Source organism: Dama dama, chromosome 20 (assembly GCF_033118175.1).
Source record: "Dama dama isolate Ldn47 chromosome 20, ASM3311817v1, whole genome shotgun sequence".
In the NCBI taxonomy this organism is placed as follows: Eukaryota; Metazoa; Chordata; class Mammalia; order Artiodactyla; family Cervidae; genus Dama; species Dama dama.
The window spans coordinates 56,623,931-57,764,748 of NC_083700.1; the positions used below are offsets into that span (position 1 = coordinate 56,623,931).

General features: G+C 38.5%; 7 protein-coding genes, 3 long non-coding RNA genes, 2 other non-coding genes and 1 pseudogene across 32 annotated transcripts; 8 read left to right on the plus strand and 5 right to left on the minus strand.

Annotated features, from left to right (window-relative positions):
* The first annotated feature begins 96,583 nt into the window (after positions 1 to 96,583).
* On the plus strand, positions 96,584 to 96,656 carry TRNAV-CAC (transfer RNA valine (anticodon CAC)). The gene has a single exon. It is a non-coding gene; the product is annotated as a tRNA-Val (tRNA).
* Positions 96,657 to 136,183: 39,527 nt separating this feature from the next.
* On the plus strand, positions 136,184 to 504,344 carry COL24A1 (collagen type XXIV alpha 1 chain). The gene is made up of 61 exons (XM_061121489.1): positions 136,184 to 136,341; positions 136,450 to 136,580; positions 147,579 to 147,643; positions 168,375 to 169,726; positions 177,727 to 177,780; positions 180,531 to 180,584; positions 202,909 to 202,962; positions 206,057 to 206,110; positions 221,460 to 221,504; positions 229,173 to 229,226; positions 230,444 to 230,488; positions 238,817 to 238,870; positions 242,106 to 242,150; positions 259,608 to 259,661; positions 261,685 to 261,729; positions 267,407 to 267,460; positions 267,537 to 267,581; positions 267,822 to 267,875; positions 268,131 to 268,184; positions 271,672 to 271,725; positions 295,454 to 295,507; positions 315,446 to 315,499; positions 316,705 to 316,749; positions 319,740 to 319,793; positions 324,786 to 324,830; positions 356,139 to 356,192; positions 359,861 to 359,914; positions 361,116 to 361,169; positions 362,247 to 362,300; positions 368,573 to 368,626; positions 368,902 to 368,946; positions 369,062 to 369,106; positions 383,291 to 383,344; positions 392,784 to 392,837; positions 397,636 to 397,689; positions 398,060 to 398,113; positions 399,405 to 399,458; positions 399,622 to 399,729; positions 412,041 to 412,094; positions 413,714 to 413,821; positions 418,009 to 418,062; positions 418,317 to 418,370; positions 419,004 to 419,060; positions 426,046 to 426,099; positions 432,387 to 432,440; positions 432,535 to 432,588; positions 438,410 to 438,463; positions 439,601 to 439,708; positions 464,038 to 464,145; positions 465,790 to 465,897; positions 465,993 to 466,046; positions 466,613 to 466,675; positions 469,665 to 469,718; positions 472,445 to 472,480; positions 484,899 to 484,934; positions 485,040 to 485,066; positions 491,619 to 491,684; positions 492,317 to 492,485; positions 497,452 to 497,561; positions 499,941 to 500,156; positions 502,914 to 504,344. The coding sequence occupies exons 2-61, from the start codon at positions 136,525 to 136,527 to the stop codon at positions 503,058 to 503,060; spliced, it is 5,127 nt and encodes a 1,708-aa protein (XP_060977472.1). The 5' UTR covers positions 136,184 to 136,341; positions 136,450 to 136,524; the 3' UTR covers positions 503,061 to 504,344.
* On the minus strand, positions 428,767 to 428,873 carry LOC133041759 (U6 spliceosomal RNA). Its single transcript, XR_009689334.1, has one exon. It is a non-coding gene; the product is annotated as a U6 spliceosomal RNA (small nuclear RNA).
* On the minus strand, positions 494,651 to 588,684 carry LOC133041108 (uncharacterized). The gene is made up of 4 exons (XR_009689141.1): positions 588,572 to 588,684; positions 561,914 to 561,999; positions 502,627 to 502,711; positions 494,651 to 496,904 (listed from the first exon to the last, which is right to left on the minus strand). It is a non-coding gene; the product is annotated as an uncharacterized LOC133041108 (long non-coding RNA).
* Positions 588,685 to 588,909: 225 nt separating this feature from the next.
* On the plus strand, positions 588,910 to 648,711 carry ZNHIT6 (zinc finger HIT-type containing 6). Its single transcript, XM_061121490.1, has 10 exons — positions 588,910 to 589,750; positions 590,877 to 590,942; positions 591,029 to 591,135; positions 591,224 to 591,309; positions 599,950 to 600,053; positions 625,981 to 626,049; positions 627,100 to 627,180; positions 628,780 to 628,857; positions 643,727 to 643,851; positions 647,796 to 648,711. Exons 1-10 carry the CDS (start codon positions 589,086 to 589,088, stop codon positions 647,834 to 647,836), a joined length of 1,422 nt encoding a protein of 473 aa, XP_060977473.1. The 5' UTR covers positions 588,910 to 589,085; the 3' UTR covers positions 647,837 to 648,711.
* A 9,948-nt stretch (positions 648,712 to 658,659) lies between these two features.
* LOC133041112 (uncharacterized) lies at positions 658,660 to 676,610 on the minus strand. Of its 3 annotated transcripts, none has more exons than XR_009689144.1 (6): positions 676,182 to 676,610; positions 675,297 to 675,392; positions 674,445 to 675,058; positions 674,138 to 674,295; positions 662,407 to 663,140; positions 658,660 to 662,314 (listed from the first exon to the last, which is right to left on the minus strand). It is a non-coding gene; the product is annotated as an uncharacterized LOC133041112 (long non-coding RNA). The 3 variants fall into 3 exon arrangements; XR_009689143.1 differs by having other exon boundaries at positions 662,407 to 662,631; positions 662,953 to 663,140; positions 674,138 to 675,058; XR_009689142.1 differs by having other exon boundaries at positions 674,138 to 675,058.
* Positions 676,611 to 702,563: 25,953 nt separating this feature from the next.
* Positions 702,564 to 705,472, minus strand: CCN1 (cellular communication network factor 1). Its single transcript, XM_061121491.1, has 5 exons — positions 705,195 to 705,472; positions 704,676 to 704,889; positions 703,968 to 704,324; positions 703,626 to 703,837; positions 702,564 to 703,511 (listed from the first exon to the last, which is right to left on the minus strand). The coding sequence occupies exons 1-5, from the start codon at positions 705,255 to 705,257 to the stop codon at positions 703,209 to 703,211; spliced, it is 1,149 nt and encodes a 382-aa protein (XP_060977474.1). The 5' UTR covers positions 705,258 to 705,472; the 3' UTR covers positions 702,564 to 703,208.
* Positions 705,473 to 705,899: 427 nt separating this feature from the next.
* LOC133041115 (uncharacterized) lies at positions 705,900 to 823,225 on the plus strand. 15 transcript variants are annotated; one of them, XR_009689146.1, is made up of 8 exons: positions 706,222 to 708,122; positions 712,304 to 712,395; positions 715,836 to 715,981; positions 730,718 to 730,795; positions 776,549 to 776,725; positions 780,102 to 780,218; positions 784,781 to 784,977; positions 822,558 to 823,221. It is a non-coding gene; the product is annotated as an uncharacterized LOC133041115 (long non-coding RNA). The 15 variants fall into 15 exon arrangements; XR_009689156.1 differs by lacking the exon at positions 776,549 to 776,725 and having other exon boundaries at positions 706,221 to 708,122; positions 730,718 to 730,903; XR_009689149.1 differs by lacking the exon at positions 730,718 to 730,795 and having other exon boundaries at positions 706,225 to 708,122.
* Positions 776,749 to 778,373, minus strand: LOC133041114 (DDB1- and CUL4-associated factor 16-like; annotated as a pseudogene).
* Positions 823,226 to 826,401: 3,176 nt separating the features above from the next.
* Positions 826,402 to 972,384, plus strand: DDAH1 (dimethylarginine dimethylaminohydrolase 1). Of its 2 annotated transcripts, none has more exons than XM_061121492.1 (6): positions 826,402 to 826,787; positions 931,776 to 931,875; positions 938,591 to 938,664; positions 939,464 to 939,583; positions 966,988 to 967,131; positions 969,338 to 972,384. In XM_061121492.1, the coding sequence occupies exons 1-6, from the start codon at positions 826,485 to 826,487 to the stop codon at positions 969,452 to 969,454; spliced, it is 858 nt and encodes a 285-aa protein (XP_060977475.1). In that variant the 5' UTR covers positions 826,402 to 826,484; the 3' UTR covers positions 969,455 to 972,384. The 2 variants fall into 2 exon arrangements, with proteins under 2 accessions (XP_060977475.1, XP_060977476.1); XM_061121493.1 differs by lacking the exon at positions 826,402 to 826,787 and adding an exon at positions 839,478 to 839,513.
* Positions 972,385 to 1,016,983: 44,599 nt separating this feature from the next.
* On the plus strand, positions 1,016,984 to 1,027,373 carry BCL10 (BCL10 immune signaling adaptor). Its single transcript, XM_061121494.1, has 3 exons — positions 1,016,984 to 1,017,319; positions 1,022,835 to 1,023,123; positions 1,025,309 to 1,027,373. Exons 1-3 carry the CDS (start codon positions 1,017,263 to 1,017,265, stop codon positions 1,025,653 to 1,025,655), a joined length of 693 nt encoding a protein of 230 aa, XP_060977477.1. The 5' UTR covers positions 1,016,984 to 1,017,262; the 3' UTR covers positions 1,025,656 to 1,027,373.
* A 5,356-nt stretch (positions 1,027,374 to 1,032,729) lies between these two features.
* C20H1orf52 (chromosome 20 C1orf52 homolog) lies at positions 1,032,730 to 1,041,207 on the plus strand. Its single transcript, XM_061121495.1, has 3 exons — positions 1,032,730 to 1,033,032; positions 1,033,671 to 1,033,869; positions 1,039,366 to 1,041,207. The coding sequence occupies exons 1-3, from the start codon at positions 1,032,757 to 1,032,759 to the stop codon at positions 1,039,437 to 1,039,439; spliced, it is 549 nt and encodes a 182-aa protein (XP_060977478.1). The 5' UTR covers positions 1,032,730 to 1,032,756; the 3' UTR covers positions 1,039,440 to 1,041,207.
* A 37,066-nt stretch (positions 1,041,208 to 1,078,273) lies between these two features.
* Positions 1,078,274 to 1,125,112, plus strand: SYDE2 (synapse defective Rho GTPase homolog 2). 4 transcript variants are annotated; one of them, XM_061121497.1, is made up of 8 exons: positions 1,078,506 to 1,079,279; positions 1,085,615 to 1,086,310; positions 1,091,380 to 1,092,482; positions 1,096,817 to 1,096,943; positions 1,104,244 to 1,104,425; positions 1,107,923 to 1,108,154; positions 1,122,615 to 1,122,723; positions 1,125,061 to 1,125,112. In XM_061121497.1, the coding sequence occupies exons 1-8, from the start codon at positions 1,078,568 to 1,078,570 to the stop codon at positions 1,125,095 to 1,125,097; spliced, it is 3,198 nt and encodes a 1,065-aa protein (XP_060977480.1). In that variant the 5' UTR covers positions 1,078,506 to 1,078,567; the 3' UTR covers positions 1,125,098 to 1,125,112. The 4 variants fall into 4 exon arrangements, 3 of the variants coding, with proteins under 3 accessions (XP_060977479.1, XP_060977480.1, XP_060977481.1); XR_009689162.1 differs by lacking the exons at positions 1,122,615 to 1,122,723; positions 1,125,061 to 1,125,112 and adding exons at positions 1,113,088 to 1,113,237; positions 1,114,035 to 1,114,163 and having other exon boundaries at positions 1,078,507 to 1,079,279; XM_061121498.1 differs by lacking the exons at positions 1,122,615 to 1,122,723; positions 1,125,061 to 1,125,112 and adding exons at positions 1,113,416 to 1,113,463; positions 1,114,035 to 1,114,172 and having other exon boundaries at positions 1,078,508 to 1,079,279.
* The last annotated feature ends 15,706 nt before the right edge of the window (positions 1,125,113 to 1,140,818 follow it).

Genomic DNA, 1,140,818 nt, shown 5'->3' on the forward strand with positions numbered 1-1,140,818 from the left:
TGTGACTCTATTCCTATAGGATCACAGAATTCCTTTTTAAATTGCTCTGGAATTTAGTGATTTTGACATCAATTGAAGATTTTCTATATAAACGTACTTTCCTGCCATGTATTGAGTCATTTATGGATGAGGTTATGAGAATAATTTGTAGGCATCCAGTTATATGTGCTTTAAGCAAAATTAAGTAAAAACATCAGGAAATTATAAAGTCAGTAAAAGAAGATTGAGCTCATGAATCCAATGTTTTCAAAAGAAAGATGAATTAAAACATTTTTTTGGCACTAGCTCTTTTCATTTGGTCTTTCGTGTTCTCTTTCCAGAATGCAAAAAAAAAAAAAAAAAAAGCAACCAAGAAATCAAAAAACAGCTATACAGTATCATCAAATCCATGTTAAATCCACATATGGTTTGGAAGTATTTGAGACCTATAAGCAAAGGCAGATGCTGAACATTTTTTTTCCTTAGTTGACGATATGAGCATTATTAACTTTGTTGGATGATATTAGAAATACTCCTAGTTCCACCCACTGGAATATATCCTTGTACTTTAATCCAGTGCCTCATAATTGACATTCAATTTTCCTTTCAGATCCCAAGAATTAGCCCAAAGTCCACTGGTCTTGAGGAGTGGGCTTCTGAAGCTCATTCCAATTCAAATCTTGTTCCTTGGTATCTCTGCAACTGGTCTGACAATCAGTGGTGTGAGCCAAAGGTCTCCAGATGTTTGCTGAGTCCCAGAGTGGCCCTAATTTTGTAGCTATTCTGACATTGGGGCACTTCAACAGGAAGTTCTGGGTGTATTTCTGTCTGTTAATCACTACATTTTTGTATAGGTCACTTTACCTTTCTCACCTCTTAAAATATGAAGAGTAATGCTTTCCTTGCTATTTTCACAAATTCCATTTTATGTGGATGTGAGGGTTAAATGAGCAATGCATGTGAAAGTACTTTGTAAACTGTAGAATACTTGACAAGCAGGAATAGCATTATCTAATTTTGTTTGGCAGTAGGTAGAAGTGGGAAGGTGGGGCTTCTCAGGTGACGTAGTGGTGAAGAATCGTCCTGCCAATGCAGAAGACGCAAGAGACGCGGGTTGCATTCTTGGGTCCAGGGGAAGAGCCCCTAGAGGAGGAAATGGCAACCCACTCCAGTATTCTTGCCTGGAAAATTCCATGGACAGAGGATCCTGGTGGGCTACAGTCCATGGAGTTGCAAAGAGTCAGACACAGCTGAAGCGATGGAGCATGCATGTGCACACAGAAGGGGAAGGTAGCACAAAACCATGTGTCCTATAATGTCAGTGATGGGAACCAGTGGAAGGGAGCACATGATAAGCTTCTAAAAATTGTGCTTAATTTTTTTTTTTACTCAGTTACGTGCTTCCAAGTGCTAAATGTCCTAGTCTCTCCTAATTATGCATCAGAACTGGCAGTGTTGCTTGACATTTGATCTGCACACCTAGCCTGAAGAGAATATCAATCCCAACTATATTCTTAGACTTGCTTTCCTGAATGACTTTTTGTCAACACATTGGCACCAGCTGTGGCTGCAAAACCGTGTAAAGCAGCCATATTTAAATGCTTTAAACTCTAGTGAATAGAGTTTTTATTGGGCCTAATAAAAACTTGCCAAATGGGACGTGTGATAACAAGACAAACTTCTGAACGAATTTTTTAAATGGAATGTATGGTAGAAGTTTTTTTATCTTAACGAATTTTAATAATTTGATCAGTATGTCCTTGAAATCTTGATTCTGATTTTCAGAACCAACTGTGTTATAATTCAAATAAGCCTAGCATGTGGATAAAAAGTTCTTTGGCACCAGACATGGGCTATACTGATTTGGCTTTGAACCTCCCCTAAGTTTCTGAGAAGATGCTTCTAATAGACAGCCTTCTATTTCCTGTGAAGGGTGTGTGTGCATGTGCACGCTCAGTCATGTTTGACTCTTTGCTATCCTGCGGACTGTAGGCACCAAGTTCCCAAGTCCACAGACTTTTCCAGGCAAGAATACTGGAGTGGGCTGCCATTTCCTTCTCCAGAGGATCTTCCCAACCCAGGAGTCGAACCCGTGACTCCTGTCTCTCCTGCATTGCAGGTGGATTCTTTACCACTGAGCTGTCAGGAAAGCCATTAAGGGTACTCAGCAACATGTTTTAGAACAGGGTTGACTTTCTCAAACTAGGACACAAGCGTTGAATTGGGCTTGCAAATAGAAACTGGGAGACCTACAGAATCCTAAACTTGTAAGTTTCTCCTGAGATCATGGGGGTGAGATGGGAGTGGACCAATAAATCTCGTTTTTAAGACATGCAAGGCTTTAAACTACCAGAAATCCCCTCGAACCACACACAAAGGTGACAAAAACAACTCAAACTGAGTATTCAGTCATTCATTTTCTAGAATTAAAATTATTGATAAGGATATTTTGATAACACTGCATTTACTATGATGAGTCAGGCAGTGTACTAAGTACTTGGCATATGTAATCTTATATAACAATCCTGTGAAGTAAATATAATTATCCCACTTCACAGATCAGGTGAGCAGACACAGAAAGCTTAGGCGACTGTTAAGGTCTATTCACAGAACTGATTTTCTTAATCATGATGTTCCCCCGTTCTTTCATCTAAGCATACCACCTATTATATTCATGTAGGCTTTGTAATATTGTGGCACGGCAGGGATTCATCACTTTCCTTTCAAAAATTTAAGAAGTATAAAATTTTAAGTAAATACATATGAACAATGTGGACATTTGGAGAACAAATGTTGACTTTTAGACTGTTGGTATTTAACTTGAAGAATTCATCTGAGATACTTATATATATATATAAATATACATTCTAATGTTCTCTTCTGAGATATATATATATATATGGCCAATGTTGATATCTCCTAACTCCCAGTGGATGACAACATTACACAAACATCCATTTGGCACACAAACATGCTGAACTCAGGATAATATCTAAGACAAAAATAATGTGTAAAAGAGCCACCCTAGGTTGGTGTCTTGCCCAAGGCTGTTGTTTATTGTCATCTCATCTAACAAAACTCACTGCTCCTGGAAATGCAATAAGTTCTTTAGGTGAAAAGAATTTCAGAATCCTGTATTTGCACACCGGTAGCCTCTCAAGGATAGAAATCTCAATTTGCTCACAACTCAGGCAGTGGTGGTTCCGTCCCTGAATGTGCTTAGCCACTTCCCATCTTGGTATACTGAGGGTAACTTGAGTTTGAAAACTAGTCAGCTTTACTGATTTTATATTTGAAAGGGACATAAGCTGGTTATAAATGCTTTATTAATTTTTTAATCTTAAAGAGTTGATATATTCCTGCATGTAATCCAATTGACTTGAAATAAGATTTCCCATAAGTATTGGGTTGGCCAAAGAGTTCATTAGGGTTTTTCCATAACATTTTATTAACCCAATATTTAATTTTATTTGATATACTGTTTATTTTCAGTTCAATGTGGACATCTGTTGCCTAGAGCTGAGCATATATGAAAGTCAGGCAGTGGTTTAATAAATGGTGGTACATGCCACCAGGTGATTTCTTTCCTGACGTGGATTTGTGAGGGCATTTCTGTGTTCTCTTACCACATACATGTTAAATGTAAGGCTCGTATGACATGGAGATCAAAAGATCTTACTAATGATTAAAATATGATTGCATTTCAATGGATATTTTCTATTCTCTTTGTCATAAATAATATTTTTGACTACTCATTTGCTAGGAATTATCCATTTCCCCCCATAACTGACTTGGGAAATGTAAGGAATTTGGCCATTTAAACATATAGGGGGAATAACTTAACTCCTACGTGTTTAAAAAGTTACAGTATTTTTAAGTCTTGGGCAAAACATACACTGTTTCTCACAATATGAAATGACTGTATATTCCAAAGGCAATACAGGCATACCTTGTTTTATCATGCTTCACTTTATTTCACTTTTTCAGATACTACATTTTTTACAAATTAAAGTTTGTAACAATCCTGTGTCAAGCAAGCTTATTGGTGTCATTTTTCCAGCAGTGTTTTCTTAATTTGTGTCTATGTCACATTTTGGTGACACAGTATTTTAAAAAATTTTTTATATAAAATCATTATTATATTTGTTAGGATTTTCTGTGATCAGTGATCTTCGATATTACTACTGTAATTGTTTTGGGATGCCATGAGCCACTGCACTTATATAAGGTGGTGAACTTAATCATGTGTTCTATCCACTCCACTGATGAGCTATTTCCTTATCTTTCTCCCTCTTCTCCGGCCTCCCTATTCCCTGAGATATGATAATATTGAAAATTAGACCAATTAATAGCCCTACAATCGCCTCTGAGTGTTCAAGTGAAAGGAAGAGTCACACATCTCTCACTCTTAAGTCAAAGATTAAGCTTAGTGAGGGAGGCATGTCAAAAGCTGAAACAGGCCAAAAGCTAGGCCTCTTGTGCCAAACAGGTAACCAAATTTTGAATGCAAAGGAAACATTTTTGAGCAAAATGAAAAGTGCTACTGCAGTAAACATGCAAATGATATAAGAGAATAAAAGAGCCTTACTACTGCTATGGAAAAAGTTTCAGTGGTCTGCAAAGACGACCAAACCAGCTAGAATATTCCCTTAGTCTAAAGTCTCATCCAAAACCAGACCCTAACTCTCTTCGGTCCTGTGATGGCTGAGACAAGTGTGGAAGCTGCAGAAGAAAGGTTGAAGCTCGCAGAGGTTGGTTCATGAGATTTAAGGAAAAGAGCCACCTCCATTACACAGCATGCAAGGTGAAGCAGAAAGTGCTGACATAGAAGCTACGTAAGTTATCCTAATTTCTAGCTCTGGTAATGATTTTGGCTTCATTAAACAACAGAATTTCAGTGTATATGAAGCAGACCTGTATTAGTAGAAGATGCCATCTGAGACTCATAGCTGGGTAGGATAAAGTCAATGCCTGGCTTCAAAGTTTCAAACTACAAGTTGACTCTCTCTTTAGGGGCTAAAGCAAACTTTCGGTTCAAACTTTCGGTTGAAGCCAGTGCTCATTTGCCATTCCAAAAGTCTTAGGATCCTTAAGAAGTAGGCTAAATCTGCTCTGCCCATAATCTATAAGTGGAACAGCAAGTGCTGTCCTGGATGATAGGACAATGCAACATGATTTACTGAATATTTTAAGCCCCCTGTTGTGGGAATTCCCTGTCAGTCCAGTGGTTAGGATTTGATGCTTTCAACTGCCATGGCTGAAGTGGTTCAATCCCTGCTCAGGGAACTAAGATCCTGAAAGCCAAGTGGTGTGGCAAAACACAAATTAACAAAAGACAAGCACCCCCAAAAGCCAAAAACTCACTGTTGAGACCTACTGCTCAGGAAAAAAAAAGATTCCTTTCAAAATATTGTTAAACATTTTGAATATTCAATATGCACCTCATCACCCAGGAGCTCTAATGGAGATGTAAATGAAATTAATGTTGTTTTCATACCTGCTAACATAGCATCCATTCTGTAGCCCATGGATTAAGGGATTTCAACTGTGAAGTTTTATATTGAAGAAATACATTTCATAAGGCTTTGGCTACCATAGATGATGACTCCTGTGATGGATCTAAGGAAAGTAAGTCGAGAACCTCCTGGAAAGGATTTACCATTCTAGATGCCATCAAGAATATTTGTGACTCATGGAAAGAGGTCAAAATATCAGTGTGAATAGGAGTTTGGAAGAAGTTAATTCCAATCCTCATGGATGACTTTGAGGGAGTCAAGACTTCAGGAGAGGAAGTAACTCCCGATGTGGTAGAAAGAGCAGGAGAACTAGAATTAGAAGTGGAGCCTGAAGATGTGACTGAATTACTGCAATCTTATGCTGTAACTAAGAGATGATGAGGTGCTTTTTATGGATGAGCAAAGAAATTGGTTTCTTTAGATGATATCTACTCCTAGTGAAGAGGCTGTGAAGATGAAATGACAACAAAGAATTTAGAATATTATATAAACTGAGTTGACTAAGCACCAGGAGAGAATTTACTCCAGTATTGAAAGAAGTTCTACTATGTGTAAAATGCTATCAGCTTTGCATACTACAGACAAACTGTTCATGAAAAGAAGAGTCAATTGATGTGGCAAGCTTCACTGTCGTCTTATTTTAAGAAATTGCTGCCAAGACCCCAACCTTCAGGAACCACCACCCTGATCAGTAAGCAGCCGTTAACATGGAGGCAGAGCCCTCCACTGGCAAAAAGATTATGAAGGCTCTGATGATAGTATTTTTTAGCGATAAGATATTTTTAAGTTAAGATATGTACATTGTTTTTTAAGATATAATGCTGTTGCACACTGAATATGCTACAGTATGGCATAAACAAAAATTTTATATGCACTCGGAAACCAAAATTTCATGTGATTTGTTTTATCTCAGTATGTTTTATTGGGTGGTATAGAAGCAAATCCACATATCTTCGAGTTTCATGAAATCAGGATTTTTGTTGCTGTTAAAAGACTTATCCCAATAAATTATTAATATCTGCAACTTTCCCTATACCTTACCCCCTTTTCAGAGGTTTAGGGAATTAGGAAATGGGGCCTGTTAAGTAGGAAGCTGGCTATTTCCTAGAACTCAGGGGCATTGTAAGGAGTCTTGGTGCCAAGTACTGCCACCTTCTGTTGAGATGATCCTGTCAACTAGTGTTCTTTCTGAGCAAGACAAGGATGAGTTAAAACTACAGAAGCCCCACAGAGCAGGCTTCTGCCCCTAGAATGTTTCAGAGAATTCCAGCTCAGATCAGTAGATCCTACTGGGAAGAACATTTCTAATCCTCAGTAATTGTAAGAAGTTGTTTAGTCACAAAGTCATGTCCAACTCTTTTGTGACCCCATGGATGGTAACCCTCTAGGGTCCCCTCTCCTGGGGATTCTCCAGGCAAGAATACTGGGAGTGGATTGCAATTTCTTTCTCCAGGGGATCTTCCTGACTCATGGATCGAACCTGTGTCTCCTGCAATGGCAGGCGGGTTCTTTACCACTGAGCCACCAGGGAAGCCCTCTGTAAGAAGTATTAGAGCAGAAGAGCTTGGTCTCATTGACTGACTTAGAGCAAATTAAGCTCTAAGCCTCTGTTTCCGCTTCTAAATAATGATGTAGATGATACGTAGGTATCATAGGACTGTTTGAGAATTGAATAAAAAAAGCATGAAGGTACTTACCACAATGCCTAACATATATTAAGCCTTCACTAAATGACAGCAGTTCCTTATATTTTATATAAAAACATACTTTGAATCAGCCATTGGTTGGTTTGTGAAATTCTTGTTCTTGCCAGAAGCAGTCAAACTGGAGTAATAATTTATTTCATTGAGTGTTAAATTTGCTGTAGGAAAAAAGTTTCAGAACACTGTGCCAGTGCATCAGCAAACCCCCAGGCCAGAATATTGGAGTGGGTAGCCTTTCCCCTCTCCAGGGGCTCTTCTCAACCCAGGGATCGAACCCAGGTCTCCTGCATTGATGGTGGATTCTTTACCAGCTAAGACACAAGGGAAGCCCAAGAATACTGGAGTGGGTAGCTGAACCAGGGTCTCCTGCATTGCAGGCAGATTCTTTACCAACTGAGCTACCAGGGAAGCTACCTAGAAACAACCACAACAAACCCAAAGAAGCAAAATGCACAAAATTTTCATTATCATGTTCATACTACCCTGGGAAAGCTTTTGCTCATATGGCCTATCTCCAGTATTAGTTGAATTAATAAATCATCTGTGCTGGAAAAAAATCATCTGTTTGCTATCCATAAATGTATTTCATGATTTATTTTACCTTTCATTGCATTTTCTCTAGAGAATAGCTTCAGCAAATTGTTTTTTCTTTACAGTTCAGTTTCAGTTTATACTCTAAAACTGTAAACAGAGAGACAAATGAAATAGTAAAAATCTACAGCCCTACTCAGTGTATTTGGGTAAAGAAACAATTGGGCAGTGGTAGCTGTGGTGATAATGAGGCAACGTGAAATGTATTTCTGTTTGCTTAAAGTCCACAGATTGCCAAGAATTTATGAGGAAACCAATAGTATTAATCTCTTTACTAATATTTCCTGAATTTTCAAGGGAGGTCTTCCATAATATATTATACCATGAAATCAATAGTTCTTTGATAAGTATGGTACCTAATTTCACAGCACTGATTTCTGCTCACCTAAAATCTCACACCACATGGAGGAACAAGTCTCTAGAGCACTGGTTTTCAAATTGGCTTCATACAAATTGCCTGGGGAACTTCAAAAAATCTTGATGTCTCTGACCTCCTTTTCAGGTGGGAAATTTCCATCCCACACAAGAATTTGGGAGCTTTTATTGTCATCCTCAGCCTTCCTGGCCTCAATCAGTAGGTGTCAGGAGAGACCCACATGCTGGAGTAAGACCACTCCTCTCCAGGGGTGGGGATTTCACGTGTTGCCTGAAAGATGATGAAAAGCAAAGATGAAAGACAAGAATACATGTGTCATCAGAATCATGCAGCAACTCAAGAAATGTTCCAAGTATCCCTCCAAGTCACAAAATAACCCAAGATTCTGTGGTGTTTCCTAAGTATTTTTGAACAGCTTAAAAGAATTGAGTCTGTCTGCATTTTCCATACTGGATCATTATGTCTGTCTGTAACAATCTCTTCCTGGCACAGTGATATGCCTTAATTGATGTTAAGAATTATATTCACAAAAGATAAATATTGGAATGGGGACGGAGGAAAATGAAAGCATGTCAATGAATTGTATCCCAGCTACTAAGATACTAAGATAGAAGAGACAAAGGCGGATAATTTTCTGTAATCACATTTCTTCTTTTATATTTCATTTTGAAAAAATACAACTCTTTGGAAAAGTTGAAAAATTGGTACAATAGAACCCATATGCCTTTCACATACAGTCACCACTTTTAAATATTTTGCTATATCCTCCCATTTGTTGTTGCTATTGAACCGCTTGCAAGAAGAAGCCATCATGACACTCTACCCCAAAATACTTCAGTCCATGTCATCTCAGAGCAGACATCTTCTAAAAATAACTATAATAGCATTATCAATGAATAAAAATTTTAATATATAAAGCATATTTGAATTTTCCCTACTAAAATCAGTCTTTTGTAGTGCTCCATATTTATAGATTTTAATATTTTCCATTTTTTGCATTATTTATTTTGAAATTGAAGTATAGTTTATTTACAGGATAATGTTAGCTCCATGTGTACAGCATGGTGATCCCATATTTTTATAGATTATATTCATTTAAAGTTATTTCAAAATAATGGCTGTATTCCCCTGAGCTGTGCTATATTATTATCTTGACAGATTTTTAAAGAGATTCCTGTTTAGTTGTGAGGATAGATTTTATCATTTAAATTAGTTAAATATCAGTAAGTCACATATGTTGACAAGTCTTAAGTATTTCTTCCATTTGCGGAGTGGAGCTAAAATCTTTTGTGTTTTTTTCCCCCAAATTTAGCAAAAAAAGGAAGTACTGCAGTTAAGATATAAGTACAACTTTGTTTTGCATCAAGTAGTATTTATTTAGGGATTTCTTATCTTGGGCTGATTTATCAGACCCGTGGAAGATAGGAAATTATGTCTGTGGAGTATTGAACAGTTAATATGTAGTAGTTGTCTTCTGCTGTATTAGTAGCTTCTAACTTTACCTGAAGATCCTGAAATTATGTGAGAATATTGCTGATGAGGTCAAATAAGATGGAGGTCTCTCTTTTTCTAAGTAGAGTTTTTTTTTTTTATGATAAATTTATATGAATTGATTCATATATCTCCATGGCTACATGTAAAATATTTTTAATGCTACTCCACCAAGACTTTTCAACAGCTTCTTTTTACTTGATTAATGATCTTTTAATGGTATTAAACTATATATAAAAATGTAATCTTAGATACTAAAGTGACATGGATGGACCTAGAGACTGTCATACTGAATAAAGTAAGTCAAACACAAATATCGTGTGATATCACTTATTGGAGGAGGAAATGGCAACCCAGTCCAGTATTCTTGCCTGGAGAAATCCCATGGACAGAGGAGCCTGGTGGGCTATAGTCCACAGGGTCGCAAAGAGCTGGATACAACTTAGTGACTAAATAACAACAACAAAAAAAACAGAAATAGGGTCCAGATGTGGAAAACAATTTATGGTTACCAAGTGGGAAGGAGTTGGGGGAAGGATAAATGGGGAGATTGGGATTAACATATATGTGTGTGTGTGTGTGTGTGTGCTCAGTCTCACAGTTGTATCCGACTCTTTATGACTCTATAGACTGTGGCCCTTCAGGATCCTCTGTCCATGGAATTTTCCAGGCAAGAATAGTAGAGTAGGTTTCCATTTCCTCTTCCAGGGGGTCTTTCTGATCCAAGGATCAAACCCGAGTCTCCTATGTCTCCTATATTGCAGGTAGATTGTTTGCTTGAACCATAGGGGAACCCCAAGGGATTGACATATATACACTGCTATATATAAAATAGATGATTAAATTAGAACCTACTGTATAGCACAGGAAACTCTACTCAGTGGTCTGTAATGACTTATATGTGAATATAATCTAAGAAAGAATGGACGTATATATTGTATATGGTTGTCCAGAAGTTCCCTTCAGACTTAGTGTGTTCCCGGTGATAACTGAATCTTTTGATTGCAGTTTGGTTTCTCCATTTCATCTTAGCAACACTCCAGTATTTACCCTAGTCAGGTCTCCTGGTTTGATTCCAGGATTTCCTACTCAGACTGTATGGAGTGCTTCCACCTAACTTGTCTCAGCACCATGGTTAGCAGTTAGATAGTGGGATCTTGACATTATTCTTATATATTTGTTGCAAATATAGTTCCCATTGATCCTTTTTATAGATTTGAGTTCATTTTTCAATAACTAATTCTATGGTTTGTACTGTTTTTATCAGGTTTTAAGATTATAGTTATGCTAACTCCCTAAAATGAATCAGGGAGTTTACAAGCTTTTTCTGTGACTTGGAATGACATGAATAATATAAGTATTACCTGTTTTGATGGATTAAATAGAATCCAATTGCAAAACCATCTGGTCTTAGTACATACTTCTGTGGCATATCTTTTTTGTCTTTTGGAAAGTCTTTGTCTTTCTAATCTAGTGGTATATGGTTATATCAGGGTTTTGTTTTTTTTTCACCTTTTCTTGGAACAACTTTCGCACTTTATATTTTTTTATAGAAAATCATATGATTCTTCCAGACTTTCAAATTGCTTGTTATATAGTCACACATAATATTCTTTTATAGTTTTTAAAATCTATTCAGTATCTATCTCACTGCTAATCTCGTGTTTTGTTTTGTCTTTTTAATGAGACTGGGTCTTTTCATTTTTTATTTTCTTTTTGTTATTTTCTGTTTTGTTATTTTAATATTTTATCCTTATTAATTTATGTTTCCTGCTTTCCATTGGTTTATTTTGGTATTTTTCTAATATTTAAAGTTAAGCCATTTAATTAGAGTCTTTATTTTGATAATAAAATTATTGAAGGAATAAGTTTCAAATGAAATTTTCAAGTTTCCATCTGAATTTAGCTTTAGACATATCTCGTAAGTTTTAATATGAAATGATTCTTTGTTACTCTCTAAATGACTTGTTTTTACTTTGGCTTAAGATTAATGGCAACCCACTCCAGTATTCTTGCCTAGAGAATCCCATGGACAAAGGAGCCTGGTGGGCTGCTGCCCATAGGGTTGCACAGAGTTGGACACAACTGAAGCGACTTAGCATGCATGCATGCATTGGAGAACGGAATGGCAGCCCTCTCCAGTGTTCTTGCCTGGAGAATCCCCGGGACGGGGGAGCCTGGTGGGCTGCCGTCTATGGAGTTGCACAGAGTCAGACACGACTGAAGTGACTTAGCAGCAGCAACAGCAAGATTACTTAAGTGTTTCTAGTAGTTAAGTTTTATTCCTTTTTTTATTGTTGGTTTCTACTTTATTGGACTATAATCAGGAAGTAAGGCCTAGAAAAAATATTTTCAGTGGCGTATTCACGTTATTGTAGCCAAGCACACAATTAAATATCACAATTGGAAGAATTTGTCTTCTTTGTTATGTAGCTATTTCTATGTGTTTATCTGTCTCATATATATCTATATTACCATGTTTCTCAAGTAGCCCTTATTTTCAATATTTGGGGGAAAATATTGTATTGTGGTTGTGAGTGTTACTTTTCATTTCATAGTGTCCTTTTTCTTCTTTAATTCTTTAGTCTAATATTAATATAGTAGCTATGTTTTTTCTTTGTGCATAGTTTGCCAGTGTATTTTTAGCAGTCACTTATATTTGCCTTTTCCTCTTTCTTTTCTTTCAGGGATGTTTCTTATTAATAACACTGAGCAGTGAGGAAGCAGTTGTGCTTCTCCTGGGGAACCTGCTAGTGACTACTGCCCTCGTATTTGCACCAAGCCATAGTTTCTGTCTTGGGGTTCACAAAGGGCAGGTCTTTCCTGTGGCTGAGTCCACAGAGAATGAACTGAACCTGATCGGTCCCTGAAGATATCTGGGAAATGTGAGTTCTCAGGCCCATTCTGAGTCACCAGGAAACCTTTTGTAAGGAGCCATACTATAGTCATATTGAGACTCTGCCACTAATTTCACTAGCTGTGTAACCTTGGTTAATGTCTGTGAGACTGAGGTTGCATTTGTAAAATGCAGATAACAACACTTTACAAGGTTGCCATGTGGATTAGATGAGAAGATATACCTAACAGTGCCCAGAGTATAATAGGCATTCCCTGTTTCCTTTTTCACTTCTCAGGAAGATGTGAACTTTCTGGTAGGAACTCTGGGAACAGAGAGGCTTCAAATTCTTCTAGGCCAGGGAGCAGATTACAGAACTGTGGTGTAGGTTTGTTAGAATACCACCACCCTAATGTTTGTAGGAAGTATCTAGTGGCTTGAAAAGGAAGAAAATACAGCAGACTGTGTCAGAAGGCTGTAGCATCCAACCAAAATCATGTTGCTGGTGGTCAGACTATCTAACTTATGAGGCTTCTTCTTTCCTGAAGTCTTGTTAGCCGTGTGGCTCTGCTCTTTCCTTCAAGTTGATTTGCTGTCAGTGTCTCCTGAGTCCTGTATATCTGACAGTTTTTTCAGGCCTCAGACTTGTAGAAACGTGAATTATTTTATGCAGGTCATCTGAAAAAGCAGAGTATCAACTGTTCTTTCTTAGTTTTCCTTGTAAATCTGTCTCATATTTATTTACTTTTATTCTGTCCAGTTGGTGCGTGGGTCCTACTATAGATTCTTTTGGAATAAAGAAGTAAAAGGCTATCTGTAATGGTTTTGTCAAAATGAGCATTTAAAAACTTTTCTATTAGAAAAGAAGATTCCTTTGTCCTCTCAAAGCCTCAATTTATAAAAATCATCCCTTAAGAGTTATTCCTATCCCTTGAATTTCAAGAAGATCAAACCAGTCAATCCTAAAGGAAATCAGTCCTGAATGTTCATTGGAAGGACCGATGCTGAAGCTGAAGCACCAATACTTTCCTGATGCGAAGAACGGACTCATTGGAAAAGACCCTGATGCTGGGAAAGATTGATGGCAGAAGGAGAAGGGGATGACAGAGGATGAGATGGTTGGATGGCATCCCTGACTTGATAGACTTGAGTCTGAGCAAACTCTGGGACTTGGTGATGGACAGGGAAGCTTGGCATGCTGCAGTTCATGGGACTGCAAAAAGTTGGACACGACTGAGCGACTGAACTGAACTTAAGAGTTTGTCTACCAAGTAGTGCTATTTAATGGTATTTATCTAATCTTAAATGAACAGAAGTTTTTTGCTTTGCAGTGACTGAATTTGTGCACACTAGATAAAATAGCACACTCCTCTGAACCTGGCCTGTACACTCCTTTACACTGAATATGACTTCATTTTTTTGGTCTGTTATCTTTTGGTTTAAATGTTTAATGGGCTGTCACTGAGGTTTTTTGTTTTTTTTTTTTTCCCTTTCATAAAGTCATTGAGACCTACGTCAAATATACATCTCAGATAAAAATTCTATTTTTAACTAACCCATGTTGAAAGAACATATCTGAATAAAAGTAGGTAGTGTTAGACTAAATTAAAAGTGCACTGGATTACTGACTGTTGGAAAATTTTTCTAAACTGCATGATGTAATCAAACAAAATCATTAGCTTTCTTTTTTCAAAGTAAACACTCTCTACATATAAATTACACTGAGCATTGTATGTGATTATGAAGTATAAATAGAATTTCATGGCATTTACAGTGGCACTCAAAAATACCCGTATACAAATGTAGGTGGTGCCCAATGCCCTTTCATTTAGCAGTTGGAAATTGAGGCTGTGAAGGGTGATACACATTGGAGTTAGGGTCTTGCTAGCAGATCATGTAGATGTTTCATCTGTTTAGGATTTGAAATGCAATCAGACTGAGTCATGCTTCAGTCTCCAGGTTGATGCTCACTCTCTGCTGTTGCATGTTGTTCCTCCAAAGTGGAGACAGCAGCAGCCTCATAGCCATCTTCAGGATGAAGGCAACATAGTGGGGCAATTTTCATGCTGGCAGGGGGCAAGACTGGTGACTTGGGCCTTGAAAGGGCAGGCCTGGTGTGATATTTCAAATATGTGCACAGCACTAAAAAGGAAACTGGGTTCTACATGAAAATAATTTATATCAAAGCATCTTCTGATGAGTATTTGGCTTCTGATTTTAGTCTCTTTTGTTTATTTCAAAGAACTTTTAAAAAATGTGTCTGAACTTTATACTTACTAGAGTATCCAGAGGTGGGCAAGTCACAAAGACCAAATCTACAGAAGGCCCATGCATGATGCCAGGCATATGGAAGTGCCCATTAACAGTAGTGTTTACATTATGGGAGAAAAGGGCAGGTGCAGAAGTGGTCTATAGGCTTGGTGCCAAGCTAAGATTTCTATTTCATACTAGAACTAGTTTTACTGATTGAATTCTCCTGGATAGAGGTGAAATCTACACACTTGCTTGGATTCTACCAAATAAGTCTATCAGAAATGCCCACCATTCACCTCTCTGGATCTCAGTCTTTCCAATATTCATTACAGTTCCCCACACTGTTATTCTCTCTCATTGTTTCCAGTTCATTACCATCCACTCTGCCTCTTCTCGACCTCTACTGCCCTTGCCTGTGTCTAACTGTTGTCAAATTCTCATCTTCCTTGATGTCTTTGTAGAAGTTGACAGAGCAGGTACTCCCTTCAACTTGAAACTCTGTCTTGGTCTCTATGACAGCACGTTCAGTTCAGTTCAGTTCAGTCACTCAAGTCGTGTCTGACTCTTTGCGACCCCATGAATCGCAGCACGCCAGGCCTCCCTGTCCATCACCAACTCCCGGAGTTTACTCAAACTCACGTCCATCAAGTCGGTGATGCCATCCAGCCATCTCATCCTCTGTCGTCCCCTTCTCCTCCTGCCCCCAATCCCTCCCAGCATCAGGGCTTTTTCCAATAAGTCAACTCTTCTCATGAGGTGGCCAAAGTACTGGAGTTTCAGCTTCAGCATCAGTCCTTCCAATGAACACCCAGGACTGATCTCCTTTACATTACTGTTTCTCTAACTCTTCCAGATATTTCTCCTCCTCCTTTTGATTCTTAAATGTCTGTCCTAGCTTTCTCCTCATTCTGCAGCCACTCTGTTAGCAATCTTTTTCATTTCCATGACTTCAGCTGCCACATATATGCATGCTGATAACTCACAGATCTTTGGCAACAAGACAACTCTAAATCTGCACATTGAAGCTTTTATTCAACATATATACTCTATTTTTTTTACAGTCGCCTCAAGCTTACATGTTCAAAATGGAACTCATCATCGATTCAAACCCACTCTTCTTCCAATCAGTTTCCCAAGCCAAAGTCTTATACCTCTTCCTCTGTGCCCTTTAGCACTTTGCATATAATTCTTATTCTGTACTTTGATTGTCTTTTTTCTTATCCATGACAGTATTTTTTTCATTGTTTCTTTAAGATGTAGCATAATGCCCATGGCAGAAGAAATCACTAAATGACTTCAGAATTAGAAATGCTGGAAAATGTTTCAAACCCTGGTTTCTATTCAATTTAAATTGAAACACTCAGGATACCTTCTTGAAATGGAAAGTTATGCTTAAGTTCATTTAGCAAACTCTATTTGTAAAAAAAATATGCAACCCAATAATTTATATGTATATTTGGCATTTACTTTGATTAAACATTGTTTCTTGGACTAGAGTGACTTCATTGCCTCCGAGTTCCTTGTCATTGTCTCAGAGAGACCTGCTCTGATCGCCAAGAAGAGTTAGTTCAACCTGCCACCAACTCCATTACCCTTACTGTCTTCAAGCATCAAACTATGTTTGATATTTCATATTTATTTATTTAGTATTAAATAATACTAAATGCATTAAAATATTGAGTTTGTTTATAAAAATATTTTATTGTCTGGATCCTCACTTTTGGAATGTAAACTTCAGGAGAGCTAGTAGCTGTTCTGTCTTGTTCATTGTCATATCTTCCGCACTCAATCAGTTGTTGGTGCTGAAGCCACAGGCATGTGTAGGTGGTCACTAAATACCTGATGAGTGAATAATCAGTTGATACATCAGTTAATAAATACAACAGGAATGAGGTCACTGAGATATGAAACATTGTAGCCTATTCCAGGAATTGCAAGCTGTTGCTGAGGGCTGTGTACAAAGATAATAGCATTCATTTAGCACTTCTGTGTCTGCCATTATCTTAGGCTTCACTTACCTTATCTCATTGAACCCCTCTGACAGCCTTGGAGATCAGTACTATTATTATACTCATTTATGGATGAGGAGGCTAAGGCTCGAAGAGATTAAGGACATATACCAGTTAATGACAGAACCCAGACAGATAAATGCCCAGACCATCAAAGGCTCTTGGAAGGAGTTTGAACTTTATCCTGTGATCAGTGACAGGACATCAGAGCTTGTGAGGCATGAGCTGATTTGTGTTTTTAGAGGGGTCATTATGGGGCAGTGTAGAGAGTAGAATAGAAGAAAACAAAAGAGAAGTTGGGGAACTCAGTGAGGAGGCTGTGAAACTCTCCTTTCAAGAGACCATGGTAGTGACTCCAAGTCAGGCAAGGGAGGGTGAGACTTAGAGGATTTCCTGGGAGGTAGATAGAGTTTAGCAACCAAGTCTTATGGATGGAAGGGAGGGAAGCACTGAGCATGACTCAGGGGACAGATTGTGATTTGGATGTCTGTTATCATGTACTCCCAGTGCTAATGTTTGGCAGAGCCAAAGCCATATTACTCATGCCTGCAGTTCCTATGTAAGCTGGGAAGCCCAAAAAATCAGCACATGAAGTGTTTGGGCCGTTGGTAGTTAATGAGATCATGCTATACTGTGGAAATAAATCAGAGAAAATAGCTTCCTTCCATAATAGTTCCACTTTGTAGATTTAATCATGTTTTCACTAGTGTCGCAAAAGTAGCATTTCAAGTCTTACTCCTCTCCCGTGAAACCAAGGCAGAGGTTGGTGTGTGTGTGTGGTTTTATTTTCAAAGAATTTTGTTGGTAGATTTTTTAAAAGCTGCACTAGAAGTTCAACTAGTTTATTTCCCTTTAATGATTTACTCATTCTACACAGCCTATATTTCAAACAGACAGACCTCTGAGAAGGAACCAAGCCCTTCCAAGGGTCTGTGTTGTGGTGTGCTCAGCAAACTTCTGGCAGCCCCGCAATGGGAGTCAGTGCTCAATTCCTCACAGCTGTGACCTCCCTTGCACTCCACACAGATCAGTACTGCCTTGTTGCCTGGAAGACTTTCTTTAAAGATACTTCAGAGGCTCTGCTCAAACACAGAGGTGTTCTTGATTCCTGAATGTGAATCAAGTCAAGCTCCCACTGTCAAACCAGACTAGCCTAGGACACCACTCACAGTACACGTTCTGGGCAAGTAAATTGAACTCTCCACTCTTTAAGTTGTTTTTACTGTCTCCAGCCAGTTAGATGGCTGAAGGGAAATGCTAACCAACAAATAATGGTTTCCAAAGGAAACCTCCCAGTTCAATGAAAGAGTGTGTCTTCCTTATTATGGGAGATGCCGTGTCACAAGTGGGTGTTTTGTACTCAGTTAAATTAAAAAAAAAAAAAAAAGATTGGTCTTAAAAACTGTTAATGATAGAACACATGGCATAAATTATACCGTAAACTCCAAACAACTCTGAAATTATAAACATTGCTTAGTCAAGGCTTTTCTTATAATGATGCCCTGATGTCTCTGGCATAGCCCAGTGATTTCAGTCAGTATTATTTTACTTGAAAGGAGGAATTTCTTTTCCAAAAACAGTCTCTCTAAGAAAGACTGTCTTCCCGGCTGACTTTATGAAACATCTTTCTCCAGTGGCCTGTATCATGTCTTGCCTGTCCAGGACCACAGGGTGTGAGATAGCAGAGGGAGCTAGCGGGAGAGAGTCATGTAATGAGGAGAAACTACAAGCTTGGTCCTAACATAGGCCAGAGGCTGACTCAAGTCAGTGGGAGCTATGACTAAATCAAGACTGTCAGGACTCTGAACCAACATACTTGAGACCTGGTGCAGAGTAAGCCCTTGACTCTGAAGGTCTTCCTTGGTTTGCCTATCAGAACAACTCTCCAGGACAGCAGAAACAGGGAGATGTCTTTTAAATAAGAATACTATTTACATCATTTACAAGGGTCTGTTATTAAGTACTTATTATAGACCAGGCATTTGTCCACATACTTTATGTACAATATCTTATTTAATCTTAGTCACCTTTGAGATAGGTACTATTATTGCCTCTTTATTAAGATGATAACTGGGGCTCAGGGAGGTTAAATTTCTCCCAAGATCATGTAGCAAGTACAAGGAAGCCTAGATTCTAACCTAGGTAAAAGTCTATATAATGAATTATTAACAACTATGTTATACCTCTTTCCTGAGGATTAATTAACAAAATGCATGTAGAAGTGTTTTGGAAGCAGCACATGCTATACAAATGCTAGTAAAAGTGCTAGTCAGAAGAGCAGACCCATTCCACCTCTTGATAGCTCTGAGTTTTGTTTGTACTTATGGAGCAGCCCTACAGTACTAGAGAACCAAGTTGGAGGCCAGAGACCAGAGAGGAGACTCATCTTTGGTCATCATGGTGAGAGCCTTTTCTTTTGACACTGGTCTGTAACAAGTGTTCCACTTTACTTCAGCCTAATTTAACTAGAGCCCTCTTCATCATAGTATTTTCTCAAATGCTCACCCCAAATGATATTTTTACTTAATACTTGTCAACCTGTAAATCACACAACTGGTTAGCAGAAGAAAGGTGAGAGGGCATGAATGGTTTGATTCAGCACCTCCCACTGCTAGAAAGAGATGTGTGCCTGCTCTCTGTTTTATGGAAAGGTAGCACCATATTTGGGCTTCCCTGGTGGCTCAGAGGTAAAGAATCCATCTGCCAATGCAGGAGACTTGGGTTCAATCCCTGGGTTGGGAAGATCCCCTGGAGAAGGAAATGGCAACCCACTCCAAATTCTTGCCTGGGAAATCCCATGGACGGAGGAACCTGGTGGGGTCACAAAAGAATCAGATATGACTTAGCAACTAAAACAAACAACAGCACCATATTTATAAACAAAGGTTTGCTGTGATATGAAAAAGAAAATTTAAATGAACAGGAGTGTTATTTTTCTAATTCCAGAACATTTTTTTCCTGGCCAGAAATGGATCAGGGAATCAATATAGCCAGCGCACCTCTTCATTCAGACAGGTCCCTGCCATGTGGGGGTGCTTTAGCACAAATGTTCCATGAATCTCTGAGTTCATTCATAAGGCAGATCTCCCTAATGTCATATTCATTCATTCAGTGAATGATCATTAAACCTGTACAGGTGCTGTACTATTTAGATGATAAACAATCCTGCCTCAGAAGGGGTCACAATATAGTGGGAATTACAGGAGACACAGATTCGATCCCTAGGTTGGGAAGATCCCCTGGAGAAGGAAATGGCAACCTGCTGAAGTATTCTTGCCTGGGCAGAGGAACATGGTGGGCTACAGTCTATAGGGTCACAGAGTTGGATCCAACTTAGTGAACTAAACCACCACCACATAGTAGAAATAAAAATCATAATAAAACATGATTATGTTATAAGAAAATTGTGAATTAACTGCTGAAGTGATGCAGGAGAGGGAGCCTGTAATTGCCTCTGACTCAGGTAAGATAGGGTAGCGTCAGCCTAGTTCCTTTCTGTGTTAGTCCTACAGCAGGCCTCAGAGAAGCAGGAGGTAATTTTGGTTTCTAATTTCTGGTTCATTTCTCAGTAACAAACTGGGGCATGTCAAGGGCAATAGAAATAGATGTTTAAATAAAATCCAGTCTTTTCACCCATTTGAATTTTAGTGAATGATGAATTGGCAGTCACAGGGCCAATCCCAGGTTTCATGGCCTTTAGAAGATACCTGCACCCCACCTTACATGTGGCACCAAGTCCAGCTCTGAGCAGATTCAGAAGCTTTTATCCCAGTGGTACTGCACAGTCACATAACACAGTGAGAGGCTTTTATTTTTCTAAAAAATTATTTGTGAGAAGTATGGATATGTCACAAATATAACTCATGCTCCTGAGTCAATTCCATTGCTTGAGAGCTATGTGAGAAGTCGAGCAAGGTACTTAGCTGAGCCTCAACTCCCCTGTTTGTAACAAGGATAATAAAAGACACTTAGGTCTAAATATGGCACACGGAGGGAAAGCATTTTTCAAACTTTAAAATGTTATACAAGCAATAATTAATATACAGTATTTCTTTCTGCTAGTGGTCACTATTTATGTTCCCAAGAGACTTCTGTACACAAAATCCCACTAAGGAGACCAACGGTGGATAAATTGGTCTTTAGAAGATGTTTTGGAAAGGTATGTCCAGTACGGAAGCTCTGAAATGGGAGCTTGTTTTCTGCCCATTTCACATTTTTAGCAGATTCCAGAGTAGCACTTCCTAATGTCATTCTGATAGTTGATCAGAACTATTTAGAACAATGACCGCTGAAAAAAAGGCGCTTATGATCATCACCAATAGTGATTTGTAATAATTTGGATTTCAGACTTTTTCCTCTTTCTACTTGAAAAGGTGAAGAAAAAAAAAGCCTTTGTGGAGAATTTTTTTTCCTTTTGAATATGAGACTTGTGGCTCAAAACTCAATCCAAACCAAATTTCAAATGTGGAATTATAACCCCTACTTCTGAATGGAAACCGTGGAGCCCCTTAGCCAGAGTGGCAATTGGCAGCTCTACCTTGTTCTCTAGGACACACAAGTGGGATGCCAACCAAGAAAAAGAGCAGGCAGGGAGCACGAGGGGAAATGCTAAAACCATCTGTACAGGGTTGGAGTTTATATGCTGCTGGTACAGCAGGGTCCTTGTTATCTTCACTAGAGTCCATCCCCCTCCCCTGACTACGATGAAAAGAAGAATCAATAAACCTCTCTTACCGTATCGATTTCAGAGAGTTAGTGTGGTTCAGGGGAGGGAACATCAGAGTCGGGGTCAAGAGACAGGGTTCTAGCCTGGCTCCGTCATTAATGCACCCTTCGCATTTATGAAAATCCTATCAAAACCCTTTGCAGTAGGCCACTGGTCCTCTCTGAGACTCAGAGGCATCATCTGTAAATGTGGATGTTTAGAGTTATAGTCACTTCAGATATCATGGTGAGGAAAACTCACTGCAGTGTATACAGTGTTACTTCAGACTTTCTGCAGTAGAAGGAGAGACCCAGGCCTGGCCTCTCTAGATACTTGAACTCTTGGGTGCTGGGGAAGAGAGAACACAGTTGTCCTGGAGCCCATGCTTATGACCTGTCTCCTTTTCCTTTTTCCCTGGGCCATGTCTAGAGTAGGGGAGAATTAACTTGCAATGAGGGCACTAACATAATTCTCCTGTGTTCTGTGCCCACCACCCCTGCCTTCAGATGGGCCAGGCAATGCCAGGAAGACACACCTGTCACTGCAGTTGGTTGCAGTTGTGTTATAGCATAATCATTTTGGTTTGTTGCTTTATTGTCCCTTTAAGTGGCCACTAATATGCTCTTCTGTGGGGCTTGGGTCACCATGTGGTGGTATGAGCTGAAGATATGCTTTAGCAACAGCTGCTCAGTGAAACGGCTTCCATTTCCTATTATACCATCCTCTGGTCATGGCTTCTTTCTTTTACTTTTCTTCCAAAATGCATTATGCCTCACTTGTGTGTAGTCTTTGAAAGAGCTTGACTTCTACCAGTATAGGCATAGGTACAAATAGAAACTGCCCTAGTATTTACTTGTGGATTATTTTCTACATTTTCTTCCATTTCTAAATCCTCCCAATAGACCAACTTTCTTTGGTACAGTTCTCTTTAAGTTTGTAAAAGGAGCTACATAAAATTCTCCAGACACATGTTTAAAATGTGTGGTCAAACTGGCATCTGCCCATGGAAATGGCCAGTGTTAGAGAATTTTTAAGTTTGTCTGATGATACCTCAAAGAGATTTTTTTAATGGAATATTAGGCCCTCAATTATGAATTGTTCCCACATTTCAGATCTGCCCAGTGGACCCTTCAACTTTATGCTGTTTTTGTTGTTAATGAAAAACTCCATTATTCATTTATGAAGGCTGGTTCTTCTTAGTGTTTTGACTTAAGAGAAGGATTTAATTTAGAAAGTTAACCTGTGGAATAAACTGTGTCTCATGTGAAACCATTTAGAGACAAATGGGTTTTTATAATATGCCCTGAGATCAAGTTATATTTCTCCAAAGAGTTGCCATTTTCAATAGACTCAAAAGGCCTACTGTTAATGCAAAATTTAAGCTATGGAAAACTTGCTTTTTCAAACACTGGGAAGGAATTTCCCCTCATAGCCAGGAGTCCTCTACTTTGTTGATCTAAGATGTCAAGTACTGCTGCAGTTACCTGGTGCAAGTTAAGGTTAAAATACAGCTGAAACACAGCTGAAGATTGAAAAACACTGAAGCACAATAAATGACAGTAAAGTTAATGACTGAGGCAAGAAGGAGGAAAATAAACTCACATTTCTGTGACTTTATCAAAGGAAAGAATAGTGGGGAGTTAGTCTATTTCACATAGCATACTAAGCCAGAGTTACTTTTCTTAGAAGTCCATCAGTTCAGTTCAGTTCAGTTGCTCAGTCATGTCTGACTTTTTGTGACCCCGTGGACTGCAGCACACCAGGCCTCCCTGTCCATCACCAATTCCTGGAGCCTACCCAATCTCATGTCCATTAAGTCGGTGATGCCATCCAACTATCTCATCCTCTGTCGTCCCCTCCTCATGCCCTCAATCTTTCCCAACATCAGGGTCTTTTCAAATGAATCAGCTCTTTGCATGAGGTGGCCAAAGTATTGGAGTTTCAGCTTCAGCATCAGTCCTTCCAACGAACACCCAGGACTGATCTCCTTTAGGATGGACTGATTGGATCTCCTTGCAGTCCAAGGGACTCTCAAGACTCTTCTCCAACACCACAGTTCATAAGCATCAATTCTTCGGCTCTCAGCTTTCTTTATAGTCCAACTCTCACATCCATACATGACTACTGGAAAAACCATAGCCTTGACTAGACAGACCTTTGTTGACAAAGTAATGTCTCTGCTTTTTAATTTGCTGTCTAGGTTGGCCATAACTTTCCTTCCAAGGAGTAAGCGTCTTTTAATTTCATGGCTCAATCACCATCTGCAGTGATTTTGGAGCCCAGAAAAATAAAGTCAGCCACTGTTTCCACTGTTTCCCCATCTATTTGCCATGAAGTGATGGGACCAGATGCCATAATCTTAGTATTCTGAATGTTGAGCTTTAAGCCAACTTTTCACTCTCCTCTTTTACTTTCATCAAGAGGCTCTTTAGTTCTTTTTCACTTTTTGCCATAAGAGTGGTGTCATCTGCATATCTGAGGTTATTGATATTCCTCCTGGCATTCTTGATTCCAGCTTGCACTTCATCTAGCCCAGCATTTCTCATGATGTGCTCTGTGTATAAGTTAAATAATCAGGGTGACAATATACAGCCTTGACGTACTCCTTTTCCTATTTGGAACCAGTCTGTTGTTCCATGTCCAGTTCTAACTGTTGCTTCCTGACCTGCATACAGGTTTCTCAAGACAGGTCAGGTGGTCTGGTATTCCCATCTCTTTCAGAATTTTCCACAGTTTATTGTGATCCACACAGTCAAAGGCTTTGGAATAGTCAATATAGCAGAAGGAAATGTTTTTCTGGAACTCTCTTGCTTTTTCGATGATCCAGCGGATGTTGGCAATTTGATCTCTGGTTCCTCTGCCTTTTCTATAACCAGCTTGAACATCTGGAAGTTCATGGTTCATGTATTGCTGAAGCCTGGCTTGGAGAGTTTTGAGCATTACTTTAGTAGCGTGTGAGATGAATACAATTGTGGTAGATGCAAAGGTGCAGTGGTTATGAGCCTGGGCCTTGACAGGCTACCAGTCAAATATAGTTCAGATTTCTGCTCTTGAGTGACCCTGGATTTTTACTTATTTTCTCTGTGGCTTTTGCTTAAATATAAAATGGGAAAATAATTCTTACATTAGAGTTATTGTAATAATTAAATGAAAATGATCTTCATAGACCTCTTAACACATCTGACTCTTGTTTCTTGCTTAGTAATAGGAAGAAGTCCAGAAATTTTACCATAGTTAAGAACTATAGAACAGTTAACCCTTTACTCTTTTTTTAAGTAATGTTATGTTGAGACATTATTTACATACCATAAAATTTATCCACTGTTAAGTATTTAATTCAGTGATTTTTTGGGGGGGTAATTTTATCGAGTCATACAGTCATCACTACAGTCCAAATCCAGTTTGATAATGTTTTCATCACCACAGAAATTCCCTCAGATTTGTTTGAAGTTGATCTCTGCCTAGGCAACCACTGATCTACTTCCTATCCCTGTATGTTTGCCTTTGCAGAACATTTTGTGTTATTATAAATACAATTATACAATAGGTAGTCATTTGCATCTGGGTTCTTCCACTTAGTCTAATTTTTCTTTTTCTTTTTTTGAGATTCACTCGTGTTGTGGCATATGTCAGTTCCTTATTTCCTTTTATTGCTGAATAGAATTCTGTTACAGGTATTCCCTGCTTTGTATGGTGTGCTTTACTTCAATTTGGTTTTATGGTAGACCCACATTTTTACCTGGTTTTGCTAACCAAAACAAATCCTAAGAGAATTTTCACTTTTGCAAAAAGAGGATTCAGAATTTGCTTTGCAGGGAGCCATTATACAGTCAGCACCACCCCAAGCAGCAAGAGTGGCACTGCCAAGCTCCTTTCCCAGGAACTACACTCAGCACCAAGCCCCCACAGCTTTGAACTGTGTCTGTAAGCATTCGCACTTTCAGTTAAGTCAGTTCAGTTGCTCAGTTGTGTTTGACTCTTTGCGACCCCATGGACTTTAGCACGCCAGGCTTCTCTATCCATCACCACCTCCTGCAGCTTGCTCAAACTCATGCCATTGAGTCAGTGATGCCATCCAGCCATCTCATCCACTGTCATCCCCTTCTCCTCCCTCCTTCAATCTTTCCCAGCATCAGGGTCTTTTCCAAGGAGTCAGTTCTTCTCATCAGGTGGCCAAAGTATTGGAGTTTCAGCTTCAGCATCAGTCTTTCCAATGAATATTCAAGACTGATTTCCTCTAGGATTGAATAATTTGTACTTTATCTCGATTTATTTTATGCATTCGGTTAACAAGATGTGTCCTAAGATTGTTGCTTCTTTGTTCTAAATCATTTCTGCTTACAAAATGTTTGTAGAAACTCATGACTTTAAGATAGCAGAGGAAACCCGTATAAAGACATAATAGATTTTGCGTATCCATTCACCAGTTCTGGGATTGTTTGCAGTCAATTTGGATTATTTCTGGTTTTTGGCTATTACAAATAATGCTTCTGTATACATTTACATACATGTCTTTGTGTGGACATGTTTTCTTTTCTCTTGGGTAGGTCCTTAGGGGTGTAATTTCTAGGTTGTATGATAAGTTTTTATTTAACAATTTAATAAACTGCCAAAATGTTTTCCAAGTTTCTGCACCATTTTCTATTCCCACTATGTTAGAAGGTTCTGTTTTCTCTACATCTTCACCAATGATTGGAATTGTCTGTCTTTTTCTTGCTATAGTAATTCTAATAGGTATGTAATAGTATCTCCTTTTAATTGGTTTTAATTTACATTTCCTTACTGAATAATGACATAGAGCATGTTTTTTTTTAATGTTCTTATTAGCAGTCTATGTATCTTTGCTAGTAAAATATATTTTTAAGCATTTTTCCATTTTTTAATTGGGTTTTTATTAGAGCTGTAAAAGTTCTTTGTATATACTGAATATATATCCTTTATCAGCTGAAGATATTTGCAAATATTTTCTCCCAGTCAGTGGCCTATTTTTTGAACTTAAAAATATACTAGTAAGAAAATGAGAAGTTTTAAATTTTGAAATTGAGAATTAAAAATTTGTCTACTTTTATCAATTTTGGAGGACTTAATGGATTGTGCTTTTGGTGTCATATCTAAGAACTCTTTGTTTAGTCCAAGGCCATAAAGATCTTCTTCTACTATTTTCCCCAGAAATTGTTTCAGTTCTAGCTCTTAAATTTAGTTCTATGATATGTTTTGAGTTAATTTTTATATAAGATGTGAGAATCTAAGATAATATTTTTTATATGGCATTCATTTGAGCTTACACTATTTATTGAGAAGACTAGCATTTCCTGTGTTGAATTATCATAGCACACTTGCTGAAAATCAAATGAGCGTACATGTAAGGGGGTATTTTAGACTTCGAGTTCTGTTCCATTGATCTAAATGCATATCCTTGCAAGTGTCCTGATTACTGTACAGAGAGTGCCCCCTTGTATCAGCACCACAGTGTCTTGATTACTTTGTTGGGATCAAGTAGTAAGTCACTTGAAGTCTTCTAAGTTTGTTTTTTTCCTTTTATTTTTATCAATACAAGTTTTTTGTACTTCCGTAAAAAATTTAGGATCAGCTAGTCAAATTCTATTAAAATGTCAAGTGGTATTTTGACAGGGGTTACTTTGAACCTATAGATCGATTTGGAGAGAATTATCATCTGAGAATGTGGTCTTATAATACATGAATAGGAGTTATCACTCCATTTATTTACATTTTCTTTAATTTCTCTCAGCACTATTTAGTAGTTTTGGTGTACAGGTCCTTCATTTATTTTGTTAAATTTAGTTCTAAGTACTTTTCTCTATTTTCTAAGAGTTTATGAATGACTAGCATTGTATTTTCTTTAAATATTTGATAGAATTCACCAATGAAGCCACAGGGACCAAACATTTTTTGTGGGAAGATTACTATTTGCTAATCCAATTTATTTATTTCTCATAGATCTACTCATATTTTCTATTTTTCTTGAGTCAGTTTTTAATTTGTGTCTTTCTATAAATTTTTCTACTTCAAGTTACCTAATTTGCTGGCGTGAAGTTACTACTTTTAATTTCTGTAGGGTCAGGAGTGGTGTCCCCTCTTTCATCTATGATTTGGTTAATTCTTTCACTTGAAGGAAGCCTTCTAAAGGTTTGCAAATTTTAATTTACAAATTAAAATAATTTTATTGTTAAATAATTATTTAATACATAAATAATATTTTATTTATATATATTTAATATATAAATGTATATTTATATATTAATAGTATATATTTATACATGTGAATAAATATATATAATGTATAATAAATATATATTTATATTTACATGTATAAATATACAATATTTTAAAAATAAATTAAAAAAATAAAAAGTTTAGAAAGGTTGATTTTTTTTAAAGAAACAGCTGCTGGTTTTATTGATTGTCTCTTTTGTTTTCTGTTTTTTATTTCATTCATTTATGCTCAAATCCCTTAGAAATCACCATAGTATTATAAGTTTCACTTTTGTTCCATTCAGATCATTTTTCACCTATAAATAGTTTCTGAAATTGAAGCAAAGAAGATCCTGGAATGTGGTGTTTGTCTTTGAGTGTATGAAGATGTCTTCAGGCCTTTTCCAAAGGGCTTCTTAAATCCCTAAATCTCCAAATTACTCTCCTGCCATGTGCAAAACTTTCAAGTCATTTAACCTCTATACTTAACACATTTGCTCAGACAACCTCCTCCAAACATATTTTCCATAAATATCCCAAATGTATCTCCTCTTACAGTCCTGTCTTGGGAAGTCCTTTCCTTAGAGAGTGAATGAAAAAAATAATTTAGCAAAGATAAAAATAATTAGAGTTGACAAAAAGGATTTTTGTCTTCAACTCCTTTTTCTACAATCTCATAAATCCACTCAAGACAGAAAATGAATAAATGAAAGTGATCTCATCCCTCAGTGTGCAAACTTTTGAAGGAAGCCTATGTTTTATGTTTTCTTTCCTGCTGTTTGGGGAATCTGTTGAAAGATGCTAATGAAGTTAATTTCTTCAAGGGCTTCTGCTTGAGGCTGAAGAAGGTAGAAAGGGATTGGCACTTTTCAAAGTGTAATAACTTGACAACTGGTACCAGTAATATGACAACATAAACAGGATGATTACATGTCTGCAGGTTGTGAGTATAGCTTTTTTCAGCAAGCCCTCAAAAAAGTTGAGGAAACATAAAGGAAACAGAGCAAATTACTTGGGAAACTACTTAGGAAAGTTTCAAAATCAGAGATTTAGACTGCCCTCTGAAAACATGGCTTCATGTCAAGTGAAAAATTTTAGTCAAGCCAGTTAAAATGCTTGATGACCAACTGGACAATTTCTCCTCCCTGCTTTAGCTTCAAAATTAATTTCTTAATGATCTTGATGTATTTATAATTTGATCAATGATGCAGCCAAACCCTGTCTGCGCAAATCTTATCTCATGATGGTGATGAAAGATCTGCATGCTGTGAACCAAGCCTGGCAGGTTATGAGGAACCATAACTTCTAGACCTGAAAAAGGGTTCTAGAATTAGGGTGGTATGAATCCATGGGTGCCTGGGAGCCTGCTGAGCTGTCCTGCATAGTCACTTGTTACTGAGTTTCTACTCAGTTTCCTGCTTAGTTTCCCCTGTCTTAGCTAGCTTACTCCTTCCAGTCTTCCTTTCCCAAGAGTTGGCTTAAGTTTCCTGCTTCAATGTGGACACTTAATGCTAAGACTCTGTCACTCACAGGAAGATGAGTGAGTCCTGCCCAAAGAGTCCTGGAATATCACCACCAGTCTGAATCAGACTGGTGACCTTCCTTGTGATCTGGATTGCAAGGGTCCCAACTCTCTCCCCTGATTATCACTGGTTACTCCCTTCTCCCTGGCAGCCCACAGTTTAGTGTGGAACTCATTGCTGAGGCCACACAGAACATGACTACTTCCAGAGAGAGTTTTAAGAAGCTGTAAAGCAGAGATTTGCTGACTCTGTGACAGAGAATGTGCTTGTTTTGAGGGAAATCAGTGGGTTTAGCAGTCTTTGCTTTCTTCCTTCAGGTTTTTGGAGCAAAGCAAAGAAGCCCTTCAAGCTGTAATAGGAGGAAAAAAAAAAGGTTTTAGTTGAGAGGTTATCTTCTTCTCTGCCTAGTCAGTCCACAGAAGAGAAAGCCAATTCAGCATCCAGGCATTCTACTGTGCACTATTAGGGTTCAATAGTAGCTACATATGTGTAACCAAGCTAGGCACTGGCCCAGCAAATGAATCCCAGAATATAATCAGGGAGGTAGGATTTGCTTGGAGCAGAAGATGGAAGGAATTAATGACAACTCATGGTAAAGGAAGTAATGCCAGGGAGACTGGAATATAGCATAGGAATAGGGCATTAGGTGCCAGAATGCCTACCCTCTTTGCTGCTCTTCAACCCTGCCCTAACCAGCGCTTTACTTGTGGAAGCCTGGCACGTGATGGAGTGCCTCAGTAGCTTTCAAAATGAAAGAGGCATGGCTGCAATCTGAACTGAAACATCCATGACAGCAATCATATGAAACAGCCACTTAAGAAAAATTTGTGGTGAATTTTCCAAAGAGGAATTTGTGAGTCTGCCTGTCTCTTAATGAATCTGTCTGCTTCTTTCTTGAGTGCGAACCAAGAGAACATCTGTCTGACAGAAAACCGAACATGATCCTTAGTGGAAATTCTCAAGGGATTTCTGTTAAATGAAAGTGTCTTTGCCTTCTTTAAAAGAAATAAGTCAGAGTTAACAAAGGGTTTGTTTTGGTGGTAGCAAGGGACTCAGCCATATGGGCAGCAGCTCTCCTCCATTGAAGATATCCTGAGAGCATTCTTTGTGTTGCAGTCCAAAAGCCATTTTCTTCCAGTTCCTGTTACAGTATTTCAAGTGATGCCATGTCCTGTCTGCCACCGGGGCTGTCCCTCTGCTCATTCCTCCGTGAACTACTGGCACTTTCTTATTGTTTGCGTTCACCTGCAGGTGTGTGAGACCTGCGTTCACCTGCAGGTGTGTGAGACCAGCGTCTTACCTCTCAGAGTTTATCTCTTTATACTACTTAATGATTTGAGCAAACGAAGGACAGGGAAGCCTGGCATGCTGCTGTTCATAGGGTCATGGAGTTGGTCACGACTTAGCGATTAAAAACTACTTAATGAAGGTCTCATTTGAAATTAAACAAATGAATAAAAAATTCTTCCCGTTTCACAAAACAGGCATTAGGCAAATGCTTGATACAAATTTCCACCACATAGTAGAAGAGATGATCAGTTTTGTGTCATTGTACCCTGTTAGAAATTGAAAGGGACCTAGTAGGTCATGTAATCCAGTCCTTGCCATGGCCACCCCATTATACCTGGGAGAATCCTTCCAGTTTAATTCCATAAGGAAAAGATGCTTTGCAGGATTTGGGATGTTTCAAATCAGCTACGAATACTTAAGGAAGGAAAATGTAAACTTCTCCCCTTCTCTCCAGTGATTACTAATCTGCAGGTTTCCATCACAGCTGGAAGTGTGCATGCTCTTTCTCTCTTTCTGTCTCTCTTGCTTTCTCCCCTATGTGCCTGAGATTCTCATTGTGTTTAACACTTATCTGGCATTCATTTTATGTGGTCTTGACTGTAGGATTTTACACGTACATATATGATCCTTCTAATTAATTTGAAAATATAGTTACATGAACTCTGGCTGCCTTGGTGCCCCCCACTTCATATGAAGTGAAAAGCTTTTAAATCTAAGTTTTGACTCCTTGAACAGATCATAACTTTTCCAGCTACCTCTGAAAAGACCCTGATGCTGGGAAAGATTGAAGGTGGGAGGAGAAGGGGATGACAGAGGATGAGATGGTTGGATGGCATCACCGACTCAATGGATGTGAGTTTGAGTAAACTCTGAGCATTGATGATGGACAGGGCAGCCTGGCGTGCTGCAGTCCATGGGGTCGCAAAGAGTCGGACACAACCGAGCGACTGAACTGAACTGACTTCTGAAAAAGTAGATCTTAGGATACCTCATGAAGAGTTATTCTCTATCTAATGCTGACCTCAGATACATCTCATAAAGAATCTGGGCCTGAGTTTCTTTATCTGCAATGTGAAGACTCATTTAGATTCATTTCACGCTTCTCAACTATCTTCACTTTGGAACCCTTGATAAGAGAATGAGTACCTAATCCCTGAGTCTGAGGCTATCTACTGCAAGTCTGAATTTTGTTTTAAATCCATCTCACTTTTTAGAATTAGAAATACAGGTAATCTTGCATTGTATTTTGCAACTATCTACTTGTACAACAAAATAACTTTTGCTCCAATCTTCAAGATAAATTAAGATTCAGGGAGATTTCACAATGTTTATTCAATGGCCTTTTGCACTACTGGTGCTGAGAAATGTCCTTCAGTTTGAGATGCATGAGTCATCACCTGTGATCTTATACTTTGTGTAGCCCCTCATAGGTAGAATGTCTACTATACACAAGGCACATGGCCAGGCTCTAGTCTTGGACGCGAGTCTTATACCCCACCACCACCCTGAGGCTGATTGTTGGCTATGCTCATGATATTACTGCCACACCGAATGGGGTCTTGATCACTGTTTATTGTTAACTTGGTTCCATGGTTCCCCATGGCCTGGAAGGATGATTTTCACGTCACAACCTCTGGACCCTCAGAGTTTCGTGGCAGTGCCCTCAGGTCCACATGATGAGAGGACTGAGGGTGGGAGGCTGAATTCTTCCCCAGTAAAAACAGCTTTGCTTTTGTCTGTTTGATGTAGTAGAGTTTTCACATACAGCATTTTTTTCATAGATGTCCTTTATCCAGTTAAGAAGTAATCTATATTCCTAAATTTCTGCGAGTTTGACCAATAATTGATGTTTGATATTATAAAATACTCTTTAACCAACTATTGAAATTATTATATAGTTTTTCTTTTTTAGTTGGTTAATAAGGCAATCTACATTTTTTTTAATGTTAAACCAAACTTGTATTCATACGAAATTTGTATTACCCTTTTTATATATTATTGGATTCAATTTGCTAAAATATTTTTGTTGTTCTTTTAGTTTTCTTATTACGTCTCTGTCTCCTTTTTGTATCAGTGTAGCACTGACTTCATAGAATGGATTGGTATGTATTCCCTTCCTTTCAATTTTCTGGAAGACATTGTGCAGAACTGGTATTATTTCTTCCTTAAATATTTGGCAAAATTTACTGGTGAAGTCATCTGGGCTTGGTGATTATTGTGTGGGAAGGTTTTTAACTACAAAGTCAGCTTATTTAGTAAGTATAGGACTAAACAAGTCTGCACCTGAAGCGACTTGGCACAGCACAGCCCAATCAAGTTACCTGTTTCTTCTGCAGTAAGGTTTGACACTTTCGTCTTTGAAGAAACTTATTCATTTCACCTAAGTTGGCAGATTTATTGGTATAAAGTTGTCATGACAGTCCCTTATTATACTCTTTGAACATCTGTCAAATCTATAGTGATATCACCTTTCTGTTCCTTGAAGTTGGTAATTGTGTCTTCTTTCTTATCCTGATCAGTTTAGCTATCTAGGTTTATATATTGTATAGATCTTCTCAAAGAAGCAGCCAGTGCTTTGTTTAATTCATTTTTCTCTATTCTGTATCCTATCTTTTATTGATTTCTGTATTGCTCTTCATTAGTTTCTTTCTTCTACAATTATCTTGCACTTTTTCTAGTTACTTAGGTAGAAGCTGAGATCATTAATTTGAGCCTTCTCTTCTTAATATAAGCTATAATATAATATAAACTTTACTTTTCTAATGTAAATTTTTTAATACTGTAAACTTCTCTCTTAATACTGCTTTAACAGCATCCTACAAATTTTGATATGTTGTGTTTCCATTTTCATTCAATTCAGAGTATTTTCTAGTTTCTTTTTTGAGTTATTTGACCCCTAGTTTATTTTGAAGTATGTTACTTTAGTTTCCAAGTATTTTTGGACTTTCCAGATATCTTTATGTTATTGATTTCTTTACACATGCACACTGGTAAGTGTTCCATTGAATACTCAAGGGGAAACCTCTGCAGATTTCTAGTTTCTCTCGTGCAGCTATCTCCTCTATAGTACTTTGTCCTATGATTTCTCGCTGCCTTGATCACCCCAGGCTCTCCGCTACATCTCCTTAGCTCAGGATGTCCTTTGGGTGCCTCCTGGGTTTCTCCTCCCTGTACCACACCCTGGTAACTCTCAGAGTTTAAAACTGGAATACTTGTCGGGCTCATCATGTTTTCTTCCCATCTTTCAGAGACCACTGTTCTTCATTTCTGATACCTAGTGTCTTGAAAATGTTGTTTTATGCATTCTGTTGGATTTCTGGTTGTTTCAGACAGGTGAGTAAATCTAATACCTGTGCCTTCACCTTGCCTTGATGGAAGTCTGGACTGTGGAAGTTTGGACAGTGATTTTTAACATTTGTATTCACCCTATGCTGTATCTAATATAGTACCATTTGCATGGAGAAAAACGCAATGTACACAGATAAAGTATACAGGGTTAGAAGGCAGAAAGCCTAGGGTCTAGTCCCTGGTGCTTGGAACAACTGATTATATGCCCTTGAACATTCATTTAATCCCTCTTGAATGTAGCTACCTACCCTTCCCAGTCTAATAATAGTAAGAATTACCATTTAATGAACATGTACCATATGACAGGCAATGTGCAAAGAGCTTTACGTAATTATTTAATACTCATAAGATAATTTAGCAAAGATTATCTCACTTAATCCTTACAGCATTCTTACAGCATGAGGTAACTTTTATTAACCCACACACTGTGGTCAAGAAACAGCCTTTGGCCCAGTTAAGTGTCTTGCCCCAAGTCCCTCATCTGGTCAGTTCTGTAACAGGGTTCAAACAAATCTGTGACCTATATCCCATTGCTACACAATTGACAGGTTTGTGAAAATTAAGAGAGGTAATGGATGCAAACATGCTGTGCAAAATGTAAAGCTTAGTGAAAAAAAAAATTTAGTAATAATAATTCACTATCAGTGAATTAATCTCATTTCTGACTATTTCTGTGTATACTTCCAAGAGAAAAGAAACAGTATTCTCAATTTTGAGATGAGCACATCAAAGAATTTGAGATACTTTATTATTCAACATATCTATAACTCATCGTATGTGTGTGTTTGTGCTAAGTCAAGTTTGACTCTTTGCTGCTTCATGAACCAGCTTCTCTGTCCATGGAATTTTCCAGGCAAGAATACTGGAGCAGATTGCCATTTCCTACACCAGGGGATCTTCCCAACCTTGGAATTTTGAACCTGCATCTCTTACATCTCCTACACTGGTTGATGGGTTCTTTACCACTAGCACCACTGGAGAGCCCATACTCATTGCAGTTGTAAACAAAATGAATTAGAAGTTTGAATCACACAGGTTTGTTAAAGTAAAGAGTATTTCTCCATATTGCCTTTTATCAAGATCAGACGGATACAGGGCCCAGTTCAGTGGGGTCTTTGATTTTCTGCCCTGGGCTGGTTAGTGAAGAACTCCAATGAAAAGAGCATTTTATCTTGTCATGTGCTTATCAGACACAGCTGGAGTCCACAGAAAGTCCACTGCTTGCCAAGCCAGACTTCAGGCCAGTTAGGGCCTCCGCTCCAAGAGGGAAGAAGATGATTTAACATGATCCAGACAAGGTGCATGTGGACTGGCTTATAGACAATTTCACATCTTGTTGCAAAGAGCTGAGGAATCTACAGTCTCATCTGAGTTTATGTATGAAAAAAAAGTGTGTTTTTCTTTTGTTGTTGTGGACTGAATCATGCAAATAAAAAGAGGGAGTTGGTTGGCCCACTCCTTTCTCTCTACGTAAGAATGCTGTCTTTCCAGTTTTTAACAAAGGGATCTCAGACTTTTCCTTCTTAAATGACCCAAGACACATGGTTGAGGTTACTAGAAGGAGAAAACAATGATGGACTTTATAGAGAGTAAACAAATAGAAAAGTCTTGTAGGGCTGATGGCTTTTTAACTTTTAAGGGCGTGTTCTCAAGTGAAAGAGCTGATGGCACCAATCGGTTCAGTGATTTCAATGTGTTCATGCAGAAAGCTGCTGAACCCCCAAATTCTGCTCATCTGAAGGGACCCCAGTGACAGACTAGAATGCTGCTTATTTTTCACTGTGGAAAGGAGAACCTGCTTGTTTGCTTGTACTTTACTGTATTTCTTCCAATTCTGTCTGCCAGAAGAACTTGTGCATGGAGCAGATTCCTATCCATCACATACCTCTGGCCCTATAAGCTATTTCATGATAAGAATTTGTCTCAGAATAAAAAAGTCAGGCAAGTGGAATTATATTTTTCAACCAGAAAATGCCAACACACAGATTAAGAGGTCAATACTGCCACACTTGACCAACCAATAAAAAATGTTTTTGTTGAAATAACCCAGAGTCATAATATCTTCATTCATTCATTCATTCCACTCTTTTGAAAATAGTTTTTCTCTTCAGCTAGCATAATACAATTCTTTAACTAAGCCATCACTAGAAACTCTGGGCCAATCACACAGTCTTTTCAGATTTTTTTATTCTGTTTGGAGAGTTTGGGCGGGCATACTAAGGCAGTTCAGCAAGTAGCTGGTTGCAGCAGTGTGTTTGTTAAATCATCCATGAACCAGTAAAAGTGACACGTACCACATACATCTTGAAATTCCACATGTTCAGTTCAGTGCCTGCACAGAGCACGTACTCAATAAAGGTTTGTTGTGAGAATAAGTAATGAAGACTTCCCTGTCTGGTGTCCAGTGAAAGACGATGAAAGAATCAGGAAATTATTTGCATGTTCCTCAAGGGAAAGAGATGTTTTGTGGATTCAGTGATGATTGAAGTTGGAATTCTAAGGTCTCTCCCATTAGAATATCTATGATTCTACTATTCTTTTTAACATTGAGATTTCAACATTTCTTTGGATGTAAGTTGAAGCATTTATCAACCCTTTCACTGAAAAAAATTTTTGATCTTGATACTAATCTGCTTAAGAGCAGGACCCTGAACGTTACAGCAAGGTTTTCTCTCATGTTAGGCTTTCATCATTTCAACATTAGAGCCCAGCTGTCTGAAACCATATAAGAAACTGATTGTGAAGTGATAGTAATAGTTGCCAAAAACATCTGAACTCTAGAATCTTTGTAAAGATATGTGAAGTCATTATTCATCACCAGCATGCCAGGCCTTATCCTTGAAACTTTGTCTATTGGGACTTCAGTCAGATTTTATAAGCTTAGTAGGGATGTTTAAAAAAGGCACTGATGTGAAATATGTGTGTGTGCTCAGCTGTATCTGACTGTTTGAGGCTCCATGGACTGTAGCCTGCCAGGCTCCTCTGTCCATGCAATTGTCCAGGCAAGAATACTGGAGAGGGTTGTCATGCCCTCCTCCAGGGGATCTTTGCAACCCAGAGTTCAAACCTGCCTCTCTCACATCTCCTGCATTGGCAGGCAGATTCTTAACGACTAGAGCCATCTGGGAAACCCCACTGTGAAATGCAGTACTGGTTAATTCAGCTACATATTTTTCTTTTGCCTCTTTTCACAGTTCTTCAAGTTGATGGTTGAGAAAGAATTTTGTAAAAAGTCACATGAGTGGCATACTTACAGATAACAAGAACAGAGAAATAAAACGTAGGATCTCAGCCCAGCCTTGCAAGTAATTGCCAAATACATCTTTTCTGTGGGCTGGTTGTTCCTCTGTTCTCACCATCATGCCCTCCTCTCTGTCTTACTAAGCTTCACTTCCCTCTTTTCCTTTTTATATTATTAGTCAGTGGACCATAAGCAACAGCATGTTATAAGTGTTTTAGATCCATGCTTCTCCGACAATAATATGTATATGCTGTGATAATGCAGATTCTGATTCAATACCCCAGGGGTGGCAGGGTGGGGAGAGAGTCTACATTTCTGCCGAGTTCCCAGATGACACCCAGTACTGAAATCTGCGCTTTGAGTACTGCATTTTAGGCTGGAGCTGTTGTACTTAGTTGTATGCTTGAATCCCCTTGTTGTCATTGTTGTTCAGTTGCTAAGTTGTGTCTAATCCTTTGCGACCTCACAGACTGCAGCACACCATGCTTCTCTGTCCTTCACTACCTCCTGGAGTTTGCTCAAATGTATGTCCATTGACTTCTCTGGGGGAGTTTTAAAACACCCGATTCCCAAACTGCAAATCAAAATCTTTGAGAGTAGACCCAGGCAATGGCTGCCAGTAGATGCTAGCCACCAGCTCGTCCAGATTTGTAGCACTGGCCAGTTTCCATGATGTTTTGTTGTTGTTCAGTCTCTGACAACAACAAGTCGTGTCTCACTCTTTGTGACCCCATGAACTGCAGCATGCCAGGCCTCCCTGTCCTTCACTATCTCCATGATGGAAATACTCCCATCATTTCAAGCGACAAACATGATGCTGTGGAACGTGGAGTTGGGAAGAAGTGCTAACGTTTGGCTTGTGAGCCAGCACACAACTGAATCCAGGCGTCTGCATTTTTATAGCTCCCCAAGTGGATGAGCTGTAACTGATTACCTTTTGAGGCCCAAATGGAGAACTGCTGTTTTTTTGTTTGTTTTTTTGCTTTGTTAGTATTTTTTAATTTATTTTTAATTGGAGGATAATTGCTTTGCAATGTTGTGTTGGTTTCTTCCATACAGCAATATGAATCAGCCATAAATATACATAGGTCCCCTTCCTCTCAAACCTCCCTGCCACCCCCCTGCCACCCTATCCCACCCCTCTAGATTGTCACAGAGCACCAGGCTGAGCTCCCTGTGTGATACAGCAACTTCCCACTAGCTCTCTGTTTTGCACATGGTAATGTGTACTTTCCAATGCTGCTCTCTCAATTGAACTCCTGTTTTAGAGTTAAACTGTCTCTGTTATTTAAAGATATAGATGTTTCTTTGCTCAGCATTGGTGCCCTGGACTTTTGTATCTGCCTTTTACTCTCCTATCTCTTTAGCCCACTTTCATTCTCAAAACCACACTCTGATCTGCCATGTCACACCTTTTGTGCAACACTCGGGTAACTGCTGAAAATTTCCAACGTAAGACCACTCCTACTCAGTCACACCCCACCAGCATTAGTGTTATTACACTCAAAGGTACCTACTTTTGTGTAAGACAATAGAGTGGCAGAAGGCGTATTGTTTTGAAATCCAAGTTGAGAATTCTTCAAAAGTCAGAGTCAAATCCTCAGGAACAATGGCAGCTTCTCCTTCCAAGTTTAACTTTCATCACCTGCACTCACTTTATTCAGATAACATGTGGACCAGGGAATGAATATCCTGAAGCTTCAAATTCCAGTTCTGCTACTGATTGTTCAGTGACCCTGGGCAACCTATCCTTTCTGAGATTCAGTTTTCTCACAGCAAAAATGCAGATAATAGTTGTATTTACTTCATGGGATGCCCAGGTGGTGCTAGTGGTAAAGAACCAGTGCAGGAGACATAGGAGACATGGGTTCAATCCCTGGGTGGGGAAGATCCCCTGCAGAAGGGAATGGCTACCCGCTCTACTATTCTGGCCTGGAAAATTCCACTGAGGAAGGAGCCTGGTGGGCTACAGTCCATGGGGTCGCAAACAGTCGGACACGTCTGAGCGACTAACACTTTTTACTTTCATAGGATTATTGTCAGAATTGTATTAGGTATATATATAAAGACACAGTCGCAGTGCCTGGAATCGAGCAGGCTCTCAATAAATGTTAATTATCATTACAACTCTTACTACTAGTATAATTTTACTGGTGATGGTAACTTCCTGTTCTCAGTACTCAGGGAACACAGATGTGTATCGTAGAGACATTCAGAAGCAAAAAGATAACCTAGTCCAGGCTCAAGCCTGACTAATGGCTCACCAGCTCGGCGACACCCCCAAGCCCAAGGAATACCCAAGCACACTGCACAGAACAGCACCATTTGTTTTTGTCTTTTATCTAACCCTGGCTTATGCCCTCAGCATTCCTTTCTTAACTTCCTCACTCTTCTTTTATGGATTCAATCAAAGACATGCTTCTTTTAGCCTGCTAGTACAGAAGCCTTTGTATGATAATTTTTAGTGGGAAGGTGAATGAGAATGAGGGAGAAAAAACTAATTTTCACTTCCTTTGTCACAATTACAGTGGTGTCTTGGTTTCAGTGTCCATCTGTGACTCCCAGGCTTACTCAGGATACTATTTTAAAGGATAGACAGAATACTTGTACTCAGGAATAATTTATGTTTAGCAAGAAAAGTGTGGGCAAATGACAACTGCCCACATGGAAACTTCCCCCCTAACTGTTCACTGCCTTAAACAGAAGCCACTTCCGCTGGATTGTAGGGTGTCACTTCTTTTGAAATACATCCTTGCTTCATGGTTTATGACTGCTGTACATAAGAAAAAGTTTGTTTCAGAGAAAAATACATCATACCTGTTCTTCCGTTCAGTTCAGTCACTCAGTCATGTCCGACTGTTTGTGACCCCATACCAGCATGCCAGGATTCTTGTCCATCACCAACTCCCAGAGTTTACTCAAACTCACGTCCATTGAGTTGGTGATGCCATCCAACCATCTTATCCTCTGTCATCCCCTTCTCCTCCCGCCTTCAATCTTTACCAGCATCAGGATCTTTTCAAATGAGTCAGTTCTTTGCATCAGGTGGCCAAAGTATTGGAGTTTCAGCTTCAGCATCAGTCCTTCCAATGAATATTCAGAATTGATTTCCTTTAGGATGGACTGGTTGGATTTCCTTGCTGTCTGAGGGACTCTCAAGAGTCTTCTCCAAGACCACAGTTTAAAAGCATCAATTCTTCGGTGCTCAGCTTTCTTTATAGTCCAACTCTCGCATCCATACATGACTATTGGAAAAACCATAGCTTTGACTGGACAGACCTTTGTCGGCAAAGTAATGTCTCTGCTTTTTAACATGCTCTCTAGGTTGATCATAACTTTTCTTCCAAAGAGCAAGTGTCTTTTAATTTCATGGCTACAGTCACCATCTGCAATGATTTTGGAACCCAAGAAAATATAGTCTGTAGCTGTTTCCACTGTTTCCCCATCTATTTGCCATGAAGTGATGGGACCAGATGCCATGATCTTAGTTTTCTGAATGTTGAGTTTTAAACCAACTTTTTCACTCTTCTCTTTCACTTTCATTAAGAGGCTCTTTAGTTAGTCTTCGCTTTCTGCCATAAGGGTGGTATCACCTGCATATCTGAAGTTATTGATATTTCTCCCTGAAACCTTGATTCCAGCTTGTGCTTCATCCAGCCCAGCATTTCACATGATGTACTCTGCATATAAGTTAAATAAGCAGGGTGACAATATACAGCCTCTATGTACTTCTCTCCCAATTTGGAACCAGTCTGTTGTTCTATGTCCAGTTCTAACTGTTGCTTTTTGACCTGCATACAGATGTCTCAGGAGGCAGGTCAGATAGTCTGATATTCCCATCTCTTTAAGAATTTTCCTCAATTTTGACCCATACAGTCAAAGGCTTTGGCTTAGCCAATAAAGCAGAAGTAGATGTTTTTCTGGAACTCTCTTGCTTTTTCAATGATCCAATGGATGTTGGCAATTTGGTCTCTGGTTCCTCTGCCTTTTCTAAAACCAGCTTGAACATCTGGAAATTCACTGTCCATGCACTGTTGAAGCCTGGCTTGGAGAATTTTGAGCATTACTTTGCTAGCATGTGAGATGAGCGCAATTGTGCAGTAGTTGAGCATTCTTTGGCATTGCCTTTCTTTGGGATTGGAATGAAAACTGACCTTTTCCAGTCCTCTGGCCACTGCTGAGTTTTTCCAAATTTTCTAGCATATTGCATGCAGCACTTTCACAGCATCATCTTTCAGGATTTGAAATAGCTCAACTGGAATTCCATCACCTCCACTAGTTTTGTTTGTAGTGATGCTTGTTTGTAGTGATGTCTGGTTCTAGGTGAGTGATCACACCAGCGAGATTTTCTGGGTCATGTAGATCTTTTTTGTACAGTTCTTCTGTATTCTTGCTACCTCTTCTTAATATCTTCTGCTTCTGTTAGGTCCATACCATTTCTGTTCTTTATTGTGCCCGTCTTTGCATGAAATATTCCCTTGGTATCTCTGAATTTCCTGAAGAAATCTCTAGTCTTTCCCATTTTATTGTTTTCCTCTATTTCTTTGCACTGATCACTGAGGAAGGCCTTCTTATTTCTCCTTGCTATTCTTTGGAACCCTGCATTCAACTAGGTATGTCTTTCCTTTTCTCCTTGCCTTTTGCTTCTCTTCTTTTCACAGCTATTTGTAAGGCCTCCTCAGACAACCATTTTGCCTTTCTGCATTTCTTTTCCTTGGGGATGGTCTTGATCACTTCCTCCTGTACAATGTCATGAATCTCTGTTAGTAGTTCTTCAGGCACTCTAGCAGATCTAACCCCTTGAATCTATTTGTCACTTCCACTATATAATCGTAAGGGATTTGATTTAGACCATACCTGAATGGTCTAGTGGTTTTCTCCACTTTCTTTAAGTCTGGATTTGGCAATAAGGAGTTCATGATCTGAGCCACAGTCAGCTCCTGGTCTTGTTTTTGCTGACTGTGTAGAGCTTCTGCATCTCTGGCTGCAAAGAATATAATCAGTCTGATTTTGGTGTTGACCATCTGGTGATGTCCATGTGTAGAGTCTTCTCTTGTGTTGTTGGAAGAGGGTGTTTGCTATGACCAGTGTGTTCTCTTGGTAAAACTCTATTACATGTTTCCCTGCTTCATTCTGTATTCCAAGGCCAAATTTGCCTGTTATTCCAGGTATTTCTTGACTTCCTACTTTTGCATTCCAGTCCCCTATAATGAAAAGGATATACTTGTTCTAAGTGACATTAATATTACCTTGATTTTGATTAATAATTCCCCTCTACTGCATTCTAATTATACCATCAACCATCTAGACTGACTAAGGATAGGAAATTAGGTAGTAATATTTGTCCAGAAAGAACACGAAATACTCTCAATGCCTTAGCCTGAAACTAAGGCATTTGTTCACTCACATTTCTTGAGCGCTGACTCAGTTGTAGTTGCTGAGTTTGCATAGATGTGTAGGACTCAATGCCTGTCCTGGTGAAGCTCTTCAGCCTGGAGAGACAGATGTGCAAATGATTAACTGTGATGAGATGTGATAAATCCTATGATAGAGATACATGATAGGTAGGGGCAAGGTACTCTTAATATCCACCCACAAGTCTAGACAAGATGGTGCCACACCCACCACTGGACCTATTTATAGTGTAAAAGACCTGATCCTTGATTGTAAACACCCCCATCATACCCCTTTATAGTCATGTGAGGAAGAGCAGTGGAGAGGCCTTATTAAACTTCGGAGTTAGGCAAATCTAAGTTCCATGCCCTGATTCATACTTGTTACCTGTGTGACCTCGAGCAAGGTCAGGAGGAAACCTCAGTTTCCTCATTTGTAAAATAGAGATGACTACTACTTCATCAGATTATTGTGAAAATAAAACCTGTTAAGATATGTTAAGTATATGGTAGGTATTCAAGAGATGTTAATTCTGAGACTGTATTTCCATTTTCACTAATGTTTTATATAGTATCATCCAGAAGGAATAAAATTCTATGGATGAATACTTAATCAAACTCTAAAAACTTTAGTGTAAACTCAGGTGGGCTAGAGTCAGCACTTTGGATCCAAGCAGTGTGTATATCTCTAGTAAGTAGTTAAACCTTCAGAAGAGCCTCTTACACTACCTGCCAATCTGTTTACTCATCTCTAAGCCTGCACTTTTCTCTCTCCAGGCCCCAGAAGTCAGTTCAGTCACTCAGTCATTTCTGACTCTTTGTGACCCCATGGACTACAACATGCCAGGCTTCCCTGTCCATCACCAACTCCTGGAGCTTGCTCAGACTCATGTCTATCAAGTCAGTGATGCCATCCAACCATCTCACCCTCTGTCGTACCTTTCTCCTCCTGCCTTCAATCTTTCCCAGCATCAGAGTCTTTTCAAATGAGCCAGTCCTTCACATCAGGTGGCCAAAGTATTGGAGCTTCAGCTTCAGCATCAGTCCTTCCAATGAATATTCAGGACTGATTTCTTTTACAAATGACTGGTTTGATCCTCTTGCAGTCCAAGGGACTCTCAAGAGTCTTCTCCAACACCACAGTTCAAAAGCATCAATTTTTTAGCACTCAGCTTTCTTTATGGTCCAACTCTTATCGCCATACATGACTACTGGAAAAACCATAGCTTTGACTAGATGGACTTTTATTGGCAAAGTAATTCTCTGCTTTTTAATATACTGTCTAGGTTGGTCATAACTTTTCTTTCAAGGAGCAAGCATCTTTTAATCTCATGGCTGCAATCACCATCTGCAGTGATTTTGGAGCCCAAGAAAATATAGTCTGTCACTGTTTCCACTGTTTCCCCATCTATTTGTCATGAAGTGATGGGACCAGATGCCATGATCTTCATTTTTTGAATGTTGGGTTTTAAGTCAGCTTTTTCACTCTTCTCGTTCACCTTCATCAAGAGGCTCTTTAGTTCTTTACTTTCTGCCATAAGGGTGGTGTCATCTGCACATATGAGATTATTGATATTTCTCCTGGCAATCTTGATTCTAGCGTGTGCTTCATTCAGCCCAGAATTTTGCATGATGTACTTTGAATAGAAGTTAAATAAGGAGGGTCAGAGTATACAGCCTTGACGTACTCCTTTCCCAGTATGGAACCAGTCTGTCACTTCATGCCATGGTTCTAGCTGTTGCTTCTTGACCTTCATATAGATTTCTCAGGAGTCAGGTAAGGTGGTCTGTATTCCCATCTCTTTAAGAATTTTCCACAGTTTGTTGTGATCTACACAGTCAAAGGCTTTAGTGTCATCAATAAGGCATGTGTTTTTCTGGAATTCTCTTGCTTTTTCTATGGTCCAGCTGGTGTTGGCAATTTGATCTCTGGTTCCTCTACCTTTTCTAAATCCAGCTTGAACATCTGGAAGTTCTTGGTTCATGTATTGTTGAAACCTGCCTTGGAGAATTTTGAGCATTACTTTGCTAGTGTGTGAGATAAGTGCAATTGTGCAGTAGTTTGAACATCCTTTAGCATTGCCTTTCTTTGGGATTGGAATGAAAACTGACCTTTTCCATTCCTGTGGCTACTGCTGAGTTTTCCAAATTTGCTGGCATATTGAGTGCAACACTTTAACAGCATCATCTCTTAGGATTTGAAATAGCTCAACTGGAATTCCATCACCTCCACTAAACTCTCTTGTTAAAAGAAGATGTCTCATACTGGTGATATTATAATATTTTTTTAATTTGCTTAATTGTATTATTGAATAACTTATTTTTATCTAAGTTGAACACGTAAGTTTAAAAATCTAATAATTCTATGAATCTTATAATGTTCATACCCTCTCCATCCTCCACTCCAAATTTCAGTCAGCCACTTTTACCATTCTTTATTTGGGAATTTATGTCTGCATATCTAAATAACATCTTTACACTACAGTTCTTGGTTATTTTTTTAAGTTTTAATCATTACTCATTGACTTCCCACTATGGGCAAAAAGGGTTTAACACTCCTCTCATAGACACACACACACACACACACCACTCCTCTTCAACACTTCCTATATAATAGATCATAAATTGTGGTTAGGTATTCAAATTTTTCATTGTTATTCACGGTTAAGTCAGATAATGAATGTGCTTACATACAATTGCATTTCTTTCTTTACACAAATTTTTTCTTTTCTTAAAAGGAATAATTTCATTGCTTTCCTATTTGCTTAGTTTTCCTCCTTGTATCACTGGTTCCTCCAAAATCCTTATAAAAATGTGTCCTTTCACTACATTTAAACACATATGATAATCTCTCAGTTTGTGGGAGACATTCCTCTTGAAGTCCTGCTCCTCTTGTTCTACATCAGGCTGGTTGCTTTCTAGACTTAACTGTGTAACCTGATTCCTAGGGCCTCGTCTTTCATGACAGGATACTCTTACCCTTGCTGTGGTAATGGGTTCCTTTTTCCTGGATTCCATGTCTCCTTCCTACCTGTTTTACCCTCTCACTTTGTAGAAGCACATTGTCCAGTAATTTTTCTGAAAGGGGAAGAATGGCTTTTTATTAATAATTACATTTTTTTAGAAATGGCTCCTATGACTCAGTAAGGAAAAGCAAAACAATCCAAAAAAAGAAATGAACAGACATTTCACAGAAAAGGGATAATGAATATCTTTTAAACATATGGAAAGATTCTCAATTTCTTGGTGGTCAGAGAAACACAAATTAAAACTACAGTGAGTTACTATCATATTCCACCACTAACTAAGCTTGACAAAACCAAGAGTTACTTTGGATTTGGAGCTATAGCACTCTTTTATTCTGCTAGTAGAAGGATAAATTTGTGTAATTTTATTGAAAACATAGTCAATAAAATTGAACACGCATATCCCTACTGACCAGATATTCTATTCTTAGGTGTGAACCCTAGGAAAAATCTTACACACCTATGTATAAGGAGGTATATAATAATGTTCTGACAGTGTAGTTTATGGAGAAAAACAACCTAAATATATATGTGCCGTAGAAAAGATAGATGAAGTGCGCTTATACACTGGAATACCATCCAGCAGTGAAAATTAGTGCATTATAACTATTTGCATCAATAAAGATGAATGTTATAAACCAGTGGTCCCCAACCTTTTTGGCATCAGGGCTCGTGTAAGACAAATTTTCTACAGACTAGGGGAGGGGGATGGCTTTGGAATGATTCAAGTGCATTACATTTATTGTGCACTTTATTTCTGTTATTGTTACATCAGCTCTACCTCAGATCATGGCTTTAGATTCCAGATGTCGGGGACTCCTGTTATAAACAAAGTCAAGGAAAAAAAGAAGTCTAAGAAGGGGACATACAACTACTATTCATTTTATCCAAAGTTAAAAAGTTGGCTTTCCTGAATATACTTTGTAGTATATTCTCTTTATTCACTTCAATCCAACTGGAAAGAAAGCAAAACAAAAAGATTAACAAATTATCCAGAGAGAATTTACATTGGAGGAGAGTGAGTAAGGGATGTAGTTATGGAAGAACACATAAAGAGATAAAAGGCATGGTAATGTTCTATTACTTCAGTATCATTTCATTCAGCCAATATTTCCTAAATGCCTACTACAACCTTGGCACTACTATAAGCACATAGGGTATAAAAGCCCTTTGTAGAGAATATATTCTACAAGACAAGAAAAAAAAAACAATAAGTTAAATAAATTATTATTGTTTTAAGTTGATGAATTCTATGGAAAAAAATAAGAAGGTAAGGGAGTTAAGACCTCCATGACCCAGATAACCATGATTGTGATCACTCACCTGGAGCCAGACATCCTGGAATGTGAAATCAAGCAGGCCATAGGAAGCATCACTACAAACAAAGCTAGTGGAGGTGATGGAATTCCAGCTGAGCTATTTCAAATCCTAAAAGATGATGCTGTGAAAGTGCTGCATGCAATATGCCATCTAATATAGAAAACTTAGCAGTGGCCAGAGGACTGGAAAAGGTCAGTTTTCATTGCAATCCCAAAGAAAGGCAATGCCAGACCGCTCGAACTACCAAAAAATTGCTCTCATCTCAAACACTAGCCAAGTAATGCTCAAAATTCTCCAAGCCAGGCTTCAACAGTGCATGGACAGTGAACTTCCAGATGTTCAAGCTGGATTTAGAAAAGGCAGAGGAACCAGAGATCAAACTGCTAACATCCACTGGATCATCGAAAAAGCAAGAGAGTTCCAGAGAAACATTTACTTCTGCTTTATTGACTATGCCAAAGCCTTTGCTGTGTGGATCACAACAAACTATGGAAAATTCTTAAAGAGATGGGAATATCAGACCATCTGATCGGCCTCCTAAGAAATCTGTATGCAGGTCAAGAAGCAACAGTTAGAACTGGACATGGAACAACAGACTGGTTCCAGATTCAGTTCAGTTCATTGCTCTGTCATGTCCAACTCTTTGTGATCCCATGAATCACAGCACGACAGGCCTCCCTGTCCATCACCAACTCCTGCAGTCCACCCAAACCCATGTCCATTGAGTCAGTGATGCCATCCAACCATCTCATCCTCTGTCGTCCCCTTCTCCTCCTGCCCTCAATCTTTCCCAGCATCAGGGTCTTTTCCAATGAGTCAGCTCTTCGCATCAGGTGGCCAAAGTACTGGAGTTTCAGCTTCAGCATCAGTCCTTCCAATGAACACCAGGACTGATCTCCTTTAGGATGGACTGGTTGGATCTCCTTGCTGTCCAAGGGACTCTCAAGAGTCTTCTCCAACACCACACTTCAAAAGCATCGATTCTTCGATGCTCAGCTTTCTTCATAGTCCAACTCTTACATCCATACATGACCACTGGAAAAACCATAGCCTTGACTAGACAGACCTTTGTTGACAAAGTAATGTCTCTGCTTTTTAATATGCTATCTAGGTTGGTCATAAGTTTCCTTCTGAGGAGTAAGCGTCTTTTAATTTCATGGCTTCAATCACCATCTGCAGTGATTTTGGAGCCCAGAAGAATAAAGTCAGCCACTATTTCCACTGTTTCCCCATCTATTTGCCATGAAGTGATGGGACCAGATGCCATAATCTTAGTATTCTTAATGTTGAGCTTTAAGCCAACTTTTCACTCTCCTCTTTCACTTTCATCAAGAGGCTTTTTAGTTCCTCTTCACTTTCTGCCATAAGGGTGGTATCATCTGCATATCTGAGGTTATTGATATTTCTCCCAGCAATCTTGATTCCAGCTTGTGCTTCCTCCAGCCTAGCGTGTCTAATGATGTACTCTTCATATAAGTTCCAGATTGAGAAAGGAGTATGTTGAGGCTGTGTATTGTCACTCTGCTTATTTAACTTACATGCAGAGTATGTCATGCAAAATGCTGGGTTGGATGAAACACAAGCTGGAAGCAAGATTTCAGGGAGTAATATCAATAACCTCAGATATGCAGATGACACCACACTTATGGCAGAAAGCGAAGAATAACTAAAGAGCCTCCTGAAGAAAGTGAAAGAGGAGAGTGAAAAAGTTGGCTTAAAACTCAACATTCAGAAAACTAAGATCATGGCACCTGGTGCCATCACTTCATGGCAAATAGATGGGGAAACAATGGAAACAGTGACAGACTTTATTTATTTGGGCTCCAAAATCACTGCAGATGGTGACTGTAGCCATGAAATCAAAAGACGCTTGCTCCTTGGAATAATGGTTATGACCAACCTAGACAGCATGTTAAAAAGCAGAGACATTACTTTGGCAACAAAGGTCTGTCTTGTCAAAGCTATGGTTTTTCCTGTAGTCATGTATGGATGTGAGATTTGGACCATACAGAATGCCAAGTGCCAAAGAATTGATGCTTTTGAACTGTGGTGTTGGAGAAGACTCTTGAGAGTTACTTGGACTGATGGAAATCAAACCAGTCCATCCTAAAGGAAATCAGTCCTGAGCATTCATTGGAAGGACTGATGCTGAAGCTGAAACTCCAATACTTTGGCCACCTGATGCAAAGAACTGACTCATTTGAAAAGACCCTGATGCTGGGAAAGATCGAAGGCAGGAGGAGAAGGGGACAACAGAGGATGAGATGTTTGGATGGTATCACTGACTCAATAGACATGAGTTTGAGTAAGCTCTTGGAGTTGGTGATGGACAGGGAAGCCTGGTGTGCTGCAGTCCATGGGGTCTTAAGAATCAGACACCTCTGTGACTGAGCTGAACTGAACTGCAGGGAGTTAAGACAGAGCAAAGTGAGTGTATGGTTTGTAGAATGAAAGGAGATGATAAGGGTAGCCTTCATTGTGGTGATATTTGAGCCAAGATTTGCAAGACATTGACTGTATAGTCCTTGGGATAGCAAAGAGTCAGACTCGACTGTGTGACTTTCACTTTCACTTTTTTGGGAAGAGATGAGAGTAAATCACATGGCCCTCTGGTGTGTAACATTTTAGGTAAAGGGATTATTAACTACAGTGGTCTTATTATGATGATATGTCTGATATCTTCAGGAAGATGTAAGGAGAGCACTGCAGCTGAGATAGAATAAGCAGTATGGTCATAAGTATCAGCAGGGCTTTATAGGGCGTTAGAAGCTAGGTCAGAGATTGGCAAACTTTTCTAAAGGGCCAGATAGGAAATATTTTAAGCTTTGTGGGTCATAGAGTCTCAGCAGAAAATACTCAGCTCTACTGTTATTACATGAAAGCAGCCATAGACAATATGTAATGAATGGACATGGTTGTTTTTGTATTCCAGTAAAGCTTTACAAAAATACATGGTGAGTGGATTTAACTTACAGGCTGTGGTTTGCTAACTCTGTGGTAGGTCTGATAGGGGGCCATTGCAGGTTTTTGAATTGAAGAGCAGCAGTTGCTAACTTAGTCAATTAAAAGGATTGTTCTGACTGTATTGTTAAAGAGTAGATTACCTGGTGACTCAAATGGTAAATAATCTGCCTGCAATGCAGGAGATCCAGGTTTGATCCCTGGATCAGGAAGATTCCCTGGAGAAGGTGATGGCCACTCACTCCAGTATTCTTGCCTGGAGAATCCCTTGGACAGAGGAACCTGGCTGGCTGTAGTCCCTGGGGTCACAAAGTGTTTCACATGACTAAATGACTAACACACATACACTCACAGATTGTAGAGTGCCAGGGGTAAAGAAAGGAAATATATATTTTTAAGACTATGTTTTTTATTTTTGTAAATACCAAAACCATTTTGGATTGGGATATAGCAGATTAACAATGTTGCGATAGTTTCAGATGAACAGTGGAGGGACTTAGCCACACACACACACATGTATCCAGTCTCCCCCAAAACCATCCTCCCGTCCAGTCTGGCACATAACATTGAGCAGAGTTTCATGTGCTCTATGATAGGTTTTTGTTCGTTGTCCATTTTAACTACAGCAGTGTGTACATGACCTTCCCAAAGTCCATAACTATCCCTTCTCCTGGGGAACCATGAGTTTGTTTTCTGTGAGTTTCTTTTGTTTTGTAGTAAGTTCATTTGTATCATTTCATAAGGGGTGTCATATGATATTTCAAAGAGATCTTCTCTTGAAATAATCAGGCAAGAGATGATGGTGGCTTGGATCACCTTGACAGGTGATCTCTACCTCAGCTTGACAACACAGCTGAAGTAGAGAAAAGGGGTCCATTTCTCTGCTTTTGAAAGCAGAGGTAACTGGATTTGCTAATTGATTGAATGTGGATGTGAGAAGAATCAAGAATGACTGTAAAGTTTATAGCCTGAGCATCGTTTAAGGAGAGAAATATCCTTTGTAGTTGCGTATTATTTTTTAAATTGTATATCATGTTTCATAAACTTTATGTCTGGTATATTTTTTAAAAGAGAGAGCATGTTCCATCCAAGATCTAGTGTTTTATTCAGCAGCTTGACTAACCAGATTTTACCTTCTTATCCTGTTTCATGAACAGAAAATTCTATTTCCCCTCTCTCCCATTGTATTTTTTTCTCTCAAGCATATTAGCTGCCAGAAATAATGCAAAATGACTAGCCTGACTTGGGAGAAGAAGAAGGAAAATATCTAGAATAATTGGAAACTTAAGATTCAAGATTCTCATGAGCATTGCAGTTTTCCCCCTGTTCTCCTGAAACCAGTCCCCTGCAAGAGAAAATCAACAGTACTATGGGACAGCAACAAAGGGAAAGAAAGTCGAATGAAGGGTAGGCATGGGACGAGGAAGGGAATGAAAGAAGAAATGAAGGAAAACCTGGACGACTGCCAGCTCTGTTTAGATAACACCAAAGCAATATCTATAATTGGTGAAAAGAATAATTTTCATTAGATAAATTCAGCTTCTCCCAGTGTTTACTAAAAGGAAAAGAGAGAAGCTTAGGAAATGGAAGAAAAACAAGACCCATCCCTGGGATCCGATGCTGAAGTTGCTGTAGTGTGTTCAATAGCACTTTTGACAATGGTGGTGAATCCATTTACAGTGAAACAGTGTCACAGAGAAAGGCAAAAAATGGGGTTTTCCAATATCATTCAAAAGAAGCAGAAGAGAACAATGTGCTTTACAGACATTTAAAATATTTGTACAGATCTTGGAATTGTAAGAAAAGGAAACCATGGTAGAAATGAAAAGGATTCTTGCTCCCATAGGACTTTGTAATTTAGAGGAAGAAGAAAAATACATACAAAAGCAAAGAAGTAATGAAGTGGGTGGGACCGTGGAACTGCCCTGGAAGTTGGCTCACATTGGAGCTTTGGTGCTCTGGTGTGGGCTGTTTCTAAATTCCAGCATTTCCTGAGGCTCCTGAGGCTGAGGGCAGAGAGAATGTTTCCGAACTATTTCTGGTCTAGAGCCTCCGTCCATGTTTCGTCTAAGTCAACACCATCCAATCTTAATATCTATAACATTCTGAGAGTGTAAGCTTGCCCTGGGTTGAGATTCCAGGCTGGATTTAGGTCTGAAAGGAAATAGAGGTGTTGTTCCCTGACACATTTGAGACAAGGAGAGATACCAAAGTGGAAGATTGGAACTAAAACTGAAAACGCCAGGGAGCCAGAGGAGAAAGCCTCCATGGAGATGCCAGTTAGAGTCCTAATCTGGGTGCAGGGTGAGTACAGAGAGAGCCAAGGGTCCAGAACGGGGCCGTGAGAATGAGCTCAATCAGGTGGCATCGAAAGGGAGGTGAGAGTGGGAGCCAAGAGACTGCTGGACAGCTGCTAGCATTTGCAGCTTGATTTTATGGATTTGTGTGGGTGTGTTAGCCTGGCTTACAAGTATCAGGGGTGGAGCAGCCACTTGGCACAGACTGGAACATCATGGACCTCCAGTGGTAGAGTGGAGAGATGAGGCTGAAAAGGATTCATGGGACTACTTTCTCCTTGGACCTGTTCAGCAGAAGCAGGTGAAGACATTTTAAAACAGGAAAAGTGGAAAAAAAAAATTGGGGGAGAGGGGTAAAGGTGATTTGTCAGAACTATTGGTATATGGGCCCTGAACATGAAAGTGGTTGTGTTCCAACTTCTCTACTCATTAGGTTCTGTGACTTCATGCAAATAATATAAAGTTTTTGAGCCTTAATTTTTTCATCTGTAAGATTGAAATTATAATGCCCAATTCACAGTTATTGACGTAGTTACATGTAATAATAGTATTACATATTATATATGAAATATGTATGAGTTTTATATACATGTATGGACTTGTATGGGCTTCCCAGGTGGTACAGTGTTAAAGAATCTGCCTGCCAGTGCAAATGGGTTCATTCCCTGGGTTGGGAAGATCCCCTGGAAAAGTAAATGGCTTCCCACTCCAGATTCTTGCCTGGGAAATAACATGGACAGAGTAGCCTGGCGGGCTACAGTCTGTGGGGTCTCATAGAGTCAGACTCAACTGAGCATGCTCACATTCATAGACTTGCATACTGCTTGGTATAGAACAGGTGCTCAATAATTATTAATAGTCATTCCTTTCTTCCTTTTTTTATTACACAAGAAATTATACGTGGAGGGTAGAGGAGGCATATGGGAACTCTCTGTATTTTCACTCAATTTTTCTATAGATATAAATCTCCTCTAATAAACAAAGCCTATTTAATTTTTTTAATAAACAAGATAGAGCAAGTGAAGATAAAAAAGTAGCAGATATGGTCTCTGCTCTCTAGAGTTTTACATTTTAGTTGAAAACACAGACACACAGGGAAGAGCTACTTTAGAGGACAAGGCATACCTTTTTAAGTTAAACCAGAGTTTCTCCACAGCAGCCCTACTGACATTTGGACCAGGTAACTGTTGTCAGGACTGTCTGATGCACTGTAGAGGTTTATCAACATTTTTCCAGGTTCCTCCCCATGTTCCTGTGAAGCAAAATTGTTCCTGGATGAGAATCACTTCGTTTTTTATAATGTCATCTTCTTTCATCCCTACCTTCCATTAATCCATCAGCAAGTTCTATATTATGTCACCCTTGTTTACCTTGGGTCTTATTTTGTACCATGAAATATGCCCTGAAATAGATAGGCTCTCTACCACTAGAAAACCATCATAGCAACTGAGGGTGAAATCACCCTAACTCATCTCCCTACTTCTTTGCTATTTTCTTTGATTCATTTTCCTCACAGAATCTGTGGTCATTTAATAACATATGTCCAAAGTACATCACCTTCTTGTTTAAACTCTTGTGCGGGGATTTTCAACAGTCTGCATAGTGGATTCACAATGAGGCCTAAAAGCAAATACTGACACCTATATCTCACTCCCAAAAGTGTTGATGTCATTGGGCATCAGGATGTTTCTCTGAGTTTTAGTCTTGATGTTTTACATTGATCCATCTTTCAGTTCATTAATACTCTGTTCACTTGTGTCTAACCTGCTATTAAATATATGCTCTTAATTTTTAATTTCAGTTATAGTATATTTCAGTTCTAGAATTTCCATTTGATTCTTCTCTTTTGTATTTCTTGAACACATTAATCATAGATATTAGAGATACTTTAAAAAAACTGAATCATCTATAGGTCTGTTTTAATTTTTCTCCTTTTTTAATTTTGAAATTTTTTGTTGAGACTTAGCAGTTGATAGATCACATCAAAATTGAAGGGAAGGTACAGTGATTTTTTATTTTTAATGTGCTCTGCCACACCAAACACACAGCCACTTCATTATCAATATCCCACACTAAAATTGTATATTTATTACAGTTGATGAACCTGCATTGATACATTATAATCACCCCTTGCCCATAGTTTACATTACAGTTCACTTGTGGTGTTGTGCATTTAATGGGTTTGGATAACCCATTAAATAATGGATAAATGTGGGCTACATATTATATGATTCTAACTATATCCCATTCTGGAAAAGGCAAAACTGTGGAGACAGTAAAGTGATCAGTGGTTGCCAGGAGTTTCAGGGAAGACAGGGAGGGATGGATAGGCAGAACAGAAGATTTTTAGGGCAGTGAAAATGCTCAGTATGTTTTTATTTTCTTTTGATTTTTAGTAATTTGGTTGCTTTTTAAAAATTAACCATCAGACATTCTGTACTAAAAAGCATAGTCTCTGGGTGGTGTCATCTTCCTCCAAAGAGGGTTAACGTATCTTCTGCCCAACATATTTAGATCTAGATCAGAGCAATCCTGTCGAGGGCAGGTGTTAGACTTTTTTAGGACTGGTCTATTTCAGTTTAGCCCTCGCTCCTGGATACATCCTTTACTCCTAGAATAACCCTTCTACGGTTTATGAAACCCCAAGATGTTTATTTAGGACTCAGCACCTTGGTGAGGAGCTCCAACCTCCATCTGCCCAGCACCGTGTGGGTGCTAAAGTCTCTGTCAGCAATTTAGCCTTAATCTGTTACTTCTTGCTGAGTTTCTTGGAATCTTGCCCATAGGTACACAGCTTAGTAGTTATCTGATACTTTGGTGGGAAATTGCGCAAGACTTTTAGGTTTGCTTCCCTGCAGTTCTCACCACTCTGGGATTTTGCCTTTCAAGGAAAAAAGCCAGTGTGACCATGAAACTGTGCTTCCCTTCTCTCAGGAATTACAGTCCCTGAAGTCCTACCAGAGTTGGTTGCTCTCCGATGACTTCACATAGTTATTCTGTGTACTTCGTTTAGCTTTTAAAGTTATTTTTAAGGGAAAGATTCCTCTAATTTAAGATACTGTATTCTGCCTGGTACCAGAAATACTGGTATTGGAATTTTTTATAGCTTTCCAGGGGATTCTAAAGTATAGCCAAGATGGAGAACCACTGCTAGTGATTTACCATTGTCTTCAGATTTGACAGTTTATAACAATTTGCTTTGGCCTCTAAATTCCACAAACCCAGGGACTTCTCTGCTTTATTCACCACTATATCCATATCATCTAGAACAGTATCTGGCACACAGTTGAACTGATTAATCGGTAGTGTAAACATGAATATAAAAGCTATCATAAAAATGCCCCACTTTAAGGACAAATGAGGGACCTAAGGAATGCAGCCAGTAAGTTTAGGGAAATGAAAAGATGGCTGTATCCTATTAATAAAAAGCTTTCCAAATAAAAGATAAATTAATGTCTCATCTCTCTATATGAGTCTAATTGGGTTATTTATCTAACTGAACTCACTTTAAATGGAAACTGAGGTCAATGGAGTATGTAGGATGGCTTTGATGATGCCATAACATGTGTGGGTCGGTGTTAAATACTTCATTTCTGGGGGGAATGATCTCAGAGAGACCTTGCCAAGAAATGGCTTTAGCTAATGTGAAGTAATAGAAAATATACTGGTCCCTGTCTCTGGTTCTGGGCACAGAGCTCCTGAACCCCTTGCCCTTTTCTAAGTGATAAGAACACTAGGAGCATTCTTTGTTCTAGTATTTGGTCTTTGACTCCAGTTCCTGACTCAGGGCTCCTGAAACCCTTGTAATTTTCTAGGTGATAGGAGTATCTTGTATTCTGAGGGGACTCTGAGCAGGCTCCTGGATGACAGCTGGTCCCCAGAAAGACCAGACTGTGATTGGAAGCTTGGAATTTTCAGCTGTACCCCCCATTCTCTTGAGAGGGGAGAAGGCCTGAAAATGGAGTTAATAATGGACCATGCCTATGTGACAAAGCCTCCATAAAAATCCCCAAAGTATGGGGTTTGAGAGCTTCCAGGGTGGCAAATACATTCCCAACTCCATGGAGACAGAAGCTCCTATGCTCACAACTCTGCCATGCCTTTCCCTCTGTCCCTCTTCATCTGGCTGTCCATCTGTATTCTTTATTGTATTCCTTAACAACCTGAAACACCTAAGTAAGTGTTTCCCTGAGTTCTGTGAGCTACTGTAGCAAATTAATCAATCCCAAGGAGGGGATTATGGGAACCTGTGATTTGTAGTCAAACTGGAAAGAAGTTGTGGGCAATCTGGAAATTTACTACTTGGGATTGGCATCTCAAGTGAAAAGCAGTCTTGTAGGACTGAGCCCTTAACCTGTAGGGCCTTACAGTATCTCCATGTAGGTAGTGTTTGAATTAAGTTGTAGGGCACTCAGCTGGTGGCATGGAGAATATTTGGTGTGGGAAAAACCTCCACACATTTGGTGACCAGAGATATCAGAAGTGAAGTGTTCTGTGCAAGTAAAAGAGAAAGACACAGGAAGTAGATTGGACCCTTTATAGCTAAGAAGAAGGAGAAAACTCAAAAGAACATGGTTGTCAGTTTAGAGTTAGAAAAATTGCAGACTAGAGGAACCAGCTGGCCCAGCATTTGAATTTGCTAAAATGTGAACTCCAATCAAAGCCAGCTGAAATGGTCAAAACAAAACAAAACAAAACTTGTTTGAAGAGATTTTGAGAAGACCGGGGCAGCACTGATGACCCTCTTGATGTGGGTCCCAGACTTACAACATTGACCAAAGAAAACAAAGCATATTTTTCTCTGGGTATCTGAGGGCTGTTTTAGCTCCATATGCTTTACATCTCTTCTGGGGTTCTTGCTACTTGTCAACTGAAGGGTTTTTCATATTGCTTCCAAATCTCAAGAGTGACTTGTAGCAGGTGAGGTCAGTGAAATGCCTTTTTGGGACTTACTATTCCAGTTACGATTCTTTACATTTCTACAGCATAAATCTCTCCTCATCCTTCTTTGAAATTTCTAGTAGAGCCTGGTGTGATCACTAACAAACACATGCAAAACAATCTTAAAAGCCAGAATGGGGCTGCCTAGTCCTTTGTAGAGCTCATTACTGACAAGGTTAAACATTATGAACAGGAATGAGTCAATTTATCTGGTAGATAGCCTAGAATTGATAGTTTTAGAATTTCAACTGTGATATATGGTGATTTAGTAAAATAAGTAGAGGGACTGACTCATGGGGAGCTGTGTTTTCCTGTGGTCCTTGGAAGGTGAGGAGGTTGAGGTAAGGACAGGGAGTATATCTGGTTGATTCTCAGGGATGACCCAACCCTGTATGACCCTTCTCCTTTCATGATGCTGACGAAGGCTGTCATCATGACTATTATCTATATTGGGCCTCTGTCATTAAAATGAGAGCTATAGCATCTAGAAGCCACAATTTTTGGGCTAAATTCATTGTCTCTGACTGAACCCCGAGGACCCTTGTATTAGTTTCCTAGGGCTACCATCACAAAATACTGTGAACTGGGTGGCTTAAGACAGAAATGTAATAGTCTCAGTTCTGGAGGTGAGGTTTTCAAAGTCAAGTTGTAGGAAACTTCATGTTCCCTCTGGAACCTCTAGGGAAATCCTTCCTTCCTTCTTCCTTGCTTCTGGCCCTTGGCTGCCATCTTCTGCATTTCCAGGCTTACCTAATTCTGCTGTGTGTCGCCCTGTGTGTCTCTGTCTTCCTACTTTTTAATAAGAACACCAGCCATATTGGATTAAGAGTCCACCCTAATCAAGCATAACCTCACTTGACTAATTACATCTGCAATGACTCTGTTTCCAAATAGAGCACATTCTGAGGTACTTCAAAGATGTGTTAGAACTTGAACACATCTTGTTTGGACAGATGTAATTTAACCTGTAACTGCCCTCATGTCGGCAACCATACTAATCATACCAGAGATGAGAAGACACTATCTCCTTCATGATGGAACCTAGTTCTGTGTTAATACTGTTTTACTAGGATGGACATGTAGCTACAAGAAACATTTGTCTTTTTTCTCTGCAGGGCTCCCTCCCTCTTTTTTCCTCACAATTAATTCCTTTTTGCTTATTGATGTACAGAAGAGCTATACTATCCAACGGTGATAGTGCAGAATTTTTCTTGAGTGAAGGAATGCCTCTACTGATATTCTTGAGGAATTATTGACCCAGACGTAATATTTGCTACTGCTTCCAAGGACTATGGCTTCAGGATGAAAATCTACTACCTGGAGTGAGCCCAACAGTGGAAATGAGAAAGTATCTGCCATCTTTTTATCTGCCTTTCCAGTTTGTTTGCCAAGGTCATGTCTCCTTGTGATAGAAACCGTTCACTCTTCACATACCAGCCAGCTTACGATGGCTCTGAAGTTATTAGAGAGAGAGATGGGAGGAGAGAAACTGCCAAATTTTTTTTTTTTAACCGTCTGGAAAAGAGACCACTAAGGTCTTTCTTCGCCGACTCAATGGACGTGAGGTTGAGCAAACCCCAGGAGATAGTGAAGGACAGGAAAGTCTGGCATGCTGCAGTCCATGAGATCACAAAGACATGATTTAACAAAGGTCTTTCTTAGGAAAGAGCATTAATCCCCAGAACCCCCGCACATACCCTTGTTATGGGTGAATATTTGAGATTTGAGGAATTGAGAAACAAGCATTCAGTTTATATTACTGCTCTTAACCAGAATTTCCTCAAGGATGACAACCAGCTGTGTGAAATTGTTACGAAAAGGGAGGGAGGGTATTTCCATAACAGTAGTGCTGAATTTGCATATGCCTATTCAAATTATATTGGCTGTCTTTAAGGCAGCTTTAGAAATCCTTTTATCTTGAAGCTTGGCAATACAGCCAAGTGGAAAGAGTAGGGGTTCAGGAGTGAGAAAGCTTAGGTTTGAATGCAAGTGCCTCAGGTTGTCAACTTGCGTAATTCCCGAGTCCCAGTTTCCACATTTGTGAAGTAAGTCCAGTTTCTCAGGGTTCAGCACCTGTGCTGTAGAGCTGTTAGGAGGAGCATGATCTTGAATCCCATGGTTCTTAATTCAACTCTGCTAGTCATATTCCTTAATCTCACTAAATCTCAGTTCCTTAAAATAAAGAAGGATAACAGAATCTGTCTCGTTTGGGTAAGAGAGGCAGGTAAGAGAAGGTGTTTTAGGCTCTCTGTGAGTAAGAAAGGATAAATCATCCTCTCATTGGTGTTTGTGCACTGACCAAATGAATTTATTGCAATGATTTCAAACTGAGTGATAGCTTTACTCTGAAGATGAACATAGATTATATTCATTTATGGAGTGTGTGGTGTACTCAATAGAGAGCTGTCTAAAAATGCTACAGAATCATTACCTTCCAGGGAGAGAATAGGTGTTCATTTTCTCTCTCTTCTCTGCCTTTTGTTTCACTTTTCCATGTCTAAAGATGTTGAACATGGGGCATGTCCTTGGCAGAGAGCTTAATGACATTTGAAATCTGTCAGGCTGTCCATTTTGGGGAGCATTTTCTGGAGTCTAACCAAATGCTGACCAGGAGATAAATGCTTTATCAGACATGAATAGCTCTTCCTATGCCTCTCCTTCCTCCCCAACTCCTATCTCACCTGACGCCTTGACTAACCCAAGATCAATTTGGAAAGAGAACATTAGCGGGATAAAGGCGGATCTTGTTCTGAGGGGTCCAGAGGACTGTTCCAGGATCACCTCATCAGAAACATTTCCTGGTCCTTTCAGAGGATACTTTAGGGGTGTGGTGAAGTTTTCAAACCCCAGTGTACCTTTGTGGGGTAGAGATGAACCGCTTCCGGTTACTGGATGGACACAGTCCCACCCTGAGTCATTCTAATAAGCTGCCCCCAGAATCCTTTTGCCTCTGTGCTCTGCCTCCAGGCTGGCCTTCCACGACATCCTAACCTGCTTCCCTTTGTACTGCCTGGTTTGTGCTTGCAGCCCTTGTGGTTAGCGACACAAATGCCTTTTGTATAGAAAGCTGTAAAAAGGCAGCCTGGGTGTCACTTGTCATTATTTTCGCAAGAAGGACTCTGGCGCCTGTAGAAGCTGTGGGTTTGACAGTTTCCCAGGATTTCTCACAATCGCTTTTTCTTTTTCTTCCACAGCTTAAAGCCACTCTGCTCCTCTTTCCGCCTCACTGTTACATCCATTAGGGACTGTTGTCATAGTTACTTTCTCTATTTTTTATATTTGCTTAGGCTTAAATATCAGACTTGTTTTGGCATGGAGCTGGCCCAAATTAGAGAAAAAGGTAACAGAGTGGTCAGGAATGAAATCCCAAATCTTTGACACTCTGCTAATCTGCCAAGTTAAATTTCTATGTGAGCTGAATTGAGCAGGCTACCCACTCGTGAGTTTGGGAAGAAAGTTAATTTTCATCTCTGGATCTTTGATCAGATTCCATTTGTCTAGTGTGTTCACTTTAACTTGTGCCTTCTGCGTACCTACTGTGTGCCAAGCACCATGCCAAGTGCTGGGGATATAAGCTGAAAGAGGCATCATTCCTCTCCCCACAACTCATTATGACAGTGCCCATCAGTGAGTTGAGAGCATGCCACCTCAACCACAGGAAGTCACAGTCCCCACGCCATGCTCACACTGTTTGATAGGCTGGATCCCCAGCATACCTAACTCAGAATATGGCCCATTTCCAGTCTGCCACAATGAACTGCTAACCCTTCCAAGGTAGGAGCAAGACCTCCTGGGATTTCCCAGCGTGAAGGACTGTACATGTGGTGATAAGTCTCCCTGACACCTGTGTGGCACTTCAGAGCCTGTAACATATTATATTTGCCCCTATGACAATAGTGGTCAGGATCCACGCTATCTCCATTTTACTGATAACAGAATTGAGGCTCAGATAGGTCACATGGCTCTTCCAAGGTCAGGTAATGAGGAGTGAAGTGACAAATGTTGAGCTAGAACTCAGGACTAGGGCCCAAGCCTGATAATCTCCCTCTGCCCCATTTTCCTTGCTATGATTTATTCATACTCAGTAATCTGATCCCCTGATGGCTCAGAGGGTAAACAATCCGCCTACAGTGCAGGATATCCAGGTTTGATCCCTGATTTGGGAAGATCCCAGAGAGAAGGGAATGGCAACTCACTCTAGTATTCTTGCCTGGAGAATCCCATGGGGAGAGAAGCCTGATGGGCTATAGTCCGTGGATCGCAGAGTTGGACACAACTGAGTGATCAACACTTTTACTTCAATAATCTGGTAATGATCATTTAAAACTAGTAATATTCTTGTATGTGTTTATGATGGATAGACAGGGAAAATGCTACTTCAATCAGTAATTTGCTACTGGTACACTGAAAATAACATCTCTACTTCAAACTCTCTTTTTAGAACAGGCAAGAAGTAAAATAAGAAGGACAAAAGTAAAAAAAGAAAATATGAGATGATATAACTTGATAGATAAGAATTCACTTCGGGTAGGTTGATAAATTTGCTAATCTTCTCTTTCTTCATCTTTCGAGTAGTAATAACATTAGTACCAATTTCATGCACAGTAAGCAACAAATTGTAGCTATAATGATTACTGTTATCTACGTAATTACAACTATACTAAACAAATAAAATCTTAAAACAACTTTGGCTACTTTGGTAGGTCTTCTGAGTCTCCTTGGAGAACACTGAACTTGAGGCTGGAATTGCTCAACCAGAGCCTTTCCTTGGTTCTTTTTGCTTTGTAAATGCATTTGCCCAGAAAGGTACTGCTTTTGAGGAATTCGGGAAAGAAGAACAGGGTGGAGGTGAGAAAAAAAAAAAAAAAGAAAGAAAATTAGCAGCAGCTTTGCCCTATCAGGCTAAATTCCTTTTTTAATTTTTTTAAATTAATTTTTATTGGAGTATAGTTGCTTACAATGTTGTGTTTCTATCATACAGCAAATGACTCAGATGGTAAAGAATCTGCCTGCAATGTGGGACACCTGGGTTCAATCCCTGGGTTGGGAAAATCCCCTGGAGAAGGGCATGGCCACCCACTCCAGAATTCTTGCCTGGAGAATCCCCAAGGACAGAGGAGCCTGGCGAGCTACAGACCATGGGGTCACAAAGAGTTGAACACAACTGAGTGACCAAGCACAGATATATATCTTCTCCCTTCTTTCCCATACAGGTCAGCACAGAGCATTAAGTAGAGTTTCCTGCGCTATCGTGTATGTTCTCACTAGTTATCTGTTTTATTCAGAGTATCAACACTGTGTATGTGTCAATCCCAGTCTTCCAATTCCTCCCGCCACTCCCCATTCTCCCTTGGTATCCATATATTTGTTCTCTACATCTGTTTCTCTATTTCTGCTTGCAGATAAGATCATCTGTACCACTCTTCTAGATTCCACATATATGTATTAATATAAGATCTTTGTTTTTCTCTTTCTGACTTCACTCTGTATGATACCGTCTAGGTCCACCACCCTCCCTACAAATGACACTATTTTTTCTAATGATGTGTCAGCATGGTGGCATGTTTGGATGTTTTCTTTACAATAGAAAATAGGTACGGTTGTACAGATGTGGTTTCTGAGGTAGAGGGTTTGAACTGTCTTGAGCTGGGAACTGTGATTTGCTGAAAGTGTCAGAAGCTGAGTCTAGTGTAAGGTCTCCCAGGACATGAGTTCAGGACAAACACTGAACAATAGCACCAGTAACTGGCACTAGCGCAACTCATGGACTTCCATGGAATCTATAGCTCAGTAAACTATGTGCTTATATCCTCAAGGAAGATAAAGTAAGACAAAGCTAAATGGAAAAGTGTCCAAATTAGCTGTCCTCTGAAATCATTTTGGATTGTATAACTGAAATGTCAAAATGCTGCAGGCCTTTTAAAAAAGCAATTACTTATTGTTTATAAACAGAGTCTGGATAAGTTATTTTGTATACTTTTCGTGATTCAGTTCAGTTCAGTTCAGTCACTCAGTTGTGTCCAACTCTCTGCAACCCCATGAATCGCAGCACGCCAGGCCTCCCTGTCCATCACCAACTTCTGGAGTTTACTCAAACTCATGTCCATCGAGTTGGTGATGCCATCCAGCCATCTCATCCTCTGTCATCCCCTTCTCATTCTGCCCCCAATCCCTCCCAGCATCAGGGTCTTTTCCAATGAGTCAGCTCTTTGCACTGATTAAGGGATCCAAACAAGGTAGAATGATTTTGATTCTTCTGATATGTATTTTTGACCAGCTCTGTGCATAAGGGCTAGGAATACTACGGTTTTGAAAGGGCTTGACCAAGAGCATTCATTTACATGCCACAGTTATGTTCAGGTTTGGTCCAGCAGTCTTTCCCCTAGAAGCCACCTACAGTATCAGAGGGTCAAAGTTTATTTTGGATTGAATTAAAATAAGACATGTGAAAAGCTTACACATATAACCTTTTTTTATACGGGAACCACAGTCTTTTCCATTTCCTCTTGAAAACTGAGGACTGGGAAACTCATCAAGGAGACAAATTCATTCATTTTAAACATGTTATATAACACAGAACTGTGAGATCAGGAAATGAAATGGAAAAGCCATTTCTCTCATCAGGCTTGTAGTAGTCTGTGATGGGGTTTTACAATTCACACTGTATTGTTGTGAATCTTTAGCCTCATGTGGCTTTACATTCAAAAACTTTAATCTGACCACTTGTATTTGCCATTTTGTATCTGAGTATTTGCAAGATTGTCTCATAACTATTTGTAGCATTCATATCCTTTATCAAATTACAAAGATGGTCTAATCACTGGCATACATTACTCAGTGCTTGCAAAGTTATACATTTTCAATTATGCTAAAGTGTTTTCCAAAGGAATCAGACATACCTTTTTTCCCTGTTTCTTTTTCACATCCATTACCTACAGAATCTAGAAACTTCCAGAAGTATTTTCATGTAGTGCAAGGAGATTATTTATGTGAGAACCATCTAGTCCAATTAGCCCTAATCCCTTTAAATTAGGCAGCTATTTCTTTTGTTCTGTATCACACATATAATGGCAACCCACTCCAGTATTCTTGCTTGGAAAATCCCATAGACCGAGGAGCCTGGCAGGCTGCAGTCCATGGGGTCACAGAGAATCAGACACAGCTGAGTGACTGAGCATATGAGCATATGGTGTAATAACAGATGCCTCATTTGTGTAACGATGTATTCATTATTTTGGTTTCAATTATACTTTTCTGACTAAACTGTAAAAAAGTCATGATCTTTCCACTTTTGTTTCTCATGTTTCCTATTGACCCTGCTCCTCCAACCCTCTTTGTGAGAGATGAAAGTCAAAATGCATACATGTAGAATACAACAGTGTTCCAGTTTGTTTGAATTCTTAAGTGAAAACATTCACTCTAGAGTTCACCATAAAGTGAAGTAAAATCCCAAAATAAGCTTTGGCAATAGAATCATCAGGAAATTCCTATGGAAAAAAGTCTAATATCTGTGCCTGTGGGTGAGACATAAACCTTCTCAGAGAGGTGGAAGCACGATTCCTGGAATAAAATAAGTGGTCACTATAGGCTTTTTTATATTAAAAAAAAATTTACAGTGGCAAGAACACTTGACATGAGATCTAACCTCCAAACAGATTTTTAAGTACATAACTCAACATTGCTAACTATAAGTACAATGTTATACAGCAGATCCCTAGAACTTAAACTTTTGTTGAACTGAACCCTTGGCATCACGTGGGAGACATAACTGGTTCCAATAGAGAAAGCAGGCTTGGGAAAAATGAAGTGCTTGAGAAACAAATGGGGACATTAGAGAACGCAGATGTTGACATCATCCCATGGGTTCACTTTGAAGAAAGAAATAATTGGCAGAGAATTTCAGAATGCTCTTCATCTGATAGTGAATGTAGACAACACATATACAGAAATTTGGGTTGTAAGTTATCTTTGTCATCTTTTTTTTTTTGTTTGTTGTTTAAGTGTATTCTTGCAGGAGTTAGCACTTTCTACTTTGCTGTAAAGAAGATAAATATCATTCTCATATCCAACAAGATCTGCTATTTCCCAAAGTCAAACAGGAATGGGGTGATCAATCTGATAATAAAATGCAAGTTTTACTGCTTCATTTCTTTTGACTTCCTCCAGGAAACTTGTGTTTGGATGGGATAGTCTTCAGATTTCTCAAGGTCTGTACCTATTATGCTAATTTTTTGCTAATTAGGAAAAAAATGTCATAACATCCAAAAATAGAAGACAGTGGTGGTAGAAGTGGCGCATGTGTGCTCAGTCACTTCAGTCCTATCCAACTCTTTGTGACCCCATGAACTGTAGCCTGCCAGGCTCCTCTGTCTATGGAATTCTTCAGGAAAGAATACTGGAGTGGGTTGCCATGCCCTCCTCCAGGGGAATCTTCCCAGCCCAGGGATCAAACACGTGTCTCCTGCATCTCCTGCATTCTAGAAGCAGTATTGGTATTCTTTAACCAGCTTCTTCCTCAATCTCAGTCTCTCCCTTGGCACAAATGAAGAAAATGTCTAGAAGCTGAACAACATATGTCCTTATGGCATAATTTTACAAGTTATTTAGAATTAAACTTTGGAAGGATCTACCTCTGTTGCTCGGCTTCCCTGGTGGCTCAGAGGTAATGCAATGCAGGAGAGACATGGGTTCAATCGCTGGATCAGGAAAATCCCCTGGAGAAGGAAATGGCAACCCACTCCAATATTCTTGCTTGAGAAATTCCATGGACAGAGGAGCCTGGCGGGCTACAGTCCATGGGGTCACAAACAGTTGGATATGATTTAGTGACTAAACAACAACAACCGCCTCTGTTGCTAATTTTTTTTTAATTAGTTGGAGGCTAATTACTTTACAATATTGTAGTGGTTTTTGCCATACATTGACATGAATCAGCCATGGATTTACATGTGTTCCCCATCCTGAATGTTTTTGTTTTTAATTGAAGTATAATTTACTATGGAAAAGTGAGCAAAATGTAAATGTAGAGCTCAAAGTATCATTTCAAAACAATAACCATGTAATTAACGTTCCATTCAAGAAACAGAATATCTCCAGCTTCCCAGAAACCCATCCTGTGCTGTATCCCAGTCACTAGCCATTCATTCCTCCCCTAAGATAACCACTATCCAGAATGTTAGCACCTTGGTTTATTTTTTCCTGGTTTTAAGCTTCATATAAGTGGAAACCCAAGAGTCTATACTATTTTTTGACATTTTTTACTCCATATTATGGATGTAAAATTCATCCATGCTGTTTCACATAGCTGTGACTTGTTCATTTTTATTTCTTCATTGTATTCCCCTGTGTAACTATAGCATATTTATTTATTTGTTCTTTCTACTTATGATGGATTTTCTAATTTTTGGCTGTTATAAAGAGTGCTGTAATGAATATTCATAAACATGTATCATGGTGCATATGTGCATGCGTTTCCATCTAGTATGTACCTAGGGGTGGAATTGCAAAGTCACCAGGTATGCCTACATTCAACATTGTGGTGTGCTAAGTCACTTCAGTAGTGTCTGACTCTTTGCGACCCTATAGACTGTAGTCCACCAGGCTCCTCTGTCCGTGGGATTCTCCAGGCAAGAATACTGGAGCGGTTGCCATTTCCTTCTCCAGGGGATCTTTCCAACCCAGGGATTGAACCCAAATCCCTTATGTCTTCCGCACTGGCAGGTGGGCTGTCTACCATTAGTGCCACCTGGGAAGCTGAAAGCCAGATAAATCCATCCCATAACTGAGGAAGCATCCCTCCTAATAGTCTAGAGTAAACTTTTCTTTTTTTTCTCTTACATTCAGCATTATTAATGTTAAAGTAGTTGTACCAATTTGGAGTTCTATAGTAGTAGTGAGTGTTCCCATTCTTCCATATCCCTGCCGAAACTTTGTATAATCAATCTTTTACATTTTACTTGTTCTTCTGGGTATTTAAAGATATTTCACACTGGTTTTAATTAGCATTTTGGTGATGAATAATGAAATTGAGTACTTTTTCATTTGTTTATTGGCTATTTGAATGTCTCATTTTGTGAGCTGCCTATTCAAGTCTCTTGGCTACTTTTTTATTGGATATTTTCTTTTTCTTATTGATTTATAGGAATTTCTTACATATCCTGAACATGAACACTTTGCCAGTTATATCTGATATATATATCTTTTTCTATTATGTGACTTGCCTTTTTCTTTCTTAATAATGACTTTTGTGTTTATTCGTGTCCAACTCTTTGTGACCCTTTGTACTGTAGCCTGCCAAGCTCCTCTGTCCATGTGGTTTTCTAGGCAAGAATACTGGAGCAGATTGCCATTTCCTTATCCAGGTATCTTCCCAACCTAGGGATCAAATCCTCGTCTCCTGTGTCTCCTGCATTGCAGGCCTATTCTTTACCTTTATTGACAGTCTTTTCATATCCTGATTAAGAAATCTCACCCTTACCCAAAGGTCATGAAGATATCCTCCTAGGTTTTCTTCTGGAAGCTTTATTGTATTGTCTCTTGTACTAAATTGGTAATCAACCTGGAATTTATTTTTGTGTCTATGGTATGAGGCCTTAGGTTTTATTATTTTTCCATATAAATGTCAGTGGACTCAGCATCTTTTTTTGAAAAGATTATCATGTAGCCACTGCTGCATCGTGTTGCTTCATCACAATCAGATGCCCATATCTGTGTAGGTTTACTTCTCCATTTTCTATCCTGTTCCATGGGTTGCTTTGTCTGTTCTCAAGCTACTGCTATTACTATATTGTCTCAGTTGCTGTAGCTTTACAATAACTGGAAGAGTAAGTCTTCTTCATATGTTGTCTTCCCAGAGTATAATAGCCATTTTTAGTTACTTACATCTCCATAAACATTTTAGAATTAGTTTATCACAAACCAAAAGCCATAAACTTTTATGAAAGGTTGAATTGATACTTTAGTTCCATTTGGGAAAAAACATTGTCTTTGAAATAGTTAATCTAATTCATGAACGTGGTAAATGCCTCCACTTGTTTCAGTTCAGTTTAGTTCAGTCGCTCAGTCGTGTCTGACCGACCCCATGAATCACAGCACGCCAGGCCTCCCTGCCCATCACCGACTCCCGGAGTTTACTCTTCTTAAATTTTTTCCAATAATACATGTGTGTATGTATAGAAGTTATGTGCAACTTTTATTAGATTTATTCCCATGTATTTTATTTTTCATGTTTGCTATTATGTATAGAAGTTTTTTAATTTCCATTTGTTGCCAGAATGTAAAAATCAGTTAATTTTTAAAATTTTACTTTGTATCCAACAAGTTTGCTAAGCTCATTTATTATTTCTAATAATTTATCTGTAGTTTTTTTTTATTTTCTATATAAACAATTATATTATCTATGAATATCAAGTTTTGTTTTGTGCTTTTCAGTTGTATGTTTTTTCTCTGTCTTCCCTGCTTCATTGAACTGGCTTGGAATATCATGTGTTTGGTCGTAATGGAGAATATACTTGTCTCCTCGATCTAAGAGAAAACACTTTCAATATTTCACTATTAAGTGTGATGTTTGTTATAGTTTTTTTTTTTTTTGGTAGATAGCCTTTATCAAATTAAGACCTTTTCCATTTCTTGCTTTCTATGAGTATTTTTCATGAATCGGTGTTAGATATTAATATTATCTAAATATTTTCCACACATTCTAGAGATAATCATATAGATGATTTTTACATTTTATTCTAACAAGATGATAAATTTCATAAATCCCTTTTTGAATGTTAAACCAATCTTACAATTCTATAAATTTAGTTTTGTCATGATATATTATCCTTTTTATAGACTATTGGAGTCTGTTTACTAGTATTTTGTTTATGATTTTTATCTCCAAATTATGGGTGAGATGGACCTGTAATTCTTCTTTCTTGAGATGTTACTGCCAAGTTGTTTTGATGGCAACCCTTGTGGCTCAGATGGTAAAGAATCTGCTGGCAATGCAAGAGACTCAGGGTTTGATCTCTGGGTCAGGAAGATACCCTGGAGAAGCGATGGCCACCCACTCCAGTATTCTTGCTTGGAGAATTCCTTGGGCAAAGGAGTCCATGAGGTCGCAGAGTCAGACAGGACTGAGCAACTAAATACTTTCACTTCCCTAGCAGTTTGCTCTCATGCACCTTCTAGCTTGAAGAAGTAAGCCAGCATGAAGGAACAAGGAATAACAGGGATCCTCTAGGAACTGATATTTATCACAAGCAAGAAACTGAAGTTTTAGTCTAGTAGCTACAAAAATTAATTCTTCCAACTTAGAAGTAAGTCTCCCTAGTCAAACTTCCAGATGAGAACACAGGCCAGATGACACCTTAATTGCTGCCTTGGAAGAGCCTGATCAGGGAACTCAGATAATTGGTCCCTGAACTCCTGTCCCATAAAAGCTATGAGGTAATAACATGTGTTGTTTTAAGCTTCTAAGTTTGTGGCAATTTTTTATGTAGCAACCTTTGACTGTGTGGATGGTAACAAACTGTGGAAAATTCTTAGAGAGATGGGAATAACAGACCACCTTACATGCCTCCTGAGAAATCTATATCAAGGTCAAGAACCATGACATGAAGCAACAGACTGGTTCCACCTTGAGAAAGGAGTATGTCAAGGCTGCATATTGTCACCCTGCTTATTTAACTTATATGTAGAGTCAGTTCACTTCAGTAGCTCAGTCATGTCTGACTCTTTGCAACCCCATGAACCACAGCACGCCAGGCCTTCCTGTCCATCACAAACTCCCGGAGTACACCTAAACCCATGTCCATTGAGTCAGTGATGCCATCCAACCATCTCATCCTCTGTCGTCCCCTTCTCCACCTGCCCCCAAACCCTCCCAGCATCAGGGTCTTTTTCAATGAGTCAGCTCTTCGCATGAGGTGGCCAAAGTATTGGAGTTTCAGCTTCAGCATCAGTCCTTCCAACGAACACCCAGGACTGATCTCCTTTAGGATGGACTGGTTGGATCTCCTTGCAGTCCAAGGGACTCTCAAGAGTCTTCTCCAACACCACAGTTCAAAAGCATCAATTCTTCAGTGCTCAGCTTTGTTTATAGTCTAACTCTCACATCCATACATGACCACTGGAAAAATCATAGCATTGACTAGACAGACCTTTGTTGACAAAGTAATGTCTCTGTTTTTTAATATGCTGTCTAGGTTGGTCATAACTTTCCTTCCAAGGAGTAAGCATTTTTTAATTTCATGGCTGCAGTCACCATCTGCAGTGATTTTGGAGCTCAGAAAAATAAAGTCAGCCACTGTTCCCACTGTTTCCCCATGTGAAATGCTGGTCTGGATGAAGCATAAGTTGGAATCAAGATTGCCAGGAGAAATATCAATGACCTCAGATGTGCAGATGACACAACCCTTATGGCAGAAAGTGAAGAGGAACTAAACAGCCTCTTGATGAAGGTGAAAGAGGAGAGTAAAAAAGCTGGCTTAAAACTCAGCATTCAAAGAACAAAGATCATGACATATAGCCCCATAATTAGTGGCAAATAGATGGGGAAGCAATGGAAACAGTGAGAAACTTTATTTTGGGGGGCTCTAAAATCACTGCAGATGGTGACTGCAGCAATGAAATTAAAAGATGCTTGCTCCTTGGAAGGAAAGTTATGACCAACCGAGACAGCATATTAAAAAGTAGAGACTAATTTGCCAACAAATGGCTGCATAGTCAAAGCTATGGTTTTTCCAGTAGTCATGTATAGAGGTAAGAGTTGGACCATAAAGAAAGCTGAGCATCAAACAATTGATGTTTTTGAATGGTAGTGTTGGAGAAGACTCTTGAGAGTCCCTTGGACAGCAAGGAGATCCAACCAGTCAATCCTAAAGGAAAGCAATCCTGAATATTCATTGGAAGGACTGATGTTGACTCTGAAACTCCATTACTTTGGCCATCTGATGCAAAGAACTGACTCATTTGAAAAGACCCTGAAGCTGGGAAAGATTGAAGGCAGGAGGAGAAGGGGACAACAGAGGATGAGATAGTTGGATGGCATCACCGACTGGATGGACATGAGTTTGAGCAAGCTCTGGGAGTTGGTGATGGACAGGGAAACCTGGTGTGCTGTAGTCCAAGGAGTCACAAAGTGATGAACACTACTGAGGGACTGAACTGACTGATTCTAATTGAACATTTTCTGTCTTTTGACATATCCCCTCATTATTTCAGCACTTCTATACTTTATGGCCCAACAAGATAGCCCAGAAAGTGCTCAGTTTGCACTTTCTCTGAGTAAACTTGGAATTAACCATTTTTCTAAGGATCGCTGGTTCCTTTCAGTGAAATATTGGAAAATAAGACCTGGGTACCAGGTGTTCTCAATAAGATTGGGTGTCTTGTTCCTAGGCCTTCTCATTGGACAGAACTAAAGATTATGTGTATGGGTGTGTGTGGGTGTTCACACTGTTATTCATATTTGTCTCTATATTGATCTATATATCTTGAAAACCATGAGTTCACACTGAGCTCTCCCCCTGACTTCTAACCCAGCACCAGAGGACTTAGTCTAGTTTTCTTTCTTTTCTTAAAATTTTATTTATTATTTATTTATCTTTGGCTATGCTGGGTCTTTGTTGCTGTGTGTGGGCTTTCTCTAGTTGCAGTGACTGGCAGCTCCTCTCTAGGTACAGAGCACAGGCTTCTTGTAACAGTGACTTCTGGGGCTCATGGGCATCAGTAATTTCAGCCTGTGGGTGCAGTAGTTGTGGTGCAGGGGCTTAGTTGCCCCTTAGCATGTGGGATCTTCTCGGACTAGGGTTCAAACCCATGTCCCCTGCATTGGCAGATGGATTTCCAAGTTCTGAACCACAAGAGAAGTCCTAGTTTTCTTTCCTTCCATATTTATAACTGTCTTCTCTGCCAGGAGAAACTTGTTTCCTGTCATCTATGTTATGTTAATATATTGGGTAATTTCCTTCTATATGTAACCAATTTCCCACTATCTTAATCATCCTCCCCACTTCCTAGGTTCCTTCTTCATCCTGCTCAGCCCTCATTACCCAATGCTGAACCAATGTCCTGTTACCTTCAAATAGACCTATTTGGCTAGGCCCTATGCTGTGAAAGTGCTGCACTCAATATGCCAGCAAATTTGGAAAACTCAGCAGTGGCCACAGTTTTCATTCCAATCCCAAAGAAAGGCAATCTGAAAGAATGCTCAAACTATCACACAATTGCACTCATCTCACACACTAGTAAAGTAGTGCTCAAAATTCTCCAAGCCAGGCTTCAGCAATACATGAACCGCGAACTTCCAGATATTCAAGCTGGATTTAGAAAAGGCAGAGGAACCAGAGATCAAATTGCCAACATCTGCTGGATCATCGAAAAAGCAAGAGAGTTCCAGAAAAAAACATCTATTTCTGCTTTATTGACTATGCCAGAGCCTTTGACTATATGGATCACAATAAACTGTGGAAAATTCTGAAAGAGCTGGGAAAACCAGACCACCTGACCTGCCTCTTGAGAACCCTGTATGCAGGTCAGGAAGCAACAGTTAGAACTGGACGTGGAACAACAGACTGGTTCCAAATAGGAAAAGGAGTACGTCAAGGCTGTATATTGTCACCCTGCTTATTTAACTTATATGCAGAGTACATCATGAGAAACGCTGGGCTGGAGGAAGCACAAACTGGAATCAAGATTGCTGGGAGAAATATCAATAACCTCAGATATGCAGATGACACCACCCTTATGGCAGAAAGTGAAAAGGAACTAAAAAGCCTCTTGATGAAAGTGAAAGAGGAGAGTGAAAAAGTTGGCTTAAAGCCCAACATTCAGAAAACTAAGATTATGGCATCTGGTCCCATCACTTCACGGCAAATAGATGGGGAAACAGTGGAAACAGTGTCAGACTTTATTTTGGGGGGCTCCAAAATCACTGCAGATGGTGACTGCAGCCATGAAATTAAAAGATGCTTACTCCTTGAAAGGAAAGTTATGACCAACCTAGATAGCATATTAAAAAGCAGAGACATTGCCAAGAAAGGTCCATCTAGTCAAGGCTATGGTTTTTCCAGTAGTCATGTATGGATGTGAGAGTTGGACTGTGAAGAAAGCTGAGTGCAGAAGAATTGATGCTTTTGAACTGTGGTGTTTGGAGAAGAGTCTTGAGAGTCCCTTGGACTGCAAGGAGATCCAACCAGTCCATCCTAAAGGAGATCAGTCCTGGGTGTTCATTGGAAGGACTGATGCTGAAGCTGAAACTCCAATACTTTGGCCACCTGATGCGAAGAGTTGACTCCTTGGAAAAGACCCTGATGCTGGGAGGGATTGGGGGCAGGAGGAGTAGGGGATGGCAGAGGATGAGATGGTTGGATGGCATCACTGACTCAATGGACATGAGTTTGAGTAAACTCCGGGAGTTGGTGATGGACAGGGAGGCCTGGCGTGCTGCGATTCATGGGGTCGCAAAGAGTCGGACACGACTGAGTGACAGAACTGAACCAAATGACCCTGCCAACCTAGACAGCATATTAAAAAGCACAGACATTACTTGGCCAACTAAAGTCCATCTAGTCAAAGCTATGGTTTTTCCAGTAGTCATCTATGGATATGAGAGTTGGACTATAAAGAAAGCTGAGCACTGAAGAATTGATGCTTTTGAACTGTGGTGTTGGAGAAGACTCTTGAGAGACCCTTGAGCTGCAAGGGGATCAACCTAATCAATCCTAAAGGAAATCAGTCCTGAATATTCATTGGAAGGACTGATGCTGCTCTGAAACTACAATACTTTGGCCACATGATGTGAAGAACTGACTCATTTGAAAAGACCCTGATGCTGGGAAAGATTGAAGGTGGGAGGAGAAGCGGATGATAGAGGAAGAGATCGTTGGATCACATCACCGATTCAATGGACATGAATTTTAGTAAGCTCCAGGAGTTGATGATTGATGGGAAATACTGGTGTCAGTGGGGTTGCAAAGAGTCAGACACGCCTGAGCGACTGAACTGAACTGACCAAATGGATTATGAATTGAAATATCCAAGAAGCAGTTGAGGACTGGTTATTTTTGAATGAGCCCCAGAAATGATATGTAAAAAATCATGGAAATGATGTGAAACCCAGAATGATTCTCTATTTCCCCAGGGAATATTTTACATTTCTGCAGACAGGTAGCTGCTCCTGCTGCTAAGTCGCTTCAATCATGTCTGACTCTGTGCGACCCCATAGATGGCAGCCCACCAGGCTCCCCCGTCCCTGGGATTCTCCAGGCAAGAACACTGGAGTCTATGAATGCCAGATCTCTGTAATAAAAACTGGTAATTGTGATGATCTGAAACTAGACCTCCACCACTACAAGGATCTCTTTCAAGTTGGCTCTTATTTCTAGTTTGTAACCAAAGCTTCTCCCTGTGGAAGCCCTTGAACTCCAGTTTTTGCATCCCTCCATGAGGCTGACAAAAGCTTGTTTGGCTTCTAATGTTCTCAGCTACCACTTCCAGAAATAGAAGAAATCCCTAGGGGAAAAAGGGCCAACAAGCCAGGTTCTCTGAATTTTCTTCTTCCAGGCATTACCCCCATCATTCTTCACTACCTTTCTAGCTCTCTCATGTGTTCAGGTGACATATTTAAAGTATATTTTGTCTAATCTCCCAGTTATTATCAAGTTATCTAGTCTGTCATTATTGGGAGAGAAGTTCCCCATTAATAGCTTATTTTTGAGCTAACATATAGTCAATAGTTTACTGTGCTGTTAGCATCATTTAAGCACTTCATATGATTTCTCTCATTTAACTTTTACAACTACCTTATGAATTAAAAGTGAAAGTGAAAGTTTCTCTGTCGTCTCCGACTCTTTGCGACCCCATGGACTATACAGTCCATGGAATTCTCCAGGCCAGAATACTGAAATGGGTAGCTGTTTCCTTTTCCAGGGGATCTTCCCAACCCAGGGATTGAACCCAGGTCTCCCGCACTGCAGGCAGATTCTTTAACAGCTGAGCCACTTATGATTTGGGTACTATTATTTATCCTATTTCACAAAGTTTAGCAAAGGTCATACAGCAGTAAGCAGAAAAGGTCAGCTCAAGTCTGACCAAGGCCTAGGATTAAAAGACTCAGTTGTGTTAACCCTTATAGCCTCAAAAAAATGCCCTGTAGGGAGAATATAAGTATTAGCCTACTGAAACAATTTTGAAAAGGAAGAATAGAACAGAGACATTTTCTTTATTTGCTTAAATGACTCTTGAGACAGGGCTCAAAATACTCAAACACTCAAGTTTGGGCTCAAGTTCCATGTTTATCTCTTCCTGTTATCCAAACAAGACTATGATGGATTTAAAATGAAATAAAAAGACTTAAATAGGGAGGGGGGCAGGAATACTATTCTAAACTACCTTTATATATTTTGTGGCATCAATTAACTCACTTTTCAAGAGCTTGACTCCCCTCTTTCCTGTGGTAGGAATCTGTCAGCTCACATTAAAATTGTACAGCGTGACCGGATGTTATAGAGGCAGACAAGCAAGATGTGTCTCACTGATGCATCTGGACAGGAAACCTTAAATATGGTTTTCTTTTCTTAAAAAAAGAAATCTCAGCCACATGTGTTTTTATTTTTCTTCTCAGCATTTGATGTGTGAACATAGGGCATGTTACTGCATGCACACCTATCAAGAAAGCAGTAGACTCATCTAAAGATTTGAGGGGCTCTAAAATTCTTTTAGTAATGAAGATTCAAATATTTTCATCCCAGATGCTTTTCTAAATATATTTATTTGTACTCTTTTATGTGCAAACTAGGACAAGTTGACTAAACTTTCTTTAAAAATTTGGGAAGTTCTTCCAGAAAGAGAATGCATTTTCCTGTCAGCAGAAATTTATTAGTGAGATCATGAAGCTTGTCTTCTGGACTCTCAGTTTCTCTGTGGGTCATTACTTTTATTGTACCACCCTGAATTTTTAAATATAACTGCCTGCAAAAAGTCAGAAGCCTTTCTAAGATGATAACTATCCATCCTTACAAGGTATTTGTGAAGTTTGTAAAGGATAAACAGTTGCTGAATACTGATCGATTCTTCCTGTAGACCAAGGCATTATATACTGACCCCAGTTACATAGCTAAGTGTGGAGTGATAAAAAATGTCTCCTGATACTCTCCAAACTCTCTTTGCACGTTTTGGTCTATTTGGTCTGCTTTTTGGTTTGTTTTGTGGAGGGTTTATTGGGGTTAAGGGGGATCCAATAAGCTGGTAATGATTTTCGAAAGTAGATTCCCATTTGGTTAATAATGCATGATTATGGCCAAGTTATATTCTGAGTTTTGCCAAGAGAACACATTGGTCATAGCAAACACCCTCTTCCAACAACACAAGAGACAACTCTACACATGGACATCACCAGGTGGTTAATACCAAAATAAGATTGATTTTATTTTTTGCAGCCAGCAAAAAAAGACTGGGACCTGACTGTGGCTCAGATCATGAATTCCTTATTGAATAATTCAGACTTAAACTGAAGAAAGTAGGGAAAACCACTAGGCCATTATGTTTGACCTAAATCAAATCCTTTATGATTATACAGTAGAAGTGAAAAAGAGATTCAAGGAATTAAATCTGATAGACAGTGCCCAAGAACTATGGGTGGAGGTTTGTGACATTGTACAAGAGGCAGTGATCAAAACTATCCCCAAGAAAAAGGACACAAAAGGACAAAATGGCTGTCTGAAGAGGTCTTACAAATAGCTTAGAAAAGAAGAGAAGTGAAAGGCAAAGGAGAAAAGGAAAGATATACCCATCTGAATGCAGAGTTCCAGAGAACAGCAAGGAGAGATGAGAAAGCTTCCCTCAGTGAAATAGAGGAAATAGAGAAATAGAGGAAAGAAATAGAGGGAAACAATAGAATGGGAAAGACTAGAGATCTCTTCAAGAAAATAAGAGATTCCAAGGGAACATTCATGCAAAAATGGGCACAATAAAGAACAGAAATGATAGGCACCTAACAGAAGCAGAAGATACTAAGAAGAGGTGGCAAGAACACACAGAAGAACAATACAGAAAAGATCTTCATGACCCAGATAACCATGATGGTATGAACACTCACCTAGAGCCAGAAATCTTGGAGTGCAAAGTCAAGTGGGCCTTAGGAAGCATCACTATGAACAAAGCTAGTGGAGGTGATGGAATTCCTGCTGAGTTATTTCAAATCCTAAAAGATGATGCTGTTAAAGTGCTGCACTCAATACACCAGCAAATTTGGAAAACTCAGCAGTGGCCAGAGGACTGGAAAAGGTCAGTTTTCATTCCAGTCCCAAGAAGGACAATGCCAGAGAATGTTCACACTACTGCTCAGTTGCACTCATTTCACACAAAACAAAGTGATGCTCAACATTCTCCAAGGCAGGCCTCAACAGTACATGAATGGAGAACTTCCAGATGTTCAAGCTGGATTTAGAAAAGGCAGGGGAACCAGAGATCAAATGGTCAACAAACATTCGATCATAGAAAAAGCAAGAGAATTCCAGAAAGACATGTACTTCTGCTTCATTGACTATGCTAAAGCCTTTGACCATGTAGATCATGACAAACTGTGGAAAATTCTTAAAGAGATGGGAATACCAGACCTCCTGAGAAACCTGTATACAGGTCAAGAAGCAACAGAACCAGACCTGGAATAAGGGACTGTTTCCAAATTGGGAAAAGAATACTTCAAGGCTGTATATTGTCACCCTGCTTATTTAACTTATATGCAGAGTGCAGTATGTGAAATGCTGGGCTAGATGAAGCAGAAACTGGAATCAAGATTGCCAGGATAAATATCAATAACCTCAGATATACAGATGACACCAGCCTTATGGAGAAAGCAAAGAGGAACTAAAGATCTAAATCAACCTCTTGATGAAGGTGAAAGAGGAGAGTGAAAAAGCTGATTTGAAACTCAACATTCATAAAAATGGAGATCATGTCATCTGGTCCCATCAGTTCAGTTCAGTCACTTAGTTGTGTCCAGCTCTTTGCGACCCCATGGACTGCAGCACTCCAGGCTTCCCTGTCCATCACCAACTCCCAGAGCTTGCTCAAACTCATATCCATTGAGTCAGTGATGCCATCCAGCTATCTCATCCTCTGTTGTCCCCTACTCCTCCTGTCTTCAATCTTTCCCAGCATCAGGGTCTTTTCAAATGAGTCAGTTCTTCACATCAGGTGGCCAAAGTATTGGAGTTTCAGAGTCGGCATCAGTCCTTCCAATGAATATCCAGGGTTGATTTTATTTAGGATTAACTGGTTTGATCTCCTTACAGTCCAAGGGACTCTCAAGAGTCTTCTCCAACACAACCGTTCAAAAGCATCAATTCTTTGGCACTCAGCTTTCTTTATAGTCCAACTCTCACATCCATACATGACTACTGGAAAAACCATAGTTTTGGCTAGACAGACCTTTGTTGGCAAAGTAATGTGTCTGGTCCCATCACTCCATGGCAAATAGATGGGGAAACAATGGAAACAGTAACAGACTTTATTTTCTTGGGCTCCAAAATCATTGCAGATGGTGACTACAGCCATAAAATTAGAAGATGCTTGGCCTTGGATGAAAAGCTATGACCAACCTAGACAGCATATTAAAAAGCAGAGACATTACTGTCCCAACAAAGGTTGATATAATCAAAGCTATGGTTTTTCCCAGTGGTCATGTATGGATGTGAGTGTCGGACCATAAAGGAGGCTGAGTGCCAGACAATTAATGCTTTTGAACAGTGGTATTGGAGAAGACTCTTGAGAGTCCCTTGGACAGCAAGGAGATCCAACCAGTCAATCCTAAACGAAATCAGTTCTGAATATTCACTGGAAGGACTGATGCTGAAGCTAAAGCTCCAATAATTTGGCCACCTGATGCAAAGAGCTGACCCACTAGAAAAGACCCTGATGCTGGGAAAGATTGAAGCAGGAGGATAGGGGATGACAGAGGACGAGATGGTTTTATGGCATCACCAACTCAATGGACATGAGTTTGAGCAAGCTCCAAGAGATGATGAAGGAAAGGGAAGCCTAGCGTACTGCACTCCTTGGGGTTGCAACGAGTTGGATACCATTGTGTGACTGAACAACAATGAAAAGTTATATTCTCTCTAGACCTAGTAAATGAATGGATACAAAGGCACTTACCCACATGATGGGAATCTCTTTTCTTTCTTTGGTTGAGATTCACTGGGAGAGGCAGCATATTAAGTCATCAGGACTTCCCAAATGGCTCAGTGGTAAAGAATCCGCCTGCTAATGTAGGAGGTTCAGGTTCAATCCCTGGGTGAAGAATATCTCCTGGAGAAGGACATAGCAACCCACTCCAGTATTCTTGCCTAGAAAATTCCATGAACAGAAGAGCTGGTGAGCTACAGTCCATGGAGTCACAGAAGAGTTGGACATGAACTAATGACTAAGGAACAACTCTTGCAGAGCTTCTTTTATTGAATTGAGCATTGGTATAACTAGGGCTAGACTGAGACATGTGGAAGCCATGGGTAAGACAGTCATGGGACACCCCACCAAACCAATGTTTTAAAAGTATATTTTTAATAGTTATTTAGTGAAAAATGATTTCTAATAATGGAAATAAAATGCAATGACTTTCTGTTTAAAATAAGGAATTTATAAGCTGTATTTATTACATTCAATTTTTGGAATTAGATAGCTTCTTTGGAGATATGTTAAATTATTTAACTTGTGAATAAAATAAATCACTCCTTCCCAGTAAATGCACCAAGTCCACAAATTTTTCAGATTTAGAATTTCAGCTTCAAGTTTCTGAGGGATCACTAGTCTCAGCTGTAATTGTTCTAAAAAACTTACAGCTACCACAAAAGACTAAATTGAACTACAGATAAGGTGTGGTTTTGACCCAAGGGCAAATTCCCATTTGGTAAGTTTAATTCATTTTTTAACCATATACATGAAGTCATATGTAAAAATCTGAGTCGATTGACACTAAGTTTCCAATTTATCAAGCACAGTGTTTTAATGATTCTTGTAAAGTAGTGACCTTGAAAAATGCCTAACAGGCTTGACCCCTTACTTCAGCCTTGGGTGTGATAAATTATAGTATTAGCTGTACTGAGACCTGAATAACCTTATCTTTGTGAGCACGTATTTAAATGATATTAAACTGTGTCATCTTTGTAGGGACATAAGAGCAATTCCATTTTTGTTTTAATTCTATGAATTACTTTTGAGCCATTGGTCTGTTTATACTGTTCAAATACTATGAATTGGACAATTGATTAGATTTCTCTTTTAGTGCGTATTACTTAAACATTGAGCCAAATTACTAACCTAGTCACAGAAAACTCATAGGCTTTTATGGATAGAAAGAAACCTTTTTAAAATTAAGCCTTATCCCTGGCTTCAATTTACATTTCTACCATTTTTTTTTTTTTCTACTTTCACTTAAGCTATCTTGCTTTATTTTAGGTATCCTCATAAGCTGCCCTTAATCCTTTCTGGAAGGAAAAGAGGTATATATAAATAAGTCACTGCAGTTACTAACTTAGTAAAGACCTTGTGTATTAAATTTGCAGAGGAGTATAGTTCTAAAGGAACAGAATATTATTTCATGAGAGTTGGAGGGAGGCTTCCAGGGAAGGGGGCAATGGTTTAGGCTTTTGCTCAGCAGGGAGAAAGGGGGCTGACTGAGTGGAGGAAGAAGGACTCTGAAAGTGGAGCTGGCACAGCACAGATGACTAACTTGACCTGTGTTACAAGTCTGCAGAGGGCAGGCCCTTGGAGACCCAAAGCCATCAGAAAAATTAAATTACTGGAAATGCTTGTGGAAAAATTGTTGTATGCCTTAATTCTAGTAGAATCTACTCTTCTGTTCATTTCTACTGCTCTCCAAGTCATACGCATGGGGTTAATTATATAGAATTACTTCTAACACAAGTGGCTTATGATCCTCCTTGTCTGATATTTCCCTTCCCACTGATGTATTTCCCTTCCCTTCTGTTCTGTCTGCCTGCTGAAGCAGACTAAACCCACTATGGACCCCTGATCAGATTCTCTCTCCTGTGAGGGTGAAGATGGGACGGAGAGGTGCCAGTTGCAGTCTGTGCATTGCCTGAACAGAAATATGTGAGCTGAGAATCTAGTTCTGTCACATCTTTGCTTGTCCACACAGAGAGAAAACCAATCTGTATTGAGAGGCCAGAATAAAAGAGGGCACAAAGAGGAATGGGAAGGATTCCAGTGGAGTTCCAGAGCAGGGGGCTTCCTGATTTTCATCCCATGGGAGGTCCAGCTATGACTTGTGACTCGTTTCTTGGTCAGTATTTTCAACCTTCTGTGGCTGTGGTAGCTTAGGTAACTGTCCGCCACTCAAAGGGGAATGAACCCCGATTGAGACATTAGGTGTGAAAAAAAATGTATCCAGCGGAAATCACCTAGGATGTGCTTAGAGATTTAAATACTACAGTCATCCATTCAACAGGTATTTGTTGAGGGCTGTTACGTTTATCCTCACTTGAAATAAACCACTGGACTAGGTATATTGAGTTAATTATAGTCTGGTAGAGGCTAAATTCCTAAAGTTGGTTAAATGGCAATATGGAAAAGTGTTTACTGGCAAAGAAACACATTCCTGATAAGTTGTTACGTGAATAAAGGAATTTATAAAACAGCATGTATAATACATTTGCAGACCCGTATATATGTGTATACATTTGAATACATGTGTATATGTGTGTGTGCTTAGTTGCCGACTCTCTGCAACCCCATGGACTGTAGCTGCCAGGCACTTCTGTCCATGGGGTTTCTCCAGGCAAGAATACTGGAGTGGGCTGCCATGCCCTCCTCTAGGGAATCTTCCCAATCCAGGGATCAAACTCAGGTCTCCCACATCGCAGTCAGATTCTTTACCATCTGAGCCACCAGAGAAGCCTACATGTGTATATACATATATATAAATACATTTTTTCTCTTTCAGCCTGTGCATATATATTTAATATATATCATGCCCATATCAGGTATGTGTACACGTTGAGACGAAAAAATGAAAGTAACGTGAGGACTTAAAGGATACCAATGTTAAAAGTGGTTATCACTCTGGTGAGATGATCAAGGGTATTTTTATTGCCCTACTTTTTCCTATCTCCATGTATTATTTTGAATAAAAATTATGAATAATTTAGAATGTACTCTTGGAAGTCCTTAAAATAGTATACATTTACCAAAATTTGTATACATGCACCTGTGTAAACCACAGTAAAAAATAAAATCAATAATTAATTCAAACCTATATCCAATAAGAAGATGAGTACTGGGAAACTCTAGATATAAAAATGTTTTTCATTGTAATTTTTTTCCAACCAAATTACATTGTTAACAAATATAGGTGAGTTTTATTTTGTTGTGTCATTTAATAAGCATTTATTGAGCTTTTCCAAGGTGGCAGGCCCTTTTCTAGGCTTTAGTAGTACATCAGAGAATAAAACTGACAAATGTTTCTGTTCTTGTGAAACATGCATTCTTTTGGTGGCAGTCTTTTTATTTATTTATTTATTCCATTTATTTTTATTAGTTGGAGGCTAATTACTTTACAATATTGTAGTGGTTTTTGGCATACATTGACATGAATCAGCCATGGATTTACATGTGTCCCACATCCCGATCCCCCCTCCTGCCTCCCTCTCCATCCCATCCCTCTGGGTCTTCCCAGTGCACCAGCCCTGAGCACTTGTCCTCATGCATCCAACCTGGGCTGGTGATCTGTTTCACCCTTGATAGTATACTTGTTTCAATGCTGTTCTCTCTGAACATCCCACCCTCACCTTCTCCCACAGAGTGTAAAAGTCTGTTCTGTACATCTGTGTCTCTTTTTCTGTTTTGTGTATAGGGTTATCATTATCATCTTTTTAAATTCCATATATGCGTTAGTATACTGTATTGGTGTTTATCTTTCTGGTTTACTTCACTCTGTATAATGGGCTCCAGTTTCATCCATCTCATTAGAACTGATTCAAATGAATTCTTTTTAATGGCTGAGTAATATTCCATTGTGTATTTGTACCACAGCTTCCTTATCCATTCATCTGCTGATGGACATTTAGGTTGCTTCCATGTCCTGGCTATTATAAACAGTGCTGTGATGAACATTGGGGTACACGTGTCTCTTTCAGATCTGGTTTCCTCGGTGTGTATGCCCAGAAGTGGGATTGCTGGGTCATATGGCAGTTCTATTTCCAGCTTTTTAAGGAATCTCCACACTGTTCTCCATAGTGGCTATACTAGTTTGCATTCCCACCAACAGTGTGAGAGGGTTCCCTTTTCTCCACACCCTCTCCAGCATTTATTGCTTGTAGACTTTTGGATAGCAGCCATCCTGACTGGCGTGTAATGGTACCTCATTGTGGTTTTGATTTGCATTTCTCTGATAATGAGTGATGTTGAGCATCTTTTCATGTGTTTGTTAGCCATCTGTATGTCTTCTTTGGAGAAATGTCTGTTTAGTTCTTTGGCCCATTTTTTGATTGGGTCATTTATTTTTCTGGAATTGAGCTGCAGGAGTTGCTTGTATATTTTTGAGATTAATCCTTTGCCTGTTTCTTCATTTGCTATTATTTTCTCCCATTCTGAAGGCTGTCTTTTCACCTTGCATATAGTTTCCTTTGTAGTGCAAAAGCTTTTAAGTTTAATTAGGTCCCATTTGTTTATTTTTGCTTTTATTTCCAATATTCTGGGAGGTGGGTCATAGAGGATCTTGCTGTGATTTATATCGGAGAGTGTTTTGCCTATGTTCTCCTCTAGGAGTTTTATAGTTTCTGGTCTTACATTTAGATCTTTAATCCATTTTGAGTTTGTTTTTGTGTATGGTGTTAGAAAGTGTTCTAGTTTCATTCTTTTACAAGTGGTTGACCAGTTTTCCCAGCACGACTTGTTAAAGAGGTTGTATTTTTTCCATTGTATATTCTTGCCTCCTTTGTCAAAGATAAGGTGTCTGTAAGTATGTGGATTTATTTGGCCATAGCAATCAGAGCAGAAAAAGAAATAAAAGCAATCCAGATAGGAAAAGAAGAAGTGAAACCCTCACTGTTTGCAGATGACATGATCCTCTACATAGAAAACGCTAAAGACTCTACCAGAAAATTACTAGAGCTAATCAATGAATATAGTAAAGGTGCAGGATATAAAATTAACACACAGAAATCCCTTGCATTCCTATACACTAACAATGAGAAAACAGAAAGAGAAATTAAGGAAACAATACCATTCACAATTGCAACAAAAAGAATAAAGTACTTAGGAGTATATCTACCTAAAGAAACAAAAGACCTATACATAGAAAACTATAAAACACTGATGAAAGAAATCAAAGAGAAGACTAATAGATGGAGAAATATACCGTGTTAGTGGATTGGAAGAATCAATATTGTGAAAATGAGTATACTACCCAAAGCAATCTATAGATTCAATGTAATCCCTATCAGGCTACCAACGGTATTCTTCACAGAACTAGAACAAATAATTTCACAATTTGTATGGAAATACAAAAAACCTTGAATAGCCAAAGCAATCTTGAGAAAGAAGAGTGGAACTGGAGGAATCAACCTGCCTGACTTCAGGCTCTACTACAAAGCCACAATCATCAAGACAGTATGGTACTGGCACAAAGACAGAAATGTAGATCAATGGCAGTCTTTTTAGAAATGCATAAACTTTCCTGGAGTATGGGAGACATCCCCTTTAAGCGTCAGGTCTCCTGATCCATCCTTGTCTACGTTTCTATGTAAAAGTCACAGTGCTGCCATCATGACAGATTCTTGCACTCAAGCATCATCCTCTCAGAGAATATACAAGTAGGTAAAGGACAGGGGTTCAGATATATGGAAGCAGATGGCAGTGGGAGTGCAGAAATGCCAAACCTATTCTGGACTTCATGTTGGAGGTAGTTGATGACAAGGAAGATGTTGCTGGTTGGAGAAGCTGTCTGAGTGAGATCTGAAAAACAAGTGAAGTTATGTAGGTGAAGAGGCTGGAAGAAGGGCATTTCAGGGGGAAATAGGACATGTGTTAGGGAAGGCAAGTGACTCAGTGTAGCTGGAGCTTAGTTTGCAGAGCTGGAAGTAGCAAGAAATGGAGTCAAACTAGTCAGAGAGACCATGTATTGTTAAGAGGCAATGTTTTATAGTGAAAGGTGTGGCCTATGAAGTCAGACTTTGCCACTGTTTAGTTGCATGATTCAGGAAAAGTCATGACCTAACAGCTAACAGCATTACCTAACAGCTCTGTGGGTCAATTTTCTCACCCCTATAATTGGTTAATGGTATATAAGCTATTGTAAGGATACCATGAAAAGTTCTACATGAAGTGCTTAGATAAGAATTCAATAGATGGTAAGTACTGATTATGTCACAGGGCCTTAGGGTGCCATGATAGAAAACTTGATGTTCCCTTGGCATCTGGACAGTTTCTCATTCATGTTGATAGCTAAATAGTGCTATGTAAACAGAAGCAACTCTGGGGCTAGCAAAGCCCTAAGAGAAGGTTGCTGCTGCTGCTGCTAAGTCACTTCAGTTGTGTCCGACTCTGTGCGACCCCACAGACAGCAGCCCACCAGGCTCCACCATCCCTGGGATTCTCCAGGCAAGAACACTGGAGTGGGTTGCCATTTCCTTCTCTAATGCATGAAAGTGAAAAGTGAAAGTGAAGTTGCTCAGTCGTGTCCGACTCTTCACGACCCCATGGACTGCAGCCCACCAGGCTCCTCCGTCCATGGGAGATCCCAGGAAAGAGTACTGAAGTGGGTTGCCATTGCCTTCTCTGAAGAGAAGGTTACATATATATATATTTGTTATACGTTATATTTGTCTGAAGTTGCTGAATTTATGTTTTTATATAGAGTCAAGTGTTCTTGTCTCTCCAGGAGATAATTTTGTAAAAGTCATATCTTTTTTCATTAACTAAAAATTGGCTAATTTATTGTATCTGAATATATATGTTGCTCATATAAAATGTTATAACATCTATTACCATGGTTTTGCTCTGAAAGATAAAGTAAATTAACAAGTCTGTTAGTGACTGAGATCTGACAGAAGGAAGTTACTCATGGTCCAGTAGGTCTAGGAGTTAGTCATGCTCTTTGAGATGAATATAGGTTGCTGTAATTCTCTTTACAATAAAGTGATGTTGTACGTTTTGGGTTTTATGTGGCTATAGCAGCTTTTTTTTTGTTTGTTTCAAAAAAGTATCTGGCAGTGGCCAGTTCAGTGTTACTAATGAAGCATCCTCAGAACATAAATAACTCTTCATAAAAGCTTAAAATGGTTTATGCAAAGAGCATACATGTGAACAATGCAGGAACAAGTCCCTATATAACAATGCAGTCATTCTCATTCATGTCTAGTGAAGCTCCTGTATATATGAGGTTCTAGCTAGTTGGCTGGTTTCCTTCATGGGAGAGCTACTGCTTTATTTGCAGCAGGTATAAAGAGTTGACCTCCAGCATCTTCTTGTCTTTAAATTTTAGCTGGGCCTGTGGTTACCTAGTTAGAGATTACATTTTCCAGCCTCCCTTGGAGCTAAGAGTTGCGATATGATTGAGTTCTGCTCCATGGGATGACAGTGGAAGTCATGGGTTCATTCCCAAGTCACACCCCTGAGTTCCTCTGAGAATGGATGTGGTTGTAAGAGTCAACTTTGGCCAGTAGATGAAGGCTTCACCCTAGGGGATATGGAATCAATAAGACAGAGAAAACCTTGATCTCTGGACAACCCAAGTAGCAGAGGTATGACCCCGTCCTATGGACTGTAGCCCATCAGGTTCCTCTGTCCATGGGATTTTCCAGGCAAAAATACTGGAGTGGGTTACCATTTCCTTCTGCAGGAGATCTCCTGATCCAGGGATCAAATCTGTGTCTCCTTCATCTCCTGCATTGCAGGCAGATTCTTTACTACAGAGCATCCAGAATACCTTTTTTTTTTTTTTTTTGGTGGTGAGATGAGGACATGATGTCGAAGTCACACATACCATGTTAAAAGCACAATGTTTTCAGAGCAAAGTGATCGGAGAGCCCCCATCAGTGAGCACTGTCACCTGCAAGAAACTTTTAGAGCAGAGCTGTGTCTGCCTTTTTATTGCATCCCCGTTATTGGGAGCAGTGCCAGGCATATAGTAGTAGCCCCTCATAGATTATTGTTGAATAAATGAATCACAGATCCAAAGCAAACCAAACAAGACACACCAAACAAGGGTGGAAACTATCTAGTATAAGAAAAATAAAATATGTAAACTTTGAGCAATGGAAGCAAAAGAAAGGGAATGCAAATAACAATGCTGGTGTTAATGAGAATTAATGCCTGGCACTGTACTAAAACTTTTCTGCTCATTTTAATCTCCACAAAAGTTCCATGAGGCAAATATTATTGCCCTCACTTTACAGAAGGGAAAATCAAGATTCGGAGAGGTTGTAGCTAAAACAGATCTTAGCCAGGACTTGAACTCAGATCGCTAAACTATGCTACATGTGAATGCGCTGAAGTTTATTCCCAAACCCATCACGAACTCAGTTGATACAACCAGTAAAATCTCTTCCTTAGGGCTTTTAAGGATGCAGTGTTTTGTTGAGGGCAAAGTGTACTTATGACCATGAGGATATGTTTAGGAGTTCAGAGGAGGAATAGTATGCTTGAAAATATGGTGCTTTATAAAAGAAGTCTTATGTTTATTTGTTTTTAAATTTATTTGACTGCTCCAGGTCTTAGTTATAGCACATGGGATATTTGATCTTCACTGTGGCTTGCGGGCTCTTAGCTGAAGTACATAGGATCTAATTCCCTGACCAGGGGTCAAACTCAGGCCCCCTGCATTTGCAGCATAGGCAAATGCTGGACCACCAGAGAAGCCCCTAAAATATGTTTTAATACAAACTTCTTAGTTTTTTTGTTTTTGTTTTTTTTTAATATTGAGACAGCATAGGGTATAGAAAGCCCAGAATGAGAATAAGGGTTTCAGTGTGACCTTGAATAAGTTCTTTACATTTTTTGAGACTTGGCTTTCTTTGCTGTCCCCTAAAGGACTAGACCAGCTGGCCCCTCAGATCACAGTCAGTGCTAACTCGCTTGGTGCTAGATCTGCAATGAGCTTCAGGAGGAAGAACATAAGGGACCCTTAGGTGAGGCTGGGCTTCTTCGGGCATGTTTAAGTCATTTGCCCACTTCTCTGACTTGTGATGAGATTAGGGGCTTACACTTGTGGTTAGCAAGACTGCTTCTAGAGAAAACTTGAGAAGTCAAGCAAAGTTGATTTAAGTGCTTTCTCAATTATCTTTTGTCTGGCCACCTTCCTAGGTGCCCCCATATTCCCAGTACCTTTCTCCTGTTTGTGTACACTGCAAAATTCTTAGAGTTATCAGAACATTTTTCCATGATGTCTTCTTTCCCCAGGCAATGCCTGAGCGTTCAGGCATTTTCAAATCTATTCCCCAAGCATTTGAGTTTCACTTTCATCAGTCCCCAGCTGCAGAAACTAATCAGGGCCCTGGGGATAATGGTTGGAAATTACCTCATTCCTTCTCATATAACATGGACCCTTCAGAGACAGATTTTGCCCCAAGAGTCTGAAGGGACACGGATAGAGGAGCTTTTCAGGTTTTGTTTAAGACCAGATTTGGATGAAAAATGTACATACTGTCAGAGAATTTTCTTCAATTCAAGCCAATGCAACAGATATTAATTAAATGCAACTGTGTGGCAGCCCTTGAAGTTTTTTACTCTTGTGTAAACTCTAGTTCAAATCTTAGGATAGTTTAGAACAATGTAGGATTCATTTCTAGAAAGGGTTTCTACACTCATCTACTGCTTCTTTTCCAAGTTGGATAACCTGGCTAATATAAGCTAGATAGAAACCCAAAGTCTTCGTTACTTAGCTCTGTCTTAGATCCAAAGCAAATCCCAAGAGATCAGCCTCCTGCTTCCAGTTCTTCAGGACCCCTCTTAGAGCTACATAATCACAAATATTTCCAAAGGGAAAGTGCCTCTGATATCAAATGATGGAAAGGATTAGAGATGAGAAAGTGGCACAGTTGCTTACAGTGTATATAATGAAGTTATGGATTTCTTTGGAAGTAGGGGGTTGTAATATGATAAATGTCACACAACATTTACACATTAATTGTCTTGTTGCCACTGACCACAAGGTTTGGAAGTGTTCGCAGAGTTGATTTTGAACTGGGTTTTGAAGGATGAATGGGAGTTTATCAGTTTAAGCAGTGAGGACATTCCAGACTCTGGAAAGTGTATGAGCATAGGTGTGAGCATGCAATGAGTGCTCATGAAACATGGAGTGGTGGGGGCTGTATCATAAGATATATGAGACAGGACTTAGGTATCTGGGCTGAAGAAATTGAATAAATGGGAGTAAATGGGAGTGAGTCTTAACATTTTCTGGGACGGGGGGGCGTCCCAGAATACTGGGCTCCCTAATACTGTATGGGAGCCTAATGGATAATCTTAGAATACTTGGAAAATATAGACTCTGATTCTGGTTTGTCCTAACCAAGGTCATTTGGTGGTGGATTGCTCATCAATGATGTAGGATCTGGACTAGGTGACCCCAAGTCCCTCTCTGCCTTTCTCTGTTTTAAGGAATGTAACACATAAGCTCATATCTTTTTGTGATAGTGCTACTTGTGGCGCCAGGATGTGACGAGGTGATTGTTATTGATTTACCATTATTTGTCTCTGCCTGAAGCACCTTTAGAGTGACTGTTTGATTTTACTTTCTTTTCTAACTCTCCAGGAAACATTGGCCAATTCAAAGTCTTATGCTTCTTTACTGGAAAGCACTGACTGTTTTATTGAAGTACATGACCTTGATCCAAAAGTTTTAAGAAAGGTATGTGTGTGTGTGTGTTTGTGTGTGTGTGTGTGTGTGTGTTGTTGTTGTTGTTGTTGTTCAGTTGCTAAGTCGTGTCTGACTCTTTGGAACCTCACAGACTGCAGCATGCCAGACTTCCCTGTCCTTCACTATCTCCCAGAATTTGCTTAAACTCATGTCCATTGAGTTGGTGATGCCCTCAAACCATCTCATCCTCTGTCGTCTTTTTCTCCTCCCTCCTTCAATCTTTCCCAGCATCAGGGTCTGTTGGCTTCCAGTGAGTTGGCTTTTCGTATTAGGTGGCCAAAATATTGGAGCTTCAGCATCAGTCCTTCCAATGAATATTCAGGGTTGATTTCCTTTAAGAGTGACTAATTTGATCTCCTTGCTGTCCAAGGGACTCTGAAGGTCTTTTCCAGCACCACAATTCAAAAAAATCAATTATTCAGCACCCCACTTTCTTTATGGTCCAGCTCTCACATCCATACATGACTAATGGAAAAACCATAGCTTTGACTGTATGACCTTTGTCAGTAAAATGATGTTTCTGCTTTTTAACACACTGTCTAGGTTTGTCATAGCTTTTCTTCCAAGGAGCAAACATCTTTAATTTGTGTGTGTGTGTGTGTGTATATAGAAACCAACATTATGTCTTGGAGTCACTCAGAGTTGAATTTAAACTCCTTCTATAGCCTGGCAATAAGTGTGGGATCTGTTTGGGGTAGGAAGGAATAAGAGAGGTGCAGTTGGTGGTCCCCTTAGCAGACACAATACAACTAGGGCTGTATTAGATGCTTATACAGACACCTTCCTATCCTCCTGGAATTGTAACCAAATCCATTTGTGAATACCATACTTTATAGAGCAGTCCCTGCCACATAGGGAACTGTGGCAGTCAAGCTGTCGTGAAAGAAAACTCCAGCTTTGCTCGTATTAGCTGTGTGATTTGAATAAATTGCTTCACTTTTGAGAACTTCAGTTTCTTCATCCATAAGATGACTCTTCTTAAGGTTAGTATTAAGATAAAATAGCAGTCAAGTATGTGAAAATGCCTGGCTCATTGCCTAAGTGTCCAGTCAACTTAGAATTATTTCTTCCTACTGAGTCATACATAGCCCTAATACAGCTTGCTCAGCTTCTCTTTAGAATAAATCATCCCAGTTCCTTAAACCCTTTGACCAAGCCTTGTTTCCTAGCCTCTTATGTCTACAGTTGTCACAGATTTTGCCCTTGGTTCTCCTTTGGTGATACTTGAGAAGAGCCCAGCCATTAAGGAGCTGACAGTCACAGCTACGTGCAGTTTCTTTCTTACTAATTACACTCCTCCCACTTTCCTTCCCTCCCTCTGGGACAGAGGCTATGCTGAGAAACTCTTAGCCACCCACCTTCTAACTGAGGGTGATGACAGGTCCTCACAGCAGTGGCTCCTTGAGACAGGCTCTTGGAAAGGCTTCAGCTGCTACTGAGTCTTGAATCCTGCCCCTGCAGTTCCCTCCTTTCTGGGGATGATGCTGTCATTTAAAAAAAGAGGGACAGTCTCTCAGTTGCAAATCCACGTATAGGATTTGTAATAAAGCAATGGATAGTGACTCTGTGCAAATTATTTGATGGTTCAGAATTGACAGCACTGCCAAACAATCCTTCATTAATGCATAACTAATACAAAATGAGTGCATGGCTGGACTGCCAATCCTGGATAGTTATTTCAGCTGGAATTGAACTGAAATACCAGTTGTTCTAACTGCTGAATAATATAAGAATCTGAGAAAGTTTTCCCCATTATGTAAAAGCAATCACATATTTTAATTAGACATTCAAGTGCCTATTGTGTGTCACTATGCCAAGATGCTATTCTTAGGGCAGTAATACACGTTAGGGCTTCCCAGGTGGTGCTAGTGTTAAAGAATCCACTTGCCAGTGCAGGAGATGACAGAGACACAGGTTCGATTCCTGGGTCAGGAATATGCCCTAGAGTAGGAAATGGCAACCCACTCCAGTATTCTTGCCTGGAAAATTCCACGGGCAGAAGAGCCTGGGGGCTACAGTCCATGGGGTTGCAAAGAGTTGGACACGACTATGCATGCATGTATGGAATATATGTCATTCCATTATATGTGAATAGTTGTGATTTGTGTTTAAATCTCTTAGAATATTGCTTACTTTTCACAAATGTCAAAACTGAGGCAACTACATTTTTGCCTTGTCTGGAGTAGAGTCAAATCCCATGATTGGAGTTTTGAGATAAGCCTTTTATTTAAATGTAGCACCATAGCCTTCATGGATTCCAGGTTAGGGTAATAATCTAGTTTCCCAATCAAAAATGTTTTAGAGTTACCACCGCCATCCGAGTTTCATTAATCCTTATTCTTTCAACTTAACAATATGTTTGAGTGCTAAGTGCTTGACACCTTATTTTACTAAGTTCTATGCCTTTTCAGAACGTTCATAGCATTAAAATGGTGGTGTGGCGGTCATAATGGTAAGATGAGACTCAGAAATGAAACTTTCTGCAATAGATCACTGAAATTTGTCATATGACAAGGAGAGGACCTGCAAACTTAGTTGCTTGGCATATTTCAATCTTTAAGAAAAAAGTTAAATTTTACTTGAAAACGTCAGATAAGAAAACTGAATTTGGAAGGTCCTTTTTGAGACAATCCATTGCAAAGTTTCAGTTCTCAGTTGTTACACTATTGTGGTTTCCTTGAGTTTACCTTGTGATTCTTAATGCAATTCAGTTGATAATTGGATTACATTTCAGGTAATGCATTCCATGAATATTTTAACATACATTCTAAGTGCAAGGAACTCTTAAGAAACTGAAATATCTAACTCATATAGTTTTAGACTCGTGACATTTTTTAGTCCACTTGTTTAATTTTAAATTGGCACGTCTCTACTCAAAACTATAAATCTTTTAAAAGAATTCCTGTGTTTTCTTTCCTTCCCTCTACCCTGAAAGTGAAGCAGTCCAAACAAGCAAACAAAAGTTTCTAAAATATTTGTGGGACTAATGAACAGAAGAACAAGTCCTCTAAGCTCTATTCAGGCTCTGTGGGGTTGGCAGGAGTCACAACACCAGTTCTGGGGGTCAGTGATTCTGTTAGGGGAAGCACACTGATTGAAACCGCCCACCCTGGCCAGGCACCATAGTAACCATTTGCATGAGTTGTTTTATGACAGGAGATCCTGATAAGGAATACGGAACTAGTAAGCCACCACCAGCTGAAAGAGTTCGGGAAAGGTCGAGACGAGACACTGCCTGTCCGTCCACTTCCCAGAATCCCTCTTGCTAGCATCCATCTTGGCTGAGCAATGCGTGCACCACCAGGAAAGACTCTGAATTAGAATGATTGGCCAAAGACCACCCGGAAACGAATCCCATCGCCATAAAACCCAAGACTGCGAGCCACGCGGCAGAGCAGTTCTCCTGGGTTCCCTTACCCTTCTGCTCTCCACCCGGGTGCCCTTTCCCAATAAAATCTCTTGCTTTGTCAGCATGTGTCTCCTTGGACAATTCATTTCCGAGTGTTAGACAAGAGCCCAGTTTCGGACCCTGGAAGGGGTCCCCCTTCCTGCAACAATTCTGCTAATTTTTCCTTGAGTAAAGAGCATGTGCTTAGGAGTGCTCCTTCAGTATGGATTATGATGTGACATTTCAACATGAGGACTTGTCTAAAGAAGATTTCTTTGCATTTGCAAAAATGTTGATGATCTCTGAACTAATCCAGGTCATCTCTGGATGGAAATTTAATTCAAGTATGTCCCCTTCAAATGACTAGATAGTTGGACAATATAAATGGGTTCTCCTTCCTGCTACAGATGCTAATTTGACAAGACTTTTTTTTCTACTATTTCCCACCCCCAGAAATAAAATGGTATGTGGCAGTAAGAAGATACATCTCACTGTTTCCTTGCTCCCACAGCTTCTCTCTTTAAAAAAAAAAAAAAAGTGTGGGGCTGGGGGGAGTATATTAAGTAGGATATTAAGGAGGATATTAAGTAGCCCAAAGTAGAATTTAGTTTTTAACTTCTTCCCCTCTGTGTGTTGAACTAGTTAATTTTTCTTTTTATCCCCAGAGGAGAGAAATTACCAATTTCTCTTTGCTGAAACTGCCAGGCCAATTAATTGACTGATAACCAAAATGGTTCTTTCCTGACATATTTTGTTTTTTCTCTTCTCTCATTAACCAATCATTTCAACAAAGTATATCTCCAACTGTTAAAAAGTACAGTGCTTATCAAAAATGCCACATGACTTCATACACAGAATATGAAAAACATAATCTTTGGTTTTCATATCTTGTGATTTAGCTGAATGTGGGCAAATTTAAATGGCAAAACCTGAAACTCTGAGATGGATCCATCTGTTGACTTGGCCATCAAGTGTTCGAGTATGCCAAGGGAAGGAATTTTGCAGATATATCAGAGAAACATAGATAGATAGTCTTTTATTTATTTATATATATACATATATAAATAACAGATATACGTGTATATATTTTTGCTTAAAACATTGACTTGTGCAAATTGTTGGGACTGGCAAACTTGATATTTGTAGAGCAGGCCAGCAGGCTGGAAACTCAAAAGGGAGTTAATGTCATAGCTGACAGAATATCTTTTTTTCTAGAAAAACTCAGTTTTTTTATTTTTCTGCCCTCCACTGATTAGGTGAACCTCACCTATATTATTGAAGATAATCTCCTTTTACTTAAAGTTCACTGACTGTACGTGTTAACCACATCTACAAAATATCTTCATAGCAACACCTAGATTAGTGTCTTACTAAATAACTGGGTACTATAGCCTACCTCAGTTGCTACATAGAACTAACCATATGGCAGGTAGGGTGAAAAACACCTTGAACTCAGACCACACTCTTCACGTCTCTGTGCTCTTGCATAAGCTGTAACCATCATCTGGTTGTTACAACAAGCTGTAAGCAGCCCTCTCGTGTTGTCTGCTTATTTTCTGAACAAGTTTCCTTGTACTCATTCAGATTTCACCCACTTAGTGAAATATGGGCCATAGAGATGGAAAGAAGTTAGAAGACTTAAGAGTTATTTAGGAGGGAGAATCAACAGGACTTTGTGACTGATGGATTTTGAAAGTGCGATACGGAAAGAGAATGTGAGATCACAGCCAGGTGCCGGCCTTGGGCAAGGTAACTGGTGGTTTTTCACTGCTGCAGAAAGTAGAGGAGGAAAATAGATGTGGCTGAGAAAGGATCATTTAAGTTTGGGAACATTGAGTTTGAATTGTCTGTGAGTCATGGTGAAAATGTGTAGGTGAAAGATTGTGCTTAGGTCAGAGATCTAAACAAAGCATACAGATCTGGACTGTGTCTTATGTAAATGAGAGTGGAAACCATGGGAATGGAAGAGGTCACACAAGAAATTACATGGAGTGAGAAGAAGACCAAGGGGCAGAATCCTGGGGAAATATCAACATTGTGGAAACAAGTAGAGAGACGGGCCAGTGTAGGAAACTGAGAAAGAATTGTCAAGAGTAGAAGGAAACCAGAGAATTTCACCAAGGCAACCAGTCAGGGTCCGATGGAGCAGACACATCACATCAGATGAGGTCAGCGTGCTGTGTGTTAGAGTTAATAACAAGGTCATCAGTGATCCTGGAGAGAATATTTTCAGTGAAATGGGGGTGAAGGCTAGAGAGCAGCAGGATGAAGACTAGATAGGAAGTCAGGAGAAGGCAGCCGCAAATGTAGACATACCTTCCATTGACCAGACCCATCCTCTCTGTACAAATAAAGAGATTGGTTCTTGGATTCTAGCAGTCTGGATTCAACTGGGAGATTTAAGCCACACAATAATTTAAACAGGGTTAGTTTAACATAAAGAATGATTAATCTGTCATAGTAGAGTAATTTTGTATATAAGAATACTCTTTATGATATCCTGGGGCCAAAGGAGATGGACAAACTTGGGGAGGGGGCCCTCTCCCTGAGGCTGCAGTTCATCTCTCATTAGAGAAATGTGTATTTGAACCCACTGGATGGCAGGGAAGTTGGCTGATTTGCTGTCCAGAGCTGGTCTTCAGTCAAAGATGAGCAGTAAGACTCTCTGGAGCGCCAATAGGGCTGGCAAGCTACAGCTGGTCACCACTGCATGGGTGTGCAGTGCAGTAGGAGTGGGATGCCCAGCCTCCTGCAGCCCAGGTGGAGACCTGCTGTCACTATGGAGGGGACGTGTAGTTGGGAGTAGCAGAGTGTCAAGAGAACTGTGGGAAAAACCCCTGGGGAGGTGAGTGAGTGCAAACAATCAGGGAGTCAATGCCAACAGGAAGCCCAAAGTCTATATGGAGAGGACAGCACAGAGATGACCATCAGGGCACGATGGGGCTACTGTGTCCCTGAAGGACAGTGCTTCTAGGTGAATGGCTAGGGCCAAGTACCACCAGATGTCCTCAGCACATTTAATCCACGGTGCCACAGTCAGAAACCACCAGAGAGCGCCTTCCTCCTGCAGTGCTGCTCCAGCACACTCTAATGAGAGAGCTTAACATCATGTTCACTCGAACAGACAAATGCTTAAAGCATTTTCATCCACTGTCAGAGAGCATCTATTTTAAGGGTGAGTTGGAGCTGAGAGGCAATCAGTTTATAGGGGCACAGACTCCAGGCTCCTTGCTACTTTGTTTAATAAAGACCTTTCTTTCCATCTCCAGTAAAGATGAATGAGATTGATTAGGAAAATAGATCTGGCAAGGAAAGGATCTTCCCTGGTGGTCCAGTGGTTAAGATACTGCACTCACAATGCAGGGGGCCCAGGTTTGATCCCTTGTCAGGGAACCAGATCCCACATGCTGCAGCTAAGGATTTGTGTGCCACAACTAAAGATCCTGCATGCTGCAATGAAGGTTGAAGATCCCTTGTCCCACAACTGAGACCCAGAGCAGCCAAATAAATATCTTAAAAAAAAAAAAAAAAAAAAAGAATGAGATTGAATTGAGGAAGCTGAGAGATCACAAATTTTTAGCAGTTCCACTTTGCAGAGTGGTTTGCTTTTTCAGCAGTTTTAAGATACTTAAAAGTATATGATACTCCAGTATAAGATAGAGAATATAGGTAAAGTACTGATCTGGATTTGGGTTTTTCAGGTTGGGGTAATAAGGGAGATAGTGAGCTGTGTACCAGAGTCTTCAATGAGAGAGAGGAAGCCTACGTGCATGCGTGCTAAGTCGCTTCAGTTGTGTCCGACTCTACAACGCTATGGCCTGTAGCCCACCAGGCTCCTCTGTCCATGGGAATTCTCCAGGCAAGAATACTGGAGTGGGCTGCCATGCCCATCTCCAAGGGATCTTCCCAACCCAGGAATCGAACCTGTGTCTCTTATGTCTCCTGTATTGGCAAGTGGGTTCTTTACCACTAGTGCCACCTGGTGCTTACAGGAAACAGTAAAGGACCGAGGAAGGATGGAAAGGGGGCAGTGAAGTAACAGACTCAAGAAGGAGAGACTTTTCCTGAGGGGTAGAACCTGCAGTTTGGAAACAACTGAGGGAAGCCAGGAGAAGGCCAGGTCCTTCTCTAGACCCAAAGGTTTGAAGAGATTGAAGGTGTGAGGGAGTGAGTTAACAATGGAAGAAAGGTCCAGAGACCATAGGCAGGGAAGGGGCTGGCCTCCAGCAGACTGCCTGAGTGGAGGCCGTCCGCAGGAGCGAGAGTGTGACAGGAGGGTGCCCGTCCTCTCAGTAGGGTGTGTGCCTGTGTGCCTGGTCACTCAGTCGTGTCTGACTCTTTGTGACCCCATGGACTGTAGCCCGCCAGGCTCCTCTGTCCATGGAAATTTCCCGGCAAGAATATTAGAGTGGGTTGCTGTTTCATACTCCTGGGGAGGAAATGGCAACCCACTCCAGTACAGTTGATATAAAAATGAAATGACAGTGACTCACCTCAAATGTCCTCACTTTGTCGCAAGTCTTTTATAAATCAGAAGTGGTCTCAGTGATGTGATGAGGGCTTGCAAGATCACAGAGAGGGTCCATTCAGGCAGGGCTTTCTCAATGTTCAGGGGAGTGGTCAGGGTCCTGATTAAGGATCTAGGATGTTTGTGAATTTTTTATTTAATTTTTTGTTTTTACCTTAGATTTTCTTCAGTATAAGAATAATATAACTACATTGTAGAAAATTTGGAAAGTGAGAAATAAAGGAAAAAAATAATAAATCCCACCCTAATATAACAATTCAAAATTTCTCCTTTTAGGGCTTTTTTCCCCAAGTACATTTAAAAATATTTTTATTCTCTTAATGATACACAGTTTTGTATCTTTTTACCAAACAAATCATAAGCATTCTTCATGTGATTGCATAGTCTTCACAAGTATAATTTTAAAGGTTTGCATAATAGCTCATTTGTTAATGCATTCTCATTAATTTATTTCTCTGTCGTTGGGCTGATTTTTTTTTAGAATTGTTAACAAGTTGCTCAATGAACTATGATTTGTGACCGTGACTGCATATGACTGCTCATTCATTTTTGTGCCAGAGTCAGCACATCTTAAATTCTGGTTTCAAAATGATAGCTATTCATTAAGTTTCCTAGGCTACATTTCGAATTCAATATATCTTTGATGACATCATGGTGGAATGTCTTTTGTTCAAGCGGGAGGTACATAACTCTATCTGATGTTTCTTTGACTCAGCATCAAAGGCTTTTGTGCATTTTTGGTCTTTTATAAATCAGAAGTGAAAGAAGATAAAGGAACTCAATGTCTTTAGAAACAACACATTTCTATAACCGCTGTAGATCTGGAAGCTTATCCATTATGAGCATTTCTCACACTACCCCCATGCCCACTGTCCCCAGTTCACCTGCAACCACCTCCGTCAGTGATTCAGTTCTCACCTGCATAACTGGATAAAATATTAGACTAAAATATTAGGCTAAGTGTGTTTTGGGATGGATTTTAGTTACCAACAAGCCAGTCATTGAGGAGCCTGGCTATTCAGTAGAACAAAAGAGGAAGGCCAGGAACAAGGATTCAAGGAAACCTGAAGAAATCTGTCAGTGAACCCTAAGGTGTTTGCTCCCTGGGTCTAGGGACAGGATTAATCTCAGAATCTGGAATGGTGTCATGCTCTAAGGTTGGGGTTAAGTGGTTTTACCTGTAAAGGTTAGAGAAATGCAGGGAAATAGAACCAAGTAACTGCCCTTCCATTATCACTATAAAACCAGAGTTTGGTTGCGGGTGTGCTGGAGCTGACTGGTACGAGTTCCCAAGAGCTGATTGTTCAATTTTTAGGAATTTTGCAGCTGGTTGACTCATATTGGTTGTTTGAAATCAGTTGTCATAGAAGTATTTATATCATAAAAATGACCATCACAGATTTAAACCGCAGAAGTGCCATAAATCAGACTCCAGAGATCTGGTGTTAAACATACATCAGCATGTCTCTGACGCTACCTCCATCTTTATCAATAGGCAGCTTCACATCTTTTCTTCTTGTTGAAGAGTCAATCTTTGTGAACCTCAGTTTTTTCATCTATAAAATGTGAAATCCTGAATTTATATCTGACAGAGATTTTAGAAATTATTTAGTCCAACCTTTTTATTTCACTAATGGTATTAACTCTGACTGGTAAATTTTTTCCCTCACAGACAGAAGCCACGGATCCAGGTAGGATAATAAGCACGACCCACTCAGTCTGAAGCAGGACTCTTGGCAGTCAAAGTGTTGCAGAGCTTGTCATGGTGATGGGATAAGCAGCACTCAGAGCCCAGGTGGGCCAGTGGGACTAGAGGATGGTTGGTCCGTCATTCCAGGAAGAAGCAGGTGAGTTCTTGTGGTTTTATGGATTAGGGTGATAGACTGAGGTGGGGAAAGAAAAGGTCCTAACCCAGGCCAAAATCAGGGTTTCATTTAAACAAGTGAGACAATCGCCTGACAAAGTACAGGTGGTAGGACAATAGATACCAGAAAAAAACAAAACAAACCTGTTTTTCAGAAATTGATGATTTGGTTCAAGGGGAAAAATCTAATCATTGATAGCACTGGAGAATCCAGGCTCTTCTTCAGATTGCCTAGCACACACACTACCCACACAATATCAAAGTGTGGCATTTGCCACTATAATCTTCTAGAATGGAAAGTCCACAGTAGACTTTGCCTTGATGAGATAGAACCTTCATAAATGGTCTTGGTTCCTTGTCCAAAAAGACCCTTGAAAGACATGATAGGAAAAAAATGGGGAGACCTCATTTTCCCCTTAGATTCTTCTCTTCTTTTTATGATGTTAACCTCTCCTTCCAAATTTTCTTTGTTCCAATTGCTATTGAGGTTAATTTGATTGCAGAAACTCATCTCAGAATTGGCTTGCTGCCTGAAGACCAGACTGTATAACTGAGTTCACTAGCCTTTCTTTACATGTGAGCTATCAAAAGAGCAATTAAATCATGTTTAGACTGAGCAATTAAAAACAGTAAATCTCTTGTCATTTAAGTAGAGTTTTCAGGTGAAGGAATAGAACACCATAATCAGATAAGGACTGGCAACAAGTTAGAAATCTGGTCTCTGAAGAACAAGTGCTGATGGGGAGACAGTTCACATGAACTTGATTAGGAGTTGGAGCCACTTAGGCATCAGCATGACAGCACATTAGTAGGAACTGGAGTTTTTATTTCAGAGCAAGATTCTCCAGTCACCTTAGTGAGAAGCAGCATTACTCTAAGAACATAGGATGACAATGACTCATCACATAGTGTGGATTTGGGGGAACACCATGAACTATGTTATTGCAGAGAAACTGGTTTAGAATAGTCTCATTTTTCTGGGTGGTGCTAGTGGTAAAGAAGCTGCCTGTCAATGAGATATGGGGTCCCTGGGTCAGGAAAATCCCCTGGAGGAGGGCATGGCAACCCACTCCAGTATTCTTGCCTGGAGAATCCCATGGACAGAGGAGCCTCGGGAGCTACAGTCCATAGGGTCACAGAGTCGGACACCATTGAAGCAGATTAGCACACATGCATAGTCTCATTTTTTAGTAATTTAGTAGTGGAAGGGAGGTGTCATGTTCACAGATGTCATTAATAATAGCCAATGAATACTATCCTTCCATGAAACAGGAGTCATTTGCCATAGTTTTGTCATTGAAAGTTCTCTAGTACCCATGTCAGAATTCTCCATCTTACAATTTTGACACAAGGAAGAACCCGTAAGTTTCTTTGATATAAAGTTTGTATGTGATTTCTTCAGTGTTGGAAGGTTTCATCATCTCAGTTGTTTCCCGATGTATCTTAATTTATCCTAATTTTTGCCATTGTCACTTTTATTTCCTCTCTGTTGCCAAATTTATAGATCATACATTTATTTGAAACTCCATTAATTTCTGTTTAATAGGCTTAAATTATCTACATCATGCTAAGTTAAGCAGTATTTGCTAAAATTTATACCTAATTTTTTTTTTTAGTTTTAGCTTGTATTAGAGGAAATTTGACTTGCTGAATTTAAATGGTATTTGATGAAAATTTATTAGACATTTTATAAGCTAAACCATACATCAATTGCATTTTTTTTTTTTTTTTTAGAAAAACCAATGAGTTTCTCACAATATTTAACCTTTCTGCATTATGAGGTGCAGGATGCGTTATACTACTACTGATGTTGTGAATTTACATCATCAGCTTTTCCCTGCAGGGTTATCTACTCATATATATGCATGAGAGAACATGTTTTTCAGCCTATTCAACAATAGAAACAAAATTTTGATTAGTGAGAGTCCCAGAGTGGATGGTGGAGAAGGGGGTGGACTAGGGCCACAAGTTCTATCTTACCATCCACAAAACAATTCTAAATCTGTATGACCAACGTGCTAATTATAAAAGATGCCATCTGTGATGTTCACTCAAGGAAACAGGATTTGGGTGAACTAATAAAGTTGAGATGAGGACAGCACACAGCCTGAAATTAGGCATGGGGTATTATATTAGTCATGGGTCCTAAAGGCAACCAGAAAAAAATATATATATTATTGGGGAAGAGGAAGGTACATGGCTAGTGTGAAATACTGCTGGCTACAGAGTGAAAACCATTTGGTCTTAAGAAAGCATATCTTATCGGGCCCTGTGGTTGTTGAGAAATTGGAGAATTGATTGATTGCCCTTCACAACCGATGGACTATGTGGAATGTACCAGATGAGCATTGATGTAAAACAGCTGTTTATGTATTCCAACGCCAGCATCTAGGAGGCCAAATACAATTAAGATGCTCTGCCATAAAACAAAGACATCATTGTAATCATCAGGATGCTTTTTACACATTGTCCAAAGGTCATTGTGTAATTGTCTGACCCTCCTGATAAATTCTTTTCTGCCACTCAGCCAGTTCTTCTGAAAAATTAAACATGATTTAATCTTGAGAGACTGAATGACTTATACATTAGTAGCCATGCAAGGCAGGCCTCAGTGGTGGAGGAAGGCGTGCTGCTCCAGCACTCCAGCTCAGAGTATCTCCGTGCCTGCTTCTCTTGTTCAGTGGTGTTACAACCCTCACCCCTGTCCCCCAGTACCATGCTTTAATCCCTGAGGATGTTAGAGAAATTCTAAACTGTTTGTTATTGTCATTATCTGTGTTTCATAAATGTTTCTAAGACATTTCTACAACGTCTACACAGTAAATCAGCTAGCTTATAGTCAGCCTCGTTAATTATAACCCACAGACAATTGCACAGAAACCCTTTTCAGGAAGAAAGATTCTGCAATAAATTAGGAAGAACTGGGTTTATAAAAAAGTCTTGTTCAGACTAATCTTGGTTAAACCAACCTAGTCAAATTTTCCTTACCTTTTGAAGTTTGAATTCTTCATTAATTAGAGGAGTGGAAATTTAAACTCCAGACCAGATGAACGTGTAAGTTCCACATTCTCTAGCAGGCAAAGCACATTTGAACCTTTTATCCTTGATTCAGCTCTCCAGCACCTTCTAAAGGTTCTGTTGTTTATCTGAAGGTAATAGGAAACTTTCAAATATATTATCTGTAAAACCATTAGAAAAAATCTGCTATAAATTTAATATTTAATTCAAAGTGTTTCTGTCCTCAGACTTTAAAACTTCTTATTTAGGAGAAAACTGGGTTACTTTACATTTAAATCATTTTAGTTTATTATTTTTTTTAAATCACCGTGTGTCTACGAAGTTTCAGCTTGTGCTAGTGAGGAGTTACTGAAACCAGACTGTCATGTAAAAAACTGACATATCTTTGTACAAGTTTAAGACTTTTTGCAGATCACCTCTCGATCATCTACCACGATAAATAGGAACACTGAAACTCATGGTAATTTCTGCCGCTCTCTAGCTGTGTCAGGGAAAGGGTTGCAGTGTTTGAGATGGACAGATGAAGCCCTTTTCTGTAACCAGAAATCAAGAAATAGAAGGTCACTGTTTGGGGAATGGAAAAAAAGTTGTATCTGGTTGAGACCAGAGAAGTGAGGGGAATGAAGGTTGAGCTGTAGAGCTTTATCTTTAAAGCTAAAGGTTCAGAGTTTGGTTTTCACTCAATGCTGCTGCTGCTGCTGCTAAGTCACTTCAGTCGTGTCCGACTCTGTGCGACCCCATAGACGGCAGCCCACCAGGCTCTGCCGTCCCTGGGATTCTCCGGGCAAGAATAATGGAGTGGGTTGCCAATTCCTTCTCCAATAGAAAGGTGCAAATTATGGTTTTCTTATGCAGCTTCAGATCCACTATAACAATGGACAGGCCTATGGAGATTCCACCAGCAATTCCTAGGCTGCCATCATGAAATGCAGAATTGGGGTAATATTGGTAAGACAGTTTGACTCAGAGTGGAGGAGTACTGTACAGATGGAGTAAGCTCTCAACCCACCCATGTTTTTTAACCTAGGTAAATTCTTTAATACTATATGTTACATTCTTTTATCTATGTAATACCATTGTTAGAGGGAATTTTTTTTAATATCTTGTATGAACACTTACTAATTTAGCAGTTTGGCTTCCTATAATATATGTGTTTTCACCTTATATGCACCTTTAATTGCCTCAGAGCATGTTCATTGCTTTCAACCCTACCTGTTTCAACTTGAACTTAGATACTATTTTTAACCCAAGTGTTAATTGCCTAATTAACACCAGGGGGCTTCTCCAATAGCAATTCATGGCTCCCATGCAGCAATTAATTTATCCTGGCCTAATAGTTTCCTCTGGCCCTCTTGCACTCTCCAGCTGTCCCTAAAGGAATGACCATACCTAGCCCCAGCTGCTTTTAATTCTTTCACTGACAGCTATTCCCCTTGAGTGAGGGTTACACTTACACTTAAAAGATGCAGATTCTTATTATTTAGGAAACAATTTTTAAAGGACTATGACACAATACAAAATCTCATTACATAGTTCAAAAGATGGTGAGTGTGGTGAGGGTGGAAGATAAAGCTGTAACATTTGTGGAGTCCTCACATGCATCAGAAATTCTGCAGAGCACTTGTCATATGCTCTCATATTTAATGTTTACAATACTTACTTATGTTATTACATAAGTTATTATGTAATTATGTATTAAGTTATTAAGTAATTATGTATTAAGTTATTACACTTACTAATGTTTACTTACATTATCCCATTTTAGAAAAGAGGAAATAGAGGCACAGGCTCACAACTTATAAGGGGAAAAAACTAGGAACTGAGTGTAGATTGCTCAACGCTAAGACTTGTGCTGTTAGGAGGTGCAAGAGGGGATTCAACATTGAGAGAGAGCAAGATGACGTCTGGACAAAATAGGAAAGGAGTGGAGCTGATGCTGTGTTCACATCACGGAGCGAGCCTCTGTATTTTATCATTTGTGTGTTCGGTACTGCAGGTTCAAATATTATCGGAAGGCAAAGGTCTATAAGCAAAACAGTGCTATCAAATAACCCAAAAAGAATTTCCCAAGGTTTTTCTGGAGAACCTCACATTCAGAACAAACAACTGAGGACAGAAATTTAGGCTTGACTGCAGGGATTCCTTAGAATGATATGCTTGATTTTTTATTTAAAGGACCTTTGATCTCCTTCCCACTTTAGTAAAGATTTTAAGGCTCCAAAAAGAATTGTTGAAAAAGCAAAGATTTGGGTAAGCTCCGTCCTACTTATTTTTTCATTAATTCTAATGAATCACCCCTGTAAAAACGCAATTCTGTCTCTGCTTTTGATAATTATTTGAGATAAGATTTGTGATCAAATATTTTAAACTAAAGTAAGTGGCTGCATTGCTCTCATAAACATACAGTGGATACACTTAATGATCTCATGTACTAATTACAAAGCTTGAAAACCCTGGACAGGAAAATATGGTTCAACAGAACACTCTGAAAGGTTATTTTAATAATAATAATAATAATGATAATGGCAGCTAACACTTATCAAGGGCTTCCTACATATAGGGGACTTTTTGAACTGGTTCAAGTGTATAATTCTCTTTAATCCTTATAATGTCATACATGATATACATGGTAAGTACTAGTATCCCCATTTAACATATAATAAGTGAAATAAATTCTCCAAAACAAAACTGGGTTCAGATCCAACAGCCTTTTAAAAACTATGCTATGCAAGAACCCCATTTGTTTTTGTGGGTTCAGTTGATTAAGTCTTCAGGTTTATAAAGGTCATAGCTTCTGTTATATGGGAAGATATCTAAGCATTCTGACAGAAAAGAAATTGTAAACAAATTGTCAGAGCCCTAAAACTCCTTGGAAAGAATACCAGGTGATAGTCTGGAATGGTCTGCCAACTCTTCTGTAAAGCAAATATTTTAGGTTTTAGGTTTTGTGGGTTACACAGTCTCTATTGCAACCATTTGGTCATTGTAGCACAAAAGCAGCTATAGACAATATGTAAACTCACGACCATGTGTATTCCAATAAAACTTTATTTACAAAGGCAAGTAGTGGGCCATGGGGGAGCTAAGTGCCATAGTTAGCCAACTCCTGATCCAGAGGATTGGTTTTCATGGCATGGTCAGGAGCATCACAGGGCATGTGTTAGAAATTTGGGACCTTTACTCTAGACCTACTGAATCAGTTACTATGGGGACACGACTTCTGTGTTTTCGCAAGCCCTGCAGGTGATTCTGATTCATGCTGCAGTTTGGGCACCAACCCCTGCTCTAGTGCAAGGGCGCTGATGTTTGTTGAGTGCATGCTTCATGCCAGTTGCTTCCAGTGTTTTATTCTCGTTGAGTCCTTACAGCGACCCTTTCAATTAGGTATTACTGCTTATTTTACACTTGGTGCCACGAGGGCTCCAGGAGGTTAAATGACTTAGCAAAGATTGAAAAGAAATCAAATAGTAGAGCTGAAATTCAAACCAATGGCTGCCCAACTCCAAAACATACCATTGCTAACATAGCTCCAAAATAATCTTGAAGATCAATCCATTCCCACCTGCTGAATTTACAGGTGAAGAAATTATGAAGCAAATATATTAGAAAGATTTATCCTAGCCTACTACTCATTGTCCCCAATTCAGTATTTTTTCCTTTAACCATGCTGAAACTTAAAGCAAGCAGAAATCTCCTTCAAATACTAGGCCAAATGTGATTACTCTTGAACAGGGAATTCCAGGCTCTGCCTGGAATGATAGCCTCTGCTTCTTCCAAGGAAAATCTAACAAGTTCTGTGCTGCTAAGGCAGATCCTAGAATTTCCTAGCCATTGCACCATAACTTGGACCTATGAGCATAGTTATAGAGTTTTATCTAGCCTCTCCTCAGCTCCCACATGTAGAGATAGAGAGGTGATTTCAAGTGTGTGTTTAAGATACAGTGGAGAAGGAGGAAAGGTATTTATTGAACTTCTATGAATGCTATTCTATCCACTGTGTATATTTTAGCTCAAATAATCCTTTAAAGAACCAGTGGAGGTAAGAATTATCCTATTATAGAGATAAATAAACTAAAAGATAAAATAAATGTAACTGAAGTGGCTAATGTCCCTTAACTATCTGCACTTTATGTAACTTCAGAGCTCTTTCTTCTTCCTCATGTTGTCTGCTGCCCATATTTTGGATACTCCTTAAGGCTTCCCTCGTGGCTCAGACAGTAAAGAATCAGCCTGCAATGCAGAAGACTTGGGTTCAATCATTGTGTCAGGAAGATCCCCTGGAGAAGGGACTGGCAACCCACTCCAGTATTCTCGCCTAAGAAATCCAATGGAGAGAGGAATCTGGCAGGCTATAGTCCATGGGGTCATAAAGAGTTGGACATGACTGAGTAACTTTCATTTACTCTGCTAAATGACCTCAGTTGTGTGTTCATAATGTAGGGAGGTGGTCATGTGTCATCTATCCTAACCAGCACTGTGATAGCTTAGAAAGTATTGTGAGTTTTTGAAAGGCTTTGTGTAAGGAATTTTAATTTTTATTTTTAAAGGAGATTTTTAAAAAAATTTTATGCAAGTAAAACCAACTCTGAAAATGCAAACAAAAGCAAATGAATAGAAATGAATTTGAAGGATGCTTATTAACATCAGAATTTGGCATTTTGTACCTTAATACAAATCACTTTGTTATGACATATTTCCCTTCTCCCAGTTTTAGTGTTTTTTCATACATAACACTTGAAAGTCCCAGCCAGAGACCCATAAAGCAATATTTTCCCCCAAGTAATGGTTTCCTGCACATAGAGTTCAAAAACTTTGTCTCCTGGAAAACATTATAAAGAACTTTCACAGTATTAGAATGTAACTTACACTCCTTAAAGATCAGTAATGTTACTTGAACATATCCCCATGTTTAAAAAACCTCTTCCTATAGTTGTCTTTCTATAGGTTATAATATCATTCCCCTCCAAAAAATTTTAAAAGGAAAATGAAGTGTGAAGTTTCTGCCTACAAACCATATATTTTGAACAAAATCCAACTAAGGATATTTTTAAAGCTTTGTTTCACAATGAACTTAAAAAATGAAGAAAATGCCCCCCCCCCCACTTTCTGTAAGTTAATGTGTTAGTTTCCCAAGGTAGCTATAATAAAGTATGGAAAATTCTGTGGCTTAAAGTGACAGAAGTGTCATAAACAAAATGAAAAGACAACCTACAGTCTGAGAGAATATATTTGCAAGTGATGCTACCAACAAGGGATTAATTTTCAAAATACACAAATACCTCAGAAAACTTAATATCTAAAAACAAACAACCAAATCAAAAAATGGGCAGAAGACATAAATAGACATTTCTTCAAAGGGCACATACAGATGGCCAACAGGCACATGAAAAAATGATCAACATTGCTAATTATAAGAGAATGCAAATCAAAGTTGCAATGAGGTTATCATCTCACACCAGTCAGAATGGCCATCGACAAGAAGTCTACAAACAATAAATGCTGGAGAGGATGTGGAGAAGGAGAAGCCTCCTACATTGTTGGTGGGAATGTAGACTGATACAGCCATTATGAAAACCAGTATGGAGGGTCCTCATAAAACTAAAAATAGAATTACCATTTGATCCAGCAATCCCACCCCTGGGCATATATCCAGAGAAAATTCTAATTCAAAAAGGTACATGAGGTCCAATGTTCATTTAAGCACTATTTACAATAGCCAAGACATGGAAGCAACCTAAACATCCATTGACAGGTGGATGGATAAAGAAGATGTGGTACCTGTAGGCAATAGAATATTACTCAGCCATAAAAAGAATAAAATAGTACCATTTGGAGCAATGTGGGTGGACCTTCACTTAGGTTATCATACTAAGTGAAGTCAGTCAGACAGAGAAAGACAAACCTTGTATGATATCACTTTTATGTGAACTCTAAAAAAAATGATTCAAAATGAACAAAAGAGAAATAGACTCACAAACTTAGAAAACAAACTTATGGTTACTAAAGGAGATAGCAGGGAGGAGGGGCGAGATAAATTAGGAGTTTGGGATTAACATATATACACTACTATATATAAAATTGGTAAATAGCAAGGACCTACTGAATAGCATAGGGAACTATACTCAGTATCTTGTAATGACTTATGGAAAAGAATCTTAAAAATAATTTTATAACTGAATCACTTTGCTGTATACTTGAAACTAACACAACATTGTAAATTAACTATAATTAAAAAATGACAGAAATGTATTATCTTAGAATTCTGAAGTCTTCCCATGTCCAAAATCAAGATGTAGGCAGGCCCATATTCTCCATGTGAAATACTAGGGAAGAATCTTTGCCTCTTCCTAGCTTCCAGGGGAAGAATCTGCCTCTTCCTAGCTTCTAGGGGTTTTGCTGTTCCTTGCTTTCAGCTTCAGCACTCTAGTCTCTGCTTCCATTATCACATGCCCTGCTTTGCTGTGTATTTGTGTCTCTGTATCTGACTATCCCTCTCCTTTTTCATGTACAGACTTCAGCCATTCTATTTAGGGCTCACCCTAATATGCTTCATTGGAATGTGATTATATCTGCATAGACCCCATTTCCAAACAAGGTCACATTCACAGGTACTGGGATCTAGGAATTCACCTAGCCTCTTGGGAAGACACATTCAGACAATCACAGTTATCAAGTAAATAAATATACATTGCTTCAGGCATGAGAATACCTCCAAGTACTTCAAAGTCATTGCTTATACAGGAACTAATTTATTATTTTCTAAAAGAAAAACTTGGTCAATAGTCAGATTTTCGGTTAATAACTGACTTAGGTGTACTCACTGCATCTGGTTGGCATGTATGAATCTACTGTTTGGCACTTTAAAACATTATCATTCTTATTAATTTGTCTCTTTAAAATTGTTCAATAACAACAATAATAGTTTAATAATATCTACAGATTAAAATCTTGGGTGCCCAGCACATATGTAACGCTATTATTCTTTTAATTCTTGTGATAATCCTATGAAGTCAGCACTGTTATGACTCATACTTTACAAATGAGAAAACTGAGGCCCAGTGACATTGAGCAGTTTGTCCGTGGTTACACAGTAAGCAGTAACTGATTAGGCCAGGATTCAAGTCTTAACGCTGGCCGACATCTGTTTCTCTGGTGAAGAGTACCTGTTTCCTTCCCCTGAGGCAGGTGAGTACCCAAGGGCAGTTTGGACTGCGATGATGGGGTGCCAGCTGGGTACCTTTCTTCAGAGTCTCCTGTGCCAAAGTAGCTGGAACAGGTGTGTTTTCCTGGTGTTCATTCAATAGCAGAGGTGTGTCGAGCACACTTTCCATGGGTTACGTACCAGAAATTGAAGTCAGTCAATCAGTCAATATACAAACAAGTAAGAAATCTCCACACTGTTTTCCATAGTGGTTGTACTAGTTTGCATTCCCACCAACAGTGTAAGAGGGTTCCCTTTTCTCCACACCCTCTCCAGCAATTATTGCTTGTAGACTTTTGGATAGCAGCCATCCTGACTGACGTGTAATGGTACCTCATTGTGGTTTTGATTTGCATTTCTCTGATAATGAGTGATGTTGAGCATCTTTTCATGTGTTTGTTAGCCATCTGTATGTCTTCTTTGGAGAAATGTCTGTTTAGTTCTTTGGCCCATTTTTTGATTGGGTCATTTATTTTTCTGGAATTGAGCTGCAGGAGTTGCTTGTATATTTTTGAGATTAATCCTTTGCCTGTTTCTTCATTTGCTATTATTTTCTCCCAATCTGAGGGCTGTCTTTTCACCTTACTTATAGTTTCCTTTGTAGTGCAAAAGCTTTTAAGTTTCATTAGTGACCCAGCAATCCCACTTCTGGGCATACACACTGAGGAAACCAGATCTGAAAGAGACACGTGCACCCCAATGTTCATCGTGGCACTGTTTATAATAGCCAGGACATGGAAGCAACCTAGATGCCCATCAGCAGATGAATGGATAAGGAAGCTGTGGTACATATACACCATGGAATATTACTCAGCCGTTAAAAAGAATTCATTTGAATCAGTCCTAATGAGATGGATGAAACTGGAGCCCCTTATACAGAGTGAAGTAAGCCAGAAAGATAAAGAACATTACAGCATACTAACACATATATATGGAATTTAGAAAGATGGCAACGATAACCCTATATGCAAAACAGAAAAAGAGATACAGAAATACAGAACAGACTTTTGAACACTGTGGGAGAAGGTGAGGGTGGGATATTTCAAAAGAACAGCATGTATACTATCTATGGTGAAACAGATCACCAGCCCAGGTGGGATGCATGAGACAAGTGCTCGGGCCTGGTGCACTGGGAAGACCCAGAGGAATCGGGTGGAGAGGGAGGTGGGAGGGGGGATCGGGATGGGGAATACGTGTAAATCTATGGCTGATTCATATCAATGTATGACAAAACCCACTGAAATGTTGAGAAGTAATTAGCCTCCAACTAATTAAAAAAAAAAAAAAAAAAGAAAGAAAAAAAAAGAAAAAGAAAAAGACACAACCCTGCATACTAACCATCTAACACACTAGTGATTTTACTTGTTTATATGTTAAATATGTTACTGTATGAGTTGCCCCCACCCTACCCCCAACTAAAATATAAGTTGTATAAGCTACAGGAGAGCTGGGGAAAAAAAAATATACAAACAAGTAAATAAAACACAGACTTTAAAGCAGCCTACTATCTAATGGTCACCAACCTAGCTAAAAGAATTCTGAATTATTTCACCTTCTACTATAACCTTCAAGGCACATGATAGCACTTTTTAAAAAATGTGTTCTGTAACAAAAAAGAAAAACTAATGTAGAACAATGTGGATGAATCACCAAACCAACTGAGCAGAAGACAGACAAGAGAATATATAGTATATGGTTCCATTTATATAAAGTTCTAGAAAAGGTAAAACTATAGAAATAAAACCAGTGGCTGCCTGGGGCAGGGAAGGGAAGGAAACTGCAGTGGAGCAGGAGAGAATTTTCTAGTGTGATAGAAATATTCCATATCTCTGGGGTAATGGTTTTACAGGAATATTCATTTGTCAGAAACATCAGATGGTATACTTAGAATGAAACATTTAAAAAACATATCTATGGAATCCACTCTCCTCTGCTTAGTAAGTGGCAAATCCAGGTAGCTTGATCACAGTCCAGTTTCCTTCTAGAATGTTGTACCGATGTGTGTAGTACTGATCCACTCTTCTCTGCTTAGTAAGTGGCAAATCCAGGTAGCTTGATCACAGTCCAGTTTCTTTCTAGAATGTTGTACTGATATGTGTTCATTGACCACTTATGCAAGTATTTGTTTGTTTAGCTCTTTAGTAGATATTGATTACTATTTGCTCATCGTTCATCAGGAAGAAAACTTCTAGGAATCACACAGAGGTGGTTAGTACCAAAGAGTTACTAAAGTTTCCCTGTATTTCTGAATTTTTCTCAAGTAAAATTCCATGCACTGGAACCATTTGGCTTATTTCTTAGCAAAGGGAATACTGCCGTGGTTTTTTCAAAGTGAAGTTTCCTTCCTGGGAAAGTAACTTTTTCCCTAAGTAATGTAGAGAATTGGAGAAATTTATAAATTTTTAGAAATATGATTTCAAATAGTTGCTTTGGCACTTTATGTTTTATTTCAATTGCTTTGGCCATTCTTAAGCAAACATTTGAGGATTCCTGTGAAATACAACATGCTGTGGCTATTTAAAAGTTGATTTTATTACATCATTCTTCTCCTAATCATCTTGGGTTGATGATTTCATATTTGATTTGGAAAATATCCCAGCTTACCCAAGTTTAGATAATAATGTCTAGGCATACTGATACTGACATTTTCTTTTTATTCACTTACTTAGTAGACTTACATACTTATTTTAAAATTCACATACATGGATTCACATATGTTTGGTTGGAAAATATTTAATCGTAACACTATGACAATTCTGTTTGGAAAATGTTTTTACTTAAAAGTCACACTTGAGTTATGTTTGGAAAATGTCGAAGTTTAATATGAAAAAATACAGTCTATTTTGAAATATTCCTTAAGAGACTGGATTAGGAAAAGGACTTGTTGAGGGACAGCTAGGGTGGGTACTGAGAAAGGAATAAGTGAATAATCTTTAAAATACATTTGAATATAAAAAGAATCCTTATCCTGGACGAAGATAAGCTGGGAAGCACAGAGAAAATAAGACATGCGGCAGAAGAAAGGACGCTTTCAGTACATCCTTTCTATACATGCTTTCAGTACATTGAAGCTCTCCCTTGTGATTTCTTAAGAAGACTGTCATGAGGATAGCTATCCCATTTGAGGAAGGAATCAAATTTGTTTTAGGAAATGTTAAATTTCTGCCAGCATCCATTTCTGCCAGCATGCCCAGTTCTCACTGTCACTTTTTGCAATGTCACCTTCATCTCCCCCAGTGGCCCCATCCCTTGGTGAGCTCTGTCTTCTAAAGTCCCTTAGGCTGTGCTGTCTGCAGCACTCAAGTAGCATGGAAGGTGATTCTCTGTGGTAGACTTTAGGATCTTTGGAGGGCAGCGATGGAGATTTTTCACATTTGTATCCCTGGGACCTAGGACAGTGTTGACATAGAGCAGGTCCTACTCAGAGATGATGAAATATTATCAGTAGACTATAACATCTACAGTGCCTATACATCTTCCCACCCAACATGACAGCACTTCGTATTTACCACTCTGTAGGGCAGTGGTTCATTTACAGGGTAGAATTCTCCTCTAGGCTGTAAGATTCTTGAGGGTGGAGATGTTTTTTTCACTTCCTTCCTCTCAATGTCTAGCACATCGTAAGGATCTAAGAAGTACGTATACAAATGTATGAGTGAGGGAACTGAATTAGGAGGGATGGATTTTGTTAGTCCTCTACAAATGTTGGTTCAAAAATATTGAGCAAATGGCCTAATGTCTCTGTGTCTTATTTTCTTTGTATATATATAAAATGAAGGTATAGGATTTGATAATAATTAACGACCCCTTCCAGCTCAAAAAATATATGATTTGATGATCATGGTAATAGCTTAAAATAGAAAAATACTTTAGTTCAAATACTGTTGGTAAGCTAGATGATATCAGCTCTTAGAAATTGGTTTTCTCCTGGCTGCAAACCTCTCATCACCTGGAACTCTAAGGATTCCAGACAGAATCAACTTGCTGAAGATTTGTGGGATGACACTATATCATATCTGAATGGTCTAGTGGTTTTCCCTACTTTCTTTAAGTCTGAATTTGGCAATAAGGAGTTCATGATCTGAGCCACAGTCAGCTCCCAGTCTTGTTTTTGCTGACTGTATAGAGCTTCTCCATCTTTGGCTGCAAAGAATATAATCAATCTGATTTCGGTACTGACCATTTGGTGATTTCCATGTGTAGAGTCATCTCTTGTGTTGTTAGAAGATGGTGTTTGCTATGACCAGTGAATTCTCTTGGAAAAACTCTGTTAGCCTTTGACTCATTTTGTACTCCAAGGCCAAATTTGCCTGTTATTCCACGTATCTCTTGACTTCCTACTTTTGCATTCCAGTCCCCTATAATGAAAAGGACATCTTTTTTGGGTGTTAGTTCTAGAAGGTCTTGTAGGTCTTCATTGAATCATTCAAATTCAGGTTCTTCAGCATTAGTGGTCGGGGCATAGACTTGGATTACTGTGATATTGAAAGGGTTGCCTTTCTATTATACAGTGGAAGTGACGAAGAGATTCAAGGGATTAGATCTGATAGACAGAGTGCCTAAAGAACTATGGACAGAGGTTCATGGCACTGTACGGGAGGCAGTGATCAAGACCGGCCCCAAGCAAAAGAAATTCAAAAAGGCAAAATGGTTGTCCGAGGAGGTCTTACAAATAGCTGAGAAAAGAAAAGACGTGGAAAAAAAAAAAAAAAAAAAGACGTGAAAGGCAAAGGAGAAAAGGCAAGATATACCCATTTGAATGCAGAGTTCCAAAGAATAGCAAGGAGAGATAAGAAAGCCTTCCTCAGTGATCAATGCAAAGAAATAGAGGAAAAAATAGAATGGCAGAGACTAGAGATCTCTTCAAGAAAATTAGAGATACCGAGGGAAAATTTCATGCAAAGATGGGCACAATAAAGGACAGAAATGGTGCAGACCTACAAAAGCAGAAGATATAAAGAAAAGGTGGCAAGAATACACAGAAGAACTATACAAAAAAGATCTTTATGACGCAGATAATCATGATGGTGTGATCACTCATCAAGAGCCATACATCCTGGAATGTGAAATCAAGTGGGCCTTAGGAAGCATCACTACGAACAAAGTTAGTGGTAGTGATGGAATTCCAGTTGAGCTATTTGAAATCCTAAAAGATGATGCTATGAAAGTGCTGCACCCAAAGTGCCAGCAAATTTGGAAAACTCAGCAGTGGCCACAGGACTGGAAAAGGTCAGTTTTCATTCCAATCCCAGAGAAAGGCAATGCCAAAGAATGCTCAAATACTACTACAAATCGCACTCATCTCACACGCTAGTAAAGTAATGCTCAAAATTCTCCAAGCCAGGCTTCAACAGTACATGAACCGTGAACTTCCAGATGTTCAAGCTGGATTTAGAAAAGGCAGAGGAACCAGAGATCAATTTGCCAACATCTGCTGGATCATCAAAGAAGCAAGTGAGTTCCAGAGAAACATCTACATCTGCTTTATTGACTATGCCAAAGCCTTTGACTGTGTGGATCACAATAAACTATGAAAAATTCTGAAAGAGATGGGAATACCAGACCACCTGACCTGCCTCCTGAGAAATCTGTGTGCAGGTCAAGAAGCAACAGTTAGAACTGGACATGGAACAGACTGGTTTCAAATCAGGAAAGGAGTACATCAAGGCTGTATATTGTCACCCTGCTTATTTAACTTATACACAGAGTACCTCATGCGAAATGCTGGGCTGGATGAAGCACAAACTGGAATCAAGATTGCTGGGAGAAATATCAATAACCTCAGATATGCAGATGACACCACCCTTATGGCAGAAAGTGAAGAGGAACTAAAAAGCCTCTTGATGAAAGTGAAAGAGGAGAGTGAAAAAGTTGGCTTAAAACTCAACATTCAGAAAACTAAGATCATGGCATCTGGTCCCATCACTTCATGGGAAATAGATGGGGAAACAATGGAAATAGTGAGAGACTTTATTTTCTTTGGCTCCAAAATCACTGCAGATTGTGACTGCAGCCATGAAATTAAAAGACGCTTACTCCTTGGAAGAAAAGTTATGACCAACTTAGACAGCATATTAAAAAGCAGAGACATTACTTTGCCAACAAAGGTCCATCTAGTCAAAGCTATGGTTTTTCCTGTAGTCATATATGGATGTCTGAGTTGGACTATAAAGAAAGCTGAGTGCCGAAGAATTGATGCTTTTTGAACTGTGGTGTTGGAGAATACTGTTGAGAGTCCCTTGGACTGCAAGAAGATCCAATCATTCAATCCTAAAGCAAATCAGTCCTGAATATTCATTGGAAAGACTGATGCTGAAGCTGAAACTCCAACACTTTGGCCACCTGATGCAAAGAACTGACTCATTTGAAAAGACCCTGATACTGGGAAAGATTGACGCTGGAAGAGAAGGCAACAGCAGAGGATAAGATCATTGGATGGCATCACTGACTGGATGGACTTGAATTTGAGTAATCTCCAGGAATTGGTGATGGATATGGAAGCCTGGAGTGCTGCAGTCCATGGGGTCACAAAGAGTCAGACACAACTGAACGACTGAGCTGAACTGAACTGAACTATATCATAAATAGCTCGTCATCAGGAAAAGACTAGAGACGCCAAACCCTGGAGAACAGATATGAGAAGATAGTTCACTCCAATAGTTCAGCAAATGAAGCAACTTATTTAGACTTTTAACCTAAGCACCCTCAGTCATCTTTCATTGCCTGCTCAGGAAGAACATTAGTTGGTTTGAGGAATTCTTTAAACTGGTAGGTAGAGAAACCTTGCATTTCCTGCATACATTTGCTAAGCACTATGTACTCACACTGTTATAAGCTCTCTATGTATTATAACTCGTTTAATTCTCATAACAGCCTCATTTGACTTAGACAAATATAGCCAAGGTTACACAGCTAATAAATGATAGAAAGTGTGAAAGTGTTGTTTTCTCCATCATGTCCAATTCTTTGTGACCCCATGGACTGTAGTTCTCCATAGGGAATTCCATGACTCCTTTCTCCATGGAATTCTCCAAGCAAGAATACTGGTGTGGATTGCCATTCCCTGCTCCAGGGGATCTTCCCAACCTGGGGATCGAACCCAGGTCTCTGCATTGGAGGCAGATTCTTTACCATCTGAGTCACCAGGGAAGGCAGGGTTCAAATCCACACTGACCCCAAAAGGATGTTAAAATGATGCAGTTTTTATAGAAGTCTCACTTTCTTAGGTGTGGGTATGGGGGTGTAAAAATGATTAATTTACACTTTAAGACAACAAGGATGTATTGCCTGCATTCCAAACAGCTCTGCCTATGAGTAGATTATAGAGATGATTTCCAGACTCTTTGCATTTGTTGTGAAGCCAGTTACCATTCCTCAGAAACTGACAATGAGATTGCCTTAAGGAATGATCTGAACTTCATCCAGGTATAGCGGGTCCCAGGAACAGCCCTTGTCTGACAGAATGTAGCTGTGCTGTCAGTCAGCCTGTTGAGGCAGGTGGACCCTATTATGAGTTACAGAATTGAATAAAGGACTTACAGGAGAAGGTCACTCTTTCCTCCAGACAGAAGAGGGAGTATTTATCAAGTGGCTCTTTGGAGAGGTTTTCCTCTATTGCTTTCATTTTCCAGAGATTCTGTAAACCTTATGATTTGGAACAAAAAACAAGAGTAATTATGGTTTATATTCTTATTCATATTTCCTTTATAATATGGTCCTATATTCACATTTAATAACTGTAAGTAAAACTATCACACACACAGACCCTTTCTTTGACATAAGTGGAGTTCTCTTCCAAAGTGCTGGCAAGCCTTCTTATTCCTCTTACTGGAACCAAAGTGTTTTGGCCAGTATGTCTGAGTCTTTCAGCAGCATTATTTATAAGAGAATCACAGTTATTATTTTGGCTTATATTCCCAAAATATTTGCAGCAATTTCTGAGTGGGATATGCCTGCCCCTTGACTTGGAATACTAAAAAAGCCTCATGTGTTTCTTCTTAATGAATTCAATCAGTCCTGGAAACCTCAAGTATTAAATAAGTAAAGATCTCCCAGGGTTTTGTTAATTCACATTGTTTTCTAATGAAACAGTCAATTTTTCTGGTAATTAAAAAGTATACTTTTGGTATGGAAACCAAATCCTCACCAGGGATTGAATCCCTTCTATGACAGTTAAACAAGCTGTTGTCCAGCTTCTGACAACAGCCACAGGGGCTGGGAACTAATTTTCAAAAGAAGAATCTTCCCCCCATTTTTTTTTTGACAACTCATTTTTAGAATGTTCTTAAGCTGAAATTGTTTCCCTAGAGATCTTACCTTCATGAATATTCTTTCTTGATCTTCTCTGTGGGCTCCTCTTCCTTCACTAAGCTCATAAATTTAGGTGTTTCTCAGAAATCAATATACTTTTCTTATATCATACACAATCTGTGGTTTCAAGGCTTACCTACATAGTGATAGGTATGTCTCAAGCCCAGCCTTTTATGCTGAGCTCCAGGTCATATCTACCTGGCTACCTCACACTTTCCTCATGTTCGTGTTAACCCAAACTTGTTTTGCTCTTCCTTAGACTTTTGAATTTGGTGAATGATGCTACTACCATACACTCAGTATTCCTGATAAGCCAAGAAGTTGTCTTGGATTTCTCCCAGTCACAGTCCAGCAATCATATATCCCTTTTGATTTTGCCATATTAAAATCTCATGTATTTCTCTGTTTCCCCAACTCCACCACCAAAGGTCTTCATTGTTTCTTGACTGATAATTATATTGTCTCTTTGCTTTAGGATTCACCCCTCCAATGTTTCTCCTTAACTTCTTCATAGTGAACCACCTAACCTTTAAATTTCTTGACAGCATCTGCTCAGAATTCCTAAATGATTTTATCTTATGAGAGGATAATCCTAAATGCATTTGATGGCACTTACAATCATATAGACACACCCATTGGGATGGCTATGTATGATATATAAAGAACTCCTACAACTCAAAAAACATCCAGTCCAATTAAAGAAATAGGCAGACTTGAAAAAATACTTTCCAGAGAAAATATACGAAGAACAAGCAAGGAAAAGATGAAGAAAATCACTAATCATTAGGAAAATAAAATATAGGTCTGGTTAGTGGCAAGCCATAAATATTAAGGCTTCCCAGGTGACACTAGTGGTAAAGAACCTGCCTGCCAACGGAGGAAATATAACAGACTAGGGGTTTGTTCCCTTGGTCGGGAAGATCCCCTGGAGGAGGAAACGGCAACCCACTCCAGTATTCTTGCCTGGAAAATTCCTATGGACAGAGCAACCTGGAGTGCTACAGTCCATAGGGTCGCAAGAGTCAGACACGACTGAAGTGACTTAGCATAACACATCAACATTAAAACAGGAATCATTACCATTTGGGGAGGTTCGATGGCAGATGCATCTCATTTTAAACTGATGGCTTAAGTAATTGCAGCATTTGTTTTGTTTTGTCCCCAAGTAAGAACAGGGCTTGCTAGAGAAGAGAGTTTTTCTCTCTGTGAGAGGACAGTTTATTCCCTGCCTTCAGTGTAAGCTTCATAGGGTTGTGGGTAAGAAGCAAATTTCAAATGTGAGGAAGAAAAGTGGTTAATATTTAATGTATAAAATTAATTGCTGGAATTGAAATCTGTAGTCACTCGGTATGTTCAATTCCAGAAACTTCTGCCCTGTTTCTTAATTGTGGTACAATGAATGAGTTCAGTTTCCTAATAATGGACACCATTTGTGAAGTATATTTAAGTCTTAGAGTAAAACATCAAGCAAGCATGACAGTCATTATCTAATAATAATCATATTACTACTACTATTATTATTATCATCATTAGAAAGATCTGCAGTCGTAATGTGACTCTGCCAGTCATTGGCTCTGTAACTATAGCTTTATTATCTTCAAGGTTGTTTCATAATGTATTAAATTGGAATAAACAGTACCTGGACTGCAGACCTCACAGGATGTTTGGGAGGCAGTAACATTTGTTGAGCATGTGCTATGTGCCAAAGACTATTTGGTACCTTCCATAGATTATTTCATTTAACCTTCATAGTGCCCACATGAGCATGAATAGTAGTATTACCCTTATTTTGCAAATAAGAAAACTGAAGCTGAGAGAGATTAAATAATGTATCTGAGATCCCATGGCTTCTAAGTGGCAAAGCTAGGATTTGATTCCATACGAGGCTAAGTTATTCTACCTGTGGCAAGCACGTATACCTTTTCAGCTATAAGCTGTAGACCTACTTATACAAATATATGTACACGAAAAGAGCATTGAATCTCTCTTTCAGAGAAGAAGGGAGATTTTACAAATTCCTGTGGATTTCCTAAAAAAAAAAACTGATTTCACAAGCCAAAAGTAACAGAGTTAGCAGAATCTTTCGTAAGTATCATATAACCAAGGTGATGTCTATATAATACTAAAACCATCACCCATTATTTCCATAAATGTGCTTAATATCACAACATATTTAAAAGAAGTTTTCCACACAAAGAAGATATTCATTCATGTTATTCATGTGCTATTCAACTTTCACATAATGGAAACAATGTTTTATACAATCTTGTCCATGAGCTTAAAAATCCTTGCTTTTATATGCCTTCATTTATAAAATGCTGATGGGGGAAATTCACCTACTGTCATCCAACACTGTTTTGCATTTTATTCAAACCAAAGATTTTTAGGAAGAACATCCATCTTTCCTAGAATTAGCTGGTTATCCTTGAAGACACACTCTAATTTTTTCCGTTTCTTGTATTTCCTAAATATTTTCTGTCCGCACATAGTATTTCTTTAACCAAAGTAATGCTCCATACTTTGGTGTTGGCACTAACGAAATTCTAAATACTTTCCTCGTGATTATATATTCTAAAATATACTATACTGGCCCTAGGCTACAGAAATTTTGTTTTACATATTGGAAAGAGTGGTAATGAGGGTGGAGAAATTTTAAAAGACTAATCTCTGAGAAGAAACTGATCAATGCTAAGAGTGGGCAGATGCTATTCCAAATCCCTAATTTTGAGACAGTTTAAACATCAAAGTGTTTTTACATTTCATTTAGTTTTATTCAGTATTAACACAAACTATTCCATTAATTTAAAGAGCTGTTAGAACTCTTAAAGAGTTTTAAAATATGACTGAAATTTCCTCTGAGAGGAGAAATGCTTTATATGTGATCCAACTAATGCCTTCCAGTCAATTTACTTCCTAATATTTAAAATGTGGAAATAGCTGAATAGACAGACTTAAATGAAGAGCAGCAATGAAAAGAGAAATTGGTTCTTGAGTCTTACCACCCCTCCACCCACTCACACACACACACACAACAGGTACACAGCAAAAGAATTTAGATTTAAAAATCTGTGTGCAAACACAACACAAAATAAAATAGAAGGGAAATAACTCTGTATGATTAGTTCATATGATTAGTATAAGCTTTCATGTTTTCTTGAACAAAATAGGAGACATATTATATCACAGTAACTATTAAAACATAAGAATTTTATGTCAGGAAAAATAATTCGAGAAAGTGCAATTCAAAGGGTAAATTTAGAAAATTTCATCTTGGAATTCTTGCAAACCTGAAACCTTTGCAATCTTTGGATAAATAAAAATGTGACTATGTTAGAAATCTTATTTCAGAGCATAAAAGGGTCAAATATAATCATTTGGTTTCAGTTTTCCTTTTGGATGAGAGCCAGTGGAATCAACTGTAGTGATATTGAGTCGTGCTGTTAATCACACACTTCTCTTATTTTCAGGTCTGCCTGGAAACAACTGTGACAGACAGATAGGGCTGGCACAGAGAGATCAGAAATGAGAGAGCCATTTCCAAGCAAAGACCTAGATGAGCCTCAGAGAAGGAGCCATGGACAGACTGCAGAAGTGTTTGAAGCTAAAAAACAGTGCATTTATTTTTAGCGGAGAAAGAAACAGTCTTTCACAAAACTCCCTACCATAAGCCTTTGAATAAATGGTAATTGTTTATGTACTTGCCAACAGATTCTTTAAGCCTAAATCCTAAAATTGTTTTTAAACATCCACAATGTACCTAGGTTAGAGGGAATGGTGATGGAGGGAAGTGGGACACACAAAAGCGTAAAGGTACTAATCATGTCATATTTCTCGTATGGTACTGTTGGATTTTTTAAAGAAACTTACATAAGCACACAGTGAAGCTTTCCTGGTAACTCAGTAGGTAAAGAACCACCTGCAACGTAGGAGACCTGGGTTTGATCCCTGGGTTGGGAAGATCCCCTGAAGGAGGGCGTGGCAACCCACTCTAGTATACTTGCCTGGAGAATCCCCAAGGACAGAGGAGCCTGGCAGGCTGCCATCCATGGAGTCGCAAAGGGTCAGACACGACTGAGCGACTAAGCACAGTCCATGCACATGGCATGCTCACTTTCAAGGATATATTTCTTGATAAAACTTTTTAGCATTAGGAGATGCCATTTAGTGTGCTAATATGATTCTAAGCACCTCAGTTATCTGTTAACATACCTTAAAACTATTATAAGAAGTATTTTATTTATGTACACATAGAGCTGTATCACACTCTTCTTAAACGATGTAACATTAAGTTATTTTTCCAGCGACTTTAAGACTAGAATTTTGTCCTATGAAAAATGAAGGAAATTGCCAGAGGAGAGTCAGGAAAAGTAAATCTGAGTAGAAATTTTCCTTTCCCTCCTGAAATATCTGTTATTCCCATAAAATGGCTCCATAACAATAGTTCTGTAAAGAAATTTATGTGGAGATAGACTAAGATGGTTAGAAAATATATCTTTATGGAATTCTCCCCCATTCAGTCTCGCCTCTATCTTCAGCATGCTACCAAGTTTGGTATCAGGAGCACATTGTTTACAGCAATTATTTTTTAATAGAAAGAAGGAAGGGTTGGGGGAGAAATCCCTAAAGTTTTGAAGGCAAATTCCAAAGTTTCCGTTTTAACTTCATATATTCATTTGAAAATTAATGGCTTTTTGCTAATGCTGCATCTTTTGGAATTCATTCAGAAAGGCTTTAAAAAATGGAAATACTGGCAGATTGTGAACCTCAGTGGTACCAATGGTCCACTGTAACACTTGATTACATAAAGCACGTTGCTATAGTAATAAATATCCCTGTGGCCATGTTTAAAAATATTTAAAAACTGTGTAAAAACACACACACACATATTTGTCTGAAGGGCAGACCAAAATAAAATATCAAAATACTTAGTGGGACAGTCTATTGTACGTGTGTCCCTTTTATCTTGTCTGATGTTTGGACTCAGATTATCCTAGTCTCTTAGCTATAACCTTAAAACTGTTTAAGGTTCCCTGCCAGAAAGAAGTGAGTTATCTTTCAAGTGGTAGCTTCCATTTAGTTCACTTTCTCAAAGGACGAATATAGAATCTATGCTCAATAACTATGAGGAGCCATTACATTGGAGGAGTGAGAAGCAGGTACCTGGGATAGCAAAGATAATTCATAATAGACAGTGGGCTCATCTTAGGTCTTGGTACTTCCAGGTTGATTTTTATTTTTTTTTTTTATAACAGGAAGCTAGACTACAGAAGATATGGCTGATTCATGTCAATGTATGACAAAACCCACTACAATATTGTAAAGTAATTAGCCTCCAACTAATAAAAATAAATGAAAAAAAAGAGGAATAAAAAAAAAAAAAGAAGATGTGAAATGATCCATTCAGATTAACCTTGAGATTCTGCTCAAAGTGAGTAGGATTGTATGGAATAGAATGGTGGACTCTTAGTATTATACAAAATGTGTCTACAGTGTATGTGTTTCTGTCTGATTTTAGGTCTAGTCCCAATAAATATATTATACTGTCCACAAAAAGTCATAATAAAACACTCTTCCAGCACCACATGGCTCAAAGCACCTTGAAGAACCTGGGCATCCACTTGAAAGAACCTATTATGTAGCGCTTACTAGCTTCTGGTCCAGCAAACCAAGAAAGGAAGATCATTCTACCAACTGTATCAAATGCACATTTGAGTAAATTCATGAGATTGAGAATAGGACAAGAACAGAGGAAGAAAAATCCTAGCATAAATAGGCTGGGGAAGGAAACAGTGGCAGCAAAAATCAACAAAGTCTGAGTGATAAGAGACAGGAAATCTGTACTGGATCAGAACTGAAAAATGTTCTTACCATCCAACCTGTTTTCATCAGTTTCCCTAGTGAGGAGGGATTGAGGATTTTATCATTTGTAATCTATTATATATAAACATGCCTTAGTTAGCTATGTGACAAGTATATATAGTTATAATCCCAAAGTACTTATTAAATTATTTTTATGCATCTTTTTGTTGCCTTCTCAAAGTCTGTAGTTAAAGAATCATTCTGGCTATTAGCCTAGGGCTCCCACCTGGTTATTGCAGCCAGAGTGAACATCCCTATTACCTCAACAAATTCTGTCCTTAACTAAGGCACATCATGTTCTAAACACAAAAGGAAATCAAATTCTAGGATCCATCTTTTCAAGTGATCAAAGTTTATCTGTCAAATATTTTCTCAGTTTCCAAAGAATGATGGCCATTTGCACTAATAAAAAAACACACTTCTGGACTAGTGGATAGGGAAGAAAATTAGGCTAAATCCAAATTCCTGAAAGATGCTCTGTGATCTTTTCCAGCCTCATCTCTATATTGTAGCCATTCCAACTGGTCATGCGCCAGAGACTTTTGTACCTCAGCACTATTGCCTACACTGCCACTTCCATCCAGACTGGCTTGAACTTCCTTGTCTATTTGGCAAATACTGATTTTTAAAGATTTGAGCTTTACATGTCCCCATTCACTCTCAGTAGAATTGTGCTTTATCTCCTTTGTGCCTCAGCTACCCTATATCACCAGTTAATTTTTCTTGCTTTTTTTTTTTCTATCAACTGTCAGTTGGTTTTTCTCACTAGATTCTATCCCGAGCAGGTTATAAGCTCCTTAAAAGTAGTAATTGTGTCATATATCTTCATGACCCTTGAAAGTGTTTGTTGCTCAGTCATGTCCAACTCTTTTGTGACCCCATGGACTATAGCCCACCAGACTCCTCTGTCCATGGAATTCTCCAGGCAAGAATACTGAAGTGGGTTGCCATTCCGTTCTCCAGGGGATCTTCTCGACCCAGTGATTGAACCCGGTCTCCTGCATTGCAGGCAGATACGTTAACATCTGAGCCACCAGGGAAACCCTCTTGACACTTGGTCTTAGAATATTGCCTAGAACATAGTGGGCACGCCAGCCACTCTTTATTATTCATTCATTCATTCATTCAATAAATATCTAAACATGGAATTTTAGTTAGGTCATAATTATTCTGTCCAGGTACATATGAATAAAAGCACTTACTCATGGAAAGATTTTACAGGCATTCAGTAAGTACTATGTTCAGTGACTAAGTCAGGAATGGTTGGACATGATAACATGTGATAATAAGCTTATCTACCTCACAATTATTTGTCAACTTGTTAAAAATCCATATTCCTGAGCCCCACCTCAAACATACTCAGAGTCTCTAGACATAAAGTTCAGAAATCTGTAATTATAAAAGGAACTCGTGTGATTTATATACATCCTAAAATTTGAATCATTGGATTCCAAAGAGGGCAGATTTCAGAATTTGATGGATCTGAGAAGGGTTCCAGTTCTACCATTTATTAACTATATAACCTTGAAAAAGTCAATTAGACTCTTGAGGCCTCAGTTTTCTTACACAGAAAATTAATATAGTAACGTCTCCTCATTGGGTGACTGAGATAGTTATAACATTAGATATGTTAAAGCACCTAGCACTGTGCCCATTACATAGAAGTTCCTGGTAATATCAGTTCCTTTCTTGCCTTCCTCCTCCAGTCTCGCTTTGCTCCTCAAGGTCTCCTCAACAATCAGAATATGTGAAAATAACCACTACACATGTCCTGTAGTCAGCCTCCATGCAGAATCCAAACAATTTTGACATCATCACAATAATTTTGAATATGACTGCTTGAATTCCATGCATGTGCTAAATATTCATTTTGCTTTTTCATCTCATGGATCTCTTTAGACTTCGATGCGGGTTATATTAAATTTTTACTTTGGCAGAAATAGATATCCCCTTTCTAAAGTATGCCAGGACTTGCAATCATGTGACAGAAGCTACAGGCATTTGTTGTTGTTGCTGCTGTTTTGTTGCTAAGTGGTGTCCGACTCTTTTGCGACCGCATGTATTGTAGCCTGCCAGGCTCCTTTATCCATGGGATTGTTCAGGCAAGAATACTGGGATGGATTGTCATTTCCTTCTCCAGGGGATCTTCTTCACCCAGGGATCAATCCTACATCTCCTGCATCAGCAGGGGCGGATTCTTTACCACTGAGCCACCAGGGAAGCCTCATAGCCATTTGTTATTTGGGGGACTGGTCTGGCAAATTAACTTTCCTCCTCTTCCTTGGAATAACAAGTATTTCTATGATCTTTCATAATATTGCCACTGTTGTTGCAAGAATCTTATTTCACAATATGGAAGAGTCTGTTCCGTTTCTATACCTCAAAAAATACTCTTACCATTATTTTGCCTTTTAAAAAAAAGTATAGGGGCTGTATTCACTTTTAAATTGTTGAAAAAGATAAAATAGATACAATTCAGAATTCCATACTGAATTTTTTCATGTTCTTAGTAAGGTAAGAGGAATTTAAAGGTGCTGAAAGAGAATCCTAAATATGAGTTGGAGTTCTAATGTGCTGCTGCAGACAGATAGCTATTCACAATCAGGTCTTATCTGACTTTTGATGATGGTATTGCATCACTGGTTTCTATAAATTAGGTTCTCTGTTAAAGTAGCATTTGTATGAATACTCATGTAAGATACACCAAATATATGATATGAACTGTTAGAAAATTGTAGTGCTGACTCTGATGGGGAAAATAAACCTTGTTATAAGGGAAGCAAATACACAATGAAACACAAGAGAAACAAGGCATTCTATTTGGCCCTTTAATACTTTCAAATGATAGCTATTATTCAACTAGTTCTAAAGGAAAAGTATATATCATGTCTTGCCTTACATTTAAAATTCAAAGATCTGGAGTTTTTCCTCTACTATGTTCTTTCCTCAGCTTCTTCACTCTTAAGTTAGCTTCTAAACCAGATTCCATCGATACTCATGCAAACATTTGCCAGTTGCTGTGCAACTGTTTCACCTAATTGTGGATTCTCTGTAGTCCACTTCCATTCAGCCTATCCTTTTCATCAGTAAAATAACATTTCCCTTTATAATAACATGCTTTTGAGAAAAGTAATATCCAGTTAATAGAAAATTGGTCTCAGAAGAACTGAATATGAAAAACACTGTTTATTTCTGGTTAGAGGCATGTACACTTATTTTATAATTTCAAATATAAATCTACGCTTGCTAGAAGACCATTCCAGTAGAGGACTCCAACTTGCTTTTATGTGTTATGGAGGGAAAATCCGCAAGAGGTTTTTGAAGACTGACTTGCAACATTACACTTAAAGTGTAGAGTTTTCTCCTGACATGACTATGCAAGTATGGATCTAACTACCTGTTTGGTTGTCCTAGAGTCCAGCTCAGTTTAAGGATCTGCCTTTCTCTAACTACACAAACTCATTTTAATCCATTTATTTCATCTTTTAGCTTCTTCCCTAGCATATTCTCCAATGTTAATTATTTTAAGCCATCCCCAGTCCAACTATATCCCTCAATCTTGAAACTTTTATTACTTTTTTCTGATTTATGTAAATAATACATGCTTATTGTAAACAAAGAAAAATAGAAAAACAAAAGAAGGACAAAGTTTAATTCATCATTACTGATTTTACCATCCAGATAATATTTATACTACTATTAATCCTTTGGTATACTTCCCTTCAGTCTTTATTCTAAAATATACAATACATACTATGCACACCCATATATTTTGTATTGTATATATTTTTGCATCCTGTCTTGAAATATTTTAAGAATTTTTTTGTTAGGAAATACCTTCCAAAACATTTTTTTTCATTGTATAATATTACAGTATATGAATATACCATAATTTATTGAGAAATAGGATAATACTGTGATGACCATTCTTATGCATCTGTTTTTGGGGGCAAATGTGATTATTATTTCTTTGGAATATTTTTCTAGAATCAAATCACTGATCAAAAAATATAGCTTTTAAAGGTTCTTAATCCTTATTGGCAAATTTTCTCTAGTTTTACCTAATTTACAGTCTTCTAGCTGGTATAAAAGTACCAGTTTCACTCTACTTCATCAACATTGGATGTTATCCTTTCTCTAAAAATCTTTGTCATTTTTTTTTTCCAGTGGGGTCTTAATTCCTTTAACATACTTGAATTGAGTTCATTAAATATTTTAATGTGTTTTGGGTCCAACTTTAGCATATTCCCTTTGCCCATTTTTATACATTTCTATATTCATCTCTTGTTAATTTATAAGAATTATTCATGTATCAAAGGTCTTAATATTCTATTTAAAGAGTGACCTAACCTCTTTGAAAGTATCAAGGTCATGAAGTGGCCAGCCATGCCAGATTCCCTGGGTCTGAGGGGCACTCTCAGGACATGACAATTTCAGGGCTAAAAGCAGGAAACAGAAATCAGGGTAAGTAAGGATGAATTGGTCACCCTAACTAAGGAACTATTCTGTAGTAAGGGAGACTAAATGCAATTAAATGAAACGTGATCTTGAAGCAGGAAAAATAAAGGTTTACTGTCATGTAGGGAGAAAACTGGTGAAACTTGACTGGTCTGTAGACTAAAGATTAATATGATCAAGACAGTATGGTACTGGCACAAAGACAGAAATATAGATCAATGGAATAAAATAGAAAGCCCAGAGATAAATCCATGCACCTATGGACACCTTATCTTTGACAAAGGAGGCAAGAATATACAATGGAGAAAAGACAATCTCTTTAACAAGTGGTGCTGGGAAAACTGGTCAACCACTTATAAAAGAATGAAACTAGAACATTTTCTAACACCAAACACAAAAATAAACTCAAACTGGATTAAAGATCTAAACTTAAGACCAGAAACTATAAAACTCCTAGAGGAGAACATAGGCAAAACACTCTCCGATATAAATCACAGCAAGATCCTCTATGACCCACCTCCCAGAATATTGGAAATAAAAGCAAAACTAAACAAATGGGACCTAATGAAACTTAAAGACTTTTGCACAACAAAGGAAACTATAAGCAAGGTGAAAAGACAGGCCTCAGAATGGGAGAAAATAATAGCAAACGAAGCAACTGACAAAGAATTAATCTCAAAAATATACTAGAAGCTCCTGCAGCTCAATTCCAGAAAAATAAATGACCCAATCAAAAAATGGGTCAAAGAACTAAACAGACATTTCTCCAAAGAAGATGTGCAGATGGCTAACAAACACATGAAAAGATGCTCATCATCACTCATTATCAGAGAACTGCAAATCAAAACCACAATGAGGTACCATTACACGCCAGTCAGGATGACTGCTATCCAAAAGTCTACAAGCAATAAATGCTGGAGAGGGTGTGGAGAAAAGGGAACCCTCTTACACTGTTGGTGGGAATGCAAACTAATACAGCCACTATGGAGAACAGTGTGGAGATTCCTTAAAAAACTGGAAATAGATCTGCCATCAGTTCAGTTCAGTCGCTCAGTTGTGTCCGACTCCTTGTGACCCCATGAATCGCAGCATGCCAGGCCTCCCTGTCCATCACCAACTCCCAGAGTTTACCCAAACTCATGTCCATCAAGTCGGTTATGCCATCCATCCATCTCATCCTCTGTCGTCCCCTTCTCCTCCTGCCCCCAATCCCTCCCAGCATCAGGGTCTTTTCCAATGAGTCAACTCTTTGCAAGAGATGGCCAAAGTATTGGAGTTTCAGCTCCAGCATCAGTTCTTCCAATGAACACCCAGGACTGATCTCATTTAGGATGGACTGGTTGGATCTCCTTGCAGTCCAAGGGACTCTCAAGAGTCTTCTCCAACACCACAGTTCAAAAGCATCAATTCTTCGGTGCTCAGCTTTCTTCACAGTCCAACTGTCACATCCATACATGACCACTGGAAAAACCATATCCTTGACTAGATGGACCTTTGTTGGCAAAATAATGTCTCTGCTTTTTAATATGCTATCTAGGTTGGTCATGACTTTCCTTCCAAGGAGTAAGCGTCTTTTAATTTCATGGCTGCAGTCACCATCTGCAGTGATTTTGGAGCTCCCAAAAATAAAGTCTGCCACTGTTTCCACTGTTAACCCATCTATTTGCCATGAAGTGATGGGACCAGATGCCATGATCTTAGTTCTCTGAATGCTGAACTTTAAGCCAACTTTTTCACTCTCCTCTTTCACTTTCATCAAGAGGCTTTTTAGTTCCTCTTCACTTTCTGCCATAAGGGTGGTGTCATCTGCATATCTGAGGTTATTGATATTTCTCCCAGCAATCTTGATTTCAGCTTTTGCTTCTTCCAGCCATACGACCCAGCAATCCCACTGCTGGGCATACACACCAAGGAAACCAGAATTGAAAGAGACACATGTACCCCAATGATCATCGCAACACTGTTTACAATAGCTAGGACATGGAAGCAACCTAGATGTCCATCAGCAGATGAATGAATAAGAAAGCTGTGGTACATATACACAATGGAATATTACTCAACCATTACAAAGAATGCATTTGAATCAGTTCTAATGAGGTGGGTGAAACTGGAGCCTATTATACAGAGTGAAGTAAGTCAGAAAGAAAAATACCAATACAGTATACTAACGTACATATATGGAATTTAGAAAGATGGTAATGATGACCCTATATGCGAGACAGCAAAAGAGACACAGATGTAAAGAACAGTCTTTTGGACTCTGTGGGAGAAGGCAAGAGTGGGATGATTTGAGAGGGTAGCATTGAAACGTGTATGTTACCATATGTGAAGTGGATCACCGGTCCAGGTTCAATGCTTGAGACAGCGTACTCAAGGCTGGTGCACTCGGATGACCCTGGGGGATGTGATGGGGAGGGAAATGGGGGGGGGCGGTTCTGAATGGGGACACATGTGCACCCGTGGCTGATTCATGTCGCTATTTGGCAAAAACCACTACAATATTGTAATTAGCCTCCAATTAAAATTAGTAAATTAGTTTTAAAAAAGAATAATACCATATGAATATTAATTTCCTGATTTTGATAATTGAACTGTGGCTATGGAAAAGAATATCTTTGTTTTTAGGAAATACACACTGAAGTGTTTATGGATAAAGAGACATAATGTCTGAAAATTATTCTCAAACAGTTGGGAGAGAGTAAGAGAATATAATAAAGTTAACATAGTAAAATGTAATGTTAGTGATTGGGGAACATAGAGGGAAGGGTATTTGGAAAATCTTCACACTATGTTTTGTAACTTTTTATAAGTCTGTAATTATTTCAACATAAAATGCTTTATAAAAAGAGATTAATTGCCTGCTATGCACTACAAATATTTTCCCCAGTTTTTCATTTATATCTTCACTTGTTTATATTGTGTGACATTTGTATTTCTTTTTTATTTTACTACTTGCAAATTTTACATCATTCTTCTTTCTGTTTTTCTGAAATACTTCAAGTCCTAGAGAGCAGGCATGAACAGTGTCTGAAACTTCTTGCTGCCCAATATATACTTGATAAATAAATTAATAAGTTAATTTCACTCACCTCTAAAGAATATACATTTTTACATATAATTACTTCTAAATAGTTAGGACCCGAAAGATGATATATTCACAGTTAAATATTTTTATAAACCCATTAATATTATGTATTGGAATTTACTTTGGTTGTACACCATGAGGTAGAGATAAATTTATTCTGTCCTCAAGACTAGTAGTTTTAGCACTATTTGTAAAGCAGATCTTATTTATGGAGTTTTGAAATACACTGAATCATATACTGAATTTCATCATATACCACTTTTATCATATACTGACTTTTATACTCTTATGAAAATCTGTAGTAGAAGCTTATATTGTTTCAGTAGCCACTTGCTTGAAATGGTTTTCTCCTGAGAAGGAGGGAGGGAGGAAGAAAAAATGAAAGGAAAAGGAATTATTGAGAACGTCAACTTTATCCAGAGTTGGCATGGTTACAGCTTGATTAGCAGTTTTCTGACCAGGCAATTTAACTAACCCTTTTTCTGCATTAATTTTCTCCTCTGTATAAAATGGATAATAAGTAGTACCTACTTAACAGGACTGATAGAGAATAAAATGAGTTAATATACCTAAAATAATTAGACTGATACGCATAGTAAGCATTGTGAAGGATCTGCTACATCATTACTCCTGTGAGTGAGTGAAAGTCGCTCAGTCCGTCTGACTCTTTGGGATCCCATGGACTATATAGTCCATGGAGAACTATATAGTTCTCCAGGCCAGAATACTGGAGTGGGTAGCCTTTCCCTTCTCCAGGGGATCCTCCCAATCCAGGGATTGAACCCAGGGCGCCCACATTTCAGGCAGACTCTTTACCAGCTGAGCAACCAAGAAAGCCCTGAGTTCCTGTACTTTTATTTAAGAATGGTATATGTATTTTCTTCTTGCTCCTTTAGTTCCACATTGTTTCCTCCCACTTTCTGTACTTTAAATTTATGTCCTTGACTCTCTGTTCTCCATTAAAATGTTCACATCCTTGAAAACAGGCTCCTCCGTCAAGGCCTCAAATACCATTTTAGGCAGATGATGAAGAAATCTAAAACTCTAGCTCTGACTTTTTTCTTCAACTCTAGCTTCAACAGACTTAATTCTAACTCCAACAGATCTCTGGATAGCTCCAAAATGGTCCTACCAAGATCTCAATATAGTGTGTCACAGATTGAGCTAGTTGTCTTCCTTTTGCCATTGGACAGTGACATAATTTCTTAATCATTCAGACTTGAAATTTCATCTGTATCTCCTCCCTTCCCAATCTAAGAAGTTTTTAGATCTTCTTGATTTCTTTTAATAATGATTCTCTTATTTAGCTTTTCTGTTTTTCCTACCACAGTTCACGATATGCTTATTTCAACACTTAAACCAGACTTATCCTTCAAACTTCCTCTCTTTCCAATCTTAGCATCTGATGTTGATCAGTCTTCTTAAAATGGGAATTTAAAACATAATCATTTATGTTTAAAATTATTTAATTAGTTTTCTATTACCCATAGATTAAATTTAAATAATAAAACATAATCTCCATGAGGGGAAGAATTTTCAAGCACTTTTTTGCTGATGTAATTTAGTGTCTAGAAGAGTTCCTGGTACATAGTAGGTGACACAGTAAGTGCTTACTGAATGACTGAGTGAATTTATCCTGGCATTCAGAGACTTCCGTCATTGCCCTCAACCTCACTACAAATGCACAAACCTCTGATGAATCTACTCCTTTCCCCTAAATATAGTTCACCTATCTTCCTTGTGTCCAGTTACTATTAGTTTCCTGCTCTCTATTTCTAAGCATACTATCTTTCTCTTCTCCACCTATGTAAATCCCCTTGACTTTTCAAGGCCCAGCTAAATGGGATGGTCTTGGTTAAGCTATATTGATTAATTAGAAATATGCTAAACTCCAGCACTGTAAAAAGTCTATATCATTGCAGCCTTACATTGTTTATTTTTTACTGGGCAAATGCTTCCTCTCCCATAATCAGATATATTCTATTTGAGGGTATGCATACTCCTTGGATGTTTCTGCAAGAAAAGAGCTCTACTAACTCTAACTAACAAATATTTTCTTTTTATACTCAAAAAACTTAGATACATTTTAGTGATAATTCATTTAATACAGCATTCAAATATTGACTCAGCATCGTGAACAAAAACTATTTTTAATCCTTAAATAATTTAAGGGGAAATGGAGACACAAATTTTGATCAGTAATCAAAAATAGAAATACTATAGGAATAGAATACTGTAGAAATTATTAAGGTTAAGAATGTATATCTTCCCTTGGCACTGGATTTCTAGGAGGTTTCCAGAAAGTTGTGGCTGTTTGTTACAAAAGTGAGGAAGGGGGCTAGTTACAATGGCTATTTGGCATGTGACACATGAACTAGGTGACCAAAGTTAATATAAATAGTAACAAAATATATCAGCATTATGTATGCTCAATATTATGCCCTGAGAAAGGCACAATATCACTTCAGTGGTATTTTAGCTGAATATACAAACTTTGAATCATGAGAATACATAACACAAAGCCAAATTTGGGGAAATTTACAAAATCATTGACCAGTGCTCTTCAAAAGTATCAAAATCATGAAAGATGAAAGAAGACAGGGAATGCCACAGATGTCAGGAGACTAAAGAGATATAGCAATTTATTTAATATCTCAGTTGATTAACTACTGTTGTTGTTGTTTAGCTGCTCAGTCATGTCCAACTCTTTGAGACCCCATGGATGCAGCATGCCAGACTTCCCCGTCTTCCCCAAGGCTTGCTTAAACTCATGTCCATTGAGTCAGTGATGCCATCTAACCATCTTGTCCTCTGTCATCCCCTTCTCATGCTGCCTTCAATCTTTCCCAGCATCAGGGTCTTTTCTAATGAGTCGACTCTTCCCATCAGGTGGCCAAAGTATCAGAGCTTCAGCTTCAGCCATCAATCCTTCCAATGAAGGATTTCTTTAAGATTGACTGGTTGCATCTCCTTGCAGTCCAAGGGACTCTCAAGAGTCTTCTCCAATACCACAGTTCAAAAGCATCAATTCTTTGGCACTTAGCTTTCTTTATGGTCCAACTCACATCCATAGATGACTACTGGAAAAACCATAGCTTTGACTAGATGGACCTTTGTGAACAAATTAATGTCTCTGCTTTTTAATATGCTGTCTAGGTTTGTCATGGCTCTTCTTCCAAGGAGCAAACGTCTTTTAATTTCATGGCTGCGGTCACCATCTGTGGTGATTTTGGAGCCCAAGAAATTAAAGTCTGTCACTGTTTCTATTGTTTCCCCATTTCTATTGTTTCCCCATCTATATGCCATGGAGTGATGGGACCAGATGCCATGATCTTAGTTTTTTGAATGTTGAGTAGTTTTTTTTTCCATTTATTTTTATTTATTATTAGTAATGGAAGATGCCTTTGTGGAAGGGTGATTAACTCTGGATGGTGTACAGATTAGACAATATCATTTCTCCAGGATACAATATTCACTGTATACAGCAGTCATTCATTAAACAGACATACCAACTAGTATTTGAGATGCTGAAAATACAATGATGAGCAAGATAATAGATCCCTGGCCTCCTGGAATTTCCAGTCTTATTAATGAGGAAGATAAATCAGAATTTTTTTTTTTTTTTGGCAAATCTTAGAAGTAGACTTCTCAGTATGAAAATGGTGTTGAGAGAATGGGACTTAGATCGAAAAAGAAACGTCACAAACCTTGGAGAAGGTATTCAAACTTTTGATGCATAATTGCAGAACATTAGTCCATGATTGTATAGGAGAGAAGAGCAGAAGGCAGAAAAGTGGATTACAGGAAAGAAAAATCAGTAGAAAATAATACGGGGGACCGATTGAAAGAATGAAGGCGAGAAAAGTAATTAATGAGAACATTTGCGGTTAGTTTGTAGTATGATTTAGGCCACAAGCATAGCTGCAAAAAAAAAAAAAAAAGCAAGAGAATTGGAGAGTGAAGGACTCTGCTGAGTTATAGATTTTAGAACGTGTGTATGAAGAGGACAGAAAAAGGGGGATGGGAGACAGCAAGAGAGAAAACATCAAATGGGAGAAAACATCAAGTTGGGGACTGCTGAAAAAGGAAACGGTACACGGATACTTGGGAGGAAGGATACTAGTCACCTACAAACCCCGGGAATGCGTGGGAAGCCGGAGTGTCTGGGCGGTGCCGGTGGCTGCGAGCTCGCCCCAGGGCGCGGGGGCTTGCGGACTGGGGCGCCCCAGCTAGGCGCGTGGTAGGGGGAAGGTTGCGGGGTAGAGGGGGAGGTGTGCACTGTGTTTGGTGATGTCATTGCAAGTCAGGGAGCGGTGAAATTTAACACCGGCCGGATTTGCTGGGCTCCTCTTCTTCCAGGGGAAGCAGCCGGCGGCAGTCCACGCCGAGCGCCTGCAGTTGCCACCGGCCAGCTCGCACGGACAAGATTTCCGAAGTGGGTGTGTGTGCTTGTCTGACAAATGTTCCAGCGCGGGTTGTTTCCAAGGACTTCCTCCCCCACTTCATCTCCTGCCCTCCCCCCACTCCTTTCTCCTCCCAGGCCCAAAGCGGAGGACTCCACTGGAGTCACGGAGTCGCCTTTGAACCGCAAGTGAACTAGAGGGCTGCGCTCGCAGCCGAGCTCCCGCTGCTGCCGGCGTCCCGCAGCCCGCCAGTGAGGTGTCCCTCCTTGCCCGCCCTCCCAGGGGAGCGCTCCCCCCGGGCCTGTCCGCTGCCGAGCTGGGGCCCTGGGCAGCCTAGCCGTCTACCCGCCCGGTGCTATTTCTCTGCTCTTCTTCCATCTGCCCCTCCCTTTTTGGTTATTGAGGTTTTAGAGCATCGTTTTCATGTGATTTTTTTTTTTTTTTCCTTTTTCATGGACAGTACCTGTACACTTAGCAGTTCGGAGTTGGCTTCTGTTTTCCGTTAGCGCCCCGCTGTACGGACAAATGCATACAAATGCATTTAGGAGCCCACAGGACAAGGCGTGGACAGGTCTCCCACACGGCAAAATCGTAAGTAGCCCACCCGCGGGGCAGGGGTTAGACCGGCCGCTCTCCCCACCCCCTGGATCTGCTGAGCTGGTTGGCGATTTGCGCCCCAGCTACTTGGCACTTTTTTTTTTTTTTTGAAGTTGGGAGCCGGCGAACAGCCGCAGCATCTCCCCTTGTCTCTTCAATTTGTAAAATACCGTGCTTGAAAGGAAGCCTCCTGCCAGCGGGTCTCTCAGACAGTTTATGCTAAAGAGATCCTGCGGCTCGCGAGGAACAGCTCGCTGGCTCACGTCCCGAGGCCGGTGGTAGCGGCTTTTGCAGCCCTGGAGCTGGACTCTGACGCCCGCCCGGGCTCCAGCTCCCATTGCCCTTGCGCCTTCCTTCCGTTCTTCTCCCTCAGGGTCCTGGCTGAGGTCTTGTTTGCCCTCGGTGCTCCTCGGGCATCCAGCCTGGGAACTGCTGGGATGCTCGCGGTCCCCCGGGCTCTGTGCGCGGAGCCTGAACCATGCGGCAGGGTTGCCGAATGGGGGAGAGGGTGCCCACAGAACCTCGGACACCAGGGAGCTCCTGGAATCATGAGACACAGAGGCAGTTGCCTCGTGTCGTTAGGAGGCCAACAAACGTGCTGCCCATCTGGGGCCCAGGCTGCCCCCTGCTCCCTGGAGTGTCATTGGGGAAGGGGCTGGACCCCGGGGGGAGGGTGGGGGGCCCCGGGGCTGTTGCTCCCAGGGAGTGATCTCACCGACCCTCCCAGGCACTCCATCTGCACTTTGGGCATTGTTATCGGCTCCCACTGCCTCAGTGGGAGAAGAGCGTGGATGAGGGGTAGGGGGCGCGTGGCCTTGGCTGGCTGTCCTGGCCCTTCTTGGTAGATGTCAGTAGGTTATCGAAGTTTGGTTTTGGCCTCAGGAGCAGGAGAGACGAAGGCGGCTGTGGTCTCTCTGCTACTAGGCTGCAACGCGGGAGAGTAGGAAGGAGGAGGGCAGGGGGGCAGAACTGAGACTGCCAGCTAAGGGCAGGCGGAGGCGGAGTGCAGAGAAAGACCGCCTTGTGGCAGTGTTTGTATGAACATGTGCTTCCCAGCCGCTGGCAGCCGAGTCTGGCTAGGGCTCGCGCACTCTCTCCTTCGACCTCTGGGAGCCTGGGCGGGCAGCCGGCTTCCCCACTGACAAGGATGCACATACCCACGCGCCTGCTGCAGAATAAATCAGTGAGCGGGAAAGCTCAAAACCTCAGCCACCACGTGCGTGCATGCTGGGGTGTGCCCGGGTCCCCCGGGGCGAGGGGGCGGGCGGGATCCCTGACACTTCTCCTCCAGGGTCCGAGGCCGCCGGACCCAGAGCGGCTCACACAGGTCTCATCAGTTTTCCAGACAGGTTTCTCGCCACTTCTCTCGGTGAAAGCACCTTGCATGGCCCTGCCTTGGAAAGCAGGGTGGGGAGAGCAGCGGGCCCTGAGGACCGCTGGACCAGGGTGAGTGGAATGGTAGAATCAGACTTGGGTCTCTGAGGCTCCAGAGCCACCTGAGAGATTGGATGAGGTCCTCCACTTCCTGTCCCGCGGCTACAGCGCCCCCATCCAGCCGTTGCCCTCCTTGCCCTCCCTGTTTCCCTCCGTCCATGTTCCCTCCTTGCCCTCCCTGCCAGCGCCCACCCGCAGGGCTCTCCCTTGGCTCCCACAGGAAGCCCACGGTGCCGACTAACATTCCCCTTGGCAGTTGTGACCAACCTTGCAGATTAAAGGAGATCTTCAGCTCTTAGCCCCTGTCTTGTCTGGTTTACACTTCCCTTCCAGACGCTCCCAGAAAAGGTCCTGCATACATTCTTGGGCAGTTTGGGGTTTGTAAATTGGGTCCAGATGATTGGGGGGAGGGAGGCAGAGAAACCAAACAGAATGGATTACCCCGAGGAACTTCTGAGGAAAAGTTAGACTATGAGTAATTGGGTAAAAGAATCTTCCTGGAGAGGTATCAGATTGGTAGAGGATCCTGTGTGAAGGTCCTCCTCTCTCCTGTTCTCCAAGCAGCCTCCAGCCAGGGGCCTTGCAGACTCCTATTATATCAAGTTTGTTCCATGGTGGTTCCCAGTGAGGGTGAGCTGCAGAAAATTGATGGTAATTCAAGATTACATCAGATTGCAATCCCTCACAGCTTCAACCACACACATGCAGAGTGGGGAAAGGTAGTTACCAATTGAGCTGAGAAATTGTTTCTTGAAAAAAATCCAGTTTCCATAAAGAATTCAGAGTTCTTCAGTTTGAAATAAATGCTACCAACCTCATAGGAATAGGAACTTAGGGAAAAGGAGCTGATTAGCTGATGATAATGTCAGGCCACTGAATTAAACCTTAGAGTGCCTAATGTAACCTCTGAGGTTTTAATTTTCCACCATCTTTTTGTAGTGATGTTTTGTAAGAACAGGGGTGGTTTTTTTTTTAAAAAATCACAATTCTGATTAGTCACCCAGAAATATTTACAGTTTTGAAACTAGATCCTTACAGACATTTTATTTCAGAGGGCTACTTTGATTCACATTCACATTCCTAATGTGAATTTGTGGAGTTAATGAAAAAAATTAAAACCAAGAATGATAGGTACATTGATTTCTGTAAACAAAAGTGTAAGCAAAGTTTAGGACATAAAGATCTATTTCCTAGCTTGCATGAAATTCTGTTTTTAAAGTTGCCTCGTTATCTTTGTGTTCAAATAAATGTTTAAAACAAATGGATGTCTTAGGAAGAGGAATTGTAATTATAGAAAGCAATTTTGAGTGTTATTTATACATTGTGCTTGGTAAACTATGAAGCTACAAGAGAATGATAAATCGTATTATAGGAACTAGAAGAGCTGAACTAGTTTTCTTGCCATGCTTTGCAACTCTGACTTATTTTATCATTTTTTCCCAATTATTTTTATTAGTTGGAGGCTAATTACTTTACAAAATTATAGTGGTTTTTGCCATACATTGACATGAATCAGCCATGGATTTACATGTGTTCCCCATCCTGAACCCCCCCTCCCAACTCTGACTTATTTTAGAATTTGTAATTCTGAGTGAGAAGTGAAGATGATTTTGTTTTCATTCTCATAAAAGGCTAACGTTTCATCATTCATTCACTCATCATTTATTTATTCATTTATTCAGCAAATGTTCACTGAGTTCCAACTATGTGTCTAGCATGGTTCTAGGCAGAAGGGATACAATGATTGAGCAAGACAGAAGCACAATTGCTGCCCTTCCAATGTGCCCAGTTAATATAGGAAACAAAAAATGAAACAAGCAAGTGTAAACAATGAAACCAGCAAAAGAAATGACATAAGGTTATATACAGAAGGACATCTAACTGTTTTGGTAGTTGGGGAAGATAGGGAGGGGTAGTACTGGAAGGAAAGACTAACCAAAGGAAATGAAATCTAGACTGAGACATAAGTGGAAAAGGCATGGAACTTTACAGACAGAACAGTAACAGGCTCAGAGGTGAGATAGCATGGTGCATTTGAGGGACCAGAAGAAATGAAGTTGGTTGGAATACACATTCTTTTACTTCCTTAGCTAAATAAATGGAGGTTAGATGACCTGACTTCTTGATCTTGGGTTCACTGTGCAGGTAGAAAATGTCAGAGGAGTTATATATCAGTTGAAACTCAAGACAGCTTGATAATCTCATTGACTGAAGATTTGATGCATTCATTCATTTAAAAATCTTTTACTTTACAGTAGTGTCAGTTCAGTTCAGTTGCTCAGTCATGTTCAGCTCTTTGCAACCCCATGGACTGCAGCATTCCAGGTTTCCCTGTCCATCAACAGCTCCCAGAGCTTGCTCAAACTCAGGTCCATCAAGTCAGTGATGCCATCCAACCACCTCATCCTCTGTCATCCCCTTCACCACCTGCCTTCAGTTTTGCCCAGCATCAGGGTCTTTTCCAATGAGTCAGTACTTCGCATCAGGTGGCCAAAGTATTGGAGCTTCAGCTTCAGCATCAGTCTTTCAAATGAATATTCAGGACTGATTTCCCTTAGGATGGACTGATTTGATCTCCTTGCAGTCCAAGGCACTCTCAGGAGTCTTCTCCAACATCACAGTTCAAAAGCATCAGTTCTTCTTAAAGAAGAACTTTAAGGTCCAACTGTCTTAGCTTTCTTTAAGGTCCAACTGTCACATCTATTCATAACTACTGGAAAAACCATAGCTCTGACTATATGGACATTTGTTGGCAAAGTAATGTCTCACCTTTTTAATATGCTGTATAGGTTTGTCATAGCTTTTCTCCCAAGGAGCAAGCGTCTTTTAATTTCATGGCTGCAGTCACCATCTGCAGTGATTTTGGAGCCCAAGAAAAAAATGTCTGTCACCGTTTCCATTATTTCCCCATCTGTTGCATGAAGTGATGGGATTGGATGCTATGATCTTAGTTTTTTGAATGTTGAGTTTTAAGTCAGCTTTTTCACTCTCCTCTTTCACTTTCACCAAGAGGCTCTTCAGTTCCTCTTTGCTTTCTGCCATAAGGATGGTATCATATGCATAGCTGAGGTTATTAGTATTTCTCCTGGCAATCTTGTTTCCAGCTTGTGCTTCTTGCAGCCCAGCATTTCGCATGATGTACTCTGTGGCTCAGCTGGTCAAGAATTCACCTGCAATGTGGGAGACCTGGGTTTGATCCCTGTGTTGGGAAGATCCCCTGGAGAAACAAAAGGCTACCTACTCCAGTATTCTGGCCTTAAGAATTCCATGGACTGTATAGTCTGCAAAGAGTCAGACATGACTGAGTGACTTTCACTTTTCACTCTGCATATAAGTTAAATACGCAGGGTGACAGTATACTGTCACGTTGACAGTATAAGCAGCCTTGACGTACTCCTTTCCCAATTTGGAACCAGTCCGTTCTTCCATGTCTGGTTCTAACTGTTGCTTCTTGACCTGCATGTAGATATCTCAGGAGGCAGGTCAGATTGTCTGGTATTCCCATCTCTTCAAGAATTTTCCACAGTTTGTTGTGATCCACACAGTCAAAGGCATAGTCAATAAAGGAGAAGTAGATGTTTTTCTGGAATTCTCTTGCTTTTTCTATGATCCAACGGATGCTGGCAGTTTGATCTCTGGTTCCTCTGCCTTTTCTAAATCCAGCTTAAACATCTGGAAGCTCTCGGTTCACATACTGTTGAAGCCTAACTTGGAGAATTTTGAGCATTACTTTGCTAGTGTGTGTGATGAGTGCAATTGTGCAACAGTAGTGTGTGCCAGAAACTTTTCTAGGGAGTAATCAATTTAACAATCTCTGTGGTATTTCAAGGAGAGACTATATATATAGATGTATATTTCTTCCCTGCTACTAACTGGACTCTAGGTATTTTGATCACTTGAAGTCCTTAAGCATTTATCTCCTTTCTATTTCATAAGTTGCCAGTATGTTTGGAATTTAACCAAAAGTTCTAGTATGTTTCACACTAGGTTAGGTATACAAGTACCTATTGAGCTGAATTCATTTTTTGCAAGTTACTGACAATATTTTATTCCCTGAATCATCCAACTTTATCCCCACTGCTGGGATAAGAACTATTTTTCAGTTACTTTGGGAACAAAGGATAGAAATTTTACTGTTTCTGGATCTTAGCAGCTAATAAAGAGCAAAATCTGTAAAGCTATCATGACTTAGAGAATTTTTTGGCTTGTAAATGTACTGTGATGGAAATTGTTGAAATTCTTGAAGTATATTACATGTGTGTGTTTTCCAGATTAGTTTACTTTTTCCAATTGGTTTAAATGAAAATCTCCAATTCACTTTTTACAAAGGTTCCTTATTCACAAATTGAACCTATGTAGGAATGAGCATCAGTAGCTTGAAGACATATCTCGTAAAACCTGGGGGTCTCGTGAGTATCCTAAACAAAAGGATGCCTGAAATTCCCCTAAAGTAACTTAGACCCTTCAGATAAAGAGAAAGTTGAATAGCTCTAAGAATTATTTGGGAAGATGCCTGGGGGTGGATATTAGTTCCTTAAATATTCTGAGTATGGTCTTTGGATATCTATTTCCTGTTTGATCTCCTCTAGGACTTCACCCTTCACATGTCTGGATATGTTTTGACTGTGGCTTATGTCAAAGTGAAAATGTGGCTAGCAGACCAGATACACAGAGTATTTCACATTTTGTTAGATATCCTCTGATATTAATATTATGGATTATGTTTTCTGAACATTTATTGAATATCTCCTACTATATTGTTAATTTTTTTCAGACTTAGTCTGATTTTATTAAGTGTGTAAGTATATGTACTTCTGTTACTTTACATTAATGACACTTGGTCCAGACATACAAAAAAGTGAACAAAAACAGGCATGATTTGAATATTTGAAAAATATTCATCATTCATATACTAACTAGACTTTTTGTTCTTGTTGTTGATTTGCTCAGTCATCTCCGACTCTTTTGCAACCCCATGGATTAGCCCATCAGGCTCCTCTGTCCATGGGATATTCCAGGCAAGATTACTGGAGTGGGGTACTATTTCCTCCTCCAGGAGATATTTACTTAATCTTAACAAAAAAGAAAAAAAAAAAAAATGGGAGACTTTATTGCTACTGCTGTTAAGTTGCTTCAGTTGTGTCTGACTCTGTGTGACCCCATAGACAGCAGTCTACCAGGCTCCTCCGTCCTTGGGATTTTCCAGGCAAGAATACTGGAGTGGGGTGCCATTGCCTTCTCCAGGGAGACGTTGCTAGGGTTAACTAAGTATATGAACAAATTAGCAAACTTAGTAGACTATTTTGGGTTACTTAATTAAAAAAAAAGAATTGGCCAGAACTGTAAGAGGACCTTTTCCCAGTTGTGGTTAAACAACATGCCCTTTGTATATGATGATTTATAGAACATTTTGCTAACAGCGTAACTTGATCTTTGTCTTCTAATGCCAGTCTATTAATAGGAGTCTACCATACACACAAATTTTAGGCTTTTATATTTGGAATTTAAAATGTAAAATGTATATTGTCATCATATAATAGATGAGTCAGCTAAGACTCAAACTCTTGAAATAACCTACCCAAGCTCACGCAATGAGTTTGAAAGAGATCTAAGACTAATCTTTTGACTCCTAGTCTATTGTTATTTTCTTATTAACCATGTTGTTTTCTCTGCAACAATTTAATACAGTTTTAGTTTTAACTTATTTAAGGGCTCCAGCATGTCTAGCACAATAAGCACAGAACAACAGAGTAGACGCGCAAAACACACTGCTACCTTTGAGAACTCTATCATTTGCTAATGTGGAAGCGAGATATTTTTTCTTTATTAAGTAAATGTATTATAAATGTAAAATCATTGGGGGAAAGTGCAAAAGCAAAGAAATAAACAAGTGCAACTTCACTAGACATTCCCCAGAAAGCTTGAATTCGTTGGATCATTTTACTCATTGATAGAGTTGGGCTGTTTATCAAGCTGATTATGTCAATTAGGTTTGATCTCTTCTCTGTATTCACACTTCAAGGATGAGGAAAACAGTTAAAATGAAAAAGAAGAAGCCTTTCATTTACCCTACCACAGAAGACTTTTTTTTAATTCTTCTTTCTCTCTTTGGACATCCAACTAAAAGTGCCCCTATTTTAATTAACGTTTCCTAAGTGTTAAAAGAATTAGGTTCATAGGGAAGAACTAAATTCCTCAGTCATTGAGAGATCTTACTATTATTCTGTCCCTGTTTTAAAATATCAATTGTGTTAATTTTATGTAAGAAAATGACCAAAGGTGAAGACCTGTTACTTGCTCAGATATTTATTACTAATTAATCATAAAAGATACAGCACATATGAGCTATAATAAAGTTATAATTAAAGCATCAAGAGTACAAAGGGGAGGAAAAAATGCAGTCCTCTCTAGGGATGATGGGAAAATTCATGGAGCGGGTGTTCACATTAGGCTTTGATGATACTTAAGATTCTGATAGGTGGAGACTGAGAGATCTTTTCAGGCACTTAACAAAGTTTGCCCATAGAATAGAGAAAAACATGGTGTGGCTGGAGCTTTGGCATGTCAGATGTAATTGGTCGATATTTATTGCTTTAAAAAAAAAAAAAGAAAAAGGAGGTTGGAGCTGAATGATAATTTTTCCTGTTCTTTCTTAGTTGTATGGTTAGGCCATTCAAGATGGCGATTCTCTTGCTCTCTGTATGTCTTCTGCTCCACCTACTCCACCTGAAGGTCCTGCTTCACTCACATGATTATCCAGTCTTCCAAACTGTAGGACTTAATTAGTAACTGCCTACCTGTTTGACCCGCCCCCGGTTTCCCTGGTAACTGATGAGCCAACCTGACCGCAGTTCTGCCCTATAAATGGTAGCCTTCTCTTCCTCTGGGAGGTTATGGTCCTGTCCTGTTTGCAGTCTGCTGGGCAAGGTGGAGGTATTGCTCAAGGACTTTTTTTTTTCCTTCAGGTTCTTAAGACTCCTTTTCAATAAGCCGTTGATATCTCTTTCTGTGTTTCTGGGCTCTCAGTTTAGTGGCTGGCTACCTATAAGGCTTGCAAGCCTCTTGGGTACTGCCCAGCAGTTGGCTCTAAGTTTGGGGCAGAATTAGAAAAAGATAAAGAAAATCTTTTTTATATCATTGATCTCTACCTCTCTGTTAGTCATCAAGTTAGTAAGTAGGTACACTTACATAAGGTGTGGCTCAACTGACTTGTCATAATCTCCTAAAATCACCTGGCTAAGGGATGATATTTGATGTGTTCAGGTTTTCCTGCCTCACACCAGGAATAGACTTGTTAACATGTCTAGAAAGAACTCTTCCATTTTTCTCCCCTGAGGTCATTGGGGAAGTCCATGAGTTGACTGAATTGCCTGGTGAATAGTGCTAGTTGTACTTTAGCTGTATTTGGAATGGAACAGTGCCTTTTCAGTTGTTTCTAAACTCTCAGTGAACTGGATTACTTTGGGCAGGTGAGAAGTGCTTCCCTTCATGTTCCATTTTCTACTAAAACAGCATAATTCTGATATCCTCTCCTTCAGTGATTGGAATCCTGAGCTATTTTCTAGTCTTATTGATGCACATGCTGCCAGTTGAAAATACAAATTTGAAAGGAAAAGTGCCTTCTTTTACTCAAATTCTGGATGACATTAGGATTCATCCTGGAGGACCCAAGGAAATTATTTTAATTTTCTATTGCTGTCCTCAACTTTCCTCATTAGAATCACCTGGGAAGTGTTTAAAACTCCCTGTACAACAAATTAAAGTCAGAATCTCTGAGGGTGTGGTGGGGAGGGCAAAACCCAAGTATTAGTAGTTTTTAGAAGTCACCAGGTGAGTCCACTAATCAGCTGTGGTAAGAAGCTGAAAAACAAGTAGGCCTCACACCATCTCTGAGCATCACCTGTTCCAGAACTGTGGTCCTCAGGGTATGATGCCCCAGATGTGCAGCATCAGCATTGCCTGGGAACTTGTTATAACTGCAAATTCTTGAGCTCCACCCCGATCTACTGAGTCAGAGACTCTCAGGGTGGAGCCCAGAATCTTTAACAAGCCCTCTAGGTGATTCTGTTACATGCTCCTATTTGAAAAACCATGATCTAGAGTAGCAGAAATTTTTTTTTTAAAGGTCAAATCTTATTTGTGTCATATTATAAAATTAGATATGTGATTTAAACCAAGTATTAATATTAGATTATTTTAAGTACAATGTAACTATTAACAGTAAATATTCTAAATTGTTTTTTCTCAGTTTGGTACATACACAGTTGGTATTAGATCACTTGGTTAAAAATGTGTACATGCTGAGTATCCACTTCAAATTTATGAAGTCTCTGGAAAGGCCCAGAATCTGGATTTTTCACAAAAAACCAAAAATGTTGGCAGACTAACATTTGAGAAACATCTCATGGATGACACAATATATGGGAAACTTTATAGGCTTCATTAAAATACATGGTTCAACTATTTGCACATATCAGTTGAAATTTCTATGATTTAAAATTGATTTGTATAGTTAATAACAGTTAAGTATTTTATCAAAGTCTTATTAAAAACTGTTCTGCTCAAATAGTATAATTTTATAGTATGAAAGGGCTTTGTCATCACCCCTTGCAGAACTGTATTTTCAGAAGTATCATTTGGGGAGTCTCTGGGTTAGACTGAACAGAATCAGAGTCAATATTAGCGAGAAAAACTAGATCATAAAATATTTTCAGCATGCCCATTACTTTTTGAAACTATCTCTGATCGCTTCTCGGCCTTTTGGCTAAGATCAAGTGTGAAACTATCTCTGATTTTCAGCTGGGAGGTAGACAAAGCCAATTATGAAGACCAATCAACAAAATCTATGAAAGTTTGATTAAGCTAAAAAATTGTAAAGTATTTTCTATGTCACTAATCAACATGAATGAACATTTTGATTTGTAGTTGGTTTGAGTATGGTGTTTACAATTATGCTAATCACAGTGGTCAGTGTTGATATCTTACAGGTTGTTATATTTTTAGACTCCGTCATGAATCTAGTACAAGTGATGTGAATATAATCTACAAATAGATCTTATGTAAAAATGTTAAATAACTGATCCCATAAATTTATAATAACTGCAGTTAAGCGACTGTAAGTTGTATTTTGTGCCAATCTGCCAATAATTTTACTTTGTGTAAAACTGCATGTGTGGTGATTTGACATAATATATACCATTTATAATAATTTCACCTGTATTAGTTCACATTTACTGAGTTTTTCCTCTGTGCCAGGTACTGTTTTGGGTACTTGAAATGAAGCTTTTTAGTTAATCTTCAAAAAACCTTACGAGATGGATTTAATGAATGGAAACACTAGGACACAGTGATTATTAAATAGGGTGCCCAAGACACATAGTGACAAAACCAAAACTTTGAATTTAGGGCTCTTGCTTTTAATCAGCATTAGTATTAAAATACTGTGTTAATTAAAAATAGCTTCATTCTTAATCCTTCACTAGAGTTTATTTTGGGTTTTATAACTTACAGGTCAGAAATGTCCAACTAAGTTTTTCCTGATTTTTTCTTTATTTTTAGGAAACTGCTTCTTCATTTTATTGTACTATGTGTGTCAGGGGGTGCTGTTCATGCACAAGATCAAGGTAAGAATGTTACCTTGTTACTTATTTGCTTATGTAAAAAATTGGATTCCTGAGAGCAAAAGTATATAACTTTAAAGTCATTATAACCTTAAATTCAGTGTTAAGGAATAAAAAATTCTACACAGTACAATGAGAATGTAAGGGTGAAAAAACCAATTTGGGGGGAAATATGACCTTTAAGAAATTACTCATATCTTCTGTCTGTGAAATTACTTACATTTTTAAGAAAACTCTGTAAAAGGGAAGTTTTGTATAGTAAAAAGACTGTTTGTGACTTCATTTTAAGTGGGAGTTATTGGGGGTGGCAAACTGTGACTGAATTACCTTTGCACTTCTTGAAACAACACAAGCATATGCTAAATGTTCCATCTAGATTTACATCATTAAGAAACAAAATTTTACATACTAGTGGACTTGGGATTTCATTTAATTCAAATGGAGAGGTTTGGAAAATAGGTCAAGGTTTTGTTTTTGTTTGGTAGCTAGTTGCTCTGGTAGTATGGTGATAGAGTTTCTGGTATCTATGTATACCCTAATTTATTCATTTATTAAATAGCATTTAAATAATATTTTCTGTTTACCACATAGTATCCTGATTGGCAGTGATTGAAATGTGAATAAAATAATGCCTCTGGCTCCAAAGTGAAAAAAAAAAAAGTGCCATTGTCAAAGGGTAAAAAAAGTGCTCACTTGATAGAACCAATTTTTCAATGAGCAAGGAGTCACTTGTCAATTTGGTCAATTTATTGAATAATATTAGAAAGTAAAATAGCTGTAGGTAGAAAGAGAGCACAAAGGGGTAGTACTCTGATTGATTGACCAAACTGATAAGTGGACATAGGTAAGTATTCTGTCAAGTAACACAAATATGAATTAAAATGTATCACAAAAGGCGTTTTCTAGTTGTCTTTTATGGGAAGATCATTAAATCAGGTCACATGTAACTTCATGAAGTGCTATTCTTGACCAAGTCATTTGTTACTTTAGTTTGCTGTAAGTAGGGAAAGTTTGAAGGCAGGAGGAGAAGGGGATCACAGAGGATGAGGTGGTTGGATGGCATTACCAACTTGATGGACATGAGTTTGAGCAAGCTCTGAGAGTTGGTGATGGACAGGGAAGCCTGATGTGCTGCAGTCCATGGGGTCACAAAGAGTTGGACACAACTAAGCAACTGAACTGAACTGCAGAGAGAAACTATCTTTCAATTTCTTGTTTTTATTATGTCAGTTTCTGAGACCTTGTCAAGTACCAGTCACTGTGCTAGCAGGATATGTGTTTTCTTCGTCACCACTTCATTGCAGGGTTTTTATAATTACACCCGTGAATTGCTGAGTCCAAGGTTAAGAAGAATGAATAACTGCCCCTAGGGTTGCAGGCTAATAATAAATGGGAGAACCAAGATTTGAACTCAGGTACTTCGACTGCAGAGTCTACAGATTCTTTAAAATTAAGCCTCTTGGACAACAGAGAAGATAAGAAAAGGAGAGTTGTCATTAATCATATCTATTTCATATGTTGTCCTTGCTGGAATTTTACATATGCTATTCTAATCCTCATAATGAACCTGTAGGGTGGTTATCATAGATGAAGAAACAGGCTCAAGGAAGGTGCTGGCCCAGGCTTATAAAGCTAAAACTTGAATTTGGGTCTGTCAAATCTACACCATTCCCGCCCCCTGCCCCAAATAAAAACCAAAACCAAACAACAAAAAAAAACCTCTTCTGTTATAAATCCCGTTGCTTTACAATTGCCATCTGTTAGTGTTATGAGTTTAATAATTTATAAAATGTGTCATTATAAAAATATTGAAAACCTAGACAAAGAAGGAAAACTGAATATTTATGAATAAATTTTTAAAAATTCAGAACCTGTGAAGGGAGTAAATGAAAGAAATTTCTTTCTTTTAACCTTCATGTTTCATTTATAGAATACAAAATGTGCTGTTTTATTTCAGGGTGAACAGCTTTTCAGATTTTACATATCCATACCATTTTATTTTGAGTTCTCAACAGAAAGAAAAATATTTTAAAAACTTCTTTGATTTTATAAAATTGAATGCTTTTGAGCACAAAAATAAAGTGAAAATTGTGGTATGTTATCAGAAACTTAGAAGTACTGTTTTCCTAAAATTGTTGTTGAAATAGCATGATACAATGTCTAATCAGGAGGCTAGAAAAATATTTTCAGAGAAATTGTGATTTGATAATGATTACAGATATCATTTGTAACCTTAATACTGCTGAATATGTCTCCTTGAGTTAGAGATGATCCCAAATTAGAGTTTTCAGAAACAAAATTTGTCAGTGCTTACAATAGTTTCCAAAACTTAAAGTATCAAAGTATTAGTACAAGTATACAGTTTAAAAATCAAGTTGAGCTGCAAAACATGTAACAGAAAATAATATTCCCTGACCTTATCTAGTCCTGCAATCCTTTGCCCAAACTCTCTTAGCACTTTCTTTTGGTTTTACTATCCATAGTTCTTAATAATATGCTTGTGTATTATATTGACTTCCTTTTTTTGATGATGAGTATTTAACATTTTTATGTTAAATATCCTATGCGTATCCTATGACCCCCTTCATTGAGTTAGACAAGGTTGTGGCCGATGTGATCAGATTGGTTAGTTTTCTGTGATTGTGGTTTTCATTCTGTCTCCCCTCTGATGGAGAAGGATAATAGGCTTATGGAAGCTTCCTGATGGGAGAGACTGACTGAAGGGGAAACTAGGTCTTGTTCTGATGGGTGGGGCCATGCTCAGTAACTCTTTAATCCAATTTTCTATTGATGGGCAGGGCTGTGTTCCCTCCCTGTTATTTGACCTGAGGCCAAACTATGGTGAGGTAATGGAGATAATGACAATCTCCTTCAAAAGATCCCATGTATGCACTGATGCACTCAGTGCCCTAACCCTGCAGCAGGCCACCACTGACCCACGCCTCTGCCGGAGACTCCTGGACACTCACAGGCAAGTCTGGGTCAGTCTGTTCTGGGGTCACTGCTCCTTTCTCCTGGGTCCTGGTGCACACAAGGTTTTGTTTGTGCCCTCCAAGAGTCTGTTTCCCCAGTCCTGTGTAAGTTCTGGTGGCTCGATGGTGGGGTTAATGGCGACCTTCTTCCAGGAGGGCTGATGCCATACCCAGGTCTGCTGCACCCAGAACCCCTGCCCCTGCAGCAGTCCACCGTACCTCGACAGGAGACCCTCAAACACAGTTCTGTCTCAGTCTCTGTGGGGTCTCTGGGTCTTGGTGTGCACAACGTTTGTTTGAGCCCTCAGAGTGTCTCTGGCAGGTATGGGGTTTGATTCTAAACATGATTTCACCCATCCTACCATCTTGATGGGGCTTCTCCTTTGCCCGTGGATGTGGGTTATCTCCTCAGAGCTGCTCCAGTGCCACACAGATGCCGCTCTAGCACCTACCATCTTGCTGGGGTTTCTCTGACCTTGGACGTGGGGTATCTCCTCAAAGTCATTCCAGGGCCACGCTCCACTATATAGCTACTAGCAGGCTGCTAATTAGAGAAAGGGGATGTCTCAAAACTCAGACTGGTACCAGGCCCCTCACCCACAACATGCATTTTGAGATACCATTGGCACAAGGTGAGTTGTCCTGGGAGTACGTCAAGGTTGTATATTGTCACCCTGCTTACTTAACTTACATGCACAGTACATCATGAGAAATGCTGGATTGGATAAAGCACAGGGTGGAATCAAAATTGCCGGGAGAAATATCAATAACCTCAGATATGCAGATGATACCACACTTATGGCAGAAAGCAAAGAACTAAAGAGCCTCTTGATGCAAGTGAAAGAGGAGAGTGGAAAAGTTGGCTTAAAACTCAACATTGAGAAAACAAAGATCATGCAATCCAGCCCCATCACTTCATGGCAAATAGATGGGGAAATAGTGGCTGACTTTATTTTGGGGGGCTCCAAAATCACTGCAGATAGTGACTGAAGCCATGAAATTAAAAGATGCTTGCTTCTTGGAAGAAAAGTTATGACCAAACTAGACAGCCTATTAAAAAGCAGAGACATTACTTTGCCAACAAAGGTCTGTCTAGTTAAAGCTATAGTTTTTCCAATAGTCATATATGGATGTGAGAGTTGGACTATAAAGAAAGCTGAGCACTGAAGAGTTAATGCTTTTGAATTGTGGTGTTGGAGAAGACTCTTGAGAGTCCCTTGGACTACAAGGAGATCAAACCAGTCCATCCTAAAGGAAATCAGTCCTGAATATTCATTGGAAGGACTGATGCTGACTCTGAAACTCCAATACCTTGGCCACCTGAAGGTGACTCATTGGAAAAGTCCCTGATGCTGGAAAAGATTGAAGGCAGGAGGAGAAGGGGATGACAGGATGAGATGTTTGGATGGCATCACTGGCTCAATGGACATGAGTTTGAGTAAGCTCCTGGAGTTGGTGATGGACAGGGAAGCCTGGCGTGCTGCAGTCCATGGGGTCGCAAAGAGTGGGACACAACTGAGCAACTGAACTGAACTGATGCCCCTCTTCTTCTTCTATCCTCTCGATTATCTCCTTTCCTCTTTTTTTTTTTTTGTTTGCTTTGTGTGATATGGCACTGTCACTAATTCTTAGATATCCCAAAAGAATTTTAAAACTTCTTTGAAAAATATTTTTTAAAAAATGCACCAAATACTCTAATCATTTGATTTTTTTTTCCACCCTTGGAGATATTTCTTCTGGAAACTAAGATTCTGTTGGAATGGATTGAGAGCTGTCTAATTGTTTGTAGAATTGATATCTCTCAACTGTGTTAGATCCAGTGTCTTGGAACTCATTTTCCTTTTTCATTGTCCATTACCTAATTTGAGTGGAGCATATCATCTGGTAGCATCCTGAGAATGTGTACTTAGAGGGTATACCCCTTGTAACATGGCATTTCTGAGATATATATATATATATATTTTTTTTTTTATTTCACTCATTTTCTTGAGGGGAGTTTGGGTGGGTATAGAATTTTAGGCTGTAAATTGTTGTCTCTCAGAATTTTAAATCTATTTTTGCATCTGTTGTCTTACGGCTTGCAGTTAAGAAATCTGATGTTTTACTAATTCTTGATTCTTTATATATTACCTTTTAATTTTCCACTTTAAACCTTAGGATCATGTTTCTCCTCAATATTTTGCAATTTTGCAATAATGTGTTTTGGTACAGGTCTTTTTTCACTATATTCTGATGGGTAGTCATTAGGCCTTTTCAATGTAATAGAAACATCTTTCATTTTCTAGAAATTTTTCTATCTTAGTTTTGTCTCTCTGACGTATTTATTTCTTCTTTCTGCAAGTTCTGTTGGTCAGATATTGATCTCCTGGATTGAGTACCTTATTTTTATTTATTTATTTGGCTCTGATTTTCCATTTTTGTTTTCTTTCCACTTTATATCAGATTTTCATTAGTCATTATTCTCAAATATTTAAATTTTTTTACTAATGCTGTATTTAAATTTTTAAGAGATTTCTCACTCTGATTGTGCCTTAAATTTTGTTCTTATTTCTTTGATGCAATATCTACTCAGCCTTCCAAAGATAAAAATACTTTTTTTGAAGTTTTGTTCTGCTCCCTGTATTATCTTTGTTTCCCACAAGTTTTGGTTTTCTTTAATCTGTCTTTTATGTTGGAAAAGTTCTTAAGTCTCTAGTACTTGCATTTTCATTTAAAAGCAAGGCAATAAAAATATGCTTGGAAACTCATTTTTCATGGGTGGGCTTTTTAACTGGTATATTCTACCTATAGCGTGAAAAATTAGGAGCTTTGCTGGCCATCTTGTTGTTGGACTGCAAATGTCTAAGGCTATCCAGTTTGTTCACAGAAGAATCCTCCAATTTCTTACTTGTAGAATGTAATTCTGGTTGCCACTGTTATTGGAGTTAAATGATATAAAGAGGTCCTTATGAGGGGAAAAGGGGGTGGTCTCACCATTTAGTATGTAAATTTTTACTGAATTCACTTGTTCTCATTATGGCACTTCTCTTTCATCTTCCGCTAGGATTTACTGTTTCTCCAGTACATAAGTAAGCTTTAATCTTCAATTTTACTCTCAAAGTTTCTTATACAAACTCTCAAGCCCTCCCCCTCCCACATATGATGCCTTATGCTTCTCTCTTGAATTCAGTGATTTGGTGCATTCAGTTCTTGAGCTTTGTCAGGACTTTGCCTTGTGAACGGGCCTGCCTATCATTAGTACTTGCTTCTGCAAGCCCTTAGTGTTCAGTTTTCTCAGCTCTGCTAATTCCTTCCTGTGTTTTTCATCTTTCAAAAATTTGTTGATGTCTCTTATCTGCTGTTGTCTCTTCTACCCTTTCATTTTGCCTATATGGTTTTAAACCACATTTTCTTATTCTCATTTTAGTGAAATTTTAAGACTGAGCAGAGATAAACACCTGTTATTTTCCAGGTTTTGTTATTCATTTAAATTTTAGCACTGCTAAGAAGACGATTATTATATTAATAAACATAAATCATTTGTTTTATAACCACAGTTTTGATATAACCAAATGAAAAAATGATTCTATTATACCTCAAAAAAATTATTTAAGGTTGAGTCTTCTGAGAATTTGGCAGATAATGACCCCTTTTCTTACATAATACAGTCTACTTTTCTTATGCTGTTGGTGGGTTGGTGGCCAGGGAGATAAGCATAGTTGTAACACCTCTACATAGTACCTTACACCATATGACATGTAAGCTAATTGTCAATATACACAGCATTCTCAAATTCATGACCTCTTGGTGTGCACACCACATCTGTAGAAATCTGTGTAAAATACTTGTCTCCAAAAGATATTTTCTGTGGAAGATTTAACCCAAAATGTGTGTGTAGGAAGCAGCTCATTCTAGTTGCAGTAACTCCAAGCATTTTCTGTGAAAACCCCAAGCATTTTCTGTGAAAACCCTGACACGTAACCAAAAATTTTTCATGTAAGTTAAAGCTTCATTGCTCATTTTATAAATTGCTGTTGCTGCTGTTTAGTAGCTAAGTCATGTCTGACTCTTTGCAACCCCAAGGACTGTAACCCACCAGGCTCCTCTGTCCATGGAATTCTCCAGGCAGGAGTACTGGAGTGGGCTGCCATTTCCTTCTCCAGGGGATCTTCCTGACGCAGGGATTGAACCCAGGTCTCCCGCATTGCAGGCAGATTCTGTACCACTGGTTCACCAGGGAAGCTTGATTTTATAAATAAGTTGCTTTTATTTCTTTACCCAAAATAGGTGTATTTATATTAAGAATACTTCATAAAGTCACATTTCCTTTTCGAACATACCCAGTGATTGTGGTACAGGTGTTCTGCAACCAGCAGCCTGGGTTTGTGCCCAGGTTCTAGTGCCTTTCAGCTATGTGACCTGGAGCAAGTTTCTTATATACTTTGAGCCTCGATTTTAGGACTTCAAAATGAAGATGGTAATAATTCTTACTGCATAAGAAGAAGGTCATTGTGTGGATAAAATGAGATAACGCATGTAAAGTGCTTAGTGCATAGCTGTTATATATATGATGAGTATACGATAAATTCAGTAGGAAAAAAAATACTCTGAACAACTTCCTTTTTCCATATACCAGTAGTATGAAAAAATTAAAATAGTTGGTTTTAAACAACTCCTTTAGTTCCTTAACTCAGTGAGCTGGAATCCAGGAAGCCTATTGTGAAAGTTAAGTTTTATTTGGGGCAAGATGAAGACTGTAGTCTGGGAGAGACAGCATTTTAGACAGCTCTGAAGAGCTGCTGCAAAAAAAGGTGGGAGGAAGTTCAGTTCAGTTCAGTTGCTCAGTCATGTCTGACTCTTTGAGACCCCATGGACTGCAGCACGCCAAGCCTCCCTGTCCAACACCAACTCCCGGAGCCCACCCAAACTCATGTCCACTGAGTCGGTGATGCCATCCAACCATCTCATCCTCTGTCGTCCCCTTCTCCTCCTGACCTCAATCTTTCCCAGCATCAGGGTCTTTTCAAATGAGTCAGCTCTTTGCATCAGGTGGCCAAAATATTGGAGGTCCAGAGTCACCCTCAGTCCTTCCAATGAACTCCCAGGACCAATCTCCTTGCAGTCCAAGGGACTCTCAAGAGTCTTCTCCAACACCACAGTTCAAAAGCATCAATTCTTCGGTGCTCAGCTTTCTTCACAGTCCAACTCTCACATCCATACATGATATATACATAATTTTGATGAAGGGGAAATACATGCAGTCAAGCATATATATTTTTGCAGAAGGCTTCTGCTAATTACGAACAGTTGTTACCATGAAGGACTTAGACATGAGGAGATACAAGAATTAGGCTCATAAAATCGGCTTCTGAAAATATCTAGCTATCTGATGACTTGTTCTGCCAGTTTTTCTCAGAGCACAAAATGGCTCATTTTTGCTCTCCACCCTGAATTCCTTTCAGAGGGTGTTGGAGACCAGCAACTATAGCAGAACATGGTTAAATCCTTGTAGAGGTAGATGGCAAATGCCCATGGAAAGTGTCAATTTGTAGTTGCACTGTCTTTGAGTCTTAATTCTGGCAAGATGGTTTGGCTGAGATTACAGAACAGTAGAAAGTGGGTAGTGGGTACTTATCTAGTTAATCTAGTCAATTTGGGTAATTTGGCAAGGAAAAGTATATTAAGGCCTGTATGATCTTTCTGATTTACAATGCTGATTTTATTTTAGACAATTATTTTATTTTTTCATTCCTACAGATTGAAAAAATATAGCTTTGGGGACTTAATTGACCAAGATATATGAAAATTTTAAACAGTGAGAACTTGTCAAAATTAAGTGCTTTCCTGGTGACCCAATCGGTAAACAATCTGCCTGCAATGTGGGAGGCAGGGGTTGAATCACTGGGTTAGAAAGATCCCTTGGAAAAGGAAATGGCAAATCTGCTGCAACATTCTTGCCTGGAAAATTCCATGGATAGAGGAGCCTGGCGGGCTACAGTCCATGGGGTCATGAAGAGTCGGACACAACTGAGCAACTAACACAAATGTTATTTTATATTAAGTTATTTAATAATGAGCTAATACTGTAATTTATTAAACTCCATTAAATGAAATTACTCATAACTTTTTATCTGAAAATTGATAACTTTCTTTTAAATCTTTTGAGTTACCAGCTTCTAAAAGGTGAATTTTTACATTTTGGAAGATAAACGTAATACTATTCTTGTTCCTCCAATTTGTGATAGAATATTGTTGAATGTTGACAGGTAAAATGGATCTTTGGCTCTTGTATACTTGAGATGTAAGAGCTGTGGATTCAGCCCCTGGGTTGGGAAGATCCCCTGGAGGAGGGCACGGCAACCCACTCCAGTATTCTTGCCTGGAGAATCCCATGGACAGCGGAGCCTGGTGGGCTATGGTCCATAGGGTCAGAAAGAGTTAGAGGCAACCGAAGTGACTTAGCACAGCACAGCATTTATAGAAGCAAGTGTAGCCATTGACTCTACTTGTCTGTTGGTTTCGGCATTATTTTCTACACCATAGAGTCTACATATAGCCACTGGAGTGAGTGAGATGCTTGGGTATGAGTCTTAGTTTTAGCATCTACAGAGATGCCAATTCTCCTTTTTCTCTCCCTCCCCCCAACTTCCTGTCTGTCTTTTTTCATCTCTCCCTCATCTTCCCTCTGCCAATAATTCTTTTCTCCTAACTAGTGAATGTATCAGTTCACTTCAGTTCAGTCGCTCAGTTGTTTCCGACTCTTTGTGATCCCATGAACTGCAGCACGCCAGGCCTCCCTGTCCATCACCAACTCCCGGGGTCCACCCAAACCCATGTCCATTGAGTTGGTGATGCCATCCAACCATCTCATCCTCTGTCATCCCCTTTTCATCCTGCCCTCAATCTTTCCCAGCATCAGGGTCTTTTCAACTGAGTCAGCTCTTCGCATCAAGTAGCTGAAGTATTGGAGTTTCAGCTTCAACATCAGTCCTTCCAATGAACACCCAGGACTGATCTCCTTTAGGATGGACTGGTTGGATCTCCTTGCAGTCCAAGGGACTCTCAAGAGTCTTTTCTAACACCACAGTTGAAAAGCATCAATTCTTTGGCGCTCAGCTTTCTTTATAGTCCAACTCTGCTTTATTGACAATGCCAAAGCCTTTGACTGTGTGGATCACAATAAACTGTGGAAAATTCTGAAAGAGATGGGAATACCAGACCACCTGACCTGCCTTTTGAGAAACCTGTATGCAGGTCAGGAAGCAACAGTTAGAAATGGACATGGAACAGCAGACTGGTTCCAAATAGGAAAAGGAGTATGTCAAGGCTGTATATTGTCACCTTGCTGATTTAACTTACATGCAGAGTACATCATAAGAAATGCTGGGCTGGAGGAAGCACAAGCTGGAATCAAGATTGCCGGGAGAAATATCAATAACATCAGATATGCAGATGACACCACCCTTATGGCAGAAAGTGAAGAAGAACTAAAGAGCCTCTTAATGAAAGTGAAAGAGGAGAGTTTATCTTTCAGTGTCCTATCTTTTTGCCTTTTCATACTGTTCATGGGGTTTTCAAGGCAAGAATACTAAAGTGGTTTGCCATTCCCTTCTCTAGTGGACCACATTTTGTCAGAATTCTCCACCGTGAGAAAGGATCTGTTTGTCATTATGCATATTTGTGCTCATACATACACATATGAGTTGTGTCTCACTCTTTGCGACCCAATGGACTGTAATCCTCCAGGCTCCTCTGTCCATGGAGTTTTCCAGGCAAGAATACTGCAGTTGGTTGCCATTTCCTACTACAGAGGATCTTCCTGACCTAGAGATCAAACCACATCTTTTGTGTCTACTGTGTTGGCAGGTGGGTTCTTTGCCACTAGCGCTACTTGGGGAGCCCCCTATTTGTCATTAGTTTGTAACAAAACAACAACAAACCAAAAATTGCACTGAAGCCTGAAGAGGAGGTATCACCTGACGTGTCTTGTCAAATGAGTAAATTTGGCATGAAGGGACACTCTTATCAGGACTCTGAAATAATGAGCTTTTGTAAGCTTTGATATAGCAAGAAATTAAAGGAAAGTTAAATGTCAGGAGTAGAAAATGAGAATGAGAAGATAAATCATTGAGAAAAAGTGCATAAATTAGTATAAATTAGGGGGCAATTGCGAAGACCACACTTCCTTTGACACCAACAGCAAATTTGAGGATATCCCAAAGACCACTTTCAGGCTCAGCAATGCTCTAGAAGGACTCACAGAACTCAGAAAATCTGTTACACTCTAAGGTATAGTAGATGTCAGCAAAAGGATACAGATTAAGTCAATCTAGAAAAGATACTCAGGGATAAGAATCTAGGAAAGTTCCATATGTGGTGTGTCCAGTTATCCATTCCTAGTGGAATCATAGTAGTGCCAACCTCCGCAGCAATAATATGTAATAATATGCACAGAATATTGCCAAATGGTAAAGCTTATTAGGAAGGTTTGAGATGTGAGATTAGAAATGTAGGCAAGAGGTTACATTATTAAGGGCCTGAGGGCTGAACTAAGATGAATGAGTTTTGTACTGAAAGCTACAAGGACTGCTGATGTATTATAGGAAGGAGTGTCATGAACTAATCTTCGTTCTGTACTTTACCAAGCTTTCTGTGGCAGCAGTGTGGATGAGGGATGGGACAAGTATGTCATACAAGACCAGCTGAGCCATAAGAGAAGTCTAGGAATACTGGAGTAGGTAGCCTATTCCTTTTCCAGGGGATCATCCCAACCCAGGAATCTGGGCTCTCCTGCATTACAGTCAGATTCTTTACCAACTGAGCTATGAGGGAAGCCCTAGAAATCTGTTAGGAGGCTAATATTAAAATCTGGCTAAGTAAAGAGAACTCAGCTAAGGGTTGTGTTGGACATGGTAATTGAATACAAAATGGGTGGGAAGGGAAGTATCAAAGATAATTACCAGGTTTCTGGGATAGATAATTGGGTTGATTAATTCATTCAAGCAGTACTGTAGATCTATTTTGTTTTTAGTCATTGTCCTAAATGTTGGAATATTATGATAAAACAATATGAAGTTCTTCTCTTACGTACTTACAGTTCAACCAAAGAGCCAAGTCATAGGCAAGTTTATATACACATATATTTCCTCCTAAATTTTCAGTATTACAAAGAAATAATAAAACTCAGTGAGACAGTAGAGTTAGAGAGTGACTGGGGCAAGGAGGATGACTATTTTATAGTTTATGTAATGTGGCTAAGAAAAGCCTTTCTGAACAGGTCGTATTTGAGCCTTGATCAGAATGAATTAAGGCTTTAGAGCATTCTAGGAAAAGAGAAAAATGAATGCAAATACTGAAAGTTAAAAATGAGTTTAGGGGCTTTAAGCAATAAGAAAAGACCAGCATGGCTGGAGCAGAGGTGGGATGAAATGAAAGGATAGATGAGATAGGCAGGAAGGGAGCTGTTTACATAGGTTTCATGCCTCATGTCAAAGTTTGGATTGCATTTTTAGTATGATGGGAGGCCATTGAAGAATTTTGCTCAGGAGAATACCATGATATAATTTGCACTTTAAAAACATTACTCAGACTGATGGTGTGGTGTGGTAGTGAGGATCTTCACTGAGAAAGACACTAATGTAAGAGGAACAGATGTGGGGTAAAATGTATTAAGTTAGAAGTGCTCGTGGGATAGCTAATCTCTACTGGATAAATTGAATGGGTAATTAGTTATTCAAACCTCAGAAGATAATTTTGTGAGTCAGCATATGTGGTTACTGAAACCATGGTTTAGATGAAGTCATTATGTTTGATGTTTACAGTAAAAAGAGCAAAGCGTTGTCTTGGCAACACATAATGTATTTTCTATTTAAGAAGCAAATCAGTGGAGATACAATCAGTTCTGCCATTGAGCCACCACATACGCATTCCTGAAAGTTGTCATGCTAAAAGATTGGCTCCAGGGGACTGCTTGCATTCAATTTCTGCCTCTGAACTTCCTAGTTGGATGACCTTGGGAAAATTATTTAAATTCTCTGTGACTTGTTTTTATAGCTCTCAGATGGATTAACAATAGCACATACTTCATTATGTTACAGGAATTACCTGGCTTAATATAGTAAAATTCTTAACATAGTTCTTGGTACATAGAAACAATTTAATTAATGCTGCTATTCTTAGTCTTTAAAAAATGTACACCATCTAATGAAGTGCCTGATTGATAATAAGTATTCTTTAAGTGGTAACTAGTTTCCTAAGTGACACAAACTCGATTGATTTCCTGGTTAGAGTTACTCATGAAACAAGTAACTTATAGACAACTGAGATTTTTCTTGCTCTATTCATCAGTACCAATTATCTAAATTTAAAATTGCAATTTGGTGGTATCTAGGGCTAGGCTTAAATTAATGTAAAAAGTCTGTCCTATGATAGAAATCTTTTTCTTTTTCCTCCTGTTCTCTCCACCCCTCTTGTCTGTGACTTTTTATCCTTAACAATTCTCTGCAAGCGTGCCTCATTTTATTACACTTGGCTTTATCACATTTCTCAGATATTGTGTATTTTACAAGGTGGACATTTGTGGCAACCTTATTTTAATCATGTCTGTCCAGTGCTGTTTTTCCAGCAGCATTTGTTCACTTTATGCCTCTGTGTCCCATTTGGGTAATTCTCGCATATTTCAAACTTTTTCATTTTTATATTTTTTATCAGTGTTTCTGGTACTATTGCAAAAAGATTCTAACTCGCTGAAGGCTCAGATGGTGGTTAGCACTTTTAGCAATAAAGTAGTTTTTAATTAAAGTATGTACATTATTTTTTAGACATAATGCTGTTGCATACTAAATAGACTACAGTATAGTATAAACATAAATTATTATGCACTGGGAAACCAAGCAATTTGTGTAACTCACTTTATTCCAATATTGACTTTATTGTGGTAGTTTGTAACAGAGCCTGCAATATCTGAGATATTTCTATATGCTCTCTTCAGACATCTACTCAAAACATTTGCTAAACTTTCACGGTGAGATGAGAACGGTTAAAACTAGAATAATAATTAGAGTTTACATCATATACCAACTCTGGTGGCTACCTGGAGACTGTTCTCCACTCTTGAGTTTTCTGTTGGGGGAAATAATCCTGCCATGATTAGTGTGGCTTTCCAAGGGCAATGAGGTGGTGTGGAGAACACAGTGGCTAGAAGGCACTGTGGAAGGTAGACGTTGAAGATGGTAGACTTTGAAGTCAGTCTGATTGTGCTCAAATTCATTTCTACCTTTTATCAACTGTGTGTCCTTGACCAAGTTACTTAATCTCTCTGGACCTTATATTCTTCATCTATGAGATGAGTATTGACTTTAGTATAAACTTAAAACTATAAGATACTTTCTTTTTTCTGTTTCTGGATATCATACAAATGAAAGTTAATTGAAATAGTCAATGAACCTGAAAACTGCATTTCCAATAAAATTAGGTACTGACATAATCTTCAAACTCCCCAGTTCTGCTGAGAAAAGCCAATGCTCTGTGGAGTAAAATCAATAGAAAGATTTCAGAAAGTAACAGCAAAAGCCAACTTCCAGAAAATGAGGATCACACCTTGAAGTACTTAACCTTTGAAAAGTGAAAGTGTTAGTTGCTCAGTCATGTCCAACTCTTTGCAACCCTGTGGACTGTAGCCCGCCAGACTCCTCTGTCCATGGAGTTCTCCAGGCAAGAATTCTGGAGTGGGTAGCCATTCTTTTCTCCAGGGGATCTTCCTAACCCAGGCATCAAACCTGGGTCTCCTGCATTGCAGGCAGATTCTGTACCTTCTGAGCCGCCAAGGAAGCCCCGTTGTATCTAAAGTGCCACAGGATCTGGGGAGAACCAAAGCTGCCCAGAGGGAAGTACATGAAAGCACAGGTAATAGCTAAATGGCTCAGTGGGGACAGATCTCAAAAAAAATGTAAAAACTCTACTTCCTGAGGTGAAGGATTCATTCTGAAGTGTATGCCAGTGTGAGTGACTACAGGGAAGGAGAGAGGAGTTGTGCGCAGGGCTGGGTGTAGTCCTCCTGGACTAGCTTTGGTTCAGAGAAGGTGGGGCGGTATCAAGGAGCCATTTGAGAAGGAAATTCCAGTAATGCTGAAACAAAACCTCTGCTTTTGAGATTTGGCAGGAATGGCTCTCCACTTTCTCCCAGCATCCTTCTAAAAATTGCTTGGATGTGAAACCATAAGAAACGAAAATAGAAAAACACAACAAGCTAAAATGTAGGGGAAAACAGCAAAAATGAGAATGTACATACAGAAAAACAATCCCTTCTATGGGAGGAAGATCATAAAGTAGAAATAGAAGCGCTCAGGAAAAGGAAGAGACTAAGATATTAAAAGGATATGAACTGTGAGCTTGTAGAACTCAAAAGAAGTAGTAAGGGAAAAAACCCTTTACAAATCAAAATGAAATTGGAACATGAAGAGATTAGACATTATAGGAAGCACAAAATATGAGAAAATCAAACAAATGGAACTGAAGATAACATTTACAGAGAAACGACATAGAGGACAGCAATGGTGATTCAGCATATTTATAATAGGAATTTTTGAAGGAGAAAATCGAAACTATAAAATTAAACAAACACTCAAGAGAGTTTAAGATTCACGAGAACTTAGCAGTAAAATAAAAAGCAAAAACAGGGAAAAGAACCTCTACAACAAATGGGCATACTGTGTGCCAGAAACAGTTATCCAGAATGATCAGTATGAAGCCATATCCTAATAAAAAGTCACTGTACTTTTTGAAGATAAAGAACATAACACATCTTTGGGGTATGCTGGTTAAAAAAAAAAAAAATTGAATCACTTCAGTCAGTTCAGTTAAGTCACTCAGTCATGTCCGACTCTTTGCGACCCCATGAATCGCAGCACGCCAGGCCTCCCTGTCCATCACCAACTCTCGGAGTTGACTCAAACTCATGCCCATCGAGTCGGTGATGCCATCCAGCCATCTCATCCTCTGTCGTCCCCTTCTCCTCCTGCCCCCAATCCCTCCCAGCATCAGGATCTTTTCCAATGAGTCAACTCTTCGCATGAAGTGGCCAAAGTATTGGAACTTCAGCTTCAGCATCAGTCCTTCCAATGAACACCCAGGACTGATCTCCTTTAGGATGGACTGGTTGGATCTCCTTGCAGTCCAAGGGACTCTCAAGAGCCTTCTCCAACACCGTAGCTCAAAAGCATCAATTCTTCTGCACTCAGCTTTCTTCACAGTCCAACGCTCACATCCATACATGACCACTGGAAAAACCATAGCCTTGACAAAGACAGACCTTTGTTGGCAAAGTAATGTCTTTGCTTTTTAATATGCTATCTAGGTTGGTCATAACTTTCCTTCCAAGGAGTAAGTGTCTTTTAATTTCATGGCTGCAGTCACCATCTGCAGTGATTTTGGAGCCCACAAAAATAAAGTCTGACACTGTTTCCACTGTCTCCCCATCTATTTCCCATGAAGTGATGGGACCAGATGCCATGATCTTAGTTTTCTGAATGTTGAGCCTTAAGCCAACTTTTTCACTCTCCTCTTTCACTTTCATCAAGAGGCTTTTTAGTTCCTCTTCACTTTCTGCCATAAGGGTGTTGTCACCTGCATATCTAAGATTATTGATATTTCTCCCAGCAATCTTGATTCCAGCTTGTGCTTCTTCCAGCCCAGCGTCTCTCATGATGTTCTCTGCATAGAAGTTAAATAAGCAGGGTGACAATATACAGCCTTGACGTACTCCTTTTACCATTTAAAAAAGTCAGGAAAGGTTCTCATGAACCCTTCTTAAGGAAACTAATAGAGCATAAACTTCAGCAAAGAGAAATGACTACAAAAGACTGGTTCCATTTAATGGAATAAAATATGGGAATGAAACAATATGAATAGCATATGAACTGGCAATATAGAACTGGTACAACCACCAAAAAATGGGAAGAAAAAGAGGAAAAAACTCCAGGAAGTAGATTAAGCTTGCTGATTGTTTCATCAGAAGCTATGTATTAAGTATTATCTGAAGCAGATAAATTAAATAAAAAACACTGTAAGGATAGTACTTAATGAAAAGGTAAATCCTAAGAAGATAATCCTATTGACTAATATTAGGTGGTAAAGGAAAGGGGGCAAAAAGGAGAAAAAAGAAAACATTCGTCAGTAAAATTAATAGCTATGTCTAAAGTGGACTAGGGACATTGTATACACTTATAACTTTAGAAGTAAACTTTAGAATAAAGAGAGAAACCTTTCTTATCTCAAAAGAACTGCATGAAATAGCAAAGGAAACACATAGTGACTTTAAAAATTAAAATGGGAAAGCAAAATATGACAGATTAAGCAAACTATCACATCAATGAAGGTAAATAGATTTAATTTTATATTCAAAGAAAAAATTTTCAGACACAAAACAAACTCCTTCCACTTAAGAGAGCACTTCAAAGTAAGTAAAAATAAAATTATACGCAAAGGTTATCAGATAATGCAAACAAAATGTGAGGGCAGAGGGACTTCATACCAGATAAGGTAGAGGTCATAAACAAAATAGACATAGGCATACTCCTTATCATTTGAAAAGGTGTGATACCCAATAAATATATGAATATTATGACTATCTCTGCATAACAACCATAACATTAATATTCATAAAGTTAAGGCCACATGAGATAAAAAGCCAAAAAGATAAAATAGTGATGAGACTTTGTTAATTTCTTACTCCATGATAGATTAATTGTATAAAAATGAGGGTATAAAGGATATAAAATAAACAATGAGGCTCAGCCAACTGGTTTTAAATTCTGTACCCTGAAAACCGTTGTAAGTACTGATCAAACACTAAAAAATTAACCTTTTGTTAGGCTAAATTTCAAAAACAAAAAGTGAAACTTAGACACCATTTTCTCGTCACAATGCTGTTAGGTTTTACTAAGAAAATCAGAAAACAAAACCTAACTGCAAAATTTTGCATTTCTTCTTAAATCATTTGGGTCAATGGGAAAAATACAAGTAAAAATTGCATACTTTCTAGAAAACTGCAAAAGTGAAAAATCACAAAATGAAAATAATACATCAAATTTATGGGGTACAGCTAAGGAAGTATTTAGAAAATGTACTACTTAAGTACTATGAATAAGTAATCATCTCTAGAAACTAGAAAAAGAAGTCAAATGAAAATAAGAAAAAATAATAAAGATAGATGCAGAAAATGATATAGAAAGCAGACAAAAAATAATAGGATAAACAAATCCAAGGCTCTACTTTTGAAATAAGCAAGTTACCCTTAAGAACAAATAGACCAAAGTATTCAAAATTGGAAATTTTAAGAGAGAATCTGAAATAGGGAAACAAAAATAATTTCAAGGGAATATTATGATGATTTCTGAAAAATACATTTGGAGACTAAAAGGAAGTTATTTACTAAAAATATAAATTTTAAAAATTGATTCAAGAGGTAGTTTAAATTTTGAGTAAATTAACTGACATGAAAGAAATTAGGATGAATGAAGAGCTATCAGTGAAAGGGCCAACATGATAACCTTTATTTACAACTGAGTGTTATTAAACTTTTGAGAAAGAAATTTAAAGGAATTTAAGCTGTTCTAGGACATAAAAAATAAAGTCTTACATTATAGTCGTATAAAGATAGTATAATAATGGAAAAACCACAGACCAGTCTTAATTAATGCAGTGTCTATATATAAAATACTCAACGATCAGTAAGGTATTAAAAGAATAAAATACAATGATCAAGTAGGTTTTATTTTAGGAATGCAAGGATGGTTCAAAAATTAAATTTTTTTGAGTAGTAAATGCTTAAAACATTTGATTTTTACAAAGCCTATTTGTCATAAAAACTCAGAATTGAAGGAAATATATATGTATATGTATATTAGAATTGAAGGAAGCATTTATACTATGTGAATATTTATATAAATATTGAAAAGATGTATACTGAAGTTTTAAAATAATACTTTCTCTAGTATTTCATTCTAATAGAGTCAAAAATTTGAGGTAGTAGATAGCAGGGGTTAAATACAAAGATTGGTTTTCTCTGGCAAGCAGCAGCCCTAGATATCATACCACATAATTCGGACTTTTTGTTTGTGTAAAAGTAGCTGATCTGGCATCATAGAATGATAACTTTCACACACTCTATTATTATATATACTTTAAACATTGTGATTTTCATATTAGCAGTGTTTCTTCCATAGTTTATTTCTTGAATTGAGAATACCCTTAGAGGCAGTTAGCATTGAGAATACCCAAAGTCACAGATAAGCCCTTACGTTATGTTTCAGAAGTGTAAATTTTCCCTGAAGACTGGGAATGATCTAGCTGGCAGTACATGTCTTATATTAAAGCAAATACCCATACTATGGAATAAAATTAAAATCTTTTATGAATCATTTTAAAACATGAGACATCAACATTTTTTTTGCATGTTTTTATGGGGCCTCTTTAAAGTATTTCCCCAAATTCCTGGAGATGCATATAATTTATAATTGCTGTTAGGAATATTTTGGTGGACATCTGTCACAGTATTTCCAGTTTGTAATAAACATGAGTTATCAAATATCTACTAATCTCTTATGAAAGGATAACTAAGATGATGTGTAATCTTGCTGGCTAATTTTCAAAAATCTTAATTTTTCCTCACTTATAGTTGTAAATGAATTGTTCTTTAATGTACAGTGATACAACTGGGAAATTTATCACCTAAAGAATAATAAAGATCATGACTATTTAAGCTGTTCTGTATCTTTGAGAAGGTTTATTATTTTTTACAAATGGTATATAATTTTGTTGGACTCTAGGGGTACATGTTTCATCTGTTCAGATTTGGGTGGGGCAAATTCATTCATTCAGAAATTATAGAAAAGTTTGAAGAGAGGTATAATAGATAATATAATAGGTATAATAGATATTCTAAGCAGACATAGAATCCGTCTTTCAAGAGTTTATAATTGGGTAAGGGAGATAAGCAGTATACTATCAATAATATTACAATGAAAACTAGAAAAATCATAATTATAAAATATATATAAAACCTATATTTTAATAAAAATTATTAAGAAAGTCTATAAATTATTTGGATTAAGAATTACTATGGAGGACCCAAACAAAATGGAAGAGAGAGAAATATGGAAGGGAGAGAAAAATATACAGTGATCAGCAGCCGTAAGAATTTCAGTTGTCTTGTCCAGAAGTTTTCAGGGTACTGGGTACTTTATGTGTAGCACACACTTAAGGAATTAGGCATAGGGAGGGCTCTTATGTAACTTGCAAATTATTGGAAGGCTAAAGAGAAAACAGCCTGAAAAATTATAGTTTAAATGGGTGTGTGAACTTAATTTATAAAATGGTTTCCAAACTTAAAATTTCTTTTTGTAAGTATGTCTCCAGTTTCTCTTTATCAAAGAAGTCATAAAATTTTAAATTCTAAATTAAAGAAGTAAATGACCATCTGGGAATCTTTGAACATGTACATTCATTGGAATAACAAATAAGTTTCCTAATTTAAAGAATGAAAGAACATTTATTAAATTTTGGTCATAGGGATATTGGGGTGTGTGTGTTTTAGATAATAAAGAATAACATTTTACTCTCCCTTTCCATACCTCTCATTATCTAGACATTAGTTATTGATAGAGCATGTTTATTTTAGGGATTACTATTGATACCTACAAGGAAGGTTTTCTCATACTCAAACATTTATATGAACACATGAATGCCTAAGAGTAAGATTCTTTCTCTCTCTTTTTAATTTCCAGGCATAGATATTCTTCATCAACTAGGCCTTGGAGGCAAAGATGTAAGACACTCTTCATCAGTGACCGCCATACCACCATCATCTATACCATTACCTCAGGGGGTCCATGTAACAGAATTTGGTGTCATTTTAACAAACGATTCCTGTATTGAATCACCTCTTGTGAAAATTTTACCAGTCAATTTAGAACAGCCATTTACAATATTAATTGGGTTACAGTCCTATAGAGTAAACAATGCATTTCTCTTCAGCATTAGAAGTAAAAATAGACTGCAATTAGGAGTACAGTTATTACCTAAAAAATTAGTGGTATACCTTGGAGGAAAGCAGTCTGTCTTTTTCAACTACAGCGTTCACGATGAGCGATGGCACTCATTTGCCATTGCAGTTAGCAATCAAAATGTCTCAATGTTTGTTGAATGTGGAAAGAAATATTTTAGCAGAGAGACTCTTTCGGAAGTTCATACCTTTGATTCTAACAGTGTGTTTACCTTGGGAAGTATGAATAATAATTCTGTCCATTTTGAAGGAGTAGTATGTCAGTTGGATATTATTCCTTCTGCAGAAGCATCTGCAAACTATTGCAGATATGTGAAACAGCAGTGTCGCCCTGAGACAAGTCTTCCTCATACAACTATTGTATCAACTAAGATACCGGAAAACTCTCTCCTGCCCAAAAGATTGGGTGAAAAAGTACTGTTGCAGGACACACTTACTGAAAACAAAAGTGTTCTAGATTTCACAAATAATGATTCTGTGGCAGTGAATAAACAACAAAAACACCAGATATCAAGATCTCGGCTAACTTCTCTTCATTCAGGGAATGTCTCTGCTATGGATCTTGTGAACCATGTGATTCAGACCAAAGAGTTGATCATTGAGCAACTTACTCAGGCAAATTTAAGCCTGCCAATGTCCCATCATAGCCTCAATGAGCCAAGGAAAAAAAACAAGGATACATTTATTTCTCTTCTAAATGTCTCGGACAATATCACACAACATAATGATAAAGTAACTGGTCTGTCACCACTTAAGAAGATATCATCTAGTCTTCCACATATAAAACAAGATGCAGTTAAGAATCTCAAGAAGGCTATCACAGCAAATCTGCATACTAATGAACTTATAGAACTGCAGCAGATTTTAAACACAACCTTATACAGAGTGACAGATGAGCCATCTGTGGATAATCACCTTGATCTAAGGAAGGAAGGTGAATTTGATCCTGATGCTACTTATCCCATCGAAAATAGCTATGAAACTGAGCTTTATGATTATTATTATTATGAGGATCTTAATACAGTGCTCGAAACGGAGAATCTAAGAGGGCCAAAAGGGGACACTGGACCTCCCGTAAGTTATTATTTTTAAAATATGTCTTCATGCACTAATTTACCATACATTTCAAAAAGAATTCTCTAGGCTGAACAATATAGAACGGATCTGTCTTAGGCATGTAGCCTGGCTTACTGTGCGTGGATTCATGGTTGCTCTAATATATCCAACCAGAATGCTACTCTGGCTCAAATGTACTTTTTTAAAACTATTGGCTAGCTCAGAAGGTTACTTAATTCTGGTAAAGTGGTGAGTAAGCTATGTTTTTCTTGTTCAGTTGAAATTCAATCAGGAATTGAGTTGCTAAATACAGATCAGCACTCTATTTTATTAAAAAACTGTAGGCTTAGTCATGTTAAGAGAGAATATTAAAGTTATGGTAGACTAAATAACAATACTTTGAATACATTATTAAATGTATTTTCAGCAAAGTAATATCATATGAATTAAAAGAATATTACCTTTTAGAGATAATTTAATAATGAGTCATTGGGGAAAACTAAACCCTTATATTATAGAAATTAAAATATTTCACTTGGGATTATAAAGAGTAACATATTTCATTATATCTTCCATGATATGACCAATTTACACTTATAAGTTAATAGAAGTTCCATCTACCTCATGCAAAAATAGCCACTCAGCAGTCCATCAGTCCATTCAGTAGGAAAAAAGCCAAGTCATTTCCTTAGTAATTCATTAACAAAGCTATGAGATAATAGATTGATGATTTTAGCTCTGAAATTCTTTTGTCACATTGGTGCAATTACAGATGGATGATTTTTAAATCATTTAAGACTCATTTAAAGCTATTTAAAATCACATTAGAAACATGTTTTTGCCTTTCATATTTTAAATACCTTTAAACAATCAACTTATATATCTTTAGAAATCTTTTTTTAAATTGCAAGCAGGATAAAATATATCATAAGGTATTTCTTGATTTGATGGAAGTAAAATTTGAGACATTTGTTTAGTTCCAGAAACCATAGAACAAGAGATGATGCCACTTGCTTAGTTTGTGTTTCCTTCATGGTTATTACTCAAAGTAACTTGATAGGTATTGAGCAATGCTTAAGGTGAATGTTTAAAGCATTTAATAAAATCAGAAGAATATATTATAGAGAAATAACTTTTCAGCTATGACAGTTATCAAAATACTAGTAGTAAAATTGAGCCACAAGGCAGGTCATATTTAACAGTTAAGGAAGTTGTTTAGTTTCTTCAAAAAATGTCACAGATGAGTATTAATCCCTGCTCTAAATCCAGAAACAGTTATTTCAGCATTGGTTGGTAGGTGAAGCAATAATACTCCACAGATACTTCCTTAGTCTCTCCTATGGGCAAAGCAGAAACATAAATTGTGTAAAACAGAGTCACTGCTCAGAAGGAGGTTACATTGGGTAATAGTGATACAGAAGCACATTTATAACCTTGCCTTGTGGTCAAGTAAGATACATGCCCCTGAGAGATGCAAACTAAACATGTGGAGTACACATTTTCAAAGGTAAGAAGAAAATTTTTGAGGAGAACTCTTTGAAAGATTCCTTAAGGCTGAGCTGTTCAGGATAGGTTCTTGTGGGCAAACTTAGAACCTAGACCTCAAAGAATGGATATGATTTTGATAGGTGAAAGAAACTGTTGTATCTTTTATGTAGGAAAAACAGCAAAATTGCTATCATTTATTGAGATTTTTACCTGGGGCAGGAACTCTGCCATGCCCCTTATGTTCGTTATCTTAGAAAAACTTGGTACGTTTGGTATTATTACCCTCATTTTTCAGGTGGAGAAACTGAAGCCCAGAGTAATTTGTTTGCTTGTTCATAACCACATGCCAATAAATGATAGACCGAGGATTTTGACCCTAGAGGAAGGTTTTCTGCCTCTAAAAGTCAAACTCTTTCACAATATGAAGCTGAATAATGGTAGATAAATGTAAGGCCAAGGTAGACCTATACAGGTTGTAGAGGTCTCAATTTTCAAACTGATAGTTCTGACTTTATCTTGTTCTCAGTGGGGAATTTTGTAGGTTTCTAAGAGGTATGTAGCAGAGGTATGAATAGGGAAGTCAGTCTGGTGGCAGTGCCCATAACAGACAGGAAATTCCTGCTATCATCTGGATGTTACAAAACTAGGACATTATCTAGGATGACAGCAGTGAAAATGCAAAAGAAAAGTAGCATTCAAGAGATATCTTAAAGGAAGGTTTGGGAGAACTAGGAAATTAATTGGACTTAGGGACCAAATGAAAAGAAAGAGAATCAAGGTGGCTCTAAGGTTTTAAGCCTGTGGGTTGAGAAACTGGTGATACCAATATAAAAACCAATAATTAAAACAGGAAGTCGATTTTAGGAGAAGAAACCAAGTTAAAACATTTAAGGTGCTGTTGGCAAATCAGTAAGCTGTTGAAAGAGTTGAAGAAGGTGAAGTGAAAAGAGAAGTCAACGTAGGGGGTATAGATGATGGGAGTTTTCCCATCAGTATTATAGAGTCAAGAAATTGGCAAGGAAAGGACTTGGCATAGAGTCAAGGGCCAAATTGTAAGGAATGTTTGCTTTGTGGTTATAGAAGGAAAAACAAAGCAGAAATATGACAGGATAGACAGATGGGACAGAACAATATAGTTAGTGTTAGTCACTCAGTCGTGTCTGACTCTTTGTAACTCCATGGTAGCCTGCCAGGCTCCTCTGTCCATGGAATTCTCCAGGCAAGAATAGTGGTGTGGGAGCCATTCTTTTGTCCAGGGGATCTTCCCTACCCAGGGTCGGGATCAAACCCAGGTCTCCTGCATTGCAGGCAGATTCTTTACTGCCTGAGCCACCAGGGAAGCCCATAATATAGTATCATGAAAGCCAAAGATGAGAGTTTTGAAAAGAAATTGATCAGTGGTGCTGAAAGCTAAAGACTGAGAAAAAGTAGAGGAAATCCTTTGGATCTTCTGGTGGGAAAGTTGTTATTGAACTTTGATAATGATTTCAGCATAGTGTAGAAGTCTAAAGGTAAATTTTATAAAGTGTATGAGAGAGTAAATGGTGATGAAATGATGAACTTTGTAGAGATTTTGCACTGCTTCTTGAAGTGGATTAAGCCTGAGGACAGCCTGATCCTTCCTACTTGCTGGTGCCTGGTTTTCATCTATATACCCTTGTTCTTTTGATATCTTTGAAGTTCATTTCACTAAAACTATTAGGTTCGGTGTCAGTTTTTTCTGGTACTCTTTTGATCTGAAGTTTTGTTTTTTTTCTTTTTACTTATTAAAGAAACATCTCTCCTTGTATTGTCAGGTATTTTTCTTATCCATTTTTCTATATTCTTCAGGCACACCAGTATACATGTGTTAAAAGTCCTTTGTGATGATAGTATTTATTATCTTCTCTACAATGATGTCCATGTGTTTGCCTTTTTCCATTTTATTTTATGTAAATTCAGTTAACTGCATCCATATTCCTTAACTGATTTTTTCAATTGTGGTCAGCTGTTATTGCTTCTGATGTGGATTTAGTCTATAATTCTTTCCTTTTTTGCTTTTTCAATCTTTAAGCTCTTTTGGCTCACATTTCATTACCTTAGTTGTTATTTTTGTTTTTTATGACTCTTCTTTGAGCTCTTTTTGTAGAAAAACAGCATCTTGAAATTCTTTGGATTTATAATGAACTATATGCAATTCTTTCTCTGCATGGAGTAATCCTTTTCTGGTAAAAAAAATTTTCATCTACTTTTAATTTATGTTTCTGTCCTCACACTTCCCCCCTCCCCTCAAAATGTATAGGTCCCTTGCTGGTTTCTTTCTGGTTATTGCTCATTTTTAAAATAGAGACAACTGTATTTGGGCCACTATGTGTTTTAGAATGGTATCAGTCAGTTCATTTCAGTCGCTCAGTCGTGTCCAACTCTTTGCGACCCCATGAATCATAGCACGCCAGGTCTCCCTGTCCATCACCAACTCCTGGAGCTTACTCAAACTCATGCCCATTGAGTCGGTGATGCTATCCAGCCATCTCATCCTCTGTCGTCCCCTTCTCCTCCTGCCCCCAATCCCTCCCAGCATCAGGGTCTTTTCCAATAAGTCAACTCTTTGCATAGAGTGGCCAAAGTATTGGAGTTTCAGCTTTAGCATCAGTCCTTCCAATGAACACCCAGGACTGATCTCCTTTAGGATGGACTGGTTGGATCTCCTTGCAGTCCAAGGGACTCTCAAGAGTCTTCTCCAACACCACAGTTCAAAAGCATCAATTCTTTGGCACTCAGCTTTCTTCACAGTCCAACTCTCACATCCATACATGACCGCTGGAAAAACCATATCCTTGACCAGATGGACCTTTGTTGGCAAAGTAATGTCTCTGCTTTTTAATATGCTATCTAGTTTGGTCATAACTTTACTTCCAAGGAGTAAGTGTCTTTTAATTTCATGGCTGCAGTCACCATCTGCAGTGATTTTGGAGAATGGTATAGGGAGAGGCAAAAGGGAGTAAGGTGGAGTATACACAGCATCAAATTTAAGTTGCTGCCTTCAATGCCATCTTTCGATATGTATTTTGTCCTCTACCCAGAAATGTATCTCCTCTCATTTTCATGCACATGAAGCCCTCTGTATCAGTCTGAGAAGTGATATGATGATTTATACTCTTCTCTTTTACCTCCTCCCTCCACCAGAAATCTCCTGAGGTTAGGAGATTTATTGTAGATCATAAAAATGATAGGTTCTTTCTTTTCAGCTCTATCTTCCTTACTCTTGGTTGTTTGAACTGGATCTTTGCAGGGTCATGAATTATAGTCCCTGTGGCTTTACCATTCCCTTGAACTTAGCTATTGTCATTAAAGGATCGTTGGAATGAACCTTCTGGACTGATATACTGTTAGATATCTGTAGCCCGTCCCAGGTTTGAGGTCTGAGGAGGGTTTTTTGTTTTTAGTCATCTTTTGGCATCTTTCCTTATTTCAAAATGTCTCACTATTTGAAAGATAATTTTCATATTTTGTGGTTTGTGGTTGTGGTTGTTTCCTTGTTTCATCAGAGAAGTTTTTTTCTTTTGGTATTTTTTGTTGTTTTCAGTGGGTTTTTAAGGGAAGGAGGGTAGTTTTAAAAATGTTCTCATTCTGCTATCTTTTATAGAAATTCTCTAGTGATCCATTTTAGAATGTAAATTAGATGATGTCATTTATCTGCTTAAAATTCTTCAGTGACAGGAGAGTATAGCAATTGGAATAAATTTTAGAAGTCTTTATCATGACCCATGCAGTCATCTGGCCCCTGTTTTCCTCTGCAACATCACTTTGTTCCACTTTTGCTCGCTTCCACTGTTGGCTTTTTTTAGCTCCTTAATAAGATTGTATTTTTTGTTTGTTTTATTTTACTCATGCTGTCATTCATTTTATTCCTATTTTCAAATTTTACTTTCTCCTCTTTCCTCATTCCTCTTCATTTTTTAGGTCTAACTGAGAGCTTCCTCAGAGACACATTCTCTCATAGCACAATATAAATTATGTGCACTATGTTGATCTCTCTTGGTTGCTTGTTCTTTTCTTCATATCACTAAATAAAATTCATATTATGTGTTTATTTGTTAATGGGTGTCTTTTTATCTCATTGTCAGCTCCAGGAGGCTTTGATTCTTACTAATGTTTATTGAGTAAGTGAATGAATCAATGAGTGAGTGAACTATAAAAAGAAGTTTATATGCAAGACTTCCAAGATCGACCAGACATTACTATCTCTTACAAGTATTGGATACATTTGCTTCAGTATATTACCTTAGTAATAATAATATTGTAACTGACATTGAGAACTACTTGTGCTCCATGCATACCTTTAAAAAATTCCTCTATAGTTTATGGTTAATTGCTCTATATCAGACATAATTACAAGTATTTTATATACAATGACTTTAATGCCCACTATATAATATCATCAATATTATAAAGATGAGAAAACTAAGTCTTAGCAAGAGTATCTGACTTGTCTAGGGTCATTCAGCAAGTAAATGATTGAAGCATTATTGGATTCTGAATTGGGTGATTGCCATAGCATTGCTCTTTAACTGAATTATACTTTCTCTTAATAACTAATAATCTGAAAGTTAAAGTGTCTTTTCTAGTACTTCACTTATAGGAAATAATTCATAAATAAGTCATGTCATATAAAATTGCTTTTCTTCCCTGGTTTCTAGGAAATGCCTATTAATAACTTATTCCCAAAGATATGGAAATGAAAAATTGTGAAGACAAGTTAAAATTTATTTTTACTTATTGCTAATTAATTCAAATATTTTAATCACAGCATAAATATACTTTTTCCCCCACCCCCACTACCTAATATGAATGTAATAATTGCTTTTTCAGTGTGAATGTAGTAGTGTTTCTTTTGTCACAAAGTAGCGTGATAGGGCAGTAAACCAAACTAGATATTTTAATTTTGCATTGAGTTTTTTATTTTTAGTTTTTATTTTAGAGGACTTAAAATCATCAGCTGTTAAGTTCTGAGGATAAAAGTAGAACCAGAACTAATTTGAAAAGAGTTTTAATTTTTTTTTTAAATAAGTGAAAGTCAAGTTTTGATGGAAGCCAGTGATATAGTAGTAATTCTCAAAGTATTTGAAGAGTTCAGGATGGAGAATAGAAATACTATTTTTATGTGGTTGAAAGAGAAATATTACTTTTTTAATATTAAAGAATACTTGAAAGGTTTTTGTTAAGGGGTAGAAAAAGGCAAAATAAAAAGGAAAATGGACAGTTTGAAATATACAAAGAACATCAGAAAACTGAAAAATCACTGTAACATCAATAAAGGAGAAAGTTTCAAAGAGAAGAATGCTACATGACAATGAAGATCAGTAGGTCATGCTATCTGTTAATGGTAGGGCTAATATCTTAACCTTGACATGTTTAATATCAAAGTTCCTAGTATTTTACTGCAGTAATGATTGAATATTTGTAAAACATTGTATATAAATGTAAAGCATAGCTGTATGTGTGCTCTGAGACGTCAAGAATAATGCCATGGTGGCAGAGTGCTCAGTAACAATGAAATGAATAGACAGATGAATGAATGAATATATAGTAATCATATCCTGAATGAATATTTATTCCTCCACCAGTTGATTGTTTAAAGTAAGGTAAAAAAAGATAATATAAGGCATAATATGTGGAAGCAAAGTAGTAGTTTCCTATTTCTTATTTGATATATTTCAGAAGTGAAATTTAAAGAACTCAGAATACCTTAAAATTGATCTGTTTTTACATTTTTACTGTTTTTACTTAAATTGATTTTGTTTTTACAAAACCATTTAACTCTATTGTCCTCCTGGTATGCTGCATTTTGTGTAGGGCAGATATATTACTGAATATACTAACTCAGCTGGTAAAGAATCCGTCTGTAATGCAGGAGACCTAGGTTCAATCCCTGGGTTGGGAAGATCCATGGAGAAGGGAATGGCTACCCACTCCAGTATGCTGACCTGGAGAATTCCTTGCACTGTGTATAGTCCATAGGTTCGGAAAGAGTTGGACGCAACTGAGCAACTTTCACATATTAGAAGGATCTCATAGTAACAGTTTAACACATTACACAGATCTTAAGTCTTCCAAAAAAACATAAAATGGTCAGTGCTTTAGTTTTTCAAGGCAAGTCTTCTTTTGAAATGTGTTTGGAAAAAAACACAAAAAACCTGTAGTTGTTGGTCTCCAAACCCTAAATTGAATTCCTCCTTCAGTAGTAAAAGTAAATTTAGGTAAAAAACTACCCACAAAACTACTAGTTATGGTTCCTGTAAAAACCAGATACAGTGGCCGTAACCATAAGTCATAGACTTCCTGCTGCCATATCTGACCAGATTAAAGAGAACATTTGAGTTTCAACTCTCACTTCTGCTGATTAAGGTGAGGGGTTTCATGTTATTTTAAAATTATCATCAGCTAGTAACTGGGGACCAAAAAAGAGCCCTGCAGTGAAATCTTCACAAGACTTGCGAGAAAGGATGTGTCTGTTATCATGTCTAATATCTCAGCATTTGTTTTCCAAGGGTCCCCCTGGCCCAGCAGGCATCCCAGGTCCATCAGGAAAGAGAGGTCCACGGGTAAGTGGATGGGCTGCCTTTCTCACTTGCTGTCAGAGTTGGTAGCTTTCCAGTATGCTTTTCCTACTGTTGTACAGTCTGTATTTCCCCTGGAAATCTGCCTGGATTGTCAAACTTAGCATGGCCTTTGCCAATTCAAGAGAAGCTTGGGAACATGTGCCACTTATTTATTTGAGTGTAAACACCCAACCAAAGTATTCTCTGTGAACATGCCCAAAAAGATAATCAAATTTGTAGATTAGTGATTATTTTGGTGCTACTTGTAACATTATTCTTAGTTATAAAGTGATCTCATCTTTAGTTGATAGTCCAAGGTGGGGATCATTTACTTTGGGAAATGAAGAGTGGGCAGCCTTAAAATAGTGCATTCCTGGATTACATAGTGGAAAATATTGGAGTTATAAACTAAAAAAATAATTGTCCTGAGGAAAAAAGCTTCCCCAAGGGTAGCAGTAGTTTTTTCACATTAAACAGGTCCAACAAAAGGTTTATTGCTGTGTTAGAATTCATTTCTTTCAAACCTCAAAAAAAAAGTGAACTTTTACTAGCAGAAATTCTTCGAAGAGCTAGAAAAGGAATTGTGATTGTATGTTATAAAGACGAATGTAAATACCATGTATAATCCACTTTCTTTCCTAATTTTTGCTTATCATATAAACAAATTAATGTAAAACTCACCCTAAAATGCTAATTTAAATGGTCCATATTCACATCAAGCTCTTGTTGATATGAGGCTCCAGATGAATGCTTACTCTGCTCTAGCTGTTTAACATTTGTTTTCTTTCGCTATAGTTGATGGCCTACCACGTTCCTCTCAAGAGTGTTTTCTAAACTTGTCCACTCTCCTCCAGCCAGCAAACCATTTCTGTCCTCCTCCTCTGTCAGGAGACCCTGGATTTTGCTTTCTGAGGGACCGAGTTCCCCTTTGCATTAATTGCATTCCCTCTCCACTGCTAAGGCTGTTCTTCTACAACTTTTAACCTTTCCTCTCCCTAGATTTTATCTTATTTGGCAACAAACAGCAAGTTATCTTTTTTTTTTTAAAGTTCCAGACTTTCACTGATGCTAATTTTTCCTAAAGTCGTTGTCCTTGCTCACTCTTGCACTAATGGGCTCTGTGGAATAATACTTTATACCTATTGGTCCCACATCTACATCAACAACTTATTTGTTAATCCTCATAAGTTTTCCCACCTACTTTATTGAAAAATTTATTTTTGAAGACTACACAAATGAGAGGTCATGAAATCTAATTTTTCCCCTTAGTTTTCATCTTGCTAGATATACTTTCCATGTTTGCATTGCTATCACTCCTCCCCCTTCTGAAACACAATGCTCTGTTAATTCAGAAGTGAAACAAACAGATAAATATTAAGTATTTCTGTGTTAAGATAGAGGTATAACTGAAGGAAGAATCTTCCCTCATAGTTCAGTTGGTAAAGAATCTTCATGCAGTGCAGGAGACTGGGTTCGATCCCTGGGTCAGGAAGATCCCCTGGAGGAGGAAATGGAAACCCACTCCAGTATTCTTGCCTGGGAAATCCTATGGACAGAGGAGCCTAGTAGGCTACAGTCCATATGGTTGCAAGAGTTGGACATGACTTAGCAACTAAACCACTACATAGCTGAAGGGTACAGAGGTGGGTTCCAAGCCCAAATGAGTATAGAAGCCTTGGAGACCTGAAAGGCTTCCTGGAGTTGAATCCTTGTTCTACTTGCCGGTTGTATGAACCTAAGTTTACCCCTTTGTAAAGGGGAATAAATAACCACCCTGCAGGATTGTTATATGGATTAGTAATAATAATAATAATAATAAACAATAACAAGTTACTTACATATAGTAGGTATTTAGTAAATAGAAGCAATTATTCAATTCAAATGGATAAATACCACTTTTTTCTTAAATTTCCCATGCTGCATGGCTTGTGGGATCTCAGTTCCACCACTAGGGATTAAAACTGGACCACAGGCACTGAAAGCACCAGATTCTAACCACTGGATCACCAGGGAATTCCCTAAATTGACAGATATTCATTGGGAGTCTGATATGTGCTAAGTACTACACTGGTAATATTAAAAACAACTGCCTTTTAAAGAATTTATAATCCTCGAACTAAACAGCACATGTCATGAAGAAGTTAAAATAGCAATAAAATATTAAAATAATAGAATTGTCCCAAGGCAACATATAATTAATTGCAAATTAATTTTATATGCAGCAGTTTCTGTGGGATTGAATAGTAAAGAGAAATCAGCTCATGCTGGTATAGCCAGGCTTTAAAGCTGGTATCGCAGTTGACACTTGAACATGATTTGAGCAGGTGTAGGAGGGGCAATGTTAAATGAGGTAAGTCTTAAGGCACACATCATAGCATAAACAAAACCTAAGTGCAGAACGGGTTACTGGATGTTGAGAGGAGAGTAAAACAGTTGCACTTTGTTATTTTGGGGCTGCTTACTCTGCACAACTTTTAGAAGTAGCACTGAACAATGTGGCTGGAGATAGAAGTGGTAAATAAGGGATGTAAACACCTCAAAGCAGTGTTTTGAAGCAAAAAACAGAAACCACAGTTCTGCTCTATAATCGGTGTCTTTTCTAAGACTGAAATATCCAAGACCTCAGAAGAGATAATGAGCTTTGTAAAATAACATATCCATTTTAATGAATCATGTAATATTTATTTGAATGTTGTAATAAACACTTGTATCTAGATCTGAGAATGATCTGAATTTTTTTTTTCTATTTGTAGGGTACACCAGGGCCACATGGAAATCCTGGGTTACCTGGACTACCAGGTCCAAAGGTGAGTGCTTTGACTGTCACGTGATTTTCGGCACATTACTAAAGAAGGTCTTTAACTTTTAAAGTCAACCTTGTAATATCGGGAATCTCTGTCATCTCCAGAGCATGAGTCTTCCACAAGATTGTCATAGGGTGGCAGATGGCCAGGTTCCTTGAGAGCCCACCATGTTTGGATTTATAAATAGCCAGTGATAAAGGCAAGCATGACCCTGCTTTGATATTCTAGTCTTTGTTGTCAAAATATGATGGCAATATATGAAAACCTCTGCAATGTACAGATTATGATTTGAGTAATTTACCTTAAATGAAGACTATTTTAATGTATAAATAAATACTGAGGAAATAAAACATCATTTATTTCCCTGTTTCATACTTCTCTAATATTTTCACTTGAAAAAGATCTATGAGGATAATGTTTATAGGATAGACTCATATTTTTATGAAAAAAACTAACCTGAAAACCTGTAAAAAATATGCGCATACATAGTTGTGTGTTAGTAGTGTGACAGATAGTAGTATGAGTATAGTAAAAAAAGATGGAAGGATATGTACCAGGCTGGTTACCTTGACAGCAGGTATGGGATTGGAAATATAATTAAATATATATATCCACACACACACATGTACATGTGTATGTAAGCATTAGGGTTTTGGTTGCCAGTGACATCATGAATATTTCAGGGTCATTAATAACCACTCTGCTTATTAATTATCTCACTCAAAAGTAACCAAATAGCTGTTACCATACAGATATAGGTTAAGATAGGATAGAGCTTAAGGACACAGGTTTTGGAATCTAACTGATTTGGATTCAAGTTTTAGCCCTTTTGATTTGTATACACTGTGCTTAGCCGTGTCTGACTCTTTGTGACCTCATGGACTGTAGCTGGTCAGGCTCCTCTGTCCATGGAGATTGTACAGGCAAGAATACTGGAGTGGGTTGCCATTTCTTTCTCCAAGGGATCTTCCCAACCCAGGGATTGATCCAGATCTCCCATATTGCAGGCGGATTCTCGACCATCTGAGCCACCAGGAAAGCCCTTTAATTTGTATGACTAGAAACAAATTACTTGCTTTGCCCCTTTAAGCTTCATTTTCTTCTCCAAAACAGGGAAAACCATAGTATGTCCTCACAGGGCTGGAGTGAAGGCTAAATAAATTGTGAGCAAAGCCCTTTACAGTGCTACTGTAGCACTGTAATAATACTTATTAATATTATGTATTGATAATTAATAATAAGTAATTAATAATTATTAATAATAAGTAATAATGACTCCCTCAGTTTCTCATCACTCTCAACAATTTTTTGATTTAACAAAATGTCTCAGAAAAATGGCTTTTAACTACTGGGTATGTACCAGAAAAAAGACAAATGCCTTCTAAAGAAATTAGAATTTTGTTTTTAAATTTGTGATTCTCTAGCCCCCCAAGCTTTGTCTGGGGACTTCAGGGATATTTAGACTAGTGGAAGGCTAGTGTAGCCGTAAAGACCCAGCTCGTTTCTCCACAGAGCTCAAGTTCTAGGGGACTTGCCATCCTACTAACAGCCTTATCTCCACAACTTGACGGAAGACAGAATGGAGATGGGGTTTCCACGTGGCTTGTGTCATCCTTCTCTTTCCCTGCCTCAGCCAATAATAAACATATACTTGAAGAAATAAAAAAGATGGAGAATAGGGTGAGGAGAGATGAAGACAAATAGTGGAAAGCCTTTGATTTCATTGACTTCTTAAAATGTGTGTACTTAGGAGAAAATACTTGAGAAAATGATGTCTGTATCAAAAAAATTATCTCTGTCCAAAGATTAAAAACAGGGTGTTTTTCAGTGTTGACTAATATGAATGTGGGCCTTCAGTAAAATGCCCTAGGAGAGATGAAGTCTTAATCTCAAGATTTCTCTTTAATATCATACTGAGTAGTATAAATATAACTTTGACTATAACTATTTGCCAATAACATATTATATGAACCCCTATATTAGGGATTTTGTAAGCTCTAATTAAAATTTGCAAGCAATTAATTGAATCTCTTGGGAACTTAATCATATAAACCTGAATATCAGCCTTAGTTTATATTTAAATTTAATAATTTGATAGCCATCTTCAAAATAGCCAAAACTGACCATGATTTATTTTAACTGCACATATTTGTGGGGACGTTAGATTGGATTTCCCTGGTGGCTCAGACAGTAAAGCATCTGCCTACAGTGCAGGAGACCCGGGTTCAATCCCTGGGTCGGGAAGATCTCCTAGAGAAGGAAATGGCAACCCACTCCAGTATTCTTGCCTGGAAAATCTCATGGATGGTAGAACCTGGTAGGCTACAGTCCATGGTAGGATGGTAGGCTACAGTCCATGGGGTCACAAAGAGTCAGACACGACTGAGCAACTTCACTTTCACTTTAGATTGTGACAGGTATTAAAAATCACCACTGTGTTTTAAATGCATCAAGTAAGGCTAGTAGTGTATGGTTTATGAAACCAATTTTCCTAGATATTTAACATTTTAAAGTAATACGTACTTTAAAGTAATCAGGATTAATAGAACATTCAAGTTTTATACTTTGTAATCCTCTTATAGTATTTATTCAAGACAATGCAATAAATATGCAGATTTCATGCTCTCAAGGATAAATTTTGACATGTAATCACAGGATTTATTTTCCTTCAGGAACAAAGATCCCTCTTAGGTTAATGGATTTTACAGTATTAAGACATTTTCAGAATTTTTCTCTTTTCAGTTATTATTTAGCAAGAATAACATAGAATTATTGTCCTCTAAGAAAATTGTATAAAAAAATCTTGCCACTTGTATAAGAAATTGCACATTTCAAAAGAGGTTACCTGAACCTGTGAAAAGACCAAATTAAGGCAATTGCAAGTTTAGAAAAATTTAACTGCGATGGAAAATGCAGTGCCTTATGAAATGTTTATACAATCATATTTGGATTAATATATTTTATAAAAATTGTTAGAACTGATATCAACCAGGGTTCTTGGCCTTAACTAGTCAATAGAAATTTCAGATTCCTTATGTGGGGTGAGGAAATGGGTGTGTTCAGGGGTTGGAGCAGAGGGGTGACTTAGATGTTTTCTTACCCCTTTGGTGGTGCGTATAGTGAAAAAGTGAAAGTGAAAGTCCCTCTGTCATGGGCTATATACAGTCCTCATGGACTATACAGTCCATGGAATTCTCCAGGCCAGAATACTGGAGTGAGTGTAGATGTTCCCTTCTCGAGAGGATCTTCCCAACCCAGGGATTGAACCTAGGTCTTCCGCATTGCAGGTGGATTCTTTACCAGCTGAGCCACCAGGGAAGCCCAAGAATACTGGAGTGGGTAGCCTATCCCTTTTCCAGGGGATCTTCCTGACCCACTAATTGAACTGGGGTCTCCTGCATTGCAGGTTGCATATAGAGGTATATGCAATGCATTGCTTTTGCTCTGACCCCCCGTTTTGGCTCCCAGCTCTTCAGAAGTGGCAGTTGGGTGTTGGTTGTTTTTTTTTTTTTTTTTTTTTTTGTCTTTTTGTTTGTCCAGAGATGCAACTTTTACTGAAAATATCACATTTATTATTTGTTACATAAAACAAAAAGTCTCTTAAGAATGAATGTACCTTAAGATAGTATAGAAATATGTTCTATTTATAAGGCTATTTTAAAGTTCATAAGAATAAAGCTTATTTTGCAAACATACTCTAGATTGATGCAAAATCTAACATTTTAGTTTCTGTTATACTTTTATAATTAAGTTAGTATTTACCATCAAGGACAAAGAATGTAACTTATCTTTGGTGGTTCTCAACTCTGCTCAAGCAAAGTAAGTTTTCACATGTTTGTCTTCCTTAATAGATTCTGAGTTATTTGAATGCAGGGGCCAGATCTTATTCCTCTTTACCTTTGTATCTAGCCCAGTGCCTAGCATGTGTTAGGCATTCTATAAATGTTTAACTGAAGCAATAAACAGACAACATTAGTAATAAGGCACTGGCATCATAAGGGAATAAGAACTAGCACTTACTGAGCATCTAGTATCAGTTGACAGTATTTTATGTATGCCATCTCATTCAATTCCACTTCAGTTAAAGAGTACTATTCAGAGCAGGCTTTATTACCTTCTGCTTTCCATAGAAGAAAACATATTCAGAGAAGTAAGTACTTAACCAAGGTAACACAGTTTAACTGGCATCAGAATTAGATCTGTTTTACTCTTTACCCTACACCTATTTGTCTCTACTACCATAGTGAGTGGTTCACTATGAACCTTAAATGTATGAAATAGCACCTTCAGAAGGAAAGATGAGGGTGGGGTAACCTAGTATAATTAGACTTTCTGAATTCATTTAGTAATAGTAACAAAATATGTCCATTCCAAGTTTCCAGCTAATCCTTTGAATGCTAATAAAATATAAATGCCATAAAGAGTGAAACTGAACTCTCATCCCTTAGAACTGTGTTGCTAAATTGCTAAATAGTAGAAGAACAAAATGCCACACAAAAAATTTTGTGGGTATATAACATTTTTCAGCAGTATTAGAACTAATTTAAAATAGAGATAAACTATTGAGTTCTTTAGCTGAAATCAGTAGACTTCTGATAGAAATATTGTTTTTCTTAAAAAAAAAAAGTCTTTCTAAAAAAATATCAAGTGAATTCTGCTTCTCTATTTGCTAGAGAGAATGACGTTTTTCTTGCCACCAAATTCCATCTAGGTCCACGGTTCATCATATTTACTTATTTAATATAAACTTTATTTGCGGGGTGCTGGAAATTTTTATTACTATTAATTAATACATGATCAATTATGTAGTAGATCTTCAGACATGAGTCCAAATGAAGAATCTATATCTTCAGCCTACCCTATACTTACAGTTCTAGTCCAGGCAATCTATTTGTGTCCAGATAATTTCTTTCCCAAAATTGCTTCTTAAAGTCTACTTAAAACTGTTCCATGAATGTTAATTAGTAGCATATATTACTTTAGTCAAGTTCAATAGCTCCTTCAAATTTAATCCCTTTCAATGAAAACATCTAACCTTAGTAAGCTGCTATTAACAGTGTCCTGTTAGTATAGGCTTGGCCAAAATGTTCATTTGGGATTTTCTTTTAAGCTCTTATGGAAAAATCTGCAAGAAAGTTTTGGCCAACTCAATAATATTAAATGAAATGTTATTAATTAATAATATTAAATATTGAATTCCAAAGAGTATATCTTTGTGCTATACTTTATTTCTGGTTTTGGCCCTCTGTTGCCATGTTTCCATCATGTCTCCCATTTTCCTTGCTTGTGAATTAAATAAATACATTGAGTATAGATGCTGACCCATTCTAAGAATTTTTTTACAGAGTCAGATTGCTATGAAAAGTTTTCAGTCCAACATTCTGACAATGTAAAGTATGATAAAATGTTGAAGACTTAGGCGCTCCTGTTGTTCTGTACAACATAAAGACCCTTATGTAAAGGACCAGACAAATATGACAAATACATTAAATTTTTTTCCTTCTAACCATCAAAGACTGTTAGGGTCACATCAAAAGGATTCAGAAGCTAATCTGAAAAGCTTCTACTAGTCAAAGACTGGTATAATTTGAGCATCATTAAGAATATTAACTGTAGTGGAGTGGCACATCAAATATCTCTAAATCCATGAGTTTACTTTGTAGCTAAGGACAGAGAAGCCCTTGTTGGTCACCTTTAGAGGATGCTAGGGAATTGTATCTATGACATTGTATATTCAACAATTCAATTCAAATCTGACACTAACTACCCCAAGTTAGTGTCAGACTCCACAGATTTAAGGGCTCAATCCCACATGACTTCCCACATTTGAGATGCTAACAACAGAACACTTGTGCCTGGCTGACTACATGTCCAGGGCTTCCCATGATCTCTTCCTCTCCCAGGTTTGATATTTTGCTGTAATAGCTCACAGAACTCAGGAAAACATTTTAATAAGCCTTACCAATTTATTATTAAAAAATAGAACTCAAATAGCTGAAAGGTAGAGATGCATAGGGCAAAATATGGAGGGTGGAAGCCTAGAGCTTCCATGCCCTTCCTAGGTACATCATGCTCCCAGTGTGTTCACCTACTGGAAGCTCTTGGAATATCTGTAAGAGATTTTATACTAAATTTCTACCACCCCCTCCTGTCCCTGAAGGTGGGGGAGGAGACAGGGCTAAATTTTACTACCCTCTAATCACTTGTTTCCTTTCTGGTGACTAGTCCCCATCCTGAAGCTATCTGGCTCCCTCTCTCTAGTCACCTCATTAGCATAAGTTCAGATCAAAAGGGGCTTGTTATGAATAACAAAAAGCACTCCTGTGACTCAGGAAATTCCAAGGGTTTTAGGATCTCTGTGCCAGGAACCAGGGACAAAGACCAAATGTATACTTTCAGAATGTGGTCCACTGGAGAAGGGAATGGCAACCCACTTTAGTATTCTTCCCTTGAAAGCCCTATGTACAGTATGAAAGGAAAAAAGATAGGACACTGAGAGATGAACTCCTCAGGTCGATAGGTGCCCAATATGCTACTGGAGATTAGTGGAGATATAACTCCAGAAAGAATGAAGAGATGGAGCCAAAGCAAAACCACCACCCAGTTGTGGATGTGACTGGTGATGGAAGCAAGGTCTGATGCTTTAAAGAGCCATGTTGTCTAGGAACCAGGGATGTTAGGTCCGTGAATCAAGGCAAATTAGAAGTGGTTAAACAGGAGATGGCAAGAGTGAACATCGACATTTTAGGAATCAGTGAACTAAAATGGACTGGAATGGGTGAATTTAACTCAGATGACCATTATATCTACTACTGTGGGCAGGAATCATTTAGAAGAAATGGAGTAGCCATCATAGTCAACAAAAGAGTCCAAAATACAACACTTGGAGGCAATCTCAAAAACGACAGAATGATCTCTGTTCGTTTCTAAGGCAAACCATTCAATATCACAGTAATTCAAGTCTATGCCCCAACCACTAATGCTGAAGAAGCTGAATTTGAATGGTTCTATGAAGACCTACCAGACCTTCTAGAACTAACACCCCAAAAAGATGTCCTTTTCATTATAGGGGACTGGAATGCAAAAGTAGGAAGTCAAGAAACACCTGGAGTAACAGGCAAATATGGCCTTGGAGTGTAGAATGAAGCAGGGCCAAGGCTAATAGAGTTTTGCCAAGAGAATGCACTGGTCATAGCAAACACCCTCTTCCAACAACACAAGAGAAGACTCTACACATGGACATCACCAGATGGTCAACACCAAAATCAGACTGATTATATTCTTTGCAGCTGAAGATGGAGAAGCTCTATACAGTCAGCAGAAACAAGATTGGGACCTGACTGTGACTCATGAACTCCTTATTGCCAAATGCAGACTTAAATTGAAGAAAGTAGGGAAAACCACTAGACCATTTATTGTATGACCTAAATCAAATCCCTAATGATTATACAGTGGAAGTGAGAAATAGATTTAAGGGACTAGGTCTGATAGAGTGCCTGATGAACTATGGATGGAGGTTCGAGACATTGTACAGGAGACAGGGATAAAGACCATCCCCAAGAAAAAGAAATGCAAAAAAGCAAAATGGCTGTCTGAGGAGACATTACAAATAGCTGTGAAAAGAAGAGAAGTGAAAAGCAAAGGAGAAAAGGAAAGATATTCCGATTTCAATGCAGAGTTCCAAAGAATAGCAAGGAGAGATAAGAAACTCTTCCTCAGTGATCAAAGCAAAGAAATAGAAGAAAACAATAGAATGGGAAAGACTAGAGATCTCTTCAAGAAAATTAGAGATACCAAGGGAACATGTCATGCAAAGATGGGTTCAATAAAGGACAGAAATGATATGGACCTAACGGAAGCAGGTGATATGAAGAAAAGGTGGCAAGAATACAGAGAAGAACTGTACAAAAAAGATTTTCATGACCCAGATAATCACGATGGTGTGATCACTCACCTAGAGCCAGACATCCTGGAATGTGAAGTCAAGTGGGCCTTAGGAAGCATCACTACAAACAAAGCTGGTGGAGGTGATGGAATTCCAGTTGAGCTATTTCAAATCCTGAAGGATGATGCTATGAAAGTGCTGCACTCAATATGCCAGCAAATTTGGAAAACTCAGCAGTGGCCGGAGGGCTGGAAAAGGTCAGTTTTCATTCCAATCCCAAAGAAAGGCAGTGCCAAAGAATGTTCAAACTACTGCACAATTGTACTCATCTCACACGCTAGCAAAGTAATGCTCAAAATTCTGCAAGCCAGGCTTCAACAGTACGTGAACCATGAACTTCCAGATGTTTAAGCTGGTTTTAGAAAAGTCAGAGGAACCAGAGATAAAATTGCCAACATCTGCTGGATCATCGAAAAAGCAAGAGAGTTCCAGAAAAACATCTATTTCTGCTTTATTGACTATGCCAAAACCTTTGGCTGTGTGGATCACAATAAACTGTGGAAAATTCTGAAAGAGATGGGAATACCAGACCCCCTGACCTGCCTCTTGAGAAGTCTGTATGCAGGTCAAGAAGGAACAGTTAGAACTGGACATGGAAAAACAGACTGGTTCCAAATAGGAAAAGGCTGTGTACTGTCACCCTGCTTATTTAACTTACATGCAGAATACATCATGAGAAATGTTGGGCCGGATGAAGCACAAGCTGGAATCAAGATTGCCGGGAGACATATCAATTACCTCAGATATGCAGATGACACCACCCTTACGGCAGAAAGTGAAGAAGAACTAAAGAGCCTCTTAATGAAAATGAAAGAGGAGAGTGAAAAAGTTGGCTTAAAGCTCAACATTCAGAAAACTAAGATCGTGGCATCCGGTCCCATCACTTCTTGGCAAATAGATGGGGAAACAGTGGAAACAGGGGCAGACTTTTTTGGGCCTCCAAAATCACTGCAGATGCCGACTATAGCCATGAAATTAAAAGACCCTTACTCCTTGAAAAGAAAGTTATGACCAACCCAAACAGCATTTAAAAAGCAGAGACATTACTTTGTCAACAAAGGTCCGTCTAGTCAAGGCTACAGTTTTTCTAGTATTCATGTATGAGAGTTGGACTATATAGAAAGCTGAGTGCTGAAGAATTTATGCTTTTGAACTATGGTATTGGAGAAGACTCTTGAGAGTCCTTTGGACTTCAAGGAGGTCCAACCAGTCCATCCTAAAGGAAATCAGTCCTGAATATTCATTGGAAGGACTGATGCTGAAGCTGAAACTCTGATGCTTTGGCCACCCGATGTGAAGAACTGATTCATTTGAAAAGACCTTGATTTTAGGAAAGATTGAAGGCAGGAGGAGAAGGGAATGACAGAGGATGAGAATGGTTGGATGGCATCACTGACTCAATGGACATGAGTTTGAGTAAACTGCAGGAGTTGGTGATGGATAGGGAGGCCTGGTGTGCTGCAGTCCATGGGGTCACAAAGAGTTTGAGCAACTGAACTGAATACTTTTATTATACCACAGTGTCATTATTTTAAAAAATGGTAAATATAAGAAAAATAAAGGGAAAGAATAAATTTTTTCTTATGAAATTGCCTTACCTTTCCTAGAATTAAAGCTTAGTTCTGATGCCGAAAGCTCAGAAGTACACCAGTGCCAAATTAAATCTCGGAGACAGAGTTTTGAGTGACGTGGAAAAGGATAGCTTTATTTTTTGCCTGAAAAAGGGTGACACAGTGGGCTCATACTCTTACAACCATGTGTCCCAACTTGGGAAAGATAGAGACAAGTTGTATAGTAATTATTCAAAGAGGATGACATGATTAGCTCGTGGACATTCATGTCCACGAAGGGTTAATGATGAGGTAAGTTAGGAGTCTACATTGTCAACCTTCAGGTCCAACTGGTCTGGGGTCTATATACTTGTGGGTAGCATACCATCATTAATCATTAACTTCTCTCACCTGGAGAGTTTCATTATTTGCCAAGTAGCTCAAAGATACTGTTGTGTGTATCCTTTGATGGGGGTTATAAGACCTTGTCCCAAGGCTCCTCTTGACTGTTTTCTCCCAGATCTCACATCACCTCCCTTCCCCTAATTTACAATTGCTTGAATTTGCCCTTTGGAATTCAGGGAACATCATGGAGGCTGAAGGGAGGCTGTTTCCTACAATCAAAGAAATGGGGGGCACAGAAAGTCCTTGTGCCCTGGAGCCCAACAAGGCCCTGCACAGTATCAGTACAACCAAATGGTTGTTGAAGGGAAGTTTCTTTTTACAGAAAAATCTAGCAAATTAAGAAAGAATACTAGAATTAAAAATCACCACTTTTGCCATCCTGATGAAAAAAAGATTAAAAAACAGAAACAACTCAGGAAGTTCAAAGCCCTTGAGGCAGGAGGATGCTTGGCAGTCTTTGAGGAATGCTGAATGAGATAAGTGGTAGGAGATAGATCAGAGAGATAGTAAGAGGCAGGTTAGTTCAGACATTGCAGGTAAGAATTTTGGTTTGAATTTTACTGTTGTGTATTTGTGGAGAGTTCTAAGTACAGGGAAACCTGGCATGCTGCAGTCAATGGGGTTGCAAAGAGTTGGACATGACTGAGCGACTGAACAAGAACAACAAAGTAGAAAGATGGCATCGTGCAATTTACGTTATGGAAGGATGGTTCTGGCTATCACAGAGCATAGATTGGGGTAAGGGAAGGGTAGAAATAGGAACACCAGTTTAGAGACTTCTTCATTGGTCTACCCAAACTCATGCCATGGATGAGGGACTAGAGTGTTAACAACAGTGACAGTGTGAAGTGGTCAAAATCTATACATATTTTGAGGTACAGTCAACATAATCGCTGTTGAGTCACTTACAAGTAGTTGAACGGCTGGTATTGTGGGAGCTGCCATCTACTGGAATGAGGAGGAATGTGATTTGGGGTTTTCATTGGTTTTGTTTTTGCCTGGGATGAAATCAAGGGTTCATCTTCATTAATGTTTTCAAAGAACCAACCTTTGGATTTGTGGATTTTTTTCTATGGACCATTTAATGTTTAATTGATTTTTAGCTCTATTCTAATTTAGAGCTATGAATATCTCTCTAAGGGCTGATTTCCCTGGAGAAGAAAATGGCAACCCACTCCAGTTTTAGGAGAATCCCATGGACAGAGAAGCCTGGTGGGATACAGACCATGGGGTCACAAAGAGTTGGACACTACTGAAGTGACTTAGTGTTGCAGAACCCAGTACTTGAGAAACCAAGCACCACACTTGGAGAGTAGGAGAACTCAGGTTTATTATACCGGCGGGCCCAGAGGAATTAATACCCCAAGCTCTGAGCCTTGAACAAAGGGATTACAGAGTTTTTATAGACAGACTATAGTGAGCAACAGGCTGGTTTAAACTAAGGGGTTTCACGTATGCGGAAACAGTAGTCAAGATCGGGAGGGGGATGCCTGACCTTTACATGGGCAGGCATGATTAAGCAGGTTTCCAGGGGCTGGGCAATTGCAAAGAGCAGGACAAGGGTGAGTGAGATAAGCTCCAGTTCCTAGTACTGTAAGTCCCCACTTTCTGAGACTGTGTGACCTATGTGATCCAGACTGCAAGGAACAAGCTGAGTTACAGAGGTGGAAGGAGCAAGAGGTTATGTAAAATTTTAATTTTTCCTCTTCATTAGTATACACATGTGCACATTTGATGTGTTGTGTTTCCATTAAGTTGAAATAAATGCTTTCATCTTCACTCATGGGTTATTCTGAAGTACATTGTTTTGTTTAATGTTCATCAATTGGAAGCTTTTCTCGTGACCTTATTGTTACTGATTTCTAATTTAGTTCCATTGTGGTCAGTACACAATGGAAGAGTTTAATCTTTTAAAATTTGTTTGAGGCATTTTATGGCCCAACAGGTGATCTATCCTGATTAATATTTCACATGAACTTCAGAAGGTTGTGTATCTTATATTTGTTGGGTATCAGTTCAGTTCAGTCAATCAGTCCTGTCTGACTCTTTGCAACCCCACTGACTGCAGTATGACAGGCTTCCCTGTCCATCAGCAACTCCCACTTCCAGAGCCTACTCAAACTCATGTCCATTGAGTTGGTGATGCCATCCAACCATCTCATCCTCTGTCGTCCCCTTCTCTCGCCTTCAATCTTTCCCAGCATCAGAGTCTTTTCAAATGAGTCAGTTCTTCTCATCATGTGGCCAAGGTATTGGAGTTTCAGAGTCAGCATCAGTCCTTCCAGTGAATATTCAGGGTAGTTTCCTTTAGGATGGACTGGTTGGATCTCCTTGAAGTCCAAGTGACTCTCAAGAGTCTTTTCCAACACCACAGTTCAAAAGCATCAATTCTTCAGCACTCAGCTTTCTTTATGGTCCAACTCTCACATCCACACATGACTACTGGAAAAACCATAGCTTTGACTAGACGGACCTTTGTCAGCAAAGTAATCTCTGTTTTTTAATATGCTGTCTAGGTTGGTCATAGCTTTTCTCCCAAGGAGCAAGCGTCTTTTAATTTCATGGCTGCAGTCACCATCTGCAGTGATTTTGGAGCCAAAAAAAGTCTCTCACTGTTTCCATTATTTCCCCGTCTATTTGCCATGAGTGTTCTGTAAATGTCAATTCGATTAGGGTGGCTTATGGTAGTCAAATTTTCTCTGTCCTTACTAGTTGTATTTGTGTTTAGAAAGTGTTTAGTTAGTGTTTGCTCCATGTATTTTGCAGCAGTGTGTGATACATGCACATATAAGGTTGATTGTTTTCCTAATTATCAGATATTTTTATCATTATCAAATACATTTATTAAGTCTCCTCTTTTTGAAGTCTAATGTGTTAGTAATAGAGCCACACCAACTTTTTAGTGCTTTTTGTCTGTCTACTATATAAATTTCCTTTCCTTTACCTTTCTACATTTAAATTGCATCTCTTATAGACACTGTGTAGTTGGATATTACAAGTTTATCCAGGTTGATGATCTCTGATTTTTCATTAGAGCATTAAGTTCATTTACACTTGTGTAATTTTGGTATGACTGGGTCTTGCTCTTCTGCATTGTCATTTCTTTTCCATTTATCCCCTATGTTTTGCTCCTTTATTCCTTTTTTCTACCTTCTTTTTGGATAATCAAATATTTTTTAGTATTCTGTTTAATTTCTCTGTTGGCATTTCAGCTGTATTTCTGATCTTTAGTCATTGCTTTAGGGGTCACAATATGCATTATTAACTTATTGTAGTTTACTTGGAATTAACATGGTAATATTTCATGTAGAATATGACTCATACAATTATTTAGCTATTATCCGCCCATATTTTGTGTTCTGTCATTTATTTTACATCTGCTGCTGCTAAGTCACTTCAGTCGTGTCCGACTCTGTGCGACCCCACAGACGGCAGCCCACCAGACACCCCTGTCCCTGGGATTCTTCAGGCAAGAATACTGGAGTGGGTTGCCATTTCCTTATCCAATGCATGAAAAGAAAAGTGAAAGGGAAGTCGCTCAGTCGGGTCCCACTCTTAGCGACCCCTTGGACTGCAGCTACCAGGCTCCTCTGTCCATGGGATTTTCCAGGCGAGAGTACTGGAGTGGGTTGCCATTGCCTTCTCTGATTTTACATCTATATCATTATAAACCCAGTAGTGCAATGGAATAATTTCTGTATTAAGTAATCAGTCTTTTAAGGAAATTAGAAGAAACAAGCAAGGGATTTATTTTCATTTCCAGAGCTCTTTATTCCTTCCTTTGGATCTGAGTTTCTATCTGGTGTCACTTCTCATTAGCTGGAAGAAATTCCTTCAGTATTCTTGGAGTACAGTTCTACCAGCAATGATTTCTCTTGGTTTTTGTTTACGTGAAATTTCTCTACATTTTTTGAAGGATAGTTAAACAATTATCAAGTAAAGAAATCTTGGTTGAGAATGTTTTTCTTCCAGTACTTTAAGCATGTCTGCTGTTCTCATCTTTTGACCTTTACTGTTTCTGATGAGAATTCAGCCAACATTATTGTTTCTTTCAATATGATATGTAATTTTTCACAGAATATCTTAAGGCTTTTATCTTAATCTGGCTTTTAGTAGCTTTACTATATTATATGAAGGGTTTGTTTCCTTTAGATATTTCTTATTTGGGCTTTACTGAATGCCTTTTAACCTATAAAAATTTTTAAACAAATTTGGGGCATTTTTGGACATTACTTTTTCAAATAATCTTTCTGTCCAATTATTTCTGTCCTTTCCTTCTGGGCCTTCATTTACATGTATGTTAGATTACTCAGTATTGTCCCATAGGCCACTAGATCTCTGTTCATTTTTGCCATGTATTTTTTTCCTCTTCTTCAGACTTCTATATATCTGCCTTTAAGTTCACTAAACTTTATTTCTGCCTTCTCTAACATGGTGTTAATATCATCCAGTAAATTTTTATTTCAGATATTGTATCATCAGTTCTAGGTTTTTAGTTGATTTTTTATATAGTTTTCATCTGTCTGTTGATAATTGTTCACTCATTATGATCATCCTTTCCCTGAAGTCCTTGAACATATTTATAGTAATTAATAAAATCCTCAACTACTAATTCTAACATCAGTCCTCTTGAGGACTTTGACCCCTTTTTGTCTTTGTGTGTGCTTAGTCGTGTCCAACTCTTTGCAACCCTTTGGGCTGTAGTCCACTAGGCTCCTCTGTCCATGGGATATCCTAGGCAAGAATAGTGGAGTGAATTGCTATTTCCTTCTATGGGGGATCTTCCCAAACCAGGGATCAAACCCACGTCTTTTGTGTCTCCTGGATTGCAGGAGGATTCTTTACCCGTCGAGCCATCAGGGAAATCCTTTTTTTGTCCTTTGGAGACTTGATTTTTGTTCTGTAGGCACTGAAATAACTGGTGCATCACCTTAAACTTTTACGGGTTTAGAAACACTTAAAGGGCATATTTCAGTTTTTGCTTGTAGTGTTAGTGCAAGTCCATTAGTCCCAAGAATATAGTATTTGCTTTTAAAGTATAACTCTTCCTCAGTTTCAGGAGAGAGGTGTTTATTCAGATATTTACCATGTTCCTCTAAAATGATGTGGCTCAAACCCCAAACTTTCCTCTGTAATGACCAGCAGCTGAAATTTGTGAATTCTTTTAGCCCTCTAGCTGTTGCCTTCTGCTGAGCTTTTTGGAATCTATGTCATGAAAATGCATGTCAGGATCAGCCAAGAATTAAAGAAAGTCTATATTTAAGTTTTTTGGGAAGCTGACTTTCTTTCTAGGATTCTCTCCCTTAATTTACAATCATTCTGGTACTCCTACACTCTGTCTTCTGATACCATTAGCCAAAAAGTTTGTTTCTCTGCTTGAATTCCAACTGTTCCATGAAGACTTGGAAATGTTCTTAGGAGAAAGGCTGTGTAAATGTGTATTACACCAAGTGTGGATTCTTCTTTCAAAAATTGAATACCCTCCAGCCTTGTTTTTTTATTGTTCCCCTGTGTTTTTAAGTAGTTGTTTTATGTATCTTGTTTTGATTTCATAGTTGTAATCTTCAGGAGGATTAATTGCAGATGTGCAACCCTGACACTGTCAATTCCCAAGAGTTCCTTTTTGATTATACTCAATTTGAGACAACTATTTAACATCCAAGTGGAGATATATAATAAGAGTAAATGGATTTGGAACTCAGGGAAGATATTGTAGCTAAAAGTATCATACATTTCAGAGTCATCAATGTATATATGGAATTTAAAGCTATGGAACTGATGAGATCACATGGGGATGAATGTAGACATTGAAATGTCCAAGGACTGAGTCTTGGGTTACTTCAGAATTCAATTAGGAAGATGAAGATGAACTAATAGAGGGAACTGAGAAAGAATGATCAATAAGGTAGGATAGTGATAGGGACAAAAGCCTGAGTAGAGTAGATCTAAGAAGGAATGGCAGGAGACAAAGTCATCTAGTTAACACAGACAACTTTCTAAAGGAGTTTTCTCTAAAAGGGAACAGTATAATGGAGCAGAGAAGGGAGATGTGGGCTCAAGGAAAGATGTTTTTTAAGATCGGAGAAATTACATTGTGTTTACTTGGCAACAGCAATTATCTTAGACATAAAAATTAAAATAATGTAGGGAGGACAGTTCACCAATGATGTCCTTGGGGAGTTTGGTTGTGATGGCAGAGTATTTTGGAGCAGATTAAGGAGAGATATAGTGGATTTGGTTATGAGAGCTTATCAAAGCTGAAAGCAAGATAATCAGCTGAGAGTGAAGAGAGAGAAGTTAGGAAATAATCATCTATGAAAAATGGGAAAGTGAATTGACTAAGCAACTACTGAACAGGTCAAAAGACAAAACAAGACAAAATCAATGTAAGTCATGAATTTAATGTGAGATTTGTCATCATGATTGTTTTTTCTTACATTTACCCACTCTGGGTAGGGTCAGAGTAAGTGGAGTTTATATTTAAGATTTTATAGGTAAACTATGACAGAGAAAGAAACAGGTAGTGGTGTTACTTATGTATGCAAGGAAATAGTTAGAATATAAGACCCTGGAATTTAGGCTCTCTAGAGATGGAAAGTGAGGCCACTAGGGGATGAGAGAGTGAAAATGTAGTGGGATCACATATTAGTAGTTCCAGTGGATCAAATAATTGCTGAAGTTACAAGGGCTTAGAGTGAGCTATAAAGATAAGGTGTTGGTTAGAGAGCATAAGGCTTAAAATTGAGATTATAGAGCTTGTGTAGTTATTGCTAACATTAAAGCCAGGATTATTCAAGTGGTGCTACCTCAGGATCATGTCATTTAATGTTTCCTTTGTGATACTCTCCCAATTTAGCTTATTCATACTCTGCAATTTTACATTCCAAATTATTTTCATTAAAATTTTTCTGCTTCATCAGTAATTCATTCAAGTGTTCTCTGCTTTTCAAGATGGCCATAATTGTAAACATTTTTACAATGTTTGTGTTTACCTTGTGTTACAAAAATTGTAAACATTTTTAAATGATTGTATTTACTACTGTTATTTTTAATACTATTAAATACTGTTCTAACATCTTTATGAGTCTAATATCTTAGTTTGATGATTTAATTTATAAACATTATTTTTAATTCCAAGGAGTTTGTGAAAAGCCAATCAGATGTGGCCAGAAGTGTTTCAGGAATCATAGAATAAATACAAAATGAGGGAAATATAAGTAAGACAGTTTGGAGTGTTCCCCTTAAATGCAGAAAAGTATGTTATGTCCTACTTCCTTGACATTTCAGACAAAATTGACATATTCAATAATCTCTTCCTCATGCATTTTATACTAGGATCACTGCACAACTGGCCAGGTTAAAAGCATTTTCTTCATGCTGACTTAAATTTCTGGTTCTAGAATATGACTTTATCAGTACTCAAGCATCTGTGTGTGTCAGTAAAAGAGATTTGACATATCTCTTTAAATATGTTGCCAAGATATATAAAGCTTAGGAATAAGAAAACAGTTTGTCTTTACATCTGGTTTTTATTGGTTAATTGATTACTTTCTTCCACTTTTCAGGTTTTTTTTTTTTTTAAGTGGAAGATGAAATGTCAGATTAGAAGATGATGTCAAGAAAGTTATTTGAAAGATAATTATATTAAGGAAGTTGGTATATAATAGAAAACTCAGGGCTTCCCTGATAGCTCAGTTGGTAAAGAATCCACCTGCAATGCAGGAGATCCTGGTTTGATTCCTGGGTTGAGAAGATCCGCTAGAGAAGGGATATGCCACCCACTCCAGTATTCTTGGGCTTTCCTGGTGGCTCAGCTGGTAAAGAATCCGCCTGAAATGAGGGAGACCTGGGTTCGATCCCTGGGTTGGGAAGATCCCCTGGAGAAGAGACCAGCTACCCACTCCAGTATTCTGGCCTGGAGAATTCCTTGGACTGTATAGTCCATGGGGTCACAAAGAATCAGACATAACTGAGTGACTTTCACTTTCAGAAAATTCAGATTGGACCTAAAAAAGTTTTTAGTGTGAGAATTAAAAGTAAAAACATTGGCCATAAAAAGTTTTATTCAAATTTCTCAAGGGCTGTCATTTAAGTTCTTTTCAAATTTTTTGTAAATATTGCCTCAAATCAATTAATTAGGCTTTATAATAGAAATTAATTAGGCTGTGTAAAAAAAATACAATTTTACTTTAACAGATATTGTGATAATGAGAAAGAAAATTGACCCAATTTATTGATACTTTTCTAGACAATCTTAATTAATATTTTTGCACCTTATTGCTTTATCTATAAAGGGATTTGCTAGATAAGCTGTAAAATTTCATAAGTTCTAAGTTTCTCCTTTTTAGGTGAAGAGTTCAGTTCTTAAATACTAAGATAATCCTAAAGCCATTTGTGAGGTCCTATAATTTTATAACCAGTGATCTAAAATTGTATTAGTGGTAGAAGTAGTGATGGGAAATGAAATATGAAAGGGAATAGGTCAGACTGGAAAACAACTTTTTCCTTAAACATTTTTTTTGATGCTTAAATTAAAATATTTTACGCTTTTTTGGCACTTCTACCAATGAAGACTTGTTTCTAATCTATAAAATGAAAATACTTACTGGAGAACATGAAGGACTTTTTGTCTTCCTTTCATTAGTTTGAGGGCTGTTTAAAAGCATTCTTCCCATATCCACTCCCCACCTCTAACTTTAAGCTGTAGGCCTCACGTTTTATTTCACTGAGAAATTAGAAGCAATCAGGTGAGAATTAGCTCTTATGTTTTTTCCTGTTACCAAGACTAGCAACCTAACATCTGTACCCATATATTCTACCTTTGGAATTGTTCGAACCAGATTAATTGTCCCTACTGAAATGTCTTTGCTTGGACCCTGGATCTGTGAGGCATACTTAAGAGAAGTACACATTTCTCCCAATTTATGCTCAATTTCTCCCTCGTTCCTAGATCACTCCCATCAACAAAATAGCTTGATATACTAGTTTCCATGTTAAAAAATTTTGAAAGCCTAAGGCTTCTCTTCAAACTCCCATCTTCTTTCTCACAAAATAACATGTACTCCCCTTTTTCCTCTACTTGTCTTATTAGTCAAAGCTCCTGTCTTACCACCCATGACTTTCACATGTTCTTGACCACTCCACTGATATGGCACCTGTCAAGGTCACCAACCACTTCTGTCTTTCTCCACAGCATCTCGCCAGACTTAATTTTCAGGAGCTGTGGACACAGTTGGCCGTACCTTCATTCGAAAATGTCTTCTCTACACTTGGAGGCCCCGCAGTCACTTTGTTTGCCTTTCCGACTTAGCTGCTGTGTCACTTCATTCTTCCTTTCTGTCTTTCCTCCTACAGTTTGTAAATATTGGAACATATTTAGTGAACCATCCTCCTTCCTCTGCTTTTCTCTGTATGTACACTTTGTCTCAATTGTTGTTCAGTCATTCAGTCACGTCTGACTCTTTGCGACCCCATGGACTGCAGCACACCAGGCTTCCCTGTCCTTCACTGTCTCCCGGAGTGTGCTTAAACTCATGTCCAATTGAGTAGGTGATGCCATCCAACCATCTCATCCTCTGTCACCCCCTTCTCCTCCTACCTTAAATCTTTCCCAGCATTAGGGTCTTTTCCAGTGAGTCAGCTCTTCGCATCAGATGGCCCAAATATTGGAGCTTCAGGTTTGGCATCAGTCCTTCTAGTGAATATTTAGGGTTGATTTACTTTAGGATTGACTGGATTGATCTCTTTGCTGTAAGGAACTCTCAAGAGTCTTCTCCAGCACTGTAGTTTGAAAGCATCAGTTCTTCAGTGCTCAGCCTTCTTTATGATCAACTCTTACATCTGTAAATGACTACTGAATAAATCATAGCTTTGACTAAACAGACCTTTGTCAGCAATGTAATATCTCTGCTTTTGAATATGCTGTCTAGGTTTGTCATAGCTTTTCTTCCAAGGACAAAGTGTCCTTTAATTTCATGGCTGTAGTCACCCTCTGCAGCGATTTTGGAGCTCAAGAAAATAGTCTGTCTCCGTTGCCATTTTTTCCCCATCTATTTGCCATGAAGTGATGGGACTAGATGCTGTGATCTTTACTTTTTGAATGTTGAGTTTTAAGCTAACTTTTTCACTCTTTCACCATGGTTTCGTATACAATTTATTTTCTGGTGACTTTTGATTTCCAGACTCAGCATCCAGCAGTACACACAGTGTCTCCACTTGGAAATCCAAGAGACACCTTGCTTTTAACATGTCCAAGAGAGAACTACAGCTGATATCCAGTCCTACTCTTCTCCCTAATCTTTTCCATTAATCATTTTCCCATATGGACTAGATGCCAATCTGTCTCTTTCACTTCCCATTCTGGAAAAAATTCTAGCAGCTCTGCCTTCAATATGTGTTTTGAATTTGCAGCTCCCATAATGTCTCTTCAATGTTATAGCCAATGGTATATCAGAAGATAGATCTGAGTAAAAGTCAAGCCACAAATAAGGCCTAATAATTCCTTCTGTGTTCCAGCCCCATTTGTCTCTCTGAAGTACATGCCTCCCTCTCTCCCCTTTGCTCCTGTTACATTGGGTAGCCTGCTGTTTTTCAGGTAAATCTCAGGCTGTTTGCACTTACTCTTTTCCTCTGCTGGGGATGCTCTTCGTGATCTTCCTCCAGATATATTTAAACCTCCTTCCCTTACGTCTTTTAATTCTCTGGTCAGATATCCTTCTTAGGGATGGTTCTGCCCACTGTACACAACAAGGGAGCCCTGAAAGCCCCCGCTGGTCACAGTTCCCTTCTCCAGCTCCTGCTTTCTCTCTGACATCTATACAAGAAACTGTATTTTAAAAGTTTCTTTTATAGATGTTTATTCTTTTTTTTTTTTTCTCACAGTGTAATGTCAGCCTGAGGAGGACAGATAATTTATCTGTTTTGTTCATTCCTAAGTGTTCAGGAAGTTGTTCAGTAAATATCCATGGAGTGAAAGAAAAAAAAAAAAATTATCCCTGAACATGTGAAGGAAGACATAACAGTTTCCCATAGGGTGGAAATAAAATTTAGGAATGGAAAATTATCTATTATTTGCTGAGAATGGTAGTGAAGTCAGAATATGAATGATAATCTCAATTCTGTATTTTATGAAGAGTGAAATAGAAAAGGAAATATTTTTCTTAGTATGTAATAGATAGGACTGAGCAACTAAACAACAATGAATAATAAAAAAAAGTTGATTTTACTATTGTACCCAAAATTTCAGATTGAAATATGAAGTTATATTTCTCTTAAAATATAAAAGATTCCAGAGTATGAGAAATATCTATTTTATAACAACAAAAAGAATTTTTCCAGTTAGAGGGTTGTTGTTGGTTTTTTTTTTTTTTTTTGGTTTATTTTTTATTGTAAAAGTAATGCATGTACTTTGGGCTTCCCAGGTGGTTCAGTGGTAAAGAATCCACCTGCCAGTGCAGGAGCCACAGGGAAATATCCCCTGGAGGAGAAAATGGCAACCTGCTCCAGTATTCTTGTCTCTAAAATTCTATGGACAGAGGAGTGTGGCAGACTACAGTCCATGGGGTTGCAAAGAGTAGGACACAACTGAACATGCATACAATGCACGGTACATTGCAAGATTTTGGAAAATATTTAAACTTGGAATGATGTCTTAAAATTTGGAGAATTGGTATGAGCAGTTTTTATTTTTCCCAGCAAAAATAACATTTCCCCATGCTAAAAATTATAACTCAATATGTCACGAAGACCATAAAGCTGAGCACTGAAGAGTTGATGCTTTTGAACTGTGGTGTTGGAGAAGACTCTTGAGAGTCCCTTGGACTGCACGGAGATTGAACCAGTCCATCCTAAAGGAGAGCAGTTCTGAATATTCAATGGCAGGACTAATGCTGAAGCGCTAATACTTTGGTCATCTGATGCAAAGAGCTGACTCATTTGAAAAGACCCTGATGCTGGGAAAGGTTGACGGCAAGAGAAAGGGATGACAGAGGATGAGATGGTTGGATGATATCACTGACTCAATGGACATGAGTTTGAGCAAGCTCCGGGAGTTGGTGATGGACAGGGAGGGCTGGTATGCTGCAGTCCATGGGGTCACAAAGAATCAGTCATCACTGAGTGACTGAACTGAACTGATGTCACAATATGTAGTTCTCATAAAGAAATGTTTCAATTTTAGTATAACTTGATTGATTAGAAAAATCAGCTATGTCTGGGAAATTTCTAGGAATCTTCTCAACATTTAAAATTAAGGATAAATGAAATATACATTAAAAAGATAAGTAATCTATATTCATCTTAATTTAAAATATGTAATTTTATTCAATACCATATAAACTGTATATAGTGCATGGCATTACATACAACTGAGGAAGTATGATATATGTGATTTATGTTTCATCAAGTGTTTTATAACTGTTTTATCTAGGGCCCTAAAGGAGATCCAGGTTTTTCCCCAGGTCAAGCTCTTTCTGGAGAAAAGGTAATTATTTGTCCATGAAATAAAATCTTGTTGATATATTTCAAGCATTTAAAAATAGCTTTTACTTTTTAAAAAATATAGATTTTACTTGATTTCAAAGTGTGTAATAACTATTGGATTTTAATGAAGAAATATTTGAACAATCAAGTAAATGGTGTCATCAGCCTAACATATCAGTTAAAATCATATAATTAATTTTACTGAATGTCCATTCTGGCATGCTCTTGTGCTTCCTACTAACTAGGAACAGATGGGGCAAAAAATTACAAGAAGATGTTTTTGGTCCTAACCTCAAGAATGTGGCTATTAGTATGGATGCCATTATAAATTCTAATGCCATTTTACACCTTTTTTAGAATGGTTCTACATACTTTATCTTGTTTAAGTCTCACAGTAACAGTGACAGAGGCTGTCGTCATTATTTATTTTTCAGATGAGAAAAGAGGATTCATAGAATTTAAGTAGTTAGCAAGTGAAAGAATTAATGATATATCTTAATTTTCTAACTTTCAATACAGTATGCTTTTCATTATATTTTTCATTATAAAATAATGCTCTCAGATACACACACATATGCATTTAGGTAAAAAGAAACAAATATTTCAAAGTAACGATAGCAACAAAAGTCTTTTTTAGGAGGAAGATACTGTTTTTGCAGTGAGAATGAATACAAGTTGAGTATTTAGGCATATATCTGGGAAGCTTTATTTAGTCATACACTTGATGAATGTGATACAATTATAGAATGTTTTTGTTTGTGTGGTATACATTCACAAACTTTTAAAATCCCTGAATAAATTTTGTGGTTCCTGGGTTGTAATCTGATCTTTTAATTGGTTTACAGAAACTCATGTAAATTTAAGGAAAATTGCCTCACATTAATGGATATTATACTAACAAATTATCAAATTTAATCTGGAATTGTAAGAATTTCATTGCTGTGATGGGACTGAGTTCCCTGACTAAATAAATTAGAAAAGGAATGAAAGTCTATCATTAGAAACAGTGTTTTCATTCATCCCTTAATTATGAGAAAGAAAATTCTTCAATCTGAGAAATATAGGTGCCATGTTTAAAAATATGTAAATATGAGACATTTAATTTCTTAAAATTGAGAAATTAGACATCCACTCTCTTTTGGTGAGTGCTTTAAATAATCTCCCCAAATTAAGCATTCAGATTTTATCAAATGCTTATTTTTAATCTTCACTTGTGGCCTCTCTGTACAAAATATAGGGTCGTTCAGTGTGTGTACAGTTTCTGTACAAAATATAGGATGATTCAGCCTGTGAGTTGAGACTAGGGAGTATGTCAGTCTCCTTTTTTTAAATTTTTGAGTTACACATGTACAAACTGTGGTATATGGGAAAAATGTCATAAGATTTAAGACTTCATAACATGTTTTCATTAAGCTTTAAGTGAAATCCAACTTTCAAAATAAAAGATATTTCTAAAATGGTAAAATTTTTAAAATTTTCTTAGAAATCATATTTACATAAAATTAGGTTCAGTTATACTGAGGAAGCAGGATATTTATATATATACAATATAAATTCAAATAAAATATAAACATTAAATTGGTGTGAGTATAGGGGGATTGGGACCCAGTTGAATTTTATCTTTAAACAGTTAGCTATTTTTACAATAAATAGTCAATGATGAAACAATATAAGCAATGAAGAGTCTAGTCCTTCAGCATGTAATATCCAGTAAATAACATCTCTCATAGAGCACACATACGTATTTAATTCCTTGTGGGACCTTAGTGGCAAACAAAGACAGTTTAAATAGTGGCAACTTTTCCTTTCCCATAAGGCAAATGTGATATTATTCTTACTCTCAGTTTTCAGATGGAGGAATTTTGAAGGGAAATCAACTGATCTACCCTTGATTAGAGCTAGTAGGGGATGAGCCTCCAGTCTTCTATTTCCTAATGTAGCTTTCTTTTCTTTCTATCAGAGTAATAAGTATAAAAAAATATATGTATAAACCCATCACGCCATAACAGATGGATGCCATATTAATAAAACATTGAACAAGAACATAAAATATTAGAACAAATGGAAAAGCACTTGATAGTTAATAATCAGAAACATTCTTTTCTGTTTATTTAACTTCATGACATTAAAGTAGATAATGCAGTGAACATCTATGTGCTATAAATAGTACATGAATAGTCATTATGGAAGTTAGGATTATTAACTAAGTACTCCTTTTCTTTCAAACAACATACTTTTTTCCCACACACAATAAATTTGTTACAGCAGAAAGAGGGAAAGGAACAGAGGTAAAGAAAAAGTGTACCTTAAGTAAACTGGTTTAAGATTTTACCCCCATTCCTTTTTGATACGTTTTGTCCTTGTCATTCACACATCCTCCTCTGTGTCTCTCATAGTCACTCTACCCCCCACAGACACTCCTTGCCCCCCTCACTGGTGTAATTTCTTCTCCTACCCTGCTCTGCAAGCCCTCATCAAATCTGGGGGAAGGGATGGAGACAGAAGGCCCTAATTTGTTGTCTGTGAACCAGCACAGTCCTCCCCCAAATTTTCTCTACAGTTACTCTGGTTACTACAGTGGAAGGCAGCAGGGCAGCCCTGGAGAGGGAAGTGCCCCTTCCCCTGGTCCAGAGTGTGAGTCTAGTCCTGCTCCCCATCCCCCAGCCGTTCATTGATGTTCCACGTGGGAGTCCCACCATCCTGTGAGTCCTCACCTAAAAAGGCAGACCTGAGCCCTCTGCAGCTGTGTTACAAAGTGCTGGTAGAATTTTTAAATAGATTTCTTTACATTTTTAAAACACGGTAAGCCTTGGAAAAGGTGGCAATTTGGGAAGTAAGGGCATTTCTAGAGAAAAGAACATCAGAGAAAAAGAAGCAGGGCCACAAACGAGGTGAAGTACTGTCCAGGTAATCAGTACTGAAAGAAATAAGGGTTAGGAGCCTCAGGGAAGTTCTCAGAAAGCAGGTGGAACTTGAGCCAGATTGAGGAGATCAGTAAGTAAGATCTTGACAGCCAAGATGAACTCCTACAGCATGGGAATCATAATTTTCAGCTTTTTCATAATATTAAACCTCCATTTGTGTTTTGTTCTTAGGGTGATCAAGGTCTTTCTGGATTAATGGGGCCCCCTGGTATGCAAGGTGTTAAGGTAAGATGTAGTTTTATTTTGACATGTGTGGATACCATGTGGATCTGGGAGTTCTCCAACTCCTAAGATCTCATTCTGAAGTTGAGCCCAAAGTCAATGTTTTAAATTCCTTTTCTCAGCAATAGGAATTAGGATGCTGTCTTAATCCAGGAAAGTGGTGCCCACCAATGACAGTCTTAAGAAAACATAAGAAAACCCTTCAGATAACAAAAGGGACAAAATTCATATGCAGAAGACAGTCACTGATAGAATATTGAAGCTTTTCTCTGTTTTTACAATTATATTAGGGCAGTAATCTACTTCTGAAACATTAAAGTCACTTTGTGACTTTTATATGTCCAACGTGAGGTACCCTTGGATATAGGTAAGATATTTGACTTTGTTATTAAAGAGTTTCTCATTTTACTAGGAATTAATAACCTCTGCCATGATGTATATACAAATGTGAGGCATGAAGCTTAAGTAGAGTAGAAGTGAGAGTTGGGGATAGGTAGTAAAAAATAGTAGTCATGTGCATATGAGTAAGCTTTTTCTGAAGTAAAAAGAAATAGTAACACTGGCACTATAATTATTTTTATAAAATATGGTATGCAGTTTCATGAATTAACACAAGTATGAATTCTCTTCTATATAGTCAGCTTGTCTTTTCCCCCACACACTGAGTTGTTGGTTTTCTGCAGGGGATAAAGAAGATACAAAATTTCTGTCTAAGGTAGTAAAGACCCCAAAATATTGGAGAGCAGTATTTGATTTGATGTAAACGTCTGTTGTTTAGTCGCCAAGTTCTGTCCAACTTTTTGTGACCCCATGGACTATAGCACGTCAGGTTTCCCTGTCCCTCACCATCTCACAGAGTTTTGCTCAAGTTCATGTCCATGAGTCTGTGATGCCATCCAACCATCTCATCCTCTGTTGTCCACTTCTCCTGCCTTCAGTCTTGCCCAGCATCAGAGTTTTTCCAATGAGTCAGTTGTTTGCCGCAGGTGGCCGAAGTGTTAGAGTTTCAGCTTCAGTGTCAGTCCTTCCAAAGAGTATTCAGGGTTGATTTCCTTTAAGATTGGTTTGGTTTGATCTCCTTGCTTTCCAAGGGACTCTCAAGAGTCTTCTCCAGCACCAGTTGAAAAGCATCAATTCTTTGGTGCTCAGCTTTTTTTAATAGTCCAACTCTCACATACATGACTACTGGAAAGACCATAGCCTTGACTATATGGCAAAGTGATGTCTTTTTAACACACTATCTAGGTTTGTCATAACTTTCCTGCCAAGAAGCAATCATCTCTAATTTCATGGCTGCAGTCACCATCTGCAGTGATTTTAGAGCCCAAGAAGAGGAAATCTGTTGCTGCTTCCACCTTTTTCCCTTCTTTTTGCCATGAAGTGATGGGACCAGATGCAATGATCTTAGTTTTTTAATATTGAGTTTTAAACTGGCTTTTTAACTCTTCTCCTTTACCCTCATCAAGGGGCTCTTTATTTCCTCTTTGCTTTGTCCCATTAGATTGGTATCATCTGTAGATGCCTAAATACATTTAGTATGTATTTATGTATTTAGACACCTCTCATCATGTAGATCTCTAAATGTATTTAATAATGAACTGTGTTGGTGTCTTAGTGTATCATATCCTTTTCCTCTTGGGAGATTTAGATTGAAGATGGTATTCTAGCTCTGGTTAATTTATTCAGATTCCCTCTTCCGTTTTCTAGGTTTTGTTAACCTTGGACAGGTTACTTAACCTTTCTAGGCCTTAGTTGCCTTATTCATAAAATGTGAAAATAATACTACCTACTTCATAGGGATTGTTGGGAACATGAAATGGGAAAATACAGTGTCAGAAAAACAGCAAGCTGTTAATATATCTTAACCGTAAGCCATTTTTCTGGATTTGGAAGGCATCCTGACCTCGTTTGCTTCCCTCCTAAACCTTCCTAATTGTAAATTGATTAAAAGCGTTTTGATCTCTTGGAGTATCTTTCCTCCCATGACCATACCACAACATTATCCTTATGGCTTTTAGACTAGACTTCATTCTAGATAGTTCTTGGAATCTGCTAAGTCGTTTGAGGTCATTGGTTGCTTCCATGAAACTGCAGAGTGATCATTTCTACTAATTTAGTTTATACAGTATATACTGTATATACTAAATTTTAATATAGACAACTCTTATTATACAGTTGTGAGTCTGTTTGATTAATGCTACTTAGTATGCCTCTGACTGCTAAGTAGACCCCTGAGGAAACTGTACTGATGCATAGCATTAAAAAAAATCTTATGGAAATTACCGTACTAATTTTACTTGCTGTTAAATATACAGTTATTGCATCCTGACGAGTGACATTGTGTAGGAGACAAAATAAACTGTTATTTTCCAAGGTTAATAATACCTGTGGTTCATGAAATTAGTATTCCAGAAAGTGAAAAACTATTGATAAAGGGTAAGTAGTTACTGTGTAGAGGAGTGTATAAAGAAATACTATATAGAGAAATTTCTAAAAGACTGATTTTAACTTTTAGAGCAGATTATCACTTTTAACTTTGAGGTTTTACTTATTTAAAGCAGAAGATACTGTCTTCCAAAGACTTATGCACATATTATGAGTCTTGGCTCATCAGTATTTTAAAATATTAAGAATATGTAACTTTTGGTCTGTATAAGTCTAGTAAAGTGAGATAGTGTGAAGTTAAACAAACTGGATCATTGATTACATATCTTTCACAGACTTCTTTTCTCTTATACAGTTTGTTCAAACTTTAAAAATCAGGCTTGTAATGTTAATTAATAGAAATAGACACTGTAGAAATTCAGTATCTTGCTATGTTATCAGTTAGCAACAAACTAAATTTTCTCTAGAGAAGGTTTAGTTGAAACTATTTAGAAACCAAATTACTTTGAGATTAATGAAACATCCATAGTTCACTGTTTTGACAGTAGTTCTAAACAGTGTTGAAATACTTGAGATGAGTTTGTAGTTTTTCTGAGGATGCATCCCCTCTTCTTAGAGTATGTCTAATAATGAAAACTGTATACAGATTTTTAAAAAAAACAAGTATGCCAGGAAAGGGACATAAGGACTCAATCTAAACCTAAACTAGTTCTCCACATAGCAGGCTTGGACCAAGTTTCCATCACACTTTATGTGCATGGCTTACTTTAATATGAATGTGTGGTAGAAATACACCCTCAGTGAGCTTGGTAGACTGTTCTTGTGGTTTGTATGAAGTGGGAAAGGACCAGACTGAATATTGGGTAGAACGTTTAGGTAAGTTATGAGCTGTTTTATGGGATTTACTAATTTAGGTTCATTTTTTTTAACCACCTAAGTCATTCTCAGAATTACTTCCTGCAAATAGGATCCATGCTAGGAGAACCTAGAATAACAGTTCATATTTGTTATAACCCAGAACTCCTATTCCTTCATCCTTTCAGTTCTACTGCTAAAATGCCACAATAATTCTGAAGGTCAAGACAGGAACTTAAGTTATTCATTCTGTGCTAAATTTAACATAAGCCTAGAGAGGTTAAGAGAATTAATTGCTCAGGGTGACTCAGAATGATAGCAGGATTGAGAGATAAAACTTACTAATACTGAATTCATTGTGCTTTTAACAGTCTATACTTATTATGAAAGATGAATAAAGTACTTGGGTTTTGATTAGTATGAAGTTTATTACATATTTTATTGAACTATTTTTGAATCATAATTATTATATAAATATTAATAGCTCCTTTATTATGTGCAATGTAGACTTATCTGCTTAATCTTCTTTTTATCTTAAAAAAACACAAATTGAGGCAGATACTATGTTCAGGATTCATAAATAAGTTAATTGAATTATAAAGTGGTTAAGTCATTTATTCAAGGCCATATGATTATTAATTGACAGGACTCAAATCCAAGTCATAACTGTTCTCTTAATAACTTCAAATACTATTTCCGTATTAATATTATTCATTATGCCAATGTTGTTATATGTGTGTTTGTTTACTTTTGTCTCAAGCAAAGTAAAATTTTGTTTTTCCTGAAAGCCAAGGGAACAAATACAGTTTTGGGTAACAAATAATAATGAGTTAATTATTCCTTTTCTCTGGAAGTATCTGAAAATATTTCAATCCTTCAAGTAATCTTTGAAGTGCCTGCAAGAAAATTGTGTGTAGAAATATAGACAACTCATGAAAATTTGAGATAGAAGATTAACGTAAGATGTTCTGAAAACTGGAAATAATATTGAGACAGAAATAACAAAGCAAGTAAATCAGCAGCAATTTTTCTTCACTCTACTGTAGATTATTTTGGGTTGGTTTCTGCCTTTTCTGCTTTTATCTCTCCCCCCTTGACTTTTTATAAACCAGTGTTACACCATGTTTAACAAGCAGTGTGTTTCCCCAGACTGACTGATTATATTGCCTCAATTTAGCCACCTTAATATAACTCTTATTTTCCTAGGAACTGAAGTATGTTTTCACTTCCCACTAAGTGTCTAGGCTTGTGCCAAAAAGCAGATAAGTTACATTGAGAGTGCATGCTGGGTTGGATGGAAGACAAGAGTCATAAATCTGAGCTTAGACTCCACATGAATTTTTAAATTGGATTTTAATATAGCTGATCAGTTGCTGCATTAATACTGGAAGTCTGCTATTTAAAATTGTAAGAACATTAACAGTGATTTCAATTGAAGTCATTTTTCTAGAATCAGGAGGATAAGTCAAATGGGAGCAGTTAAATACATCTTAACATGAAGGTATAACTCAGAACAATTGTGAAATATGAGGCACACGTTTTAAAACAGATTGTTATGAATAATGTATGGCAGTATTTTTCTGAATGTCCAAAAATTCTACTACTATGTTTGCAGTAATAATTATAAATCAATGTGCATTCTTAGGAATTAGTTAAGTTATAAAAGCTCTTTCCATTACGTCTTTCCCTTTCCAAGTTGGAAAGGCTGAAAGAGCTGAAAACATCAAGTGGACTGCATTATGATTTATCAGTCAGTCAAAACCTATACAGCTTTTCATAATTATTCAAAGCAAGGACAGTACTAAGGAGGTACAACAATACTGAATTTTGATGAGGACAACAATAAAAAGAAAATCCATGCCTGGAGAGAGAAATAAGGAGAATTCTTATTTCCTTAGCTTATAGATCATCTTCTTGTCTGCCCAATATTCCTATAAAAATCTGCAGAGTCACATTTTTACTTGATGTTGGTTCCCAGTCCAAGCTTAGCACTGAGAGTCTAGCATAAAAGCTGCTGCTTAGGGGCTGCCCTGTCGCCACTTTGCCCATCTCCTCTGCGCTGTGCCTTCCCACTAATGGCAGGGGAAGCTGAGAACAAGGCGACACATACTGAGCTTTCCCACAGGCAAGCCGTGCCTACCAAGTGGTGTAATTTGTGGGACTTCAGAAATGTTCCTTTGCCCAGAGTTATTTCCCTCTTGTGATTGACATTCTAACATTTGCGATAAATTCATTTGGCTAAACGTATTTCAGTTTCCAGAAAGTTTAAAGAAAAAAAATGCTGTCTTCAAAAAAAACCTGTTATCAGTCATATAGCAGCGTTATGAAAGTTTAAAGAAAAAAAATGCTGTCTTCAAAAAAAACCTGTTATCAGTCATATAGCAGCGTTTCAAGAATTCGTTTGCCTTCCTCTTTTTCTCCATGAGAACTAGTTGAGAAGGACTACAACTAGACCTGAAGGGGGCTGAAGTAAAAACTGAGTACTAATTAATGGAGGTTGTTGTTGATGTTTGGTTACTAAGTCACATCTGACTATTTGCGATCCCATGGACTGTAGCCTGTCAGGCTCCTCTGTCTATAGCATTCTCCAGGCAAGAATATTGGAGTGGGTTGCCATTTCCTTCTCCAGGGGATTTTCCTGACCTAGGGATCAAACCTGAATCTCCTACATTGCAGGTGGATTCTTTACCACTGCGGCATTGTAGGTCAGTATTGTGAGGAGTTTGGGACAGAGGTGGGCAGGAGTCTATTGTGGGCATGTGGGAAGTATGTTCCAAGAAGGAGGGGAGATAGGTAGATTAGAGAGGTTTGCACAGTCTTCTTCCTATGATTTATCTCAATCTCCCCAGTTACCTGATATCATTCTTCTTTATAATTTTTTGCTTATTCTTAACATTTCAGGAACATTATTGCCTTACCGCAAGTAGTATTAGGTTGGTGAAAAAGTAATTGCAGTTTCAGACGGTGAATTTTATATCATTATAATTAGGCTCAAACACATCTTTATTAATCAAAATAAGAACGATTACAATCAACACATTTTTGCCAACAAGAAATAAGTTTGTTTATTCCTGTAGTGTAAAAATCTGTGCTTCTAGATTTGACAAATTCTTGGAAAGCATTTGCTGCTTCCTGCTTGCTATGGAAGACTTTTTCCTGCAAAAAAGTAGTTGAGATTCTTGAAGAAGTGGTAGTCAGTTGGCAAGAAGTCAGGTGAATATGGTGGATGAGGCGAAACTTCATAGCCCAATTTGTTCAACTTTGAAGCGTTGGCTGTGCGACATGCAGTGGGGTGTTTTCTGGAGGAGGATTGGGCCCTTTCTGTTGACCAGTGCTGGCTGCAGGTGTTGCAATTTTTGGTGCATCTCATCAATTTGCTGAGCCTTCTTCTCAGATATCATGGCTTCACCGGGATTCAGAAAGCTGTAGTGGATCAGACCAGCAGCAGAGTGCCAGTAACTAGAACCTTTTTTGGGGGGCAAGTTTAGCTTAGGGAAGTGCTTGTGAACTTCTTCTTGGTTCAGCCACTGAGCTGGTTGTCATTGGTTGTCATATAAGAGCCACTTTTCATTGCATGTCACAATCTGATCAAGAAAAATGGTTTGTTGTTGTTGCATAGAAGAAAAGGTGATACTTCAAAACGATAACTTTTTTGACTTACAGTCAGCTCATGAGGCACCCACTTATCTAGCTTTTTCACCTTTCCAATTTGCTTCAAATGCCAAAAGTTGGTAGGATTGTCAACACTGAATTCTTTGGCAACATCTTGTGTAGTTGTAAGAGGATCAGCTTTGATGATCCTCTCAGTTGGTCATTGTCAATTCATGATGCTGGCCACCACACTCCTCATCTTCAAGGCTTTCCTTTGCAAAACTCCTTGAGCCACTGCACTGTAGTACAAGTTATCAGTTCCTGGGTCAAACGTGTTGTTGATGTTGTAAGTTGTCTCTGCTGCTTTAGGACCCATTTTAAATTCAAATAAGAAAATCACTTGAATTTGCTTTTTGTCTAACATTATTTCCCTAGTCTAAAATAAATATAAAATAAACAGCAAGTAATAAGTCATTAGCAAAAAAAGCAAGAATGCACATTAGAATGATATATAACATAACGACATTTAAGAATGTATTCCAGTCATATCAAACTGCAAACTTCAACAATGCAAAATTGCAATTACTTTTGCACCAACCTAATACATTTTCATGGTTGTTGATTTTTTTAAGTCTCATTCTGATTTCTTGCTTAGGTTTCTTTTTCTATCAGCTATGGCTGGTTTATCACTGTTTCTCATTTTTTCCATAGGTTTCCCTGATTATTTTGGCCAAACATGGCTATAAACCTTTGTATTCCTCTTGGCATTGCTGACATGAGTCCTGTAGTGTGTGACCAATTATTAGATACTTGGACCTAGTCTGTAGAGGAATGCTATTATGTTGTAGAAAATGAAATTTTAATATTGGCTTTCAGATAATAGTGCATTAGGAAATGAAAAAGGAAATATATGTGTGATTTAGGGGTCCTTAAGTGCAAGGACTGTGTTTTATTCACTGTGGTATTTCAGCCCAGTGAATGCCACATGGCAGCCACACTATTAGCGAATGAGTGAATGCTGCTTGTAAGTTAATTTTTATTGGAGCATAGTTGCTTTACAATGTCACATAGTTTTCTTCTGTATAGCAAAGTGAATCAGTCATGTGTGTGTGTGTGTGTGTGTGTGTTTATATATCCCCTCAACAGAGCACTGAGTTCCCTGTGCTATTCTGTAGGTTCTCATTCATTTTCTGTTTTATACATAGTAGTGTGTATATCTCAGTCCCAGCCTCCCAATTCATCCCTCCCTTTCCCCACTTAGTGTCCACATGTTTGTTCTCTACAACTGTTTCTCTATTACCGCTTTGAAAATATGTTCATCTGTATGATTTTTCTAGATTCCGTATATGTGTGTTAATATACGGTATTTGTTTTTCTGATTTTCCTGTGTGATAGTCCCAGAGTCTGCCCACATCTCTGTAAATAGCAGAGTTTCATTCTTTTTATGGCTGAGATGCTGGGAGGGATTGGGGGCAGGAGGAGAAGGGGACGACAGAGGATGAGATGGCTGGATGGCAGCATCACATGATGGACAAGAGTTTGAGTAAACTCCGGGAGTTGGTGATGGACAGGGAGGCCTGGCGTGCTGCGATTCATGGGGTCGCAAGGAGTCAGACACGACTGAGCGACTGAACTGAACTGAATATTCCATTATATATATGTGCCACATCTTCTTTACCCATTCATTTGTTGATGCTGTTTATAAGTTTAATTGACTGTTCCCTTTCACCTAGTCCTTGTGGTTGTCTTCTTCCTAAAGCAGTGCTTCTCAAGTCAGTAACCCTTTTCACCTGTCTTATTTTCCCCTCAGTCCTCCAAACACTCTCCATCCCATTTAGATAGAGTGAGTATAACTAGTTAACTTGCTACTAATATTTCAGTGATGTTGCCTTTCGCGTGATTATGTGTAAGGATAACCAACCTTTGCTCAACTTGCGGAGACTAGACAGAAGCAAAGATACAAGGAAGTTGCTTCAGACAAAAGGGTGGTTTTGAGATAAAGTTTGTCACTAGAATTCTGCAGTTGTTTTAATCACATCATTTTGTCCTCAGTTCATTCAGGAAACCAGTATTAGGTAAACAAGATGTAGTTCCTGTGTTCAAGTAGTTTACTGTCTAAAAAAGTAAGTAGATACTAAAGTAAATCACAAAAGTATATTATTCTATAACAAGTGCAGTGATGAAGATGGGAAAAAATTTTTGTAGCAGTGATTGAATGTTACTAAACTTCTTAAGATTGTAGGTGGGGAAGTGTTTAGAGAACAAGGAAAGAGGCAACATCTGAGCTGCATCTTAAGGATGAACAGAAGTTATCATGATGATACTGTAGTTAGTAGACATGTATGCTGTCTACACACAGGTGATGATATAAACCAAGGCTTGGAGGCAAGAAGCAGGTCCTTGTTTGGAGATTATAAAGTGTTAGGCAAGGTGTGTCTGGAAATAAGGTGCATTCAGGGGTCAAATCATGAAGGAGCTTGGATACCATGGTAGAGCATTTATCATACGGTAGAGAGCTACTGAAGGGTTTTAAGAAGACGAATGCCAGAGGTAAATCATTGAGTCAGCAGAATTTCTTTGGTGTTTTTGTGGATTCTAGAGAGGAATGCTTCTACTTTTCTGAAACCTAAAGTTTAGGTAAGGAGGCTCAAGATAGGAAAACAGAGCTGATAATGCAGAAGTTGTCTTATACCATAGGGGGTTGTTTCTCATACGTAGGAAAAATCTTTATTTTAGTGAATATAAGTCCTTCCTATTTAGTGGGGGAAAAATTTTTTTAAAAATTCATATATAAAGTTGACAACATGGGGATAATATCATTGAGACTCTTTCTCAATACATATATACAAGCATTCCTCACTTTGTGTGGTTCCAGTATACACAGCTTTCACTTACCATGGTTTAGTTAACACCAGTCTCCCAACAACATGGTTCAAATTTCACTTACCACAATATATTAACTGTGATTAGCTGCATAAAGTATAAACTTTGCTACTGGTTCTTCAGCTTACAAGTCTCTGCATAAATAGTAGATGTGCATCAAGATCAGTGACCAGTCACATCTCTTCATTCAGAATCTGTTGGTGATTATACTGTGCACATCTGTTAGTTACTACACAGATGGCAGAGTGTCGCTGTGTTGCTTCCTTCTCTCTGTGATGAACTCATGTGACATTTTACATAGATGGATAATAAAAAAAAAAAAAAAGAAAACCTGGTAAACAAGATGAAAGTACAGTGAAATAAAGAAATAGTGAAACAGAAATTGAAATTAGAATTGAATATAGACGGAATTATAGAAGAAATAGCTGATCCTGGAACACTGCTGCCATTTGAGTTAATTCTAGATAAGCAGAGAGAACTTAGTAAAGGTGAACTTTTGACATACGAGGAAAGGGTCGTGATGAATAGGAGACAGATGTCCCAGAGGAGGTTACAACAGCAAAAAAAAAAAAAAAATCTTCATATTAGAAGAACTCTTGGACCTATTTCATGACACTGAAAGTGCAAAGGATGAAATGTTGGAAGTTGACCTATACTTAGAAAGGAGTGTGACAGTTTGCCAAACCATAGGGATATATGTTTGCTCAGTATGGTTCTTTATACGAGAAAAGCACACTATTCAAACTACTCTTCATAAATTTTTGCTAAGAAATGGAACTTTAATTTTCATGGTTTCTAACGTTTTAAATTACACTGTACTAAATTAATCTTAGCTTAACATTTTTTTCATCTCCCTATACAAGTGTAACTGACAGACTTTTTAACATTTGACAAAAATTTTTAAAGATCACAGACTTTTCCCCATTATTAATATTTCTTGCATGGTTTCAGACTATATGCTCAGTTTTATAGATCTCTAGTACCATGCAAAGCAAGGATGGTTCTGTATGTAAATGGTTCCACTCTTTTCCTTATGGATAAATATTTTATTTATTTATCCAAAATTTAGTTACTTGGGGAATTTCAGGTATATACTTGAAGTTTGTTTCCTTTCCATCCCTTATTATTTCTAATTTTGATTCAGTTGTATCTTTCTTTTTTGTCCTGTGTGGTCATATGTTGATAACCTATTCAAATTAGTGTTAAAAGAAGTATTAAAATTAAAATCTCTCTATTAAAATTAGATTCTAAGCCCCACTTATTATTTGAGTTTTTAGCAAGGCAACTTTACGTCACAACAAAAATCAAGACAACCCTATCACTCTTAACACTGAGTTTTTAGTCTGTTCTAAAACAATTTGTAAATTTTTCTATTGGTACTTAAGAAATGCGTTCATTTCATTTTCAGTATATTCATCAGAGAAAAATCATATGTTGTTAGTTACTGGACCTTTTTTGTTCTTCCTATGTGGGTATAGGAAGAACAGTGACGCAAATAATATTTTCAAAATATTCAAAAGACTATGATATAAGCAAATTTTAAAATATAAGCAGTCAGGTTCTTAGATTGGAGCTATGTCAAAACTTGAATGTTGGTATTTTTTCCCAGGAACATTATTTCCTTCATTTTTTAAAAAAATGTTACAGATTAGCATTTAGAAAACAAATGAGGCCTATAGACACAAATTAGGGGATAGGGAGACTTTTATACAATAATGGTGCTAACTCCAGAATATTACAGTAGAATAATATAACATTGAAAAATAGCAAAAAGATATTTTCTCCCACTTAGAACCTTTATTTCAATATTAAGAGAGTTGAAATATCATATTAAGTAATACTTAGAATCTATTTTCCCCCAAATAACTTACATTCCTTTTCGTCTTTACATCAATTCATTTATTCATCCAGATCTTTCCATCAATTAATTGACAAGCACTTACTATGTTCTAGACACTGAGCATATCATATTAAAATCGTTTAAGAACTTAGGTTTAAACTCTTTGAGGAGCTCATATACCATCTCTAACTCCACCCTCAAATCTAATTTATAATCATGTCTCACCTAGACTGTCCTAATAGCCTCCTACCTGATCTCCTACCTCCTTTCCCTTCCACTCATCCCAGAGTCCCCATATTTGTTTCAGGTCATATGCCCATGGGAACCCAAATCTGGTTTTTCTCTGATACATACATCAGTATTACTTAAATTCTTCCTATGCTTCAAAACCTGAATTGCCTCTTATAAATGCCTTTGTTTTTCACTGAATGTAGGGTGAAAAGAAAAAAGTGAATTTCTTAACACATTCTAGTAATTGCAGAATCCTAGCAGGTTAAAGAAAATCTAGCAGTAGTTAAATTCAGTGCCATCATTTTACAGATGAAGACTTGGAAACTCATGATATAACTAGCTACTGGCAAAACTGGATCTAGAGTTCAGTGTCCTTGGTCGTTTCATTATTAGTAATAAACCAAACCAAACCAAAAACATTTTGTGTTTCACTTAGGCTCTTTTGATTGCAAAGAATGGAGACAGGCTATCTCAAGGAAGAGAGAATTATTTCAATCCTCTCTACAGCATTGAGGGAAAGTGGAGACCCATGGAGTCTAAAAATATGTATTGTAATATGACTTGGTCTCATGGAGACAGGTACTGATTCAAAGCAGCTCTGAGTATCTTAGCATTAGTTTGCAGCTCTTTTACTATATTTTTCTGTTAGTACTGCTGCTCCCCTCCTCTCTCTGCATCTGCCTTTTCATGTTACCTGGTTTTCCCTCTGACAACAACTTTCTTTCTCAATATAGTTTCTTTTCACAATAATTTTTTAAGTTGTACTTTGGCTTTCTTCTCTTTCTCTTATCTTTCCTCTTTGTCAGTCTTTCTAGCTTTAGCTAAGTACCTAAATCAGTCTTCCCTTCCTTCTATTCCCTCCTTCCTTCCTGTTGAACTTATTTTTTAGAAGATTTTAATTGGCCCAGCTTGACCCTGTTTATGAGAAAGCCTCTATTCCAAGTGTCCTTATAGGCTACTGGCCAGACTTCATACTGGCTTCCCTTAGATTGAGTGCCATCTCCTGTGGCTGAGTGGGAGTGAGCTCAGGAAGAAAAGATCATGACTGTTTGGTGTTGCCCTCTTATTAAAGGCTGTTGATGAAGAAGAATCTCTTAGGAAGGAATTGTGCATTTAGAGGATATCATGGCCAGCGTGTCTAGTTCACTGTTATAAACCGCTTCAGGGAAAGTAAGCTAACACAGTTGTAGCACCACTGTGTTTTGTTTCAGCAAGGCTGAGGAGGGAAGAATCTCTGGTCAGAGAAACAGATAGTGGCCAAAGAAAGGCAAGCGTATAATTAGACTCAGCAGTACACAGAAATAAAAACAAGGAAGTAAAGGTTTAATACAGGTTTTCTGTTTGTTTGTTTTTAAAGAAAAGGAACCAGGCCCATGGCAGAGAGTTTCTCTGTCTATATGCCTCTCACCCTGGCTCCTCACCTGTCATCTTCGTGACACTCTCCTAGGAACTACATCCTTCTAGAGCTGCTGCCTCATCCGAGGGAGCTGCAGCCACTATTTTAGTGCTGAGGACATTTCTTATTTCCCAGGATTAAAAAAGTGAAAAAGCTAGGTTTGTGGATATTTTTTTATCTGTAGAATCTTAACATTTGGACAGTTGAGAACAGTGTCCCCTGTTTTGTAATTAGGCTGGTATTTAGCTATCTTTAAAAAAAAAAGTATAAACTCAGAGTGAAACTGTGGGTGTAATAGAGGCCATTGGTAAATGTGTAAATTTAATAATTCCTTTTGTTGATTTGCCTTGGTTATCTACAGTTGAACATTTGATGAGAATGAGACTATCCTACATTTGAGTTTGAGACAAATATAAAGACATGTAAAGTAAGTAGAAGGGCAGGTTACTGAGCTCATGATGAATCTGTCAAACCAACATGATTCCACCTTACTACCTACATGACTTTGGTCATATCATTTAATTTCTCAGAGAATTTTCTCATCTGTAAAATTGGAGAAGGAAATGGCAATCCACTCCAGTATTCTTGCCTGGAGAATCCCATGGACAGAGGAGTCTGGCGGTTTACAGTCCATGAGGTCTCAATGAGTCGGACACAACTGAAGCGACTTGGCGTGGCATAAATGGGGAAGATACCTGCTTCATAGGATTGCTATAGAATTAGCCACTTCCTTGTTTTTGTTAGTTTTATTAGTTCAGGGAAGTTTCTTTGTGCCTTCCTTCTTTCCCCTCCTCTTTTTTCCTATATTCTTTCTTGTGGCCACTTCTCTGATTTTTAATAGTCTAATCTGGAAAGAACAGAGCTCCCAGAGGACAGGCCATTTCCTCTGCACTCTGGTTTTTTTCCTTCTGTTATTCCCTTGTTACTTATATGCTTACATTTACAGATAACACAAAAATTTTTGCCTCCAACTTGCTTTCTTACATTTTCTGATCTTCTCTCTGTTTCCCAAGAGTCTCTCTACTTAAACATTTTCTTATGTTTTAAGTTTATCATCTAAGAAACTGCTTAAATCATTTCCTTATTTTTCAAATAGGCACCTCTTCTAATTTTCCCATTGTCTAACCAGAGTATAATTTCCTTCTCTAATTCATGAATTCATGTTCATAAGTCCTCAATGATTAATCCTGAATGACTCTCTTCCCTCTGTTACTCTATATCCTGAAACCCCAAAAACGTATCTTCAGTTTGCTGTATATTAAGTTGAAGTTTCTGATATTTGTAAACTATGATTTATTTCAGGTTTTTGAAATTTGCTCAGAATTCTGAAATTCTTTTAAAAAGGAACTTTCTTTTGTTCTTTTATATACAGCAAAATCGAATAAACAGCAGGTTGCCCTACTGATTGTTAATTAGAGCTGTATAAATATGCTGATTCTTTGTTCCTGTCTTTTTTTTTTTTTTAGCGTCCTTCCTTTTGCTCATAGAATATCTTTCTAGAGCATAAAGGTTGTTATCTCTTTTATATCTTTGAATGTTGATAATAGAGATTAAGATTTGACTTTGGTTCTTATTTGGAAAATCTTTTTTGTTACTAGTGTCTTTTTTTTTAAATTGTGATATAATTGACATATAACATTGGTTATTGATTTCTTAGATAGCCTCATAAACCTCCTTTGGATGGACTTAAGCAGTCTCTTTTATTCACTCATTCACAGAATGTTATGACAATGTTTTAGAGAAACTGTGTGAATATGGTCCAGTTTTTCAATAATTACAAACAGAATATATCTGAGAGCATTTCATTTCAGCATTAATGAACTAAAACCAACTTTTAAAAAGCTGCAGCAGAATTGAGCAGACCTATTGCTAGATACCAGCCTTTTATAAATGATGCTGTCTTTTTATTCAATACTATGTAACCATTTTACTTGCCAACAACAAATCATTCAAATAGCATTCAAAATTGATTAAGAATTATTAATAAGAATATCTTATTTAATAAAATTAAATTTTTATTAAATTAAAAGGATAACATTTAATAAGAAATAGATTAGTAATAATTTGCATTAATGAGAAAACCGGAAGTTGGGGTGAATGACAACTGTGGTTAGTTATTGGACTCACAAGGGTTTACTATTCATAGCATGTCTTCACCTTTACCGTTGCAGGGTCTCAAGGGGCATCCAGGACTCCCAGGACTCCAAGGGGAACAAGTAAGTATTCTTCCTTTGTCAGACTTGCATCTCTCCAGTGAAAAAAATACACAGTGGGAAACGCCATTGAGAGATTATTTTTCCACACGTAACTCTTTAAGTTTTTCTTAATGCTTTTAAGGAAACGCTTTTTTTAATGCTTATTTTTTTCTTAATGCTTTCAATTTTCTTAATGTCTTTTTCCTGTCAATTTTTCTTAATTCTTTGACTCTTTTTAGTACAGGAAAAACTTCTAATTTATTATCTACTAAACTTTGTTGATTTTTTATATCTTAGACTGACTTTCAACTATCGGCCTAATATGCTCCAGAAAAGCTGTTTTAAACTTTTGTTATTCATAAACTCTTGTAAGAATCTTATAAATGCTGTGAACCCTGTCCCCGGATTATCCATACATATGCACACGTGCACACACCACACTCTCTGATTTTCTTGTATGTTTCAGGGGCTTGCCTGTTCTCCAAAGTCTATTCACAGCTGTTAGTTCCCTACCCTTATGTGAAGGAATGCAAATAAGTTTGATAAAAATCCAAATTAGAATGGCAGTATGCTATTTTTTGTTCATTCTGTATATACGCACATATGTTAAAGTCAAAACAGTTTGGGAACTGTTTAGTTTTTAATCATGTTATTTCTTCTTTCTCCCACCAGAAAATAATATATCATTATGTCACAGGAAAAAATAAAGTCAAATCTCTTGTTTTCAATACAATGTGTACTAGGCCAGTATGAATAAATCACTGAAAAGGGTGGGAGATTAGATACTAACTAAGGTGACAAATCATTACTGGAGATTTAGCAAAGAGCCTCAGAAAGCCCTAAGGGGAGCTCCAGAAAGAAAAGTGATGGATTATCCCTGAGGGAAAGACAAATAAAGAAATAAAGCCAATTTTTTCTTTTGTTCATTCATGTTAGAGGAACAGTAAGCTCTGTTAAGTCCCTGAGGCACAGTTTTTCAAGATTGCTAACTACTGGACATGGCAAGAAAAGCAATATATGTATTTGTAGCAATCTTAATTTCTTCAGTACTTAACAATCTCAAGTACAAGATCAAATGAGTGCTGAAAAGCATTTGAGCATTTGTAGGAAAAAAAAAAAACAGAAGGGCAAGAGGGAAAGAGAGATTAGATCCTGGGGAAGGAAAAAAATTCCTAGAATCCTGCTTTGGCAGAAATGTGTGGATTCCAATGAAGAAAACCTGACACATCACAAGTTAGTGAAAAAAACTGACCATTTGTCAGTACTGACCAGTTTTCTCATAACTGCTCTGTTATCTAGTTCCATTAGAATACATGTCCTAGTTCTGAGGGTGCTATGCTTGTGAGAAGAGTCTAATATCAGTGTTAAAGATCAGAACATGTATTATTGGAATCAGTTCTATTTTATATAATTCTAGAAGAAAAAAGACAAAATTGGTGATAACTGCGAGGAACAACTAAAATCATTTTGCATTTTAACTGTTGGAAACACTGTGGACGTTAAGAGGAGCATGACTAATTGCTAGGAGACATTCCCTTCTGGAAAATTTGTAAATATCTATTAACTGGCCAGAAACATTTAGGAAAGTAATTATATCATCTGTGTAAGCTCTAGTATTAAGAGCTGTCATTTACTGAGTCTTTATTGGCTGCCAAACTGTACTACTGTTAACTGGAACTTCAAGTAGTATAATTGTGTATTGAATATTTCCATATGTTAACTCATTTGAATGTTAACTCACTAAGAATTATTATAATTACCCCTGCTTTTAAAATATTTTCCCACATAGTTCTATTTTCTCTACATTATAATCCTGTGACCTAGATATTACCATTGTATTTTACTAATGAATAAATGAAGACATAGGGATGACACATGCTAGCAGTGCTTGGACTCTCAATGAAGTCTGACTCAGAGAGTCAGCTTTAATTCTTCAAGTTAGAAGTGGGATTGGGACAGGTTTACTATTCCTGATTTTTCCAGGAGTAGAGAGATAACCCTGTGTCTAAATTACTCCAGACAATCTATAGATTAAAGTGAGCCATTTTTTAAATGCAGAGTGAATTGAGTTACAGTATTTCTTTTGAGTCTTTTGAGCTCTGTGGTTGTCCAAGTGATTTTAGGGTGTGGTTGGCTTAGAGTATGTTTATGCCACATACAACTGCTGAAAGCTTACTTACTGACTTTATTTACTGCTGCTCCAGGAGAGCAGGATTCAGTCATCGAATAGAGTCCTTCTGTGTATTTCTCTGTGCAGCTGGAATGTGTTATATCTCTACATGTTGTCTCAATACCCTCTATGAAAATCTGTTCAAAATCAGATTTCATTTATGTCTTAAAACAGATTGTTTTTTAATTGAGGTTGACTAACCTAATTTGACAACAGACTGGTTCCAAATAGGAAAAGGAGTACATCAAGGCTGTATATTGTCATCCTGCTTATTTAACTTCTATGCAGAGTACATCATGAGAAATGCTGGAAGAAGCACAAGCTGGAATCAAGATTGCCGGGATAAATATCAATAACCTCAGATATGCAGATGACACCACCCTTATGGCAGAAAGTGAAGAGGAACTAAAAAGTCTCTTGATGAAAGTGAAAGAGGAGAGTGAAAAAGTTGACTTAAAGCTCAACATTCAGAAAACTAAGATCATGGCATCTGGTCCCATCACTTCATGGGAAATAGATGGGGAAATAGTAGAAACAGTGTCAGACTTTATTTTGGGGGCTCCAAAATCACTGCAGATGGTGATTGCAGCCATAAAATTAAAAGACACTTACTCCTTGGAAGGAAAGTTTTGACCAACCTAGATAGCATATTAAAAAGCAGAGCCATTACTCTGCCAACAAAGGTCCGTCTGGTCAAGGCTATGGTTTTTCCAGTGGTCATGTATGGATGTGAGAGTTGGACTGTGAAGAAAGCTGAGCACCGAAGAATTGATGCTTTTGAACTGTGGTGTTGGAGAAGACTCTTGAGAGTCCCTTGGACTGCAAGGAGATCAGTCCTGGGTGATTCACTGGAAGGACTGATGCTGAAGCTGAAACTCCAATACTTTGGCCACCGCATGCAAAGAGTTGACTCATTGGAAAAGACCCTGGTGCTGGGAGGGATTGGGGACAGGAGGAGAAGGGGACGACAGAGGATGAGATGGCTGGATGGCATCACCGACTCGATGGACATGAGTCTGAGTAAACTCTGGGAGTTGGTGATGGACAGGGAGGCCTGGCATGCTGTGATTCATGGGGTTGCAAAGAGTCAGACACAACTGAGCAACTGAACTGAACTGAACTTAATTTGACTAGGAAACTAATGAAAGGGATGGTGGTTGCCATTAACCAGAACCTACAGAATAAAATCAGCGTTTTATGTTTATTTCACTCTTTCCTATTGTCATAACCAAATATAAGGTTTTTGTGGAGATATGGATATAGGCCTGTATGTTTTAAAGTTGGTTGGGGAATAGAAAAAGCATTTGTAAATAGACTGAAGCAAATCTCATGATTAGAGGGCTGTCCTCTGAGTACTACTATAAGTTATTTACACTTCAAACCTCCACTAGGGAGACAGCCTTTAATGGTGGTCTCTGGAGTTAGACTTGCTGATTTAAATTCTGACTTTCTAAATAGCTGAGTGACTTTCCGCTGGTGGCAAACACATTGTGTCTTATTTTTTGCATCTGTAAAATAGGGATAATGATATCTACCTTATAGGGTTTGGGTAGATTAAATAAGATAATACATATAAAATACTTGAAATTGTGCTTGGCATTTAAGTGCTCAATGTATGTGTGTGTGTGTGTGTGTGCATATACATGTGACAACTTTAGTCAGATCATCTGGATTTACATTCAGGATCTGCTACTTACTATGCCATCTCAGGCACATTTCATAACTTCTCTGTGTCCTTCTTACTTCAAATGTAGAATGAAGAACATAGTATCTATCATACTTTATATCATAGATATAAAGTAGCTGTAAATCACATTGCATGGTGATGTGATTAGCACATAAAAACGTGTTGAAGTGAAGTGAAAGTCACTCAGTCATGTATGACTCTTTGTGACCCTATGGACTATACAGGGTCCATGGAATTCTCCAGGTCAGAAGGAGTGGGTAGCCTTTCCCTTCTCCAGGGGATCTTCCCCACCCAGGGATTGAACCCAGGTCTCCCACATTGCAGGTGGATTTTTTACCACCTGAGCCACAAGGGAAATCCAAGAATACTAGAGTGGGTAGCCTATTCCTTCTCCAGTGGATCTTCCCGACGTTGGAATCGAACCAGGGTCTCCTGCATTGCAGGCGGATTCTTTACGAACTGAGCCATGAGGGAAGCCCAACACACAGAAAAAATGTTAAGTAAATAGTAAGTGTTGAAGCAAGGAAAGGAAGGGGGAGAGAAAAGGGAGAAAACAAAACTGAGAAATGTATTCTGAGAAAAGTGGAGAGAAGGACATATTAGGAGAATACGAGTCTAATAGAATGGAAGGGTGAAAACTTTGAACTGTGATCCTTCATTTGCCTCTTTCTTGGACTGTATTTTTTCTAGATTTTTCAAGTTTCAGGAATTTTATAGTGTTTCTCTGGTTAAACTAGAGAAATTAGTACAATCTTCTGTATGCTTCAAAGCAGAGGGGCAAAGGACTAGTGTCCTTTGTACTAGTATTATTATCTAATACAAACAACCAACAGGAAGAGTTTTTACAGAATAAAGAATCTATGAAAATTATCACTGCTATCATCATTTCAGTTCAGTTCAGTCGCTCAGTCGTGTCTGACTCTTTGTGACCCTATGGACTGCAGCACACCAGGCTTCCCTGCCCATCACCAACTCCCGGTACTTGCTCAAATTCATGTCCATTGAGTCAGTGATGCCATCCAACCAGCTCATCCTCTGTTGTCCCCTTCTCCTCCCACCTTCAGTCTTTCCCAGCATCAGGGTCTTTTCAAATGAGTCAGTTCTTTACATCAGTTGGCCAAAGTAGTGGGGTTTCAGCTTCAGCATCAGTCCTTCCAATGAATATTCATGATTGATTTCCTTTAGGATTAACTGGTTGGATCTCCTTGCAATCCAAGGGACTCTCAAGAGTCTTCTCCAACACCACAGTTCAAAAGCTTCAATTCTTTGGTGCTCAGCTTTCTTTATAGTCCAACTCTCACACCCCATACATGATTACCAGAAAAAACATATTTGACTAGATGGACCTTTGCTGGCAAAGTCTCTGCTTTTTAGTATGCTGTCTAGGTTGGTTATAGCTTTTCTTCCAAGGAGCAAGCATATTTTAATTTCATGGCTGCAGTTACCATCTGCAGTGATTTTGGAGCCCCAGAAAATAAAGTCTGTTGTTGTTCCCATTGTTTCCCCATCTATTTGCCATGAAGTGATGGGACCAAAGGCTATGATCTTAGTTTTCTGAATGTTGAGTTTTAAGCCAACATTTTCACTCTCTTCCTTTACTTTCATCAAGAGGCTCTTTAGTTCTTCTTTGCTGTCTCCCATAATGGTAGTGTCATCTGTCTATCTGAGGTCATTAATGTTTTTCGGAAGTCTTGATTCAGCTTGTGTTTCATCCAACCTGTCATTTCACATGATGTACTCTGCATATAAGTTAAATAAACAGCATGACAATATATAGCCTTTACATACTCCTTTCCCAATTTGGGACCAGTCTCTTGTTCCACGTCTGGTTCTAACTGTTGCTTCTTGACCTGCGTACAGATTTCTCAGGAGGCAGATCAGGTGGTCTGGTATTCTTATCTCTGAGAATTTTCCACAGTTTGTTGTGATCCACACAATCAAAGGCTTTGGCACAGTCAATAAAGCAGAAGTAGGTGTTTTTCTGGAACTCTCTTTTTCAGTGATCCAGTGGATGTTAGCAATTTGATCTCTGGTTCCGCTGCCTTTTCTAAATCCAGCTTGAACATCTAGAAGTTCACAGTTCACGTACTGTTGAAGAATTTTGAGCATTACTTTGCTAACATGTGAGATGAGTGCAATTGTGTGGTAGTTTGAACATACTTTGGCATTGCCTTTCTTACATTTTTTTTTTTTTGGCATTTCCTTAGTTCACAAGTTATGTATTAGACCTAAATGAATGAATGAATCATGTATCAGTGGAAGAAAGTAACAACATATGAAGGTATTTCTTCTCACTTTTCCACAGGGTTCTGCAGCAAGTTTCCTTTCTTATCTGTTTGAGTCTCCATATGTCAGCCTTCCTTGAGTAAACTGGGTCTTAAATCAGGCACAGAAGGTTATCAATTCAAAGTGAGTTTCCCATTCAAAGTTGCTATGGGAATTTTTAGATATACCTATGTCATAATACAGGTATTTAACACTTAATATCCATTTACCTACCTTCTGAAGCTTGTGCTCTGATAATTAAGGGGAGTTGCAGGATGGCTGAGACAAGGAGTTCAATCTGTAAAGATACTGGTTATTACATAATGTATCAACTCTTTCTCTAATGTACATTTTTTTTTTAAATCCATGTATCACTGAATTTTTTTATCCTATGTTTATCTGCATTTATCCTATATTTAATAATCAGTATCTCATTTAGGTCCCTAATCTATAGTTGTATTCATTTTTATTTAGCAATTTATCTCATTTTCTTTTTTTTTTTTCAATTTGAAAGCAGTCTATGTTTCTTAACTGACAAGATTACAAAAATAATCATGGTAGATACCTTAGTTCATCCTTCTATTAAGCCTGTTGATATGGTCTTCCCTGTTGCCAGCATCTCCAGCTTCTACAAAATGCATGGCCCTTTTCTTCATCTCACTCACGGAGAAGACAGTTTGAAGGTCCATAGGAAGTTGTTTGCTTCTTTGAAATGTTTTCCAACAGTACTGATCTCATGAATCAGATGATCTTCATGCAGATAATGCCATATTTGCCAAGAGACCAGCAATCAACACATTATCTGTCAGGACAATTCACTGCTTGTTGATTTTGATCAGTTAATTTACTGACTTCAGGTTTGGGTAACCCCATGCAATGTATTCTTGCTTTGAGAATCCCATGGACAGAGGAGCCTGGCAGGCTACAGTCCATGGGGTTGCAAGATTTGGACACAACTTAGCGACTAAACCACATGCAATGTATGGTTCCACTCTTCTCAGCATGTTAATTGAAACCTTGCTGAGCTTCAGGAGGTGCCATTGAACATCTGACAGAGGCAAAGTTGCAACACCTTACAAATCTTTGATACCTCTGTTCCTGATGACAAGTGCCAGTTTGGGTTCTGTGGGCACATAGAAGTTGCTGGCTTTTCTTGCCACCCTAGCCATTTGAATTTCAGTTCTGTATATCTACTTGTCTTCTTTGTGATAGGGCTTAGCTTTTTCATAGATAAACTTTTTGCCTTTCAAAGCATCTTTTAGGCAAATTATTTCTCAGCACTTGATCTTAAGCTCTGTGGAATTCTTTTGCTTTTTCTTAAGGATTTCTGGCATAGCAGGAACCTTTTTTTCCTTCTCTTCTGCACCCTCCATGGTTCCAGCCAGGAAAGAGGCCATTTTCATTTTAAATAGATGACTTCAGTCAGATAAGCAACATGCAGGACTCTTCATATTTTTATATGGAAAAATATTCTTTAAAACCTTGGGTATTATGAATACCCCAGGTTTGCTTTCTTTGGCTTCTTTGGTCTTTGCTGTATTTTTTATTATTTTATTTTTCATTTTAGGGAATTCCAGGATTCACTGGTAATATTGGTTCACGTGGTTATCCTGGCAGGCAGGTGAGGTAACTATATTTAAACTTTTCTTTTTATGTCTCTCTTGGTTAATGCATTGTATGTTCCAATTTCAAGAGTTAATGTTCAAATGATAATTGGTTTATTTTATTAAATAATGAATTACTCATAGCAAAATAATTCCAAAAAATTCTAATATCAAAATTGTAAAAATTCTTCAAAAATTTTATTGCAGAAAAATTTTACTTAAAATAAGAGTGGGATTTTTAAACAAGTTTGATATGATATTCAATGGAACTTTCAAAATTAAAATGGCCCAGTAGGCTAATAAAATGTTAAACAGTGTTGCTACTGATTTTACAATATTACCACTGACTAAAATGAAGTAATGATATGAGTTAAGATTCTCTTTGATATGCAGCATTTTTTAATAATGCAATTATAAACACTTGGGACATAGTTGCCAGTGCTACATATACCACTATCTGAATACTTTTTATCTAAATTGGATTCAAGTCTTTGTATACTGTTTTGAAAATTCATTTTAATCATTTCATATTTATTTCCCTCTAATGTCTAACTTTCTCTAGCTATTTCTTTATTTTTCTAGTTATTTCATAGAGGCTAATAAGAGAAAAAAATTTTCTTTCCTAGGCTTTCATTAATTACTTACTCTTGAAATTAATTGTTCATTTAGCATATTAGAAAACTATATTTATATAAAATATCTTTTTTATTCTCTAGAATTAGGGAATTGAAAATGCCAGAAGATAATCTAGTGTTAATAAAATTCCATTTTTAAACCTTTAAAGTATGTGGAGGGTATTACATGAGTCTTAGTACCAAGTAATGTTTTGTGTTTATCTGAAAAATATATAAATACTCAGACATATGGAAATTGATCTGAAGTTAAAAAATGTACTTATTTTTTAAAGTAGAAATATATTTTAGATAAGTGAATTAGAACTGTTCTAAAAGAACAGGGCTTTCCAATGAGAAATAACTGAAATAATTGTGTCTGACAGTTGTGTTAATCTACTTTATTTAGAAATCTAAAATATATTTGTGTATAGATTATATACATTGGCTTTTTTGGTTCTGAAATTCTAAAATCCCTAAAATGTATATGGTCTTCACTAAGTATACAGTTCTGAAGTTTATACTTGTAAAAATGATATCTTTTATTTGCCCCTTTTTATTAATTATCAACAACTCTTTAAAAAGTACTAGAGAATGATGGTGATGTCTTTTGTTTGCACTAGGGTTTAGCTGGACCAGATGGTAATCCAGGACCTAAAGGTGTACGAGTGAGTAAGCATTTTCATCGTTTTGTTAAGTATGCTTAAATGTAAGTAGAATGACATATACAAAATACTTATTTTCACACTGCCACACTTCCATTACTTTGAATGTAATGCAGGTTTAGCCTGGAAAGAAGTATACTTATTTTTCTATTTTAGATTTGGAAAACATTTTCCTTTTTTTCCCCCCAATTATTTTTATTAGTTGGAGGCTAACTACTTTACAATATTGTAGTGGATTTGCCATACATTGACATGAATCAGCCATGGATTTACATGTGTTCCCCATCCCGATCCCCCCTCCCGCCTCCCTCCCCATCCCTCTGGGTCATCCCAGTGCACCAGCCCCGAGCACTTGTCTCATGCATCCAACCTGGACTGGCGATCTGTTTCACACTTGATAATATACATGTTTCGATGCTGTTAATCACAAATGGGACCTAATTAAACTTAAAAGCTTTTGCACAACAAAGGAATCTATAAGCAAGGTGAAAAGACAGCCTTCAGAATGGGAGAAAATAATAGCAAATGAAGAAACAAAGGATTAATCTCAAAAATATACAAGCAACTCCTGCAGCTCAATTCCAGAAAAATAAATGACCCAATCAAAAAATGGGCCAAAGATCTAAACAGATATTTCTCCAAAGAAGACATACAGATGGCTAACAAACACGTGAAAAGATGCTCAACATCACTCATTATCAGAGAAATGCAAATCAAAACCTCAGTGAGGTACCATTACACGCCAGTCAGGATGGCTGCTATCCAAATGTCTACAAGCAATAAATGCTGGAGAGGGTGTGGAGAAAAGGGAACCCTCTTACACTGTTGGTGGGAATGCAAACTAGTATAGCCACTATGGAGAACAGTGTGGAGATTCCTTAAAAAGCTGGAAATAGAACTGCCATATGACCCAGCAATCCCACTCCTGGGCATACACACCGAGGAAACCAGATCTGAAAGAGACACGTGCACCCCAGTGTTCATCGCAGCACTGTTTATAATAGCCAGGACATGGAAGCAACCTAGATGCCCATCAGCAGATGAATGGATAAGGAAGCTGTGGTACATATACACCATGGAATATTACTCAGCCATTAAAAAGAATTCATTTGAATCAGTTCTAATGAGGTGGATGAAACTGGAGCCCATTATACAGAGTGAAGTAAGCCAGAAAGATAAACACCAATACAGTATACTAACACATATATATGGAATTAAGAAGGTATACTTATTTAATATGCATCTTTATTGTTAAGGCCAAAGAGAGCAGTCTTACAGTGGTAGTTCTTGCATCATTCTTTGATAGCTCCTACATATATATTATTTATATTATTTTTCTAGCCCCTTGAAAAATGGTATGTTATACCATTTCTGGTATGTTAGAAATACACTCTATAGGCATTTGTAATATTTTTTATATGTGACTGTATGTAAACTTAAGAAGTCACAACGAAAGAAATGTGAAGAGACAAAAAAATTCCTATTCAAGGCTGAAGTAATAATACAAAAACTATCTGGACTAAAGAAATAGCTGCAAGAAAGAAACTTACATGTTCAAAAGAACATAGTTTTGTACTTCTAACCATTAAAATCAAAGCTGATTCTAGGAAAAATTTATAAAACTAAAATTTTTCTTTTTTAATTCTCTATTTAATAGCCAGTTATTTTCCAGAATCTATATCTTCCTTATATTACCTAAAATAACTTTTAGAAATAAGGAAAACAAAAAATATTTAAACAGTGTGTGCTATTGTTGTTGTTATTTAGTCGCTAAGTCATGCCAACTCTTTGCAAACCCAGGAACTGCAGCACACTAGGCTCCCCTGTTCTTCACTATCTCCTGGAGTTTGCACAACTCATGTCCATTGAGTCAGTGATGCCATCCAACCATCTCATCCTCTGTCGCCCCTGTCTCCTCTTGCCCTTAATCTTTCTTAGCATCAAGGTCTTTTCCAAGGAGTCGCCTCTTCGCATCAAGTAGCCAAATTTTTGGAGCTTGAACTTCAGCACCAATCATTCCAATGAATATTCAGGATTGATTTCCTTTAGGATTGACTAGTTTGATCTCCTTGCTGTCCAGCACCAAGAGTCTTCTCCAGCACCACAGTTTTAAAGCAGCAATTCTTTGTTGCTCTGCCTTCTTTATGGTCCAACTCATATTCGTACATGACTACTGGAAATATCATAGCTTTGACTAGATGGACCGTTGTCAGCCAAGTGATGTCTCTGCTTTTTAATACACTGTCTAGGTTGGTCATAGGTTTTCTTCAAAGGAGCGAGTGTCTTTTAATTTCATGGCTACAGTCACCATTCACAGTAATTTTTGGAACACAAGAAAAGAAAAGTTTTTCACTGTTTCCCCTTTTTCTCCATTTATTTGCTATGAAGTGATGGGACAGTGATGCCTTTGTTTTTTGACTACTGTGTTTTAAGCCAACTTTTTACTCTCCTCTTTCCCCTTCATCAAGAGCCTCTTTAGTTCCTTTTTGTTCTCTGCCATGAAATTAGTATCATCTGCATATCTGAGGTTGTTGATATTTCTCCCAGTAATCTTGTTTCCAGCTTGTGATTCATCCAGTCCGACATTTCACATGATGTACTCTTCTTAGAAGTAAATAAACAGGTGACAACATACAGCTTTGATGTACTCCTTTCCCAATTTTGAACCAGTCCATTGTTCCATGTCCGGTTCTAACTGTTGCATCTTGTCCTGCATACAGCTTTTCAGGAGAGAGATAAGGTGGTCTTGTGTTCCTGTCTCTTTAAGAATTTTCCATCGTTTGTTGTGATCCACACAGTCAGAGGCTTTAGTATAGTCTATGAAGCAGAAGTAGATGTTTTTCTGGAATTCCCTTGCTTTTTCTATGATCCAGCTGATGTTGGCAATTTGATCTCTGATTCCTCTGCCTTTTTTAAATACACCTTGAACATCTGGAAGTTCATGGTTCACATACTGCATAAGCCTAGCTGAAGGATTTTGAGCATTACTTTGCTAGCATGTGAAATGAGTGCAATTGTACAGTAGTTTGAACATTTTTTGACATTGCCTTCCTTTGGAACTGGAATGAAAACTGACCTTTTCCAGTCGTGTGGTCACTGCTGAGTTTTCCAAATCTGTTGGCATATTGAGTGAAGCACTTTAACAGCATCATCTTTTAGAATTTGCAATAGTTCATTTGGAATTCCATCACCTCTACTGGCTTTATTCGTAGTGATGTTTCCTAGGGCCACTGAACTTCACATTCCAGGCTATCTGGCTCTAGGTGAGTGACCACACCATTTTGTGGTTATCTGGGTCATTGCTGTTGTGGCTGCTAAGTAACTTCAGTTGTGTCCGACTCTGTGCACCCCCACAGATGGCAGCCCACCAGGCTCCTCCATCCCTGGGATTCTCCAGGCAAAAAAACTGGAGTGGGTTGCCATTTCCTTCTCCATCTGGGTCATTAAGATATTTTTTTATGTAGTTCTCCTGTGTATTCCTGCCATTTCTGTCCTTTATTGTTCCCATCTTTGCGTAAAGTATTCCCTTGGTATCTACAATTTTCTTGAAGAGATTTCTAGTCTTTCCCAGTCCAGCATTTTCCTTTATTTCTTTGCATTGTTCACTTAAGCCTTTGTTATCTTTTCTTGCTATTCTCTGGAACTCTGGAACTCAGTTGGGTATATCTTTCGCTTTCTCCTTGCCTTTCTCTTCTCTTCTTTTCTCAGCTGTTTGTAACGCCTCCTCAGACAACCATTTTGCCTTTTTGCATTTCTTTTTCTTGGGGATGTTTTTGATCACCTCCTGAACAGTGTTGCAAACCTCTATCCATAGTTCTTCTGGTCCTCCATCTACTAGATCTAATCCCTTGGATCTGTTTGTCACCTACACTGTATATTCATAAGGGGTTTGATTTAGGTCATACCTGAATGGTCTAGTGGTCTCCCTCCTTTCTTCAATTTAAGTCTGTATTTGCAATAAGGAGCTCATGATCTGAGTCACAGTCATTCCCAGGTTTTGTTTTTGCTGACTGTGTCTAGTTTCTCCATATTCAGCTGCAAAGAATATAATCAATCTGATTTTGGTATTCACCGTCCGATGACACCTATGTATAGAGTTGTCTCTTGTATTGTTGGCAGAGAGTGTTTGCTCTGACAAGTGTGTTCTCCTGGCAAAACTCTGTTAGCCTTTGCCCTGCTTCATTTTGTACTCTAAGGCCAAGCTTGCCTGTTACTCCATGTGTCTCTTGGCTTCCTACGTTTGCATTCCAGTCCCCTATGATGAAAAGGGCATCATTTTTTGTTGGTAGTTCTAGAAGGTCTTGTAGGTCTTCATAGAACTGTTCCACTTCAACTTCTTTGGCATTAGTGGTTGGGGCATAGGCTTGGATTACTGTGATGTTGAATGGTTTGCCTTGGATATGAACAGAGATCATTCTGTCGTTTTTGAGACTGCACTCAAGTACTGCATTTCAGATTCTCTTTTTGACTATGAGGGCTCCTCCATTTCTTCTAAGGTATTCTTATCCACAGTAGACGATATAATGATCATTTGAATTAAATTCGCCCATTCTCGTCTATTTAAGTTCACTGATTTCTAGAATGTCAATGTTCACTCTTGCCATCTCCTACTTGACCACATCCAATTTTCCTTGATTTATGGGCCTAACATTCCAGGTTCCTATGCAGTATTGTTCTTTACAGCATTGGACTTTACTTTAACCACCAGACATATCCACAGCTGAGCAACATTTCTGCTTTTGCCCAGCCTCTTCATTCTTTCCAAAGCTATTTCTCTGCTCTTCCCCCGTTGCCTGTTGGACACCTACCAACCTGGGGGGCTCATCTTCTGGTGTCATATACTTTTACCTTTTCATTGTGTTCATGGGGTTCTTAAGGCAAGAATACTGAATTGGTTTGCCATTCACTTCTCCAGTGGATCACGTTTTCTCAGGCCCTGACTAGCAGGTACCTGCCCGTCAGTAGCTCCATGTAGCCAGAAAACATGTGTTTTAATGTATGTGCTATAATGATGCCTTAATTTTTAAAAAATTCTTAAACATTTTCAAATATTTCATGTGTATTTTCTTCTTAAATTTTGCGATCAATCCTGTGAAGTAGGAGAACACATATATTGTCTCCATTTTACAGATGAGAAAACAGTCAGCTGTGGAAATGACATGGTTTGATCTAGTCGTAGCAGAACTCAAACCAACATCTTCTCACCTTTAGCTCTGTACTCTTCCACTATGCTGTGCTGTCTCTACCCTTGCACTAAGTGAAAATATAATGGGGAAAAGTGATGTATATTTTATTAAAGCTACACTGAACGCACATACTTACTTGGATTTGGAAAACAAGGAGAGATTACTGGATAAGAACATAGGCTTTGGAGTTAGACAAGACTGCTTCCCCCCCACCACCAACCCCTCATTTACTTGCTTTGTGACTTTCGATGCCATTAATCTCTTCTGTGTCTCATTTTTCTTAACTTATTAAAAGGTGAAAATGAAACCTACCTCTAGGTGCTTATGAGAACTACCTGAGCTTAATACTCCTAAAGCACAGTGCCTACCACATGGCATGCACTTTCTCTGCAGATTTTATCATTTTTCTGGAATCTGGGAGTTACTTGTGTGTGTGAGCTAAAGTTGTAGACCTGTTATTTGGCGCTGTGCCGTTTTCTTTTACTACATTTTCTCATCTTGCTCCTGTGATTCCTTTAACTTTTCTAAGTTCTCCTTTGTGTCATTTTTGTATCATATTATCTATCCTTTTGTTCCTTTTTCCCCCATTTGTGTTGAAAATTACTCTCTAGGGTGTAACCCTTTTTAATTTTTTTTATGTTTTGATGGCAACTTCATGAAAGCATTAAAAAAAAAAAAAACTAATCCTTTTCTGACTAATTTAATTGATTTAATCCTTTCATTTTCCTTTGGGAGTGAGGGAAGAGTCAGCAGAGCCATTTCTCTAGGTTTCATATTCACAAAGAGTCCAAACGTAAACTTTGATATTATTAATAACTACAAATGTTCAAAAAACAAAATTTGTTCAAAACAAATATACACTGACAGGATTATGTTTTTTATTTAATTTGTGTCCTATTACTGGATAATACCACATGCTATATACTGTAAATTAATATTTTTATAAGTCATGTGATAAATTATCTTTTGAATCTCCCTATTTGGTTGCATTTTCTGGTGTTAAAATAATTATTTTTAAAATATGAATGTTTGAAATCATTTTGCAGCCCTCCTTTAGTATCTCTTTGTGTAATAACTGGCCAGGTATCTCAAAAAGTAGAAGTATGTAAACCTCTCCTGATGTTTTTATTTGCCCTGATGGTGACAGAATTGCCTCTGTCTTACACAATACAGAATTGCCTCTGTTTGGATATACAAACTTCAATCCAAGAAGCAAAGCCATGTGTATTAGTATTATTTTTTTTGTGCTCCTTGTTTACACCCTAAACTCCAGTTTAGTGGTAGTTTTTAGAATGATGACAAACCCATGTGATTTCTTTGTTGGATGCTGCTGACATTTTATTTCTGTTATAATTATTATAATAATTATCAAGAAACTTTTCTGAAACACCTACATAATGATGCATAGCATTGTTCCCTTTAAAATCTTTATTTCTAAAATGTTGTGCTGGTTCTGTGCAGACTGTGTTAAGTAGAGGTCTGACTTTTCAGCTCCTGAGTTTTCAGCTGAGTTGAGTGTTTGTTCTTTTTATTTATAAGCAAAATTTCAGTTGTGTATGTTAAAAGTAAAAGTTAACTGTTTTTAAATTTGAGACCATCTGTAGCTGATGATTCTGAAATACATGTAGCTTGCCATCATAATTCTAAATGTTTTGGTAATCAGAAATACTTTTGGATGCTTCATTTTTAAGGAAAGTTTCTCTATACTCCAGATGCTTGACTTTTAAGCAAACGAATTATAGATATATTATCATTAAAGTTAAGTAGAAGGAAACCAATTATCTTTTCTCTTATTTGTTGCTTGTTCAAAAAGGTGTTTTTCCTTGTCAAAGAAAAAGGTTCATCCTACCATGGTAACACCCAACTATTTTTCACCTGCATGGAATGCCTTTCCTATCCTTCAAGACTCAGCTCAAAAGTTGCCTCCTCTGCAAAGCTTTCCTAAACCTTCCCTCTAGACAGTATTGGTTATTCTGCCAGTCAAAGTTTCCGTTTGTGTTTATCTTATCACCTGTCACATAATCATGTCACAGTTATTTTATGATATGACAGTTATTTGTATGACTTCTTCCTAATAAACTGTCAGCTTCTCGAGGACACTGATTTTCATATTCATTTTTATAATCCCAATTCCTGGCGCACACAGGGCACTAAAATCATGTTTTGTGCATCAGTGACCAAGATTCATGTTCTTTCAAATATGGACCATTGCAGCTGTATTCTAACAAGATTTCCTACGTTCAGTGTTTCCTGTCTGGAGTATATTCTATATTCTATCAACAGCTTAATATTTTAGAGAAACAGCTTAAGATCAGGTCATTACCATACTCCCCCAATGTCCAGTAGTTTCCAGTTATCTAAAATGTAAAGTCTAAAATTCTTAGGCTGAAATTTAAGGCTTTCCTTAATCTGTTCTCTAAACTACCATACACTTGATTCATTAAATTGATGAAACAGGTTATTATTTGCCACAGGTGAGGTGTAACTAAGGTGTGGTACTACAGAGTAGCCTGCATTGTTACTTAGATGCAGCCCTTGTTTCTCAGACCAGTGGGAACCTCCATGAAGGCAGTGTGGGGCTGCTTTTCTCCAAAGCGCCTCACTCATAAGAAGCTGTCAGTTAACCATTTACAAGCACTCCTGTAGTCCTCTCTGTCTTGTATCTGCTTACTGAGGTTCTGCCTGTAGTGTTCTTGCTCCATTATCTGCTTATCAATATGTTACCCACTCTGTAGGCCTATCTCAAGTGCCAGGCTTCTTTGAAATCTTCTTTGATTGTCTTTACCTCCTGCCACATTGGAATGACTCTCTCCCTCCTCCATATTTCTTGTTCTTGGATACCTCCTTTCTGCCTTACATTTTAGTTAATTGTATATCTGTATTTTCTGCCCTTTGTAATATTCAGTGTAGAAACTAACTTGGGCTTGTTGATTTTTATGAGCCTAAATTATATTTGTCTAAATTATATTTCTGACTTTTTTTTTAAATGAAAAGATGGATCTGTAACTTTTAGGAAAAAAAGCAACAAGGTTATTATACTGTTAAGCCTTATAATGAATACATTTTAAGTATCTCAATTTAGAATTATATACTTAAGGGTGACTATTTAAATGAGATAATATAAAGATTGTTTGATTTCTTTAAGGGTTTCATTGGCTCTCCTGGAGAAGTAGGACAACTGGGACCTGAAGGAGAAAGAGTAAGTCTGTTTCCTTCAAATATTATTTATAATGTGGTATACTTAGGGTAAAGTATAACAGTGCTGATAAACCCAGATGTCAGGTAATCTTACTGAGTGAAACAAGCCAGCTTTAAGAAAAATTAGACGATGTTTTCATTCTATCATGCAAAGAATTGAACTGCTTCTTATTGACCCAAAGGAGTCACGGTTTGTCCCCTACCTAGAAAAGAGTGCTGTTCGGTAAATACAGTTTGTTTGTAAATCCAACAGAGTTAGCCTAGGTACCCAACTAACACAGTCAGCTGTATAGTACTGTACTGTAATCGTTTTTTTTTTTTTTTTCTATAATCGGTTTTTAATACGTTTCACACAAATAATACATTAAAACAAACACAAAAGAGTTTTAATCTTTACAGTACTGTACCTTGAAAAATATAGTCATCCAGTACAACAACTGGTGTACAGGCCTGGCATAGAATGAACAGGCAAGAAGAATTACTGGCTGGAGGAGGGAGAAGAGGTGGGAGATGGCAGAGCTGAAGGTCATCAGCAGTAGGAGATCAAGGGCAAGCTGTGGCTTCTCTCATGACTGATGTTGATGGCATAGGTTTTGGTTCCTTGTTGGAACCAGATGCACATTTACATCTTTGAAAGTTTGCAACTTGAAGGTTCATATGTAGGGGACTTACTGTATACAGTTTACATTATTAATAACTCTGCTGCTTATGATGCAGTCCTTTCCAGACCTGTTGGCATGAACTTATTTCTAGTAATTGATGTACTAAATAAACCAAAGTTATATGTTCTTGAAAAATGTCATCATCTTGGATTTAAGGACCCCAGTGATACTGACCATCAGTAGGCACAATGTCCTCTTGCTCACCTTTGAGCTCTTTTTTTTTCAGTAGAGATATTAGATGAATATTTTTGTCAACCACTGTTCAGCTGAAAGTAAATGGGTTACTTCAACCATTGATATCTGGTAACTTACCTGCATATACAAAAACCCCAGGCTACATAGTTCTGACAGATTTCTTAGTCTCAAGGGCTTATGAAAGTGATTATATCTCAAGGGATTGTATCAATAAGTATGCTTTAGGTTACAAATGACAAAAAATTTCATTTCAAACTGCCTTCAAAATGAGGAGATTTTAAATAAATGATGATAACAGCAAATGATTTATTGTAATGGTTATATATATGCAAGTCACTATGTAAATACTTCATATTTATTCATTTAATCTTGCAATACCCAGTGAGACAGTCTTGTAATTCTCACTATAGATGAAGAAAATGAGGCACCCAGAGAGATTTACCTAAGACTATACACAGATAATAGAATGAGAATTTAAACATAGATATTCTAGCTCTAAAACCTGAGTACTTGAGTACTGTCTCCTGCCACCACTTAGGTGAAATCTAGGTACAGTGTGATCCTGTGAGCACAATGAGATCATCATTTTCTCCACTTTGCCTTAACCAATGTTGGCTTTATCATAAGACTGATTTCTCATATGATTGTAAGATTCCCAATGCAAGGGCTAAATATGCCTTTGTTTATTCAGCCAGAGAAACAGGGAGACAGGCGGTAATTGTCTGCTGGGTACAGAAAATAAGACTCCTGTTTGTCTGATTGTACCAACTTTGGTTGCATACTACCTCTGGACAAATAATTATCACCAGAGCAATGGCAGGATCCCATTTGGAAATACAGATGGGATGGATTTCTGAATAAAATCAAGGTTTTGTTACGAAGAAGAAAAGGGGCCACTTGAATTAAATTAGTATATTGACACTCTTCTAAATATCACTGCAGTTTAAAATATAATGTATTTTTCTCTTTGTCATACTCCATAAATTGGCATTTAGAAAAAATAACTCATTGATTTGATAAATATTTACTTTTTTGAAGTATAGCTGATTTTACAATATTTTAGGTACACAGCATCTTGGTTCAATATTTTGATGGATTATTCTCCATTAAGTCATTACAAAATAATGGCTATACTTCCCTGTGCCAGAGAGTATATTCCCTAGTGCTTAGGTATTTTAAACATACTAATTTTTATCTCTTCATCCCATACCCCTATCTTGCCCCTCCCCCCTTCCCTCTCTCCATGAATAACCACTAGTTTGTTTTCTGTATCTGTGAGTCTATTTCTGTTTTGCTGTTTATATTTGTGTGTTTTATTTTTTTAGATTCTACATATAAGTGGAATATTATGCTGTATTCATCTTTCTCTGACTTATTTTACTAATCATAATATTCTCTAAATCCATCCACTGCTGCAGATGTCAGAATTTAATTTTTTATGGATCTATAATATTACACATGCATACATACACACACATAATATATGTGTATTTATATATATGTACACACAGATATATTTATCCATTCATCTGTTTATGGACCCTGGGGTTGCTTCCATGTCTTGGCTATTGTAAATAGTGCTGGTATGAAGATGTCTTTTCAAATTAGTGTTTCCCAGGTTAGTGATTCCCAAACTGCTGAATCATATGTAGTTCTGTTTTTAGTTTTTTTAGGAACCCCATTACTGTTTTCCATAGTGGCTGTGTCGGTTTATACTCCCACCAACAGTGTAGAAGCGTTCCCTTTCTTCCATGTCCTTGCCAACATTTGTTGTTTGTGTTGTTTTTGTACCAACATTGGTGGCCATTCTGACAGGTGTGAGGTGATAGCTCATGTAGTTTTGATTTGCATTTCTCTAATAATTAGCAGTATATAGCATCTCTTCATGTGCTTCTTAGATAACTGTATGTCTTTGGATGCTGGTGGGAAGCTACATGTAAAAGAATGAAATTAGAACATTTCCTTACACCATTCACAAAAATAAACTCAAAATGGATTAAAGACCAAAATGTAAAACTTGGAACTATAAAACTCTTAGATGGGTACATAAGTACCCATAAGTGTTCTACATAAGTAGAACACTCTTTGTCATAAATCATAGCAGTATTTTGGGGGATCTGTCTCTTAAGGGAAAAGAAATTAAAGCAAAAATAAATGAATGGACTTAATTAAACATACAGGCTTTTGTATAGTGTAGGAAACCATCAACAAATAGAAGAGACAACCTATTGAATGGGAGATAATGTTTTCAAATGATATGACTGACAAGGAGTTAATAATATCTAAAATATAAAAATGGTTTATGCAACCCAATGTAAAAAGAAACAACCCAATCAAAAAAAGGAATAAGTATTTAGTTTTGACTTTTTTACATTCTAGGGTGTTCCTGGGATCCGTGGAAAGAGGGGGCTTAAGGGAAGACAGGTAATTAGATTCTTGTTTTATGAGGTTTGGTTTAGAGGAATATAATCTAATTATATGTATGTTTCTCACCTGTTAAGCTAGCTGTTATTCTTGTCATCCATAATCCATCTCATTCAACAGTTTAAATTTTGCCACTTTAACAGCCTATCCAATAATACCTGAGAATATGAAGAAGTATTTAGATTAAAAAGTAACTTGGAATTTAACACTTCTAACCCATTTACTATACCACTGGAAGAGACCTTTATCCTTACGGTGGTGTTTAGTCGCTAAGTCATGTCCAACTCTTGAGACCCCATGGACTGTAGCCTGCCAGGCTCCTCTGTCTATGGGATTTTCCAGGCAGGAATACTGGAGTGGGTTGCCATTTCCTTCTCCAGGGAATCTTCTGGGCTCAGGAATTGAACCTCGGTCTCCTGCATTGCAGGCGGACTTGTGCATTGCAGGTGGATTCTTTACCAACTGAGCTACGAGGGAAGTCTTATGAGAAGGTCCTAAAATTAAAATGTTACAGAAAATACATGGACAATTTAGCACACTAATAACAGCATTACTCACCCTTCTGCTTTAGGGCTTTTTAAAATGACTATTTGAGATGCTAGCTCAGAAACTAGGTTCTTATATATTTAGATTTTTTAAAAAATCAAGTGAATTTTGCCTGATAATATAATTTAAGAGATGGTTAAAAATTGTGACATTATCTAGTACCCCTATATTTAACAAGTGAGAAAGTTGTGGTTCGGAGAAGTCTTCTTGGGTTATCCTGTCTGTGTTGGTATAGCTAATTTGTACACGGTGTTAGTGACTCAGTTGTGTCCTATTCCTTGCAACCACATGGATCCTGCCATGCTCCTCTGTACATGGGATTCTCCAGGCAAGGCTACTGGAGTGGGTTGCCATTCCCTTCTCCATGGGATCTTCCCAACCCAAATACTGAACCCGGGTCTCCTGCATTGCAGGCAGATTCTTTACCATCTGAGCCATGAGGGAAGTCCAGATAGCTAATTAGCCACCCGCTTTTCACTTGTGCTGTTTTTATTGCAATTCAGATATTTATTAAGATAAGACATTGTGTGCTACACTGTGCTCTGTATTCTATGAGGAAGAAAATTGTCTTTCATAACTTCTTTTCTAAAATTTTGATGTAAATATTGGGTTGGCCCAAAAGTTCATTCAGGTTTTTTCTCTACATTGTTAGGGAAAAAAATCAAACCAACCTTTTGGCCAACCTAGTAATTAAAATCTTACTTGTAATGCTAAAGGATTGCAATCTTACCAGAATATTCATATCCTTTTAAAGAATTGTATTCTTTGAGCTTTGTGTTATTTCTTATAGATTAGAATAGGTCAGTGTCACCATTATATGGGTGAGGAGAACAAGGCCAGTGATATTAAAAGTCTTGCTCAGGATCACATAGTTATAAGTGGTAAAATAAAGAATTGAACCCAGCTCCTTTGAATATAAATCCAGCAGCCTTTTTCTTACTACTTAGATATTTCTACTGTCTGTCTTCTACCACCTACTACTTAGAAGAACACGATTTATTTTTTTATAACATAAGGCCAAAATAATAAACTTAAAGTTTCACTTTAATGAGTTTAATATATTAAGACAAACTTGTGAAACTAAGAAATAAAAAGTGAGGCAATCATTTTGTTTTCTTGCAATTACATTCAACATTAAAGCTAATCTTGTTACAATTATAACAGCAGAAGCTGTACCATCACCATTACCATCATCACCATTTTTTATCCGCAAGCATATTATTTCTTTACAGTTTATCCCTCATACACATACTCCATCAGAAATACCTCTCATGTGTCAAAATTCTAATCTAAATATGCAGATATATGCTGGCTCAAAATTTGTATTAGGTAAAGTTTATCTTCTTTATTCTTGTCTTCTCCATTTTATGTCTAATTTTTTTTCATCCATCCCCCAGCAAAGTATGCTGTCAGTAAAAGAACCAATTAATTTACTTATGCTACTATATTACTTCCAGTGCTTAAACTGTTACCTTCAGCTCAGTTCAGTTCAGTCGCTCAGTCGTGTCCGACTCTTTGCTATGCCATGAATCACAGAACGCCAGGCCTCCCTGTCCATCACCAACTCCCGGAGTTTACTCAGACTCATGTCCATCGAGTCGGTGATACCATCCAGCCATCTCATCCTCTGTCGTCCCCTTCTCTTCCTGCCCCCAATCCCTCCCAGCACCAGGGTCTTTTCCAATGAGTCAACTCTTTGCATGAGGTGGCCAAAGTACTGGAGTTTCAGCTTCAACATCAGTCCTTCCAATGAACACCCAGGGCTGATCTCATTTAGGATGCACTGGTTGGATCTCCTTGCAGTCCAAGGGACTCTCAAGAGTCTTCAACACTACAGTTCAAAAGCATCAATTCTTCGGCACTCAGCTTTCTTCACAGTCCAACTCTCACATCCATACATGACCACTGGAAAAACCATAACTTTGACTAGACGGACTTTTGTTGGCAAAGTAATGTCTTTGCTTTTTAATATGCTATCTAGGTTGGTCATAACTTTCCTTCCAAGCAGTAAGCGTCTTTTAATTTCATGGCTGCAGTCACCATCTGCAGTGATTTTGGAGCCCGAAAAAATAAAGTCTGACACTGTTTCCCCTGTTTCTCCATCTGTTTGCCATGAAGTGATGGGACCGGATGCCGTGATCTTAGTTTTCTGAATGTTGAGCTGTAAGCCAACTTACCTATTAATAATTATATTTTAAAAATAGTTCAAGGCAAAATAAGTAATCTTTAATGGTGAAATTTTAGGTATTGCTGAGAAAATATTTTCTCAGAGTCTCAGTGTTACATCACTTAAGTGGCTACCATCTTTATTAATTTAGCTGGTCTTATATAGATTTTAACTTAATCTTGATAATGTATGAGTATTATTCACTTTCCTACTCCATAATGAACTGTATAATTGTCCATGGAGGTTTGTAAATAACTTCTGGTTTCTTACTCCATAGGGAATTATAAAATTATCTAATATGCCATTGAGTTCGAAAGAGGAGTTTAAGAAAATTGTGGAAAAATAGTGAATGGAGTGATCACTGGGTTCTTTTTTTTAAAATTGTGCTCTTCTTTATATTACACATTTTTTGAAGTTTTATTGCTTTAAAAATATATGCCTTTGTAAGAGATTTAGACCTTTGGAAAAATTGTATTCAAAAAACATATGTATCCCATTTTCCTAAATGGTATTTTTTATAGAAAATCTGTCTAGTGTTTTACTGTGTCGTGTGTGCTTTTTCTTTTTAACCAAAAAAGTGATTTGACCATGTTTATGAGGAAATCACTGTACTCAAAACTAAGATACAGTTGCAACCACAAGTAAAATTATGCCAAGATTGACCTCAGCAACTGTTGCAGAATATTATCCTATGCATAAATGCTCCACTATGTTCTGTTTACTTTAAGTAACATCATCTTCAAATAGCTTTGACATTAAGTAAGAGCAAATATATTAGCATGGGGTATTATGTATCATGGGGCACATATTTCAATTTAGATGATTAAAATTCCATGAGAAGAATGGTTACTTATTACAACTTTAATAACAGTAAATGGAAAATATCTTTTGATACCATTTCTAATCTCTTTGATGTGGAAAATATTAGCCATGTTAATACAAACATGGCCATTATCTCTTGGTAATTTATTAAATTATGTATGCTATTTGTTACATGTAAGGTAGATATTCAAATACAGAAGCAGAATTAAACAATCCAGGCCAACATAAAAAGCTGACAGAAAGCATACACGTGAAAGAAAATACAAAAACCTGGAAATGCTGAAATCTAAAAAGAATCTATATTTAAGAAATTTTTGGCTCTGCATATGTCAAAGACTGTTACTTGCAATTTTCTGCTGGTTTCATAGCTACTTAGAAGGGTGGATTGATGCTTCATTAAGGTACAGCTATGTTGAGCCCATGTTTTTTCATTTACTGTCCTTAAGTATGAATAAGATGTACCTTATTGTATTCACCACTCCCTTCTAATTAATTTAATTAGTCTTACATTGTAAATGAGCTTGTTTCCTCTAGTTTTATGTAGATACAATTACCCAGTCTTTGCACATAGAATATGATAGAATATGATTCAATTTTTTAATTGAAGTATAATAGATTTACAGTGTTAGTTTCAGGTATATAGCAAAATGATTCACGTATACATATATATCTATATTCTTTTTCAGATTCTTTTCCATTATAGAATATAAGATATTCACTATAGATTCCTATGCTATACACTGCTTCCCTGGTAGCTCAGACAGTAAAGCGTCTGCCTACAATGCGGGAGACCTGGGTTTGATCCCTGGGTCAGGAAGATCCCCTGGAGAGGGAAATGGCAACCCACTCCAGTATTCTTGCCTGGAGAATCCCATGGATGGAGGAGCCTGGTGGGCTACATTAGTCCATGGGGTCGCAAAGAGTCGGACACGACTGAGTGACTTCACTTCACTTCACTTAGTATTCCATTATATTCATGTATGCATTTGTGTGTGTGTATATATATATATATATATATATACAAACACATTCATACATACATACATATCACATCTTTATCCATTCACCTTGTCAGTGGACATTTAGGTTACTTCCATGTCTTGGCTATTGTAAATAGTGCTGCTATGAACATTGGAGTGCATGTATCTTTTTGAATTAGAGTTTTCATCTTTTTTGGATGTATGTCCAGGAGTGGGGTTGCTGGATCATATGGTAACTGTATTTTTGTTTTTTAAGGCACTTCCATGCTGTTCTCCTTAGTGATTGCACTAGTTTACCTTCTTATCAACAGTGTCAGAAGGTTTTCTTTTCTCCACACTCTCCAGTGTTTATTGTTTGTGGACTTTTTGATGATGGCCATTCTGACTGGTGTTAGGTGATACCTCATTGTAGTTTTGATTTACATTTCTCTGTTAATTAGACATTTTGAACATCTTTTCATGTGCCTGTTGGACATGATTCAGTGTCAAGTAATTGTTATAGCATATAATTTGTAGAATAGTAACTGTTTTTAGATAATTCCTTAAATTTTATGTAACATATTGCATTTATATTTTTAAAGTCTCAAAATTACCAGAAACTGGTAAAACTAAATTACATAACATAGTTCATAAAATAAGAAACATTCTGATAGTCAAAATAGTAAAGATAGTAGGCATAGAAAACTTCCAAATCCAAGTTCAAGTCACTATAAATATGATCTTTGAATTACTATATTGGTTTTTATCCTGAGTACTAAAGCTCTATGTTTAATACGAGTAATTTAAAAAGTATGAAACTGTATATGTATTGACATGGCATATATGTGTATACCACAGAAATGTATGGAGAAGTGGTAAAAGTTCAGTCCAAAATTGTCAAAATATTGCTAAGCTTAAGTTTGGGAAGATGTTGTTATAAATCATATGCCCATACTGGTCACAAAAGAATCACTTATTTCCCTGAGTAAACACTAAGCATGGAATTAAGTTGTTGTGAACCAACTTCCTTAGTGATGTCTGTATTATTTTAATGAAATTATAGACTTACAAGTAAGAGATACCTTCTCCTAGATAGTGTAAATATTATATGATGCTACTGGAATGGATACATTTTAAAATAACATGTTATTTTGATTGTTTGAATTATTTATTATTTAGCCTCATATTGGTATTTTTTTAAATCAATGTTTCTGTTTAAAGTTATTTCATTTTAAATTTTCCCAGAAAACTATCTTCACCCGAAATAAAACATTGTATTTATTCAGTTTGCAGATAGAGTTGTTATTTGTAACAGAATATGTTTTTGGTTTTTCAACCAGGAAAAATAAAAAACTGTTTTTTTAAGGAATTTGTTGTATTTTAGGATCAGGCTGTGTTAAAATTGTTTTATTAAAAAATTCATTGCTCCTTAGGCTTAGATTGTTGACATTTGAGAAGTGGTTTTCTTCCAAACTACTTTTGATTTCAAGATCTTAGTATTAGGTACTTCCTAATCAGAATTTGGAAAAGGTAATGGCAACCCACTCCAGTACTCTTGCCTGGAAAATCCCATGGATGGAGGAGCCTGGTAGGCTGCGGTCCATGGGGTCGCTAAGAGTCGGACATGACTGAGCGACTTCACTTCACTTTTCACTTTCATGTCTTGGAGAAGGGAATGGCAACCCAATCCAGTGTTCTTGCCTGGAGAATCCCAGGGATGGGAGAGCCTAGTGGGCTGCCGTCTATGGGGTTGCACAGAGTCGGACACGACTAAAGCGACTTAGCAGCAGCAGCAGCAATCAGAATTATTTTTAAAGACCCCATGTAATCACTTACATATTAGTCAACATTTGTGTACTCATGCTTTTGGATATTGAGATAATATAGTTCTTATATCTTCCTTTTCTTCCCTGCTGCACTCTCTACAGTGTCACAATTGGATCAAAATCCTTACTGTCAGTTAATATTAGAGATCTTAAAAACAAGATGATAGACAATCTTTATTAGCTGGGACTCTTAAATGTGATAGAGCTACTGTTCTGTTTTGCATGTCTTACTGTCTTTATTTGAGAAGCTTCTTGGAGCATATGATATGAACCAAATTATTTAAAAGCATAATACCACCCACTGACTTATAATAGAAAAGAAGAATGCTGTTTAAAAAAATGAGCAATACAGGGAAAGAGGATTTATGTATATGTGTTAAACTTCTTATTTTATTGTTCTTGTTCAGTCACTAAATTCTGTCCAACTCTTTGTGACCCCATGGAGTGCAGCAAGCCAGGCTCTCCTGCCCTTATCTCCTGAAGTTTGCTCAAATTCATGTCCACTGAGTTGGTGATGCTATCTAACCATCTCATCTTCTGCTGCCCCCTTCTCCTTTTGCCTTCAATCTTTACCAGCATTAGGGTCTTTTCCAGTAAGTCAGCTCTTGTCATTAAGTGGCCAAAGTATTGGGGCTTCAGCATCAGTTCTTCCAATGAATATTCAGGACTGATTTTCTTTAGGATAGACTGGTCGGATCTCCTTGAAGTCCAAGGGACTCTTCTCCAATACCATCGTTCAAAAGCATCAATTCTTCAGCACTCCACTTTCTTTATAAGTCCAACTCTCAGATCCATACATGACTACTAGAAAAACCATAGTTTTGACTATATGGACCTTTATTGGCAAAGTGATGTCTCTGTTGTTTAATATGCTGTCTAGTTTTGTCATAGCTTTTCTCCCAAGAAGCACATGTCTTTTAATTTCATAGCTTTAGTAACTGTCCACAGTGATTTTGGAGTGCGAGAAAATAAGATCTGTCACTGCTTCTACTTTTTCCCTTCTACTTGCCATGAAATGAAGGGACTGGATTTTATATATGTTACTAATTCCAAGTAGCTCTCTTTTTAATGCAAAGTTTCCAAACTTCATTCTGTAGTGCCACAGTTAGGGAATTCTACAGCTCTATTAAAAAAAAAAACATTTTGCAGGGCTCACAGATTGATTCAATCAGTAGTCTCTTACAGTAAGTTGAAGCAAATTTATATAGCTCCATGACCTAAAATAGCTGTGCCCAAACTGACTTTTCCAGGATTGAACATAACATATTGGAGATTGGATTGGCTGTCAACAATACCTAGAAAATCACTGTCAAAATATAGAGGTTTTTTCCTAAGGACTTTTTCAGATCTGATAATGATAGATTATAAATAATCAAATCATATTATAATTGAAGTTTGATTAAAAGCAAAAGAGTACTCAGTTTTCTTCCTATGAACATCAAAGTATCACAGCCTAGAATAGTGGGCAAAATAACACCCTTAGGCACTGGGACTTCAGAGATGTTTACTTTTCTAAGTATAGAAAGTAGTGTCTCCTCTTCTTTTCTCAGACATCTTTCTGCTAGAAGAATCTATTTTAAGTAAACTGTATTTTGGCTTCTAACTCCAGTGTTAGAATTTCAGAATATAAAATCCTCTGTTAGACATCTGTTATTAGTTCTTTCTTTAGCCCCAAACAATCTTAAATACGTACTGCAAAGCCATGTTTCAAATACGTACATTTTATGGAGAATTTGGAGTCAGTGTTTTCTTTGTCCCAGGAAAAGTTTGAGTTAGTTTATATATAGAGAAAGAACTAATATTGCTAGAGCACTACAAAAAATTGTCACTAATTTTTTAGTGATTCTACCTCTTTCAGGAAAAAATGTGTTTTCTGGATTCTGCTTTAATGGGATAGGCTGTAGTAAGTAGGCTTGACTAACTATAGCTTGACAAGAGGGCTTCCTATGTGGCTCAGTGTTCAAAGAATCTGCCTCCAAGGCACGAGATGCCAGAAACACAAATTCAATCCCTGGGTTGGGAAGATCCCCTGGAGAAGGGAATGGCTACCCACTCCAGTATTCTTGCCTGAGAATCCCAGGGACAGAGGAGCCTGGCAGGCTACAGTCCATGGGTTTGCAAAGAGTTGGGTATGACTTAGTGGTGGAGCATGAGCTTGACAAGAAGACCTCAGGAGTTTGAATTAAACCTACCTTCAAAGTCAGGTCAGTTACTGACCAAGAAGAGAGATGCCCAGTGAACACAATTGGTAAATTTGAGGACGTCCAGGCAGAGCATGATTTCATGGGGGTATGACACCAATAAGTGGAAATTCAGTCAGGCATTTATTTTCAGGGTGAATAACTTCAGGGAGAACTCAAGAGAGTCTTGTAGGTTATCAAAATGAGGAATGTGAAAATGTGAGTGCAAATATGGAAGTGAGATTTGGCTTGGGTTCATGGTCTGTATTCTCCTTGTGGGAAAATTTAAGAATAAGGTTGGCCTTTATGACTGAGGGATACTGTTATGCCTCAGAAATGGTTCTTGAATACAAGAATAAGGCAGTTTCTTATTCCTGAAACTAGAGTACAAGTGGTAACCAGTCTTTAACAACAATACAGGAACTTCAGTCTGAGAACTGAGGCCCAGATCATAACTAGGTTAATAATAAAACCTGATTTAATGCTAAATCTCCAAGAATTTGGCTAAAACCCCTTAAATCCTTACCTAAGTTTACAATTAGTCTCAATTGTTAGGGAATGGTTTATCTTTGAAATGTGGATCAAATTGTTTTACTTATGAGGAAAAGAAAGAGGCAAAGACTGAATTATCACCAAGTACTTTATACTCTAACTTTCCTTACAGTAATAGTGTTTGCCCTTAAAGGACTTTAAACTATCAGGATTTCCTGGTAATATGTATTCATGTGTAGCATGTATAAACTTGACCGGTAGGTTTTATTTTAGTATATTTACTCCTAGACAATTTAGTGCAGTCTTCTCTTTTTATTTCTTCATTTTGGAAAAAGTTGAATTTCTGTTTTTATTGGTAGTGCCTGTTTATCAGTAATACCTGTTTAGTATATGTATCTTTTATGATAACTTTTATTTATCTCTACTTTAAGTTGAACTTTTTTCTAAATATTTGTTCTTTAGAAAGAGTAAAATGTGTTCACAGTTCATTGTAGTCTTTAATAGAAAAAGTTTGCAATGGTTTTATTTTTTGATTCCATAAATATAGTCATCAATATTTTTATGGTTTAGTTCTAATCTTTCTCTAGTTGTTTTATATTCAGTATTTTTTTAATGTCTCTGTAGAACTAGGAAAATAACTCTCTTACTAGATTCCAAAAGCAGTAACTTTTCCACTGTTTCATGATACTTAGCTTATTACCAATTATAATATCTATGTGTAATCTGTGGTATTAACACCACACATGTATTCAGGCATACCAAGTCTAGAATACTTCTTTTGTTCTTAATGTTTGATAACTACCATATTTGAGAACAGTAACATCAGACCCAAGCAAGAGAGAAGCTTGATCTGGGTTCTGCATTTTAGAGGACCCTGCACTTCAAAAACAAATAAAATAAGTATATTAAGAAACACACACACATGAGTTCCCCATCATTCAGGATCCAGCCTTTAGCATTGGCATTGTATGACCTGTAATCCTAGACATCCATTTTTGTTGTTACATATTAGGTACCTATTGCTTATTCCATGTTCGAGGTGTAAAGAACAATACATGTATATTATTTCTTATAGTTTCTGTGGGTTAGGAATTTGGGAGTGGCTTTTTTGAGTTGGTTTAGTTTAGGGTTTTATATGAGGTTATAATCAACATTTGCTAGCTAGGTAATGCTCAAAATCCTTCAAGCTAGGCTTCAGCAGAACATGAACTGAGAAATTCCAAATGTATAAGCTGGTTTTAGAAAAGGCAGAGGAACCAGAGGTCAAATTACGAACATTTGTTAGATCATAGAAAAGGAAAAGGAATTCCAGAAAGACAGCTACTTCTGCTGAAGCTCCAATACTTTGGCCACCTGATGTGAAGAGCTGACTTACTGGAAAGGAGCCTGATACTGGTAAATATTGAGGGCAGGAGAAGGGGTGACAGAAGATGAGATGGTTAGATGGCATCACTGACTCAGTGGACATGAGTTTGAGCAAACTCTGGGAGATAGTGAAGGATAGGGAAGCCTGGCATCCTGCAATCCTTGAGGCTGCAAAGAGTTGGACATGACTGAGCACTGAACAGCAAGGAGCCCCTCTAGTCACTGTTTTTTAAGCAAATAAGCACAGGGAGGCTGGGTCACTTGTTCAAGGTCACCCACAGCTATAAGGGAGTCAGAATTTGACCATATAGATCTGGCTCCACTGAACTGACTTGTGCCCTAAGCATGGATACAATCCTACCTGATGGTCCAGCCGTCTGAAGGCTTGAGTGGGACGGAAGGATATTATTAAGGTGGCTCACTCACTGGCTGGTGGGAAGTCTCATTTCCTCCCCATGGGGAGCTCCACATGGCAACGTGAAAGTCCTTGTTTTGGGTAAATGTTTATTTATTTATTTATTTTTTAATTTTTGGCTGTGCTGAGTCTTCCTTGTTGCACATGGGCTTTGTCTAGTTGTGGTAAGTGGGAGTTACTCTTTCCTTGCAGTGTGTGAGCTTCTCATTGTGGTGGCTTCTCTTGTGGAGCCCAGGCTCTAGGTTCGTGAGCTTCAGTACTTGCGACACACAGGCTTAGTAGTTGCCGCTCATGAGCTCTAGAGCGTGCCGGCTTCAGCAGCTGTGGCATGAGGGCTCAGTGGTTGTGGCTCTTGGGCTCTCGAGTGTGGCCTCAGTAGTTGTGAGGCATAGGCTCATTTGTCCCATGGCATGTGGAATATTCCTAGACCAGGGACCAAACCCATGCCCTCCGCACTGGCTGGCAGATTCTTATCCACTGCGCCCGCAGTGAAAGTCCTGTGTGTCTTTACAGCACGGCTGTTAGCTTCCACCAGAGCAAGTGGTTAATGAGAACAAAATGAATGGGTAGTGCCTTTTGTGACGTATCTTTGGAAGCCACATACTGTCATTTCTATATTCTGTTAGTCACATAGGCCAGTCAGAATTCAAAATGGGAAGGGATACACAAGGGCATTGATACCAGTGAAAAGCCTGAGGATCCATCTCTGAGGCTGGCTACCAAGGTATTTTAATAAAATTAAAGCCTCAGAGAAATTCTTCTCCACATATCTTGCCTATAACTTCACATCTGAATACCATGAAGTTTTGTAGATGGTACCACTGTCAAAATGAAACATGGAAACTGCTTGAGATTATGAGGACTGAGCAGCCAGTAGAAGCACTGAGGTTGAGGAAAGATGAATTAATGTATCTAATTCTCCTTTCAGCATGAATGCCATAGGATCTTGTGTAATGAAGTACTGTTTCCTGGTGATGCAAGCCTTCTATTTTCCTGCTTCTCTTTGCGCTCGGATTTTTGGTTTCAGAAGTAGTAGAATTAGTACAGTGTTTGTAGTAGTTGCACCCAGAGACTGAGAAGCATTTTTTAGTATTAAACAATTCATATTACTCTTAAATTTGTATTTCCTAGGTATAGACACAGAAATCATGAAGCAGGATAAGAATTGTTTACATTGGCAACTAGATGCATAGGAAATACTAGAATAATGAAAATTTCAAAATATAGATATTAGAGTACATTAAAATTTTAAAGAAAATTTAAAATCTTAAATTTATTGAACCAGTATTATTATTCATTATTTATAATTTGCAATAGAAAATAAAAATCAGTAGAAATTTTTCAAACAGATTATTTACTTAAATTTTTAAAATCTAGAAATAGTGCAAGTGGTCTTACATTGAGCATTACCACATAGTAAAATTTGCAATAGGACTGCATACTCTAAAATGTAGACTTAATTACCAATTTTGTATAAGTTTCCTATCTGTTCCTACATAATAAATACCACAAATGTAGCAGCTTAAAATAATACTCATTTATTATCTCACAGTTTTCATGGGTCAACCGTCTAGATACTACTTCAGTAGGTCTTCTGCTGAGGGTCATGAAGCCGCAGTGTCAGCTGCTGCATTATTTCCTGGAGTCTTGGCTGAGAAGAGTTCACTTCCAAGCTCATTCAGGTTGTGAGAAGAATTTTTTTCCTTGAGGTTGTAGAACTGAGGATTCTGGCTTTTTGCTTTTCTTTTTATTTGGGGAGGTGATATAGTCCACCTTCAGGTCCTATAAATTGGCCACAGTTCCTTGAGGTCATTCATAGTTCCCTGCCGTGTAGGCATCTCCAACACAGCTGCTTGTTTCATCAAGCTCACATGGGAAGATTCTAGCTCCAGACTGCTAAAGTGGACTTGTGTGTGGTATAGCATAATCACATCAGTGACATCCCATCATCTTTACTGTATTCTAGTTGTTAGAAGAAGCAAATCATAGGCCCACCACACTCAAAGGAGGGGTTTGGACAAAGATGTGGACCCCAGGAGGTAGGAATCATGAGTCGTCACCTTAAAGTCTATGCACTGCAGTGATCAAGCAGTGGAAATGAACAACTTGAAGAGATCAAGTGAAGTCCCTTATAAAATAAATCTTTACAAAATAAAATTGTGTAACTGATCAAAACAATAAAAATGTAAGAAAGAGAATTATGTTCATAGAAGCAACAGTGCAACTCTGGCATGCCCATTTAGAAGATGATAAGAAATTGCCATTTATGCTAAAATGCCATTAAGCCAACTTGCCATTTATGAAATTGGCAAGTTGAGCAAAAAGGGCAAAAACTCAAGCTTTCCTATGGATGATAACCTGCAAATTGGCCATTACATCCTTTGGTAGGAAAACTCAATTTGATTAAATTAGTGGTTATAATTTTCCACAAAGTAAGTATGAGAGAAAATTATTTATTTCATTTTGCAATGTATTTTTTCAAGGAGAAAAAACCACTCTAGAAACTCCTCTGTATGCTAAGTTCAAAGGCAAAGTGTTATGTCACTATTGTTCCATATTTCACAATCAATCTTTCAGATCCTTTTTTTTTTTTTTAACAATGGAGATAATGTAGCTGCAAACAGGTTCATTTTATTAAAGGAACTCAGAGCTCTTCCTGCATTACAAAAGAAAAAAAAAACTTGCATGTAGTTGGCAGAATTGAAATAACAACTGATTAAAGCATGAACAAGCAGGGGCATATGCAACATTATAAAACACTGGCATGATTTTCTTCAAAAGAAAATATATGACCAATATAGCCAAATGATGCTTTTCTGTGACATTAACTGTACTATATTTCATAAAACAAAATGTCTAGATGTAATAGGAATTATTTCAAATATTGGTAATACAGTGGTCAATATATAAGATGGATAAAAACAATAAATTTTTTCTATCTAGAACAGAGAAATTAAAAAATGAAATGGAATGCTTAATGGGTAGCAAGGTGAGAGGAGAAATAATACATAAAATTTTTAAAAGTAGATACAGTTTCAGTTCAACTAAATTGTTTCAGGGGCAAAGTAACATTGGGCAGCTAATATTTATTATATATATTGTTGAAGAATAGAGGAAGTTGAAATTCATAAGTACCTATTTTGTTGTTTTTATGTTGGTCGTAGGGAATACAGGCTTTGTGATAAATGGAGAACTAGTCACAGGTCTCTCCCTTCTCCCCAGGGAGAAATCATTAGTTATGTGGGAGGCTGGACTGGAGAGCGGCATCTCCCACTGGATGAGGGTAGGGGGCCAATGGGTTTCAAAGATCACATCTTCAGGGCATCCTGAATGAGTCCCCAAAAATGATTTTAGCAATCTAGCTTCTTGTTTAGACCAATTGCACTTAAAAAATTATTAACATATAATTTACATACATTCGCCCCTTGAAAGTATACAATTCAGTGGTTTTTAGTATAGTCACAGACTTGTGCAGCCATCACACTGTCAAAGTTTAGAACATTTTCATTATCTCAGAAAGAAACTATGTGATGTCACCCCTCGGTTCTTCACCACATCACAAGCTTTAGGCAATCACTAATCTACTTTCTATCTCTGTAGATTTACTTGTTCTGGACATTTCATATCAGTGGAATCATGCAGTGTGTCCCCTACTGTTTGTTATTCACTGAGTTTTCTGGAAAACTTACTTAGGATCTGTCTAAAAATATCAATCGTCTCTTATACTTCAGATTTATTACAGTTTTTTAATTCTACTCTTTCCATTACTTGTACATCATAAAAACTTTCAAATGCCCATAATACATCATTCCATTCAGTATGATTTATTGTAGATTTTTAAGCTTGTTGGCAACAGCATTTGACTTCCGAGGACAATGAAAGCAAATCCCTGCCTGCATTTCAACTGATTTTAAAGGGGGTATAGCTGCAATATGTTTGACTACACAGATGATTTTTGCATTATCCTCTAATTACAAAATAAGAGAAACTGCTTCTAGTAGGAATTGACTGTGTCTTAGAAACATCATACCTTTTTTTCCCCCATTCTTAAAACATCTTTTCAATTTAGTCCATTCATGTTTGTATTAGTGAAGCAGTGATTTCTGGCAGTTTATTAAACATAATATTTAATAGTGGCTTGCCTAAGTAAAAGATTATAAAAAATCAAATAATGTGCTTTTATTTTTGTTAGTCTTACAAGTTTTTATAAATGAATGCTATCAAACTGTTGGAAATAAGTCTTACAGAGCATTTTGTAGTCTTTTTTAAAAAAATAATTTATTTTTGGTTGCACTAGGTCTTCGTTGCTATGAGAGGGCTTTTTCTAGTTGTGACGAGTGGGGGCTACTCTTTGATGCAGTGTGCAGGCTTCTCATTGTGGTGGCTTCTCTTGTTACAGAACACAGGTAACATGCGCGTGGGCTTCAGTAGTTACAGCCCTCGGGTTCAGTAGTTGTGGTGCCAGTAGTTGCTCTGAGGCATGTAATCTTCCCAGACCAGGGCTTGAACAGGTGTCCTCTGCATTGGTAGGCAGGTTCTTATCCACTGCACCACTGGTTGTTCTTGTTCAGTCACTCAGTTGTATCCCAACTTTGTGACCCCATGGACTGCAGCACACCAGGCCTCCCTGTCCTTCACCATTTCCCGGAACTTGCTCAAACTCTTGTCCACTGAGTCGGTGATGCCATCCAACCATCTCCTCCTCTGTTGTCCCCTTCTGCTCCTGCCTTCAGTCTTTCCCAGCATCAGGGTCTTTTCTAGTGAGTCAGCCCTTTGCATCAGGTGGCCAAAGTATTGGAGCTTCAGCTTTAGCATCAGTCCTTCCAATGAATATTCAGGACTGATTTCCTTTAGGATGGACTGGTTTGATCCTCTTGCAGCCCAAGGGACTCTCAAGAGTCTTCTCCAACACCACAGTTCAAAAGCATCAATTCTTCGGTGCTCAGCTTTCTTCACAGTCCAACTCTCACATCCATACATGACCACTGGAAAAACCATAGCCCTGATCAGACGGACCTTTGTTGGCAAAATAATGTCTCTGCTTTTTAATATGCTACCTACGTGGGTCATAGCTTTTCTTCCAGGGAGCAAGCATCTTTTAATTTCATGACTGTAGTAACCATCTGCAGTGATTTTGGAGCTCCCCAAAATAAAGTCCCTCACTGCTTCCATTGTTTCCCCATCTATTTGCCATTAAATGATGGGACTGGATGCCATGATTTTTGTTTTTTGAATGTTGAATTTTAAGCCAACTTTTTCTCTCTCCTCTTTCACCTTCTTCAAGAGGCTCTTTAGTTCTTTGCTTTCTGCCATAAGGGTAGTGTCATATGCATATCAGGTTTTTTATATTTCTCCTGGCAATCTTGATTCCAGCTTGTGCTTCATCCAGCCCAGCATTTCTCATGATGTACTCTGCATATAAATAGGCAGGGTGACAATATGCAGCCTTGACGTACTCCTTTCCCAATTTGGAACCAGTCCATTGTTCCATGTCTGGTTCTAACTGTTGCTTCTTGACCTGCATACAGATTTCTCAGGAGGTAGGTAAGGTGGTCTGGTATTCCCATCTCTTTAAGAATTTTCCAGTTTATTGTGATCCACCCAGTCAAAGGCTTTGGCATAATCCATAAAGCAGAAGTAGATGTTTTTCTGGAATTTTCTTGCCTTTTCTATAATCCACTGGATGTTGGCAATTTGATCTTTGGTTCATCTGCCTTTTCTAAATCCAGCTTGTAAATCTGTGCCATTGGAGAAGTCCCATAAAGTAGTCTTCTTAAAAGTGAGCTTTAAAGTTGATAAACTCAGTGCTAAATCACTGGTGAAATCTTTAATATGTAAAGTAAGAGTAACTAAGTAATTATTTTACAATAGAAGTTATAATTAGAAAGTATGTTAATTTACTGCCCTTAATAGTTTTACTCTATGGAATTCTCAGTAGGCATTTAAGAAGGCTATATTTCAGTGACGTCCCATTTTGTACTTGTAATATTTATAGACATTTTTCTTTTTCTTAAATGACGTTCTTACATATTAGATCATATCTTGAAGTGATGAGTTACAGTATTCATATAGACAGTAAAAAAGAGCTGACTCTGCAGTCAGACTGCATCCATTCAAATCTTGGTCCCACCCATTCACTAGAAAGTGCAAGTGACTTAACTCTTTTACACTGTAGTTTCCTCAGCTGCAAAGTGAGAATATTATACTCACTGATTTGACCTGCTGTGAAGATGGAATGAAGTAGTGTATATGTAACAATGTGCGTAAAGCCTTTTGCACAAGATAAGTGTACTAAGCTTATGCTCAGTGTTATTAGCCATTTCATTTTCTGTGCTGGGTATATACGAACAACATGAAATAGTGGATGTAACTAATGAATTGGTCAGTTGGAAATCTTGATTGTATTTCCTCTAATGCAGTGATTCTTTATATAATGATGAACACATTTCTGTTTCCTCCAGCTTATCTTTCTGTGGCATGTAAAGTAATCTTTATAAAATATAAAAATTATGTACTTAAAAATCAGTGACGTTTTATGCAAAACAAATACACATTTTTGTTGCACTACAACTTATAGGTTAGGAAATAAATACTTCCAATTACTAAGTTCCTTACCTGAAAACAAAGCAAAGATGAATTCCTTATTTGGGTTTTAACAGCATTTCTTTCTCTTTCCTTGGGTTAGGGTTTTCCAGGTGACTTTGGAGACAGAGGCCCTGCGGGTCCTGATGGCAGTCCTGTGAGTAAATAGTGAAGGTCCACCCTTGCATTCTAGCATCATTTGGATTCCATAGCAACCGTACTTGTCATGCTCATTACCACATTCCTGACAAACACTCTTGACCAGACAATTGTGATACCACTGAGCACATTCCATTTTGTGATTTTACAACAAGAGAAGTAAAACAAAGTGTTATAAATTCTGTCTTGAGATGATCTTTACAATTCAGTATCTTGACTATGTTATACATTACTAAGTAAAATATTAGAAGTATACAATCACAATATTGACTGTACATTCAGTGGGGGGTGGGTGGACATAGGATAGACACCTTTCATATATATCAAGGTACTAACAAGCTTCATGTAAAAATTGTGCATTTAGTGATTGCTCTTTTGGACTCAAACCTATTATTGACCTATCTTACTTTTGAGTAATTTATAGAGAAGTCTTTGAGGGGATCATTTAGATATCTGTATTCAGATCAGGGAGTTAAAATTCTAAAACTAATTTAACATATTATAAAAAATGATGGAATGCTGTTTTGCCTGAATTAGGAATAATTCCTATATTTAGACATCTGTAAATAAAATAGTGTTTGAAAATAGTTTCCTTTTATTTCATTTTCTAAGGTATAAACTATATTAGCTTATGCATTGAATTTAGCAAAAGTTTTGTTATAAGGCTTGGAAGATAAAATAAGAGTAGAACTGATTTTGAAGCAAACTGTTAAAAAATTGAATCAGTCTTAAGTAAAATGTTTGTCATCTTTTTCTTTCCCATGATTCTGAGCAGCTTCTCATTTCAGGCAAAATAAAGTTAAGCATTATTTACATGTTTCTTTTATGCCATTTATGTCTTTACACACTTAGTATGAAACCATCTTGTCAAGTATACATGAAGTTTGTTAGAGTTGGACTCTTAAAAAATATTAACATTTTACCCTTTGAAATCTGCTTTTTATACTTACACTGCTTGAAGAGCATTTTGAGTCATCTTTAAAATGCAAGAATAAACTGGATATTTTCAGTGTATTGGTTTATAATTCTTAAATTTTATACTACATCTCTGTTTCAAAACAGTTTAAATGCAGGAAAAAAGGGGAGATTTATTCTTATTCTTTGTACCATGTAAATGATATAATACTGATGTGGTATAGATTAGGAATTATCACAAGGACTGTAGTGATGAGGTCAAAAGACTCACAAAGGCTCATCAAGAATCAACTGGAAAAATGATAGTTTAAAACCTCGTACAAATAATTTAACCATATTGGTAATTTCTTACATTTGTATAGTGCTTTATGAGAATTTTCAGAACCTTTTATATAATAATTTTCATTGTGTTCTTTTATAAAATGAAAACAGATATTATATCTGTTTTATAAATGAGAAATTTAGAAAATTTGAATAAAGTACTTCAAAAGAGCTGACAGTGTTTTAAGTCATCTGAAAATGTTCTTCTCACCCAACAAGTTGACCATCCTGTCTTTTCTCACTACATATAGGCTAATTAGGGCTTCCGTGGCGGTTCAGTGGTAAAGAATCCAACTGCAATGCAGGAGACGTGGGTTTGATCACTGGGTCAGGAAGATCCCCTGGAATAGAAGTGGCAACTCAGTCCAATATTCTTGCCTGGGAAATTCTGTGGACAGAGGAGCTTGGTGGACTATAGTCCATGGGGTCACAGAAAGAGCCAGACACAACTTAGAGATTAAACAACAATAGTAGGCTAATATTATGTCTATAATGCTGATTATTAATGAGACTTACTCATACAACAGACAGAGAAATCTATTATCCCAGGCGAGGTGGTGTCTTGGCATCCAAAAGCATGGAGCCTGGGCTACTTTTATAGAACATTAGCTGCCACCAAAGAATTGCACTTCTTAGGATGCAAAAGAGTAGGGAAGTTGCAGAAGTTAGCTAGAAGAAGGTAAAATTTGGTATATTTTTTCCTAGAAATTTTTGTCTTCATCTTTAGAAAATACATTTAGTTTGGAATCAAATTTAACCAATTTTTGCACATTTCTATTACATAGGGACTTATAGGTAGCATTGGTCCTCCGGGATTTCCTGGGCTTCGAGTAAGTATCATCCTTCTTATAAAATTCTTTTGTGTGTATTTATATTTGTTCAATGTGTTTTACAAACTTTAGGATAAAGAAAATTTTTAGTGTCATTGTTGAATATCAACATTGCTCATACATGTTTTCCTGCCAGATATGCAAATTTGATCAGTAATATGAATCTAAAAATGAATTATATTTTATGATAAGTTAAAATAACAGATTTTTACAGGTTAATGTGTATTTGTCTGTTTCACTGAAGGATGCTTAATCAAGATTCAGTTTCTCCAGAAGTATGAGACCTAGAACAGCCACTTCTCTCCTTTGGGGTAGTCTTTCATACCATCTGGTCTGGAGAGACAGATAGGGCTAAACAAAACCACATGGTAACTGTAGGCTTTATGAGATAAAATTAAACAAATGATTAGGAAAATCATCCTGAACAAAAGGTAGGAGCCAGACTTCACCAGTACCATTGAACATTTTCATACCTCATTTATTTATTGTTCTTAAAATAGTAACTATTATTTGTTCACCTAATTAATTTTTATACAGTAAATTCAACTCTTAAGTTTCACTAAAGTTTCTGATGTCATCAAACTACAGTTTAGTAAAAACAGTTCTTTGAAGGCTAAAACAATCCAGTCCAGATACATGTTTTTCTGATACATTTTTGATTATTTGACTAATCAAACTGTCGTATGTATCTTCCTGGTATGTCTTCATAAATATAAATTTCTCTCATCCAAACTTCTGGTTCATGACAGGGATATAAGTTACAGATATGGTATATAAATTTAGAGCCATATGCTTTAATATTGAACTGAACTAAAAGCAAGAATGACATACTTTTATGAAATGTAAGGAGCCTAATGAAAATAGAATCTTAAAGGTAAGCCTATTTCTATTCACATAAAAGTAGGGTATGACCATGGCAGAGGTAGAATTTCCTTTAAAAATCAATTTAGAGCTCACTCTAATATGTAAAGTAGATAATTAAGACTCCAGAGTTTTAGGCCATAAATTATAGCTCCAGTATTTTTAGCTTAAACTTGAACACAGGTCTTCTGACTACAAATTTAAAGTTTTTCCCCCGTCTTAACTGACCCATGGCAGAAGGTGGTGGCCTGGCCAAAGGAATATCTTTCAGAAGTTTAGCTATTGGAACTGTGGTAAAAATCAGCATAATAGGTTTTTAACTTTCCCATATGGGATGGCAGGAATATAGAATTGAGAATTAAAAAACTACAGTTAGTCTAAGACCTTCAGACTTTTCTATAATATTAATATAGTAATTGTAATAAAATTAGCAATAACAGCTCACTTTCATTTAGTATTTTCTATATGCTAGTCACAAAGATTAGGTAATTTAATTCTCAGAGCAGCCTAAGACCATTTAGCTTATAAGTGTTGAACTTGGATTTGAAGCCAGGTGATGTACATCCAGAGTTCAGAATTCTCCCCCTTGTGCTATACCATTTCCTTAAAACTTCCATAACCTTAAAATATGTATTGTATCTCTTAAGAGATATCTTTAGATGTCATGAGAAGCTCTATGTGAAGATAGAGCCCAAAAGATCAATTTCTTTTCTCAGAACTTAGAATAGGGCTGTACCTGTAAGTGGTGGTCACTGGCCCTACCAGTGGGGAGAGACAGGAAGCAGTGGAAGGCAGCTGGACTCCAGAGACACACTTTCTGCATTCTTCATCTGACCTGTTAGCATTAAAGTTGGTTAGCTCCAAAGTTTCCATTATTATGTTTAAGACCCAGACCAATATTCTTAACATGGCCTAAGATATCTAGGCTTTTGGTTTCTCTCTGCATCTTGAGAATATACTCTGTGCATAAGCCAAGCTGTTCATTCTTCAGATGCAGCCTCCTTACTACATGGCCTTTGCACTTATTTGTCTGCCTGAAACACTTAAGCTCTACTTTTCTGCCCAATAGTTAACTATTACTTATCTTTCAGTTCCAGGACTTAGCACAGTGCCTGACACATAATAATGCTCAATAAAAATACCTGGGTTTTCTGTCCTTTCCTTCCTCCGTTCACCCTTTGGTAGGTGGGAAGAGATTCTATAGAAATGAAAATGGCTTATGAAACTAACAGTCATTTTTGTAGTCCTCACTCTTCTACAGTAATAGAGATGGTATTTTATACTTTCCAAAGTACTTTCTTTCACATGTATCTAATTTTTAAAGTAGATAGAACAGGTATTATTGCTTCCTCTCGTACATTTATTACAATTTTAATCAAAATAGTGGAAGCACCTACTGTGTATCGAATGCTGAACTAGATGCCAGGCCTAAAAAATACATATAAACAAATTAAGATTCCTGCTTCCTCGCAATATTATAATCTAATATGGGCTCAAGTCAAGCCACTGAGAATAGAGCAATTTATCTTAGAAAATCAGAGTGGCTTCACAAAGGAGATGTCTTTTATTGTTTTGTTGACCATGTGTGAGTGGGGTGTTGAGGAAAGGGGCTTTTGGGCAGAAGAAGGCTGTGTTCAGATGCACAGATGTGGGGGGAAATGGAATGTTTTGGAAATGAAAAGAGGAAGAGTGGGCTTGCAGCCTGGGAAGTATGGGGTGATGGGAGAGGACTGGAAGCAGGTGAGGTTTTGAAGACAATTAGGAAAGATTATGTGAACTTTGGTGTTCCATAGTAAACAGTTTAACTGTTTGCCCTGTACTGTTGCTTTTCATGTGTTCCCTTCCAGCAGGGCAGGTATAGCTCCTGACAAGAGGTGATACTGCTTTCTCTAGATTATTTTCTCCAAGCAGTTAATTGTTACTGTCATTTGCCTTCTCAATTAGTAACAGTGATTATTGCCTGGTAGTGTGGCTGGGTATGGTTGAAAAGCCCAATAATGGCATTCACAATCTTTTTGGTGATATGTTCACTCATGAACTATAATTGGCTAGTGGCTGCTATTTTGGTATGGAGAAGGCAATGGCACCCCACCCCAGTACTCTTGCCTGGAAAATCCCACAGACGGAGGCGCCTGGTGGGCCGCAGTCCATGGGGTCGCTAAGAGTTGGACACGACTGAGCGACTTCACTCTCACTTTTCACTTTCATGCATTGGAGAAGGAAATGGCAACCCACTCCAGTGTTCTTGCCTGGAGAATCCCAGGGACGGGGGAGCCTGGTGGGCTGCCGTCTATGGGGTCGCACAGAGTCGGACACGACTGAAGCGACTTAGCAGCAGCAGCAGCAGCTATTTTGGTCTGAACCTACCCTTGGGTCTCTCTATTTCTTTGACTGACTTTGACTCAGTAGTTCTCTATTATTTGTCACTCTGTGGGAGGCTTTTTTGCTTCTATTGCTATATCCCAGACACCCTCTGCTAAGTCCCAATACATGAAATTATTTCTTCTGTCTGCTTCATCTTCTTATGGGAATGAAGTGTGGTAGGTAGGGAGTGTTGAAGGACCTTCTGGTTATCTTTATGGAACTGAAAACTGTTACTAATCTATCATGAATCAATTTCAAAATATGTAGTTTTTTAGGAGTAGGATTTTCCATACAGCCTGTGACATACCACAACATATTTGATGTTTCTTGGTAGTTTCTACACCCATATCATTTTACTTTCAAATTCTTTATTTTACTCGGTCCTTTATAATGAATATGTTTTTTGATACCTCCTGAAATTTACTATTTTGTGATTTTTCTTTCAGAGCTACTAAAAAGTAAAATAGAATATTGTGCATACAAGGGATATCCATCTGAAGATGCCAGACTATGCACAGTAGTATATCTACTGAAATAAGAATTAAGCATATTGTCTATAGAAAAGCAACAGGACAATAAAGAAATATTTGTTTTTTATATTCCTTTCCATTTCTTACATGAATTAGTGCTGTGTAATTTCCAAACAGAGACATTTATTGTATTTTGAGTGACTATCAGAAGTTTTAAAGCTATGAACCTTGAATAAACTAGCCACTGTAATTAAGAATATTTCCCATCAATGGAATTTGTCAATGATGTATTGATGCTGTGTTTCCATTTGTTGAGTTGGAAAATATTATTCTGCCTCTCACAGTCTCATATTTTTCAGCATTAAATATGTTGGGAATAATTTATCTTATGTTTCACAGGCTATAGGACTCACCCCAAAGTAAAGATGTCATATTTTCCATTCTGAAATTTGTAGTATATAAATGTGGACTCTTAGAAATGTACTGAAATGTCAGCACTCTAGAAATCACTGTTTTAAATTTGATTTCTTCCTCCAGTATTCATTCCACACTTCATTTCAAACTATTATGTGCCAATTATGATGTTGGGCTTGAGATATAAAAAAATGAATAAATCATGCTTCTACACTCACAGAATGCACAGACGAGGAAGACAGGGGGAAAACAAACAAAAAAGGAAACCAACTAAAAACAAAAACAGTGCAACATATTTAGTACTGCAGCAGAAGCACATTCCATTAGTGGAAACTATATTTTCAAAGGCTTAGAGCATGTGAGAAGGGAGAGTATGTTCAGACTAGAAAACGGTTCATTGTGTCTAGAATGTTGGATTTAGAGGGAGAAGGAAAAGGCAAGTAGGAACAAGTGGAAGAAGATGAGACAGAAAGTACTGATGGAAAACTGATAGTAAGGGTCTGGGATACTGTCCTAAGAAATATGGATTATAACTAAACTGGGCAACATTTTCAACATTGTCACAAATACACCTTTAAAAGTTCCTAAACATTTGGGAAGCATAAAAGGGAGGTTGAAAGCAACTCTTTGAAGATAAAGGATGATGTGTTAGCCACGCACAGGGAGGTAGCAAGAGAAAGAAAGAGGAAGCAAGAGAAAAGAAGAAAAAGGCATTGTTGACACAAAAATTAAGTTATCTCCAAACAATCAAAGAGATTTCCACTATTTTTTCAAATTTTACTTTCAGAAACTTTTATAGTTGCTATTGTCCTTTAAATTTTAAGATGACATGTTGAAGTTTTTCTGGGTTTCTTGCTTGCAAGAGATTATAGTGGTAGTTAATGTTTTTGCATAGTCTTGCATTGGAGAAGTTAAATTGAAAAGCTTGATATTGGTGAGTGTGTCTTTTTCATGTTTGTTTCCTCAACACTACCATACAACACTACTACAATGTTTGATATATATTCTGCTCAATAAATGTTAAATGATGAATGAATGAGCAACCCAGAAACGTAGAGCCTTTTGTTTACTACTCAGTTCCCTGAACTTACGGTAAATTTTGTTATCTGCAAGTTGTAGATCATGAAGTCATTGGAATGCCTAGTACCTAGTAACTTCCCAGTAAATATTTGCTGAATAAATGGGTGAAAGAAAAATCTAAGAAAATCAAATGAAGTATTTTTTGAATACTTCCTGGGAACATAGCACTAAAATATTTCCCCTATCATCAAGATATCTCTTTGGAGAAATATTTCAAAATGAATCCTGTGGATAGTAAGTATAAGAACTCAAGGAAGAGAAGGATCCTAATAGATTAGATCAGTATGAGTAGGCTTAAGGAAGCAGAACAGACCTCACTAAAATTTGAATGATTGGTATGATTTACAAATGTAAAGTGGGAAAGAAGTTGTTAGAGAACAAAGCATGTATGGGAAATTAGTAAGATGAATTATTTTATTAAGTTTACCATGCTCTCTTTTTAATCCTAGTGTTGCTCAAGGATACCTTTCTTTCTTATTGCTTTTCAGGGCAGTGTTGGCCCTGTGGGACCAATTGGACCTTCTGGAATCCCTGGCCCAGTGGTATGTTTCTGTTTACATAATGGATATTTCACTTTGATTTCTCTATAATGTCACAAAGTGTCACTTTCTTTTTTAGGGTCTTTCGGGCAATAAGGGCCTACCTGGAATCAAAGGTGATAAGGTGATTTAAATATTTACATTGTCATAGAGATAAATTTTTTTATCACATTTACCTTTTTTTTGAGTCAGCACCACTTACAAAATAATTTTATTAAAATACAGGATCCAATCTGTAATATCAATTATATAAGTTTTCTCAAAAGTAGGAGAAATAGAGAAATTATTCTTGTGTAACTTGTATTTGCCTTCTGATTGCCACATTTGCATTGCTTAAGTGTCTGTATGAAATTGTGCTCCCCAGGGTGAACAAGGCATTGCAGGAGAGCGAGGAGAAACAGGGTATACTGGAGACAAGGTACCATTAGTTTTATATAAATTAAAAAAAAAAAAAACAGTGAAAATGTATGCATTCTTTAAAAAGAAGGGAATACTCATTATTTCAAATTATGTGTTTTTTTAGGATATAGTATCAATATGATTCTGCATGCCTTGTTTGAAACATTTTCTCAATTTTTTTTAGAATAATTCCATGACTTTTTAAAATAATTTGCAAGGAGAGGCACATCTGCCTTCTGTGGTGTAATAACTTCTCTCTTTACTGTTCTTTTAGGGTGCTGTGGGTTTTCCTGGACCACCAGGGATGAGAGGAAAGCCAGGACCTTCAGTAGGTTTGAACTTTTGCTGTTCTTTCTGATTCATGGAGTGCGCACTATGACATGACTCTTGATGCCTGTTGGTGTTCGTGGAATGTAAGAAGTAGGGTTTACGTCTACCAGTATGGCATTTTCTCTCCAGTTTTAGAATACGGCTAATCCTTGAAGTTTTCAGCTTACATTCCATAGATTATGGGACCTCACTCTCCTCACCTCCTTCATCCCAGTCCAAAGCCAAATTTCCATGAGCCTTAAAGATTTTGGTTAATCTATTATAGATAGAATTTAAACTAAGCAGTGGATTTTAAGCCAGAAAACATAAAGCAACCTTAAATAACACCATAATTTATTCAAATATCTGTTTCATTAAGGGAACATTCTTAAGAAAAGACAGCATGTCACACTCTCTTATGGACCCAAATATTCTAGTTCCTTGTCTTTTTTAAATGTCTCTTTGGGCATCAGTTAATTGAAATGTAAGGATACTGTGTATTGTAGTTAACTTGAAGCCCAGTAACTATAAAACTAAAGTTACTGAATAGTTAAAAACATTTAAATAGAGTGGTTAAAACTTGAGTTAATGATGTATATCTACATATTAAAAATCATAGTAATGATTATACCTAAAATTCTCTGAGTATTTACAAAATGCCAGGCAGTATTCTAAGACCTATACTTCTAATTTAATCCTTAAAACAGTCATATGAAATTGGTACTATTATTATTCCTATTTTACCTATGAGGAAAAGTGAGACACGGAGAGTTAAATAACTTGCCCAAGGTCCCATAGTTAGTTGGTAGTCACCCAAGAAAACCTTGGTGACCACAGATGTCAGAGTCCATGCGCTTAGTCACTGTGCCGTAGTGTTTTATGCTTCAATGTTTTAAGATTGTTTTAGCGTTTTAATGTTGATTACAACTCTTTGACTGTGATTGTAGATCCAAAATGAAGTGAAAGTCGCTCATTCGTGTCTGACTCTTTGCGACCCCATAGACAATACAGTCCATGGAATGCTCCAGATCCAAAAATTAGATATTAAATTATAATTTATTAATCAAACATTATAAAAGAGTGTTGTTTTCCTGAGCAATTTCAGCATGTTTCCCTAACTCCACCCTCTCATCTTTAGATTGTTTATTTTTGCATCAAAGTAAGCAGCATTAACGGAGAAGGCAGTGGCAACCCACTCCAGTTCTCTTGCCTGGAAAATCCCATGGACGGAGGAGTCTGGTAGGCTGCAGTCCATGGGGTCGCTAATGATGAGAGTGAGGTTTTTACTTGTTCATATTATACATTTCTGTACTATTCTAATAAAAAATGTTAATATCGGCAGGGATTACTTTGGTCAGAGACAGCTGACTATTTTTTGTTTTATCAAATCTTGAAAAATATGTACTTTGGACTAAAGATAGGATAAGAGACTTAGGAATTATTATTTGTGAGACCACCTTGACTTTAGACTCTCACTTTATCACTTGTTTGTATCTTACTATTATTTAAAAAATTGTAGATGTTTGACTTAGAAACCTTTCCTAGTTATGGAAAGAGACACTTGTTTAATGAAAAATTTCTTACAAAAATAAGCAACTATATTAAAAATAAATTGTACAAGTTAGTGTCTATCTAAACTCTTTGCTCCCTATCATGCAACGAATGCCAAAGTCATATGAATGTCTTTATTCTTTTATGTCTCCTACTTTGGATTTTTTGGTTTTCTGTTATCTACAATGTTAGTGTCACTGATACTGTTTTCAAATGGATCTAAGCTGTAACATGAAAGAATGTTTTCAAGATAAAAGAATGTTCTGATCTAGAAGGTTTTTAACATTCTGGAATAGGGAAACTTTTACCCTGAAAGTATTTAAAAACTAGAGAAAATTACCTATCTTAAGTTAAGAAATATTGTTTTTTTAAAGAGAAAAAACAAAGTCAATTATGTCCTTTTCATTTTTTGGCTAGAAGTTGCTACCATTTATAGAAGTTTACTTAATCATTATTCAGTTCTTTACATTTTTATAAAGGTAAATTGACACTCAAAGAAACTTGCAGTTGAAATTTTTCAAAATGGAAATTTTTCTGAAGGATAAATAAAATTATTCCGCAAGTTCATGTTCTTAAATATCAGGTTGTGGATCAACTTCTCTGATAACAAAGGCCTGTTCCTCAAGCTTGTAAATTTAGCGTCTTGTTTAGATTGTGCCACTAGAGGGCCTCAGTGAAAATGCTGTTTCGGTCTGTCTGAGGTACTTCTCATTTCAAGAATTTGAATCCCTTAGATACTCACTATGGAGTATGATTTTGCTTATTTAGGGGAACTTAAGTGAACTTCTGCATAATATTTTACAGCTTTTCTCTAGGTTTGATTGTAGGTGTACAGTGTACTGCCTAAGTCCAGAGACTGCAGCACTGTATGAGGATGAATTTAATACGCATGGAAAACTATGCTTTACTTCTTAGAAACTGGATACGCAAAGAGTTTATGTATAATAAATTCAAGAAATTTTATATATTCTGTGACCTGTTGTCAGATTTGAGGCTCACATAGAAATTTAATATGACAAAAATAATGAATTCAATTGTTTTAATGAAAACAAGGATATCAGTCTATTGGCCTTCCATGTTCTGTAGTTTCAACTCTTGAGAGGATCACCAACCCTCTCCAGGATCAGGCTTTTACCCTTCTTTTCCAGCCCTGATTTCACATTGTTAATCTGAATGTCAGAAGATGGCTGCAGAGATATAGAAATCAAATCTTCAGAAGTTTAATCAAAGGATCAGAGTAATCTAGGAATTCTGGGTAACATCCAAGAGATGAGAGAGGATGTGAATGGAAAGATTAATAGTTATAAAATTGATTAACATTTAATGAGTACTTTCTATGTGCTAAGCACTGTGCTTAACTCTTTACATATGTCTCATTTATTTCTCACAGTGACTGTAAGACTGTTAGTGACATTATTATTATTCCTATTTTATTGGTGAGAAAATAGGCTGAAAGAGATTAAGCAACAGGCATTTAAATCCAGGTGATTCTTAATTACTAAATCAGGCCCCTTATAGTTACCAAAGGAGAGAGAATTTTTCAGAGGCAATCCTAGAATTCTAGTTGTTTATGAAAGCAGTTCCTATGTAGTTTCCTACTTTATTAAGTCAAACTTTATTCTCTTATCTTTGGATAACACACACCCACACCACAATTTTTTTCTTTCATTTGGTTTCCATTAATTTGTATCTCTAATATTTAGGGGTAAATATGTATAGATCTATACACATCTTATATAATAAGTTTCATACAATGATGATGATTTTAAGTCTTTCTGAATAGTCGTTACAACTTTGAAATAATATATTGACTGCTGTTTGCCAGAAAGTCATTACAACTTTGTGTGACATAATATATTTAGTAGTTTTTGCATACTATATGTTTCCTTTTTTAATCATATTTATTAAATTAATGTTTATACTTTGATTTCTCTCCCCCAACCTCCACATTGTAGGGCCAAACAGGTGACCCAGGACCCCAGGGGCCATCTGGCCCTCCAGGACCAGAGGTAAAATGTTGGTGGGAATATAATTAATTTAAATAAATGTCATAGCAATTAAACTTTATTAGTTAAGCCTTTTATATAGTAGGCTTAAGCAAGATTCTCTTTAAAGTTTATATCTTTGTAAACAGTTTGGACTAAATGTTTTCTGTTATGTTGGGAGGTATGCAACAGTGATCTCCAGAAAATAGAAAAGGTATTAGTCACATAGTCCTGGTTAGATCACAGTTGATTTGTTTGTTTTGCACAACAACTACTAGTAACACATAGTTGGGGCTTACAATCAAATTTCAGAAGATAAGCGCCGTTGAATTTTTAATGCAGACTGCTTCCAATTTTTTAATGTGCGCATATCATTTGGATCTCATATTCTAGAATAAACATGAGTAAGTCTGTAGTACATGCATAAGATATGCTTGTATAGTATATTCTTTGAAATTCTTACTTTGGCTTAATCCTTGATGTAGAGGGGCTTTTTCTTTTCTGTAAGACTGCATAGGACATAAGCTTATGAGATGAAACATTTAAGTTTTTTTAAAAATCATTTTATGAGTCAAAGATATACTACATGGAGATAAGTTTCTGAAGCTCACCTTAGTTCAAAAATATAATCCCAAATATATGCATACATAAACATATAACCCTGTAGTCCATGGGGGCACAAAGAGTTGGAATGACTGTGTGACTGAACAACAACAAAACCTATAAATACACATTCACATCGAATTCAGAGTCACAGATGCAGCAGTAACACTGAGAAAGTGGATTTGGCTTCACAATAAATTAGATCGATAAAGTCCCCATAGTGTCAAAGCAGTAGGCGGGGTTTCTAGGAATAGTAAGTACTATCTTGATGCTTTCTCCTTCTCTTTGTAAATTCTAAGGTCTGTTTCTTACTCCACATCTGTCTTTCAGAATTGGCTAATTTCTTTTAGCAAATGTCTATTCTTACTGACTGTCTAATTTAAGAACATATTAGAGGTTAATGGTTCAAAAATCAAAACAACCATAATTGCATCTAGTTTTAATAATAGGTAATAGGAGGTAAAATGGAGCAATGTATTGATGTCATGATGCTGGGAGGAATGAAATTGTTTATAGTAATAAAATTTATTATTAACATACAATTAAAGTAGTAATTAACATATTAATATGCTTATCTTTTTTATGAGCCTACATTCTTTTAATTGTTTGTCATGAAAACATTCCTGGAATGAATCGTATTTACCTGTCTTCATCATACTGAGGGTATAGAATGTAACTGACCTTTTATTATCTTTAAAGGTTGTTTTTACAAACATGGATTACTGTATTGTAATTTTAGTTACATATGGTATGTATCCTAGGAAGAGTGTGTCATCTCCTTGCTATCAGTGTGGTTTAAGATTGCTTCCTTTTCTTTATAAAGCCAGGTTAAAGTATGCATGGGCCATGTTTTCACTCATCACTTAATTTTCCAGAAATTTTTTTTCTCTGTTGCTTTTGAAATTTTATGATTTTCAGTCACATTCAGAACATTGCCTAATTGTCTTTGAGTCCTGGAAGGTACTGAGTCCCAACATATACCAATTCTTCCTTCTTTTGTTGTTGTTGTTCAGTTGTTTGACTTAGAAACCTTTCCTAGTTATGGAAAGAAACACTTGTTTAATGAAAAATTGCTTACAAAAATCGGTATCTGATTTTTTTAAGTCGTATCTGATTCTTTCTGACCCTATAGACTTCAGCACATCGGGCTCCTCTGTCCTTCACTATCTCCCAGAGTTTTGCTCAAATTCATGTCCATTGGGTCAGTGGTGCTATTTAAACATCCTGTCCTCTGCCACCCACTTCTCCTCCTGCCCTCAATCTTTCCCAGCATCAGGTCTTTTCTAATGTATTGGCTCTTTGCATCGGGTGGCCAAAGTATTAGAGCTTCAGCTTTAGCATCAGTCCTTCCAATGAATATTCAGGGTTTATTTCCTTTCAGATTGATTGGTTTGATGTCCTTGCAATCCAGGGAACTTTCAAGAGTCTTCTCTAGCACCACAATTTGAAGGCATCAATTCTTTGGTGCTCAGCCTTCTTTATGGAACAACTCTCACATCCATACATGACTGCTGGAAAAGCCATAGCTCTGACTATACGGACCTGTGTCCGGTGTTTTTTAATATGCTATCTAGGTTTGTCAAAGCTTTCCTTCCAAGTAGGAAAGGTTAGTCATAGCTTTCCTTTCTTTTAACTTCATGGCTACAATCACCATCTGCAGTTATTTTGGAGCTCGAGAAAATAAAACCTCTCACTGCTTCCCCTTTTCCCCTTCTATTTGCCATGAAGTGATGGGACTGAATGCCATCATCTTCATTTTTTGAATATTGAATTTTAAGCCAGCTTTTTCGCTCTCCTCTTTCACCCTTATCAAGCGACTCTTTAGTTCCTCTTCACTATCTCCCATTGGAGTGGTACATCTGCATATCTGAAGTTGTTGCTATTTCTCTTGGCTGGCAATCTTGATTCCAACTTGTGTTTCATCCAGCCACATTTCACATGATATATTCTGCATAAGTTAAATAAGTAGGGTGACAGTATACCGCCTTGTCATATTCCTTTTCCAATTTGGAACTAGTCAGTTGCTCCTTGACTGGTTCTGACTATTGCTTCTGGATCCACATACAGATTTCTCAGGAGGTCATCTGGTATTCCCATCTCTTTATGAATTTTCCACAGTTTGTTGTGATCCACACTGTCAAAAGTGTTAGCATAGTTGATAAAGCAGAAGTAGGTTATTTTTCTGGAACTCCTTTGCTTTCTTCATAATCCAGTGAATGTTGACAATTTGATCTTTGGTTCCTCTGCCTCTTTGAAGCTCAGCTTGTTTATCTGGAAGTTCTTGGTTCACATACTGCTAAAGCCTAGGTTGAAGAATTTTGAGCATAACCTTGCTAGCTTGTGAAGAGATCGCAATTATATGGTAGTTTGAACATTCTTTGGCATTGTCCTTTTTGGGGATTGGAATGATAACTGACCTTTTCCAGTCCTGTGGCCACTGCTTACCTGTTTTAAATTGTTTATGAGGCTAAAGATGCAACCTGTGTTCTGTCAGTAAGTGATGTAAGGTTATTTTGGGAAATGGGCCCCAAATCCACAGATCATAATTTCTTCTTGATCATAGGAATATAATACGTAGGATTTCATATATAAGGCAGCACTTCTATTTAAATCCTTCTTGACATTAGGCTCTTAATAGAATTGTATGTCTAAGAATTTAAAATAGCATGTTTAATCATATATCAAGCTTAAAAAGTTTCTCCTTGCATAGTAGATGAATTTTCTCAGGTAAACAATCATATATGTTGTGCTATATTTAGACTTTATCCTGTAGTCAGTGATCAAAAATTTTTAACCAAAGGAATACAATTATCAGAAATGTATTTGAATGTATAAGTGGTAGATGAAACAAAGAAGAGAAGGAGACAGGGAGAGATGACAAGGAGGAGAAAAAGGAGAGGTGGCAAGTCTGTGGCTGTTTGGGAGGATAATGCAAGGCCAAGGGGCTAGTGATGAGGGCCTGTAAAAATAGAAAGGAAAGGATGGCTTCAAGAGATAATTAGGAAATATGATTCACAGCACTTGAATCACAGTCCAGTTCATTCAACTCATGTGAGAAAGAAATAAAAGACGCATGTAATAATTTTGGCTTGAACAGTTGGGGAGAATGTAGATCTTCATTCTAAAAACAGGAAAAAAAAAAGGAGGAAGATATTTAGGGTGTGTGGAGATAATGCTTTGGTTTTAATTTTGTTAGGGCTAAAGTGCCTATGGGATATACAGGAAACTAGTCTCATAAATGTATAGAAAATTGTAGACTTGAAACTCAGAGTGAACTAGAGAAACATGTTGGTATAGTACTCCACATAGATGTATTGAATGAAGCAATTGCAATAGATGAAATTATTTAGGACTTGTGAAACAAGATTTGAAAATACTATTCCTAGACACTCACCTCCAGAAGGTGAATGTCATTCTCTGTTTACAGTATAATTAAGTTTTAACTTGACAATATTAAGAGCAGTAAAATAAACTTCAGTAACTTAAAAATATCATGAGAATAAAAAAATCACAATGGAAATTAGAAAATATTTAGAATTGAGTAACAAAATCACTATAAAATCCAATATTGTACCTAAAGCAACACCCAAACCCTAGAGGGAAATTCACAGACTTCAGTGCATTTTTAAAAAGCAAGGAAGATTGAGAATAAAGAAGTTATGCAGAGCACAAGTATATGGGTTTGTTTCAAAAGAAGAGAAATGTTGAAAGAGGTCAATAGGATGGAGTCTGTGTTCTCTGTAAGTAGGAGACTAAATCCCAAAAGTGGGAGGAATTTGTGTGTGCAGAAGGAAGATACTCAAACAGTTTTGTGAAGAGTAACCAGGGAAGGGGCTGGGGGCCAGTAACATAATTTCTAACTTGAATTAAAAACTCAGCTGAGCCTGAAAAACCTTTTCCACACAGCACAGCCACAACGTTCTGTACAATTTATTAGAAATTAATTGCAAACTTGAGTCTGAACTTTGTACTGGGGCAAAACAATGAAACACAGTCAGTTTTAGGCTTCTCTTCTCCCTTGGATAAAAATGTATTGCTTGTACAAAAGAAGGGCAGCAACTCGGTATTGTGTGATTTCCATATTTGAGCATAGATTGATAACAATGTCAAAGTACAGTCCAGTAAGAGTTATTAAATAAGGGACCAAAATGACGGTCCTAGGTATATACTTCTAAGATAGCTTTTGTTAATTATTGAATGATGAAAGGCTTAAGTTAATAGTTGAAAAGTATGATGCTTTGCGATTGATGTCTTCTGAATGAGAATTGAGGAGTAGCCTGAGTACCTTGAGCAAATTACTTGGTTTTGTGTGTGTGTGTGTGTGTGTGTGTGTGTGTGTGTGTGTGTGAATATTGTGATATATGTGCTTAAGTATATCCTTTACTAAATGTTTTCTCAGTTGTCCCAGAACCATTTGTTAAGCAGTTTGTCTTTGCATCAGTGATTTTAAGATGTCACCCTTATCATATACCAAATTTTCATGGTTTTTGGGTCTATGTCTGAACTTTGTTTTCCTTTCCACTTGAATGGTTGTCTGTTCCTGCACAGTTGTCACGTTGTTTTAATGATAAGAAGCTCTATGGTATTTTATAACTTCATTGAAAAATAACTGGGAATAATCAGCAAATACAGTTACATTTATGAAAGTATACAATGTGATGACTTGACATACATTGTGGAATTATTGTCATGATCAAGATAATTAGTACATCCATCACCTCATGTAGTTCTTTTAAATTTTTTAAAAAAATTGTTATTGGAGTTTAGTTGATTTACAACATTGTGTAAATTTTAAGTGTAAAACAAAGTGAATTGGTTTTGTATATACATATATCCACTCTTCTTTAGATTCTTTTCCCATCTAGGTCATTTACAGAATACTGAGTAGAATTCCCTGTGCTATACAGTAGGTCTTTGTTTACCTATTTTATATACAGTAGTATGTATATGTTAATCCCAAATTCCTAATTTATCTCCCTGCTCCTCTCTACTATCCCCTTTGTTAGCCATAAGTTTATTTTCTATGTTTGTAAGTCTATTTTATTTTTGTAAAATAAGTTCACTGGTATCATTTTTTTATATTCCACATATAAATGACATCATATGATGTTTGTCTTTTTCTAACTTCACTTAGTATAAGAAACTATATTCATTTTGCTTCAAATGGCATTATTTCATTCTTTATATGGCTGAGTAATATTCCATTGTATATACATACAACATCTTTCGTTTTTTGATGGATGTTTCAGTTGCTTCCCTGTCTTGGCTGTTGCAAATAGTACTGCAGTGAACTTTGGAGTGCATTTACCTTTTTGAATTATGGTTTCCTCTGAATATATACCCAGGAGTAGGATTGTTGGATCATATTGTAGCTTTATTTTTAGTTTTGTAAGGAGCTTCCATACTGTTTTTCATAGTGCTTGTACCAATTTATATTGCCACCAAAAATACACCCTCTCCAACATTTATTGTAGATTTTTTGATGATGACCATGCTGATCAGTGTGAAGTAATACTTCACTGTACTTTTGGTTTGCATTTCTCTAGTAATTAATTATGCTGAACATCTTTCTTGTGCTTTTTGGCCATCTGTATGTCTGCTTTGAAAAAATGTCTGTTCAGATCTCCTGTCCATTTGTTAACTGGGCTGTTGGTTTGTTTTGTTATGTTGAGCATCTTTTCATGTGCTGTGCCCCCACTTACTTTTGGTCTGATAGGTCTGTTTGTTTTACTGCGATGTACTATGGCTGTTGTCGATCCAGTTCCATTGGGGCCACAACTGGCACTTATTTCTCCCTCCTTCACTATCCATTTCAAATCCCTTTCACTCTCACCTTCTTCTCAGTAGGTCTTGGTGACTTGTCTAGTAGTTAACCTAAACCTGGGGCATGAACTTCTGTTTGGAGTTCCATTGTATCTCCTGTATTCCACATAAATTCCTTCCTGCCTCTTTGGTATGAAGCAGTCTTTCCTCCTTTTCCTCCTGTTTTTCAGACAATTAACCATGCCAAGTTGGTGACCTCTCGTCTTGTTTGCTTATATCTTGTCATAAAAAAATCTAAAGTGCTGTGGTAGCAGCCATAATTTTTAGTTTAAGAGCTTTGCTGTGTCTCCTGTCAAGGGAGAGCCCCTTTGGGTATCAGAATCTCCATCCCTGTGAAGTCCAAGATTGTGGGGACAGAAAGCAAAAATTAACCTGTTTTACTAGAAGTGATGGCAGATAGGACCACACCCACTTCTACTTCTTGGTTCCCAAACTTGTGTATCCTTCCTATTAGAGACAAAACATCCTATGGAGGTCTGTGATTTAATAAATACCCTTTCTCAGAGGGTGGTACTCTTTCCTTTCATACCGCATCCTCTGAACTGGTTCTTCAGTTATAACTTTAGAAGGCAGTTCCAATGTTCCATGAGACTGGCTACCTCTCGATGGTACAAGGTGGATTGAGACAAATGGATCACATTGTGGGGTCACTTTTAATCTCCTTCAGTGTAGAGATGCTGTGCTGTTTGGGGATCCGTGCCTGTGGATCAGGTATTCTGTAATCCGCTAGATAGCGGTGCTAGTTAAACCTATAAAGGGAGGAAAGTCAGACTTAATTAAAATACCTGTCTCTGTAAAGATGCACTGCTGATACTTCTAGATTGAAAGGGGTCCACATGAATGTAAACTACCTGTCAGTCTCTTAAAAACCATAAATGAAAAAGGGTGCATTTGCCAAATCAATGATCACACACCATGAGAAGGGAGTCTCAATCATCTGCTTGGGTGATAATATTACTCAATACATCTGACACAGCAGCTGCAACTGGGGCTGTGGTTGTCTACAGTCATCAGAATAAAACTGATTTCGGTAGGGGCCAGTCTGACAAATTAAACAGTGCTCTAATAGCACAAACCCTACATATTTTAGATTTTGAATGATGGTACTAATCTCTGACATTCTCTCCACATACAATTTGATTGGCACTTGGGTGTGTATTGTTGTTTAGTTGTTAAATCACATCCGACTCTTGTGACCGCATGTACTATAGCATTCCAAGCTCCTTTGTCCATGGTATTTCCCAGGCAAGAATACTGGAGTGCATTGCCATTTCTTTCTCCCGGGGATCTTCCTGACCCAAGGATCAAACCCACATCTCCTGCATTGGCAGGTAGATTCTTTACCACTGAACCATCAGTGAAGCCCATGTAGATGTTAGTGACTGGCTGATCCTTAGAACCAAAGGTCCACCTAACTATAGGAGTACCCTTGCCTTTTTGGCTCCATTTTAAGAGAAAATCAAAATCTAAGTTACTAATTTTCAACAGGTCCTTTAGAGATACCTATTTTATTTTATTTTATTTTATTTATTTGGTTGCACTGAATCTTCTTTGCTGCTCACAGGCTTTCTCTGGTTGCAGAGAGCAGGGGCTCCTCTGTACGTAGTGCGCGGGCTCCTCACCTTGATGGCTGCTTTTGTTGAGGAGCCCAGGCTCTAGGCACAAGGACTTCAGGAGTTGCGGCTCACAGGCTCAGTAGCTGTGGCACTCAGGCTTAGCTGCTCCATTGCATGTGGAATCTTCCTGGACCAAGGATCAAACCCATGTCCCCTGCATTGCACGGTGGATTCTTAATCCACTGTACCACCAGGGAAGTCCTAGAGATACCTATTTTATGTTAATCACTGAAAACAACAACAACAACAAAATGGTGAATCAGATTAGGTCTTAACTTTAAAGAGCTTGGACATAAGTTTGAGCAAGCTCCAGGAATTGATGGACAGGGAAGTCTGGCGTGCTGCAGTCCATAGGGTTGCGAAGGGTCGGACACAACTGAGCGACTGAACTGAATACTAAATTCAGACTGTGTAAAGTCCCCACTGTCTCTTTTTCCCAAACATCAAGATTAATTAGGTTTGATAAAAATAAAAAATCAGGCCATTCTTTAATAGTCTAGGATCAATGTATTTCTCAGAGAAAATTATGAAATAGCCAAAGAATTTCTTTCCTGACCCCTCTGGTCTCTCCTGTGTATATTGTTTCCCTCTTGGGCATGAGTTCTTATCTATTTGAAACAACCACTGTATATTTTTCCTTCCATAATTTACCCTTCTTGTCAAAGACTGTTTTGAGAGAAAGACCTGATAAGTATATCTCACTCCCATCATTAACTGATTAACAGCTAAGGGCAATATAATTCCCTCTCAAGGATATTTACATTTCAGCACTAAACAGAAAGCTGAAACTAATGCAATGAATTTTGAGTTGTAGAATTTGACATTGGCATTGAAAAAACTGTTCATCATTAAAGAGCATCTGAACAAATGTCACTTCAGACTACTTAAGTTTTTTTCTTGCTTCTTAGCATTTTGCTTATTCCAGGTGAATTATTAAATTTCTGTAACAAAGAAGTAAATATACCGGTGCATTCAGCTTTTTGCAGAATTATAAATATTAGAGGTGTCTCAAAACATGTACTTTAAAACATAGTTTAAATTTTTTTCCATAATAGTTCTTTGTCTATAAAAACATATGGAAAATACTATGCCAGACTCTTTTCTTTTTCTTTAACCATAATAATATCAGTTTTGAGCACTGACTTTATGCTTCCTCCCAGTTCTGGCAGAGAACCACCTTCAAATGTGGTAGCAGAATAGTTAGAATGTTTGTTTATTCAGCTGTTAACCTCCCTGGGCTATAGCGATTTCCAAGTAGTTGAATTTTGGATGATGTTCTTGGTAAATGAGGAAAGTTGTTTACTGCACAAGTGACCACTAATCACAGAGATACCAGAAGTGGTCATGCAGTGAGTCCTCTTTTTCTACCAGGGTGGTCTTCATTAAGACCAAAACTGAAGTTCATTTGGATACTGCTCATATAGTCAAGTCGTGCTTCTAAATGTCCGTTTTAGCACTTTAGTGAACTTAACCAGAATAAGGCCCCCTGTGGCCAGCTACATGAGTTGAGTAGAACTTAGTGCTTATGAATTCCTTTCATTTAAACCAATTAGGTCTTTGGCATCTTTTACCACCTGGGTTTTGTTGCGTTAATTTGGTGTTGCTAGTTGTTACTCAGAAGGTAGTGCTGAAAGAAAATGTGATTAAATCAGTCAATAAAAAAATTATTTCTTGAGTTCCTACAGTGGGCACGGCTGTGCCTAGTGAACACAGTTCAGTTCAGTTCAGTCGCTCAGTCGTGTTGGACTCTTTGCGACCCCATGAATTGCAGCACGCCAGGCCTCCCTGTCCATCACAAACTCCTGGAGTTTACTCAAACACATGTCCATCAAGTCGGTGATGCCATCCAGCCATCTCATCCTCTGTCATTCCCTTCTCCTCCTATCCCCAATCCCTCCCAGCATCAGGGTCTTTTCCAATGAGTCAGCTCTTCGCATGAGGTGGCTGAAGTATTGGAGTTTCAGCTTCAGCATCAGTCCTTCCAATGAGCACCCAGGACTGATCTGCTTTAGGATGGACTGGTTGAATCTCCTTGCACAGTAGGATATATTAAAAAATGTATTATCCATAATTTGGGGAAATTTACAGCCTGCTTGAGAAAGACAAGATTTGTACATATACTGTTGCTGCTGCTGCTAAGTCGCTCAGTCGTGTCTTTGCAACCCCATGGACTGGAGCACACCAGGCCTCCCTGTCCATCACCAACTCCCGGAGCCTACTCAAACTCATGTCCATCGTGTTGGTAATGCCATCCAACCATCTCATCCTCTGTCGTCCCCTTCTCCTCCCTCTTTCAATCTTTCCCAGCATTAGGGCCTTTTCCAATGAGTTAGTTCTTCACATCAGGTGGCCAAAGTATTGGAGTTTCAGCTTCAGCGTCAGTCCTTCCAATGAATATTCAGGACTGATTTCTTTTAGGATTGATTGGTCTGACCTCCTTGCAGTCCAAGAGACTCTCAAGAGTCTTCTCCAACACCACAGTTCAAAAGCATCAATTTTTCGGCGCTCAGCTTTCTTCACAGTCCAACTCTCACGTCCATACATGACTACTGGAAAAACCATAGCTTTGACTAGATGGACCTTTGTTGGTAAAGTAGTGTCTCTACTTTTTTTTTATTTCTTTTTTCTTTTCTTTTTTTTTTTTTTTTTGTCTCTACTTTTTAATATGCTGTCTAGGTTGGTCACAGCTTTTCTTCCAAGGAGCAAGCGTCTTTTAATTTCATGGCTGCAGTCACCATCTGCAGTGATTTTGGAGCCCAAAAAATTAAAGTCTCTCACTGTTTCCATTGTTTCCCCATCTATTTGCCAGGAAGTGATGGGACCAGATGCCATGATCTTAGTTTTCTGAGTGTTGAGTTTTAAGCCAACTTTTTCACTCTCCAAACTTTCGTCAAGAGGCTCTTCAGTTTTTCTTTGCTTTCTGCCATAAGGGTGGTGTCATCTGCATATCTGAGGTTGTTGATATTTCTCTCAACAATCTTGATTCCAGCTTGGGCTTCATCCAGCCTGGCATTTTGCATGATGTACTCCGCATATATGTTAAATAAGCAGGGTGACAGTATACAGCCTTGACGTACGTACTCCTTTTCCTATTTGGAACCAGTCTGTTGTTCCATGTCCAGTTCTAACTATTGCTTCTTGAACTGTATACAGATTTCTCAGGAGGCAGGTAAGGTGGTCTGGTATTCCCATCTCTTTAAGAATTTTCCACAGTTTATTGTGATCCACACAGTCAAAGGCTTTGGCTTAGTCTATAAAGCAAAAGTAGTAGATGCTTTTCTGGAACTCTCTTGCTTTTTCAATCCCATAGTGCTCACAAATTTCTATCTTTTCATACTCAGTTTAGATTAGATGGTAGTCCGTGCTGTCTGAAAGGGAATGGAATCTTCTGCCAGCCTAGGATAAATCTTATCAGTTACTGTTAATAATAGTACTTAGTACTGCTGTTACAGTGGGTTAGACCTGAGGCTGCTCAACAGATTGATGAGGCTATCTTTCCCCCCAAAAAAGAGTTAACAACAACTAGGTCAGCTATCTCCAAAGGTACTTCCTACTCTCAGTACTTGGTCTATAGCCATCTTTCCCAGTTCCTCCTCTTAGCAGGTAGTATAGTTGGGGACAACTTATTGCCTGGTTGGCTGTACAATTTGGTTGTGTTCACTGCCAGTTCCCATGAACTCTTCCCATATCCTGCTATCGTCTGGTGAAGCCCTCATACTTTCTCTTCCAGAAAGCTCTCTCTCCACCACTATTTCATTCTCATCACTGGAACCCTCAGGGACTGTGAAGGATCTGATATTTTATCCTATTGGCAAGACAACAAGTTAGCTTAACCATATCATAGATTCTGGGAGAACACACAAGGCTCCTGGGACAGAGACAAAGGATCGTTTATTACTCTCAGCAGCAGTAGTTGCTGGAGTATCAACATTTTTCACTGACTCAGTGATCTTCATTTCTCAGAGGGTGATGAGAAGAGAGCTGGATGATATTTGCATATGCAGTGGGTTGCATTACATAAGAGGAACTTTGAGCTGAGGGAAGCTAGATCTTTTATAATGGGCAGCTATAAAAAATAATGGGTTCCAGAGAAAGACATTATTATCTGGACAATAAGTATTGCTGCCTTTTGCTGTAGGGGAAGACATTATCTCTTTACTATGCAAAATTCCCTGAAGAGAGACCTGTAAGAGGAAAGCTAAGTACCTCATTTGCGTAATGTGCAAAACTCGAGACTATGGAGCATTGTTTCCAGCAACATATTAAGTTAAATGATGGAGGTATAAAAATGAGTAAGAGACATTCATTTCCCTCCCTCAGCTCACATATTGGAATAAAGAAACACATCCAAGTATAATATAGTGCAATAAATACTAAAAAGCCATGTTAATAGTTCTGTAGGAATATAAAGGAACAAGTTGGTGATTTTGACTAAGAGGAACTATGATAAGCTTCACAGATCATGATATAATTGAACCGGTAACAAATTGTGTGATGAAGGAACCTGGGGCAGGGAGGTAAGACAGACTTCCAAGAAGACTGGTTGATGAAGAAGTAGAGACTTACCAAATGCAAACATAGGGCAAGGGTATTCCAGAACAGGCATGTGATGAAGCTATATGTATTTAGAGAACTGCAGATAGTTCAGTGTTTTAGTCGGATCTATTTCCAGTAAAAATGACAGAAACCTAACTTAAACAATTTTCAGCCAATTTTCGGGACTGGCTAATGTAGTCAGGAAGTCCAGCAGTGCATGTGCCAAGAGGTTTCACTAGATACAGGAACTAGATGAATATAATCAAATTACCCTCATCTCCTAGTCTTAACTTACCTCTGTTGGCTTCATTCACAACACTCTGTAGAAACAGTGGATTTTGGCAACTATAGGGTTATGTTGCTCTCAGAGTTGTCAATTTTAGCAAAAGGAAAGCATTCTTCTTTCTGTATAGCTCTAGCAGAAATTCTAAGATGGACTCCAGCCAATCTGACTGGGATTATGTCATTTTTAAATCAATCACAACATCCATTGGAACAGAAATACTGTAATTAACAGGATTTGGATCATTCACCTACCCCTAAATACTGCGATGGGGACCAGAAGCACACACACTACAGATTGGGGAGGAGGGTAGTTTCCCAAAGAGATGGTGAGCAGATAAAAAGAAATGTCCTCTACATTTTATGCCTTTGGTGCCCTATATACCCTTCTTCCCACTTACATACTTTTTCAAATGCCTTTGGTAATATGCTTCAGCCATCCACGTAACTGAAAATACATTCCTCTTTTTCCAAAGAAAGATAGCCCAACCTATTGGTCAGTTGTTGCTTTGAGCTCCAAGGCCAGGTTCTTCGGGTAAGGTGGATTCTCAGTGAGGCACAGATGTAAGTCTACATCTTAACTAGTCCATATATGATATTAGAAAAAAGCAAGGTAGCCACAACATTCATTCCATTTGGAAAACGAGAGAATGAGAAAAAACATAGACTGCCCCAGGCCCATGGGTGAGTGTGTATGTGTGTGTGTGTGCTCAGTCATGTCTGATTCTTTGCAACCCTATGGACTGTAGCCCACCAGACTGCTCTGTTCATGGGATTCTCCAGGCAAGAATACTAAAGTGGGTTGCCATTTCCTTCTCCAGGGGATCTTCCCCAACCAGGGATCAAACCCACGTCTCCTACATTGGCAGGCGAATTCTTTACCATTGAGCCACCTGAGAAGCCCCTGGCCCGTAGTTGTGTATTTAGAACAAACATGGGCAATTGATATATGCCAGTTGCCAGTAACAATATAAATCAATTTTTTAAATCACCCAGCTTCTCACTCCCTGCCCCAAACTTACAACGAAATGAAATGAGTCTCTAAAATATACATTCTATGAAACCAGGGAATATCTTTGTTCTCTAGCATATGTCCAGAATCAAGAACAATGCTTGACACATAGTAACTATGTGTTGTTAAAAGAATGACTAGATACTCTTTAAGGTGCTCATAAAAATTCTAAATGAGTCAAATATATAGACAGTGAGTACCTAAAATGATATTTATCCAAAGGTATCAAATCACAGTCATCTTATTATCTCCAAAACATTTTGAAGTCTGAGTTTTGCTGATTTTTATCTGAGGACAAGTTTTCTGAGGTTCTTTGAATGGTTGACAGCTGTTGTTTACCAAAAAACAGGTGGTTATATAAAACATTGCTTTTGTTTTGCAGTTTTATTGAAGTATAATTTATATACTGCATACATTTAAATTGTGCAATTTGATAATTATTGACATATGTTTGAGTTGTAAAACAGTCACCAAAATCAAAATAGTGAACTTACCCATCAAACCCCCATATTTCATTTTTCACCTTTATAATCTTTCCATTTTGCCCTTCATGTTCCTCCCTTCCCCAGTCTACTACAGAAATGCCCTTTGTCACTATAGTTTTTCCAAACTTAAGTATTAAGTAATGATCAAAATAATTTATTTAAAATTATAAGTTTAGTGATAGTTTTTTATAGCTTTCTGTAGAATAAAAGACTTGCAGCTGACTTTGAAGGTTTATTTTTAAGTGTCTTCAAACACACTGTGAATACTATTTAAGCAAAGTTTTATTCAGAAGAGAGAGTGTATGCTATCTTGTAAGGCATTTTATCATCTTTGTGGATTTTCTCTGCTGAGTTTTTAGAATGTTAAATGTAAATGGAATTTAGAGTTCAGCTGTGCTATTTTTACTGCTTAAACATACAGAGTTGCAAAAGGGAAAAATATAAATAGCAATAATTGTTTGCAAAGATTTTCAACAGTATAATGAAAAAAATCTGGTTTTGATGGATTTTTAGATCTAAAACAGCAAGAAAATGAAAGCGAGCCAGATACTTAGATGAATTCTTTATTCTGCATTTCTTTTTCCAGAAGCTCATGCTTTCTGTTTGTGGTTTTCTCAGAAGACAGAACAGTTTCTTAATTTGCAGTTGCACACTGTGTTACAGTTTAGTTTCTATAATTTACTGAAAAACTGATTTTTTTACTTTTGTCCTTTCAAATATTTTTTTTGGCATTAACTTTTGGATGGATTGTCCTCACTCAGAAAAGATCATTTTAATTTTCTTTTATTACTTGCGTACTTGAACTCAGTATATTCCTTGACATGGCATGTACTTCCACAAATGCTAAAGAACAAAATCTTATAATTGTTTTTTGGATCCATGTCTCAAATCAGATTCCCCCCTTTCAGAATCTCTCTCCCTCTGAGTGCATTCATTTCTTGTTTGCATATGTAAAATTTTAATCCTGTTTATAGAATATATACTAATTGGTTATTTTTTCAGACAAAGGGTAACTTTGGAAACTGCATAATTGAAAATATAATTATTCAAATAGAATTTGCTTTTAATTTGTTCATCAATTCCAGCCATCAAATATTTATTTAATGTATTGTGTGCCCAGCACCAGATGAGGATTTTCATAACTTTGCCCTCTAGGAATTCATAATTTGTATGTTACCCTATCTTAAGTGGTTTTTTATTTTATCTTTTCTCAACATGACTGTTTTTCAAAGCAACATCTCTACTTTGTTTAGACTTATAAACTGTCCAGAAGATAAATTTAAGCCAAACCATATTGTATTCTTATGTATGTAATGCACAATGTATATAGAAATCAATGAAAAAACTTGACAGTTAAATGATGTAAATCTCACTCATCTATAATAACAGAGTATCTAAAGCCACATTATAAAAAAAATATTTGTATCCCTGGAAATGCTTAGGCAACATGTTAAAGTGAATAAATGAGCCTCAAATTCACATTTAAAAATAAATAAAAAATAAAGCTATATTATAAAATAACATAAAAGTGGAAATTTCCCCAATATGTGCTTTATTTTTAACCTATTATAATTGAATGTGCTATTACTTCCAAAACTATTCAAATTCTGAATTTCACAAATTTTATCTGGGGCCAAGTTCAATGAATAAATTCTATTTTCTTTCTATCAAATCATAACAAACTGTTGCTTACCAAAGAGCAAATGATTTTCTAAAACACCCAATACCAATTAGCTTTTATTTGTATAGCTCTATATAGGTATAATTGAGATATATATTTATAATATGAAAAGTGAAAGTGAGAGTCCCTCAGTTGACGTCTGACTCTTGGCAACCCCATGGACTGTAGCCCACCAGGCTCCTTTGTGCATGGAATTTTCCAGGCAAGAATACTGGAATGGGCTGTTGTTCAGTCCTTCAGTCATGTCTGACTCTTTGTGACCCCATGAACTGCAGCACGCCAAACTTCTCTATCCTTCAGCGTCTCCTAGAGTTTGCTTATACTCATGTCCATTGAGTTGATGATGCCATCCAGCCATCTCATCCTCTGTTGTTCCCTTCTCATCCTGCCTTCAAGCTTTCCCAGCATCAGGGTATTTTCTAATGAGTCAATTCTTCCCATCAGGTGGCCAGAGTATTGGAGCTTCAGCTTCAGCATCAGTCCTTTTAATGAATATTAAGATATTTCCTTTCGATTGACTGGTTTGATTTCCTTGCAGTCCAAGGGACTATCAAGAGTTTTCTCTAACACCACAGTTCAAAAGCATCAATTCTTTGGTGCACATCCTTCTTTATGGTCCAACTCTCACATCCATACATGACTACTGGAAAAGCCATAGCTTTGACTAGACGGACCTTTGTCAACAGAGTGATGTCTCTGCTTTTTCTTACGTTGTCTGTTTGTCAATAGCTTTTCTTGCAAAGATTAAGTGTCCTTTAATTTCATGGCTGCAGTCACTGTTTGCAGTGATTTTGGAGCCCAAGTAAATAAATTTTCTCACTGTTTCCATTGTTTCCCTATCTATTTGCCATGAAGTGATGGGACCAGATGCCATGATCTTAGTTTTTCAAATGTTGAGTTTTAAGCCAGCTCTTTCACTCTCCTTTTTGACTTTCATCAGGAGGCTCTTTAGTTCCTCTTCACTTTCTGCCATAAGGGTGGTGTCATCTGCATATCTGAGGTTATTGATATTTCTCCCAGCAATCTTGATTGCAGCTTGTGCTTCATCCAGTTTGGCATTTTGCATGATTTACTTTGCATATATTCAGCCTCAATGTACTCCTTTTCCAATTTTGAACCAGTCTATTGTTCCATGTCCAGTTCTAACTGTTGCTTCTTAATCCACATACAGGTTTCTTAGGAGGCAGGTCAGGTGGTGTGGTATTCCCAATTTTTTAAAGAATTTTCCACAGTTTGTTGTGATCCATAAAGTACCGAGTTATACAAATAACCTTTTCTATCTTGATCTTTGTGATGGTTTCACAGGTTATGCATATGTGAAAAATTATGAAATTACACAATTTAAAATATACACCATGGCCCAGATGGTAACTAATCAGCCTACAATGTGGGGGACCTGGGTTCAACCCCCAGATTGGGAATATCCCTTGGAGAAGGGAATGGCTACCCACTGGAAACTCCATTATTTCTCTTAGTATTTGAGTTATTGATGTTTCCCCTAAAAAATAAATCTTACCTCCAGAATCTTCCACTTTTCCCTAGTTTACATCCTCTGACATAAGCCTGCTTCTGTGCTTTTTCCCTACTCAGTCCCTGTCAATTGGCCTTATCAAGGAGGTAGCCATCATTTATTGCTGTTCATTGACTAACCTGTTAAGAAGTGCTCCAGAATATCTCCATGTGCCTAACTATTGTTTAATGTGAATGAAAGATGGATAGTCATTCGTTTCACCAGAGAGTTTCTTCAACCCAGGAATGGAACCCAGATCTCCCACATTGCAGCAGGTTTACCATCTGAGCCACAGTGTATATTTTAAATTGTATAATTTCATAATTTTTCATATATGTGCCACCTGTGAAACCATCGCCAAGATCAAGATAGAAAAGGTATTTGTTAAACTCAACACTTATTCACTTTTTGTAATCCCTCATTTTGTTTTTCTGCCCCAGCTCTTCCCAGGCTACCACTGATCTGCTTTTTGAATTTTAGATGAATTTGCATTTTTCCAAAGTTGTATGTAAATGAACTCATACAGTATGTACTTTTGTTTGGTCTGACTTCTTTTACTTAGCATAATGTATTTGAGATTAATCCAGGTTGCCACATCCAGGTTGTTTGATTTTACCAATATACCATAATTAGTTTATCCATTGAATTAATTATTGTGGATTATTTATCCATTTACCATTTTAAACTATTTTTTACCTAGAAGAACTATATATTTCAAAATAAAACAGACTTACTACTCCTATTCTCCTATTAAAGAAGTACTAATGTGCTCAATGGATACCATAGAGCATTATATTTATCCTCTTAGGACACTTTGCCAGAGTAGGAAAGACAATGTTTTACTTTTATGACTTAGGAAACTAATGGAATCTGTTAGTGCTTTAATTTCCATGCTTTGCTTTAAAAATGGATGTGAATTAGGCTCCAGCTTATAGTGATCAGAGAATAATAAAACATTGTTTTTACTGGAGAGAATGCTGAATCACTCTTCTCAGTACAGTAAACAAATATTAGAAGTCCAAAAATAGAAGACACATTTTTACTTATTATTTTTAAAGCTACTTGACTTTTCTGCTTCTTGATAAAAATTAGTGATTAAGCTATTTATATTAAAAAGGCACCAGATGCAAAATACTAAATCAAGATACAAAAAATCAGTTGTTTCAATACACTAATATCAGAATAAGAACCTAAAACAATCCCATTTGTCTCAAAAAAAAAAAAAAAAAACCTAGGAATAAATTTAACCACGAAGCTGTAAGACATGTATACTGAAAACTGTAAGACATTGATGAAAGAAATTGAAGGAGATGCAAATAAATGAAAAGATATTCCATGTTCATTGACTGGAAGAATTATTAATATTGTTAAAATGTCCATACTTGTCAAAGCAATCTACAGATTCAGTGCAGTCCTTATCAAAACTCCAATGGCATCTTTCACAAAAATGGAACAAACGATCCTAAAATTCATATGGAATCATGAAAGTGAAAAGTGAAAGTGAAGTCGCTCAGTCGTGTCCGACTCTTTGCAACCCCATGGACTGTAGCCTACCAGGCTCCTCTGTCTATGGAGATTTCCAGGCAAGCGTACTGAAGTGGGTTGCCATTTCCTTCTCCAGGGCATATGGAATCATAAATGACCCCAAATAGCCAAAGCAACCTTGAGAAAGAAGAATGAAGCTGGAGGCATTACACTTCCTAGTTTTAAACTACATTACAAAGGTTTAGTAATTAAAATAGTATGATATTGGTATAAAAACAGACAGATAGATTAGTGGAACAAAATAGAAAGGAAAAAAGAGAGATCAGAAGTAAACCCATGCGCATATGGTTGGTTAACCTATGACAAAGGAGCCAAGAGTATACAGTGAGGGAAAGGACAGTCCATTTAGTAATGGTTTGGGGAAAATTGAACAACACATGCAAAAAAAAAAAAGAAAAGAAACTTGACCTCTATCTTACATTATACACAAAAATTAACTCAAATTGGATATAAAGCTTGATTGGACTACCTGAAACCGTAAAACTCAAAGAAGACAACATTGGCAGAAGCTCCTTGACATTGGTCTTGGTGATGACTTTTTCTTTCTTTCTCTCTTTGACACCAGAAGCACAGACAACAAAGGCTAAAATAAACCAGTGAATAAGTAAGTCATAGGAATGTAATGTATAACATGGTGAGATAGTTAATAATACTGTATTATATATTTGAAAGTAGCTAAGAGAGAACATATCAAAAGTTATCACATACACAATTACAACTATGGTGATGGATGTTAGCTAGACTTATTGTAATAATCATTTCTCTGTATATACAGGTGTTTTACCCTGAAAGTAATATGTTATATATCAGTGATATCACAGTTTTTTTTAAGAAATATCCAGAAGTTAGACCACATCACACTTGTGATGTGACCACAGAGATAGTGAAGTGCATTGTGGGAAGAAACCATTTTGACTTTTCAATGTTTACCAAAATATTTTAAATGAAAAAAGCAGAATTAGAGCATTTTATTATATTTTAAAATTTTCTTTCTATATAGTTTCATGCCAGTGTAGTTTTTTTAAATGAAAGTTATAGATGCTGAACAGTATATTTTTAAATCTTTCAATTTCTAAGCTCTCTGAAATTTTGCTACTTGGCAATGGTAGCCATGTCCTGTCATTTAATTTACAATTTCAACAATAAATTTGAAAGTTAAAATATTTCTTTTACAGGTATATATTATCATTAAAATACAGTTGACCTAGGTTAACTCTGATTTTTATATTTTAAATTTATTATTATTTAAAAGGTAAGATCTTTACCTAATGGTAACCCAATCCATACCAAAAATTCAGGTATGGAATTTTTCATATAATAAAAATATTCTCTGGCCAAATTTCTAAGGTATACTATTTGAAGAACTTTTTCCCCCCTCTTTTTAATAACTAAATTGATGTGCATCTGAACTTTTAAATAAAGTTTTAATTTTAAAATAGTTGACTTACATGGCTGTAATATACGATCAGATTTTTTGACATCTTTTGTCTCTTATTCCTTCATCTTTGGTACTTTTTGTCTTTTTCACATTCCTTTACTGTAATTTTCATGTTTAAGAAGGAGCCAATGTTTATGCATATACTCCATAGTCCGTGTTAACCCAGAAGTCACCATAATACCTTTTTTTTTTTTACTGTTTTATTGAACATACATTTCAGCCACTGAAAACTATATAAAACAAATGTACATCACAGGCAGTTATAAGACAAATGCTCTTACAACTAATACACAGGGCAGGAATGGAACTGCCAGTTACCCCAGAAACTTTTATGGATACCAACCCAGCCACAAGCCTCTTTTCTCCTTCTGAAAGTAAGCAGTTCCTCTTTTATCTTTTATAGTTTATCACTCAAGTGCACATCTTTTAAAACTATTGTTTAGTCTTGTCTTGTTTTAAGTCTTGTGTCTTTCCATCTAAAAGTTCTTTTTCCATTGTTTTTTCCCCACTTTATAATTGTTGAAGATCCCCAGTCATTTAACCTGCAGAGTTTCCAACAGCATGGGTTTTGCTGATTATAGTCTCATGATGTAGATAAGCATGTTTTCTCCCTCCTCTGTATTTCCTGCAAATTAGTAGTCACATATAGAGACCTGACCAAAGTCTGTTTTGCTTGTTTGTTTTTGGCAAGACTGTGGGTGATACTGTGTTCTTTCATCAGGAAGCACAAAATGTCTAGTACCATTCTGTGATGTCAGTAACAGTTGTGATGCTTTAATTCCCTATATATTAATACGTTAGATCATGTAGGATATTGCAAAATGGTGATATTCTTGTCTCTCTTTTTGTGTGGTTTATTGGCTGGAATACATCCCCTAATCTGCTCTTTGGTTAGTTATAGTATGTATAGAAAAGGTAGAATAAACGCTTGATTCTTCACCTTTTTTAGCCAGTTTTCGAAATGAGTTGGCTCTCTTTTGGCTTCTAAATGTGAATAATTTTTTGTTATTGTGTCATTTTGAACTTTTGAGTTTAAACATATTTGACATGTTTCAATCCATTGCAGTTTTTATCCTTATTAAAGTTCATATTATCTCATATCTGACCGATGAGATCCTTTCCAGACTCCCAGAGTTCTTTTAACATGACAAATTTTATACCTTTTACAGCTTTCTTTCAAGTATAAGAAGGTGTTCTAGGCTCTTCTTTTGGATGGATGGGAATTATGAATTTATCCATGAGAATGCTGTGAATCAGTGGTTGTAAACTGGTACCAAGGGGCCAAAAGTAGCCACTAGCCATGTTGTGGTTTTTTTTTTTTTTTTTTGTCAAAAGAGACAAACATGTCATTGTTCAACAACAACAAAAAATAAAATAAAAATTTTTTAACATTTATTTTGTGCCAGGTGTTTTACTAGTTTCTGGGAATATGGTGGTTAGTAGAGATAAAGTTGTCCTCAAAGAATTTATTATTTTTGTAACATATATAATTTATTATGCATACCTGTGTTATAATACAACCTGATGAGGAATACCAAACCAGCCAAACACTACAGTAAGTAACCTTGTAGGACCCTAGGATGGTGTGAGTGTCTTAGATGGGACCTAACTCAGGGTATTGGAGGTCAAAGAAAGATTTGCAAGTAATATATTTTTTAATCTCTTATTTAAAATGTAAGTGTTGCAGATGAAGAAAGATAAAGAAAGATTACTCAGGGCAGAGAAGGTGTGTGTGTGTGCACACGCACACGTGCGCATGCTCAGTTGTGTCCAACTCTTTGCAATCCCATGGACTATAGCCTGCCAGACTCTTCTATCCAAGAGATTTCCCAGGCAAGAATACTGGAGTGGGTTGCTGTTTCCTCCTCCAGGGAGAGAAGGTATAGACGACCCTGATTTCCCTTAGAAAAGCAATCGGCATGTCTGAATTGAATGTATTCTGTTCCAAAGCGTCCAGAAATCTGAACTTGTGTCCAGTCTTCCTGTTACCATTGCCTTTTCTCTTGCCAGAAACATCCACAAGTAATATTTTCTCCTCAGAACCCAAGTTTAAATTGGAATCAAGACATTTCTTTCCTAATCCAAACTGAATGAATTGATATCACTTACTTTCGATTTTTTTCCCCTCAAGATGAGTTTTCCAGAATCAACCCTGCTAGTCTATCTTACTTGTTGGCACTAATTATCATAATATTTACCTCTCCACTGAAGTGTCTTTTCTAGCTGATATTCATACCTAATTGCAGCCTTCTTAACTTTTAAAGATATGATTTTTCTACTTGTCTTGCTTTTTATTCCTTTTTCCATGTCAGAAGAAAACACTAAAATAACTATCTGTGACAAAATATAAGGAAGCTATAATTATTAGCTTATTATCAATATTGAAACTGATCCTGATGAATTTCATTCTAATGTATTATTTGAGAAAGAATATCACTCTAACATTTTAGAGCAACATTCTTGGCTTTTTCTCAGCACAGACTTATTTAACACTTTGGTCCATTTTTATTTCTTGAAACAACTGTTTTAGACTGCTAAAGTATAATTTCCAAAAAGGTAATATGATTTTCAAGCAAATATTAAGTAAACATAGGTCAAAGATTTTATTCAATTCAATAACTAATGATAGAACCAGTAAAATGTCAAAATAAATTCAAAGAACATTTGATCTATTTATGGACAATTGAATATGGGAATGTTAGAATAAGATAGTTGAGTTTGATGTAAAACTAATTAGTATCCTGTATATTAAGCTATAACCTGTGGGGTTTTTTTCTTTTTCACCAAACAGAAGAATTAATGTGTAATTAGTAAACAGTCAAACAAAGTACATTCTCCTACTGTTGGTTGACTCTATGTCCCAAATGACACTTAAAATACCTGTTACATATCTTTTTGTCCTTTTTTCAAGTTTTGAATGATTCTGAATATGATCTAAAAAATTTCTTAGACTAGATTAGAGAATTTTCTTTGGGTCTGAGGATTGTTTACGAATAATTGATGAAGTAAGCTTTATTTTAGTATACTTTGTAAGTTTTGCATTCCATTGTCAGACAACTGCCTAACAATCTTTAATATTGAGATATTAAATTAATTAATTTTGAGGAGAATAAATCATTTTAACTGGACATCAAAGAAAGGCAAAGGGTATTTTTGTATGCTTAATAAATTTAAAGTAATTTGCTGTGGAATAAACTCCCTATATTTTTTGTGTTCCCTAGGGTTTTCCTGGAGATATTGGGATTCCTGGACAAAATGGACCTGAAGGAGCAAAGGTAAAGAAAAAAACAGAAAAGAAAGGAAAATAAAAAAAGAAGAGCATGGTATCTATAGTTTTCTACTCTCAAATCTCTGTGAATGGGTAAAAAATACTTTAGAAATATCAGAACATTTCTGGATATTTTTGAGCTGTCTCAAGTGCATTTTAAAAAACCTTTTAGATCTTATTTCAAAATAATCAGGAAGTAGTTTGCATGTCTGGTTGTTTTTTTGGTGTCAAAAGACATACTTCTAGAGTAGAAGTATGTTTATACAGTCTCTTGGGTTCAGGTTATTGAAAAAGATTTTTCTGGTTTGGTCTAGGCTTAGATTAGGGTGACAGTATTTGCAAAGCACGTAAGTAACTGAAAATGGATTTCTTTTAAGAGGTGAAAAAAATTTAAAAAGCCAAAAATCTATAACATACACAAAATAAGTGAGAGTATTCTGACCACTAGAACCAATAACGGATTTAGGGCCTGTAAAATATCCACTTATTAATATAAAGAAAGCCTATGGAGTTCTAGAATTTATACATAGCACAAACTACCAGAAAAACCTGGTCATTTCTAACTTCCTTTACTGTTGCTGTGTGTATATACTAGATATTATCCACAGCAAAACTTTAAATACCAAGCTTTCCAAGCAGGCTGACATAGAATGAGCATTGTAAACAAATAAAGCGTTGTGAATAAAAAAACAGAATGATGAAACAGCCAGAAGTTTGGAGAACTGGCATGTTATGAAATATAGCTGCTACAGAAGGTTATTAGTGTGAGTAGAGAGGAAGTGTTAGGGGATGAAGCTGGAAAGGATATTAATATAGCTATATTTGTTAGTGTACTATAGTGGCAGGTCCTAAAATTCTATAGTAAATGTTTTGCAGACATCTCCTTTAATCTTCACACAGTTTTATGAGGTAGATATTACCCCTATTTTATATATAGTTATTCTCTCACAGTCACATAACTTTTCAAGTGACTAAGCCAGGATTCTAATCCAGACATAATTTCAAAGTCTGAGCTCTTAACCACTTAGTTTGGTGATTAAATTGTGGGAAATATTTAAGACCATGTTGAAGAGTCTCTCCGTCTTCCATGGGTATCATGAAGTAATCAATGATTTTTAAGGAGCAAAGCATTGTAGGTGATTCATGTTTTATAAAGATACCTCTTATATCAGCATGGAGGATAGTTTAACATGAAAGAAAATGAAGTCAAAGAGACATGAGCTAGAAAAAGCTGGAAAAGAAGTTATAAAGATCTGAAGTGTAATAGAACATTCATTCAATCAACAAATATTTACTGACTTCCTCTTACATGACATCCATTGTGCTAGACAAGGGCTACAAAAATGAAAAGTCCTGCTCCCTGTTTTCAAGAAACTTATAATCTAGAGGAGTATGTGTAGGAAATCCTTTATAATAACCATGTAAATAGATGTGGAAACAGTGGCTGACTTTATTTTTCTGGGCTCCAAAATCACTGCAGATGGTGACTGCAGCCATGTAATTAAAAGATGCTTGCTCCTTGGAAGGAAAGTTATGACCAATCTAGACAGCATATTAAAAAGCAGAGACATTACTTTGCCAGCAAAAGTCTGTCTAGTCAAGGCTATTGTTTTTCCAGTAGTCATGTATGGATGTGAGAGTTGGACTATAAAAAAAGCTGAGCGCTGAAGAATTGATGCTTTTAAACTGTGGTGTTGGAGAAGACTCTTGAGAGTCCCTTGGACTGCAAGGAGGTCCAACCAGTCCATCCTAAAGGAGGTCAGTCCTGGGTGTTCCTTGGAAGGACTGATGCTGAAGCTGAAACTCCAGTACTTTGGCCACCTGATGCGAAGAGCTGACTCATTGGAAAAGACCCTGATGCTGGGAAAGATTGAGGGCAGGAGGAGAAGGGGACGACAGAGGATGAGATGGTTGGATGGCATCACTGACACAATGGACATGGGTTTGGGTGAACTCCGGGAGTTGGTGATGGACAGGGAGGCCTGGCGTGCTGCGGTTCATGGGGTCGCAAAGAGTCAGACATGCCTGAGCAACTGAACTGAATTGAAATAGCATGTAATATGTGATACTGTGTGAGTACAGGGTCAGGGGACTCAGATTGTACCACTTGAGCTGACATAATGAATGAATAGGAATTTGCAGACAAGTATGCATGCATGGCATTATATATAAGAGATGTTTGGCATTCAAGAAAGGGAAACTTGTGAGAAGATGAAGGTGCAGCATTTGAAACATATTGTAATTAAAAGTTATTCACTGTTTATGTGAAGTTCAAATTAACTGAATGTACTGTGTGTTATCTGGCAACACTACTGGCCACCTGTCAACTCCACCCATATATATACAACCGTATTTCCTCCTCCCTTTCTGTCTCTATAGAAGAGGTATTCCTCCCCCTCCTCAGTATGCAAGATTCATACACATTTTATATCAAACCCTCTCCTGGCTCCTGAATGACTTCATGCCATCAATTATCACCTTTATCCTAATCTCTACTGTGACTCAAATTTCTCCACTTTTCCCTTGAAACCGTTTTCACTGCTAATGTTTTAGTTTAGGCCCTATTTATTCTTCTCCAAAACTAGTGTAGTTCAGTTCAGTCACTCAGTCGTTTCCGAATCTTTGTGACCCCATAGACTGCAGCACGCCAGGCTTCCCAACTTGCTCAAACTCATGTCCATCAAGCTGGTGATGCCATCCAACCATCTCATCCTCTGTTGTTCCCTTCTCCTCCTGTCTTCAGTCCTTCCCAGATTCAGGGTCTTTTCCAATGAGTCAGATCTTCGCATCAGATGGCCAAAGTATTGAAGCTTCAGCATCAGTCCTTCCAAAGAATATTCAGGTCTGATCTCCTTTAGGATTGACTGGCTTGATCTCCTTGCAGTCCAAGGGACTCTCAAGAGTCCTCCAACACCACAGTTCAAAAGCATCAATTCTTCGGCGCTCAGCTTTCTTTATGGTCCAACTCACATCCATGTATGGCTTCTGGAAAAACCATAGCTTTGACTAGACAGACCTTTGTCAGCAAAGTTATGTCTCTAATTTTTAATATGCTGTCTCGGTTGGTCATAGCTTTTCTTCTAGGAAGCATATGTCTTTTAATTTCATGGCTGCAGTCACCATCTGCAGTGATTTTGGAGCCCAAGAAAATTGTCACTGTTTTCCGTGTTTCCCCATCTATTGCCATGAAGTGATGGGACCAAATGCCATGATCTTAGTTTTTTTAATGTTGAGTTTTAAGGCAGCTTTTTCACTCTCCTCTTTCACTCTCAGCAAAAGGCTCTTATATTTTAAATATAGCAGTGCATACTTGTCTGTCCCAAACTCACAATCTATCCTTCCACTGCACCTTTCCCCACTGGTAACCATAAGTTCATCCTCTTAAGTTTGTGAGTCTGTTTCTGTTTTGTATCATTTTATTAGATTCCACATATAACTGATATCATATGATATTTGTCTTTCTCTGACTAACTTCATTTAGTATGATAGTCTCCAGGTCCATCCATGTTGCTGCAAATTGTATTATCTCATTCTTTCCAATGGCTGTCATATTCCACTGTATACACATATCACCTCTCCTATATTATCTGGACTTCCCTGATAGCTCAGTTGGTAAAGAATCCATGTGCAATGCAGGAGACCCTGGTTCAATTCCTGGGTCGGGAAGATCCGCTGGAGAAGGAATAGGCTACTCACTCCAGTGTTCTTGGGCTTCCCTTGTGGCTCAGCTAGTAAAGAATCTGCCTTCAATGCAGGAGACCTGGGTTCAATCACTGGGTTGGGAAGATTCTCCTGGAGAAGGGAAAGGCTGTCTACTCAAGTATTCTGGCCTCGAGAATTCCATAGACTGCATAGTCCATGGGATCACAGAGTTGAATGACTTTCACTTTCTCCTTTATCTAGTCCACTGTCCATGGACATTTAGATTGCTTCCATGTCCTTGCTATTTTTTTTTAATTTATTTATTTTTAGTTGAAGGATAATTGCTTTACAGTATTGTGTTCATTTCTACCAAACATCAACATGAGTCAGACATAGGTATACCCATGTCCCCTCCCACCTGAAAACATGTCCTGGCTACTGTATGCTGCAGTGAACATTGGGGCACATGTGTCTTTTTGAATTATGATTTTCTCCAGATGTGTGCCCAGGAGTGGGATTGCTGGATCATGTGGTAGCTGTATTTTTAATTTCTTGAGGAACTGTCATACTGTTCTCCACTGTGGCTGAAACAATTTTCATTACCAAACAGTGTAGAAGGATTCCCGTTTCTACACACCTCCAGCATTGTTTGCAGGCTTTTTGTTGATGGTCCTTCTGACTAGTGGAAGGTGTTGTCTCATTGCAGTTTCGATTTGCATTTCTCTAATAATTAACAATATTGAGCATATTTGCATGTGTCTTGGCCATCTGTATGTCTCATTTGGTTACATGTCTGTTTAGATCTTCTGTCCATCTTTTGATTTAGTTTTTTTTTTTTTTTTTTTTTAATTGAGCTGCGTGCGTTGTTTGTAAATTTTGGAGGTTAATCACTTATTGGTCTCTTTGCAAATATTTGCTCACATTCTGTGGGTTGTCTTTTTGGTTTTGTTTATGGTTTCCTTTGCTGTGTAAAAGTTTTTGAGTTTAATTAGGTCTCCCTTGTTTATTTTTGTTTTTATTCACATTACTCTAGGAGACAAAAAATATGCTACTGAAATTTATGTCAAAGAATAATCGTCCTATGTTCTAAGAGTTTTATAGTATCCAATCATACATTTAGGTCTTCATTTTGAGTTTATTTTTTTTGTATGGTGTCAAAGAATGTTCTAATTTCATTTTTTTTACACACAGCTCTCCTATTTTTCCGACACCACTTATTGAAGATACTGTCTTTTCTCCATTGTATATTCTTGCCACCTTTGTTGTAGATTAGATGACCGTAGGTGTGTGGGTTTATTTCTGGACTTTTGTACCCTTCTGTCGATGGATGTTTCTGTTCTTGTGACTGTAGCTGTTTAGTATAGTCTGAATTTGGGGAATGTGATTCTTCCAGCTCTGTTTGTCTTTCTCAAGATTGCTTTGACTATTCAGGGTGTTCTGTGTCTCCCTACAGATTTTAAGATTTTTGTTGTAGTTCTGTGAAAAATGTCATTGGTAATTTGATAGGGATTGCACTGAATCTGTAGATTGCCTTGATAGTGTAGTCATTTTGACAATGTTATTCTTCCAATCCAAAAACATTTCTATTTTTACATCTGTTTGTGTCATCTTCACTTTCATCAGCATCTTACAGTTTTTGGAGTACAGATCTTTTGCCTCCTTACATGGGTTTATTCCTGGGTATTTTATCCTTTTTGTTGCAGTGGTAAGTGGGATTGTCTTATTAATTTTTCTTTCTGATTCTTCATTGTTACAGTATAGAAATAGAAGAGATTTCTGTGTATTAATTTTGTATACTGCAACTTTGCCGAATTCATCGATGAGCTCTAGTAGTTTTCTGGTAGCATCTTTAGAATTTTCTGTGTCGTATTACGTCATCTGCAAACAGTAACCATTTTACTTCTTCTTTTCTAGTTTAGATTCCCTTCATTATTTTCCTTCTCTAATGGCCATGGCTAGGACTTCCAAAACTAAGTTGGTTAAAAGTGGTGAGAGCAGAAATCCTTGTCTTGTTCCTGATTTTAGAGGAAATGCTTTCAGCTTTTCACAGCTGAGTATGATTTATCTGTAGTTTTGTCATATGTGGCCTTTATTATGTTGAGGGATGGTCTCTTTATGCCCACTTTCTAGAGAGGGTTTTTTTAATCATAAATGGATGTTGAATTTTTTCAATGGCTTTTTCTGCATCTATTGAGATGGTGATATGGTGTTGCAATTTGTTGATGTGGTGTATCATACTGATTGATTTGCACATATTGAGAAATCCTTGCACCCCTGGATTAAATCTAAGTTGATCATGGTGTATGGTCCTTTTAATGTAACACTTTTTATTTTATATGTAGTAGTTTGTACCTCTTAATTCCCACTCCATCTTGCCCTCAACTCCTTAATTTAATGTTTTAAGTTATGCATATCATACTAGGTGAAGAACACAGGATAGCTTTATAAATCCTCTTCAGTTTGTAAATTGTGTTTCTCTTAAATTTTCATTAGGAAAAATGTGAGAACTTAAGAAAGCCAGTTGACCTCCTGAATACTATTATAATACTAATCTTTAAAACTTCCTTCTTGTTACTTTCTTCAGTTTTAAAATTACAATATTTAAAAATGTGACAGAGACCTTAAGGCTAGACATTTTAATGAATATTAATGGTTGAATTTCCAGTGAGTAGTAATTACTTTTTGGATAACTTTATCTAAATTTTTTCAATAGTATGAGTTACTGTCTCATTAGCACCAACATTATGAGACTAATTGTTTTTCTATACATCACTGAATTTTAATATCTTAGATGATTTAATCAAGAGAACCAAAAAATTTTAAAAGAAGAAGAGTATGATTTTATGCTTTCTAGGTTGGGAAGGGTCTGCTTTTGTCTCCTTTTTTCATCTTTCCAATGTGCCTTGAAATTGTTCTAGAAATTCTAAAATTGGAAAGATAGAGCCATACATATGGACCCTATTCACATGATGTGTTTCTTAGGTTGTATACATTATGTCATGGAAACATCTTAAAACTTTTTATTTTCATATATATATCTTACTTGGAAAGTGAGGACAATATAAATTATTAAAGTTCTGTTTAGGCTATATAAATTAGTCATCAAGAAAACTATGTGTACTCTATTTGAAATACATGGTTATCCTATTTGCCAACAAAATGTGTTCCTTCCAGAGCAATTTGGCACAGCTCTAACAGAAGCCTTTTATTTTCTCCTCATTTTCTGCCAGTTGAATAAAAACCTCAAACTAACATTGGAAACTTGTGTTAATTATGGTTCCATCCATTGTGGGATTGTGTGTGTATGTATGTGTGTATATAGTTACAAAACATACTTCAGGAAGCCTTCTTGAGAGCTTCCCAATTTGGCAACTGCTTTCAAGCATTCCATAACATTAGCAAAACCACATCCCTTGCTGCTTACTGCAGAAAGTGAGTACCCAGTAAATATTCTCTGTTCTTCAGTAAACAGAGGAATGACTCATTTGTTGCCATAATGGTTTGTGTTGTTACTTTGGCTATGGAATTAAGGGTGCTAAAAACTGGCTGTTCTTGTCTGTTGTTAAGTCTTGTCTTGTCTTGTCTGTTAAGTTTTTAGAAAAGTCCTATTTGTGAGGTTATGTTACAGAATATATGGAAATTGTTTTTTACCCTGAATTATTAAAGTATGTTAAATGCTTACCTGTATATAGGTGATCTAACTTGCATTCCTAAATAGTTCTCTGAGATCACAGCAACCCCACCCTGAATAGGCACATTCCAAAGTCAAGATTTTGTACATAGACTTCCTATTTTAACCATTTGATTTTCCAGGCAGCATTTAGTCAGCTGAGAAGTATTTATTGAATTTGTACAATGGGCAATGGACTTTGTTAAGCAATTACTTGAAAATAAGATTAAAACTAAAAAGAAAATCTATGACAAATCTAGACACCATATTAAAAAGCAGAAACATTACTTTGTGACAAAGGTCCATGTAGTAAAAGCTATTTCCAGTAGTCATGTATAGATGTGAGAGTTGGGCCAAAAAGAAAGCTGAGAACCAAAGAACTGATGCTTTTCAACTGTGGTGATGGAAAAGACTCTTGAGAGTGCCTTGATCAGCAAGGAGATCCAGCCAGTCCATCCTAAGGGAAATTAGTCCTGAATATTCATTGGAATGACTGATGCTGACTCTGAAACTCCAGTACTTTGGCCACCTAATGCAAAGAGCTGACTCACTGGAAAAGACCCTGATGCTGGGAAAGATTGAAGGCAGGAGGAAAAGGGTACGACAGAGGATGAGATAGTTGGATGGCATCACCGACTTGATGGACATGAGTTTGAACAAGCACCGGGAGTTGGTGATGGACAGGGATTTTTAAGTATGTAGTACAGTATTAACTGTATGCATATTTTTGCACAGCAGAACTCTAGAATGTTTTCACCTTGCACCACTGAAACTTTGTACCCATTTAACAGCAACTCCAATTTCTACCTCCCACAAACCCTACAACCATCATTCTTTCTGTTTCTATGAGTCTGACTGGGCTTCCCTGATGGCTCAGACAATAGAGAATCTACCTTAGATACTTCATATAATTAGAATTATGCAATATTTGTCTTTCTGGGACTGGCATATTTCACTTAGCATAATGTCTTCAGGATTCATCCATATTATGGCCTATGTCAGAATTTCACTGTTTTTGAAGGCTGCATGAAAATAGTCCCTTATACAATAGTTTAAAAATCCACATTTTGTCTATCCACTCATACATCAATGAACATTAACATTGTTCCACTTACGGGCATCAGTTCAGTTCAATCAGTTGTGTCCAACTCTTTGCAACCCCATGGACTGCCGCACACCAGGCTTCCCTGTCCATCACCAGCTTCGGGGGCTTGCTCAAACTCATGTCCATTGAGTCAGTGATGCCATCCAACCATCCCATCCTTTATCATCCCCTTCTCCTCCTGCCTTCAATCTTTCCCAGATTCAGGGTCTTTTCCAATGAGTCAGTTCTTCACATCAGGTGGCCAAAGTATTGAAATTTGAGCTTCCAATGAACATTCAGGACTAATTTCCTTTAGGATTGACTGGTTTGATCCCCTTGCACTCCAAGGGACTCTCAAGAGTCTTCTCCAAAACCACAGTTCAGAACCATCAATTCTTCAGTGCTCAGCTTTCTTTGTGGTCCAACTCTCACATCCATACATTACTACTGGAAAAACCATAACTTTGACTAGACGGACCTTAGTCAGCAAAGTAATGTCTCTGCTTTTAAAATGCTATCTAGGTTTATCGTAGATTTTCTTCCAAGGAACAAGTGTGTTTTATTTTCATGACTGCAGTCACCATCTGTAGTGACTTTGGAGCCCAAAAAAATAAAGTCTGAAAAAAAAAAAGTCTGTCACTGTTTCCATTGTTTCCCCATCTACTTGCCATGAAATGATGGGACCAGATGCCATGATCTCCATTTTTTGAATGTTCAGTCTTAAGACAAGTTTTTCACTTTCCTCTTTCACTTTCATCAAGAGGCTCTTTAGTTCACTTTCTGCCATAAGGGTGGTGCCATCTGCATATCTGAGGTTACTGATATTTCTCCCAGCAATCTTGATTACAGCTTGTGCTTCATCCAGCCTGGCATTTTGCATGACGTACTCTGCATATACATTAAATAAGCAGGATGACAGTATATAGCCTTGATGTACTCCTTTCCTGATTTGGAACCAGTCTGTTGTTCCATGTCCAATTCTAACTATTGCTTCTTTTTTTTTTCATTTATTTTTATTAGTTGGAGGCTCAGGAGACAGGTAAGGTGGTCTGGTATTCCCACCTCTTTCAGAATTTTCCAGTTTGTCATGATCCACACAGTCAAAGGCTTTGGCATAGTCAATAAAGCAGAAGTAGATGCTTTTCTGGAACTCTCTTGCTTTTTTGATGATCCAGTGGATGTTGGCAATTTGATCTCTGTCTCCTCTGCCTTTTCTAAATCCAGCTTGAACATCTGAAAGTTTACAGTTCACATACTGATGAAGCCTGTCTTGGAGAAATTGAGCATTACTTTGCCAGCCTGTGAGAAGAATGCAATTGTGCAGTAGTTTGAACGTTCTTTGGCATTGTCTTTCTTTGGGATTGGAATGAAAACTGACCTTTTCCAGTCCTATGGCCACTGCTGAGTTGTCCAAATTTGCTGGCATACTGAGTGCAGCACTTTTACAGTATCATCTTTTAGGATTTGAAATTGCTCAACTGGAATTCCATCACCTCCAATGGCTTTGTTCGTAGTAATGGTTCCTAAGGCCCACTTGAATTCACATTCTAGGATGTCTGGTTCTAGGTGAGTAATCACACCGTCATGGTTATCTGGGTCATGAAGATCTTTTTTGTATAGTTCTTCTGTGTATTCTTGCCACCTCTTCTTAATATCTTCTGCTTGTGTTAGCTCCATACCATTTCTGTCCTTTATTGTACCCATCTTTTCATGAAATAGTCCCTTGGTATCTCTAATTTTCTTGAAGAGATCTCTAGTGTTTCCCATTCTGTTGTTTTCCTCAATTTTTGCATTGATCACTGAGGAAGGCCTTCTTATCTCTCCTTGCTATTCTTTCGAACTCTGCATTCAAATGGGTTTATCTTTTCTCCTTTGCCTTTCACTTCTCTTCTTTTCGCAGCTATTTGTAAGGCCTCCTCAGACAAGCATTTTGCCTTTTTCCATTTCTTTTTCTTGCAGATGGTCTTTATCACTTCCTCCTATACAGTGTCACAAACCTCCGTCCACACTTCTTCAGGCACTCTGTCTATCAGATCTAATCCCTTGAATCTGTTTGTTACTTCCACTGCATAATCGTAAGGGATTTGACTTAGGTCTTACCTGCATGATCTAGTGGTTTTCCGTACTTTCTTCAATTTAAGTCTGTATTTGGCAATAAGGAGTTCATGATCTTAACCACAGTCAGCTCCCAGTCTTGTTTTTGCTGACAGTGTAGAGCTTCTTCATCTCTGACTGAAAAGAATATAATCAATCTGATTTCGGTATTTACCATTCAATGACATCCATGTATAAAATCATCTCTTGTGTTGTTGGAAGAGAGTGTTTGCTATGACCAGTGTGTTCTCTTGGCAAAACTCTGTTAGCCTTTGCCCTGCTTCATTTTGTACTCCAAAGCCAAACTTGCTTGTTACTTCAGATATCTCTTGACTTCTTACTTTTGCATTCCAGTCCCCTATAATGAAAAGGACATCTTTTTTGGCTGTTAGTTCTAGAAAGTCTTGTAGGTCTTCATCGAACCATTCAACTTCAGCTTCTTCAGCATTGGTGTTTGGGGCATAGTCTTAGATTACTGTGATGTTGAATGATTTGCCTTGGAAATGAACCGAGGTCATTCTGTCGTTTTTGAGATTGTACCCAAGTCCTGCATTATGAACTTTCTTTTGCTGACCATGAGGGCTACTCCATTACTTTTAAGGGATTCTTGCCCAATTAGTAGATATAATGGTCATCTGAATTAAATTCTTCCATTCTAGTCCATTTTAGTTCCCTGATTCCTAAAATGTCGATGCTCACTCTTGCCATCTCCTGTTTGACCACTTACAGTTTGCTGTGATTCATGGATCTAACATTCCAGGTTCCTATGCACTATTGTTCTTATAGCATTGGACTTTACTTCCATCACCAGTCATATCCACAACTGGGAGTTGTTTTTACTTTGGCTCCATCTCTTCATTCTTTCTGGAATTATTTCTCCACTTTTCTCCAGTAGCATATTGAGTACCTTCCAATCTGGTGAGTTCATTTTTCAGAGTCCTATCTTTTTGCCTTTTCATACTGTTCATGTGGTTCTCCAGACAAGAATACTTGCCATTGATCTATATCTGTTTTTTTTCTCATATTAAACTGTTTTGATTATTTTAGCTTGGTAATATATTTTAAAATCAAGAAGTGTGAGGCCTTCAGCTTTGTTACTGTTCCTCAAAGTTGTTGTAGATATTCACAGGCCTTTTTAGTTCCATATGAATTATAGAATTTTTTTTTCCTACCTACATAAAATTCCACTGGAATCTTGCTAAGGATTGCTTTGAATCTGTTGGTTGGATGGTATGGACATTTTAAAAATGTTAAGCCTTCCAATCCATGAGTATGGAATGTCCCTTCGTTGTTTGTGTCTTTTTAAATTTCTGTCAGTAGTGTTTTGTAGTGGACTCTCTTTCCATTTATTTGTGTCCTTTTAAATTTCTTTCATCAGTGTATTTTCAGTGGATAGGTCTTTGACCTTCCTGATTAAATTTATCCCTATGTGTTTTATTCTTTTTGGGTGCAATTGTAAATGGGATTATTTTGTTCATTTCACTGTTTTTTGGTTTGTGATGTATAGAATTGCAGCAGATATCTGTTTATTGATTTTGCATCCTGCAACTCTACTGAATTCATCTATTAATTCTAATAATTTTGGTGGTATCTTTTTGAATTTATATATATATACACTTATATATATATATCATGCTGTGCTTAGTCACTCAGTCATGTCTGACTTTTTGCAACCCCATGGACTATAGCCCAACAGGGTCCTCTGTCCATGGAGATTCTCCAGACAAGAATACTGGTGTGTTGCCATGCCCTCTTCCAGGGGATCTTCCCAACCCAGGGATCGAACCCAGGTCTCTGCATTGCAGGCAGATTCTTTACCATCTGAGCCACCAGGGCAGTCCTATTACCTGCAAATAGTGACAGTTTTACTTTTTCATTTCTAATTTGGATGCCTTTGATTTATTTCTATTTTTTGGCTGACTGCTATGGCTCAGACTTTCAATTCTATGTTGATTAGAAGTGGCAGAAGTGGGCATCTTTTATTGCTTCTAATCTTAGATAAAACATCTTTCAGCTTTTCACTGTTGCTTATGAAGGTAGCTGCATGTTTGTCATATATGGACTTTTATGTTGAGGCACATTCTCTCTATACTCATTTCTTTTTTAAAATCATAAGTGGATTTTAATTTTGTCAAATGCTTTTTTACATCTATTGAGATGATCATGTGAGTTTTGTTTCATTTTGTTAATGTGGTTTATCACCTTGATTGATTTCATGCTGTTGATTTCATTCAACAGAAATGTTGAATATTCCTTATATCCCTAGAATAAATCCCATGTGGTCTTTGTGTATGATACTTTTAATGTGCTTTAAAAAAAAATTATAATACTGTGCTTTAGGGAGACTGTGTCTGTGTGCACCCACTTGTGCTATAAAGGTGTAGGGAAATTTCAAAAATGGTGCTCATCAGCACTTCAGTCCCGAAGTCCCAACTCATACCTGCCTCACTAGCAGTCACTTTAAGATTAGTAAATAAGTCTTCACACAAGTCCACTTCTCTAGCTACTGCTTTTGCAGTGGGTCCCAGAAAGTGTGAAACCATGCATGAGTCCTTCTAAAGGAGTATATCAGATTCCACAGCCCCCAGTTCCCTTGGATTAAGCCCCGTTGAGTTTTGAAAGCCAGATTTTGGGGGCCCTTATTTTTTTAGTGCTGGTATTGAGGTTTGGCATAAACCCCTTATATCTTGGAGTATCTCCAAACCTTTGAGATCCCTCTCTATGGGGGTTGCTTATTGGAGGTGAATTTTTTATAAAACCACATGTCTACCTCTCCTTCTTATCTCAGTGAGGCTTTTTTTATCCTCTGTTGTGGGGAAGCTGTGTAGCTAGTCCTTTTTCAGTGGTAATTGTTCTAAATGTAGTTGTAGATTTGGTATGTCCATGGAAGAAGGTGCCATCTTGTACTACCCCACAATTGCTAGTTTCTTTCAAGGACTTTCACATCTATTTTCATTAAAGATATTGGCCACTGATTTTATGTTCTAGTAGTATCTTTATTTGGTTTGGTATCAGGGTAAAGCTGGCCTCATAAAATGACTTTGAAAATATTACCTCTTCAACTTTTCTGGAAGAATTTCAGAAGGATTTACATTAATTCTTTTTTAAATGTTTGGTAGACTTCTCCAGGGAAACCATCCTAGGTTTTTTATTTACTGGGAGGTTTTGATTAATGATTCAGTCTCCTTGCTAGTTATAGTTATGTTCAGATTTTCTCTTTCTTCATGATTCAGTTTTGGTAGGTTGTGTATTTCTAGGAATTTTACCTGTTTTTTCTATGTTATCCAATTTGTTACTGATATTAGTCTCTTGTGATCCTTTTTATTTGTCATGTAGTCAGTGATGCAGAAGTAGATATTTTTTGGAATTCCCTTGCTTTTTGTATGATCCAACTTATTTTGGCAATTTGATCTCTGATTCCTCTGCTTTTTCTAAATTCAGTTCGTACATCTGGAATGGAAGTTCTTAGTTCACATACTGTTGAAGCCTGGCTTGGAGAATTTTGAGCATTACTTTGCTAGCATGTGAGATGAGTGTAATTGTGTGGTAGTTAGAACCTTCTTTGGCGTTGACTTTCTTTGGAGTTGGAATGAAAACTGACCTTTTTCAATCCTGTGGATACTGCTGCCCTTTCCAAATTTGTTGGCATATTGAGTACAGCACTTTCACAGCATCATCTTTTAGCATTTGAAATAGCTCAGCTGGAATTCCATAACCTCCACTAGCTTTGTTCATAGTAATGCTTCGTAAGGCCCACTTCAGTGTGTACTCCAGGATGTCTGGTTCTAGGCACACCATCATGATTATCTGGGTCATTAACACCTTTTTCATGTAGTTCTCTGTGTATTCTTGCCACTTCTTCTTAATCTCTTTTGCTTCTGTTAGGTCCTTGTTGATTCTGTCCTTTATTGTGCCCATCTTTGCATGAAAAGATGCAATTTTCATGAAGAGATTGCTAGTCTTTCCCATTGTAATGTTTTCCTCTATTTCTTTGCATTGTTCACTTAAGATTTTTTATCTCTTCTTGCTATTCTCTGGAACTCTGCATTCAGCTGGGTATATTCTTCCTTTCTCCTTTGCATTTTGTTTCTCTTCTTTTCTCACCTATCTGTAAGGCCTCCTCAGATAGCCACTTTGCATTCTTCCATTTCTTTTTCTTGAGGATGGTTTGGTCACCACTATCTGTGTACCTAAATGTTACAAATCTCTGTCCATAGTTCTTGAAGGTACTCTGTCTGCCAGATCTAATCCCTTGAATCTATTGTCACCTCCACTATATAAGGGATTCGATTTAGGTCATACCCAAATGTAGTCATGTAGTCATGTATAGATATGAGAGTTGGAACATAAAGAAGGTAGAGCACCAAAGAATTGATGCTTTTGTACTGTGGTGCTAGAAAAGACTCTTGAGAGTCCCTTGGACAGCAAGGAGATCAAACCAGACAATTCTAAAGGAAATCAACCCTGAATATTCATTGGAAGGACTGATGCTGAAGCTGAAGCTCTAATACTTTGGCCACCTGATGAAAAGAGCTGCCTTATTGGAAAAGCCCCTGATGCTGGGAAATATTGAAGGCAGAAGGAGAAGAGGGCTACAGAGGATGAGATGGGTGGATAGCATGACTGACTCAGTGGACAGGAACTTGGACAACCTCCAGGAGATGTTAAGGGGACAGGGCGGCATGGTGTGCTGCAGTCCATGTGGTTGCAGAGAGTTGGACATGACTTGGCGACTGAGCAATAGCAACAATACCTGAATGGTCTAGTGGTTTTCCCTTCTTTCGTCAAGTTAAGCTTTAATTTTGCAATGAGAAGCTGATGATCTGAGCCACAGTCACAGTCAGCTCCAGGTCTTGTTTTTGGCGGATGAATAGAGCTTCTCCATCTTCGGATGCCAAGAATATAGTCAGTCTGATTTTGGTATTGACCATCTGGTGATGTCCGTATGTGGAGGTGCCTCTTTTATTGTTGGAAGAGAGTGTTTGCTATGACCAGTGTGTTCTCTTGGCAAAACTCTGTTAGCCTTTGCCCTGCTTCATTTTGCACTCCAAGGCCAAACTTGCTTGTCACTCCTGGTATCTCTTGACTTCCAACTTTTGCATTCCAGTCCCCTATGATGAAAAGGACATCTTTTTTTGGTGTTAGCTCTGGAAGATCTGGTAGGTCTTCATAGAACCGTTCAGCTTCTTCAGCATTAGTGGTTAGCGCATAGTCTTGGATTACTGTGATGTCATATGATTTGCCTTGGAAGTGAAACGAGATCATTCTGTTGTTTTTGAGGTTGCACCCAAGTCCTGCCTTATGAACTTTCTTTTGTTGACCATGAGGGCTATTCCATTTCTTCTAAGGGATTCTTGCCCACGGTAGTAGATATAATGATCATCTGAATTAAATTTGCCCATTCCTGTCCGTTTTAGTTGACAGATTCCTAAGATGTTGTTCACTCTTGCCATCTCCTGTTTGACCTTATCCAATTTACTTTGATTCATAGATCTAACATTCCAGGTTCCTATGCGATACTGTTGTTTACAGAGTGGGACTTTTCTTTCACTACCAGACATATCCACATCTTAGTGTTATTACACTTTGGCTCAGTTTCTTCATTCTTTCTGGACCCATTTCTCCTGTCTTCCCTAGTAGCATATTGGACACCTATCCACCTGAGAGGGGGGGTGTCTCATCTTCCAGTGTCGTATCTTTTTTCCTTTTTTACTGTTTGTGGGATTCTTCAGGCAAGAATGCTGAAGTAATTTGCCATTCCTTCTTCCAGTAGACCGCGTTTTGTCAGAACTCTTCACCATGACCCATCTGTCTTGGGTGGCTCTGCACAGCATGCCTCGTAGCTTCATTGAGTTATACAAGGCTGTGATCCATGTGATTATCACATGGTTATTGGTTAGCTTTCTGTGATTGTGGTTTTCATTCTGGAGACTGTGGGATTACAGTTTTTGCTTCTTCTGTCTGCGCTCTGATGAATGAGAATAAGAGGCTTATGCAAGCTTTCTGATTGGAGAGACTGGCTGTGAGGAAAACTGGGTCTTCCTCTGGTGGACAGGGCATGCTCGGTAAATCTTTAATCCAATTGTCTACTGATGGGTGAGGCTTTGTTCCCTCCCTGTCATCATCTATGTCTATACTCATATTTATTTTGCTTGTTTTAGAAATTAATATAAGTGAAATCATACTACATACATACTTCAGTTACTTTCTTCTTTCACTCAATCTTATCTTTTCAGCTTATTCTAAGTTGGTTAATTATAGCATGTTTATTTTCACTATATAGTAACTCACTATATAGATATACTACACTTTTTTAATTGATAGAACTATTGATATCTTTTCTGGCAGATATCTTTTAGGTTTCATCAATCTTTCATATATGCTTGTAAACACTGTGTAAACTCTAATTTGGGGTTTCCATTTTCTGTATTTAGCCATTAGATGGTGAAGGGCAGGGAAGCCTGGCCTGCTGCCACCCATGGGGTCGCAAAGAGTCGAACATGACTGAGTGCCTGAACAAGAACGACATTAGATCATGTTTATTAATTTTTCAGTTTAAGTCTTTTCTGTTTCTACTAATTTTTATCAGCTTGATTGACCTACCAATTTCTGGAAGAGATGTGTTAAAATTTCCCTCTCTAATAGTGGATTCCTCAATTCATCTTTATCAGTTTTAATGTACATATTTAGAAGTTGTGTTACTCAATGCATAAAAATTCTGGTTTCTCTCTTCCTAATGAACATAGCCTTTTGTCATTATCGAATGACCCTCTTAATGCTAATAATCTATTTTACCCTAAAATCTATTAGCTCTAGAGTTTAAAGTGTTAGTCATTCAGCTGTGTCTGACTCTTTGTGACCCCATGGACTATAGCCCACCAGGCACCTCTTTCCAAGGAATTCTTCAGCAAGAGTACTACAGTGGGTTACCATTTCCTTTTCCAGGGGATCTTCCCAACCCGGGGATGAACCCCCGTCTCTTGCATTGCAGGCAGATTCTTTATCATCTGAGCCACCTACCTCAGCTATTTTGTGGCTGGTATATTGCTTGCATATATCCTCCTATTTTTTAAATTTAATTTTTCTCATTTTTATGTTTTAGAGGTGTTTCTTATAAACAGCCTGTAACTAGTTGTTCCCCTTTAATTCAACTTTTATTCCTTTAAGATTATTGAAGAGGAAGGAAAAAGGAACCTGGGCTTATTTGCCTCCCTGAAAGGGTTTTTTTGAGGGGTTTTAGTCAGGGTGCCACTTTCATAGGCTAAATAGCTGCAGTGAGAAAATAGCAAAATCAAGTTCTCTTGGATCACTTAGCCCCTCTTCTGGGTTTGGAGCTAAGTTTTTAAAATATATTCTCCAATGTAAAATGCATCTTAATCAATGCCTTTTGAGACCCCACATTTGTTGGTAAGTTTTTGGTGTGAACTTATTTTTAGATACATGTTTTTGTTAACCTATCATAATTCAATATGAAGTTATTTGCACATCCTAAAAAATTTCTGATCCCCCCCAGAAAAGTTTTTGCTCCTTCATCTAAGTCCCCTTTTCCACTTTGCTAATACTTCTGTTCCATTACAACTCTTACTCTAGTTTTTATTTTAAAGTGCCTTCTCCCATAGTAAATTATTAATTCATTGAGAATAAAGAGTCTATCTTATTCATATTTGTATAGTTCAGGACTACTATTGTGCTTTTTATTGGACCTTACACGTAGTAGAAAATTAATAAAATGTTGAAAAAATGAACGTATGAGTAAATAACTAAACATTCACTATTCTGTGATGGAATTTAAATATCATAACATTCTGACCTTTAGTCTGAACATTAAAACCTTAGAGTTCTAGAAGACCATTTTAGATGTTGAGAGTTAGAAGTCACTGTATCAGTCAGGATTCTTTGATTGTAAATAATGAAAACTCAACTAAAATATGGTTGTATATGAGAAGTTTAGGAATTCAAACACAACTACACCCAGACCCCCAAGGATATCCTTAGAACCCAATCACTTCATTTATTAATTCTTTGATTTCCTTCTCAGATTCTCTCCCCTTCTTGGTTTCCTTCTGTTTAGGTTTACATCATCCTTAATGCTATTCTATCTTTCCAATTGTTCCACCGTAAGCCAAACATTTCTTTAGTTGGACTAACTTGGGTTTCTGCCTCATTACTGAGCCAACAACTGTTTCTAGGCATGTGGATTATGCTGATTTAGGTCCTTATCACATATCCATCCTTAAATTTAGTCAAGGGTACAGTCCCCTCCCCTCAAACTACATGAGGAAAGACTACTTCATTAAGCAAAATTAGGATGCTTTTGCCTAAAAAAAGATGAATATATAGAACAGTATACGTTCATTTCAATAATCCATCTCTTCCTATTAAAAATAAGGAAGGTGAGCAAAACAGCTAGGTTATTGCCTAAACTCACGTAGTTTCTTAAATAGTGCTTATGTACAAAATAAGCCTGTGATGATATATTATAGACTTTTAAGCTTGAGCAGTTTTTCATTTTTGATTGTGTTTAGAACATAGCAATGATAAACCAAGATATATCATGAAGGAAAGATTCTCATGCAGTTTATCACTCTCCTCCATTCCAAACCAAAAACCAGTCAAGTAGGTAGATCTACTATTTGGCATAGTTATTTGTTACAGCTAAAAATTAGATTAAACCTTTTAATGGTTATAGGCTTACTGAAAGCAATAATGCAAAATGTAGCTTTTAAAAAAGAGTTACTTAAAAATTTGGCTCATTGCCTAGTTAGAGGAACAGAACAAAACAAGAAAAATGTTGCCATGTTAAATAAGTGATATATAATATTTCCTGAAATAGGAAGATTTTTGTTTTGGTTACTGGATGAATTGTTATTCAAAGAGCATTTGACTTTTAACAGCATGCATTTAGATTAACAAAAGATGTATTTTAATCTTAAAATTCATGATTGTGTTCAGATAGTTACTTTTTCCTGCAAATTGTCCTCTCTTTTTTACTAGCTTGTATCAAGAAAGGAAGTAAGTTGAAGAACATTTCATATGAATAATGTGCTCCAGACTTTGCTAGTCTCTAAACAGATGTTAAAACACTATATATCTTCTCCATCTGTTTTCAGACTTTGTGGACACTCTATTATACACCAGTATTTACTGTACTAGTATCAGATTAACAATTGGGCCTATTGCTTTAATTCTAGGAGTACTTTTTATGAACAATGGTCCAGGTGAAGAATGACATACTGTGAGCAGATTATATGAATATTAGCATATTGTTTAAAAATAAGTTTATCATGTTTTCCAAGTTTTTGGATAACATGCAGTTTTCTGCTTATTTATCCTCCAAATCGCTTTGATAATTTCCCAATGAGAAATGAATGGTATCAAATATTGCACATCTGAGCCTAATGCTTAATGAAAAAGTATTAACAGAATTACTTTGTGTCCTTATGTTGCTTTTACAGGGATTCATTGGGAACAGAGGGCCTTCTGGACCTCCTGGTCTCAAAGGAACTCAGGTATGGAGAAAATAAATATCCAGTCAGCAATTCTTTAAATTCAGATTTTTCTTTTTTATTTTTCATGGGACTTTAGTTTTGGCTCAAAGAAAACTGCATTAGATGGACAATTTTTTACCATTGAGGATTTCAAGTTACCGTTTTGTATTGGCAGTTATGGGATGGAATTTGGAATCATTTTAATGTTCTGAATTCACTAAGTGATTTATGAAGTGGTCTCTACAAAATGGCTGAAGAATCTGAGCCCATAATCTCCCTCATATGTACTAGAATTTACATTTACCATTTGTGTCTATTTTATATTTCTAACCCATAAATTATTTTTAATTGAATTATGGACTGAGCAAAATGTTTTTAGATAAATAAGATCTATGATTTAAGAGGTCTGTAAGTGTTCAGATGTGGTAAATATGAACTGTTCATTTAAAGGTAAAAAAAAATCAGTATGTTTAGCAAATATGTTAAATAGAATAAATACATTTATTATTTTAATTTTCTTAGAGAATAAAGTATAAATATTATTTGTTTTATGTTTCTTTGTTTTGTCTACCCATACATATTTAATCCTTAGAAGAATGCACAAAATTTTATATTTTATGACATTATAGATGATTTGATCTCAAAAATGTTGGATCTGCAAATTAGATAAAAGGAAACTCTAAACATTGAGCTCCATTTGTGTAGGATCTGATATATCTTTATCTCTAAGGCTTAAGAAAGAACTGAAACTCAAAAACATTTGTTGAATAATTAAGAATCAGAATGTGCCAAGAGCAGATTCTGTACTAATAATTTTTTAATAAAAACAATTTGTACTGATTTCCATCTATTTATGTCAGAGATACAGAGCCCAAGAAAGTCAAGTCTGTCCTCATTTCACAGTCCTCAGTGATTCCTAATGCTGATTTTTGCAATGCCCTAATCACTTTCACTCTTATCTACTCTCAGTTTTCTGTTTATCTTATATCATCTACCAATTTTTAACAATGATCCAAAAGTACATATCCTTCTTGACATGATACAGGCTTGTCAAACAAAAAAATTAAGTGTTATGGGGTGACATAGTTCTAAAATATAAGAAAATCACAGTATTATTTTTATTACATTTCAGAAAGAGCTTCAGACTTCAGAATAAATGGAGTAAGGTTTTACTTTTTTAAATACTCATCTCATGAGGTCATGACATGTTCTGATCTTTGTTTAAGGGAGAAGAAGGACCAACTGGATCCTTTGGAGAACTGGGGCCAAGAGTAGGTACCACATAAATAATTTTCAAAGAATGCTTCTGTTAAAACAATGGTTTTGTGTTTTTTAATAACACCGAAGTTTAAGTTATAGCAAAGGGAAAAAATGAAAACAAACTATAGTGGTTTATGAAGTGGTCTCCATGGTCTATAGCAATACAATCCCCTCAAATAAAGTAATATTGTAACTAACATTTTCCAAGGATATTTTAAATTATATTATGCCTACTACATATTTGTGACACCATGGACTAGAGCCCGTCAGGCTCCTCTGTCTGTGGGATTTCCCCGGCAAGAATTTGGAGTGGGTTGCTGTTTTCTTTTCCAGGGATCTTCTTGACCCAGGGATCGAGCCCCAGTCTCCTACATTGCAGTATTCTTTACCAACTGAGCTACCAAGGAAGCCCTACAACTAAAATTTTCCAGGGATATTTTAAATGATATTACGCCTACTACATATTTACTTATTCCTTCAATTCATCCAGTCTTATGGTCTTAGTAATTTGTGCAAGTTATTTATAAAGTGTCTCAAAATGTCATACAAACCTAAATACATTAACCATTTAGTAATACTTGGAAACTTTCTGTTTTCTGAGTTTGTTAGTAAATTTATGGAAGGCAAATAAGATATTTTCTGGCCAACTATTTTTTCAGATAATAGTGTGTGGTAATGTATGAATTACTTGTTTTCATGTTCTAAAAATGAATTTTTCAAGAATTTGGGGATACATAATGAAAGTTTACAGTATCATAAAGTAATTAAAGTGTGTACAACACATATATTTTAAGTCATTATTGGTCTTGCAAGAAATACCTTTCATTTTTTTCTTGAGAACCTCATAATGTATGATGTTCATCATTGGTTGAGATATAATGATCTCCTTAATCAAATCTTGTGTAATCAGACATCAGTTATTTGATATTAGGAACCATGTACTATAGATTACTCCAGGATATTGACTTTCTGTCCTCCAGGGATCTTATCTTCTACTCTCTTCAGCTACTTACTGCTATGGACAAACCCTTGACCTTGTCATTACCAGTTACAGAAACCTCTTAATTTTTAATTTTAAACTTTTCATTCCCCAACCATCATCTCCTTTCTTTCAGTTACATTCTCTGTTGTAAACCAATCTAACAGTCCCAATAGAAATTTCAGTTCATTGATTCTAATGATACTCCATACTCCTTATTTCCCTCATGACCACGCATCTCTTCTAAGTTTTAGGGTGCCCTACGGATTGATTTGTAGACTTCTCTTTTCTTTCTACACTCACTGCCTGGATGAACTGGTCCATTCTTATGGATTTAAATGCCATCAAATACTAACGATTTCCAAAATTATACGTTTAGGTCAGAACCTTCTACCCCTTAACTCCGTACTTGTACTAACTACCACCAGATCCCTCCCCTTAGAGGTCTAAGAAAACTATCAAACGGAAATGCCCATAACTGGAGCCTTCAATTTACCCTTCAGACCTGTTCTCCCACGGTCTACTTTGTTTCATTCGTCCTTTACTCAGGTTAAACATGAACAAACTCTTTGTTGAGTTCATTCTTGACTCTTTCTCTCACATTCTGCACATGACCTGTCCACAATTCCTGGAAGCTCTGCTTTCAGACTATATGCAGAATCTTACTACTTGCCACAGCCTCCTCTGATGTTGTTGTTTTAGGCACCGAGTCGTGTAGACTCTTTTGCAACCCAATGGACTGTAGCCCACCAGTCTCCTCTGTTCAAGGGATTTCCCATGCAAGAATACTGGAGTGGGTTGCTATTTTCTTCTCCAGGGAATCTTCCCAACTCAGGGATCGAACCTGCATCTCCCGCGTTGGGAGGTGGACTCTTTACCACTGAGCCAGCCACAAGGGAAGCCCACTTCCTCCATTACCATCCTGCTTATGCCATTGTCATATCTCACATGGATTATTGCAGATGACTCCTCTTTGGACTCCCTGCTTCTGCTCTGACATCAGAGTGATCCCTGTGAAAACCCAGATCCTGGCACTTCTCAAAGCTTGCTAAGACTTCCTGTCTTGCTTAGAGTTAAAACCAAAGCCTTTACTATAATCTACCAGGCCCTCATGACCTGGCTTCCTCTCCCCCCATTCCCTTTTCATCCCTCATCTTCTTACTGATCTCCTCTCTTATGCTCTCCAGCTACATTCTTGCCTCAGGATCTTTACACTGCTCTTTGCCTCTGCTTAGAATGCTCTTCTCCCAAGTATCCATAGGCGTTTTCCCCTTTAAAAAGTCTTTACTCGATTGCCACCTTCTCATTGAGGTCTTTTTTGTAAGTCTTACCAAAATTTTAAACAAACTCCCACAACAGTTTATATCTCCCATCCTGCTTAATTTGATGTTCTTCAAATTTGCCACTACCTAGTATACCATGCATTTTACTTATTTTTTTAAAAATTATGCCATCCTCCATAGAATGTAAGCTCTATAAAAGTGAGTGAAAGTGAAAGCCGCTCAGTCGTGTCCCACTCCTTGGGACTCAATGAACTGCACAGTCCATGGAATTCTCCAGGCCAGAATACTGGAGTGGGTAGCCTTTCCCTTCTCCAGTGATCTTCCCAATCCAGGGATTGAACTCAGGTCTCCCATATTATGGGCAGATTCTTTACCAGCTGAGCCCCAAGGGAAGCCCAGAATACTGGAGTGGGTAGCCTATCCTCTCCAGCGGATATTCCTGACCCAGGAATCAAACTGCGGTTTCCTGCATTGCAGGCAGACTCTTTACCAACTGAGCTATCAGGGAAGCCCTAAAGGCAAGTATATTTAGTGCATTCATCAATCCTCAGTTTCTAGAACTGTGCCTGGCAAGTAGACAGACATGGTAGAATGAATGGCTAATAAGTTTGATAAAATGCATTTATCAAGTAATTTTGAAGTGTTTCATCTCATAGGATAGTCTGAATTTCATAAATTAGCAAACTTTCTGAAAGAAGAAGGATTAAACATATCTTTTTTTTCCCTGTTCCCTTCTAAGGGAAAACCAGGTCCAAAGGGGTATGTCGGTGAACCAGGACCAGAAGGCTTGAAGGTAAAGCAACTAACTTTCTTACCAGTTACATAGAATAATTTACAAAAAAGATAAATTTATGACTTTCAGAACAGTATAAAATGAACACATATCAAAGATTTTATTCAATTCCCTTAATTGAGGGAACCAGTTATATGTTAAAGCTGGTTCAAATAGCATTTGAAATACTGTATGTCTTTATATCTTTATCTGTATCTACATGTATATCTATCTATATCTGTATATGTCTGTAAATATCTATGACTATGACTTTGTGTATGTCTGTAATTAGATATATATATATAATTAGATATTTTAATAAAGAAATATTAAGATTTGTGGTTATATATAGGACAATAACGGGCTTCCCCAGTGGCCCAGTGGTAAAGAATCCATCTGCAAGGCAGGAGCAGCAGGAGATGTGGATTCCATCCCTGGCTAGGGAAGATCCTCTGGAGGAGAGCATGGCAACCCACTCAAGTATTCTTGCCTGAAGAATCCCACAGACAGAGGATTCTGGCAGGCTACAGTCCAAAGGATCGCAGAGAGTCAGACACAACTGAAGTGACTTAGCATGCATACGCATAGGATAATAAACTATAACTTTAGGGGCTGTCTGTTCCACTGGTAGAAATCTACAAGTCAAAAGTCTATAATTTTTAAATCTACATTTAAAAAATGTGTTTGTGTATCTTCACTAAGTCTGGGTCCTTTAACTGAAAGTATACAGTGAGTATAAGTACGTACTCTGGATCATCACTGGGTATTTTTAAGATTTTATGACATTTAAAAAATGTACTACCGACCAACTTTTTTGCTTTGTGTTGAAGTTTTATGTGATTTTTAGTAACACCAACAAATATAAAGTAATGCAGTGGTTTTTCATGTATAGCATTAAGTAAGGTCTGAAAGAAACTAACTTATGAGAATTGGTGATCAGTACAAATTTAAAATTTAATGAAAAGTTGAATTGTATCAGATTTATTGCTTTATTTCCTAAATCTAGAGTTCAGAGCTCATTAATTATATTAAACTCTTCATTTTTATTATACTGGAGATTAAGGGGAAAACAAACAACACTCTTTGAAGCCAATAATAAATATGAGCCAAAATATTTTTTAATGGGTCAGCATGTCTGGGAGTATCTGTACCTGACTCTTGAGTTACATAGAAAAACTCCCAGAAAATAGATGCATGGTATTTATAAATAGAAGTCTTAATTATATTTTACTGTAATTAATCCCTGTACTACCAAGCAAATAGAAAATCACCATGAGCTACCATCCAGTCAAACTGGCAGGAAACAAATCTCAGTCATTACTGATATCCTGCCTCCTCCCTAGAGTTACATCAGCATCTGGGTGGCATCCGTGTTACCTAGGAAGTGGAGGAAGTTTTTTACAGTTCAGTCCTCATACTTGTCCCTGCAATTTCTTCCTTGGAATATCATATAGCTATTTCCTAGATCTGGCACTCCCTTGGGAGAACCTGGAACTCTGGGGGAGCACTTTGGAGATTGTTAAGAGCCACCACCTTTCACAGAACCTAGGATCTCTGTTCTCTCTGTAGGCCTGCAGGAATTATTCCTCTCTGTCTCTTTTCATCCTCAAAGACAACTCACCTCCTACATTCAAGCTGTCTGAAAACGCAAATAGTAATGTAGGTAATCTGCAAGCAACTTTTGCTTTCTCCCTGTTAACACAGACCTCCATTAAGATTATGTATCACAAAGGGTTCATCTCTCTAATTGGAATTTGAGAGGACCATTAAGTAGGAGTTTTTTTTTTTTTCAATTATATCTATATATGCATACACATATACATACACACATATATATTGTGTATATAAAGATAAAATCAAATCCTGCCACAAATTTTCTATAAAAACTGTCTAATGAACTATTTTTTTCCTATTAGGATTATTTATATATTTATTTATTTTTAATTAATTTATTTTTTAATTGAAGGATAATTGCTTTACAGAATTTTGTTGCTTCCTGTCAAACCTCAACATGAATTAGCCACAGGTATACACATGTCCCCTCCCTCTTGCACCTCCTTCCCATCTCCCTCCCCCTCCCACCCCTTTAGGTTGATACAGAGCTGCTGCTTGTGTTTTCTGAGATATACAGCAAATTCCCACTGGCTATCTATTTTACATATGGTAATGTAAGTTTCCATGTTACTCTCTCCATACAGGTGAGAGAAGGTGAGAACCTTCTCCTCCCCTCTCCCTGTGTCCATAAGTCTGTTCTCTTTGTCTGTTTCTCTGTTGCTACCCTGCAAATAAATTCTTGCATACCATCTTTCTAGATTCCGTATATAAGCGTTAGTATATGATATTTATCTTTCTCTTTCTGACTTACTTCACTCTGTATAATAGGCTCTAGGTTCATCCACCTCATTAGAACTGACTCAAATGCACACACATATACATACACACATATATATTGTGTATATAAATATAAAATCCTGCCACAAATTTTCTATAAAAGCTGTCTAATGAACTCTTAAAAACTAGGATTTTCAACATACCAGTACAATGCTTTATTCAAAGCTTTATTTATATAATGCTTTATTTATTTACTATTTATATAAATGTATATAGAAATAGAAAAGCAAGTTTTTGTAGTCTTTGAAAGCTTATTTCAAACCGATTACCTATATGAGTATTAGGTTTCAGTGCTAAAATTCAGCACCATCCAATAGAGTATAAAATATGAATCACAGATGTGGAGCCCCAATAAAAAGGTGGAAAGAAATAGGAGAGATTAATTTTAGTAATATATTTTGTGTAACCCAAGATATAAAAATATTATCATTTCAACATGTTATCAGTATTAAAGTTATTAATGAGATTTTTGTACAAAGTCTGAAATACAGTGTGTATTATATTTACATCACACTTCAGCTTAGACCAGTTCATTTCAAGTGCTGAGTAGCTACATATCATGAGTAACTACAATATTGTTTGGTGAGTTTAACTGTCCCACAGTGAAAAATAATCAGGTAATAGTTTAATCTCCTATCTCTGATATAAATAAAATGTGCATTCTTGTCAGATTAATTATACGAGTCACCCTAAACTACTTTTCACTAGTTTGTGCCTTTGTTTGGGCTTTCTTCATGGCATTCCTCACCACTGAAAGTGACCCTTTCTCATGACCAGTGTAAAAGTCATCCAGGGCCCAACTCATATAGTTTGAAATACAGTTATGAAATACATTTTCACAATTTATTATTTGAAGCCACTGATGTTTAGATTTTTATAAATTTATTTTTAATTGGAAGGTAATTGCTTTACAATTTTGTATTGATTTCTGCCATACAACAACATGAATCAGCCATAAATATACATATGTCCCATCCCTCTTAAACCTCCCACCCCCACCCGACCCCACCCCTCTAGGTTATCACAGAGCACTGAGTTGAGCTACCTGTGTTATAGAGCAACTTCAACTAGCTACCTGTTTTACATATAGTAGGGTATAGGTTTCAGTGCTACTCTCTCAATTCATCCCACCCTCTCCTTCCCCCACTGTGTCTACAAGTCTGTTTGTGTCTGCATCTCTACTCTTGCCCTGTAAATACGTTCATCAGTACCGTTTTTCTACATTCCATATATATGTGTTAATATACACTATTTTTCTTTCTGACTCATTTCACTCTATAACAAGTTCTAGGTTCACCTACCTCACTGGAACTGACTTGGATTTGTTCCTTTGTATGACTGAGTAGTATTCAATTGTACATATGTGTAATACCACAACTTGTTTATTCATTCATCTGTCAATGGGTGAACATCTGGGTTGCTTCCGTGTCCTAGCTATTGTAAGCAGTGCTGCAGTGAATATTGGGGTATGCGTGTCTGTTTGAAATACGATTTTCTCAAGGCATATTCTGTTGGGTTGCTGGGTCATAAGGTAATTTTATTGCTAGTATTTTAAGGAATCTCCATACTCTTCTCCATAGTGGCTTGATATCAGTTTACATTTCCATCAACAGTGTAAGAGGGTTCTCTTTTCTCCATCGTCTCCACCATTTCTTATTTGTAGATTTTTTTATAATGGTTGTTCTGATCAGTGTGAGATGATTTTGATTTGCATTTCTTTATTAATGAAAGATGTTGAGCATTTTTTCACAGGTTTATTGGCCACCTATATGTCTTCTTTGGAGAAATGTCTGTTTAGGTCTTCTGCTCATTTTTTGATTGGGTCATTTGTTTTTTGATAAGGTAGTATGGTATACATACTGTATCTTACTTAACACTGCCAGCAGGCTATGGGACAGCAAAACCATAATTAGACACATTGGTATTTCTATGGTGAAATGTAACGATGTTCAAATTAATCAAACTAACTTTCTCTGACTTGGGTCAGGCAAAAGCATCGCTACCAAGTAAACACAGGTTAGGTCAAGTTTGCCACCAAATGTGTTGTGAAAAACTTTGGATTTTCAGAGCTTTAGGGACAGCAGAATTGTGGTTAAAGTTATGAACTGCGGTGAAGCCAGCTCTAGCCACACTCTCCCACACGGTGCCTCCTCCAATGAACCCCTTTGCTCCTTCCTGTGGGATGTGTTCTGTTGGCTTGTTCTGCTCAGCGTCATGAGATACCTTATCTGCTGAAGCGAAGAGGGTCCCTGTGGGCAAGGGCTTGATTTTCACTCTTCTTAATATCTTCTACAGCACCTACCACTCTACCCTTTATAGAGTATACCTCAGTAGATATTTTATTTTTAAAATTTTATTTGTAGAAGTGTTTTAAAAGGGATTAAAATTCAGATATAGAAGAATGTAATTTAAGAAAACAGGTTACTAGTATTTGAATGGAAAGAGAGAAAAGACTATATCCTACACAAATACTGTAACAGAGTTTTGATAAACTGAAAATTCCTTTGTTAATTTTATAGATTATAACTAGATACTTACATTAAGATGAAAACAGGAGCAATGTTGAGAGTATTCTTGTTTGAAAATTAATGCTTTTTTCAACTTTATATTCTTTATTAACAGGGAGAAGTAGGAGAGCAAGGAAACATTGGGAAGATTGGTGAAACAGTAAGCTTATTTTATGCTCTGATTTTCACTTTTTAAATCCTCTCATGAGCATTTTTAGGAATCATGTTAGCCATGATCTATGCTTATAAAATTCAGAATACAAAATACTTATCCACTACAAATATAAAGTCATTTATTATGTGGCAAGTAAAACCTACTATACAAAAACGAAATGAGGGAAAACACAGATAATATTTTCATCCAATATAAATTACATTCGTGATCTCAGGAACCTTTTAGTTTCTAATATTGGGTCTTTATCTTTAGTTCTGATCATCTCAAGCTATGTTTGACTGTAACATTTTTCATGATTAAAAAGCTACAAATTATCAAGCCATTAAATATTATAATAGGTGGAAAATGTTTTGTTTATATTTGGAAGGTTGGAGTTAACCGTGAGATAATTCAATGAAAGACATAATTTCTTTTCTCAAAAAGTTTAACTTGTTTAAATTAACATTATTGTAGAAGTAGGCAGCTCATGTTGTTTTTGAATCAGATATGTTAGGGATAATTTATTTTTTTTTTTGCTATGGGAAAAGCCAACTGTAATATTCTCTAAGAAATGAACCTACATAACATATAAAATGGTAAGTTAAATTAATAAGAGGCAAGTGAATTTATGTACAGTGTGTGCTGGGTTATCACAAAGAAAGTGATACTGTTTAATATCAATATTTATTTAGTAGGTAGGGTGAGCAAATACAATGTTCTGTAACCTATCTTACAACTTAAAGATAAAATTTTCTAAAAAATTGTTTTCTAAGCTTAAATAATTAAATATATTTTCTAGTCTGACAGTAAAACAATATATTTTGATATTCTTAATTTTTATCATGAGTTACTATTAAAAATAAGGAGATAATCACTTAGTCTTAAAAGATTGTTGTTATACCATTTAATCTTGAGCTGCTAGAAGGTGAATATTTTGTTCCTTTTTTTGACCAAAAAGGGAAATTTCAATGGAGTATTTATATCAATTCAATTATTTAAGGCTCCTTATCAAATATGGATGTGATTTGTATTTCCCTGTCATTCAGATTTTTAAAAATTCAGCTTAAAGAAATGAAATTCTGCATTTCTGAATGACAAATTGCATAAAAAATATATAAACTAGAATTTATAGCCAAACTTAAAATATCAATGAAAAACATATTTTCTTCAAATAACATATATCAGACTTCTAAGTTTTATTTAGTTTAAAATGTTGGGCTGGTTCCACATAGTATAGGAACCTATCATCAGTGCTATCTAAAGAGGAAATGGACTATCTTGGCAGGTGGTAGATTTCTGTTATTGGAGGGAAATTAACAATTGTGGATTATTCACTATGTGCCAGGGATAATGCTAAGTGATATTTTATATTGTGGCATTCATTTAATTCTCAAACAATTTTTAAAAGCACATTTTGTTATTCTGGTTTTTGAAATGAATAAGCTGAAGCATAGTAAGTAATCTGTTCAAAGTCTTGTAGCTTATCAGTAGCTGAATTAAGATTTAAACCCATAGCTCAAAATTCAAAGCTTTATACCTTGCTGGGTATTTTCCCCCCAGTTTTATTGAAGTTTAATTGACTAATGAAATTTAGGATATTTAAAGTGTATATAATGATTTGATATGCATATTTGATGCAAAAAGATCCTCCCACTTCCATAAAGTTAGCTAACACAGCTGGGGATATTTTACTGTTAGCTGAAAGCCACTTGGCCTAGATTTTATAGGGCAGTTTAGGCACCAAATAAGTTATGAAACAAAAAGGCCATTCCAACTTTGAGATTCCATCTTCTCATTAAGGATGGGAGATAAAGTCTTTTGAAAAACTTTAGTGGCTATATTGAATTAACATATATATATGTATATGTAAAATGTCTAAAAAATATTTATCGTTCTTGGTAATTCCCAACTTTTATTTTTTTGTATTGACTTCAAAATCTTAGAAATATAGTTCATCTAATCCAAAGTTTGGTAAAATTCTCAAGAGATATGGGAAAATACAGTTGTACTTCACAATGTCAGTCTAATAATTTGAGGATATCTAAGGTTAGTTGTAATTGCATAGCTAATTACTTTTCCCAAATCTTCTGAATGGTCATTTAATTGGATCTCCTCCGGTTTTGTTTCTTTCTAGATTTATACAAAATAGAATCCAGTTTGTGATAGTGCCAAAGAGTAGTCCCATCTATATTACATGTCTGTATATGTCTTACATTTATTTACTATAGGCAAAGAATTAATTTCTATACATATGCCCTAAATAAGTCTCTAATTTCAAAAGATACCTCCTTGTCCTCTGCATTCTAACTTTTTGTTATGAATAAATCTGGAATTATCTCACCTTAATTGCTAGTTCTCTCTGTCTTTAACTCTCCAGGCTGAAAGTATTTGAAGAGCTACAAAAGGGAATACAATATACTTTTTCAGTATTGGTCAAGAGAACAGAATTAAAATAGTATACAGTCCTTATAAGGGAACAGACATAATACTTAGACATTATAAAGGAACAAGCTTTCTTTGTAGACAATAATATTTTAATAGGATTTTTAACACTCAAATTCTTCCATAGAGTGATTCAGCATCTCATTCTTAGATTTGAATGATTCAGCAGATATTTATACTCAGGAATATTTATTGAACATTTGATCCCTGCCTTCATGAAATTTATAGTCTATTAGAGGTTAGACAGACATTAAAAATAATATCATAAAATTATATAATCATAACTGTGATACATTCTACAGAGGAAAATTTTAAGGGACTGTGACAGTTGCCAAATTTAGATCTGGGGATGAAAGGACTGTTTTGAGGAAATGCCATATGATCTGTGACCATAAAGAATGGTATGAGTTGGCTGTGGAAGAGAGGGGAGAAACACTGTTCCTGGAATGTGCAATATAACATACTTCCCACACATATAATACACTTAAAGCATTTAGCACAGAGCTGGTCACATAGTGAAAACATGATAAAATGTTAGCTGTAATGGTTGTGGTGGTGGTTATTCTTATATTTATGATTCTATATGGGAAAGCATTTAACTTTTAAGGAACTGAAGAAAGCCAGTGTGGATAGACTTGGTGAGCCAAGGAAAAAGCAATATTAGGTGGTAGCAGTGAGGGAGGCAGGAGCCAAGCACTCAGGGCTGTGTTTATTATTTTGGAATTGATCCTAAAGTAGATGGAAAATCATTGAAGTATTCTAAGTAAGCCAATAACATGATTTAATTTGTTTTAAGATCCCTCTGTTGCAATGGATTGGGAAGTTGGAGCTTGGTTGTGAGGAGCAGAACTGTAAGAGGGTAACCATTTAGATACCTATTGCATTAGATTAATTGAAAAAGAAAAATGATGGGCCAGATGATGGCAGTGGAGATAAGTGGATGTGTTTGAGATGTATTTAAGGTGGTAGTTCCGACAAAGGCTGCAGTAAAAGGGAATGATTCTGATTAGTCTCCAGCATGTGATAGACTTTTGATAATTCAGCTAGTTATGATTCATCAGGAATATTCTGGAAACATAAGGAATTAGTATATATGATGTCTAAGGATAATTCCAGTCCTAAGAATCTATGACTGTTTTCTAAGAATTGTAATGTTTTCTATTCTTCCCTTACCTGCCAATTTGGCTTCTTTTCTCTGGCTGTCCTCCAGTTTCATTATGTCTTTCTGGAGCTGAAACAAATAGAACTAAACTAAATATTTTAGTCAGTGGCTCTACAACCTTCTTTACGAGTGGGATAACTTATTTTTTCTTTATTGTTGATGATACTATGTGGGCATTTTTCAAAAACAGGAAACTAGTTTGTCTTTGGAAAATGATCAGCCGTCACTCTCAAGACCTTTTACTAATCTGTTATTTTAAAGATAGAATTTGGAATTTTTTTCATAAAGTGACCTTGATTACATTAAATTTACATGCCATTTTTCTGCCTACTTGAAGAGCTTCTCATGGTTGTCCTATAGGCTACCACAGACTCTCTTTATATGTCTTAAAATCCGACTATTTGATTTCACCTCATTTACTCTTTAATTTATGGATATTAGTAAGATTTCACATGCAATCTACTGTGTCCTCTCTGTTTTTCTGCCGGTCCTCTAGTGTGGTACTGTTTAATAGTGAATGACTGATGAACAGAAAGGAAGAGAAAAGGCCATGGATAATCCTCAAAATCAGGTTCTCATTCTAAAACCTTTAGAATCATAGAACTTCTGATGGCTGATTCTAAGGTGGATTATAATTAATTCATTCAAGTCCAAGTAGAGGTGGAGTCAGAGGAAGAAATGAAAAGAAATCTATTTTTTGAAGGCCTATTATCTCATTTAATCTTAAAACAATCCTTGTAAGATAAATCTTATTGCCGTTCTTTAAGTGAGGAAACGGAAACTTTTTGAAGTTATCTGATATGGTTCAATTCATACAGCTATTAAGCAAATGTGAATTTTCTAATTCCGGTTCTAAGGTTCTTTTCTCTGTGTCAAGCAATCATCAGTTTGTCCTGTTTTCAAATGGAATCTCGAAGTGCATACCTTGTGAATCAGTGGTTAGAAAAGCTTAGAAAAGGACAAAATAAAATTTTACTATGTAATCCCATAGGCCAAGCTGGCAATTAAAGTATTATCAAATACTACTGGTTTCTGAGAAGTACTGAAATGTAATTTAATGGAATTATTTGCAATGGTATTATTAAAGATTTGAAGAATCAGGAAGAAAATATTTTAGAAGTCCTCAACACAAAATCTCATTTGATACAGTGGTTAGTTTTCCTGCTTTCTGGTAGCATTATTATCAGACTTAATACAAGTTGATTTTGCTTAATGAGTTCCATTCTTTCTTTCATTAAGAAGAAAATGGTAGCTTTATATGGACACGGTGTGTGCTCAGTCGTGTCTTCGCAACCCTATGGACTGAGCATACTTAAATCATAAAAAGTGACTCACATTTCCCTACGGAAAAGTGCCAGAGATGATGGCACCATTTAGTCAAGAAAGAAAAAAGTAAAATTCTATTATTTAATAATTGCTCTTCTGTAGGGCCTCTGTAAACTCAATGTTTATCTTAAAAAATGTCATCTCCTCCCTTCTGCTTTCAAGCTGCACATACCTGTAGCACAACTGCAAATCGGTGTATATCTCCTGTATCACAGGGCATGGTAATTTTTCTCAGAGAGTGGAAAATAAAATGAAATGTCTATCTATGACACATCCCATCACAAGAAGAATGACTACCTGAATATGATAAAATAGCTACAATTTATTCAAAATTTATAATTTGCCATACATTATACCTTTTAATCCTTACAAGACCCTAGGAAATAATTATTCCTTTCTTGTACAAGAGAAAACTTTTATTTCAGAGAAGTTAAACTTGTCCAAGGACAGATAGCAAAGTAGCAGAGCTGAGATTGCAAAGAAGTGATGACTAACTTTTCCACATCATCCTGCTTCCTCAAGGTGAAGATTCTAGTTGGCTTTCTAATGAATACATCCTATTATTACAGTATGAAGCTGAAAAGTATGGGGTACCAAGCACCACATCACAACTTGACTAGTGTTTCAAAGACATGGATGTGTTAAAATTTTTATGACTTAGGATCGTGTATTTGACATTTATCATCTTTGAAATGTTTTAATAGCATCACTTACTCAATTAAGTGAGTTAATTTCACTATACCATTAAGTCTGTGAAAGTGTAGAAAAGTAGAAAAAAGTATAAATCAGTGAAATTAAAAGATAAGACACATGAAACAGTGTAGATATATTAGTGGATATGAACAGAGAAGATATAGAAAGTTACAATTTCAGATCAATTAAAGGGAAGTGAATGAAAATAAACACTTCTACTAACCCTGCCATTCTCTAAAAACCAGGTGCAGGTAAATCTAAGTTGAACTATTACTTTAGAAATGAGATGTCAATAGCTTTTAAATCTCAAACATCAGAAATTTAAGAAACTGGAGTCAAGAAATTTCTAGGAGCAATTGAGGTGCTTACAAAGGTGGAAGGATTTTGAGTCTTTGTGGCTATAAAGTATGTTATTTTCTTGATATTTATGACATCTCTTTGTACAAAGCAAAGTAAATACTAGGAAAATAGAAAATACTATATTAGATGTAGAACTTTTTTCTACAGCTATGAAAGTTAAAGCATATGGGAAAAATGAAGACTATAGAAGATCATTCATATCACAAAACCAAATGTCATATGGGGTACACCAAGATTAAATCACATGTAAGTGGTTATTAAGGATAAACCAACAAAAATATTTTAAAAATTCACATGATTATAATATAAAAGCTTAAAGGCCAAAGTTTCTGTCTATGGTGAAATGAATGATACACATGATCTGTGTTACAAGCTAAAAACACAAAAGTTAGCGAAAGCCAAGAATATAAGGGTTTGTGTACTTAATTTTATGTTATTTATATTTTTCTTTTATCCTTATTAAATATACATTAAGTGACTATTAAGAAGTAAAACCTTCTGGAAAAAGGAATAAGATCCAACATATATGGAGTAATATAGGGAACAAGGTATTTATCATGCATATTATATTAAAGAGTAATAAACAAAAGTACTCTTCTTAGTCTAATAAAGTTTCTCAGATTGCCCAAATTAGGAAAAAACTGCTTAAAAGGACTCATATAAGAGAGAAATTCTAATGGGACTTTGTGCCTTCAAATACAAAAAAAAGTGTCACTCATTTTCAGATGTAAATATTCAGTGTGTATACGGCCTGGGGCAATAAGCCTATTAGCCTCCTAAGAAAATATAAACTTGATCACTTTACTTACTTTAGAATTGATTAAAAAAAAAAAAAAAGCATTTTTTGGTTTCCTTTGGCTTTCAAGGATTTACTCCTAGGGAATTTTGTTTAAAATGCTTAAAATATAATTTTGTATTTGAACCTGGGACAGGAAGATTCAGAATTCTAATAGGTTTAAAAACTAATATCCTATGATTTGAAGGAAATTAGTTGTCTACAGATATGTGTATCTTGCATGTTCATCATGTACTATGTTCTAGAAGGATATTGTGATTTCTTACAGCCCCAGAAAAATGAAAGACACTAGTAAACTTTCACTTATTCTATCATTAAAAAATACTTATTGAACACTTCTGTGTGCTAGATATACAATAAGACTTGATCCTTAAGTGATTTAAATTCTAGAAAATGAGTAAAGAATTCTACACACAGATGCACCCAAATGCTAGTTCTGTTATGTAAGATACTCTAAGACAGGGAATTAAAACTTGTTTGACAACTATCATAAAGATATATATGCTGATAGAGAAACTATGGCTTTCTTTGACTAAAATTGTGTTCCTATTCTTTTAGGTAGGGATAACGTAATAAAGTGGTAATCACTGCTTTTGAAGAAACGGCAACTCTAAATTTTTTATAGAAGGAATCTAGAGGTGGTACTTTGGTTGGAAGAGGAACTTCCCTTGGATCTGTGTTTACATAGAAACTACACTGTTTTCTTAGTAGTGCACTGTCTACTTTTTATTTAGATATTAATGCATAAAAATAGCAAAGATATCTAGTGATGTTTTTATGCTCAGGATTTATAAGATGGATAATACCTCAAACTTATATCAAAGAATAGGATGGACTAATGGAAGTAGTGATAGAGACCAGGGTTAAGATGCTGCCACTCCTAGAGAAGGTAGATGCAGAATTATAATCTGAGAATAAGTCTAGTGAAAAATCTTTGTGGTTCTGACTTTAAAAAAAAGTAAGATCTACATATTCAGTGTAACAACATTTTGAAATTTAAGGTTTACATTTATCCTAGAACAAGAATCAGAAACTTTTCTATAAAAGACCAAATATCATGTATGTTAGGCTTGGGATCATATAATTTCTGTCACCATGCTTCAAGTCTGCTGCTGGAGTACAAAAGCAGTCACAGACAACAAGTTAGTGAATGAGTCTGGGTGTGTTCCGAATAAAACTTTATATACAAAAACAGACAGTGGTCAGGATTTGGCTGACAAGGTTTAATTGCCCTTTCCTTTTGTAGAATTTTATTTGGAATACATTAGTTTGATTAAATCAGTCTGCCATATGCAACTCTGCTTTATTAGTCATTTATTCTTTAAAAAAAAAAATCACTGAACACAAATGTGTTTTCAAATCAGAAAACATATTCAGATTGCTATCAGGGATTGATTTTGTGTATTATGTGTGAACATGGTGAATTAATTTGCATTTATATGGAGCACATGTACATCCAAAGTAACCTACTGAGATTTATAGTTTGTTTTCCTTAACAGATACTTAAAGAATCTTAAAGGAAATATTTTCTAAGAACAATGAAAAATGTTCTTTATATGTACATGTTCACTAGAAACATTTTTCTGAACATTATGCATTGTTTTTTGAAGTCCTGTTTTAAGGGTCAAAGAATTTCCACATATTAAGTTTTCATGAGTTTTTGTTTCATTACTTTGGAAAAAATTTCAGGGGAATGTCATTAAACCTGTATTCCCCATTAGAATGAGATTTTTTCATTTTCACTCTATCTTCTGTTTTTGAAACATCTTTTTGCATCAGTTCAACATAGCAGCCTAATGAAGAGTATCACAGCATTTTTGCTCATAAATATTTATGGAACCTTTAATGCTCTTTTTTTTTTTTTTTTTACTATAGGAAAAATAAGTGAAATCTGGATTTTATTCCAACCACAAATATAGCCAGCTTTGTGTTTTATAGAAAACTGTGTAAGACTATGACCTTTCATTTCTTCAGTTCCAGATACCAAGATAGTTGCTGGGATATAGAGCTCAGTTTCAGGGGGAGGGTTCTAATTAATGGGTTTTGGAAAAACTGTGTGACAAAATCTATATTTTTCTGGTATAGTCACTAAAATCAGGAAAGACCTAGATAATGCAAGCTTCTCCAGAAATACCAGGGGGACAGAACACAGCAGATTATAAGGGGGGGGCAGGGCAGGCAGGAATCAGTGTATAAAAGGCCTAAGAATGTAGGCTGTAAGAATTTCTCACCCTGACTTTAAAAACCTCCCACAATGTATACCTCACTTAACTTTATTTCTCACACTTCCCAACTTACTAGGCCAAACCAGAGCATTCAACATACCTTAAATGTAACCCCCTTATTTTTGGCATTGTTTCTATCACCTCTGAAGACCATCGCTTTCCTACTCCTATTGTCAGCCTAGCATCAACTTCTGAGACCCATCTTAAATCATCTGCTCAACCTTGAAGTCTTTCCTGCTTTTCCTACCCAATTAGATTCAATTGCTTCCTCTGTTAAGCCTTTATCTTCAGAATTGTGGTTTTCAATTTATTGCTTCATACCATAATTATTTTTTACTTGAACTATCTTGACAGAAAACTGTCTCACACAGCATTAAGTAAATGCCTTATATATTATAGACTTTCAGTAAGTATATGTTATATATGATGAATTGAGATAAAGTAGGAAGAAATAATTTTCTAATTTACTGATACTTGCTACTGTTTCCTAAAGGGACCTTAGTGTGCTTAAGCTAATTCAGAAAATATGACATATTCTTGTGAGATAGTCAGAATATGGAAGGACATTTCATTGGGAACAGCAAAATATATGGAGGCATGAAGGATTGGGAGTGTTTTTAGAACACAGTATTTTTAGAGTGTGTCATTGAACAAAAAGAATAAAATACTTAGGAATATATCCACCTAAAGAAACAAAAGACTTATATATATAAAAGTATAAAACACTGATTAAAAAATCAAAGAGGACACAAATAGATGGAGAAATATACCAGGTTTATGGATTAGAAGAACCAATGTAGTGAAAATGACTATACTACCCAAAGCAATCTATAGATTCAATGCAATACCTATCAAGCTATCAAAGGTATTTTTCACAGAACTAGAACAAATAATTTCACAATTTTTATGGCAATACAAAAAACCTTGAATAGCCAAAGCAATCTTAGGAAAGAAGAATGGAACTGAAGGAATCAACCTGCCTGACTTCAGACTCTACTACAAAGCTACAGTCATCAAGACAGTATGGTACTGACATAAAGAAAGAAATATAGATCAATGGAATAAAATAGAAAGCCCAGAGATAAATCCATGTACCTATGGACACCTTTATCTTTGACAAAGGAGGCAGGAATACACAATGGAGAAAAGACAATCTCTTTAACAAGTGGTGCTGGGAAAACTGGTCAACCACTTGTAAAAGCATGAAACTAGAACACTTTCTAACACCATACACAAAAACAAACTCAAAATGGATAAAAGATCTAAATGTAAGACCAGAAACTATAAAACTCCTAGAGGAAAACATAGGCAAAACACTCTCTGACATAAATCACAGCAGGATCCTCTGTGACCCACCTCCCAGAGTAATGGAAATAAAAGCAAAAATGAACAAATGGGACCTAATTAAACTTAAAAGCTTTTGCACAACGAAGGAATCTATAAGCAAAGTGAAAAGACAGCCTTCAGAATGGGAGAAAATAATAGCAAACAAAGCAACTGACAAAGAATTCATCTTAAAAATATACAAGTAGCTTCTGCAGCTCAATTACAGAAAAATAAGTGACCCAATCAAAAAATGGGCCAAAGAACTAAACAGACATTTCTCCAAAGAAGACATACAAATGGCTAACAAACACATGAAAAGATGCTCAACATCACTCATTATCAGAGAAATGGAAATCAAAACCACAATGAGGTACCATCTCATGCCAGTCAGAATAGCTGCTATCCAAAAGTCTGCAAACAGTAAATGCTGGAGAGGGTGTGGAGAAAAGGGAACCCTCTTACACTGTTGGTGAGAATGCAAACTAGTACAGCCACTATGGAGAACAGTGTAGAGATTCCTTAAAAAACTGGAAATAGAACTGCCATATGACCCAGCAATCCCACTGCTGAGCATACACACTGAGGAAATCAGAATTGAAAGAGACACATGTACCCCAATGTTCATCACAGCACTGTTTATAATAACCAGGACATGGAAGCAACCTAGATACCCATCAGCAGACGAATGGATAAGAAAGCCGTGGTACATATACACAATGGAATATTACTCGGCCATTAAAAAGAATACATTTGAATCAGTTGTAATGAGGTGGATGAAACTGGAGCCTATTAATAGAGTGAAGTAAGCCAGAAAGGAAAATACCAATACAGTATACTAATGCATATATATGGAATTTAGAAAGATGATAATGATAATCCTGTATGCAAAGCAACAAAAGAGACACAGATGTATAGGACAGTCTTTTGGGCTCTGTGGGAGAAGGTGAGGGTGGGATGATTTGGTAGAATAGCATTGAAACATGTATATTATCATATGTGAAATGGATTGTCAGTCCAATTTCGATGCATGAGAAAGTGTGCTTGGGGCTGGTGCACTGGGATGACCCAGAGGTATGAGATGGGGAGGGAGGTGGGAGGGGGGTTCAGGGTGGGAAACACATGTACACCCATGGCAGATTCACGTCAATGTATGGCAAAACCACTACAGTATTGTAAAGTAATTAGCCTCCAATTAAAATAAATAAATTTATTTAGAAAAAAAAGAACTGTATCATAAGCAGTTCAGAATGGCTAGAGGGAGGTTAAGCACAGTATGTCACAGCTCATCTGGCTCTTGTTACTTCCTATAATGTCCTTCCTATCTTTTCTGGATTACAAATACTAAACTACTCTTCTGTCACAAGTCAGCCCAAGTATCACTTCCTTTAAGCCTGATCTTGGATTCCTTCTTTCTCATTTGTAAAACTTAAGTGAGATATCTTTTTATGTTTATTGTCAGGGTTGGAAAATAACTTCCCAAGATGAAGTATGCTCACAGGAGGTGTTTAATAAATGGCAAAGGTTGTATTAGTTGTTGTTATTGTTGTATAAACAGAAGGATAACAAGGAAGTTCTGTTTTTAAAAATAAAGTAAGATCTATGAGAAGTCACGGTGTTTACTTTCTAGAGCTGTTGTCAGTAAATAGTTTCTTTCGTCATACTGAAGCTCCAGATTGCTAGACCTACCCTCCTCACTATGAAATACAAATACTCCAGTTTTTTTTTATTATTATTATTGCATCTTTCTCACCTATTCAAAAGATTTAAAATACCTAGAGTTTTTCCTCTTCTTTTTTTAAATTTTAGTTGGAGGAAAATTGTTTTACAATAGTGTGTTGGTTTCTGCCATACATCAACATGAATCAACCATAGGTATACATATGTCCCCTCGCTCCTGCTTCCTCCTCCTCTTTATATTTAAGTTATAGAATTTTAGAACTGTAAAGTGTGCAAGACATTATCTAGTTTATCCCATTTGTTTTTTAGAATTGGAAGAATGAGACACAGTCTGGTCACATGACTTGCTTCAGAATTGAAGATCTAATCTGGAACTCAAGTCTTTATATATTAGTACATGGAAATATTAATATCATCATGTTATTTTTCTCACTTTTAGATGTAGACACTGATGGGAGGCATTAGACAATAGATTTTCTGACTCTAGTTTTATCTTCAGATAGAGTCTACAAAAAACTCAATCCCTATGGGGTCTGCATGGAAAAAAAAAACAACAGCAGAACTTATTTAATGCTTTGTGTTTGGAAAAAAAAAGAAAAGGTGCTATGATTATAAGCACATATTCTTTTCTGTGAATGATTCTAGTGAATTTCATTCTAAAACTCTAGTTATTAGAGTTTTAGGAAGAGCTAGCAATTCAAGTGTTGTGCCACACAGTATCATAGTAGGAGAATTCCTCTTATTTCTTATCCAAGTTACATTTTTTAAGAAAAACTAATAATCTGTGATGATAGTCACTTTATCACCTTTGATTTATTGCCAAGAGACTCATTCAAAAGAGCGGAATACGTGAACGACATTGCCAGGCGATTTAGTTCAGGAAGGACAGAACCAGTTGCCTTTCTATTCTCAAGATTCCTATAACATAAGCATGAGTAAAAGCATCTGTTAAGTAGACATTCCAGGCATATTCTTTTAATCATTGCCAGACCTTCTCTAGGCAAAACTTCATTCTGAACTTTTATTTCATGACTACATGTATGATCCAAGGGAATACAAGTCAAATAGTTGTCAGGGAAATTTCAGAGACTGAAATCCCTATTTGGATCCTGAGCAGACCAGTTCTATCTTTTAGGAAACTTGTATATCCAAATGTCAAGAGTCTGAAGTAGAGGAACTGTGATACCAAAATAAATTGTTGTCCAATCAGGAGCCTCTTAAATAATGAAGTGCTTATCTATATTCCACACTTAAACTGAGTATGTAAAATATTCCACATTACTCATCAGTGTCTGGCATATATTATATCCTCAAATAATGTTGACTAAATGAATTTATTTTATGACACTTCTATACTTTTTGAAGTGTGAATGAATGCAGCCTTTCATTGATGAGCTCTAGTACCTTTCTAGTAGCATCTTTAGGATTTTCTGTATAAGGAATCATGTCAGCTGCAAACAGTGAAAGTTTTACTTCTTCTTTTCCAATTTGATTTCTTTTATTTCTTTTTCTTCTGACTGCCCTGGATAGGACTTCCAAAGCTATGTTGACTAAAAGTGATGAGAGTAAACATCCTTGTCTTATTCCTGATCTTAAAAGAAATACTTTCAACTTTTCACCATTGAGTGTGATGATAGCTGTGAGTTTGTCATGTATGGCCTTTATTATGTTAAGGCCCACTTTCTGGAGGATTTTTATCATAAATTGTTGAATTTTTGTCAAAAAGCTCTTTCTGCATCTATTGAGATGATTACATAGTTTTTATTCTTCAAATTGTTAATATGGTGTATCACACTGGTTGATTTGTAGATATTGAAAAATCCTGGCATCCTTGGGATAAATCCCACTTAATCATTATGTCTGATCCTTTTAATGTATTGTTGGATTCAGCTGTTAGTGTTTTGTTGAGGATTTTTGTGTCTGTGTTCATGAGTGATGTTGGCCTGTAATTTTTTTGTGTGTGTGTGGTATCTTTGTCTGATTTTGGATTTAGGGTGATGGTGACCTCATAGTATGAGTTTGGAGTGTTCCCTCCTCTGCAATTTCTGGGATAGTATCAGAAGGATAGGTGTTAACTCTTCTCTAAATGTTTGATAGAATTCGCCTGTGGAGCCACCTTGTCCTGGACTTGTTTGTTGGAAGTTTTTAAATTTCAGTTTCAATTTCACTACTTGTGATTGGTCTGTTCATATTTTCTATTTCTTTCTGATCCAGTGTTGGAAGATCATATGTAAGAATCAGTCCATTTCTTCTAGGTCATCCATTTTATTGTCATACAGTCATAAAGTTGCTTCTAGCAGTTTCTTATGATCCTTTGTGTTTTCTATGGTGTTTGTTGTAACTTCTCCTTTTACATTTTTAATTTTATTGATTTGGGTCCTCTCTCTGTTATTCTGGATGAGTCTGGCTAAAGATTTAACAATTTTGTTCATCTTTTCCAAGAAATAGCTTTTAGTTTCAGTGATCTACTGTTTCCTTTGTCTCTGTTTCATTTATTTCTGTTCTGATCTTTATGATTTCTTTCCTTCTGCTAACTTTCGATTTTATTTTTTCTTCTTTCTCTAGTTGCTTTAGCTGTAAAGTTAGGTGGTTTGAGGTTTGTTTGTTTTTTTTGCTTCCTGAGATAAGCTTGTATTGCTATAAAATTCCTTCTTAGAACTGCTTTTGCTGCATCTCTTAGGTTCTGGATCATCATGGTTTCATTTTCATTTGTCTCTATGTATTTATTTACTGTTTGTTTCATAACATATTGCTTAGCCTCCACATTTTTTTTTTTTAGTTTGTTTTTTTTTCTTGTGGTTGTTTTCTAATCTCATAGCATTGTGGTTGGAAAAGATGTTTGATATGATTTCAGTTTTCATAAATTTACCAAGGCTTATTTTGTGGCTAAGCGTAGGATCTATCCTGGAGAATGTTCCATGTGAACTTGAGAAGAAATGTATTCTGCTGCTTTTGGATGAAATATTCTATAAATATCAGTTAAGTTAATCTGATCTAGTATGTCATTTAAGACCTATGTTTCCTTATTGATTTTCTGTCTGAATGACCTGTCCATTGATGTAAGTGGGGTATGGAAGTCCATTATTATGATGTTTCTGTTAATTTCTCCTTTTATGACTGCTATCATTTACCTTATATTTTGAGGTGCTCCTATGTTGAGTGCTTATACATTTACAATTGTTATATCTTTTTAGATTGATCCTTTGATTGTTATATAGTGTCCTTCTCTGTCTTTGTAATAATCTTATTTTAAAGTCTATTTTGTCAGATATGAGTATTGCTGCTCCAGCTTTCTTTTGATTTCCATTTGCATGGAACACCTATTCCCACACCCACACTTACAGTTTGTATGTGTCCCTACATCTAACGTGGGTCTCTTTGAGATAATATCTATATGGGTCTTGTTTTTGTATTCATTCAGTTAGTCTGTGTCTTTTGGTTGGAGCATTTAATCTATTTACATTGAAAGTAATTACCCAATATATATGTTCTTATTGCCACTTTAATTGTTTTAGATTTGTTTTTGTAGGTCCTTTTGCTTCCCTTCCTCTTTTATTCTCCTCTCTTGTGATTTGATGACTATCTATAGTGTTGTGCTTGGATTGCTTTTTCTATTTAGTGTTTTTATATATTGTAGATTTTTGGTTTGCTATTACCTTGAGGTTTTAATATAGCCATCTATATATAAATATACCAAAGATTGTTTTAAGTTTCTGGCCTCTTAATTTCAAATGCATTTCCAGTATTCTGCATTTGTACTCTCCTCTTCTTATGATTGCTGGGTTTAATATCGTATTGCGTATGGATGATTTCCCACCTTTACTTTATGTTTGCCTTTCCTGGTGAGCTTTCCCATTCATAATTTTCTTGTTTCTGCTGCTGCTAAGTCGCTTCAATCGTGTCCAACTTGTTCTTATTTCTAGTTGTGGGCTTTTCTTGTCTACCTAGAAAATTTCCTTAGCATTTGCTGTACAACTGGTTTTGTGGTGCTAAATTCTCTTAATTTTTGCTTGTCTGTTAACCTTTGATTTCTGTGTCAAATCTGAATGAGAGCCTTGCTGGGTAGGATATTTCTTGGTTGTAGATTTTTCCTTCCATCACTTTAAACATATGATCACTCCATTCTGGCCCACAGAATTTCTACTGAAAAATCAGCTGATAACCTTACAGGGATTCCATTGTATGTTATTTTTTGCTTTTCCCTTGTTACTTTTAATATTTTTTCTTTGTTTTTAATTTTTGTCAATTTGATTAAAATGTGCCTCAGCTTGTTCCTCCTTGGGTTTATCATGTATAGGACTCTCTGTGCTTCTTGGACTTGGGTGGCTGTTTCCATTCCCATTGTTGTTGTTTAGTCACAAAGTTGTGTCCAACTCTTTGCAATGCCATGAACTGCAGCATGCCAGGCTTCCCTGTCCTTCATTATCTCCCAGAGTTTGCTCAAGCTCATGTCCATTGAGTTGGTGACACCATCCAGCCATCTCATTCTCTCTCACCACCTCCCCCTGCCCTCAATCTTTCCCAGCATCAGGGTCTTTTCCAATAATCCAGCTGTTTGCATCAGGTGGCCAAAGTATTGGAACTTCAGCTTCAGCATTAGTCCTTCCATGAATATTCAGGGTTGATTTCCTTTAGGATTGACTGGTTTGATAGCCCTGCTGTCCAAAGGAGTCTCAAGAGTCTTCTCCAGCATCACAGTTCAAAGGCATCAATTCTTTGGTGCTCAGCCTTCTTTATGGTCCAACTGTCACTTCTGTACACGACTACTGGAAAAACCATAGCTTTGACTCTATGTACCTTTGTCATCAAAGTGATGTCTCTGCTTTTTAATGCTCTGTCTGGTTTGTTACAGCTTTTCTTCCAAGGAGCTAGTGTCTTTTAATTTCATGGCTGCAGTTACCATCCACAATCATTTTTGGAGCCCAATAAAATAAAATCTGTTACGGTTTCCACTTTTTCCCTATCTGTTGCCATGAACTGATGGCACCAAATGCCTTGATCTTAGTTTTTTGAATGTGAAGTTTTAAGCCAGCTTTTTCACTCTCCTCTTCAACCCTCATCAAAAGGTTCTTTAGTTCCTCTTTGCTTTCTGCCATTAGAGTGGTATCATCTGTGTATTTGAGGTTGTTGATATTTCTCCCAGTAATCTTGATCCAGCTTGTGAGTCATTCAGCCCAGTATTTCACAGAGTAATAAGTTAAATAAGCAGATTAGTTTTCAGCTATTATCTCCTCAAATATTTTCTCAGACCCTTTTTCACTTTTCATTCTGGGAACCCTGTAATGTGACTGTTGATGCATTTAATATCATTCCAGAAGTCCCTTAGACTGTCCCTATTCCTTTTCATTATTTTTTCTCTATTTTGTTTCTTGGCAGTGATTTCCCTGATTCTGTCTTCCAGTTCACTTCTTCTGCCTCAGTTATTCTGCTATTGATTCCTCCTAGTGTATTTTTCATTTCGGTTATTATATTGTTCAGCTCTGTTTTTTCATTTTTTAAGTCTTCTAGCTCTTTGGTAAGCATTTCTTGTATCTTCTCAGTCTGTGCAGTCATTCTTTTTTTTGAGATCTTGCGTCATCTTTACTATCATTAAACTGAATTCTTTTTCAGATACATTGCCTATCTCCACTTCCCTTAGTTGTTGTTCTGGTTTTTTTATCCTGTTCCTTTAGGTAGAGTGTATTTCTCTGCCATCTCATTTTGTTTAACTTTCTCTGTTTGTGGTCTCCATTCTACAGGCTGTGGGATTGTAGTTCCTCTTGCTTCTGTTGTCTGTCTCCTGGTGGGTGAGGTTGGTCTTGGGGCTTGTAGGCTTCCTGGTGGGAGAGATGGGTACCTACTCACTGGTGGGTAGAGCTGTATTAGAGCTGGATCCTATCCCTCTGGTGCGCAGGGCTGTGTCAAGGGGTGTGTTTATAGGTGGCTGTGGGATCAGGAATACTTAAAGCAGCCTGTCTGCTGATGGGTGGGCCTGTGTTCCTATCCTTTTTGTTGTTTGTACTACGATATCCCAGCACTGGAGCCTGCAGGCTGTTGAGTGGGGCCAGTCTCTGCCAAAATGTTTATCCCAGGATGTTGGTCCTTTAATGGACCGGAACCTGGTGGTCCGGAGTCAACGATAAGAAGGTAAGAGAGAGAAAGAGGCTGATAGCGCTTGTTGGTCCTTTAATGGACCGGAACCTGTGGTTCCGAGAGTAAGAGAGAGAAAGAGGCTGACATCCCCTGGTTTACGCGGAAAGCCAATAGAGCCCTGTTCTTAGGGCTTGCGCTGCTGCACGTAGGCACCAGGCGCCCTCTCTAGTGGGTGAGGGCACAGTGCGCCTTCTCGAGAGGGTCTTAGAAGCCCGGGCAAGAAAGTGAGCTCAGCGGGCCTCCGTGCTCCAAGGAATCAGTCAGAAGTAGAGAAATAGAGAGAGAAGGACAGAAAGAATAGAAAGAAAGAAAGAAAGACACAGGGACCAAAGCTCTAATGGAGCAAAGGTGTTTTAATCAACATGGCGTGGGCATATATACTGTTTTACAAGGTGGTTATTCTCAGCAAAGACAAAGATTAAAATTCCAGACTTACAAAACAAAAGACGATCCCTATCAAAGAGAGAGAGTTGCAAACAATCACCTTTTACCGTATGGCTCATAAAAAGGAAGAGGGTACTTATCACTGTAATGAAAAATGCCTGGATTCCTCAGCCCCTGGAAAGGCGTGCCTCTCCTCTTAATTCCTGAATATTCAGGAATCAATAAGGGCCAGAGGGTTCCTGACAGATCCAAAACAGCACACAGGAAGCCTCTTGTTAAATGCTTCCTGACACCAGGAGAGCTAATACTAGTGAGTATTTCCTGAAGCCTCCACCACCAGTGTCCTTGTCCCTACAGTAAGTCAAAGCCACCCCCTGCCTCCCCAGGGTTCTGTGGAGTCACTGCTTTGCTTTGGGTCCCAGTGCCCATGAAATCTTGTGTGCACCCTCCGGGAGTGGAGTTTCTGTTTCCCCTAGTCCCTGCAGTAAAGCCCCACTAGCCTTCAAAACCAGATGCCCTAGGAACTCCTCTTCCCTTTGGCAAACCCCCAGACTGGAGAGCCTGACGTGGGGCCTAGATCTCTGAGTCCTATGGTAGAAGCTCTGTGATATAATTATTTTTCAGTTTGTATTGGTCACCTACCCAGGGTGTATGGTATTTGATTTTATCACGAATGCACCCCTTCCTACCATTTCATTGTGGTTTCTACTTTGTCTTTGAATGTAAAGTATCTTTTTTTGATAGGCCTCAGTCTTTTTTGTTGATGGTTATTTAACAGTTATTTGTGATTTTGACATTTTTGTGAGAGAAACTGAGCTCAAGTCCTACTCTTCTGTCTTATCCTTGTCTCGTGGCCCTTTCTGATATTCCTGGAGCACCTGGCTCCCCCCTACTCAGTAAAGCTGCTTATCCTGTGAAAGCTCATGCTGGGCCTGAGAGTAAACCACAGATCAAGATCTCAAAAGATAGATCTCTGTTTCTACTGCCACTGCTGTATCTAATTTATTTACTCTTTCATTCCAGATATATATATTTTTTTACTTTTTTTTTCCATTTATTTTTATTAGTTGGAGGCTAATTACTTTATATATTATCTTATGTATTCCAGGCAGTATGTTAGACATAAGGGGTTCAGTATCAGACAGGACATCATCTTGGCTTTATAGAGTGTACAGACTGATAAACTTAAAGTCACATCTTCCTAAATCGTGAAAGATAAGGATTATTCCAAGTCACAAGAAGTATATCCTTAGCTTGCAGATTTTGTTTGAAAATATGAGTAAAGTGGCCCAGGGATTACCTATTTGGAAATAGTGATGTTCGTACAAATAAATAAAAAGTGTTTGTTCATTCTTCTCAAGTCATAAAATTACCCCCAAATGAAAAGGCTGAAGAACTATTATGGATGATAAATAATTAGACAATATCCTCCTTTTGACAGTATACTTTCTTTTTGAAACATTTTTTTGAACTTTTTATTTTGAATTGGAGTATAGCCAATTAACAATGTTGCCATAGTTTCAGGTGGACAGCAAAGGGACTCATCCAAACATATACATGTATCCATTCTCCCTCAAATCCTCCTCTCATCCAGACTGCCACATAACAATGAGCAGAGTTCCATGTGCTACACAATAGGTCTTTGTTGGTTACTCATTTTAAATATAGCTGTGTCAGTACATTTCATTTTTATATATAGGACATTTCTGTAAGTTTCCTTTTTTTCATCTTCTTTCTAAATGCTATTGATCTTAGCCTTTTCTTTTTCTTAATGTATTTACTTTCTTGGTGACTCATTTACTCTCTAGGTCTTTACTATTTGCTGATGATTCACAGATATCTTTCACACAATATTATATTAAATATTCCCACCAAAGTGTTTCATATATGCCTCATATTTCTTTTTTTTTTTTTTCTCTTTTTTTTTTATTAGTTGGAGGCCAATCACTTCACAACATTTCAGTGGGTTTTGTCATACATTGATATGAATCAGCCATGGATTTACACGTATTCCCCATCCCAATCCCCGCTCCCACCTCCCTCTCCACCCGATTCCTCTGGGTCGTCCCAGTGCACCAGGCCGGAGCACTTGTCTCATGCATCCCACCTGGGCTGGTGATCTGTTTCACCATAAATAGTATACATGCTGTTCTTTTGAAATATCCCACCCTCACATTCTCCCACAGAGTTCAAAAGTCTGTTCTGTATTTCTGTGTCTCTTTTTCTGTTTTGCATATAGGGTTATTGTTACCATCTTTCTAAATTCCATATATATGTGTTAGTATGCTGTAATGTTCTTTATCTTTCTGGCTTACTTCACTCTGTATAAGGGGCTCCAGCTTCATCCATCTCATTAGGACTGGTTCAAATGAATTCTTTTTAATGGCTGAGTAATATTCCATGGTGTATATGTACCACAGCTTCCTTATCCATTCATCTGCTGATGGGCATCTAGGTTGCTTCCATGTCCTGGCTATTATAAACAGTGCTGCGATGAACATTGGGGTGCACGTGTCTCTTTCAGATCTGGTTTCCTCAGTGTGTATGCCCAGAAGTGGGATTGCTGGGTCATATGGCAGTTCTATTTCCAGTTTTTTAAGAAATCTCCACACTGTTTTCCATAGCGGCTGTACTAGTTTGCATTCCCACCAACAGTGTAAGAGGGTTCCCTTTTCTCCACACCCTCTCCAGCATTTATTGCTTGTAGACTTTTGGAGAGCAGCCATCCTGACTGGCGTGTAATGGTACCTCATTGTGGTTTTGATTTGCATTTCTCTAATAATGAGTGATGTTGAGCATCTTTTCATGTGTTTGTTAGCCATCTGTATGTCTTCTTTGGAGAAATGTCTGTTTAGTTCTTTGGCCCATTTTTTGATTGGGTCATTTATTTTTCTGGACTTGAGCTGCAGGAGTTGCTTGTATATTTTTTGAGATTAATCCTTTGTCTGTTTCTTCATTTGCTATTATTTTCTCCCAATCTGAGGGCTGTCTTTTCACCTTACTTATAGTTTCCTTTGTAGTGCAAAAGCTTTTAAGTTTCATTAGGTCCCATTTGTTTAGTTTTGCTTTTATTTCCAATATTCTGGGAGGTGGGTCATAGAGGATCTTGCTGTGATTTATGTCGGAGAGTGTTTTGCCTATGTTCTCCTCTAGGAGTTTTATAGTTTCTGGTCTTACATTTAGATCTTTAATCCATTTTGAGTTTATTTTTGTGTATGGTGTTAGAAAGTGTTCTAGTTTCATTCTTTTACAAGTGGTTGACCAGTTTTCCCAGCACCACTTGTTAAAGAGGTTGTCTTTTTTCCATTGTATATCCTTGCCTCCTTTGTCAAAGATAAGGTGTCCATAGGTTCGTGGATTTATCTCTGGGCTTTCTATTCTGTTCCATTGATCTATATTTCTGTCTTTGTGCCAGTACCATACTGTCTTGATGACTGTGGCTTTGTAGTAGAGTCTGAAGTCAGGCAGGTTGATTCCTCCAGTTCCATTCTTCTTTCTCAAGATTACTTTGGCTATTCGAGGTTTTTTGTATTTCCATACAAATTGTGAAATTCTTTGGTCTAGTTCTGTGAAAAATACCGTTGGTAGCTTGATAGGGATTGCATTGAATCTATAGACTGCTTTGGGTAGAATAGCCATTTTGACAATATTGATTCTTCCAATCCATGAACACGGTATGTTTCTCCATCTGTTTGTGTCCTCTTTGATTTCTTTCATCAGTGTTTCTGATGAAAGAAATCAAAGAGGCCTCATATTTCTTATATCTAAAAAGGAAGTCCTCTTTCTTATCCAAACATGTTATATACCCTTTCTTTCCACTTTTCTACATCTTCCCTTTTTCTGTCTCAACTGACAAGAGCCTGTCTTGTTCTCTCCTTGGACAAAAGTATGAGAAGTTGAGATAAAGAAATAATCGCTTATAATAAAAACACACTTTTCCATGTAGTGTTTGAAGTGATTTCTTCATGTCTAATGGATCTTCTGTTTCTCCTGTCCTCCAAGTTTGTACTAGATTGAACCATGAAAGCATACCATTTTTAAGGTTAAAATGTAGTAGTAGTCAAATATCAGCAATTAAACATGGCACAACCAATCACTACTTTTATTGTGGTAAGATGACTACTAAAATTCTCTTAAACAGAGAATACACACAATAGTATCAGTGTAAACACTGAAGTTAATGTGTTTCTAAGATAAAATAGAACTAAATAATAGGGAATTAGCCTTGTATATTATATTTTCAAGTGAATTTGAAGAGTTTGGGGGTCTGAAATTCTTTATCCTTGTAAGTATGATCGTTTTTTACATTGAATAGAAATTTTGAAACAATACAAAATAGTTCCATAGTTAAGGCACAATGATTTTTTTTTTTTAAAGATAATTGTCAAATCTAAGAACTTCATATAAAATTTTTTTTTAACATTTTGGCTTTAACTAGGAAATATCCTAACTTTATTTTCAGTAGGATGTGGTTACTTTAAAAAAAATTCAACTCAAGTATTTTAGAATTTTACTGACTTTTGGAGGAAAAAATAGTATTTCTTTTCAATTGTAGCAATTTATTTATTATACATAAGCCCTTTTGGCTTTCTGAGTTTCCACTTTAGCTAACAAAATCTTTAAATAGATTATTACATATCCCATTTTGCAAAAAGTGAAATGTTTTCAATTATTATAGAGTTATCTAGCTCTTGACACATAGCATGTCATGTTCTGGCTGTAAGCTTTGTTATTTATTTATTTATTTTTTTAATATGTGTTAGAGGTGGAATCAGTGTTTTGAAACATTTTTAATGAAAATTCTCTATCTAAAAGGTATAAATTGCTGATAATTCTTTTAAGTTGAGGCTATGGGTTCAACAACTACTTTTCATTTCCCTTAAATACCCAACAGAAATGGTTTGGATTTTGTGGGCTGTACAATCTCTGTCCCAACCATTCAGTTCTGCCTTCATAGGATGAAAGCAGTCATAGACAATAGGTAAATAAATGGTCATGGCTGTGTTCCAACAAAACTTTATTTACAAAAACAGGCAGCCAGCTCTCAGGGTCATGGTTTGCTGACTCCTACTTTATCTGATGCTTTATAGTGATTTATCTTATGGCAACTTTTGTTATTGACTTTATATTTTAGTTATTAATTGACTAATATAGTGTCTTATACATGATACATAACCATAACTAATGAAAGAGGAATGAAATTTTATGCATTTCATCTTTGGGAAAATGTACATCATTACAAAACTACTTAGAATATTTCTACTGAAGTGTCTAACTTAATAGATGTGAAAAACTGGAGAAAACTATTAGAAGGAGTCAAGTCTTGATAAAAGACTTTTTATGATAAATCAAATCAAGAATAAAATTGAGTCATTGTGATAGTTTTAAAATACGTCCACAAATTCTTTGATGTTCCTCTTTTCTAAAAGACAATCTTATTTCACTCTCTGAGTGTGTAGTAGACTTAGTCACTCACTTCTAATGAATAGGCTACAGCAGAAGCAGCAGTGTGTAACTAGGTCATAAAAGACACTGCAGCTTCTTCCTTGCTCACTCTCTCTCTTAGATTATTCTTTCTCTTGGGTTAGTCTCTCTTTTGAATTACTCACTCTGAGTGCTACGTAATCAAACTGTACAGAGGTCTACATAGCAAGAAACTGAGGCCTCCAGCTAATAACCTACTTGGAAATGAATTCCCTATTCTCAGTCACGTCTTCAGATGACTACAGCCCATGTCAAATCTTAACCGCAACCACATGAAAAACTCTGAGCCAAAATCACCAAAGCTAAGCTACTCTGAAATCTTGACTGATGGAAACTGTGAGATAATAAGTGTCTGTTGTTTTAAAGCCACTGACTTTGGGGTAACTTGCTCTGCAACAAGACATAGCTAGTACAATTGTATGAATGATTTCAATGTTTGTTTTGAAATGAAGTAAAATGAATTGAAAGGAACAGAAAAGGAAACCATCCATATTTTTACTCTGAGTGTCCACAGATTAAAAATAAGAATAAATTGTGTACATTTTCACATACTCATAATTTTCATTTGAGCACTTTAAAATTGATTGTATAATTTTCTGTCCTCGGCTCTCATTGGCATATGTAGCGCTTAAGGTTTCATGGGTTAAAATTAGAGCAAGTCATGGCAGCTTAATCTGTCCTTTTAAACAGTGCTTTCTGCAATAAAGATGAGAAGGTTATAGGGAACCTTTACTTAACACATGTCTCTGCTTTGAGTTTTGTAACTCACAAAGCATTCACAGGGCAAGGAAGCTATCTAGAGATAACTTCTGGGACCTTATCTAGAGATAACTCAGACCTTGAGAGCCTATAAAACCTGCTAATATCTTCTCTCTGATACAAATGTGTTGGAATAAGCCATAATATTAGCCTGTTTTGTTTTGGTTTTTAACTCATCCTGTGAAATATAGCAAAAAATAGGTTTTGAATATAATTTCCTTCTATTCAGAAGAGTATTTTTGTATTGTAGATGAGTTTCTTTTATTTGGCAGATAAAACAAAACTTCGATTCTAAATAAAATAATTTTATTTTTAAACTATGTCCTCATGCAGTTATTGTGCCTCCTCCTTTTTGTTGTCACACTTCTTAAAATTATAAACTATCCAACTTTTTCCCACTTTTGCTTTGGCAAAATTATATTCAAACACACAAGATACTTAAATTGTTCTTAAAGATCACCACCAGCCTTCTAATTGCCAAACCCTATGATTATATTCATCCTTTTCAACCCTTCCCACATAATACCAATTTCTCTCTATCTAAAACTTTTCCCTTCTTGAATGTTTTTTTGCACATTCCTGGTTCCTGTCCTCTCTGACTCTTCCTTTTTTTCCCATCTCTTGCTTCCAAAGAATCTTCATTAAAATTCTCTCCTGTTTTTGTTCTATTACTGTATGTACTGCATCATTCTTATGATTTCAGGATTGATTTTTCTATGGACTCACAAATTAATATTTCAGAATAAACTCTCTAAGACCCATAATTGTCCCATGACTTAATTCATCTCTCCTCTGACACTGGCTTCTGCCCTGAGCTGCTGTTCCAAGTCATGATACCATTGTCATAAGAGTTATTACAGTTAACCTGTACTATTACAATAGCTTCTAACTCTTCACACCATTTTCTGTTTTTTTCCCATTTCCACACATTGAACATAATGTTGTTAAATTATTATCCTTTCAGTACAGGTATGATTATATTCCTCCTTTACTCAAACCAACAATGATTCTTCTACAAACACAAATTCTTCTGCAAGCACCACAAATACAAATGTCTCACTTGGCAGTCAAAGCCTTCAATGGTACATCACCATATATCTGTTCAAGTCTCTTTCCTACACATATCCTGTGCTCCAGACAATCTGGATTTACTTTATCTTTGACAAATGTTTCATCATTTGCTACCTCCTACTTTCTGTTCAAATCATTCCCTCTGCTTTGAATATACTTTCACCATTTATCTTGTCAGCAGTTAGCCATACCTCAAATAGTGTGTTCTCTGTAAAGCTTTTCCTTATGTTCTCAACCAGATACACTATCCCCTGTCTTTGCATTATACAGATTGTATTTTTCTTCTCTTGACTTACAGAAAATATGCTTTTCTTTATCCAATTTACTAGATTATTCATTCTTATTAAATTTTACTCACTTTTATATCCTGTACCACTATTACGAGTAAATAAATATGCATTCGATTTTATTTTCTTCAGATCATTTTGTACTTATTGAATAAATTGATCACAATCAAAACCAGAGATTGGTTCAGTGCACTCTATGCCATCTTTACTTATAGAATCATTTCTGTGAGACTACCTTTTGAATAAGCCGACTGAACTGAGTTACAAAGTTTTACAATTTTATATCAACACATGTTAATTCACTATATTTTTAGAGGAATATTAACAGCTATAACAAATAAACCTAGTATTTTTGTAGTTTTAACTTGATAAGAAGTTGGTTTTGTTCATGTTAATAGTCCAGTGCAGGTATTACCAAGTAATTCTCCCATAAAAAGTGACTTAGAATCCCAGCTTCCTTTTTCCTTACAGTTCCACTACCACCGAGGGCCTTTAGTATGTGGGTTAGAAGAAAGTGAAGGAAAATCTCCTGTTTTTCAAATAAATAAATGCCAGAGTTCATCAGTTTTGAAACACACATTGCATCAGTCACATTGGGCTAAGTTTTGCTGCAGAAAGAAACAATCTCAAAATATCAATGGCTTACAACAAAAGCTTGCTTGTTACTTGCAGATTAAAATAACAGTGAGCTACCAGTCTATACATAGACATAAACCATCACCCTGAAGTTGTGTATGTAATTTCCATGTATTTTACGTCAGTAACAAATTATGCTATTATTATATGTGCTTTAAAATTTTGCATGAAATGTTTTCATAATGACGTATCCTTTTTTGGCTTCCCTGGTGGCTCAGTGGTAAAGAATCTGCCTGCCAGTGCAGGAGACACAGGTTCAATGACCGAATCGGGAAGATCCCCTGGAAAAGGAAATGGCAACCTACTTCAGTATTTTTGCCTGGGAAATCCCATAGAGAATGTTGGCAGGCTACAATCTTATCGGATGGCCAAAGAGTCGGACATGACTTAAAAACTAAACAACAAAACGACAACAAAATTCTTTTGAAAAGGATGTATGCTTTTTACTCACTCAACATTATTGTCTTAAAACGTTTATTTATATTGCTATATGTAGATCTATCTGGTCCATTAATTTTAATTGCTGTTGAGTTTTTCCAGTGTATGAATACATTTCAGTTTATCTATTTACAAACCAATAATTCAGATGATTCTACTTTTCTACTTAAATAATGCCACCATGGACACTTTTCTGTGTATCTCCTAGTGCATGTATGTGTGAGTAGAAATCCAAGGGTCCAGTTAGAAATGAAAGTGCTAGGTTATGGATTAGATACATCTTCTGTTTCACTACATACTCTCCTATAACATACTCTACATACAGTTGCTCTCCAGAGTGATGTACCAGTGATATAAACTGGTTACATATAGTTCTGTCCCCATTTTATAGCCAAAACTTGAGTGTTACCAGATTTAATATGTTTGTATTAGACTTTTGGGGTCCTGAAATAGTCTAAGGAAACCTTTTTACATCTGTTCTCTAGCTAAGTTTCATTAAAGATTCCCTGTGGACATGGATATAATCCTAGGAGTTGTTTGTCTTTCCAATAAGAACTTATCTCTTCCAGTTATGCCCTTTTGATGGATTGCATCTTCTAATACTGACATCAGGAGTGACAAACTCAAATACCCTGTTGGGATCAGGCAGGTAGTATAAATAGTGAGATGGTTAGGTATGAGACGAGCGATTGACAGGGACTATGGTGAACTGAAGAGTGCTCATCCACTATTTGTCTTTGAGAATACACTAGCCTAGCATACACCAAGCTAGTCATCTGAAGCCAGGCATCTTATAAATCTTTATATATGAAAACTTTTAATATAAGACCTCTAGATTGATAAATCTTAGCACCTTATTCAGCTTTTTAAAATTAGTATGTGTGAACTGTGGGCTAAGCAAAATATTTTTGTAGGTAATATTGCTCTGGTATGCATGGTCAATATTGGGATAAGCTAAATGGCCCCTACTCCATTCATTCATCTAAATTTGACTTGTTAGGAAAAGGAGTTTTTTTTTCCCCCCTTGAATTAACTAGTCTGTGTTTAGAAAAAGTGTTAGTCATTCAGTCGTGTCTAACTCTTTCAGACCCCACAAACTGTAGCCATCCAGGCTTCTCTGTCTGTGGGATTCTCCAAGCAAGAATACTGGAGTGGATTGCCATTCCCTTCTCCACAGGATCTTCCCGACCCAGGGATCGAACCTAGGTCTCCTGCATTGCAGGCAGACTCTTTACCATTTGAGCTACAGGGAAATCCTTAGGTTCTGCTGTTTTGGTTATTGTCTCACAAAAGAGTTCAATTTCATTGCTTCTGCTCAGATTTGATTAACTGACCATTGATCATTTATTGTTTCAGAGTGAAAGCCTTCACTCCCTTAAATTTAAAGAACCATAGAAATAAATTATTAAGTCCCTTTCATCTGGATATAACTACTAACATTAGCATGTTGTTTAAAAATATGAATTAGTATTATCCAATTGAAATATGATGTCACAACTGTAATTTAAAATTTTCCAGTAGCCACTTTTAAAAATGTAAAAAAAATAGTGAAATTGATTTTAGTAATATTTACTTCAACTAATATATCCAAAGCATTATCGTTTTAATATGTAATCAATGTAAACAGTCATTAATTAGATATTTTGCATTCTTTTTGTAGTTCAGTTTGGTTCAGTCCCTCAGTCGGTCCTACTCTTTGCGACCCCATGAACCACAGCACGCCAGGCCTCCCTGTCCATCACCAACTGCCAGAGTCCACCCAAACCCATGTCCATTGAGTTGGTGATGCCATCCAACCATCTCATCCTCTGTCGTCCCCTTCTCCTCCTGCCCTCGATCTTTCCCAGCATCAGGGTCTTTTCAAATGAGTCATCTCTTCGTATCAGGTGCCCAAGTATTGGAGCTTTAGCTTCAACTTTTTGTAGTAGATCTTCAAAATCTTGAGTGTCTTTTTCATTTATAGCACATGTCAGTGTGGACTAGCCACATTTCAAGTGTTCAGTAGCCACTTAAACTCATCTATACTATTTAAGCTCATATACTTTAGAGAGCTTCTTAACTCATCTGCCTTATATATTAAAGGGGAATTATGATAATACTACCAAATATGGTTGTTGTGAAGATTAAATCAGACATATAGCAAGTGTTTGACATATGTTAGTGTATACATAATCAGTAGATAGATAGATGTGGGTGAGGATACATATACCAGTTCAGTTCAGTTCAGTCGCTCAGTCGTGTCCAACTCTTTGTGACCCCCATGGACCGAAGCACACCGGGCCTCCCTGTCCATCACCAACTCTTGGAGTTTACCCAAACTCATGTCCATTGAGTTGGTGATGCCATCCAACCATCTCATCCTCTGTTGTCCCCTTCTCTTCCTGCCCTCAGTCTTTCCCAGCATCAGGGTCTTTTCAAATGAGTCAGCTCTTCACATCAGGTGGCCAAAGTACTGGAGCTTCAGCTTCACCATCAGTCCTTCCTGTGAACACCCAGGACTGATCTCCTTTAGGATGGACTGGTTGGATCTCCTTGCAGTCCAAGGGACTCTCAAGAATCTTCTCCAAAACCACAGTTCAAAAGCATCAATTCTTCTGTGCTCAGCTTTCTTTATATATATATGCGTGTGGATAAAATCATGCCCCTATATATTAACTTCAGTCAGCTTCAACACAGCAAACCATTTTTCATGATTCAGGTATCTTCTAATGCTTATATGTATTATTATATGATACTCTATTGAAGTAGTATCTTTGGTAGCTATTGAAAAAGACAATGTTTCATACATTTTAAAGAATTATTTATTTATTTATTTATTGGCTATTCTGGGTCTTTGTTGCTGTGCATGGGCTTTTCTCCAGTTGTGACTAGCAAGTGCTACTCTCTCGTTGTTGTGCAAGGGCTTTTCACTGTGGTCACTTTTCTTGCTGCTGAGCCTTCTAGGGCATGCAGGCTTCAGTAGTTGTGGTTCCTGGGCTCTAGAGCGCAGGCTCCGTAGCTGTGGTGCTCAGGCTTGATTGCTCCATGGTGTGAGGGCTCATCTCAGGCCAGGGACTGAGCCCGTGTCTCCTGCATTGGCAGGAAGATTCTTTACCACTGACCCACCAGGGAAACCCATTTCATACATTTTTAAATAAGAGGAAGTAACATCATAATTGAAGACAGTCAGGAGAAGGATTATACTCTTGTGAAACTTGTTTTATGTTACCATTTTTGCTTTCTACACTACTTGAAGCAGAATCCATAGAGACAGAATCCATAAAGCAGAATTCATAAAGATAGATGCACCATGAGCCTTGTTCACTCTGAAACAGTGTTACTGATTGCCTTCTTTCACTTCTGCCCAATTCATTCTTTACTCAAGCTATTTTCTCTGCCTAGGAAGCTCTTCCTCCTTTCTTCCCTTGGCTGGCTGGCCTCTTCTTATTCTTGAACTTTCAGCTTAAATATTAGGTCTCAGATTTACCCTGACCATCTTTTGTAAAATATGTCTTTTATTCTCCACCTCAGCATCACAGTTGTTTCCTTTGTGAACCTCTTATCATAATTTATAATTATTCACTTTTTAATTTAGTTTTTCTTATTTCTTCAGGACTTTTTGCCTCATCAGGGCAGGTCCTAGGTCTCCTTTGGTTACTACTGAAATCTCAGCAACTAGCATAGGGCAAGGCACAAAGTAGGCACCTGATATTTTTTGAGTGAGTTAATGAGTGAATTAATGTGTTATTCCCTCATGTACTGAGGAGCTTTCAAAGAAGGAAGCCACAGAAATGATTTCTTAAGCTAGTCTATCCACATCAAGTATCTGTAAAAACTGCAGGACATTTATTACATCCACTGAACTGTTAGTTCTACAAGGACAATAAGCTCCATGCCTCCCAGCACAGGGCCTGTCACAAATTAGACATTCATATATATTTGGTAATTGACTGAATAATTAATTCTGATTTGAAATCTTAGGCAAGACACCTTTACTAAGAGGAATTTTTCTCTAAGATAAATTTAGAATTTAGAACGAGTTAGAAAGAAACATAGTGTTTACAGGAGATTTAAAACCAGGGTTCTATAATGGCAATACAATATATATGTATTTTCTATTATACTCTTTCTTTAAAGGGACCTGTTGGTTTACCTGGAGAAGTTGGGGTGACTGGAAGCATTGGTGAAAAGGTAATTTCTTTCATTGTTTTGTTCAATAATAAGGATTCTAAGGTAAACTCAAAGGAGGGATATTCATATTATATTTTATGAATTAGAAATCACTCATAACTTAAAATGCATTACCTATACTGAATCTCTTAAATATATTGAAATATAGCTGATGGTATATATGTTTCTAAATTTTAAAGAGCAGAGTGCTCTTTTGGTTATAATTATGTGCTTGGAAGGGAAAAGATGAAATAGATGGTCTAGGTATATGACTAGAAAATATTTAAATCTACTTTATGAGAACAAGTCCCTAAAGGAAACAGTTTTGAAAGTGAAGAATAAGTTATCACTTTGCCTGATCCAAGTTTCAGTCACAATCTCTTTATATCCTCTTGGAATCCAGTATGAAGTTATTCATGGATCTTTTTGGCTGTTGTGATGGAAATTGTAATTTGCTTAAAAATTTCCTAGAAATTGTTATCTTGGGAGTGATTTTCCATATTTAGTTTCAAGTTTAAGAAAGTCTTTTTTGAAAAAAAATCAGAAGTATTTCTTTATTTGAAACCAACAAGGACATTTTCTTGAATTGTTTTTAATTGACTCATTATGAACTAGAAAATTTTGGACTTTTGACTGAAACCTGACTTGCTGAATGTAACATGGAAGCATGGTAATCTAATGCAAGGCTACTCTTTGTGGATAATTAAGTAGAGCCAGGATTAGAAGTAAATTAGATAATGTTCCAGTTATTTCCATCTGAAATTATTAATTTAAGTTAAACAATATATTTAAAATTCATCCTTACCCCCCACCCACATCCAAACTGCTGTCTTCCCAATTTTCTCATTTCTATTGTTCTGCATTATACCTCTCTGTTCTCCCAATGTTCCAGATAGAGTGAACCCATCTTTGCGTTTCCTTTTTCTTCCATTGTTGTTGTTCAGTCACTAAGTCATGTCTGACTCTGCGACCCCATGGACTTCAGCATGCCAGGCTCCTCTGTCCTCCACTATCTCCTTAAGTTTGCTCAAGTTCATGTCCCTTGAGTTATATAATCAAATTCATGTCCCTTGCTTATCTAATCATCTCATTCTCTATGCCTAATCTTTTTAGCAGGTCTTAGAGTTTTTTCTTTATAGTTTATCCTTTCTAATAATCCATCTAGGCTACCCCCTCAGACATAATCTTATTAGTTTATCTTTAATTTACTCTCTTCCCTGGTGGCTCAGATGGTAAAGCCTCTGCCTACCATAAGGAAGACCTGGGTCCCATCCCTGGATTGGAAAATCCCCTGGAGAAGGAAATGACAACCCACTCCTGTACTCTTGCCTGGAAAATCCCATGGATGGAGGAGCCTGGTAGGCTACTGTCCATGGGGTTGCAAAGAGTCAAACACAGCTGAGCAACTTCACTTTCTTTCTTTTCACTTTCCCTTTCCATCTTCTAATCCAGCCTACATATTACTAGTGGAACACTTTTTTTGATGGGTCAGGATAAAGCATTTTGAAAAGCCTTCATTAACTCCCTATGTGTGTGTGCTAAGTCACTTCAGTCATGTCTGACTCTTTGCGACTCCATGGACTGTAGCCCACCAAGCTCCTCTGTCCATGGGGATTCTCCAGGCAAGAATACTGGAGTGGGTTGTCATGCCCTCCTCCACAGGATTGTCCCAACCCAGGGATTGAACCCGGGCCTCCCATATTGAAGGCAGATTCTTTACTTTCAGAGCCATCATGCTTAAGCCTATTAATAGCTCTACTTTGCTGTCAAGATACTACATGATTTTGGTTTAATCAGTTCATGTAACAAATTTTCTGATATTCACAGTATAAACCTTTCTTGCTCCCCTGCCTCATATTTTATTCTTGTTCCTATTATTATTCTTACTGTTTTCTTGGTTTAGAGTATCCTCTTCCTTTCCCTGTATTTATTCAAAGCCAAACTATAGTACTCAGTGAAGTTCTGTCTCCTCCATAAAGTCTTCCCAGATTATTCTATTCCTTCTTGATTTCTTCCTTTCCTGGATTCCTTCCTTTCTTCTTTTCCTTCCTTCCCAGATTATTCTATTCCTTCTTGATTTCTTCCTTTCCTGAATAAGTACCACACAATTTAAAATTTTCCTTTAATTGATTCATCTTTCTTAATGACATGTTTCTAATTACTTGAGGGTAGAGTCTAAGTCAAATTTCTGTTATATCTCCCCAATGCTCAGTACATTAAAAGTGATTTTAAAATATTTAGTGATCTTTTATTAACAATATAAAAATATAAAATGACCTCAGTTCAGAAAAATTTAGATAGTTATAAAACTATCTAAAAGTATAAACTTTTCCATTGTGATTTAGTTACTTCTGTGTTGTCTTCTACACTAACACACTGAAAATCTTTGGAATTTTAATGTGAATCAGCTTAGACCTTTAATCTATTGTGGCATATTTGATTATCATTATTATGGTTAATTGTGTTAAAAGTTTACAGAAATAAAATTTTGTTCAATGGTTATACACTTAAATTAATTTTTACAGTTTGCTTTCATATTTTACTGTCTTCATATTTTATATATCTAAAATTATGAGAATTTCTACTTGCAAAACTTTAGCATATGATGTATGCTCAATCTTAAATCTTGTTTATTCATAATTTATATTTTTTCATTTAAATAAACTTCAGTATTTTATCCCTTGAAAAGTATCTTAAGAGAATTTTAATAATAGTAAAACTCTACCAACTTTAGGGTAAAACTGCAAAATTTGTAAATTTAAAACTTACTGAAAATTAGAATGAGTTTATGGTCCAGGCTTAGCTCATTCTTCACTAATTTTTTTGATGATTTGAAAGTAGTTTTTAATTTTCTGTGCATTGCATTTTTCATTTACACTTTAATGAAAGCATTTCATATTTTGTAAACTTTGAATTAATGATATTTCATTGTTTCATACTTTGGCTCATTACAAGAGAAAATATTATGTAATATTGATTATAGCAGTATGATTGGTAATATTGCTGAAATAAAAGAATAAATGAGGAAATAAAATATTTTTTGAAATAAATATATAGCAATTTAAGAGATTTTTATACACTAAATTACATGGTCAAACATTGACAGTCCATCATCAGAATAGACACAATAGTAATTAAATTCTGTTTTTTTGTAAATATTTTGCCAACTCTTAATAATATAAAATTATAGTCTATATTATAGACTCTTTGTTTTGTCATTGTACAAGTGTATTTGAAAAAGTAGAATAGACTATGTATTATAAGTGCATTGTATTAATAGTTTGCTATTAAATCATGTTACTAGCTTAAAAAATAAATAAATAAAATAAAAAAAAATAAATCACTTTGCCTTCCAAGTTTCTCTATTGTGTCCTAGAGAACATTGTTATAACTAATTTGATTTTTGGCTTGCTAATATGTATTTGTTATTTCATTCACATCTTATATAAATGAGATAAATGTATATGTCTCACGGTTTGTGTGTGCAGGTCTGTCGTGACATCTGTAGAATCTAGAATGAGACTATAAATGGAGGCCCTGGGGTCAGAGTATAATTAGAAGCCCACATACCATATACCTAAACATTTAAAAATTGTAAACCAAACTAATGAGTCAGTAAATAATACATAGTCTATTCTACCTTTTCATGACTAATCAACATACCTCAATGTTTTTCTTTTTTTCAAAAGGGAGAGCGTGGAAGTCCAGGTCCAGTAGGTCCCCAGGGGGAAAAGGGTACAATGGTAAGAATTCAGTAATCTGAAAGATGTGTGTCCAAAGAATGTAGTAAAGTTATGGCTTTCCAGAGGTAGAATTGCCTTGAATGAAATTCAAGTAAGTGAAAATGCTATTTTGTAGTAAGTTTCCATTAGAAGTTTTCTTCTAAACTGTTTACTATTCGGAATGCTGATTTGCACTCAAAAGCACGCAAATCAGATGGCTTAGTCAAAGGAGCCTATAGTTTTTAGAGAAGAATTACCATCCTAAATTATCATATGTGGATAAAGAAGAAAATTCAATTAGGAGTCTACTTTGATTTGGCAACTTAGTTTATATGACACATAGCATCATTGCCACCTTTCCATAAGTTTGTCATCACAGTGTAATTCTTTTATGTATGAAAGACCGAAATATGGAATTCATCTTATGGTCTTATATCTTTAAGAAAGTAATAGCTGATAAATTTTATATCTAGATTGCAGTGTTTCATTTATTGAAGTTTCTAAATGTGACAGAAAATAGAATTAAGAATTATTTTCAACTAAAGAATTTTGCTTTCAGAAAATGCATTGTAATGGATCTGGTGTACCTAATATTATCTGCAAATTCATTTTACATAAATTTTTCTTCACTTTTGACTTCTGTATTATGAGTAAAACACTGTAAGATTACTTTTACCTATCTCCAATTGCTGTTAACTAGGAAATCTAATATACCTTTAAAGGCTGATTAATTTCAAAAATAATTGCCTTCTATGATAGTCTCTGAAGCATCTGAATATGGTTAATACCACTAAGGGTATAGTCCTTGTAAAATTTGATAGGCTAGAGTATTTGTTCACAATCACATTTCTTAATTTTTTTAATTCCCTGACATTGAAAAGGATATGGTTTCACAATCTGTATATATTTAACATAATGAATATTTATTCACAGCATAACATAATCTAGAGAAAGATGAGATGAATATTTTCCTCTCAATAGGTTATAATATGTGATTCTGGGCAAAGAGTTTCTAATAAAAGTATACACCGCTTCTCTAAACATTTTTGTTTTTATTGTCTTTCTTGGACATTTCCTGTGGCCTCATGTCTTGGATAGAAGGTGGAGAGTTTATCAAATTATCATTTTTAATTACTATTTATCATTTACTGGTTTATCTTCAGTGAAAATAATTAGATATGATGGAGAATTCATGTCTCTTATATTTTTGCTTAAATTATAGGGATATCCAGGTCCTCCTGGGGTTCCGGGACCCATGGGTGCCCTGGGATTACCTGTAAGTACAGAGAAGACTTCTCTTCCCAATCACTGCAAAACACTCTAGAATATAACATGGTGTCTTTAACTCCCTTGCTTCTACTTGTTCTGTTATTTACTGCTCACTTCTAATAGTACAGCTCTGCAACCAATAACCATATATAAGAAAATAGTCAATAATTAAGCTTCAAAGTAAGACCAATTGGACAAATCACAAGCACAATTTCCAACATACTGTTCTTAGAAATTTACTAATGTTCTCCAATTGAAAAAATCCATAGAAAAATTTAGTATTCAAAAATTGAGTTTTGAAAAATTCCATTTGTGTTTACAGGAAAATAATGAAGTCTTGTCTCTAAAGAGAAAGTTTGCTGATTAAAGATTGAAAGTTATTGTGAACTTAAATGTGAAAAATATATGAGCCTTTGTGATCCCCTAAGTAGAACTATTATCAGAAAGGGTTTATGTTGTTTTGTGAAGCTTCTGTTTTGAAGATAAGCCCAATTTTCCAGCATACTGATAGACATGTATTGACTTCCAAATGAGGAAGACTGATAGAGGGCACAGTTGCTAATTTTTTTAGTCATGTAAGATAAAAAATAGATTTTAGTTCCTGTGAAAGTTCACTGTTTTCGTCTACCTATGTTATAAAAATAAATAAACTTTGTTTTCTAAGCATGTCTTTATTGGAGACTATTAGGTATAAAAGCTCATTGTAATTGAATAATAATGTAATCTTCATTGAAGACTATTTTTGTAGCATATTAATTTGGAAAATTTTGTGACGTTTTTCATGGTAACAGAAAAAATCCATTTTTATGTGATGGGATTATCATAAGCATCTAGAGGAAGGAGAAGGAAATCTTGCAAAAGTAGCCATTGCTTCTTGATGGGCAGGCAGATTAAACTCCCAGGTCACATTGGTTAAGTGTATATCTCCCTCCACTACCACTCCATATGTGTTTATCATAAAAACCATGTGGTCAGTGAATCTTAAGTACTTCTCATCCTTTTCAGGGTATAAACGCTTAGAAACTACTGTTCTTGTAATATTCCTGTGAATTCTGTAACTGATTTTTAAATTTTCAACATGTAGGGTCATGTGGGGGCAAGAGGACCTCCTGGGATTCCAGGTCCTAAAGGACGAAGAGTAAGTTATCGAATCAAGGAAGTACATTAACCTAAAAAAAAAAAAAAAATGACAAAGAGTAAGTTATTGAATCAAGGAAGTACATTAACCTTAAAAAAAAATGACATTGTAAATAGTGATGTGTTCAGCAAAAATAGCTTACATTAGATGGAAACATTAATTGCAGTGTAATTTATAATCATTTGTACTTATAAAAGCATACTTTTCCATTTTGTGTTTTAGAAATTTTACCGACTGAAGAACTCTCTCTTATTCCCACATTCCAGTTTCATCCACTGGGGGAATTGTGAATGTAAAGGTGTTTAAATAAATGATTTTTGTACTCACAAAAAGACTTATATAGCAAGAAATAGTAACAGCATGATAAAGAGTGAAAGGAAATAGAATAAGGATAAAAGGATGACTAAGAGTTTATTCACTGTAAATAAGAGGTAATATAATCATTGTCTAATAATTATGCATAAGAATTAAGTTAAAAACCTTTCATTCTTTAAGTCTTTTAAACATTTAGATCCTGTTTTTTTATTTAAAGAAATAAGAACCACCATTTATTGCCTGCCTGTCATGTGCCAAGCACTTTTACATATACTAATACTCAAAACCACTCTAAAAGGGGGAGGCATTTATCTCAGATATTATAGTTGAGGAAAATGGGACTCTTGAGAGTTCAAGTATATGAACCATTGACATAGGTCTGGGGCACAACCAGGATTCAAACCTTAGTGTGTCTAACTTCAAAGCCTATGGTTTTTCAATACCTCATTGAATATTAAAGTATTTTTCCTTGATTAATTTGAATATGTAGACTCTAAGAACTCTGTTTTCTCCCTTGGCTTCACCTTGACTTTTACAGCTAGTGAAGAAAGTATTTTAAAATGCTAAAATAATGGCCTCCAAATAACAAAGATTTAAAAAAAAGAAAAACACCCTCCCATTTTCCTGTTGGCAAGTTCGAGAAAGGTGCTTAGTTTAAAATAACAACTTTAGGAACTCATTGGCAATACAATGATATGGATTCGGCACATTCACTGTTGTGGCTTGGTTTCAATCCCTGATCAGGGAGCTAAGATCCTGCAAGCTGCACAACGTGGCCAAAAAATAAAATAAGCCCAAAGAAGTAATGACTTTAATTTCATGTGCTGTGTTTTAGGTGAAGATTAAAGAAAAAGAGCAAATTTTTCTGTATCATCACTTCTTTTCTGAAAAGCTATTTTCCTTTCTGGGTTATGGATTTATAGCCTATAAATAATATTGATGGCCACATCTATTTTAGCCCAAATGAGATTTAGGATAATAAAAAATCATGGAAGATGATCTGTACTTTCATTTTAGTGGCCTGTACTCTGCCAGCATTCAGTACTTGGTCAGGTCAAATGTGTTTATTCAACACTGTATTACTCATAGTGGGAAAGTTCAACCAACTTTGTGACAGATGAAAAAAAAAATACTTTATTTGGTTAGCTAAATAATTGAGATCTTATTGGTTATCCAGGCGTACATGAGCCATATACTTAAGCAGGATATGTTTCTGAATCACTTGTGCTATCTCATGTCATATGGAAAGTTTATTTATCTGTAGTTTTTTAACTTCCCTGTGATCCCTGGGCAAATTATTTCTCTTTTCTGATTTGACACTTTGTCTTCATCTCTCACCTCCTCAAAGGTCTCTCTCATCCTCCAGATACATTTTACTGATATGTTTCCAGATGACTCCTCATAATTATTTAAAGTGCACCCAGTATTTCTTAAGCAAAGTTTTAGTTTAGAAATAAGGGCTTCATTTAGTACAAAAATGCTCCCTTTACAGGAGAATATTTGATGTAATCAGTCAACATTGGGAATACAAAAAGAACTGAAGACCAGAATGTTAAGGAAAAAAGATAGTATTATGAAGTTCCATTCTAGTTCTCACCTAGTATCTTCTTCTCCCATCAACCTATTTCCTCATCTATTCTCCACTACAGATGTGATCATAATGCATATCATTTCAAATGTTTTTCACTAACAAAAATTTGAGAATTTCTGTCCAGCCTACAGGGATAAATGCAAAAGTTATTTGGATGGAGATGCCTATGCCCCAGCCTTTCCTTGCTACCCCAAAGACTGAAGAGGTCAATATTTCCAGCACACCTATAACACTTTATGATACACAACTGTGTCACAGTACATTGGAGGGGAAGCTAGGCACATGTTCATGGAGACTATACAAAGAATTCTCATTATGAAACTAGTGCTTATATGCCCTTTCTGTTCTGCCTGTGATTTGTACTTTTATCATATGTGAATAAGTGAGCATCATGAATGGTAGGACTACAACCCAAGGATTCTGCTTCTCCGTCTGATTCTCTGCTATCCATCCATCTGCCATTCATCTGTCTAACATTTACTGATGTAACACAATCTGTCAAACTCTCCTACTGTCTTGGAGAATTCAAGGTTAACTATTCCTTGTATATAAGCCACATGATTTCATGGTTTAATGACTTACAGTCAGTGGCTTTTAAAGTATCATACAATATTGACAGAGAATAGCAAAAGCTCAGACAAGCAATAATACCTGCCATCTCAGGAAACAATCTAAATAACTTAGTATCATGAAAATTTTTCTAACTTGTTTTGTGAAGAATGTATAATCCTGCCCCTTATGAAAAAGATAACAGGATTGACTGAAAATGTTCATGTAGTTTGAGATTGTTAGATGGGAGAGTTACCTGTAGCCTGTAGTGACTTATTTTCCTTTCTTGGGCTCCAACATCACTGTGGACGGACTGCAGCCATGAAATTAAAAGACGCTTGCTCCTTGGAAGAAAAGCTATGACAAACCTAGACAGCATATTAAAAAGCAGAGACATCACTTTGCCAACAAAGGTCCATACAATCAAAGCTATGGTTTTTCCAGTACTCACGTACAGATGTAAGAGTTGGACCATGAGGAGGGCTGAGCACTGAAGAACTAATGCTTTTGAATTGTGGTTCTGGAGAAGACTCTTCAGAGTCCTTTGGACTGCAAGATCAACCTGTCAATTCTAAAGGAAATAAACCCTGAATATTCATTGAAAGGACTGAGGCTGAAGTTGCGATACTTTGGCCACCTGATTCAAAGAGCTGACTCATTGGAAAAGACCCTGATGCTGGGAAAGATGGAAGGCAAGAGGAGAAGGGGGCAACAGAGGATGAGATGGTTGGATGAAATCACTGACTCCATGGACATGAACTGGAGCAAACTCTGGGAGACAGGAAAGCCTAGTGTGCAGTCCATGAGGTCACAAAGAGACGGACACTATCTAGAGACCAAACAACAAACCTGTAGCTGACTTTTAACTTTTCCAAAAGAGGACAAAAAAAAAAGATTAGGTTTTTTTTTTAACTTAGCCAGAATATATTCTTCAAGAGCTTTATGTTATAGCTAATCAGATATTTTAAGGCAAGTACTAGAAAGAATAACTTTATACCCAATTAGGTACCTATTATAATACTGCTTGTCTAGTGTTCTTAGAACTTGACCTGAAGCTTGTTGTCTCAGGAGTCAGAGAAGAAACCCAGGGATAACTTCTACAACCAATATCGAAGTGAATGTTACAAATGTTGATAAAGCTAAGCTTTAGTTAATTAACCAACCCTTAACTGAACCCTTAATGGTACTTCCCTGGTGACTCAGATGGTAAAGTGTTTGCCTGCAGTGCAGGAGACCTGGGTTCAATCCCTGGGCAGGGAAGATCCTCTGGAGAAGGAAATGGCAACCCACTCCAGTACTCTTGCCAGGAAAATTCCATGGATGGAGGAGCCTGGTGGGCTATAGTCCATGGGGTCGCAGAGTCAGACATGACTGAGTGACTTCACTTAACTGAAGCATTGGGAGGACCAGACTTTTCAAGAGTTCTGCCAGTCTTAACATGGAGTCAAAATTTTTATCTTCTCTCCACTCCCTGCTTTCTGCCACAAGCAAACTTACATTTTCAATTTGATTTTATATTAATGCTGTCATAATTCTACTGATTAATATTAACAAAATATCCAAGAAAGAAGTTTCCTGTTACAAAAGAGTTAAATGCCTTGTTACCAATGGACACATTTCTAGATCATACTTGTTTCTGTGGTATTTTAGAATGCTAACTACTCATTTCTTTTCATACTTTCTCAGCCACGTTCTATTATTACTCTAAAAAAATTTGGAATGTGTTTTCCTAAAGAGAAGAAAAAGGGAAAAGGTCATGGAAGGTGCTAGGGAAAGAATCAATATAGTCTACTGAATTTTTAAGGTAAAGGTAATTATTAGAACAAGGTCCTGCGAGATTGCACTTGAAACTTCAGTCATGCTTTAAGTTTGGTTTTTCTTCCGTCTTCAGTTACTTAGCTGTCAAACATTCCAGGGAAGCCCCCACCTCAGGACCTTTGCAGTTGCTATTGCTCCTACCAGAATGATCTTTCCCAAGTTATTTGCATACCCTCAGTCTCATCTCCTTCAGGTCTAGCCACATGTCATTTGAGAGCTTTCTCAAACACCCCTCTAACCCCTCCCCACCTTAAATTCTTTCTAGTCCCTTAGCCTCTTTATTTTTCTTCGTTATACCTGACTACCTATAGCCATTTTATATTGTAATTTTACATATATATTTGCTTATTTATAAATTCAGGGATTTGTCTCTTCTCCCAGTTGGTCCTCAATAAATGTTTATTAAGTGAATAGCACTTTGAAAGTCACATATCTATTAAGTCCACACTCCTCAATCGGATATTCAGGGTCCTATACATTCAGAGTTTAACTTAGTTTTTCAGTCTTTTATGGGAAAATAGGGTCAAAAGTAAGCTGGGGACATGTCATGGAGTACCTTAAATACAGGCTGAGAAATTGTAGTGCTGGAGATATGGCTTTGGCTGTAGTATGCCCAGTGGGCCTATACATCCTCATGGACTGTGAGTCTTCTCTCCAATCCCATGAATGTTCCCAACAGGATCAGGGTATGCAGTTACCCCAAGAGCACCCAGGAAGAGCGTCCTATTACAGTAAGCGGCTTTATGATAGTATATACTTAAACTAAGTTGGCCTCAGATGGGCTACAGTAGAAGGTGCTGAAGCCTATGGGGCTCCTTCAAATCATCATGTTATATTAGGAAATTTGTATCACTGTTTTGTATAGAAATCTTCAATGCCTCCTCATTGTTTATTGATTCAACTGTAAACTCCAGTCCTTCACCCTTTAAATCCCAGTCTTTCTACAATTATCTATTAATATAGAAATACTAAAAAATGCTCAGTGTAATGAATAACTCAGGTTAAACGAACTACATTTTTCATTCTTGCATATCTTCTTTTCTGCCTCTGTATCCTTTTCTCATACTATCCCTCTATTTAGAATTTCTTCCAGAGCATGATCTCTGACTGTCAAAATAATACCTCCATTCCCTTTACAACCTGTGAAAGCTCTCTCCCTCCTTTGGATCGCTTTACCCCTTAACACACCTTATCTCTGCCTATATTATAGTTGCTTTTGTAGTTTACCTTATATCATAATATGGATCCCCATAACATTTAATGCAGTGCCTTTTTCACAGTTAATGTTCAGTTAATGGTTGTAGAATTTGATTAATTCTCTTTAAAAGGACTTTAAGATCTTGCAAAGACAGTTATAATTTTGTCAAGGAATGTATACCGTCTTTCATAGAGAATGACTTTTGCAACTAATATTCATAGCTAATTACTGATTTGGTATTGATAGCAACACAGCTCAGAAATTTTAATTGTGCATGAACATTCTCAGCAGCATTTCTGTTCCTTTTCTGTGCCCATGGCCATCTTTCAGTTGTCAAATAGGTGCATGGTAGAGAACATGCAGTCAGCATTCGTTTCCTAATGAAGTGGTGAGAAGAGTGCCATTCCAAAAATATAAAACAAGAAAACTGTTTGGACAAATCAGCTACTTTAAAGTTACTTTAGAGTTGTTTTTAGGAGAAATTCTGGATTTCTGTAGAGTAAATGATAAGGTAAACAAAAGACTTAAATAAATCTATATTACAGCCACCTGCCTCAACAACTCAATCAGCTGTTTTTGTGGTTATCTGATTTACAATTTTGCATTAAAAACACTGGCCTGATTCTCCTATGCAGATGAGTTCACCCATATACCCAGCTGTATTCTTTACTGTGTTCCTGGCACAGAAACAAGCAAAAGGAGTTTGTCAACTATTGAGGGCAATGTCTCCATTTGTATGGATGCATAACAGTACAAAAGAAACATTTAAAATTAACAACAGGATGTTTTTTCCATCTCTAGGGACCAAGAGGACCAGATGGTCCCTTAGGAGAGCAAGGTATACAAGGTACCAAGGTAATCATTTATTTGCTCATTTCATATGCAGTTAAATATTTTTGAGCCTGTATCTCCTACCTGTCTAAAGACTGATGTATTTTCTTATAAAAGTATAATTCTAATTTTTAAGTCTAATTATGAAACATACATAAAGTTTTTACTGTACTCGCAGAAATGTGTTTTTTTGTTATTGAAGTATGTATATGATGTCTTACTTTTTTGGTATGTGAGTGTATGTGTGTAAGACCATAATTCCCATTCTTATTAACTCACCTGTTATTGATTCTTGTTAGGGTGAAACAGGAGATCAAGGAAAAAGAGGACCTCATGGTCTTATTGTAAGTAGTAAAACAGTTCACATTAACCATAAACATAAAATCTTCTATTTTTCTTGGCCTGTGATTCGTGTTTGAGAAGGGAGCTGCTTGACCCAGGCATTTTCTTTCTCATTAGGGTAAGACTGGAAACCCTGGAGAGAGAGGAGAGAGAGGAAAACCAGTAAGTAATTAAAAATAATCAAACCATAAATATATTTTACCCACTTTATCCTCTGATACAACTCTTGTTTAGTAATCAGTATGTTAGACTAAGAGAATGTAAGTTATTTTCCTCCTTGAGTCCTTAGGTCATTCTTTCATTGAGGCATATTGCTTTACTCATTTGGGGCCTTTTCTGTACCTGTCTATAAACTGATAGTGGTAACTGACACTTTAGCTTCATCTTATTATGATAGTTTTTCTGTAAAAACCCATTTCAAGATAAAGTAATGTGATATCATATAAATATAATGGAACATTAAGAAGCTAATGTAAGAAACTTCTTTGAGGCCTCTTGCCTAGTTTCATTTTAACTCAACTTGTGTTGTTTGGACCCTTGGAGTGTGGAGTTGTGTGTGTCTTTATATTTCCCATGCCCCTACTCTAAGAGTTTTTAATATCATGTAATGCTAAATATTTTCCTACCATCAAAAATCTCATAATTATACAATTTTTTCCTCTGGGACACAAGTTCTGTGGTTATCAATATTAATTGAAGGGAAGAAAATATATTTTTAAAAAGAGAAATATATTCACATACACATATATGTTACTCATATATACATGTATACTTTTGAATACACGAGCTTAAATGTATGGGTTTTTTATTTCATTTTAAACATAATTTTTAATGTCATTTTGATTTGTTATATACATATATGTATAATTTAAAGTTATACAGTTTAAATATACAGCAACTGAATAGTCAGAAAAGGCTAGGACGATTTAGTTGCTGTAGTGGTTATCACTGTCACTGGATTTACTTTTCATCTGTGAAATCTGCTGCCCCCTGCCTGTTGGTTTCCATAATAGCATTACATTTGACAATGGTCAGACCTACAGTAGCAGAGACTTAAAAGAGAAAAACGGTTGTAGGGAAAGAACTTGTTTGTGAGAATATATTATTAACTGAGGTCACCCTGAAAGACTATTTCGGAGTATTAATATTCATCATCTGAGTTTCTTTTATATCAATGTAAACAGTGTTTCTGGAGATTCTTCCATGTTACTGCACTGTAACACAAAATTAATATTTGTGATGAATGGAAACATTTGGAATTTTTCAAGTCTGTTCTTCTTATTTTAGAAAAATGAAACCAGGAGAAATTAAATTACTTAGACATATTGTACATTGTTGACACTCCTTAGATTTTACCTTCATGTTCAGCTTATCACATATGCCTGGATAAATATAAAATTAGAAATCTGGTTTCCTCAATCAAAAATGGTTGAGGAAACCAAATGGTTTTTACTAGAACTGTTTTGTAACTAGCTTACACCAAACAAGTCTCATAGACTATTGCAAGAGTAAAGTTACGTTAGCAGATGACAGTACAAAATGAGTTAATACTAACTGTTGAGGTTTACTTAGATTTATACATACATCATCCCCTTGGTCTTGATTAAACTGAAAGAGACTTGAGATCTGAAGAAAGCTAGGATCAATCAATCCAACAAATCCAGATGCCCCCAAAATACATCTGATCCTGCACAGTAATCTCAGTGTCTCTAGTCATTTTTTCACTGCAACAATCAGACAGTGCTTATAATAGAAAGATACACCAGAGGTCAGATTGACCTTTGTTTTAGTGCATGCTGCTCAAAATGTCTTGGCTAAGTTGGTTAGCTCTTCAGATCTTATTTTCTTCATGTGTAAAATAGACATCTCTAAATTGTCATGGAATTGATGCTTTTGAACTGTGGTGTTGGAAAAGACTCTTGAGAGTCCCTTGGACAGCAAGGAGATACAACCAGTCCATCCTAAAGAAAATCAGTCCTGAATATTCATTGGAAGGACTGATGCTGAAGCTGAAATTCCAGTACTTTGGCCACCTGATGCGAGGAGCTGACTCATTTGAAAAGACCCTGATGCTGGGAATGATTGAAGGTGGGAGGAGAAGGGGACAACAGAGGATGAGATGGTTAGATGGCATCACCAACTCAATGGACATGAGTTTGAGTAATCTCCAGGAGTTGATGATGGACAGGGAAACCTGGCGTGCTGCAGTTCATGGGGTCGCAAAGAGTTAGACACCACTGAGCAACTGAACTGAACTGACTGCAATTGTCATAATACTAAAACCAGGTATTAAATGAAAATTGCTAGCACATATAATTCTCGGCTAGTCCAAATAAACAGAAGTATACTTGTTATGTTGTTGTTCAGTTGCTCAGTCATGTCCGACTCTTTGCAACCCCATGGACTATAGCACACCAAACTTCCTTGTCCTCCACCTCCAGTGCTCAAGCTCATGTCCATTGAGTCAGTGATGCTATCTAACCATCTCATCCTCTTCTGCCATCTTCTCTGTTTGCCTTCCGTCTTTCAAAGAATCCAAATCTTTTCCAATGAGTCAGCTCTTCACATCAGGTGGTCAAAGAATTGGAGCTTCAGCTTTAGTATCAGTCCTTCTAGTGAATATTCAGGATTGATTTCATTTAGAATTGACTGGTTTGATTACCTTGCAGTCCAAAGGGCTCTCAAGAGTCTTCTCCAACACCACAGTTCAAAAGCATCAACTCTTCAGCGTTCAACTTTCTTTATGGTCCAACTCTCACATCTGTGCATCACTACTGGAAAAGCCATAGCTTTGACTATACAGACCTTTGTTGGCAAAGTGATGTCTCTGCTTTTTAATGCACTGTCCAGGTTTGTCATAGCTTTTCTTCAAAGGAGGAGGCATCTTTTACTTTCATGGCTATAGTCACCACCTGCAGTGATTATAGAGCTCAAGGAAATAAAATCTGCTACTGTTTTAATTTTTTCCCTGTCTATTTGCCATGAAGTGATGGGACCAGATGCCATGGTCTTAGTTTTTTGAATGTTGAGTTTCAAGCCAGCTTTTTCACTCTCCTCTTTCACCATCATCAAGAGGCTTTTTATTTCCTCTTCACTTTCTGCCATTAGGGTGGTATCATCTGCATATCTGAGGTTATTGATATTTCTCCTGGGAATCTTGATTCCAGCTTGTGCTTTATCCAGCCCAGCATTTTGCATGATGTACTCTGCATACAAGTTAAATAAGTAGGGTGACAATATGTAGCCTTGATGTACTCCTTTCCTGATTGGGAGCCAATCCATTATTCCATGTCTGGTTCTAACTGTTGCTTCTTGACCTGCCTACACATTTCTCAGGAGGCAGGTAAAGTGGCTGGTATTCCCATCTCTTTAAGAGTTTTCCACAGTTTATTGTGAGTCAAAGGCTTTAGCATAGTCAATGAAACAGAAGTAGATGTTTTTCTGGAATTCCCTTGCTTTTTCTGTGATCCAGGGGATGTTGGCAATTTGATCTCTGGTTCCTCTGTCTTTTCTAAATCCAACTTGTACATTTGGAAGTTCTCAGTTCACATACTGTTGAAACCTAGCTTGGAGAACTTTGAGCATTAACTTGCTTGCTTGTGAAATGAGTGTAATGGTGCAGTAGTTTGAGCATTCTTTGACATTGCTCTTCTTTGGAATTGGATGAAAACTAACCTTATCCATATTTGTCCAGGGGCCAATGTTATTTCCTATACTTTTCTTCCATCTGCGTGTATATCTGACTCAGAGAATCAAGAAGAAAGGATATGATGCATTGTGTTATTAAGGTGATAAAGTCCACATAACATATTAGTTTTCTAAATCTTATAAAAGAAACTATTAACAGTTCATTCATCATTGATTTTTATCTAGATACTCTTTCAGTTGATGAGATAGGGGTGTTAAATCCTCCACTTTCGATTTTTGTATTTGTCTATGGCTCTAATTATTTCAGATTTTGCTTTATACATTTTGAAACTATTTTTAGAGTATTTACATATGGTTATTATGTCTCCCCAGTCAACAGACCCTTTTATTATTACAAAATGTTCCTCTTTCTTTCTGGTAATACTTTTTATTTTGAAATCTACTGTACTTGATATGAGTCTCTCTAGCTGTTTGCATGGCATATGTTTTTCATTCATTTATTTTCAAGCCATCTGTGCCTTGATGTTTAAAGTGAGTGTCTTAAAGTTACATCTTGCCTTTTAATTCATCCTGACAACCTCTGCCTTTTAAATAGTGTTTGGTCCATTTCCACCTAATGTAGTTATTGATGTAGTTGCATTTAGGTCTACCATTTTATGACAGTTTTCCTTTGTCATGGTGGTGGTTTTCAGTGCCTTTTTTGTTGTTGTTCAGTCGCTCAGGAGTGTCCAATTTTTTGTGACCCCGTGGACTGCAGCATGCCAGGCTTCCCTGTCTTTCACCATCTCCCTAAGTGCCTTCTTTAGGCATTGAATAACTTTGAGAACTCCATTTTAATTTAGCTATTGACTTTTTAGCTATACTTCTTTTCATTATTACTTTTAAGTGGTTATTCTGGGTCAGAAGTCAGTGAACTATCTTTGTAAAGAGCCACAGAATATTTTGGCCTTTGTGGCCATGTGGTCTCTGGTGCAACTACTCAACTCTAGTGTCATCGTAGTGTGAAAGCAACCATAGACAGTATATAAAGAGTGAGCATGATTATTCAAAAAAATTATTTACAAAATCAGGTGATGGTCCAAATTTGGCATTCAGACTGCATTTTGCCAACTGATTTAGGGGTCACAGTCTAAGGTTCTAATGTCTACTTAGAGTTAATGTAGTAATACTTTACGTAATGGTAAGAAACTTCTGGCCATATAAACTTGTTTACCAGTACCCTGTCTTACATGCTATACTTGTTTTATGTATTACATTTCTATATATGTTATAAACCCCATATTTCAAAGTTAAAATTCTACTTGAATATAAATAGAATACTTTTTGTCTTACTATAAATGAAATACATATTTTAGAGATATTTAGAAGGAAAGTAGGGAATTTTAAATGTATCCATGCATTTACTCTTTCTGGTGCTCTTAATTCTTTCTATATATGCACATTTCTAAGAGGTATATTTCCCTGAAGCCTGGAGAACTTCCTTTAGATTTCTTATAGTCAAGCTCTTCTAGTGATGAATTCTCTTAGTTTTTCTTTATTTCACCTTTTTTCTTGAAGGATGTTTTCACTGATTACAGAATTCTGGGTCAACAAAGTTTTTGTTTGTTGTTTTTATTTTTTTTATTTTTTTGCTTCCATTCAGTACTGTTTCCATTCAGTACTGTAAAAATGACACACTATTTATTTTTGGCATGCATTATTTCTGAAGAGAGGTCTACACTTACCTTTATCATTATTCCCCTCCATATAATGTATCATTTTTCTCTGACTGTTTTCAAGATTCTCTCTTTATCTTTGGTTTTCAGTAATTTGATTGTGATGTGCCTAGGTGAATTTCACCTTTATCCAGCTTGAGGTTTGCTGAGTTTTTTGCATGTGTAAATTAGCTTTCACTAAATTTGGAAATTTTTAAATGTTTCTTTCAAAAATTTTTTCTACACAATTTTCTCTCTCCTTTCCTTCTTGTATTCTAGTTAAATATATGTTAGTCATTCTGATTATCTTAGGTTCCTGGGGCCCTATCATTCCTTACTCAGTCTTTCTTCTTCCTGTTATTTTTTTAAATTGGATAACCTAAATCTATCTTCCCTAACTTGTTAGGGAAGCCCTTTTAGTTTTATTCTTCATATTTTATTTTAAACTTTTATTTGGATATTTAATTTTCAGTTCTATAATTATAGATACTCTTTTTATTCTGAGATTTCCTATTTATTTATCTTAAGTACATTTTTATTTACATGAGTGAGCATTTTTATTTTTTTATCTTTCCACATTTTTTTTTCATTTATTTTTATTAGTTGGAGGCTAATTACTTCACAATATTGTAGTGGTTTTTCCATACATAGACATGAATCAGCCATGGATTTATGTGTTCCCCATCCTGAACCCCCCTCCCACCTCCCTCCCCATCCCATCCCTCTGGGTCATCCCAGTGCACCAGCCCTGAGCACTTGTCTCATGCATCCAACCTGGGCTGGCGATCTGTTTCACACTTGATAATATACATGTTTCAATGCTATTCTCTCAGATCATCCCACCCTCGCCTTCTCCCATAGAGTCCAAATGTCTGTTCTGTACATCTGTGTCTCTTTTTCTGTTTGCATATAGGGTTATCATTACCATCTTTCTAAATTACATATTTATGCATTAGTATACTGTATTGGTGTTTATCTTTCTGGCTTATTTCACTCTGTATAATGGGCTCCAGTTTCATCCATCTCATTAGAACGGATTCAAATGTATTCTTTTTAATGGCCAAGTAATATTCCGTTATGTATATGTACCATAGCTTCCTTATCCATTCGTCTGCTGATGGGCATCTAGGTTGCTTCCATGTCCTGGCTATTATAAACAGTGCTGCAATGAACATTGGGGTGCACGTGTCTCTTTCAGTTCTGGTTTCCTCAGTGTGTTTGCCCAGGAGTAGGATTGCTGGGTCATATGGCAGTTCTATTTCCAGTTTTTTAAGGAATCTCCACACTGTTTTCCATAGCGGCTGTACTAGTTTGCATTCCCACCAACAGTGTAAGAGGGTTCCCTTTTCTCCACACCCTCTCCAGCATTTGTTGCTTGTAGACTTTTGGAGAGCAGCCATCCTGACTGGCGTGTAATGGTACCTCATTGTGGTTTTGATTTGCATTTCTCTGATAATGAGTGATGTTGAGCATCTTTTCATGTGTTTGTTAGCCATCTGTATGTCTTCTTTGGAGAAATATCTGTTTAGATCTTTGGCCCATTTTTTGACTGGGTCATTTATTTTTCTGGAATTGGGCTGCAGGAGTTGCTTGTATATTTTTGAAATTAATCCTTTGTCTGTTTCTTCATTTGCTATTATTTTCTCCCATTCTGAAGGCTGTCTTTTCACCTTGCTTATAGGTTCGTTCGTTGTGCAAAAGCTTTTAAGTTTCATTAGGTCCCATTTGTTTATTTTTGCTTTTATTTCCAATATTCTGGGAGGTGGGTCATAGAGGATCTTGCTGTGATTTATGTTGGAGAGTGTTTTGCCTATGTCCTCCTCTAGAAGTTTTATAGTTTCTGGTCTTACATTTAGATCTTTTATCCATTTTGAGTTTGTTTTTGTGTATGGTGTTAGAAAGTGTTCTAGTTTCATTCTTTTACAAGTGGTTTTCCCAGCACCACTTGTTAAAGAGGTTGTCTTTTTTCCATTGTATATTCTTGCCTCCATTGTCAAAGATAAAGTGTCCATAGGTACATGGATTTATCTCTGGGCTTTCTATTTTATTCCATTGATCTATATTTCTGTCTTTGTGCCAGTACCATACTGTCTTGATGACTGTAGCTTTGTAGTAGAGCCTGAAGTCAGGTAGGTTGATTCCTCCAGTTCCATTCTTCTTTCTCAAAATTGCTTTGGCTATTCAAGGTTTTTTGTATTTCCATGCAAATTGTGAAATTATTTGTTCTAGTTCTGTGAAAAATACTGTTGGTAGCTTGATAGGTAGTGCATTGAATCTATAGATTGCTTTGGGTGGTATACTCATCTTCACTGTATTGATTCTTCCAATCCATGAACACCATATATTTCTCCATCTGTTTGTGTCCTCTTTGATTTCTTTCATCAGTGTTTTATAGTTTTCTTTGTATAGGTCTTTTGTTTCTTTAGGTGGATATATTCCTAAGTATTTTATTCTTTTTGTTGCAATGGTGAACAATATTGTTTTCTTCATTTCTCTTTCTGTTTTCTCATTGTTAGTGTATAGGAATGCAAGGGATTTCTGTGTGTTAATTTTATATCCTGCAACTTTACTATATTCATTGATTAGCTCTAGGAATTTTCTGGTAGAGTCTTTATGGTTTTCTATGTAGAGGATCATGTCATCTGCAAACAGTGAGAGTTTCACTTCTTCTTTTCCTATCTGGATTCCTTTTATTTCTTTTTCTGCTCTGATTGCTGTGGCCAAAACTTCCAAAACTATATTGAATAGTAGTGGTTAGAGTGGGCACCATTGTCTTGTTCCTGACTTTAGGGGAAATGCTTTCAATTTTTCACCATTGAGGATAATGTTTGCTGTGGGTTTGTCATATATAGCTTTTATTATGTTAAGGTATGTTCCTTCTATTCCTGCTTTCTGGAGAGTTTTAATCATAAATGGATGTTTAATTTTGTCGAAGACTTTTTCTGCATCTATTGAGATAGTCATATGGTTTTTATCTTTCAATTTGTTAATGTGGTGTATTACATTGATTGATTTGTGGATATTAAAGAGTCCTTGCATTCCTGGGATAAAGCCCACTTGGTCATGATGTATGATCTTTTTAATATATTGCTGGATTCTGTTTGCTAGAATTTTGTTAAGGATTTTTGCATCTATGTTCATCAGTGATATTGGCCTGTATTTTTCTTTTTTTGTGGCATCTTTGTCTGGTTTTGGTATTAGGGTGATGGTGGCCTCATAGAATGAGTTTGGAAGTTTGCCTTCTTCTGCAATTTTCTGGAACAGTTTGAGTAAGATAGATGTTAGCTCTTCTCTAAATTTTTGGTAGAATTCAGCTGTGAAGCCATCTGGTCCTAGGCTTTTGTTTGCTGGAAGATTTCTGATTACAGTTTCGATTTCCATGCTTGTGATGGGTCTGTTAAGATCTATTTTTTCCTGGTTCAGTTTTGGAAAGTTATACTTTTCTAAGAATTTGTCCATTTCTTCCAAGTTGTCCATTTTATTTGCATATAGCTGCTGATAGTAGTCTCTTATGATCCTTTGTATTTCAGTGTTGTCTGTTATGATCTATTTTCATTTCTAATTTTGTTAATTTGGTTCTTCTCCCTTTGTTTCTTAATGAGTCTGGCTAATGGTTTGTCAATTTTATTTATCTTTTCAAAAGACAAGCTTTTAGCTTTGTTGATTTTTGCTATGGTCTCTTTAGTTTCTTTTGCATTTATTTCTGCCCTAATTTTTAAGATTTCTTTCCTTCTACTAACCCTGGGGTTCTTCATTTCTTCCTTCTCTATTTGCTTTACATGTAGAGTTAGGTTGTTTATTTGACTTTTTTCTTGTTTCTTGAGGTAAGCCATTATTGCTATGAACCTTCCCCTTAGCATTGCTTTTACAGTGTCCCATAGGTTTTGGGTTGTTGTGTTTTCATTTTCATTCATTTCTATGCATATTTTGATTTCTTCTATGATTTGTTGGTTATTCAGAAGCATGTTATTTAGCCTCCATCTGTTTGAACTTTTAATAGTTTTTTTTTTTCCCTGTAATTGACATCTAATCTTACTGCATTGTGGTCAGAAAAGATGACTGTAATGATTTCAATTTTTTTTAATTTACCAAGACTAGATTTATGGTCCAGGATGTGATCTATTCTGGGGAAGGTTCCATGTGCACTTGAGAAGAAGGTGAAATTCATTAATTTGGAGTGAAATGTCCTATAGATATCAATTAGGTCTAGCTGGTCCATGTGTCATTTAAAGTTTGTGTTTTCTTGTTCATTTTCTGTTTAGTTGATCTATCCATAGGTGTGAGTGAGGTATTAAAGTCTCCCACTATTATTGTGTTATTATTAATTTCCCCTTTCATACTTGTTAGCATTTGCCTTACATATTGCAGTGCTCCTATGTTGGGTGCATATATATTTATAATTGTTATATCTTCTTGGATCGATCCTTTGATCATTATGTAGTGTCCTTCTTTGTCTCTTTTCACAGCCTTTATTTTAAAGTCTATTTTATCTGATATGAGTATTGCGACTCCTGCTTTCTTTCTATTGGTCTCACGCTGTGGGGAGGGAGGGGCACTGCAGACAAATGTCACTGGTGTGTGTGGGGAGCACTCGCAGTGTTCCGGCCACACTGGGTTTGCCCCCGCTCTCAGCATGTGTGCTTTCCCCGTTTACACTGCTCAGGCTCCAGGCTGCTCTACTGGGAGTGGGCCCTGAGTCGCGTGCACTTCCCAGGCCCAAGCCACTCAGGTTCAGTTTCTCGGGTACTCCACAAAGGTGCAGAATTGGTTGGGCCTGCGTTTTGTGTCTTCCTGGTCTGAGGAGCTTAGGCAACCAGGAGCTTGAGGAGTGCACTCTATTCAGGTCCAGCGCGACTTCTCCCCTCCCCATCCCAGCCTCAGTTTCCAGGCGCACCTGGTCCGGTGTGCCTTGTGTCTCTTCTGGGGAGCTGATCTCTGTCTGCGACCCTCCCGGCGGGTGTCAACCATCCAGAATCTCAGGAAGTCTTTGGTTAGAAACTGGAAGCCTGTTTGCAGTTTGGTAGGGGATTCAGTCTCTGGGGCCAAGTTGTCCCTTTCTGGCTCTGGCTGGTGCCAGCCTCCCTGCTGCCTCCTGTCTCCAGCGGGGGAGGGTCAGGTCTGCAGCCTAGCTCTTCTCTGGTATTGCTCAGTTCTTTGTTCTGCAAATGGGGCCGGCTGTGCCTTAGGTTAGGGCTTTTTGCAGGTTAATACTCGCACTCTCTCTCTCTCTCACTTGCTATCCCACAGTTTAAGTTGCTATCTCACGTTAGCTCCCTCAGATTGCCCTCAGGGCATTCAGGCCCGGTCCTTACCCTAAGCAATGCCACCTGCTCCTCTCTGTTCAGCCCCCACTTGCTGGTGGTGGATATGAGCGTCTGGAGTGCTTTTCTGCTGGGAGTTGCTTTTAGGCAGGTAATCTGTGGGTTTTATTTATTTTTTTCTCCCAGTTAAGTTGCCCTCCGAGATTCAAAAACTTTCCCCAAACCCACCGGTGAGAGGGTTTCCTGGTGTTTGGAAACTTACTCTATTAAGACTCCCTTCCCAGGATGGATCTCCATCCCCAACTCTTTTGTCTCCCTTTTTATCTTTTATATTTTGTCCTACCTCCTTTCAAAGACAATGGACTGCTTTTCTGAGTGCCTGATGTCCTCTGCTAGCAATCAGAAGTTGTTTTGTGGAGTTTGCTCAACGTTCAAATGATCTTTCAATGAATTTGTGGGGGAGAAAGTGGTCTCCCCGTCCTATTCCTCTGCCATCTTAGCTCCTCCTCAGCATTTTTATATTAACTACTTTAAAAATGTTGTGTGATACATCTAAAATCTGTATTATCTTGATTCTGGTTTCCATTAATTGCCTTTTCTTATAAATATGGGAAATTTTCCCTGTCAAGTAATTTTGAATTATATCTTGAATATTTTTACTTACTCACTGTAGAGATTCTAAAGTCTGTTACATTTCTTTAAAAAGTATTGTTTGTTTTTTAATTTGGCAGGCATTTAACTTGGTGATCAAACTCCAAGTTCTCTCTCTTTTATGAGTAGATGGCTGCTAAAATCTCTGTTAAGTGCTTTTAACCTTGTCTGGTCAACTTAGAGTCTGATGTACCAATACAAACCTACACGTGATTATTTAAAATAGAAGGGCACTGAAAGTTTTATTTCTCATGGAAATCAGAAAAAGCAGTTTAGTATAGTGAAAGAGCTTGACATTGGAATCAGAAATATTCAAAGTCAGATTCTGGTTCTTCCACTTATAGCTGTTTTAACTTAGTACAAATTATTTGACCTTTTTGAGCTTCAGTTTTCCTATCAGTAAAATGAGATAGATTTATAGTTATGAAAAAATCATGCTCATAATGTTCTTAGCACAGGCCCTCAATAAATAACAACCACTATAAGTCATTATCCTCCTGGTCGTCATTGGCATCATCGCTGATATGCATCATAGAGCAAGGAGTTGTACTACAGACAAGGTATTTCAGTAGCCTTGTAGCCTTAAAGGGAATCTGAAAAGCCTTAAAATGAATTTTTACTTTGTGCCAGCTTGTTCTTTTCTTTTTCATCTCCAATAAAAATAATTAGGGTCCATTTAGATCATTTCATAGCTTTGCCAAACAGCATTTATGCAGCATTAACAGTATTAAAAGTACATATCAATCTTAATGTTGTGTGCAGACACACTTTACAAAGCAAATTGGGCAAGTACTATTTAAGGTTCTAAGTGCTTTATGTTTCAAATGGTATATCAGGCATAGAGGGATTCCTTATATTGATCTGGTCTTAATTTAGGAGCATATGGGTAACATGTGATTTTCATGACTGAAACAAGGTCTTTCTTAGTCAGGTGAGAGTCCACAAGATTTTACAAATCTGCCTTTCTCTAATCGCTTCACCAGTGACTCAGCAGTAAAGAATCCACCTGCAATGCAGGATGCAGGTTCAATTCCTGGGTTGGGAAGATCCCCTGGAGAAGGAAATGGCAACTCTCTCCAGTATTCTTGCCTGGAAAATCCCATGGACAGAGGAGCCTGGTGGACTACAGTCGATGGGATCACAAAAGGTTCAGACACAACTGAGCAACCAAACAACAACTACTTTGTCTAATCAGACAATCATACGTAACTAAACATGGCATTGATGATTATAACTTAGATTCTTTGTTCCTGAAAATTTTTAATATCTTCCAATTTAATATTAATGTTAAAATTTTAAATTGAAGATAAAAGGATGATTGTGATCTGCTATATAATTGCCAGACTTCCCGAAGGCAATAATTTAGAAGAGTAGGAGTTGCAAATTGCAAATAGACAAGGGCAGTATTTTATATATCATTAGTAGTCATCAATATCTGGTACACAGTACATGCTCAGTTATACTTTGAATGGAAGGATCAAAGAGGACCTGGAATTTGATTTAGAGTTTTATAGTCCTGGTGGTTCAGGCAATAAAGAATCCTCCTGCAATGTAGACCTGGGTTTGATTCATGAGTTGGGAAGATACCCTGGGGAAGGAAATGGCTACCCACTCCAGTGTTCTTGCCTGGAAAATTCCATGGACAGAGGAGCCTGACAGGCTACAGTTCATGGAGTCGCAAAGAGTAGGATATGACAGAGCGATTTTCACTTTACATACCATTTTAGAATATACCTCCATGTCTAAGATTCAATTTTATGTTACCATGGATAGCATGGTGTAAAAATGGGATAAAATAAAGAACATTGGAGAGGTCCAATTTGATCATTTCTGGTCTTTAAGTTCTGAGACCCTTGTGCCTTCCCAGGCTATAAGAGCATAAGTCACACTACTTTATTTCTTGCCTGGAAAATCCCATGGACAGAGGAGCCTGGCAGTCTACAGTCCATGGTCACAAAGAGTTGGATATGAGTGAATGAGCATGCACACAGATATAAAGAACTCCTATGACTCAATGACAGAATAATAAACAATACAATGGCAAAATGAGCAAAAGGAATTGAGTAAGCATTACTCTAAAGAAGATATATAAATGGCCAATAAATACATAAAAAGATTCTCAGTATCACTGGCCTTTAGGGAAAAGGAAATCAAGACCACACTGAGATACCACTTCCCACCCTGGGTAACTGTTATCACACACACACACACACACACACACACACACACACACTACACCTATATATGAAGAAAAAATAATCAGTGCTGACAAGAATGTGGAGAAATAGGATTCCTTGTGCCATGCTGGTGGGAATGTAAAATGGTGGGGTTGCTGTGGAAAGCAGTTTGCCCAGCTCCTCAAACTGTTGAACATAGAATTATATATTATCCATCAACCCATATAACTCACTTCTAGGTACCCCAAAGAATGTAAAGTACAGGTACAAACAAATACTTGTATATTAATGTTTATAGGAGTGTTAGAATAATAAGCAAAATGTAGAAAACCTGAAGTGTTTATTGTTGATTAATGGATAAACAAAATGTGGTATATACATATAGCAGAATATTATTCAACCTTAAAAAAGAAGGAAATCTTGACACATATTACAAATTGATGGATCTTTATGCTACATGAAATAAGCCAGACACAAAAGAAGAAATAGTGTATGATTCCATGTGTATAAGATCCTTTAAGTACCTACTTTGACTACTTTAAGTCAAATTCAGAGACAGAAAGTAGACTTGTGGGTGCCAGGGAAGGCGGGTGAGGGGTAGGGAGCTATTTAATGGGTATAAAGTTTCAGTTTGGGAAGATAAAAGATTCTGAAAGTGGATAGTGGTAATAATGGTGTACACAACAATGTGAATATACTTAATGCCACAGTACTCTAAATTTACACATACTGTACACCTTAAAATTATTAAAATGGTGGATTATATATGATGCATATTTTACCACAAAATAAAAACTAAATAATCGATAAAGATAGAAAAATTAGACGGGAGGATCTTAAAAGAAAGCTGAGGTATGGAAACTAAAACATTTTCAAACACCATTTTTTCTCTAAACTTTACCTTTGTTTATTCAGGGTTTACAAGGACCCCCAGGGAGTGCTGGAGACAGGGGACTTACAGGAGAACCGGTCAGTATATTTTTGTGTTTCTAATTGTGTTTTTCTCATAATGTATTTTATCTGTCTCTTATTATTGCTCTGTTGTTCTGTGGCTGGTAAGTTCTTGAAATCAGCATTTATCATGGGCAGCTAATTATAAGAATGAATATTTTGCTGTGAAGATAATTTATAGTGCCTTCCTGGTTTCATAAAGTCAAATTTGGTTCTGTTTATCTGGAACCATTAAAACTTCATGCATTTCTATTTTCAACAAGTATAATTCTGTTTTATTGACTCTCAGAACTTTTTTTCTTAACACCTTACTGTTTATATAATAATTATTATACTCCCCCTTACACATACACACACACAAAATCTTACTTACGAGGGCAACTCTATAATAAAAGGCCATATAGAGAAGCCAGACTCTACACGTAATGGGCCAAAATGTGGAAACTTGACAGAAATGCTAGTAGGTCAATAATTCAAAAACTTACATCACATTTTCATACATATGCCTCAGTTATAGATTTTCCATAGAAAATGAACTGTGAAAATGAAATACCTTGCCACACCTTCTTTCTCACAATATATTCTTTATTGCCTATGAAGTCATTCTTCTGGCTAATGGTATTAGATGTAATGTGCAGTAACATGCTCCTAAGATTTACAGTACAAATAGTCTTTGAAACTACTGTGTGGTTGATCTTATCCATCATGTGACACAAAAGTTTATAAGTGGTTTTTGCACCGTTCACTTAGCTAGTATGAAGGAGAAAATTCTAATAGTCAAAGAACTCTTCTTACCCATCTGTGTTCATCACCTGCTTTATATATTTAACCTGTGGTATAAGCTTTTCAAACAATAAGTAAAGATTTGACTATGTGTGTACTTTTTCCAAACATAGAATCTTAAATGTGATATTGATTTTATCAAACTAAATTCTTCTCAGTTTTCTCTGGTTTGTATCTCTTAACCTGCCATCCCAATTCTAATATTTATTTGATCAAAATCATGCAAATATCTAAATATCTCTTTCTTCTAAATAGGCTATAGCTCCTTGAAGTCAGAGACCACTTTTTTTCATCTTTGCCATCCTCTTTCCTAGAACAATATCTGGCATATTTAATTATCTAGTGCATATTTGTTAAACAGCACTAACCAAAAGGTCATATGCCCAATGGTGTAATCATTTAGCTGCTAATACTAGCTGAAGTGAGACAACATTAAAACTAATCTCAATAAAGAATGCATTTAAGTCACAATAAGTATATCAACGGAGCTATGGCAACAACAGAGATAATATCAAGTTTTATACAAAAAAAGATTTACTGTTGTAACTGTAAATGACTAAATGGCTGAAAAAACTTAAAAATTGACATTCAGGTCCCAGGGTCAGTGACTCTGGTAAGTAAAATATAAATCAATTTTTAATGGATGTCATGGGCTTTGTTTCACATATTTGAGCTACCTAGTAAAATCTAAGGGAATATATAACAAAATAAACCATCTTAATCTAGGGTTAGGGAAACTTCCAGAAGAGGAGAATTTGTGCTGTGAACTGAAGGATGAAGAGTGGGTTACTTAAGCAAATATGGGGAAAAGTCATTCCAGAGAGAAGTCATGACCTGGGAGAAAGCCTTATATATTAATCTGAAGATCTAAAAGAAGGTCAGTGTGACTGTGACTCAGGAAATCGAGTGGGAAGTAAGTACAAGATAAGGATGGAAAGGGAGGCAGGGGACGAAACACATGCAACTCCATAAGCCCCATCCCCAAATATATGTATTTTTAGCCTAAGAACAAAGGGATATCATTGAAGAGATAGGGCTAGTTTTATGATTGTCTTATTATTTCATAAAGCTCACCCAAACCATATAGGAATGAACCAAGAAAGCCTTTCTGTTACAACAGTCCAGATAAGATACAGCAGAACATTTTTGATTAGCAGAGAAAAAAGTAGGTGTAAAATATTCCAAATGAGATAAAATCAACAGGAGAAAGATGTAAAATATGTGAAATATCTGAAGTATGGTTTCTAAGATTGTGGCTTGAAGTATCAATAGGTTATCTCTCATTGAAACTGAAAAAAAATCAGCAGCAATTTATGTTTGAGAATGGAAGATTAAATTTAGCTATGTTGAATCTGAGGTGTCTTTGAGAAATGTGAAGATGGCAGTTGATTGTGGCACTCAAAACAGAAAGAAGTGAAAAGTGAAGTGTTAGTTGCTCAGTCGTGTCCAACTCTTTGCAAGTCCATGGACTGCAACCAACCAGGCTCCTCTGCCCATGTGATTCTCCAGGCAAGAATTCTGTCATGGGTTGCCATTCCCTTCTGCAAGGGATCTTCCCAACCCTGGGAGTGAATCCAGGTCTTCTGCATTGCAGGCAGACTCTTTATCATCTGAGCCACCAGAATAATTTCCTGAAATTTAAAATATTGGGGTTAAGTCTAGGAGAACATATAGGTAAGAGAAAAGGATATTAGGATGAACTTTGAAGAAATTCCACATATAAATAATTGTTGATAGAAGGGAATGAAACTGCAGAAAAGACTGAAAGACACAAGAGGAAAATCAGATATATAAGTTAGGAATTCAGCACTAACCATAACCCATCTTAAAATCTTCATGACAATCTTAAATTCCTTTAGAAGTATGTAAGCAAACATAATATATCTATATTAAAGTAGAAGTGAAATTTATATGCCAAAATAAGAGAGAAAATGGAATCAAAGTCTTAATGTAAAAAGAGTGGGATAAAGAATGGAAGATTAAAAAAAGAAAGAACAAGTGTAGCAAATAGAAAATGGTAATAAATATAGTACGTACTACAGCTGTATCAGGTATCATTGAAATGTCAATGTTCTAAGAAACAGAGTAGAAATAAAAATGAGACCTAACTGTATGTTGTCTTCAAGGAACCTACTTTAAATATAAAGACACAGATATATTAAAAGTAAAGGGATGAACAAAATGGACTAAGATATGCTAACACTAACCAAAGGACAACTGAAGTAGGTATATTAATTTCAAACAAAATACACTTCAGATCAAGGATAATTATGAGGGATAAAGAGGGATATTATATAGTGATAAAGGTATCAATTCTCCAAGAAAATATAATTGTGCTTAATGTGTATGAATGTAACAGGAAAGTATCAGATTAAGCAAAAACTGATAGAACTCCAAGGATAAATAGACAAATTTATTATTTCAGTTGGAGACTTTAGCACTCATCCATTTATCAGTTATTGAGAGATCCAACAAGCAGATAGTCAGTAAGATTATAGTTGAACTGAACATCACCATTAGAAAACTGAGTCTAATTGACATTTATGAAAGTGAAAGTAAAAGTGAAGTCGCTCAGTCATGTCTGACTCTGTCAACCCCTTGGACTGTAGCCTACCAGGCTTCTCTGTCCATGGGCTTTTCCAGGCAAGGATACTGGAGTGGGTTGCCATTTTCTTCTCCAGGGGATCTTCCCGACCAAGGGATCGAACCGAGGTCTCCTGCATTGCAGGCAGACACTTTATGCTCTGAGCCACCCTGGAAGCCCATTTATAGATGACTTAATCCAATAACAGCAGAATATACATTCTTTTTAAGCTAACATGGAATATTCACCAAGATAGACTGTATTCTGGGTCATAAAACACACCTTAACAAATTTCAAAGAGATGTCATACAAAATATGCTCTCTGTTCATAATGGATTTAAACTAGATGTCAGTAAGAGAAACATAACTGAAAAATATTTAAACTACACACTTCTAAATAACACTGTTTCAAATTTTCTCTTGAGAAAATATTTTCAACTAAATGAAAATGAAAATATAACTTATCAAATGTTGTAGAATGCAGTGAAAGCAGTGCTTAGAGGCAAATTTATAGTATTAAATGCATATATTAGAGAAGAAGAAAGATCTATAATCAGTAGTCCAAGCTTCCACTTTAGGAAACTAGGAAAAGAATAGAAAATTAAATACAAAGTAAGCAGAAGAAAGTAAATGATAAAAAAAAAAAAATCAGAGCAGATGGCCAGTGCAGTGGACATGGGTTTGACCCTGGTTCAGGAAGATTCCATATGGCCTGGAGGCAACCAAGCCCATGGGCCATAACTCCTGAGTCCACGTACTGCAGCTGCTGAAGCCTATGCATGCTGGAGCCTATGCCCTGCAACAAGAGAAGCCACCCTAAAGAGAAGCTTGTGCAGCACAACTAGAGAGTAGCACCTGCTTGGCACATCTAGAAAAAGCCTGGACGCAGCAACAAAAATACCAAACAGTCTAAAAATAAATAGGTTAAAAAAAAAAGTCAGAGCAGAAATCAATTAAATTAAAAACAGGAAAATAGAGAAAATCAATGAAACAAAAAATATATTCTTTGAAAAGACCAATAAAATTGGTGAAACTGTAGGCAGAATTAAAAAAAAAAAAAAAGACTTTAATTACTAATAGTAGAAATGAAAAAAGAGCCTTCACTACAGATCCCAAAGTCATTAAAAAGACAATATAGGTATATTACAAATAACTCTTTGCTCACAAATTTGATAACCTAGTTGTAATGGACAAATTCCTTGAGAGACATAATCTACCAAAACTTAGACAAAGAAACTCTGATAATCTGAATAGGCCTATTTTGATTAAGGAAACTGAATCAATGTAACTGAATCAGTTTGCCATATACCTGAAAGTAACACAACATTGTAAATCAATTATACTCCAATGTAAAATAAAAATTTTTTTAAACTTAATCAATAATTAGTAACCTTCCAAACAGAAAGCACTAGGCCTGGATGGTCTTACTAGTGAACTCTTTCAGAGATTTAAAGTATTATAAAATGACACCCATTTTCTACCACAATCTTGTTTTCAGATACAAGGAAAGTATGATCCATGAATGAAAATTTTGATAGGTTGGACTTCATTAAAATCTAAAAACTTCTATTCTTGGACATGTTCAGAGAATGAAGACATGTCACATAGTGGGGAAAAAATATTTGCAAGACAAATATCTGTTAAAGGACTTGTATCCAAAGATACAGAAAGAACTCTTAAAATTCAACGGTAAGAAAACAAACAGTTCAATTAAAAAATACAGAAAAGGTTTGAACAGACATACAGATGGCGAGAAGCAAATTAAGATCTGCACAGCAGCATGTGTCATTAGAGAATTGCAAATTAAAACAACGGCATGCCATTACACATCTGTAAGAATGGCTAAAAGCCAAAACACTGACAATACCAAATGCTAAAAAAGATGTGGAACAAAAGGAATTCTCATTCATTGTTGGTGGAAAGCACCTTTGGAATATAATTTGGCAGTTTTCTACAAAGCTAAATATACTCTTACCACATGATCCAGCAATCATACTCCTTGGTGTTTACTAAAATAAGTGTAAACCTATGTCTGCCAAAAATCTGCACATAAATGTTCATAGCAGCTTTATTCACAGTTGCTAAAAATTGGAAGCAACCAGTAATGTCTTTCAAAAGGTAAATGGTTAAAAAAATGATGGTACACTCATACAGTGGAATATTATTCAACAGTAAAGAGGAATGAGGTATTAATCCACAGAAAGATATAGAGTAACTTTTAAATACATGCTAAATGAAAAAAAAAATCTTAAAAGTATAAATACCATATGATTCCAACTACATGACATTCTGGAAAAGACAAAACTTTATAGACAGTAAAGAAGAATGATGGTTGCCAGGGGTTGAGGGAAGGGGCCAAGAGATGAATCAGTGGAGAAAAGGGGAATTTTAGGGCAGTGAAAGTATTTTGTATAATACTGTGAAAGTGGATACCTGATATTATGCATTTCTCAAAACTGTACAATACAGAGTGAGCCCTAGTGTAAACTATGGACTTAACATAGGAAAGACATTCAGGCATGAAACAGCCTGATATTTTCAGGAGAACTTTAATAGTTGCATTTGCTACAGTATCATGTGAAAAGTAGAAAACCTATGACCAACATAGACATTATATTAAAAAGCAGAGACATTACTTTGCCAACAAAGGTCCATACAGTCAAAGCTATGGTTTTTCCAGTAGTCATATATGGATTTGAGAGTTGGACCATAAAGAAAGCTGAGCATCGAATAATTGATGTTTTTGAACTGTAGCGTTGGAGAAGATTCTTGAGAGTCCATTGGACTGTGAGAAAATCAAACCAGTTAATCCTAAAAAAAATCAGCCCTGAATATTCATTGAAAGGACTGATGCTGAAGCTGAAGCTTCAATACTTCGGTCACCTGATGCAAAGAACTCATTGGAAAAGATCCTGATGCTGGGAAAGAATGAAGGCAGGAGGAGAAGGGGACGACAGAAGATGAGATGGTTGGATGGCATCACTGACTCAATGGACATGAGTTTGAGCAAGCTCCAGGAGTTGGTGATGGACAGGGAAGCCTGGCGTGCTGCAGTCCATGGGGTCACAAAGACTTAGACACAACTGAGTGACTAAACTGAGGATGTATTGCTATTTGGTTAAAAGTTTGTTTTGATTCTTCCTCATACTATACATCAAAACAATGGTTTAAATAGATAAGTATTTTAAAACCATGATTAACAAAATAGTAGATGAAATTTTTTAATGGAAATATTTTAAACTTAAATATGATGGAAAAAATCATAGAAGACTTAGATTTAAGTACATGAAAATTTTAAATTTCTTCCAGCCTAATTTTTTTTAATAGTACAAGATTTAAGGAGAGGAATTCTCTGGTGGCACATTGGATAAGAGTTCACCAGCCAATGCAGGGAACGTGAATTCAATCCATGGTTCGGGAAGATTCCACATGCTGCAGAGCAATTAAACCCATGAACCACAACTACTGAAACTCGTGTGCCTAGAGCCTGTGCTCCATAACAAGAGAAGTCACCATAATGAGAAGCTGACATACCACAATGAAGAGTAGCCCTCAGTTGCTGCAACTGGAGAAAGCCCACATGTAGCAGCAAAGGCCCAGTACAACCAAAAATAAATAAATACAATTATAAAAAAAAAACAGATTTTAGGAGATATACTAAATGTTAAAAGGGTTAAATGGTGGTTTGGGGTAATTTTTACTTCTTTGTATTTTCAAGTGTTCTATAGTGAACATATTTGGTGGGGGAAGTTATCTTTAACATTATACTTTTAAAATAAAATGACAGGTCACAAACTGGGCAGATGTTAGCAGTAAAACAGGACAGGAAAGAGTTAATGTCCACAATATATAAAGAACTCTACAAAATTTTTTAAATGATTCCCAAAATTCATGGACAAAGAGCATGATCAGGGAAAATGTAGATTATTACAAATATCTGATAAACAAATGACAGACTATTCAACCTCACTGGTAGTCAAACATAAAATTTTAAGATACTAGGTGGTCCATCAAAATAATGAAGTTAAAATAATGAGCTTAAAAAATAACTTATTGATAAAATAATATTCTCTGCTGGTATGAACTTAATGAAGTAGGTTCTAAGTTTATACATTGTGGAATGTTAATTTTTGCAACCTTTCTGAAAGTTGACTTGACGTTATGAGCAAATAATGCTATCGTGTTTCTCTCAGTGTGTTTCTACTAGGATAAAACAACATTCTGAGGAGAATCCATAAACTTTGAAATACTGTGCATAACATGTAATAAACCATAATTGAAAAATATTAGTGACTTCTTAAAACCTTTAGTGGCTGTACTGTTGAGTGAGAACATTTGTGATACCTACATACCAACCTTTTAATTCTAATTCAAATATTTATCTCAACTATTTGGCAATATTGTCTGATATAACAGACTTAACATTCACTTACAGTCTAACTTGTATATAATAAAGCCTATAAAGCAAACTTTTATTGTGAAAAATTAAAAACAATATAACTGTCTAGCATTAAGAAAATTATTAAATCATAGTACTGCAGAATGTTAAATGGAATATAATATTATATAGTTATAGAACAATTTTGTTGTGAAATATTTATAATATGATGAAATATTTGCATTTATAATAGACTCTTAAACATTAAACAGATACAGTTTTTTATAAATATGCTCCCACAAAAGAACTAGAAGGAAATATGCAAGTATATTTACAGTGTCATCTCTGTATGACAGAATTACAGATGATTTACTTAATCTGTTTTTTTTGTAGTTAGCATACTTTTTGAATATTTTAAATGAACATTAATATAACAACTTAGAAAAACATTTTAAGATAACCAGCTATGTCACAACTTTTTCCCTATTAATACATTTTTAAAAAGTGAAGTGTGTACCAAGTTGTGATGGAATATAAGCTCATAGAATTTTAACTATCTTCTAATTTTCTGAATCTAAAAATTGCCTTCTTTGTACTTTCTTTCAGAAAGACCAAAAACTGCAAACACCTTCTTTGGGTGGCTGGAAACATAGCATTAAATTGCAGTTGCTAAATAAGTGTTCTGAAAAAGGAAATTGCACCCCTCTCCTCTATTCTTTCCTGTGTAATCCCACGGACAGAGGAGCCTGGCGGGCTACAGTCCATGGGGTTGCAAAGAGTGAGACATGACTGAGTGATTAATACTTACTAAAGTGTTAATCTATCTAAAGTGATTTTAGATAGTTAAATGGCTTCACACACTAATTATTTAGTGTTCATTTACTTATATTTATACTATTAAGTATTACAGGGGAAAAGATCTCCATAAATGTCCCACATGCATTTTATTGCGCCCTAGTGACTATCCCATGTAAATATTGTTACAGTTATTCATATGAAATAGAATAATTGTTCAACTGGACTCACTACTGTGATAAAATATATCATCTAGCAAACTCAAGTATATTTTTATTTCATTGGAGACCATATATTTGCTTCTTTAAAACTGCTACTTTGTTTGCCATATATTCTTCAGGAATATTAAATAAATCTATGATTGTCGTGGGACAGTCCCAGGTGGTGCAGTTGGTAAAGAATCCACCTGCTCAATGCAAGAGACTCAAGAGACACGGGTTCAATCCCTGGGTCGGGAAGATCCCCTGGAGGAGGAAATGGCAACCCACTCCAGCATTCTTGTCTGGAAAATCCCATGGACAGAGGAGCCTGGTGGGCTACAGACCATGGGTCGCAAAGAGTTGACACCACTAATCGTGCACACATGCACAGGATTGTTATACTCATTAAATAAGATAATTCTGAAAGCCCTAGGCACTGTATTAAATGTTTATTGAATGAATGAGGTATTTAGGGAATAAAAAAATGAAAAGCACCATCCTTTCTTTCCTTTTCTTTTGACTCCAAAGAAAGCTTAATATTATTAACAAAACAAGATGAATCAACTAAAGATTTAGTTTTGTTTATACAGAGTAAAGTAATACATTGATAAATGTATTTTGTGTTGTTACATATGATATATTATAATTATATGCACATATTAATTAAAATATAAAGTGAACTTTATTTCTCACATCTTAAATTTTGTTTTAATATAGGGACCACGAGGACCACAAGGTGATGCTGGACCTCCTGGAGAAATGGGTGCTGAGGTAATTTTTCTTGGGGTTGTTTCTTGTTGGTTCATCAGTTCAGTTCAGTCGCTCAGTCGTGTCGGACTCTTTGCGACCCCATGAACCGCAGCACGCCAGGCCTCCCTGTCCATCACCAACTCCCAGAGTCCACCCAAACCCATGTCCATCGAGTCGGTGATGCCATCCAACCATCTCATCCTCTATCGTCCGCTTCTCCCCCGGCCCTCAATCTTTCAGCATCAGGGTCTTTTCAAATGAATCAGCTCTTTGCATCAGGTGGCCAAAGTTTTGGAGTTTCAGCTTCAACATCAGTCCTTCCAATGGACACCCAGGACTGGTCTCATCAGTACTCAGTATTTTTTGTAAGACTTTTCAAAGGTAAAGTTGATATCTTAGATATATATTTTGAAGAATAATTTTATAGTATTTTATTTAATATTCAGAAAATAAAATCTAAAGTTCTATTAAAAGCAGGAATACCTGTTGTATGAGCCTAATTTTATACATGTGACTTTCTCTTAACAGTTCATTTAAATAACAGAGCAAAAAGTAAATATAACTTTCTCTTTACTGATTTAGAGTTAATGTTGATAGCCCTTCACTCTGTTATAGAAGAATATTGAAAAGTGACTCATTCAAGATATATTTAAGAATAATAAGCTCTCAACTAGATAGCTCTAACTGAGCCCTCTCCCTTTGGCTTTAATTATTGATTTCCTGTTGCCTTCTATATATGCACCTAGATAGCCTACACACTTTTCAAGTTCAAAATATCTAAACCAAACCCATCACTTTCGCACTGTTATTCTTTTTATTCTCATCTCACTGAAAGATGCCGCTTATGTCCAGTAACTTCAAACTGAGAGCTTTCCCAGACTCCTCTTCCTCCCTCATCCTGTCCATTCTGCTGTGCTTTCCCTTTAATATGCTCCCACCAGTGTCTCAGCTCTTTTGTTTTCTTTGTGTTCCTCTCGCCAATGCTCCTTATTCCATGTCTCCTCCAGCTGCTATTATTCCTTAGCTGTTTGTTGCCAGTATATCTTTGTCATATCTTCCTTGCCCTTGAAATTTTTATCAGCTCTCAGTCTTTAATAAAGTGCCAGTTACTTAACATGAGAAACAGTGTTCTGCATTGTCTAACCTCTGCAGACCTGTTCAGCCACATTCCAATAAAACTTTTCTCCTCCTCTAATCCCATGATTATGCAATGCTTTTTTGCTATGCACTATGTATTCACTAAAAATCCAAGTGTGGCTGAGATACGATCCCTGACTCCATCAGCAGTTTATAATCTATTCCAGAAGATAATCATGTAAAAGATTATACTTCAATCTGTTAGACCCAATGATGGAGACATTCACAGGACTTTATAAGAGTACAGTAGTGGGTACATAGCCATAACTGGATAAGGGGAAAAAGACTTGTCTGCGTTGTGATAAGGGGAGGATATTGAATTTTAAGGAGTGAGTATGAGTTTGTTGTTGTTTAGTTACTGAGTCATGTCTGACTCTTTTTCAACCCCATTGACTGTAGCCTGCCAGGCTCCTCTGTCCCTTGGAATTCCCAGGCAAGAATGCTGAAGTGAGTTACCATTTCCTTCTCCAGGAGATCTTCCTGACCCAGGAATTGAACCCCCACCTCCTGTTTTGGCAGGCGGGTTCTTTACTACTGAGCCACCAGAGAAGCCCAAGTATGAGTTAACCATGTGAAAAGAGAGGATAAGGGTACACAGCATAGTATGAGGAGGAACATGTAAACCTGAGGCAGTAGAGATTCTTAAAGTCAAAATAAGCAGTAAGGATAGATGAAATTACAGAGAAATGATTGGATCAAATAAAAAAATCTTATATACTCTTGAAAAAACTTGAACACTTTTCTTTTTTTCCTAAATATTTATTTGGCTGTGCCAGGTCTTCTTTGCAACATGTGGGATCTTTAGTTCTGGCACGCAGGCTCTTAGTTGCAGCATCAGGGATCTAGCTTTCCGACCAGGGATTGAACCTAAGCACTGTGCATTGAGAGCGCAGAGTCCTAGCCACTGGACCACCAGGGAAGTCCCTAAAATTTTTTACCTTATGGGCTATAGTAAGTCACTGTAAGGGCGCTGGGCAGTGATAGTCTTGTGTGTCTTTGGAAGATCATTTTAGCAACCTCAAGGAGGATGTATTTAAGAAGTCAAGAATGCAGACATGTATACCTTCTAAAAGGCTGTTGCATTGAACTAGGTAAGAAATGATAGAGGTCTGAACTAGGTGCAAAGGAGATGGATTTGAGAAATGTTTGTTGTATAAATTCTGGAGAAACTGCATATTTGTGGGATATGAAAAGCAAAGGGAAAAGAGAAGTCAAAAATTATTTCCAGATTTCTAGGTGCAACAGAATGGATGGCAGTATCCTTTCCTGAGACAAGTAAGAAGAATGTTCGTCATAATCTGCTATTTTGCCCAAGGTAAATGGTTAACAAGTAGCAGACATTGGTTTTGAATCCAAACCTGATTCAAAAGCCAGTGCTGATAACCTATACTGTGCTACATTCTCTGAACCTAAAGAAAGCAGAGAAAAGGCATAACTTGAAGTGTTGTTATTGTTTTTAACAGAATAGGAGATGATCCTCTTGTGATATGAAGTAGGGGTTGAGTAGATCCCCTGAGGAAAATATGCCAGAATAGTGATTGAGGGAACTTTCCTGGCAGTCCAGTGGTTAAGACATCATGCTTTCAATGCAGGGGGTATGGATTTGATCCCTGGTCAGAAACAGTGATCACACATGCCATGGTGTGGCCAAAAAAAAGAATAGTGGTTGAGGAAAATGGTTAAAGATAGGTAAAAGCACGTATACCTTACTAAAAGTCAAGCTGAAGTGGGAGACTTTGAATTTGCATTAGATTAATAATGGTGTTGTTAATAATAGGTAGCAATTGCAGAGAAATTTCTATTTGCCTAGCAGTATCTGTGTACTTTATCATATTAATAAATTCTCACAATACTCAGTGAGGTAATACAGTTACTCTCATTCTACAAATGAGGGAAATTGAGACATGAAATGATTAAGCAACTTGTTCAAGAGCAATAACTAGTAGTAGTGGCAGAGCCCACATTCACATTTAGGGAACCCAGTCTCTTAGTCACTGTACCTCTCAATATGTAATGTTGCCACTTTGCACAAGAGTATAATTTTTCCATTGATACTCAACTAGGAATGGAAATAGAGAAGGCAATTCAAAGTGCTAATCCAAGATTGGCATAAGAAAGGAGGTACCACTGAGATCAGAAGATCAACCATTGGATTTAGCCTAAGAATAAAAAAGCCTAGAGTCGCTGACAGATTGGGTGAAACTGGGGACTAGATGAGGTCTAGGAGATTAAGAGCAATTTTGATATGGAAGAAATCTGAAGAGAGTTGGAATTCTCTCTTGAGAGAGAATTTTAACCTTAGGATAGAATACTAAATCCTGTAATTTCTGAAGCAGAGCAAAAGCTCAGGCAGTCTCACTTCATGGTCCTTCCTCTTGAGTTCTGGAATACACTGTCTCTTATAAAGTCACAAAGGTAACCAATGGAAAATTTTAAATAATACAGTCATTCCAAAAATTGGTGAAATTATGGTAAAAGGGAAAGAGTTTTAAGGGAACTAAACTTTTAGCAAGGTAATATATCAAGAAGTAGAGGAATATTTCTTGATTATTAGGAAAACTAAAAGCAAAAATTGTTTTGTAAAGTGGTTGCCTCTGATGAGTGGGTCTGGGGTTGTTCATTACAACTTCATCTGTACTGTTGTGCACTATAGCTTTTATTTTCAAAAAAGCAAAGTAAATATGGATTGTGGAAGCTGAGTCAAGGTAGAAAACAACTTCTCATCTAAAATGCTGTAACAGCATAAGAGACATTTTAATCTCTAATAATTATAAGGAGGTTTATCACCCATGGATCAGAACTATTGAGGGAATCCCTAGAAGACAAAAAGCAAACAGGAAACTTCTGATCAAACTGTATTAGTATCATAGGTTAATGCTTTAAACTGCCCCTGTACTCTGAAAATATGGGGATATAAAATGCATATGTATGTGTTTGTAATTGTGTGTATAAGTACACATACATACACATACACATAGATTGACAGAAAAGAGAAGAAAAAGATTGAGAAAGAAGAAAAAGCAGAGGCATGCATAGTATGCTCAAAAACAAGATAAATATCTCCAAGAGACAAAAATACAACAATGATTATAGGAGCACCATGCTTATAAATAGCCAGAGATTGCAAGTTATATGTTTTCAAGATAAAAACTTCAATCAAAAGCTTCCCAATGGACCCACTTATGAAAGGAGAATGGGAAAATAATGCCATACATATGTATATATATAATTCATATCTTCTTTGTGTGATATGTTTTATAAAACCAATAAAGAAAATGTACTTTTTTTCAGGAAGTATATTCCAAGAGGGATGAAAATATATGGGGGGAAGAATACAAAGTGAAAAACATAGAGACTAGTAAGGATATGACAGTAGAAAATTAAAGAGGAAACAGGAAGTAGTTTTCTCGACCAACGATTAAAGGGTGAAAGGAAGGATTAGAAGACACTGGTCTAAGAAGTCCTGGTTTCTGGTGGTACTGTTTTAGCATTTGAACTCTTCAAAGTCCCAGAAATTATCTGGTCTTATGTCATGAAGTTTATAAAGGGACAACAAGAATCCTTTCCTGGATATAGATATCCCATCCTTGGGCTGAAGATTACTACCATCTTCTTACGAGGTTGTTACTGACTTTATATTGGTGAAGGAATGTGTACAATGTGCCAAATTATTCTCTTCTAGGGACCTCCAGGTACTGAAGGGGAATCTGGTCTTCAAGGCGAGCCAGGCACAAAGGTAACATCCCTTAATAGTCAAGGAGAGGGTCTCAAACCTTTCACCACTGACCACTATGTTTCCCATATTTTGGTGAACACCCACCACCTTGGAAGCAGGTAAAGAATAGTAGATAAAAATAGAAAGTGTTCTCAAATGAGTCAAAAATATTATTTACTTATCCATATATATGCATACATATATACACATACATATGTATACATGTATATATGGGAAGGAATGCAAATGAAAAAGCAAAAATATTGTAAATAATATGAAGAAAAGAAAGGAACATTGTTTTGGAACCCCTGTCTTCATAATATGCCCTCCATAATTATTAAACATGCAGTTTTAGTAGAAAGGAGTTTAATCTTCCCCTTTGTTTCTGCAGGGAGATGTTGGACCTATGGGCAGTGTTGGAGCTGCTGGGGAGCCAGGGTTACGGGTAAGTGCCTACTGGAAACCATTTTGATGCACTGGCCCACCTATCTTACAGATTGAAAGCTCAGTGTAAAGACTTAAACGATTGTATAGGAAACTTCTCTTGCATTATAGAAAATGTTTGTCTTTATTTCATAAGTTGAAAAGTTGCATGATAAACTCTTCATGTCATTATTTAATAGCATCGAGAGCCCTAACCTCACACATTATTTTCTCAGAATCAGGTGTACTCAGCAGAGTCCTTGCTAAATGGTCACTGCATGTCACTAATGTTAGGATGAAGAAGAAATTTACAAATACCAATGTTCAGCTCTCATGCTATTTCCTGACCTAACAAGACAGATAAGGCATTGAAACATAATTTGTGTTTAGAAAACCAAAAAACCAAAGGTGTGCAAAGTTAATAAGTTTCAAAGAAATAACTAGATAATTACAATGAGATAGCTTACATTCTAATATAGACAGTGGTTCATTTAAGCTGTGGTAAGGTTTTTCCCAAGATAACAGGGGCCAAGATAATTTTAAGAGACTTTTTTTTTTTTTCTTTTTTACTAAGAGGTAAAGTTGGGGGATGTTTTTTGCATCCCATTCCTTTCTTGTTCATTTTTCCTCTGTTTTTCAGGGGTGCAGACAGTATGAGGTGAGGGTAATGAAGTATCAGCAGTGGGAGCAATGGGCAGCTGTGGAGACACTGATTAATTTATTTTTAAATGGTTCATGTGGCAGGAGATCTAGTACTTCTTTAATCACTTCATAAAGTGTAGCTCTACATTTACTTCTGCAAGTTCTAAGCCAGGAAGACAGCTTCCAAGTAAGGGCCTGCTCTGAATATCACTTCTCCTGTGTGAACACAGACCTAAAAATCTGGTACACTGATTTTAACTGAATTAAGTTGTATTAATCCATGTAAATTCAGAAAAGCAAGCTACTACAATTTTATGAGATTCAGTATTTAAGAAATGTAGATGTACAGTCTTTTAAGAAATGTAGATGTAGGTGTCTGTTTTCAAAGCTACCAAATGAATATATATTACCCTTAATTATCTTAAAGTTGTTAATATTCCAGGACCCTCTTATTTGAATTTACAGTTCTATAACTCTTTACATCATCTTCAGAGTTATTCCAGGCAAATTAAATCATGTTTATTATATTGTCAGGTACTCCTTATAAATAAAGTAGAAGTAGGAATAAATGTACATAAAACTGCTACTTCTATGGATATGAGGAGCAAAAAATAAAAATTAGGATAAATGACTTAATAACATAATAGATATTATTTTCTGCTGCCAAATAGGGTGAACCAGGAGCTCCTGGAGAAGAAGGTCTCCAGGGTAAAGATGGATTGAAGGTAAATTATGCTTTTAACATTATGATTAAGGTAGATGTTTTTGAGAAATCTTTAAAATATTATATTACACTTAATTTTCTATGTGCCAGCAAAAAATCTCCTTATTGCATGGTATAATTATTTCACTACTTTCTTTTTCTTAAAATTTTTTGCTGGGTTATAGGGGAACCCAGGAGGAAGGGGACTTCCTGGAGAGGATGGAGAAAAAGGAGAGACAGGCTTACCAGGGACCACAGGGCCTGTGGGTGGACCAGGTCTGATGGGCCCTCCGGTGAGTACCTCTGGGTTCAAAACTCAGTGAACTCAGCCCTCTACACACACACACACACACACACACACATATACATGTGTGAATCATATACACACATTCTTGACCCCCTTATATGTCCATTTGGTGTTTGAAGGTGTAGAATTATGGCTTGAGTGAGGGACAAACCAGGCACTGATTATCAGCCTAACATCCAAGGAAAAAAGATACTTTTCCCATATGTCACACAGGTTATTGAACTTTTTAATTTTTCCTCTCACTTTGAGATATAATTGACATATATAAGTTTATAGGACATGACATGTTGATTTGATATACATAAATATTGCTGAATGATTACAATGGTACATTGTTTTATTTCAGCTTCAAAAATGACCTTTAGCATTTTTTTGTAAGGCAGGTTTAGAGGTGATGAACTCTTCAGCTTTGGGTTGTTTGGGCAACTCTTTCTCACTCCTTTATTCCTGAAGGACAGTTCTGGGTATAGTGTTCTTGATTAAGAGGGTTTTGTTTTTCTTCCCATATTTTAAAGATGTTATCTCATTCTCTCCCGATCTATAAAATATGTACTGAGAAACCTACTCATAGTATTATTTGGGTTGTTATATGTGATGAGTCACATTTCTCTCGCTACTTTTAAAATTCTCTCTTTGCTTTGATGGTATAATTACAGTCATCCCTCAGTTTCCATGGGAGATTGGTTCCAGGACTGTCACAGATACCAAACTCTGCAGATGCTTGAGTCCCTTATATAAAATGGCTTAGTATTTGCATATAACCTACCTACATTCTCCTGTATACTTTAAATCACCTCTAGGTTACTTACATACCTAGTAAAACAAATACTATGTAAATATGTTGTAAATATAGTATAGATGCTATGTAAACTATTGTCACTGCATGGCAAATTCAAGTTTTGCAACTTTTTGGAATTTTAAAAAAATATTTAATATTTTGATAATATTAATATCATTAATATTTTGGTTGTTTGACTCTGCAGTTGTGAAACCTGCAGGTACTGAGTGTTAACTATAATGTGTCTCAAAGTAGCCCTTTTGGGATTCAACCTATTTGGTATCCTTTGAGCCTCAAAAATCTGGACAACTATTTCTCTCCCTAAGTTTGGGATGTTGTCAGCCATTATATCTTTAAATATTCTTTCTGCTCTTTTCTTTTTTTATTCTCCTGGTATTTGCACAATATTGTCCTACTTGATGCTTTCCCATTAGTATCCTAGTCTTTTCTTTATTCTTTTTTCTTTTTGCTCTTCGGGATAATTTAAAATCACTTATCTTTGAGTTCATTGATTCTTCTGCTTGGTCAGGTCTGCTGTTGAAATTGTTGAATTCTTCAATTCAATCACTGTATTTATCTCTAGGATTTTTGTTTTGTTTATTCTCATGATTTCTATTTCTTTGTTGAACTTCTCATGCATTGTTTTCCTAATTTCATTTAGTTATCTGTCTATGTATTCTTGAAATTCACTGCACTTTTCTAAGAGGAATATTCTTGCCTGATGTGTTACAGTCCATGGGGTTGCAAAGAGTTGAACACAACTTAGCAGCTGAACAACAACAATTCTTCCCTGGAGAATTCCATGGACAGAGGAGCTTGGAGGGTTTACAAAACATGGGGTCACAAAGAATCAGGCACAGCTAATACACTATTCTCAATTCTTTGTTAGACTGTTCACAGACTTCCATTTCAATTATTGAGCTGTTTTAAGTTTTTTTTTTGGTTTTGTTATGTTTACCTGTTTTTTTATGATCACAATATCCTTGCATTGATGCTTGCACATTTGAGTAAGTGATCTCCTCTTCTAGATTTTATAGGTTTGTTTTGGCAGAGAAAGACCTTCACCAATCTCTCTGCTTGAGGGACTTGGATGGGTCTGCTTATAGTGTTTGTGGGCAGGCACAGCTTGCTACTGAGATCTCCAGGTTGGTGAGGTCCCTACCCATATTGTGAGGCAAAAGGAGAGTTGCCACTGGCTGGTCTCTGCAGTTGGGTTGGCCACCTGGCTAGTCTCCACATAGTAGTGGGGCCACTAAATAGGTACCCTGGTTGGGTAGGTATGCTGACTGGGTTCCATGGTCAGATGGGGCCATTAGCTGGCTTCTGAAGTTACCTCTGGTAGGATATGATCTCAGGCTATGTTCCCTGGAAGGACAGTAGCACTTGTTGGATTCTGCAATTAGGCAAGGCCTCATGTTATACTGTCTAACCGGATGTGGCCCTGGTAGGACCCCATATTCAGGCAGGGCTGCAAATATGGCTTCACAGTTGAATGGAGCTACAGGCTGTGCCCCAGGTTTGAACAGATTTGCTTTGTGATCAGTTAGGGCACTGGCTATGCTTCTCTGTTGGATGAGGCCACTTGCCAGGCTCTCTGTTTAAGTGGGGCCTTCAGCTGCATCTCACAGATAATACTCCATGGTAGTATGGAGTTACATTGCATGGGTGGGGTTACAAGCTGTTTTTATAATTGGACAGGCTGTAGGTGAAACTGCTGCTGAATAGGGCTGGATCCCACAGCTGCGAAGTGTTTAACTTAGACTGGACTCCAAGCCTTCCCAGGGTCACTGCTCAGGCTCCCTGATCTGCTGGCTTGGCTCCCTGCCTGAGCAAGGCTGTAGTATGGACTCTACAGCTGCCTAAGTTCTCAGACAAGGCTTTCTGGTCAAGCAGGATGGGAGCCCATGCTTAGCTGTTGAGCAGTGTTATAGAATTACTCACCTGCCCAGGCAGGGCCATATAACAGGCAGGTATGAACATTTGGCTGGGGACACACACCACTCCATTATTCTGGCCTGGAGAATTCCATGGACTATACAGTCCATTACTTTATCAACAAAGGTTCGTCTAGTCAAGGCTATGGTTTTTCCAGTAGTCATGTATGGATGTGAGAGTTGGACTGTAAAGAAAGCTGAGTGCAGAAGAACTGATGCTTTTGAACTGTGGCGTTGGAGAAGACTCTTGAGAGTCCCTTGAACTGCAAGGAGATCCAACCAGTCCCTCCTAAAGGAGATCAGTCCTGGGTGTTCACTGAGAGGACTGATGTTAAAGCTGAAACTCCAGTACTTCAGCCACCTGATGCGAAGAGCTGACTCATTTGAAAAGACCCTGATGCTGGGAAAGATTGAGGGCAGGAGGAGAAGGGGACAACAGAGGATGAGATGATTGGATGGCATCACCAGCTCAACGGACACGAGTTTGGGTAAACTCCAGGAGGTGGTGACGGACAGGGAGACCTGGCGTGCTGCAGTCCATGGGGTCGCAATGAGTCGGACAAGAGTGAACGATTTTCACTTTCACTTTCCAAATCATGCAGAACTGCAGCCAAGCTCCCTGATCAGATAATGTCACCAGCTAAGTTCTGCAGATAGGCAGACCACTGGCTGGGATCTCTGTTCAGGTGCTGCTACAAGCAGAGATGAAATCCAATAATACTTTAGTACTGGTTACTGTAAGTCTTGCCCCTTTGCCCATCTCTTATCTTTTCCCCAGTTGTCAGGCCCTCAAGTTCTCCAAATGATCCTCAGACAGACCTGACTGGGCAATTCTGGAAACATCTTGCAACAGTAGATGGGCTGAATATCCACTTTGGGTTCTCTTTTTCCCCACAGGAGACTCTATAGATCAAATGGGTTCACTCTGCAATGCTGTGTTGGCCTGGGGAAAAGACAATGCAACCCAAATGAAACCTTTCCTCCAGCTTCTTAATGTGGTTATTCTGTCTCTGTGATTCAAAAACCTGCTTCAGCCTTACCCTCAGGTTCCAAGCCACACTTCTTGAGACTTGGATTTCTAGGATTCTTGATAGTTTTAATTTTTTTAGAGGATTCATCAGGACTGGACCCACAGAGAAGCCAAATAACAAGTACTGAGAAAGTGTAGTTATCTTCCTGAGAAGTTTTCTCAAATTTGTTTTTATATAATAAGGTCATTAATGATTATTAATATTTTAGCATAGATTTTTTTTTTCAGGCAACTGGCCTAGTTCCCTAAGAAAATATTGAAGTTATTTGGAGTGGTGGCGGGGAGGGCGGTGGGACGCAGAACTAACAAAAAGAAAGGTCTAATCATGCCATAGGACAACACAGCCAGGAATCCCAGAGGGATGATGCAGAATGACAAATGGTGATGGGTAGAACAGAGATGAAAAAGGGGCTCAAAACAAGACATGGAAAAATGATAAACACAGACTTCATCTGCTTCATAACTTTTCCCAGGAATAATCCTGCCTTGTACACATCTTTGGTGCCTTTTTTAGTAACAACACATGTGCATTTCTTTTTTATTCTTTCTGTTGTTCTTCTTGGAATTTTAAATGCCTTTTAGCTCATAAGCTCAATAAAAATACCATGGCATATTTTTTCAAAAGAATTTTATGATCCAAGGAGCTATTGCTTAATCAGGCAGCCTGATGTTCAATTTATTTTTGCACATAAAAATAATTCTTCCTTAGGCAATATCACAAAGATGCTACCTTAAAAATTCTTTTAAAAAATAAGAAAGTGAAAAAATTAATTTTTTTCAAGTAAAGAGATGTTCTTTTTGCTTTCTAAAAGATTGGAAAATGATATCTTGATAGAAAAATAAGGCAAGGGAAACATCAGTAACTAATTCCCAAATCCAAGATGAACTCTTTGAACAAAGGAAAACATTTTGTATTTCATGCTTGAAATCTGCTCTAAAACAGACAATTCAGTTGTCTAAATGCATAACTCTGCATGAGAAAAAGAGCTTGAAAGCTTCTGTGAAGAAACATCTGCCTGACTTATGGTTCATCATTCATTTCTTAAAAAGTGTATCGCCCTGGTATTTAAGATCTAAACAGATGTGAAGCTATGTACTCTGAAGCTGAGTAGGTATAAATGAAATTGTCTTGTTTTATTGCTTTACAAGAAAACTTAATGGGATTTATTGAAATTTAATTTTCCCATCTGTGTAGAGTGGTATGATATTAGGTAGAAGTGAATAGCTTAAGAGAATCTGAAATTAAATAATGCATACTTTTCGAAGAAGCTTTTTCAGTAGAGTCTTAAAAGTGAAGTCAAAAAGATGAGAGGAATAGTTAGAAATATTTAGAAAAGAATGAGGTATACATGACTCTTATTTCTAAGACAGTTTCCTTGGAAACCCTGAAAAGTAATCACTTTGGAAATTTGAAGTCAGTGGCATTAAGGAGTAAAAGGTTATCTAAACTCTTATCTTCTGAATGATTCATAAAACTCTGGTTTTAGACTTGCGTGTTCTGAACTGTTGTGTTGTAAAGCAACACACAATAGAAAGAAGCATGCACTGTCTACTCTGCAAGAATTGTTCAAACCCTAGTCTATTACTAAAGTGCTGTACATTGTTCTGGGAGTCGTTCTTTGGTTTCTCAGTTTACACATTACACTTAATAAAGGGGTTGGAGCTCTGCAGAACCCCTATGATGATTGTGTCAAGGAGGATGCTGAACTGGAAGGACTTTGTTTGTTCTTTATCTGCTTGAATCAGAGAAGATTCTCCATGTCTGGTTAACATATTAGCTTCTATGCAGGCTTTTTTTGAGAAGAAAAGGTTACATAGTCTTAAAAAAAAAATTAGCTTGGATGTTTCTAAATCTTTGTTAGCTTTACAAATGTGACTCTGTAAAATTTTTCTAAATATTTAGAAATTAAATTTTTTTAATCTTCTGAATTTTTATACAGTTTCTAAATTTTTGTTAGCTTTACAAACTGTGACTCTAAAATTTTTCCATTCACTAATTCAGTGAAGTTTATGAGTTCCTTGGATGAGCCAAGAACTCTGCTAAGTTTTGGGAATACCAAGGGGAACAAGATGAGGAAGATTCCTGATCTCAGATTTGACAGTATCATGGAGAAGACTGAATAGGCAAGATCACTGTAGGTGGTGGTTAATGTAGTGATAAAGATAAACAAGATGATAATAAAGGACAACTGGTTAAGGGAAGGGGAAAGCCAACTAGTTAAGAGAAGAGAAGCTATTTACACTAAGGCAGTGAGGAAAGGCTTCTCTAGATAGGGGAGGATTGAGCTGAGACCTGGAGAGTGAAGACGAGCCAGTGAATGAAAGAACTCTGGAGATCCTTCAAGGTAGGTTGAATAGCAATGGAATAGCAAGGACCAAGATGGGAGGTAAGAATGATCTAGGTATTTTTGGAAAACTAAAAGGAGTTTGTTACAGCAGAGTGAATAGTGAAACGTTGTTTGAGATGAGCTTGAGGAAATAGGTAGGTAGCAAATCATGAAGGACCTTTTAAACCATAGTAAAAAATTGGGGCTTATTTAAAGTATAGTAAGAGGCCACTGAAAAATTTCAAGCAGAAGAAAAATACAGTCTCTAATGGGAACATTCTCTGTAATTTCCAAACTTTGTTTAATAATGTCTAGTGTTATTGGTTATCTCAAGGGATAAATTAATTTCCGGGGAAAAAAATAAGCAAGATAAATTTGAATTACAAAAGTATGTGATGTACTGAGAAAATTTAATGAGAGAAAGAATGGTCTTTTCAACAAATGTTGCTAAAACTACTGGATACCCACACACTAAAAAATTAATTTGGATCTTTCCTTATGCTACACACAAAATTAACTCAATCTGGGTCATAGATCTAAATTTAAGAACTAAAACTATAAATGTCTTGGAGGACAACATAGAAGGAAATCTTCTTGACCTTGGGTTATGCAAAGCCTTATTAGATAACACCAAAATTACAAATAACAAAGAAAAACAGATAAATTGGACTGCATTAAAGTGAAAAGTTTTAGAACTTCAAAGAACACCATCAAGAAAGTGAAAAGACACCATAGAATGGGATAAAATATTTGCAGATCATATTCGATAAGAGACTAGTATCCAAAAATATATGAAGAACTCTTACAACTCAATAATAAGATAATTTGATTGAAAAGTGAAAAGTCTTTAAACAGATATTTCTCCAAAGAAGATATATATAGTTGGCAAATAAGCACATGAAAGATACTCAGCATCATTAACTATTAGGAAAATGCAAATAAAGTCACAATGAGATACCACTTCACATCTACTAGAGGGAAAAAAAAAACAAAATAATAAGTGTTGATGAGAATATAAAGAAATTGGAACTCTTATACATCATTGGTTGGATGTAAAATGGTACAGCTACTTTGTAAATCAATTTGGTAGTTTCTCAAAATGTTAAAAACAGAGTTACCATATGCCCCATCCGTTCTTGGCATATACCCAAAAGAATTGAAAACAGGATTCAAACAAAAATTTTTACATGAATGCTCATAGCAGCATTATTTATGTTAGCTCAAAAGAAATAACAAAAAAAAAAAATGGTCATCAATCAATAAATGTTTATTAATTAATGTAGTATATCATACAATGGAATATTATTTGGCAATAAAAAATATACTGATCCATTAAAAAAAAAATATTGATTCATGCTACAATCTTGATGAACTTTGAAAACATTATGCCTAGCAGTCAGTCATAAGAGACCACATAATACAGGAAATATCCCAAATAGGCAAATCTCTAGAGACAGCGAATTCGAGTTGCCTAAGGCTAGGGCTTGGGAGGAAACTGGAAATGACTGTCAGTGGGTACAGGATTCTTTATGGGGTGATGGAAATTGATTCTAAAATTATGGTGATGGTTGCACAGCACTATAGAAAACCATTGAATCATACACTTCAAGTCAGGGGTCCCCATCCCCCAGGCTGTGGACCCATACTGGTCCAGGACCTGTTAGGAACCAGGCCACACAGCAGGTGAGCAAGCAGAGCTTTGTCTATATTTACAGCCGCTCTCATTACCGTGTGAGCTCTGCCTCCTCTCCGACCAGAGATGACACAACAAATGTAATGCACTTGAGTCCTGAAACCATGCTTATCTCCCCCATCCATGGAAACATTGTCCTCCGTGAAACCAGTCCCTGGTGCCAGAATGATTGGGGGTCACCCCTTTAAATAGATTAATAATATGGTATGTGAATTATATCGCAAAAACCATTGTTTTTAAAAATAGATGTGATATGTTACTTCTGAGACTACAGCTACTCTCACAAAGTTAAATCAGTAGGGAATCCCAAATCCGTCCTCTGTGGTGTGAGTAGGCTGAACATCAAGGCAACTATTCCCTGTCAACATGACATTTGTTTAAAAACATTCTTATTTGTGTAATCATTGAAGAAGTCTATTAAAACATGCACATTGAGAAATGATTGCCTTTTTCTACTCTGCCCTGCAAGTCTCTAAATACACAAATAGGTTGCAGTGGGTCATGTAAACTTTTAAAAGACAACATTTTGGAGAAAATTATCACTGATGCATTTCTGAACAAACACTAAAATAAACCAAACTAACATCAGTGGAAGTTTACCACCGCCACTCCCCAAAAAGAAAAACAAACTATCTTTAAATGGAAAAAAAGTGAATGAAAATACCAGGGAAGATCTTACTGATATAATGACAGAAGAAAATACAATATAGAACACAGGCAGTGTCTTTTCTCACACATAATGAGCTCTTCAAATATGTTTGAAAGTTTACTATGCAGAAGATTTCTAACAGGTCCATTTGTTCTATTTCCTAGAAGCTAAAAAGTATAAAAATGTCACTATCCTTTGCCTTTTATTTGTGAACTTTGGTTTTAATTCCAACAGATAGTAAATTTTTTTAAGGTGTTATTTATTTACAAATAGATATCTAGTAGACCAGCTACTGTCTGTAAGACTAAATATTTTCTCCTTTGGGCATGCATTCTATCATTCATTTATTAAATATTTATTAAGCATCAATTATATACGAGACACAGTTCTGGACCCTGTTAGAACAATGAACAAAACAGACAAGATCTCTGCTATCATGGAACATGCAGTGTAGAAGGACAGTGTGAACAAGAATAATAATTTCTGATAGTGATAAGCCCTAAGAGGAAAATAAAACATGGTAATGGGATTTTGAATGCCCTGATAAAGGGGCTACTTTAATTGGGATGGCCACAGAAGGACTACCTGAAGTTACATTGAACTAGATGCCTAATGATAAAAAGAAGTCAATCATGTGACTATCTGAAAAGGAGTTTTCTAGGCAGAGGAAACATCTAATGCAAATGCCCCAAGGTAGAAAGGGTATCTATTAAATGCCTTATTTTAAAAAAGGAAGGGTCCAAGTAGTAGATAACTGGAAAACATGATGTCAGAGAAATAAGAGGTGGCAGATCATATAGGGGACTATAGACCATGATAAGAGGTTTGAAGATTATTCTGATTGCAATGGGAAGCCATTTGGAAGGTTTTACACAAGGAGAGATGTTTGATTAAAACTGTTCATGATCATTTGGGTTACTCTGAAGAAATGGAATATAAGGGTAAAAGTGGACCAAATCACTTACAAGGCTGTGGCAGTCATGTAGATGAAAAACTGATAGAGTGACTTGGAATGCAGGGGAGCAATAGAGATAGTAAATAATGATCAGATTCAAGACATCTTGGAGATATAGTTGACTGGATTTGCTTATGGTTTGGATGTTGAGAAAGAGGGAAAGCATAATAAAGAATAAATATGATTTTTAGGTGAGCAACTGAGTTGTTGCTTATTACAATTAAGTGTGTAATAGGGTTACAGATTGGTACTTAGACATGTGCAAATATAAAATTTGTTTCTGGCTAATCTGGTTTTCCTCACAAGTCCTAACTTAGATTAGTGAAGAGTGGTTGGGGAATTGAGAAAGAAAGGAAACTTTTATATCCAATTCAGTTAAAAGCTTAATCTATTCCTATAATTTAGTAGTCTCTTTGGGTAAAGCTCAGACTCTTGTGATGCTAAGGGGTCTTCCACCTTCTTCTTTTCTTACTTCCTAATACTGACTGTGTTTGCAGTGGTGGCAAGGATGAGGAGGCCTTGGATCTAGAATACTGGACAAAAGATGGGAACTAGTGATTCACATAAAGATGCTGAATTACTATATGAAGAGATATTCATTCTTCCTTAATAATCAGGAATATGTGAATTGAAATCCCTAATAATATGTCATTTTGCTCCCTTGAGATGGACAAATTTTAAGTCTGATAGTACCAAACATTTAAGATTTGGAGTAATTGGAACTTGTAAATGTTGCTTTGAGAGATGTAAATAGGCTAAAACTCTGGAGAACAACTTGGCAAAATCTTATGTACTGAAAGGTACATGTATCCTGCAAGCCAGCAATTCAATTCCAGAGTATACACCCTCACCCAAAAAGCTCTTGACGTAGGTATATGGAGGTAGGTGCAAGAGTATTTATTGAAGGGCTGTTCGTAGCATAAAAAACAAAGCAAAGCAAAACAAACAAAAAAAAAACTACCAAAAGTTCGTCACTAGGGAAGTGGCTGAGTTAAGTTGTGGTTTGATTACAAAACAGAATCCTACTATTTAATGTTGTAGCTCAGTCGGTAAGAATCTGGAATGTGGGACACCTGGGTTCGAAACCTGGGTCGGGAAGATCTGCTGGAGAAGGAAATGGCAACCCACTCCAGCATTCTTGCCTAGGAAATCCTATGGACAGAGGAGTCTGGCCGGCTACAGTCCATGGGGTCACAAGAGTCGGACACAACTTAGTGACTAAACCACAACCACCACCACTATAGAAATGAATACAAAGTGTAAGTAGCGTAGAGACACTAAATAATTTCAAAAACAAAATATTGTTCTAAAAAAAGTTTCAAAAGAATGCGTAAAGTATGATACTGCTTATTGAAAGTTTCAAAAGATGCAAAATAAGCATATAATGCTTGGGAATATATACAAATGGAGTAAAAATGTAAATAAATGCATGAGAATGATAAACAAATTAAGGACAATGGTTGCACCTGAGTGAGAAGAGGTGATATGTTTACAAATATAAATGCATATATGGGACTTAAGTCTTGTGTGTATTTGTGTATTTGTGTGTGTGTAGCTCCTATTTCTTAAAGTGGGTGGTAGACGCGTGGGTGTTTATTATGCCTTTTATTAATAATCTTTTATAAATATTTAATTATTGCATAATGCCCTTTGAAAAGGCAACAGAAATTAATGAGAACTGACATTTATTGAGCTCTTCAAGTATAAGCCTAGTCCTTTCTCATTCAATCTTAGTAACTCTTTGAAGAAGTATTAATACACCCCTGCTATATAACAGGAAACTAAGGCCTTTAGAGGTGAAATAATCTACCTATAGTCACGCAGCTGTTAGGTGACACAGCCAAAATATGCAACTAGAGCAGTCTGGCTTAAATGCTCACGTCGTTAACCTCTGTAAATGTTAATCATCCTCTCTTAAAAAGGCCACGTTAACCGCAAAGAAGTCTCACGTTAGTGCAAGATCATTTCAACCTCTGGATGCAGCTGGAACTACAGCAATAGAACTTAACCGCTTTGGCCTCTAAATTCAGCGGATTTTCTGAGGCTAGAAGAACATTTGCTCAGGAGCACAGGGCATGAGTCATTTCCTTAGGTATCTGTTTATTCGTTTAACAAATATTTATCAAGAGCCTCTGTAGCACAGTGGTAAACCACAATTTATTTCTTGTCTACATCATTTTTGCCTTTTGCCAAGTTTTGGGACACAAATTTGAAATTTCCATTTTCATTTCCAACTAATGCAAGGAATGCTGTGATTAATTATTAGCTATTTTTGAATTTGCAGCCTGGCTTACTGTGGATCTCATTTAAGCCTAACCATTGTTGACCTGCAAATTCATATGACGTTAAAATATTTTAACCACTTCTTACTTTAAAAAAAAGTGTTTATTGAGAACTTTTAGTTAAATAAAATACCGATTTAAATAAAAATATTGCTTTAAACAGTTTAATTTGACTACCTCCTTTCTCTCAATGTGTTTCCCCTTTAGTATTTGCTTAATCTTACCCTTCAGTGAGATTTTGAGATTCTCCCTGACAATGTATTAGATATATTTTATAATCCTGTGCATTCAACAAGATGTTGAACCCAAAGTAGCTCATAGAACTGCTGACATGGATGCATTTAGGTTAACTTTAATTACTTTCTCACTGGCTGTGCTAAAACCAAGTTATTTTCCCTCTGTGATTAAGAATGGTTTCATTTTGTCTATCTTGACTGGTTTGTATATGTGAACTTTACTCACTAGTAACAGCTGGGCCTCTAACTCATCATAACCTCTTTTTAAATAGTTATACAAACATAATAATATTGAGAAGTAGCCCACATTTTTACTTACTGTTCAAGTCAGTGATCATGTGATGTAAATATTTAAGCATTCTATCTAGTCCTGTCTCTAATAATTTATTTCCTTTTTTATACTTAATATTCAGGGACCTGAAGGAATTACAGGAATTCCGGGACAAAGAGGTCGTCCAGGAAAGAAGGTAATTTTGTTTTTATATCTTTTTATGTTGGTTTTCTCTATTCTGATGTGCACAAAGCTGCATAGCATAGTGATGTTTTTATTTGTTCTAGAAATAAAGCATTAAAGAGCTATAAATTTGAATTAAAAGGCACAATTGTATAAATTAATATTTAATTCCACATAGGAGTACTTTTTAACCTTAGTTATCTGAAGTCAAATTTTTGACTTTGTCATTTCTAAAAAGATCTTTGCTTTTTCTTCTCATCTTTACCAGAAATTCTTTAGTAGACCATAGGCATGAAAAGAGAGAAAAGAAAAAATACTATACCATTTGTGCCATTTTATAACAACTTTAGTAAGATATTTAGGGGAGAGAAGTATTATTAGAATTGTTTCTGGCTTGTTTGAATATATTTTTCTAACTTGAAAATGTTAGTATTGATTTTATCTTCCCTATTATTAACTAAGAGACACAAAACAATATGTGTTATTTGCTTCCTTTTGCTAAGAAAATGTGATGTGTTTGTAAAATTTAGTACTTTATAACAAATAATTCATACTTGGATAGAGTCAATAATTTGTTCAAGTATTGGTGAAACATAGAAATTACTTTCCCATTGTAATACAATAAATCTGAATATATTTACTATAATTAACTACAAATCACACCATATTCTAGTTCCCAAAATTGAATTATATCATTTCTGTGAATATGCACCTAATCCATCTTTCTCATAACTTGGGGGTCAGTATAAGAAATAATAAAAGATAAAAGTAAATGAAGTACATTTTAGTTACCATTCTTAGCCATGAAATAATGCCCAATATTGAAGTCTCTTCTCATCATAATGTTCTTTCTAAATGGTTTTACAAGTAGGACAGTGCAGATCCTTATGGCAACCTGTGAATTATTATGAATCACCAGAAATTTCCTGACTGTAATCATAGTTTAGTTTTTCTTTGTGTCTACTTGATTGTCAATAATAGAACTAAGTTACCAGATGTGAAGAATAAATTATAACATTTACTATTTAAAAGCAGCTGCACTTTGATATTAGAGAATGATCAGTTAGCCTGTTGGAAAACAGAAGAATTTGTTTTCAGATGGATATAAAATCATGTAAAAATGTTACAGATTTTTAAAGACAAACTCCAACCAAGTGATGATGTTGAGTATACAGAACTGCACACTAGAGCCTTTATGCATTAAATGTATCTTTGGGGCACTGAAATTCTCTGTAGAAACAGGCTTGTCATAGGGCCTGTGTTTTCTCAGGATGTGAGTAAACATATGCATGCATGCATTTGTACATAAATACATAACAAGTTTCACGAATAAAAAACTTGGTTATTTGTAATTCAGCATGAGCACCAAACTTCCCTGCTTACTTATGCAAAAATGCTTGTATTTTTTTTTCCAAAATTGCTTTTAATTACATTTTTAAGGTAACCCAGATGGTGATGGTATGTTGTTATCATCAGTGGTGGTCTGTAGTACTAGTAAGTTAAAACAAAGTTACTGTTTATAGAATTTTGCCTACAGAATATCCTCTGGAGCCATTCAGGTATATGATGTAGTTGAGTAATTTAAGGATAAGGTTTTTTCTTACTTTTCTCTCTTACTAATGGCATCCGCAGGGCGATAAAGGACAGATGGGGCCCACAGGAGAAACTGGAAACAGAGGTGCTCCTGGACAAACTGGGGAAAGTGGTCTGAAGGGTGCCAGAGGAACTCGAGGTGCTGCGGTCAGTATCTGATTTGTCTCCAAAACTGAGTTCACTGCGGATGGAAAGAAATGTATCCATGTCTAAAAGCTTCATCTCTTGATTAATTTTACAGAGAAAGCAAAAGTTCCATTGAAAATAATCTACCTCCATGGGATATGGAGAATTGTAAGCATTCCACAGTGCTTAAATGGCTTAGTGGTTTCTGGACATGAAAAAGGAAAGGGGAAAAAATATCTCAAAATGGAAATAAAATATGAAATAAGATTTTAAAAAATCAGATTATAACTCCCAACCTAAGTAGGAAAGTTTATACAGTTGTACTTGAAATCAGGATTTAATATCTGTATAAAATTTTGCCGTCATGGTTGACAAATTGCTTTGAAAATTAGATTACTCAAAAATGGGTTTTCTTTATATGCTTAAACTCTCATGCTTATCTAGAGATTATATCTTTCTAACCAGCTGTGGTAAGTCTCCGAAACAGCTACTGATTTTTAATCTTTTGTATGAGTTTTACATGATATTGGAAGCAAAGATAGCATGATACTTTTGAAACTGTAATATCAAAATTATGTTGCTAACATATTTTAACTTGTTCAAAAAGTCACAGAAGAAAGAGATGCAAAATATTTAAGAGATTATCCGGTTTAGTCTTTTGAGTATTGCGTAAACTTATTTATCAAATCCATATGTATTTCCTAGTCACCATTTAAATGTCACAAGTAGCTTTTCACCAAGGCCTTCTGGAGAGCATTGAATAATCCATTTGTTGTCTGAGGAAGGTTTTCCTTAGCCTCATTTTAGGGGAAAATCACATGAAGTGACATATTGTTTAGACTGGAGTATCAAAATGCAGTCTCTGATGGGGAACTCTTTTAGTTGAAGCTCTCTGATGTTCTAAATGCAATTCTCTATCCGTTATCTCCTCTTATCACTTACTCTCAATTCTAAGACTCCTCAGCCTCATTTTATTTTTTTAATTTTTTTTCATTTATTTTTATTAGTTGGAGGCTAATTACTTTACATTATTGTAGTGGTTTTTGTCATACATTGACATGAATCAGCCATGGATTTACATGTATTCCCCATCCCGATCCCCCCTCCCACCTCCCTCTCTTCCCGATCCCTCTGGGTCTTCCCAGTGCACCAGGCCCGAGCACTTGTCTCATGCACCCAACCTGGGCTGGTGATCTGTTTCACCCTAGATAATACACATGTTTCAATGCTGTTCTCTCAAAACTTCCCACCCTCGCCTTCTCCCACAGAGTTCAAAAGTCTGTTCTGTACATCTGTGTCTCTTTTTCTCTTTTGCATATAGGGTTATCATTACCATCTTTCTAAATTCCGTATATATGTGTTAGTATACTGTAATGGTCTTTATCTTTCTGGCTTACTTCACTCTGTATAATGGACTCCAGTTTCATCCATCTCATTAGAACTGATTCAAATGAATTCTCTTTAATGACTGAGTAATATTCCATGGTGTAAATGTACCACAGCTTCCTTATCCATTCGTCTGCTGATGGGCATCTAGGTTGCTTCCATGTCCTGGCTATTATAAACAGTGCTCAGCCTCATTTTAAATCTTCCATTCCTTACTGTCATCTTACTAAGTCAGGTAGTATGTACTTCCTTTTATTTAAATTGATAATATTTTTCTTCTATGTCCTGTGCATTCAAAAGTGGCATATAATGTGATATCCAAGAGTAGAATTGCTGGATCATATGGTAGTTCTGTTTTTAATTTTAATTTTTTGAGGAGCCTGCATACTGTTTTCCATAATGGTGCACCAATTTATATTCCTACCAACAGTGAACAAGGGTTCCCTTTTCTCCACATCCTTCCCAACACTTGATATTTGTTGTCTTTTTTATAATAGCCATTCTAATAGGTATGAGGTGATTTCTCATTGTGGTTTTGATTGCATTTCCCTGATGATTAATGATGTTGAGCATTTTTCCATGTGCCTATTGGCTGTCTTGGGAAAATGTCTGTTTAGATCCTCTGCCCATTTTTAAATTGGGTTGTTTGTTTTTTTGATGTTGAGTTGTATGAATTATTTTTATATTTAGATATTAACCCCTTATCAGATTCATTGTTTGCAAATATCTTCTCCCATTCAGTAGGTGACCTTTTTGCTTTATTGATAGTTTCTTTGGCTGTGTAAAAGCTATTTTGTTTGATATTGTCTACTTATTTTTCCTTTTGTTTATTTTACCTGAGGAGAGATATAAAAAAATATTTCCTAGACCAATATCAAAGAGCATACAGTCTGTGTTTTCTTCTAGAAATTTATGGTTTCAAGTCTTACATTTGAGTCTTTTATGGAAATACTTCGTATTAATCCTTTTGATGTTTGCTAATCTGACAAATGAAATAGTATGTCTCATTTTCTTTCTTACATTTTCTTGCTTGCAGCTAAATAAATTGTACTTTTTGCTCTGAAAGTTGCCTGTTCATATGTACTTTACATATTTTTCTATTAGACTGTTTTCTTTTTCTTAATTGCAAGAACACCTTATATAGTTTAGATAATATATTTTTGTTAAATATGTTGCAAATATATTTCCCTTTCTATCATTTATCTTGTTTACACTATCTTTCACTGGACAGAGGTTTTAATTATTACAATCAAATTTGTCAGTCTTACTGTTAACAGTCTAGGTTTTGTTTGTTCATTAGAAATGACTTCTTTACATAAAGTATATAAAAGTATTCTTTCATATCCTTTTCCTAATATTGTTGCCCTTAGCCCTGTTAAAGCATATGGAGTTTATTTTGCTATAAGTTGTAAGGGACTAATTTCTTTTTTCCATGTTCTTAGCCAGTTGTCTCAATGCTATTTAATAAATCTATTTTCCAGTTTTCTGAAATGCTACCCTCACTGTAAGCTACTCTCAAAGAATGGTCTGTTTCCATTTTCTCTATTTTCTTTTCTCAATTTTTTAGTTTATTACTAGGTACCACACCATTTAAATTGTTACATCATTATAGTATCTTTTGAAATCTAGAAGGGCAAATATGTCATAATTTATTTTTCTGAAAAGCTCAGCTCTTACTATGATTTTGTCTGTTTTTGTTTGAACTTTAAAATACAATTCTGCAAGTTCCTTTAATATTGAATCATTCATAGAAATAGAATTACCATATTCATTCTATGAATGATTAACATGTATCTTTTTATTTACTTATATCTTCTATATCCTTCAATAAAGCTTTGTTATGTCCTTTATCTCTGTTCTTACACCTTTCTTATTAGGTGTATTGTTAGTTTCTTACAGATTTTGTTGTTTTTAGGGTAGTCCTTTTTCTAGTTCATCTTCTTACTGGTCTGTGTAAGAAATCTTTTTTTAAAACTTTATATTTGTTTCAGTGAATTTTAATAATTCTAAGGATTCCTTAGGTAAATAATTGTATCACCTCCTCGTATATATTATTTATTATCCTTACTTATTTCATTGCTTAGAACTTCTGGCTGGTGTGGCACTTGGCTGTGCCTTAGTTTCCTTATCTCCTATTTATTTTGAGACTCAAATAGAAGAGTTGGTGTGAAAACTTTTTAATAATATAAAAGTAAGGGACATTTTTAAGAGTGTTATTTTTGCTTTTTTTCAATTGTCATCTTCTCAGTAATTTAGGAACATTTACTGATTTGCCTTTACCTTATGATTTCCTCATCTGTATAAATTGATAATAAGTGTAAATAATAGAGGTGAATATTATACATAAGCTGTCAACCAATTCTCTTTTAACAGCTTTGACCAGAGTTGTAATCATGTTCATCAAAGCACCTGAGGCTATGAATGAGTACAGAGTTCTCGATCCTATCATGACAATACTAAAAACTATCAGAATTCACTCCCTAATATTTAGTGATGTGCAAATACCACAAACTTTGACAAATGCAAACTACATTTCCAAGAATTTGCTGGAAGTTTACAGCATTCTGGCAACTGAAAGTATTTATTTTAATATGATTAAAGATATTCATACCAGAAATAAACCAAAGAAACATATTTTTGTGGGACTTAACATGGTTCAGAAGTAAAATAGGATGCAAGTTGGAGAATTACTTTTTGTTTTCCCGTTTCACACTAGGTAGAATTTTGTATCTTGAAAAATCTAAGTTTTAAATAACAAAAATGCAGGTTGAACAATTTAAACAATTGTCTGTTTTCTTTCTAATGTTTGCTTTGTTTTTTAGGGACATTTAGGATTAATGGGACCTGCTGGAGAACCTGGAATTCTAGGATATAGGGTAAGTATTTCTAATTGGAAATAAGAAATGTATATTTGCATAAAAACATTACATAAAGATGTCATCCCAAATATACAAATTCAGATGAAATCTCCTGATAATGCTTTCTAGCATATTTAGACATCAGGCAGTGATCCTGATGTGAATCCTATTTTTCTTTCAGAATTAGTGCAATATCTAATGGCATAGCCATGATAGTATTATGTAGAGCACATACTAATGATATGGGGATTTTCTACTTGTCCTTCTCTTAGGGCCGTGAAGGTCAACCAGGACTTTCTGGGTTGCCAGGACCTAAAGGAGAAAAGGTGTGTATGTTTATATCGACTTTTTAATCCTAAAAGTAAACATTGAATGCATGTGTTCTTTCTGAAAGTATACTGGAAACATTTTCAATGAATAAAAGAAGTACTTTTCAACTTGGGAAGTATTGTAGATTCTAGAAGAAAAATAAATATAAAGGGAGAAATATTTAAAATAATTAAGAAGTCTTTGATGAATAGTTTCAAGATTGAGGTGAAACGATATATGTTACAGTACTTTGCAACCTGTAAAACTAACGTTAATTTGCCTATTGAAAGAGATTGTGAGACTCTAGATTAAATGACTAACTATAGTACATTTATGGTAAAATTTTTACGAATTAAGAATAACTACAACAGTACTCCTCTTGATTTGTAATATTGTTGGAAAACTGACACTGAGAAAATTAGTAAGCTGCTTTTTATGTAATTACAAGAGGTTGACACTTCCAAAGAGAACAATATATGAATTACAACTGTGGATAAAGTATCATGTGCTAAGTTTTGTAGATAAAACTTTTTCATTTAAAAAAGATAAAACCAGATTGCATATTTTATAACCTATTAGAAATAATAGGCTTAATTTTTTAAAAGTTATTTTATTAATTTAACTTTATTTATAAATCATCTTCATTGTAGGGTTATCCAGGAGAAGATAATACAATCCTAGGACCACCTGGGCCTCGAGGTGAACCAGTAAGTTTTTTTCTAAAATTATTTTGATGTTTTAAGATAAAAAGCAGTTCATACAATAGATTCATAGCACCAGTTACATCTTTTTAAGAAGTTTTTTTTGTTTGTTTTTAGTTTTATAACATGGTTTTATATGACAGCAGTACTTGCAGTCATATAATCTAAATAGGAAAACTGTATATACAGGTCAAGATCCTTAGCATTATATAGAAGTTTATTATTGGAACTTTCAAATCTAATTTCCAGCATTAAATTCATGATAACAACTTTTTACAAAGATTATCAAAATATTACATACTACTAGGCATTTAGGGCAGATATTTATACATCAAATTCAGATTTATATCTAAAGTATGTTTAAAAATCTGATCTGTGTCCTTGTTTATAGTAGTTTATACACAGTTACCAAATGATTTCAAAATTCATCTAACTAGTTATTAGAGCCAATATTCTTTAAAGATTATTAATCTGTAACCTTCTAATTACGCATTTTAGAGACTAGCTGTAACCATGATTTTTTAAAAGTAGCTCTTCTATCTTTGATTATCGGAATAACTGTCTCTATGTTCATACTTAATTAAAACAGTGTGCAGGATATATATAAATCAAATGAATAGTGCAAAAATGCCTGGTTCACAGAAATAAATATAATTGGTTAAATTTTCCATATTTCACATGTCATATAAAATAAAAGAATCCTAAAACAGAAGAATCAGAATATACAGTCACTCCCAATATTTTGACCTGACTCCTTGGAAATCATTGAAAAGTATACTCTGTTTTAGAAATAGGAAAAATTCTAGAGTTTTTCCAGGTAAATCAAACCAATCTCACACAGAGGCAAACTCATCTATAAGAATGTATAAAATTTTATTATCAGAAATCAACAAAAAATGAAAAGACACCTACTGAATGGAAGAAAGTTCTTGCAAATGATATGACCACTAAGGGACTAATATCCAAAATATATAAACATTTCATAATTTCATAAACATTTCAACAACAACAAAAAAAATCCAATTTAAAAAATGGGCAGAAGACCTGTATAGACATTTTTCCAAAGAAAACATACAGATGGCCAGCCAGGCACATGAAGATACTCGACATTGTTAATCATCAGAGAAATGCAAATTAAAACCACAATGAGATAATCACCTCACACCTAGATGGCTGTCATCAAAAAGACCACAAATTACACAGGTTGGTGAGGTGGTGCACTGTTGGTGGAAATATAAATTGGTGCATTTATATGCAAAACACTATGAGGTTTTTCAAACAACTAAAAATAGAACTGCCATATGACCCATAAATTCCATTCCTGGGTACATATTCAAAAAACAAAAACAGTAATCAGGAAAGATATATGCACCCCAATTCCATAGCAGCAATGTTTACCAAGATATGAAATCAGCTTAAACGTCCATCCAGAGAAGAATGAATGAAGAAGATGTAGTCATATATATATATGCACACACACACACACACACACACATATATATATACCCAGAAATATATACAATACTACTCATTTACCACAGTATGGGTAGACTAAGAGATAATTTTGCTAAGTGAAATAAATCAGACAGAGAAATAAAAATACTATGCGATATCACATATATAGAATCTAAAAAATGAAGCAGTAAATATAACAAAAAAGAAGCAGACTCACGGATATAGAGAACAAACTAGTGGTTAACAATGCAGAGGGAGAATGAGGGAGAGGCAAGATAAGGTTAAGGGATTAACAATTTACTGATGGGAGACATACTAATACATCTTTTGTTCAGGTCAGTTCAGTTTAGTTGCTCAGTACTGTCTGACTCTTTGCAACCCCATGGACTGCAGCACACCAGGTCTCCCTGTCCATCACCAACTCCTGCAGTTTACTCAAACTCATGTTCACTGAGTCAGTGATGCCATCTAACCATCTCATCCTCTGTCGTCCCCTTCTCCTCCTACCTTCAATCTTTCCCAGCATCAGGGTCTTTTCAAATGAGTCAGTTCTTCAGATCAGGTGGTCAAAGTACTGGAGTTTCAGCTTCAACATTAGTCCTTCCAGTGAATATTCAGGACTAATTTCCTTTAGGATGGACTGGTTGGATCTCCTTGCAGTCTAAGGGACTCTCAAGAGTCTTCTCCAACACCACAGTTCAAAAGCATCAATTCTTCAGTGCTCAGCTTTCTTTATAGTCCAACTCTCACATCCATACATGACTACTGGAAAAACCAAAGCTTTGACTAGATGGAACTTTGTCAGCAAAGTAATGTCTTTGCTTTTTAATATGCTATCTAGGTTGGTCATAACTTTTCTTCCAAGGAGCAAGCGTCTTTTAATTTCATGGCTGCAGTAATCATCTGCAGTGATTTTAGAGCCCCCTAAAATAAAGTCTGTCACTGTTTCCATTGTTTCCCCATCTATTTATCATGAAGTAATGAGACCAGATGCCATGATCTGTTTTCTGAATGTTGAGTTTAAACCAACTTTTTCACTTTCCACTTTTACTTTCATTGAGAGGCTCTTTAGTTCTTCTTTGCTTTCTGCAATAAGGGTGGTGTCATCTGCAAATCTGCAGTTATTGATATATCTCCCGGCAGTCTTGATTCCAGCTTGTTGTTCATCCAGTCTGGCATTTCTCATGACGTACTCTGCATGTAAGTTAAATAACCAGGGTAACATTATATAGCCTTGACATACTCCTTTCTGGATTTGGAACCAGTCTGTTGTTCCATGTCCAGTTCTAACTGTTGCTTCTTGACCTGCATACAGATTTCTCATGAGGCAGGTCAGGTGGTCTGGTATTCCCATCTCTTTCAGAATTTTCCACAGTTTGTTGTGATCCATATAGTCAAAGGCTTTGGCATAGACAATAAAGCAGAAATAGATGTTTTTCTGGAACTCTCTTGCTTTTTTGATGATCCAACAGATGTTGGCATTTTGATCTCTGGTTCCTCTGTCTTTTCTAAATCCAGCTTGAACATCTGGAAGTTCATAGTTCATGTACTGTTGAAGCCTGGCTTGGAGAATTTTGAGTATTACTTGCCCAGCGTGTGCGATGAGTGCAATTGTGCAGTAGTTTGGATGTTCTTTGGCATTGCCTTTCTTTAGGATTAGAATGAAAACTGACCTTTTCCAGTCCTGTGGCCACTGCTGAGTTTTCCAAATTTGCTGGCATACTGAATATAGCACTTTTACAGCATCATCTTTTAGGATTTGAAATAGATCAACCGAATATCTACTCTATGTGAGTGATCACACCATTGTGATTATCTGGGCTGTGAAATTTTTTTTGTATAGTTCTTCTGTGTATTCTTGCCACCTCTTCTTAATATCTTCTGCTTCTGTTAGGTCCATAACATTTCTGTCCTTTATTGTGCCCATCTTTGCATGAAAACTTTCCTTGGTATCTCTGATTTTCTTGAAGAGATCTCTAGTCTTTCCCATTCAATTGTTTTCTCTATTTCTTTGTACTGATCACTGAGGAAGGCTTTCTCATTTCTCCTTGCTATTCTTTGGAACTCTGCATTCAAATGGGTATATATTTCCTTTTCTCCTTTGCCTTTTGCTTCTCTTCTTTTCACAGGTATTATTAAGGCCTCCTCAGATAACCATTTTGCCTTTTTATATTTCTTTTTCTTGGGGGATGGTGTTGATCACTGCCTCCTGTACAATGTCACGAACCTCCTTCCATAGTTCTTCAGGCACTCTGTCTATCAGATCTAATCCCTTGAATCTATTCATCATTCCCACTGTATAATTGTAAGGGATTTGACTTAGGTCATATCAGAATGGTCTAGTGGTTTTCCCTACTTTCTTCAGTTTAAGTCTGAATTTGGCAATAAGGAGTTCATGATCTGAGCCACAGTCAGCTCCTGGTCTTGTTTTTGCTGACTGTATAGAGCTTCTCCATCTTTGGCTGCAAAGAATATAATCTGATTTTGGTGTTGACCATCTGGTGATGTCCATGTGTAGAGTCTTCTCTTGTTTTGTTGGAAGATGGTGTTTGCCATGACCAGTGCATTCTCTTGGCAAAACTCTGTTAGCCTTTGCCCTGCTTCACTCTGTACTCCAAGGCCAATTTGCCTGTTACTCCAGGTATTTCTTGACTTCGTACTTTTGCATTCCAGCCCCTATAATGAAAAGGACATCTTTTCAAGGTGTTAGTGCTAGAAGGTCTTGTAGGTCTTCATAGAACTGTTCAACTTCAGCTTCTTCAGCATTACAGGTTGGGGCATAGACTTGGATTACCATGATACTGAATGGTTTGCCTTGGAAACGAACAGAGATCATTCCGTCGTTTTTGAGACTGCATCCAAGTACTGCATTTCAGACTCTCTTGTTGACTATGATGGCTACTCCATTTCTTCTAAGGGATTCTTGCCCACAGTAGTAGGTATAATGGTCATCTGAGTTAAATTCACCCATCCAGTCCATTTTAGTTTGCTGATTTCGAAAATGTCGACGTTCACTTTTGCCACCTCCTGTTTGACCAATTCCAATTTGCCTTGATTCATGAACCTAACATTCCAGGTTCCTATGCAATATTGCTCTTTACAGCATCAGACTTTACTTCCATCACCAGTCACATCCACAACTGGGTGTTGTTTTTGCTTTGGCTCCGTCTCTTCATTCTTTCTGGAGTTACTTCTCCACTCTTTTCTAGTAGCATATTGGGCACCTACTGACCTGGGGAGTTCATCTTTCAGTGTCCTACCTTTTTGCCTTTTCATACTGTTCATGGGTTTCTCAAGGCAAGAATACTGAAGTGTTTTGCCATTCCCTTCTCCAGTGGGCCATGTTTTGTCAGAACTCTCCACCATTACCCATCAGTCTTGGGTGGCCCTACATGACATGGCTCATGGTTTCATCAAGTTAGACAAGGCTGTGGTACATGTGATCAGATTGGTTAGTTTTTTGTGATTGTGGTTTTCAATCTGTCTGTCCTCTGATGGAGAAGGATAAGAGGCTTCTGGAAGCTTCCTGATGGGAGAGACTGACTGAGGGGGAAACTGGGTCTTGTTTGATTGGTGGGGCCATGCTCACTAAACCTTTAATTATCTTTTGTTACCTATTATTGACCAGATACATTTCAGTATTCACAGGTATTAGTTTCTGCAAAGATCCGCTGGTCAATAAAAGGTACAGACTACTGTGTGTTAAATAAGCTACAAGGATATATTGCACAACACAGGGAATATAGTCAGTGTTTTAACTGTAAATGAAGTACAGCCTTTAAAAATTGTGAATCACTATGTTGTGCACCTAAAAACTTAACTTACTATTGTACATCAGCTATACCTCAATTGAAAAAAGAATTCCAAGTTACTCCATAAGTTATATAAATTTAAGAAGTAAATTGTTAAGAGACAGAATGATGTCTTTAAAAATTCTGTATCAAATACATTCTAAATGTCTCTAAACCTCTGAGAGACAATAATATGGAAACAGTATAGATATTTAAAAGTACAAAGAAAAATATGGGCAAGTAGAATAGAATAGTGCTCTTTTCCCCCAGATTCACGTATTCCATGTTCAAAGAATGTCACTGAAATATAATAAATGTATTACACAGCTAGCATAATAATGGTCATTTTATTAGTAGACTTGAGACAGGTATGAAAATTAGACCAAGAATATTCTAAATAATTAAATCAAAGTCAGAGATTTTTGTCTTTATATTATGTCTAATATCTTTATTCACATAGATGTAAGCTGTTTATCCATAATAAGTGTTATGGTTCTGATGATAATTTCTTTTGAGCTTTTTTTCAGATAGTTGGTCCTAATATGTGATAATTGGTTTTTCAAGTGCATTTTAGAATAAGTAGTTTGAACTGCTTATCATATCAAAGGATTTTATATTAGAAATGTTTAGAAAAAGTTAAAAGTAGGGCTTCCCTGATAGCTCAGTTGGTAAAGAATCCACCTGCAATGCAGGAAACCCCGGTTCGATTCCTGAATCAGGAAGATCCACTGGAGAAGGGATAGGCTACCCACTCCAGTATTCTTGGGCTTCCCTTGTGGCTTAGCTGGTAAAGAATTTGCCTGCAACGTGGGAGAGCTGGGTTCAATCCCTGGGTTGGGAAGATCCCCTGGAGAAGGAAAAGGCTACCCACTCCAGTATTCTGGCCTGGAGAATTCCATGGACTGTATTGTCCATGGGGTCACAAAGAGTCAGACACGAGTGAGTGACTTTCACAGGTTTATTTGTTTCTGCCTCAAGAATTAAAATGAGTAAGTGTAATTTCTTTAGGTCAATTTATATCTTAATATTTAAGATTTTGCAGATTAAAGAACAGAGAATATAATTTCTAATGAAGAATGATAAAGTAGAATTAGCTCTTAGATACTTTTTAAAAGGTGATGAAATATAATATTTTCTAATTAATGCAATTGATTAAGTGCATTAATCACTTAATTAATGGCTGAGTGGTCCTGCTTAAATTGTTTTCAATCATTTTAACATTCAGTACAAATGCAAGTTATTTTGATATCTTTTATAACATACTTTACTCATCTGAAAATTCACATTGTTACCTTGGACTTCATTTTGTCAGTATTTTTTCTAGCAGAATAATTCTGAGATTGTCTTTAAATAACCAGTGTTTATGGTGTTCTTCATGTTGTTGAAATTCAATATCCTGAAATTATCTGAAGGTGAGAGTGAAGAGTGTTCGTCTCTCAGTCATGTCTGACTCTTTGTGATCCCGTGGACTATAGCCCTCCAGGCTCCTCTGTCCATGGAATTCTCCAGGCAAGAATACTGAAGTGGGTTGCCATTCCCTTCTCCAGGAGATCTTCCCAACCCAGGGACTGAACCTGGGTCTCCCACATGGCAGGCAGATTCTTTACTGTCTGAGAGTGGAACTAAACAAGTTATTGTACATTTGATTTCATATTTTTACAGAAAAAAATATTCCACATTAACTATTTAATCTGTGTTCTCAAATACTTAGATACATTGATTGTTCCTGCATGTGGTCTCTCTAGGGTCCAATGGGAGAACAAGGAGAGAGAGGAGAGCCTGGAGCAGAGGGATATAAGGTAATTCCTATAAATTTCACACCTTTCTTCTGAATGTGAATAGGTTTCTCTGTGGTTCTGCTCAGTTGCAAATGAAAATAAGCATCATTGAGATAATTAGTAATATCTTACGTTTTTGATCCTAGAAGAAGCTCTTTGTATTTTCTGTTCCTTCTTTCTAAAATTATCTTCATCTCCTTCCATTGCTGCTTTGTCTCATCATTCAGATCTCACCTGAAATATTACTTTTGAGAGGGCTTCTCTAACTGCCCTTTCTATCCACCACTTTATATCTTATTACTCTATTTATTTTATGGCATTTAATGTTATCCAAATTATCTTACCACCTTTTTATACACTCATTTTTTGTCTATTGTCTACATCCCCTAAGAAAATATAATATCCATGAGAATAAGACTGACATGTTTTTCATCATTATACCCCCAACTTTGAGAACACAGATTTCCTACTATATAGTAGAAGTTCATTAGAGACTTGTCAAGTGGATAAACACCATTATATTCTTATGTCAATTCTTATCCTCTTCTATTCTTAAAAGGATTTTTAGAGACAAGCTGTATTGCTCAAATTATATTTGACTATGGAGAGAATTTATTCAGTGTCATTATTTATTAGCATATTTGCGTTGAGGATGTTCTGTATTCCTGCCCTGTATTTCTTCCATTTCTGTTTATAATGTCATATGCTAAATAAAATGTATATAATAATGTCATATACTAAATAAAATATATATATATATATCTTCCATTTCTGTTTATAATGTCATATACCAAATAAAATGGTCATTTGTTAACTCTCTCCCTATACCTCCTATCTTTTTCCTTTGCTCACAACATTATCTGCTTGCTCACAAAATTACATAATCTTTACTTACATAAATCCTGTCTACCCTTTATAATCTAATTCATACTCCCTTTTCTACTGTCTAACAGCAAGCTTTCCCTCTAATCTAGTCCTATAGTATTTATTGGTTATAGAAGTCATTCAATACAAATATTTTACAATCTTCTGCTACTATCATTTTTGCTAATTGTTTTTAATGTGTAGATATCTTAGCTCCTCAATTTGAATATGACTTCTTTCTTTCTTGTATAATATTTGTTTTAAGCCCTGTACATAATAGTATATAATATGTTGTTGTTCAGTCATAAGTCGTGTCCAACTGTCTGAGACCCCCATGGACTGCAGCACACCAGGCTTCCCTGTCCTTCACTATTTCCCAGAGTTTGCTCAAACTCATGTCCACTGAGTCAACAGTGCCATCCAACCGTCTCATCCTCTATCGACCCCCTTCTCCTTTACTTGAAATTAGCTATTCTTTGGGTTGAGAAGCCAACTCACGGCGTTCAGCATAATTTGAGAAGCTCCTTAAACTTCTTTGACTTTTTCTGTGCTAACTTCTCTACACGTTCTTAGGAAAATCAGGTTCTTATAATATCTTCTTTTGACTTCTACCAACTACAACCAGTAACTATCAGCATGGCAAACAAACAGCTAATTATTCTGTTGGAAGGGAAAGAATCTCTTCTTCACCTGGCTGGGAGAAGAAAAATCCTGCCCCTGTTTTTCTGGATAGTCCCTAGATTCTTTAGAAATCCTTCATCAGAGGTAAGTTTTTCCCTAGGATGGCTGTAGAATCTGGTTCTCCTTTAGTCCATAGAGTGCTGATGAAGTCTTCGGTCATGGATGTTTTACCACTTAATGTGATATACATTTTCTTGTTTGTCTTATTCCATCTTGTTTCTTAGGCTTTAAGAGTCATTTTGTCATTTGTTGATGGATCTATTTTAAAAAGCCATTAAGTGCCAGTCAGTCACAATAACTTCATTACTTAGACATCTCAAAGTCATGAAATACCCACACTTGTACCCTGCCACATTTTCCCAAGCACATGTTCAATTCAAACAGTGGAACTATGCTTTATTCAGAGTTAGATCATTCTGTTATACCCTTACGTGATACTTTTAAATGATTGCCTTTCTATATAGGCATTGTAGACATAACCATTTCACTCTAGTAAACAGATGGTCAGAATTATTATAAGCTTCTTTCAATTGTGCTCAAATGCACATAGCATAAAATTTACCGTTTTAACCATTTTAAAATGGTATAATTTAGAGACATTTACTATATTGGCAATATTGTACAATCATCACACATTGCCTAGGTCTAGAACATTTTCATCACCCAAAAAAAAAAAAAAACTGTGCTTGTTAAACAGTCATTCTACTTCTCCCAACCTCTGGAAACCACTACTCTGCTTTCTATCTCTACCAAATTATCTATTCTGTATCTTTCATATAATTGGGATCATAAAATATATAGCCTTTGGTGTCTGGCTTCTTTCACTTTACACAGTGTTTTCAAGATTCATCCATGTTGTAAAATATGTCAGTACTTCATTCCTTTTTATGGTTGAATAATCACCAAGCTTTTAAAAACACTTTTATATTCACAAATATTCTTTTTTTTTTAGTAAGGATATCACTATATTTATTCTCATTCAGGCAATTTTTCTATAACTTCAATAGTTTCCTCTCGAAACATAAGAACAAAAGAATCCCAAAGCTCAGAACTGGATCACTTGGCCCTTTCTCTTCTTACCTCCTCTGAGTTCAAAATGCTTGCACCTCTTAATGGCCAGCATCCTCTTGGATCTGCAGCTGGAAAAATATAGAACGCTTCACGAATCTGCATGTCATCCTTGCACAGGGGCCATGCTAATCTTCTCTGTATCATTCCAATTTTAGTATATGTGCTGCCGAAGCGAGCACCACAAATATTCTTAAAGTTATGATAAACTCATGATTTTCCTGTTGGAGAAAAAAGATGGAATGGATAATGAATATTTTGCTTTCGTCTGGCTATGAACAACTGAAAGACATTTTGAAACCCTTATCACCATCCTTTGTTCTTTTTTTCCTCTTGAAGAAACTGAGACTCACAAAAGTCAAGTATCTCGTTCATTATTATCAGTAAATATAACTAGTCATCACTGTATGTGATATGTTTTATGTGTTACATATAATTAAATGTCTTCTCATTCAGCATTTATTTTAGTGTCTTCCATGGACCAGGAAGGAGCCCTGAATGTAACATGGAGCATTCAACACACAGTCTTTGACTCCATGGACATCACATATAAAAAATAAGAATATTTAATCAGTATCAAAGCGGATATAGTAAAATATTTGCCATCCAGAAAACTACACATCACGTATGTCAAGATAAATTCACTTGAGGCTTGATAGAGAGCCAGAGAACATGGTATGAATAAGAACATTATACTGTTAATATTCACTTTTTAAAAGTGTGGGCAGAAACACATAAATATCTAAGATTAAGTCAACCTAAACTTATATGAGACAAAGCCCTAGAAATAAGTTGAATAAATTATGTTCTACCTTAAACTCCTTTTTACTTTGGTTTGGCAAAGGTCATAGAAATTTTTGCATACAATAAAAGAACTACTAATCCTATCCTCACTAGGTCTTCAGTCCTTAGCATTAGATATACACATCCAAATAGCTACTAGACAGCATCACAGGTACCTCAGACTCAGCATGTCCCAGTCCAAATCTGATCCTCCTCTTTTTATGTCTTTAATTCAGTGAATAGTACCAGCAGCAGACATCCAGATGTCTAGTGAACTGATCTTCCCTCTTTCTATCTCTCTCTGTCTCTTTTTCACTCTCTGTCTCTCTTGCTTTCTCTTTTCTCTCACCTCTCCCTCCTCATTCTCCCCTCTCTCTATCCTCTCATCTCTCAACTTCAATTGGCCACTTCTTTTAACCTTTTATGTATCTCTGGAGTCTATCCACTTTGCCCTACTTTAGGGTTTCATCATGTTTTGCCTGAATTCTTTTAACAGCTCACTAATTTGACTCACTATCCACAGTCACAGCTCTTTTAAATCCATTCTCCACTTAACATGTTGTGTTAGATGAATCTCCATTCATTCTCCCATGCTATTCCTCTGCAGAATGCCTTCCTTTTTCTTTACCGCCTGGAAAACTCATCCTTTAAACTTCAGCTTCCCATATAAAATCATCTCTTATGATTTTATAATCATCATATATAATCATCACTTTCCATATAAAATCGTCTCCAGGCTCCCTTTGATCATCCAACCCCTCCCACTACTAACATCACCAGAAAAAAAATCAATCACTTCCCGTAATCTTGCCCACATAACTTCATAATAATATTTACTGCAGCGTATTTAATTCTTACCACTGTAGAAAAATAATTTGTCAGTTTTTATTGGGATGGAAAGAGCCAAAGGAGCTATAGTGGAGCTCCTAGGAAACAAGTTTGTTTTTCCTAAGGTTTGCATCCAAACATCACAAACCCTATAAGAGGCAGTTGGTTCTTCTATAATCATTCTAAAAGGTCTCTGTAAAACTGCAGCTAGAATGGTGACAAAGCCATGATAGACCATGATGGTTTGGAGTTTTGTAGTTGACTCAGTATGGTTACACTTAGTTCACTTTGTAATCCCATCTCTTCACCAATTGCTTCTCTCCTGAGCTGGCTTTATAAGTGACCTACAATAATTGTATTTACTTAAATGAAACTCCCCCTTGGTTGACCTGATTCTGTTACTTGATGATCCTGGTCATGTTTTGTTGATAAGAGTCATGTTGTTTGTTGGTAGTCATCCTTTTCTCTTTAGTTATGACTGTGTGCTATTTATAGAAAGTTTTCCAAATCAGCCTTTATCTCTTGCATCTGTTTTCTCCCTTAAACAGGATTTGTTTACTTTATCAGGAAGTTGAATCTTAAAACCATAAACATTTACGCTGCAGAATGCAAACAAAAAAGACTTCAACTGATCTTGCTGTGAGAATAAATCATTAGCCTTAGGTAATCCCTTCTCCTCCTAGCCCAGAAAGGAGATGAGCCTGATAACTGTCCTTCCTATGGCATCCTTTCTGTAATATACAGGAAGAAAGGAATCTGAAGTGGACAGTGGGGAAGGGGATAAAAGAGGTTACATGTGGAATTCTTCTTACATAACTGTTACCTGACATGCCCCTAGGTTGTTGTTAGTTTCTGTTTGCACACTTGAAAAATGTGGTAGGTCAGCATTCCTTTCTAGGAGAACTGGGCTGATGACAGATTGCTAGAGTCAGAGTCACTTGATGTCTTGGCATATGCAGTGACAACCACCAGTCTTCAACTCAGTAAATCTACTATCTAAAAGGCTGTGACCTTAATTTGTAAAAGTGGAGACCATAGAACACTGGAAAAAAGATTGAAAAAGACATTTGGTTTCGAACTCTTTATTCACTAGTTATTTACTATGTTAGTTTCCTGAGCCTGCCATAACAAATTACCACAAACCAGGTGGCTTAAAACGACAGAAATTTATTCTCTCATGATCCTGGAAGCCAGAAATCCAAAAGCAAGATATGAACAGGGCTGTGCTCCCATTATTGGCTCTAGGAAAGAACCTTTCTTGCTTCTTCCAGCTTCTGGTAGCTAACAACATCTTGTGGCTGCATCACTCTATCCTCTGCTCATCTTCACATGACCTTCTCATTTGTATCCTTCTTTTTCTCTGTGTCTCTTACACGGACAACTGTCAGTGGATTTGGGGCCCACATGGATAATCCAGAGAGCTTCCCAGATGGCGTTATGGTAAAGAACCCACCTGCTAATGCAGAACACAAGAAATACAGGCTTGATCCCTAGGTCGGGAAGATCTCCTAGAGGAGGAAATGGCAACCCACTCTAGGATTCTTGCCTGGATAGTCGCATGGACAGAAGAGCCTGGAGGGCTATAATCCAGAGGGTCACAAAGAGTCCAGGAAAATCTCCTTCTGAAATACTTAACGTGATGATATCTGCAAAGACCCTTTTCTCCAAATAAGATCACATTCACAGGTTTTGAGGATTAGGGCATAGACATCTTTTGGCAGACCTATATTAACCCATATGGAAAAAACCTCTATACTCTTTCTTAGTTATCATTATATCCAGTGGCGGTTATGTTCTATACTATTTCTAAGAGAGAATCGTTACCTCTATAATATTTAAATTGAATTTTGCAACATTCTGCTACCACTTTAAGTGATACTTGGAGAAGGAAATGGCAACCCACTCCAGTATTCTCTTGCCTGGAAAATGCCATGGACAGAGCAGTGTAGCGGGTTTACAGTCCATGGAGTCGCGAAGAGTCGGACACGACTGAGCGACTTCACTTCCACTTTATGTGATGCTACTCTATCCTCTAAGTTGTATGTCTTTATGTATTCTAATAATATATCCTTTTCTCTTCATAGGGCCATGTGGGTATACCAGGACCAAGAGGTGCCACTGGACAGCAAGGGCCCCCAGTATGTTTTGAAAGCATTCTTTGTAACATTAATGTTAACATATGTTATTTGGTCTCTACTTTATATGTGATTTCTCTTTTGATTCCTGTTAAAGGGTGAGCCAGGTGACCAGGGTGAACAAGGACTAAAAGGAGAGAGAGGATCTGAAGTAAGTTGAAATCATTTAAGACAATTTGAAATGTATTGCTGGCTTGAGAAAGCAAGGACACAGGGAGTTGCTGTTCATGATAACTTAAATGATCATTCACCCTTTCAGAACAAGAATCACATGGGCCTCTAAACAATGTGTTTGTCAATAATCGCGCTAAAGCATCATTATTGATTAATTTATGTGTTTTGACTGCCCTCCAGATTTCCCTTTACCAGCAGACTATTCTGATTTTTAGAAAATTGCCTAGACTTATCCCAAACTAACTGTCCTTCTTTGGGGTTTTAGGTAGAAATAACAACTAGCCTTAAAGCCAGTATCGCTAAGTGAAAATTTAGCAGTCATGCTTATATAGTTGCTGTAGTAAAGTAGGGGTATAAATCACTGGACTATATGACACAGAGTCAAAATTGGCTTAAAAGATTTTTTTTTCCCATAGCACAAGTCAATTATTTGTTATCAACAAACTAAAAATCTATTATTACTGAATTTAGCCATCTCCTTCCCTGTATCAGAATAGATGTTGCTTCAACCTTACATATGGAGAAGGAAATGGCAACCCACCCCAGTATTCTTGCCTAGAAAATCCCATGGACAGAGCAGCCTGGCGGGTTCTAGTTCATGGAGTCGTAAGAGTTGGACACGACTGAGCAACTGAACACACACACACACACCCTTACAAAACAACTGGATTTGTAATTTGTAGCATCAGTTCATCGCTACCCAACTTTTCATTCAGCCTTATTAAAAAAAAAAAAAAAAATGCGGAGAAAGAATACAGCTGTCTGATTCACTTAGAAGTTGTAATACCCAAATTGGAAAAAGCAGTGGAAAAATCTGTGAACCTAGAACACTACTAATGCTTTCATGTGACTTCCTTATGCTTGCTTTAAGTAGCTAAGGATGAACATGCGCTCCCAAGGTTTGATTCTAAAATTACTAATCCTTTACAGTTAGTACTTTCATTTTCTTGGTGTTTTCTTTTTGCTTTTTGACGTATCTCAGAAAGAATAAAATTTTTTTTGCTGTTTCTTCATATCTGTTAAAATTATACCAATGAAAATAAAATAGTCTCACTAGATCACTGCACCTCCAGTCTATATAGTCAGCCTTCCCAAGTATTAGAGCTGAAAAGTGCTGAGGAGCCGTGGTTTAAATTCTGTATAATCCGTGAGAACTAGTTCTTTTCCCACTATGGGCGATGCTGGCATACAGTCTGGGGTTACACTAAAAACCTTTATGCAATTTCAGTTAGGAGCGGTTGTTACCAAAATATCACTGACTGTTACTCACTAGGGTCACTTTGAATAGCCAGATGGATCCTGGGGAATAGCCGGCATCTTATTTCTGTAAAGCTTTAAATGTGTTTTTTAGATTTGGAAAGGGCCCTTTAAAATCATTTGGACAGCCCTCTCATCTTTCAAATGAAGTAGTTCAGGTCCCAAAGAGATTTATGAGTTACTAAGATCACAAAACTGGTTACAACAAAACCAACATTAGAAACTTTATTTCTTGACTCCCATTATTACACAGAAGCCTTCTTTTATAGATTAAATTAAATATTAATTTTACTTAACCAACTGATTGATTCATTAGTCTCTCAGATATGAAACTGTGGACAACTATTAAAAAAATTGGAGCAAGTCAAGTCAAAACCAATTGCAAACCACTACATTTTTTAGAGACTTTCATAATGCAAATGTAGTGAACTGTCCCATAATGGCTTTCAAATACAGAGACTCAAGCCAAAATTTTATTTTCTTCCCAAAACAAAATTCCAGATTTTAGTGAGTTGAAATTTCTTGGTTAAAAAGAGTATGAGTCTTACTTCTCTAAGTCTGAGTTTGTATTTTAAAGCTACCCTCTCTAACAAAGTTAGAACTAGCAAAGTATTGAGATGACTATTCTTCAGCTTCATTTAAATAAAAAACAAGTGAGTGTTTGGATAGTAATGGCACATTTAAAATTTTCTGTTATCTAAAGAATTAGATTACCTACTTTTGTAGTCTGTGAAGTGGTACAATTCCAGTGAATTGAAAGCTGTTTTAAATGGATCTGATTTCAAAAGGGTCATTCTATTTTTCAAAGCTAGGCAGACAAAAGAGCACAATTCTGCATATACTCTAAAGACTATATATGAATTCATTCACCTTTCCTATTATGAAAACAGGAAAGTCTGTTTGATTTATGAGATACTTAAATTTAAATAAAATAATATGAGTAAGTTGTTTGAAAAGAGCATAGAATGCTTCTAGCTTTATTGCATTTGAATTTGGGGCATTGGTGGAAGAGTGACATTTCTCACCCTTTTTATGACACCAACTGAATTAATCACCTACTAACACCTTCTATTTTTTCTTTGTCTTTGGCCCAGTCTTTAATTTCCTACTGAACAGACCACCTCTGTGTAGGATTAATATTTAGTAATATTTGGCTCTTAATTTAGTTATAAGAATACCTAGCGATTCCAAATTCAAGGCTTTTTTAAATGCACAAATTCAAAAAAATACCAGTCTTTTACACTTTGTTGACCTTTATGTATTTTAAACTTCCATTGCAAGTCTGTGGTTCCTCTAACTGGCCTACTTCATTTTAGTTATGATGTAAGGAAACTGTTCGTGAATTGAGCAACTAAAAACAGCAGAGACTATTTTGCTATTTTTATACACTTTATGTTCAGTAGGTAGGTTTCTGCCACAATTTTACCATTAAAAGTAGCAAAAGTATTCTTTAAAAATAATTTGCATAGCCATAATTTTCCTTTAGTGTTATTCTGTTGGGAGCTACTTCCTCATACCTATCCAAGTATTAATAACTAATATTCTAAATCTAATTTTCACAATGATAGATCCATATATATAGGTTTTAGAATACAGTATTTACCTGTTCTGAAATAATTCCCAACATAATAGCCACCCCAAAACATAATTGATTTGTGATGGTCAATGAATGTCTTTGTTTTTATTTTGTTATTTGAATGTTTGGAATAAAGCACTCATATATATGTATAGCATATCTGAACCTTAAGCCATAAACTCAGATACACTAAAAGTATAACTTTATGTTCTTTGTAATGGAACTTACTTTCTGTTCTGAGTGCCCTTCCTGGCCTGTGGTAGAAACCTAATTGATGGAAATTTAGTCAATTGATTGCCTTTAACTCTGTCCACTCAGATGTCTTGCATTTGATTTAGAGAGTTTTCCCCATTCATTGTCTTTTCAAATATGCAGTTACACTCCGGGTGGCAATGGTAGGGAAGAGGAATAGGAGGTGAGATTGGGTCTCAGCCATCATCTGTTGGTGCTAGCATCCACTGAAATGTGCATCATCCCTTTGGAGCCCCGTTGGCCATCGTTCCACTGTTTCGGTGTCTACGTTGGCCCTCCTAGCAGAAGTTCTTTGATCCCTGTTGATTTTTACACTGTTTTATCAACTCAGGTTTAAGACCTCCTCAGATCAGGCTCCAAGGGCCATGTGCTTTCTGTTCTTCGCCACGTGGAAATATTCTGCTGCTCCCCGCACCATGCTCTGTGCTTGAGGGACTTAGACTTTCTCAGGACCCTTGGCCTGATATCTCATGGAGAATTTCTACTCTTGTTGCTGACAGTGTAATTTAGTGGACTTCTCATGAGGCCTTTAGTCTCCCTAGCCATCATCTCTGTACCCAAGTCCCCACATTTGTCTGCAGTATTATTGTCTCCACCCGCCCCGGGACTTGAGGGGTGGCGTCAAGGTCTCTTCTCAGAGATACCCATCAATGTCTTCAGTCTTGCTTCTCTTTTTACCTTTTCTCCAAAGTGAAGATTTTTTTTATATCCTCTTAGGCAGGAAAAACTTTCTCTTACATTATTATAATTCTTCTAAATATGTTCTTTGTGTCATAAATTTTATGACTTGAATCTTTTATTACCTTGACTTTTGAGACTTTTAATATTTGAAAATCAGGTTTTTGTGTGGGTTGCACAAAATACTGGAGTGGGTTGCATTTTTGTGTTAAGGAAATACATTCTTTTCAAACTATTACCCCACCATGAGATTCAGAGGACTATTTTGAAATTCATAAGCTAAAAAAGTTTATTTTAAAAATCAAAAGTCTAGAACAGATCTTTCACTTTATAAAAAGAAATACGGTGAGGAAAAAAAGCACACCAGTTAACATATTTTAATATTATCACAATTCATATACTATTTTGTGCTATTCAAAACAACCAAAAACAAAATTGTTTTCAATATTTAAAATAGTATTTATTTGCCTATTTCATTTCTTCATTGTGTTTTATTATAAGATCATATGTTTCAGAAATTGTATTTACTTCAAGTAAACCCAGTTCACCAACTATCCCATTTTCTTACCTTTAGGAGGAATTTATATTAATGACTTTTTGAAGCAAGAAAAATAGCTTTTGAACTTGGAGGTATAACCCTTGATTAATATAGTTCCCTTTCATCAAATTCTAACAAAATGGGATTTTTATTTCTTACAGAAAATGCCCTTATTCTCTGTTACTACATACACTATCTCTTCTTAAAACATTTAAGCTCATTTTCAGACTATGTAGCATCTTTTGAAATTTTTTATCTTGTTATTATTGTCAAATTGACTTTTTAGCACAACTATTTTCAGATTTTAATAACTTAACATCCCATTTTGGTGAAATTATCTTGTTTCTGAGAACTTCTGACTTATGAAAAATATGTCTGGTAATGGCAATATGCTTTTTTTTAAATTTGTGAACTAGGTCACTCTTTTCCACATTTTTCTTCTTAAGATAATTTTAGGATAGCATGAGAATAATGGCATGATTTGCAAGGGCAAATTTCTAACTATCCTGGCAGACCATTACAGCGGAATCAATTATAATTTAAAACATCTCACACATGGAAAACCAAGCAGCTCTGTGAGAAATAAATATCTTTTCTTTGATTCACAAGTATGTTCTTCTCTGTACTTCCAGATAGAACATTTTAACTTACTGATTCATATCCCTCACTCTACTTTAAGTGCCTTGGGAACAGGAGCTTTAATTTTGCATCTCCAACACATAACAGAGTCCCTGGTACCTCATAGTCAATGAATGTTTGTTGCTGTTATTTTGTCACTAAATAGCAAAGTCGTGTCTGACTATTTTGTAACACCATCCACTGTAGTCCACCAGTCTCCTCTGTCCATGGGATTTTCCAGGCAAGAATACTGAAGTGGGTTGCATTTCCTTCTCCAGAGATCTTCCCAGCCCAGGGATAGAGCCCGCATCTCCTGCGTTGCAGTGCGTCCTTTACCGCTGAGCCACTGGGGAAGCCCCAGTGAATGCTCACTGAATTAATTAAATAGGTACTTAACCAATTTCAATAGGGAGACAGAGGCCTTGCCTGTAAGTGGGGACTTTTGTTTAAATAATCAGCTTCTTTTTAGAACTATAAATCTTTGAAAGTTAATTGCTCAGTCGTGTCTGACTGCGAGACCATGGACCACCAGGCTCCTCTTTCCATGGAATTCTCCAAGCAAGAATACTGGAGTGGGTTGCCATTTCCTTCTCCAGGGGATATTCCTGACCCAGGGACCGAACCCGGGTCTCCTGCATTGCAGGCAGATTCTTTACCATCCTGAGCCATAAGGATAGCTCCTTTTGGAGGCCAGGTGGAAATTCATCCATTATCTGGTCAAATTCTCTCATTTACAGATGAAAAAGTAACTCCCAGGAAAGTTAAATAACAATCCCAATGATGAGTATAAGGACTTGCTTGTAGCATCCAGGTATTCGAGTTCTTTTCTATGGCATCTGTTTATTGCAATCAATTGACAACAGTGCTTCACATCTTTAGGGTCCTAAAGGGAAAAGAGGAGCTCCTGGTCCTCCTGGGAAACCTGGGATTCCTGTAAGTAACAAGCTGTCTTCATCTTCATTATTTTTCTAAATAGAATTGGCAACTTTAGCTAGCAGAATAGTTTGGAGCCAATTATGACAAGTGTTGGATAAATTACATTGTCTTTAAAAAATGTTTAAACTCGTGCTGGAACACAGAGGGAACAAAATATGACCATTAGCTCAAAACCAAGCTTGGTGTTGAAATAGAAGTCACTGCAGTTGAAGGATGTTATTTTCCGGTGTATGGAGACCTGTCTGTGAATTCATGCTACTACTGTCGATGATGAGCTACTGAAAAACAGGGAACTTGGAGTCATGACTAAATGAATGGTGACAAAGGTCAGAGATATCCAAGCATGATTAAAAGGACATGACCTGGATTTTAGTGAGAGAACTTGACCTCTCATTTCCCTGGGAAACAGAACAGAAAGTCTTAGGGGAAAAAAAAAAACTTCAAATCCTTTCATCATAAAACAAAGTTTAATTTTACCTTAGCCATTCATTTCCTCTTTGGCCAGGCAAGTATGTGTTGACTAGCTTATTAGCAAAGGCTTTCTGCTGGTCTCCCCTAGCCAAGGGCCTGATTTGAGTGGCCTGTGTTAGTTCAAGAAAAGTAAAGAAGTGAATATAAATTATAAGCACATTGAGATCAGAGATCCCTGTAGATTAAATCTTGTTCCTCAAGAATAGAAACAAAATGTTCAGACCTTTATTCAGTCGTATATTTATCTAATTCAAAGCGGCAATTAAAGAGCCTTAATTTATTTCTTGGGGAAATAATACAGTATGAAGTTTTAGAGATGATGAATGTCAGCCTGTATTCTATGCAAACAGGTGCACAAGGCTGATCTTTTCTCCATAGCTGGATAAACCATGGGCTGGCACAATGAGAAATACTAAGAAAATACACCAAAGCAGAAATGTTACCAAGTAAATTGCTGATTAGCTTGGCATTTTGTTTAGAGGACAGTTGACTAATCTGTTGTATACAAATAGTAAATTATTAAGGAATCCAGGAAATAGGAAAATTTGTCCTGGGACAGAGTATTAAAAATGTAACCCCCTATCTTAATAAATATAAAAGTATTTGTCATTTAAATATCTGTATAGCATCTCTCTATAATCCAAGTAATTTTTAATTATCAAGGGACTTCCAGGACTACCTGGGCCAAAAGGCATGCAAGGATACCATGGAGCAGAAGGCATTTCAGGAAACCCTGGAAAAATTGGGCTACCAGGAAAACACGGACTTCCTGTGAGTAGATTGAATGTTTTTTACACTTTATTTCTTACGCATAAGTGTCTCTTTACAGGATCATAGATATTTTGGCTGTCTTTCTTAGCTTTGACATTCGCTCAGATTAAGCCAATCATTACTATAATAATTATTTTGGAATTGTGTTTATGATTTTCAGGGAATATCAATGAGTACATTCTGTTGTATATTTTATATATAATAACCCATATTATTAATAATTTATATCATTCTTAGTACATATAAAAGCTGGTAAATAGGAACCATAAAGAAGTAATATTTTAAAGGCTACACAAGCTGACTGTTTTGAATTCATCAAATGTCTTAAGCCACCTTTGGAACATTTCAGGCTTAGCAATGACTCAAGGTAAGCTCTGCCAAAATCATTTTCCCTTTACTTTTATAGCCACACTATTTTGTAAGAATTATGTCAGTATTTTCTCTGTGTTCATCCATTGGTGATGCAATGAGCAATGATATAGATTCTTATTTTTATGCAAATTTCTATCTTATTTATTTGATCAGAAACTTAAAATGATATTTTTGTCTTCATTTATCCATTTTCCCTTTTTCCTTCCTAAGGTCATTATAATCTGGATATTTATTGTTATCCCATGTTCTGTTTCCGCTTGAAATATGAGAATAATTAATCGCATATTTCAGTAATCCAGTAAATCCAGTAAAATTTATCCTTTTACTTTTCTACTATTTGGATATGGTTGTATATTAATCTGTTTTTCTTTTCTTAAATAAATCAGTCCTAGTTGTTTATTCATATGAACCATGGGATTATACCAAAACCAAACGCAAATTAATATTCTTCTTTCACTATAATGAATTATCTCATTTGTTTAAAAAAATCTATTGAATTATGACCAGCCAATTTAATTATTTAAGAAATAAATATCTAGCCAGATTCTATTTGGAAAGGTGAATATTTTTAAGGAGGCTTAGCTTGGTTTCTGTTTGTTTTGGAGACAGTATATCTGAACATCAGAGCATCACGTTAAGGCCTAGAAAACTTTGAAAGTCAAGCTGATGTTTTTAATTAAAATATGTACTTCATAAACTTCTACCATTAACATCAGTGTGGTTAAAAGAGGACTTTGATTTGAGATCTCAGTCTTAAAGGGAGCTCATGCCCTGGGCCTTCATTTAGATGCTACATTCTAGGCTTACCATGTAATAGTCTTAAAATGAGGTTGTGGATTTTTAAAAATACAATATCAAAAGCTTAAGAGTTGGTCTGAGTCTCTGTTTAAGTTTTACCTGAAAATGTTATAATGAATCTTATTTTATTGCTTTGAATAAGATTTTGAGGGTTGAAACAAGGAAAACCACATTTCAAAATATGTTATATATTTTGCTGTGAACACAAGTTTAATCATGGAGGTGGTACGTATGTGGATGTGCCCAGTAGTCTATAAGGCTAATAACTGAGTTGTAAATACTAATAATAACAAATAGATTAATTTAATTACAGGAAGAGGAACTCATTTGTTTTCGACTAAAATACCACTAACCCAGATCCTTATTCCAGATATGGATAATACAGATCAGTACCCTATGTATATGTGTTTAATAGGAATTTCAGATATTCAGCATATAAGATATTTATCAGACACTAGTGACAGGTCAAAGTCATCCATTACTTCTTATATCAGGTCACTTTATACTTCATTGTGAAAACTTCTTTCTGGCAATATGTGACACCTGCAGGTCCCCCTGGAAAGGATTGAAAATTGGGAAATGGAATGAATACATTGATTTGGACTTACAAAAATATGAACCATTTTCTCTTGCATAAAAACAGCAATATGGCACATGACTATTACCTGCTGCTAGTTTCCAGAATGATAACAGACATTTTCTAATTACATCCTTCTTCAGTAGGATAATACTTGAAAGACAGTAATATAATGACTGAGAGAAAGCTAATACAGAAAACAATCAATGCAGATAAGATAGTGATTTCATTTTAATTCTAAGTAATATTCTAGAATCTGGCACACTGGTTTTATTGACAGTGTGGGTGAAGGCTAAGGCATGAAACCAAATCACTGGCTCAATATAGGATAGATCAGAATGAAGAGGACTTAAAGCCAGACGGTGAGGCCACACTCAGGGCTATTGCAAAACCCAGTTAGAACTCTAGAGCATATCGACAGGGCTTCTTTGGTTACAAACAACAAACATGGCTATATGGATTGCCCACATATATAGGTTTGCCCAAGCTCTGCCCACTGGGAAGAGTTTCTTTCAGTAATATCTTTCACAGTTCAATGCAGCAGCAATCCACTTGTAAATGATGGTGAAATTCAGTGTAGATTTACCTATAAAACAGGCTGGAGCTTTCTTCTCCCTTACTAACTGGTTAAAAGAATTCTCTAGGAAAGTGGAAGGAGCAGTATTAAAGCAGTAGAACAAGCATCATGGACGTCTCGATTGCATGATTGCATATTTCATTTTGTGATTTTTGGACCTACTAGGGCCCAATACTATTTCTATTTAGACGTGAATGCTGCTGTACACAGCCAGTTTTATGATTCAGTGGATCAGATATCACTATCATAATGAGCAGTTCAGGAGACATGCTGCTGCTGCTAAGTCGTTTCAGTCATGTCTGACTCTGTGCAACCCCATAGATGGCAGCCCACCAGGCTCCCCTGTCCGTGGCATTCTCCAGGCAAGAGTACTGGAGTGGATTGCCATTTCCTTCTCCAGTGCATGAAAGTGAAAAGTGAAAGTGAAGTCTCTCAGTCATTTCTGACTTGTAGCGACTCCATGGACTGCAGCCCACCAGGCTCCTCCGTCCATGGGATTTTCCAGGCAAGAGTACTGGAGTGGGGTGCCATCGCCTTCTCCCTCAGGACACATAGTTATTTGATAATTCAGCTTCACCCAGACAAAGTCCAGAACTGCTTTCCAAATGGGAGATTACATTTGGCAAAGAAGGCATGACTTACCTACAAAACCTTATGAATATGAGCTCTGATTCTCTTATTGGGATTACCAAAGAGTGCATAGAGCATCTCTGTCAGCTACAGACCCTTCTCATATTATTGGATCTGCTCAGTCATACATTCAAATAGCAAGGTATCTTACATGGCATCTTGAATCTGCTGCAGTCTTTTCCTCAGGGCCCACAAAAGCTAGCAAGTTGGCAAAGGGCTTGAATGGATATTTCTTCAAATAAGATACACAAATGACCTATAATCACAAGGAAAGGTGCTCAGCACCACTAATCATTAGGGAAAATGCAAATCAAAACCACTATTAGACACCACTTGGCTTCGCTGGTGGCTCAGCAATAACGAAACCGCCTGCTAATGCAGGAGACTTGAGTTTGATTTCTGAGTTGGGAAGATCCCCTGGAGAAGGAAATGGCAACCCACTCCAGGATTCCTGCTTAGGAAATCCCATGGATGGAGGAGCCTGGTGGGCTACAGTCCATGGGATCTCAAAGACTCAGACATGACTTAGCAAATAAACAAGAACAACAACAAATTACTACCACTAAGATAGCTATTAACCACCCCCCCAAAAAAGGAAAGAAAATTATAAAATCAGAAAATTGTTGGTAAGTTTGTAAAGAAATTGAAACCCTTATGCACTGCTAATGGGAATGTAAAATGATGTAGCGACTGTGAAAAACAATATGGCAGGTCCTGAAAAATTAAACATCGGATTAGCGTATGATGCAACAGTTCCTCTCCTGGGTGTATACCCCAAAGAACTGAAAGCAGAAACTTGGACAGAAAATTTCCCAGTGTTCATAATAGCACTGTTCATAGTCGTCAATTGATGGAAACAACCCCACATTAGTGTCAACAGTGAAATAGATAAATGTGTTATACACATATTAATACAGTGGAATATTATTGTCTTAAAAAGGAAGGAAATTCTGACACATGCTACAACATGGATAAACCTCGAAGACATTATCCTAAGCCAGACACAAACGTAAAGATATTATATGATTCCATTTATATAAGGTACCTAAAGTGGTCAAATTCATAGAAAGTAGAATGGAAGGACTGGGAGGAGAAGGAAATGGAGAAGTTACTGTTTAATGGGTACAGAGTTTCATTTTGGGAACATAAAAGTTTCTGTGGATGGATGATGGTGATGGTTACACACCAGTGTGAATGTACTGATTGCCTCTGAACTATATATCTAAAACTGGTCAAAATGGTAAATATATGTTATATATATTTTACCACAATAAAGTGAGTAAATGGGTTGTAGCAGCAGACCCAAAGGTGGTATAGATTGACTGTAAAGTCTAGAGAGGTTCACCAAGCATCATGCCTCTTTTATTGTTTTGAGCAATGCAAAGTACTTGTCTCTTAGAGAGGATATCCTGATATATCCCCAAACCTAGGAACTTCTTCGATCTACCAAATATCGTGAACTTTTTAATTCTATCCTCTGGCATATCTTTGGGCTTCCGTTGTGGCTTAGCTGGTAAATAATCCACCTGCAACGTGGGAAACCTGGGTTCAATCCCTGGGTTGGAAAGATCCCCTGGAGAAGGGAAAGGCTTCCCACTCCAGTATTCTGGCCTAGAGAATTCCATGGACTGTATAGTCCATGGGGTTGCAAAGAGTCAGACGTGACTGAGCAACTTTCACTTTGCTGGCATGTCTTTAGGGCACTTATTCAGTCCAGGTTGCACAGTGTCCTCAGTTTAATGGACCTGCATGATGTTTTGTGAGCTATCAAGACTGTTAAGATATCCCTCTGGTCTGTTTTATTAGAGGAAACTGAGCTGACAGAGCACTGAGATAAGGCATTGAAGGAATACAGCTCTCTCTGCCTTGTGAAAGCAGGCAAACTGCTTCTGATTATCTTTACAGATAGAAACATTGGTAAGAAGTATTTCACTAGGCCAGTAACTACTGTTGCTAATGGCTATCCTGTTTAGTAAAGACACCATATCAGAAACTGCAGCAGTGACTGACATCAACACACAATTAATTTTGTAAGTTTAAGTGTTGGAGTTATCTGGTATTTGCATCAAACAGTTGAGTAAAATGGATGCGAAATATGGTAGAATCACTGCTCCTGCATCTTTTGGCAATAGTATTTACAATTTTCCACAGGGACGTGGTGGTTAATGTGCACAGTTTTCTGCATGGATGTGCTGTTACCTTAGGTATACTACTGTGGGGAAAGGGGTAGGAAGAGATAGGAAGGGGTGGGAAGCAAGGGCTTCCATGTGTCTCTTACCTTTCTACTACAGTAGCCTTTACTTTATGAGTTAGGAATTTTCACTATTCTCTGAGATTGGAGGAAAAAAAATACAAAAAAAATACAAAAATGACAACTGGGCACGTAACCCTGCTGAAACTACTTGGAGAAGATATCAGGCCCAAACTGCATTTATCACTGTTTATCACTTAGCCTTCATAAACTTTCCACTCTGACCAGAGTGCCCTGATGATATTTTGGATTTCCAGGGTTTATTATCAGTTCAAATCCAATATCTAACATCCCCAAAAATGTTGAGACTTTCCCTTTTTCCAGTGTTTAGTCACCTGGTAAATGAACACAAGTCCCTCTGAAGATGGCTTAGGGCAAGAGTCACTGTGTACACCTATGACTGCATTGCAGGTTCTTCCTCAAAGAGAACCTGCCTCCCTTTCTGTCAGGAATCCTCTGGCCCTTATCCAGGCATTTCCTTTGTTAGTTTCTCATTATGGTGATAAGTACCCTCTTCTCTCTTTAATAGGGATCGCCTTGTGTTTTGTAAGTCTGGAATTTTAATCTTTATCTTTGCTGAGAATAACTACCTTTTAAGACAGTATACATGCCCGCGCCATGTTGATTAAAACACCTTTGCTCCATCAGAGATTTGGCCCCCGTGTCTGTCTTTCTTTCTCTTCCTCTCTTTCTCTTTATCTCTCTATTTCTGGCTGATTCCCTGGAATGCAAAAGCCAGCTGTGTAACCCAGGGAATATTAGCCTCTTTCCTTCTTTCACTTTCTCATCCTTGACTCCGGACCACCAGGTTCCGGTCCATTAAAGGACCAACACCCTTCAGTCAAAAGGTTCTGGTCTAGGAACTGGCTTGAGACTGGGAACTTAGTGAGAGGTCCTGAATCCCAAGTAAAGTGACTTAAATCAGGATTATGCAGACCTACCTATATATCAATATACTGGCATATTGCATGTTTAATTTCTGTGGCTCTTTGATCAACTAACAATCACCACAGATCTCTGTGGTCGGACCATCTGGTTCTGCTCCATCCTGTGGCTTATTGTAATAACTGCTTCTACCTTTTCTCTGATAGTTAAGCCCTGTCACCTAGACTCTACCACTGAGAGTCCAGTGAAGTAAAGTGAAGTGAAGTCGCTCAGTCGTGTCCGACTCTTTGCGACCCCGTGGTCTGTAGCCTACCAGGCTCCTCCGTCCATGGGATTCTCCAGGCAAGAAGACTGGAGTGGGTTGCCATTTCCTTCTCTACGGGATCTTCCCAACCCAGGGATCAAACCAAGGTCTCCCACATTGAGGTCAGACACTTTACCCTCTGAGCTACCAGGGAAGCCGCCTATTTAAATAAGGGAACCTTATACTGAAATTTCTTAACACCTTGGTAAAGAGTGTCCTTTGATCCCTTTCAGGAGCCATTGTTAGAGGGTGATTGATCAGATCGTACATGATAAATTTATCTCCACATTTCTATCTTCCTGAGCCTTTGGACCCTTCCTATGCAGTATGCTAGGGAAGTTATAGCACTTCAACCTCATTGACTAGGCCGCAGCTGAGTCAAGGCTTCAAATTGCCAATCCTTCAGTCTGTTAATGGTGCTTCCAGATGCTTGAGCATGGTCGCTATCTCCACAGGCAAGGAAGACTAAGGGGGATTGGAGGTTCACAGTTCTTGGTCTTGCCCATGTTTGTTGGTCTTGCCCATGTCTGGTCAGATATCCCCGTCCCTTGTCATAGAGTTCTACTCTTTCTCCACCCAGTGCCCTTATTTAGCTCTAAGTCGACTCTTTGCAACCCCATAGACTGCAGCATGCCAGGCTTCCCTGTCCATCACCAACTCCCAGAGCTCACTCAAACTCATGTCCATTGAGTTGGTGATGCCATCTGACCATCTCATCCTCTGTCATCCCCTTCTCCTCCTGCCCTCAATCTTTTCCAGCATCAGGGTCTTTCCAAATGAGACAGTTCTTCACACCAGGTGGCCAAAGTATTGGAGTTTCAGCTTCAGTATCAGTCCTTCCAATGAATATTCAGGACTAATTTCCTTTAGGATGGACTAGTTGGATCTCCTTGCAGTCCAAGGGAGTCTCAAGAGTCTTCTCCAACACCACAGTTCAAAAGCATCAATTCTTCTGCTCTCAGCTTTCTTTATAAACTAACTCTCACATCCATACATGACTACTGGAAAAACCATAGCTTTGACTAGATGGACATTTGTCAGTAAAGTAATGTTTCTGCTTTTTAATATGCTGTCTAGGTTTGTCATAGCTTTTCTTCCAAAGAGCAAGTGTCTTTTAATTTCATGGCTGCACTCACCATCTGTAGTGATTTTGAAGCCCAAGAAAATAAAGTCTGTCACTGTTTCCATTGTTTCCCCATCTGTTTGCCATGAAGTGATAGGACTGGATGCCATGATCTTCATTTTTTGAATGTTGAGTTTTAAGGCAGCTTTTTCACTCTCCTCTTTCACTTTTATCAAGAGACTCTTTACTTCCTCTTGGCTTTCTGCCATAAGGGTGGTGTCATATACATATCTGAGGTTATTGATATTTCTTCCGGCAATCTTGATTCCAACTTGTGCTTCATCCAGCCTGGCATTTCATATAATGTACTCTGCATAAAAGTTAAATAAGCAAGATGACAATATTCAGCCTTGTATAACTTGTATCCCAATATACTCCTTTCCCTGTTGGAACTTGTCTTTTGTTCCATGTCCGGTTCTAACTGTTGCTTCTTGACCTGCATACAGGTTTCTCAGGAGGCCAGTAAGATGGTCCGGTATTCTCATCTCTTTCAGAATTTTCCACAGTTTGTTGTGATCCACACAGTCAAAGCCTTTGGCATAGGCAGTGAAGCAGATGGTTTTCTGGAACTCTCTTGCTTTTTCTATGATCCAACAGATATTGGCAATTTGATCTCTGGTTCCTCTGCCTTTTCTAAATCCAGCTTGAACACCTGCAAGTTTCAGTTCATATATTGTTGAAGCCTAACTTGGAGAATTTTGAGCATTACCTTGCTAGTGTGTGAGATTAGTGCAATTGTGCAGTAGTTTGAATATTCTTTGGCATTGCCTCTTTCTTGGTGATTGGAATGAAAACTTTTCCAGTCCTGTGGCCACTGCTGAGTGTTCCAAATTTGCTGGCATATTGACTACAGCACTTTCACAGCATCATCATTTTAGGATTTGAAATAGCTCAGCTGGAATTCCATCATTTCCACGAGCTTTGTTCATAGTGATGCTTCCTAAGGCCCACTTGACTTCCCACTCCAGAATGTCTGGCTCTAGCAGAGTGAATGATCATACCATCATGGTTATCTAGGTCATTAAGATCTTTTTAATATAGTTCTTCTATGTATTCTTGCCACCTCTTTTTAATTTTTTCTGCTTCTGTTAGGTGCATACCATTTCTGTCCTTTATTGTGCCCATCTTTGTGTGAACTGTTCCCTTGGTATCTCTAATTTTCTTGAAGAGATCTCTAGTCTTTCCCATTCTATTGTTTTCCTCTGTCTCTTTGCATTGATCACTTTAGAAGGCTTTCTTATCTCTCCTTGCTACTCTGGAAACTCTGCATTCAGATGGATGTGTCTTTCCTTTACTGATTTACGTTATCTTCTATACAATTGGATTTTTTATTTCTGATAACTTGCTATTGTGATCCTATTGGGGTTTTAGGTGGTAATATTTTCAAACATTGGCAACTTTAACCCTTAAACTCAATTTTTTTTTTTTCTTTCAACACAGGCTGATAGGGACTTCCACTACTATTTGCAAATGTAGCAGTAATAGTAGACATCCTACCACTGCTAATAATAGCAGAAATCCTATTACATCCTACTATTAGTCTTAGAGAGAATGCATCTAAAATTCCTCCATTAAGAATATTTTGCCATCTTTATTCTTTAGTTTTCGTGCCCTGTACTATCTTCTGGGTTGTTTGTTTCTCTTTTTCTTATTTTCTGATTTTCATTGTATTGATTGAATTCTCTTCTGCTGGTTTAAAAGTTATCTATTCTCTTTCAGCTGGTGTTCTGGTGGCAGTTGCCCTGAATTTAAGAACAAAATATGTATTTATTTAACTCTAGTTATTTGTTTAATATGTCACTAATTGTATCTTCCCTCTAACAAAACAAATACTTTTATTTGCTCGCATGCCCTTTTGTTTCTAATAAACCATCCTTTCCCTTCATCGGTTTTTTTTTTTCCTTCATTGGTTTTTAATATAAGGTTGAATTTTGACTTAATCCTCATGCATTTACTTCTCTATATCCTTTGTTTCTTTTTTAACAGAGTAGTAAATGCAACTATTTAGTCACTATTACTTTCAGTATTTCTCATAGAATCTTCTGAATTTGTTTCTATTATTATTGGAATACTTCCTCCAAGAAGTATTTTTTGTGTAGGTGTTGGTGAGACAAACCTGAGGCCTCATATGCCAACAGATATGTTTACTATTCTCTTACATTTACATGAGACATTCAGCAATGTCAGTGGTTCTAGTCAGTAAAAGAAAAAGGAAAAGCCACCAGATTGGACTGAAAGAATAAAACTGTCTTTGTTCACAGATAACATGATCATCTATACAGAAAATCCTTTGGAATCTACAAAAAAACCCAAATATTAATTTAGCAAGGCTGCAGGGTGCAATATCAATATGCAAAAATGAAATGTATTTCTATATATTGTATTCCTGAACAATCAGAAATTGACATTTAAAAAGCAATATTTACTATAGTGTTAAAATCGGATAATCTAACCCCCCTAAAATATGCAAGTTGATACTGAAAACTATATCACATTGCTTACAGAAATTAAAGAAGACTCAAATAAATGATGTATACACTATATTCATGAATCAGAGGACTCAATACTATTAAGATGTCAACTATCCAATACACTGGCATTATCTTAAAACTTTAAAAGTACATCTGACTTATGAACCAGCCATTCTGAACTGGCCTAGAGAAATAAAAGCATATGTCCACACAAAAACTTGTACATGAATATTTGTTGTAGTTTTCTTTGTAATAGCCCCAAATTGGAAACAATCCGTGTCCATCAAAAGGTAAATGGCTAAACAAATTGTGGTACATATGTATAATGAAATATTATTCTGCAGTAAAAAGAATGAGCAATTGATACATACTGCAATATGAATATATCTCAAAATCATGATTCTGAGTGGGGAAAAAGGTACAGCAAAGAGGACATACTGTATACTGCCACCTATATAAAATTCTAGACACTGTAAACTAATCTCTAGAGACAGAAAGTAAGTCATTGTTTTCCTGGAGAGGAAAGTGTGTGTGAGGAGGACTTACAGAGGGAGAGGGGAACATTTTGGGAGTGGTAGATATGTTACCTTCTTTTTAATGTACTTTTTCACAGATATATTCTTTGTGTCAATTTATCATGTTCTAGATTTTGAAATTTATGTCAACTATACCTCAGTAAAGTGGTTTTATGTGAAGATATAGGGAGAGAGAGAGAGATGACATTGAACTCCAACTATAAGTAGGAGTAAATTAGGAATCATAATGGTGAGTGGAGAAAGCAAAAAAGAAATATTCTAGGTAGAAACAATAGCATATACAATGCTAGGAAAAACAGTGTGATTGAAGAAGAAGAGGAAGAAGGTCAGTTGTGGCTAACGTTTAGTGAGCAAAGTGAAGAATGGTACAGTTTGGTGCTGTTGAGGTAAGCAAGAGTAGCATCATGGTGACTAATGAAAGAATTATCAGGGATACTGAGCATTATCTAAACAGTGGGATCCCACTGAGTAGTAAATGTAGGAGGAATATTATTCTGGCTCCAGTGTGGAAAATGGATGGGAAGGGGCAGGAGTAGATGCAGAAGACTAAAAAGAAGACTATTTAGTGCAATATTCCAGGCTATATATATATGCATGGTTTGTACTAGACTGATGAAGCGGAAATGGACAGAAGTAGATGGATTTAGGCAGTATTTAAGACATAGCTTTAATGTGACTTCAATGCTTGATTATGGAAGGTGCAGGAGGAAGGGAGATGTCAAGGATAACTTCTAAATTTCTAACTTGTTCAAGTTTCTAACTCAATGCATTGTAGTGCCCATCACTAAAAAAGCAAATGCTGAAGGAGGCCCAAATTCTGTGGGAGAGGTCTGACATTTGAGCGGAGGTGGTAAGTGAGCAATTAGATATTTGGGGCTAGGGCTCAGAGAGAAAGTCAAATATAAATTTAAAGTATTAACCTAGTAAAATGTATTAATCAAAGTCCTGTTTTGAAGTAGATGAAATACTCAGCTTGAATTTTGAAGAGACTCATTATAGAAGTATGGTCAGGGTTAAGTCAGTCACTAAATGATGTTGGGTAAACTCAGAGCCTATCAACAGTAGGAAGCAGTTAGTTAACCATCCTGAGAGCTGAAAGGTTAAAGGAAAGAAATAATGTCAGGTTGAGAGTCAAGTTGAGACCCAGAGCTATTAGAAAAGGAGAATCTTACAGGAGCTATAGTTGAAAGTAACCCAGTCACTGACAGAATGCCCAAGTTGGGAGGAGATGGGAGAAAAAAATATATTACCTCTCTCTTCTGGTAACTTTTGGTGTCCTAGTGGTTCATCCCATTGGCCAACCACAACTGGAAGTCAGAGCACAAGAGAATCAAATGAAGCAGTCCATAAAGGTGAGACTCCGAGGAAGATTAACAACATAGAGGATAGGCAGTGGGTGGATATGGGGAGCAAATGAAGAAAAAACACAAATATTAGGTTAGCAGTAGAAAGGTCTAGAACCGAGTGGTGATGAATTCTATCATTTGTAAGTCATGTAAAGAAGAAGAGGAGACTACAAAGGAGTCTGAGATAGAGTGGTCATAATAGAAAAAGAATGCCTTGTCTTGCAAGCTTAAAAATATTTCAAGGGAGAAATTCATCAGCTGCATCTAATAATCATGGGAGACTGTTGGACATGTTTTATTCTGTTTTGGGTTTGGTTTTTTGGCTACTCGGTGTCTCAATCCCATTTTTATGTTCAGAAATTTTTGTGTTTTCTCTCTTTTTGAGTCTTAACGGGAAACCACCTTTTATTACAGAAGTCAAAAATTTCAGACCTTCACCTTGCAGTTCCTCTTTGAAACAAGGATGCTAGCCCATGACCCAGAGCCTAAGCAGTCAAGTATATTCACCTACACTTTCTATTGAGAAAATAATACACAGAACCGGGGATAATGAGACACTCTTCTGGTGGCAGTAGCAATAACTTTCAACGGCACTCAGTCTCCAGGGATGACTGGCATCAACATCCAAGAGCTAGGGTGGTGCTCACTATAGTGTCCAAATTCTGGCTGCCTTGTCTTTTAATTTGACCCATTTTCCAAACCTGGTTTTCTAGATTTATCTGTGATTATATGAGCTACTCAATGTCTTTACAGTAAACTTTTTGCTTAATTGTTTTCTGACATTTGCAAATAAGGACCTCCCCCTGACTAGTACAGAAATCTAATAAGATATCATTATAATTGTTGCATATTAGTATACGGAAATCATTGGTAACTTGAGCAAGTAAATATGTTGTTTGATTAGTGGAGGCAGAAACAGGGCTCGAGTGCTTGAGGAGTGAGAGTAAATGCCTGAGTAGTGAGGAAATCAAAATATGCACACAGTTCAATGAAGAAATTCAGCTCTAAAGGAGAGGGTAGGAAAATAACTAGAGAAGAAACTGAGTCTAAGGTTGAAAGTTATTCTAAAATTAGAGAATCTTAACCATATTTAAATGCTAGAAGAACTTAGTATAGATGGAGATGCTGAATACTTGAAATCAAGGGATTAGTCAGACAACAAAACATGCATATTCTAGCTCCACTTAGAAAGTTATCCTACTTCTAATTGAGGATCATTTTAAAAATAGATTCTGAGCCACATATCCCTTTATATTTGAGTATTAAAAACTCATTGAATTTTGTGATGAAAAGATGAAATGAATTACAATAATATTGAATACCGTACAATATACCTCCCAGGGCCATGAAATTGAGCGGTATCTGATATTTCCATTAGTAAGCAATTAGGTATCAGATCATAACTCATTGTCTCCTACTTTTTAGCATTTTCAAAAAATGTTAAAAAAAAAATTACATGCATACTTAGAATATCAGGAGGTTAAAAGTATTGAAGCATTTCGTAACCTTTGAAATAAAAGCAAAATAACTTTCCCTTTAGGAGTCCCCTTTTAACCCCAAGGTTTACACATGCTATTGGTATTTATGGATATAGAAATATTTTTTACAAATGTCTCTACTCCCTGTAGAATATTCGTTATGAAACTAGAATTATAATGCTTAATAAGGGACTAGTCTGTTCTGTGAAACTAGGTACAGTGGCTAAACTAGTCATTAGGAAAAGTGATTTCTAAGGGAATTATTTCTGAAAGCCACTGTGGTGATAGAAAAACTACTTAAGAGAAAACAGTATAATTTCTAAATACTAGCAAGTTACCTGGAATATTTTCAACAAAGGATAAGGACATCATTCTATTGGTCTTTTGTGTGTGTGTTTTTTTCCTTTTTTTATTTTCTTTTTTTCAAATCATGGCACCATGGTGTTTTTTGGCTCACCGTTAAAGACTGCTGGATTTTTCCACTGAGAAAAATATTTATTCTGGGATTTCTAGGATTATGCAAGTGCCTGATTTTCCTAAACAATGTTCTTTCTCTTTCTGATGTGGCCAAAGGAATTAAAGAATTTCTGGCATACTCACACTGCAGTTTCACTGTTTCTTCAAGGTCATGTGACTGCAACTGAAGGATGGTATTGGGGAAGCTCACAGTTGACTGTGTGAATTTTCTTCTGTATAAATGAGTGTTTTGAGACTAGTCAACTTAGCACATCTGCAGTAAATGAGTCTACCATGCTGTTTTCATTGAGCTGGGCTTCTGTATTAGCATAGTACCTGAGTCATTTATGAAAAAGGAAAACAACTTTTTCCCTGAAAAGACCATAAATCTATTTGTCATCAAAATGAAGGCTTACCCGTCTTTATTTTTCTTTGCTGCAACTAATAACATTGGTTATTGGAAAAGAGGGAAAGAAACTAACGACTTGGGACAAATCCAAGCCTTTCAATCTTGACTTTGAACTTCATCAGGTAAGCACAGGCTTACGTGTTGTCAAAAATGAGATGCTTGTCTTTGAAGAACGTTGAAAGTCTTGCAGAACGTTGAAAGTCTTGCATTTTTCCACCTTTGGATTGTGTCCACGTAGTCTAAGTCTAAGAAGGAAAAACACACTTCATCAGCCACTCATAATCCAAGCATAGAATGGCAGGACCACCATGGAAGCCTCTGTTAGGAACACCAGCAGTCCTGGTACCCCTCTGGGTGGTGTATTCCCTAGTTTATGAGCTGGTCACCCCAAAGAAACTTCTGTTTCTAAGAAGATATATTTATTTTTTCTTAGTATTTTGGAGGAAGAAACATACCAGCATGGGCCAGATCTGCAGTCATCAAATCCTGTCACCTCTTGATTATTAAGGGGTTGAGTATCCCATTAGGCTTTATCCTGATTGCTGCTTTCTCCCTCTTCTCCACCCTTCTGCTTGTTTTGGCCCATTTTCTGCTCATTAAGAACTCTTCCAAAACAGGCAGAACTCAGCCTATTGGGCTGCTTATTAGCAACAAAATGAAAGATTTGCTAGAGGATGTAACTTTCTTAGTTGACTCTTCAATGACTCCAAATCCAGTAAAGTCTGAACTCTTTGTGGAATATTGTTTCTTTATGATCTGGTCTCAGTCTTACATTCTACCTTTCTCTTTTAGTCTAACAATTATTAAATGCTATGTGCAAGGTGCTGAGTATATATGAAGTTTATTCTCACCAAAACTCCATGAAGTAGGTATAGCTATTATCTTCAGTTTACAGAAAAGGAAGCTGAGACTCAGACTAAGTAAATTGCTCAAAATCACACACACAATAAATAATAGAGCCAGGATTCAAAATCACACAGTCTAGATTCAGAGCCTGTGTTCTTATTGTGCTATGCTTTTTCAATCATGCTTAATTTGTTAGACATTTCTCCAAATTCTGTATATTTCCCCCACTTTCATGCCTTTGTACATATAATATATTCCCTCTGCTTTGAAGACTCTTCCATCTTTAACCTTAGGAAGAAGGTTAAGATTAAGAAAGATTAAGAAAACTTCTTAATCTTTCAGGATTGAACTTAATTGAACAGTTATTTCTTTCAGGCACCCTTCCTTGGACTATTCAGTCAAAGCTAAGCATGCCTGCTGTAAACTTCTGTACACTCTGTACACTGATTCCATCAGAGCATGGATCATATGGGCACTAATTAATGATCTTAATGTCTTTCTCACCAGGCATTTGTAAACTGCTATAGAACTGGTGTTCTGTTTTGTTTTTGTATCTCTAGTACTTAGCATAGTGTCAGGTCCATTTAGAAGAAACTCAATAAATATTTGAAGAATAAATGTTCTTTGCATAATAATTATAACTTTAGAGACCTGAGTTTAAAATTAAGATGTGCTTGCTACTTAAGAATCATCTATAAAATGGAATCAGTAATATCTAATTCATATGGTTTTTATAAGGATCAAATGAGATGTTGTATGTGAGGTGCTTGGTAGGCTGCATGCACTTATTGAGTTATTGTTTTTTCATAATTTTCTTGGCTAGGCTAACATTCAGTAACCAAGTATTTGTTTAGTACTTACCAGTGTTATTGAACCAAACTTGGGTCCACTCGCCTACGCAGTAAAGCCAATTCTCTGACACCAAGCTGTGGGGAAGGAAAGGGCAGTGTTTATTGTAAGTCACCATACAAGGAGCCCTAGACAGCTAGTGCTCAAATGCCCCGAACTCTCAGATGAGTTTCAGCAAAGCGTTTTGAAAGGCACAGTTAAGGAGGGCTATCACAGGGTATGTGTTTGGCTCATAAACAATTCTCTGGTTCATTGTGAGGTTACAGGGTGGCCAGAGGGGGGTTAACATTGTCAATCCTCAGCTGCCAGTGGGACTGGGGGCCACATGCCCATAGCTATCAGGTAGTTAATTTCATCCATTTTAGTTTTAGTGGCTCAGACAGTAAAGAATCTGCCTGCAGTTCGGGAAACGTGGGTTCAATCCATGGGTTAAGAAGATCCTCTGAAGAATGGAATGGCAACCCACTCCAGTATTCTTGCCTGGAGAATTCCATGGACAGAGGAGCCTGGTGGGCTACAGACCTTGGGATTGCAAAGAGTCGGACATGACTGAGTGACTTTCACTTCTTGAATGTGTGTGAAACAACTCAAGAGATGTTCATCAGATATTATACTGTAGATACTTCAGAGGAGAGCTAAAGCAGAGGATATGGGGGGATGGGACTGTCCTAGGGAAGACCCCATAGGGTCCTGCTCAGTTACAGTATGAGCCTGGAGTTAGGAAAGATAGCAGTAAACAAGATGGGCAAACAACTGCCCTCCTGGAACATACGTGGAACAGCAAGAAATTACTGACATTTAACCATTTTTGACCTTAAAAAATCACAATTTAATATGAAACAACCTAATGATTGAGTAGTACTCTATAAACAAATCAAATTAATTCTAAATGGTTGGAAGAGCTATGAAAGAAAGAAAGCATAATGGTAAATAGATTTTAAGATAGATTGTAGACTATAGAGAACTCACTGAGAAGCCTTACACTTGAGCTAAGGACTGAAGGTAAGAGTAAACCAAATATTTAAAGGATGAGGGAAGAACTTGCCGTATGAAAGACCCAAATGAAAAGACCTGCAGTCAGGAAGTTTGGCATGTTAACAGGATTACCTGAGGATCAAGTAAGATAGTATGGATATAGACTTATTATTTTTTAAATAAATGATGGATTTTCATTTCTTCATAGTGGTATGACTGCCTAGTCATGCTACGAGTGAAAGACATAGATGAAATATCCTCCTTCATCCCTGCCCCCCCACCCCCACCATTAACCTCGCGATTATAGGCTGAGGCCTGGGTAAAGGAGATTTCATAAGATACAGTAATGTTGTCCAATATTTTAGTGGCATTTGAAACACTGTTTTGCAAGAACGATAAACCATCAATTGTTCTATGAATGAGTAATTCATTTCTATAAGGTAATACAATGTTGAAATACCTGTATCTATTAAAACAGAACAAGAGCCAATTGTGTATGCTCTTGAGAACAGACCTTCAGGCAGACTTGTCTCCACTACCTTAAGATATGCCTCAGTTCAGTCCCACTCTGAGTTCCACAGGCTTTAACAGGTTTAGCAATTCAAAACTAAAGTTACCTCCTAATTTTAGTATACAGCTCATTCATAAATCTTATTTCTAACATTTGGCCACATTATTTATGATTGCCCTTGCAAGAAAATGTTATAAATGCTACAATATTTATGCGTAATATAGCCCTGCACATAATCACCTAATAATTGCTATCCCACGTATTTTTAAACAGCCAGTTTTTTCCGAAGAGGGATATATTTAGTAAGCCAAATAAAATGAGAAACTCCTACTTAAACAGAAGTGTTTTCAGTTGCTTGGAGTAAAGGAAACACAGTACTATTTTTATAACCCATTGGTTTGCTGGCTTTAAAAATATGGTACTTTTATGTTGTATGCATGTATGTGTATGTGTGAATATATTTATATGTGCATAGATATATATGTATATACTACTGTGCTCCGTCACTCAGTTGTGTCCAACTTCGAGGCCCCATGGACTGTAGCCTGCCAGGCTCCTCTCAGTCTGTAGGATTCTTCAGGCAAGAATATTGGAGTGGGTTGCCATGCCCTCCTCCAGGGGATCTTCCTAACCCAGGGATTGAATCTCCTGTGGCTCCTGTATTACAGGTGGATTCTTTACCACTGAGCCACTGGGGAAAACCCACTTATGTTGCCTAATATTATGCCCCCCCCCAAAAAAATAGGTCATCATATTAAATTTTTTGTACTATAGAAATTACATTAGTTTTAATTACTGTTTTCTCGTATAGCAAGTAACTATATAAACATATGATTGAGCACAAGAGAGTGTTCTTGGCAGTAGGGAAAAGATAAAACTCTTTTCCTAGTAATTTTATTTTAGATAAAACATCAAAACCAATTTGAAGTTCTATGTAGTTTAAAATTTATCAATCTACTGTTGAAAAATCAAAGAAATTAACATCAAAAATTTCTCATCTTACTCAAAACTTTAAAGATAGTATTCATTTGCTAACCCTCTTTAAAATGTGGGGTTTTATATGTCCGACTCTTTGCAACCCCATGGACTATACAGTTCATGGAATTCTCCAGGCCAGAATGCTGGAGTGGGTAGCCTTTCCCTTCTCCAGGGGATCTTCCCAACCCTAGGATCGAACCCACATCTCCCACATTGCAGGCAGATTCTTTACCAGCTGAGCCACAAGGGAAGCCCAACCTTTATTTCACACATTCTTTTTCTTAATATGTTTGTTTCCATTCTAACGAGAATAAGACAGCTAAACCAGGGGGCATTCAAACAGCAGTGGTATATTTCACTATTATATCCAAAGTAGTCATCATTGTTCCAAAGTTTTTCTCTGTGCCTATCCTCTGATGTGTACGGATAGCCCCATTTTCATTACCAGATCTTTACATTTAGTTCCAGGATGACGGCATATTTATATTTAAGCTACTCCTTCCTTTCCTCGCAGAGAAGTCAAAGTAAAAAGCAACTTCATTTTCTTTTCATAACTGACATCAGATTAGATAAAACAACACAACCATATTGCCATTACAGATACATAAAAAACTCTCCACAGATGTAACTCTTGTGGTGGTGGTTGAGTCTGTCATTACTGATCCAAGTACTTGCTTCCTTGGAGATGCAAGTCTTAAGCAGCCATCAGCTTCAGTCCTGTCAAAATTGACACTTTGCTACAGAGTCAAAACCCTTCTCAGCAGGGAGGCTAGCTCCTATCTCAGGATAATGGAGGTTTCTGGCCATGAGACATCATGTACTTTTACCATTTTATTAACATTTCTAAGACTCGGGTAAAATGTTGATTGGTCTCAGCATCTCTGAACAAATTAATGGTAATTTTGATTTTATCTGCTTTTTAAAATTTGCTCAGAGTGACTTATCCTTTGCTGATTGGTTTTAGACAAATCATTTAGAAGATATTGGAAAGAATTCATAGGGATTAGCATCTGTTTCTCTTGAACACAAAATCACTCATCCATCTGTGTATTCATAATAAGAAATGTTTGTTCTCTACTTGTATGAAACATTGCTTGGAACTCTGTACAGAACACTCTGCTACTTTCCTCAGATTTTTCTCTAAGAAACCAATGTGAACAGTAAATGATTTGGAACACATTTTTTGTGCTGTGTGAAATATCTGACAGTACTGCAAGTAAAATTAAACTCCTAGTGTAGTGCACAGTTAACCCTGAGGACTAGGCATATGGCCTTTATTATCCTCACTAAAAATACTTATTGACTTCTGGAATGTTTGGCAGTCTCTGACTGTCCATTGTTCATGTGTCATCCAAAAGATAGATTTTTTTTTTTTTTCTGTTTGAGAATAAACCTTGTGTTTTTTCAATACCTAAATTACAAATAAAGTGAGGTGAAGTGGTGCTATTTTAGAATTGTAGAATGTTGTGGTGTCCTAAAATCATCTAGGGTGATCTTTCACATGTTATGTGTTCTCTCCATCTGGAATCCACTACTTCTCTAATACATCCAGACAGGATACACTCAGTCTTGAAAGACAACCCACTATTAAAAAAAAATTATACTGATCCATATTTTACAACTTTCAGCTAGTTTAATTCTGAAGCTACTTTGTTGGTCTGCTTTAGTTGTTTTCTTTCTTCCTTTCATCTTTTGTTTATGACTTTGTAAAATCAGCTTTCTTCTCAGGCCACTGGTTTCTTTGGGTTTTTTAACCTCTTTTTTACTGGGAGGAGCATTGTTCACCCAAACTTTGTTTTTAAAACTGGATTTTCCTGTAGTCATATTCTCATCAGAATCCTGGCAATTGGTATAAGACTTAGGTCTTTCCTAAACATTTCTGAAATTCTGTATCCTAGAATCTCAAATGACTATGAATAGGTTTGCTTTCATTTGTAATGATGAGCTCTTAAATGGCATTATCTCCTGTTTCCATGGTTCTCATCATTCCTATGGAAAGTACACTACTAGATAACCTACCCCAGAGGTATGGAACCAAAAGGCTCACAGACCAAATTAAATCAATGTAAAACACATTGTAAGAAGAAAAGGGAGGGATCTCCATGGAGGTACAGTGGTTAAAATTCTGTGCTCCCAATTCCCAATGCAGGGGGACATGGGTTAGATCCCTGATCCAGAACCAAGATCCCACATGCCTCAGCCAAAAGGCAAAAAAAAAAAAAAAAAAATCAAAGGGAAAGAGCTAGCATTGACGAGCTTAGAATAAGATGCAAGCAACCTTGAAGAACCACACCACATGAATCCTAAATCCACAATGTGATCTCTCTCCCTCCCCACCTTCCACCCTCATTCCCCTTCCCTCTATCAAGATTTTACCCTCATAAAGGTTCCTTACAAATATTGAACCACCAATATAGATAAGTGGTGAGAGAGAAAATGGTTGATGTAGATTGGGACAAAGAAAGATGTGAAGGTCAGGCTAAGGAATGAGAGTCTATATCCTTAAGCACCAAGCATAGTACATGACACCTAGTGATGTAAAATACAATTTTATTCTCATTTTAGTGTTTTATGATCATAAGGAAAATCTACTTTGAAAAGGTAATTTTTTAAGTATATTGTACTATATTTTGCCACTAGTAAGAGGATAAAAAGATACATGATGATTTGGAGGAGATTTTTTTAAAAAAAGGAAAAATGCTTTAGCATTAAATTCAAAATTAGCTTTACCTTTTAAATCCTATTCTGCCAGCCAGGCTCTCCACAGAAATGACTCTAGCCTATTTTGAGCCAGTCATCTCTCCTACCATTTTTATAACTTGTAGGGAAATATCTTTATCTTATATTCCAGTTAAGCCTACCTTCTCAGTATTTCCTTTTCTGATTAGTGCCAGAGGTAACTTCCCCTCTTCAGAACCTCTCTAGTATTTACTTTATATCTCTTTTCTCATGTTTTTTTTTTTAAATTTCTGCCTTTATTAGAACTATTTATATATTACAGTCTTTCTCAATTTTAGGCTTCTTAAAAATAAAAACCACATCTTGTTTGTTTTTCACAGGGCTTCCCATGGTACCTTCCTTATACATAGATGATATTTAGCAAATGTTGTTCAATTCATAGAACAACTATTGTGCAACCCAATTTAGTATCCCAGGAATCAACTCAGAAAGTAATAATAATCTCCTAAAATAGGGGTCAGAAAAATTTTTCTGTAAATATTAATAACTGTTTTTGAGTTTGCAAGGCAAAAAGCAAAATCAAGAGTATTGCTTAAGAACTTATGTAACAAGAAAGAAAATAAATTTTTATGGATTTAAAATATTGATTTAGTATAATTTTTGTGATACAAGTCTACTAATGAGAAAAACGGAATTCTTTTGCATGGGAGATAACATTTAGCTTATTACAGTTTCTTGTCATTAATATTTCATTTGTTAATGCTGACATAATGATATTTTGCATGTCTTACATATTTCATCTTTGAACATTTTTTTCACATAGATATGTACTGCCAAATATTGCAGTTCATGAGCATATGATTTTAATCTAGCATATTCATTGCTTGGAAAGAATTTATAAAATTCTGCTAAGTTCTTCTCTTGATAGTTGCCTTTTAGGCATGTCATTATGTTGTACATTAGTTATTTCCAGTTGAAGTTTCGGTTGAAACTCCTCATATAGTTAAATTCATTTTGAAATAGAGAAATTTCTTGCATCTAGATCTGAAAAATGCTACTAAAAGTTTTTGAGCTCAGAATATCTACCCACCAAAAATTTTTGTGGAAATGAAGATCTCACTTGTTTTAATTTTTCAGAGGAAGTGTATAAAGCTGTTTGAACTACTTGTGATTCAAATAGTTGTCATCAAGATGAGTTTATCACACTATGTTTCACTCGTGAGCATTATTTTGCCTTGCAGTTTTGGGTTGAATTCACAGATAAATATTGAATAAATCTTCAGCAAAATTTAATTTCTAAAACCACATATCATTAGTAATAGAGGTTGAGGACAGTTCTAATAAAAAAAAAAAAAAAAAAACTTGAGCCTTAATCTCAAAAAGTCCAGTAAAGCTTTATTCCTGCAAAGCCATCAAACTGCTGCATATTAGAGTCAAGAAATTCACTTTCTATTTTGACAAAAAAAATTCACAAAACCACTGAAAGTTAAATTTACAAGAGTCAATGGAGTTCACTCGTGACAGTACTGGCTCAATAACATATTGTAGATTCAAGTATTTTCCTCAGAGTACCTGGTGGTGAATAAAATACAATGAATAATCATGGCTCTAAATATCTTAACTTATTCACAAGTTTTGTTAATTTGTCTAGTTCATCTTTTTCTGATCTGTTGCTGTCAATCATCACATTGTAGCAGATTCCACATCAGGCTGTACTGATTTAGTTTTTTAACTTACTTGAAGTTACTCTTAGCTATAATTACTCCACCAACTATTCATAGGGGTTAACTTTGCAGACACTTCAAACTCAGCATTGATTCCTCAAATAAATAGTAGTATTACTAACATCTATCAATTGATCAAGAGGCAAGGAAAACCACTTGGAAATATTTGCCTTGATTTTTAATTGATTATTGATAGTACTCCCATGTCCTTGACATTTCAAGCAACTGTTCTTGCCAAAAGGCTAACAAACAAGTTTATTTTTGCTGCATGATTTAATTGTCTATCAATAAGCGACTTTCATTGTTGGACTAACAAATGAACCACTTATAAACTTCACTTTAGTTGCAACTCCATTTCAAATTTTTGAGAAGAATTTTTTATTGTGATGAGATACTCCATTTTAGTTTTCCTAATTTTTCTGTTACATTTCTGTGAAGTGGGAATATTGTGTCAAGTGCTTGGTATAATAGTGTTGATGTATATAGTATTTTTTTAAGCACAGCTCTAGTGTTATCACAAATAAACACAAAACTTTGACATCTCGCTTGATCACAAAGTAATCCACATTCCACTGTGCCTTAAAAATACAACATTCAAAGTCGACTTTTTTCTTCTTTTTTTGTTTTGATACAGTGGATATGCAGTGATAATAAAATCTCACAGCAAGTCAATATATGTTCTGCTCAAAGCACTTGTCAATTTATAATTGCATCATAGGAATTTGCAGTGCAACAATCAGAGGTGGGAAGTAATACGTGCCATTGAGCCTCTGCTACAACTACTGAACATTTCCATTTTAGCACAAAACAGTCACAGACAGTATATAAATGAATGAGCTTTGTTTATAGATATGGAAACTAATTTCATATAATTTCTATGTCTTGAAATGTTATTCTTCCTTTGATTTTTTAAACATATGAAAATTAATAACTATCCTTCACTCACAAGCTCTACAAAAATCCTTGTTTTAGGATTTGGCTTTGAGGAAATATTGTTTACTTACTTAACTTTATTTGTAATTAAGCTATTTGAAGCAAATTTTCTAGAATCATGCAATTGAAAGAGAATATTATTTTTTTAGTGAAATGTTAATATAATGTTATATAAGTTTCAAGTGTACAGTATAGTGATTTGGTATTTGTATATATTGAGAAATAATGACCACAATAAGAAGAATATCCTTCTTAAGGATACACTAATCAGTTATCAGAGTTGTCATGCACACCAGAGTGTCATACGAAAGGTTAGAATACAACAAATCTGCTTCATATCTAAGCTCTTTAGTCAGGAGACACTGGTGGACTTTGTACTGCCTGGGTATTTTTATTTTAAAAACCCAAGACCATTATATGAACTATAATTAGAGATTTTGGGTAAGCCAAAACATCATTTAAGCATTTCGTTTATTTGCGAAAGCAGCCCAGGGTAACTCCCAAACTTGGGCAGGGTATCAGTGGCAGCTTTTCAGCACACCAATCCTTCCCTCACTTATTGAGCCTCTGGATGGATATCCTAAGAACTACCCCAGTCCTCATTTCTTATCTGTTTTTTAGGGCATCAGAGGCAGCCCAGGAAGAACAGGACTGACTGGGTCTCTGGGTCCTCAAGGAGCAAAGGGTTCGTCAGGCCCACCAGGAAGCCCGGGAGTTCAAGGACCGAAGGTACTTGCATGTTTGTTCAGATGGATAAGCAGTATAGACCATCTCTCCTGGCCCTGAGTTTATTGACTAGATCACAGGATGGTGAGATTGACAGCTTGTAATTAAATTTGGCCAATAATAAAAAACACATGAGGAAAAAAGGAGAGTGCATGGCCTTGACATAGCCATCTCCCATGATAGCCACAGAGCATGTAATTTGCTGGAACAACTTATTAACCCAGGATTAGTGGTGCTTTATAAAAATGTTCTTTGACTCATTTTGTCTCTGCTTCCTTTTCTGTCATCTACCTTCTCCTCCAAAACAGAAAAATCTTATTTACTTCCAGTTACATATTTTCTCAGGTACACTTCCTGTTCCACTAAGTCTGAACCTAACCACCTAATTAACAAATATGATAAGCACACAGATTATTTCTTAAAGCCAAAGTGATAGTAATTGTCCTGCATTAATTAATCTTCATTGCAAGGAGTGTTGTCACATGTTAATGGGCTTTCCATACAAAACCTCTCTTAGAAATATCTCAATGTATTGTAGATTTGACCCAGACAACCAAGATATTAGAGCAATATCTAATGCAGTTTCATAAAAGACCAGGATTAAGACATTGGCACCCTCATCATTATTATCTCTTAATTTGATTGTCAAGACTTCACTTCTGAAGAATTTTGAGGTATTCTGAAAAAGATGACTCAGCAACCTATTATTTACAGTTTGAGCCTGTTAATGTTTATACCATGAATATCCCTTTCCACTAAAAAAAGATAGCTGAGCAAATGCTAAAATTGGGAAAAGAAATAAAATCACTACCTCTTTTGTGTGAATCTGGAAAAAAAAAAAAAAGATCCAATTTGTCGAGTCCCAAAGCTTATCTTTATCTCAAGACAGTGAAGGATAACTTGCTAATCTGAAAGCTTTAGTCAGAGTTTACCAAGCATCATTTTTCATTACCTTATCTACAAATTGAACATGATTTCTAACTTTTAGAAATTGTAAAAGCTATTACAACTCTTATTTCAAAAACAAAATAAAAATATATTTTAAAATACTTGACTTTTAAAAACAAAATAACAATAATTATATCTTTAAGAGGAACTTTTATGGGATAAAGAGGCTTGGTATTAAAGGAATCTTGGGAAACAGATAATGGAAATTTCTTAATGATGGAACTGAAAAAAATAATCATGGCAAAAACCAGGGTTCACATTTCAAGAGAGTCTGCTCTGTTTGTGGTATCAGCTGAATCATCTCTGTATGGTAAAGAAAACACAGCAAAATAATTTCCATTCAAATAAAACACAAGCTCCATCACATACAAACACCCCCGCACATACCACACCCTCTCTGTAGCCCCACTATCCTGCTCCCACACTTGCAGGCCCCCTCTCTCCTCCTCTTTCCATAGTCATGACCACAATCTCTGGAATTCTCTTTCCCCTACTGCCACATTTCTTGTTCATTGTAATCAAATATTATGTATGTGGAGAATATTGGTGGGGAGAATGATCATGCAGATTTTGACTTCCCCAGTGCCTTGTACTATGCTTGAGGATGGGCCAGAATTTAGGTTTCATTTTAAAATAATGTGTTTATAGGTTCTAAAGTCAAGATTACCTTTCTTTTTTTTTTTTTTTTTTTGTCCATAGGGTGAACAAGGGCTGCCTGGTCAACCTGGAATTCCAGGTAAAAGAGGTTACCAAGGGGCACAAGGTGATCAAGGACCATGTGGAGAGTCTGGCATGAAAGGGCAACCTGTAGGTGCCAACTCAGAAATTCACCGAGCACTTATTATTCTGCATACCAGGCCACCATCATACAATAATGATAATCATTTCTGTTCACATTACAGGGAGAACATGGTATTCAAGGTTTGACGGGTTTCCAAGGATTCCCAGGTCCCAAAGTATGCTTACATATTTTCAACTGGTCTCTAGTTATCTAGAAAAAAAAAAAGGTGTTGAAATACCAATATTTAATCTCTGACTTGAGCTTCTGTTTTCTTTTTTAATCGGCAAAATTTCAGTTGGTATGGAATTATATAATTGAGTTTTGAATGTTAATTTTAAAACTTATGTAACTATATATTTTCCTAGCAGTTTTATTGAATAATTTGCTTCTGTATCTTCTGTTTTTCCAAACATTTTACTATGAAAAATTTCAAACATACCATAAAGTTGAGAGAATGAGTTAACATGCATATACCTATTACCTATATTCTACAATAACATTTTACTCACTTTATTATTTACCCATCCAACCAGCTATTCCTATCTCCCTCTATCTCAGTCCAGTTTTGATATATTTCAAAGACAGTTGTAGACCTCAGTACAATTCCTCCAAAATACTTCAGCCTGTACATCATTAACTATCATGTTCCATTTTTTAAGGGCCAGTTCTTAATAGATTGGTACAAGGTTATTTCAAGTGTAAAATGTTCATATTTTGGCTTTTTTTAAATCATGTTTCTAGGGTCCCGAGGGAGATGCTGGCATTGTTGGAATATCAGGTCCTAAAGGCCCTGTTGGACAGAGGGTAAGTATGAAGTCATTCTGCCTTCCCATATATTGTATTTCTTTGCTCATTGCAGGAATTAGGGTTATAAATTCTACAAATAATATACTTCAAATTAATAACTTAATAAAATTACTTTAAAAATAGAAATTCATTAGAGCACATGCAGAGAGGTTCTCAACCTCTGTTAGTTCATATATTAGTTTGAACGAAAGACCGTGCAGACCACCCATGCTTCTTGGTTCTTACTTTAAAAAAAAGGGGGGGGGGGATTAATATGACTACTGGATAATGTATTTATTAACTTACACCAGGAACAAAAACATAAAGTGGTTTCATGTTATAAGCATTAATATGACCAGGAACTAGAGACCACCCTCATGTACCACCTGGAGGAGACTTGTCTATGACCTGAGTTCCTCAGACCACACTTTGAAAAATGTTTCCCAATCGCTCTGCTCAGGGGTGGGTATCCCTAGAGAGTGATGAGGAATTAATTAAAGAGTTGGAAAGATCAGGGCTCAGAAGAACTCCAATTAGTTGTTTAGTGCCTGAAATTGTAAACTGTAAAGAAAATAAATATTAATAGCATAGATAAGTCACCAGCAGTTATTGGTTATTTTTGTTTCCTTGCTTTCTTAGTTTTGTTTTTATTAACCACACTCTCCTAATTGATGAGATGATCTATAAACTATAGAGAAAAAAAGGTTAAAAAAAAAAAAAGCAGCATTGGTTTGAATGTAGTAGTAGCTCCTCTATGACTAATGCAGGCAGCTTCTTTACCGTCTAAGCCACCAGGGAAGCCCCTCTATGACTAATAGCAGCTGCTAAAGCAGGAGTGGAGAGAGGAGAGAGGAAGGTGAGCAGTTCAGGCATAAGAGGATTGAATCTTGAAGACTTAACAACTGAAAACCACTGTCTTGTGCAAATATTAAATGTAAAGTCAATTTTTAGAAACCCTACACCCCTCCCCTAACTGTTCCAATAAATTGTTTTCCATAATACAAAAAGCAGTGTTGTCATGGGAAATGTTTATTTATAGAGCCCTTTCAACACTTCTCCAGGTGCAAATAAGTTCTCAGGTAATTAAATCTTTTCTTGATATTGTCAAAGAGAAGTTGGCTGCTTGTCTAGCCTCTGTCCTAAGCAGAGTCATACTAGGTGCTGTGTGTCTGTAAGCCAGGATCTAAGCCTATACTGCTTTGTAGCTCCAGAAATTTTATCAGCTCTACAATAATAAAGTTTTGGTAACTAGCTCACAAATAAATTATAATTGTAAATGTTCCTTTATTAAGTGATTATAGAGACAAGTGAAAAGTCTTGCTAGATTAATATTTAGCAAAAAACTATTATGTAAAAAATACTGCTGTTCAGTTTTTGTCCTTATATCATTTATTCCTTATAAAAGTCCCATGAGAGAAGCTATTATCTCTATTTTTCTGATAAGGAAACTAAATCTCCACAAGGTGATTTGCTGAATGCCATATATGGCTAGTATGTAAAGGAATCATTATTTGAATCCACATCTGATTGACTGAATAATATATTAGAGGTTGCTTGCTAGTTGCATGATTGAAAAGTAGGATGAATATTAAGTGACCTAGTGCCTAGTGCTTGCTCAATAACCAATATTTGGTGGTTAAATAAATTAATGTAGGATATCTAGATTAATTCTTATCCATTTCAAAGTTATGTTTAGGTAGTTAATACCATAGCACTTCATCTTTTGAACACATTTAGATAAAAATAAACAGTATTTTGCTCTTTGGGTATACTCTTTCTAGAGTTTATATATACCTCTGAAATTTTAAAAAATAAATCATTGTTTCAGATAGATCATGGTCAAATTTATTAGATTAAAGCTTTACTGACTTTTTTTTCCAGTAATAAGCCAGTATAGAGGATATATTTGATTAGGTTAAGAAATCAAGCCTCTTGATTGTAAATCTTTGAGATTTGTGTACCATGTTATAAAATTATCACTTAAAGTAGATCTTCATGTTTAATGTGATTTCATTACATTTACTTTTTAGAGTATTGGATAATTTCTCTCATTCTAAGCCAACTTAATGTTAAAGTTTTTTTTTAATTTATTTATTTTTTTTATTAGTTGGAGGCTAATTACTTCACAACATTTCAGTGGGTTTTGTCATACATTGATATGAATCAGTAGACTGCATAGCATTATAATTACCTCCATTGATAGTATTTTCTGTGCCTTGGCAGGAGATGGACAAAGAGAAAGCCTGTTAGATATTCACATTTATATATTCCAGGTCAAGTGGAGCTAGAGACACTGAAATTTGCAGCCAGTGGGAGTGGGAATAGGGGTTGAGGGAAAATAGCTAAAGTAAGTATTTTGTATTTATTAAGAAATGACACGCTCCATCTTTGGGAGGAGTTGACTAGACATACAGCTTATTCAAAGTTATCTTCATAATCCAGTAGCAGCTTACACTTTGAAACTTGTTTTCACATTTAATTCTTACAATGGCCCTGTGAATTAGGCATTCTTATTTCTGATGAAGGAATCAAGTTTAATTGGTCATAAGGATGCCCTCTGGTCCTTTCCCATAATTTCTATCAACTCCACGCTGCACGCCACTTAGACAGTTGCTCCTTCAACATCTGTAAATAAATTTATTTAAAATTATATACATGACCCTCTGTAGTCTTCTTTTAAAGCAATTGCATTTGTTATGCAATGCATACATATAAAATGGCATCATTGAAACTATCACCAAATAAAAATTGCAATACCGATTTCCCAGCTTGTTAGAAATTATAGGTTAATTCTCCTCCATGGAAAATTATACTAATATGCAGAATTTATTCAGATCAAAATTACTATGATTTCTGATAACACCATAAGATTTTGTAATAAAAACTGGAATTATGTGGACATGGACTATTTTGCTATTGTGCAAGACATTTTCTAGAATTTTTCTGAATTATACTGGCAATGAAACTGACTTGTTTTCTTTTCTTTTCTTTTTTTTTATCTCAACAGGGAAACACTGGCCCCTTTGGCAAAGAAGGTATAATAGGTCCAACAGGTAGAACTGTAAGTTCGTTGCAATACAGGTCTTTTTTTTTTTTTTTTTCCATTTTCTTTTCTTTTTTAATTTAATCCTATTCTAGAGTAATCCACAAGGAATCACTCTGGGTATTTGAGAAGCAAGGGCAAAAATGTACATTTTCATCTAAAAGTTATTCCTAAGAATTAAGAGATCAAATGTAATGAAGAAGATACATATAGTGAGGTAGGCACTTAAAACTGGAATTGAGAAAGGAAAATAGAACTGGTCGGGGTGGGGAGGGGTTGAGCATCATAATCAGGAAAGCAATAAAAAGAATCTATTTTCTGAAAGAGAGAGAGTAAGAAAAGATAGACAGACAGCCAAGATTTGAGTCTTTAAAAGTACTCACTCTTATAAAAGAAAGAAATAGTTGGTGGAAATAGCAGAAAACCCAGAAAAGCACAAGATTAAGGTCAGTTTCCAGAAAGGAGTAGCTAACAGTGATCTTTAAGAGGATAAATTGCAGCAGAAGATGGAGTACAGCTTGCACTGAGAAAGGAAGTAAATAAAAATATGTAATAATAACTTTTCTCAAATTCTTTTTTTTTTCCTTTCTTTTTTTTTCATTTATTTTTATTAGTTGGAGGCTAATTACTTCACAACATTTCAGTGGGTTTTGTCATACATTGACATGAATCAGCCATGGAGTTACATGTATTCCCCATCCCGATCCCCCCTCCCACCTCCCTCTCCACCCAATTCCTCTGGGTCTTCCCAAATTCTTAAGAAGACTTTGGAGCATGTATGGTTATTTGCATTCAGGACAGGAGTAAACATGAATTTATGAAGGTTCACTTCATTATTTAAGATGATACAGGCAGTGAATAACATAGATAATATTTCCTACTTCAAGAGCAGTGCTCTTTCTACTCCATTCAAGCAATGTCTGGAGAGGAAGTTGAGACAGTTGATGTATGCCAGTGCCTTAGGGAATCTTGCTATGAAATAAAATAGGAAAATAAGACAGTGAATGGTGAGGTAGTCATGGAAGGGTTTTACAATACTAAATAGTATAAACACACAAGAGGAAAATTGAGACTTGGAAAGGAAAGATTCATTCTCTGCAAGGAATCAGTATTTTGAATCATTTGAAAGTGTGATATATAGAGAGACCAGAGTTTAAAAATATAAAACAGAATCCTTCAAATATTAAGTGTCAGTATTCTCATTGATAAATTTAGAGAAGAATTCACCACCAAAGTCATTGGCTTTCTGATTTTTAAAAAAATGAAATGTGTAACTCACTATTTCTCTAGATTTGCAGCATTTACCACTCAGAGCTATATAGTCTAAGTGGGAGGTTGTAAGTGGGAGAAGTCTCATATTTCAGTGGGTGGTTCTTCTGCAAGCTAAGGAACACATACTGTTCTGATTATGGGATGATTGTTCTCTTCCATCAAAAATGTGAAGTATTAATTGGTCAAGGAAAATATGATAAAGAAGTGGCTCAATTAAAATATCTTACTGTGTTTTGTTTATAGATAGTTCTTAAAGGCCCTTATAATGTTCAGCATGCACATCAAATTTTTTCCATCTTCTATTTTTTTCTATTCTCAGAAGAAACTTCTAAGGAAAGTTCACTATGAAAGAATAAGCATTTGAGAATGGTCAAAACACATTGTGGAAAAAAATAGTGGTGGGGGATGGAGGACTTGCTCTTCCAAATAAGAAAACATTATTTCAAAGTCTTTGTAAATGAAACTATGTGCTAGTACAAACAACAGATCATTATAGCAGTTTAGAGCCTGGGATTAGATCTCAGACTACATGGGAATTTAATTATAAGGAAAATGGTATATCAGTATGATTTGGGCTGCAAGTAATAGGAACCCTAAATCAAACTGCCTTTAACAATAAGGAAACTTATATCTTACTATGGGAATCTCAGAGTTAGGAAGGGCTTCAGATTTGGTGTATTTGGTGACTTAACCTTGTTATCCGAGACCATTTCCACATCTCTATTCTGCCATCCTAAATGTTATCTTCATAATTAGGTTTAGGGCAAATGACTACAATTTCTCAGTTATCACATCTAGATATGATTATCCAAAGTGAAAAAGTGATCTATATCCCTGTCTTGGGAAAAATAAAACTTTTCAAGAATTCTCCCATATTTTTTTTTCATGTCTTTTGATCAACCACACACCCATTCCTACCCCAGTGATTGGGAAGGAGGACAAAATTCCTTTTAGTCTTACTACTGCTGTAAGAAATTGGAACCCTATTTCACCCAATTTTTTAAAAATCTCTGATGAATTTTTAAAAAAAAAGGAAAGAAAGAAAATTGTAGGATGTAGCTCAGAACAAGGATTTTAAAAAAGATGATAAAAGAGTAGAAGGAAACCACCCTGGAAGCAAGGTTTTAAAAGGCCGAGGAAAACAGATATAGAAGAATTTAATCTGTTAATTTCCTTTCTAAATTATTTTGCATTTGATTATCAGATCAGCTGATTTGACTTAATTGAATGAATTAATAGCGTAACACCTCACTTTAAAGTAAGACTAGGAATAGCAAAACAGATATGATGAATCAATACAGTGTATTTGTTTTTGTTTTGCTTCGCTTAACATAAGAAAACTAGAATTTATGTAAATTTAACTAAATAAGTCTTGCTAGATAAGGAAAAAAACCCATAAATTATCATGTTTCTGTATACAGCCTCAAGTACATTTGATAAAAAATAAACTAACATTTTCTTTTGTCTTTCAGGGACCCAGAGGTGAAAAAGGCTTTAGAGGCGAAACTGTAAGTTTATCTAAATTTGTGGTTATAGTATCACTTGTCACTGTTTTAACCTCCATGAGAGCAAGGACTTCTTTTGACTTTTTCATTATGACATCTCTGATACTTGTGGAGTGAAAATAAAATTATAATTTTCAGGAAGTAGAGCTAACCTATATCGTGTATTGCAGTGAAACTTGGTAAGCCCTAATGTTTAAGAACCTGCCAGTCACATTCTTTCCAAATCACTGTGTGAAATGGAATATTTTGCCTTGTCATGCATCAGAAGAGGAGGTGTAAGCTTTCTACACTGGTGCCAGAACAGGACGACTGTTGAGTCACTTTAGATCTATGCCACTAGATTCGGTCAGAGCCCTAGAGGGCTGCAAAGCAGAAGCAGCTCATTAGTTGTATTATACTGGAATTCCATAACCGTCTGACAGGAAAACCCAAACGAACTCTTTGTACAACGCAATATATTTCAGCCACCTGGAAACAATGGTGAGAGGATGGCAAAAGGTACACAGCATTTTCACACTAAGTGACTTACCCTGGCACTGTTTCTTACTTTTCTAGAATGTCAGTTCTTCCAAGTTAAAGAAGATGCTTTGTAAAGGGGCCACTTTACAGCAGAACTTATTACAGCAGCAGCACAAACAGAGGACAGGCATGGAGTGAAGTGAGGGGTATTGAACCCAGGTACAGAAGGCACATAGGAATAAACTGGAAGATAGCAGTAAAGCCTTGCTTATAAGGTAATGAGATTATATAGTGACAGCTGAGATTTTTTTGCTTTTCACCACAGGGGTATGCTTGGGGTTCAGACTAAGTAAACTGTATTAGTTTGCTGGAAAATGGAATTTATGTGATTTTTAGACTGCTGAAGAATTCTCAAAGGGCATTAAAACAGATGTATTTAATTTGTCCCTTATATTTTCTCAGCAGACTTACTGTAGCAGGAAGCAAGGGTGTTCGTACACAATGAAGCTATATACCCCAGGAGCAGTTTAAAGGAGAAAGAAAAAGCAAGGAGGCTTGACAGAGACAGGCCATTTTCCATACCTGTCTCCAACTGTCTCCCTGATCTATTCTCTGCTATTACTGTGGTTAGAGCATAAGCTCTGTCAAGAGTAGGACGCCTCGAGTACCTGTGACAGTGATTGTCACAGGCATTGCATGTGTAAAGAAAGTCAGTGGCTCTGATGGATTACCGTATATATATATATAGTCCAAATTCAGTGGACTAAGCCTGAAATCGCTGGTTGCACTAATAGAGATATGGCATCTAGAATAAAGCAGATAATGATACCAGTCATTCCCAAAGGGGAACATGGACAGAATTAAAACACATTCAGAGAAGGATTTTCTCAGATCAGTGATATAACGAGGAGCCCAGTCATTCCCTCTCCTTGTTCTTTTTGCTCTCTCTTCACTTCCTGGGTTTTGCACCTGCTTTGTCTTGCCCAATTCTTTACCCCTGTAGTTCCTACTCATCTTCAGGTTGCAATTTAATTTGCTGGAGGTAGATTTGCTGATTTTAGCCTCACCCAGTTGCCACCCATGGACATAAAGTTAGTCCCCAGGACCTAGTGCAATGCCTGGCAACTGTTTGTCAGTCCTTACTTGAATGTTCTCTTATCAGAGAGGATCTTTCAGACAAACAGCAATGTCTGAAACAAACAGCAATGCCTCCACCTGCCTGAGATTCCTTATCTTTCCTTAACCTGTCACCTTAAAGCCTGACATACTGCATATCTATTTCATTTTCTGCTTATTACATTTCCCCTCCCTAGAATACAGATGAGGGGAGATACAACATTTGAATTTTAAATATTTGAAAGGAAGAAAGAATACATATAATGAGTAACTCTAGAGGATAAAATTTAAATGATTTATTTATTGAATTTTCAATGTCTGTGTTAAGCTCTCTGAGAGACAGTGAGTTCCCTGAGGGCACGAAGTGTATTTGATACCATCTAATTCCCAGTGTGTTATAATACCCAGCACATAATTATCACAAAGTAGATACAGATTGAGTAATGAATGGAATGCTGGAGTGAATTTCAGCTCAGTATAATATTGAGCTGCTTTAAAACAAGATGGTTTTGTGAAATAGTGTGTCACAAGCAGTCTAATGACTGTCTCTCTGAGTTTCCTGCACTGGTATTCCTGCACTGAGTATGGAATTAGAATACATACCTTTAAATTCCCTTCCAGCTCTCAGTCTATGATTCTAACAAAAAGAAAATTAATAAGCCCTTCATACAGCACATGTTAGTTCCAGTCAGATCAGATTTCTATTCTGAATCCTTCCACCTCATTCTTCATCACTGGCACCATTGTCCACATCTCCATAGTGTCTCCCCTAGACTCCTGGCTTCTTTCCGCTCCCTCCACTTTTCTTCACTGTAATACATTCTCTACATAGCAGTTAGAGTGATATCATTAAAGTATAAATCAGACTATATCAGTTCCCTTTTAAAACCTCCTTGTTACTCTTCCTTATACTAGAAAAAATCTAAATTCCTTACTGTGGCTTACAGTGTCCTGCATGGACTAGACCCTACTTGCCTCTCCCAACTCAAGACACACCACTTTCTCCTTACCAACTCTACTGAACTTATCTCTGTTCTTTGGAACATGCTTGCTTTTTATCTAGAGAATTCTTTCACCTGCTCTTTAAATGACTGGTTCTTCTCTCACTATTCAGGTCTGTGTTCAAATATCATCTTAGAGAAGCCTTTCATGGCCATGTGGTCTTGTTACCCCTGGTCATTCTCTTTCACAATATTCCTGTTTTGTTTTACTGATAGCAGTTAGTGCTATTTGAAAGTATTCATTTTCTATCTCCTCTGCTAGAATATAAACTTGAGAGCAGAGAACTTTGATACACTGGTTATCAGTGTCTAGAATAAAGCCTACCACATAGTAGATAGTGTTTGAGAAATGAACTGATAAATAAATAAATGCTGTTCCCTAAAATTAAAAAGTGGAGATTTCTTAAAAAACTGGAAATAGAACTGCCATATGACCCAGCAATCCCACTTCTGGGCATACACACTGAGGAAACCAGATCTGAAAGAGACACGTGCACCCCAGTGTTCATCTGAGACTTACCAAGTCTTACCAAGTCTTGTACCAAGACCAAATCATGATTCTTTAAAAAAAAGAGGTGGGGAGCTCATTACACAACATATGAAAAGTATACCTATTAGTGTGAATTTGGATTTCCTGGTTAGGAAGCTTTATATCTTCCACAGTTTAACATTGTTAACTATAGTAATGACCCCAAATAAGTCCTACACCACTAAGAGAACTATTTCTATATTCCTTTACATGAAAGGCTTACTTTTCTATTCTATATTTGTCCCATGTCTGTCTCCCTGTGGACTGTTTTAAAAATAAGTCCCTGGATTCATAAATACATGCTCAACTGAGTCAGAGTTTGATGACATCCTGAGAAAACTCCCTAGTGGGTAGCGCTACAACTCCCATCTCTCCCTCTTCTTCAGAACTATCATGTTAATAGCAAATTAATCCTGAAAGCTTATAAAAATCTCTTGATTTTCATGAGAGCCTCAAACACATTTAGAACATGATTGAGTAATATTTGATAAGTAAGTAATGCAAAGAGGATTGCTGGAAATATTGGGATAAATTATTTTAAAAGTTAAACTCATACTAGAAGTAATATACTAGTGTCAGTCATCCAAAAACAATTATGATGAAATATCACAATCTGAAACATTTGACTTAAAACCTCGAATAGCCAAAGTAATCTTGAGAAAGAAGAATGGAACTGGAGGAATCAACCTGCCTGACTTCAGACTCTACTACAAAGCCACAGTCATCAAGACAGCATGGTACTGGCTCAAAGACAGAAATATAGATCAATGGAACAGAATAGAAAGCCCAGAGATAAATCCATGAACCTATGGACACCTTATCTTTGACAAAGGAGGCAAAGATATACAATGGAAAAAAGACAACCTCTTTAACAAGTGGTGCTGGGAAAACTGGTCAACCACTTGTAAAAGCATGAAACTAGAACACTTTCTAACACCATACACAAAAATAAACTCAAAATGGATAAAAGATCTAAATGTAAGACCAGAAACTATAAAACTCCTAGAGGAGAACATAGGAAAAACACTCTCCGACATAAATCACAGCAAGATCCTCTATGACCCACCTCCCAGAATATTGGAAATAAAAGCAAAACTAAACAAATGGGACCTAATGAAACTTCAAAGCTTTTGCACAACAAAGGAAACTATAAGTAAGGTGAAAAGACAGCCCTCAGATTGGGAGAAAATAATAGCAAATGAAGAAACAGACAAAGGATTAATCTCAAAAATATACAAGCAACTCCTGCAGCTCAAGTCCAGAAAAATAAATGACCCAATCAAAAAATGGGCCAAAGAACTAAACAGACATTTCTCCAAAGAAGACATACAGATGGCTAACAAACACATGAAAAAGATGCTCAACATCACTCATTATCAGAGAAATGCAAATCAAAACCACAATGAGGTACCATTACACGCCAGTCAGGATGGCTGCTATCCAAAAGTCTACAAGCAATAAATGCTGGAGAGGGTGTGGAGAAAAGGGAACCCTCTTACACTGTTGTTGGGAATGCAAACTAGTACAGCCACTATGGAAAACAGTGTGGAGATTTCTTAAAAAACTGGAATTAGAACTGCCATATGACCCAGCAATCCCACTTCTGGGCATACACACTGAGGAAACCAGATCTGAAAGAGACACGTGCACCCCAATGTTCATCGCAGCACTGTTTATAATAGCCAGGACATGGAAGCAACCTAGATGCCCATCAGCAGACGAACAGATAAGGAAGCTATGGTACATATACATAATGGAATATTACTCAGCCATTAAAAAGAATTCATTTGAATCAGTTCTAATGAGATGGATGAAACTGGAGCCCATTATACAGAGTGAAGTAAGCCAGAAAGATGAAGACCAATACAGTATACTAACACATATATATGGAATTTAGAAAGATGGTAATGATAACCCTATATGCAAAACAGAAAAAGAGACACAGAAGTCTAGAACAGACTTTTAGACTCTGTGGGAGAAGGTGAGGGTGGGATGTTTCGAAAGAACAGCATGTATATTATCTATAGTGAAACAGATCACCAGCCCAGGTGGGATGCATGAGACCAGTGCTCGGGCCTGGTGCACTGGGAAGACCCAGAGGGAGCGGGTAGAGAGGGAGGTGGGAGGGGGGATCGGGATGGGGAATACATGTAACTCCATGGCTGATTCATGTCAATGTATGACAAAACCCACTGAAATGTTGTGAAGTAATTAGCCTCCAACTAAAAAAAATAAAAGCCACAGAAGTAGCAAAAAATGAACAGCATCCAGCATGAATTTTTAGATTAGCTGCTTCATTTTCATATTGTATTGTTTAATGAAAATTAGCAAAATCTTGGAGAGTTTGATTAACACTTTTTCAAATATTATGTCTAAATGTTTCACAATTCTCGATTAGCAGAATTATCTTTCCCCCAGTTTGAAAAACAAGAGGATGTTTTAAGCATTGTAAGGAAAAAACTAAGTTATGGGGAAATATGTCCTAAACATTAAAAAATTAAGAATTTGAGCATTGTTGATCCTCAGTTGCACAGTGGTGTCCAACTCTTTGTGACCCCATGAACTGCAGCATGCCAGGCTTCCCTGTCCATCACCAACTCCCAGGGCTTGCTCAAACTCATATCCATTGAGTCAGTGATGCCATCCAACCATCTCTTCATCTATGGTCCCCTTCTCCTCCTGCCTTCAATCTTTCCCAGTCTCAGGGTCTTTTCTAATAAGTCAGCTCTTCACATTAAGTGGCCAAAGTATTGAAGCTTCAGTTCAGCATCAGTCCTTCCAATGAATATTCAGGATTGATTTCCTTCAGGATTGGCTGGTTTGATCTCCTTGTAGTCCATGGAACTCTCAAGAATCTTCTCCAACACCACAGTTCAAAAGCATCAGTTCTTCAGCACTCAGCCTTCTTTATACGGTCCAATCTCACATCCATACTTGACTACTGGAAAAATCATAGCTTTGAGTGTACAGACCTTTGTTGGCAAAGTAATGTCTGTTTTTTAATATGTTGTCTAGGTTTTTCATACCTTTTCTTCCAAGGAGCAAGCATCTTTTAATTTCATGGCTGCAGTCACCATCTGTAGTGATTTTGGAGCCCCCAAAAATAAAGTCTGTCACTATTTCCATTGTTTCCCCATCTATTTGCCATGAAGTGATGGGACCAGATGCCATGATCTTCATTTTTTGAATGTTGAGTTTTAAGTGAGCTTTTCCACTCTCCTCTTTTACCTTCATCAAGAGGCTCTTTAATTTCTCTTTGCTTTCTGCTGTAAGAGTGGAGTCATCTGCATATCTATGTATTGCTATTTCTCACAGCAGTCTTGATTCCAGCTTGTGTTTCATCCAGCCCAGCATTTCACATGATGTACTCTGCATATAAAGTTAAATAAGAAGGGTGACAATATACAGCCTTGACATATTCCTTTCCCAATTTTGAACCAGTCCATTGTTCCATGTCCGGTTTTAACTGTTGCTTCTTGACCTGCATATAGGCTTCTCAGGAGGCAGATAAAGTAGTCTGGTATTCTCATCTCTTCCAGTTTGTTGTGATCCACACAGTCAAAGACTTTAGCCTAGTCAATGAAGCAGACATGAAATGTTTTTCTGGAACTGTCTTGCTTTTTCTGTGATCCAACAGATATTGGCAATTTGATCTCTGGTTCCTCTGACTTTTCTAAATCCAGCTTGAACATCTGCAAGTTCTCAGTTCAGGGTTCACATACTGTTGAAGCCTAACTTGGAGGATTTTGAGCATTACTTTGCTAGTGTGTGAGATGAGTACAACTGTACAGTAGTTTGAGCATTCTTTGGTGTTGCCTTTCTTTGGGATTGGAATGAAAACTGACTTTTTCCAGTCCTGTGGCCACTGCTGAGTTTTCCAAATTTGCTGGCATATTGAGTACAGAACTTTCACAGAATCATATTTTAGGATTTGAAATAGCTCAGCTGGAATTCCATCACCTTCACTAGCTTTTTTCTGCAGTGATGCTTCCTAAGGCCCACTTGACTTTGCATTCCAGGATGCCTGGCTCTAGGTGAGTGATCACACCATCATAGTTATCTGGGTCATTAGGATCTCTTTTGTATAGTTCTTCTGTGTATTCTTGCCACTTCTTCTTAATATCTTCTGCTTGTGTTAGGTCCATATTATTTCTGTCCTTTATTGTGCCCATCTTTGCATGAAATGTTCCCTTGGTATCTCTAATTTTCTTGAAGAGATCTCTAGTCTTTCATGTTCTATTGTTTTCCTCTAGTTCTTTGCATTGATCATTTAGGAAGGCTTTCTTATCTCTCCTGTTCTTTGCAACTCTGCATTCAGATCACTATATCTTTCATTTTCTTCTTTGCCTTTTGCTTCTCTTCTTTTCTCAGCTATTTGTAAGGCCTCCTCAGATAACCATTTTCCCTTTTTGCACTACTTCTCTTGGGGATGGTTGCAATCACTGCCTACTGTACAGTGTTATGAGCCTCTGTCCATACTTCTTCAGGCAGTCTGTCTATCAGATCTAATCCCTTGAATCTGTGACTTCCACTGTATAATCATAAGGGATTTGATTTAGGTCATACCTGAATGGTCTAGTGGTTTTCCCTACTTTTTTAAATTTAAGTCTTAATTTGGCAATAAGGAGTTCATGATCTGAGCCACAGTCAGCTCCTGGTCTTGTTTTGGTTAACTATATTCAGCTTCTCCATCTTTGGCTGCCAAAAAAAGTAATCAATCTGATTTCTGTCTTGACCATCTTTTGATGTCCGTGTGTATAATCATATCTTGTGTTGGAAGATGTTTGCCATGACCAGTGTGTTCTCTTGGCAAAACTGTTAGCCTTTGCCCTGCTTCATTTTGTAGTCCAAGGCCAAACCTGCCTTATATTTGAAGCATATACAATATGTGATTCTTTTTAAAATTCATAGAATGTATAATTTATTCAAATGAAAAATTATCAAACTCTTTTAATTCAAGTACACACTCTCCTTACATTCACACAGATGTCAAAATTAAAGTTCTCAATTTGTATACATATATAACCTTCTTTCTCCTGATAGAAAACATTAAGAATAAAATTGATAAAAAGCTTGAAAAATCACAATTCTAAAGTGAATCTTGGAGATTATCTTTACCAAACCTATTATGTTACAGTTGAGATATTCTAGATCCAAATGTACAACTCCTCCAAGAGCATACTGTTAATTAGGTACGTAGATAAGACCAGAGCTCAGTTCTCCCAAATCGCGTGCTTTTCTATTAATCATAGTACCTCTCAGAAAATAAGGGTCAGGGGCAGCTTGTGTAAGGAAAATGGTATGTATACACCTCCCACCTACATTAAGAGTAGCCTGGCCACTCACATACAGATTCCATATTAATGGACTCCTGATATGCAGTTATTTTGCTATGTATTATAATTCACTCATTCCATCTTAATTACACTGCTGTCTAATAATTGTTGTTGTTTAGTCACTAAGTCCTGTCCAACTCTTTTGCAACTCCACAGACAGTAGCCCCCTAGGTGCCTCTGTCCATAGGATTTCCCAGGCAAGAATACTGGAGTGGGTTGCCATTTCCTTCTCCAGCTGTCTAATAGTCTTATTTAATATTTCTAAACTCCTAATTAAACCCACTAAACCAGTGGTTCTCAACCAGGAACCATATTGCATCCCTACCCATAAGACATTTGGCAGTGTGTGGAGACATTTTTGTTACAACTGCAGAAAAGAGAGAGTTGCAAGTGGTGTCTATTGTATGGAGACCACTGATGCTGCTAAACATCCTATCAGTCGGGTTTCTGTATTTAAATTAGGAAAGGGAAGCTCTCTCTACCTAGGCCAGCCTAAAGGAAAGATGATCCTGAAACAAAATCAAGACTGCATTTTCATAAAGGCAAAATCTAACATGCTGAGGTTTAAGGACATACACTTACCAGTATTTTTCAAGTTTAATGAAAAAGAATGTTACTTTTGAAGGATCATATGGTATTAAATGGAGAGGGAATTTATTTTCAAAGGTAGTGCTTTCACTATAGCCAAATAACATCCATAATTATTCACATTATTTGATTTATCTTATAGGAAATTAACATAGACAATTGTAGTTTTATTATAAACTGTATGATAACATTCTTTACATACTTATTTACATAATATCTAGAGAAAGTGAGTCACTTTTCCTTAGTAGTGGGTTAGGTAAAAGAATGAAACTAATAAATATTTTATTGTTGGAATAATAATTTGTTTTACTTGGCCTTATTCTGTGCACTTATTTCATTGGGGTTGTCCTGCCCTGTCTTGTTTAGTTTGAATTTATTTCATTTTGTCATATTTGTGGTGATCTGAGTTGTTCTAGATAACAAGCTCAGTAAAAATATTTTCTTCTTTCTATGACAAAAAGCTTTTTCAAAGATAAGATAGATATTTTGTACTAAACCTTCAGTGCAATTTTCCAAATGTCAGAAATATGCTAAGTAGGGTAAAAAGTTTATTTTTACAATGTTGATCCAAAATGGAGAAACTTACACAGCCAGCTTCACTCTGAGCCTCTGTATATTTAAAAGGCTATGTGCAACATAAAACTTCTCTAACTTATCATGCAGCTTCTGGGGTAAAAGTTTTATGCATTTTCTGCTTTAAATTGTAATCATAAACCATGCAAACTAAGAAATGTCCAGCAGACATGGTGTTGGAGTCCTCTATCCTTTTTAAGTTACTACGTGTTCTTTGTTCTTCTTGTCACAGTATATTTAGAATTGACAGTTTTGGCATAAAAGATACTTAATCAAGCATAGTATCAAGATTACCCAAAACTCAGTTGAGGATAAATTTTGCTTTGTCATCTTTTAACCATAACCTGAATTTGAATCAATGTAGTTTTAACATTCAGTTGACCATCAAGTAAGTTAAATTTTGAGCGTTCTTTACAGTGATTACTATTGTTCATTTTGAAAAATGTCAGCATAACTTTTCATATTTTACTATATACCAAACTATATTAGTTTAGAAAATAGAATAGTTAAATGTTTAACTATTTTTAATTTCTAAACTAATACTAGTTAATTTTAACATCATTCATTTGTTAACTATCTTTGAATACCTGCTGTGTATCAGGCAGTGTTCCTGTTCTAGAAAATTAAAGGGTGGTCACCTCTTGATGAAAGTGAAAGAGGAGAGTGGAAAAGTTGGCTTAAAGCTCAACATTCAGAAAGATCATGGCATCTGGTCCCATCACTTCATGGGAAATAGATGGGGAAATAATGGAAGCAGTGTCAGACTTTATTTTTCTGGGCTCCAAAATCACTGCAGATGGTGACTGCAGCCATGAAATTAAAAGACGCTTACTCCTTGGAAGGAAAGTTATGACCAACCTAGATGCATATTTAAAAGCAGAGACATTACTTTGCCAACAAAGGTCCGTCTAGTCAAGGCTATGGTTTTTCCAGTGGTCATGTATGGATGTGAGAGTTGGACTGTAAAGAAAGCTGAGAGCCGAAAAATTGATGCTTTTGAACTATGGTGTTAGAGAAGACTCTTGAGAGTCCCATGGATTGCAAGATCCAACCAGTCCATCCTAAAGGAGATCAGTCCTGGGTGTTCATTGGAAGGACTGATGCTGAAGCTGAAACTCCAATACTTTGGCCACCTCATGCAAAGAGTTGACTCATTGGAAAAGACCCTGATTCTGGGAGGGATTGGGGCAGGAGGAGAAGGGGACAGAGGATGAGATGGCTGGATGGCATTACCGAAAGCTGAGCATAGAAGAATTGATACTTTTGAACTGTGGTAGTCCCTTGGGCTGAACTGAACTGAAGACACTTTTAAAGGTCCACAGGAATGCCTAAGTGGTTAGTTGAACAGGAGGAAGGTGTCAAGGTGGGTAGAGAGTTTTAAGCAAGTATTGGAAGAGGAATGGGGATTAAATAGAAAAGGGAAGGAGGAGCATTCCTGATCAAGGAAATAGTATATGCAAAAGAATGCATGTGTGATAGAACTTGGATTATTCAGAGATCCACAAGAAGCTGGTTAGAGATGGAGTGAAGGATGTGTTGAGGAGAGTAAGTGGAAATAAGTTCCAGAAAAAATAAGTTCTTGAAAAGGCAGGGGTGCACATTGACTAAGAACATGTACTTTTGTATTTAACTGATAAGAAATTTATACTTTATTCACTAAGCAGTAAAAAGCCATTGGATGATTTTAATTAAACAATAATATATTTAGATTTCTATTTTATAAGTAGAATGTAGTTAGCATAGTAGAAAGGAAAAAGTCAGGAAGTCAAATTAGTCACATGATCTTAGCTAGGGCTTCTATACCTAATTGCCATGGGCTAGATGGCTTAAACAGCAAACGTTATTTTTCATTGTTCTGGAGACTGGGAGATCCAAGATCACGGTGCTAACAGATTCAATGTCCAGTGGAGGTTCTCCACCTGGTTTGCAGATAGCTGCCTTCTTACTACAGCCTCACATGTAGAGAAAGATCATCTCTCCATTTTATCTCTTTATAAGGGCACTGCAATTCAGAGGCTCCACATGATTTAATTAGCTCCACAAGACCCCTACCTTTAAATATCATCACATTGGAGACTAGGGCTTCAGTGTATGAATGTAGGAGGAGACACAAACATAGTCCATAGTGTGATCAGCACTAAACCAGGACATTTACTGTAAGGATGGAGTGGTAGTCTTTGGGAAAGATTTGGGGATCAGATCAAGAGTAGTAGGTTATAGTTAGATGTTGAAGGAAAAGGAGATGTCTAAGGATGCTGGACTTCCTGGTGGCTCAGACAAGTAAAGAATCTGCCTGCAATGCAGGAGACCCAGGTTCAATTCCTGGGTTGGGAAGATCCCCTGGAGAAGGGAATGACTAACCACTCCAGTATTCTTGTCTGGAGAATTCCATTGACAGATGAGCCTGGTGGGCTATAGTCCATGGGGTCGCAAAGAGTCAGACATGAATGAACGACTAACACTTTCACTTTTTCACAAGAACATTGAAGTTCCTTTTTTTACCATTAGGTGAATGGTAGATAGAAATAACAGGGAAAATGTAGTTGTAATTAACATTTTTAAATTTTACATTTCTCAGTTTAATAAGTTTGGTTTCTAGTAGTATCAACAAAACATGAGAGTATATATACAGCTTGTTCATGAATGTGGGTGATAGCTGAATTCAAGAACATACAACCTCAAAATACTAAAATAACTTTGAATCTTATCACTTGCCTCATACAAAAAGGCAATGATAGCAGTTGAATCTTAGTAGTTTTGTTTATACCAAACCAAAATTATAATGTATACATATTGTGTTTTGTCTCCATTTCTCCTAGGGTCCCCAAGGACCAAGAGGTCAACCAGGGCCTCCAGTGAGTTTATTTACATGTATATCTGTTTACCATTGATACTTATGTGCCTGTTTGGTTTGAGATATCTACTAAGTACTTAATTTTTTTTTTTTTTTTGTATTATAGGGTCCACCTGGAGCACCAGGCCCAAGAGTAAGTCTTCTTGATTTTGTTCGTTTTACCTTAGTATAATTTTTTTAAGCTTCTTGTATTAACTCTCTGTTAAAGGTATCCCTTTTGCCTACCTCTGTTCTTTTTGTTAATCTGATATAGAGTCTTTGCAACTCTAATAGAACTTTAAATCTGGGCTTCAGACTTTTTGTCTATAACATAGGATGGTATATCTTACTTTTTTTGGATGGATTTGAGTTTTAAATAAGTAAAGTGCTCAGCACAATGTCTGACACAATTTATACTCACAAAATAAGAACTCCCTCCATTTCCTCCAGTTTCAGAATCCTTGCTCTCCTTCTTCAAATGTTCTTTTTTTGCCAACCAGAGTTCTCCACATTTTTAAGCTTTACATGAATGCTTCTCAGCTGCTGGTGGCTGTGGAAGCCCTCGGACTTCTCATGTATCAGTATTTGCTCGTGATTTTTTATAACCCCAAACTTGCTACTCCTATCTTTGAGGCAATACTTCTGTTGATTCATTATCAGCTATCATCTCCTGGCCTCAATGTTTCAGATTTATTTCTGTTATGTCTTGTATGCACTGTCTTACTTGGTAATATCTTTGTTTTCCCACTTATTACAAGAGGTCTCCTATCTTCAACCTCACCCATGCCCCATTCCTACAGAATTCTGGTCAAATGCAGCAGTCTTTTGTCTGATTTCCTGCCTAACCAAGATTCACTAATGGCTACACAGTTCAGACAAATGGCCAGTCCCATGCCTTCCAAGTCTTGTTTACATGCTTCTCTGCTTTGGATCTTTGAAATTTATGGCTGGTGGATCACTGCAGTTCACTCCCAGCAGGTCAGGAACTCTTCGTTCCCCTCAGCTCTTCATCAGGACAAGGAAAAACTTTCAAGCAAAGTGCCACAGGAAGATTGTCTCCTTGGAAACAAGAGATCTATTTCTCTAAGATTCTTTTAAAAAAATTATTCCCCCTTTCTGTCTGATGAGGATTGAAACCTTACTTACTTGGGATGAACATCAGTGCAAATGTCTTTTTTAAAAAAATCTTTACTTCCACTTCTCTGTTCTTCCTTTCTTCCTCGATCGTCACAATGCATGGGTTAGAAAAGCTCTGATCAGTTGCCTTCTCACTTTATAATGACTTTGATATATCATAGGGGCCTTCCTAATAAAGAACAAATTGTAGAAAGATCATACATCATTGGTAAATTAAAGGTGTTTAGTGAAAATGTTTACATTAAAGTGCCAGATTTGGGGTCACCATTTCCCTCTCTCATTTGGAAAATCCATGTGTTCCTATACAGCCAAAATGAATTAGGACTTGTGAGAGATTTTTGCTCTGAGAAAAATGTGGATAAGAATATGTAACTTTGAGGAATTAGTAAGAGTATTAAATGAAAAAATATGTGTGCTATATACTGTGTAGTTACCTTAGCTTTGGTTTTATCTCCAAGAAATCATGCCAAATCCAATATCATGAAGCATTTCCCATATATTTTCTTCTAAGAGTTTTAGCTCTTACCTTTAATTATCTGACCCATTTTGAGTTAATTTTTGTTTATAAGTAAGAGTCTAACTTCATTGGGTTTCATGAGGATATGAAAATTTGCCAGCACTATTTGTTGACAGACTGTTCTTTATAGGGAATGGCCTTGACACCTTTCTCAAAAACTATTTAACCATATGTGTAAGGGTTTATTCCTGCACTCTATTCCACTGGTCTATGTGTCTATCTGTATGCCAGTACCACACTGTTTTGATTATTGTTAACTTTGTAGTAAGTTTTTTTTTTTTTTTTTTTCCAATTATTTTCATTAGTTGGAGGCTAATTACTTCGCAACATTGCAGTGGGTTTTGTCATACATTGACATGAATCAGCCATGGAGTTACATGTATTCCCCATCCCGATCCCCCCTCCCACCTCCCCCCCCACCCGATTCCCCTGGGTCCTCCCAGTGCACCTGAAATTGAACTACGAAACCCCCAACTTTGTTGTCCCTCTTCAAAATTGTTTGGGATATATACTCTATTTTATAGTTACTAGTATAGTTATCTTTACCAGTGATATTTATTTCTTCATGTGGATTCAAACTTCTGTCTTGTATCCTTTATTTCTGTCCAAAGGACTCTCTTTATTGTTTTTCTAGGAAAGGTTTTCTAGTGATAAATTACCTCAGCGCTTGTTTATATGGGCATGTCAATTTTTCCTTCATCTTGAAGGATAGTTTTACTGGATATAGAAATCTTGATTGACAGTCTTTTTCTTTCAGCACTCCAAATATGTCATCCTACTGCCTTCTCACCTTTATGGTTTTTGATGAAAAATCCCATCCCTTAGATATGATGAGTCTCTTCTCTCTGCATTCAAGATTCTCTGTTTTTAGCTTTCAACAGTTTGATTATGACGTGTTTAGGGGAATTCACTGAGCTTCTTGGATGCAGAGATTAATATTTTTCATCAAATCTGGGGCATTTTCAGCAATTATTTCTTGAAATATTCTTTCTGCCCCCTTTTTTCTGAGACTCCCATCATGCATACATTGGTATATTTTATGGTGTCTGTAGGTCTATGAGTCTATTCCTTTTCTGTGTTAATTTTTCTTTTTACTCCTCTGACTGGATAATCTCAATAAACTGTTTTCAAGCTCACTGATTCTTTGTTGTCTACTGAAATCTACAGTTGAGCCTCTCAAGTAAATTTTGATTTCAGTTACTATTAACTTTCAACTGCAAAATTTATACTTGGTTCTTTTCTATAATTTCTATCTCCTTACATTTTTTATTTGGTAAGACATTTCTTCATGCTTTAGTTCTGTAGACATGATTTCCTTTAGTTCTTTGAATATATCTAAAATAGCGAATCAAAGTTTTGTCTACTACATTCAACACGTGGGCTTCTGCAGGGACAATTTCCATTGATTGCTTGATTTTTCCCATGTATAGGAGTCACACTTTAATGTTACTAGGCATGGTCTGTCACTTTTTCTTGAAAACTGGACATTTTAAATAACATAGAGTGGCATCTCTGAAAGTCAGATTCTTCACCCCAACCTTAGTGTTTAGTATTGTTATTTGTTGTTTTTGTTATTTAGTGACTTTTCCTAATAAAGCCTGTATTCTTTGACATATGGGAACACTGAGGTCTCTATTCAGTTAGTTTAGTGGTCAGCTAAGGATTGAAGAGAGGTTTCCTTAAATGCCAGAACCAATGTTTCCCAGTTTTTGCCAAGGATCTCTATGAGCATGTTGGAGCATCCCTTCAGTTCTCAGCCAGGCAATTGACAACTGTACCCAAGTCTTAACTTCCTATTTTCACAGAACCTGAAGATGAGCCAGAGAAGAGAGCTTAGGACCTTCTTCTGTTTTCCTGATAATGTGCCCAGCCTTATGCTTTTCCAGGAATATGTCAGACCAGAGCATTTCAGAATTTCTAAGGACATCTCATTCCCTGATTTTTCCTGTTTGCCCCAACTGTTTTCTAATGTTTCCAGCAGCCACAAAGCTAAACAATTCCATCTAAATTTTTTTTTTTAATATTCCTTAGGAAAGACTTTCTGCACTGAGTGAGCTCTGAGTCAGGTAAAATAAAGATAGTCTTACAAGTGGTATCTTTAAGGGAACCACCAGAAAGGTCAAATAACAACATTTCACTGGAAAGGAGGCTTTGAAGCATCTCAGCCCCATTCTGCTCCCTCCTGTGGTTTCCAGGCTTCTTCTTTTCACTGCAATTGCAGGCTGTTGGTTTTCAAGGCTACCACAGAGCTGGAAAGAGAAGCATGGGAATAGGGCAAATTAAAGCTTTACAGAGCTCACTGCCCTTCCTGAAAATCAACTATTTTTCTGAAGTGAATGCTCCCCAGATTTACAGCAAGCATTTTGTTAATTTCTGTAATCCTGAAATACTTCATTCTGACATTCTTTTTTTCCAGTTTTCTCATTGCTTTTATAGAAGAGAGAATTCTGGGAGGTCATTATTCCACCATTTTTCCTGTCTCCTAAGTCTCTGATCTTCAGCACACATTTTTTAAATATTCTCTGTGATGAAATGGAAGAGCATATAAATCAGTTCTGCTGCATTGAAGTACAATGGTTGACTCAAAAGTGCTTGTGGAATCCAGTTGCAAGCTGAACTAGCTGCTTTTTTCATGGAACACCATTTTTACTTGTCAGGATGACAGTTGTTTAAACATGAGTATTTGGCAGATATTTTCTTGAAAATGAATTAAGTGAGCCTGTCATTTTAAGGAGAAAAACTGACAACTTGATACCAATAATAAATTTCAAGCAACAATAACAATTGAAAGCTTGTATCTATTACAAGTTTGACAACTTCCCAATAGTTCTGTTTTTCTGATGGGATTGGTGATGATGTTAATGAATGTAATCTTTTGATACAACATAATGAAATGTGTATTTGGAAGGACTGCATTATTTCATTAACCATTTTTCCAAGTAATTGAATCATGAATTTTTTTAAAAAATCATGATTTTTAACAAAGTAGGTAAATGGTTTTTTTTAGAATCCATCTTTTAAGTTTGATAGATTAATAGATTTTAATATGAGTATAAATTTTATAAATAAGTTTTCAGACTTCACATTTCAACTAACCCTTACTTAACTCACTCCCATTTGTCAAGTTGTGGTATAATATCAAAGAAGAATATCCACAATTATTTGAAAAGGCTACTAAAATATTTTCTTGCCAACTGCATATCTTCTTTAAGGCCAGATTTTCTTCATATAGTTCATAGAGTTCTTCATATAGTTCAGCTAAAATAACATTTTAACAGATCGAAGATAGAAGCAAATATGAGAATCTAGCTATTTCCTATTAATTCAGACATTAAAGAGAATACATAAGGATAAAACAGTGCCACTCTTCTTACAAATTTTTTAGTTTTTAAAAGTTAATTTTTCATTAAAATATTTAATTAACATGTAACATGTTTATTTAAAGGTAATTAACAGTTTTAAATTTTATATTTTAATTCATACTATGGTAAATATCAAAAGCTATAATTTACATAAATAAAAGTTCTTTAAAGCCCTTAATAATATTTAAAAGTACAACAGAGTCCTGAGTCAGAAGAGCCTGAGAACTGCTTATTCCTAGCTTTTCTATGATCAAAGCTCTAATGACAAATAAAGGTGACTGTTGTTTCCTACTTAATTCAATTGCCCATATTTAGTGCCAACATTTTTTTGTGACCCATGTCCAAAATCTGCCAATTCTCACAAACATGATGGTCAGAATTAACGTGCACAGAATTTTTAATGCTAAAGCCTTTCTTCTTGAGTAGGCCATGCTTCTCTATCTCCAGGCCTTTGTGTTGGCACCTCTGCCTAGAAAACTCTCCCACCCATTCTCCTAACAATTCATATTTATTCTTCAGATCCCAGTTCAAATATCACTACCTCTAGGAAGCCTATGCAGATCTATTCCTTCCAAGTCTCTTATATCCTCCAGATTTGATTAAATAAGACTCTATAATTTCTCTTATAGGTCCATGCACTTTTCTTTAATAGCACATATCCCAATTTGTAAATGTGTTATTTTTTAGATTATTTGATTGATGCCTTTATCGACCTCTAAACTTTAGCTCTACAAGGGCAAGGTTGTTTTGTTTTGTATTATTTGCTTACCATTTTATCCTCAATATGTGTTTGGCAGCATACATATGCAGAATGAGTCAAATATTTTCCAACATGAAAACCACATGTTGAGGCAAGGATGAGTATATTTTGTTGATTGTCCCATCATTTTAAATAGTTTTCCAAATTATCAACCATGAGTTATGAGAGATGTTGAAGAGTTTCTATTATATGGAATGCAAGTAAAAAGATATATCAGCAGTACAATCATTCTGAAAGAAATCAGATGCTTGATTTGCTCACATATGCCATTTCACAGAATTTTCTCCCAACTTATGCTTCTTAGTTTCCAAGCTTTTTAAAAAATAAAATATGAAGAGACTTTTTACTAATGGTTATTCTGGGTCTTTCTCTAAAAATAACTTTTAGTAAATGCTGGAGGACATTGTATTCATGTTGTATTATTTCTTTTGGGACTAATGACACATTTTCCAACTTCAGAAATTGTTTTTAAGACCGCAGAAGTATCAGATTAAACTAATGTGGTGACTACCTCAGGACAGTAATATTTTATTCTATTTTTCTTCCAAGAATGTAACTGTTAAAAATTACTACAGTTATTTATTCTTCACTTTACAATTTATTAATGGCGGGGATCATATTTCATCCTTCTTCCATGTGAGTAACTTTTGTGTATGTTTTCAGGCAGCAGAGACAGTTTTTCATTTGCGAACTCTGGACTTTGGTCCTATTTTAATTAGGAGACTTGAAATTTGGATGAAGGCAGCATATTGTCCTTTCAGATAGCTAGGCAATATTTGTGAGATCAGTCTAACCATAAGAGTTACAAACCCCTTTCAGATAATAAGTCTAGTATGCTTTAACAGCAGTGCTTTCAGAATTTATAGCCTTTACTTTAGAGAACTCAGTGTTAATATTATTGCTAATCTCAAATGGTTTTGTTTTACACAGAAACAAATGGATATCAATGCTGCTATTCAAGCCTTGATTGAATCACATACTGCCCTACAGATGGAGGTAATATATCTGCCTTTATTTACATTGGCACACTCAATCTACAAATTAAACAGAAATATTTTTTCAGAGGCCAAAATGTGACTTTATCTCAAGGCCTGTATTTACAAGAGATTAAAAGTAATGAAACAATTTTTAAGGACAAAGAAAACAATTTTAATAAACAGAAAAACATGCATAAGATTTTTAAGGAAAACTTTTAAAACAAAAATATCGTCAAAGGATTTTCAAAATAAGAATTTGGTATTACAGAAGACATTAGTTAAATGAAGTTAGCCATTTCTTAAAATGGCATCTATCATCACTATTCATTTTTCTTAACCTCTATTTATTCATTATATATAGGTTTTTTTTTTTAATTATGCAGTAGGGATAGTAATTGTTAAGTTTTATGTCAGCTTGAAAAGTAAACTTTTGAGTGTGAATTTAAGCTCTTGTTAGGATCAAGATTAACAAAACACAAATAATGCTTATAGTTAAATATAAACTGTTCTTTACATCCTACTCTCAATTCACTGAACACAACAGGAGTACACTTTTCTTCTGTCTTGATCTTTGTTGATCACTTGGGTTACATACTGGTAATGACTACTCTATGCTTCTTTGCTAATATGATTTTCATGATGACTTGGCAGAGCTACCAGAATACTGAAGTGACTTTAATTAACCACAGTGCAGAGATCTTCAAAACCTTGAACTATCTTAGCAATTTACTACACAGCATCAAGCATCCTCTTGGCACACGAGATAATCCAGCACAAATCTGCAAAGATTTGCTTAACTGTGAACACAAAGTATCAGACGGTAAGTTATTGGTTTCCTTAAACTGTGATATTTCATTTCATCATTTCAGTGTGTTTGAGATTTCGAGTGTATTTATGCCAAATCTTATCATTTTTGATGAGACCCTGGCAGAGGCATTTTAAGGTCATCAAGAACCAAATATGTACTTCTGTAGGTAAATATGGTTTCTGATATCACAGTATTCTTTTTTAAGGTTTTGCTTTATAAAGATCTTCTACTACAAAATCTGACATATCCCCAGATTTTCTTACCCCATCTATGTCACCTGCTTATACTCTGTGCTTGGAATTCATGTTAAAAATAAAAATAGAAAAGGTTAACTTTTGAACTAACAGACAATATTATCTGTCAGGACCACCAGAGTTGGCAACATGAAGAAAGAGATCATAGTTCCCCCCTCTACTACACTCCCTAAAATAAATTTTTACATAAAATGGAATTTAAATGCCCCATTTTGGAATTTGACTGTAAAGATGGAGGCTTGTCATGCTTGGAATCTTCTCATCCTCACATTGATACCTCAAAATCCATTAGCCAGAGTTGCAAAAATAGAGCCATCAAGCAAAAGGTTTAAAGCAAGTGGAGGAGCCACTACTATCTGATGATCAACAGGGAAACCCTGTCTGCTACAATATGTCATTTAATTTTAATTTTGATGGGGCCTATATAGTCAGCTATACAATGTGAGTAGTTATTTTTGATAAAAACTCTAGTCCTAACATACAATGATACATATGCTGACTTGAAAATAAGTTATTTAATTCTGTAGGATGGACAGTAAGTTCATATTTTATTTTTATACACTTGTGTTTACATACAGATATACATGTCTTAATACATATTTGTCCAGAAGCATCTTCCATTCTAGAGGTGTAGCAAAAATATTTATTATATTTATATTAATAAAATACTTCTATAGATGTTTCCTGCCTTAGATTATCACAAAAACAATATTTCTAGTTATAGCTGCCCTTCGTAATAAAATTTGACTCTTTCCTATATTTGAGGGCATAAAAATGTAATTCTATAGAACTGAAAGGAACAAAGACATTATAGGACATACCAATTACTAAAATCTAATTCAAGATCTACCTTCCTTATAGGAGAAATAGCTAACTTGTGTGGCTTGCAAGGTATCAGGAAAGTATTTATGCCCAAAAATGCTTTCATCACTAGGAGATTTTAAGTGCAGTAGAAAAACACAAAACAACACGGAAGGAGGGGGGAAATATGATAGAAAGTAGGGTTGGGGGTGAAGTTTTAAATAGAGTAGGTAGATGAATAATCTCTGAGAAAGTGGCATTTGAGCAATATCTAGAGGAGGTAAGGGAAGAAGCCACAAGAAATCTGAGGGAAAGAGCTTTCCAGGAAGAAAGAACAAATGCAAAGACCCTGAACCTGTATTTAGCATGTCCTAATTAGCAAGAAGGTTAAGGTGACTGGAAGAGGGCATAAGGAGAAGAATGGTAGGAAATGAAGTCAGAAAGATGTCAAGAAACCAGATTATATAGGACATTATAGACTAATCAAAAGACTCTAGCTCTTACTCTAAATAGGATGGAAAACTTTGGAAGAGTTAGAGCAAAGGAATGACAAGACTTGACTTAAATTTTGAAATGTTACTCTCGGTGATGTATTGCAAATATAATGAGGACAGGGTAGAAAAAGCCATTGAGAAAGCTACAAAATTTAATCCAGTAAAAGATGATGATGGTTTGGACTACAGTTAGTGGTGGGAAAGTGGTAAGAAATGGTCAAATCTTTGGATAAGCTTTAAAGTAGAGCCATCAGGGTTTTTTGTTGATAATTCAGAAATGGATTATAAAACAGAATGATAAAGAATGACTCTAAGAGCTTTGACTAAAGGACTAGAAGAGTGGAATTGCTGTCTATACAGATAGAGAAGCAGGTTTGGAATCAAGATGAGGAGTTCAGTTTTGGATGTATTTGAGATGTCTTTTAGACATTCAAGGAAGTATGTCAAGTAGGTAGTTTGCTATTCAGGAGAGAGGCCGTGGTTATGGATAAAATATATAAAGTAATTTGCATATAAATAACATCTAATGCCCTGAAACTCTCTAGGACTACCTAAAGAGTAGATTTTTTTAAAGTTCTAAAAACTGTGCCATAGAACTCTTCCATGTTTAGAGATCAGGGAGTTGAGGAGGAACTAGCAAGGAAAACTAAGAAGAAGCTATCACTGAGATAGGAGAAAAAGTAGATGAATGTGAAGAAAATGTTTGCCTGAAGAGGCAGGGATCTACTGGGTCAATGTCAAGTTAGGTGAAGGCTGGGAAAAGGCTACTAGATTTAGTAATGGGAAGTTCTTTGATGCTTTTCGCAAGAGCAATTTAGAGGAATGGTAGCAGTTAAAACTGTATCAGGTTTTAAGAGAAAATGGTGGAGCTGGAGAGTTTCCATTCTCAGTTATGAAGCAGGTACTTCAATTTGCCTAACTAAATTTTTAGAAGTTAAAAGCATAAAATACTGACAAAGTAGTAAGGATTTTGAAGAACACAGCAGAGATGGGCACACACTTACAGCTGCTTTTGCCCTGGGTGCATCCAGCAACTGAGCAGTGCAATAGGGGATCAAAGGTTGGAATCTGAAGCCCACAGATGGTGGGGATTCAGGCTTTCAAAGGGCTATAATCTGGGAGTAAAAACGATGGGATCAAAGAATTAATGCAGTCAGGACACTAGAGAGAATGAGCCAAAATGAGAAGAGAGGTGAAATCATGGACGAGATCTAGCTGTAGGTAATAAACCTAAAAAAAGCCTAGGGCATGGCCTTGGGAGTTAATGATGAAAGTACACAGAACAGAAGAAGCGTACAAAAAATTGGTGGGAAAGAGTCGGAGGAACTGAGTAGAGGTCAGAATATTACAAATATCAACCACATGGATGCAAAATCACCAATAACTAGGTTATAAAGAGCTAGCCAAAAGCTAAAATCAAAGAAATAAAGCTGATGATGGCAACAGGAACAGGTGACAGGCGATAGAGTGTGATGACAACAATTTTACCATGGAGTGTTCTCAGACTGAAAGCAGGGAGAATGGTCTGAAAGTGGCAACAAGGAGCAAGAAAGACCCCTTCCTGACTCAGGCACAATGCTGTAGAGGCTGTGGCAGAAAGGGCCTGCATGGAAGCAGTGTTCTCAGGAGAGAGCCAATTTTGAGTTCAAGCATTTAGGCCTACAAAAGATGTATTATGGTATAATGCTTATATCCTAAAAAAAATATGAAGCCCCCTACCAATTCACCAGTGAACAACAATGCCTGAGTTCAAAGCACTCCAACCCATACAAGAATGAGATCTTGCTTGATGGAAAACCTTTTATAAAGCATATGTTCGCTCACATAGTAGAGGAAACTGTTTCTTGAATGAGAGATGATAAGTCAAGATATATGTCGACCTCATTAGTTAAGGGACTTCCCTTGTGGCTCAGATGGTAAAGCGTCTGCCTACAATGCGGGAGACCTGGGAAGATCCCCTGGAGAAGGAAATGACAACCCACTCCAGTACTCTTGCCTGGAGAATCCCATGGATGGAGGATCCTGTTAAGCTACAGTCCATGGGGTCGCAAAGAGCCGGACACGACTGAGCAACTTCACTTCACATCACTTCATTAGTTAAGATTGTAAGCCTACATCAGATCCTGGTTTTTAAAAAGCTAGCTGTAATTTCTACAAACTACAAAATGTCCAACATTCTGAGGAAATCGGGGGGAAATAATGGGATACAGAGGTGATATTAGGACTTTTTCACCCTTTTCTTCCATATTTCAGTATAGATCAGTGATTCTCCAAATATCATCCATGAACCAGAATTATATGCAGATTCTCAAACCCGATCCCAAATGTAATGATTTAGAAACTCTAGGGGTGGGGTGCAGATGTTTTAACAGAGTCACCAAAGTCTGAAAACCACTGCAATAGAGATAGTCACCTACTCTTGGAAGTAACAATTCAAGTTTTCATTTTGTAGGATTAGAAGAATAGCAGAGGGGGAATGGTCGAGGATGTGTGTAAATCTACAAAGACAGACCAGGGGAAGCCCAGAATAAGCTAGAGGAATCTTTGCTATGGGAAAAAAATGAAACAAACAAGGGTTTTTTTTACCTATTATAGAAAATGGCCTTTAACAAATACTGTTTGTTTTGTCTTGCCTTTTTAATGCAAGAAGGCAGGGCCATCTCATTCAAAAATTCCTGCTCTTTGCATTTAGAATAAGGTGCTTTTTTTAATATTCTGAGCCTGTTATTCCAGAATTAAGATGCTACCCCGGTACTTTTCAGTTTGAATATGTCCTAAAGTCCAACTTTACGCCCCATTTGATTCTCCTGGACAATCAGTGGATGCAGAGGTTGGCAGGCTTACACTGGCTATAGAGATTTCAGTCTTTTCCACTCACAAATCTGAAAAGAAAGCACAAAAATAACAATTTAATTGTACACTTTTCTTCTGGAAACAAAAATGGTTATTCTTTTTAATTATCAATTAAACAAAGACACATTTTTCCTCAGGGAGACTGAAGAGGTTTCTATTTTTAAAATATATATATTCATTTTTAAGCTCTGTAATGACATAGAGCAAAAACACACACATATCCTACATTAATTTCAACTTCTCTATTAACTATGTAACTGTAGACAATTCACTTAAGTTGCTGAGTTCATCTTATCTATAGCATGAAGTAACAGATTATTTTTTATTAAAATTATGAAATGGCCTTAAATTGATAGGTATGTGGAAAATATAGTATTTTCACTATCAGTTTAACATAATGCTTGCAGCTTTTATTTTTCACTAAATGTATTGATTTAAATGTATGATCTTTATAAACTTCTAAGTTTTTTAACAAGGAAAAAGTGTGAAAAAATATGTTGAAAGTATGATACTTTTTAAGGATTGTTCAGAAATATTTAACATGTCATTTAAATATTTTTGTTTCGCAATAAATAGGAAAATACTGGATTGATCCAAATCTTGGATGCCCTTCAGATGCCATTGAGGTTTTCTGCAATTTCAGTGCTGGGGGTCAGACATGTTTATCTCCTGCCTCTGTGACAAAGGTAAATTCTGAATTTAGCATATATACTGGTACTTGCCCACTACCAGTAAATAGTGATTTTTAAAAAATCTTCCACCTGAAATAATTATGAATTTTATGAGTGGAAGCAAGATATTCTCTACCATATATGAGAAAGAAACTTTTTGGTTTTTAAAGCTAATCCTGTTAATTCTTGACAATTTGATTATGTATTTTTATGACTGGCTTAGTTTGGCTTACTCCACTGACTATGCTTTTTAAATCCCTTTTAAAAATGTAAAACATGTGTTTTTATGCTCATGCATTCATTAGAAAATTCCCAAAGAGCTGCAATGTTTGTATTCAGTAATCAGTTACCTAAAGTTTTTACTGAAAATGACATCATCATCATTAAAAGAAGAATTCTGCCACAAAACTTGCTGTTTTGGGTGACTGGGAACAAAAATAACCTCCCTGAAATATCCACTGGGTATTATTTAAAACGTCTTATATGTATAATTCCATAAATGTTTAGAATGAACGAAAGTTAGTTTGGTATAACACTGGGTATTGTAACAAGCATCTCTCAATCCTAAAGCTTAGTTCTACCTATAACATATATCAAAGAAACCAAAACTGCATTTCTTTCTTTCTCTGGTTAAACTACTTTGGCCTTCCCAAGAACTAATTTTTCATTGACAAAGAACTGATACATGGACCTACTGTGTGTTTTTTCCACCATAAGAAGGCATCAGCTAAAAAGTACAGTGTATCAGTCTCTCCAACTGCTTAAATTAGACTGTCCTCCTCTCCTCAAATGTTCCCCCTCATTAACCAGGGTGTTTTATCCACTCATCTCAATAGGCATTCACCACTGTTACCCAAAGCAGAACAGGGTAGGACTCTTCTATTCCTGTGGAATCTGTGTAATGCTAAAGAGGAACAGTAAGATCGCCCTGCTTCCAAACTACCCACATAATCACCCTCAGGCCCCTGGGTTTAGCCCAGTATTTTTATTTGTGTTATCATGGAAGAAAAGGGGAGGGGAGTACAAAGAAGATAGAATCAGTGAAGGAGCCATATTCCAGTTCTTTCCTTGGCTGAATCAATTCCCCCATTTCTCCCATCCATAAATTCAACCTGAGAAAGACCGCACAGGTAATGGAAAGAATAGTAGACTTGGAATCAGGGACCTGGATTCTAATTTCTGTTCCTCTGAAAACCTGGGAAATGATACTGTGAAGCACCAGAAAGCCCACTCCTTGCCAGGCACTGTGCTAACTAAATGACACTTGACCCCTCACATCCTTTTAGCAATCCTGTATTGGCGTTATACCCAAATTTGCCAATAAGGAAACTGGGCTTAGAAAGGCTCCGTATTTCACAGGTTTGTAGTTCTCATTTGCAAAATCAAAGAATTCGAACTGCTTCAGCTCTAATGTTCCTCATGATGATACTTCCATGTTTTCATCCTTATGCCCCCCCACCACCTTTGCCTTTCTTCTCTTTCCCTACAGTTTTTTGCTGTTGTTCTATAACCTTATAACTGATATTCTGATTTGGTGACTGGAGATTAGTATAAATTCCTCAGTAGGAACCACTTCTATTCATTTATGCTATAACCATACCCCTGTTTGAATAATGCTAAAATGATGATGATGTCTAAAGCTACAGAAAAATCTGCTTCCTTGTCCAAATCTAGAAACTCCTTGCTCCAATACCACCCTACATTGTTCACTTTATTAGTTAATATTTGTTCATGCATTCATTCATGCAATAAACAGCTATTGACGACTCACTGTATGACCAAACCTGCATTAGGGGTTGGCTAACACAAAGATTAAGATTCTGTCTTTGTCTTTAAAGGCTCCATAATTGAAATAATTCAACCAATTAATTATTACAACTTTTAACTTATCATTGGAAACTAAAAAAATAAATCTTCAAATGAAAGCACAGACAGAATTTCAAATTTCTATGAAAGAAATATTAAGCAATAATCCACAACAAATTATTAATGCATCTTAAATGACATTATGCAAACTATTTTTTTAGTCATATTTAGTTGCCTAGTGATATGCTAACGCCAGCTCATACTGCTCAGGAGAGCCTACTTATTGTTAAGATCTCTTGTGAATTCCATGTTAAGTGACACCACCTGGAGAGCCTAAAATCAGCCATGGTAGGAGTACTTACAACTATGGAAATTCAGAAATTGATATAAATCGGGGGTGCCCTCCTGCCCCACCCCTGCAAGGGCCAGTGGCTAAGCATTTACCAGTACACCACTGACTGGCACTTAAATATCCTAAAAAGTAGTTTTCTCAAGGCTGCCTTTTAAGGACTTTCTTTAAGTTTCTCCAAACTATAAATTTTTCAGTTGCCATATCTTATAACTTGCCTATTGTTTCAATGACATCAGTTGGAGTTTGGAATCGGGAAAGTCCAGATGAACTTCCTTCATTTACTGAGCTCAGAAGCCACCCATATCATCACCATTCATTGTCTAAACACTCCAGTGTGGACAAGTCCTCAGACAAGTGGCTCAGGATTGACTCTTGGTTTCAAGGGATGGAATGGTCAGATTTTTGAAGAAAACACTCTACTTGAACCTAAAGTGCTTTCAAATGACTGCAAGGTAAGGGAATGGCACGTTTAGAATTATTCAATATAACTAACTTAAAATTGATAAGACTATATATAATTAACATAAGAGTAAAACTATATAATTAATATGAGAGTAAGACATTGCAAATTGCAGCTACAGAATAAGTTTTAATGTGCCTAATGTGTAATGACCATACATTTTTCATAATCAATTATTCATTTATATCAACTTTTGTCACACCCATTGGTCATCCATGGAGTTTTATATGCAAAACAGGTGTTATTAATGTATTAATTTTTATTTCCCATATGAAATAATTATAGATGATAGCAGATGGAGCATAAGGGCCTATAGACAAATGTTTTCTTTTGTATATTTTTACCGTGATCCTGCATCTCATTACTTCATGAAAAACAGGTTATAGAGGCAAGTCAGGTTTATTTCATATTTTGTCAGTCCCCATACCTGATGCCAAATAATGGGCAAAATGGCAGTTTGACTCTACAAATCAGTATCTGAATCATAGCCCATTTTTCCTATCAAAATGAAATAATAATGAAGAATTTATAATGTTAAAACACTGTATTGTAGAGCAGGTGTTGGCAAACTACAATCCACAGACCAAATCTAGCCCAGCATTCACTTTACTAAATATATGTTATTGAAACACAGCCACACTCGTTCATCTCTTTATTATCTAGGGCTGTTATCACACTACAGTGGCAGAGTCAAGTATATATGACCCACAAAACCTAAAAGATTTATTTCTAAGCCTTTACAGAGGAGTTTGTTGACCCCTTTTATAGAGTTACCCACTTACATATCATTAACTTCTTTAAGGAGCTTAGTTTCCTGCTCTTGTGTATCATGAAGCCCATGATTTAACATGTCTTATATTTAGAGTGCTTTACTTTTTCAAAATATTTCACTTTCAGATAAACTACACTTGCATATTTGAAAAATCATAAAATAAATAGTCAGAAATACATGGCTTGCTCTCTGTAGGTGAAGAAATCAGCATTACCAACAAAATTAACTTTCACTATTTTGTCCAGAAACTTTTAGTGGCTCATTACTATTTCTGAGACACAATCAAAACTTAGCAGCAGTTAGAGGCCCCAACCTATTTTTCAAGCTTGGGCTTTCACTGACTGTGTACCCTGAACTCTAGTCAAACTGATCTATTTATAATAATATCAACAATTCCTACTACTAATTATTGGGGACTTATTAGATGACAGGTACTATGTGTTGCATACATTATTTAATTATAACAGCTCTATGAAGTTACTATTAGTATCATTTTATAGGTAAGAAAAACTGAAGGCGTAGAGTTTAAGTAACTTGTTCAAGGTACAGCAGAGCACGAAATCAACCCTAAGTGTGTACAGTTCCAAAGTCAATGCCACACTGTATTGCCAGGGTCTTTTAATGGAAATCTCACTTAATCCTCACTAATTCACAATTTATATGTGAGAATACCTATACCTGGGTGTCTATCAAAATCTGTGCATTTAAACCCCATGCTAGGCTTATTTTCACAACCGCTTTCTACCTTTCCAACTGTTTTTGTTTTTTTCTATTCATGTCATTCCCCTTCTCTGAAATGCTGTTTTCTACTCCTCTAACCAAGTAGAAATTGTACATACTTTAAGGCCTATCTTCAATTCTGAATATACAAGGCTTTTCCCTGACTCTTCTAGTTGGAAATGAGGAACTCAGCATTCACTCTGTATATTCGTTATGATGCATGTCATACATGGCCTTATATTACGGCTGTTTGTTTCTCCTCTCCCTGACTAAATTTATAAGCTGTAAGAACTCAGAAGCCAGAATTTACTCATATTTGTATTTCCCAAGAACTGTAAGAAACTGGAGGATTACATTTTATTCAACTGTGCCAAAAATACTTAGTCTTCAACAAATATTGTTTGAGACTTAATGAAGTTACAGAGAATTCTAGCCTAATTATTACCCCAAGGTTATGACTTTGGTAATTTATCTTCTGTGAGCTTCAATTGCCTTAACTTAAAATGGAATTTATAGCTTCAATAATCTCTAAAGTTCCTTCAAATTCTAAAATTTATGCCATGATAATTCTGTGAATGAGTAAAGGAATAAACTCCTGTATAAAAAGCTTCACAAAGCTAGTTAACTGTTTCTCTATTTTGTCTTCGTGAAACTTAATCAGAGCATAGTTTTTATTTTATAATAGAATTTACCCTTCAAAAAAGAGCATACAGTAATAAAAGGAAACAGAAAGGCCTAGAAAGAAAGGAAGGGAGGAATGAAACTATATAAACAGTAACCACAGAATGGAAAAAAAGAAACCTAAAAAATAATTCAACATAACTATAATTTACTTGTACTGAAGTGATTCTGCATATTTCCTGCCTAGAGTACAGAGAGGGTAAGCGCACTCATTCCCTTTCATCCAAGACAAGTGTCCATCCTGAAGCATCAGTCCCAAATAAAGGAAAACAAAATGGTTATTACTCACATTAGAATCAGGGCATATCTGGTCCAATGATCCACAGACAACAGAAACAGGAAGCCTCAAGAAAAGTCAGAACACATAATACCATCTAGAAAATGGAATAATCATGTATTTTCAATTATTCATAGTAAATGTCACCCATTCATTGAGCACTTACTCTGTGCCAGGCATTATTCTAGGCACTTTCTATTCATTATTTCGAATCCTTAAATCTACACTGTCTATGAAAACACATTGTCTGCTGCTAATGGAAAAATTACAGATCAAAGCATTTTGTTCTTATTTTTCAGATTCAAGATGGCAGCTGGCATAAGGCAAAATTCCTTTTTCACACCCAGGACCCTAATCAACTTCCAGTAATAGAAGTACAAAAACTTCCTCATCTCAAAACCGAACGGAAGTACTACATTGAAAGCAGTTCTGTATGCTTTCTCTAAGGTCTCTGAATTAGTTGAGAATGCATGCTGTTGGCCAGGTAATTGCTGCAGAAGGAAAAATATAGACAGAAAGGTACTATTGGATATCATGAAATGCATGGAATAAAGCATTGGCTAAATTTTAAAGAATCTCAGGAAGAAAAGACTTCCTCCTAAGAAGGAGACAAGGCATTTTTTAAAGGACTATAACTGATAAAGTATTTAATTCTTTAAAAAATTATATTGATCTGAGCTTTCTTAGAGAATTCCCTAGAACTGAACATTTATAAACATGGAATTCTTCAGGGTATTCTATATTTTTTGACTGTCTGAGAGCAAAGAACCCATTAGACAGCTGGAGATGCAAAGCACTACGGAGCAATACTGGCTAATGCTCCCAAATGTGCAATGCTTCTGTCTAAAAACTGCAAGCCACAGTCTAATACGTCTTCTTTTCCCAAATACTAAGCTGTATTCAGGTCCCCAGTGGGCATATACATCTTAGCCGGTGGTACACTACCTCTTACGTGTTGCCTTTTTGTGTTGCTTGGTGCTCTTTCTAAAACACGGTGCTTGTGGCTTTCATAGACTATTTTATTTCTTTATTCGTCTTTGTCATTCTTTAAGAGTGTATGTACTGGTTACATCAATATATGTTTTGGTTGTTAGTACTTATTTTAATTTGTTTGGTCATATACTTAATAACAAGTAAAACATTATTTATGTGAAGTTCTTATTTTAAAATTCTCTTTGTGGATATAAAATCAAGGCTAGCACATTGTAACCTGTGCTTAAGCACAAGAGAATTGGGAGGGGGTTTTATTGTTTATGTTTTAAATTGCTGTAAAAAATATTATAGGCCAGCTACATCCAGTAGTAGGTTTGGGTTAGAGTTTAGGGGTTGTGATATACTATTTTAAAAAATCCATGATCATCTGGAATGATATTTTGTGTATATATATTTTGTAAAGTTGTAATTCAGCAAATCTTTTGAAATTGCTGCTGTTTTAAATTATAAAAACTTTGTTTCTGTTTCATAGAAATGACATGTTTTTAATAATTCATTGATTTTCTTTCACCATTCTTAAATTTAATGTGTTGGGACCTAAAAGAATTCAATTTGCCAGTCATTAAAGCAACATTCAAGAAAACAAAATCAGTCTTTTGCCATTTAAAATAGGCTAAGTTCAGACTTTCCTTGTCAGAGAAATGTTAAGCATTAAAAATATTATACCTTTTGGTATACTGAAAAGCATGTACATCCATTATAAACATACCATCAAACCACACTTACCTATCTATAATAAAAATGTGCTTTAATATCTTTTTTGGTGTTTTTTTTTTTTTTAAACCATACCCTTTTATTATGTAGGACAGTGTCTTTGGCTTAGACCTTCTGTACTATGTATATTGCACTACTAGAAAGTATCTATTACACACCTATAAAAAGATTATAGAGCCTATTTCCTCCTCAAAATGAGGTCATGGCATAGAAACTCTCTCATATATGGGCAACTGATTTCTAACAAGGGCACCAAGCCCATTCAGTGGAAGAAGGACAGTTTTTTCAATAAATAGTTTTGGGAAAACTAGATATCCATTGCAAAAGAATGAAGTTGGACCTTTATCTTACATGATATACAAAAATTTACTCAAAATGATGAAATCTATTACTGTAAAAATGTTTGGGATAATATCAAAAATTTTAAAAATAACATAAAATGTATCAAAGTCCTAAATGTAAGAGCTAAAATTATAAAACTCTTAAAACTTAGGTGAAAGGCTTCATGACATTAGAATTAGCAATTATTTCCTGGATAGGGCACCAAAACACAGTTGACAAAAGAAAACAATAAACTGGACTATAGCAAAACTTAAAACTTCTGTGCAAAGGACACTATCAAAATAGTAAAAAGACATCCTACTGAATGGGAGAAAATATTTGCACATTATATGTTCGATAAGGGATTACTATCCAAAGTATATGAAGAACTCTTAAAACCCCAAACCAAAAACAACAAAAAACCCTCAAGCAACCCAAATTAAAAATGGGCAAAAGACTTAACAGACATTTCTCTGAAGATACACAAATGGCCAACAGATGAAAAGATGCTCAACATCACTAGTCATTAGGTGCAAATCAAAACCATAGTTAAATACTATTTTGTACAAATTAAGATGGTTATTACTATCCCCCCAAAATATGAAAATAACAACTGTTGGTGAAGATATGAAGAAACTGTAACCCTTATAAATTGCTGGTGGGAATGTAAAATGGCACAACTGCTGTGGAAAATAATTTGGCAGTTCCTCAAAAGTTATACACATAGAATCACCATATATGATATAGTAATTCTACTTCACATACATACCCAAAAGAACTGAAAGAAAGAATCAAACATATTTTTACACCAGTGTTTATAGAAGTATTATACAGAATAGCCAAAAGATGGAAATAACCCCAGTGTGTATCAATAGATGAACTGATAAACAAAATGTGGTATGTACCTACATTGGACTATTATTAAGCCTTGAAAATGAAATTCTGATGTATGCTCAAACATTGATGTACCTTGAAAACATTATGGTACATGAAAAAAGGCAAACAAAGACAGGTAAATATTGTATGATTCCACTGATATGAATTACCAAGAATAGACAAATTCTTAAACAGAAAATATAACAGAGGTTTATCAGAGGCTAAATGAGGTAAAAATAAATTATTTTTTAACGAATAGAGTTTCTGTTTGAAATAATGACAAATTTCTGGAGATGGGTGGTAATGGCAGCTGTGCAACAATATGAATATACTTAATGCAACTGAACTATACACTTAAACTTGTCGTTTTAATCATCTTATGTTGTATATTTTACCGCAATTCTTCAAAATGGGGCTATGGCAAAGATGTCAGATTTCTTGCTTGAGAAATAGAAATGTTTTTAAAAGGAGCCAAGACTGATTCTCAGGTGGCTCAGACCGTAAAGAGTCTGCCTGCACTGCAGGAGACCCAGGTTCAATCCCTGGGTTGGGGAGATCCCCTGGAGAAGGAAATGGCAACCCACTCCAGTATGCTTGCCTGGAAAATCTTATGGAGGGAGGAGTCTGGCAGGCTACAATCCATGGGGTTGCAAAGAATCAGACAGAACAGAGCAACTTCACTTTCACTTTCGCTTTCAAGACTGATTCTAAATATAAGAACCCACAGTTTATACTCTGGTTTCAGTTTATATGCTATACCTTCTGTTCTCCCCCTACACAAAAAAACTTTATATCAGAGGCATAAATGATTTTCCTAGATATCATTTCAGAAATATATATATATAATAGAAACACCTTATTTTGTGTTCAAGTTTTGTTCCTGAAATATTATATTTAAAGCAAATTTTAATCAACTTAATTATAGGTGGTTATAGTCTGGTAGTTAAGAATACTCTGAGGATTAGCTATGTGACTTTGGCTATATTATTTATTCTTCATTGTCCCAGTTTCTTCACTATAAAATGGGGATTATAAAAGTAAAAATCAGTATTAGGGTTTTCCAGAGAAACAGATAGTAGGAGAGATAGACAGATGAAAGGTAACATATAAATTGATGACAGATGACTAGAAAGATGTAAATATATATATTTAATATACATAGGGCTTTCCTGGTGACTCAGCAGTAGAGAACCCACCTGCCAATGCAGGAGACATGGTTTTGATTACTAGGTCTGGAAGATCACTGGAAAAGGAAATAGCAACCCACTCCAGTATTCTTGCCTGGGAAATCCCATGGACAGAGCAGCCCGGTGGGCTACAATCTATGGGGTCACAAATTACCCTAAGTGTAAATGGATTAAACATACCAACCAAAAGACACAGACTGGCTGGGTGGATACAAAAACAAGACCCATACATATGTTGTCTACAAGAGACTCACTTCAAACCTCGGGACACTTACAGACTGAAAGTAAGGGAATGGGAGAAGGTATTCCACGCAAATGGAAATCATAAGAAAGTTGGAATAGCAATACTCATACCAGACAAAATAGACTTTGAAACAAAGAGTGTTTTAAGAGACAAAGAAGGCCACTACCTAATGATCAAAGGTTCAATCCAAGAAGAAGATACAAGTTATATATGCATCCAACATAGGAGCCCCTCAACATGTCAGGTAAATACTAACAACCATAAAGGGAGAAAATGACAGTCGCAGTATTCAAGTAAGAGGGGACTTGTAATACTCCCCTTTGATCAGTGGACAGGTCATCTGGACAGAAATCAATAAGGAAACACAGGCCTTAAAGGACACTTTAGACAAGCTGGACTTAGTATTTATAGAACATTCCATCCAAAAGCAGCAGACGACACAGTCTTAATCCAGTGCATGTGGAACATTCTCCAGGACTGACCACATGCTGCACCACAAGGTAAGCCTTGGTAAATCTAAGAAAACTGAAAACATACCAAGAATCTTTTCTGACCACAACACTGAAATAAAAAATAAACGACAGGAAAAAAACTCTAAAAAACACAAATACATGGCAGCTAAAGAATATGCTACTAAACAACTAATGGATCACTGAAGAAATCAAAGAGGAAATTAAAAAATACCTGAAGACAAATGAAAATCCAAGCACAATGGGATGCAGCTAAAACAGTTCTAAGAGGGGAGTTTACAGCAATACCTCAAGAAATACTTTTACAACCTTACCTCAAGACACAAGAAAATCTAAAATAAATAACCTAACCTTACACCTAAAACAACTAGAGAAAGAAGGACAAACAAAACCTAAAGTTAGTAGAAGGAAATAAATCATAAAGATCAGAGCAGAAATAAAACAGAGACAAAGAAAACAATTGCAAAGATGAATGAAACTAAAAGCCGGCTCTTTGAAAAGATAAAAAATAGAAAGGGGGGCGGGGACTCAAATGAATAAGATTAGAAATGAAAAAGGAGAAGCTACCATTGACTCCACAGGCATACCAAGGATCGTTAAGAGACTACTATGAGCAATTGTATGCCAATAAAATGTAAACATGGAGGAAATGGACAAATTCTTAGAAAGGAACATTTACCCTAGACTGAACCATGGAGAAAAAGAAAATTTGAACAGACCAATCACTAGTGCTGAAGTTGAAACTGTGATGAGAAACCTCCCAAGTAACAAAGGATGTGACCATTAACCCCACCATAGAGCTGCCAGATCTTACACAGGACTGGGAAACAGACTCTCGGAGGGCACAAACAGAACCTTGTGTGTACCACAACCCAGGAGAAAAGATCAGTGACCCCACAAAAGACTGACCCAGGCTTGCCCAGGAGTGTCCAGGAGTCTCCAGAGGAGGCATGGGTCAGTGGTAGCCTGCTGCTGGGTTGGGAGTACTGAGGGTATAAGTACATGCATGCGATCCTTTGAGGGAAGTCACCATTATTTTCATTACCTCCACCATAGTTTGGTCCCAGGTAAATAGCAGGGATGGAACACAGCTCCGCCCATTAACAGAAAATTAGACTAAAGGTTTACTGAGCATGACTCCGCCATCAGAACAAGACCCAGTTTCCCCCCTCAGTCAGTCTCTCCCTTCAGGAGCTTCCATAAGCCTCTTATCCCCATCCATCACAGGGCAGACAGATGGAAAACCACAATCACAGAAAACTAGCCAATCTAGAATCACATGGACCACAGCCTTGTCTAACTCAATGAAACTATGCCTTGTAGGGCCACCCAAAACAGATGGGTCATGGTGGAGAGTTCTGAACAAAATGTGGTCCACTGGAGAAGGAAATGGAAAACCACTTCAGTATTCTTGCTTGAGAACCCCATGAACAGTATGAAAAGGCAAAAAGATAGGACATTGAAAGATGAACTCCCCAGGTCAGTAGGTGGCCAATATGCTACTGAAGAAGAATGGAGAATAACTCCAGAAAGAATGAAGAGACGGAGCCAAAGCAAAAACAACATTCAGTTGTGGATGTGACTAGTGAGCAAGTAAAATCTGATGCTGTAAAGAGCAATATTGCATAGGAACCTGGAATGTTAGGTCCATGAACCAAGGTAAATTGGAAGTGGTCAAACAGGAGATGGCAAGAGTGAATATCGACATTTTAGGAATCAGCGAACTAAAATGGACGGGAAAGGGTGAATTTAACTCAGATGACCACTATACCTACTACTGTGGGCAAGAATCCCTTAGAAGAAATGGAGTAGTCATCATAGTCAACAAAAGAGTCCAAAATGCAGTACTTGGATGCAATCTCAAAAACGACAGAATGACCGCTGTTCGTTTCCATGGCAACCCATTCAATATCACAGTGATCCAAGTCTATGCTCTGATCAGTAATGCTGAAGAAGCTGAACGGTTCTATGAAGACCTACAAGACCTAACACCCCAAAAAATTTTCCTTTTCATTACAGGGGGCTGGAATGCAAAAGTAGGAAGTCAAGAAATACCTGGAGTAACAGGTAAATTTGGCCTTGGTGTACAGCACGAAGCAGGGCAAAGCCTAATAAGAGTTCTGCCAAGAGAATGCACTGGTCATAGCAAACAACCTCTTCCAACAACAAGAGAAAACTCTACACATGGACATCACAAGATGCTCAATACTGAAATCAGATTGATTATATTCTTTGCAGCCAAAGATGGAGAAGCTCTATACAGTCAGCAAAAACAAGACTGGGAGCTGACTGTAGCTCAGACCATGAACTCCTTATTACCAAATTCAGACTTAAATTGAAGAAAGTAGGGAAAATACCTAGACCATTCAGGTATGACCTAAATCAAATCCCTTACAATTATACAGTGGAAGTGACAAATAGATTCAAAGGATTAGATCAGATAGACAGAGTGCCTGATGAACTATGGATGGAGGTTCATGACACTGTACAGGAGACAGGGATCAAGACCATCCCCAAGAAAAATAAATGCAAAAAAGCAAACAGCTGTCTGAGGAGGCCTTACAAATAGTTGTGAAATGAAGAGAAGCCAAAAGCAAAGGAGAAAAGGAAAAATACACCCATTGGAATGCAGAGTTCCAAAGAATAGCAAGGGGAGATAAGAGAGCCTTCTTCAGTGATCAGTGCAAAGAAATGGAGGAAAAGAATAGAAAGGGAAAGACTAGAGATTTCGTCAAGAAAATTAAGACACATGAAGGGAAAATTTCATGTGAAGATGGGCACAATAAAGGACAGAAATGATATGGACCTAACAAAAGCAGAAGATACTAAGAAGAGGTGGCAACAATACACAGAAGAACTATACATCTTCACAACCCAGATAATCACGATGGTATGATCACTCACCAAGAGCCAGACATCCCGAAATATGAAGTCAAGTGGCCTTAGGAAGCATCACTAAGAACAAAGCTAGAAGAAGTGATGAAATTCCAGTGGAGCTATTTCAAATCCTAAAAGATGATGCTGTGAAAGTGTTGCACTCTATATGCCAGAAAATTTGGAAAACTCAGCAATGGCCACAGGACTGGAAAAGGTCAGTTTTCATTCCAATCCCAAAGAATGCTCAAGTGAGTGAAGTCGCTTAGTCATGTCCAACTCTGCAACCCCGTGGACTGTAGGCCTACCAGGGTCCTCTATCCATAAGATTTTTCAGGCAAGAATACTGGAGTGGGTTGCCATTTCCTTCTCCAGGAGATCCTCCCAACCCAGAGATCGAACCTGAGTCTCCCACATTATAGGCAGACTCTTTGCCATCTGAGCCACCAAGGAAGTCCAAACTACCGCACAATTGCACTCATCTCACACAGCAAAGTAATACTCAAAATTAGCCAAGCCAGGCTTCAACAGTACGTGAACCATGAACTTCCAGATGTGCAAACTGGCTTTAGAAAGGGCAGAAGAACCAGAGATCAAATTGCCAGCATCACTGGGTCATCAAAAAAGCAAGTGAGTTCCAGAAAAACATCTATTTCTGCTTTATTGACTATGCCAAAGCCTTTGACTGCGTGGATCACAACAAACTGAAAAATTCTTAAAGAGATGGGAATACCAGACCACCTGACCTGCCTCTTGAGAAATCTGTATGCATGTCAGGAAGCAACAGTAAGAACTGGACATGGAACAATGGAATGGTTCCAAATCAGGAAAGGAGTATGTCAAGGCTGTATATTGTCACCCTGCTTATTTAACTTACATGCAGAGTACATCATGAGAAATGAAAATGCTGAGCTGGATGAAGCACAAGTTGGAATCAAGATTGCTGGGAGAAATATCAATAACCTTAGATATGCAGATGACACCACCCTTATGGCAGAAAGTGAAGAACTAAAGAGCCTCTTGATGAAAGTGAAAGAGAGTGAAAAAGTTGGCTTAAAGCTCAACATTCAGAAAACTAAGATCATGGCATCTGGTTCCATCACTTCATGGCAAATAGATGGGGAAACAGTGGAAAGAGTGCAGACTTTATTTTTGGGGGCTCCAAAATCACTGCAGATGGCGACTGCAGCCATGAAATTAAAAGATGCTTACTCCTTGCAAGGAAAGTTATGACCAACCTAGACAGCATATTAGGAAGCAAAGACATTACTTTGCCAACCAAGGTCTGTCTAGTCAAGGCTATGGTTTTTCCAGTAGTCATGTATGGATGTGAAAGTTGGACTATAAAGAAAGCTGAGTGCCGAAGAATTGATGCTTTTAAACTGTAGTGTTGGAGAAGACTCTTGAGAGTCCCTTGGACTGCAAGGCGATCCAACCAGTCCATCCTAAAGGAAATCAGTCCTGGGTGTTCATTCTAGGACTGATCCCGAAGCTGAAACTCCAATACTTTGGCCACCTGATGTGAAGAACTGACTCATCTGAAAAGACCCTGATGATGGGAAAGATTGAAGGCGGGAGGAGAAGGGGACGACAGAGGATGAGATGGTTGTATGGCATCACTGACTCAATGGACATGAGTTTGGGCAGACTCCAGGAGTTGGTGATGGACAGGGAGGCCTGACGTGCTGCAGTCCATGGGGTCGCAAAGAATCTAATATGACTGAGTGACTGAACTGAACTGAAGAAACAAAAGTCCAGGACATGATGGCTTCACAGTCAAATTTTATCACACATTTAGAGAAGACATAACACCTATCCTACTGAATGTGTTCCAAAAACTGCAGAAGAAGGAAATCTTCTGAATTCATTTTATAAGGCCACCACCACCCTAATACCAAAATCACACAAAGATGCCACAAAAAAATGAAATTACAATCCAATATCACTGATGAACACAGATGCAAAAATCCTCAACTAGCAACAGTTGCAATACTAGCAATTCATATCCAACAATGTATTAAAAAGATCATTCACCATTATCAAGTGGGATTCATCCCAGGGATGCAGGGATTTTTCAGCATCTGCAATCAGTGGGATACACCACATCAACAAATTGAAGAATAAAAACCATACGGCCATCTCAGATGGTAGATGCAGAAAAAAGTTTTGACAAAATTCAGCACCCATTTATCATAAAAACCCTCCAGAAATTGGACAGAGGGTTTATACCTCAACATAATAAAGGCCATATATGACAAACAACTAGCATCATATACTCAATGGTGAAAAGCTGAAAACATTCCCTCTAAGATCAGGAACAAGATAAGGATGTCCACTCTCACCACTTTTATTTAACATAGTTTTGGAAGTCATAGCTACAGCAATTAGACAAGAAAAAGAAATAAAGGGAGTTCAAATTGGAAAAGAAATTAAACAGTCACTGTTTGAAGATGACATGATACTATACATAGAAGATCCTAAAGATGCTACCAGAAAACTACTAGAACTCAATGAATTTGGTAAAGTTGCAGCTTACAAAATTAATATACAGAAATCTGTTGCATTTCTATACACTAACAATGAAATATCAGAAAGAGAAATAAACAATTCCATTTACCATGACATCAGAAAGAATAAAATACCTATAGGAATAAACCTACCTAAGGAGACAAAAAAAACCTGTACTCCAAAAACTATAAAATGCTGATGAAAGAAATTGAAGACATAAACAGATGGAAAGATATAGCAGGTTCGTGGATTAGAAGATCAGTATTATCAAAATGACTACACTACCCAAGGGAATCTACAGATTCAATGCACTCCCTATCAAATTATCAATGGCATTTTTCACAGAAAAAAATCTCAAAATTTGTATGGAGACACAAAAGACCCTGAATAGCCAAAACAATTCTGAGAAAGAAAAGCAGAGCTGGAGGAATCAGGCTTATTGACTTCAGACTATACTATAAAGCCACAGTCATCAAAGCAATATGGTACTGGCACAAAAAAACAGAAATACAGATTAATGGATAGAAAACCCCAGAAATAAGCCCATGCACATATGGCCAGTTAATCATCTATCACAAAGGAGGCAAGACTACAAAATGTTTGAAAGACAGTCTCTTCAACAAATGGTCCTGGGAAAACTGGGCAGCCACAGGTAAAAAAATAAAATTAGATCATTCTTTAACTTCATATACAAAAGTAAACTCGAAATGGATTAAAGATCTAAATGTGAGCCTGGATGCTATAAAACCAGTGGAAAAAATAAATCACAGCAACTTCTTTTTTGATCCATTTCCCTGAAAAATGGAAATAACAAAAATAATGAAATGGGACCTACCCAAACTCAAAAGTTTTTTCACAACAATAAATAAAAAGAAAATACAACCCACAGATTGGGAGAAAACATTTGCAAATGTGTGACCAATAAGGGATTAGTTTCCAAAATTGGCAAACAGCTCATGATGCTTAGCAGCATCAAAACAAACAACCCTCTCAAAAAATGGTCAGGGGACCTAATAAGACATTTCTCCAAAGAAGACATAGAGATGGCCAATAGGCACAAGAAAGGATGTTCAGCATCACTATTTAAGAAACGCAAATCAAAACTATAATGAGATATCACCTCACACCAGCCAGAAGGGCTATTATCAAAAAAATCCACAAACAATAAATTCTACAAAGGGTGTGGAGAGAAGGGAACTCTCCTACACTGTTTGTGGGAATGTAAATTGGTACAGCCACTATGAAGAACAGTATGGAAGTTGTTTAAAAAACTAAAAATAGAGCTACCATATGACCCTGCAATCCTACTCCTGGGCATAGATCCAGAAAAAACATGATCTAAAAGGATACATACACTTCACTGCAGCACTATTTACAATAGCCAAGACATGAAAGCAACATAAAAATCCATCAACAGAGGAATGATAAAGAAGATATGGTACTTATATAGTACTCAGTCATTAAAAAGGATGAAATAATGCCATCCGCAGCAACATGGATGAACACAGTGTCATACTGAGTGAAGTCAGTCATTCAAAGGAGAAATATCAAATGACATCCTTTATATGTAGAATGTAAAAATAAATGACACAAATTAACTTACTTACAAAACACAAAGAGACTCACAGACTTAGAAAATGAAGTTATGATTGCCAGGCAGAAGGGACAATTAGGGAGTTCGGGACAGTCATGTACACACTGCTATACTTAAAATGGATAACCAAGAAGGATCTATCGTATAGCACAAAGAACTCTATTCAATGTTTGTGGCAGTCTGGACGGAAAAGGGGTTTGGGGGAGAATGGATACATGTGTATATATGGCTAAGTCCCTGAAACTATCACATTGTTAACTGGCTATATCCTAATACAAAATAAAAAGTTCAAAAAACATTCAGACATGATTTACCAACTAAACATATACTATAATGTACATATAACAACACATTATAAAACATTATATATAAACATTTTAAATATATTCTATAGTATCAGTGTTGTATATTAAAATTATAAAATATTAAAATATTAACAATATATATCATATTTATTTATAATAAATCATCATAGACTTATTATGATGAATAAGCTCACATTATGGAAACTGAAATATTCCACACCTGCAAACTGCAAACCCAGGAAAGGCAGTGATATAATTCAATTAAGTCTGAAGGGCTCAGAATCAAGTCAGCCAATGGTTTAAAACCCACTCCAGGGGCTAGTAGGTGAAATGTCCCAACTCAAGAATTCAGAAAGAAAGCAAAAAGGGGAAAATTCCTCCTTCCTCTGCCTTTTCTACTCAGGCCCTCAAAGGACTGGATAATGCCTACACACATGGAGGAGGCATATTACTTGACTGAGTCCACTGGTTTAAAAGGTACCCCCATCCAGACACAGTGCCACGCCAGAAGCACCAGAGACCTTTCCTCTGCCCTGCTGACTCCTCACCCTCTGGAAGGAAATGAACAAGACCAGACAGGTGGCAGAGTAAAAGGATGTACACTCACTTTCTCCTGTAAGAACACCAAAACCATAACTAGATGCTGATCAACCATCAATAGGAGAATGATGGAACCCACCAAAGAAAGATACCCCACATCCAAGGACAAAGGAGAAGCTGCAATAAGATGGTAGGAGGGGTGCAATCACTTTAAAATCAAAGCTCACAGCCACCAGAGACTCTTGGAGGGGACAAAAAAACTAGTGTACACCAGGACTCAGGGAAAGGAGCAGTGTCCCCCCACAAGAGGCTGAGCCTGACCTGTCTGTGAATGTTTGAGGGTCTCCTGCAAATGTATAGGTCAGTGGTAGCCTGCCACAGAGATGGGCACTGGTAGCCTCAGTCCTAGAAGGCATGGCAGGTGGAAGAGGTCTTGGAAGAGGTTGCTTTTAGCCCCACCACAGAGCCACAAACTGGGGAACAATTATACCAAAAAGTTCTAGCACTGTTGCGACAGCTCTAGGCCCCACAACAGACTTCTCAAGCTTGGGATCCTGAAAGGAACTGGGAATCCCCCAAATCTGACTTTGAAGCTCAGTGGAATTGGATTACAGAACTTGCCCAGGGCCGGTGAAAAAGGAGGAACAAACTAAATGAAGGGAGGGAAAACGGAGGGAACAAACGAAACCTTGCATGCACCAGGACCTAGGAGAAAGCAGCAGAGATACCACATGAGACTGAGGCATACTTGGCTGTGAGTGATTGGAGGTCCAGGGTGAAGACACGGGTCGACAGTGGCCTGCTGTAGGGTTAGGGCACCTGGCCGCAGTCGTCCTCGGAGGCGCGGCATGCTGGTGTAAGTCCTCCTGGAGGAGGTCGCCTTTACCCCTACCATAGAGCCTATAGCCTACCATAGAGAATACAGATTCTGGGACTGGGCCTGCTCAGTTGAAACTACAGGAAGGGAACAGAGCTGCACCCATCAGCAGAAAATTGCATTAAAGATTTACAGAGCATGGCCCTGTCCACCAGAGCAAGACTCAGTTTTCTCAATTGACAGACCCTCCCATCAGGAAGCTTGCACAAGCCTCTTATCCTCATCCACCACAGGGCAGACAGAATGAAAAACACAATCACAGAAAACAAACCAAAATTATCACATGGATCACAGCTTTTGGAACTCAATTAAACTATAAGTCATGCTGTGTAGGGCTACCCAAAATGGACGGGTCATGGTGGAGAGGTCTGACAAAACACGGTCCACTGGAGAAGGGAATGGCAACCACTTCAGCATTCTTGCTTTGAGAGCCCCATGAACACTATGAAAAGGCAAAAAAATATGACACTAAAAGATGAATCCCCCAGGGCAGTAGCTGTCCAATATGCTATTGGAAAAAAACAGAGAAATAGCTCCAGAAGGAATGAAGAGTCTGAGCCAAAGCAGAAATGACGCCCAGTTGTGGATGTGCATGGTGGTAAAAGTAAATTCCGATGCTGTGAAGAACAACATTGCTTAGGAATGTTAGAATTGTTAGGTTCATGAATCAAGGTAAATTCAGTTCAGTTCAGTCGTTCAGTTGTGCCCAACTCTTTGCAACCCCATGAATCGCAGCACGCCAGGCCTCCCTGTCCATCACCAGCTCCCAGAGTCTACCCAAACTCATGTCTATCGAGTCGGTGATGCCATCCAGCCATCTCATCCTCTGTCGTCCCCTTCTTCTCCTGCCCCCAATCCCTCCCAGCATCAGGGTCTTTTTCAATGAGTCAACTCTTCACATGAGGTGGCCAAAGTATTGGAATTTCAGCTTCAGCATCAGTCCTTCCAACGAACACACAGGACTGATCTCCTTTAGGATGGACTGGTTGAATCTCCTTGCAGTCCAAGGGACTCTAGAAGTGGTCAAAAAGGAGATGGCAAAAGGGAACATCAACATTTTAGGAATCAGTGAACTAAATGGACAGGAATGGATGGATTTATTTTAGATGACCAATATATATACTACTGCGGGTAAGAATCCCTTGGAAGAAATGGAGTAACCCTCATAGTCAACAAAGAGTCCAAAATGTAGTATGTGAGTGCCGTCTCAAAAAGGATAGAATGATCTCAGTTCATTTACAAGTCAAACTATTCAACATCACAGCAATCCAATTCTATGCCCCAGCCACTAATGCCAAAGACATCAAACGGTTCTATGAAGATGTACAAGACCTTCTAGAACTGACACCAAAAGAATCATAATCATGTCCTTTTCATCACAGGGGACTGGAATGCAAAATTAGGAAGTCAAGAGATACCTGGAGTAACAGGCAATTTTGGCCTTGGAGTACAAAATGAAGCAGGGCAAAGGCTAATACAGTTTTTCCAAGAGAATGCACTGGTCATAACAAGCACCTTCTTCCAACAACAAAAGATACAACTCTACACATGGACATCACCAGAAGGTCAACACCAAAATCAGATTGATTATATTCTTTGCAGCCCAAGATGGAGAAGGTCTATACAATCAGCAAAAACAAGACCAGGGGCTGACTGTAGCTCAGATCATGAGCTCCTTATTGCAAAATTCCAACCTTAAGTAGGGAAAACTGCTAGGTCACTCAGGTATGCATGTATGGATGCTAAGTCACTTCAGTCGAGTCCGACTCTTTCTGACTGCATGGACTGTAGCCCACCAGGCTCCTCTGTCCATGGGATTCTCCAGGCAAGAACACTGGAGTAGGTTGCCATGCCATTCTCCAGAGGATCTTCCCAACCCAAGGATCGAACTCGCCTCTCTCAAAGTCTCCTGCCTTTGTAGGTGGGTTCTTTACCACTAGTGCCACCTGGGAAGCCCAGTCCACTCACGTATAACCTAAATTAAATCCCATATGATTATACAGTGGAAGTGACAAATAGATTCAAAGGATCAGATCTGATAGAGTGCCTGAGGAACTATGGACGAAAGTTGGTAACACTGTACAGGAGGTGGTAAACAAAACTATCGCCAATAAAAAGAAGTGCAACAAGGCAATGTGGCTGTCTGAGGAGGCCTTACAAATAGCTGAGAGAAGAAGAGAAGCGGAAGTCAAAGGAGAAAAGGAAAGATACACCAATCTGAATGCAGAGTTCCAAAGATAAGAAAGCCTTCTTAATGGAAGGCTTTGCATTGTTCACAATGCAAAAATACAGAGAAAAACAATAGAATGTGATAGACTAGAGATCTCTTCAGAAAATTAGAGATACCAAGGGAATATTTTATGCAAAGACGGGCACCATGGAGGACAGAAACACTATGGACTAAACAGAAGCAGAAGAGATTTTTTTAAAAGGTGGCAAGAATACACAGAAGAACTGTACAAGAAAGGCCTTAAGGACACGCATAACCATGATGGTGTGATCACTCATCGAGAGCCAGACGTCCTCGAGTGTGAAGCGGGCTTTTAGAAGCATTGCTACAAACAAAGCTAGTGGAGGTGACGAAATTCCAGCAGAGCTATTTCAAATCCTAAAAGAAGATGCTGTTAAAGTGCTGCACTCAATATGCCAACAAATTTGGAAAACTCAACCATGGCAACAGGCCTGGAAAAGGTCAGTTTTCATTCTAGTCCCAAAGAAAGGCAATGCCAAAGGATGTTAAACTACCAAACAATTACACTCATTCACATGCCAGAAAGGTAATGCTCAAAATCCTTCAAGCTAGGCTTTAAAAGTATCTGAACTGAGAGCGTCTAGATATACAAGCTGGATATAGAAGAAGCAGAGGAACCAGAGATTAAATTGCCAACATCCATTAGATCACTGGAAAAGCAAGGAAATTCCAGAAAACCATCTGCTTCACTGAATACACTAAAGCCTTTGACTGTGGATCACAACAAGCTGCAGAAACTTCTTCAAGAGATGAGCATGCCAGACTACCTTATCTGCCTCCCACAAAACCTGTATGCAAGTCAAGAAGCAACAGTTAGAACCAGATATAGAACAATGGACCAGTTCAAAATTGGGAAAGGAGTACATCAGGGCTGTATATTGTCACCCTGCTTATTTAACTTGCATGCAGAGGACATCATGAGAAATATTGGGCTGGATGAAGCAAAAGATGGAATCAAGACTGCCAGGAAAAATATAAATAAGCTCAGATATACAGATGACACCACTCCAGTGGCACAAAGTGAAGAGGAACTAAAGAGCCTTTTGATGAAGGTTAAAGAGGACAGTAAAAAAAAAAAAAAAAAAAACTGATTTAAAACTGAACATTCAAAAAACTAAGATTATGGCATTCAGTCCCATCACTTCATGGCAAATAGAAGGGGAAAAATGGAAACAGTGACAGAATTTGTTTTCCTGGGTTCCAAAATCACTGTGATGGCAACTGCAACCATAAAATAAAAAGACATTTGCTCCTTGGATGGAAAGCTATGACAAACCTATACAGTGTATTAAAAAGCAGAGACTTCACTTTGCCAACAAAGGTTCACATAGTCAAAGCTATGGTTTTTCCAGTAGTCATGGATGGATGTGAGAGTTGGACCATAAAGAAGTTTGAGTCCAAAGGATTGATGCTTTTGAACTGTGGTTCTGGAAAAGACTCTTGAGACTCCTTTGGGTAGCAAGGAGATCAAACCAGTCAATCCTAAAGGAAATCAAGCCTGAATATTCATTGTGAAGCTGAAGCTGAAACTCCAATACTATCGCCACTGATGCAAAGAGCCAATTCATTGGAAAAGACCGAAGACAAAAAGAAAAGGAGGCAGCAGAGGATGAGACGATTAGATAGCATCACCGATTCAATGGACATGAATTGAGCAAACTGCAGGAGATAGTGGAGGATAGAGTAACCTGGCATGCTACAGTCCATGGGGTCACAAAGAGTCTGACATGACTAACCAACTAAACAACAGTATTTTAAACTAACAATATTTAGTTTTATCCACCTATTTACACTTTCTTATACCTCTCTTCCCTTCATTATAATGCTTTCATCTGGAGTAATTTTTCTTTGGCTAGTGAAATCCCTTAAATATATTTTAAATAAATTATCTCAGTTTTTTGTTTGTCTAAAAACTTTGTTTATAAAACAGTCTTACTGGGTATAGAATTCCAGACGGTCATTTTCTCTTTTTAAAACATATTGTTATTATTATTCTATAGTTTCCATAATTTTGTAGAAAAGTCAGTTGTCAGCTTGAGGTCTGCTCATTTGAAGGTTTTTTTTTTTTTTTTTTTTTTTTAAGTATGTCATATGAAGGTGTTTTCCTCTTAAGATTTGTCTTTGGTCTTTAACTGTTTTTACTATACTATGCTTAGGGTAGATTTCTGTGTAATTATTTCCTTGGGATTTAAACAACTTCTGATTCTGTGACTTGATCTCATTCAGTTCGGTCAGTTCAGTCACTCAGTCGTGTCCGACTCTTTGTGACCCCATGAATCGCAGCACACCAGGCCTCCCTGTCCATCACAAACTCCCGGAGTTTACTCAAACCCATGCCCATCGAGTCAGTGATGCCATTCAGCCATCTCATCCTCTGTCATCCTCTTCTCCTCCTACCCCCAATCCCTCCCAGAATCAGGGTCTTTTCCAATGAGTCAACTCTTTGCATGAGGTGGCCAAAGTATTGGAGTTTCAGCTTCAGTATCAGTCCTTCCAGTGAATACCCAGGACTTATCACCTTCAGGATGGACTGGTTGGATCTCCTTGCAGTCCAAAGGACTCTCAAGGGTCTTCTCCAACACCACAGTTCAAAAGCATCAATTTTTCAGCGCTCAGCTTTCTTCACACTCCAACTCTCACATCCATACATGACCACTGGAAAAACCATAGCCTTGACCAGATGGATCTTTGTTGGCAAAGTAATGTCTCTGCTTTTTCATATGCTATCTAGGTTGGTCATCTTTCCTTCCAAGGAGTAAGCATCTTTTAATTTTATGACTGCAGTCACCATCCGCAGTGATTTTGGAGCCCCCCAAAATAAAGTCTGACACCGTTTCCACTGTTTCCCCATCTATTTCCCATGAGGTAATGGGACCAGATGCCATGATCTTAGTCTTCTGAATGTTAAGCTTTAAGCCAACTTTTTCACTCTCCTCTTTCACTTTCATCAAGAGGCTTTTTAGTTCCTCTTCACTCTCTGCCATAAGGGTGGTGTCATCTTCATATCTGAGGTTATTGATATTTCTCCCAGCAATCTTGATTCCAGCTTGTGCTTCTTCCAGACCAGCGTTTCTCATGATGTACTCTGTATATAAGTTAAATAAGCAGGGTGACAATATACAGCCTTGACATACTCCTTTTCCTATTTGGAACCAGTCTGTTGTCCCATGTCCAGTTCTAACTGTTGCTTCCTGACCTGCATACAGGTTTCTCAAGAGGCAGGTCAGGTGGTTAGGTATTCATTAGTCAGTTTTAAAAAAACTTGTGGCCAGAGTTTATTCAAATATTACTACTGCCCATTATACAGTTCTCTCTTTCTGGAATTCTAATTACACATATTTTAGACATATTTACTGTATCATATAAAAGTATATATCTCTCATACTTTTCTCTGTATTTCTGTCTTTTCTCTTTATGCTTCAGTTTATATAGGTTTCATTGATCTGATTATGTACCCTATTTTTGCTGTGTCTAATTTGCTTCTGAAAGGAAAGTCTGGCATGCTGCAGTCCATGGGGTTGCAAAGAGTTGGACACAATTTAGCAACTGAACAACAACACATCTGCTGTTAAATCTACCTCTGAGTTCCTAATTTTAGAAATGGTATTTTTCAGTTCTAATGTGTTTATTTAAATTTTTATAGATTACAATTCCTTGGGGAAATCTTTTGTCTTGTCATTATCACTTATTGAGTATATTAATAAGTGTTGTTGTGAAGTCCATATCTGATTATTATAGTATCTGCATGCGTTAAGGTATTTGGGGGTGGTAGGAGGGGGCTTCCTTCATAGCTCAGTTAATAAAGAATCTGCCTGCAATGCAGAAGACCCTGATATGATTCCTGGGTTGGGAAGATCCCCTGAAGAAGGAATAGGCTACCCACTCCAGTATTCTTGGGCTTCCCTTGTGGCGCAGCTGGTAAAGAATCTGCCTGCAATACGGGAGACCTGGGTTTGATCCCTAGGTTGGGAAGATACTCTAGAAAAGGGAAAGGCTACCCATTCCGGTATTCTGGCCTAGAGAATTCCATGGACTGTATAGTCCATGGGGTCGTGAAGAGTTGGACACAACTGAGCAACTTTCACTAAGGTATTTTTTATTATATTGTCTATTTTTTCCTTTCACTTCTAGCCAACTGGTCTTGTCTCCTGGCATATATCAGTACAATAATTTATTAAATGGTATATATTATGTGTGAAAAATTTCAGAAACCCTGAATTACAATAGCCCAGTATTGAGAGAATTTAATTCACTTTTGGCAGGCAATTGGAATCAGTGATTGAGATAGTTCAAGATTGGGCTTTACATTTTTTGAGATTCCAGATTCCAGATTTTGGTCTGTCTCTAGATTTCCATTACTCCTATAGTGTAGCCCTTGAGGTGTCTCAACTGAAAACCTATGTGCAAGGACCCTATTCTCCTTTGTCAATCCTGAACTCCAGGTTTCATCTCATTCTCTTCCCTACTCTCCTACCCCTTCAGTTTTGAACACTGTCAGAAGCTCTCAGACATTATTTTTCTGCTCAAGAATTTCTCCCAAGGAAAAACGTGATGGGAAAATGTCACTTTCATGTATTTCCTTCTTTATTGTCTAGTGTGGCTACTTTGGATGATCACTGATGCTGTCACACATCTAATTTTTTTTTATCCAGGTTTTATAGTTGGTCTTAGCAACAGGTTTCGTATGATGTGAGAAATTCCATCAGAGCCAGGAGCAGATGTTTTCTTACATATAATAAGGGAGGAAAGGTGAGAAAGAACAAGATGGCAAAGGAGTAGGTGGCATGGAGTATATGTCTCTCCATGGATACATCAGGAATACACCCTAAGACACAAAAGATATTGCAAAGCACCAGCTGAGAGCAGGCAAGAGCACCGGAAAAGAAAATATAGAACCACACAAAACTTGGTAGGATGAAGAAGGAGAGGGAAAATGAAGAGAGACTAGCACCTGGGGGATGGGGAGAACTAAAGCAGGATCCCCACATCGGGGCAATGGTTTGGGACAAAGGAGAAGCACCTGAGGATGTTGGAAAGTGAAGCAGCTGATCTGTGACCATCTAAATGGAGTGAGAATCACACAGAGAATCCTTGTCACAGCTGTACATACCCCAGATGGGGACACAAGTCCGCTAGAAATCACAGCAGCTGGGATCTTGAGTGTAGAGACTGGACAGCAATCCCAGGGCTAGGTCTGCTGTTAATAGTGGAGAGACAACTCGAGGGGACATGAGAGAGGAGATTCCAGTCAAAAATGACTGTGGAGGAAAACCAGGCAGTCTTGGAGGCAAGGCAATACTACTGACTCAAGAGCAAGGGACAGAGCCAACATTGTAGCCTCTCTCGCACACACAGCAGCACCAGCAGCTGAACAGTAATAGAAAAACGCCTCAGAGAGGGTGGCCCTTTAAGCACCTCACATGCCAAGCAACAGAGAAGGACTCCAGACAGAGGGGGCCTTTAAGTGCCTAAGTTGGCCAAGAAAAGAGGACCAGCCAAAGAGGGCCCTGATTGCCAGCTACCAGAGGCTAGAAAAAGACTCCAATAGGGCCATGGCTCCTGCAGCTAAGGCAGTGGGTGTCCCAGCACACCTGGTGCCACACAGGTCCCTTGCCTCCACCTATACATAAGACCCAGCATTACCCTGCTGGCAGGACCCAGTGCAGGATGCCTCACCTAAACAACAAACAAGACCAAAACACAAACCAAATCATCAACAGATAGGATCACCACCTCATACAGCCCTGCCCATCAGAGGGGGGGTGGGAAATAAACTCATTTTCTCCCACCAGAATGCAAGCACAAGTCAAACCCAACATGAAGCCTACACAAACATGGACCAACCATACCCACCGAGGGCAGAAACAAAAAGGTAGAAAGAATTTGACCTTGAAGCCTGGGAAAAGGAGACCTCAAACACAATGAGATTTATAAAAATTGAAAATGTAGAGAAGTGCACAAATGAAGGAAAAAGTTAGAAACACAGAAGACCAAATAAAGAAGAAATAGGCAAAGTACCTGAAAAAGAATTCAGACTAATGATAGTAAAGATGATCCAAAACCTTAAAATTACAATAGACAAAATGTAAGAATCAACACATGCATGTAACAAGGATCTAGAAGAAATAAAGAATAAACAAACAGAGATAAACAACACAATTACTGAAATTAAAAATACTCTATAAGGACTCAAAGCAGAATATCTGAAGCAGAAGAACAGGTAAGTGAGTTGGAAGACAGAACAAGGGGAAATAACTGCCAAAGAGCAGAATAAATTTTAAAAAATGAAAAGAACTAAGGATAGTCTCAGAGACCTCTGGGATGATATTAAATGCACAAACATTCAAATTATAGAGGTTGCAGAAGAAGAGAAAAAGAAAGGGTCTGAGAAAATTTTTGAAGAGATTATAGTCTAAAATTTCCCCAACACGGGAAAGGAAATAGTCAATCTGGTCCAAGAAGGACTGAGAGACCCATACAGGATAAATCCAAGGAGAAACACACTGAGACACATACTAATCAAACTAATAAAGATTAAACACCAAGAATCTTAAAAGCAGCAAGAGAAAAGCAATAAGTAACATACAAGGGAAACCCCATACAACTAACAGCTTATCTTTTGGCAGAAACTTTGCAGGCCAGAAGGGAATGGCAGGATATATTTAAAGTACTGAAAGGTAAAAATCTATAACCAAGATTACTCTAGCCAACAAGGATCTCATTCAAAGTTGATGGAGAAATCAAAAGCTTTACAGACAAGTGAAAGTTAAAGATAATTTAGTACCATTAAACCAGCTTTACAACAAATATTAAAGGGACTTATATTGACAGGAAACACTAGAGAAGGAAAAGACCTACTAAATCAAACTCCAAAGAATTAAGAAAATGGCAACAGAAACATATGTAGCAATAATTACTTTAAATGTAAATGGATTAAATGCTCCAACCAAAACTCACAGACTGGCTGAATGGAAACAAAAACAAAACCCATATATATGCTGTCTACAAGAGACCCACTTCAGAACTAGAGACATATATAGACTGAAAGTGAGAGGATGGAAAATGATATTCCATGTAAATGGAAATCAAAAGAAACCCAGAGTAGCAGTCCCCATATCTGACAAAATAGACCTTAAAATAAAGAATATTACAAGAAATAAGGAACAACACTATATGATGATCAAGGGATCAGTCCAAGAGGAAGACATAACAATTATAAATATTTATGCACCCAACATAGGAGCATTTCAATACATAAGACAAATGCTAACAGTCATAAAAGGAGAAACTTACAGTAACACAATAATAGTAGGGTACTTTAACACCCCCCACTTACACCAATGAACAGATAATCAAAACAGAAAATTAATAAGGAAACACAAACCTGAAATGACACAGTATACCAGATGAATCTAATTGATATATTCAGCACATTCCTACCAAATGCAGAAACAGTTTCTTCTCAAGTGCACATGAAACATTCCCCAGGATAGATCCACATCTTGGGTCACAAATCAAACCTCAGTAAATTTAAGAAAACTGTATTAAGCATCTTTTCTGACCACAACACCAAAAGACAGGATATCAACTACAGGAAAAAAACTAAAAAACACAAACACATGGAGATTAAATAATACATTTCTAAATAATGAACTGGTTACTGAAGAAATTTAAAAAGAAATCAAAATATTTCTAGAAACAAATAACAACAAAACATGACAACTTAAAACCTATGGGATGCAACAAAAGTAGTTCTAAGAATGAAGCTTATAGCAGTATAATCCTACCTCAAGAAATAAGAAAAACATTGAAAAAACAACCTAAAGATAAAACAACAGATAAAGAAGAACAACAACAAAAAAAAGAAGAAATTAAGATCAGAGCAGAAATTAATGAAAAAGAAATGAAAGAAACAATAATAAGATATAATAAAACTAAAAGCTGGTTCTTTCAGTTGGTAAACAAAACTGACAAATTGTTAGCCAGACTCATCAAGAAAAAAAGAGGAGAAGAATCAAATCAACAAAATTAGAAGTAGAAAAGGAGAGGATACAACAGACAACACAAAAATACAAAGGATCATAAGAGAATATTACGAGCAACTGTATGCCACTAAAATGGGCAACCCAGAAGAAATGGACAGATTCTTTAAAAAGTTCAACCTTCCAAGACTGACTAGGAAGAAAAAGAAATTATGAACAATCCAATGACAAGCACTGATATTGAAACTGTGATCAAAAATCTCCCAAAAAACCAAAAGCCCAGGCAGGGCCAGATGGCTTCATGGGTGAATTCTATCAAACATTTCAGTCAGTTTAGTTGCTCAGTCATGTCTGACCCTTTGCAACCCCATGGACTGCAGCATGCCAGGCTTCCCTGTACTTCACCAACTCCCAGAGCTTGCTCAAACTCATGTCCATTGAGTTGGTGATGCCATCCAACCATCTCATCCTCTGTCATCCCCTTCTCCTGCCTTCAATCTATCCCAGCATCAGGGTCTTTTCAAATGAGTCAGTTCTTCACATCATGTGGCCAAAGTATTGGAGTTTCAGCTTCAGTATCAGTCCTTCCAATGAATATTCAGGACTGATTTCCTTCAGGATTGACTGGTTTGATCTCCTTGCAGTCCAAGGGACTCTCAAGAGTCTTCTCCAACACCACAGTTCAAAAGCATCAATTCTTCAGCACCCAGCTTTCTTTATGGTCCAACTCTCACATCCATACATGACTACTGGAAAAACCATAGCCTACACTAGACAGACCTTTGTCAGCAAAGTAATGTCTGGACTTTTTAATATGCTGTCTAGGTTTGTCAAAGCTTTTCTTCCAAGGACCAAGCGTCTGTCACATTTCATGGCTGCAGTCACCATCTGCAGTGATTTTGGAGCCCAAGAAAATAAAGTTTGTCACTGTTTCCATTGTTTCCCAATCTATTTGCCCTGAAGTGATGGGACTGGATGCCATGATCTTAATTTTTTGAATGCTAAATTTTAAGCCATCAAACATTAAGAGAAGAGCCACGCCTATCCTTCTAAAACCCTTTCAAAAAAATTGCGGAGGAAAGAACACTCCCAAACACATTCTATGAGGCCACCATCACCCTGATACCAAAACCAAAGACAACACAAAAAAAGAAAACTACACACCAATATCACTGATGAACATAGATGCAAAAATCCTCAACAAAATTCTAGCAGACAGAATTCAACAACACATTAAAAAGATCACACACGACGATCAAGTTGGGATTATCCCAAGAATGCAGGGATTCTTCAATATATGCAAATCAAACAATGTGATACACAATATTAACAAATTGAAAGATGAAAACCATATGATAATCTCAATAGATGCAGAAAAAGCCTTTCACAAAATTCAGCACCCATTTATGATAAAAATTCTTCAAAAACTAGGCATAGAAAAGGAACCCACCTCAACATAATGAAGGCCATATATGACAAAGCAAATATTATTCTCAATTGTGGAAAACTGAAAACAGTCTGAGATTAGGAACAAGAAGGGTGCCCACTCTCACCACTATTATTCAACATAATTCTGGAAGTCCTAGCTAAAATGAAATTTAAAAAAGAGGGAATTGGCTGTGTGACTCAGGGAACTCAAACCCAGGCACTGTAGCAACCTAAAGTGGTAAGATGGGAAGGGAGGTGAGAGGGAGGTTCAAGAGAGAAGGGACATGGTTATATCTATGACTGAGTCATGTTGATGTTTGACAGAAACCAACACAATATTGTAGAGCAATTACCCTTCAATGAAAAATAAATAAATTTAATTATAAAAAAGTGTTAGAAAAAAACCATGCCCTTTGTTCTGTTTTTTAGTAGTTTCTCTAGGAATTACAGTATGAAATTCTAAGTTATCACAATCAACTTGGAGCTAATACTGAACTATTTAAAGTAAAATACAGGAATCCTGCAACAGTATACTTCCACTTAATCCCCTCATCGTTTGTGCTATTGTTGTCATAAATAGTATATATGTATACATTATAAATCCAACAATATAGTGTAATTTTTGCTCTAAACATTTATATATTTTAATTATGAGAATAAATTTAAATATGTAAGTGTTTCTGTAGATCCAAGTTACCATCTGATGTCATTCCCCTTCATCTGAAGAATTTCCTTTACCATACCTTGCGTAGGTTGTCTGGCGATTAATTCTGTTTTTTCTTTCACCATTATTTTTGAAATGTACTTTTCTCTAGGTATGGAATTATTGATTGCACTTTCTCTTCAGTGGTTTGGATATGTCCGTCCCTGGCCTCTATTCTTTGCAAAGAGAAGTTCGCCATTCTTCATATTCTTGTTCCCAATTTGTAATATGTCACCTTTCTCTTGCTTCTGCAAGATATCTCTTTATATTGCTTTTGCTTTCAGAAATGTATCTATCATATACTTAGGTATTTCTATTTATCCTACTTGGGGTTTGTTGCGTTCAGGCCAAAAAGGCACACTGTATTTTCACAGTGCAATATTTTCCACCTATAATTTCCTGTTATATGACGTTTCATATAATAAACAGCATGTATATCCAAACCAAAACACTTATGAACATAGAGACAGGTAACCATAAATCAAAAGTAAAATCTTTCAGTTCGCAAATTACAATGTAAAAGTATTTTCCTATTGGTGAAATAGTTTAGCACATTAAGCTAAAGTCTAAAAGTTACAGCTTGTTAATTTAAAATGGCCTATCAAGTTTATCTAAAATAAGCTTTCTATAGAGGCAGGGTTACTGTAAAACTAATAAGCTAAAGCTTTAGGGTCCTGAAATGGTCTTCAAAATGTTTATACATGAGCATTCATGTTTGTAAAGCTTGCAAAAGCACAATAATTTTTACTACTTTTTCATAAAGAGGACCCTACACTGTGTGAGTTTTAGGCCTCATGAAACCCAGATCCATCCCTGCTTTTTACCTGTAATGAAACAAAAATGTAGTTCTATCTGAAGGAAGCAAAAAGGTTCTGTTTTCTCACTTGACAACTTTGTAATAAACAAAGACAGGGAATGCCAGTAGTGGCAAAGAAATGATTTGAACAGTGGAAACTCTTATTTGGCAGCAGGCACTCTGGCAAACCTCACTTTCTGACCAAAATGTATGAGTCTGGCCTCCCACTGAAGACTAGCAGTTTCAAACATAAGTGTAAGCTAAGCCTTCAATGTACAGTGCTCTGTCCTATTAAGGCATAACTTTTCACTGTGACCTACACAGTCATTGGCTACGATAAGTATGATGAAGTCGCTGTCATCTAAGCCTGGGTACACAATCATTCAATTTGTGTGCTTTGAGGTCAGATTAGCCAAATTAGAAAAGCGACACCTCTGTAGAGAAGAGCAACTGGTGGGGAATGTGAATTATCATCTTGGCTGTACTTAGCAGGGAAATTTTAGGACTACACACAACTACAAAAAATGGCTCAGTAAAAAGCCATTAAAAATAATTTGATTTTGAATAATTTCATGAAAAAGACATTCTTCATGAAGGGATAAAGATTTCCCTTATCCATTACAAAAGGAAAAACTTTAGGGGTTCAAGATGGCAGAAGAGCAGAATGGGGAACACACCTCCTCCCACATATACATATTAAAATGCATCTAAAAATGGAACAATTGTCACAGAACACCTACTGATCACGAGCAGAAGACCTTCAACGCCTGAAAAGATAAGAAAGATATCCACACCATCAGTAGGACAAAGGGGGGCGGGGGGTGGAATGAGGAAGCAGATGGGACCTGCACATCTGAGAGGGAGCTGAAAAGAAGACAGGTTCCTATACACTCACTGTCAGGGGGATGAGCCAGGACACTAAAGGAAACTTAGAGGCTCCCAGGAGAGTGCCACAAGTGGCTTATGGCAGGCAGAAGACAGAGAGACCGACAGTCTGTGCCACCACCCTGCACACCCCGGCCTGAGATTCAGATCTGCCAGCGTGGGCAGGGGTTGAGTGCTGGACCTTGGGGTTTGGAGAACAGACCCAGGGAGAGGACCAGTTCTGGCTGTGCAGAAGCCGCCTGAAGGGACTAGAGTGTGGTAAGGCTGCAACCGGGAGTGTTCAAAGAAGCCGCCCTGTGGCCACAGAAGCGAAGCTCCTGAGAGGGATAGGGTGCCAAGGGAGGGTTGGGGCTGCCATTACAGCCTCCTCCTCCACGCGCCAATCCTGCCTCAGCCAGCGGCTGTGTCACCCGCCACCTCGACACGCCCAGGGAACAGATGCCAGTGGTCTGCCCACTCACACACTGAGCTTGGAACCACAGTTGGGCCCCAAGGAACACACAACTTAGGAAGTAAGGCTGAAATCTCTCCCAGCAGCTACAAGAACACTGGATTTACACTCCTGCCCCCAGCTTTGTAAATTCAGCCCTTCAGGACGTCTAAACAGAAAAATGGGTGCTTGCACAGACGGGTCAGGTCTGGCCTTAGCAGCTGTGGACTTTGCATGTGAACGCAGAGGCAGGGCTGGGTCAGGGTCTCAGCTGTCTTCACAGCTCCCAGTGTGGGTCGAGGTGCACAAGTACTGCAGTTCTGACTGGGACCTGACTTCAGTGGATCTGCGTTGGTGGACTTGTGAAAACAACGCCTAAGAGACACCAGGGCAGATAGCTGGTATTCCCATGGTTGAGGAGGCAAGGGGAGTGCCAACAACAGTGTCCACTGTAAGCCTGCCCGGCAGGTGACCAGGAACATAGCAGAACACCCTCACCAGTGAACAGCTGTGGCAGAGGAATACTCAGCAGCTCCACCCTCAGTGGGAGTACTCCAATCCTGCCTCCTAGCACTCCAGCTCAGAAACACAGCTGACAAGTGTAACTGGAGGCTTCTACTCCCACAGCTACAGAGCAAACCATGCCTCTAACAGCGCAGTGACAACCACAGAGCAAAGAGGAGGGCCCACTCAATATCCAGTGCCATCTCTGGTCACCAAAACACCAGACACATCTCTTATGGAGGAGATAACAGCCAGCAAATGCTCAGGAAAGAGGCGGCAGGCATCCATATTAAAAATGGCCCTCTCTGGGTTCCCGGATCGATATGGCAGAGTCAAAGGACATGTGCTCATTTTCTCCTATGAGAGCAGAAAAACTGCATCTAGTTATTGAACAACTATTGACAGGAAGATACTGGAACCCAGCTAAAAATGATCGCCTACAACAAAGACAAAGAAGAAGCCACACTGAGATGGTAGGAGGGACGCAATCATGATAAAATCAAATCTGATACCTACCGGGTGGATGACCCACAAACTGGAGAAACAATAATACCAAAGAAGAGTTGTGAGGGTTCTGAACCACACATCAGGCTTCCCAGCCTGGGAACCTGACAAAGGGACTGGGAACCCCCAGGGAATCTGGCCTTGAAAGCCATCGGGATTTGATTACAGGACTTCGGGAAACAGAGACTCCAGCCTTGGAGGACACAAACAAAATCTTGCATGCACCAAGACCCAGAGGAGAGGAGCAGTGACCCCACAGGAGACTGAACCAAAGCTACATGATAATGTTGGAGGGTCTCCTGTGGAGGCATGGGTCAGCAGGGGCATACCATAGGGACGAAGGCACTGGCAGCAGCAGGCTGGGAAGGGTCCCTCTTGGAGTGCGCCATTAACCTTACCATAGAGCCCATAGACTCCAGGGTTGGGTTGCCTCAGGTCAAAGAACTGCCAGGGTGGGAGTACAACCCCATCATCAGCAGATAATTAAAGGCTTACTGAGCAAGACCCTGCCAACCAGAGCAAGACCGTTTTTCCCATCGCCAGTCCCTCCCATCAGGAAGCTTACACAAGCCTCTTAACCTCATCCACCAGAGGGCAGGCAAAAGAAGCAAGAAGAACCAAAATCCCACAGCAGCTAAAACAAAACCCATGTTACAGAAAGTTAATCAGCATGACAAAGCAGAAGGTTATTTCCCAGATGAACAGACAAGATACAACCCCAGAAAAACAACTAAATGAGGTGGAGACAGGCAAACTTCCAGAAAAAGAATTCAGAATAATGACAGTGAAGATGATCTAAGATCTAGGAAAAAGAATGGACAAACTGCAAGAAATGTTTACCAAAGACCTAGAACTAAAGAACAGAGATGAATAATACACTAGAAGAAATCAATACCAGAATAACTGAGGCAAAAGAATAGATAAATGACCTGGAGGACAGAATGGTGGAAATCATTGCCATAGAACAAAATATACAAAAAAAAATGAAAAGAAATGAAGACAGTCTAAGAGACCTCTGGGACAACATTAAATGCATCAACATTCATGTTATAGGGGTCTCAGATGCAGAAAATAGAGAGAAAGGACCTGAGAAAATATTCAAAGAGATAATAGCTGGAAACTTCCTAACATGGGAAAGGAAATAGTCCACCAAGTCTAAGAAGCACAGAGTCCCAGGCAGGATAAACCCAAGGAAGAACATACCAAGACACATAGTAACCAAACTGAAAAAATTAAAGACAAAGACAAAATAATAGAAGAAACAAGGGGACAACAACAAATAACATACAAGGTATTCCCATAAGGTTATCAGCTGACTTAACAGAAACTCTACAAGCCATAAGGGAATGGCATGATGATATATTTAAAATGTTGAAAGGGAAGAGCCAACAGCCAAGAATACTCTACCCAGCAAGACTCTCATTCAGATTTGATGGAGATATCAAAAGCTTTCTAGACAAGGAAAAGTTAACAGAATTCAGCATCATCAAACCAGCTTCACGACAAATGCTAAAGGAACTTCTCTAGGCAGGAAACCACAAGAGAAGGAAAAGACCTACAGAAAATAAACTCAAAACAATTAAGAAAACGGTAACAGGATCATACATATTGATAATAACCTTAAAAGTATATGGTTTAAATGGATGAAACAAAAGACATAGACTGGCTGGGCAGATGAAAACACATATATGTATGCACTTCCATTTACCACATCACTTGGCTTGAGCCCTAAACTGCATTTTATACTAAGTTAATCATGCTTCCATTATGGCTTGCAATTGTAATTATCTTTAATTTTTTGTCTGACTACTGGTAGTGAAAACTGATAAATATCTTTTATTACTGTGATTATGTAACCATTATTCACTTAATAACATTGTATCATGACTGGTCAACAAAAATAATCTAACTCTACATGAACAAAACTGGGATTTAATAGAAAAAAATGTAATAATTTTTAAAATTCAGATGCATATCAAAATTATCTTGGAATTTTTTTAAAATTACAAATGCCCAAGTATTGATTTTTTCTCCAGTGCTCCAGATATACTTCTGAGCAGTCATATTTAAAAACAACTGGATGATCTGATGATCTTTTACTTTTATCTAGCTTGTTTCACTTCTTCTATTTCATATACAGTGCTCCCATTTCACTTAGTTTGTTTTCCAATTTCTCCATCTCTTTTTTTTTTGATGTTCTTTCTCAAGCCTTTATCAAGCATAGTAGAAAAGTTTCTGTGTATATATACGTACATATATAATACATATAATGTATATATTTTAGAAAACATGAATTTTTTGCATAACTAAAAAATTTATGACAGTTTGATTTCACTTGTTTGACTTAGAATGATTAGGATGTAACATTTCTAATTTAAAGACTAGACATGCAACAAGCAACAAAGGCTTACTGTATAGTATAGGGAACTATAGTCAATATAATAACCTATAATGCAAAATAATATATGCACATTATATATAACTCAATTACTTTGCTGTGCACCCAAAACATTCTAAATCAACTATACCTCAATATATATACTAAGGAAAAAAATTTTTTAAATAAATAAAAATAGTCCTCTCACCAAAAAATTTAAAACCAACACAAGCTACACAGAGACATTCTGAAAAATAGCCCCCCCAAGAACACTGGAGAAGGGAATGGCAAACCATTTCAGCCTTGAGAATCCCATGAACAGTATGAAACAGCAAAAATAACTGACCCTGAAATATGAGCCCCCCAGTCACTAGGTGTCCATTATGCTCCAGGGGAAGAGCAGAGAAATAGCTCCAGAAAGAATAAAGAAGATAAGCCAAAAAGGAAATGACACCCACTTGTGGATGTGTCTGCTCATGAAAGTAAAATCTGACGATGTAAAGAACAATATCACATAGGAACCTGGAACATTAGGTCTGTGAATCAAGGTAAACTGGATGTGGTCAAACAGGAGGTGAAAAGAGTGAAGATCAACACTTTAGGAATCAATGAACTAAATGGACAGGAATGGGTGAATTTAATTCAGATGCCCATGATATCTACTACTGTGGGCAAGAATCCCTTGGAAGATATGGAGTAACCCTCATAATCAACAAAAGAGTCTGAAATGCAGTACATGGGCATAATCTCAAACAGTATAGAATGATCTCGGTTCATTTACAAGGCAAGCTGTTCAACATCACAGCAATCCAATTCTATGCCCCAGCCACTAATGCCAAAGAAATCAAATAGTTCTATGAAGTCATACAACACCTTCTAAAATTGACACCAAAAGAAACATGTTCTTTTCATAATAGGGGATAGTAATGCAAAAGTACAAAGTCAAAAGATACCTAGAGTAACAGGCAAGTTTGGCCTTGGAGTACAAAGGCTAAAAAGGCTACAAAGGCTACCAGTTTTTCCAAGAAAACAGCAAACACCCTCTTCCAACAACACAAGAGAAGACTCTACACATGGACATCACCAGATGGTCAATAAAGAAATCAGATTGATTATATTGTTGCAGCCAAAGATGGAGAAGCTCTATACAGTCAGCAATAACAGCCCCTGGATCTGACTGTGGCTGAAATCATGAGTTCTTTATTACAAAACTCAGATATAAATTGAAGAAAGTAGGGAAAACCACTCAGCCATTCACGTATGACCTAAATCAAACTCCTTATAATTATACAGTGGAGGTCACAAATAGATTCAAGGGATCAGATCTAATAGATAGAGTGACTGAAGAACTATGGACAGTGGTTTGTAACACCGTACAAGAGGTGGTGACCAAAACCATTCCCAAGAAAAAGAAATGCAACAAGGCAAAATGGTTGTCTGAGGAGGTCACACAAATATCTGAGAAAAGAAGACAAATGAAAGGCAAAGCAGAAAGGAAAAGATATATTCAATTAAATGCAGCATTCCAAAGGATAGCATGGAGAGATAAGAAAGACTTCTTTAATGAACACTCCAAAGAACTAGAGTTTCTCCAGTGGCTCAGAGGTAAAGGATCAGCCTGCAGTGCAGGAGCTGCAAAAGACACAGGTTCAATCCCTGGATATGGAAGATGCCCTAGAGAGGCAATGGCAATCCACTCCAGTACTCTGGCCTGGAGAATTCCATAGTCAGAGGAATCTGGTGGGCTACAATCTACAGGGTCACAAAGAGTCGGGCACAACTGAAGTGACTTAGCACACACACATGCAAAGAAAGACTAGAGATCTCTTCCAGAAAATCAGAGATACCAAAGGGAACATTTCATGCAAAGATGGGCACAATAAAGGACAGAAACAGTATGGACCTAACAGAAGCAGAAGAGATTAAGAAGAGGTGGCAAGAATACAAAAAAGAACTGTACAAAAAAAAAGGTCTTAATGACCCAAATAACAACAATGGTGTTATATCACTCACCTAGAGCCAGACATACTGGACTGTGAAGTCAAGTGGGCCTTAAGAAGCATTACTACGAATGAAGCTAGTGGAGGTGATAGAATTCCATATAAGCTATTTCAAATCCTAAAAAATAATGTTGTTAAAATGTTGCATTCAATATGCCAGCAAATTTGGAAAACTCAGCAGTAGTCACAGGACTGGAAAAGGTTTTCATTCCAATCCCAAAGAAGGCCAATGCCTAAGAATGTTCAAACTACTGCACAACTGTGCTCACTGCACATGCTAACAAGGTAATGTTCAAATTCCTTCAAGCTAGGTTTTAGCAGAAGGTGAATTGAGAATTTGCAGATGTACAAGCTGGATTTAGAAAAGGCAGAGGAACCAGAGATCAAATGGCCAACATCTACTGGATCAAAGAAAAAGAGAATTCCAGAAAAATATCTATTTCTGCTTCATTCACTATGCTAAAGCCTTTGACTGTGTGGATCACAACAAACTGCGGACAATTCTTAAAAAGATGGGAATACCAGACCACTTTACCTGCCTCCAGAGAAACCTATATGCAGGTTAAGAAGCAACAGTTAAAACTGGACATGGAACAATGGACTGGTTCAAAATTGGTAATGGAGTAAGTCAAGGCTGTATATTGTCACTCAGAGAGGAGCAAGGAGAGATAATAAGTCCTTCCTAAATGAACAATGCAAAGAAATAGAGAAAGACAATAGAATGGGAAAGACTAGATATTTCTTCAAGGAAACTGAAGAGATCAAGGGAATATTTCATGCAAGCATGGGCACATTAAAGAGAGAAACTTTATTTCTGCCCACAATAAGGACTTAACAAAAGCAGAAGAGATTTAAGAAAAGGTGGCAAGAATACACAGACGAACTACACAGAAGAGGCCTTAATGAACCAGATAACCATGATGCTGTGGTCACTTAACCTAGAGTCAGACATCCTGGACTGTGAAGTAAAGTGAGCTTTAGGAAGCATTTCTATGAACAAAGCTAGTGGAAGTGACAGATTTCTACCACATCTTTGAAAAATTCTAAAATACGATGCTGTTAAAGTGCTTCATTCAATGTGACAGCAAATTTGGAAAACTCAGCAGTGGCCACAAGTTTTGCAAATGTGGAAAGCTCACAGTGGTCCTGCAGAGTCCTGAACTCTGCATTCAGTTGGGTATATCTTTCCCTTTCTTCCTTGCCTTTCACTTCTCTTCTTTCCTCACCTATTTGTAAGGCCTCTTCAGACAACTACTTTGCCTTCTTGCATTTCTTTTTCTTGGGAATGATTATGGTCACTCCCTCCTGTACAATGTTATGAACTTCTGTCCATAGTTCTTCAGGCACTCCGTCTACCAGATCTGATCTCTTGAATCTAGTTGTCACCTCCAGTATATAATCATATGGGATTTGATTTAGGTCACATCTGTGGCCTAGTGGTTTTCCCTGCTTTCTTCAGTTGAAGCCTACCTTTTGCAAATTGATTCGAAGGTCAATTTTCATTCAAATCTCAAAGAAGGACAATGCCAAAACATATTCAAAGTACCAAACAACTGCGCTCATTTCACATGCAAGTAGGGCAATGCTCAAAATCCTTCAAGCTAGGCTTCAGCAGTATGTGAGCAAAGAACTTCCAGATGTACAAGCTGGGTTTCAAAGAGGCAGAGGAACTAGAAATCAAATTGCAACAACCACTGTATCTATTCATTGGACAAAGAAAGCAACGGAATTCCAAAAAAACTCCTGCTGTGTTGAGTACTACACTAAAGCCTTTGACCATGTGGATCACAACAAACTATGGAAATTTCTGAAACAGATGGGAATATCAGACCACCTTACATGTCTGGGAGAAACCTGTATGCAGGTCAAGAAGCAACAGTTAGAACCAGACATGGAACAATGGACTAGTTCAAAATTGGAAAAGGAGTATGACAAGTCTAAATATTATTACCCTTCTTATTTAACTTCTATGCAGAGAACATCATGTGAAATACCAGGCTGGATGACTCATAAGCTGGAATCAAGATGGCCAAGAGAAATATCAGCAACCTCAGATATGCAGATGATACCAGTCTAATGTCAGAAAGTAAAGAGGAACTAAAGAGTCTCTCGATAAGGATTCAAGGGAGTGAAAAAGCTGGCTTAAGACTCAACACTACAAAAACTAAGATCATGGCATCAGGTCCCAACACCTCATGGCAAATAGAAGGGTAAAACGTAGAAAGAGTGACAGATTTTATTTTCTTAGCCTTCAAAATCACTGCAGATGGTGACTATAGCCATGAAATTAAAAAATGCTTGCTCCTTAGAAGAAAAGCTATAACAAACCTAGACAACATATTAAAAGCAGAGCAATCACTTTGCTCACAAAAGTGCTTAGTCAAAGCTATGGCTTTTCCAGCCATCATGCATGGATGTGAGAGTTGGACCATAAAGAAGGATGAGTGCTAAAGAATTGATGGTTTTGAAATGTGGAGCTGGAGAAGACTCTTGAGAGTCCCTTGGACAGCAAAGAGAACAAACCAGTCAATCCTAAAGGAAATCAACCATGACTATTCACTGGAAGGACTGTGTTGAAGTTCCAATACTTTGGCCACATGATGCAAAGAGCCAGCTCAATGGAAAAACCCTTGATGCTAGGAAAGATGGAGGGCAGGAAGAGAAGGGGATGACAGAGGATGAAATGGTTGGATGGCTTCATCGACTCAATGGACATGAGTTTGAGCAAACTCCAGAACATAGCGAAGGACAGGGAAGCTTGGCAAGTTGCAGTCCATGGGATCACAAAGAGTCGGACATAACTGAGTGAATGAACAGCAACCAAAGACTACAGCAGATAAATTTTTCTCTTAAAATCATAGGCTAGCGACAGAAATACAAGTAAAATGAAGAAGCAGATGAACCATTCCCAATTAAAAGACCAAGAGAATTCCCATAAAACAACAAAAATGAAACAGACCTCTTCATTCTAATAGACACAGTTTAAAAAAGGAGATAATGAAAATGAGGAATTAAAAAAGGCTATCAAAAGAAATAGGAAAAGGAGTACATCAGGGCTGTATATTGTCACCCTGCTTATTTAACTTACATGCAGAGAACATCATGAGAAACACTAGGCTGGAAGAAGCACAGGCTGGAATCAAGATTGCCAGGAGAAATATCAACCTCAGATATGCAGATGACACCACCCTTATGGCAGAGAGTGAAGAGGAACTAAAAAGCCTCTTGATGAAAGTGAAAGAGGAGAGTGAAAAAGTTGGCTTAAAGCTCAACATTCAGAAAACGAAGATCATGGCATCTGGTCCCTTCACTTCATGGCAAATAGATGGGGAAACAGTGGAAACAGTGGCTAACTTTATTTTTTTGGCCTCCAAAATCACTGCAGATGGTGATTGCAGCCATGAAATTAAAAGACACTGACTCCTTGGAAGGAAAGTTATGACCAACCTAGATAGCATATGAAAAAGCAGAGACATTACTTTGCCAACAAAGGTCCGTCTAGTCAAGGCTATGGTTTTTCCAGTAGTCATGTATGGATGTGAGAGTTGGACGGTGAAGAAAGCTGAGCACCGAAGAATTGATGCTTTTGAACTGTGGTGTTGGAGAAGACTCTTGAGAGTCTCTTGGACTGCAAGGAGATCCAACCAGTCCATCCTAAAGGAGATCAGTCCTGGGTGTTCAGTGGAAGAACTGATGCTGAGGCTGAAACTCCCAATACTTTGGCCATCTCATGCAAAGAGTTTATTCATTGGAAAAGACCCTGATGCTGGGAGGGATTAGGGGCAGAAGGAGAAGGGGACGACAGAGGATGAGATGGCTGGATGGCATCACCGACTTGATGGACATGGGTTTGAGTCAACTCCAGGAGTTGGTGATGGGCAGGGAGGCCTGGCGTGCTGCGATTCATGGGTCGCAAAGAGTCGGACACGACTGAGCAACTGAACTGAACTGATTAAAAGAAATGCAGATTATGGAAAAAAAAAAACTAGAAACTATAAGGTGGAGATAATAAAATTATAAAATTCATTTGCAGAGATGAAAGCTAAACTAAAGGCAATGAGTACCAAAATTAATAATGGAGAACAAATAAGTGATTTGGAAGATAGAACAATGGAAATCACCCAGTTAGAAAAGCATATAGAAACCTAAATGAAAAAAGAATGCAACATAAGAGACCTATAGGATAACACAAGTGTCCCAGTCTATGCATAATAGAGATCCTAGAAGTAGAAAAGAGGATTGAAAATGTAGATGAAGAAATTCTGGCTAAAACTTCTGTAACTAAAGAAGGAAACATATCCAGTTACAGGAATCAAAGATGGTCCTAAACAGGGTAAATCCAAATTGACCAACATCGAGATATATTACAATTTAAATGGCAAATCTTAATGGAAAGCAATCAAAGTGGTGAAGGAATAAGCTGTGGAGCTCACCTTCTTCCATAAATACACAAAAACTTGTGGAACAATTCACACAGAACATTTACTGAATGCTGGTAGAAGACCTCATACTTCTGAAAGGGCAAGGAAATCTCCATGTATCCAGGAAGGATAGAATATTAGCAAAAGGGAAAAAAAAAAAAAGAAGAAGGGAATCAGGACAGGACTTGTACCTCAGGAAGGGAGCTGTGATAAAGGAATATTTCCCATACCTAAGGAAGTCCCCTCACTGGTAGAGAGAGCAACTCAGATGGAGGGTGAGATTTGGAGCCTTGGAGGAGAATGAAGCCACTGGTCTGAGAAAGCAGAACAGACTAACCTGCACATATCATTGCTCCTGAGCCTGAGACACTTATTCACCAATGCAGTGGGTAGGAGGTGCTGAATACTAAAGTTCAGGCTTTGGAGGTCAGACCTGGGAGAGGACTTGGGATGGCTACTTGGAGATAGCCTGAAGGAACTGGAGTGTGGCAACCAGGGGTGTATGCAGAAGACTGAGCCCATCAGGGAAGCCAGATGCCATTGTTGGGGGCGGTGCACAGAATGAGATGCGGAGGACTGCCACAGAAGGCTCTTTCCCCAGGTGTGCTCTCAGGCAAGGGCCACAGATGCCATCTTGGGCTCCAGAGGCAGGAGTAGGCTACAGCTGCTAGGAAAACCAAGAGCAGACACCATTCACTTACCCAACCATCCTAGGAGCACTCACAGGCTGCTGCTAACAGACACACAAACAGGCACCAATCACTCCCTGGCCCAGCACAGGCCCCAGGAGCTCGCTGCCACTGAGAGACCCAAGAGCAAGGGCTCACTGCTGACCCCTTGGCATGGGGCCCCGGCACCTGCACACCCCTTATCAAGGGGATAATGGTCAGCCCACAGTGAAGAAAAAAGGCAGTACATACGCATACTAAAAGCAGCCCTTGTGCCAAAAATATTAAATCTACACCAGTTATGCAGGGATGTTCCTGTATATACACAGCCTTCCAAAAATACAGTAGATAAATGTTTCTCCTAAATTCATAGAGTAAGAGAAATGTAAGTAAAATAAAGAAACAGAAGGAGAGACTGGTTCAAGATGGTGGGGAAAAAGGACATGTGCTCATCTCCTGCGAGAGCATGAAAATCACAACTACCTATTCAAAGTTATGACCAACCTGGATAGCATATTTAAAAGCAGAGACATTACTTTGCCAACAAAGGTCCATCTAGTCAAGGGTATGGTTTTTCCAGTAGTCATGTAGGGATGTGAAAGTTGGACGGTGAAGAAAGCTGAGCACCGAAGAATTGATGCTTTTGAACTGTGGTGTTGGAGAAGACTCTTGAGAGTCCCGTGGACTGCAAGAATATCCAATCAGTCCAACCTAAAGATCAGTCCTGGGTGTTCACTGGAAGGACTGATGTTGAAGCTGAAACTCCAATACTTTGGCCACCTCATGTGAAGAGTTGACTCACTGGGAAAGACCCTGATGCTGGGAAGGATTGGGGGCAGGAGGAGAAGGGGATGACAGAGGATGAGATGGCTGGATGGTATCACCGACTCAATGGATATGGGTTTGGGTGGACTCCAGGAGTTGATGATGGGCAGGGAGGCCTGGCGTGCTGCGATTCATGGGGTCACAAAGAGTCGGACACGACTGAGTAACTAAACTCACTGACTGACCTATTGAATAACCATAGACAGGAGGACTCTGTAACCTACACAAAAAAAGATACTCCACATCCAAAGACAAAGAAGAAGCTGCAACAAGATGGTAGGAGTGGTGCAATCATGATAAAATCAAATCCTATATCTGCCAGGTGGGTGACCCATAAAATGGATAACAATAATACCAAAGAAATCCTCCTACTGTTGTGAAGGTTCTGAGCCCTGTGTCAGGCTTCCCAGCCTGGGGATCCAGCAAAGAGGCTGGGAATCCCCAGGGACTCTGACTTTGAAGACTAGTAGGATTTGATTACAGGATTTTCACAGGACTAGGGCAAACACAGACTCCACTCTTAGAGGGCATATATGAGATCCTGCCCAAACCAAGACACAGGGAAAGGGAGCAGTGACCTCACAGAAGACTAAACCAGACCTACCTGCTAATTAATGTTGGAGGGTCTCCAGTGAAGGCCTGGGTTGACAATGCCTCACCAAAGGAACAGGGGCACTTCCAACAGAAGCCCTGGAAGGTGCCTTTTGGCATAAGTCCTCTTGGAGGTTGCTGTTAACCCTACCATAGAGCTCCTAGACCCCAAGGTTGGGCCTCTTCAAACCAAACAACTAACATGGATGAGCACAACCATACCCAAGAGCAGATAATTGAGTTAAAATTTTACTGAACACAGCAAGACCCAGATTTTTCCATCAGCAGTCACTCCTATCAGGAAGCTTATACAAGCCTCATAGCCTCATCCACCAGAGGGCAACCAGAAGAAGCAAGAGGAATCACAATTCCATAGTAGCTAGAACAAAACTACATCACAGAAAGGTAATCGGAATAAACAGGAGAGGGCTATGTCCCACATGAAGGAACAAGAAAAAACTCCAGGAAAACAACTAAATGAAGTAGAGATAGGCAAACATCCAGAAAAACAATTCAGAATAATGATAGTGAAGATGATCTAGGATCTAGGAACAAGACTGGACAAGCTGCAAGAAAGGTTTACCAAAGACCTAGAAGAATTAAAGAACAAACAAAAGGAGATGAACAATACACTAGATGGAATCAACAGCAGAATAACTAAGGCCAAAGAACAGATTAAAAACCTGGAAGACATAATGGTGGAAATCCTTCAGAACAGAGTATAGAAAAAAGATGAAATTTAAAAATGAGGACAGCCCAATAGACCTGTGGGACAATATTAAACACACCACCAATTACATTATAGGCATCTCAGAAAGAGGAGAAAGGACATGAAAAAATATTTCTAGAGATAATGACTGAAAACATCTGCAACACAGGAAAGAAAATAATCAACCAAGTCCCCACTCCAGTATTCTTGCCTGGAGAATCCCGGGGATGGGGGAGCCTGGTGGGCTGCCGTCTATGGGGTCACACAGAGTCGGACACAACTGAAGCGACTTAGCAGCCAGGAAGCACAGAAATTCCAGGCAGGATAAACCCAAGGAGGAACATGCTAAAACACATGGTAATCAAACTGACAAAAATTAAAGACAAAGATAAAATATTAAAAGCAACAGGGAAAAGTGACAAATAAGATACAGGGGAACTCCCATTAGGCTATCAGCTGATTGCTCAATAGAACTCTACAAACCAGAAAGTAATGGCACAATATATTTTAAGTGATGAAAGGGAAGTGCTTACAGCCAAGAATACTCTACTCAGCAAGACTCTCATTCAGATTTGATGGATAAATCAAAAATTTCCCTGACAAGCAAAAGTTAAGAGAATTCAGTACCACCAAAACAGCTTTATAACAAATGCTAAAGGAACTTCTCTAAGTAGGAAACACAAGGAAGAGACCTACAGAAAATAACCCAAACAATTAAGAAAACGGTTACAGGAACATACATATCAATAATTCCCTTAAATGTAAATGGTTTAAATACACCAACCAAAAGACACAGACTGGCTGGCCATATGAAAACATGCGCATGGATGCACTTCCATTTACCACATCACTCTGCTTGACCCCCTAAACTGTATGTAATTATGTTATATTGTTAAGTTAATCATGTTCCCATATGGCTTGCAATTACAGCTATCATATTTTTTGTATGACTATTGATTGTGAAAACTGATAAGCATCTTTTACTCTTGTGATTATGTAACTGTTACTGACAATAAAATTGTATCAAGATTGATCAGCCAAAAAATTAACCAAACTCTTTATCATGATAACTAGGATTTAACAGAAAAAACCTATAATCAGTTTTTAAAATCCAGATGCATATCAGAGTGATCTTGAAATTTTTTGAAAAATACAAATTCCTTTTTTTTTTTCTCCCGAACTCCAGATATGTTTTTAATGAGCAGTCATGTTTAAAAACAACTGGACTATACGATGATCTTTTACTTTTCTATTTGTTTCATTTTTTCTATTTCATATGCAGTGCTAACATTTCATTCAGTTTACATCTTCCAATTACTCCTTCACTTTAAGTTCTTTCTCAAGGCTTTCTCAAGCATAGTAGAACAGCTTTTGTATACATATATAGAAATAATATGTGTATATATATATTTTTTTAAACTTATGAACATTTGCCTAAGTAAACACTTATGACATTATGACTCCACTTGTTTCACTTAGTATGAATAGAATGCTAGATTTCTAATTTTACAAAAGAAGTATTAAACAACCAACAAAGGTTTACTATATAGAACAGGGAACTATAGTTACAACTGTCTTGTAATAACCTATAATGAAAATTAATTTCAAAATAATACAAGTGTATATGTATAACTGAATCCATTTGCTATGTACCTAAAGCACTGTAAGTAAATTTTACTTCAATAAAATACATATATTAAGAAAAAAATTTTTAATAAATAAAAGCACTCTCACCAAAAACTATAAAACCGACACAAGGATGATTTCATAAAAATAGCCCCCCAAGACCATTGTAGAAAGGAATGGCAAACCACTTCAGCATTCTACCCTTGAGAACCCAATGAACAGTATGAAAAGGCAAAAGTACATGACACTGAAAGATGAGCCCCCCAGATCAGTAGGTGTCCAATATGCTATTGGGGAAGACCAGAGATATAGCTCCAGAAAGAATGGAGAGGCTAAGCCAAGGCTGAAATGATGCCTGGTTGCAGATGTGTCTGGTAGTGGAAGTAAATTCTGATACTGTAAATAATATTGCATAGGAACCTAGAATGTTAGGTCCATGAATCAAGGTAAATTAGATGTGGTCAAACAGGAGATGGCAAGAGTGAACATCAATATCTTAGGAATCAGTGAACTAAAATGGATGGGAATAGGCCAATTTAATTCAGATGACCACAATATCCACTACTGCAGGCAAGAATCCATTAGAAGAAATGGAGTAGCCCTCAAAGTCAATAAGACGCCGAAATGCAGAGCTTTGGTACAAACTCAAAAATGACAGAATGATCTCAGTTTGTTTCCAAGGCAAAACATTCAATATCACTGCAATCCAAGCCTATGTTCCAACCACTAATGCTGAAGAAGCCATAAGCGAACCATTCTATGAAAATCTACAAGACATTCTAGAAATAACACCAAAAAAAGATGTTCTGCTCAACACAAAGGGGACTGGAAAGCAAAAGAAGGAAGTCAAGAGATACCTAGAGTTATAGGCAAGTTTGGTCTTGAAATATAAAATGAAGCAGGGCAAAGGCTAACAGAGTTTTGCTAAGAGAACACACTGCTCATAGCAAACACCCTCTTCAAACAACAAAAGAGAACTCTACACATGGACATCACAAGATGGTCAATACTGAAATCAGATTGACTACATTCTTTGCAGCTGAAGATGGAAAAACTCTTCACAGTCAGCAAAAAAATTCCCAGAGCTAACTGTGGCTGAGATCATGAGTTACTTACTGCAAAATTCAAACTTAAATGAATAAAGTAGGGAAAATCACTAGGCCATTCAGGTATGACCTAAATTAAATCCCTTACAATTATACAGTGGAAGCGACAAACAGATTCAAGGGATTAGATCTGATAGACAGAGTGCCTGAAGAACTATGGACAGAGGTTCACAACATTGTACAGGAGGCGGTGATCAAAACCATCCCCAAGAAAAAGAAATGCACCAAGGCAAAATGGTTGTCTGAGCAGGCTGTACAGAGCTGAGAAAAAAGAACAAAGGGCAAAGAGAAAGGAAAAGATAAACCCAATTGAATGCAGAGTGTCAAAGAAGAGCAAGGAGATAACAAGGGCTTCTTAAATGAACAATGCAAAGAAACAGAGGAAAACAAAAGAAAGTGACACTAGAGAATCTCTTCAAGAAATTAGAGATACCAAAGGGACTATTTCAAGCAAAGATGGCACAATAAAGGACAGAAATGGTAGGGACCTAAGAGAAGCAGAAGATATTAAGAAGAGGTGGGAAGAATATATATAAGAACTATACATAAAAGATCTTAAGGACTCAGATAACCACAATCCAGTTACTCACCTAGAGTCAGGTATCCTGGAGTGTGAAGTCAATTGTTACTACAAAAAAAACTAGTAGAGGTGACAGAATTCCAGCTGAGCTATTTCTTTTTTTTTTTTTTTTTTCCTTTATTTTTATTAGTTGGAGGCTAATTACTTTACAATATTGTAGTGGTTTTTGCCATACAATGACATGAATCAGCCATGGATTTACATATGTTCCCCATCCTGAACCCCCCTCCCACCTCCCTCCCCAACCTAAAATGATGTTGCTAAAGAGCTGCAGTCAATATGCCAGCAAATTTTGGAAAACTCAACAGTGGCCAAATGACTGGAAAAGGTCAGTATTCATTCCAAACTCAAGAAGGGCAATGCCAAAGAATGCTCAAACTATTGCTCAACTGCATGCATTTCACATGCTAGCAAGCAAGCTAATGCTCAAAATACTTCAAGTTAGGCTTCAGCAGTTTGTGAATCAAGAACTTCCAGATATACAATCTGGGTTAAGAAAAGGCAGAGGAACCAGAGATCAAATTGCCAATATCTGTTGGATCACAGAAAAAGCAAGAAAATTCCAGAAAAACATTTACTTCTGCTTCATTGACCACTCTACAGCCTTTGACTGTGTGGATCACAACAAACTGTGGAAAACTCTTAATTAAAAGATGGGAGTACCAGACAACCTTACCTGCCTCCTGAGAAACCTGTATGCAGGTCAAGAAGCAACAGTTAGAACTAGATATGAAACAACAGATGGGTCCAAAATTGGGAAAAGAGTACATCAAGGCTGTATATTGTCACCCTGCTTATTTAACTTATATGCAGAGTACTTCATGAAAGATGCCAGGCTGGATGAATCACAAGATTTCATCTTCAAGAATGCTAGGAGAAATATCAGTAACTCCAGATATGCAGATAACACCAACCTAATGGTAGAAAATGAAAAGGAACTAAAGTGCCTCTTAATGAAGGTGAAAGAGCAGAATGACAAAGCTGACTTAAAACTCAACATTAAAAAACTAAGATCACATCATCCAGTCCCATCACTTCATGGCAAGCAGATGGGGAAGAAATGGCAACAGTGACAGATTTTATTTTGGGGGGCTCCAAAGTCACTGTGAATGGTGACTGCAGCCACAAAACTAAAAGACACTTGCTCCTTGGAAGAAAAGCTATGACAAACCTAGACAGCATATTAAAAAAACAGAGACATCATTTGGTGACAAAGGTCCATATAGTCAAAGCTATGGTTTTTCCACTTGTCATGTATAGATTTGAGAGCTAGACCATAAAGAAGGCTGACTGCCAAAGATTTGATGCTTTCAAACACTGGTGCTAGAGAAAACTCTTGAGAGTCCCTTGGATAGCAAGAAGCACAAATCAGTCAATTCTAAAGGAAATCAACCCTGAATATTCATTGGAAGGACTGATGCAGAAGCTAAAGCTCCAATACTCTGGCCATCAGACGGGAAAAGCCAACTCACTGGAAAAGATCCTGATGCTGGGAGATTGAGGGCATGAGGAGAATGGGTGATAGAGGATGAGATGGTTGGATGGCATCATCAACTCAACGGACAAGAATTTAAGCAAACTCTGGGAGATAGTGAAGGACAGGGAATCCTGGTATGATGAAGGCCATGGGGTTGCAAAGTGTAGGACATGACTGAACAACTGATCAACAAAATATTACAATAGATAACTTTTCCTTAAAATCATAGTGCAACAGAAATACAAGTAAAATGAAAAAGCAGATGAACCTTTTCCAATTAAAAGATGAAGAGAATTCTCCCAAAACAACAAAAATGAAATAGACTTTCTATGCTAATAGACAGAATTTAAAAATGAGATGATGAAAATATTGGAGGAATTAAGATAGGCTATCAGCAGAAAAGGAGATTACTGTAAATAGGAACTAGAAACTATGAGGTAGAGCATAAAATTCATTTGCAGAGATAAAACCTAAACTAAATGCAATGAGTACCAGAATTAATAATGGAGAAGAACAAATAAGTGATCCAGAAGGAAGAACAATGAAAATCATCCTATTAGAAAAGCAGATAGAAACCAAAGTGAAAAAATAAAAGAGAGCAATATAAGAGAACTATAGGATAACATAAACATCCTGGTCTATCCATAACAGAGATCCTAGAAGTAGAAGAAAAAGAGGATTGAAAATGTGGCTGAAGAAACTATGGCTAAAACATCCCAAACATAAAGAAGGAAACATATTCAGTTACAGGAAGCAAAGAGGTTCCCACACAGGGTCAACCCAAACAGACCTACATCAAGACATATTACAATTTAAATGGCAAACCTTAGAGAGGAGAGCAATCAAAACGGTGAAGGAGTAGGTAGTGGAGCTCACTTTCTTTCCAAAAAACACCAAAAATATATCAACATGCAGAACAACTCACAAAGAATATCTACTGAACGCTGGTAGAAGACCTCAGACTTCTAAAAGGACAAGGAAATCTCCATATATGCAGAAAGGATAGAATATTAATAAGAGAAAAAAGAGAAGGGAATCAGGACAGGACTTGCAACTCAAAAGGGAGCTGTACGTTGCCCACACCCAAGGAAGTCCCCTCACTGGTAGGGAGATCAGCTCAGATGGAGGGGCAGATATGGAGCCTTGGAGGAGAATGCAGCCACTGGTCTGAGAAAGGCTGAGCAGAGAGTGACCTGCACAGATGATTGGTATCAAGACTCTGCGCACCCCAGCCTGAGACGCTTATCCACCAGTGCAGTGGGTAGGGGTTGCTGAACACCAAAGTTTAGGCTTTGAAGGTCAGACATGGGGACAGGACTGGGATTGACTGCATGGGAGATAGCCTGAAGAAGCTGAAGTGCGGCAACAGGGGGGTATGCAAAAGAGGCCTGAGCCCATCAGAGAGGCCAGATGTCTTTGGGGCATGGGATGAAACGAGGAGGACTGCCACAGAAGGTTCTTTCCCCAGGTCTGGTCTCAGGCAAGGTCCACAGATGCCATCTTGGGCTCCAGAGGCAGGAGTAGGCTACAGCTGCTAGGAGAACCAAGAGCAGGCACCATTCACTTACCCAACCATGCTAGGAAACCCAAGGGCTGCTGCTGAAAGACACACAAACAAGCACCAATCACTTCTTGGCCCAACACAGACTCCAGGAGCTCACTGTCACAAAGACACCCGAGAGCAGGTGCCCACTGCTGCCCCCACTGACACGAGGCCCTGGCACCTGCACACCCCTTATCAAGGGGATAATGGTCAGCACAGTGAAGAGGCAGCAAGTATCCATACTAAAAGCAGCCCTTGGGCCAAAAATATTAAACTTATACCAGTTCCCGCATATACACAGGCTTCCAAGGAAACAGTAGATAACAGTTTGTCCTAAACTCACACAGTAAGAGAAATAAAATAAAGAAGCAGAGGTAGAGATTGGTATAAGATGGTGGAGTAGAGCAGCACAAAAACCACAACTAGCTGGTGAATGACCATCAACAGGAGGATGCTGGAACCCACCAAAAAAAGATGTCCCAAATCCAAAGACAAATGAGCCAACACAATGAGATGGTTGGAGGGGTGCAAACAATAATATCAAATTCAACACTCACCAGCTGGGTGACCCACAAACTGGAAAACAATAATACCAAAAAAGTTCTCCCATTGTTGTGAGGGTTCTGAGCCCTAGGTCACACTTCCCAGCATGGGATCTGGCAAAGGAACTGGGAATCGAGGGAATCTGACTTTGAAGACCAGCAGGATTGGATTATAGGACTTCCACAGGACTAGGGGAAACAGAGACTCTACACTTGGAAAACACAAAATCTTGCGTGTACCGTGACCCAGGGGAAAAGAGCAGTGAACCTACAGGAGACTGAACCATACCTACCTGCTAGTATTGGAGGGTCTCCTGTAGAGGCATGTATCAGCAGTGGCTTACCATGGGGATGAGGTCTTGGCAGAAGCAATCCTGGAAGGTCCCCTTTGACATAAGTCCTCTTGGAGGTCACCATTAACTCTACCATAGAGGCCATAGACCCCGGGGCTGGGTCACCTCAAGCCAAGCAACTAACAGGGAAGGAGCGCAACCACAAGCAATCAGCAGAAAACTGGATTAAAATTTTATTGAGCACAGCAAGACCCAGGTTTTCCCACCACCAGTCCCTTCTATCAGGAAGCTTACACAAGCTCCATAGCCTCATCCACCAGAGGGCAGACAGAAAAAGCAAGAAGAACCACAATCCTATAGAGGGCTATAACGAAAACCTCATCAAAGACAGTTAATCAAAATGAAAACGCAGCGGGTTATGTCCCAGATGAAGAAACAAAACAAAATCCAAGAAAAACAACAAAATGAAGTGGAAATATGCAACCTTCCAGAAAAAGAATTCAAAATAATGATAGTGAAGATGATCCAGGATCTTGGAAAAAGAACGGAGAAGATGCAAGAAATGTTTATCAAAGACCTACAAGAATTAAAGAACAAACAGATGAACAAAATACTAGAAGGAATCAACAGCAGAATAACTGAAGTAGAAGAACAAACAAGTTACCTGGAAGACAGAATGGTGGAAATCACTGTCACAGGATAGAATATAGAAAAAAGACTGAAAATCAATGAAGACAGCCTAAGAGACCTCTAGGACAACATTAAATGCACCAAAATTCACATTGTAGGGACTCCAGAAGGAGGAGAGAGAGAGAAAGGACCTGAGAAAATATTTGGAGAGATAATAGATGAAAAGCTTCCTAACATGGGAAAGGATATAGCCAACCAAGTCCAGGAAGTGCAGAGAGCCCCAGGCAGGATAAACCCAAGCACCAATACACTGACACATTGTAGTCAAGCTGATGAAAATTAAAGACAAATTATTAAATGCAACAAGGGAAAAATGACAAATAACATACAAGAGAACTCCCATAAGGTTATCAGCCGATTTCTCAACAGAAACTCTACAAGCCAGAAGGGAATGGCACTATATATGTAAAGTGATGATTGGGAAGATCCTACCACCAAGAATACTCTACCCAGAAAGACTCTTGTTCAGACTTGACAGAGAAATCAAAAGCTTTCCAGACAAGCAAAAGTTGAAGAGAATTTGGTAACAGCAATCCAGCTGCAGAACAAATGCTAAAGGAACTTTTCTAGGCAGGAAACACAAGAGAAGGAAAAGACTTACAGAAAATAAAGTAAATGGTTTAACTACACCAACCAAAAGACATAGACTGGCTAGGTGGATAAAAACATGTGCATGTATGCACTTCCACTTACCACATTTTATTTAACCCCCCAAATTGTATGTAATTATTTTATATTGCTAGGTTAATCATGTTTCCATTATGGCTTTCAATTGTAATTATCTTTTATTTTTTGTCTAGCTGTTGATTGTGAAAAGTGATAAGCATCTTTTACTATTGTGATTATTATTCACTTAATACCATTGTATCATGATTGGTCAACAGAAAAAGAATTTCATAGCACTGAAAGTACCATTTAATAGAAAAACATGTAATCACTTTTTAAAATCCAGATGCATATCAGAATATTCTTGGAATTGCTTCCCTGGTGGCTCAGGTGGTAAGGAACCTGCCTGCAATGCAGGACACCTGGGTTAGGAAGATCACCTGGAGAAGGGAACAGTTAACAACTCCAGTAGTCTTCCCTGCAGAATCTCATGGGCAGAGACGCCCATTGGGCTACAGTTCATGGGGCCACAAAGAATCAGACCAACTGAGCAACTAATTTTTTTGAAAAATATAAATCCCCAGGTATTGCTTTTTCCTACAATGTTCCACATGCGTTTCTAACGAGCAGCCAAATTTAAAAACTGTAGTACATCATGATCTTTGGCCTTTATCTAGCTTGTTTCACTTTATCTATTTCACTTTCAATGCTCCCTTTTCATTTAGTTTCTATATTCCAATTTCTCCTTCTCTTTTTGTTGTTGCTGCTCCTCAAGGCTTTATCAAGTGTAAGAGAAAAGCTTCTGTACACATATATAAATAGTATGTATAATATACATATTTTTAGAAAACTTATGAAATTTTGCATAGCCAAAAAATGTATGACCTTTTTTTCCACTGTTTGACTTAGTATGAATAGAATGCTAGATTTCTAACTTATATTCACTCAGAAGTTTGATATAGTTCCATGTATTTCAGTATCTAGTATTATTTGTAAAAGTCTAGAAAGTTTATTACCTGAGTGATTAAAAAAAATTTTGAAGAGGCTTGAAATTTCTAATCCAATTTTCAGAGTATAAAGAAATACTAGGTAGTAAAAAATTTTAAAAAACAGGAAATTAACATGTGATATAGTATTATTAATAAAGTACAGATTTTGTTCAAATTACACAAAATTTTATGCTACTGTCCATTATTTGTTTTCATACCTTATTCAAGATTCCACATCTTACATAATTGCCTTCTGAGCATCTTCAGATGCATGCAACAAATTCTGATTCATTCTCTTCATTTTTATTTGGTTAAAGATATTTTCTAAACTTCCTTGTTATGGCTTCTTAGATACACGTATCACCCACTCTACTGTTCTTGTCTGGAGAATCCCAGGGACAAGGGAGCCTGATGGACTGCCGTCTATGGGGTTGCATGGAGTCAGACACGACTGAAGCGACCTAGCAGCAGCAGATACACGTATCATTTAAAAGTGGACATTTAATTTCCAAATATATAGGGTTTTTAAAGTACTTTTTATATTAACTTCTCATTTAAATGCTTACTCCTCTGCAGTCAACCTCTGTGTTTTCTCAGTATTCTAACCTTAATGAGGCTTTCAATGGCTAAGTCAAAGATCTCTCCTCGTAAATGTCACATTGCACTTGAAAATACTGGGATTATTTTAAAACAAAGAAAGAAAACAAAGTCTATCATAGTTTCCACTGTTTCCCCATCCACTTGCCATGAAGTGATGAGACCAGATGCCATGATTTTAGTTTTTTCAATGTTGAGATTTAAGCCACCTTTTTCACTCTCCTCTTTCACTTTCATCAAGGCTCTTTAGTTATTCTTCACTTTCTGCAATAATGGTGGTGTCATCTCCATGTCTGAGCTTACTGATATTTTTCCCTGAAATCTTGATTCCAGCTTGTGCTTCATCCAGTCCAGCATTTCGCATGATGTACTCTGCATATATGTTAAATAAGCAGGGTGACAATAAACAGCCTTGACGTATTCCTTTCCCAATTTGGAACCAATCCATTGTTCCATGTTCGGTCCTAACTGTTGCTTCTTGACCTGCATACAGATTTCTCAGGAGCAGGAAAGGTGGTCAGGTATTTCAATCTCTTTCAGAATTTTCCACAGTTTGTTGTGATCCACACAGTCAAAGGCTTTAGCATGATCAATGAAGCAGATCTTGCTTTTTCTATGATCCAACAATGTCGGCAGTTTGATCTCTAGTTCCTGCCTTTTCTAAATCTAGCTTGAACATCTACAAGTTCTCAGTTCACGTATTGTTGAAGCCTAGCCTGGAGAATTTTGAGCATTACTTTGCTAGTGTGTGAGATGAGTGCAACTGTACAGTAGTTTGGGACTGGGATGAAAACTGACTTTTTCCAGTCCTGTGGCCACTGCTGAGTTTTCCAAATTTGCTGGCATATTGAGTGCAGCACTTTCACAGCATCATCTTTTAGGATTTTAATAGCTCAGCAGGAATTCCATCACCTCCACTAGGTTTGTTTGTAGTGGTGCTTCCTAAGGCCCATTGTCTTCGCACTCCAGGATGTCTGGCTCTAGCTGAGTGATCACACCATCGTAGTTATCTGGGTCATTAGGATCTCTTTTGTTTAGTTCTTCTGTGTATTGTTGCCACCTCTTCTTAATATCTTCTGCTTCTGTTAGGTCCATACCATTTCTGTCCTTTATTGTGTTCATCTTTACATGAAATGTTCCCTTGGTATCTCTAATTTTCTGGAAGAGATCTCTAGTCTTTCCTGTTCTATTGTTTTCCTTTATTTCTTGCATTTTCACTGAGGAAGATTTTCTTATTTTGCTATTCTTTGGAACTTTGCATTCAGATGGGTATATCTTTCCTTTTCTCCTTTGCCTTTTGTTTCTCTTCTCTGCTACTTGTAAGGTCACCTCAGACAACCATTTTGCCTTTTTACATTTCTTTTTCTTGAGGATGGTTTTGATCACAGCCTCCTGTATAATGTTACAAACCTCCATCCATAGTTCTTCAGGCACTCTATCAGATCTAATCCCTTGGATCTATTTGTCACTTCCACTGTATAATCGTAAGGGATTTGATTTAGGTCATACCTGAATGGTCTAGTTGTTTTCCCTACTTTCTTCAATTTAAGTCTGAATTTGGCAATAATGAGTTCATGATCTGAGCCACAGTCAGCTCTTGGTCTTGTTTTTGCTGACTGTATAGAGCTTCTCCATCTTCAGCTACAAAGAATATAAAATCAATCTGATTTCCGTATTGACCATCTTGTGATGTCCATGTGAAGAATCATCTCTTGTGTTGTTGCAAGAGGGTGTTTGCTATGACCAGTGTGTTCTCTTGGCAAAACTCTGTTAGCCTTTGTCCTGTTTCATTTTGTACTCCAAGGCCAAACTTGCCTGTTACTCCAGGTATCTCTTGAATTCCTACTTTTGCATTCCAGTCCCCTAAGATGAAAAGGACATATTTTTTTGGTGTTAGTTCTACAAGGTCTTGTAGGTCTTCACAGAACTGTTCAACTTTAGCTTCTTCAGCATTACTGGTTGGGGCAGAGACTTAGATTACTGTGACATTGAATGGTTGGCCTTGGAAACGAACAGAGATCATTCTGTCATTTTTGAGATTGCACCCAAGTACTGCATTTCAGACTCTTGCTGACTATGATCACTACTTTATTTCTTCTAAGAGATTCTTACCCACAGTAGTAGATATATGGTCATCTGAATGACCATTCATTCCAGTCAGTTTTAGTTCTCTGATTCCTAAGATGTTGATGCTCACTCTTGCCATCTCCTGTTTGACCACTTCCAATTTACCTTGATCCATGGACCTAACATACCATATTTCTATGTAATATTGTCCTTTACACCATTGGACTTTCCTTTCATCACCAGTCACATACACAACTGGGCACTGTTTTGCTTTGGCTCAGCCTCTTCATTCTTTCTGGGGCTATTTCTCCACTCTTCTCCAGTAGCATATTGGGCACCTACTGACCTGGGGAGTTCATCTTTCAGTGTTATGTCCTTTTGCCTTTTCCTACTGTTCATGAGGTTTTCAATGCAAGAATACTGAAGTGGTTTGCCATTCTCTTCTCCAGTGGACCAAGAGACCTATGAGATAATATAAAGTATGCCAGTCTATGCCTAATAGGGATTCCAGAAGAAGAAACAAAGAGGTAATTGAAAATGTATTTGAATAAATTATGACTAAATACTTGCCAAACCTAAAAAAGGAAACACATAACCACATATAAGAAGCAAAAATGATACCAAACAGATCCCCATCAAAACATATAATAATAATGGCAAAAGCTAAAGTTACAAAGAAGATTCTAAAGGCAGCAAGAGAGAAACAGTTAATTACAGGGGAACCTCAATAAATCTATCAGCTGAATTCTCTACAGAATTGCTACAGGCCAGAAAGGGTTGGGAAAATACGCTCAACATCTTGAAAGGGAAAAATCTGCAATCTAGAATACTCTATCCAGCAAGATTATAATTTAGAATAGAGAGAGAAAGAATTTCTCAAAAAAGCAAAAGAGCAAAATTACAAAAAGTACAGCAATATTATACCTATCCTAAAAGAAATATTGAAAGGCTTTCTCTAAATAGTAAAGAATATATAAGAAAGAAAAAAATCACAATTTAAAGTAAATCACCTAAACACACCAGTAGACAGATCAAAAAAGGAAAAAAAAAATCTATTTGTGAAAGCAAAGATAAACACAAGTAACAGCAAAATAATGAAAAGAAAATATAAAACAGGGCACCAAAATCACAAAATGTGGGGTAGGAGAGTAAGAAATAGTAGATTCCTTTTTTATTTGGAATGTGTTTGACTCTAAAGGCAAATAGATATAGGAAAGGGTTAACACACATTAGAAACATACAAAGAAGAACCTAACCAAGCCTTCTCAAACTTTCCCCAAAAAGCTCAAGAGGAAGTAACACCACCAAACACATTCTATGAAGGCAACATCACCCTGATACCAAACCAAACAAAAATGCCACCAAAAAAGAAAATTACAGGCAATATCTTGATGAATACAGATGCAAACATTCTAAACAAACTTCTAGTAAAGTGAATATAAAACAATACATAAAAAAGATCATACAGCATGACTAAGTTGGATTCATCCCAGGGGCACAAGACTTGCTAAAATATTCCCAGCAATCAATGTGCTATACAATGAAACAACACAGCAAGAAAATACAAAACCACACAACCACTGCAACAGATACAGAATAAACATTCAATGAAATTCAATATCCATTTGTGTGAAAAAACTCTTACCAAAGTGGATATACAGGGAATATATCTCAACATAATAAAATCTATTTACAGCAAACCCACAGCCTATAACATACTCAATGGTGAAAAGCTGAAAGCCTTCCAGCTAAAATCTATAACAAGACAAGGATGCGACTCTCACCAGTTCTTATCAACACAGTATTGGAAGTCCTAGCCACAGCAATCAGACAACAAAAATAAATAAAATGTATTCAAATTGATAGGAAAGAAAAAAATTGTCATTATACGCAGATAACATGATACTATATATAAAAAATCCTACAGACTCCACAAAAGACAACTAGAAATGATAAATGAATTCAGCAAAGTAAAAGGATAAAGAGGTAAACATACAGAAATCAGTTGCATTTCTTTACACTAACATTTCTGCTAAATGAAACAGCAGATATCAAGTGTAAACAAATAATCCCTTTTAAAATGCACCAAAAAAGAAACCTTGAGAATAAACCTCACCAAGGTGGTGAAAGATTTATATGACAGGAACTATAAAACATTAATAAAGAAAACTGAAGATGAATCAAAGAAATGGGGAGATATCTCAGGCTCCTGGATTGCAAAAATTGATATTATTAAAATGGCAATACTACCCAAAGCAATCTACAGATTTAATGCAAACCATATCAAATTACCCATGACATTTTTCATAGAACTAGACCAAACAATCCTAAAATGTATATGAAAAAGAAAAAGAATTGCCAAAACAATCCTGAGAAAAAGGAACAAAGTAGAAGGCATAAACCTCCCAGACTTCACACAACACTACAAAGATACAGCAATCAAAACACTGTGGTATCTGCGTGCACCACATGGATCATAGATCACAGTCTTGTCGTGGTGAAGGGGCTTGCATAACTCAATGAAGCTGTGAGTCATGCCATGTAGGGCCACCCAAGATGGACGAGTCATAGTGAAGAGTTCTGAGAAAACACGGTCCACTGGAGGAGGGAATGGCAAACCACTCCAGTATTCTTGTCATGAGAAACTCATGAACAGTTTGAAAAGCAAAAAGATATGACACCAAAGATGAGCCTCCCAGGTTGGAAGTTGTTCAATAGGCTACTGGGGAAGAGCAGAGGGCAGTTATTTATACCTCCAGAATGTACAAAGCAACTGGGACGAAATGGAAGCAATGCTCAGTTGTTAATTTCTCTGGTGGTGAAAGTCTGATGCTGCAAAGAATAATATTGCATAGGAACCTAGAATGTTAGGTCCATGAATCAAAGGAAATTGGATATGGTCAAGCATGAGACGGCAAGACTGCACATCAACATCTTAGAAATCAGTGAAATAAAATGGATGGGAAGGAGCAAATTTAATTCAGATGACCATTATACTAATATCCACTACTGTGAGCAAGAACCCCTTAGAAGAAATGGAACAGCCCTCATAGTCAAAAGAGTCTGTAATGCAGTATTTGGGTGCAGTCTCAAAAACGACAGAATGATCTCAGTTCATGTCTCAGGCAAACCATTCAACATCAAAGTAATCCAAGTCTCTGTCCCAACCACTAATGCCGAAGAAGCTGAAGTTGATTAGCTCCATGAAGACCTACAAGACCTTCAGGACTATAACAACAACAAAAAAGATGTCCTTTTCACCATAGGGGATTGGAATGCAAAAAATCAAGCAATATCTGAAGTAACAGGCAAGTTTGACCTTTAAGTACAAAATGAAGCAGGACAAAGGCTAACAATTTAATCAAGAGAACACTCTGGTCATAGCAAACACCCTTTTTCAACAAAACAAGAGATGACTCTACAAATAGACATCACCCAATGGTTAATCCCGAAATCAAACTGATTATTTTCTTTGCAGCCAAAGATAGAGAAGCTCTATACAGTCAGCAGAAACAAGCCCTGGAGTTGACTGTAGCTCAAATCATTGTGTCTGACTATTTGCAACCCCATGGACTGTAAACTTCCAGATTCCTCTGTCCATGGACTTCTCCAGGCAAGAATACTGGAATGGGTAGCCATTCCCTTCTCCAGGAATTACACCTGGGTCTCCTGCATTGGAGGCAGATTCTTTACCATCTGAGCCACCAGGGAAGCCACCTTATTACAAAATTCAGGCTTAAATTGAGGAAAGTAGGGAAAACCTCTAGGCCATACAGGTACGACCTAAATCAAATCCCTTATGATTATACTGGAAAAGGAAATGGCAACCCACTCCAGTATTCTTGCCTGGAAAATCCCATGGACTGAGAAGCCTCGTAGGTTACAGTCCATGGGGTCGCAAAGAGTCGGACACGACTGAGTGACTTCACTTCACTTTTATGATTATACAGTGAGGGTGATGAATAGATTCAAGGGATTAGATCTGGTAGACAGAGTGCCTGAAGAAATATGGAGAGAGGTTTGTAATACTGTACAGAAAGCAGTGACCAAAACTATCCCCAAGAAAAAGAAATACAAGAATGCAAAGTGATTGTCTAAAGACGCTTTAGAAATAGCTGAGGAAAGAAGAGAAGGAAAAGACAAGGTAGAAAGGGAAAGATATACCCAACTGAATGCAGAGTTCCAGAGAATAGCAAGGAGATATGAAGTCCTTTTTAAATGAACAATGCAAACAAATAGAGGAAGCCAACAGAATGGGAAAGACTGGAGATCTCTTTATGAAAATTAGAGAGATCAAGGGAAATTTTCAAGCAAGGATGGGCATGATACAGGACAGAAACTTGTGAAGACCTAAGAGAAGCAGAAGAGATTCAAAAGAAGTGGCAAGAATACACAGAAGAACTACAAAAAAGAGGTCTTAATGACCCAGATAACCTGTATACAGGTCAGGAAGCAACAGTTAGAACTGGACATGGAACAACAGACTGCTTCCAAATCGGAAAAGGAGTACGTCAAGGCTGTATATTGTCACCCTGTTTATTTAACTTATATGCAGAGTACATCATGAGAAACGCTGGGCTGAAAGAAGCACAAGCTGGAATCAAGATTGCCGGGAGAAATATCAATAATATCAGATATGCAGATGACACCACCCTTATGGCAGAGAGTGAAGAGGAACTAAAAAGCCTCTTGATGAAAGTGAAAGAGGAGAGTGAAAAAGTTGGCTTAAAGCTTAACATTCAGAAAACTAAGACCATGGCATCTGGCCCCATCACCTCATGGGTAATAGATGGAGAAACAGTGGAAACAGTGTCAGACTTTATTTTTTGGGGCTCCAAAATCACTGCAGATGGTGACTGCCACCATGAAATTAAAAGACGCTTACTCCTTGGAAGGAAAGTTATGACCAAACTAGATAGCATATGAAAAAGCAGAGACATTACTTTGCCAACAAAGGTCCGTCTAGTCAAAGCTATGGTTTTTCCAGTGGTCATCTATGGATGTGAGAGTTGGAGTGTGAAGAAAGCTGAGCACCAAAGAACTGATCCTTTTGCACTGTGGTGTTGGAGAAGACTCTTGAGAGTCCCTTGGACTGCAAGGAGATCCAACCAGTCCATCCCAAAGGAGATCAATCTTGGGTGTTCATTGGAAGGACTGATGTTGAAGCTGAAACTCTAATACTTTGGCCACCTCATGCGAAGAGTTGACTCATTGGAAAAGACCCTTATGCTGGGAGGGATTGGGGGCAGGAGGAGGAGGGGACGACAGGATGAGTTGGCTGGATGGCATCACCAACTCAATGGGCATGAGTTTGAGTAAACTCCGGGAGTTGGTGATGGACAGGGAAGCCTGGCGTGCTGCAATTCATGGGGTTGCAAAGAGTCGGACATGACTGAGCGACTGAACTGAACTGAACCACAATGCACAAGGACATCAGAGGATGAGATGGCTGGGTGGCATCACCAATGCAATGCACAGGAACTTGGACAAACTTCGGGAGGTGGTGAGGCACAGGGAGGCCTGCAGTGCTGCAGTCCAGGGGGTCGCGAAGAGTCGGACACGACTGTCAACTGAACAACAACAACCATGATGCTGTGGGCACTCACCTAGAGTGAGACATCATGGAGTGTGAAATCAAGTGGGCCTTATGAAGCATTACTACAAAGCCAGTGAAAGTGACAGAATTCTACCTGAGCTAGTCATAATCCTAAAAGATGATGCTGTTAAAGTGCTGCACTCAATATTCAAGCAAATTTGGAAAACTCAGCAGTGGCCACAGGACCGGAAAAGGTCAGTTTTCATTTCAGTTCCAAAGAACAGCAGTGCCAAAGCCTGTTCAAACTATGGAATAACTGCGTTCATTTCACATGCTATTAGGGTAATGCTCAAAATCTTTCAAGCTGGCTTCATCGGTATGTGAACAAAGAATATCCAGATGTACAAGCTGGATACAGAAACAAAAGAGAAACCAGAGATCAAAATGCCAACATCCATTGGATCTATCCATTGGACATAGAAAGGAAGGGAACTCCAGAAAAACTTCTGCTTCATTGAGTACTACACCAAAGCCTTTGACTGCATGGATCACAACAAACTGTGGAAAAGTTTTAAAGCGATGGAAATACTAGATCACCTTACCTGCCTCCTAAGAAACCTGTATGCAGGTGAAGAAGCAATAGTTAGAACCAGATATGGAACAATGGGACTGGTTCAAAATTGGGAAAGGGGTACAACAAGGCTGGATATTGTTACCCTGCTTATTCAACTGCTATCCAAAGTACATCATGTGAAATGCTGAGCTGGATGATTCACAAGCTGGAGTCAGGATTGCCGGGAAAAATATCAGCAACCTCAGATATGCAGATGATACCACTCTAACCGCAGACAGAAAAGAGGAACTAAAGAGCCTCTTGATAAGGTTGCAAGAGGAGAGTAAAAAAGGTTGGCTTAAAACTCAACATTATAAAACTAAGATCATGGCATTGGGTACCATGACCTCATGGCAAATAGAAGGGGGAAAAGTGGAAACAGTGACAGATAGTCAAAGCTATGGTTTTTCCAGCAGTCATGTACAGATATGAGAGTTGGACCATAAAAAAGGCTTACCTCCAAAAATTGATGCTTTTGAATTCTGGTGCTGGAGAAGACTCTGAAGGGTCCCTTGGACTGCAAGGAGATCAAACCGGTCAATCCTAAAGGAAATCAACAGTGAGTATTCAATTAGGATTGTTGCTGAGCTCTAATACTTTGATCACTTAATGCAAAGAGCCAACTCATTAGAAATGACCCTGATGCTGGGGAAGATTTAAGTCTTTTAAAATAAGAAGGGGGTGTCACAGGATAAGATGATTAAGTAACATCACGAACTCATTGAACATGGAATTGAGCAAACTCCAGGAAATAGTGAAAGAGACGGAAGCCTGGTGTGCTGCAACCACAGGGTCTCAAAGAGTTGGACACAACTTAACGACTGAACAACAACAAAACATAAATCAACAGAACAGAGAGCCCAGAAATAAACCCAACACCTATGAACAATTAATGGGGAGAAGGCAGTCTCTTCATCTAGTGGTGCTGGGAAAGTTAGACAGCTGCATGTAAATCAACAAACTCAGAACACAACCTGACACTGCACAAAAATAAACTCAAATCGCATGAAGATTTAAATATAAGACACCATTAAATCCTAGAAGAGAACATAGGCAAAACTTTCTCTGACATGAATCATACCAATATTTTCTTAAGTCAGTCTCTCAAGGCAACAGAAATAAAGCAAAAATAAACAAATGGGAAATAATCAAATTCACCAGCTTTGGCACAGCAAAGGGAGACATAAAACAAAAAGCCAACTTATATATTGGGAGAAAATATTGCAAATGCTGCTATCAACAATGCCCTTAATTTCAAAAATATACACACAACTTTAATAATTCAATAACAAAAAACAAACACCCCAGCCATAAAATGGGCAAAACACCTAAATAGACATTTCTTCAAAGTAGACATAGAGATGGCCCATAAACACATGAAAAGATACTAATCATCACTAATTACTAGAGAAATGAAACTGCAACAAGCTATCACCTCACACCAGTCAGAATGGCCACCATTAAAAAGTCTACAAGTTGTAAAAGAATGAAACTAGAACACTTTCTAACACCACACACAAAAATAAACTCAAAATGGATTAAAGACTTAAATTTAAGACCAGATACTATAAAAAAACTCTTAGAGAAAAACCTAGGCAGAACATTCTTGACATAAATCACAGCAAGATCCTCTATGACCCACCTCCCAGAGTGATGGAAATAAAAACAAAAATAAACAAACGGGACCTAATTAAACTTAAAAGCTTTTGCACAACAAAGCAAGGTGAAAAGGCAGCCTTCAGAATGGGACAAAATAATAGCAAATGAAACAAGTGACAAAGAATTAATCTCCAAAATATACAAGCAGCTCATACTGCTCAATACCAGAAAAATAAATGACCCAATAAAAAAGTGGGCCAAATAACTAAACAGACATTTTCCAAAGAAGACATACAGATGACTAACAAACACATGAAATGATGCTCAACATCATTCATTATCAGAGAAATGCAAATCAAAGCCACAACGAGGTACCACCTCCCACCAGTCAGAATGGCTGCCATCAAAAAGTCTACAAACAATAAATGCTGGAGAGGGTGTGGAGAAAAGGGAACCCTCTTACACTGTTGGTGGGAATGTATAGCCACTATGGAAAACAGTGTGGAGATTCCTTAAAAAACTGAAAATAGAACTGCCATATGACCCAGCAATCCCACTCCTGGGCATATACACCGAGGAAAACAGAATTGAAAGAGACACATGTACCCCAGTGTTCATTGCAGCACTGTTTACAATAGCTAGGACATGGAAGCAATCTAGATGTCCAATGGTAGATGAATGGATAAGGAAGTTGTGGTACATATACACAACAGAATATTACTCAGCTATTAAAAAGAACACATTTGAGTCAGTTCTAATGAGGTGGATGAAACTGGAGCCTATTATATAGAATGAAGTAAGTCAGAAAGAGAAATACCAATATAGTATACTAACACATATATATGGAATTTAGAAAGATGGTAACGATGACCCTATATGCAAGACAGCAGAAGAGACACAGATGTAAAGAACAGACTTTTGGACTATGAGGGAGAAGGCAAGGGTGGGTTGATTTGAGAGCAGAGCATTGAAATATGTATGTAAAATAGATGACCAGTGCACATGTAAACAGAGAAGGAAATGGCAACCCACTCCAGTATTCTTGCCTAGAGAATCCTGTGGTCAGAGGAGTCTGGTGGGCTGCCATCTATGGGGTCGCACAGAGTCAGACACGACTGAAGTGACTTAGCAGCAGCAGCAGCATATGTAAAATAGATGACTAGTGCAAGTTCGATGCATGAAGCAGGGCACTCAAAGCCGGTGCTCTGGGACAACCCAGAGGGATGGGGTGGGGAGGGAGGCAGGAGGAGGGTTGAGGATGGGGGGACACATGTACACCTGTGGCTGATTCATGTCGATGTATGGCAAAACCCACCACAACACTGTAAAGTAATCAGCCTCCAATTAAAATAGATAAATTAATTTTTTAAAAGTCTACAAGTAACAAATGCTGGAGAAGATGCTGAAAAAAAGAGAAGCCTCTTACACTTCTTACACTGTCGGTAAGAACGTCAATTGGTACAGCCATTATGGAAAATTATATGGTGGTTTCTCAAAAAAAACTAAAAATAGAGTTGCCATATGATCCGGCAAGCCCACTCCTCAGCATATAACCAGACAAAACCGTAATTCAAAAAGATACATGCACTCCTATGTTCATGGCAGCACTATACACAATAGTCAAGACATGGGAACAACTTACACGTCCATCGACAGATGCATGGATAAAGAAGATAGGGTACAGATGTACAATGGAATATTAGCTATCAAAAAGAACAAAATAATGCCATTTGCAGCAACATGGATGCAACCAGAGATTATCATAAAAACTGAAATACGCCAAAGAGAAAGACAAATACCATATAATATCACTTACATGTGGAATCTAAAATATAACACAGCATATCTATGAAACAAAAACAGACCCAAAGATACAGAGAACAGATTTGTGGCTGCAAGGGTGAGAGGAGTAGGGAAGAGAAGGATTGGGAGTTTGGGATTAGCAGATACGAACTATTATATATAGAATGAATAAACAACAAGGTCCCACTACTGTCTAAGATCAGGAACTCTATTCTATATCCTGTCATAAACCACAATGGATAAGAATATGAAAAAGTATATATATATATATTCTTTTACATATACAAAAAATTATGTATGTATAACTCAGTCACTTGTTGTAGAGCAGAAATTAACACTACATTGTAAATCAACTATACTCCAGTACAATTAAAACAAAATAAAGGGAACCAAAAATTTAAAAAAGCAATAACAATCATTAATAATTTACTTATGTTATGTGAGGTGTTTTCTTCATGTGAGGAACTGTACTAAAAGCTTTCATGCATTGAATCCTAAAATAAATTGACATATGAAGAACTGAGATTTTGCCCAAGGTCAAGTGGCAGAAAACTTGCAGAGATATAATTTTAACCTAGCTCTCTGTGATTTCACTGCCCCTCCTCTGTGACCAGGATAAATTATTTCATCCATGTATGTTCCATTATTATTCTATAAATAGCTTGCATTAGTTAAAAAACCCAGATAATAGCCCTATTTTTTCTATTTCAATTTGCTGCCATGTAATCGGTGTGAATGACACCTATTTCAAAATATTAATAGTAATATTTTCATTAAAAGGAGTACTTCATTAAAAAAGGAAAACTTTAACCTTATGGATTTTATATTTAGTTTTTCTCAGTGACATGTTTTGGATTTGTAAAAGAGATTAAGCCGTTTAACAACCAATACAAATGCCGAGATGCTATACAAAATATTCAGGTAAAGTAATATTTAATTGTCCCTTAATATTTCCTATGTAATTCAAAATAACACAGAAAAACTTTCAAGTTTTCCTACAATGAAAAATTTAAAACTTTTTACAAAATCTAATTAGTAAACACAAACAAGTTTTTGGTTTAACAGTTGGAAGTGAGAAATTAAAACAAGCAGAATTTGTTTAGTTTGGTTTCAAAACTAAGTATTATTCTGGCTAGTAAAAATTGCTGTTTTTAGGCTTTAGGTATTAAAAAGATAAAAATAAAAATTTTAGATTTTTTTTTTTTCAGAAAACTTTAAAATCATTTCAGGAACCTATTCCATATACTTCTTTGCAGCAAACACAATGCCTTCTGTATTAGGTCCTAGATTCCTATAATAGCAATGACCCAATTACTGGATCCTTCTAAAGGCTCATCAGTTATGACTAAACCCTCCTGAATCATGATTTATTTACTAGATATTTATCATGCTTTTGCCAATAACAGATCCAGCCGATTCTTTGGGAACTGTTACTTGTATTGTAATAACAAGCCCACCCAAATCACAGAATGTCATGTTCCCCTGCTAAAGAAAAATCATACCCAGAACCAACCAGTGGTTTCTTCCCGGACCACTTGCTTCTGTGTCCGAACCTAAGAACACAGGCTCAGGAAATGAATCTGGCTCCTGACTGCCCAGGAAATGAAGACATGCAAGCTTCTCTCCAAGGCCTATTAGGCCTTGAAGACCTGGCCTCTGATCCCTTGTCAGTCTTCTCTCCCTCCTTTCTAATCAGAGTCATTATACTCCAGTAGTTCACACCTAACTTATCTGCTGTTCCCTAAACATGGTACACTTTTTCATTCCTCTGTCTAGAAAGCTTTCCCACCTTGACCTCCTGGCCAATTCCTGCTCATTCTTCAAGTCAGCTCCTTAGGAAGGCTCTCCCAACTTTCCCTACAAAGGAATGCAGGCTGCCTCCTCTTTATATCACATTTTATCCGCTACACTTGCTTCACTTAATTGTTACTGCTTTTCATATGTTTGTCTTCCTTCACTTAACTGTGACTCCCCTGAAGACAGTATAGATTTTGATGTTGATAATCACACAGAATAGCCTGGTACATGATGCAAACAGGTGCTCGAGTCCTTCAAGTCTTCTTGTGTGTTGTAAACTAGACATGGTGACCCAAGTTGGCAATTTAAAATGAGCAAAACAGCAAGGTTCCTGTGCTTAATGAGTTCGCTATCTGGAGAGAAACTAGTGTTAATAAAATGATAATATTCATGAATATATTATCACTGTTTGAAAGAAATACACAGAAATTCTACTGAAGCTGGAGCAGGAGGAGGAATAGCTAAGGAAGGCTCCGCTAGGAAAGTAGTTCTTACTGGCCATCTAGAGGATGAGTAATTAGAGATGAAGCAGAGGAGAAGCTATGGGCCAGAATATAAGGGGTCTTTGCAAACCCATAATAAGAATTTAGTTCTTTTGTCCTTAGAGCAACATGAGGCATTCAAGAGTTTTAAGGCGTTGACTGACATTATCAGACTTGTGTTTCGCAAAGATGCTCAGGCAGCAGTCTGGAAAGTACACTGGAGAAACAAATATTTATTGACTGAATTAACAAATTAATAAGTAAACTAACACACTTAGCTAATTCTTGATTATTCACATTATGTTAAGCCCATCTAGTTAGAATTTAAATTTTAATAGTATCTTCTTGGTCCATTGGTCCAGCATTGTCCAATGAAAATTTAATGTGAGCCACATACATAATCTAAAATTTTCAAGTACCTACATTTTAAAAAGCAAAATGAAACAAGTGAAAATAATTTTAATAATGTATTATACATAGCCCACTGTATCTAATATACTATTTCAACATGTGCTCAATATGAAAGTTATTAAATTATTACTTATTATTAAGACATTATTACTAAGTCTTTGTAATCCAATGTATTTCACATTTATACTACATGTAATCCAATGTAAATACTTCACACTTATACTACATCTCAACTTGGATCAGTACATTTCAAGCGGTCAATAGCCTCTGTGGCCAGTGGTACCATACTGGACAGTGGCAGCTGCAATGCCTTCCTCAAGTGGTTTCCAAATCTGATTATACATCAGAAGTGTGCACAAAGACACTTGTTAAAAAGATTTCCTAATAGATCTCTCCATTTTGATTAACTATCTCTAGGAAGAGGTCCAGGAATCTGTTTTTGATCAAGTACACAAAGTGACAGTGAGGCAACAGTCCATGAACAAACATATGGGAATTTCTGCATTGCCTCAAAGTTGGGAATATAAAGAAACCTTTGGGAATATAATGAAATGTTTTGCATCCTTGGAAAACTTGAGCAATGTCACAGGAAGCCCAGTAGGAAGGATCTTGACTTACCTTTAAAGTAATTTCAGAAATTCATTATCATGACTACCTCCTAAAAGTTCAATCTGTAGAATTCAGTTCCTAAAAAGAAATGAAATTAACAACACTACTGCCTTCCTGGAGGACCCAAATCTAATCCTTGAGATGTCATATAAGTGAGAGGGTGATGATGGATCTTGGAGAATAACTCAGAAACTCTAAGAAACCCCTGGGAGATGAAAGGGCGTTGGATACCACTGTAGTGGAAAAAGGGAAGCCTAGCATCACAGATGGACACTGGTTTAGGTAAGGAGTAGAAGGGAGAAATGGGCTCTCTGATTATGCCCTTTTCTAATGATAACATCCTGGAGTATCACAGCACACCCCAACTCGAGGTGGGCATAAAAACAGCAGGTCCAGTCAAGCACCTATCTAAGCAGGCAGAGTTACATAGGGAAGCTGATAATTACACATACAGGAAGGCTTGGAATAGTTCTCTCCTCTACTTCCCTCCACCCTGGGGTCTAAATGATGCCACAGAATACAGCAGCTAATGGAGAAGGGATAGCAAATGCAGGGATACTGGGGGGAAACCTAGGTGCATGTTCTCTTCAAGGAAAGGCAGAATGGAACTAGCAGAGTCCAGATTGTAACACAAATGGCTTTTCACCCTGAGGTTCCTCTTTCCTGTATCATCTCAAAAAAAAAAAAAGAAAAGAAATCGCATCAGAGGAATCTCAGTCCAAGTCTCAGGTTTTTGATCCTCCCTTTCAAGTATGAATTACAGCTGAAGTTGCTGATACTCCCAAGGGAATATGAGATCATAGGGAAAATATTACAGTTGAGGAGTATAAATCCACAAATTAAAAAAAAAACTGGACAATTTGTCCTAGAGGAACAGAATTACTAGACCAAAACTAGTGAGAAATCGTAAATGAGTAAAAGAAATGCCACCAAAAAGATAAGGGAGAATACTAGCAATATGAAGCAGTAATAAGCTTCTGGCTTCCAGTTATTTCACTGGTTACGAAAAATATAGTCATTGAAATGAACTGAGCAGATAGATTGCTAAAGATTAGATACCATAAAATGACAAATTAGTAAGCTAGAAATTAGTTGGGGATCTCTGCCAGAAATGTATCTAGAAGCAATGAAAAGATGGGAAACATAAAAGTTAAGGGATTAGAAGAAAACCCTGAAGACAAAACCTGATCACATTTCAAGAAAAGAGAGCTATAGATAAATATCCCTCATTAACATACATGGAAACATAGAAACAGAATACTAGCAAATTCAATCAGATATACATTATATATAACAAATGTAATAAAATAAATTTAGAAAGGTTTGAGGATATAACATCAACATAAAAAATCAATTGTATATCTATATGCTAACAATGATATATCCAAAACTTAAACTAATCGCTTTCAAAATCACATTAAAAAGAACACTTAGGAATACATTTAGCAAAAGACATGCAAAAAATTTTACACTAAAAACTACAAAGCATTGTTAAAAGAAACTAAAAGACAGTCTAAATAAATGAGTGGCATTCCACTTTCACGGATTGTAATAAAACACACCAGAAGAGCTTGGCAGGCTACAGTACACGGAGTTGCAAAAGAGTCAGACACAAGTTGGAGACTAAACAGCCACAAGAAAACATTACCATTTAGGTGCCAGTTCTCTCCCAAATGATTTATCAGTTCTACACAATCTTGTCAAAATACCAGCAAGTTCTTTCATGGAACCTGATAAACTGATCCTAAAATTTATATGAATATGCAAAAGACCTAGAATAGCCAAGATATTTTTACAAAATTAGAAGGACTTAAGTATCTGATTTTAAAACTTAAAGTTATGGTCATCAAGAGACAAACCTAGACAGTGTATTAAAAAGCAAAGACATTACTTTGCTGACAAAGGTCTGTATAGTCAAAGCTGTGGTTTTTCCAGTAGTCATGTGCCGTTGTGAGAGTTGGACCATAAAGAAGGCTGAGTGCCAAAGAATTGATGCTTTCAAATTGTGGTGTTGGAGAAGACTCTTGAGAGTCCCTTGGACTGCAAGGAGATCAAACCAGTCAATCCTAAAGGAAATCAACTCTGAATATTCATTGGAAGGACTGACGCTGAAACTGAAGCTTCAATACTTTGGCCACCTGATGTGAAGAGCTGACTCACTGGAAAAGATGAGTGAGTTTCCCTGATGATCAGTTTCCCTGATGCTGGGAAAGATAGAAGGCAGGGGGAGAAAGGGACAACAGAGGATAAGATGGTTGGATGGCATCACTGACTCAATGGACATGAGTTTGAGCAAGCTCTGGGAGATGGTGAAGGACAGGGAAATCTGGCATGCTGCAGTCCATAGGGTCACAGACAGTTGGACAAAACTGAGCAACTGAACAACAACAAATCAAGAGAGTGTGGTATTGGTGCAAAGATAGACCTACAGATCAATGAAACAGGATAGATAGTCCAGAAATAAATCCTTACATTTGTGGTCACTTGATTCTTTATAAAATGTCAAGCCAATTCAAAAGGGAAGAATAAAAATTTTTAAAAATGAAGCTAAAACAATAAGATCAGTCAGTTCAGTTGCTCAGGTGTGTCTGACTCTTTGCAACCCCACGAACTGCAGCACGCCAGGCCTCCCTGTCCATCACCAACTCCCAGACTTCACCCAAACCCACGTCCATTGAGTCGGTGATGCCATCCAACCATCTTATCCTCTGTCGTCCCCTTCTCCTCCTGCCCTCCACCTTTCCCAGCATCAGGGTCTTTTCAAATGAGTCAGCTCTCCACATCAAGTGGCCAACCAAAGTATTGGAGTTTCAGCTTCAATATCAGTCCTTCCAATGAACACCCAGGACCAAACACCTTTAGGATGGACTGGGTGGATCTCCTTGCAGTCCAAGGGACTCTCAAGACTCTTCTCCAACACCACAGTTCAAGAGCATCAATTCTTCGGTGCTCAGCTTTCTTTATAGTCCAACTCTCACATCCATACATGACTACTGGAAAAACCATAGCCCTGACTAGACGGACCTTTATTGACAAAGTAATGTCTCTGCTTTGTAATATGCTATCTAGGTGGGTCATAACTTTTCTTCCAAAGAGTAAGCGTCTTTTAATTTCATGGCTATAGTCACCATCTGCAGTGATTTTGGAGTCCAAGAAAATAAAGTCTGTCACTGTTTCCATTGTTTCCCCATTTATTTCCCATGAGGTGATGGGACCAGATGCCATGATCTTAGTTTTCTGAATGCTAAGTTTTAAGCCAAGTTTTCACTGTCCTCTTTCACTTTTATGAAGAGGCTCTTTAGTTCTTCTTCGCTTTCTGCCATAAGGGTGGTGTCATCTGCATATCTGAGGTTATTGATATTTCTCCTTGCAATCTTGATTCCAGCTTGTGCTTCTTCCAGCCCAGCATTTCTCATGATGTACTCTGCATATAAGTTAAATAAGCGTGCAAAAAAGAAGTCAAACCATTGCTCTGTAGTATTAATATATAATAAAGAACAACTCAAAATGGGTCTAAATGTAAGAGCTAAAATTATCAAAGCTTCTAGCAAACATAGGAAAACAATCTTTGGGATCTTGGCCTAGGCAAACATTTATTGTGTGTGCTAGTCACTCAGTCATGTCCAACTCTTTGTGACCCCATGGACTGTAGCCCATTAGGCTTCTCCCTGACCATGGAATCCAGGCAAGAATACTCAAGTGGGTGGCCATTCCCTTCTCCAGGGGATCTTCCCAATCCAGGGATCAAACCCAGGTCTCCTGCATGCAAGCAGATTCTTTACCTACTCAGTCACCAGGGAAATATTTATTACTGTGACACAAAAAGCATAATTCATTTTAAAAACTGATAAAAAAAAAAACAGTCATGTCACTGAACTGTTTAACATTTGCTCTTTAAAAGACACATTAGGAAAATTAAAAATAAGTATGGGGGGAAATATTTGCAAACCATATAAGATCTTGTCATTAATCATCCATTGCTGTGTAGCAAGTGCCTGGAAAGTTAGAAGTTTAAAACCACAAATATTTATTATCTCACACAATTTTTAAATCTGAGGAATATGAGTGCAGCTGTCAGTCACAGCTGTAGTCATGTCAAGACTCTGATTAGTAGGAGTAGAGAATGTGGGTTTGCCTGGTGACTCAGAGGTAAAGAATCCATCTGCCAATGCAGGAGACAGGTCTGATCTCTGGTACAGGAGGATCTCACATGCCTCAGAGTGCCACAGCTATTGAGCCTGTGCTCTAGGGCCTGGGAGCCACTCTATAGAGCCCAGATGCCACAACTACTGAAGCCTGAGTGTCCTAGAGCCTCCTTCCGCAACAAAAGCAGCACTGCTCTGAGAAGCCAGCACGCCACAACAAACAGTGGCCCCTGCTCGCCACAACTAGAAAAAAGCCAGTGCAGCAACGAAGACCCAGCACAGCCAAAAACAAGGAAATAAATTTATATATTTAAAAAAGGACTAGAGAAAGTGCTTCCAAGCTCACTCACATGGCTGCTATGAAGCCTCAGATCCTTGCTATTTGTTATTCAGCATATTAGTTTGCTAGGACTGCTGTAACAAAATAGTACAAACTGAGTGGCTTAAATGAGTGAAGTCGCTCAGTTGTGTCTGACTCTTTGCAACCCCATGGACTGTAGCCTACCAGGCTCCTCTATCCATGGGATTTTCCAGGCAATAATACCGTTTCCTTCTCCAGAGGATCTTCCCAACCCAGGGATCGAACCCCGGTCTCCCGCATTGCAGGCAGATGCTTTACCCTCTGAGCCATCAGGGAGAGTGGCTTAAATGACAGACGCTTATTTCCCAAAACTTCTGGAGGCTAGAAGTCCAAGACGAGGGTGTCAGCAGGTCTTATTCCTTCTGAGTTGAGGCCTCTCTCCTCAGGTTGTAGATGACCTTGCTATGTCTTCACATGGCTTTTCTCTGTGTGCATACATCCCTGATATTTCCTTTTGTGTCCAAATTTCCTCCTCTTAGAAGAACTGGATAGGACCCAACTGAATGCGGTCATCTCACACGCTAGTAAAGTAATGCTCAAAATTCTCCAAGCCAGGCTTCAGCAATATGTCAACTGTGAACTTCCAGATGTTCAAGCTGGTTTTAGAAAAGGCAGAGGAACCAGAGATCAAATTGCCAACATCCACTGGATCATCAAAAAACAGTTCCAGAAAAACATCAATTTCTGCTTTATTGACTATGCCAAAGCCTTTGACTGTGTGGATCACAAGAAACTGTGGAAAATTCTGAAAGAGATAGGAATACCAGACCACCTGACCTGCCTCTTGAGAGACCTGTAGGCAGGTCAGGGAGCAACAGTTAGAACTGGACATGGAACAACAGACTGCTTCCAAATCGGAAAAGGAGTACATCAAGGCTGTATATTGTCACCCTGCTTATTTAACTTACATGCAGAGTATATCATGAGAAACACTGGGCTGGATGAAGCACAAGCTGGAATCAAGATTGCTGGGAGAAATACCAATAACCTCAGATACACAGATGATCCCACCACTTTATGGCAGAAAGTGAAGAGGAACTAAAAAGCCTCTTGATGAAAGTGAAAGAGGAGAGTGAAAAAGTTGGCTTAAAGCTCAACATTCAGAAAACTAAGATCATAGCATCCGGTCCCATCATTTCATCGCAAATAGATGGGGAAACAGTGGCTGACTTTATTTTTGGGGGCTCCAAAATCACTGCAGATGGTGATTGCAGACATAAAATTAAAAGACGTTTACTCCTTGGGAGAAAAGTCATGACCAACCTAGACAGCATATTAAAAAGCAGCGACATTACTCTGTCAACAAAGGTCCATCTAATCAACGCTATGGTTTTTCCAGTAGTCATGTATGGATGTGAGAGTTGGACTATAAAGAAAGCTGAGTGCTGAAGAATTGATGCTTTTGAACTGTGGTCTTGGAGAAGACTCTAGAGAGTCCCTTGGACTGCAAGGAGATCTAACCGGTCCATCCTAAAGGAGATCAGTCTTGGATGTTGATTGGAAGGACTGATGTTGAAGCTTAAACTCCAATACTTTGGCCACCTATTGCAAAGAGCTGACTCATTTGAAAAGACCCTGATGCTTGGAAAGACTGAGGGCAAGAGTAGACGGGGACAACAGAGGATGAGATGGTTGGATGGCATCACCGACTCAATGGACATGGGTTTGGGTAGACTCCAGCAGTTGGTGATGGACAGGGAGGCCTGGCATGTTGCAGTTCGTGGGGTCGCAAAGAGTCAGACACGACTGAGCGACTGAACTGAACTGAACAACTGAATGGCCTCATTTTAATTTATTCACCTCTTGAAAGGCCCAATCTCCAAACAACCACATTTGGAGATACTAAATGTTAGGATGTCAACATCTGAATTTGGTAACAGAAATTTCACTTCCCTGACACACTGGCCTCCCTATAGAGCTACTCAAAACATGGCAGCTTACTTTCCCCAGATTGGGTGATCTAGGAAAGACAGTAAGAAAGCCATTGCCTGTGACAGAAACCACAGCCTTTTTTCAAACCTAACTTAAGGAGTAAAATATTACTGCTGCTGTACACTAGGTAATATAGACCAATCTTGGGACAATTTGGAAAGGTTCTTTACATTCAGAGTCTACACAACCCTGAATATTCACTGGAAGGACTGATGCTGAAGCTCCAATACTTTGGCTACTTGATGCAAAGAGCTGACTTACTGGAGAAGACCCTGATGCTAGGACAGATTGAGGGCAAGAGGAGAAACGGGCAATAAAGGATGAAATGGTTAGATTGCATCACTGACCCAATGAAAATGAATTTGAGCAAATTCTGGGAGTCCATGAAGGACAGGGGAATCTGGTGTGCTATAGTACATGGGGTGGCAAAGAGTTGGACAGGACTTAGCAACCGAACAACAACTACATATTGGTATGAATGACAGAAGGTGGAGATCATTGGGGAACACTTTGGTAACTACATAAGGAAGACTTTTATCCATAATATACAAAGAACTACTACAATTTGATAATAAGACAAATAGCAAATAAAAATAGGCAAAAGATTGTCTTTTCACTTTGTTGATTATTTCCTTTGCTGTTCAAAACCTTGTAACTAGCTCCCAATAGTTTGTTAGTTTTTATTGTTTTTACTGTAGGAAATGGATCCAAAAAAATATATTCCTGTAATTTAAGTCAGAGAGCATTCCACCTGTTTTTCTCTAGGAGTTTCATAGTATCTGATTTTACATTTAGGTCTTTAATCCATTTTGAGTTAATTTTTGTATACATTGTTATAGAATGCTCTAATTTCATTGTTTTACATGTAACTATCTAGTTTTCTCAGCACCACATATATAAGAGACTGATTTTCCCAAATGTTTACTGTTGCCTCCTTTGTCATAGCATAATTGAACTTAAATCTGTAGGTTTATTTCTGGAGTCTATCCTGTTTCATTGATCTGTGTCTCTGTTTTTGTGCCAGTACCACGCTGGTTTGATTACTGTAGCTTTGTAGCATGATATAAAGTCAGGAAGCATGATTCCTCAAGTTCTGTTCTTCTTTCTCAAGATATGACCAAAAAAGAATTAATCTCCAAAATATACAAACAACTCATACAGCTCAATATTAAAAAAAAAATCACAGAAGAGTAGAAAACCTAAATAGACATTATACAAATGGCTAGCAGGCAAATGAAAAGATGCTTAGTATCACTAATTACCAGGAAAATGAAAATCAAAACTACAATAAGGTATCACCTCACAGCAGTCAGAATGGCCATAATTTAAAAAGCCTACAAATATTAAATGCCAGAGAGGGTGGAGAGAAAAAGGAACCCTCCTACGTTATTGCTGGGAATGTAAATTGGTGCAGCTACTACAAAGAACAGTATTGAAGTTTCTTAAGAAACTAAAAACAGAACTACCATATGACCCAGCATCTCCATTCCTGGGCATATAACTGGAGAAAAATCTAATTGAAAAAGATGCACACTCCCCAATAGTCACTGCAGCACTACAGCAAGACCCCTACTACAAACCTTCAAGTTTTGAACTTTCAAAGATGCAAATATTCAATTGCATGTCCAATCACTTGTCTGGAATACACTGCTATGTATGTGCATCCTCGACAAGTAGTTCTGCTTTTGTGTTTTTCACTGCATGTACTGCATAGAGTACAGTAGTACAAGCCCAGGATGTCTGGAAGCAAGCTTAGAAGCAGCAGTGATATAGCTGGTACTGTGAAGAAGCACCAGGAACCTGGAGGACCAGAGAAATTATGAAGACAGACAAGATGAAGACAAAATAACTGAAGAACTGTAAAGATTCATGACACAGACAATGACAAGGGGGTGTTCCTTATTTGAGAAAACACTTGCATTTTTGAGGCCTAGGACCCAAATGTAGAATAGTATGCAAAGGTTGCAGCAGCTGTTCAGAATGCAATCCAGTGCAACCATGTCATCTATGGTAAAAAAAAAGAGCTACTTCCCAAATATCACTGGATCATTTATTTTAAGAGGGTCAGTTCAGTTCAGTTATTCGGTCGTGTCCTACTCTTTGTGACCCCATGAATCTCAGCACGCCAGGCCTCCCTGTCTATCACCAACTCCCAGAGTTTACTCAAACTCATGTCCATCGAGTCGGTGATGCCATCCAGCCATCTCATCCTCTGTCGTCCCCTTCTCCTCCTGCCCCCAACCCCTCCCAGCATCAGGGTCTTTTCAAATGAGTCAACTCTTTGCATGAGGTGGCCAAAGTACTGGAGTTTCAGCTTCAGCATCAGTTCTTCCAATGAACACCTGGGACCAATCTCCTTTAGGATGGACTGGTTGGATCTCCTTGCAGTCCAAGGGATTCTCAAGAGTCTTCTCCAACAACACAGTTCAAAAGCATCAATTCTGTGGCGCTCAGCTTTCTTCACACTCCAACTCTCACATCCATACATGACCACTGGAAAAACCATAGCCTTGACTAGACGGACCTTGGTTGGCAAAGTAATGTCTCTGCTTTTAAATATGCTATCTAGGTTGGTCATAACTTTCCTTCCAAGGAGTAAGCGTCTTTTAATTTCATGGCTGTAGTCACCATCTGCAGTGATTTTGGAGCCCCCAAAAATAAAGTCTGACACTGTTTCCACTGTTTCTCCATCTATTTCCCATGAAGTGATGGGACCAGATGCCATGATCTTAGCTTTCTGAATGTTGAGCTTTAAGCCAACTTTTTCACTTCTTTTACTTTCATCAAGAGGCTTTTTAGTTGCTCTTCACTTTCTGCCATAAGAGGGTAGATAGAATTAAATCCAGCAAGGAATTAGAACCTATGCCTCTGAGTGAAACTGCAGCTTGCCCTCCATCTCCTATTGCTGGTAACTCTTCAGCTCTGCCATCTTCCACATCCTCTCCCTCCTCCAGTCAGTAACTCTTCTTGTCGGTTCAATTGATGCCAGCCCCTATATGCCAGCTGTTGTACTGTATTACTATATTACTATACAGTGCTATAAGATTTAAAATGTTTCCTTTATTCTTTGTGTTTGTTTTTTATATATTATTTGTGTGAAAAGTATTATAAAGCTCTTGTAATATTTGTTGGATACCTAGGCTAATTTTGCTGGATTTAAATGAGTTGGCCTTAATAAACTTGTTCTCAGAATGGAACGCATTCATATATAGGGGACTTACTGTATTTACAATAGCCAAGACATTGAAGCAACCTAAATGTCCATCAACAGATTACTGGATAAATGGCTGCTTTCAGTAACTTCATAGAAGCCTGGACCAGACCTACATGCTGGTATTGGAGGGTCTCCTGGAGAGGTGTGGGGTAGGGTGCAGCTTTAAGTCAATGTGCCCACAAGGAAACTGGTGGCAAAGATACCAGTGATTATTCACTGGTGAGAGCTCTTCTTGAGGCAGCCATTTTGACACCAACACCTGGTCCTGAATATTCATTGGAAGGACTGATGCTGAAGCTGAAACTCCAATACTTTGGCCACCTGATGTGAAGAACTGACTCACTGGAAAAGACTCTGATGCTGGGAAAGATTGAAGGCGGGAGGGAAAGGGGACAAGAGAGGATGAGATGGTTGGATGGTATCACCAACTGATGGACAGGAGTTTGAGCAAGTTCTGGGAGTTGGTGATAGACAGGGAGGCCTGGTGTGCTGCAATCCATGGGGTCGCAAAGAGTCAGACATGACTGAGCAACTGACTGGACTGAATGGTGAAAAGCTGAAAATATTTCCGCTAAGATCAGAAGCAAGACAAGGATGTCGATTCTCACCACTTTTATCAACACAGTTTTTGAAATCCTAGCCAGAGCAATCAGAAGGAAATTAAATTAAAGGAATCCAAACTGGAAAAGGAGAAACAAAGCTGTTACTGTTTCTGGATAACATGATACTTTAAATGAAAAATCCTAAAGATTCTACCAGAAAACTACTAGAGCTCAATGAATTCAGTAAATTTGCAGGTTACACAGAATTCTGTTACATTTCTATAACAAGGAAGAGGAAAAACCCCTTTTACTATCATATCAAAAAGAATAAAATAACTAGGAATAAACCTACCTGAAGAGGCAAAAGATCTATACTCATAAAACTATAGACAGTGATGAAAGAAACTGAAGATGAGATGAACACATGGAAATATATATCATGTTCCTGGACTGGAAGAATCCATATTGTCAGAATGACTACACCACCCAAGGCAATCTACAGATTCAATGCAATCTCTATCAAATTACTGATGGCATTTTTTGCAGATCTAGAAGGAAAAAAATCTTAAAATGTATATGCAAACACAAAAGAGCCCAAACAGGCAAAGTAATCTAGGGAAAGAAAAATGGAGCTGGCGGAATCAGGTTCCCTAACTTCAGACTCATAAGCTGCAATAATCAAAACAGTATGGTATTGACACAAAGACAAACTTATAGATCAATGGAACAGGACAGAAAACCCAGAAACAAACCCTTGCATCTATGGCCAATTAATCTATGACAAAGGAGGCAAGACTATACAATGGAGAAAAAATAGTATTCTCAGTAAGTGGAACTGTTAAACCTGACAGCCATATGTAAAGAATGAAATTAGAATATTCTCTAATACCATATCCCAAAATAAACTCAAAATGGAAGCAAAGAACTAAATGGAAGGCCAGATACTATAAATCTCTTTGAGGAAAACATAGGCAGGACACTCTGCATAAATCAGACATAAATTGCAATAATATCTTTTGGGACCCACCTGCTAGAGTAATGAAAATAAAAACAAAGATAAATAGGACCTAATTAACCTTCAAAGCTTTTGCACGGCAAAGGGAATCATAAAACAGAAAGGCAACTCACAGAATGGGAGATAATATTTGCAAACAAAGTGACTGTCAAGCAATTAATCTCCAAATAGCTCATGCAGCTCAATTTCAAAAAAAAAAACAAGCAACCCAATTAAAAAATGGGTAGAAGATCTAAATAGCTATTTGTCCAAAGAAGACATACAGATGGCCAAAAAGTATATGAAAAGATGCTCAACATCAGATGGTAAAGAATCTCCCTGCAATGCAGGAGACCTGAGTTCGATCCCTGGGTCAGGAAAATTCCCTGGAGAAGGAAATGGCAACCCACTCCAGTATTCTTGCCTGGAGAATCCCATGGACAGAGAAGTCTGGCAGTCTACAGTGCATAGGGTCACAAAGAGTCAGACATGACTGAGCAACTAACACTAATAATTAGAGAAATGCAAATCAAAACTACAATGTGGTACCACCTCACAGCAGTCAGAATGGTCACCATCAAAAAGTCTATAAGCATTAAAAGCTGGACAGGGTGTGGAGAAAAGGGAACCCTCCAACAATGTTGGAAGAAATGTAAACTGGTACAACCACTATGGAGAACAGTTCAGGTTCCTTACAAAACTAAAAACAGAGCTACCATACAATCCACAAATCCCACTTGGGGGCATATATTTGAAGAAAACCACACTTAGAAAAATACATCCACCTCAATATTCATTGCAGCACTATTTACAGTAGACAAGACATAGAAGCAACCTAAATGTACATCGGCACATGAAAGGATAAATATGTGGTATGTATATACAATGGAATATTACTCAGCCATTAAAAAGAATGAAATACCATTTGCAGCAACATGGATGGACCTAGAGATTATCATACTAAGTGATATAAATCAGAAAAAGACAAATATTATATAATATCACTTATATATAGAATCTAAAAAAAATGATACAAAATAACTTAATTACATAACACAGACTAACAGACACAGAAAACTTCTATTTACCAAAGGGGAAAGGTGGGAGAAGGGATAAATTAGGAATTTTAGATTAACACATATATATACTATATAAATATAAAATTATATATGTTATATATATAATATATATGCTATATATATTATATACATTATAAAATTTTGTTATAAATATATATGTAACATAATTTTATATTTTATATGTAGGTATAAATTTTATAAATTTTAAATATATAAATTCTATATTTTATATATAAAATTTTTTATTATATATAAAATTGATACTCTACAAGGTCCTAGTGTATAGTACAGGGAACTCTACTCAATATTCTCTAACAATGCACATGGGAAAAGAATCTGAAAAATGGAATCTATATTCTATGTATAACTGAATCATTTTGCTGTACACCTGAGACACAACATTGTACATCAACTATACTCCAATATAAAATAATTTTTTAAAAGATTAAAAACAATATGTGAAACAAACTTTAGCTTGATTCAAAGTATTCCAGAAGATAAATCTAAGAAAAAACTTTATAAAACCTATCTTTAAACAATAGCATCAAGGAAAGCAAGTATATGCAATCCCTAGGTGACTACTTAGAAGGGTAATATTCATTTAGATCAGTCAGTCAGTCAGTTCAATCGCTCAGTGGTGTCTGACTCTTTGCGACCCCATGAATCGCAGCATGCCAGGCCTCCCTGTCCATCACAAACTCCCGGAGCTTACTCAAACTCATGCCCATTGAGACGGTGATGCCATCCTCTGCCACCTCATCCTCTGTCATCCCCTTCTCCTCCTGCCCCCAATCCCTCCCAGCATCAGGGTCTTTTCCAATGAGTCAACTCTTCACATGAGGTGGCCAAAGTATTGGAGTTTCAGCTTCAGCATCAGTCCTTCCAATGAACACCCAGGACTGATCTCCTTTAGGATGGACTGGTTGGATCTCCTTGCAGTCCAAGGGACTCTCATTCATTTGGATAAATATATCTAAAAATAAGTAGTTTTAATACACTATGGTAACATAATGTATACACTCCTAATAAGCCAAAAGACAAAGTCTCATTTTATTTCATTAGAAAAAAACTACTCTGAACTCTGGTAACCCATAGCATTTCAAGAAACTCCAAGAATTTCAGTGTTTTTAACCTTCTCCTGGCTCAAAACTTTATTCATAAGGGCTTTATGATTAAGTAAAAAAAATCCAGGGAGAGAGAGACTGGTTGAGAATGAGAAAAGAAAAACCATAATGCTAAGGCTCTAAGAAGCCTTGAATTTTAGGCGTAAGTTTCATATCTTTCTTGGAAAAATTCTCCCAATTCTGAATTCATTCTATTAAAACTGAGCAATTCAAAACAACAACAAAAACAAACCAGCCTGTGTACACAGTTGATGGGAATGTAAACTAGTGAAGTCACTGCAGAAAACAGCATGGAGGTTTCTCAAAAAAACTACAAATATAACTAAAAATAGAATACCTATTCGATTCCTGGGTATATATCTGAAGAAAACAAAAACAATTTGAAAAGATACATGCACCCCAATGTTTATAGCAGCATTATTTACAATCACCAAGATATGAAAGCAACTTAAGTGTTCCTCAACAGATAAAGAAGTGGTAGGATGTCTATATGATGGAATACTACTCAGCCATGAAAAGAACAAAATTTTGCCATCTGTAGGAATTTGGAGGGCATTATGCTAAGCAAAATAAGTCAAACAGATAATTTATGATACCATTTATATGTGAAATCTAGAAAATACAACAGACTAGTGAATATAAATGTTACGGAATGAATACAAATCCATGCGCCCAACACAAAGTGAGACCAAGCAATCCACACAGTCAGAGTTTGGAGCAGAGAAGGTTTAGTGAAGCACCATGCAGGGAGATGGTTACTCATGCCTTAAAAACCTCAAACTCGCTGAAGACTTTCAGCATCACCTTTTATAGGAAAGGTGAGGAAGGGGCATGATTAGCTGTTGCAGACTTCTTGGTGTCAGATCCTTTGTTCCTGAAGTGAGGTCAGGTCATGACATTCCTGTAAACCTCCACTGAAAGAAATGTATTCTCTGTTCAGACAAGTAAAGACAAATTCCAAGGCTCAATTTTTGCCCTCAGAGGTTCAGGTCCTGGGTAAGAGGAGGGGGAGATCCCTGTAAGGACTGGTTACCCTGCCCAAGAGCCTTCTTCCAGTACCCAGTCTGGATCCTCTTGCCAGTGCCCAGGCCCAGCTAAACAGGCAGATCCCAGCTGGCGGTGCCCTCAGGTTCAGGTTCCCAGACCCCGCCCCGCTGTCATCACCGAGGGAACCAGGCACCCAGGACTCAGCTGGCCCTCAGATTCCTCAGGCTACCCAAATGGGTGCCGAGCTTCCCAGACGGCAACCCATGGATACTGCCGCCACAACAGGTCACAGCAGTAGGGAAAGGGAAAAGGACTGCTGCTGCTTAAGGCCCGGGTCTGGACAGTGGGCAGCCATGGTGAGGGCTCTGGAGCTTTGCAGGACACAGCCCTCAGCCTGTCCCACCTCCACCCCCAGCTCATTCACCAGCCCAAGGTCAGAGGGCCTGGAGGGCCCTATGGAGAAGACCAGCTTCTTACATCACTCTCTGCCCCGAGAATGACTGACAGCAGACTACTGGTGGAGCGGGACTTCTAACCCACAAGTGCCATGGTTAGGCCCTAATGGTCTCATGCTAATGGCTGCATACTGTGTGCTAAGTCACTTCAGTTGAGTCCATCTCCTTTGGACCCTATGGACTGTAGCCCTCCAGGCTCCTCTGTCCGTGGAATTCTCCAAGCAAGAACATTGGAATGAGCTGCCATGCCCTCTCCAGGGGATCTTCCCGACCCAGGGATCGAACTCACGATTCTTATACCTCCTGCACTGGCAAGCAGTTTACCACTTTACCACTAGCACCACCTGGGAATCCCTACCACTAGCCCTACCACTGCACACTAGCCCTACCACTAATACATAATAACAAAATAAATCAGACTCAGAACAAACTACTGGTAACCAGTGAGGAAGGGGGCAGGGCAATACAGGAGTAGGGGAGTCAGAGGTACAAACTACTGACTGTGAGGTAAGCACAAGCATGTATCACACAACACAGGTAATACAGCCAACACGTTGTAATAACTAAATGGAAAGTAACTTTTTAAAATTGTATTAAAATTTTAATTTGAAAAATAAAAAATAACATAAAAAATAGGCAAAAGATCTGAATAAACATTTCACTAATAAACATTTCACATACAAATGACCAGTAAGCACACAAAAAGATACTCAATATCATTACTAGTGATTAAGAAAATTCAAATGAAATTCACAATGAGATATTACTATATATGCTCATGCATGCTCAGTTGTGTCTGACTTTTTTGCAAGCCCATGGACTGCAGCCCACCAGGTTCCTCGGTTCATAGAATTTTCCAGGCAAGAACATCAATTTGGGTTACCATTTCCTTCTCCAGGGGATCTTCCCAACACAGGGATTAAACCTGTGCCTCCTGCACTGGCAGGAGAATTCTTTACCACTAAACCACCTGGGAAGCCCCTATGTACCCATAATCAAAAAGACTGACCACACCAAATTTTAGTAAGGATGTAGAGAAACTAGAACTCCAATACATTATTAGTGGGAATGTAAAATAGCATAGCCTCTTTGGGAAACAGTTTGACCATTTCTTAAAAAATTAAACACAAACTTTACACATGGCCCAGAAACTCCACCCCCGGGTATCTATCCACTAAAGGGAAGTGAAAATATATGTATACACAAAGATTTACATGTGAATGTGGAAGCAAAATCATTCATAACACCAAATCTGGAAATAATCCAAATGTCCACCAACTAGTAAAGGAACAAACAAAATGTGATATATCAATACAATGGAATATTATTCAGCAATAAAAAGGAACAAACTCACGACACATGCTACAACATAGATAAGCCTCAAAAACTTTATGCTAAATAAAAGAAGCCAAACTCAAAAGATCATGTATTATATGATTTCATATGAAACTTCCTAAAAAGGCAAATCACAAGAGAAAGAAAGCAGATCAATGGTTGCCTGGGGCTAGGCCTAGGAACAGAGATTGACTGCAAACAGAAACAAGGGAATTTAAGCAGAAGATATAAATGTTCTAAAACTGGATTGTGGTGATTGAACAACTCTATAAAGTTACTGAACTGTAAGCTTATTGTGGGTGTATTTTTTAACAGGTATATTTTTATGTAAACTATACTTCAACAAGGGGCTTCCCAGGTGTAGCAGTGGTAAAAAAAAATCCTCCTGCCAACGCAGGAGACATTGGTTGGGAAAATCCCCTGGAGAAGGAAATGGCAACCCACTCCAATATTCTTGCCTGGAAAATTCTATGGACAGAGGAGCCTGGCAGGCTACAATCCATGGTGCTACAAAAAGTTGGACATGACTGAGCACACACATGTATACCTCAATGAAGTTGTTAAAAAATATCACACTATAAAACAATACTATGTACTTCACAAAGACATGTGTTTATGTAAAGAATCATATCAAACGCATGAGAGTGAGAGGAAGGGTAATGATAGTGGTGACGTACAAATGGTGAAAACAGAGAGGGTTGTCGCATATGGTGAGAACATGCCAAGAACTAGTGAATGTGATTATCACAGCTTTGTCCTCCAGTCTGAGAAAACAAGTAAGCTGTCACCATTGGGAGCTTTCAAAATTACTAGTAGAATGAGGAAAATAATAGTTATAATTGCTTTCACTGTTCAAAAGCTCACATACATTTTCTCATTTAATTCTCGAAATAGTTCTGTGAAATAGGCATACCTATCTCCATTTTAAGAAAGAAGAACCGAGCAAATTCAGTGACAAAAGGCCCCATGACCACCAAGGCAAATACACATTCACACTGTGGTAGCCATGGAGAACCACCACCTAGATCTCCCTTCAAAGAACTTGTTACCCAGCTTGTTACTTGTTATAAGAAGGGCAGTCATCAGCCTCCCGCTGTGACCTCCAGCTGCAGGGAAGCCCATGCCCAAGATGATTCCTTTTCTGGGGCAGGACCCATCAGGAGACTGAGTGGGGTTAGATATAAAGTATGGGGCAGCTCTGCCCTGATGGGGGACACTTGAGAAGAAAATGTTTTCTCAGCGATACCCTGCAGGTTGGCCAAGGATTTGTCAGGCCTGCATCACAACTTAAATTTTTTTCTTTGGCCAGTCCTGCTTTGTCCTCCTTCCTTTCATAAGCATTGAACCGTAATAACTCCTATCAGCTTCTGTTTCTCAGTAACCCAACCTGCAATACATCACAACACATGGCCACAAGATAAAATTCAGGCTTTCCGGCTCCTGCTTCTCATGTGGACACAGCCACACTTAAATTCCCCAGCCTTTGTCTTAACTAGACTCATATGTGAACAAAAGGCTCTGACCAGATCATTTTGTACTTCAGTACTGTCACCAATAGACATGTAACACTGAGCAAATCATTTTCTTTCCATGGGTCTCCATTTTCTTATCTGTCCATTGAGTGGTCAGGAAAGACGCTCCTAAATTTCACTCTATAGTCAACTAGACAGTTGACTACCCATAGTGCCTGCTGAGCCACCAAAATGGCTCTAACCATCCCTACTATACACTCTCTCATGGTATTTCAGTCTGAGCTAAGATGCTTTCATAGAAAGCATTCCCAGCTTCCTAGCTGTTAAATTGAACCAACTATGATTTTGGCAAAGGGCCAGCTGCCAAAGTGAGGGGAACAGCGCACCATGATGCCTTGTGCAGGGATGGTGGACAGAGACAATAGGGACAGCATGAATTTTCAATCCTATACTGAAGGAGCTGGGCTTGTCCTTCTACTCCATTGAAGTAGGAAAAGGGAGGGGAAGGAGTCTGAGGAATTGGATAGGAATTCAATGACAGCCTCACAAATAACTTCTCCCTCCCCACCCCAATCCAGCATCCCTGCCATGTCTGTCCTAGCAGGCAATATCCTTGCTCTATACTCAGACAACCCGAAGTTCTCTCCTCTAGGACCACTCAAGTCCCCCTTCTCCTTCAAAATTGCCCTTTAACAATATCATCACAACCTCTGCAGGCATGCATGCTCAGTCACTTCAGTTGTGTCTCTTTGCAACCCTATGGACTGAAGCCTGCCAGGCTCCTCTGTCCATTTGATTCTCCAGGCAAGAATACTGGAGTGGTTTGCCATTCCCTCCTTCAGGGGATCTTCCCCACCCAGGGGTCAAACCTGCATCTCCTGCATTGTAGGCAGATTCTTTACCCCTGAGCCACCAGGGAAGCCCCATAACCTCTGATACCTCCATTAAAACTAGCCTTACAGTGTTAACTGTTTAACTCAGGTAAGTGATTAGCTGTGATGCTCTCAAGAATCCTTGCTGGTTTAACAATTTCTCCTTCAGTGACTGTTAAAAAACACACACAGATTACAAGAACAAATGTAGGAAAACGACAAATATCCAAAATACTCCGAAGTGTTTTTACTTCTGGGGTCTTATTTGTAGTTTCACAACTTGCCCTGTAATCTTAAATGGAAATCCAGATGGTTTTATTCTCTTGAGGATAAACACATCCTCCTGTTACTATCTTACCCCAAATTTTGTCTTTATCAAGGCGACGTGGATTCCTTGTTATTAGCCCTATTCCGAGCACAAACATGTAATCCGGCCTGCACATCTGAGAGGCTGGGCCGTGAGACCTGCGATCCTTTGCTGCAGTGCCTGCACCTGGACAGAAGTCTCCTCCAGCAATAAAATACAAAGAAACCAGAAGGTACTAAAAATATAACTGGCTGCATGGGCGGCTGGGCAAATTATGAACAAGACACAAAAAGACCAAAAACTCAACTATCACTTCTAAAGAGTCTGGAACAAAAGCAGGGGACTGTGCACACACCTGGCACACAGCACCACCAAGGGGGTAGGCAGACCAACTAAGCCACCCCTTAATCCCGGAACCCTAGACCCACCCCTGTCCTCACCTGGTACAAGGAACCACCTTGCCCCGGAGCACCCCTCCCCTGTTCCTACCAGTGAGTAAAATCACCTGTTACTTGTTTTTCCTCCCAATAAAGCCTTGCCTGATTTTCTTGCCTGGTCTCAGCAATTTCTATTGATGGAGTCCAACAAACCTGATCACTAACAGGGTTACCAGAAAGGCTCTCTTTGACTCTATGGGCAGCTGATACCTCTAAGTATCTCAAAAAAAAAACACTGTCATGACTTCTCTGTAAGCCTCTTTACCTTAAGCCCTAAGAAAATTGCACAAAACTTTCCCAACTTACTTCAGTGCTACTTCCAGTGTTACTGAATCAGTGCAGCCTCAACTAAAGTTTCAAAATGTTCTCATTCTGCTCACCCACTCCTTCATCAAGTGCGAATGAGTGATAACAGCTGAGCATCCTGCAAACCATAACAGAATTTGAGGGAGTGGAAGAAAGCAGCCCACAGCTTAAAATCTGTTTCTTTGAAGTCTCCTTATGCACAGAGAAAACTAATGTATCTCATAAACACTACGTAAAGATTAAGTGAAAACTCCTAATCCCCATAGGTGATAACAATCTTTAAAAGTAACTCGGGGCTCACTGGTAAAAATCCACCTGCAATGCAGACGCTGGAGATACGAGTTCAACCCCTGGATAGGGAAGATCCCCTGGAGAAGAAAATGGCAACCAATTTCAATACTCTTGCCTAGAGTACAGAGGAGGAGCCTGGTGGGCTCACAAAAGAGTTGGAAATGACTTAGCGACTCAACAACACAACAACAAAAGTAACTGAAATGGATGCCAGGAAAGTTTTCGTTTATTGAGGGTTGCTTTGGTTTTTTTTCCCTGTAAGTTCTAGGAAATCCTGGAGATTGAATTTTTGACCCAGTCTTTAAATATATGTAATATATATATATAGAGAGAGAGAGATTCTGAAGATAATTCAGTAGGATGCTGTAAATGGGGAACTGGCTGATGCCGGCTGTTATTGACAAATAACTGAACGAATAAAAATAATGCCTTCTTTCTACCTGAAACCTATCAGGATTCCCAGTAATAACAGAGACGATATGTTGTTTGTTTCATCACTGCTAGCTTATTTCCATACATTATTACACGTAACATCAAAATAAACGAAAAGATTTGTAATACCGTCGTCTCTGGAGTACTGCTTAAGAAACTGAAGCGTGGAGAGGAGTGCTATTAAGTGTTTCTTCCATTTTCATGCAAGCTTAGAACAGAGTAGGTCTTCCCCTTTGAATGCAGCGAGGATCTCCCTTCGCCGCCTTATCCTGAGCACCTCTGGTCTCTTAAAGCCGAAGCGTGTAGCCCCGTGCAGAAGGCACCGCCTCTCCAAGGGAAGGGTTTGGCGAAACCCCGCCCCGGAGGCGGGATCGAAGTGGGCGTGGTCTCAAGCGGATCCGGATGATCTGTGCGGGACTGCCTCAGAGCCGTAAAGAGTTCCATGAATCGTGAAAGGGCACGGCGCGGAAGCGTTGCTTTACGACTGTTCGGACAGGCGCGCCGGGTCGGCGTTCACTGCTTGCTAGTTCTTTGATATCCACGTGGGCCGCTCTCCGTGTTTTTGCAAGTAACTCAGCCCTCCTGACGTGAACCAAAGACATTGAAGGACGGAGTGGCAACGGAGGTCAAGGATCTTGAAGTGATGGATTTTGCTGCTGAAAGTGTAGAGATGTCGGGAGGAGGTCTCCAGAGTGAAGCTGAGGGGTCGCGGCTAAGTCAAGAGTCAGATGAAGAGAGAGTCAGGGGTACAGTAAAGACGGAGGAGTCCGGCGATGGAGAGGCGGAGAATGGTCTGACCAGAATGGAGAAGACAGGGGCAGGGGAAGAAGAAAGTAGACGAAGAGCAGAGATGCGAATGGACCTAACGGTTGTGAAGCAAGAAGTAATGGACTGGTCAGAAATGGTAGAAGGTACGCTGAATGGCCAGTGGGTAAAGCAGGAGCAGGACGAACCTGAGGTGAAAGAAGAAAAACCAGGCACACTGGAGGTGAAGCAGGAGATGGATAGTAATTTGATGGTAAAAGAAGAAAAGGTGGAAGAAACAGAGATAAAGGAAGAGAAAGTGAAGGTGAAGGAAGAAGTGATGGACTGGCTAGAAGTGAAGGAAGAGAAGAAAGATAGCTTGGAGATTAAACGTGAGGAAGTGTCTCTTGATCAGAATATTAAAAAGGAGGAAATAATGGATGAAGTGTATGTAAAAGAAGAGAAGTATTTCCTCAAAGAAGAAATGATGGATGATACAAAGGTGAAAGAGGAGCCTCAGATAAATCCCTCAGTGGGCTCCAAGCGGAAACTGGCCATGTCAAGGTAGGGTAGCGCTGTGAAGGTCCTTTGTTGTCTAGGTTGAAAGAAACTACCTGATCAGTAAGGTGTGGAATAATGAAAAATAAGCGCGAGTTTGGGCCGGGAGTCTGAGTGGTGGGGGGAGGGGCGATTAGGAAAGAAGGGTTTTGTCAGATAACAACAAACTCTGTGGAAATATGAGAGATTGGTACTAGTGTCCAGTGACCAAGTTAGGAACTGAAAATTCTTTGGACCGGAAAACCCTTGGACCAGAATCTGGCTTGACTTTGTATGCCCTCAGCTCAGTATTCTTTTGAGAGCGGATAGGTGTGAGGAACAGTCTAATAAAGCCAACAAGAACAAAGTGGAGTAAGTTAAAATTAGGCAAAATGCATTTAGACTCACTCAATTGGCTAGTTTGTCTATGGGTACTATGAACATTTATTGCTTTTGATTTAATTTCTTTATAGTGTGATCTTGTGGCAGCAAAGGAAATAAGAGTAGTCAGATTCTTGGGACTATTTCTGTCTCGAATACAGTGAATCAACATGTAGTTTGCTTGTCCCTTTGTAGTTTGATTGTCATTGTACATTGATTGTCACTCATGTGAAAGATCAGTTGAAGACAGATGATGGGTAGTAGTATTTCTAGAGTGTTTTGATGCCCATTCTCAGTTACATGGGGAACTGAGGAAGAAAGATGCAACCGCTGCTCTCTAAATTTGCCTGGGTTTTCTTTTTCTGAATGTGTCTGCCTTTAAGATATATAAACAGCTCATGGATTGGACTTCTGGGTATGTGCACACACACAGTTGTTAACAGTGTCAGGAATTACAAGTTAAAATATCAATAAGTGATCTCATTGTCTGATTTTATAGAAAAGGAAGTCACAGTGAGATAATTTTTTAAATTTAATACATGTTTTCTTTAATTACCTATCATTAAACAACATTGTAAATGTAGTGTCGTTTAGAGATGGTTTCCTAGAGGAGAATTTTCTAATGATGTTTGACAGCTATCCATAGAGTTACTTGCATCTACTTTATTCACTGTGACTGCGTGTCTGTAAATTGTGATGGATTAAAAGCTTTTAAATAAATATATAGAATTAATATTTGATAATTTATTAAGTTTCTTGTGTGCTTTTGTAGATGTGAAACTTGTGGTACAGAAGAAGCAAAGTACAGATGTCCACGTTGTTTGCGGTATTCCTGCAGGTATATGTGTAATTTTCTACATTATTATCTCTGCCTGTACCCTTTTTACCTCACAGCATAAAAGTTCCTTCTCTTGGTTCCTTCAGTTTGCCCTGTGTAAAGAAACACAAAGCAGAACTAACATGTAACGGAGTTCGAGATAAAACTGCCTATGTTTCAATACAACAGTTTACTGAAATGAATCTCCTAAGTGGTAAGCCATCTTATGTATAGCAGATTGATGCTTCCTGGCCATAGGCATATATCATTTATTTATTTTTCTGTTTTTTTGAAATTTGTAGATTATCGATTTTTGGAAGATGTGGCAAGAACAGCAGACCATATTTCTAGAGATGCTTTCTTGAAAAGACCAATCAGCAATAAACATGTAAGTGTTTCTTCTATTCCTTTCCAGTTAGAATTTCTTCTAATCAAATAGATTCTTTTTTTTCTTTTTGCACTCAACAAATAATATATTAAGTGGCTACTATGATCCAGGGCTATTCCAGTTACTAGGGATACAGCAGTGACCAAAACAAAGTCCTTCCCCTCATGGAACTTGTATTGTAGTGGGAGAGACAGGGGCTGAGTACAGGAACAAATGTAATTTCAGATAGAGTTAAGTGCATGCGAAAGATAAAGAGGACAACAGGAGGTTAAGGAAAATTAACACGGTGTTTGTGGGGGAAGGGAGTTCTGAGAGTAGTCAGAAGAATCTTCTCTGAGAGTTGACATCAAGCAGCGATGTGAATGATGAGAAAGATGCAGTCATGTGATTGTTTGAAGGAAGATTTTACAGACAGAGACAAAAGCAGAAGTATAGAATGAATCAGGATCAGAGTTAGTGGGTCTGAGGGCGTAAAAGAGGATCCCAGTGACTGTAGCATAGTTGAGTGAGGAGCATGTTGAACAATAAGGTTAAAGAAACTGATGAAGTCTCCTAATGTATTCAAAATAAAAATGGAGGCCATGGGAGGCAATTGAGCACGTTTGCTTTTTGAAAGATCACTCTTGAGGCTCTCTGGAAAGTGGACTTGAATAGGCAAGAGTGGAAGATTGGAAGCTGGGAGATCAGTTACAAAGCTGTTGTTGTGGTTCTGGTCACAGATGATGCTGTTAGAATCATTGGGGAGTGAGTAGATGTGTTTTTTACAATTGGAGTATAGTTGCTTTACAATGTTGTATTAGTTTCTGTTGTACAGCAGAGTGAATCAGCAACATGTATAAATGTATATCCCTTCTTCCTGGGATTGCCTTCCATTTAGATCACCACAGAGCATTGAGTTCCCTGTGCTATACAGGGGAAGTGATTAGATTTGAATTTTGAAAGAAGGGCTAATAGGACTTGCTATTGTAATAAACTTGTTATACTCTTTAATTTCTTTTTCATTCCTTAAGCATTGTGCAAAATTAAAAGCTTACATATTGGAAATATTTTCCAACTGCTGTTGTTCTAAAAATTCTTTAATATTATTTAATCACATCATGGAATTATCTTTGTTTTTCAGAGACCATAGTGGTATGGGAGTTGCAGAATTTTAATACTCTTTAAACAGTTTATTTTATTGGTATTATTGGTACAGAAATGACATTACACATGTCTGAAAGAAAAATTACCATATATCAAGTTTTTTTTCTCAAGCTTAATTAGACATAATTAAATTATATACTTAAAGGATAAATTGCTTTTTAAATATCTTCTTTTTATGAAATTTGGCATGCATATAAAAAAGCATAAAACAGAAATATACCATTTAATAGTAATTATGGAGTGAGCATCCATGTAGCTACCACCTAGATCTAGAATTAGAACATAACCAGCTTCTCAAGAATTCCTGCTGCCATGTTATGCCCATCCCTGAACCATTCTTATTTCTGGGTTTTCTATAATAAATTTTATGAACAATGCTATAGTGAACACTTTTTTGTTTAGGATTTTGGTTTGCTTATGCATGTATTTTTCTGGAGTTCATACCTAGGAGTGAAATTGCTTTGTTGTGGAGTATGCATGTCTTCAATTTGACTGTATGTTACCAAAATATTTTCCAAAGTGGTGATGCCAGTTTATACTCACAGTATTTGAGTATACCTGTTGTCACATCCGCTCCAGATACTTGACTTGGTCATAGTTTTTAAGCTTTTGTCAGTTTGATGGCTTTATTACATTATTATGATTTTTAATCTACAGTTGTCCAGTTCTTAATGAGATTGAAAGTGACAGTAAAAGTTGCTCAGTTGTGTCCAACTCTTTGCAACCCCATGGACTATACAGTCCATGGAATTCTCCAGGCCAGAATACTGGAGTGGGTAGCCTTACTCTTCTCCAGGGGATCATCCCAACCCAGGGATAGAACCCAGGTCTCCTGCATTGCAGGCAGATTCTTTACCAGCTGAGCCACGAAAGAAGCCCAAGAATACTGGAGTGGGTAGCCTATCCCTTCTCCAGTGGATCTTCCCAACCCAGGAATTGAACCGGGATCTCCTGCATTGCAGGTGGATTCTTTACCAATGGAGCTATCAAAGAAGCCTCCTAATGAGATTGAGCACCTTTCAAATATTTTATTGGCCTTGGATATTCCCCTTTGTGGTGTATGCCACACACATACACACATGGTGTATGTATGTTAAGTCTGTGTTCATCTTGTCATTGTCTGTTGCTTTTTCCTACTGGTTTCCTTTGTATTTTTAGATGCTGATGTTGATTGTGTATGTTATAAATCCTTTCATTCTGTGGCTTGTGTTTGTACTCTTTTTCATGTCTTACGGTAAACAGCTTTTTTTAATTTTAATGTAGTAGAAATTGTCTTGTGTTTCCTTTATAGTTAATAGTTTTATGTGTTTTTAAGGAAATCCTTCCCTTCCTTGAGCTCCCTCCCAGGAGCTATTCTCCTGTAATGATTTTCTGAAAGCTTTGTAGTGTCACATCTCCCATTTATGTCTGTAAATATGGAACTGATTTTTGTCTATCATGTGAAGTAGAGGTCCTATTTAATTTCCCTAATGCATAATCTACTTTTTCTAGCACCAGTTATTGAAAAGTTCATCCTTTCTCTACTGCTTTGCAGGACCATCTTTATTATATATCAGACATCCACATATGCTTGGCCTGTTTGTTTCTGGCCTGTCTGTTCTATTCTGTTAAACCTCTTGTCTCTCGCAACTATTGTAGTCTTTCCTGAACTCATGGAAGAGGTAAATCTCACTTTGTTCATTGTTTAGGTTAGACCACAGCCATTTTTCTAGAGTATTTTCTAGAGTATTGTCTGAAATACAGATGTGGCTCTTTGTAACTTTATACAAATGTGAAAAATCAGCCAACTGATTTATAGTCCTACCTTCCCCACTTGGGTATTTTGATTGGATTTGCGTTTAATTTGTAGAGTTACTTGGGTGATTGGATTTTATGGCATTGAATGTTTAAATCCTTGATTGTTGTATCTCTGCATTTATTTGGGTCTTTAACAACTCTGTCATTTCCTCAGTGAAGGTTTTGCACATTGTTTGTTAGACTTATTCTTGAGTACTTTATTTTTTCATAGTATTTTAAATAGTATTTTCTTTTAAAATTTTTTATTATCTCTTTGCTGGTATTCAGGAATGAAAGTTTTTGTTGTTGTCCATTTTATGGTAGTAGCCATATTAAAATCTATTCCAATACCTTATCTATAGATTTTTTGAGGTTTTCTCTATAAACAGTTCATCACAATTTGTTTCTAGCTTTCTGTCCTTATTCTTTTATCTCTTTTTCTTACCTTATTAGAATAGCAAGAACTTCCAGTAATGTAAAATAGTAGTGATGATGGTAAATATTTAAAGTCCACTCCTGAGTTTGATGATTTGCTTGAGGGGTTCACAGGATGGAACATGCAGTTGAACTCATGGCTAAAGTTTATTACAGTGAAAGGATACAGAGCAAACATTGCAAAAGGAAAATGTGTATGGGGCCAAGCTTGTAGGAATCCAGCCACAAGCTTTCCAAATTCCTCTCCTATTGGAGTCATACAATACACCGTTAATTTCCTCAGGCAACGGGTTGTGATAACTAATGTTTAAAGTTTATTGTCTACCAGGGAAAGTCATTAGAGACTCAGTACCCAAGGTTTTTATGGGGACTGGTTGCAGAAGCACCCTTAGCCTAGCAGTTGCCAAGTTCCATACACCCAGAAGGAAAGCAGATAAAAACCACATTTTTGTACAATTTCAGCATAATGAAGCAGAACCTTTCCTGCCATTTTAGGAGAAATTTTTTGTTAGTGTAGGGTCCATTTAATAGTCAGCCAAATTGCCAGACACCAGCCAAGAGCAAACCTTGCCAACAGAACTTTCTAAGGATAAGTTTCAGGCCTCGTGAGTTAGCTCTTTTCTATATCTTTGTTTTATAACCCTGATCACAGAGGGAAAAGTTTTAAGATTTCACCATGTTTACTTTTCAGTTTTTTGCGGGTATAGTTTAATATCTAGATTAAAGAAGTTCTGTTCTCAGTTTGCTAACACATGTTAACATGAATGGTGGTTATATTTTATCAAATGTTTTTTATATATTTTATTATTCTTTAAATATATAATATTCTAATAAGAATATGAATAATAATCTTTTAGCTGATTTTCTATTTTAAGCTAAACTTGCATGGTATATTACTGTCATATCATGCTTTTTATACTTTGCAGAATTCAGTTGTGTTATATATGTGTACACATTATCCTTTCATTCATTTTGCATTTCTGTTCATGAGTGAGCTAACTTCTAATTTTCCTTTTTGGTATTCTTAAGTTTCTCTATTGATGTGATTCCAGTTTCATAAAATTATTTGATGATGTTCCCATTTTATTCTTAAATACATTAACATTGGGATTATTTCCTCCTTGGGAGTTTGGTATAATTTTTTAATGGGCTGCAGAAGTTTATTCTTTACTGTTAATGGGACTGTTCAGGTTTTCTCTGTCTCACGTCATTATTCTGTCTTAAGACTACATTTCCTAAGAATTTGTTAGTTTTACCTAAATTTTCCAATGTATTGGCATAAAGTTCTTCATAACATTTTCTTTAATGTATCTGTAGGAATTGTAGTATTATCATTTGTGATGTTGCTTACTTGTATCTTTTTTTCTAGATCAGTTGCTATTACAGATTCCTTTTCTATTTAGTTACTGTGTCCTCTTGACTTCTGTTATATCCTTTTTTATCTTTAGCTTAATTGTATTATGGTCAAAGAACATATTTTTTTCTGAGTTCATTTTTTAAAAAATACATTAAGACGTGTTTATGTACCAGCATATAGTCAAATTTTGTAATGTTTGCTGTTTTCTTGGGGGAGCGGGAGAAGTATTCTGCAATTGCTAAATGTCTTATTCTAAACATAATCCTTTTAGCTCAGGTTTGTTAAGTACATTGTTCCAATTATAACATTACTGATTTTTTGTTTGTTTCTTTCTTTCTTTCTTCTACCAGTTACTGAGAGACATGTGTTAATACTTCCCAATAGATAAAATCAGAAGGATTTGTATGTTTCTCCTTGTGGTTCAGTTAGCTTTGCTTCATATGCTTTAAGGGTACATTATTAGATGCATACTTCATGAAATTATTGGTGTATTTAACCTTTGACCCTATGTTGTAACCCTTTTTGTCTCTCAGTTCAGTTCAGTCGTGTCCTACTCTTTGTGACCCCATAAATCGCAGCACACCAGGCCTCCCTGTCCATCCCCAACTCCCAGAGTTCACCCAAACTCATGTCCATTGAGTCGGTGATGCCATCTAGCCTCTCATCCTCTGTCGTCCCCTTCTCCTTCTGCCCCCAATTCCTCCCAGCATAAGGGTCTTTTCCGATGAGTAAACTGTTCTCATGAGGTGGCCAAAGTATTGGAGTTTCAGCTTCAACATCAGTCCTTCCAATGAACACTCAGGACTGATCTCCTTTAGGATGGACTGGTTGGATCTCCTTGCAGTCTAAGGGACTCTCAAGAGTCTTCTCCAACACCACAATTCAAAAGCATCAATTCTTCGGCACTCAGCTTTCTTCACAGTCCAACTCTCACATCCATACATGACCACTGGAAAAACCATAGCCTTGACTAGACGCACTTTTGTCGGAAAAGTAATATCTCTGCTTTTTAATATGCTGTCTAGGTTGGTCATAACTTTCCTTCCAAGGAGTAAGCGTCTTTTAATTTCATGGCTGCAGTTGCCATCTGCAGTGATTTTGGAGCCCCCCAAAATAAAGTCTGACACTGTTTTCACTGTTTCCTCGTCTATTTGCCATGAAGTGATGGGACCAGATGCCGTGATCTTGGTTTTCTGAATGTTGAGCTTTAAACCAACTTTTTCACTCTCCTCTTTCACTTTAATCAACCAGCTCTTTAGTTCCTCTTCACTTTCTGCCATAAGGGTGGTGTCATCTGCATATCTGATGTTATTGATATTTCTCCCGGCAATCTTGATTCCAGCTTGTGCTTCCTCCAGCCCAGCGTTTCTCATGATGTACTCTATATAAGTTAAATAAGCAGGGTGACAATATACAGCCTTGACGTACTCCTTTTCCTCTTTGGAACCAGTCTGTTGTTCCATGTCCAGTTCTAACTGTTGCTTCCTGACCTGCATACAGGTTTCTCAAGAGGCAGGTCAGGTGGTCTGGTATTCCCATCTCTTTCAGAATTTTCCACAGTTTGTTGTGATCCACACAGTCAAAGGCTTTGGCATAGTCAATAAAGCAGAAATAGATGTTCTTCTGGAACTCTCTTGCTTTTTTGATGATCCAGCAGATGTTGGCAATTTGATCTCTGGTTCCTCTGCCTTTTCTAAAACCAGCTTAAACATCTCGAAGTTCATAGTTGACGTATTGCTGAAGCCTGGCTTGGAGAATTTTGAGCATTACTTTTCTAGCGTGTGAGATGAGTGCAATTGTGCGGTAGTTTGAGCATTCTTTGGCATTGCCTTTCTTTGGGATTGGAATGAAAACTGACCTTTTCCAGTCCTGTGGCCACTGCTCAGTTTTCCCAATTTGCTGGCATATTGAGTGCAGCACTTTCACAGCATCATCTTTTAGGATTTGAAATAGCTCAGCTGGAATTCCATCACCTCCACTAGCTTTGTTCATAGTGGTACTTCCTAGGGCCCACTTGACTTCACATTCTAGGATGTCTGGCTCTAGGTGAGTGATCACCCCATCGTGATTATCTGGGTCGTTTTTGTCTCTGGCTTTCTACTATTTCACTCCTTTGGTGTATTTTGTCCCTGACTTTTACTTTAGGCCTTTCTGTATCCTTATATTCTGTGTGTGTCTTTTCGAAGTACCATATAGTTGAGTTCTAGCTTTTCTCCATTCTGACATCTGTAGCTCTTAACTGAATCTCTTCCTGTTTTGGGTCCTTTGTACTGAGGCTTACTTTCTTCTTTATTTTTTTTTTTCATTGTGGTGGCTTCTGTTGTTGCAGAGCTCAGACTCTACAGAGCATCAGCTTTAGTGGTGGCAGCATACAGCTCGGCACCTGTGGCACTTAGGCTTAGTTGCCCCTTGGCATATAGGATCTTAGTTCCCTAACCAGGGGTCAAACCTGCATTGGGAGGCGAATTCTTAATCACTAGACCACAAGGGAAGACCCCCTTTTTTCTTATATTGGTTATGCTTGTTTATTTTTTGTTGAGTACTCCTTTTATTTTTCCCTTTAAAAATTACTTATGAGAATTATTTGAAGGCTGGAATAAATAAATAGGCCTTCTTTTATTCTACCATGTACCTAGAAACATTGCAGATCTAGACTACCTTAAACCAGGTTGAAGGCTTAAGATTACATTAATCCCAAAGCAAGGCAAATCATTTCAAGTCTGAGCATGGACTGCCATGGCCAGGCTAGACGATTTCTAATGGATTTTTCTTTTTCCCCCTGTTCCAGTCAGACTAATATAAAATTCCTGGCATGTTCTGGTGACCCTTATCCTGAGGGTGTATTATTCTGTGACTCAGTTTCATTTCATTTGAGAGGAGTTCCCACAAACATTACTGGATCTTGACTGTCTTGCTGAGGAGGCTCTAGAAAGGGGAAGCAAAAGTGGCTTCAGTGCTTTTTGCTTACTTCTCTGAGTGTCACTTTTCATTAAATATTGACCTGTAGTTTCCCGTTTCTGTCTGCTCTTCAATGCTTTTAAGGTGATCTTTAAAAATATTTACACACACACAAATATATATAGCATTCTTAGATGTTTTCAGTAGGAGAGTTGGGTCCTTATAATCACCATCATTACTGAAACCAAAGTTCCATGCACTGTGAAATTGCATGTAATTCCTTAAGTCATTTTCTTACTGACCCTCTCTTCCCCTTGATTTATGACTTGATTGTCTAACTTTGTACATTGCAAAGTCTAGATGCCACTCACTTAAAAAGTTGCATTTATATTTTGCCACTTCTTTGAGTGATTTTTCTTCTTCCTTGATGATATTACTTCCTTCAGTACTCTCTGGAGTTGACTAATTCAGCTCAACCTACCTTCATGGTCAGTGGAATAATACATGTCAGAGCTAGAATTCTCATACCTCATTTTGTACATCCTATATCAGTGGCTACTTTTAAGTTAAGCCTGTACTAGACAGCGCCGTAGTTCCTTCCCTGAATGAGCTACCTGCCTAGTAATAGAAGCAGGCATATATATAGCTAACTATGGTATGAAACCATCAGTAAAAAAGAAGGGAAAAAAAACTGTATAGGTAATCCCTGTGATTGCTAAAACCTGTATTTTTTAAAAATCCCCATGAAATTCTTCTTTTGGCTTATAGGATGTATGGTTAAAAGCACAGACTGAAGTTAGACAGACCTGGATTTAAATGTAGACTTTACATCTCTGACATAGCGGAAATGAGAATAATAATAGTACCTGCTTCATAGTATTGTGAGGATTAAATGAGATATTGCTGTTTAGTGTAGTTTGTGAAGCATAAGTATTCGATAAATCTTAACTTATGTTTTAAACATTGTTTTATGTGCTTTTGGAATTTAAGCTATTTGAGAATTAATTTGTCTATTTGTTTTTGTTTGTTAGATGTACTTTATGAAAAATCGTGCTCGAAAGCAAGGTATTAATTTAAAACTTCTACCCAATGGATTCACAAAAAGGAAAGAAAATTCAACATTTTTTGATAAGAAGTAAGTTTCTGACTCCTTTTTCAGTGTATTAGATGTTCTAATTTGACGAGGAGCATCTTTTAAGGTTTGGTTTGCTTGGAACATTGCTCCTCAAAGTCTATGAGATGTTTGTCATTGATTGGTATAGGACAAGATGACTGCAGAAACTGGACATAAGCATTTAGGAACTTATGCTAGTTTTATGTCATGTGTGACTTTAACATTTTGGGTTTGCTCCTTGTGTGTTAGAGAGAGGTGGAGAGAGAGAGAAAGTAGTGTATATATGTGTGTATCTTTCTCTCTGAGACCTAAAATACCATGAAAGTATTTCAGAAGCTTCAAGGACAAAACAAGAAGTCAAAGCAGAATTTCTGCATATTTTTAACCCGCGGAGCTTGACTTTTATACTCCTTTCTACTTTGGAATTCCAAATAGTAATTCATTTGAAAGTCAGTGATGGAGAAGAAGGGAAACTTGGAAAACATTTACTCTATAGAAAATCTGAATAGAGATAATACATTAGAGATTAGTTTCTTGCTCTCTGAAATTGCTAGATCAAAAAGGCCCCATTCGTACAGAGGAGAACAGGATCCCAAAGTACTGTAAGTAGTCCATTAAATTATTAGATAATACCTTTACAAAGTCAAGATTCTGGTTTTAGAGTCAAAAAGCCTGAGTGAGTCCCTCCCTCTTTAGCCTCTTAGTAACTGCAAGGCTTTGAGCAAATTACTTCCTTTCTCCGGGCTCTATCTGTATAATGGTGGGGGTTGAACCAGGTAACTCTACAGTTCCCTTAAAATTTTACTACTTAAATTAAAAAAATGGAACCATCAGAATTATCATTATTCTAAAAATCTTCCACCTTTTCAATAGATGTTATATTTTTAGAGAATGGTGTTATCCACTTATATATTTCAAAACAGATAGTTATAAAGGTGGTTTTCTCTTTTTTTGGTTGGTTTCTAAGATTATAGTAATATTTTGCATTTATCAGACTTCCCTCGTGGCTCAGATGATCCTGCAGTGCAGGAGACCAGGTTCGATCCCTGGGTCGGGAAGATCCCCTGGAGAAGGAAGTAGCAACCCACTCCAGTATTCTTGCCTGGAAAACCCCATGGACGGGGGAGCCCGGCAGGCTACAGTCCATGGGGTCGCAAAGAGTCAGACAATGACTGAGCGACTTCACTTCACTTTGCATTTATCAAATATGAGATAATTCTTTTGTGTGTTTTGAAACTGACATGATTTGTTTAAAATTTAACTGGTTTGTGCCTTTTGAAATATAAAATATATTCCTATTTTATGAAAGAAAACATTCAGAGCCTCAAATGTAAAACTTTGAGGTCTTTAGATGTATAATAGAGCCTCAAATAACTTTGAGGCCTTTAGATACATAAATGTTTATGGGAAGTTCTTTCCAAGACTACTATAATCAGTGTATTTCCTGGATTTAGATTACAAATTTATGCTGTTATTTTGGAATACCTCATCTGTGAAGTAGCAAATCAGACTCTTTTTGCATTATGCCTTTTACTCATGAATTTACAATGATTTGGGCTTGCTGTTTTTATATTTTTAGTGTCTTGCCATGAAGAGATTAGCAGCATAGAACACAAAAGACTTTAATTGGTTTTTCAGCTGTTTTCACCTCTGTAAAATGGCGTTAATGATAGCTACTGTGTAGTTGGGACCTTAGTGTGTTAACTTACCTAGACACTAACATGAAATAGGAAGAAATGAGCACATAGTAGCAACTGTAAAAGTAATAAACCCTCAGCATAAAGAGCTTAAAGGAAAAATAGCAACTGTGATTCCACTGTGTAGAGACAGCAAATGATAATATTTCAAGTTTCCTTCTTATCATGTTTGCTTCTTTTTTCAATTAATAAAAAAAAATGTAATATTAAATACTTACATAAAAGTATAAAAATTTGCTTGACTCTCCCCAAGTTAAGCATTATTTATACATAAAGGTACGCTTTTTTCCTACAGCTAGCTTTTTCCTATTTAACAATATATTATGAACTTCATGCTCGTTAATGCTAGTCTGCCTCATTTTAAGTAGTATATTTCAACTATGACTACTGTATCCTAATTTATTTATTGCCATATTCACGAACAGTTGCTTAATTTCTGGTTTTTCATTATTGCAAATAATGCTGTTGTAAACATCCTTGAACAAATTGTTTTGCATGCTTATGTGACTTTTCTGTAGATCGATTCCTGATAAGTGGCATTACTGGGTCACAGATGACGTGCATTTAAACAGTTGAGAGAAACTCCAAATTGTCCTCTCAAAAAAAGTACCATTTTGTAGCTTTTACAAAAATGTATGAGTACCTATTTTAGTTATACTGTGCTTTAATTGAATATTATTAAACTTCTTTGCCTATCTGATTAGAGGTTGAATTCTTCAACTTTTTCATTCAGATACACATGTTTTTATCTCATCTTAATCAGTGGCATGCATTGTAAATGTTTTTACCTGTCTTTTCATGCTTAATTTTGCCTTCTAGTCATTTTTGATGCATTTTAAAGAATTGCTAAAAAAAAAAGAGAAAGGTTCTGTAAAACATAAAGGTAGTAAAGTGGAGTGGTTAAGAACACAAACTGGAGCTAGGCTGCCTGGGTTTGAATTTCTGACCTGCCTCTTCTAGCCATGTGATACTAAGCTAAGCCATCTAACTTCCTTGTGCTTCAGTTCCTCACTTATAAAGTAGAGCTAGTAATAAACTAGGGATAAGCCAGTTTTCATTTCCATTTATAGTAACTTAGAAATCCTGTTTAAACATTTCACTAGCATTGAGTTGTCTCTTTTTTAATATTTGTTGCTATTTTGGAAGGTGGAAATTGTTTTAATTTGCTTTTACTTAATTGCTACTTAGATATGGAGTATGTTTCAAATTTTATTTTAAAATTCAAATGTGAAGTTTGACTTAATCCAGTCTGTGGTAGTAAGATGATCTTAGAACTGTTTTGGTAAAATAAATAATTCAGATCTGTGGGACAAAATTTTTCCATTTGTTCTTTGTTAAATTGCCCATTATTATTTCTAAATGGAAAATAATCATGCCACAAACTGAATTTAAAATGTCTGTATTTGGATGTTCCTTGAATAATAAAGCATGAAGGTCAGTTCCCATTTAGTTGATAGCTATACTTATTAGTCAATAGCCATAGTCTGCTCAGTTGGTTAATAGTTTGGAAGTCTTTTGAGTGTGTCCTTATACTTTGTTCATTTTTCAGCATTTTCATCAGTGATTTAGGTCATGATTTCTTATCTTGGTGCTGCTAACATATCGAAACACAGAGCTCCCTGTTGTGAGTGTGCATTTTAGGATGTTTAGCAGCATCTCTGGCCTCTACCCACTGGATATTGGTAACACACAAAGGCATTCTTTGTGATACCTGTGGTTTCTCAGACATTTGTATGAAACTGGTAAAAACTTTCGATGATCATAATGTTATTTGCTGGAAGGAAGGAAGAAGGGGATACCACCTCTTATCAAAGAATTATTTTTACCTCCAATATCTCTGATATTCTATTTTTAAGAGAATTGTTTATAATGCTTTTTTAAACTTTAAGAAGTGGTTAAAGTTTTGACTGAGATAAACATGAATTTGAATGTTGTTTCTACACTTGGTATATGTTAGGTGTCCTTGGACAAAAGTGAATTTGCTAGATTGTTGATGGGAATAAATGAAATAATATTAAAATAATACCCAGCACTTAGTAGATAATGTGCAGCAATAAAAGATCTGCATTTTCATACTGGAAATCTTTGGGAATACATTTACTATATTATATTCATTCCTAGTAGGTCTAGGGCAGCATTATAATCAAACAATACTATTTCTGCAGTGAAACCTCCAAATGTTTACATTAAAATGGGAAAATAATGAGTTTAAATGAGCTCAGTCAGTTTTTTGCTGCTGGAGGAGTTATGAAAATCTTTCAGCTTCAGAGATTCAGGGCTTGGAATTGTTGCCATGTGATTCTGGTCCTGTACTAAGATTATTATAATTAGTCCCTAGGCATTAAATTGGTCCTTTGCTTATTTAAGCAGCTTGAGCTACAATATACACAAAAACTCAAATTGAAGTTATTTAAAATTGAATGTTCCAATGGTAACTTTTGAGCAATCTGAGTGAAGAATTCTTTATGGTATTTTTGTAACTTTTCTGTAAAGTTTGAAATTATTGGAAAATAAGAGAGTTTAAAAAAAAAATTAAATACCTACCCTCCACACACACCACCATGAAGTGTGACTAATGTACATTGTCCCTGAATTACCTCTGTAGGACTAATAGCAAGTTATATAGTAGCAAGTGCATTAATACCTTAGAATCATAGGTTCATTTTAAGCCAGGCATTCTTTATAGTAGAAGTTTTTGACCAGTCTGACTTCAGATCTCCAAAATCATATGCAAAATTATGTGATATATAAATTTTTCTAAGGCTAGGAACCATTATTTCCATTTTATAGTCAAAGTGTGATGTAACACTAACCAGCCTGTGATGTCAAAAGTATATTTAATAGCTGTAAATTTTAAAGGACTGGTGAATTTGCTGGAATGTCATAGTGGATAACTTTCATGAACAAAGAAAAGTTAAGAGATGCTTATGTTAAGAGTAGCTTGAGCCAATACAAAATATACATTCTCTGTTAAAAATAGAGGAGCTTGGTAAGAAAATGGTATAAGGCTCCCCTAATTATTTTAGTCATTGTTATTCAGCCACTATGTCGTGTCCAACTATTTGCAATGCCATGGACTATAGCACGCAGTTTTCGCTGTCCTTCAGTATCTCATGGAGTTTGTTCAGACTCATGTCCATTGAGTCGGTAATGCCATGCAACCATCTCATCCTCTGTCGCCCTGTTCTCCTGCCTTCACTCTTTCCTAGTGTCAGGGTCTTTTCCAATGAATTGGCTCTTTGCATCAGTTGGCCAACATTTAGAGCAGACCCCAAACTACTTCTTTTAAATAGTAACTCTTTCAGAGGTAAATGCTCTGCCTCATCTCTTTGTATGGCATATAACTTTATATTTATTCTCACCCAGTGCTAATCAAAAACTGTTGAAAGAATAGGAAAGATCTCTATGAAGAAAACTTAAATTCTACTGAATGGCTTAAAAAGTCGAGCAAATGGGGGGAAAAGACCTTGTTATTAGCTGACTCAATATTATAGAAATAACATTTATTTCTTAAATGAATGATCTTTAAATCTGATATGGTCCTAATGAAATCACTAATGATATTCTGTTTGTTTCTTATTTTGGAAACTTTTTTTTTTTTTTTTTTGAAGAAGGAAAGGATCCATAAAATGACTTTAGTTCATTCTGAAGAATAAACATGGGAGAAGCACCAGGAAAAAACAGGGGGGAAAAAGAGGAATAAGGCTGGACTCATTAAAATTTATGAAATTTTAGTGAAGTTTTATGGTATTGATGTAGAAATCTAGAGTGATATTATAGAAAATAGACATGAGGCTATCTGGCACTCTAGTATATGATGATAGAGATAGCATTTCAAATTAGTATAGATAATGACTTATTCAATAAATGCAGTTGAGACAGCCTGCCATTTGACAGGTTTTTTTTTTTACTAGAATGTCTAGTCAGTTCAATTGCTCAGTCATGTCTGACTTTTTGCGACCCCGTGGACCACAGAGACACCAGGCTTCCCTGTTCCATCACCAACTCCCGGAGCGTACTCAAACTCATGTACATCACATTGGTGATGCCATCCAACCATCTCATGCCCTGTCATCCCCTTCTCTTCCCACCTTCAATCTTTCCCAGCATCAGCATCTTTTCAAACGAGTCAGTTCTTTGCATCAGATGGCCAGAGTATTAGAGTTTCAGCTTCAACATCAGTCCTTCCAGTGAATACTCAGGACTGATTTCCTTTAACGTAGACTGGTTGGATCTCCTTCCTATCCAAGGAACTGTCAACAGTCTTCTCCAACACCACAGTTCAAAAGTATCAATTCTTTGGCACTCATCTTTCTTTAATAGTCCAACTCTCACATCCATACATGACTACTGGAAAACTATAGCTTTGACTAAGCGGACCTTGGTTGGTAAAGTAATGTCTCTGCTTTTTAATATGCTATCTAGGTTGGTCATAGCTTTTCTTACAAGGAGCAAGTGTCTTTTAATTTCATGGCTGCAGTCACCATCTGCAGTGATTTTGGAGCCCAAAAAAATAGTCTGTCACTGTTTCACATTGTTTCCCCATCTTTTCGCCATGAATTGATGGGACTGGATGCCATGATCTTAGTTTTCTGAATGTTGAGTTTTAAGCCAACTTTTTCACTCTCCTCTTTCACTTTCATCAAGAGGCTCTTCAGTTCTTCTTCGCTTTATGCCATAAGGGTGGTATCATCTGTGTATCTGAGGTTATTGATATTTCTTCCGGCAATCTTGATTCCAACTTGTGCTTCACCTAACCTGGCATTTTGCATGATGTACTCTGCATATAAATTAAATAAGCAGGGTGACAATATACAGCCTTGACATACTCCTTTCCCAATTTGGAACCAGTTTGTTTCATGTCCAGTTCTAACTGTTGCTTCTTGACCTGCATACAGATTTCTCAGGAGGCAGATCAGGTGGTCTGGTATTCCCATCTCTTTCAGAATTTTCCAAGAGAATTATTCCAAGAGAATTATTCCAAGAGAATTATTGTGATCCACACAGTCAAAAGCTTTGGCATAGACAATAAAGCAGAAGTAGATGTTTTTCTGGAATTCTCTTGCTTTTTTGATGACCCAACAGATGTTGGCAGTTTGATCTCTGGTTCCTCTGCCTTTTCTAAAACCGGCTTGAACATCTGGAAGTTCAGAGTTCACGTATTGCTGAAACCTGGCTTGTAGAATTTTGAGCATTACTTTACCTAGCATGTGAGATGAGTGCAATTGTGCAGTAGTTCGAGCATTCTTTGGCATTACCTTTCTTTGGGATTGGAATGAAAACTGACCTTTTCCAGTCCTGTGGCCACTGCTCAGTTTTCCAAATTTGCTGACCTATTGAGTGCAGCACTTTCACAGCATCATCTTTTAGGATTTGAAATAGCTCAACTGGAATTCCATCATCTCCACTAGCTTTGTTCGTAGTGATGCTTTCTAAGGCCCACTTGACTTCACATTTTAGGATGTCCGGCTCTAGGTCAGTGATCACACCATCGTGATTATCTGGGTCATGAAGTTCTTTTTTTGTACAGTTTTGTGTATTCTTGCCACCTCTTCTTAATATCTTCTGCTTCTGTTAGGTCCATACCATTTCTGTCCTTTATTGAGCCCATCTTTGCATGAAATATTCTCTTGGTATCTCTAATTTTCTTGAAGAGATCTCTAGTCTTTCCCATTCTATTGTTTTCCTCTATTTCTTTGCATTGATCACTGACGAAGGCTTTCTTATCTCTCCTTGCTATTCTTTGGAACTCTGCATTCAAATGGGTACATCTTTCCTTTTCTCCTTTGCTTTTTGCTTCTCTTCTTTTCACAGCTATATGTAAGGCCCCTCAGACAGCCATTTTGTTTTTTTGCAATTCTTTTTCTTGGGGATGGTCTTGATTCTTGTCACCTGTACAGTGTCACAAACATCTATCCATAGTTCATCAGGCACTCTGTCTATCAAATCTAGTCCCTTAAATCTATTTCTTATTTCCACTGTATAGTCATAAGGGATTTGATTTAGGTCATACCTGAGTGATTAGTGGTTTTCCCTACTCTTTTCAATTTAAGTCTGAATTTGGCAATAATGAGTTCATGATCTGAGCCACAGTCAGCTCCCAGTCTTATTTTTGCTGACTGTATAGAGCTTCTCCATCTTTGGTTGCAAAGAATATATTCAATCTGATTTTGGTGTTGACCATCTGGTGATGTCCATGTGTAGAGTCTTCCCTTGTGTTGTTGGAAGAGGGTGTTTACTATGACCAGTGCGTTCTCTTGAGAAAACTCTATTAGCCTTTGCCCTGCTTCATTTTGTACTCCAAGGCCAAATTTGCCTGTTACTCCAGGTAGCTCTTGGTTTCCTACTTTTGCATTCCAGGCCCCTGTAAGGAAAAGGACATCTTTTTTGGGTGTTAGTTCTACAAGGTCTTGTATGTCTTCATAGAACCATTCAACTTCAGCTTCTTCAGCATTACTGGTCAAGACATAGACTTGGATTACTGTGATATTGAATGGTTTGCCTTAGAAATGAGCAGAGATCATTCTGTCGTTTTTGAGATTGCATCCTAGTACTGCATTTCAGACTCTTTTGTTGACCATGATGGCTACTCCATTTCTCCTAAGGGATTCTTGCCCACAGTAGTAGATACAGTCATCATCTGAGTTAAATTCACCCATTCCAGTCCATTTTAGTTCACTGATTCCTAAAATGTCAATGTTCACTCTTGCCATCTCCTATTTGACCATTTCCAATTTGCCTTTTTTCATGGACTTAACATTCCAGGTTCCTATGCAATATTGCTCTTTACAGCATCGGACTTTACTTCCATCACCAGTCACATCCACAACTGGGTGTTGTTTTTGCTTTGGCTCCGTCTCTTCATTCTTTCTGGAGTTACTTCTCCACTCTTTTCTAGTAGAATATTGGGCACCTATGGACCTGGGGAGTTCATCTTTCAGTGTCCTATCTTTTTGCCTTTTCATACTGTTCATGGGGTTCTCAAGGCAAGAATACTGAAGTGGTTTGCCATTCACTTCTCCAGTGGACCTCATTTTGTCAGAACTCTCTGTCATGACCCATCCGTCGTGGGTAGCTCTACATGGCATGGCTCATAGTGTCCTTGAGTTAGTCAAGGCTGTGGTCCATGTGATCAGTTTGGTTAATTTTCTGTGATTGTGGTGTTCATTCTGTCTGCCCTGTGATGGATGGGGATAAGAGGCTTATGGAAGCTTCCTGAAGGGACAGACTGACTGAGGGGGAAACTGGGTCTTGTTCTAATGGGTGTTCAGTAAATCTTTAATCCAGTTTTCTTTTGCTGGGCGGGCTGGTTCCCTCCCTGTTGCTTTACCTGAGGCCAAACTGTGGTGGAGGTAGTGATGATAATGGTGCCTCTTGAAAAGGTCAGCAGGCCCTACTGCACTCAGTGCCTCTGACCCTGAGGCGGGCCACCTCTGACCCAGCCTCCGCTGGAGACTCCCGGACACTCATGGGCATGTCTGGGTCAGTCTCTTGTGGGGTCGCTGCTCCTTTCTCCTGGGTCCTGGTGCACACAAGGTTTTGCTTGTGCCCTCTAGGAGTTTGTTTCCCCAGTCCTGTGTAAGTTCCGGAAGTTCGATGGTGGGGTTAATGGCAACCTCTTCCAAGAGAACTTATGCCATACCCAGGTCTGCTGCACCCAGAACCCCTTCCCCTGCGGCAGGCCACTGCTGACCCATACCTCCACAGGAGACACTCAGATACAGTTCTGGCTCAGCCTCTGTGGGCTGGGCATGCGTTTTGTGCCCTTCCCAGGTCTGAACAGCTCAGGTGACCCGGTGCTTGGCGAGCACTCTGTCTCAGGTGGGCTGTGCATCGTAATCACCTTCCAGGTCCTGGCTGCGCAGCAAGAGCATGTGTGCCGTGTTTCTCCTCTGGAGAGCTGATCTCAGGCTGCGGCCCTCCTGGCAGATGTCAGCCATCCAGGATCGCAGGAAGACTGGTTAGCAGCTGGCAGCCTGCTCACAGTTGGTAGTAGATGCCCTCTCTGGGGCTAAGAGCCCCTTGCCTTCAGGCTCTGCCTGTGTCAAGGCTGCCTCTTTGCCTCTGGGCGGGGAGGGGCTGGTACACAGCTAGCTCTCCTTTGGTATTTGCTCAGTCCTTTGTGCCTTGATCAGGCCAGGCTGCACGGTAGGTTAGTAGGTTAGAGCCTTTCCGGGAAAGTTCTCTTTTCCACAGTTGTGGTTAGGCGTTTATTCTGTGGGGTTTTTTTTCCCCCCTCTAGGTTATGTTTGCCTTCTGAGATTCCAGAACTCCCCACAGACCCGCCTGTGAGACGGTTTCCTATTGTGTGGAAACTTCTCCTTCACAACTCCCCAGGACAGGTCTCTATCCCTAACTGTTTTGTCTCTCTTTTTGTCTTTTATATTTTGCCCTACCTCCTTTCGAAAAGAATGGGCTGCCTTTCTGGGTGCCTGGTGTCCTCCACCAGTGTTCAGAAGTTGTTTTGTGGAAGTTGCTCAGCATTCAAATAATCTTTTAGTGAATGATCTTCAAATGATCTTTTGATGAAGGTCCAGGTGGAATTAAAATCCTTCTGATTTTGATGAGATATAATTGACATACAGCTCTGTGTAAGGTGTACAACCTAATGATTTGATTTACAAACATCATGAAGTGATTATCATAATAAATTTAGTAAACATCCCTCATCTCACAGATAAAAAGTTAAAGAAATAGAAAAGTTTTTCTTGTGATGAGAATGCTTAGGATTTACTCTCTGAGCAACTTTTATATATAACACATTGCTGTGTTGATTATATTTATCACGTTGTTTTTTAATCTCCTTAGTGCTTATTTTTCTTATAACTGGAAGTTTGTACTTTTTGACTACCCTTCTCCACTTCCCCTTTCTTCTCCCTTCTCCCCGGTAACCAGAAATCTGATCTCATTTTCTATGAATGAGTAAATTTATTTTTGAAGTCTAAGTGACCTACAACATCATGTAAGTAAAATCTAAAACTTGAAATAAAAATATGGAAATATTTTCATCATTTTGAAGACAGAAGCATCCCACCCAAAGCCATTAAGGGAAAAATAACTAAATTTACATAGCTTTTTTAAAAAAATTGTATAGCTTGGAAAGACCATAATAAAATCAAAAGACCCCCTCTCCAAAAAACTCTTGACATATATGACAGAATGTTTATGCATTGATAAGAAAAAAGACTAGTAACTAAGAAAGAGGACAAAGGATAAGAATAGATGGTCATAGAAAGATGTATATGTATGTGTGTGTGTGTGTGTGTATACACACAAACAGAGTATGTGTCTGACAAACATATATTAATAATATCTAATACAGTGAACGTGTGAGCTACCCAGACCATTTTCTTCTTTCACTGTTCTTGAGAGTTAAAACTTAGGAGTCATTTTAGAAGGCAGTATTTCTAAAAACGTTATGCATGCCTATTCAAGAAATTTAGCTTACACATGTATTAGTACAGTTCACAGAGATATATGTACATATTTATCTAGTGCAGTATTGTTTTTAATAGCACAAAACCTGGAAACAACTTTTAGTATCCCTCCGTACTGGACTGAGCTAAGTTAATAATAATGATGCCTTCATACATTGGAATTCTATGCAACCATTAAACAAAAACAGATATAGAAGTATTGTCATGCCATGACATCCATGATAAATATCCAGTGAAAAAATAATATTGGAGTTTAGTTGTCTGAAAGTTAAGAAGCTAACTTTTACTATTGTTGTGAAATTTACATACAGTGAAATGCACAAATCTTAAGTGTATATTTGTTGAGTTTTGACAAATGCATATATACCTGTATAACCCAGTCCCTGTAAATAGGTAAAACACTATCATCACCCAAAAGATTTTTCCTAGTTATCTCCTTTCCTCCCCAGACAACCTATTCTGATTTTTCCCCTGAAGATGAATTTTGCCTGTTTTAAAATTTCATATGTATGAATCCTATAGCTCCACCCTTTCTTTTGAACAATAATTTAGCTGAATATGAAGTATCTCAGGGTCACATTTTAGTACTTCAGTTTAGTTATTTATTACACTGTCTTCTCCCTTCTTTTGCCACTGTTGAGAACATTGTTGTTTTATATAGTCTTTCTATGTCAGTTGCTTTTAAGTTATTCATTTTTGTCTTTGGGTGATTTATCTTCCTTCGGTGGTGGTGTGCTTTCTGTGTAATTATGGAAAATTCTAATATGTTACCTTAATTTTTTGCTTCTTTGTTCATCTTTGCTACATTCTGGGCAATTAATTCATCTATATCAACCAAGTCACTTTTCCCTCCTTGTTGTGTCTAATTAATCTGACCTTTAGCCCTTGCACTGGATGGATTTTTTGTTTCAGTTACATTTTTCATGTCTAGGAATTATGTTCCTTTTTCAAATCTATCTGGTCTTTTAAGTAGAATGTGTTCCTTTCTCAGGTTTTAACCTCCCTTTTTATTCAATAATTTAGTACATCTGTTATCTACCTAAATAATTCTGTCTGAATTTCTTGGAAATTTGCTACAGCTATCTGCTATTTCTGCTGATTCTTCATTATGATGGCTTATTTCCTTGTTTTTTTTCCTAAAATGTAATTGTGAAGTCAAGTTCATGTAGGAGGTGGTATGCAATTGCTTATGCCATATACCCCATTGCACCAGTCCAGGACCGTCTTTAATTTCTTAGTTTGAAGTTTATCAGACTATACTATGGTAGTGATTTGAACTCCAAACCCATCTGAGGATTTCATAGTTATTCATTCTCAATTGAAACCTTTCCCCACCCCCTGATCCCTTCTCTCTCCCTCAGGCTTAAGCTGAGATGAACATGTTTCCTGTTATCTCCCTTTGCTGGTAGGCAGAATTTTTCTGGTTCACCCTTTCACTAGTTTTATGCAGTGATCTCAATATAAGGTCTCCACCTTATGTGATACCAGTATCTTGTCTCATGTTACCCAGTGGCTGTTGAAACAAAAGCCTTTTGATTACCAAGCCTCTTGGTTACTCAGAGGCAAAGGCCTCCAGAGCCTGAGGTGTAGTTTCCTCATTCCACTGTGGTTTTTAGTTCCTTCTTCCTTTTGGCTCCTGAAGATTTTTCTTACTTTTGATGAGCTCAGTATGTTTGCTGTATTTCTCCAGGATTTCTTATTGAGTGCTTTGAGAAGATTTTCAGATGCTCTTCTTTACCATTGTGCACTAATTGCTTAAAAAAAGTAGTGGCCCTGAACAAAAGGGAATGTCAGTTGTTGAAGAGAGATGGATCAGGAAGGCATGATAATGACTTGTTCACTGAACAGTTCTACTCTTAGAAATTTATCTGGCACATATAATCATATATTTGGAAAATGAAATATATACAAGGATATTCAGTGCAATGTTTTGATAGTAAGAGAGTAGTATGAATCTAAATACCCATCAATGGCGGACTACTTAAGTAAATTATGGTGTGCCTTTATAATGGGAAAAAAATTCAGCAACTGTAAATGTATGAATATGGAGTGGTTGCCAGAAATACTAAGTGAGTAAAGGTAGATACATTCATTATATACTACCATTTTCTGCCACTGTGTGAAAAGTAAAGGTTAATATAATATCTATTCTTATGCTATAAGCTATTAATAGTAGTTATCTTAAGGGAGGGAAACTATGTAGAGGGGGACAGGAGTGGGAATTATGTGCCCTTCTGTACCTTTTTTGAATTTTAGACTGTGCATGTTATATTTATTTTAAGAATAAATAAATAAATTTTTAAATGATAATTTAAAAAGACATCAATAGATGTGGTAGGACCATTATACATTTTGAGTTGTAGGTATAGTCTTTGGAAAGTATTCTGATACTCAGATAAAATTCCATGTTTTTATCCATGGCTACATATTTTCAGTTGTATTTTAGTTTTTTATTTTTTTATATAGGAGGCCATGGGTAGCAAACCTGGAGATTATCTTGATTGTGTTTGAATAACATCTCATTTGGTTGCCTGAGTTCCTTATTTTATTTTCCTGGGCTATTAGGGTCTGAGCTAAGGATTTAGCAGTGAGGGGCAATATATTTTGAGTTGTCATTTGGAAAAAAAGAATTGGACTGAGGACTCCTCCCCAGTCATATATTTACCTTATCTCCAGGCACATGCTCTCTTGTGTGGTCTGACCTCTTATTCCCTAGGAGTGGACCCAACTTTTGACCTTCCTCTTCTGGCAGTTTATCTCCACATGACCCCGACCCTCAGTTCGAAGCAGCCCAGTCTATCTTCATTCCTTTACTACCGTCAACTTAGAACTGAGTTGCTATCTTACTTTTGGCTCAGAGTTCCTAGGCTCTCTGTCTGTGGGTCTCTCTTAAACTTAGAGTGCAGATAGTAGAAGTGTGTCCACTGTTAAACAACAGTATGAATTGCTCTTTGAGCTCCAGTCCTGTTTTAGAAGCTAGCCACTAGATGTCTCTCTTGTAAAGAAAAACCTTTTACAGAGTCTTAAAATTACTTTTTGTAAAAACATCTGTGTGTATAGCTGAGTCACTTTGCTGTATTGCACAGATTGGCAAAGCATTCTAAATCAACTACGCTTCAGTTAACATTCTTTTCATTACTTTTTTGAACAAAATTATAGCATTCAAATTATATTACAGTGATATACCTATCCATCACTGTATTAGCATCAAGTAGTCCTTTTTTCCTTCAAAAATTATATGGCAATATATTTTTTAAAGGACAGTTTTTTTGTTTTTGTTTTTGCAGGTTTAAGCTTTTTGTTTCGTTTTGGGCATGGTGTTTTATAAGTAGTATAGGTTTTTACCTTGCTGCAAACTGACTTTAGAAAAAAACAAAAGAAAATGAAATAATGGGTTTAGCAGTTATGGTCGTGATGAGAGAGGTGGATTAGAGAATATGACCTAGTAGGTTTTCAGTGCAAACTTGTTAACTAATTGAACGTGGTTAGCTCTGTGGTTTCTTTCCCATAACTGATATAGTTTAATGGAAGAATTTGAAAGCAACAACAAGGACTTGATGCCTCTATTCTTTCACACTGTTTTTCTAATGGTTCTTCGGTTAATCAGGTATTTCCTTACTGGGGCCATGTAGACGGTGGTAAGGAAGTTTTTACCCCACAGCATCAGAGAGGGTGTATCTTTCCACAGCAAGAGGCAGCTTTCACACAAGTGGAAACCAAACATTGTTGATCATGTTACAGTACCCATATTGGTTCAGTTAGGAACGTCTGTCCTCAGTCACCAAGTCTGCTTGTTCATCTCTGGAATCAGTACCTTTCCACTTCCTTCACTGTAGCGTCTATCATCTATAGCATCCAGCAGCTATCATCTCCTCCCATGCAGGCCCATCTTGCCTCACCCGGGATTATTGGGGAACCTCTAAGGAACTCTCCCTACCTTCAGTGTCTCCTTACCTCAGCCACTTTTATACATTGATGCCAATACATCTTCTGAAAGCATGTGTTTACTGTGATGGTCACCTGCTCCGAATCCTTTAATGCTTCTGTGCCCACAGGAGTCATTAGCTCAGAGATACCTTTACTGGTCACAGGCAGAATTGCCAGTAAGTGGAATTTGTCACTCACCAGCTTTGGGCTATCTGAAGCTCTCCAGTGTTTTACCCTTTTCTGTGACCTAAAATTACTTTCCTTTATCCCTCCCTACCTGCCCACCCCCTCGCCCCGCCCCATTTGAAATTGTTACTTTCCAGGCAGTTGGAAATATCTCTTTCAAATATTTCTTACTTTAAGCAGTATGTTCCTGTTCCTCTAAAGAATGGGATCCATACTAAATAGTAGATTTTCATAGATGTCCCCACCTGATTTCCTAGTGTATTCAACTAGAGGTACCCAGAGTGGTTGTATTCTTAATCCTAGAATGCCTTCCCCTTTCCTATTTCCTAGACATCTGTGAAAGTACACATGGTAGCTCATCCTCTCCATTATTTCTCCTTTGCCAGGGTTCCTATGGTACATATTTTCTCCCAAGTTAATGTAAAACAGATGCCTGCATTTAGTGCTGGTGTTCAGTTTTTGGTATGCATGTATCTGTTCTCCTTTCTGTATTCTAGTGTTTCTTGGTAAGGGCTCTGTTGACATTTTGAACAGGACAGTTTTTGTTGTGTGGGACTTTCGTGTGCATTACAGGAAGGTTGGCATTTCTGGTCCCTGCCCACTAAATACCTAAAGTGCTCCCCAGTCTCAAAACAATCAAAATTGCCTGCTGCTGCTAAGTCACTTCAGTCATGTCAACTCTGTGTGATCCCGTAGATGGCAGCCCACCAGGCTCCCCCGTCCCTGGGATTCTCCAGGCAAGAATACTGGAGTGGGTTGCCATTTCCTTCTCCAGTGTGTGAAAGTGAAGTCGCTCAGTCGTGTCCGACTCTTAGCGACCCCATGGACTGCAGCCCACCAGGCTCCTCCGTCCATGGGATTTTCCAGGCAAGAGTACTGGAGTGGGGTGCCATTGCCCTCTCCCAAAACTGCCTAGCCACTTCCAAATGAGGTTGGTGCCACTCCCAGTGGTAAACTGTTAGTTGTTCAGTTGTGTCCGACTCTTTAAGACCCCATGGACTGTAGCCCACTATGCTCCTCTGCCCATGGGATTTTCCAGGCAAGAATACTGGAGTGGGTTGCCATTTCCTTCTCCAGACTCCCGATGGAGAACTGCCTTATTAAGTGCTCGAATATATATTGTTATTTGAAGCAAAATGTACTTTTTTCATTTCAATCTTTACCTACTATATCCATTTTCTTAATGTATTGTCTGCTGAAACCAATATACCACATACTCCACAAACAGGTTAACCTATTTCCTATTATTATCATGTAGTAGTGAAACTGGTTTTTAAAAGAGCAAAATATAACTGGAACTTTTCAAAGTATTTAATAATGATGTAAGGCATAAAATTATGGTTTTCATTCTCCCCAGTTCCAGCAACCCTTTGCATTCACTCTTCCAAGAACACTTACTGTGGTACCAATCCTAACAAAATAGATGGGTTATTTTTATGAAGATAGTTATGTTTATTTTTGAGGCTTTAAATTTAAAAGATAAAAATTTAAAAGATAAAATGCCTGTGAGTGAAAGATTATGTGCATTTATTTATTATTGAAGGGTTTCACATTTTTGTAGATTTTCTTTCTGCTTTAAGTTAAAATAAGATTTTATAACCCACAGTGGAATACAGTTCCTTTTTCCTGATATTCCATTGGGTGTTATTTGCTGTTTCCAAATTTTATAGCAGTTGACAATATATTGATTAATCTATCTTCTCTATGGCTTAGAAATGCAAAACGGAACCTAGAAAGAATGTAATCCCTTGTATGAAACAAGATGCTTTATTTGCATGAAATAAAATATTCAGTTCAAGCCAGTTTGAGCTATGAATGTGGTGTATTATTATATAGGCTCTCATAACTGAATGTCCAGAGGTAGGATGGACTTCAGGACTTCAGGTACAGTGACTCAGTTGTATCATGAAAGACCCAGTTTATTGATGATTCTTCATTGTATTTTCTGTGGAGTCCACCAAATCCTTCTAACGGTTTAGGTAAAATATTTAGGAGTGCTTGTTTCCCAGTGTAACTGAACAGGAAACTTGAAATTCAATGTGATTGGACCACCTAGGTCATCTGCCCAATCCTGAGACCTTGTGTCCAGGAGAATGTAAGATGTGACTTTCTTAAGCCAAACAGTAAGTGTGTAGTCCTAGAGTTGGGGGTGGGTTCCATTCATCAAAATCTGATTATGGATTAGGAAGGAGAATGGAGGTAAGGGACTGCCAAGGAGACAGAATGTCCAGGATAACTCTTAAAAGTGCTTTGAAAATATGGAGGTGAGTGTTTAAAATAAAATTGAGATCCATTTAAGTTATTAGTACAGAAAAATACATGGTTTGTTATTGAACTTTGATTTCTGGAAAGTGCAGAACAGTATGCTAGATTGTAGCATAAACTCTTAAGAGTTAAAGTGCTGCCTGGGTTCAAACCCCAGCTCTGCCACTTTCCAGCAGAATAATAACGCTGGAAGAGTGCCTGACTTGTCTTTACCTTAGTGTTCTCTCCTATAAATGAAATAGTAGCTTTTATCCCATAAAATTACAAGAATTAAATTAATTGATACATATAAAACACTTAGAACAATGCCTGGCATTCAGGAGGCACTTAATAAACTACTCAGCCCTCTGCATCTGCCAGTTCTGCATCTACAGATTCAATCAATCACAGATTTAAAATATTTGGGGAAAATCCTGGAAGGTTCCAAAAAAGCAAAACTTGAATATGCTGTACACCAGCAGCTGTTTACATAGCATTTATATTGTATTAGATATTACAAGCAATCTAGAGATGATTTTAAAGTATTCGGGAGGATGTGTGTAGGTTGTATGCTGATAGTCATTTTATATAAAGGACTTGAGCATCTTCAGTTTTGGTATCTGTGCCGTGGGGTGCAGGGGAGGACTGAAGCAATCCCCCAGGATACCAAAGGATGACTATTGTTATTGCTATTGCTACTACCTAGTGCTTTCTGGTGTAAGGCTTCGCTGGTAGTTTGCATAAACTGTAGGCTTTTCTGAGTTAATGAGTGGTATGGGCTCGATGCCTGGGTCAGGAAGATCCCCTAGAGGATGGCATGGCAACCCACTCCAGTATTCTTGCCTGAGAATCCCATGGACAGAGAAGCCTGGCGGGCTGCAGTCCATAGGGCCATGAAGAGTCAGACACGACTGAAGTGACGGAGCACACACATACCCGTGGTAGTCTGAAGATCAGACTTGTAGAAAACTTAGCTTTAGCTCACCTCATGACGTCACCAGTATTTATGAATCATAAGTAAAAATTTCAGGCATATTTAAACTGCACTGTATCAGCAAGCTTCTCCACAGCAGTAGGAAATACTTCTCTTAATAACTGCGAACAAGGGTTGAAGAGTTAATGGTCTGAATATACTGTAGAAACAGTTATTAGGAGAGTTAAATAGGATGACAGATTTCCTTCTAAGCCTTCATTTCGCTCTTCTTTAAAAACCTTTGTTGGTAATGTGTTAATCAGAATAAAATCCATATTGTTTGGCAGAACATTCAGAGCCCTTTGCATTCTGGTATTAGTCCACATGTCCAGTTTCATAAACACTGAATTCCATGAATGTAGAGTTTGGTTATAAACGCATGGCACAGTATTCTAAATTGAAGACCCTGCAGTATTTCTGTTCTAAGCTTCATAACTCACAGGACATTAAATTGAATGTAAAATTATAATAGTAGTAATAACAGTAACTGACGTTTTTGGTTGTGGTGTTCTGAGCTCTTGACCTATATATACTCACTTAATCCTATGAAGTAAATATTGTTCTCCCTGTTTTACTGTGAGAATGCTGAGGCATAGAGGAAATGTGTCTCTTGCTCAAGATCACATGAAGTAATAAATTTTGTTAAGAGTAGGAGTCAAACAAAGTCCACTTAACCTCTCCCCTCTCCTACCTCTGTGCGTTACAGTATATTGGATATCTTTTCTGTTTACAGTGTCAATAAAGAACAGAGTTCTTTTATGTGAAACTCTATACTCTTCTTACAGTGATTTGGAAGGAAAAACATTGTGTGTTGCCAGTTCATTCACTGCCCTTTTAAAAAGAGGCTGCCTTGGGCCCATCCCCTCTGTCTCTTTGCATCCCTAATGCCCAGCGAGCCCTCACAAGTGTTCTTTGAGTAAATGTTGGTTAATCAGTGATGTAATGGAATGAGAATTGGCAATTTTTTTAAGGAACAAAAGTGTTCATGTGCATTTAAACTTTGTATAAGAAATCTTAGTTCTTAGAATTCAGTTTCCATGTGTTACTCTTAGTTGCAGCGTATTTCTTGAGGCACAAAGCTTTGAAGCTGTCAGAAGATTAAATAAGGAACCCTAGTTCTGGTTAAGTAATAATTTCTGAGATAAAAATAGGACTTCTAATAATAAAATATTTTTTATTTGGAAAAACTTAAGAGAATTTTCCCCTGAATATTCATCACTTTTATTTATTTGTTTTTAATAGGATAATTGCTTTAGAATGTTGTGATGGTTTGTGCCATACAACAGCGTGAATCAGTCATATATATATCCTCTTCCTCTGGAGCCTCCCTCCCTCCCCCGCCATCTCACCCATCTGCGTCGTCACAGAGCACGGCTGGGCTCCCTGTGTTATATAGTAGCTTCCCACTAGCTGTCTGTTTTACATATGGTAGTATATATGTGTCAGTGAATAAAGTATTTTTAAGTTTAAAAAGAATGTTAAAATTATTCTTGTCTTTTCTGTGACTGAAAGCATCTTTGATTTTTCTGATAATAAAAAATTGCCGGTCATTATGTCAACAGTTTATTTAATACAGACACACAAAGAAAGAAGTCCTTTCATAATGTTAAGAAATAATCATAGTTAAAAATTTGGGGCGTATCCTTCATACTTCTAAATACAAAGTCATGAAGTCAGAAGAGTAGTTGAGTATATAAATACAGTACTTCCCCAACCCCAAGTTTGTGTTTCATCCACATATTACTGTCTTGGAACTGTGGAAGAGAATGAACCACAACAGTTTCTAGTAAGCAAGAGTTGTTGAATAAATGTCCTATGTTAACTCACTAAAATCAAGTGTAAAATAATAATTAGTTTTGTCATTTAATACTTGTTCACATAGGTGTTTCTCAGTCTTTTCTCATTATAGCCTCCCAAGGAACCTTTTTAAACATTTTCCCTCCAATTGCTGCCTGCTTGCCCGCCCGCCAACCCTGATATTTTGATACCACAGCTATACTGTATATATCTGTTTATGTACTGGAGCCCTCCAAAGGGCCACAAACAAACCATTATACTAATTTTTTTACCTTCCTAAGAACCGGTTTTCAGCCTTTTGGAAGTGATGCTTCCCACATTGAGAATGTATGGGGTGTCTATGTGTGACAGAGTGTTGTGTGTGTGTGTGTGTGTGTGTGTGTGTGTGTGTGTATTGATATTTGGGAGAGGAAGAGAAAAGGCTTTGCTGTGCATTAATGATTACTTCAGTTTTGTGGCACTCAGAAGGAGCCAGTGTTTTTATTACTTTGTCAGGCTGTCTAGAAGGGAACATTAGATTTAATTATTGTCACCATTACTTCACTGGTCTATTATCGAACTACAAACGTTGTGCTGTAGGAATGTGAAGTCAAGTGGGCCTTAGAAAGCATCACTACAAACAAAGCTAGTGGAGGTGATGGAATTCCAGTTGAGCTATTTCAAATCCTGAAAGATGATGCTGTGAAAGTGCTGCACTCAATATGCCAACAAGTTGGGAAAACTCAGCAGTGGCCACAGGACTGGAAAAGGTCAGCTGTCATTCCAATCCCAAAGAAAGGGAATGCCAAAGAATGCTCAAACTACCTCACAATTGCACTCATCTCACACTAGAAGTAATGCTCAAAATTCTCTAAGCCAGGCTTCAGCAATACATGAACCGTGAACTTCCAGATGTTCAAGCTGATTTTAGAAAAGGCAGAGGAACCAGAGATCAAATTGCCAACATCTGCTGGATCATCAAAAAGCCAAGAGAGTTCCAGAAAAACATCTATTTCTGCTTTATTGACTATGCCAAAGCCTTTGACTGTGTGGATCACAACAAACTGTGGAAAATTCTGAAAGAGATGGGAATACCAGACCACCTGACCTGCCTCTTGAGAAACCTGTATGCAGGTCAGGAAGCAACAGTTAGAACTGGACATGGAACAACAGACTGGTTCCAAAGAGGAAAAGGAGTACATCAAGGCTATATATTGTCACCCTGCTTATTTAACTTATATACAGAGTACATCATGAGAAACGCTGGACTGGAGGAAGCACAAACTGGGATCAAGATTGCCAGGAAAAATATCAATAACCTCTGATACACAGATGACACCACCCTTATGGCAGAAAGTGAAGAAGAACTAAAGAGCCTCTTGATGAAAGTGAAAGAGGAGAGTGAAAAAGTTGGTTTAAAGCTCAACATTCAGAAAACTAAGATCATGGCATCTGGTCCCATCACTTCGTGGAAAATAGATGGGGAAACAGTGGAAACAGTGACAGACTTTATTTTGGGGGGCTCCAAAATCATTGCAGATGGTGATTGCAGCCATGAAATTAAAAGACGCTTACTCCTTGGAAGGAAAGTTATGACCAACCTAGATAGCATGTTAAAAAGCAGAGGCATTACTTTGCCAACAAAGGTCCGTCGAGTCAAGGCTGTGCTTTTTCCAGAGGTCATGTATGGATATGAGAGTTGGACTGTGAAGAAAGCTGATCGCAAAAGAGTTGATGCTTTTCAACTGTGGTGTTGGAGAAGACTCTTGAAGAGTCCTTGGACTGCAAGGAGATCGAACCAGTCCATCTTAAATGAGATCAGTCTTGGCTGTTCTTTGGAAGGACTGATGCTGAGGCTGAAACTCCAATACTTTGGCCACCTCATGCGAAGAGTTGGACTCATTGGAAAAGACCCTGATGCTGGGAGGGATTGGGATCAGGAGGAGAAGGGGATGGCAGAAGATGAGATGGCTGGATGGCATCACCGACTCGCTGGACATGAGTTTGAGTAGACTCTGGGAGTTGGTGATGGATAGGGAGGCCTGGCGTGCTGCGATTCATGAGGTCGCAAAGGGTCAGACACGACTGAGCGACTGAACTGAACTGAACTGAAGTTGCTAAGAATATTCTGGGTATAGTAATTCCATCCTTGAGAATGTTGATAAATATGGCAAAGACACAAATGACATCTTTATAATTGAAGGCATTTTGTTGAGTTGAGGGAACAGAAGTCCTAATGCATTAAGAACAATAATAAATATTTAAACCTCTATCCCAATGGTTGTCAAAAATCATGATTTTGCCTCCCAGAGGACATTTGCAGTATTTGGGAGCATTTTTAGAGGTCACAACTGAGGGAGTGGGTGTTGCTGGTGGCATCTCATGGTGAGAGGCCTGGTTCTAAACATCTTGCAGTGCACAAGGTGATATATCCCCACACCTTGAACCATAATAGAATTATCTGGTCCACATTGTCAGCACTGCTGAGGTTGAGAAACCCAGCTTTATTCTGATGATTCTATATCTTGGAATCTATATTTAGAAAATAACCCAAAATTCAGAAACAATAGTATGTATGCCTAGAGATGCTCACTGAAGCATTATTAATTTTAGTCTTCTTTTTTTTTTTTTAACAAAGTTTTCTTTCAGAAAATTTACAAAGAAAAGAGAGGGGGACTCAGTTCCCCCAAAAAATAATGTTATTGGGATTTTGATGTATGTATTTTTTTAAATAGGACTTTTATCACTATATGGGCTTCCCTGGTGGCTCAGCAGTAAAGAATCTGCCTGCAATGCAGGAGATGCGGGTTTGATCCCTAGGTCAGGAAGATCCCCTGGAGAAGGAAATGGCAGTCCACTCCAGTATTCTTGTCTGAAAAAACCCCATGAACAGAGGAACCTGGTGGTCTGTAGTCCATGGGTCACAAAGAGCCAGGCACAACTGAGTGGCTACTTTCACTTTCATATAGTGATATGCTGCTATTCAATTACTCTGTTGTGTCTGACTCTTTGCGACCCCATGGAGTGTAGCCCACCAGCCTGCTCTGTCCATGGAATTCTCCAGGCAAGAATCCTGGAGTGTGTAGCCATTCCCTTCTCCAAGGGATCTTCCTGACCTAGGGATCAAACCCGGTCTCTTGCATTGCAGGCAGATTCTTTACTGTCTGAGCCACCAGGGAAGCCCAATACCACTCTATATACGTATGAAAAATGAAAAACCAAGTTACTTCTTTCAGACTTAGAGATTTCATTGCCTTAGTCAGGACCACATCAATTTCAGGAACACTAAAGAACCACTTCAGGGGTAATTAATTAACTCATTCATTTCAGGAATTTTTTATACAGTATTCTTCAACCTCTTTATCCACTCTCTCTTAAATTTTAGACTCTGCATTACTGTTCACAAATGCCTCTTATACTATCATAGAGTTAAAACATAGAGGCAGTTTTTCAGTGAAGTTAACTTTAAATTCTATGTACCAGAAAAGGTAGATGATAGCCCCATCCCTGAGGCCATTCTTCTATTTTTTCTTTATTGTGATGTAAGAAAAAGAACAAGTGGTAAAAAAAATGGGAAGCAGTTATAAATGTCTATCAGTGGAGAGTCGATAAATAGATTTTGGCATTCTTCATGCAATGGAATACTATATAATGGTTAAAATTAATGAACTAATTTACATGTATCATCCTAAGTCTCCAAAGCATAACATAAAGAGCATGACATGAGGTATTTAGAGTATGATAACATTGAAATAGTTGTTGCTATCACACAAAATATTGCTTATAGATATGTTTATATATGTATTAAAAATGTAAAAGCATAAATGGCAAAAATAGATACCCAACCTCAGGATAGTAATTACCTCTCTTAAGGAGAAGGGAATTGGATCAAGGAACAGTGAAGAGACTCATCAACTACATTTATAATCGTACATTTCTTAGAAGAAAGTATCTCAAGCATATAAGTATGGCAACATGCAAGTTGGTTGACTATGTGTATGTTGAGTGTTTTTATTGTCTTTTTGTTTTTAAGCTAAATACACTTTTCAGATTTGTTCATGTTTGAACTTGGGCCAAATATAGATAAGAGGCATGATTTAGCAATATATAATAAAATAGTAATAAATGATTCACATATAGCCACAACAAGTTAACTACAGCTAATAAAATTATTTACAAGGACTTTTCTGTCTTTGTTTTTGGAATGTTAAGTACTCTCTGAGGGTATCTGGGGTCCACTGAATGTTAAGAAAGGCGAATCGTTCTTAAAATTACTCAAGCAATGATTGAGGTAATTATGATTTATAATTCCAAAACATGACAAGCTGGTAATCTTTTCTCTTCCCTCTGTAACTTAAATATATTTAGAAGGAAACCATATCGTGCATTAAGATTAAAAAATTACTTCATACTAAGAAATGTGGTGTCTCTTGGCCTCTTGATACTGAAACTATACTTACCTATTTCACAGATAACAAAAACCAGCAACTGTTGTGTTTGTGTTCAAGCTTTTTTGTTTTTTTTTTAAGTTTTCTCCTCTGAGATTTTCGATATCCAACCTTTAAATCAGTAAGGGCTGCTTTACAGCTTAAATCTATCCAAAAAAAATTAAATTTAACATGATTGCTTCTTGTATAAGTGGCAGTATCAAGCATCATCAATATATTTTTCTCTATTTTTCTCCCAAAACTATCTTGTTACTAAAGAAAGCATCCATAAGCAAATCTGTGATAACTTACATTAATAGAAGGATTTTTACTTAATTTTATGTTAGTCTTCACACAAAAAATTGATGAAATCATAGAAATGTTTGGTGGGAGATATTCTACCAGATTGCATTAAAAAATTTATTTTAGATTTTGGGACCATGCTGCTAAGGGATAGATTTATAGGAGATGTTGACCGTTGCTTGTACATACAGCTAGCAATAAACTTGCCAGTGGGTTGTTAGAAATTTATTTGCTAAGAAAGGAAAACAGGTATAAAATAATCATGTAGTGAAGATATTTACATTTCTGTAATGGATTGAATATTTTGAACATTAAATTTTTTTAAAAAGGAGTGGTCTCTAGTGTCACCAAATTTAGATGTATTAGATAGAGCATATGGCCATTTTTCTAAAAACCATGCATTTAGTGAATTGTTACAGTTGATTCTGTGTCAAGCCAAAGTTTAGACTAACAGTGAATGGGCTAACTCAGAGTGCTTTCTCCTTAGCAACCAACTTGTTGTCTCCTGTTTTGCTACTGAATGCACGTACTCATGGCTCAGAAGTGTATCTGCAGCCAGCTGGTCTCAACTGGACAATACTTCATTCACCTCATTTCCAGACTAGTCAGGCAGAGACATCAGCTTTTTATTTTTAGTCATGAGGAAATTTATTTGTAAACTTCAACTAGCAGCTCACTGATCTCAGAAACCCCTGAACTATGAGAAATTGCCTTTTAATTCAAGAATGCGAAGTCCTTGGAATTTCTGTTCTGCTTAATATTTTTTCCTCTTAAAACCTCTTGCAAGTATATTGTTTAAAAAACATAGCCTCTAACATTCTAGAAAAGAGAAAATAGCTTTTAGTAGGAAAAAAAATATGTTAAACTCTAAGAATGCTTTTAGAATTATTATCCGAAAACAAAAATTTAGGAAGTTAGTTGTATGTTTAGATTTCTGTTGTCTGCCTTGATCCCCCACATGATTATTTTCTCTCTTAGAAAACGACAGTTTTGTTGGCATGTGAAGCTTCAATTTCCTCAGAGTCAAGCTGTGTATGTAGAAAAAAGGTACAGTATCACCACTATCTATCCAGAACTTACTTGTTTCATTATGTCTCCATATTTAAAATAAACTGTTAAAATATGATGTGATGTCAGTGATGTGATGTGATGTCAGTAGTAGAATGGATAACTAAGTATGGGCTATTCATACAATGAAATGCTATACACCACTGAAGGTAAATCAACTACAATTACACATATCAACATGGATGAACCTCAAAAGTAATGTCAAGTGAGAAAACCAAGTTAAGGAAGAATATAGAGTATGAATTTTGTATGTAAATATGGAAAAAAATAAAAGTATACTTTTTAGGAATACCTATAGTAGTGGTAGAACTCTGAGGGAAGTGATTAGCACAGAAATCATAATAGTGTTTACTTCAACAGGGGGACAGATGTTAAGGGGGCAGCATAGGGAGAATCAGGAGGGCTGAATCAAGAGGAAAAATCTTCAACCAGGTGATTACACAGGAAATGAAAAATAATCCCAAATTCTACTATGATAAAATTACTGCTATTAACATCACAATGTGTCCTCAGAAAATACATTATTTTGGACATGAATAATATGTATACTGATAATTGGAATTAATTCACGTAACAGTTGTTTATCCTACTTTTTTCATATTATGAACATTTTCAGATACCATTTAAAAATTTGAATGGCAGTATTCTATTTGATTCCTTGGGTTAAGAAAATTTTAAAGTTGCCTTTTAAATAATATCTTTAGCATATATTCATACTATGCATAAATGTCCTCTCTTTGTAATTGCCATATGAATTTTAGGGAAGAACTTTCTTATTTAAGGTTGCCTAACTAACGACAGGGAAAGGACTTATATTTTATAGGTAGGGATATGTAGCACAGTAATGTATATGAATATGTATGAGCTTTTTTCCTAAGTAATTTTTGCTTAAAAGGATGTTATATTTTGCCAAGACTAGAATAAAAGGTCTGTGTTCAGTTATTTCTCTAAAGCCACAATATTTAATAATTCTAAATTAACACCTTTAGTAGAAAATTATAAATAATAAATTTTGTTTTTGTTGGGAAGAGTACCAGATGATAAAACTCTTAATGAAATCCTAAGACCTTACATTGATCCTGAAAAGTCTGATCCTGTAATTCGTCAAAGGTATGTTTCAAAAATCTTGTAACTTTCTGAAATTATTCTACACAATGAGGTGTGTATTATGTGCATATTTATTAAATAAAGCCATATTTTTATTAGAATGTGATATTTTCATACAGTTTACTTTCTGTCCCATTTCCTTGGGGTGTACTCAAGGCTTTGTCAGTCAGAGGTGATGTTTTGGGTGAGAATTTTGGTTATAGTCATAATAACAGTACTTAACACTTTGTATTAATTCATTTAATCCTCACAGTAACCCTTTAAAGTAGATTATTGCCATTATTTCCATTTTACAGGTGGAGAAGCTGAGCCTTACAGTGGCTAGGTGACCTCATAGAGCTAATAATTAGGGAAACTAGGTTTCAAATTCGGGTGGCCTGGATTCAGAGTCTGTACTCTTACCCCTTAAACTAAACTGCCTTTCAAAGTTGAACTCAAAACTCTGAAAATTAGAGTTTCCATGTAGTTAAAAATAGGAAATCCTGTTTCAGCCAAGTCTTCATAAAACTAAGTAATGTAGTTCTGCCTCCTGTCCAGAAATAGATGGACAAAAATGGTTAACATAGCATAGTGGAAAGATTCAGTTATGAATATCTGCTTTAGAATAGCTAATTCTGTCCCTTATTAGCTATGTGATCAGGAGCCAACTTACTTACCTAACTTCTGGGCCTTAATTTTTTCCATCAGTAAAATGAGAAGGATGATGTTTACTAGATAGAGTTGTTATGAAGCTTTTAAAAAATTACGTATATAAGGTTCCTGGTACAGAGTCTTACACATAGTAGTCGGCACTGAAAGAAGGAAACTGTTAGTATGGGAATGTGTTTCTCAGCAGGAGTTTCTTTTCACCAGGTGATACCTGCTTAAGATAGTAATGCTTGGTTTGTTTTAAATTTTAAATTGGGTGAATTCTAAAGCATCTAATTCAGTTCTAGTTAAATCTCATCTTCTAATTTTCATAAAAAATGTTGTCTAGACTCAAACCCGACCTGTCACACACCACACTGTGTCTTTGGGACCACTACCGTGTTTCTTTTCCTCTTACTGTAGTCGCTGTTTGTTTAGTCATTCAGCTCATGTCTGACTCTGCGATCCCATGGGCTGTAGCCCCCCAGACTCCTGTGTTTGTGGGATTTCCCAGACAAGAATACTGAAGTGGGTTGCCATTTCCTGCTCCAGGGGTTCTCCCCAACCCAGGGATCAAACCCTCATCTGCTTAGCAGGCAGATTCTTTACCACTGAACCACCAAGGAAGCCTTTCCTCTTACTACAAATAATCTAATTGTTATCACTGGTCATATATTTAACAAGAAGGCAAAATACCTGTCATCAAATTGGATACTTTTTTTAAAAAATAAATAAATTAGCAAGATTAATCTGTACAGAGAGAAGATAGGTAATTTTTTTACATTTAGATTGTTGGTTAGAAAGTATCTTTAACACTTTTTCTATACTAGGATAGGTAAATTTTAAGGATTATAATTAGCTACTCATAGATGCTTAGTTTTCCATAGACACAGTTTTAAAATACACTAAAAAAAAATAAAATGAAATACACTAAAAAGCAGTTTTACTTCCTTTAATATGACATCTTTATTTCAGGTTGAAAGCCTACATTTGCTCTCAGACTGGGATCCGAATTTTAATGAAGGTAGAAAATATACAGCAAAATTTAGTAAGGTAAAGTTGCTTCTCTTTCCATTTCTTTAAATGTTTTCTAATTCTGTCAACTAAGTAGCTTGCTTAGTGGAAGTGGCTAGTTATTTTACTAATTATCTGGCTGTCAGAAGAGCCTAGGCTTTTAAAAATGACCTTCAAATTAAAATTTTTAGATAATCACACATCATACTATAGGATAAATGCAATTGAAAAATCACCCTGGTTAGAATATTTTAAAATAGCATCATGTGCAACTGAAAGGTTTTAAAATTCCATCATATTTCAAGCAGGTGTGTGTATGTATGTGTATGTAGGTGTCTGTACAGGTGTATGTGCATGCATCCTCAGTCATGTCCAGCTGTTGTACAACTCCATGAACTGTAGCCCATCAGGCTCCTCTGTTCACGGAATTTCCTAGGCAAGAATACTGGAGTAGGTTGCCATTTCCTACTCTGAAGGGATCTTCCTGACCTAGAGGTCAAACCCAAGTCACTTGCATCTCCTGCGTTGAAGCAGATTCTTTACTACTGAGGCACCGAGGAAGCCTATTCTATACAACAGAGTTCCAATGTTCCAGGTTTTGCTTTAGGAATAAAGAAATTCGTGTGATAAACTGACCATTGAATATATCACAGTGGAAAGAGCTCTACACAGAACGTGAAGAAAGCAGGCTCTAACAAGCCTTGTGACGTGAGAGTTTTGGTAGCAGTAGGTTCCCTGTCCCTCCTTTAATGGGTTGATGAGGCAGACAATGTTGACAGATCTTGGAGAGTCCCTGCAGTGTGTCCTTAATAAGTGCCAGTTACGTGTGCATTACACTAAATTACAGGACACGCATCTTTTAAGATCTGTGATGCTTTCCCCCTTTCGTTTCATTAGCAAAACTACTAGATCCACTTCAGACTAAATATGATTGGTCTCATCTGCTTGTGTAGCTTAGAGATTTAAGCATCCAAGCCGTGAAAACAAAGCTGGGTTTGAATCCCGGCTCAGTCTGCTGCTGATTACATTAATGTGAGTAAATTACGTAGCCTAACTGCCTTAGTTTCCTCGTCTCTAAACTGGGGGGTAATAATAATCAGGTTGTCATGAGAGATTGAGATCAATATTTAGCACATGGTAAGTGCATGCTTTTATTATTACTATTGCTACTATTGCTGTTATTACTACTATTACAACAGATAAATGGATTCTTACAAAACATCTTCTTCCAAAATTCCTTGAATTCCTTACCTATTATAAAAGGTAAGGTAAATGTAAGATACTGCATAGTTTAAAGTTTAAAATGTAGGATAGACTGCTTAGGCCCAGATAGTGTTCATTTTTGACTTGGAAATACGTACTGTAAATCTGTGAAGAGAGAATGGGAATGGTGATCTCAGCTTGTCCTCGAGGACAGAGTTTTCTCGGAGAGTGACAGAAATGCCTGGAGCATGACACAACCCGGAGGGAAACAGTTGGTAAAACCTTTTCAGGAAGTTGCATAGAAAGAAATCCGAACATAGCCAAGACAGGAGGATACAAGTGAGATTGGTAGATAGTATTTTAACAAAGGACCAAAGAGGATAAACCTTCACCAAATAAGGTCAAAGGACTATACTGCAGTGAAGATCAGATGATCTAATTCTAGACACTCAACTTCTCTGGGCTCCATTTCCCTATAAGAGCCTTTATTTTCTCTTATATTATGGCTTTCCTTCTTTAGAAACCTAAGAAGGACTTCAGTTGGGCCTTGGATTAACCTTTTTAATCCCCAGAGGGGAGACAATGGTAGAATAATAAAGTAAAAGTTGAGTGCTATTGACTTTAAGGAATACCTAGAATACTAAACCCAAGTCAAACTGAGTAACATGAAAAGTATTCTGACTTTCCCTTATCTATGTGGGAAAACATGTCCTCCAGATTTCCCCATTTGAGTTGTTTACTTAAACTCAATGATATATGAAAATGCCATCAAAGAAGAGGAAGCAGTAGCTTACAACCAAGGTCTAAGAATTTTGTTTTTAAAAATTGCCATGCTGCATAGCTTTGATTAGTGATGTTTTTCACTTTAAGGCAGTAATAATGTTAGAAACTCTAAGTGAGATACCCTTTATCCTGAAGGTGGACCTATGTTGGGCTAAGGTATATCCTTATATCTCTGACTGTTAAGTCAGCTTTAATTATAGTTATCCTAATTTCCACAAAACTCCCCAGTTTTATTTCTAATCATGAATAATGAAATTTGATACTATGGAGATACATTTAGAAGTAGATTTTTTTTAATTAAAGATTTTTAAACCTGTGATCATCAGATTATACATTCATAGATAGGCTAAGATGAGAGTTTACATTTCATTGTGTACTTAATAACAGTTACACCATTAAAGGAAAGTACATTCAGAGAACATCTAAGTAAGATTATTATAGGTTATAAAATGCAGGCTTCTAATTTAAGATAAGGAGGATTTTATTATTTCCTGAAAAGTACGTAGAAGGTTGAAACGTATTTTCCTTGTGACTTTCTGATTTTAAGTATATTATATGATTTATAGCACTCCAGTAACTTCAGAGTAGTCTTTTGACCAAATACTTGGTATTGGTGATTTCCACTGGTTGTGTGTTTTCATTCTTGGAGGGTTTATGACAATTGTCCCATTACATAACTGATCAGCTAGAGAAATTTTAAGTTTTCCTGTGCTTTAGCTTTACTTTATTCAACTTCTATGTTTAGATTTAGGTGATCATAGAATGTGTATCTCACCCTAAGGAATTTGTTGCTCTTTAGGTGTTTTCTTTCCAGAATACACAGGACTGAATTTGTATCTTCTAATAAAAGTAAATGGGCTTCCCTTGTAGCTCAGCTGGTAAAGAATCCACCTAACCTGAGTTCGATCTCTGGGTTGGGAAGATCCCCTGGAGAAGAAAAAGGCTACCCGCTCCAGTATTCTGGCCTAGAGAATTTCATGGACTGTGTATAGTCCATAAGGTGGCAAAGAGTCGGGCATGACTGAGCGACTTTCACTCGCTCACTCACTGTAAATGTATGTCGGCTTAAGTAAATCCATTCATTCATTCAGCAGACACTTAGTGAGTACCCACTGTGGTCCAGGTGTTATAGATATTAGACTGATAGCAGGAAGGAAAACTGTTCTTGACTCTGTGGAGCTCACATTCCCAGTGGAGGAGAATTCATGTAAGATACCCTCTTGCACATCATTTCTCACCATGTTTCTGTTTTCAGAGAGTAAATGGGTGTTTTGAAGCAGAAAAGGCTATGACAGTAATACCAGGCACCATCAGAGGCACCCATTATATTGCTGCTAACTTATTGACAAAATAAGTTAGAGTACTCCCAGCTTTGATGTTGTTTGTTCAGTTGTAATTTTTCAAATCTATTAAATTTTAGACCTATATTTTACTATTTACTTTCCATAAAGAATCATTTATTTTCCATAAAGAAATTCAGATGCATTTTCTATTATTTTATGTTTACTTTGTTGCTGCTTTGATGTTTATATAAGATCCTGATTTTGACAACAATGTGGTTTAAACTGTTGTGGGATGAATTCTTTCCAGATTTACTCAAAAGCCATTAATTAAGCACATTTACTCTCCTTGGCCTATAAAGTTAAAAAATTTGGGTTAAAAAAAAAAAAAAATTGGGGTTTATATAAGACAGTAGGGTACAGTTTTGTTGTAATGAAGAAAACAGACATGAAGCCAAGTTGACTGGGGTGCCTGGTGTGGACCTGTCTTCTGAGAGATGGAGATAAGGTCTAGAGAGGGTTAAGGTATATTGAGTTTCACGTTAGCAGTGTCATCGTTTTCTCAGTCATTACTTTCAAAAAGAATGGCCTTTCTATGTTAATCCCTTATTACTAAGCGCCCTATTTCTGTATCCTTTGAGCCTCAAAAGCTTCTCATAGATTGCTACATTCCTGTCTTATATTTATCTCAATGAAACATCCCATATGGTCATGAACTCCCTTTTGAAAACAGTGGCTGCTATATGCATCTTCATTTTTATATTCCTCACAGTGCTGAGTCAGTGACTTTCCCATAGTAGGAATTCAGTCTTAACTCTTTTAATAAGTAGTGCGGTGGTGGTTTAGTTGCTAAGTTGTGTCTGACTCTTGTGGCCCCAGGGACTGTAGCCTGCCAGACTCCTCTGTCCATGGGATTCTCCGGGCAAGAATACTGGAGTGGGTTGCCATTTCATTCTCCAGGGATCTTCCTGACCCAGGAATCGAACCCAGGTCTCCTGCATTGCAGGCAGATTCTTTACCAACTGAGCCATGAGGGACGACCCAATAAGTAGTGTACTAATTCACTTAAATATATGTGTGCCTGCTATGTGCTAGGTGTTGATACCACTTTAAAGCAGGGTTCAGACAGCTTTTTTGCGAGTGGCCAGACAGTACAGTTGCAATTGTCAAGCTGCCACGGAAGCACATAAACAGCTATAGACAATACATAAATGAGTGGGTATGACTATAAAACCTTATTTACAAAAACAGACAATGGACAGGATTTGGCCTCCTGACTGTATTTGCCAATTCCTGCATGCTTCAACTCTCAGTTCTCTAAAATGAGAGAGAAAGAGAGATTATTAAAACAACTGCCAAGTATAATGTAATGTTTCTTAAGAAAAAGCAATTGTTCAGAGAACATGCTTTTTGATATGTAACCTTGACCTGAAATATCAATAGGTTAAGATTGATCAAGTCTTTATTTTTCATTTATTCAGTTAATATTCTTTGAGTCCCTTCCATATGCCAGCACAATGCTAAGCCCTAGGAACACATAGACATCTAAAAGACTAGCCCTCAATATGCTCACAGCGAGGAATGGAGATAGGTATGTGGTAAATGTTATAATACATATGTATTTATAATACGGCATAGCAGAAAACATGGTCATCTTTGCATGTCAGTTTTTGATGGGTGCACAGACCAGTTTTCTTTACTCTACTTCCAAAAATCGACACATAGAGCCAGGAGTTGAGACTTTAAACCCAGGCCAAATTAAAATATTATCTAAGCTTTGATTTCATGAACGTCACAGAAGATGTTATTACTCTTGTGGGGACTGCCTGTTGTACTAGCACAGATTCTATTAGTTGTTTCCTACTATGCTGGTTGCTGGTTGTCGTTAATGATTTTGGAACACTTTTTTCTTTTTTTTTTAAGCAAAAAAGCAACCAGCAAAAGAATGAGCTATTTCTCTTGGATGATTTTATTTCCATGTTGAGAGGATGTTTTTTAAATAAAAAACTAAAGTTACTTTACTTTCTTTGGATCTGTAACTTGAAATATTTAAAAATCATTTACTGTGAAGTTAAGAGGTAAGATATTTTTTCCTATGCCCTTTTAGGGAAATTGGTTTTGCCTCCATAAAGGCCTCAAGTGAGACCCTCCTGACTTCTTTTTGATTTTCACTAACACCCACCCACCAGCAAGCAAAGACAACCCCCACCCCCACCCCCACTTCTACCTTAAACCAGAGTGACCCTCCAGCTCAGGTTACTTGCTCAGATTCTGACTTCCTGGACTCTGAATTCTGTCTGCAAGGCACCACCTCTCAGACTTTGTTGATTCTGAGAGCCTGGTCTCTTGCCTGTGTCACCACCTCCAGGTGTCCTTGCTTTTCACCTCGCCCAGACACCTACTGGCTGATTTTGCTCCCTTAGCAAAAGCATCTCTCCAATTGATTGTTTAACCTGTGTTTCTTTTCTCAGAACATTGCTTCTCAGATTTTGGTGTCCATCATAATTATCTAGGACGGATGAAAATGTTGATTTTCAGCCCACCTTCAGAGTTTTGGGTTTAGTCAATCTTACATAGAACCTGCATTTTTCAGTCTCTGCCTCGTAAGGGACCCTGATAGAAGTTATTCCTGGAACCACACTTAGAAATATTGCCCAGAATGGTAAACTCCTTGAGGACATTTTTAAACCCCATACACGTGTCTAATGTGTTTTCTGTATAAGAAGTATTTGGTAGATGTTTATGCAGTTGAGTTGTTGAAGTTGTGTGTAGAAATGTGTAACATTAGGATGAATTTTTGAAGTCAGATTTCTACATCTTTAAAGATAGGGTCTGTACATTTTGCCTAATCGAACTAGTAGTAGGAAACTAAATCTTATTTCAGGCTTACAGAGAATGATTGAAAAGTATACTTTGAAGATATTCTAAGTAAAAAAATTATAATATACATGTTAAAAGTTAAGATTTTTAAAAAAATATCCTGCCATTAAGGAACTGAAGACCTTGGAACTTAAGATTATTTTGATAATAATGGTATAGAATTAAGTATATATCAGAGAACATTAAAAGAATTCCAGGATTTCTAAGAACAGCATTAACTACTTTCAGATGCCTTGTCTTATGTAAATAGCCAGAGACCGGTTTTGCTTTTTTAGTTAGATCCCTTGAAAATAACTGTGATGAAGGAAGGGTTAGTGACTAACAGCAGTGTGCTCTCTAGATGAGAGAACACAAAACTTCCTTTTGTTTCCCTTTTGGAATTTAATTGTAGTAATGAATTCTGCAGAGATAAATGGGGGGAAATCACTTAATCTAAGAATCAGTTGTAAACAACCTTGCAGGTTAGTAGAAGATGCCATCATCAGCACTCACTCATCTCATTAAGAGATGCCTTCCCAGTAAAACTGTACTTTAAATGTTTGTAATATGTTTTTGTTTTGATCAGTTTTGTAATAATAATAATTAAAATTATTCTATCCAGAAGAAATTTTAACATTTAAAGCCTTAAGTTCATAGATAATAAAATGAAATTCTTACCTAACATAGACATTTTTGTTATAGGGAAGTATAACTGGGTGATAAGTAAAAGGTTTTCAAACATGAATGTATTTAGGATAAAATTCTGTAGAAAACTGAAATGGAAAGACAATCAAGGAGAAAGGGGAAACCATATAAGATTTCTAACTATTAATGAAGAACTTGTTCAAACAGTTTTTAAGTTGGTGATACTGGTACCATTCCCATTTTATTTAAATTCCAGTGAATTTACTTAAGAGTGATATAACATTTTCATTTTAAATTATCAGTATTTGCACTGCACTACAAATTGTGTTCTTTATAATCTGTTTAAACTTGTGAATAAAGATTTTTAAATGAAATTTTAGATGTCTATTTTAAAATGTACAAAAGTATCTTTGTTTTCTAAAGTTATTTTAGGTTATGATAAGTAGAAAAGTGTGAAGAATGTGCATAAGTTTTCCCAAATGGAGACATACACAAATGTTTGCTGCAAGGGTGTTTAAAATCAGAGTTAAATCTAAAGGCTGATGGATGTCTTTATGGACCATAATAAGTATTAATGACACCCTCTTATTGAGTGCCTCCTACTGTTTTTAAGTACTTTGTTAAGCATTTTATAGACATTATAATTATGTTACACAGTGTATGCCTTGGGCTTCCCTGGTGGCTCAGTGGTAAAGAATCCACCTTACTGCAGGAGATGAGAGTTCGAGCCCTGGGTCCAGAAGTTCTCCCGGAGAAGGGAATATCAACCCACTCCAGTTTTCTTGCCTTGGAAATCCCACGGACAGAGGAGCCTGGTGGGCTACAGTTCATGGGGTCACAAAGAGTCAGATAGGACTTACCGACTAAACACCAACATTATACATCATAAATATGTTTCATTACCCAGAAAGCCCAGACTGCAGATTTGTAACCACTAATTAGTGAAACCTAGATCCAAACATAGGCACACCTGCTTCCAAAGCCTTGGTATGGTCTTTTCAATATAACACATGCCTCTCAGCGCCATAAATGATCAGAGTACACGTTTTTGGAAGATGTAGAACTCAACCCCAGTTCTTTGTTATCCATTGCTGAGATTATTGATTATTTTCCAAAGTGAGAATCATGAGCAGGATGAGTTCATGCTCAAAATGGTCTTAACCGTTGGCCACATTTTGGATCTGGACTCTAGAAAAGAGGAAGCAAGGGATCACTTCAGAACTAGAAAATGTTAGAATAAACCTGAAGAATGTCTGCACACATAAAAAAAATATGTAGCACAGGTTGCTAAATACTTTCATCATCTCACAACACATCCAATGATGAAATGGGTTTCATGTGTGGCATTCTGCTTGAGGCAGTTTTATGATAAGAATTGTAAACGTAGCTTTAGAGAAGTTTACTCTTACTTAGCTCCAGGGAAGCTGAAACTCAGCTGAATGGATGAGTGGTTGAAGTTTCAGCTGCTGTGAACTTGTGACTTTTAATTTGAGAGACTGTACAGAAAAGTAGATCCAAAATGATAAGACAGTCAAAGTCTTAACAGATGACAAGCCTACAGTTTCCATAGTAATGATCTCATTTCAACCATGTACTATTTTGATTATTGATTAAGAGGATTATGTAAAACATAAAAAGTTTTCTCTAAAAACTTGGAAAATAAATTTTAACTCTCAGCTTGATGTTAATCCACTGATTTTATCCATTCTAGTTATGCAAGTTACATAATAACTTGCATCAAGTTTTATATACTCTGCAGAGAGAATAATGACGTATTGAAATTTCTAGGTGACTCATTTTAGCCAAAGTACCTCATCTCCTTTTCAACCAGACTTCTCACTGAAATTTATAAGTACCAAAACCGTTTGAATTCTGTGTGTGTTCCCATATTCTCTATTAATACCTTGTACATGCGATTTCTTCCTAGAAAGCCTTCATCTTTTCATCTCTAGTGAATACCTAATAGTTCACCATTGTAATCCCAGTTCTTGAAACAGCATATGGTACATGGTAGACCTTAGTAAGTATGTGTTGAGTGAGGAATAACCAAACAGGCAAATAATTCTATGGTGTAGTTAATTCATGAACTACTTAACATTTAAATAAGTTATTTGGAGGAGCATGATCATATTTTCCAAAGTGATACTTCCTAATGAAGACTGAAGGTGTATCAGACTCTTGCATTTAGTCTAGCACCAGAAGAAAGATATGCTTTGTTAACAGGAGAAAGGCTAATTAAAATTCCCTGTGTTAATTAGGAGAAAATCCATGCAGGGGGAAGGATTTTTAAGAATGAATTAAAGAGGGAAGGAGCTCGGGTTAGCAAATGAAGTGCCTAGATACTACAGGCACCTCTGCAGCCTGAAAGAACATTTGGAGGTGAATAAGGGATAAGAGAGAAGGTTTATTGAGTATCTACTTAGGTTTAGATTTCTATCATGACACATGTTCCAATGAAATGTGATAGCTTGTTTCTTTAATTGGCACTTCCAATCAACTGTAGGGTTCATTTCTGTGAACTTCCATTACCTAGGAGACTATCTTTATCTTAGTGTTAGTCACTCAGTCATATCGACTCTGCGACCCCAGTTGACTGTAGCCCTCGAGGTTCCTCTGTCCATGGGATTTTCCAGGCAAGAATACTGCAGTGGGCTGCCATTTCCTTCTCCGGGGGATCTTCCCAACTGAGGGTTTGAACCTGGGTCTCCTGCATTGCAGGCAAATTCTTTACCATCTGAGCCACCTTACATGGTTGATACTAAATAAGTATTTGAGGAATTGATTGGTGAATGAATGCTAGGGACTGTTTACAACATTTTCATGTTCATTAATTCTAATGAAGCATGTACTGTATCTCTCTAAGATAGGGATCATGGGCTCTGAGAAATTGAGTTACCCGAAGAAACCAAATTACAGTTACAAAGCCAGGATTTGGACTCAGGTCTTTTTGTCTACAGGATTTATACTTTTTTCTACTAACTTGTCCATCATATAAACAATGAACATAATTCCTGAAAAGTATGTTATTTTCCTGCTAAAGGTGCAAAACTACCTTTGAAGTGCAAAGTCTTATTACTGATACTAGTTTGGCAAGTTACATTTTAGAAACATTTTCATCTATTACATTTAATCTTTACAAGCCTACTGATGAGCTAGAAAACTTTTACAAGCTAGATAACTTCCATCATTATACTGATGAGGAAAATTGAATACCCTTGAGAAATCAGAGCATGTAAGGACCTGTGATAAGATTGGAACCCAAGCCTTCTGGATTTACAAGTAATTGAGCTTACTACTAATGGCATCTAGAATAAGAGCCTTGTAAAGCCCTCTTTAAAGAATGTTTTAAAATGTGTAGTTGGACAGTTTATTTCACTACATCCCATAGCTTTCATGTCATCAATAGACTGGGATCATCTACCTGTGCGTTTCTGAGCTGTAGAGCTTTCTGAATGGAGGCAGGTGTCTGCACTGCCCCACTCATGACCAGTGCTCCATGACAAGCATGTGGAGTCCTCATTTACACATTTACGTAAATTACATAAAAGTCCCAAAACAAGGTGCAGCAAACTACTAGTTCAACTACTGTTATATTTTTAATATGAAAACTAAGTGAAATTAGATAAGAAGAAAATTTGACTTAGGCAAAATCTGTTTCTAATGTGACGTGGACAATTTGAGTTGCAAAAATTGTCACACGGGAGTATCATTTGGAGATATTTTAACTAATGCCTTTTTCTTTTAAACAGAAGAGTTAAAAAAAAAAAAAAACTGACCCCTGTATTTAGTTTGGTTTTACATGTGTTAGTTTGGTTTTGCATGTGTTAGTTTGAATTTATGTATCCTTTTCTCCCCTGTTCTGGTTCTTCATTACCAATCTGGTTTCTTTCTTCCTTTTCATTTGGATTTTAAAAGCTAGTTTGTTCACTTAATCTGTTCTCTTTCTGCTCTATTGAAATAAGTGTAGTACTTTAAAATTACTTATTTTAAAGGAATTTGATAAGTATGAATCTAAAACATTTAGTTTATAATTGATTAACTTTACTGAATTCAGTTTATACCAAGATAAGTCATACTTGAAAAACATTTGCCTATCAGATAACAATAAACTGATTTATGTTAAGGCTAAGCTTTTTTAAACACTGAGAGATTCAGCTGTGTGCAGTTTGCACTTTTAACCTAGAAACCTAAATTAAGAAATAAATACACACAACTATGAAGAATATAGGTGAAGTGCTGCCTTTCGTAGATGAATATCAAAAAACTTGCACAGTTTTAGAGCTGAAGGGATCTTGGTGATCACCTCATCCAATGACCTTATTTTGTAGTGGAAAAATTCTGTGACCTCGGGATTGCTATTAAACTGTTAAATTTGTAGAATATTCGATTTTAGTTCACCTGTTTTTTTAAGGGGGTAAAAGGGAAGATGGTCTAAGGGTCGTCAGTGGTTAGATAGGAAATAGAGTGGTTTGTGATTCCTCTCTTTTTTTTTTAAAGCTCTTGTCTCCTTTTGAGTTATGAGAAGTTTAAAAAATCCTAAATTGCTAATAAAGAGAGAAGGAAGTTCAAGAACTTGGCCAGTTTCTTTGAAAGCTGGTAACAGAGCTAAGCTTAAAAGCATACCCTTGAACATCAATCCTCTTCTACATATATGATATCAATCACCCTAATACCTGTTTAGCCTCCTGAGCTGTGCTGCCCTTGCGATGCCCCGGTGAAGGTGCCTGGAGCTGGGTCGGCTAGTGAGCCTGTGAGAGTAATAAGCAAGTGAAATAACAAGAGGAAATGTCTAAGAGAGTCCCTAAGGGGAAAAGAAAAGACAAATGTTGGTATGTAAATTCTTTCAAACCCAAGTGGTTTGTCTTGTGGTTATAGAACCCTTTACTAATGGGAACACCAGAGTTCGTGAAAATTTCAAAAAAAGATGAAGCTTTCACTTAGGATTCAGTGACTTAATGGCTTGCAAAGGAGCTGACTCCTAAAGGTTTTGGGCAGTGCTAAGCTAGACTCTACAGCTTGCCTCACGATAATGGAAACAGAAGCATTCAAAGTAGTTATAGCCTCTTGAAAGTAAATGTAATACAAAATAGTGATTTGAAAGTTGTGAGGAAGGCTGTGAGGCTACATTTAAAAATGCAGAACACATAAAAAGTAAGTGTTTCAGTGCTACATAAGTGCCATTCTTCGTTATTGAAAATGTTCACTGTTTTGAACTAAAGTTTCTGTAAGAATGAATTGTTATTTTAGGTAAATACAACTGTAAAAGTGTTCACAGATTAAGTAAATGAGTTAACAATTTCTGTGTTTTATCATTTAGCCTTTGTAATAATTCTCTGAAGTGGTACGGTTATTATCTCCACATTCGAGCATGGAATAGGAATTAGAGAAGTAACTTGTCAAGAAACAGACCAGTAAGAGATGGAGCCAGGACTTTGAGTGTTAAGACTCCAAACCCAAGCAACCAGCAAAAGTCACTGCCTCCTTTAACTAAACCCCAGGTCCACAAAATGTTACCACATGTATGTTCAATAGCCTTTCTTTATAAAACAGTTTACATAATTTACTTCCTAATTATTGGCAAATATTAATGGTAGACTAAGAGTAACCACTAGTAAGAAAAATCAAAGAAATGCAGAATTTCAGTGAAGTCTGACCTCTTTTAAGTGACAGACTGGAAAACAGTTCTCCAAGCTTATTGACACTCGATAGCAATATTGCTATGATAAGTTTGCAACATCTTTTAGTAAGCACTAAGTAAAATTCAGTGATTCTAATTAAAACCACACAACATACCAGGTTTATTTTAATAGTTTCACTTTGGAAATCTAGAGAAGCTTAACGAAGATGTAATATTTTACAAAGAAAATACCTAAAACATTAGATATGAACTGAAAATTCTTTACCGAAAATAATTAAATATGTAGAAAACATTCCCTTATTTGGAAAATGTCTCTTAATAGAAACCTATGATTCATTTAAAATGTACAGAAGATAAGTTGCTACAAGTGTTTGTAGGATGCCACTTGAAAAGTTCCTATTTGAAACTTCAAGTCTTACTTTCTCCTAAGAAAAACTGAATTACATCCATTTTATATTTTACTTTATAAAAGTTAATTGTATACTTCTATATCTAATTCAATCTCTCTTTTTTGTATAATCACTGTTAACTTTTAAAAAAAATACGGCTTGTTTCAAATGGAAATAACGTGTAAAAGATGTGAAGCATTTATTCCTTGAAGGCTGGAACCACTTTTAAAGTATCATAAACACGTCTGTATTACATTACACAGGGAGAAGAATGTATGCGTTCTGTGGCCTATGGGCATGAGGGTGACTAGTTTAGGAAAACTGAGTGTTTTGCATTTCAGGTTTCTTTCCAACATAAAAAATATTCTATGATTCTCAAGTGAAGAATTTAATTGTGGTCATGCAAACATAAGTAAAGTTTTGGGTTTACACTTGTTTTCTCACTTGTCACTCATTTCTTAAAAAGAAATCAGTTTTTGTAGTGGGCTCAGCTTTGCATTTTGTGAAGAAATTCTGTTTTCCCTCATTGAAAAACTATTGCATGGGACAGAGTTAGCCTACAGAGGAATCACTACACCAAGAATTCTTAGTAAATGTGCTGCATGTCTCAGTCAGCTGCGAAGTGTGGTGCAAATAGTTTGTTGCTAACTAAGAAATACCAAAATTTGAATGTTTTACTCTTAAAATTACAGCAGATTCAAATATATCTCAGTGGCAGCCTCACTGTTGATCACTGGTATTTCAGTGTATTTTCTTGAGTGGAAGGAAAGAGGATGGTGTTCCAGCTGTCAGGCCTGGTATCTCTTGGCATATGTGCTTTGCATGTGAGTATCATCTGTCATCTGTGGAGATAAGAGAAAAAAAGTTGGAGAACTTCTGCACTATACTGGTGGAGGTTCTGAGGTTTTTCCTCTTTGTCATGACATGATAGTCACATGCCAGCACATTCTCTTAAACAGCTCCTAATGAGCTAGCTGAAATTCAGTCCTTTCTTCCTATCTCAGAGAGCAAGCAAGGAAGAATGCTAGGGGCATATAACTTTAATCAACTGAAAAAAAATTGTTTTTAAATAATGACTTGAGAATTTCATACTTTAAAGAATATTAACATCTAATTTCCTGTGACACATTCATTGGCTTATGTCATAGTGAAAGTAAAAGTTGCTCAGTCATGTCTGACTCTGCGACCCCATGGACTATACAATCCATGGAATTCTCCAGGCCAGAATACTGGAGTGGGTAGCCTTTCCCTTCTCTAGGGGATCTTCCCAACCCAGGAATTGAACCCGCATCTCCCGCATTGCAGGCAGATTCTTTACCAGCTGAGCCATGAGGGAAGCCTAAGAATACTAGAAATACTAGAGTGGGTAGCCTATCCCTTCTCCAGTGGCTCTTCGCAACCCAGGAATTGAACCGGGTTCTCCTGTATCACAGGCAGATTCTTTACCAACTGAGCTATCAGGAAAGCCCAAAAAATGCAAGTCACTCAGTCGTGTCCAACTCTTTATAGATAAACTCCATATTTCTTATATTTTGTGCTTTTACCTCATTCATAAACTCAAACTTGTTTTTTTTTTAATTTCAAAATAAAGGAAAGCCAGATTTAATTATATGGTAATATAAATTTTGGAAAATATAATTTAGAATTAAATTTTTACAGAAGTATTTTATAGCCAGTTATTTTACTGCCATATATTACTGTAAACTATCAGGGCTAGTTGTTTGGTTTTCTTTTAAGGCTCAAACTAAATATATTTGAGGAATTTGAATTTTTAGCTAGTCAGTATTTTATCCAAGAAAAATTCAGGACACATCAAATATAGATATTATATAAAAGCCTTTATCCCTTAAGATGAAAATGAATAACTTATTCTAGAGCTTTCCTAGTGTCAAATTATTTGATATGCTTTTGATTTACTTTGGGACATCATAATAATAGCTCTTTTACCAAATTTTCTTAGCAGTGGTAAACTTACTATATTATAAGAAAGCAGCTATTGAATCATTGTCGTCTCCATTTAAAAATTTTTAATATAAGGGACTCATATTTTGTTTATGAGTAACTTCAAATAAAAGGGTGTTTTTATTTTTGTTTTGCCTTTTTTCTAAAAGATATTATGAGGTGGATCCTGACAAAAGTCTCCTTGACAATTTGAGGGGCAAAGTGATCATTGAGTACCCAACATTACATGTGGTATTAAAAGAATACAGTAATGACATGAAAGTTCTTCACCAAGGTGAGTATAAATTTCTTCCTGGTAACTTTTAAATAACTGGTGAAATTGAAACAGTTACATGATTGTCTTTATGTATTTTCTCACTGTATTTACACACATAACTGAATTTCCTCTGTAACTACAGATAATGCTATAAAGAAAAATATAATTGAGCTGTTGCTTCAGTCCTGTTTGAGAGCCTGTAAGCTTTTATCAACTTAAAATGAATGAATCACTGAATGTCTGCCTATAAAAAGATGTCCTTTCCCTCTTTGGAGTTTTTTGTATTTTGTGTTTTTCTAAGGTAATAATCTTTAAGTAACAGTCTGTCTAAAATCAGATAAATTTATTCCCTAGTTAAAACTCCTTAGAGATTCCTAAAATGAGAGATCACAAAACATTTTTAGTATTCTATACTTTTCCCTCTTTGGTGAGTAGTGAAGTTGGGAGGAAGTACCAAAACTGGAAATGGTATGTGTAAAATGTAAGTATATAAGGTGACTTATCCGTATTTGCAGTTACTGTTGAAACTAATTATGTAGCTGAATGTAAATTCTAGAAGATGAATAAAATTTAAAAATTCTAAAAAGAAAACGAAATTACTTACCTTAACTCAGAACCACTAGATAGCACTTTAAGCTAAGAATTATAGGTACAGGCCAGGTCTCATTGTAACTCCAGAGAACCATAGAATCCTTGGATTGGAAATATGGTTCAGGTTTTATTGTTATACCAGCATTATAGACTCTTAATGGGCAATAACCTTTGTTGTAAGGTCTTCTCTGTATGTGTGTATGGTAGCTTTTTTTCTTTGTGAAAGTTAATAGAAAAAAATTTTTTAAACTAGTCAAATTTTGTCAGTGCCACAATTTGAAGTCAAATTTTTAATTGGCAAACATGAAGTTTCTAATAATCAATTAGCTCTCTAAATCTTTAGGTTAATTCTTGACTTTATGTTTTGTTTTGTTTACAATTTGAGAGCATCCATTTTTATTTTTTTCAAATTAAATTAGAAATTTCAGTACTAAATGGCCAGTTCCACTTTTTTTTTTTTTTAAACTGTGTAAAACCTTTCTTTTTCCTTAATATAATTCACATAGCTCCCTCTCTAAATGTTGGTTTCAGGGAAAGTTGTTTAGTAATACGGGTTACTAGCCAGAGCAAACATTGTCTGTGTAAATAAACAGAGCACACACAGCTCCTCTTTCACCGTCTTTAGGAATGCACATTGAAGTAAGGCTTCCTGTCACGAAGCAAAGAGAAAAGGCTACTTTTGTAGTGTACTTGGAACCTTATGAAGTAAAATTTGGTATTTTTTGGTGGCTGTTCGACATTTGACTTATTTACATGAACCTCAAGTGACTTGCGCTTTCAGTATAGAGGATCATTCAGAGCTGCTGTAGCAGAGAACTGAAGAGGACCTGACCACATCAGTGTTGTCACATCATGAATACATGCGCTCTAAAAACAATGCCAGGTCTTCCTGTAGCTGCATTTCTTTGTGTAAGCACTTCAAGGTGGCTTTTTCTTTGTACATTCTCACAGCACTGGATATTCTACAGGGTGGTCCCTTAGTGCAGGGGAGAGCAGAAAGAGGGTGTTATATAAGAATGGGGCATTTTCTTTGGAAAGCCTTGAGATTTTTTTCTCTCTCCAGAGGCAAAAAAAGTTGGATTTTGATCTCGAGTTCATAGCAAAGGTGTCTCTTCTAGTTTGGGGGATGTGTATTTCTGGCCTGGGATTCAGTTGTTTTCACATTTGATAATTGTTAAAATGTTTGTTATGAGTATAGATGGCCATAGTTTATTTTTTTAAAAGTCTGCCTCCGTCTATGGGCAATAGACAAGTTTTGTTTGCTTTTGGCTTTTTATGAAATGGAAAAGGTTAAGCAGTTAATGTAGCCCCACTGGATTGGAGGCGTAGAGTGCTGCCCCCACACCTTGTATCATTGCAGTGGGAAGTGCTCAGAGTGGTGTTTCTTGTCTCACAGGTCCTGTTTGCCAAACTTAGCTGGTAGATTTAAATAACACAGTAAAGGCATGCTACATTTCAGACTAAGGAAAAAAAAAGAATGGAGCTCCATTAAAAGAAGAAAACTGGGCAACTTCAGTAAGCAGCAAAAGCAAAAGCATCCCAAACCGCAATACCAAACAGCACAAAGCCCATTAACTTAAAAATTAGCAAAATATTTTTCTCTAATATAACTCAGAATCACAGAATACTTCTGCCTTTTTAGGTTTCCCAGGTGGCGCTAGTGGTAAAGAACCTGCCTGCCAGTACTGGAGACTTAAGAGGTGCAGGTTTCATCCCTAGGTTGGGAAGATCCCCTTGGAGGAGGCCATGGCAGCCCACTCCAGTATTCTAGCCTGGAGAATCCCTTGGACAGAGGTGCCTAGCTGGCTGTGGTCCATAGGGTCTAAAAGAGTCAGACACAACTGAAGTGACTTAGCATGCATGCACACAACCCAAAAATGATTACTTGAATTAGTGAAAACACTAACATAGAAGTTACTTATATATCAATCCTTTATTTATTTATTTAGACCGTGACATGAGGCTTTTGGGACTTTAGTTCCCCCACCATGGATTGAACCTGGGCCCTCAGCAGTGAAAGCACTGAATCTTAATCACCAGACTGTCAGGGAGTTCCCACATCAGTCTCTTCTTGGGCCAGTAAATCCTTTCTTCCTTTCTCCTGCCTCACTCCTGCTTACCCCCTCTCTCTTCCTTTCTGTTTCTGTGGGAGGGGGGTGGGGGGGAGTGGGTTGGGGATGGAGTTCAGGCACAAGAGCACACATGGCAACCATACAGTGCAATGAGGTCTATAATGGTTTCAATCCTGCCAGAGGAGAAAACAGCTAACTTGTATTATCATGGAATGAGACCTGAAGGACTCTGCTATGAAGGACTCTGCTTGGATCTTTATGAACTTCTATAAAGATCAGGACCATATCTTGGGTAGAACCTATTTCAGTGCCTTCCTTGTAAAAATGGCCCGATGGACACCAGTTTGGTTGCTGGTACAGTTTTACATCTAGGTACCATTGGCAAACCCAAGGAACTTGGCAATTGGAATATAAAGCAAGATCCAAATTTATGGTTCTAGCATCACCTCTTATTAGCTGGGTCCTTGGCATTCACTCTGCTTCTGAGCTTTATTTTCCTTACCTGCACAATGGAGATAAAGGGCTATAAGCCTCAAGCAAATAATCTGTATTTTAACCTTAAGAGTTTTCAAAGTGTTTATGTGCTATTTCCTTTTAGCTTCCCTGTACAATAAAATAAATAGAGCAGTTATTCTGGTTCCCATTTTGCAAATTGAAAAAAAAAAAATCTATAAGTTGGAGTAGCTTACAGTTATATTAATTCAGTATACATGCTACACTGGGGAAATAAATATAGGAGAGAAAGGCCCAGTGTCTATCCTCGTAGAACTCTCCATTAGTGAGTAAATCATAGTTTTGCTGTAGTCAAGACAGCTCCTTTAAAGGAGCTCCATTTCTGCTCTCAGTCTCCTTTCCTATGAAAAGAAGGAGATGGCGATTAGCTAGTCTTCTGTCAGCCCACATTCATTCACTATATACTGACCCTCAATTTTAAGTTTAAAAAAAATCCTGGAAAAATTTATTCCAGCCACACTTGGCCAGCCTGAGTGATAATAGTGGTCTGTTCAGTGGTGCAAGTATCAGATCCTACCCACACTGTGAAGTGACCATTCCTGAGTCTTCCGCAGAGTCAGGAAGGATGTTACCTCACAAAATATAATTGCCACTTTCAGACATCATTTCTGTATTTATTGTGGCCAGAATTGTATATCTCAGCTGCCTGGGACATGACATGGTTTGTCTGTCCCCATGAGCAGAGCTGTTGGTATGAATCAGAAGGGAGGAGAGAAGAGGGAAAAACAGAACAGGCTAAATAGAAACAGTATACACACTTGGCTGTATGTTTACTTATTTTTTCAGTGAATAGTGGATCTACTGAGAACACTGGTGATGAAAATTGAGCACTTCTCTTGGAGGAAGAATGTGGCCGTGCCCAGGTAGTGGCAGAGGACCCTGCTGGAAGATTTGGGGGTACTTTCACTTGCTCGTTGGAAAGTTTTGTTTCTCTGAAAAGTGATTAAACCATCTTGGAAAAAAAAATGTTTTAATGTATTTTCTAGCTTCCTGAATTGACTTGTAAGGCTCAGACTTTAATATGCTTTATTCTGTAGGCTGAAAACTTTGTTAGTTTGATCCAAGGATCCTGCGTTAGCCAAAAGTTGGCCTTCTCTCTAGCAGAACCTGACTAAAGAACGGCCATGTGGCACACCATCTAGCCACAGGAGGACTGGTCTCTCAGATGCCCATTCTTGTCCTTGAGATTTGTATGTAACTTCACCTCTTGAGACAACTGAATGGATCTTTTATACTTGGGTGGCACTTGGTATGATGTCCTATGTAAAAGGTTGTATAAGTACTAGCAACTGCTATTTCTTACAGTCAGTTCAGAAAATCAGTGGCTCCACGTTGTTGTTTAAACCATCAGTGCTCACAAATCTGGCTTTCCTTGTTCACACAGTGAGCTGTGTCTTACTGTGAATTCTGTGCCTTTCACCCCATTCCAACTCTCCTCTTGACATTACCACACGGGGTGTTGTGATGAGCAGTTTTATGCTGTGTTTGGAAACATCTAGCAATAGCTAAAGAAGAAACACTTGGAACTCTTCAAAGTGCTTTTGGAATGTGTATGTGTATTTATGTATATACATGATTTAATTTATACCTTATGGCAGCTCTGTATACATTATGATCTCACTTATTAAAATTAAAGTTTCCTAGTTTTATTGGAATTTATAGTTATGAAATTGCAATATGACTATAAAAGATTATTACATCTGTATTGCATCTGTGTACTTAATGGTTAAGAAAACAAATGATAAAATTGAATATCAGTGAAATTCATTTTTAGTTTACAATTAGGATAAGTTTTAGACCAAAAAGAAACCAGAGGTATTCAATAAAAGAGACTTGGAAAGATTAGAAATATGAAAAGATAATGAGAACATTATAAGCACAGAAGAAACTTGTAGAATACAAATATATGTAATTTGGGGTAGAAATTAGAGAAGAGCATCTAAAGACAGTAATGGCCCAAAGACCTTTGATATAGAGTAGTGGTAGAAATGTGATTCATAGACAGTAAGGGTTAAGCATTTGAAAAATACATATACTTCCTAAAGCAGCTTCAGGGATCTTCTCCTCATATATGGTAAAAACTTTGCATAGAATTATGTTTTTCACAATAATTACTTGATTGACAATTAAATGGGATTTCACAATCTTAACAGTGAGATTTAACTTCTTGAGACAGGCAAGAAAGAGAATGAATTGAATCAAACGTGTCATAGAATTGTTATTGGGAAAAGTGGGATAAAGTACACAAAAAGAACATGTGATCTGAGTATCAGGGTGGAGAGGAATTTCCTGACAGTGAAATCTCTTATGATGTAGTCTCATTTCCAAGAAAAGTGTTGAGTTCCATCCCGTCTAAATTTAAGTTGAAAAACTGGACAAAAACCAAAGAATTTATCTTGTACTTTCCCTCCCTGGGAGGGAAAAAAAAAAAAACAGAAAAACCCCACATGATCTAACGCATCTTTACCGTATCTATTGTCTAGAATTCTGTTAGACTTTAAATTATGGACTATTCCTTAGGAAAGAATATTAGCAGAGTTCCCTTAATATAACTATATCATTTGATTAATATGCACATTTATTCCCACAGAATTTACAGTAAACGTGTTTTAGTGAATAACTATGTCAACTGCTTGGATGGGGTAAACTTGGAATAATTCACTGAGAGCCCTTTAAGTTGGTAGCATTAAAACCCAATTTCTTTTTTAAAGGCCTTCACCATTTTGGATTCCTGACAAATTCTGATGAATAAACAAACTCCCTGACCCATGTTAAGTTCAACATCCTGCATTTCATTCACAAACCATATTTTAAAAGGAGAAAGGCTCCACCTGGCCTTCTTTATTTTTTAAACAATGATTTCAAAGGGAAGGTAGGCCTTTCATAATTGCTAATTATTACATATGGGATTAATAGACATAAATTTACAGTAAACAAAACTTGCACCTGTTCATATTATAAATAGGAATTAAAGAGAGTTACTATAATATTCCTAAGTGTAGTTGAGCCAATTTGTTTCACTGTAGCAAGTGATAGGGTTCAGATTTCACGATGTGTAGTGAAATGCTAAACATAAAATGCCAACAATTTACTTTATATGTTTTGTTTAATTTGTTTGGCATATGCAGTGTGTTGTACCTGATTTCATATCAGGCATTAAATTTTAAGTAAAGATAACCTAAGCTGCTTTTATTTAGTCATAAATTACTGTATTAAAATGTGTTAGGTTTATTTTCAGGTAGGTATTGAATACTTTTATTAACCAATCATCCTTCAACTGCAAGTGTCAAAAACTCAAACTAGTGTCAGCATGAGAGGCAGTTTATTGACTCCTGTGCTGGGAAGTCCAGGCATGACTGGGTCCAAACAACAAAGAAGCCATCTGTCTTTCCATCTCCCACACTTGACCCTGTTTTTCTTTTTTTTCCCATGAATTGGTTTTCTTTGCCAGGCAAACTTTCTCTTTGGGGATGCCCACTTTGGAGTGGGAGGCAGTGAGTGAGTAGATGACCGCTGTCGACAGTTTCAGCTTACATCATCATACAAAGCTTGGCAGCAAATTATGTAAAACTGGCGGTAAGAGCTTTCATTTTAACCAGATTAGATGACATTCTATCCCTGAGCTGATGAGGAGTTCCCCCAAAGGAAGGGGAAATTACCAGAAAAAGGAAGGGTGTAGGGAACACTAGAGGAAAGGTGGTTCCTGAGAAGACAAAAGAAACAAACAGATGTCCATTGCACGGTTATTGGAATTTGAGTAGCAGGGGGTTTCTGATTTGAAATCACATAAGGAGTAAAATTCAGAATTAATCTGCAGGCCTTCATTGGCTTTAACTAGAGATTTTAGTTCCTACTTGTGCCATTGCTGCTGAGTTGCCATTATAGGCTTTTTTTTTTTAATGCTTCCCATTTGTGTTTGACATTATGTTGCTACTGGTTTGATCAGATGCACAGAGCACCAGTCTGTTTCCAAGATGGATTTGGAAATTGCCAGTTTCGTCAACACATGAGAAATACTGATTTTGAAATTAGAGTTGTACTGGAGGATAATGTATCAAAAAAATGAAGACTATTTTAGTATAAATAGACCCTTAAACCTCTGAGGATCTGTACTTCATTACAAAATATTTTCTTTTAACTTTGGTCAGCTGAAAGCTATCTAAAGTATGTGTGCATGTGTTCTTTAAAATGAACTAAAATGTGGACATTTTCCATATTGAAGTGTGGTGGGCTGCACTCATTTTGAACTTCATAACCAAATGAACCCTTTAGCCTTTGATAAGCTGCTACACAATTCTGCTATTGCCAGTTTTGTTTTCTTAATGAATACAATACCACTTACTCTTCATGACTGGGCCCCAACCTAATTTTACAGCCATTTCTTTCCTTCATCTCCACCCTTTAACTTCAGTCTCGTAAAACAACAAAAACACTACCATATATACATCCCAAGCATTTCCCCCCTGGAAGTGCCTTTCTCCTTGTTCATAATCTCCATATGAGCATATTCTCCCTACTCTCTGAGACTCAGCTTGACCAGTCATGGCTGTGAGCCTTTCATGTAGAAACCATAGTTATGTTCACACTGCATGCGTCTCCTGATAGGCAGACGCTCATGCCACACTGGTTGTTAAGTGTTTTTAATATCACACTAATAATAAGGTTAATAACTAGTGTATATTAATAGCTTACTAAATACCATGCACTGTTCTGACAATTGTGAGCCAGCCCTATGTCTGTCTTGTACATCTAAGAAAAATAGCAGGAGCCCAGGAGTCTCTCAGGCTGTCAGTGCCCATCTCAGCACCCTTCTCTGAGATTAACTCACCCTCTGCCTCCCCACTTCCAGAGACAGCCTGCCATCTCCTCACTCACCTTCACCCTCTCTTTCATGTTCCTTGCCTCAACCAAGAGTTGGGATTTGAGCCCACGTGCATTTGTGAACAGGGGCTCAGGTGGAAAATGGAACTGATTCATATTATGGTAGACAGCATTATCGATGGGGTTTACAATAAATCCATTTTACAGATGAGAAAACCAAGGCAATAGAGGTTCAAGCTTATCCTTAGGTCACACTGTTAAATGATGAATGATGGGTGTTCGATATTTGCCTTCTCTTAATTCCTCTCAGAACCTGGTGTTATCTTTCTTCCTGTCTATATAATTATTGCTAAAACTGTTGTTTAAGTGGTCTTGAAGGCCAGATCTGTGGTTGATAATTATGGCACAATATCAAGCAGTTTCTGGCATAAAGTAAGACCTCAATAAAGACTGGATATTGAGATAAGTTGGGAGAAGTAGGGAAGCTCTCTAGGTTGAAAACAAATTTTAAAGGTTTTGTTATAGATTGATATCTCTCAATCTATAGCAAAGCCCCTGACTGATAGGCTAATATTAATGTCTAAAAGCATAGAACATAGGCACCATTCTAAGCACGTTAAAACTGTTAATCACTGATTGCTCACAATCCAGTGAAGTAAGTAACTGCTGTTTCATTGACTCCGCAATGTCATTAGTGATAAGATGTGCCATTTTATTAACAGAAAACAATGCTGCCAATTAAACTGTGACAGTGCTTTTTAGAAAATGTAGAATGCCTATGCAAAAAGCTCTGTTAGGTGTTTTCTTTCAATAAACCTCAGACTTTGTCAATTGTAAGACATACCATTTTGTATAGCACTAAGAATAAAAATACAAGGCTCAACAAATTGTATGACACACCCTGACTTGAGATGTTAAAATATGGAAAAAATAGCTAGAATTGATGTAATGTGATATTGAGACAAACATATCCTTCTGTGCTTATATTTTAAACAAGTGAAATTAACTGGGTAAGGCATTCCTAAAACTTCACAGTCTGACCTTTATGACTCAGACCACATGATGCAGCAATTCTTAATGAACTGCTCCACCACTGTCTGTGCAATTTCCTTCAAAGTCACTGACACCCATTCTGCAAGTTCTGATGCTGGTGTTTTCTTAATCAGAAGGTATTTAACAGAAAGGTTTTGGTCAGCTGTTATTAAGACAATGGTCTGTGGAATGAGGGCTTCCCAGGTGGCATAGTGGTAAAGAATCTGCCTGCAATGCAGAAGACACAAAAGACATGAGTTTGATCCCTGGCTTGGGAAGATCCTCTGGAGGAGGAAATGGCAACCCACTCCAGTATTCTTGCCTGGAAAATTCTGACAGAGGAGCCTGGTGGGCTTCAGTCCATCGGGTCACAAAAAGTCAGACACTGACACCCATTCTGCACATTCTGATGCTGATGTTTCCTTGATCCAGAGATATTTAACAGAAGGATTTGGTTAACTGTTATTAAGATGATGGCCTGTGGAATGAAATATTGAAAGATTGCTGATGTCCATTTGTGCCACCAGAAACAACCACCAACTCCACATATGCACAAGCAATGACAGGTACATCATGACTTTGGCCTGGCCACCAGCCTTTTTTAAGGCCCTAGAGATTTCAAGAATGTTAAAATGTGGATTCTAGAGTCAATAAAGTACAGTACCATCATCCCCATTTTATACAGGAAAGGAAATAAACGTCCAAACTGGATGGGTTACATGGAAATTAACTAGGTGGCCCACGATCTAAACCAAGGCAAGTTGGGCTTCAGAGGTCATGTCCTTAACCATTAGGTTAATTGGACTCCTGGATGGGCTCAGCCCAGGTCATCAAGTCATCCTGAAGTCATACTATGTTTCATAATGATTTTGAAATGATATTACAGTTTACTGCTACTTAAAAATAGATAATTATTTTAATAGGCTACTTTACCTACCGAATTTTTTGGAAAAGTAGGACAGTTTCTTCAGAGTTTGTGAAACCGCTCTTCTTGGAGGTTTTTCTTGCCGTTGATGGACAGTGGGCTGTTTTTTCTAATGTTTTCAGTTCCTGTCTTGAGTCTTTCATCCATGTTACTCATATTTTGCTGGTTTGGGCATAAAAACTTCAATCACTTCAGTTAGTTTGAAACCAGCTGTTGATGTTAGTGCCAGTTTCTTTCAGTGGAGTCCAAGATGTTAGTATCAAGTCTGTTTCTTTGTCCATGATGGATTGTGCACTGCTGAACTGAGCACTGCTCAGAGCTGTTAGAACCCACTCAGGGAACCTGGCTGCCCAGGACTATATGGTAAAGGGAGCCCACATGGAAAGGACAGAAGGACACAAAGACAGCTGGTAATGATTGTCGAGTTGACCTTATGTTGAGCTGCAGCAGGAACATGTGCTTGGCACACTGGTGAATCCAGCTGAGAGCTGCTGGGCATTGCCTCTAGACAGGACAGGCTTGGGGAGCTAGGACAACGATAGGGGGGAAGTATAATCTCAGGACCTGTTGGAAATCTTGAGATTGACTTCAAAAGTGAAAATGGGATAGTTGGAGAAAATCCATGAAAAGACAAAGGCCTTGTAAATAGTGAAATGTGAGTCTTAATTCTTAATTTCATGAAAGCAAGTGTTCATGCTCTAAACTATATAACCAAGGAGAGTAAACGAAACCTCTTGATTTTTAAAAGGGAAATTTCCATCCCCCTTGGGTAGGTAATGCAGTGTTCATCAAATAACAGTTTCACTTAATATCTCAGAAAAGTTTTCCTTCTCCCAGTTTTCTGCTAAGTGTTCTCAGTTATTTTTACCATGAGAAGAGATTGTCACATATCACCTCTTGGTATGACTTCTTTTGGCTCTTTGAACAGTTGATTCTAGTTTAAGTCTCTATACTCTGAATCTGTGGTGCAAAGACAGTCCCTGAAGCCCAGTAACTTCTTATTTTTCCTAGAACCCTGTGGTCCTATGCTTGACTGCTGCTCTGTGTTGCTAAAGAAAAACAGTAGAGTCTGATCTCTGTGTTTTGAAGTTTTAGCAGTTGGTTAACCAGATGCTGTGATGTGCTTTGGCGCCCCCGCCAATGTAGAAGAGACAGCAACTTTTTCCATGTTCCTGACAGATTGGAAGGTGTTTTTTCAAATTCCCTGCTTCAGATCTCTCCCTGGAAAGGTTGGTCGGTTGTTCAGCCAACACCCTTGGCCTGCACAACAAGTGCAGCTTAGAAGCCTGTAAATAGTTCCTGCCGCATTTGGACCCTCACAAACAAAACTTCTAAGCATTGGAAATGGAAAACTTGAGGTGGCCAGGAAAGCCAAATGAGAGCAGGCATCCAGTCTTCCAGGTAACGAATTAATGCGACTCTGCAAGAAGGAAGCTACTGTTTGTGGCTGACCCATGTGTGGACAGTCAAAGGGAAAGCATGATCCAGGTGTTCTTTCCTCACTTTCTTAAGTGCCAAGACCTGTTGGGAGGTTTGGTTTGATTTTTTTTTTCCTAAGCAATCAAATCTTCCTTTCCCCTACCAAACTTCCGTGCCCCTTAGGAGTATGAACTACAGCAAGTTCTTTCTTAACCTGTCAACCAGTACTTAATTTGAAATCCTATAACTTAGTCTATTCAAAAGGACTTTAAAATATTTTGTAATCTCCTTTAGTCCTTTTTAAGATTTCTCCAAAGGGTGGTAATGAATCTGTAAAGCTTAGGCCAAGTGATGGTCCAAATATAAATTAAAGAGTATGGTAAAATGTGTTGTTTGCTACTCAACATGCATCCCCCTTCTCGGAAGAAACTCATTAGTTTGAGTTTCTTTGGGAAGCTAGCAGCTCCTGTTCACAGTGATCTGGTTCAGATGGAATTAAGACCAACCCTAGCTCTAGGGTGGGTTTTAAGCAGTCTCAACAGATCCCATTCCCGTGGTCCTGTGTTTGGTTTAGAACTGTGCAGGTGACCTAAGCTGGTGCAATCCAAGAGACCTACAGAACAGGCAGATAGAATCTCCCCTACTATAAAGATGCAGGTTAAAAGCAGGTTAGCTTGTTTTGCTACTGTAAGGGGAGCCTTCCTGAGACTGGTGACAACTCAGAGGAAGCTGATTGAATCTAGATTAAGCCAAGCCCATTCATCCCTGTGGAGTGCTCAGTTACATTACCTATTACATTCCTCTTTTTTGCTCCCTTAATCAAGTTTGTGTAAGTTAGATTTTCTGTCAACTGTCAGAATTTAATACCAGGAAATGAAGCATGGCAAGTTGCAGCCCCTGGATTATAGAATTGGATGAATGAAGATAGAAGAACTTCTGGGTGTCAGTGAGGATTAGGTTGGTCTGTAAAAGGAAAAATAATCTTAACGGGCCCTTTTTGGACAGTTTGCAGAAGTTGCACACAGCACTTCTGTTGATATCCCATATCCAGAACTTGGCCGTATAGCCACACCTGCTTTCAAGGGAATGGGAAGAAGTCCTTCTGATTGGCAATGTGCCTAACTAAAAATTGTGGATTCTTCTTACTAAGGAGGATAATTAGATGGGTATTGGGACAATAACAGTCTTTAACACAGTCAGTTGTTGGCAGTTCTTGTTTTGTGGTAAATTGTCTAATGTATACTGGGATTTTCAGCCCATGTGACTCTCTGGGCGGCAGCATTCAGGGACTTGGACGGAAAGTTCAGGTTGTAGGAATGTAGTGGTTGCAGGTTGAAGCCGTTGTAAATTTTACAAGAGCTAATGCCTCTAAAACCAAGAAGGAATGAAATAGGGCTTTGCTACAAAAAACAGTTTCTGTCTGTGACCCAAGTCAACTGAGTGTATTCATCTGGATCCTTTGCTGAATGGAAAAGCCAGATTCCTTGTAAAGTTAAATTAGTTTGAGCAAAAGAAAAAAGAAGGGAAAAGTACAATAAAGAAAGATTATTACTGTTGTTTATTCACTCCGTCATGTCTGACTCTTTTGCAACCCCATGGACTAGAGCCTGCCAGGCTCCTCTGTCCATAGGATTTCCCAGGGAAGAATACTGGAGTGGGTTGCCATTTCCTTCTCCAGGGTATCGTCCCAATCCAGGAATCAAACCCTGGTCTGCATTGGCAGGGGGATTCTTTAGCCCAAAGAAAGATTAGGACCTAGAATAAGTGTGATCTCCCGTACCTCTTCTAGAATGCTCTTGTTGCACCCTCCTGACCTGTCAAAAAGGACAGCCATGCCTCTTGAACAGATGCAGCTGGTGTGCAGCCCTCCAGCAAGGGAGAGTAGTTCCAGGTCATTCCATTGTATTTCCCCAAAGGAGGCCAATATAGAGGTAGAAGCCATTACAGCTGCCCCAAATCTGTGTTCTAAATGAAGCTGTAAATCAGCTAGGTCTCTACTTTTATTACTAACTCATGGAATTGACCAGTGTATTATCAGGGTTATCCAGAGAAGCAGAACCAATAGGTATATATGTAGAGAGAGAAACAATTTATCAGGAACTGGCGCATGTGATTATGGAGTCTGGCAGGTCCCAAGATCTACAAGGTAAGTGCTCAAGCTAAGACCCAGGAGAGCAGATGTTTCAGTTTGAGTCTGAAGGAATGTCCCTGTTCAAGGGTGGTCAGGCCAGAGGAATTCTGTCTTACCCAGGGGGTGGTCAGCCACTTGGCTCTAATCAAGCCTTCAACTGATTGGCTGAGGCCCACCCATATTAGGGAAAGTAGTCTGCTTTACTGCCTCTTCTGATTTAAATGTTAATCTCATTCCAAAATATCCTTACAGAAACATCCAGAATAATGTTTTACCAAATATCTGGGTACCCCATGAGCCAGTCAAGTTGATACATAAAATTAACCATCATAACCAGAAACACATAGATGGGAACCAGTCTGAAAACTGTCCTTGGAACCCCTTCCCCCACCACAGATGCACTCCCATTTATACCAGAGAGCAATGGCATTTAAAGCTGTGCTGTCCTATGAAAAGGCTCTCTCACAGAAACAGGGGACAAGGGGATCCTCTTAGAAAGTGAAACTGAGGCAGCCCCAGACCACCACTTCACTGCAAGATAGGGAGCCTTTGCCACTTTTGCCCAAAAAGACTGTGATATGTGTGAGGCCTGGTAGCCACTGGATGTCCTTTGCAATTTGGAATTTTTCTGTTTTCTCTGTCCTAATATACATAGGGTGTGACTTAACTTCTTATTTACCCACAGATCACTGAACAAAGAAGAATCACTTGACAAGATTTGCACACTGACATGAAATATTGAACTTGGATCTAGCTTAGTAATGAAGAAGTTTCACATGATGTCCCTTTAGAGAAGTAACGTGCCCTGTGTGTGTGGAAGCCGTGGGTTGCTGTCAGGCAGCCGAAGGCTGGACCAGGCAACATTGCCGAGTCCTTCTGTCTGGTTCTTCACATTTCCTCTGAGAGCCACTTCCCTATATCCTCAGCTGTAGGGCTGGGTTGGGATTGATGCCCACCTTCTCATTCCATCTCAGCCACAGTCATTGGTTCAGGAATGGGCATGGAAATCCATACCAGAATGAGCCTCCAATTTTTGCTAGGACTGCTAGAACTCCATCTCTCTTCCTCACTAGCCTAACTCATGGGGATGTCACTATTTTTGCTGCCAAAAGGGGACCCAGTATGAGAAGCTAGAAGCAGAGCTAAGAGATGGATCCTGGTTATAACATTTTGCTTTCATTTTGGAGTCATTCTGGAGGGCTTCCCCCTCATTTGCAACAACAAAATTTCGTAAGTGACATAGAGAATGTGAGGAAACTCAAACAAGCACCTCCTTTTAGTGGTCTGGTCTTTTCCAAGGAGCTTCCTTTCCCCTGTGTGTCATGACCTTTAAGATCTCTGCAAAACCACAGAACTGTAGGATCTTAGAACCCAAAGGACCGTAGAAATCAACTAGTCCAGGACCTCCAAAGATGCTTCAGGGGTTTAAAAAAATAAGCACGGTGATTTTTATGTGATTCATGAAAAATTTTTTTTATTTTAAAAAATATAATTATGAATCCTAGTAAAATATAACTAGCATTTTCACATTAAACTTGTGATTTAACAGGTTTCATATAATCCTTTTACTGAAGGGAAAATTGAAGCTTTGAGAGATTACTGGATGTTTTAGGGATTGCCCAGATGGTGAATGAAGGGTGAGATATATTAAATGGGGAATCTTATAGCTGGAAGGGTGCCTAGAGGTTATGAAATTACCCTTGCCCACCTCCAATTTCAGAATTTCCTCCAAAGCATCTCTCACAAGTGGTCATCCAGCCTCTTTTTGCATATCCCGAGGATGGAAAGCTTATCACCATTTGAGGCAGCACATTCTGTTTTGGAAGTTTTGATAGAGAAATTCTCCCATATACTGAACCAAAGTCGGCCCCTTGAAATTTCTTTCCATTTGGTTCCAGTTTTTCCCTCTGAAGTTGCTTCCTGGCTTCAAATGTTTCAAGACACTTAATCCTGCCCTCTTCCACTTTTCCCTCAATACGCACATCAGATCTCTTCATGAAATGTGGTTTTCTCACATTTTTTTTTTTTAATTTAACACCCAAATGTCTTTGTTACTATTAAAGCTGGGTGGCTAGAACATGACTTAATATATATACAGTGTAGACTAAACTAGAGCTGTCCCCTGCTTTGTCCCAGACTCTATGTTTCTATTCAGGCAGCCTAAGGTCACCTTATCCATGGCTGACCATGAAGTAACAATGTCCATCTTTGTTCGCCATCATTCTGCAGTCAGTTAGCTGACTAACTGAACCTCAGTTCATGACTTGTCATTTATTCTCACTCAGTTTCATTCTATCATTTCAGCCTGTTGAGATTTTTTTCCTTTTGGCCTTTATTTCTATCAGTCAATAAATCTAGGAATAACAGAGTATGAGGGTGTCCCCTGAAACTTAAAAGTAATTCAGAGTACCCCAAAATATAGTAAATGTAGAAAATAATAAACATACAGAAACTAGTATCCAAGAGATTGATGTAGACTGAAAATATTAATGGAGTTAGCATATATCAGTGAGAGATTAGGAGATACTTAGGGAGTTACTCAACTTTTTTAACATGATGTCCTAACCTTGCCTATCTAATGTTTCTGCTGGTCAACACCAGAGGCAGACCATTGAGTTATATTAGTTAAAGGTTTAGCTCAGCATGGGATTTCTTACCAGTTTTTCCCTGTTGCAGAAATAAATCTATCTTTGGCCCCTGGAGCCAGTCCAGGACACTGATTGAAGGAACCCACTAGTGAATTAAATAGAACTGAGTTCAAATACTAACTCTGATTTTCTAGTCCTATATCTTCTCACAAACTGCACAGCTTCTCTGAGCCTCAGTAAACCCAGGAAACAACATGGTGCCTTCTCAGGCCAAGAATTACATAGGGTAATATATATAAAGCATCTGGCACATGGTAAACACTTAATATCAGTGGCAGTGATTGTTTCTAATTCTCTTAATACACACACAAAATAATTAGAGGAGTTGAAAAATAAATGTTGGCCCATGGAGACTGGAGCTGTCCATCATGACCTTGTGTACCTGGGTGAATCAACTTCTGTTTTGAAGTACTGTCATCAGGACTCTGACAATTTGGTGAAGAAAACTCCTAACCACCCAAAGGCTTTGCGTGTTGGGAGGAGCCGTATGAGAGGTTCAGAAGCAGCTTTGATGAAGGAGCCAGCAGAAAGCAGCTGGAAATGTTTCCTCCACCACCGGGCAAATGCAGCACTGTCTGGAAGGACACAGAGATACCCAGCCACTAGAAGGCCACTCACTCCAAGTGTCACCTGCAGAGTCTTAGGGGTGAAGTCTGAGGGCTTAGGAGTGAAGAGCAAGAAGAGGAGCAGAAGGTAGGCTGTTTCTCTCCCAGTATATTTTTTCCAACCTTGGATTTGCTAGTCCACCTGAATGCAATTCTGAATGTAAGGCAGTTGTGGGTACACGTGTCTGGGCAGGCACAAGCTTCTAAGGATCATGCTTTCAAACACTGACTGGGCTTGCCAAAGTTGGGCGAGCGTGGCCTCATCTGCTCTGAGGATTATTGTCAGGCAGGAGGGGTTTACATTTTTAAACCCCAGATTTTTAACACATAAGAAAACACCTGGCTTCCTACCCTGTGAAATGAATGGCTTCAGTTGGCTTCCTTTTTTTTTTTTTTAAGGGTGATTAGATTTAGTGCCTTTTTTCTCTTCATCAACAAATGAGCAATGGATGTCTGGATAGATATCCATCTATGGGCCCCACTGTTAGGACTCCAAAGGCTCCCAGACTTGCCACCTTCTCGGGACCCCATGACTTATAGCACCTTTCTTCCTCGCTCCATCCCTTTAGCATTCGGTGCTGCCCCACTGAGACAGATGTACCAGCAGACCTTTTACTTGGAAGTTCCTAGGCTATTTAATTAGTCATTCATCCTACATATTCAAAGGGCATGTGTATGTGTGTCTGCGTTTTGCCCTTAGCCACACTGAGTGTTGTGCTTTGCGTGGGGGTTTTCTGTTTTGTTTTTTCCCATTTACACAAGGTCACACTCAGAGTTCTTCCTCCCTGAGAAGAGGTTGCACATTCATCACTTAATCTGCCTCCCATTTCCTTCAGTTGGGATCATTCAGCCCTTCCTGAGGTGTTACCATTTTTCCATTTCTTCTTTGCTCCCTCCTTTCTTTTAATAACTCTGGGAGACAGGGAGGTACCTTGTAAAGTTAATTTCCTCAGAAGCTTTCAAAGTAAAGGCATCTCTCAGCCCAGACACCACCACCCCTCTCCACCCCTCAGCAAGAACACACACCCTTCTGCGGGGCCTTAGTCACCCTGGGCTGTGCCCGCCGCCCAGGCCCCTCCATGGCCAGCTCTGTCTCAGGGGCACAGTGAACCGCTCTGTCTACTGACTCTTTGGCCTGGGTGTGGGGAGCCCAGTTGGGAAGAGCCTCCCCCTTTATTTTCCCTGCACCTTCCTCCCGTTTTTCACTTCCCAGCTGTGCTCCCCCTTCCCCTTCACTGCTTTCAGCTTCTCTCTGGTACTTTCAGATCTTGGGGGCTGGCTCTCTGCCTGTCCCGGGGATGGCATTTCCTCTTCAAAGGCCTGTGGCCACAGCCACCCAGCTCTAAGGAGCACACGAGGCTTTGGAATCGCTGTGGCTTTTGCTGCCTGCCTACTTGGAAGGCAGGGGCAGTTTTTTAAAACACCCCTTTGGTTTCTTGGGGTGAAGCTTTTCTCAATCCTGTTTTATTTATGTGAACACGATCTGTGGCTTTTGAATGTTTGCTTTTAAATGTTTGTGTTAATAATGGACTAAGCTGAAAGCGCTTCCTCTTACCGGAGAGAGGGCCCCGCACAGCTGGGGGCCAGGCTGCTCAGCTCGGGCGAAAACTGTCCCAAGAGGAACAAGTCGTCAGCCAAGGCAGTCTGGAGACTCTGAGAGAAATTCATTGAGACCTGCATGGGCAGCAGCGGTCAGAGCTGGGATCCTAGACTGGGCCACAGAGCTCAAGAAAAAATCCTTTGATTAATAGGGAAGACTGGACTGAAGGCAACTAGATTTTTGCAAATACATTTTTTAAATTGTGCATATATTTACCAAAACTGTGGTTTTCAAAAGCTTGGGTGTCTGATCTTTCCAGCCATATCCCCAGCCTTCTGAGTTACTCCTGGCAGTATTAAGAAATCCAGCGCTTAGCTGATTCCTAAACCATCTGTCTGTAGGTGAGCTGTCATCTGAAAGTGTAGCAGAGTTTCAGCCTATTGACATGCTTCCTGTGTGTGTTTCCCTTCCTTTCTTCTCTCTCCCTGATACCTAAGGGCACTGCAGATGGAAACAGAAATAAAGACCCAAAGGATCCACTGAATATACGATATTTCCATATTTAATGATTGGACATCCTAGTGCTGGTGTGAGGAAAGGAGGCAGGAGAGGGGCAAGTGGCACCAGAGAGGATAGTGTGGGGGGAGGAAGGTCCTCAGATTTGCCATGAAAACCGAGGAATAGAGTAGAAAGGGCTCAGGGCTGAGATATCACCAAGGGGTAGACCCACCATCCCACCAACAACAACCCATAGCCTGTGCATCCCTGTGTCCAGTGGCCCCAGAAACCTGTAAGCCCTTGAACCAAAGGTGGGAGACTTACCTGGACAGTCTGTGTGAGGATGTGGGCATGATGAGCAGCATGTCTCCCTCCAAACAAGATGGAACTGAACAGATTTAGTGGAGAATCCTTCTATGATCTGGGCCAAATGATGGGTCCACCAGCAGTGTTGCTTGAGTTAGTAACCTCCTTACATACAGGGGCCAGCTGGTGCTGGAGACTGAAAAAAACTGCAGCAGAAAAGAACTGATATGGGGCTCCACGGGAAATAGACAGTTCTTAAGGCAAACTATTCCAGGGTTCCTTTATTTAAGATATGAGTTCAATGTTGGGGGACCCATCTATTCAATCTACACCCTCTCCTTGGACATCATCTTCTAACTCCTTGGTTTAGTGACCACTGAATCTCTCTTCTGACCTTCAGACCTGACCTAACTGCTTACTTGACATGACAATCACACATGCACTCAGTGTAACACATGGCTAGTTCATTCTTTTCTCCACTTCCCCCTAACCAGCTCCCCTGGGTCATCACTATTCATTCAGTTGCTCACACCAGAAATATCAGAACTATCTTTTTCTCTTTCCTTTTCCCTAATACTCCAACCAGCTACATGATCCTATTCATTCAGCTTTCTAGATATCTCTTCATTCTGTCCACATCTCATTCTCTCTTTGGCCACCAAACTAGTCCAAGTTAACATCTTTTCTCATCCAGCTATTACATTGGTCCTCGGACTGGTCTCTTGGCTTCTGTTCTTATTGCCTCATAGTCCATTCTCTATGGACTTAAAGTACAAATTAAAATAATGTATCTAAAATACAATCTGATTGTATTTCTTGCCTGTCCAAAACCTTTAAGTATTTTATATTGCTTTTCAGATAAAATCCAAAGTCCAAATACCAGCCTTGCTTCCTCCTTCCAGCATCATCTGTTACTAGGACAGAGAACTTGTCTTTCCATTTCATTGCTATTTCTTCAGCACTTAGAACAATGTATAGCACAACATTGCTTTCTATAAGTAGTAGTTGGATCAATGAATGAATAAATAAATGAATACACAGAATTTCTATGTATTCAAGGATAACCAAGTAAAATGCAGCGTGAGAGAAAGCCAATATTATAACCTCTCAGGAAAAATTTTCTTATTCTAAGACTTCAGTGTATTTTTTGCTTTTGGCTGCACTAGGTCATCATTTGGTGCACAGGTTTTCTCTAGTTGCGATGCTTGGACTTCTCTGTTGAGGAGCACAGGCTCTGGAGCACTTCAGTAGTTACTGCACCCGGGCTCTCTAGTTGTATTGAGCAGGCTTAGTAGCTCCAAGGCATGTGGGATCTTGGTTCCCCCTCCAGGGATTGAACCCTCATTCCCTGCATTGGAAGGCAGATTCTTAACCACTGGACCACAAGGGAAGTCTTGACTTCAGTGTTTTGATCCCAGGGCTGGAATAGTAGAAAGTACTTGAGAAAGCATAGCACAAAATGCAATTTGAATAAGATGGTCTCTGTTATTCTGCCCCATGGGGTCCCCATTCTGGATATAAGCCCCTTGCTATGCTATCTGAAAGATTATCTATGAAGACTGTGGGAACTTAAAGGTTTACAAGGGGAAGAGAAGAAATGGCAGTTGGAAAGATTAGCGTAGGGGATGGTTTTGTTTGTTCTGTTTTGGTTTTGGCTGACTAGCATCCACTTCACTCCCTAACAATACCCCAGTTTTCTTTTCTGAAGAAGGATCTCTTCCTGTTGGATTCAGTCTACTGTGATTGTAATTAAGAGCCTGCCTTCCCTTGAGGCCCAAGTTAAGCCAATAGATGCTTTCTCCCTAGAAGTAGACTCTTGAGCACAGAGATCAAGAAATTTAAAACATTTGCTGTGTGGAGGAGACCTTCCAGCCATACCATGCCTGCTATGAGACCACCAAGGTGGTTCCTGGGGGCCAGTCATCCCGTTAATTAGCCCAATTGTGGGCTCTCAACCATTACAGAATAAACTTATTATCCATAATTTGGTCAGAGTTGTTTCTGTTGTTTGTAACTGCTAGCATGATAATGTTGGCACAAGGGAAAATTATCAAAATATAGTTCTGACATCTTCTAATGTTCTGGGCCAAAGCCATTATGTAAAGCCAAGAATAAACATCACATGCAATTTGACCTTGGGAGTACAATTATGACTGACTTTCCTAACACAGAAATGTGTAACATTCAAATGTGGATCTTCTTAAGCTGTGCTTAGTAGCTCAGTCATGTCCGACTCTTTGTGACCCTATGGACTGTAGCCTGCCAGGCTCCTCTGTCCATGGAGATTCTCCAGGCAAGAATACTGGAGTAGGTTGCCATTCCCTTCTCCAGGAGATCTTCCAACCCAGGGATTGAACTCAGGTCTCCTGCATTGCAGGTTGATTCTTTACCATCTGAGCCACCAGGGAAGCCCTCTTAGAGATCAGTAGCTTAAAATATCACACTTTGGGTTTGTCATCTGTCTCTAAAAGAAATACATTAAAACTACTCCTTCAACTTTGTCTTTCATTGTACCCATAGTAAAAGAGTAAAAGTGATCAAGTTTACTACTGGTCTGGTAAATACAAATTAAAATAAGTACCATGCTCTTGCCAATCATTTCTGCCAAAATTTAAAAAAAAAAAACGAAAAAGGAAAAAAAGCAGGCAATATCCATTGTTGACGAGAATGTGAACAAAGGGCATTCTTTCATAGTTAGTAGAAGTACAAAGTGGTCAGTCTTTCTGGAAGGCAGTTAGGCAGTGCCTATCAAAATTCAATACAGGCATACCCTTTGACCCAGCAGTTCTACTCTTAGAAATAAAAACAGTAATACAGGTATAAGAATGCTTAATGCAGCATTAATCTGTCCTATCAAAATATTAGAAACAACCTAAATGTTCCTTAATAAGTTGAATACATTTTGGTATAGTTTCATGATTCATTCAGTAGCCATTATAAAGAATGTGGTTGCTATGTATGTAACAGTAGTTCACGATATTTTACTGACTGCAAAAAGCAAGTTACAGAATAATGTGAAGAGAAAAATTCTTTAAAGAAAAAAAAGCTATACACAGACTTTATGAGCACATGTATGTGTATGTAAAGATGTCTGAACGCGTACAGAAAAGATCCAGATGTGTTCGCACTACAGTTAGTGGTGGCTACATTTGAAAAATGGGTAGGAGCATTGGAATGGGAGAAGAGAGGAAAAGAAAGGAAGTTTGATTTTACATTTTATATAGTTTGGTATATCTGAATTTTTATTGCCCTTCTCTTACTCTTGGGATTTAAAAAATTACTTTTTAATTTTCTAAAAACAAACAAAAAAAAGGAGTAAAACTGCTAACATGTAAATAAAATAATCAGACAGCAGGCAAAGTAACCTTTCCAGAGGTCAAGGGTGGGTTCTGACCCACTGGTCTGGACAACAGTCTGGTCTGTCCCAGGAGGTGGAAGCTGAGGGACTAAGCGTACCCAGGACACAACCAAGTTTCTGTAAGAAAACCACCGAGGCAGGCCAGAGGAGCTCCTCCTGGAAGCCTTTCCCAGGCTGGGTGGAAATCAACCCCTAAAAGAGCTGGAATTGCACAGCTGATTGTTTTCATTGGCTCTGCCCATCTTACCTTGAATACCTCCTCTTTTGTTCATGAACATTTAGTATGCCATCATGTTATAGCTGCAACAAGATTCCTGTCTATCTAATGAACTTAATGATACTGACGTAGGTGTCTAACAGACAGCAATTAGAACCTGTTCTGTTCATTGAGCTATCCTAACACCACCAGGTACCTGTTTTTCATGCTGCCTTGTTTGGGCAGAAAGTTTATTTATTTTTTTCTTGTATTCTACTTCATTCCAAAACACATGGTATGTGAACCACACTGTTTAAAAAAAAAAAAAAAAAACATAAAATGGGGAATGAAAGAAAAATAAGGATTAAAAACAAAGTTAATCCAATAATAAGGTGGACTTAAAGCTACATTTACCTAAACCTTTCTGTACTTATAAGTTAAGGGTGGGCCTTGGTTTGACTCTGAGTTTCCTAGTTGGCAGAGCGACATGGTAAGGTATAGGATCAAAGTAACAGTTTGGTTTTCCTAAGAAATGAAAGGAAAAAGATGTCTCAGCAAGCTTGAATGTATGCATAGCTGAGAAGAAAAGAATCCTGCCACAGTCTCATGGATTTTAGAGCTGAATCCTGAGTGATGGCAGTCAACTTACAGTTGTTTTCCAAGGCGACAGTAGTTTCCTTCCTTTATATGAAATAACTTAACTTGAGTCACTTGGTCCCCTTGCACTGTGGTCCCTCCTCTCCAGAGAGGAGTCCTTGTCCTTTCTCTCAAAGCCATAAGCTTGGGGAAGAAAGCTATTTTGTTCAAGTTATTCTTGATTACTTTGGAACTTCCTAAAGCTCCTGTCATGTGGTTCCAAGTTTAACCATAGTCACTTCAGACATGAGTTTGTTTCCACAGTGATGTATGTCAGCAACCACAGAGTGAGCTTCTTGTATTTTTATATCAATATGATACCCTTTGTTTATTTGTTCCTCAGAGGTTTCACTTTCGCTTATGTAATGGGCTAAGGCATTCTTCGGTCATTAACTCATGCTGGGATCTCCTTTGCCTTTGTATCTCTGATGCGTCATATTCCTGACACTTGACTCCCTTGGATCTCTGAGAGACAATGCTCTGAGTTAGTGGGAGGGAGGGGGTGGGCACCAGATGACATGATGACTTCTCCACCCTTCCCCACACAAGAACCGCCTGAGTTTGTCACTGAGTCGTGAACTCAGACTTTGACATCCCTCAAAAAGCACATTGCCTTAAAACTACAGCAGCTACCAAAATCATCAGGGTTACATGGGCCTGGAAGCCTGTAAGCTCCCATGCTGAGTTAAGCAATGGGCCCAAAAGAGTCTCCTAAACTCCAGAGCTCCATTGACCCTGCTTCCACAGAGTCTGTAGCTTAAAGTGGTCAGTCCCCCATGCATACCCCCATCCATACCTACACTATAGGAGGATCTTGAAGGAAACATAAGCTGCAAAATAGGAACACTCCTTGGCTTGGGGCTCATTTTCCTGAGCTCCTCCATATTTTCATATACAGCTATCTGCTCAGACGTCTGACAGGAATCTCAAGCTTAACATGCACAAAAAAGAACTCCTGTTTCATGTCCCCACCCCACTCCCACTCACATACTACTCTTCTCCATCTGGAAAATGGCACAGCTGTTCACCCAGCCACTCAATCCAAAAACTTAAGAATCATGCTTCATCCCGCCTCCCCTTTCCGTCACCTTTTATATCTACTCCAAATACCCTGTTTCTACTTCGAAAATATATCTGAGTCCCTCCACTTTTCTCCATACTCATGGCCATGATCCTAGTCCAAGTTGCTGTCATCTCTTGCCTGAATGACTGAAATCACTAACTAGGATCCCTGATCTATTCTTGCTACCACTACAATCTATTACCACACAGTATGCAGGGTGACAGAATACATTGTTCCTGTGCTTAAATCCCTCCAGTGACTTCGCGCTGCTCTCAAGGGGGAAAAATGCTGTTGCTCCTGCCCGTCTCTCCGATCACATCTCATACCACTTTTTGTGTCAGCTCTAGACACATTGACTTCTTTCTCTTCCTTAAAAATGCCAAGTTATTTCTCACTCAGGGCCTTTGCACTCGCTGTAATTCACTTGTAATGTCTTCACTTGACTTCTTATCATTGAACTCTCACTTCGTCAATGAAGTTATTCCCAGTCTCTCTCTTAAGTGACCGTTTCACTTTCTTCATAGCATTTCTTACAGTGTTAAAGTATCTTGAATATTAATTTGTTAACTTGTTTATTATTTGTTTTCTTCAAGCAGAACATAAGTTTAGTGAAGACAAGGATTTTGTCTGGTTTGTTCATAACTGTATCTTTAGTGAATATTTTTAAAATAAATAGGTGTATGAAGTAATGGACAAGCAAATTCCACAGCACGTGTGTCAATTCAGTGCAACATTTACTGGACATCTATGTGTCAGGCCCTTGCCAAAGTGCTTTAGATTAAAAAATTAAACAAGTCCTATTTCCTGCCCTTAACTCTGGAAGTCCTTCATTGGAAGAACTGATGTTGAAGCTGAAACTCCAATACTTTGGTGACCTGATGCAAAGAACTGACTCATTTGAAAAGACCCTGATGCTGAGAAAGATTGAAGGCAGGAGGAGAAGGGGACAACAGAGGATGAGATGGTTGGATGGAATCACTGACTCAATGGACATGAGTTTGAGTAAACTCCAGGAGTTGGTGATGGACAGGGAGGCCTGGCATGCTGCGGTCCATGGAGTTGCAAAGAGTTGGACACGACTGAGTGACTGAACTGAACTGAACTGTACCCTGGAAACTTTAGCCATTTTATCTAAATGCTGCCTTTCTCATATTCTTTTTCTTCCTGACTCCTTTAACATCTTATGTTTCACATTTCTTTGTCTCTCTAACTCTCCCTTTTTTTCCTGTATCCTGAGCAATTTCTTCAGATCTGTCTTCCAGTTCCCTAACTCTCCTTTTATCTGTATCTATTCTACTTTTATATATTCACCATATTTCTAACTTTAATAATTATGTATTTTTTGTTTCCAGAAGTAGTATTTGGTTCTTTCTCAATTCTTCCTGATCTTTTAGATTTTATTTATTCTTTTTCATGTTTTTGTTTCCCCCTTTTATTTATTTAAACATTTTAAGAAATTTATATTTCATATATGACAACTGTTATAATGTCTAGTTCTATGGTTTCCACTAGTTTTCACTCATGGTAACTTGTTTCCTAGTGGGATTTGTAATTTTAGATTGTAATCTCATGTTCAGTGGGGCTTTATCTGTTAGACTCCAGTGAGACCTTGGTGACTATCTCTCCAGTGAAGAGGCCAGGTGCTCTGGGAAGTTACCAATCTGAGACCAACTTAAACTAATTTTCAGCTATAGTTCCCAGACCATGTAGATAATACAAATTTAAACTCTAAATCTGTGATGGGGAAGTCTGTGATTTTAACATTTTATGAGCCCAGGCCAAGACAGACATTTCTTTTGTTTTTCTTCATGCAGATAGGGTTTTTTTTTCCCCCCTTAGTCTACCCTCGTGAGTCTCACTTTTATGCAGACATCTCACTCCAGCTTACCATCTTTTGAGGACACTATGCCTTGTCTTCTGTCCTCCATAAAACCCTGAAACCAAACCCCAAAGTCATGAGATAGTCAGATTTCCCAAAGCAACAGAGTTTCAGTAGCAGTTTACCTCTCTGAATTCCAGTCCCTCTTTGTGTGGGTGTGTGTGTCCATAAGGATTTCCCTAATTTACACAAGAGTTTGGCCATGCATTCAAAGTATATTTGTTGTATTTTACTTAGAACATCTGGGTGTTTTGTCTGCCTTATAGCAAGAAACACAATACTACCTTCCTTCAATGAGCATAGGAGAGAGATCTAGGAGACAGAAACATCCATTCATTCAACCATTGACATTTATTGAATGTGTTTTCTGTGCCAGACACTAATAACCACGTACACATAAGAATGTGCTAAGGCATGCCCACAGTGATGTGAGGATACAGAAGCAAAAGAGATCAATTCTGATGGGGGATCTGGGAAGGCTTTGCAGATAAAAAGGGATTGGAGCTGGATAATAACAACAATTCCTAATTTTTATCTAGTGCTTATTCTGTACTAGACACTGTGGCAAGTACTTCCCATGTATCTTATCCTTACAACAAAGCATAAAATTGGCACCATTCTTGTCATCCCAATTTTATAACCGAAGTACAGAGAATCTGAGTGATTTGCTCAGTCATACCAAAAGTAGTTAACATTGCCTGGATATGAATTCAAGAAGTTTGAGTCCTTTTACAAGGCTTTTAGCTATTACACTACATTGTGCCTGAACAGACAGGGATTGGGGGAGGGCATTCCATTCATACATTAAGAAAAATCACTCCAATCTCCTAGATTGTTGTGACAATTATCTGAGATACTGTAAGGACAAGCAGGTAGCACTCTGCATACCACACAATAAATACTCAATAAATGCCTACTCTCTTCCCTCTTTAACCCTATACCATCAACTTGTCCCTAAATTCCTTTAGGGATGGGGCCATCCTGTATATGAAGACATGTCCTGCCCCCAGAGAACCTAGTATTAATGATTGATCCCTTGATGGATTCATGTATTGAATCAATATTTTAGATAGTAGCTTTGGTACTTAGGTTTGTATTGGGTTTAGTTCTCAAAGCACTTTTATGTCTGTCAGCTCAACTTATCGGCACATCAATTCTTAGAGATAGGACAGACATCTAGCTTTAGTGACAAACGTGAATCCTACTGAGATGGGAATAGCTCAGTTTTGAGAAAAGGGTAAGTTCTAAGTATGTGCAACTGGATGAGAATGAATTAGAGGAGAAGATTGTGAGTGTGGTGTCTTAGAAGGAGATGATGGCAGGAGGCCAGGTTTTTATTCCCAAATGATATCTTTAGTTTCAACTCTGTCATCAGCCATCTGTGAGAACTTAGATAAGGTGTCCCATCTCTCAGGGTTGGCTGCCTCCTCCTTCAGCCATCACTCAGCACCTGAATACGGATTTCCCTATCACACTCATGGTTGGTGTCCCTCATGAGACTGCAGGCTCCATGAGAGCAAAGACTCCTGACTCACTTGTAACTCCAGCATCTAACACATGTCTGACACACAGAAGGGGATCAAATAGCTAGTAAATGAATGATGAACAAGTGATCTGGATAAAAAGGAAAAAAGAAAAGAGGAGCAACAAGGCCACTGTCAGATTCAGACCTAAGGTACCAAAGAGGAAGCAAGCAGAAAACAATGAGAAAGCTGAGCCAGAGAGACCATCCTGCCCATTTAATAAGCTGGACACAGTCATGTCTGATTATGAAGCACGTTAAGAGTCAAGGGGCTCAACATTCGAATCATAGGAGTCCCAGAAGAAGAAGACAAAAAGAAAGGCCATGAGAAGATACTCGAGGAGATAATAGCTGAAAACTTCCCTAAAATGGGGAAGGAAATAGCCACCCAAGTCCAAGAAACCCAGAGAGTCCCAAACAGGATAAACCCAAGGCGAAACACCCCAAGACACATATTAATCAAATTAACAAAGATCAAACACAAAGAACAAATATTAAAAGCAGCAAGGGAGAAACAACAAATAAAACACAAAGGCATTCCCATAAGGATAACAGCTGATCTATCAATAGAAACCCTTCAGGCCAGAAGGGAATGGCAGGACATAAAGTAATGAAAGAGAATAACCTACAACCTAGATTACTGCACCCAGCAAGGATCTCATTCAGATATGAAGGAGAATTCAAAAGCTTTACAGACAAGCAAAAGCTGAGAGAATTCAGCACCACCAAATCAGCTCTTCAACAAATGCTAAAGGATCTTCTCTAGACAGGAAACACAGAAAGGTTGTATAAACATGAACCCAAAACAACAAAGTAAATGGCAACGGGACCATACCTATCAGTAATTACCTTAAATGTAAATGGGTTGAATGCCCCAACCAAAAGACAAAGACTGGCTGAATGGATACAAAAACAAGACCCCTATATATGCTGTCTACAAGAGACCCACCTCAAAACAAGGGAAACATACAGACTAAAAGTGAAGGGCTGGAAAAAAATATTTCGTGCAAATGGAGACCGAAAGAAAGCAGGAGTCGCAATACTCATATCAGATAAAGTAGACTTTCAAATAAAGGCTGTGAAAAGAGACAAAGAAGGACACTACATAATGATCAAAGGATCAATCCAAGAAGAAGATGTAACAATTATAAATATATATGCACCCAACATAGGAGCACCACAATATGTAAGGCAAACGCTAACGAGTATGAAAGAGGAAATTAATAGTAACACAATAATAGTGGGAGACTTTAATACCCCACTCACAACCATGGATAGATCAACTAAACAGAAAATTAACAAGGAAACACAAACTTTAAATGACACAATGGACCAGCTAGACCTAATTGATATTTATAGGACATTTCACCCCAAAACAATCAACTTCACCTTTTTCTCAAGTGTACATGGAATCCTCTCCAGAATGGATCACATCCTGGGCCATAAATCTAGTCTTGGTAAATTCAAAAAAATTGAAATCATTCCAGTCATGTTTTCTGACCAGAGTGCAGTAAGATTAGATCTCAATTACAGGAAAAAAATTGTTAAAAACTCAAATATATGGAGGCTAAATAACACGCTTCTGAATAACCAACAAATCATAGAAGAAATCAAAAAAGAAATCAAAATATGCATAGAAATGAATGAAAATGAAAACACAACAACCCAAAACCTATGGGACACTGTAAAAGCAGTGCTAAGGGGAAGATTCATAGCATTACAGGCTTACCTCAAGAAACAAGAAAAAAGTCAAATAAATAACCTAACTCTACACCTAAAGCAACTAGAGAAGGAAGAAATGAAGAACCCCAGGGTTAGTAGAAGGAAAGAAATCCCTTGCATTCCTATACACTAACAATGAGAAAACAGAAAGAGAAATTAAGGAAACAATACCATTCACCATTGCAACAAAAAGAAAAAAATACTTAGGAGTATATCTACCTAAAGAAACAAAAGACCTATACATAGAAAACTATAAAACACTGATGAAAGAAATCAAAGAGGACACAAACAGATGGAGAAATATACCGTGTTCATGGATTGGAAGAATCAATATTGTCAAAATGGCTATACTACCCAAAGCAATCTATAGATTCAATGCACTCCCTATCAAGCTACCAATGGTATTTTTCACAGAACTAGAACAAATAATTTCACAATTCGTATGGGAATTCAAAAAACCTCAAATAGCCAAAGTAATCTTGAGAAAGAAGAATGGAACTGGAGGAATCAACCTGCCTGACTTCAGACTCTACTACAAAGCCAGTCATCAAGACAGTATGGTACTGGCACAAAGACAGAAATATAGATCAATGGAACAGAATAGAAAGCCCAGAGATAAATCCATGAACCTATGGACACCTTATCTTCGACAAAGGAGGCAAGGATATACAATGGAAAAAAGACAACCTCTTTAACAAGTGATGCTGAGAAAACTGGTCAACAACTTGTAAAAGAATGAAACTAGAACACCTTCTAACACCACACACAAAAGCCCAGCACAGGGATGGAACCAAAGTCCGAGATCGAAGTCCAGCCTCTGTACTGACCTGAACATCTACATGAATTTCCGTGTGCACTTCTGGAGGCGGCTGGTCCTTCTTCCTCGTCCTGTTAATTTCCTTTTCTTCTCCCTTGCCCAGGTCTTCAGCAGACCTGCCACAAACCAAGAAGCCACCAGCTGCCAGGAAACAGTCCTTTCTCTTGTCTGGAGCATAGCAATACAAGATTAGATTTGGCACAAAGAACAGGATGACTAGATCAGCAAATTAACCCAAAACTTACAAAGACAAGATGTGCTTAACCACCATTACAAAGGGATGTCATGGTTTCTTTCCACTTGGTTAGATGGCTTACATTAAAACCCAACAGATGTTGGGTGCAGGTAGTGTCTTTGGGGCCAACAGGACGGGGATCTAATTACACAACCCAGGAGGGAATCAGCTAGCAGCTGCAGCTCATCTCAGGTCTGAAGTGTCTCCTCACCCAACTGTGAAAATGACCTAATTGTGTACAGACAATAGCAATTGTACAGGAAAAATAATACAGCAATGCAAATATTCAAACCAAATTGGAAAAGCAAAGCAAGAAGGAGCCAGAAAACATTAGATCATTGAAACTGCAACCTGGCCAAGACAGCATCTGGGTGTGCATCCTCTGTCCAGCTTTTGTTCACATACCATCTCTAATGCTTCTTTGCATTTATAGAATCATGACTCGGTATTTGCACAAAACCTTTTGTGTGGCTGCATTCTAAAGAACAAGATTTTCTCACAGTGTCCCTCCAGCAGGGGCAGAGAATTCCCCCAGTGGAATGCTTTAATAGGCTTCCAGGTCAAAATGAGCCTTTCTCAGTCTGAAGAGATGGGCGGAGGAGTGATGCACCTTTGGCCAGCGTATATGTTTTAATTGTGTGGCCAGGGCAGGCGGTGCTCACTTTCCTTCCTCACTGGGTCATTTCCACTTTAGTTCTGAAAACAAAAAACAATTGATTAAATAAAGAACTGAACTTTGGATCCCTCTTTGGATCCGGACAAGAAGTGGGGGGTGTTCCCACTCTTCTCCTCCTCCCCCACCATATCCTAAAGCTGGTTCAAGACCACCCGAGAGTCTGTGTCTCTCCTGGCACAGTCTTATGAGTGTCTTTTTGGAGTGGCCCTCTACCCTCTTCTCGGATGGCATAGGAGACACGACTGAGCACACACTTACCCCCTTCTGGGGCTTCACTAGTGGCTTCCCTAGGTCACTCTCTCCTGCCTGTCAAAGCAGGAAACATTGGTTCCATCCCTGCGCTGGGAAGATCCCCTGGAGAAAGAAATGGCAACCCATTCAGTATTTTTGCCTGGGAAATCCCATGTACAGAGTAGCCTGGTGGGCTATATATGTCTGACTCGCAAAGGAGTCAGACACCACTGCGCCAGTAACCAACCAACCAACACCCTCCTCTATGGGGAAATCACTGCTGGACAGGCTCTGAAGTCTGAAGCTCTGGACAGAACCCGCTCTGTCACTGCAGGACCTGGGGGCAGAACAGACTACCTCTGAAAGCTCTGGATCTCTCATGAGTTAAATGAGAATAAACAGTATTATCTGCCTCCCCTGTTTTGTCAGGCTGAAATGCTATAAAGGGCTTCTCAGAGTGCCTGGCACCTAGCAAGTATTTCAGAAATGGGAGGTTTTCTTGTTATCATCACTCGGATGTTCTTCAACCTACCCACCCCCACCCCCTCCCACCCCCTCAGCAGTCAACTGGATACCTCAGCACAAGCTCAGTGAGGAAGCAGCCAAGGACATTCAGGTTTTAGCACCTGCTCATAATAAGTCTCTCCGGTTCATGAGAAGGAAACAGAGAATAGTATTTACTCAGTGACAGCCACCCCCATCCCCCATCAGCAAGTGCGTGCTGGGCCTTTCCCCATGGAAACGAGAACAAACCACCGCATAAACCCGTTGCCTAGTTTGTTTGGGATTGTCTTCACTTCGGTAGTGTCTCCATTTGTCAAGACATAGAAAGTCTTAAACAGCTGGGGCTCTGGGAGGAGGGAGAAGCAGAGGAGAGAAGCAGGGACCTCAGCCAGACAAACCCGCCTTTACCTGCATCACTCAGCGCAGCCGATGCCTCCGCCCCAGCGCTCCCCAGGAGGCGCACCCAGGACTGCTCCGGGAAGCATCACGACAGCCGGCGCGAAGGGGCGCGAATTACCTTCCTTGGCGCCCTAGGAGTCGGGAGCCAAGCGAAATAGAGTAAAAGAAAAAAAAAGTCCTGTATTCAAATCCCTTCGCTCCACCTTCCCAGCCGAGGCGGCTTGGGCGAGTTCATATGGTCCGTGAGGCTGGAGGATTTCGTTTGTGAACGTGGCTCATGGCAACACCGCTTGGGAGGTTCGTGGGGAGGATGAAATGGGACCGGCCGGCGCCATGCCCGGGGGGTGCAGAGGCAGAGCGGCAACGGAAGGATGTGCCCGCATTCCCGGTCCCTCCCCTAGGGCCACCCGCTTTCCTGCGGGTCGGGTGGCGCCCGGCCTCCCCCGGGGACCTGACCCGGCTCGTCTTGCGAGCCGCTCTCGGGTTCCAACAGGCCGGGGCCGCGGCCCCCGCCGCTCCGCGTGCGTCAAGCGCCGGTGGCCAGGGCTCCCGAGCCGGGAGTGGCGCGCGCGCGCGCAGCGGGCAGGGGCCATTGTCCTGCTGGAGGCCCGCGTCGCCCTGGCGGCTCCTTGGTCACCGAAGTGGAGCTCTGCTTAGTCACAACTGGTACAACCCAGTTTCTGATGTTCTCAGACTCTTGCCTGCAAAGAAAAGAAGAAAATACTTAAAGAGAAGAGCTCTCGTTTATGTTTGTATTTGTTGCCATGGGGTTCAGTTCAACTGTATACAGATGTAGGGTTTTTTGTTGTTTTTGTTTTGTTTTTTTTAATTTAAAAATAAAAACTTTTCAAGCTGTGTACTGCAGTGGACAAAGATTACACCATGTTTGTGTTGTAATGTTGCTATGGAAGTGCATATGGTTTTATTTGGTAAAAATTTGCAGAGAAATCGAAGGAAGTCATATGTATGCTTGACAAACACGAAGTTTCAGAAGACAGGATTCCAAACACATTAGAATTAAGAAGGCTTCTGACAATAACTTGAAATCTGGAACTGGAGTGTATGGCTGCTGCTTTACCAGCAGGGACTCTGACCCAGGAAGCAAAAGTTTTAGAGTCCAAGAGTCAATGATTTGACCAGCTCTGCCGCTTACTTAACTGTGTGAGTTAAGTAGGTGAGTTACTAAGCCTTGGCCGACCTCTTCTTTCCTCATCTCTGTATCAGGGAGCCATTACTCCCACCTTGCGTTGCTGATATTGAGAGGAAATAAGATAACAGGTCTTGAGCTCTGTACACAATAACTGTTCAATAAATAAATAGCAGTCCTCCTGGGTGGCTCAAATAGTAAAGAATCTGCCTGCAATGCAGGAGACTCAGGTTCAATCCCAGGGTCAGGAAGATCCCCTGGAGGAGGGCATGGCAACCCACTCCAGTTTTCTGGCCTGGAGAGTCCCATGGGCAGAGAAGCCTTGTGGGCCACTGTCCATGCAGTCACAAAGAGTCAGACACAACTGAGCGACTGCCATTAGTGCTACTTTTCAAAGCCATCCTTGTGGAGTGGTGAGAGAAATCCCATTAAGCTCAAAGGGTGTGGGCTCATTCGTCAAACTGTCTTTGGGGTTTTGAGGTTTGGAGCATTTCGGGAGCGCCAAGGAGGTTCAGTGCTGGCCAGCCTTGGTTTTGTGGACAGTTGTCATCGGATGGGACCATCACTGAAAAGTATAGACTTCAGCTGCCAAAGATGACCTGCTACAAACAACTAGGGTGCGTAATTGAGGCAAGTTGGTGGCACTTACCAGGAGCGGCCTCCCAGCATCTGGCTCCTATCAGTCCACCCATTCTGTTTTATCAGCAGTGGTCTAGAACTGCACAGACTCCAGCACCTCTAAGAGAAGAGAAAAATCTGTCTCCAAAGCATTCACACCTAAACCCTTTGGAGGGCTGGGTAATGATTATAATGAAAACGTTTAAAAATCTTCATTTAAATCTTCCAGTTAATTCACGTAGATTGAAATCTGCCAGGGGAGTACTCTGCATACACATTTTGTATGGCTTGCAATTTGAAAGAGTCACAGACTTGCTGGAATGCTGTCTCCCCGCCCGCCCCCCCCGCCCCCCCCCCACCCCCCGCCGCCCCGCACCCCCGCCCAGTACACACAGTAGAGGTTGGCAAAACACTCGGAGAGCTTCTGCTAACCTTGATCAAGTTACTAGATCTATCTGGGGTTCTGTTTTCTGATCTGGAAAATGAAGGTTCTGGATTAGGTGATTTCTGAGGTCCTACTAGACTTAAATGACTATGACTGTCATTCTTCTACCTTGAATAAAATACAAGAGGTCTCCCAGTATTGTAGCTGTTTTAGCTAACCTACATTAGAAAACAATGAGAAAAAACTCTATATCCTCTCTCAACTTGGCATTCTAATTACTCAGTCCCTTGAGGGGCCCCCCAAAATAAGCATCTAAAATATACCGGCTTACCCATGCCTTTCATAGGCAAGCCCTTCTTCCTTGTCCCAATTCAGGAACTCCACCATTGGACAAATGTTCCTCATCCTGCCAGGGGTGATTGAATGGACTTTATGTTTGCTCTTTCAACACCTTCGTTACTTTTTAAAAACTAGTCACTTTTAAAAAACTAATAAACAGTGAAAAAGAGGAGGGGGACCTAACCAATTTTGTTTTTAAACTACAAGTCATATAACTTTGTGTATAATTCAAAGGAATTTTTTTTTCCTGAAAAAATTAAAGGACAAATGTTCATTCATTCAATCTACATAATAAAATGCTCAAGGTGTGTATTTAGTGATTATATTATATAAATCTCCATGTGTGTGTGTGTGTGTGTGTGTGTGTGTGTATGCTCATCATGTCCAACTCTTTGTGACCCTTTGGACTGTAGCCCACCAGGCTCCTCTGTGCATGTGATTTTCCTGGCAAGAATACAGGAGTGGGTTGCCATTTCCTCCTCCAGAGGATATTCCCAACCCAGGGATCAAACCCAAGTCTCCTGCAGTTCCTGCATTGCAGGAGGATTCTTTACCCACTGAGCCATCAGGGATACCTTCTATTAATATATACATATATATATGTTTATATATATATATATAATATATATATATATATATATACACACACACACACACACACACACATATATATTGCTAGAACCCTAAACTTGAAAAAAATGTCTGCCAAATGGCTAATGGTACTAGTCCCCTCATTAGTACAATAGATACTGCCTCTTACATTGAGAACATGGGACATCAGCGGAGTTAGCTGGCTGATGATGTCAACTGTGTATCTAATGCTAGGGTTACTAATGACACAAAACCCATAACTTTTCCCTTTCCTTCTGCCCCTGACTATTTTGATCTTGGGTTACACATTGGCTGAGGTGTGGCAATGAAAGCCAGATCACCTTGATGCTGGTCATAGCTGTGCCATTACCTAGTTCTGTGACCTGGGACAAGTTTTTACCCTTTCTGGGCCTAGGTTTCCTCATCTCTAAAGCAGAGGACTAGGGCTTGGGTCATCTCTAAGATACCTTCTGGCACAAACAGTCAATGATTCGACTATCTTCCAGCTTGGAGAGGTTATCTGCTGCCAGCTACTGTTGGTTCTGAGAACTTCTGTTCACAGGAGACTGATTCTCAGATCCTATCAGCTTGAAAAGCCCTTGGCCCTTGCACTTCATACAGCTCTTCCAGGAATCAAGACTGAAGCTTTTGCTCACACTTGGGTTCAAAGCTGCAGAGTTAATTAGAACCTCCTCACATTTTGAGAGTAATACAAGAACTATATCCCTTCCCAGGACTGGTAGGTCATATTCCCTGCCTGTTTGTTCTGTCACCTGATGTTTGCTTATCTTCTGTTCAATCATTGGGATGAAGATTCCATTTTCTTTTTTTTTTTTTTTTTGCCTTCTTCAGATTCCAGCTAGTTGAGCTTGTGGACCGCTATGAAAACCTTCCCTGTGGGCATTTCTCATCTCCATTCTCTTTTTAAAGAAGTTTCCAGAAAGGACTGTGATATAATTTCGTGGAATAGATCTAGACAGGGTTGTATTTATCCAGGAGTGGCCTCCACAGGCTCCTGGTGATACAAACTGAGAGATGGCAATGGCCTTGGCAGACCTTCCCCATCCCTGATTAGCAGTAGGAGTACATGGTCTCCCCCTGTATCCTTTCCCTTTGTCTGCAGTGGGTATCAGACACCTATCAAAAGAAGCCTGGTTGAAAAGCCACTAGAAAGTTATACACCTTGTGCAATACTCTACTACTCATCAAAGAAAACCTTTATAAAGCACTTAAATGGGATATTCTTTCTGAACTTGGAAAAGATTTATTTTCAACTTCTCCCACAAGCTCTATTCTTATGCTTATCCTTCCTTCCTTTTCTCTCTTTTCACATCCTAACTGAAAGCTAGGAGATGATTTTTGGATTGTCTTGAGTTTTCTGTGAATTTTTTTTGCTGCTAAAATAACTGAATGAGGTCATGACCATTTTAGAAGGATACCCAGCAGCCACTATAATTATTTGTTACAAGCTGACAGGTATATAGAGAAGAGGTCTTTTGGAGACTGTGCAACAAAGCCTTGCAAGAGAAGGCCTATGTGGGAAGAAGGAATGCATTCAACCCAGGCAAGAAGCACAGTATTTTTCTGGTAAAACAGAGTCTGCCACAGGGCACAGCTTTGCCTCCCCTTCTTCTGCTGGACCCAGTGCGGGCAGCATGTGGTGCTTGGGAAAGGCCTTTCTGGAAGGGCAAACCACAAGAATGCAGTCCTGCATGTTGCCTCCTGAACCAATCAGGGCAGCGATGATTGGCCCTACATGAAAGTGCTGATTGGTCCTGACGAATAACAACTCATATCTGGAAATAGATACTGCTGTCATTGCCAGGCTAGGGGTGGGGGAGAGGTTGGGGACAGATTTGCCAGTTGGGGATTTCAAGTTCATACGTGGCCAACTCAGGTTGGACAGTGTGTCCAGCCTTGCCCTGTCGGTACCTTGTTCCTGCCCTGTATATACAATTTCTTTGCCAAACTGGTATTTTGTCCTGAGTCTTAGGGCACAAGAGAGAAAACAAACAGATGGAATACATTAACTCCATCTCTTTTCTTAGGCCCTTTGCCGGTATTAGTTAAAGCTGCTCTGCTCTTTACTTGGAAGTAGTTTTGACTCCACTTTCGAAGTAACATTTGCAAGGGGAATGCAGATCAGTGCTTTGTCATGATTTCTCATGTACAGGGAATTTGAGATTTGAGTTCCTGGCGGAGTGAATGAGGGCTCCAAAAGCTTGTCTTACTGAGCCATGGCTGTAAAGATGCTGATCAGAAAGGAAGGCTGCTGCTCCTCCTTCCCCTCTGCTCATGCCCACATAAGCCCTCTCAACACCAGGCTGCTGGTTTTCATCACGAGCTGCATCTGGTGGTGAATTTCGGCTATCTGGGAACTCTTTCAGGCATTTACCATGCCATTTAGAGAAAGGCCAGTGTTGTGAGGCTGAGACTGAGCGAAACATCAAACAGGCAGGGATGGTCTCATCGGCAGCAGCAAGGGCCTTAATTTATTCAGAGATTTGTTAAATATTGGCTGAAAGTCAGTGACTGATGGATTTCATCAGCATAGTGGTGAACAAAACGAGCCCTTCACCAGAGGATATGCAGTAGAATTTTTTTGTAAAAATTACATAAACTGGCAAACCTGATCTAGTCTGTTAAGATGTCAGGAGAGTGACTACCCTTGAAGAGGGGATGGGCCGTGCCTGAAGAGGAACAGAGAGAGACTTGGAGGGACTGATAATGTTACGTTTCTCGATCAGGGTCCTAGTTATATGGATATGTTCAGCTTGTGAACACTTATTCAGCTGGACTTTTATAGTATATGCACTTCCCTTTATGTATACTATATTTCAGTTTAAAAAAGTTACTGAGAGGCCATTCTATGTATAGAGACATGGAATAATCTCCAAATTAAATGGGAAATGCAAGAGACAGAAGAGTATGTTGAATATGCAATGACTGGTATAAAAAATAGATGTGGGCATATAATTGTATATGCATAGAGCATCTCTGGGTCCTGAGAAGAATGATTGCCCCAGGGGTGCCTGGAGACAGAGGTGGGAGAAGAACTTGCTTTTTATTCTATGTCCTTTTGTACCTTTTGAATTTCATATCGTGTGCTCAAATATTTTATTCAATAAAATTACTCATTAAAATATTAGTTAAAGAAGACATTGTGCAAAGTGAAATAAGCTACAGAAGGACATATACTGTGTGAGTCCACTTACATGAGGTACCTTGTTGTTGTTTAGTTGCTAAGGTGTGTCTGAAGCCATGGACTGTAGCCTCTAGGCTCCTCTGTCCATGAGATTTCCCAGGCAAGAATACTGGGATGGGTTGCCATTTCCTTCTCAAGGGGATCTTCCTGATCCAGGAATCAAACTGGCATCTCCTGCCTGGCAGGTGGATTCTTTACCACTGAGCCACCTGGGAAGCCCTAGAGGTACCAGGAGTATTCAAATTCATGGAGACAGAAAATATAATGGTGTTTGCCAGGGGCTGGAAGGAAGAGGGGATGGAGAGTTTTTGTTGAATAAGTGGGTGCAGAGTTTCAGCTTAGGAAGATGACAAACGTTCCTGAGATGGATGGTGTTGGTTGCACAACATGGGAATGTACCTAATGCCACTGAACTGTACACTTAAAAATGGTTAAAATGGTAAGTTTTGTTATGTATATTTTGTCACAATAAAATGTTTGCTAAGGCTAAAGTCATTATAAGATTAAGGGAAATGTATATGTGCTAGCTCTGCCATTTACAAGTTGTGTCACCTGAGGATGTCAGTTAACCTCCCTGTGTCCCCATTTCTTTGTTTCCTCATCTGTGAAGTGGGGTAGTATTAGTACCTATCTTATGGGATTGTTGTAAGAATTAAATGAAAACGTACATCAAAGCTTAGAATAGGCCTTGGAACAAATGTGCTCAAGAAATGTTACTTATTATCATTTTTTCAGACCCCTAGCTATAATACCACTGCATTTATATTTTGTGAAAAGAATCTATACACTTGTATGAGAGTGTTTGTGTGTGTGTGTGTGTGTGTGCAACTAATGTACTCACTCATGCATCCATCATATATTTATCAAATACCTTCTGTGCATCAGACATTGTGCTACAGGCTGGGCAGACAGTGATGAGCCTGGATTATTGGGGTAGAGAATGGTGGTGACAATGAGGCTCCTGTTTAAATAGAGATGTTTCAGGCTGCCTCTCTGAGCCGGTGACAGTCCTGAAGGGGCTAGCCACAAAAACTAGGGGAGCTTTCCTGACAAAAGAAGCATAATGCTGCAAGATCCCAAGTTTGAAGGCTCTTTGTGCATGAGTTAAGAAGAGTAGTGTGAGAGGTGGCTGGAATGTACATAGAAAATTCTAAAAAGATAGGGAAGGAACTGTTCAGAGTGGTTACTGCTAGGTAGTGGGACTCAGGAAGGTGTGGGGAGGAGAGTATATAGTGGAGAAAAGGAATTTCACTTTTTACCTCATTCCCTTCTACACAGTTTGAATTACTTGACATAATCTAATTAATAGGGGAGAAAGCTGGTTAATAAAAAATTGAGGAATTCTTATGATTAATAGTAAGGAATCTAATGACCTTTCCTTCTTTCAAAAACCACCTCAACTCTCCTCTCAGTTACTTTCCATGCATCAAGAGAGTAATGTCATTGGTCTAAAGTGGCTTTCTCCTCCTATAGTATTCAGCCATCTGTTTTTGAGCCACTAATAATTTTTTTCAGTTCCTTCAGTGAAACCCTTTAATCATCTCTGCCTCTGGGACTATTTTTACTTTTTTTTTTAAAAGACCTTTCAAATTCATGTAGGATTCTTACTGTGTGGTCACTGCAATGGCAGATGCACCCAGAGGCAGGTGCTCAAACTTTTGGCCACTTGAAGCAGGAGGGGAGGGGGTATAAGGACAGAGGGGCTGAGGGAGCAGGAAGAAATAAAGCAGTAGGCCTGCCAAATGAATTCCAGAGGCTCTCTGGGGCTGCATGCGTCCCTTTCTGTAGCTCTGCCAGGGTGCTCAGCACCTTGTCTAAGTTGAGCAGGAGTGAGAGTTTCTCTGTAGATTGAGTGTTCAGAAAGGCAGAAAGGTTTGCCTTAGCCAAGCAGAATTCCAGCAGTGCTAAGACCGCTTAGACTCAAACCTGTGAGTCAAGATAACTGACTATGTGTTCCAGGATGGATCTCAAAACAGCCCGAGGCAGTGGTGTGGACGGGAGTTTTGATCTGGAAGTCTCCTGGCATCCTCCATCCTCTAAAGTGAGCCGGAGTCAGAAAGGAGGAAAACAGAGCATTTGATCCATTCTTGGCCGCCCTGTCTTGCTGATAATGTCATCGGCTACATGGCAACAGGAGAAATAAGGTGAATAATACCAATTTGGAAACTTGCACTGGGCTCTTTGTCTGCTCAGCCCAAGACCTAAATGTCTCTTCTGTGTCCCTTTTGTTTCTTCTCTGGATGTTTTGATACCTATTTCCCATCCAGAAGAAGTACTTTAGTTACAACTTTGTCTTTGGATGTCCGGTCAGAGGCAGACACTTGAATTTCTTCTCTTGGCACTGCCCTTCCCACTGTGTGCTACTTCCCAACTCCTCCTCAGCCAGAGCACTCCAGACACTGGAGGGGGAGGTTCTCCTTTCAGGTGTAACCCATGCAGTCTTATTCCAGGAAGACTCCCTCTCTCCCCATCACTCTGTGTTTAGAAAACTCACTCTTTGCCAACTATGAGTAATGATATTAGTAATAAGCTAGTATTTACTGAGTGTTTATTATGTATCAGGCAGTATTCTGAGTGTTTTACATGGATTAACTCATTTCATCTTTATCATGCCTCTCTCCAGTGCAGGTTTGCATGCTAAGTCGCTCCAGTCGTGTCCAACTCTTTGAGACCCTATGGACCGTAGCCTTCCAGGCTCCTCTGTCTACAGGATTCTCCAGGCAAGAATACTGGAGTGGGTTGCCATGCCCTCCTCCAGAGGATCTTTTCAACCCAGCGATTGAACCCACATCTCCTGCATTGCAGGTGGTCTCTTTACTGACTGAGCCACCAGGGAAGCCTGACGCTCTACAGTAGGTGAAGAGAGGCTGTTGAGGAAACTAAGGCTGGAGAGGCTGGCTTCCTCAGCTTTCCTTTCTACTGGGGTCTCTTGCTCCGAGTCAGCCAGCAGTTCTCTGCACACATCGGCAGCCCCTGCCAAAGGGGCCTGGCTCTTGGTGAATAATCTCTCCTTGATCTCCTTCACTCCTCATGTACTTTCACATCCTGAGCAAAAAAATGTGGCCCTGGATTCCTCCTGCCAGCTCCATCTGTGAGGCATGTGAGCCGATGTTTGAATAAGAATGACTAAAGGGGAAAGCGGTTTTATGAACTTCAGACTGTGAACTCAAGGAAGAGAGTGAGTCAGGCCTCCACATTCTTGAAATACTTTCAGGAGGCTCAGTGACTTCAGACAATAAGAACCTGAGGCAGAGCTCTCCGGACCTCCTTAGGAGGCCTCCCACGCGGAAGAATGCCTGGGCGGCCCCTGAGCACCTGGTTCCTGTAGGCCGTGCTGCGTGGGACTGAAGGCTGCGGCCAGGCAGAGGAGCCCCTGACTACCAAGGGCCGCTGTGCCTCCGCCCAGGCTATATCCTCAGCCTAGAACGCCTTCCCCTAATTCCTTGTCCGCCTGCCTTCCGGGGCTCAGAGGCTGTGTCTCCTCCTTGGGCTGCTCCAGCCAGAAGCAGAGACTCTGTGCCCTGCCTCCACAGGGCTTTGTGTGGGCTTCTCTCACCCCCAAACCCTGGGCTCCTAGAGAAACGTGCTGGCTTACACCTTACACAATACACTCCTTACACCTATTGAAGTTGGTAACAGCTCCGGGGTGGAGGGAAAATCCTGTTCTGGGAGGCGGGAGATGTGGGTTCTGGTCCCATCTCTGGCCTTGGCTATGCTGCGTAAGCTCCCATTCCTGGGGAATTAAAATGATTTTTTATATGCATTACCATCTGTAAAATGGATAGCTAATGGGAAGTTGCTATACAATACAGGGAGCTCAGCCTGGTGCTCTGTGACAGCCTAGAGGTGCGGGAGGGAGTTTCAAGAGGGAGGGGACACATGTATACTCTTATGGCTGATTCACGTTGTTGTATGATAGAAATCAACACAACATTGGAAAGCAATTATCCTCCAATTAAAAATAAATTTAAAAAGAAAAAGGGAAAAAAGAAAAGGTGCATGAGGAAATTTTAAAGGGTGGTGGGTATTTTTATTATCTTGATTGTGGTGATGGTTTCATGCGTGTATGTACATTTGTAATATGTGTAGCTTCCTATATTTCAATCATACCTCAGTAAAGCTATTTAAGAAATACTGCAAAAAAAAAAAAAAAATTTGTTTTGATCTGCCTCTCCCACAGATGTGACCTCCCAAAGGTAAGGGACATAGACTCCAAGACACTGGTCTCAGTAAGGAGTAGCACACCTACATTAAAATAAGTTTAAATAATCATGGATGAATCTTTCTCCCAGTCTCGCACCTCCATCACCCCTTTCCTTACCAACTTTAGCCCCATAGGCCGACTGGTGCCTCCATCCACAAAAGGAGAGGATCATCCACCAAATCAAAAAAAGATGATTTTTCGTGCATGTATTGCAGGGCCACAGTGAATCAGAGGCTGCATCCGGCTGAGTTCTGGCACCACAAGGGTGAATGGTGAAGAATGACTCTCACTCCAGATGAACCTCACATTACCGCAGGAATCCTTCCCAGATCCTTGAGCAAGGAAAGAATGAAAGGTTGTACTCAGGGCCCACTTTGTAGATGGAAAAGCTGAGAGCAGAATCACAGACAAGAGAATTCTCCAACAACTGCAATCACTTTCCAAAATGAGTAGTAAGTGAAGGATGGAATGAGGACACGAGACTAACTAGGCTGTGAGTTATTGGTCTGAAGGCCAAAATTTAGTGTGCCAGTGCCTAGACTCTCTGGGAAAAGTGCTTTCCATGGTCCACCCAATACACCGGTTAAAGCTATTGAAATCAGCAACAGCACCCAGTGCCAAGGAAAAAAACCCTACCCTAGAAGTAGGAGGGACTTCCCTGGTGGCTCAGATGGTAAAGAATCTGCCTGCAACACAGAAGACCTGGCTTCAATCCCTGGGTCGGGAAGATCGCCTGGAGGAGGGCACGAAAACCCACTCCAGTATTCTTGCCTGGAGAATCCCATGGACAGAGGAACCTGGCAGGCTATGGTCCATGAGGTCACTAAGAGTCGGACATAACTGAAGTGACTAAACATTCACAGAAGTAGGAGATGTAGCTTGTATCCCCATCTCTGGCACTAATGAAGTCAGGGTCTTGGCCATGTCACATAATCCCCATGTCACCTCACCTGTGATGTGAAGAGGTTGGGCTGGTGAAGAGGTTGGCTGAGGGTCTATGGCTCCTGCCCATGTCTCCTGCTCTCCCATGTCACTGACACAAGCATTTCTCCAGTGAGCAATCTGGCATTTGCCCCAGCCTCTACTTTTACAGGTAACAGAGCTGTCACCCAGGAGCCCCACCCTCCACGACAGAAAGGAGGGAGTTTGGGTAAGTGTAGATACATATTGGCACATGTTCAGCCAGGCAAATGGGATTTTTATTAGCTAAATGAGTTTCAGATTTAAAAATGAGGTTGTAGGTTGCACAGAGGAGGCCCCCTTCCCCCATCCCATCCTCGCCTCCATTCTTGCCCATTGGCCCACCCCCACCACCCACCCTTGCCCACTGGTGGCCCCTCTGTCATTCTGGCCACCAGTGGAAGCTGCCTAAGGACACTCAGTTCTGCCATCCTAGTCAGAGCAGCCCAGGTTCACCTTACTGCACCTGCCAGATGCCTTCTGCAATCTCCCAGGTAGTTAATGATCTCCCCCCATGGGCAGAAGAGCCCTTTAATAATTTACCAGAGTAGATAAAGAAAAAAGCATAGTTCTCTACTTGGAGGCCAATTAGACTGGGAATTCAGACAGTAGGGATGGAGTTAGGATTGACTTCAAGTTCAGACTAAGCTTTTTTGTATAGGAATCCTGCGTTATAGCTATGTTTATAAAGTCTTATCAGAACCTTCATCCAGATATTTAAACATCCCAGCTCTACTGTATGATCAGCACTTTAGGGCTCCTTCACTGCTTAGAGGAATTAGCTATGTAAAATAAAAGAAACCAAAATATCCCAGGACAAAATGACCTTGAAACATTTAAAGAACTCCAGAGAAAGAAAAGTTACTTTGCATCATCTGACTTCTTGAGTTCCTTATTAGAATTTGAAAAACAACTGTATATTTCTTTGAGTCAAAAGCACAGATTCCAAGAGAGAGCAGTGTGTTTCAGTAATTCAAAACAAAACAAAAAAAAACATTCTTTAGATTAGAGATCTAGGATGAAATCCTGCCTTTCAACTAATTGGGAAACTTTCAGGAATTTATTGAGGTTCTCTGAATCTCACTCATCTCTAAAATTGGGAGTAATTCTGTCCTTCAGATTTTTTTCATGAGTCATAAATATGTGAAGAACAACCTGGCACACAGTAGACAATAAATGATGCATCTTCCTCCTCACCTCCCTCATCATCCACAAAATGTGGATTTTGAAAAACAATGAGAAAAAAAATACTCCCTCTCAAATGTGTGACAGTGAAGGGTAAACATGGTAAACTGTAACATTGATGGCCCCCAATGAACCACACCTTTTACTATGCATGACCTTGTGCAGTTCCCTCCCACCTTGACTCTGGGATCATGTGACTTGTTTTGACCAATGAGGCATCAGTGAGTGTGCCATACTCAGAGGTTTAGTAGGTACTTGCACAGTGGGGCTTGTCTACCTGGAACACTCCCTCTCAGAAGCCAGCTCCATGGCTGTAAAGCAGCTCAGTCTAGACTATAGATGATGAGAAGCCACAAGAAGGGAAATGCTGGGGGCTGAGGGGTCCTCTCAGACATACAGTTCACAGCCAGGCTCCTAATTGAATGAGGAATTACAGGAGTAACCACCCAGCTAAACCCAGTCAACCAACAAAATTGTTACAAGTGATAAGTCATTGTTGTTTTGAGTGACCAAATTTTGGAAGGGTTTTTTACACAAATGTCAAGTCCTAAATTTACATTAAGAAAGGTCAACAGTACAAGTAGAACTGGCAGATGATCCTTAAGAATGTCACAAGAATTAGACCACAGGATTCCAGTTAACCATAAGCATTGACATACTGCTAAGAAACTAAATGCAAGCTCAGCCTGCTTTCATGAAACAAATGAACTGGTTGATAGACCATACAGTTATTAAGTGCCTGCTGGTTACCAGGTTTGTATCAGGGTCTGGAGATACAAGGAATTTAAGACCCAATTCTCATTTACCATATTCTCATTTACCCAATTCTCATGTACCATATTGAAATTTATGCCTGTACTAGCACTGGGGGCTGGGAAGACAGGAGAATAAGTGCTCACAGTTTAGTAGGGAAGGCAGGTATGTAAATAGAAGAACACTTTAGGTCCCTTAAGGAAGCAGATAGACTTGCTGGAGTCAGCACTCAGGGAAGATCTAGTGGACCACCAATCTACTAGCTCCCAAGATCTAACCCACCAGTATCCCATTTTTTTACAGTGACCTTGAAAAACTCAAGTGTACCTGGAAGCAAGTAATCAGGAAATGAAGGCCTGAAGATCAGAGCACGTGAGGAATCATTGTAGCCACCATAAATTCTTCTCCATGGATAAAAGAAACAGGAAGGAAAAGAAAGGCTGGCAGTGCAAGTAGGGATGAAGGATGGAGCACAGACTTATTTAACTATGACATATGTTAGAGGATTAAATTCATTCTGAAAAGTGCCAGGAGGAGAAACATAAACAGGAACTAAAAGTTACAGGGAAATGGGTTTCAAATTAATGCTCAGAAGAATGTCTAACACGTCTGGAGGATGAAGTGCAGGAGTTAGAGTGGGCACCACAGAGATTAGGGAGAAAGTCCTGGGTCACCTCCTGCTGAGCAGGTGGGGAGGGGGTTATGGCAGTAGGCAGAGCCAGGAGCTTCTAAGTCTCTCCTAAGTGTTCCGCCCTAGGATTCATCCCCGAGGTTCTGTCATCCTCATCCCGACTGGCTAGTATTCCGAAGTAGACCAGCCGACATCGGCCTGTCAGGAGTGAATGAGAAGACTTGTCCGTGGATGGTGCAGAGCCCAGAGATTAAGGGAAAGAGAAGTCAAGGCTCGAAGACCCATAGCCGCTGCCTGAATGTCTCTCACCACTCTTAATGGGTCGTGAGAACTTGTGTTTTCCGGGAATTATTTATTACGCCCCGGAGGCAGACTCAGAGGAGCAGGTCAGGCAAATATAAGCCTGCAGATTTCGCAAGTGTGGACAGTTCAGGAAGGACGAGGGAAGCGGACTACACAAGCGAGAGGAAGTCATCTGGCATTCCTGATTAGGAACTCAGCTCTGTTCCAGCACCATTGTCAGGGCACCTAACTGGCTCTCGCCTGCCCCCCTCCCCCTCGAGCTTGTGAAACTATAGGGGAGAAGACCTTCCCAGGGGTGGGGGCACCATTTCCAGTCCGTGGGTCCGGCCGCACCCACGGTACCAGGATGAGAGAAAGGACTGCAGAGTCGCAGGTTCGTGGGAAACAGCACATCTGGGAGGTCGTTTCGGATTCCCTGGAGACCTTGCAATTATGGGCCGGGTCCAGGGCCATTTTCTCCTCCCTCACCGGCCCTGGGTGAGAATAAAGGGAGGGACTGCAGAGCACCCTCTGAGCGTGTCTTTCCCCGGGGCTTCTCGGGCTCCCGCACACCTGGGCCTTTTCACAGGCTGTTCTCACACCCTGGTTTCCCTTTCTCGTTTCTCCTTTTCTATCAAGACCCAACTTCCAGGTTCTACCCTGTGTAAAATACCTTCCGCAACTCTTTCAGGCCGAGGCAGCCTGGAATCATCCAGCAAAGCTCACTGTAACTAGTTCTACCAAAGACGGTCTTATTCACCTCATTCTTCCTCAGAGAAGGCGGGCACAGAACCTGGAGCGCTTCAGATGCTCAGATCAAGCGGGTGGAACGTGCGGAGCGCTCCCTTCTCCACCGGCTGGCGTGGCGCATGCTCGCTGATGCTCGGTTCGATGCAGGGCACATACCTGCATTATCGCTGTGGCCCATCTGGCTTGAGTTGGAATGCAGCTCTGGTCAGAAAGAACTTAATTCTAAAGTAAATGAACAAAGGAAACTGTGGTTTCCATCTGTTCCCTCCACAACGGGGAAGCCCTGGCTTCTGGGGGAAGAGGATTGGTCTAACGGGGGCCCGAGCAGACTAAGAACCCTCAAGGGAGAGAGGCCAGTCGTGGCAAAAACACTTTAAGCCACTGACCCAGCACAAAGACTCTGCTGTGGGGAAACTCAATATAAGGGTGTGCCTTGCTTGTCGGGAACTCGATACACAAAAATCCAAAGTCATAAAATAGATAAATCTGGGGTGGTTATTGACTTTACAAGAGGACTCGCCAGCAATTCCTCTAAATAGCCAACTCCCACAGTCTACTTTACCTCCGATTTTATTTTCAAGAGTTTGATATTACACACCGGTTTCCAGGCGAAACATAAATAGGTCCCTAGGGAGCCTGGTGTCACAGTGTGTCTGTCCAGAAGCTTGTTGACCGGGCCTTAAGGTGAGCAGGCCTGGAGCTGCCCTAAGTGCTGGAGTAGGTGTGTTTCAGGAGACCCCTCTAAGCTCTCTGAGCTGGCTCTTTCCAAAGGCAGGTGTAATAGGAAGAACCAGGCACAATCTAGACCGTCTGGCTCTGCCCGAGTAGGTTGCTTGATTGCTCAGGTGAACATGGGATTTGTATCAGCTACTCATTCATTCAGAAGTGTTTGCTTCAGACTTTCTGTGTGTAACACTGTACTAGGCACAGCAAAGCAAGGAGATTGTAAAGCGTGTCCCTATTCTCTAGGAACTCACAGTCTAATGGGAAAGACAAGCCCTGGATTTCACTGATTCTTAAAAGTATGTTTTCACCCTTTAAGAGTGCTGAAATCACAATGCATCTTACTACAGGTGGTGTGGATAGCTTCATTGGCTGAGTTTCTCTCAGTAGTATGTAAAAGGGTGATGTTACCTTGCAGTCATCAGCATCTTAGGTGAAATAGGGTAGATATAAGTGCTAGGTGACAGTTTAATGCCACAGAACTCCAAGTGAGGTTTGATGTTGGAAGGATAAAATTGAGCCCCTGTATGAATATACCTTATCAGTTTCCTATTGCAGAGAATGTGTATCACAAGTTCAAAATAATATCCCTTGTCCACAGTTATCCAGGGACACTAGGCTGGAGTGGCCTTGCCCTTCCTCCATTCTGGGAGTGGGAAATGGTAGTGGCCATGCCCTGACTGATTGCCTTCCATGTGGGTCCTGAGAAAACCAAAGGAGCCAAGCAGCAGGAGCAGGTCTGGGAGGCAGCCCTTCAGGAATGAGGAAATTGGTGTTTGATCTCTGACTTCCAGACGGCAAGTCCTCAGCCAGCTGGACCTTCCAAGAGCCAGCCCTGTGCCTGGCCAAAAACAAACAAGAATATAAACAACAACTGTGTGTGTGTGGTATGCGTGCACATATAAACATATGTGTGCAGATAGGTAGAAATATATGTACAGATATATGTCAAATGAATGAACTTCTATTAGTGAAGCCAAATTTTTATTACAAAAAAAGTTCAGTGTGACTGTTAGTCTTGACTTCTTGGCTCAAATTCAGAATGATTTCTTACAGTCTGTCTAATGTTACAGGGGATTTCTTCCCTATCTTTTTTTGGCCTCACCATTCCTCACCCAAAAAAACAGTGACTCCTGTTGTGGGTGTTGAACCATTGCCCTGTTCTATTTATTTAAATGGCTGTGTTCCCACCTCATGCCAAGAGATCTGGTCTGTTACTTCTGAAAGTGTCAAGAGAATGTACAGCTTCTAGGCAGATGATAGTGAGAGTGACGGTGTAGGTTAAATACATTCTTAAGAGCATGTGCAGATAGCTAGAATGGTCTAGACCAAGCACATCAACATAATAGTACAGTCCAAACCCTCTAACTTGGTTATCATTGATGTAGCCCACAAAGTCTATGAGTGACTTTATAGTTCTTGCCCATACAGAACGTGAAGACACTTGACTGTTTCGTTATGCCTTTTCTTGACATTCACTTTGACTGTGAGTGCAATTACGAGAGTTCTGGAAGAATAGATGAGGTTTCAGGAGCCAGCATGGAGTTGCCCCCGTGGCTTTTTGTTTACATGTCACACACCTTTAGGCTTTAAGATCCTGGATGAGAAAGCTGTATGCAGCTAGCAGGAAGCATCACTTAAGGAGGAACCGGAAGCCATTAATGGGCTGGCCTCCTGTGAGATTCTGACTGTGGCACAAAAATAAGAGGGTCAGGTGGCAGCGACCAAGTCATCCAGGCCACTTCTCTCTGGGCTTTTTGCCTTCGCACCTGGGTCCAAGTAGTCACAAGGGCCTCCTCGGGTGACCTACCAGTGGGTCAAGCCTAGACTGGATCCTGTCAGTCTGAGGTCAACCTGTCATATTGAGACTGTCATGTGGGAGAAGCAGACTGATTTTTAGCTTGTATCTGGTGGTGCCAATGCTACTTCACCCTCTGCAGGATGGCAGCTCTTACTACTGTGGTGGTGGGGGATTTCCAAAGGTAATTCCCATAGAAGGGTCCGGCCTGCCCCATCACCACACCAGGTTAGGTCTTCTGTATGTCCCTGCTGAAGGCTGCTTTTCTTCTTATCCATTGTAAAAACCAAGATGCAAAATACTTTGCTGGCTTTGATAGGATTCCCAGGCTTCAAATACTCCCCACCCCCCACCCCCCATTTTGGAAGTAATTCCTATTTGGAAGTAACTCCTATTCATGCCTCAAGACCCAGTTCAGATGTTCTGTCCTCTGTGAAGTTTTCTCTGACTACTCTTTGTACTCTCACTGTCCTAGGTTCTCCAATGCTGTTACTATGCACCAGAATTATTTGTATACATTGCTACCTCTGCTAGACACGACATCCTTGTGGCCAGGGACAATGTCTCATTATTTCATCTGTTACCCATGTCTTGATATGTGGCCTGTCAAGTACTACATACTCAGTAAATGTTTGGTAAATGAATGGACATATTATATTTCTGCCAAATATTTGTTTTTTTGGTTCATTCACTCATTTTTAGGAGTACTTTCTTCTCCTTTGGGTATGGTTATCTTTGTGTTATTTATAAAATCAATAGGCCTCAGAAAGGGCCAAGTATAAAGTCATCATTTGGATGATTTCAGGTTTTGCTGATGGCTGAGTGGTAAAGAATCTTCTTCCCAATGCAGGAAATGTGGTTTCGATCCCTGGGTTGGGAAGATCCCCAGGAGGAGGGCATGGCATCCACTCCAGTATTCTTGCCTGGATAATCCCATGGACAGAGGAGCCTGGCGGGCTATAGTCCATGGTGTTGCAAAAGAGTCAATTACAACTCAGTTGCTAAACAACAACAACAAGGATGATTTTAGCTATAACCGTTGGTTTAATAAAAAAAAATAGCTTGAACAATAGGAGATTTCTTATCACACTAAACAAGAGGTATGGATGCAGAGGGGCTGAGGGTTGGGTGGCTCAACAGCCCGGTGATCTCTTCAGAGACCCAGGGGCCTCCTACGTTCTGTTCTGCCATCTTCAATGTGTCAGTGACACTTCTCCCTGGGCTCAAGAGAGGTGATGTCCAGCAGAGAAGAAACGCTCTCCTCTTCTAGTTTCTTTTTATTATCAGAGAAATCCTTTCTCAGAAGATCCCCCACCACCCTCCCCCAGGAGATATTTTCTGGAATATTGTTGATCAGGATTAAATCAGAGCCTATCATGGATAAGAAAATGAGACCATTATGGTGCCTGAAGCCAGTCCTGATGCAATCCCTGGGGTTAGGGAGAGACAGGGAACTTCTTCCCTGAACATATGGAAGGGAGAGCACCTGAACAGAAATGGGGCTCTGCTAGCAAGAAGTCAAGGAAATGAAGGGTGGCTGTGAGGTGTGTATCTAACGGTGTCCCCATGCCGAGTACTTGAATAAATTGTGGCACATCAATGAAAGAGTGAAAGTCTATAAACCCACTACAGTGTCTGAAGGAGAACTACATGCAACAACATGAAATGACTTTCAAGATATAAGGACTGTAATGCTCTGTGTATAGTCTAATCTTTTTGTTCATAATAATAATGAATACCAGATTAGACACACCCCAAACCTATAAGTACAACATGTAGTATGCACATAAAACAGGCTGGATGTGGGGACCTGTGTGAAGAGGAGGGTTTCCTAGAGACCTTCATTTTTGACATTCTGTATTTCTTAAAATATTGAATTTGTATGAGTATGCCTTCTTTTGTTAAGGAAAAAAAAGCCAAATATTAAAAAGAGCACTTTAAAAAGCCAAGTATCATTTTGAATGCAAGAAGTCAATTAAAGACTTGGGCTCCTTTCCAAGAGTAAACTAATTTGGAACGTGGGCGGGACCTCTCTGAAAGTTTTGCTCATGAGCCCAGAATTTAAACCTCCTTCCATGAATGAGTAACTTTTTTTTTTTTTAAGTTAGCCAATCTCCTTCACAGAAGATACACATTTTTACAATGTTGAATCATTCTCTATTTGCTGGAGAAGGGCATCATCCTTACTCTGGGATGCTGAGGATACTGACTCGCCTATAGGAAATCCATTGGCGGAAGTCATCCCAGGAGTCACGTTGATACCAAGAGCCAGCCAAACATCCCTGTAACCCAAGTGCTTTCCTGCACCCCAAATAACTCTGTCAGGGATAAGCTCAGAGAATAAATCCTGGGGTCTGCCTTCCACTCTGCTACTGACTAACTGTAACTACCAAGTCCTCAATCTCTCTGAAGTTCATTGAACACCTGTGAAAAATGAGTAATATTTATGTGACAGCACTTGAAGGAAGCATTTTTGTGTCATTAAAAAAGATTTCTAGAACAAACCCCCTGGCTACCTGGAATGATTCTCCTGAGAAGGCTCTTTGGTTACTATAAAAATAGATGGTTAAATTCAGCAGAGGTTCAGGATGCAGTGTATATCTTTGATCAGCTTATCCGGTGTCAGTTGAAAAATGTGACATGATATTATAAATGGAATATGTACACTTCTCCACAAAAATACACAGTCTGGAATGGTAGAAGGAAGCTAGGGAGTGGGGGCTTATTTACAGCCCCACAGAGATTTGAAATTAATGGAGTGGTCTCTATTTTTTCCTGGGCTTATAATGCAGAGTTTCCATGCATAAAATCTTTTTTTGAAGCACTTTCATAGTAAAAGTGGTGCTTCAGTTGTGCCTTTTTTAGAAAGATCCTGGATTTTTAAAGATCTCTGCCTGCCCTTCAGTTCCACCAACCGCAGGAATACACGCGTATCTCTTCTCCATCCATTTCTGGCAGCATACCTACTCTAAGAGGGGAGGCTGCAACTCAGCTTCCACCCTATGCAAACTAACTTGTAGAAACCATGGCCCACCATTACCAGATCTATGAATTTTTCAAAAGAAGCCAGAAATATGGAAATATGAAAAAATTCTCAATTTTCAAATATTGGCAGCAAATCCCAGTTTTTATAAACTCTCTGCAGGCTGAACAAAACATATTTATTGTCCAATCCTATTTGAGTCACCAGCTTAGGACCTCTGGGCTTCCCAGGTGGCACTAGTGGTAAAGAACCCACCTGCCAATTGCAGGAGACACAGGTTCCATCCCTGGGTTGGGAAGATCCCCTGGAGGAGAGAATGGCAACCCACTGCAGTACTCTTGCCTGAAGAATCCCAAGGACAGAGAAGCCTAGTGGGCTACGATCCATAGGGTCACAAAGAGTCGGACACGACTGAAGTGACTTAGCACATATGTTCTTAGGACCTCTACTATGAGGCAAGGCAGGACAAATTTGCTTTCTCTTCTTCATGAAGATCTGGAGGTTTGGGAAGCTCACTCTGAAACTCCTTTCAATCTATTCTTAGTTGGCATTTATTCATTGACAGAACTCTTTAAAGAATTTAAAATCTGATGGGAATAGTTAAATAGCCACTCATGATGTGGTGGTGTTGCTACCATGGATTTGCCTGACGAGCCAATGGATGGAGCACTTGTTTTCTTTCTGGTAGTGTGTGCAAGTAAGGGACTGTGTTTTACCACATTTATGAAGATTTGGAAAATATTTTCTCCAGAGCTTTTATGAGAATTCTATATCCATTTCAGCTGAGGTGGATCCTGCTGGCTCGATATGGAACTTGGGGTTGGTGTTCTAGAAATTTTCTTGAGGTGCCCCATACCTTTGGTCAATGAAAAATCAAGGCTGGCGCCCCTCCCCCATACATACCCGGCCCAGAGGGATCATAGGCATATCTAGCAACAATTTTGCTTTTTCCTGACTGCTAAAAGGCACTCCATTTTAGAGAGAAGACATGAGTTTCTTCTTCCCAAAAGGTTTTATGACACAAGTATTGTGATGGTTAATTTTATGTGTTAACTTGGCTAGACTATGATGCTCCTTTGTTGGGTTGAACAAAAGTCTAGATGTTACCCTGATGGTAATTTTTAGATACAATTAACATTTAAAACAGTCAACTTTGATGTAGACTACTATAGTCTGGGTCTAGGTGGGGAGGGAAGGTCACTGAGAATGTAGCATTGATGCTGAGACCTGCATGACAGGAAGAAGTTCAGATCAGGGAGCAGGGCATTTGGGGCAGAGGAACACAGCTAGTACAAAGGTCCTGAGCAGGAACTTACATGGCTTATTTCAGAGAGGAAGTGGCAAGTGGAGCACCATAAACTCCACTTACGGTGAGTAAATGAAAGAAGTAGGCAGGTTCCCAGGAGCTGTGTGCCAAGCAAGGAGTTGAATCTTATTCCAAGAGCAATGGGAAGCCATCGAGCCTTTAAGTCAAGGACTGACCTATTTCTGATTTACATTTTTAAAGAATTACTCCAGCTCCTGTAAGGAAAATGGATCACTGATGGTCAAGATTGGAAACCAGTGATGTTTCAGTTAACTATTGCCATGTAACAAACAACACTCAAAACTTAGGGCCTTAAATAAGTTTGACTGATTTTTCATGTTGGTTTGTTCATTATTTTATGGGTCAAGAATTCTGGGAAGGATTCAACTGGCAGCTCATCTCTGATTTACAAAACATCGGCTTGTGAGGCAGTTGGGGTTGGAGGGTCCATTTCCAGGATGATGTCTTCATACACATGTGGTACCCAAGGGTTCCCTGATCTTCCTCTCTCTCCACATGGCGTCTCATCCTCTCAAGCCTATCCCTGTGGCATGGGCTTCTCAGTCTTCTGGTCTCAGGGTACTTATAATTCTTTTATGGAAGCTCATTTTTGAAGAGAAAGAAAATAGGAGCTCCTAGCCAGTGCACCATTTGGAACTAGCACCATATCGCATGACTTCTTAGATGTTCATTGGTCAAGGCGGTCAAAGAGCCCACCCAGCTCCAAGAGGGTGGAGAAGTAGAGAGCATCTATTTTGGAGAGCAACAGGGTCACACTGCTGAAGGGCATTTGGGTTTGAAGACATGGTTGCAGCCACCTTTGAAAAATACTGCATGCCACAAGTGAAGGGGTTGTTCCAGTAATTCAGGCAAGAGATGATGATGACTTAGATTTGGATGTTTGCACTAGACTAAGAAAGAGGTAGATTCGGAATAAACGAGCAGAATACATGAGAACTGTAAGGTACTAACAAATGCGCTTGTTTAATTGAATTGCACCTTGTTAGATCACGTGGAGAAGTGTTTCCCACCAGCAATAAAGTTACAGGTAAGTCTGTTCTATTCTTAGTACACATGCATCACAGTGTGCTTCGTCTCAAAGAATAAGCTTTTTAGGGCAGGGATTTAAAAAGCTCCAGATATTGAGGCTATATAGGGAGAGGAAAAATATGGACCTATAACCTGCAAGGTCCAGGGACTGCCACATCCTATAACCAGGAGGGCTTTAGAAAGTAAAGAGGGCCTTATATTTTCAAAGACTTCATGGAGATGAGTGCTTTTGCCCACAGACAAACGTGAACAGTTTTTGCTTCATACATTCAGTTGCTTGAGGAGGCAAAGCTTTAAAGGTATGGGAGTCAATGTATTAAAGAGAATATATGAAAAAAAATTTTTGGTGACAAAAATGCGGGAAGTTCCATTTTAAAACAGGAGAGAAGAATCCAGAAACTCACCCAGGCTTACCCAGTAAATTAATGGCAGAGCTAGTGTAAAAGACTTGTCTTCCAATTTCTAGTCTGGGATTCTTTCTACAACATCATCTGCCATTCTACCCAAAACACAGCTTTATTCTGTACTGTGGTCCCACTGGACCCTTGCTATTGCTCAAGTGACTTTCAAATAGTATCAGAAGGCAGAAGAAGAGGTTGTGAACATATCAAATCTGGTCACTGTACTGGTAAAATAACTAAAATATACTTTGCTAATTTTGATTTGGTTGCATCTCTTTATGAAGTGGACAGCACATATGCTTATGTGAGAATCATCACCATGAGACTACTTACTGTGCTGCTTTGCTGTTCAATCACTAAGTCATGTCCAACTCTTTGTGACCCTATGGACTGATTGCAGCATGCCAGGCATTCTGTCCTTCACCATCTCCTGGAGTTTGTTCAAATTTATGGACATAAATTGAGTCCATTGAGTCGGTGATGCTATCTAACCATCTCATCTCTGCCACCTTCTTCTCCTTTTGCCTGCTAAATGTCCCAAAGAATATTTCTTAAGATTCACTAAATTCCTAGGATTCTGGGATCACTTTATAATTTTCAAGGTTTACATCTCTATCAAAAACAAAACAAGAAAACAGCTCAAGAACATCAGAATCTTTTAGATTGGAAAGTGGTTACAATATAACATCTTTACCACATGTGGTGGTGGTTTAGTAGACCCCATGGTCTGTAGCCTGCCAGGCTCCTCTGTGCATGGAATTCTCCAGCAAGAATACTAGAGTTGGTTACCATTTCTTCTCCAGAGGATCTTCCTGACCCAGGGAGTGAACCTGGGTCTCCTGAACTGCAGTCAGTTTCTTTACTGACTGAGCTACCAGGGAAACCCATGTGTAGAGGGTACGTATATGTTCTATTTCACATTTGCAATGCAAGGTTTTTTATTTTCTCAATATTTGACATAGGCAGTATTCCATTTTAGACCTAGATAAAACTGATATGTTCTAAATTGCATAATTTCATTCTCAATTACTTTTAATGCTTCACTCTCCCTCTTTTTCTATGGCCAAATCAAATATTTTGTGTCTATTGGCGTTTTTTTTAAATTAAGTACTCATTGAATCAGCACTTGTGTATCATTTAGTGTATTTCTTATGATAAGTTTAATGATCAAAGATCTAGTATTTTCCCATGCTAGATATGTTTCACATTTGAATTTCAATGGACAAATACTGGGCTTGCCTGGCGGCTCAGATGACAAAGAATCTGCCTGCAATGCGGGAGACCTGGGTTCCACCCCTGGGTTGGGAAGACCCCCTGGAGAAGAGCATGGCAGCCCACGCTAGTATTCTTGCCCAGGGAATCCCCATGGATAGCGGAGCCTGGAGGGCTACAATCCATGGGGTTGCAGAGAATCAGACACGACTGAGCGACTAAGCACAGCACAGGACAAATATTACCTCCCTACATACTTAAAGGGTCTATAAAATATTGCTCCTTGATCTTCTTGTAAAAAGCAATTTGCTGGGCTCTAATATTGGAAGACAATACCAGGATTGGTGCCTGGGAATGCATAAATTTTGCCTAGAGGTTCAGATATCTGTTTAACAATATTGCACCAAAAATCCTCACAACTTTATTATGTTTTACATGTTCTGTTGCACTAAGTTTAACTGCATCCAAGACTGAGCCAGGTGGTGTTCAAATTTCCAAACACCTTAAAATTTGGATGCCTCAGGCAAGAAAAGCTGACTACTCAATAGGCAAAATTTATAATATTTAAGGCAAGACATTGTCAAAAGAGTCAAAAGAGTGAAGGCCTTTGTCCACAGATTTTTGCTATCACATTTACTTGAAACGTTATGAATTTCAGTAAGGCACTCAGGTGCTCAGGCAGTGTTTTTCTGTAGGTCTTAATGGAGCATCAATATTAAACTATTTTGAAAACTCACAAGATCCCAGAAGCGGCTCCCCTTTTAAAGCACCTTCTCCTGTTGCCTAAAGATTCAAGTACTCTCTTAACTAAGTGAAGACCGAAATATTTCACTATGGATTTGAACAGGAGCCAAGAAGCTTGATGAAAGGGAAACCTCTCTATAAAACATTTATTGTCAGTGTTTTCTCAAGATGTGAGTCTTCTAAAACTAGCTACCAGCATTTTCACAAACATTGATGCAGCCTTCTCAACCTCTCCTAGACCTACAATTCAGGTCCTTTTAGGAATGCACTGCATCTAGCCTCTGACCCTCTGGATAGCCAGTTCTATCTAACTGCTCCCTCCTGCCTCAATATATTGTATATTATAAAAAGGAAAGGGGGTGGGGTAGAATGCTCCTCACGCTATTGGAAAAGTACTTGAAATTCCTTGCATTCCTTTGCATTTAACAGCATGTTTACCTAATCATCGGCTTATTAGGATTAACACAAGTCAGTGCTTCAAATTCATTCAATGAAAACAAACTGACTTCTGTAGATTGTAAGATTTTTTTTCTCTGATCCCAACCATGGGTGAATTTTTGAGTCATTCTCCCAGATTTTAGGAACGATACTAGAAAAATATGTACAGGTGACCTGATAACACATCATCCAACCATATTTAAATCTTGCCCGTGGATTTAGATGTGGGCAGCCTGAGTTATGGACTGTTTTCATTAAAGTTTCTCTCCTCTCTAAAGGGACGTGCACAGTTAAAAAGTGATTAAAATGACAAATGACTCTACCCACCTCAAAGAGCTTGGGTGATGGAGCTTGGCCCTTAGACTTTGAATTCTTATGAAAATAAAGCATTATTATTTAAATCACAAACTTAACTTCAGATTCGAATCTTCTTGTGCTTGTACAAGGGCTAGGGTTCAATATGTGTTTTTAAAACAGATTACTGTAAATGCCAAGGTTTTTCTCTACTGAATTTATAAATCAATCATTGTTAGATTTTTGTAAGTTAGTTCCCTGCTCTATCCCAAGCACTAGAACAGTTCCTGGCTCACTCAGTAAATCTTGTTTCAGTGATTGAATGCATAAGCTAGATTGTCCCCAATGGCTCTGAACATTCTCTAAAATACTGAATGCCATACACTCAGATATTAGGTAAATATTTCTTTATTAAATGATTAATTCCATAAATAAATTCTTTTCACTGAATATAAAATTAAAATCATTTACAAATTATTCCAGTATTACATTTCCCCTCCCTCCCCGAAAGCTACATTTTGATAAATAAAAACATTCAGTCTTAAAACACCTGATTTCTGTTTGCAATTTAGAGTGCAGATAGCTGCCTCTCACGGACACTCACAGAGTGTCACCTTCAGAAAGGGACCCCCTTCCCATTTACTTCTGTCAAAGGATGAAGGTTTCAACTGACCAACTAATCTTAATTACCTTTACAACTGTAAAACCGAAAGGAAAAAAGCCTAGAGAAAAATACGCTTACCAAATAATTTACAAACAGAAAACAGAACGTCATCAACACCACAAGCTCCAAAATGAAGCGGTAACGTGTGCTCCAATATTATGAAGCGAAGTATTCTCCAATCACAGCTGCGTTAGTGTCCATGTGCACCAGCACACCTAGCAGTTTCGAAATACCTTAATACTACTCAAGAATGAGCAATGCCTCCCTCCTACCGTAAGTCCCTTCACCCCGCCGCCCCCACCCATGCCTCTGTGACTCTGACACTCTTCTCTCCCCATTTTGTCCACCCTTGTGCTGGAAACCCGAGTGGCATTTAGTCCCTAAACTTGTGAATGTCATTGAACAGCCTGTAGAAGGGGAAGGCGGCCTCGTTGGCATGCGGGCAGTTGTAGTTGCATCTGCAGGACTGTATCATCATGACGTTCTTGGAAAACATTTCGCCGTCTTCGCAGCGGAACCGCATCTTCACAGTCCTGGTCTGCTGAGGCGTGCAGCAGCGGCCGTCCACGCAGGACCCGCAATACTTGGGCCGGTATTTCTTCACACTCGAACATCCAGCGTAAGTAAAGTGCACCGGTTCGGGGGATTTCTTGGTCTTGCTGCATTTCTTGCCCTTCTGTAAGAAAAGAGAAGGGAAGTTAGTGTTTTCTCTTTCTTGGAAGAGAAGGTCCCTTCTCACCCAGTCTACACCCAGGGGACCATTCTACACCACAGCACCGCAGGCACTTACTTTCAGGCTGCCGTACGCCGGCTGTCCACAAGGCCGCACTTCACAGATCCGGGTTTCTTTCACCAGGCGGCATTCAGGGTTGTCATTGGTAACGCGTGTGGAGATACCAGTTCCACAGGTCTTTGAGCACTGGGACCACGAAGTTGTTTGGACGATACATTTCTGGCCATGTGAAGAAGGGTTGTAAAGAATGCGAGGTTCCATTCCAAAAACTAGACAGACAAACAAGAGGCAAGAGTTCTCAGAAACACAGGGACACAGGGAAACAAATTCAAGTTCTCATTTCTCTAAAGCTTCAGACTAGGCATAGGGTTCAGGGCAAGGTCGCAGTCTTTAACTTACCCGGGAGCCGCTTCAGGAAGCCGCCTTTTCCAACTGCAATTAATTCATTGTTTCTCGTTAACTCCACCTCCGAGGCATCGAAGGCCAGCTCCTTGCCCAGGAGGCCCTCCCTGTCGTCCACAGGGTCCTTGGCACCGTCGTCGTCGCAGATCCACTCCTCACAGCACTGCCCGGTAACTTTGACCAGCCGGGGGTTGGGGCAGCCCAAGTTGGGGAGAGAGAGTTCTTGGGGGCACAGAGGAATGCAGCCCACGGCGCCATCGATACATGTGCACTGATGTTTACAGTTGGGCTGGAAACTTTCCCCATTCTGGTAGATTCTGGAGTTATATTCACAGGGTCTGCCCTCCGACTGAGCTGCAAAGAGCACCGAAAAAGAAAGGAAGGGGTGGATAAAGGTGAGATTCTGAACTACGGCCTGAAACTCATACATATTTTCTGCTGCTTAATTCAATTTATGGTAAAGTTTCCTACAATTCCCCGGAGACTCCAGACCAGAACAATAAGTTAGTCAGGAATCACTTTTCCGTATGCGCTTTTCGTTGGGCCCAGACACACTGAATTGCATTCCAGACTGCTGAAATCATGAGCCTTTCTGCCAAGCTACCAACAACAAAGCATCACCATACATGGTCTCAAAATTACTAAACTTCTGGACTTCGGGGACTATTCTTTTTTTTAAAAGGGGCCAAACCGCAAGCCTCTTACCTCTGCAGATCCCCTTCTGAGCGGTGGAGCTGGCGCCGAAGTTGCATTCCAGCCCCTTGGTGTGGTCGCAGGGCTGCGTTTTGCTGCAGTCCTCGTTGAGCTGCTTGGCGCAGACCTTACAGCAGCCGCAGGCGTCCCGGACCAGCCCGACTCCGGGGGCGCACTTGGGAGCCTCCAGGGGGCAGTGGCAGGCGGCGGGGCAGGTGGAGAGAGCCTGGCAGGGGGTGAGGAAACGCGTGAGGCTCCGCGGGGGTACGCAGGAGAGGCGCCCCAAGAAGGGACGCGGGTGTCTGACCCGGGCAGCCGGGGAGGGGGCTTTCTCATCCCGTCCAGCCCGGCCGTCCCGGGCAGCGGCGAACGCCAGGAGGCCCCCGGCAGGTCTTCAGGGAGGGCTTAAAGAAAGAGCTATCCCGAAACGCCCCCCGAACTTTGGAGTCTAGCTTTTCCGACCGCGGGTCTTCCGGGGAAAGAGGAAGGGGCTGTGAGAGCGGACGGGGAGGCGGTGGCCTAAGAACTCACCAGCCTGGCCAAGTGGAGAAGGGTGACGGCGAGGGCGAGCGTCCTGGCGGTGCGGGAGCTCATCGTGGCGCGCAGGAGTGGTCCGGGCGAGCGCGGAGGCAAAGATGCCAACACACCAGAGCGCAGCGGGCGAGCCGGCGCGGCTGGGGTAGTGGGCCGGGCGGCGGGGAGGCGAGGGCCGGGCCGGCGAGCGGTTTGCGGGCGTCCTTCTCCCGAGGTCCTGGGCGAGGAGTAGCGGAGGGCGCGGGTGCTGCTCGGGGGCGCTCTCGCTCGCGGTCTGCCCCAGCGCCCAGAGCCCGCCTTTTATACGGGCCGGTGGCGGCGCCGCGTGTTGCAGTGACGTCGGCTCTGTCTGTGCGTTCCAGAATTCTCAAACATCTCAGGAATGCTGGTTGGCGCGGGCTCCTGCCAAGCGCCTCCCCTGGCTCCGTTGCACTTTTTTTTTTTTTTTTTTGTCCTGGACCCGTCAAGAAAACAATCTTCCTTTTTTTCCGCTTTAAATAACGACTTCTGTTGGGGAGGGCTCTTCTTGGCGTGATGATGGTGATGGTGGTGGAAGGGCTGAGGGGGGCGAGTTCAGAACTTTGCCTGGACTGGGAGGGTGGGAGGACCTGGAGGGAGGGACAAAAGTCGTTTTGTTTGGTGATGCCAAGTTGACCCCGCAGCCTTGGAAGCCCTCACCCGGGAAGGCAGCGAGCCGTTTGCCTGTTTACAGCGAAGGTGAGAATCAAGTTATCTATTGAGAAAGGCGAACGAGGAGGGGGAGTGTCTGGGAGCCAGGACTCTATTTGAGGATTTCATAAAGGCGTGCTCTGATCAAGTCCCAAAGCTTTGGCATGGTGTTTATTAGCCAAGTTAAATATATTGCAAATTAATACCCGCAGTGGCATTTATGAATGAGAAGGGGGGGAAAATCTACTTCCCCCATTGTCTGGCAGATTCCCAGACAGAGGTCTTCCCTCTTCCGCCCCTCCCCTTTCCCCCCCCCCCCCCTTTTTTTTGGTACGTCGTACTTGTTTGTTTTTGGAGGTTCCCACTTAAGTTCCAACCCACTGCCTGGGTTGGAAGTCGGAGAGGAAACGAACGCAGGGAGTTCTCCGGCAGGCTGTCTTACACTTCCTCACGGATGCAGGAGACCGGGTAAGCCCTTCCAGTCTCCCTCCGCAGGCGGGAGGCGACGCTAACTAAGCAGACAGCCAGAAGCGTAGAGGACTACCGTGAAGCGACTTGTATTGAGATCATTACCTGCATATACAGCAAAATCAAACCAGATTCCAGCACCATTGTGCCCAATGGATCTCTGGAGAAAACAGACTCCTTGACACGGAAAGTTTTGCAGGCGGTTTTAACTCCTTTCCTGGGACCACTTAGAAGCCTCCCATTTCAAGTGAATTGCAATGCTTTGCCCTCTAAGTACAGAGAAATTAGAATCTTAGGATGTAATATTTTTTAGTAAAAAAAAAAAAGTTGGCAATTTTAAGGTCTTTTGCTACCAGCAACACATTCAGTAGAAGACCCCTTACAAAGCAAATTATTTGAACTTCAAAAACCATTAGTGTGCTTGACAAATGTTCCCTCAAAGTTTCAAAACTACACTTCTTGTGTAATTTTCATAAAAACATACACAGTAATTATGCCAGTTTCTCATGTATATGTGCTGTAGGAGAAATTTTTGTCCTTTGTAATGTTTAGGGCTGTTCAGTCTAAATGACTGAGCTGTCTGGCTTAAGGAGGCCTTCAGTGTAACTTTCCGTGAATGACTGATAAACACAATAAAGACCTACTGCAATGAAAACATTCTCCAATGCAGAGAACTGTGGCAGGAAAGAGTTAAGTTTCATTCATTCAAAAGTGCTCTTCCAGAAGTCTAAGAGGCTTTTACTAGAGGGAATGGGATCTTTAAGGTTTAGTTGGGAGGGGGTCTTACTTTTCAAGACAATAAACTGTCAGGTTTTTCTGGGCCCTATCCAAGTCAACTCACCAGTTATTACTTAGAAAACGTTTTTCTTTTTTCCTGTAGTAGAGTTTCAGTATTGTTTCCTCCATAATGAAGTGACTAGGAGTAGATGCACCACAGGGTGGGAGGAGGCGGTGGAGAGAGAATGGAGAGGAGCGTTCCTGGCTTCTGTTGCGGCGTCTTTTCTATTTGACTTCATGGTTGTAAGTATTTCCAGATGGTGAATCAGACACCAGACGTAACAATATTTCCATATTTGGGTATAGCAGTAGCCTGCGTTTTTAACATTTTTCTGCCTCTGTTATCCAACCACAAAGCATTCTTGACAGCTTCAAATGTTGTTAAATATAGACTTAACTTCTGTTCCCAGGGCAGGAAATTCTTTGGAATTCCTTGTTTTTCATGCAATCTGTCTATCATAATTTAAAAATGAAATTAGGACAGATGATCCAACTGGCTCATGTATACACCTTGTTCCTTTATGGAAGTTGTATAGGGGGTGGGGGCAAGGGAGAGCTCAGAAAGATGCAATGTGCAGCACAGCATTCCCAAACACACCATTCCAGAGATTCCATTAAAAATCAGATTAAAGTTTTCTAACAAGAGTGTGTGGGTTTGTTTCTGGACTTCATCTGGGGAATCTTGGAGGATGAGTTTGCCTCAGAGGAGAAGCTTACAGAACCTCACCGTCAGCTGCTCATTTAAAGCAGGGGGTGTGTTGTGGGAGTGGGTGGGAAGCCGGAGCAAGCAGGGCCAGGACTGGGGAGCCGGAGAGACAGGAGTAACCTATGTGCACAGCCTTTCCCTACACTATGTCCTGGTGTGACTGCTAGTAAACGACAGCATCAGACAAGAGGAATAGCAGCTCCTCAAGTCCTGTTCCAGGAAGGTCCAGAAACCCCAAACGTCCGGTTGCCTTCTCGCCTCCTCTGCTGAGAGCTGCAGAGCAGCTCACGTTGACAGATTGAAAGGTAAATGTGCAAACGTTTATGGGTAAGTGTCCTCTGGTCCTCCTTTGCATGGCTCTTTTGCTCTCTTTCCTCCCCCACCCTCCCTCTCCGGGAGCCCCAAGAGTGAATAACGGGCCGCCTTGTTTCCTTGGGCTGCAGGGCGCGGAGAAGGGGCTGCTTGTCTTCTCCGCTCCTGGCTTTGGACTGAGCGATGGGAACGTCTCTCGCCCGCGGATGCCAGGGAATTTTAGGTCACCAAAAGAAGGGTTCACTGTCTGGCGGCAACTGAGAATAATAATCACCCTAAATCTGGCGACTCCGGTTTCCTAGCCCTAGACCAGTGGTTCTCCAACTTTGGCCTGCATCAGACTCACCTGGAGGGCTGGTTAAACGACCGATCCAACTGGCCCCACCCCAGAATTTGTTATTAGTTCTAAGAAGTTTCTTAGTTTCTAATTAGTTCTAATTAGTTTCAAAGAAGTCTCGAGGTGATGTGACCCCGCTGGTTCGGGGAATCACACCCGGAGAACCACCGCCTTGGACGACAAAAGTGCCTGTAAGAGCTGTGTGTGTGCTTGCATCTGTCCTCAGAGTTAGGTACTCGGTGGTCTCACAACTCCACTTTTAATAGCCACCTGAAGGAACAGAACAACTCAAGGTGACAGCGAAAGGCCGGCTTTACGGCTATTCGATCTCTCCCCACCGCCCACCCCACCCCGAGAGATCGCAGGGAGAGTCGGAGAGCAGGGGTGAGGGCAGGAACTGAGTGGCAATGGTGCTGGGAAGGCCTCGGCTGTCCCCCCGCGCCTCTGCGGAGACAGCGGGCAGGGGCGGCGCGGCAAGAGTGGTATGGGGACGGGAGAGATCCTGGGCCGAGCAGCGGTAAGCGCCCGGCCGCCTGCCGCCCGCTGCCCCATGCCGGCTGCCCGGCCCGCGCACCCGGAGTCACCGCGGTTGCCAGGACTAGAGGTTTCCGGCGGCGCGCGCCGCAGGACGTTTCCAGCCCCAGCCCATATTTGGTGAAAGTCTTTCAAGACTCCGTCATCCAGCTCTGGGGGGCGGAGGCGACGGCGGCGGTCTTAGGAGCTGGGCCCGGCAACCGCGCGGCCGCCGCGTTGCTGAAAAGTGCCCGCGTCCGGCCCTCGCGCCGCGGGGCGGTAGGCGTGCCGGGCGTGCGTGCCCCGGAGACCGCCGCCGCCGGACTCGGACCCGCACCCCTTGAGAGGCTTCGGCCCGCCCTGCGCTGCGTGGGAGGCTGGCGCGGAGGGCGCCGGCCGGATTGTGTCACTTTTCCCGTCCACCCCGCTGTTGACTCGTCCTCCCAACGGGGCAGAGTTGCCGCGCTGTGCCAGACTTGGAGAGTACGCCCAGGCGCGGGGGTGTGGGTGTGTGTCGGAACCAGGCGTTCTTGAGACATCAAGCCCACTCGAAAGTGGGGACCAGGAATTAATTTGGGGGAGTAGTCCCCGAGGGCCTTGATCCCGTTATCCCTAGAAGGGAGAGAGGCTGAAGCTCGCTCTCGGTTTCTCTTGGGTCTCCCACAACCCTTCCTTCCCTCCTCATCAGTAAGTTCCGTGGAGGCGGAACCCCTGGATAGGAAGCCCTAGCTCTGCCGTCCACTAGCCTACAGTCTTCAGTAAACTGCACATCCTTAATGGACCCTGCATCCTTCATCAGTAAACTGGGAAAGGAGACAGCAGTGGTAAAACTGGAGCAGTCCCTTTCAGGGTCAAATTTCATGCCATCCTCTCCTGATAATGACAGAAGCCAATGCTTATATAGGGCTCACTTTGTGTCAGGAACGGTTTTGAATGCCTGCTATTTATTGACTTATTTGATTCTCTAATGCCCCATTGAGGGCATTGTTAACACCATTCTCTATCTAAATGAAAAGAAAAATGGGAGGCACAGAGGGTAAATATTTAGTCAAAGAGCACTCAGTAGGTAGCAGAATTGAACCCAGGCTTCTTGGTCCTAGCTGACCTTGCACTTAACCGCTGTGCCTACTCCCGATCACTTAGATGTTCAGACCTGTCCCTTCTTCTGAGGCTTACCCTTATTTAACTCTGTCACAACTTATGCAGGTGTGCCAGGATAAATGCATCAGACAGAAAAGTTGATGAGTTAACTGAAGCCGTACAAACCTCTAAGAATTGCCTTATGTGCTGGCTCTCAGGCTTCCCTGGTGCCTCAGACTGTAAAAATTTGCCTGAAAATGTGGGAGACCTGGGTTCAATCCCTGGGTTGGGGAGATCCCCTGGAGGAGGGCATGGCAACCCACTCCAGTATTCTTGCCTAGAGAATCCCCATGGACAGAGGAGCCTGGCGGGCTACAGTCCATGGGGTTGCAAAGAGTCGGACACGACTGAGCAACTAGGCATAGCATAGCACTGGCTCTTGGGGAGGAGAGGGAAATGGCTGTTGCATTTCAACAGAAAAAGCCTTAATGCAAACAGATTTATATAGTGGACTTTTTGACATCTTGGCAAATGGCAGAGAAGGTATCTAGGCCTTGGGAATCCTTCTGATATCTTACAAGCCACATTGATCAGACAGTCCTACTTCTGGAGTAAGGGTTGGCCTGGTAAGAGCTACATTTGTCACTGAGATAGTTTTCACTGCTACTTACTTGATAGTTTATCAGTCTGAGTGTTTCTTATACACTCAATGTACTTTTAACTTTTTTTTTTCCAATTATGTTATGAGCATAATCACCTATGTATCTGAGGACAAATTGCTTATCCTCTTCAAACCCCAGATTTATTCTGAGCTCATGAAATGTCATGGCACCAAAAAGGGGACTTTAACGTTGGCCTTCCCCTGAATGACTTTACAGTCTGACACGTTTGGGCCTGGGCAATGGATATAGAACTAATCTGAGTCTATAATGATAAACAAGAGTCTGATACATGGAAAGATATTTGAGGGAATAGAGCTTTGATGACCCACTAGTAAGGCATGGCCATAGAATTCCTTTGGGGAACTGGCAAGAGACATCAACTGGATCTTCTGCCAGTGGCCTTGCCCATGTTATTGGGACTCTGTCTACAGGTAATGGTGAGCCTGGGAGGTTTTGCCTTGGTTTCCTCTCATCTATAAGATAATGGCATTGCCCCAGCTCAGGGAATATGCACTGAAGGGCTTAAGGGGATCAGCCAGGTAACAAAATGCCATTCCAAGGATTTTTGTCTGATGACACTAGCCTCAGCCTGGGGCAACAATGTGGATAGTGTAGACTCTATGAGGGGTGGAGTGGGGGCTGAGTGGTTGGTAGGTGAAAATGTAGATCCAGTGTTTGCTTGTTTTCTCAAATTTTAGAGGTACTAGTGATCTGAATTCTTACGCGAAGACTTTTAATTTTTAAAATATTGACAATTAATTAAAACAATGTTAAAATGCCATCTAAGTTAATCCTGGGAAAACCCAAGAAGACAATGTGTGGGAGCTGCCAATTGTGATCTCCAGACTAAATGTCTCTGAAAACTTGTCCTGCTCTGGCATTCTGTAACTCTCAGCCTCTCTTGACATGTTAAGGAATAGCACCATGGGCTCCATTGAACTGGCAGGTTGGCTAGGTTTTCATTTGTTTAAGAGTTAGGGCTGTCACTTGACTCAGTTGTAAGAGTTTATGCTTTATCAACAAAATTGGAATGTGTCTTTTTCTTATTTTCCACTTTCCATCTTCCCCAAACACTACTCTGTCTTCTTTCTTCTCCCCTTGAATTTATGCTGTAAGCAGCAGGCATTCTCTTGGCAGCATGGTAGGAAACACTTTTTTTTTTTTAGGGCATTTGTATCCAGTGGGAACTATATCTGTTTATTTCCTTCACCTGGCATCTGTCCACAGGAAGCCAGGCATTTCTAACCCCTTTACCTTACAGATCTTCTTGTTTTGTGATAACATAGAAACATTTCAAAGGAATGGACTGGAAGGTACCCCTCCCACTCCACCCTGCAATCTATCTTCTGACATGTTTGAGCAATACGAAATATATAAGTCACTATCAAATGGGTTGGTTCCAGATCAGAGATTAAGAATTAACCTTCACCTTCTGTGGGTTTTATTTCCAGAGATACTTGTCTTTTAAATGCCCACTTAACACCACACGTACCACATTCAGAATTGAGAAAGGATTTGATCTGGGCACAGTATGTGAGCACACGGAGAGACTGGAGCCATTTATTTGTGCCAACTTTTGCAGGGCCGAGGATTAAGTGTGAAGGAGGATTCTGGCAGTTGGGCTGAACAAAGACATAAGACATGTTTAAAACTCAGCAGGATGCTTGGCATATAGTAAGTACTTAATAAATTATAATTATTTCCACTGCAATCACCACCATTACCTTTACTTTCACTACAATTAGCATAGGATGAATTAGACTTATTCTCTAGAGAATATTCTGTATTCTTTAGAGAAAAAAACTAGATGTACTCTAGTTTAAAAATCATTTGCTAAGTTATATATAGATGATGTGATTTATAAACCCCACCCAAGTCAGGATCCTGGCTTGCACTGGGGCCCCGGCGATCATCTAACAAAGCACTTTAATGGCCTTGCCTCTCATGGAATTGCAACTTTGCCTACAGACAGTGTTGAGCCATGTGAGGTTTTTGCCTTGGTTTCCTCATCTATAAGATAATGAGGTTGCCCCAGCTCAGAAGTCATGCACTCAGTCAGGTACAAAACACCATACCTGAGAGTTAGTGACAGTTAAAACTTGGCCTCAGTGTTTGGGAGCCATGAGGATCACTGTACCTATGGTGCCTGGTTTTTGTCTACCAAAGACTAGGCAGTTTGTATATATATGAGATGTTAAGGGACAACAGAGTGTCTGCACCCAAAGGCCATTCTTTCGATGGAATCTGCCTTAAAATCTAGGTACTTGCCCCCAACTTCTTGACTTCCTCCTAACAACTGATTGTGGACCTCACTTAAATATTTTTCTAAATGTGAGCTTATTTGTGTTTTCAGTCCTGGTAGACCTCACTTTCTTCAAGAGAGTCTGGTAATGAATGAGTTAAACAATAAAAGAGGGTTCCCTCCTCAGGGATGCTTGCCTGAACTTGTTCCTATTTCCTCTGAAGACAAAGAGATGTGTCAGAGCAGAGGAGGAACTCAGAGATTGAGAGATGCTTCTACCCTAGCTTAGTCATCACCATTGACTTTATCACCTGAGGCAGATGGTACTGCTACCACCCACAGCCTGTGGTCACCCTCACATCTGAGCTGCTCAGTACAGAGCCCTCCAGGCACCCATCAAACACTCCTTGTGCACACCTTGGGCAAGGTGGCACTGAACCCTGGATGTGGGCATGGGCAAGGTGCCCAAGGTTATGGCAGAAAAATAAAAAGCATACAGCAATTTAAGGCTAGTCCCAGGCATTTCTTTGACATCTTTTATCCTCTCTCCTTTGATTAAATATTAGCTTTCAAAAAACAAAACAAAGCTGTTTTTAAACAGTCTGTTTTATTTTTTTATACTTGTTTCTAACTTAAAAATTGATATATAATATTATATTAATTTTAGGTATACAACATAATGATTCAGTGTATATATATATTGGGAAATGATCACCAGAGTAAGTATAGTTCACATCCATCACTTCATGTAGGTTTTTTTGGGGGGGTGAGTAGAAGTTTTAAGATCTACTCTTATTTACAATGCAGTATCAACTATGGTTGGAGCTTCCCAGGTGGTACTAGTGGTAAAAGAACCTGCCTGCCAATGCAGGAGACATAAGAGATGTGAGTTTGATTCCCGGGTCAGAAAGATCCCTTGGAGGAGGGCATGTCAACCCCCTCCAGTATTCTTGCCTGGAGAATCCATGGACAGAGGAGCTTGGTGGGCTATAGTCCACGGGGTCACAAAGAGTTGGACACAATGGAAGCAGCTTAGCACAGCAAGAACTATAGTCACCATGCTGTACATTACATTCCCAGGATTTATTTATTTTATATTATTTTATAGCTGAAAGTTTGTACTTTTTGATCACCTGAACAGCCAGTTCTTAAACGGTGAAGACAACATGTCTTCAATGCTTGAATCTTCTGAGGCCCTAGGAAATGCTGCTGGGGGAATTATAAAATGTGAATATGTACCAAAAAAACACTGCCGATTCAGAAGATGAATGGCTCAGTTCAGCCCTATTAATATGATATGAATGACAGGCTTCATTCTAGGTGGCAAGGCAAAGAGAAACAACATCTAGATTTTGCTATGTTGGCTCTCATAGCCTAGAAAAGATCTAGAGGCATAAACAGATAATATAATACAGCGATCTATGTTCTAGGTAAAAGGCAGCCAAGTTGCTCTGGGAATAAAGACAAGAACATCTTAACTTTGAGTCCCACCCTTTAAAAATGTGAGGCCTTTTTCAGTTTGTATATTTTGGTGGATACGATGGTTCAGACTCAGTCACATGTAGGCACTAACATGTATCTTCCCCTTGAAGCTGGCAATTGCAGAAAACATGGGCATCTTCATGAGACAATAGTAAAACACATACAAATGAGAAACTTAATATGAGCCTCTGAAAATGTATTGACAACAGACAGGACCAACTTTGTGGGTGCTGTTGGAAATTATCACCAGGAATTCTTTTTTCTGAGAGGGAAGAGAACTGACATGAGCCAAAAACCTTAAAGGTTATCTCACCTTACGTTCAAGAAAATCCTCTAAGGTGAGCATGTGAACATCTTTCTAAACTTAGGAAGTTGGAGCTCAGTGAAGTTAAGCAACTCGCTCAAGATTAGGCAGTTAGTACGTGACCAAATACGGCATCTAGCCCAGACCTAACTGCTCCCAAACCTGAAGTCTTTGCCCTTTCTACATTTTTGCTACATCGTCCTACCTTCCTGAGTTTCAGCTCCCTTTATGAGTGTTTGCTCTTGTTCTATTTTCTTTTATTGTTACCACCTTGCCTTTATAGAGCCAGGCCTTTCACCTTTTCTTAGCACTTTCAGATCCATTGATGCTGCAGTTTTTGAGCCACTCACTGGTGAGCCTGACTTCTCAAGAAGGTGCAAATTAAAGTGGACGAGATCATTATCCTCACCACTATAATCAGAGAACAAAAATGGTGATACTAAGCCTGCACTTGGATTTGCTTCCTTGCTAGGCACTATGTAGAATAATTTAGATATCCATGATTTCTGTCTTGTAGGGGTAGATGACAGGTTCCCCAGGGTGTGGAGTTTAAGTGGAAATAATGAAGGAAGTATGATTCAGGGAGTTTGTGTTTCAAAGACAGAAGGAAGTGCCATGGCAGCCTGAGGCTGCACTGAAGTAATCCAGTGGCTCTTTGAAGGCAAGGTGACAACAGTAAGAAAATATAAAAAAAGAGCAAGCACTCATAAAGGGTGATGCCCTTCACTAACTCAATGGACATGAGTTTGAGCAAACTCTGGGAGATGATGAAGGACAGGGAACCTGGTGTGCTGCAGTCCAAGGGGTTGCAAAGGGTTGGACACAACTAAGCGACTGAACAACAACTCGTTAAGGGAGTGGAAACTCAGAAGGAAGTCAGAGGACTATGTGAAAAGGGTATTGGACAAACACACTGAAGTGTGTGTTGTGTGTACATGTGTGTAAATGGGTGCTTGTGTGTTGGGGTGGAATGAGAAGAACATAGTGAATTATGACATTCCTGTGGATTCATTATCTTTTCTTGTTAACATAGCTCATCCTGATTCCAATCACCTTTCTTTTCTGTGGGTTTTTTGAACTTCCTAGGTCCTTGCTCTGCAGTTTCCAATAGAAAAGTCCTTGAGTCTCCATCCAGGAGATGTGTCCAGAAAGGACTATTTTCATAGTTGGGCCATCCTGCAAGCACTGTTTTCAAGAGCCTGAAATTCAAAAAGCTGGAGCCAAGGAAGGAGGTAGGAGATGAGGGCGGGTGTGAGGTAAACTTAGGGAATAATTCTGAAGTGACATAAAGTAAGAATTGAGGCAATTTCCACTGGAAGTCACCTTTCCACTCACTAGGCATTAACCATCTGGAACCAAATGCAGCTAATTTAGCATCATGTTGGAAAGTTTATAACATGAACCACATTTTAGGGCCAGGACATCCAGATTTTAATCCTTTGTATTCAGTAAATGCCTCTCTTTTGGAATTCAGTCTGCTGTCAGTACATAGGAACTAAGAATAGTGCCAGGTGTGAGTCACCACTCTGCTTTCTTCCAGAACACCGTGGGAAAAGGATGGGCAGACTGGTTCAGATAAAACCCAGTCCCACCCAAATACTCACTGAAGGCTGGAAACAAATTCATTTTTAAAATGTTTCAAAAGTTGAATTGAACTCAGGAAAGAGATAGTAAGCCTGTGTTCTTTAGTTTCGACTTGGATCTGAAGCCTTGTTTTGTGTTCTAAATCTCAAGGCTATCACATTGGGTGCTTTCTACAACCCTTTAGGTTTCTAGGGGGTTCCCGCTTGACTTTTAAAGGACACTTATTAAATGATTGCAGCATGCTAGGGTTTAGGGATACAAAGGTGACTAAGATCTGGTCTCTGACTTTGAGGATGGCATGGTCTAGAGTGGTGAGAGCATAGGTAAATTATATGTAGTTGCTCTTTGCAACCCATGGAATGTAGCCTGCCGGGCTCCTCTATCCATGGAATTCTCCAGGCAAGAATACTGGAGTGGACTGCCATTCTCTTCTGCAGGGGATCTTCCCAATCTAGGGATTGAACCTGGATCTCCTGAATTGCAGGTAGAGTCTTTACCGTCTGAGCTACCAGGGAAGCCCAGGTAAATAATGCCTGTGTGCAAATACTGTGTCCCCTCATAAGGGTGCATTGTGTACACACTGCCTCTGGATCCTTGTGTGTATGTGGGCTATGCTAGCGGTGATGTCTTCTCATTGCCCTTGATGGTGTTGCTCTTGGAAATTGCAGTGCTTCTTCTGCAAAGCTTGAAAGAACAGGCTGAGTCTGTCTCTGCTTGTTTTTAAATGACTGCTTCAGTGACATAATATCAGCGTAAACTCGGAGGGTCCTCTGATGATCTTGTTAGTAAGGGGCTGGGTAGTTTTGTTTTGAATGCTTTTCCACTTCCCTTTGGTAAGCAGTCTAGGCTTCCTGATGTCTATTTATGGCCTTTTAGGTGAAGTTACATTTTCTAGCATTGTGATAATAACTAAAGGATGTGTGAATTGTATTCTTGGCCTCACTAGAAATGGTGCATAGTGAATCCCAAGATTTCTGTTATATAGTTTTAAAAGTAAGCCTAGTTATTTTTTTCCTAGGCAGTAGACCACATTGGAAGTAGACAGGAAAGAAGAGCATAATCGGCAAGAGGGTGTGACCCAGCATCCCATTACATTTGGTAGGATTTTAAAGTTTTGTTTAATTTGATTCCCCCATTGTTTGTGGTATGCCATCTGGCTTTATTTCTTTTGTTTACTTTGGGTTCAGTTTTCTTTTATTTGTCAAGTTTCTTAATGTGGAACCTAAGGTCGCCGACTTAAGATCTTTTTTCTTTCTATTGTAACCATTTAGTGCTGTAGATTTCCCTATAGATGCTCCAGCTGCATCCCAGAAAACTTGATACATATGCTTTTATTTTCATTCATTTGAAAGATTTTTCTGATTTCCTTTTTAATTTTATTTTGACTCTTGGGTTAGTGTGTTATTTAGAATTTGAGTATTTGGATATTTTCCAGCCATCACTCTAGTTATTTATTTATTTCTAAATAAACAATAATAAATATTCATTTCTAGTTTGATTTCATTGCGGTCTGAAAATAAACTATTTGATTTTTTTAAAAATATCTTACACTTTACATTTTACCTTAGATACTTGTATACAGTTATAATAGCTCTTTTAATGTTACCATTTTCTAGTCTCATTAACCCTGTAATTTCTAAGTTTGTTTCTATTGATTACTTTTTCTCCTGATTCTGGAGCACATTTTCCTGCTATTTGGCATGTCTAGTAATTTTTTGCTTGGAAGCTGAGTGTTATAAATCTTATGTTGTCATATTTTCAAACAAATATTGTTTGTTTTCTTTCTTTAAATAGTGTGGTGTTTTGCTTTGGCAGGTCTTTAAGTTATATGCGGATTAGCTTGACCCATTCAAGGCTTTACACTTTCCTAGGGCTGGTCTAGAGAACCCTTCACTCAGATAGTTCGGGCCTACTACTAAGATGTGACTCTACTGGTGTCTATTGAATGACCTAGGATGTCCCTGAGGTCTCTCTACTAGTCAATGTCAAATGTCAGGAATGCAATTTAAAGAAGATGTACTAGCATAGCTTCACTGAGAAGGTGAATGTTTATCTTTTCTTTTGCCTTTCTTTACTGGAGCAGCGGGTATGAATTCTTTTAATAATATTGATCTATAATGTCAAACTGTTTTCTAGAAGGTCATAACATTTTCTTCTTCTGCCAACAGTCTAGGAGAGTGCCTGCTTCACAATGTCCTTGCCGTTATTAAGTTTATGTTTAATATATAACCTCTTGGAAGGAATATCGTGAAGCCATTAGAATCATGTTTTCTGAAAACTATTTAATAACTTGGGGGAACTCTCAAAACAGTGTTAATTTAACAAAAGCAGTACAAAGAACTCTATATACATCAAGATACCACTTTTATATAAAGATCATATGTGTATATACATATATATTCATTCTTTGTTAATATCATTTATCTGCAGATAATGAGATTATGGGTGATTTTTATATTGTTCTTAGTATAACTTTTATACTAAAAACTGCTTTATAATATGAGATATCTGATAAATGAGTGTGTCATAAAGAAAGGGCTTTACTCAGAACATGGAAATACTTGAGGACAAGAACATCTACAGATATAGAAATCATATACCCTCCACAAACTTTAAGTGGAGTCATGTTTTGCAATCTGTGTATTCATTAGGGGTCCTCTGAGAGTGGAGCTGTCTGGGCCACTGAAAAGAAAGTCCTGCAAGCACCTCCCACTAATTGGGAACTCGCAAAAGTTGTATAACTAGTCAACCAATGACCATGGACGGGAAGCAACTTTCTGCCTTGAATTGTTGAATTCATTTTGACTCGTTTGGACCAAATGCATTGTCCTTGGTTTCCATTTTACACTTTAACATGGAATGTATTATTTAGTTTGCTAGGACTGTCATAACAAATGATCACAGATTAGAAGTCAAACAAAATTTATTTTAGTTAAGATTTATTTTCTTACAGTTATGGGAGCTAGAAGTTCAAGATCAGTGCATTTGCAGGTTTCTTCTAAGGCATCTTTCCTTGGCTTGCCAATAGTGATTCTTGTGTCTTCCTATGTACATGAATGTTTGTGTCCACTTCGTCTTCTTATAAAGACACTAGACATATTGGATTACTCCGAATTGGGCTACACCATAATGACCTCATTTTAACTTAATAACCTCTTGAAAGACTCTAAATATAGTCACATTACGAGGTACTGGGGTTAGGACTTCAACATATGAATTTTGAGAGGATACAATTCAGGCCATAAGACTAAGTGTAGCTCTTTCTTCAAATTCCTCATGGATGTAGCAGAGGGAGGAAAACCCATTTCTTTACTCTGAAAGCATAAACTCTGGATCCCAAAGTGCTTGATGTTGAACTCTGGCTCTCTCACTTAAGAACTCTTTGACCTGAGGGACTTCCCTGATGGTCCAGCGGTTAGGACTCCTTGCTTCCAATACAGGGGGTGTGGGTTAGATTCCTGGTCAGGGAACTAAGATCTCATATGCCTGCCACATGACATGACCTAAAAAAAAAAAGAAAGGAAAACAAAAACTATTTTAAAAAGTACATTTTTAGGAAAAGAAATTAAAAAAAAGAACTGTTGGGCCTGGGATGAGATACCTAGCCTCTCTATACTTCAGTATCCTTCTCTCTCAAATGGGAACAATATAAGCTTATATCTCATGGGTTTGTTGTAAGCATTCAGTAATTTAATTTATGAAGATCTTGTAGAATAGTGCTTGTCACATAGCAATATACTAGGTATTCAATAAAGTTTAGCTGTTATCATTACATCAAATTATCTCATTCATGTACCTATCTATTTAACACTGTACTTGACGCAGAAGGTATAACGATGAACACAAAAGATGTCTCTGTCTTCACCAAGGAGGATTTTTGCTCCTGGATCTATGTGCCCTTCTTATTTTTGGCAAGGGAACTTTTGTTCTCCCTTTATAAATTCTGTGTGGAAATACTTTTTTAAGGGATACTGAGCAATCAGAGCATGCTTGATCTCTCTTCCCTTCCCTCATTGGCACTGATTCTTTAATATGATTTGTAGATTTAGGGCAAGAGAAAGTCTGAAAAAGAAGCCTGAAGTGATAAATCCTACTTCTTTTTTTTATGGTTGCTTCTCCTTTCTCTACCCCAGAAACAACACACATATTTATACCTCTTTAGCTGTACTGGACACATTTTCAAATCCGCACGCCCAGATTGGGCACCTAGATAATGCTGTCTTGTGAGGTGGTGATATCTGCTACGTTAATCAGCCTTTTTAGAATGCTTTGATGACTAAAAATATGGATGATGAATCTGTCCTTTGTGCACCAGCTCTCTCCCCCTCATGTGGGAACATGTCCTTTGGGTCCTTTTTCAAGCAAAGACTTGTGCTGATCTACCTCATACATTAATTCTAGCTGTAGTAATACTTTGGGAAAGGAATAGGATCCCAAAATAACCACCAGGAGAAGTGTGTCATGAAAGGTCATGGCAATGGGGCAGAAGATATTGGACAGAAGAGTTCTAAAAATAGGGAGCGAGAGATCAAAGACCCAGCAGTAATGAGGAACCTTTTTTGGCTTTGCCTCACAGAAGGAGGAGGCAACGTTTCCCAGCCTACTCCTGCATTCTGCTCGACCTGCCACTCACACCCCGCTGGCAGACCTGCCGGGGCTGGGAGGATGGTGAGCACGGTTTTCTGTCCTGGGTGTGAACTGCCTTTATATCATTTTGATGATAAGTATATTCAGATAATGCTTCAAAGCATATCAAAATAAGCAACATCATGGAAAATTTTACCTTATTGCCATATTCCTAATATTGCAAGGACATCAAACATTTCTGAGCAGGGATACTTAATTTCACCTTTCTTTTGGAGCAGTTCTTTAGATTTTACAAGCTAGAGTTGATTTTTCGTTGTCTCCTGACAACGCACCTGATGATTAAGCGTTTGCAAAGCTAAGCACCGCATTTTATGTGCATGCCCTGCAAATTGGGTCAGCGGGTTCAGCCACGTCAGATCCCATCAGCCACTCTGTGTGTTCCAGAGAACTAGGGTATGGACGTGCATAGCTGCAGGTGAAGAAACTGACTTTAAATATGATGTTCAATGTTCTCCCTCCGTAGATAGAATTTTGATGATAATGTGGTAGGCAGATTAAAACATTAAAAACACGGGCCTCTTGAATGAAGTTTGGGAGATGATTTTGTATGTGTGTGGTTTTGTTTCCTAATTCCATGAACTAGAGAATCAGAAAGGCTGAGATGAATCCCCATAATCTCCTAGAAATCAGTTTCCTCCACAATAAAATAAGCTTACTGACACTTGGCTTAGAGATGATAAATGTGCGGAAGTGCTTACAAACTACAGGGCTGTACATGAGTTCCTTTTAAATCACACGGCTGTCAGAGAACTCGTCTGTGCATTCACGTGGAATCCACCCTTTCCTCTTCAAATACGCTTCTTTTCATTCATTCCAAAGCTGTTTACTTCACTCCAGTGTGCCGGGCACAGGGCCAAGCACCAAAAAGCACTCAAAGATGAATCATACCCAGATCCTGCCCTCAAGGAACTTACTGTAGAAGGAGGCATATAAAACACCGAAAAAAAATGCATTGCCTGGTTTTTAAAATTTAGCATAATTGACTGTATCCTTGAACAAAATACCACATTTAAAAAGTGACTTAGCAGTCCCTTTTAAATATTTAAATGATAATGTCTGTGTTAATGAACATTCATTAGTCTGCTAATAGACTAATGAATATGTGTGCTATGAGTCAAGAATATGGAGAAATGCCTGTGAAACAAAGGTATCCTGACTGAAGACAGGCGATTTGGGGAACTGCAGTGATTAATGATGACTGACAGTGCGTTAATCCCAGCCCTTGTTGAGGGATCACTCTTCATTAGGCTCCCCAAACCACAACTGATCAGGAAACAATTGATTCTGTCTGGCCCTAAAGCCAATTTCTCTATTTGTTTTGATTCAAGGCTTTTCTAGCCTGAATCCATAAGTAAACTGGTCCTTTTGTTTAACATTTTCACTGCGGTATAGTTAACAAATCTCTGAAAATAGAGACAAAGTTGAGATTTCTCCAGGAGACTGGGGATCCTAAGATTTGTGCGAGGGAAGTGTGCAATTATAATCCTGAAAATTATACAGTTTGTCATCAGTGTAATGAAAATAAGATATTTGATAAAATTTTTAGCCCTTTGAATATCACAATAAAATCTTAACTCTTGTAAAAATCTAGCTTAAATCACATTCTCAGTCAGGATTATGACTTCAAAAATATGCATTGAATAAGAATATGAAAGGCAAAAAAAAAAAAAGAATATGAAAGGCCCTCTGAAAATACAGGACATGATTTTGATCTTCCTGTAAAAAAAAAAAAAAAGCTGCTTTAGAGATCAGAAATCTCGTCATTCCCTTTTCAGGATAACTGTGCGGGCCTGTACATTGGTCTTGAGTCAGTCTCTCCTTCAGGCATTAATAGGTTTCAATCAGTATGGGAGATCTTAAATATGGTCCTGAGGAAAAAGAAGCTATTGTGAGCTCAGAAAAGAGGAATGTTTCATGTAGGGCTTAGAATAATGGTGGAAAACGATTAGGGGAGTCTGTGGGTGCTAGCTAGCACGTAACTAATGAGTTCCGCAGAATGGTGAGAAGAGAAAGGCAAATGCTGTGTGAGCAACAAGTAGAACCTTCAGGTGAAGATGCTTCTGGTCGGCAGAGCGCTGGGTGAGCTCATCAGGGCAAGACATTCAACTCAGAGCAGAATCCTCAGGAAGTTCTTCCACAAAGAGTCCCCCAACAGACTGGTCACAGTTCTCTGACCTACAAGCATTCTGACTATAATGCCTCAGAAGAAGGAGAGTCCGGATCTGCATCCCATATCCAGTCACAGCTCATATGGTGTCCTGTATTGCTCAGCTGCCCATTTCCTCTCAGAAAACTGTACTACCAGTATTGCCTTCAATTTCTGAATTCAGTCAGTTCACACAACAGGTATTTATCAAGGCTCTGGATGGCACAGTGGTAAAGAATCCACCTGCCAAGGCTGGAGATGCAGAATCAATCCCTGGTCAGGAAGATCCTCTGGAGGAGGAAATGGCAACCCACTCCAGTATTATGTCTGCCTGGAAAATTCCATGGACAAAGGAGCCGGGCAGGCTACAATCCATGGGGTCTCAAAGAGTCAGAAATGACTGAGCATGTATGCCTTTCTTTCTTCCTGGTCTCTACCATCTTCTGAGCATAAAGAATCTTTTCATTCCTCTGACTTCTAATTTGTGCTCTTACAAAGTGCAGTGAGCATCCACAGACCTAAGATGGGGCACCTTCTGGTCAGATCAGCAACGTTGCCCTTTGAGGGTGGCCTCTGGGCCCCCAGTGGCCTCAGGCACATGTTCACAGTTAAGGATTCGCTGGTTCTCACTAAGTACCTTAAATGTTATCAGGGGATCCCAGAAGTTTTTGTCTCCAACTGGCCAGTGATTACAACTCTTTCAGAAGACCAATTTGCTTTAGTCATAAAAGAGTTAGGATTCATTCATTCCCTGCCTTTTCTGGTATCTACTGCTTTATAACAAAGTATTCCAAAAGATAGTAACCTAAAACAGAAGCCATTAAATTGTATCTTGTGGATTCTGTGAGCCAGCAATTTGGCCAGGACTCGGCTTCTTCTGAAAGAAAAAGATTCTTCTGTTCCTTGTGAAGTGGCCAGGTCACTCAGTGGTACTCAGCTGGAAGTTGGCTGGCCAAGAGGGTCTAAGACGATTTTACTGACAAATCTGTCACCTTGGTGGGGGTGTGGAATGTGAGCTTAGCGGGGACTGTCCACTGGAGCACCAACATAGTCTCTGAGTTTACTCCGAGACTGTCTACTAAGAGACTGTCTATTGCAGCACTGTAGTCTTTGAGGAGGCAGACATCATATGTGGAGGCTGAGCAAGCATCCCAAGAGAACCAGGGGAAGGCCGTAGGGTATCACCTCAGAAGCCATGGAACATTACTTGTGCAGTATTCTGTTGGTTACAGGTGAGTGCTAAGACCATCTCAGATTCAAGAGGAGAGAAACAGGATTTATTTCCAGATTAGAGGCCACTTTGTAGAAGAGTTTGGAAAATATTATTGCAGTTGTTCATTGTTGTTCGCTTGCTCATTCATGTCTGACTCTTTGAGACCCCATGGACTGCAGCATACCAGGCTTCCCAGTCCTTCAGTATCTCCCAGAGTTTGCTCAAACTCATGTCCATTGAGTTGGTGATGCCCTCCAACCATCTCATCTTCTGTCGCCCCCTTCTCCTCCTGCCCTCAATCTTTCCCAGAATCAGGATCTTTTCCCGTGAGTTAGCTCTTTGCACTAGGTGGCCAAAGTATTTACAGTCTTCCACTTTGGCATCTGTGTCTCACTTATCTACTGATCAGACTGCCTCTACCTGGTTCTTATCTAGGAGGCAGTTACTGCATCTACTCAGAAGCTAAACTTCTTCCCTCCCTTTCTTTCCCTTGTCCCTAGTCAAGATGTCCACTTCAATAACAACTTCCCAGAGACACCTAAAAGACAGGACAGAGTAAAATAGGTGCTGGTGGGAATCCAAGAGAATATGGGTCAACAAGGAAGGAATAATCGTGAGAAGAGAGGTCTCATTGAGGAGTTGGCCATTATACTGAACTTTGGACAAGTAGAATTTTGACAGATTAAGAGTAGGGGAGAAAGTTATGTCATTCCTACATGAGCAGAAGCACAGATGTGTAGAAAGGTGTGTTGTATAAGGAAAAGCTAATACTGCTAAAGAATTGGAACTTCAGACTCTAGTCACTGAGAAGCTAGCTTTTAAAAGCGGTTCTTTAGATCAATGGAACAGAATAGAAAGCCCAGAGATAAATCCACCTACCTATGAACACCTTATCTTCGACAAAGGAGGCAAGAATATACAATGGAAAAAAGACAACCTCTTTAACAAGTCGTGCTGGGAAAACTGGTCAACCACTTGTAAAAGAATGAAACTAGAACACCTTCTAACACCATACACAAAAATAAACTCAAAATGGATTAAAGATCTAAATGTAAGACCAGAAACTATAAAACTCCTAGAGGAGAACATAGGCAAAACACTCTCTGACATAAATCACAGCAGGATCCTCTATGACCCACCTCCCAGAATATTGGAAATAAAAGCAAAAATAAACAAATGGGACCTAATGAAACTTAAAAGCTTTTTCACAACAAAGGAAACTATAAGTAAGGTGAAAAGATAGCCCTCAGAATGGGAGAAAATAATAGCAAACAAAGCATCAGACAAAGGATTAGTCTCAAAAATATACAAGCAACTCCTGCAGCTCAATTCCAGAAAAGTAAATGACCCAATCAAAAAATGGGCCAAAGAACTAAACAGACATTTCTCCAAAGAAGACATACAGATGACTAACAAACACATGAAAAGATGCTCAACATCACTCATTATCAGAGAAATGCAAATCAAAACCGCAATGAGGTACCGTTACATGCCAGTCAGGATGGCTGCTATCCAAAAGTCTACAAGCAATAAATGCTGGAGAGGGTGTGGAGAAAAGGGAACCCTCTTACACTGTTGTTGGGAATGCAAGCTAGTACAGCCACTATGGAGAACAGTGTGGAGATTCCTTAAAAAACTGGAAATAGAATTGCCATATGACCCAGCAATCCCACTTCTGGGCAAACACACCAAGGAAACCAGATCTGAAAGAGACACGTGCACCCCAATGTTCATCGCAGCACTGTTTATAATAGCCAGGACATGGAAGCAACCTAGATGCCCATCAGCAGATGGATGGATAAGGAAGCTGTGGTACATATACACAATGGAATATTACTCAGCCATTAAAAAGAATACATTTGAATCAGTTCTAATGAGATGGATTAAACTGGAGCCCATTGTACAGAGTGAAGTAAGCCAGAAAGATAAACACCAATACCGTATACTAATGCATATATATGGAATTTTAAAAAGATGGTAATGATAACCCTATATGCAAAACAGAAAAAGAGACACAGATGTATAGAACATATTTTGGACTCTGTGGGAGAAGGTGAAGATGGGATGTTCTGAGAGAATAGCATTGGAACAAGTATACTATCAAGTGTGAAACAGATCACCAGCCCAGGTTGGATGCATGAGACAAGTGCTCAGGGCTGGTGCACTGGGAAGACCCAGAGGGATGGGATGGGGAGGGAGGTGGGAGGGGGGATCGGGATGGGGAACACATGTAAATCCATGACTGATTCATGTCAATGTATGGCAAAAAACACTACAATATTGTAAAGTAATTAGCCTCCAACTAATAAAAATAAAAGAAAAAAAAGATAAAAGTGGTGCTTTAGGAAGATGACTCTGGCAAGAGTGTGGTAGATGCCTTGGAGAGGTGAGATTTGAGGGGGTAAAAGCTGGCTAATCTCTGTAAGGGTTAATATTATCTCCCTTTGAAAGGAAAGGAGAGAGGGTTTTCTCTTTTCTGGCCTATAAGAAATAGTAACAGTGACTCTTTCTCCAGACATGGTGGCATGAACAGATATGATTCATCACTAGACATGGACACTTCCTTTAGCAAAGACTTGTCCAGATGTATTTGGACTGGATACTTGATAGGATTAGTCATCTCCTTGGGATTTCGTCTTCCCACCCTCCCTCATCCCAATGAATCTGTACCTCAGCAACCCTTCAATTTCACTGCCTTCAATTTCCCAAGTCCACCCCAAACCCTTGCCCTAGTTAAGAAGTCTAGACTTTGTGCTGTTTCTTCCATCATTCCCTCAAACTCTTTGTGGCAACCACAGAGAACTCACCATTCCTGGCATACCATATCCTATTTCACTGCCTTGTCTTTGCATATGATCTTTTCTCTACCCAAAGAATTCTTTTTATCACCTCTTCTTCCACCAGGCAAAATTCCTTGCCATCAATTAATACCAAATTTAAATGTCACCTCTGTGAAACATGATACAGTAGGCTGCTACCTGTTGTCTCCTGTGATATTCTGTCTTCTACCGTAACATCTGTCCTATTATAGTGGTATGTGCCTTTCATGTTTATTTTGTGGATTAGATTGAGCCCTTTAAGGGAATAGACCTTACCATCTTTGTATCACTAGTATGTCTCATAGGAGTAGGTGGTCAGTAAATGTTACAGCAAAGAAGGAAGGAAAGTAGGAACTTTGTTAGACTCTTGCTAATTTAAATGTTATAAATGTTGTTCTGTGTTTCTGATCTAGAAATTCTGATACTCTGAATGAGCAGGGAGCTGTTATCGTTCTATGCAGAACAGTGGCATTTAATTCTGCTCAGAAGAAGCTGGATATCTGTTGATACAAGTTATCGAAGTAATCTGGAGAATTAACCAGTGAAAACCAGAGGTCCCAGAGTGGTAGAGCTCTATTCACAAGCCTTGTTTATTTCTAACAAACACTTTCCCAGAGGTGTCATGAACAGCATATTGCCGTGTCTCTCACACCCCAGTAACTATTAAAACTGGCAATGTTTTGCCTGGTTTCAAAGCTGCGCAGGAGCCCTGTGTAGCCTGGGTTCATCAGTAATATTCTCTGAGCTGAAAGGCTGACATTCACAGGTAGTTTAGGTCATTGTCAGCTTCTGTGGTCTCCTTTTAAAACCTAAGGTCACACATTCATAAAAGCCTTCCTGACAGTGTGGATAATAGCGGGGAACTCAGCTTACACATATACTAAGCCCTAAAGTATGCTCCGTGGGCAGAGCTCAGCTTACTTGGGAGAAATTTGTTTGCACAGGGTTTCAGAGCCTGCGTAGATAGGATGTTTTCTCTTTTACCAAGAACACTGCCATGAACTGCTTTATATAACCAAGGCAGTGCCAGCAAATTGGTAATGGTGGTGTTTTCACTACAGGTAGAGTATATAGACTAATGCTACATGTGCCTTCCTAAGCTTGAGATTAATGTAAAAGTGCTCATGGAGGACCTTTAAATTGTACCTGTTTTTTTAATTACTCCCTTGGGTTATTTGCCAGTCTTATTAAACAACGGTATGTAAAGGTGTCACATTTTGCATACTTCTGAGTGAAACATTTTGATTTAATTTTATGCCTCTCAGTTTCAATATCAGATATTTTCACCACTTAGGTGACACATATGTGAAAATGATAATTTTAAAACCTATAAATTATTGGTAATTCATTCCAACACCAAATAATTCTCCCTTATAGCTGTCCTTTAAAGAGGGAGCCCTCCTATTCCATCCAAGGATCACTAAGGTCTTGAAGCAGAGTGGTTGGTGAAGTGGGGGCGGGGGGGGCGGTGAAAAAAGTGGACTTTGGACGGCTCATGGCTGACTTACGTCCTAAAGCTGCCACTTATCAATGTGATGGGAGCCTCTTGGACTCAACTTTTCTAGGGATCAGTCCCTTGTCACAGATTTGTTGTAGATGAGATGATGTAGCCCTTAGAAGATGGTCAGTAAACGTTAGTTTCTGTCCTTTTTTCCTTGACAGGTCAGTAGGGATGCGGAGCTCATAATAAGCAGACACTTCAAAGTAAAAAGTTAAGAAACAATGTCAGTTGGGCATATCCAAAATTAGAATATGTAAATGGGATCCAATTGACTGTAATTTGACTTGCAATTTCCCAGGAACACATTTATTATACCAGGCTGTGCCAATTTTGTGATTCTGTGCTACGTTTATAATCACTATTATTTTAAAGGGTTCCTTAACTCTATAGCTTCTTTTTGTTGTTGTTTAGTCATTAAGTCGTGTCTGACTCTGTGACCCCATGGACTGTAGTCCGCCAGGCTCCTCTGTCCATGGGATTTTCCAGGCGAGAATACTGGGTTGGGTTGCCATTTCCTTCTCCAAGAGATCTTCCTGACCCAGGGATCGAATGCATGTCTCCTGCATTGCAGGTGGATTCTTTACCACTGAGCCACCTGGGAAGTCCCTGTGGCTCCTTTAGCATCATCAAAATTTCTGTTGTAGAAATTAAAGGTCAGTTAAAGTTCTGTGGGTTTTGGTGAATGGAGCCCCAGCCCAAGTGTCAGTGATGTAAAATTTGTCTGTATCTTAATGTTACTTAATCACTCCTCCAAGGAGACAAGAATTAGTTCATTTAATCCATATGATTAAATGAGAAATAAGAAGTGTAGCTCTTAAATAGTTAAATATGAAATATTTTCAAAGTTTCTTTTATTAAAACTTGGTCAAAGACATTCTCTGTTTTCCTAACTCCTTTCTTTATATTTGATTTCTGAAGCTTTTGACACTTTTTAATATAAAAATTCAAAACACAAAGAAAACACCTTAGGTCTGTGGCTCAGTATCTAAGGGTCAGGCTTACAGAAAGCAAACAAGAACAGCCATTGATGATGGAAGCAGAGACCAAAACGTCTTCCATGTTCTACTTCATGAACTCAATCTGAAACAAGAGATCTAGAGGAATGGCATAGTCCCCAGACCAGAAGAATGTTAGTCAGGTAAATGCTCTGGCTTCAGTCCTCATCTGCTGAATGAGTTTCTTAGTTTCTCTGGTAGGCTTAGCAATTGTGGTAGGCTTAACAAGCCTTCCAGGTGATTCTGATGGTAATAAAATTTGAGAACCATTAGTCTAGAACAGATTTTGAAATGAGAAAAACAGAACCTTCAGAGTGTCACTGTGATAAAAATTGTATTTCATGCTTGAAGAGAAACAAAGAAATTAGCAGTCTGTATAGTCCTTAGATAAATATACTTCTAGGCTAAAGAGCTTTCTGAAAGCCAATATCACTAAAGAATGGCACTGTTTGGAAGACTCTCAGAAGTCAGTTGTCATAACTGACCGCTTTGATTCAGAAACAGTTTAACTGCCAGAATGAGGTTATAATCTACAAATATTCCATGGAAATAATTCCATGAAAGTAATTATATACAGAAGACATTTGATACCCAAGTATTTTTAGGGTGCTCTGGGTTACACGGAATGAAAAATGTTTCCTTCTTGAGAAGTCTTGCAAGAAGAGAACATGTTTAACTTTGTGTAAGCCAACGTGCTGCAGGACTTATATAATATGTGAACTATATACGCAGGACTTATATAATATGTGAAAGTGTAATTATGAATTTCCAAAAGAGGATATTCTCTTTTGTGTATGGTAGGTCTCTTCATTTCTGATGTTTTCCAGACTCGGTTGACCATGGAAACCTTTTCTGTGGAGGGTCCTTTCTGACAGAATTTGGCAGAATCTATCTAGGGAAATGCTGATGTGAATTATAGAATGACAGAATTTCTGTCTTGGAGCTATTTCTAGAAATCAATCAGTTGAATTCCTTAGTTCTGAGCACCTGGCTCACCCAAAGTCAGAGAGCTAGTTATTCCAGAGCCACTTGTAACCTCTAGTTTGTGCTGCTATCCTTGCAGATATGAGAATCTTCTTCAAACATCAAATTTCATGGATCAACACCCATTTCCTGCACACATATATATGGATGTAAATAGGTAAAATATTTTATACCTGTCAGTTACAAAGTATCCTAACCATGGGCAATGCCACAAACTTCAGAGTCAGAGTCTGGCTCCATCATCTCCTGCTAGTAAAACCAAATGGTGAGTTAATTAAACTCTACAAACCTCAGTTTCTTATGTGTAAAATTGGGGTAACAATTGTACCTATCTTCTGGGTGCTAACAAGAGGTAAACAAAAATAATCTGGATGGCATAGCACTGTGTTAGCCACACTGAAAATGTTCAATAAATGTTAGAACCAGCTTTGTTGACTGAATTAAAAATGTGCAGTGATAAAAAATTACAGCCAAGTCCGCAATGTATTTAAAAGAATTTGCAATTTTATTAAATCAAAATAGATTGTACATGCATTTTGGGGACAAAATATTGTAAGCAGGTGCAAAACATTTATTCATTCTACAATGTTTGATGTACAAATCAACTTGCAGATCCTTTGCAGTAACTCTACAACATTTGGGGTTTACCAACTGCAGGTTAAGAACCAGTGGCCTGTGTCAATGCATTTTTAAAATTAATTAATTGATTTTAATTGGAGGATAATTACAATATTGTGAAGGTTGTCAATGCATTTTCATTTAAAAATAGACTGTTTAAAAACATTGACATGAAGAGAGGGCCTTCTGCCTTCTGCCTTCTTTGTTCCAGTATTTCTGTGTTTGAATTCCCTTGCAGTTGATTTTTTATGGGTCTCTTTGGGCATGTTCAAAACCCATTTCGTGTGATCTGATCGACTGCAGTCCTGAATATCTGGCCAGTATCTTCCTCACAGTAACATTTTATCCCAAGTAAAACCTCTTCCGAAAGAAACCACTCTATCAATCAATTAACGACATGACATGCCCAGCATTTGAGTAGATACCTGTGGATAGATAGAAGGCATTTGAAACCTCTTTTACCACTTGAAGGAAATTACAATGTAGTTGAAGGGACAAATTTATCATTTGAGAGTATGCAAGTGCTATACTGATGGTACTGGTTGAAAATGGCACTTTCCGAAAATGTTCAGAAAAGGGCAAAATCAGTGTAGGAGAAGATTTGCAAAGCTCCATGAAGGCACATTGAAATGCAAAAATACTGAATTAAGAATCAAGATTTAGGTTCTAGTCCAGGCTTTGAAACTATTAACAATTGGGCTAGATTTTAACTTTTCTAGATATTAGTTTTCTTACCTATAAAATGAACAATTGGATTGGGCTCTGACTGCTCCCACTGAAGATGGGAGACCTGTATCCCCAGTGTGCATCTTCACATCGATCACTCACACAGCCCTCTGAGATAGTACTATTCAGGGATGGTAGCCCCCATTTTTCAGATGCAGTCACTGAGGCTAGCAAGGTTGTATCATCTACTACAACCTAGCTAGTAAGTGACTGTTCCGATACTCCCACCCAGGTTTTCCCCATTCTGGCCTCTTTTCTCTTAACCACAAGACCAATTTTTTCCTTTGAGGGGATGGGAAAGGGTTTAAGCTGGCTGGACCTTCTGAGATGGGTAAGGGCAGAGATAGAGTTACACTGTGTGTCTAACTCAGTCCCCAGAGTACATAGTAATTTATAGTTCAGCTCCCTCCCTAAATCCCAGAAAGCCTATAATATGAGGTTATTTCTGTCCCCAGACACCAGCATTATTATGGAGATCAGCTGAGCATGAACTGTTGCTTATTCATTAACCTCTTCTATTTTAAGTGTTTCTTTTTTTCATTTTTTAATTCTTTGGTCATTTAAAAATTGCTTTTTTATAAGTTCTCTTTGATTTCTCAAATAACGCTCTTCCTATTGTTTCTGTACACATACAGAAAGACTATTTTCTCTCTTATGAATCATTAGCCTGTAAATAATCACTATTATCACATGATGTTTGGACTGCCTGACTTTCATCTGTTTTTGCTCTACTAACAGTTCAGAACCCTTCTAGCTGTGATGTTTTTCTCTAATCAGTGCTGTTTGCCTTCTATCCTTGCATGGTCTGCTTGAATCTGTCTAGAGATGGAAAAGCCTATGATAGTAATCATGGACTTTACTGAGTGCTTACTTTGTTTGGGATACATACTATTTGTGAATGAAAAATGTTACCTGCCATGTCAGTAAAAAAGGGCTGTTGCAACCATCATGCCATCACATTACAACCACCCAGATGGTGAGCCCTGGGGGAATTCAGGATAGAACTATAATGCCCACATTAAATCATCAGACACCGTAGGCACCACCTCTCCCCCGACCTTGCACCTTGAGGACACTCAAGATGAGAAAACACAGGATACTGGCCCCAGATAGCTGAGGTGCATATCAAAGGCATGATTTTGGTGAGCCAAGAATCTTGTATCTTCTACACAGAAATGTGCTAAATTCCTTAACTTGAGTTATCAGATTTTTTTTTTTAGTTGACAGCAATCTTTTGATGTTCTGATTACCTGATCTTTGTTGCAAAAACTCCTGTATATTTTTTGCCTCTTTGGGGCAGTTTCTCAGGATTATCTGAGATTCTGGGTCCCGAGTTTAAGTCCTCAGTTTTGGCCTAACTCTCAACTTTTAGTGTGTGCTTGTTTTCAGTCTATTAATCCATAGTCAAGGTGTCTTATGTATAATCTTTACAACCACCCCTAACAGAAGCTAGGAACTGCTATTGTTCCCATTTTACAAATAAGGAAATTGATACAAATAAGAACATTGAGATGAAAGTAATTTGTCCAAAGTTGCTGAGTCAATTTAGCAAGGTCAAGTCAAACTCAAGAGAGTTTGGCACCAAAACCTAAGCCCTTAACCTTGAGACTACACTTCTGTCTTTCCAAAGGAAAGAAGTAGGATGTATATGTGGGAGGATCAGTTATATCACCTCTTCTCGTTGTTAAGATTGAGCTGGTTTAGAAGGAGTTTATTTGAGCAATGTAGGAAGATTATTTAGGCAAGGATAATATTAGCAGCAAGGAAAGGAAATTAAGAAAGGGAACATTTTGGATCTACATTTACCTCTCATAGACACCTCTGTTCTGAATGGAGGGCTATTTCCTGACCAGTTTTCCTAGTGAAAGAAGTTATTCACAGCTGGGGAAAGCAGGCCCCACGGCTGGCAGGACTGGACTGTCACTACTATCGCAGTTGGTAGTAAGAGTGGGAGACGTTAATAGCTTACTGTCATTTCTAACATATTTTAATAATTGACAGAATAAAAACTGATGTTTATCTTTTAAAAAATCAAGAAAGTCTTCAAAAATTACTTCCTCCAGCTTATCACCTCTGCTCTCTTATTGTCATGATGAAATCATGTCTCATATTTTCCCCTCTTTCTTTCGCTAAGAGCAGGGCTTTAAATTATTAAAGGAGAGGGGTGTCAAGGCTTCTGCTTTGCTGTTTCTCTCCTCACTGCTTTGAGACTAGGTTGACTCTTTGGGCTTTCCTGTTGCTGCCCTGGAAAGATTCCTTCTCTGTTGGGCGTCACGTCCCAGCCTTGCTTCGTGTCTGCAGACATGCAGGGCAGAGTTTAGGCTGCTGAATGGAGCAGAGGAATGTTTGAGTGGCAGGGGCAGGGGGTTGTTGACTTTACCTAAAATATTTTCTGAAAATAGCTCATACAGTGTTATGTTTTGTAGCTCCCTCAGCTCTTCTGTGACCCCCGCTTTTAAATAAATGTGTAGAGTTATGGTGTGTACAGAGGAAGTTAGAAAATGAACCCCACTGTTCCTATCTCCACAGGCATCTGTGCGGGTGGGACAGGGTGAATGGGCTCTTTGGGAATTCTAAAGGGAATCCTCTAGAGCCAAATTCCTCAACCAGGGCAAACTTCCATCAGCTGTGTAAATACTGTGGCAGCGTGAGGAGGCCACAGGCAGTTTCCTGATAGTCAGCTACTGTGCCCAGGTAGTTAAAAGGATTCATGTTCCATCCTGAGCTTGCAGGATGTGAGTTGAATCTTGTAGTCCCTGATGAGTGGGTGGATGGCTAGAAATTTTCTCTGTACTTTTGTTTAGGAGGGAAGGCAAGTCTGATGGTGATAGATAGGGCTGACTGATAAAGCCACAATGAAAAGAGGGCTTCTGGGTATCTGAGTGAAGGGGGGTGTGGAAACCTCTGGAAACTGGGGACAGAATTGGATACTCATAAGCAGACGTTTATCTCAGTTCAAGAAATTCCTGGGACCAGGCTTCGGACATTGTGCTCTGAAGTTATTTATTTAACTATTCTTTAGAGTGGGAACTTAAATGCAGTTCATGTATCTAGTTTCGTTTCCCCACAACATCTAAAAGAATGCAGCGCTCCTGAAGGCTTCCTGTCCACCTGCCCGTGCCTGTGCCTCTGTAGGGAGTTGGTTTGCAGCTGCATTAACCTCAGCTCTTCCTCACACACAAATCTGGATGCTTGCCCCAGCTCCTGGATCTGCAGTCATTTTAGTGTTTTTATGCTTATTCTGCAGGCTTCATCACTCTGACATCCAATTTGTTTGTTTAGCTCAAAATGAATGGGCATGGAGACAAAACAGCTAGGTATAAGCAGTCCTCTGTGTACATCTGTACATAATGTACTCCTAAAAATATGAACTAATTCGCAAAACTCAAATCATAGACTTACGTATTATAAACAGCATTCTAGGACCAAAGAACTAAAAGTACTAGAAAATCCCTAAATGTATCTTGTTTTCACAGATAGTTTTTGATTGTGTATTTCTAGCATTTTGTCTGAGCTCTTTAGTTTAATGCTTTCCCTCACTGCTGGATATAGAGAATACTGGCTGAAGTCCAACCATCCTCCAGTTGAGACCAAAGTGTGTCTGCTTTTGGCTTGGCCACTGTTTTCTGTTTTCATCACAATTGTGTTAAATTTATGAGCTCTATCCTTATCAATAGTACCAGTATTTATTTTTCCATTTTCAGTCCCACTTTTATTGATATATATGGATAAAAAGGATAAAATCGATCAAGATATTCAAATAATTACTTAAACAAATACTCTTTTTTAATTGAAGCATAGTTGTTTATAGTATCATGTTAGTTTCAGATGTACAGCATAGTGATTCAGATTTTCTCTTTGCAGATTATATTTCATTATAGGTTATTACAAGGTGTCAGACATTATTCCCTGGGCTGTGCAATAAATCCTTGTTGCTTATCTACTTTATGTATAGTATAAACAAGTACTCTTGTACAAAGATGTCACCATACACCCAAAGAGAACAACTATATCTGCCATTATCCATTTCTCCATGCCCAATTTAAGTGCTTTGTTTCTCTTTTTTTTTTTTAAATTCTCTCAACTTGCCTCAACCATTCCTGGAATGACCAGATACCAGTGTGCATACAGTTATGGATATGTTTTCTCAAAGTGAGCAACTTTCTGACATTGGTCAATGGTCCCAAACCACAGGAATTGATGGAAGACTATTTCAGAGGCAGTTGCTTGTTGCCTGTGTGCTTTATGAACAACTCTGCCTCAAACTGTTCTGAGAGGTCTATCATCCAGGTAGACCTCAGAGTATCTTTTGTATATTGTAGTTGTTTTCTTCAAGACAGTAGAATGTTTGAACTGTTGTTTTCTTTTCATTGTTAAGGTTCAAATGTGTTAGACATGCATACAGATAGTTGTGACTAAGAATTTAATTAAGAGAGATTCCAAAAAGGATGGAAGAAATGGAAACCAACAGAAAACCTAGATTATTTTTTTGTCTTTTGTTAGCACATTTATGGGTTCCTTGTGAGGATATGGAACAACAGACTGGTTCCAAATCCAGAAAGGAGTATGTCAAGGCTGTATATTGTCACCCTGCTTATTCAACTTACATGCAGAGTACATCATGAGAAACGCTGGGCTGGATGAAGCACAAGCTGGAATCAAGATTGCCGGGAGAAATATCAATAACCTCAGATATGCAGATGACACCACCCTTATGGCAGAAAGTGAAGAAGAACTAAAGAGCCTTTTGATGAAAGTGAAAGAGGAGAGTAAAAAGTTGGCTTAAAACGCAACATTCAGAAAACTAAGATCATGGCATTCGGTCCCATCACTTCATGGCAAATAGATGGGGAAACAATGGAAACAATGGCTGACTTTATTTTGGGGGGTTTTTAAAATCACTGTAGATAGTGACTCAGCTATGAAATTAAAAGATGCTTACTCCTTGGAAGAAAAGTTATGACCAACCTAGACAGCGTATTAAAAAGAAGAGACATTACTATACCAACAAAGGTCTGTCTAGTCAAAGCTATGGTTTTTGCAGTGGTCATGTATGGATGTGGAGAAGGCAGTGGCACCCCACTCCAGTACTCTTGCCTGGAGAATCCCAGGGACGGAGGAGCCTGGTGGACTGCTGTCTATGGGGTCGCACAGAGTCAGACACGACTGAAGCGACTTAGCAGCAGCAGCAGCAGCATGTATGGATGTGCGAGTTGGACTATAAAGAAAGCTGAGTGCTGAAGAATTGATGCTTCTGAACTGTGGTGTTGGAGAAGACTCTTGAGATCCCTTGGACTGCAAGGAGAGCCAACCAGTCCATCCTAAAGGAAATCAGTCCTGAATATTCATTGGAAGTACTGATGCTGAAGCTGAAATTCCAATACTTTGGCCACCTGATGCGAAGGACTGACTCATTGGAAAGGACCCTGATGCTGGGAAAGATTGAAGGCGGGAGGAAAAGGGGATGACAGAGGATAAGATGGTTGGATGGCATCACCAACGCAATGGACATGAGTTTGAGTATGCTCCAGGAGTTGGTGATAGACAGGGAAACCTGGAGTGCTGCAGTCCATGGGGTTGCAAAAAGTCGAACATGACTGAGCGACTAAACTGAACTGAACTGTGAGGATAATCCAGTGATATAATATATTATGCTGGACTTCATCTACATCTTAATGTCACACAAAAATAGATCTGAGAAGCAATGTGGTAGTATTAGTAACAGCACAGACTTTGAAGGAAGAGAGTTTGGATCTACCACTTTCTAACTGTATGACCTTGAGTGAGTTATTTAACCTTGCTGAGCCTCAGTATCCTCATTCATAAAATGCATATAATTATGTCCATCTCTCAAGGTCATGTTAACTTAAAAAAATGTACAATTTAAAAATTGAGAAATCTGTTTTATTTGGCAGACTTTCTGAAGGCTTCAAGCCCAGGAGGCAACCTCTCAGAATTGTTCAGAGGGACTGTTTGGAAGTGGTAAGGGAGAAGCCAGGAGATATAAGAGTTTTTGCAACAAATAACAGGCAGTAAAGATATCAAAAGATTCCTGTTAAATCAAGACAACCGGATATTTCAAGTTAATGAATTTAGCACTTTTCTATGTATGGGAAGATGAAAAAGTCTGGACTCATGGGAACCCTCCTTTGATATGCACCTCAGCTATCTGGGGCCAGTATCTGTCTCATCGTGAGTCCCCTCAGGGCGGACTCTGGGGGTGGCTGCAGTGACCTAAGGCTTGGCAGTGGGGCACCTTGTTCACCTCTATCCTGATTTCCCTCAGGGCTTACTGTTTGGGCTGCTGTAGTGGATTGATGGCTTGCAACAGCCTTTGTTTACTGATACGGTGGCAACAGTTTTCATTCACAGTCATTATAAAAGATTAAACCTATATTTTAAAAATTTCTGTGATCTCATCCTGTGTTAGTCAACCAACATAGGTTTGCTTAAAGATTTCCTTGCTGTGGTCTAAAAACCTGTGTTTCTTCATTTCATCTTTAACAGCTAGCTATTGGCCAAATGAAAACCCTAACTGTGATGGAGAGGGAATGGAGGATGGCTGAGGGCACGTGTGTGCAAGTGTATTTTGGGGTTAGACCAGGTGGGCCTGAGTGGTGGTGCCATCATCTCTCTGTGGGTGGCTTTTCATAAATCAGGGTTAGTTGAGGGTGTGGATAGACAGAGGACTGTTTCTTCAAAAAGATTGGAATGCTATTGATCTAGCCTTCATATCCTCACATCTTATCACCATTTATCTGGATATATGATGTTAGAAGTTTTTTGGAAATTGAAATATGAGGTGACATAAACCACCTGTTTTCTTGTGACAGAATTCCAAATCAGATAACTGGAAATAGAACTCAGAGAGGAGGTTTGAGAGGGTAGAGAATTCTAATTTCCTCAGAATCTAAGTAGTAGTGTGCTGATGAAACACTTGAAACCAAATCATAGATTCTTGCATGTACAATCTGTAAGCTTTTAGAATTATTTACCCTTGGTTTCTTTTTAAAGGTCATGATAAAATGATAGTTTGTCAGACTCTTCCATAAATTCTAGTTTCATTTGAAAACACTAGTTTCTCATATCAGATTCCTTACAGAATTATGAACCAAATTCAGGTCCTGGAGTGAGGAGACCTGGATTCAAATCTACTGTCTGCCATTTATTAGCTATATGACCTTGGGTGAAAAGATTCTTGAATGATTCTCAGTTGATTCATTTGTAAAATGTGTATATCAATACCTACATTAGTTAGTTGTTTTGAGAACTAAATGAGAAAATGTTTTAAAATTTTTTGTAAGGTTTCCCACTGCAATAAAGAGTCTAAGTAATATAGTAGATCATCATAGGATTCTGCTATATCCTGTAAAGCAGGGGTCCCCAACCCCCAGGTCATGGACCAGTACCAGTCAGTGGTCTGTTAGGAACCAGACTGCACAAGAGGAGTTGAGGGGCCAGGGGGGACGTGAAGCTTGCTCTATATTTACAGTCACTTTTGTGGCTCAGCTGGTAAAGAATCCACCTGCAATGTGGGAGACCTCAGTTCGATCCCTGGGTTGGGAAGACCTCCTGGAGAAGGGAAAGGCTACCTACTCCAGTATTCTGGCCTGGAGAATTCCACGGTCTGTATAGTCCATGGGGTCACAAAGAGTCAGACACAACTGAGCAACTTTCACTTTCACTTTCTCTATCCCCATCTCCTTACTACCTGAGCTCGGCCTCCTATCATGTCAGCAGTGACATAATAAATATAATGAGCTTGAATCATCCCCAAACCATTACCTCCACCCCTGTCCATGGAAAAATTGTCTTCCACGAAACTAATCCTTGGTGCCAAAAAGGTTGGGGACGGCTGCTGTAAGACGTAAACAAAAGAACAAACAAAGATCTGTATAGCATCATTTGCTAACGTCTGAGTCCCTTGGACTGCAAGGAGATCCAACCAGTTCATCCTAAAGGAGATCAGTCCTGGGTGTTCATTGGAAGGACTGATGTTGAAGCTGAAACTCCAATACTTTGGCCACCTGATGCGAAGAGCTGACTCATTTGAAAAGACCCTGATGCTGGGAAAGATTGAGGGCAGGAGGAGAAGGGGACGACAGAGGATGAGATGGTTGGATGGCATCACTGACTCGATGGACATGGATTTGGGTGGACTCCAGGAGTTGGTGATGGACAGGGAAGCCTAGTGTATTGTGGTTCATGGGGTTGCAAAGAGTTGGACACGACTGAGCGACTGAACTGAACTGAGACTAATAATGAGGAGTATAAACAAGTGTCTGTGACATACTTATTTTTAATGTAACACTTTCCTATGAAATATTAGGGCAAGGGCCAAGGCCAAGAAATATTTAGGTTTCCCACAACAACTTCCCCTCCAGGAAATGGTAAGAGCAATATGAGAAAAAATTTCCACTTTAGCACAGAGAGCATTTCTTCTGTTGCTTAGAAGGACTTTATATTTTTAAAAGGAAAGTTAGTTTAGCCTAAGTTCTAAAGAGCCTCCTTCAAAAAAAGTCTTATTCTTGAAGAAATAAAGCTATCACTTAGGAAAAGTACAGCTGTTTGGGCCCATCAAGTTGTGACTTGACTGTGGCAAGAGAATGAACGTTTCTTGAAGTCCTACATCTCGATTCTTTTAAAAAATATTTATTTATTTGGCTGCATGGGGTCTTAGTTGCTGGATCTTCATTGTGTCACGTGGGATCTTTCACTGCAGTGCACAGACTCTCTCATTGTGACCTCAGGCTCCAGAGCATGTGGGCTTCAGTAGTTGCTCACTGTGCCGCTCAGGCTTAGTTGCCCTGTGGCATGTGGATCTTAGTTCCCAGACCAGGACTCAAACCTGTGACCCCTGCATTGCAAGGCAGATTCTTAACCACTGGACCACAGGGAAGTCCCATACACCTTTATTCTTGGATGAGGAGTGGCAACATGCTTGGGGACCATCAGTCTTCATTTAGTCATAATGAATAATAGGAGAAAATCACTAAATGTGTTCCAGTTAGTCATTCAATTGATAAGTATGCTTAAGAGCTTATAATGTACAAGGAGTTGCTAGGGTTTATAGTGGGTACAGGAGGAGGGCATTGGGGGTAGTTGTGCAAAGATGTATGAGTTACAGTTGGATCTCAGAGAAGCTTAGACTCATGTGGAGGAATGGAGTATACACAAACCTATCACAAGATACAAAGAGTAGTTTCATGTCAGAGTGCAAAATGTATGATAGTTCAGACGAGTAAGAGGTCATTTTCATTTGGGGAATCAGAAAAGAATTAATGAAGGAAGGTGCGTTTGAGCCACGTGTTGAGGCTTAGTTGTCTTTGCACAAGTGGAGTAAGGAAGAGTAAGTATTTCTGGTATAGGAGAAATCAAGACCAAGACACCAGAGTGGGTAAATGAAAGAAGCATGAGGAGAAGAAAGGGAAATAAGACAAAAATTTGAACTCTGGGTCAAAGGGAAAAGGAACATTGTATATCAGAAAGAGCAGTGACTTGGTTTAAAATAGGAAGGTATTGTATTTCCTTGTTTCTAAGAGTCACATTTTTCTTCCTCTTTTTCATGTTTTTGAAATAAAAAAATCTTGCAATGGATATGTATATTTAGTGTAATATTTCTTTATTGCCTAAAAAAAGTTTTAAATCAGTTGTATATCCACAATTGATGGAAATACTTTAATATTTTAAAATTTAAATTATTTCACACACAAACACCCACTTTATAGGCTTTTCAGAGAAATAAGTAAAATAATGTGTGCAGCACTGGTCACATAATGGGTTCAATGAACTTACTGTTTTTAAAAAATAAAGTTGAACTAACTCTGATAGGCAAGGAAAAAGTATAGAAGGACTTCAAAAAGAGAGAGGTGATCAATCAAACTGTGACATCCAAATTGCTAAAAATTTTAAGAATCAGTTTTGGGAAGAGCCCATCTGGGACACTATTACAATAGTCTAGGCAAGAGTTAGGGAAGGGCTCATCTAGGGGAGAACTAGTGAGAGTGAATATGACCTGTGCCTTGCCTTGGAGACACCGTTAACAGGATTTGCTAAGCAATAGCGTGCCACAAAGGAAGAAGCAGACATAATGGAAAGGTTTGTACAGAAATAGAAGATATGGGGTGTGATTTATAAGAAAAAACATGTACTTGGTCATTCAGATGATCAAAACTTATTGGTGGTGCTCAGTCATGTCCCACTCTTTGCGACCCCATGGACTATATAGCCTGCCAGGCTCCTCCGTCCTTGGAACTTTCCAGGCAAGAATACTGAAGTGGGTTGCCATTTCTCACTCCGGGAGCTCTTCCCTACCCAGGGATCAAACCCACATCTCTTGTGTCTCCTGCATTGCCCCATGGAGTCTATACCACTAACGCCCCCTGGGCAGTCTCATTTACATTTGATCGTCATGCACAGTTCCTGACTTACAGCTCCCCAAACCCTTTGAATTTTCTAAGTGCCGAGACTGACAAAGGTGTCTCATGTTATGATAATGAAATGATTTTCAGGCCTCACTAAGGTTGGGGGCTGGTTGCCAGGAGAGCCAACCTTGTGATTGAAGACTTCCAGAGAGGGGAAAGGGCCTGGAGGTTGAACGAGTCAACAAGGGTCAATGATTTAACCCACCATGATGGTGTACTGATGCCTCCATGAACACCCAAAAAGGCAGAGTTCAGAGAGCTGCTGGATTGGGAAACACATGGAGATGAGGTAGAGTGCTGCAGTAGGAGAAGGCATAGGCGCTCCACACCCTCCCCATAGCTATGCAGCTCTTCTGACTGACTACTTCTGAGTGATGTTAGCTATTCTAGCAAATTAATTGAACTCAAAGAGGAGGTCATGGGAACCTCTGATTTATAGCTGGTTAGTCAGTACTACAGGTAACAACATGGGCTTGTGACTGGTGTCGAAGACCAAGGAGAGGGTCATGGGTACTACTAATCTATAGCTTTGACCTTCAACTTGAGCCCAAAATGGGGGAAGCCATCTTATAGAACTGAACCCTTTACTTGTAGAACCTGATGTTTAGAGTCATTCTCGTAAGTGATGCTTGAAGCCATAGATACACATAAGATTTTTAAATAAAGGGATTATAGAGGGAAAAGAGAAAAGAACTAAGGATGGAAACTCTAGGGAAAATCAACATGTAGACAATTTATTGAAAATGAAACAGAGGAACCAGAAAAACAAGTTTGGAGAACTAGAAAAGGATTGTGTTGAGGTATGTTCCATCTATAAACAGAAATTAGATCAGTGGAGTAGGATAGAAAGTCCAGAGATAAATCCATACACCTATGGTCATCTACTCTATGACAAAGGAGGCAGGAATACAATGGAGAAAAGGCAGTCTTTCACTGTCACTTCAATAAGTGGTGCTGGGAAAACTGGACCACTATATGTAAAAGAATGAAATTAGAACATTTTCTAACATCATACACAAAAATAAACTCACAATAAATAAAAATCTTGGAGGAGAACATAAGCAGAACACCCTCTGACATAAATCACAGCAAGATATTGTATCCACCTCCTGGAGCAATGAAAATAAAAACAAATGGGTGGGATCTAATTAAACTTACAAGTTTTTGCACAGCAAAGCAGAGCATAAACAAAATAAAAAATAATCTGCAGAGAAAATCATAATTTGAAAAGATACATGTGCCCCAGTGTTCACTGCAGCACTATTTACAATAGCCAGGAAATGGAAGCAACCTAAATATTCATCAATGGAAGAATGGAAAAAGAAGATGTGGTATGTCCTGGTGCTAAGTCGCTTCAGTTGTGTCCGATTCTTTGTGACCCCATGGACTGTAGCCCTCTAGGCTCCTCCGTCCATGGAATTCTCCAGGCAAGAATACTGGAATGGGTATCCAATCCCTTCTCCAGGGCATCTTCCTGACCCAGGGATTGAACCCAAGTCTCCTGCATTGCAGGTAGATTCTTTACCACCTGAGCCACCAGGGAAGATATGGAATATCACTCAGCCTTAAAAAAAGGATGAAATAATGCCATTTGTAGCAATCTGGGTGGATCTGGAGACTGAAGTAAGTCAGAGCAAGATAAATATTATATGATATTGCTTATATGTAAAAGCTTAAAAAATGGTGCAAATGAACCTATTTACAAAACAGAAATAGAGTCACAGATGTAGAAAACAAACTTATGGCTACCAAAGGGAAAGGGGGAGGGGAAAAAATTGGGAGATTGGGATGGACATAGGCTGTCTACTCTATATGAAGTAGATAACTAATAAGGGCTTACTGATAGCATAGGGAACTCTGCTTGATATTCTGTAATGACCTATAGGGAATAGAATGTAAAAAAGAGTGGAATATATATATATAACTGATTCCCTTTGCCATACAACAGAAACTAACACAATTATTATTGTGTTGTCTATTCTTTTAAAAATAGATCTTAAAAATTCTCATCACAAGAGATACCTTTTTCTTTGCCCACCTAAGTTGTCCTTGAATATATCAGCATTTGGCTGCCATTATTTTTTTTTTTTTTTGCTTCTTTCTCTTTTTTCCTTTTGCAGCAATTTCTGAGCTCTTTTTTTTTTGACCTACATTTCTGTGGCTGCTTTAGTATTTTTCTCCCCCTCTTGACTGTGTGCTTGTGGGAAAATGCAGAGCACAGACTATCTGAGGCAGCCCCTTTGGATGATCCAACACTGATGCTTAAGAATATCAGGGAAAGAAATGAAACCACATGCGCAAATCATTGAGGCAGTCTCCTGGTGTTCCACTTTTGGGGCAATCCAACACTAATAATAATACCACATGGTTTAGGGTCTAAGCACAGACCTACCCTGATTCACCTTAAAATTTCCTGGAAAAGATGCTCTTGTCTCTCATATAGACATTTTTTTCGGCCTCGCCACGGCTTAGTCTCCCTCCATCCACTGCCCCCCAACCAGAGGTGGAAGCCACATCCCCTGTAGTGGAAGCTTGGAGTCTTAAACACTGAACTGCCAGGGAAGTCCCACCTTGCCTCTCACATAGAACCTTCCAACTCCTCCTCAGCTCTTGTACTTTGTTGACATTTCTATTTTTATGTCGTTTTGTACAGTAATTAGTTTTTCCTTTACGTTGCCACTCCGGGTCCTTTAAATGGGCTCATATCCACAGAAGCTAGCTTAAATTTTGAAAGTTACTGTGTAACTTATGTTGAATGCATTATGTACTCATAGACAGTGGTAGTCTTGTATTTTTCATAATCGCATTTTCATGTGATAATGTATTATACATCTAGAGCCTGTTGGCAGTGCATTTAGTTCTACTGTGGGAAACTTGTAGGCATGGATTAGGTTTGGTTTTGATTTTCCTGCTAATGGGGATTATGATGTTGAATTTCAGTACACTACTAAATACCTGACTCTCTTAATGCGTCAGTTATACATGCAGAAGCAGAATTGACTTTATTGAGGAGAACGAGAACACACATTTACTTAGTATGTTTTTGTTGTTGAAGAAGTGAAGTGAAGTTAAGTAAAAGTAGCTCAGTCGTGTCCGACTCTTTGCAGCCCCATGGACTATACAGTCCATAGAATTCTCCAGGCTAGAATACTGGAGTGGGTAGCCTTTCCCTTCTCCAGGTGATTTTCCCAACCCAGGGATTGAACCAGGTCTCCCACATTACAGGTGGATTCTTTACCAGCTGAGCCACAAGGGAAGCCCAAGAATACTAGAGTGGATAACCTATCCCTTCTCCAGCGCATTTTCCCAACCCAGGAATCGAACTGAGGTCTCCTGCATTGCAGGTGGATTCTTTACCAACTATCTTGTTTACATTTTTAATAATGGGTTTGATAACTTTCTTGTTAACTAAATTAACAAGAGTGGGTAGCCACTATTTAAAGGAGAGCGATTGAAGGATGCCAGGACCTTAAAGATTATAATTTACTGAATCAAGGTCAAGAGTTGGGCATCTTATTTTTAGAAGCTTCTCTAATTTTCTAAGGCACACCAAAGTTTGATGATCACGTTATTTCTGAAATAAGTTTTAGAATGTTGAAGAAAAATGATCATGAGTAGAGAACCATCTGGTAAAAATAATTTTAGTTATCTATGCTAAAATCTTCAATTACTTGCAGCTTAAAAGCCTTTAAAAGATAGACAGGTCTTTCTGAAAATTTGTAGAAGTGAGAACTTTCAGAAAACTGAAAAAAAATAGATCAATATCATACCTAAATATTTTTGAAGAAATAGAAGAGATTCAGACAACTATGGACTGAAAAAAAAAAACACAGCAGAAGGAATATTCTCATAACGTTGGTTTGGTAAGTGAGCAACTGTTCTTCAACCATGGTTAGGCTGAGCAAAAGGAAATGGGCTGAAACTGGAGTGTGAGGGATTTAGGTTAGAATGTAAGAGTTTTACGACTGGGAGGAATATTGGAACAACTTCCTAAGAAATATTGTGCAACCTCTTTCTCTAGAGGTCTTTAAAAATAGGATAGATTTTCATGTCTGATTTAAATCTGGTGCTGCCCAAAGGTGAAGGAAAACCAAAATCCTTTATTTTATGCCTCATATATATTTTGAAGACCTTTTAAAGTCTATTTCCTATTAGTCTATTTCCTATTTCTTTAAAGTCTATTTCCGGGGACTTCCCTGGTGGTCCAGTGGTTAAGAATTCCCCTTGCAATGCAGGGGACACACGTTCAATCACTGGTTGGGGAGCTAAGATCCCACATGCTGCAGAACAACTAAGCCCATGTGCCAAAACTGGAGAAGCATGGGCTGCAACTGAAAGATCCTGAATGACACAATGAAGATGCCACGTGCCACAACAAAGACCTGATGCAGCCAAATATACAAGTTAAATAAATAAATGTATTAAAAAAAAAAATAAATAAGTCTATTTCCTATTTCCTATTTAAAGTCTATTTCATGAATTTTAAAAATATTCTTCTGCCTTCAGTTAATTTTGCTTTATAAGCTATATATACATATACTGTATGTAAATATATATGTATGTATATATATACTATATATATATACACATATATATATATGTATATATATAGTATACATATGTATACTATATGTATATTATGTATATACATATATAGTATATGTATATATTGCTTTGCCTTAAGATTTTCATCTCATTTCCATGGAAAGGGAGGGGGGAGCAGGATGGGGAACACATGTAAATCCATGGCTGATTCATGTCAATGTATGGCAAAAACCACTACAATATTGTAAAGCAATTAGCCTCCAACTAATAAAAATAAATGGAAAAAAAATTTCTAATCATATCTACTCCTACCCCACTCCTTCTTTCTTCTGTTTTGAAACACTGTATTTTTGGTCACATGTCTACACAACAAAGTTCAAATAAGTAGTCACAGGAACCTTTTCTGGCAGGCCTTTGCAAATCAAGTATATACTATATAATGTATAATAATTATACATGAGGAAAAGAGGCAGAGGGCCCAGAAGCTCTTGGCAGCTGTGCTGTCTGGTTAGAAAAGGAAGCAAGTTACAGAGTTTGGACATTCAGTTCTGAGATGTTATTCCTGAGTCAACAGGATTTTAATTATGTATGTGGCCTAGAAGAAACTTTCACGCAAGAGGAACATATTGTTGTCGAAAGTGTTTGTGATTTTGATCCTTGTTCAGAATTGGAAAGAAGCCAAAAGTAATTTCTGAAGGTAAATAACTGGATTGAGAGAATGTAGAATAATGATACCTCTCCTCAGTTCAGTTCAGTTCAGTCGCTCAGTCGTGTCCGACTCTTTGCGACCCCATGAATCGCAGCACGCCAGGCCTCCCTGTCCATCACCAACTCTGGGAGTTTACTCAAACTCATGCCCATCGAGTCGGTGATGCCATCCAGCCATCTCATCCTCTGTCATCCCCTTCTCCTCCTGCCCCCCAATCCCTCCCAGCATCAGGGTCTTTTCCGATGAGTCAACTGTTCGCGTGAGGTGGCCAAAGTATTGGAGCTTCAGCTTCAGCATCAGTCCTTCCAATGAACACGCAGGACCAATCTCCTTTAGGATGAACTGGTTGGATCTCCTTGCAGTCCAAGGGACTCTCAAGAGTCTTCTCCAACATCACAGTTCAAAAGCATCAATTTTTCGGCGCTCAGCTTTCTTCACAGTCCAACTCTCACATCCATATATGACCATTGGAAAAACCACAGCCTTGACTAGACAGATCTTTGTTTGCAAAGTAATGTCTCTGCTTTTTAATATGCTATCAAGGTTGGTCATAACTTTCCTTCCAAGGAGTAAGCGTCTTTTAATTTCATGGCTGCAATCATCATCTGCAATGATTTTTGAGCCCCCAAAAATAAAGTATCCTAGTGGCAGGAAAATAACCAGTATATCTGACTTTCCCTTCCCTCTCTCTCATTCAACATACTCCCTTTTCTTTTATTGTTCTTTTTGTTAAAAAATACATATGTATTTTTACACAACACTCATTCATTTTAAATCACACTGTTTAGACAGAAATAAAGAGTGGTAAACAAGACTTTATCTTTGAACATCTTTTCTCCTTTTCTCCTCATGATATAGAGGTCACTTAGAGTTTTTGTTTATAAATTTGTTGTGTTCTTGCATATGTGTTAGTGTAGTTTTGGAAAAAGTTTAAAATTTACTGCACTGAACTGAGTTATTGCAAGAGGAATAGAAAAACTATTTGGGGGACTTCCCTGCTGATCTAATGGCTAAAACTGCTTGCTCCCAATGCAGGGGGCCTGGGTTCATTCCTAGCCAGGGAACTAGGTCTCACATGCCACAGCTAAGGCCCAATGAAGCTAAATAAATAAACAGATTTTTTTTTTTAAAAGAAAGACTATTCCAGATTATCATGGATACCTTCTCTTTTATAGATGGAATAGAGTGGTTCAAAAGGCCTGTAGAAAGCAAAGAATTTCACTTTTTTGAAAGCAAGCTTTTCTTTTTATGACTCCATTCCTTGATTCATTCACTGATTGATTAATTAGGTCAATCATTCAATATTTACTGAGTACCACAATGTGTCAGTTCTACCACGAAGTCTCAGCAGTAGATGTAGGATTATCCTTATTTGTTTTAACTTACCTTCTCCACACCCCTTCAACGGTGCTGCAATGATTTGTGATGTCTTCTGTTTTTGTTTTTAATTTTTCGGCCATGCGACATGGCATGTGGGATCTTAGTTCCCTGACCAGGTATTGAACCTACATCCCTACATTGGAAGCATAGGGTCTTAACCACTGGACTACCAGGGAAGTCCTGTAACATCTGCTTTAATAGATGGCAGTTATTGAGCACTTATCAGATATTGTCCTTAGTTCTTTTATAAATTATCTTGTTTAATTATCACAGCAAGCAACCTCATGAAGCAGGTCTTATTAATAACCTCATTTAAAGAGGAAGAAACTAAATACAGGGAGAATGGGTATCTTGTACAAGGTCACTTACCTCGTGAGTGAACCCAGGTTGTGGGACTGGTTCTTAACCCCGTTATGTACTGCCTCCTGGGGTTATTTATTCTTTTTTTTTTTTTTCCCTAAAGAAATAACATCTTTTATTTATTTATTTTTGGCTATGCTAGGTCTTTCTTGCTTTTCGTGGGCTTTCTCTATTTGCAACAAGTAGGGGCTACTCTTCATTGGGGTGTGCAGGCTTCTCATTGAAGTGGCTTCTCTTGTTTCAGAGCACAGGCTCTAGGGCCCATGGGCTTCAGTAGTTGTAGCCCATGGCCTTTAGAACACAGACTCAGTACTTGTGGTGCACGGGCTTAGTTGCTCTGCTGCATGTGGAAATCTTTCCGAACAAAGAATCAAACCCGTGTCCCCTGCATTGGCAGGCAGATTCTTATGCATTGTGGCACCAGGGAAGTCCTTTATTCTTTGGTTTTTGATTTAGAGATTTTCTTTAGGTGTAAATTCCCAAAGCCACCTCTATGCCTCATTAAATGATTATTTTTTTTAACCTTCTGTTTTCATCTCTTTTACTTCCTTGAAATCCATCTATAATTATTTTTAAAGAAAACAATAAATGGCCTGAGTCTCCAGTTATTTTAGGTTCTTCAACACTTTCTTACAGCAGTCTTGATTCTGTCTTAAAGCTTTAAAAGTAGCCCAATCAATGTGGCACATTTGTGAAGGTTAATGTAAAATAAATTATTTTAGAACATAAATGACTTTTTCCTCTAATATCCTTACAGAGGAAAACAATCCTTGTTTTGAGTGCTTTGAGTAACTAAAATACTAAAAACCCTATGAGGTTCTTTGGTAAAGGGAACAAGAGTGCAGAATATACCTAAGTGTGTACAGTGTTGGTTTTCTCCAGCTTAGTAAAAGATTGCAAAACAGTCTTTAGCAAACCTAGAAATGAAAACTGTGATTTTATAAGCATGAGAACTTGAGTCATGTTTCTTTAATGCCATATTATTCAGTTATACCTTCAAAAAAAAAAAAAAAAAGACCTTCCTTTTAAGACAAGCCAGACCTGCCAAACCAACATATCATCTTGGAGCAATTAATGGTTTTAGGGTTTCCCCTTCTGGAATCCTATTTCCAGTTGACAGATTTTGAAGGTTCCCCAAGGGTAACCATTTAGTAGATGTCATGTAGCTTTTAATGTGGGGCTTGCAAAAAGCAAATGATCACTTTGTTAGAACCTGGGGACTTGACTTTACTTGGCTTTACTTTGTGCACCCCAGAGTTAGCGTCTACAATAGCTGGGGACATGTAAAAACCAGGTTCTCCTCTTCACATCCTGGTTCTGTCATTGGCTAGATAGCTATGTGATCTCAAGTTGACTCCCAGTACCTTGGGTTTTGCTTCTGTAGGAGGGGAATAGCAACAGTGTCTTTCTCATAAAGTTGTTGTGAAATAATCTATGGAAAGCACATGGCAGGGTGCCTGGTCCACAATAAACACCCAATAAATGTTAGATTTTATCCATCCCAATAGTGGTGAAATTGAAGGTGACTGATATTGAATTCAGTTCTTTTATATCACCTTAATAGAATTATTTGATGTTCACACTGTAATTTGTGGCTTCATGGCACTAGAGATCTCAAGGGTTTTTGGTATTTTTAGTTACTCAAAGCACAAAAGATTATTTTTCTCTATAGGGACATTGGAGGTAAAAAATCACTTTATATTGTAGAATAGCTTTCTACACCTTTACAAATGTGCTAGATTGATTTGGTTACATTATAAGACTTTTAGAAAGAATTGAGAGAGTAAATGGACAGTTTTTGATATCTAGCCTTAACAGCCAGGAGACTTGGTTAGTGAGATGTGTTAACGGAGACTCGGGTCTCCAAGAGGCTGAGAGAGTGTGATGGCAAAGGACGTGGACTCTGGACTGGGAGGGGCTAGAGGTGCCTGGATCAAGGGGAGGGGATGGGTCCTGTGATTCCCTAACTGTGTTCTCTCAAATTGTTAACTGTTTTAGTAGGTATGACCCACAAAAAAATGATTCCATAGTCAAACAAGTTTAGAAAGTCCTGGTCAAAAGTGGTTAAATGGCAAGAAATTCCTATCCCTAAACACCAATTTGTAAACTGGGTAGGCCAGCATCAAGAAAAAGGACAATTCAGGCCCATTTTAATTCACTCAATATGCAAAAATCTAAATTTACAAATCAGATCTGTCAAGGTGAAATACACAGACTGTTTCAAAAATAGCCTTCTTGATGTCTTGGGCTTACTGCATTCTGACCAGCCCGTCAATACAGACCCCTATATTAGGGAATCATTCACACTACAGAATGATTCTCCATTTTCACAGATGGTTTCACCACAAAGTTTCTCCAATAATTACCCCTCTTGGTAATTAATATCTGATCTGATCTTCAGAAGTTAGTTTACAATTAATTCTAAGGAGCCATCAAGTGCCCAGAACCTGCTTCTGCATTTATTCTTATGCTGCATGTGACCTTATGGTAATTCTAAGGTGAGCTGGTAGAAGTCTGCTATAGTAAAACCTGGAGTTTTAATTTTTGTATTCTATCAAATATCTTCATTTTCTTTAAAAAAAATTGGGGGTCTTGGGGATGGGATAGCTAAAGAAAGGAGATGGCTTAGTTAGGTTTGAAAGGTTGTGAAAATGTTGTTTTAAATGAAGAAAGGGATTGCATGACTATTCTCATTTTTAGAAAGTTAATATTCTCCAGAATAGGATAACACAACATAATGATCATGATTAGCTTAAGTCAAAGATAGAGTTCTTTTATTAGCACTCATGTGTTTCCCTGAATCACTTCAAATGGATACCCCTATTATTGCATTATAACATTTAATTTTTCTTAACAGAATTATGAAATTACTTAAAAGACCAGGTAAAACAACGTTTCTCAAATTACAGGTCGTGATCCATCAGTAAGTAGGAAAATTAATAAAATGAGTCATCATATTTTATGCAAATAGAAAAATAAACAGAAAATATCAGCATGCATCACACTTTGAAAGGGTAGGTTTTGTTTCATATATATACTTATATATGTATATAAATAGCATATAAGCATATCATGCATGTGAGTGCAGAATCAAATATTTTAAATATATTTCTTACTGTGGAATGCAAACAAAAAGTTTGAGAACTCTTAAGATAGAGAGTATTCAAAATGACAAGTAAAAAAAGACCATGTTATTCTATACAGTAAATATGATTTTAAATGCTAAATTATTATAAAAGCAATATCCTTAGACTTAGCAAATTTACAGTTCTAATAAACAAAAGAGGCATTCAGGCAAAATATATTCATATACGTGTATGTATATGAGCATACAAACACTTATCTATAAATAGCATTTTTTAAACTTTTAAATATATTTTAAACCTTTAGAATATAGTTAGAAATATAGCTTCCCATCCTATGAATAACCATTGTCAATAATGTAAAATCAAGGGTGCAGTTATGCTTATGTTTTAACAGTGTTCACTCACTCATATACTAAGCAAAACGGTATGAAAAAATTCGTGTGTAGTTGCTACTTTTTAGTTTAGAATTTATAGCCTATTTAGCACCTACCCTCTCATTAACCTGGACTATGGTAGATGGTCTGTGTGATGCAGCTGGACTCCAGAAAGAAATTCTGAAACTTCATTTAATGGTTGAGATGAGCCAATCTTACGCCTCATCTTAATGATTTTTTTTTTTTTAATCCTTGATTGCTCTCTGATCTGAATCAGTCTTGCTGAACATTGTTGCACCGCTTTGCCCATTTTTCATCATGGACCACATAGGCTACCCGGGGAACTCTTGGGACTAAAAACATTCCAGACATTCCTTAACACAATGTTCCTCAAAAGGTTGGTTTCTTAGGATCCGGCTGGAGCCCTGCCTGCCTGGTTCACAGAGACCACTGCATTAGCCTTTCATTAGCAGCCGGCCAAACAGCGGCAGCTGCCTCTCTGCTCTGAAAGGCTTGCTTCACTCAACTGGGAGTCCATCAAAGTAGCTTTCAGAGGGGTAAATGAGGACACTGCAATTCTCATTGAAGAAGAATCAATCAGTGGGGCCGAGTTTCTAGCACCACAGTGAAGCTACACATAGATTGTGTATCTTGGTATGATGTGTGTTTTCTTTGGAAAGAGGCATTTAAATGAAGTTTCCTATAACAAAAACTTGACCTCCCCCAATTCTGGGAGTCTCAAAGTTACTTTGAACAAATTCAAGAAATAAAAATTCTACCCTGGAACCTTATTAGCTGCCTTTTTGAGAAAAATAATTACAGGATACACCATTTGCCTCCTTTTCTCTATTAATATTTCCAAATCTGCCTTCCTCCCTCCCTTCATCTTTCCTCTTGCACCTCAAATACTTCCTTTGAGGTTCTATATTCTCTTTTTAGACCAGAACACCTTGATATCAAACATTTCAAGGTTGAAGATTTTTAAGAAGGAGAGCACAAAACCCAAGAAACTGTTTTCATGTAGAGCTGGGTTCCTTCATGTTCTTTCTGGGCTCTTCCCTGCTAACCTCCAAGGTTTACTTTGCCTAGAATCCTCCTTACCTTCTTCTTCCTAATTCAGCCCCCTCTTTGTTTTCATATTCCTTGATAAACACAGTCAAACTCAGCATCTTTTTCCAAAACCCTAGTACAAGATCTTAAATATGAGTTCTTGGCTAGGTGTTACAGCCTGTGATCACACATCTGGATCTGTGTGATCTGACCAGAGGAGTCTGTCCTCAGGCCCTCTTCTTTCTCAGTGACCCATGAGACCCTGCACAAGTTACAGCTGCTCTATATTTGGCCTGTGACCGACTTCCAACGAAATGTGACTCAGCGCCAGGGGCTCATCACAGAGCGAGGTGATTAAGAAGCTAAGCGATCATTTCACACTCCACATGTACAGTATGAGAGCTGGGAGGAAAGCTCTTAGCTTAGAGGATGAGCATTTTTCTCTCCCAATCTCTTCCTCTTGTAGCTGGGGGCTGGGGCTCACGGAAAGTGTTGTTAAGATGAGAGTAAGGTGGGCAGTGCCTTTTCTGTAGCACGTATAGGATATGTACATTTCCACATCTTTTGTTGCCTTGTTAGTCACTTTTCTGGTGACATTTAACCAGAGGCGCTTTGACTTTGGTATCTGTGGCAGAATTTTCTTGCTTTTTTTCTTAAATTTGAAGTGTAGTTGCTGTATATTATTATTTAAGTTACAGGTATACAATACAGTGATTCACAATTTTAAAGGTTATACTTCATTTATAGTTATTATAAAACATTGAATGTATTCTCTGAGCTGTACAATATATCCTTCTAGTTTATTTTATACCTAATAGTTTGTACCTCTTACTCTCATACCCCTACCTTGCCCCTCCCCTCTTCTCTCTCCTCACTGGTCACCACTAGTTTGTTGTCAGTATTTGTGAGTCTGCTGCTTTTTTTGTTATATTCATTGGTTTGTTGTATTTTTTAGATTCCACACACAAATGATATCATACAGTGTTTGTCTTTGACTTATTTCACTTAGCATAATGTATGGCAAAATTTTTAAATGCCAACTTTGAAATAGAGAAACTCACCTAAACCAGTCCTGTAAAATGTCATCACCTAAAAATACCCCTAGTGCATTATTGGGAGCAGGAAATGAAGCAGAGATAGCAAGTTTACACTGACTTTTAAAAGAGTCACTATGGAGTGTTTATAAGGATCCCACAGATGACTAAAATTAGCTTATTTTGCACAGCATTAGCCACTGCTGACTCAAGATGGTGATACAAGCAGTGTTGAGCTGTGAGCTCACCAGGAAACTCATTCCCTAAAATTATTCTCTGGCAGAGAAATACCCCGAGTTCACATCAATGGATGGAAGATGAGGTATAAATAGAAACTTGTTATGCCATCACTCAGAAGCTATGTTTTCCAGATCTCTGTTTCTTGAAAATGTAAAAGCCTCCTGATCAGTCTCAGTGTGATGTGTGTGCGTGTGTGTGCTTGTGTGTGCGTGTAGAACATCCTTTGTATTGTATTGTATGCAATACAATAATTGGAAAACAGGCTAAGTGATCTGGCAAGGATCATCCAGCAACTCACTGACACTGAAAAGTGAGTTTGGGGATCCTGTAAAGGTCTTATGAGCTGATATGTGTAAATGATCAATTAATTCAAAACATGTTCATATAGGTGTAGGCTGTGTAGGTGTGTGTGCTGTTTCTCTGTTAGGAAAAACAGGTTTTTTTATTTAGTTGACTCTTGAACAACATGGGGGTTAGTGGTGTTGATCTTCCTCACATTCAAAAATCCACATATAACTTACAGTCAGATATGAAGATGATACCAGTCTAATGGCAAAAAGTGAAGAAACCCTAAAGAGCCTCTTGATGAGGGTGAAAGAGGAGAGTGAAAAAGCTGGCTTGAAACTCAACATTAAAAAAACTACAATCATGGCATTTGGCATCATTTCATGGCAAATAGATGGGGAAAAAGTGGAAGCAGTGATAGATTTTATCTCCTTGGGCTCCAAAGTCACTGAGGACAGTGGCTGCTGCCATGAAATTAAAAGACACTTACTCCTTGGAAGGAAAACTATGACAAATCTAGACAGTGCATTAAAAAGCAGAGATATCACTTTGCCAACAAAGATCTTTCTAGTCAAAGCTATGATTTTTCCAGTAGTCATGTACAGATGTGAGAGTTGGACCATAAAGAAGGCTGAACACCAAAGAATTGATGCTTTCAAACTGCGGTGTTAGAGAAGACTCTTGAGAGTCCCCTGGACTGCAAGGAGATCAAACCAGTCAATCCTAAAGGAAATCAACCTTGAATATTCACTGGAAGGACTAATGCTGAAGATGAAGCTCAAATACTTTGGCCACCTGATGCGAAGATGACCCTCTTCACATCAGGCTCATGGTTTTCCAGCCCCTGATGCTGGGAAAGATTGAACACAAAAGGAGAAAGGGGTAGCAGATGATGAGATGGTTAGATAGCATCACAGACTCAATGGGAATGAATTGAGCAAACTTCAGGAGATAGTCGAGGAAAGAGAAGACTGGCGTGCTATAGTCCATGGGGTCACAACGAGTCAGACACAACTTAGCGACTGAACAACAACAACAAACTCATAGTCAACTGTCTATATCTGAGATTCTCCTGTATTCTTGGTTTCAACCAACTGCAGATCGTGCAGTACTATAGTATTTATGATTGCAAAAAAAATTCACATATAAGTGGACCTTTACAGTACAAACCCATTGTTCAAAGGTCATCTGTATTTAAAGGTCAGTTTATCAGAATAAAGCTGCATCCACACTCTACTCAAGTTACTGCTTTGGTTGATTCACTAAGGTTATCAATTCCATAAAGTAAGAAATCATACAAAGCAACCACTTAATGAAATGGACTAATCAACCCAGTGAAAAAGTGGCTACAGCTCTGTACCAGCCAATAATCTGTTATGTTCTCTCTTCATAGCTGATATTATATTCCTTTTCACACAGATTTTCTATAGCATTCATTTCAGGACACAGCACATCTTCTTCAGCATGTGCCAGAGTCATTTGGTTCTGAATCGTTCTATTTCTCTGTAGGTGCCCATTCCCTGCCACTGATAACTTTCCCCCATCTGTTTAATTCATTTTCTGGCATATTAAGCACTGGGATTATTTCTTTAGTGACAAAGCCCTCAAACTATGCATCACTGATTTTCTATTTTTGAAGCCCTGGAATTTTCCTTGTTGGGACACTGAGTGCTTTATTTCTAATTAGGCTTTCCTTCTTACTCATATTTGGCTTTGCTTTATCAATAAATTACACAACCAATAATTAGGAACAGGATTCCAGCATGTGCTGCAAACATGATTCCCAGTGAAGAGCGGGAAAGAAGGGACTTTCAGAGGGAGATGGAATTTGGATTGCAATGCAGGCAAGATGACTCTAGGCTTGACAATGTTCATTGTTCAAGAAATTGTTCATTTTTAAACAACAGCTGGACTCTGACTCATGTAGAAACCATCCCCTTTTATTGGCTATTTTCTTTAAAATAGCCTTTATATTTTGTGGCAGCTTAGGAAAAACCATTGGATGTTCTGCTGTAAAGCTAGGACAGAGCAAAATGCTCCAGAAGTGAAGCATCCTCTAAGATTCTGTTCTAATATCTCTACCTCTATGAAATCTTTCCTGATCTTCCCACTGGGAACCTTGCCTGCATCCTATCAACTCCCACAGCACTTTGAGATAATCCAGGTAAGGTAATTAGTCAAGAGCCTGGTGTAAAGCAAGCCCTGATTTTTACTGTCCCTGCCTCTTGGTAGTATGTATCACATTCTGCTGGAGGGCATCATCTTATCCTCAGCAGTTACTTATACTTTGCAGGTACTTCTAAGTACGTATTAATATATTGTCAGCCCATTTCAGGTAATTTGGACCCTCAGGCTTGACATTCAGTAGACACTCAATAAGTTCAGGGCTCATGAATGTTCAATGAATTGATATAAACCAAAAAATCCACCACCAAAGTTCAGCCTTTGTGTTCACGGAGTTAACTATAGAATCCTGTTAGTGCCAAAGACATTAAACAACAACTTTATTCCTGAGCCCAGTTCCTATAAATGACCTGCCGGTTATTTAAATAATTGACCAACAAGTTTTATCCACACATCTAATATGCAGAGTAAAATAATTATGACTAATACTTATTGGGCATTTGCTTTGTTCTGATCACTTTACATGCACTCACTTATTCTCACTGCCATCTATTCTAAAGACAAGGCACTGAGGCACAATTATATGAAATCCTTTGCCCCAGGTCAGACTTTTACCAAATACTGCATTAAGCCAGAACTGAGCTGGAGTTGCAGACAAGTTATAGTTTGTTGGTTTATATTGCCCTGCTTTGTGCAAAATGCTAAACCAAGAGCAAATGCCGGAAGCAGTCCAGCCAAGGTGCTGTTGCCCAGAGGCTTTATGTCTCTCTCAAATATACTTGAGCTCTCCACTTTCCTTTTTGTTGAAGGTGCCTCGGGTAGAGAGGGAGAGGAGGTCCACAAAAGCTGTTAGTTGGCTTGTGAGCACAGAAAATGTTTACTTCAAGACTCAGACTCTGTATCTTTGTGTCTGCTCTGCTCCATCAGTAAGCACTAGCCTGCCACACCTATTCCCACTTTCCTTCTCAGACTGATCTCTCCCTGCTCTTCTCTTAGCTTTGAATTTTCCACTTCCATACCCTCCTTCAATTGTCTGGGCCTTACAGGTTAATCAAGATATAACTTAGATTTGACACCTCTTGCTGGAAGCCCTCCCTGACCATCCCAGACAGGTGTCAGATCCCTGCAACTCCCCATGTATCCTCCTATCCTGGCTTATCATTCTACATTGTAATTCTTGGTTTAATTATCTCTGCTTCTAGACTGTGACCTCATCAAGGGTGGAGACCCTGTCTTGTTCCCTGGTTTCTGGAGATCCCAGTGTCAATTCTGGGCACATAGGTGCCTCATCAATATTTGCTGAAAGAACAAATAGGTGACTAAATCAAACATTTCCTTGTAAGTTTATTTCATTCTGAAAGCATTACATAAACCAATTACAGGAAAGCTATACATTCACACTCAGATGCCTGAGATTGGCTCGTAAGACACAGTTATGAATAACAGGCTAGAGACATCATTTCTTTGTCCCTATGTATCAGAGAGAAAATATCCTGCTGTTATCCAACCCAAGACCATAGGTGTAAATAATCTTTGATGAGTAAAGAAAAGCAAGCCTGAAAAATTTGTGGCTGGAAAAAAATGTTTCAAGCAGCATTTTATTTTCCCCGTCTGTGGGCTAGTTGTATAAATTATGTGTGAGACAAATTAGTGATATAGAGATTCAGTGGTAATTACTTATTCTTAAATGTTTGGTTAACCACGCCTCTTAATCCCACATACAGTAGCTTAGCACAGAATTAAATTCTACCCTTTAGGCAGGATTAGCATTTGCAGTTTTGTGATTCTGTAGTTTAAATGTTTTTATCCCAATATTTATACTTTTCCATTTAGAATAAATGTACTGAGTGTGTGTGTGTAGGAAATATAAATAGCATGGGATTTTTATGATTCAACTCATTATCCTTATTGGTTTGTGGATTAATTTTTATAGATATTGATTTTTAAAATTACTTATCTCTAATTAGTTATAGGAACATAGGAAGAATTGCTAGGCCACTTTCTCTTCTAATAAATATAGTATCTTCTCTTTGCCAATAAGCCAAATCTTTACTTGGGAAAAATATTTCCTTCAACCTTTACTCTCAAAATGCAGAGACTTCAAGAGACAGTGTTGTTTGACATAATCAGGGAGACAATTTTCCCCTGCTGCCACATATAGCAGGAAAAGGGGAGGGGAGGAGGCATTGGTCTAATTAACTGGGAACTCTGTAGACTCCATATTAGTGGTAATACTAATTTATTCATTCAACACGCATTAATGTTCACTGTGTGCCTAGAATGTTCTGAAAGCTGCTATTTTCTGACAGTATAAAAAGAACCAAAGCATGGTCTCTGTCATGCCTTTCTCTTAAGAAACTTACACTGAAATAGGAGACAGTTGTATAAACAGCTGCCATCAAACAAGACAAGTCTCAGGTGGGAGTCTGTACAAGGTGCAGCATGGCTTTAAGAGAAGAACTTAAGCTGGCTGGGGAAGTCAGAGACGTCGGTTCACAGGGGAGCAAGCACCTGACCTGAGACGTGCTGGAGCAGGAGTTTGCCAGACGGCAGAGCTGGTGACTGAGTGATGGGGGAAGCTGCTGTGGACACGGGGCTGAAAAAAGTGGGTCCTTGGGATCTATTGGTCTTTATTATCGGTGACACGTGGCCTGTCACAACTCTCAGAGACACAGTAGTGCAAGGCTGGCTCCCTGGGGAAGACTTTAAGCTTGGTGAGGAACTGTTAAGTTTGGCCTAGAGAAGGAGAGAGAGAGAGAGTGTTGGTTTCCTCTGGCCACCTGTGGGGAGGCCACAGGAAGCTGCCTCGGTGTTGTCAGGCTGAGGAACTGAGGCAGCAGGACCTGCTCTGCGAACCACGAGATCTGGACTGACTCAAGTGTCCAGTGTGTGGTCGTGGCCACCTACATCAGTTGAGTACAGCTTAGGTTGAGCCTTTCACACAAATTAATTTGAAGGCAGAAAGATGAATTTAGTCCAACATTAGAATATTTTGATGGCATCGTATGTGTGTGGTCAGTCGCTTCTGTCGTGTCCAACTCTTTCTTGGTGACCCCACGAACCATAGCCCACCAGGCTCCTCAGTCCATGGGATTTCTTAGGTAGGAATACTGGCATGGGTAGCCATTTCCTTCTTTAGGGGATTTTCCTGACCCGGGGATGGAACCCACATCTCTTGCACATCTCCTGCATTGCAGGCAGATTCTTTACCACTGAGCCACTGGAGCAGCCCTTGATGGCATTAGGTGGGATATTTTCAAAATAGGATTTTTTGGGGGAAGAGGATATTTGTGTGTGTTAATCTATTAAATAAAGGTGTTTAACCCTGGAGAAATGGTAACCCCTTCCAGTACTCTTGCCTGGAAAATCCTATGGACAGAGGAGCCTCATAGGCTCCACAGGGTCGCAAAGAGTCAGACACGACTGAGTGACTTCACTTAATTTCAAGTAATTCCAACACTTCCAACAGAGAACCAACTGAGGCTCCTTCATGGTTCTCCATTAGTATTTCCCCTTTTTCTTGAAAAGCAGTACATAAATACCTTCCTTATTCTTTATCTAAAGTAAAAATTGGAGACAGCAAAACTATAAAGAAGAAAGTGATTGTTATAGTTAATATAAATCTGTGATGTCAGGTCTATTCTTCCAGTGGCCTAAATTTTCTATTTAATTATATATTGACATTTTTCTGTGCTTATATCCATCTAAGTACTTAAGTCTGTTCCATGGCTCTTCAGAATTTCAGAAAGGAAATCCTGCTTCAACCACCCTCATCTACTACTGTCCGCTGTGTTCTGTTGATAAGGTCTCTTTGTGCCAAGAGTGTCCATTTTGCTATCTGAATTGTTTCCTCTTAGAAATCCATGAATTTCCTTTCCTCCTTCAGAATCTGGCTCAAAACTAAATCTCTCTGATCAGTTTAATCCCTACTGCAGTTGCTTCTTTGTTTCTTGACAGCGTTTATGAATTATTAAACTTGCATACAACTTTCTGTTTCAGCCTTCTTAAACATTTTAATGTACATATTTTGGGTCTACATGCAGGACCAGCAAGGGGACTCTAGGAGCTAAGGGATCCATCAACTAACATCCAGCAAGGGAACAGAGATCTCAGTCTTATAACCATGCGGAACTTAAGGAGCAAGGAAAGAGATTCCTTCCTGGAGTCTGAAAGAAGGACCCTAGCATTGCCAATGCATTGGTTTTGGTCCAGTGAGACCCATACCAGACCTATCAAACTATGAGATAATAAATTTGAGTTGTTTTATACCTCTAAAATTGTGGTAATCTGTTATCGTGGCAGCAATAGAAAACATGTATAAGCAACTGCAACAAGAAAGTTGTAGTGGAATGGGAACTCAAACTCAGGTGATCCAACTCCAGGATATCTGTACAGCCAAGTCACCTTTTATTAGCCAGCTCATGTTGATGGGCATTTAGACTGCTTTCAGTGTATGGTATTTCAGACAATGGGACAGTAGCTTTCCTTATGTCTATATCTTTATATGCTTTAGTTAGAATTTTTACAGGAAAATTTCCTAGAAGTGAAATAACCCTAGTTATTGTGAAATAACCTAGTTATAAGTGAAATGACCCCTAGAAGTGGGTCAGAGGAGAATCATATCAAGTATTTTTTTTTATAAATACTGCCAAACTGCCTTGCAAAATGTTCCCAATGAAGCTCTTAGACTAGAACTGAAATCAGCAGGAAAAGAATTAAGAAAAAGTATGGATGGATATGGCTCATTGGTGACAATTTCAGCAAAGCAAAGAACTGAAATGATCAAGTAACTGCAAGTGCCTTTCTCCTTCGTTTTAACTGGAGGCCTTGCAGACATCTGTTCCAGGAGATTTCCTCTGGCTTTAACTTTTCTCTATGCATTGTGGACAGATTCATTTTGTGCTTTTACTTCTGAGTCTTGCTTTTTGGCCTTTGCGGCAATAGTGACTGACAAAATAAATAGCCTTTTCAGTAAGGATCTCTTGTGCTAACACATCCATTCTAAAATTCTCTATTACTTCAACTGAAGCTAGATTTTTCCCATGTGCACAATAGGTACTTTAAAATACTAATAGCATTTCATTAATTTTGAGTGATAGTCTTCCCAGCAGGCCCCCTGGAACTCAACTTATGGAAGAAATCATTGGTTAAAGAAAATTAACATCGCAGCCAGCTCAAGTGCACAGGCTCTGTGACTAGCTGGCATTTTATTGGAGTCACCAAAGCAGGCCCCGTAAGATTTAATGGCCAGTTCCTCACATGACCCTACATCAAAACCACCTCTTCACATTAAGGAATCCAGGCTCCAAAAGACAAGGAATCTTTCTTGCTGAAAACAACTTTTACTTTCCTTGGGCATCTTACTCCACTTTTTTGTCTGGAAAGTGGTCTCCTTCACTTCCAGCTTGCACTAATGCTTTTGTTGTGCTTGTAGATTTGATAGCATCCTCTTTATTTCCCAGACTCTTTCTTTGTTCTAGAACTTTATTTCTACTGCTTTGGAGATTTTGGCTTTCTCCTTATGCTGTGATTTTTCTTATTTAGAGTTATGAAACCTTTGACTCAACTGTTCTCCTTATTTTCTCTTTTTTGCTCAACTGCTAAATCCTGGGACCTTGTAATAAACATCTTCATGGCTGTGACATGGAAAGATGTCTAACTAATGATGTTTGTTTACTTTTTTGTTTATTTTTGCTTCATTTTGCTTAGGAAAACAGGCTGGAAATTTTGATTAAATTGTATTATAATGAATTATTATATGTATTATAATGAATAATAGCACCTCCTATTTATTGAATAGGCTCCCCTAATAGCTTAGATGGTAAAGAATCTGCCTGCAATGGAGGAGATTGGGTTCGATCCCTGGGTTGGGAACATTTATCCTGTACCTGATACTATTCATTTTTTTTTTAAAAAATGCTTCAGCTTAAAGTCTTCAGGGCCTTTGTGAGGTAAGTGCTAGTTATCCCCATTCTACTGTTGAGGAAATCAAGGCTTTAAGAAGTTAGACAGTCTGTTCCAGTCTGTGTAATAGTAAATGATAAAGCTGTGGTTGAAACACAAGCTTGTTTAACCAGTCTGTACCCTTAACCACTATACCAGAATGTTCTTTGGCATTTCAAAATCTTGTAAGCAATACTTCCAAGAACATTTTTAACAGAAAAAAATTAAACACAGTGTTACTTAGTTGTGGTGAAGTAGAAAGAACACTGGGATAGGAGTCAAAGGAGGTCTCGCTCAGTCGTGTCCGACTCTTTGCGACCCTGTGGAAGGTAGCCTACCAGGCTCCACTGTCCGTGGGATTTTCCAGGCAAGAATACTGGAGTGGGCTGCCATTTCCTTCTCCAGAGAGGGAGTCTCAACTGTGTCCTTAACTAGCTGAGCAAGTTCCCAGGCAAATCGGTTCACCAACCCCTCCCTTATCCTTTATTCCCCCATCTGTAAAAATGCCAATCTTCTAGCATTCTTTAAAAAAAAAAAAAGAAAAACTTGATTTCCTCTTCTTTAATTTTTCCTATACTAAGATAGTTGAAATCTGCCACTCCTATATCATTTGTGACAGTTAAGGCTGGTATCAAATGAGTCAGTTGGCACAGGGCTACTTGTCCTGAAAAAGGAAGAAAAAAGCAATGATTAACTGACACCACCTCCTCCCCCGGCAGAGAGCAAGCTAAGCATAATGACTCAAGTTCAAAGCCTAGAAAATCTTGGCGGAAATGGGGTGGATATATTCTTCTGCCTCTAATTTTCTCTGTGTATATTCATCTTTGACCATAGAAATCTGAATGAATGTATGGCTCATCATTTAATCATCATCTCAAATTTGCTCAAGCCATTATGTAGCAATAATGCTCCAAATTGTCTTTGTCCAGTCGGAAACGTGACTGTATTTGGAGATGCGTCCTTTAAAGAGGTAATTAAGATAAAACGAGGTCATGTTGGTGGGTCCTGACCCAATATGACTGGTGTCCTTATAAGAGAAATTAGGACACAGAAACACAGATGGAAAGATGGCTATGTGAGGTCACAGGGAGAAGCAAACCAAGAAGAGAGATCTCAAGAGAAAACAAACCTGCTTGGTCTTGGACTTCTAGACTCCAGGACTGTGAGAAAATAAATTTCTGTTGCTTAAGCCAACAAATCTTTGGTCCTTTGTTATGGCAGCCCTCAAAAATTAATACACCATGTTTTAAATACAGGGTCGTTTTTAGCTTTTTGTTTTTTGTTTTTTTTTTTATTACTTCTCAGAAGATCTTTACCTCCATTTTTAATTTTCTTTCTTCCTTTGAGCTAAATTTTCTTGCCCTAATAAGTCATACTGTGGTGTCAAACTTCATCCATGTACTGGAGTACAGGAATTTCATAGATGTTAACAGTGTTTGAAGAACACCCAATGTTAGTGAATCTTGACTGGTACTTTGAATATAGCTTACATTTCTATATCTATGTAAAATCCTAGTTTTGTCACTGCCTCATCTGTGGGTGTAAGTTCTTAAATAATTTAATTTTATAGCTAATAAAATAAAACACTGAGCCATATAAAATTGATGTCTCGTCCCTTACATACACTATGAATTTTTCTTCTTTTTCTTACTTCCTATCTTGATAACATGGCCACAGCAGTCCCTCTCATCCAGGTTCATGTTTTCAAGCTAAAAACATAGGAAGTCATTCTTGACCTTTTCCTTGTCTCATATAGCCATCTCATTACTCAGTTCTGTTCATTCTCCTTTTAATACAATTATCTAATAGAAAAAGACTTGCAATATTAATCTATAATATTAAATTTGAATTACAAATATCAATTTGGACTAATGACTTAAAAATATCAATATGGACTAATATATTAAACATATCTACCTATCTATTCTGGCTTCATCCACTGAAAGAACATAAAAGCTATGATATCCCCTTCCCAATAAGCACATCCAGAATCCAGATTTTGGTTTCAATTCATCATTACCTACTAAAAGAATAGTGGTCTTTGGAAAAATAGCTGATTCTAGGTGTTGAGCAGGAAACCACGAGGTAAGTTTAGGATATCTTGTGTCAGAAACCAAAGAAGTGCTCAGTGATTTATAGGGGCATGTTAGAAGGACCCAAGAATTAGTTTGAAAGGGTTCCCACTAGAAAAAGTTTGAACAATTTGAAGTATAATTGATTGTAAAACATTGAATACATAAAAGTCTATTAGTTCACAGTCATACTCAAAAAAGTGATGGAAAGGAGGAAAAACTCATTTAGACCATTAGAGATGACTGCTCAATAAATCCTTATTCTGAAATTAATAATAAAAAGGAAAGAACTAAACATTTACCTTGCCTTTTTATGGGGAGTTGTATATCATACTATTAATAGTTGATGAGGGAAAATTCATATTCAGAAAAAAATGACAAAAATAGGAGTGAAACTATTTTAAAGTCACTATTTTGCAACCCCCAATGAAGTAATTGATTCAGGCAAGGATCACCAGTGATGAAAGATTATTGTGGAATGGGATAGTCACACAGTGACAAAACATCCCCACACAGATTACTGACTAACTGTGAAGAGCAAAGGGAAGAGACCTGGTGGTAGTCCTCACTTTGACCAAGGGATGATACAAAAGCATTAATAATATGGGATGCTCTTACATTATGTTCCTGTTGATGTGATGCAGATGAAATTCACAGAGTTGTTTATGAACTGTTCTTGCCAAAGATGTTCAACCTAAATCTAATTAAGCCTTTAGACTTAGCTTCAAGTATATAGGAGTTACAGAGAATCAAAGAACAATAAAATTATTAATCCAAGGGAACATACAGAGGAATCCCAAATGTGAAATATTTTATAGATGACTTTTTTAGATTCTTTCAAAAGTCAATATCATCAGTGGAGAAAGAGTAGGCAAGAACTGATCTAGATTAAAAGAGACTAAAGAGATATGACAACCAAATACAGTATACAAAACTTGGTTGACTCTTGACTTGATTTAAAAAAGCTAAAAAACCACTTTGAGAACAACTGGAGAAAATTTGAATATGAGCTATATGTTAAAAGCTCCGTTGGTGGCTCAGATGGTAAAGAATCTGCCCTGCAATGCAGGAGACCCAGGTTACATTCCTGGGTCAGGAAGATCCCCTGGAGAAGAGAATGGCAACCCACTCCAGTATTCTTGCCTGGAGAATTCCATGGACAGAAGAGCTGGGTGGGCTATAGCTCATAGGGCTGCAAAGAGTCAGACGCAACTGAGCAACTAACACTTTGACTTTCTATATATTAAATATGACATATGATATTAAGATACTAATATTAACTTTTTTTAGATGTGATAATGAATGTGGTGATATATTAATAGAAGAAAATTCTTATTTTCAGGAGATGTGTATTTGGGTGATTGGGGACCAAGATCCCTCACTCAAGGGGGCAGTATTACTCAGGATCAGTTGAATGAAGGCCCAGTGTTGCTAAATCTTTGTGTTTGACTGTAAGTCAAAAACAAAAGTTTATATACAAATTCTCATTTTAAAAACTGACCAGTAAGTTTCTTTAAAACACTGCAGGCTGAAAAAAACTGTGGGCTATAGTGCTCACTCTTTCGTACTGACCTCTGTGTCATTCTTTCTTCTCTCTTCTTGTTCTAGAATACTTTCTCCATCCTTTTCCTGTTGAAATCCTGTGGGTCTTTCAAAACCTAACAAGCAAGACCATTCACCTTTGCAAACTCCCGTAGGCAAAACTAGCACTCTCTCTCTGCTGTGTCTGGCTGTTTATACAAACCTTCATCCAGGATGTGTAATGGAATGACATATTTGGTTGTCTGTCTCCTTCCACTTAGTTCTGAACCCTCAGGATTAAGAGCCATAGTTTACTCATTGTGGTCTCCCCCATACTGCTCACACCATCTGGTATAAAGTCAACACTTGAAGGACATCTGTTGATTGAGTTGTAGCCTATTAAAAGTAATGCTACAGAAAAATTTAGGATATGACTTCTGTGGCATCCAGTTGGCAATGTACTTAAGAATGTCTATGAATAAGTAAAAGAAAATTTCCTATTATTATATTCCAAGCAAGGTTGTGTTTTGGGCTCATTTGTCTATTATAGGAAGTCAGGTAAACAAGTTTAGTTTTAAAAAGAAAAGAATTATCTCAATAGGATTATTTCTGACCTTTTAATGCAAGAGAATGATTAATAGAGAATTGTTTCAAGGATGGATTTTCTAGGACAGTCTTGGCCAAGATCAGGCCAAGGATTTAGGCTGCTTCATAACCTGCAAGTGCTCTAAACCTACTTGAACCTATAAATAAGAACTGAATGGTGGAGTGTGTGCTCAATCAAGTCACCTTCCTCCTTTTGGGACATCAGTACCCATAAGCAACTCTCTCCTTGTCATTTTCATGCATTTCTTTTCTGTAGTGCTTCCTTCCTGCCTTTCTTTCTTCATTCCTTTCAAAATTCAGCTTAAAACTAAATTCTCCCAAGGAGTCTCTGATAAATGCCACACACCTTTATTGTTCCTCTATACTGTCTTCTCCATTAATCTGTGTGTTTTTTGTTTTTGTTTTTGTTTTTTGCTAGGTGTGGTCTATTCCTCTGTAGGCTATATAATTAGGATGATTGTGTTATTAAGAATAAGATAGTAAGAATCATTTGGAGGGATCCTGCAGCTTGCTGGACCTCAGTTCCCTGGCCAGGGACTGAAACCCCAGAATCCTAACAATGAGGCCATCATGAAACTCCTACAAACTAATTCCTACCATCAGGCAACTAGGAAACACTGGTCTTATCCTTATGCCTGCTAAGTTGCTTCAGTTGTGTCCAACTCTTTGCGACCCCATGGACTGTAGCCTGCCAGGCTCCTCTGTCCATGGGATTCTCCAGGCAAGAATACTGGAGTGGGTTGCCATGCCCTCCTCCAGGGGATCTCCCCAACCCAGGGGTTGAGCCCGTGTTTCTTATGTCTCCTGCATTGGCAGGAGTGTTCTTTACCACTGGTGCCACTTGGGAAGCTTGGATTTGGTATTAGACTGATTAGAATTGAGGCTGGGCTCTAGAAGTTGTTAGCTGTGTGAAGCATTAGACAAGTTACTGTGTTCACAGATGTGGATTTTTAAATCTAGGTAAATACTATTGTAGGGTTGTTCTAGGGAATTAAATGATTCATTGGAGCATTAATACAGTCTAAGTTCTCAGTGAATGTTGAAAATTATGTTTACATTTGCTTGTCACTTTCTTGATCATGTTACTGTGATTCAAGGTTTGGGTGGTGGGTTTCTTTGGATTTTCTGTAACACTGGTGATTCAGGGTAGAGTGACCCATAAGATTTTACCCTAGCTATGTTGAGAACCTGTTAACCTCTGGAAAATTTTTCTTGCCTCAACAAGATATCCCCTGCCTTTTTTTTATCCTCTTTAATTTTATCTGTTACCTCCATTAAATTATAAAAAGATCTTTGAAGTCAGTGACCCAGTCGTACACTTTGTTACACATCGATCCAGTACCTTGTGTAGTGGGCTATCAGCAGAGGGCATTATCTAATAGAACACACATTTATTTCATACAGCTATAGAACCATCATTTCTTGTTTAGGTTACAACAGTCCTAATGAATCTTGGAGTCTTACACTATTGCTCACCTACAGTCCAGTCTCTACACAGCAGCCACTGTGATCTTTTAAAAATATAATCATGGGAGAAGGCGAGGGTGGGATGTTTCGAGAGAACAGCATCGAAACATGTATATTATCAAGGGTGAAACAGATCACCAGCCCAGGTTAGATGCATGAAACAAGTGCTCAGGCCTGGTGCACTGGGAAGACCCAGAGGGATCGGGTAGAGAGGGAGGTGGGAGGGGGGATCGGGATGGGGAATACATGTAAATCCATGGCTGATTCATGTCAATGTGTGACAAAAACCACTACAATATTGTAAAGTAATTAGCCTCCAACTAATAAAAAATAAATGAAAAAAAAAAAAAAAAACTAGATAGATAGCTTTGTATTTCATTGGGTTGGAAGTGATAATTGAAACATTACTTTGGATGAAATAAATTATTTCTGTTAGGAAAAATATATATATATAATCACAGACTGTCATTTCCTTTTGAAATCTCCCAATTCTCCCCACGGTATTTAAAATAAAATAAAAACTTACCATAATTTTGTAAGCCCTACCTGATCTGGGCTGGGTCTGTCTGACCTCATCTCCTGTCATTCACTTCCTGGATCATTACATTCCCGTAACTTTGCTGTTTCTCCTGCCTGGGTTTTTTCCCCCCTAGATCTTCCCATCATTAAGCCCAGATGTCATCTTCTCAAAGACCTTCCTTCCCCTCCCTGTTCAAAGTTTTCCTCCCATCAGTTTCTATCCCATTAGCCTGCTTTATTTAACTCTGATCCTTTACCCACTGTCTGATATTGTACTTACCAGTCACTGATGTTAGCTTGCTTGTTTATTGGAAGCTCCATGAGAGCAGGCATCTTGCCCATCTTGTATCCCAGCACTGGGGATAGAACATGACCCACTGCATGTGCTGCGTATATATTTGTCAACCTGATAAATGTGAGTTACAGATAGAGTAAAGAACATCTATAGACTCTAGTAGATTTCAACACTTTTCTAAAGTGGAAGACTTCTAAAAAGTCTTCCCTGGTGGCTCAGACAGTGAAGAATCTGTCTTCAATTCAGGAGACCTGAGTTCAATCCCTGGGTTGGGAAGATCCCCTGGAGAAGGAAATGGCAACCCACTCCAGTATTCTTGCCTGGAGAATCCCATGGACGGAGGAGCCTGGCAGATTACAGTCCATGGGGTCGCAAAGAGTCGGACATTACTGAGCAACTTCACTTTCACGTCAAAGAAAATATTTGGTTTTAAATAATTAATTTGTATGTTTGTCCAGTTCTTTTCACTCATTTCTTGATGATTAATAAGACTCTATACACATAGAAAGTTATTAGCAAATACTTGGAAATTTAAAGAATCCTTGTTCAACAAAAACTACCACCAGGGGGAACTCCATCTTCTGACCAGTAGCTGTGGACAGGGAAAATCTGGCTGGAGGAGAAGCAGAGCTGACCCCAGGGGACAAGGGCAGGTGAGAGATGCTGAGCACAGCTCCTCTGGAGTTCCCTACTGCTCCGGAGAGAGAGCGGTAGGAAGCAGAAGACGCAGGGTCGTCACCGAAGCACTCAGAGGAGACGCAGGGAGAGCGGGCTCATTAATGCCTTCCAGGGCTACAGGCCAGAGGCCTGGCCTGGAGCAACCCTGGGCCAGTGGCTGCAGCACCGCAGAAGGGCTGGCAGCGACGGTGGTACCACAGGAACACCATCTCAGGGAGGTGCGGACCTGGGACGCAGCCTTCCATGAGGGGCAGGCTGTAAGGGGCTTGGGAAGGAGGCAATGACCGAGAGATTACGCTTTTATAATTTTACTTTTTTTAAACTTTTTAAAAACCAATATCATAAAACAGTTACTGATACATTCAGTTACACTAACATTATATGGTTTCAATTCAGTAATTTTCCATCAACAAATATTTTTTCTACCTACTCCAGTGCCCTCTGTTTTCCTTCAGATGAGACAAAGAGGGCTTGGCAGAAATTACTCATTAGGTTGTAACCATTCTTCTTTCTCCTTAAAATTGCTATGCATTTATAGAATTTATTGATTCCTTTAATACTTCAATTTTTATGCCACTTTATATACAGCACCTGATTATGGAGAAAAGGAAAAGCAAAGCACAAATAAGGAAGGATATATGATATCTTTAACAATCTATTTTCTGATTCCCTGTGGATACCAGTCAACCCGGATCTCACACATGTTTCACTCTTGACTGTAGGTGTGCAGAAAGACTTACTGGTCTCATGCATTTTATGTGTATGTTGTTGATTCCTGGGTTTTGACTCCTCTAAATAAACACAGCAAGACTCATTTACAAGGGTACATATGCCTCTATTCAACCAGAAGAAAATCCATAGCTAGATGTAGAAAAACAATGATGTTAAAAAAACTCTAACTTCACGTTGTATTAGGCTGAGATTTTCTGAGGTAAAGTTCTTTAAAGTTAGAAGGGTTCCTGAAAAGTTTGCAGTGGATGTGGAAAGCGCATTAAGTACTGCTCCAGGAAACATTATATAGATGAAATGCTTTAATCTACTAGCATAAATGCTTTCTTAATTCTTTCCCAGTGGTCTTTTGGAATGTGTTTTATTTGCTCTTGACTAAAGTCTGGATGCCAAGATGCAGGAAATATATTCCTTACAGAGCAGGTGTCTGTTTAATCCCCAGGTATGATCATATAAGCCAGCTTAGCTAGAGATGGCCTGGTGGGAGCCTATAAAATGTTTATACTGTAACTGCAGGTCCCATAATAGGTCTAGAGTAGTTAGGTTGCTGCTACACTGCTCCGTCCCCCCAAAACAAGAACTCCTAAAGGGGCTTCCCTAGTGGCTCAGTTGGTAAAGAATCTGTCTGCAATTCAGGAGGCCTGGGTTTGATCCCTGGGCTGGGAAGATCCCCTGGAAAAGAAAATAGCAACCTACTCCAGTACTTTGCATGGGGAATTTCATGGACAGAGGAGCCGGGCAAGCTACAGTCCATGGGATCACAGAGTTGGACAAGACTGTGTGACATTCACTTTCACTTTCAAAGGGTGCCATGTGTAGGCCAGTAAGAAACCCCAGTAAGACAGGTGCTAGAGCAGTTGTGAGGAGATACCCCACTCCCAAGGGCAAAGGAGAAGGCCCAGCAAGATGGTAGGAGGGGCGAATTCATGCTTAGAATCAAACCCCATTTCTGCCAGAGATGCTCAGAGGCTCAAACAAACCTTGTGCACACCCGGACCCAGGGTCCCCACAGAGACTGAGACAGAACAGTGTTTGAGCATCTCATGTGGAGGTATGGGTCAGCAGTGGCCTGCCACAGGGACAGAGGCTCTGGGTGCAGCAGACTTGGGTATGGCATAAGCCCTCTTGGAGGAGGTCTCCATTAACCACACCATAGAGCTGCCAGGCCTTACACAGAACTGGGGAAACAGACTCTTGGAGGGCACAAACAGAACCTTGTGTGCACTGGGACCCAGGAGCAGTGACCCCACAAGAGACTGACCCAGACTTACCTGTGAGTGTCCAGGAGTCTCTGGCAGAGGCGTGGGTCAGCGGTGGCCTGCTGCAGGGTTGGGGGCAGTGAGTGTAGCAGTACATGCATGGGATGTTTTGAAGGAGGTCACCATTATCTTCATTACCTCACCATAGTTTGGCCCAAGGTAAATAGCAGGGAGGGAACACAGCTCCATCCTTCAACAGAAAATTGGATTAAATTTACTCAGCATGGCCCCGCCCATCAGAACAAGACCCAGTTTCCCCTTCAGTCAGTCTCTCCCATCAGGAAGCTTTCATAAGCCTCTTACCCTTCTCCATCAGAGGGGAGACAGACTGAAAACCACAGTCACAGAAAACTAACCAATCTAATCACTTGGACCACAGCCTTGTCTAACTCGATGAAACTATGAACCCTGCCATGTAGGGCCATCCAAGACAGACAGGTCATGGTGGAGAGTTCTGACAAAATGTGGTCCACTGGAGAAGGGAATGGCAAACCACTTCAGTATTTTTGCCTTGAGAACCCCATGAACAGTATGAAAAAGCAAAAAGGTATGACACTGAAAGATGAACTCCCCAGGTCAGTAGGTGCCCAATATGCTACTGGAGATCAGTGAGAAATAACGCCAGAAAGAATGAAGAGATGAAGCCAAAGCAAAAACAACACCCAGCTGTGGATGTGATTGGTGATGGAAGTAAAGTCCGATGCTGTAAAGAGCAATATTGCATAGGAACCTGGAATGTTAGGTCCATGAATCAAGGAAAGTTGGAAGTGGTCGAACAGGAGATGGCAAGAGTGAACATCGACATTTTAGGAATCCGTGAACTAAAATGGACTGGAATGGGTGAATTTAACTCAGATGACCATTATATCTACTACTGTGGGCAAGAATCCCTTAGAAGAAATGGAGTAGCCATCATAGTCAACAAAAAGAGTCTGAAATGCAGTACTTGGATGCAATCCCCAAAATGACAGAATGGTCTCTGTTTGTTTCCAAGGCAAACCATTCAATATCACAGTAATTCAAGTCTATGTTCCAAACCGTAATGCTGAAGAAGCTGACGTTGAACAGTTTTATGACGACCAACAAGATCTTCTAGAATTAACACCCCAAAAAGATTTCCTTTTCATTATAGGGGACTGGAATGCAAAAGTAGGAAGCCAAGAAACACCTGGAGTAACAGGCAAATTTGGCCTGTTACAGAATGAAGCAGGGCAAAATCTAATAGAGTTTTGCCAACAGAATACACTGGTCATAGCAAACAGCCTCTTCCAACAACACAAGAGAAGACTCTACACATGCACATCACCAGATGGTCAACACTGAAATCAGACTGATTATATTCTTTGCAGCCAAACATGGAGGAGCTCTGTACAGTCGGCAAAAACAAGACCAGGAGCTGACTGTGGCTCAGATCATGAACTCCTTATTGCCAAGTTCAGACTTAAATTGAAGAAAGTAGGGAAAATCACTAGACCATTCAGATATGACCTAAATCAAATCCCTTATGACTATACAGTGAAAGTGATAAATAGATTTAAGAAACTAGATCTGATAGACAGAGTGCCTGATGAACTATGGACAGAAGTTCGTGACACTGTATAGGAGACAGGGATCAAGACCATCCCCAAGAAAAAGACATGCAAAAAAAGCAAAATGGCTGTCTGAGGAGGCCTTACAAATAGCTGTGAAAAGAAGAAAAGCAAAAGGCAAGGGAGAAAAGGAAAGATATACCCATTTGAATGCAGAGTTCCAAAGAATAGCAAGGAGAGATAAGAAAGCCTTACTGAGTGATCAGTGCAAAGAGGTAGAAGAAAACATAGAATTGGAAAGACTAGAGATCTCTTCAAGAAAATTAGAGATACCAAGGGAACTTTTCATGCAAAGATGGGTTAGATAAAGGATAGAAATGGTATGGAACTAACAGAAGCAGAAGATATTAAGAAGAGGTGACAAGAATACACAGAAGAACTGTACAAAAAAGATCTTCATGACCCAGATAATCACAATGGTGTGATCACTCACCTAGAGCCAGATATCCTGGAATGTGAAGTCAAGTGGGCCTTAGAAAGCATCACTATGAATAAAGCTAGTGGAGGTGATGGAATTCCCATTGAGCTATTTCAAATCCTAAAAGATGATGCCGTGAAAGTGCTGCACTCAATATGCCAGCAAATTTGGAAAACTCAGCAATGGCCACAGGACTGGAAAAGGTCAGTCCCAAAGAAAGACAATGCCAAAGAATGCACAGACTACTGCACAATTGCACTCATCTCACATGCTAGTAAAATAATGCTCAAAATTCTCCAAGCCAGACTTCAACAATATGTGAACCATGAACTTCCAGATATTTAAGCTGGTTTTAGAAAAGGCAGAGGAACTAGAGATCAAATTGCCAACCTCTGTTGGATCATCGAAAAAGCAAGAGAGTTCCAGAAAAACACCTATTTCTGCTTCATTGACTATGCCAAAGCCTTTGACTGTGGATCACAACAAACTGTGGAAAATTCTGAAAGAGATGGGAATACCAGACCACCTGACCCGCCTCCTGAGAAATCTGTATGCAGGTTAGGAAGCAACAGTTAGAACTGGACATCGACCAACAGACTGGTTCCAAATAAGAAAAGGAGTACGTCAAGGCTGTATATTGTCATCCTGCTTATTTAACTTCTATGCAGAGTACATCATGAGAAATGCTGGACTGAATGAAGCACAAGCTGGAATCAAGATTGCCGGGAGAAATATCAATAACCTCAGATATGCAGATGACACCACCCTTGTGGCAGAAAGTGAAGAAAAACTAAAGACCCTCTTGATGAAGGTGAAAGAGGAGAGTGAAAAGTTGGCTTAAAGCTCAGCATTCAGAAAACTAAGATCATGGCATTTGGTCCCATCACTTCATGGCAAATAGATGAGGAAACAGTGGAAACAGTAGCAGACTTCATTTTTTTGGACTCTAAAATCTCTGTAGATGGTGGCTGCAGCCATGAAATTAAAAGATGCTTACTCCTTAGAAGGAAAGTTATGACCAACCTAGATAGCATATTAAAAAGCAGAAACATTACTTTGCCAACAAAAGTCTGTCTAGTCAAACAATGGTTTTTCCAGTAGTCATGTATGGCTGTGAGAGTTGGACCATAAAAAAAACTGAGCACCGAAGAACTGATACTTTTGAACTGTGGTGTTGGAGAAGACTCTTGAGAGTCCCTTGGACTGCAAGGAGATCCAACCAGTCCATCCTAAAGAAAATCAGTCCTGAATATTCATTGTAAGGACTGATGCTGAAGCTGAAACTCCAATACTTTGACCACCTGATGCAAAAAATTGACTCATTTGCAAAGTCCCTGCTGCTGCGAAGGATTGAAGGTGGGAGGAGAAGGGGACAACAGAGGATGAGATGGTTGGATGGCATCTCTGACTCAATGGATATGAGTTTAGGTAAACTCCGGAGTTATTGATAGACAGGGAGGCCTGGTGTGCTGCATCCCATGGGTTTGCAAAGAATTGGACACGACTGAGTGACTGAACTGAACTGAACTGAAATGTAGGCCTAGCAGTATAAAAACTAAGAGACAAATCCATATTCTCACCATTTTCTTTGTCTAATTACTCAACTAAATTCAACCACCTTCCTGGAAATGAATATCAGAGAAAGGTATACTCAGAAATGTGTTGTTGGGAGTAGCTACCTTACCACTTTCCACAGTGTAATGGCTCCTTTCTCCATTCCATTAATAATTAAGTTTATAGTTAAATCCAATACTGGCAGAGTAAATTGTGGGGAGAACTGAGCATGGAGAATAAACTTATCTTTTGTAATAAGGCCTCTTTTGAGTAATTCTCTATTGAATTTCTCATTTTATCCACAGGGTCTCTCAAAGGGAATACTCACAAGGTGCATCTTCTGCAGTATTTACAGGACTCTTGGGCATATATTCAGTACTTGAGCATACTTGGACTTCTGAGGACAGAGCATAGTTTGATTGAGAAGACATAGTCAACTATGGACTGTGTAACTATTCTTTTCTCAACTGGCAATCTGAGAGGTATGAGAAGGAATGATGGACCTTTACAGTGATGCACTTAGGAATTTGTTAACTGCATTTTGGAAGTCAGTTTAAGAGTAAGCAGTGTTGATGGGTTTAGCATGGACTATCTCCTTAACTGTTATAGTTATCCAGCTATACCACAACCAGAAAGACACCAATTAGAAATTTGCTTAAGGAATTCAGGTATGGGAGTGGCTCCACTCAGTTTTTGTTCAGGTTAACTGCTTGGTGGCAAGTCACAGTGCTCTATTTAGAGTGGAAGCTGGCTGGGATTCATAAGGGGTTTTCGAAAGGTGGGACTCCACAAGAAGCTAGAGGAGGCCATTCAGAAATTGGTTCCAGTTTGGACACATAGTGGAATCAATGGAAGAGTCTTAGACCTATCTCTCCAAATATATGGACTGGTGTGCTAGCATCCAAGAGTTTAACATGGTGTAACTAGGAATTTAGGATATAAAGGTTTCTAAGTTGTAGAATGTTTTTAAATGGTATTTAACCTGCCAGACAAAACTATCAAGAGATGTTAGGTTGGGTACCATAGGGTCCCCTTCTTCAAAGGAATCCCACTCACTGTCAAAACTCTCACTGAGGTAATTAGCATTTTCTTCTTCCTCACTTTTTGGTTCTGATAAGGAGTTGGAAGACGGATTTCTAGGAACCATTAGAAGAGACCAACAGGATAGGGGAAAAAAGTTACTAGAAAAAGGTGGCAATCTAAGCCAGTAAAATCCTAACACAGGCAAATAGAAGCAAAGAGGAGAAATCCTTTTAATAGGTTCATTTGGCTGTTCCTCAGTCTGTTTCACACACAGAGTGCCCCTGACTCACACCAAGGTGCCGTTCTACAAGATAATGTTCTTCACTTACGAAGAAGACAGCTCAGTTCCTCAGGACCAGTTCAGTGTATAAAATTAGTCACTGGCCAGTGGCACAGGTCAGAGTCTCTCCTTCAAGTCCTGGCTACCCAAAAAGAGAAGCGGCCTCATCTAGGCAAGCTGATTTTCTTAGCATGGTCTCAGTTGGTCGTGATATTATGAAGAGACACTTTGTGTGCACTTTATTTGACAGGAATAGTATATCTATTTGGCAATGAAAAGAAACAGCCTTCTTTGTCTGCTGGTGCAGCAACTTTTGTGCAGTGGGGTGGTGGGATGGGTTGTGAAGGATCTGTCTGGTGTGCACAGATCTGACATTTTCCGTAGGTGGTGCAAATGCCCTTGGAAACTAGTGACATAGTTGTTGGACTGTCTGGAAAGGCAGTCTTAACTCATGGATGATCCTCACCTCATCTCTAGCCACAAGACCCTACTAGGCCTAATGCCATCAGCTCTGTTCCCCATAGTCTTAATTTTTTTTTTAATGTAAAACTGAGATTGCCTTAAGTTTGCAACTGACATATTTAGATTAAAATTTCATTCAACAGCATACATATTAATATACAAACTTCCAAATCATCTAAATGTTTGCAGTCACTGTGTAGCTCCATTAAAATGTATGTTTAGAAAAATGGTAACGATAAGCCTATATGCAAAACAGAAAAAGAGACACAGATGTACAGAACAGAATTTTGGACTCTGTGGGAGAAGGCGAGGGTGGGATGTTTCGAGAGAACAGCATCGAAACATGTATATTATCTAGGGTGAAACAGATCACCAGCCCAGGCTGGATGCATGAGACAAGTGCTCAGGCCTGGTGCACTGGGAAGACCCAGAGGGATTGGGTGGAGAGGGAGGTGGGAGGGGGGATCGGGATGGGGAATACATGTAAATCCATGGCTGATTCATGTCAATGTATGACAAAAACCACTACAATATTGTAAAGTAATTAGCCTCCAACTAATAAAAATAAATGGAAAAAAAAAACACAAAAAAACAAAAAAAATATATGTTTACATTATACTTTAAATCTGTATTTCCTTGGGACATACTCATATCTTATGAGAATAGAAAGCTTGCCTAAGGCTTCTACTATAATGGAAATGGAAACATTGCTAACATCTGAATCATGTTTAGTGTAAAAAAGAAAATTGGGACCATCTGAACACTCATTATCCTTTCATGGCATAGAATGGTAGAGCATTGGTGTAAAAAGAACCGCTTTTTAAAAAAATATCCAAAGTGTTACTAAGCACCAAAGTCCTTTGTCTTTGGAAACACTGTGGCTTTCCTGGTCACTGGCTGTGTGTCATATACCAATAGAGGGCACGATTCATCAGCTGTGGACATTCTTTGCATTCTTAGGGTTGTTCATTGCTGTTTCTTTACCTCATGGACTGGCTGACACCTTTCACTACAATAAGCCCTTGAGTTTATGATCATTGTGCATCAGGTTATTGGGTTGGTGGCTGGCCTTCCAGCTGTCCACCGGCCTGAGCTTGTGAGAAAGCGGTCACAGATGTCAGTGTCACAATGCTGTTCTCTTAGGTTAAATCCAAAACACTGGTGATATCCAAAACCTTCTGGTATAAGAATTATTTTTTTTTTATGTTTTCAATTAATGAAGCAGAAATGCAAGCTGTGAGCAATGTCTATAAATAGCCTTGGTTCTTCTATGAGAAATATCTTCAGTGTTAGCACCTGCAAGAAGATAGCATGTGTCATATTAGTTTTATAATATTAGTGTTAGTACAGAATGATGGCAGGAAGACAAATCAGGTTGTATTCCCATCCCTATGAAGGCTTGAAGTGTTAGGTTAAATCACATGAAATTGCTATTTGTGTAGAAAATTTTACATGGCTTTAGGAGGCAAGAGGGCCTTCCCCAGTGGCTCTGATAGTAAAGAATCTGCCAGCAATGCAGGAGACCCAGGTTCCATCCCTGGGTTGGGAAGATCCCCTGGAGAAGAGAATGGCAACCCACTCCAGTATTATTGCCTGGAGAATCCCATGGACAGAGGCTATAGTCCATGGGGTTGCAGAGTTGGACACAACTGAGTGGCTAACACTTTCAGGAGACAAGATACATTTTAATTGTTCTTGTACATCATTGTGAGTTTGTCACACATATTTTAAATTAATGCATATAATTTAAAAGTCAGAACATAAAAGGCAAGATTTGTTTGTTTTCATTCCTGCTGTTTTTACTCTGTCATCGCCCCCTTGCTCTTAAGGAAATGGAGACTCTGCCTAAAAATATATCCTGGTATTTGACTTTCTGTAGCCCCTTGAGAGGTAAACAAATACAAGCACAAATATTACGTACTCAGGTGTGGGTTAAAGTTGTCTTTAGATTTTTCTAACAGTAGTTTAACTCACAGCTGTCTCTTTATGATTTTTATCAATTTTTTTAATAGAGAAGACATTGTCATCATGAGGATGTATTAGAAGTAGTCAAATGCCTTACTCCTCATTCTTCTGTATTTCTCCATTTGCAGTTTCAGCTGTACAGAAAAGGAGCTCTGGCAACTTCTGCTGAGACTTTTCGGTAGGAAAAGCTTCCCAAAAAAAAGCGACAGCTATTTTGAAGGCCAACTTGCTAAAATTATATTCAGGTAAATTAAATTTTAGATGTCATCCTCTACAGCTAAAAGTAAGCACATTTGACTTAATCATTTTAATCAAAAATGTATTTGTATTCAACCGTTCATATATATGAGTCCTCTTGGCTGGATTTAAATTATGTTGACAGAAAACATGCATTTTCTCACATTTTCAAATACCAAGAAAGCTTTAGAACCTATAGCTTGGTTATTTTGGAAGAAAAAATGTGATTCAGCCAAGGCTGATCTTGTTTTTCCTTTATTCTTGAAGCCAGAAGCAATTACTTTTCATTTAGGATCAAGCGGCTGTAACATTGCCATTCGTGGCTGAGGCTCCTGGTTTCAGCATGTCTGCTTGGTTCCCAGCCAGTCCTGGGTGTTCAGGTAGCAGCTGGGGATGGGAGTGCCTCTCCAGCCCACATTCCTTGGCTATGAATTTTGCAGCCCTGTTTATCTGATGAGGATCTCCCCACAGTGAGTTGCCCATGACATTGTCACACAGACATTAATGAATGCTATGGAAAGATATTCTTTTTACTCCTGGAATGCCAACCAATCCTGACTCTTCCAGTCCCTTCACGCTGGCTGATGACCACAAAGGCCTGGTACTAAGATGAGATCCAATGAGATCTATCCTACCTAATCCAAATTCTAATGGGATGCCTATATACATCTTCTCTGTGAGACTATCATCCAAACCTGTTCAGCATATTTTTCAACAATTACATTTACCCAAACACTGACTCTCACTACTCTGTACTTATTGTTTATTGATATTTATACTTTTAATCTATAAATGCCGCCACTGATTTCAGTACCCAAAGATTCTCTTCCTTCTCTTGAAACTCCTGAATTTACTTGGGATGACTTTAGAGCCTGGCTCTTTCACTATTTCATGTGTCTTTCTTTTGCCTGCCCAAACCAGACTGTGAATTGCCTTGAGAGAGGGGCTCCCAAAAACTGCAACACCTTATACAGACAGATAGACAGGAGAAAAAATATTTGGACAGAAAGACCTTTGTTGTTCTTAGTAATCCAGAAAATTTGTCTAAACTTGTTCAGAACACTCTAGACATAGGCTGTAATAAACATATGGCTCCTCTCCTTTCCCCTGCCTGCCCTCTGCTGGAATGGCTCACCAGCAGTAAGATGACCAGAGGAGGATGATATTTGGGGAACATGGGAAAATACAGGGCTTGTTTGGCTGAAAGGCTGCCTGAATAACTGTGAGTTGAGTCCGCAACCTGGATCTTCGGAACTCTGCATTATGTGCCGTGGGATGACTAGCAGACTCATTACAAGACCCCTTATGAGTTCAACCATGCACGGGGATTATCCCTGCTAGCGTGAGAGTGACCAAGTAATCTTGGGTGCCCTCCTCCTCTGCTGTATTCGCTTCATCTCCAGAACCACCCAATAGATGGAAGGTAGCTAAGCTAGGTGGTGCCCCCTCCCAAACACAAATGCCCTTTCCTGTTCACAAGCCCCTCAAAGCCTTCACCACCTTCACATATATCAGGCATTGATAGGGATCTGGCAAGGCTGCCAGTTTGGTAATGCGATTCAGGAGGTAAGTTTGAAACTGTAGCAGGGTTTTCTGTTTCAAAGGGCAGAAGGATATGGCAGCCGCTAAGGCGGCCCATTTGCCCTTGGAGAGGAGGTGTAAGAGTGTCTGATCCCTGGACCACCTCTCTCTCTTGCTGGCCCAGGCCGTGTCTGGGCAGTCCCCTTCTTCCTCCTGCTGTTACTCAGGAGGCTAGATGTTATGAAAAAGAGAAGGAAAAACATGTTTTTCTGCTTTTTCATTATTAAAAGAGGGCACTTTCTGGGAAGGCAGAATCCATTAGCTGAATCCATTTCAGTTTCAATGGTTAATTAATTTAGGCAACTTTAATGCACTTTTATTATGTAGCCTTTAAGAGCTATTCTGGTAAATGTCCATCCCATAAATATTAGCACTACTTTATATGTATGATATTCTTTTTGGAAGGGTGAATCTGAATTATTATCCAGGTACTAACTTGCACACAACACTGTCCAGGCAATCCAAAAATGCTTCCTCATAGTTTGAACATTGTTCAATACATTTTGAAGTGGGAAAAAAACTGTTCAGATTTGACCCTACATTTTAAGTTGTGGAGAAATCAGCCTGGTTGCCTCCCAAAACATAATTTTGAAAACCAGTTTTGCCATACTATGAACTGAATAATTGATTTCCCCATTTCATTCTGTAAATTAAACACTAGGCTTTGAATTACTAGAAGAAATAGCACAGTTAGCCAATAAACCTTTCTTATACAATGACAACATTTTACTTTATTATATACATTAGCATTTATTCGTGCCTAAGATTTCATCAATCAATTTATTATATAAAAAAGATGTCTCTGGAAACAACAGTGGAGAAGTGTCAGCACTTCCAAAAGCAATGTTGTGAAAGGCAGCAGGGCCAGAGTTCTGGGCACACGTTTAACTAAATTATAGTCAATAACTATGCGGCTCCAAGTATAAGCCCACATTTTTTAAAGTATCCACCTTATGAACTGACTCTCCTGGAATGTCAGAATTTTAAAAAGAAACTATTTACTTTTCACTGTTTAAGAGGTCGGCTCTATTTGTTCAGAATTACAGCAACCTCTGTTATTATTTTAAAATATTTATTTTGCCACTTTGACAGGCTTCTTCTGCACTGCTCTTGGGTTTTAATTTTGTTTGCAGTAGTACATTTCAATAGTTGGCTTCAGATTAAATGAATGTTAGTACTTTGTGATGATTTTATTAATTAGTTGTTTTGAAAACTATTTTAAGCTGAGCGTTACTCCATTATAGAAGCTCTAAGAATCAGTACTATCAGGTAGGTGTTAATTTAAAATTATTTATTCATTTCATTAATTTAACAAAATTATATTTAACACATATCAGGACTGAGTAGTCCACAGGCAAGATAGGCGCAGTGCCTGGAGGCCACAGTACTTTTAGGGAGCTGTGCAAATGTTTTCATTTCTTTTAAAACCAAAAGAAAAATTAACTTTTAGGTTAAAAAATATTAAAATATGTAATACTAATATACTTACCTTTATACCAACATGGTAATAAAATACAATTTTTAACATGTCTTTTAATGAAAGAAGTCTATGTAAACTAAAGTTCCCAGGACGTATGAAAATGATAATGTAACCTATGCCATATTTCAGCTATGTTAGATTCTAGAGAAAAAAGATGAGTGGGACACAATTTCTGTTCCCAAAGTACTCACAGCTAATGATGAAAATGGACATAAAATAGGTATTTATAATGTGGTTTCCTTGAAATTGTTTGGAATAGTCATTATAGCCTGAAGAGCACCAGAGTTTTACTACAAAATGTCATTCAATGCATAGACTGAGTCTTTTCCTTCTTTTAGTTAAATTTTACCAAAATAGGATTTGTATATATTTAAATGATACATATACAGCATTACTATATGTTTGTTCCTTTCAAACACTGCTGATATTGTCATTTGGATCTGTAAGTAAAAATCTTCATTACCAGGACCATGAAGGAAATGCCAGATCTTAGGTATTAATGGTTCAATGGCAAAAATGAGAACTTCAGTTCTCCCATGCTTAGCAAAGGACTTACATCCTTCTGAGTTTTACTGAGGCTTCAGACATGGAACAGAATCTTGGCTGCACTTTCTCTCTTCATAAAATTTCTCATATATTTGAGATTCAGCACTTTTTCAATTACTCTTTCTATGCCATAATTGAGGTAGTTAGAATGTTCTCCTTAACCTAAATCTTCCTTGTTAATATTTAGGTCCACTTCCACGTTTTTGTTGTCAATTGGAGAATGATTTTTTACCATTTTCAACTTTACCTGCATTATCTTATTACGCACACAGCTTTTCGAATAAGCAGAACATCATGGGACACTGGAAAGAGCACAGGCTCAGACAAACCTGGGTGTGAACCAGAATCATGTCTCTCAAACTATATGACCTTGGTTAACTTATTTAAACTCATTGCATCCCAGCATCCTCATCTATATAAAATGGGGATCATTATGAATGTGTTAGAAAATTGCTGTAAAAATTAGAATAATATATGTTAAGCATTAGGCCAGTACCTGGAATATGGTAGATGGCTAAACAAGTAGCTGCTGTTATTATTTGCCATACTTTACAAATTAAGAAACTGAAACACAGACATATTAAATGACTTTGGTCAAGGTTGGGGGCTATGGTACCCAGTTATTACTAGGAAATTGGAGGCTTGCTTTTGATCAAAATTGAGAATGAAGTCGTAGGACACAAAGAAAGTGCAGAAGCAAGAAGGACGGAAAGAACACTGACATCAAAGCAACCAGGTAATCTGTGTATTTATTGAACACACTGTAAGTATAAGATATCCTTGGCACAAGTTGGACCACTTTGGTTTGCCAATGACTGAATCCTAACTTGCCCTTCCAAAAGGCTGGTATAACCCAAACACAGGATGTAGGGAACTGGTTCTGGTGATGTCTGGATTCTGTGGCAGGAACACTTTCAGGATTCCCTCTCTATTTCTAACCAGTTTGTCTGGTATTCTTTGCAGATGGCGTTCTCCATGCCATGGGGAAGATGGCTCCTAGCAACCTCGATCTCCTCTCATCTAAGCAGCTCTTCTATCAGCAAAGAAAGTAGGCTTCTTCCTTTTTGGTTTCCAATCTGAAAACAATTTCAAGCATGATTTGCACGGGATCAACTTAAGTCACATACTCCTCCTCAAACCGTGACAACCAGGAAGATGAGGTAATATGATTGGTTGAATTGAATTTCTAATGAAATTACCTATAAGAGGTAATAGAATAGTTAGCATTTTAGTGGTAGAGTTGGTTCAAAGAACCAAAATGCTAGAATCTCTGGATGTCTGGCTAAGATACCACAGGGCCTGAGTGGACATGTCACGTGAACTTTGTAGCCAAGAAAGAAAGCCTATCATACTTTCCTCTCCCAGAATGTTGGCTCATAGAGTAAAAACTTGAATTTATTTCTTAGTATATGTACCTTTTAATGAAGAAAGTTATAAACACTTGAGTATTATCTTAGAAAAAGCAGAGCCTCTAAAGAGGGTGGTTGAAGGTGACATTTCTGTTGTTTGAAAAACTTTAGGATGTCATGTCCTATGGGAATGCATTATTCTAACAATTTACTTAACATTTTGCTTCCTGTAGAGTGTGGGAGCTGAAAGCAGACTCGTGAATTGAATTTATAGTGGATGAGCTTCTCCTAATGCTTTTGCCAGGTCGTTTTAAGACTGCTGTTTGTTCCACTACTTTCAATATCTACTCACCACCGCATTAGTGGGAGGACTATTGTATTATGTAAGAGGTCTGCAGAGCTAGTGACTTAGTAGAGAGTCATGTTTTGACTTTATGCCAACATCATCATCATTTCCCTACTCGTTTCACGTTTCTCTTATCAGCTGGGCCCTCAATTCAAGGTTACCTTGATTATTTTCAGGTCTTGAGTCATGAATCTCCCTTATTTTTACCTCACTTTATCTTCTTTCTTTTAAAAATTAAAGGTATCCTCCAAGGGGGTGAGGGGGGTGAGATTAGGAGATTGGGATTGGCATATATACCCTATGTATGTGTATATGTATAAAGTGTTATATTTTATACTATGTATAAAATGTTAGTCACTCAGTCATATCTAACTCTTTGCGACCCCATGGACTGTAGCCCACCAGGCTCCTCTGTCCACGGGATTTCCCGGCAAGAATGCTGGAGTAGGTGGCCATTGCCTTCTCCAGTGGAATCATCCTGAGCCAGGGATCAAACCCAGGTCTCCCACATGGCAGGCAGATTATTTACTGTCTGAGCCACCGTAACTAATGAGAATGTACTGTTTAGCACGGGGAACTCTACTCAATGCTCTGTAGTGACCTCATTGGGAAGGAAATCCAAGGAAGAGAGGATATACATATACATGTGACTATTCACTTGGCTGTATAGAAGAAAGTAACACAACATTTGAAAGCAACTATAATCCAGTTAGGGGCTTCCCTGGTAGCTCAGCTAGTAACGAATCTGCCTGCACTGCAGGAGACCCCGGTTTGATTCCTGGGTCAGGAAGGTGCCCTGGAGAAGGGATAGGCTACCCACTCCAGTATTCTTGGGCTTCCCTAGTGGCTCAACTGGCAAAGAGTCCACCTGCAGTGCAGGAGACCTGGGTTCGATCCCTGGGTTGGGAAGATCTCCTGGAGGAGGATATGAGTCAGACACAACCGAGTGACTAAGCACAGCACAGTCATTGGACATAAGAGATCAGAAATAAAGAAAAAGTCTTTGATGACTCCTAGGTATTTAGTTTTGTGACCTGTATGGATGGGGATATAATTAAATTAAAATGAAATAGAATTCATTAAAAAAATACCTACCCTTTCCCAGCACTTCATTCTTCTCTCTTTCACTGCCACAGAAAACTAACTCCATCCATTTCTTCACTTTCTATCTGTATTTCCAGTTATTCCTCTCTGATGCATCTCCCCCACTTATCTACCTATAAGACTATCTCCTTGAGATATCATCAAAAAGATAATGTAGGTGGCAGTATACAGTTGCCCTAAAGTGGAATGTAAATATGATGGAATATCATTGTTATCCTATCTTTCTCCTTCACTCCACAACCATCTAAAAAGTCAGTATAAAGTATTTCTTAATTTTAGTTTTTCATTATTCCGCTCATTACTTAGTATCTTAAAATCTGACTTCATTCTCTTAACATACTATCCTGGGGTTCATATCATTGCATTATCTTTCTTCTAGCACATGGCACAGTTGACTATGCCCTCCTCTTGATTCTACCACCTCACCACCTTGGTTTAGTTTCTCTCTTTCTGACCAATAATATATTTTTAAAAATTTGACAACGTTATGGATATGCAATTCACTCATTCAAAGTGTACAATTCAATGGCTTTTTATATTCAATATACACTGAATTGTGCAAAATCACCACAATCCATTTTAAAACATTTTCATCACCTCTGAAAAGAAACTCTACATTCCTTAGCCACCCTCTCCAATCACCCATCCCTCCCAGCCTTACGCAACCACTAATCTGCTTTTTTCTGACCACTCATATTTTAGTGATCATCTTTTTCCTTGTGTCTCTGAATGTGAGTGGTCTCCACCATTCTGTCCTTGCTCATTCTCCCTATGCCTCCTCTCTCTCATAAATAATTCTCAAAAGAACTCCCAGATCTCTCTCTTCACCTCAACTTCTTTATTAGATGCCTGCTGATAACTTTAACCTATGTATCTCACCAGTCCCCAACTATAATGTATACTAAAATAAACTCTTGGCCCATCCTAAGTTATCTTCTATCCTATCTCAGCTAACAGTATTACATTTCTACCTAGTCATTTGGACTTAAAGCCTTGGTTTGATTTTGGCTCCTCTCTCCCCATTATCCCCGAATCTGATTTAAGCCATATTTTAAGGACACATTGTTCTATCCACCTGCTTTCATTCTGTCTCTCCCCTCTGCCTTCTCGTCCTTCAGGCAGTATAGCTCAGGCTGATAGAGTAGCACAAGGTCTATTATTTTGCTTTTGGTGAGGTTGTCCAGAAGTATTTTGTGGCCATACTTTCTCTCTCTTCCTCATTCTTAATTCTTTCCCATTTCTGAGAAGAATAACTGTTTGAACTCAGTTTTAAAGATCACTAAATCTTCTTCCACACAAGTACCCATCTCTTAACCCCCATATACATGAATGTGCTAAGAATGGCCTGTATAACATGTCTAATAAGCAACAGTCAGGTGTATGCTGACTATTATTTGTAAGCAATGACATAGCAAAAAATATTTCCTAACTGTATGTTTTATTAATATAATTTGCATCTTCAGTGGGGGAGAACAAGCAGGTGGAGGAGTAGGTGGACGTGGAGTACATCTCTCTCCATGGATACGTCAGGAATATACCGTCAGACACAGAAGTGCATGCAGAACACCAGCTGAGGGTGGACAGGAGTACCTGACCAGCAGAAAAGAATATATAGAACCACACAAAACTCAGTAGGATGAAGGAACTAGAAGGAAAAAGCAAGAGTGTTAGTAGGACTGGACCTGCCCTCGGCAGGTGGGGGAACTGAAGCAGGGGTCTGATCCCCACATCGGGGCAATTGTCTGGGTCAGAGGAGAAGCATTTAAGGCTGAGAGTGAAACAGCTGACCTGTGGCAGCCTAAATGAACTGAGAATCAGACAGTCCTTGCTGCAGCCATACATACCCTGGACAGGGACTCGGGTCCCCTGGAAGGCACATCGGCTGGGAGCCGGAGTTTAGGGATTGGGGAGCAATCACAGGGCAAGGGCTGCTGTAGACTGCAGAGAGACGGATGGAGGGGATGTGAAGGAGGAGACTGTGGTGGGAAATGCCTGTGGAGGAAAGCTGGGTAGCCATGGAAGCAAGGTGATACTGCTGAGTCACACGTGAGGACTGGAGCCATCACCATAGTGTCTCTCTTCCCACATGCCAGCATCGGCAGCTGAACAATAGAAAGGCAGGCCCATCAAACGCCTGATGCACTGAACTACAGAATAGGACCCCAGCCAGGGGGCCCCCTCTATGTGCCTGATGCTCCAGACAACAGAGAAGGACCCCAGGCGAGGGAGCCCTCTAAGTGCCTGAATGGGCAGGGTATGGGGAAAGACTGGCCAAAGAGGCCTTCTGATCACCAGCTACAAGAGGCTCGAAAAAAGACTCTGATAGGGCCATAACTCCTACGGCAGAGGCTGTCCGTGTCCCTGCACACGGTGCAGTCAGGGTCCCTGCAAGCCAAGCAGCTGTGCCACCTTCACGCTCAACCCTCACTGGGGCAGAGCTGCCACAGGCAAAAGAAGTCTTGCATCTATGCACGCAGGGTTGCTTCTGTCATGTCCAACTCTTTGCGACCCTATAGACTGTGGCCTGCCAGGCTTCTCTGTCAGGGAGCGGGGTTCTCCAGGCAAGAATACTGGAATGTATGGCCAATACTGTTTGCCATACCCTTCTAGAGCACTATATTTCCTGCCCCTCTAGCCACCAACTGCCTTGAGTACCTGGTGCTGCCAGAACCCCTGCAACCCAAGCAGCTGCATCACCTCCACACCTGGTCCTCACAGGGGCAAACCCAAGTCCTCCAGGGCAGCCTTAGGAGCAAACCCCAGTGGACGACCCACATGCAGAGGTGGAAATAAAACCACAATGGAAACCAGGGGCAGTGTGGCTAAGGAAGAAGACCCAAAACCTTCCCACCAGCTGTACAAGCTGCAGATTAAATCAACACGATCAACTAGGCAGACTCCGTGTCTATGGAATATATAAATGGAGATTGAGAGCTCCCATAAAAGAAAACGCACTAGTTCTGATAGCTGTGGACATTGGAGGCAAGAACACACAGGGGTAGGACCAGATTAGAGTCTGAGCGGCCCCCACAGCAGGTCCAGAGATGAGCACAGTGTTGGAGGGCATCCTAGGGAGGGGAGGTGGACTGTAACTCCCAGGAAGGGAAAAGGACTCAGACAGCAGTGACTCAAGAAAAACATTATTATTCTTATGTTTCGACTTGTTCTGTAGATTCTTTTGGATTTTTTTTTCCTGTCCTTTTTTCTCCCTCTGTTGAACCTGGAATCTTAGGTCCATGAATCAAGGCAAATTGGAAGTGGTCAAACAGGAGATGTCAAGAGTGAATGTTGACATTCTAGGAATCAGCGAACTAAAATGGACTGGAATGGGTTAATTTAACTCAGATGACCATTATATCTACTACTGTGGGCAGGAATCCCTTAGAAGAAATGGAGTAGCCATCATGGTCAACAAAAGAGTCTGAAATGCAGTACTTGGATGCAATCTCAAAAACAACAGAATGATCTCTGTTCATTCCAAGGCAAACCATTCAATATCATGGTAATCTAAGCCTATGCCCTGACCAGTAACGCTGAAGAAGCTGAAGTTGAACGGTTCTATGAAGACCTACAAGACCTTTTAGAATGAACACCCAAAAAAGACGTCCTTTTCATTATAGGGGACTGAAATGCAAAAGTAGGAAGCCAAGAAACACCTGGAGTAACAGGCAAATGTGGCCTTGGAGTACAGAATGAAGCAGGGCAAAAGCTAATAGAGTTTTGCCAAGAGAATGCACTGGTCATAGCAAATACCCTCTTCCAACAACACAAGAGAAGACTCTACACATGGACATCACCAGATAGTCAACACCGAAATCATATTGATTATATTCTTTGCAACCAAAGATGGAGAAGCTCTATACAGTCAGCAAAAACAAGACCAGGAGCTGACTGTGGCTCAGATCATGAACTCCTTATTGCCAAATTCAGACTTAAATTGAAGAAAGGAGGGAAAATCACTAGATCATTCAGGTATGACCTAAATCAAATCCCTTATGACTATACAGTGGAAGTGAGAAATAGATTTAAGGGACTAGATCTGACAGACAGAGTGCCTGATGAACTATGGATGGAGGTTAATGACATTGTACAGGAGACAGGGATCAAGACCATCCCCATAGAAAAGAAATGCAAAAAGGCAAAATGGTTGTCTGAGGAGGCCTTACAAATAAGTCTGAAAAGAAGAGAAGTGAAAAGCAAAGGAGAAAAGGAAAGATATACCCATTTGAATGCAGAGTTCCAGAGAATAGCAAGGAGAGATAAGAAAGCCTTCCTCAGAGATCAATGCAAAGAAATAGAGGAAAACAACAGAATGGGAAAGACTAGAGATCTCTTCAAGAAACTTAGAGATACCAAGGGAACATTTCATGCAAAGATGGGTTCGATAAAGGACTGAAATAGTATGGACCTAACAAAAGCAGAAGATATTAAGAAGAGGTGGCAAGAATACACAGAAGAACTGTACAAAAAAGATCTTCATGACCCAGATAATCACAATGGTGTGATCACTGGCCTAGAGCCAGACATCCTGGAATGTGAAGTCAGGTGGGCCTTAGGAAGCATCACTATGAACAAAGCTAGTGGATGTGATGGAATTCCAGTTGAGCTATTTCAAATCCTGAAAGATGATGCTGTGAAACTGCTGTACTCAATATGCCAGCAAATTTGGAAAACTTAGCAGTGACCACAGGACTGGAAAAGGTCCGTTTTCATTCCAATCCCTAAGAAAGGCAATGCCAAAGAATGCTCAAACTACCGCACAATTGCACTCATCTCACACGCTAGTAAAGTAATGCTCAAAATTCTGCAAGCCAGGCTTCAGCAATACGTGAACCGTGAACTTCCACATGTTCAAGCTGGTTTTAGAAAAGGCAGAGGAACCAGAGATCAAATTGCCAACATCCTCTGGATCATCAAAAAAGCAAGAGAGTTCCAGAAAAACATCTATTTCTGCTTTATTGTCTGTGTCAAAGCCTTCAACTGTGTGGATCACAATAAACTGTGGAAACTTCTGTAAAAGATGGGAATACCAGACCACCTGACCCACCTTTTGAGAAACCAATATGCCGGTCAGGAAGCAACAGTTAGAACTGGACATGGAAAAACAGACTGGTTCCAAATAGGGAAAGGAGTACGTCAAGGCTGTATATTGTCACCCTGCTTATTTAACTTATATGCAGAGTACATCATGAGAAACACTGGGCTGGAGGAAGCACAAGCTGGAATCAAGATTGCCAGGAGAAATATCAATAACCTCAGATATGCAGGTGACACCACCCTTATGGCAGAAAGTGAAAAGGAACTATAAAGCCTCTTGATGAAAGTGAAAGAGGAGAGTGAAAAAGTTGGCTTAAAGCTCAACATTCAGAAAACTAAGATCATGGCATCTGGTCCCATCACCTCATGGGAAATAGATGGGGAGACAGTGGAAGCAGTGTCAAACTTTATTTTTCTGGGCTCCAAAATCAGTGCAGATGGTGATTGCAGCCATGAAATTAAAAGATGCTTACTCCTTGGAAGGAAAGTTATGACCAACCTTGATAGCATATTAAAAAGCAGAGACATTACTTTGCCAACAAAGGTCTGTCTAGTCAAGGCTATGGTTTTTCCAGTGGTCATGTATGAATGTGAGAGGTGGACTGTGAAGAAAGCTGAGCGCCGAAGAATTAATGCTTTTGAACTGTGGTGTTGGAGAAGACTCTTGAGAGTCCCTTGGACTGCAAGGAGATCCAACCAGTCCATCCTAAAGGAGATCAGTCCTGGGTGTTCATTGGAAGGACTGATGCTGAGGCTGAAACTCCAGTACTTTGGCCACCTCATGCGAAGAGTTGACTCATTGGAAAAGACTCTGATGCTGGGAGGGATTGGGGGCAGGAGGAGAAGGGGACGACAGAGGATGAGATGGCTGGATGGCATCACTGACTCAATGGACATGAGTTTGAGTAAACTCCTGGAGTTGGTGATGGACAAGGAGGCCTGGCGTGCTGTGATTCATGGGGTTACAAAGAGTCCGACACGCCTGAGTGACTGAACTGAACTGAACTGAACTGTTGTAGTTGTCAGTTTTATTGGCACTATGAAATGTAGTTAAGCTTTTGAAGTTTTTTTTTTCAGTCACATTTTTTATTATTGCTATAAACATATGCCTCTATGTTTATCTTTTGCAGTTCTGTGGAGTTTTTCTTTCTTTTTTTTTCCTCCTTTCTCTTTTTTTAATTTTAAGTTTTTAAACCTATTATATTTTTATTCCTTTGTTTGCCTTTCTACTGTTCTTTTCCCCTTGCAGTCAATCTTTAATGTATATAAATCTTCTTCATCTACCTCTATTTAACTTTTCATATCTATTCTTTCTTTTCTTTCTTTCCTTTCCTCTCAACATATTTGTTAGTTTTGTTTTCATTGCTTTATTTCCCACTTAGCACTCTGCTTTAGTTTTGTTTTCCAATATGTGCTTTAGTTAGTTTTGTTCTTAATTGGTAAATATAATTTTTTATTTCCTTTGTTCATCAGGTCAATCTACTCTATTTTTGTTGGACTGTTTTGACTTTGCTTATAGGTGTCTATGTATATGTGTATGTTCCATTATTTTAATTATCATTTGTCTGATTTTGTAACTGCCATTTGTCTGGGGTTCCTCTTTGGTTTCTCATTTTGGGGTATTTGTTTTATTCTCACTTAATACCATATGCCATATGCCATACCATATGCCATAACAAATTACTTGTGGAATCTTCATTCCTGACCAGAGATCAAGCCCTGAGTCTTCAGAGTGGGAGCACTGACTCCAAGACCCTAGACTACCAGAGAACTAACCCTAGGGAGTATCAAATAGTGGGAACTCACACAAAGGAAATCACTTGACTACAAGATCCAGCATCACCCAATCACCAGTAGCATCCTGTGAAGGATGCCTCATCTGAGGAAAAACAAACAAACAAAACAACTCAGCGCAAATCTCACCCTATACTAAGCTTACACAAACCACTGGACCAAACTTAGGAGGTCAGAAACCAAAAGGAAGGAAGAATTCAACCTTGAAGCCTAGGAAAAGGAGACTTCAAACACAATAAGTTTAAAAAAAATTAATGAAAAGGCAGAGAAATACTACACAAATGAAAAACAAACTAGAAACACAGAAATCCAAATAAATGAACAGGAAATAGGCAAACTACCTGAAAAAGAATTCAGACTAATGATAGTAAAAATGATAAAAATCCTTGAAAACAAAATGGAAAAAAATGCAAGAACCAATCAACAAAGACCTAGAAGAATTAAAGAATAAACATGCAGAGGAAAACAACACAATTACTGAAATTAAAAATACTCTAGAAGGAATTAATAGCAGAATATCTGAAGCAGAAGAACAGGTCAGTGAGCTGGAAGATAAATTGGTGGAAATAACTTCTGAAGAGCAGAATAAAGTAAAAAGAATGATAATAACTGAGGATGGTCTCAGAGACCTCTGGGACACTATCACATGCACCAACATTCAAATCATAGGGGTCCCAGAAGAAGAAGAGAAGAAGAAAGGGTTTGAGAAAATTTTTTGAAGAGATTATAGTTGGAAATTTCCCCAATATGGAAAAGGAAATAGTCAATCAAGTCCAAGAGGCACAAAGAGTCCCAAACAGGACAAACCCAAGGAGAAACACGCCAAGACACATACTAATCAGACTAATGAAGACTAACCACAAAGAAATAATATTAAAAGCATCAAGGGAAAAGCAACAAGTAACATACAAGGGAAACCCCATATGGTTAACAGCTGATCTTTCAACAGAAACTCTGCAGGCCAGAAGGGAATGGCAGGATATAGTTAAAGTACTGAAAGGAAAAAATCTACAGCCAAGATTACTGTACCCAGCAAGGGTCTCCTTCAAAACTGATGGAGAAACAAAAAGCTTTTCAGACAAGCAAAAGTTAAGAGAATTCAGTACCACCAAACCAGCTTTACAACAAATGTTAAAGAGTCTTATATAGACAAGAAATACAAGAGAAGAAAAAGATCTACAAAATCAGCCCCAAACAATTAAGAAAATGGCAAGAGGAACATATATATCAATAATTACTTTAAATGTAAACAGATTAAATGCTCCAACCAAAAGACACAGACTGGCTGCATGGATACAAAAATAAGACCCATATATATGTCTACTAGAAACCCTCTTCAGACCTAAAGACACATATAGATTGAAAGTGAGAAGATGGAAAAATACATTCCATGCAAATAGGAAGCAAAAGAGAGCTGGAGTAGCAATCCTCATATCAGACAATATAAACCTTAAAATAAAGAAGATTATAAGAGATAAGGAAGGACACTACATAATAATCAAGGGATCAATCCAAGAAGAAGACATAACAATTGTAAATATCTATGCAACCAATGTAGGAGCACCTCATACATAAGACAAACACTAACAGACATAAAAGGAGAAATTGACAGTAACACAATAATAGTAGGAGATTTTAACACCTCACTCATACCAATGGACAGATGATCAAAATAGAAAATTAATAAGGAAACACAAGTCTAAAATGACACATTAGATGAGATGGATCTCATTGATATCTTCAGGACATTTCATCCAAATCCAGAAGAAAACACCTTCTTCTCAAGTGCATGTGGAACATTCTCCAGGATAGACCACATCTTGGGTCACAAACCAAACCTCAGTAACTTTAAGAAAATTGAAATCATATCAAGCATCTTCTCTAACCACAATGCTGAGACTGGATATCAATTACAAAAAAAAAAAAAATTGTAAGAAACACAAACACATGGAGATTAAACAACACATTTCTAAATAATCGACAGGTTACTGAAGAAATCAAAAGGGAAATAAAAAAATTTTAGAAACAAATGACAATGAAAACATGACAACTCAAAACCTATGGGATGCAGCAAAAGCAGTTCTAAGAGGGAAGTTTATAGCGATACAATCCTACCTCAAGAAGCAAGAAAAACATCAAGTAGACAACCTAACTTTACACCTAAAACAACTGGAAAAAGAAGAAGAAGAACAACAAAAAAAAACCCCAAAATTAGTAGAAGGAAAGAAATCATAAATATCCAAGCAGAAATAAATGAAAAAGAAATGAAAGAAACAATAGTAAAGATTAATAAAACTAAAAGTTGGTTCTTTGAGAAGATAAACAAAATTGACAAACCTTTAGCCAGACTCATCAAGAAAAAAAGAGAGAAGAATCAAATCAACAAAATTAGAAATGAAAAAGGAGAGGTTACAACAGACAGTGCAGAAATACAAAGGATTATAAGAAACAATTATTATAGACAGCTATGTGGCAAGAACCTGGAAGAAATGAACAGATTCTTAGAAAAGTTCCATCTTCTAAGACTGAGCCAAGAAGAAATAGAAATTATGAACAACCCAATTACAAGCACTGAAATTGAAGCTGTGATCAAAAATCTCCCATAAAACAAAAGCCCAGGACCAGATGGCTTCACAGGAGAATTCTGTCAGACATTTAGAGAAGAGCTAATGCCTATCCTTCTAAAACTCTTTCAAAAAATTGCAGAGGAAGAAACACTTCCAAAATCATTCGATGAGGCCACCATCACCCTGATACCAAAGCCAGAAAAAGAAAACCCAAAAAAAGAAAATCACAGGCCAGTATCACTGATGAACATAGATGCAAAAGTCCTCAACAAAATTTGAGCAAATAGAATTCAGCAACACATCAAAAAGCTCATATACCATGATCAAGTTGGGTTTATTCCAGAGACGCAAGGATTCTTCAATATATGCACATCAATCAATGTGATACACCATATTAACAAATTAAAAGATAAAAACCATATGATAATCTCAAAAGATGTAGAAAAAGCTTTTAACAAAGTTCAACACCCATTTATGATTAAAACTCTTCAAAAAATAGGCATAGAAGGAATCTACCTCAACATGAAGTGAAAAGTGAAGTCTCTCAGTTGTGTCCAACTCTTTGTGACCCCCAGGGACTGTAACCTACCAGGCTCCTCTATCCATGAGATTTTCCAGGCAAGAGTACTGGAGTGGGTTGCCATTTCCTTCTCCAGGGGATCTTTCTGACTGAGGGATTAAACCCAGGTCTCCCACATTGCAGGCAGATGCTTTACCATCTAAGCCACCAGGGAAACCTCAACATAGTAAAGGCCATATATTATAAGCCTCTGGCAAACGTTATTCTCAATGGGGAAAGACTGAAAGCATTCCCCTAAGATCAGGAACAAGACAAGGGTGTCCACTTTCACCACTATTATTCAACATAGTTCTGGAAGTTCTAGCTACAGCAATCAGAAAAGAAAAAGAAGTAAAAGGAATCCAGATTGGAAAAGAAGACGTAAAGCTCTCACTGTTTGCAGATGACATGATACTGTACATGGAAAACCCTAAAGATAGTATCAGAAAATTACTAGAGCTAATCAATTAATTTAGCAAAGTTTCAGGATACAAAATCAATACACAGAAATCACTTGCATTTCTATATATTCACAATGAAAAATCAGAAAGAGAAATTAAGGAATCAATCCCATTCACCATTGCAACAAAAATAATTAAATATCTAGGAATAAACTTACCTAAAGAGACAAAAGAACTGTACACAGAAAATTATAAGACACAGATGAAAGAAATTAAAGACAACATAAACAGATGGAGAGATATTCCATGTTCCTGGGTAGGAAGAATCGATATTGTGAAAATGACTATATTATCAAATGTGATCTACAGATTCAATGCAATCCCTATCAAATTACCAATGGCATTTTTCACAGAACTAGAACAAAAAATTTCACAATTCATATGGAAACACAAAGGGCCCTGAATAGCCAAGTAATCTTAAAAATAAAAAATGAAGCCAAGGAATCAACCTTCCTGAATTCACACTACAGTACAAACCTACAGTCATCAAGATAGTATGGCACTGGCACAAAAACAGAAGTATAGACTAATGGGACAAGATAGAAAGCCCCAAAATAAATCCATGCACCAATGGGTACCTTATTTTTAACAAAGGAGGCAAGAATATACAATGAGGCAAAGACAGCCTGTTCAATAAATGGTGCTGGGAAAACTGGACAGCTACATGTAAAAGAATGAAGTCAGAACACTTCCTAACATCATACACAAAGATAAACACAAAATGGATTAAAGACCTAAATGTTAAGACCAGAAACTATAAAACTCTTAGAGGAAAACAGGCAGAACACTCGATTACATAAATCAAAGCAAGATCCTCTATGACCCACCTCCTAGAGTAATGGAAATAAAAACAAAAGTAAACAAGTGGGACCTGATTAAACTTAAAAGCTTTTGCACAGCAAAGGAAACTATAAGCAAAGTGAAAAGACAACCCTCAGAATGGGAGAAAATAATAGCAAATGAAAAAACTAACAAAGGATTAATTTCCAATATATATAAGGAACTCATACAACTCAATGTCAGAAAAACAAACAACCCAATCAAAAAGTGGGGGAAAGACCTAAATAGACATTCCTCCAAAGAAGACATACAGATGGCTAACAAACACATGAAAAGATGCTCAACATTGCTCATTATTAGAGACATGCAAATCAAAACCACAATGAGATATCCCCTCACACCGGTTAGAATGGCCATCATCAAAAAGTCTACAAACAATAAATGCTGGAGAGGGTGTGGAAAAAAGGGAACCCTCTTGCACTGTTGCTGGGAATGTGAATTGATACAGCCACTGTGGAAGATGGTATGGATATTCCTTTAAAAACTAGGAATAAAACCACCATATGACCCAGAGATCCCAGTCCTAGGCATATACCCTGAGGAAACCAAAATTGAAAAAGACACATGTATCTCATTGTTCATTGCAGCACTATTTACAATAGCTAGAACATGGAAGCAACCTAGATGTCCATTGGCAGATGAATGGATAAAGAGGTTGTGGTACATATACAGAATGGAATATTACTCAGTCATAAAAAGGAACACATTTGAGTCAGTCCTAATGAGGTGCATGAACTTAGAACCTATTATACAGAGTGAAATAAGTCAGAAAGAGAAAGATAAATATCATATTCTAGTGCATATATATGGAATCTAGAAAAATGGTACTGAAGAATTTACTTACAGGGCAACAATGGAGAAACAGACATAGAGAATAGACTTATGCACATGGGGAGAGGGGAGGAGAGGGTGAGATGTATGGAAAGAGTAACATGGAAACTTGCATCACCATATGTAAAATAGATAGCCAAGGGGAATTAGCTGTGTGGCTCAGAGCTCAGGGGCTCTGCATCAACCTAGAGGGGCGGGGTGGGGAGGGAGACGGGAGGGAGGTCCAAAAGGGAGGGGATATATGCATACCTATGGCTGATTCATGTTGAGGCTTGACAGAAAACAACAAAATTCTGTAAAGCAATTATCCTTCAATAAAAAAATAAAAAATATAATTTGCATCTTCAAATAAGTATCTTATTAGAACAACATTTGTAACATATTTGATTTAGAAAGCTGAGATTTTGAGGATCCAATGATGGACTAATGAATGTGTATTAAACCTATTGCTTGTGTTTTGATACCTTTCCAGCAATCATCAGTATATAATTATTCCAGCCTATGTGGACCCTCATCAGAAACATCACCTATCAATCTCTAACTTTATTTCTGCCATTCCTGTTAGCTAAGAATGATTAAAGACAGCTTCACTTTTCCTAGTTCCAGCCTTAAAGATGTATGATGTACTAACAGCGTACTGTGGAGCTGTAAAAAAGAATAGGAAAGCTCCTTATGTCTTGTATGGAAAGGTCTTTGTGTGTACTGAATTATTTGTGTCTCCCCAAAGTTCATGTTGACCACCTAGTGTGATGGTATTTGGGTATAGGGCCTTTTGGGGGTAATTAGGTTTAGATGAGGCTGTGCAGGTGGTGCCCTCATGGTGGGATTGCTCCCCTTATGCTCCTAAAGTAAGAGACACCAGAGAGCTTGCTGCCTTTCTTTGCCATGTGAGGACACAATGAGAAGACGGCTATCTGCAAACAGGAAAAGAGTTATCCACAGAACCTGACCATACAGGCATCCTGATCTATTATTTGCAGCCTCAGAACTGTGAGAAAATATATATCTGCTATTTAAGCCATCCAGTGTATGGGATTTTGTTATGAGAGCCTGAACTGACTAATTAGTTGCCAAGATTTATTTTTAAGTGGGGAGAAAGAGGTGCCAAAATAGTGTACTCTTGAGGTAAAAAAAAAGAAGGGAAAATAATCTATGCTTGTGTTGGCTTGTATATACATTTGAAAAATCCTGGGAAGTAAATGAGAAACTAATAATGTTGGTTAGTTATTTTAGGGAGATAGGAATTTGGCAGATAGAAGACAGGGCCGGAAAAGAGACATGGGTGTACATCATTTTATATTTTTGATGTTCAAAGTATGTGACTGTGTTACCACTTCAAGACATTAAATAAATGCAACTTATTAAAAATAATAACAAAACATTTTATTTGGGAAAACAAGATTATATTGAAATAAGGAAAATAACTGTTCATATTGAAAGAAGATTTTTGATTAGCAGAATAATTATAGCAGAAGTTGACATTTGATGCAGGCACAATTTGAAGAACATGAAGGAATATGAACTATTAACTGTATTAAATCGCTTTCTCAGTCAGTTCTTTAGTAATCCTCATGATGATATAGATAGCTCTTATCATCTACTGCCCCTTTCTTGGATCTGCATTGGTTACTGCCAGTAGAGCTTGAAGTACACCACGTGCATCCATTTGGTTGAAAGATGATGGCAACAGGTTCTCAAGTGTTCTCTCAGTAATGCCCAGAATGTCTCTGAGAGTAATACCTCCTCCTTCAACTTCCCTCAGTGGGTGATCCATATTCACGCATACAACCACTGAGAAGAGGACCCAGTCTCTTCCATGGACAAAGATGTAAATTTTCCCACAACTTACTTTGGCCAGTTATTGTCCTAGAGACATTATAGCATACCACCCCAAAGAGGGGCTTCCCTGGTGGCTCAGTGGTAAAGAATCTGCTTGCAATGCAGGAGTTGCAGGAGACCCAGTTTCAATCCCTGGGATGGGAAGATCCCCTGGAAGAGGACATGGCAACCCACTACAGTATTCTTGCCTGGAGAATCCGATGGACAGAGGAGCCTGGTGGGCTACAGCCCATAGGGTTGCACATGACTGAAGCGACTTAGCACGCACACACCCCAAAGAGGTCTTTTATTTCTGTTTAATGTCTAATCATAGATTTCTTCTTCGTTGGTCATCTAGCCTTCGCCTGACTCTCTACACCCATAGACTCATTTTGAGTTGTGTGCCATGACCCGAAAGTGCTTTTTCTCTGTCTCCATGCCTTTGTAAATACCATTTCCATTGCTTGGACCACCTTCTATTTGTTACTTATGATGAAGCTCCCCCAAATAGAGATAGCGTTTTTCCTGATATCATCCTATATTTATTGAACCCCATTGAGATGTTCTACATGATTATTCCTTCCTATTAGATTCAAGACATTCAGCAGGAGCCATAGCATATTCATTTTGTATCCTCAATGCGATATCCATTAGGCACTTGATGGTTGAATGAATGAGCCTGGCTGAAATGTTAAAGACAAAAAAATCACAGTACTCTCTAATAAAATCCCTTTCAATGCTTAGGGGAAGTGCTTCGCAAGAAGTTTCTAACTCTGCACCGTAAGTGTGTTATTGAGCCCCTGATTGATTCGTAAGAGCTGAATTCTGTCAGGACCATGCTCCATGAATCTTTTGATATTTTGGAGTGTGTTCAATTTTGTAGATTTTTTTGGTGTGTGGTTTGAAAACTGCATCTCCAAACTAAGGCATTTCTATGAGGATCCCCTCTGTTTAAGTGCCTTTTATTTCTCACATTTTAAAGCAAGATGACAGCTCTCAATCCAGTGGATTTTCATCCTTATCTCCAGAAAACCACATTTGTTATGCTTTGTGGTGATGTAAGTTACATATCTACAGACATCGCTTTGTGGAAGTGAGACTTCAGCTAGAACCTGCATCCACATTTGCTGGCCAGAGAGCCAGAGTGGCACCGGGGTAATTGCCACTGCTTTGTAGTTAGATATCTTTCTCAAAGATACCCTTTTAAAATGTGAAATTTGCAGAAAACAAATCATTAATATTTTTTCTAGCTGAAAGAATTCACTTCCAAACTAAAGAGGCTGATTTTGGAGAGTCTCAGCTGTGTCAATAATCTACCAGAGACACATTTTACAATTAGGCTCATTATCTTTTCTTAATTCAGTTTACCCTAAACAGAGTAGATAAAGATAAATGCTTAAACTTTTCCATATTAAGACATGCTTGTATAAATATGGCCTCATAAGAATTTGTTCTCAGAGTTCATTGACTTTAATTGTCCTACTGATGCTTTGTCCATTGACATATCTAATAGGTAGTATTCATTTTCTATAGTATCTTGAGATTCTAATACATAGCATGATGACTTTAGTTAGTAACACTATATTGTATACTGGAAATTTGCTAAGAGAGTCAACTTTAGGTGCCTTCACCAAACACACAAAAAGTGCTAAATGTGTTAGGAGATGGATACATTAATTAGCTTTATTGTAGTAATCATTTCACTGTGTATATGTATTATCAAAATATGATATTGTGCTCCTTTAATATATACAATTGTTATTTTAAGAAACTAGATTTGCATTAGATTGCATGCAGAAGGAGATAGGAGAATTCAACTATCCTCTATTTAGCAAAAATGTAATATAATGTCACTATAATACATGTAATAATGGATACATTCTTTGGAGGTTGGTTTTTCTTTTCCCACTAAAAAGCATTACTTGTATTCCCCTAAAAAATATCAAAACAAAACATTTTCTATAGTAAGGGACAGTGTCATAAGCCTGAGTTCAATATACTATTGAGCATAATCCTGACACTTTTCTCAGTATCAATAGTCTGCTGACTCTTGGTGACATGTGGTTGAAGGCAAAACTTCAACAATATTTACTGGATCTTAGTTCTAATGCCATTTATTATAAGCTTTGGAGATAAAAAGAAAAGTTCTGAAATACTTCTCCCTTCCCAGAACTTTAGTTATTTTGCAGTTACCAAGTCTGAAAAATCTCTGGATTTGCCCCCCTTCAGGAAAGTGTGTCTTAATTAAATAATTAGGCCCTTTTAAGGATCAGTTCCCTGTGGGTTGCTTCTATAATTGCCTCTTCACTCATCAGCTAAAAACCTCCCTAGGCTGTTTCTTGTTCGTTCTCAATATAATGTTTTACCTATTTAGTTCATGCCGTTGTGTTTGTATAGCTTATATGTTTTTCTTTGGCATCATCATCTGTCCAAAATTGTAAGGTCCTAGAAAATAAGACCCAAGTGTCCTTAATTTATTTTTATGGTGCTTACATTAGCATTATATGATATTAAACATTTAATAATTTTTCAGTGTGATGATTATGAAGATGGGAATCTATAGTAGGCTGATAAATGTGAATTTAATATAAAAAAAAAAGCTCACTGAAACTCTGGTGTGCTATTCATAGCACACAGCAGACTATATCAGTTGCTGAGAAGAGTTTAGTATTATGTGAAAGCGGTGATGAAAATGTTCAAAATTGCCAACTTCCAATGACTCATAAAGTACATATGTCTCTTAAGTTGCTTACCTGCTTTTGCCCTTGGGCCATGTTTCTGCTCTTATGTATCCAGCCAGAGTCTGAAAAGGCATCTAGCTCAAATCAATCAATTTTATACATACTGATAGTTCCAGTAGTAAGGGTAGTCAAAGAGAAAGTAGTAATGATGTAAATCATAATTTTGAGGGATTATTGTGGAATTTAGTGCTTGATGGTCAACTTGCATTAGTAAATCAGCATTCATTTGACTGCATGGTTTGTAGAACTAAGGAAAAATTCCTCTTCCTGTCAAAAGTTCTGTATGGTTAGTCTGACTGTGGAAGATTTTGTATCCACAGGAGAGAATTAAATGGTTTGTCTTGCTGGACTAGCAGAGCTTGGGGGAGCAAGCCCTAAAGACAGAGCAGTTTCCTAGAACTGAAGGATTTAACCTTGGTTCTAGCCCTCCCTTCTGTCAGCCTTGTCAGCGGGAAAACCGTCAAGGTTGATTTCAAAGGAATCATCCTTGGCACTTTTCCCCCCTAAAACCGCTTATCTGTCACTTCATGGAAATTGCCACTTGTCCTTAGTTGCATGCAATATTAGCTCAGACATCGCACACGTTATTACCACAGAGATTGAATACACTCCCCCATTATGCCTATCTATATATTAAATATGTGTCTTATATATGTCTTATGTATGTCTATATAATAAAGAAGTTTCTTTGAAACTGTCTAGTAACTCAGCAGTTTCAGACTTAAGGGCTGAAACCATAGCCTTTCAGTCATTTAGCTGCCTTTCCCAACAGTGATTGGGAAATGTTAGGCTTGGAGACAACCTTCAGAAATGCATTTTTGCTAGCTCTACTAGTATTACTTCTACTTAGAAGACCTACATATTTCTTAATGCTTTTAAATGTTTATAAGGTGTGTTTATGATAACATTTTTTTTTCTCCTTTAAAACAACTGAGGCCCTTTAAGCACATGTGTCTTCCAGGCACAGAATTAGAATATTTTCACTCCTGGGGTTTATGTCTATGATAAAATACTATCACATACTCTAACGTGAGCAGAAATCAGGTTTATATCTCCTATGATCAGAATACGTGTTAGACTTGATGAGTTTAGGAGCTGAGAAAGAGATAATGATGACACCTTGCACAGGCTGTGGTCCTGAATCCCCACCTTTCTCATCCAGGTCCACAATCCTTTATCTGCGATTCATTTTCAGTAACAAATTTGGTGACCTAAACTGATGAGAAACAATGTAGTCCTTATTCTAGTGGTCCCCTCTAAGTAAATGGAAATATTAATATGTTGGATCATAAGGTGCTGCCCCAGGCCCATTAGAGGTTCTTTGCAAAAACATATACTTACCACATGATTTCTACAGTTCAGAAAGGTCTAAGTTCTGAAATATATCTGGCACCAAAGATTTCTGATAAGGCATTGTGAACTACACATTTCCTTACTAGTAAATACATTTATAAAATCAGTGGGGGCAGTTTCATATTAAATATTCTGTCACATATATGGGTGGTTAGATGTTTTCATAACACCTTGTACAAAATTATAACACCATAACATATATGAAAGTGAAAGTGAAAGTCACTCAGTCGTGTCTGACTCTTTGAGACCCCATGGACTATACAGTCCATGGAGTTCTCCAGGCAAGAATGCTGGAGTGTGTAGCCGTTCCCTTCTCCAGGCAATCTTCCCAACCCAGGGATCGAACCCAGGTCTCCTGCATTGCAGGCAGATTCTTTATCAGCTGAGCCACCAGGGAAGCCCATAACATATATAATAGTTTTTGATCTAGTATCATCTGGACCAAACTGACAACTCTTGCAGAGAGTAATTTATTGTCTGGTTAAACTGTTTATTGTTTATTTTCTGATTATAACATGATATATGCTTCTTGAAGAAAATTGGAAAGTATGTAGAAGTTTGAAGAAAATAAAAATCATATATAGTTCCTCTTCTTAAAGATAGACAAAGTTACTATTATATTTTATTGTCTTTCCTACGTACATTTTAAAAAACAAGTATTAATTTTTGGCTGGATTGGGTCTTAGTTGCGTCATATAGGATCTTCCTTGTGGCATATGGGCTTCTCTCTAGTTGAGGTGCACAGGTTTTGTTGCCCTGTGGCATGTGGGATCTTAGTTCCCTGACCAGGGACCGAACCCACGTCCCTAGTCCAGGAAGTCCTGGACCAGTTGGGAGTCCACCAGGGAAGTCCCTTCTACGCAAATTTAAAAACTAAAACTGAGGTCATACCAAAGCATTGTTTTCTTTTTTTAAATTTTATTGATATAATTGACATACTACAGTGTATAGGTTTAAAATGTACATATTGTCAAATGATTACCACAGTAAGTTTGGTTGACACCCATCGAAAGCATTCTTTTGAGTGGCTACAGAGTACCCCACAGGTATGAATGTAACATGATTTATTTAACTGCTCCCTTATTGCAGGGCTTCCCAATTTTTCCCAATTTTTTAAATGAATAGAGACACTATTTCTAAAGCATATTGTTAACCACAGTGCTTAGCACACAGTCACTCAGTGAAAGGTACTGAATTGATTAAAGTTATTTTCATCTACTAAAATTGTACCACAAATAGGTTTATTAGGTTTAATTATATGCTTAGGGAGAATCTGGAAGAATGAGCTCACATCTGGGTTGTAGAGGGAGCAGTTTAAACCTAGCCTGGGAGATGCTGCATAGGAAGAGGGGCGGCCGACTGTGTGAGCGGCAGAGAGGGGGAGCGTTGAGGAACTTCTGTGTTGATTAGAGATTTTGAAGTTTGTTATGTAGTCTGTTTTCTCTGTTAATTGCTCATAGTTGTCCCTGTGAGAGCTGACATGTGCTCTTTGAATGTAATTGAACATCTGCTTTAGAACAATGTGACAAGTACATGTTATCTTCTTAGATGCCAGTATGTGTTAAGATGGACATAGTCATTTCTGGAAATTTCCAAATCGGATCTTTGTGAACTCTTCCAGGAAATGTGGTTAGGGCAGCCCACAGGACTCTCTCCCAAGCAGGGCCAAGCAGATGGGAGCTGGAAGCACCATTTTCACCCCAAAGGGATGAAAACAAAGCCTAGCAAACTGAACTAGCAATATTTAACACTCTGCTGTTTTGATGATACCCACGTGGGCTCCACCTCCAGAATGCCTATTCCCATACCATGTACAACTAAAACTGCATATTTTGGTTCATGGCTGGACCTATTCCATGTTCAGACTGTTAGAACACTGTTGTAATATTCAATAAGCAATTAGTGGTGCAAACACTGGTCAGTGTTCAGTTAATTCATTTGATTTAATTAAGCATTTAATTTTCTTCTTTTTTTTATAAAAGAAAAACAAGAGAGGGAAAGTAATGTCTTTTAGCTTTTTCAGTTACTACCTCTTGGACTATAACAAACCATGAGTCTTTTAAAAGCAAAACAAATTAAAGTAAAATAAAAATTATGTTTAAACTTTCAAAGGGCAATGAAAACAGAATTCCTTTTAAAGGGTGAATTGGGAGGTGGGAGGGGGGATCGGGATTGGGAATACATGTAAATCCATGGCTGATTCATATCAACGTATGACAAAACCCACTGGAAAAAAAATAATAATAATAATAAAAAAAAATAAAAATAAAAAAATAAAAGGGTATGGTAAGTCTATAGGTACTCATTTGTAAATAAAATTTAAAATGTTAAAAAATATACTGTATCTGATGGAAAATAAGGAACATATTTCTTGGAGATGTTTACCTAAATTAGTCAAATAATATTGTGCTTTGGGCAAAGGACAATTTAGTGTCATGAACCTGGCTTTTGGAGCCACGTCTAACTCTGCATGCTAACTTTGTGACTTTGGGCTAATGACATCATTGTGCTGGCTTTTTAAATCTGTATAGGTTAAAAGAAAACAGGAACACCGTAGTCTTGTAAAGATTACTCGGATGCCATGGAATTAACTCTGTAGAATTCCTCATGCTCAGTGCTAGTTATTATCCTTAGCTAGACTTCTGCGTAGGCTTTGTATCTAAGCTTAATTGTTCCATTTCCTGGAAAGATTTTAATAGAAATAACAATAGTTATTATGATAACCACTGTGGGGTTATTATATATGTGCATATTGTATAAGTATCCTATATATTCATATGTATACTGTGTGTGTCATATAAATGATATAAAATAGAATACTCTATACAAAAAAAAAAAATAAAGGGTGAATTATTTTCACCCTGGAGATGGTAGTATGAATCATAGATAATTTCTAAGGAGTTAGATAATCTTTGCATGAGTTAGTCTTTTTTTCTCACTTTTATTTATTCCTTAGAATAAATATTATAAAGTAATATAAACTTATATAGAATGTGATATTGTAGACTGATATGATATGAAGTCCTAAGGACTATTCCCCAAAATGTTAACAGTTCATTCTTCCTCAGTTGACATTCATCAGTCTTTCCTGACAGTGTCCAACCTCTTCTCCTGATCTGCACCTTACCAGTGATGACCATTTCCAATGAGAATCAGAATGATATTGCAGTGAGGCAGACAATATTGTAAAGCTCAAGAAACATTAACAAGGTCACAAAAGGAAAAGTTTAACTGAAATGATAATTCCTAAAGTTAATTATAATGTCAGAAATTTCTTGGCAAAAGGCAAATTAGAGTTGAAATCTTTTTCCTTTCTTTTTCAAGATGCATGTTATGGTCTTATTTTGTGGGAACACATGAGGTTTCCATAAAAGTACAATTCTGATTTTTCTATGTAGTACTCTTGTCCCCTTTCCTCCTAAGATGATATAATTATCATGGCATTCTCACAAGAAAAATTGCTTTCTGAGTCAGTCTTCTTGCTTTTTACCTCTTCCTATATTTTTGAAAAGGTCTTTCTTTAAAGACTTTTCTCATTTTTTCCCACTTTTGAATTGGCAGATGGTATAATTAATTTTTTCAAATATAAAAAATACACTAAAAAAACTTAAGAACTAAACAGAAAATTGAAGCCCATGTACTGGGGTCCAAAAACAAAATATGCTAGACTAGTAACTTATAGATAATCTGTACATCATTTTATATTGATGCATATACTGATTTGCTAGGATGTTTAAATAAATTCTCTGAAAAATTTAGTAAGTAGATACATATGTGGCCTGTATGAACACAAATTACCATTTTTTTCTAGCTTTCACATAAGAGTTGTATGTATACATATATAGAATTATTTTTATATAATGAGACTAATGGAGATAGTAGTATGAATCATATATTATTTCTAAAGAATTGGATAATCTTTGCATGAGTTAGTCTTTTTTCCCAGTATTATTCAGAATGATTTTAACATACAAAACATTAACTAAAAATAGAAACACAGTCTAATAATTCAGAAAAAGAAATTATTTATACCTATTCTTTTACTTAATATTCTAACAACTCTTGTGAGATGGGAATTTTTTCATAGCCCATTTTATTTTGTTTTTATTGGTGTACAATTGCTTTGCAATGTTGTGTTTGTTTCTACTGTATAGCAAAGTGAATCAGCTATATGTATTAATATATCCCCTCTTTTTTGGATTTCCTTCCCATTCATGTCACCACAGAGCACTGAGTAGAGTTTTCTGTGCTATATAGTAGGTTCTTATTCATTATCTATTTTATATATAGTATCAATAGTATACATATGGCAATTCCAAATTCATCTTATAGTTTTCTGAGTACAGGTTTTTTGCCTCCTTAGGTAGGTTTGACTATGCCAAAGCATTTGACTGTGTGGATCACAATAAACTGTGGAAAATTCTGAAAGAGATAGGAATACCAGACCACCTGACCTGCCTCTTGAGAAACCTGAATGCAGGTCAGGAAGCAGCTGTCAGAACTGGACATGGAACAACAGACTGGTTCCAAATAGGAAAAGGAGTACGTCAAGGCTGTATATTGTCACCCTGCTTATTTAACTTATATGCAGAGTACATCATGAGAAACTCTGGGCTGGAAGAAGCACAAGCTGGAATCAAGATTGCTGGGAGAAATATCAATAACCTCAGATATGCAGATGATACCACCCTTATGGCACAGAGTGAAGAAGAACTAAAGAGCCTCTTAATGAAAGTGAAAGAGGAGAGTGAAAAAGTTGGCTTTAAGCTCAACATTCAGAAAACTAAGATCATGGCAGATCCGGTCCCATCACTTCATGGCAGATAGATGGGGAAACAGTGGCTGACTTTATTTTTCTGGTCTGCAAAATCACTGCAGATGGTGATTGCAGCCATGAAATTAAAAGATGCTTACTCCCTAGAAAGAAAGTTATGACCAACCTAGACAGCATATTAAAAAGCAGAGACAATCCTTTGTCAGCAAAGGTCTGTCTAGTCAAGGCTATGGTTTTTCCAGTAGTCATGTATGGATGTGAGAGTTGGAGTATAAAGAAAGCTGAGAACAGAAGAATTGATGCTTTTGAACTGTGGTGTTGGAGAAGACTCTTGAGAGTCCCTTGGACTGCAAGGAGATCCAAACAGTCCATCCTAAAAGAAATCAGTCCTGATTATTCACTGGAAGGACTGATGTTGAAGCTGAAACTCCAATACTTTGGCCACCTGATGCGAAGAGCTGACTCATTGGAAAAGACCCTGATGCTGGGAAAGATTGAGGGCAGGAGGAGAAGGGGACGACAGAGGATAAGATGGTTGGATGGCATCACCGACTCAATGGACATGGGTTTGAGTAAACTCCGGGAGTTGGTGATGGACAGGGAGGCCTGACGTTCTGCAGTTCATGGGGTCAAAAAGAGTTGGACATGACTGAGTGACTGAACTGACTGAGGTAGGTTTATTCCTAGGTGTTTTGTTTTGTTTTGATGTGATGATAAATGGGATTGTTTCTTTAATCTCTCTTTCTGATCTTTCATTATTAGCATATAGGAATGCAAGAGATTTCTGTGTATTAATTTCATGTCCTGCAACTTTACCAAATTCATTGATGAGCTTCTTCTCCTTCTTTGTCTTTGCTCATGGGTTCCCTTAGTTTGAAATGTTCTCTCCAATCCTAATTAACACCTACCCAGACTTCAAAGTCTCAGCTCAAAAGTCACCACCTCAGGAAACCTCCCTTGATACCCTAGACAGATGAGACTTCTGATATTATACATGCCCCGGGTGTCCAGTCCTTTTCCTTTATAGCACTTAGTTTGTATTTAATTATGTGGTGTTTGATAAATAGCCATCTTCCCTATAAGACAGTACTAGTGCCTAGCACTAGTCAGTAAATAGAGCTAGCTGTGTAAATAAATCTATAATATGGACCCTGATTGTATTTCAGGGAAAGTTAGAAACTTTATGAAATGGAAGGCAAATTCTCTGAAAAAGTTATATAAATACTATACCCAAATAATAACAGAGCTGGAGAATAAGAATGTGGCTGATTAATGATGGGCTTTCCCTTCCATTGAGAAGTAGTGCCTATTTCCTTTCTGAATCTGGATAGGTCTGTAATTGCTTTGACCAATATAGGATGGCAGAAATGATGCTATACTAGTCCTGTGTGTAGCCTTTAAATGGCCTGGCAGCATCCACTTACCACCTCTAGGAAATCAACAGCTAATTAAGAAGTGAGACCACATTGAGACCACCATGCTCAAGCCACATGGCGAGGTCCTGGAGAAAGAAATTCATCCCACGGGGAGAGAGAAGCCAAGGAACATGGGGGCAGCAGAGATGTGAGTGAGGGAACCATCTTGGACCCTCCAGCTCTGGCTACCCCAACGAAAACCACAAGGATCAAAGATTAACCACCTGCATAAACCCTTCCCAAATTCCTTATCTAAAAATCATTGGCAAAATAAAAAGACTATTTCCAGTCACTAAGTTTGGGGGTGGTTTGTTATGCAGCACTAGATAACTGGAATGAAGAGTGAGAAAAGTAAATTCATGACACGGAGGAGCTGAGACAAGATGATTCAGAGGAGAAAATAGGTGAAGGGTGAAATAAGGACATATGTAGCAACCACCTCAGAAGTAAGAATTCAGACAACAGGGATGGTGCGGCTCTCTCCGTAAAACCACTAGAGGCTTGCAAACTCTCCATTTATGCAAGTCATAATGTATAGGAAATAATTTGACACTGTTTTTTACCTGGCCTGTATTTCTAAGAGTTGTATCTGTACATTATCAAGCAAATGGAATATAAATGGCCTAAATTATTTAAAATGTATTAAATTGTCACTAATATTCAATACCAGAAGATTCCCACTCATCAGGGAAAGCTGGGTAACAACTTGGTTGTAATGGAATTTGACCTTAGAATGAGAAAACAAAGATTTACCTAACCATGAATTGAATGGGAAGGAAAAAAAGGAGTAACTTCCACTGAAAGACAGTTGTTGTCAGGCTTTGCATATTTCTTCTTCTCCTTGTTGGTTTTTTTTTTTATCATCATCATCAGAAAAGCCAATAACATTTGTTTAGTGCTTATTCTAGCTATATGCTACAAAGCTTTACACGGATCATCTCATTAACCTCTACAACACCATAAGGTCGGTGTCATTTTCTTTTTTCAAAAGAAAAAAAATCAAAGCTCTGTATATAAAATTGATTGACCAGAATTGTACAGGAATAAGGGGTTGGAACCAGAGAAGGAAATGGCAACCCATTCCAGTATTCTTGCCTGGAGAATTCCATGGACAGAGGAGCCTAGTGGGGCTATAGTCCATGGAATCACAAAGAGTCGGACATGACTGAGGGACTAACACACACACACACACACACACACACACACACACACACACACGGGGTGGAGCCAGGATTTTTAAAAAGGGCTACTTGTATACTGACTGTCTTAACCGGGGGAAGAAGGACTAGAACATATTTCACATGTCATTCAAGTTAATTTTATTTAATTCTTTTCATAGCAATCCTGGATTGGTATTACTATTCCTGTTTTACATATGAGGCTCTGAGGCTCAGAAAGGTTAAGCAAATTGTGCAAGATCACACAGCTGTGACAGAGCCAGGATTCAAACCCAGACCACGAACTCTCTACTACCCTGCAGCAATTAACAGGCATTGGAGCGATAGAATCAGAGACTCTTGAAACTGAAAGGTGTCCTGGTATAATCTTATTTTGTAAGAACAGAAACCCATTATTATAAAGGTGAACTGATACAAGTAGGGAGAGGTGAATGCCATTCATTGCTTTAATTAAGCCACTGAATTAAAGTCTCAGCAATAAAAAAGGTGTGTGTGTCTGCCAAGAGCTCCTCAGACTGGCAAGTAACATGGCATTGCATAACAGGAGTGAAAGCAAGAATACAGGTGGGTCACATCTGGACTGGGACAGGGGAGGGGGAGAAGGCTTCTTGGAAGGTAATGCCTTCGCTGAGTCTTAAAGAAGAATTAAGAGTTGCTCAAGCAGGAATGGGGTCAAGCACATTCCAGGGGATACAATATGATGTCCAGAGGCCCGTGTAAGAAAAAAATGAGAAAGTGACCAGAATGAGAATGGGGTCTTGTGGCCCACGGTAAGGCATTTGGACTTCATTCTGAGGGTACTGGGGAGCCACTGGAGGATTTAGGCAAGAGAGTGGCATGGTCAGATTTGTAGTTTAGAAAGACCACTCTGGATGGGAGGGCCATGTGAGAATCCAGGAGACCAATGATTATATTCTGGACTTGGTGGTGGCAGAGTGAATGGAGAGACATGGATGGATTTGAGCCATCTTTAGGAGACTGATCTCTCAGACTTGATTGATTCAATTTGGAGACAAAGAAGAAAGTGAAGCTAAGGATAAGCCTTAGACCTGGAAAAGGTCAGTTTTCATTGCAATCCCAAAGAAAGGCAATGCCAAAAAATGCTCAAACTACCATACAATTGCACTCATCTCACATGCTAGCAAAATAATGCTCAAAGTTCTCCAAGCCAGGCTTCAACAGTACATGAACAGTGAACTTCAGATTACTGGCTTGAGCAACAATTTGTGTGGAGGGAAAAGAGAATAGAAGGGGAAAAGGAGCAGTCTGGACAGAACACAATAAACTCAGTTCTGGGCATGTTGACGTTGGAGTTAAGGTGGGACTAAAAACATTGGAGTTAAGGTGGGACTTAAAAAAGGTGGGACTACAAATATGCTACTGGAGATCAGTGGAGAAATAACTCCAGAAAGAATGAAGAGACAAGCTAAAGCAACAATAGCATCCAGCTGTGGATGTGACTAGTGATGGAAGTAAAGTCTAATGCTGTAAAGAACACTACTGTATAGGAACCAGGAATGTTAGGTCCATGAATCAAGGCAAATTGAAAGTGGTCAAACAGGAGATGGCAAGAGTGACATTTTAGGAATCAACAAACTAAAATGGATTGAAATGGGTGAATTTAACTCAGATGATCATTATATCTACTACCATGGGGAAGAATCCCTTAGAAGAAATGGAGTAGCCATCATAGTCAACACAAGAGTCTGAAATGCAGTACTTGGATATGATCCCAAAAACAACAGAATGATCTCTGTTCGTTTCCAAGGCAAACCATTCAATATAACACTACTCCAAGTCTATGTCCTGACCAATAATGCTGAAGAAGCTGAAGTTGAATGGTTCTAATGAAGACCTACAAGACCTTCTAGAATTAACACCCCAAAAAGATGTCCTTTTCATTATAGGGGACTGGAATGCAAAAGTAGGAAGTCAAGAAATACCTGGAATAACAGGAAATTTGGCCTGGGAGTACAGAATGAAGCAGGGCAAAGGCTAACAGAGTTGTGCCAAGAGAATGCACTGGTCAAATCACAAACACCCTCTTCCAACAACACAAGAGATGACTCTACACATGGACATCACCAGATGGTAAACATCGAAATCATATTGATTATATTCTTTGCAGCCAAAGATAGAGAAGCTCTATACAGTCAGCAAAAACAAGCCCAGGAGCTGACTGTAGCTCAGATCATGAACTCCTTATTGCCAAATTCAGACTTAAATTGAAGAAATTAGGGAAAACCACTAGACTATTCAGTTCAGTTCAGTTCAGTCACTCAGTCCTGTCCAACTCTTTGCGACCCCATGAATCGAAGCATGCCAGGCCTCCCTGGCAAAACCAACTCCTGGAGTTTACTCAAATTCATGCCCATAGAGTCGGTGATGCCATCCAGCCATCTCATCCTCTGTCGCCCCCTTCTCCTCCTGCCCCCAATCCCTCCCAGCATCAGGGTCTTTTTAAATGAGTCAACTCTTCGCATGAGGTGGCCAAAGTACTGGAGTTTCAGCCTCAGCATCAGTCCTTCCAATGAACACCCAGGACTGATCTCCTTCAGGATGGACTGGTTGGATCTCCTTGCAGTCCAAGGGACTCCCAAGAGTCTTCTCCAACACCATAGTTCAAAAGCATCAATTTTTGGGCGCTCAGCTTTCTTCACAGTCCAACTCTCACATCCATATATGACCACTGGAAAAACCATAGCCTTGACCAGACAGACCTTTGTTGTCAAAGTAATGTCTCTGCTTTTTAATATGCTATCTAGGTTGGTCATAACTTTCCTTCCAAGGAGTAAGCGTCTTTTAATTTCATGGCTGCAATCACCATCTGCAGTGACGTGGGAGCCCCAAAAAATAAACTCTGACACTGTTTCCACTGTTTCCCCATCTATTTCCCATGAGGTGATGGGACCAGATACCATGATCTTAGTTTTCTGAATATTAAGTTTTAAGCCAACTTTTTCACTCTCCTCTTTCACTTTCATCAAGAGGCTTTTTAGTTCCTCTTTACTCTCTGCCATAAGGGTGGTGTCATCTGCATATCTGAGGTTATTGATATTTCTCCCTGCAATCTTGATTCCACCTTGTGCTTCCTCCAGCCCAGCATTTCTCATGATGTACTCTGCATATAAGTTAAATAAGCAGGGTGACAATATACAGCCTTGTTGGACTCCTTTCCCAATTTGGAACCAGTCTGTTGTTCCATGTCCAGTTCTAACTGTTGCTTCCTGACCTGAATACAGGTTTCTCAAGAGGCAGGTCAGGTGGTATGGTATTCCCATCTCTTTCAGAATTTTCCACAGTTTATTGTGATCCACACAGTCGAAGGCTTTGGCATAGTCAATAAAGCAGAAGTAGATGTTTTTCTGGAACTCTCTTGCTTTTTCGATGATCCAGCAGATGTTGGCAATTTGATCTCTGGTTCCTCTCCCTTTTCTAAAACCAGTTTGAATATCTGGAAGTTCTCGGTTCATGTATTGCTGAAGCCTGGCTTGCAGAATTTTGAGCATTACTTTACTAGCATGTGAGATGAGTGCAATTGTGCAGTAGTTTGAGCATTCTTTGGCATTGCCTTTCTTAGGGATTGGAATGAACTGACCCTTTCCAGTCCTGTAGCCACTGCTGAGTTTTCCAAATTGGCTGGCATATTGAGTGCAGCAGTTTCACAGCCTCATCTTTCAGGATTTGAAATAGCTCAACTGGAATTCCATCACATCCACTAGCTTTGTTCATAGTGATGCTTTCTAAGGCCCACTTGACTTCACATTCCAGGATGTCTGGCTCTAGGTCAGGGATCACACCATTGTGATTATCTGGGTCATGAAGATCTTTTTTGTACAGTTCTTCTGTGTATTCTTGCCACCTCTTCTTAATATCTTCTGCTTCTGTTAGGTCCATACCATTTCAGTCCTTTATCGAACCCATCTTTGCCTGAAATGTTCCCTTGGTATCTTTAATTTTCTTGAAGCGGTCTCTAGTCTTTCCCATTCTGTTGTTTTCCTCTATTTCTTTGCATTGATCTCTGAGGAAGGCTTTCTTATCTCTCCTGGCTATTCTTTGGAACTCTGCATTCAAATGGGAATATCTTTCCTTTTCAGGTGTGACCTAAATCAAATCCCTTATGATGATACAGTGGAAGTGAGAAATAGATTTAAGGGACTAGATCTGATAGGCAGAGTGCCTGATGAACTATGGACAGAGGTTCATGATGTTGTAAGGAGACAGGGTCAAGACCACCCCTAAGAAAAAGAAATGCAAAAAGGTAAAATGGTTGTCTGAGGAGGCCGTACAAATAGCTGTGAAAACAAGAGAAGCAAAAGGCAAAGGAGAAAAGGAAAGATATTCCCATTTGAATGCAGAGTTCCAAAGAATAGCAAGGAGAGATAAGAAAGCCTTCCTCAGTGATCAGTGCAAAGAAATAGAGGAAAACAGTAGAATGGGAAAGACTAGAGATCGCTTCAAGAAAATTAAAGATACCAAGGGAACATTTCATGCAAAGATGGGCTCAATAAAGGACAGAAATTGTATGGAACTAACAGAAGCAGAAGATATTAAGAAGAGGTGGCAAGAATACACAGAAGAACTGTACAAAAAAGATCTTCATGACCCAGATAATCACGATGGTGTGATCACTCACCTAGAGCCAGACATCTTGGAATGTGAAGTCAAGTGGGCCTTAGGAAGCATCACTATAAACAAAGCTAGTGGAGGTGATGGAATTCCAGTTGAGCTATTTCAAATCCTGAAAGATGATGCTGTGAAAGTGCTGCACTCAATATGCCAGCCAATTTGGAAAACTCAGCAGTGGCCAGAGGACTGGAAAAGGTCAGTTTTCATTCCAATCCCAAAGAAAGGCAATGCCAAAGAATGCTCAAACTACCGCACAATTGCACTCATCTCACACGCTAGTAAAGTAATGCTCAAGATTCTCCAAGCTAGGCTTCAACAGTACATGAACCGTGAACTTTCAGATGTTCAAGGCTGATTTAGAAAAGTCAGAGGAACCAGAGATCAAATTGCCAACATCCTTTGGATAGTCAAAAAAGCAAGAGAGTTCCAGAAAAACATCTATTTCTGCTTTATTGTCTATGCCAAAGCCTTTGACTGTGTGGATCACAACAAAGTTGAAAAATTCTGAAAGATATGTGAGTAACGAGACCACCTGACCTGTCTCCTGAGAAATCTGTATGCAGGTCAAGAAGCAATAGTTACAGCTGGACATGGAACAACAGACTGGTTCCAAATCGGAAAGGAGTATATCAAGGCTGTATATTGTCACCCTGCTTATTTAACTTATATGCAGTATACATCATGAGAAATGCTGGACTGGATGAACCACAAGCTGGAATCAAGATTGCCAGGAGAAATATCAATAACCTCAGATACTCAGATGACACCACCCTTATGGCAGAAAGCAAAGAAGAACTAAAGAGATTCTTGATGAAAGTGAAAGAGGAGAGTGAAAAAGTTCGTTTAAAACTCAGCATTCAGAAACCTAAGATCATAGAAACCTAAGATCTGGTCCCATCACTTCAGGGCAAATAGATGGGGAAACAGTGGAAACAGTCAGAGACTTTATTTTGGGGGCTCAAAAATCTCTGCAGTTGGTGACTGCAGCCATGAAATTAAAAGACACTTGCTGCTTTCAAGAAACATTATGAACAACCTTGACAGCATATTAAAAAGCAGAGACATTACTTTGCCAACAAAGGTCCATCTAGTCAAAGCTATGGTTTTTCCAGTAGTCATGTGTAGATATGAGAGTTGGACTATAAAGAAAGCTGAGAACAGAAGAATTGATGCTTTTGAACTGTGGTGTTGGAGAAGATTCTTGAGATCCCTCGGACAGCAAGGAGATCCAACCAGTCCATCCTAAAGGAAATCAGTCCTGAACATTCATTGGAAGGACTGATGTTAAAGCTGAAACTCCAGTACTTTGGTCACCTGATGCAAAAAACTGACTCATTAGAAAAGACTCTGATGCTCGGAAAGATTGAAGGTGGGAGTAGAAGGGGACAACAGAGGATGAGATGGTTGGATGGCATCACCGACTCACTGGACATGAATTTGAGTAAACTCCAGGAGTTGCTGATGGATAGGGAGGCCTGGCATATTGCAGTCCATGAGGTACCAAAGAGTCGGACATGACTGAGCAACTGTACTGAACTGAACTGAAAAATAGGCATGACTTCCAGGCAGCTCTAAAGCTCAGGAGAGTTTGTGGAACCAGCAGTGACAGTTTAGGCACTGATGAAAATGAGGTGACATTTGAAGTCATGGACCTAGATTAGTCTATCCAGAGGAGGGAGCATTTAAAGCTGGAAGAAGAGGAAAGGAGGCTGAAACTAGAGACTTAGTCAACATTTAAAAGCAATGAAACATGGAGGAGGCAATGGCAACCCACTCCAGTATTCTTGCCTGGAGAATCTCATGGGCAGAGGAGCCTTGCTGGCTACTGTCCGTGGGAGCTCAAAAAAGTCAAACACGACTTAGCGACTAAACAAGAACAACATAGAGCTAAAAAAAAAAAAAAAAAAAGGCAATGAAACAGAAGCAGATGGAGACAGAGATAGAGAGACAGAGCACTAGAGAAAAGAAGCCAGCAGAGAGCAGTATCACTGATGCAAAAGAGGAAAACTGGAAGGAGAATTCCCAGGACATATGTGATCTAATCCTACATTCAAACAATTTTAGGTTGATACGGAGAAAGCACACAGGACATTGCTCTTCATAAGGAAATGAGGCAATTTGATTTCATAAGGAAATGAAGGGGGCTTATCAGAGCCTAATCTATTTCTTTTCCACAAACATGTATTTAGAAATGAAGTGAAAGTGTTAGTCATTCAGTCATGTCTGACTCTTTGTGACCCCACAGACTGTAGCCCACCATGTTTCTCTGTCCATGGAGTTCTCCAGGCAAAAATAATGGAGTAGGTTGCCACTCCCCTCTCTAGGGGATCTTCCCAATCCAGGGATCAAACCCAGGTCTCCTGCGTTGCGGGCAGATTCTTTATGGTCTGAGCCACAAGAGAAACCCCAAATCTATTTCTTCCCCACAAATCTAAGTTTGGAATAATTATGAAAAATATTTCTGGAAAGATAATATTGCAAAAAACTCTGATAAACTGAAAAAATTATTAAGTGGCAGGGTCACACTAACCTATACATATCATAACATATGAGAAACTTGTGATTCACACTCAGTACATTTATGTAGTACTTTGCACACTTCAGGATACTTTGCTGATCTCCTTAGCCCTTGAAATGGTTATAATGAAGTAGATGATTCTGCCATCAGTGGGTTATTACACTGCTAAGAGAAAGTAATAAGCAACATAAAAAGAAGAATAAAGAAAGAGTTATGGAAGTTCAGGAAAGGGAAATGTTGCTCGTGTGGAAGGGGGTGAGCTTTGAAGAGCCAAGAGTACTTAGTGCTTACCATGTGCCCTGTTACTGAGATAGGTACTGTATTAACTCGTTTGGAGAACTTGGATATGTTGAGTGGTAGAAATGGGCATTTTACACAGAGGTAGATGGAAACTTTGGTATTCATTATTGTGTCTGGCACAAAAGTGCAATAGCTACTAATACTAGTGGTTATCATTAATTATTTCTTGGTGCCAGGTACAATGCTAAGATCCTTTTGTACAGGCTGTCACATTTCAGCTTCAGAGCAGCCACTTTATACATAAACTCAAGTGACTCACCCAAATGAGGTCCCTGGTCAAAAACAAACAGCATGCTCAGCTGACAATTTTTGAAGAGGATGTTTAGTAGGATTTCTTTTAAAAAGGAAATGTTTTTAGAGGTATAGGCAGAGTAAAAGAGAATGAATAAGGAATGTTGAGGCACCCAGAGGCTAGCAAAAACAGGAAGCCATTACCACCCTTAGATATAGATAATTCAAAAAACATCACAAAATGGTTCAAGCTGCTGCTGCTAAGTCACTTCAGTCGTTTCTGACTCTGTGTGACCCCATAGACAGCAGCCCACCAGGCTCCTCCGTCCCTGGGATTCTCCAGGCAAGAACACTGGAGTGGTTGCCATTTCCTTCTCCAATGCATGAAAGTGAAAAGTGAAAGTGAAGTTGCTCAGTCGTGTCCGACTCCTAGCGACCCCATGGACTGCAGCCTACCAGGCTCCTCCATCCATGGGATTTTCCAGGCAAGAGTACTGGAGTGGGGTGCTGTTGCCTTCTCTGGTTCAAGCTGAGTTGGAGTCAACTGGCTACTTCTTTCCAAAGCACAGAAATTAGGAATTCTCCCTTCGCTGCTTTCATCAATATTCTTACATCAAACATTATGTCATGGCTATGTTGGTCCCTTGATCCCTTCTGCAACTACACTGATCAACATTCACAGTGTCAAAAAATACTTTGAGAAATTGGAGAGGGTGGATAGCCCCAAGCACAGCCTCATGCATTGAATATTGCCAAATGCTCTTTCTGAAAATGCTAAATTGCCTTTTCTTCACATCCTCTTTTTCTTTAATATTCATAATGTTGTATACTTAAAAGAGAACTTTAAAATGTGCTGTTTACTACTTTCATGTAAGTAGTTACATGATGTTATAAGATCCCAGCCAGGAGCTAGAATCACCAAAATGAGGGACCACTAGACAGAAGCTATGGTTATAAAAGGGTTGTTGTTAGAACCATGAAAAGCAGGAAGGGAGTAAGAGGAATAAATATGTTGATTTCTGTTTCCTCTTGTCCTCCCATCTCCTGTAAGAGCTCCTCATTGGCCAAAGCCAACAATAATGGGATACCAGATGATATGGTCCATGAAGGGCAGCCCCCTTGGTTTAGAGCAAGACAGAAAATAGTGAAGCCTGGGTCTTGGGCACACCAAGATTATACAACTAAGATGCAGGAGCGGCAGGAGTCAAAGTCAGATTTATTATGCCTTATTCACTGCTTTTATTTCTCTTCCATATACATTGTACGTGTCTGGTAAATATTTGTTTAAAGAATGAATTCCCAGATGAAAGTTGAAGAAGCCAAGATTAGGGGCTACAAATCCTGACTTTAGGAACCAGAACCCTGGAACCACCTCCTTGCCTATAAAATGCTGCGTGGCCGTTGGAACAAACATAACTTACATTGTACATCAAAGGAAATCTGCAGCAGTCAGTTTCCGCCACAGTAAAACTCTTTGCGTCAAACTTAATGATTCTTATCTGGAAACACTCAGGACTTAGTGTCAGAATGCAGACTTACGGTATTTACTTGATCTAGTATTTTCAGTATTGGGGAAGATGAGGACACCACTGAGCCTTCATTCTCTTTAAGGATTCCAACTCCTATCCTCAAACACCCATGCCCCAATGAAAACAAATATCATATCTGCTGAAAATGGAGTAATAAAGGAGTAAGGCATGAATGTCTATTTTCATCCTGAAATAACTGCTATCTAAATTTGACTTCAAATGTAGATCTTGATATATTATCAATGGAGAAGAAAAATTGCCTCTGTATCAGTCAGTGTCCAGCCAGGAGCATACAAACAGTTCTAGGTATTCCAAATAGAATTTAAACAGGAAATTAGTTACAAAGATCTTGAGAAAAAGGAGCAATTTGACCATAAGCTCCATAATGTAATTCACAATTACATCTCCTGTACCTGGTATGTAGCAAAGATTCAAAAATGTGTATTGAATCTATGATTACACTTGTGAGTGAGATTTGGTCTATCAATCTAGGAAGGTCAAGGGTTCTGCTGGAAGGCATTAGGATAGCTATATGACTCTGATAATTCAAGGGATGTGAGTATGTGGTTTGGCCATTGGTAGGAAATCATGTTCAAAGCCTTCTGTTCAAAACCTGTCAGTGTTACTGTATAGCACAGAGACCCCTACTCAATATTCCATGACAACCTTTGTGAGAAAAGAATCTGAAAAAGGATGAATATATGTATATGTATAGCTGAATCACTTTGCTACACTCCTAAAACCAACATAACATTGTAAATCAACTATAATCCAATAAAATTTAAAAAACCCAAAACAATAACAAACTCCCCCAAATCTGTTAATGGATAATATTTAAGGAACACCTACTGGGTGCTAGATACCATTTCTGGCACTTTACTAAGAGATTTGTATTATTAATTTTAACCTTCCTAATAATCCTATGATAATGGGTTCATTGTTTCCAGTTTCATATATGAGGAAGAAAAGGAGGCAAAGAGTTTTTAAGTAACACAACTAAGAGCATACAACAAGAAAATAGCAGAGCCAAGCTTCCACCCACAAAGTTTGGCTTCAGAAGCTACACTCAGTCTCCACACCATATGTCTCTCCACTGCTCAAGCGATGAAAGCTTAAACCTTTCTACCTTTATTCTCCATTTTCTCCATTGTACTCTGGGGCACAAACCAACTAGCTGTTTCCCCAACCTGTTTCCTCTCCTTTCTGGGCTCATAGAAGACTATTCCCCAGCTCTTCCCTTTGGTTACTGTAGCTGTATGATTGAGTTCCAGCCAGAGGAGAGTGAGCAGAGGTGATGTATATCACTTCCTGGCCTGGCCCATCAAGGCTCTTACATCTGATACTGCATGTTATAATTTTCTTTCAGCTTGAGGAAGGTGAGCATGGTGAACTTGGATGCCATATTTGAAAGTGTTGGAGCCACAAAATGGAAGAAGGCCAGACCCCTGCATGTTGCTTGGAGAAGAGTCAGGAACCAATCAAGAACATCTGTGTTAGCTTTTAAGTGAACAAGAGATACACCATCAACTTGGTTCCACCATATGTGTTGGGGTCATTTTGTTACAGCAGCTAGAGTTATCTTATCCAATGCATACATGATTTGAGCTGATCTGTTGTTCCTTGAACGTGCATTTGGCTTTTGCACATACTTTTCCTTGGGATTCTTATTCTATTCTTCCAAATAGTCACATCCTAAAAATTATTCGAGGCCTAAACCAAGTCCACTCATCTTCAAGCAGCTCTCTTTCACTCCCACTAGCCACAGTGCTTTCTTTTTCGCTTAACTTCCTATACCACTTTGTTGATTGTATCTCTCATGTGCTCTTAGCATAGCTCTAATTTTGGATGTCTTGTTTTCCCAGTAATCTCTTCAAGGTCAAGGATCATGTTTTAAAGCTTCCTGTATGTCTCTGAAGTACATAACATGGTGGTGTGCCTTGAGAATTCTCAATAAATGTCTGTGAGAAAAATGAATTTATATATGTATTAGACTCAATAAAGTCCATGTTCCCAAAAATGGTCTTTCATCACTCAAGCAGGAACGCATGTAAATGTAATTTACTGGAGTTTGTCTTTATTATTCTTTTCACCAACATACACATTCTAACACTTTTTGACAACTGCTTAGAAGAGACAGAAGGCATGCTTATCAAATTTCAGATGACACAAAACTAGAGGTAATAAATAATGCACAGGATGACAGAATCAAAATGAGGCAAGTTGGAATGAAGCAGATAACATTTACTGGGGGTAACTGCAAAATTAGATTTTTTTAAAAAAGGCCCAATTTCAGTATGGAACATGTGGCCAATGTCAATTTATAGGAAAAATCTTTCAGGTTTTAACTGGCTGCTGGGTTGACATGAGCCCCGAGTGGATACATGGGACTTTGTTTATAATTAGGCTCAAGGCACTTGGTGGCAAAGTACTCAGGCTTTAACAAGGCATGGGCATGAATTAAGCTTGCTAGGTGGGGACCAATGGAGGTAGATGTAACCTCAATGTTAAGTAAAGAGGGGAACAAAGTCCCATATTTTAGCCTGGGCAAGCTCAGCACATGAGGTAACTTTCACTGGTAGCACTGGTGGGAATCCCCTGCTGAGGACACCATCAAGTAATTTCTGGACACTAATTTGGTGCCAACAGCATGGGTCCCCTGAGAGTTTTGCCTCAGAAGTAGAACCCAGTAGGTCTCAAAGGTTTGTTATGTTACTTTTGGTCCCACTTCCCAGCATCAGGGTCAGAGCTGTCCTTCACTTAAAACCAGTCACTTTCAGAGCTGAGAAATGCCATGTCATCTGGGTAAGTTCAAGTCATCCTTGAGAGAGAGAGAGGAGAGAAGGCAGATCACATCTCCTCTGTGCTTAACTGAGACAACTGTTTCAGGATCCTTAGCTAAATCTCTCCTTGAAACCTACACTGCATGTTTGCATGCTTAGTTGCTAAGTTGTGTCTGACTCTGCAACCCCATGGACCCACCAGGTCCTCTGTCCATGGGATTTCCCAGGCAAGAGTACTGGAGTGGGTTGCCGTTGCTTCCTCCAGGGGCTTAGGCAGTGTTAATAGTAGCCTAGCACCTGGAATAAGGGTCCTACTATAGTCTGTGAGAGTCAGGCCACACAGGAAGAATTGTTTCTATTCTAGATACTATGATTTAAAAGGGATACTGGCAAACTGGTATGAACCAAAATATTGAAGAGATTTAGAATATTGAAGAGATTTAGAAACCAATCACTAGTTCTTTTTTGGTGGGTTAGCCTCAAGGCCCGGAGTGGGTTAGGACAGTGAGTGGGAGGGGGTGTCAGGTAGCAAGGAGAGCAGAACTGTCTTCGGATGTGTGAATGCTGCCTTGTGAAAGAACACTAGCGTGTTAGGTAATGGCAGAAGGCAGAACTGGGACCAAGGGTATATAAGCCCCAAATGAAATTTTTTTACTTGTGATAGCTCTGAAAGTAGAATACACTTTGTAAGTGAGTTAGAATGTTCAAGTAAAGAACTGGTGACTGTCATAGATGTTTTAGCTGGAATTCCAGAACATTGGGTAGGGAGTTAAATGAAAGTGATTCTAAGATCCCATTCAAATCTAATGTTCTATGATTAATTAATCTTTAAATTAGAAATGTGCTACAGAATTTGAGGAAAGAAGATTATTACCTGAGATGATTTTGGAGTCACAAGCTGAAGTGGATCTTCCCCTCAAAAAGAGCAGAACCCATGGATTATTTTATCTGTAATTCGTGAGATGGAAAATAGAAGCCTAGTACCATTATGAAGGAAAAGGAACTCCCGAGGGCATGAGAAAAGAAACGTTTAATAAATATGAGAACTTCAGAGTCTGAACAGGCCTGAGGGGAAGGCAAGGGAGGAATTTGGAAACCCTCTTTCCCAAAGACAGAAGAGTTGTGATGCTCCACATCTGAAACTGCTCAAGGTGAGCACTCCTCTATGGCTGATGAAAACACACTTGGTCTTTTACTCCCTATTCTGGAGGCAAACTTTCACTTTCTGGAGGCAAAAACTCCAGAATCACACATAATCACAGTGTTCATAACACTTTCCCCATGACTCTGTAAAGAATCCGCCTGTAATGCAGGAGACTCAGGAGACCCTGGTTCAATCTCTGGGTTGGGAAGATTGCCTGGAGAAGATCATGGCAACCCACTCCAGTATTCTTGCCTGGAGAATCCCATGGACGGAGGAGTCTGGTGGGCTACAGTTCCTGGGGTCCAAAGAGTTGGACAGGACTGATGGAACTGAGCAGGCGCGCACCCACTCTGTTCTTAAGAACCGATTGTCCTTGAAACACTGTGAGTTTCTGTATGTCTATTTCTCTCTGCGTTTCTTGTCCCTGCAGACAGGAAGGAATAAGATCCTTTTCACAATCTTGAGTCTGGCGAGGGGTGAGGGGGTCATTTGCAGAGAAAGTCAAGGTAACATGGCATGCATGCGTGCTCAGTCATGTCTAACTCTTTGGGACCCCAAGGACTGTAGTCTACCAGGCTCCTCTGTCCATGGGATTATCAGGACAAGAATAACGGAGTGTGTAGAATACTTGAGTGGGTTGCCATTATCCAGGGGATCTTCCATACCTAGAGATCAAACCCGTGTCTGCTGCATTGGCAGGTGGATTCTTTACCACCGGGCCATCTGACAAGCCCCAAGGTAACATGGACTTGGGTACAAAGACAGATTCTCATCCTGGGAACTGGAGGGGGAGGTTGGGGTTGGGGGCAGTACCACATGCTGGGGAACCTAGGAAAGCAGAGTAGGGAGAGAAGTCAAAGTATCTATCCAGAAAGGAATCATCCCATCCTTGGCTTCCCGACCACCAAGAAACCCCTTCCAGTCGCTCTGCGCAGACCACAGCCGCTCTCCAAATGTGAGGGGTGCACCTGCGGCGAAATACAGGTAATGTCAGGTTCAGGTACCGCGCCGTTTGGCCGAGGTTCGCCCACCCAGCCAGCCACCAGCGCACACCTCTCGAGCTCCCCGCTTCCTCGGCCGCCGCCTTCACCCCGACTTCGTGCGACGGTCTTCGCGCGACGGTCCACTCCAACTCCCGCCTGGGCCGCCTGCAAACCCGAGAGCGCCGAGTGGGCGCGCGGGCTGCGCGCGGGCAGGCGCCCGGAGCTCTGGGCATGCTCAGTCGCGCGGGCAGGACTCCGGGCGCGAGCCGGGCTCCCGCTGCACCACATTCGCCGGCTGCCAAGGGGAGCCGCCGGGCGCTCGCAGACTCGGTGAGCGCTGCCCGCACAAGACCCTACCGCCGCGCCCCGCGCCGCCACCCCGAGCCATGGCATCCCTCGGCCACCCAGCCGCCTTTGGCCGGGCCACCCATGTCGTGGTACGGGCGCTGCCCGAGTCCCTCGCCCAGCAGGCGCTGAGGCGCACCAAGGGCGACGAGGTGGATTTCGCCCGCGCTGAGCGGCAGCACCAGCTCTACGTGGGCGTGCTGGGCAGTAAGCTGGGGCTGCAGGTGGTGCAGCTGCCCGCCGACGAGAGCCTCCCAGACTGCGTGTTCGTGGAGGACGTGGCCGTGGTGTGCGAGGAGACGGCCCTGATCACCCGCCCCGGGGCGCCGAGCCGGAGGAAGGAGGTAACTGCCTGCCCGGAGAAGCGAGGGGTGCGGCCCGGGATGCTCGCCCGGCCCTCACACGCCGAGCGCGACCGTCTTGCCGGGGAAATCGCGGAACTGGCCCCCAGGCTAGTTCAGAACTTCCCATTTAGGGGAGAGGGTGTGTGTGCAAAGAGAGAAGTTCATTGTTCACGCCTCCCGGCTGCCGGCGCAGCTTGAATGCCTTGGAGAGGACCCGACTGAGTGTGGTCGTGCAGACTCGGGCAGGTGGGTGGGGTGGGGAATCCATCTCACAGCATTTTTATTTGTAAAGATTAAAAAGCAGTAAAGACAGTGCAACTCTGCCCGTTTCCCAGGGAGCTGGGGGCTGGGAGAGGTGCCCTTCCAGGCGGGCGGGTGGAGGCTGGGCGAGGGGCTCTGAGGGCGGGTTGGTGACCCTGAACCCCCAAGTCCTGCCAGGAGCTGGGAGCAGGGCTGTCCAGACGAAGGAACGGGGTGTCGGTTCCCGTAGATCTACGGTGTCCCAAGTTACTTTTCAGTGGTGGAGAGTCCCGCAGAAGGGGACTAACAAGTGAATGAACGTAAGACTGGCTTGTTGCTGAGCGGTGGTGTCTGGGTTGGAAAAGCTGTATTCAGTGTAAGGTGTTGGGTGTGTATATGTGTGTGTGTGTCTAATTGGAAATGGTTTCACAAATTCCATAATTTTTATTCTCTCTACTTTAAAACTCATAGTAATTAGAGCTTTTTGTGTTCTCAAAGGATGGTTTAAAATATTTTAAACTTTAAATATATTTAAAATATTGCAGTTTGTGAAAATGGCAGTGATTGCTTTAAACTACTTTAAATATTGCAGTTTGTGAAAATGGCAGTGATTGCTTTAAACACAAGATAGGTTAGTGGGGAGAGACAAATAGAGTGAGATTGGATTTTAAAATGCCATCTGGCCTGGGATTCTTCTCATTGCCTGCTAAGAGCTGGGGCTCAAGACTCTAGGTTGCTATTGGCATCAAGTGGCATTGCAAGAAGCTGCCGGTTTCTTTCTTATATGGAGGTTAGGGATTTTTTTTCTCCCTATTTTGTCTTTATTTGATTCACATTGGAAGTGTCTCACAGAGCTCATAGTTTAAAATGTGCTTATTCTCCACCTGCTTCACTGCACGGGTGGATGATAGAACTTTGCTTGACCTGAGAGAAAAAGCATATTTGGTTTATTTCTCACTGAGATTATCAGCTTTTTTTTTTTTCTTCCCCACCCTGCCTTAGCAGAAAACCAAGAGTAACAGGTCACATTCTCTTAGCTCTTTTATCTCCTTTGCCATGCCTCTCCATCTTTGAGTCTGTGAGATGACTTGCTCCGTTTTAAACTGATAAGCACGTAACCACATTTGAACACTTTCTGATATGTCCTAGGCCATATGGCAAAACTGTGGTTTGTTTAAAAGAGTAAGGTAGATTTTAAAAACCCTTTCAAAATGGCACTCATTTGTTGAAGCTGGTCCAATTTCCTGTTAAGAGACTGTGAGTATATTTAATCATCCATTTCATTTTATTCCTGTAATAAAACCTTTCAAATTTTGGCCTTCCTGATGCTAAAGTGGGCAGTGATCTGTGGCCCACTGCCAGAGGCTGCGTAGTGTAATAGATAAGAACATCAGACTGAATGTAATCCTGTGACCTTGGGGACTATCTCTTGCCTCAGTTTTCTTATCTGCAAAGTGGACATAATCATACCTATTTCATAGAATTGTGGTAATAAATTTATTAATCCATCTGAAATATAGAGGGCAGGACATTTCATGAAGTGTTTTTATTCACTTCCCAGTGGGTCATGGAAGATTTGCTCCTTGAGCAATAAGAAGTCTACTGTACACTGATGCAGTTATAGTGACATTTCCCCATCCCAGGGTGAAGGGGAGTTGTCTTCATGCCTTAGGTTCCATCCTAATCTGCTCTGTAGCACTGCCTCCCAGGTTGAGTTTTCTGCTGGTGTGTGGCCCCTCCCCACATCACCTTTGCCTTTGCCATTGCCTCTGATCAGATCCCCAGGGTAACAGACCTTCCAACCAGAGAAAGGAATTCAGGCAGTCACGTTGGGTGGGGTGCTTCGGAGATCTCTTTGAAATCTCTATTAGTTTGCTGCCTACATTGAAGTTAATAAATGCTTGCTGAGTAAATGAACAAATGAATTAATAAAATACTAGTTAGCTTCCCAGGTGGTTCAATGTTAAAGAATCCACCTGCCAAGCAAGAGACATGGTTCGATCCCTGGGTCAGGAAGATCCCCTTGAGAAGGAACATGTAACCCACTCCAGCATTATCGCCTGGAAAATTCCATGGACAGAGGACCCTACAGGAAGCTACAGTCCATGGAGTCACAAAAGAGTTGGATGTGACTTAGCAACTAAGCAGCTAACAGCTAAACAATTAGCTAATATCAGTAAGCTGATAATAATTACTTCAAGGCCCTCTTGAATTATTATATATAAATATTTCACGTAACACTAATCTCCCTAACTGAAATTCCACAACAGCCAAAGCATTATTTTAATATTATTAACACTGATCTCCTTGTTTCCTGTCTCTTACTACTCATTCCATTTTCTGCACTGTAGCCAAGTTGGTCTTTCTAAAACTCAAATCTGATCCTGCTCCTCTTCTGATTAAAATTCTAGAAGGGCCTCCACTGAGCTTGATAAACCCATTGCTCTGGGCTCTCCTTGCCTTTTCAGCTTTAGCTGCATCTCTGACCCCACCCCACATGCCTCTCAACCCTTGGTTCAAGCCAGCTTGTTTTTCTGAGTCACCATGCTATTGCTTTTTGGGCATACATTCCTCCTTCACCCAGGACATTATTTCTCCTTCCTCTCCTGCATTTTATCTGGCTTTTCTGACTCAAGTGTCAGTTCTCAGCTTACTGTTGCCATTAATATTATTAGCTAATTGTTACTGGGTGCTTGCCATTTGCCAGACATTGTGCTGGATTTATGACATGCATTTCATTGAATGTTCACATCAACTCTTGTGCTCATTGTTATCATTATTTGTGTTTAAAAGTTGATGACACTGAGTCTTAGTGAGATTAAATAAATTGCCCAAGGCGAACCACTCAGTATTCTTGCCTTGAGAACCCCATAACAGTATGAAAAGGCAAAAAGATAGGACACTGAAAGATGAACTCCCCAGGTCAGTAGGTGGCCAATATGCTACTGGAGATCAGTGGAGAAATAACTCCAGAAAGAATGACGGGATGGAGCCAAAGCAAAAACAACACCCAGTTGTAGATGGAACTGGTGATAGAAGCAAGTAAAGTGCAATATTGCATAGGAACCTGGAATGTTAGGTTCATGAATCAAGGCAAACTGGAAGTGATCAAACATGAGATGGAAAGAGTGAACATCAACATTCTAGGAATCAGCAAACTAAGCTGAACTGAAATGGGTGAATTTAACTCAGATGGCCATTATACCTACTACTGTGGGCAGGAATCCCTTAGAAGAAATGGAGTAGCCATCACAGTCAACAAAAGAGTCCAAAATGCAGTACTTGGATGCAATCTCAAAAACAACAGAATGATCTCTGTTCGTTTCCAAGGCAAACCATTCAATATCACGGTAATCCAAGTCTATGCCCTGACCAGTAATGGTGAAGAAGCTGAAGTTGAAGAGTTCTATGAAGACCTACAAGACGCTATAGAACTAACATCCAAAAAAAGATGTCATTTTCATTATAGGGGACTGGAACGCAAAAGTAGGAAGTCAAGAAACAGCTGGAGTAACAGGCAAATTTGGCCTTGGAGTACAGAATGAAGCAGGGCAAAGGTTAATAGAGTTCTGCCAAGAGATCACACTTGTCATAGCAAACACCCTCTTCCAACAACACAAGAGAAGACTCTACACATGGACATCACCAGATGGTAAACACCAAAATCAAATTGATTATATTCTTTGCAGCCAAACATGGAGAAGCTCTATACAGTCAGCAAAAACAAACCTGGGAGCTGACTGTGGCTCAGATCATGAACTCCTTCTTGCCAAATTCAGACTTAAATTGAAGAAAGTAGGGAAAACCACTAGACCATTCAGATATGACCTAAGTCAAATCCCTTATGATTATACAGTGGAAGTGAGAAATAGATTTTAGGGACTAGATCTGATAGATAGAGTGTCTGATTAACTATGGATGGAGGTTCGTGACATTGTACAGGAGATAGGAATCAAGACCATCCCCAAGAAAAAGAAATGCAAAAAAGCAAAATGGCTGTCTGAGGAGGGCTTACAAATAGCTGTGAAAAGAAGGGAAGCAAAAAGCAAAGGAGAAAAGGAAAGATATACCCATTTAAATGCAGAGTTCCAGAGAATAGCAAGGAGAGATAAGAAAGCCTTCCTCAGTGATCAGTGCAAAGAAATAGAGGAAAACAGTAGAATGGGAAAGACTAGAGATTGCTTCAAGAAAATTAGAGATGCCAAGGGAACATTTCATGCAAAGATGGGCTCAATAAAGGACAGAAATTGTATGGAACTAACAGAAGCAGAAGATATTAAGAAGAGGTGGCAAGAATACAAAGAGGAACTGTACAAAAAAGTCTTCATGACCCAATAATCACGATGGTGTGATCACTCACCTAGAGCCAGACATCCTGGAATGTGAAGTCAAGCGGGCCATAGAAAGCATCACTATGAACAAAGCTAGTGGAGGTGATGGAATTCCAGTTGAGCTATTTCAAATCCTGAAAGATGATGCTGTGAAAGTGCTGTACTCAATATGCCAGCAAATTTGGAAAACTCAGCAGTGGCCATAGGACTGGAAAAGGTCAGTTTTCATTCCAGTCCCAAAGAAAGGCAATGCCAAAGAATGTTCAAACTACCACACATTTGCACTCATCTCACATGCTAGTAAGGTGATGCTTAAAATTCTCCAAACCAGGCTTCAACAATACATGAACCGTGAACTTCCAGATGTTCAAGCTGATTTTAGAAAAGGCAGAGGAACCAGAGATCATATTACAACATCTGATGGATCATTGAAAAAGCAAGAGAGTTCCAGAAAAACATCTATTTTTGCTTTATTGTCTATACCAAAGCCTTTGACTGTGTGGATCACAATAAACTGTGGAAAATTCTGAAAGAGATGGGAATACCAGGCCACCTGACCTGCCTCTTGAGAAACCTGTATGCAGGTCAGGAAGCAACAGTAAGAACTGGACATGGAATAACAGACTGGTTCCAAGTTGGAAAAGGAGGACATCAAGGCTGCATATTGTCACCCTGCTTATTTAACTTATATGCAGAGTGCATCATGAGAAATGCTGGGCTGGAAGGAGTACAAGCTGAAATCAAGATTGCCAGGAGAAATATCAGCCTCAGATATGCAGATGACACCACCCTTATGGCAGAAAGTGAGGAGGAACTAAAGAGCCTCTTGATGAAATTGAAAGAGGAGAGGGAAAAAGTTGGCTTTAAGCTCAACATTCAGAAAACTAAGATCATGGCATCCGGTCCCATCATTTCATGGCAAATAGATGGGGAAACAGTGGAAACAGTGGCTGACTTTATTTTTCTGGGCTCCAAAATCACTGCAGATGGTGATTGCAGCCATGAAATTAAAAGATGCTTACTCCTTGGAAGGAAAGTTTTGACCAACCTAGACAGCATATTAAAAAGCAGGGCCATTACTTTGTCAACAAAGGTCTGTCTAGTCAAGGCTGTGGTTTTTCCCAATAGTCATGTATGGATGTGAGAGTTGGACTATAAAGAAAGTTAAGTGCAGAAGAATTGATGCTTTTGAAGTGTGGTGTTGGAGAAGACTCTTGGGAGTCCCTTAGATGGCAAGGAGATCCAACCAGTCCATCCTAAAGGAGACCAGTCCTGGGTGTTCATTGGAAGGACTGATGCTGAAGCTGAAACTCCAATACTTTGGCCAGCTATTGCAAAGAGCTGACTCATTTGAAAAGACCCTGATGTTGGGAAAGATTGAGGGCAGGAGGAGAAGGGGACAACGGAGGATGAGATGGTTGGATGGCATCACCGATTCAATGGACATGGATTTGGGTAAACTCCCAGAGTTGGTGATGGACAGGGAGGCCTGGCGTGCTGCGGTTCATGGGGTCGTGAAGAGTCAGACACGACTGAGTGACTAAACTGAACTGAGAGAGTTATTGTTGTTGTTCAGTCGCTCAGTTGTGTCTGACTTTCTTTGTGACCCTATGGACTGCAGTACACCAGGCTTCTCTGTCCTTCACCATCTCCTGTGCTTGCTCAAATTCATGTCCATTGAGTCAGTGATGCCATCCAACCATCTCATCCTCTGTCACCCTTTTCTCTTCCTGCCTTCAATCTTTCCTACCGTTAGGATCTTGTCCAATAAGTTGGCTCTTTGCATCAGGTGGCCAAAGTATTGGAGGTTCAAGCTTTAGCATCAGTCCTTCCAATGAATATTCAGGATTGATTTCCTTTAGAATTGACCGGTTTGATCTCCCTGCAGCCCAAGGGACTCTCAATAGTTTTCTCCAACACCACAGTTCAAAAGCATCAATTCTTTGATGCTCTGCCTTCTTTACAGTCCACCTCTCACATCCATACATGACTACCGGAAAAACCATAGCTTTGACTAGATGGACCTTTGTTGACAAAGTAATGTCTCTGCTTTTTAATATGCTATCTACGTTTCTCATAGCTTTCTTCCAAGGAGCAAGTGTCTTTTAATTCCATGACTGCAGTCACCATCTGCAGTTATTTTGGGACCCAAGTTAACCAATGAAACCAGGATTTGAACTCAGATTTGCCAGACTCTAAAGCTTTAGTTCCAAGTGTTTGGATGTTAGATCTCACGTTCTCAAGCATAGGATTGGTTCTTCTTTTATGAACACCTCTGTATGCCCTGTTATATTTATCGTAACATACGATAATTGTCTGTGTATCTTTCTATAGCCCCCTCACTGTTATGAAAGCTGTGAGGGCAAAGATCATATCTGCATTGCTCAACATTTTATCCTGTGGACCTTGTACACAATAGTCATGTGGCAAATATTTTGTTGAAAAAAAAATGTGTCTATGATTTTAAGTCAACCTTTGCTCTCCCTCATTATGGCATATGGTGTTTTTTAAGCATTTCCAGTCAGTAGAGTCCCAAAAGTTTCATTGCAACTCTAGGTAACTGTTTTTCCTCTTCCTCTCTCTTTTAATGCTTTTGTCTCTTGTTGTTGTTTTGTTTTTATTAAAATGCTGAAGTTTCTTCTTAATCAAAACATCATGTTATATTTAATGACTTTTCTTCCTTGGAAGAAAGGACTGAGAACCAAACTCAAGAAAGTATCCCTTCTGTGCACGCTCAGTATTTGCCAGAAAGGGGCCTCCAAATATTAGTAAAACACAGACCATGTCTGCAGCAAGCGTAAGTTTTAGTGAAGAAAACTGTATATATAGAGAGTCAGCTTATAATATTACTTGCCTTATAACTCCATGTCTTCAGGAATATGAATGCCTTCATATGTTGAATACTTTGAAGACAAATAAATTAGCTTTGAAAAGCCAGTCATATTTTAAATGAATCCAGATTACATTTTAGAGGGGGAAAAGGTCAATTATAAATATCAGAAGTTGAATAAACAGATATCTAAAAGCTGAAATAAGGCAAGTGACAGAGTGTGATGACTGGATTTTTAAAAAAATAAAAATTTCTATTATACTTGCCTGCAGTACCAAATTCAAAAGGTACAAAAGGAAGCATAGTAAAGGTAAGTCTTCCCCCCTCACCTCACCCTTGTACCTTACTACCCACTTCTCTTCCTGAGGCAAATACTAATGCCATTTTCTGTAATTTTTTTTCCAGAAGGTTCTTAGTACTTAGTAAATGATTACCTGACAAAATTTATTCAAGAAAAATTGTGAAATATATCCTGTGCCCTTCTACCCCTCTCTCAGAGCCATTTTATATTTTCCCAGGTACGAAGTATTAATATATAAAGTATTCTGTCTAGGAGAAAAGCCACACAAATTCATTCTCACAAAGTGATAATGGCTTTAGTTATCCCTAACTAGAGCCTTTGCATTACTGGGGACCTCTTTAGGAAGAAGGCAACGCTTAGCACAAGGTAATAGATATCCAATGTAGAAATAAACATGAAGGCCAGGGGTGGGGGTGGGGGTGGGCTGGGGGGTGGCGGACAGGAAGGTATAATGGAAAGGTAAGCAATACATACTTGCATAGTAATTTCTATTCTATTAGGGCAGTTAGCTCTTTGCATCTACATATTTTGGTTCTGGGAGAAGGCAATGGCACCCCACTCCAGTACTCTTGCCTGGAAAATCCCATGCACAGAGAAGCCTGGTAGGCTGCAGTCCATGGGGTCGCTGAGTCAGACATGACTGAGCGACTTCACTTTCACTTTTCACTTTCATGCATTGGAGAAGGAAATGGCAACCCACTCCAGTGTTCTTGCATGGAGAATCCCAGGGATGGGGGAACCTGGTGGGCTGCTGTCTATGGGGTCGCACAGAGTCGGACACGACTGAGGTGACTTAGCAGCAGCAGCATTTTGGTCCTGGCTTCTTATTTGGTTAGGAAAAAGCATAATTATATTATTTCCAAAGGCAAGGTGAGCATTAAGATCGTGTCTAATAACCAACCAAGTTGTGTGTGTGTGTGTGTGTGTGAATAGCAAAAAATAATGTTATTATTTTTGTTGTTTGGTTGCTAAGTCATGTCTGACTCTTTGCAACCCCATAGACTATAGCTCACCAGGCTCCTCTGTCTGTGGAATTTCCCAGGCCAGAGTACTGGAGTGGGTTGCTATTTCCTTCTCCAGGGGTTCTTTCCGACCCAGGGATCGAACCTGTGTCTCCTGCAATGGCAGGCAGATTCTCTACCACTGAGCCAACAGGGAAGCCTCAGCATTATTATTAATATTAGTTCTGTTTAAAAGATAAGGGGACTGAGTCTTGGGTAACCAAGGTTAAGTAACTGATCCAAAGTCACACACAGCTAATTAGTGGCAGAATTGAACTTCTCATGAAAGTATGATCATTTTTGCTTGAAGGGCTTGTGGCCAGTTGTCGAGTTTAATGGATCATTAAATCAATATAAAACTGCTACCCGAGTTTCATTTTATACACTAACAATGTACAATATAACTTGGACATTAACTAAGTGAATCATTTTACCACTCTCCCTCCTAAAAAACTAATTTTTTTTTTCATTTTAGTTAAAAAAATAATTCATTTATATGAAACCCTCAAATTGCCTGGGCACAGTTCATGAATAATTGTGCTTTATTTACCAGCAGACTGATTGATTGCTTTTTAAAATGCACACATTTCTTCAAACTTCCGTTTAACTTCAGGTGAGAAAACTGCCCTAAGCCATAATTAGAAATTACCCAGACTCTTACCAAGCTAGAAAGTGAATGAGCTGGAGGTGACTCACATGGCAGCAGATTAACGGTTCTTGATAAATTGTCACCTCAAACTGGTTAGAACAACTGCTCCCTTTCAGGGTGTTTCTTTTCAGACTCTTTTATGTGGCCTTGGCAATAAGCTTTTGGAAATTGAACTGTTTCTTGGAAACTTGGATGCATCTAATAATGTAATCTACTCCCGTGCAGTTGATCTTGAAAGCCTTGAAAAGAAAGAACGTAATGATGAGTAGGGAGTGACATCTATTAGATACTATTAGCTGAAAATGAGCTTTCTGCAGAGATCCTTAGAATCATAAAACTAAGAAGGCAGAGATAGATCCCTTATAATTCAGATATGCTGTGAAATTGCTTTTGCATGTTTTTGAATTCTCACTGAGCTCAGATTTCTTCAAAATGAGGTATCTGGTCCATTAATGTAAACCACAACACAGAAAAATCTACTTAAGACTTTTGAACAGATTTACCTTCTACTATCTTTGCATCATAAATAAATGATTCATGAAACTCAATCTAAATTTGGAGATGTGTGTTTAGAAAATGAGTGATGGTCATTATTTACTTGACAGCGTTTGCTGTTAAAATCTGTAACCACTTCAGAAAGCCCAGCTTCCTGACTGGAGATCTGGATATGTGGTAGAGTTCATTCTCCTAATCAAGAGGTACCATAATTGAAGGTAAAATAGCTGAAATCTTAATGAGAAGAGGTTTCATTTATACCTTATACAGACTGCAGTGCATTGTTCACCCCATATAATAGATGAATCTTTATTTACTGTAACAAAATCCCTGATGTTCCATCAGAATGCTCCCCTGACCTTTGAAGTTGGCTTTCACTGTTTTCCCTAAACTGATATTAGGCATTAAATCTGTCAGAGTCCTCAGGCACATTTCATAAACAGGCACTTCTCATCCAAATGGACAGAGTAATCTCAAACAACAAATCCCATTTAAAAATGTGTGCATGTAACACCATCCTAGTTTACTATGTCATCATCAAACAATGTAATAATGTACATTGCCTTCCTAAAACTGAGTGCTGGTGGAGGGGTAGAATCACATAGAAGGAATAGATCACTGGACTTCAGATTCATCGTGTTTATGTGACCAGAGAAGTGAGCATAGCAGACTATGAAGACAGAAGTACGAATTAGTACAGGGTGGGTTAAATTTTGCCCACCAAATCAATGGGGACAAACCTGAATTAGTTTAACATAACAAATTAAAGGGAATACAACTTTTAGCCTGCTTTCATAGCTAGATGGGCTTATGGTATAAGTTGTCATTCTGATAGAGATGAGTAAGTGCATCAGTATTTTGCTTGACTTGAATATGTGTAAGTAAATCTTTGACTTCATTAAAAATGTGTTTGCCTTGAGTTCTCTGTCCTTATTTTGTTTAAGAAATATGGAAGTTTTCCATGGAAAACTTTCAGAAGTTTTCTTCAGAAACAGACTCACAGACTTAAAGAACAAACTTATGTTTACCAGGAAGAGTCAGGGGAACTGATAGTTAGGGAGTTTGAGATAAACACAGATACTCTACTATATTTAAAATGGATAAAATGTTTCTAAATGGCACAGAGAACTCTGTTCAATGTTATCTGGCAGCCTGGATGGGAGGGGAGATTGAGGGAGAATGGTTACTATATGTATGAGTCACTCTGCTGAGCATCTGAAGCTATCTCAACACTGCTAAGTAGCTATACTCCAGTATAAAATAAAAAGTTTAAAAAAAAGAAATATTGAAATTTTATTATTTATTTATAGCAGTAATGATGAGTGCCATGACTGTGTTAAAAATGACTGTGATTTTGAAGCTGAAGGCATAATAGTTGGATCGCTAGTGTATGTTTGTGCATTCAACAACTGTCTACTACACACCAGACTCAGTGTTTGATGCTGTGGAGATGTAGGTGAATTAGATACCACTGTTGCCTACAAGGACCTCACAGTCCAGCTAGGGAGGCAGACCAGTGGCAGACACTTGGAGAATAGGGTTTTGGTGCTAAGGAACCTCCAGGAGGTGGGTCTGACCCATACCAGGGCTTCTCAGACGTGATTATTGAGTTAGCAGCAACCAGAGCAAGGCAGAGAGAGGCAGTCTTCAGAGACAGAGAGCACTGTGGGATAGGATGAGGGTGATGGCACAGTGGAAATTAGTTTCACTAATGTTGAAAAGGATGCAGGATTGAGAAAAGCCTGTCTGTGCCCCCTCAGATCGAAAATTTTGATTCCCAGTTCTAAGTTCACCAGGAGAACTACTCCTTAATCATGTTTCCTGTTTGGGGCCCAGAGAGGTTTGGCTGTCTGACACACTACATTTCTAACTTGTCCTCCCATCTTTTCTTCTACCTTGTTCTCCATCAGGGTCTGGCATTCCTTCCAGGATTCCTGAATAGCACAGTTTGGGAACTATATAGTCTTACTCTCGAATGGACTAAAGTCCACTCCAAATCTGAGATTCATTTCTTGAGGTTGCTAGAATGTCATTTGGCTAAGTTGTGCTTTTTCCCCTTTGGCCCAAAATTTGCACATTAGGATATATAAAGCAAACCTGGCATCTGCCACATATAGGTATATAATATTACCCATGTCAATGGCAGGTAAGAGAGAACTCGTTCCTGTTTGCTGTTGAAATGTGTTTTTATTCACAAATCTTTCCATCTTGGCAGTAGACACCATTGAATCTCACACTAATATAAATCAAGTGTACCCAAAACTGAACATGCATTTATAATCATAGGTTGAATTTTGTAGAAGCTGCAGACAACAGCAAAGTCAGAATACAACACTGTCCTAGGTGTTGGGGCATGCTGGTTTTGATTTTTGTAGTGATAATAAGATCTAATATTCTTTCCAGCTTGGAGATGCCACACTTTCCTTTTGGAACTCAGAGTGTATTAGGGTGGAAAGTAGAGGGTGGAGAAGGGATGGGGGATAGGGAGATTATAATAATTTATATTTGTGAGATGGGATTGGGGTTTGATGAATAAACTACTGGATTTCTTTCAACTGAAAACATTAAACTTGTTCTGCTTAATTAACCAATCATTTAAACTCATGCCTTGCTAATGATGACCCATTAAGAGATGAAGTTGAATTTTCTAACTCTATGTCAAAATCTCTGCTTATTTAACCTTTTATATAGCACATTTGATAAGAAATGTTTCCCACAGAAAACTTCAAATAAAAGCCGCTGAAAGATCATATGATTCCTAGAAATCATTCCACATGATTTCTCTCATCACACATCACTGTCATCTGTGTCTACCAGCTGATGTTTCTGTGGTGAATGTGAATCAGTAGCCCAAAAAAATGGAGAGAATTGGATACAAGGTATGTCCTGTGAGGTGTGTTTTCTCTTATAACTAAACATCTTGACTTGCCCATAGCGCTTCTTTCTTATAAACCCCCCATGCATATTACTAATTTCCATTTGGTGATGAAATTTCAGTTTCATTTTCCAGATTTTATCTTTTGTCTTCCAAAAAATGCGTAGTTATTTTTCTAAGTAAACACCAAAAAAGCAAGATACTCATTTAGATGTAGCCATTCTATAATAAGCTGTGTAAAAATTAAGACTGTTGACAAGTAAGATATTGACATAATTTTTTTTAACTTGGAAATATGCTTGTGATAAACTTAGACATTTTTAGCTTGAAATGAGTCCAAAAAATTGAAGTTAGTTAAATAATCTTGGTGCAGTTACAAGGTAAAAATAGAAGAAAAATACATCTATTTTAATCTTAATTTTTTTTTTAATCAAAAGGGAACTTCCATTTTACAGGGAAAGAGAGTAACTAAAGCTTGGCTTCACTCATGTTTGCCATATAGATGTATTTTCCAATTCAAGAGTTTTATGTGCAGAAGTTTAAATCTAGTTCTTTATTTTGAGGCACTCGAACCATTTTTGCTCTTGCTTTCATATTCTCCTGTGTGCCATTTTAGTCCTTTATCAAGGGTCCTGGCTTTCTGGCCCCCCTTTCTCCAAAAAATGCACTGTTGGGAGAGGGAATGACCACAGTTAAAAAGGGCACTGAATTCTTCATTTTTCTCTGTTACTCTGTTACTATGCATCTCTAAAGCTATAGGCTCCCCTTAGTCTCCAAGCTTCCCCAAGCTTCTCCAAATGTATAAGCAGTTTAACTCTGAACAGAGCACAGCTTCAAGACAAGGCTCTTAGGACAGTGTGTGTGTGTGTGTGTGTCTTCAAATTGCTGCTATCCATCTACTATCATGAGGTCATGAAATCAATTCAGTGGGTCATGTCCAGCTCTTTTATTTTTCTTATAATAGAATCAGTAGAAAATGTCAGAGTACATGGCAACCTAGGGTCAATATTTTTTCATGAAACCTTTCCCTTTATACATTCATGTTCATGTGTATATTAGTTAGGAACATAAAATGTGTTTCTTACTCGGAGTCATGCTAAGAAAAAAGTATAAAAACCCACTATATGGCCTTTCAACCAGATTGTACCAGTCACCCTTTTATAGAAATTCTAGAGGGTCATATCTTTTGGCCCCTGGGTTCTGGGAATCATGGCCAGAATCCCGAACGCTTCTCTATACATATTGAAGCACACTGATTTCCACTTGCTTGGGTTGAATCCTTACCGGAATGGTATCCTGGCTATTTGTATTCCTGTCCATCCAACATCAACAACAGAAATCATAATTGGGGAACATCAGGAGGAAGAAGACTGTTTACTTGACTCTTTGCTGGGAGCTGATTCTATCTACCCTTCTTTGATGACATTCTAAACCAGGGATAGTTACATTGACTAAGATGAGAAAGAATAGTTTCCATCTGAACTTGCATCTTTTTTCACTTTTTGGAGAGTTGATTAGCAGGCAGCATCACTAGCCCCTTGCATTAGGAGAGGCTGTGCTCCTGCATCTTCCCACCTGCGGCGCCCAGGTGGAAGCCGAGCTCTTCATGGACCCCAGGAGACCTCAGGGCCCAGGGTCAGGATTTGGCTTTGGGTCCTCTTGGAAAGAAAACTGAAACTCAGAACAGCATTTTGTTGCTGTTGTTCAAAGAGCCCCAGAATGTGCTAAAAGTCATAATGTTTGTTCAAGTCATTCTCAGACCACTGCCAAAAGACCTACAGGGACCTTGAAAATCACTGCTTTCATCATTTTTCCCCACTTCTGCCATACTAAATGGGTAGAAATCCAGCTTTTATGAAAGAATGCCCAAAGGAAATTTAGTTTTCTTCCTCAAGTAATTCATTTCAGCATTATTTGTTGTTGATGGTGTCCACTAAATAGGAGACGCTTTGACCAATGTATAGGTTGTAGTTCATTCTGAGAAAGTGCATTTTACCGGTGAGTAATGAGGTGGTCTGTAACTACAGGGAAAAAAGTGTGAGTTTTTTTTTTCCCCATGGTAACTCCCTTTTCACAGCTGAGCAGCCTAGTACTCAGAGTAAAGTGTGCTCCCTCACACATGCTCTTTTGTCCCCTCCACCCGCCCCCCGAAAAGGAGTGCTTTGAATATTTTGCTAAGAGACATTAATGATAGAGGCAAACAGTTTGTGGCTGTGACCGGAGAAATTGTGTGTTTGTAGGGAAAGGGCTTAGAAATGTGCATCTTGGAACTATAATTACCTGAGGAAAAATGGATAGTGTGATTGTCATGTTCATGTCTGCATTTTTCTTTGTGAGCACTCAACTGGATAACTGCAGCCTCTGAGTGGTTTGAAAGAAACTGAGGATTAATATTGCTGCTAAACTGGACCCCAGAGAGAAGCTTCTTGGTGAGGGGGAGAAATGATAGGGATTTAAGTTACAACATTTTCTGGAAAGTAAAAGCAGAAAAATATACAAGATACAGCCCACTGGCCTCAGCTGGCTAAGGGCTCAATTATGATTCGATACACATTCCCTGAATGAAACACGTACCCTCGCCTGCCCTGAGGTCAGCCTAATGACTGGAAATTCCAAAAATGTAACAGCTACTGTCCCTTGGCCTGTTTAAAACACACACACACAAACACACACAGCCCCACACCCATTCTGAATCAGGTTTGGATAAATTAACACATTCTGAGTCGGGTTTGGTTAAAATCAGTTTTCTAACAATGCCTTCTCTGTAAATAATACTTCGTAGTAATGCGGGGCATCAAAAATGATTAGAGGAAAGGACTTCTATGGTGGTCCAATGGTTAAGAATCTGCCTGCCAGTGCAGGGGACACGGGTTTAATCCCTGGGATCTGGGAGGATCCCACATGCCAAGAGGCGACTAAACCAGTGGGTCACAACTACTGAGCCCATGCTCTGCAACAAGAGAAGCCACCTCAATGAGAAGCCCACACGCTGCTTGCCACAACTAGAGTCCCCCGGTTCGCCACTGCTAGAGAAAGCCCATGCATAGCAACAATGACCCAGTACAGCCAAAAATAAATAAGTAAACATATAAATAAATAATACTTTTTTTTTTTTTTTTTTAGAAAAAAGACCATTCAGTTCCCTTTAGAAAAAAATGATTAGAGGGAATCTTGAGTCACTTTATTTTGGTGGACCACTAGCCAGGAGGAATATTTTTTTAATTCTACTTTTTCACTGGGCTTTTCCAAGTCTGTGATCACCTTCTTTCCTCTTGGTTTTACTGTTCTCTGGAACTGTCAACAGAAGAGAAGGAACTTGTGCAGTTCCTGGACCTTTCCTACCCTTCTCTAGTTGGGGAGTTTCTGTAACACCATGGATTTGTCCTCATTTCCTGGACCTTGATAGTGATGTCAAATTACAAGTTTCAACTCATAAGGGGATCATAAAGTCAACCTAGTGTATCATTACCCCTTTTGTTTGTTTTTTGCAATGAACTAGAATTAATATTTCTGATAGAAATATCAGAGTGTGCGCATAAGACAGGCAGGTATTGTTTTATGTAACTTTTGTCTTCTTTTCTCACACATGCACGTATACATGTTCCCTTGTGTGTTGTGGATCCCAATGTAAAGTGTATTTCTTACTGTGGATCATTGTCATTGAAATCTACTTATTTAGGAGACCAACATGGAAAGAATACCATCACTGTGGTTTTTTTGACATTCTTCACTGTTTGCAGCAACTATAGAATTTTGGCCTGTGTCAAAGGCACTTGACTCATTGAGCAAACGGGCAGCTTGGCCTCAGGCACTTCTTTCATTACCTAACAGGAAGGTAAGGCCACTCATCTAAATGTAGCAGAGTGCATGAGATGGAGAGGAAGAGGAGAAAAGCAAACATTGGAAATATAGTGAAAAAATTAGTTGGAAAATCTTGGGCTTCTGTCAGTGAATAAGCATTTTCAGATATCAAGGACTCCCTCACATAAATGCTATAGAGTGTTTCTATACATTTAGACATGATATGTTCATTTGTAAACCAAAGTATGATGGTATATTATAGCCTAGGATGGCAGGTATTCAGAAAACACACCTCTTGTTGAAAGGGCCACATTACAGCCCTGTGCATTTTCATGCTTTCTTGACATCCGCTTCATATCTGCTGATCCTACTGTCCCTTGCTCCCCTCTGATCTGCCCAACTGTACCTTTAGCTTGCTCTACTCCCCAAATCCATTATCACTTGAGGTGCCTAATTGTTCTAGGTATATCAGTCATCTTCATCCCAGCATGATCACCTGGCACACGGAGCCTGGCATGTAGAGACACATGCCTTAAAACTGACTCAAGAAGCAGACCAACTCCTGTGACGTTCCTTGAGCTGTGCCTTCTCCTTTCCAAGTGCCTTGAGGGGTTGAAGAGGACAGCTATGGATTCAAATTGTGGTTCCACTGCTTATTAGTTGTGTGGCCTTGAGCAAGTTGAGCCTTCAATTTCATCATCTGTAAACACTGGAGTAGTTTTGATCACACTATAAGTTTGTTATGTTGATTTGATCTATTTACATATTAAAGTGCCTAGCAGTACCATTCAGGAGGAGCTCTTCTATCAGTGATTGATCAGTCCCTTTCCTCTTTGTGGTTGTCTGCTTTCCATCTTTCTAGAGAGCAGTCATTCAAGCCCCTAGGGATTGAGGCTGCACTTTTGTCTTGCTACTTTCTCTCCCTGGAAACTGGAGACCTCTGTCCCTTTGACTGTGGCCTTGCTACCTGGGACCTACCCAGACATTGAGACTGTGCCTGGGGTTGGGATTCAGGGCTCTTGTATTTTGGTCCCCTGTGTTGACTCTGCCTGAAATCTGTCAGGAGGTTGGGAAAGTAACATTAGAAACATCTGTTGAGCTTGAACCTCAGTTGTGGCTGGGCCAGTCCACTAAAGCTTGTGCTACCAAAAAGGCAAGTATAATGGCAACCCACTCCAGTATTCTTGCCTGAAAATGCCATGGACAGAAGAGGCTGGTGGACTCCTGTCCATAGGGTCACAAAGAGTTGGACACAACTTAGTAACTAAACAACAGTATGGGCCCCGGCCTTTTTTCTACCTCACTTTGGAGTGAGTTGTCATATTCAACTGAAACAAAAAGTAATACTCTTCGTATAAGTCCTCTTCATCCTTCTGATCTTCTGAATGAGTATTTCAAGAATCTCTGCTGTTAAGCTTACCATTTGAACTGGCTGCATATGGGTGTTTAGATTTGAATTCACATTTCCTTTTTTTTTTTTGGATGTGGACCTTTCTTTTTTTTTTTTTCTTTTAAAGCAGTCCCATCTGTTTACTTTGTTTTTCTTTTTCATAGCAATGTCCTTTTTTTACATTTTTATTTATTTATTTTTGGTTTTGGCTGTTGGGTCTTCGTTGCTGCTGGGGCTTTTCTTAGTTGTGGCAAGCAGGGGTTACTCACTAGTTGTGGCACATGGGCTTCTCATTGCAGTGGCTTCTCCTGTTGTGGGGCACGGGGCTCTAGGACAGGAGGGTTTCAGTAGCTGTGGCTCACAGGCTCTAGAGCACAGGCTCAATAGTTGTGGCACGTGGGCTTTGTTGCTCTGAAGCATGTGAGATCCTCCCAGATCAGGGATTGAATCCATGTCTCCTGCATTGGCAGGTAGATGCTTTACCACTGAACCACTCGGGAAACCTGTGGAAGTAGACTGTTTTAAAGTCTTTTTCAACTTGTTTATAATATTCCTTCTATTATATGTTTTTATTTTTGCACTGAGGCATGTGAGATCTTAGCTTCCCAACCAGGGATCAAACCCACACCCCCTCCATTGGAAGACGAAGTCTTGACCACTGGACTGCCAGGGAACTTCCTGAATTCACATTTCTAACATCTTTATACATTTAATATCTTTTCCATTTTTAAGAACTTCTAAAATTCTTATGTTGCAAGGTGAAATTCCACCTGGAGTTGAGTTTTGGTTCCTCTTTGCAGTTACATCATCTTGGGCAATTCACAAGTTTCAATTTCCAGTAAAATGTCTTTTTGCTGCTGCCCAAGGTTGTTGAAGATTGAAGTATGCCGAACACTGTGATGACCTTGACATATGTGATTCCACTGGTAACATTGTTATGATGAGGGATAGAGTGTACATAATGGTAGTGAAAGTGAAAGTCACTCAATCATGTCAGACTCTTTGCAACCCCATGGACTATACAGTCCATGGAATTCTCCAGGCCAGAATACTGGAGTGGGTAGCCTTTCCCTTCTCTAGAGGATCTTTCCAACCCAGGGATTGAACCCAGGTCTCCCGCACTGCAGGCAGATTTTTTTACCAGCTGAGCCACAAGGGAAGCCCAAGAATACTGGAGTGGGTAGCCTATCCCTTCTCCAAAGGACTTTCCAACCCAGGAATCAAACCAGGGGTCTCCTGCGTTGCAGGTGGATTCTTTACCAACTGAACTATCAAGGAATGGTAGTAGTAACGTTATTATTTAGGAACTAGAGATGACCAGCTTATTCTTGATGATGTCTCTGACTGAATAGATTTGACCTATGTCACTGTGACAACAATGCTCTGACAACCCTTTGGGAGAGGCCTTGATAAAAAGAGGCTACCCTTAGAAAGCTCCAGGCAACTTAAAGATCTACTCCTTGTTAGCAAGGTAAACTTGGGCACATAAGTATAGTTTTATATATATATATATATATAGTTATGTGTATATATATATATATAGTTATATATATAAGTAAAGTATATATAGTTTGGGTATAGTTTTGTCATCTGTAAAGTGTAACATGGCTTTTGTTTATTCAACAAGCAATTACTGTTAGGTGCCTGCTATATATAAAACAGATAAAGTGAACAAATATGAAACCTACCCTGATGGAACCTGCAGTCTAACTGGGGAGAAAAACGTAAAATAAATAATCACAAATATATGTGTACCTATAAACAGTGGTAAGCACCTACTGTACAGCACAGGAAACTATATTCAATATCTTATAATAGCCTATAATGGAAAAGAATCTGAAAAAAAACATACATATGTATATATACATATACACATATAACTGAATCACTTTGCTGTACATGTGAAACATTGTAAATCAACTATACTGCAATCAAGATAATAAAAAATAAATTTTAAATTAAAATGTTTTCCGAAAACTGGAAACAGGTGCAAAGGTAAAGGATGACTTTCTTCAAAAGGTTGTAAAAAGTTCATAGACCTCAGCTGAAAAGGGCCTGAATATTATTTCTTAGAATACCTCTTATTAAATGGTAGGCAATAAATGTTTGTTGATCAAATGATAAATAACTGGCCGAATATGGTATTCCCAGAGACCCTTCCCCAGGCAGTAAAGTGGTAGGTTGGTTTTAAGCAGGACCTAGAATAGAAGTCTTCAAACCTCTCTGCTTAAAAGCTGTATAGCTGGGGGCTAGAGGACAACTGCTGTGGACACAGGATTCCTCCCTGTAAACTGGGGTTATGCTACTGTCAGTCACCCTCTGTTGTGCTGAAGTTTAAATGAAATGAGTGAAAACACTCTGAAAGGATCATGGCTGTAGGTATTATGTAGTGGCTACCTCTGAACTCTAACTCCAGAACCTGGGATCATAGCCTGCCTGACCTGGAGATGGGTCCCTGGTCCCATAGTCCTCTGCAGAAGCCTTAGGACCAACTCGTTGGATCCCAGTCTGCTTGAGACAGCAGAATCTACAGTAGTGCATGGAGTGTATCTGGCTTTTTGCCCCATATTAGAAGATGCTTACTTCTTGGAAGGAAGGCTGTGACAAACCTAGACAGCATATTAAAAAGCAGAGACATGTCTTTGCTGACACAGGTCCATATAGTCAAAGCTATGGTTTTTCTAGTAGTCATGTATGGATGTGAGAGCCAGACCATAAAGCAGGCTGAACGCTGAAGAATTGATGCTTTCAAATTGTGGTGCTAGAGAAGACTCTCCAAAGTCCCTTGGACAGCAAGGAGATCAAACCAGTCAATCCTAAAGAAAATCAACCCTGAATACTCATTGGAAGGACTGATGCTGAAGCTGAAGCTCTAATACTTTGGCTATCTGATGCGAAGAGCTGACAACTCATTGGAAAAACCCTGATGCTGGGAAAGATCAAAAGCAAAAAGAAGAGGGCAGCAGAGGATGAGATGGTTGGGTGGAATCACTGATTCAATGGACATGAACTTGGACAAACTCCAGGAGATGGTGAGGGACAGATAGGCCTGGTGTGCTATAGTCCATGGGGTCACAAAGAGACATAACTTAGTGAGACTCTGTTGACACAACTAGCCAGCCACAGGTTTGATGCTACCAGGGGCTGGTACCCCATCCATTAGTGAGGACATCAAGAAGAATGAGAAACAAAGGCTTCCTTTCTGAAGACAAGTTTCAACTCAGCAGCTGCCCATCCCTCTATCTTTCATCTTTGAGGCTAACCCAAAAACTTTCCCCACCTAGCAGAATCACAGATGAGCTGGCCAGTGTCTCCAGCCACACATTTAGTCTGGGCTTGATATTTGTTGGCAGAGTTCCTCACCAAATAATTATGCAGCCCTTGGAGAACTTTGCCCTTAACTTGTATGTGCAAGAGGCATGCTTAGTAAGAGTCTGAACAGGGATCCTGGGAATGGCCCAGCTCAAGGAAGGAACCCCCCTGGCTCTTTGGAATAACAAACAAGGGTTAATTCCATCTATTCACCCACAGACTTGTTCAGTCCTCCCAGAGCTGATTCGAAGGGGGAAAATGTGTGAAAAATATGTGAAAGATAGGGACATAGATTATCACTATTCCCGAAGTAGTTGTTACCCTAACTCTGTGTCTCAGTTGGAAACACAGACCCCGGGTCAACAATACAATAATACAAGCTTCAGTACAAGTGAACTGCAACTTGCTGAATTCCTATGCACCAACGTTTTGATTGAGGGAGCAGGGATGCACATAGAATTATGTCCAGACATTGTTCTCCTTTTATTTTAGAGGAGGGAGGGTAGGATGACATGCTTGGCTTTGGGTCTCAGCATCCCTTAACCCCATAACTAAGATGCTGAACTTCTGTGATGGCTTAAACAAACTCTTGGCTCCTTACCCTCCCTCCCTCTGCAGTCTTGCTCTTGGGACCACTGCTACCCATGTCAATGTTCCTTTTTGTACAGCTCTTGATTTTATTCTTCTGGATATCCCCCGTCCCCTCTGTAGAGGACTAGAGTCCTTCCTGCCCCTGTAATCCAGCCCCCTAGGGACCTGCCTCTGACCAGTTCTGACTTGTGGACCCTGTGGTCTGTCTATCTCTACCCCATCACACATCCTCATACCTCTCAACCTTATCTCCCACTGGTTCCTGCCACCATCTTTCCAAAGATTCCACCCACCTCCCTGAACTTTCACTACCAAACATTTCTCTCCATGCGACAGGTCTAGTTTTCAGGTTCTTAGACTCCTTCCAGTGTGACCCACCTTCTCTCAGTTAATTCTTTCACAATAAACAACAGCAATAATATGGTTTATCATGTATTTATTGTGAGTCAGAAATTTAAGTCTATCATTCTCACCAGCTATCTTGGTCCTGTTCCAAGCTCTTAGAGCAGTCTGGCTATTAGCAGAGGAAATTTAAGGACCCTTTGGTCAATAGGTTAGTGGGTCAGCCTCATCATTTCTGCTGTTGGCCTCCTCTGTCATGACCTTTGCTCATTTCACATGCTGAGGTTGTACCCTGGTTTCATTAACTGATTTATATCTTGACCCCTTTTGCTGATTTTCTGCCTGGATCCCCCACTAAAGACTTCAATACTGAACTCTAGCTCTTGTGTGAGAGAATCCTTGAAACATGCCAAGACCTTAGGTACCATGGTGTTCCAGCCTTCAGGGCAAACACCAGCCTGTCTTATGCTGGGGTGAACCCATCAACCTGATCCCTTTTGCTGGAGCCTCTGGTCCCACTATGATTCTTCTTCCTTCTGCCTGGAGTTGGAACTATCCCTGGTTACTGGTCTTGCCCTGGTGGACCATTTTGCTGACTGGACATCAGATCCAATACATGCTTATATGTCTTAAAGTATTTATTAGGCGCATCTTAAGAAGAAGTTTGGTCTTTCCAGATGGCACTATTGGTAAAGAACCACCTGCCAATGCAGGAAACATAAGAGACACAGATTCAATTCCTGGGTTGGAAATATCCCCTGGAGGAGGGCATGGCAACCCTCCAGTATTCTTGCCTGGAGAATCCCATGGACAGAAGAGCTTGGCAGGCTACAGTTCATAGGGTCGCAAAGAGTCAGACACGACTAAAGTAACTAAGCACTCATGAAGAATTTTGGAGTAAAATAACTTCCCTAAGTTAGCATATATTTAATTTTTCTTTTCCCTCCTCACCTCCTATAGTAATTAGTTATCAATTAAATGCCACTTTTCTGGCTCAATTTAATAAGTAAATTTATTCTTTGAATTATCGCTAAAGTAGCTTTAGTACAATTTAGTTAACAGGCATTTTCTGGTAGAAAAGTAATGTTACTGTATTTCATTGAACAGATTAAAATGTGATTATCTCAATTGTCAAAAATGTTTTCATAGATTTCCTGTGTTTTGTAGTGTTGTTTCTTTTTTGGAGAAGAAAAATTACTCACATTATTGTAATTCCATATAGTGCAAAGCTAGAACAAAGGAAGTGATGCAAATCCTTGAACAGAAAGGTCATTTGAGTCACTGGAGTGTCCTGAACCATAATGGGAACTTAAAGCTGCTATTGATACACAGCACATTTCTTCAGATTCTGACACCACTCACTTATTATGTAGATGTTTTTCATGTGAATATTTGCTCTGAGGGAAAGCAATAGAGAGGCATTTACTTGTAAACAAAGACGGGTGATGGGAAGAGGGGAAGGAAACCTTTGTAGAAAATAAACCAGCTTCTCAGGATCTTGCACTCTTAAAAGCTCCTGCCATTCTTTATCGTTTAGAACAGAAGTGATTGAGAGAATTAAAGAACAGAATTAGCAGTGATAAAAACATGAATTCTGCCTGGTGATCCAGAATCACAACTTGGAACTAATAGACCTTGATGTTCTCACCAGAAATGATGATGAAGATGCCAACTCCTGATCATGATTGGCTGATATTTACTGTTGCACACACAGCACTGTACAAGGCCTCCATGGCTTTCTTGGGTTAATTAGAATAAGTGATGGACACAGAGGCACAGCTGGCTTGTCTGGATAATTGGATGTGAAGGAAGAGGATAGTTTCACAGAGGAGAGATCTTTCCTGTGTTTTCACTGAGGATTAGCCTGTGGATGAGGAAACTCGGAGAGTAAAGGCCACTGTAACTTTTGGTTAACATTTTGCATAATTCAGACTGACTAATCTTACAGTTTCTGGTAACTCAATTTGAATCTTTGGCAAGTTTTGATGGGGAGTTATCAAATCTGTCTCCAGGCTAAAACAAGCAATCAGTTACTGGGTCAATGATTTTTGCATTGTATTCTAGTTGTTTTAGGGCTTTTGCAAACAACAGAGACCTATCCATGGCTACTGCAAGAAACAGGAGGAGGAAAATTGGTGTGTTGTACTTACTCAAATTGAAACCACAAAATCACTCAGAACAGGGAGTCACTCTTTTTCCTCAAGCTCACTCATGTCTCTATGGATCTACTTCATTCTGTTATTTTCTCACAGCTTCATTTCCCTGTGGTTCAATGTTTACCTCATATCAGTCGGACTGAGCAGTTTCTCAATTTTAAATTCCCACATGGGGATTCTCATACCAATTTTTTGAGCCAGGCAGCCAAGTCATAGGTATATGACTAGGGATGCTAGCCTAGGGATGCTCAGTTACATCCGATTCTTTGCGACCCCATGGACTATAGACTGCAGGGCTTCTTTCTCCATTCAATTCTCCAGGCAAGAATACTCGAGTGGGTTGCCAGTTCCTTCTCCAGCCTAAGGATGGACTGGGTTTATGCCGGATGCCTAATGTTGATTCTGTCAGCTATGCCTCAGGGTCAAAGGCCAGAGCAGGTTTCTACAAAACAGCAGAGTCTGTGGACAGGGCAGAGTCCTGCATATCGATGGGCAGTGATGGTGTCTCATGTAGAGCTAGTTTCCTCCTGCTAAGAGGTGAATCTGAACACTGAACTGTTGAGGGGGAAAAAAGATGTTTTGGGTGACACCACCATCTTGGCTTTTTTTCTGTTTGAGTTTTGAAATTCTATGATGATGACCTTCTTTTCTCTTCTGTTGAAGGTGGCCCCCTACTACGTCCATTCAGTGAGAATGTTTCTCTCCTGCCCACACATAAAAATTGACATAATAAACCTACAGGAGAATGGATTCTGAGAAGAAAATGGGCAAATGGGAAGAGACAAGGAGAAGAATGGGGGAAATACTGGCTGGAAATGAGATCCTCAATTTCCACCTAGAAATGTGCTGCCTCTCCAGATGATTAGGGGTGGTGAAGGGAGGCTTGAGGAGGAGGAAGAGAGAGGGAGTTGGGGTTACAATAAGGGACACAAGAGCATGAAAGAGAGGATTTGGGATATTGGGCCTCAGAAGATGGGAATTCCACCTTGATGTCTTTGAAGTGATATTGCCAAAGGGTAGGTCAAAAGTGAACTTGGGATGGAGATGAACTGCTGAGTCAGGCTGACATTTAGCTCCTGTCTTCCCGAAAGCACTCCAGTACACAAGTTCATGAGCAATCTCCTGGGCAGTATAGCTCACCAGGAGTATTCCAACTTCTAACCAGCCCCAATTAGAGATGCTCCAGAAAGCAAACATAAGCATGTTGCAGATATTTTTATTGGGCTGAAATATTTTAGTTTACCATTCTAGCAAATGGTCAGAGTTGCAGATGACATTTAACTGTTGGGATAAATTCATCTGGCCTATTAAAACATAATGTGTCATTTTCATTGAGCACCTAACCTTTAGGGAAAAGAGAAGGACCTCTTTATTTTTTATGTATCTTCATTTGCTTCTAACATTAACCATCCCTCCTAATTTGTTGTCCTATGATCTGGCCTGCAAAAGCAACCTATGTCAGTCTTCCTAATATTTGGTCTTAGGCACAGTTCTTCCATTGCACAAATTAGTCTGTTACCCTTCTTCATTGAAAATTAAAGAAGGGCCTGCCTGTTGAACTCTTAAATTCATCCTATTAACCCTATCTCAGATGCCCCTCTTCCTTGAAGCAATGCTAGAGTTATGTGTCCCCTGTTTGGTTAGTACAAACTGCTCTCTATTGCAATTACTTAATTACATGAAGATCTCCCTTACTAATCTGTGAACTCCTTTCCTACATCACCTGTGGCTTTTTCACTTCTGAGCTTCCAGTACTGAGCACAGTGAATGATGCACTGTGTTCAGTGTTCAGTCCAGTTCAGTCACTCAGTCATGTCCGACTCTGCGACCCCATGAACCGCAGCACACCAGGCCTCCCTGTCCATCACCAACTCCTGGAGTTCATCCAAACCCATGTCCATTGAGTCGGTGATGCCATCCAACCATCTCATTCTCTGTCATCCCCTTCTCCTCCTGCCCTCAATCTTTCCCAGCATCAGGGTCTTTTCTAATGAGTCAGCTCTTCACATCAGGTGGCCAAAGTATTGGAGTTTCAACTTCAACATCAGTCCTTCCAATGAGCACCCAGGACTTATCTCCTTTTTAGGATGGACTGGTTGGATCTCCTTGCAGTCCAAGGGACTCTCAAGTGTCTTCTCCAACACCACAGTTCAAAAGCATTAGTTCTTCTGTGCTCAGCTTTCTTTATAGTTCAACTCTCAAATCCATACATGACCACTGGAAAAACCATAGCCTTGACTAGATGGACCTTTGTTGGTAAAGTAATGTCTCTGCTTTTTAATATGCTGTCTAGGTCGGTCATAACATTCCTTCCAAGGAGTAAACGTCTTTTAATTTCATGGCTGCAATCACCATCTGCAGTGATTTTGCAGCCCAGAAAAATAAAGTCAGCCACTGTTTCCACTATTTCCCCATCTATCTGCCATGAAGTGATGGGACTGGATGCCATGATCTTAGTTTTCTGAATGCTGAACTTTAAGCCAACTTTTTCACTCTCCTCTTTCACTTTCATCAAGAGGCTCTTTAGTTCTTCTTCACTTTCTGCCACAAGGGTGGTGTCATCTGCATATCTGAGGTTACTGATACTTCTCCCAGCAATCTTGATTCCTTTTTGTGCTTCTTCCAGCCCAGCATTTCTCATGATGTACTCTGCATATAAGTTTAATAAGCAGGGTGACAATACACAGCCTTGATGTACTCCTTTTCCTATTTGGAACCAGTCTGTTGTTCCATGTCCAGTTCTAACTGTTGCTTCCTGACCTACATACAGGTTTCTCAAGAGGCAGGTCAGGTGACCTGGTATGCCCATCTCTTTCAGAATTTTCCACAGTTTATTGTGATCCACACAGTCAAAGGCTTTGGCATAGTCAATAAAGCAGAAATAGATGTTTTTCTGGAACTAGTGAATGTCAATTGAATGGAGTCAACTGTGTCTAATATGGTTTAGCATTCACAATATTATCAGGGCCCACTATTGTAGGGGGCAATTTTGGTGAAGCAGGAAGAGTTGGAGTTAGGACACTTCTGTTCAAGTCACAGATCTGGTCACTGTCTCCCTGAGCTTTGGTTTCCTCCTATGCAAAATAGAAAAAAAGGATTTTTGCTACTCAAGGCTTTTGTGAAAATGAAATGAAAAACAAATGTGGAAAGTCTTTGTAATGTTAAAGTGAAAGTGAATTCGCTCAGTCGTGTCTGACTCTTTGGGACCCCGTGGAGTGTAGCCGCCAGACTCCTCTGTCCATGGGATTCTCCAAGCAAGAATACTGGAGTGGGTTGCCATTTCCTTTGCTACACATAAGCAAGATTTCCTCAAAATCTGTTTTGGAAATTCATTAAATAATCTTCCTTAGATGTGCATGCTCCAAGATAGATCTTTCTTCTGTGGCTCTGCAGCAAACATATCATAGAGTTGAAAGCTATGCTGTTATAAGAATAATAAACAGGAAACATCTAATATAATGCCTAGCATACAGTCATCACTCAAAAAATGAAAGCTGCTGTTACTTTTATTTCTACTACTGTTATTAGGTTAATGTAGCGTTTCCTCAGCTGGCTCAAAGGAAAGCAGTTGAGTGATCTGAGAAAGGAGAAAGGTAGTGGATCTGCAGTCTTCATATGGTTCCGTAACCCTCCATCCTTAACAAGCCGCTGATTGCTTGTCTCTTTTCTCTGTACACTCATCTTGTGCTGAAGGATTACTCTGAGCTCAGAGAAGAGGAGCTATAAAAACCCAGGTGAGTGTTGCTGTCCTCTTGAGCACGTACTTAATTCTCTTATTATCTGTATCTGTCAGACAGTGGAGCCTCTACTAAGGATGATGAGGCTATAAAAATATCTGCATTTATCTGCAAGGCTGATACACTACCTTATTTGGAAGTTAAGGTGGAGACAAACCATTCAAGTTGATGCCATTGAGCCTTGTTAATTTGTGAAAGGGTTTTGTATTCGCCATCCCCCACCCCACCTTTTTAACCATTCTTTATTTTCCAATCCTGCTTTTTGTTGGCTTCAAATATGCTCACAAGAGTCCTGCCAGCTTTAGTTGGAAGGAATATATATTTCCAAGCTTAGTTGGACATCAGTTGTTTTTGGGCCCTGCCCAGACTTTTGACAGAGAAGGTAGTGTTAAAGGGGCTGATGGTGTCTAGACAGTAAAATCAGAAACTGTGTAATTTATGTTGTATTACAGACATTCACTTCCCGGATTGGAAAAGGAAAACTAGTTTTTATCTAAGGAAGTTACATTAAAAACCAAAGCTTCTGGGTATTTCTGACCTATGAAAAGTTACAGCTTGCATAGTTTTTCATAACATTCTCCAACTCCTTTAAAAACAAGAATTATTGAGAGTGTTACATGAGAATAGACTTCCAAGTTTCAGGGCACAATTCATAGAATCATATATAGTGATCTTTCCAGCTATTCACCTCTGGTTAGACCCCTGTAAGCTTACAATGTAGTTTGATTATTGCACACCAGTTTCAGAGGGATATTGGGAAGTTGGAGAGGAGTATAGCAAAAGAGGATAGAGTTGTTTGGGACTATAAAGAGGATTGACAGTCTGACTCAGGGATCCAAAAAAAAAAATTGGACTTTGCCTTAAAGAAAAAGCCTGCTCTTAGTTATGAAAAAGTTGTAGTAAAAATTTTAAATGCCTCAATCATACCACAGTATTTTGTGTTTCTTTTTAGGTTGCTTGGGCTTCCCTGATAGCTCAGTTGGTAAAGAATCCGCCTGCAATGTGGGAGACCTGGGTTCGTTCCCTGGATTGGGAAGATCCCCTGGAGAAGGGAAGGGCTACCCACTCCAGTATTCTGGCCTGGAGAATTCCATGGATGAGTCCTTGGGGTCGCAAAGAGTCAGACACGACTGAGCGACTTTCACTTTCACTAATGCTCGTAAACATCAGATATTCAGTATTCATTACTGTGGAAAATACTAGAAAGACAGAATCTTAATAAGCTAGGCAAATTTATAACTTTTGGCTTACTTTGACTTGGATAATCACCCAGGGCTTCAATTAAAGCTCTATGTTTCTTTCAGAAAAGTGTAAATGCCTCTGTGGAGAGCTATGAGACATTATATCAAAGACTACTCTCTGAACTGTTTTAGAATACATGCATTTAAAATGCTGTAGTCATTAGTTTATGGCAAACTGTTTCTAATCATTCTTTGAAAAGTTATTAATAGCTCTTAAAGTAGGAAAATTAGTCATCAAACTTCATTCATTACCGAGGAATTATTTTATATTCTCTTCAGATCGTAGGATGCTCTACTAGGTTTAATTTCAGTTCAGTAGTTTTCACTAGATTGTACCTATGTCTTAATAAGGCACTCAACAAATCTGGTTGAACTGTGTGTTGAGCTGTTTCTAAATCTTACATGGAAAGCACTTTTTAGTATATAGTAGCTAAACAATTAAAATTACTTTAAAGGGAAGATAATTTCAGAAACACTCATTATATTATATTAATATTAGATATTAGAAAATAGAGAAGAGTTAATGTATTGGATTGGCCAAAATGTTCATTTGGGTTTTTCTGGAAGATGTTATGGGAGAACCTGAATGAACTTTTTGGTCAACCCAATATAATGTATTGATTGCTAAATATTCATGATATGTATAACATTCAGAACTCTTTGTAGCAGCCAGTGAACGTGGAGGGGCTTCCCTGGAGGCTCAGATGGTAAAGAATCTGCTTGCAATGCAGGAGACTCAGGTTCCATCCCTGGGTCAGGAAATTTCCTGGAGAAGGGAATGGCTACTCACTCCAGTGTTCTTGCCTGGAGAATTCCATGGACAGAGGACTATTGACTGCTATATACTCATGATGTGTATAACATGCAGAACTCTTTTATAGCAGCCAGAGATAGTGAAAAAGCCTTTTCCACAGCACTATAGCCCTTTCACAGAAAGACCTGGAGATCAGAATTTCATCACATCCCTGGGAAGCTGAAGATACTTGTTCAACATGTCATCCCAGTTTGGGATGTTTAGATTGTTGATTTCCCAGGATGATAGTCTCCATCCCTCTATAGTTGCCACAGGTTTAGCACAATGCTGGGAATGTAAAGGATATACTGAGAAATTCTTAATTAATTGGGAAATTGTCTGTATAGAAGAATGCTTTGGTAACTAACATAAGCTGAAATAGTATCTCTCCACTGCTAGCTATGGTAGAATGCAACAATGGGAAAACTGAAAAAATAACAATAATAATGGTCACCATTAATTAATGATAATAATAATCACCATTAAGCACTTACTGTCAGCTCACTTAATTTTTCCAATAGCTGTATGAATTATCACAATCTTGTCACAGTGATAGTATTATCACAGTCTTCCAGATGGGCAAATTTAAATTCAGATAAGTAAAGTAATTTGACTAAGATCACAGACCTAGTAAATACCAGAGTTTTAAGATTCATATTTAGACTATCCTGAGTCCTAAACCATCCTCATTTTTAATTGAAATATAGTTGACATACAGTATCAGGTTAGTTTCAGGTGTCCTGCATAGTGATTTGACATTTGCATATATTATGAAATGATCACAGCAATAAGTGTAGTAACCATCTGTCCCTACACAGTTATTGCAATACTATTGACCATGTTCCTTATGCTACATATTATATCTTTGTGACTTATTTTATAACTAGATGTTTGTACCTCTTAATTTCATTCACCTATTTCAGCTGTACCACACATACCCCTCCCCGCTGGCAACCATCCATTTGCTCTCTGTATCTATGAACTAGTATTCGTTTTGTTTTATTTATTTTTAGATTCCCCATACAAGCAAGATCATATGGTATTTGTCTTTCTCTATCTACTTATTTCACTTAGTATAATACTTTCTAAATCTATCCATGTTATTGCATATGGCAAGATTTCCTTCTTATATGTCTAATCCATTATGATTATATATTTATGTATATGTATCATATCGTCTTTATACATTCATCTATCAATGGACACTTAAGTTGCTTCTATATCTTGGCTATTATAAATAATATTTCAGTGAGTGTTGGTGTGCATATTACTTTTTTTATTAGTATTTTTGTTTTATTCAGGTAAATACCTAGAAATGAAATTGCTGGTCACATGACAGTTCTATTTTTAATTTTTTGAGGGAAATCTATACTCTTTTCTATAATACCACTAGCAATCCCACTAACAGTGCTCAAGAGTTCCCTTTTCTCCACAGTCAACAACACTTGTTATTTTTTTGTCTTTTGATGATAGCCATTCTGACAGGTGTGAGTTAGTATCTCATTGTGGTTTTGATTTTCATTTTCTTATGATTAGTGAGTAATGTTGAGCATCTTTTCATGGGCCTGTTGGCTGTTTCTTTTTTAGAAAAATGTCTGTTCAGGTCTTCTGCCTGTTTTTTAATCAGATCGTTTGTTTTGGTGTTGAATTGTATGGGTTCTTTGTATATTTCGGATATTAACCCTTTATTAGATATATCAATTGCAATATATCATCTTCTCCCATTCAGGAGGCTGTTTTCATTTTGTTGATAGTCTCCTTCACTGTGTAAAAGCTTTTGATGTGGCTGGGTTGTTAAAATCCCCTTCTATTACTGTATTACTGCAAATTTCTCCCTTTATGTTTGTTAATAGTTGCCTCAGTAATTTTGCTATGAATTCCTTCTAGTGTATTATTCATCTGTTTGTTTGTTATTCTAGGTCTTTGGTAAACATTTCTTGCATCTTCTCAATCTTTACCTCCATTCTTTTCCTGAGATCCAGTATCATCTTCACCATTGTTATTCTGAATTCTTTTTCTGGTAGGTTGTGTATCTCTATTTAGTTGTTTTTTGGGGTTTTATCTTGTCCCTTCATCTGGGACATAACTCTCTGCTTTTCCATGGTGATTAACTTTCTGTAACATGGTTTTTGTTTTAGCCTCTCTGAGACTGTGCTTCTTCTTGCTTCTGTTTGCCCTCTGATGGCTGAGGCTACAAGGCTTGCATAAGCTTTTTAATGGGAGGGACTGACCATGGGAAAAACTGGGTCTTACTCTGGTAGGCAGGGCCTTACTCAGTAGAACTTTAATCCAATTATCTGCTGGTGGGTGGGGTTGCACTTCCTCCCTGGTAGTTGTTTGGCCTGAGGCAGCCCTTGGGTCAACAGACTCTATGCTAGGGTTAATGGTGAACTTCAAGGTTTATAGGAAGTTCTACATTATTTATAATATACACTTGTGCTTAACACCAAGTCCAGACCCAGAAAGGGTTCAACAGGATGGACTAACCCGTTCTATAAGCAGGACCAGAGATTCTCTATTAATTTTCTAACGGAACTCTTTAAAAAACAAAGAAGTTTCTGTTAGTGGAGTAAAAGAAAGATGTAAATAGTGCTGCAGTGAATATTGGGGTGAAAGTGAAAGTCATTCAGTTGTATTCGACTTTTTGTGACCCCATGGATTATACAGTTCACTGCATTCTCCAGGCCAGAATACTGAAATGGGTAGCCTTTCCCTTCTCCAGGGGATCTTCCCAACCCAGGGACTGAACCCAGGTCTCCCTCATTGCAGGCGGATTCTTTACCAGCTGAGCCACAAGGGAAGCCCGAGAATACTGGAGTGGGTAGCCTATCCCTTCTCCAGTGGATCTTCCCAACCCAGGAATCCAACTGGGGTCTCCTGCATTGAAGGCAGATTCTTTACCAACAGAGCTATCAGGGAAGCCTAACATTGGGGTATGTGTATCTTTTTCAACTATGGTTTCCTCAGGGTATATGCCCAGTAGTATGATTGTTGGGTCATATGATAGTTTTATTCCTAGTTTTTTAAGGAATCTCCGTAACTGTTCTCCATAGTGGCTATATCAATTTACATTCCCACCAACAATACAAGAGAGTTCCCTTTTCTCCACACCCTCTCTATAAAATTGTTTATATTTTCTAACTCTTTATTCAAATTCTCACTGTTTTCACCCATTCTTCTCTCAAGTTTGTTGAGCATCCTTATGATCATTACTTTGAACTCTTTATCAGTTAGATTGCTATCTCTACTTTGTTTAATTCTTCTTCTGAGGTTTTTGTCTTGTTCCTTCATTTGGAACATTTTTGCTGAATTCTCTTTATTTCTATGCATTAGATGGGTCAGTTGGGTTTTGCAATCTTGGAGAAGTAACCTTACATAGGAAACATCCTGTGGATCCCAGCAGCACACTCCCCTCTGATCACCAGAGCTATATGCTCTAGGAGTGCTCCCTATGTGGACTGTGTGCAGCCTTCTGTTGCGGTAGGGCAGACTCCTGAGGGCGCACTGGTAGGGGGGCTGGCCCTGGCTGGGTGGGCTGTGAAGCCACGCCTCATATGGTGGTGGCAGGCCCATCGCAGGACAATGTAGCCTTCCTGTGTGGTTGGCTGTGTGACCCATGGGTGCGTGGGGCTGCTGTTGGTGAGCTGGTGAGTGGGGTTGAGTCCCTGCATGCCTGTCTGCATGGGCCAAGAAGGCTTGAGCCTGGATCCTCAGGCTGCTGGCAAGGCCCTGGGGATGGGGGACCGCAAAGCACATCGTATTAATTATCATCATGTTAGAGAGTTTTTATTATACCTTCACCACTAATTTCTCCTAAGAAGTTTTATTTTGACATACCCTAGTCTGCTAAACAGAGCTCTCTGGGTATCCATATCATACCTTGAAAACTAAGGACCCTTTGAAAATAGATCTTCCCCATTATCATTGTGATTTTTGTTCTGGTTATTTAATGCTGCCTAACAAATTTCCCGAAACTTTGTGGCTTAAAGCAATGACAGAATTTAATTTGCTTATGAATTTGCAATTTGGTCAGGACTTAGTGGAGTTAGTTCATCTCTGCTTGGCTTGGTGTCAGCTGGGGTGACTCAAAGAGGAACAGAATATTTACATTTCTGGTAAGTGGTGTGGGAAAGAAAGAACTGGGAGCTGTTACAGCTAAGGCTTCAAGGCCTCTCTCTCCCACTTTATGTGGATTTGCCAGTGGTCTTTCCAGTATGGTAGACTTGCTGGGTGGCTCAGCTGGTAAAGAATCCGCCTGCAATGTGGGAGATCTGGGTTCAGTCCCTGGGTTGGGAAGATCCCCTGGAAAAGGGAACAGCTACCCACTCCAGTATTCTGGCCTGAAGAATTCCATGGACTATACAGTCCATGGGGTTGCAAAAAGTCGGACACGACTCAACGACTTTCACTTTTCTCCAGTATGGTGGCATCAGAGTTGTCAGGCTTCCTACATGTTAGCTCAGAGTACTCAGGAGACAGAGGCATAGTAAGAGAGGGAGAGGGGGTCAGGAGAGACTGAGGGAGCAAGAGAGCACATACATACCAGGTGGATACCCCATTGCCCTTTCGACCTAGTCTCAGAAATCTTGCATCATCACAGTTTTTTTTTCCTAGAAGCAAGCCAATAAAGCATACACATATTCAAAGGAAGAGGAATTAGTTTTTACCATTTGTTGGAAGAATGTCAAAGTTATGTGAATTTGTTTTAAAACACCATGGTACCATGACTCTACCATGAGTTGCTCTTCTGCTGTCTCAACATGAGGCAATAGGGCTGGCCCTGGGCAGAAATGTGAAAGAAGTATGAGTTATCAACAACATCCATCACTTCTCAGTTGTGGCCCTCACCTCTTCCAGGGCCTCTCTTCTCACTGGTAATGGCCATGTGTGTCTGTGGAACTTCTCTGCTTTCCCAAACTCAGAAATTTCCACCTCCCCTGCTCTACACCCCTCCTTACCTCCACCATTAATACTCATCTAGACGATTAATTCAGCCAGGACGGTGAAGCCTAGAGACGCTAGGCGCCATTACCAATGCAGCCCGCAGAGCTCTTGCAGCTTCAGTCCACCTAGTACCCGAGCCAACTCTGACCAAGGCTCACAGCGCACCAGTGTTGCCACAGCACACATTTTCATGAGATACACATTATTGCTTTCTCATCTTTTGCATTAATGATAACCCACAGCTTTCTCAGGATATTTCTACCAAAACCTTCATTGTCCACTTTAGTATATCACACTCTTGTGTTCTCTGAAATATTAAATCAAGATGAGTGGCATAAATGGAAGCTATTAGCTTTCATATGGCAAGCCATTTCTTTGATGGCACAGAAAAGAGGTGGGTTTGCCTTTCTAGGAAAAAACAGTAGTTACAGGGACAGAGCAGGATTTTTCTTCTTTGGCTCCTTTGATGATTTTGATATGCTAGAAAATAAAATATAGTACCTCAGGATTTTCATAAGTCTTGCTGCATATATTTTTCTCAAGTTTGTGAAAATTCATTTTTAGTAAATAAAAGTACTAAAAACTTCTTAGAGCTTTGGAGAATAATAGGGATTACCTTTTTTTTTTTTTTTTTACTATTAAAAGAAATTATTGTACAGTTGTCCCTTGGTATCCTTGAGGGATCCCTTGAGATACTAAAATCCATGGGTGCTCTAAGTTCCTTATATAAAATGGAATAGAATTTGTATATAACCTACTTACGTGCATCCTCCCTTGTACTTCGCATCATCTCTAGATTACTTATAATACCTAATACAATGTAAATGCTATGAAAATAGTTGTAAATACAATGTAAGTGTTAGATAAATGGGCTTCCCTAGTGACTCAGATGGTAAAGAATCTGCCTACAATGCAGGTGACCCAGGTTTGATCCCTAGGTCAGGAAGATGCCCTGGAGAGGGGAATGGCTACCCACTCTGGTATATAAATAATTGCTGGTTCACAGCAAATTCAGGATTTGCTTTTTGAAACTTTCTGGAACTTAAAGAATTTTTTTTGATTCTCAGTTAATTGAATCTGCAAATGCAGAACACACCAATACAGAGGGGCAGCTATAGTTCTGTCAGAAATTCCTTCTGTTGTATTTCCCAAACATATTTTCATTGTGTTCTCAAAGCTGAAATAACCTGTAGGGTTTATGTTGTGAGGGCCAGTGACTCTGTACCTTGTTTTTAATCATCTTACGAATTATATAGTGGTCTGTGAAGACACTACTCAAGTCCATTTTCTGATTTTAAAATATGGCATTTGATTTGAGGAGGGGTAACATGGCCCTTTGGGCTTTGACCTAACTCTTGATTCTTAATCATTTCATATGTCAGCAGTGGGTCTTAGGCTATTGAATTCTAGTTCCAAAGGTGGCTGTCGCCAATCTGCTATTCAGGAGGATGCAATACCTTGTACCAGGGATCCTGGTATGTTACTGCAATGCCCGATTACTATAAGGCTGAGTTCAGAAACAAGTGACTGTCATTATCACTATGGCCATTTAGTGAGTATTTACTGTGTGACAGGATCTTGAGTTTTTTTTATCTCATGAAATCCTCTGAGGTAGATGTTAATATCCACATTTGACAAGCAGCAAAACTAAGCCCCCAAGAGATTAAATAATTTGCCCAAGATTACCTACTAATACATGTTGAAAACCCGCTTCTAAACTGGACTTTCTGACTCCCCAACCCTTGCTGTTAGCCCAGTGTACTCTACTACAACTATTAATAATTACTAATTCTCTGTTCTTTTACCACCTCCCCCTACCTAATCATGATGCAGACAGCTCCCAGTTGCTAAAGGATGCTCTTTCTTTCCAGTGATATTGCTATAAATAAATCCTTTTTCTCATGCACTGTGAGATAACATGTATAGTAAGAAGAAAATCCAAATAAAATTCTGAGAGTTTGCAGAGTTTCTATTTGCCCGAGAGACAAATAAGCCTCATAGGATTCAGTGACATTGTGTTGCCACATAATGTATATCTTTTTATAATTGAATTGAACTCATGAGAAGCATTGGAATTGATAGTCAGCCTTGGATTCAGACTGTGAAGCAAGGAAGGACCCAGTCTGCTTCCCACTGCACTGTGTTAATTGGACTATTAGATGAGCAAGCCTGGAGGAGACTTGTGCAGATGTCAATGAGTTGATAAGCTATAAGAAACTGAAAGTAACTCTAGTAAAAGGAATAATGCTAAGCAAGAAGTACCTTTAAAAATTGGGAATCTGGAGGGTACATTGTGCTTCTTCCAACTCTCACAGAAGTGGCTGAAGAAAGAAATGATGGAGCAGAGACTCCCAGATTGGTACCCACATTGAAACAGTGAAAATCAGGATTCAGAGCCTCATCAACTGACTCTAAAGTCAGTGGCAGTGAGATGAGTTTGCCCTACGAAAGTTCATGATAGTGAGGGTCTGATGACAATTCCCTTTTTAACTTCAGCTTGTGTTGTCACCTAGCCAACTCTTATGATAAAAGTTCTATATGAGGTCAATGTGCTAGGCAGTGCACCATAGTCTACTAGGATTGAAAGTGGGAAGAAGAATAAACAGACAGCTATAACAGTGATAAGAGCTGTAACTGAGAGAAACATCACACTTGTCTAAAGTAGGTAGGTCTAGGAGGACTTACCATAAATGCTGTCATCTGAGACAAGCATTCATTTATTTTTAAAGATATTTTTATTACTTTCAGATATGTACGTGCTTATATACATTTGTCCAGAAAAATGAAAACTTTGAAAACTTATATAGTACTATGGTGAATAAGAGTAAGTGGCGACAGTAAATATCCTTGCTTTGTTCCTGATCTAAGAAAGAGTTTAGTCTGTCACCACTAAGTTTAAAATTATCTGTAAGATTTTTATAGATAATGTTTACCAAGTTGAAAAAGTTCTCCTCTATTCTTATGTTTTTGAGTGTTTTTTTTTATCATGAGTGTTGATTTTTTAATGCTTTTCTGAATCTATTGATATGGTAGTGTGATTTTTCTTTTTAAACCTGTTATATGGTAGATTGTGTTATTTATTCTTAACATATTGAACCAGCCAACTTGATTATAGTATACAATTCTTTTCATCTATTTCTGAATTCTATTTGGTAATATCAGTTATGGATGTATGTGTCTCTATTTATGAGGGATATAGGTCTGTGGTTTTCTGTGTGTATGAGTGTGCATGCATGTGTATGTGTGCTGTCTTTGTCTGATTTTGGTACTAGGATAATCCTAGCTTAATAAAATGAATTGGAAAATAAATAAATAAAATAAATTGGAAAATGTTCCATCATCTTCTTTTTCTGGAAGAGATTGTATAAAATTGGTGTTAAATCTAATTTTTGCCAGAACTTTCCAGGGAAACCATCTGAGTCAGGAGAGTTTTGTTTTTTACTGAAGTTTTAAAATTATCAGTTGAATTTTCTTAATAGTTGTAGGACTACTCAGATGATCAGTTTCATCTTGTATGAGTTGTGGTAGTTTGTGTTCTCCAAGGGACTGACTGTTTCAACCTAAGCTGTTAAATTTATGAGTGTACAGTTGTTTGTAGTATTCCCTTATTATTCCTTATATGTCCTCAGGGTCTGTAGTAGTATCCCCCATTTCATTCTTGATATTGGTAATCTGTGTCTTTTCTCTTTTTTGGTCAGTCTTACTAGAGGATTGTCAATTTTATTGATCTTTTCAAAGATCCAGCTTCTTGTAACGTTCATTTTCTCTGTTGCTTTTTCTGTTTCAATGTCATTGATTTCTGTTTTTATCATTTTCTTCCTTCTACTTGCTTTGATCTCATGGGGCTTTTGCTCTTATTCTGTGTTCTTGAGGTGAAAGCTTAGATTATTTATTTGTGGCTTTTCCTCTTTTTCAATCTAAGCTTTTTAATGCTATAATTTTCCTTCTTAGCACTACTTTAGCTGTGTTCTAAAATTTTTGATATTTTTATTTTCATTCATTTCTCTGTGTTTTTCCATTTCCCTGAGAAGTCCCTTTAACTCAGTGACTACTTAGAAGTATGTTGTTTGGTGTCCAGGTATTTGAAGCTTTTCCTGTTACCGTTCTATTATTAATTTCAGATTTGATTCCATTGTGATGAGGTTTGTTTTACGGCCCAGGACATACTGAGTTAAACGTGTTTTTGTATGTGTTATGTGGGCACTTGAAAAGAATGTGTATTTTGCTGTTGTTGGATGTTCTATAAATATCGATCAAATGCTGTTGGTTGATGGTATTGTTGAGTTCTTTTGTGTCCATCCTGATTTTATATGTACTTGTTCTACCAGTCACTGAGAAGAAGGGAGTTTAAATCTCCAATCATATTTGTTGATTTGTAAGCGTATTGCTGTTCATCCTGCTGACTATGCCCGTTGTATTGCTGATCCTGCTCACAGCGCTGATTATCTTGTTGTTCACACTGTTCGCTGAACCCAGGGTAGACAAGGCGCAAGCTAAGAGGCTGGAAGAAGATGGGAGGAGCCGTAGGAACTGCAGACACATTTATTCCCCCCCGGAAGGAAATGGCAACCCATTCCAGTACTCTTGCCTGGAAAATTCCATGCACTGAGGAGCCTGGTAGGCTACAGTCCATGGGGTCGCAAAGAGTCGGACACGACTGAGCGACTTCACAGACACAGGCTGGAGCAGCAGCCATAATAGAGCCTCTCTCCTGGTTGATGCAGTAGCCATAACATAACCATAACATAACCTCATATAACATAATCATGAGGCCACTCCAATGTAGCCCCAGTGCAGCGGCAGCCAGGGCTTTCATGGTGAAACTCATACAGGCGTACCTCACAAAGCAGCCAGTGACCAAGCAAGTACCGCCGGACGCGCACGTGCAGTGCTATAAGTGAGCTCCGCTGTTACATAACTACGCAAAGTTATTGTTTACAGAACATGCGGCAAGAGGGCAGCGAGAACTTGGGGCAGGACCCTGAATGGCGCCATCTTGTTAATTTCCCCAAGGTCGCTTTCCCTTTATAATTTTTCTTCACGTATTTTACAGCTCTGTGGGTTGGTGCTTAATTATTTAGGATTGCTAGGATTGCTAGGTCTCCCTGGTGGATTGTCCCTTTTAGCATTTTGTAATGTCTCTCGTGCCCTCTGGTAGCTATCATTGCTCTGAAGGCTATCTGACATTAATATAACTACTCCTGTTTTGTTTTGACTAAGGTTTCCATGCTACATTTTGTATCATCTATTTCCATTCTACCTATGTCGTTATGTTTGATGTGAGTTTTTTGTTGGAATATAAAATTCTGTTAGATTTTTTAACCACTTCGATCTCTGAGTTTTAACTGATGTATTTAGATCACTTGTGGTTAATGTAATTATTTATATTTTAGCACTAAGTCCAAAATCACTGCAGATGGTGATTGTAGCCATGAAATTAAAAGACGCTTGCTCCTTGGGAGAAAAGCTATGACAAACCTAGACAGCATATTAAAAAGCAGAGACATTACTTTGCCAACAAAGATCCATATAGTCAAAGCTATGGTTTTTCCAGTAGTCATGTGTGGATGTGAGAGTTGAACCGTAAAGAAGGCTGAGCCCCAAAGAATTGATGCTTTTGAACTGTAGTGTTGGAGAAGGCTCTTGAGAGTCCCTTGAACTGCAAGGAGATCAAACCAGTCCATCCTAAAGGAAATCAGTCCTGAATATTCATTGGAAGGACTGATGGTGAAGCTGAAACTCTAATACTTTGGCCACCTGATGGGAAGAACTGACTCATTGGAAAAGACCTTGATGCTGGGAAAGATTGAAGGCAGGAGAAGGGGATGACAGAGGATGAGATAGTTGGATGGCATCACTGACTTGATGGATGAGTTTGAGCAAGTTCCGGGAGATGATGAAGGACAGGGAAGCCTCGTGTGTGGCAGTCCATGGGATCACGAAGAGTCGGACACAACTGAGCAACTGAACAGCAAAGAGCTAAGTCAACCATTTTTGTTTTCTGTATGTTGTATTTTTCATATCTCTGCTTTATTCTTCTAACCTTCCTGTGGATTATTTGAACAGTTTTTAGAATTTTAAGAGTATATCTCTTTGTACAACTTATTTAGTGATTGCTCTAGGTGTACTGCATATACATAACTTATCAATTTGAGACATTTTATCAGTTTGAGCGAAGTATCAAAACCTTACCTTCCTTTACTTCCCTTTACCCTCTTTCATTCTAATTGTCTTGAATATTTCCTACACCTACATTTGGAATCACATCAGACAGTCTTATAATTCTTGCTTCAAATGTGAAGCATTATTTAGAAAACTCAAGAGGAAACTGGCATTGAATTATTTATATTTTTAATTGCCTGTTGCTCTTCTTTCCTAATGTTCTAAGCTTTCTTCTTTTATTTTTCCTGTCTGTTAAGAGAACTTTCTTTAGCCATATTTAAAGGTAAGCCTACCAGTGTCAAACTCCCATAGTTTTCATTAATCTGAGAATGTCTTGAATTTCCCTTCATTTATGAAGAATATTTTCATTGATATAGGATGTTGGATTGATGATTCTTTTTTTTGGAGGGGCAGTGTTATTTGAAAAATGTGCTACATCCTTCTAGCCTTCATCAGTTCAGTTCAGTCACTCAGTCATGTCCAACTCTTTGTGACCCCGTGGTCTAGCCTTCATAGTGTCTGGTGAAAATCCACTCTTCTTTGAATTGTTTTCCTTCCGTATACAAGTTGTTGTTTTCTTGCTGCTTCTGTGATTTTTGTTTGTTTTTTATTTTCAGAAGTTTGACCATCATGTGTCTTGGTATGGATTTCTTTGAATTTATTTTCAGAATTTGTTTGGCTTCTTGACTCTAGGTTTACATCTTTTGCCAACTTGGAAAAGTTTCAGCCATTATTTCTTTGAGTATGTTATCAGCCTTACCCTCTTTCTCCTATCTGGATTCTGATGACATGAATGTTAGAATTTTGTTGTAATCTCATAGGTTCATTTGGTTCCTCTTCATATCTCTATTTCCTTGCTACAAACTTCTCTTTTTCCATATGTTTCCAGCATTTTGTAATTGCACATCAAAATATTTTTATGATGACTGTTTTAAAATTTTTGTCGTATAACTCTAATATCTCTGTCAATTAGTATTGGTATCTGTTGATTCCTTTTTAAAATTCAAATTGTGGTTTTCCTTGTCCTTGGGATAATGTATGACTTTTCAATTGAAATCTGAACATTTTAAGTGTTACCGACTGTGGGTTTTATTTAAACCTTTTAACTAGCTTCCTCTGACACTGCTCTGGCAAGGGATAGAGGACAGCATTGCTTCAGTGTATATATTTGGCCTCTTTTGTTCAGTATAACCTTGTAGAATTCCTTTACCCATTGTGTTTATCTATTATGTTGAATCTGTAGATCAATTTTTGGAGAAATGACATCTTAACAGTATTGAATTATACAAAAAAGACCATTATGTATTTCATCTTCTTTACTGTCCCCCTGAAATGTTTTGTAAATTTGTAGTTTCCTTAACTAGTTGATTTTTGGTGCCATTATAAATGGTATTGTTTCTTAAAATTTATTTTCCAATTATTTATTGTTAGTATATAGATAAACAATTTTTTAAATTGTGTATAGTGAGTGTATATCTGCAACCTTGCTAATTTTACTCATTAGTTCTATTAATATTTTGTGGATTTTATTGGGTTTTCTATGCACATGCTCAGGTCATCTGGAAAAAAAAAAAAACCCATAGTTTTACTTCTTCTCTGAACAATGTTTCTTCCTTCCTTCCTTTGTTTTTCTATTTTGACTTATTGCTCCAAAACCTTTAATGCAACATTGAAAGAGGTTATGAGAGAACATCCTAGCCTATTTCTAATCTTTAGGGGAAAAGCATTTACTGTTTTGCCATTAAATGTGACATAAGTTGTAAGTTTTTAATAGATGCTTAGATTGAGAAAGTTTCTTTCTACTCCTAGTTTCCTGAAAGTTCTTCTGAATTTCATGAAGGGTATTACATATTTTCATATGACTTTTCTTCAGCTTTGAGATAATCATATGATTTGCTATTCTGTTAAATGGTGAATTGACATAATTTTTTAAATATAATAAATAATAGCTATTTAAATCAATGATCAAATTAAAGCATAAAGGTATTCTTATTAAAAACTGTCACAAATTAAGGAGGCCCATTTTCACCTTTATTTAATATTGTTCTTCAATTTCTGGCCAGTGCAATAAAATATGAAACATAAATAAGTGGCCTAGCACCATCATATGTGCTGTGCTCACTTCCATCTAACCATGAACCAAAACACTCCTCCTTAATGCTTTGCACTGCATGTTCTGTTTGCCTTGAACACTCCTGTCTCAGACATATGCATGGCTCATTTCCTTGCTTTCATCAAGCCTTTCCTCGGCAAGGTCTATACAGACCACCTTATTTAAAATTGTGAAACCTTCTACTTCTTGCCTTCCTTGTCTCCCTTATTCTACTCTGCTTTTCCGTTGGATTTATCACCTTTTCACATGCTATATTTATTATGTTTATTTGTTGTTTTTATCCCCCAGTAGAATGTAAGCTCCACCAAAGTGGGAATTTTTGTGTGTATTATTCATATTTGTTTTCCTGTTGTCTAGTATTGCTCCTTGTGTAGGAGATGCTCATTAGATATGCATTGAATGAGTGAATAATATTGGAAAGGAAAAGACTAAAATCATGATTATTTGCCTTCTTAAACTAATTAGAAATCCCAAGGCAATCAAACAGAGAACTATTAGAACTAATAGGCAAATCAGGAAGAAAGATCAATTGTTATTTCATATAATGTCAATAACCTATTAGTAAATATTTTAAAAATCTTATGCAAACCTAAGATGCCTGAGAAAAACTTTAATTAAAAAATCTCAGGACCCATATAAGGAAAATTATAAAACTTTACTGAGATATAAAATAACAACAAAAAGTAAAATGATGTGTTTCTGAATAATTATCACAATATATTACAAGGTTTTTTTAATATAATATATCCAATCAAATGCCAGCAGGATTTTTTTGCTTTGACAAATGAGTGAAAGCTCATATAGATCCAAGAATGTGAGCAAAAGTAATTGAGAATACTTTTGAAGAAGTGGAGGTTATATTTGGTTGGAGAATTTCCTTCATTATAAGGTGTTGAAACATAGCATTATACAACAATAATGCAGACGGTATTGTTGCAAAGAGTAGACATAAAAACTAATGAAACATAGGTAGTCTAGGATCTAGACTTGATTATACATAAGAATTAGCAAATGTGTTAGGAGGCGTCACAAAGCAGTGGAGCTGGGCAATTGATTAATCATTTTTAACAATGAAGGTGTCAATGCCACTGTCTCAATTCATGCCCCCCTCTTCTCCCATTGTGTCCACAAGTCTGTCTCTGTGTCTCCACCTCCATTCCTGCTCTGCAAATAGGTTCAAATAGATGGCTAGTGGGAAGCTGCTGCGTAGCACAGGAAGCTCAGCGTGGTGCTCTGTGATGACCTAGTGGGGTGGGATTCGGGGTGGGGAAGAAGCTCAAGAGGGAGGGGATATATGTATACACATGACTGGTTTACAACACTGTACAGCAGAAACTAACGCAACATTAAAGCAGTTATGTGGCAGTGAGTGCATGTGTGGTCAGTCTCTTCAGTCGTGTCCCACTCTTTGCAACCCCGTGGACTGTAGCCCACCAGGCTTCTCTGTCCATGCGATTCTCCAGGCAAGAATTCTGGAGTGGGTTGCCATGCCCTCCTCCAGGGGATCTTCCCGACCCAGGGTTCAAACCCACCTCTCCTGCCTGCATTCCAGGCAGATTCTTTACCACTGAACCACCAGGGAAACCCCTATATTTCAGTAAAAAATAGCAAAAAAAAATTAAAGTCTCATGTGACATATCAAAATAAATGATAGGTGGATCAAAATGTTAAGTATAAAAACTAAAAAGTAATGAACCATAAAGAAAACGAGAAACAAGTGATTTTTGTGAGTTTTTAGGATGGGGACAAGGGGAGTAGTGTAACTGTAAAACAGGGAAAGGAATAACAATGGGAAAAATAAATCACTTTCACTACTTTTTACACCTTAATATCATCCATTGATCTTTAATTAATAAAAAATACAGTATACAAAAATGCTGAATTGTTTTCTTTGAATCCTACATTTGAGCTAAATAAGTGAAGTAAATAATTATCTGAGGTTTATATGTGTTTTTTAATCAAGTATCAAAAGCATTGAATATATTACACATGGATTTTAAATTAAATAAATCAGAAATTACAAAATATTAATTTTCCCCTCAAATTTAAAGCTTTCCTAGCATTTCTCTTTATAATTAACATAGCTTGGGTTATAAGTAATACATCTATGTTGCATTATGTAGTTATTAGCTTGTTGACATTGTTTTTATGAAAGAATATGGATGATTTTAAAGATTGTCTTATGAAAGAATGGTACAAATATGGAAGCTTTGAGTTTTTTTTCAATATGCTCATTTTTTTCCAGCTTAAGATTTTAGTATGAAGAAAGTGAATCCTAAAAGTTATCATCACAAGAAAATTTTTTATAACATTTGGTGATGAATGTTAATTAATTTATTGTGGTGATCATTTCACAATAGACAAATATGAAATCATTATGTTGAAATCATGAAACTAATATATCAATTATTTCTAAATAAAAAATAATTTGATACAAGTTTTATGTATATTGTTGAATATTTGTATGTGTATATTTCTTTGTTGTTACATATATTATTCAGTACTATTATTGAATTAACAATAATACCCGTGAAATTCCTTACAATTTTGTGTATTAACTAGCCTTCTTTAGAAAATTCTAATGATGTTCTCAGATTGCATGCTAGATTTTTTTTGCATTGTTACAGTTGTCATTGTTGTTTAGTGTTGAGGATGGAAATCTCTATACCTGTCAACCCAACACTTGATGCATTTTCCAGAAATCACTGAGGGGAGATAGATTTCATATGCAGAGGTGAATAGGAAAACCCTCTCCCTCCCCGCCAAGACAAGCTCAAACCCTACACTGCTGCCCTGCCACTCTCTTCTGAGTCTGCCAGCTTAGGTCCCTTGCCAGGTCCTTGATGTTTTACCTCCTAATTACAATTCTTCTTGGCATATCAGACTTTCCGCAAAAATTCTCATAACAGCATGCATGCTAAGTTGCTTTCAGTTCTGTCCGACTTTTGCAACCCTATAAACTGTAGCCCGCCAGGTTCCTCTGTCCAAGAGATTCTCCAGGCACATGAAGGACCTTAAAAACAAAAATACAAAAAAAAAAAAGAAAAAAATGAGTACTATGTATTTGTGTGTGTGTGTGTGTGTATATACAGCCTGGCCCTGTGTGTGTGTGTGTGTGTGTGTGTGTGTATACAGCCTGGCCCTGATGGCGTAAAGAATCTGCCTGCAATACGGGTGACCTGGGTTCGATCCCTGGGTTGGGAAGATACCCTGGAGGAGGGAATGTCCACACACTCCAGTATTCTGGCCTGGAGAATTCCATGGACAGAGGAGCTTGGCGAGCTACAGTCCCTGAGATCACAAAGAGTCAGACACAACTGAGCAACTTTCACACAGCTTGGCTCCAAACAAGTTTTTCACATGGATTGGTATCATACAATATAGAATGTCATAGAGTGGATTCCATGGTTTGAAGTGACCTTCTCCCAACCTGTAAGTTTAAGCCAAATCTAAATGGAGAATTATAAGGTCTGGAGTGTTGTTTTGTTTTATTGGTTTTGGTTTTGGGGAGTCAGTCCAAGTCCTGATCAGTTCATGCCCCTAATTTGTTTTCACCACACCATGCCTTCAAGATGCTAAAATAACAGAGCAAAAAGGGAAAAATTCTGTTGGTTTTTTAGAAGCCTTAGTTACTAAACATTTGAATTAACTAAAGGAAGGTGGAATAGAAAAACCAAATAATCAAGTAAACTGAAATTCATTTATATTTGTTTCTGGAGTATGTCATGTGATATTTTCCTGGGAAGATACACATTCTTAATTATGTTTGGTTTACAATAATATTAAAATAACCACATTTCCTGAGTACAATTCAATTGTGCCATTAAAGGATGTAGTCTTCTTTCATCATTCCAGGCAGTGTGGAATCCACTGGGAATAAAAATTGGCCATGAATAATCCACAGAAATGACTATATTTAGAAGCATATATAACATCAGATTTTGCATTATCTCTGAGTTCTAATGTTGATTAGATGTCTCAGTTTCATAACTTTGGAGAGATATGGGGGAGTCTTCTTGTTAATTTAGCAAAGGTTTAGCTGAGACCTTCTTTATACCATGCACTGTATTGGTCTATGTAGATCGAAAAATGGGAGATGAAGAGGCAATACCCTCAAAAAGTTTCCTGGGTGGTGATGCTCCATCTTGCCATTCCGAACCTTTGTTCACCCATTCATGCTCCAGGACCACCAAACAGGGCAAGACCACTGCCCTCAAGGAGTTCACATTCGAGGAAAGGATGTAGGAGGAGATGAACCTTAAAAAATGGAGAAAGAGCTCACACAGTCCTCTTAAAACTTTCTAACTGCAAAGTCACCACTCATTTCCTGAGGATCTTTCAGAATGCCATGTGTTACATGCCTAGGGATGAGCAACATTTTTAACTATACAGCTTATCATGTTTTCATTAATGTAGGTAGCACCCGCTGGGGATGTTAGCACAGGTTCGATGCCTGAGGTTAGGGGAAAGTATATCATCCTTTGAGGATCCTGCCTCTTGGATTGATTCCAAGAGCAACTTTGTGTGAGAAAAATGGAGAGGCACCTTGAGCCCACCCACCTCACCTAGCTGGACTCTTCTCAATTTATGAGGCTGTAAATAAGTGTATGTAAGGAAGGTTGCTTATGCCTCCAAGCATCAGCTTTGTCAGGCTGTAGGTGCTGCTCACCCAGCATCAGATCAAGAGGTGCCCAAGAGGATCAAATGTGCTACTGCACAGGGGGGGATATGTCTAAGTATTTTTAAACACTGTCATAAAGTTTCATCTTTAAAAGAAAAATAAGAAGAGAAGGAGGGAGAGAAAATGTTTCCTGGTTGATAGATGCACAAGGAGGATTCTAGCTTAAGGAACAGCGTTATGTAGTTCACTTCAGGCCCTGGAACTTGCATCTTCTTGCTATCTGACAGTGAAGGTAAGGCATTTCCCCAGGCCCTAGAGACCTATTCTAGCCATTTGCATCAGGACTCAAAAGTCTCCTGTCCCCACAGCCCACCCCAGGTTCCCAGTCTTCTTGTCTATAGCTTTGGACTTCTGCAGTAGCCCTCTTTGCCTGTTTCACTTTCCTTTGTTGCTCTCTCTAGCCACATGGCCACAAATTCTTGGATTTTATCACACATACTCAATAGAAGAAGCCTTTACTAGAAAATTGTAGCCCAGCAGAGCTAAAATGCTTGATCATCCTGCATAAAGCACTGCTTTCTTTTCTATCCAGGCAGGCAGGATTAAACAGCAAGCTGCTGGATGCTGATGTTGTCTGGAGTTAACTTGTCTTGAGTCTACTGCAGGAAGTCGGTGGGGAACAGGCCATTCCTACTGCCTTCTCAGATATCTGTTCACTGATCTGGCAACAACCTTCCCCTTCTTGAGTAGCATTTGTCTCCAAGCAAACCTTGGCGCATGCAATCATATCCTTCTCCCGAGCCCTGATTCTAAGAAGTCTGGAAAGGCAGATGGGTAACTGGAAGGATCTTGGGTGACACCACTTGGGTTCTGAGTATGGGTAGACAATTTAGTGGCAGTTAACTGAGACCCGGCTAGTTAACACCTGACTGCCACAGCAATCTATTACTTTCTAAAACTAGTAAGACCATGATATGGACTGGTGCCACAAAAGTTAAGGGTTGGGCTCAGTAGCTTGGATTATTCTCTCCCTCATGTTCAGATCTCAGTATTGGGAGAGATATTTGACACCTGAAAGACCAGAGTCTTTCTACTCACTCCTTTGGCTAGGATATTTGGGAGGACAGTTTGTTAGGAAACACATTAATGTTTATGAGGTGGGAAGGATGCAAAAAGAAAGAAAATATACTCAAATATCATTAACTCCTGTTGTGACCTCTTCTAACTCTTCCTCTTTTTCTACTCTTCCAAGTGTCACATCCTTAAGAGAGAAAGAAGATATTTTCACTATGTTTATTTATTTGTTTTTCAAGAGCAGTTTACAACAGTCATGTGAGCACACCCATTTTAATGATCGTGTAAGAAGATAGATGACTATTCTGGCCTGTCCTCTGAGCTGGCCCTGCAAGGACTGGCAAGACACAAGCATTTTGCACATGCCATTTCTATATAGAGATCTCACAGCTGCAAAAGCCTTGCTTAAATCCAAGTTACCATACAAACCAGCTGGAATAAAACCCCAAATAAAAGTTCCAAAACTAGCTTGTTTCTTCTGAGCAGACTCCTTGATGGCTAGAAATCTGAAACTTCACATAAAAAGTTCCAGAAAACAAACGGATTTGCTGACATGCCATAATACAGGATGCTCCCTTCTCTAAACTTGTTCTTCATTGTCTCTTACATTGGAAGGAAAACCAAGAAACAAAAACAGAACTACTAGAATGATGAAACCCTTACAGACTGTGAAATCGAGCAGGGTTTAAGTGCGAATCGGAGACCTGTGTTATATTTTATATGTCAGCACCAACACTGTCTTTGATTAAATTATGAAATGGAAAGTGGAGCTAATGCTAACTGGCTCTGATCCTGAGGAAGTTACTTAACTTCTCTGAGCCTTACATGCTTCACCTGTAAAATAAACACCTTGAATTAAGATCACCCGCAAGATAATAAGGATATTTAGAAGTTTTAATTCAAGTGGGTGTGCAAAGAAAATGTAATGTTTCTTGACACCTGTGAGAGTTCAGATAATTTACTGAATGTCAGTAATAAATTAGTTGTTTGAGTAAGCTAGTAGCTGGTTACCCGACTTATAAAGCTTGCGTCTTGAGTCTCAAGCATTTTCAAGACTGCTTGAACAGTGGCTACACAATTGCTTATGCAGTAAATTAATATTTAATTCAGTAAACATGCCTTAAGGGACTTCTGAGTGCAAGGACTTAGGCCAGATGCCACATAATGACATTTTTAATCCTGAAGCATTTGGTTTAAAAATCATTTTCATATGAATTATTTCATTTTTCTACCAACACTACATGGACTGGAGAGGGCAAATATCACCATTGTACAGATTAGGAAATTGAGGCTCAGTGATGTCACATAGAATGCTAAATTTAAATCTATTGTTTCTGGGTTCCAAGGAATGAGGAAAATAGGAAAGCTTTTTGTGAAAATTAAATGTTAGATACTGATGTGGCTAACATTTAATGAGTTCTCACTGTGTGCCTGACACTAAGTCTCATGTGTAATTAATTTAATTCACATAACAATCCTATGAAGGAGGTACTAAAATTATTCCTACTAGTGTTTAATATATTGTAAGGTCCACTAGGACAGGATTTTTGTCTCTTGTTCACTGCTATATCCCCAACCTAGCAGGCTATAGTCCATGTGGTCACAAAGAATTGGACACGACTGAGCACACACATACATATCCCAGCAGTTAAAATAGAGTCTAACACAATAAATATTTTTTATTTTTTGAATGAATGAGAGTTTCTAAATGTTTTAAATGAATGAATCTCTGTATTTCAGGTAGAAAAACTGAGGGACAGGATAATTAAGTAACTTCCCTTAAACAAGATCAGTCAGATAATTCAAGATGGATGCAGGATTTAAATTTAGATAGCCTAATCCAGAATTCTTTAAGACCACAAGCTATCCTTGTATTAAAACCCACCAACCAAAGTATGCTTATGCTTTGAAAGGAAGTTTTAAACTACTTTGGAAAAACATAATAACTTTTCTTGTCCTTGGATTTAAGTTTTTGTACAGAAACATTTAATTGATATAGAATCCCAGACTTGATATTAATATATAAGCTTTATGTATAGAGATGATCAAGATTGAAAAACAGTTGTTTACCTGAGCATTCTGGTAATTCTACTTGAGAATGCATTCTCTAATCAAATGGTAATGTTTTATATTTGTGTTGACCGAGGCACTCGTTACAAACTAGAAAAGTCCAGCTCTAATTTACTCATCACAGAAATACAACTGTCTGAGAGATGGAGTGAATATTTATAGAAACTTGATGTAGGGGGTGCAGTGGGGAGGGATGCAAATTCATGTCAGTCAAAATAAAATATTTAAGAAAAATTGGGTTATCAGAAATGTGTTGGCTTGTGAAGATAAACCAGTGAAAATCTAGAAAGAAAAGTAAGATAAGAAAAGAAACAATGGCTTGCCTTTGAAAAGTAAAAATCTAAAACATACAGTCTTGAAGTGAGATTTTTGGTTTCAACATGAAAGAATTGCAGTGTGAACTATAAAGCCTGACTTCATCCAGCAGTTAATATGACATGACAGCTCACCTGGAAATGAACTGTAAAGCAATGTTTAATTTAAAAACAATATTGTATGATCTCAGTAAGTGAAATGTTAAAAGCTGCTTAGCAGAGCATAAGTAAATGTTTCAGTGAAAAGTACACTCTCTCCTGCAAGTAGCTTGTGACAATAGACTGGGTGACTGATAATTTTCATTATTGTGTATATAGCTAATGCAGTTCTTACCTATATGCTGTGTGTTTACACTTGCTTCTTTTACACTGATAAACTAAAAAGGAAAGCCAAAGGTGGATTCCTCTTTACTTTGCAGTTTTTTTCTATTATAAATCTAATTAATACATATTCACTGGAGAAAATTAGGAAAATAATTTAAAGAATTTAAATTTAGCATCTAAGAGTTTAAAATTTTCCTTTAAAGAGGTGATATATATATGCCTATGTTAAGCCCTTTAGGAACTCAAAATATTGGTGTTTTGTTATTTTATACCCATGTGAATTAAAGAGGAGGGAGATAATGGTACCCATTTTCACATTTGAGAAAGCAGAGATACTGGATAAGGAAAAGAAAAAAAAGACATGGATTTTAAAAAAGTCATGCTCACTAGACTGTATCTGCATCTACAAAGGTCTTCTTTTTCCTGCTTAAATCTGTTCTTATTTCATGTATTGACAGACATCTTCTTAGTTCATGTTTGTACAGAAAAACATAAGTATGTCAGGTCATACCATCCACATTATACCCTAGTCTCTCTAGTCCCCCCCATGTCTTTCCCATCTTGTCCCAATGTAATTAATAACCTTCCAAAACAAATCCCCCCAAAACACCAAGCTTGATTGGTTTCATTGGTGAATTCTCTTCAACATTTAAGGAAGAAATGACACATTCTCCATAAGCTCTTCCAGGAAATAGAAGTACTTCCTAACTCATTCTCTGAGGCTAGTGTTACCCTGATACCAAAATCAGATGAAGACTTTACAAGAAAGGAAAACTACATATGGCCAATATCTCTTATTAATATAGATATAAACATTCTCAATAAAATATTAACAAACTGAATCCAACTGTGGGTATAAAAATAATTATATGCCATGACTGAATGGCACTTATGTCAGGTTTGCAAGGCTGATTCAGCATTTGAAAGTTGTTCAGTGTAATCTACCACATGTAAAGGCTAAAGAAGAAAATGTTAATAATGAAGATAAACATTTGACAAAATCCAACACTCATGCATGATAAAAAAAAAACTCAACAAAAATTAGGAATAGAGAAGAACTTCCTCAATTTAATAAAGAACATCTACAAAAAAGTAAACAAAAAGCCCTCAGCTAACACATTCTTGATAGGAACAACCTGAATAGTTTCCCACTAAGATCAGGAACACTTGATAACAAAGACCTTCTCTCTAACCATTGCTCTCAACATTGTACTGAAAGTCCTAGACAGTGCAGTAAGACAAGAAAAGGAAGTAAATATATAAAGATTCGGAAGAATAAAACGAAAGTGTCCTTTAGTTGCAGGTGACATAATTGTCTAAACACACACACAAAAAAAATCCAAAAGAATTGACCAAGAAAAAAAACAAAAATCTTCTGGGAATTAGAAGAGCATAAAAAGTTCTCAGGACACAATGTTAATACACAAAAGTTAATTGCTTGCCTATATACCAATAACAAACAATTTGAAATTAAAAAAATATATATCATTTACAACAGCACCAAAAAAGGAGAGAAAAAAAAGGAAAGAAGGAAGTACACTGGAAGCAAATATAGGTTAATGGATCTGTACGTGGTACATCCCTATAAAGGAACATTAATCATCAATAAGAAATGAGGAATAAAGCCATGGAAAGACATGGATGAATCTTTTTTTGTGGTTGTCATATAGTTGCTTTACATTGCTGTATTAAGACGTGGATAAATCTTAATGCATACTGGTAAGTGAAAGAAGCCAGACTAAAAAAGCTACATACTGTATTATTCCAATTATATGATGCTCTGGAAAAGGCAAAATCATAGTGCTGGTGAAAAGATCAGTGATTGCCAGGGATTCAGGGGAAAAGGAGGAGAGTTAAATATGTAAAGCACGGGATTTTGTGGGGCAGTGAATCTATTCTGTTTGATAGTTATTTTGAATACGTGACACTATACATTTGTCAAAACCCATAGAACATTACAACACAAAGAGTGAACCTCAGTGTGCACGCATGCATGCCTGTGTGCTCAGCTGTGTCTAACTCCTTGGAACCCCATAGACTGTAGCCCACCAAGCTCCTCTGTTCATGGAATTTTCCAGGCAAGAATACTAGCGTGGGTTGCCTTTTCCTACTCCAGGGGATCTTCCTGACCCAGGGGTTGAACCCACGTTTCTCGCATCTATCTCCTGCATTGGCAGGTGGATTCTTTACCACTGTGCCACCTGAGAATCCTAAACTTCAGTGTATTCAGACTTAAGAAAAGAAAAAAAAAACATTTGGGAGGTTGGGAAACCAGGATGGAAAGCAGAATATGATTTTTAAAACCAATTTATCCCATATCATAAGGTATGAAACAACCTCACCAAAGGGGGTGGGGAAAGAGCTGCTGACCTAATAAGTAACTTTGGGGCTGAGCGGAATCTCTAAGATTAAAAGCAAAAGAAAAGTATATAAGCACTGTACAACAGCTGACATTTTTTTCCTTTGGAGATACCAGGATTATTGCTGTACACATACGCTGGAATTGAACGATTAAGTAAATGGATGGCAGATGGTAGAAGCTAAGTTTCTCACTGTTGGAGCAGATTTCGCAGATAAGAAAAGCTAGGATGATCCCTACAGTAACAGATCAGAGTTGGAGACACTGGTATGAATCTGTGTTTAACTTAATATAAATACAGATGGTTACATATAGAAATGTTTGTAGATATGTGTGTATGGTTTGATATATGGAAATACAGTTCTTGCTCTGTCAACTGAGAGGGCCTACAGTAACAACACCCCAGCATCAATGATCCTTCCTAGCACCCAGATCTTGGTTTCTAATATCATCCTCCAATAAAAAGAACCAGAACTCCTTATAGAAATGGCTGATTTTAGGACTAGATCAAGAAATTTACACATTTTGTGAACCTGGATCATCTTGTAGTGCCAGAAAGTTAGGAAATACTTAAAAACACACATACTGGACTTCCTTGGTGGTCCAGTGGTTAAAAATCTGCCGTCCAATGCAGGGGACACGGGGTTCAATCCCCAGTCAGAGAACTAAAGTCCCTTGTGACACAGCTAGAGATGCCCACACACTGTAGTGAAGACCCAGTGCAACAAAAATATAAAAATAAAAACACACATACAATGGTGGAGCATGGCAAAGGGATATAGGAGCCAATTTGAGCTAAAGATGGAACAACAAAGTGAATAAAATATTATTGGATTATAATCTAAAGTATAAAATAAATATACTTGAGTTCATACTGATACAAATGAATGACTGAATAAATAAATACTCATGGGAGAAAAAGCAAATCTTCTATGCAGAAGAATTCCAAATAATGTATGTGGGTACTCTGCCCTCTAGGATATGGAGCATAACTCCCTACATCTGAAGTGTGGACTGCACATGGTGACTTCATCCCACAGGTAGAAAAGGGGAGAAAAAAGTAACTTTACATGGGAGAAACTTGCTAAAAAACCTTCCAAAAACTGTCTCAGCCCGGTGATCAATGTCACAGTCAGCAGTGATAAGTCATGTTGGCAGTATGTGCTCTTGATACAATGTGACGAAAAAGGTACTTTACCTCTGTGGTCTTCCTCCCCCAAAATTATCCTCCCCCAGTCTAATCATGAGGAAAATATTGGGCAAATTCAAACCAAAGGACATTCTATGAAATACCTGACCAGGAGTCCTCAAAACTCTCAAAGTCATCACAAACAAGGAAAATCTAAAAACTTGCTACGGCCAAGAGAAGGCTAGGATGATGTGATAACTAAATGCAGTGTAATATCCTGGACAGAAAAAGGACATTAGGCTAAAACTAAGGCAGTTTGAATGAAGTATGGACTTTAGTTGATAAAACTATATCGGTATTGGTTCATTAACAAGGTACCAAAGTATTGGAGCAAAGGTACCATACCAATGTCCATTATACAGGAAACTGATTGTGGGGCTCTTTGGAGGCTGCCTGGGGACTGCAGCCATGAAATTAAAAGACTCTTACTCCTTGGAAGGAAAGTTATGACCAACCTAGATAGCATATTAAAAAGCAGAGACATTACTTTGCCAACAAAGGTCTGTCTGGTCAAGCCTATGGTTTTTCCAGTGGTCATGTATGGATGTGAGAGTTGGACTGTGAAGAAAGCTGAGTGCCGAAAAATTGATGCTTTTGAACTATGGTGTTGGAGAAGACTCTTGAGAATCCCTTGGACTGCAAGGGGATCCAACCAGTCCATCCTAAAGGAGATCAGTCCTGGGTGTTCATTGGAAGGACTGATGCTGAAGCTGAAACTCCAATACTTTGACCACCTCATGCGAAGAGTTGACTCATTGGAAAAGACCCTGATGCTGGGAGGGATTGGGGGCAGGAGGAGAAGGGGACAACAGAGGATGAGATGGCTGGATGGCATCACCGACTCGATAGGCATGAGTTTGAGTAAACTCCGGGAGTTTGTGATGGACAGGGAGGCCTGGCGTGCTGTGATTCATGGGGTCACAAAGAGTTGGTCACGACTGAGCAACTGAACTGACCGACTGATGGAGGCTGCCTGGATTAGCTTCACAATTTTTCTGTAAGCCTAAAATTGATCTAAAAACAAAGTTTATTTTTTAAAGAGATTACTCAGACTTTCTCACCACTGCTGTCCTAAGCGTCAGTACGTTGCACAACTCCAGAAAACAGCACTGGTATAAAACTCAGTGTGAATGATCTCCCCAGGAGTTGTGCAAGGCTGCAATACTTCTCCAATGTAAGTGGCTTTTTCCTGAGAAAAATGATTTGCCACCCATCAACTTATGTTTTCCTTGTGAAATTTGCCATCAGTTTATTACAGATTGTACTTGACTGGTTTTCTCAGGAACGAAAAGTTGGACTGAATCAGTAACAAACGTTTTTTAGACCGACATATGAAAGACGCTTTCTTGTTAAGCAGGCATCAACCCAACCACATATGAGTCGAGAGGGACGTGGAGGCAAGCTGGGGAGACGTGACTATTTCTCCTGTCCTGGCCGGTCCACACTCCACACTTAACCACCTTTGACCTTGGTCGTTGGGTAGGAACCACAGCCTGGCCCAAATGGCGGTCTTAGCATTTCAACCTCCTGAACTAGAAAACAGCCCAAATGGGCCAGGAAAGCCAGAGAAAGTGGGAACTGTGTTGAAAGTTTCAGTGACACATTTCTGAACATCAAGAAGAGTTTTTCCACCAGCTGAAGAAATTCTGTATTTTTTCAGCTTGCTCAAATGAGAATGTGAAAGGTGAAAACTTTCGTTGACCACTCTGAAGCATATTTAACTGAAATATGTAAATGAAATATTAAATCTCCATGAAATGTGAGATCTTTTCTGGGATTTGGTCCATAAATTGTATTCCACCAGATTTGAGATCATAAAGTTTCTCCATTTCAGACCAAATTAGTGATCTCTTTCTGTTCCTATAAGTTATAACCCCCAGATGTGTCAAATTATGTTATGAAAACCATATAAAAGAAATTTTTTAGGAACTTCATAAATTTCTTATTTTACTGAGGTTTATTGGTCTTGTTTCAATGGTACAGAAGAGAAATTAACCTTTCATATTTGTACTTTTTTTTTCCACACTGAAGGGAGACTCTGAATTGTTAGGGCAACAGGGGAAAATGCTTAACTTGGGCCAATTTCTTGAACAGACTGTCCAATTGCTGAGATAAGCCTCTTGCTGAATCAAATGTATGTTTTTGTGTTTGGTCTTGGATCTTATCTGTCTGCAGCAGCAGCAAGTTTAATAACAAAGGAGGTACAAACAGATGAAGCTGCTGTTTCAGCCTCTTCTGCTAGTGTTTTCAAAGAGCTCAGTAGATTTGGTTATTATGCCCATCCTAATCAAACACTTTGAAAGCTTATCTTCTGCCACCATTTCCTACAGTCTTTCCGCAAAGCAGCCACTATTAGTAATTATTAGTAGAATGGTATGTGGTGTGTAAATATACTTAATAGGCAAATTTCTAAGACATTGTCTAAGACCATCTTTTAAAGAATCTAATGAATTTTTGGTTTTAGTTTTCAAATTGGAGTCTTTTGCAATTATTTTGCACACATTGCAGCTGACTTCCTAAATTTGTTCTTCAGTTCATGAGAGATAAGGCTTTTATAGTGCAAATAAGTTGAATCGATGCCATTTGGGGGTATAGATGATAGTCTGAGATGGTTTCACTCTTTTTGTGTTGAATAATTCTACAGGAATAACACGCTGATCATAGGGAGGTTATGTATATGAAGGTTGGTAAAGGGGAATACTTTAAGGCTTTAAGATTTTCCTGGAATGAAATGGGTGGGATTCACAGTCTAAGTTTGTTTTTCTTAAGAAGACCCTGTTTGCTTAAATTCCCAGAAAATATGATCGGAGTCCTTGGTCAACCAAGTAGTGGGAGTGTATAGGAGCCCAGCGCTAAGATGGGGACCTGCTGATGTTTGGAAGTTCTGGGGGAGGTGATGCTGGAAATGAGACTCCCAGGATGGTAGGGGTGGGGACCAAAATTCCTAGAATGCAAGCATATTGAGCCCATTTGCCTCTCTGTGAATGGGGCTCGACCCACAGTCTGGCTTCCCTCTCTTCCCTCTCACTCACCCAGCAGAGGACTGACCCAGCCCCGCCAGGAGACAGCTGTCCTTGGCTGGAGCCAGCTCCTGGCTGCAGGCTGTCTGTGCTTCACACCACCATCCAGCCCAACCAGCTTGGCTTTGAGGCCTCGGATTTCATCTCCAAGTGCCAAGAGTCCCTTCACAAAAATCAGATTTTTTTTTTTCACCTGGCAATTCTATCACTTCGCAGTTGGTGGGTTTCATCCACAAAAATTGTCTTCTAGAAGATAAAATCCAGTAGGCGCACTACCCAGTAAAAGCTACACAGAGAACCATGATTCAAAATCCCAGGCCCGTAGTCGGATTCACTCCCGAGCTGACTGCGCCATTCTAAACTCTTTCTTTTATAGAAACTAGAAATACTTGTTTTGGAAATAAATATAATTTGGGAATGTGTTATTAACTTCATGAGCATTTCTCTGTGGATAATCAAACTAATCAGATACTATTTGCAAAAGGAAACCAAGATTATAGTCACAAAAGACTACCATGAGTGACTTCGTTAAAGTAAAAATTTCAGAAAAGATCTATTGTTTCTTCTTACCTTGAAGGAAATTTTATGCTAATATGTTCTGATATAAGCAAACTCAAAAGTATGAATATCAACATAGATAAATTAGGGAATTATTTTAGTTGCTTTACTAAGGCTTTCATAATATAATTTATATAAGTAGATAATAACTATAGTAGGATGCAGGTAGAATTTGATTTATTTAAAAATGCAGCTCACATATGATATTTTTTAATTATTGAAAAATTTATTATACATTCGGAAGAGTGTTATAAAACATAACTAAACAGCTTAAAGAAAAATAATAAAATGAACACTTGTGTGTTTATTACACAGATTAAGCATGAATACCCTTCCTCACTCATAGTCTTCCCCATAGGGGTAACTACTCATCTGAATTTGATGTTAACTTATTTCCTTGTTTTTTTCCCCATAATTTAATCATCTATATATTTTTTTCCTCCAAAATAATGCAATGTGTAGGCTTGTCTGGTTTCTAGCTTTATTTTTTGTGCAAAAATGCATTTTTTTCCTTTCAATTAATCTTGTCTTCATTTTAAACTACATTATTTTATCTCTTTTACTGGAGTATCCTTGCTTTACCATGTTCTGCTGGTTTCTGTACAGTCGAAGTGAATCAGCTCTGTATGCATGCATCCCCGCCCGCTTGAACCTCCCTCCCACTCCCCACCCCACCCCACCCCTGCAGCTTCCCCCGGCTCTCTGCTTTATTGACGGAGTGGGTGTCACTGTGCCAGTGCTGCTCTCTCAGTTCATCCCACCCTCCCCTCCCACCCCCACCACGTCCACAAGTCCATTCTCTATTTCTGCCCTGCCAATAGGTTCATCAGTACCATTTTTGCAGATTTCAATATGTGTGTTAATATTTGTTTTTTCTCTTTCTGACTTTCTTCACTCTGTATGACAGATTCTAGATTCATCCACATCTCTACGAATGACCCAGTTTCATTCCTTTTTATGGCTAAGTAATACTCCATTGTATATATGTACCACATCTTCTTATAAATAGAATCATACTTTATATTTTTGTGTGACTTCTTAGCTTAACATTACTGTATGTTGTTTTCCAGAGGAAAAATAAGTATATTCAATTTGTTCATCCATTTTTCTGCTGATTTACATTTAAGTCAGTTTTAGTTTCTTGTTGTTATGAGAAAATCTTGCAATTAATAGTCTTAAACATGTCTTCTAGATTGCAGGTGCAAGAGATCCTCTAGGGTAGATACCTCAGAATAGATTTGGGTCATAAGGTATATATATTTTCATCTGTACCAAGTAGTGCCAAAATGTTTTCCAAAGTGGTTGTTCCTGTTTATGTTCCCACAGCAGTTGAACAAAGTGCCCATTGTATCACATTCCCTCCAATACTTGATATTTGATTTTAGTTCTTTCCAGTATAGTGAGTATGAAATACTATCCCATTGTGATTTTTGTTTCCCTGACTACCAGTGAGGTTGCATGTCTTTTTATATATTTATGAGCCATTTGTGTTTTCATTCACTCAGTGAATACTGCTTGAGTACCTCCCATTTGCTAGGCACTGTTTGGGTCTCTTCCACTTCTTTGAAATGTCTATACCTAACCTTTGGCCATTTTTCTATTGAGTTGTTTTCCCTTTTCAAAGGAGTTCTTTATAAGTTCCAGAAATATCCTTTGTTGGCTATATGTTTTACAAATATAGCTTCCAAATTTGTGGCTTGTCCTCTATGGTATTTTTTGATGAAGGAAACCTCTTAATTTTAATGGGGTCATATCTCCTTTTTGTATTGTCTTTTTAAAGCTTTAATGTTTCTAATTAAGATTTTACTTCTATTTGAAATACATTCTTATATATTATAAGAGGAAAAGATCCAATTTCTTTCTTTTTATTTTACTCCCCACATGGAGAACTAACTCTTCTGGCATCATTATCGAATGGTGTCTCCTTTACCTGCTAACCTACAGTGCCCTCTTGGTCATGAGTCATGATCCTGTGTATATGTGTGGGTCTGTTTCTGGGTTCTCCCTTCTGTTTCATTGTTCTAGTTGTCTCTTTCTGTGTCAGTTCCACTGTACCACTCATCACAAAAAACAGGATAAAAATTATTTTGGAAGTTAAATGCACAGTGCCTAACACATTTAAACACTCACTAGATACCATCTATTATCATTTTAGTAGAGAACACATTTTAATATGTTGTTTTAAACAATGTCTAAACTCTGTAGAGAATTAGTAAACATTCAGGAGACATAGCCACTTCTATTTGCATTTGATCTGAGTTACCTGGCTGTGCAGAGACTTGTGACATGCACATGTGCTATCATTGCCTTTGCCTTCTTCTAAAACATGTGGGAAATGTGAAAGATGAAGTCTATAGACTCTTTACTCATCCTCATTCAGCAGTCACTCAGAAGGGCTAAATGAAGGAGGCCTGATTTGGATAATTATTTCCTTTCCAGAATTCAGTTTTGAAACAGAAAATGATATGAAAGAGTAAAGAAGCATATTTGGGAGAGATTTTCACCTGTAAATATCTAGAACATCCAGTTTTCTACACCTTGCTTCTATTCCATTTTTATTATAAACCATCTCACAATCATTATAAAATAAACCCATTCATTTGATGGAGAGGAAAGTGCCACATTTTAACTATTACTGAAAGAAATGTTCTTTACTCTGTTGGTCTTGGACTTCCACAGAATACTTGATTCCAGATGTTAAATTGTTTTTTCAGAAGCCTTGTTAAAGTGCCAGAGCATTAGATTTTTTAAGGCATTTCCAACCCCCAGCTGATTATCACAACACACAGGAATCCAAACTTTCAAAGCTCAGCTTTGGCTCTGAACTGTAACAGCAGCTGCAAAAAATATGTGCAAAAGCACAGGTTCACAGGACTTGGATCCAGTGTCCTTATATGGTCAGACTATAAGTAAATTTCCTTTATTTCCTGGTTGTCAGAGATTCAGACCAGTTTCTTAAAGGGCGCTGAATTTCCCTGGGTCCAACAAAAATTTGTAGCTCAGTAATGGTAATAATCATGTAGCAAGATGACCTGTAGGTTTTATTATATAACATTATATATTTTTTTAAATAGCTATTAATTCTTCTACCAAAGTATTCACAATAATGAACTTATTTTACATTTTACTCAAACTGTACCTTCCAGAATCCATTAACAAAGTAAATTTTCCTCAAATTATTTTATACATAGTCACTGTTTGGTTTTCTTCTTGAGAGGCTTTGTCATTCCCTATGGGACCAACTTCCTGCTTTCAATCCACCTCATCTCCTTCTAGCTGATGGCACAGGGCTCATCAGCAGATTTCCTGGACAAATGAGGGCAGGAAGATGTGGAATTAGGAAAGAACCAAAGAGGTACTTTTGAGCTATAACCCACCAATTGATAGTAAAGAAGAAGGGAAGACTTTTTAGATGGGAGAAATGACTAAGCAAATACACAGAGGTCATAATGACCAAGAGCCTGTAGTCACAGTAGAGCAGTTATGCCTTGAATGAAGGGGATATTATGGTTTGTTAAGGGGAGAAGCAATTGGTAGAAGATCTTAAAAGGTAAAAATTCAGTGTGTTCCGAGACCTGATTGGTTATTTTTTGGTTATTTTTACTGGTCGTTTATTGGTTATTTTTACTCTATTATTTGACAAATAGCTTGAAAGCGTCTATCATGGTATAGTACACTCTATACTCAATAAATTCTTGATGTCAGATAGAGTTGAATTATAAAGACAATTTATGGTAAATGAGAGACTATCCCAGGCCTTAAAACAAAATGTTTAAAATTAATTTTTTAAAAGTATATTCTATTTCCTACCACTAGCATTATGCCTGGAATTTGGGACATGTTCAGTTCAGTTCAGTTGCTCAGTTGTGTCCAACTCTTTGCGACTCCATGGACTGCAGAACTTCAGGCTTCCCTGTCCATCATGAACTCACAGAGTTTACTCAAACTCATGTCCATTGAGTCGATGATGCCATCTAACCATTTCATCCTCTGCCATCCCCTTCTCCTCCTACCTTCAGTCTTTCCCAGCATCAGGGTCTTTTCAAATGAGTCGGTTCTTCACATCAAGTGGCCAAAATATTGGTTTCAGCTTCAGCATCAGTCCTTCCAATGAATACTCAGGACTGATTTCCTTTAGGATGGACTGGTTGGATCTCCTTGCAGTCCAAGGGACTCTCAAGAGTCTTCTCCAACACCACAGTTCAAAAGCATCAATTCTTCGGTGCTCAGCTTTCTTTATAGTCCAACTCTCACATCCATACATGACTACTGGAAAAACCACAGCTTTGACTAGACAGACCTTTGTTGGCAAAGTAATGTCTCTGCTTTTTAATATGCTGTCTAGGTTGGTCATAACTTTCCTTCGAAGGAGTAAGCATCTATTTTAATTTCATGGCTGCAGTCACCATCTGCAGAGATTTTTGGAGCCCCCCAAAATAAAGTCTGTCACTGTTTCCATTGTTTCCCCATCTATTTGCCATGAAGTGATGGGACCAGATGCCATGATCTTAGTTTTCTGAATGTTGAGCTTTAAGCCAACTTTTTCACTCTCCTCTTTCACTTTCATCAAGAGGCTCTTTAGTTCTTCTTCACTTTCTGCCATAAGGGTGGTGTCATCTGCATATCTGAGGTTATTGATATTTCTCCTGGAAATCTTGATTCCAGTTTGTGCTTCATCCAGTCCAGCATTTCTCATGATGTACTCTGCATATAAGTTAAATAAGCAGGGTGACAATATACAGCCTTGACTTACTCCTTTCCCTATTTGGAACCAGTCTGTTGTTCCACGTCCAGTTCTAACTGTTGCTTCTTGACCTGCATACAGGTACATGTAGGAATTTAAAATCAGTCTAATGCCTCTCCCACTTAAAATCTACAAGTACATCCTACATTGGCAGGGTCATTTAGAAGAAGCCATGATATCAGTGCAGAAAATTCCTCCAGGCCTGGGTGGAGTAGAAGTCCTGCTTTTATCCATTTCTAATTTCTTTTCTAGTTGTTGATTAGCCTCTATGGTGCTGAGGCAGAGGTCTCAGCTAATCTTTCTTGGTTTCTTAAGATTTCTTCTTTAAGGGCAGAAGCCAGCATGGTCAAAATACTTCCAAGAAATCCTCAGCAGCAGTCTCCACGGGGAGCCTCAGAATGATCGTGAAATATAACATCTACCCTCAAATGGCTTAGTAGTTGTCATCATGGCAACTGTCAGAACTGCAGATGTCTCTTTCACAGTCTTTTTATTTGGACTCAGTAGAATTAATTGTCTGCTGTCCTGGCATCTGGATCTAGACAGATGTACTGAGCAGTCATTTTGCTAAGGGCTGGAATCCAGAATTGAAAGACACAGTGACAGCACATGGTGATAAGCAACACAGCATCAGTCCCGCATCGGGGTCAGCACTTAATATGTCAGGAGAAGGAGCCTCTTACTTTCTGCAGATCTTTTCTTGTTCTAGTTATTTCTCCAGCTATATGAAGTCTTTTCTTTATCCTACTTAACCTTAATACTCGTAGGTTTTTTTTTAATCTTATTCTAAGCTACTTATTGGAATTGTTCCAGATGTTTAATTTCAAATTCTTCTAGCTCCTCTACCAACTTTGTGAAGATAACTGTTCTAAAAACCATGCCCTAAAAAACCAAAAGACAAAAAACTCAAGCCTGCCTTTCTTTAGGCAATAATTCTATAAAACTCTGTGAATATTTAATTCAAACAATTCGTAACAATTTATTACTATTTTTTGGACTACTCCTTCTCTGTCAAACTGTTGTTGGTTTGTTTCATGGATTATGCCTGAATATTTTCACATGCCCTGCAGTAGTTTGGGAGACTGTGTGTTAACTTATGGGCTAGACCAAGACTGGCTGGTCTGGGTCCCTGCCAGGCACTCAGTAGGGGAACCTATGAAGAATATAATTGGATAGAGTTGGATCTCAATGCATCATCTCAGACCCATGGATGAACAGTACTGTCTACACTGACTCTATGCTTTTATGGCATCTTCCTACTTCATCAGAATGCCTTCTCCTTATTGGTCCATATTCCCTAAGACTGTTGCACCTGAAGCAAAAGGTTATTTTTTCATTGCTTTGTTTGCTTTGATGATCCACCAAAGAAGCAAAGATTTAATTACTCATGAGATAAAGGTAAGTGAAATTGAGAATCAAAATATTCTTGAGACAAGGTCATGCCAACCACTGCAATATTATCTTTAAGAATATATTCAGATTATGCATTCTAAACTAAATCATAGTATCCAAACCTAAAAATTTCAAATATTAATTTCATTTTTCCTTTTCTCTAAAGGAGATAAACATTCAATTTGATGGGGATTGCCTTAGATATATCTTTCTATAATCTATGTTGGTATGAATATAAAGCAAATTGTTATGATTATAATAGATATTATAATCAAAAGTCCCTTAGCACGGAAATCAAGCCAATCAATCCTAAAGGAAATCAACCCCGAATATCCATTGGAGGGACTGATGCTGAAGCTGAAGTTCCAATACTTTGGCCACCTGATGTGAAGAGCTGACTCATTGGAAAAGACCCTGATGCTGGAAAAGATTGAGGGCAGGAGGAGAAGCGGGCAACAGAGGATGAGATGGTTGGATGGCATCATCAACTCAGTGGACACAAGTTTGAGCAAACTGTGGAAGATAGTGATGGACAGGGAAGCCTGGTGTGCTGCAGTCCATGGGGTTGCAGAGAGTCCAAAATGAGTGAGCAACTGCACAACAACAGTAATAGACATTGGATCTGCCAAGTTAACTTTTACCTCAACAACTCAAGTAGGGATGAAGACTGGTGAAGCAGTGAGTCATAGCTGATAGTGTAAATTTAATACTTTAGCATCATACCCTCAAAATTGGTTTTTAGCTGATAAATAGCATTTCCTATAAAAAGAGTTGAAAAAGCTCTTATATGCATTACAAATAATGCTGAAACAGCATGAAATGCCATTTTAGACGTGAATGCAAACTGCTTTGGGAGCACAGAAGTACATACCTGCTGTGTAGGAATCAGGTAGCCCTTCACAAAAGAGGCAATGTTTGATGTGCGTCTAGAATGTTAAGTAGAAGTTCCAGATGGGGAAAGGTGAACAATATTTTAGACTGTATGTGAAACAGCATAGAGATCTGACAGAGAATCTCTAAAGAACAGAAAAAAGTTTAATGCGACTAGAACTTAAAGTAACAGGAAAAAATGGGAAAGGACTGTGAATGCCAAGAGCAGATGATTATGCTTTGTCCCATATTGTAGTTTAGTGAAAATGATGAAGGTGTTTCACTAGGCAGTAATGTGGGGCTTCCCTGGTGGCTCAGTTGTAAAGAATCCGCCTGCTGATGCAGGAGACAAGGGTTCCATCCCTGGGTTAGGAAGATGCCCTGGAGAAAGAAATGGCAACCCACTCCAGTATTCTTGCCTGGGAAGTCCCATGGACAGAGGAGCCTGGTGGGCTACAGTCCATGAGTCATGAAAGAGTTGGACACAACTTAGTGACTAAACAGCAACAGGCACTAATGTGTTTAGACCTCGGTGATGGGAATGCCTCTGCTGTAGAATAGGGCTTCCCTGGCGACTTAGATGGTAAAGAATCTGCGTGCAATGCAGGCAACCCAGGTTCAATCCCTGGGTTAGGAAGATCCCCTGGAGAAGTAAATGGCAACTCACTCCAGTATTCTTGGCTGGGAAATCCCATGGACAGAGAAACCTGGTGGGCTACAGTCCATGGGGTCACAAAGAGTCAGACACGACTGAAGTGACTAACACAACACAACTCAACAGTGCTGCAGAATAGATCAAAACACTGAACTCAGAGAAATTACTTAGGACCACCTGCAGCAGTTTATGCCAGAAACTGAGTCTGTAGTAATAGTGACTATGGGAATAGAGAGGAGGAGATAAAATTGGAGGTTATTTAGAATTGGGCTCTTAGCTCTGTGAGATCAGGGACTATGTGTCTTTTATTCAGTTTTGCCCCCATAAAGTTCTCCACACCTGTTGTGATCCCTAAGTTGGTACGGCCCCTTTCTTGCAAAATACCCATCTTTTCCACTTTACTGCCTGTTTTTACTAGTTGGTCTACGTTTTCCAATGTAACAAACCCATTCATTGCTCCTGCCACTATCAGATACATAGAACTGTCATCCAGGAAATTAAGTAAAAATTACACTAAACATCTGCATTCATCTGTACTTTTTTGTACATTTTATTTCATTCCATTTGTCCATCTAACTTATGCTGGAAGAACAGCAACATTTTTAGTGGACATATATAAGTTGCCCATTTCAAAAAGTGAAGTACATGTTATGAAATGATTTTTGTTGTTGTTTTGTTATTGTTTTGTTATTTAGTTGCTAAGTCATGTCTGACTCTTTGTGACCCTATGAACAGTTGCCCACCAGGCTCCTCTGGCCATGGGACTTCCTAGGAAAGAATACTGGAGTGGGTTGCCATTTCCTTCCCCAGGGGATCTTCCCAACCCAGGGATCAAGCCCACACCTCCCGCCTTGGCAGATATATTCTTTACCACTGAGCCACCAGGAAAGCCTGAAATGATTTTTAGCAATCACTTGAATAGATGTCTATGTACAGATATGGAAAGGTTTCCAGGAAGTGCTTTTTTAAAAAAAAGTAATTTGTATAACATATGACAATGTATGAAATGGAGAAAAAAATCAAAATTATTGATATGTTTCATATGCTTTGATATAATTATGTAAATATCCAAAAAGTAGTATAAAAAAATACTCCAAACTGATAACAGTGGTTACTTCTGAAAGACCAGAGTAGAAGGAGGATCTTTCAGTTGATCTTTATTGTTTGAATCTTTTACCAAAAAAAAAAAAATGATGCAAGAGAAAAATAGGAAGAAGGAAAAGAAAAGGAGAAAAAGAAGGAAGTAAAGAGCCAAAAGCAGAGCTCTTTCCAGGCAGAAAGTTTCCTGTTCATTGTTTCTGTTTGTCAAGAACAAAAGAAATTGGGAAATACGTCTTTATTCAAAAAGAAAATGAAAGAGATTTAGTTTCATAAATTATTTTTATTACTGCTGACAAATTTGTAGTTGGTGAAGTAGTGCAATGGATCTAATACCTAACTTTAAACTATCAAATCTGTATTGTAAACCTGGACCTGCCTTTGAATAGCTAGACCTCAAGCAAGCAATTTAAATTCCGTGTCCATCGTCTCCCAGTTCTAAAGCAAGAAAATAATTCTTACCCCTAAAAAGGATATTGGAGGAGACAATGACAGATGTGAACAAAACAACTGAGCTCTTTTTGAATTTTATGTAAACATCAGATAGGAAGTTCTGGTATGATCTCTATATGTATGCATATTCAGACAGATGCCAATATCTGTTTCATAACCAAGTTTGAATGTGCAAGTTATTGTTTAGGGTAATCTTCCATAATCCTTGGGCCAATATTACAAAAAAAAAAAACAAAAACTAACAATCAGTTCTTTCAGTTTCAGATTTCAAAAAGCCTCCTTTCAGATTTAAATTGAATGGGCAACCATCATTTTTAGTGCTTAAAAACACAGTACCGTCCCCTTGGAAATCTCCAATTAGTAGCAGCTATTGTCTGATTAGGTGAAATTGATCATCTCAGAAAGTCTATCATTCATTATAAAAGCAAGATATAATAATTAAAGCATATTTCCAGAGCCAGTGAATTGCTGGAAAGCTACAAGTTTAACTTTCCACTCTGATAGAGTTTTAAAAGAGGTCAGAGTACATTTTACCATAGTGTCTAGCAATGTGAGTTTATTCAGACCTTTTGGCAGTCATTCCTGCACACTCAAGCTAAATCAATGAATCATCCATTGTTGGCCAGCCCCGCTCTCAGTTGCTAAGAGATTTTTCAAGCACACTGAGGTTTCATTCTACATGGTCTATAAAAAGGGCAAAATGTATTAAATTTTAAAATGTGTCATTGTTCCTAAATTAGTAATTAAAACTTTGTCCAGAACTTTAATACTGGGGCAGTGGGAAAGTCAACGTGCAGCTGGAGGAGTTTCTACTTGGGAAAATACAAGAGAAAACTTCCTGTTCATAGCTCTTCAGAAATATGTGTGTGGAGGAAATGGAAACATTTAAAAAGTGGACACACAAAAAAAATAAATAAAAAAATAAAAAGTGGACACAGACACCAAAAACAAAAATTCAACTAAAAAAGTCTAAACTCTTTTAAAGAAATACACACTTGTTCTTATGTTTTTCAAGAAGAAGGTTGTCTTTCATTTTTATTAAACGTACTCTAATTTTTATCACTTCTCTGTGAGTCATAAAGACTGTCTTTGTAATTTAGCATGTTATTTTAAGGCTTTGATATAATGGCTCTTAATGTAAAAATTAAAAACTACCATGAAAATAGAATGTCATTTTTTTCAGCTTGCTATTTATGAATGTGTGAAGTATGTCAGGTTCTGTATGTCTCCTTCCTGAATATTTCAAGTTGTAAAATACGGAATCCCATAATTTGTCACAGAGGTTAATGTTTCATTTTGATGAGAGGAAAGGGATAATTTGAACAAAAATTTTTAAAGAAGAAAGAGAACATAATGAATCTTAACCTAAAATCAAGATTTTTAAAAAGTTACTGGATTTGAGTGTGTTCCTTATTTTCTCAGGATAAAATTCTGTTCCATAAATTTCTCCTAAGGATGAAACTTTTGAGATAGAATGCGGGCTTTAAGCTGAACAGGCCTCGGTTCTATCCCTGGCTGCCCCAGGTTCTAAATGACCTGGAGCAAGTTCTCTGGGCCTCAACGCCCCACGTCTCCAATGTAATCATGCATGTCACACCAGGTTCCTGTTGGATTCAAATGAAGAAACATCCTAGCCCCGGCACATAGTGGGTCTGGATAAATATCCATCCTCAGCTTCTCTAAAACTCTTGGAAGCTGATAACAATATGCTCTTAATGCTCAGAACCAAACCATGTTTGTTTTAAGCTGGCAACATTAGTGCTTGTTTTACTTCTGATTTCAACAGAGCTGTCTTCAGATGAGTTGGGGAGATCATCTCACGTTAGGGGGTTTGGGATAAGAGCACATAGAAGAGTCTTGTACCTCAGCCTTCTTTCTTGTGGAGAAGCAAAACATTTGTGATTCTTGGCTTCTTGCATCCCCTCGTTCAATGAGGTTCTCTCCTTCTCCCTATAGACCCTAACTTCTTTTAAAACCTCTGTTCAATGTGCCATCTTCAGTTACCTATTCACTGCTATAAAGCAGGATTTCATTCAGGGCACTTTAATTTTAGACAACAGCCAACTATTCCTCCAGCCCAGTGTAGAGCAAGGGATAAGCCACACCTTAGTATGGCCTTATTCTGTTGATTCAGAACATTACTTTTTAATACTTTAAAACAAACTTACAGAAAAATAAGGAATGACCTCTTTATATGCTTAAGCTTCCTAACACCTGTGTTTGTTTGGAGGAAATATATCCATGTCTGTACTAACATTTGATGACACCCACCCTTTATAGAACCAAGTGTATTATTTTTACAGTAAATTTTTTAATGTCAGGGAAAAGCAATATTTTTTCCTTGGGTGTTTGAGTATTTCCCTCTGTAATCTTCGATATGGCTTAACCCTTATTTCTTTTAGGTAATCTTTGTTATGCTAGAGTGTTGATCAAATGGAATTGAACCCACTTGGCCTATCTGTTGAATTAAGCTGAAGAGAACTGCTAGCATCTCTGCTGTCAGAATAATATGAAGAGGCAGCTGTGTAGAACTGATAGAGAACCGAGTGTCCCCTGCCTAAAAAATAGAAGGCCTCATGTAGCTTCACAGTGGTATCAGCAAAAATACATGTCTGTCCTTGCCAAGAGAAGATGAAACAGAGCTGAAAGTGACAGAGGCAGGCTCTGCCAGGGCAGACTGTAGAGTCAGTCATTCCCTGGCAAAAATGAAGCAAAACAAAACTCAAAGGAAAGAAGCCTAGGCTTCATGCCTTAAGAAATGATGTTCCTCCCAAATAGAATCAGCATAGATTAACTTAAAGTGCTGTGATGACATTCAATAAGAGCTCTAAATGGAACAACTCTTGGGGCTTTCTCTTCCTGTTTCACTTTGCAATTATAGTTTTTGTATAATTCAACTTGAGAGGGAGGGTGGGAGAGACAGAGAGAGAATGTCCCTCACATTCTAAATCATGGCTCAGTCATGTGTTATAAAACACCAAGAACGGAAAAGCCATTACGTGGAATATAAAGAAATACTTGAGTCTACAATATCATTGAACTCTTGGATTGAGTTTCAACAGACATGCTCTGTATTCCCACAAGAGTCTGGAAAATTAACTTCTATTTTTTTCTGTCTGGAGTTGCAGTTAGTGTTATTATTTGCTCCATGGCTCAATCCGGGTCAGACTGTTCTGCAGGAACACAGGTGGATGTTAAAACAGAGAATCTGTTGAAAAGATTGCGGAGGAACTGCTTCCCTAAAGCAGTTTGATGGCAGTCAGCTCCGGTAAGGACAGATGAAGCTCAGCAGGGCCTTCCAGAAGGGTCTCGCAGGCTTTGTCACCTGCAGTCCTAGAGGGAGAAGTTTTGGGTGTGATGGGTCATTGTGACCTGGTGGCATCCTGTAAGGAGTTGATCCTAGAAAGGAAGGCCGTTGAATTTAAATACTTGTGAATTGTAACATTGCTCTGAATTTTTCTGATTAACTTTGTTTGTGAAATGCAGTAATACAGTTCTTAAAGGAAAATTCCATAAACCTTTTAGTCTTTTGTGTGGGCTTTAAGATATTTAGGAAATTTACTGTTAAAAACTAATTGCAGAAAGATTTCTTATCCTATTAAAAGCAGCTAGAGAAATATAGTTATGATTTAAGGTATAAAAATTGTTTTGTATTAACTAGTGTTTTATTGTCAGCAATTGCGTTGTTAAAATGTAATGTTGCTAAGACTACAATTTATATCTGTTTGTAAGCAATCACACAAGGGAAACTATATTTTGTGGTTCTACCCATTGAATGATTTTTCTAGTAAACAATTTGACATAAAATAGACCGAAACATCCATTTATTTCAAGAACTGTGTTAAATTATAGATTAATGGTCTGAAATAAAATCGAAACTGATTTAATATACAATTGAGCATCCGGGGGAAAATAGATCTTTTTCCAACTGAGCGTAGTCATACTTTTTTTCTTTTCTGAAGACCTTATTTTCCCCTCAATAGGTTTAGGACTTGCTTGAACCACAGCCAGCCTTGAGAATGTTTGTTCAGAAATGGTCAATGTTATATTGATGAGGAGCAACTTGGGGGTTGAAAAAATAGATCAGTATTTTTGGTTTCTGACTTTAGACTATCTTTAAAGTAAAGGGCTGAGAGTTCCAACTGAAAATTGCAAGTGCTCTGGGACACTGTGCCTGGAAATAAGATTCCTGAATTGTAGAGCTTGGGGATGTTTAGGCAGCCCTTGTAGAAGTGGACCTTCAAGTACATTTTAAGGACAGTGTGTATTAAACATTTTAAATGGTTGCTCTCAGGTTTTTCTTGGATGTAACTATTCTATTTTGTTTTATTTCTCTTCTATAATTCTGAGATAAATCTGAGAGTTTACATGTCCAAGGAAAAAGTTCCCTCAAATTTGCTATCATTAGTCTCCAGCTCAAACTCTAAGAGGCCATGAGGGAAGGTCCCATCCCTCTGCCAAAAGACACAGATTCCTTCTTATCACTGGGAACAGACACTCCTCTGTGGGCATGTACACAGTTTCTTTAAGAGACCAGGTATCTGTTGAGGCTAAACTAATATTTTTGGAGCAGAAACAAGAATTCTGAAAAGAATTTCGTTAGCTAATTGTGTTTTCTAGAAATGAAACTTTAAGTCAGCTTTATTTATCAGCAAATTCAGAAAACACTTTTATATCTTTAGTATTTGTAACTGAAAGTATGAAGTTCAGAAGAAATTATCAAATAAACCCGAGTCTAAAACAGTGTGGGAAATTCACACATACCATCTTTTTAAAATAGTTTGTCTATAAAAATTTGGAAAGTAATCTCATTTGGTATTAAGTGAAAGATTGATCGAGGAAAACATTTCACACTTAGACTCTGGCTGGAAGAGAGAAATAAGTGAATTTTTAAGACTACACTTTCAGAACACATTAAAAAAGAACTATATCCAAAACAGTTTGTGAAAATGTCTTCTTTCAAATAAGATGGTAATAGTGCTTCTTTTTTTTTTAATGCATGCAGAGCAATATCTGATTCTATGGTTGCATGAGAAATTCTAAAATATCTCAAACAATGCTTATCTTAAAATTCAAAATAAAATTATATCTCACCCTTATTGCAACCTTTTGTCATTAAGGTAAATATTAACTGTGCTAGTCTATATATGCTGTTAGAACTATCTTTAGTAGTTCTGAATTTTTTAGTCCTTCTCTTGTGCTCCCAGAAAGTGAATGAATCTGGGTAAAAAGAAGGTCAATAATGGCAGATTTCACTTTTAATGAATTTCTAGTTTTCATAGTAGTCTCCCTTCTCTCTTCAGAGCTCTAGACTCTAGGAAAACTAGAACGTTTTTGTCATTCTATTGTTTGACTGTGTCAACATAGTATATTATCATAGCTGCTTTTAAGTACTGGAAGGCATTTTCTACACAGCACCAAACTTTTCTGATCAAAGAGAGTGTCAGTCTAGTGTACTTGCAGTGTTTGCTTTGCAGCCCAATGTTCTGGCATTGTATAAATAAAACTTTAGAAACTTCAGACATTTACCTACACTGTCCCAAGTCCCATTTGTTCTAATTACATTTTGGACATGGATTATATCTCTGCTTGTTACGTTTTTCATATTTTCTGCAGAAGGGATACAAGATAGCCTAGAAGGATGTATAAAATACAAGGTAAAATCAATGGAAATATGGATAAAGAGAGAAAATGAGTAGTTACCATTGGGTAGAGCAGGGAGCGGAGAAGGCAATGGCACCCCACTCCAGTACTCTTGCCTGGAAGATGCCATGGACGGAGGAGCTTGGTGGGCTGCAGTCCATGGGGTCGCTAAGAGTTGGACACAACTGAGCGACTTCACTTTCCCTTTTCACTTTCATGCATTGGAGAAGGAAATGGCAACCCACTCCAGTGTTCTTGCCTGGAGAATCCCAGGGACGGCGGAGCCTGGTGGGCTGCCGTCTATGGGGTCGCACAGAGTCGGACACGACGGAAGCGACTTAGCAGCAGCAGCAGCAGCAGAGCAGGGAGCACAGTTAATGATATGCATGATCTACCCGCTGGTCCAGGTCACGAATTGCAGTCTAAGCTTTCTAACTGCTAGGGTTAAGAAGTGAACCTTGCAGGTGTTTCAACCCTGAGGATGGAAGATGCAGGCAAATCAGTTAGTGATCTGAAAATAAGTAAAAGTGTTCTTACTAAGCTCAAAGAGGAGTTTCCTCTCACAGACTCCATGTATGCAGTGTGTGATGATGTGAATAACATTTACACTTCTGCTACATCTACTACACTTCTAGAGTAGCTACATCTCATTGGATCCAGTAATACAGAGAAGGGGGAACTCTCTTAGTTCAGATGTGCATTTTAGAATTTCTGGAAGAGTAGACTGTGCTTCTGGCAGCCCTCCTTGATTGTTTTTGGTGAACAGTGCCAGTGAGCCCAAGATTTTATTATGAAAAAGTGGCTCGGATACAGCAAAACAAGGCCAAGTTGTTCCAAAAGAAAAAAAAATCTTTGGGTCTACTCAGGCATATAGACTAAGGAAAAAAAAAAAAAACAAAAACACTTTTATAAAGCCCACAGTTCTGTTCCTTTAAAAAGGCTGACATAAACGCAATCTAAAAAATATGTAAGGTCCTAAATCTGGACTCCTCATGGCCAAAATAAAATCTCAATAAAACATGTATTAAATTTGAGCAATACTGTTTCCTTGCCTTGTCTCCAAGATGAACTATTTGAGAACTACACACCCAGGCAACTAAATGATTTAATTTCCTCCAAATTATTATATAAAAGACAAATAAACAGTAAAATAACTTTAGTTGTAGGATATTTGAGTTGTAGTCCCTTGTTTTGGTTTTCATCAGCTAGTAAGTTTATCTTATTGGGCCATTCTTAGTTAGAAATAAATCAGAACACTTGGCTTTCTACTATCTATAGCAGAAGAATAAGCATCTATTTTTATCTAAAAACAATATAGCATCCTCTCTCTCCTAAATTAAAAGTTACACTTAGAATATGGGAGGCAGAGGCCCTATATTTCTTTTCCTGATGTTTCCTTAAAGGAAACCATTGCAGTGAACCATTCTGGTCCTTTGATCCATAACAGGAAATAGCTAATCCTGTTGGTCAGCCACATTTTTGAGTGGATTGGCAGATCACTTTGCTTCAAAATTACGGAACAGGTTCCACCTTTTTCTCTTTGCTCAGCAGAGCACACCCTCCCCTCTGTTTCCTATTTTCTTGTGGAATGTCTTGAGACAGGTGGGTGGAGTGGGTTTTTTAACTAGATTCACCCTGCTTGCAGGCTGTGTTCAGTTCTGACTGGAAGGTAGGGAACCTTGCCACTTCTTCAATTTGGCCATTGGATGAAGCTGCTGTCTGATCCCCATTTATCCCATGTCTCTTCCTGACTAGCCACAGGATGGGAGAGAGGAGCAGGTAGTGATTAACACTCCTAATCACTGGCAAATAGGGCAAGGACGCGGGTAGGATTGGGTTTGACCTGACAAAGAAGACTATGAAACAGTATGTTCCTTTCTCTCCTTTGACTTCAGATATAAAATGGACTAATTTCTTTTTTCTATCATAAGTAATAAAGATCCTTCTGTTTTTGTTAGAAATTGAGAAGTCTTTTAAAAATGTCAAGTTTGATTTTTTTTTTTTTTTTTTGGCCAGTATCAGTAAAATGTGTTAACACAACTGTAACAGAAATCTTTGGTATTTTACTCATGGTTCGCCCACTGCCTGAGATTCTCTCCCTCATCCTCCTGGCATCCATTCCCCCTTCTGGGATTTAATTCCAACTCCAGCTAGAATATGAGTTTCTTGAAGTCAAGGAGTTCATCTTAATTATCCATGTATCATAACCATTAATTCATTCCTTACTCATTGGTCAAAAACATAAAAACCTCATCAGCCTCTTTTATCTGCTAGGCACCTTGGTAGTGACATAGTCATTGACAGGAGAATAGAGCTACTGCCCTCCCGAGAACTCAGTCTCTGGTGCAGATCCTCATGACTAAAAGACTTCAGCCAAGTAACTAAAGCATTGATCACAGACCTGACACAGCTTCAGCCATTCTGCTCATGTCTGTTCAGTGGATGATGAGTCTGTACTGATGAAAGTGGCACAGCCGGTGTTTTAAGTTTTTTGGATGGATTATCTGGACTCAGAATTTAATAGATTGTAAATAAATAATACTCATTAATTATTTACTGTGGATAGAGTGCCATGCTGAATGCTTTATATATATGTGTGTGTGTGTGTATATGTGTATATATATGTGTATATATAGCATGTATATACATATATATATATATATATATGCTAAGTTGCTTCACTCGTGTCCTACTCTTTGTGACCCCATAGACTGTAGCCTACCAGGCTCCTCTGTCCATGGGATTCTCCAGGCAAGAATACTGGAGTGGGTTGCCATTCCCTCCTCCAGGGGATCTTCCCAACCCAGGGATCAAACCCAAGTCTCTTATGTCTCCTGCATTGGCATGTGGGTTCTTTACCACTAGAACCACCTGGGAAACATATATATATATATACACACACACACACACATACATAATTTTATTCATCACAAGATAAAAACATTTATAGCTGAGGAAACTGAGGCTCAGAGTATAAGTAATTTGCCCAACCAACTTGCAACTATCAGAACAAGAATTGGAACCAAGTTGTTCAATCTCCAATCTTGTGAACTTAAACAATTCACTGTACAGTCTCTCAGGGATTGTCTGTTTGAATTCCTTTTGGTGAATCCTGGGCCAGTGGGACCTTAATAAAGAAGCCATCCATCAGTTAGGAAACCAAATATTCTATACTGAAAGTAGATTCAAATAGCTTCATCAAGAGCACTGTGAAGATGATACTTTCTTCTTGTCATTTTTCAAAGAACTGTTGATTGTCCTAAAATAATAGATCCTAGGATTTTCCTGAGTGTTACTTTCAGATAAAGAGGAGATACTTATGGTATTTTTTTTAATTGTCATGATTTTTAAAGGTAAAGTGTAATTTTGTGCTTTATTAAGGGACCTAGTGATTCTGGACAACACACTTGGGAATGGAACAAAGGTGGGGGAAGTGTTTTCCCTCATGCTTCCAGTTTCCAGTTTTAAGGAAAAACAATGAACATGGTTAAAATTGTTTTTTATGTAATTACCTTTCATTTGGTCATTCAGATTGTTTCTTTTTATTTTTTAATTGGAAGAAAATTGCATTACAATGTTGTGTTGATTCTGCCGTACAACAATACAAATCAGTGATTATTTCTATAATCTCATAGTTTATAACATTTACCGTCTCTCTATATATAACTCATACTTTAAAAGCTAGAGTTCCAGAGACAGGTTGTTATTTTTTTTTTAATAACAATAGTATTAACAGTAGCAATAGCTAAAATTGAGAGCTTTCTATGTGCCAGGCATTATATTAAGGCTCTTACATGCATTATCTTACATCATCATCACAGCAACCCTATGAGACAGTTATTATTGTAATATCCACTTTAACAATAAGGACCCCAAAGTTGGAGAGATTGAGTGATATTTCAGGGTCACACAACCGGTAACTAGTTGATCTTCTATTCAAAATGAGGCCTGCCTGATTCCACTGTCTATGAATTCAGTTATTCTTATAGACGGCCTCCTTGCAAGGCTGAGAAAACTGACTTTAGGTTAGGCCTTCCTTGCAGCTGAAACGAATATTCCCAGTAACAAAATGATTTGAGGGGGAGGCTGGTACATTTTCCAACTTGATAATATTCTTTTAAAGTGTGTTCTTAAATGAGACAGCTCTCCTAAAAACAAGTTATTGAAGAACAGGGTCATTATAAGATAAAATTTAGTACCTATTTTATGACTTTCTTATTTTCTTCTAAGATGTTCCTGGTTTTCCTCACCAGGCCTAAATGGAATGTTTTTTTCTGAAGCCATTCTGAACTTGTTTTTGCTTCAAGTTAGAAAAGTTCCCTGGGTGTAGCTATGGTTCTCTGTTTCCAGCTGCTTTGCTCTGTGTGAATGGCTCTGACTCCACCAACAGTATTCTGGCATGCTAAGTCTGTCTTTTCAGGGGCTTAAATAGATATTGCAGAGAAGAAAAAAAAGAAGAAAAAAGGAACCAGCAGCAGTTATTAATTATGTTACCTAGTCTCTGTTAATTTTAATATAATGATTAAATTTGCATATTAATCACTTTGCTACAGATCCATTTCCCAAACACAGTCCAGACACAGACTGCTGTATAGTTCCAAATGGCCTCCTTAATTAACTTCCAACCTCTGTTAAAGTTAACAGCTATATTAGAGCATGGCATTTTAAGTAAAATTTAAATAAACACTAAAGGAGATTTATCACAGTCACTGTCTACTGTCTCTCACACCAACATCACTAAAATCATCAATAATCACTATACTTATTCCTAGAGAAGTAATTTCTAGATCATACATTTATTTGTTAAAAGGGGAAATGTGGGTCTTCATTGTTTTAATGAGAAAAAAGAGTTACTTCAGTTACAAGATATTATATAATGTTGTTATGGAGGTTGTCAGGGAAGCAGAGTAACAATGTTTAAGTTTACAGGCTTGAGCTTTCTACATCTATCCAGGAAAACCTACAAGAATTTCCTTTTTTTATATAAACAACTAGAAAATGACCAATTATATGAAACAATGGCTTTTAAACAGTGCACAACAGGAAGTGTAGGACTGTGATTCTTGAGGGAAGGGAAACAAATGAAGTAAGAGCTACAGTTGCCCCAGCTTACTGTCTGGAGGCAGTTTCCAGGCCACAGAAGAGGGAGGGGGAATGGAACAGAGCTCAGTGATCTCACTGAGTTGAGAGGACAAAGATCAGAGTTTGGGAGGCCAAGTTGGTAGAATTTGCAGGACAAAGTACTGGAGATGAGGAGCTTCATAGAGCATTCCAGAGATCTGCAGAATTGTTCCTTTGGTCTTTGGTGAAGAATTTGCCTGTGCATACATAGAGGATGTACATAAGGCTGGAGAAAGAACCAGCAGAAAGTAGGCCAAACAATTCCCAGAATGCACACATAAATGGAAAAAGTTCATATTCCCACCGGTCAGAATGGAGAGATATCAAAATGGGGTAGAACCTCAGAAGTGCCATAACTTACAGTGAGAAAAGATCAATCCCAAAATAAACACTGCCCTGAAATCACCATAACAAAGCCTAAAACTTATACTCAGAAAGATCAAAATTATCTCAAAGTCATTTAACTACATGTAAAGGGCTTCCCTTGTAGCTCAGCTGGTAAAGAACCTGCCTGCAATGAAGGAGACCTGGGTTTGGTCCCTGGGTTGGGAAGATCCCCTGGAGAAGGGAAAGGCTACCCACTCCAGTATTCTGGCCTGGAGAATTCCATGGACTGTATAGTCCAACATTCTTTAAAGAAATACAGTAAAATCTAGCACCCAATAATGTAAAGTCTACAGTGCCAAGAATCTAATAAAAAATTAACAGCCACGCAAAGAAGCAGGAAAATATGACCCATATTTAGGAGAAAAGTCAATTAATAGAAAGAGATATGTAAATGATATAGTAGAAATAATAGGAAGGGACTTTAAAACAATTATCATTAAAAAAATCTCATAAAATGGTTAAGGATGTAAAGAAAACTCAGCAAGACATGAAAGACATGTATATTTTTTAAAGACTTGAATGAAATGTAAAGAAATTTAAAAAAAAAATCTTAAATGGAAAACACACTGGATGGGGATTAACAGTGAACTTGAATATATTGCAATAGAAACTTGCCAAAATGAAGTACAGAGAGAAAAAAAAAAATGCTTTCAAAAAATAAAGAATATTTGGAGGTGAGGAGAGGACAGAAAAAATACTTGAAGGAATAATAGCTGAACACTTCTCAAGTTTGATGAAAACTATTAGCCCACAGACTTAAAATGCTGAATAAATACAAAGCAGAAGAAATAAAGAAAGCCAAACCAAGATACATTATAATCAAATTGCTGAAAACCAGTGATGAAGAGAAAATCTTAGAAGCAATCAGAGGAAAAAAATGCATCTCATATAGAAGAACAAAGAAAAAAATGACAGCAGAATCCTCATTAGAAACTTTGCAGGCCACAAAACAATGTAATGACATTTGTTAAAGTGCTAAAAAAATGAATTCAACCTAGAATTCGATATCCAAAGAAAAAATATCTTTCTAATAATTTCCTTTTCAGAAACTCACGAGGCCATATGTGTTCAAAAATTCAAATTTTTTCAGATTTAAGAAATAGGGTATGTAAACTCTGTATTTCAAAATATATCCAGAGAAGTCTGAAATAGTGCCTATAACTAAACACATTAGTACATATGCAGCAACACATATATTGTTATTTATTCATAAACTATATATGTTTATAGAATGACTATATATTATATTCATTCTAGGTAGAGATAAAGTGTGTCTGTATATACCTTCACATTGACTCAGATTAGATTTTGCCAACAAAAAAATGTTTTCTAGCCACAGCACACAGCAGGCATGTGGGATCTTAGTTCCTGACCAGCGATTGAAAAGATTCTTTGTTTTCAAATTTGGCATTTCAGAATTATAGATAAGAGATTTTGTGCTAGTCACTTTTCTAGATGTTATAGCTTCATAACCTCTGATATTTATAAAACATATATTATTGTCTGAGTTTTACTCAGTGGAGACTGAGATTAAGTAAGTGATGGAGTTATTCCCAAGCAAGAAGAACGCATGTCCATTCTTGGATGTGATTGAGGAAATCAAGAGGAGGGGTCCTCTAGGTTCTATCAAAGATACCATCTGCTGCCATTGTAAACTAAAGGCTCCATCTGACAAACCCCAGAGATACTTCAAACTTCATGGAATCCAAGGGTTAACATGGAAAATCTTGAGTAGAATAGAAATAGCTAATATCTTATCCTGGATTCTGGGCTGCAGTGGTGTGACCCATGTACTCCTGTGGCTTTGATTTTCATACAGTCATCCCTAGTTAACTGTCCCTTCACCATGAATAGCAGAGAAGAAAGTGTGTGTGTGTGTGTGTGTGTGTGTGTGTGTGACAGAGACTGAAGGAGAGACACAGAAGCAGAGAGGGAGAGAAAGAGAGATAAAGGAGGAAGCCACTAGTGAAAGGGATCTTACAGTTTGGATCAGATTATATGGTTGCAGAAGACAGCATGAACAATGTAACTAGAGACCAGAGCAAGTATGACCATTTCAGCTACGGTTATGCCAGTGACCAAGAATCTAGGACTGTGGTGGGATGATTGTAAATCCTAAGAGAGTCAGCACAGGATTCTGTGTAAACGCTCTGTGTTAATACTACTGAGAAAAAAAGAGGTGGAGAAAAAAGGGAAGGATATGAGTTTAACTGCATTTAAATTTGAAATGATTCAGAAATTATTGGATTTGACTGTATTTACTTGGATTGTTTTCTGTCTCTAGAAAATATGTGCAATTTTAAGAAAAAAGTGACATTTTTATATAACAGAGCTTGTCATTTTTAAATTATGCACTCCATATTACTGCCATGGGGCCTGGTTCATCATCTTTGGTCAAAACCAAGGAAAATGATACCAACTTCACACAATTGTATAAGATTTCGAAGAGTAATTTTAAAAAAGCTTTAAACATTTAAAAGAAAGTTTCAAATGTGAATGTTAGGTAAGCTTAGGTTTTTTAACTGATGAGATTTCCATTGTTTTAGGACAGTTAACCTGGTTAGAGTGTGTGTGATGAATTGGAGAAGAGAAGGCCATGATGAGATCAGTTAGGAGACTGAGTGATCAGGCCATGGAACTTGAAGAATGAGGCCATATTTCAGTGTACATGGATTCAAGAGCCTTTCCAGAGACAGAAATGTGGAGAAGGGTGAGGAATTAGGGAGGAGTCAAAGATGACTCTTAAGGTTCCAAGCTTGGTGACTAAGAGGACAGTGATGACACTGACTGGGAGAGTAAGAATATCAGCAAGTTTAGGGGAAAGACGGAGAAGGCAATGGCACCCCACTCCAGTACTCTTGCCTGGACAATCCCATGGACGGAGGAGCTTGGTGGGCTGCTGTCTATGGGGTCGCACAGAGTCGGACACAACTGAAGCGACTTAGCAGCAGCAGCAGTTAAAGGAAAGATGAGTTCCGTTAGATGTGCTGAATAAAGGGAACGAGAAAAAACAAGATTCAACAGTAGTGTAATAGTTAAGAGCAAGAGTCTGCTGTGACTCTGGAGGAAGACTCTTGCAAAAGTTACTTAAGCTCTCAGTGCCTCCATTTCCTTTTCTGTAGAATGGTGGTGAAAACAGCATATACTTCATGGATTTTTATGATGTTTGAGTATAAAGTCATCTAGGAGGAGTACTCAGAAGGGCACCATCATTGAATGGTGCTATTGCAGCCATTGTTGTTGATGGGCATACAGTGCCAAGAACATGATGCCCTGCCCACTGCTCTGGGAGACAGAAGGTACAGCTCTGAACTATAACCAGCTTGTGACTTTGAATGGGAATTCAACTGGACCTCAGTCTGTCCATCTGTGAAAACGAGAGATTGGATAATTCTTTATAAGTTTCATTATAGCTGTTATTAATACCATTGTATGATTGTGTTGAGGCAGAAAGCAAAATTTACCGCAGATAAACCATAATGGAAATAATTTATTTACAGACAGTGGAGCAGTCAATGACATTTAACACATACCTGTGTGTCCTGCCTAAAGCAGGTTTTGTATTTAAAGTACATTAGGAAATTTAAATGTGGTAAAGGTAAAAAAAAAAAAAAAACTTTTTTATTTAGAGTTTTAATTGTGGATTATTCTAGTGGCTTTTTTCTGTTTACTTGTCACTATAAATTTTCTTCAGTCTCAGATAACTGTATGGATTCTTTTCCTATTATGTTTGGCTTAGTGAAGTCACAGAATAGCTGTCTGAATGTTTACTTCATTTACAAGAATAGGGTGTTTCATTTGCCAGAGTTTTTAACTTGTTAAAAAAAAATCACAGGCTCCATAGACAGAGTACTAATTTATTGTTTTTTGGTAATCCATCTAGAACAGATACAATCCTCTTCCCATTAGGTTACTAGAAAGTTTTATTAAAGTGGACATGCTAAATACATAAAGCTAAGATTTGCATTTGTCATATTTGGAGAAAAGGTTATGAGAAAGCAGCCTTTAAGGAGAAGAGACGATACCAAAGTACTCCTTCTTAAAAGCTTACACTTGAAAAAAAAAAAAAAAGCTTACACTTGTTCTAACACTTTGCCTTTAACAAGGGAGAGTTCATTCACCCTCATTAACTTCTTTTAGCCCTTTGTGGTTTCCAGAATCTGACACCCACCCATATGTACTGAACAAAATCATTTTTAACTTATGTTTTTTATAAATTGCAATATACAGGCTATTTTTGAAATGATAGGATGGAGTCCAATAAGTTACCTGTAAAAATCAGTCCAACTACTTTACTAACTCATATTCATGCTGAAAGCCTTCTTCTTATGCCACATGTTTTGTATTCCTTTAGATATATTTTCAAAGTATACAGCTATCAGAAGTTAGAAATCAAATACAAAAGCTGTGTCAGTTTATATTTTGTATTTTCCAGTTTTTTTATGCATGCAATCTTTAAATATATTAATGAAGAGGAAGAGAAGTTATCAACTCTGGAAGCCAAATATCCAGTCTTCAAACAGATTACTCAAAAATCCTGCTTAAATGTATGCACACATGTGTGTGTTTGTGTGTGAGTGTGTGTATGTGTGTGTGCATGAAAGAGAGAGGCAGACAGGGGCAGAGAGAGAGAGATTCTACTTTATTAAAGAACCTTTTAGGGAAATTTGACAGACACTATGAATATCTTTGATTTTCAATTTTTTATCAGTTCAAAAAATTGAAAAATACCTGGACCATTAACTCTACATTATGTGAAAACCTAGAAAAATGTTACTGCCTGCATAATGTTACATAGGACTATAGTCATCACACTTGTCTTCCAGCACCAAGCCACATTTATTCTGTGGTCTTTGGTTTCATCAGATAGCAATTACTTCCTCATTTGATGCCATGAAAAGTGAAATCCTAGACAGTGTGAAAACTTTAGATAAAATCTGGTTATCTGTACTTGAGTCTAAGACAATTTAAATGTCTATATATATGTAATCAATAGGATATTTATTAATTTCAAACTAAAGAAACAATTTTTATTAGTAGCCTTATCATTGACTTTTTGTCTTGAAAACATTTCTACTGAGTCAGGCATTTCACTATGCTATAAATAAGGGACTTTGGGTTCTAGTCATGCTTTTGTCCCTGTAAATGGGTTAAGTTACCTAAACCTAGTAGGACTTGGTCCCCTGATCCGTATGACTGCTAAGATTTCTTCTGATCTTAATATCCCTTGATTCTATGAGTTATATATCCTTTCTAGCTTCTTTGCATTAAATTATCCAGTCCAGAAATTTGCCAACATGTTTACCTGCACCTAGCTTTGACATCTATAAGATGATCAAAAAATATTTGTTATAGGTAACTGTGTTTTGCTATTTCTGATGGGTTGTGAAATTACTGTAATTTCACAGCTTTTTATATTGGACTATTATTCCTTTTTATTTTTGTTGAATGATATTATTGTTGTTTTAACATTTATTTCTTCTCTACTATGGCTTGTGCATGATTTCGAATTGATTTTTATCTGTTCTCACTAAGGTGTGTCACAGGGAAGCTGCAGGAAAAATTCTTTCACTACACCTAATCTTAGTCACTCTAAAAAGATAGACACAAATATTTTGATGATCATAAAATAATCCAGAAAGTGGATTTTACTTTTATTCAGCTTGACTTTGCTGATAGGGGAAAAAAACGCATTTTTGATTACATTGGCAGGTTATTTTAAACTAGTTGCTCTATGGAAAGAAATACTGCCTCAACTCTACCCACTGAAAAACTGACTGGTTAGAGACAACATTTTGGTACCAAAGTGTGGGGAGACCTGTACTTTGTTCTAAGGCTTTTACTTGGGTATACCAAATTAAAAAAACACACAAAAACAACTGCTTCCTATTTGATTAAAGAATTTTAAAATTAAAGCATTTGTTCCCTTAACATTAGTTTTTACCATCATACATTTTCAATTGATCTTTAAATAGAAAATAAATTATTTAACTAAGTCAGTCATCAGGTAGACAGTATAGATAGTGTGTTAGTTCTTTTAAAAAAAAAATGCCTAATTCTATGGGATATATATTCAGCCTCACATATTTTCAGTATTTAACACTAATACCGCAGTGGCTTAATATATCATTTGTAATTGAGAGACATTTAATTAGTTATGCTAATAAAAAGCAAACTTTAGAGCATTTAATCCATTGTGTATTATTATTTGTTTTGAGAGACTAACTCAAGATTTATAGGGTTTAATTTGCACCTCAGAATAAATGAAGGGAAGAGAAGCCAAAACTTCCCTGGTGTTGAGGAAAAACCTTTGCTTTCTAGTTTCCTATGAAAGGCAGTACTGTTCACCACCATTAGTATAGGGGAAGTAGGACCCTGCCATTCCGTACTTAAGCTTGTTTTTATTTTTAAGGAATGTCGGAAAATTGTGGAAATGAATGTTTTTTCTTTTCTTTTTCCTTAATACCTCATGGATCCTGACCTTTTCCTTTAAACTGGTTTAGTATGTGTTTCCTTTAAAATTGGTCACTGATCCAAAAATAAGTTTGATTTTCCTTTTCCATGATCTTCTTTAAAGAATTCTGTTAACAGCATACTAAACTGGATTACAAACTTACTGAATAAGTGCTTTAATGCACAGCAACCTTGGAATAAAGGACACAGAAAGAGTAATGCTGCACAGAAGAGATTGGGTGAGTTGTTATAAAGGAAAAGAATGCAACTGTATGGCTGATGTGATCAACATCTAGTAGGTTTATTAGCAATTTAATGGAATATGTTTATTCAGGCACAATAATGGCTTCAGTTGAAATGTCTGCTATGCTCTTTTCCCCATACACTTTGGAATGAGTTGAATGTGACAGTTGAGCTTTCAACAACCTTCATGAATTTTAAATCCTGTTTAGTCATAAAATGGGATACATGGCATGTAGTTGGAATGGACAAGGAGTTGGCAGCTTCATCAGATATCATAGGATATCAGGTGTCTTCAAGATAATGAGGAATTGGATTCACCAAGTGCTTTCTGGGTCTGTTCTATGTACCCACAAGGAACAGAGGATCTCTCTTTGTCCAACATTTAATAATCAATCATTGTGAGTCTGGAATTCTTGAACCAGCCTGTGGTTCAAAAACTTAAAATTGTATCATCACAGAAGAAAATCTTTACTGATGTCTCAAAACAAATTATTTGTTGGCAAATAAATATTTCTATATTTTTATTTCTCTTATCTGATTAATCAGATTAATTCAAAAAACTACACTGCAAATTGTGACATAACTTTGTATCCTCAAATTTTAGCACATATCCTAATTGATCCTGAAGCATCTCTTTAAATGTTTTATAAAGTTGCTCTCAAATTATCTTTTGTTGGTGTTGTTCAGTCACCAAGTTGTGTCCGACTGTTTGCAACCCCATGGACTGCAGTACATGCGGCCGGCCTCCCTGTCCCTCACCATCTCCCGGAGTTTGCCCAAGTTCATATCCTTTGACTCGGTGATGCCATCTTACCATCTCCTCCTCTCTCACCCTCTTCTCCTTCTGCCTTGAATATTTCCCAGTCTCAGGGTCTTTTCCAATGAGTCGACTGTTGCCGTGAGAGTCCTATGAACTGTATAAAAGGCAAATTTTCTTACCACCATAAAAATCTTAATCTTTGATTAGGGTTAAGTTTTGAATTAGTCTGAAATTCCATACAAAGAGCTTTATTTATTATATTTGGAATTACCTAAGAACAAAAGACTTTTTAGAAGAGAGTTTTTCAGTAAGTCCACTTTAAAGCAATCTCAATTTAAAGTGTGAATGTATTTTTAAATTACCTTATAATAATGCCCCATGTTTTACTTAAATGTGGGATATGTGTGCTTATAGTATAATTTTATAGATGAGCAAAAATATATTCTCATAGACATATTTAGTATTCTGGGAGTTTATGTGCCAAATTATTAACAGTGATGTCTATGCACAGTTTGGGGGTTACAAAGATTTTTAATGGTTTTATTTTTACTTATTTGTACTTTCTGAAGGAAAGTTGTGACCAACCTAGACAGCATATTAAAAAGCAGAGACATTACTTTGTCAGCAAAGGTCCATCTAGTCAAAGCCATGGTTTTTCCAGTAGTCATGTATGGATGTGAGGGTTGGACTATAAAGAGTGCTGAGCACAGAAAAATTGATGCTTTTGAACTGTGGTGTTGGAGAAGACTCTTGAGAGTCCCTTGGACTGCAAGGAGATCCAACCAGTCCATCCTGAAGGAGATCAGTCCTGGGTGTTCACTGGAAGGACTGATGTTGAAGTTGAAACTCCAATACTTTGGCCACCTGATGTGAAGAGCTGACTCATTTGAAAAGACCCTGATGCTTGGAAAGGTTGAGGGCAGGAGGAGAAGGGGATGACAGAGGATGAGATGGTTGGATGGCATCACCAACTCAATGGACATGAGTTTGGGTAAACTCCGGGAGTTGATGATGGACAGGGAGACCTGGCTTTCTGCGGTTCATGGGGTCGCAGAGAGTCGGACATGACTGAGCAACCGAACTGAACTGAATCTGTACTTTCTAATTTTTCTACATCGAATGTGTAGGATTGGATGTGCTATGTTTTTCACTTTGTCTGTAGAGATTAGGCTTTAAAGAGACACCTCAGAGAGTTGATATATATTCCCCACAGGTAGGAAAATGCCATGGACCGGAGTCTAGGTGATCTTGAGAGCCAGCAACTGAGCAACAAATTGTTTAGATATGGAACCCAAAGATTGCTACTGTGTTGGTCATAATTGCACTGCCAGAGTTTGTGGAAGTGTTTGCATGGGCTAGAAATGGGTCATGCAGGAGTGAAAGCTGTGCTGGGTCTTATTCAAGTTCTATATGGAGGGATATCCCAAGGAAGCAAGAAGACCCCAAAAGTGAGAGCCTGGATGGAGTGAGCTACAGATGAACCCGGGGCTGATATCCCAAGCCAAAAAGACTCCTGCAAGATAGCTACTACCATCCCACTCTTCCTTACCTAAAGTCACATTAATCTGAGGTATTTAGAATAATAGAAAATGTGCATCTGAATCTATTTGCTTTGGGAGCCAGAATGGGCGATGGTTACTATAGTTGTGGGTAGTAGATGAAGCTTTAAATGTTTAAGTATTCCTCAGCTTCTTCTACTAGTGACACAACAACCATTATTCACCAATCATAGCTCTTTCATTTTTGCACATTTTTAAGTCTTTATTGACAGTCATACTTCTAAAACTTGTTTTAATCTAGTTTTCACTAGTCTTTTAACTGGTAAATTTATCCACATTCTTCTTGTTCTTAAAGAATCATTTAGTTTTTCCCTGGTTATTTATAAGGATGCTCTTCAATTCATTGCATAAATACTCAATAACATTGATCACTGATGAGGTGATAAGTTAAACTGTGCTCTGAAGACCTGAAAGAGTTAATCTACTTTTCAAGGCTCTGAGGTACTATCGGAAGAAACTGAAGCAACAAGAAAACCTGGCTAACTATATAATGTCGGTAAGAAATACTAAGGGAGTATATTTGCATAATTCTAAAATGCATTCAGTTTAGTTTTGAAAGCATAAACAGTACTGTGTTTACAGAGACTGATTTCAAGATTTGAGCATCAGCTTCTGTGATATTAAATTTAGTTCAGATACATCTGAACACTTGACAAACTATTCCCACTGTTAGAGTGGTTTTTGGCTAACAAAGTGTATGCTTTGTTAGACTATAAGCTTTGTACATTTTATAATGAGCACATTCCTGTTGTGAAATGGAATGCATCTGATCCATAATAAATCTGGTTGAGAGACAATGGAACCTTGCCAGCTCAGCTCCAGTTCAAGGAAAAAAACAATAAATAGGGACAATGCCATTTCTGAGAATATTTCATCATGCTTTGTCTCATAAGAAGAGAATCTGATGGTATTAAGGTTATTGTACTATGAGAATTACTCAAAACCAAGTCCCTTCTGTGTTACAGAAGGAACTAGTAGCTAGTCCTCAAATGAATGTTTTATTTTAGTTAATACTTAGTAACAAATTAGAAGCAGAAATAAACCTTTGAGGGGGAAAGGGAGAAAAACTGTAAGGGCAAGAAGATTACCATATTTTTCTAAAGCAATTTGGAAAAGGCAAAACTCATTAGCTAGACAATAATTAGTTTTCCTTGGTAAAACATTGACTGGAATGTTTCTGTTAGGAAAATATTATCAGTCTGTTCCAGTCTCAGTCCAGCTAAGGATGCCCAGATTTGATAACAGAGAAGAGAAATTACTCACTATTTTTATTACCATCATGTTAGAATGTGGACAACCATCAAAAACAAGAACAATTTCTTGAAGCTAGCCATTTCATACAACTACTGTGGGAAATAAGCCTTTACTCAGTGTCCATAAGCATACAAATATTCAGCTGATGGCTTTTCACTTATGTGATTTAAATAGGTTCCAAAAGAAGCAAATGTTTAACATATGATAAAGGGTGAATATTTGCCACACTATAGCCCAGAATCCAAAGACCTTTTCTAAGAATGAATTGGTATCTCCTCTGTTATCCTTGCTGGAGCCTGTCACAGCCATCTTTAATGAAGGCTGAAATCACAACACACACACACAAATCAAGACTCAGGAGGAAAAAAAAAACTAGCATTCCAAAAACCATCCTGAATAGTGTGTTCAAACACTGGGCAATGTGCTGCAGTCAAAAAAGCACCAACTTGCACCAGTTGTGAAGAAAGCTTGTTTCAATTGGTTAAAAAATTAGTAAGTACAGTATTTTTTAAAGAAAATGCAGCCTTACTGATTTTTAGCACATACAGCAATCATTACTAATGAAGGATTTCTCTCAATCAAGAAAGAATTTTAGTAAATCTAATTGAATAAGGGAATAAAAATGTATTTTAATTGGCACAGTAGCATTTATTCAGCCCATGGTGCTATAGTGCAAATATAGTGTAGACTAACTCATCTAAACCATGTTTGAAAGTTGTTCTTATAGCCTTGTATACTCTATTTGCTTAATGAACTTTGCCTTGTCTGTTCTAGTGATCATAATTTCAAAATTGAAGGTTTCTGAATGAATAAAGTCATATACTACTACTATGTTGTGTAGCTTCCACAAAATTGAATTTAACAAGAAAATGGACAGGCAATTGAGAAGTAACACTTGAAGACTCTACATACCTACTACATCTGGAAAGTTCATTGCAATCCATTTATGTGTTTCCAGACCTTTAATCCTGGTTCTGTGTAATCATAATGAGTATGCATAAAGCAGGGCTTTGCTGCCAGAGGGAGGTTTTTCTAACTATTGCAGCAAATAGCTACCATACCTTGTAACAGCAGTGGATCTAAATATCTCTTGGAGTCTCTTGCTTGGAATACTGTTAGGAGGAATTGTCACCTCATTTCCTGCAGGATGGAGTTTGAGATATAGTTCTCATGTTCCTTAGTTTTAGATTTTATGTCACTGACTTCAAGTCTTATTTCCAGTTCCGACTACTCTGCAGAAGTCTAGATTAATATATTCAACTGTGTTGTTCTCTCTATTTGAATATCTAGAAGGCATTTCAATTTCAACATAGCCAAAACAAAACTTGAATTTTCTCCCAAACTTGCCCTTGTTCTCTACAGTTTCCTCTATATAAAAATTCCTACCACCATTTACCCAGTTGATCAGGACCAAAATCTGAGTCATTCTTGACTCTTTCCTTTCCTTCACCCCCACATCTAATCCACCAGCAAGTCTTGTCAGCTCTCCTTAAAAACACATCTCTAATCCAGCCACTATTCTTTTTCTTCACTATCATCACCCTTGTTCAAACCACCATTATCTTTCACTTGGTCTACTACAACGGTCTCTTAACTAATTTCCCTGTATCATCTTGCCTTGCAGTCCATTTTCCACAAAGCAGCTAGCCAGAATTACCTTTGTAAATGAAGTCATGTCACCCCCCTCCCTCAAATTTCCAGTGGCTTCTGATAACACTTAAAATTCCAATCCTTTTTGCTGGTTTACTAAGTTCTGTGTGATCTGTCCCCATCCTATACCCCTTGCTGCATATCTAATACCTTCCTGCATTCATTTTCTAGAAATACAATAGCAAAGTACCACAGACCAGGTGGTATAAAGAACAGAAATTTATTGGTAAGGACTCTGCTTGCAATACAGGAGACATAGGTTCAATTCCTATGTCAGGAAGATCCCCTGCAGAAAGAAATGGCAACCCACTCCAGCATTCTTGCCTGGGAAATCCCATGGACAGAGGAGCCTGGTGGGCTACAGTCCCTGGGGTCGCAAGAGTCAGACACGACTTACTGACTAAACCACCACCACCACATTTTCTCACAAACTTGCAGGCTAGAAGTCTGAGATTATGGTATGAGCAGGGTTGACTTCTCCTTGACAAGCAAGTGGCCACCTTTTCCCTGTGTCTTCATCGCATCCTCCCTCTGTATCTGTCTGTGCTCTAATTTCCTCTCCATGTAAGGACACCAGTCATATTGGATTAGGGCTCACCCTAGTAAACCCCAATCAGTTTAACTTAATTACCTCTTTAAAGGCCCTGTGTTCAAAGAGTCATATTCTGATGTTAGGACTTCAACACATGAATTTGGGAGGGAGCCACTTCAGCTCATTCATAGTCCTATTCATAGTCCCACACTGACTATCTTTCTGTTCTGTTCTGTTTCTTGAATAAGTCACACGTGCTCCCACCTAAGGGCCTTTGCATTGCTTTTTGTTGGAACATTCTTCTCGCTGTTGGTCCTTTAGGTCATTTAGATGTGAGTATGCATGTCACATTTTTAGAAAGGCATTTTTAGCCTCCCAATCTATAGTAACTACCACTTATTTTATATATCATGTCCAGAGAATTAAATCTCTGCATAGTATCTACCTCTACCTAATATTTTTCTGTTTGTTATTTCTTGTCGCTCCCTCCATATCCCTGCCAGAATACACACAAGGATTTTATCTTTTCACTGATGTATTTTCAAGGCCTAGAATAGTGCCAGATGTGTTTTAAAATGTTGAATAGGTACTTGTTGAATGAACTGATAAATGAATCAATTTACTGGAGAAGGTAAAGAGAAGAGTTAATGATTACTGTGACAAATAGACCAAGGGGGTAGTCTCCTCACTCTGGGGTCTTTAGAAATAAAGGTGAATCTGCTTACCTTTGAAAGAGTGAGAGTTGTCTAGAAGAAGTTACCCCACCTTGCAACTGTGCCTTGGTTAAACAAAATGAATATTTTAAACTTATGCATAAATTTGTTATAACATTTCTGGAAGTCATGTCTACAGTAACTTTCAAAGTTATTCAGCTGTTTTCAGTGAACATATAGAGAGTCTATTGGGGCCAGATCTTTTGTTAGTAGAATGCCCTGAGGAACATGGGAGCATACAGAAGGCATATCTAATGCAGCCAGGGCTTGCAGCTGGGGCAGGAGCAGGGGTCTGCTGGCAGGCTTCTGAGGCAGCTTAGTACCTACAATGTATGAATTGTGTACTGGACATACAAAATATTTCTCATACTTTCAGTCTGTTTGCCTTTATAAATGGCAACATGCAACTTCTCTGAATTCACAGAAAATTATGGGCACTTCAAGCTTGACGTCTGGTGCTTATTTTGGATGGTGTGCACAGCAAATTTTTATGCCTCTCAACTTTCAGGAAAATTAGTTTAAAATTTTAGAAACTTGTCAGTTCTCTAGTTTTTAACATACTAAATCGTGCAGGCCCTTTGGTAGCTGACACTTATTTCCCTTTGGTATTTGGTGATAAATCATATTTTTATTTGTTCTCTGCAGACAGAGTTTCAGTGGCTCTTAGAAACTCAATACACGTACTGTGTCAGTATCGTCAACAAGGAAATGGACCACTTGAATGAGTACATTATATCAAGAGAGTGACAAGACCAGCAAGAGCTCCTGCTTTGCTTTTCATTTAAAAACTACATGTTGTGTCCAGCCTTCTTCCCCAAAACTGTCTTGCTGTGATATCTTAATGCATGGGCCTTTGAAAATCTAGAACTTTGCTGTTATGTCTTCATGTTCTCTCCAGATAATGACAGGGATCTTGCCCAGTTTTCTTCAGAGCTATTTTTGTTTGTCCTGTGTACTCTGACCCCACTGGGTTTCTTTCTGTATTTCTATCTAACCTTCCTATTCCCATTCCTCCAGACCTAAGTCCTGGTTCAGAGATGAGAGTGCTGACCATTAACTTCCAACTCTGACATATGGAGCTATAACAATTATACTTTATCTACAGATTAAGGCAATGTAATACTTCCTGGGGTACTTTTCACTTTACAAATTATTTATAATCTTCTGTTTTCTGTAAGCAGAGTGGTCTTCATGTGATAAGTGACATTTGATCAACATGCTTATCAGCCAAGATAGTGGGTACTATCAGTTACAATAGCATCTATATATTGTGTCATTTGTTGAATGGCAAGTCATGGCATAGTCCTAGAGAGAGAAAACTCTTCCATTAGTAGTTTCTACATCAGAATTTAATGAGTTTTGTAGTTTTGTCTTGTTATGGACTCTTTAGCTACTGCTTATCAATTTTGTTATATAAGCAAATGAGTTTCTTTTAGCTGCAGCTAAGAGAAAAATCAAATTAAGGAAATGAAGAATCAAATGTGTCAGAACTCCAGGAGTTTCAGGTCCATTCATCAGCTCACAATGTCATCAAGGATCCAGGCTCTTTCTGTCACTCTGTCCTGTCATGCTAGGTGATATCATGTTGTCAGACCAGTCCAGTTCCAGGTACCATACAGGACAATGTACCATACAGAAAGAAGTGGGATTATGTTTCTTTCTATGTCTCCAGAAACTCAACAGACTTCTCCGCCATGGCCAAAAGTAGGTCGTTTGCACCAGTCCCTGCTAAGAGGGATGGAACTGCCATGACTGAGACTAGGAGATACCTGAAGGGATGTGGCATAATTAACTGAGATAATCTATGTAAAACCATTTACCACAATGCCTGGGACTTAGAAAGAGCTTAATAAATTTTACTTAATGATGAAAGTTAGGTCTGTGGCAAATAACTTGTAAGAGTGCCAGAGTTATGAGTAGTTAAGAGATAGATTTCTCAGACCTGATGATACTTATTCTGTGTTTTGGAGAGAGATGACAAGGATCACTTGCATGTAGTGAGCACCTGGAAAGCCCATCTACAGTGCTGGCTTGTGGGACCAAACCTCAGATTTTTAGAAAGAACATATAGAAAAACCCTATTCATAGGAAGAGATGTGGGTAAGTTAGAACAGGACTCCAGGGAAAAGAATCAAAAAGCAGGAACTAGGTATATAGTCTTAAATGGGACAAAGCATAAAGAAAGAGTTAATATTACATCCCAGAGCATTTACCTGGAGCTTGTTAAATCCTCCTTTTTCAGGTCATGATTGATCCTGGGGATTGGGTAGGAATGAACCCAAAGTTGATGAAATCTCCCATACTTCAAAGTTGATGAAATCTCCTATACTTTATATGGATATGAGCAAGCACACAGAAGTTAGCATCAAAGCAAGGCCTGACATCTGTCTTTATACAGGAAAGGCATTATTCTACATAGTATAATTATTCTCCCTGTTGGCAGGTAAAAAACAGTACTTTGGGTTACTAAAAATAATAATAATAAAATATAAGTATCAAAAGTTAGCATTAAGACACACACACCTTATTTTCTAGGAACAGTTTTCCCCCACTGCAGCAGAATCCTTCCATTCACCTCTGAGGTTCCTATCCTAGGATCTTTCAATCCACTTTTAGTTCAGTCTTATCTTTCCCCTGTATCCACATACCCAGCTTCTTGCCTTTCTTCTTCTTGGCTGTGCAGTTTATGAGCTCTTAGTTCCCCGACCAGGATGGAACCTTGCCCCTGCAGTGGGAACTTGGACTCCTGAATATTGGACCACCAGGGAAGTCCCCAGACTCTTGCTTCTGATTGAATTTGATTAAATACTAGAATACTTTACTCATAAATAACCATCTGGGGTGTTTTCAGTAAACTCTCTAGGGGGTAAATGGAATTACAGTTAGAGTCACATTTATGAATGCCAAAAATTGTTTTGAGACTACAACTGTTAGAAATCTCGAGCTGGAAATGATCTCATTCTTAAGCTCTGCCCTCTCATCTTACAAATATGGAAACCAAGATGTTAAATATCTTGGTTAATTTTAGAATTTGTCACTGGAAATAATCCAGTAAGTTTAGAAATCTAAGAAATCAATGGGGGGGAAATGCAGTGGATATTTAATAATATTATTACAAAGGTTCAGTAAGAGAGACATGAACTAGGTGGTTATAAAACTTTCACACACATACATCCTATAAATATTATGAGTTCCCAGAATAATCACAGGACTAATGACATTTATTTGACTGATAAGTTTTGAAGATTTTAATGTATTAAGTAATTTTCAGTTCTACTGACCATTTTCCTAACACAGTAAGCCTTTCCTTAATTTTTCATAGATGAAGTTGAGCTGTTTATAATCTAAGGATTATCCAGAAACCTTTCTGTTTCTAAAGAAGAATTCCAGATGACCCTCCAGCAGGAACAGATTGCTGTTATGATTTTGATTTCTTAGCTTAAATGTTACTTCCTCAGAGTGACCTTTCTTGACCTACTGAATCATGTACCCCCCACCCCTTATTTCTCAAAGCACACAATTGTTTCCTCCAATATCCCTTATCATAATGTGTAACTCTTTAACATGTATTACCCTAAGGGCACTAGATAGCAGGGATCATGTCCTGTTTTTGATGGCCACTGATCACTGTCTCTCATGGTGCCTAGCTCACAACACACACTCAATATTTACTGAACAAATGAAACAAAATAAGATTGGAATGGCCCAAGGCACAGTTTTGCTTTGTATTGCTATTTACATATTTACTTTTACCATTTTAATTTTTATGAGCATGTATTAGATTTGTAATGGAATTGCAACTTGTTTTCTTCATTTAAAAATTTAATTGTGTAAGATTTCAGTAAATAATAGATTAAGGAGAGCTTCCCTGGTGGCACAGTGGTAAAGAATTTACCTGCCAATGCAGGAGACACGGGTTCAATCCCTGATCCGGGAAGATGCCACATGTCGCAGAGGAATTAAGTCCATGCGCCACAACTGCTGAGCGGGAGCACCAGCTACTGAGCCCACAAACCGCAACTGCTGAAGCCTGTGTTCAAGCCCCACAACAAGAGAAGCCACCACAATGAGAAGCCTGCAGACCACAACCAGAGAGTAGCAGCCACTCACCGCTGCTAGAGAAAACCCCACACGGAAGTGAAGACCCAGCGCAACCAAAAATAAATAAATAAATAAATCTTTTTTAAAAATAATGGATTAAGGAAACTAACGGGTCTGGAATCCTAAATTTATTTAAATCATTATTTTCTTGGGAATTTCTTAGGAACATTGTAAGAATACTGGAGTGGATTGCCATTTCCTTCTCCAGGGGATCTTCCTGACCCAGGAATTGAACCCAGGTCTCCTGCATTGCCTGCAGATTCTTTACTGACTGAGCTATGAGGGAAGCCCTTTTAAGAACTAGTACACCATATTCTGAACAACTTGTAAATGAACATTTAGTTCAACATTTTGCTTCAGATCTAAGCCTTTTTAAATACATTTTTTAAAAATTTGGGATTCTCACTATAGTTTTCTATTGCTATCATAAACATAGCATTAAAAGAACACCCATTTATTATCTCACAGTGTTTATAAGTTGGAGGTCTGGGCACAGTGCGCCTGGTTGTCAGTTGGACTGTATTCTCACCTGGAGCTTAGGTCTTCTTCTAGGCTAATTCAGAATTCTGTTGTTGACAGAATTCAATTCCTCAGGATTGTAGGACTAAGGTCCCTGACTTTTTGCTGGTTAGCAACTGGGAGTTGCTCTCAGTTGCTAGAGGCCACCTGTAGGCCCCCTCCATAGGCAGTTCCCAACATGGCTGTTTGCTTTCTTTCAGAACAGTAAGAGAACATATTTCTGACTTCCTCCGTCTTTGACCTTTAAACCCTCTTTTAAGGGTTCACCTGATTAGATCTGGCCCATCCAAGATAATCTGTTTTGAGTAACTCAAGTCAACTGATTAAGGACCTTGACTACATCTGCAAAATATCTTTACCTGTGCTGTGAAATGTAACTTAATCACAGGAGTGATAACTCACCATATTTGCAAGTCCTTTCAAAACTCAAAGGGAGAGGTTTACACATGGCATACACATCAGGGGTTGGCTGTCTTGGGTACCATCTTGGAATTCTTTATGGGAAGCCTACCATACTTCCCAGTGTGGCAGAAACCCTTCTCAGAAGCTCTCCAGATTGATTAAATTGGTTTGCAGTGTATCCACATGTCCATATGCTATTGTAATCTCACTGTAATTAAAAGATATTGCTGACTATTTAAAGATTTTTCTGCAAGTAATTTCTCATAATCTAATCTAGAATTTGGAAGGATGAAGTAATGACTCCTCAAATTCATTAGCCTTAGTTGATATACACTTAGGAAAGCAAAATTTAGGATCTTTAGAAATCAAAACCAAAGTTCACATTGCTAGAAAGTTGTACCTCTGTCCCTGCCCTCCTCCAGAATATCTTCGTCCACATTTTTTTTATTAAACAAATAGATTTAAGTGAATATATGTTCTGCCTGCAATGCAGGAGACCTAGGTTTGATCCCTGGATTAGGAAGATCCCCTAGAGGAAGGAATGGCAACCCACTCCAGTATTCTTGCCTGAAGAATTCCCATGGACAGAGAAGCCTGGCAGGCTACAGTCCATGGGGTCACAAAGAGTTGGACATTACTGAGTAAAGAAGCATACACAGCACAATATGTTTTTATGAATATTGTAGATTCTCACAGTCACTTCTAACATTAGCTTTCATTTGAATGCACAGTGGTTAGCTAAATTGTCTTTTTGTTAGTGACAAATCATATAGGAAAGAACACAAACTTCAGAGTAAAGCTCTCTAAGGTCAGATTTCAGCTCTGCTGCTCTAAGACCTTGGGCAAGTCACAACTTTGCCTTGGCTTTCTCACCTGTAAAACAGAAACACTGTTACTACTTGTTTCACTGGATTAAAAAGATTCAGTTCAGTTCAGTTCCTACACTCAGTCTTGTCCGACTCTTTGCGACCCCATGAATCGCAGCACGCCAGGCCTCCCTGTCCCTCACCAACTCCCAGAGTTTATTCAAACTCATGTCCATGGAGTCGGTGATGTCATCCAGACATCTCATCCTCTGTCGTCCCCTTCTCCTCCTGCCCCCAATCCCTCCAGCATCAGGGCCTTTTCCAATGAGTCAACTCTGTAAATTCAATATGAGTTCTTAGTAGAGTGTGTGGCACATGGGAAGACTATATGGATGTTTGCTATTATTATTGCTAACTAAATTCTTCCTAAGATCTTTGCCCTAAAATTAGAATGTAGAAGAGAATCTCAATATGTTTTTATTTAGAAATTTTTAAGTTTAAATCATTTAGTATATTAAACTCCTTTCTGATCTTTTTTTTTTTTTTTTGGTGGTGTTTTTGGTTAACTTTAGTAATTTCATTAGTACATGTGGAAAAGTTAAGGGATAAACCACTGAATAAACCTAAGGCATCCCAAAGTTGAAGGGTGGCAATTAAAATGCTGGCCATCCTTGTATCCTTGGTGAACATTCCTGCCGTGGTTTATAATCCTGTTCGTGTTGTTTATTACATCACACCTTAGCATCCTAGGGCCCTAACATACAGAAATGTCATCCATCTCTGATGTGAAGAGATCATGGAATCCAGAGTAGACTTAAATGTACAGAGTTGGAAAAGAGAAGACATGAGCTCCAGTTCCAATGTGAGCTGCACTCTCTGATAAGACCTCAGTAGAATCATGATCACGCAGTGCAGTGCAGATGACCATGAATATGGGCATGGACTCAGGAAGCTTGACTCAAGTCAGTCAGCCTCCCTTAGCCTCGGTTTACTCGTATGTAAAATGGGTATATCATTGTGTGACCTTCCTACCTTTTGGAGTTATTCTGAGCATCACAACAAATATTCCATCTTCCTGTCATTATACATTCATAAGGTACATCTTCCCCACTGGATAGCTAACTTCCTAGGGACAAGAACTATAGTTTTGTGAGGTTTTTTAATCTTTGCAAGCTGTTTTTTTTTTTTTTTTAAGTTGACATCCGCTAAGTGTTTATTGAACTTGAAATGTTGATCAAATGAGAAAATACATGTGAAAGCATGATACGGACGTTAAGTATTGTTACAAAATCACCCAAATATGCTAGTTCAGGTGGCCACAGTGGCTGAAGATGTACTGATTAACAAAGAACATGAAGGTGGCATAAACAAATGAAGGTTTTTGTGTGACCAAGGACAACACAGTATAGCTTTGATGCAAATTCCAAGCCAGCTGTGTCATGACAAGCCGAAGACATCACATCTGCTTCTTGAGTGACTTCCTCAGCAGTCACACTTAACATTGAACAGCAAAACAAAGTCAGTGACAAGTTGAGAAAATGAAACCATTTCACTACTAACAAAATTATGTTGCTGCTATTCAGTTCTTCAGAGCTAGACCAGGATGGCAGGATAATTTTAAAGTTCCCATAATATGATGAGTTCAAAGGGATTCAGAACATTTAAATGGATGGGCACTGAAAACCTAGTAGTAATGGTGTTGACAGCACTGCTCCCACCACAGGGCAGAACCGTAGGTGACTGAGACCTGTCAGCTGCAGACAGGCCAATGCCAAGGGCCTCATTTGTAGTCAGAACATCTGGCAGCCCATTGAGCAGAAGCAGCTAAAGGAAAGTGGCTTGGCAAACAGAGGTGCAGTTCTTAATGGAGTGCGGCACAGAATGGTTCATCGGGCCTCATGAGCACAGTCACAGCCTCCGAAGGGAAGGTAGGAAACATTCACAGTGAACGTTGTTGAGAATATGCATCAAAGACAGCTTTGGATAGGGCTAACTATCCAAAACGTTGGCCTCTAAGTAAAGAGTAATGCAACTAATTATGGTGTGTTGCAAACTATTCTAGAATACAACTTGCCAATAAAAATGTGTAAAGTTTTTTTTGTTTTGGTATTTTGTGTTTGGGTGAATTTTGCAAGAAAAAAAGGAGAGTTAGGATCAGAATGTTTTATTTCATAATGAAAATTGTATGTTTTATTTTTATTTTTTTGAAAGAGAGCCAGAATCCAAAGTTCTCAGTTAATTTAGGGCAAAATAATAACAATACCAACTACTGGTTTTGCACACAATGTGTCAGGTGCTGAACTTGGCACTGTCTGTATATTAATTTGTTACTCACATAATCACCATTAGAGAGAACACATTATCCCACCAGCCAATTAGAAGACTTGGGCTCAGAGTCGTTAACTCAGCCCAAGTCGTATTGCTAATAAGTGAAAGAGTGCCGTGCTTTGTCATCAGTCGTGGCCGACTCTTTTCAACCCTTTGGGTTGTAGCCCACAAAGCTCCTCTGTCCATGGGATGTTCCAGGTGAGAATACTGGAATGGGTTGCCATTTCTCCTCCAGGAGATATTCCTGACCCAGGAATCGAACCCACATCTCCTGTGTCTCCTGCACTACAGGGGGATTCTTTACCCACAGAGCCATCGGGTTAGCTCAGTATATGATACAGCCTGTATTCAAATCCTCACTTCTTGCCATCACCGTGAGAACCCAAGAGGAATGCAATGAGAAGGCAGGATGATGTGAACATGACAGGACACATGAGGGAACAGAAATGAGGGCCATAAAAGAAAGTCAGAAGAGAGTAGAACAGAAAAGGTAAGAAAAGGAGACCAGGCGTTAGGAAGAAGCAGAAATTCTTTAGACGAGCCCTTTTGAGTGTAGTGGCTTTAATAGCTGTAATCATTCTGTACCATCGTGGCTGACAGTCTTTTGAGTGCTGTGGAACTTCTTACAGGACAAGCCCACTTCCCACCTCGTGTACCTCCAGAGGGCTATTTCAAAGCAGAGATTATGTAACAAATCTACCGCATAGCCTGGCAACTTCCAGAAGCTGGAATGAAATCAAAACTGGATTGATTTAAATTTAAATGTGTCCTCAATGTTTGTGCCCTGACTTTACATTGGCTTTGCAGAAAAGACTAATTTTAATTCACTAGAAAGCAGATGGGATCTGTCATAGGGTGGTAAACACAAGAAACTCATCCAAATGTAAGAGAAAGCAACAGCTTTTCTCTTGGAGGTCAGTTTCATAGTACAAGTGTTTGTCACTGGGTCCACACAGGCTGGTTTTCATCAAAATAGCGAAAGTCATACCTAGTATTATTGAGCAATTATCACATGCTGTTTTGCATGTATTTAATGTTGAGGAAGAGCCTAGGAAGTTGCCACTATTATGACTAGCCACCCATTTTAAAGATGAGAAAACTGAGGCTCAAAAGTTAAACAATTTAATGTCACCTGGCTAGTAAGTTGCAGAACTGGGATTTTAACCCTATGCCCTGGATCATAACCCAGGAGTAAGGATTGACTGTGAATGTGTAACCCAAGAACTCTACATTTTTTAACATTTATACTCCAGAAAAGAAAGGGGGTGAGAGAAGAAGAAAGGAAAGAGAATTACCTCAAATAGTGCGTGTTCAGCCATGTCTGACTCTTTGTGACCCCATGCGCTGTAGCACACCAGGCTCCTCCGTCCATGGGACTTCCTAGGCAAGAATACTGGAGTGAGTTGCCATTTCCTCTTCCAGGGGATCTTCCCCACCCAGGGATCAAATCCGTGTCTCATGTGTCTTCTGCACTGGTAGGCAGATTGTTTACCACTGAGCTACCTGGGAAGCCCCACCTCAAATAGTACCTGTTCTTGAAAGACATGTGGTTTGTATGATCGGAAGCAGCAAGTGTGGCCTGAACCCCCTGTGGCCAGGAAAGAAATCTGTTGCAAAGGGTGGGAGGAGAAAACATGGGGCAAAAAGAAACGAGAATATAAACTTTAAAAAAAAAAGAGATGGGGGAGTTGGGGGGTGACTCAAGAGGGAGTTGATATATGTATAATTACGGCTGGTTTGTGTTGTATGGCAGAAACTGACACAACATTGTATGTAGAATGCATGTAGAATGAAAAGGGAAGAAGTTCTTATAAATTTTTTAGGATCAAGTATGAAAATAAGCTAGTTAAGTTTAAATTAAGGTTGTTTCTCTAATTTGCCATTTTTATTCCTAATTTCATGGGCTAAAGTGACCCATTCAACTCAACCTTTGGAACTAATACTGTTTGTTCTGACAGTTTCTCTCCATCCTGAGTAATGCTAATTTCCACTCTGCAAGTTTACTGTCTCAGTGAAAGGTGGTGTTGCTTGGTCTTTTTTTTTCCCTCTTGAAATTTAATTATGTCAACATTAAACACAGTCATGAAACCATAGACTGGGCAGTTTCTTGAAGGCTCATGGTTTGGACCTTTTCCACAAAAAATCCCACTTCTATAATTATATTTAGTGTTCTAACTACCTGAATAACTGGCTTGCTATGGGCCATGTGTCAGGGCAACTCTGGGTTTTGTTTGCAGTCAAATTTGTCTGCTTCATGGAACCCCTGTGCCAAGAGTGTGCGGTCCTGAATGGAGTTGAGCCTCTGGTTTTCTTCTCCAGAAATTTCACTGGGGTTAGCATTGCCCATCCGATGCTGTATTGTCCTGCAATTCTCAAACTGTTTACTTAATGTTTAAAACATTGCTTAACTTGTCCACACCCTTAACTCTGAAAGTAATAGTATCAGCTGTGTTTATGGTATGGACCTATCTTAATGACTTTGTGTGTATAGATATGACTGAATTTTTTTTTAAGTCCTTACACAAAAGTTTTTTTGTGTTGGTGCAGCTGTTTAAGAAACCACATGCATTTTATCCTCTAAAAACTTTAATTTGAAAGATATAGGACTTAAAAGTGCAGTATTCCTGAAACTGGTATCTATTAGCCTCCCTACTTCTGTCTCTTTAAACTCTTCATTAAGAATTGAATAAAGTTCCTGAATTGAAATATTACATGTAAACTTTTCAGATCAAAAATACTTGTTATTGCTGAATTCCTAGTAGTCTTTGAAATGTCAACTTATAAGGGAAGCAATGGCATTCGTGATAGAAACCAAAGGTAACAGTAGCTCAGTTCTCATGATTTCTTCAAACTCAGTGAATTTTCCATGGACACAGAGGCAGATGCCGGAAGAAAACAGTTGTGTGTTTTCCTGGGTTCACTGTAGCCCAACAAGTCATGGTAAATATTAGTTTGCTTCTTTCTTATGCTATAGCAACGATTCCACTTCCTGTTACATAGGAGAGCCTGATGTTAAAAGAAATCACTAGATGTATTTATTACATGAAGACCATTTCATCTGTGGAAATAATTTTTTATTGTTCTGAGTCACTCTATAGTTTGTGGAATTTTTACATGAGTTCCAGGACAAAGATGAGTGATATATTTATTTTATTTTGTATTTTCTTTAATTTTTTTTTTGACTGCATGAATGTCAGGCTTTCTGTCAAAGTATGTCCATGTTTTTATTACTTTAGAAGTTACTCTGCTGTATTTATGTCTCCTAAACTCTTCATTGACAATTCAGAATGTGTACTGGGCATGCTGTATTTTGGGAGAACTTTTGCTTTTCCCAGTGTCATGTGATCTCTTGTTTTTCCCTTGGTCCCTATTCATGTCTTCTCAATGTATGTCTTTACCATGTTAAAAGTTATACAGACTTCAGAAATATTTAAATTGTTTTGTTGAACTGTTGGAAGGACTTAAATTGTGAGCTTCAAAGGACATTTGTTATGCCTTATATTTTACTCTTGTATTAAAGTAAATCTTACTATAAGTGCTCCCTAGTCCAGCCCGGAATATCTCTGTGCTTTAGACTGATCCCTGAAGTCATAGAAAGTCTCTGAAATTCACTTTCTGATATTCTTTGGTTTGATTACAATTATTGTATTTATTAACCACCTATAGAGACCTAGGTTAAAATTTAAATAACCGTTCAGATTTACAGAGAAGCCTTAGATGTTCTGATATTTTAGCAAATATTTGAATAGAAAACAGTAACAGTCCAGTGGGCTGAGATTTCAAGTTATTGGTTATTGCCATTGATATTCCTTCCACATATTACTCTGTGTGTGCAATTCTTCCTGACTGACTTAAGATTTAAAATTAAATCTTGTATTTTTCTGGCAAGTGTAGCTGGGTTAAGTATTCTGTCTCCCACATTTTTCAACTCCTGTACCCTAAGTAGTCACACTTACAACAATGTCCTCTAAGCAATCAATTCCAATAGACAAAAAAGAGAGAGATCCTAATATTGACTTGATTTTAGACTAGAAGGGGACAAAATAGACAGTTTCTAACAGATAATTTCTTCTCTTGCAAATGATCATGGCTGGTTCAATATATACTACACGTACATACTCAGCTTCCGTGGTGGCTCAGATGGTAAAGTGTCTGGCTGCAATGTGGGAGACCCGGGTTTGATCCCTGGGTCAGGAAGATCCCCGGAGGAGAAAATGGCAACCCACTCCAGTACTCTTGCCTGGAAAATTCCATGGATGGAGGAGCCTGGTAGGCTACAGTCCATGGGGTCGCAAAAAGTCGGACATGACTGAGCAACTTCACTTTCACTTTATATATTCACAAGAATATGCTTGTGTGTATGTCTTTGTGTGCGTGTGGGAGCATAATTCAGTGATCTGAAGTTTTAGATGACTGGTTTTCTTGTTAGAAAATGGTAAGAATATTAATCTGAATCATTTTATTTTCAACAGGTTGACATGATGAAAGAAGCACTAGAAAAACTTCAGCTCAACATAGTAGAGATGAAAGATGAAAATGCAACTTTAGATGGTGGAGATGTCTTATTCACAGGTAGAGTTGTATTTACTTTTTCCTATTTAAAAATATTTCTAATACCTTTTCTATATCCCCTTGCTTAATTATATGTTTTTATTAATTACCAAAGTAAAAGTAATTTGGAAAATACAGAGAAGCACAAAAGAAAGAAAACAAAAAAATGACCTTTCATTCAAAGATAATCATTTCAATATCTAGGTTATTGAATATTTTTTATTGAATATTAAATTACCTTTAGTACTTTTGTATGCACATAGGTACTTATTTTGCATGTTATCAGTGTATATATATCATTTTATAGGTTGTCTACCATGTTCTTCCATAACTTTAGCTTAAGAGTTGCATAGTTTTGCATTGTGTGACAGTATATCCAGTCTGTATTTGCAAGATTCTTAATTCAAGGTCTGTCATTTAAAAATAATTTTCTTGCCAGATGGCAAGGTAAATTTAAATAATTTTCAGTGTAAATTGGCTTGACTTAATGCCAGATGAATAATAGCAGAACTCAACAAAATATAAATAGCTGATATTATTATTGATCTAACTGGAATCAGCTTTTATAATGGGTATAAAATAGCTACTACAGAAATGGTAATTTTAGCATTTAACTTTTCCAGCTCTTTATGATCATATTATTATTGTTTTTGTAAAAGTCATGTGCTAAAATCTGAGTCCCCAGAGTCATGCTAGCTATATTGATCAACAAGACATCAATAATAATTTTTAATTGATAATGAGAGTTTGTTTTCCCCTACTTGTCAAAGAATAAATATCTGTTTCACAGATGTAGCCCTAACAGCAGAGGCTGGTCCCCAGAGATCTGGGGATGTGGTCCCATGTGGCCCCCTGGAAGCCTGGAGATTCTTGGAAGTCTAAAATTTTAGCTGATGTGAATTTTATATCAAGTCCCATGTGTATAGAAAAAACTATAGTCATTTTCATTTTAATATAACAATACTGTTTCCTATAACTTACATTTTGATGTAGTTAATGTTCCTGGAGGAGGAGGAGTAAGCAAGTTCCCTGCTTGGTGTCACATACCTGCGGGTGGGGCCCCTGTCACTGAGCCTCAGGGGGTGCATTTTTCTCACAGGTTTGTGAAGAGCCCTCCCCAGGAGTTGTGGCCTGCACGACGGTGCTACCACTGTCAGAGGCAATGGCCCTGTCTCCGGGGTTTGTTGAGCATACTCATTGAGCCCTAAGAACATAGAGCAAGGGGTCAGAGAGGCCTACGCTGCATTCTCAGCTCCAGTTGTATCCAAGCCGACTCAGGCATTCTTTGAATCTGCCTAGTAAGTTCCACTTAGAATATTCTTTGTGTCTTCCATTGATGGCACTTTTCATTCTTTTTAGCGGCACAGAACAACAGCCTATTTCTCTTAGAAAACGGGCTTTTGTGATAAGCTAGATGTGTAAATCACACTTCGTTACAATAAAACTCTTTTTTACCAGAACATAGCCATAGAATAAATAACTTGTTGTAAGCAGGTACAGATACTATTTGAAGAATGATTTAAAACAAGCTGTGTTCACAGCCATTTAGTTACCTCAACAGCTGAGCTGAACAGATTCTCTAAAATCTCATTGTTACAACAAGGCTTAGGAACCTCTTCCACTTGTCAAAGCATCTCACGTCTATTGTTTTTCCCATAACTTCTAATTAAGTCCTGAGCAATGAGGCTTGCCTTGGACACTATCTGTAAGCTTTGTTTTGATAATATTCAGTGTTTAATATCTGAAAAGTTATGTTATTGAAAACAGAGATAGTGTTGTAATATTAAGATCTTTATCTGCTTGGCCTCTCATTCATACCTAATGTGTGGTCTTACCTTCTATTCCTACTTCTCAACTTTTTTGCTTCCTTAAAATTGTAGTAAAATATATTTAACCTAAAATGTGCTATTCTGACCATTTTTCAGTGTATAATTCAAGTGACATTAATTACATTCACAACATTGTAGAACCATCACCACTCGGTTTTTAGATTGTGCAGAGTTGATTAAGAGACAAAATCTGGAGCACTTCCCATGTGCTCTGTGTCCCCTTCCTTCTGTGACTCAGAGCTTTGTTAATAATTGATCAGGAAATGGACAGAAGGAAAGTAACTTCCAACTCTAGTTCCAGCTACCGGTAGAAAGTGTTTCAATCCTTTTTCTCTTAGACAACATCAACTTACCTCTACTTTCATTTAATTATTTTTGTGAAATATAGGGCATATGAAGAAAACTTATAACATGTTTATGTACTGTTTAAGGACCAATGATATAGTGAACACCTGAGTACCTAACACCTGGCTTATGAAACAGGACATCCCCAGCACCATAGAAGCCCCAGTCCCAAACTTTCTCTCCTCCCAGCTTGAGGTGTACCCTGTCCTGAATTTTGTGTTAATCACTGCCTTGTCTTTTTTAAATTTTGCCTCAATATGTGCACTCCTAAATTATATGTTGTTTACTTTTGCTTTTCTTATGACCTTATAAAATTAAGGTGATATTATATGAACTCTTATGTGGTTTATCTGCCTTTGATCTAACTTGATCCATATAGCTGGAGTTCATTCATTTTCACAGCTGCGTGGAATTTCATAGTAAAAATGCACCATGATGTATTTATTCACTTTACTGCTGATATATATTTGAGTACTTTTCAGTTTTTCTCTACTCTCTTCAATGCTGCTATGTACAGTCTTGTTGTATCTCTTGAGTACATATATAAGTTTCTTTAAAGTAAAGAGCTAGAAATAGAATTTCAGGTGATAAACTCTAATTCTACTTCAATGATTATATGATTTTCTTCTTTTATCTATTTATGTGGTTAATTATATCAACTGATTTTCTGATATCAATGATCAAAGCTTACATCTCTGGGATGAAATTGAACTTAATCGAGATATATCTTCTTCTTACTCCAGTGTTGTATTTAACTTTTTTAGGGCTCCCCTATTAGCTCAGTTAACAAAGAATCCACCTGCAATGCAGGAGACCCCAGGTAAGTTCCTAGGTTGGGAAGATCCCCTGGAGAAGGGATAGGCTACCCATTCCAGTATTCTTGGGCTTCCCTGGTGTCTCAGCTGGTGAAGAATCTGCCTGCAATGCAGGAGACCTGGGCTCAATCCCTGGGTTGGGAAGATCCCCTGGAGAAGGGAAAGGCTACTCACTCTAGTATTCTTGCCTGGAGAATTCCATAGACTGTATAGTCCGTGGGGTCACAAAGAGTCACATGACTGAGCAACTTTCATTTCACTTCACTGTATTTAGTTTGCTGATCATTGTTTAATATTTGTTTCTGTGGCCTACAACTTTTCTTTCTTGTTACCCTTGTCTGGCTTTGGTTGAAATTATGTTAAGCTCATATAAAATGTATTAGAGAATATTTTCCTGTGTTTCTATCCTCTAAAATCAGTAAAACTTTAATTGTGCATTTCTTGAACTTTGGTAGAATTTACCTATTCAGGCCCTGTGGGCCTTGTGATTTCTTTGTGGGAAGATTTTTAACTGATTTTGTTTTTGTAATAATTATGTGACTACTGAGATTTTTTTCTGAGCCAATTTTGGTGAGTTCTGTTTTCTGAGATTTTATTTATTTCATCTAAGTTTTTTTAAATGTTGGGTATAAAGTTATTCATATTTTCTTAATATCTGTTTTAAGTTCTACAACAATTACAGCTATGTCCCCTTTCATTCATAATGTTTATTTGGGCCTTCATTTTCTTGCCAGAGATCTGTCAATTTCATTAACCTTTTCGAAGAACTAACTTTTGGCTTTTTGAACCCTCTCTCTTGTATGTTTCCTTTTCTCTTCCTGTTTCTACCTTTATTTCCTTCTTTCAAATTTGTTTTTATTGTTCTTTTTTCCTTTCATTGCAAAGTGAAATCTTGTCTCTTTATTTTGAAACTTTCCTCTTCTTTAATGTAAGCATTTAAGTACTACCTTCTAAGTAGTGCTTTAGCTGAATCCTTTGTGTTTTGATATGAATATTTCTGTTATTAACTCAAAATGTTTTCCCATTTCCATTATGATTTATTCTTTGGCTTATTAGTGGATAATGATTTTTTTAAAAACATACTGATCATTATTATAAGTTGCTGGGATGACAATTCATTACTGTGATAACTGATAAATATAAAGCATTTAGCCTATCTTTTCATTGTGAACTCTGCTTCAAGTAGACCAAATACTTCATTGAGAAAAGTTTTTTAGAATTCTACCCAGTAAATATAGATCCTTAATAAAACAAAGGACCTGTGCAATGATCATCAAAGCATGTAAAACTTTTATATGAGGGACTTTCCTGGTGGTCCAGTGGTTAGGACTCCAAGCTCCCAATGCAGAGGGTATGGATTTGATCCCTGGTCAGAAAACTAAGTTCCCACAAGCTTCAAGGCAGGGGGAAAAAACAGATAAAGGAATGAAACAAGAACAACAACAAAACCTTTACATGAAAGCTTGATGGGGAGCTTTATGATGGAGGAATCGGGCTGATACTATGTGAACACTCTTATGACTCTAGTATCACTGAAAATGAGACAGTCTGGATATGATGTGCTTCAGGATGTGATACAATAGATGTGTAACCCCACCTCTGATGCTTTTGAACTGTGGTGTTGGAGAAGACTCTTGAGAGTCCCTTGAACTGCAAGGAGATCAAACCAATCCATCCTAAAGGAAAGCACATCCTTTAGCACAATCCTAAAGCACATCATATCCTGACTGTCCCATATTCAGTGATACTAGAGTCGTAAGAGTGTTCACATAATATCAGCCCGATTTCTCCACCATAAAGCTCCCCATCAAGCTTTCACGTAAAGGTTTGTTGTTGTTGTTGTTTCATTCCTTTATCTGTTTTTCTCCCCCTGCCTTGACGCTTGTGGGAACTTAGTTTTCCGACCAGGGATCAGTCCTGAATATTCGTTGGAGGGACTGATGCTGAAACTGAAGCTCCAATACTTTGGCCACCTGATGCGAAGAAATGACTCACTGGAAAAGACCCTGAGGCTGGGAAAGATTGAGGGCAGGAGCAGAAGGGGACAACAGAGGATGAGATGGTTGGATGGCATCACCAACTCGACAGACATGAGTTTGAGCAAGCTCTGGGAGTTAGTGATGGACAGGGAAGCCTGGTGTGCTGCAGTCCATGGGCTCACAAAGAGTCGGATACAGCTGAGCAACTGAACGGATAGCCCCACCACTGAAGTAGTCCTATCCAAAAAAAAAAAAAATTGAGCAAGAATCTAATGAAGTATCTACGTAGACTATCAATTTGCCAATAATGCAAAGGATAAAGGAACAATTTAATGTTAGTATGCAAGGAGGGGCTTCCCTGGTGGTTCAGACAGTAAAGAATCCGCCTGCCATGCAGGAGACGCAAAGAGGTTAGTTCAATCCCTGGGTTGGGAAGATCCCCTGGAGGAGGGCATGGCAACCCACTCCAGTGTTCTTGCCTGGAGAATCCCATAGACAGAGGAGCCTGGTGGGCTATAGTCCATGGGGTCCAAGGAGAGGGACAAGGCTGAAGCAACTTCGCACATGCCCACACACACACACACACACACACACACACACACACAAGGAAACAATCAACCAAATCCAAAATGTAAGAAAGTCAGTAGGATAAATGACCTGATTTCTCCTATGAAAGAATAAGGTGAGGAAGGAAAAGAAAAAGAGGGTGAATGGTTATAGAAGAAAATGATATGAGACATATAACAACCCAAATACTTTTTACTATTTTGATTCCAGAACTTCAGTTGTTTTTATCAGAAAGGCCATACTCTTTGTGACCCCATGAACTGCAGCCCACCAGGCTCCTCTGTCCATGGGATTTTCCAGGCGAGAGTACTGGAGTGGGGTGCCATTGCCTTCTCCGTTGCCTATAACTAGAAGAGCATTTTTACTTAATGCTTTGCTTTCTGAGAAAAAAAAAAATTGTAGAATTTCAGAAAAGCCAAATAACTAGAAAGTTTCTCTCTCTGAAACTTCAGTGCTTTGTAGATAGAGGTATTTTGAGGGTTAATTTGAAATAAATAGGTGTGTTGCTTTAAAGACAGCTCTTAGAGCTGAAGACCAGTCAGCACTAAACTCATTTTACTGAGATGGTTTCATCAGCCCTTACATTAACACTATGTTTTTTTTAAAAAAAAAAAAGGTATCTGATTCATCAAGACTGTATAGTATTGTTCATTTGGGGGAAAAAAAAGGAAGTTTTGCTAACTTATTGCTATTACTTAATTTCTGATTACAGGTTATTAATATGCTTAATTATGTTATTTTCTAAATAAAAACCATATTATCTTATTGTGGTAAAATATACATAGCATAAAATTTACTGTTTAACTATTTTAAAATGTACAGTTCAGGGGTATTAACTGCATTCATGTTTTGCAACCATCACCATCACTCACCTCCAGCACTGTTTTGCCTTCCCAAAATGAAACATCATACCCATTAAACTCTTATTCGCTAGCTCCTGCTCAGTCCCCTCCCCGACATCAGCCCATGACAACCACCATTCTATTGATACTTTCTGCCTCTATCAATTTGAAAGTTTATTTCTAATGGCAATAGTTTGAAATCACTTATGTAAAGAGAGCAGGAGTCACAGTACAAGTGGAGCTGACCTCTACGGTAGGAAAGAACTGTGTGATGCTTTAAAGTCTTTATTTATAGACAGAAAAATAGCATGCCATCACTGATGCTACCCACTCACTGTGTTCCATGACATTTGTTATAGGCAGAGAATTTTTTGTGGGCCTTTCCAAAAGGACAAATCAACGAGGTGCGGAAATCTTGGCTGATACTTTTAAGGTAGGTAAAGGATAATTTATGCCTGGCACAGAGTAACTACCTAATAAATAGTCATAGACCCATTGAATCAATATGTCATGAATCATGATATTTTTGTGTCATGGGCTTTGCAAAATAACTCCTAATATTTGTATGTTTGCTAGAAGTTTTAGAAGCTAGGACTTAATAAATAGGCTTCATGGGACTCCCACAGTAGCAACAGATAAAGTTATCATGGACATTCTGCTTTCTCCCAGGGTATGATCAATCATACAACCACTTGGCGGATATTCCTGGCACAATTGATGACTTCAAAAAACATATCTGGAGTCCCAGTTGTCTCTAAAATGAAACGTGGACTTTTTCAGATTGGAATTAAAGATCACCCACACTTGGCTGCCTACTGTGTGCTGGGCCTTGCACATACATCCTCCTAAGTTCCCTTTACTCAATTGATTTTGAGCAGATTGGCTCACCAGACTGCTCAGGAAGAGATGTAATCCCCAAGAAGCTGTTCCCCAGGACGACGTGAGGCTCTTTTTTGCACAGGATGTTCAGACACATCCTTCTAGAGTGGCCCCCTCTGCAGGTCAGCCAGCGAAGCTGTTAAGGCAGTCACAGGTCAGGTAGGAGGCTCTGCACTTCCTTCTTAGAAGCAGTCTTCATTTAACTGGCAATACCCAAACCTATGGGTCCCAGTTTTCCTTCCGGATGTTCAGGGACCCCAGCAGCCTCCTGGGGAGCTAGAATGTTTTGAGCAGGTTTGAATGGGTTTTAGAGTTATTCTGCCGTGACAAACTACTTTCTCTCACATGCATAGGACTATGCAGTCTCCACGGTCCCCGTGGTGGATGCTTTGCACTTGAAGAGTTTCTGCAGCATGGCTGGGCCAAACCTAATCGCTATTGGATCCAGTGAATCTGCACAGAAGGCCCTCAAGGTAAATGTAAAACTTTGCTCTTTTGAAATGCAATAGGCACTTCCTGCCACGTGGTTCTTCTAATACTGTCTACTGGACAGACAGCAACCAAGGGTAGCAGGGCAAGAACAGGCTGGTGCTTGAGCTTTCTCTGATTTACACTGTCCTCACCTCACATTTATTAGGAACAAGGAGCACTTAGTACGTACTGTTACTCTGAGTAAGTAAGTACTTGTTCAGTTGCTGTCATGTCTGACTCTTTGCGACCCCGTAGGCTGTAGCCCACCAGGCACCTCTGTCCATGGGAATTTCCAGGCAAGAATACTAGAGTGGGTTGCCATGTCCTTCTCCAAGCAAGTACTTAGTAAGTACTTTTCCTGGAAAATACACTTATCAGAAGAATTCTTCACTAATGAACCCTTCTTCCTCACATACCAGGTTTCCTGGAAAGAAATAACTCATCACAGTTATTTCTTCTGAGGAAAAGGAGGGCATTCCACCAGCAGAGTTCTTTATAATGTTTTATCTCTTAACTCAGATGATTGGTATACACAGAGTTGTTACATTATCCTTTTGTACTTCTGAACAATTTCATAATAATCTTTTAGAACACCATGATTCAGAAGTACCTAAAAGTTTTAACTTCTCCATTTGCAGTGGAATACTTACATTTTAGGAAAGTCATTTTTCTCATTTCACAGATAGGAATCGGAAAGTCCAGAAAAATTACTACTTGCTCTGGGTCACACAGCTAGATGGAGAGTAGACGTCATTGATAGTGAAGGTTTTCTATCATTACAGTGCTTTACAGTTCAAAGGCACCTTCCTTCTCTGTAGCTAATAACCCTGGGAGATGATCTGGACACTTCATAAGGGCAAAGACCTTGTCCATTTTGGTCACCATTGTGCCCCTTTATGCTTGGCCCAAGGTGGTCCCTAAAGAAGTATCTGGCGCACAATGAATAAATGAATGAGGGAAGTGACTTTATCTCCATTTTGCAGTTAAGAACTAGATCAAGTGGCTCACCCCAGATCTCAAAGCTAATACTAAAAGCTGGGCTGGGACTACTTTTTGCCCCTTCCTCTCAAGTGGTCCTGCATGATATGTGACTTATTAAAGACCTAGACAGGGATTTCCCTGACAGTCTAGTGGTTAATACTCTGTGTTCCCAATGCAGAGGGCACAAGTTTGATTCCTGCTAAGATGGGCTTCCCAGGTGACTCAGTGGTAAAAGAATCTGCCTCCCAATGCAGGAACCACAGGAGATGAGGGTTCAACCCCTGGGTCAAGGAAGATCCCCTGGAGATGGAAATGGCAACCCATTCCAGTATTCTTGCTGGGATAATCCCATGGACAGAGGAGCCTGGCGGACTACATTCCATGGGGTTGCGAAGAACATGGTTGAAGAAATTTAGCACTCACACATGCAGAAAACTAAGATACTTCATGCAGCACAGATCGGCAAAAAAATGAAAGTAAAGGACCAAGACAGAAATTTCTCTTAGGCAAAGAGAGGAAATCTGTGTGCTACAAGGTACACAGTTTATTTGTTGGCCCTATCTGGTCTTGACTCTTCTACCTCAGGGCTGGGCTTGGTATGGTTTGTCTGGGAAGCAACCTCTGCCTCCCAGTTGCTGACTTTCTGCTTTGCATTATCTGCAACTTCTTTCAGTCAGCTCACTTGGCCTTTCTTTCTTCCCTTTCCCAGACTGTGTCTCTGATTATATTTCTAGGACCTTTAACAATTGTTGTTGAATAATCTACTTTGGATTGTGAATTTAGTGGCTTGTTCTATGTTTCCTTTAGAGAATGTCTTTTGTTCTGTTTCATCTGGAGGCCTGTGTCAACTTTCTGCATATAAAAAAAAGAAATGATGCCTTGAAAGAAAATATTTGATAATGATGTCATTCAGAAGATATAGGAAGATTATTTCTCTCCTCAGGGACTAACTATGATGTCTTCCCATGGCAGCTGGGTTGGCCTGCACGTGTCTGAAATTGATTACAAGGGAAGGAGAAGGCTGAAGTTGTCCATGCTGTGCCTTTGTGTAAATTAGCAGAAAGAACCTCCTCCAAGTAGACAAACAAGAAAAAGTAGTTTCATCTGCCATTCTGGGTAAACTAGGTCCTTAACTCAAATAAATTGGTCTCTAACTCAGTAGGTCTCTAATGCAAATTGGTCCCTAACTTAATTTGGAGAAACTAACACGTAATAAACTAAGAGATAACACAGTATAGTTAACTAGCACTCAGTTATATGAAATAGCCTTAATTGTTATTCAGAAGAGAAGAAGAAACTCCTTGAGGTCTAGATATTCAGAGAAAACTTTATGATGAAAATGTGGCTTGATGTGGGTCTTGAAAGGTTTGTCAGAGTGGGATTCAGTGAGAGAGAGTTCCAGGTGGGGACAGGAAATAAGCAAAGACTAAACACAGTATATTCATGAGATATAACCAAACTAGCCCAACTAATAGTTTTCTTGTGGGTTCCGGAGGACACAGCTGGATGGGGCAGATGATGTCTATAGAGGTAGGGACATAAAAGTGAGCAAAAGAATGAGTTTATCTCCATGAAGTAGAAGTCTGGTTATCCATAGGCTCTGAGAAGAAGAGGCTGTATTGCTGCAAAGCTGTTGGATCATCCCTCCTTTTGCAAAAAATTAAATGGAGGGGGAAGGCCCTGTGGTCAAAAAATGGCCACTGATGACCTGGAAAAAGAAAGCCAAGCCTCAAGTTCCATTCTATGCTTTGGCCACTCACTCACATTTCTCCATTAAAATCATTTCTTTTCCATTGTCAAGTCCTCTAAGACCACATCTTTTAAGAGCATGCCATGAGGGTTTTTTAGTCCTCCTTCCTTTAGAGTTCATTTGAGTCAGTGTTAATAATGATGTTCACTCTATACTTGAAAACTTCTGTGTCAGAAACTATAAATAATTCTGACTAGAAAGACATTCTTTGGAGACTGAATTTTCCATCAGAAAATGTGCTTCATAAACCATGGGCCTGTGGAGTTGGCCAGTGCCCACCTGCCATGTTCCTAGCATCAAAAAGGTCCTCTTCCCTGGTAGCCAAAGTAGGAGTACAAAGTAAACTGAAAACTAATGAGATCTCCATGAGGGTCAGAAATAAGTGGGTTGGTGAAATTCAGATTTAGTGAACTGAACTGGTTATTTGAGAACAGTTTAGGCACCTGTATTAAATCAATGAATAAAATTGATAGTGGGTAAGTCCTACTGCTGATTTGAACATATAAATCCTGATATAGACAGGCAGGAAGACAAATGGACAGAGACAAATACGTCATTTATAAGTAATGAAGTTGTGTTTTTTTTTCCACTTCACAAGTGAAAATACTGAGAACAGATGAAATAAGGCATTTTGAATAGGATCTCATGGTTTCAGAATCAGATTTCCTGGACCCAGCTTCTGCTGGCCCCAGTTGCCCAGCCCTCTCCAGAGCCATTCTTTTTATTGGAAAGCCTTTTCTAATTATTTTGCCATGGATTGGTTCTATCTAAGCTCCCTCTTTCTCCTCTCTCTCCAACTATTCCCCTCTTCCATTTATTGCTGGTTATCAGTATCTGATCTGTATCAGGGGAGATGTGAGTTTGGTCCCAGATGTCTGTTTTTCCTGTATAAATCTTGATGTCTCAGTCTTGTCTCCATAGAGAAGCCCCTGGCCACTCGGGCATCACTTTGAAGGGCGTAGCATTTAAACAGGAGTGAATTGTGCCTTTCTGTGCTACACACTCAAAACCTGATTGCTTCCCACATCTGTCACAGCTCTCTGAGTACTTCCTTCAGAGTCTTTAAAACTACTTCTTGCATATTCATGCAGAGCTGAGAGCCCAAGGGCTTCCCGGTAGTCTTACTGAATTTGAAACACTTTGTAATGGGCTGCAGTCTCTTCTTGGTTAATGAAGTGGGTTCTTATGGAGATAGTCATCATACCTGTCTAGGCTGTAGGAGATTTAATAGTGTATGCATTGTCTATTTAAACGAAATAATCCATCTAAGATGACTTTAACAACTCTCTGCTAGAAAGCCCAGAAAGTATTTAATGCAGGGTATATTTAAAACACTTTTAATATAGTTTATCTAATATAAGAAAGAAAGAAAGGAGGACCTATCATTACCATATTTTACCATTGATGTGGCCAAAGTACTGGCAATTAGGTTGATTTGACATTACTAAAGATATTAGATACCAGGTCTTACCCTAGAAACACTATTATCTAAGCAAAATTAGCCTTTAGAGCAACCTGCCCTTGCTACACTTTTTCTCCTATACTCTTCATCATTCCCTTCGTGGCCCTGGGCAATTACTACCTTCATCCTGCTCCTCCAGCTATAAAAGAAAATAATATAAGAGCAATTAATTTATGTTCAGGCAGTAGATCCACCAGTACTCTTCCAGGAGGAATGTTTGTCTTCTCAAAGACGATGAGAACTCCAGTTGCTACACAGCTGGAGCTTCGAGTCACAAACGTAATTTGAGTCACAGAAGCCAACCTCCAGATAACACATATTCTCCTATCTCATTCATTTAAAGTTAAACAAGAGAGAAAACTGGAGTGGGTCGCCATTCCCTTCTCCAGGGGATCTTTCCAATCCAGGGAATCAAACCTGGGTCTCCAACATTATAGGCAGATTCTTTACCTTCTGAGCCACCAGGGAAGCCCAGAGATCAAACCACTCTATGCTCTTAGCAGTCAGGATAGTAGTTAATTCAAGAGGGAGGGAGTCATGGTGTGCAGGGCCATCTTGTATGTTATACTTTAATTTTTAAAGATTAGTAAAAATACATATATTGTTGGAAGTGGGCTGTGACTAACTTATAAAAATAATTCTTCAGTAGCTGAGTCTAAGTCTCAAATCCTTGCTTTACCTTCCATGTGATATCTTTTAATAAGGAAAAAAAGGCAAACTTTATATACCCCTTGACCAATATCTCACCATTTCCCCTCGCCTGCCAGTCTTTGTAAACCTCAAATATATATATATATATATAGTCCTTTATATGTCAGTAAAGCTGGGGAGGGAAAAAACATAATAAAGAGTAGATTTGCACTACATCTCACCCGTTCTTTTTCTATAGCCATGCCAAAATCGACTTGCTTTCCAGGAACCTGGATTAATTACATGCTGTCTGTCACAGGAGGACAGATCGTAATTCTCACCATCAGGAGGGGCTCTCAGTAATCATTTTTAACCCAATCTTCTTGGTAGCATTTAGTCTTCCAGCCAACTGGGAGTAAGAGAAAGCAAGGAAAGAAAGACAAAGAGAGGGAGTGAAGAAGAGAGGGAAAGGAGGTGGGGAAGAGTGACACTTAGCTGAAACAATCAGATGAGGAAGCTGCTGCCCTCCCCAAATGCAGAGCTCCAGGGACTTGTGGTACTGACATGTTGAGGAGTGTGCCATAAGCTGGCCAGGAGGCAAGAGGCATCTTCCTAACTTAACCCCACACAGGAGACCAGGTATTTTTCTCCTTTAGGCATCTACAATTTTGTTTAGTGACCTTTCTTTTATTACTAATTTTATTCTTTTGTATCACAATGAATTACTGTTTAAGATTTTTAATAGAAATACTAAAAGGATGTGGTAAGAAAAGAATTATGAGATCACCACTCCATTTTTTGTGCCTTTGTCATATAAATGGAGCTGAAATATAGTACACGGAATTCCAGTAGACTTGTAATTTTAAATTAAAAAGATCATAATGCATCTGGACAGAAATGTCTTTAAGTTTTTTATGTTTCCTGAAATAGCAGATTGCATTTGTAAGATTCCTTGAATGAGGACACGGGCTGCCTGCTCTGAGCTAATTTAAATTGCATAGGATACAGTGTGTTTTTCTTTTGCATGACTAACTATATAATAGAGGTCACTCAGTATTTCCTCTCGTTTGACTCAGCTTCAGCATTGATTTTATGTCCAAAAATGTCCATGTTATTTTATAGGTGGTCATTTAAAAAATGAAAATGGAAAAAGTCCTTAATGTTTTTGGATTTTGTATGTTTTTTTAATCGCCTGGAATTTCCTTTAATGACAACTGGAACAGCAATAGCAAAAACCAAAAGACAGAAGGAGAGCTAACCAGTATCAACAGCATGATTGAAATGGAAAAATAAAGACTTTGCATTTTCAGTTGCTGTTACAGGGAATTAAAGTCTGTAGCTACAAAATTTCCCACTTTGTATCTCTACTGTGAAGGACAAATTGACCATCCCTCTTAGGTTTAATTTAGTCTCATTGTCAGGTTTTCTGTTCCAATTGTATTCACCAGATTCACCAGAAAATGATCTTTTAAAAAATGATCAACCGTGCCTGAATTAAGAAATTAAAACACAAAACCAAATAGACCCTGAGTTTGTAACAACTGTTTATGCTCCTTTTCCTGGCAGCAGTTGGCTTATCTGACAGTATTCCCAGAGCTGTGTGCCAACAAGGCTGGGATGGCCAAATAAAATGCTTTGGCATGAGAGGGCAATAAATAATCTGAAGCTCGGAGACCAAACAACCTTGCTGCATATCAACACTAGTCCCAAGTGAGGCAGGAAGAAAGCAAAATTGGCCAAGTAGGAGAAAGGGAACAATGATGTGTTTTTTTCTCTTGAGCTTTCAAGAAAATGTCAAAGAGGAGAAAAAGGAAGAAATAATATTTAAAAGGCTGTTCATTCTATCCATTATTTAATGGACATCAAAAAGTACTGAGACTCTATGGGATGTCATCGGGGGAACTCAAGCATCTTGTTCGGAGGTTGAGAAAATGGCCTTTTAAGAGTTCTTTCAATCCAAGACCCCTGCCCATGAAAGAAAAAGCCTCTGAGTGACCTTGAATTAGTGGTTCCTGATAAAAAGTGTGGTTTAAAACTTTCTGAAAACACACTGTCCTAGCCCTATCTCAGAAAATTCTGATGTTCTAGGTCTGGGATCCAGTCTGGCCCTCTGCATTTTTTTAAAATTTATTATTGAGGTATAGTTGATTTACAGAGTTGTGCTAATTGGTGCTATACGACAAAATGATCCAGTTTTATATATATATATGTATGTATAAACATATTCCTTTTCATATTCTCTTCCATTCTGGTTTATCACAGGATATTGAATATAGTTCCCTATGCCATACAGTAGTACCTTACTGTTCATCCATTCAATATATAGTAGTTTGCATCTGCTAATCCCCAACTCTCAAACTTCCCCATGCAGCCCCCCTCCCTCTTGGCAACCACAGGTCTGCCTCTACCAGGCATCTGTATTTTCAAAAGTTCCCCAGGTGATTCTGGCACACAGACTAAGTTGAAAGCCACTGCCTTCAAGAATTTCTACAACTTACAAAAGCACCTAACTTATGATCCTGAATAATATGCACCTGGAGAAGCCAATCACTACCTCTATAGTAGAGGTACAAAAGAACATCCTCCAAGTAGCATTAAAAGTTAGAGAAAATATCCAAATCAAAAGCCATCAAAAGTCAGAAACTCCTTACTCTTTCCATGCCAAGAGTTCAACATTGTACAACTTAAAATATTAATATACTACCTAATTAGGTAATAACTTGAATGCCATCCTTCAATCCATTTGACATGTTAAACTTCTTTATTAAAATATTCTGAGTTAACAAAAATCACTAATGTTATCATTTTCTGAGAACAGAAAATTTGCATTTGACTCATGCTTCCCAAACCCCTCCCCAACACACACACACACACACACACACACACACACACACACACAAAGAAAAATCTGGCAATAGTACCTTATCTTTATGTACAGAGATTTATGCCAAAGAGAAAAAAAGGCTAAACTTCCTATTATTACTGATATTAGAGAAAAAAACTTACTTTACAAAAAATCATATGTTGATTCGACTGAAGAAGCACAGTTGTCTAAAGGGCCACAGTGGATTTGAGGGCAAAGCAGAGAACTTAGAGGCCAAATTCACAGGTTGTCCTTCTGGCTCTGCTTCTAGCTCTCCCTGTGTGACCCCGTCTCCAGTAGGCAATCTCATCCTGAAAAAACAAAGTTCAACCAGCCTCTCCAAGGAATGAGAGCTTCATTCCTCCCCGCTGGAAATTTCATGACAGGCAGTCAAGGTGAAGGACTATGTCTCAAGCTTGGCAAAAAGTAACAAGCACTTCATTAGAAAGCACTCATTGATATAGATAGTCCCCAAGTGGGTTCACTATAGACTCTTGACCATTGTGACATCGTCCTTTCAGTGGCCGTAAGTGATAGAAGACTTATGCTTAGCTGAACGTGTTGATGCCGGCTTGAGGATAGAAAACTGTAGAAGACTCCATCCTAGTTCCATCTCTCTTTGAGGAGGCTTCAACTGACTATGTAGCTATTAAACTGGATATCTTAACAAACATCATCATTTCCTAATTCATACATAAAGATCTGATAGAAAAAAAAGGTAAGGTTTCCAAAGCCTTTTATTGTTGTCTCTTCTGCAAAAAGACTTTTCAAAAGGCAGATGGAAGAAAAGGCAATTGAAAAAAGATTGCATGTGTGCTAAGTCGCTCCAGTCGTGTCCAACTCTGTGCAACCCTATGGGCTATAGCCTGCCAGGCTCCTCTGTCCATGGGATTCTGGAGGTAAGAATACTGCAGTGGGTTGCCAAGCCCTCCTCCAGGGTATCTTTCAACCCAGGGATCACACCCATGTCTCTTGTCTCCTGCATTGGCAGGCGGGTTCTTTGCCACTAGTGCCCCCTGCTGCTGCTGCTGCTGCTGCTAAGTCGCTTCAGTCCCCCGGGAAGCCCCTAAAATGAGATTACAGTTGAGTTTGAAGTTAGGGCTTCTTGAGCATCAGACAGCAATTTATTGAGCAGCAACTGTATGAAAGATAGAGTCTCACACACAGGGAACGTGGAGGAGGATGCCCTCAAGGCCTCTCCAGCTGGACTGGAGAAACAGGACAGTGTCAGTGTAAGATAAGGCAAATGCCTCCTAAATGGTGCAGGGTCCTAGTAGAGGTAGTGGGAGTTCCAAGGATAGAGTGGTCACAGGAGGAGGGAGCTAAAGTCTGAGTGGACCTAAACAAACAGCAAGACAGAGACGGACGGGCACAGAGGATGAGTGTTTGCTGTAGATGGACAATGGGGGGGAATATCTATTTTATAATCAACAGATGATGTGCCGGGACAGGAAGAGAATTAAGGTCTAAGAAATAAGTTGGGGCTAGTCCAAAAGTAAAGGAATTAGAGTCTTCTTATCTGCAGGCTGTGGGAAGCCACTCAATTTTTTAGCAAAGGTGTAAAAGGTGGTATTTCAGAGAGATCTGTCTGATGTTATGCCTAGAATGATTTCACAGGAAGATCAAGAGTAATAAAACTAGTTAGGAAGCATCACACCGTCCAGAAATAAAGGAAAGGAGGGTCTGGACTGGAGAAGCGGCCATGACCACAGAGAGGACCCTGCAGGGGGTGAGTTCTATTTACAGAAGTAGCAGAACATCATAACTGATGGAGTTGAAAGGGCAGGGGAGGAAAAAGGCCCAGGTCAGCACTTGGACAGATACTTATAGAACTCCTTTCTGTACCAGGCACTATACCAGGCCCTAGGGGACAATGATCAATGAAATCACATCAGAAAAGACTACCAAATGGGGTGCCTTTGATGGAATTCTCAGAAGAGAGTTCAAATTCTCCCTGGCATGATGAATTCAGTTCTCTCCATCAACACAGGAACAAACCATAGAAAATTGGTGGACAGAACGTGTTGCTGGATTCCTCTGACCTCGATTCACATTTTGAGAGCTGAGCTGTACTCAGACACATCCAGCTGACGGCAGCTCTGGTAGATGGCCGACGTCTAAACTCGTAAGACACTAACGGGGCTGGCTCCCATTTCAGTTTCCATTGGCAGCAGTCAGCAGCTCATCTGAATTTAGAGTCTCTGTCCTTTACCCTTTTCCATTTATTTTTTATTATCTTTATCTACTCACTCTCAAAGCACATGGAAAAAAATCACTTTAACATTTGTGTGCCCTCTGTCTCCAGCAGGGTCTCATTGTTTCTTGGCTGAATTGAGTTGGCAAAAGACCACACACACACAACACACAAATTACCCAGAATGATTTGTGTCTCATGGGCTGAAACTGTACATCACAGAATGGCCTATGTGACACTCTCACCAAGCCAACACCAGTACCCTTGATGTGGAACAGATTAGGAAATGTGTCAGTTGAGCTGGAGGGAGAATGGTTGAGTTTTGGGTTACTGTTTCTCCGTGAACATCACGTGTATTAAATGCCTTAGGTGTTGATGAGTGTCCTATTGCTTGGCTGAAGGTTAATAAAGCATATGGTTAAACCTAGGCACTAAATTAGAAATGACATTTTAACCCTAAATCATTCTCCAACTTCTAGAGAAAACACGCACACAGATGGATTCAATACTGGAATTTAGCCCATCCTTAGAAACAGTGACATGCAAGAGAAGCAAATTAAAAGTAAATATTCTGGGGGAGAGGGATAAATTAGGAGTTTGGGATTAAAATATGCACACTACTATATGTAAAACAGATAACCAACAAGGACCTACTGAATAATGAAACCACTCCAGTGGTATTCTATCCTTAATAATCATATACTATTTCTCCCATTTTAATCTGTTTTTCATTTATGGTCACTGGGAGACCCAGTATTTCTCAAATACTATCTGCTTTCAGATGTAAAAAATTTTGGAGGTAGCTTACAACAAAGCCATTCCCTTTTGTCTTTTTCTGGAAGGGGACCAAATTCAAAGCTGTAACCACATATCCAGAGGTGACTCTTGGTACAGAGTTTCAAAAACAAAAAATCTACACCCTGGAAAGTGATAAGAGTTCAATCTAGATTAGCTACCAGTAGTTGTAATATCAATAGTGGTAATAATACATTTAAGTGTGATGTTCACGTTAATTTAATTTGAAAAGCCTAAGTTAATGATCTTTCCACGTTAACATACCCAAGAATCACACAGAATGCACATTTGTTTTTTTTTTTTTTTCCAGAATGCACATTTGAAATGTATACCACAGGAACTCTCTGGCAGTCTAGTATTATCACTTGGGCCTTCATTGCTGTGGGCCTGGGTTTGATCCCTGGTTGGGGAACTAAGATCCTGCATGGTGTGGCCAAAAGAAAAAGCTAACGCATATATATAGAATCCAGATAAATGGTTCTGTTGAACCTATTTGCAGGGCAGAAATAGAGACACAGACATAGAGAAGAGACTTGTAGACACAGCAGAGGAAGGAGAGGATGGGACGAATTTCGAGAGTAGCATGGACATATACTCACTAGTGTGTGTTCAATAGATAGCTGGTGGGAAACTGCAGTATAACACAGGGGCTCAGCTCGGTGCTCTGTGACAACCTAGAGGGATGGGGTTGTGGGGGTGGGGTTCAAGAGGGAGGGAATCTATATTCACTTACAGCTGATTCACACTGATGTACAGCAGAAACCAACACAAATTGTAAAGCAATTATCCTCCAGTTAAAATAAATAATGACATGCACATCACATTTCTGGGGTTGACCACAAGAAATTCAGCAGCAACACTGGCCTGGAGCCTAGGAACCCCTGCATGACTTGGATGCAGGTAATCTGTAGACCGCACTGGGAGAAGCAATCCTCTGTCTGGAGCTCACCAGACATCCTATATCAGCATTTGAGGGCAGGGGGAGACGATTCAAGCCAAAAGTAAATCACTGTGTTGTTGGACAGAAAATGCCCCCAATATCATTCAGAATAGTATCTTATAAAATAAAACAACTGGCATAGCACTTCAGAGAAATAACACTCATGTGATAAAAAAAAAAAAAACTATGCAGAAACTAGTACAGCCACTATCAAGAACAGTGTGGAGATTCCTTTAAAACTGGAAATAGAATTACTATATGTCCCAGCAATCCCACTGCTGGGCATACACACTGAGGAAATCAGAATTGAAAAAGACGCATGTACCCCAATGTTCTTTGCAGTGCTGTTTACAGTAGCTAGGACATGAAAGCAACCTAGATATCTAATAGCAGACGAATGGATAAGGAAGTTATGGTACATACACACAGTGGAATACTACTCAGCTATAAAAATGAATGCATTTGAATCAGTTCTAATGAGGTGGATGAAACTGGAGCCTATTATACAGAGTGAAGTAAGTCAGAAAGAGAAACACCAATACCTGATGTTAACGCATATATATGGAACTTAGAAATGGTACTGATGACCCTATTTGCAAGACATTAAAAAAAGACACAGATGTAAAGAACAGACTTTTGGACTATGTGAAGGCAAGGGTGGAGTGATTTGAGAAAATAGCATTGAAACATGTATTACCATATGTAAAACAGATGACCAGTGCAAGTTCAACGCATGAAGCAGGGCACTCAAAGCTAGTGCTCCGTGACAACTCGGAGGGATGGAGTGGGGAGAGAAGTGGGAGGGGGCTTCAGGATGGGGGAACACGTGCACCCATGACTGACTCATGTCAACGTATGGCAAAAACCACCACAATATTGTAAAGTAATTAGCCTCCAATTGAAATAAATAAAGTAAATTTTTTAAAAGTTTTTAAAAATCGTGGTAGCAAATTTCAAAACATAAAGTTTATGTTTCCATTTTAAGAACAAAAAAAAAAAAAAACATGCAGAGCTTCACTCGATTATTGAAGTACAAATACCTATGAAAAACTAATTTCTTTAAAATACTGTGTCTTTTTTAGGGGAAATGCTTACAGAATAAACAATATCATGTGTTCCATCTAGTTTCTTTCTCTCTATTGATAATGTTTGCATATTAAAATACAACATATCTGCAATAAGTGCTTATTACTCTAATTCTCTTTGGCTACATGAGGCTCTTAGACTTGAATAGAGAAGTCTGAAGGTCTAAAGTCCTGTGGCTTGAAAGTAAATAGGATACTAAATTCTTCAAGTAGGAATAGTGGAAAGAGGAAGGAAACGGGTGGGAAGTGTTGTGTGCTCCCATCCCTGAGCTTGTTAGGAAGAATTTGAAAAGGTGCCCCTGGAGACAGCACCCACACTGATTAAAGCCAGAGTTCCAGTGACAAGTATCAATTGCACAGAAGGATGCAGCACAAGCACTGACTTTTGGAAGCTCTTCTTTGCTTCCAGAAGGTTGAACTCTGAGTGAGTGTGTCTTACAGGAAATTGCATCAGGAGATTTTTAGGAAGATTTTAAGAGTTTCTGAAATGCTGAAAGATTATTCATCCATTTGTTCAACATTTAACAAATGTGTTGAGCGCCTATCCCATGCCAGGCCCTGCACAGAGAGCCAGTGATGTGTCTGTGCCTCTCTGGAAGCTTCATCCATTCTGCTGTGATGACTTGGTTGCCTTAACTCAATTCAACCCAAGCAGTATGTCAATTGCCTAAAGGGGCAGAGGTCAAAATACATACAGTAGAGAGACAAAAATGTATTGCTCTCTGAACCAATTGATGATAGTCAGCTAGTTGCCTTCTCCAACTTCTATCCCACCCTTCCTTCTTATTAATTGAACCTTGAGTTTTAAATGAACATATTGCCACCTGGAACAAAGTTCACAGCTCTCGGCTTTCTTTGTCCTAGGTATAACAACGAGACTAAGTATTGTCCAGTGATATGAGATTAGTGGTGCTGGGTATGAGATCCAGGAAGCCTGGATTTGAAAGAGAGGAGTTGTGCCTTCTCCCTACCCTGAACCTTGAAAAACAGATGTGATGGCTGGAGCACAAACAGCTATTTCATACCATAAGGACAAGGGCTACATAACAGAGCAAAAAGCTAGAAGAACCTCAGCCTGTGATGACTGTCAAGTCCATACACTGCACTACAACCTCAAAACTCCTTTCACATGACAGAGAAAGAAACTTTTAAAAGTTGTTTAGAGGGGCAGGTACTTTCTGTCATAGCCAAATTTAGTTCTCAATGATAAAAACTGCTTCTCTTCACTAGCCATGAACAGAAAACCCAGGTCAAACTGGCTAAAACCGTGAAGGAGTATTATGGTCCCTGTAGTTCTGAAGTAACGTAGACTTTAGGGTAGATTTGATAGGTCTGCTCAATGATGCTGACAAAGAACCAGACTCTGTCTTCCCTTCTACAGATGAGCTTCACTATAAAGCTAGCTCCTCTCCAGGGGAGCAGAGTGGTTGCCAGTAGCTCCTGGCTACTTGCCTCCTCACCCCCATTCAGGGAGAGGAACATCAGCTCTCTCAGAAAAACAAGGAAGTTTCTTTCTGATCTTGTCCATTCTTATTGGTTCAAATTGGTCATCTGTTCATCCCTGAACCACTAATGGAACTGGGAATGAATTTCTCTGGAGCTACAGTTTCCTGGCTGCATCCAGGCACAATGGAGCACCACAGACAAATTCACAGGGGTACAATGGCAGAAACATAAAATTTTCAAAAAGAATACAGATATACCTGTCAGACATCACACACCTTTCTACTGTTGTTTGGACCTAACTACTTAATAAATAAAAGCATTAGATTTGCTAGAGTTTGTTTTTTTGTTTTGGTTTGAGTTTCACTCTTTTTTCTTGGCCTGAGGGCCCCATGAAAATATTACTGGGACACTTATGGGTACCAAGGGAGGAAGAGAGGAACCTTTGGCCTAGAGTCTCAGTCCTGCAGTCAGAGGTAGTCAGATAATGTGGGCTTCACAGGGAGGTGTGGACATACAAGTGAAAACCCAGGTAACTACTAAGAAAGCAGAGAATGGATGTGTGGAAAGCAACCACAATGTCCACAGGCCCTTAGAAGAGCTAAACCTTGCATTCTTAGAGAACTGCCTTTGTCTAGGAAAATACAATAAGGCCTTTGGGGTAAAAGGTGAGACCCTTGAAGGCTTGGGATCAGCAGGAGATAATACAGCAAAAGAGAAAGCAAAAATGTCCTTTGTTAGAAGCAACAGGAATGTGGAGACAGGGAAAGAGCAGAGAAAAGGGAATGAGGAGAGATCTGAACTACAAAGCAGAGTTGTCGAATCTTTGAAGAACACCAGCATTTCATATTCTATTTAAGTGTCTCTGTTACCGCAGTACTCCAATCTGCCAAACTTGAGAACAATCTATTACTGTAGGTGAATAGGGCTTTTTTTTCCAGGCAGTCAAAGAGAGACTGGGGTCCCAGCTTGTGTTGACATCGTTTAAAAGAGGGACAGCGCCTGTGAAACAATTATATTTCTAAAGGGATCTAATTCAGTGGGGCCAGAGGTAACATATGAATATCAGCTACCTCCTTTCCCTTCTCAACCCCTCTCCCCAAATTGGTCATAGTTATAGAGAGGGCACAGACTAGTGGTTCTCAATCCTGTCTACATATTATAGTCATCAGGAGGGAGCATTTAAAAAGAAACAGTGACATTTTTCTCTACTCTAGACCAAGTCAAAAAAGAATCTCTATGATTGGGGCCCAGAAACCTATACATTTTTTTTAAAGTTCCCCAGATGATTCTAATGTGTGGCCCAAGTCAAGAACCGCTGGCCTAGGACATTCCACAAATCATGGAATGCAATTAGGTTGTACTGGACAATCTACTTTAGATCTTGAAAGGGAAGAGAGACTCCTTGACTTGGGAGTGGAGGAAGAGGCTGGGGAGGGGTTGATATTGTTCCTCTTTGTCCCACTTAAATTCTCTCCACCAAACCAAGATCACTAGAAAAGGCCTGGACTGAGTCATGAGAACTAGGGTGTAGTCCTGGCTTTGCAGTTCAGTTCACTACCTTTGTGTGATTTTAGGTAAGTCACTTAATTTTTTATCTCTCTGAACCTCCATAAAAGAGAAGTGGGCTTGATGAAGTGTTCAAAGTACCTTCTCAACATTCACTGTCTGACACTAGCAAAGGCCAAATCCAGGAGGAAACCACAATTTCTCCTCCCCATTTCGGAAATGTAAAACAGAGAGTCCAGGAAACACCCCACATAAGTAGGTGATGTGGGGTGGCTGCTTTCTTCATCTGCCATGGTTTGGTTGTCATTTACAGGATTTAGGTTTCTTATATAAGATATGTGTGGATAACAGCTGTTTTCTTCAATACCAATCCATTTATTTACAGGGATCCTATTAATTCAGAGGAAGAATAGAAGAGCAAATGGTATACTTCTTTGGAAGTTTGATTTCTCTTTTTCTGGTTATTTTTCCTTCTATCTCCCATAAGTGTCTGCTCTTCTTTTAAAATGTGAGTAGATTCGATAGCTTTCTTCTTAAAACAGTGGTTTTCAACCAGAGGCAATTTTGTCCTCCCTTGCCCTCAAGGAAACATCAAACAATATCTGGAGATATTTTTGTTATTATGTGGGGGGGTACAGGGGGTGGATGCTACTGATACATAGTGTGTAGAGGCCAAGGATGCTCAGCCTCCTATAATACACAGGACAGCCCCCCAAACAAATAATTATCCAGCCCAAAATGTCGACAGTGCTGAGGTTAAACAAACCCATCCTAAAACATGAGTGAGATCTGTGAACCTTGTTTCACAGAAATTTCCATTTCTGAGCATATCACAGTTGAGGGGCTTTTATTCCTGATGCATTTAGCAACTGCAATGACTTCTGAAGATCAACTAGTTCATGACAACAAGAGAGTCCTTCAGAAGCAGGGAATTAAATAGCTATATACAATCCCAGTGGGCTTCCCAGGAGGCACTAGTGGTAAAGAACCCCTCTGCCAAAGCAGGAGACATAGGTGAGAGTTCAATACCTGGGTGGGGAAGACCTCCAGGAGGAGGGCATGGCAACCCACTCTGGTATGTTCACCTGGGAAATCCCACGGACAGAGGAGTCTGTTAGCTACAGTCCATGGCGTCACAAAAAAGTTGGACACGACTGAAGCGACCTAGCATGCACGCATGCATACAATCCCAATATTTATTCAGTTTTTGTGTAACATTATTTACAGACATTGGAACTATTTATGGGCAAAAATTAGTAACTGTAAGACAATCACAGAAATTGCCTTCACAAGTACAAAATCTGAAGAGGTTTTTGTTACCGGCCTTTGAGAGAAGTAGACTTTGGGGCCCCTAGAAACTGAGATGTTCAGGCTCCTTCACTGACAAATTCAGTGGGAAATAAACAGGTTCTGTTTTGAGTATGTACAAATAGTCTGTAGTATGTAAAAATAGTATGTAAAAATAGTCTGAAGGACCTACGTCAAACTTAATAATAATTTCCCATAAGGAAAGGGAGAAGAGAAAAGCCAACGATGGATAAGAGAGGGAGAAAGAGGGCTTCAACTTTTTAAATTCAGCTTTTGTGAAATATAATTTCCATACAACAAAATTCACAAGCTTTAAATGTACAGTTCAATGGGCTTTGACAAATGTGTACAGTTGCATTAAGTCCAATAGAACTTTTTTCATATTTGACTCATACAAAAAACTTGTGTTACGTATTTTTATAACATATTTTAGTTTATAGTTTAAAAATATGTTTTTAGAAGAACTGTTTGAAATTATGTAATCATACATCACTTCATTTCTTAAGTAGCTTACAAAGATGGAAGGAGTATAGCAAAATAACCTAACTGGAAATGAAAGGGAAAGATGGTGTAAAAGGGGAACAATAATTTAAATTGGAGCCAAGTTTGATAATGTAAACTGTGAATTCTCATTTCCTCTTTACATGTAGGACAATTAGACTTTAAGTTTCCAATCAGTCATCTTCTCTTGTATGTTTGAAAGCTTCATTGAGTTTAGGCTCCTGTTTAGCAAATCCAATTTGCTATCCTTCCTTTTAAGTATTCATGATACCTTATACCATTAGTGTATTTCAAAAGCTCATTGAAAGCTAATCCTCAAATATTGTCTGCCATGAGAAAACAAGAGCTACATGAGCCAAATTTTAAAACTAAAGTTATCCGTGGTACTAACAAAGAAAGTGGAGGGTGACTTAAAGTGACTTTCTATGAAAGGCCAACTTATGCTGAAATTCAAGAACCAAGTCTTATAAAACCATGAAGCCATACATTGATATGAATCAGCCAAACCCACTGAAATGTTGTGAAGTAATTAGCCTCCAACTAATAAAAAAAAAATTTTTTAAAAATAATAAAAAAAAGAATCTGCCTTGCAATGCAGGGAATGTGGGTTCAACCCCTGGTCTGGAAACTAAGGCCCCACATGCTACAGGGCAGCTAAGTCTGCCCTCCACAACTACTGAGCCCACATGCAGCACAACTCAACAAAGATCCCCTGTGCCACAACTAAGACCCAACACCACCAAATAAATAAATAAAAAAAATTTAAAGTCTAAAAAAACAACAAAAACCATGAAGCCCTCTGTATAGGGCAGTGGTTTGCTACAGCCAGCTTACCCAGGCCAACTGTTACATTTTGGGGAATCTTGACAGGTGCTTATTAAACACATCTATTATTAAAAATCAAATTGCATAAACTAATGACTAAATAAATTTTGTTTTAAAAAAGGTAATAACTTCCTAGTTATATTATTACATTTTACCATTAGCCGTGCCCTTATGGTTGTTTCCATCTCTTTGGGTATATGGTAGTGTCATATAACAGTGCCCATGCACATCCCTTCCCAATGCCGTATTCAATAATATCACAGTGGTAACTTGAAATTGGCTTCGGTGAGCGTGTTTGCACCACAGAAATCAGCAAAGCTACAAAACAGGACTTCATTTATCATTTTACTGATTTTCTAGACATAAGAAAGTGATGGAGAAATTTTTTAAACTTTTAATTTTGTATTGGGGTATGTGTGCTCAGTCACTAAGTCAAGTCCAACTCTTTGTGACCCCACGGCCTATAGCCCTCCAGGTTTCTCTGCCCATGGAATTCCCAAGCAAGAATACTGGAGCAGGCTGCTGTTTCCTTCTCCAGTATTGAGGTGTAGCCAATTAACAATGTGATAGTTTCAAGAGAGCAGGGAAGGGACTCAGCCATACATGTACATGTATCCTTTCACCCCTAAACACCCCCTCCCACCCAGGCTGCCACATAACACTGGCAGAGTTCCATGTGCTACAGTGGGTCCTTGTTGGTTATCCATTTTAAATATAGTAGTGTGTACATGTCCATCCCAAATTCTGATGGGAAAAATTTTAATTATGCAGATTAAACTTAAAAGTGTATCATGTGTGTAACCATTACATCCAGGGAAAATGAGGAAATATTCTTCCAGTATTCAAAAGCTACTGTGCACTTTACCAATGAAGTCACTTACATCGTTGCCAAACATTGTTTCATCCGTCTTACTATTGTTAACAAAATATCACCCAGCAGCCATTTTGGAATTGACTAATTGCTAATTTGTCAGTTGCAACTGTTGGTTTGGCCTCAAATGCACAAACTGCAGAAATCAACAAAAGCATTCTGTGAGAATAAATTGGCAATATGAAAATTACAGTCAGGAGCGCTGAAGTCTTCATTATTATTTGTAGATTATATGCTACCCATCCTTTATAATACAGTAAAATTTATAGTAAACTTCTATGGGTATATTAGGCATATATTTTTCCCCGCATTTACCAGCATACTACCACCTGGAGCTGAAGATCTCAGGGCACTGAACATATGCTAAAGACTTTTTTCTTTAGCCTGTACCCAGGCTTTGAGTACAGTTTTGTAGAGCAATTAGAAGTCCCGATGGTGATTTTCTTCACACTGTTCCAGAAAAGAAACAAAAAAGAATGCTCTTTTGTGTGCACAGACTCTCCTCTAACCCCCAAGCAACTCTTTCACAAATGGCCAAGCACACCAAGTCGAGGATTTTGAATGTCTCAAAGTAAAACAATCACAGTTATTGCAAAAAAAAAGTTTAAATGGGCACCTGATGAGATAACCAAGGAATCATGTGCTCACGTAGACTAAGCATTAATCCACCAGGGGTGGGGTCCGCGTCAGCAGAGCTGGACATGGGCATCATTACAAAGTGTGCATGTTTGGCCATTTCTCATCTCTCACCTTTGAGCTTGCCCCTCTGCTGCTCTAGAGGTGATAATGCCTCTTCACCCACTGTCCTTTTCTATTCCTGAAGACTTTTCTCTTCCTTCATCTACTTAAAAAATAGAGTAGCTATCTCTGAGGAAACCAACCTTTGTAGTCTAATAGCAAACTCAGACAACTTCAGGGGTCAGACCTTCTCTGTCCAAAATGCACTTACATGCAAACTTTTAAAAATATGTGCATGTCAAATAAACGGTGTCTACAGGAAAAATTAGCTCACAGACTCAATTAGTGAGCTCTGAGTCTAATCTTTCAAGGGCAATTCGCAAAGGTGGCAGATTCATGTGACCACAAAATGGTGGGCATTTGGAGGCTGACTCATCTGGACCTGGATCCTGGATTTCTGTCTTCATGTGTGACCTTGGACAAATTACTGAATTTGTCTGAACCTTGGCTTTCTCATCTGTAAAATGAATTGTTGAAGAAAGGAGTGAAAACAGATAAACCATCAATAATTAGAAGATAGCTCAATAAACACTTCAATTCTTTCTTGTTATTGAATGACCCAAGGGAAACTGAAAGATCATCCAGTTCCCAATACCCAGGGAAGTTAATTTTTGATGATGAGATTTTAGGAGCTGAATTTAGGGTATAAGTATCTGGAGAAGCAAAGCCAGGGCATGACCTCAGTAGTCAAGTAGGCAGCTGTCTACCGTACTTATTCAAGACATAAGGATAAGACTGTGGGGGATTTGCATCTGCTACACAGCTAGTCATAGAGAAGCATGGCAGGGGGAAGAAGGGAGGGAAGAATGCTAGACTTTGCATTTGGGGAGGGGTGCTTTGGTATGATTTTTTTCCTCTCCATTCCTTGAGTCAAAAATTTAAATCAGGGCTGTAACTCACCCAGAGAACTGATACTTGTTCCTTCTGCCCCTACTCTGTTCCTCAGCCCTCCACAGAGCTCAGAGTGGTCTAATAAGAGTTGAGAGGGGCGGGTTGGGGCGCGGTGGTGCGGGCCCCAGCCTTCCACAGAAACCATTGTGTTTGAGGATTCCTTCCGGAAATAGTTTTTGTGACTTGTGGTTGTAGTTTGAATAACAGAAGAAATATTTCCTCCACATTTTCATGTGGCCCATATGATCTGAGTAAAAGCAGCAGCTCCAAACATGAGATAATTTATGGAGGAAATGTCAGCTAGCTTGGAAGGAAATATTTGGCATTGAAAGTTTGCCCAGATTTAACTAGAAAGAACCATGCAACTTCATTCTTAGGATCTATACAACCCATCAATTCAGAGAGGTTGTTTAAAAGGCAGCCTCACTCGGGTTGTATTCATTTTGAGCTGATCCATGGAAACACTATCAAAAAATGAAAACATGATATCAATTCTAGAATGTCATTCATAGCTATTTGACTGAGCCTTAAAAGGACTGCCAGGACTTGATGCCTGGTATATTGTCAATTCTCAATAAACTCTTGATGGATGGGTAGATAAATAAATGTATGAATGATTTTAGATGTCCAGGAGCAATGAAAAGTGTGCTTGACATCATATACTGTATATCTCAATAGAATCTATAATGAGTGGTTTCATTGAGTTGGTTCCACTTTGATATGCTAAGATGAATATCTATGTATGCTTCATAGGAAGATCCGGTATGAGCAAGCCAAAAATGTGCTTTGTTTCCTAAACATCTTTAATCACCTTCTGTACAACTTTGCTTTGGTATTTGACCAATGCGTCCTACGTTGTTCTGTGAAACAACATAGCCTGGGAACTTCTTCAAAATAAGTGATGTAGTACAAAGAAACCATGAGTAAGTAACAAGTGAGCGAATGAAATTGCCTTCCAGACCCTTGGATGAGAAAATTCCCAGAAATGTTGGGAACTGCCGGAAATGCCTGGTTGTTAATGCAACTAGCCATGCAAATTATCTTGGGCTGGAAGCCAGACGTTTCCCACTCTGTTTTGTGACAGCTCCCCTCTGGGGAGCAATGTGGGTTCCTTCGGATGAGCAGCTGTGTAACAGACCACGAGGACGTGGCCAAGATGATTCTCAGAGCCATTTCCTCCCAGGGCTGCGTGCCTTCTTAGTTAAGGAGATGCCTGTGTCAGAAGTGACGCTGACTTTCATTTTACTGCTAGTTTACCCTTGACCTGGCTTCAATTATAGATTATCATCTTCTGAAGGCAGAATCCATGCCCAGGTTAACTTGGCATCTTGTCTAGGTTCCCAACCTTCCACTGCCATCGTGCCAGGCCTGAAGGGGGAGCTCCAGAAAGACAGTGGAATTGGACAGCATGCCAGTTGTATCCTGTCCTGAGTAGTTCAATTGGTAAAAACTACACCTGCAGTGCAGGAGACCCGGTTTTGGTTCCTGGGTCGGGAAGATCCCCTGGAAAAGCGATAGGCTACCCACTCCAGTATTCCTGGGCTTCCCTGGTGGCTCAGCTGGTAAAGCATCTGCCTGCAATGCAGGAGACCTGGGTTTGATACCTGGCTTGGGAAGATCCCCTGGAGGAGGTCATGGCAACCCACTCCAGTATTCTTGCCTGGAGAATCCCATGGACAGAAGAACTTGGCGGGCTACAGTCCATGGGGTGGCAAAGAGTCAGACACGACTGAGCAACTAGGCACAGCACAGCACACACGGTGAGTGGAATAACTCCTTTGGGAAATGGCAAAAGTCAGAAAAGAAGTTCAGAACAGCGATTTAGCCTTCAGCTCTTCCCCCGAAGCCCTGTAGAAATCCTGTGTGTTACCCGGAATCCAGGGCCTCTGGGGACCTTGTAGCATGTACATGGTTTAGGGGCTTTCTCCTTTTCATTCTGGCTCCCAGGGCAGTGAGAAGCAGGAAGTACAGTCCCTTGGGTTAAAAGAACACTTTACACACAGCTTTGGAGCAATACACCTCCTCCACCCCTTTTTAGGAAAAAATGTTGGGACATAGAACTAAACAGCCCAACAGCCACATTCTCGGGATATTTGAAATGATGCTCATCTTTTAACAAAGGCTGCCGAGCATCCACAAAGCAGACGCAAAGCCTGTTTCTCCTCCTCATGGTGGCTCCATCATTGAGCTCTTAGAGGTGATGCCCTGCCAGGAGGGCTACAAGCACCTCCTCATATCCTCACAGTGCCGTTCCAGCACAACAGGGGAAAGATGCTAGATAGACACACAATCTCTTGAATCTTTTTCTGTGCATTCCCCTCTGGATGGCAAGCACCCTGCGTTCTGTATATACATACATCTCCTGAATCCAGCTATAAATAAACGCAAGCTGTCTTATTCAGACAATAACAACACATAAGAAAAAAGACAATAATGACTAACAGGAAAAGAAAAACCTGTTCTTTGTCCCAAAAGATGGAAATCCTTTGTGTTTAGAATAAGTACCTTTAGCTTTTTCATGGAAAAAATGTAATTTTTTGTTTATTATCTATAGTTGCCATTTCCTAAATCCTTTTAATTTAGAAAGACTACGCCTGACAGAGCTTTTGTAATTTTTCTTCGATAGTTAAGCAGGACTACTCACTGCTCCAAACGGGGTCTGTTCTATTATTAAAAGTCATTTCTTTTGGCATATTTTTAAACCTGTCTTAAAATGATAACCATGGGGCCTTGATAAATTAATTGCAAAGCTTCTCCTAAGGTGGCCTTGTTGGTTTCATTTAGACATTTATTTTAAGAGTATCTCTCAATAGAATTTATCAGTGAATTACTTTATGTATTCCCAGCATTAAAGTATTTCCCCACTAAGAATATTATAATTCCTTTCCTCATAGTGGTGAAAAAAAGTGAAACTATCCTCAAACAATGTTAGGTTGGGTCCTGACCCTTATGTCAGTAATTTTAGGAATGTCCCCACCAGAAGTTATAAATCATACATATAAGACCCGGAAGGGAGAGAAACATTAAAGAGTAAGGAAAAACAGCTATTAGAATTTCACATAAACACCGTTAACTGAAGAACAACAAATCAAGTACATAGGAAGCGGGGGTGGTAATGTCCAAACTAGAAGCTTGAGGGGGGCGAGGGGGTGGATAGGAGGGAGCATGATGGGAGCTGAAGGCCGGCTAAGCAAAGCACAGCAGGAAAGGAAGTGTTCCATCTCCGTTATTCCAGAGAAACTGGGCACTTTCTGAGGTAGGCATAGCCTTGGAGATTCTAGTTTGTCCCTTCATGGTTAAACAAGAAGTCAGCACTGATAACATCCTTGATAACACTTCCTCTGGAATGCACAACATTCCATGTTTCTGCTTCATAGTCACCCCCGGACAAGCATGAGTCAGACTGAGAGGTGGGAAATTTGCCAGGCTGCTCATGGGACCATTGAAGTTATAGTCAGGCCTGTGAGGTATGGACTTGCTATGCTTCTTTCTCTTTCAGCTCATCTTGTACTAAGAGCCGTAGGTGATTTCTTTACCTCAAAACAGACTATCTTTAGTGTGAGGTTCAAGGGCAAAGTTTGCTAGAACAGTAGATGGGACTGCAGGCTGGACACGTGAACCCCGTTTGTCTGATCATGCTGTGGTAAAATACTAGTAGCTAATTAAGGGATTAATACAGTGCCTAATTGTATTCATTATCTTCATTTACCTTGCATAATAAATGTGTGAAAGACCATTATTACCCCAATTTTATAGATGACGAGTCTGCAGTACATGTGGTCGCAAAGAGTCGGACACAACTGAGAAACTGAACAACAATAGATGAGGAAACGAAGAAGTGGAAAAAAAAAAAAGAGCTTGAATTTCTATAGCTTACAAAGGAGAGAACTGAGACTCAAACCCGGGTCTTACTCCAGAGTTCATGGTCTTAATGTGTCCCCTCCCACACAATGATAAAGGGAAGCTACTATTACTGTGTTTTGAAAGCAACCAAAAGAAAGTCTGCATAAGATATAATTAAATAGCAATTCCTAAGAGAAGAGAGTTACTTGGGTCTGGATTTTTTTCTCTTAAACATGCCTTTTCATATTATTTTGCAGCATATCCATTTCAAAAAGAAAGCTAAGTTGAATATATTGATAATTTGCTTAGACTAGTTCTTAATTGTCCATGTGCTGAATGGCTGTTGCTGCTGTGCTGTTCTCAGTCATGTCTGACTCTTTGCAACCCTATGGATTGTAACCTGCCAGGATCCTCTGTCCATAAGATTTTCCAGGCAAGAATACTGAAGTGGGTTGCCATTTCCTCCTTCAGGGGATCTTCCCAACCCAGGGATAGAACCTGATTCTCTTTCATCTCCTGCATTGGCAGGCAGATTCTTTACCACTGGGAAGCCCATATGTATTGAACAGGTCTAAGGTTTCTCAGTCTAGGTGTTAAAGAAGAGCCCACCCTACTGGTGGGTGATTCATCCTATGGGTCTATCCCCTCAGGGAACAATTTAAATTAAAAACCGCAAGAGAGATGTCCAGTCAAGTCCAAACTGTACCATGCCATAGTAGGATTGCACATGAAAAGAGAATAAATAGTGCCATGATTAATGGTACCATGGTCAGTTTTTATCATAAATTAAAAGTAGCAAATAAGTGAAAAATAAACGATATGGTACTTTGTAGGACAAAGATTTTGCTGCAGCTCTGGAGGTTAAGAAAGAGCAAAGTGAGATGATTAATCAATTAAGTTTTGAGTTGCACAAATCTGTATTTAAATCTACCTGCATGAGCTTGGTCAAGTTTTTTGACCTCTCTCAGTCCATTTTCTTGATCTGTAAAATGGGAATTTGGGGATTCAATAATATAATAATTGTTAGCATGGTGCCCTGCTTGTTCTTATTGTAATACAATTGTCTATTTGTCTGACAGTCTCCTCCAGTAGGCTGTGACCTCTTCAAAAACTGGATATTTTCCTGTTTACCTTCACATCTCTGAGCCTTTGATACAGTGCTTAAGCTCATCCCCACTCCCGATGTTTCCTTCTCTATGAAGGATATTCCACATTACTTCTGGTTTCTGTCTGCCCTTGACATAGTTCCCACTAGGAAAAGAGAATGGTTTACCTGATGGTGAGTCATGAAGACCTTACCATCTATACTCTTCACATCCTGTCTCTTCTGCTCTTTCCCAACATAAATCTTACTGTCCAGTGGCTCTGTGACTGAATGTGCAAGAGACTTAACTCTGGGCTGCAGTAATATGAGGCCCATTTCCACACAGATATCGAGGGGTAAAGGAAGACCTAGCTGGAAATGTAGACTAGAATCAGACAATGAAAAGATCTTGTTGTACCTTCATGGCATGACATTTTGGCAGATTCTTTCAGACATATAGAAAAGGACAAAGAATGAAAAGAAGCTACAAGAGTAAGCCCAAAATAATACTTGTTTTCATTTTTGATGTTTGGATATTTTTGACATTATGGGGTGGGAGTAGGGGGGTGGGGGAGGTTGTTATTTGCATTTTTGTTTTAATTTGTTGAGGGGCTGAAGATGAGATACCAATATTTTTAATTCTTTATAGAATTCATCTGTCTTATTTTTAAGTTGTTTTATACTAGGGTACTCGGAGAAGGCAATGGCACCCCACTCCCATACTCTTGCCTGGGAAATCCCACGGATGGAGGAGCCTGGTGGGCTGCAGTCCATGTCGTGGCTAAGAGTCGGACACGACTGAGCAACTTCACTTTCACTTTTCACTTTCATGCATTGGAGAAGGAAATGGCACCCCACTCCAGTGTTCTTGCCTGGAGAATCCCAGGGATGGGGGAGCCTGGTGGGCAGCTGTCTATGGGGTCGCACAGAGTCGGACACGACTAAAGCGACTTATCAGCAGCAGCAGCAGCAGCATACTAGGGTACTAATAAACCCTTCACTTGATGAATAGACTTGCTAAGTCGGTTTTTCTCCAAGTGTGGTCCAGGGACCATCTCCCTCAGAATTACCCAGGGGGACCTCAGAATACAAATTTCTGTTCCTCACCTCAAATCTGTCAAACTAGAATCCCTAGGGGTAAGACCTTGGAATATGATTTTAACATTCAACTCCCCCAGGGGATTTTTATGCTCATTTTATTTAGGACAGCACCTGATAACAGACAAGTGAATTCAGTTTATTAATAAATGCACCTAGAAGAAGAAATTATGTCTGTGCCTGTATGTGTGCAGTTCTTGCTAAATCAGTTAACTGACCATTCTGATTGTTGCTATAGTCCTTTTCCCTATAGACCAGAGCAGTCCTGCTAACTCAGCCAAAGATATCATCAAAACCCCAGTGCGGCCTTTTGTCTGTGTGTCTTTCTGATAGATCTATGAACAAAAACTAGAAAAAAATAATCATTTTAGAACCCTTAAAAACACTTTTAAAAGAACCCTTACAATTCTTCCAAAGAACCATAGTTACATCTGGTTTTCCTTTTCTGGTTTTAAGTGACTGGAGGTAATGGACAAACTTCAACACAGAGGAGAATGCTTAGGTGTAGGTTGCAAGTTTTTATCCTGCCACACTGCCCGCCTGTTGGCTGATGTGGGAGACACTCTGCTTAGGCCCGCTTTGTATCTTTCTATAGATCATGCAACAGATGAGTGATCATCGCTACGACAAACTCACGGTGCCTGATGACACGGCCGCAAACTGCCTATACCTGAATATCCCCAGCAAAGGCCACATCTTGCTGCACCGAACCCCAGAAGAGTACCCAGAAAGTGCAAAGGTAATAAAACATCCTTCCTGCCACAGTAGCTGGGGAGACCTCCTCGAAGCCTTCCTGCCTAAGGATTTTTTTGACGATCGAGTGATAAATAACAGGGGCTTCCTTTCCCCCTATACACATCATTAGGAAAGCCAAAAGGATAACATAATTGAGGGCCAAAGGAAAGTTTATTTAGCTCGCTCTTCTCATTAGTGTCATTGGTCAGTAATGCAAGCAGAGTAATTGAGATGATCATGCCTGGTATTCAGAGCCTTCAAATGAGTATTGGATCTCCCGAGTCTGTGCTCCAGCTCTGATTAAATGTACTTTCTGACACTCACATGCCCATCAAGCATAGAGACCTACGCAGGTCAACTGTGTTATTATTTCTGACAAATCTCAGCTACCCCTCATCAGAGGGTCATTTATTCCTTAAGGCAGAGAAGTAGGAATGACCCAAGAGAAGAGTGCTCATTGTTAGGGCTGCAGAAAAGCAGGGGCTACCATCCTAGGCAGCAAAGTCTTAAAAGGAGAGAGCAGGAAGAAATATAAAATATTGCACACTCAGAACCAGCCCTACAAGTATCTCTTCATTTGTGTTCTAAACAGGGAATTGCCTCCTCAGTATGGAATTCTTTCCTGGTCTGAGAGAAAGACTGGTCTTCCCAGCCTTTCAGAGCACGCTGCCAGTCTTACCTGTATACTTTAGTAATTTCAATTTAATCACACCAAACAGATCCAAGGGTGCTCATCCATAGATCCTTCATGGGTTCATATCCTTTTAAGGCATTTCAGCATCATCTCTGCCCAAAGGAACAAGATATCTATACAAAGCATTACAGAAGAACCTTAGTAGCCATTGATCTCTCTTTTTTATATGCATGTATCTTAGGTTTTTATAAACTGTTTATAAAACAGTTTTGCTACCTTTTAAAAATTCAGCACTATATAATTACTAGGCTGATTCTCATAATCAGGATCTCTCTCAGCAGATTAAAAAGGGAGAAGGGGAGGAGGATAAACAGATTTTTTTTTTCATGGCCAGAAGTGTGAATCTGAGGAAAATAGAGGACCTCTGACCCTCCCAGACTGTGTCTTGACCCGCTCTCAGATGAATACTGGATCTCATACCTTAATGTACATCAAAGTTGTTAAAAATACAGGTTCCTGGACTCCCACCCTGGAATCTGCAGTATCAAAAAGCACCCTGGTCACTGAACTTACTTGGGGAAATGGAGCTCTGGATGGTTCATACCTACCTGATTCCTGATAGTGGAATTCTCATTAACTGCTTCTGAATTCAGCCCTGGGTCTATCACCAAAAACAGTAACACTATTGATGTTTATAGAGGGCTTTCTCTGTGCCAGGCACTGTGCCTGGCATGCTCTATGCATTGTCTTATTCATCCATTCAGCCCATGCAGGCACTAATATTATTCCAGTCTTACAGAGAAATAATCCCATGGGGATGCTAATTGACGGAAATTGCACTTGAAACCATGAGTTGACAGAATTGGGGCTGGAACGCAGCTCTAATTCCAGCACTCTTAATTAACCATGTACCGAATTTTAAGGAACCACGTACACTCTACAGAAGCATGGTGGATTGGTTTTAGACAGTATATTTTCAAGTGATTTTTTTTTAAACTTTGATCTGATTTATCATCAGACAAAAATCTGTTTACTGTTTATTTGAAGGCTTGACACATGCTTTCTTTCTATTCATGTCAAAAGATGCTCTAAAATTCACACCTATCATTTTAAAAGCACTTTGACCTGAAACCCTTCACTTAAATCATATCTTGGCAAGTGTTTCTAGTTGGCTTGTTAAGGAAAGAAACATTATAGTTGAGAGGGTTTTACAGTGTGGAGAGAGAGTCATACTCAGACTGAAATCAAGGCCACAGCCTCATATATCACTTAATCCAGCACTGACAAGGGCAGAATAAAGGCCTTTCTAGTAACAACCACATTTCTGACACATCTTTGGCTTTGAGGTTAGAGCAGAGAGCTAGCGGTTAACCAGTGCTGCTCGCTTCATGGGTTTCGCTGTGGGCATGGGTGTGGTCTCAGTGTCATGCATACCTTGGGGTTCCCTGTATGGAAAGCCTAAACTCACAGGCTAAATGAATTATCTGTCCCAGGCAGAGGTTGGGGGGGGGGGGGGGGCAGGGAAAACAGAGGCAGCAACTGAACCTTCTCTGCTTTTCCTTGATTCCTCCTACAGGTTTATGAAAAGCTGAAGGACCATATGCTGATCCCCGTGAGCAATTCTGAACTTGAAAAGGTGGACGGGCTGCTGACCTGCTCCTCGGTTTTAATTAACAAGAAAGTAGACTCCTGAGCCGCAGTCCCTCCCTTGTATCCGGCAGTACTGCATTCCTAAGGCCGGTAACTGTACCCACTCCTGCCGTTTTGGTTGACAATCTCCTGTGCCACTGCGCCACTAACCCTGGTTTACAATTCTAAGTTTCATTCCTTGGTTCTGCACCTCCCCCACCCCCTCCCCTCACAGTGGTACCTAAACTGTGGATTTGCTCAACGAGTTAAGCAATCTAGAAACTATAGAGCTAATGAACTATTGAAATGTGATTAATACTAGTAAGGAAACACTTGTTTTAGTGTTTGTATTATCTGTGTGAAAATCATTTAGTTGCCAATATATGCTGAAGAATGTCTTCGTGATCAGTCAGATAAACTGGGTTTTCTTTCTGTATGTCATTAATCGTCTCTGGCTCCTGTGAAATTCCCTGGTCCAGGGATCCTCTCCTTTTCCCTCTTTTTTCTTCTTTTCCTACTTCTGTCACCGTCACCTTGACCTGGGGTAGAATCCGGGGTCTCGCCTTCTCCACACCTTCCTGCAAGTGGACTCTGTCTTTCATTTGTCTTCTCTGCCTCACGGCTGCATCTTCTGCCATCACACCACTCACCCCCAAAAGGGTCCAATAGGCACCTTAGCAGAACTGTGACGAAAATCAGAGCAGCTGTTGAGGGGAGACTTAACTACAGAGAGGCAATCCCCGATGGAGATTGCCCCAGAGATCTAAATTCCAGAAGTGGGGCACCACACCTAGGAAGGTGAATTCAGCATCAGATGGTTGCTAGGGGGCTGCAGATCAAGAAGCTTGGAAACAGTCCATGGGTACAACATTTCAGGAAGTCTTTAAGTCACATTCCACATTCCATGAATTTTTGCTTTATTACTGGCCATTTCCAGACCTTGAGGAATAGACTGAATTTTTTTCATTTAACTCACTTTCATTTCCCCCTGTTGTAACTCACCTTGTTTCCACCCCTCTACCCCTACACTTTTCCTGATCTACGGAGTTATTCCTTTCAAGAGAGACATTACATCTAAAAATGATTGTGGATGGGCTAGTGCAAGCCAATTGGAGCGTGTTCAGGAAGTGATAGGCTTGGTGCTTGAAGCCAACCACAGACAGTAGACAATTCTACTTTGAAATATCCATGAACATTTACTGTGGAATTCAATTAAAATTTATTTCCTGTCTGACCTTCCTGTTACACAAGCTTACACTGATACAAATCTCTTAACAAAGAACAAGGCTGCAGCAAAGGGAGAGATAGTTGTCTTTTACTTAAGCCTGAAAGAATCAGCCTTTTAGCAACCCGGGGAAATGGTACTTTCCAAGGAACGGTGACTGATCCAGGCATGTTATCAAACTGCCCAGTCATCTCCACCTTTCCTAGATTGCCTATGGCTTCTTAAGATTCAGTGAGTTTGAGAAATGCTACTTCAAGCCTTGCTCTGCTCACCTACAGGTTTGTAATCAGACATTCCTTACGTTTGGTGACCAAGAGAGAATACCTTCATTTATTCTATCTCCCCCTGAGCGAATGGAAGTAAGAAACCTCTGAGCATACAAGACATCCTTAACCACTGTTTTTTTTATTTGATGATTTTATGTCAGACTTTGAAGAAATTCCTTCTCCTCCTTCTTTTTTCTTTTTGCTTAACTTTAATATTCATATCATGTACAAATATCTAATTTCATGCATCCTATGACTAAAACATATCTTGATCACTGTCATATTTCCAGCTGTCTCATCATGGGTGGACAATGTGTTTTTGCCACAGAGAGAATTAATGTCACTCACATGCTCAAGTTAATAAATAAAAATTGTCCTCAGCAGTTATAGCTGCCCTTTTGGGTTAAATCTGGCCCTATGCTGGCAAAAACAGAAATCCTCCCCGGGAGAGATCAACATCACAAAAACAACCACAGGAAAACGAATGCAATGAGCCACTTCAGGCTCACTAGTAAAGCTAACTGGCTTATGATTTTCAATATCTCTATTTCTATCATTCCAAATTAAAGAACTGTTCTCTATTATGTTTAGTAAATTGAAAGTGGATCAATATTTCTTTTGAACAGTTGGTTCTAACAGAAGGCTGTTTTCACTTCTTCTTTATGTCTTTCCATCTTTCCTTCTCTTTGTCTCAAGAAATCACTTAGAATCTATGTGCCTCTTCTACAGAATCTTATTCTGCACTATTCCATCACCTACAAGACTGGCTTCTTTGGACCCTTTCTGTGATATGATGATGTGGAAACCTAAAATACTTGCAGAATACTAATATTCTTTCTTTGGTGTATTCATCGGCATAATATTATCTTTGAAGAGGAAACACAACCCATTAGCCCATTATATAGGTTCCTCTTTTGTCCCGTGTGATTTACAAGGATAAACTAACAAAAACTGCTTTTTGACATTATAAGAACACTAGAAATTGTATGTAAGTAAATAACAGTTGAGTCAGAATCTCGTGGTCAGTAAGATTCAGCTTACTAAGGACAATATAGAGAAAGTACATGATGCGGCATTATTTCTCAACTGTGACAGATTACTACAGAAATCAGCAGGCAGATCTCTCTCCTGTGTATTGATTGCTCTTTCAAGCTACTGTGAACAGATTCCTAAGGCTATCTCTTCATCCTGAAGGGGGGAAATAGTCTGCAGATGAACAATGTGACTTATTTAGAGTTGCATGTTAATCTTTGTAATTGTTTACTCCTTAACATCCTACAGAACTCAGAAATTATTTCCACATGGTGTTAGACTTATTGTGCATTTTATCTTACTGACCATCCTGTTGCAGGCCATGTATGATTATCCACTCTGTGTGCCAAAACCAGTAATGCCTTTCATGGCCCTTTAGTCCAGAGAAGTTCTGCACTGATTTTAGTCTCTTGCTGTCCTGATCCTACAAGTATACCAATCACGATGGAATAAAGTATGAGTTGTACTGTGCTTGACAGCCTGTGTCTCTTTTTTGCAACAGAAACTTCTATGGTGAATGAAATCACCATTTCCTTGCTATCAGAGATGGGAAGGTTTTGTTTTGTTTTTTCCTATAAGATATGGGATTAGACATACTATATCTGTAAATCAGCTGCCATCCAAAGGTTGGATTAAAATGATAATTGAGGGATACTTCATCTTTCTGGTGCTTAAAAAGTATGCATATTATCCATGCCTGGTCAGGAGACCTTGTTTCCCATGTGTTCCTCCTTGAAAGAGCTTCCCTGGTTTCTTTTACTCCTAACTGTCGTCAGCACATTATAATATGGCTCAGTTATGGAGACAGTTGAACAGTTTTTTTCCTGTGCTCATACAAGAGTTTGGTTTTTTGTCTTGTTTATTTTACAGTAAGCATTTTTTTTTTTTTGAGGAAATTTGAAGGATTTTTAATGAGGCTTCTTATTTCCAACAATTTTTTGTAAACTGAAAGTAGCTTCATTGTTCTCTTTTTTGATTGTAAAGATAATAACTGCTCATCGCAAAAATAAAAATCACACCATCCCCCCCAAAAAACATAAAACATAGGAAAAAATACCCCAAATTTTATCATCTACAGATAGCTACTATTAACATTTTGGAAAAGGACTTCCCTAGTAGTCCAGGGACTAAGACTCAAGTTCCAAATGCAGGGTGCTCAGGTTCAAACCCTGGTCAGGGAACTAGATCCCATATGCTCTAAGAGCCTGCATGCCACAATGAAGATCCTGCATGCTGCAGCTAAGAACTGACACAGCCAAAACAATAATTTTTTTTTTTAATTTTTGGAGAATATCCTCACAGATACAGATATAAATATGGTATAATTTTACATAATTACACTGTTTCATAACCTGCTTCCTTCACTTGGCAATATATTGTGGCCATCTCTCCGTGTCAATAAATATAGATCAACATCAGCAATTTTAACAGCCCTGAATATGTCATGATATGGTTGTAGAGCAGCTCTTTCTAATTTATATGGAATGTTATATAACAGATGTTCATCATGCCCACATTCCTAGTAGCTGGGGTCTTCAGGCTATCAAAAATGTTCTGCATACAAGCTTTCACACACCCGCAGGGTGAGCTCAATCTGTAGCCCTCTTACTGTAACTGAAGGGTGAATGCAAAAGCCCACCAGAAGCACAGACCAATACTAAAATCCCTTGGAGAGTTCATTGATTTAGTCACATCTCTCAGTTGATGACGCGTTGGTTAGTTCTCCATTATTTAGGTGAGTATTAATATGGGTGATGAAGCTAAAAACTGCCAACTGCCACCCCCTGAAAAACTGCTCTGGGCACCCACAGGAAATGGAACCCTCCACCCAAGTGCCAGGGTTCTGGGCTACTCTCAGAGGAGAAAGGAAGACAGCTTTTTATTATTATTTTCTTTTAATTTGGGGCTGTACTGTGCAGTACGCGGGATCTCAGTTCCCCAACCAAGGGTCAAACCCATGCCCCCGCATTGAAAGCTCAGAGACCTAACCACTGGACCACCAGGGAAGTCCCAGGGAGGCACTTTTTAAGGCAAGAATTAGCAGAGCTTCCCTGACTGGTCTTCTTCCCAGCCTTCCAGAAGAATGAAGATAAAAATCCCCTCTCATGACAAGCTTCAGATTCTGAAAATGAAAATTTGCTGGATGAAGAATTCCGATCAACAATCATTTTAGACACATGAGCCAAAAGAGAAGAGGGCGGCGAGGGCGGCAGAGGATGAGACAGTTGGATGACATCACCGATTCAAAGGACATGTTCTTGGGAAAACTCTGGGAGAGAGTGAGGGACAGGGTGGCCTGGCATGCTGCAGTCCATGGGTTGGCAAAGAGTCGCACACAACTTAGTGAATGGACAACAACAACAGCAAACACGTGAGTACTTGTTTAGCAAGTGCCCACACTCCGCCAACCCACTCCAGTATTCCTGCCTGGAGAATCCTATGGACAGAGGAGCCTGGTGGGCTACAGTCCATGGGGTCGCAGAGTTGGACATGACTAAGCGACTGAACACGCACGCACACACACTATGCCAGGCTCCTGGGTGCAGCTTCTGTCTTTCAAGAGCTGACAGTCTGAGAGGGGCAGGAAGGGAAGACCACACACGTACCCAGAAGATGGTGACACAACAGAAGGGAAGGGGACCACCAAAAAGCATGTGCCATGGTGGTCCCTGAGTAGGGGAGAACAGGCGGAGGGCTTAATCTGGCCTTGAAAAGTCAGCTCTGGCTTCAATAAGCCAGGGTGGAGGCCTGGGAAATAGCAAGGGCAAAGGCTGGGAGGTAGGAGAGCAATGGTGTGCACTTCAGAGGCACTTACTGTGTGCCCTTTAACTCTGCTCGGCCCTGGGGATACAGTGGTAACTGCCCCTGCTTTCCTAGAATTTACATCCAAGTAGGAAGATAGACATTAAACAAGTTACAGAAAGCGTAGTAAACATTATGAAAGGAGAATGGGGTTCTCAGAGCACAGGTAGAGCCCAGCAAACGGATTTGTTTGGCTGAAACATGAGACAACAAATACAAGAGCACAGTGAGACAATGGATGTTGGAATGTCAAAGGCTTTGGATATTGGGCAGAATTTGGACTTCCCTGATAGCTCAGTTGGTAAAGAATCCACCTGCAATGCAGGAAACCCCAGTTTGATTCCTGGGTCAGGAAGATCCGCTGGAGAAGGAATAGGCTACCCACTCCTGTATTCTTGGGCTTCTCTTGTGGCTCAGCTGGTAAAGAATCTGCCTGCAATGTGAGAAACCTGGGTTCGATCCATGGGTTAGGAAGAGCCCCTGGAGAAGGAAATGGCTACCCACTCCAGTATTCTGGCCTAGAGAATTCCATGGACTGTATAGTCCATGGGGTCACAAAGAGTCAGACACAACTGAACGACTTTCACTTTCACTCACTTTGGCAGTCTGGGAGTGTCCCCTGAAGACTCTGGGGACAAGAAGTTGAACAAATGGAATATGATATGGTAGCATTGTATACAACAAACGGGAACTAAATCTGGTGTTCTTCTAAACTTAAATCTCCCCAAATATAATTCATCATTGAAATACCTCTTCTCATCACCAAAATGAGAGCTGGGCAATTAACTTTCTATTTTCTCTCCTGAAAAACAGATTAATAACACCTTCCTCTCCCATCTTCAAGGGGATATTTTCAAGGCGAATGAGATAAAAGGACTAGAGGGCTCCTTGGAAGAAAGGTACAATGTAAATATCATTATCATCCTCATTATCCTCATTAACTCCTATCACAACAAGTCTGGAGCCCATCAAAATGTCATCTTCTATTTGACACATCAATCACCTACTCCAGAAATAACACAATTTTCATCACTGATGCCTGCAAGCTGGCCTGACGGCTTCTGTGGTGAATTTGCAGGTTTCCTTGGTCCCCGACAAGGCTGCTCCAAAGATACACCTGCCTTAGGGAACTTTTGGCAAATCGGAATGGTCCTCATCTCCCTTCTCCCTCCAAACACTCATTTCTAACTCATTGAAAGCTAACCACTTAGAACACAAGATAAGGAGGGTTATCAGGCTTTTGGAAGAATGTGTAAGTGCCAACTATGTTAGTCACTATAAATAAATAAAAGATTCAAACCAGTTTGCCCCTTAACCACTTGGTAAAATATAGCCTGGGCTGGCTTGTGACATGAATGCCTACAAGCAGTGATGGGTCCCTAGGTCTTGGGAAGCCCCCTCTATTTATAAATAGAAAGTTTAGTCATTTGGCTATGAATACAGAGAAAGAGTTTGAGTGAATTAACACAGACTTCTGAAGGTGGTTTGCTTTTCCTATGCTTAAACATTTTTTTTAATAATTTTTTTTTTAAGTTCCTGCCCACAGACAAGGACGCCTATTGATTAGAGAGGACTTTAGGCCAGAACTCAGAGGACAACTGCTCAAAATTAAACAAGAAACCATGTGCTATGTGTTGAAATTTCCCACTCTCCCATCAAGGTACAAGAGTGCATATTTCAAACTTTGCATATTTCACACCACTGCAGGAAAAGTTCAGGAACCAAACAAGTTCTGATTCCAAGCAACAGTTGAGCTGTGTAAAAATGTTAGCTCTTCTACCTCTGGAAAGAGCTTTGGAATAAACAGAGTCATGGCCATGGATCCAACAGAGGCTTAAAATTCCAGGACAGGATATGAACAAAGTCATCTATTTTGTTTACATGGGACTGAGATGAGCATATGAGATTCCCCTAGAGTTAATGTTAGGACAGCAATACGGGGACTTGCTTTCTTTCTAGGCTTCATAATAATTAAGGGAGACAGATGGAACATTATTGCCATGGCAAGGGATGACAGAGGATGAGATGGTTGGATGGCATCACTGACTCAATGAACATGAGTTTGAGCACATGTTGGGCACATCTCTGGGAGATGGTGAAAGAGAGGGAAGCCTGGCCTGCTGCAGTCCATGGGCTTGCAAGGAGTTAGACAGGACTTAGTGACTGAACAACAAACAGCAACAAAGGTGGTAACAAGGAATCTATCTGATAGGAAATAGAATTCACCCCCGTTTGTATCAAGTGAAGAGATTTTAACAAAGGTCTGTTTCAAAGATGTGAATGTTCAACATACAAACAAGGGAGTGTGGGTGGGATGCCCAGAAACTAGCTGTGAGCAGCACCCCTAAACCCAGCAGGACGAGGACAGGAAATCACGCCGCTGGATCCCGAAGAGAGGATGAAGGGCCACAGCTCGGTCAGAGACCAGGCTTCTCCTTTCTCACTTTCCGACCTGCTGGTGCTCCCCATCGACTAGACACAATGGCAAGATGGCTAGTGGGGGTCCAAGGTGATACCCCTTGCAGGGGCCAGCACAGAACTGGCGGAGAAGGGTAGAGAAAGGATCCGGGGAGAGTAAAAGATGATCAGCACAGTGCCATGATGAAAATGAGCTCTCGGCCCTTCAGAGAGTAGTCATCACCATCTCTGTCTCTCAAGGTTGGCATTTAAATCCTATTTCTTAGCAAATTCCTTAGGCACATGTCAGTTCTGTGGTTCTCTCTCTCAGTATCAGAAAATGGTTGGAGCAGAGTCAACAGCAGAACAAAGTCTGCACAGCCTGAGGGTGAGGGAATGGCACATTCCAGACCCATGAGTCCTGGACCTCTTTAGTAAGCACGATGTTAGTTCTAAAATTAGTGCAGTCGCTTGGGCACCTGGTGTCCAGAAACAGCTAGTTGCCTTTTCACTGCGTGCCCATGACCCGCTGGTGACATAAAGTTGCTTAGAATTCCGAAGAACCTATTTTCTGCATTTCCCCCTTTTGTTTCTACATATAGTCAACCTTGCTAGGCACAAGCTGTTTTGATTTTACATGGTTATGTTGCTCATGGGGATAATATTCAGTCTAAACTAATAGTAGTGAGTTCCCCATTCTTGGGGGGTGTTCAAGTAGAAACTAAAGGACCACATCCAAGAGTGGTTGCAGGGACTGCTCTATCCAGTTAAATCTGGTGTAGGTAGCATCCAACATCCTTCACCACCCTGGTAGTCTATGATTAGGTATTTGTACTGTTCTGATCCTCAGTGACTTTCCTTTTCCCTCTAACCCTCAGTCTCACTATCTGTGAACACTGTCCTCATCTATTAAATAATAGTAATAAGGATTCCACTTCCAGTATGACAGCATCAGGATAGATATAGATGGCTGGCTCCCTTCCAAAACTGAAAAAAAAAAAAGTTTTTAAAGAAATATTTAAAGTCTCTGGAAATGGTCATAAGAGTATACATCAAATGAAGACTTTTAGTCAAGAAAATCTGTGAAACTTGGCAAGATCAAGGACACTCCATGGTATTTGAATCTGCACCTCCTCCTTCCCCCGTCCCAGTTCAGTGGGATAGTTCTCCACTCCAGACTGGGAGCCAAGAACACAGGGCCCTCTGGAGCTGCAGCAGCCAGAAAGGTGAAAGGTTAGCATTGCTCATCTTGCCCTCAACTACCTGTTGTTGACACTGATTTCTAGACAAGTGTGGCCAGAAGGTGGGGGCTCCTCTCTTTCTTCTAACCCCACTCATGAGACAGAGGCTCTACCCTGAGCCTTGCACCAGCGAGAATACTGGGGCCTTAAACACCCTTGCCTCCGCTTCCAGAGTCTGGTTGCCAGAAAGGAGAGGCAAGTCAAAAAGACTCTAGGCTGCTGGCCCCCTTCACCTAGCACGTAGCAACTAAAGCAAAGAGGTCACTCAGAGAGGAGCATACCATTGTCTCCACGCCAGCTGCAGAACATTGCCTCAGAGACTTTGCCCAGGAAAAGAAGCATGCTGTAGAACAGAGTTCCAAGTTCTCATCAAAAAACGGACTTGTTTTGCAACACAGTATGAAGAAATTGTCCAAAGATGTGTTCAAAAACAGTGGAGGGTGTAGTGAAAAGCAATTGGTAGATTCCTTGGAGGTGTAGGCTAAACTGTAGGCATCCAGATTGGAAAGGAAGAAGGAAAACTCTCTCTGTTTGGAGAGATTGACATGATGACGTGATTTTATACGCAGAAAATCCTAAGGGACCCACTAAAAACTGGTTAGAACTAATACAGAAGTTCATCAAGGTGTTAGGATACAAGATCAATATTTTAAAAGTCAGTTGCATTTATATACATGTGATAAACAATCCAAAAATAAAGCTAAGAAAAATAATTACATTTATAATAGCATCAGAAAGAATAAATTACTTAGGAATAAAGTGCAGACCTTATACTCCAAAAATTAAAAAACATCGTTAAAAGAAATCAAAGAAGAGCTAAGTAAACGGAAAGACCTCACGTGTTTATTTGTTAGACTACTTAATATTGTTAAGGGCTTCCTCGGTGGTTCAAGGGGTAAAGAACAGGCCTGCAATATCGGAGACCAGAGTTTGATTCCTGGGTCGGGAAGATCCCCTAGAGAAAGGAATGACAACCCACTCCAGTATTCTTGCCTGGAGAATTCCATGGACAAAGGAGCTTGGGGGGCTACAGTCCATAGGGTCGCAGAGTTGGACATGACTGAACAACTGTCACTCACTCACATGTCAATCCCTTATCTACAGATTCAATGAAATATCTGTCAGAATCCTAACTGACTTCTTTGTAGAAGTTGGCAAGCTGATTCTAAAATTCATATGGAATTTCAAGGAACCCCAAACAACTGAAGAAAACAATACTGAAAAAGAAAAATAAATTTGTAGGACTCAGACCTCCTTCAAAGTTCAAAACTAAGAGTAATCAAAACAATGTGGTACTAGAATAAAGACAGACACATAGATCAATGGGATAGAACTGAGAGTCAAGAAATAAACCCATGTGTCTATGCTCAACTTTTTCAACAAGAAGGTCGAAACTATTCAGTGGGGGGATAGACATCTCAACAAATACTCCTGAAACAACTATATATCCACACACAAAAGAATAAAGTTAGACCCTTCCCTTACACCATATATAAAAATTAATTCAAAATATAAATTCTTATACCTAAGTATAAGAACAAAAGTATATAACTTTTGGAAGAAAACAGGGGAGTAAATCTTCATGACCTTGGCTTTGACAACGGATTCTTAGACATGACACCAAAAACACAAGCAACAAAAGAAAAAACTAGACTTATCAAAATTGAAAACTTGCATTTCAAAGGACACTGTCAAGAAATTAAAAGTCAGCTAATCAAATGAGAGACAATATATCATATATCTGATGAGGTACTTTATCTAGACTATCTAAAGAACTCTTACTATTCAATGATAAAAAATACAAATAACCCAATTTTAAAATAAGCAAAGGATCTAAAAAGACATATCTCCAGAGAAGATATACAAATGGCTGATAAACACATTTTTAAAAAATGTTTGACATCATTTGTCATCAGGGATGTGCAAATCCAACCACAATGAGATACCATTTCACACCCATTAGAATGGCAAGAAGCAAGAAGTCATATAATCACAAGTATTAACAAGGATGTGGAGAATCAGAACCTTCATATATTGCTGATGGGAGTATAAAATGCAGCCACTTTGGAAAACAATCTGGCAGTTGTTCAGGGCTTAAATATTGAACTACCATTTGAACCAGTAATCCCACTCCTAGGAATATATACCTAAGAGAAATGAAAGAATATGTCCATACAAAAACTTGTACATGAATGGTTATAGCAGAGTTATTCAAAGTAACCAAAGGGTAGCAACAACCCAAATGTATTCCAGTTGACAAATGGATAAAGAAAACGTGTCATCTCCACACAACAGAATATTATTCAGCCACAAAAAAGAAAGGAGCACAGATACATGCTGCAATATGAATGAACCTTGAAAACATGCTAACTGAAAGAAGTCAGTCACAAAAGACCATGTAGTATGATTTCACGTATATGAAATTCCAGAATAGCAAATCTTTAGACATAGAAAGTAGATTAGTGGTTGCTTAGGGCTGGGAAGATGGGGGAGGCAGAGAGGGAGAAGAAGAGGGACTGATACTAAAAGACAGGAGGTTTCTTTTTGACATAATGAAAATGTTCTAAAATCATTTGTGGTGATGGCTGTGTATATCTGTGAAAATGCTTAAAACCACTGAATTGTACAATTTAAATGGCTGGATTGCTTGTATATGAATTAAATCTCAATAAAGCTGTTCTTTTAATGACAGTAATAATACTGTCATCTTTGTAGCTCAAAGGGTGGTTGGGATTATTGAATGAGAGAATTTATATAAAAGTACTTGGTATCCTATGCAGTGCTGTACAAATGTAGCCTATTATATTCTTGAATGGGATTAATCAGCTTTTCACTAGCACCTGTCAGTACAAAACTCATAAGCTGCCATTCCTGGAACTACCTTCGCCCCCAATTAGATTTCCTTTTCTTTCGTGGTTAAAATTCATTGACAGAGCCCAATGCTTGAAAGAGTGCCACATAATGATTGCTTATGAAATGCTTCTTACCATCACAGCCTTTTTAAAAGAGGAAATAATGTTTCTTTTATATGTTTTCACAAAACTCAACTCAAGTGTGTGTAATTACCGCACATACCAAGGTCCTCGTTAGTCAACCCAGGAGTCCACATAGGTTGTATAATAGTTTGGCTAACTGGCGAGCCTTCCCCTCCTCACAAGTTCCCAAACCCCACATTACATTTTGGCCACCATTGTGCTCTTTGAGCTGGAATAAACAGCAGTCTGAATAAGCAAAAGGAGATGAGGTGAAATTTGCTCAAAGTGGCAAGTTTGAAAGTAATACTGAAAGAAACCAGTTCTTGGCCAGGTGAGTTTATGAGCATTGTACCAACACAGCATTTTTATGAGAAAAAGAGGGCAAGATCAAGTTCCCCTTTCTGGTGGCATTTGCTTTGCTTCACCTGGCCTGTCCCATCTTGCTGTCTAAATACTCATTCCTTTTTAAAATCCAACTGTACTGCCTTGGACCCCAGACCATCCTATTTGTCTAGCAAGCAGCTGATGCCCTCACGTTATCTTTTTAAAAAAGCTTTTAACTAGTGTTTAATGAGAATGGCTTCTCTTTTTTTTCTAAAGTTGTGTGTACCTGGCACAGTGCCAGGAAGTGTTATGTTCTTCTTCCCCTAAACTTTCCCTAAACAAGTACCTGAAGAGGCAGATGACAAAACTGAAGCCCAGAGCGAATCAATCACTGGCCTAGTGGGTGTGGCTCTGGGACTCACACCATCAGCCCAGTCCTAGCTCTTCAACACTATTCTTCGCCGATGAATGAAAACAGGTGCCCTATTAACATTTCAAAGTGATCACATATTAGGCATTTTCAGAACATAGAAAGTTCTTACCTCTGCCTTTTCATATTAATGTAGACCCCTAAGTGTGTGTTATCCTCTTTCCCAGAGGCATCTCCTGGCTGAGTCTCAAAAACAGAGGACATCCCTGTTTGTGGACAGCAGTTTTTGCAGGAAAATTGTGGAGTCACAGCGCCCTCAGGTGGTCATTTGAATTTTCTCCTGAAGCCTTTTGGCGGTTGTTTAGTCACTAAGTCGTGTCGGATTCTTTGCGACCCCATGGACTACAGCAAGTCGGGCTGAGAATGTGGGGCTTCTGACCTGGCAGCCTCCATCATACCCGTGACCCCTGGGAAGCTGAGCCTTCTTAGGACCTGGCCGTGGACCTAGCCTGGGCAGATTCGGTGGCCTGGACTCTCCCACATTGGCTGAAATCAGAAATGGAGTCAGAGTCCCTGCAGAGGGGTTTTAGATCCTTACACACAGGAATCTGGGAGGGTCTGAGTCATCCCGACCAGGAAACTAACTCTGCTCCCACCCCAACTTCCAACCATCCCTTGACCCACGACTCTGTCTGCATTTCCACATTTCCTGACATGGAGCACCAGCTCTTCAGCTAATGATCTGTTCCTTTGCTGAAAAATAAAATCATCAACTCGGGGGTAGAGGTGGAGGTGGCAATACTTTACTTCTTATTAATTATTCACATCTGCATGTGAAATATGTCCATCCAACACCTACCTGGTAACAGGTGTTTTAAGAGAAAGGAAAGAACCTTAAGATAATGAGATCCAGTAGTAGGTGGGGACGACAGGAAATTGAGAACAGCAGGAGAATCAAAGAGAGAAGAGACAAGGAGAGGAGGAGAAGGGGATAGGATGGCAGCAGAAAACATGGAAGGGAGGGCAGGAAGGAAGTTGGTCCAGGCCCATGTGCAGCCTGACTCAGCCCTCATTGCCTCAGCCTTCAAAAGTGTGGAAAACCCACAAGGGCATTTTTGTTCAATGCAACAGATGTTTCAATGGCTGTACTCCCATTATTGCTACAGATAGAGAGAAGATAGCTATCTAGATAGATAGACAGAGAGATACTAGATAGAAAATAGATATACAGACAGATGCATACTAGATAGGTAGATTTACTATAAGGAATTGTCTCATACAGTCATGGAGGCTGAGAAGTCCATGATCTGCAGTTGACAAGCTAGAGGCTCAGAGAAGCCAATGGTGCTATTCCAGTCTGTCGAAGGGCGTCAGAACCAGGAGAACTGATGGTGTCCAAGTCTGAAGGGAGGAAAAGACCAATGTCCCGGCTCAGAGACAACAGGCAGAGGAGAGAATTCTTTCTTACACGGCCTTTTACTCTATGCAGACCCTCAGCAGGCTGGATGAGGCCCATCCACGTTGGGGAGGGCAAACCACTAACTCTTCCACCAATTCAAATGGGAACCTCATCCAGAAATCCTCCCACAGACATACCCAGAAATAATGTTCAACCGATTATCAGGGCACCCTGTGGCCCAGTCAAGTTGGCACCTGAAACCAACCATGTCTCTTGGTCAACTCTGGTCAGTGAGCTCTCTGCTTTTTGGTTGTTTGTGCCCAGGCTATTCTTACCTTAGTAGATACTGAAGGCTGAAACAGCCTTTCTCAACCTCATACACCCAGCATCCAACACAGTCAGTCCTCAGGATGTCTGAAAATATAAAAATAGACAAACTCACAGATTTGGGTCCAATATAACGAAAACATAATATTTGTCTGATTACACAGCTGTGTCTTCTAAGAGGACAGTGATCACTGAGGCAGGGGTGGTGCAGGTCATCACATCTCCAGTACTTAGTATGGTGTTTGACACATAGGATGAGCGTGCTCACTTGTTCAGTTGCGTCCAACTTTTGTGACCCCGTGGACTGTAGCCCTCCAGTTTTCTGTCCATGGGACTTCTCAGGCAAGAGTACTAGAGCAGTTTGCCATTTCTTCCTCCAGGGGCTCTTCCCAACCCAGGGATCAAACCTGCATCTCCTGCATTGACAGGTAGATTCTTTACCACTAAGCCACCTGGGAAGCCCCTTGACACATAGTAGGAGCTCAGTAAATGTGTGGTGACCCAGGCAGGAATGGATCCATCAGGCCATGAAAGAATGGAGCCAGCCGTCCATCTCCCAAGCTGCAGGACTGACTTTGCTTTTCAGCTGGAGCTGACCAAACACCACTCTTAACCTCTGGTCAGAATCTGAAACAAGTCTTTACAAACTGGTATCTTTGACATTCTCTTCAGAGCTGAGAAGCCTTTGCTTGTAAAATTCCAGCCTTGCTTGTTATCACTGTGTTATCATCATGGTTACCAAGAAACTCTCAAAATCCTATTGGACCGCCTCAGAAGTAAGGGCAGGAAGTCTCTACAATTACTGCTGTCTGTGAGGAGCCCAAGACAGCACCTTAGGCATTTTCAGTGGAGAATGAAAACTCTGATTAAATGGAGACTGTCACAGCCAGCAAGCCTGCTGAGCTGGCAGGAGATTTGCTGTAATGCTGTGAGACAGGCTTCCAAAACAATTTGGAGAAGGGTGAAAAGACCCAGTCCAGGTTCATCTTGAGTGCTAGAAGTCTCTGCTATTCAGAAAATGAGAGGAAGGGAAATCTACCTTTTCGCTCTACTGGTGAAAAGCAGGGGTGGTGGTCCCAGAAGAGAGTCACGCGAGCTCACCAGTCCCCAACTCCTCTGGTGTGAGGCCCGGTTCAGGGAAAATCAAACCTTCCATGAGTCACGTCTTTTGCCAACTTACAGAGGGTACAGGGTAGCGGTGGAGACGTGGGCCCTAAAATCGGAACTGCTTCCAGACTAGCTTGGGCCATTACAGTTGTTTTTCAGTCGCTCAGTCGTGTCCAGCTCTTTGTGACCCCACTGACTGCAGCACACCAGTCTTCCCTGTCCTTCACTGTCTCCCGGAGCTTGTTCAAACTCATATCCATTGAGTCGGTGATGCTCGCCAACCATCTCCTCCTCTGTCGTCCCCTTCTCCTCCTGCCCTAAATCTTTCCCAGCATCAGGGTCTTTTCCAATAAGTCAGCTCTTCACATCAGATGGCCAAAGTTTTGGAGCTTCAGCTTCAGCATCAGTCCTTCTAATGAATCTTCAGGGTTGATTTCCTTTAGGATTGATTGGTTTGATCTCCTTGCACTCCAAAGGACTCTCAAGAGTCTTCACCAGCACCACAGTGGTGGAACCAAAAGGTAACTTAGAAAGGATTTAGCCATCCATGATTCTCTCAGACCTCAAGCTGTTCCAAACGATGATTATAATCATCATTGTTAAAAAAAAAAAAAGAACAGTGGAAATATTCTTGATCTTATGCAAAATAAGAATAGAGCCTTATTTGAAATTTTGTGGGGTTTTTTTTGTTATTCACAAGCTAAGTGAACCCAGTATACTTTTGGTGCAAGCACAACTTCAACCAGAACAGTCTACCCAACAGCCAAACCAGATCACCACCCTAAGCGCCTACAATATGTAAATTCTGGAGTCAACACTGGCAAATCACTTGTCTTCTGTAAGCCTGTTTCCTCCTCTGTGAAAACAATGAAAACTAATATAGTTATTGAGTATTTCCTGTTTTCCAGGCACTGAGCTAGATATTTTTATGTGAATTATCTCATTTAACCCTTTTAACAACCATCCTTATCCCTCTGAGCCTCAGTTTCTGAAGCTGTAAGATAGAGATAATAAAGCCTATCTCTTGGAGTAGACACAGAAAGAGATGATGTGTGTAGAATATGTGGGACTGATGGTACTCAATAAATGAAGGTCATAGTGGTTACAATGATGCTAGAGACGGGGGAGGGGAGGGGAAGAGGAAAATAAAATCACAGCTGCTGATGGGCGAGGCTCCTAGCTTGTACTTGAACCCTTCCTCAAGTATGCATTTCAACTGCTTTCTCTCCCGAGTACCAGGCCTGAAATGTGTCCCCATTTATTTACATATTTTATTTGTGTAAGCTGAATCCACACAGAGCTGAAAGAGAGACATCTAGAACCAAGTTGAAGATGACACAGATGATGTTTGCCAAAGGTCATAGAGTGGCTATGATCCAGCGCATAGCTCCTTCCTGGGGAAACAGGACCTGGCTTAGCTCACACTGTAACCCTGGTCCTTTGCCTGGCATATGGAAGGAGCTCAATAAATATTGACTTGAATATTATTGAATGAATGGTAAGACTGATAGATTTGAACTCTCCAAACTAGGAACAGTTCTGGCAGCAAATACCAACATTTGAGCACCATAAGGGAAAGGCAAGGGTTATCTGTGTTCTGCCAATTTCCTCATTGGCTGCCCCTCTGAAAATCAAATGACCTCACAGTCTCTTTACAGAATGCCCCTCTTTGGGCATCCCTGGGCTACTTCCCAAACTTTAGGAGATAGGAAGTTGGAGGATTTCGGGAGACTGACACTGGGTCTCCCAAAGAACTGAACTGAAAAATATTGCTAAAGAAACAACACTAAATAAAATTGCCTTCCTTCGCTATTCACTCATTCAGCAAAATTGTACTGAAGCTCACTATAGGCCAGGCTTCCCTGGCGGCTCAGACAGTAAAGAATTTGCCTGCAATGCAGAAGACCCTGATTCGATTCCTGGGCCAAGATGATCTATCATGGACAGAGGAGCCTGCCAGGCTACAGTCCATGCATCACAAAGAGTCAGACACAACCGAAGCAACTTCACACACACACACACACACACACACACACGCCAAGCACTCAACTTAGTGTGGGTGTTATAGAGATTATAGATGTCAACACGGTCTGTGCCCTCAGTAAACTTATGTACTGCCCCACACCCTTCTCATGACCTCAGCCCCTGTTTGCCTCCAGCTCAGAGAGCAGACTGTGGGGAGCACAGCCACCCTGCTTATGAGAGACTTGATGATGGAAGCAGAGAATCAGCAAAACTACTGTGCAAGAGAAGAACGGCATTGCCAGAACTGTTCTGTCCATAAGCAGCCTCGCCTTTCACACCTCCATTCCCCTCCTTCTCATCTGCTCAGAGTGTAAGGGCTCCCATCACTGCACCGTAAGGCACTGCAGAGTCTTTCTAGCTGGGACACCCTGCACACACTGCGGCTAGGAAGCGGATACACAAATCAGATTGCTAGGTTTTTCTTGTCGCAGCCCAGACAGGGGTGCTCACACCGCCTACTGACATTTGAAGGGTGATGGTCATCTCTCCCAGGACCTCCTGACCTTGACCAGGTTGGAAGTGGGGAGTGCCCTGGCTATCTTGAAAGGAGGAAGACTGCAAGGTACCAGCCCTGGGCCTGGGGGCTGGGGAAGGAGGCATAGAATGGGTAGGAGGAGAAGCAGAACACATAGGACACTGTTAGAGAACTGGGTCAGAAAGCTTTTTATCAGGAAGCCTGTGTGCTGGTGATGGTGACCATGAGCACTGTGATATCAGGAAAGTACATGATGTCCAGAGAAAGTGACCATGCTGCCTACACATCAGGAGAGCCAGCACAGAGCAAGGACACACTGGACCATTTAAACAAAACACTGACTTCCCTCTGGAGGAACTGCTGACCACTTATCATTGATTTCATAGTTGCGGAAACCAACATGTACATTAAAAAGAAAGTGTCACTTAATCTGTAAAATAACTTTGGGCAAGTTATTTTATGGTTCTCTAACTTTGAGAGAGAAAATCAGTTATAGTCGGGTTTAATATGGTTGACTGTTCAGAGCAGTGGTTAAAGGCATAGCTTTATCACTTTTCCCCCTCTCTGGCCATGCCACATGGCTTGTGGGATCCCAGTTCCATGTCCAGAGATCAAACTCATGCCCCCTACATTAGAAGCACAGAGTCTTAACCACTGGACTGCCAGGCAAGTCCCTAAAGGTGTAGTTTTCTAAGTTTCATCCTGTTCAGCCATTTTTCTAGTTGCTCAATCTTGGGCAGGTTAACATCCATCACGCTATATCTTTGTTTCTTCACCTGTAACATGGGGGTAAAAATTGTAACGCTCATTGGGTTTCGGAAGGATTAAATTTTTTGAATAAATGAAACCATCTTTCTCAATACTTGGCATGTAGTAGACACTCGCAATACTAATTATTTATTTTTGTGAAGTAGATCTCAAGTTCTTAGCATTCAGTTCAGTTCACTTCAGTGGCTCAGTCATGTCTGACTCTTTGCGACCCCATGGATTGTAGCCCGCCAGGCCTCCCTGTCCATCACCAACTCCTGGAGTTCACCCAAACCCATGTCCATTGAGTCAGTGATCCCATGCAACCATCTCATCCTCTGTCATCCCCTTCTCCTCCTGCCTTCAATCTTTCCCAGCATCAGGGTCTTTTCAAATGAGTCAGCTCTTCACATCAGGTGGCCAAAGTACTGGAGTTTCAGCTTTAACATCAGTCCTTCCAAAGAACACCCAGGACTGATCTCCTTCAGGATGGATTGGTTGTATCTCCTTGCAGTCCAAGGGACTCTCAAGAGTCTTCTCCAACACCACACTTCAAAAGCATCGATTCTTCAGTGCTCAGCTTTTTTGTGGTCCAACTCTCACATCCATACATGACCACTGGAAAAGACATAGCCTTGACTAGAAGGGCCTTTGCTGGCAAAGTAATGTCTCTGTTTTTTGATATGCTGTCTAGGTTGGTCATAACTTTCCTTCCAAGGAGTAAGCATCTTTTAATTTCATGACTGCAATCACCATCTGCAGTGATTTTGGAGCCCAGAAAAATAAATTTAGCCACTGTTTCCACTGTTTCCCCTTCTATTTCCCATGAAGCGATGGGACCAGATGCCATGATCTTAGTTTTCTGAATGTTGAGCTTAAAGCCAACTTTTTCACTCTCCTTCTTCACTTTCATCAAGAGGCTCTTTAGTTCTTCACTTTCTGCCATAAGGGTGGTGTCATCTGCATATCTGAGGTTATCAATATTTCTCCCGGCAATCTTGATTCCAACTTGTGCTTCCTCCAGCCCAGCGTTCCTCATGATGTACCCTGCATGTAAGTTAAAAAAGCAGGGTAACAGTATACAGCCTTGACGTACTCCTTTTCCTATTTGGAACCAGTCTGCTGTTCCATGTCCAGTTCTAACTGTTGCTTCCTGACCTGCATACAGGTTTCTCAAGAGGCAGGTCAGGTGGTCTGGTATTCCTATCTTTTTCAGAATTTTCCACAGTTTATTGTGATCCACACAGTCAAAGGCTTTGGCATAGTCAATAAAGCAGAAACAGATATTTTTCTGGAACTCTCTTGCTTTTTCAGTGATCCAGCGGATGTTGGCAATTTGATTTCTGGTTCCTCTGCCTTTTCTAAAACCAGCTTGAACATCTGGAAGTTCACGGTTCATGTATTGCTGAAGGCTGGCTTAGAAAATTTTGAGCATTACTTTACTAGCGTGTGAGATGAGTGGCATTGTGCACTGGTTTGAGAATTCTTTGGCATTGCCTTTCTTTGGGATTGGAATGAAAACTGACCTTTTCCAGTCCTGTGGCCACTGCTGAGTTTTCCAAATTTTCTGGCATATTGAGTGCAGCACTTTCACAGCTTCGTCTTTCAGGATGTGAAATAGCTCCCTGGAATTCCATCACATCCACTAGTGATGGAGGTGTTCATAGTGATGCTTCCTAAGGCCCACTTGACTCTACATTCCAGGATGTCTGGCTCTAGGTGAGTGTGAGTGATTACACCATCATGATTATCTGGGCTTAAAGATCTTTTTTGTACAGTTCTTCTGTGTATTCTTGCCACCTCTTCTTAATATCTTCTGCTTCTGTTAGGTCCATACCATTTCCTCCTTTATTGAGCCCATCTTTGCATGAAATGTTCCCTTGGTATCTCTAATTTTCTTGAAGAGATCTCTAGTCTTTCCTATTCTGTTGTTCTCCTCTATTTCTTTGCATTGATCGCTGAGGAAGGCTTTCTTACCTCTCCTGGCTATTCTTTGGAATTCAGCATTCAAATGGGTATATCTTTCCTTTTCTCCTTTGCTTTTCACTTCTCTTCTTTTCACAGCTATTTGTAAGGCTGCCTCAGACAGCCATTTTGCTTTTTTGCATTTCTTTTTCTTTGGGGGTGGTCTTGATTCCTGTCTCCTGTACAATGTCATGAACCTCCGTCCATAGATCATCAGGCACTCTGTCTATCAGATCTAGTCCCTTAAATCTATTTCTTACTTCCACTGTATAGTCAGAAGGGATTTGATTTAGGTCAGACATTAGTGGGTATGCAATTCCCTAAGACTCCATGGTCGAAAAAACATGCTTCTGTCCATGGTTTCTGTTCTCTGTGTTGTAAGACTGTGCGCCCACAATTGCAAACTAAGATCAATTGCAGAGCTAGTGAAAAGAAACTATGGCTATAAATGTCTTAAAAATATACTCTATCGTTCAACTTTGTAGGTCTTATTTTTAACCTCTTAAAATGATTTCTATCTTTGAAATATCAAATTCTTAAGATATGTTGAAGAAAAAGCATACATTACTTTTCCTCTCCACTGAAATATCTATGTTCATTTTTTAGTGAAACAGTGTAGCTGATATAAACACTTAGCAATCAAGATACTTTGCAAATGTTTCTTATTTTTATTAAATATTGCTTAACCCACAGATAAATGCTTTATGCTTTCAACATTACTTTTAGAGTGATATGTATTTATGACATAATATGCCACTTTTGAAACTCTTATATTTAAGTTTCTAAAAAATAGTATTTACATAAATTTTCCTCAAGCCAAAAAAAATAGATGCATCAAACTTCTTTTTTTAACTTTTCATTTTGAACTAGTTTTAAACTTGAAGAAAAGTTGCCAAAAGGGCACAAAAATTTTTTTATATCCCTTACCCCACTTCCCTAATGTCCACATCTTACATGAACACAATATAATTATCAAGAATAGAAAATTAACTTTGGTACAATTTTATTAACTAAACTACAGACCTTATTTAAATTTCATCATTTTTCCCATGAATGTTCTCTTTCTGTTCCAGGAATCCAGGATCCTATATTGTATTTAGTTTAGTCAGGTCTCATCTCTTGCAATCTGTAGGAGGAAATTTCTCAGTCTTTGGTGAACTTGACACTTTCAGTTATTTTGCAAAATTGAGTTTGTTCAAAATTTTCTCATGACTGGAATCATGTAATGTGCTTTTAGCAAAATACCACAAAACAGATACTGTCTTCTCATCATATCAAGAGGTCAATAATGCTGATATCTGATATGGGTTTCCCTGGTGGCCCAGCGGAAGAAAATTTACCTGCCAGTGCAGGAGACGCAGGTTTGATCCCTGGGTCAGGAAGATTCCCTGGAGAAGGAGATGGCAACCCACTCCAAAATTCTTGCCTGGAAAATTCCATGGACAGAGGAGCCTGGTGGGCTACAGTCCATGAAGTCTCTAGAGTCAAACACAACTTAGCAACTAAACCAGCACCACCAATGTTGATATGTCTTATCACTGGAGAGGTTTGTAGTGATCCCTTGGTTAAGTTGCTGTTTGCTGAGTTTCTCTATTGCAACACTCCTGTCCTTATTTGTAGTTAAGTAGTTTGGGTGCAAACTTAGACTTTTTTTTTTAAATATCTATCATTCTAAATTGATTACAATCCTTAGCCTCCTTATGTGTCTGATTTCCTAGTGCAGTATTATGGTTAACTTGAGTAGGTTAAGCACCCTGACCTCAGATTGCCTTGGCATTACTGATTTTAGTGGTGCTCAAAAAGTAATCAATGGATATAGGAGGAAAGTTCCACAATGATACATGACCGTGAAATGCAACATGTGAATCTTGTTTGGATTTTATTCAAACAAATCAATTATAAAAGGAGAGTTTTAAGACAATTCATTAAAATTTAACATAGGCTGACTACTGAATGGCAATAAGAAATTATTTTCTTGTTAGATGTGATAATGGCATTATGATTATATTAAAAGTATTTTTTCTCACAGAAATTCATTCAGAAGTATTTACATGTTAAGTAATATGATGGCAAGAATGCATTTAAAATATTGAGAAAAAAAGTCTGGCAAGATAAATGGGACTAGAATGGCAAATGTTATCATTATTGAAGCAGGCAATGGGCACATAGGTTTCCATCATACTTTTCTAATTCTATATATTCTTTATTTCCCAAATAAAAAAATAAAAGTCATTTTTTAAAAGCTATTTAGTTATCTCAGTTAGTCAGCCTCCTAAAAATACCTCCTTCCCATAGTTCTATAATTTCATCTGCATTCTGTAAAAACTGGTCCCTTCCAAACCATGACATCAAGAGCAAACTTATCCCATGCTCAGTTCCTGGGTGGTCACTGACCTTGTTCCCCAATCCAGGTGATGCACCCCTCTCAACAGCCTTTTCTCAGACAGACTTTTTCTTTTTTTCCCTCTTGGCCAGCTTTCTTCGCAGGCAGGCTCTTCACTGAATTGCTGCAAACTCATTCCATCGTTGGCGGGTATTCACATAATTTTGTTCCTGGAACATGAAAGTATAACATCATCCTCCATGTGTCTGCACCTTTCTCTGTACCTATTTCATCCTTGTCTTCAGCACAAATTCTCTTTTCCATTTGCCAACTGCTTTCATTAATCTTTATGCTTGTCTACTTCCTCATGGAGAGTTCAGATGACATCGGATGCCAGTGCTGAATTGGGTAGAGGAATCTTTGAGGTTTAAAGATTTCATTTATAGGATGAGGACAGCAGACACCTACCACTGAGGTCATGAAGAGGATTGCAGAGAATGATATGCATGTTCATATTCTGTGTATTGTGGGACACAGAGATGCTCAGTTAATGGAAGGTTTCCACCCTCGCCGGGCTGGCCCCAGAGAGCCCCATGTGGACCTACATGGAAAACATCTAGCTGTGATGAGCAGGTGCAGCGAAGAGGAACAGCCTCGATGCTGGCGCAGCAGGACTTCAGGGCCCCGTACATGAGACCTAGGCAATGCAACTTGCTGAGGAGGAGAATCGATGCCTCACTCTGTAGAGTAAGTTATATTTGGAATCTGATGTGGTTAGAGATATAAAACACCATAATCCCACACTTCTATGATGTTTCTAAGATGGCAGATAGCTCTGAGGTCATCATGTATGACTGTACAGGGCACAGCCTAGCACAGCTGCACTTGGTCGCCCTCAGCGTCTCCATCAAATGGCCCAGTCAATCTGGATGCCTGCTTCCCACTCTCTGGGCCCCTCTATTCCTTCCCATTCCTCCTTTTATCCTGTCATGAAAGTGGAAGCCACAGTAATACTATGAGATGTTTAAGTAGATCAAAGTAGATGTGTTTAGAAGTGCTCAGTAGAACTTAGATTTTATTGCTCTGTTTTCATATAGTAACTACCCTATATGTGTCACATACCTTTTGTTGAAGTGCTACTTTATTCATTTGGAGTAGGTTTTTTTTTAGTTTTCTTGTTGTTTAGTCACTAAATTGTGTCTGACTCTTTTGCAACCTCATGGACTGTAGCCCACCAGGCTCCTCTGTCCATGGAATTATCTAGGCAAGAGTACTGAAGTGTTGCCATTTCCTTCGCCAGGGGATCTTCCTGACCCAGGAATCTAACTCACTTCTCCTGCTTGGCAGGCAGATTTTTTACCACTGAGCTGCCTGGAAAGCCCATTTTTGGTTTTGAGGGGCTTTTTGCTGTTTTGGTTGTTGTTCTGATTTCTGGTCCATAACGGAATTAGTGGAATTTTTAAAACCTAGCAGACCTGGTGGCATGGCTGAGATAGAAACATGATTCTCAGAGAGAGAATGCTCACCCTGAAGCTCGTTACATAGACTTGCCCATGTGAGAAGTGGCTCCATTACAAGTTCACACCTGGCATTCGGAGTGTCTGTTCTTGTGACTTTTGATCTGAGGGTCACCTTAGAAATCACAGTGTGTTTCCTTTGTCTGAATGTGTAATACTTGCCTCTCTAGATTGGCAGGTGTGGGGGCCTCTGACTGATCTCAAATTCAAGAACTCTGGACGCTCTTTGAGGTATTTCCCCTCAGGACCCTGTAACAGTCTTGGTAATGATGCTTTGTTTCCCAGCCTGAGTTCTGATTGTATTGAGAAATAAGAGAACATACCAAGTATTTAGTTAGATATCCAAATATCACATTTATTACTGAGAAAGGTGAGATTGGAAGAGTTCATTTGTGCAAGCATGCTAAGTCATTTCAGTCATGTCCAACTCTTTGCGACCCCATGGACTGTAGCCCGCCAGGTTCCTCTGTCCATGGTATTCTCCAGGCAAGAGTTCTCCAGGAGTGAGTTGATGGGCCCTCCTCCAGGGCATCTTCCCAACCCAGGGAGGGAAGCACCGTCTCTTACGTGTCCTGCATTGGCAGGCAGGTTCTTTACCACTCGCGCCACCTGGAAAGCCTGAGCTCATTCATTGCTATTGTTGTTCAGTCACTAAGTCGTGTCTGATTCTTTGCCACCCCACGGACTGCAGCATGCCAAGCTTTCCTCTATCTATGGTCTCATTTGTATCTATGGGCCAATGGAAACAGCCTTAGGAACCACCATTTCAAGGCAGCGCTGGGCCAGAGCAAGCCTCCTGATGCAGGGGCAGGCCTGCCCTGGGGATGCTGAGTGAAAGGAAACACATGCTCCCAGCTGATGAGCCTGCTCCTGAGATAAAAAGTCAGACACTGAGCCAAACTCCCAGTGTTCCTTCCCAAATTCACCAAGTAAAAGAAATGTTGCTGTAGACCAGTCCTGACTAAGGACTATCCTTTTCCTTCAAAGTCATCTTGGTGCAAATGTTTATAAAATGACAGTATCCTTCAAGAGGGACATCTGGTTCCCCTGTGATCAACTCTAACCTGATGTAGTGATTAAAACTCCTCCATTCCACGCTCTTTCTGGTGTTTACCGCAAACCCAAGTTACAGTCTGGCATTCACACCTCCCACCACTGCAGTCACTTCTTCCGTTTATCTTACACCCAACACCTACTCACCCCAGCTGTCGTCTGAGGGCACGCAGGACACAGTGGCTGGAGTGCACATTTCCTCTTAAACTGCTTTACATGATATGGCCTGTTCCTCTTTTATCCTTACATAGACATGTTCTGTTGGCGGTTTCCATATTTTTGGACTTCAACGTCGTTAAGTGTCACATGGACCCACAACAACAATAAGTGGAAAACCCAGTCATTGTGTGTGTGTGTTATTTTAAGTTTGTTCCATTTAAATGAGTCATACCATTAGGTAAATGCACAGCTTTCTTTAAAGCTTTCATCAGTTACATAAGTACCAGAGAGTTTGCCCTGACCCTGCGTGATGTTAAGATTTCTCCCTTGTTCTGTAAAGTTTTTGTTCTTGGATTACACATTTTCAGGGACAGCTGCCAATTCATCACTTTGCCTTCAGTTCTCTGAGCATTGTGTGTGTGTGTGTTAATGTCAGCATCCTAGTCCTACAAATAAAAGTCACCTTTCCTGTTTTTCCAGCAACTTGGATCAATTCCAACCTTCTACTGGGTTTCCCTGTTATTGTTTGGTACATGTACTTTGCTGGACTTTTCCAATAAGCTTCCCACTTTGTTTCGAAGGCATCCAAGATAAAGAGCATTACATTGGAAAGAAACTGAACTTTCTGATCCTTCAGAAGCTCAGCCTCCTCCTTGAAGGAGCCAGCTGTTGAGCAAATGTTTAAGAGAACCTCCTGGCTGGTATTTGCAGCCTCCTCGGCACTTCCATCATCTTCCCAATAACACGCTGTACTTCCTTCTACAGTGTACATACCAGCAGAGCTTTAATGACTTGCTTCTCTTTCTCATTATCTGTCCTGTGGATTTCCCCAGGGCAAATATTCTGTCCTAGTCTTTTGATCTGTTCCAGCTAACTCCTCTCTCCTAGTGGGAGCTCAGTTAATATTTGAGGGAAGGGAAAGGAAAGGAGAGGAAAGCAAAGGAAAAGAAAGGAAAGGATTGTGGGAGGTCAGGAAGGGACGGAGGGGGCCCTGTCCCCTCGAATATGCTGAACTCATCTAGAAAGCTGTTCACACACAATCCTTGTGGGCAGCTCCTTCCCTGCCTGTCATTCCCATGTCCATCTACATCCCCTGCTCAGAGTGCTCTGCCCTGACATCCTTCTTAAAGGAGCCACTACCTGGGCACAGTCACTCTATTTTATCTGCTTCATGGCTCTCCGCTCTCTGAAATCATTTAGCTGCATGTTTATTTATTGTCTGCCTCCCTTCACTATATAACGCAGGCTCCAGGAGGTACTACAGCTTTAATTTCTTGTATAATGCCTGGCGTGAGTAAGTGCCTAAAACGGTTACCATGGAATGAATAAACAGGAGAGACAGGAAGGAAGGGAGTGTCTTCCCTGACCTGTTTCCCTGTTTAACAAACTTTAAAGTGTGGAGTGGTGGGAACCTCCGCAGAGAAAAGGGATGCTCTTCTCCTGCCCTTTGCTGACCTGCCCCTCGCACTTCATTGTAGAGTGCAGGGGCCAGAAGGCATCTTGAGTGGGAAAGACAGGTGAGGGAAGCGAGCAATGTCTCATCCAGAAGACTGCTGTGAGGACTGTGGCTCCTGAGACTGTTCCAGCCACACTGCCTGTGCTCAGCAATGGACAGGCTGCACTTCCAATGGGGGAAAATGGATTTCACAAGCATTTAAGCAGAGGTGGGGGTCATTCTATTTTATTGTTTTATTTTTTATGTTGTCTGATCCCTTTGATGTATCGTGTAAACCTTTTCCTTTTATATTGGAATATAGCCATTTAACAATGTTGTGATAATTTCAGGAGCACAGCAGAGCGACTCAACCATACATATACATGTATCCTTTCTCCCACAAGCTCCCCTCCCAAGTGAGGATTACTTTAGATACATCATGGTATCCATGAGTTGGCGGCATAATGAGGCCTGAAGCCAGACCTGCCCAGGGAGGGCCCCAGGGCTGCAGTGATGCTGCTCTGCTGTCTGGACTGTCATCCTTTCCTCTTCACTCTGTACATCTGCTTCCTTTTCCTCTCTCACCTCAGCCTGTGCATAGCCGCCAAATACTGCTGCCCAGGAGGCTTTCAGGCCCATTTCCCAGTTTGCACGACAAAGAGTCTGAGGGTACCACTTGAGTCAAGTGTGAAAACCCCTTCCAGTCAGCTAAGGGTGAAGGGGTCACAGTGTACGGAGGTGGCAGTTGGTTCAGGGTTCAGAGGAGGGGGTTTGTGGCTGGGGATCACCCTAAGATGGGAATCCCCAACCTCCAGGATCTAATAACTGATGATCGGAGGTGGAGATGAAATAATATTATAAATAAAGTGCACAATAAATGTAATGTGCTTCAATTATCATGAAACCACTCTCCTCTCTGGTCCATGGAAAAACTGTGTTCCACGAAAGTAGTCCCCAGTGCCAAAAAGTTTGGGGACCACAGCCCTAAGAGACATTTACCTTAGGCAACAAATGACACACTCCAGGCTCCAACCATATCTGCAAAGCAGTTTATTGTCATTTCCTTTCAATTGTCCAGATACTTCCCATTTGTCTTCTCCATCACTAGCCCACAACCACCTAGCCCCGGAAGCATAAAATAGAAGAGGCTGCTCCTGGAAATATTTGCTGGGTCACTAGGGCATTAAACATTTGTTTCTAATGTTAGTTGATCTAAAGCAGTAATCAAGAGTCAGTGACAAAAGTTTACTGCCCTAAATTGGCCTAAAGAAGCCATATGCTACAAAAGTCCTTCAGGCAAATTTCTACTTACCTCTTTTTCGATCTTGAAGCCTGAGAAAACAATTCCTGGTATGTACCCACTGAATCCAATCACCTCAACCAAAGAAGACAGTGTATCCTGGGTGTACCCAAGACACACCTTTCCGTGAGTAATTATAACGCAGCTTACACAACTTTCTGCTTTTCTCACTGACTACTTCTGACTCATCCAGAAACTTTTCTGGCTCTTTAGACCAGGTGTATATGATAAAAGATGACACCAGGTGAGATCACACCTTGGGTTTTTTTGAACGCCTCATATTTTTCAATTGATTGACCTTTGAGCAAACACCTCCTCTGTTGTGGGAAGCCTATTCAATACCCTGGGGAGGGGGGTGCAGTCAATAACATGGTGACTTCAAGAAGAGAAGTTGCTCTGCACATTAATGTAAGTAGTTGCCATAACTGTGGACAGAGGCATAGTTCCTAAGATGATGTTTCCTTTGGATAAATATTCCTACTCTGATAAATGTAGTGCAGGTGTGTGTCTACCATTGTCCTGGCTTGCTGAGAGGTTTGGGGCCATTTCTACCTGGTCCCATGGTACTACTTGCCCAGGTACCACTCCAGGAAGACCTCTAGGTGACCAAGACTTTGATCTCAGGACATTTAAGTGTCCTAGGCTGCTGGAAAGGAGCATGCCCCACCATGGTATGGGTGGGGCAGAGAGCTGAACAAACTCTCGGGGCACAGGTACCTGTCTTTGGATCTAATTAATCACCACTGTGACTGCAAGCCAGATGAACAGGACATCTGATCTAGGTCCTTAGGATGTGAGCTGACGGGCCATGGGCCATGTTCCAGTGGAGCACAGATAGCACTCTCTCTCTCTCTCTCTCTCTCTCTCTCTCTCTCTGAGTCCTCCCCATCCCCCAGGCTGTGCAATCTTTAGTCTGGGGGGATAGATCCCTCTTTGTAATTATGCAGATACTCATCTGGCTCTTTCTTATACCTGCACCAGTGACTTCTGAACTAAAACACCACAAATTTGCCTCCTTTTTTCTCTGGTTTAGGGCATGGCAACCCACTCCAGTATTCTTGCTTGGAGAATCTCATGGACAGAGGAGCCTAGTGAGCTACAGTCCATAGGGTCACAAAGAGTCAGACGTAACCCAGCAGACATGCATGCATTCTCTGGTTTAAGAATGACAACCTTCCTAAAGCAGTGGATGACATATCTAGTTTTCTGGGCTAGGAGGAAGATCCTCAAGGTGCAAGTGAAGAAAATCAGAGAGCCCAGAATTGGGAAGGTTGTGACAATTGGGAAACAGATGTGAGAACACAGAAATAATTCTTTAAAATTTTATCCCACTCTGAATGAATCAGGCATTGTTCTAGAATATGAGACTTGTTATTGTCGAGTTGTGTGTTCTTGTTCCCATGCTTCTTGAAGGCTGCAGGACAGACATGTGGACCTTCCACGGAGGACAAAGCAGGAAAAGTAGCTTTGTCCAGCACATTTGGGGCTTACCTATAGATGTCCTGCTGCAGAGTTGGCTGAGGAACCCAGATCTTGAGACATGTTCTGATATTAGGCCGTGCATTCTTTGTCTGTGGAAGACCTTAATACTAGACCTTGCTGCCAACAATGACAGCTCCCCTGTCAATCATTTCTTGGATGAGCTGATCTAGAGCTGAGTGAAGAGGAATAAATGACCAATACTTTCTTCTTTTCCCTAGAGTAAGTCAGTTCTGTCCTCTGAGGATGAAAATGAGTGGAGCCCTCCTGTTTGGGGAGATAGAATTCGTTGGTTAAGATGGGCTTTGCTTTGGGAGATAGGAAGGAGAGAGTGTGCCAGGCACAGTTGGTGCCCTCCCAAATGCCTTGGCACCCACTGCTTTTTACTGACTACCTCCCTGTGACTCTGTGCTCAGAAGGACTCTGCTCTGCAGGCAGCGGCAAAAGTCCCAGGGAATTAACTACCCCCCACCACCACTCTCCAGGGCAGTATTCAGCCAGTGATGAATTGGAGCAAGCAGATAAATATACCCAGTTTCTTCAATTTTCAGGTCGGAGAATTCTGAGGCATGACCTGCACCAGTACTGTTCAATCCAAATATAATGCAAATGACAGTTGGAATTCTACATTTACTAGTAGCTACACTTTTCAAAGTAAAATGAAACAAGTGAAATTAATTCTAATAATATATTTTGTTGAAATCATATATCTAAAATTTATCATGTCCAAGTGTGATCAGTATAAAAGTCATCAATGAGATGTTTTACATTTTTTTTGTTCTAAGTGTGAGAAACTCAGTGGTGTTTACATTCAGAGTCGATCTCCATCGTGATTAGCCACATTTCAGATGCTCAGCAGTTTTGTGCACCTAGTGACCACAGTGTTGACCAGGCAGTTCCATGCTATCTTTCAAAGGTCCCTCAGGTATGGTGCCCCAGCTGCCCACAGAAGCAATCTTCTTACTGATACACCCGATCTAGACTTCCTTCCCTCCCCCGAATGACTTCTCTACTTTCACCAACACTTCCTACGCACAAATCATCTGCCAAGTGAACTATTTACACTCAGAGGTGTGCCTCTGAGTCAGCTTCTGGGGAACATAAACTAAGACACAGTGGCTCTCAGTCTGCAAGCTCTAAGGGTAGCCACATCTCATATTTCTTAAGTTATTCTCAATTTTTACCTTTCCTCCTGTTATTTTTGCATGGAGTACACCCATACTGAAAGTTCCAGCAAGGTGTGTTCTATGCTGTGACAACCTCAGGGAAGGGGCTGTTCATTTTTGAGCCTGAATATCAAAGGACAGAAGAGTGTCCCCTCCCCTGAGGCCAGAGTGGTGATGGCAGGAGCAGCACCCGTAGAGACAGCTGTGCCCACTGGGGCAGCAATTTCCCAGGGCCAGCAGAAGCAGTGTGGCTGGGGGACCAGGGGGCAAGGGCAGATGAACACGAGCGACCTACCTGCTTTCCCAGAAGATGACTCTGGGAACCTTCGGACTGGCCAGAGGACACTTTCTGCCACCAAACCAAGGGCGGAGGTACAGATACCATAAATCTATATTTAAAAGGAAATTTAAATTTGTGTAGGCATTGGTGGTAAAGTCATGACAGATGAGTGGCATATGAATTAAGTCTCCCTCAACCATCTCAGTCAGGATGACTCCACAGAATCCTCCATCTATGCCTCTGAGAGCAACTAAGAAAAACAATGGCCTGTTAAGCTGCAGATCAACTCTGACAGTGTTCATAAAGTCCCCTAGAAGAGGTGCTTCCTTCTAGGAATCAGAGCATGACTTAAAATGTTGTCAAACAACACAGCACATGACGCAGCTCTGTCAGGGGGTGGAGCAAAGATCAGAGAGAAATTTATGTCAGTGAGCACTAAAATATCCTTAGAAGAAACCTGAACCTAAAATGTCCACTTAGATTGACAAAACTTTTTGTTGTTTATTTATCAAATGAAAACGAAATGTTCCTTTCTGCTTATTTGTACTTTGTCTCCAATTCTCTCAAGCCAAATGAAACAGTCCTTTGAGAAACTAGCTGTATATTTCCAGGTGTATTTTTCTCTCAAATCATCCTCAGCAAATATAGGACAATATATTTTAACTTTTGAGCCAAACATAATAAATGAACAAAATATCATACCAGAAGACTAACCTCATGACCTTATTTTCTTACCTCCCCAAACCACTTTTTTCTAAAAAGTGAATCTATGAACAACAATGGCAACATTTCATCTTAGCTTCCACAACACATTCTACTGAAATTACTCTAGGGTCCCAGTAACCTTCTGTTCTAAAACCAGGGCTTTCCTCTGAAAATTTCTACCTGAAATTTCCACAGCATTTAATATATTGAACAGCCTATTCTTTGTTCTTTACTCATTCCAGTTCAACAATTATTTACTCGGTATCTACTATAAACCAAACACTATTATAAGCACCTGGAATACATCAGGAAATAAAACAAAGACCTCTGCCCTTTGGAGCTCACATTAGAACAGAGGAGATGTCATAAATCATAAACCATTCACCTCAGTAAAGGACAGAGTATGTTAGAACAATGGAGACCAAACTGCCCTTTCAGAGCAGCAAAAAAAGAAGAAAAGGACTTGGGGTTTGGAGGCTGGAGACTGTGTGGTGGTGTGTGATTTTCACCTAATGTAACCACAGTCAGTAAATTCCTAAGTATCACAAGCTGCCAAATACAATCGGGATTCTTATGGAAAATAGAGTTGGGGTGCTGCTCCACATTTGGGTCTGAGAAGGTCCACCAAGTGTCGGTCTCAAACCTACCCCTCCTCTTGAGCTCAGGGCCTCAGCTGTCAAGCTGCTCTTCTCTCAAGCTTCTGTCTAAGACTTCTCTATCCCACTCCCCAGACGGGGGCCCGAGGGTGCCTGCGTGCTCAGTCCCTCAGCAGTGTCTGACTCTTTTGCAACCCTATGGACTGTAACCCGCCAGGCTCCTCAGTCCATGGGATTTCCCAGGCAAGAATACTGGAGTAGGTTGCCATTTCCTTCTCCAGGGGAGCCTCCCGACTCAGAGATCAGGAGCCTTCTGACCCTGTATCCCCTGCATTGCAGGTAGATTCTTTACTACTAGTGCTACCCGGGAATCCCTGCTGCCCAAGGGGTCACTCCCTAAAATTCAACTGTCACTGTCTTTTTCTTAAAGTAGACCTGAACTTGGTCATATGCTTACCAAAGCATTATATTACCCTGATAATATATACACTGAGAGATGCAGGTTCGTTTGTCAGAACGAACAGAATCATACTTAGAAAGCATACAATAGAATCACTTTTTTTCTCTTGAAAGAAGAGCAAAATGTTCTTCCTATTTTGAAAGGTTTGACATGCTTTTCACTACTGTAGGAACTACTCAGAGTTGAAGTAAACAGCAGCAACTCTAAGAAATTTCAGGTGGCTGACAGAGCTAAACAGAGTTTGACAGACAAGTGGTGGGTCTGGGAATTTTCGAGTTTAAAGCACAGCACTGCTGTGATGTTGAATCCTCAATTCAGCAGTTTGACATGCCTGGAAATGCCCCGATCAGAAACACAGAGTCAATGACTAGTCTTTAGCAATAGCAAGGTATGTTTCTGCTCAAAACATAGGCCAACAATATGTGGGTGCAGCTCAGAGGGAACCAGCACCTAAGGTGGTGGTCCTGGGCCTGAGTTTCCTCAGGGCAGCACAGTGGAGGGGAGAAGCTGCCTGTGGCCCAGGGGATGCAAGGTCATCATCAAGAAGGAGGTGCTGACAAGCATCAGATCCAAAGGATAAGCTAATAATGATAGCACATGCCCAGAATAATAAAATGAGGATGCTAATATTTACTGCCTGTGTGGTGTATGTAAGAAACTTAGCACTTTATGTGCATTCAACCAATCTAAGATCAGATGTTGCTATTTCTTATTCTTTTTATCGTAGTAATTCCCAACATTCCATCTTTATTTCTCTTCCCTTCACATATTTAAGCTTTTTTTTTTTTCCTGAGTGGATGAGCAACTTGGGGGACAGGGCAATTAGGAAACTTGCCTGAACTTGAAAAGTAAGTGGTAAAGAAATGATGCAAGCAAAAGGAAAGTAAGGCTGAAACCCAGAGAATGAGGTGTCAGCCAAAAAGTACAAGGATGGAGGTCAGGATGGAGGAGGGAAAGGGATAGGTTGAGACAAGTGGGTGGTGCTAAGGCCAAGGAGAGTTACAGAGCACTGACGTCTCCTTGAGCTGCATCCCGGAGTGCTACCGAAGGGAGAGTGGTGCTGAGGGGAGGGTGCAGAACTGAGGGGTGTAAAGGGAAAAGTATGCTGATATAAAGATGTTAAGATATTGTGTTTTTTACTTTACTGTGGTAAGAATGCTTAACATGAAATCTACCCTCTTAATAAATGTTTTAGCGTAAAATACGGTACTGTTAGCCATCAGAACAATGTTGTACAGCAGATCCCTAGAACATTTTCATTTTGCATAACCGAACCTTTATACCTGTTGAATAGGTTTTTATTTTATCAGTCATTCAACATGAGTTTATTGTACACTTAGTGTCTTAGTCCATTTGGGCTGATACAACAAATTGCCATAGACTGGGTGGCTTGTAAACAACAGAGCTTTATTTCTCATGGTTCCACAGCTGTAAGTCTGTGATCTCTAAGGGTGCTGGCATGGTCTAGATCTATGGAGACAGCCCCCTTCCAGGTGACAGACAGCTGACTCTTCATTATATCTTCCCCTGGCTGAAAAAGCAAGAGAGCTCTCTGCAGTCTGTTTTATAAGAGCTCTCATCCCATTCATAGGGCTCCACCCTCATGACCTAATCACCTCACAAAGGCCCCACCTAATACCATGACACTGAGTGTTGGGATTTCAACACATGAATTTTGGAGGAGACACATTCAATCCATAGCACCTACTATGGGCCAGTCATCGTTCCAGAAGCAGCATTGAAAAAGTAACTAATGTGCTGGCTTTATTGAAGTTACAAGCTAACTGAATAATAATAGATTAAATATTATTATACAATAAACACAGTAGATCTAATATGCCCTGCTATCACAGTCAGCTCTTTTCAAAGCAAAACCCCAATGGAGCCAGATTAGGAAAATTAGGAGAAAGATAAAAGAGAAAAACAACAACTTTTTATCCTGCAGGCCAAGCCCCATCCCCTGCCTAGCAGAGACCTGGTATGAGTAACTCTGCTGATATGAACACAGTCTTCTAGAAGTTTAGAGTTGGGAGCACTGACAAAATCACTTAGGCCAACCTCCTCACCTTCTGGTTTTTTAATCCCCTCGTAGAAAAAGTTGTCTGGGATATGTTTGAATATCTTGCAGGAAATAAAACTTTTTACTTCCCAATACAACCCACTTCAGAGAAGTTTAGTTTTAGTTTTGTTTACCCTTCATATTGATCTCTGTAAGAGTTCATCTTGATCCTGGATTTGTTATTAAAAGTATTTTATGATCTCAGTTTTGGGTTGCCCACATTTAAGGAAAAACTACCTTCTGAATCACTGGTGTTCAAACTATGTTCTACAAAGCCCTGGGTGAGCCGGTGAGAGTGAAGGCTTCTACAAGGTCACTAGACCGCACCCTAACAATCACTCCTGGCGGTCCTAAGCAGAGCTCCTCTTTTACCTGTTTGGTTTTTTTTTTTCCTCTCTTAAGTTTCTACAGAGGATTTCATTGGAAGAAAGGGTTGTACAGTTAGAAAAAAGTTTGAATGGAAGCTGTGGTACATATACACCATGGAATATTCCTCAGCCATTAAAAAGAATTCATTGGAATCAGTTCTAATGAGATGGATGAAACTGGAGCCCATTATACAGAGTGAAGTAAGCCAGAAAGATAAAGACCAATACAGTATACTAACGCATATATATGGAATTTAAAAAGATGGTAACGATAACCCTACATGCAAAACAGAAAAAGAGACACAGATGTACAGAACAGACTTTTAGACTCTGTGGGAGAAGGCGAGGGTGGGATGTTCAGAGAGAACAGCATTGAAACAAGTATACTATCAAGGGTGAAACAGATCACCAGCCCAGATTGGATGCATGAGACAAGTGCTCAGGGCTGGTGCACTGGGAAGACCCAGAGGGATGGGATGGAGAGGGAGGCGGGAGGGGGGATCGGGATGGGGAACACATGTAAATCCATGGCTGATTCATGTTAATGTGTGGCAAAAACCACTACAATATTGTAATTAGCCTCCAACTAATAAAAATAAATGGAAAAAAAAGTTTGAAAACTCTTGCTCCAGATATTCATCCACTGAAGTCATTAGTATAAATGTAGAATTGAACAGAGCTGAGAACAGGGTGCTAAGACATACATCCCTGAATGTCAACAGTAATCACTAACATCTTGAGTAGAGCTCTGAAGCCACTTATGAACCAACACCAGGGTCCTACAAGATCCCCAGGAATTATGAAATGTCTCCCTAAAGCTGCAAGTGTCTCCCTGAAACTGTCAGCCTGTGCTCTGTGATTCACCATTCTGTCAGCACCACTGGTTCTCATCCCGCCTGTGAGTCTAATGGTCTCATTACAATCAACTAGGAAATTTTCAAAACTGCCACTGCTCCTCCAAAAAGTAAAACACAGTGTTATCATGTAACCCAGCAATTTCACTCCTAGATCTATACCCAGGAGAAATTAAAGCATACATTCACACAATACCTTGTACACAAATGTTCAAAATAATAGTGTTATTCACAGTTGCCAAAAAGTGGAAATAATCCAAATGTTCACCAATTTATGAATGCATAAAATGTGGCATATTCATACAGTAGAATATTTATCCAGCCTTAGAAAGGAACAAACACCAATTCCTGCTACAACATAGATGAGCCTTGAAAACATTATGCAAAGTGAAAGAAGCCAGACATAAAAGGTCATATATTATATCATTCCATTTATATTAAATGTCCAGAATAGGCAAATCTATAGAGACAGAAAATCAATGAATAGATGCCTAGGGCTAGGAAAGATGGGAGGAGTAGGGATGAAGGCTAAAGATCACAGACTTCTTTTTAAGAGTGAAGAAATATTCTAAAATTGATTGAGTGATAGTAACACAATTCTGTGACTCTACTAAAAAGCTCTGAATTTTATACATTAGGTGAATTATGTAGTATGTGAATTATATATCAGTGAAACTGTTAGAAGGGGGAAAAAAGTCATCCCACTACTCAGGCTTTAAAACTGGTCTGCAGTGGGACTTTAGCTCCCACATGATTCTTTAGCTCCCACATGATCCCAGGCCAAAAACCATTGATTCTAACCATGGCTCAGGAGGAACTGACTGATTTTGAGGGAGGCCATGCTACCTCTCAATGGTCACCCCAACCTTCACTCTAGACACACATCAGCTACTCCTTTAATGTTCCTTCCCAGAATTATGCCTGCATTTGAATCCAACCCACAGTTTGCAAGTACCACCTTCTTCCTCCTTCTGCAACTCATATTACTGACCCATGCCTGGTCTCCAGCATGCCACCATGTACACAATGCCTCATGCATCTTCAGCAGGACCAGGAATTCTCATGCTCAAGTTTCCTTCTATACCTTGAGGTACCAACTGACAGAACTATGAAGCTCTGAACTCATACGAAGCTGTTCAGTTACCATCTCTTCATTCACCAGAGGATGGTACGTTTGCAGAAACTCACCACAGACTGTGAAGTCCTCTTGCTGCATTCCTGAGCTTTGGCCACCCTTAGTTATATTAATGCTGCCTTACAGAATCCTGCTCTATCAATTACATCCCTAGACCTGGAACTGGAGAAGGCAATGGCAACCCACTCCAGTACTCTTGCCTGGAAAATCCCGTGGACGGAGGTGGATGGAGGTGGACGGAGGAGCCTGGAAGGCTGTAGTCCATGTGGTCGCGAAGAGTCAGACACGACTGAGTGACTTTACTTTCACTTTCATGCATTGGAGAAGGAAATGGCAACCCACTCCTGTGTTCTTGCCTGGAGAATCCCAGGGACGGCGGAGCCTGGTGGGCTGCCGTCTATGTGGTGGCACAGAGTCAGACAAGACTGAAGCGACTTAGCAGCAGCAGACCTGGAACACTGGGTGCATTCCTTGGCCTTCACAGTGGCAGGATGCTCTTGTAAGGCTGCAGTTCAGGGTCCATCAAGAACCTGAGAGCTTTCTTCCAGCCAATCTTTGGGTGTTCTCCTTTGCATTTAGGGAGCTTAAAATCCCATGATAAGTTTGCTGGCTTTTCTTTTTCCTACATCAGACACAGAGAACAGACCTGAATGTGCTATATCTCTCCTCTTGCCCCAGGAAACGTTTGTGTATCTTACAGCTCCACAGAATCACTATATTCTAAAGCAATTAGCTCAGTCTATAGCTAATAAGAACTGCACAAAAAAGATCTTCATGATCCAGATCATCACAATGGTTTGATCACTCACCTAGAGCCACACATCCTGGAATGTGAAGTCAAGTAGGCCTTAGGAAGCATCACTATGAACAAAGCTAGTGGAGGTGATGGAATTCCAGTTGAGCTATTTCAAATCCTAAAAGATGATGCTGGGAAAGTGCTACACTCAATATGCCAGCAAATTTGGAAAACTCAGTAGGGCCACAGGACTGGAAAAGGTCAGTTTTCATTCCAGTCCCAAAGAAAGGCAATGCCAAAGAATGCTCAAACTACCACATTATTGCACTCATCTCATATGCTAGTAAAGTAATGCTCAAAATTCTCTAAGCCAGGATTCAACAGTACACGAACCGTGAACTTCCAGATGTTCAATCTGGTCTTAGAAAAGGCAGAGGAACCAGAGATCAAATTGCCAACATCAGCTGGATCATCGAAAAAGCAAGAGAGTTCCAGAAAAACATCTGTTTCTGCTTTATTGACTATGCCAAAGCCTTCAACTGTGTGGATCACAATAAACTGTGGAAAGTTCTGAAAGAGATGGGAATACCAGACCACCTGACCTGCCTCTTGAGAAACCTGTATACAGGTCAGGAAGCAACAGTTAGAACTGGACATGGAACAACAGACTGGTTCCAAATAGGAAAAAGAGTAAGTCAAGGCTGTATATTGTCACCCTGTTTATTTAACTTATATGCAGAGTGCATCATGAGAAACGCTGGGCTGGAGGAAGCACAGGCTAGAATCAAGATTGCCGGGAGAAATATCAATAACCTCAGATATGCAGATGACATCACCCTTATGGCAGAAAGTGAAGAACTAAAGAGCCTGTTGAAAGAAGAGAGTGAATAAGTTGGCTTAACGCTCAACATTCAGAAAACTAAGATCATGGCATCTGGTCCCATCACTTAATGGCAAATAGATGGGGAAACAGTGGAAACAGTGAGAGACTTTATTTTGGGGGCTACAAAATCACTGCAGATGGTGACTGCAGCCATGAAATTAAAAGATGCTTACTCCTTGGAAGGAAAGTTATGACCAACCTAGAGAGCATATTAAAAAGTAGAGACATAACTTTGCCAACAAAGTTCTGTCTAGTCAAGGCTATGGTTTTTCCAGTAGTCATGTATGGATGTGAGAGTTAGATTATAAAGAAAGCTGAGCACCACAGAACTGATGCTTTTGAACTGTGGTGTTGGAGAAGACTCTTGAGAGTCCCTTGGACTGCAAGGACATCCAACCAGTCCATCCTAAAGGAAATCAGTCCTGAATATTCATTGGAAGAACTGATGTTGAAGCTGAAACTCCAATACTTTGTCCACCTGATATGAAGAGCTGACTCATTTGAAAAGACCCTGATGCTGGGAAAGATTGAAGGTTGGAGGAGAAGGGGACAACAGAGGATGAGATGGTTGGATGGCATCACTGACTCAAAGGACATGAGTTTGGGTAGACTCCGGGAGTTGGTAATGGACAGGGAGGTCTGGCAGGCTACAATCCATGGGGTCGCAGAGTCGGACATGACTGAGCGACTGAACTGAACTGAACTGATAGCTAGTAATTGAGGACAGTGGCCTTGTTATCAGATAGAGCTGAGTTGTAATCCTGATTCCTCTACTTGTTAGACGAATGGCCTTGGGCAAAACATATTTTCTAAGCCTCAGAGTCCTCACCTATAAATTGAGGGTAATAAATCCTACCTGGAAGGACTGTCATAGAGATTAAATTGTAACAGCAGCCGTATGTAAAATAGAGAGCCAATGGGAATTTGCTGTGTGGCTCAGGAAACTCAAATAGGGGCTCTGTATCAACCTAGGGGGGTGGGATGCGGAAGGAGGTGGGAGGGAAGTTCAAAAGGGAGGGGTATGTATATAACTATGGCTGATTCATGTTGAGGTTTGACAGAAAACAACAAAATTCTGTAAAGCAATTATCCTTCAATAAAAAAATAAGTAATTAAAAAAAATTGTAACAACAGAAGTGGTGTGCTTGGCTCAGAATGGATATGAAATAAATTGCTAGTAGTTGTTTCTTCCCAGGTGGTTCTATTCCTAGGAGAGCTAGCCCTTTTCTCAAGATCTCCCTGCTGGTATATGGGACATTGCCTCCCCTCAACTAGATCCAAGGCAGCCTATCCCATAAACATGCAGGCCTCTAGTACCAAACGCCTGTCCTTATCCTCCAAACCAAGGTGTCTTCTAGAGGGAAGGCAGAGCGAATGATCCCTTTTCTCTGATTTCCTCATCAGCCCTGACAATATCTCAGTCTTGGGATGCACTTGTAACTGTCTTCAGAGGACCTGCTCAGGCCCATGCTCCCCACTCCATACCCTCCTGGTCCTTCCTTCCTAGGCTGCAAGCCACCCCTGGGGGCAGGACCACGTGGAATCTTCCCAAAGTCCCTGAGCTAAGACATCTAAACTCTTCCACATATCGCCTTGCCATTCAGGTCAGCAGTGTCTAGCTCAGAAGTGGCCACTTTTCTCCTCCAATGATTTCCAGGAAATTTATAATAGAGATTACTTGAAATAGAATTCAAGTCACCGTGAAATAGAATTCACAGCACCTGGTATCTGGCAAGAAGTGTTGGAATAAATCATTAAACAGCAGTTAAAGCTTCACCAGCCCAGTTTAAATGCACCTCTTTCATGTTGTCTTTTCAGTGAGAAATGGTTTTCCTCTTCCCTCCCCCTGCATTCTTATAACAGCTATGTTTATGGAATGCTTATTGATTGTTCCCAGGTCACACAGCTAATAACTGGCAAATTTAGAATTCAGCTGTACAGATTTGAATGGCGTCTCCTCCAGTGTTCACTAGAACCTCAGAATGTGACCTTATTTGAAAAGTGTCTTTCCAGATGTAACCAAGTTAAGATAATTTCATCCTGGATTAGAGTGGGCCCTAAACCCAATGATTAGTGTCCTTTAAAAAAAAGGACATTTGGAAACAGACATAGGGAGAAAACAGGGAAGGCCATGTCAAGATGGAGGCAGAGACTGAAGTCATGCGGCCACAGCCAAGAAAGGCCAAGGATTGCCACAGCAGCCTCCAGACACTAGGGAGAAGTACAAAGTTCATCTTCCCTAGGGCCTTCAGAGGGAGCTGTGGTGGTCCTGCCAGTTCTGGATTTCTAACCTCTAACTGCGAGAGAAGACATTTCTGTTGTTTTATACCCCATGTATCAAGGCAGCCCTAAGAAACTAGTACCCTAAGTCGGTCAGATGCCAAACATCTTCATTTTTAACCACTCTGATATACTGTCATATGTTTGTCATGCCCAAACTGTATCCTTCATAGTCCGTTTATCAGATGCCTTGTATTTCATAGAAAGAGGCAGACGGTGAGTCTAGACATCAAGGTGGGGATGGAGGGAGTGGGGAAGAGGCAGAAGTATTGCCAAGTTGAGAATGGGTGGGGTGATTTTCTTGAATCTGTGCCCTATCCTCATTATGTCTCTTCCAATATAGCAGAGAAAGGGGAAGTAATTTGCTTATGAAAGAAGGATGATGCACTTGAAGGCAAGCAGGCATGGGAACTGCAAGGCCTGATGTGAACTAGCTCTGTGACCAGGCACATGACACTCAGATGTGGCTGCTCTGACATAGACTATGTGACTTGGGAACATTGCAATATGGCCTTAAAAACAAAATATCAGCCTTTTGGCTTCCTCATTCACTCCCACCCAACCCCTTATCCTCATTTTATAACTTCCATTCTGACAATGTTTTAGTTGTATAAATGAAAAAGGGAATAAATAAGGAAGAAGTCTGGAGGTGTCAGAAGTGAAATGGTAGCCAACAACAAGGCAAGAGTCAGATGCATAGTAAGGGTCATAAAGAAGGCTCAAGAATCAGCAACTAACCAAATATTAGTCTGCCACCAATATTTGGCAATAAAAAACCATAAAAGAAGCAAATGCCACAAAATATCACTACTTGTTAAATCTTGGTAATGAATGTAGGGTGTTTGTAACGCTATTTTTTTATAATTTGATGTGTTTGAAGTATTTGGTTTAAAAAAGAACAATAGAACAGGAACTTCAAATTTCCCTGGTGGTTCAGTGGTTTAGAATCCACTTGTCAAGGCAGGGGACATGAGTTCAATCCCCGGTCCCAGAAGATTCCACATACCACAGGGCAACTAAGCCTCTTTGCAACAAGTACTGAAGCCCATGCTATACAACAAGAGAAGCCACTGCAATAAGAAGCCTGAGGACCACAACTAGAGAGTAGCCACTGCTCACCACATCTAGAGAAAGCCCGTGTGCAGCAACAAAGACACAGTCAAAAAAAAAAAGTCTACAGCCAAAAATCCTAAATAAATAAATAAATCTTAAAAGAACAGCAACCTCATAATGATAATACCCTATCAAAATGCATGTAGCAAATTGGCCTCATTCAAATCCCTTTGCTTTGATAGTTTCTGAGTCCCCTCTTTCATCAGCAAGGCAGTTATGGTTTACTGCCATACACAGATGGACCAATCCCTTGGAGAGAACCTGTGGAAATATGCATGAAAAGACGGAAAATAGTCATTTCACTAGGCTCTGTACTCCTGCTCCTGAGAACTTATGCAAAAGAATAGTTCAAAAGAAAAAAGTCCTGGGGAATATGTGGATAAAAAATTTAGGGACAAATCTGTTGTAATCATGAAAAATTAGGAATAACTTGAGGACCTACATACAGATTTCTCAAGAGGAGGGTCAGGTGGCCTGGTATTCCCATCTCTTTCAGAATTTTCCACAGTTTATTGTGATCCACACAGTCAAAGGCTTTGGCATAGTCTATAAAGCAGAAATAGATGTTTTTCTAGAATTCTAGCTTTTTCAATGATCCAGCGGATGCTGGCAATTTGATCTCTGGTTCCTCTGCCTTTTCTAAAACCAACTTGAACATCTGGAAGTTCATGTATTGTTCACATATTAGGACTTCCCTGGCGGCTCAGATGGTAAAAGTGCCTGCCTACAATGCGGGAGACCCAGGTTCAATCCCTAGGTCGGGAAGATCCTCTGAAGAAGGAAATAGCAACCCACTCCAGTACTCTTGCCTGGAAAATCCCATGGACAGAATAGGCTGGTAGGCTACAGTCCATGAGGTCGCAAAGAGTTGGACATGACTGAGAAACTTCACTCACTTGAGGTCACCATGGGGAAGAGCTCACCACTGCTCCCAGCCTGGTGACACCACTCTCATCGTTGCTGGGATCACTCTGGTAGCTTTCAGCTGATCTTTCTGCTTCCACCCTATATATGTATAATTTATTCTCTACTCAGCCACCAGAGTGATTCTTTGAAAAGGAAATGAAATCACTTCCCCACTTCAAAATGTTCTCACCACCTTCACTGCTACCAAGAGCCACCACCTTCCGGGCCAGATGATGGTGATAGCTCCCTATCTGGTCTCCCCTCTCCCATCTTCCTGCCCCTCTAGGCAACAGTGAAAGTGTTCCTTTTTCAAATCGTAAATCGGATCATGTCACTCCTCTGTGCAGAACCCTCCAGTGGCTTCCCGTCTGACTCAGAGCATGCCCATATGACTCAGAGCAAAGTCAAAGTAAACTTTTACAGTGGCACACAAGGACCGTATCCCCTTCCTAGTCACACTGGATCCTCTTCATCGGCTGTTTCCTCTTCTCACTGTATTCTTTTTCCATATGTCTACATGGCTCATTCCCTCAATTCCTTGAAGGAGTAATTCCAATCTCCGTTTCTCAATAAGGTCTTCATTAACCAGCCTATTTAAAATTTTACTACTCCAGACACCCTCATCCTATTGCCCTGTCTTACATTTTCTCTAAGTATTTATTATCTTCTAGACTTAAATTGAAGAAAGTAGGGAAAACCACTAGACCATTCAGGTATGACCTAAAGCAAATCCCCTATGATTATACAGTGGAAGTGAGAAATATATTCAAGGGACTAGATCTGAGAGACAGAGTGCCTGATGAACTATGGACTGAGGTTTGTGACATTGTACAGGAGACAGGAAGCAAGACCATCCCCATGCAAAAGAAATGCAAAAAAGCAAAATGGTTGTCTGAGGAGGCCTTACAAATAGCTGTGAAAAGAAGAGAAGCAAAAAACAAAGGAGAAAAGGAAAGATATTCCCATTTGAATGCAGAGTTCCAAAGAATAGCCAGGAGAGATAAGAAAGCCTTCCTCAGCGATCACTACAAAGAAATAGAGGAAAACAACAAAATGGGAAAGACTAGAGATCTCTTCAAGAAAATTAGAGATACCAAGGGAATATTTCATGCAAAGATGGGTTCGATAAAGGACAGAAATGGTATGGACCTAACAGAAGCAGAAGATACTAAGACAAGGTGGCAAGAATACACAGAAGAACTGTACTAAAAAGATCTTCATGACTCAGATAATCACAATGGTGTGATCATTCACCTAGAGCCACACATCCTGGAATGTGAAGTCAAGTGGGCCTTAGGAAGCATCACTATGAACAAAGCTAGTGGAGGTGATGGAATTCCAGTTGAGCTATTTCAAATCCTAAAAGATGATGCTGTGAAAGTGCTACACTCAATATGCCACAAATTTGGAAAACTCAGCAGTGGCCACAGTACTGGGAAAGGTCAGTTTTCAATCCAATCCCAAATAAAGGCAATGCCAAAGAATGCTCAAACCAGTGCACAATTGCACTCATCTCACACACTAGCAATGTTCAAAATTCTCCAAGCCAGGCTTCAGCAACACGTGAACCATGAACTTCCAGATGTTCAAGCTGGTCTTAGAAAAGGCAGAGGAACCAAAGATCAAATTGCCAACATCCACTGGATCACTGAAAAAGCAAGAGAGTTCCAGAAAAACATCTATTTCTGCTTTATTGACTATGCCAAAGCCTTTGACTGTGTGGATCACAGAAACCGTGGAAAGTTCTGAAAGAGATGGGAATACCAGACCACCTGACCTGCCTCTTGAGAAACCTATATGCAGGTCAGGAAGCAACAGATAGAACTGGACATGGAACAACAGAGTGGTTCCAAATAGGAAAAGCATTACGTCAAGGCTATATATTGTCACCCTGTTTATTTAACTTATATGCAGAGTACACCATGAGAAACGCTGGGATGGAAGAAGCACAAGCTGGAATCAAGATTGCCAGGAGAAATATCAATAACCTCAGATATGCAGATGACACCACCCTTATGGCAGAAAGTGAAGGGGAACTAAAAAGCCTCTTGATGAAAGTGAAAGAGGAGAGTGAAAAAGTTGGCTTAAAACTTAACATTCAGAAATCTAAGATCATGGCATCTGGTCCCATCACTTCATGGCAAACAGATGGGGAAACAGTGGAAACAGTGTCAGACTTTATTTTGGGGGGCTCCAAAATCACTGCAGATGGTGACTGCAGCCATGAAATTAAAAGACGCTTACTCCTTGGAAGGAAAGTTATGAGCAACCTAGACAGCATATTAAAAAGCAGAGACATTACTTTGCCAGCAAAGGCCCTTCTAGTCAAGGCTATGGTTTTTCCAGTGGTCATGAATGGATGTGAGAGTTGGACTGTGAAGAAAGCTGAGGGCAGAAGAATTGATGCTTTTGAAGTGTGGTGTTGGAGAAGACTCTTGAGAGTCCCTTGGACTGCAAGGAAATCCAACCAGTCCATCCTAAAGATCAGTTCCGAGTGTTCATTGGAAGGACTGATGCTGAAGCTGAAACCCCAATACTTTGGCCACCTCACGGGAAGAGTTGACTCATTTGAAAAGACCCTGATGCTGGGAGGGATTGGGGGCAAGAGGAGAAGGGGACAACAGAGGATGAGATGGCTGGATGGCATCACCGTCTCGATGAACATGAGTTTGAGTAAACTCCGGGAGTTGGTGATGGACAGGGAGGCCTGGCGTGCTGTGATTCATGGGGTCACAAAGAGAAGGACATGACTGAGCAACTGAACTGAATGAACATAATAAATAATTTACACAATGTTTTTCAAATATCTGTCTGCCTTGCCCCAAACACACACACACACACACACTAGAATTTAAACTCCAGGACGAAGGGAATTTTTATCTATCTCATTCACAGCTGTTTCCCCAGCACCTAAAGCAGTCTTTGGCACATAGCTGACATTGAGTAAATGTTTGAGAAATGAAAGAACAAATGGTTTAGTAAATTGGATTATATCAAGCAGATGGAAGATTAAGCAATCAGAAAAAATACTATGTATCAATATGGAAAAAGACGTGACATAATGTTAATGTTAAAAATAGAACCCCTGTGTTGTGATCAAATACATCTTGGTGTGGCTTTGGCAACGTTGTTCTTTTCTGATTCCTTTGCTTTCTCTTCCCTCAATTGTTGGGAGTTCAAAGTTTGTTTTTGGTCTTCATCCTTTTTACCTACCCTCTAGCTTCAAGTACCATCTACTTTATTTCTAGTTTACTTAGCATGTTGTCCAAACAACCGTCTTGGACACAGGGCTCTGTTTTGAGCTTTTCATCCACCCAGATTTTTACTGGGTATACACCTCTGTCAGTAGCTGGAATACCATTCTGAGAATAGTGATTTGTTCATCAGGCTCCCCAGTATAATGGTAGAATGGTTACAGAATAAGATACCTAGAACATATTAGTAAGGACTCAATAATATATTAGTAGTGTAAGATAATGATAAATTGGGTGTGTACTGTGTGCCCCGTACCTTTAAGAACCTTACAGATACCACGTCATTCCATTTTCACAGAGGCCCTCTGAGAGGTATGAAGTAGACAAATCTTCATTATACAGATGAATAAATGAGGAAACAAGTTGATAATAAAGTCACCAAAAAGAGTGCAGACGTTAAATTAAGTGTTAAAGTGTTGGAACTGTAGGCGGTTTTTCTCTTTCATAAATTTAATACTGTTGATAGGCTGTGTACATGCGTCTCGTGTATGTGTACACACGCATGTCAGTGTCTGACCAAATAGCTCTAAAACGAGTGAGCAAGCAGCAACAGAAAATCGTTGGGTAGGGTCTGGGAAAAGGGGAGGAACCCCAAAGTACCGACAAGCAGAGACCCAACCCCACCTGTGAACTGTCTGCGCAGGCGGCGACCGCAGGCAGGCAGAGCAGCTACGTACCCCACCCACGGAAACGATTCCCTTCGGCGAGGCCACCCCGCTGCCACACGCAGACGCTCAGGAGGCTGTGGGCGGAGCCGCTCCTGAAAGGCTCCGGCAGGGGGCGGGGACAAGGGCGTCCCGCAGGATGGCTCTGATTGGCTGCTGTAGAGACTGGGCGGGCTCTCCCGGTGGCCCCCCGAGGGGCGGTGCTTGCTCCTGGGCCTCCGGGAGAGAGAAGGAGCCGGGGCTCCGAGCTCCGCTTGTGGAGAAGTAGGTTCACTGCGCCCTCGGCTCTGCCGGAAGCGCCACAGTTTGACTTACTGGTCCATCGGTCCTCGAAGGGGCAGCCCTCTCCCTCCCGACCCTCTCCGCCTCCCTTCTGCCCCTTCATTCGAAGGCCGAAGCCCGCAGCCTGGGCGGGGCGGCGCAGCCGGAGCTCCTGGACCCGGAAGAAGCGCCATCTCCCGCCTCCGCCATGGAGCCCACCGCGCCGTCCCTCACCGAGGAGGACCTGACTGAAGTGAAGAAGGACGTGAGTAGCACAACCTTGTCCAGGCGCCGTCGCGGGCTAGGGGCGGGCGGGGGCGGGCTGCAGTTCTGCGGCCGAGGAAAGCGGAAACCCAGCGTCCTAGTCCGAGTCGGAATTGGAGGAGGAGTCCGGGGTCGGAGAAGCGGAACGTCCAAGAACCGCAGGACCGCGACGAGCCCTCCATGCGAGGAAACTTGGTGGAAGTGACCTGCCCCCCGCTGACCTGTTAATCCACTTTTTAAATCAATAAAAGCAGGGCTTGGGTTTCTGAAACCTTGTTCAGTGGAGCGTTTCTTAACAGTCAGCTTCTTGCCCACTCTTCACTCATCCCCTGGTGATTTCACCCCAGGTGCGCCTTGGAGCTGCGTTGCTAGGGATCGACGACTCAAGTTCATCCTTGAGTCAGACTGCCTTGGCTGCTGGCTCGACCTGGAGCAAAAGCTGGACCAGATAAAGCATCCCAAGCAGCGGAGCAAATACGTGAAACTTTTGCAAAAGGGGTTGGGGGAAGCTCGACAGCTGAAAGCACTACCTGGAATTCCCCTACTAAGGAAACACCCACGTATTTAAATTGAAGGGGCGGGGTGGGGGTGGGGGGAGAATACAAGAAGTCGAGAATTAATGTACAGGTGAACGTTGGAGATAATCAGTGGCTAAATTAGGCTCTTCTGCTTGGATGGTGAAGTGCACAGATCTTAGTGTTTATTCATAGAGAATGACTTTATTTAGGTCTGACCTGTTTCTCTTTTCCTTTCCTTTTAGTAACTTGTTTTGCCACATGAGACTTCTCTGAGAACCATCAAAATACTTTATATTCAAATTAAAAACAACATGAACATGAACTGTGTTCTGGCTTTACCACTGCAATACTTTCACAGAATCATCTTTGTGAACTAGACAGAACAGCGTTTTAAATGTTTGTTTGCTTTCCCCTCACCTGTAAGGTTTATTATGCTGTACTCATAATTACAGTGAGTAATAACAGAATTACTGTGAGCAATTCTGGTAATGAATTAGCAGAAGGAAACTGGTTATGACTGGGACGTGTGCCTTAGTTTTCTCCTTCAACAGATAGTTGTGGAGCACTTATTTTATGGAAAGTATTGTTCTTAGGCCTAGGAAGATAACAACAACAACAAAAAGTCACCCCTGCTTTATATTCTAGTTAAGAGTGGGATATTGATAACTACTAAAGAACAAATGAGTGTTGTGTTATTCAAGATTTGTGCGAGTAAAAACATGAACTTCAAGAGCTAGGCCTGCTGTGTTCCAGATGCTGTGTCACACAGTTGACAATGTTCCCAACAACCTCTAAGGCAGATGATTGTCTTTCCCATTTTGTAGTTGATAAGCCAGGTAGTGAGAGGTTCAAGTGAAAAGATACAAAACATGTACATAATATAAAACCTGTACAGATGTTAAGGGAGGCTTCCAGGCCTTTATTTTTTCCCATCTGTTCATTGATACTTTCCATCTCCATGACTTCAATTTACAGCTATATCAGAAAGTCATAACCTTAGGGAATCATGAACAGGTTTCAGGACATCTATGAAAAACACTATGTGCACATTTTGTTCTTAGAAATTTTGTTCATGATATTTTCAAAATGGTTTGTGAACTTAGAAGTTTTAAAATTATCATTCACATATTTGGACTTCCTTCTTTCTCATCTCTAAGTGCTTATTTCCAAATGTCTACTGGAAATCCACTTTTATATCCTTTAGACTTCTCACTTTGTCTAAAATTGAATTTTTATCACCCCTCCCCCAAAGCCACTTGGCTGTTTCTACTGTATTCTCTGTCTTGGTGATTAGTGTACAGTTCTCCTTCTGTATCTATGGGGGATTGACTGCTGATACCAAATTCATGGATACTCAAGTCCCTTTTATAAAATAGTATAATATTTGCATGTAACCTACACACATCTGCCCATATACTCTGAATCATCTCTAGATTACTTTTAATACCTAGTACAATGTAAATGATATGTAAACAGTTGACCCACACAGCAAATTCAAGTTTTGCTTTTTGAAACTTCTGGAAATTTTTTTTTTCCCAAATATTTTTGATCTATTCTTGGTTGAATCTGAGGGTACAGAATCTGCAGATATAGAGGACTTATCCACATGGCAACTCCCATTTCTTTCTTTTTTTCTTTTTTTCAGGCTACTACTACTTTACTATATCACTTCCTCCTGTGTACTTCATCTAGTTGTTTCTCTCATCTTTTAATTTAGTTCAGTTTCATAAATATAGACTACACACTACTGTGAGGCTGATACTGCCATTGATTCTAACAGTTTAAAAATTAAAAACGAAGATTAAATTCTAGTTTGAGAACAGCTCAACTTCTTGGGGCAGGAGGAGACATGTAAAATGATAATTGTGAATCACAAAATAACAATGAATTTTACATTCATCCAAAACATTATCTACTTGGCACTCTGCTAAGTGTAGGATATACAGAGTTGAACAAAATGTACCTGGTTCTTGCCTGCTTTTAACATGTGAGTTCTTAGGGTTGAAAACAAATGTATAATTTCAAATTATGGTAAGTACTGTGAAGGAGATGAACAGGTGTTGAGACAGTAACAGGATAAAAGGAGAAATTACTTGAGATAGGATGTTCAGGGAAGGTTATATTTAAACGGATTCCTGAAGGATATGACAGAACTGGGGAAGAACATTCTAAACAGAATTTGCAAAGGATCTAATGCAGGCAAGCTGTTGAGTGCCTTGAGGTGAAGTTAGAATGATAGGCTAGGGCCAGATTATAAAGGGTCTTATAGGTGCTAGTAAAGTGGGATTTTCTTCCCAAGTGTAATAGAGACCTATTGAAGAATTTCCTCTGCCTAATGTATGGACTGGGGTGAGCAAAAGTGAGAACAGGGCAACTAGTGAGGAGATTCTTGGACTTTATAGAGGTGAGAGATGATGGTGATTTGGATCAGGGTACAGGTAGTGGAGATGGATGGAATAGGAGAATTCCAGACATTTTTTTAAATAGTAGTGATAGGACTTGGTGATGATTTGAATATAGGCGCTGAGGAAGATATATATCAGCAAGATTTGGTGGGTGGGTGATCGAATGTATCAGGCGGGTGGAAACGGAAAAGTCAAGGGTGGGCTGAAGGTTTATAGCTTGTTGAATAGATGGTGGTACTCCCAAGTGAGTTTACAATGTCAGAGGAAAAGGATAGGAGAAGATAAATTTGGTTTTGGACATACTGAATTTCAAGTACCATTGGGATCTCTAGGGAGACAGTCTCGATCACATCGCAAAATTTAGGGATCAACAACATATGGTAGAAATGAAACACATGAGGTTTTCCAAGAAGTTCATCTTTTAAATCTATTTTTCTCTCTCCTCATCCTGTCAGCTGAAATTCATGCACTTAGCATAATATATGTAAGATATGGCAGCAGTCGTCTAACTAGTCCCCTTTGACCCCAATTTTTGCTTCCCCCAGCCCTCTGTAAAACTTTTCTTATGGCTTCTTATTTATAAGCCTTTGATGAGGTTTTGGTTACAGGGAAATGTAATTTCCCCTACTACATGCCCTTCATGCCTCTCTCTCAGGTGTGGCCTCTGTAAATTTCCCGGGTCCTAGAGGCAGAGTAAGTTGCCTCTTTATGCTTCCCCACTACTTGACCTATATCTTTTTTTTTTCTGGGTCATATTCCATTATCTCACAATTACTAACTTGAGTTAATAATGTATTCTTCAACTGGACTATGTGCCCTTTGCATGCAGAATTTAAGTCTTGTTCATCTTTGCAATATCCACTGTCAGCACTTGGCATATTAGGCATTTAGATATGTGAAATGTGTCTTGTGAATAAATAAATGTGGGAATTTAGTGGACTGAGAATTCTAGGAACCCCTTCACCTAAGCTACTTTTCTGCCACCATATACTGGAGTATTTTGAAGATTTTCCATTGCCTTTAGTTCATCTTTGTCAGTGTGAATCAAATTAGTCATCATTGGCATCATCACTAACATTTCCTTATCACTTATATGTACCAAGCACTTTTCCAAGTACTTTACATATGTTAAGTTTTACATATCTCATTACACTCAGATGAGGAAACTGAGGCCCAAAGGAGTGAATTTACCCCAGATCACATATCTAGTAAATGAAGGAGCTATGTAATACAGCTGCTCACATCAAATTATTAATGCCATTTATGGAGACCCACATCGATTTTTGGCTAATTAAGCCTCACTAGGCACTTGTCAGGTGTGCATGTGTGCTAAGTTGCTTTAGTCTTCTCTGACTCTTTGAGACCCTATGGACTGTAGCCCTGCAGGCTCCTCTGTCCATAGGATTCTCCAGGCAAGAATACTGGAGTGAGTTGCCATGCCCTTCTCCAGGAGATCTTCCTAAACCCAGGGATCAAACCCCTGTCTCTTAGGTCCGCATTGGCAGGCGGGTTCTTTACTACAAACACCACCTGGGAAGCCCTTGTCAGGTGTAGGCCTGTTTATATGATTTCTTTTTCTTTGTTTCTTTAGTTTTTTTTTTCAACATCCACTGTTCCTTTATGTTTCTTTCCCCCCATACCTTTCTACCTCCCAAGACTGAGTTAGATTATCATCTTGCCAGCTGACTGCAAAAACAGACACATCATGGTCCCCTTTAGTTTAGGCTCTTTCTTTTTCTTTCTCTGTCTCTCTTTTGGGGTTTTACTCTAGAAAGATGCAAAATTAATAACGAGAAAGATATAAACCATGAGACCTCTGCCTAAGTTATCGTCTCTGGTCCTGACCAATCATAGGTTCCTTACTAAATGGAAACTAAAATGCCCAATAACCTCTGCTCTCATCTTTACCTCTGAAGGCCCTCAGCATACCTCTCTTTATTTCCACAGACCCAAGCTCCCTAGAAGAGACTGGCCCCCTCCTCACAATAGTTTGATCTTGGCTTATAATTGTGAAAATGAGATCAGAGCAGGACGGAAGCAGTGAGGAATATCTAGTCGGAGACCTACTTCTATCTCCTTGCTCCTTCATCTTTTTTTTAAATGTATATAATTTTTTATTTATTTATTTTTGTGCTGGGTCTTCATTATTGCACAGGCTTTTCTCATGTTGCCCCAAGTGGGGGCTACTCTCTAGTTGTGGTGCACAGACTTCTCATTGTGGTGGCTTCTCTTGTTGGGGAGCACGGGCTCTGGAGCACGCGGACTTCAGTAGTTGCAGCACGTGGGCTCAGTAGTTGGGACTCCCAGGCTCTGGAGCACAGGCTCAAGAGTTGTGAGGCACGGACTTAGTTACTCCACAGCATGTGGAATCTTCCCAGACCAGGGATCGAACCTGTGTCTCCTGCATTAGCAGGCAGATTCTTTACGACTGAGCTACCAGGGAAACCCTGCTCACTCATTTTAATAGCATGCCTTTAGTAAAGCTGAGCTTCCTGATTTCAGGATGTTTTCTTTTACCAGTCAGATTCCTAACTTACTATCAGTCACCTGTATGACTTAGGTGTTACATTAAGCCATATTTTATTTCTTTCAGGCTTTAGAAAATTTGCGTGTATACCTGTGTGAAAAAATCATAGCTGAGAGACATTTTGATCATCTACGAGCAAAAAAAATACTCAGTAGAGAAGACACTGAAGAAATTTCTTGCCGAACGTCAAGTAGAAAAAGGGCTGGAAAACTGTTAGACTACTTACAAGAAAACCCCAAAGGACTGGATACCCTGGTCGAATCTATTCGACGAGAAAAAACACAGAACTTCCTAATACAGAAGATTACAGATGAAGTGCTGAAACTTAGGAATATAAAACTAGAGCATCTGAAAGGTAAGATACCTTAGGTATCCAAGAGTTCATTTAAATGTAACAATGCTTTTGTAAAGTAGAATGCAGAACAGAAAGCCCAGAAATGACTATTTTTGCTTTTATTTAAAAAGTTCAAGCTTCAGCATTACATTTGATTTGCTTTTTTTTTTTGCCTTATTTGATTTCGCTACATTGCAAAAGTGAAGTATCACTCAGTGTTCTGTATTTCTGTTCATTAACACTACATTTCCGGAGAAGGCAATGGCACCCCACTCCAGTACTCTTGTGTGGGAAATCCCATGGACAGAGGAGCCTGGTAGGCTACAGTCCATGGGGTTGCTAAGAGTCAGACACGACTGAGCGACTTCACTTTGACTTTTCACTTTCAGGCATTGGAGAAGGAAATGGCAACCCACTCCAGTATTCTTGCCTGGAGAATTCCAGGGACGGGAGCCTGGTGGGCTGCCGTCTATGGGGTCGCACAGAGTCAGACACGACTGACGTGACTTAGCAGCAGCAGCAACACTACATTTCGGAGAATGCAATGGCAACCCACTCCAGTGTTCTTGCCTGGAGAATCCCAGGGACGGGGGAGCCTGATGGGCTCCCGTCTATGGGGTCGCACAGAGTTGGACATGACTCAAGAGTCTTAGCAGCAGCAACACTATATTTATAGAAAACAACCATAATGAAATTGCAGTATTTCTTAGAAACACAGGAGTTTGTTTTTAAAGTTAGTAGAATGCAAGATTAATCTGTTAAAAAGTAACCCCTGAAAATGCAGATCACAAATAAAGAACAGTATATAGGTAAAGTACTTTACCTTTGATAAATTCTGGTGGTTCTTCTTCTACAAGTTGATCACACAATAAAATAGTTGGCCTATGTTGATAAGAATCATGTTGTATAAATCATACATGACTTTAAACACTGGAATCACAGTCAGGTGAGATGAGAGAGGCATGAAATATATTGATTAAGGGAGGAGCAAATTTACCCCTTCTGTTTCACCCTCACCATGGAGCACACACTCACTGATTGGAATGCTATATAGAATTGTCTGCACAATTTAAATTCCCCTCTCTCCCCAGCCCCCCATTTTTTTCCCTGTCTCTCTCTACATAGCACTTAAGATAAATGTGAGTGTGATAACAGCTCTAGTCCAGCTCTTTTAAGCACTAGGGAAACAGAAATGAGTAATTTAGGACTTTACCTTACAGAACTCAGTCTATAAGTCTAAGGCTAGAACACATATGAAGTTTCCCCTTGAAACATATTTAAGAAAATAGTTTCTTTTCCATGGGACAGAAATGCTGACTGTATTGTGAAGTTGAAAAACTAGTGGAAAAAAAATGACATACAGATGTGCTTTACAGACTTTGCAGGTGTTATACAAAATCTGTCAGCTCAGGAACTTTTCTGTGCCTGTACACAGTTGGGTTGAATATTTGCTAAGCCTAACAGAAAGATAAATGCATTTGTATTTATTTCCACCATGAGGCTAATTGTTGACTATATCCTTTGGATATGACAGAATTTTTTGTTCAGAACAACCACTGCTATTTAAGTAAAATGGTAGGTTCAGAATCAGAACATTTTTTGTGTAGTGTGAAGAGGAGACTTGGGTTCTAGGTGTCACCTTAGCATGAAGTAATCCTGGAATGTTGGGCATGACTTCAGTGTTCTGGGCCTCAGTGTTCTCATAGTGTCTGTCATAGTGAGAGGCTATCCCAGATGCCCTCCAGAATCCCTTCCACTTCTAATACTCCATGATTCAGGAATTCAAAGTACTTAACTTATAGAATTTTAGGATATATCCAGTTTTAATTTTTTTATTGGGTAATGTTTTGTGTGTGTTGTGTATACTAGAATGCTTAAAAATATTTTTTAGTTGTAAAAGCTATTTCTTATTCTATGAATAATTTTAGGAGCTACTTTTTCAGGTCCTTCAATGGTTAAGTATAAGTACGGAAAGTAAATGTGAATTTTAGCATGTCATTTAGATTCCTTGAGATTATTCACTTGTCTCAAAAAAGTAAATAGCAGTATACTTCATGATTGTCAGGAGCAGATAAAATGTGAAAATGGATTATGACAATTTATAAACTGCTGTTTAAATTTGTATGATCTTTAAAAAGTTCCAAGATGGGTGTGGATTCACATTTCCTATTTACTTCTTATTTATATCTGAATAATTGTATTGTAGGACTGAAATGTAGCAGCTGTGAGCCTTTTCCTGATGGAGCCACAAATAACCTCTCTAGATCAAATTCGGATGAGAGTAATTTCTCTGAGAAACTGAGAGCATCCACCATCATGTATCACCCAGAAGGAGAATCCAGCACGGCCCCCTTTTTTTCTACCGATTCTTCTCTGAATTTGCCTGTTCTAGAAGTAGGCAGAACTGAAAATCCCACCTTCTCTTCAACTACACTTCCAAGACCTGGGGACCCTGGGGCTCCTCCTTTGCCTCCAGAGCTGCAGTTAGAAGAAGAAGGAAACTCTAGTGAGATGTTTCTTCCCTTACGATCACGCGCTGTTTTGCGGCAATGACAGTTTACTGCCTTTTACTTTTTTTTAATGATGACAAAAAATATTGGAAAGGATATGAATCATAAAATTGCTACCATGACTTACTAATATTGATACATGTTTTATAAAATGCAACATAAACATACTTTGTAAATAGAATTTTCTAGAATAAAAGCATATTTTTAGAGAGCTAAAGTAAGTGTTGATCATATTCAGTGTTGATCATGTACTTTTCAGTATTTTCAAATTTCAGAAATTTGAGATTTAGTGTTTTCACTCTCATCATGTGTTAAGAGTAACTTTAATAGGCAACATTTCTCTATTTGAGAATACAGTGTTAGACTGTGAATAATATTTCTTCCTTGTGAGTTTGTGCTAATAAGTTTCACAGTCTTAATAGTCCTTTCCAATCATTCAGCAGTAAATTTTCAGAATTAAGCTGTTCCCATTCGGTAATAAAGCCTATCACTACTGGGAAAACTGCCAGCAGACAGAAAAAAAGTCTTTTCCCCACTTAGCTGGCTTTCAGACACTTACAAAGTCCCCTTTTGATTCAGATGGATATCTAATGGAGTTTGAGCCAGCTAAGGTATCAATTTGCCAAAATACATGTCTTACTAATTTTACTAATAAATACTACTTCCTTAAAATTGTGACATTCTTTGCTTTATCATTTTTATTCCTAAAGAAAAATCTTGGCATAAACTTCAGTTATTACATATAATTTGATGAGATTTTTAAAAACACTTTTTTCTGTATTTTTTGTTCCCTTTTAATGAGGACCACTGTACAATTGAAATAATTGGGACAAAATGGTTTTTGTGTGTGTATATTACATTCTATTTTTAATACTATTTGGAACAAGCAGATCATTTGTTCTATGACAAAGTATGACTTATTTTACAAATTTATAAATCTTCTGCTTTCATTGTTTTCATTAAATTATAATTATCTATTTCCAAATACCTGTCTCCTATATATTTCCATTACTTGCAAAAAGCAGAGATGGAAATATACTATTGAAAATAAACATTTTTAAGTTGTAGTGCTGTGTTTTGGAAGTATCAATTTTTTCAGTAGGAAATACCTAGAACTATTTTTATATGTACCAATATTTATAGGAGGTATTACTTCAAGTTGTGAGATGAAGTTCATTTCTGGATGGACTGATGAAATTATCAATCATGAAGAAGACTGGCGTATTGGCTTTTAAAGTTTTTTAAAGACTGGGTGATTTTTATAGTATAAACATTTTCCAAGGATTTTGGAGAAGCATGTTTCACCTCCAGGATAGCATAATAAGATATTGGCAGTTGAAAAAAAAAATAGTGACATTATGTTTAAAGAAATCTTTTTCAAAAGCAGAAGCAGGCTTTTCATTTATTAAAATAAAATTTGATATGCAGTTACTTTTTTTTAAGATTTACTTGGAATCAAAGATCTTAATTTAGATATGCTATAGCACCTATATTTATATTAATACTTTTCTTTCAGACTGTTGACTAACTATGTAGGCAATAAAATTAAGGTTTTGGGGTTTTCAAATTTAGGCTTTTGGGTTTTCTGAATCCTATGAAGTCAGTTTTTTTCCTTTAAACACTGAAAACCAGCCATTGCCAAAAATGTGTAAATTTGAATGGTAGTCTGACATGAGTGCAACTGGTTATTGGGTTGATTAATGCAGCAGTGAAAAAATTCACAGATACATTATCACTTAATATTAAAAAACATACCTTTGAGTTCACTTTTTTAAATTGTTTTAAAAATTAAGAATTTATTTTCTAGAGCAGTCCTAGGTTTATGGAAAACTTGAGCAGAAAGTAGAGTTCCCATATATCCGCCCCCGTCCCCTGTTTGCTATATTGATATGTTCAGTCGCTAAGTCATGTCTGACTGTTTGAGACCCACACCAGGCTCCTCTGTCCTTCACTACCTTTTGGAGTTTCCTCACATTAATGCCCATTGAGTCAGTGATGATATCTAACCATCTCATCCTCGGCTGCCCCCTTCTCTTTTTGCCTTCAATCTTTTCCAGCATCAGGAACTTTTCCAGTGAATTGGCTCTTCACATCAGGTGGCCAAAGTATTGGAGCTTCAGCTTTAGCATCAGTCCTTCCAGTGAATATTCAGGGTTGACTTCCTTCAGCTTTGACAGGTTTGATCTCCCTGCTGTCCAAGGGACTCTTAAAAAGAGTCTTCTCCAGCACTACAATTTGAAAACATCAATTCTTTGGTGCTCAGCTTTCATTATGATCCAAGTCTCACATCTGTACATGACTACTGGAAAAACCCCAGCTTTGACTATACGGACCTTTGTAAGTGAAGTTATGTCTCTACTTTTTAATACATTCTCTAGGTTTGTCATAGCTTTCCTTTAAATATTAAAAATGTTTTAAAATGTATATACTTAACAATTGCATAAAATATTGTTTGATGAATCATGTAGTAGTATAATCAATGCTTAGTTTATACAATGATTATTGACTTGGGGGAAAAAATAGCTAACCAAGGAGCAAATCAATCTTTTAGTTGTTAAATGTACTCTTAGGAGGGTTTTCTGAAAGGAGAGTTAAATATAAGCACAGTTTGTGAGTAATTTTAGCGCTGCTCCTAAAGTCCTCACTCTGAACTTCACATTCTACTTAATTATCAGACAGTTGTCCTGTGGTGGTTCTCAAACTTTTCTGCCCATTTTAGAATCACCTAAAGAGATTTTAAAGATCCCAGTCCCAGGCTACACCCCATTACCAATTAAATGGGAATGTCAGAATGTTTGGATTGTGAAAGACAGTCATCAGAAGTGTGTCAAAATTTTCCAATGTGCAGTAGTGTTTGGAAACCACAGTCTTACTGGGGGCCAAATACTGGGGCTTGGTGTTTGCACATGTGTGTTACTGTTTTCAGCACTAATACCAACATTGCAAGGAAGGTTTTATTGTTACTTTGTTTTGAACAGAGAAACAATCTCTAGAATTGAAATCTAGACTGTTTGACTTTAAGGTCAGTGTTCTTTCTATAACTCCATGCTCTTTTTTAAAAAAAATTTTTTTTCTATTTTTATTTGCTATGTTTTCATTGGAATATAATTGCTTCACATAATTTTGTTAGTTTGTTAGTTTTTGCTGTAGTTCTCTTGTTAACATTTCTCAGATGGCAGGTAAGAGTGGACACTATTTTTTCACTCATTAATTCAGTATTTACGGGTACCTATCATTCGAGGTGCTACACATAACAGCAATAAACAAAACAGACCAAGTCTGTGTTCTCATAGAGAACTTGTATTCTAGTTGGAGGACATAGAAAATAAACAAGGAAACCCAGATAATTCTAGCTGCCACAGATACAAAATGGGGCACGTATGAGCTAAAAAGTAACTTGGACGAGAGTATAACAGCATGAGGGAGCTCCTCTCAAAGCAGGCAACATTTGAGCTAAGCCTAAATCATAAGAAGGAAGGGGCCAGCTGTATGAAGTTCTAGGGAGAAGTTTAGGCAAACTGTGGACCACAATAAACTGGAAAATTCTGAAAGCAATGGGAATACCAGACCACCTGACCTGCCTCTTGAGAAACCTATATGCAGGTCAGGAAGCAACAGTTAGAACTGAACATGGAACAACAGACTCGTTCCAAACAGGAAAATGAGTAAGTCAAGGCTGTACATTGTCACCCTGCTTATTTAACTTATATGCAGAGTACATCATGAGAAACGCTGGGCTGGAGGAAGCACAAGCTGGAATCAAGATTGCCGGGAGATATAGCAATAACCTCAGATACGCAGATGACACCACCCTTATGGCAGAAAGTGAAGAAGAACTAAAGAGCCTCTTGATGAAAGTGAAAGAAGACAGTGAAAAAGTTGGCTTAAAGCTCAACATTCAGAAAACTAAGATCATGGCATCTGGTCCCATCACTTCGTGGCAAACAGATAGGGAAAGAGTGGCTGACTTTATTTTTCTGGGCTGCAAAATCACTGCTGATGGTGACTGCAGCCATGAAATTAAAAGATGCTTACTCCTTGGAAGGAAAGTTATGACCAACCTAGACAGCATATTAAAAACCAGAGACATTACTTTGTCAACAAAGGTGAAGGCTGTGGTTTTTCCAGTGGTCATGTATGGATGTGAGAGTTGGACTATAAAGAAAGCTGAGTGCCAAAGAATTGATGCTTTTGAACTGTGGTGTTGGAGAAGACTCTTGAGAGTCCCTTGGACTGCAAGGAGATCCAACCAGTCCATCCTAAAGGAGATCAGTCCTGGGTGTTCGTTGGAAGGACTGATATTGAAGTTGAAACTCCAATACTTTGGCCACCTGATGCGCAGAGCTAACTCATTTGAAAAGACCCTGATGCTGGGAAAGATTGAGGGCAGGAGGAGAAGGGGACGACAGAGGATGAGATGGTTGGATGGCATCACCGACTCAATGGACATGAGTTTGGGTAAACTCTGGGAGTTGGTGATGGACAGGGAGGTGTGGTGTGCTGCAGTTCATGGGGTCGCAAAGAGTTGGACATGACTGAGCAACTGAACTGGACTGAACATCGAGTGCACAAGTCCTGAGGCAAGAATAAGCTAGTGAGGATAATACAGGCAGGAACGTAAGAGGGATGACTAGGGAATTCAGGAGCCTGGATTGAAAAGTAAGATTTCACAGATAGGATCAGATATGGGAGGATTTATAAACCATTGTGAGAAGTCTGAATTTTCTTCCTTCTTTTTCAGTTCAGTCGCTCAGTTGTGTCCAACTCTTTGCGACCCCATGAATCGCAGCACGCCAGGCCTCCCTTTTTCCACATATATGCCTCTATATACTTAGTCTTTTCTTGAGTTAGTGCTGCAGCTCGCAAATCTGACTGCTGCCCCTTCTCTCCTCATTAAAGGTGATCTGTTTCTGTAAAGTGCCGGTCTTGTTCTTTTTCTGAATGTCACCTTCTCTAACTCCCTTACCCTACAGGAAGATCCCCTGGAGAAGATAGGCTACCCACTCCAGGATCCTTGGGTTTCCCTGGTGGCTTAGCTGGTAAAGAATCTGCCTGCAATGTGGGAGATATGGGTTCGATCCCTGCGTTGGGAAGATGCCCTGAAGAAGGGCATGGCAAACCACTCCAGTATTCTGGCCTAGAGAATTCATGGACTATACAGTCCATGGGGTCACAAAGAGTCAGACGCGACTGAGCGACTTTCACTTTTCACTTTTATGGAGGGGTTGGAGGCTATGTCCGAATGACCAATCCCCAGTAAAACCTCTGGAGACTAAGGCTCTGGTGAGGCTCCCCTGATGGCCCCATGCAGTCCCCACACATCTTTGCTGCAGAAGTGAGCACTGTCTACACCTCCCCTGGGAGAAGACAACCAGAAGCTCTGCATGTGGAAGGCTCCAGCATTCTGCCCCCTATATCTCTTCCCTTGGTTAATTTTAATCTGTATTCTTTGTCTACAGTAAACCATTGTTGTTCAGTTGCTAAGTCATGTCTGACATAGGCATCCTTAGGTGTGGTCTGTGAATGCATACCACTGATACCAACTTTACACTGATACCAACTTTACTGCCTTCATGTGTGTATCATTCTGAGTTCCCCAAAAGTCAAAGATTTCTAGTTTCCCTGGTGGCTAAGCAGGTGGTTATGTTATTTACTAAAAGGGAGGGACACAAATGTAAGAAGCAAGTAATATGGAAAAACAATTTACTGATCTTTAAGTGGGTGTTTGAGACCTGGCCATAGGGAAAGTTTAAGAGCCAAGCAGAGGTGTAGTTCAGAGCTTGCCTTGCAGAGACTGGATTTGGAGACCCGGCTGTTGAAGTCACAAGCATTAAGGTTAATACTCTGGAAAGGGATGGTCTGACTTGCAACTCTGTAACACCTGGTTAGTAAGTGTTGCTGAACGATGGTATAGTACCGTTGGGAACCATTGAAGAAGGAATTCATAAGGCCTGGACTCCATCTCAGGCCATCCGTGCTGGTCGTGCGTGGCCACCTCTCCAGTGGACTCTGAACTCTGTGCTTAGCGCCTATGGGAATGACAATGGAAGGATAAGACCCCCTCTGGGCAGGGGAATCTTAAAGATCACATCCTGGTTACTCATTGCCTAAGAGGAAACATACCATAATCACCCCTGTCTCCGGACAGGTTATAAATTTTTTTCCGTATCTATCAGGATGTATCACAGGCTTATCGATTATTAACTGGTTGGAACGTGACCACGGGCTTATTGATTATTAACTGTTTGTAGCTGCGGGCTTATTGATTATTGACTGTTTGAACACATAACACGTGAATGATGGGGTTATTGTAGTTGTATTTACCCTTCCTTTGTTTATGTAAGTCTCAAGGAAATTGGGGTGGTGGGTTTGGACACGTACACATGGGGTATAAAAGATTTTCACCAATGCTGATCGGGGTCCTCAGCTAAGAGGAGACTCTGCCTTGGGCCCGCCGGTGCAATAAACTGCACTCCACTATCTGCATTGCCCTTCTGAGTGAGTTTGTTTCCCGGAGAGTGTGGCTATAACACCATCAACACTTAAGGGCCATATGGAGCAAAGCCATCACTGAAGGAGGCTGACAATAAGAAGCCATAGAGTTTGGAGGATCCCTCAGAATGGTGTGATGCAATGCAAGAGAAGTTCCAACAAAGAAGGTTGTTCAGAGTGCGCTGGAATGAGGTGAAGCAGGAGAGAATTCTGCTTGACCACTTACCCACAGAGGTCTTCCATGACGACACAGGGGACGAGGCATTTTATTTTGAAGAGATGCTGCGCAAACAGGAAAAAATCCCGGTCTCACTGGGCAAGGGCTTTAAGTAGCAGTTAAAATAAATGTTTTCAGCTCTTCTCTGCCTTTAATAAACTCTTACTATATCTGAAAGTTTGGTTGCGACTACCGTTTCAGGATCTGTCTCTTTTCAAGGCCTCTCAGTAATGAGCATTAGAACTCCCTGTTTAGGACGTGCGCGGCCAGCCTTCAGCCTCAGTCCCCCAACCCGGGCGCAAAAGCGCGACGCAACCGCCAGGGGGCGCAAACCTCCGGCCCATCAGCGAGGCTTGGGGCGGGGTCAACTGCGGGGCGGGCCCTGGAGTGACTTCCGGTTTCCGGCGGAGCCCTGGGCGGACCGGTGCAGCAGTCATGGCAGCGGAGGAGAAGGATCCTCTGAGCTATTTCGCGGCTTACGGGAGCAGCAGCTCAGGCTCCTCGGACGAGGATGATAACAGCGAGCCGGAGGAGACAAGTCGTAAGGCCCAAGATCCAGCGAAGTCGGCCGGCGGCTATGGGAACAAGGCGGAGAAGCGGCTGCCTGGACCAGACGAGCTGTTCCGGAGCGTGACTCGCCCGGCCTTTCTTTACAATCCGCTCAACAAACAGATAGACTGGGAGAGGCACGTCGTCAAAGCTCCAGAGGAGGTGAGGTCCCCGACCCCGTTTCTCGATCTTGGTCCCAGCCTCCGCCCCCTTCCTCCTGAGCCCCGTCTTGGGGACCAGCTGTCCGCCCTTCACACTCAGTCACGCCCTGCGGGATGCCGCACCACCCTCTCCCACCTCCAGCCCTGGGGAGCCCGGGCCCCTTTCCCTCAGCCTGGTGGGTGTCATACTGGACCCGCAGCCCCCGCCCCCTTGTGAGGAGACCCAAACCTCCACACTCGGTGCCCTGACCCCGCGCGGCGAGGACTAACGGTGGTGACTCCCCCGCCCCCCTGCTGCAGCTTCTCCCCGAGACCCCTTCCCTTTGACGCCGAAGTGCCTGCGGTGCTGCCTCCAAGACAGTGTCTGCTGCAGCCTCCTGAAGGGGTCAGCCTTGGCGTAGTATCTGAGACTGGATTCTTCTTTGGTAACTAAAAGTTATTAGCTTTATTCGTACAGGGAACCCTTTGGCTTTTCGCTTAACAGTATTGTGATTTTGATTGAAAAATGTGTCTTTAAACCTTAAAAAAAAAAAAAAAGTCAGCCTGAACAGTAAGCGAACGGCAGGGAGGTGCATGTGCCCACATCGATTATAGAAACCTCGGTTCGTCACAGTGCTTCTTAATGTGTTTGCTTAACAGCCTCCAAAGGAATTCAAAATATGGAAGTCAAACTATGTACCACCTCCCGAGACCTACTCTACAGAGAAGAAGCCTCCCCCTCCAGAGCTGGATATGGCAATAAAATGGTCTAACATATATGAGGACAATGGTGATGATGCCCCACAGAATGCTAAGAAAGCTAGGCTTCTGCCAGAAGGGGAGGAGACAGTGGAATCAGGTAAGGAAAGTTAGACTCCAGTGGTAAACCTTTTGATCCCTGTGATGAGTTTTAAAAGAACGAGATATTTAATGAATGAAACTTAAATCTATCAAGTTAAACTGATTATGATGGTCTTTGGATATCTTTTGCTCTGTTTTTGAGAAAGGTCATAAAATATTCAAGATTTAAAGTGAAATCTTTGATATCTCAACCAGTATTATGTGTGATTTATGATGCCTGTTGTTAGAGCAACATGAGTTATTTCATAAACTCTTTGTTGTAATCCCAGTTGGGAAGTGGTGAAGGTTTTACTTTATATTAAAGCAGTTGTGCTTTAGAGCTAAAATTAGTGTCACAAAATGAATTTCTTACCATTAATACATGATTAAAAATAGTAGTAAGATAATGACTTAGTTGTCTTGCCATAGTTCATAATATTGTGATTCCATCTCTTGCTTGGATTTTAAGTGTTAGGTAGTTAGAATAGGAAAAAGGAGTCATAAGTAATCACAGTAATCTCTGCTTCCATACTTTTACCCACTCCACTTTCTGGCCTCACTTGCTTAAAACCCTTCACCAGCAGCAGAGTCAGCCCTCTATGATAGACTACCTTTCTCTCTGCCCTCATTTCACATGGCCCCCTTGTAGTACTTTATGTGCTCACTTGCGTCCAATTCTTTGCAGCCCCATGCACTGTAGCCTGCCAGGCCCCTCTGTCTATGGCATTTTCCAGGTAAAATTACTAGAGCGGGTTGCCATCTCCTAAGATCTTAAAATTCAGCACTGAATAGACCAAGCTATTTAATGGTCCCATACCTTTAATGGTTCCATATATGTCTCACCTTAGTCTGTGGTTAAATATCTGTTCCTCTATACCCTGTGTCACATGCATGTGCATGCTCAGTCACTCTGTCATGTTTGACTCTTTTTCATGTCCAACTCTTTGTAACCTCATGGACTCTAGCCTGCCAGGCTCCTCTGTCCATGGGATTTCTCAGGCAGGAATCTTGGAATGAGTTGCCATTCCCTTCTCCAGGGAATCTTCCCCGCCCAGGGAACCAACCCGAGTCTCCTGTGTCTCCTGCATTGGCAGGTGAATTCTTTACCCACTGACCCACCTGGGATTCCATGGATGGCACTTACAACTTTTTATGTGCTCTTTGTTCTTAAGTCTGTCTCCTTTATAAAAATGAGTTTCTTAAATACCAGGATCCAGGGGTTATTTATGTTTGTATTACTATTTGTAGTACATTTTAAGTATTTAATGGATTATTGGACTAAATATTTTTGACTGTCATTTTTATAGAAGAGTGTGCTGATCACACTGTTAAATAAATTTCTGATCTTCCCATAATACAAGTGCTACTTAGCTCCTTTTACAGCTGTAGAGAATTTTCTTGTGAGAGAAAGGGTAACAAACTGGTAGATGGTCTTTCTCCAGTTTTTGTTTGTTTGCGTTTTTTAAGGAATAGGATATTTATTCAGATCTAAAGTATCTTTTCACAAAATTATTACTTGTTAATTCCAAATGGAAAAAAATAGTAACTTCATTTTGGAGTTACTTCATTGTAGAGAAAGAAGCCTGGAAGACACGATTTTAATCAAGGGATGAAACGGAACATCGTAAGTAATAGGACAAATCAAAACTGAGTGTCACTCGAACACAGCATCACGTTGGTGATATTCCTGTCAAACACAAACACATCCAAATTGAAGGATATTCCACAAAGTAATGAGATGAGTCTTCAAAAGTATCAAGATCATGAAAGTCAAAGAAAGATTAAAAAAACATTTTTGACTAAAGGACCCTAAAGAGATGGGACAGTTAAATGCAGTATACACTCTGAAGTGTATACTCTCTTTCATTTTCCTTTTTTTTTGTTTGTTTTTTTTTACTATAAAGGATATTACTCTCCAGCTTTGATTCTACCTGACTTTTCCATTTCTTTCATGACTTCTGGTGTGAATTAGAAATCACTAGTGAAGGCATATTTTCAGTAAATGGCATCTTTTTGGAGATGCCAAATGAAGTGGACATTTTAAATGCCTCATATCTTATAGTAGTTTTATTTAGTTAATAAAAAGCACTTTTGCATAAATTACCTTTAATCATTACAACCCCTTGTGAAACCATTAGGGAAATGTCAAACGAGAGCTTATGTGACTTGTCCAAGGTCACAAAACTAGACAATACCAAGCTCTAAAATAATACTTTTACATAAGTTTTCTAGTTTATTACTCTTAGCAACCTAGTACAGAGTTAGCACGTTTGTTATTACTCTTTGTAGACAAGAAGACAGTTGCAGCTTAAAGAATTTGCCTAGCTTCACACAAGTAGGAAGAGACAGAATAGGAATCAGATTTTTAAATGGAAATGATGTCTTATTAAACTGGGGTTTAGTCTCTTGATGTTTTCCAAGCCAGGGAGCTTGAGGAGTAGCTGTCCTGTGGGAAGAATTGGCAGTAAGGCCATTAGAGTTGATGTTCAATCCAGGGTGTCAATAGGCTGGTGCTCTTCTATCTTTGTTCCTGTGTGGAAAAGCCTAGGCTTATATACCAGGACTAACAAGTAGAAAGAATTATCTTTTTTTCCAGCTTGCTTTTTAAATTCAGATAGAAGAAAATATGTGTCAGATAGTGCTGCTAGTCCCATGATAATTTCTGACCTTTTGATCATACGATGGCCCTCTACTAGGAAGCGGATGTTGGCGATGTCAAAAAACAAAAGGCTCCCAGTGCTCAGCCAGCTTACAGCTGGACTATGAGATTGAAAGATAATACTGAAATCTTCAGTTCTGACTTTAATGTTGGTTGTTGAGTATAACTGTCCTTTTTCTGTAATAAACACCTTCCTTCTTATAAGTGATTTTTGCCATTTCAGCCTCCTGCACCATGTTAAGGTCGACTCCCATCATCTTCTTTTAGCTTTTTTTAAAATTCGTAAAATATCTTGTATTAGAAGTTCCACACTCTTAAATTATCTCATTTGTTAGATTATCAGATAACTTTGATTTTACTTTTCTTCTCATTTTCTGCCCTTTGGCCTCTTTTGGCAGTTAATTCCTAAGTAGAAGAAGCTGGGAAAAATTCAAAACTCATTACACAGCCTTACTACTTACCAGCACTTGTTTAAAGAATATATAAAGTTAGTTTCTGTTAATAATTTAAACTTGTTTGCTTCAAGTGACGTGACTTCCATATAAAACAACTGCTTCCTTACTAGTGCATCTGCAGTATATAGCACAGAGTAAGAAACTCAGTCAAGTTGATGAGACACTTCAAGTTTTTGTTTTTTTTTTTTTAACTAAGGCAATGCCTTGTTAGATCACTAGATGGCATTAGCTCGTCTGTTCAGCCACTGGTAGGAAGTTATTTTTCTAGCCTCAGTAGTTTGTTTTCCTTGTTATTCAGTAAGTGCACTTGTAGTAAGTGACATACTGAAAGCAGAAGTGTCTCAGGATCGCCTTTTTAGTATGTTAGCAGTGCATTTTCTAGTAGAGTTTAACAGTAATTTCAATTTTTATATTACTAGTGAAAAGAATCTCAAAAGTCAGTCATGGTGATAATGAAAATCAAATTAAAAAACAAAGACCTTGGCTGGTTTGGAAGATGCATTACCTGCTTTGATACTAATTATTGTCCATATCAACAAAGAAAATATTCTGAATATGGTAGTTATCAGAAGGGAATTGAAGGCTTAGGGTTTGTTTTTTGTTTTTTTTAATTTATTTATGTTTGGCTGAGTTGGGTCTTAGTTGCCTCATGCAGAATCTTTTGTTATGGCACTCGGACTCTAGTTGTGGCACATGGGCCCAGTAGTTGCCATGCGAGGACTTAGCTGCTCAAAGGCAGGTGGGATCTTAGTTTCCTGATCCACATCCCTTATCCTGCAAGGCAGATTCTTAACCACTGGACCACCAGGATAAGTCCCAGCCTAAAGTTGTAAGTTTATTTTTCCCATAATGAGTTTGTGATCTGAAAAACAAATGAACAAACAAAACAGAAGCAGACTCCTTGATAAAGAGAACAAACTGGTAGTTGCCAGTTGCCTCTGGTAGTTGCCAGAGGGAAGGAGTTAAGGGGACAGGTGAAATATGTGAGCGGGATTAAGAGGTACAGACTTACAGCTATAAAATAAGTAAAGCACAGCGGTGTAATGTACAGCATAGGGGATATAGTCAATAATATTGTAATAACTCTGTACATTGACAGGTGATAGCTAGACTTATTGTGATCATTTCATAATATATAAAAATATCAAATCACTATGTTGTACACCTGAAACTAATGTTAGTGTCGATTATAATCCAATTTAAAAAAAAGAGTAGTGACAGAACTCCTCAGTCTCCATCAGAAGAATATCAAAAAATAACATGTAAAAATGACTGTGAAGTCATTTTGTAAATGTGAAGTGTTGAGTAATAACAATGACATTGGCGTTGTTCTCTTGACTGTTAATAATAAAAGGGAAGTTGAAAAAAAAAGTCTGTGTTCTATATCAGTTGGCTTCCCAGATTTTTTAATATGAAGTCCCCTTTCAGCATCAAAACATTTTTAACAGGCTACCACATGGGTAGTTATTGAACTTCGAGTATCTCTTGATTGAGAAGTAAAGTACAAAGAATTCAATGATGTGCTTAAAATAAATTTGCACTTTATAAATCATAACATCTCCTACGTGTAATTTATTCCATCTGTGTGGAGTTCTTAAAATAATGCCACACGTTTGTTCAGGGATGGGAATTAACAGCTGCTCTGTGCTACCCTGTATTTTGTTGAAATGTGTAGCTGGATTGTTTTAATTGAATAAAAGGGCCCACTGTTCGAGATTTTACAATATTTTTATTTATTAGAAATTTTCTGTGACTACAGATACTAATAACATTTTCAAAAAGTGTAAAGGACGTGGTTTTAATTTGAGGTTCTTCTCCCCTCCCCTCTCCCAATTCTCCATAATATGAAGGGGGGGGAAGAAGCCTGTTTTTGTCTTGCCATTGGAATATTCTGACCCTCCTGGGAATGGGGGAGAAAGTAGAACTACCTACATAGGACAAAATTGAAAATACAGTTTCAGTGAAACATCTACCTGTGAGTGCTTTTTTAACTTCAAAAAGTAAGTGTGGGGGTGGGGATGGGGAGATGAAATAGGGAGGGGAGTTGTTTGTGGGGGAGAGAAGGCAGATTAGAAGGGAAAAACTACCAGATAGTCACTTAAATAATGTCGTGGTTAAATTGACATCTTCTTTTGTAAAAAAAGAACAGAAAATATCCCATTCTTAACATGTAGATTATGTATTTAAATAGTCACCATGTATATACTGTAGAATATTTGAGAATAGCTTTATCAGAACAAATTTGATTTTCTTATTGTCAGCTGCCTTTAAGTTTTTTTTTATTGGAAAACTGAAAGAAACATTAGTTGAGGATGATGATTTTGGTATAGAGTCAATGAAATTTTAATGCTTAATATTTTTTTAAAGTTACTGATTGAAACTCTTCCTTTCCTATTTAAAGATGATGAAAAAGATGAGCATACTTCTAAAAAGCGCAAAATAGAACTGGGAGAACCAACAAAGAAGAAAAAATAGACAAGAATGACAAGAATCTTTGGACTGCAAAACTTGTTGAAATGGGTCTTTTTGGCAAATTAAGTTGATACTGTAAATTATTATGAAACAACATCTCCATGGAAATATATGTTAATTAACTAATGAGTATTCCTGCCAGAACTTTCCACTATAGAATTCATTTTTTATTTAAAAATATGTATTTAAAACTGAAATGGTGACTTGTGATTGTGTAATTGACAATGCTTGGAAGCATTCTTGCTACCGCAGAATTGGTGACATGCTTTGAGTTTCATCCCAAGTTGACATGCCAATGTTCTATGAACCTTTTATAAAGGAGTATATTTTTAAAGTAAATATATTGTAATGTACTGTGAACTTGTAGGGTGCTTTTCAACAGTGTTTGTACAGTGTAAATAGATCATGGAAATAAATTTACCGATATTACTGCATAATATTAACATTTGAAAATCTGTGACAAGTACCCTCCTTGCCATGTGACCTTCTGATAGTGGATATTTCCATTTTGGAAGTGCCTCCCGTGTTCAGGGTGCTTTGTGCATGTATTATCTCTGATCTGCAGCCTAATAAAGCAGGTATTAGTAGCCTCATTTTATAATAGAGATTAATTTATCCAAGGTTACATAGCTAGTGAACAGTGGATTTGGGATTTAACTCAGGACACTTGAACTCTGGAAATCACACTAAACCACATATCTGGCAATCTGCATTTAGTCATCTCTTAGGAACTGCAGTTACCATGTTTTCCAGGTACTCTTCTGTGGTAATCAGGGGAGATCTCCTCTCCTGATTATATTACTGCACTTATCACATACATCTTATGTTATGATCTTTTGTTAATTTGCCTCTTAAATAGTAAGCTTGCCAGAGATAAGGATCTTCTACCAGTTGCTAGATGTAGCAAATGAAATTATAGGACAATCAGTTGAATTTGAATTTTAAATAAACAACAAATGATGTTCTAGTATATGTGATATTTGGGACATAATTATACTAAAAATTTGTTTATCTGAAATTCAAATATAACAGCATCTTCTATTTTATCTGGTAACCCTACTTCCATGTGTTTTCTTTATGCAGCTCCTATTTTAATGCTTTGCATATGATAAAATCAACAAGGGGTATTTAGGGAGATGATAATCTTAGATTTGACTTACACAGTCCAAAATACAGTGCAGTTGTTTATAACGTTTTTGAAACATGAAAAGTTGTGTACTCATCAGTCTTTCCATGATTCTTATGCCTTTAAGAGATAGGAGTTATAGGACTTTATTGAGTTTTTTAAAATCCCCAATCTGAATATTTTCCCCCATACTGAAAACCCAACATTCAAAAAACTATAAAATTTGTTGAGAGCATAGATCAAGTAGATTAAAGTTTGTAAAAGTCGTTAAAAGGATGCTAGTCATAGTGTTTTGTGAATTGAGGAAGGGACATGAGTGTGATAGCTTCCAGAGTATCTTAAACTGAAAAATCCAATTCTATGGCTGCTTATTCTCCTGGTTTATAACTATCTGAATTCCAAAGTTGAAGTAATTGATACAGCATGAAACCTTTTGCTTAAAGTTGAAGTCTTTGTGCGTGAATAATTAGGAGGGCAATGGTATCATATAACAGGGAGTGACATCAACTGGTAAAACGTGAGTCCCATATGACAAATGGGAATTACAAGGTTGTGATTCCCAAGTCTGGAAAAATCTATAGTCAGAACTCATGTATTGATGGAACATATATCTCAGAAAGTATTGAAATAAAGCATTTAAAAAACTAACATGAACACAAACTACAGAAAAATGCCCACCAAGCCAGTGTCTGAAAATCTTTTTTTTTTTTTTCTGAAAATCTTTTTTAACCTCTTTTTATCATTGATTGTTTCAACTCCTAACTTCCATCAGTCAGTTTTTGATGGAGAACAAAGGATCACTAGATCAGTCCCTAGTGGTTCTTTGAGCTTCCTTTCCAGAAGGTAGCAGAATGGGGGAGGTGAGTGTTGTAACATTTTATCTACAGGACAAGTAGTTACTACACTTGTGAGATTATTAAGCAACTGATGGCAGATGTGCACCTATGTGAAAGTGAAAAACATGAAAGTGTTAGTTGCTCTGTCGAGTCCGACTGTTTGGGACCCCATGGACTGTAGCCCGCCAGGCTCCTGTGTCCATGGGATCCTCCAGGCAAGAATACTGGGGTGGGCAGCCATTCCCTTCTCCAGGGCATCTTCCCGACCCAGCCTGCAGTGCAGGCTGATTCTTTACCATTTGAGCCACTAGGGTGCACCTATGTGAGTACAGGTCAAACCAGTTTTTGTTTTTGTTTTTTTATTATTTTTTTAATTGGAGGATAATTGCTTTGCAACGTTGTGTTGGTTTCTGCCCTACATGAATCAGCTGTAAGTATGCATATATCTCCTCCCTCTCTAGCCTCCCTCCCACCCCACCCCATCTCGCCCTCTAGGGCATTGTAGAGCACCAGGCTGAGGTCCTTGTGTTATTCAGCAGCTTCCCGTTCGTTATTTTACACATGGTAATATATATATTATGGAGATTTCTTTTAAAAAAAAAAAGCTAGGAATTAAACTACCATGTGACCTAGCAACCCCACTACTGGGCATATATCCTGAGAAAACCATAATTCAAAATGACATATGAACCTCAGTGTTCATCGCAGTGCTATTTATAATAGCCAGGACATGGAAGCAACCCATATGTTCTTACAGATGAATGGATAAAGAAGTAGTACGTATATATAATGGAATATCAACCATAAAAACAAACCAGTTTTAGGAATGGGAAAGAATTTAGGAAGAAGGGGGCTAAATATTGATATTTTAAAGCAGTCTGACTCAGCAATTTATGGTATCTCAGGTTTCTTTTCAAAATACAGACAAGTAACTGAAGGAGAAAGGAACTTGCTGATGGATTGCTTCACCTGTAGAAAAAATCCTGGTTGGAAAATTGACTTTTCACTTCCCTCTCTAAATCTACCACCACATCAGAGAGTAGATTTTTTTTTTCCCCTTTTTTTTCCCCCTTCAGAAATGCCCTGGGGACATGTTTAAGAGTCCATGTGGGTAAAGTAGATAAGGAGCTGTTTAGTTCAGGTAGTGAACACCCAGTGGAGAAGGATCTAAAAATCCATGAAGATTAGGAAAATCCTTTATTCAAGTTGCTTCTGTTTTAGAAGTAAAGTCACTTGATGTTTCTGATTGTTTCCTCATCTTTAACATGAATTTAACATGAATAAGTTAAGTTACATCAGGCATGGACTTCTTTTGGCCAAAGAAGGAATTTTGAGAAAAGAACTAAGCTTTTGTGGGCCATATTTTAAAATTCAAAGTGAAAATAATTTTACAGAGTTTTATGAAAAACATTCTAGCTGGAATCAAAGATCATTACTGAGGAAAATGACCCTTCTTTTTAGCCATTAAAATATTAACATAACTTGGACTTGCTTCTAATCTTAACCCTTAATGCTGTGTAGGGCTTTTGAATTCACAAAGTTCAATCATATAGTAGTATTTTATTTGCCAAAAACCTAATGGAGTAGGTTTTATGAATTCCAAATTAGAGAATGAAAGGCCCAGTAAGATGAAGCAATATACCCATAAATGCACCAGAAGTTAGCTTCAGAGCTCAGGCAAGAAGCTGCATCCCATTTCATGCAAAATTTATGGAGTAACTATGGTGCAAGGCATTATAAGAATAAAGGACTCATCTTCATTTTGGATGAAATCTCCTCTCGGCCATGGAGAGGACAGATACGTGGGATGCAAGTCAAGTCAGAAAGGCTGGTTGCTGTAGTCCAAATAGTGACAAGTGTCTGAGTGAACTAAGGCATTGGAGAAATTTGAGAAACTTATAGTGCTTAGTTGGATATAAAGACTGAGGTTTCCTTTTATTGTAAACTATATACTTTTAATTTAAATGTAAAGGTTAGCAATGCAGGTTTAGATATGACCTACATATAAAACATGTTGCCATACAATTCAGTTAGAAACAAAGACCCACTGAGATGTTTGAAAAATGTAATTATTTTCATAGGTACCTGAATTAACTCAGCAACTATGAAAAGTTAAAAGCTTTGACTAATTTAAATCCACACTGGGCTTTAAAATGTATCATTTGTGATATTTTGGATTTTAGAGTTTTATATCCACAGTGAACTGCATTCACCCCTCTATTATCACTTAATATAGAAGTTCAGATATTCCTGCAAAAAGGTGTTACATTCCCAGCAAGTGTTCTGAACTTTGCATTATATTCTAAAGTTTTCTCTCTTCATCTCCCTCCCCACAGTTAGTTTTCCCAATTTAAGGTGTTGTATTTTAATTTTAATGAGAGAAAAAAAAAAAGAGATACCAAGAAGCATTTGTATGTGCAGAGGAGGAATTTTGTCTGTTTTGTTCATTAACTAGAACTGTACCAGCACATAGTAGGCACTCAATATATCAATATAACTTCAAAGTGTTGATGGTAAGAAGAGGAATTCCTCATTCAGGCTTAAGGGTGGTCCTCTTTTTAATTTTTTTGATGAAACTGCACCCTTTCTTTTTTAAATTTATTTTTAATTGGAGGATAATTGCTTTACAGTATTGTGTTGGTTTCTGCCATACATCAACATGAATCAGCCATAGGTATACCTATGTCCCCTCCCTCCTGAGCCTTCCTCCCTCCTCCCACCCCATCCCACCCCGCTAGGTTGTCACAGAGCACCGTGGTTGAGCTCCCTGCATCACACAGCAAATTTTAGGGGTGATCCTCTTGAGGCTTGTGTTTTCGGTCATATGAGCCAAAAAATCTTGAGAATTTAAACCAGTTTAAGTTTTGTGTCATTTTCAGTCAAAAACATCCTAATTGATGTGAAACTCTTTTTACTCCTCTGATTTCTCCTAAGGGCTCATGTTCTCCTGATTCTCTTTATTTCTTCTCTCTGGCTCCCTTTCTTCCAGCTGCCCTCAGATACCAGTGTACCCTACAGTTTTCTCTTCTTTACACTGGTTCTTGACAATGTCAGCCAAGTTCATGTCTACCCAAAATTAGTAACACTCTAATGGTTTCCTGCACAGTTTCATGCATGCAATTGTACACTTCTGCTTGGGTCTCAAAGGCCCCTCATACACTGTACGTCCAAAACCCAACATATTGAGTCAAAACCCACACCACCTCCTATAATTCATTTCTGGTTAATGGCATCACCATCAACCCAGAAATCTGTCCTCTGACTTACTTCCCATCACATGGATGTGGTCAGCAAATACTGAAGGTTCTTTCCCCTCATTCTCTTAATCCAGCTCTACTAAATCATTTACAGTCCCCCAGATACCCTCTTCATCATTCTGTACCTTCACTTGTACCATCTGCCTGGCCTGGCCCTTCTCTATCTACTTAGCAAACCCCCCTCTTTCCCTCCAAGAAGCCGTTCAATTATTCCTTCCTTTATTCACCTTTTCCTATTTATCCTTATATCTGGACCTGTATGTTGTTTTTCCCCATGCTCAGTACTAAACAAATAGCCAACGTTTACTGAGTATTTATTATGTGCCAGGTATTGTTCCCGTTGTTTTCCATGTATTAGTAACTCATTTAATTTGAGGAGGTAGGTGCTATTATTAGCCCTACTTTTCAGGGGAGAGAACCGACATACAGAGAGGTTAGGTGATTTGCTCACGGTGGGAGAGCTGGGAAAGGCAGGCAGTCTGGCTCCAGGCCCTTGCTCACTGCACTGGAGTCAATAGATGGATTGGTGTGTATTTGAGTCAAAGAATGTCTTAGCCCTAGAAGGCACTCAGAATACAAATACTTGGAAAATTAATGAAACTAACCAGAAGCCCAGCATTTGTTTAATACACCAGGAACATCTTTCAGATGGATCAGATAAATGTAAAAGGAAAGTCAATGCATGAATGTTTTAGGAAGATTGATGTATAATTCAATAATTTGGAAGCTTATTTAGCACATGAATGAATAAAAGTTGCTCAACCGTGTCTGACTCTCTGCAACCCCATGGTCTCTCCATGGAATTCTCCAGGCATGAATACTGGAGTGAGTTGCCATTCCCTTCTCCAGGGGATCTTCACGACCCTGGGATCAAACCTGGTCTCCTGCATTGCGGCAGATTCTTTACCATCTGAGCTACAGTCACTCACTTATCACATAGTTGGGGTATTTTTAACTGACAGTCTTAAAGTAATAGGGCTGAGAATAAATACCTCTTCCTCCAAAAAGATATTTTAGCTTTTCAGTTGCTTTTCAAAGTCTACTTTTTTCTTTTTTTTTTAAGCAAAGCCAGATAGATAGCTTTAAACCACATATTTTGCTTCAAATTTCATTGGCTTTTCTCTAGCATTTCAAATTATGGCTTGAGTTTAGAGTCAAAGCACCAGGGCATAGGAAGGCCTCCCCTGGTACAGCCTTCCCAGAACTTAGGAATGCCTCCTCTGTGATCTTACCACTCTTTTCTCGGCTCACAAGCAAGCCCACGAAATGAGAGGTTTATAGGCTGGATTTGAAAAGTCATTTCCTGTGCGTCTGTAGTATTTTGGTACCCAGGATCTGAAACTCTTATTCCTTTCCCTGTGTTTACCATTTTCTGAAAAAGGAGAAGAAATGGAGGATTTGGTGCATATCATTGAAGTAAAAGTGCACCTCTATTCCTGGCATAATTACCTGTCTCCATTTCTAAATAGGACCAAAATTCTAGCAACCTTTTCCAGCTGACTGTGGAGTTTAAATTTAGAATTCCTGAGAAAAACTGCATTGAAATAACACTCACTTCAACTAAGGAGGTGACTTGTCTGCCAGCAAAGCTATAGGCAAGCCGACTCAGAAATCACTCGCGCTCGCCAGAAGACTTTAAGACCCTGTTGCTGGTTTTTGCTAGTTTTCAATCTGGAGAAACAGCCATGCGCACACACACAGAATCAATAAAACCTCTCTCTCTCTGTTTTTTTAAATTGGAATATGATTGCCTTACAATGTTGTATTAGTTTCTGCTTTACAACAAGTGAATCAGCTGTATGTATACATACATCCCCTTCCTCTTAAGCCTCCTTGCCATCTCCTCTCCCCACCCTTCCCAGCCCTCCAGGTCATCACAGAGCAGCTTCCCACTAGTCTATTTCACACATGGTGGTGTATGTATATGTCAGTGCTACTATCCCAATTCGTCCCCTCTTCCCCCTTCTGTGTCCACATGTCCATTCTCTATATCTGTGTCTCTATTTCTGCTCTGCAAATAGGTTCATCTGTACCATTTTTTTAGATTTCATACATACATGTTTTCTTTTTCCCATATTCTGCCTTCAGGCCTTCCCCTCCAGTCCTCTCTTAACTATAAAAAGTAGCCTAAAACTCTGAACAGTAAAATTTCTTCCATAACATCTGGAATCCGTATGTCAAATCTGTCAAGGCATAAACTTTTCTTTTTTTTTTCTTTTAATTTAGGCTTAATTATTTGAGGCCCTGCCTCCCTCCATACCAAACTAATTAGAGCAATTATCTGAGCCATCCAGGGCTGCAGATCTGTTAAAGCCTGTTATTGAGGCTAACAAATGAGAGGGTTAATTTCTCTAGACTGCTCCATAGTTGGTGAAGAAAGATAATAAGCCCTTACATTTGTTGGGTGATTGTGAATTTTCAAGGTCTTTTTTCTCTAACACCAAGCTGCCACCTGGGAGAAGAGCTTACTTAGGGGGTTTGCAGACTATCTGGATGTAAGTGACTTAATTGTGAACTGAAGCACTTGGAAGTCACCACTGCAGCATGAAGAAGGTTCCCCCAAACCTGGCTGCTTCAACTGTACAAAAAAGATTCTGGAGCTTTATTAAAGAAATAGGTTTGCCAGTTAGAGTTCCTAATTTAATCTTTTGCCCTGGAGTTTTTTTAAATCACATAGCCAAATGTTAACTTTTTTTCTTTTTAAGCCCAGGAGAATTGTTGAAGGAGGACTAGATTTTCTTAGCATTTACCATGATTTCAACTAATTTTTCCAACTGGGGTTTGTGAAAATGTGATAAACAATGATGGAGAACAGATATTTTTGTTGTTGTTGTTAGTGTTCTAAGAGAAATTACAACTTTATTGCACTAACTTTTGAGAATGTGTTGTTCATGTAAAAGAGTAAATTGGAGAATCAATTTTCAATTTCCTCACTTAGGTGCCAAAAGTAAGAGAAAAAGTCCATGTGTTTCAGAAGCACAGAAAACAACACTTTTAAACTTTTTTTTTACTACAAAGAAATAGTAGTTTTTTTTTAGTTTTTTAAAGGACAGGAACAATATTTACACCCAAAATATAGCAATAATTAATTTTTCATATTGTTTTATTTCATTGTCATAACATTCAAGTTAGATACAATTTTTTATAACAGTAATATTTATTAAAATTTTTTCTGATTATAAAAATGGTACATACATATTATAGAAGATCTGGAAAAAACAAAGATAAAATAGAAATCACTTTTGGCAGAGAAATACACTGTTAACATTTTAATATACAGTATTTTCTTAGAGATTTTTTTCCTATCTATATGTGTACATGGTCTTAACAATATAGATATCCCATATTTCACTTAACATTGAACATTATCAATTCCACTAAGAATTCTTTAAGGACCTAATTTTAGAAATGTTATTTATTTTTATTTATTTTGTTATAAATATTTCCATATTTTTCACCACTATAAATAACCCTAAGATGAAGATCTTTGTAATTAAGTATTTGGTGTAGTATTTGATTATAGAATTACTTTTGTGAGTAAGAACTCCATACAAGTCATATGCAAGTTCATCCAGTTTGAATTAATGCTCCCAGCCTCTTGAGACCATATTTTAAAAAGTATTTTACAAATTTTTGTACATCTTCTTGAAAGTCCTAGATGTTAAAACCCTAGTGAGAAACCAGCTTTTTATAGTAGCAATTTGGCATTTCTAATATATCCTCTTTTTAGGTGCACTGAAAAACCATGTTTCCTTTTAGACTGCCCCAAAAAGCTACTCACCAGTGCTCAGACTGAGAACCTGGTTATTTTGCCTCCAGCAAAAGGAATCTGTGGCCACATGAGCTAAAGACAAATTTGGAGGTGAAAAGAGGCCTGAGGGGAAAAAATAAAGCAGATTTGGCTTTTCTCCCCCTCTTCTACATTATTGACAATATTAATGCAGATCAGGAAGCAACAGTCAGAACTGGACATGGAACAACAGATTGGTTCCAAATAGGAAAAGGAGTAAGTCAAGGTTGTATATTGTCACCCTGATTATATAACTTATATGCATCATGAGAAAAGCTGGGCTGGATGAAGCACAAGCTGAAATCAAGATTACCGGGAGAAATATCAATAGCCTCAGATATGCAGATGACACCACCCTTATGGTGGTAAGTGAAGAAGAACTAAAGAGCCTCTTGATGAAAGTGAAAGAGGAGAGTGAAAAAGTTGGCTTAAAGCTCAACATTCAGAAAACTAAGATCATGGCATCTGGTCTCATCACTTCATGGCAAATAGTTGGGGAAACAGTGGAAACAGTGGCTGACTTTATTTTGGAGGGTTCCAAAATCCCTGCACATGGTGATTGCAGCCATGAAATTAAAAGACGCTTACTCCTTGGAAGGAAAGCTATGGCCAACCTAGACAGCATATTAAAAAGCAGAGACATTACTTTGCCAACAAAGGTCCGTCTAGTCAAGGCTATGGTTTTTCCAGTGGTCACGTATGGATGTGAGAGTTGGACTATAAAGAAAGCTGAGCGCAGAAGAATTGATGCTTTTGAACTGCCGTGTTGGAGAAGACTCTTGAGAGTCCCTTGGACTGCAAGGAGATCCAACCAGTCCATCCTAAAGGGGGTCAGGTCTGGGTGTTCATTGGAAGGACTGATGTTGAAGCTGAAACTCCAGTATTTTGGCCACCTGATGCGAAGAGCTTTGAAAAGACCCTGATGCTGGGAAAGATTGGGGGCAGGAGGAGAAGGGAATGACAGAGGATGAGATGGTTGGATGGCATCACCGACTCAATGGACATGGGTTTGGGTGGACTCCGGGAGTTGGTGATGGACAGGGAAGCCTGGTGTGCTGCGGTTTGCCGGGTCGCAAAGAGTCAGAGATGACTGAGCGACTGAACTGAACTGAACTGAACTGAATGCAATTAACAGAGGAAAACTTTAGGTGGAGCCAAAAGCTACTGAAGCTACCCTCTACTTTCAGGCAGGCCAAGCCGGTTGGATTCCCCACAGCAGCGGGCTTGCCCCACTGCAGCAGGCAGCCAGCTAAGAGAGAGTGCCAAGGAACACCTTCTTCCAAAAAAAGGACAGAAGGAAAATGCCTTCTTATCGTGACTTGTGGAATTGGGGAAATTCCACAATGGGAACTCCCAGTATAGCTTTACCAGAGGGTTAAACAGCAGCCTCCCTAGAGAGGAGCTCCCTGGGAGAAGTAACATTATACTACCCCTCACCCTGTCACTTAATCACACTTACATTGTTCCCTCACTGCTGGGCGTTTTATCTTCCTAACTGGATTAGGGGCTGCTGCAGAGCCCTGGACAGAGGAGCCCCATGGGTCGCAAGCCCCATACCACTGAACAACTAAGGACAGAGGCAGAGCCAGAAGGGCCTTACATTTCTTGTGGGACAAATTCAGAGACCTGGCACAAAGCAATAAAGTTAGAAATTGTTCAATAATTGAATGAAAAACTAATTCTCAGTGTGCATGTTTGTGCTCAGTCATTCAGTCGTGTCAGACTCTTTGTGACCCCATGGACTATAGCCCGATAGCCTTCTCTGTCCATAGGATTATCCAGGCAAGAATACTGGAGTGGGTTGCCATTCCTGCCTCCAGGGGATCTTCCCCACCTAGGGATCGAACTCCTGTCTCCTGCGTTGTCTCCAGAGAATTCTTTACCCCTGAGCTACCTGGGATGTGGTAACTCTTAGCATCTCAGCATGTCAGCGCAAGTAAGTTTTCAGGGCTTTTCCTGCCAGCCTATTTTCTTTGGGGGACTGAGCAAATCAGCCCAAGGAAGAGAGGACTGTTAAGGAGCAGTTTACCAAGGTCCTCATTTCCTTGGGCTGGCCCTGAAGGAAGTTCGCCAAGTCCGCATTCTGATTCCTGTACCTCAGTTAATCCAAGTATTAGCAACTTTCAATTAACAGAGATCCTCACCCTCACTTCCTCAATTTTTAGAATAAAAGATTTTAAGAAAATAATAGCAACTTTTTATTTTAAAAAACAACTAAAACTGCTTTTCAGAGTTGCCCGTTGACAGGGTATAATAAATACAGCCCAACCTCCTAAACTTTCTCCATTCAGGAAGTGTATTCCGAGAAAAGTACTTGCCTGTGCTCTGGGGAAAAAAAAAAAAAAGCACTCCATTGAGACTGACACTGAACCTCACAGTTACAAAGCCTCTGAGGAGCCACCCAGTGAGGAAGGCTCTTCACCTTCTTGGCCTGAGTGTCTCAGACTTATCTGAGCACAGACCTCTTTTGAGGACAGTTGGTGAATCTTGTGGAATGGACTTGAAGAGGTGCTGTCCTCCACTGTGTGGAATGACGATACTCTTCTGGGTTTACACTGGTGAGGGGGTCCAACAGGGGCTGGGGGAAGGAGGGCTGATCATTGATTGTTCATGGGGTCAGCTGCTTCGGTAGAGTCTATTTCTAAATTAATTTTCAAAACATTTGTTGAGTCAAAAAGATAGTTTTATGATAAATGCAAATTAATACTATTAGGAGATAGTATTTCTCACCAATCGGATTGGAAAAATTCCACTTGACAAACACTCTGTTAGTAAGGCTACAGAGGCACAGCATGCTCATACAACACAGGTAATAGGGTAAAGTAATACAAAATCCATCAAGATAAAATTGGCAAAATCTATAGAAATTACAAATATATTACAGATTAACCCTACAATTGCACTTCTGGAAATGATCCTGTGGATGTACCAATACATATGCAATATGATATACATATATATGTATATAATGTATAATATGTACTGGAGAAGGAAATGGCAACCCACTCCAGTATTCTTGCCTGAAGAAGTCCATGGACAGAGGAACCTGGCAGGATTCAGGGTTGCAAAGAATTGGACACTACTGAGGATATACATGATATTTATTGAAACATTGTTTATAATAGCAAAATATTGAAGTAAATCAATGTCACATGGAACTGGTTAAATAACTATAGCTTATCCACTCAGTGGAATAGTATGCAGTAGGGGAAAATGAGTAAGGTAAAGAAGCTGTCTGTACAGACATGGAAAGATATCCAGGACATACTATAAATTTTGAGAAAAGAAAGTTGCATAAGGCATATATACTATGCTACTTTTTACTTTTTGTGTAAGAAAGGGAAGGATAAAAATATATATTCACCAAACAATGGAATATCACTCAGTGCTAAAAAGAAATGAGCCATGAAAAGACATGTGCATATTACTAGATGAAAGAAGCCAATCTGAAAACACTGTATGGTATATCATTCCAACTATATGACATTCTGGAAAAGGCAGAACTATGGGAACTTATAATAAAAAGATCAGAGGTTGTCAGGAATTGGGTTGAATGGAAAGGATGAATAGAGCACAAAGGATTTTTAGGGAAGTGAAAATACTTTGTATGATACTATAATACTGGATACATGTCATTTCACATTTGTCCAAACCCATAGTACGTACAACAGCAATAGTGAACTGTAACTATGAACAGTAATTATGATGTGTCAGCGTAGGCGCATCGGTTGTTACTAATGCACCCCTCTGGTGGGGGATGTTGATAATCGGGGAGGCTATGCATATGGAGGGGTAGGGGATTCACGAGAAATCTATTTACCTTTTTCTTGATTTTATTGTGAACCTAAGACTTCTGTTAAAAAAAAAAGTCTTAAAAAGAGTACATATTCAAATTTACCTGTGTTAGTATAATGTAATACTAATACCAATCCTGTAAAGTAGTCACCTATGAGAGGGCAGGAAAAGTTCCAGGGTAGACAGTGACAATGTTGAACTTTACCTGAGCCCCATGCTCCAGTAAAAGTGAAGGTTAAGACATCTCCAGCAAAGGACTGCCCTGCTGTCTGAGACTATCTTCATCCTCCCTTAGAACACCCATAAGACTCCTGGGGATGACTCCTTGCTTACCTGCCATCTTCCTGTTCTTTGAGACATTCATTAGTAATGAACATTCTCTCTATTATAGTAGCCAGACTAAAATCTCTTACTTATCTGCTGCATTTTCACAACAAGCAAGAAGACAGAGGTGGAGGAGTTCTCTGGGTAAATCTTTTTTCATCATTTAAATTTTCAACATGACTGCATCATCTACTTTTAAATTTCATTTAAAATACAAAACAAGAAAAAGATATTTCTGGTGAATGAATGGCTCATTTGAGAGTCCCATTAACCAGACTATCTCAGTCCCAGCATCCCAGTTAATTACTTCAGGATAGACGCATGTTCCACTTTTGAATCTTTTCTACTGCCTGATGAAGTGCTAGCTCGAAGACCTTTTCCTCCCTCATAAGTACACTTGTAATGACGGTAGTAGAGAGAAAGGAGAAAGCAGTAAAAAGCAGGAAGCAGTTTTGTCCTCCAAAGTGTATTTTTTAATGCCTGGCTAATCAAATTCCCTACTTGGAGCCCATAGTATCTCCTCCCACTGTGAAACAATGGAATGTTATTTTCTCTTCTCTTCCTCCTCGTGTCACTGCCGTGGGTCTGGGTCTTATCTTTACCTGCCAGTTGTCATTAATGTGTTGGAGGCCGGAGCCTCCCTGTACCTCGTGCATGCGCACTCCCCATCTCTGCTGGCTGGAGCTGGGATGCAGTGCCTGGCTTTGCTGACAAGCCCTGGAGTGACCACAGGAGTGGGAAGGAACCTGGGTCCCTGAGTGACGGTGAGGAGCAAAGCTGTCCTGAAGGCCTGCACATTCACACTGGGGCTGTTACATGAGAGAAAAAGAAACTTCCTTCTTAAGCCACTGTGTGGCTTAACCTTATCCTAACAAACACAGTTTCTTTTCAAGAAAATCAAAGTGCTGTACTCAATGATCTGTAAGAAGCTTCCCAGTGCTAACTGATGTGAGTCAAAGCCTGATTTTGCTGCTTTAAGAGTTATAGCGACTTTGAAGTGCAGCTACATTTAGAGAGCATAGAGCTGGGCACAGCTGTGGTACATGTGCTACTCCGTGGCCAAACGGATAAGACCTGGACTTTGGGTCCAGGCCCCATAGCTTCAGTTCCTGGCCCTGCTCCTCACCACCTGTGACCTTGGGTGAATTGCTTAAGCTGTCTGAACCTTACTTCCTTGTCTATAAAATTCTGATAATACTAGGAACTCTTTCACAAAGTCAGATAATCTAGGAGGAGTTCTTGACTAACAATAAATGCTCAATAAATGGTAGTTTTTAATCATTGTTATTGTTTTTATGACCTTTGTAAAGAATATAACCCACAACTGTAATACTATTTGTGGGAACAAATTTTATCCACATTCTGATTATATGCTTTATGTCATCACTTTAAAGAAAGAACAGACAAAAAACATCACAATAGATTGAAATCCCTGTGAAGGGTGAGGGATTGGATGTGAGAGAAACATCTACCCTTTGTCCTATGTGGGTCTCCTCTTTCCTGGGACTCCTGGAGGGCTGTACTTCCTAGCCCTCTTGCAGTTAGGGCCTTATGACTGCCTCTTATCAAGGGACAGTGAGTCAAAGAAATGCAACATATTTCAGAGTCAACACAAACTCTCTCTGGTCTCTCTTCCTGTAAAGCCCCTGATTGATGTGACAGCGTATACAATGATGCAACCCCCACTGACCTAGATCTCTGAGTAATTACGTAGCCTAAGTCCACTTTTCACCCTCAACCTTCCACTGCTCACATTGGACACAAGGAATGAGAATGAACCTTCTAGTCCTGACATTGAATACACTATCATATTACCTATCCTCTTCTCATATAACGAGAAAGTTGCCATAATATTCAAAATACTAGAGATTTTGAACTGAATTAAGAGTAATGACCAAGCAATGACGTGATATCCAAAATGCTGAATACTTTGAACTGAACTGAAAGATCAAAGTGCCCGCCATCTGTCTACTGGAATAGGCTGTTGCTTGAAATGTCTGTGACAAAAATTCCTAAAGATGATTTAAAACATAGAAATTTTAATTATTTCATTAACAAACACATAGAGATAAAATGTTTCCAGGACTGATTAATAAGGAGATTCTATGATTAGAGCCCCTGATAGTACAGGGAAAAGCAGTTATAGTCTGTGACTGATTTACTGAGATGATTTTTTTTATACTTTTTACTGCATAGTGGTTAAGAATACTCTAGAGTCAGATTGCCTGTGTTTGAATTTTGACTTCATTTCTCATTTTGGGTAACAACTCTGACCCTCAGTTTCTTAATTTATAAAACAATTTGATGCACCTCACTTGTAGGGTTTGCAGGGATTAAGCAGTTCACATAAAGTTCTTAGATTATACATGATACAGAGTCCTATACAAGTGTTAGCTACTATTATTCTGATGACTATTTCTAATAATTCTAATGAGTTCTGAACTTAGAAATTATGCCATATTATCCTGGCATAGGCACAGACTGATAAGTCATTGAAACACAATAGAGAACCCAGAAATAGATTCGAGGCAGGGCTGCTATCTGCTATGTTTGCGTGGTGTCCCTATAGCAGTGATTTGCAGACAGCATCTATTCTGACTGGCTTGTGCTTACACTGTTTTGATAGTTTTTATTGAATGCACCCTCGGTCCTATAAGACATACGGAAATTTAGTACATGCAAAATGTTGTACTTCAATTCAGTGGTTGAGAATGATTTATTTCACATGTATTGTTGAAAAACACTTCACTATATATATGGTAGAATAAAAAGTACAACCATTATCTCACGTACATTTCAGGCAGATTTGAGATTTAAGTATAAAAGTGTAACAACGGAAATTTAGCTCTTAACATTGGTTGGAGAGTCCTTTAGTAGGAAACCCAGAAGCTATAGAAGTAATAGTAGATGACTGCTCAAATATTAATATATATTTATATATTGTATGGAAAAATGCCCCAAACAAATTCGATAGACAAATGATAAGTTAGAAAAATATTTCCAAATCATGTGAAAAATGAAGGTTAAGAGTTTTACTATAAAAAAGTTAAAAAAAAAATAATCTAATAGAAATTGGAAAAAATGTAAAAAAGGCCAATTCAAGAAGAGCAAAATCAAGATAGCCACCAAACACAGAAAAAGAATCCAAGATGCCTTCCTCATAAGAAGTCAGGGGATTGCAAATCAAAGTATCCCTTTGTATCAGATTGTATCAGATTGGCAACAAAAACAGAGAGATAACAGCTACTGCTTTCAGGAAAATGTGGAAAGGGGCATGCTCACACATTACTAGTGAAAATGTGAATTAAGGAAAGCTATGGCCAACCTAGACAGCATATTAAAAAGCAGAGACATTACTTTGCCAACAAAGTCCATCTAGTCAAGGCTACTGTTTTTCCAGTAGTCATGTATGGATGTGAGAGTTGGACTATAAAGAAAGCGGAGTGCCAAAGAATTGATGCTTTTGAACTGTGGTGTTGGAGAAGACTTTTGAGAGTCCCTTGGACTGCAAGGAGATCCAACCAGTCCATCCTAAAGGATATCAGTCCTGGGTGTTCATTGGAAGGACTGATGTTGAAGCTGAAACTCCAATACTTTGGCCACCTGATGTGAAGAGCTGACTCATTGGAAAAGACCCTGATGTTGGGAAAGATTGACGGCAGGAGAAGAAGGGGATGACAGAGGATGAGATGGTTGGATGGCATCACCGATTCAATGGACATGAGTTTGGGTAAACTCCGGGAGTTGGTGATGGACAGGGGGGCCTGGTGTGCTGCGGTTCATGGGGTCGCATAGAGTCGGATATGACTGAGCGACTGAACTGAACAGAACTGAAAGGGTATATTGACAAGGATACTGATTGCACCCTTGTTTGCCATTAGGAAAAAATGTAAAAATTTGGCATTAGGTTCATACATTCAGTGGAAAAATAATACAGTCATTAAAAAGAATGTGTTTAGGGCTACACCAGTTTTTTCAGAGGAATCTCCATGGTATCATTTAGATAAGACAGATGAAATGCAGAGAAATGCCTACTATACACACACATAAGGGGATGACAGAGGATGAGTTGGTTGGATGGCATCACCGACTCAATGGACATGAGTTTGAGCAAACTCTAAGAGATGGTGAAGGACAGGGAGGCCTGGGGTGCTGCAGTCCATGGGGCTGCAAGGAGTTGGATGTGACTGAGCGACCAAACAACAACAAGAAAACACACATACAACATAGATGTATTTGATTATATGAATGCAGAGAAAGAAAAGGACACATCCATACCATATTTTTGTGTTGGTTCTCTGGGATGAGAATACAACCAAAGAAACAATATATATTTTTGCACAGTTCTTTTTTAATATAACTTTTATTTATTTATTTTGGTTATGCTAGGTCTTTGTTGCTGTGCATGGGCTTCCTCTAGTTGTGGAGAGGAGGAGCTATTCTCTAGATGCAGTGAGAGGGCTTCTCAGTACAGCGGCTTCTCTCGGGTTTGCAGAGCACAGGCACTAGACTCATGGGCTTCTGTGGTCGCAGCATGGGGACTCAGTAGTCGGGGTGCATAAGCTTAGTTACTCCATGGCACGTGGAGTCTTCCCAGACCAGGAATCAAACCCTGTCCCCTGCACTGGCAAGTGGAGTCCTAGCCAATGTACCACCAGGGAAGTCCAAGACACAATATTGTTTAAAAAGAATTATCAGTGCATAGTAAAAATAGCATGTATGGGATTCTATTTACAGAAATTTGTACATAGATAAGTGAGATGCATAAAAAGATGAAAACCAAAATATTAACTGTAGTTATCTCAGGCGATTTCAAGTCATTTTTACATTCTTCCTTACATATCTGCATATTGATTTTGGATTTTTAAGATATATTACTTATAGAACAGAAAAACAGTTCTTTTCATTTTTTGAGAAATAAATAAAGGAATGAAAATTCTCAACAAATTTCTAGTTAGAATTCCAGATATGCATGTAGGTGAAATTTGAAATGTTGTCATAGAAACACCTAAGTAATAATGAATAATCTCCTAATTTATTTAAACTTGATTTAAAATGAAAAAATAATTAAAATAAGAAACAAATAATGTTTTAAAAATTTTGATCTAGTTTTCTCCCTTGGATAATAAGATGCAGGAAAAACCTCAGTTCATTTGATCCAAGTTTTTGTTACTGAGAATGAAATTTTTTCACTGTGATTCAAAAGAACTTTTGTTAAAAGATTTCTTTTCACACATTTAATGAAATTCTTTAATTTTCTTTCTTTAATGGCTCACTTCCTTGTATCCTGGGGCTTCCCTCATTTTTGGACACCTGCTGATTTAATGGTTTTATTCCTTCACTCCGTTTCCTTAAATTCAGTTGTATTTTGTGAAAATCAAATGACCATAACAAGCTTGTTACTAGCACACTTTGTCTCTTTATGGTCTCAAGACAAAAGATTTATAGTGTTTTCAGTTCTTATCTTGTGAGTACATTCATATGTACATGTCACTTCTCTTAAACAGGTGAAAGGCTGTTTATAAAAGAAAAACTAAATTATAATCCTGAAAGGAACTCTATCCCTTACTTTAAAAAGTGGTATTATAGTAACTTTTATAATTTTGTACATCGACTACACTTCAATAAAACTTAAACAAATCATTTCTTAAAGGAAAAGAATAGTATAGGGAAAGAATATTCGGCAATGAAAACACTATCAGAATAAGCCAGCAAGTGATTAGACTGAGTGAGATAAAGCAATGTTTCAAACAGCTTAACTAGACACATACACTACATTTTTCTCTTTTCTGGCTCCCTTGGGTTTCTACATTCCAGCCCTCTCACCATTGTCTACCCACTCAGTCTTTTTCTTTCTCCTTTGACTAAAACATCTTCATGGTTTTCTTGAGTATTATGTCCCAGCAACTTTTCTTTCACAATAAGAGACTTATTGGTGTCTTATTTTAATAAATTGGTTTTATTTTAATAAACTGGTGTCTTATTTTAATAAATGTATTCTCTCTTTAGTGACCGTTGCTTTGAAAAGCAAAAAGTGACCCAGCTGAATTTCTCAATGTTTTCTGGTCCGTAGAGGGACATGTTATTATGAAATCATGGATCAGCTCAGTGCTAGGTAGTTCCACACCTAGCTGGCTGGAAGCCTCACTTTTTTTATATGGGTTGTGGGTGGGGCACTCCTTTACTCCCTCATCTAGGCTCATTCTGCCTTTCTAGAAGCCAAAAAACTGTTACTGATGTCAAAAAATGGGATCTGCAATACTTATCTAGTAGGGAAGTTGTAAAACTGAAATGATGTTTTTGAAGCATTTTCCAATCAATTGCTGAGAGAGTTGAGGAAATTCAACCTTAGTCTTGTTTCCATGGTTACTGTGACTCATTTTGCTTCAGTGATGCAACAGGTAAAAAAAAAAAAAAAAAAAAAAAAAACCACAATGGTTGCTTATGATCAAGATAAGCTTGAGATTTGCTTGTGACCTAAAGAAGAACTGTCATCTATCCTTCCAAAACAAAAATCTTATTCAAAGGGCTCTCTGTAATAAGTGGATGTCAATGCTTTTTCAAATTGGAGAATCTGTTTTGATGCTTTGGAAATTTCCAGTCGCTTTATGCAGTTTCCTTATTGACAAGGCTATCAGGCTTTCCAAGAGGGTCTTATCTGCAAGCTGCAGCAGTGGCTGATCGAGCTGCCAAACAGGTTCAGTGGGATTACACAGCTGCCTGGGAGCTGGAGGCCAGCCTGGGTGAGCTCCCAGCTTTCTCCTTTCAAGGCCTGCAGGCTTTGACCTGTAAATAGGTGCCTACACACAGGGTCTAATCTGTCACACAAATATGCCTTAGCCAAATTGGTAATGCCCCTTATTACCTGGTTTAGCAACAATCCCAAGACATATATTTAGAGAGGTACTTGTATAAATTGCTATACTTGAAACTATGCCTGGTATTTCTATAAAACTCTCTTAAGAGATGATATAATGATTCAAATGTATTTATAGCATCCAATGAAAATAAGTCCCTTCCTATGACCCCAGCTCTCAAGAGCAGCACTAAAATAACAAACCAACACATGCACTCTTTGGTTACCCTTTAAACTGAGCTCGAGTTCTGTTCTTGGAGATTGCATTTTATTCATTTGGGATGACATTTATCTCTACCCACCCTGATTTGTGATCTTAATGCTTCCACTAGTACATATTTTACGTTTTTAATGTTTTCTTGATAGTTCAAGGAACTGTTTTCAGTTTGTGAAAAAACACACTAAAATTGGAGTAATCTTTGACACTTACAGTTGGGAAGTAAATTCCTAGCTAAGATTTGCTCTTTTATTCCTAAAATGGAGACAAATTGAGTAACAAATTAAAAGTCTTGTGAAAATATAAGCCCTTATTATGAAGGCCCCTGGCAGGTTATTTGGGGGGAAAGTAATTAGAAGAGAGATTAGGACTTCCATTCAACAAATAATATAAGTATTTTTAATATCTCCAGCAGTTAGCACTTTCTAATAACAAAAACCCTTATCAGAATAGCCTTCTTCTTTTGAAGCAGGCAGAGTAACAACTAGGCCATTCTGTTCTGCCATATCGAGTCTTAGCTCATTATCATGAATGAAATAAACTATTAAAGCATTATCTTCTTTAATGTGCATTTCACTGATTATTAATGTTAATACTCTATAAGGAAACAAAAGTTATATTAACAAGTTATTTTTAAAAATTTAGTATTTAATACAGATGGCAAGTCACCCTCCTCTTAAGAGATCTTTTTATAGAACTGGCTCCCTTGTGGTGGAAAATAGTTAACTATTCAATGTTAAACAATGACTTATTTATTTGAAGAGATTATTTAGAGGTTTGTATTTAAGTCAGAACTTTACAATTATTTGCTCTCATCATTAGCTTTGCGATGGAGAGAAGGAGGCAAGTATTGTCAGGTTTTTAGATTTTTAAACTGTGGCCACAATTTTAGTATTAAGTGAACAACTTTGAAACAATTTATTTTGTAGCAACCTGAACCAACTCATCCTCCTTATTCCCCTTTACCTTTCTGTCCTAACCTGTAATTGACCTAATCCATGCATTTTCTTGGGTCCTTTAGCAAGCCACGTTCTCTGTGTTTTCCCCAGAGCAGTTTTGGAATGTTTACACAGAGAATTTGATTCGTTTATAGTTTGGCTCATTCTCTTGTTAACATAATGCTATGGAATGAAATCTTTGCTCCCCTTCAGCCTTGACAAGACTTGGCAGTAACTACTACTTATTTCGTTGTAATTTTCATCTGGGGAAAAAACACGCTCTGTTTTCATATACAGACAATGCCCTGCCTCAGACATTCATCCTGATAGTCCTTTTTTCCCTCTTCCTTTTACCCATCAGCTGACCACACATTCTTGCTGAAGCAGACCCCTGACTTTTCCCAAGCTAATGCTGTATTTTTCCACCCTTTGCCCACACTGTTCCCTGAGGGAAAAAAAAAAGTTGGGGGGGGGGGTGCGTTCTAGCAAGGATGCCCTCCCAACTCATTTCTAGCCAGCCAACGTTTGGTGACTGCCTCCTTCGCCAAGACTTTTTAGAATCTTTTAATCAGAAGTCTTTGTTTGACTTCTAATTGAGCATTTTTCCCAAGACCATGCAGTTGAAGGAGGAAACAGACAGAACAGGCTCCATCTTGAAAGCAGGACTCCATCTTGGGCCGGACTGTGGACTTTGAGCTATATGCCCAGTATCTATGGAAACGACATACTAACTGGAAAACCGGCGCCCACCCCCCCCCCACCCCCCCCCCACCTCCCGACCCTCCCACCCCCACTCCATGGAAGAGCCCTAGGGCTTGTACCTAGACTTTCCATCGCCTAAAAGAATACCCCTAATTATCTGTGTAACCGAATAGAATCATAAATTCTATTATGCTTATTGGGGTATGACCACAGGCCTATTGATAATTGTCCACTGTTAACTACCTAGGCTTAAGGCACACAAATCACAGCTTTAAGGCATATGAATCACGGGTTAACTTTGATTGTATCTTTCTTTTCCTTTGTTCAGACTAGTTTCAGAGAATTGGGGGGGGGGGGTGGGTTTGGGTACGTACACTTAGGGTATATAAGGTTTTCACAAAAACTGGTCGGGGTCCTTGGCTAAGAGGAGACTCTGCCTTGGGCCCACTGGTGTAATAAACTGCACTCCATTATCTGCATTGTCCTTCTGAGTGAGTTTGTTTCTCGGAACACGTGGCTACAACACAATGACCTGGACAGATATCCTAAGGACAACAGTTAGAACCCAAGAAATCATTTGATAAACAAAGGGTTAAGCCTGTGGCTAGAATGCAGAGAAAAACAGCCAGGTATCTGGGAAAGTAGAGTATAGAGGAAAAGCTTAGGCTTTGGAATCAGATGTAATTTTTTTTTTTTAAGATGGATTCTAACAGTCACTTACCAGTTCTGTGACTTGGACAAGTAACTTTCCCTCCCTGAGCTTTAGGCTTCTCGTCTGTTCAGTGTGGGTAGTGAGTTCTATTTCTCAGAGTCATGAGGGAAATAAATGAGATCATTTATAATTAAGTCCTTGGCCAGAGTAGGATCTCCATAAATGGTAGTTCTCCTCCATTAAGTTCTGTCAGTACATTAGGAGTGAAGAAAGGGATTGATCTAGAATTCCTACCAGTGTATAGAAACTCAGGTGAGGTTCCAGTGTGTGTACAAAGGTGGTAACAAAGTAGATAGGCAAATAGAAGAAGGGTGAGAAGACTTGCAAGTTGCAGATTATGGAGGGAAGTGGGTCAGCAGCTATCCCAGGGAATGAAACATGCGATAGTATCAAGTGTAATAGCAGGGTCTGAGGAAGGGCAAAATCAGGGCAGCCCTTAGGAACTAGTTAGAAATTCAAAGTACAGAGGTTAGAAAAATTGAATATGTGGACCCTTGGGCTAGGTTTAGTGATTTTCTTTGATCAGTGGAATGTGGGTAGAAATAACATGTCATCTCCAAGCCTAGACAGTAACAGACATGCCAGGGGTAGCTACAGGGATGTTTTGTCTTTTGTGAAATCTGGGAAGTTTTCAGTCATTACATCCCCAAATATTTTTTTTCAGTTTCACAGTCTCCTCTCCTTCTGGGGCTCTGATGATGTGAATGTTAGATCTTTTCCTATTAACCCATGGGTCTCTGAGTCTGTTCATTTTTCTAAAAAATCTTTCTTCTCTGTTGTTCAGATGGGAAATTTTTTATTGAAATATCTTTAAGTTCATTGATTCTTTCTTTGTCATCTCTATTCTTTTGAGCCTGCCCAGTGAAGTTTTAAATTTTGATCACTGTATTTTTCAGTTCTAAAATTTCCACTTTTTCTTCTTTATATGTTCTACTTTTTCATTGAAACTTTCTATTTTTCTATTTAAGAATGTTTCCAATTGTTTGTTGAAGAAGTTACATAATAGCTGTTTTAAAGTCTTTGTCAGATAATACCAACATCTGGGTTGTGTTGGTATTATCTATTAATTGTCCTTTCCTATGTAAGATAAGGTTTTCTTGGTTATATGCACCCTGAGTAATTTTGGCTTATAGCCTGGACATATTACATTTTATATTCTGAAACTCTGGGTCTTTTTAAAATCTTATAGAGAATTTTTTTTTAAACAGAGAGTCAATCTGGCTAGGTTAAGGCTGCAAGTTTCAACCCGTTTTCTGTAGGTTCTGCTTCCAATATAAGGTCAGTTTGTCAAAACTTTGCAGCACTGCTTAGTTCTGTCGCACACGTAGGCCACCTGGTAGTTAGTTTGGGACATGGATGGTGATGTATTCTGTTAATTCAGTTCTCAAAGTCTTTGATATACTGATTAGGACCAGATCCACACAGGTGTAGCTCATGGTGAACCCAGGAGTTCATAAATAATCTACCTCTGTCAGTTAAGCCTGCTACAAGAAAAATAACTAGACTAGGTGACTTAAACAATAAACATTTATTTTTCATAGTTTCTTTATTGCAATTCCAGAGGGTGGGAAGTCCAAGATTAAGGTACCAATAGATTTAGTGTTAGAGGAGGGCCCACTGCTGGTTCATAGGTGGCTGTCTTCTTATATGTTGGAAGGGAGGAGGGAGCTCTCTGAGGTCTGTTTTTTAAAAGAGCTAATCCTATTCTTGAAAGCAATGCCCTCATTGCCTAATCACCTCCCAGAGGCCCCATTCCTAATACCATCATTAGGGCAGCAGTAGATTTCAACACATGAATTTTGGGGAATCACAGACAAATACCCTATGGCACAGTCTCTCAGATCTTTCTCAGTTCCTTGGTGCTCTACTTTTTTGGTCTGTGAGCCACCAAGCTGAAGCATTAGTTACAGCTCTCTGCTGCTACTTCTATGACTGTGCCTGATATCTAGGGCAAGCAGCAGAAGGAGGAGAGAGAGAAAAAGGCAATAGGGGTTTGTCCCACCTTCTTGGGGTCACAACTCCACCACTCAGAGAGAAATGTTTCCCTTCCTTAGAGCGTTGACTTCTTTAGCTGCCATTGTTGTGTCCTCCCCATCACCACCACGGCGGACTGCTTGATTTCTGGAGCACAAGAGAATAGAGAGGAGAGAAAACCTCAGGGGTTTCTGCACTTTTTCTGAGCATTAGGCGTTGCTTTCCACCTCCATGAGAGAGACTAGAGGGCTTCTCCTAGAGCTCTCCCTTTTTGGGTCCCAATGCCCACTTCTAGGTGTGACGTTGCATTGCATTCAGGTCAAGGGATTCAAGGGATTTTTTAAAAAAAGAGATAAACTCACCACCAATTTGGTGTTCTTTGAACTCTGGTCTTCCCCAATCCACCTGCTACCATTTACTCTCCAGAGTTTTCAAACAGGTGCTGAATGCTTTCTGTCCTTCTTTTATGATTAAGAGATACAGAGTGTACATTTTACCTGAAACCCTAGTTTGCTATTTTGCTTCACAGATATTTTATTGTGCTTGTCATGATTGTCTTCTAGGGGGATCCATCTGGACCTGTGGGTGTACATTCAGTTTTCGTTAATAAATTCTACCTGAGAAAGAATTCTTTTTTTCTCCCTATGTGTAATATGTGGAGCAAATATACTGTGATTCATATATTAAATATGCATTTATTTAACTCGCTCCTAGGGTAAACAGAGACATAAAACTTCTCATACCTCCAGGCAGTCTTAACTTATGCGTTGAACTTCGGTTCAGAGCTTTGTTCTCTTTTTATTTGAACAATCTTTGGGTATGTAATTATGAGGTTGTGACTGGTGTACATAGTTTAAAAAAAAAGTTTTCAGATTAGAGAGCTTCTGCATTTAAAGAAAAACTTTTTTTCCAATGTAGTTTCGCAGAGATCCTGGTAAAAATTATATTCTCTACTGGGGGACTTGAAATTCTTGTTGTGAAGTAAGTTTTTACCTTTTCTTTCCTCAGACATATTAGATCAAATATCAATACACTATTCCATGTTGCTGTTTATAATAAAACATCACACTCCAAGATAATTATTCTGTATTACCAGAATAGTATTTCAATAGTACTATTGATGTTGTTGAAATATTGAGAAACATGATTTCCCAACAGCAACTATCCTCCATGAGAAGTTAAATTCCACTTTAGCAGTTGTCTATGTGTGTGTATGCGCTTCCCACGTGGTTCAGCAGTAAAGAATCTGCCTGCAATGCAGGAGCCACAGGAGATTCAGGTTCGTTCCTTGGGTCAGGAAGATCCCCCGGGGGAAGGCGTGGCAACCCACTCCAGTATTCCTACCTGAAGAATCCCATGGACAGAGGAGCTCAGCAGACTATAATCTATGGAGTCACAAAGAATTGGACACGACTGAAGTGACTTAGCACACATGTGTGTGTATGGGGCGGGGGTGGTTTCATGGGGTGAGAGTTTTTTTCACTTTATCTTTTCTATGTTTTCCAAGTTATCTATCATTTTAAAGAAGGAATCAATTTTTATCAAATTAAAATATGCTTTTTTAAAATAAAGAGATTTGTGTTAGAAGTTTAGAAAACTGGGCTTGGACACTCCTCAGGCCTAAATAACTATCATTAAATGTCTTCCCTCTGGTGTCAGCTGTTTGGTCTGAATGTGGTTATGACAGTTTCTGTTCTATCTACTCCCGAAGACTTTTGGTGAGAATCAGACTAAAAGGTGAAGTAAAAACACTAGTCATGAAATTCTTCATTCCTTGAGCTGGAAAAGCAGTTGCTCCTTTTCAACAGGCAAGCATGGCCCTCTGGTTCTATCCCTGGACTATACACTCATTGGCAGGACCTAACAGATGCTAGTGGGCATTGAGCTTGGACTCTGTTGTAGATGTTTGAGATCAAGTTCATATCTTTGCATGAAACTCACCTGTAGTGTTTTTCAACATAGTTACCAAGTTTTCATAGGGTGCTGGTGCCTCTGTTGACCATTACACTGATGACTTTGTAGGCTCTAATCTCTTAATGAAGAAGTCACTTATATGTATTAGTTGAATGTGTAGAGTTGAGGGCTCTATTGAAAAACTAGGATACCATGTGTGAAAGCCTTTCTGAGAATGATTGCCCAATGAAACATGCTTTCAAGCTGATTATTTGCATCTCTAGGAGCATCTAGGAAAACTGTCATCATGTTTCATCTTGAATTAGTCAGTAGAGATGGTGACTTTGTTTGGTGATAAAACAGATGGCCCTATTCTTCATCTTGAATTCATTATTAGTGTGCGAAAGAACTTCATGAACTCTTGGATGAGATGTTTAGTAACAATGCTAAGTGTTTTGTGAACAGGCACATGACATGAGACTAGTGTCCAGATTTCAAAAAATGGGTAGTATGCAACATTGGGTCCTATGGGCTCAAAGAATAATAACACATGATCCTAGCCATCAAGCAAAGTATAATGCAAGAAAGAATCTCTTTGGCAGTTACTATCTTATTGTAATTAATAACTGAAGGCAGAATTTTTCAGAGCAAAGAAATTGTCATAACTTTCTGGTGTGTTCATCAGTATTATTATCAGAAATATGCATATATTTAAATCTTTCACCACTGCAGTTTACTTATCTAAAACATGTTGATTTAAAATCTCTCTTATTTAAAAGAACACTCTTGTCTCAGCTTGTTCAGGCTGCTGTAACAAAATACAACAGACTGGCTCAAACAATAGAAATGTTCTTACAGTTCCGGAGGCTGGAAGTCCAACATCAGGGTGCTCACATGGCTGGTTTCTGGTGAGGGTTTCTCTCCTTGGATTGCAGAAGGAGCTCATGCTATATATTGAATGTCCGTGTGCCCCCAACTCATATTTTGGATCTTAATGCCCAGTGTGTTTAGATGGTATTTGAAACTGAGGTCTTTGGAAGGTGATTAGGTCATGAATGTAAAACCAAGATGAATGTGTTTAACGTCCTTGTAAAGAGAGATTCCAAAGAGCTCCCTTGCCCATTTTGCACGAGAACACAGAGAAAAGCTGGCTCTATGTGAACCAGGAAGGGAGTTCTCACCAGATACTGACTCTGTTGCTGCCTTGATCTTGGACGTCTCTACCTAAAGTTCAGTGAGAAATCAATGTTTGATGTTGATAAGCCACCCGGTCTTTGGTATTTTTGTTATAGCAGCCCAAATGGATGTAAGACAAGCTCACAAGGACTTTTCTTTGTATTTTCTTTGTATTGTCTCTTCTTACAAGGACAGTAATTCCTATTAAACTAGGGCCCCACTCTCCTGACCTAATTACTTCCCAAAGGTGCCATCTCCAGATATTATCACCCGAGGGCTTCAACATATGAAATGTGGGAAGACACAAATATTCAGCCCATAGCACCACTTGAAATGTGTTTCTTTAAATCTACCACTTCTATATTGACTAGACATTTCTGGCCTTGCATATGTTATATTCCCCTTTCTTGTATGTGTTAAAACTGATGCATGTACCACAATTTAAAATAGCACCTGAAATAAACTGAGTTTTTGCTAAACTAAAACCATGGGGGCATTAATAAGTTATAAGTGCTTTCACAAAAATGAGATTGAGAAGAAAATAACAGGTTTTATATAGTAAAGAAGAGCCTAGCATTCTTTCTGGATTACCTGAAATAGTTAATAAATTAGTGCTTATCCAAAGTTCCCTCTTTACATATAATTGAATAATCAGAAGATGATTTTAATGGAGAAAAGTTATCAGGCAGTTTTTGACTTGTTTTTTCCCCTCAACTGGTTCCCTGCTATTCCAAAAATAAATAATTCCTTATTCTGGGCTTTAGAGAAAATCCTCCAGTATAAGAACACAAAAGGCCAAAAATGTGTTTACTTTCTTACCTCTCTCCATGTAATTATGGCTTTTTTTCAGCAGTTTCTTGCTTATAAGTGTAAGTGATGTTCTTTGGTTTTGTTTACATGAAAGAACCATGAGTTTCCAAGTAAGAAGTGAAAGAAGGTTATTTCTAAATGCTGAAAATGTTTTTGTTTTCTTGGTAGTGAGAGTTTGAGGGGATCAGAAAAGTCTGTTTAATTTTATACATCTAGATTTGAATTCAGTCGGTAACTGATAGAGAAAAGTAAACTGTAAGTAAGAAGCCATTGGTACTTATTTGTTAAATATGTAGAAGCTCTATTGAAAACCTAGGATTTAGCATGTGAAAGCATTTCTGACAGCTTTTGCCCAGTGAAACATAGTTCAAGCTCTTCTTATTTGCATCTCCAATCTTCCCTTAAAGGTTTCTTTAAACCATTTTCTTTCATTGAGATTTTCTATGAATATTAGCTGGGAGTATAAAGATAAAGGGACAGGAAAACAGAATTTCTTTTAAAAAATAAGATGCAATTTGTTTACCATAAAATTTACCATTTTAAAGTGTACAATTCAGTGATTTCTAGTATATTTAAAAGGTTGTGTAACCATCACCACAATCTAACTCTAGAATATTCTCATCATCGTAAAAAGATATCCCATGCACTTTGGCAATCAATCCTCTTTCCTCCCTTCCCCCAGTTGCTGGCAATTACTAATCTATTTTTTGTCTCTGTGGATTTGCTTATTTTAGATAGTTCACATAAATGAAATAATAAAATATGTGACTACTTGTGTCTGACTTGGGCTTCCCTTGTGGCTCAGCTGATAAAGAATGTGCCTGCAGTGTGGAAGACCTGGGTTCGATCCCTGGGTTGGGAAGATCCTCTGGAGAAGGGAAAGGCTACCCACTCCAGTATTCTGGCCTGGAGAATTCCTTGGACCATATAGTCTATGGGGTCACAAAGAGTCAGACATGACTAAGTGACTTTCACTTTCTTTCACTTAGCATAATGGGTTTTGTTTTTGTTTGTCTGTTTGTTTTCTGGCTGTACCATGCAGCTTGTAGGATCGTACTAGTTTCCTAAAAACAGATTGAATTCCCGGGACCCTCTCTAGTGAAAGCCTGAGTCCCAACCACTGGACTGCCAGGGAACTCCCACACATAATGTTTTTTAAGGTTCAGCTATACCCTGTTAAACAGTAGCAAACTTATTTTACCACAGAGGAAATGGAAACATATATTAACTTGCTCTTGGGTGTGAAAATCACATATTCATTCAACAAATACGTATGAAGCACAATTCTACCTGGTGACATTATGGCATTTAGGCGTGTTGCTGGTGTCACATAAACAGACATCTAATGTAATATTAAATAGTAATAAGTACAAGGAAGAGATATAAGTTAAATAAGCAGGGTTACAATATACAGCCTTGATGAACTCCTTTTCCTATTTGGAACCAGTCTGTTGTTCCATGTCCAGTTCTAACTGTTGCTTCCTGACCCGCATACAGGTTTCTCAAGAGACAGGTCAGGTGGTCTGGTATTCCCACCTCTTGAAGAATTTTCCACAGTTTATTGTGATCCACACAGTTAAAGGCTTTGGCATAGTCAACAAAGCAGAAATAGATGTTTTTCTGGAACTCTCTTGCTTTTTTAATGATCCAGTGGATGTTGGCAATTTGATCTCTGGTTCCTCTGCCTTTTCTAAAACCAGCTTGAATATCTGGAAGTTCATGGTTCATGTATTGCTGAAGCCTGGCTTGGAGCTTTTGAACTGTGGTGTTGGAGAAGACTCTTGAGAGTCCCTTGGACTGCAAGAAGATCCAACCAGTCCATCCTAAAGGAGATCAATCCTGGGTGTTCATTGGAAGGACTGATGTTGAAGCTGAAACTTCAATACTTTGGCCACCTCATCCGAAGAGTTGACTCATTGGAAAAGACCCTGACGCTAGGAAGGATTGGGGGCAGGAGGAGAAGGGGACGACAGAGGATGAGATGGCTGGATGGCATCACCGTCTCAATGGACATGAGTTTGAGTAAACTCCGGGAGTTGGTGATGGACAGGGAGGTCTGGCATGCTGTGATTCATGGGGTCGCAAAGAGTCAGACATGACTGAGCGATGAACTGAACTGAACTGAACAAAGAAGAGAAATAAAGCAAATGAATGGATAGGAGTGTCAGGGGTGTTATTTTAGGCAAAGTGGTCAAGGAAGGGCTCTCCAAGGAGGTAAGATCTGAGGTGAGACCTCAGTGGAAGGAGGGACTAAGTCACACTGAAATCATTTCAGAGGGAACAACAGATGCAAAGGCAAAAGTGTGCTTGGGGTGCTGGAGGTGCAAGGAAGTCAGTGTGAGTGGAGGGCAAGAAGAGGAGTGAGGTGGAGGAAGTCAGACAGATAGCCTCAGGCATGTGCAGGGCAGCTCATCTAAGGGTTAGGAGCGGTGGAGTATCAGGCAATGCCAACTGGTAGATTTGCTAGTGGAAAATTAGGTGGTTCTCTCCGGATATCTCCATTATCTCAGTTGTAACAAAAAGAAAGGTAATAATTGAGAGTTAGGAGGTGGGTGGTGATGTCAAAATTAATTTAACAAGAGAATGAAAGGACTGGGCTATTTAGTAGCTTTTTGGCAGCATCCAGGAACCACTTGAAGTTTATGTGTTTTTTCCCAGGGACCTTAAGCCATTCAAGTGTCAGCACAAAGTATGTGGGGAAGTTAGTTTTAACCAGAGTTGAGGTTTTGCCAAATGAGTAGGACAATGAGAAAGAGGGACAAAAGAGTTGAGGATGTATGCAAGGGACTGATTATACAAAGACTGGGAAAGCATGAAAGGGAGGGACAGACTGGAGGGACAATGGGATCAAAGTATTGTTGCAGGTAGTGCTGGGGGGAGTGAGGTGGAAAACAGTAACTGGTATCTACAGAGTTTGCAGTTAATGGTTATGACGAAGTCTAATATATGATTGTGGGACTGGGTGGCTGAGACGGGTGGAGGGCAAGATTACTAGAGAAATTCAAAACAACAGGGCAGGGTATTAGGTGGGTCCTTTTGTGAATACTGAAATCACCAAGAATGATGACAAGAGAAATAGTGCAGAGAAAGAAATTGTGAGGTAGGGCTTCCCTGGTGGCTCAGTGGTAAAGAATCCATCAGCCAACGCAGGAGACAGGGGTTCGATCCCTGATCTGGGAAGATCCCACATGCTGCAGAGCAACTAAGCCTGTGAGCCACAACTATTGAGATGTGCTCTAGAGTCTGGGAGCCGCAACTGCTGAAGCCCGTGTACCCTAAAGCCCATGCTACAAGAGAAGTCATTACAATCAGAAACCTGTGCACCTCAACTAGACAGTAAACCCCACGTGCTGCAACTAGAGAAAAGCCTGTGCAGCAAAGACTCAGCATAGCCAAAATAAATAAATAAAATTATATAGAAACAAAGAAATAGTAGATGTGGGCATGAACGAACGGGAAGCTGATAGATAACTGCAAAAGCACAGACAACGGGTGATATTTCAAAAGAGCTGTGGAATATTAGAAGAATGGGGAAATATTGATCTAGAATGGCAAAAAAGAGCAAAAGTTCACCATGATCAGTGGTTTTGGGGTATCTGAGTGATCAAGTTAAGCTCTGAAGTAGTTCTATCTGATTTCAGATCATTTCCAATATACCACCTCAGGGTTTGGAATTATAGTTTTTGAACCTAAATATCAACATTCTCTTGCTATCCCTGGAGTGTAAACTATTTGGCTGGTCTCAAAGTTGTATTGTTTTAAACAGTTGCCAGGATCTATTTGAAAATTTGGATTCCAATTAAAGTTTTGGAAGTTCATACATGTGCAATTGGCTAGTATGGTGAAAAAACTGGATCCTCTGATCTATAGTTTCCCATAGTTTGGATTTTGTGATTGCATTCCCATGGTGTTATTAATACCTACATATTCCTCAGTTCTCTGTAATTCCTGGAAATTGGTAATCAGATCTTGAGGTTGATCAGACTCAATTGCATTTTTTATAAGAATACATTACAGGTGGTGTTGTGTACTTGATCAGAAGCCATGTAATGTCAGGTTGTTTCTTTCTCCCTTTGAGATGTTAGTACTCACTGGGGACCTTTGTCTAGTCAATTAGTTGTTGTTCAGCCGCTCAGGGTGTCCGACTTTTTGCGACCCCCATGGACTGCAGCATGCCAGGCTTCCCTGTCCTTCACTATTTCCCGGAGCTTGCTCAAACTCATGTGCGTTGAGTCAGTGATACCATCCAACCATCTCATCCTCTGTCATCCCCTTCTCCTCCCACCCTCAATCTTTCCCAGCATCAGGGTCTTTTCAAATGAGTCAACTCTTCGCTTCAGGTGGCCAAAGTATTGGAGTTTCAATGAATATTCAGGACTGATTTCCTTTAGGATAGACTGGTTTGATATCCTTTTAGTCCAAGGGACTCTCAAGAGTCTTCTCCAGAACCACAGTTCAAAGGCATCAATTCTTCAGTGCTCTGTCTTGTTTATTGTCCAGCTCTCACATCCATACATGACTCCTGGAAAAACCATAGCTTTGACTATATGGACCTTTGTCAGCAAAGTAATGTCCCTGCTTTTTAATACACTGAGTTTGTCATAGCTTTTCTTCCAAGGAGCTTCCATCTTTTTTTCCATCTTTTAATTTCATGGCTGCAGTCACCAAGAAAATAAAGTCTTTCACTGTTTCCATTGCTTCCCCATCTATTTGCCATAAAGTGATGGGACTGGATGCTATGATCTTCGTTTTTTGAATGTTGAGTTTTAAGCCAGCTTTTTTACTCTCCTCTTTCACCTTCATCAAGAGGCTCTTTAGTTCCTCTTCGCTTTCTGCCATAAGGGTGGTGTCATCTGCATATCTGAGGTTATTGATATTTCTTCTGGCAATCTTGATTCCAGCTTGTGCTTCATCCAGCCCAGCTTTTCTCATGATGTACTCTGCATTGACAAACTCCTTTCCCAGTTTGAAACCAGTCCATTGTTCCATGTCTCGTTCTAACTGTTGCTTCTTGATCTGCATACAGGTTTCACAGGTGGTCTGATTCTCCCATCTCTTTAAGAATTTTCCATAGTTTGCTGTGATCCACACAATCAAATGCTTTAGCATAGTCAATGAAGCAGTAGTAGATGTTTTTCTGGAATTCTCTTGCATTTTCCATGATCCAACAAATGTTGGCAATTTGGTTCCTCTGCCTTTTCTAAATCCAGTTTAAACATCTGGAAGTTCTTGGTTCACATATTTTTGAAGACTAGCTTGCAGGATCTTGAACATTACCTTGCTAGTAGGTGAAATGAGTGCAATTGTGCAGTAGTTTGAACATTCTTTGGCATTGCCCTTTGGGATTGGAATAAAAATTGACCTTTTCCAGTCCTGCAGCCACTGCTGAGTTTTCCAAATTTGCTGGCATATTGAGTGCAGCACTTTAATAGCACCATCCTTTGGGATTTGAAATAGCTCAGCTGGAATTCCTTCACCTCCACTAGCTTTGTTCGTAGTGATGCTTCCTAATGCCCACTTGACTTTGCACTCCAGGATGTCTGGCTCTAGGTGAGTTGATCACACCAGTGTGGTTTATCCAGGTCATTAAGACCTTTTTCTGTGTAGTTATTCCATATATTCTTGACACCTTTTCTTAATATCTTCTGCTTCTGTTAGGTCCATACTGTTTCTCTCCTTTATTGTGCCAATTTGCATGAAATGTTCCCTTGGTATCTCTAATTTTCTTGAAGAGATCTCTAGTCTTTCCCATTCTATTCCCATCCTATTCTATTTTTCCTCTATTTCTTTGCATTGATCACTGAGAAAGGCCTTCTTATCTCTCCTTGCTATTTTTTGGAACTCTGCATTCAGATGGGTATATCTTTTCTTTTCTCCTTTGCTTTTCACTTCTCTTCTTAGCTATTTGTAAGGCCTCCTCAGACAATCATTTTGCCTTTTTCCACTTCTTTTTCTTGGGGATGGTTTTGATCACTGCCTGCTGTACAATGCTATGAACCTCCATCCATAGCTCCATTAGTAAGTAGATCCATTATTCCTTTAAGGTAAAAATGTTGATATTGTATCAAATCTTGTTACTAGGTTGACAACTCTGAAAAAAAAAAAAAAAAAAAGCAAATTTCCTTCAACTATGGGTTACCCTGAGGCACAAATCAGCTAGGAAAGACAGGCTATACCAGTTCACTTTTTCAAGGGGCTTATCTGAGAGCTCTTGTGGTTTTAAGGATGCATATATTTTGCCTTTAAAGTATTTAATTGTAGTTTGTCCTACTTTTAAAATTAGACTACATTTACAGGATACAGTTTCACATTGTGGCTTAATACTTACAGTTAAATGGGAATATATTATAGGATTTGGTTCTAACACCCTTGAAGAGGACTGCATATAGAAGTATTTCAAGTGTTCAAACAAGCAGCTTTCCAATGTTCAGTTGAATTTCAGAAAAGCTCATAAAATATTAAAAACTTTTCTGAAAGGTGACTAACTAATTTATGAAAACAATGTTTCAAGTCAGTTCAAGTAGAAAATGCCTACTCTCTTTCTCTGCACAAGGAAATATCCCAGGGTGCAGAAGTTTTGGAACCAGATGGAGTCTGAATTCCCCTTCACTTATTATGGTGACCTTGAGCAAGTTACTCTTCATATCCCAAATATATAGCAAGAGAATCTGAAATAGTGAATATTCTAAAACACTATAAACTTCTAAATATTAGAAAATACATATGTACTTAGCAAAGGCCTCTTTTTAATTACTTTCTTTGGGGGTAGGGAATAAGGTAAGGAATATTGCCAATTGCCAGATATGGCTAGTTATGAAAACATTAACATAAAAATTGCTATATTGATGACATGCCATCTTTGATTCCCAGGGCAATGGTGATGTAGTCAGCTTTAGGCTGAAGTACTTTTTACTCAATTATTTATGGAACTGCATGGCAGACCAGAGGATCCCCATAAGGCAGTTTAGAGACAGAGAGGGATTTGGGCAAATAAGAAATTAGACTTGCCTTTGGGGACTTCCCTGGTGGTCCAGTGGCTAAGATTCCATACTCCCAACTCAGAGGGCCCAGGTTCAATCCCTGGTCAGGGAACTAGATCCCACATGCTGTAACTAAGAGTTTGCAGACCTCAACTAAAGATGCTGCATGCTGCAAGGAAGACTGCAGATCCCATGTGCCACAACTAAGACGCGGCACAGCCAAATAAATACATTAAAAAAAAAAAAACAAACCAACTTGCCTTTGGTTCCAAAAATGAAAGACAAAGCAGCAAAGAGACTGAAACACACCCTAAATTGCCTGTTAAATAACCATAAGATACCTAGATATTTCCCTTCTATTGCTGTTAAACTTAGCCTCTGCCTCAACCTGCCCTGCTCCCCCCACCTTTTCCTGGACTGAGTTGGTATGACCCCATCTCTAGTTTGCCTCCCTGCCTTGCTAGAGCCCTGTGATCCCATAGTTATTTTTTATCTTTTGTGAGAGAGCCGACACATAATTGCTAATTCACGGGGCATCAAAATAATTTCCAAGTCAGTGAGAAACAAGTACAAACACTAGAAAACATACCCCCACCTCCTTTTCATAAGAATATGTTTATTAAAAACGCATGAAAATTGAGCTAACTGGGGGAATAGGGTAGAAATTGTTAAAACACAAAAAGATTTTACACAATATAGCTGATGTTCATAGCTTGTCACTATCAATTATATATAATGTAAGTTTTGTGGGTGCTGTCTTTTTGGAATAACATTTTTATAAACTTCCTATTGAAGTGTTGATGTACATATAGAAAAGTGGGATTTGCATTTCTAAGTCACTAGTGTCACATAGCTGTGACTGCCTTCATTTCTGTTATGACCCAAAATACTTGCTAAAAATTGTGAACTTATGCGATAGAACACCCTCAACTTTAAGTTTAGTTATGCCGTCCAGCATCAGACTTAGTTCTGAGTAATGCTTAGAACAATGCACAATATTTTATACTAGCCAATATGTTTTATAATTCTTGAACTCAACAAGTTGACAAGTTGAATTAAAATTGAAGTTCAACCAAGACCTTCCAAGTTATATTTTTCTATTCATTTCAATATAGATTTGAAACTTACAGTATTCTTAACAACTGTGTTAACTACAAAGAATAAAAAGATTTTGCAACCAAGAGTTGGAATGCAAACAATTTTTGAGATAGAGATCAAATTGTGTTTATAGATCACTGGCAGCTTTACCATCAGTCATTTCCTGTGGGAATATTTCAGTGGAACATAATTTTATGCCTTGATTATTCATTAAATAGCTTTGGTTCCATGAAATAAAAATAGGGTAGAACTATAAATGGTAATGTATGTGAATTACAGTATAACATTTCATTGTATTTTCCTAGATGAGAATTAAGATTATTTAATAAATTATGTTCTTACACATCACTGAAAGATTTTGAAACAACACCAATAGAGTATGGTCTAGTGGAGCGTTAGGCAATAGACTGGAAATTAATGTCAGTTGTTTCCTTCAAATTAAAGTTGACATTAGTTTTAAAATATTAATTCTTCATGTGCCGTGTATAAGATGTTATACTTTATGAAGAATACAAAAGTCAATTATAAGTAGTTTCTTCCCTCAAGGAATTTATGAATTTTCTTGTACGGGAGACAGTGTACACTTTGTATAAAACAAAAAATAATAAACATACTATGAGTGGGTATGAACAAAGTACCATGGGAGAGTTTGGAGGAAGAGAGACTACGTCCACGCGGAAAATCAGAGATGACTTCATGAAGAAGACAGCTAAGTGGAGTCTTAAAGGATGGTTAAGATTTCTGAAAATAGAGATGCAGGTAAAATTATTCCAGGATGCAGAGACTAGGTAGACTACATACTAAGGTAGTATAGATCAAACCACACCTAGAGGCTAGAGCCTTTGACTTATAGAAAGAAAAGGGAACTTACATAGAGATATATCGTTGAACACAGGGTAAGTTAGAGCTAAATTTTTATCGAATTATGCAAGCATTCATTTATTCAAAAATATTTGAGTACTTACTTGGTGCAAGTTGGGCATTAGTAGGATATTTATGAGGTACTCAAAGGCCCTGTCTAACATATAAACGCTAAAAAGTTTAATCCTTAAATCACATTGATTTCTATCAACCACTGACATGTCCACCGATCTGTGGCAACACAAGGTATTTTACAGCTGTTACACAGAACATGGATTTTAATGCTTTTGAGAGAAAGTTGGTATTTCCAAATAAAATTGCTTCTAAATTTCATCCCAGTTGTTTCTCACCCCAGTTCTCATGAAAACAAGTGTTAGGTAGGGGATGGGGAGACTAGCGGCTCTTTTCAGCAAGTTTTGGTTTATGCCAGAATTAATTTTGTTTTAGTATGCCTTAACCGAAGACAAAGAAAAACAGCCTGTAAAGAGAGACACCAATGGTGATCTTTGGGACAAAAAGATTTTCCTCACTGAAAAGGAATCGCTGCAAATTTCCTTGAACTAGCCAGCCCCCTGTACAATTAAAATGATTCAGAATGTTTCTAGAACACACTGCACTGAGATACACCTGTATTCATACCTTGTCCGTCAAAACAATCTTTGTTTTCTCTCAAGCTAGGACTTGCATTATTAGACACGCCTCGTGCCATGGGGGCAATGGGGGGTGGGGTGGGGGGGTGAAGGTGACGGAGTGGCAGCCTGGAGGGCACTTTCCCTTTCTGTCTCCCCAACCAGAATTCTGCAGCTTCCCGCTTCCTATTTTTCCCGCCTCGACTCTCACTGCACCCCCCCTCCCAGTCCCCACGACGCGTACACTTTCCCATCCGTCGGTCTTTTAACTCTCACCCACTTCCCTCCCCGCCCTCCGCCTCGCCTCGCCCGGCGCGGTGCGCCCACCTGGGGAACTCAGCGCCGCAGCAGCAGCCCGCGCGCCCCTTCGCAGCCCGGAGCTGCGGGGCATGCGCTCTGCAGCGGCGCCGCCCTCCCCCACCCTTGCCGCGGCAGAGTTATGCCAAGTATGTGAGGAGCCCGCGAGGGCCAGCGTCGGTCATGGGGAGCCGCCGCCGCCGCCGCCTCCGCGAGCGCAGCTTTCTCGCGAGCGGGGCTCCGAGTTCTCCCCGCACCGGGGGCGAGCCTGGCTGCTGAGGCGGAGGGGGATGACGGACCCTCTGAGGAAAACGCTGTCCAGGCTCCGGGGGAGACGGGGTCCCCACGCCACCGGGGGTCTCGGTCTCCGGGCGGCCGCAGCAGCCACCGTGGCGGCCTCTTCGGCTGCCGAGGGAGACGCGAGTGGTGCCCGGGACGCCCCCTCAGGCGAGCGCGCCAGCGGAGCTCGGCCGAACCTGGAGCGGCCCCCGCCGTCGCCTCAGGCGTGGGGTCATGAGGCTGGGGTCCCGGGCGGGCGGCCGGAGAGGTCGGGGGCGCTCGGGCCTCCGCCGCGCGGCTGGAAGGAGGCCACCCCCCCGGGCCGCGGGCTCACTCGTGCCTCTCTGTACGCCCCGGCGGGCTCCGAGGGCAGCGGAGAGGACGAGGAGGACGACGCCGACTACTACGAGAACCTGCCCGGAGGCTTCCAGCCTGCGTCCCAGCCTGAGGGGGCGGAGGCGGAGCTGTGGCCCCCGCCTCCCCTGGCCGTGGGCTCCTCCCCGGGGGCGGAGGGCGGCCGCCTGGAGACAGGCAGGCTGCAGACCCAGTTGCGAGAGGCCTATTATCTGCTGATCCAGGCCATGCACGACCTGCCCCCTGACTCCGGCGCGCGGCGGGGCGACCGGAGCTGGGGAGATCGCTGTTGCCCTGCGGGAGCCCGGGCTCCGGGCCAGCCGCCTTCCCCCTGCGGCGCGGCGGACAGCCGAGCCTGCCCCCGAGACTGGGAGCGCGGAGGCGGCGGCCGCCCTTGGCAGCAGGTGTCCCCGCCCCGGTCGCCTCCTGGGGAGTCGGGGGGAGGCCGCCCACGGACTCCTCGGATGCGGCTGTCCTGCAGCAGAAGTCTCGACAGCCTCCAGGTGGGTGCCAAAACGCCTCCCTTCCAGCGGTGGCCGAGCGACAGCTGGATCTGGTGCGGTACGCGCGGGGAAGCGGAGGAGCCCCCGCCACGTGGAGGCGGGATGGACGGCTGGAGCGGAGGCAGCGCCCCGGCCGCGTCGCCCGCGGGCCCCCGGCTTCCCAGCTCCCAGGACCCTGGCCGCTCCATGGGAAGCCGCGGCAAAGGGGACGGCCAGGAGGGGCTCCCCTTCCTCAGGCCGCCCGCGGTGACAGTCAAGAAGCTGCAGAAGTGGATGTACAAAGGACGTCTGCTGTCCTTGGGAATGAAGGGTCGCGCCCGTAGGACACCCCCCGATGGCACGGGTGCTCAGGCAACCTCTCCAAATCTGGGCGCTTTGAAAATGCGGGAAAGTCAGGTCCTGTCGGTGCCTCCAGACCAAAGAATTACGCTGACAGGTAGGATGCCTTGCAATCAGCATGCTAACTCTTTGAGCCGTAAAAGTTTACCGAGCGGGCTTTGGTTTTAGAGCGAAGAAGGTTATGGTTTTGCAGACAGGTACGTGCCCGTGCCAAAGTGAGTGTCATGTCAATGGCAGCCTAATACGATTTCCCGGTTACCTAGGATCATACATTCAGTTGTTTTTTGCTTTTCTTTCTTTCTTTTCTTTTCTTTTTTTTTTTTTTGACAGTAGCATGAGGAACTTGGGGTTTTTGTCTTTTCTTCTCTAAGGACCAGTGTACCTACTCCTAAGCGCAACAGTGAGTAAAGGTTAAGTTCACCACACACTTTAGTGGATTTAAGAGTTGGGCGGTGCTGCCTTGATTTTTATTCTTTGTAGCTCTAGGCGAACTGTAGACTTTTGTGGAGTTTGTGAATTTGAATTTGATCCAAGTTAGACTTTATGGGCTTTTTAAACTGTCATTTTAGTCATTACACCTCCTCACCCAAAGGAGCATTCTCACCCCCACCCTAGGAGCGTTCGTGCACACAGACGTAGACACAACCAAAACCCAAAGCCAAAGTAAACCGGAAAAACTATCAGAGTAAAAAAATTTTTTTAGTCGGGTAGGATTTCACTTGTTTCTTCTCTTCACCTTTCCCTCCCCTCCCTAACCCCCAAACCTAGCTCTAGATAATCTTATTATTGTGGAAAATGAAGGGCACTTGGATTTTAATCAAAAGAAAAGTATGTGTTATGTACTTTTAAAGAAAGTGTAGGCATTTAAAGTCATTTGTAAAAAGTATATTTGTCCTAATAATAGGATTTTGCTCCCTGTTTTGTATATGTGATTTTTAGTTTTCACTGAAGGTTTACATTATCAATTCTAGAAATCTCTGAAGTTGTAAATAACAAAAAATTCTATTGTGAAAGAAGTACCTTCAAACTGAGCCAAAAACAACATGATCTTTTGGATTACAGTCTTAAAGACTTCTAGTGAACATAATGACTTACATATTAGTAATAATTTAAAAAATATTAAATGCTGAAATGTAAAAGTATTCACAGTACTTGGCTGTTTCCTTGGTAAGAATTACAAATCCTACAGGGCTAGGTTTGTACACATTAACTTTTTTAACCAATAAACACAAAACTGGGGAGAAACAAAGTTCACAAAACTTTTTATTACACAATGAAGACAAGTCAAATGATTCACTTCAAGTGTATGCAAAACTAGAAAAGTTCTTTTGAATCTATGAAGTTCTAACCCACACCTGTCAAAATTTTCTCTCAAACTTTTTCCATTCCACCTAAATAAAAAGATAGTAGAATGCAGATTTTTGTGAAGAGAGATGTACTTTATGCTGTTCATTTTAAAATATGTATTTCCAGTAGTAAAGTATTTGTAATCATTTTTTATATTTTATTGTTGTCCTCCACTGATTTTGGTACAGTTAACTCTTTGTAAGACAGTTAATTTTTAGCCATAACAAAAATCTGTATAAAACTTCAGTAAAATATGTATTACCCTTTTGTTGCAAAGGTTAAACATTACTATCTGATGGCTTTTAATATTCTCAGCTGTTGTGGAAAAATTCAAGTTTTTTAAAAGTAATAATAAATGCAGTAACTTTTAAGAATGAATTCATTGACTTTTTTTCATTGAGAAACTAAGTGAATGAAATTAATTTTAAAATAAATGACATTAGAATTACTATGTGATTCTCTGTATAAATTAGATATTTACTATGTGTAAATTAGATATTTCACAGGAAACCTAAACAAAAGTTTAGGTAACCTCTGGTTTAAAAAACTTACTCAGATGTTGTTTCCTTTCAAATCATTGGTTTATCTTTTAGGAAAGATTAAAAATACTTTATGCAATGTTTATATATCTAGTATAGATTTGAAGAGTTTAGTCTTTTTTAAAAAATTGCTTTTTATGATGGTTAGTTGAATTTACTAACTAACTTTATAGGGTCTTTATACTGGATACTTTATAGGGTCTGCATGTAATCTTTATTACACCTCCATCCCCTCACCACCCCCCGCCCACCCCCACCACATGAAGGTATGACAGCTACTATAGAACAGCAACAGCAAAAGAAAATAAGAGGTTAAGTACTTTACCCAAGGTCACTTAAACTAGTATATGGTTTATGTATACTAGTTTATAGGTCCAAACTATTATGTGGATTCAAACTCAAGTCTTTATAACTCCAAAATCCCTATTTATATAAGGTCAAAGGGACTTTATGGGCTTCCCCCACATCTCAGTGGTAAGAAATCTGCCTGCAGTTCAAGAGACCTGGATTACATCCCTGGGTCGGGAAGATCCCCTGGAGAAGGAAATGACACCCACTCCTGTATTCTTGCCTGGAGAAGTCCATGGACAGAGGAACCTGGTAGGCTACAGTCCATGGGGTTGCAAAGAGTAGGATGACTGAGTGACTGAGCACACAGGAAAGCAAAGGGACTCGAAATTTCCTTAGAGGTTTGATCTAATTAATTCTATTAAATTGCTTGGATTGAGGAGATGGGAAATAAGTAACTTCCTCAAAGTTGCAAAGAAGTTGAGGGACTCCTAGAATACAATCAATTGCTGTATCCACTTTACACTTTTACCTTTAATTAGTTCAAATTCTGTTCTTAATCATGTTTTCTAAAAAATTAACCAGGTAGTCCTGATGAAGCAGTACATTCTTGATTGTATAAAGAGGTTAAATAGCCTAAAGGTTTCTATCACATTTTGCTATACAATATGATTTGTGAGGATATTTTCTTTCAAAATACAGTTATAGCTAGAATTTATAACACAAAACAACTATATAGGGAGATAGAGATACCTAGTCTACATAGGTGTTTTGGAAACTTTTGAGACCATATGACAAATGGAAGCCAAAGTGGTTTTCTGTTTTGATTTCTGGCTCCTATTAAGAACCATTAAAATTTTTGATATTATAATGCTGCCAATGATTTGATACAGAATGTAGTGTTCACACATTGGCCAGTTTGTTACTAGTTGAGATGATTATTTAAGAAATCTAAAGTCATTCCATAGTAAATATTGTTAAGTTTCTGTTAATATTGTTAAGGGAATTTTAATCTATTTACTGACTATACTTCATTATAAGTCTTTTATAAATTTAATTAGCAGATAGTACCCAGAAATAAATGGAAATGTTTATTTTCCAAGTTGACCACCAACTTGAGCTAGCTTGGCCTTTTACTGCTTTAAAAAACAATTAGCCTACATTTGATCTACTCTTGTTCTGTGATCTGTGAAAGAAGAAAAATTAGGGCATGTAACAAGTAGTATTAAATAGCTGGTATGATCTTGTGCATTATATCTTAAATTGAAATTGACATTTAATGCAGATTCCTACCAATTCTGTTTTCTGAAATATTTGTAGCTCCATTTTTGTAACTTTATGAGCTATATTTTCTTTATGGGTTTTTCCAATAAATTCTTTTATGCATTAGCCCTTTCAAGACTAGTAAAACTATGTAGGCAAGTAATTTTTGTCTGTCTTCTACATCTAAATCCTTCTGTTAGAAATTCTGCCATTGTGGCCCCAGAAGCAAGCAGGTCCATTTTTTAGTTTCTGTTTTTTTGTTTTGGGAACTGTGCCATAAAACGTCAGAGTTGCTGGTGGCAGGAAAACACTGAGAATTACAAATTCAGCAGAAAACAGTGTTGTGTTGATTTTTGAAAGTCCTACATTTGTAAATGGTGCTTAATGCTTTGAGAATCTCTAAGACTTTTCCAGACCTTTATCACTCAGACTGTGGTTCACAGTTGTAGAGCAGAGCTTTTCAAACTTAATGTGCATATGAAATCTTGTTAAAATGAAGGTTTAATATGTGTGAGGGCAGGACCTTGAGGTTCTACATTTTAACAAACTGCCAGTATAGATGTTGTTATGTGGTACACACTTTTAGAAGAGTAAGGCTCTAGAATTCTCAGTACCTCCAATCACCTATCTTGACATATTGTTAAATGTTTTGAAAAAGCATTCTACTTTATTCTGGTGCTTGATACTTATACTATCCCCTTTATTAGAGCAAAGTGACAGAGTTGTTTCTGCTTCAGTTTTTTTTTTTTTTTTTTTTAATTTTTATTTATTTATTTTTGGCTCTGCTGGGTCTTCACTGTTGTACTCGTGGTGAGCAGCCTTTTCATTGTGGTGGCTTCTCTTGTTGTGGAGCACAGGCTCTAGGGTCACAAGCTTCAGCAGTTGCAGCACGTGGGCTCAGTAGTTATGGCCCGTGGTCTTAGTTGCTCTTCGGCATGTGGGATCTTCCCAGACCAGGGATCAAACCTGTGTCCCCTGTGTTGACAGGTGGATTCTTAACCACTGGACCACCAGGGAAATCCCTCTGCTTCGGTTTTGTAAGTATAAAGGAGACAGAACCAAACGCTTGAATCTTCAGGTTTCATTGACTAAAGTAAATTAAATCAATTCAAGATATTTATTGAATATCTATTAAATGTTTGCGTATTAGATTCTGGGAGAGTAGGTATCCTTTAGTAGTAATCCAGGTGTACTCCTGCAAACTTTGTAATCGGTTTGAGTGCTGCCTCTTCCGTTTACCAATAGGTGATCCCAGGCAAGTTACTTGACTTTTCTGAGTAGTACTATATAGTTTCAAAATATTTCCAATCATTACCTTACTTAATCCTAGGAGCCACTGTATAAGGTTAATTGGGTTGATACTATCATCATGTTCAGAGAGGGTCACCTTACTTCCCTACTTTTAGTAGCTGGCATGCTGTGGGGGGGACAGGTGAGAACATGGTTTTTGAGGTTAGACAGACTTGAATTTGAATCCTAGGACTAGCACCTTGACCATATCCTTCATGTGTTTGAAGCTCATGGAACTAATTCAACCTGTCTCAAGATTGTTGTGGGAGGTTAAAGGAGGTTAAGGTCTTTCTTATTGCTTTATTTCTTGTTCCTGCCACATAATAGGCACTCAGTAAATATTTCTTGAGTAAATAAATATTTGACATAGTAGGCATTCATGGGAGATTTCTTCCCTTCTAATTCTAAGTCTGTTCCTCTATTCTTGCCTCTGGAACTAATTGAACTTGAAGCCCAGTTTGTGTTTAAGGCTTTGTTTTGTTTTTAAATTAATCTGCTTGATTAGGTAACATTTAGGGTTATAAAAAGGGCAAATTTACATTTTCAAATGATTTTTTTCAGTAGAAGGGAGGTTACTGAAAACCTTGATTAAACATGAACCTAATTTTTTGGTTGTTGTTAAGCTCCTCAAAGTTTAATGTGTTTTTATCACTCTCTGTTACTAGACTACTATATTTTACTTGCTGTAATACTAAAATGAATCAACCATATACGCACTCAGAGTAGCACAGATTATAATTTACAAACCTGGCATGATCTTAAAATTAGAAATATGGTTTTGTTTTAATTATTTATGCATAGTAAATTAGCATTACGATATATATTATTTAGTTTATTGACTGTCACTGAAGCTGGCTTTATGTAACTTTTTGGAAGTGTAAAAATTTTCCCCTTTATATGGAATTAATGTTATATATACATTTTTAGAGTCTTATCCATTATATTAATACATGCACAAATCTAAGTATTTGATGTCCTACATTGGGCTATGAATTCCTTAAGGCAGGGACCATTTTGTTCATTCTTGTATTCTTGCTACTTAAGCTTGTGCCTATCAGTAATATAGCTGTGTTGTGTTTATTGTGAGACAGGATACTTAGTCCTAATCAAGGGCCTTCTTAGGGATTTTTAATTTTAATTTTTGCTCTAGATATTTAGAACTTAAACTCTGTATGAGTTGCTACTGCATTATATGGTTAGAAAACTAATGTTATTTTGAAATTTCAATAATCAGTAAGACAGTAATAAATGAGGTACATTTATTTTGAAAGATTTTTTCAAAGTTAATCTTTGTGTGAAAGGTAATAATATTACTTTGTAGTTTCTAAAGTTCTTGTAGTAGTGAGTTGAAAGTTCCTCATATTAATTAAAGGCATGCTGTGTACCAAGCATTCTATACAAGCTTTTTATAAAACATGTTTTGCTTAGGATAAAGCTGTTTTAGCCCTATGATATTTATAAAGGTAGTTTCAGGGCTTGTTTATCGTTTTTCTTAAGAATTCTTAAGAATTCTTATGGTACCTGATAACTAAATAATAGAAATCCAAAATTTTTCTTATTTAAGTTAATCTCTGAATGTGATTAATATTACACTTTTCTTTCTTCTTATATTTTTAAAAACAGTATTTTAATAACTGGTCTTTAGTGACATTCTTTCTTGGTATGGCAGGTATTATATTCTACCTTCTTTTTTTCTTTGAAACAGATTTATTTGAAAATGTCTATGAATCTTCAATGAAGAGAAATGAACTCGAAGATCTGAAGGATAATATTGGCTTCAGGGGTCATCAGCCACTTAACAGCATCACTGTGTCAAAGAAACGCAATTGGCTATATCAAAGTACTCTGAGATCTTTTAATTTGGAAGAAGAAAATAAGAAATGCCAAGATATAAGTCATTTATCTGTTTCACCTATTTCTCTACCTAAACAGCAGCTGTCACAACATTTTCTCAAATCATCTGAAGGATATTGTACATATATGGCGTGTAATGCTACAAATTCTTCATTATCAAGAAACTGTTCATTAGACTTTAATGAGGAAAATGATGCAGATGATGAAGGAGAAATATGGTACAACCCCATCCCGGAGGATGATGACTTTGTTATATCAAATGCCTTGAGTTTTGGTGAGACAGACTCTGCTGTTCTGAAGTTTCCTGATGTCGGTTTGAAAGTATTATCTGGCAGTAACCTAATGAAAGCAGAGCAGTGCACTGAAGACTTGCTCTGCTCTTCTGAACACACAGGCGATGTTCAGACCACACAGTCAAACGCGATAAATCCTGTAGATCCCATCTGTCCCACAGAGTTTGTGCAGCAGTACAAGCAAAGGCATAGACACAAGATGCAAGAACGTACAATTATAGAGGACAGCCCCATGTTGAAATCTCCTTTTGCAGGTAAAGATGATCATATATCTGCCATTTCTTCTTTCATTTTCAATTCTTTGGCAGTTTCTAAAACTAAGTATAGATGTTTATTGTAGCCTTGTACCTTTCCTTACAATGTGAGTGTATTTTATGAAAATAAAACTCAAAAAGGTTTATAAACATTTTTATATACATGCCGGTTTAATTATTCCTATCACAGACTTGGTTTTGTAAGGGGTGAAGGAGCTGGAATCCTACACCAACTTTTAGTGTGTATGATGTGGTTTAATATGGCTGTCATTTGAGGCAGTAATTACTTTTCTCTTAGTTGAAAGAATGGAGTCATGGGGACTGGAAAAGATGTTTTCTTTGTGAATGTCTTGTTTTGCTTCATTCATGTATACATTCATTCACACCTAGCCTGGCCACAGATGAAAAATTTTATGTTCAGTATACTAGTAGTCATTAGTTTTCACTTTTGTGCCTACATTTCCTCAGAAACAAAGGAAAAGAAGAAGAGAAAAAGAGACCAGAGCTGAAAGTAAATATTTTGCAAATAGGTGCTACAATAGATACGGAACCCAGAAAGGAAGTAATTGAATATATATTAAGTTGAACCATATGAAATTGCCAATATTTAACAGCTTTTGACCTGGAAAAAACCTGATATTTCATATAGTTCAACCTAATGGTTTTATTCTTTTTTGATTTCTGATGTGCTTCTTTTTAAATTTAGTCCCAGATGTATTACCTAGAAAACAGAGCATAAGCACTTTTGAAGTGAAGTGAAAGTTACTCAGTCGTGTCCGACTCTTTGAGACCCAGGGCAGAATCCTGGAGTGGGTAGCCTTTCCCTTCTCCAGGGGATCTTCCCAACCCAGGAATTGAACTCAGGTCTCCCACATTGCAGGCAGATTCTGTACCAGCTGAGCCACAAAGGAAGCCCAAGAATACTAGAGTGGGTAGCCTATCCCTTCTCTAGCAGATCTTCCCAACCCAGGGATCATACCAGGGTCTCCTGCATTGCAGGTGGATTCTTTACCAACTGAGCTATAAGGGAAACCCTAAGCACTTTTAGTTGCAATTATTAAATGTTTTTTAGAAAGCAGTTCTATTTTATATCAAAGATTTTAATTTAGAAAATTTCAAATGATACAGAATATTCAAATATGTGGGGTGTAGCTGGTGTCCCTATACTTGTCCATATACATTGGGTGGTGTTATTTATTTAAATGGTGGCAGCCTACTTCCAAACATCAGTATCTGCATCTCTACTTGGAGGACTCCTTCCAAAGTGTTAGGGAGTCTCCTGCAGGTCAGCCTGAGAGTGCCCTTTTCAACTCCTGATTGACAGGAGTTGGTGTAGGCCTACACCAGCTCTCTCCACCCTTGTTGGGATAATTCTACATTGTTTCCCAGTTTTTCTCATGAACTTAAGCTCTAGTTACCCATAGTGGTAGCAGGCTTGATAATTCACCTTGAATTTTCTCCTGAGTTTTCTCACTTTCTTGCCGATATTTTTGTACTTTACAAATAAACTACTTGCATTTGGATCCTTTTCTCAGGGATGTGAGGAGGAGTAAATGTTACATTGATAAGAAAAAAAAAAAGTTAAAAAACAGTGTGAACTATATCATGTTAATTTTGAAAGAAACAATGAAAAGCTATACTGGAAATGTTAATATCTGACTCCCCCACCCCCAACCCCAATGTTGGGATTAAAATTTTGTGTGTGTGTGCATATCTAAATGTAAACTGATTTTCCACAGTGACTGTGTTTTTCTTTTGTAATGTGGATGGGAAGAGTAATAAATGGTATATAAAATAATAATTTGAAACACAGGTTGAGATCCAGATGGAGTGATGAGGAAAGCTTGCAGGAGAAGGGCAGACAGATAGTGATGGGTGTGGAATGGTGCAGAAAAGGCAAGAGGGCATAAGTATAAGAAAATCAGTGTATATAAAGTGAGATACACTTTAAGTACTGTCTTTAAACTTTATTATTTTATGTTTGTCGCAAACTGTGTATCCGTTAAGAGGACAGACATTACTGAAAAAACAAAAACAACCACCCAAATTTGAAAGTACAGAAGGATGTTAATTATGTCTCCTTTCTTACTGTTATTCTTCTCCTAAGCTTACTGTTATAACAAGTACATTCCTATGTTGACCAAAAGAGATATCTAGACTATTTATGTAATCTTTTTTTTTGTTTTAATATGATCAGAAAGGTTATTTACCTAAAGTGACAATGTTTTCTTTAGCAACATTGGCAAAAATCTGTTGAGAAATAGACAAAGAGAATGGTTAAATTTCAAAATAGTGTTTTGATTAAGAAATAGGAAAGCTTAAGTACTTTTAATATGAATGACAGTTTTATGATCATCCTGACACAATTATGACTGCTTTTTGCCTATTAACTTCTGGATATATATGTACCTTTTATCTAGTTGCTGTCATAGTGGACTATTTTTGGATTTCGCTGATTTCATTTATTATCTATACTTTGTATTCTTACATGTGGTGGTGGTTTAGTCGCTAAGCCGTGTCTGACTCTTGTGACCCCGTGGACTGTAGCCTGCCAGATTCCTTTGTCCATGGGATTCTCCAGGCAAGAATACTGGAGTGGGTTGCCATTTCCTTCTCCACAGGATATTCCTGACCCAGGAATCGAACCTGGCTCTCCTGCATTGCAGGCAGATTCTTTACCGACTGAGCTATGAGGGAAGCCCTATTCTTACATGTAGATTAATATTATTGTTCCCCAATTTTTATAGTATTTAACTGGGTTGATGTGCCCTATCTGACTGGTTCCTTATTGTTAGGTGTTAATAGAATGTTTCCACTACTACTGTGGTGATCTTTATCGTGATCTGTTTTGCTTCATTAAGATTGATTACTATTAATAGTATCTTTACTTGGTCTTTACAGCTGGCAACTATTATAGGTAATTTCTATATTGTATTTCCTAAAAAGTTTACCAGTTTACAGGCAACTAACAATTGGTTAATTCAATTATTCAATATACATTTAGTTCCTGCTATGTTCCATTTACTGTTCTAGGTGCTGAAGGGAATGTGCCAGTTTCAATTGATTCTAGTCTGGTTCATAAATTTATTTTGAAAGATTTTTCCTTTTTTGCTTTCCCTTTATAGCTAATCTGTGATTTGATTAGTATAACTGTGGTTTAATTTTAAATGATTGTTGAACTTGGTCGTATTTCAGCTCTTGGATTTTATAAAAAATAAAGCATTTTTGTTTCAATAAATTCAGTCTTGCCTGCAGTAGAAATATGTTTAAAAAAAAGTCATTGTATTAGATTGACTCTTTATTTAATAAAACCTAGAACAATTTTGTATACTGGGTAGCTTCTTTAGGCCATGAAAAAATAGATAGATTGTATGCTACAGCAGGACTTTGATTACTGTAGAATATTTTAGACCAGTAAACCAGTAGAATTGTACTACAGTTTACAGTATAAGGGAATGCTTTGTCTAGTTTATCAAACACTCCATTTCTTATTAGTTACGTACCAGAGAAGCCCAACAGGCATACTTAAAATAGTCCTTTCTCTGTAAAGAAACTATTTTGTCAATAGGACACACAAATAAGGATGGAGAGAGGACTGTTAAGACTATTTTAATACTTTAAAGAAAGGTCATTTAATCTATTGATTTTTTGAAATGAATAAACACTTTTCTCATTTTAATTGTCAAATGTGGTACTACATAGAGTAGCCTCTGGTACTAGGGTCATTAAGGATCTTTATAAGGAATAATTAGATAAAGTATGAAAAATTAATTTAAATTTTAAATAATTGGGATAATACTATGTTTTTCTTTAAAAGAACAGTTTAAATTTATATAATATTAAATTTTTAGAAGCTACTTTCAATTTGCTCTATTAATTTGAAAACTTACCAGGAAATATTCAGATTTTTAAATGAAATTTATTAGCTTTACATCCTTGTTTTTTTTAAACTGGGAATTAAAAGTTTAAGGTTAAATGGAATGCTTTAACTTCTTAACAATAGTTGACGAAAGGTCTTTGAAAGTCACTTTGATGTATATGTATGGAAAGAAAAATGTTTAAAAAGATGGAAAGACTGCACCTATAGTATTTTAGAGCACAGATTCTGAAAGCCTGTGTTCAGATATGAGTCCTTATTCTTCCACTTACCAGATTTGTGATTTTAGACGAATTAGACAGCTCATGCATCAGTTTCCTCATCTGGAGACTGGTATCTTAACTCGTAAGGTTATTATGAGAGTTAAATGAGGGTCCGTGCATACTAATTATTAAATTAAGTTTTCATACTTTGTCTAGCTCAGTAAAAGTTGACTGGTATTATTTTTAATAATAAATATTATAATTTAATAATAATAATAGAAGCTACTTTTGATATAATTTTCACTGCTATATTACTGTGATTAATCTCCTGGTAGTGCAGTTTTACAATGATCAATCTTTTGGTGATATGGACTGTTATTTATTTGTGTTTTCTAAATTTTTACAAAACTTTTTATTGTAAGCCTGAGTAACTTTGACATTCAGAAAAAATAAAGCAATTTTTGAGGAGAAAAATTTGAAAGCATCTTAACACTTTATTCTTTATGGAAACTGAAAATTATAAGGAAATACATTTTTTCAATCATTCTTATATTAGGTGAAATTTCTAAATAAATACATTAAAGTAGGAAATGTAAAAATTGATGTTTTAATATGTTAAAATGAACATATTAAAATAGGAAGCTTTCCTAGTTTTCTTTGATATCCACTGTTTACAGTTATAAATACATACTCACTGAAGTATATTGCAGTGGGAAAGATTTAAAAGGAACCTATATTACCTTTCCTCCAGACCTTCAGAATAGAAAAGCAGATGAAGAGGAAGATGTTTCTTTCCACCATCAGCCTTTTGTAGATCTTGATATTCTGCTTAAACTTGGTAATGGGAATTCAGCTAAACTTTTGACTAAACCTCACCATTAAGATGAAACAGGGAATAATTTCTGCCCATATGAGAGCTTGTTAAATTTGTGGTTTATAAAGTAAAAAGAAATTGAAACATATCACCTTATTTATTTATTTTTTTCAAGGTCCAGGGAGTGTAGCTGCTACAAACAAGACTGATTTGGGAGTTATGGAACCATCTTCACCAAGCCCTAGCCCTGTGAAAAAAGGCAGTTCAATAAATTGGTCTTTCCCAGATAAAATAAAATCTCCACGAACTGTGAGGAAACTTTCCATGAAAATGAAAAAGTTGCCAGAACTGAGCCGAAAACTGAGTGTTAAAGGAACCTTGAATTATGTGAACAGTCCAGATAATACTCCTTCTTTGTCTAAATGTAACTGTCAAGAGATTCATCATGCTGTTATTCTACCTTCTGGGAATACAACCACAGCTGCTAAGAGGAATGTAATAAGTCGGTACCATCTTGATACCAGTGTGTCTTCTCAGCACAGCTATCAGAAGAAAACGTCCGTGAGTTCTAAGTATTCCTGCAAAGGTGGTTACCTCAGTGATGGAGATTCACCTGAACTGATAGCCAAATCTAGCAAATATGGACCCGAAAACAAATTTGCAAAAGGAAAAGACATAATTCCAAATAGCAGCAGCAAGAATGAAATAGACATTGATGCTTTTAGACATTACAGCTTTTCTGATCAACCTAAGTGTTCACAGTACATATCTGGGCTCATGAGTGTGCACTTCTATGGTGCTGAGGATTTAAAACCACCTAGGATAGACTCAAAAGATGTCTTTTGTGCAATTCAGGTAGATTCAGTGAACAAAGCCAGAACAGCTTTGCTCACATGTCGAACAACGTTTTTAGACATGGATCACACTTTCAACATAGAAATTGAAAATGCACAGCATTTGAAATTAGTAGTGTTTAGCTGGGAACCCACTCCAAGAAAAAACCGAGTGTGTTGTCATGGAACTGTTGTTCTTCCCACCTTATTCCGAGTGACAAAGACACATCAATTGGCTGTCAAACTTGAACCTAGAGGTCTTATTTACGTAAAAGTGACTCTTTTGGAACAGTGGGAGAATTCACTTCATGGGCTAGATATAAATCGAGAACCAGTAATATTTGGTGTTGATATTCGAAAAGTTGTAGAGAAAGAAAATATAGGCTTGATGGTACCACTTCTGATTCAGAAATGTATTATGGAAATTGAAAAGAGAGGCTGTCAGGTATTATTTTACTGTGTTTCTCTATTGCCCCCTTATCTATCTATTTAAGTAATTCAATTTATTTATAGTAAGTCTTAAGGAGTTCAAGGTAAGTTTTAAAAAATCTAATTTCGACTTTTTCTCATTCCTATTCTTTATTTTTATTACATTGCTGTTTAGGATATAATTTATGCCTTAACCTGTGTTGTCAGTGATTGAAAGCATGCTAGATGGTTCTTTATGTTTGATGCAGGGCTGCATGGACTTAAACTTTGAGATGAAGATATGGCATTTTACAGTGACATTCCTAGGAAAAGCCAGAGCTAATAACGTGGACTAAGACTAATTCATTTAAGTAATGTTTTTGCATAGTTTGACTTTCCTTTGATAGAGAGTTCAACAGTGACTCTTATAACCCTGTTTCACTCCTAAAATTAACTCCCTGCCCTTATTTCCTGTTCTCCCTTAGTTCCACACTTTGGAAAGCATAAGCTTATCCATGTCTTACCTTTGGGATAGCATGGTGGATAAGGAGAGGTCCTACTAATAAAAGCACATCTCATTCTCTTTTCCTTTTAAAGAAGGTAAAAGCAGTTCATTAGAACAAACAAAAAACCTGGTGCTATTTGTAACAAGATGGGCTTCCCTCATGGCTCAGATGGTAAAGAATCTGCCTGTAATACAGGAGACCTGGGTTTGATCCCTGGGTTGGGAAGTTCCCCTGGAGAAGGAAATGGCAACCCACTTCACTATTCTTGCCTAGAGAATTCCACGGACAAAGGAGTCTGGTGAACCTTAGTCCATGGGGCATAAAGAGTCAGACATGACTGATACTTTCACTTTCATGTAAATGTGAACCAGTTGGTAGACCTTATTTTTTGGGCTTTCCTGGTGGTTCAGTCAGTAAAGAATCCACCGGCCAAATGCAGGAGATACAGGAGACTCTGGTTCGATCCGTGGGTTGGGAAGATCCCCTGGAGAAGGAAATGCCAAGCCACTCCAGTGTTCTTTTCTCAGAAATCTCATGGACAGAGAAGCATGGTGGGCATGGACAGAGAAGCATAGTTCATGGGGTCGCAAGAGTTGAACACGAATTAGTGACTACACCACCACCTCCAGACCTTATCTTTATTTTCATTAATACTTGTAGAATGACAATGAGAAGCAGTATATCACTGAGAATATTAATATGAGGTACAAGTAATTATTTATACTAATCTTTTGCAATACAAAATAAGCCTTAGAATCATTACTAAAGTATTTTGCTTTAGTGCTATCAGAATTTATAACATTGATCAAAAATATCAAGGATGAATACCATAAAATCTGAAATATGATTTCTTTAGAAGAATGTAGAAGCAAATGTAAAATAACCTACCTTGAATTTAACATGGGAACTATAGAAACCTCCTAACTTAATGAAGTTTGATATAAAGATACAGGAAACTTAGATTCTGGTTTCTCATCCATTATTGTGTGATGTTGGGCAAGTCACTTAATCTCTGTGAGTCTTTTCTGCTTATATTAATAAAAATAGATGTAGTAACTTTCTGAAGCTGAGAGGTAGGATATTTGAATTTTTGAAACCTCTTTCAGATATGTGATTCTATCAAGTCAAGTTTGTGTTGCCTGGGTGGAAGTGAGGCCTTTAGAATCCAGCTTTTGGTCCAGTTACTCTTTTCTTAAGGGTGTCTATTTTCCCTCCATATTTTTTCCCAGGCAGCATATAGACAAGCCAGAGGTTAGGCAGACTTTAAATAAAGCTAAAGTCTTTTACAATTGTACATTAAAACCTGTGTTAGTTGCTCAGTCATGTCTGACTCTTCGTGACCCCATGAATTGTAGCCTGTGCATGGAATTCTCATGTGCATGGAGTGGGTAGCTATTTCCTCCTCTAGAGGACCTTTCCGACTCAGGGATTGAACCCCGGTCTCCTGCATTGCAGGCAGATTCTTTACCGTCTGATCCACCAGGGATGCCCCATAAGTAATTCAAATAGCACTATACTTTTACAGTCTATTTTTTGAAAATATTTTATAAACAGCAAGTAGATAAGACTGTTTTAAGTGATTTTTAAATGCCAAGAAAATATTTTTTAGGAATGCTTTTTATTCCTATAAAGTTTAGAAAGATTTATTTTAATAAGGAATTATTTGCTGTGAAATAAAAAGTCAGATTTACAGTTATATGTTTGAAACAGTACTTCTTAAACACCTTTTCTTGTTTTGTCTCTTTTGCTTCTCCCTGTTCCACCCCAATACACATACAGAAAGAGGCTGATATGTGCCTGTATTTTATAAACCAGCATACTGCTTAAATTTTGTTTACCTTTCTAGTCAGTATTCTTTTTTTTTTTTAACCATGACAATCAGGTTTTTCTAGTCATACAAAAATAGTTTGTGATATTTTCCAAATACTTGGAAGGCTACTATCATGCATCTCCTGCTTCGAGTTGGAAAAGATTAGTATAGAAATCATACTCATGGTCCGTCCAGTTTAGATTCTGTCCTTACTAGAGGCATCAAGCATGTACTTCAAGTGTTTGATTTAAGAAATCAGCCTCTGAAGTTAAGGAATATATCCTAAAATATTCCTCCCTGATTTATGTATAGTATATCTTCCTTCTTTTATTCACTTTTAAAAACTATATTTGTAATTTCAGCTTTTGGGATAACACATTAAATTATCACCTGCTATTGAAGTATTACTTTCTTTAATTTGTTCTATGTTCATCTTTCTCAAGCTTAAGAGGATACATCTTTATGAGATTTTTGTGACACTTTAAGTTTGCTTACACTAGAAGGGCTCTACTCAAGTTGGTTTCTTCTAATGTTGTAGTGTTTCCTTTGATCCTGTTTAATATTTTAGTTTCATTTTCTGGATCATTTGCCATTCTGATTTTCTTTCTCTTGATGATGTAACCAACACCTGCTACTGTCAATATGAATACACCATGAATGTGGAGAAGAATAGGAAATTTGAATTTTATTCCTAGTACATTCCTTGGTTTCCCATATCCTGTTGATCCTTTTGAATTCAGCAGCACCTTGAACTACCTTCTTTTAGAAATAGTTGTAGATTCTCTACTATCTTTCAATTAATACTGAGTGCTTGTCATCTCAAATATTTTGGATAACATTTCCGTGGATCCATTCCTGACACTTTCCTATATTAAGACCCACCTTTTGTAGTGTAGTCTATCAGTTATTTAATAATTCATAAGAGGTTAGTGTCATAAGTAAACCTGTAAATTTCATTTGCTTTCTTCTCTAGATCATTTTTAATATTTTTAAATGATTTCTAGTTCAGATCCTTGGGGATCGCATTGTGTGTTTTCACTTTATTTCTGTCTTGAAGTTGGATATCTTTATGCAGTCTTTCAATTCAAGGTGACTGAACTTCTTCCTAAATAGTCTTTGATGTAAAAGTATAGATGACGACCACTTTCCTCAATTTTCATGAAGATTTTTTGTTTTAAAAGGCCCCAATTGCTTAATCAGGCCTGTTTTCTCTTTAAGATACCATGTTGATTTTCTCTTAGTGAATTTATATTGAACTAACAATGTTTAAAAAACAAATCTTTTTAATGTAGATTGAAGGGAGAGTGAGTGGTGTCTTTGCACTGTAAATACATTTTGAACTAGAAGTTTTATTTTCACCTTTATGTTATTTCCACTGAATTTCCTTCAGTACTTTATAATGAATTCATTTGATAAGTTAAAAAAAAACCCTAGATTTGTTTTCATTTCTTCCCGAGAAACTTTAAAAGATAACTTTGCACAAATAGTTTCCTGGAACCTTATTTTCAAATGTATACTTAAAACAAAACAAAACAAAAAAAAAAAACAAAAACAAAACAAAACAAAAAACAAAAAAAAACTGAGTCTATAGCGTTTAAAAATAAACTGAGTTTTAAACAAATTAAATAACTTGACCAAATTCACCAAGCAAGGAGTGATAGTGTGGGGCTTTATGAATCCAAAATCTTTGATTAGCTGTTGTGCTGTATTACTTCAATCTGGAGCAAAATATGTAAAAGGGCACCCATGGAGATATTGGTTGAGTGTATAAAATTAAAGGGAAGGGATTGTGTCTTTGCTTAAGATATTATAGCTAGCACTACAGGTGACATAGTAGATCATTTAAATTTAAATGAAAGTATAAAATTTGTATTAAACTGTAACTACCATCAGTATAGTCTGTGGTGAGACTTCAGAAGCTTATGTTTGAGATATTTTTAATTAAATGCCATCAGAATGTATAAGATTGCCAAAGTCATGTGATTTGTACATACTGTACTATTATATTTTCTTTTTATCCAATTTACCATAATGCGGCAATAATTTTATTTCTAGGTAGTAGGCGTATACCGATTATGTGGCTCGGCAGCAGTCAAGAAAGAACTTCGAGAGGCTTTTGAGAGGGATAGCAAAGCTGTTGGTCTGTGTGAAAGCCAGTACCCAGATATAAATGTAATAACAGGTAATAAATAGATGTTATTTTTATATCCACATTCTGAAAGACTACCTCTGCAGGAAAGAGAATTGAAATACTGTTTTGGTATTATTCTGAAGTCTTTTTTTCCTTCTTTCACAAACACTACTGTGTTATTTTCTATGGGGAGGTACCAAGATATGGTCCCTGTTCTCAAACAGCCAACCTTTGGAAAGAGTAAGACCTACATTAAATTAGCTCCAGTAACTGACAGAAGGAAAAGGGTATCTTGTCTTCACAGAGTGATAAATAAAATGCCATCAGGTTCAGTTTGACTGGTGCATAGGTAATATAAGGGGCATTGACTATCTGGTTAGAGAATTTAGATTTATTTACTAGGCAGAGGGAATCCATCAAAGATTTTTGAGCAGAGGAATGAAATCTTCAGAGATAGTCTTCAGGAATACTTATCTGGCAAGTCTGTGTGATGGATTGATATTAAAAGATAGAAGAGGAAAGAAAACCAGTTAGGATTCTTGGCAATAGTCTCAGCAAAGAGGTGATGAGAGCAGATGGCATCTTAACAGCAGTAGCAACAGCAGGAAGGAATATAATTAAAAGTATATGAAGACAGGGAGGGCCCAGATAAACATGACTTTGACACCTGGTTGATTGGATTCCATTAGCAGAAATAAGAAAGAGAAAACTACTGCTTTTGGTGGAGAAATGTAGAAAAAGAAAATGAATTGGATTTCTTTTCAAACATATTGAACTTGAGGTGCCAGTTGGAGATCTCAGTGGATATATCAAGCAAAGTTGAAAGTGCTTATCTGCAGCTAAGGAGAGGATGTAGTAGAATGTGAAGGGTCTGTTACTTGCCCAGGTAATGAATACAGTTCAATGTACAGCATTGCAAATACTCTTCTAAAACCCTGAGTGATGAAAAGGGAAATTTGATGGTCACTGGCACTAGTTATAACGAACACCTTCCAATTGTCTGTAAAGTTTCAAAAGACCAGAACTTTGAGGATCTCCAAACTTTGGAGGCAGGCAAAGAAAGAAGAAACATCTAAAGAGATTGAGAGGACAGGAGTCAGAAAGTTTGGGAAACAAGAAACAATAGAGTTTTCAGGGCAAGGTGTGATGCAGTGTCGTTCTGTTTAGAGATCATATGAGATGAGAACAGAAAAAAAGGCCTTTAGGAGATTTTTGATAACTAATCAATATTTGAGGACTATTGGCTTATAATTCCATGTTTGTTTTTTGTTGTTGTTTTGCTTTTTATTAGCAAAGTTTTCAAGCGTAGAATACTATGGTAAACCTTCTTTGTCCATCATCTGGCTTCCGTAATGACCAAACCTGTTTCATTTATACCCCTCATTTGATTCTCCCCAAACTTGGACTATTTTGAACCATAATCTCAGATATCACATCCTTTCACCTACAGATGCTTTGGTATGTATTTCCAGATTGTCTATGTATTTTGATAGTCTTTCTCTTCTCTCTATTGTCAACTACCATTTTTTTTCCCTTGCTCTAACAATATTTGTTTTTATCTTCTAAATTGCTTTCTTATTTTGCACACAGTTATCTAGGTTAGAATTTGAGGAGGGCTCAACTTGCACATATTAGAGATTTTTAATGATTGAAATCCTTAAAGCCAACTTTTAGCATTGAGACTTTCCAAATAATTGAGCTTCCCAATCTCTGAACTCTGAATGACTGTATTTTCATCGATTATTTAATATACATTCTTGGATAACTAAGTTTCATCCCAAGCATTTTAATCCTAAAAGAAGACAAACCAAAGCACTTTTTTTCCTGTAAGTTTTAGCAAACCAGAAATAATGGTTACTTTTATTTTTCTAATGGAAGAAGATTTATTATTTCTACTAAAAAATGGGTCATTTCTACAAAAAGGTAGATTTTTTTCCCTTAGTAGTATATAATTAACAGAGTTAGCAAAAGACTCATTTTATGAATTTATTAAAGAGAAATTTTACAAATATCAATTCTCAGAAAATTACATTCTGAATAAAAAGAGGTTTTGTCTTAGTTGAAGCCTGGACTTGGAGATAAAAATTATGTCAAATGTGTACAGTTTAAGAAGATGAAGTGATGTGGTTTGAATTGTCAGAAATTTGTAGCATATGCAGAATATATGACAGTAGATCAATGAATGTTAGATTTATAGAAGCATTCTTTTCTAAAGTTGAGAGTTTCCATAATTTATGAATTAGATATTTCTTGGCTTTATTCTTTGTATTCCATTTCAGTAAAGTTGTTTTTCAGAAGAACCAAGAGCTCTTTTCTTTCTTGATAAAAGGCCAATGGAATGATTTAAGCTTTGTCTGAGAAATACCATTGGAATTGCAATAAATTATACACAGGGGCTCATCATGGCTCAACATTTGGGGAGTTGGCCAGTGTTGCCTCATGTGTTTGTTCCGTGTGAACTCACATTTCTAAGTAAACTTTGAAATATAATTAACAGTTCAATAGGTCTAAAAGAGATGTTAATGGAGTGAATGATAGAGTTTACTCACAGTTTAATGTGTTCTTAGTAATTGGTTTGTCAGGAATACAGAATGAAGTACTCCAGACAAACCAGATTTTTTTCATCAGGTACAAAATTTAAGGTGTAAAATCTATTCATCGTTTTAAGAGAAGATATTAGACAAGTCAGTGTATTTATTATTTAGTGATTATTAAAGTTTTAGGCAGAGAGAATGGTGAATTTTGTGACTGAGAATTAATAAAATATAGGTACTTCAAACCAGTGTCTGAGAAATAGATGTAGTTTTAGAGATAGAATGCCCTTTTATTTTCAGTGTGGTGGTACCTATATTGCATCACAGGGATGAGTAGAATCTTCCTGTGTAGTTGGTCCTTGTGCCTGAAGGTAAGAGGCATATGATTTCATAGTATCTAACTATTACAGGGCAGCTTAAACCAGTTCTTTATTTACCAATAATTGCCTGCTTCAAGTAAATGATAAAAGATATACTGTGTTGCATTAAATAAACTTCATCATAAATTTCCCCCAAGTCTTTTCTAAGTAGCTTCTGTAGCATTAAAGATTGTCACCACAAATTTATTATCTTATGTTTTTTATGTCCCAAAGTGTTTGAAAGATGTTAAGAAGGCAATATGGTTTTAAGATGCCCCTGTCTATCACTAAGTTTTTGAGATAAGGCCATATGGCCAATTTCTAGATTTATGAGTCGCTATATCTTATATGTCACAATGTACTATAAATACTTCCTCTCTGTATCATTTTATAAAATCTTTTGATTATTTTTCCTGTGAAGTTAGTCAGCATTTATTAATAGAAAAGCAATAATAACCTTAACTTCATTGAACATAATATGCTGAGCATAATCTAAGTGCTTAATGTTTGTTATAATAATTCTCCCCTCTTTGCCTTCAGATTATAGTGAAGTAAGTAATCTTGAACCTGGATCAATTTAAAATTCCATTTATATTAATGGTTGTTTGGTATATTACTCATATAAAGGATAATGATATTTGACATATATTTCACTAAGTTATAAAGTTATCTTTTCTGGAGATCTTTTAGATTTTAATTTAATATAATTGCATTATAGGACAAGTCTCAAATTACCAGGGCATATGGAGTTTTATGAGAACTAACAAGTCTTGTTTTGTTGAGGAACAAATATGGAACCTTTAAAAAAAATTATGCCCTAAAGGTTTAGTAGTGTCTTTGTTTGGCAGCTACAGAAAATTGCATTTTCACTTTCTAGTTGTAGATGCTTTTTAAACTGAATGTTGCTATTCATTGTGGGAAACTAATCATAGCAGTAAAGATCACATGATATAAGTTAAGGAATGGGAATATCACTGTATATCTAACAGGTATTGATTATTATTATATGCCAAGCAATTTATATATATTGTATCTCTTTGTATATATCAAAGAAAAAGTTTAGTCAGCATTCTCTTGGTTCCTTCCTGCTATTTCCATCTTGTTACCTTTTTACTATGGAGTAGAAAGTTATGCTGTGTTAAGGAATAAGATTTTTTGGAGGCTCACAGCACAGTCTTATACCTCCTCTTTCCTGTTTAATATCATCATCAGAATACTTGAGCATTTTCATTTATTCACTAAAGACTTTGATATCTTACCTATGGTTAGATTTCCAGCTGAAGTCCTGCCATCATTCTGAATGACTTTAACATACAAATGACCAATCTAGTACACTCTACTTATCTAACCTAATTATTATTGGGTATCAACTGATAGCTTAAACTCTTTCCTGAAACATTCTTTCCTTTACTGCCTTGATAGCATATTTGCCTGTCCTGCCCCCACCCCCATCCTGCCTTTACTTACCGTTCACACTTTTTTAGCCATTCTTCCCTAGTCACCTTTGGAAAATCCTCTTCCTGATGACCACTTAAGAGCTGATTGAAGATTGGGATGGGGGGTGGGGTGGGAGGGATATATGTATATTTGTAGCTGAATCACATTGTTATACAGTAGAAACCACTACAACATTGTAAAGCAATCATCCTTCAATTAAAAATAAATAAAAATAAATTTTTTAAAGAAGAAAAAATTTTATTTAAAAAGAGCTGATTGATGTTCTTCATCATTTTCTCTTATTACTAGGCCTTCTCATATCACTCTATATTACCTCCTTGGCTTCCCTGGTGGCTCAGATGGTAAACAGTCTGCCTATAGTGTGGGAGAACCTGGTTCGATTCCGGGGTTGGGAAGATCCCCTGGAGAAGGGAATGGCAAGCCACTCTAGTATCCTTGCCTGAAAAATCCCAGGGACCGAGGAGCCTGGCGGGCTACAGTCCATGGGGTCGCAGAATCAGACATGACTGAGTGACTTCACTTTCTTTCTCTCTTTCTCTCTCTCTCCTCCTTGATAATCTCAGTCATTCCCAAGGTTCTAGTTATCAAGTTTAAGTTGATCATTCTCAGATCTTTGTCTCCAGCTATCTTTTTCCTGAGTCTCAGATTTTTATATCTAGTACCCTTGAATGTCCCATAGATAACTTAAGCTTAATATGTTCAAAATGAAACTCCTTTCTATCCCCTAAAGCATAGTTTTCCTCTTTCCTCCCGTTTCAAGTAATAGCACTATTATTCACCTAGTTGCTGAAGCCCCAGACCTAGGAAACATCCTTACACTTCCTTTTCCCTCAGAATAACAAATATATTTTTGATTCAGCAGTCCTGTTTTTGGAATTTGTCCTATGAACATGCCTGCATATATACAAAATGTTGATGTGCATGGTTATTCATCGTAGCATGTTTTGAAATAACGGAAGATTAGAAAGAATACAAGTATCTGTCTGTAGCCACTGACTAGATCAAAAAGTGGGGCATCCATACATTGGAATACTGTGATGTGGCTGTTAATATGTTTGAAGAAAACTTCTGTGTACAGAAAAGATGGCAAGGGTTATGGCAAGGATAGGGCTTCCCTGGTAGCTCAGCTGCTGAAGAATCCACTTGCAGTACAGGAGACCCCGGTTTGATTCCTGGGTCAGGAAGATCCCCTGAAAAAGGGATAGGCTACCCACTCCAGTATTCTCGGGCTTCCCTGGTGGCTCAGTCGGTAGAGAATCTGCCTGCAATGTGGGAGACCTGGGTTTGATCCCTGTGTTGCAAAGATACCCTGGAGGAGGGCATGGCCACCAACTCCAGTATTATCGCCTGGAGAATCCCCATGGTCAGAGGAGCCTGGCAGACTACAGTCCATGGGGTCGCAAAGAGTCGGACATGACTGAGTGACTAAACCCAGCACATGGCAAGGATAAAATGTTAAATGAAAAAGTATATATACTGTCTTTTATGTAATAAAGGAGAACAAATAGTAATATATTATTAATATTTATATTTGCATAAACAAATGCTGGAAGGATGCATAAGAAACTAATTTACCATTGTTGTGTTGTTTAGTTACATCTGACTATTTTGGAACCCCAGGTACTGTAGCCCACCAGGCTTCTCTGCCCATAGGATTTCCCAGGCAAGAATACTGGAGTGGGTTGCCATTTCCTTCTTAGGGGATCTTCCCGACCCAGGAATTGAACCTGAATTTCCTGCCAAGGATTCTTATGAGCCATAGTATTATCAAAATTTAAAAGATTTATCAGATGGGAAACTTCCTTTATAATCATGTTTAAATTCAAATTGGGCTTCCCTCATAGCTCAGTTGGTAAAGAATCCACCTGCAATGCAGGAGACCCCAGTTTGATTTCTGTGTCAGGAAGATCCACTGGAGAAGGGATAGGCTACCCATTCCAGTATTCTTGGGCTTCCCTTGTGGCTCAGCTGATAAAGAATCCACCTGCAATGTGGGAGACCTGGGTTCGATCCCTGGGTTGGGAAGATCCCCTGGAGAAGGGAAAGGCTACCTACTCCAGTATTCTGGCCTGAAGAATTCCAATGACTCTATAGTCCATGGGGTCGCAAAGAGTTGGACACGACTGAGCGACTTTCACTTTCACTTAAATTCAAATTAAGCCCTCAAACTAAGTTCTCAGCTAAGCTGAGAGCATTTTCTAAATCAATATTGTCTATATTTAGGTTTTTGCTGTCAGAAACGTCTATTTTTTTTTTCTTGTGATCACATTCTAGCCTTTAGCTACTATCTTAACCTACCTTCCTTTTATGTAACATCTATTATCCTTTCCTGTTTCCTTTACTATAGCTGTATCACCTCTTCGTTCATAACTATTTGTGGTGTGTTTGAAATAGACTTACCTCATTCCTATCATAGTGACACATTTGTTGTTTTCTGTTCTTGGGTTTTGGTTTTAGAAATGATTTTTCTCTTCCATAGTATAACATTGGAGATTATCCTGACTATTCAGTATGTGTGTTTAAGCCATATCTTCTATATTTAAGAGAAAGTACATTTTTATAGCTCACTTATTTGCAAGGGTTTATGAAAAGTCTGGAAATTAAAAATCCTATATGGATTTACAATTTACAATTTATATTTACAATTTACAATTAATATTAGTATGCCTTATTTTCTTTTGTTTTATACATACTTAAAGGAGCTTTTTATAAAAGGAATTTACTTTATGAACAAACCTAATATATATGATAATTGGATATTATGCATGTGCGTTATTAACATGGTTTCAAAACAAAAAGTCAGTTAATGAAGCAATTTCTAAGAACACAAATTGCAAGTGTTTTGTTAGAATACTTTTTACATTTCTGCTTTTATTGTTTTCAGAATGTTAAAAGTTCACCGTAATGATACTTTGAAAAAAAAAAAATTCTCCACAGCTTTTTATTATTTCACTCTAAAGAGTAATTGACATCTATTTCTGGTTTGTTTGGTTTCTGAAGGTGTTCTTAAGGATTATTTAAGAGAACTTCCTTCTCCTCTGATAACAAAGCAGCTTTATGAGGCTGTATTAGATGCAATGGGAAAAAATCCTTTGAAAATGTCATCAAATGGTTGTGAGAATGATCCAGGTGATTCTCAGTACACTGTTGGCCTTCTGGATTGTCTGCCTGACGTTGAGAAGGTAAGCACCATAGATATACATTCTTCCTGAAACAAACCATATACTTAATGAACTGAGTACTTAGCTCCAGAGCTACAGATAATTTTTTAGTTATTTGACATTTGTAACACTAATGAGTTTTAGCTCTACCTTTGCTAAAGACTAAACAGCGTAAATCTAGAGACTGCTTCTTATATAGAATAAATCTAGAAAACAATTTTATCTCTTTCAAATGTGATATTAACCTAGGCATGAATACTCCTGATAAGTTTTAAGAGTATTGTTATTTTACTATTAAAATGATATGTTTATAATTAAAAGTTAGGAAGATACAGAAAAGAAGAATGGAAATTATAATTATCAATATCTAAAGGCAATATAATTAACATTTTGGTTTATTTCCTTTTATTAATAGTATTTTAAAAATATGGTAACTGTTTTGTGTACATGACTTAGCCTCAAGACTTAGCGCTCACCACCAGTCTTTCCTTCCTCCTTGTCTCTTCCCATTTGCCCCCTTCCCACAATCTAAATCACATACCAGTATTTTCTGGTATGCCTGTAAGAGAGAGAGGATGACTGCGCTTGCAGAACTAATCTTAGCCTAACTTTAGCTGTTGTTCCTTAAAACAAAAGGGAGAATAAGGGAAAGAAATATGGCCAGGCTTATCCAGATGAGGCCAACTTTGCCTATATTTCTTATCATGTGAGAGTGGAAGGTCCAAGAGTGGATAGAAATACTTTAAGCCCAATACCTTCATGCACTAGTTTATTTTAGTCATCTGAATGGCCTGTGCTCTGTCCAGTTAGATTAGGAGTTTCTATTCCTTTGGGTGGGAGAGAGGAATAGCTACAAAGAGGTAGGCAGAAGAAGGAGGGTGGGGTGAGGGGGTAGAAATATTCCTTCATCAATATAAGGTAAAATTATGTATCATTTTGCTTATGAATGAAAACTCCAGTGTCAGGGAATTTAAATCACTTGCCCAAGATTATATAGCTTTTTGGATGTTATAGTCTATCATATGAATCTAGGCCTTTCTGGCCTTAAAGCTTACACTGTTAATATTCTTTCCAAAAAGGCTGCAAAGTATTCCATTGAATGGATTTGACAATTTATCATTACTTGTTTGTATAAAATTTAGGTTTTTGAACCTATTTGTATATATTTGTCCACAGTTTTCTTTTCAGTTAGAATTACTTATTTGGATTAGAATTTCAGAGTGGAATTGTTGACTTAAATGTCGTGAACATTTTGAGGCTGTTAGTATGTGTTTTCACATTACTTTTCAAAATGGACATAACAGTTACATTTTTTGGCTGATCTTATTTCAAGGACAAAAAAATTTCTTATTTTAGATTGTGTTTCTTGGTTTGCTATTGAGATTGAGCCTAATGTATTTAACCAGTCATGTGTGTGTGTTAACAGTGTTAACCAGTGTGTGACTGGTTTTGATTTCAGAATATCAACTGTAGTCTACTCTAGATCCATTTTGCTCCTGATTCCTTCCCTTCATAGCCGAACACTGAGCAAATGTTTGTTCTGGCAGTTATCACTTCTTCACCACTCATTTACTACTCAACAAACTGTTATCTGGCTTCCTACCCCATCTCTGTGGATCTGTTCTTGCCAAGGTTACTAATTATCTTCTAATCACCAAATCCAGTTGTCACTTTTGGCTCCAGAAATATTGATAATATGTCATTTTAATTTTTTTAAATAATTTTTAAAAGTTACAGATTATTATTGGTATTTATTTCTTCAATTATGAAGAGGAAATTACATGCTTATTTTGTTAAATGATTGATCATATACCAGTATATTAAAAACATTATTTCTTTTTTTAAATTTTTTTATTTTTATTTTTTTCATTTATTTTTATTAGTTGGAGGCTAATTACTTTACAATATTGTAGTGGTTTTTGTCATACATTGACATGAATCAGCCATGGATTTACATGTGTTCCCCATCCCAATCCCCCTTCCCACCTCCCTCTCTACCCAATCCTCTGGGTCTTCCCAATGCACCAGGCCCAAGCACTTGTCTCATGCATCCAACCTGGGCTGGTGATCTGTTTCACCATAGATAATATACATGTTTTGATGCTGTTCTCTCGAAACATCCCACCCTTGCCTTCTCCTACAGAGTCCAAAAGTCTGTTCTGTACATCTGTGTCTCTTTTTCTGAAAAACATCATTTCTTTTTGTAATTGCTTAAACTTAAATAACCATTCACTTCTTAAGCAAATTCCCCTAACTGGTTTCTTCAAGGGTTAAAAAATTTTTTTTCAATAATTTTTTTCATTTCTATTCTTCCCCTTTCCATTGTTTATCTACTTAAAATATTTATTAATTAAGAAATGCATTGGCCTTCTTCCTAATCTGGATCACAATAGAACTTGGCCACGGTAACCTAGATTTTAAGATGGTGCACCCTACTTATGACTACAGGATTTAACTGAACTTAAAAATGAATATTCTGTGATTCCTGCAGTTGAAGTGGGGAGTCCTAACTACTGGACTGCCAAGGAATTCCCTCAAGATACCTAATTTAATGATACCTACAAAAACCTGGATATTTTTGGTGGCCATTATCTAGCCAACTATAGATACCTAATCTTATTTGTTTTTTGTTTATGCTTTCTGTATTTCTGTTTGTACAAATGATTAGATACATGTATGTTTTCTCATTTCCCATTCTTTCTTACATAAAAAGTGACATAGTATGAGAACTAAGATCCTGCATGCCAAAACAAACAAACAAATAGGTATCTTGAGATGGAGAGATTATCTGGGATTATCAAGGTAGGTCCTAAATGTAATCACAAGTATCCTTATAATAGATGGGGAGAGGGAGATTTGACTACAGGCAGATGAGAAAACAATGTGATGAAAAGAGGGAAGCAGAATCAGAAGATGTTATATTGTTAGTTTTGAAAATGGAAGAAGGGTCCCTGAGTTGAGGAATGTAAGGAATATAGCTCAAGACCCTGGAAAAGACAAGGAAACAGATTCTTCCCTAGAGCTTCCGCAGGAGTGTGCCCTGCCTGCTGACACTTTGATTTTAGCTCTCTGAGACTCCTTTCAGATTTCTGGCCTCCAAATCTATCAGAGGATAAATTCATGTTGTTTTCAAACTTAAAAAAAAAAAATTCTACCCTAATCCCCTTTTCATCACAGCCTTTGCTGTTGTTATCTTTTTAGAGAAGGGAAGAGAGGAAAAAGTTGATGGCACATTTTCTAAGAAACTCCAGCTAAAATTTGGAATTCATTCATGAGCATTTTAGATAATGTTCATTTTAACCATTCAATGAATCAAATTATGTTGTCAAAACCTAAGTGTCCTGTGCAACATTTTATAAAAAAAAAAAATGTGTTTCAAGTTCCAAACATCCAGCTTAAAAATCTTTGAAACAACCTTCTAAAAAGTGATAGGTTGTTTGTCTATATTTCCTGCTATAAATTGTGTCCTTGAATTTATCCCTGTTTGACTATATTAAGTGAAATTTAATTCAATTTAGGCAACTCTAATGATGTTGTTGGATCATTTGAAATTGGTGGCTTCTTATCATGATGTGAATAAGATGACTTGCCAGAACTTGGCCGTGTGCTTTGGACCAGTATTATTAAGTCAGAGGCAAGAGACTTCCACCCATAACAACAGAGTCTTTACTGATTCCGAGGAACTTGCAACTGCTTTGGATTTTAAAAAACATATTGAAGTTCTTCACTACTTACTTCAACTCTGGCCAGGTAAATGATTCAGTGGAATTATTTTTCTCTTACAATGATATCTCTATAATGATAGAATTAGCTAATCATTAAATATGCCCATGTATGGTTGAAGAAAATCTTTTCTAGATTTTGCTTTTTAAAATAGTACAAATTGATAACCTGCCCTTTAGATTTCTCCATTTAAATTTTCTGGTTTTGCTGATACTGTTGTAGACATAGAGATCAATATATACGTTTTGGATTTGGTCAGCTCTGGGTTTGACTCCTTGTTGTATCCCTTATTAGTCTGACCGTGGGCAACTTCATTAACATTTTAGAGCCTCAGTATCACCTCTGTCATGTAATATGTTAGTAATATATTTAGAGAATTGATAGGAAGATTAAATTAAAAAAATATGTGTGTAAGGTGCTCAGCACAGCTCTTGGCACATAATAGGTACTCAGTAAATATTAATATTTTTACTGTTGTCATTTTTAGTTCAACTGATTTAAAGCAGAATTCATTTTTCTACTTAAATCAGTTCTTCCTGACATCTTTCATGTATTCATGGTCATTCTTCAAATTATCTAGGCTTGAGTGGACAATTACCTTCAGTTTTTCTTGTCCTTCCCTTATTCAATAAGAAAAGACTGACAATTATTTTCCTAACATATCTCTGAAGTATTTTCACAGCTAAAAGGAATAGGTATTTAATTAGATGTTTTAGAAAGAATCCCTCTATTTAGGTTCTAAAATTTTCTTACCTGGTAGTAACTCCCACTTGCCTCCCCTATCCTGCATAGGACCAAGTGTGAAGGTACTTCAATGCTAAGGGTAGTACACAGTGTTAAAAGTGCCTGGGCCCTGGAGTCAGGCTTGGATTCCGATCCGATTGTGGTACTCACCAGCAGTGTGGACTCAGGCAAACTTTCTTAAGCCTCAGTTTGCTTCTGTATAAATAGTGCCTACCTTAGGGTTGTTGTGGAGATTGGCATAAAGGATCTAAGGAAATGAGCAGAGAGCTTAGCATAAAGTCATTCCTCAGTAAATGTGCTTATTTATTAGTCTTCCCTGGTGGCTGAGTGGTAAAGAATCTGTCCTGCAATGCAAGAGATGTGGGTTCGATCCCTGGGTCGGGAAGTTCCCCTAGAGAAAGAAATGGCAACCTGCTCTAGTATTCTTGCCTAGGAAATCCCATGGACAGAGGAACCATGGGGTCCCAAAAGAGTTGGACACAACTTAGTCACTCAACAAAAACAACTCTTTTGTTAATGTATATGAGACAGATAGACTAAATAAAAAGTACAAAGGACTGAGACTTCCCTGGTGAGTCAGTGGCTAGGAATCCGCCTGCCAATGCAGGGGACAGGGGTTTGATTCCTGGTTTGGGAAGATTCTACATGCCTCAGGGCGGCTAAGCCCATGCATCACAGCTACTGAGCCCATGCTCTAGAGCTATCGAGCCACAGCTACTGAAGCCTGCATACCCTAGAGCCCGTGCTCTGAGACAAGACAAGCCACCACAGTGAGAGATACCAAGCACCACAACGAGAGAGTAACCCCTGCTCGCTGCAGCTAGAGCAGGCCCGTGTGTGGCAACAAAGAGCCAGCACAGCCAAAAATAAATAAATATAAATAAATACATATTAAAAAAAACACAAAGTATAAAGGATTGCTTGATTTAGTCTTTTTTAAAAAACTAATTTTAAAAAGTGAATTAAAAATTAAGCTAATAAAAAATTTTCAACTTTTAAATTTGGAAAGTTAGTATTTTTGTTTTCTTTTAAATACAGTCTTAAAAATCATTTTCAAATTATATTTTAGCTGAGTTAGTATGTATTATTTATTAGTTAAAAGTGCTGAATGAAGATGTTCTGATTAATTAGTCTGATTTCTACATTTGGTACCCAACATAAGGGATCACTCGGATTCAGGTTTTAAATGTGTGTTTCCTAGCTTTTCCTAGAACTGTTTTAATTTTAATAAACATGAAGAATTGGGAAAGGAGCTATCTTATCATTTTAATCAAGTGAAAGTTTGCTTGCCTGGAGATACTAAGTTTATTACCAGTATCTGAGTTCTTTTATCATTAATTCTGTATCAGAAGTTAATGTCATTCCATTATTTTGTAACAGTCATCTTACTGTTGGATTTAGGAGCAAAAATTTATGTTGTATGTTATAGAAAAAAAGGTTCAGATTTGAGATTCACTATACAATATTTCAGTAACAACCTTAAGCAAGGTGTCCGAATATATAGCACCTTATTCCAAAGGTTTGTGTGGTTGGAGCTGCCCCCTTGTCTATAACTTGTTATTTTTCTTCAGTTATAATACATCAGACAAAGTGTAGAACAGGGCAGAAAGTTGAGAGGAAGTAGGAGTTAGTTTTGCCTACCAAAGCACTTGCTTTTTGTTTCAAGAAGAGGCACAAATCAAGTGGACATAGTGCACTTACTGAGCCTGAGATAATTGATGATGACATAGAAAATGGGCCATGGCATATTACTTGCTGAATGACTGTCCTTGCTATGTGTATCTCATTTATTTTTCTTGTTGGTATTTACCCTACTCCAGAAATAAAAAGAATTGGTTCCACCCTTCCCAACCTACCTTCCTTCTTTTTTACTCCTTAACTTTTTGTTTTGTGTTACTTTTTGTTTTTTAAATTTTGGGCAGTATAATTTACTTTGTTTTAATAATTTGAATATAATTTACTTTGAGCTTTTCTTCTTGAAAAATCTTGTCTTCAAAGTGATCAGTTAGAACCCTGGTATACTGGCACTGAAAGTTAAAAGTCAGCCTGCCAGTGGCTTTTCAGATTCTTCTGGCAAAACCCTAAGTTCTTTGGAAGCAGCTTTGGGGCCAGATTGGCAGCAGGTGAGGGAGCAAAATGGAAACATATTTCTCCTTTGATCAAAACAGTCTTCTTTTCATCTCTTTTATGTACTGGGATTTTAGAAGGTGGTTGCTTTTAAAAAACATTAGTTTTCTGTCTCAAGAATATTGAAAATTAAAGATAGACTACCCTTTCACTTTATAGATAGGAAAATAGCTTTAGAGAATATACAATTCTTAGACCAGCTGTTTGCTACATCACATTTTCTATGACGAATAGATTTGGGACAGGGCTTTTGTTTTTGGAAGAGCTGTCAATTTTCCCTAATTCTTTTTTTTTTTTTTGGCTGTGTAGCTTGTGGGATCTTAGTTCCCTGGCCAGAGATTGAACCTGGGCCCTTGGCAGTGAGAGGACTGGAGTCCTAACTGCTGGACTGCCAGGGAATTCCTTCCCTAGTTCTTTTTGGTTCCTTTTTCTCACTAGGCTAAGCGTCACGAGGTCAAGGACTACATTTTGCTTACCTCTACATTTCCAGGTTATAACAGAGTACTTGGCAACAACTAGATACCCAATATATTCTATTAGGTAAAGTAATTATGCCCAAGGTAGTTATACTATAGATAAAAAGCTAATAGAGTAGTGATTAAAAATATAAATCTATTGGTAGAAAATAAGAAAATTAAGTTTCTTAGTAATTATCATTATATTTTGAGAATTTTTTAACAACTTTCTAGATTGTATTTTCATCTTATTCTTTTGAAAGTGGGTAATCAGCAGTGCTAGGAAAACCAGAATTTTGGGGGGTAAAATTAACCATTTTATCCGCATATGTAATAGGAAACCCGTTTCACCACCAGTAGTTTAAAAAGCTAGTAAAGTTGATTTTTTTTAGAAATTTTGGTCTAAAAGATATAACATACTATAGTTGGTTTTTTGAAAAAAAGTATTAGTTGCTCAGCCATATCTGATTCTTTGCAACCCCATGGGCTGTAGCTCGCCAGGCCCTCTGTCCATGAACTTCTCTAGGCAAGAATACTGGAGTGGGTTGCCAATCCCTTCTCCAGGGGATCCTTCCAATCCAGGTCTCCTGCATTGCAGGTGGATTCTTTACTGTCTGAGCCACCAGAGGTATAAAATATTATAAATTGGTTTCTTAAATATTTTCTAAGAAAATAATGTTTGAACAGGGACTTGGTTAAGCAACTTTAAGCCGCTGGCAACAAAATAAATGTGGGTTTTTGCAGGTGAATATCAGAAAATACAGACAAATTAAGACAAGGTCAACACAGAGTCAAAAATGTTTTACTCTGGTTGGATCACAAACCAGATGACCTCAAGGTTAGCCTAGTACTGTAATGGGTTAGCAAAAACAACAGGCATGACACTTAAGCGCTCAGAATAGGAACAGCACAGAAAATGAAGGGGAAAAAGCAAGGAGACTTAGTGAGGATAAGCATCTTCAGTAGAAGGATGAATAATTAAACAGTGAAAAAATTCAGATATCCATTCTGCAATGGCATATGACACTCTCTATTAATACTGTTTTAAATATCAATTTAAAGTAAATATCGCCATTCCTTTCATGGCTCAGTGGGTAAACAATCCGCCTGCAATGCAAGAGATGCAGGAGACACCCAGATTTGATCCCTGGGTTGGGAAGATCCCCAGGAGGAGGAAATGGCAACCCACTCCAGTATTCTTGCCTGGAAAATCCCATGGACAGAGGAGTTTGGTGGGCTCCAGTCCATGAGTCGCAAAGGATTGGACACAACTGAACGACTAACACACACATTCCTTTAAAGTAAATATCAGACCTTTTTTTTGTAGAAAATTTTAGATCAAGAGCTTTTAGCTGTTCATAGTGATATGTAATAGCCATCATAAAAATGCAGGTAAACAGAGATATTGAAAACATACCTATATACAGTTATCAAGTATTTTAATAAAATCTAAGTTAAAAAAAATCTTTCAATCTCTGAAAATGGTATATAAATCACTGTACATCTGGAAAACTAGAACCATATACATGTCTGTATTATTCTTTAATTATCTTATTTTATTCAGTAGGAAATGAATATGTTGGAGAGTGTAAAGTTGGTATGTTGTCACTGATTATATGTTCCCTTTATCTTAGTGAAGGGAAGTATATAAATGGAAAGGCACTTATTAATGGAGGATAAACAAGCAGAAATAGAAAGGCATTATGGACAATTTTTTAGTAGCTGTGCCTCAACATTTAAATTAAGTGCATTCGACAAGTGTTTTGTTCAGTACACACAAAAGAGTAAGCTGTAAAGTCTTGATTTGTTATGAAATAATGTGTGTCTCCCTGCTAATCTGTTTGGCCAGTGCAATGCATATTATTAATAATAGAAGGAATTAGTCTAAATATGAAGAATGTTATTGGAGATTGTTAGATTCCTAACCAGAATGGGAAAATAAAATATCTGTACTATTTTCAGGCAATAAATGAAGACTGTTATTAGCTAATGCTGTATAATCAAACTCAGGTAACAAGTGGACAAGTCTAGATTTTGTGCATTTTATCACAGTGAAATTTGGCTGTTTAAAGTCAAGTAAATTATGACACTGCTGCTAGTAGAATTGCAAAAAAACCCACAAAGATTAGAACTTTAAGACTGAGCACTTTAGATGCCTTGGCCTCATTTAGATATTTGCAGATAAAGAAACTTTTGTTTATACACGAACATGCCTTGCCTGCTTTTTGCTGTAGCTTTTAATTTAAAAGAAGCTACCAGCTTAGCCACTGTTTGAATTACAGCTAGATATTAATTAACTTGCACAGAAAGTTAATCAACTTGGAAATTTGATTTATTTTGGAATGTTGTGATGTAGCATGAATTAGCACCACTGAACATTCTCCTGGCTTCTGTTCCTAATCTTGATTATGTCTGGTGATAGAAAAAATAGTTATGGAATGCTTTCTTTTGGTAGTGTGCATGTGTTTGTTGCAATGCATGTTTGTAGTTGATTATTAAATAGCTTATCTTTAGCTCTGTGTTTTTAAATTGGATTAAGTTGGATTACTGTCACTAAAGCAAATCTATTGCTTGTTCCTAGTGCAACGTTTAACTATCAAAGAATCAGCAGACAATTTGTTCCCAGAGCAGAAGTCTTCTTTTAATTATTTGAGGCGGAAGAAAGAACGACCTTACCTTTTAAATTTGAGTGGTACTGAATCATCAAGAGTACTCAGGCCAAGGCAAACCAGACTAGACAGTCCACTCAGTAATCGTTATGCAGGAGACTGGAGCAGCTGTGGAGAAAACTACTTTTTAAATAACAAAGAAAATTTAAATACTGTGGATTATGATGATGTCCCTTCAGAAGACAGAGAAAATGGAGAAAACTGTAGCAAAATATATGAGCCAGATATCATGATTGAACAGCCAACTCCTCCGTCCAAAGAATGCACATTTCAGACATATTTGACAGTGCAGACAATTGAGTCTAGAGTGGACCAAAAAGTCAATCTCAAAGATCTACAAGAAAGTATTGATACTTTGATTGGAAATCTAGAGCGTGAACTCAACAAAAACAAGCTTAATATGAGTGTTTAAGGTTGAGAGTTTTGCTTTTTCATAACGTCTTATGTTTCACATCCATCTTTCTCACTTTCTTTTCTCTCACAGTGATGTTTTAAATTTTTTACTCTTGAAACCTTCAGTTATTTTCTAACAAGTTCATGTAATTCAAAAAACACCATTCATTACCATAATTTTTACTTATTTCATTAGGAAATTTTTCTTGAGGTAAAGATAACCTGGACTTCTTGTGGGTATTTTTTAAAATCTTGCCAATGCTATGGGTATAAGTTTAAAATGCACTTCTAAGGTTCATGTAAGTTGTTAGCCCCTCAAGACTTTTGTACTTTATAGGAACTGCTTTTCTGAAACAGACATTCCTTCCAGTGGAAGGAGTGCAGCTGCTCCGTCTGATTTGCAGTGTGAATCCATGCACACTGCAGTGCCGTTCCATCACATTTCATTCACGATGCAAATGCTGCTGTGAGAAAACCTTTTTATAAATTTTTACTTTTTATAAAGTAAAATTATACAAATATTAATGTATTCTGTGTTGACATTCAGTAATTATTTAAACTTAAAAAAATAAGTATTTTTATAATCCCCAATATATGTATATATTTATCAGCGCATATATGTATAGACATTAGAATGGGGGAAGGATTGGCTGCAAAGTCACGAGTAATCTCTAAAGTATATGTCATGAGGCCAAAATCATTAGCTTAAAAATGTCTTTTTCAGGGAAAGAACATTTAAGTTAAAGGAGGAGTTGCACAGAAACACTTGAACCAAAACACTAGGAACATCTAAATAGAAAAAATAGACTTTCATTTTTGACTTACAGAAAGTCACAGTATCCCCAGTGAGGAGTCATCCTTTAAATTGAAATCTTCTAACATTTTAAGGGATTAAGTGCCAAGATTTCTGCACTGGTGACTTAAATTTAAAAATCTTTACCTATTTATGCATTTTTATCTTCTGCTTTTTAAAACAAAGTAATTATACTTAGAACATATTTATTTATAATAGTACATATATAACTTTGACTTTATAATTACCTTCATTTATTTCTAAAGAAATCTTGCCAGAATACTACATTATTGATTTTTTTAAATTAACTTATTTTGACTAATTATGTCTACAAGATAGTCATTATAGTGATCACAGCAGTGTTTGAAAATGTAAATTTAGAAGTCTTTTTTACTAAATTGGAATGTATTTTTTTGTAAACTTTTATACCTACAAATGTGTAATTTAAAATTATTAACAAAATTTGAACTACCAACTTAAAGATGTAGCAGCCATTAAAAAAAAACTGACTTCTTGATGTTTTTTTAAATATTAAAGTATTAACTTTCTATGCAATATACATTGGTAAATGGAATACCAAGTAATTTAATTTGAAAATTTACTTGTTAAAAGTCAGATAAATAACTATTTTTATATGAAACTTTCATTTTTAAAGCTTTATATAATAATTCAGAAAAATACCAAAAGAATATGTGACAGATATATATTATTGAGTAAATGGTCAAAAGAAATGTACCCTAAATATTTTGTAAGAAGACTGTCTTCTTCCTTTTGAGTGCTATATCATATACATTATATGAATTAGTACCAAAAATGTAAAAGCTTTATTAAAACATTATAACCTCGGTATCATGCTATTATTATGATGATTTTTAAGGATCATTTATTTCAGTCATTCTTTTTAAATGAACATGTTAAAGTATTGGACCATCATATATTATCCATAAATATATATAATAACATTTTTTTTCCAAAATTGAGTTTTCCAGAATCTGCAGTACTTTAAGGGCCATATATTATTTTGGATGCTAATGATTTTAAAGTTAATCTCTGCCATCTTAAGTATTAATAGAAAATACTAAACATTTGTTGTTTAAATCAGTCATAATAAACCTCTTTTGTTGACTGTGCCGTTTTAGAAGTACTCCATAGGTATATGCCTTTATTTAAAATGGCCTTTTCAAATCTTTTTTGAGTTTTTATACCTGCTTTTTATAGTGTCCTGGAATCTTCCCATACTGTTAGACAGTCAACTCTCATTCCTCTGCCAGCCCTAATGGTTTTTAGGATTGAAAACAAATTTGATTTTAGTGCATGTACCTGAACAGAGGTACTTGCACAATTTAAACAATTCAAGTAGATTAAAAAATAAAAGTGCTCCTCCCTGCCATCCACATCAGTCTCACCTCTCAGAGGTAACAACCACTTTTTATTCTTTAGGTAACTGCCTCTGTCACTCTGGGCTTACTGCTGCTGTTTCTTGATTTGTCATTTAAGTGGTATCTGTTGACTGTCCGTTTTGAGTGATAAGCAATTTATTTCACTCTATTCCTCCTCCTCATTTATTTATTTATTTATTTAATTTTTTTAATTTCTCTTTTGGTTGCTTCTATGACTTTAATAAGTTATTCCTTGATCCATCAGTTTTAAACGGTATCTCTTGACCTCTTACCATTGTGGAAATGACCAACCCTGTACTTTCTTTCCAATTCATTACTGCCCTTTACCTCCAACTTCTGTAAGTTATACTATTAGTTTATATAACCAGAGATTAATAGATGTGTATTATTTGGGGAAACTAAACTTTTAATTTTCCTTTATGTATTGATTCTAAAAACTGCTAATCAGTAACAAGCAGTTGTGCTAGATTATGCAGATATATTCATGGGTGATATTACCATGTGATTGTACCTCCAATCTTACAGTCTTGAAATCTGTATACTGATTTAAGCAGAATACAAACTAAAGGTCAAATGGATTGTTTTATCTTACAGCCATCAGTTTCTCTAAATCATGTATTATTTGCTTCATAATGGCTTTTGAAAATTTTAATGTTTCCTGGAGTAAGTAATTACCTTTTATTTTCTTGGCGAGAAGAAAAATTCTTTATTATTACACTTCCTTTGTCATTAAATTACCAATTTCATTCAGACTACTTTTAGCTTTCATCCTGGGATTCCTGAAGGGTATCATTACCTTTATTTTTCTTTGACAGAAGGAAAATATTTTCTTTACTATAACCCAGGGATCATTTTAAGCTTTTTAATTAACTTTATCAAACTTGTGCTTAGCAATTCTTAGCTGTTTCCTGGGATATATTTTCTTTGCACGCCTATGTGCTACTTTTTTTGTTTTGTATTCTTAATTTCATTTTTTCTTTTTTGATTTGTTTGCTGAAGTATGTTTATAAGTAGCCCTCTGCTACAGCACTTCCCAAAATCAGGCACATGGGAGATAAACTTTGAGTCCTTGCATGTCTGACAAGGTCTTTATTTTTTTCTATACTTCACTTTGATTGGACTTATCCAAGGTTCAAACTCATTTTCCTTAGAACTTTGAAGACATTTCTCTATTATCTTCTAGCATCCAGCTTTGCAGTAATCCAGGCAAGAATGGTGGTGGTTCAGACCAGCAAGGAGACAATAAGGTGGTGAGGAGTGATTGTATTTTCAATACATTTTGAAGTAGGAGCCAAAGAAATCTGCCAGTGGACTGTGAGCGAAAGGAGTAAGTCCTGAGCAACTGAAGGATGGAGTTGCTATCAGATAAGACTGACATGACTCCACTGTGTTTTTTAAATGAGTTCCTTGCAGTGGATGCTGCTGTTATAAATACAGTGGTTATGGAAATGCTTTATAAATTCCGTATTAACTCTTTAAGTACTAATGCTTCTGTACCTGGTGATGGTGCCCCTAGAGTCACTGTAAGAATAAGAATGCAAGAAGACTTTGAATATATCTAAGCAAAGTCCCACACTGTAATTGTCTTTGGAAATTTTCAGATTGCGTAGCTTTTTATCAGGGACCCGAAAGAAACAGGTTTGGGAGTGATACGGTTCCTGGAAAAAATTTAATTCCAGACCAAAGAATGATTTTTAGGCTTAGGATTTTATAATTTAAGAACATCAAATTTTAGCTACTTGGACAGTGATAAAGTTGTTTTATGTTTAAGTCCTAATTTGAGTCTTACTGACCTGAAGAATTTGGTACTAAGAGGAATGCTCTTTTCTCTTTTCCCCGCCCCATGTTTGCTTTGAATTCAATAACGCTCAGATATGATAAACGTCCTGACAGAAGCATCAGGTTGTACCCCAGCTTCCAGGAGACAGAGCAGTTAGCCGGCATTGTTCTCTGAAACTTGCACGCAGGTAAATTCTATGAAAATAAAAAAGGGATGTAAACGCTGAGCAGCCTGAGCAACAGTTCCCTAGACTTCATCTCGCCCTGTTGCCCCAAACTTGGAATCATTCTCTTAGCCGTTAGACACAACCTGTCATTAGTTCTATGCACTGAAGTTTGTTACTACCAACACCCTCGTCCAAGCCACCAGCATCTGTCTCTTCCTAGTTCATCTCTTTACTGTCACTCTGCGCTCTCCACACCCACAATCCATTCCAATCACAGAAGCTACAGTAAACTTTAGAAAAGATAGCCACACCCTCTCCAGGACCTTTTCCCATGGTCCCTGTGCTTCAGCAACACGGAGGACCTTAGTCCTGTAAGGATCTTTGGACTTGTCATCCCTAGTATCTAGAAAGCTCTTCACTCAGATCTTACTTGGGTGCCTTTTTTTAATCATCTCACATCTCTGCTTAAATGTCAAGCTAATCAGTAACTGCTTTGAGAATGGGGGAGGAAGACGATAGAGATTTCTATTTCTTGTAACAAGCCCCAAATAGTTATGCTACTATATGAGTAAACTACAGATATTTATAACTTTGGAAAATGTTTCCTGCCTTACTTTCATCAAGACGTTTATCAGTATCTGAAATTACCTTGCGTATCTGATCGTTATCTGTGCCCACCCTTCTTGAATGTAATTTCCATGGCAACAGGGACCTTGTGTATCTAGTTCTTTGCCATAGGCCTAGGACTTATAACATTGAAGATGTTCAGTTATTAATAAATGAATAAAAAGGGATTCTTAGAGAATGCTTATCTTTTGTCAGGAAAAGACTAAGCACTATGAGGTACAACGTGTATGTAATTTTTCAAATATTCACTCCTGGTCAATAAATCATTTGTGGTTAAGAAAATAATGTTTCCTTGTGTTTTCAATGATTTGTGTTTCTTTTGGAACTAGAGTGACATTGGGAAAATTTAGTGACTGAAAAAATAAGGGGGTTGGTAATTTTATGTAATTTTGTGCTGCAGAGTTCAGTGGAAACAATTATTTAAATGATATGTATGTGAAAAGGTACATCTCACCATAAGAAAGAAAGGTTTCTAAGAAAGCTTTTGTTAAAATGAATCATTTATTTCTTTACAGAAATTGTGATGAAAAATATCCTGTTAATTTTTGTGCACTTTTTAGTAGAACTGGAAAAACCTATTTTTCACTGTATTAGAAAATATTTTCATAAAGTTAAGTGAACACTATAAACAATTCCTTTTTTAAAAAAATTAGAATAACAGAGACCACTTCAGGGCGAGGAACTACATTTAGTGTTTTCATTTTTCTCAAACAAGTGTTTGTTTTAAGCAAATGAGAAAAACACCTAAATATTGCTCCTGAATTGGGTTAACTTAATCCTTGTTTGATAAGGCCTTTGGCATGCTTTTAAGTCAGTTGAGTTAATCTCTTTTTTGGCTTAATGGATGTATTATGTAGTGAAAACTTGGTATTGGCCTCAATATTCTACATACTTCTTTGACTGGAAATTTTACTCTTCAAAATAAACTCTTCCAAGGAGAGCTTAAAATTACAGCTTTAGACAAGTACAATGGATATTAATTTAAGAAATGGGAAAGTCCCTTACATCTAAGATGTTTTTGTGAAAATGATGAGCCTGCAGCTTACATTTTTTCACAGCCACAGATACTGAACAGTGAGTGAACCCTTTGTTCCTGACCTTTGTTCAGGAAAATGGATCTATTTGTGTCTCTTCTTGACTGACTCTCAAACCCCATTCCTCTCCTCCATCCCCACCCCATCCCCTTCCCGCCAGTGTAAGTGCGTATTTTAACCTAAGAGCAACTCTGAATCATTAGTGAAAACAACTTGTCTAAACCTGGGAGATGAAAATTGTCAGAGGTAAAGTGCTGTCTGTCCTAGGTTATGAGTCTATGTTTGATCTGTACATAATGTCAAAACTCACCTGTAAAGTCAGCCAATCTATACATAAAAGAAGGCCGGTTAATATCTCTTTCCATCAACATTTTATTATAAACACTTTAAAGCATAAAGAAAAGCTGAATATCATACAGTGAACATTCACATATTTACCACCTATCTTCTATCATTGTAAGCATTTTGCTGTATTTGCTTGATCATGTATTTATGTGTCCACTCTTTTTTGTCTTAATTCTTGGTACATTTTAAAGTAAGTTGCGGACTTCGAGTACATGTCACAATGTATCATTTTGGACACCACAAAAATTGAGTTGGAGATAAACTTTGTGTGATTATAATTACCCTCTAAGAGTTATATGTGGATTCACCATAAATCCTAGGTCATCGTTAGAAAGATCCATTGCTATGAAAATCCTCTGAAAATTAATGCATATTTTGGGTATCTTGTGTTCCTTTCCACAGTACTTTTAGCTATCCCAGACCTCCATCATGCAGACAACCTTTACAATTTCTGCCATATTCAAGTACTATGTGTAATATTATTTTCTTATTTTCTCTAAACATTTTCTCTACTAAATTATTTATTAATTTTATAATTTTATTATAAAATAAAATGTATTATTGTTATAAACTTCATATTGTTACCATAAAAGGAAAACCAGTAATCATTTGTCATAAACAAGTTAATCTCATCTATTTTTTTCAATACACTAAAACAGATTCATAATGTACACCTTAGCATGCATACCACACTTGGGGAAATGCTGAATGACAGTCCCTGTTCTTTCCAATTTTCCTACAAGAAATATTGGGACACAAGCAAAGTCAGAGCTGCCTTGAAAGTTGGACTCATAGATAACACCAGGGAGGGATAAAAACATCACATCCAGATTTGTGAAAGTCTCATTTCGATGATGGAGAAAGCTGAAGGGTTTCCTAGCAGCACTAGGAAGGGTCTGTCAGCAGCCTGTCTGAGATATGTCCTAGGTGGGGTCCATTCTTCATGAGCCCTATGCTGCCAACTCCAGTGGCCCTGCAGGCCCCACACTGGCAGGAACAGAACCAAAGGCAATCCTTGCAGCTGGGGTTCCTACTTTAGGGTCTTCTCAGGGCTGTGGCCCTGACCACAACCACAGTTTTCATTTTGTTTCCTCTTTTAACCCTCTCCTGCCAGCGTCTCCTTCCCAACTACGTCTGTGCTAGTATGTGTTGTAGGAGACCGCCACCACACCCATCTTTCCCTCCTGAAATTAGAGCCTATTATAGGAACCAGACACATGGAGATAAAAATAGCAGATAAGGTAAGCTGGAGGACTTCCCTGGTGGTCCAGTGGTTAAGCATCTGCCTGCCAATGCAGAGAACACAAGTTCAATCCCTGGTCTGGGAAGATTTAATATGCTGCAGGGCAACTAAGCCCGTGTGCTACAACTACTGTGCTCTGCAACAAGGGAAGCCACTGCAATGAGAAGCCCATGCACCTCAACAAGAGAAAGCTCACGCAGAGCAACAAAGACCCAACACATTTAAATAATGTTTTTTTAAAAATTTTAATGTATACACACACACACACACACACATATATATTCTAGCACTAGTAAGCTGGAGAATGTGACTTTGGTCTGTAGTGAACTGGGCTTCTTTCTACATCCCTGTGATCTGATCCCCTCAGTCAGTCCCTGGCAGCACTGGTGAAAAAACAAGCCTCTCCTGGCAGAGGTGGAAGCTGCCAGAGACATAAAAACATCTGCATATTACCTAGTACCCACAGGTTGGCTGTGTGTATGAGGGAGCAGAGAAGGCACCCAGCCAGCAGGCTCATGTCCTGCTCAATCCCACTCATGTGAGTCTGTCTTCTTGTGACTTGAACAGTAAATTAGGGGTAGAGAGAAGCTGAAGCATTCCTCTCCTGCCCTGTTCCCTTGAGAGGTGGGGAAGTTCCCTCCCTTTCCTGGAAACAGGAGAAGAACAGGATGTGATCGCCCAATAATTACCTCCTATTGCTTCCTCCTCTAGTGACCAAATGTCACAGGATGAACTTGGGGACCCTTCATCAAATGCAGCACGGAATAGAAATGCTGAATGGCATGCTGGCAGCCAACAACAATATGCAAAGATTTTCCAGGTAATTGCTAGGAAATCATTGTCATTCGGCACCCTGGTTAATCTATACAGTGGCCAAAGCTGGGCATATTCTTGCCTCTCTTGATCAGTCCTCTTCTCCTCAAGCCTCTCAGGCCATGTGCCAGCTCTGGTGCCTCAAGCCTCAGGGGCCCAACCAGTCTTGCCCTCCCCTCCCATGCCCAGCACAATCTGCCTCCTCCTGCTCTGCCGCCAGGGAAAACTCACCTTCTATTTGATCCTCCAGTGTCACGGGAAAGTGTGCACTGCTATGGTGTTGATGGCAGGGTTATCTGTACTTTATTTTAAAATAAGAGCCTCTATTTAAAAATTAAGCCTCTTTGAAAGAGTATGCAAAGAAAATATCAGGGGAACTCTGTGAGTTTCTCTCGGTTCTTTCTGTTGACTGTGGGCTCCCTTGATGCTGCTGCTACCTCGCAAGGTCACGTTCACTTCTGGGAGCTTGTCTGCCGTTGTATGAGCCATCTCCACTTCCCATATCTACTTACATCCTCAGCCACTGCGGAACAGTACTTAAGCCATCATCAGCTCTGTTCTTCATGCTCTTACACAAGGCCCAAGTCATAAAGGGGCTGAGCTTCTAGCAAATCACTTGATGGAAATTTTATGGAAGTCAGAATTGCATATGTAAATTAATTGCATATGAAAAGCCTACGCTAGCCAAAACAACATTGAAAAAAGAGTAACAATGGAGAACCAATACTACCTGATTTTAAGGTGACTTATAAAATGACATAATTTAGACAGTACGGTATTGGCACAAGGATAGACAAAACATCCATGAAACATAATAGAGGGTTCAGATAAAGACTCATATGGAAAAAAAAAAAAAAAGACTCATACGGACAACTGATTTTTGACAAAGGCAATCCAGGGGAGAAAGAATAGTTTTTTTCAACAAATGTTGCTGAAACAATAGGATATTCATTTGGAAAAAAACCTTCAATAATATATCTTATACCATACAAAAATCAACTAGAAATGGATCATAGATCTAAATGTAAAGCATAAAAATACAAAACTTCCAGAAGAAAAAACAAAAACCTTGGGTTATGCAAAAATTTCTCAGGTCACCAAAAATGTGATCCATAAAAAAACAAATTGCTTAACTGAAGTTCGTCAAAATTAAAAGCTTCTGCCCTTTGAAAAACACTGTTAAGAGAATAATAAGATAATCAGAGTGGGACTAAATGTTTGTATGTATCTGGTAAAGGGCTTGTATCTGGAAAACTCACAAATTTGAATAGTAAACAACAAAACCTTCCAAAATAATGAGTAAAATATGTGAACACATATTTTCATGAAAGAAGATATGTGGATGGAAAATAAGCTCAACAGTGTTACTCATTAGGGGAATGCAAATTAAAACTACAGTGAGACACTACTACATCCTAATTAGAATGGCTAATTTTAAAAGACTGACCCTGGTTCCACCGGTTAAGAATCCATGTGCCAATGCAGGGGACACGAGTTTGATTCCTGGTCCGAGAAGATTCCACATGTCATGGAGCAACTAAGCCCTTCACGACTGCGGAGCCTGACCTTTAGAGCCCCCGAGGCACAACTACTGAAGCCCAGGCAGCTAGAGCCTGTGCTCTGCAACAAGAGAAGCCACTGCAATGAGAAGACTTCACATTGCAACTAGAGAGGAGCCCCCGCTCACTGTAACTAGAGAAAGCCTGTGTGCAGCCATGAAGACCCAGGCAGCCCTCCCCCCACCCCAAAAAAAGGCTGACCCTACTGGTGAGAATGTGTAGGAACTAGAGCAGCCATCACTGCTGGTGGCAGTGTAAAATGGTTTGTAAACATTTGGCAATATCTTAGAAAGTCAAACATACCCACACCACGTGATCCAGCCATTCTACTCCTGGATATTTATCAAAGAGAAATAAAAGCTTAGGTCCATTAAAAGTCTTGCACAAGAATGATCATAAGAGACTAATTTGTTATGAACCCAAACAGGAAATCACCAATTCAAGTGTTCATGAACAAATTGTGATATATCCATACAATGGAATATATCTCAGCAATAAAAAGTAATGAACTATTGATACCCTCAACATGGATGTATGTCAAAAGTGAAAGAATAAGACAAAAATAAGTACATATCATATGATTTCATTTATATAAAATTCTAGAAAAATACATGCTTACCTATTGTAATGGAAATAGCAGATCAGTGATTGGGAATTGAGGGGAAGTACTTAAAGGGAACTATTGAAAAACAGCATGAGGAAAATTTGGGGGTGATGGATATGTTTATTTCTTGACTTGACATGCACATATACATATGTCAAGACCTAAAAATTTGTGTATTTAGATTATATACAAGACTTCCCTGCTGGTACAGTGGATAAGAATCTGCCCACAAACTCAGGGGACATGGGCTGGATCCCTGGTCCGGGAAGACACCACATGCTATGGAGTAGCTGAAGCTCTCGCCACACAGCTACTGAGCCGGTGCTCTGGAGCCCTTGTGCTGCAACTCCTGTAGCCCACAAGCTGTAGAGCCTGTGCTCCACAACAAGAGAGACCTTCACAATGAGAAGCCTGTACACTGCAACGAAGAGTGGCCCACTCACCCAAACTAGGAGCTTCCTGGTGGCTCAGCGGTAAAGAATCCACCTGCAGTGCATGGGCCTCAGAAGATGTAGGTTGGATCCCTGGGTCCGGAAGATCGCTTGGAGGAGGGTATGGCAACCCACTCCAGTATTCTTGCCTGGAGAATCCCATGGACAGAGGAGCCTGACAGGCTACAGTCCATAAGGTCACAAAGAGTCGGACACAGTTGAAGTGACTGAGTCTGCACTCACCACAATGCATGGAAGATCCAGCGCAGCCAAAAATTAAAAAATCAATCTTTAAAAGAATAAAATATATACAGTGTATTTCATGTAAATTATACCTTAGTAACACCCTTAATTGTGTACATGTGCAACTGTGTATTGTACCTATGAGACTCATGTAGCACAATGTTCTAGGATTCACAGTATAACATTGCCTGTGAGAGCAGAAACTCTGAAGCCAGTCTTGGTTGGTGTCACTACATTTCTTGGACTAGTAACCTGATTTTTCTGTCTCAGTTTTCTTACCTGAAATGTGGGGATGGTACCCACTACCTCACAGAATTGTTGATGGGATTAAAATATATTAAAGCATTTAGGAGAGTACCTGATGCTGAAGTAAGAGCTCATGAAATGTTAGCTATCACTATTAGTAGTGTGGCATCAGTTTACAGTTTTCAGCAGTAAATATAATCACTGTCAATCATAAAGGCCCATTATAGAATACTCAAGTAATACAGACCTCTTACAAGTGAATGTCCCTTTGCTTCAAAAAAAATCTCAAGTGATGAATATAATCGATTCAAGGGGATTAGCCATGTAGTGATCTTCATTAAGGGCTTCCCAGGTGCCACTAGTGGTAAGCTTCCTGCCAATATAGAAGACATGAAAGGTGCTGGTTCGATCCCTGGGTCGGGAAGATCCCCTGGAGAAGGAAATGGCAACCCACCCCAGTACTCATGTCTGGAGAATCCCATGGACAGAGGAGCCTGGTGGGGAAAGCCCACGGTGTTACACAGAGTCAGACACTACTGAAGCAACTTAGCACACAGCACGATCTTCATTAAAGTAGAATGCTACCGCACTTCTCGTCTCCTATTCCACTCCTGAAAAGGATTTGGAACAGGGAGTTTTCTTAGATTATCCAGATGGTCCCTAAATATAATCACAAGTGTCCTTATAAAAGGTCAAGGGAGGTTTAAATGCAGAATTAGTGAAGGGCAGTGAGGGTAGGTGGGGCGTCCCCTGTGTCTCAGCAGTAAAGAATCTACCTGCCAATGGAGGAGACCCAGGGGATGCGGGTTGGATCCCTGGGTCGGGAAGATTCCCTGCAGAAGGAAATGGCAACCCACTCCAGCTCATGCCTGGGGGCTCCTATGGACAGAGGAGTCTTTGGTGCTGCGGTCCTTGGGGTCGCACAGAGTTGGACACAGCTGAAGCCGCTGAGCACAGCACAGCAAAGGTGGGAGAGGAGATGAGTGACGTGCTGTGAAAGAGGGATGCCCGCAGCCCCCAGGGGAACGAGGAGCAGGGTCTCCACTGCATCCAGAAGGAAGCAGCCCTGCCTGGATTTCAGACCACAAGCCTCAGTTCTGACTTCTGGCCTCTTCTTTCTTTTATTAAGTTGCCAAGTCGTGTCTGATTCTTTGTTATCATGTTACCATGGACTCTAGTCCGCCAGGCTCCTCTGTCCATGGGGTTTTCCAGGCAAGAATACCAGGTTGCCATTTCCTTCTCCAGAGGATCATCCTGACCTGTAAAAGAACACATTTTCATTTTTTTTTTTTTTAACTGCTAGGTTTGAGAAACCCTCTTTAGCTCCTCAACTTAACCTGCCTAAATCTTCAGGCCTCAATTCAAAAGGTGCTTGCTCAGAAGCAGCTAGAATAGATGCCCTCCTGCCCTATGTCTGCTGCTTTTGACCTGTGATTCTTCACCCTGGCTGTGCATCTGATCTTTTACAGTCATCGCGGGTCATTGTGACATGCAAGCCAGACTGAGAACCACTGCTCTAGACTGGGTTCTTCGGACTAGTTGGTAGTAAGAATAGAGCAATCTGGGCATGCGCACATGCACGCTCAGTTGCTTCAGTCATGTCTGACTCTTTGTGACCCTTTGGATTGGAGCCCACCAGGCTCCTCAGTCCAGGGGATTCTCCAGGCAAGAGCACTGGAGTAGGTTGCCATGACCTCCTCCAGGGGATCTTCCCAACCCAAGGACTGAACCCTTGTCTCTTATGTCTCCTGTATTGACAGGTAGGTTCTTTACCGCTAGTGCTACCTGGGAAGCCCAACCTGGGCATAGCCAAGCTTAGAAGACTGTTTTGCAAATGCTTGCAGGTCTTTGTTCCTTTCTAAAACACATTTACTTGAGCAAGAATTTTGATCCTACAAAATAAAATATTCAAAGCCATCAGAAATATTTCTCCAATATCTTTTATTCTTATACATTTGTTTAAAGCCAATAGATTTTTAAAAGTTGGCTTTGTTTCTTTTAAATCAGACAGTTTGTTTTTAAAAATTCAAATAATATGGAAGATACAAAGATGGAAGTAAAAATCATCAAAACTCTGAATATTCAAAAAGTGGTTTGGTAACATATCAGTAGCTATCCTTTCAGACATCTCAGAGTCTATATAATATTTATGTAGTTTTTGTATGATATTTTACAAAGATGGGACCACATGTGTACTGTTCTACAACTTGCATTTTAAACTCAATATCATATTCTAGATCTTTCATGGTCAATAAATAAAGTTATACATCATCATTTAGTGAATTTATAGTATTACTTTTTATAGCTTCTCAGTGATGTACATGGGCTTGGGACTAAAGAATCCACCTGCCAATGTGGGAGATGCAGGACAAACAGGTTCGATTCCTGGGCTGGGAAGATCCCCAGAGTAGGAAATGGCAACCCACTCCAGTATTCTTCTTGGTAAATTCCATGGCCAGAGGAGCTTGGCAGGCTACAGTCCATGGGGTTGCAAAGTATCAGACACGACTAAGCAACCGGGCATGCACACATGAATGATTTACATAATCAGTCCTCATTGATGGATGTGGAGGCTATTTCCAGTGCTCCACGGTTATAAGCAGTATGGGTATGAACAATCTTGAGCACAGAGAGGCTTTTTAAGATTTAAGAGCATGGAGATACATGAGCTAGTGAGTGACTGAGTGAAGTCGTTCAGTCATGTCCGATTCTTTGCGACCCCATGGACTATAGCCTACCAGGCTCCTCCATCCATGGGATTTTCCAGGCAAGAATACTGGAGTGGGTTGCCATTTCCTTCTCCAGGAGATCTTCCCGACCCAGGGATTGAACCCGGGTCTCCCGCATTGTAGGCAGACGCTTTACCGTCTGAGCCACCAGGAAGTCCACTGGGGATGCATGGGGGAGGGACAAATTGGGAGACTGGGATTGACACTTACACACTGCTGTGTATAAAATAGGTGACTAATGAGAACCTGCTCTATAGCACAGAAAACTCTACTCAGTTCAGTGCAGTTCAGTTCAGTCGCTCAGTTGTGTCCGACTCTCTGAGACCACATGGATGCAGCACGCAAGGCCTCCCTGTTCATCAGCAACTCCCAGAGTTTACTCAAACTCATGTCCATTGAGTCAGTGATGCCATCCAACCATCTCATCCTCTGTCGTCCCCTATTCCTCCCGCCTTCAATCTTTCCCAGCATCAGGGTCTTTTGCAATGAGTCAGTTCTTCACATCAGGTGGCCAAAGTATTGGAGTTTCAGCTTCAGCATCAGTGCTCCCAATGAATACTCAGGACTGATCTCCTTTAGGATGGACTGGTTGGATCTCCTTGCAGTCCAAGGGACTCTCAAGAGTCTTCCCCAACACCACAGTTCAAAAGCATCAATTCTTCTGTGCTCAGCTTTCTTTATGGTCCAATTCTCACATCCATACATGACTATTGGAAAAACCATAGCTTTGACTAGATGGACCTTTGTTGGCAAAGTAATGTCTCTGCTTTTTAATATGCTGTCCAGGTTGGTCATAACTTTTCTTCCAAGGAGGAAGCATCTTTTAATTTCATGGCTGCAGTCACCATCTGCAGTGATTTGGAATCCAAAAAAAAATAAAGTCTGCCACTGTTTCCACTGTTTCCCCATCTATTTGCCATGAAGTGATGGGACCAGATGCCATGATCTTAGTTTTCTGAATGTTGAGCTTTAAGCCAACTTTTTCACTCTCCTCTTTCACTTTCATCAAGAGGCTCTTTAGTTTTTCTTCACTTTCTTCCATAAGGGTGGTATCATCTGCATACCTGAGGTTATTGATATTTCTCCCAGCAATCCTGATTCCAGCTTGTGCTTCATCCAGCCCAGCATTTCCCACAATGTACTCTGCATGTAAGTTAAATAAGCAGGGTGACATATACAGTCAAGACATACTCCTTTCCCTAGTTGGAACCAGTCTGTTTTTCCATGTCCAGTTCTAACTGTTGCTTCCTGACCTGCATATAGGTTTCTCAAGAGGCAGGTCAGGTGGTCTGGTATTCCCATCTCTTACAGAATTTTCCACACTTTGTTGTGATCCACATATCAAAGGCTTTGGCATAGTCAATAAAGCAGAATTAGAAGTTTTCTAGAACTCTCTTGCTTTTTCAATGATCCAGTGGATATTGGCAATTTGATCTCTGGTTCCTCTGCCTTTTCTAAAACCAGCTTGAACATCTGGAAGTTCATGGTTCACGTACTGTTGAAGCCTGGCTTGGAGAATTTTGAACATTACTTTACTAGTGTGTGAGATGAGTGCAACTGTGTGGTAGTTTGAGCATTCTTTGGCATTGCCTTTTTTTGAGACTGGAATGAAAACTGACCTTTTCCAGTCCTGTGGCCACTGCTGAGTTTTCCAAATTTGCTTGCATATTGAGTGCAGCACTTTCACAGCATCATCTTTTAGGATTTGAAATAGCTCAACTGGAATTCCATCACCTCCACTAGCTTTGTTTGTAGTGATGCATGGTCACCATCACCCTGATACCAAAACCAGACAAAGATAACACAAAAAAAGAAAACTATAGGCCAATATCACTGATGAACATAGACGCAAAAATCCTCAACAAAATTTTAGCAAACAGAATTCAGCAACACATCAAAAAGCTCATACACCATGATCAAGTTGGGTTTATTCCAGGGTTGCAAGGATTCTTCAATATATGCAAATCAATCAATGTGATACACCATATTCACAAATTGAAAGATAAAAACCATATGATAATGTCAATAGAAGCAGTAAAAGCCTTTGATAAAATCCAGCACCAATTTATGATTAAAACTCTTCAAAAAATGGGCATAGAAGGAACCTACCTCAACATAGTATGATAAGCCTACAGCAAACGTTCTCAATGGTGAAAAACTGAAAGCATTCCCCTAATATCAGGAACAAGACAAGGGTGTCCACTTTCACCACTATTACTCAACATAGTTCTGGAAGTCCTAGTTATAGCAATCAGAGAAGAAAAAGAAATAAAAGGAATCCAGATCAAAAAAGAAGAAGTAAAGTGCTCACTGTTTGCAGATGACATGATACTGTACATAGAAAACCCTAAAGATAGTATCAGAAAATTACTAGAGCTAAACAGTGAATTTAGCAAAGTTGCAGAATACATAATCAATACACAGAAATCACTTGCATTTCTATATACTAACAATGAAAAATCAGAAAGAGAAATTAAAGAATCAATCCCATTCACCATTGCAACAAAAAGAGTTAAATATCTAGGAATAGACTTACCGAAGGAGACAAAAGAACTGTGCACAGAAAATTATAACACATTGATGAAAGAAATCAAAGACGACATAAACAGATGGAGAGATAATCCATGTTCCTGGGTAGGAAGACTCAATACTGTGAAAATGACTATACTACCAAACACGATCTACAGATTCAATGCGATCCCTATCAAATTACCAATGGCATTTTTCATAGAACTAGAACAAAAAATTTCACAATTCATATGGAAACACAAAAGACCCTGAATAGCCGAGTAATCTTAACAATAAAAAAATGGAGCTAAGGAACCTTCCTGAATTCACATTACACTACAAACCTACAGTCATCAAGATAGTATGGCACTGGCACAGAAACAGAAATATAGACCAATGGAACAAGATAGAAAGCCCAGAAATAAACCCATGCACCTATGGGTACCTTATTTTTGACAAAGGAGGCAAGAATATACAATAGGGCAAAGACAGCCCGTTCAATAAATGGTGCTGGGAAAACTGGACAGTTACATGTAAAAGAATGAAATTAGAACACTTCCTAACACCATACACAAAGATAAACTCAAAATGGCTTAAAGACCTAAATGTAAGACCAGAAACTAGGAAACTCTTAGAGGAAAACATAGGCAGAACACTTGATTACATAAATCAAAGCAAGATCCTCTATGACCCATCTCCTGAGTAACAGAAATAAAAAGAAAAGTAAACAAATGGGACCTGATTAAACTTAAATGCTTTTGCACAGCAAAGGAAACTATAAGCTAGGTGAAAAGACAGCCCTCAGAATGGGAGAAAATAAGAGCAACTGAAACTGACAAAGGATTAATTTCCACAATATACAAGCAGTTCATACAACTCAATGCCAGAAAAACAAACAGCCCAATTAAAAAGTGTGAAAAAGACCTAAACAGACATTTCTCCAAAGAAGACATACAGATGGCTAACAAACACATGAAAAGATGCTTAACATCGCTCATTATTAGAGACATGCAAATCAAAACCACAATGAGGTATCACCTCACACTGGTCAGAATGGCCATCATCAAAAAGTTTACAAACAATAAATGTTAGAGAGAGTGTGGAGAAAAGGGAATACTCTTGCACTGTTGGTGGGAATGTAAATTGATACAGCCACTATGGAAGACATACGGAGATTCCTTAAAAGACTAGGAATAAAACCACCACATGACCTGGCAATCCCACTCCTAGGCATATACCCTGAGGAAAACAAAATTGAAAAAGACACGTGTATCCCATTGTTCACTGCAGCACTATTTACAATAGCTAGAACATGGAAGCAACCTAGATGTCCATTGACAGATGAATGGATAAAGAAGTTGTAGTACATATACACAATAGAATATTACTCTGTCATAAAAAGGAACACATTTGAGTCAGTCCTGATGAGGTGGATGAACCTAGAACCTATTATACAGAGTGAAGTGAGTCAGAAAGAGAAAGAGAAATATCATCTTCTAGCACATATATATGGAATCTAGAAAAATGGTACTGAAGAATTTATTTACCGGGCAGCAATGGAGAAACAGACATAGAGAATAGACTTTTGGACATGGGGAGAGGGGAGGAGAGGGTGAGATGTATGGAAAGAGTAATATGGAAACTTAAATTACCCTATGTAAAGTAGATAGCCAACGGGAATTTGCTGTATGCCTCAGGAAACTCAAACAGGGGCTCTGTACCAACCTAGAGGGGTGGCATGGGGAGGCAGATGGGAGGGAGGTTCAAAAGGGAGGGGATATGTGTATACCTACGGCTGATTCATGTTGAGGTTTGACAGAAAACAACAAAATTATGTAAAGCTATTATCCTTCAATAAAAAAAATACATTAAAAAATGAAAATAGTATGTACAATGTGAGATTTAGACTGAGTTTTATATTTTTCTTTATGGATGTTAACTGTTGAACAGAATTTGTTGAACATTCCTTCATTGAACTGCTTTTGCATCTTTGTAAGAAATCTGTTGGACATATTTGTGTGGATGAATTTCTGAGTTCTCTACTCTGTTGCATTGATCTTCGAGCTTCCCTGATGGCTCAACCAGTAAAAATTCCTCCTGCAATGCAGGAGAAAGAGGGGACACCTTCAATTTTCTCTAAAAAAAAGTCATGCGGTGCCATTTCAGCTGCATTCTGTTCTTTGAGGCAACCACAGAGACCCACTCAATTTCAATGGGAGGGGAAATAGAGTCTATCTTTTGAGGGGATGTGGCAAGGGTTTTGAAGAGCTCGTGGGACTCCAGATATATTGCTGTGGCCATTTTTGAAAATGTATTCAACCACAGCAGAGGCTTGTCATGGTTAAATCTCTAAAGTTTGTAAGTGGTTCAGAATTCTTTCTGACCAAAGCCCTGACTCTGATCCAGATATTCCTCTTACTTTGTGACTGAAGACTATTAACAACACATTGTCAATTCCTTTTTAGTCTCTAAACAAGTTCTTATGAGCACTGTTCATTTTCCTATAGGAAGACCACACGTGAACTACTAACTTTAAAAGGTATGTAGATACTATTGTGGCTTCCCCAGTGACTCAGTAGTAAAGAATCTGCCTGCAATGCATGAGACACAGGTTCTATCCTTGGGTCGGGAAGATCCCCTGGAGGAGGGCATGGCAACCCACTCCTTGCTGGAGCATCCCATGAACAGAGGAGGCTGGTGGGCTACACGCATGCAGATACTCACTATTGCGCTGCATTAGGTAGTGATTCATTTTAGAGCATTTTTGAATTCTTGGTAGCTTTTTTTTTTTTAATTTAGCAGTGCCAGTCTTAGTTGCAGCACATGGGATCTTTCATCCTCGTTGCAGCTGTGGGATCTTTAGTGGCAGCCTGTGAACTCTTAGTTGCAGCGTGTGGGATCGAGTTTCCTGACCAGGGATCAAACCCAGGCCCCCTGCATTGAGAGTGCAGAGCCTTAGCCACTGGACCACCAGGGAAGCCCTTTGGTGGTTTTTAATCCATGGAAAGGGAATAGTGTTTTCCAGGAAGCAGACATCAGAGAGAACCCAGCACAGGTGGAGAACAGCATAGACGGCAATGTCTGGAGGGGAAGACGGGAAGGCAGATCTGTGAGAGATGGGCTTAAAAAGTAAGCAGGGCTGTGTCATAAGCAGGCAAAGAATTTAGACCCTGTCCTGAAGCTGATGAGTGCCAACCATCGAAATATTTTAAGTCAGGAAGTGATGGAGTCCAGATTTGGTTGACGTGGATGGGGGTGAGAGGAACATATGAAATGTCTTCTGACCTATCAAACAGGTAGCTCTCTTTCCCAAGATAAAGTCTAATTTTCCTCTTTTTCCTAAGTTTCAGACTTTAAGACCCATTTAATTGCTGTTGTTCAGTCACGAAGTAATGTCTGACTCTATGCGACCCCATGAACTGCAGACTTCCCTGTCCTTCACTATCTCCTGGAGTTTGCTCAAACTCATGTCCGTTGAGTCGGTGGACTGTTAAACCAAATTAATTGGCTACTAACAGATAAATTGTTTACATCCGGTGAGGTAACGGAATGGAATATCTTGGCCAGTTGAATATTAATTAAACACTGTAAGGAGTTATAATGCAATAAAATACACTATAGTAAGCATAAGTAAACTTGTTTTGATGATTCAAAAATCACTTTAGAATCCCAAAATAGTTCACCATCTATTATTATTATTGTTCTACATACTCATGTTCAAGGCATTTAAATTTTATAAGGAACTTTCATATGTTTTATCTGACTATAATCTTTATGATCATTCTGTGCAATGGGTATTATCATCCTCATTTAATAGATGAAGAAATGGAGGATCAGAAAGGTTATTTGCCCAATATTACAAAGCTTGAGTGTGGCTGAGCTTAAACTCTACATAGCTGTCTCTATACCTAATGACAACCAGAAATTATTGTTCAGTCCTAGAGAGACAACCTGCAGGCTGTATCCTACTGATATTCGAATGGACCTTGAAATTGGTCCCTAATAAACCTCTAATAATAAATCCCTAATAGCAAGACTTTTTTGGTCTTTTGTTGTCAAAAGTGTTCACTGCAGAACTAGAATGCACTGAAGTTCTAGTTAAGGGTTGTTAGGATTCTGGATAACTGAGTTTATTCTGTTTTCTTAATTTATTACATTTAGATCCATACAGTCAAGAAACTTCATGAAAACTGAAAAATTATTGTCAATCTCAAAGGTTAATTTAGCTTCTTTATTCAGGCTGACATAAAGCGGGCACTTGCCATATATTATATTTAATTTAGAGTTTTTTTTTTTTTTAGAGTGGTTTTTTTAGGATAATTGTTTTTCTTAAAAATATGATTTCACAAAAGGACTGGAAATGTATCTTAGTTGACAAGGAATAATAAGAAATCTCTTTCACACCTTCTTTCCTTCCCCTCTTTATTTTTTTTTTCCTTCCCCTCTTTAATAAAAGATTAAAAACAGTTTAGAATATCACATGTAAAGGTGACAGAGAAACCTTATTTTTTGCCCTTTGGAACACTGGCATTGTTGCAGAAAAACACAACCTATATTATTTACCACCCACGCTGCATATGTTTTCAATGTCGTATTTGTGAACCAGAAAGCATTTGGAAGCAATTACACAATTTTTTAAAATCATTATTGTCTCCATATACTTCCATGGCTGGTTTCTTTGATGTTTGGGGTTCTACTCTGATGGTGCGAAGTGGTTTTACATGAGCCTGTGACCCTCAAAGAACTCAGCAGCTGTGGAAGGAGTGAATTCATCACACAGGGTTTAATTTGCCCTTCACTGAGATATTCAATTTCCGTCGCAGGGGCCTTGCTCAATCACATAGTATCTGACCTGGCAATGGTAGCTTAGCAACCAGGTGGAGAGAGCCTACCCCATGCAGGCTTTGGATGCAGGGCACAGGGAGTTAATTATTTACAGTGGTGGATTACTACTGAGGCTGCGGAAGCGGGCCTGGGCCATGGTCTGCTGGAGCCAACGGCCTTTTCATGCGCACCCAGACGGCATGTTTATCTGAGGACCTGAAAATACACTGGCTTAATTATGCAACATTTCTTGGTGGGTAAAAAGCAGTTTATACAGCTGAATGATAATTAAATTTATCTAATAAATCAATCCTTATTCAAATGATTAATTTTCAGAGTAGTCATAAGCATTTTAAGTTCTGCAAAAAAAAGCTACTTTCAAATTTTAAATACTACATCCAATATGTCTGGTCTCTTACTAATATGATCAAAGGCTAATATTAAACTAGGCATGCAGAGCCCCCACTTAAGTCATACTTGAGAGTGAGAGACATTTTCATTACAATTAATAACAAAAATGTTAAAATCAGAGAGTATTACCTAGGACAAAGAGGAAACACCATGGCTTCTCTGGCACATGAGTGTATGCACTTGAGACCAAGCAAGAAAAAGAGGCAACATTTATTAATCACTAACTATATGCCAGATATTTTACATACATGGTCTTTGTAGAAGGTAGGTATGATTATTAGCCTAGTTTTACAGATAATGTAACCCACTCTTGGCGGACAGAACAGCTGGGTGATAAAACTGAGTTTAGGACTCAATTTTGGTAGGATTTCAAGACCCCCTTTCTTTTCACTACACTGTACACTAGATCAAAAGATCTAAGTGCAGAAGAAGAAGAGTGGGTTGATCCACAGTGGGGAAGGAAGGGGCCGTAGGGGAAAGGGCTAGAGCCCTAAGAACTAGAAGGAGCTACAGCAGGGAACTCTATTTTCATTCACACTCAATATTTCTACACCTTCAGTCACAGTTCCCAGCCTGGGAACTGAGTCCTAACTGTATTCTCTGATGGGATTCAGCAGATCTGAACTTGTCTGCTACGTGGAGAGTCTGAGCCAGAGAAAAAAGCATCTGCTGGAGAAGTTGAGGAGTCTTGGAGAGAACGGCATCCCCAAAACGAAGGAGGCAGCACAGTGAGTCTGCACAAACTCCGAAGTGTCTGAGGCAAAAGGAAGAGAGCGTGCCGGGTGGTCTGAGACTCACCCCATGCATCCTCTTTCCCTTCCTCTCCTCTTCCATGGGTACCAGACCGGCATGGAACTCTGAAGTCTCTCCCCCGCATCTCCTGCTCAGCCTCCCAGTACATCTCTTGCACATCTAGTCCTGCTCCCCCCTGCCTTGGTGTTCATTTCTTGTCAGACCTAAACTAACACATAGGTCAGTAACCTGAACTAACAATAGGCATTGATCCAGCATTTTCCCCTCTGTCACAGGCCATTAGCTTCTCTAGCATATTGGGAGAAGGGAACCTTTGAGGGCCTGGTGGTTGTGGGCTTGTTTTTAAACACATGACTCTACCTTCTTCCCAGGGACTACAGAACACATCTGGGGGGGCTTCGAAGTAGGATGAAATACCTGATAAGCAGGTGGGGCAGAATCCCATGAGAAGTGCGCTATCGCTGTTTATGTGACTCCGTTGGAGGCCGTACGCTGGTGAGATGACGAGATCTGGAAAAACTGAGGTTATAAACACACAATAAAAATTTCACACTGAACTGATAATAACTGCTTTCACAGGCAAGATGAACCCCATGTTTAGTTTCAATAGTATGAATATTACAACCATACTGTATTTAAACATTAGATAAAATAGTAGCAAAACATTTACTGCTTGCTGTATGCCCTACCATGCTAAACTCTTTACTTGACAACCCTAAAGGAGATGCTTATTCAGTATCTCCTGTGCTAAGAAAACTCCACTTTTGTTTGAGACAACAATGTGCCAGCTCCAGGTAATGGATTTTGTCATGTAACCACGACACTCTTGTTTTCTCTGTAGTCCTACCTTCTTCTTTTGTACTAAGAGGTGAGCACACCTCTGTCCCGGAACCTAAAGCAGAAGTCATCTGGGGTTGAAGAGGGGCCTGGGTTAGCAAACACAGTCTAGAACACTGCAGGGCAAAACCCTTCACCTTCTTCAGATCCTTGCTCCAATGCCGCCTTCCCAGTAAGACTTACCCTGAACACTCTGTTCAACTGTATATGTTGTTTAGTCAGTAAGTTGTGTCAGACTCTTTTGCAACCCCATGGAATATGTAACCAGCCTGCTCCTCTGTTCATGGAATTTCCCAGGCAAGAATACTGGAGTAGATTGTCATTTCCTTCTCCAGGAGACCTTCCTGACCTAGGGATCAAACTCACATCTCCTGCATTGGCAGGCAGATTCTTCACCACTGAGCCTCCTGGGAAGCCCCTTTCAACTATATACTTCAATTAAAAAAATTTTTTTTTAAATGTAGAGCCTGGTACATAGCAAGTACTCAAAATATGTTTTTTTCCCTTTGAGAGAGCATACGAAAATAAAACAGGGAAAATTACTACAGAAAGCACAGACTATTGAGCACAAATACCTGGGACAGGACCAGGCCTCGCATGTTGGGTGGAAGGAGGCTGCCATGATGGTGGGGTGATGAGGGGAGGAGAAGAAGAGATGAAACCAAGATGACAACAGAAAATCTGACCACATGAGCACTTGCAGGTCCAGGAAAGCCTTTGGCTCCTACCCTGAGCTAGCTGGGAAGCTGAGGAGGAGTTCTGAACAAAAGAATGACAGCCACTGGCTTCCACTTAAAACCACCACATTACCGCTGTTGAGAGAGAGACTGAAGAGAGAACTGTTAGGAGATCAGTGAGACAATTCCGCCAGCGATGAAGGTGGCTTGGACCATGGTGGGAACAGTGGGGAAGGAGAGGGGTGATCAGGTTCTGGGTGTATTTTGAAGGTGTGGTCAAAAGAATTTGCTTGTAGATTGGCCATGAATTGTGAGAGAAAGAGAGAAATGAAGGATGACATCAAGACTTTTGCCCAAGCAACTAGAAGCAAGGTGACTAGAGGACTGTGGGAAGGAAGCATGGGTTTTGGAGGGAAATTCAGGGACTCAGTTTTGGACATGTTTAAATACGAGATGCCCACTAGACCTCCAGACTTCCCCAGTGGCTCAAAGGTAAAGAATCTGCCTGCAGTGCAGGAGATGTGGGTCGAGAAGATCCCCTGGAGGAGGAAATAGCAACCCACACCTGAATTCTTACCTGGAAAATCCCAAGGACAGAGGAGCCTGCTGGGCTACAGTCTGTGGAGTCACCAAGAGTTGAACATGACTGAGCAACTGAGCATGCACGCATTATACACCTAAGTAGAGACATTAAGTACTCAAGTGAATATACAGCTCGATTTTATGGGAAAAGTCCCAGCCAGCTATGGAGGTTGTATGTAAAGCTATGAGATTGGATAGATTCAGCTAAGACATGGGTGTGGATTTAAAAAAAAAAAAAAAAGAAAGAAAGAAAAAAATTCAGGCACAAAGATGAGTCCCCGGGACTTTCCAATAATGACACTAACATGTGCTGGACACCACCACTTATATGCAGGTATTCATTTGCTCTTATAAAATGTTACTCCACAGAAGGAGAATGTTTCACAGCAGTAAGTCATCTGGCCAAAGGCACTCAGACATGTGCTACTGCTTACCTGACTTTTTTGTAAATAACTTTGAGTTTTACTTCCTCTAGCAATTTAACTTATAAACCTTGGCAGCATCCTTTGTCTTCCCTACCCCATCCAATTAGCCTCCTATTTTTATTTTAAGCTTTGGGACAGGGTGTCCTAATCTTTTACCTTGAACTATTATGACTGTCTCCTGATAGGATTTCCTGCCTCAAGGCTCTCCCACGCTAACCTGTTCCTTATCTTCCTGAATATAAAGCTGATCATGTCACCTTCCTGCTTAGCCTTTCCATTAATTCCCCATTATTTGCAAACTCTAATCCAACTTCCTTTGCCTAGTTTAAGGGAACTTTCACCATCTGGCTCCAAGTCTCAGCTCCAATCTCATCTCCTCCTGTTCTCCCCTCAACCCACCTCCCACGCTTGTCACTTTCCTGTGATGTTGAATCTCTTTTTTTTTTTTTGGCAGGGGGAGGGCACTCAGCATGGGAATCTTAGTTCCCTGACCAGTTATCAAACCCGTGCCCCTTGCAGTGGAACTGTGGAGTCTTAACCACTGGTGTGCTCAGTCACTCGGTTTTGTCCAACTCTTTGTGACCCCTTGAACTATAACTCGTTAGGCTCCTCTGTCCATGGGATTCTCCAGGCGAGAATACTGAAGTGGGTTGCCATTTCCTCCTCCAGATCTTTCCCACACAGGGATTGAACCTGCATCTCTTGTGTCTCCAGGATTGGCAGGTGGATTTTTTTTTTTTTTTTGCCACTAGTGCCACCTGGGAAGCCCTGGACCACAAGGGAAAGAGTGTGTGTGTGTGTGTGTGTGTGTGTGTGTGTGTGTGTGTGCTGAATCTCTTATTGAGACACATTAAGCTCTTTCACAACTCAGTTTCACATGCTGTTGCCTTTGTGTGCCCACACTGGTTAACCTTCAGTTTAACCCGATATTGATTAGAAGACAGAACAGTGCGCACCATCTCATTCCACACTTCTGAGGGAAACTTTCAACTTTTCACCATTAAGTATAACGTTTGTTGTAGGATTGTTTTAGATACCCTGCATCCAATTAAGGAAGTTTCCTTCTTTTTGTAGTTGCAAAGAATTTACTGTTTTATCATGAGTGGCTGTTGAATTTTAGTGAATGTTTTACTGCATTTATTTGGTATCATAAATTCTCTCCTTCAGTCAATTGTTGATTTATTTTCTACTGTTACATTGGGCTTCCCAGGTGGCGCTAGCAGTAAAGAACCCACCTGCCAAAGCAAGAGATGTAAGAGAAGCAGGTTTGATC

Bases quoted from the DNA above. Each gene is read 5' to 3' on its own strand.
- COL24A1 (XM_061121489.1), top strand. From the start codon at position 136,525: ATGCATTTAGGAGCCCACAGGACAAGGCGTGGACAGGTCTCCCACACG. The intron at 324,831-356,138 runs GTAAGCTTATTT...CTTTCTTTAAAG, and splicing joins TTGGGAAGATTGGTGAAACA to GGACCTGTTGGTTTACCTGG. The intron at 432,589-438,409 runs GTAAGTTGAAAT...TCACATCTTTAG, and splicing joins AAGGAGAGAGAGGATCTGAA to GGTCCTAAAGGGAAAAGAGG.
- ZNHIT6 (XM_061121490.1), top strand. From the start codon at position 589,086: ATGGATTTTGCTGCTGAAAGTGTAGAGATGTCGGGAGGAGGTCTCCAG. The intron at 591,136-591,223 runs GTAAGCCATCTT...TGAAATTTGTAG, and splicing joins TGAAATGAATCTCCTAAGTG to ATTATCGATTTTTGGAAGAT. The intron at 626,050-627,099 runs GTACAGTATCAC...TTTGTTGGGAAG, and splicing joins GCTGTGTATGTAGAAAAAAG to AGTACCAGATGATAAAACTC.
- CCN1 (XM_061121491.1), bottom strand. From the start codon at position 705,257: ATGAGCTCCCGCACCGCCAGGACGCTCGCCCTCGCCGTCACCCTTCTC. The intron at 704,890-705,194 runs GTGAGTTCTTAG...ACCCCCTGCCAG, and splicing joins TTCTCCACTTGGCCAGGCTG to GCTCTCTCCACCTGCCCCGC. The intron at 703,838-703,967 runs GTAAGTTAAAGA...TTGTCTGTCTAG, and splicing joins CTTCCTGAAGCGGCTCCCGG to TTTTTGGAATGGAACCTCGC.
- DDAH1 (XM_061121492.1), top strand. From the start codon at position 826,485: ATGGCATCCCTCGGCCACCCAGCCGCCTTTGGCCGGGCCACCCATGTC. The intron at 938,665-939,463 runs GTAGGTAAAGGA...TCACATGCATAG, and splicing joins TCTTGGCTGATACTTTTAAG to GACTATGCAGTCTCCACGGT. The intron at 967,132-969,337 runs GTAATAAAACAT...TTCCTCCTACAG, and splicing joins AGTACCCAGAAAGTGCAAAG to GTTTATGAAAAGCTGAAGGA.
- BCL10 (XM_061121494.1), top strand. From the start codon at position 1,017,263: ATGGAGCCCACCGCGCCGTCCCTCACCGAGGAGGACCTGACTGAAGTG. The intron at 1,017,320-1,022,834 runs GTGAGTAGCACA...TATTTCTTTCAG, and splicing joins TGACTGAAGTGAAGAAGGAC to GCTTTAGAAAATTTGCGTGT. The intron at 1,023,124-1,025,308 runs GTAAGATACCTT...ATTGTATTGTAG, and splicing joins AAAACTAGAGCATCTGAAAG to GACTGAAATGTAGCAGCTGT.
- C20H1orf52 (XM_061121495.1), top strand. From the start codon at position 1,032,757: ATGGCAGCGGAGGAGAAGGATCCTCTGAGCTATTTCGCGGCTTACGGG. The intron at 1,033,033-1,033,670 runs GTGAGGTCCCCG...TTTGCTTAACAG, and splicing joins TCGTCAAAGCTCCAGAGGAG to CCTCCAAAGGAATTCAAAAT. The intron at 1,033,870-1,039,365 runs GTAAGGAAAGTT...TCCTATTTAAAG, and splicing joins GGAGGAGACAGTGGAATCAG to ATGATGAAAAAGATGAGCAT.
- SYDE2 (XM_061121496.1), top strand. From the start codon at position 1,078,568: ATGCACGACCTGCCCCCTGACTCCGGCGCGCGGCGGGGCGACCGGAGC. The intron at 1,079,280-1,085,614 runs GTAGGATGCCTT...TCTTTGAAACAG, and splicing joins CCAAAGAATTACGCTGACAG to ATTTATTTGAAAATGTCTAT. The intron at 1,086,311-1,091,379 runs GTAAAGATGATC...ATTTTTTTCAAG, and splicing joins GTTGAAATCTCCTTTTGCAG to GTCCAGGGAGTGTAGCTGCT.